We start from the raw sequence: 1,074,152 nt of genomic DNA, 5'->3' as shown, positions 1-1,074,152 counted from the left end.
CTCATCCTTTTAGAAGAAATTATGCAAGACAAGCCTAGATGGCAGGGTCGGGCAACTCAGATAAAGGCTGACACATGGGAGGCAAAGGAGGAGACTCCAGAGCCTGTGCCCATGTGAAGGATGGTACAATTCAAAACACAGGGGATTGCAGCTGGCCTGGTCCTAACCCAATGGCCTCTGCAGGAGGGAGATAGATCAAAGGGGATTGGGACCTAAGGGTTATAAGGGAGGCATTGGAGGAAGTGGGGAAGAAGTTGTAAACAGAAGGGGAAGGAAAGGAGTCACCCAACCTGGTAATAGAGGAGGAGGAAGAGACTTGGGGAGAAGGCCAAGAAGAATGGGAATGAGGAAACTTGTTGGAGGTCTAATCTGTCATATCCACATGCTAACTTCATTCATTTTCTCAAATTGTGGCTATGTGGGCTTCATATCACACTGGAGTGGCAATACATGAAGGGCACAAAATCAAACTAAGAATATTTGTCATCTAGGGCTTTCTTTTTGTTCATTTTAGTAACTTAAGGAGTAATTGCTCAACCACTAGGAGTAACATCTGAGCTGTTTTAGGCTGATCGTTGTAATACTGTACATATTGCATGGGTGAAATCCAATCTTTGTTCTAATTGGAGTAAACCACTTAAATTAGTGGGACGTAATCTTAGCATTGACTAACAAATCCCATTCATTTCAGTGGGTCTAATCCAGATGCCATTCCATGTACTCATGGTTTATGAAAGTGTATCCTGTTCTGTTCTCTTCATGGATTGGCTTGATCCAGACACCTTACCCCACTGCTCTTTCTTCTTCATCCAAACATTCAGTTAACTACATTGCCCAACAGGATGAAGAAAACTGAGGCTGATGAGGGAGCTCATGCCAGAATTAGCACACACCTTTCCTTTGTCACCACAGACAACTGATTGAAACTGAGTCAGAGCAGAAGCGAAACTGTGTGGTCTTCTGAAGTTGTAGGTCTCCTGGTATCAGCCCAGTAGAGTAGAGGCCTGCATATGGGATGGAGTGAGGTGAGGTGAGGAAGGCATTGCAGTCTGAGTCTCCTTAGTCCTTTAAAGCAGTGGTCCCCAACGCCCAGTCCACGGCCTGGTGCTGGCCCGTGGCTTCGCAGAACTGGGGTGCAGAGACAGCTCTCCTGCGCCCCCCCCACATGCACACATGGTGGGAGTGGCGCAATAGTGTGCATGCACAGATGGGCATGGCGTGTGCACCCCACTCACCTGCGAGCACACCATGCTCATCCGTGCATGTGTGTGAGCACGCCATGCCTCGCCTCAAACATGCCACACCTGCCTGCAAGGGTGGGGGTGCCCCTGCCCCCCTCCCCGCACATGGTCCCCACCTCCCCAACCAATCCAGGGTTCCAAAAAGTATGGGGACCACTGCTTTAAAGGAGCCCAAAAGGAGCAAACGTCAACGTAGCAGGGCACAAAGCCCCGGGTTATGGCACCACCTTCCTTGCCTCCCCTTTAAATCTCTTTTCCTCACTGAAAACAAAGCCCGCAGAGGCAATCAGATTCTCTTTGTTCTACACAGGATCTCAGAGGATTGCCAATCTCTTGATAAGATGATGCCACCAGAAGGATTGCTGCCTCCTGTCACTTCAGTCATTGCCGCTTTGCTGCCTCACTATTCAGAAGTGTGTTTCTCTGTTTCAACCTCCCCATGGTTCTTTCACTGAAAATTTCAACCGCCCTGTTTTTATTGTCATTTTTCCTGGTTGCTTGTTCTGGTGTCTTAAACCTAGTAAAGAGGGTTGGCTGCAGTAGGATGATAGAAAGTATAAGGATGATACAGATGGATGTATCATTCTTTAAACTTGATAAAACTAAATGCTGAGCTATCACAAAAGCTAAAACAGAATGCATTCGATGGAAATGCAAAAGTGTTTTCAGGGGAAAAATTTTTTACATCTAAGATCAGCTCAGTCAAGTTCCTAAAAGCTACAACATAATTGTTATCCATCACAAAAGCATTCATTTCTGCTTTGGGTGTGTATGCTAATAACAAGATTTGTTCTGTCAGCTCCTCAGCCTTCTTAAGATAACTTTCTTACTGGTGGTACATGATCTTGTTTCATAATGCAATGTTTCGTGCTTCTGAATAACAGTAATCATTGTGTACTGTATATTAAAGGGAGGCAAGAGATTGGGTTTGAAGCTTCTCTTAGCTGGCAGAAGGCTAATAAGTACATATTTTCTTACTCTTCTGGCTCTGTTGTAATGCATGTAGAGGACTGGCAGATATTGCATTCAGACTGAGAATCTCACACATACATACATACAAAAACAACAAAATCTACATTTCTATTTCACATGTCTCATTGATAATTACAGTGAATAAGGATAACTGTTTAGATATCTGGCTGCAAAGCCAGCAGTTGGAAGTTCAGTTCCCCATTGTGCCTCCCTGGCAGGGCATGAAATCCACAGGATCCCTTCAAACTCTGCAGTTCTAAGATTTTGCTCATTGATTAGCTCAGTGGTTTAGGTATCTGGCTCCGGAGCAAGAGGCTGGGTGTTCGATTCTCCACTGTATCACCCTGACAAAGGCTGAAATAGATGAGCCATAGAATCTCTTCCAGCTCTGCAGTTCTAAGATTATTATACATAAGAAAAACATGTTGGATCAGATCAAAGTCCTATCATGTAGCCACGTATTCTGTTCTTATAGCAGATATTCTGTTCTTATACCAATTGCCAATGGGAAGCCTAGAAAGAGAGTAAATGTAACCCTGCTTTACTTGTGATCCTTAACAATTGATGTCCAGAGGCACATTGCCTTGCTTTTGGATAGAATATATAAATCCAGAATGACAAGTAGCCATTGATAGCTCCATCTTCCATGAATCTGTCTAGTGCCTTTGAAAGCTGCCTAAAGTGATTGCCATCACCACTACTTATTCCACTGTTTGCAGATGCAGTCCTTTCGTCTGTCATTGTGAAGATGTACGTTCTTTGATCTATTAGAAACGCAATAAATGATCACATTAGATTAGTAGTTCCCAACCTTGGGTAACTCAGGTGTTCTTGGGCTGGAATTCCCGGAAGCCTTCACCACCAGCTATGCTGGCTGAGGTTTCTGGGAGCTGTGGTTCAGGAACACCTGGGTTACCCAATGTTGGAAACCACTGCAGCAGATGACAACTTTGTTTCTCATTGGCCAGAATGATTGGTTGATGATTTCTGTGTGTCTTAGCTAAGTGGTGAATTGCCCATTTTAAGTTACGCATCAGCAGGGTTCTAGAAACGGTTTGGTTTCTAATTTAAGATGCTTGGTTATTGAGTAGGTTCTTCCCCCACAGTAGTGAAGTAAGATAATCAAGATTTGCACCTGCCTATGAGACTGCCAGAACTGTAAGCTGACTCACAGTTTCTAGATCATAAGTTGCTCATCTTTGTTTCAAGTCACAAATTAATTGTGACAAGCTGGGCCCTTAAGTAATGCTTGTAATACACTGCTTATTTCTACATATGTCCAATGAAATATTTCCACCATCACAAAATTTTTAAAGGCTTATGGAAAGGGTTAAATCTGTATGTGGAATTGGTACAAAACCTTTTATACTTCAAAGGAACTGGTTCATTACAGTATCTTTGTCTACTTAAAATAAAATATTTTTGGAGATATGAGCATTCTACAGAGTTCAACAACATTTGGAATTAAGTCTTGCAGACAGAGCACTGTGCAAATACTAAAGTTTTTGCATTGTTGCATTTAGTTTTGAAATTGAGGTCTAGTCAACACTTATCTCTTTGTGGCATAATAGTTAAATTGCAGTATTGCAGAGAAGACTCTGTTCATGACCTGAGTTTGATCCCAGACTCAGGTGTCTGGCTCGAGTTTGACTCAGCCTTCCATCCCTCTGAGGTCAGCAAACTGAGTACCCAGCTCACTGGGGGCAGGGCAATGTATAACCTGCAAAATTAAATTATAAACCACCCGAGATAGCCTTAAGCACTGTGAGGTGGTATACAAGCAGCACACTTTGCTTTGTCATTTTGAGTGTGTCTGATGAGTTCAGCAACATCTAACACTTGAACATTTGCATACTTGCTAATAAAGGTGGAATCAATAAAAAGAATACATTTCCTTAGCAGAAAATGTTGGACAATTAGATAAATAAGGGAAGGAAAGTTGTAGTGTTGGATCTGACATACTAGCAGCCTGTTCTTCCTCAGAAAGTCCCCCCGCCATGGTAACATAGCACTGAGGGGCCAAAAATACTTTGTTCCAGACAGGGTTTAGCCTGCACAATGGCCATATCAGTGGAAATGGAAATTGCAGGAGTCTAGAGGTGACAAAATATCAGAGGTCTGCCATATCTATAGAAAGTAGGTCTGACATATCTAAAGAAAACTTAGATGTAAGCAAGAACCCTGGACATACCTGTGACAAAGACTGTATACTGAGCTTTGCTGTAATAACTGGACATCCTCTGTGAGAAAGACAAACCTGGACTCTGCCACAATTTCTGCAGATGTAAGCAATGGTTCCATTTCTTTTCTATACCTTTTGAGTTTAGCACTGAAATGTCAGACAGGCATAGAGTTGGAAGGTTCTAAGGCCCTTGAATTCAAACCCTGCCCATGCAGGAAGCCCACAGCTAAAGCATCCCAGTCAGATGGCCATCCAACCTCTAACAGCCTCCCAAAAATGACAGTCCATCACCTTCTGAGGGAAGAGATTCTGCTGTGGAACAGCTGTGAAATCAGGGTGTGCTTGCTACTTGGTTCCATGCTCTGGCTCTGCTTTTATTTCTAGGTAGCAACATACCAGATTGGGATGTTAGGCTGCAATCTTAAAGACATTTTTTTTAAAGTTTAACATTTAAGTTTTGTTGAACACAGTGGGATTTTCCGGCACATAGCTATGTATACGTTTGCACTTTTAGGACGCACAAAGGAGGAAGAAGACTGAGACTTGAAATAACACTACCTTTGATAAAACAGTAATTCTAGATAAGCTGATAAAAACAGCTAACAGCCAAAACTCATGTTAAGCACGTTAAATACAATGGCCTTAATGAGCAGCAGAGACAGGAAATTTTCTGCAGTTCCCGATAACCCACAAGGAGTTTTGTTTCATAAAACAGACATAATTGCTTAATCTGCTGGTGTGTTCATACTTGAGAGTACACTCACCGCATTTATTGAGTCTTCTGTGCACGGAATCAAGCTTTCCGTGTGAGAAACTCACTCCTTTTGTTCGATGGACTGAATATCACGTTGAGAGCTCACATCTGACTTGTTTCAAGTGCCAAGAGGGGGAGGGCTTAACATGCACCCATCTGTTCACCTTTCTTAGTCTCACTTGCACAAGTTGTTGTTCCTACAGAGTTTGAGAGCCAATTTCATTTCATGTTTTAATGTTTAAAATCTCAAATTTGGAGCTCTGAAAAGCGTTTGGCCTGAAACAGGTGTTTTCACCCAAGCTGCATCATCTCTTTTATGTGCCCTTGACTACGTAGAGGCAATGTTTGCTCTTATGAATGTTTGGTTTTACTTTTATGTGCCAAGCATCTCGCTCAACTCGTTTTTAAAGTTTTCAAAAACCAGTTGCTCAACCATGCTCTAGGCAATAGGGGACACAGCTTAAAACATAGGAGCTGTGTATTACTTTGTTGTTGTTATGTAATATCAAGTCGCTTCTGACTTACGACAAGCCTAACTGGGTTTTCTGAAGTATACAAGATATTCAAGGAGTGGTTTACATTTGCCACCTATCCTGTCATTTTTTTATGGTTGCGCAAGCCAGTTTGAATCCAGGTCTCCTGAGTCTGGCATGCTATGTGCTACACCCGCTCTCACTCCTTATAGCTAATTGTCTGCAAACTGTTTACTAGGTCAGCATGGAGGGCCATTGCTTCTATTACCTTCAATGGTACATGTGTGTTCACATACGGAAGCTATGCTAGAAGAATCAAAGTTTGAACCTATCCCTAGTCAATAGCCATACTGGCTGGGAGATTTAAGGAGTCCTAGTCCAAAAATTACCTTTCCAAGTTTTTATTGGGGGGCGGGAGTGATTTGCAATGAACAGTCAATTGATCCTCCATATGTATAGAAAGCCTGATTATGACAATATGCAAAGGCTAGGATCCCACTGTAGATTTATTTTGGTCTAAGCATAATTTTGGAAAATTACTGCAGTGAACTGCCTTTGATCAAAGAGTTGCTGCTTCCATTCCTAGTCGTGGGCCAAGTTGCATGACTGACATGTCATTAGAAATGCAAGCAGTAACTTGGTAGTTAACAGCAATCTGTTACCACAGTTTATGCTATTTCACTTAACACCAATATACGGTACAACTACAATAGGATTCTGGCCAAAGTTTTAAATGGGATGTAATCCTGTTCAATTTGCATGAATTATCACAAATATTTGAGCTATAACATATTTTTATACGATATCTATATGTATCTTAAAACTATGTTTAAGCTTGACTATTCTTAACTGACCATGTTTATAGACAAACTTATATGTACATAGAACTGAGGCTTAGAGTAAACACATGGTGATTGAGGATGATGGAAGTGCATGGAATCATTGGCTACAATTCTGTTTTATTCACTGTGCTGTGTAAGGCTAACAATATCATCAACTGCAGCAATTTTGGGAGTGAGAAATTTCCAATATCTTCCCAGAAGGTCTCAAGGCTCCTATGGACTTCCTTTTTTAATTGGGGAGCCATTAGATGCTGCAGCACAGGGCAGGGTGTGGAGTCTTTACGGTAAAGTCCTTCTATTTCAGGATGATGAAAGGGATTCCAGTGGAACCTCAGGACTTTCGAGGAGAAACCAGATATCTTTTCTTCCTGAAGAATCACTGCAGCTGATGACATGTCAGCTTTATGTGATGTAAGTTATGACACAGCCAGTGAATTGCAGAGTCAAGAGTCACTGTGTTCAACTCTCTGTTGATTCTAGAAATCCACACCTATAGCACTCCAGACAGATGTCCATCCAACCTCTGGAAATCTCCAGCACAAATGGGCCCACAACCTCCTGAAGCAATCCATCCCGTCATCATTATGTGCCGTCCAGTCAATTCCTAATTGTGGTGGCCCTCTCAGGTTTTCTAGGTATAAAGTTCTTAGAAGTGGTTTTCCAATCACTCTTTCTGGTGATGCTCTTGGACCTGCACAACTTGCCTAAGGCCACATAGGTTGCAGGGCACGTAACTCCATCATCTTGGCTAGCCCCAATGGGGAGTCACAGTGGGGATGTGAACTCCTAGTTTCTGGCTTCACAACTGGGCATGACAACTCACAGAGCTCTGTTGCCAGAAGTTGTTCCTAATGTTCAGACAAAATCAAATCACAAGAAATTTTGATTCATCAGTCCATTTAATCCATTAGTTTGTCTCCTACCCTCTGGAACTGCATAAGACAAGCTGACTCCATCTTCCACATACAGCCCTTCAAGTATAGGAAGATGGCCGTCATATCGTCTCTCAGTCATCTTTTCTCCATGATAAACACTTGGTTGCTAGACCCATTCTGGTCGTCCATTTCTGAATGGATGACATTTCCAATTTAGTAACGTTCTTAAACTGTGATGACCAAATTTGGAAATATTCCCCTCTTCACCCCACTGTGTCCCTTGTAGGTTCAAATTATAAGACCTTTAACAGATTAACAACGGTCACTTCTGTCCTTCCCTTGCTACCTCCCTGTATATAGAAAACAAGCAGCGAATTCATATTATCAGGTAATGTGCCAACCGTAGGACATAAAAGAGATTTGGTGAGCTTTGCAGGAATTATGCTAGTGCTTCTGAAACGTTTTAATAGTGCAGTTCCATTTATTGCAGAATAAGCATGACTGGTTTCAGCATTGTTTTTCACAGCACTTGGAATTCAAATGTATTAATGCCCAGTCACTCCTCTCCCTAAGACACACAAGGCACTGTAGATTAAAATTGCATTCATTTTGCAATAGGGCTGTCAAGTTGTGAGAATGTGATTCCACTGAGCCTGCGGCTGGGTAGTGATTAAAATCCAGTTCTTTCTGGTCTGGAAATAATATTTCCTCCACCTCAACTGCACCTGCTCTCCACTTAAGGAATTGTTTATCACATTCACAGCCCACCTTTCTTCCAATGAACTAGCACTGTTGATCTTTCATGCAAATAATAAAAATGGCGAGCTATTAGAGAAAGCTGAGTGGAATTCAGGTCTGACTCAAGAGGTTTTGTTTTTTGAGGTGGAAAACCAAATAGTGCCACTCCATCCTTTCCAGTCAAGCTACATAATAAACCAATTTTGGGGAAATTATTTTGGCTCCCAAAGCAGAACATTCAACAACAACATTGCTCCCCCTGTCTTTTCATAACACTCAGATAAGTTCTGCCTGACTAATAACACTCGGCCTAATAGCAGGGTCTTTCCAGCATACAAAAACAGCCATATAGCACAGGTGAAAGGACCCCAAAATCCAGGTAAGTGGACCCAAAAGCTGAGCAAGATCTAGCTAACTAGGTGATATGGAATTCCGAACTGGGGGATTGGGGAGGGTTTCTTTTCTTTTTTCCCTTTGGCACTGCCCTAATTCCACCACTGACAGGGCTTATTGCAACAATAAGGTTCATGAGTCCTAATGCTGGCCCTTCATTCCAAACCTTGTTCCAAATGGCATGATGGGATCAAGTATATGGACTCACTAAGTCTCTCCATAGTCCCTTACCCTTTCTCCTAGTATTTCTGTGCACCAATATTGTCCAATAAGAACACTCATAAAAATACCTTTGTACTGAGTGAGCAAGCACTGGGGTCAGATGGAAATGGGTGGACATGGGCACCCAGGTTTTAAAGCCACCTCACACAAAAAATTAAAAAGCTTCCTTTTCCAGCTCTGTTCACCTTCAGGTTGGTCTCCTTGAGAGACTCAGAGAAGCACAATTTCCTGAGATTTCAGCCAGTTCACTGAGAGCAAACAATCTATCTTGCTGGTGGCTGACATTTTTTTCAAAAAACGCTGGACTAGGTAGACCTTTGTTTAATTTAGTAAATATGCCCAGCTTTTGAGCAAGAGGCTATACTTGTAATCATGTGACATGAATTAATTATGCCTGAAGAGTCCCAAGTATGCCTCATCATTTCCTTAAAGCACAATAAGGAAGACCACACAGATTCTACAAAGCCATCTTGGGAGCGTCTTTGTCCTTAAAGATAACAATATTTTATACCAAAAAAGATAATAAAAATTTATGAGGGAGGCAGGGATATGCATTACAGAAATCCATCTCCCAGTCTGTTCTTGAGTGACCTTGCTTGCTCAGTGTAGAGAATTCAGAGCTAGAGCATCCTCAACAGATGCCACACCTGTCTTTTAGGTCCACTTATCCTAAGGGGAGGTCCTGCTGGTAGTGTCACATGCTCCTCAAATCCACCCAGCAGTCATTTGGAGCCAGGCCTTCACCACTGTGGCACCCATTGGACAAAGTCTCATTGAATTTGTGGACGGTATGCAGGTAACTGTCTAAATGAACCTACCTGTGCTGTTGGCCAGCCGTTTTGCTTCTCTCCTTTCTTGATTCAGGGACGCAGTCATGTGCTTGGTTACATGATGGATGGCAAGCCAGAAGGGCAAAACCATTGCACAGCTGTTCTTACACACAGAGTTTTCCCCAATAAGATTCTGGTCACTGTGTGGAATTTCCTCCCTCACAATCTCAATACCTTCCAACAAATGGATATTGTAAATACGCCTATTTATGGATTGCCTCCCTGTATAGTCCAACATAACATCTGTCTCACATACTAAATGTTAATATATGTTATGTACTTGTGAATTGTGTACATGGTTTATTACACTTGCACACTGCTCTGAACTCTTTGAATCTAAATGGTTTACAAATATTTGTAAATGAATGAATTGATAAATATGTCTGTTTAGCCTCCAATTCGTCTGTCACTCTTTGTGGGTTATTGCATGGTAGCAACATCTGGAAGGTCATCCCTGAATTGGAAGTTGGGCATTTTGGATTCGACTGATTGCCCACAAGGCTGCATCAATGTCTGTGGCAGATGCTGTAACCAGAACACATCTGGTCTGGGAGCCTCGAGAAGTAGCTGGAATCCCCACAGGCTGTGGTGATGCCTCTTTCCCAGCTATTATGTCTCTGCTGCATTTCGTTTGCCTTCTGCTTCAAGCAAGCAAGCAAAATGTTGAGTGATTTATTGAGCGATCATGAAGGGCTGATGTGTTGACAAGTGTGTGCTTCCTCCTTTCTACAAATGAAATGTTTATACAATATGTTTCGACTGGAACACTCTCAATTTAGAAAGTACCATCTGGACAGGATGTCATGAACATTCTGGGATTTTTAGAAGAAGAAAAAAAAAAGAAATGAAAAGCAACTGTGAATTTGAATATTTGTTTTTCCACAAAGGCTGTTGAGTTTCTGTTTCCCCTGCGTGCTGCTGGCTCCTCTCTTTGACTCCCTTGCTAGGGATGATGAAACACCAGCTCCTCAAGAGTGACTAATTGAACTCCCTGAGATTGAAACTCGTTAACTTTTTAATAAGGCTCTCAGTCTATTTATAGGGTTGAGGAGCTGAACAAAGCAAAAGAGAGAGAGAGAGGGAGGGAGGGAGGGAGAGTCATGCTGCATCAAAGCCTTTTGTCTCAATTGCAATAGCTTTAGATACGCAAAGAGTTGACATGCCTATATTTCAAAATCTAGCACTCAGTAGAAAAATATGTAAATGATGCCTAATGGACGAGTCAGCTAATTTCTGTACAGATTTAGCAATCTTAATTTATTTCCATAGCCCAGGTGGGCAATCTGAATAGACATAGTTCTCAGCAAAGTGTGCAGAGTGGGCCACATAGCAGCTTCTGAATCCAGAATCAAACTTCACATTAACAGGCAAGGCATTCATCGGCTACTAGCAAGCACGAGCAATAACACAGAATTCTAAGAGAAGAAGCCACTTTCACCTAGGCTGGGCAACCTGTGGGTTGAGGGTCGTATACAATCCCACCCCAAGGCCATTTTTGCAGTCTCTATTGTCCCCCTTTTGTGCTGCAATACCTAGAAAATAGGCAGTCTTTTTTCCCACCTGCCAGGCCAACACCCAAGTTGTGCTCAACTGGAGAAAGATCAGACTGGAAGGCTACCTGGCCTGGAATAGGTTGAGCTATGACGTAACTTCCTGTTAGAAAAAAGAAGTCCCAGCGAGCACTGAGGCAACTTCTTCCCTGTTCCCAGGAAGCTTTTACCCCATGGTGAACAGTAGTTGGATTAGAGCAGATCATGTGGTAAATCCTGATCTCTATAAAAGCCTGCTTCAGTAAAAGGAGATTCTGCTTAAATGAGAATTGGGTTTCTCTTTGCCGAGTCTTTACTTCATTGCATATAATACTGACTTGTCTAGAGGTGTGTCTAAGAATAGGCCTGCTATTGTTGTGGAGGCAAGTTTGCCATTCAGCTTCTCTTTCTTCCTTTGCCCTTTGTGGGCATTAAGAAGAATTCCAGAAAGATCAGTTAGTGTGAGCTGAGGGAAAAGATTTGAGACACTGAGACAAAAGTTTAATAATTCTCTTAGGAAAAGGTAAACAGGACATCCTTAGAAAACAATAAAACTACTAAAGCTGCACAACAAAACATAGGTTAAGATAAAGGTTCTCCTTGACAATTTTTTTCCAGTCGTGTTTGACTCTAGGGGTCGGTGCTCATCCCCGTTTCCAAGCCATAGAGCCAGCGTTTGTCCGAAGACAATCTTCCATGGTCACATGGCCAGTGTGACTTAGACACGGAACGCTGTTACCTTCCCACCGAGGTGGCCCCTATTTATCTACTCGCATTTAGCATGCTTTGAAACTGCTAGGTTGGTGGGAGCTGGGACAAGTGAAGGGCGCTCACTCCGTCATGTGGATTCGATCTTACAGCTGAAGATCTACAGACCTTACAGCACAGAGGCTTCTGCGGTTTAACCCGCAGCACCACCACATCCCCTAACAAAACATGCCAAACAGTAAAAGCTAGTAGGGCGGTGGCAGCTCAGGCAGCGCCCAGAAACTCAGGCAGGCACACACAGTATCTGCCTCGCTCAGTCAGCACCAGTGAAGTGTGGGTTTGAGAGACAGTGAGAGGCAAAGCTTTATAGAACCTTACTGAATAAAAGGAACAGGCGAGGTCATTAAGCACATTAACACACAATGGCTAGAATGTTGGATCTTGCCATATTCCAAGATGAGCGAGGCTAGAATCTTGATGGAATCTCTCAGTGGTTCCCAACCTTGGGTTCCTTGATATTCCGGACTACAACTCCCAGAAATCCTCCCCAGCAAAGCTAGTGGTGAAGGCTTCTGGGAGTTTAGCCCAAGAACATCTTGGGACCCAAGATTGGGAACCATTGCACCATATTGTGGTTGATTGCTGGTTTGGAACTATACAGGGGTTGGAGTTAAAATAGTGTGTGTATACTGCATGAACATTGGAAAGTGGCTTGTCTAGGATTAAATGACGGGCCTGTCGACTTGACTATTCAAGTTGGCATTACTAACAGTGCACCCACATTAGCTGCCATTTGCTGGAAACCTCTTGGCACACAATCACAGGAACTCAGAGAAGCAGAAAACACAGTTTGTGGTGGCATGTAAAAAACTAATGTGGGTTGACTTCATTTTTTTTTTACAGTCATATGAACACAGTGACTTCACCACAGAGTGATGTGGCTGGATGTCAGCATGGCTTGGATGTCAGCATGACTGAAAATCACACCTTCCAGTGGAAGAAACAGGCAATATAAATAGCCCTTAGTTTTAATTTATGGATTCCGAGAGAAGGGAATGGCTATATGAAATATAATTCGATGTGAAGAAAATAAATGGTTCTCAGCAACTTATTGTTAAAACTATGTTTTCCTTTCATTTAACAGTGTATGTTGTGTGTGCATCTGTGGAATTTCACCCCTTCCACACTCATGTCCAATCTGTGTCCATTTTCAACCATTGTTTAATAGACTAAATGTGTTCCTTTTTAGCACATATTTTTTTAAACATGGATGCATTCTACATACTGTTTTAAAGAGTTTCAACATGCCTTACATATGTTCCTCCTGCTGACAAATTTGTGCTGTGGGGTTGTGTATGCAAATTTGAAACTTATGCATTTTTATATGTATTTTACAATGTACATGTATTTTCTCAGATGTTCTCACAGCCATTTGCTAATGTGTAGATCCCAGAATGCAGAGTGTATCCAAAATACACCAACTGTAGGCAAGGAGGAAGACATTAAAAATCTATGCTAAAAATTTACCTGGAGCAGCTTATTTATACATCACCTACTTTGCGATCAGGTACAGGCAACTGCTTACCTCTAAGTGACCTTTTCATTTGAGCAACTGTCACCAAGGCTGTTTGTTGTATTCTGGAAACATTTATTCCTGATTCTTTTAATCATTGCCATTCATTATGTGCTATGCACTGTGTACTTAGAACGTAGCATGCTAATATGCATCCATTTCCCTACTTAAGAGGGCCGAACAATAAGAAAGTGGTGCCATCTGCTGGATGTCTCCTTGTGATGTGCTTAAATTGTCACACTTCTCTGGAGAGCTGTACCTACGGTTTGTGAAAGGAGCATTGATTTACTTGAGAAGAGAGCAGAGACACCCTTTGATGGTTCTGCCTGAATGTAAACCTATCGCAGATGAAATGAAACAGGTGCCAAAGCACTAATATGCAATGCAAAAACTATTTCTTTATGCAGGTACCTAAATCTCAAATTTCATTGGATTTCTTCCTTCAGGATGTAAACCATAGGGATTTAATATTGCACAACAGTATTTTAGTGCAATGGTATAAATTATCACTTGCCAAAGAACCAGTGCATGTGGAACGAACAAAATTGAATTAATGAACACTGGCCAGACTCGTATTCACTACTTAAGTGAGTATAATTGCAGTGGCAGTAGAATCATAGCAATGATTGGCACATGACAAGAATATAAGTGCTGTCTCATTAACTATTGGCCATTTGCTGCTGTGAATTATGCCAACGTGCCTATAGTAGTGGATCACCAGATTCTGGCCATTGTTGATGAATACAATAGACAAGACAGGCAAAATGGGCAAGGCTATCATCAATCCAGCTTAAAGGATTGTACCAGGTGTCCCAGAAGTAACAGAGCAATTCTGCTTGAATGCGAAATCTTTGACTGTCCTTTTCCTTCTGGAGCACCCAGTATTCCATCTTCTTCTGAAAGATTGATCCCCTCCTCCTCACTGAAAGCTGAGTAGTTCTCATCAATCTCAATCTTTGTTGTTAGCACTGAAGAAGCTTGATTTGAATACTCTCCTGGGTCACCCTGGCTCGGCCCGATGCTGTTCTTTGCCTAGGAAGGGTCTCATCTGAAGGCATCTTGCATATGGAGAACAAACGAAGGGCAAAGCATGTGACAGTGGGAAGTATCCCCCTTTCCCCCCAGGTATTGGTTGGACCGCAGTTCACAACACCAATGGCCATGGCTATGCTGGCTAGAACTGGTGGAAGTAACAATCAAAAAAAAAAAAAATCTACAGCATTCCCCATCCATGATATGGTGACATATTCCTCAGTGTATGTTACAGACACTGGAAACTCTGAAGTGCCATTTACAGTTGCACCAGCCTCTGTGTGTCCATCTCTGAAAGGACTCCTCCAGCTGTATAAATCATATCTTCTTCTGTCTACCTTCACCCTAATGGTAAGGAGCATGATCAGATGAGGTGTGCTATGTTTTAGAGTTTGTTATACGTATATCTTGACAACAAAGAGTCTTGTGAACACCTCAAAGGCTAATGAGTTTTTGGGGGAGGTAGCACAACATTTTATGAACCACAGCCTGCTTTCTCAGATCCATGCTTATGCAACACAATTTTTTCAGCATATATGTCTTGATTAGAGGTGGGGGTATTCCGAATATCCCTGTGCAGCTGGACTTAACAAGAGGCCAGCCCCTGCAGCAGTCAACTCATGCGTCCTCTGGTGGCAGCTGTCTCGCTCATCCTTCCAATCACTCGGGAGCTCTGCTCTCTTCCTGCTTGGCTAACGACTGGGCAGCCATGCAGGGAGACTCATCCTCCCTCCCATTGCCTAGAGTAGCCAGGTGAGTGAGAAGAGAAGGGAGATCCAGGAGCAATTGGAAGGATGAGAGAGGCTGCCGCTGCTGGATGCAAGAGTGGATGGGCTGGTCACAGGGGCTGGCCCCTCGTTAAGTCCAGCTGTGTGGGGATATTTATTTATTTATTTATTTAATACCCTGCCCATCTAGATTGAAGTCTATTTCTATATGAATACCCCCATCTCTAATCTTGATCTATCTGGGTCTGATGTCTTGCATGTTTGAGTTATGATTGCTCACTGGAACCATAGCAGGATTCAGCAGAGCTGTGCTGGAAACTTTTTGGCATCAAGTCTCACTCTGTGTTTTGTCTCATTTGTCATGTTTGAGAAGCCTATTGGGAGAGTCATGCTATGCATTGCATAGCTAAAGGACAGGTCCAGACACCAGTGGGGGAAAAACAGATTTATATTTTCTTAAAAACATGGCCCAATGGCAAAAAAGCCAAAAATATGTACACAGTGGTGCCTCGACTTACAAACTTAATTGGTTCTGGCCGAAGGAAAAAATCACCAAAAAACCCCGCCAAAAACAAACAAAAACACTGCAAGACCCATCGGAAATGCAATTAATCCATTCCAGCTGAAGGGGGGGGGGAGCAAACAAACCATTGGAAATGCAAAAAAAAGCAGAAGGCAAACAAACCATACAAGACCCATCAGAAATGCAAAAAAAGCAAAGCAGAGGGCAAACAAACCGTGCAAGACTCATTGGAAATCCAACCCCCCCGCAAAAAAACAAAGCAGAAAGCAAACAAACTATGCAAGTCCCATCGGAAATGCAAAACAAGCAAAGCAGAAAGCAAACAAACCCCGCAAGACCCATCAGAAATGGGGGAAAACCCTAAAAAGCAAACAAACCCCACAAGACCCATTGGAAATGGGAAAAAAACCCAAAAAGCAAACAAACCCCGCAAGACCCATCAGAAATGGGGGGGGGGGAAACACCCCAAAACAAACAAAACCTGCAAGACCCATCACAGCATAGAAACATAATCCCACCACCCAACCCAAAACCACGCTGCAAAACCCACCCAGAACAGTTTTTAACAGCAGCACCTTACCTTACCAGGCAGTCCAAAGCCTCCTCCGATAGCACTCACTCTAACTGCTGGGGCGAAAGAGCTACAAAGAAGTAGCCTCTTTGCCTACCAATTTGAATTCCCTGCCTTTTTCCCCTGCCCTTTTCTGTTCATAACTGGAAGCTCCGGCCGCAAGTCGAAGCAACATTTAGCAGCTGGAGCTGGCTGTAACTAGAAATGGTCGTATGTCGGGACATTCATAAGTCGAGGCATCACTGTATATTATTACCCACCAGTATCCAAAACAACCTGCTTTAACATTTAAAGTATATATGTAGCTTTAATTATGATACTGATGAGACAGAAGGAAGTTTATTATTTCTGGACTAGAAAATTGCAGCATTTAAGCCTATGATGGAAACTGTAACCCTCACCATTCCAAACAGTAAGATCCAACATACCACTAGATAGGTATCTCTCAGGTGGCATGATGAAGGGATGGTGTGAGGAAGAGTATAAAGAAACAGCCAGGAGTGAGCCGTCCCCTCACGTAATTGTTGTAGAATCAGAGATATCAGTAAAACCCGAGGCAAAGGAACGAGCAGAAGAGATAGAGGAAGGTCGCGCAGACAGAATAGAAAGAGCTTGAGAGGATGGAATGCGCGGGAGAGAAAGGCAGTTGAAGCCGTTAGAAGGAGCTGAGGCAAGAGCGAGAAGGAAGGTGTACCGAGAGAGGGAGCAGTTAGATATATTTCTGACCACCGAAGAGGGAGCAATTTCTAGAGAAACTGAGAAAGTGATCGTATTTAAAGAAAGCGAGTCAGGAGGATCAGTTAGAGATGCCCAAGCCTTTTCAGTTCCCATGAAGAGGTTTGCTCACGATCCGATAGAGGGAGAAGCCGAAGACCGCAGAGCCAACAAAGTGAGACCCATCGTCCCCGGTCTAAGCCCTGAAGAATGGACCGTGTTGGTTTATCCGAAGAAACAGGGTCCCGCTCGGATGGTACACCATGTACCCCCAGAAGTAGAGAAAAAAGCCTTGAGAGAGGGGGAGTGGGCCCGCCATCCCTGTTGCGGGACTCTCTGCGCAGTTCGCAACAACTTTCTGAGATTGCCGACGGATTAAGAGGAGAAAACAACAACTTACTATTAAAGGGTTTAAATGAAGAAAGATCCCTGTTGTGGTTTTGGGAGAATTCTCCTCCCTAGTTATTTGTTCATGGTTCCAAAGTTAATAACAAAGACATTGCAAATAGTTTTGTTAATAAAAATCCTTTATTGAACACTTCTGAACCTTCTCTTGTGTCTCCGGATAAGGAAATGCCCACAGGTGACAGAGAACCCACTCACAGATGGCAACTTATCCTTTATTTAATTTGTTAGTGTTAAAAATGTATAATGAGAGGGTGAGAAGGAGCTCTGTACAAATTCAGGAGTTTAATAATATTAACACAGTGAGTTGGAGCACCTAGACGCAGAGCCAGAGGCTGTGAGCTGAAATCCTGCTACGCTCCCAGAAGAGGGTCCAGCTGAATTCACCTGGTGTACCTGTGGGTGTTGTGTTTAAGTGCCATACCAGCTGTGTGACTTTGGGCAAGGTGTGTAGAGCACAACCAGCGGGAGGAGGGACTGGTAGACTACTTCTGAGTATTTATACCTAGGATGTCAGGGGAAAAAAACACAACCAAAAACAATAACACATGAGACAAAAATGTTGTGGCACCTTAAACACTGATAGCCATATTTTAATGTGGGCTTTTGTGGATCAAGTCCACATCCTCAGACACAAGAATGAGACTATATAACTGCTATATTCATACATAGCCCCATGAACAGGTTGGGATATAGATAATGGACAAAATAACAATGGTTTGTTAAGGAATAGGTTATAAGACTGTGAATAGTATCCATTATTTGCCTGTTGTTGTGGTTTAGTCGTTTAGTCGTGTCCGACTCTTCATGACCCCATGGACCAGAGCACGCCAGGCCCTCCTGTCTTCCACTGCCTCCCAGAGTTGGGTCAAATTCATGTTGGTCGCTTCAATGACACTCTCCATCCATCTTGTAATCTGTCGTCCCCTTCTCCTCTTGCCGTCGCACTTTCCTAACATCAAGGTTTTTTCCAAGGAGTCTTCTCTTCTCATGAGATGGCCAAAGTATTGGAGCCTCAGCTTCAGGATCTGTCTTTCCAGTGAGCACTCAGGGCTGATTTCCTTTAGAATGGATAGGTTTGTTCTCCTTGCAGTCCAGGGGACTCTCAAGAGTCTCCTCCAGCATCACAGTTCAAAAGCATCAATTCTTCAGCGGCAAGCTCTCACTTCCATACATCGCTACAGGAAAAACTATAGCTTTGACGATGTGGACCTTTATTGGCAAGGTGATGTCTCTGCTTTTTAAGATGCTGTCGAGGTTTGTCATCACTTTCCTCCCAAGAAGCAGGAGCCTTTTAATTTCGTGGCTGCTGTCACCATCTGCAATGATCTTGGAGCCCAAGAAAGTAAAATCTGTCCCTGCCTCCATATCTTCCCCTTCTATTTGCCAGGAGGTGATGGGACCAGTGACCATGATCTTAGTTTTTTTTTATTTTGAGCTTCAGATCATTGTTTGTGCTCTCCTCTTTTATCCGCATTAAGAGGTTCTTTAATTCCTGCTCACTTTCTGCCATCAGAGTGGTATCATCTGCATATCAGAGATTGTTGATATTTCTTCTGGCAATTTTAATTTCGGCTTGGGATTCATCCAGTCCAGCCTTTCACATGATGTATTCTACATATAAGTTAAATAAGCAGGGGGACAATATATAATATATGTTATTAATCTATAAGGTAACAATAGCATAGTTAACACAAGTGACAAACTGTGAATTAGTGTAGCACTTCACACTTGGTAATGACTTAAAAAACCTTTGATTCATATTCAGTCCTTTTAAATGGGTCTCCAAAATCCATATACAGTATACCTATTCTCAGCTTTTCCCCTTTCAAGCCTTGATTTTTTAGCCCATCTCACCCCAAATGGTGACTTTCAAGTCATCCAAAAAAGTTGTCCAGGTAGATGGCAATGTTCTGAAACAGATTTTTGTGTCTTGCCATTCCTGATGGGAGATTTATGCCCATTAATTCTTTTACATAGAGATTGTCTTGTTTGTCCTACACAGCGTGCAGAAGCGCATTGTTGGCAGAGGATGGCATAGATCATATTAGTGAGGAACAATTCAGCAGCCCCTGATGTTCTGTGTGACATTGTTGAGGCCTGTAATTGTGTTACCAGAGTGCATGTGGGGACAGAGCTGGCGTCTGGATCTGTAGCAGTCTGTCATATGTCAATAGTTGCAAGAGACTGAGGGGTTGTCTGTAAGCAAGTATGGGCCTGCCACCAAGCGCTTGATGGCCTGAAGGATTCTTGTCCAGAATGGGTTGAAGATCAGTTCAGATGTGTTTGAGTGGTGTCTGTTGTGGGCTGAATGTGACAACTAGCGGGGTTCGGTCATTTTCTGCCTTTGAATTGGCTGTTTCTGTATTTGCCTTACTAGTTAATATGTTCTTTAACCATTCTGGATGGGTATTGCAGTCTGAGAAATGCCTCCTGTAGATCCTTGAGTTTGGATCTCTGTCCTTAATGTTTAAGAGAGAAAAACTGAGGAAGTGGACTTGATCCACAAAAGCTCGCATTAAAACATGTCTCAGCGTGTATGTTTTTGTTCTGATTTGTTTTGTTGTCTGATATACTTTCACCAACTATCACAGCTACTCCTTCGAAAACTTTCTACCTAGAAAATCCCATGAGGGTCTCTGTAAGGTGGAATCAATCTGATAGCACATAACTGTTATTATTGACTGAAAACAGTAATGTCTGTATCTGAAATGGGAAAATTACTTTTATAGACCTAAATACAGAAAATGATTCCATTTTCTAGACTTGTTAGTCCCAGCTAAAATAGATCTATAGAATTAATGGTACCTTTCTAAATCAACGCTTAAATAAATTCTTTTGATTCAAGCAGTTAGTAATTGAGACCAAGAACTGGACTTTTCCTCTTTCTTTTTATTTGGTTTTGTCATTCAAGTACAATGATACAATTATTCATGTTTTTCTATGGATCCTTTATAGAGACATTTTCTTTTCAAAAGCAGTTGCATTTTTTTTTGAAAGAATTGTCTCCATGGTTTCTTTGTACTGTGCTCCTCTCTTCAAAACAGTTGTTATAACAATCAATACATAAGCCTATGAACAATTCAAACAAATTAAAAACTTTATAAACCATAAATCATTTGCTATAATCTCATGAACAATTGGATTTAAACTGTGTTCCGCAGCTCCTAGAATCTTCCTAGCCATCATGGTCAGAGGCCATCCTGATGGGAGTATTTTAGGAATAAGTCTTAAAAAATAACTTTTCCTATCTCTAGTTTCAATGTCTCCATTTTCTAGGCCTCAAAAGATGCCAGGAAGACAGAAATAACTCTTTGTACTGCCAGTCCTGATTTGCTTAAGAAAATCTCGTGAGTGCTAGTTTCAGCCAGGAAAGTTGGTTAAGACAATGTGCAGTGCTATCCTTCATTCAAAGTAGATTTTAACTCTGACAAGTTTGATCAGGAACTACTGTAGTCCAATTGTGGAGTGTACTTTCAGTTACAGCCTTTGGGAGGCTCACTAAGACAAGAGACTGATGCTGTATAGGAAAGAACAAAGAGGTTTTTGTCAGACTTTGGAAATCCCATGAAATGATGGAGGGGAGATGTTATCAACTGCAGGGAATACACATTTCCCTTAATGTCTAGCTTGACCATCACATCATGCTGCATTTTTAACACAGTGCATTGTTCTGCTCTGATAAAACCTACCACTACTTAGGAGCACTTGCGCAGTGCAGAACCTTAGATACAGCTGTGTCTCTGGATATGAAATCTGAAGGAGGAATGACACATTATTAAATTGTCAGAAAATTATTAGCAAAGGTTACAAACAAATCATTAAAATTAAATTACTCGTAACTTGCTGAAATATTTCAACAACAAATTCAAAGCACATTATTTTAATCACAAAATACCAGCCATTTAAGTTTATCTTTTAAAAATAATTATTGCAATTCATGTTATTTTAAATATAAATATATTTTATAAACATAGTTGTTTGGGGTAATTTTAATAATCTTTTAATAAGCTCAAATGATTTCTAAAAGCTCAACAATTTCCCAGTTAACTACCTGATTAACAATTAATGGGACAAACTCATTTATAATTTTCTGCAGAACACTAGTCCGGGTAACCTCTAGTCTCTAAAATCTCTTCTTATTCTCCTTGAACTATCTGATACCAGTTTTGATGGGCACCTTCTGATGGTGGCATTAGGCCAGGAAATCCATCAAACACCAAACAATTTGTTTTTTTAAATTTCTATGCTTGTTTCTCCTTTGTCCTGTATTTCAGTTGGGGATTGACTGAAAGAGTGATCTATTGTGCTTGGTAGGGGCTGAGAAGCATTTTGCATGTTGATTGTAACAACAGTTTTTGGGATCTGCGTTTCATTGTCATGATTAATTCAAGGGGGGGGGAAATCACCAAAACGTCCTTGAAAAATTTCCAGCTGTTATTCCACTGCCTTTATAATGTCTATAAGGAATATTGTAATTTTAAAAAAAGCATGGAGTTCACGTGCTGATTATTTCTGTTGTGGTGGTTTGGGAGGATAAGGCAGATTCCAAGACTGAAGTTAGGATTGGTTCAGTTCATTTGGCAAAAGTACAAGATACATTTAGACTTTTGCTGCTTCCTTCTTGCAATGTTTGTTCCACATGATGTTCATGATTAACCTAGAGATTATATTCATAACTTTGGCTCTGGGGAAAAAAGAAAAGAAAACAGCACAGAGTCCTCTGGCTGTAGGTTACCCATAACGTGATATCTGGACTGACTGAAGCCTAGTTCTTGATTTAAACTGCTCGTTCATAGTGAATTTAGTATGTTGATTATCTGTGCATTGCCTCCATTTCTTCTCCCCCCTAATGACAAATGTTTTATTTCAATATTTCTCAGCTGTGTGACTTAACAGGCAAAGTCACTGGATTTGATAAAGCAGGTGAGGACCGGATACTCACAGAGAAGCGGGCTGGATAGCTCGGTAAGTTTCAGACCCAGAGTCTGGGAGTTCACTTCCCCACTGTCCCTCACATGAGTAGAGCCAGCCTTGGGCAAGCTGCAGAGTCCCAAGATGCCCCCAGAAGAAGGGAAGGCTGAACCACCTCTGAGTACTGTCCACCAGGAAAACCCTTGAAAAGGTCACCATAAGTCAGAATTGACCTGACAACATGAAATTATTATTATTATCCATGGAGAGGACCCATAAATCACCACATGCAGAGACTATGTGTTTTGTATAGCGATTTGTTTGATTATTGCATTATTATCTAGCTGTTCTTCTAGCGAGCTCTACTCAGGATGTGTAGCTGTCCTCCTCTCTGCATTATCCTTGCAGCAACAATCCTGTGAGGGAAACCAGACTGATGAAGAGAGAAAGGGCATGGCTCAAAGTCACCCAGTGTGTTTCATGCCTCCCTAGAAGCTTTAAACCTGGATCTCCCAAGTTCTAGTCCACCATATGACACTTGCTCTGAAGTGCACTGATTATTGCTATGTGCTGTCAAGTTGCATTTGACTTATGGTGATCCTTGCAAGATTTTCAAGGTTTATGAGATACAGTATATAAAGAATGGTTTTACCAATGCCAGCCCCACCTCCTACCCCCATGAGCTTCCATGGTCAAACAGGGAATTGAACCCAGTTTTCCTGAGTCCTAGCCCAACACTCCATCTGCTATTCTATCTTGGCATGCATACCATGTTTCCCTGAAAATAAGACAGGGTCTTATATTAATTTTTGCTCCAAAAAAATGCATTACAGCTGATTTTCAGGGGATGTTTTTTTTTTCTTGTACAACAATCTACATTTATTCAAATACTGTACAGTCATGTCATCTTCTTTTGGTTGCTGCACAATAGTGGAGGGCAGGGTTTCACTTAACTGGGACTTATTTTTGGGGTAGGGCTCAAATTATGAGCGGCCTGAAAAATCATGCTATGGCTTATTTTCAGGTTAGGTCTTATTTTGGGGGAAAACAGGGTAGCGGGGTGGGTGGACTAAACCTAGAGTGTCCCACCTGCATATGGGGGGAGGGGCTGAAAAGGAGAAAAAGTTGGACTGATGCCAACACTTGCTCGGAGCAGGATGTCTCCTCCTCAGCCACTCAAATCTTGAACCAGTCTTTGATGCAAACTCAAAGTGGCACTGTCGAGAAAAAATATTTTGGAGATCCTAATCATGTTCTCGAAGGCTTTCACAGCCGGGATCCGATGGTTGTTGTGGTTTTTTCGGGCTGTTTGGCCATGCTCTGGATGTTTTTCTTCCTGATGTTTCGCCAGTCCTATGAAGATGCCGGCCACAGAGACTGGCGAAACGTTAGGAAGAAAAACCTCCAGAACACAGCCAAACAGCCCGAAAAACCCACAATAACCATGAGATCCTAATCCTTAAACAGCCATGAAGCAAAGTTGTGCAAATATATACTTTTGATATACATTGCAGGGGTATTATGGAGATAAACCCAAATTAGTCCCTGTACACTACTCCAAGCTCCTCAAATTCATCAAAGAAAAATTAGTTAGCAGTGTTTCCAACATATCTGACTGAGCTCATTGTTTTGGGAGCGTACAGCTCCTGGGACATGTGTCCTGTGCTTTTCCATTTTCCTTGCACAAATGCTTTTCATAAACTGAAAGCCCTTTCTTAATACTAAATAAGCCAACCCATTATAAGAAGAGAGATTTCTTTTATAGGACAGGATGTCCAGAAATAATTTAATCTTCCAGATGACATATTCTTCCACCATGGGGTGACAGAGAGATCAACATTTAACAAAGGACAATTATCATGATGGCTGGTGTTGCAGAGTTCTGAATTTTTGGGTATATTTTCTTTTTGCTACACAATAGAAGTACAGAGATCTAAAGAGGATAATACCTTCAAGTTCGCCAGAGTCTACCTCTTCCCCATTAATTGACACTTAAAGTCTCAATAATTTACACTGAGCCATTTGTAGGAGAAATATGTTCTTTACTTATAATTGCTTGAAATTGCAGACTTGTATATGTTGCTTTCTTTACTGCACACATACTTAGCAATCAACCAAACAGATCAGCAGCAAACAAACAACATTGCCACCAACTGGAGAAAAGGGGGGGGAGTCACTCAGTAGAGAGGTGTGGCTCTCTTTGAAATCAAAGGCTAGAAAGAATGATTGGTTTGTGCTGGATCGATAATCACCCCATCCCAGAAAAATCTGTCTCAGTCATAGCAGCTACAGACAGCATGTGAGGTTGCAAACAGAACTCCAACAGCTGGCATCATGACTTTGGCTTTTCTTTTAATCAGTGGAAGGAAGTATCCTTTATATTCCTCTCTCAGCATATTTTCACAGCGCCTTCTTTTTTCAGCATTTTTCAGAATAAGAATAGTAACTCAGAAATGAGACCAAAACAGCACTGCCATTGTCATCAGTCACATAACTGCTGATGCCAGAACTTGGAAATGTTTGCTTTTTGGACTACAACTGTCAGAACCCCCCAGCAAAAGGAACTTTTTCAGGCATTGCCTAACTGGAAATCTTTAAGAAGGTTAATTGGGGGGTTGGGAGTAGATCTCACTGGTTTTATTTCAGAGAGCGATTAATGGTAGTGTAATCATGGCTGCCTTCCCTGGCAATGGTACAGAGCCCGTGTATCATGTTTAATTGTGAGGTGCAACAAATTGCATTTGAGCTGCCAAATGCAGGCGCCTGGACCATTTATTAATTGATTAATTGTCCAATTAAAGAAATGTAAAACTTCATTGTAAGTCTTATATTTGCTTGGCGCAACAAACATTTCCCATGGCCATAATTTTGGTTGGATAGGATTTTTGTCTGTAAAGAAAGCATGGGAATGTGTGACTCTCCAGATGTTGTCTCATTAGCCCTGGCTGAAAACCAACAACATCTGGAGGGCCGCCCATTGCCCACCCCTGAAATAAAATATTTCAGAAACAGGAACTTGCGAAGTCCCTCATGAGGAGTCAACCTTTTTTGTCCGTCTAGCCCAGCATGGTCTAATCTAGTGGAAGAAAAAGTGTGGGCCTCCAGTTGTTAGCCAGCAACTCATATCCGGCCTAGCTGGAACATCTGGTGTTATGAGAGATAATGGGAATTGTACTGCCAACAGCATCTAGGAAGGCAAGATATTGATCAGCTTTCTGTAGAAGTAGCTTTCCAGAATCTTAGGCAGGAGTCTTTCCCACTATCTGATACCTAACCTTCTTAACTAGAGATGCCAGGATTTGAACCTCAAATCTCTCACTGGCAAAGCACATATTGTGCCACTGAGCTGTAGCCTGTCTCCAAAGCAAATAAATATATAATAATGTGAGCCACAGAGTTAATGTTGAATGTACAAGCAACCACTTTTGATCAACCACTCAGAAGACATGTGGATCCTGAAGGTTTCCAATGGCTTCTGAGCCATTTCCCCCCACACTTGGCTGGCAGTCCTGCTGAAGTACTACTGGACCTCTCCTATATATAGAATTGCTCTCAAAGATTCTTGACCCAGTCTTAGAGTCAGCTTAGTTCTGTTGTACTCTGAGGAGCTTAGGACAATGGAAAGGGAAGGCCATTAGGGAGACCTCTGAGGGCAAAAAACTAAAGATGAGTAGGACTAGAAGGCCTCTTCTGTGAAGATGGCAAAGAAAGCTTGTTTCACATACCCACCCAGTCACCATTGCATCAGCACGGTGTTGGCCAGTTAGGGTCCTTGGAGTAGTAAGGTCAGTTTGTTGAACTACCAGTGGCCTATTCTCACTTAGGAAAAGCTACCAGAACGCTATTTAAAGGAAGGGCGCTGCCAAGGGCATGTATGTTGTTGCTATTTTAGCTATTATTTATTCAAATTTTAGGTCATCTTTTAATTGGGGGGAAAAAAGATTGCTGGTGTATTACAGCTACAAACAAACAAACAAAAACGATTTATAATATAAAGCAGCATGACCCCCAAGGGGAAATTGTAATGGTACTCAGTTGGCCTAAGGTTTATATTCAAAAGATGGCAGTTCACATCAAGTCAAATACATGAGAACAGAAAAATATCTTAATATGGGGATAGAAAGATGATGGGGGAAGCATCCCCCAATGGGAAGAGCCACAGCTGAAGAGGCTGACTCTCCCTTGTCTCCACTTTCCAGGGTTTTCTTGGAGAATGTCTTGAGAGAAGGCCTCTAATTCTGATCTCAGGGCATGGACAAGTTCGTGAAAGGAGAGGCGCTGCCTCAAATATTACTGGCCCAGTGTTGTAGGTTGAATCCAGCACTTTCAGCTGCATACTTTGTACAAGAGCTTCACAACGAGCCCCTTCAGTTCTATATAATTTTTCATTGGATACATGCATGTTTCTGAGAGAGGCTGGACACAAAACTGTGTAGTTACAGCACCACATGTGGTGGAGTGGTTGCTGCTGTTAGTAGTGGCTCTTCAGGGGGTTGCTAATGACTGAATTATGTATATGACACTGGATGATAGATCCGTATTTTATTGATCTGTCCATCATTATTACTGAAAACTTCATGCTCCCTCAGAATCTATTACATTATTAAAAAGAGCTTTGTCTTGAATTTGATTCCTTTATTTTTAAGAACGGGCTCACTGCATCTTTCTTGGGAGATGTACATATTCATGTAAATTTACTATCTAAGGGAATTCAGATTTTACATTTTCCTAACATGTTGTTAGAAGGTAGCTTGGCTTGTTTACCAGCATCCTTGGTGTGTTCCAATGCTTTCAAAGGCACCTTCTGGGTTGTTTACAGAGTCTCCTTCATATGCTTTATCTTCCAGTAAATTGCATCTCCGCATAATGTACAGTGTAGATTGGAGTAGGTGAACATCTCAGGTCACAGCTTTCATGCCCAATACCAGATCAAAGCCAATGAATCATGGAGAAATTTTGCTTCTGTTGTTGATTTGCTTTCCTCGTTCTCCAAGGTATATTTCCACGGTGGGAGACTATTCTATTGTTAAGGAACAGCCAGCCTTTTATATTTCACTCTGGAACCGCAGCATCTAGAAGACATCTGTTAGTCCAGGCCTTCACGATTAGGCATCCCTCCAAATATCTAAATACTGAGCAGTTGGCTGAGAATTTATTTCAGGTTGTCAAGAATCATGAGCTAATTCTTGGTCAGAAATCAAACGTCAATCAGTCTGTCGGGGTTGTGTCATGCATATGAAAATAAATAAAACTGGCTCATCTTCACTCATTTTTGTGTGTGAAGTCTACTCATCACTGTCAAGGTAATGTTTCTATTGTTGAGACTTTGCATTTTCCCAATACTCAGCCCAATGTGAGCAAAAATCCTCTGTGTTGTTGTATCCCATTCCCTAGAATTATACTCTCTGCATAGGTCCCAGTTAGAGGAGTGGAAATTTGTGGGGTTTTTTTGTGTGGAATTTCATCCATGAAACCCCAAAATGAAATAAATCAATTATGCTTTAGAGCGCCACAAAATTTTGTGCTTCTTCTCCCATCCCCACTTTTTCTCCTTTAATTTTACCAACACTTTTGGGATGATGGCTCCCAGAAAACCACAGGCTCCAAAAACATGCCTCAGTGGCCATGCTGGTTGGAATCTTCTACGGCTCATAGTCCCGGAAAAGTAACACGTCTCTGGTTAGAATTGACCAGGAAGTCAGATGCACCCTGAATCTTACGGTTTACACCTGAATACTTTGTATTCTGCCATTTGGCACTTTTGTTTCCAAGTACCTTCTGCTACTGCTTTGGAGGTGGATGGGGGTGGGAGGCTTTGTGACTATCTGGCCTGTCCAATCCAATTAGTCTCCATTTCTGTCAGCCACCATAGAGAAACTGTTGTAAGCTTGGCTATCGTAACGGAGCCACCATCCATTTGGAAGGATGCACCTGTCATAGGTGCCAGCCTTATTTATAAAAACCCTGCGACCACTTAGTGACAGCAACTTTCGTTCCAAACTCCCATTTATCATTTTCTAGTTAATGGCTGCATTTTCCAGCAAAAGAATAGCTGACCGGCCTCCTTCCTTCAGATTTAGAGATCAGAGAATTCTTCTCTTTCTATTCCACTGGGTTTGATGACATCCACAGATATGCCTCTTCTTGGGAAGGTGTGGCTCCAATTACCACTCTCCTTTCGGTCTTACGCAGATACAGTGATCAGTTTCAGACACAGTTTGCTTCCAGGCTCAGTTCGGCTCCAGGTATTACCTTTTATGCCTGGAACCTGGATGTCTTCTACCATAAATTAGACTGACATTTGAGATCTCCTTCAGAGTCCCTTCTTTGCCTTGTGGCTGACTATTGGACAAGGAACCTCTTCATCCAAAGTGTGTATCTCTAGATATATCATAGAATCATAGGATAATGGAGTTGGAAGGGGACTATAAGGCCATTGAGTCCAACCGCCTGCTCAATGCAGGAATACAAATCAAAGGATTTCTGTCAGGTCCAGTTTTCTCTTGAATGCTTCCAGCATCGGAACACTCACCACCTACTGAGGTAATTGGTTCCATTGTAATACTGCTCTAACAGTGACATTTTCCTGTTATTCAGCCTAAATCTGGCTTCCTGTAACTTGAGCCCATTATATATATATCACGTATATTCTGTCCCTTCTTAACCTGATTCCTTTTCTAATACCTTTCAGATGCCTGGCAAAGTCTGTTGTAGGAATATCTGCAATCCCTCCAGAAAACCTGTGGCCCTCCAGATTTTATTGGACTCCATTTTCCATCAGCACCCCCAATTATCTTGGCCAACAGTGGGTGGAATAGTAACTGGTTCCCCTAAAATAAGACCTAACCTGAAAATAAACCCTAGTATGATTTTTCAGGATGCTCGTAAGATAAACTGTACCCCAAAATAAGCCCGAGTTAAGTGAAACCACACCCTCCACCACTGTGCAGCAACCAGAATAAGATGACATGACTATTTGAATAACATAGACTGCTGTACATGAAAAAAAAACCCATCCCTGAAAATAAGCACTAATGCATTTTTGGAGCAAAAATTCATATAAGACCCTGTCTTATTTTCGGGAAAACAGGGGTAGTTTGTTGACATCTGGAGAGCCATCTCCCCATCCCTGTTCGAAACATATTTCCTCATGCCCAGAATGGATTTTCGAAAAAGGATCTCTTAATCAGCTTCCTGTTATTTTACACGTCTTCCATCTGAGTTTTCATGCATTGATCCTTGTTATTGTTGTTCTTGTTTAGTCATTAAGTCATGTCTGACTCTTCGTGATCCCATGCACCAGAGCATACCAGGCCCTCCTCTTTTCCACAGCCTCCCAGAGTTGGGTCAAATTCATATTGGTTGCTTCTATGACACTGTCGAACCATCTCGTCCTCTGTCGTCCCCTTCTCCTCTTGCCTTCACACTTTCCCAACATCAAAGTCTTTTCCAAGGAGTCTTCTCTTCTCATGAGATGACCAAAGTATTGGAGCCTCAGCTTCAGGATCTGTCCTTCCAGTGAGCACTCAGGGTTGATTTCCTTCAGAATTGATAGATTTGCTCTCCTTGCAGTCCAGGGGACTCTTATGAGTCTCCTCCAGCACCACGATTCAAAAGCATCAATTCTTTGGCAGTCAGCCTTCTTTATGGTCCAGCTGTGACTTCCATACATCACTACTGGAAAAACCACAGCTTTGACTAAACAGACATTTGTTGACAAGGTGGTGTCTCTGCTTTGGAAGATACTGTCTAGGTTTGTCATCACTTTCCTCCCAAGAAGCAGGCGTCTTTTAATTTCATGGCTGCTGTCACCATCTGCAGTGATCCTGGAGCCCAAGAAAGTAAAATCTGTCCGTGCCTCCATATCTTCCCCTTCTATTTGCCAGGAGGTGATGGGACCAGTGGCCATGATCTTAGTTTTTTTTATGTTGAGCTTCAGACCATTTTTAGGTGCTCTCCTCTTTCATCCTCATTAAGAGGTTCTTTAATTCCTCCTCACTTTCTGCCATCAGAGTGGTATCATCTGCATATCGGAGGTTGTTGATATTTCTTCCGGCAACCTTAATTCCATTTTGGGATTTGTCCAGTCCTGCCTTTCGCATGATGTATTCTGCATATAAGTTAAATAAGGGGACAATAGCCTTGTCGTACTCCTTTCCCAATTTTGAACCAATCAGTTGTTCCATATCCAGTACTAACTGTTGCTTCCTGTCCCACATATAGGTTTCTCAGGAGACAGATAAGGTGGTCAGGCACTCCCATTTCTTTAAGAACTTGCCATAGTTTGCCATGGTCCACACAGTCAAAGGCTTTTGCGTAGTCAATGAAGCAGAAATAAATGTTTTTCTGGAAATCTCTGGCTTTCTCCATAATCCAGCGCATGTTGGCAATTTGGTCCCGAGTTCCTCTGCCCCTTTGAAATCCAGCTTGTACTTCTGGGAGTTTTCGGTCCACATACTGTTGAAGCCTACCTTGTAGGAGTTTGAGCATAACCTTGCTAGCGTGGGAAATGAGTGCAATTGTATGGTAGTTGGAGCATTCTTTGGCACTGCCCTTCTTTGGGATTGGGATGTAGACTGATCTTTTCCAATCCTCTGGCCACTGCTGAGATTTCTAAATGTGCTGGCATATTGAATGTAGCACCTTAACAGCATCATCTTTTAAGATTCTAAATAGTTCAACCAGGATGTCATCACCTCCACTGGCCTTGTTGTTAGCCAGGCTTACTAAGGCCCACTTGACTTCACTCTCCAGGATGTCTGGCTCAAGGTCAGCAACCACATTATCTGGGTTGTCCGGGATATCCAAATCTTTCTGGTATAATTCCTCTGTGTATTCTTGATGTCTTCTGCCTCTGTGAGGCCCCTCCCATTTTTGTCCTTTATCATGTCCATCTTTGCACAAAATGTTCCTCTAATATCTCCAATTTTCCTGAACAGATCTCTGGTCTTTCCTTTTCTATTATTTTCCTCTATTTCTTTACATTGTTCATTTAAGAAGGCCCTCTTGTCTCACCTTGCTATTCTTTGGAAGTCTGCATTCAATTTTCTGTAACTTTCCCTATCTCCCTTGCATTTTGTTTCCCTTCTCCTCTCTGCTATTTCTAAGGTCTCGTTGGACAGCCACTTTGCTTTCTTGCATTTCCTTTTCTTTGGGAAGGTTTTATGTTGCTGCCTCCTGTACAATGTTATGAGCCTCTATCCAAAGTTTTTCAGACACTCTGTCCACCAAATCTAGTTCCTTAAATCTGTTTGTCACTTCCACTGTGTATTCATGAGGAATTTGGTTTAGATTATACCTGACTAGCCCAGTGGTATTCCCTACTTTCTTCAGTTTAGGCTTGAGTTTTGCTATAAGAAGTTGATGATCAGATCCACAATCAGGTCTTGTTTTAGCTGACTGTATAGAGCTTCTCCATCTTTGACTATAGAGAATATAATTAGATTGTGGTATTGCCCATATGGTGATGTCCATATGTAGAGTTGCCTCTTGTGTTGTTGGAAAAGAGTGTTTGTGATGACCAGCTTATTCTCTTGACAAAACTCTATTAGCCTTTGCCCTGTTTCACTCTGAACTCCAAGGCCTAACTTCCCTGTTGTTCCTTTTATCTTTTGACTCCCTACTTTAGCATTCCAGTCCCCTATAATGACAAGAACATCTTTCTTTGGTCTCAGTTCTAGAATTGTAATTCTTTGTAGAACTGTTGGTGGTCGGTGCATAAACTTGGATTACTGTGATATTGAAAGGTCTGCCTTGGATTCGTATTGAAATCATTCTATCATTTTTGAGATTGTATCCCAGTACAGCTTTCCCCACTCTTTTGTTGATTATGAGGGCTACTCCATTTCTTCTACGGGATCCTTGCCCACAATAGTAGATATGATAATCGTCTGAATTGAATTCACCCATTCCTGTCCATTTTAGTTCACTGACGCCCAGGATGTCCATGTTTATTCTTGCCATCTCCTGTTTGACCACATCCAGCTTACCAAGGTTCATAGACGTTACATTCCAGGTTCCTATGCAGTATTTTTCTTTCCAGCATCAGACTTTCCTTTCACTTCCAGGCACGTCCACAGCTGAGCGTCCTTTCGGCTTTGGCCCATCCACTTCATCAGCTCTGGAGCTACTTGTACTTGTCCTCTGCTCTTCCTCAGTAGCATGTTGGACGCCTTCTGACCTGAGGGACTCATCTTCCAGCATCATATCTTTTAGTCTTTTGTTTCTGATCATGGGGCGTTCTTGGCAAAGATACTGGAGTGGCATTGCCATTTCCTACTCCAGGTGGATCGCGTTTAGTCAGAACCCTCCACTATGACCTGTCCATCTTGGGTGTCCCTGCACGGCATAGCCCATAGCTTCTCTGAGTTATTCAAGCCCCTTCGCCACAACAAGGCAGCAATCTGTGAATGGGGCATTGATCCTTAGGGTTATGTTCCCAGAGTATGGCTTGGTGCTTAAAAGACACATGGGCATGGTACAAATTTGCTAGAAATGTACATTTGTACTTTGAGGGAGTGAAAGCCTCTTAGCTTCATTTACCTCATAGGTTTGGTTTATTGTGGAGATAAAATGAGGAGGGAACGATCCATGTGCACCACCTTGAGCTCATTGGAAGAAAGATGGGATATCCATGTAGAAATAAACAGATAAACAAATGTACATTTAAATGCAAATGTACAACCACTACAATTTATTTTAATTACACAAATCCAATTGTGCGTCCCATGGGGAGGAGAACAAGTAAGACTTGACTCAAAATTTAGTGGCTGAAATCCGGTTCCCATTCATCTGCATGTGGAAGTGGTGCACACCTGCTATAAGTAACACAACAGCCAAATTGGATACATTCTGTTCCCTGTTACACAACAATACTGACACAATTTCAATTTATGTATAAAACAGCAGCTTCTCATAAGAACTAGCTTTTGCTGCTGCTGCTTTTTCACTTTCCCCCTACAACCTCTTTTCATGGTTCAGCTGTCTTTGTCTTCCCCTTATCATGATTTGCACCAAAATTTTACTAAAATGCAGCCAAGGATTTTCTTTCTAATGAGCCCCTGGAAAGTGAGAAAAGTACCTCTGAGCATGTGAGAAGCATCCATGACCAGAGGCAGCATGTCTTTGAACAGCTTGTTCAAACTAAGCAATAAGATTTTAGAACATCATTAGGTAAGGAGCTTCCTTAAGAGCTTCACCCTAGCACAAATTTTCCTCAGTTGTTGAAAAGCAGCTTGCTTTTGCTTTCTAAGTTGTCTTCAGAAAGTAAACGTAAACTTCATTTGAAGCCTGATTGCTCAGACATGGAGCTGTGAGGGGATTGTGTGTCTGGAGGAAACACCACAATAGCACAGGGTTCCCAAACTTTTGTGTCCAGATGTTCTTGGACTAAAACTCCCAGAGGTCTTCACCCTTAGCTGTGCTGGCCAGGAGTTCTAGGATCTGCAGTTCAACAACAGTTGGGTTATCCAAGGCTGGGGAACCATTAGAGTAGGAGATACACATTTTTCTTAATGTGCAATTTGATCCCCAGAACTTTGGGGGCATGAAATGGATGGTGTAGTTGCACTTATGTTCTTTGGGCAGGCATTTCAGAAGGATCTGATTGACCATTCTGGGAAAGGAATGCTGATTTCATTCAGCGCAGGTCTTCTCAGATTCTTAAATAACCCTGTGAAGTAAGTTCGTATGAGAGAGCATGACGATGCAAAGGCTATCTGATCCATTTTACAGCCAATGAAAGTCTTCTTGGTTGAAGTTTCCATAATAGACGAATTCTTTCTGCCTAAAATATGGGGATAAAGGTGGGTGTCTATAAAGCATAACTGTGGTTGAAACAGGGGAGTTATCGGGCAAAATAAGATGGGAAAAGAAGCAGAATGATAATTTTATGAAGAAGAAACAACGACTTAATTTGTGCAGAGTTTATTGGGACATAACCACAAGATCAGAGGACACTGTTCAAATTGTTTTCAACATCTGGAAGAGGTCCTATTTGGACAGCAACTCATAAAATCTCCCAGAAAACATGGCTGCCTACTAGAGGATTCTGGGGGCTATAGTAAACAAACAAACAAAAACTACTACTAACTTTCATATAGCCTTTGAAACATCCAGACTCTAAGGAGGCACAGGTTAATCACTTAGCTCAGGAGTGGATATTTTGTGGTCTGTAGATATTGCTGGACTACAACTCCTATGGTCCTTCACTATTGGTTATGCTGCATAAAGCTGATGGAACATTTACTCCAATCACACCAGGGATTGCACGTCTCTGACCTAACTCTTCAATACTTTCTTGTATTTTTACCCACCACCACTCATAACTAGATGCAGAGTTTAAAATATATAATTTGTTGATACTCAGTGGAGACAAATTAATTGCTGTCTTAATTGATGAAGAACATTTGTTTTCAACAAGGGACATGATGTATTTCCAGTTCAGGAAACCTAACATCTTCATGCAAATTACACTTAGGATGATAATGAGGAAAATCAATCTTAAAATGTACACACACACACAATTTACCAAGTTTGGATATAAAGGATGGATGCAAATAAACAGATTTTAAAGCAGATTACAAACACAAATCAAATACATTTGATTCATTAGAATAGGTTATGATTCCGACATAATCGTGTTAATAATGTCAGCAATAAAACACACTGAGACACTCCTTTGAAACTAGTTTTGATGATTACAGGGTAACTAAAGAGCAAATGGAACCACCTAAGGTTGTTCTTCTGTAGGGAACTATATGATCTAACAGAAATGTCCCCCTGCTAGCAGAATGGATCCTGTCATGTGGCAGACAGAAGCCACCACTGGAAGCAGCAGATTTTGGATATCATGAAAACGTAGCCAATTGTTTCTTATTTAATTTATTCTTGTTATATTTTTATTGCAATAAGGGGAATGCATTTATGATACTTTGTGCCTCAAATAAATGCCAAAAACCATATCTCTGCTGTTACACCTGAGGTAGCAAAATGCCCTGAGCCAGCTGTGCTGCTCCTCCGCTATGGTAGCCCCTTCTGTGGCTAGTAGAAAGCAACCAGAGGCCGTGTTCTACCGGTGGTAGGCACAGGCCCCTGAAACAGCATACTTTGGGGTGGCCTCTCAAAGCCGGTTTTGGATTCCTTGGGTCTACAACTGCTCCACTCCCCAGGGTGTGGAGTGGCTCACTCTAGGCCCCGCAGCTGTATATCAGTTCAATCCACCCCTCAGAGCTGCAACAGCTGATTTTTCTTCCCTCACTGAAAGAAGTGAGGGAAGAAAAATCAGCTGTTGCAGCTCTGAGGGGTGGATTGAACTGATATACAGCTGCGGGGCCTAGAATGCAGATGGGTGGGGTTGAAAATAAAAAGACTCATCCTGCTGAAAAGCCCGGAAAGATCAGATCCAGGGAAAATGATTTCTTTGAACTACAGCTGCCAGATTTCCCAGCCACTGTGGCCAGTAGTAAAAAAAAAAAGTAGCTTTTCCAGGATCTGAAGCTATCTGCTAGAGCAGTGGTTCTTAACCTTGGGTTACTCAAGTGTTTTTGAACTGCTGGTGGTGAAGGCTTCTGAGGGTTGCAGTCCAAAAACACCTGAGTAATCCAACCTTGGGCCTCCAGATGTTCTTGGACTACAACTTCCAGAAGCTTTCACCAGCACCTCTGCTAGCCAGGATTTCTGGGAGTTGAAGTGCAAGAACATATGGAGGCCCAAGGTTGGGGACCACTGTGCTAGAGCATGCCAACAGAGTTCCGGGTGTAGTGGTAGATCTTTCATGATGGCACCTGGGCTTCCCTTACTTAGAGTCACTCTGAAAAAGAGTAATATAAGGAAAGAGAGGGGAAAATAAGTACCAGGAGGGTGTGGGTGGGACTCCAAATGTTTTGAAATACTTTTAAAAATTGACCAAATGTTGTGTTTCTATGTCAAATTAATTCTTAGTATTTTTGCCCTTTAGTTTCTTATCTGTGTTCCAGCATTACAGATAACACTACGGATGATCGGATAAAGATGCAGTAAGATTCCGAGGCAAATCTTCTTTAGTCTCTTACAGCAAACCAAACAAAGAAACTTTTGGCATCTTAAACACTAAGACATTTTATTTGGCATAAGCTTTTGTACAAGGCAGCCCATTTCCCTCAGGCCATGAAAGCTTATGCCAAACAAACATTCTTCCATCTTCAGGGTGCCACAAGATTCTTTCTTGAGTTTGCTGCAATCTGCTAAAACTTATTCCCATAATGCGAAGGAAGCCTAGCCTCCCTCTTGCTGGCATTCATGCTGTTCTCTCTTTATTGCAGGAAGAAAGAGTGTTTTCTCTTCCATGTTTCACTACCTACATCTTTTTGCACCACTCAGACCAACAAAATGTGATTGCTCTTAACTACAATTAATCTGAAACAACAAACCAACTTAAAACTGTGGTTTATGGAGTTGACTTCATAAAGCACCCATAATTAACAGTGGAAAGTCTAAAATGTAGTCTAAATTGTAGTCAGCTGAAACCAGAAGAGTGTATGTGTGTGCACACATGTGCACATACAGGTACACCCACAGGCCTGCATGCACACACACATGCATACTTACAGCCATACACCCAGAGCATCTTTTATAAACAGACCAGGTGAGAGGACATGCAAACTGTGATAAAAATGCAAGTGCAAATGCAAGCTAGTTTTTCCCCCTATGATTTTTCATTTTTAATAGCATTTTAGGATATCAGAGAAGAAGAGTGGAGCTGCTGGATAGCTCAGTGGTTTAGGTCCCTGACTGCAGAACCAGAGGTTGGGAGTTCAGTTCCCCACTGCACCTCCTTGATAGGGGCTGGACTTGATGATCCATGGGGTCCCTTCCAGCTCTGCAGTTCTAAGATGATGATGATGATGAAGAAGAAGAGAGAAATACATAGGATATGACCATAGACTAGTGGTATACCTAAATATGAATTGTTGTATTCCTATCATGATAAACCACACTGATATCATGATGTCTGAATGCAACCTCTTTCAGTGCCTGTATCTTGGTCCTGCTTCTTCAGCTGTAGACTCCAAAGTATCTTGGTTTGATTATGGAATCCAGGTGTAAATTATCTTCAGTGAGAGCTGGTGCTAAATAACAGGCTATATTACTAATTAGTGTAAATGTCATAGCAAGAGCATGCTGACATTGTTACGATTAATAGCCCAGCACATTACTATTTAAAACACCTTTCGAAGTTAATGGAATTGTATTAATTGTGCTGCTGAAAGGACTGAGGGGAGAGGAGTCCATCATTCCTGAGCTTTCTGGAGCAGCACCTTTTGTCATTATGCTGGAACTGAACACCATGCAAGTTCTTTATGCCTTAAAGATTTTCTCCTGTACAACCATTTTTCAAATTAATATGGCAACTGTGCTCTAATCCTTAGTGGAAAAGGAAAGAATCCAGCTGGATTCTTACAGCAGCTCAGTGATTTAGTAAAGGAAGATCAAGTAGCAGTAGCCATTTGGTTCCTCTACTAAACCACAAAGCTGAGTTCCTATGTTCTTTCCCCCCGCTTCTTGGCCCTTTTGTCTTTACATGCTGGCAGCACAAACATTTTCAGAAAATTCTAAATGTCTTGTAAACACAGCCTATAACTAGCAGCAGGCATATTATTTATGCAAAGGTTTGCAACATCAGTTTATATATTATAGTTCTCAAGTTTTCTTGCAAGCACTGTAGGGTAACATATACAGAGGTACTACATTTTTCATACACAATTATCTTCTCAACTTGGTTAGACCAAGAACAAAGGAGATAGTAAACTTTATCACATTTTTTGCAGCAGTGCTTCCCCAAGTGGTCAATGATCTTTGTTATAGCATGTTACCAATATTTGGCAGATCGTCTTCTCCCACCCAGATCTACCCGGATCACCCATCATAGCCAGCAGGGGCGGCTGAGGGGTCTGACGCCAAGAGAGGCTCGGAAGGAAAAAACTAGAAACCGGGCCTTCTCGGCGGTGGCCCCTCGGCTGTGGAACACCCTCCCAACAGAAATTCGGCTGGCACCTCGCTGGGTGCTTTTAAAAGGCAGTTAAAAACTTGGCTATTTAGGCAGGCTTTCCCTCCAGTCAGCTAAGTCTTTTTTTAATTTCTTCTTTCCTTATCCTACCCCATCTTGGTAATCCTTTCTTAAATTAATTGTTTTTAACTAATATAGTAATTGTATTTTTTATGAATGTGTATATTTTATATTGATATATTTTATGTTGTAAGCCGCCCCGAGTAGACATGGTCTAGAGGGGCGGGGTATAAATTTAATAAGTAAGTAAGTAAGTAAGTAAGTAAGTAAGTAAGTAAGTAAGTAAGTAAGTAAGTAAGTAAGTAAACAAACAAACAAACAAACAAACAAACAAACAAACAAATAAATAAATAAATAAATAAATAAATAAATAAATTACCTGAACCTTGCATTTAGTATGCTCTGTCTTCTGATTGGTCAGTGGAAGGTAAAATGGGCCTAATGAATAAGTCTGATTGATGAAGCAAGTACCATATAAGAAAATCCAACTGTGAGGAGAAAAACTGGTTGATTTAGAGATATCTTGTTTGGACCGAGATATGTTGGCCCAAGGGATTTGAACTGATACTTCCCTAGTCCTAGTCTAATATTTCATATTTTTATTACACTAACTCTGATGCATTAGTAAGTGTAGATGTAGGTCATTTGTTGGAAGCTTGAGATTTTTCTTCTATGTCATTTGCAATATTTGATTTTGTCACAAATATTTTAGGTTTGCCAATTGCTATAAAGTAATAATCTCTGCTTTTGCTAATGGAGCGTCTGTCAGGGTTGGACAAAAGATGGATCAAAGTCTGCTGGTCAATCTTTGAGTAATTTTGATCAGCCAGTGTCTCTGACTCCCAGTCCTTGATCACAACAATTTTAGAGTCCAAATTAGTTCATTTGCAAACCTGATCTGTAATAATTAAGATGTAGATATGTGTACCGAAGCCATCCCAGTCTATGGTTCATGGGATGAAGCTGATAAATGGTTCCATCCCTGGAACTACCAGTTTACACCTGTCTCCACTGAGTGGATTCTGGAGTTCCTTCACAAATAATAGGAAAAACAGATCCCGTGAACTTAGAACTTGTCCTCCTTTCTCATAAGCTGTTCAGGCACCAAGTTGCCAAGACTGTAAAGCTTATTTTAGCCACTTAATATTCTTAGCTAACAAAAAAAAAATGTTTATTAGGGTGGCTTGAGATTTGATTTTTGTTAATGCAGAGATTTGGTGCTTGTGTGACTAATTCATGTGCAGATGGAAAGATTGCAAAGTCAGCTTTTGCAGGGACCCAGCCTGCAATTAAAGAAAAGAAATGCTATCTTTCACAATGTCTCTTCAGAACTTCACTATGCAGACTCTGTGACAGTCTATAAAGGCTGCACTTCTGTGGAGCTCTGCTGTCAATGGTGGTTACTTCTTAATTTCCATATAGATAAACTTAAAACTTAAGTCTGTGGCTGATGTCAGTTCATCTCTTTTCCTCTCATCAGTCTCAACTTGCCATTGCTCAGTCGCCTAACCCATTTTCAGGGGCTGAGTAAACGGTTACACATGTTGTTGTTGTTGTTGTTGTTGTTGTTGTTGTTGTTGTTGTTGTTGTTGTTGTTGTTGTTGTTGTTGTTGTTGTTGTTGTTGTTGTTGTTGTCATGTCCATCTCTTCGTGACCCCATGGACCACAGCATGCCAGGCCCTCCTATCTTCCACTGCCTCCCAGAGTTTGGTCAAATTCATGTTGGCAGCTTCGGTGACACTGTGTATTCTTTACACATAATACCCATCAAAGAACAGAGAGCCAAGGAATAAAATGCACGTACAAGTGAATTCTAGGCTGTTAACCAATAAGAGACTTTTAGAACTCCAAAGACTCTTCCTTAGGTCATACAGTCCTTGGTAAACAGAGAGTGAAAGTGAGCCCATATGTTCTAAGCTGTTACAAATACTTGTGCTGACTCTGAGGACCAAGCTAGATGTTAAGGAAAATAAGTATTTCCTGCAATTAACATATTTTCCCTTCACTGATTTTTTTTTCTTTAGAGATGCACTAGCTTATGTTTAAGCATCTAGTGACCCATCAAAAAACAAAGCATGGCAAAATGCAAGAGACAAGAGGTGGGAAGAAACAGATGCTATGATGATGTTCCTGGTGTTTTATTTTTATTTTATTTTTTTACTACAGTCAATGACCAGGGGAATAAAAATAAATTATTTAGATAAAATTACACAATATCAGCTCCTATTGGAAAACATTGGACAAGACAGGCCACCATCAATGCGCCGTCTGGCTCTTTTAAGACACAGATGTTAAGACAGAGGTTCTAGGCTAACTGATGGCACTGAAGGATATAAAAGCTTTTAAAACATCCCACCAATCATATATAAGATGAAATTAAGAGACACATACAACCATTAGCGCCACCCCAACTCTCCTAGAACTGAGTCAAAAGGGGGCTTTTTGAAAACATTTCCACTATCCCCATTCAAAGTCTGCCTTTTCAGCACTGCTTGGACCTCTTGGTAAAAAGGGTTGTTAAGTTGTTATTGATCTGAGAGGGAACAGCAGTTTTCCTTACTGATGGATTCATTATTTGCACAAGAGCATTATGAGTTGGTTGTCATCAGATCATTCCGACACATCCCCATCCGCTTAGCTGCTCGGAAATGTCTGATCCCTGTGGCCAAGGTCTCCTTTCTTTAGCTCAGCTTAAGGAATCAATGGAACAGTTAACCATGAGGCTTATCAAAATCATAAAAATCCACGGGGTCCCACATGTAGGTAGGATTTAGGTAAAGGTTCCCCTTGACATTTAGTCCAGTCATGTCTGACTCTAGGGCACAGTGCTCATCCCCGTTTCCAAGCTATAGAGCCAGCATTTGTCCGAAGACAGTTTTTGTGGTCATGTGGCCAGCACAACTAGACATAGAATGCCGTTACCTTCCCACCGAGGTGGTACCTATTTGTCTACTCACATTTTTACATGCTTTTGAACTGCCAGGTTGGCAGGAGTTGGGACAAGCAACAGGAGCTCACTCCATTGCGTGGATTCGATCTTATGCCTGCTGGTCTTCTGACCTTGCAGCACAGAGGCTTCTGCAGTTTAACCTGCAGCGCCACCACGTCCCTCTAGGCAGGATTTAGTGAGACCTTAATCAGAAATGACTAACTGACACACACACACCCATCCTTACAACCCTAAACTTACACCTCAAAAGATCTGGAAAAGATCTGATCAGCTGAAATCAGAAGAAATCTTCTTAGAAGGAACTATAAAACACCGGGTTTATGCTTACGAAGCTAGGCTACACAGTGCCAAATGTACCAGACACTCGAACTGTGGAGATATATGAGGTGTAAATAAGAGCGTTGAATTAAATGATATAGATAACTTCTCATTAGAAAATAGAATTCCTTTCATGTTGAAAGAATGTGTTTGTTATGGCAATAGCTGTTCTCACCCCCTGTAGATTTCAAATTCGCTTGCTTTATTTTGTTATTGGTGGTCAAGAGAAAAATATGGCTTGCAAGTCTGATTTCTTACACATGGAAGTCTGCCAAAGCTACATCTCTGGAACTTTAATATGATTTCAGCTCTGATGACAGGTTATCAAAGGGTACAGCTAAATTAGCAACAAGAAGTTAGCTAGTGTGGACTGTTTTGGAATGGCCGGGCTTGATCAGAGTGAGCTAATCAAGCCTGATGGTTCATATGGAAATTGCTCCTGGCAATATCATGAAGTGGCTTAATAAGGAAGCCACTTCAGGAGGTTGGCAAATTAATCACTTCCTCTGCTCGGTAGAGGGGCAGGGGAAGTGATTTTTAATTGTATATGGATTATCACTGGTGAACTGCCTCAGTTATTTTAAAAAGAATCTGTAGCTGAATATACATTTTAAAGTATTTCAATCAGCTTGTCCTAACTTGACATGAATCCCTGCTCCCTCACTCCAGCCATTGTAGAATGGGGGAATAGCTGCAATATTACATGAAATAAAGGTAAGAGGAATATCTTTCTGCAGTCATTTTCACATGCTTTGGCATGGCTCCCTGATAAATATCAACTTGCATGAAAATTTGATGTAGTCTAAATGGTGACTGATGTTTTTGAAATTATCTCAGCAAAGATCCTGAATGCTTCTCTACACGTTTTTAAGACAATGGCAGGAAAAAAATGCAACATATGAAGTACATTTAGCAAAATTAGAGGAGTAAGTCGTCTGTATAGTTATTGCTCATCCATGGCTGGATAGTCTTTCTTCCGCTGCACTGTCTGACTAGTAGGAAGGAATACCATAGACTTCTTCTCCCTAGACTGTGGTACCTTACAGCCCCAACTTCTTCCTTGGCTTTGGAAAACATACCAAAAAATGTCCTGGACTTTATTAGATTTTAGGGTTGCCACTACATTCCTGAGGAAGGCTTATTATTATCTTTATCAGCAGGTATAGAATCAGCAGGCTGAGGGGTTCTGGAGGTTCACCTCTAAATAGTAATATTTCCCAGCTCTGGAAGTGACAAATGCCATTATTTGTTTAAAAGCCACTCCAGGTTTTATTTTCTTCCCCTTTATCTCTCTATTCTAAATAGCACATGTAAGCGACCTTCCTTTCTTCTGCCTCCTAACCAGCCTTTTCTCTTTCTCTTCATCCATTACTTCACAAATACTGACTTTTTATCAAAGGCTGTTGCTGCTACTTCCCTTTCGTTTAAGTACCATATTTCAAAATTTTATTTTGTCTATTGAGAAGGCTGTGTTTTTGCAGAAGGCTGTGCTCCTGGGGATGGGGAGAAAATCTCCTAAGATGTGATGCTCAATATCTCTTTCTGCCCTTGTAATAATCTTTCTAATTCACTTTGCTCTGCTTTTATGGGTCTGTAAAGTTTCTCTCTAGAACGTTTTATATTTTTTAAAGGCAATTCCTTTTTATTGCTCATATTCCTCCTTGCTTTCTTGGTTTCAGCATGTCAGCTTGGAATGCTCCGGAATCCCAGGCCAGTGAATCTCATCTAATGGAAGAATATGCTCCAGGGCACAGACACAATCGATGAGTAAGTGATCTTTCAGAGATGTACACCAGAGAATCTGACTTCCCAGAGCTTTGAGCCCGTCTGCTGCTACCTCTCAATCTTGCACCAGATTGAGATAGATGGTTGTGTCTCTCTACTTATAGCCTTCATGATGTTAACCATAACATGTGTTCTACCACGTATGGTAGGCAGAAAGTTTCCCTCTTCTCTTATAATGCCAGAATACAGGGTCATCCATTGAAGTGGGACATGTGAGAGACCCAGGATAGATAAAAGGATGGGCTTCTTCATACAGGGCATAGTTTAAAATAATGGGACTCAATGCAGTGATGCCAGTCAATCATCTTTAAAGAATTCATTGGAGGACAGGACTCCCAGGGGCTCTTGGTCCTGATGGCTATATATTCCCTCTAGCAATAGGGGAAGGCAGTGTGCATGTGACAGTTTTCTGAAGAATACAAATGTTAGTAGAATCATAGAACAGTGAAGTTGGAATGGAGGCCATCAAGTCCAACCCCCTGCTCAGTGCAGGAATACAGATCAAAGGATATCTGCCAGGTGGTTGTCTAAATTTCTATTTCATGCCTCCAGTGTTGGAGCACTCACCACCTCTTGAGATAATTGGTTCCATTGCCATACTGCTCTAACAGTTAGGAAATTTTTCCTCAGATTCAACTGAAATCTGGCCTCTTGTAACTTGAGCCCAGGGGTGCTGTTCAGCCTGTAGGTCTCCCTGTGTGCCACCATAAGAATAGAGGGCTAGCTAGACTCAATACATCTTTGAGCTGACCCAACATGGTTCTCCTTTATGTTCTTATTTCTTAAAAAAATATTTGTGAATAAGCAAAATAGCCTACTTCCTGTATTTTTATTTGGCCCGGCAATTGTTGGTGAAAGGGAAGGTTCATAACTGGTGTTCTTTAGTGGCTCATCAGATTACTGAAGCCCAAGTCCTCCTACCTGGGGACTGGGAAGCAGACTAAGCAGGAGGTCTGTGGATGTCATGTGCTGTTTCCCACTGGGTTTATGTTAATATGCTGCGGTAGAAATAAATTTTGCAGCCCCTTCAAGTACGATTTAGCCTAAACCTTTGTGGACATCGGGATATACTTCTTGTATGTGAATACAGCTTGTTACCACTAGATTCTGCGCTCTTTTTTATCTGCCAATGTTTATTTTTGGAAAGCAACTCAAAGGCTGTGGAGATTAATCAAAGTAGCCTTCACTGTTCAGCCAGTTTGTCTGAGCCGTTTTGCCACATTAGCTGTAAAAGGTATGTGTTTCAGTTCTAAGTACCTCAAACTTAGAACTGTAGATCCAGTTCTTAGGAAATATTTTTCTTATTATTGAACACCAAGCAAGATACTTTTAGTTATTTTAAAAACATACATATCACCATGTTACAAACTGCAGTTGTGATACTACACACACCTAAGTCATGTGGCCAAATCCTCGTGTAAGTACTGTATAAAAGTAACTAAAGCTAGTTACACAGTAAAAAAAGGGATAAAGGATCCTCCATCAGATTATAACTATACCGTACCTTATAAATTGCCTTGGCTACTGCACGCAAAAAAAGGAGAAACTGTGACAAGTCACCTATGATCGTTAACTCATTACTGTACTTCTAAGCTCTGATTTGGAGAAGACCAATAAGAGAATTCTACTTGTAGGAAGCAACTTCTTGGCTCCTAGGGAACTGCTCTGGTGTCACCTGTGGACTAGGAACGTATGTGTGTAAGTGCTTGCTTTCCATCTTCTCAGGATACAATTTCCATTTTTAAAAATGTATGAAAGAGAGCACCATAAGCCTCTAAAAAGGGCTATGCAGTTTTGTCCTACTCGGAGAAATGGTGAATACTAAGTAATAGTATTTTGGTGTGGTAACAAGACGGGACAAACTCATCTGGAATGAGTTGCTGTTCAACTGCTTTTGTAACTTATCTAGACAGATTGAAAATTTTAAAAATAACACTCATCGCACAGAGGCCTCCTGTACTGGTTGTGGGCGCTGACTTCAGGACAACAGAACCTTGGTCCAAGAGAAATGGAAGACAGATCTTCATTCAAGTAAATAAAGACATGAACAGGTAGTCCATCTGTCTTTGGACAGCCTGCATCTGCCTTCCCAAACCGGATGTTCTCCAAATGCTTTGGACTACAATACGCATAATCACCAAACATTGGCCATGCTGGTGGAAGGTGATGGGAGCTATAGTCCAAAACATCTGGAAAGTCACCATCTGGGGAAAGATGCTATAAACTGACTGATAGCTTCATTCTCAGGTTTCAGGCAGGAGTCTCTTCCCATCCCTACCTGGACCTCTGTGTGTGTGTTTGTGGGAGGGGGGATATGGGTTCTTTGGCATGTAAAATCAGATGCTCTGTCATTGGGTTACAGCTTTTCCTCCTCCTTTACATAGTAACAGGCTTGGGAAACAGGTGGATCCATACTTTGTCCAGGATATATGCAGTTTTTACAGCAGCCAAGTAATCTATCTAGTCATCTCTACCACCAGCCCAGTCAGCTGGGTCCTTGCCATGCCACTCAATGCAATTAAATTGAGCACTAGCTGAGGGGAATTCTCCACATAACCGGATCATTTAACAACCTGAAAGATGAAAACCCAGCACTCCTCCCTTGCTCCTATTCACACAAAAGTAAAAGCAAACTTAGATCAGGATGTTTGAACTGTAACCCAATTTCATTTCACGTTGCTTCATTAGCTCTGGTGATAAAAAGTTACAAGCCAGTCAGATTAGATTTCCTCTGAAGGCTGCGGAAGGGCTTGATGGCAAAGAGGGGTATCCAACAGATCTGAAAAACTTCGAAATGACCCGCCCTGCCTCTGTGAACAGCAGATGGAGAGGTGTCCGTAACCCGCCACCTTAACAGTGCCAAAAAGCTACAGATAGTCTTTAAAGGCTTGCTTCAACTGGCGTTGGAAGATTCTCTGTACTTTGTTGTTCTTGAAACCCAGAGGACCTAACAAAGCAACCCCACTGGTTGGAACAGGGAGATCCAAAATAATAAAATTTTAAAAAGCAGAAAGGGAGCAGCTGCCTTATCTGAAGTCCTGCTGAGCTTGTACCAGCAGGATAGCAGGGAGGGAGGAGGGAGGAGCATTTGCCCTCCTTTACTTTCCTGCTCCAGATTTTTGTCTTTAACGAAACCCCTCAAACCACAAACCCTTCCCATTGGAACCCAGGGGAGGGAAATGACATTTCCCATCTCTGGAGCTCTTATTTATTGATCCGAAGCTTTCCTCTCCCAATCCCAGGCTCCCTGTGTCCCTATGGCATGCCCTGTGTTCCATTCCCTGTTCCTCTTGTGCGGACATCAAGCCCTGTGGAGCTTCTTCAGGGTCTTTAAGGGGACATTTGAGGTTGGTTCTCTATCACCAAGGACCGACTCTTTTGGAGAAGGAGATTAACATTGCTGCCCATCTCTGCGCTGCCCAGGAATCCTAGAATTATAGCCCATGATTACCTTGATGTCTCATCACCTCAGGTAAAAAAAGAGGAACTCTCTGCTCTCTGAGTGGTACTTCCCATTTGTTAACAACAGGAATTGGAGATACATTGTTTAATTAAAGTATTATGTAACGTGCTCCCATTACCCATCCTGCCCACATTTGAATACCTAGAATACCTAGATTCTTGAGTCCCCAGATGTTCTTGATCTAAAACTCCCAGGAACCTTCACCACCATCCGTGCTCGTCAGGATTTCTGGGAATTGTAGTCCAAGAACATCTGCGGACCAAAGGTTGGGAACCTTTTATCTCAATGATATCCCACAGTCTTTTGCTGAACGAGAGGAAAATGAGTACTGATGTATTTTGGGAAACTGCATGGTTGAGTGTTAGTAAGGTAGAAAATACCATTCATACCATTCATGCTAGCAACAAATAGAAACAATAGTGACTGAATGCATATGTTTTCTGGGTGGACAAAGTGGTAATAATGGTAGTTCTGGATATATATTATGTCTACCTCAGGGTACGTAATCTTACAACTGGGAGAGAAGAGAAAGAAGAGTTCTGTTAACATTTATATTTCTGAATATACATCAAGATTATTGAACATCTGGATGAAAATGATCTGTGGAATATAGTGAGAAAAATCGAAGTTCTGTCTGGAAAATTAAAGGACATTGATTTAGGTATAAACATTACTACATGGATTGATAATTGGCCATCTCTGAAAGAATTCTGAACTCTCAACCCTTCATCCGAAAATGTTAGGTAAATTTTGCCTTGGGTGGAGATTTTATTGCACTATTTATATGGTGCTGGAGGAGAGTTTCGCAGATGGCCTCATCTACCAGAAAGACGAACAGATGGGTCATAGATAAAATCAAGCCAGAACTATCTCTAGAGGCAAAAATGTTGAAACTGACACAGTCCTACTTTGGGCATATCATGATATAACATGATTCTCTGGAAAAGACAATAATGCGGGGAGATCAAGGTAGCAGGAAAAGAGGAAGAGGTGGATTTACTCTCTAAAGAAGCCACAAGCTTGAGTTTACAAGAGCTGAGCAGGACAGTTGATGACAGGCCATTTTGGAGATCACTCATACATGACATTGCTATTAGTCGGGGGCAATTTGATGGTACATAACAACAACACACTTGTAACCCGCAGAGATCTGTATAACTAACACCATAGATATAGTTCTTCTACACCGAATCTAGAACATTGCTGCAAAATAGGAAGCAATAGCTAATATCCTATTGCTAATTCCAGCTAGATCAGGTCCACTGAGTGGGTTTTATGTAAGTGTTGATTTGACACTCAACAATTGGTTGAATTAGGTCTGCTCTTAGTTGGGACAAACAATAGGCTGAAATTCTTTTGTAAAGTTCTGTAGTATAAGCTTGATGATGTCATCAGCTGGGGAATTTTTTTGGAATTTACTCTGGCTGATCTTATTACACCATGATTTCCATCATAGGATACTGGCCAAAGTTCCCAAATTCCACCCCCTTGCCATTGATAAGTCTTCTTTCCATGTACAGAAAGCTCATGGGTAGAAGGGGGAGAACCACTGTTCTACCCCCAAATTTTAATTCTTGGTTTGAGAATTGTTTTAGGATTTTTTACAATCTCCAAAACATTTTTGAGTTTTAAAAAGGTTAAAAAAATTAGGGAAGCAGATAGAAATGCCTACATAATTTTTTTCCTGAATATCAAATAGAGCCTGGGACAAAAGATAACCCAAGAAGTTTATTGGATTTTGGCAGCAGGGTACTTTTTATTATACAAGTCATCAGCGGCTGAGACCATTGGTGTGACTGACCAAGAAGCCATTGCCCTCACTCTCTTCCTAAGTGGTGTCATCATACAGTAAAATCTGATTGGCTACTTCCGTCATGATGTGACCCTTTTAGTATCTCAGTCACCTCCAATAAGATAATTCTACTTGTAGGAAGCAACTTCTTGGCTCCTAGGGAACTGCTCTGGTGTCAACTGTGGACTAGGAACGTATGTGTGTAAATGCTTGCTTTCCATCTTCTCAGAATACATTTTCCATTTTTAAAAATGTATGAAAGAAAGCACCATAAGCCTCCAAAAAGGCTATGCAGGAGAGACAAGAACAATTAGGGTGGTGGTGACAATGGTACTGAAGCAACAGCAGCCAAGGGCAAATACAGGGAATAGTCCCACGAACTTTTTTTTTCTGTGGGGCTGGAGGGGATGATTCCTATCTCATCTGAACAGTCACCATGCAAAAGCTGAAATGAGACTATTTAGCACAGCTCTAAAAGACAACATCTATATTCCATAGAAAAGTTAACTTATTTCTCCTACTTCTCCTTCATCAAATCTATTTTGTCTTTCCAGATTATAAATTCTGCATATAATTTGAGCAGATAGGGAGGTAAAATGTTGTAAAGCATTCTATTTCTTCAGGTTAGCTCAGCTAATGCCTGTACCATCCCTTAAGAGTCCTATAAATGTTAATATATCTCCAGGGGGGAAAAAGTCAGAAGCCTGTGTTGTTCACCACAGCTGGTACAGTGGTGCCTCGCTAGACGATGATAATCCATTCACTGAAATCAGTGTTTAGCAAAATCATCGTCTAGCGAAAAGCATTTCCCCACTGGAATGCATTGAAACCTTTAATGAGTTCCTATGGGGAATAGTCGTCATTGTCTAGCGAAGATCGGCCATAGGAAAGCCGCTTTGTGAACCGCCAATCAGCTGTTTAAATAGCTGTCTTGCGAAGCTTCAGTCCCAAAAGCACCCATTTTGCGAGCACGAAGGGAGCTGTCAAAATTGTAGTCTAGTGAAAATTGGTTTGCGAAGCAGGGACCAAACATTGTCCAGCGAAATTCCCCCATAGGAATCACTGTTTTGCAAATCACTATAGCGATCGCAAAAAGTCAACGTCTAGCGAAAAAACTGTCATGCAGGGTAACTGTCTAGCAAGGCACCACTGTATTTGTCACAGTTTATGGTTAACTCCAGAATGAAACCAAACAATTACAGACAGTCATATCAAAATTCAGCTGAGTATCAAAGTCTTTTAACTGTTGCAGTAATTCCAGGCAACATCATCTTGTCTAATTTACAAGCTTTATTTATCTGTATGGACTCCATGTTCCATATGTACAAAATACTTCAAAGTTGTTGTAACATCCAAAAGGCTTACAACTATGAGGAAAGCTGTAGGCACCAATTCTTAAAAATATATAAAAATTGAATTTAAGATCTAGGCAAATGCTAAAGTCAGAATTAAATCCAAAAGACAGGAGCAAGCATACTGTAAAATATATACCAATAACTATATACAATTTCCAAAAGATGGTGCTATAAGGTTGCAAAATACCCCTTTTCATTCATTCATAGCTTAATTTACTTACACATGCTAAACTGGCAGGTTTGGATTAAATTTCTTTGCAATTTTTATGTACAGTGTGATCTTGTTCCTAGACTCTGCTGGAAAACAGGCTGATTGCCTCACAGCATCTTTTTGCAAAAATCTAGTCAAGCTGCAATTTTAAAAGAACTTTCATTTTCAGGGAACACTTCTGCACCACGTTTAATCATTTTTAACACCTTATAAACACAACATTTTAAACATTGACATGGGTACACCCATTTATTTTAGAGCAACCCATAACTTTTCATGATCTGCATAGTAAACAATTTCACTGTAATCTATAAAGCACAAGCTGATTTTGTTCTAAAAGTTCTTTGGTATACTTCAGTAGGCAATGTATATTTGCAATATGATCTCTAGTACCTCTTCCTTTTCTGACAGGGTATTTCTCAATCATACATGGTAAAAGTCTTCGGCCAAAATCCTGTTCCATAATCATGTTGGTGGAAGGGAAATGGCCTAATTTGCAGCAGAAAATTGCCACTAATGAATGAGTCCCTGCTTGGATTCCTCATTTCATTCAGTTAGGTGGCTTGGCGTGCAAAGAGAAATCTAAGTGACAACTCATTAATTACTGGCAATTTGCCACTGCAAGTTATGCTAATTTTTTTCTTGCTGGCATAACTGCAACAGGGTTGGTCTTTGTTGTAAGACCAGTTTTGCTTCACTGTGAAATTCATGGTGTTATATTTACTGCAATCTTTGAGGTACCTTTTCTTTGGAACTGGGATGTATTCTGAACATCAGCAATCTGTGGGCTATTGTTTTGTTTTCTATATTTGCTGTTATATACTTGTAAAACTATGGTACATTCAGACTCTGTAGCTTGAAGCAGCTCTGTTGATATCCAGTCTTTTCCTGATAATTTATTTCTTCCAAGTGCTTTGAAAGCAGCTTTTGCTTCACTTTCCAAAATTCAAGGTTCTTTATCAAATGACCCTTCTTTGAAGGAATCTATCATTCTTTCATCTCTTCTGTATAGTTTTTAGTATGATATTGGTTTACATCTCCCCTTTTTTATCTTAGGAAAAAGGTCTTGTTCTTTATTGCTGCTCTCTTTTATTTCTTTACTATGGCTATTATGATAGTTTAATTTTTTCCAATGTAGTCACTGGAAAGTTGCATTTAGGATTCTGGCCATTTTTCTGTCACCTTGATTGATTGATTGATTGGTTTGGATTGATTTGATTTGATTTGTATCCTGCCCATCTGGTCTATACGACCACTCTAGGTGGCGTTTTTCTTTTGCTTAGTGGTTACCCATTTTAAGAGTTTTGTCAGTCATCCCTTAGGGCTTTTCTTCTGTTTTGGCTACAGGAGAAGCCTTTCAGCATTCTCCCTTGATTATATTTCTAGTTTTAGTCCACAGATATGTAAGTTCATGGTCTCTTGAGCTCAGTAATGCAAATCTGCTATTTACAAGGATGTATTCATACTACAGTATCACTGTTTTACTGTTGTTCTTCAGATGTAATTTTTGATATTAACAATCTATGGCCTCTGCCACAGTCTGCACATCTTGTTTTTCCAAAGAGAATAGAGTTTTTCCATTCTCTGCTTCCAGTTATATAGTCTTTAAAATTGAGTGTTGATAATCCCATATGTTCAGTTGCAGATTGTTACCTCCACTAAATTTTAAGTCACTCTTCTTCATCTCTAACTCTTACGACAAATCCTCAGGTAATATTTGGTTCTGATTTATTTCCTACTTTTACATTAAGATGGCCTATGAAAATCTATTAGGACATTCTATTTGGGTTTATGGTGGATTTTCCCTTGGAGTTTTGCATGGAAAGTTTTAATTTCTTCTTCAAAACCTTTAGCTAGAGCATGGGCTTGAGTGATATATCTGTTGATAGGCTTCCCATAAATTCTAAATGATTGGCCAAAGTATGCATTATACTCAGCTTTTGCTACATTACAGCCCTCTCTATTAGAACTGCACTCATTCCTTCTGAGCTGATCATTTCTGGTAATTATCTGATTTAAAATGGGCATTTCTGGTTCACTTTAGTTTACTCACATCAGCTATTGCAATGGTTATATGTTCCATTTCTGTACTAGAGGCTGTACTGTTTTGTTTCATTGCCGGAACTGGAATTTCCCTTGTGCTTTTTGTGCCTACATATGAAAACTATTTAACGTAGGACAGAAGCAGAAAACACAATTGAATGTCCATTGCTTTCCATGTAAGCTTTACTGCCGTGTCAGGAGCTAATTTGACATAAACCCGATCTAAGCTTCAAAACTCCTTCAGGCTGACAATGACAAAAACCCTTATAGCCCTCTGTGCTCTGCAGTATAATGGGCACACAGGAATAACCCTTTTAGACAAAAATTGTGGCCAAAATCTATGCAGCATTTCACTTTGCAAGCTCATTATCCACACAACAACCCTATGAGGATGGTCATTATGTCTTTTCTGCTTCACTGGGGGTGCGGGATTCTATCACCCACCTTGCATCTCAATCCTTTGCTAAATGCAGGTCTCCACCTATCAAATCTCACTATGCCAGGTGTGGGGATGGAAAGAGAAAAGCTCCTGACATTGCAGCTTTGAAAATAAGTGCATAAAGCTGAAAATGAGATAGGCCACATCCTCTGTAAAGATATAATGCTATTAAAGTTCCTAGCACCAAGCGCAAGAGCTGAAGCAGCAAAGTAGCATTAATAAATAATAACTTATAAATGCTGCAGTATAATGTTCTCTCTATTTAATAAGGTACTCCATTGATCTACAGTGGCAAATTATATTTTTCTGATTGTTTAAGTAATATTCAGCTTTCAAATGGCTTCCAGTTTATGAGGTAATTTAAAACTTCTATGGGCTTTGGTGATGCTACTTGAACAGAACCAGTTCAGAGTTATAGCTGTTTTACATATCAAATGGGAACATGTTGTTCTTTCCTCGTTCCTGTCTCCTTGGCTTGCCTCCTCTCAGTGTTTCATTGAACATTGTCAGAGTATGTACAAATACAGATCTTGGTTTACAAAACCAAAAGGAACACACTGATTTTCATTAGAACATGACTAACATATTGTAGTGGAGGCCATCTGCCGGGACCTCTCTCCTTTTTTGAACACAGTGAGTCGAGCAGAAATGTCCAGCGCTCCGTCTTGCCCGGTGATTCTTGATACCTTTCAGCCTGTTACGCCTGACACTGTGGCCAGGGTGCTTGATCGCTGTCGTGCCACCACCTCCTCCTTGGACCCTTGCCCGGCCTGGCTAATCAAATCAGCCAGGCCTTTAACAACAGAATGGGTCATGGCTATAATTAATGGGTCTTTCCTTGAGGGCAGATTTCCATCTGCCCTGAAGGATACACTCATTAGGCCCATCAGGAAGAAACCTAGTTTGGCGGCGGACGAAATTGGCAATTACAGGCCCGTCGCCAACGTTTCTTTCCTAAGCAAAGTGGTGGAGAGGGTGGTGGCAGATCAGCTGCAAGCACTCCTGGATGAAACAGATGCCCTGGATCCATTTCAGTCGGGCTTCAGGCCGCGCCATGGTACAGAGACGGCATTGGTCGCCCTGTGTGATGACCTATTGAGGGAGGCCGACAGGGGCAAAGTGTCTCTGTTGGTCCTCCTTGATATCTCAGCGGCCTTCGATACCATTGACCACGGTATCCTCCTGGGGAGGCTCTCCGAGCTGGGAATAGGTGGCCTGGCATTGTCCTGGCTCCATTCCTTCTTGGAGGACCAACCTCAGAGAGTTCAGCTTGGGGAGAGTGTCTCGGCCCCGTGGATCCTCAATTGTGGGGTTCCGCAGGGGTCGATTATCTCCCCAATGCTGTTTAACATCTACATGAGGCTGCTGGGAGGGGTCATCAGGGGGTGTGGGGCCATGCTGATGACACCCAGCTCTATATCTCCTTTTTGCCAACCGCAGGAGATGCCGTTCTGTCCCTTCGGCGCTGCCTGGAGACTGTACTGCAATGGATGCAGGAGAACGGGCTCAGGCTGAACCCCGACAAGACGGAGGTGCTGAGGGTGGGCACCCCCGCAGCTCGGGATTTGGGAAACTCCCTCTCTTTTGGGGGGTGACCCTGCCCACCAGGGATGTGGTCCGCAGCTTGGGGATCCACCTGGACCCGGCGCTCACTATGGAATCCCAGGTGGCGTCGGTGGTCCGTACCGCCTTTTTTCATCTCAGGCGGATAGCCCAGCTGCGACCCTACCTTGATGTGGGGGCGCTCACTACCTTGGTACATGCGCTCGTAATCTCGAGATTAGACCACTGTAATGCACTCTACGTGGGGCTACCTTTGGGGCTGCTGCGGAAACTACAGGTGGTGCAGAATGCGGCGGCCAGATTAATCACTGGTGTGAAAAAAATACCAACATATTTCACCCACTCTGGCCGCCTTGCATTGGCTGCCCATCCGTTTCCGCATCGACTTCAAAGTGTTGATGCTCACGTATAAAGCCCTAAACGGTTTAGGGCCTCGATACTTGGCGGAACGCCTACTCCCACCAAGATCTACCCGTGTCACCTGCGCGAGCCAGGAGGTGAGGCTGAGAAGCCTAACGCCGAGGGAGGCCCGGAAGGAGAAGACAAGAAATCGGGCCTTCTCGGCGGTGGCTCCTCGCCTCTGGAACAACTTACATCCTGTGATTCGCAGGTCTCCTTCGCTGGGTGTCTTCAAGAAGCAATTGAAGACATGGTTGTTCCGGCAGGCCTTTCCATCATACACCTCTTGACCCCCCTCTTTTTTGTTTTTGTTTTTTGCTTTGTGTATTATATGATTTAACGTAGTGCTTTCTTTTTTTTAGAAATGTCTATTTTCGTTGTCTTATATTATTTTTATGGTTGTTAGCCGCCTAGAGTGGTCCTTTCGGACCAGATAGGCGGGGTATAAATCAAATAAATAAATAAATAAATAAATAAATAAATAAATAAATAAATAAATAAATAAATAAATAAATAAATAAATTATATGTTTGCTCAAGCTGATGAGGACAAAGAAAACAGAGCCAAGGGGGGAGGGGAAAGAACATATTTTCTTGAAGTCAGAGCCTGTCCAGAAGGGTATAAAGATGGAAGTGGGCAGAACCTTTGAAAGACAATTTAGTCCAAGAAGCATCTGAAAAATGGGACCCTATGTATAACTGGATCCGTTCTACAACTTGAAAGCCAAATGTGATAATTTTAATACAAAATAGTCCAATAACTCTAGTTGGAATTATACAGGAAACTAACAGACACAAAAGTCTTTAATGTAATGATATGTTTAAGTACAGATAATATGTGATAATTTACAGCATGATATATTCCCTGTTATCCTGAGTTATTTCACTTTACCCTTGAAATAAAAAATAAATAAAAAAAGACTGAGGTGGGTGGTTGTGGCATTACAAAGGAGGATGGAGAAACCCCCTCCTCTATTTTTTGTCTTCTTTTTAATTTTTTTAAAAATTTCCCTAACTGACACAGCACAACTCTAATATCACGCTAGATTGATGTGTCAATACACCACTTACTTTATTTAGCAAAAAAAAAAAGGGGGGGGGAGTCTGTGGGAAACTTCTGCCTAAAGGTTGTAGCTGCATTCTCTTCCAGTGACGTGCATACACTCCTGGGAGGAAGTGGCAGCTGCCAGGAGGCAGGGTAACCCCTCATTCTGCCCATTCACTTAGAGGTAGAGCATAAGATCAAAGAGTTTCTTCAGCCAATCCTAGTTACGATTAGGTAACTAGTATCCTATCTGAATTCTCACAACATACTATGTAAATCATGCTAAGTCAATAAAGGGAGCTCTCAGGGCATTGGACATCTGCTTGTTGATTCCTTTGTTCCTTCTCTAACACAATTAGCCTTCCTTTGTTCCATGATCACCCACAGAAGTCATTATGTTCCACTGAATGATGACCACAAGAAAAAGTGGGGAATAGGGCTAGTTGACTCCATGAGCTTCACCCCCATAAGTCAATACAAACCCAGCAGGGCCCTGGCTGAGGAGAAAAGTGGGGGAAGGGAGGGTTACTTCCTTCTATCTCCCCAACCTTCACCACAACATTTTCCCCTCATCCTGTCGCTATCATCTGCTGCTGTTGCTGCTACCTGTTTACTTGCAAGTAACTGTGTAAACCTTGTTTATGAGTAAACCAGGTAAACCTGTTTGTGAGTGAACCGGTGATCCAAAGAGCTGCATGGACCCTTCTAACCGGAGAATAAACATCTCCAGTGTGAATGGAAGAATTGCACTGAAAATAAGAACCTTTAGTAAGTGTTTCTGGACAGGCCCTCAGATTGTTGAAATGTGCATCTTTTTTATCAGTTGTCTGGAACTACCTTCTAAAAACTTTCATAAGTTGAATGTGAATGTGTGGTTCATTTTCTTTTTCATGTGCACAGATAATGAATTCCAGTCAGTGATATTGTTCTGCTTTATGGGCATCAGTGGTTGATAAGGGAAGTTAAGAGAATAATTAAAGACAGTTAAATTTCAGAAACAAGGGAAAGCATTTCATTCTGGCATTTTATTCTTTCAATTTTCACTGCTTTTTAAAAACCAGCTTTTAAAACTTTCTGAATGGAGTTTGCTTCACAGGTTGGATCTCAGGTGCCCTTTAAAGATGACTCTTGATCGACTACAGCCGTGGTTCTAATCTTGGGTCCCCAGATATTCTTGGACTACAACTTCAGGAAATCCTGACCAGCACAGCTAGTGGTAAAGACATCTGGGAAGTCAAGGTTGGGAACCATTGCACGAGAGGTGAGGATTTTGGTGAGCTCACAGTGTCCCCTTGGTTGTTCAAGGAGGTCCTCCAGTATTCCGAAGCATATTGGGGACTGCTGGGGGAAGAGAGAGAGTGAACAATCACCTTTTATTTGTGTTTCATGGCTTGTTCTTTTTAAGAGTGGAGTTCTGTTCTGGAGCACTTGATCCAATCTGCTAGATCAGCCTGGGATTTAGATTAGGCATCCTTCCGTCTTAAGAGACTATGGTAACGTGCTCTGAATAGAGGTCTTGGAACAGCGTCTAGTGTGGCTGAGGAGGCCAATTCGAGAGTGACAATCCCTTCCACACTGAAGACCAATACAATATGTCCCCTACCAGGGATACAGATCTATAAAATTGTCTTATTTTAGCACACTAAAATATAGGATACAAATGTGTACTCTGTTTTGTTATTTATATACAACCATTACATCTCCAGAGGTATTGAGGGTATGGCAGGGGAGGGGGGGAAGAGGAAGACTGTTACAGAGTTATGAGTGTTTGGGGAAAAGAATACTATTACAGCCAGAGTCTATAATTACCTCTGTTCACACTAGCTTTAAACTCTATTGGGATAATGGGCTTTTTAAAATTTATGTTGCCATTAGCATTTGTGATTATTATCATTCTTTTATACATATGTTAGCTTTCTACTGTTTGTTCTGTCTCATCAGATTGAGAAGAATTTTGAGTCTTGATCCGGCGAGGCATAAATTAACAGCAGCAACAACAAAAACAACAGCAGTGGCAATGTAAAATATATGATGAAATCTGACTTCACAGAACATTTCCTTAAATGGGAAATATCTAAAATCCTAAACTCTAAATTTCCTTGATGATCAGTAGTCAGGTAATATAGTAACTGTTGTATTTAATACAAAACGTCCTCTGGGTGGCAGCAGCTTTATGTTGTTAGTGCTAAGGTTTTGGAAAAGAAGACAAAGCATGAAGAAGGTCCATTGTGGAGGCTTGTCCATTTTCTGCTCTAAATGGAGGAACATGTGTTCTTGCTGTAAGGGAATGCCTAGTGTAGCACCAGAGTCACCATTTCAATTTCAGACTGGAGGTTGAACAGATGATATCGTAAAGGATTTACATTTTTGGATATGCTTCTGCCTGCAAAATAATAACAGCAGTAAAATCTTCATGATGCACACACCTTTAAATATTGCTTTTTGCAATTAACACAGCTACTCCAAGTGCAGGGAAAGACAGAGGTCCACAGCTAGGTGTGGAGGTAGACATTAAGGCTGGAGGTGGAAAACAGCTTGCAGTTTTTGGGCTGTTTTTTTTTTTAAATGGCCTCCGAACCCATGGGAAAGATGAATGATGACAGGGCCTGTTTCAGGAGCTGTTGAGGGCATGCCATGGGAATGAACCTTGTGGAATGCCACAGTTTACTCACTCTATTAGTGGGACACCATAGACAAACTGGTGATGACATGAAGCACTTATTCACCGTACCAGGGAGACATCCCCCTCCATTGAACCCTGTCTGTTGAATCTTAAATGGTTCCTTTAAAGCACTGGTTCTTAACCTTGGGTTACTCAGGAGTTTTGGACTCCAACTCCCAGAAGCCTTCACCACCAACTGTCCTGACTGGGGTTTCTGGGAGTTGCAGTTCAAAAGCATCCGAGTAACAAAGGTTAAGAACCACTGCTTTAAAGCAGTGGTTCTCAAACTGGGGTCCCCAGATGCTCTTGGACTGCAATTCCCAGAAGCCTTCACCACTTGCTGTGCTGGCCAGGATTTCGGGGAGTTGCAGTCCAAGAACCTCTGGGGACCCAAGTCTGAGAACCACTGCTCTAAAGGATTTGCAAAGTCAAAACCCTGGGATTTTCTGATTGCAAGAACTACAGTACTATATTGCCTGACAGTGCCTTCAGGCATCCCTGTTCTGTTTGCGCTGAACTGCAATCCACAGAGCAACTCAGAGAGAAATGCAGTTTTCCAGGAACAGTATATTACTGCAAGCTATCTCTATTGCAAATCCAAGTATTAGAAGGTGATTTGATCTTGAATGGGCAACTATGAGCCTTTAGCTTTACAAAAAGTTCCTGGTTGGAGGGAAAAAACATTACAAGAATATACTGTATTTATTGACACAGATTGATTCAGCTGGCTGCTTTTTTAATTCTCTGGACAGGGACTAAGGAATGTCATAATGAGCACCCCCACTTCTAAATTTTCCTCTATAGCACTGCTTCTCTTTTAACAATGAACAAAGCTCTGGGTATACTATAGATACCAGTCACCATAATTTTTTTATGGCCTTAACACATCCAATTCTCATGTATTTAATTTACCAGTCTCTGATTGTCCTATGGTCTAATCAAATGTGCATTTCGTGTGACTACAATATTTTCCCTCCACATTGCAAATAAAATCTGTGTTAACCTCGCAGTGAGCAATCATGAAGTAAAAGCAAGCTAATTTGCAAAACAGAGAGAGGTTATTCTAGAATAACTTATTCTAGAATGATCGTAGACATTTTGTATTATCATGGGGATTCTGCTTATATTGACATTCTTCTACTGTCAAGTTTGGGCCACAGAATCTTCAGCCTGATGCACAGGTTCATTTTAATGAGTGAAGTGACTTCCTGTGACTCCTTTCTGCTCCTGTGCCAGGAAAAGGCTGGTTCATTTGGGTAAACTTAACCTAACATTTGACTGTTCTGTCATCTTGATGTTTAAAAATGGGAAGAACTGAATCTGCAAGTGGCAATAGAAGGGAGGTGATATGCCACCAGCCTTGCAGCTTCCCACATGCTCTGAAACCTGCTCTAGAGGTCTGGGAAGGATTCTGGTGTCACTGAGGACAGCAGGGGAGGGGCTAGAAAGCTCTGGACTAACATGAGCATTGCAGTGGATTTAGGCTGAAGGTGACTGGGCAAGAACATGAGTTGTATACAGGCATTTAGATCCCACATATATTTCCTCCCAATCAAGATCTGTAATCTAGCTAGAAAATTGGGTAGGGGAGCAGTCTCTCTACACCCCACCATAAATAGCACTTTTCATCTTTCTTCATGCTAAAATATCCAGACATGTTTATGTTCTCCTCTTCAGCACCACTGCTGTCCTTCTGAGGTGGAAATGTTTGTGTTGTATATTGTAGAACTGAAATAAATAAGCATGTTAATGTTGTAATTTGAATTCTACACGTTCTTACTAACCTTTTGTGCAGAACAATTTAATTGTGTTTTATCAGCAGTCTGCTCTTTTGCCACTTCGGTGGGTGCTTAAATTCTGTAGGGCCCTGATAATGTAAGCCTCCAGACTGCACAGAATGGATCTCACATTTTTAGGATTTGTTTATCCTGTTTGTATCCCAGCTTTTCTCCGAGGATGTCCGGGGTTCACCTATGCTGGCTTCAGATCAGTCTTTTGGGATGCATTGATCTGGAAGAGAGTGGCTTACTTAATGAACTTTACAAGTGAGTAAAGATTTGAACTCCTTGAGCCAAGGTGAACATTTTGCCTTCCACCTGACACCTGGCCACTAAAAGTCGTGGCAGTGCCTCTGTGAAAAGCCTCTTGCTTTGTAATCGTACTTGATTCTTCTCACATACCCCCTAAATCTCCTCAGGAGGAGGGAAAGTTACAAACTGCTGTTTATCATATTGACTACTTATTCATTTCTTTAAAAGCAATTAGGAGTTTAATCACAGTTTCTATGGATTCCTGCTCAAAATCTGTAATTAAAATCGGCACAGCATCCTCATATACTCTATACTTAATTTTCCTACAGCCCTGCTGGAATATCGTTAATATTCTCATAACCTTGCATTATACTTGGTCAGGATCTCCCAGAGCTACAGCCCCATGCTGCTCTCCTGCATAGTTGTAAAGGGCTGGGGGAAAAAATCAGTTATAAAGAACCAGGTTGGAGGTTAACCGCCTTGATGTAATCAAAGTTGTTCATTTAATGAATAGAGATGTTTCTTTTCATCATTACTACAGCACAGAGAGGGAAGGAAGAAATCTCTCTCTCTTTCTCTCACTCTCTCCCTCCTTTTGTGGAAAATGAGTCTGGCTTCCCTCCCAATAAAGCCTGTTTAAATCTGCAGTTAATTGAAAGCTTATCTTCTCTCTGAAAATGGGAATGATGTTCCTATAAAAAATGCAGTGTAATAACTTAATAGCTTTGCTGGAGGTGACTCATACATGTGGGCTAGAGAAAGAAGGTTAAGAAGCATGCCTGCTTGATTTCCTCCTAGTTCGGAAGTACCCCCAGGAACGAGAAAGAAGAGAGAGAGAGAGAGAGAGTGAGTATAGTTTTCCTGTTTTATGCTTGCCTGCATCGATGAGAAGACTGTCAGAACAGATCCAGTGTCCTGAACCCTTTTCTCAGCTGTTCCCCTATCAACAGTCAAATGAGGCATAGGGCTGTCATTCTCTGCTGAACAACTGAAAAAGGCTGGATATAAACTCCACATGTTGCAACAGTGGTTGAAAGTTTTTGTAAGGCATCCATAATTGGTGAAATTTCAGATATTCTTTCCCTCAGATAAAAAAAAGACTTATTTTCTCCCAAAACAACTTGAAAATGATACTGTTTCTACACAGTGACCCATACAGCAACAGCATTGGAGCCGATACTTCCATTTGGAAGACTGAGGCACCTGCCTCAGGAATCAGATTCCTAACGGGTACAGAGTGAACAGAACTGTATGTTTCTGGCCTGCCTTTTATTCAGTTTCTCCCTTCAGGTACATTTATATAATTCTGTCTCATTATTCATGTTGAAATATGTTGTCTTTTACCTCAAGCAACAAAACGACTTGGTACGTACTGTGTTTTCTGTTGGTAGTTTTTCCTTGTTGACTGCAAACATTAATGGAACAACAAAAAAGTCATACATCTTAATTTCTTACATTTTAAGACATTAAGACATAGCTTATGTTTTAACTAGAACTTTCACAGAAGCAGCTTCTTAAAAGGCCAGGGAAAAGCTGGGCCTCCTTCAAAATTTGGTTCTCAGTTCAGAAGGAAAGACCTGATGGGCAAGGCACAACAAGGTGTGTGAGATCTCTTGTGTTGTTTCCTCCTAACGAACTGGACTGAGGATTGATATTGTTTTCTCATGTCATTGGAAAGTAAATTGTAAACTCTGGGAGCTAATTAGACTTTTTTTAGAATTAAGATTTGTGTACAGTAATATAAATTCTGTTGGATGCAGAGGAATACGCTACCACATGTAGACTAGGAAATTATTGCCTAGAGGGGACAACAGAGACAGAAACAGCTGGTTAGGTTCCCTACCATATTCTTGTGTTGTCTGATTTGTTAGTTTCGGATACTAGGACCCAGATAGTAAACCAATATTCTCAATTCTGAACTCACTTCCTCTTCACTCTTCTTCTCTCAACTATATTTTGTCTTAGTTATGCAGCTGACATGCTGCAGTCCATTGTCTCTCTCTCTATCCTTCAGGCATATCATTTTCTTAATCAACAAGGTGGCCCAAATTCAATCTTCTTAATAAATACAATGGCCTAGTCTCAGCCAGAGTAGACCCACCAAAGCAATTGCTGAATGGTAAATTAACTCTTCTGTACATTGTGTAGGTTTTTCTCTTCAGTTAACATAATCTTTGGTGTGGCTTCCAGGCACACAATTTCCAAACAAAGTCTAACAAGTGAAACAATTCTGCTGAATTTTTCCTCAGAATTGGTGCATGCCCCTTGAGGACAGTTACCTGTTTGTACTATCTCTAACCTCATTTGTCTGTGTTCTGTGCCATCAGGTTGGAACCGACTTATAGCAACTCTAATAGGGCTTTCAAAGTAAGTGAGATATTTAAGGAGTGGTTTTACCAATTCCATTCCCAAAGTGACTTTCCATGGCCAAGTGGGGATTCAAACCTTGTTCTCCAGAGTCCTAGTCCGCCACTCTATTCACTACCCCATACTGGGAATCTTTCTAACCTCATTTAGATCATACAAATCTAATTAATTATTCATGCATAATAGAACGGCTCTCATAATGATACGTGCCATAGATTCCAACTTACAGCAGCCCTCCTAAATAGATATAAAGTACTCAAAAGGGGTTCTCTAGTCCCTCTTCCTGGTGATATTTGTGGGACTGTGCAGCTTGCCCAAGGCTGCAGAGAAGGCATGGCACATAATTCCATTAGCCACAGTCACACTGAGTGTTTTTGGGTGGCACAGTGGGCATTCAACCTCCTGGCTCCTGACTCCATAGCCTGGCACTCCTATTCACTGAGTGATACCAGCTTATTAACTAAGGCTATATAGAAGAGGGGTAGGATAGTTGGGCTGCAATTTCCATTAAGGCTACACAGCACAGTGAATAGTGAGGGTTGATGATAGTTGAAGTACAAAAAATACCTGGAGGGTTAAGTGTCCTCCATCTCTGATTTAGGACACAGGCTAGTTAATTTTTTGTTCTGAGAATGTTTATATTTGGCACATGAATTCAGGTGCTCGCTGATGCAACCATCTTAACAGCTAGCACACGTAAACCAGACACAGAGCATGTTCAGGCATAAGACTGAAAACCAGAGAAGACAGGAAGGACATCCAGTAAGCATTTGTAATCAAAGATCCCTAAGGTACAGCTAACTTGAATTGTGTTCAGATATAAAATTTGAGTCAGGATTCACAGTAGTTTTTTTTTTGTACTAAGCTTTTGAGCTCACTCTTCCCCTAACTTCATAACAAATTTGATAGAGATATTTATTGGCAAATTCAATTCCCATTCAGTAGTCTAACTCATTTTCTATTCTATGCCTCATGCAAGGGAAACAGCTTTGTATATTTTTAAAGCACCACTTGTCTATTTATTAAAATGGATGTGCTTTTGAAAACATAGAGAGCATCAAGCTTGAATGCAACATCTCCTTTGGGGAGCAGGAGGAGATGGGCTAGATTAGTGTGCTTTCCCAGTATTGAACGCAGCTGGGCTGAAGTGCAATTTTGGGGAGTGACTCGTTTGAGAATGCTGATCATAAGGGAGAGAGAGTTCAGGGACAAGCAGCACCTTGGACACACAAGCAAGGTCCCTGTGTTGCTTCAGCAGAAATCTGGGATTCTTTTAGTGTTGTGGTTTCAAGCAGGCTGCAGCGTAGTCCAGCAGGAGCTCCACCCATCCTCGAAGAGCCATTCCCTGATACGGTAAATGTTTTTTTTTTTTCCAAGTGGCATGGTGAGGGAACTGTAGTCCAACTGCAGTTTCTGGGATAGAATCCTTGGAGGCAAATGGCATACTCTGTGAGTAAGTATGGCCGTCCACTCTGGCCGTCCTTCATTGACTCCCAGTTCGTTTCTGCATCGACTTCAAGGTTATGATGACAACTTCAAAACCCCGAACGGTTTAGGACCTTGGTACCTAGCAGAATGCCTGCTCCCAGCTGGATCTGTCTTCAATACCCGTTCTTCACAGGCAAGGAGGTTGAGGGCCTTGACCCCGAAGGAGGCCTGGAGGGAAAGAACAAGAAATCAGGCCTTCTCGGTGGTCACTCCTGCCTATGGAACAACCTGCCAATTGAGAACCGCCTGGCACCCTCACTGGATGGTTTCAAACGAGCATTGAAAACTTGGCTCTTCCGCAAGGCTTTCCTGGAGCATTAAGATCTCTGCCTCCCTTTTACCATCCTTTTTGTCATCCTCTCCATCACCCTTTTTACCACCTTCATTGCAATCTGTTTTAATTTACCCTATTTGATTATATATTCATTTATTTTATTTTTTCGTGTTTTAATATTGTTGCTCATATTGTTGTCAGCTGCCCAGAGTGGCCTGGCTGCCAAATGGTGCTGGGTACAAATTCAATAAATAAATAAACAAATAAAAAGGAAACCTTCTGTTTTTGTTGTGTGTCACAAATCAGTTCTTTTATATGGCAACCATATGAATTAGCAGCCTCCAAACAGTCCTACTGTCAATAGTCCTGCTTAGTTCTTGTAAGGTCAGGGCTGTGGTTTCCTTTCTTGAATGAATCCATCTCTTATTTGGTCTTCTTCTGTTGCTGTCAACTTTTCCCAGCATTATCAGCTTTTCCAAATATTCTTGACTGCTCATGGTGTATCTAATAACCAACAACTTCAAATTATTGTGTTTTTTATTATTTTTATTTATATCCCGCCTATCTGGTCGGTTAAGACCACTCTAGGTGACTTACAACATAAAAATACACAATAGGGATATATATAAAACAATTTTTGCACAGTGAAAGACATTCCAGCAAGATGGGGGCAAACAATGGTGGGAAGAGAAAAAGGGGACATCAGGAGTTGACTGAAGGGAAGGCCTGCCGAGACATCCATGTTTTTAGTTGATTTTTAAAGATACCCAACGAGGGTATCTCAGGAGGTAGATTATTCCAGAGGCGAGGAGCCACCACCGGGAAGGCCCGATTTCTTGTCTTTTCCTTCCGGGCCTCTCTCGGCGTTAGGCTCCTCAGCCTCACCTCCTGGCTCGCACGAGTGACACGAGTAGACCTTGGTGGGAGTAGGCGTTCCGCTAAGTATCGAGGCCCTAAACTGTTTAGGGCTTTATACGTAAGCATCAACACTTTGAAGTCGATGCGGAACCGGATGGGCAGCCAATGCAATGCGGCCAGGGTGGGTGAAATGTGTTGGTATCTTTTCACTCCACTAAGTAGTCTGGCCGCTGCATTCTGCATCACCTGGAGCTTCCGCAACAGCCTCAAAGGCAACCCCACGTAGAGCGCGTTACAGTGGTCTAATCTTGAGATTACGAGCGCATGCACCAAAGTAGTGAGCGCCCCCACATCGAGATAGGACCACAGCTGGGCTATCCGCCTAAGATGAAAAAAGGCGGTACGGACCACCGACGCCACCTGAGTTTCCATAGTGAGCGCTTGGTCCAGATGGATCCCAAAGCTGCGGACCCCTTCCTTGGCAGGAAGAGTCACCCCCCAAAAGAGAGGGAGTTTCCCAAGCCCCCAACTGTGGGGGCGCCCACCCTCAGTACCTCCGTCTTGTCTGGGTTCAGCCTCAGCCCGTTCTCCTGCACCCATTGCAGTACAGTCCCCAGGCAGTGCTGAAGGGACAGAACGGCATCTCCTGAGGTAGGTGAAAAGGAGATGTAGAGCTGAGTGTCATCGGCGTACTGATGACACAGAGCTCCACACCCCCTGATGACCCCACCTAGCGGCCTCATATAGATGTTGAACAGCATTGGGGAGATAATCAACCCCTGTGGAACCCCACAATTGAGACTCCACGAGGCCGAAATGCTCTCCCCAAGCTGTACTCTCTGGGGGCAGTCCTCCAAGAAGGAACAGAGCCAGGCCAGTGCCAGGCCACCAATTCCCAACTCAGAGAGCTTCCCCAGGAGGATACCATGGTCAATGGTATCGAAGGCCGCTGAGATGTCGAGGAGGACCAGCAGAGACATTTTGCCCCGTCAGCCTCCCTCATTAGGCCATCACACAGGGCGACCAATGCCGTTTCTGTTCCATGGCGCGGCCTGAAGCCCGACTGAAATGGATCCAGGGCATCTGTTTCATCCAAGTGCGCTTGGAGGTGGTCGGCCACCACCCTCTCAACCACCTTGCTTAAGAAAGAAGCATTGGCGACAGGCCTATAATTGCCAATTTTGTCCGCCGCCAAACTGGGTTTCTTCCTAATGGGCCGAATGAGTATCTCCTTGAGGGCAGATGGAAATCTGCCCTCAAGGAAAGACCCATTAATTATTACGGTGGCCCATTCCGTTGTTGTAGACCTGGCTGCTTTGATTAGCCAGGCCGGGCAAGGATCAAGGAAGAAGGTGGTGGCACGACAGCGATCAAGCGCCCTGGCCATAGAATCAGGCGTGACAGGCTGAATGGAGTCAAAGGTTACCGGGCAAGACGGAGTGCTGGACATCTCTGCTCGACTCACTGTATTCAAAAAAGGAGAGAGGTCCCGGCGGATGGCCTCCACTTTAGATTTTAAAAATACTGCAAATTGGTCTGGTGAAAAAGTAGGGGGAGGCCCATCACTCAGACCAATTCTGGATAGGTCACACACTATACAGAATAATTCTGCCTGCTGGTTGGACACTTTGCTTATTCGGTTAGTGAAGTATGCTCGACTGGCAGCCTTTACCTTAACCAGGTAAATGTTAGTGGCGACCTTGACAGCTATCCAATTATAATCAATTGGGTCATTTCTCCATTTGCGCTCTAGCCGTCTCCTAAACCGCTTCAACACCCTGAGGTCCTGTTTAAACCAGAGCACCGGGCAGGCTCTGCGCTGGAGAAGGCGTTTAGGTGCGATCGTGTCTACAGCCCTAGCCGCAGCGGCAAACCAGCCGTCAACCAGAGCCGTGACAGGAGTGCCAGCCAGGTCAGCCGTAACACCTCTCATAGCATCCTGAAATCCAGCCAGATCCAGTAGCCTTCGATGGCGGACCATGACAATAGGTCCCTGCTCCCTGCGAGGGGGAAAGCCATTTTGAGGTTGCATTTTATTAGGTGGTGATCCAACCATGACAAGGGGACTGACTCAAGGTCAGGAAGTCTCTGCTCCCGCGTGCACGCTGAAATCCCCCAAAACCAATAGCTTCGGGTAACCCAGCAGTGCCGTGGAGACAAAGTCCACCAGCTCCGGTAGGGAAATGGCTGGGTCGTGGGGAGCACGGTAACCCAGCAAGATCCCAATACCGTCCCTGGCCCCAATCCTTGCTTCTAAGGAGAGTTCACTTTAGTCCTCCATAAGTTTTTGGACTTCAATTTCCAAACTTTGAAGTCCTAGCCAGGATGACCAAAGGTAGAGGACTGTGGAAGTTGTCTTCAAATCATCTGCAAGGCCACAGGTTCCTCAGCTGTGCAATATGTGATTCAAATCAGATTCATGTTAGGCCAGGGACTTGGTGGGTGGATAAGACACAAAGCTGCCTCGTGCTTCCAGCATCATGGGGAAGATGGAGGCATTTGGAATGAACTGAATTCTTTCCTAATCTACATTGTCCTCAGAATTTATGAACTCAAGCCCTGAACACACAGAGGTCCTACCCTGGCACCACAACAGTGAAGCCACAGGATTCTGACCAATCAGTGTAGCTCATAATGAGCTGCTGCTTGGAACACACACAGTCCCCCTGACTTCTGAAGTCAGACCATAATGTAAAAAACCATATATCCACACAGATTCAGTATCATCATCATCATCATCATCATCATCATCATCATCATCATCATCATCATCATCATCATCATCATCATCATCATCATCATCATAGTTTATTATGGTCAGTGACCAGGAAGAGAAGAATACATGGTCTGGCTATTAGAGCTCCAATATTCAAGAAAGGAAACAGACTGGACCCTGCCAACTATTGCCGGATAAATTTGCTAAATACTGTATTTTTCCGTGTATAAGACGCCCCAATGTATAAGATCCCCCCCCCACTTTTCTAACCCCAAATTAGAAAATTTGATTGCTGCTTTCCCCTCCACTTGCTAAGCCCCATGGGATCAAAGTGCAGCAGGATCGTTTTGATCCCTTTCCCCCTCCACTTGTTTTTGTTATCTCCTCAGCTTACTTCCGTGTATAAGACAACCCTCAATTTTTTGTCTAAAGACTTTAGACAAAAGTAGCATCTTATACACAGAAAAATATGATATTATCAGCAAACTTTATTTGTTAGGGAAATTGGAGAACTGGTTACAAGCAGAAAATATCCTTGCAGATGAGCAGGCTGGAGTCATACCGGAAGGTCAGCTCTAGACCAGGGCTTTATTTTCCACAGATTGAGTCATTATGGGCACATTGTGCAGAATGTGTGCCTCTATGCATGCTTTTATAGTGCAGAAGCTGCGCTGAGACTAAAATTTTCTGAGATAGACTCATGGAGAAGATTAAAATGATTGAGAATTAATGCCTCACAGAGCAGTAGTAATTTCAAACCAGGACCACAAACTGTCCTTCTTTCATCCTATCCTTTGTGCTTTATGTTCTTCCATTTTGCAAGATAATTCTGCCCCTCCTCAGAATTTATTTTCTGATATGTGTGGGCTGCTATCTTCTCCTAATCTAATAATCTCTCCAATGAGCTCTATAGCCATGTTTATCTGTTTCGATCTCACCACTGTAAATCAGATGCTCTCGAGTCTGGTAATTTTTAAAATCAGTGTACTTTGCTCAATTTGTCTTACCTCTACCAGGCTTTGATTGTGGGACTGTATCTCTTAAATTGCAAATCCTCACAACAAACACCAACTCTTTGCTCTACTATTGTGTGGCTGTGGGAAATCCCACAGACAGAACAAGCATGGGAGCAAAACACATCAGGTAGGGATGGGAAGAAATGCTGCCATTGCTAAGATTTTCTTTCTTCTAGCTTTGTGAGACAGCTCCCTGGGGGGTTTCTTCAAAGTCAGAGATCTAATCTTCAGCACAGAACTGAGACCGCAAATGGTTCTTATATCTTTGAAGACTGCTTTTCCACAGAAATACTATGAAAATTTTCTGCAGAGTATATGTTGTTGAAATATATATATATACACATATATATATATTTCATATATATGTTTCAACAACATATACTCTGCAGAAAATTTTCATAGTATTTCTGTGGAAAAGCAGTCTTTTCCTTTTGTGAAGCTAAGTGGACTAACGTAGCAGGACAGGCTGATCCATCACTGAGACACAAGCAGCTCATCCAGTGCTAGTGCTGTTACAAGTTGGATAGTGTTGCTGCATTTTTCAGTGCTGCTGCACATTTTACAGAAAGACACAAAACCACTTGTGGTTCTAATTCAAGAATCTAATTTTAAAAGACCCATCTCACACCAAAGGGAAAACATCTGAAGGCTTTTTTAAAAATCACCGTGCATGGATGAATTGGATCAGGATTCACACCCTTGTCTTGCTGCCACTTGTTCCAGGCACACAGCAAAGTGGATTACCCCATTGCGTCAATACATTAAGATTAATACTTCCTGTCTGACTAGAAAATCATAGAAAACATTCTCAGTGGCAGCTACTACTTGCCTCACTGCCAGAAGAACTGCAGGTTGCCTTTATGTAGTGACCCAAAAGCCTGGACAGACTGGGTGATGGCATGTCTGTATCAGGTGGCGCCAACTGTTCCTTCTGCAAACCTTCCGACAAGGGATGGGGAATGTGCTCTGGTTATTCTTGGACTACAATTCCCACCATTCTGTCTTGAAGACCAAAGGGTAAAGAATGATGAGAAATGCAGTTTTAAACATCTGGAGAGTGACTTATCCTGCACCCCAGAGTTGACCAGTGAGGTTGGGTAAATCCAGTAAGCTTAGTGCTGCTGCATCTCTGCTACCTAGATAATTCACAAAGGTTATTTTACGACTCAGGAAAACCAATTATAGAACTTGGTCTCTGAATTCCCTTCTTCTTGTTGTGTTATTGTGCCACATGACTTTAGAACTGGCAAGGGAAGGAAGATGAAGGAACTTGAGGAGACATTGTTTCTTCTTTCCAATTTTACCACAGTGCAAACTCTGGTGTGATGAAGTCTCTCATTACAATATTATAGTCAAAATTTAGAAAAGTCACTTTTTTGAATTAGAACTACCAGAGTCTCATAATCAGCATGACCAATACTGGTGATGGGATTGAAGATTCTGGGAAATACAATATAATATCTAAATTATATTTACTTATTTATTTATTATTCGATTTATACCCCACCCTTCTAGACAGAGTCTACTCGGGGTGGGGTATAAATCAAGCTCTGATTACTATCAAACTAAGTACCTTCAGTTCCTTGCTAGAATGTGAAAATGTACATCTGCATGTTTGTTGATGTAGTTACATCAAAACATTTTTTATACTTGATCCGTTTCCATCTAAATTCCTGCTCAAAGCCCTCCCATGCTAATTGAATTAACCTTATTGCAAATATTTTGTTGGAAGGGAAGCTTGGCTGTTATAAAGGCGCAATTGGCCATTCCCATGAGAATCTCTCCCTTCATGTCATAGCCACTGAGTGAAAACAAGCATCTATATGACTTGGTCCACATTTTGCTCTTAACTTTCAGAGCTAATAGGCAACTCTAGGCATCTCACAAGATACAGACCTGGAATTTGTGCCCATCTGAAAGCAATGGGCTGGGGGATAGTACTTTTTGAAGAGGAGAACCACCAGGCCCTTGAGACTCCCCCCCTCCCACACTCAATGCATTTCTCCTACAGTTTCTTTCTCAGTCACTCTCTCAGCGGAGCATCTTTTATTGTGTTTACTGCTTTGCACAAAAGCAAGCAACAGTTAAGGGACGTGGTGGCGCTGCGGGCTAAACCGCAGAAGCCTGTGCTGCAGGGTCAGAAGACCAAGCAGTCGTAAGATCGAATCCACGCAACGGAGTGAGCTCCCGTCACTTTGTCCCAGCTCCCGCCAACCTAGCGGTTCGGAAGCATGCAAATGCAAGTAGATAAATAGGGACCACCTCAGTGGGAAAGTAACAGCGTTCCGTGTCTAAGTCGCACTGGCCATGTGACCACGGAAGATTGTCTTCGGACAAACGCTGGCTCTATGGCTTGGAAATGGGGATGAGCACCGCCCCCTAGAGTTGAACACGACTGGACAAAAATTGTCAAGGGGAACCTTTACCTTTACCTAAGCAACAGTTGTAGGGGGAAAGTGGTTGCCTGACACCCCCATTGTAAATTACTACATTCTGCCCTTCTCTGCTACATGTTGCTTAGCATCGGCTCAAGTGCCTGGCTTTCCAGTCCTGGGCCTTTCCCAGAACCTTACCAAAAAGAGCTCACAAGGATCACAAGGCTACAGCTTGCAGCTCCTTAAGCAACATCCAGCAATTCCTTCAGGAAAGAGCCGATGGAAGAACCTCAGTTCCACTCCGTGTGTGTGTGTGACATCATTGTCCTTGTTCTTCCCATGGAACTCTGATTCAATTCCACGGAAGGTTCTGTTCCAAGGACTGTTGGGAAATAAGAAAGCCTGCTGCCGCTGACTTAGGTTTCCTCTTCTCACTTCTCTCACTGGCTGATTGATCTTTTTCCTAAACCCTTTCTTGTTTTTGTAGTATTTCTGCCTCCATTTCTCTGCAGAATCATTTGGCTTAATAATTACTAGATTGATCCATTTTGGCAAGAAAGGTAAAGTCCGTAGTTGTACTATATATAACTGTACCAAGGTAATAACATGCATTCCCTTTTAATAGCAGTCGTCTGAAGAAGAAACTGTAATAGCCATTGTAAACAGCCCCGTATCTCCAAAGAGATTTATGGGGGTGCAGGAAATCGGGACGAGTAAGAAAACCAGACAAACTTCTAACTGCTGAGCAGAGCCAATTGAACTCAGCCAAGTTCTGTCTAAATTTTCTTCCTCAGAGGCCAATCTCCTTATTAAGAAAGCAACACAGACATAACCATGAGATATACTCAGAATGGTTTGGCTCTGAAAGTTTGGTAACAAACCCACGTGGCCAATTAGACATTCAGCTAGTCTGATCAAGAAACAAAGCTTCCAGATAGAAATCAATCATTACTGTTTTATTAAAAAGAATTACTTTAGAAAAGGTTTCAGTTGATAGTAAATTAAGTCAGTAGGTACATTTTCAATCAAGACTAACGGAACACTCCACTCCCCACTCCAGCTAAAAAAATAAAGAAATGAAACTATGCTAACTAACAAAAAGCATAAATCATCCATCTCACGTGTCTTGGGTCTTCAAAGGCTGATGCTAGATGAAAACCAGTCCATTATGGGAAAAGCACGTGTCTGCCCCTTTCTCAGGCAAACACCATCTTTCTTCTCTCTTTCTCCTCACTCTTCTTCTTCCCAGAATGCCTCCTGGGCCTTGTTGTTCCGCCTAACTTTCTCAGGGAGCTTCAGTTGTTATCATTCTTTGTGGCAGAATTATTTTGACTACGAAACTCTCTGCTCTCTACTCAGCTTAGCAACGAGATAACCAGAGAGCGAAGCTTCTCTGGAACAGCATGTAAAACTTTCCTACTACAGAACAGACTTTAACTCAAAATGGATGCTATTGGGACAATCTTAGGACTACATATCCCATTCTAATACACATAAAAACACAAATCATCACATGCCCCCCCTGATTATCGTTAAAATTCAGAGCGGTTAATCTGATCTAATTTTAAGAAATCAAGTAAAAGTAACTAAAAAGTAATTCAAAGTAATTAACTGGTTACAACTGAAAATTCAACTACAGATTAACTATTACAATACTGAAACATAGCACGCTGTTGAATACATTGTTTCAACGTTCAGGTTCATAGGAATCTTCACAGTACATTCTAGAAAGACCATCTGCCACTACATTCAATTTTCCAGGAATGTGTTGAACTTCAAAATCAAAATCTTGCAATGCTAGACTCCATCTCAACAATTTTTGGTTGTGAGATTTCATCTTCTGCAACCAAACTAAAGCTCTGTGATCTGTTTGGAGTGTAAACTTACGACCCCATAGGTAAGGTCGAAGTAAATTGAGAGACCAAAATATAGAAAGAGCTTCTTTTTCAGGTACTGCGTAACTTCTCTCTCTATCCAAGAGTTTTCTAGAGAAGTATGAGATAGGGTAAAGGTTCCCATCTTCTCCTTGCTGTAACAAAACAGCTCCCAGTCCTAATTCAGAAGCATCAGTTTGTAAAATGAATGGTTTGTCAAAATCAGGGGATTTCAGTATAGGTGCATCCATAATCTTAGCTTTTAAAGCTTCAAAGGCACCTTGACACTCTGGTGTCCACTTTACCTTGACAGGCTGTCTCTTCCTAGTGAGCTCTGTCAGAGGTGAAGCCAAATGACTGAAATCAGGAATGAATTTTCTGTAGTAGCCAACTAGGCCCAAAAACGAGCGTACCTGTTTCTTAGTTTTTGGAATAGGCCAATCATTAATAGATTGTACTTTAGCTTGCAAAGTCTGAATTTCTCCTTGCCCAATCAAATGACCTAAGTACATGACTTTTCCTTGCATCCACTGACACTTGCTGGCTTTGACTGTCAGTCCTGCTTGCTGAAGTCTGGACAGAACAGTTTCAATGTGAGACATGTGAGAATCAAAATCAGAACTGAAAATGGCAACATCATCAAGATAAGCACTTGCAAAAGGTAAACCTTGTAAAAGTTTATCTATCATCCTTTGAAATGACGCACCTGCATTCTTCAAACCAAATGGCAATCTGCGGAAACGGAAAGTTCCCACGTGCGTGATGAAAGCGGTCTTATCTCGTGAATCTTCAGCCAAATCTAGCTGCCAATAAGCATTCTTTAGATCGAGAATGCTGATAAACTTAGCCTTTGAAAGATGTTCAATTAAATCATCCATTCTAGGCAATGGGTATGGATCTGGAACAGTAACACTGTTTAACTTTCTGTAATCAACACAAAATCTTACTTCCTCGAGAATTTCACCCAATGCGTTACGTTTTGGCACCAGAACCACCGGAGAAGCCCAAGGGGAGAATGACGGTTCAATCACCCCCAAAGATAACATCTTTTGTATCTCTTGTTCAATTTGGATAGCATGATTACCAATTGCTCTATATGGGCTAGACCGTATGGGCTGGGCATTGTTCTCAGTAGTTATCACATGACTGATCAATTTGGTGTAACCTGGTTTATCTGAAAACACATCTTGGTATTGTTCTAAAATTTGAAACAACTTTTCTTTCTGATCAACGGTACCTGTTAAAACAAGATTATCAGACCATGTACCTGCATCTTGCAATTCAGATAACATATCAATAGGTTCATTTGCAGCATGAAAATATTCAGCATGACATTGAAAAACCATTGCAGATCTATCTTTGTACAGTTTCAAACTATTGACATGGTAAAGAATAGGTTTCTTATTAGAATCCAACATTTTAACAAGATAATTGACATTTCCCAGTTTTTGAACAATTTCACCTGGACCTTCCCAGACAACTTCTAGCTTAGAAGGTCTGAGTGGGTTCAGAACAAGTACCAAATCACCCACAGAAAATTCCCTGTGTCTGGATCTCTTGTCATGGAAGAACTTCTGACTTGCTTGAGCGTCCAACAAATTGTCTCTGGCTAACTCCTGGACAGCCAAGAGTTTCTCTTGAAGTTTTCTAACAAAATCAGCAACTGGCACAGTACTACTTTTAACCACACCTTCCCAATTGGATTTCAGGAAGTCCAATGGTCCTTGTAGATTTCTTCCAAACACCACCTCACTTGGAGAAAAGCCACCTAGTGAAGAATGAGCTGAGCTACGGTAAGCAAACAAAGCAAAAGGCAAAAGCTCATCCCAAATGTTTCCATATTCTTGGGTCAAAGTTTTAATCATCCTAAGCAAAGTTTGTTGACCTCTTTCCACCATACCGTGAGATTGAGGATGATGGGCCGTGGAAAAACTGATGGTTATTCCACTTATCTCGCAGATCTTACGCATAAGTTCACTTGTAAAGGCTCCTGCCTGATCACAAATTATTTTGGATGGTACTCCAATACGCGAGCACAAGTCCACGATGATTCTAGCTATGGTAGTAGCTGTCAGGTTGCTAATAGCGTAAGCCTCGATCCACCTACTGGCAGAACAGATGAAAGAAATGATGTATTTCTTCTTAGATTTAGTAGGAACAAAAGGTCCTAGCACATCCATTTGCAAACACTGGAACACTTGGTCAGGAATTTCCATAATCTGCATTTCGGCCTTTACCTTGTCAGTTTGATGGCCTGTGCGTTGGCAATAGTCACAAGAACTGACATAGTCCTTTACAGTTTTTGAAATACCAGGCCAGTAAAAATGTTGAGAAATCCTCTTTAGGGTTTTTTGTATTCCCTGGTGCCCACTACTCGGATGGTCATGAGCCATTTCTAGTATTCTCAGTCTATATTCAGTAGGCACGACTAACTGTTGAACAGGTTGGGCATCCAAGTTGGATTTGGGGAAATATTCTCTGTACAAAAGTCCATTTTCTCCCCACAGGAAACTAACTTGCTGATGCGCAGGGCGTTCAGCATAGTTCTCTGCTTGTGACCTCAAAGAAGCTAGAGAGGGATCGTTAAGTTGCTTCAGTCTAAAGTCCTCTGATCCTTTAGGTATCACCTCCTCCATTTTAGTTTCTGTTGTAGCTGCATTATCAGGTTTGGTCACAAGAGGCTGCTGTTGGGTAAGGTCTCCATCTGAGCTATCCTCAGTGGATTCCTGCTCCCGTTCAGGATCATGCATCTCCCTACTTTGAGAACGCGTAACTACCGACATTGAAGTTGCATGTTGACTCTGCATGTGATCCAAAAAAGCAAGATCATTTCCAAGAAGAAAATCAGGTTTTCCCTCATGGGTTAAAATATGTTTTGCCCCTGACCAAGACTTATACGAAATTTTGACATAAGCTAAAGGAATGAAACGCTGATCAGTCTCTACAGATCCATAAGTTTTTACTGGACACCTCAGGTTGTTCAAGATTAAGGTGGGGTCTAGAAAACGTTTGCTTATCGAAGAAATGTCGGCACCTGAGTCACGAAAAGCACTTAAAGCCATATCACCTCCAGGTGTGTGAAGAAAAACCACCTCAGAAAATGTGCGGGTTGCCCAGTCCCTTTGCGCAGTTGGTACTATGCAATCAGGATCCATAACAGAAAACCTCTCTCCTGATGCAGTCTCTTTTACAATTTCTGAGGAAATTGAAGCAATTTGTAAGTCCAAAACTCTAGGCACATATTGGTTTACTGCTGCCTGCACTCCACTGGCTTGCGAAGGGGTTACAGTTAGGTTAACTCCTTCCTGACTCTGTGAAGGCACAATGCTTGACTGGTGAGGCACAGAAACTGCATTACTGGCAGCTGGCACTTGCTGAGTTCCTGCTGGTACAGAACTTACATACGCCATCTTGGGTGTGCCTGCTTTAGATCTGCGTGGAGCTGGCACAGGTGTTTTCCTAGCTGGCTCCTTAACTTGGCTAGCTGGCACATTCAACCTTGGGCAATCTCGTCGCAGATGAGAGCCACCACATTCAAAACATTTAAGAGGCGTTTTACTCTGGCTAGGAGCTAGACTCCTGCGTTGCTCAAATGAACTTTGCCTGGGCTCTTGAGGAAAAGACTTTCTAAATTCAGGCTGACTCTGTCTCTTAGGCGCTACTGGTGCAGTCTTTGGCCTAACAGCAGGTTCATGCGTTTTAAAGGAGAGAATTTCATCAGTCTTTAAAGCAAGGGTTTGCAAGTCTTTGTATCCTCTCTCCAACAAAGTACTCCTTATTTCTGAAGGCACTAAATTAAGAAAATGCTCCATGTACAACACAGTTCTTAAATCCGCAAAAGTACTGGCGCCCAAGGAGCTCAACCACTGATCACCTAGATGTTCTATTTTGTCAGCTAGTGCAGAATAACACTCATTAGGCTGCTTTTTCAGTTTTCTAAAGTTCTGCCTCAGTATTTCCGAAGTGAAACCAAATTTTCTCTTTACCACCTCTTTAAAAGTAGGCCAGTCAGGGTCCTCATCAGATAATTTGGCTACCAAGTTGGCAAGTTGCCCAGAACACTGAGTACGCAATAGCTTAAGGTGCCAGGCCTCCGGTATCTTAAGGTCTCGACACGCCTGTTCATATATCGATAAAAATGATAAGATATCATCGCCATCATGGTAGTAAGGTAGATTGCTTCTATCAACACTGGCTATTGAGTTCTTAAACTCTTCTTTTTCCTTCAGCTCATTAACCAAACGCTCCACCTTTGCCTCTCTGTACTGCTTCAATAATTCATCAGCCATGCTCTGATTACGAATAGTTTGAGTGTGACAAGCAACAAAATCAGCAAACACCATGGCTAACTTATCCACTGGTGATAGACTCTTGTTAGGATCAGGACCCACAGCACCGGCTGCTGCTGCTGCTGCTGCTCCTGCTGTCCCATCAGAAATGCCTCTGCCTGGCACTCCCCTCCCTACTGGAGTGCTGGCATCCGCCATTTCCTCTGCCTGATCCATCTGTTGCAACTTAGTCCAAGTCTGATCTGAATCAGATCTAAGTAGATCCTGGACGTCCTGTGCTGGGAGTTTAGCCATTATATCTCCCTTTTGTAATTCCCTTCTCAGTTGTGAAGAATCATAAGTAATCCTTTGCTTAGCTCCACTTGGAGTCAAGACGTCGTGCTCAACAGCCTCCAAAAGCTCTTGATGCAAGGGCTTCACATCTTTACTAACCAAAGGCAGCCTAGCAGATGCACCACCAATCTTAACTTTCCTCTGAGTCACAAACAGCTCTCCAGGCAATTCCAAAAATTCTTCTCCTGCTAAGTGTTGATCCATATAAGCTTCAACCAACGCAAACACCGAGCTGACCCAAAAAGTAAAATCTCTCTCTGCCCATGTAGCCGAAACTGTAGGGCGAGAGCAAAGCCATAAAACACTCTGGCAGGAACAGCCCTAAACTGGAGCTTCAGAAGGGCGACCGTTTACTTGCATGAAAATGCCCACTCATTAAACAGCCCAATTAAACAGATTTTAATGTCTGTTAAAACCTAAGCGTTGTTTCTTATCAGACCTCACTGCAGCTAAGTCTTTCTGTAAGATCCTTAGCTGGAAAGAGAAAAGCAATTTGGCTAATTTACAGCCTGTCAGCATGCACGCACTCCCTCAGCCAAGGCTTCCGGAAGAATGCCTGCAGCTTCACTTACAAAGCAAGCACCATAAATCCATAAATCACACTAAAGCACGTGTTTCATCCCACCGCTGCCACCATGTAAACAGCCCCGTATCTCCAAAGAGATTTATGGGGGTGCAGGAAATCGGGACGAGTAAGAAAACCAGACAAACTTCTAACTGCTGAGCAGAGCCAATTGAACTCAGCCAAGTTCTGTCTAAATTTTCTTCCTCAGAGGCCAATCTCCTTATTAAGAAAGCAACACAGACATAACCATGAGATATACTCAGAATGGTTTGGCTCTGAAAGTTTGGTAACAAACCCACGTGGCCAATTAGACATTCAGCTAGTCTGATCAAGAAACAAAGCTTCCAGATAGAAATCAATCATTACTGTTTTATTAAAAAGAATTACTTTAGAAAAGGTTTCAGTTGATAGTAAATTAAGTCAGTAGGTACATTTTCAATCAAGACTAACGGAACACTCCACTCCCCACTCCAGCTAAAAAAATAAAGAAATGAAACTATGCTAACTAACAAAAAGCATAAATCATCCATCTCACGTGTCTTGGGTCTTCAAAGGCTGATGCTAGATGAAAACCAGTCCATTATGGGAAAAGCACGTGTCTGCCCCTTTCTCAGGCAAACACCATCTTTCTTCTCTCTTTCTCCTCACTCTTCTTCTTCCCAGAATGCCTCCTGGGCCTTGTTGTTCCGCCTAACTTTCTCAGGGAGCTTCAGTTGTTATCATTCTTTGTGGCAGAATTATTTTGACTACGAAACTCTCTGCTCTCTACTCAGCTTAGCAACGAGATAACCAGAGAGCGAAGCTTCTCTGGAACAGCATGTAAAACTTTCCTACTACAGAACAGACTTTAACTCAAAATGGATGCTATTGGGACAATCTTAGGACTACATATCCCATTCTAATACACATAAAAACACAAATCATCACAGCCATTCTTATGAAGATAAGACACATCTTCTTTTAAATAGTAATCCAGTGCAATTGAGCTAGTTAATGTTATAGGGCATGATTGTCTTTACTTTCTGCAATCAGTGTTTTATTCACAGTTTTACAATAGGTGTAAATTTTTATCACTCGTTAGGCAAGCAGAAGAATGAATTGAACTTCAAGAGGATTACTTAAGAATTGGTTGCAGTGATATAACAGAGTAATAACTGCTCCAAGAGCCGACCATCCAACAGGAGAAGGAAAAGTAAGTGTCCTATGAAGCAGGAAAAGTTCAGATGGTTAAGAAAGGCAGAAAGAAAGAAACAGATAAATAGGAACATCCTCTGCCATGTCAATTGTGCTTTCTACAGTAAAAACCAAAGCTTATGGTAAAAGTTTTAGAAATGAAAAGTAAAGCACTGTTTTCTGGATCTCCTTTCCACTAGGCAGAGAAAAGTGGGGACAGAAGTTGCTTATTCAGGTAACAGGAAATTTAGAAGGCTAGTTAAGCACAGCTCTTGCTACAAAAAGTAATATAACTATAGGAATTAGGTCTACAAATGTGCAAGCAGGAGAACTGAATTCAGAATAATCTGAGAAACTAGGTAAATGCATTGAGTGGGGGAATAAATCCAGGGTCACTTATTTGAGAGCTAGTCCTGTGAAACTAATCCAGTGGGAACTCCTTTTGAACAAACATGCATAGGACCTGGTTGCACATTAGTGAACATACCCATTTTGTGTAATGGCCATAGGTGACCTGTGGTCCAAAGAGGGATGGCACCTCAGCATGACCTAAGATTATATATTATTATAAAATGTTAGGGTGAGACGTCCTCCCTCCTTCAAACCATAAGCAGGCACCTGATATATAATCAAGGTTCATTAGCTGCAGAATTCAGTTCTGTCTTGCTAGGGATCTGAAGCAACAAGGGGGGGGGGTACTAATGCAGAGGGAGAATCCTCCTTGTTACCTATTTGGTTCAGACCCCATGAGGTTGTTTCTGTGGAGTAACTATATTTCCAGCATACACTGGTTCCAGCATGGGATGATTATAACTGGAGTGACATACATTATGTACCAGTGCAAACTGGTGCCTCTGATTTTGTGGGGTAATGGTGGTAGTGTATCTGTTCCAGGTTTTAATCAGAATTTTAAAGGAGCTAGCCAAAATTCAGAACCTCTTTTGAGGGCAGGGTTCAGCATCTTAGATAAGAGACTGTAAAATTCAGACCAAAACCTGAAGCGAATTCACTGCCCCTGTAAAACTGGAGTCACCAGCCTCCACTGGCATATGCATTCAAAAGGCAAAAATCCATTTGCTTTAACTAAATTAAAAGAGCATTTGATCCATACTGCAAACAGAGCTACCATTGTATGGTGGTGGTGGTGGTGGTGGTGGGAGTAACCGCAATCAAAGTTTGAAAATGTTACTTTCTGGAATGATATCTCCCAGAAGTCCACACACACTGGCCGGGGGGGGGGGGAGGAAAAAAGGAAAAGAAAAAAATTCCTTAAGAATGCATGTTGTTTAAATATATTTCCAATTTAATCTGGAGGAAATGAACAAGAGCTAATCTTTCAATGTTGCCAATGATTAGACAGAATCTGGAATGATTTTGCTGTACAACTGAAGGAGCAGAGAGATGAAACATAATAGAAAGGGAGGTCTATGAAAAGAAGCTAGTGTCATGTGGGATTTTGAGGTGGCAGAGAAATTGTGCAGAAAAAGATTGTGACTCCATCCACTTTCCTCAGCCCATGGCTTCTAAAGTAGAGGTAAATGTTTTGCATATATTTTAAAAATATTTCCTCTACAGTTACATGACCTGAATTTCATTTTAGAACCGTAATACTGTTCCCCAACTTGGTGACTTTTGAATGTGTCTGCTTTGGAAGGATGGCTCCTCAGGTCAGTGGTTTAGAAGAGACATTTTCTCATCAGCCTTCTGGCCTGAAGTCTTTGCATAATCAGATAGTCTTAACAGAAGACAAAGGAACTAGATTAGTTGACCTAGCCGGGACTAAAGACGGGGACTGATATAGGTGGGGCCAGGAGGACCCATGAAAACATGCAGAGACTGATGCTCTGAAGAGAAGTCATTCTGTGACATGAAGTGCTTCTCCACACATTTTAGAAGTCTGAAAATTAAGAACTCTGATTTTATGGGGAAGGTGCACGTGTGGAAGACAAGGTCCTCTTTAAATTTAATAGTCTCCATAGGAAGAGAGAGAGAGAGAGAGAGAAGTTAGAAGAGGCAGGATTACCCTGCAGCTTTTTCCTCACAGGTTCAGCCTAACCTGAACTCCAGAATAGGCTACATTTTCTTCCTCTGTTTCACCGATGTTTTTGTGAAAGCACACACACATACAAAGATATTTGACACTGACTAGGAAAAATGTCCCTATTTGGAAGGATTACCTATTCATGCAAAGAGCAGTTTGAGTGAGCTCTCTTCCTGAAGTGATTGGCTCATTTGTCTTTCAAACTGTAGTTACCATTTATCCATTTCCAGAGGCTCCAAGCTGTCATTCACTCCCAAGCCAAGGAACAATGTGGTTGAAAGGGTCATCAGAGTCTTCTTTGCATAATTTGGAGCAGATTTCACCTGTCTTCCGGAAGAGGCCAAACATGTCATGCTTGCTTGGTCCTCAGGGGGGGGAAATGTCTTCTTAGTTCTCTTAATTTGTTAATGACTTCAGATGCAATTAAACATTATGCCATTGCCCATGGCAACACATTGATTGTGTTCAGACATAATGCTAAACCACAGTTAACACTATAGGAATCAATGTCGGCACTGCCTCAGGTCTATGTACTCCTCCTCCCTTCTTGTGCAAACACGAAGGAAACACTAGAATACCTTTTTTAAAATAGACTGTTGTAATATTGCTTATTGTTATATCCAAACAAAAAAACTATGGTTGGTTTTTAACTGATTTATCCAAATAAGTCAGGATTGGAAATCACAGTTTGAAGTCGGCGTGTCCTCATAAACCATCTTTCAGACTAGCTACAGTTTGTCTCAATTCACATATAACAAGTTGCATTTACCGTAGCTGAAATACAGGAATCAAATATTTCATGTCTTTGTCATGTGGCTATGCAAATGAGGGCATTCGAAGGGGCAGCTTTTCTAGAAGAAAAGACAGTGCTGCCCACTGGGTCAACACCTGATCAACTCATGGTCCAAGTGGGTGAATGCTTATCTCTCAATTGCAGGTTATGTTCCCCCACCCCCATCTCTAATTGTACTACACAGGCTACTACAGATTCAATCTGGTGCTGCTACTTCAGATTCAAATGCTGAACTGAATAATAGTGGTATATTCTGGTGACACAAGACTTAGCATGTATCTATACTATACAGTTACAGCAGTTTGAGACTATATTAGCTCCCATGGGTCCATCCTATAGAATCTTCGGTTTTGTAGTGTTAGGAGACATTTAGGGTTCTCTGTTATAATTCCGGGGAGTGCCCTAGAGTTGTCTGTCAGATATGCCTGCTTACCTCCCTGAACTACCTATGCCAGGAATCTGCATGATAGAACCATGGCACTTGTGGTGGTATCAAAGTGCTGTCAGTTTATAATATAGATACATTCTTATTGTGGTCATAATTGAGGAGCTGAAACCCTCAGGAGTAGCTGTGTTTACCAAAACTGCTTTCTTTGTGAGGCTGCACATCTCAAGGTTGCTCCCATACTAGATGCATGGTACTGAATCCACAAGTCATAGGCACTCCCAGTCTGGTGCAGGTGAGCATTTCCTGGAAGATTATAAATGGGTGACAATAGTGCTTTGCCATCTCCTTGGAAGGGCTAAATTCAGTTAGTCCCCAATTAGAGTAAATCCATTGAATCAATAGGATTTACATAAGTGTTGACCTAAGTCCCATTAATTCAGTGGGTCTACCATAGCTGGGGCTAACAACTGGGTCTAATTGTCAGTGTTGTCCCAGTGCTGCTTCTGTTGTTTTAATTTCTTTAGAAAGTCCAGGGTGGTTTTTTTAAAATAAGGATGGAAGTGGGAGCCCCATAGTTAATATATGCCTTTTATTTTATTTTATTTTATTGGATTTCTACCCCGCCCATCTAGACCAAAGGCACGTGTTGTGATGTGGCAGGTTAATGTACAACATCTCATCCAACATTGACTATAATAATGGGCACCATTTTATAAACTTAATTAATTCGTTACATGCCTCTTTTAATTATTGCTAAAATGTTTCCCTGGATATACATTTTTGAAATTTATTGATAATAAATACTGGTGCAAAAAGAATGTTGTGGTGTTACAACATTAGAATGATGATTTAAAAGCAAAAAAGAAAACTCTGAGCACCACGGTTTTCATGATTTTTGTTCCGACACCCCTCCAGTTAATAAATTCCAATATTCATTTCTGGGCCAAAACAAATATTGAACACTAATATAAATTTCAACAAATGTTGGAAAGTAGTAATGTGCAATCATGGTTAAGTGAATAAGAGCACTTAGCATTAAATAAGTATGCAATTTTTATTTCTTTTAATGGTTTGTGTAGAGTTTATTCAGTTATTTGTTTTCAGAGGGCCACTCAATTGAATTACCCTTTTGCTTCTTTACTCATACTGGCTATTACACATTCGCTGATGTGAACAGAACACAGCAGGAGGAACATATAGAAAAGTGCAAAATTAAGTCAATGCAATTCTGCTTGCCTCTTGCTCCATATAGACAATGATTTATTCATGCCACAAGCTGTAGTACTGTTATTTCAGTACAGTTGGGCTAGACCACGGTGGTCATAGGCAAAGCTATGGGTAGCTTTTGTACTTCTGTCACTGGAAATCCCAAATTATGGTGTAAATTTGGATCAAGGAATATGCCGCCCTTCAAATGATGGGAAACAAAACTCTGATAATCCTTTGCTATGGTTATGCTGGCTAGGGCTCATGGGTGTTGCAATCCAAAAATATCTGGAATGCTACATGTTCCTCAACAGTGAGGTAGGTGACACTTGGCTGAGATTGTTAGGTCATCATTATTTTTGTTACTACAGCCTCTTCCTCTACCTTCTCCTTTTACCTCTGTGTTGCTCCCACAAAGGTTTGTGTTGGAAAAGTGCCAAAAATGTCAGTTATAATTTTAATAAGATTATATGGCAGGGAAAAAAATAAGAAACTTGAATGAGGAATATGTGATAACATATGAAACGTAAGAGACATGTAATTGGTATTCAAAATGTACTATTGTAGAGGTGGGGGCGGAGCTAGGAACAGCAAGCAGCAGGGATCTGGTTCTCCAGAATACCTGCTGTATGTCGGAGGGTCCAGGCACCCCTAAGAATTTTAGGGTTGGGAGAGACCTAGGAGAAGGTCCCCCTGAGTCGCAGGAGAGCTGAGAGATCTGGGGGAGCAGAGGGCAACTTCTCCCCTAGAGAATTCTCTTCCCAAGACAGAGGACTCCTCAGACGCTATCTTTGGATGTTGTTGCAGCTGTACGGTCCGCTGGGAGGGCATTGGGATCAGACCTTTGAAGAACTCTGAAAAAAGTGAGTTATTGAAATTGGAAGCAAAACTGCTCAAGATTTATAGCTGATGAGAGAGAGACATTATGACTGGGAGGTTAGTTAAGCACAGAACCACGTTCTGTTTACTGAGAGAAGAACAATTTTTGAATAAAATTAGAAAGGAATAAGAATGCTTCTTCAAAACAAATAAACCCCAGGACACAGAGATGACGGTGATATGGGATGCTGCGAAAGCTTTTTTTTTTGTGGTTGGGCAATAGAATATAATATACAAAGGAAAAAGGAGAGGAACAAACAATATCATACCTTGATCATGTCCTTAAAAAGGGAGGAAACGAAACTAAAGAAATCCCCAACTAACAAGAGTCTATTGAATAAAATAATTATTTTACAGCATAAAATTAATCTGTTAGAACAAGAAGAGATGGAGAGAAAAAAATAAAATTTGCGAGACAGAACTTCTTTGAGAATGCAAATAAGCCAGGAAGATGGTTAGCATACAGAATAAGAAAAGAGAGAGAAAAAACAAGAATTACAGAAATATTGGATAAGCAAGAGAAGGAAATCTACACACAAAAGGAGATCAAAAAAGAAATAGGAAAATTTTATGCTGGCCTCTATGAGAAAAGAGAAGTAGAGCAGGAGAAGCAAATGGAGTATCTCAACAAATCTCCAAAATGGAAGCTTGACTCCCAACAACTTGAGAAATTAAACAAATCAATTACAATGGAGGAGATTCAAGAGGCTGGGGAAAAACAGAAAAGTGGGAAATCCCCTGGACCAGACGGATTACCAGCTGAATACTATAAGGCGTTTGAAGAAATCTTAACTCCTCAATTTAAGAAGTTAACCGAAGAGATCGAGTCTAAGGAGGTAATACTAAATACATGGAAAGAGGCACATATCTCATTAATACATAAAGAGGGGACCGAAAAGAACAAAATCAAGAATTATAGACGAATCTCTCTACTAAATGTTGATTATAAGATCTTCACAACCATCTGGGCCACAAGACTAAAGGAAATATTGGGAGAAATAATACATAAAGACCAAACAGGTTTCCTCCCCAAAAGGAAATTGTCATCAAACATAAGGACAATAATAGACATTTTAGAATATTATGAATTACATCCAGAAAAGCAGATGATGCTAATCTTTTTAGACACAGAGAAAGCCTTCGATAATGTCAACTGGGAATTTATGATGCTACAACTAAGGAAAATGGGAATGGAAGGAAAATTTCTACAAATAATTAAAGCAATATACTCTAAGCAGGAAGCCAAGATTAAGGTCAATGGGAATTTAACAGAGAGTATATCGATTGAACAAGGCACAAGACAGCGTTGTCCGCTAGCCCCACTTTTATTTATATTAACTCTGAAAATCCTAAATAAGCAGATAAGAGCCAATGAAAGAGTTAAAGGACTAAAAATTAGAGGCGAAGAATTCAAGGTACAAGCTTATGCAGATGATCTGGCAATAATACTTGAAAATCCTTAGGGAGACCTAGAGGAAGTATTGAAAATCATAGAAGATTATGGACAAGTGGCAGGTCTCCAAATTAATTATCAAAAAACAAAAGTTATGATTAAAAACATAAAGAAAGAAGAAGTCAGAAAACTGATGAGGGAAATTAATTTTGAAGTAGTACAAAAAATCTAATATTTAGGAGTCATCATCCCAAAAAAAAAAAACCCAGCAACTTAATGAAAGAGAACTATCTCAGAATACAGAAGGAAATTCAGAAAAACCTGGAAGAATGGAGTAAGCTACAACTATCACTGATGGGAAGAATTGCAACGATAAAAATGATGACCTCATCTAAACTTTTATTTCTCTTTCAAAATTTACCAATATTATTAATTTTTTATATATTTTATTTTATTTATTTGTTTTGTACCCCGCCTATCTGGACCAATGGACCACTCTAGGCGGTATTTAAATTTTAAATACTTCAAAGAACTGGATTGCCTGACAACAAAATTTGTATGGAAGACTAAAAAACCAAGAATAAAACTTAAGCTATTACAGGATTTGAAAGAAAGGGGAGGTGTAGGACTACCAAACTGGTTATTATATTATAAGGCGTGTGCTATGACATGGATAAAAGAATGGATAACTCTGGTAAACCAAAAATTACTGAAACTAGAAGGGCATGACTTAAGCATGGGCTGGCATGCATATGTGTGGTATGGGAAATATAAGGAACAATTACACTTTACGGAACATATTGTAAGGAAAGCATTGGGTCTAGTATGGCATAAATTTCAAGAACAAACCTACAAGAAAATTCCATTATGGGTAGCCCCTATAGAAGCCTTTACGTTGAAAGTATTGAATCAGAAAGGGATGTTGTTAAGCTACAAAGAATTACTTAACAGAGAACAAAATATAAAAAGTAAGCAAGAATTAGAGGAACTAGGGGTGGAACAGATTGGTGGTCATTGAATAAATTAGAATCAAGATATAGGAAAGATAGAAATTTGGGCTTTTTTGAGGGTGAAGTCCAGGTAGAAAAACTGTGGATCCACACTGATGAGAAAATAATACAGAAAATGTATACATACTTATGGGAATATGAACTGGAGGATGAGAGGGTAAAGGAGACAATGATAAAATGGGCAAGTAATTTCGGTTATAATATTGACATTGATCACTGGACAATGATGTGGAAAGATTGTTATAAAATGATTAAGCCAGTAAATCTAAGAGAAAATATTCTCAAAATGTTTTACAGATGGCATTATACTCCTGCAAAACTGGCAAAAAATGTCAGAAGGTAGCAGCAATATCTGTTGGAAATGTAAAAAAAAAAAAGTAGGAACTTATTACCATATGTGGTGGACATGTGAAAAAGCCAGGGGTTATTGGTTACAGTTGTGGGAAATAATAAAAGGAATCACTCAAAAGAAATTAAACTTTAAACCCAAAATAGCACTCTTAAATATTATGCCAGAAATTACTGATAAGAAAATTAAATATTGTTTGATGTATATATTTATAGCAGCTAGGTTACTCTGGGCCCAAAAATGGAAAAGTGAAGACATACCTACAATGGAGGAGTTCCTGAAGAAGCTGTTGGACATCACAGAATTAGATACACTTTCAGAAGCACTACGAGAACAACCAAGAGACTATGCAAAACAAAGTTGGAACTCAATACATGTTTGGGCCCAGGGACAGATCTGAAGATAGGGCAAAATGATTGATGGGCTTTGTTTTTCTTTTTTCGCTTTCAATGCTCTCGGGAAATTTGGGAAATTTGGGATGCAATGAGGTCTGAATCTCTGTCCTCAAAGGGGGGAAGGGTTTGGAGTGGTTTTTTTTTCTTTCCTCCCTTCATTTTGTCTTCATTTCTTTTTTTCTTTCTTATATTATTTTATATTGTATTTTATATTGCATATGTGTTTGTAGTTGATAATTAAAAAATGATCATTAAAAAGAAAAAAAATGTACTATTGTACTGTCCAAATATAATATTAGGAAACTACATCACCTAGCGCATTGTACTCCAAGAAGGGGTCTACTATAGAGCCCTGCTAACCTAGCATATTGCTACCCTAGCTCACCACTTAGAATCGCTGATTGCTACATTAAGGCATTGCTTACCCACAGGAAAGTGAGTGTCCCATGTCATAATGTTTTGGCTAAGTGTAAAATCAAAAGGTATATAAACAAGAGATTTCTGCCACGTTTACGGAACATCTCAAGGGATACAATTAAAGCCTTGTTTTTGAAAACAAGGGGGAGAAATCTCAGCTTGGACAGGGGTGAGAATTATGTAATTTGATGTGATTTATTTACTATTGCTTATGCCATGCTCAATTCTGTTTTATAAACAATATGTACTGCAATAGAAATTTTTAAGTGGCTTGTATAAGAGTTTATCTAATTGACAGCTTTTTCATAAGATAGCTTTTTTAACTAAAGAAAACAGTATTTTCAGCCTTTGAATCACTAAGTTTATACTTTGTTATCTGAAGATAAGTCATATTTAGTAAAACCTACATTTTATAGAGAAGAAATACAATCTACATATATGAACTACAGAATTTTGTATTAGGAGATTGTGAATTTTGAAATATATACTCTTAATTTTTTAATATACTTTTATATATTCCAAACATATTCTACATTTCTGGCCTTACCTGATGCTTGCTTGCTTGCTTGCTAAAATTTTTTTAAAGAAAGAAAGCAAATGTATTTTTGAACTTTTTAGAAAATTTTTTGAAGGGTATCCAGGAAGACCTGTAAGCATCCTTCAGTCTTGAGAGACTATGGTAATGTGCTCTGAATATAGGTCTTGGAACAGCGTCTAGTGTGGCTGAGAAGGCCAATTCAAGAGTGACAATCTCTTCCACACTGAAACCAAATACAATCTGTCCCCTGTCCAGCTCCCTGATTTTGCTGCTTTCTGGACTGCCTCTTTGCCTCCGCCTGCTGAACAGGGAGTCACTTCAAAATGTTTTCCCTTTAGATGCTATGAAGAGATGCCATGTTGTACAGTAGTGCAAATTCGGGATCATGGGGGGCAGGGGAAAATATCTGAGCCCCAGTCAAGATGTCACAGTTAGCACATCATTACAAAAATGAAGTGCATTGAAATGATAAACGACGTTTCATTGTCCTAGCAGAAACTTGCCACATTCTGCCTTTGGGAATGGTCATTGGAAGCTAAACTGGAACTTCATTTGCAAAAGTGAAAGCACTTTAAAAGAATTGCCTTGCTGGAGGGAAAGCTTCATAAAAGCAAGAAATGCATGTTTCTATTAATGTGTGACATGAATGTGGAAGAGCTTATGGAGCTGGGGACATGGTTGTCAACTCCTAACAGGAGTGAAAAATCTTCCATATATGAACAAAGTCTGTTTCTGATTATCTGAAGGCAACTCAAGATTTGTGCACTCCTGTTTTGTTTTCAGAGAAAGAAATCACTCTCACATCTCATTGCATCTCTTTCTCACCTTCTCTGCTGACCTTTGCCCTGGATGGATGGACATCATGGTGGATTACTACAAAATCTTGGATGTTCCACAAAGTGCTTCCATGAACGATATTAAAAAAGCGTAAGATTAAACCCTTCTTCAGCTTGTCTGCCTTTCCTCACACAATTCCAGCCACCCAATCCCTGCCAGTTTTTGCTTCTCTGTTGAAATTCACCAGCAGGGCCTGATATTTAAGCAAGTGGCTTCAGAGCAGCTTTGCTCTCCCTCAGGCTGCTCATTTTGGACTGGAACAATGGGGGGGGGGGGAAGGTTGCCAAAGTAGGATTCTTCCCTTGATAGCATCTCTACCCATAGAAGTCTTCTTTCTCTTTTTAATGGGGAGAGCTTTTAAAATGGCTAACGGGAGGGGGGGAGTTTTAAAGGTGCCCCGCCTGTGCACAGTGGTTCTGATGATCTGCTCTGAAACCACTTATGCTGATTTGAGGCTGAAGAAAATAGTGGCCTTTAATGGTACACAATGCATTTCATGTTCTGTGTAAAGCGGTCTCAAGTGCTGGAAGAGAGGGGCATTGCCTCGTTGTGGAAGATTCATAGCTGCCATGTAGAAAATATGCAACAGCTGCAATAACTGTATTGCATATGGTCACTTAGGTCTAATAAGCACGTGTGGCTGATGGCTGCTAAGGTTTCTTGCATCTTGTGGAACTTTATAGGTACAGGAGTAAAGTGCTCAGATGGCACCCAGATAAAAATCCAGAAAACAGGAAGGAAGCAGAACAGAAGTTCAAGGAGATTGTGGAAGCCTATAAAGTCCTTTCAGACGGTAAGGAACCCATTTTCTCTTGTCTCCAAGAGGATATTCCACAGGATTCCACTCGTTGGCCAGAATCCTATTAGTGAGTTATGCTAGCATACGTGCAGTAGCATAAATGGCAGCAATGAATTACTCGCAGTGAATGAACTGTCATTTATAATCCCTCCACATGCACTAACTCACACAGTTGAGAAATATAAATGGTGAGCTCTTAAACAACAGCAATCTGTCCATGGAACTTATATCATTGCACTTAACACCGGTGTATCAGGCCAATAGGATTCTGGTCATTTAGTTTTGATTGATTAATCCACTTTCCAAAACATCCTTAATGGTGATTAAACTTTGTAAACTCCAATGGTCTCAGTTTCCCTGAATAGCAGTGCAATTTTTCCCCGTATCAGTTAATGTGAGTAAGTGAATGAATACATAAAAACAATAGACAGTCTTGTGGCACTTTAAAGATCAAGACATTTTATTTGGCTTAATAAAATGGACTTAACATGGATTGCTGCCCAGTTCATTAGATGCATCTAATGAAGTGGGCAACATCCTGCAAAAGAGCATGCCAGGTGCAACTTCTTAGCCCTTAAGGGTTAACAAAACTCTTGTTGCTTTTGCTCTGACCAACTAACACATCTCTCCCCCCTCTTGGTTAAAACCAGCAACACTTCACTCCTTAAGCTAGCCTTGGCCACTTAATGCTATCCAGTTTTTTTTAATTGTAACCTCTGTTACTCTTTACCATTGGCCATGCTGGCTAGGAGCAATGGCGGTTGTAGTAAAAAATAGCCAAAGGACACCAGGCTGGGAAAGGCTGCCTGAGGCCTTGACACAGGGCCATACAAAAAAGACCAGTTTGCTCCAAATGTGCTTCAGACACCTTCCTCTTTACAAAATCAGTAAAAGGGTTACTTCAGCCCAGTTGTTTCCATGCATTCTCTTTGTTGTTTCCCCCTCATGACACAAAAGCTTAAACTGCTCTCAGAATCACTGACATATGTTTAATTCATCATGTTGAATTATGTTTAACAGAGCAAAGAAAACGTACTCTTTTACTATGTTGACAGTACTAATTTTGAAAAGATAACCACGACATTTTGGGGCAACTATTTGTAACTGGAACTACATTTGACAAGAAATGTTGAGCTGCCGTAGCTCTGTATTTGTACATCTCCCCATCTCACTAGTATGCAGCAGAATCGTATAATAATGCTTTGCATTTCCCTGGTGCCTGACAGAGTCTGCATAATTCTCACACATCTCACATATCTTCGTTCTCACAACTGCCCTGTAGCAGATGTCACACCTCCATGTTATAGCTATGGAGTAGGCTTGGAAAGGGTCAGAGTTTTTGGGCTACAGGCTCGTGAATCTTCCAGCCTCCCAGTGGCTCATGCTGGTTGAGGGATTCTGGATGGCTGAAGCCCAAAACATAGCTTTCCCACATTGTTGGGTTCAATCCCAGTCAGCCGGCTCAAGGTTGACTCAGCCTTCTATCCTTCTGAGGTCAGTAAAACGAGTACCCAGCTTGCTGGGGGTGGGGAGAATGTGTAGCCTGCATAATTAACTTGTAAACCACCCAGAGAGTGCTTGAAGCGCTATGGGGCAGTATATAAGCAGCACACTTTGCTCTTTTTTGTTTTTGCTAGGTTTATGTATGGTGTGTGTGTACAGCAGCTAAAATTCAGAGAATAAGTCATTTGTCCAGGGGTTGCCCGTTGTATTTATGGCTGTAATATGGCTTGAACTTGGGACTTTCAGGTTAATAGATCTGATTTATGGTGGTTACTCAGAATAGCATCAATAAAATTGGAAAAGTCTAAAACTACAAGTAGAGATAAGGAAGCAACCTTACATCTCCACTGGCTTTGGCTTCTTTTCCAGAAACTACACGCGGCCATTATGATGGAAGCAACAGGGACACTTTCAAAGGGACAAGTGAGTGCTTTGGAGGAGTGAGGAGGGCAGTGCTCCAACCTGTCAGCTAAGTCAAGTGATTGCACTAAAATATTTGTGGGTTGGTTAACAACGAATGCATTGACTGGTCTTCTACTTGTGTCACAAGACCTTGAGGAAGGACCAGTTCATGGACATGTATTTACAATAACCTGCTTACACAGTGCTTTCAGCACACACAAGTCATAATTGTCTCTCTTTATCACTCTATAGAGAGATCTGAAGCTGAGAAGCATCTGTCAGTGTTTGATCAGGATGGCATCAAAATATTCTTCACAGGGAAACGTTCCTCTTCAGGTAATCCTAATCATATCTGCAACTCTTCTGTAAATCCTATTGCTGACCACTAGCTTTGATGTCTTAAAATAATCTGCAATGTTAACATGAGGGAGATACTTGTTTTCACTTACCTGTAAATTGACTTCTGTCAGCAAGACAGTGTTTCTGTTTGGTTTTTTGTTTTGTTTTACATACTCTGGTTTGAAGGATTTGAATAAGTTAGAGAATGCCCTATAGAAGGCTGGATGCTGGGGTTTTTGGTTTCTGATGTTTGCTTTTAAAGTTGTAATTTATTTCAACCACTTACTGAATTGTTAGTTATTATTGTAGTTTAATTGGTTTTTAATCTGTAATTTCCTCTGTTTTTAAGGATTTTAACATTGTGAGCTGCCTTGAATCCCTTAACTGACAGAAATCTTCCTATATTCTAGTAATATTGGTTGGGGGTGATTTGACTGCTCCCCCCCTTTATCTATTTCTTTTCTTGTCTTTTTGGGAGAGGTTTTGCTTTGTTTTGCTATCTCCTCCCCTCTATGTAGGTTAAGATCATCAGGAGAGGCTTTTCTCTTAGTCCCACCACTTTCAGAGGTATGTTTAGTGAAGACACAGGATAGGGCCTTGTCTGTTGCTGCTCCCAGACTTTGGAAGTCCTTCCTACAGGAAGCTAGGCTGGCTCCACCTTTACTGTCCCTCCCCAAGCAGGTGAAGACCTTTTTCTTCAAGCAGGCTTTCCCTGAGGGACTGGCTGCCTGAATTTTTTTTTTTTAATTGATTGTTGTACCTTACTGCTATGTTGCTTGTGGTTTTTAATATGGTATTTGTTTGATCCTTTTTGTATTTATATAATTACCATTGTTAGCTTTAAATACTGTATTTTAATGGTGTAAACAGTGTTGGGTCATTTTTGAAGGAAAAAGGCAAAATAAAAATATTTTAAATAAATAATAAATAAATATGTGTCAAGGGTATGCTTTCCCTGTTTGTTTGATTTTTTTCAAATTGTTATTTAGTTAGTATGCTATATATATAGTAAATTTTGGTGGAGTTTTAAAAATGCTTTTTCTTATATACTGTTGCCTGCTTTTGGAGTAGATTGATTCTCTCTTGCCTTGCCTCTTTGCTTTTTTGGAGTATCATATGGTATCATTCTTCGGTGGTCAGCTTTCTTCCTGCTCCAGCTCTCACTTCCATACATCACTGCAGGAAAAACCATAGCTTTAACTATGCAGACTTTTGTTGGCAAGGTGATGTCTCTGCTTTTTAAGATGCTGTCGAGGTACCTCCTCTCAAAAAAAATCAAAATGAAAGAAACATGAATATTTTCACCATAGGGCTCGTATAATTTTTCAGGAGACAGGTTCTGTTGTAACAATTGCAAACAATTGTATGTCTGTGAGGGAGTGAGGCAGATGATGTGGGTTTCCTGTACTACTTTTCCAATAAATATTATGTACACAAAACACACATAACAACAGCTCCACATAGACTCAGTAAGCCCTGGAGTAGGGAGGATGTTGGGAGGATGTTGGATGCTAAGGTTTTAAAGTCAGTGTCAAACTTTCTCCTCCTTCAATATCCTTCATCCTGACATTTGTCACCTCACCTGGAGAACCAAGAAACCTTAGAATTCTGTAAGACTTCAGGTGAGAACAGATAATCCTAGTCTAAGTTGTAATTTTTTTTATTGCTAGAGAAATTGGCTGTACCAGCTAGAAAGAGAGGGCTGGGGTGAATATAACATATGGCTTTTAAGCACCTCATCAGTGAGGCCTGTGATTCCCATTTCCTTGTTTCAGATTTTTCGGTGTCCTTCTTCAGTGCTCCTAAAAGATTCCATCACTTTTCCATCATGAGTGCCTTCATCAATGGTAAAAAAATCACAACCAAAAGGTAAGGGGCAAAGGTCAGCCTCTTCCTATGGGCCCTTCCCATAGGACATCTCTACAGATGTTTTGGACTCCCGCTTCTGCGTTCCCTTATCATCGGCCATGCTGCCAGGGACTCCTGGGAGATGAAGTCCAAAGCATCTGGACAGTCCAGGGTTTAACACTCCTCCCTAAAGCTGTGAATCTCTCGGCCATCAAATTGTTTATTATGAACCAGCATGGAACATAAGGGAGCCTCCCTATCTGGCATGCTCTGCAGACATGAAATTCTGATAAAAAATACTTCCTTCTAGTAAGAGCAGAGCATAGCAGTTTCATACCACACAAGAGGAACACATTTTCCCCCTTTTAATTGAGCAATGAGGAAGAGGATTTTGTATGTACGTAATCTTGTTTTAGTCACAGTGTGATGCACTCATTATGGATCTGGTGTTGGCCCATTGGTTATCTACTGCTAGTATATTCTTAAAATGTTCTAGAACAGAGTGCCAACACTTTACTGAGGATTGCAGTCATTGTTAAATGTGCCTGTGTGAATCCAGCACAGCTTTAAGTTGTGGGTGATGGGGTGGATTTTTTTCCAGGATTGCTACCTTATGCCCACAGTCCAGATGCTGTGAGATGTTTCAGGCCTCAATGGCTGCTACCTCTGTCCTCTTGGCTGTGTGACAGAAGCCAGCAACACATCAGTGGAGGAGACACACTCATAGGTGTCAGTGAGTGTCCATGAGGCTGCCCTACACTCTTTCTCTTTGTGTTCCCCAGGGAAAAAACACCTCACTTTCTTAGGGACATGCTGCTCCTTTTTGGTTGCACGCTAAATCATCAGGCAGAAAGAGAAAAGTTGTTCAGGCAGGACATTAGACGGCAGTCTGTTAATGGTGCGTGTTATTATAGGAGAGTGTTAGGGAGAGCTGAACTATGAAAGCATGAGAGATAAATGCAAACACAACAGATTAATTAAGCAACACAGAGCTGTGCCTCTGAGTACCTAAGGTGCATTTCTATAAAGATGTACCTTGACAGTTGTTGAAGGGGAATGAGGAAGCTCTGCCCTTGAAAGGAATTATGGAATAAACAGAAGGCGCAAGTGTGTGTATGATTCTGTATGTTGTGTGTGAGAGGTATCTTTCCCGAGAGCTTGGATAAAGTACATGTTGGGACTGTAGCTCCCACAATGCCCCATTCACCACGGCCAGTTTGACTAGAGCCTGAAAGCTTTGTATGAAAACTGCTTTTGTAGATGTGAGCTATGTCTTTGCTTTCAAAATCCAAGTGGGAGTAGTCAGCACTACATTTTGAAGCCTGACATATCTGAATTGATCTTTCTCTCCCCCCCTCAACCTAAATTTTATTTTACGAGTATACTGTGGTAGGTGTTGTGGTCGTTGGGTCAGATCCATTTCCAGGTTAACCAGAGGCTCAAGCACCCTGTCCCCATGAAGGACCTTGGAGTGGACCTGAAAACTCCAGCTTAGCACAGTGGTGAGAGAGCCTTTCAGCTCTCTTGGTTCCAGTCTGAAGAAGGTTAGCTATATGGTCTTCCCTCAACGTGGTTAGACTTCCAGCTCCTGCAGATCAGGAAACGCCACTGCCTAATCATAAACATTCATAATACCTTTAGCTGGCGAAGACATTTTGACAAGGCAGAGGATTCCGCCAGCATATCTCCCTGGGAGTAAATACCACAGCTATAAAAAATTAGACTAACTGATACTTTGCTCTTCTTTTATGGCATTTTCTCCCTTCAGACATCTTGAGAATGAAAGTAAATATCTGGAAGTTGAAGAGGACGGGAAGACGGTATCTATCCATGTTAATGGTAAATTGGAGTGGGTTGAGCTATGACCTCGTGACTTCCCTCTGTGTGCATGGTGGTGCAATCTCAGAGGAGTCTGGTTTTCAGAAAGCAGCCATGACCTTGCTGGAAACAGAGACACCCAGAAAGCTCCGGCTCAGGTTTTTGTATTGTTTCAGAACTAGACTATTCAGCCCCTGCACAGTTCAACAGGCAAAGACAATTAGGAAAGCTGTTCTTTATCCTTTTCTCAATTATAAGCAGGTCATCTCATCAAGCAAATAAATAACCATAATATATTCCAAATACATGCAAATCTAAAATAAACAGTGCCAAAGAGAAAACATAATTTCCATATCTTATCCCTTTGGCCTGAGAGTTGTGTGATGCATTTCCAGCAGCAAGCATGGATAGTATAAGCTAGGTATTAATGTATTTTGTCTCCCATTCATGGGCAAAGAAATAATAAAATGCTTTGCTTTTTGATCAGCGAGTCTCCAACAGGGGTAAGCTACTTGTGTCCCTCTAAATGTTGGTTAACTGCAGCTTCTACAATTTCCCCACCACTAAATATGCTGTCTAAAATTGAAGGGATTTGCAATCCAGCTACATCTCGAGGGCCACAAGGCGTCAACCTCAGTCTACAAGAATTCTGGGGATCTATGTCTGTTTGCCAGATCTCCTTCTAGAACACAAACATAAACCATGTTCTGATATTGTGGAACAACAACTCAGTTCTGTGTTGATTGCTAAGTGAAAGTCCACTGTGTTGATTGCTGAGTGAAAGACTTAGGGCTGCTTTTACCAATCTGAACATGAAGTGAGTGTGAACGCTGATCTTAGGACTATTGCTTCGATCCTGTTGCTGGAAAAGAGCTCAGGTTGATTAAGATACTCTGGTTCTTCTAGGCATACCTGTTTATGACAGAGAAAGCAATGGACCAGCAGGAAGTGAATGGGACTACAGACTGGATAAGGGGCACTGCTGTCCAGATAAATTGCATTTTTGGACATGTGAAAGACGTCGGTGGGCAGATGGATGGCGACAATGGGCAAACAAATGGCGAGACTGGGCAGAAGAGTGTCGTGACTGGGCTGAAGGAAGGCATCACCAAGAAGGCAAGGTTTTTTCTAAAGCTTATGCCAGGCATGGCAAGACAGATGCATCCAAGGTGAGTGAGGAGCACCTTAAGTCAGAGACAGCTTGCCCCAAGTCTGGAGGAAGGTTTCCTGGATTTTCCATGTCAGGAGAAGGGAAATGTGATCTCAAGGAGGGCCATTCAAGGACAAACAAGGGACAATCACAGCCAGGAGAGGAATTTTCCAAAACAGATAAAGGATATTTTGTGTTTGCCAAGCCAGGTGAGAAGAACAGTGGGATGGATGAAGGGCATCTCAAGAAAAACAAGAAAGCATACAAAGCAGAAGAGGGGCATCCCTTGCCAGAAAAGAGTAACCATGGATTTGTCAGGACAGGTGAATGGAATAGTGATCAAGGTGAAGGACATACCAAAATAAAAAAAGGACCACCAAAGACAGAGGAGGGGCATTGCAGGCTGGATGGGTTACAAAAGCCAGAGCACAAAAAGACAGACCCGAGGTGTAAAGCATTTCCTACAAAACACAAGATTCTTTCTGAACACAGCTCTCCAGGTGGGAACAGAGAACCTCATGTCGAGAAACAAGATCGACAGGCTAATGAAACCAACACACACGTTGCAAAAAATGAAAAAACCCTTGGAAAGAAAGAGTTGAAGGATGAGAAACTGGAGGATAACAGTCAAAAATGTGGATCTGCTTTGGAGTCTCAACCAGAGAAGGGAATGAAATTGAATGGTATGAGGAATAAGTTTTCTGAGGATGTTGTGCTAGATTCTGAAGCAGATTTGATTTGCTGTAGTCCCAAAGGGAGGAAGGAGAACCAAATTCGGACAAGAAAGCTATATTCCAAAAGGAGCAAGTCCCAGGCTGGGAGAAACTGGTCGTACAGCAGCAGAACCAAATCCAGGGGAAGGAAAGGGAGGCTGCGTGAAGTTCACAGTAAAGGAGAGACCGAAGTTAATGACTTATCAGACAGAGGCAAAGAGCTTATTCTCGGTGGGCAGAGAACACCTGCAGATCTCAAGGGTGTTTTGCAAAACAGGGACAAAGAATCTCTTCTATCCTTCCAAGAAGATGACATTCCTCTCCAGACAAAAAAGAGGCTGCTTAAGAGAAGGGCACAACGCATCCTGGCTGATGCTCAGAGTGAGAAACATCCCTCTGTCTCTGAAAATAGTCAGCGCCTAGGCTTAAATGGTCAACGGCAAAAGAGACTAATAAAACTGCCCCAGCCCAACGCACAGCTTCCGAGCATTCAAGGCCAGAAACTTGGGATGAATCAGCTCCCAAATGTAACTCGTTGATGTGGGTATGACAAGAAAGGTAGCTGTCACATAAACAAGTGGAATGTCTTGTGCACAGGTTGCAATCACTCCTGTTTCTGCATTCACACCCTGAGGTGAAGAAGGACCCCATGTTTTCTGGGTTCAGATAGAAAGGAGAGTTCCAAGAGGCCATGGTCAGTGGGGGAGTTATTTTCTCAATAAAAACAGTTGTGCAACACTTTACCATCTCATCCAATACTGTATATGTTTATTATTAGATGACAGATAGGAAATACCTAAGGGTTGGCACCCAGTTAGCTCTAAATTTCTGCATTCAGCCCCCTCTGCCTGCGATATACCATAACCAGAACACATTTTGGCTCAGCATTGATCTTCACTGTTAGCCTTATGATGTATTCCTATTGCAAAATCGGTAGTTATAGATTTGGAGGTAGGTAAGTCACGCAAACGTCTTTGCATTACAGAGTGCTATCTAATATTGTCTGCACTTTGTTAAACATAGAATAAATAAATAATGGGACATTCTGCAGTATCCCATAAGAGATGATCACTCTTAGGTCAGTATTCTGTACCCTAAGTGCTCTTGGATATTATAGAGTTGTGTTCACATCCCCGGCTAAGACATAATTTATGTTAGCCATGGATTGTTGGTTTAGCCATGAATTTTTCCGCAGATGCCAGAAGGAACCAGTTAGTTCTCTGCACTTCTGGCCTGTATTTCTCCTACAGCTTTTGTCAGCTCCTACTTCAGTTGGGCAGCTGGGACAATGATTTGTTGCAGTCCCAAAGAGCTGGGTTCAATAGCAATGAGCCATGCTTTAAACTATGGCTTCTTATTTCAGTTTGAGGCTTGCTAGGAAACAATGACGTATTTGTCTGGCTGGGCACACCACCAACAACAAGCAACAAGAACCAAGAATTCAACAAACAACAGCCTGGCTTACCAACATGTATGGACCTGGCCAGTAAATTGTGCAGTCCTCTTGATGAGAGAGACTCTCAAAAGAGGTGACCACCATATCTAGATAAATAATCAAAACCACACCTGCCCTACAAAAATACTGGCTCATTGAAATGAATTGTTCACCTTCATGTTACTGCTCCAAATCCTTTAAAAAAATTGGAAGCATAGTTAGTATGAAAAACGTTGGGTGTAGTGTTCTTTGTATTACAGAAACAGATTGGCTCAAATCATCTTGGCTAGTCACACTGGAATAATGCAAACAATGTAACTTTCAGAGGCCTCCAGAAATCATTGCAAACATTATCTGTTCCATTCTGAGTTGGATGACTCTGTGTGCAACTAAAAAATTCTTAACCTGGGCAATTGTCTTCCAAAAGTTACGCCATTTGAATAGCTATGCAAGAGGATTTCAGCCATTAATATGTGTTGCCAGCAATAGTGAGCCACAGCCCTTGTTTTAGGGATCTTCCTGTCTAGTTAGATGGTTCCCTGGCACTACCAATCAAAAGATATTGTACACAATTTTTTCTGTTACCTTACTTAATTGGTTTTCTGGGTAGTTCAGTGATAAAGCTCATGTTATGCAATTTTCCTGGCTTTATTCACATTTTACTGGTGGAAGGATTTTACTGACAGTAAAATCCTGATTTTACTGGAGCCTGTGTCCATTTTCCTTAAGGGTTTTGGCTGGGAAGGAGGCGAAAGGTAGGCTTTTTGTGGAGAAGTCTGTTTTTTCCTGTCTCTTTGTTCTGGCTCATCACATGGTCTAGTGGGAGGGCCTAGTAGTTTGAATCCTGATTTTACTGGAGCCTGTGTCCATTTTCCTTAAGGGTTTTGGCTGGGAAGGAGGCGAAAGGTAGGCTTTTTGTGGAGAAGTCTGTTTTTTCCTGTCTCTTTGTTCTGGCTCATCACATGGTCTAGCGGGAGGGCCTAGTAGTTTGAATCCTGATTTTACTGGAGCCTGTGTCCATTTTCCTTAAGGGTTTTGGCTGGGAAGGAGGCGAAAGGTAGGCTTTTTGTGGAGAAGTCTGTTTTTTCCTGTCTCTTTGTTCTGGCTCATCACATGGTCTAGCGGGAGGGCCTAGTAGTTTGAATCCTGATTTTACTGGAGCCTGTGTCCATTTTCCTTAAGGGTTTTGGCTGGGAAGGAGGCGAAAGGTAGGCTTTTTGTGGAGAAGTCTGTTTTTTCCTGTCTCTTTGTTCTGGCTCATCACATGGTCTAGCGGGAGGGCCTAGTAGTTTGAATCCTGATTTTACTGGAGCCTGTGTCCATTTTCCTTAAGGGTTTTGGCTGGGAAGGAGGCGAAAGGTAGGCTTTTTGTGGAGAAGTCTGTTTTTTCCTGTCTCTTTGTTCTGGCTCATCACATGGTCTAGCGGGAGGGCCTAGTAGTTTGAATCCTGATTTTACTGGAGCCTGTGTCCATTTTCCTTAAGGGTTTTGGCTGGGAAGGAGGCGAAAGGTAGGCTTTTTGTGGAGAAGTCTGTTTTTTCCTGTCTCTTTGTTCTGGCTCATCACATGGTCTAGTGGGAGGGCCTAGTAGTTTGAATCCTGATTTTACTGGAGCCTGTGTCCATTTTCCTTAAGGGTTTTGGCTGGGAAGGAGGCGAAAGGTAGGCTTTTTGTGGAGAAGTCTGTTTTTTCCTGTCTCTTTGTTCTGGCTCATCACATGGTCTAGTGGGAGGGCCTAGTAGTTTGAATCCTGATTTTACTGGAGCCTGTGTCCATTTTCCTTAAGGGTTTTGGCTGGGAAGGAGGCGAAAGGTAGGCTTTTTGTGGAGAAGTCTGTTTTTTCCTGTCTCTTTGTTCTGGCTCATCACATGGTCTAGTGGGAGGGCCTAGTAGTTTGAATCCTGATTTTACTGGAGCCTGTGTCCATTTTCCTTAAGGGTTTTGGCTGGGAAGGAGGCGAAAGGTAGGCTTTTTGTGGAGAAGTCTGTTTTTTCCTGTCTCTTTGTTCTGGCTCATCACATGGTCTAGTGGGAGGGCCTAGTAGTTTGAATCCTGATTTTACTGGAGCCTGTGTCCATTTTCCTTAAGGGTTTTGGCTGGGAAGGAGGCGAAAGGTAGGCTTTTTGTGGAGAAGTCTGTTTTTTCCTGTCTCTTTGTTCTGGCTCATCACATGGTCTAGTGGGAGGGCCTAGTAGTTTGAATCCTGATTTTACTGGAGCCTGTGTCCATTTTCCTTAAGGGTTTTGGCTGGGAAGGAGGCGAAAGGTAGGCTTTTTGTGGAGAAGTCTGTTTTTTCCTGTCTCTTTGTTCTGGCTCATCACATGGTCTAGCGGGAGGGCCTAGTAGTTTGAATCCTGATTTTACTGGAGCCTGTGTCCATTTTCCTTAAGGGTTTTGGCTGGGAAGGAGGCGAAAGGTAGGCTTTTTGTGGAGAAGTCTGTTTTTTCCTGTCTCTTTGTTCTGGCTCATCACATGGTCTAGCGGGAGGGCCTAGTAGCTTGAATCCTGATTTTACTGGAGCCTGTGTCCATTTTCCTTAAGGGTTTTGGCTGGGAAGGAGGCGAAAGGTAGGCTTTTTGTGGAGAAGTCTGTTTTTTCCTGTCTCTTTGTTCTGGCTCATCACATGGTCTAGCGGGAGGGCCTAGTAGTTTGAATCCTGATTTTACTGGAGCCTGTGTCCATTTTCCTTAAGGGTTTTGGCTGGGAAGGAGGCGAAAGGTAGGCTTTTTGTGGAGAAGTCTGTTTTTTCCTGTCTCTTTGTTCTGGCTCATCACATGGTCTAGCGGGAGGGCCTAGTAGTTTGAATCCTGATTTTACTGGAGCCTGTGTCCATTTTCCTTAAGGGTTTTGGCTGGGAAGGAGGCGAAAGGTAGGCTTTTTGTGGAGAAGTCTGTTTTTTCCTGTCTCTTTGTTCTGGCTCATCACATGGTCTAGCGGGAGGGCCTAGTAGTTTGAATCCTGATTTTACTGGAGCCTGTGTCCATTTTCCTTAAGGGTTTTGGCTGGGAAGGAGGCGAAAGGTAGGCTTTTTGTGGAGAAGTCTGTTTTTTCCTGTCTCTTTGTTCTGGCTCATCACATGGTCTAGTGGGAGGGCCTAGTAGTTTGAATCCTGATTTTACTGGAGCCTGTGTCCATTTTCCTTAAGGGTTTTGGCTGGGAAGGAGGCGAAAGGTAGGCTTTTTGTGGAGAAGTCTGTTTTTTCCTGTCTCTTTGTTCTGGCTCATCACATGGTCTAGTGGGAGGGCCTAGTAGTTTGAATCCTGATTTTACTGGAGCCTGTGTCCATTTTCCTTAAGGGTTTTGGCTGGGAAGGAGGCGAAAGGTAGGCTTTTTGTGGAGAAGTCTGTTTTTTCCTGTCTCTTTGTTCTGGCTCATCACATGGTCTAGTGGGAGGGCCTAGTAGTTTGAATCCTGATTTTACTGGAGCCTGTGTCCATTTTCCTTAAGGGTTTTGGCTGGGAAGGAGGCGAAAGGTAGGCTTTTTGTGGAGAAGTCTGTTTTTTCCTGTCTCTTTGTTCTGGCTCATCACATGGTCTAGTGGGAGGGCCTAGTAGTTTGAATCCTGATTTTACTGGAGCCTGTGTCCATTTTCCTTAAGGGTTTTGGCTGGGAAGGAGGCGAAAGGTAGGCTTTTTGTGGAGAAGTCTGTTTTTTCCTGTCTCTTTGTTCTGGCTCATCACATGGTCTAGTGGGAGGGCCTAGTAGTTTGAATCCTGATTTTACTGGAGCCTGTGTCCATTTTCCTTAAGGGTTTTGGCTGGGAAGGAGGCGAAAGGTAGGCTTTTTGTGGAGAAGTCTGTTTTTTCCTGTCTCTTTGTTCTGGCTCATCACATGGTCTAGTGGGAGGGCCTAGTAGTTTGAATCCTGATTTTACTGGAGCCTGTGTCCATTTTCCTTAAGGGTTTTGGCTGGGAAGGAGGCGAAAGGTAGGCTTTTTGTGGAGAAGTCTGTTTTTTCCTGTCTCTTTGTTCTGGCTCATCACATGGTCTAGTGGGAGGGCCTAGTAGTTTGAATCCTGATTTTACTGGAGCCTGTGTCCATTTTCCTTAAGGGTTTTGGCTGGGAAGGAGGCGAAAGGTAGGCTTTTTGTGGAGAAGTCTGTTTTTTCCTGTCTCTTTGTTCTGGCTCATCACATGGTCTAGTGGGAGGGCCTAGTAGTTTGAATCCTGATTTTACTGGAGCCTGTGTCCATTTTCCTTAAGGGTTTTGGCTGGGAAGGAGGCGAAAGGTAGGCTTTTTGTGGAGAAGTCTGTTTTTTCCTGTCTCTTTGTTCTGGCTCATCACATGGTCTAGTGGGAGGGCCTAGTAGTTTGAATCCTGATTTTACTGGAGCCTGTGTCCATTTTCCTTAAGGGTTTTGGCTGGGAAGGAGGCGAAAGGTAGGCTTTTTGTGGAGAAGTCTGTTTTTTCCTGTCTCTTTGTTCTGGCTCATCACATGGTCTAGTGGGAGGGCCTAGTAGTTTGAATCCTGATTTTACTGGAGCCTGTGTCCATTTTCCTTAAGGGTTTTGGCTGGGAAGGAGGCGAAAGGTAGGCTTTTTGTGGAGAAGTCTGTTTTTTCCTGTCTCTTTGTTCTGGCTCATCACATGGTCTAGTGGGAGGGCCTAGTAGTTTGAATCCTGATTTTACTGGAGCCTGTGTCCATTTTCCTTAAGGGTTTTGGCTGGGAAGGAGGCGAAAGGTAGGCTTTTTGTGGAGAAGTCTGTTTTTTCCTGTCTCTTTGTTCTGGCTCATCACATGGTCTAGTGGGAGGGCCTAGTAGTTTGAATCCTGATTTTACTGGAGCCTGTGTCCATTTTCCTTAAGGGTTTTGGCTGGGAAGGAGGCGAAAGGTAGGCTTTTTGTGGAGAAGTCTGTTTTTTCCTGTCTCTTTGTTCTGGCTCATCACATGGTCTAGTGGGAGGGCCTAGTAGTTTGAATCCTGATTTTACTGGAGCCTGTGTCCATTTTCCTTAAGGGTTTTGGCTGGGAAGGAGGCGAAAGGTAGGCTTTTTGTGGAGAAGTCTGTTTTTTCCTGTCTCTTTGTTCTGGCTCATCACATGGTCTAGTGGGAGGGCCTAGTAGTTTGAATCCTGATTTTACTGGAGCCTGTGTCCATTTTCCTTAAGGGTTTTGGCTGGGAAGGAGGCGAAAGGTAGGCTTTTTGTGGAGAAGTCTGTTTTTTCCTGTCTCTTTGTTCTGGCTCATCACATGGTCTAGTGGGAGGGCCTAGTAGTTTGAATCCTGATTTTACTGGAGCCTGTGTCCATTTTCCTTAAGGGTTTTGGCTGGGAAGGAGGCGAAAGGTAGGCTTTTTGTGGAGAAGTCTGTTTTTTCCTGTCTCTTTGTTCTGGCTCATCACATGGTCTAGTGGGAGGGCCTAGTAGTTTGAATCCTGATTTTACTGGAGCCTGTGTCCATTTTCCTTAAGGGTTTTGGCTGGGAAGGAGGCGAAAGGTAGGCTTTTTGTGGAGAAGTCTGTTTTTTCCTGTCTCTTTGTTCTGGCTCATCACATGGTCTAGTGGGAGGGCCTAGTAGTTTGAATCCTGATTTTACTGGAGCCTGTGTCCATTTTCCTTAAGGGTTTTGGCTGGGAAGGAGGCGAAAGGTAGGCTTTTTGTGGAGAAGTCTGTTTTTTCCTGTCTCTTTGTTCTGGCTCATCACATGGTCTAGTGGGAGGGCCTAGTAGTTTGAATCCTGATTTTACTGGAGCCTGTGTCCACTTTCCTTAAGGGTTTTGGCTGGGAAGGAGGCGAAAGGTAGGCTTTTTGTGGAGAAGTCTGTTTTTTCCTGTCTCTTTGTTCTGGCTCATCACATGGTCTAGTGGGAGGGCCTAGTAGTTTGAATCCTGATTTTACTGGAGCCTGTGTCCATTTTCCTTAAGGGTTTTGGCTGGGAAGGAGGCGAAAGGTAGGCTTTTTGTGGAGAAGTCTGTTTTTTCCTGTCTCTTTGTTCTGGCTCATCACATGGTCTAGTGGGAGGGCCTAGTAGTTTGAATCCTGATTTTACTGGAGCCTGTGTCCATTTTCCTTAAGGGTTTTGGCTGGGAAGGAGGCGAAAGGTAGGCTTTTTGTGGAGAAGTCTGTTTTTTCCTGTCTCTTTGTTCTGGCTCATCACATGGTCTAGTGGGAGGGCCTAGTAGTTTGAATCCTGATTTTACTGGAGCCTGTGTCCATTTTCCTTAAGGGTTTTGGCTGGGAAGGAGGCGAAAGGTAGGCTTTTTGTGGAGAAGTCTGTTTTTTCCTGTCTCTTTGTTCTGGCTCATCACATGGTCTAGTGGGAGGGCCTAGTAGTTTGAATCCTGATTTTACTGGAGCCTGTGTCCATTTTCCTTAAGGGTTTTGGCTGGGAAGGAGGCGAAAGGTAGGCTTTTTGTGGAGAAGTCTGTTTTTTCCTGTCTCTTTGTTCTGGCTCATCACATGGTCTAGTGGGAGGGCCTAGTAGCTTGAATCCTGATTTTACTGGAGCCTGTGTCCATTTTCCTTAAGGGTTTTGGCTGGGAAGGAGGCGAAAGGTAGGCTTTTTGTGGAGAAGTCTGTTTTTTCCTGTCTCTTTGTTCTGGCTCATCACATGGTCTAGTGGGAGGGCCTAGTAGTTTGAATCCTGATTTTACTGGAGCCTGTGTCCATTTTCCTTAAGGGTTTTGGCTGGGAAGGAGGCGAAAGGTAGGCTTTTTGTGGAGAAGTCTGTTTTTTCCTGTCTCTTTGTTCTGGCTCATCACATGGTCTAGTGGGAGGGCCTAGTAGTTTGAATCCTGATTTTACTGGAGCCTGTGTCCATTTTCCTTAAGGGTTTTGGCTGGGAAGGAGGCGAAAGGTAGGCTTTTTGTGGAGAAGTCTGTTTTTTCCTGTCTCTTTGTTCTGGCTCATCACATGGTCTAGTGGGAGGGCCTAGTAGTTTGAATCCTGATTTTACTGGAGCCTGTGTCCATTTTCCTTAAGGGTTTTGGCTGGGAAGGAGGCGAAAGGTAGGCTTTTTGTGGAGAAGTCTGTTTTTTCCTGTCTCTTTGTTCTGGCTCATCACATGGTCTAGTGGGAGGGCCTAGTAGTTTGAATCCTGATTTTACTGGAGCCTGTGTCCATTTTCCTTAAGGGTTTTGGCTGGGAAGGAGGCGAAAGGTAGGCTTTTTGTGGAGAAGTCTGTTTTTTCCTGTCTCTTTGTTCTGGCTCATCACATGGTCTAGTGGGAGGGCCTAGTAGTTTGAATCCTGATTTTACTGGAGCCTGTGTCCATTTTCCTTAAGGGTTTTGGCTGGGAACCCCAATATGCTGAATATGGATGTCCTGAAGGAGGGCAGAATTTCAGCTTTAAAAAGAGAATGAGGAGGAGAGTGTGTCACATGAAATTCCCTAATCCTATCTCTTACTTAATTTGGTAAAAGAGAGCAGGCCGGGTAGGTGGGACTCGTCAGCCCTGGAAGGCAGCCCATCTAGGAGAAGGAAAACTCCAAATTTTAACCTCCACTGCCTTGTGGCTATATCCACTTATGGAAAGGGCTTCAGGAGATAACCTCGAGGCAAAATCCGGAGCCGGAGTCCCGGAGGCATTTTCTTTCACTCTGCCAACTCCTGCGACGTTGCTGGAACCAGTTGTATTGGCTCTTGCCTTTCCACTGGACCATTTCAGCGATGTGGAGAGGGGGGATTTGCTGCTTGGGTAACAGCCTATCCTCCATACTATTTTACCCAGGCTTCGTGCTCTGGAGAGGACACTCCAGCTTCGCATACAGCGTCGAAACAACACGGGAAGTAGCAGTTACCGGTTATAAGTCTCTGCTGAATTGGCGTAGAGCAGGACGCCAGGGGCTACTTCTGACGGTGGGAGAGGTCATTGCACCTCACTAGGTAGATACCGCCCGCCTTAAGCTGGGCAGCCCCCAGCCAGTAAGGTGCTACCTCGCCACGGTCTGTTAACCTCACGGGGTGCGTGGGGTTTAGGGTGAAACCCGAGAAGCAGATCGACAACCGTGCACCATGCAACAATCATAAGAAAACTTCTGCCCTAAAGCTGGGCACCTGGAATGTACGGACAATGACCCCTGGCTTTCCTGACTACGGCTTTCCTAACGACCTGCAAGAAATAGACGATGTGCGCAAGACAGCTGTCATTGACATAGAACTGAGTAGACTGCAGATGGACATTGTTGCCCTGCAAGAGACAAGACTGCCAGACTCGGGATCTGTCAACGAAAAAAACTTCTCATTCTTCTGGCAGGGAAAACCATCGAATGAGACCAGGGAATATGGTGTTGGCTTTGCAGTCAGAAACACTCTCCTGAGATGCATTGTTCCACCCACTGTGGGGAGTGAAAGAATCCTGTCTCTGCAGCTCCACTCATCAGCAGGACCAGTAACCCTCATTAGTGCATATGCACCAACACTGTCATCCACTCCAGAAGTGAAAGACAAATTCTACGACGATCTGGCAGCTACTATCAAAAAGTCCCTGAAAGAGAGTCACTGTTCATTCTTGGAGACTTTAATGCTAGAGTTGGTGCTGATCACAATTCTTGGCCCACTTGTCTAGGCCGTTTTGGCATTGGAAAGATGAACGAAAATGGCCAACGCTTACTGGAGTTTTGCTGTTACTATGGTCTCTGTGTCAGCAACACATTCTTTAATACGAAGCTGCAACACAGAGTTTCCTGGAGACATCCAAGATCCAAGCATTGGCATCAGCTCGATTTGATCCTCACTAGACGTTCTAGCCTTCCTAGTGTTACGATCACACGCAGCTACCAGAGTGCTGATTGCGATACTGATCACTCCCTGGTGTGTAGTAGAGTAAAACTGCGAACAAAGAAATTGTATCACATGAAAAAGGAAGGAAGACCACGTATTGACATCAACAAGACTCGCGATCAAAGAAAAGTGAAGGAATTTGCCCAAGCACTCGAGGAAACCCTTCCAGGTCCAGCTAATGTAAATGCACCTGAACGATGGGAACACTTCAAGAACACTGTCTACAATACCGCCTTGTCCACCTTCGGCAAGAAGACCAGAAAGATGGCTGACTGGTTCGAAGCCCATTCGGAGGAGTTAATGCCAGCCATTGAGGATAAGAGAAGAGCTCTAGCAGCATACAAAGCCTGTCCTAGCGAGTACAACCTGCAAGCTCTTCGAGCCGCTCGTAGCCAAGTCCAACAGGCTGCCAGGAGATGCTCCAATGACTATTGGCTTCAGCTTTGCTCTCAGATACAGATAGCAGCGGACACAGGTAACATCAAAGGAATGTATGATGGTATCAAGCAGGCCTTAGGTCCATTACAGAAGAAATCTGCTCCCTTAAAGTCTACTACAGGTGTGATCATCCAGGACCGAGCACAGCAGATGGAACGCTGGGTGCAGCACTACTCTGAGCTATATTCCAGAAAGAATGTAGTAACCGAAGAAGCATTAAATAACATTGAGTGCCTGCCTGTCTTGGAAGAGCTGGACAGCGAACCAACCCTAGCAGAAATAAATGCGGCCTTGGATTCCCTCACCTCTGGCAAGGCACCTGGAAGGGACAACATCCCTGTTGAAGTGCTGAAATGCGGTAAGGAGATCATCATCACCGAACTGTATGAAATCTTTTGTCTCTGCTGGAGGGAAGGTGGAGTACCACAGGACATGAAGGACGCAAACATTGTCACGTTGTACAAGAACAAAGGTGACAGGGGTGACTGCAATAACTACCGTGGTATCTCTCTTCTTAGCGTTGTAGGGAAGCTGCTTGCCCGTGTTGTGCTGAAGAGGCTCCAGGTGCTTGCAGACAGAGTCTATCCGGAATCACAGTGTGGATTTCGAGCAAATAGATCCACCACTGACATGGTATTCTCCCTCCGACAGTTGCAGGAGAAATGCAGGGAACAACAACAGCCACTCTTAGTGGCCTTCATAGACCTTACAAAAGCATTTGACTTGGTTAGCAGGGATGGCCTTTTCAAAATACTTCCCAAGATTGGATGTCCTCCTCGTCTCCTTAACATCATCAGGTCCTTCCACGATGGAATGAAAGGCACTGTAGTTTTTGACGGCTCAACATCAGATCCCTTTGACATCCGAAGCGGAGTGAAACAGGGCTGTGTCCTCGCACCAACACTTTTTGGGATCTTTTTTGCTGTCATGCTGAAGCATGCCTTTGGAACTGCAACAGAAGGTGTCTATCTCCGGACTAGATCAGATGGAGGGCTCTTTAATCTCTCTAGATTGAGAGCGAAGACCAAAGTCCAACTGAAATGCATGAGGGACTTCCTCTTTGCAGACGATGCAGCCATTGTTGCCCACTCTGCTGAAGACCTCCAACAACTCATGAACCGTTTCAGCAAGGCCTGCCAAGACTTTGGACTAACAATCAGCCTGAAGAAAACACAAGTCATGGGCCAGGGTGTGGACTCACCTCCCTCTATTACCATCTCCACACAAGAATTGGAGGTTGTTCATGACTTTGTGTACCTTGGCTCAACCATCTCTGACACCCTCTCTCTAGATGTCGAGCTGGATAAACGCATTGGGAAAGCAGCCACCATGTTCTCTAGACTCACAAAGAGAGTATGGCTCAATAAGAAACTGACAACACATACCAAGATCCAGGTCTATAGAGCCTGTGTCCTGAGCACACTCCTGTACTGCAGCGAGTCCTGGACACTTTGTGCCCGGCAGGAGAGGAAGCTGAACACCTTCCATATGCGTTGCCTACGACGGATTTTTGGTATCACCTGGCAGGACAGAGTTCCAAATAGAGTAGTCCTAGAACGAGCTGGAATTTTCAGCATGCATACATTACTGAAACAGCGACGTCTACGCTGGCTTGGGCACGTTGTGAGAATGGCTGATGGTCGGATTCCAAAGGATCTCCTATATGGAGAATTAGTGCAGGGAAATCGCCCCAGAGGGAGACCACAGCTGCGATACAAGGACATCTGCAAGCGGGATCTGAAGGCCTTAGGAATAGACCTCAACAGATGGGAAACTCTGACATCTGATCGTTCAGCCTGGAGGCAGGCAGTACATCACGGCCTCTCCCAATTTGAAGAGACCCTTGTCCAGCAGGCTGAGGCAAAGAGGAAGTCACAAAGGAAGCAAAACCAGGGAGCTGGACAGGGGACAGATTGGATTTGTCTCCAGTGTGGAAGGGATTGTCACTCTCGAATTGGCCTCCTCAGCCACACTAGACGCTGTTCCAAGTCCTCCATACAGAGCACGATACCATAGTCTTTCGAGACTGAAGGATGCCTACTCTGTAGTTGTTTGCCACATATATTCATTATAACTATTATGGATGTGGGTGTAAATGAAAACTTTGAAAAACTGGAAAGGAAGATGTCATCAATCAGCATATTGCTATGGCTTCATTAATGTTTCTAGAGCATGCTTAACCCATCCAATAGCTATGGAAGCGGATGAGTTCCTACCAGTCTCCATAAAGCTCTGGGAAACACAGTCTCCTAAAATCATCAAAGATTTCACATCTCCTTCTCTCCTTGACCTTTCAATCTTATTTAAGGGACAAATAGTCAGGTGGTTCTGAGATATCATTTGGCTGTCAGGACATTTTGCCACTTTGAAAGTTTGTTGCTATTATGTGTCATCAATTCACTTGTGAGCCACAATGACCCTATAAATAAATGATTTCCAAAAGGTGCTATCATTAATAGCCCTGCTCATGTCTTGCAAGCTAAAGGCCTGGCTTCCTATATTAAATCCATTTACCTCAAGTTACACCATCTTCTTTTCCTTCTGCCTTCAGCTTTTCCTAATACTATTGACTTTTCCAATGGGTTTTGTATTTCAGGCTTGATTTATCTAGAATCCAGCTATTATTAATTTTTTTACCAATTGATGGTATCCATAAAGATCTCCTGCAACAGTTTTTCCAATGAATAGATTTTTTCCCCTCTCACATTTCTTTAATGGCTGGAATCCTATTGCTTGTAAGTTTTATACAACTTACCATAGGTAATTATGGCTAATTGATGAGGTGCTGGGGCACACTTTGGTTACACAGTTGCATCTGTGACCAGACACATGATCAAGACATGTCCTGGCACTTCATCAATAAACTGAAATTAGCTGTGGCCAGTATTGTGCAACTGGGCATGCAACAGATAACGTCTATAGAGATTTCTCAACTTACAGTAATTAACCTCTAAATTACATGATTTGCATAACTGTGCAACAAGATTTCAACCAATTACATTTAGAGTCCATTCCAGTTCTACAAATTCATGATTCATCTACAGTGTGAGCATCTTCATTTAGACTCAAGTCAAGTCTGTGTTGTTGCAGTAACTGCTTTACACTGCATTTTCACAAAGTCCGACAGGTTTACTAATATAGTTTTCTAGCAGTAAGGAGTTACTATGCAGACACAGAATAATAATCATGTGCTACCAAGTTGTTTTCAACTTTTGCTAAACCTTGCCAGGATATCCCAAGCATAACACTCTAAAACTGTGAAACTCACCCAAGGCTACACACATGCGGTGCAGAAAAATGGAGAAAGGAGGAGGAAAGGAGTGTGGGTCCTTGATGAACCTGGAAGCTTGCAACATAATTTGATTTTGTTGAGGGAAACCAAAATCCCAGAAATCAGCAGAGGGAGAGTTTCAGGCTGTCCTCATGCACACTGACTTAGAGAGAGTTGCAACTGCTGCAGCAACTCACCTAGTTACTAAAAATACAGCCATTTTAATATACGTATTAGAAATATGGAGTATGCTGCAGAAGGACCATGGTGGGCAGTAAATTATATTGTGGGACCAAACTGGGGGGGGGGGGGGGCTCATCTGAACATTTTACAGTGGCATCCACCATTAAATCACAAGCAGCCTATGAATTATATATACATGCATTATATATCCATGGCAATCTAATAGAATTGGAGAAGCTGTGCCCTCCCTCCTGATGCTGATGGACGACTAGTACTCCCATTAACTAGACAGGCTGGGGATGGATGGGAACTGGAAAGCCATGTTCCTGCTCACTCCCTGAGTTCTCTGGGTATCTCATAACCCACAAGGAGTCACAGAGGAAGGATAAGAAATGCAGTATTACAAATGTGTGGCCTTCTCAGCCACACTAGATGCTGTTCCAAGACCTCTATTCAGAGCACGTTACCATAGTCTCTCGAGACTGAAGGATGCCTACGTTAACTGGTGGAAGGGGAGGGAAGTCCAAATTTCTAACCATCCTATATTTTCCTGCTGCTTGTTCCATCTTCTTATTGCTAATGACAGCAAAAGATGGAAGAAGGAAAGGCTGTAGTTTCTTTCTACTACTACCACTACCAGCCATCCCAGCAAAAGTCCCTTCTGTGAAGAGAAGAAAGAATGAATGAATGTGAAAACTCATCAGGTCCTGTATATAATTGTATTCAATTATTAAAAAAAACCTTCCAGTTTATGAATGTGGGATATTGTGCTTCTGAACCCACAATTTTAAAAGCCAGGAAATGGCCCAATATTGCTGCAAAATATTAACACCCACATTGCTAGCAGGGAAAAGGATGCTAAGCTTTAAATGGCAAAGGGCAGTTTGAATGCTGACAACTTCAGTGGCAGCTGTCAAGATGGTCTACAGCAGTGGTCCCCAACCTTGGGCCTCCAGATGTTCTTGGACTACAACTCCCAGAAGCCTTCACCATCACCTCTGCTGGCCAGGGTTTCTGGGAGTTGAAGGCCAAGAACATCTGGAGGCCCAAGGTTGGGGACCACTGCTCTACAGGATACCCTCTTCTGCTCACCACCATTCCCACTTGTTGAAAAATAGCCCTAACAGTTGCTTTGTCTTTGAGTGAGAAGTGATTAACTGATGAAAAAAGGAGTCAGCTTCTGGGATTTTCCCTTGCATGGTGCCACTTTGCGAATGTTAGTGGTGCTGAGGGACTCCTGTTCAGGACCTTGACTATTAGCCTGTGCAGTGTCTAAGGGTTCCATGATCCCCCATACTATTTCACATATACATGAAAGGCCTGAAAGAAGCTGTCCAGAATTTTGTGTTCTGGTACCACTCCATCTGCTTTTTAAGATCTTCCAGGAGGCCCTTCTCTCAGTCTCTCAGGTCCCAGTGCTGATGATCTTGCATGAAAGTTCTTTTGGAATGTTTGTGTAGTGCATGTATACTTAAACTTCATTTTAAGACCCAGGAAATTCAATTCTTAAAACCAACCAACCAACCAAAAAACAACCACTGCCCTCCAGTTTATGAATGTGGGATAATATGCTTCCTGCATCCATGATTCAAAATGCCAGGAAATGGCCTGATATTACTGCACAATAGTGTTCCTGCGTTGCCAGCAGGAAAAAGGGTGCTAGGTTTTGCATAGTAAAGGGCAGCCTGAATGTTGACAACTTCAAAGGCGGCAATCAGTCAAGACGGTCTACAGGATATCCTCTTGTGCTCACTGTCGTTTACACATGTCAAAAACCAGCCCTGACAATTGATTCGTCTTTGGGTGAGAAGTGATTAACTGATGAAAAAAGGAATCAGCTTCTAGGATTTTCCCTTGTGTGGTGTCATTTTGTGAATGGTAGTGAACAAAAGAGTTTGGACTTTGGGTAAAGGTTCTATCATGCCATTATCACCCTGTCTCCTTTACTAATTTTGTGGGGCCACAGGCTGCAATGCCCTCCCTTGTTTGTCCCCTATTTCATTTGTCTTCGTTCGTACTACATACTACGGGAAATCCATAAAGGAGAAAGGAATACTACAAGTGTGAAGAGGTCTCCTCCTGGAAATGCTCTTTAAGGCAGACATGGGCAGAGAGTTGGGAGATTTTAGCTAAAAGCTAAAAATTGGAGTTTGTCATCCAAACTGTGTGTGTGTTTAGTCGTTTAGTCGTGTCCGACTCTTCGTGACCCCATGGACCAGAGCACGCCAGGCCCTCCTGTCTTCTACTGCCTCCCGGAGTTGGGTCAAATTCATGTTGGTTGCTTCGCAGACACTGTCCAGCCATCTCATCCTCGGTCGTCCCCTTCTCCTCTTGCCATCACACCTTCCTAACATCAAGGTTTTTTCCAAGGACTCTTTTCTTCTCATGAGATGGCCAAAGTACTGGAGCCTCAGCTTCAGGATCTGTCCTTCCAGTGAGCACTCAGGGTTGATTTCCTTTAGAACTGATAGGTTTGTTCTCCTTGCAGTCCAGGGGATTCTCAAGAGCCTCCTCCAGCACCACAATTCAAAGGCATCAATTCTTCGGCGGTCTGCTTTCTTTATGGTCCAGCTCTCACTTCCATACATCACGACAGGAAAAACCATAGCTTTGACTATTCGGACTTTTGTTGGCAAGGTGATGTCTCTGCTTTTCAAGATGCTGTCAAGATTTGTCATCGCTTTCCTCCCAAGAAGAAGGCGTCTTTTAATTTCAGGGCTGCTGTCTCCATCTGCAGTGATCATGGAGCCCAGGAAGATAAAATTTGACACTGCCTCCATATCTTCCCCTTCTATTTCCCAGGAGGTGATGGGACCAGTGGCCATGATCTTAGTTTTTTTGATGTTGAGTTTCAGACCGTTTTTTGCACTCTCCTCTTTCACCCTCATTACAAGGTTCTTTAATTCCTCCTCACTTTCTGCCATCAGAGTGGTATCATCTGCATATCGGAGGTTGTTGATATTTCTTCCGGCAATCTTAATTCCGGCTTGGGTTTCTTCCAGTCCAGCCTTCCGCATGATGTATTCTGCATATAAGTTAAATAAGCTGGGGGACAATATACAGCCTTGCCGTACTCCTTTCCCAATTTTGAACCACTCAGTTGTTCCATGACCAGTTCTAACTGTTGCTTCCTGTCCCACATATAGGTTTCTCAGGAGACAGATAAAGTGGTCAGGCACTCCCATTTCTTTAAGAACTTGCCATAGTTTGCTGTGGTCCACACAGTCAAAGGCTTTCGCATAGTCAATGAAGCAGAAGTAGATATTTTTCTGGAACTCTCTGGCTTTTTCCATAATCCAGCGCAAGTTAGCAATTTGGTCTCGAGTTCCTCTGCCTCTTCGGAATCCAGCTTGTACTTCTGGGAGTTCTCGGTCCACATACTGCTGAAGCCTACCTTGTAGGATTTTGAGCATAACCTTGCTAGCGTGCGAAATGAGTGCAATTGTCCGGTAGTTGGAGCATTCTTTGGCACTGCCTTTCTTTGGGATTGGGATGTAGACTGATCTTTTCCAATCCTCTGGCCACTGTTGAGTTTTCCAAACTTGCTGGCATATTGAATGTAGCACCTTAACAGCATCATCTTTCAAGATTTTAAATAGTTCAACTGGAATGCCATCACCTCCACTGGCCTTGTTGTTAGCCAGGCTTTCTAAGGCCCACTTGACTTCGCTCTCCAGGATGTCTGGCTCAAGGTCAGCAACTACATTGTCTGGGTTGTCCGGGATATCCAAATCTTTCTGATATAATTCCTCTGTGTATTCTTGCCACCTCTTCTTGACGTCTTCTGCTTCTGTTAGGTCCCTCCCATTTTTGTCTTTTATCATGTTCATCTTTGCGCAAAATGTTCCTCTAATATGTCCAATTTTCCTGAACAGATCTCTGGTCTTTCCTTTTCTGTTATCTTCCTCTATTTCTTTGCATTGTTCATTTAAGAAGGCCCTCTTGTCTCTCCTTGCTATTCTTTGGAAGTCTGCATTCAAGTTTCTGTAACTTTCCCTATCTCCCTTGCATTTTGCTTCCCTTCTCCTCTCTGCTATTTCTAAGGCCTCATTGGACAGCCACTTTGCTTTCTTGCATTTCCTTTTCTTTGGGATGGTTTTCGTTGCTGCCTCCTGGACAATGTTACGAGCCTCTATCCAAAGTTCTTCAGGCACTCTGTCCACCAAATCTAGTTCCTTAAATCTGTTCTTTACTTCCACTGTGTATTCATAAGGGATTTGGTTTAGATTATACCTGAGTGGCCCAGTGGTTTTTCCTAATCTCTTCAGTCTAAGCTTGAATTTTGCTATGAGAAGCTGATGATCAGAACCGCAGTCAGCTCCAGGTCTTGTTTTTGCTGACTGTATAGAGCTCCTCCATCTTTGGCTGCAGAGAATATAATCAATCTGATTTCGATATTGCCCATCTGGTGATTTCCATGTATAGAGTCGCCTCTTGTGTTGTTGGAAAAGAGTGTTTGTGATGACCAGCTTATTCTCTTGACAAAACTCTATTAGCCTTTGTCCTGCTTCGTTCTGAACTCCAAGGCCAAACTTCCCTGTTGTTCCTTTTATCTCTTGGCTCCCTACTTTAGCATTCCAGTCCCCTAGAATGAGAAGAACATCTTTCTTTGGTGTCAGTTCTAGAAGGTGTTGTAAATCTTCATAGAATTGTTCAATTTCAGTCTCCTCAGCAATGCTGGTTGGTGCATAAACTTGGATTATTGTGATGTTGAATGGTCTGCCTTGGATTCGTATTGACATCATTCTATCATTTTTGAGATTGTATCCCATTACAGCTTTTCCCACTCTTTTGTTGACTATGAGGGCTACTCCATTCCTTCTACGGGATTCTTGCCCACAATAGTAGATATGATAATCATCTGAGCTGAATTCGCCCATTCCTGTCCATTTTAGTTCACTGATGCCCAGGATGTCGATGTTTATTCTTGCCATCTCCTGTTTGACCACCTCCAGCTTCCCAACGTTCATAGATCTTACATTCCATGTTCCTATGCAGTATTTTTCTTTGCAGCATTGGACTTTCCTTTCACTTCCAGGCACGTCCACAGCTGAGCGTCCTTTCGGCTTTGGCCCAACCACTTCATTAGCTCTGGAGCTACTTGTACTTGTCCTCCACTCTTCCTCAGTAGCATGTTGGACGCCTTCCGACCTGAGGGGCCCATCTTCCGGCGTCATATCTTTTAGCCTTTTGTTTCTGATCATGGGGCGTTCTTGACAAAGATACTGGAGTGGCTTGCCATTTCCTACTCCAGGTGGATTGCGTTTAGTCGGAACTCTCCACTATGTCCTGTCCATCTTGGGTGTCCCTGCACGGCATAGCCCATAGCTTCTCTGAGTTACTCAAGCCCCTTCGCCACGACAAGGCAGCAATCCATCCAAACTGGCAGGCCGCAATCCCAGGCAGTTATGAAATACAGTAAACACTAAAACACACAAGCATTAGAAGTGAAACACGCCACTTTATTGTAGCCTGCACAATTAACTTGTAAACCTCCCAGAGAGTGCTTTAAGTGCTATGGGACAGTATATAAGCAGAACGCTTTGCTAATACTAATAAAGTTATATACAACTTTATTAGTATTACTTGGTAGTAACTTCATTGGTACCAACTGTTATTAGTACTGGCGCTAGGATGGAGGACAGGTCAATATCATCCAACTGGTCTGCTGACTGATGTTACAACCGGAAAATGGGGTAAATCATGTACTGTAGACATCTGCCACTGTGTGCCCCCACCCAGCACCCCTAGAGCAGAGAGTCCCATGGTACCCCAAGCCGAGCCCCTTAAGGTCTTCACTCCACTCCCTTAAAGGGAATCTGCCAGGGAAGGTCAAGCACCTGTCAGACCCTAATGGTGACTCCAAGTTGGCCTTTTTCTTTTCTTTTCAAACTTCAGAGATGGTCCGGATTCAAATAATCCAATCTATAAGAGAATATGCTGCTCCCTGACCCACCTGACTGGTTGCCCTAGGATTCTCTGTGCTGCCGCACTGCCTAACAGCTGACAGCCTTCAAAATGGCAGCTGCCACAACACCCACACTCCCGCCCCCACCTGGTTGAAAAATATAGCCCCTTTGGTGAGTTGGGGGGGGCTGTTACTTTGCTGGAACAATCAGTGTGGTACAGGTTTTATACTTGTGTTGGCTGCTTCAGGAATCTGCACTCTCTGGATATATGCTGTCCTTGTATATGAAGATGAGTGTGACAAATATTACAAAGATAACATTGCCACAGAAGACTTTATTTAAAAGGTACTCTACTAACTAATCACTCATCAGGGGAGAGGGCGTTACATTTTTTATAATGCTGTAGATCCATATTTTACCTCTTGGTAATATCAGCATCCCAGGATAAATATATTGCCCCCAAACACCAGCAGTGGGAAGAATTTTGGTGACAATTTCTCCCCCAGATTTGCATTAAACAAACATGAATGTTACCACTCCAAGCTTGTTCTTCATGTGTCTTATTATGTTAAATCTGACGAGGCTCAGATCCTTGAAATGTTAATTCCAATCTTCCAGTAACTAGATAACATGGCCGTGACATGGGCTGTAATTTACTTTCAGGTGGTTCACAAGCATCCTTAATGGCTTGTTTATCACTGCTAAAACGATTAAGACATCACTCTCCAAAAGTTCTTATTAGAAAACTCACATGACCTTCCCAGCTTAATAACTGATCCACTGACCATGAAATTATTAAATGAGCAAAATTCAGCTTCCAGGTGAAGGTGCCAGTGTCTTATCATAATGCCATTTATGACTTCATTTTTAAGCGTTAGGGCTTGCAAAATCACCTAAGATGGACAGGAAAGGGGCAGTTGTTGAGCACTAGTTGCATTATATCTGGATGTCTTTCCTCAAGAAATGTTTATATTGTGAAAAAATACAGCACTAAAAATGGAATATTTTATCACAGATTCCCTTCCCCACCTTTTACAACAGCTTATGCAATCTGGATTTGATTTGTGAATGCAAAGAACTATTGGTTTGTACAATGACTATCATAGCACTGGTGGCAGACTGTTGAACTCTGCCCATCCCCTTTCCTCTTCACAGTGGGAGTGCCATTTTGTGAAATAGGTGTTTGCCCGGATGTGGGTAAAGCTGAGAAGTGAAGAAGACTTACCAATGTTCCCTGCAGATCTTTTAATGCATAAAGGCTGCACCTACTTGCAGACACAATGCTGTTTGGGGGCATGCCCTATCCATGTTCAGGTGAACAATTGAATAGGATTTCTGCCTGCCTCTTTATTTACCTATCCATCCTTGTTCTGATGTTCTCTTTTTGGAATATGTAAACATGTGAGGAGGGGAGCATGCTAGCCCTGTCCCTCTGTTATCACTTACTCAAAAGCAATGAGTGTGCAGGGGAAAGCTGTTTCTACCCATCGAAGGTTTCCAAGTGAGTGAACCAAAAATCTGAAAAACTGGGGTTCACAGCTGTGTGGCCAACCTCCATGCCTATAAGAGACTCTTTACCTCAAGTCTCATTCTCATAAGAAGAAAGCAGGATCGAGGGAGCTTGGTTAGCACACTGCCATCTTTGCATGTTTATTTGATGAAAGGCAGATTGGCTGAACAGAGCTTCTGTTTGTCTATCAGTGGTTCCCAACTTTGGGTAACCCGGGTGTTCTTGGACTGCAATTCCCATAAGCCTTCACCACAAGCTCTGCTTGCCAAGGTTTCTGGGAGCTGTAGTCCAAGAACCCCTGGGTTACCTAAGGTTGAGAATCACTGGTCTAGATCTAGATCACATGATTACTGGCTCCCCTGATCATGTGAAAATATACATACAAGGTACTGCTCATACACAGGCTTCTTTTCATCTTGAGCTTTCCCTTACATAAACATTTTCTACATAGGACACTGTGTCACTGCCTAGCCTCCCCCCTCCCCCGCCACTATTACTTGAAAAAGCCAGGAAACTCAGCCTGCCATTCTTTTGAAGCCATTAAATTTTACTATGTGTAGTAAATAAATTTTAATGTGGACGTTGTGGATGACACCATAAACCCCAAGGTTCTGTCAGCTCTGTGCAGATGGCATTCTGCCCAAAGACATTCTCTCTCTCTCTCTGTCTCTCATTTTGGACAATAATTCTCTTCACTAACTTGCCTGGCTAGTGCTTTCTTATTTCGCAGGTGATTATATTTTACTGACCAATGAAGTAATTCTTATTGGTTTGGAATGAGCATATATGCTGCATAACAAAACTGAATATTATATCGACTATAATGTTCTCCTTGACTGTATGATCAGAAACTGTATCCTAGCAAGCAATTGTAGCCTGCTAGCTTTTTCTTTTTCTTTCTTTTTTAAAAAAAACTTGCAAAGCTGATTGAGAAGATGGTATCTGGGAGCTGGGAAGAGGCAGAGAAAGAAGTGTTTGATCCTTTCCTGGCCTGCTGGTTCCCTGCTATAAATGTCTTATTCTGTTGCCCAAGGAGAGGGGAGGCTATGACGGTAAACAGCAGTAGTTTCCAAAGCACAAAACAGAGCTTAACTGGAAAATATCATTGAACAGCAATGTATTGAGTACTAGCAAAATGTCTCATTCTTGACAATTTCCAGAATCTCAACATGCTGAGATTCCCCTCTGACAATTCCCTTGCATCAGTGGTATCTCCCAGCTTCTGGTAAAGTCAAATCCCAGTCTCATTTCTCCTGTCTCTCCCCCCACCATTGTTCCTGGGGAAGATGCATGATTCTGCAGTTTAATGCCTCTTCCAGTGAATCCTGCATGGGGAAAAAAACACAAATAAATATTAAAATTAATAACTAAAGATGCTATTCTGTACAAAAATTTTAACAATTGTATGGGTTGATTACTCTGTGAGTTAGGTAACTTGCTGCAAAGCCAGAAGTTGGGAGTTCAATTCACCACTGTGCATCCCTGAAGAGCCAGCCTGTGTGGCCTTGGGCAAGCTGCACAGTCCCAGGATGCCCGCAGAATGAATGAATGAATGAATGAATGAATGAATGAATGAATGAATGAATGAATGAATGAATATTCTCTAGCTACAGTCATGGCCAAAAATATTGGCACCATTGCAATTCTGTCAGAAAATGCTACCCTTTCAAATGTTTTGGTACTCATGCATTCATTTCTTTGGTTTGTGTTGAAAACACACACACACACACACACACAAACACACACACACAGAGAGAGAGAAGAAAAGTCAAATCTGATACAATTCCACATAGAAACCTAAAAATGCACTGGCCAAAATTATCGGCACCCTTAAATTAATATTTGGTAGCACACCCTTTGGGAAAAAAAATAACTGAAATCAATTGCTTTCTGTAACCATGTATGAGTATCTTACACCTCTCTACGGGAATTTTGGACCACTCTTCTTTTTGTAAACTGCTCCAGGGCCTTCAGATTTGAAGGATGCCTTCTCCCAACTGCTCTTTTGAGATCCCTCACAGGTGTTCTATTCCTGATTCAGATCTGGACTCATGGCTGGCCATTTCAGAACCTTCCAGCGCTTTGTTTGTGACCATTTTGGAGTGCTTTTGGGTCATTGTCCTGCTGGAAGACCCACGACCTCTGGTGGAGACACAGCTTTCTGACATTGGCCACTACGTTGAGCCCCAAAATTCTTTGGGAGTCATCAGATTTCATCATACCGTTCACACAGTCAAGGCATCCAGTGCCAGAAACAGCAAAGCAACCCCAAAACATCTTTGAACCTCCAACATGTGTGACTGTAGGGACTGTGTTCTTTTCTTTGAATGCCTCATTTCTTTTGCTGTAAACAGTGCCATGGTGTCCTTTGCCAAAAAGCTCTTCTTTTGTCACATCTATCCACAGTACATTCTCCCAGAAGGATTGTGGTTTTGTCACATAGGTTTTGGCATACTCCAGTCTTACTTTTTTATGCCTTTGTGTCAGCAATGCTGTCCTCCTGGGTCTCCTTCCATAGCGTCCCTTTTCACTCAGATGCCGACTGATAGTGCAAGCTGACACTGTTGAACCCTGTGTCTGCAGATCAGCTTGAACAACCCTTCATTGTAATTTTTCAGTAATTTTGCTCTTCCGTCCATGTCCAGGGAGGTTAGCTACAGTGCCATGGGCTGTAAACCTCTTGATGATATTGTGCACAGTGGGCACAGGAACATTAAGATCACTGGAGATGGACTTGTAGCCTCGAGATTGTCAATGTTTTTCCACCATTTTTGCTTTCAATTCCACAGACAACGCTTTACACTTTATTCTTTTCTCCATGCTCAGAGTCACACACAACACAAAGGTTGACTCAGCTTTTCTCCATCTTAACTGGTTGCAAGTGTGATTACTATATTGCCCACACGTCTTACTTGCGACAGGTGTGTCTAAATACAAATTAATGGAGCATCACATGCTTGAAAAGCAATTATTTCTTACAATTTAGAGAGGCTGCTAATAATTTTGGCCAGTGCATTTTTGGGTTTCTGTGTGGAAATTGTATTGTATTTGACTTTTCTCTGTTTTTTGTGTTGTTTCAACACAAATCAAAGAAATGAACATGTCCGTACCAAAACATTTGCAAATGCAACAATTTTGTGAGAGAGGGGTTGCATTTTCTGACAGAATTGCAAGGGTGCCAATATTTTTGGCCATGACTGTAGAAAACCTGGAAAGGGTTGCTATAAATCAGAATGTGACTTGAAAATACATAGTTATTATTATTATGCACTTTGTTGTTTCTTTTTCAAATAAGCCCTGCACAGAAAAGCTGCCAGGAGTTGTAATAATCTTGTGTAGCTTAATATCTCTTCCAGAAAAACATGACTTGGAATTTCCTGAGAAATCCTGCAAGATTTTTGGTGCAATTTCTGAAACAAAGAAAGAAAGAAAGAAAGAAAGAAAGAAAGAAAGAAAGAAAGAAAGAAAGAAAGAAAGAAAGAAAGAAAGAAAGCTGGTAGGACGAAGTTCCAAATAGAGTAGTCCTAGAATGAGCTGGAATTTTTAGCATGTATACATTAATGAAACAGCGACGTCTATGTTGGCTTGGGCTTGTCGTGAGAATGGCTGATGGTCAGATTCCAAAAGATCTCCTTAGGTAAAGGTAAAGGTTCCCCTTGACAATTTTTGTCCAGTCGTGTTCAACGGGGGGCGGTGCTCATCCCCCTTTCCAAGCCATAGAGCCAGCGTTTTGTCTGAAGACAATCTTCTGTGGTCACGTGGCCAGCACAACTAGATACGGAACCCTGTTACCTTCCCACCGAGGTGGTCCCTATTTATCTACTCGCATTTGCATGCTTTCAAACCGCTAGGCTGGCGAGAGCTGGGAGAGGAATGCTGGAAGCTGTAGTTCAAAAGCATCTGGAAGGTTACTCTTTACCCACCACTGCCTTAATAAGAAGGTTCTGCACTGAAGTATCAGCTCTTTTCTTTTCTTTTCTTTTCTCAAGTTTGTAGCTCTCTTTCTTTCTTTCTTTTTCTGACAAGCTTTATGAATGATGGTGTTGTTGCTGACCTTCATAGTACATTTTCATTGTGGGATCATTTATTGATTGTGCCCTGTTGCAGTTTTATTTAGAAATGTTTTGTGCTCGAAACATGTTTACAATGGGTATCATGTTATGAAATCAAAGAGCAGATAAAAAGAAAACAATCTGAGAAAATGTAAACATTTGCTGTTGATATAAGTGAACTTTGGAGCTATATTATAAGGGTAGTGATCTGCTGTACATTTCAAACTGATCTAACATTTTAAGGTCAGGAGAGAGACTAATTGCTTTTTTAAAATAAAAAACCACTGGCATTCATGCCTTGTTGGGCATATAATTTTACTGTTTTGGGGGTAGATATATGTCATCAACAGAAAAGAAACAGTCATGATGATGATGGTGACAACAATGATGATGACGACAATGATAACGATGGTTGGATGTCTATTCCAGTCCTCCCCTGGAGGTTAACAAATGGAACATAATTTAATATAATCATATTCCAAAGTGTTTGACCAGAATAAACATTTTCATTTTTTTTGTTACACATACTGTACATGGTTTTATACTTCTCAGACTGCAGCCATTTTGCTTGCCGGCATCTGGATCACTCGGAAAGGGAGCCCAGCATTCAAGAACATTATTTTTCTCTTTAGAAAAACATTTATGCAAATAGTAAAATAAATAAATAAGTAAAAATCCAGCATTTAAATAACAGTTGAATAACTGCTTAAACCTGAGTATTGCCCTAGTAGGCTAAGTGTAACATTGTTACAATTGAATTATTCAATCAATTCTTTTAATTATTTCAGCATCGTAGTTTCAGCTAGTATGTGCTAATGTTAACATTGTGAAGGTGAATGTACCCTCTTTTTTCTTGGACAGACGAAAAGCCATAGAGAAAAAAACCTACAAATACTCAAATGTCATGCTCAACTTGTAGTGTTGGCACCCAATTATAGATGTTGACTGGACATCAGTAGAGCATTATCATTAATTCCCTGCAGATTTTCCTTCTACATATTTACATGTAATTCTTATCACCTTTTCTTCTGTACAATAAGATAGCCACTCTTCTGATGCCCTATACAATTAAATGTTTTCAAAGACCCATTTTATAAAAGCACAACTGGCAGTCCTTCTTTCAGTCTTGCTGCATTTTACACTACTTGTCATAATAAGTGCACGTCTTCAAATGCTGTAAACAAAGGATGGGGGATGGGTGGCTGTCCATATGCTACTCATCTGTAACTCATATTATCCGTCGCCACTGGCTATGCTGGCTAACAGAAGCTGTTTCCAACCAATCTGGAAAGCCACATATTCCTTACCTCTGTTATAAGCAATAGGTCTTACCTTTGTTATAAGCAACCTCTGAAATAGGTCCGTATACTCACTGTGCATGCCAGTGGTTTTAAAATGTGGTAAAACAGAATGCAGTATAGTTTACTCAGGATCCTACAGCCTAGATATGCTTCCAGAAGTGGCAAAGGGCATCCTTACCATTGCACAGGTTTTTCCTAAATTACATATTTTGCTTTTAATATGCCTTTTAAAAAATTGGCTATTGGAAAGTAAACATGGGCTTAATTTACAAATCCAATTGCTGATGCATATCTCTTTGCAGAAAATCCATTGAAAACAGGTTAATTGTAGGAAATATGCATTTCCCTTAGTGTTTGGTTTCTCTCCCAGTTATGTCCACCCCTAAAGAAGAAGGGTAGACATTTATTACATCCCACCCAACCCTATTTCAGTTAGTATTCCTCTGTTAATCATATACTGTATACTGCTGTAGTTATTCCAAGAGCCATATTAGACCATTCTTTTATTAGGCCAAAGAAAATGTTACAGGGTATAAATTTTCAGATTCTCAAAACTCTTCATCAAATTATGCTAAAAATAAAAACTGCCATCAAGTTTATTCTGACTGATGTCTAGGTAGGTACAGAGTATTCAGTAGCAAATTAGGGGTGACAATTTTCTGGGGCTGCATGTAACCCCAAAGTCATGTTTGGAGGCCTTAGCCCCACCTGTATCTCCAACTCCACCAATTTTTTTTTCCACAGCAAAGTTTTACAAAGAGGTGGATTGTTGTCTCCAGAAGGAAGCAACTTTCTAGAACCCAATTTTTAAAAATAGGATGAAGATCCCTTTTGCAATATTTAACACTTTAAAATATCCCACCCCACCTCCCAAAAAAAGTAGAACAAGACTGTTACCAACCCCAACCTAGGCTTGTCACTTTTTAAAATAGCTTTCCCTTAATACGTTTGACATCAGCCCTTAACCACACCAGACCCAGTGGTTAAAGAATGAAAAATGATATTCTCTTTATTAAAAAGCAACATCAACTTGGGAACAGACGCTTCAGTTCTTCAGTTGCAACACAACAATTCAGCAAAACACTCCCCTTTTTTTCCCTTACACTTTCCTCTCTCCTTTTCTTCCATCCCTCCAACCTCCTCAGGCTCAGGTTGGCCACATTCAGCACCCGGCCAATCGCCTTGCTTACCTGTTAATAAGCTGATGGCCAGGTCTCCTGTCACAAGGTCTTTTGAACAATTTCTGGCTTCAGTCCCTTCCATGCATCCTTGATATTTTAGCAGGTCTGTGATGTCCTTGGACAGGAAGAAAACTGCCAACATTGTCCAATCCTGAGAGAAATAGTCATCAGAGTAGAAGATGGGTGGTATGGAGGCAATGGAGTCTGCCTCTAGTTACAGCCCTAGAAGGAATGCAAGAGGAACTAGCCCAGTGATGCTCCATTAGTGCTATGAGGATGTCAGGTTTGCACCTAGTGATAACCCTGGGACTAGCAGGTTAGGTTACAAACAGAAAGGGTTGCCAAATGACTTTTGAAAATATAAAATCCAGATGTATTGTTGTGTATGCCACGAAGAATAAAATACAGACACTCTAAAAGCTCTAACTGTTTTAAAATATCATCTTTAATATATCCAACAACAAGCCTTTATGTTCTGCTACGAATCTCTTTCCCAGTGTTGTTGCTAGCAGTTTCACCTTCCGTCTATACTATATATTTCTGATCCTCTAGGGGGAAACAACTTGGTTATCGACCGAAAGAATGTCATATTAAAACTGTTCCTTTCACACTAAGGATCTTTAAAAATGTAGAAATACATGCATTTCCATAAGCAGCCAAAAGTAAAATTTTAAAAGGAAATTGGACCCCAGATTGCGTACCACAGACATTCCCCAGGTACTGTACAACTGTCCCTAGAGACAATCCTATTTCAGGTTTATTGCACTTTATGATAGTCCCAAATGCTGGATGAGATGCTGATCCCCACTTTGACCCCTTGCCACCAACTATGTTCCAGCTGGTGGCTCCTAGTCGCTGTTACAACCCTTCAAATTACACAGCTGCCCTCTGTAAAAACAGGGCACAGGGCCACCATGTGCCATAATACTTTGAAGAGCAATAATACTGCCCAAAATGCAGTTAGTCTCGGCTAAAACACTGAATCGAGATTTAACTTGACAATCAGCATTTGATCTGATGGTTCTACTCTAACTGGGAATAGTAACTGCATCTGAATGGATGTTTCAAGTATTATAGTATGGACAATTTTCCTCATATATAAATAGCCGGTGACCCTTAGAAAACAAATGTCTGTTGTGCAGAAGCAGGAATAAAAGCTGGCTTGTTTTGACTGAAAGAACCATGTCTCTTCTTCTAGAATTAAGAACTGTCACATGGACCCACTTAAGATCTGCTGCCCAGTTGGTGTAAAATGGCCTAATTCCATCCAAGCCAAAGAGATTGTAAACGTTTATGCCAGGCAGTGAGTTGGGCCTAATTAATCTGGAGCGAACATCCTGTTTCCTCAGTAATAAACACACACACACAATCCCTCTTTACAAATGGCCATTGCTGTAACTAATGGTGATTCCTAAAGCACTACACTCAAAAGTATGTCCTTTAAAACAATCAATAGCCTACATTTATACGTAAATGTGGCCAGTCTAGGCAGGTTTTTCTGTGGATGTGTCTGTGTGTTGCTGCTGTTTTTTAAAATTCAGACAAACTGATAATAAGTAAACTCAGTTAATCTTGTAGATAGAAACCTTTCCCTGAGGAGAAGGTGTGGGTATGTGTGCTGGACTTTGCATATGTGTTATACATCCTTAAGAGGGCCAATACAGAAAAGTAAAATATTAGCAAGGCTTGGAACACAGGCAGCCAAGACTGTCTCCGGAAAAGTCTTCCTCTGCCAACTCACAGCTGGATTTGCAGGGTGGAAACGAAATTGAAGAAATGGCCGAGAAAGAAAGCAATGCAAGAGGAAAAAAAGAGTTGCTAAAAGGTCAGTGATTATTTTAAGGCTCAGCCCTGAATAAACTTTGCTCCAAATTGTAGAGTCTATGCCTGGGTATGAGTACTCCTCATACCCAGGCATAGACTCTGCACTGTGTCAGGCAGGGCTGGTCATCCCGGTAGACAAAGTAAGTCACTTCTTTTTAAGGCACAAAGTTGACGTTGCCAACCGTTGAAGTCTTTGCCGCTCCAAAGAGCTGCCATTGCTTTGCATGGGATTCAAGTCTAGACATGCCTAAATGCCCATCTCGGAAGGCCTCTCAGAGGCAACCACCGTCTTTGAGCCGTCTGAAGAAAGGGGCTGTGCTACGGGGATGGGGATTTGAGTCATGGGACTTGCTGTCACATTGTAGTTAAATCACACCAGTGACATAACTCGGATTTGACTAAAGTTATTTTTCAATGACTCGAACTTGACTCATTACTTGGAACCCACCCACCCCTCCTTTTTTTCTAGGGGGAAAAAGCTTTTTTTAAATAGGGACTCAGACTTGGGGCTTGAGATCCGGGGCTTGGTATCAACAACTCAGACTTGGACTTGGGATTTGGACCCAAAGACTTGCCTATGTCCCTGCTGTGCTATGACATAGGTGGTTCCCCCCCCCCATGGCCAAAAATGGCCAGCGTTGCAGAGAGCAGGATCTTCAGGCTGTTCTTTGCAAAAGTAGGGAGGGGGTGGTGAGCCACAGCACCAAAAAGGGGATTGATTGATTGATTGATTGATTGATTGATTGATTGATTGATTTGATTTGATTTGATTTGATTTGATTTGATTTGATTTGATTTGATTTGATTTGATTTGTATCCTGCCCATCTGGTGTATCTGTAATAATGAATGGCTAATTTTTGTCGTGCCAAGGGCTTCGTCGTTCTCGGTATTATAATCTTATTTATTTACAGTATTTTATTTATTTATTTTTAAACTTCTGTACTACCTATCTGACCTATGGTCACTCTTGACATGAAAATTTGACATGGCAGTTTTTAGGTCTCTGGGAAACTTTCTTTTTGGCAGAAGGACTCCTCAGAATCTCCCAGCCAAACTCTGTTAGGAATCCCATTTGCTAAGGCTTGTAGTCTGTACCAATGAAAGGGAACAGCAGCTAGAAGGGGTGGGTATAAGAAGGAAGCATTTGATTGAGAAGTGGAAGCTGCCATTGGCAGGAGAACAGGGCCGCCACATCAAATAGGCCACTTGCTTTGAAATATACGAATTCTCTTGCACCAAGAAGCACCTTGTAAAGTTTCCAGGAGGCGGCTGCCTTTGTCTGTTGATTTTTGGGAAGAGGGGATCTTTCATTATCTGCCATGTGCTTTGGTGGACTACTATAACCCATATCATCATATGCAAGGATTGTCATCTCACTTATTACACATAATCAGTGGTGGGACAGAGTGGGAATACTAAAAGCAGAGACATTGGCCATCGTTATCTTGCATGTGGCAATTAATAATATCTAGGTGTTTGCGCAGCCATGTTAGCATAGATAAAGTAGGTTAGCAAAGGGGGTTTGCTGAAATATGAAATAGGATGAAGGAAGCAAAACTCTTAATACTCTCTAACTATAACAAAATATTTAATCTGCAGCTCTGAAGGAATTTGTTTGTTTGTTTGTTTGTTTGTTTGTTTGTTTGTTTGATTGATTGATTGATTGATTGATTGATTGATTGATTGATTGATTGATTGATTGATTGATTGATTGATTGATTGATTTTATTCCACTCTTTTAGTGGACACACTACTCTTGGGCGGCTAACAAATAAAACTCAGAACCCCACATGCCCCCTAAAACAATATAATCAATATGGGTTTTTTTTCACTGTTTCAGATCTAAAATCAATACAAGAAGGAAAAGAAAGCCCAAGAAAGAAAGAAAATTAATATTAACAGTGTGTGTATCACTGAATTCTATTAATAAAGTAACTTAGGGCTAACACTCCAACGGTTCGTGCTAGCTGTGGGATTCTTGCATCTGTGGTCCCCAGAAGTAACCCTTTCAAGCTCTAGTATGGAGTTCTGAGTAGAAGGTCTGCCTCAGGAAAGGATAATATGTACAATAACGCCCACTACAATATATCACACTGCATTCAGAGCACTTATTCCCAGCTAAGCAGGCATGGAACTGCTGTCTTAATTTGTTAAACCTTTTACAATAGAGTACTGTAGCAATAAATTATGTAATTAATAGTCAAATTAAGTAGTTTTTTATTATGCTCAAGACTTCTCCTGCAGTAAAAATAAACAGATTTTAATCCTCCATTTCGCTTCATGCTGAGTAATAGATATTAGAGTGCAATCCTCATGCACATTTTGTTGTTGTTTAGTCGTTAAGTTGTGTCCAACTCTTCGTGACCCCATGGACCAGAGCATGCCAGGCCCTCCTATCTTCCAATGCCCCCCGGAGTTTGGTCAAATTCCTGTTGACACTGTCCAACCATCTCATCCTCTGTTGTCCTCTTCTCCTCTTGCCTTCACACTTTCCCAACATCAGAGTCTTTTCCATGGAGTCTTCTCTTCTCATGAGGTGGCCAAAGTATTGAAGCCTCGGCTTCAGGATCTGTCTTTCCAGTGAGCACTCAAGGTTGATTTCTTTCAGAATGGATTCGTTTGTTCTCCTTGCAGTCCAGGGGACTCTCAGGAGTCTCCTCAAGCACCACAATTCAAAGGCATAAATTCTTTGGCAGTCAGCCTTCTTTATGGTCCAGCTCTCACTTCCATACAACACGACTGGAAAAACCATATCTTTGATTATGCAGTCCTCTGTCGGCAAGCTGATGTCTCTGCTTTTTCAAATGCTGTTGAGGTTTGTCGTTGCTTTCCTCCCAAGAAGCAGGCGTCTTTTAATTTCGTGGCTGCTGTCACCATCTGCAGTGATCATGGAGCCTAAGAACATAAAACCTGTCACTGCCTCCATATCTTCCCCTTCCATTTGCCAGGATGTGATGGGACCAGTGGCCATGATCTTAGTTTTTTTGATGTTGAGCTTCAGACCATTTTTGATGCTCTCCTGTTTCACCCTCATTAAGAGGTTCTTTAATTCCTCCTCACTTTCTGCCATCAGAGTGGTATCATCTGGAGTGGTTGATATTTCTTCTGGCAACCTTGATTCTGGCTTGGGATTCATCCAGCCCAGCCTTTCGCATGATGAATTCTGCATATAAGTTAAATAAGCAGGGAGACAATATATAGCCTTGTCATACTCCTTTCCCAATTTTGATTCAATCAGTTGTTCCATATCCAGTTCTAACTGTTGCTTCTTCTCCCACATATAGATTTCTCAGGAGATAGATAAGGTGGTCAGGCAGTCCTATTGCTTTAAGGACTTGCCATAGTTTGCTGTGGTCCATGCAGTCAAAGGCTTTTGCATAGTCAATGAAGCAGAAGTAGATGTTTTTCTGGAACTCTCTGGCTTTCTCCATAATCCAGTGCATGTTAGCAATTTGGTCTCTAGTTCCTCTACCCCTTCGAAATCCAGCTTGTACTTCTGGCAGTTCTCAGTCCACATACTGTTGAAGCCTACCTTGGAGCATTTTGAGCATAACCTTGCTAGCGTGTGAAATGAGTGCAATTGTACGGTAGTTGGAGCATTCTTTGGCACTGCCCTTCTTTAGGATTGGTATGTAGACTGATCTTTTCCAGCCCTCTGGCCACTGTTGAGTTTTCCAAACTTGCTGGCATATTGAATGTAGCACCTTAACAGCATCATCTTTTAAGATTTTAAATAGTTCAACTGGAATGTCATCACCTCCACTGGCCTTGTTGTTAGCCAAGCTTTCTAAGGCCCACTTGACTTCACTCTCCAGGATGTCTGGCTCAAGGTCAGCAACCACACTATCTGGGTTGTCCAGGACATCCAGATCATTCTGAATTCCTCTGTGTATTCTTGCCAAAACGTCTTGATGTCTTCTGCATCTGTGAGGTCCCTCCCATTTTTGTCCTTTATCATGTCCATCTTTGCAAAAAAGGTTCCTTTATTATCTCCAGTTTTCCTCAACAGATCTCTGGTTTTTCCCTTTCTATTATTTTCCTCTATTTCTTTGCACTGTTCATTTAAGAAGGCCCTCTTGTCTCTCCTTGCTATTCTTTGGAAGTCTGCAACCAATTTTCTGTAACTTTCCCTATCTCCCTTGCATTTTGTTTCCCTTTTCTTTTCTGCTATTTGTAAGGCTTCGTTGGACAGCCACTTTGCTTTCTTGCATTTTATTTTCTTTGGGAAGGTTTTTTGTTGCTGCCTCCTGTACAATGTTCCGAGCCTCCATCCAAAGTTTTTCAGGCACTCTGTCCACCAAATCAAGTTCCTTAAATCTTTGTGTCACTTCCACTGTGTATTCATAAGGGATTTGGTTTAGATTATACCTGAATAGCCCAGTGGTTTTTCCTACTTTCTTCAGTTTAGGCTTGAGTTTTGCTATAAGAAGCTGATGATCAGAGCCACAATCAGCTCCAGGTCTTGTTTTTGCTGACTGTGTAGAGCTTCTCCATCTTTGGCTGCAGAGAATATAATCAATCTGATTTCGATATTGCCCATCTGGTGATGTCCATGTGAAGAGCCGCCTCTTGTGTTGTTGGAAAAGAGTGTTTGTGATGACCAGCTTGTTCTCTTGACAAAACTCGATTAGCCTTTGCCCTGCTTCATTTTGAACTCCAAGGCCAAACTTACCTGTTGTTCTTTTTATCTCTTGACTCCCTACTTTAATATTCCAGTCCCTTATAATGAGAAAAACATCTTTCAGTTCTAGAAGGTGTTGTAATTCTTCATAGAATTGGTCAATTGCAGCCTCTTCAGTATTCGTTGTTGGTGCATAAACGTGGATTACTGTGGTGTTGAAAGGTTTGCTTTGGATGTCAATGGTTATTCTTGCCATTTTGACCACATCCAGCTTATGAAGGTTCATAGATCTTACCTTCCAGGCACGCCCGCAGCTGAGCATCCTTTCAGCTTTGGCTCAATCACTTCATTAGCTCAGTAGCATATTGGATGCCTTCCGACCTGAGGGGTCCATCTTCCAGCATCATATCTTTTAGCCTTTTGTTTCTGTCCATTGAGTTTTCTTGGCAAAGATACTGGAGTGGCTTGCCAGTTCCTGCTCCAGGTGGATCGCGTTTAGTCAGAACTCTCCACTATGACTTGTCCATCTTGGGTGTCCCTGCACAGCATAGCCCATAGCTTCTCTGAATTACTGAAGCCCCTTCGCCATGACAAGGCAGCAATTTGTGAAGGGGGATTTTCCCCTAGAGGTCTATAAAGATCTGTAGGACTCTTAGGAAGATGTTCAAGTATCAGAATCCCGACCTGACACAAGGCTGAACCCAAAAGCAAACTTAGCTGCTGTTTGCTGGTGCTCACTGTACCAATAGGATATGTCCTTAATAAATCCATAAGGTTTTATGGTGCAGAAAGATAGTAACCTGAAGGTGACAGTGCGCAGGGCAGAAGTTTGCTTTGCTGCATTGTTAATTATTTCTCTGTTAAATTATTTATTTTTTAATTCATTGTTTGGCTGTTACTTAACAGAGGTAAACACTCCTGCATGTGACCAAGTGATTTACCATGTTTCCCAGAAAATAAGACAGGGTCTTATATTAATTTTTGCTCCAAAAATTAATTAGGGCTTATTTTCAAGGGATGTTTTGTTTTTTTCATGTACACAATCTATATGGTGGAGGGCAGGGTTTCACTTAATTGGGGCTTATTTTTGGGGTAGGGCTTATATTACAAGCATCCTGAAAAATCATACTAGGGCTTATTTTCAGGTTAGGTCTTATTTTCGGGGAAACAGGGTAGTAAACCAAATCTTATTCCATAAGATCCCAGTCATGTAATCCATATTCATACTGCCTCTAAGCGACTGTGAAATTATATGTTACACTCAACATGGGGTTGTCTGCAAAAATGTAAACTTTGTGTAGTTTTTTTTCTCCTCCTAAAATATCACCACATCATTTAAGCACGTCTGTTTCTGTTCTGCTATCATCACAATGTGTCTTCTCCATTCCTAGGACAGCGAAGGATGGGAAGTGATGGCATAAAACTCACAAATCTGCCTAAAAATTATATCACAGAGAAGGGAGAATTAGGAATCTCGCTAATTCAGCAATAGCCCTGTGTTGCATATATGATTTTAACTTAAGATAGGATCAGGAGAGATCAATCTATCAGGCAATGGGGTTCCACCCCACCTCCGACTGTGTCATCCAGCTACCCCATTCCTGCCTATTTCCTCACCAAAGACTGTTCCCTTCTTGAGTATGTGTACATATATGTATGAATACACATTTTTGTGTTTGATGTTTACGGTGACCCTGACTCTGACCTCCTGTGTTCTGCCTTCTGCTCCGCCAACTGAAGTGGGCACTAGCTTCTGATGGATAGGAGCAATGGATCTTTTTCACCCTCAGTATAACAGAACTGTGCTTTTGTTTGCATATTATTTCTTTTGTTATAAAGGCAATGGTGCTATATGTAAATTTTACACACACAAACACACACAGACATTCCTGCCAACAGAATCATACCGCTTGCCACCCCTGTAATCAATAGACAAATGGCAAAACAATGGAAATAATGTTTGCCATTTCTTTGTTGATGACCGAGGTGACAAGCAGTTTGGTCTTAGGCATGATAACAAGGGAAAAGCTATGAATGTTAGGCTGTAATTTAATTTTGGTTGGCTGATATCTCCAATCTGTCTAGACTGCAAGCAACAGGACAAGAGATAAAAACAATGGGAAAGAGAAGATAAAGCCTCCCATCATTTATACACATGGCTGACTACCTTAACCATCTCTTCCACAAAGGCAGAACCTAACCTGTAAGAGTAGAGCAGAAATGGAGAAGGCAACCAAGATGATGGGTTCCTATAGAAAGGGCCTGAGAAATGGATCACTCAAGAACACATATCCTTGTCTTCTCTCCGATTGCTGAGTTAAGGATTTATTTATATGGCTGCCCATCCCACTTGTAAGACATCAATGCAGTGGTCTATCTACCACTTTTCAGAGTGACATGCTTCAAGCTGCTGTTTGACAGGGCCCTGATGCTAGGTGGCACTGTCACAAAGTAGCTAGATGGCAAGAACATTCATGTCACCTCCTTGGGTGAAGGATGATGCTATCCATAAAGGAAATGATATTACAGGAAAGAGCTGGAAGGCTACCAACATTCCTCTGTTTTATCACTGTTGTTGCTTCCATGACTGTATATTAAATAAAAAATCCCCCTAACATTTACCTGTATATCACATTTTGTGTTCAGTACCCTGTGCATCTGTTATTTCCACTGGCACTGATCGTAGCTTTAAAGCAATGTAATATGTGAGCTGAGCTGAAAGATATTGGCCAATTAGGTTCCAATTGAGAGCTTATGGCTGAGGTAGGATTTGACTGAAAGATTTCTTGACCGACAGCTTGCACACACAACCACTGTGTTACCAGAACTCTCCACTGCTATAGAAAAATTCAGTAGCTGCACCTTTGACAATATTACACCCAAACCAGCTAGCACAGACCATATCAGAACATTCTACAAGAGATGGTAGTGATGCCCTCTACCTAGTGGCCTGACAGGCAGGTATAATTAAATCCTACTTTAGCCATACATAAGCCTTCAACCCAATAAAAGAACAAGGAAAAAGCATTCTTTGCTAAGTCAAATTTTTTGGAAAAACTATTAGGTGAAGCCGGACACAAATATATACTTCCTTAGTGCTGCCTTGTTTTATTCTTCTTTTTGACCTATGTATTCTGATGGTACAGATGAACAGCGTCAACAAAAGTGAAGCTGGTGAATGCTGAGATAATTCAGTAATGCTATGTGGAAGGAAATGTGTGTATAGTGTTTTCAAGGAAATGTGAATTTTGAGGGGAATGAGGAACTAATAATCTTATTTACTATTAATCTTCCTGTGTAACACCCACCCGCCTGCCTCCCTCCATGACATGCCCCTAGAAACAGACAAACATTTTGGTTAATACAGCTGCCACACACTCCCTCCCCATGAAACAGAACAGGCTGTAAATGGCCTCATCCTAAAGCATCCCACAAAACACATACATGGCTACAAAGAAGCCCTCTGAAAGAGCCTCATGGAGCAGTGGTTAAACTGCTGTACTGCAGCCAAAACTGTACTCACGACCTGGGGTTCAATCCCAGGTAGCCGGCTCAAGGTTGACTCAGCCTTCTATCTTTCTGAGGTCGGTAAAATGAGTACCCAGCTCGCTGGGGGGGCAATGTGTAGCCTGCATAACTCACTTGTAAACTGCCCAAGAGTGTTTGAAGCGCTATGGGGCGGTGTATAAGCAGCAAGCTTTGCTTTGCTTTTTTGCTTTGCTTTGCTCTGCTTATCTCTGTTGAGAAATATATGAAACTCTCTTTTTTTAAACCTAAAACACTATATGGCTGTACGGAAAAGAGTCTATTAATTGAAAAAGGTCTTGAAGAAGAGTGCAGCCAGGTTTTAATAGTTATTTATTATATGTGCATATACTGTATTTATTGCCCTTGTTCTATGTCAGGTTTTACTGGGAAATATTTTATTAGTGAGACAGAAGAGCAAGCACCTAAGCGATAAATGAGTAGCAGTAATCTTAAGTGTACACCATGTGGAGCTCATTTGCTTTGTACCTTCCATGTATCATTTTGCTTCAGCTAGCTAGTTTTCATGCTGGCAGGGTCAGGATACCTGTGGTTGTCTCCAGATAAGCCTGCTATTATAGGAGAGAGGGCCCAAACCCACCAACCTTGCACCCAATTATGAGTTTCAGCATTTTGAATAAGGATTCTTATTCAGGATGCATTTGCCTTGACTCAGCTTTTGGGTACTTAGTATCTCTCCAGTGTGTGCCATAGCAGCAGCAGCAGCTGCCCAACCTTGCCCCCAGTTGCTGAAGGCAGCCTTTCCTCATCCACAGACTGCTGTGTCCAAGTTAACTTTGCTCCAATTTTTCCTAGTAACGGTGTCCTCCTGCCTCAGCCGTGGCAGGAACGTGCACAATGAGGGTTAACTTAAATCTGAACTAAACTCCAAGCCACACCATTGGAAATCTTCCCAGCTAACTCACCACGACAGCAAAGAGTTATGTGAGGCAAATGGTAAAAACAGGATGGACCTCTTACAGAAAAGAGAATCTGAGGAGACTCTATTCACTTCTGTTTCTACAGGAGACAATCCTGCACCAGGAGTTTGCACTTCAAAGAAAAAATCTTCGGTGAGTAGATTTGGCATTTTTTTTGCTTCTTTTGACTTCCCTGGAAAATGCTTGAGCTTTCACTGTTTCCCTCCCTCCCTGTTGTGTTTTGGCCTCAGACAAACATCGTTTCTTGCCTGCGGTTGGTATTAGCATGAAAAGTTCAGAATGAATGGCTGTCTTGCTAACCTGCTTAATCTAGCAAAAAAAGCGGCTCAGACAAGGGGAGGGTGCGTTGAACCAATGGTTTCTCTGGGAACTCCGACCACTGCACTTTTTTTGGTTTTTGTCTGGAAAATGCTTTCCAAGAATTCTCTGTTTCTGAAGTAAAGAAGAATAGTATATATGGGTGGGTGGGTAGTGATTCTATAACATGGCTTAGTGCATTATAGGTATAGAGGCTGTTCCCAAGTTTTGCTATGCAGCAAACTATTTTTTTAATTTGGGTTCCTACTCTTGTCACTTTTCCCACATTCTTTCAAAAGAGAGAGAGATTGCAAATTATAGTTTCTGAACCTTTGAGCTTTTCCAAATCAGACCTCCAGCGTGTGAGATCTGCTACAGGTTTATTGGAACTCAAAGCCCTAGCAGCTGTAGTCAAGTTCAAAATAGTGTATTGACGAAAAGGAGTCGATATACATTATGCTGACTATCACAAAATAGGCAATGCTTGGAAAACTTCACTTTTTTCAACCACTCCTACAATCCCACAGCTGACATAGGAAGTTCTAGGAGCTGTCCTTCAAAATCAGCCACTTTCCCAGGCTCTGGGAATGGTGAACACCTTGGTGCATTTTGACCCATGAATTTCCTTGTAAGTGCTGCAATTGAATTCACAGCGCTTTCACAGAAAAGTCTACTCCTGGTTTCCTCTATGCTGCCATTGTTTCAGCGGCTTGATTTGTCGGGGTGCCAGATGCTGGACTTGCTATGATTCTTAAATTATTAGGACTCAGAAATCCCACTGATCCACTCCAGATTACATAGAAATGTACCTCTAGATCCTGATCCACCTTCTGCCCACCCCTGTTTGAGATCACTAAAAAGAACAGGCGGGTTTCTCCTATCCCTGATTCAGCACCAGAACTATGATGGACTATGTCACCATATCTTGCATGCAGAACAGTAGATTTTAGTGCCAGGCAAAGACAGTTTGGTGCTTGAGGTGGAGAAACCAATAAATGCCTCCCAGCCACCTAAGTCAAAATACATCCTGCCAAGTCATTTTAAGCACATGAAGAATGTCCCATGAGCACCTGTCCTCTTCTGTAAGAATACAGTAGTAAATTAAATAATTAATAATTCCCTGTGTTTTCATGCCGCCTGAAATCTGCTGCCTGAGGTGGCTGCCTCACATAGCTTAAGGATAGGGCTGGCCTTGAAATTGGTGCAAGATGTATTCCTTAATGTTATTGTGATGTGTTTTCAAGTCACCTCTGACTTCTGGAAAGCCTATGGATGAATGATGTTCAAGATGTCCCAGCAATAACAGACATGCTTGCAAACTCAAGGTTGTGGCTTCCTCTGTTCCTCACTTTAAAGAGAAAAACAATTAAGGTAGATAAGTACCTGAGGATGGGACTGCAAATGGGGAAAATGTACTCTCCTGATCTCGAACAGTAAAAATTACAAATATTATACCAATGTACTAACACTGAATTCAGTGGGAGTGTGACTTCCTGTTCCTAATGTGCAGGATAGGAGTCCTGTAGTGATAAAGAACAAGCAGCTCCTTTCACCCTAGATGTCTAGGAGTTAATGACTGAAGACTGTCTTTCTGTGATTTGCTTTGGACTTCAATGCAAGAGAAGGAAAAGAGGGAGATGGCGAGAGAGAGAAGGAAGAAATGTGAAAACCTGAAGTTCCTTCTCTATCTCCCTGGGAAACTTGCCAGGTGAACTTGCAGATGGAAACTGTTCAGCTCACAGAAGCAGACAAATGTTCCTTTTTATTTGGGCAGGATTCCCCTCCCCAGACGTGCATACACTCTCTCTCTTCCAGGATCAATTCACTTCCCCCTCCGCGTCCTCTAGGGCAGTCTTCGCGATTTACCCAGCTGCACACACTTGTTCTCTCTTGTCTTGTTGTCTCATCTGATCCTTGCTCATTGAACAACAACAACACCTCTTCAAAAAGAGACAGGTGAAGCAGCAGCACAAAATGAACCCTGCTCGTGAATCCTGCCCCCTCCCACTGCTCAGAGAGACACACCCCACCTAAAAATAATGAATTACATCCATGACCATTGCAGGCAAAAATAGTAACTTTGTTCCAGCTGGTTACTGCAAAATATTACTTATGACAAATATAACCTTGATAGAAAATATAAACCATTAGAAATTTTGTTTTCTAACTAGTTTTTAATAGTAACAAACATTGGCTAGAATCCTGTTGCTTATTTTAGCCAGAATTGCACCAGCAGCTTAACTTTTGGTGATGAATCCCTACACATTGAGAAGGCAAAGTAGGCATTTTCTATTGCACACAGAATCAGTGACTGGCTATGATGACTTCTTCACTTGTGGCCATTGGCCACTGAAAGCTACACCTCTGTTGTGATGCTTGGTGAGTGTAACTAATAGGATTCCAAGTAGTAATTTTAATAAAGCTTTTTTTAAAAAAATCACATGATTTTGCACTAGAAACTATGTTCATATTGCTAGTAATAATACAAATTGTTACATATGATTGCCTTGCCTCTTAGACAGCACTTGTAATACAGTCATGCCTGTCATATTTGGAGATAGAACCCCATTTTCCTCAGAGCAACATTCCACGGCTTCAATGGTGGGGAAATACCACAATCCAACAACAGAGGCACTTTTGTGGGGTGCAGAGAGATGGCCTGTGCAGTGAATGGGCAGTGCTTGCATGATCATTGTTTGTAAAAATGCTCTTCTGGAAAATCTCTCTGGTTTAAAACTTGACCAGAATTCACCTCGATTTACGAATGACCCTACTTGCGAGCAATTCAACTTATGAACCCGCCCTATAGGGGAAATAAGGACTTGACATACGAACTTCCCTCGAGTTACCTACAGGGAAAAAAGTGCCCCCTCCCCCTCCCCTTAGAGGCTTCTGGAGGGGGAAAAAGGGTCAGAAACTTAAAAATAAATAAAAGAAAGTCACTTACAAGGCCTTGGTAGCTCCCAAACAGCAGGAAAAAGAGCAGGAAACAGTTAAAAGCCCACACCAGAAGGGAGCCTGGCAGCAATTTTGTGCTTCCCCCCCCCCGCTCCTGCACCCTCCTCTCCCCGCCTATCAGCTGATGGGCTGGCTCTGAGGAGGTTTGGGGAGGCTTGCTCAGCACCTAAAAAGCCTGCCTGTGTGTCTTTGTGCTGAAAAAATCAACACAACATGCTTTAAAACATGATTTAAAATTGGCTTCGTTGAAAAAAAAAAGATTTCTAAAGTGCTTTGCAAACTGTTCCCTGCCTTCCTCCTGGTTTCCTGAACCTAAGGGAAAAAAAGAAAAATATCCCCCTCTAGTGGCAGAAGGCGGAATAGCAGCTTCCCATTAGTTTCTATGGACGGAAAAGAGATACAGATTAAATGGTTTTCAATGCATTCCTATGGGAAATGCAGATTCGACCTAAGAACTTTTCGACCTAAGAACCACCTTCCAATACGGATTAAGTTCGGATTAAGTTCGTAAATCGAGACCCCACTGTACAGCTGTTTCATCTGTGCACCTTCACGGACTGATGCAGGAATACATTTGCTTTGCCATCTGTTAGGAAAGGTGCTTCTCCATATTCTCATTCTCTAGCCAGGCCAGGATCCTATATGGATATTAAGCAGGTTCAACCTGTTTATGTAAGCAAATTTCCCTTTTTTAACATTTGGACAGGGACACATCCAATGCTTCCTTGAGCAAATGGTTCCCGATTCTGTTGGCTACCACTCTGTCTACAGCCAGAAGTTCAAAATGAGCTTTGCAGATACTGGAACAGTGCTGCCTTTTTCAGGCTGCTGGCAGGTGCATCCAAGATCCAGCAGAAGTTTTCTGCCCATTCAGAATTTTATAGGATCTCAGATAAAAATACATACAAAAATGTGATATGCTAAGAAAGGCACTTGCTGAACTTGTGTACATGTAGCAAATCTTTCCTACAAAATGTGCCTGGAAATACATTCACATTTTTGTGTAGGCATAAAACAAAATCATAGTGGTATAGAAACTAGATGAAACAAAATTAAGATTAAAAAACTAAATGAAAAAAATGGAGGAAATGAATGCTAGATTTTATAATAGGGTTCAGAGAGTTGAAACACACAGCTGTGGAACTTCAGTGTTGAGAGTTCAGTTCCCCACTCTGCTTCTTGGGGAAGAGCCTGCGCTGGCATTGGGCAAGCTGCAGAGCTCCTGGAAAGAGGGAATGGCAAGCCACTTCTAAGTACTTTAGACTTGGAAACCCCTGAGAAGGGTCACTATGAATCAGAATCAACTTGATAGCACACAGATATTCTTATAGCAGGGAACAGCTGCATGTAAACCTTAACATCTGGAAGTCTTTCTGTTTTAAAAAGTTCTGTTTGGGTTTTTTTAGACATGACACAGAAAGCCCTCTATAGTAAGAATATTAGAAATCAGAACCCCAAAACATGATGCTAACCTCTCTCTGTATAATTCCAATACATGCAACTTGGGAGAGAGCCTCTTGCCCTGATCCCATTTCTCCCATCAATACCCCAAGTACATTTGCTTAAATTAGTCTAATGGGTCAATCAGGCTTCTCCAGAAGCCTGCTGAAGACCATTAGACCATAAACGTAGGAGATGCAAATCTAACAATGCTCTTCACATTGGCAGATTTGGGCCTTTAATTCACCTAAACAATTAGTTCCTGTCATACCCATGTCAGCAACACCAGATATATTGCTTTTCCACTGTCAGGTGGCTTTTTATTTTTCTGTAGGTTATGTTGTCTCTTCCTGTCCCAGGATAACACCACAAAATGATGCAACAACATTCTGGGGAAAAAGCCAGCAGGCATTGTTCCCTTGTTGTACAGTGAAGCCTCACAAAGTTGAGGACAAAAGTAAGAGCTTGGCTCCAAAAGCAGTACTACTGTCACTTCATTTTGGGGCACTTAGTTATCCTTTTGCATTTGAAATCTGGAGAGCTGACTGACATGAAAACGATTGTGTTTCTTCTCCCCCAATTTTTTTGCCCTGTGGCATAGCACCCTCTGCAAGATACTGGATAAGTGGGGTCCACATACAGTATGTTGAGATTTGTTCCTTAGTGAAACTGATAAATAAATGGCACTTTCTAGAAAACTATTGCCATTCACCATTATCCAGCAATGTTTTCCGACACACACAAAGCTGTTTTGGTTTGTTTTTCTGTGCTTAGCAGCCATATTTCCCTCCCCCCCCCCATCTTGAGCCACATTATTATTGTTTTTTATTCTATTCTATGTTTTTATTCTATGTATTATTGTTAGCCGCCCAGAGTAGACTTCCGTCTAGATGGGTGGGGTATAAATTTAATAAATAAATAAATTCACATAAGTTGTACTTCTATCAAGGGATGGTAAGAGAAATCCTCAGCTCCCCCTTCATACAGAGCCCTATTTGCATTTGCATTTTCTACTTCTGTTCTTCTGCATCATATCCAAAGCCACCCAAAGTTATGTCTGATGTATCTGGAAAATACATATAGAAGGGAATATATACTCATTCTCTGACTGGCATTTGCTGTTTGTGTTCCTCACCAATCTTTGAGCCAAGACTGTATTTATTGTAAGCCTTCTGTTTTCATTCAAATCCTTCACCAGGGACACCTGCCTCTTCAATTTTGAAATACAGGTACATATATTTGGTTCCGGGATTCGCAGCTCTGAGCACGTTGTTATGTCAATTGTACATATGATCCGAGGACAGGTTTTTACCTGACACTACCTCTTTCTGGTTTGCTTCTTTAGAAAATATGTGGTACCAATTACCCTCTCAGCATCGCCTTCATTGTGGTGAATGAGTTTTGCGAGCGCTTCTCCTACTATGGCATGAAAGGTGTGTGTTGTATCTTTCATAATTTCTCATCAGCTTTCCTGCAGATTATTTGCTCTTTTTCTTATTTGTTCTGCATTTAGTCAGACTGAGGGCAGCAGGTGGCGGGAAGATGGTGGCAAAGATATAATAGCAGGCATTATTTGAACAATTCCACATCAAAATCTTTGCCTTCACCTTTTTAGGAACCTCAAATACCTCAGCTGTCTCTGATATATACATGTGATACACTAACCTTACAGACTGAAAGGTTACAAACATGGCACCTGAGTGCCCACCATCTTCTGGGGACAGTTAACAGAAACAACACTGGAATACTGGCAGCAGGGGGCGAAGGCAACCATTTGTAGAGAATGGTTGGATAGATAGGGAGAGAAAAGAAGGAACGAGAAAGGCTTGTTGGTTGGGTATCAAGGGTTGCCATCTTTCCCTCTTTTGTAGGCTGTATGTTTTTATCAGGGGCATTACAACCAATTTGGTCACTGCTTCAGTTTCATAGCAGTGGCCTCTTTAATTCCTGGCGAAACCCCAAAACTTCTCTTAAGAGGGAAAAAAGGGGCCCTGCAATCATTGTGAACTCCCAACCATCATTCCTGGAAGACTGTAGTGTGCACACAATGGATGAAATACATTATTTTGTTTTTCTTGTGTTTTCTCCCTCAGCTGTTCTGACTTTATACTTCCTCTACTTCCTCCACTGGGATGAGAACACATCCACGTCCGTCTACCATGCCTTCTCAAGCTTGTGTTATTTTACACCCATCCTTGGTGCATTCATGGCTGACTCTTGGCTGGGAAAATACAAGTAAGGATAAAATGCATTGCTTCAAGCACATGGATTTCACATGGTTCTCTTCACCCCCTGCAATAAGAAAGACGGTTAATTAAAAAGTTAATATAGAGGACCATATTTTTTTTTAAAATGTCTTCTGCTATACTTCCTCATAAACGATTGCTTTAGTTTGCCATTGAATTTTTGTGTAGCACCTCAAGAAAGCTTGTAAGTGACTAAAGTATGCCATGTGTTTTTTGGTTAAATTATAATAATATGTCAGGTGCTTTTTGGTTACACTAGCATGAAAATACAAATATGTGAATAAGTAAGATGAGTTTTGTACATTGAAGTAATTTATATGTAAATGCATCAATATACAACATGTCATACTTCCCTGTCATTTTTGGTAGGGTCTACCTGAACCTGAGGCTCTTTTGATTAAATCCTAAACTTCAGGGTTGGGGGAAGGAAGAGAAAAAGAAAGAGTTGGAGAACTATGCAGAATATCAGCACCTTGTCAGATCTGAAACCCACAGAGCATATTATCTTTATAGAGGACAGACCTCAGGCTTTCACATCTAACTCTCTACTACAACGTTTTTGTACCATCTAACAAGGCAGAGTTCTGGAGAACTCAAAAACTTGCATCCTCTGCAAGGTGGCATGGAGATTCTCTGAGTGGTGGTCCAAAAATGTCGCTTTCCCAAGTTCCAGTTACACCTGTTTATAGATTAAGACATATTCCTCTGCCTCCAAATAGATATACTTGTATGTATCCAGAACATTATCTTTATGGACTACATTCTGTATACATTCAGAAGGAGAGATAAGCTGCTTTTCTTTGCACATACTGTACCTACACTATTCCTTGAGAAAATGGAGGTGAGAGAGGAGTCTTCTATTTAAAAGGACTATTTAAGCAGTGAGAAAACCAGAGTCATCCTTCAGTTTACTTTATTGCATTCTTTGCATCTGGCTTGCTTCTAGTAGCAGAGCTCAGCTGGGAGAAAAGGCCTCAAAGCAATGAATTGCAAGTAAATAAGATTCACAGGCCCAAAACATATAGCCTGTCATAACACAAATGGCGTAACTTTGGGAGGTGACATTTAAAGTAAGAAATTAGTCTGTCATTATCCCTTGCATTCTGAGTTATGTAACCCAGTATGTGAGAGACTGATAATGCCTACTAATAATTTCTATGTTGATTTCTTAACCTGGGGAAATTGGCCTCCAAAAGTTACACCAATTGTGTAGCAACATAAGAGAATTTTGGTAATAGGAAGTGCCATCTCTCACATGGCCCATCTAATGTAAAACAAACATAGGGAAACCTCCTAGCATTCTGGATATGCACCTTCCAGCCAGTGTGATAAATGGAAGGGTTATATGAGATGTAGTCAGAAACATCAGAAATTCCAACATTCACAACCTTTCATATAAAGAGTAACAGGCATCCCCAACATGTTCTTAATGACTCGGGCTAACATGCATATGAAATCAAGCCCTGTCATGTTCAGGCCTCATTGATATCAAGTGAAGCCCATCTTCACTGGGGCTTTTTATTCATGTGCATCAGAATCATTTGGCTTCAGTGGGATTTCAGTTCCATTAAATTTCTTTGGATTGTGGCTGTAGGCAATGATAGTATTGGATACAAATCATCAAATGCTGTTCTAAAGCATTGTTCAATATCTGTGCTGCTCAGTCTGGCTTGCTTCTAGTATCCAACCTTAGCTGGGAGACCCTTGGGGGGGGGGTCCTTTTTTTTTTTTTTTTTTTTTTTTTTTTTTTTTGGCTAGGTGATCTGGATGACTTACAGGACTACCGCACAAGGACGGAAATGCAACCAACCACAACTGGAACAGTAGTCTGTATCAGTGCTGCCTCAGCCATAGCTTTTCTCCAGTGCTTTGAAGAATGAGGGAGAAAGGAGAATTACAGTTCTGGAAGAAATCCAGATAATTGGGGGGGGGGGGGTGTTTGAAATGTTTGTGCCTTCCCTATCAGGAAACACAGGCACACATTCTGTTCTCAGATTATAAATCATGACACTGCCACTAGCTGATAGCGTTTCCCTACTTTTTTCCCCTCTCTATTTCCACACAGAACTATCATTTATCTCTCCATTGTTTATGTTATTGGGCACGTGGTCAAGTCTGTTGGGGCAATCCCAAGCTTTGGAAACCATATAGTTCATGTGTAAGTAATGAAGAAATTGGTCTGCCGTGTTTTGATAAGGTTATTATTAATTAACTTGTGTTAATGTAAGCAGTGTTCATATGCACGTTGCAGGAAACATTGTTGTGGGCTCTGTCAGGCCTTTTGTTATATCAGCACAATGTGTTTTATCCCCACCTTGTCCACACATTGCAGCCATGAAAGCTGCCATAGCTTTGTCTTAGAAAACCCACCCATCTTGAGTCTCAGGGTGCGATGCATCAAGGTTTGTTTCTAGCTAACCTCCTCTATTCATTTCAATGGCAAGTACACTAGCTTGACAAGACTTGAGTCAGGAGAAGGCAGTTCTCTACTGAGCTCCCGAGGAAACCTTCCTCCAGAGTCATAAGCAGGAATGGCTAAGATACCCATTGACAGCAGCCATTATTTATTTTCAGAGCTGCGAAAAGGTTTTATGTTGCTTAATGCTAAAAAGGACAGGCCTGAAAAAAACAAACAAAAACGAAAAGGAAACCACAGGTTTTATGTGTGGTGTGCTAGATGGACTTGTTAGTCTCAGCTACAGCAGACTCATTGAAGCCAAGAGATTTGCATAGGTGTTGATCCACCAGTCATTTACTGAGTGAGTAAATATTCTTTAGCTGGGCCTAGCAATTGGATTTAGGCCTATGCTGGGTAATCTCAAAAGTGGAAGGCATATGCAGGTAAAAAAGTGCAAAAGCCTTATCATCTGAGCATCCAAGCTAATCATATAGAGTTTCCTACTTGCCTGCCACACATCATATGATACAGTGCTGGATGATGAGTAGTTCTCTACATCAGCCATTCTCCACCTTTTTGGGGGGGGCTGCAACCAAACAATATGAAAGAAATATAGGACCAATCAGGAGTGTATAAGATGCATAATGAACCTTATAAGGTGGTTGTGAAGAATTGTTTCCAAACTGTGGCTCCCTTCAAATGTGCCAGAGCCCCCCCCCAGGGGGCCATATGCCCCCTGTGGAGAGTGACTGCTCTAGTTCTTTGGAGATTCCAATTCCCAGTCAGCACCACTGGTGTTTAGAGATTATAGGAATTTTAGTTGAGCAACATCTGTTTCTGGCATATTTGTCTAAGCTTTGGAAGGGGAGCATCTCCTTGAGTTATTTGCCATAAAAAGCTATTCCTCACCATCAGCTTTAATTCTTTACTCCTCATTTGCCATTAAGTACAAGAATGCTGCACCTTTATTTAAAAAGGGAGGAAAGCATGCTACTTGTACATAATGTGATGTATATGGACATAGGCCCACTCACGATATCACTGTGGATGGACAGGAAGACCAATTCACAAGACATTGCAAGGTTGAGGTCCATGATGCTTATCTCAACATTAGCTAAATTAAGAAATAAAAGAACTGGCCAAAATGCAACTGGTTTTTTTCTCCAGAAAGCATTGGGGGGTGGTGGTGGAATACTTTCCAACTCAATGGAGAGCTGGAGTGGGACAAGAATATTCATTCATTCATTCATTCATTCATTCATTCATTCATTCATTCATTCATTCATTCATTCATTTCTATGCCGCCCACTCTATCCAAAGTTCTCTGGGCGGCTGGTACTGGTAGGATTCTGAGAATACTGGTAGGATTCTGAGACACACAAAGAACACAAGACTGACAGATTTATACACCCACAGTTTAACTGCATATCACACATTACTCTGTAGAATACCATGATTGTCAGTGTTAACTTGGTACGTGTGCATTAGGAACTGCAACAGAAAAGGGATCTGGAAAATCCTCTTTTAGTGCATAGAACACGCTGAGCAACAAGCAGAATCCTGGACTTAATTAATTCATTTTTAAAACCACATTCTCCTCTTCATACTATTGAATGGGATTTATAAAACCAGGATGATTTACCAACATTGTATTTTAGACAATGATTCTGTATCTTATGTTGTTTAATTCCTCTGCCCACTGTTCTGAGAAATGTTGGTATTGGATGGTTTAAAGGTGCCATAAATAAAAACCTGAGACAAAAATAAAAGAGCAAGAGCAGAAATCCAAGTTCCATCTCACAGATAACCTCAGTTAATCACTTTGAACGGCTCAGTTCTCAAAGCCTGCCTAAATAAATAAGATTTGCAAAGCTTCCTAAATCTCATTAAAGAAGCACATTAACAGCCTTCCTTTGGCAACTTACTCCAAAGCTTCATTCCAGAATGTAAGATGTGATTCTTTTTTCCCCCCTGAATGACCATATCAGGCATGAGGGCTCATTTGTATTTCATCCTAGTGGTATGAGATCAACTTCCAAATGGCAGAATCCCAAGATAACTACAATAAGAATGTGAATATAGCAAGGTTTCCCCAATTATTTGATACATTTCTCCTTAGATTAAAATTAAAATTACATTATTATTTTTCCCTGAATTAAAATTGACGAGGCATTACGACTAACGTCTATCCCAAGAATTTGTACGCTTTGAATGGGCTTCCAAGTAACTTCCAGAACTTCATGAAAGCTTGCAGCCCCGTTCTAGCCCCGTTCTTAATGCTTCTGAATATCTTGCATAGCAGGTTACCGGGGGGGGGGGCAGTGGTTCTCAATCTTGGGACCCAGAGGATCTTGGACTAAAACTCCCAGAAGCCTTTACCACTAGTTGGGCTGGCCAGGATTTCTGAGAGTTGTAATCCAAGAACATCTGGCCACCCATGTTTGGGATCCACTGGCATAGAGTATGCCAGAGCTTTTGCTACATTTTCCACATGTTCCACCAACAACCAGCAGGGCTGGCTCCTTGCTTTCCCCCTCCCTCTCACCATCTGCATCTACTTGGCCCTCTTTCTTGTGTGAGTCTGAGAAATCAATCTCACACAGGACTTTCCAGTCCCAAACAGCACAGACATAGACCCATCTAAAATGGCAACTTGATTCTCCTCCCCACAGGACACACTGAAGTCTCTGACAGGAGATTTTGAGGTAGAGGGAATCACTGAAGTGTAGACTTCCACAGAGTGGGGATATCTTACTTAGTTGCTGCTTTCTTTTCCCAGTAAGTAACTTTTGGGTGAAAGGTAGGAAGGGCTCATGCAACAGATTTCACATAAGAGATTCTTCTGTTATACACTTGCTTAGCCACTGGGTGCAGACTTGCCTCAGGAAAGCTACTGTTAAAAAGCTAGTGTTGAGTGCAGGTAAGCCCCTTCAGGAACACACTACAGTAGTTGTATCTAATGAATGCTAGGTAAGGGGACTTTGCAATTTCCTCTCCCTCTTCTGTGGTGCTGAAGTTTTTATCCCTGTTTGAAGGGTACTGTCAATGACTGGACTGACTCTGATTGCTCTCGGAACGGGAGGGATCAAACCCTGTGTAGCAGCGTTCGGTGGAGACCAGTTTGAAGAGGAGCATGTAAGATTCTATTATTTCTATTCACCATGTTGTTTCTTAATACTTATATTTTCAAGACTTTCTATATATTTTCATCCCTGGTCACGTGCAATGAAATGGAGGTGCATTGGTCACTCATCTATGGCACAGAAATGCCAGCAACAGAATCCAGATAGCATCTGAGAGCCAGACTTTTCCTCCATCTGTTCATACACGGTGGTTCTGGACATTAATCAAAACCTCCAACAAAATGTCTTTCCATATTTTGGGAACTTGGGAAGCTCCCTTATACTAGATCAGAACATCTAGATGTACTGTTTACTCTGAATGGCAGCTCTCTTTGTGTTCCTAGGCAGAGCAAGGTCTTTCCCATCACCTTCTGCATGCCTAGTATGTGGTTTTCCACAAAATGATGGTCCCCACCACCAGCACATTTTTAAATAGCTATTAAACTCTCCAAAGGACAACTTAAAGCATTGGCTCAGTAGGACTGCCTATTCCTTGGAGTGTCATAACAACAGAGTTTTTATGTTTGTAAGGGAACCTTTTAGATTACAACTCCAGCCCTCTCCCAGATAGCACATGGCCACTTGGGCTGAAGGATTTGGGAATTATAGACCAAAACAAAAAAGAATAATGCTTTCAAGTTCTGCCTTACAGTTAACAGAAGTGATAGGAATCTTCAATGTGGATGATCCTCCAAATAAAAATCACACATAAAGCTGATCAGCAGAAGCCTGTTTTGTATTGAAATGTCATGCTTCTTTGCCTAATTGCACTTCCCTACTCAAGAAAGCTTTTCTAACCACCTTGTCCACTTCTTTTACTCTTGTTCCTGATGCATTACTAGCTGCATACTGAGTATGGGAATGTATTCCTACTGTACACGGGGGTATATGAGTTATTAGAATAAAAACTTATGAGTGTGTTTTAGAAAGTATCACCCAAAGAATCAAAATGACCAAAAATTGTGATCTAGTGTTACCAAATCCTTAAAGAAACACCTTCTGTCCTTTTGCAAGGTCCCCTATCTAAGTACAAACCACACTCATTATCTCACTTGACTTGTTACAACAGCTAAATAGATGGGAATGTTCAACAATGCACCTTCAGGATAATAATAATAATAATAATAATAATAATAATAATAATAATAATAATAATAATAATAATAATAATAATAATAATAATAATAATAATAATAATAATTTATTGTCATTGTAAGTATATATTGCACATCTTCATCACTGTCCAAGGTTGAACTAGCCTTCGATCCACTTTTAATAGTATTAAATATTTTTATTTATTTTTAAGCAAATCATACAGAAAACTATACATCAAACAATACTGAATAACAAAAACATAAACGACAAATGCAAGAATAACTCAAATGTACAGTGTAACCCACCACTTCAGGATTCTATACTGTATTTATATATCTATCTCTCTTCATCAATACATTTTGTCTCAATTTATATCATGTGTCCTGCCTCTTTCCAAAAATATAAGGATGTATTGGGGTAAAACACAAACATAAATACATGTTCTAAAAAAGCATTCCAAATCCCATTAAAACAATTTTCTTTCAATATTCCTTTTCTAACTTTCAATCTGCAAGTTAATTTACTGATAATAGATTCCACATCTCATTATACCATTCTTCCAAACTCAACTAATTGCTATTTTTCCAGTTCCTTGCAAATATCAATCTTGCTGCTGTTAACATAATAATACTGTAGTTAGTTCCTTTTTCTCTACCTGATTGATTGCAAATATATTTAACAGAGCCGTCACTGGCCATCTCTGTATACCTGTCCCTATAATTTCTTTAATCTCATTTTAAAAAATTATCCATTCCTTCTGTCTCTCTTCCGATATTCACCACTTCTGATAATAAGTTCCCCTTTCTTTCTTACATCTCTAACATATAGATGATCTCTCTTTATTCATTATATTCAGTTTCGTTGGTGTTAAATACCATCTCGCTGGGATGCAAAGTGTTCCTTGCATAATTATGTTGTAAACTGCCCAGAGAGTGCTCTAACACTATGGGGTGGTGTACAAGTTGAAAATAATAACAATCACTGCCAAAATACCACTTTAATAACAATCACAACAGCAATGTTTTCACTGTTGATTTTATATGAGGCTGTATATATTGGTGCCCTGAAGTTTGCATCTTGACCCTTGTCTGGAAAAAAGCATCAAAACATGTAAAAAGACAGGTTTAAAGTGCAAAAAGGAATGTTTTTAAAGCAGAAAACTGGCAACACTGCAATCACATGAACTGTGTGATTCAGGGGGACCCTCCACCCATAAATAAGTATGTTTACAAAGAAATAGCAAGGAGAAATTAGGACTTGTTTATCACATATCTTATGAAGGCAGTTTCTGAGAGTTCTGTCATTCCTGTAAGTGTATGTATAGTAGTAATTAGTAGTATTTAATAATCCCCTTTTAATTAACAGCTAATTAGGAGGTAATGGTATTAAGGAGAACATGCAGCACATGTTTTCAGAATACTTTATGAATTTCCTTCAAATTAATCATTGCTCTTTCGTCTGAGAGGTTAAGTATTACCTTTCTGGGTTAAGCAGAGGTTGTTAATGGCTGATAGTTAACCACAGGAGAGACCTTTGGATGTTTCAGTCCAAAATTCCAAACTCTGAATGGAAGTGGGTGGGCAGCTATATTCTTCTTTAAAGACCATCATCATTGTGTGTCTTCTGTCTGAGCCATGCCTTGTCTTCTGTCACTTGTATGAAGCTGGATAATAAGCCTCTACCCTAGGTTTGTGTACACACAAATGAATGTGTGAGGGTTGTCACTCCCAGCGCTTCCTGAGAGGGTAGAGGCAGAGTCACTATAGATAATACGTTTAATATGCTTCCTTCACAAAAGTGAAAGACATCTGTTTGTAACTTGTGCCTGAATTTTAATATTTTACATCAGTTGTGCTTTCTTTTGTGTTTGGTCACTGGAAAATAAAAATAGGTTTAATTGGGAGCTCTGGTTCCTGGGCTCATATCTCTGAGGAGATCCTGTTCTAGGAGGGGAAATGGGTTAATCATTGGGAATGTGAATTCTCCTTAATGCCTAGTTTAAACTGTAGCATAAGCTGCAAAGTTTTCCCTAACCTCATGTCCTCCAAATAGGTTGTTAAACACCCTGCTGACCTCCTATTCTCTGGGAATGGTGGAGGTTGAAGTCTAACACATCTGGAGGGCACGGGATTGGGAAAGTAAGAGATCACAAAGGTCAGAACAGGAACCATTTCTCAGACTGTGAGTGACCTGGAAGCTTACATAAACAGTCTTACACAACCTACTATGGCTTATTGCTATGAAAAGGTTTGTTGGCTACTATAAGGCTGTTGGTTCCTGGAAATCTCCTCCTTATGCCAGAGTTTAGTAGGGCTCATAAGATGGCTACCTAACTAAGGTTGCAGCCAGTTTCAAGAGCTCTTGTCATCTTCCCTTATACCTATGAATTTTAAACAAGACAAGCAGGCAGGTGGGTAGGTTTGCCTTGTGCATCTACATTGGCTGTTCTTGTAATAAGTGAATCACTTTGGTGTTTATTTAACATTTCTTGTCTGTGCATCTGCAGCGTTTATGATCCCTTCTCACAGTTTAAACTCAAGAGCATATTGCCGAAACTCGGAATATGTGTTCTGTTGCAAGATGGAAGTGATTTGTATGAACATGTAAATGAGCTGTGTCATATGCATACCAAGAGCAGATCTACTGATTATGATTCCTGCAGGAAAAGATATTATTACACTGGGTGTTTTTTTTTTAATCAAACATATAAAGTACAGTATGAATACAATATGTCCATTTAAAAAAAAAATCTTTAAACTCACATTTAACATTCAGTATCAGAATCCCAAGAGAAGGAGGTACGTATGTATGAGTAATTCAAGAAATTTGAAACTGGGTCAGGAAGGACCAAATTGCAAGGGGGGGAAGAGAATAAAGTGTCCTGTAGTACTCAGTACCCAATGGAAATAAATGCGGCACATTCTGGATATTGCCACTGAGAAATAATCAAGTGGGACAGATCTTTGTCATTCTTATCTTACACTACCGAAGGATGTTGACTGATGTAGTTGCTCAGTATACTATGTGCAACTTTAAAAATAGCTTGTGCAGATGTGAAGAAATTATGTCATCAGAAATGATTTGTTGCTGCATAGCTGACATTCTGTTCCACATAACAGGAACCCAGTGGGCTCCCAGTTGCTCTTTCTTGAGTACTGGCAATGGGATAAGCCTCCTTCTCTGTGCCTGAGAACTGGGAGGGCAGCAGGCTAGCTTAGGAAGCACAGGCCAGGCTACAGTATGTGATACCCAGAGCTCTTTGCTCCAAAGAAGACAGTGGAGTCTCAGCAGGGGGTTCTAGGAAGAATGGCCTGTGTAGCTTCCCAGTCACTGCCCATTCTGGTTAAGAAGGCAACAAAGGATCTTTTCTTAGCTTTTTGCCTTCCACATAAACTCTAGGATTACTGCCTGGAGTGGCTGCCTCACTCTGCCACATGTGTTGCTGTAGCATATGGGTAGGTAACACCCAGATTCCAGAGCCTTTGTTTCTTTGTTTGTTGCATTTGTATACCAACCAATTTAGTGCAAAACAGGCATCTGGGCAATTAGTAATCATATACATAATCCTTCCAAACTATCAAACCCAGATCCACCACACGACCTCCTCAGTCAAACTTTCAACAACTCAAATTCAAACTGATCCCAAGAACAATCATAAATACACAAATGTATACAGTGTTGCCTCGCTAGACAGTTACCCCGCATGACAGTTTTTTCACTAGACATTGGCTTTTTGCAATTGCTATAGCGATTCGCAAAACAGTGATTCCTATGGGGGAATTTCGCTGGACAATGTTTGGTGCCTGCTTCGCAAAACGATTTTCACTAGACGACATTTTGACAGCTCCCTTCGCACTCGCAAACAGGTGTTTTCGGGACCTAAGCTTCGCAAGACAGTGATTTAAACAGCTGATCGGCAGTTCGCAAAGCGGCTTTCCTATGGCTGACTCGCTAGACGACGATGATTCTTCCCCATTGGAACGCATTAAACAGGTTTCAATGCATTCCAATGGGGAAATGCTTTTCGCTAGACAATGATTTCACTAAACAGCTATTTCAGTGGAACGGATTATCATCGTCTAGCGAGGCACCACTGTAGATGGTTGATGGGTGAGCCATGCTGCAAGTTAAAGCTTCCTCTCCCCTCAACCTTGGAGGGATACAGATCCTCAAAATATAATTGTCCTCCAGCCCTTTTTAAGTTTCAAAATATCTTCCCCCCCCCCGAAACTGGAAATGAAAGGCCAGTCACTTCTGATTTTTAAATCCTTTTACAGTGTAGTTTACAATTTTGGAACAAGATGTTTGGGGGGGGGTGTTTGTAGATGTTGGAGGCCATATGAGCCACAGTAGGAGCCCTGAAGATGGCATGTGGTCCATGAAGCATAGTTTGCTCATTCCTGCTTTAGTAGATTTAAACCTGAGGAGATATTTTGCCTTATATGAAGCCTAATGAAATTTTTAGCAACTCACCACCTACAGTGTGCCCAGTACAGCACAGTTTTGGATGGTATGGTCATGAGAATGCCACAATGATCATATTCTTTAAAAAGCTGAAGAACTGCTGCTGACAGAGCTTGAAGCCAAAAAACCTCTTTCATGCAATGTAGACCTAAGCAAAATATGTATATTGGCTTCTTGATAACCCCCCACAGCTGTCTTGGAAACCAGTAAGCACAGGATGACTAGCAGTATATAATTGAAATATGATAGAGAGATAACACAAAAACAGTTATTAGCCCCCACATCACGTCCGTCAATCAGCTAAATTATGTCCAACAAAGGACTGCTGTCAAAAAAGAATCAAATAGCAACCTAGACATTTGCTTGGGTTCACACATTAAGATTAAGCATCAACAGCCACTGGTTGTTTGAAAATCCAACAGACTGTTGAAGTAATCTTGAGAAGAAGTGCTAATGATGGATACTGCTGGGAGTGATATAGCACCAGTTGTATCACCCCTTACCAGAATCTGTCAAATTGGGATAAGATGGTGAAACTGGGAGAGAGAAGGCAAGTTCTGAGGAATACAGCAAGGCCATTGTCCACTTCACCAACAAGTTAGAGAATCACAGCCAGAGAAACATATTTCAACATGTTTCTGTTTATTTATGTTTCCTATATTTGTGCATTTAGGTAGATATATAATTAGGAGACCAGAAGGCAGATATGTCAGAACAAAATTATACATGGTGTATTGAGGTGAGCACCACAGTTTCTGAACATAGTAATTACCGTGCATATCTCTGACTTCTCCTAATCCTTATAACTGGACTACAGGGTAAATGTAGAAACAAGTGGCAAAGCCACCTTTCCCTTACAAGTTGATTATAGTTCCTGAAAATGAAATTAGATTGCCTCATTTAGAAGGCCCCTCCCAAATGGCACTACCATTTTCCTGTTCACCCATATTTCTGTATAATTAGTAACCACACAGAAAGAACAGGTCTGCTGATATTTTTAACAAGATACAAACACCTTCATGCTGAGGCAGTGAGACCCTCATACTTTTGAAACCACCTCACAAACAGAAATCAAATGTTCCCCATTTTCTATATGGTTCACCCTGGGATTTGTCTGGCCACCTAGAGACCTGGAGAACCATATGGTGCCCTGGCAGTTGCCTTATCATTAACTGTGAAAATCAATTTCAGAACTTTGGGATTTACTTTTAATACATAATTGGTTACAGCTAGAATATGAAGCTCTCTAAAGATATTAGTTATCCTTATGGGTATATTTTTAAAAGAAGTAATTTATATTTTCCCTTTCTGCCAAAAAAAGTATTGAAATAGATCCTCTTTACTTACTTTAAAAAACATCTGAAAGCTACAAGTCAATGGTCTGTGGTAGACATCACAATTCTCCTATCATCTGATTCATGGTCATATCAATACTCATAACAAAACATGGTACAGAGTAGGAACCAGCACCTAGAATCATGGGGCATACCTCCTGAAAAATTTGGTAAGTCCAGATCCTTTTCTCCGTAAAATGTTGACTACAGGACAGATTGCAAAAAGGGGTTCAGCTATTCTTTGTCAAAATACAGAGACAATCTTACACAGGTTTCCCTTGGTTCTTGATCAAATGAAGTAAAGCAATGTGTTGTGTGTAAATAGCTACTTTAAATCTGTTATTATTTTTTACATGGAAAATGATGGAAGAGATTATCTGCTCTTGATTAAAGAGCCCCACGTGGCTCAAGAACAGGCAAGTCTTTGAGATGGCCTGCAATATTAACCCCTGTTTGCAGCTTGTGGAAGATCAGAGTTTTTAATTGAAACCACCGGAATAATATAAGCCAACCTGTACTTACAGAAGACAATTGATTTCTGAATAGATTCACTGCTGCGTGTGCAACTCTATGCTGCAGTATTGATTTACTTTAAGTGATTTGCTTAAAAGTGATCCTTTTATAGGATTTTTCACTGTTAGTTTATAGATGTGATAGTTTCATTTAATCCTGTGTGGTTATGGTATCCACAAGGTTAATTGTCCACATGTTTTGTCAAAGAGTTATATATTTATCTTTTAGTATAACTCAGCAATCGCTACTCTTAAGGCATGCCTGTGTCCAGGGTGGCTTTCAACACACGGAGAATCTGAGCTCTTCTGTTTCCCTGGCAGCTCTTTGCTCTGCTCCATCATCCACCATTGGATAAATGATGGTGGAATCAGGGTTACCTGAACACATATCGCTGTTCCTACTCTTCGGTTTGCCCAAGCTGGTCGGCTGGAGCACAAGCACACTTGCTTTTCCTTCCATGACTTTAGAGGTCACAAGAGAGGCTTGCATGCAGTCATTATAGATAGAAATTGGGGACAGGGTAGGGAAAAGAGTAGCTTCTATGGCTTACACTCAAAAAATCTCAGCAGATCAGTCTGTCACTTGGCAGGGTCAGGAGAGAGCTTGAGTGAACATGGAAAAGCTTTAACGTAGCATCTGAAAAAAGAAAGGGTTTTGTTGCCATCGTTGCTACTGCTGGTAGTTGACTTTCTTTTTCAATCTGTGTTTTTGGAGAATAATGTCTAGCCATGATGAGCTGTCAAGGACTGCCAAGTTGGACTGAACAAGGCTATACTGGGACTCAATTAAAATGCCTTTTCTGAATTAGTAAATACGTACCTCTCTCTTTGCCAATCTCTTTACCATGCTAAGAGAGGAGCAGCTTTCCTCTTGGTCACATATGATCAGAGAAGCAAAGAGAAAGGGAAAGACAAAGAAGCTACATCTTCTCCCAATGTTAACATTACATATCATTCTTATGTCAATAAAAATGTAAAATTCATATTGGAATAATATTTGTGTAGTCATTTTTACAAATCCTTGCTGGCTGGATAGCTTAGTGAGTTAGTTATCTGGTTGTGGAGCCAGAGGTTGGGAGTTCAGTTTCCTCCACTGTGCTTCCTGCGAGTAGAGCCAGCCTGTGTGGCCTTGGGCAAGCTGCACAGTCTCAGGGCAATTCCCAGAAGAAGGGAATGGGAAACCACTTCTGAGTATACTGTACTCTCTGCTTAGAAAATCCTGGGAAGGGTCACCATAAGTCAGCATTGACTTGACAGCGTGCAATTATTATATTATTACTACCAATCCAGTATCATGTTTCTAAGTTGTTTTTTAAACTTCATAATGCTGATGTGATCTTGTTTCTTTTTAGGCCCAGGAAAGAAGCCAGTTCTTCTCTGTCTTCTATCTGTCCATTAATGCAGGAAGTTTGATCTCTACTTTCATTACTCCTGTGTTGAGAGGTCAGTGTTGATTCAAAGTTACCCTGAGAATTAGACACACAATTGATTTTGCTCCTGCCTTAGCCAAGATGATTTTGCACAGTTCAAATAATGAATGAAGAATATCATCTGCGCCTTTGAAATTACTTCATAAGACTACAGCCACTATGCTTTGTTGATGCTGCTTCAAGAATGAAGAGCATTACGGTTTTTCAGGATTACATAGTGTTCAGTGTGTCCAAGAAAAGAACAAGAAGCACATCAGAAAACCACTTTCTTTTCTACATCATGGCAGTTCTCAGGATTATTGCAGTAAATGTGTTTAGGTTTTTTTTTTTTTTGTAAAGGTAACTGAGGCCAGAAATAGACATTAGAGGCAGCCCCTAATCGGGACTGGTGCCAGGCTTTTTTGCGCCCTAGGCAAGACTAACTACTTGCCCCCCCCCAAATTTCAAACACAGGCAAATTGTAGGAAAACCAGAAAGTACAAAAGTTGAACTTGTGAAAAATTTATTTTAAAAAACTGAGAAAAGAATAGAACAGTCTTCAATTTTCTTTCTCAAATACAAACCAGTTTTAGCACACAAATCATTTTGAATAATCCTATGAATTGTAATGTCTCTTAAATGATTCTATTTTTGCCACATCAAAATCTCATTTTGTCAGAGGTGGGATTCAGCAGGTTCTCACCTATTCTATAGAACCGGTTCCTAAATGTACTGTTGGTTCTTAGAACCGTTTGCTGGCTTGAGATGAATGAAGGAGGAGGGGCCAGGTGAACAGCAACGAGCGGGGGGGGAAGGGGGCACAATTAGCTGCCTCCCTTCCCGTGCCACACTGAGCCGTCTGAGGTGGGGTGGGGGTGAGAGAGATAAAGCCCTGGAAAGAGCAGAGGCATCACTGGGGGGAAAGGGGGGAGGATGACTCCTTGAGGGGTGGTGATTGACAAGGCATGTGGGCAGGACACAGAGGGAAAAAGTTTTGGAGTGAGACCGCTTCAGTCAAACACCCAACCATCCTCATTTTACTATGATTTTTTTCAAGTTAAAGGTACCACATAAGACTGTTGCTCTGCCTAGAAACAGTTTTTTTAAAAATATCTGAGAGAATATCCAATGCATGAACCAGTGACGGTCTCACTGATCCACGCAAGCAAGTATGCAATAGAAAAGTCACTCACACCACAAAGAGATCAAACCTCCAAGCCTCATTTAGAATAGCAAAGAACTTTTCCTCCTGCCTCAAAACTGACAATTTTGGGAGACAAATGGCACACATATGGCCCACTCTGTTAGAAGGAGGAAGACAGCTATCAGTATTTTAACACTAGTAAGATTTACTATTCTTGAAGGCCATATATCCAGGTCCAAAAAAGGAAAACACATAAACATATAAATAGATAAGGGGAATTGAAACTCTTCTCTTGGAAGCGGCCTCTCGGAAGTGGGGGAGGTGGAGCCTGCCAGGTCTCTGAGGGAAGCCATCATCACCACCAGCGCCTCCACCAACACCAACACCCCTCAAAGCGACTGGTGAGGAGAAGCGGTGGGTGCGGGGTGGAGGGGAAAGATGGAGGAGGAGGAGACCTCAGAGAAGTCAGTAACTGAAGGACTGATTGAGGTGGTGGGGATGAGGTGGAGTGGTGACAGATTGAAAAGAGACCATACTTTCCAAGCCAGAAGGAAGTGTGTGTGTGTGGGGGGAATAACTCCACAACAGGTGCATAAAGGCGGCCTCCAGGTAACAACAAGCAGGGCTATCAGTCATTTCAGGAGCAGGAAAGGGGAGGGAAGCAATTTGTACTGGTGAGCTATAGGGCAAAATAGGAGGTAAAGGGAAGGAGGGATGTGTCAGTTCTCTGTCAAACTTGGTCATAAGCACCCACTGTGAGGTGTGTGTTTGTGTGTGTGTGTGTTTGGCACATGCCCATAGTGAGGGTAACAGCAGCAGTATGCCCAAACAGATACACTGTTTGCGCATGCCGCTGGGAGACCACTGTGAAAGAAACCCTCATCGGATCCCACCGTCCTGGGCATTTATTTATTTATTTATTTATTTATTTATTTATTTATTTATTTATTTATTTATTTATTTGTCATTAGGACATAGAACCTGTTGTTAATGTATTTGAATCCCACCACTGCATTTTGTGTGCCTTTTCTTTTGCAAATTTTGTCACTGATTCATTCAGGTCAATGGCTGATGCTTCGGCATATTCAATTGATATAGTTGCCAAACCAACTAGTCTACTTTGCAGCATGGTTGAGCGTAAATATGTTTTTATAAGCTTGAGCTTTGAGAAACTGTGTTCACCACTAGCCACTGACACTGGAAGTGTGGGAAGGATCCTTAGAGCCACAGAAACATTAGGCACACTATCCAGGAGTTTTTGTTGCACTATGAAGAGAAGTATTCCTTGTGGTGGCATAGACTTTGGAAGTCTTCAAGCTATTGCTACTATATGTTCACAGCACAGATCTTCAGCATCAATATCTTTGTTTCCATTGTGCATCAATTATTTTTCCAAATTCTTGCAGGCCTTAAGTACATCTCCAGTACATTTTTTGTTGATCTTGTAGATGTCATACAGGAAGCCAAACAAGGAATTATGTTGTTGTAGCTGTTGGAATCTCCCTTCAACAGATTGTATGGCCATGTCCAAGACAGCATAATAGAAACTTATTTAGAAATTCTGCTTTGGATCTTGTGGTGCCTCCTCTTGTGCTTCAAACTCAAACTGCTTTGGCATGAGCAAGAGATTAGTAGATCTTCCAGGACAGAGGTCACAAGGTAGAATTTCTGCTCACAAACTGACTTGGCTTAGAAGGAACATTGGTGGAGCCCCACCCAAACTAGAAGTCTGTCTCCAGTTATAACTGGGGGAATGTAGCTTAAAAGAGACCAAAAGCTAAGTGAGAGAGGGAAGCTGCGGGATCTTCACCAACATTTTCTCCCCTACTGCCGCCTGTCCATTAGCCCTGTTTGATGACTTATAACTCCAGGAAGTAGATCACAGTGGCTGTTGTCAAGGGGACATTTGTAAGAAATAGGGGTTGCAGCAGGGGTCACCTCAGGGAGGGACTCAAAGGTGTGCAGTACTGGCAACTCTGAAAGTGCTTATTTATTTATTTTTTTACCCAGGTTTTTTTTTGCTCACTTCCATTGATGCCAGGGCTGATATACACAAATGAGTTATGCTAATGAGTACTAGCAGCCCTTTTTCTATGAAATGACCCCTGGCTTGCAGTATATAGAAAATATGTTTAAGACTTTATAAATAATTATATTCCATAGCACTGTTGTGGTATTTATCTTAAAATTTCAAAATATAAATTTTCTGTTGCATTTTTTTCAAGAAACTAGTCTGCACCCCTCAGGTCAGTTCTGTGACCCTCTGAGGTCAGTTTTGCGCCCCTCTCAGGTCTGCACTCTAGGCAATCACTTAGTTTGCCTAGTGGTAGCTCTGGCCCTCCCATAATTAGAACTGATAGCATGTGAATGTCCCAGAGAGGTGACTGAGGGATTTTTTTTTCTGTTTTTGTGAAATCAGACTTAAAAGGAATCCCATGCTTAAATCTTGAAGAGCAATCACCACACAAAGTAAGCTAATTTGTATAATCCCAGAGGTGAGATTAACTTGTGCTGTGAAACTCAGATGCTTAAATTAGTAAAAAAAAATCTCTTCTAATCATGGAATATCCCTAGCTTTTTTCCTAACCTGTATCTGAGATTCTACACCTTCATTCCTTCTTTCCTTCCTTCCCGGTTCAAAAGGCCTGTTTCAGGCACCAACATGCTAGTGTGCCACATTTCCTCTTCTTGTACACATTGTGTGTGTGTGTGTGTGTCTGTGTCTGTGTCTGTGTCTGTGTCTCTGTGTGTATGTGTGTGTGTGTGTGTGTGTGCTCTTTTTCCACTGTTGGGAGTGGATTTATTTATTTATTTTTAGAAATGATGCACACATTTTAAAAAATGTTTAATTAGCAGGTTTGGATATCTACTTGTTCCTATATTTTCTTGAAAGCAGGAGATGGAAAGCAAAGCTGTTTACCTGTGTCAGCTGTGGTTAAGTGGCTGTTGCTCAGCACATTTTGTAAAACAGCACTTCTTTTAAACACAGCATAAGACGGCTCCAGACCAAACAGTGCAGTTGGATGCAGTAGGGCGGAATCAGGATGTTTTGGTTCTCAAAAAGCTTCCTGAGGGGAAAAAAGAAGACCATTTCTTTTGAAACTTGTCAGTTTTTGCCTGACCTGTGTGGTTGCTATACTGTACAGAGCAGCTTTGAATGTTCCCTGCTACAGATCAGAAGTAACATTGCAGAGCATTTTTGGGACTGTCAAATTCCAGCTACTCCCTCTGGAAGGAAAATAAAGAAACTCCTAGAATTAGGCACACAAACAAGGACAGTATTGTGAATTTCAGATAAAGAAACAATTATTAATATTCCGTTATAATGCTTTACTATCTTGGATGCTCGGCATTGTGAGGATTTTGTTTTCATTTGTTCCTGCTTCTGTAGAACAGATAGACAATGGAAGTTGTTTTTTCTAAGCAAATAGTTGTTATGGGAGCATTTGAAGCTTGTTCAGTATATATAAGCTTTAAATTAGAAACAAGGACTGGGTCCAAGTGGTTGGGGGTTTATTTCTCTCTTTTACTTGGTTCTGGCTTGAGTTGCCACCCAAGTAAGTCTGGACCCCCAATTCGGGTGTCCAGTTATCTGTACTGACCTTATCTGATAGTCATACGCATATGCACACATCTTATTCTTAAGCACTCAGAGTACGTATTGGGTACAAACACAGTTTTTTGGGTTCCGTAGGCCATATCACTGAAGGCACTATTTTCAGTAGTGTGAACACTATGTATTCCCGACCCCTCTCTCTGTTTATTGCTTTAATAGTTGTAGAACTCAACTGTTTTTTAAAAAATTTGCTGGCTTCAGCAGATTTGTGGGCTGCAGTTCCCAAAATTTCCCTGCTAGCACGGCCACTGGAAGTTTAGACACCTGATAATTATAGTCCAATATCACCACCACCACTCCAAGAATAAACCTTCTCTATCTCTGGGCTTCAGGCTCGCTTGGTTCAAGCTTCCATTGGTGCAAGGAAATTTCATGCCAAGGAATAAGAAAGGTGAACCCAGACATTTTACTTTGTAATTGCCCAGTGCTTTGGCCTGCTCTCTGCTGTACTTTGGTTCCCAATGTAAAACTACAGCTACCAATTCTGCAGGGATCAGGAGACACAAAGAATTAATGGGGCCCTACTTCTTCCAACTGTAGCCTAGGTCATTTGACCTAGCAAACTTTTGTGGTTCTCAGACTCTGCTTGATTATTTACATTATCAATGCCTGCACAACCTCCAAACCAAAAGCCACAACACAAGCAATCAGTTCACACAATCAGTTAGCATATTAGGAATGTGGATTAGATAGATCTGTGCATAGTTCATAATATTAACAAAGACAGAGAGATGCAACTCTAGCATTCCCTCACCAGATAGCCAAAAATCACCCCCTCAAACTCTTAGTGTTACCAATGAAATCCACAGATGTGGAAGACACCACCACTTACAAATGTACACCACAGGTCCAAAGCTGCAAATCCACCTAAACAGGATTTCAGGGTAGAAATTTGAACTGTAGGCTAAAATCATTATGTGAGTGGTTCAATACATGCTTAGAATGATGTATCTTGAAGAATCCCTGAAAGTTAATTGGCCCTGTTTTCTGATCTGAATATATATTGAGCCATTCCCAAGAATCGCCACATGCAGATGTAGTGAGATAAAATGGTTATCTGCTGATTGAAGTGAAGAAAAAGGAACTGTGCAAATCCTTTCTATTTCCATTATGGCAGTGAATGGAAGGGATGGAAAGTAAAACTAAAACTTGATAAAATGGAGTCCTGTTTCTCATTATTATCATAGGGGATGTGGAGTGCTTTGGAGGAGATTGCTATGCTCTGGCTTTTGGTGTTCCTGCTGCTCTGATGGTCATAGCTCTTGGTAAGTAATAGATATGACAATGGATCATTGACAATCTGTACCATCTGTCTTTCTACAGTACTGTATTACTTGAACGATAGGAGCCACAAAAAAGGATCAACATGGAATTCTAAAATCCCCTTCTTATTTCATTCCACTGAAGGAAACATCCAAAATGTCTGGGTTTGACCAGAGAGATGGCTCAGACAGACCCAGAACACATTTGAATGCTGGGCTTTTGGACTGGAGCTTTTGAATGGTGGTGCAGCACTTAAGGCACTGGACTAGAGCTCAGGAGACCTGAATTCAAATCTCCACTTGGCCTTGAAATTCCTTGAGTGACTTTGGGTAGGTGGTGGCCTCCCAGCTTGACAGGCTTGCTGTGACGATAAAGTGAGGACAAGGAAAACGGTGTATCTCACCTCCAGCTCACCAAAAGAATATATCCTGATATGTGCAAATTCATTTTCCTCTTCACTGAGGAATTAGTTTTACTAGATTATCAATCCAGGTTTCTATTCAAGGGCTGGTTTTCCCACACAGATTTAAGCCCTGCTGTCTCCCTTTTCTGACTTTGAGCACAACAATATGCCCCATTAGCGTGGTTCTCTAAGTTTACCTGAGAGGCCATAGCTTAGTGAGAACTAAGCCCTCCATGGATTCTGCCCCCACAAGGCAGCTCAGCCACAGCAGAGCCCAGCTGAGGAGAAAGGCAAGAAAAGGGGAGATTATTTTCCTCCCATTGCCCCCAAAATTCACCCCAGCGGTTTCCCACCAGTATCATCACTACAAAATTGTTTCTCTGCCGCTGTCAATGTCTTACTCATGGGTAAACCTTGCTTGTGAGTAAGCCAACAATCCAAAGACCTATCTGGACCCTTCTCACAGGATAATAAGCACCTCTAGTGGAAATGGAAGGATCACTTGACATAAACAGCACTAAAAATAAGCATAAAACAGGCTGCTCCAAATTCCTCCATCTGGACAGGACCTTCAGTTAGACAGTGTGTCCCTGTCCACCTATATTGACGGGAAGCACCTCTCCAGGGCGTGACTGTGCTTGTGACACAGTCCATTATCTATTTCCCGCCAATCACATGACATATGAGGAAACACACTCCAGTCCAAACTGAGTCTGGGCCTACGCTGAACCTTTGGGACCACTATTTTTGGTGACTGGGCTGGGGCTGTTCCCCAATAGACAGAAGGATTGTTTCAAAGGAGGTCATTCTCTGCAACGCAGCCCTTTCTGGTGTGATCGGACATGTGCTTTTCTCACATTTTCTCTGCATTAAAAAAACTACTTACCCTATCTCTGTGTGGTCACATTTCTCCTCCGCAGAAAGAAGGTCTCCATGCACCTCCCAATGAGAAGTTGTTCTCTACAAATGGTTGTTAGTTTTGGCACTTTCTTTCTTTCTGAACTACAAATCTCAGAAGCCTTAGCCCACACAGCCAGTTGGCAAAATTTTCAGACTTTTGTGGCTTTCTGGACAACGAGACGAGGGGTGGGTGGGAGTTAATTGCCAGTTTGTTGAAACTATATTTTTCACATGAAGCTTCTACAGCTTTCTGCTAAACAAGTGCTTTTGAGTGGCTCTGGGGAAGAATTAGCCTTGATGGATATGTATGGATTTCTGTTGTGAGTCAAGAGATAAGATTTTATATTAAGCACATATTCATCCCTCAACATATGCTGCAACTAAGCATCTCTAGGTAATAATTGTATCACAGGATTTGTGGTTCATGTAGGAGGAAAAATGCTACCTTGGCGAAGGCAATTCAGCTACAGCACTTCTGAAAGAGCCAATGGCAGATGTGCTACTGAGCATCAGTGGTGACACTCAGATCGCGTTCTCAGTAAACCGCACTGTTAATTTAAAAATTGACAATTTAATTAACAAATTAATAATGCTAATTCACTGCATTAAATGTTTCGAGGTTTAAGCAGCAAGAAATTAATCTCCTTACATCAAACGTTTAACATGAAGTAATTAATTTTTGGACCTAACACCCGAAGCCTTGCATAGGACTACAATGGAAATTGGGACCTTCTGCCTCTAAGCATTTGCTCTCTGCATGGAGTTACAGTTGTTCATTCTCTGATGGTGTTTAAAAGAACTGCATTTCTCCCATCTCCTGGCATGCTCACTCTCAGGGAGCAAGACTGAACTCTGCTCTCGAAATCCTGGTAGAAAGACCTAATCTGCATTCCTGTCTTGCTTTGATTTGGCATGTCATTGATTATTTTTGAATAATTGAAGAGTAATTCAAAAAAGGACCTCTGGGCAGCTTAGAGCAAATGTGAGGACAAAGCATTGAAACCACATAAATCAAATGCTAAAAAGCAGTAGACCTAAAATGCAGCACGGAGATAAAAGAATAGGTTATTAAATTTTTAAAAACCACTTCCTGGCTGCTTATCCCCAGAAGTCCATGAAATAAAAAAGTGTTAACCAGCTTTAAAAGCTTAAAAAGAGAAATGCCCTTGTCTTGTCACTCTATCTAAGGATTACGTTTCCTAGTGCAGATACTACTGTAGTAGCTCTCATATTTGTGGCTACTGAAGTAAGTTTGGAGCAGGGCTCCATTCATAGGCAGATGAATAAATTCATATGAGAACAGGTATTCTGCACAGTTACCCTGAACCAAACATTAGAGCTGCCAGGTCTTAGGGCACTGGCTGATTATAAAACAGCCCTGACAGACATACAATCTGGATAGGGCTGAGGAGCACTCATGTCTGAAACGCTGGAGAGTCACTAGCAATCAGTGTCAATAATACAACACTAGAGGGACATGTGCTCTAACATGGGGATTTTTCTATGTTCCGAAGGCCCTAGTTGCCTTAAAGTGCCATACCATTTCCTCTGGACTAAGAGTCTTAAAGGACACAACAGCTGATGTTATAGGAATGGGGCCTCCTCTGGTGCTGTTTTGTCATGTTCACGGCTGATCTGAAACAGGGTCAATACAGCAGCCAGAAAGTGCAGCACCAAGGACAGCTCTCAATTAATGCCATGAACAGCAATGGCTGAAGTTGGATTGAGGCCCCTTAGACTGTTGACTCAGAACTACTTCATCAAAATCCACCTCCCATCCAAGAAGCTCAGTCTAAGGGGATACTTCCCTGTCCTGTAGCCTAGCACTTCCTCACGGACTTCACCCTACTGGCATTGGCATACCAGCCATTGGAACTGAGGATGGACCCTGGAGGTGCAATGGTAGTTGTGGTCATGGAGGCTTCAAGTTCAGATGTGTCAGTGTAGGCCATCTTTAGGATCACAGACCTGGCTGGCTGAGGGGTCTTCTCCAGTGGCTCAGGCTCTGAGTTCACATCCAGAGAGCTGCTAGATGCCTGGGAAGTGACACGTGGTCACAGCATCCCAAAGCTGCCTGTTTAATATATGGTTTCTTCCTCTGTATTTATTATATGTGTTGAAAGTCATCTGGCGCTGCTGTTTGAAAACACATCCCAGGAGCAGTCCAGGGAAAGAACACTTGCAGATGATGCAGCTCATTTTTTTAAAGTCCACTAAAAATGATTTTGTTGTTCTTCCTGCTGGACATTCTCTGGTAAAAAAATATTCTGCCCAGCATCCATAACCATGGCTTCCAGGCTCTGGGGTTCTGGTGTGTATAGGGCATCTGAAAACAACAAATCAGTGCCCTGCCTTCTATAAACAGAAATCCTTCCCACAAGTGCAAGGCTGTTGGATATGACCCCCTCCCCTTACTCACATCTACGCTGCAATTCTTTCCTAGTTGTGTTTATTGCTGGGAATGGAATGTACAAAAAGACTCCACCACAAGGAAATATCTTGCTTGAAGTTTGGAAGTGCATTTGGGTAAGTCCTTTCCTCAACTTTCTCTTTTACAGTGTGTTCCCACATGTCTCTGCTCAGAAATTAGCCCCAGAGTTGATGTTTTTCTGGGTTATTTCTGAAACCTTAAATATGCTTTCTCGGTCTTCAAATTATGCATGTTTCGTAACAGGAATGACTGTGTGAGATAAAATGGATGGGGTGCATCTTTTAACACAGTGATACCCAAGCATGTGACACCTGGTGTGGTATAGCGGATAAAGTAATGGACTAGGACTTGGGAGGCCTGGGTTCAAATCCCCACTCAGTCATGGAAACTCACTGAGACATGTGTGGAACTGGTAAAATCACTCCTTAAATATCTCACTTCTCTTGAAAGCCTTATTAGGGTCCCTATAAGTTGATTCTGAGTATATGGCACATCAGAGCAACCCAAGCATGGACTACATTTCCCAGGAGCCCTGAGCATTGGCTTTACTGGCTAAGGCTTGTACTGATGGAAACAGAAGAACATCTGCAGTCTCAAGTGTGAAAACCGTTGTTTTAAGATAGTGCTTGCTGTTTGTAGTATTTATAAGTACTCCTATTAACACCTAGGCCAATATCCTGTTCAATATTTGTTCCTGCTCTATGCATGGAAGTTGCCATGACAATCTGACAAGATTGGCACATAGCCAGGCATGCAACAAATTAAAAGCTCTTTGCACATAAATGCTGAACAGGATTTTGGCCTCAGTGTTTATTCTTAAGAGTGATGGGTGACTCTAGAGGGGATCCTTAAGGTCGGTTGTAATGTGGTGCCTGTTATTGCAAACACTTTGGAAAATCCAATAAAACTTTACTACTCCAAATATTTCGGCTGATTTTTTTTTCCTTAAGCGGCCATCTGTTTAATTGGGAGTAGTCGATTAAAAGCTTTTGAATGGATGAATCTTTGTGACCAATCTATTAAACATTTCATTCCAGTTTAGTAGGGAGGTATATAAGGACTTTCCTGCTCTCGATCTAATTGGGAGCCTGGCGCAGCAAGGCTGGTGTCCAAAGTAGCTGTCTTTAGGCAGCTGCTGGAATGCCTTGGAATGTCCTGAGTTTTTCTTTAAAAATAAAAATAACATCTAAGCAGTCCCAGTACCAGACAGTAAGCTGCTATTTTAATTTCCCACAATGCTCTCACCATAACGTCCGTTTGGGGAACTGAAGGAATTTAATAAATCAGTTTACAGACATCTGCCTCTGACTGGGATAGTCCTGCTGCCCATCACCACCAATTCTGCTAAGCCCACCAAGACCTCATAATAGAGATGGGCAGAAGCATTACTCTTTAGAACGTAAATAAAAGCAAGTTGTTATTCATTATTTATTGCTCATTCCCCTCCTCCCCTTTTAAAAATCCGGCCACAATTCATTATATAATATGCTATTTCTCATTACTTTTTTTAACCCTTACATTTTTCTAATGATAAAATTGCCTTCAATCCCCTGAAAATGCTCCTAAGCAATGTTTTAAAGCAACAAGTAAACATTTATGATTACAGAAAATAAAAAGTAACAATATTACAAGGTGTTATACTGTTTTTTAAAAATAACACCATTGACCCATTGTTATGTGTCCACATGTGTGTGCGTATATATGTATTAATTTGTTCATTTATTCATTCATCCATCCATCCATCCATTCATTCCCTATATATCTTGGCTTTCCTCCACTGAGCCTAAAGTGGCATATAGAGCTCTCCTTCTCCCTATTTCCACCTCATAGTAACCCCATGGCAGTTCAATGTGACCCTGTGAATTTTGTGACCAAGTAGGTCTTCTTAGGTGAACACTTTCACTGTTATACCACGCTATGGTTTTCATCCAACACCATTAAATGCATTAAATGTTCCTTGGAGTTAAATTGGAGGACTTTGGGCCAAAATATTTCCTTGGCTTCCTTCACAAAATCGGCTCCATGCCATCCATCATCCTGATTAATCTTCCTTTCTTCTAACATTGTGGCCACCTTGACAATTTACATACCAAGGTGTTTAATTTTTTTTAACTGAAAAAAAGTGAACTCAAAAATGTATGATAATCAGTAATACTATTATGAAAGGAAGGATGACATCTTCCCCACCACATAGTCAAATGCATTGAGGGTCACCCAGTGAAACTGGTATTATATTAATTACAGACAAAAGGAAGTCTTTTTTTACAGTCATTAATGCCTAATTATTGAGTAGAACTCATTAATACAAGATGTGGTGACAGCCCCTAGCATAAGATGACTTTTAAAAAATGAATTGAGACAGCTGAAGAGTGGATAGGTCCCCCAGGCTGCAATCCTATCCCTACTTATGTGAGATTCAGCCTCATTGAATGGTTTTTGAGATGTAATTTTGTGTAGACACTCACAGGATAGTGCAGTTAGGAGCTATTGGCCATCACAGCTGAATGGAAGAAAGATGTCCACAAGGAATGTGATGGATGGCTCAGTGCTGAAGTAGGTACCACTATTCTGCTGCTCTCACCAGTATTGATTGGACACTGAGAGATTGTTGGATTAAATCCGATTGCACAACCTGCTCAGTTTTTGAGGCCAGCTTGTTGGCTCAAGGTTGGGGGGGGTGTACGTTTGCATGCACATGCACACACATGCCTCTCTTTCTTCACTGGGAGAGAGAGCCTTCTCTCCACTCCTTCCCACAGTATTTTTGATCTAGAAACAATTGGAGTTGGATTCTGAGAGACACCAGGCTGAGAAATAGCTGTTTGTCTTTCCAAAACATGCACAGAGATTTGCTTGGTTATTTATTTATTTATTTATTTATTAATTAAATAAATATTAATTAATTAATACCCCGCCTGTCTGGTCGGTGAGGACCACTCTAGGCGGCTAACAACAGTAAAATAATACAGTAACAATATACAAGTAGACAATTCTAATTAATAAAAACACTACAATACATTACATGTAGTTAGAATTTATGTGGGTTGAACCCAGGGAGTTGTGCATGCAATCCAAGTCCCTTTCTCAGATAACAGTATCCTTTAGCTGCTTGGGTAATTCAGTGAGTTTGGTTCTCGGCTGCAAAGTCAGGGATTGGGAGTTTGACTCCACAATGCACCTTGTAGAAGAGGTTTGCCAGATTGTGTGCAGTTGGCCAAGCTACATGGCCCTAGAGTGGCCCCAGAAGATGAGAATGGTAAACCACTTTTGAGCCGTCTATACCGAGAAAAACCTGGAAAGGCTCATCATAAGTCAGAAACAGTTTGATGGAAGGTAATTATCAATTATCTATATTTTTGTCACATAAAAGTCATTCAACAGAAGGCATGGATGCTGAGTGTAAAGTCAAGGAAGCAAAATATTTATTTGCTTGCTTGTTTGTTTATTGTCATTTGTAAGCCACCTTTCTCCCAGTGGGTGGATTATATTAGTCAAAAATCAGATTGTTTAAGAAATGACAGGAATAAAAGCAACAGGTTTATAACAGGCGGCTAATGAAAGCTGGATAGGGGAAGAGTACTAGATTCACATGGCTCATGTATCTGCTTTTGTTCCCCTCTAGTTTGCTTTGACAAACCGAATCAAAAATCGTGCCCAACATATACCTAAAAGGGAGCACTGGTTGGACTGGGCATCAGAAAAATATTCCGTAAGTCAAAAATGTGTATCTGTTTTTTTAAAAAAAAGGGTTTTAGTTCCCTATCAGATATTCTGAACAGAGCTATCAGCAGAAATTGTGTTTTGGATTGTTTTGGATTTGACATACATTTATTGGATTTTAAGACCTAGTGGAACACATCACCTGGATGTGTTTCATATGTATATGATATCCAGGTGATGAGTTTCATTAGGTATTAAGATGTTTTGGTGCTAGTCAGAGGAGATAAATCATTCACATTCAACATCACACCACTGGGGAGGGAGAAATAATCTTTTTGTGAAAAGAACTGTAAGTATAATCCCTCTTCAGTCATGTGGACACTACACAATTACTCTTGCAAGGAAGGCAGAGTATGGACATGATCACAAACCTCTCTCTCTTTCACGTTCCACCCACCAGGACCTACTCTTCTCCATGCATTGGAGAACATTGGCCTCCCTGGCAAGTCAAAACTCTGCAGACCAGGGTTTAAATCATGTGGCAACCAATGATACACTAGTACAGAAGGTTCACCATTGTCAGACCTTCCTTCTCTAATACATATGGAAAGTAGGACCACATAACTGGAATGCATTGAAGAAGTACAGACAGGGAGTGTGTCCCCGTCCACCCTTTCCCATGATGCTAATCCCATGAGGGATTATCCCATGAGGGATTATCATTTGAACACTGCAACAGGGAACAAGAATGGGTTGTTACTGTTTCTTAAAGGAGCGTCTTTTTCAGAACTCAAAACTAGCTTGTAATTTTATGTATGTGTGTGCACTCCATTTGTGTGGGGTGCATTCATTCTGGAATGCTCCTTGAAAACGGTTGTGCGGGTAGAAGGAAACTGTAGTTCCCAGAACCAGCCATGGCACATAACTGTTTGTAAATGCATGTCCACCTCTCCTAAAATGAAAATTATCCAAGGACAATGGCATGCTGTATATTTGGATGCATGGATCAGCAACTAACACTATGCAGTAATCAGGAAGGGCAATCTAATTTCATCCCCGTCTTGGTTTGTGCGATATATATGTTTGCAAACCTATGTGTGTTGCTTTTACAAGTAACATTTCTGGTGGACACTGGAAGCTATAGTTTGTTGGTGATCCTGAAATAATGTTAATTCGGTGCATCATGCCACTTGGGTTATTTTGCTGCTGCTTCCAGGTATGTGCAGTAGTAGTTCACATTGCTTATAATACAGTGGTTCCCAAAGTAGAAACATGACCTGCCTTCTGGAGTGATGGGACAACCATAACATGCATCTAGGTAGGTCTTTCTTTGTCAGTCTCCTGTTTTTTTGCACTTAGAATGCTCCATCAAGAAGAGAAAATGGATTGGGAAAGCTGTGAACATGAAGAACACAAAACTGTATGCAGAATAGCATGCTAGTTAGCTATGGAAAACATCATGCTTTCTACGAGCAGCTCAAAGAGCTTGCAAGTTGTACTCACTAGGACAGGCTTTGTATGCTGCTAGAGCTCTCCTCTTATCCTCGATGGCTGGCATTAACTCCTCAGAATGGGCTTCGAACCAGTCGGCCATCTTTTTGGTCTTTTTGCCAAAGGTGGACAAGACAGCATTCTTGAAATGTTCCCAACGTTCAGGTGCACTAGCCTCAGCCAGGCCTGGAAAGATTTCCTCAAGTGCTTGGGCAAATTTCTCCACTTTTCTTTGATTGCGAGTCTTGCTGATGTCAATACATGGTCTTCCTTCCTATTTCATGTGATACAGTCTCTTTGTTCGCAAGTCATTATGCTCCACCATATTATGGTCTGTTAGCTATGCTCTGTGCTTATTCCTGCTCCTAACTTTTGCTTTTACATTTCTCCTCAGCACCAGTTGATCACTGATGTTAAGATGGTGACCCGTGTTCTATTCCTCTTCATTCCACTGCCAATGTTCTGGGCTCTCTTTGATCAACAGGTAATAGCACTTTGTGCTTTCATTGCACATGGACACCCTTGGTCTTGGAAGTGAGATTCAAAGGCTCATTTTACTGGTAATTTCCACTAAAACCATGCAGTATATTTATCAAAAATGCCAAGATTTTTTAATTTGAAACCTTTCAATTTCAGGGATTGAATTAGTACATCACAGGAAATTTCTGTTTTAATTTTGGACAATAGTCTCAGCACATGTGGCTACTAAAGTCAAATGATATTGCGGGCATGTAATTTTGGATTCCTCTTGAGGAAGGGGAGGGGAAGGTATGGTGTTGTTGGACTATATTTCCCATTAGCTCAAGTGGGCATAGCCAGTGGTGAGAGATGATGGAAGATGTGGTCCAGCATCATCTAAACAGCCACTTGTTCCCCATCCTTGCCTTAAGAGATCTTCTTAGACAAATCTGCACTACTGTATAAGCCTATATCAGAATCAGGAGAATTGAAGGCGCTGATATTCTCTACAATTAGCTGGTGGTAATTTGCTCTGAACTAACCAGGATTTATTTCTGAGAAGATGTTCACATAAATGTTTAAATTAATTAAGGTTATTCTGGATCACTGATTCCTAATCTCCCAACCCTAGAAAAATATTCCTTCTAAGCTTTCCTCTTAGGTATATGAATTTTTTTAACCATGTCGTTTCTATGGAAAAAAATTTGAACATGTGCACATAACGTTAACTAGCATCATACTACTGTAGAAATGGGAGATGAAAGAAACAGTTGTAGTGTGGAAAGCCCAGCTCACATTGGGGGGGACAGGAAAGTATTTGTCTGGCCAAATAAGTGTGAATAGGATTCTTCTTTTGGTAGAGATATATCTATCAAAAATCAGATATTGCACAAAAAATCATGCATTTGACTCTGTTTCTAAAAGTGACCTTTCTTCCGTTCTGCCTTGGGTGTGTGAAAAACTGTATGCAATTTAAGCCTTTGCTTATTTTGGTGAATGTAAATGAGTTGATTTCATCTCCATGTTGAAGGATTTTAGCTTTTAGGGAAACAGTGACAAGATTCTGGATCTGATACACTTGGGTTTTCAGTTGATTTCCATGATTCTGTATGTTAAAGATTCAAGCGTAATCTACATGTTCATGTTCTGAATTCTGACACCCACTATATAGATATTTTCTGGCTATTTTCTTTGTAATTTTCATTCATTTTACTGGTGTTGGCCAGTTCTTGATGAAGAGGTTGGGTATATATTTAACATACATAATAAATGAACAAAAATCAGAGAAATTTTCTGGGTATCAATAAAGCATTCAGACAAAACAACTTTCTCTACTAGAGACGGGATATTCATACTGGTTTCCTGGGAAAGACAAAGATGAATAGGTGGCCAGGCTGATTGGACCCACACCACAGAACCAATCCCTCCACTTACCACTTGTGGTGCAGCACACAAGGCTGTCGTTGTGCCAATTGCCAAACTAGCCTGCCCAGGCTTCCCCACCTCCCTGTAATAATGACCAATCTAGCGAGGAGAAGGGATGAAAAGTCTTTTCTCCTCAGCAGTGCAGGGATGTGGGGAAGCCCTAGCTAGGCAACTTCCATGATTGGTGCAGAGTCAACCATGATAGCAGTGCACGCCATGCCACAAGTGGCAAAGTGGAGGGCCTGGTTCTGGGGGGTGGGTCCAACTGGTCAGGCCAGCTGGCAGTATTTGTATCTTAAATTTTGTATCTTAAATATTTGTATCTTTATTTTTGTCATTTTTGCCATCTTGGATTTATGGTACAGTATATGTTTATTGGGTTTACTGTTTTCAAAAACTGTAATGCCGCCCAGAGTAGACCTTTGGTCTAGATGGGCGGAGTAGAAGTCTAATAAAATAAATAAATAAATATTCTTCTCCCCTAGGAGACAAATGCAAATATCCCATCTCTACGTCTCTACCTTATATTTTTCAATTACTTAGACAAAACCCACCAATATATATACTCATATTTGATGTTTTTTATAATGCACACAAAAAAGGAAGAAGAGAAAAGGTATGGAACAAATACTTTCTCATATTACTAATTAATTAAGTAAAGAGAGAAAGGATGAACATTGCCTTGATTATTGTTACTCTTCTAATGAAATTAACTAAATGTCTGTTTATCTATGCATTCATCTGTTAGTGATCATTCTTTATGTTCTTCTTCTTTTGGTCATAAGAACAATTGCCCAGACCATCAATATGACTCATTATTACTCATGCATGGAGTGGACTGTAGCATTTATTATTACCCTCTGTTCTCTTTTCCTTAGGGTTCTAGGTGGACAGTACAAGCCACTAAAATGAACGCTGATTTTGTAAGTGGATAAGACTTATTCAGTCTAGTGGTCCTGCTTGCTTTGAAAACCAAAGTCAGTGATTTAAGTGATGGGGTTGGAGTGTTATAAAGGGTCACACACCTCTATAGATTTAAAAATAAATGCACCTCTAAAGAGACAATAATACTAGTCATAATTACTGTGAAGCATAATTGCATGAAATGAAAGCAATATAATATGGAATGGTACAGCAATGGAGAGTATCCCCAAATATATAATACCTTTTGACTCAGTGAGATTCCAAGAGTTCTGAAAGAATTTCCATTTGGCCGTCAGCCCTGCCTTAGAACAGAAGCAGAAGCAGCAATAAGAGCACAGCTTGGGAAAGTTAAGGGGTTCTGGTCCGGTCATGCTTGCAACATTCCCCCACTGTGGGTTAGGTGGAGAGATAATTACTTGCCCAAGACTACCCAGTGAGCTTCATAGCTGAGTGGAGATTTGAAATCAAAGCCAAGTCCAATAATCTATGCCTCATGGTCTTCCTCAACTCTTGGAAGACCTCTATCAAAATTTCAGTTTTTGATATTATTATCTTAGGGGTTGCCTGAGTGAATGGTTTCTTTAACTCATGGGTGTCTGGGACAACCCGAAGTCCTGGAATGAGAACCCAGGAATAGCGTCTATATAAAGAAGAGATGGGGGAATGTGAAACATCACATTATATTGATTAGAACCTCAGTTGGTTCCTAAAGCAGCATAAGGATCTCATTAAAATGTCATTATCAAGGGCACTGGCATACTAGTATACACAATAAGCCCACTTCGCATTAACTCTCTGAGATGATTGGGACCCTGGGTAAGGTGGGACGGAGGGCAGAGTTCCAGCAGGACCTTGTTGCAGCATTGAATACATGTTCATTACGCATTGTGCCATTCATAAATGGGTACAGCCCCATTTTAAAACAAACACTGATTGTTTTAAAATGAGGCTGTATCCGTGTATGAACAACTTAATGTATAATGTGTGTCACTAGGAGAAGCTGACCAAATACATCTGGGTCAGGTGCTATAGGAATATTTGCTGCTGTGGAATCTCTGTGATGTTCTGCAGATGCCTCATTTCTAAAACATTGTTCCTTTCATGTCAAGGAGAATGTGGAGTCAACCATAAAAATAAACACTGAGCCACTGAGAAGTCACTTCAGCGGCTAAGAATCACACACACACACACACACACCCCTGCGCCCCATTTCCTGCCAATGTGTTAGCTGTCTGCTTCACTGATGTCAGTTCTGCCACAGTTGTTTTATCTTGTTTGCTTACCAGTCTCAATGTCACTGTGTTTCAGGCAGGATTCGTCCTTCAGCCTGACCAAATGCAGGTAGGCCAACGACTATTAACGGGTTGATCTTTCCATTCTGTGACTGCTTACAGTGACTGCACTGGTATCGCACCAGTTAGTCAGGCTGCAGTTGTCTTTATGATGACCTTGAAGCAAGGTCCCCTGAAAGCATTAATAAAACAAATAAAAATACTTCATTTGTTTTGCTTTTTACTCCTTCAGATTACATTTCTTTTGTTATTCATGTATTCATTCATTGTCATTACTCAGGCTTGCTTTCCTTGTCTCTCTTTTGCCTTTTGGTCATTTATTTGTCTGGTTGCTTTATTTATTTGCTGCTGCTTAGGATGCCAGCAGCAATGGTGCCAAGTTTGGTGGCTGCCTTCTGGCAGGGACCATCTATTTTCCCAGAATGCCCCAAACACGACATCCTTCATATGTCCTGTCTTAAAGAGTGCTGTATACTATGGGGCAGTATACAAGTTAAATATATAAATAAATATTTCTGGAAAATTCAGGATAGATGAGGGAACAGTAACCACTACACAAAATGTCTTACAGAGAGAGAGAGAGAGAGAGAGAGAGAGAGAGAGAGAGAGAGAGAGAGAGAGAGAGAGAGATGCATTCCAGAATGTCTTCAGCCAAAGGAACATCCACTGTATTCTGTGAAAATAATATCGTAGCTGCTACGTGACAGCCACCAAATTCACTGAAAAGAAAGAAAGCCATCCCAAAGTTGAATGTTGCATGATGAATGGATATAAATGGGGTAACAAATGCGAGCCCGTGCATACTATTCATTACTCATGGCATTAGTTCCATAACAACTGAAGGCTGAAGTAAATGGGCCCCATGGTTCAATTAGTCATTTGCTATGAAATGAATATATACCCCCTACATATATCTAGAAGGACAAAAGGCCTGAAGTGAGAAATAAGATGGGTGTTTTGATTGAAGAGTCAGAGTATTTCTTTTTGCTCTCCTTCAGTAAGTCTGTCAAATGGTTCTTAATGACTCTGCAGTGCAATCCCCTGCATGTTTCCTCAGGAGTCAGGAGCTCCTGTTCTCAGACGGGTTTTTCACCTATTGTGCTTAGTCTTACAGCCTTCATCATCATTAACTGCTAATCTTATGCATTCTGTTTCAGTTTTTAAATCCCCTCTTGATCCTAGTCTTCATCCCAGTTTTTGACTTCGGACTGTACCCCTTTGTCAACCTGTGCAAACTTAACTTCACGTGAGTACCCAAACTGCACAAAAGTGTGACTGCCATATACACAAGTCAGTGCAAATTCAGACAACCAGGCTCACTCCACTCCATTCTTGCAGGCTGTGAAAATATCTTTCCTACTAGGCATCAAACTATATTGTTTTAAGGAAGAGAAGGTAACAAGGGAGAGAATCTACTTTAATTTCTGTAACTCAATATGTCTTAGTTTTCAGGCAGTAAAGCACATCAGGTAAACTTTACAGCACCTCTTACACATTGCTGTGTGGGCTTCAGCCCCCACTAGTTTCAGTAGTTTGCTGAGGAGGCCCCAATATTTCTATTCCCACTGGCCAAAATCCAAGACTATACCCATTTTCCTCTTATGAAACACTGCCCTTCACTCATCTGGTCACTTGGTTGGTCACAGTGGTTGAGTTTGCAACCACTGTGCAAGCAGGGACATGAAGGAGAGCCGAGGGAGGTGGGGGATGCTCATGCGACCGCTCTTCTGCAATCTCATATGCCAGGATAGGTGACCTCAAATGGCTTGGGGGCCACTCCATTCTTTGTTTTTTCATGGGCGGGGGGGGCGTTGGGCAGAGATCTCTCCTTGAGCATCCAATGTGGCCACCTCCCCTCCTTGGGGCTTCCATGAGCAGAAGTAGGCTATTTTTAAGGAGAGAGAAAAAAATATTATTTGCCTTTTTTAAAAGGGGGAGACAATGATTGGGGCTCAAAAGACGCCCTTGGGAGACCACACACTGTCCACCCCTGGCACAAGTAAACGGGATTCTTACTCCCATATATTTCTGTGTTCAGCCTTCCGAACTTGCCCTTTGTCTGATTGAGGATATTCATGCACAGAAATCCTGCCTGGAAAATATCAGTCATGAAAGAGGCATTGGGAGATGTGCAATTTATTGCTTACATCCCTTCAGCTCTTGTAGTTCAATAACCTGAGGCAATTTTTCTGTCTCCCCAGAAGGGAGTTGCAGATAGATCACTGGGGCACTTTCTTCCACCTCGCACATTAACTAAATGCCAAACAACGTTCCTCCTGGAAGATAATATAAAACCTGGAAGCACCGAGCCTTTTTTGAACAACAGCATAAGAATTTGAATGGGCTTTGGTTATATCCTCATAATAATATAATGTAGAGGCTGTAAGTTAAAGAGCAGGTGGATTCAGCAGCACATAATTGACATGCCGCCCTTTCCTATGGCTTACTATGCAATGCGTTTGGACTCCTTAGAACGGCATGGTTCATCTTAATGTACTCATTGTTGTAAATGTTTCCAGTGGGACAGCTGTGTTTCAGCAAACACAATGAAGCATCTTGTGGCACTTTAAAGACTCAACAGGTTTATTTGCTGGAATTTGCCATGGATTGTGGCCCACTTCACAAAGGGATGCTGAAGTTGGCACATAATTATACACTCTACTGTATGTATAAACATCTGCCCATTATGACAGCATCCTCTGCCCGTCTTTATGCTCAAATCCCTGGTTTGAACATAATAACGCTTTTTAGTCTTCAGGGTTCCACGTGTATAATTAGGTGTGCAATTTATTTACTCTCAGACCCATTAAAAAGATGGCAACCGGGATGATCCTCGCAGCCATAGCGTTTGCAGCTGCAGCTATTGTGGAACTCAAGATAGAGGTAAGCATGGAGCAGCTGCATGCATGGATGACGAAGTACATGCTTTCAACATCAATGTACCCACTGCTCTTTTTCAGACTCTAATTTTGTTACAAAAGTGAACGTGAAAATGGGTGAAAACTGATCTGGAGCAATTTGAATCGAAAATAGCTGCAATTAATTGAATCACTATGATTATGTCATTGGCTTCATTTTTCTTCTAATTAGGAAAATGCTATGCCAACACCAGTTCCCAAAGAAAGTTACATTCAGGTCCTGAATTTGGCAGACAGCAGCATCGAAGTGGCAATCCAAGATTATGGCCTATATCGGGAGCCAATTAAAGCTTTCCAGGTGAGTTTATGGGTTATTTCCCGTATTTGATTTTGTACTTAATTGCAGGAATCCTTTGTCTATTATTGCTACGGCTTCCTTATGACAAAGGAAAGATGCATTCCTTTCTATATTCAGAGGAACAACAGAATTTGACCTTCCCTCCCCTGCGTCTACGCTGCCATATGGAGAGATGGCACATACCTACAGGGCACTGTGCCTTTGACAGCAACCCTCTTCCCCCACAGTGTGTTTCAACAGAAAAGGCACAGATGGCAGACTATATTTACTTATAATTAGGAAAAAAGGTTAATTCTTCTGGGATGAATATATGCCAAAAGGGGAGGGGAGGCTTTATATGATCTATATTTTTCTATGCTCGCTCTCAAATAACATTTCAGTTTTGATCTGAAGGGAGTATAGTTGAACAAAAAAAATACAAAAGACTACACAAGAATAACACAAAGAATGGAGCGATGAACTTGAAGTTTCATGTGAAAGTGTAGATCTCTTTGTTCCACATTTCTGTGCTTCTTGTAAGTATGTTCCGGCATACGGAGGATACAGCTGGAATATTCTGAATTGATTTGCTGCTGAAGGTAATTGAAGGAAAGGTTCCTATTGATATACTGGCTAAAATCCTGTTGTGCAATTTTATGCCACATAAGGTTGATGAGATCATCAGCCATGGTTGTTTTCTGGGAGTTAAAAGTTTCTGACCCCCACCTGCCCAAATTCCCAGGCTCTCTTGGGATCCCTTTTGCCCTCTGGAAAATCTTTGGGCACAAGATGGAGAGCAGGGGAAAGTCTTTAATGACCAAAAATAGCTGCTGGTAGGATGGTTTTACCAGTGGTGGCAATTTTTGGACATTAATGACCTCTCCTCCATCCCATGCCCTCCAAAGGTTTTTCCAGGACTAAAAGGATTCCAGATTCTGTTGTGCAATAAAATTTCAGCCTATGTGTCCCATTATCTGCTGGTGTTTATGTTCAAATCCCTCGTTGATTGGTTGGAGTCATATAAAAACTTGGACTTTGTTAAACGAAGTCTGGTCTGAAGTTCTTCTTGGCTTCCATTTCCCTCGTCCCTTCTCTTCTGCATTTGACCCTCAATACCTGTGCACCCAATTCATTTAAATATGAGAACAGATGGAAGGGAGAGAATGAGCTTGTTTCCACATGGGTAGTTCTGCCTGGAACAAGAATGGAGAGAGAATTTTGTGGCAGCTTGTCTAAATCCCACCAGCATTCTTGTCCCCCTCTGTGATTTTGTGAATCTTCCTACATGGAAATTCATATGCATTTTCTAGACACGTTTTCCTAAAGTATATCCTCCATAGACATTTCTCATCTTTATTATTCATTTATTAGCTGTGTTTATATCCTACCTTTCTTCCAATGACTTCAAGGCACTGTTACGTAGCTCCCCTTCTCTGTGTTTTATCCTTACAACAACCTTGTGGGGAAGGACACAAGATCACTGAGTGAGTTTCATCTGGCAGTAGGAACTATAATGTAGCTCTCCCAGGTCGCAGTCCAGCATTCTAATCAGAATATCCCACTGCCTCTGAGTTTTCCCACTGATTAACACACATTTGGGCACATTTTTTTCCATTTTATGCATTTTCAGATTTTTTTAAAATTTATGAATAGCTTCTTATGTACAGTATTTTATTTCCCTGGAATGTACGGTCTGCCTCAGAAATTTACAAATATCCAAAGTTGCATGTGCAGTGAGTTTCAGGATGTGCAAGATGTGTACTTTAATTGAGAATATTGACTTCAATGAAATTATTTTCCATCCAGCATCTGAAATATATATATTAAATTCTTTGTTCTTGTTAATTTTGACTCTTTCTATATAACAAGACACCACAGTGAGGAATTTTAAAGTCATACAAGATTCCTCATGTCCAGCTCAGAGCAGGACAAAGACCTCTTCTTATTCCGTTCAAGGTATCTACAACTCATGCAAAATGTGTTCAGTGTTCTTTCCCTTTAAGAAACAAAGTGCATAGACACAGAGAGAGACACAGACCAACCCCAAAGTGTATTATTCAGAAAAATACAAACAACCCATCCCATGCTTCACATTTTTAAACAAAACGAAGCTTTGGGTGACTGCATGAATCATCTTCATCATCCTAGTTTTGGCAAATTCTGCAATGCATAAAGGGCATAATTTTGCACAAATATTTGGCAGTTTTGCATAAAAGATGGGTAGTTTTGTTCAAAACATCATTCTTGCCAAGGAAAGAACTCTATAGAGAATGTCAAGATCTTCCTCATCACCCTTCTTGCAACAAGAGGAACATTGCAGTTTCTTGTCTTAATGTGTGAGGGTAAGATGAGATGTGCCTATTCCTGCCACCTGGGCATGCAGCAGACCACACCACAAGCAGGAATAATATCTCAAAGTTGTCCCCCAGGCTCTATTAAGCCAGGGATCATATGTGTGTCCCCAGCACCTTGACTGCCAATATAATTTTTTTTTATGGCTCAAAAAACCTCTCACCCCTCTATGGATGGGGGGGGCATTATCGGCACATTTTGGAACCACCCCAGGCATGTTAGGTAGGAGGGTTTACCTACTTCCAGGTTCCAAAACTGGAATTAAATTTTGCTTTTGAACACAATCCTCTCCTCAGCCTCGAATAGCTCAGGGGCATCCAAAAAGATGGCCAAATTTCTCTTTGGAACAATGGTATGAGGAGGCCATTTCAGGTTTTTGTTTTTTAAAGACGGATACCAGGCTGGGGTTAAAGCAGGTGTGGTTCTGCAAGGTTCACATCCTAGGGTGTGGGCTTGTGTAGCCCCTGGACATCTGGAACTTGCCCCCTTCTGTTCTATGGTGACACAATTTTGGAGGAGTGGGGTTTTCAAGTCCCCCAATGGCAATGTGTCCAGTGTGATATCTCTTCCATCAGGAGACATGAAAAATAAGAGAAAGAGGTACAAATACAGCTATGTTACATTGCTCTGAAAATGGCAAAACTCACCAGTTGCACAAACTGATAACATTCTCTCCCATGTCTGTCAACCCGTGGCTAACGCCTGTCCACAGAATGGAAGGACTGTCCAGGAATTCTAGACATCAACATAGCCAGAGCAGTGTGCAAAACCAACATTGCGGTCCATAAACAGGCCAGTGAGGAGACTGGACTTCCCAGATCTGTCCCTGGCCTCCCACACCGACATCAGCATCTCTGATTGGTACTTGGGATAGTATAAGATGGCTTTATCAAGTATAATCATAAATAAAATTTTCGGCTCTTCCATAATGTGCACAGGTATAGTGGAGCAAATTCACAATTTAATAAGTGATAGTGGATGAAACCCAATGAGCAATGTGCTTTATATTTGTTTCTTCATCACAGAATCCTCTTTATAAAAATATAAGTTAAACTTTTTTTTCCTTCTCCCCCCACTTTTTTTTAAAGGACCCTGAGGAATACTCCAAATTAATTCTGAGCAGTGACCAGCAACAACTTCATTTTAACATTCAGTCCCAAGGATCACTTTCCATGTTTAATCATACTGTCCAGGAAATGACAGTGAACAGTTTAATTGTCTACAAGACAGAAGGAAGCCTAGCAAGCCAATTAGTAAGTATGGAAATCAAATGAAGCAAAGTCAGATTTCTGGGAAATCAAACAGTCCTCAACAGGCATCTCCAACAACTTCACCACACATAGTTTTTGACCCAACTAGTGGGGGATAGTGAGGCTTATAGCCCAACACATTTGGAGGACATCTGGTTGGGGAAGGGTGACTAAGGCTCTTGCACATCTCTTTTTACTTGATGTTATCAGTATCAGTCATCACTAATAATTGACTGGCTCCACCAGTGAGATGCTAATTGGTCTGAATGCATTACCAAGGGAATGGTGGTGTTGATTCATTGCAAGCAATTTGTCAATTACTGATTGCATTTGTCTATTATTTGTTTTACAAATAATACTGTACTATGTTTTACCGCTATACAGCTCCACAAAGTGTTTGAAATGGAAAGAAAAATGGAAAGAAAAGGTGGAAGCAGGAGTAGAACAATTCTCTTTCCACTCAAAAAAAAAAAAACCAGAGACTTAAAAGCATACTAGTTGTGGGAAGGAAACCAACCATGGTTTAGAAGCTAATCATCTGATGGTTGTTGTGGGGTTTTCAAGCTCTTTGGCCGTGTTTTTTCTAATGTTTCGCCAGTCTCTGTGGCCGGTATCTTCAGAGGACAGGAGTCAGAGCACAGACAGAGTTCTGACTCCAGTCTTCTGAAGATGCCGGCCACAGAGACTGGCAAAACGTTAGGAAGAACAACCTTCAGAACACGGCCAAAGAGCTTGAAAAACCCACAACAATTATCAGATCCTTGTTGTGAAAGCCTTCGAGAATACATATAATCACCTGCCTTACTACAGTCTTATCAATATCATTATTATTATCCCATTTCTTGTGCTGCTTGTGTGACCTTGCAGTTCCCATGCTGAACATGTGCTTTTCTAATGCAGAGAGTGTTCTTATATGGGCATTGTGATCATCAACATGTAGAAATAAACATCTTCAAAATATCATTCATATTATTTCCTACTAATATGTGGTGTTCAGATTTCCCAGCGCTTCTCAACAAGATGTGGCAGTAGCTTCTATCCCCAAGCTCTGTATGAGGTGTCCCACCATTTCTTTCTCATGGTGCTTCTACCAAACCAATATTTTTCTGGATTTTTCATACTGCTTGAAAGGTCCCTTAAACTAGAGTTGATCAGAAGAAGATCAGGGCTCTGTCTCTCAGCAATTTACTATATATTGGCAAGGGCTTCACATTCCATGTAGTTTAACAATAGCTTGCTCAGTTGTAGAATCTGAATATTAATTGGCTGCCTTTGGTCAGCTGTTTTGTTTTGTTTTTGTTTGGTTTGTTTTAGTTTGGTTTTGAATTACAAATATATATCTATACAGTCGTGCCCTGCTGGACGATTACCCTGTTTAACGACAAATCCGCTTAATGTTGAAGTTTTTGCGATAGCAAAAGTGATCGCAAAATGATGTTTAGATTGGGGTTTTTCGCTTCACATTGATAAGTTTCGGGAACTGATGTTTTGCTTTACAACGATCAGCAAACAGCTGATCGTCGGGTTTCAAAATGGCCACCGGCTTTCAAAATGGGCCCCCGCTGTTTTCTAGGACAGATTCCTCGATATACAGGCACCAAAAATGGCCACCGTATGGAGGATCTTCACTGGACGAGCAGGTATTCAGCCCATTGGAACGCATTGAACCGGTTTTCAATGCGTTTCAATTTGTTTTTTTTTATTGCGCTTGACGATGTTTTTGCTCTACAGCAATTTCGCTGGAACAAATTAACATCGTCAAGCGAGGCACCACTGTATCTGAGCAGAGACGGGAAAAGTTACTCTGAGTCATGCTGAGAGACCTGATCAACAGTGACTCAAATACTGAGGTAGAAAATTTACCTTCTTTGGAATACAGTAAGAATTATAGGGAATTGGGAAGTGTAGTACAAGTAAGTAGCTTTTCCAATCTCTGCTCAGATATAGATATATATTTGTAATTCAGTATCTGAGGTAACTGATTCCAGCAGCATTGCACCTCCAACTCAACTCCTACTGTTTTCCACCATTTTAGAGAACTTTGAGATTCTAGTTAAAAATAAACAAACAAAGCAGATGCCACAAACTATATCCTTGAAGTCTGCCCATTGCAGTCTAGCAATCTGCTATCACATGGCCTTAAACTGATGCTTCTTTATTTGCCTCACCATAACACCTTTCTCAAGCTAATGCTGACTTGGCTCCTGGCTCTGGCAGCCTGTTCTATCTGTTGATTCTTCTTTTCCTTTCTCCTCCTTCCCCATGATTCTGGATCACGCAAAGTGAAACCGGCTAAGCAGCATGGGTTTTGGTCTCAAAGTGAGTGTGGTTCAGAGGAGAGCAATATGTACAGTATCAGGGCACAACAAATCCCCACTGCAGCCAAGATAACTAGTACCTCTAGGGAAATGGGAAGGTTATCTCTCCCACTCTTTTTACCAGTGAGAGTCTCACAGGATAGGAATTGGATTGGATCCATCACACAATTTAAGTTATACATTAGAGCCTGACAAGAAGCACAACACCCACATCTCTGTTCAATAGGTTCCTATTCAATGCATTGTTTACAGATCCTGTGCTTTTTGGAAGGCCTTCGTGTAAGTCGAAATTACGTATTGATTTTGTTTTTTCCTTTGGTTTTAGGTTAAAGACATGGAACAAAAACCCACAGAAGGAATGTCAGCTGTGAGGTGTGAAGGGGCTTTGGGTGATCTGTTTCTTTGCAGCTATAATTACAAGGTTTGACAGAAACTGTTAACCCAAGCTTAGCCAAGGCATGGGCCTTACCAGTACATTATGAGTGAAGGGCGCCTTATGTGGCAATGAATGAAGTTTGCCATGTGTACACTTCTAAATAACTAATGGAGAGAAGCAAAGCCTGGCAGGAAATGCAAGGCTGTAGTGCACTCAGGAACTGATCAGATGTTGCCATGCATAGTTGTGCCATTGGGAACTGCTTAGGAAGGAGATATGGCAAGTGTGTCCCTTCTCCTATTGTGGTGGATTATGTCTCCTGGAATTCCTCACTTCTGGCGATGCCACACTTCATTCACCCACAGCTAGACTTTGAAAAGTTCCTACGAATCCCAGAATCCCCCAGCCAGCATGGTCAGAGGAGCCTCTGAGAGGCTCCTTATTTTGAACTCAGGCAGGTAGAGGGCATTGCCACTGGGAGAGCAGCTATATCTACTGAGTGTGGTCAACAGAAATGGCTGAGAACTTTGATTTAGTTTTGTTAAGGACTTGCCAACATTTACAGTACTGCCTTCCTTCATTCAGATGGGAAGAATGGGAGGTTTTCAAAGTTCAAAGAAAGGCGAAAGCAACACTAATAAATTCACTCATCCTTACTCATCCTACACTAGCTGTACCAATAGGCCCTGTGGCTATAGTCACATAGTGAAAAGAAGCATATTTTACATGTCTGATTCTTTGTGTAGAATGCCAATTGTTATCTTTCCTAAGTACATCCCTGACTGTATATAAATGGACATCCAGCAGTGAAATCTCTCATGTTTCCTGTAAGAGATGCTAATCTCATATAGCTGCAGGAAATATTGTTGTCATCTAAAGACTGAAGTAGCTCAGAGACAGTGAGAATTGTCAAGTCTTTTGGTTCAGTTTTGTGTGAATAGTAATACATACTAGGCATCTGCCATCTAGATCTGTTCAATATTTGAAATGCCTGCTTTAGAAGAGTTCAAGACCTACAGGGGAAAATCATAAGACTTGAGTCAGAAAAATCTCAAGAAACACTTTCCCAACAATTTTTTTCTTGAGATCTTGAACTGCAGTAGAATCTTCAGTCTTCCTCACAGAATATTTGAGGAAATGGCCTTCCCCAATTCCACTGTCCCAAATTTGCCATCCATGAATTTTTGATGCCCTGTCAGGTTGGTTTTATTATTTGATACGGTTTGAATAGCACTGACCCAAGCAATGGGCCACACCTCTAGCAGTCATCCTTGTCATGACCGCTTGCTTCCTTCAACCCATTTGTATGGCTAACAATGCAGATTTGTTCCATTTTAAATGAACCAACATTTCTGAGAAGGCCATGTTCAGAGGAAGGCAGGCAGAGGATTTAACTTCCCTCTTGCTAGAATATGTGTCAAAATGCCATATCCTCAATTTTATTGCCCGCACATAGAGTGAAGACTATGAGGCCATTTTCCTCTGGCCACAAGAAACAACAATGCTATCCCATCAAACGAATTCTCCTTATCTGTCACTCCTAGATGCACATTTGATATAGTGCTGATGAACAGTCCCTCATTATTCTTATGCCTGTGCCATCTGTCTTGCTTTTAAATTGATTAACTGAAACAATGTTAACTGCAGGCAATCATTTTGTGAGTATTAAAGAAGGAAACCCCACCTTCCTCATTCTTTGAATAACAATTCAAATAATTTATTTAGAAAGCCGTCTTAACCACCTCGCTTGAATGGAGACATGTATGCAATACACTTGTTACAAATGTTGTTTCCATTAAACGGTCTTTGGAAGGAAAAATCTTACTGAAATTACAGCCCATGTAAAATCCTGCAATTAATGAGTTGATCAATTGCAATAATGAATCCATTGTGTTTTTCTGCCCTAATTGTTGTGGTATAATCTGCCTAACACCTGTGGGGGATCAAATCTTCCATCCTGCTGCAATGTAAAGCAATGCCTGATAGTCAGAAATAATGAGTTCAATTCTGCAGCTAATGGAACCTAATATTTCTAGTACCATTGAGTCAAGTGGGTCAACTCTAACTGTAACTTACTTTAGCACGGGAAGTTGCATTTAGAGTAAGCCTGTTTGAATCAACAGAATTTATGGAGGCGTTTATTCACCAAGTCTCCATGCATTCAATGAGCCTACACTAGTGCAATTTATTATGCTAAGCAATAGGATTTGGGTCATTGTATTAGAGATCAATATACCCTATTATAATATCTGAAGATCATCATCAGGTTTAAGGTGTTCTCTGGCAGAGGTTCTTCTCAGCTTCAGTATACGTGAGTGTTTAGTTGGCAAAATATGACCAAAACTCGGAGTAGGAACTACTGTTAAGCAGAATTTGCCAGCAGTTGCTCTGGTGTTCATGATCATATCAATGGGCATGGGCCTATGCTGAAGCACTGAGATATCCAGCCATTACCAATTCAGGTGCTCCTAGAATGTGTTCACAATACCTATAACTATACAGTGGTGCCCCGCATAGCGAGGTTAATCCGTTCCGGATTAACCTTCGCTATGGGGAAACATCGCTAAACGGAACAGGGAACCCCATTGGTTTTGTGTCCAAATGGGCACAAAACTCACCATTCAGCGATGTTCCTCCATAGCGGCAGCCATTTTTGCGCCTCGGTAAGTGAGGGCAGGGCGCGAAAACGCTGCGCGTGGCCATTTTGGGTCGTCCGGCGGCCATTTTGGAACCGCCGAACAGCTGATCCCCCGACATCGCAATGCGAAGATCGGTAAGCGAAACGCTTACCGATCTTCGCAATGTGAGTTTTGCCGATTGCGACCGTCGGTATGCCTTCGCATTAGCGATCCCAAAAAATGGATCGCTATGCGAATTCATCATTATACGGTGCACTCATTAAGCGAGGCACCACTGTACAGTCAAGTTTGCTTTTGAAAGGATCCAACACTGTGGGACTGTTTTGCCAAGATGTTTGTGAAATCATCCTACTAATGGAGGTGTCCCAGCATAATCAGTCTTGTAAAAAGAGCTGTCTATGACACAACGTCTCCTTGCATTAGAAGATAGCTGTAGGGTACATTACGCCATTCTCATGCTAAGGCCAAGCAGATGGACCCCACACACTACCTAGAGGGGCCGCTGTTTGGGAACTATGCATAAATCACTCTGTGTAGTTCAGTCCATAGTGCAGGAGTTTAGCATGAGGCTAAATATTCCAGAATGCTCCAGCTATATTGCAGGCGAAAGATGAACTAGTATGGAAATACTGTGAACTTGTATGGAAATACAAGGCTTAAGAAACCTTGTATGATGACCAAGAGTACATCCCTCAGGCCTTCCCAGCTTCATTATCTAGGATCCTTTATTGACAAAATCAGATCACATCTGGGAACTTTAGCATGGAAACATGAAATTAACCCTAGCACGGAAACTATGCTCCATTGGGGATTTAACCAAAACACTGCTCTGTCACCCCAATGGAATATTTAAGAGGCAACAAGATCCATTTCACTGGCCTATTGTGAAATATTTTGACCAGCCTTCTTTCTTTCTTTAAATTGTTAGTAAAATAACGGAACAGCTCTCGAGTAGTATTTCCAGTGTCCCCACCACCACCTCTGAATAATAAGTACAGGTTCAGGGTGAGCAAAAACGTTAGATTTCTATTTTAAAATGACTTTGGGTTGGGTGGGAGTCTTGTAGAAAATGTCTCTTCCAGAAAGCCAAAGGCAGCCTCCAGGAACTTACTAGTTAAGCAAGTCTGCTGTACACGAAGTTACATGGGAATTGCTGTGTGGAGTGGTTCAGTATTCTCTCTACTGACATCATCCGGAGAGATTCTTCTGTGGAAGAAGCAGAGCTTGAGGGGACTTGGTTGGCATCCCTTATCATTTGTCCCCAGATGGTGCTTCCGAACCCTACACATTTGTTCTTTTCCTTTCCAAAATTCCCGGAGGCACCATTCCCACATAAACATATCTATATTATATTATTGATAATATTTAAATTATATATGGTATGGTAACTGTATTATAAATAATTATAATATATGTATAAAATCAATATAATGTATGTGACAGGAACACATCCTAAACACATTGGCCAGTATTCTGTGGTTGTTCTTTACTGCATAAAGAAAGGAAATTGCAGAAGTGGCTGCAGCGTGATGAGATAGATGGTGGTTGCATGTCAGTTGTGTGCTTGGTCATGTAATTGGCATGTGACCAGCACCTTGTCAATGAGCCATAGTTGCTTCTGAAATTTCTTTTCCAGGCATACTAACACAAGCAACAGAAATACTGGCCATTGTCTCTGTTTCACTCTTGAGGCTTCTGGAGAAGCTGGTAATATATCCTAAAGTCTAACTGACACAGGTATAATCTGGCCACAACCTAGAGTTAGTCAAAATAGGCAAGCTTAGCCAAGCAGGCAACTCAGGGAAATTTAAGTCAAAAGCTTTTTTATGCATAAGACAGCTGAAAAAATGGCTGACTTTGAGCCCTACTGCTAAAGCTTTCCTTCCTACTTCAATACCTCTTAGAAAAATGTTGCCTCCACAAGAAGCCAAAGCCAAGAGTACTGCATCTGACTGCTGTAATGCTCTCTGTGTCACTTCCTCTTGCACCTGGTTTGGAAACCAGAGCTAATATAGCCAGGGTGCTCAGCAGAGGACCAACTATACACTTATGACAGCTGTTTTGCAAGAACTGAACAAGCTGCTTAACCTCTACTGAGCCACATTTAGGATTTTGTTGCTGACACATAAAGCCCTAAATGTCTTGGGATCATTATTTCTAGCAGACCATCTCCCTCCTTCCATATGTGCCCAATCAGTCACTGAGATCTCACCTTAGTAAAATACCTGATGCTTTATTTTGTTTATTCATTTTCTGTTGTGATGAAGTCAAGTTTCCATCAGAGGGTCATTCATACTTTGGCCTGGAATGTCAACATTACTGCACATGCCCAGAAATGCTACCGGTACCTCATTAAGGTGTGGCAATTTGCCACCAAGACTTAGATAGTTTCCCTGACACAAGCATAAATTGGTAATATTGTAGGTATAGATATCCTAAGTCTTGTGTGAACTAACAGGATCTGCAATATGATTGGCTTCATCATTACAAGGGTGAGGGGATTACAAATGAGGAAAGGACAGTTCTTCCCTGAGGGAGGCAACTTGAAATATTGTGCTTATCAGAGTCCTTTATTACTCACTCTTAGTATCATGCAGTGAATAAGCAAGGACTTGGGAGATCAAGGCTTAGGTTTCCACTAATCCATGAAACTCACAGCTAATGTTGGGTCAGTCTCTTTCTGTCAGCCCAATCTACTTCACATGGCTCTTCTGAAGATACAATAGAGAGAGGAGTTACATCTACTCCATTAAATTCATTCAGTTAAAGACAAGATAAACAAATAACATCCTAGAGTCAAAGATCTTAACAGTATCATCGTTGTCTAAAATAGTTTGTGCTTACCTAAGATGGTGATCAGGAAAGAGTTATACATGAAGTGGTATCATGAGGTGGAGTAATTGTTTACTTTCTCCCATCTCACTCCAAGAGATTGTAATTCCCCATTCCCCAACTACCTGTTCCACTAAATTAGGATGGGATTATCTGCAACAAACATTTTCTCTTAAGAAGGCAGGAGACATCATTGCCTTGCCTTGAGGGATTTAAATACAGAAGAATACAGGGAACTGTGATTAATTGATAGTGTTTTGGTCTGGCAATCTTACCTTAAAAATTAAGAGATAGATGGAGCCTCCTATAAAATAAATGGCATGCCTCCAGTAAAATACCTGATGCTTTATTTTGTTTGTTCAATTTCTGTCATGATGAAATCAAGTTTCCTTACAGATTCATTAATACTTTAGGCCAGAATGTCAACATTACTCTTGGCAACGGAGAGTTTGTTAATGTTAACAGAAGTTATGGTGTTTCAAGCTATACGATCTTAACAAGGGGAAGGTAAGATTCGATTAACATTATCATTATCTGAGCCAACTCCTATGTCCCTTGTTAAGGTCAAATTACAAGAGACACCAGTTCTGCAGTTAGAAGCAAAGCTTCCTTAAGAGATGAGGGGGTGTTTTATTATCTTACCATGAGGCTTCTGTAGCTCCATGTGTTGCAAATTAGCATCTTCCACTTCTTTTTGTATGGTGATTGGTCATCAGAACATGAAAAAGGGGCTTCATTTGCAAGTTGATGGTGAGGACCCTATAGCTTTGAAGGAATGTATCTCTTAAAGAGGGCAACATTTTATAACCTTCTAATTGTGAAGCTGGTGTCTCATATCATTTGGTCCTTATCCTGAGCTGATCTCTGGTCTCTAGCCCAGTATTGTCTACTATGGTAGTACAGGTAGTAGACTAGATGTCCAAGCTTGCATGCTGGGAAGTTTTGCCACCTTTTCTCTATCTCTTACCTGGAATGTCTAGAACTGAGCTTGTGACTTTCTACTTCAAAAGTAGGTGCTCTTATACTAAGCAGTGATCTCTTCCCAAGAAAGCTGTATGCATGATGCATATCTTGATAGCATGTATGAAATGGATAAATACAAAGGCAGAGTGCTTATAGCTCTACAGACTACAACCACTATAGGCCCCAAACAGCATCACCAATTATCAGAAATTCTGGGAGTTTTAGTCCAGTAATACCTGCAAGCCCAGAGTTTTCTCAATTAGAACAAAGGGTCCCTGTGTGGGCCAGTCCTTGTGATTGACACCTCTAGCTGAAAATTAGTGCAAGCAATCAACTTTTATGGAAAATCTATGCTCCTTCTCAGGCAGAACTGGCACAACCAGATCTTAATACTAATGAATTAAAAGAAATATGACATAAAATGTTTTAAAAATAGATTTGAATGCCTGCTAGGTTCTGTAAGAAAAGCAAGCTAGTATATGATTAAATATGAATCTTAGAATCAAAGAATAATGGAGTTGAAGGGGACCTATTAGGCCATTGAGTCCAACCCCATGCTCAATGCAGGAATCCAAATCAAAATATATCTGACAAATGGGTGCTTATTTTTTCTCTTGAAAGCCTCCAGTATTGGAGCGCTCACCACCTCCTAAGGTAATTGGTTTCATTGTTATACTATTCTAACAGTTAGGAGGTTTTTTCTGATATTCAATCAAAATCTAGCTTCCTGTAATGTACAGCCATTATTATATGTCCTGCATTCTGGGATGACTGAGAACAGACCCTGCCCCTCCTCTTTATGACAATCTTTCACATATTTGAAGAGTGATATGACAATCCCCTCTTTTCCTAATCTACTTTTCTCAAGGCTAAACATGGCCAGTTCTTTCATTTTTTTCCTCACAGGACTTGGTTTCCATTCCCCTGATCATCCTTGTTGCCCTCCTCTGAACTTGCTCGAGTTTGTCAGCACCCTTCTTAAAGTTTGGTGTCCAGAACTGGACACAATACTCAGGATAATGCTTAATCAATGCCAAATAGTGGGGATCTAGTATTCACAGGATTTAAAGACTATACTTCCACTAGTGCAACCTAGAATAGCATTTGCCTTTTTTTCAGCCACATTACATATTTGGCTCATATTCAGTTGTTAATCTACAACAATTCAAAGATCCTCCTTGCTCTTAATATTACTGAAGCAAGTATCACCGATCTTGTAGCTGTATGTTTATTTCACCCTCCCCTCAACTGTAGGACTTTGCACCTATCCCTCTTCAATTTCATTCTGTTGTTTTCAGCACAGTGCAGAACTTTTCATTCTGTCTTCCAGGGCATTAGTTACTCCACCCAGTTTTGTGTCATCTGCAAATTTGACAAGAATTCCCTGCAACACCCCATCCAAGTCATTAATAAAAACTTTGAAGTGCACCAAGCTTAGGACTGAGCCTTGTGGTACCCCACTTGTTCCTTCTCCCAGTTTGAGAAGGAGCCACAGATAAGCACTCTCTGAGTACAATACTGTAACCAACAGTGTAACTGACTGACAATTATTCTATCTATCCCACACCCAGTTAGTTAGTTTGCTAATCAAAATATCATGGGACACTTTGTCAAAAACTTTGCTGAAGTCAAGATATAATATGTCTACAGCATTCCCACCATCTATCAGGGAGGTAACCCGATTTAAAAAAATGAGATAAGATTAGTCTAACAAGAAAATAATAGACAGTGGTTCTGAGAGTTTCTTAGCCAGTTCCTTCAATACTCTTGGATGCTCTTCATCTAGCCCTGGAGATTTCAGCTTCTTCAAGGTAATAAAGTATTCCTTGACTGCATTCTCGAAGGCTTTCACAGCCGGGATCTGATGGCTGCTGTGGGTTTTTTGGGTTCTTTGGCCGTGTTCTGAAGGTTGTTCTTCCTAATGTTTCACCAGTCTCTGTGGTCGGCATCTTCAGAGGACAGGAGTCAGAATGCTGTCTGTGCTCTGTTGCAGTTTGTTGGATGGTTGAGTATTTATAGCTGTGGGAACAGGTTTTGTCCTTTTCGGGAGATTGGGTGATTATGGTGATCAGCGTGTTTTTGTTGTGGATGTATTGTTGTGATAAAGGGGAAGAGATGATCTGTCACTGTGATTGATGGGTGTCATTAGCTGGTCTTTTGTGTGCTGTAATCACTGGTCCTTGTGGCTGGTTCAGCAGTTGTGGGATGTTGTCCTTTGAACGAACAGGTCTCAGCAGTTCCCAACCTTGCTTCCCTTGCTGGGCAGCCACTCAGAGGCAACATCCTGGCTTCTCTGCCCCCCCCCCCCACTCTGGGTACTGCCGTTGCGCGGGTGCTTGCTGGAGGAGGCGGGGCTAGGAAGCACTAAACACTTGTTCTTCCAAAAGATGAACCAACATAAACTGCCAAACCAGTAGTTTGTGACTGTCTCTAATTTCTTCCTTCACTTTTTGGATGAGAAAATTATCAGCTACACAAGCCAGGGAGGCTGTATTTTTGTATTTTCTTGGAAGGGCTGCGTTTGCCAGAATTTGCTACTACATTGTATTTCTTTCAAATTCTTGCAATTTGCTTTTCAAATGTTTCTTCTGCATCTTCTCCTTGATTGAGCAGTCCATAGTCAATGCCAGCTACCATGTTCCTTTCATTTTTTGCTCCAATTATATTAACCAACATGCTCTTAGTAGAACAACCAGGTTCATCATCTTCAGGATACAACGAAGTTCATTCTTCTGTACTTCTGTGCAGGAAGATGTATTTTTCTACATATACTGTGACTCCACCTCCATTTCTATTCTTTCTATTCTTTTTGGACCATTTAAATACTTCAACTGCTGTATTCCAGTCATGGGAGTCATCCCACCAAGTTTATTTCTAGCAAGTCACATTTACATTCCTCAGCTAAGATTTCCACTTCTTGTTTGTTTCCCGTACTCCCAGCATTTTTATAAAGATATTGGAGATTGATTTGTGGCCTGCTTTCTTTCATACATTTTCATTTGTTGTTGTTTAGTCATTAAGTCGTGTTCAACTCTTTGTGACCCATGGACCAGAGCATGCCAGGCCCTCCTGTCTTCCACTGCCTCCCGGAGTTGGGTCAAATTCATGTTGGTAGCTTCGGTGACACTGTCCAACCATCTCATCCTCTGTCGTTCCCTTCTCCTCTTGTCTTCACTCTTTCCCAGCATCAGGGTCTTTTCCACGGAGTCTTCTCTTCTCATGAGATGGCCAAAGCACTGGAGCCTGAGCTTCAGGATCTATCCTTTCAGTGAGCACTCAGGGTTGATTTCCTTCAAAATTCATAGGTTTTTTTCTCCTTGCAGTCCAGGAGACTCTCAAGAGTCTCCTCCAGCACCACAATTCAAAGGCATAAATTCTTTGGCGAACCAGTTCTCACTTCCATAGATCACTACTGGAAAAACCATAGCTTTGACTATGCGGACATTTGTCGGCAAGGTGATGTCTCTGCTTTTGAAGATGCTGTCTAGGTTTGTCATCGCTTTCCTCCCAAGAAGCAGGGGTCTTTTAATTTCGTGGCTGGTGTCCCCATCTGCAGTGATCCTGGAGCCCAAGAAAGTAAAATCTGTCACTGCCTCCATATCTTCCCCTTCTGTTTGCCAGGAGGTGATGGGACCAGTGGCTATGATCTTAATTTTTTTTTATGTTGAGCTTCAGACCATTTTTAGGAGCTCTCCTCTTTCACCCTCATTAAGAGGGTAATTCCTCCTCACTTTCTGCCATCAGAGTGGTATCATCTGCATATCGGAGGTTGTTGATATTTCTTCTGGCAATCTTAATTCCAGTTTGGGATTCCTCCAGTCCAGCCTTTCACATGATGTATTCTGCAAGTAAGTTAAATAAGCAAGGGGACAATATACAGCCTTTTGGTACTCCTTTCCTAATTTTGAACCAATCAGTTGTTCCATATCCAGTTCTAACTCTTTCTTTCTGTCCCACATATAGATTTCTCAGGAGACAGATAAAGTGGTGAGGCACTCCCATTTCTTTAAGGACTTGCCATAGTTTGCTGTGGTCCACACAGTCAAAGGATTTTGAGTAGTCAATGAAGCAGAAGTAGATGTTTTTCTGGAACTCTCTGGCTTTCTCCATAATCCAGCGCATGTTAGCAATTTGGTCCCTAGTTCCTCTCCCCCATCGAAATCCAGCTTGCACTTCTGGGAGTTCTCAATCCATGTACTGCTGAAGCCTACCTTGTAGGATTTTGAGCATAACCTTGCTGGAGTGTGAAATGAGTGCAATTGTATGGTAGTTGGAGCATTCTTTGGACTGCCATTCTTTGCAATTGGGACATAGACTGATCTTTTCCAATCCTCTGGCCACTGCTAACTTTTCCAAACTTGCTGGCATATTGAGTGTAGCACCTTAACAGTGTCATCTTTTAAGATTTTAAATAGTTCAACTGGAATGCCATCACCTCCACTGGCCTTGTTGTTAGCCAGGCTTTCTAAGGCCCACTTGACTTCACTCTCCAGGATATCTAGCTCAAGGTCAGCAACCACACTATCTGTGTTGTGCGGGACATCTAGATCTTTCTGGTATAATTCCTCTGTGTATTATACCAGAGTGTCCTTTCGGCTTAGGCCCAACCACTTCATCAGCTACTTGTACTTGTCCTCCACTCTTCCTCAGTAGCATGTTGGATGCTTCTGACCTGAGAGGTTCATGTTCCAGTGTCATATCTTTTAGCCTTTTGTTTCTGGTCATGGAGTATTCTTGGCAAATATACTGGAGTGGCTTGCCAGTTCCTGCTCCAGGGTTTAGTCAGAACTCTCCACTATAACCTGTCCATCTTGGGTGTCCCTGCACGGCATAGCCCATATCTTCTCAGAATTACTCAAGCCCCTTCTCCACAACAAGGCAGCAATCCGTGAAGGGATTTTCATTATTGGGCCCCATTAGAGTTGCTTGATATAATGGGGCCCAATGTGTCTCCCTCCCACTTTCAATTCAATTTAAAGCCCTCCTGATGACATTCTTCATGCCATGGCCAAACACATCCTTTCTAGTCCTTGTGAGGTACAATCCATCACTTGTCAAGGAAATTCAGCAGTGCTGTTGCCTGTCAGTTTAGCAAACAGTGCAAAAGAAAAAAGAATTATCATAGTCTTCTGTATTTGTTGCTCAGAAGATAATTCTGAAGGTTAAAATGCTGGCAATGCATTGCATTTCACACTGCTGGAAGCATGCCTTATCCATTATTCTCAGTGAGCGAGATAAAGGGTGTAAATTGTGTCCAGCATTTTTTTTTTGGCAATAAGAAGCTAACCAGGAATTATTATATTTCCTTCTCATATCAAGATACAACGATTTAAAGTGCACATTGGGAGCAGAAGAACTCTTCTTGTCCCTGGGCCTCCTTGATTTTGGAGCTTCGTACACGGTTGTTATAACCAACGTAAGTCACCAGTCCTGCTGCTTCCTTTCTATTTTTGCTGACTTGGTTGTAAAAAATACCGTTTTTGGACTTCTCTTCAACAGCTGGCCATTGAAATGCAACCCATTTGCTTACTGCAGATCAAAAGCCATGATAACAAAAAAATTGGTGTCAAGCTGAATTAGATATGCAAATTACATGCATTATGCTAATGTTTTTATGCAACCACAGGCCATAACCTAGCTAGAGTTCCCCACTTAAGGTCAGTGGGGTGGAGCTAGTCCTGACTAAGCTAAACTTTCCCATTGTCATCAGGGAGAGTGTGGATGTCTGCCTAAACATGCTTATTTGAGAAAATGGCATTTACTTCTCAGTAGACATGACACAGCTGGCTGGATACATCCCAGAGTTCCCTAGGCTGGAGACATGGAAGTTCAAATACTGTTAAAGTGCTATATCGGTTGAGTGCAGGGACACTCTCAGATTCTCTGAAATAAAGAGAAAATGAACAATAATATTCAGTAATTGGGTAACTCAGTGGTTGAGGTATCTGGCTGCGGAGCCAGGGGTTGAGAGTTCGATTCCCTACTGAGCCCCCTGTGAGCCAGCCTGTGTAGCCTTGGGCGAGATGCACAGTCCCAAGATGCCTCCTGAAGGAGGGAATGGTAAGCCACTCCTGAGTATTCTCTACTTGGGAAACCCTGAATGGGGTTAAGGTTAGAGTTGGAATTTACTTGATGGTACATTATGATTGTTGTTGTTTTTCTTAAACATAACTAGAGTGCAGACCTGGCATCAGTATCAGGCATAGTGGGTCAGATGTGAGGGCTTACGGCTAGCAGCACTGACCTCAGTTTTTGAGGAGCCCTTTTACACTCTAGTACTTTAAACTGAAGTGCCATGTGAAGCAGTTGCCGCCACCATCTTAATGTATGCAGGATGCTTCTTGGTATATTCTGAGAAAGACCCGGAAGCATCTGGAGGAAATTGCCGTATTTTTCCGTTTACAAGATGATCCAAAGTATAAGATGACCCCCCCTTTTCTGACCCCCAAGTTATAAAATTTGCATGCTCACGCCCCTTTGATCCTCCCACCCTTTCCCGGCTGTGTTTCCTACTTTCTAAGCCCTGCGGAGCTTAGGAAATGGGTAACGCAGCCATGAAAGGGCAGCGCGCTCGCGCCCCTTTGGTCCTGAAGCCCTTTCATGGCTGCTTCAGGATCAAAGGGGTGCGAGTGTGTTTCCCTTTCATGGCTGCTTTACTCTGTGGCTTCGCAAAAGGCAGGGAAAGTGGCTGCCTTCCATGTATAAAACGACCCTCAATTTTTGTCTAATTATTTAAGTAAAAAATCTCATTTTATACACAGAAAAATAAGGTAATCTGGCTGCTACGGCTACTGCAGTTGCTTTGACTGATGTTTCTGCTTGCATTACGGAGCTACCTACAGCTGCCTCTCCCTGCTGTTGTACACTATGGTGGTGCCACTCTGGTAAACTCATAGGTGGGTCACCAGTGCAACACTGGGGATGTGAATGGGCAATTTGCCCAAGGTCCTCTCAAACCTGGCACTAATTCTGAAAGACTGAATGTTTTAAAAGGCTTAGCTTCAGCTGCATCATGCCCAGATTTTGTTCTGCAATTAACTGGAAAATTAATTTTTTTTAAAATTCTCCATCCTTGCCCTTTCAGTTGTTCTGATTCCTTTGGAGAATTGAAATTTGTAAGGAATGGTTATAATAGTATGTTTATCCAGGAGTAAGCCCCACTGAACACAGCAGGATGGCTTCTTGAATAAATATGCATCAGGTTGAGTCGCAAAGCTGCCAGCTTGAGGGAAGATAAACCGACTGATGAACAGATGAATAGATAGATGCATGGATAGATAGATAGATGTAATAACAGTCTTTTTCCTTTTTATGGGAAAACACAATTCTGACTTTAACAGATAATTAAAGAAGAAGAAGGGGAACAGAGGCCACCTGACAAAAATTAAATTTTCAGCCATAAAGCTTAAGGGTCTGACAAAGATATTCACCACAGCCACCCCCATCTCCCTGCTTTTCCTGAATATATAATACTTTGCTATTTGCTATCTGCTGTTTTATAAGCTGCTTCTAGCTTCTCAGAATTTGAGGCTCGCCAATCTGGGCATTTTGTTCTATCTATTGAGAAACCAGTCCCGGTGCTTTATTATATTTTATTCAAATATGAATTCATTATTGATAAAAACCCATTAAATAAGGTTGGCAAAGAGATCCCCTTGTAATAAAATGAAGCCCACGTATTTCAATAAATGTTTGCTAAGGGCACAGGAGCAATTGCTATGCAGAACTTTACTACTGGGAGTCTGACTCTTCTCTTCCATGAAGACAACAGCTCCATTCAGGCTAAAGGAGCTACATATTTTCTAAGAATATATATGAGGCATTTTCTTGCAACTGCAAGCAGGGCTGGGCCTACCTTTAGGCAAAGTGAGGTGGCTGCCTCAAGCAGAAGATGTCAGAATGGAGCAAGACGTTTGGAGACAGAGCTCTGGGGGTGCCCTATGGTGTGATGGGCAATCCTGTCTAATTGGTAGCCAATGGTGAAGAGAAATTCAGCTGTCAACCCAGTCTGCTTCAGTAGGCAGGAAGGGGATGGCGGGGCATCTTTGCCTCACAGAGCAAAATGCAGAGCATGGGAAAGATTTTTTGGACTACATTTCCCATAATCCCCCAGCTAATGTTACCAACATAGGGAACAACAGCTTCTCCAGATGTTATTGAACTCAGTCTCTTGACAATTGGAATCAGAATAGCTAATTGACCAGGTTAATGTACTTGGACTCCAGATGTACCAGAAGAGCCATAGATTCTCCATCCCATATATGCACACATATGTATAGATGCACACATACAAATGCATTATTTCATGGCTTATGATGCAGCCCTTACGTACTTACTCTGCATTCTCTTGCTGGATGAGCCTAAAGCAAATGTAGCTACATTATCATGAACAAATCCTCTTACCTAGTTTTGTTGGCATAACACAAATGGCATCAGTTTTGGAAGTGAATTGCCATAAGTGAAGAAATTACTGCAGACAGTAGTTGCTACATACTGAGTTCTATGACTCAACATGCAACTGATAATGTCTGCAATTTCTTCACTTATGGCAATTTGCCCCCAGAAGGTATGCCATTTATGTAGCTCTACAAGAGAATTGTGGCCAGTGACAAAAGGGTTGTACTAAAATGAGAGATGGGGCTCAATGACTGTAGTATGAACTATCAAGAATGTGTATATATCAGGGTGGCGAAGAGCTGCCACTAGCAGACCTATGGAAGTAGTAATACTAAAGTCAAGTTAAGAACTGCCATGAAAAACACTCAATTGGGCTCAGTTGGCACTTGTTTCTTGTTGGTACTATACTTCTACCTATGAACCAAGTAGCTGGTCTACTCTCATCTAGGTCTTGTAAGTAACTGTACAGATTTTTCAGCTTCTTGATCTATTGTGCTTTGTGGCATATGCTTGAAGAAACTAAATGATGCACATTGAGCAGCGATATGGATGAACAGCAATGTGTAAATCACTAGGACCATTACCTTCAATGCCCATTCTTTTGTCAACTTTAACCTTCTTTTGAATGTGTTTGTGATATTTTTTCATACTGCGCTGAGTAATGCAAACAATTACCACTCACCCCTTTTAACCTTCTGAAACTTGCCTTGTCTTCTCTCCCTGTATGGTGATTAAGCACATCTCATAAAACAATTCCAGCACCTTCCTGGTAAAAGCAGAATTTGTTGATGCCTCTAATGTGATTTCATTACAGTTTACCATCAAAGTTCATAGCTGTTTAATGGGTCCGACTGGAAAATATCATTTCAGGCTCTGAAAGGAAACCTCCCTTGTGGCTTTTGCAGATACTTTTTTAAAAAAATACTGTAATTTTTTTATTTTTTAAACTACTGTGAATAGGGTAGGGAATACAAAAGGTAAAAGGAAGTGTAAAGGATGGGGAAAGGGTTTTGAAGATAGGAGAACAAAGAGTATACAATTATCCAATCTATTCATATTAAGTATACATGCTGGCTTTTGCAGATCCTGTGTGAGTGAATGTAAATGAAATACCAGTACAGATCTTGCACTCCATCATCTTATCAATATGACTGTTTTTCTCCCTAACACAGACGTCTGCACAGGCCCTCCAGACATGGAAGACAGAAGACATTCCGGCCAATAATGTCCATATTTCATGGCAGATTCCACAGTACCTTTTAATATCAGCTGGAGAAGTGATGTTCTCTGTTACAGGACTTGCCTTCTCCTACTCCCAGGTAGTGTATTTAGGACTCTGTGCATGAAGACAAGCACAATAAATTGGATGTCCTTGACTGATATGACCAAAGAGATAGTCACACTTTGCCAAGTCCTCCAAAGCAGAGAGCAGGTGGAAGAAATGGCAAAGTTGATTGCAAATCTGCATCACAACCTTAATCACATTTATTACTGGTGCCCAGAATTTGTGACCTTGCATCTTCCATCTCTTGGTGCAAACATGACTGACTGCACTGTCTAGAGGTTCTGGCACAGTGTCTCTCTCTCACACACACCCCTCACAGAAGGGTGGTGCAGGGGATCTCTTGCCAACCATCAAATGATTCCGCTAACATCTGTGGGGAGTGGTGGAAGCAACATGTGCCTTACAGCTTACATTCTTCTTTTATATATACGTTCACTAAAGCAACTGGAAATGCCCGTATAGATGGGCAGGATACAAATCTAATGAATGAATGAATGAATGAATGAATGAATGAATGAATGAATGAATGAATGAATGAATGAATGAATGAATGAATGAATAAATAAATAAATAAATAAATAAATAAATAAATAAATAAATAAATAAATAAATAAATAAATAAATAAATAAATAAATAAATAAATAAATAAATAAATAAATAAATAAATCTATGTCTGCCTATCTCTCCTAGGTTAAATTGTAACCTCCTTTTATGTTCAAAGTTTTAATGCTGAGATGTGCTGTGTTGCAGGCTCTGAAATGGAGAACTCTCCAGAAACAAATATAGTTGTGACCTCAAAACTGCTGAGTACACCCCAATGTGCATTGCTTATAATCTCTTTCTAGAAGGGCATGGGAGGGATATTCACAAAGAAGGCAGGCAGGAATGAAGGATATATAATCAGAGAAAGACAATGGGCCTTGCATCTCCCCCTCCCATGGTATCCGTATTGCCATACAAACGAGCCAGTAACTGACCATCCTTGACTGATGGACTTCTGAGCACCACTGTCATCCCTGGGGATAATGTGGAAATATCTCAAATGTTTGGAAATAAATTATACTTATCAGATATTTTCCTCTTCCCCCTCTACCACTTTTTTTTTCTTTTTTCTCTCTCAGTCTCCTGTCAGCATGAAGTCAGTGTTGCAAGCAGGTTGGCTTTTAACTGTAGCCATTGGAAATGCAATTGTGCTCGTTGTTGCCCAGGCTGCACCTCTGCAACAGGTATGGAGTAAGGTGTTTGTTTTTTTTCAACAGTGCTACTGCTTCTGCTGCTGCTACACTTGTTGGGAACAGCTTTGCAGGAGGTTCTGCTCTTGGTTGAGTAGCTCACTGGTTCTTAACCTTGGGGTTACTCAGGAGTTTTGGACTGCAACTCCCAGAAGCCTTCACTACCAGCTGTGCTGACTGGGGTTCTGGGAGTTGCTGTTCAAAAGCATCCGAGTAACAAAGGTTAAGAACCACTGCAGTAGCTGATGTGTTCATTCTTGTTAAGGGAGAGCTGGGAACCGTTTCTTTTTGCAAAGGCAATTGCCAAACACATGAAAAACCCTAACTAATCCTTGCACAATGGCAGGATATGACCTGGCAATACAGAGATTTTAGTGTCCTGCCAGAGTAAGAAGCCATAAGAACCTTAGACCACTCTTTCTGTTTGGCCTGATGAGAGCTTTTGTTTTTAACCGCATCTCACACCTCCAGGTCAAGTTAGACTCTGATCTCTGATGAAGGACTTTTTATAACATCATTCAGTATGCATGCTGTTTTTGTTTTTTAACTGAACTGGAGAGATAGGCGAGCTGACAGATCTATCTATCCAGGCCAGGAGCTTTAAGCACTGGGTTTGAATCTTTTTATATTCAGGTTGGTGCTGCTGAATGATGGCTTCTCACTCCTAAGAATCTCTTCCCCTCTCATACAACATATTAGGCAAGGAGGGACAAGCATGGTCCTCTCAATGCAGAGAAAAGCTATACCTATTGAATTTGTCCACTGCAAATGGGTTGACAGCAGAATTTCATTGTAGTTCATTTTTAAGGATTCACCTACATTTACCAGTCTAGGAAGGCAAGATATTTATATTTTAAGGATTCAAATACAGGAGAAAGTGACCGCTCGGCTCATGATACCTGCAAGGAACATTTTGGCTAGCCAGACAGCTATATTCTTCTGTTTGTTCTACCCTAGCGCCCCTTTCAGTGCATACCTCCAAATGCTCTTCATCTTTGTTGGGAGGTCAAAAGCAATCAATGCACACAGACTCACAAGTAGCAAGGAACTGTCTGACGATCCTTTGGAACTGAGCTAAGCAGAGTTTCCAAGCAATTGCTCAGTGATCATGCAAATAGGCACGAAGCATGTAGTAGCTAAATGCCAAAAACATTTAGTGACTAATCAGTGCCAAAGAACTGTTCACTTGTGTCTTCGCCACTTTGGCTACTGTTGCAACATATTCATCAGAGCTAGATCCAAAATTTGGAGAAGTAGATTTGTTTTCCTAAAATATTGTAGAAGGACTCAACCCTGTGGGATCATCCTGCCAAGCAATCTTGTGCAATTAAGGCCCTATTATGTAAGCATTGACACCTACCATTTAGCAACTAATCCAACGAATCTGTTCCCTAGTTGACACTAGCAACAGGATACTGGTATAAAGGTTATGCACGAGGACATTCCAGCACAGGGACGAGCAAAGTACATCCTTGGGGGCCCCTAGGTTGTTTTTCTGAGGCCCATCAGAAACCCAGCCACATAAATTATTTTTCCAGGTTAAAAAGTGTGTGTGTGTGTGTGTGTGTGTGTGTGTGTGTGTGTGTGTGTGTGTGTGTGTGTGTGTGTGTGTGTGTGTGTGTGTGTGTGTGTGTGTGTGTGTGTGTATGTATGTATGTATGTATGTATGTATGTATGTATGTATGTATGTATGTATGTATGTGTATTTGTTTTTTTCCATTTTGGTGATCTTTGTGGCCCCCAGAGGATCTCAGAAGCAGAAAACTGGCCCTTGGATCCACTGAAGTTAGCCCATCCTTCTTCTAGCACAAGTCCTAGAAAGGAGAAGCAGCGTAACATCTTCACCTGTAACATAACATCCATCCCAACACAGAGGGCACACAATGCATATGCCAGGCTGAAGCCAAACATGGAAGGTGCACTGACTGGGAGCTGTAGGTACCTCATAGAGCACGGGTTTAGCGCTAGGCAGGGCCAATTGACATGTTAAATGACGTTGCCAGTTGCACATTGCAAGTGAAAGCTGTGTATCATCAAAATCAACTCAAAGTATATTTTTAAAGACCTGTGGATGCCACAAATGCTGTTCTGTAGGATGAAGTGTACTGCAGATCTCCCATGGTCATCCAATATAGATGTTTAAATTTTAGCTTACTGTATTCAGTTCTTAATGTACTTTGCATATGCTCCGAAAAGATGCATTCTGACTCTATGGTCTCCTGAGGAAGACTTTCACACTCACGTTTCAGGGCCATTTTACTGCCACATACAAGCTTTCAACAATTTATGAAAGAGTCTTCCAGCTGATTTCCAAACCGCTGCACCTATAGAGTATCCACCTGGAATATGCAGCCAGGAGCTAAAATTTGCCTATTTTCCCACTAGGCTTCTACAGTACAGGAAGGAAAATCAAGCATGTGTGTATTAATAGTAAGCAAACATTACAAATCATTACAAATAGTAATGATGATTTTAAAACATTTTCTTCTTCTTCAGTGGGTAGAGTTTGTCCTATTTGCTGTGCTCCTTTTTGTCGTGTTCGTTATTTTCTCCATCATGGGATATTTCTACACAAGCGTGGATCCGGAAGACCTCATTGCCAATGAGAAGAAACGAAAGATGTCAAGCAATAAAGATATGATTGACCTTGTCACTAAGAAAACAGAGCTATAAGATGATTGTGGACACTGGACTGGGCTTCATTGCTTTTTTGTTTTAACATGGTGGTAAGAAAATGGATTCGTTTTTCATGCTGACTTCCCACAAAAATTATTATATTCGGGAGAAAAGAAAAGAAAAGAAAAAAAACCTGATATGAACTACTGGGAACTATAGCTAATTACAGTAAAGGCAGTGTAGTTGTAAATATGCCATTTTCTTTTGGCCCCATCAAGTGTTTAGTATAGTTCTTTTTAAAAATACATTTATATTTCAGTCCTATGCATCTGTATCAAGCCTGACGGAACTCAATGATACTTATTCCCAGGTTGATGTTTATATTATTAAGGATATTTACTCGGGGGATAACCATAATGTACATCATACCAAACAATAGGCCAGGTTTATTAAGAAAGCTGAATGGAAGATAATAAGGAAAACATCGTAAAGAACAAATGAACAAAAGCACAATGTAGCATCTAATTCTCTTGAGCAATGAACAAATGGATAAAACTTAAATGCTTTTCCTACTGCTGTCTTTTAGTATTTGTTTCTAGATGCAACTTTGAGCTCTTCTACACTGTGTTTCAATGTCTCCACACTATTACCTTGGGGGGGAAATGGTCCCAATCCAGAGGTGCAAATGATGCATGGCTACCCCAGTTTTTTTTGGGGGGGAGGAGTTACTTCAAGACTTTACTGGAATTTGGAAATTTGTCCCAAATTATCATACCCTATTCCCCCGAAAACAAGACCTAACCTGAAAATAAGCCCTAGTATGGTTTTTCAGGATGTTCATAATATAAGTCCTACCCCCAAAATAAGCCCCAGTTAAGTGAAACTCCACCCTCCACCATTGTGCAGCAACCAGAAGAAGATACATGAAAAAAATCCCCTGAAAATAAGCCCTAATGTGTTCTTTGGAGCAAATATTAATATAAGGCGTACTAATCAGAAGTTTTGGCATATCTGCTCACATTGTTTTCCCCAAACCTTTTCTTTAAGCAGTTCTCGTTTCATGCTCAAGGGGTCATCACACTGACTGGGGGCATCCACCACAGTGATACAGACCTAAATGTTTCCAAAAGATTGAGATGATGTAGAAAAAAAGCCTTCTTTATCCCAGAAACAATTAAATAGGTTCCAAGAACATCTCCAAGTGACATTTAAACCAAAGCATCCCTTGTACGGCAGCGATTTTGTGCGCATCTGCTCTAAATGTTTAGATTGGAGTGGAAGAACTATGGTAGGTCTGAGGGCCAATCCTGTTCACCAGAACCCACCAGACTGACCCTCTCACCACCCTTCACAGAAATTTGGTGGCAATACAGGAAAAGGCGCTTAAAGCAAGCCTTGTCTAATTTGGCTTTTAGCCATTTACCACCAAATTTCAGGAGTAGTTTTGGGGATGCCTCAAGGGCCTGCAAAAACAGCTTTGGACCACACATGTCCTGTAGACGGTGCATGCCTCACAGTGGATTGATTACATCACTGCCTTCTCTATCCTTGCTGTGTTGGCCACTCTTTTTTTTTTTTTTGTGCCAGCGTTGTTCTGCCTCTGGATCGTATGAACCGATATCTACAGTCTATGAAACGCATCATCTCAACATTAACATCTTCAACTTTATAAAACATCTCAACATTTTATAAAGATTTTTCGAAGCACATTTTACACACTCAGACAGCATGAAGAAATAAAAAGGTGGTGCATATGAATATATTAAATGTACGGGCAAATACTTCATCCAGTCAAGCAAAGCTATTCTGTGGACTGCAAATGCTAGAACAGAAAGAAAACAAACTCACTTATCTTAGCTTCTCCTCTGTTATATTTCTCAAAGCCAGGCATGATGGGATTTAAAGCAAACCCACAGTTGAGAGGAAGAAGCCTGGATAAACTATAGAGATGATTGCCTACAAAAAAGGCTTCCCCTGCCCTCCAACACAGGCTCATACACTGAAAACTTAAAGAACTGCTGAAGCATGCCCAGCCATAATTCAGAGATGATCATATAATTGTATTGGCTGAAATACTGTATGTTCTGGAATGACATAAAGTTGTGCCAAAAGAAGCATGCTGGGCATTGTACCCGGATAATCAACACTGCACCATTAGATTGCACCATGGATCACCCAGCTACCATTTTGCCCGTTGCGTGGCAGGCGTGGGGAAGTGCTTTGTGAATAGCACTTCTGCCCTCCCGCACTTTCCCTCTAACCTCGCTGCAGCTCCATGTTGCATGCATGGACTTGCGCAACAGGATTTCAGCCATTGTGTACAAATTACGTAATTAAAAAATTATTTTGCGTGAGAGCAATTCAGGGGACTATTGTGTGAAATAAAATGACATTGGTTCTGGTCAGGTAAAATGGCACATTTAGTTCTTTCAGATCCTTCTTATGAGATCCCCCCCCACTTTAAATCAGTCCAACTAGAATGAGTCATCAGTTGTTTTTCACCTTCTCTGCTTGTGCCCATAATATTCAGGCACATTCTTCAAGGCATGTGTTTGTTTATCCTAAATTCTGTTTTGTGATACAATGCAAATTACCTCTGCAACAGCTGAATTGCTTGAGCGTGATTATTCCTGAGCTGCTTCCAAATTGCATCACAAATGGAAAATAGGCCTCTTACTCTTCCAAATCCCGTGCCTGAAGGAACAGATGAGTTCCAGCACTAGTAAGCACTAGCAGACATGATTTTAAATTATAGGGATATTAACATTTTTATAAGCCTTCAATTCGGACACTTGGCTTTCAGAATGTGTATGGCATCAAGTGAATGAAAATTCCTAGGAATGTTTATTTTGTATAGAAATTATCAATATACCAAGCATTTAAAATCTCTCTGTGTGGACGGTAGAGCTACTGATCTGATGTGATGTTCCTTAAAAACCACAGACTTCCAGAAGTGCTTTCTTTACAAACAAAAGAAAAACCCACACCAGCAGAAGAACATGGGAAGGAAAGAAAGAGAGACATTAGCACAGATTGTCACACAAAGATGAGATTTAATTAAGGGAAACCTGTTCCAAAATCGTAAAGAATCGTTTAATAGGCACCATGAATCTTTGTTTCCGTTCATGTTGCTAAATATCCCAAGTCAGATTTTGCTAAACGCCCGGCTATAAATTGTTGTAGTAGAAGAATAAATTGTAAAATTTCTTTCAAACAAAAGAGAGATGAAAATCTTTATCCTAACAGATTGGCTAAATGTAGATAGTAGATCCCACACGGTGGCACAGTCACAGCCATGAAACCCTTCATTGTATAGTTTATATTTTGAAATATTCACAGTTAGGTATGGAGTGTCTGAGCTATCAAAGGAACCACAGAGGTCCCTCCCCCCAAAAAAAGCCCCCAACTCTGCAAGTGTCAAGGTTAAAAATCAATCTCCCCAGGAGCCTTTTCAAATGTCAAGAAGAATGGTTGTGGCTTCTACTTCTTATTTATCTCTCCAGCAAAGATAAGCAGAGACTGCCTTCCAATAGACAATCACAGCTTGCCAATCTTTCTCCCCACCTCCCTTTGCAGTCTATGACTCTCTTGTCTTAGTGCAATCCCATCCATGTCCAGGATGGTCCAGGATGGAGTACAAAACATATAGTTCACTGGTTCCCAACCCTGGGTCCTCAGATGTTCTTGGAAAACAACTCGCAGAAATCCTGGCCAGAACAGCAAATAGTGAAGGCTTCTGGGAGTTTTAGTCCAAAAACATCTGGGAACACAAGGTTAAGAACCACGGATAGAGAGGCACAGGTCAAACACAGCATAAACATATGCATGTTTAAATCCCATTCTTTTCAAAACAATTTACTTTACTGGAACTTTAGCTCATCATAATTAAACTGCCTTATTATTTCAGTGGAGCTAAAGTGTCCTTCCAATATGTTTGGATTTGCAGCTTAACCCTTCTTTAATTCGCTAGCAAAGTAACCCACTGTCATTTCACGGTGTCTTTCTAAGCATACTTTCCTTTAAGCCCCACTGAACTATGTGAGGCATATTTTCTGAACAAACATACTAAAGGTCAGGGTGCAATGAATTTATGAGTGGGGTGTGTGAATCCAACAATAGATTGGATTTTTTTAAAAAAAATTTTTAATTTTTTTTTAAAGCAAGCATTTATATCTCCTTTAATATACTAGTCATTATATTATTTGTCATGCCTCATTTCCAGTCTGCGTTTCAAACACAATTTTGATTATAAATGTGAGTTTGCATGAACAACTCACATTCCAAGTTTAGCCACTGAAACCTGACAAGCTCAAAACTAAGCAAAAAAGACACAAACTCTCCTTCCTTCCTTCCTTCCTTCCTTCCTTCCTTCCTTCCTTCCTTCCTTCCTTCCTTCCTTCCTTCCTTCCTTCCTTCCTTCCTTCCTTCCTTCCTTCCTTCCTTCCTTCCTTCCTTGATTTGTCCTTAGTTTCCAGATTCCTACCTACCTGCACTATCACTCTCTTTGTTTATCTTATTTCAATGACAGAAGGCATGCTTCACATACAGAAGGCTCCCAATGCAGCCCATGACATCAGGAGTTGAAGTAGGATCTTGGGTGGCAAGTGATGGGAGAAGTCCCTGCAGAAACCCTGGAGAACCACCTGAACTCAAAGAGAAGGCAATACTTAGAGAGACAAAACATTTGGCATAAAGTTGTTTCTGATAGCCAAAGTCCTGCCACATGTTTGTCAGGTGGCCAGGGTAAACATTTGTAGAGATTAGATTAGGCATCCTGTAGAGATTAGATTTAGGCATCATTGAGAGACTATGGCAGTGTGCTTTGAATAGAGGACTTGGAACAGCGTCTAGTGTGGCTGAGAAGGCCAATTTGAGAGTGACAATCCCTTCCACACTGAAGACAAATACAATCTGTCCCCTGTCCAGCTCCCTGATTTTGCTGCTTCCAGGACTGCCTCTTTGCCTCACCCTGCTGGACAAGAATCTCTTCAAAATGGGAGAGGCCACTATGCACCACCTGCCTCCAGGCTGAACGCTCAGATGTCAACGTTTCCCATCTGTTCAGGTCCATTCCTAAGGCCTTCAGATCCCACTTACTGATATCCTTGTATCGCAGCTGTGGTCTCCCTCTGGGGCAATTTCACTGCACTAATTCTCTATTCAGGAGATCTTTTGGAACATTTGTAGAAGGGAAAGCAGAAATCTGAGTGGAAGACTGTAGGGATATCATAGAAACTGTGTATCATATGGTCAAAAACAGACATGCTGTTAATTCCCATACTTGCTGCTTTCATATTCTCCAAACCCTCTTTTAAACATTTTTGACATTTGTGATGAATTTTATTCATAGAATACATGTCCTTGCATGCATTTTACACCTAAATTGTATTTTTTTTTCCTACAGTGAATCCTAAAATACTGGTTATAATGTGCACCTTGATGCTCTTTGCAGCAGGGAACTATGTTGCAAAAAACAAGAGAATTGCAAAAGGCAAATGCTCTGTTTTTCCATCAGGTGATTAAACCACAAGGTGCAAATCAGGTCAGCTTACCTTAAAATGCAGACCAAATGAAGCCCTGGGTCTCTCTAGGTGACGGTAACATTTCCTGCCTTTATGGAACCATGCTCTATTTCTTCTCCATTTTTTCCATCTCCAGATGGCGACGTCATTCTTTGTTCCTTCTTAGCAACATGAGTATTATAGCCTGCATTCTATTCTCTCAGTCCCTCCAGTGCCAGGATGTTAGATATACTGAACTGTACATTCCCAGAAACATTTGGTGGGCCTGGATTACCACATAAGAAAATTTATGATCACACTCTTGCTGTTGGATTATTTATGCTGCTGCCTAAATTGTATTCAAGACCTCTCTCATTTGACTGTTACCAATGATGACATTTGCCCCAAAGTTTATTTCATCACTTTCATCTTCTCTCTCATTCTTGACTACTCCTGTGGTTTCTCCTAGATAAAGCTGTCAAATGGGCTGACACTTCCGTCTTCTCTGTCATGGTTTTCCATTATGGCTCCCCTGAGTTCTGTTGAACTACATTCACGGTGTTTTAAGCAGGATAAGCTGAGTAAATCATTATAGCCAAGCTTCTCTACATAGAAACCCTTTCCATCAAATGGCAAGATTAAATTAGGTTCTCTTGATAAATTGATTTGATGAGCTAGTTTGGATGGTGTATGAGGCATTTATGAAATTCCAGAGGGACCAGAGGGCGTTTTGTGTGTGTGTTTTAAACACCATTGAGACACTAGTCAGAGATATTTCAGGAAACTTCAGTTATTAATACAATGTCCTTTATGATATTATCTTCCTTTCTCCTCACAATAGAAATAGCTTTTTACTTCCAGTATGTTAGGGCAAAATTAAATATAGCATGAAATACATAACTCCTTTAATAAGCCTAGCTTTATTCGTTTTCTGCTGGGGAGTGGAAATTGGGACTATAGTTAACGAGGGGGCGGCAATCTGTTAATTTCCACTGTAGTCCAGTTACAATCCTGTTCCAATTAGCTTCATAAGGACTTGACTGTTGACACACAAGTTGAGGGCATTGTCTTGGTCTGGCCACAAGTGGCATCTCTTGGACCAGTGGTTCTTAACGTGGGCGGTAATGCCCCCCAGGGGTCGATTTCATTTTTCAGGGGGGCGGTAGAACGAAAAGGGGCGGCGTGGGGGCGCTGGAGCAGAAGGGGGGCGGTAGGGGGCGCTGGAGCAAGCCAAACCTGTGAAGATGGCTGCAGCCTTTTTACAATGTGCATGAATATATATTTTCCTCCAATCTTAATTTAGTTTCAGAGATTTCATCTTGAAATTTTTAGTTCCTGCATTGCGGTTTGTTTTTATGCCCTTTTTATATTTCTTTTTGCGTCTTAAAATTCGCTTACAACTAAATCATTAAATGTTACTTCTTGGGGGCATTTCATTTTCTTGGAATTGAATTTTGTTTTCAGGGGATCATTGGATTTAAGTGTAATAAATAAATAAATAAATAAATAAATAAATAAATAAATAAATAAATAAATAAATAAATAAATAAATAAATAAATAAATAAATAAATATCATCACCACGGGGAGGGGGGCGATGATAACTTCCTCAATGGCTCAAGGGGGCGTTTCTTTCAAAAAGGTTAAGAACCACTGTCTTGGACCACAACTGGTGTACTGCTCAAACTGAAGCCTTTCAGATTTCTTGAACCCACTGACTGACAGTCACAGGCCCTTCCCCATTCCCGGAGATTCTTAAAAGTTGAATCTAGGTGTTGGGAATCCATGGTCATCCAAATGTTGATGAACCACCAACCTCAGCACCCTTCCCCATTAGTCAGACTGGTTGGAATGGATGGGAACTGGAATCCAGCAATAATTGAAGGACCATAGGTTCCTTAGTCCTGGTCTAATCCTCCAGCCTAGCACTCTTATCAACTCTCAATCAACAGTGTGTCTCCTGCATTGACAAGGTCACTGGGCTTACAGCTTGCTTAACTACTATCGGTGTCTTTTTGATCAGTCAGCTAGCCCTTCTGTGTGCTTGTGCTTGGATTCAGAAAATAAAAAGACACAAATTGTTTGCAAATGTATTTTGCATGGAATTCTGAAACAGAGAAGCTTTTTTCTTGTTCTCATACTACAGGTGACAAATTCTCTGGGAGTTAATGAACACTGGACAGCTTTTCTCAGTGAAAATGAGACAAGTAACAAGATTTCTTCACAAGGCCTATCTCTTTCCCTAACTCTTCCTACCGCAAACAAACACATATGTCCTAATTTCCTTCCCTACTGAAGTTGTCAGCCTAGATCTTTCAAACATCCTTTGGTTCCACTTGAAATCACATCCAGCTCAGACCTTCGTTTTATAATTTTTTCCATAGGTGAGGGGAATTTCCACATTTTTCACATTTCCCCGATGAGTTATTAGCTATTAGTACATTTTTCAACAGAAGGACATAAAACATTTTAAACTCATCAGTTGTTAATAAAAAGCAATTACATATAAATATGCAGTCATTACTCATCTGGATATTTCACAAACTTGCAGCTCCAGAAAAAAATAAACCATCGACAAGACACCAGCGCATGGCCTTTGATCCACAAAAGCTAGCAGATTGTTTGATGTTCTAGTGGTCTATCTAATAAAGGAATCAGGCTCCATCTTTGCTGTCCTTCTGCAAGCAGGCAAAGACCTTTCTCTTCAGGCAAGCTTTCCCCTAATGATTGGATGCCTGAGTGGGTTTTTAAATACTGTAAATGATTGTGCCTTACAGCTTTGAATGTGTTTTTTGGTGATATTTTTGTTTACTGTCTTTTAGTGTGGTATTTGTTTGATTCTTTTAAGTATTTGTATACTTACTGTTTTTATCTTTAAATATTATCTTTTAATGATATAAGCGGTCTTGGATCCTTCTTAAGGAGAAAGGTGGGGTAAAAATTAATTAACCTGATCCTGCATGGTAATTTCAGCTGCCTTAGAAATCTACAAAGCTACCTGCAGTTCTCTCAAATTTAGACATCTACAAACTGGTCCTGCAACAAAATCTTCCCATGCCAGAAGGGTTCCTGTTAGATTATCTACTCAGTCAGTTGTGATCTTCCAATCCATTTCCACCCAATTTTCTATTTTTAACTCCTGCAGCCAGTTAACATTCCACAGGTATTGAGCATATTCAATCCTCACTGAACTCTTTGGACGGTCCCCAAAGAGGCAGAAACCACAGGTTTTGCTTCTAAAATTTTCTTTTTGCACTTCTGTGAAAAGGGAGTGCTTAGGGTGGGGACCCTATCAGTTACAGTTTGTGTTAGGAAGGTGGTCTCAACATTAAACTGTAGAAAATGTATTTAATATACAAGTGACAATTATCCATGTACCCTTTGACCAGGAAAACAGCAATATTTGGCTTCTTGGGTGACCTCGGTCCAAGGTTCCAAATTAGGGCTGCAGGGATCCTCATAACATCCTGCAAAGCTCCTCCTCCCAAGCCCCACTTTCCCAACCACCACTTCTTCTAAAAAAAAACAACCTCTTAGTACCTTTTCGGCCACTGCTCAGATATTTCCCCTTCTGTCTCTGTGATTCACTGATCAGAAGTAAAAAAAACTCTGACCCCTTCACCACTATAGTCTTCAAAATCCCTTGACTGGGTGAGATTTTCAGCATGGGGGCAGATAGTGCTGTGGACTCCCCTCCACAGTCATGAAAATCTCCCCCCAATCTCTGTAATGAGCTTCTGAAAAAGGGGGTGGGTGGGATTTGTCAGACAGAGGAGAAGCCTGTGTATGTATGTGAGAGAGGGAGAGGGCGGGAGAGACAATACCTGATAAACTGTGTGCATGCATGTGGGTCCGCATGTCCATGCATATGAAGGTATGAATTGGGTTTAGGCAATCATTTGGGGAATGTTTTTCAATTTGAGGCCTGAATTGGCTACGCACAAGCCCAGAGAGGACGCTACATGTGCTGGCTCCACCGACTCTTGGCATGCAACTCTTGATGTGCTTGCCCATGACCAATTTAGATTTCAGGCTGAAGGACATTTCCCTGTCTACCTCAGGGCTCTCCAGATATTCAGCTTCAAGACAACCGTAACTGACAGATGCAATGCTTTTCCTCTTCAGACATCTACTGCCTTGAAGAGCCTGGAAAGTTACAATGAAAAAGAAGTCGTTTAAATACCAGCTGAAGCCATCTATCACTGAGCAGTGGTATGATGACACACTGGGACCATTGAATTATGGGTGGCTTGAATGTTTTCATTACAGTCTTTCTCAAAAGTAACTTTCCCAGGTTTGTTCCCGGGTGCTTTGTTTCCTTTTGCCTCTTTTTGGAAAGAACCGCATGGAAGTAAGGGGTAGCGGCCGTGGCATCAAGCTCCACAGTCAGCCTCAGAAGTGCATCCTCATTATGGCAAAGGCTGAACTTCTGCAGTTGCTTTTGAGAAATGTCTACCCTACATTTTAATTACAACATTTGGATTGCAATGCAACGGCTTGAGCATAAATTGATCTTGTTTTTCAGCCCGGAAAGTTCCCCCCCCCACGGGTTTATGATAATAAATGTGCCACCAATAATGGCTATGGAGCAATATAGTGGCTCGTTGCATTGTATGCTGAGCCCTTTATTTCAGGCTTTTCTTATTATGTGTTATTGATGTGACAGTTTGAAAACATTTAAGAAAACAAATTAACAAGCATGCCTTTTCTTCTTCCTGAATCTGCAGTTTCAACTGCAATTAGTAATTATCTCACTTAAAACATCATTTTGTCACGGCTGTCATGTCTTGTGTGCAAGGTGAATGAGCTGTGGATCCAGGTGGAATTAAATCCATGTTTACCGAAATGCTTCCCTTTTCCTTGCCGAGTTACACAGAGAAGGCTGCCTTCCAGAGAATATGATCTGGTCCCTTCCTACCAAGCAGCTGTGAAGCAACATGGCTTTGTGACGAGCTGGTCTTGATCCAGCAGGGCTCTTCTTATGTTCCTTATGTTCCTTATGAAGACTTCAAACATCCATTTACAAAATTTCAGAGTTCTGACACAACATGCATTTAACTCCCATTACCTAGAAAGGCTCTCAGTTTTAATTAATCACTCTTCTTTCACACATACAGTACAAACCTTGGTGTGTGAGGATTTCTAATCATGGAAATAGATGATGGAATAAAAGGGTAAGGGCGTTTGAGAGCAGGTGTGGGAAATGTTCGACCTTCATGATATTGTTGGATTGCGACTTCCCATCCTTCCTAGCCAACATAGCCAATGGGGGTGGATGATAGGAATCATGGTTCAACAACTTCCGGAGGCTTACATGTTTTCCATCCCTGCCTTAGGAGTTCAAGACTGCAATTGCCAGCTAGATACCGTATGTGAAGACAAAGACGACCAAATAACCTGTTCTGTGCTCACAAGCAGCAAGCACTGTCGATTAGGAATCAAGCCAAACGCAAGGAAGAAAACTATTAAAGCTGCTGTCTTTTAATCATTAATTATAAAGATATCATCATTCATGTTTATAATCTATGCAATGTCCCAGAGTAATAGATTTCTGTAGTTCAATGAATTTTAATGGCATGGTTGCAAACAACGCTTGCAAAATTTGAGGGGAGAACCATACTGGCTTTGACCCGCTCAGGCTGCTTTCTGCTTCAGAGAGAGGAAGTAATTTCTCTCTCCTTCCAGGTCTGCAGAGGTCAGTCTTCAGTCATACACGTGACAATGTCTTCCATTTGCAATGAAAAGTTCGCAAAAGGGCAGCTAAGCCACGGCTACTGGGCAAAGGATTGCCCAAATACTGCAAGAACACCCATTAAGCCTTGCAGGAGAACTGGTTTCACTGGAAATAATTTGGAAACCATGAAAATGGAGATTTACATCTACAAGAAATTATTGCTAGTTCAGCTTGCCTGGGTAGTTATGCCATGACAAAAACATGTGTCAGCTTATTTATTTATTTTTATTTTTTTTATTTTATTTTTTTATTCGATTTATACCCCGCCCCTCCAGACAGAGTCTACTTGGGGCAGCTTACAAAGAAGAATAAAACATTATAAAATACAATCAAATAAAAACCATCAATATATTTAAATCAATGACATAATTATATCAACAAATCAGAAGATCAAGATGGAGAAAAAAGAAAAAAGAAAAAACTAAAGAAAAAAGAAAATCAGGTGTTGACTGGAGGGAAGGCCTGCCTGAAGAGTCAGGTCTTTAAATGACAAATTTCATTCCTTTTTATTCATTTGCAGTTTCAGAGCAGTTGCAGATTATGGAGCCAAAGAAATTCTGGAATGTTTCTGGAGTAAGATATGAAAATCTTCCCTGTATCAGTCTAATTCCACTTCCATGAAACTGCATTTGAAGTTCAACACACCTGTTATCTTTACCGCACAAAATTAGCTATAATCTAAAAAGACATATTATTTGGCTGTTTGAGAGGCTGCAACCAATGGGGTTCTTTAGTGCTTATGTGGGGTTGATTACCTTAAAGCCTCACAGCCCAAAATTAACATTGGGTTTAGAAGGAAGCAATGTGAGTTCATTGGTGGGGACAATCACCGAATAATTGGCAAACCTTTGGTCTTAAGAGTGGGGTGAAAAGATTCCAATCATGCTGCAAAGAATGGTACTTGAGACCGCACCATCCAGAGGACTTTTGAAACCTGAGACTTGAAGAACTTCTCCAGGCAAATCTGGCAGAGACATTTGCCATCGTTTTTTCAACTCTAGTCTACAATTCGTCTGCACTGTCCACAAAGCAGTGGTGCTTAGCCAAATGAAGTGGAAGCCCTCCATGAAAGCTTGCAATTTGTTTAATTTTTTTAGTGGTCCAATAAAAGGTATCACTCACTCTTACATTTGAGTGATCTTAAGAACCACATGGCCTTTTCCTTGTTCATTCTTCAAGGAAGTTATAGATCAGTGTTTTCTGGAGGGTCACATATGTGTTGAAGCCCTTGTTAAATAGTTTCTTCCATGACCTTTTGGAATGGGGTATAAAGTTAGTGTATATGTATGTCTATGAGAAATAGGCCCTTTGAGGGGAGAAAGAAAACTCTACTTTCTGAGAAGCATTGACTTTATCTCATTAAAAATGCCTTTTTATGCAAATGTAGCGGGGAGTCACAGGCTACTTGGCTATTATAAAAGAGAGTTATGATGAAAAAGGTTGGGAACCTCTGTTATAGATACAGTATCTGTAAAGATAGGATGGAAAATATTTTCTAAAGCTCTTTTGTAGCTTTTGTTTGTTTGTTTGTTTGTTTGTTTGCTTGCTTGCTTGCTTGCTTGCTTGCTTGCTTGCTTGCTTGCTTGCTTGCTTGCTTGCTTGCTTGCTTGCTTGGTGGAGGAAATAGTGGTTCATTTTTTTGAAACTCTCACACTGTGGGTTTCAGCAGCACATTAGAACATGAAACTGGAAGTCTCTCAAGAACGTTGGTATAATGGACTGGTTTGGATAGCATATTGTCAATTACCATCTATAAAAAACTTCATAAGGCAAGAATAAGGAACAGGGTTGAGAAACAGGACCACTATTTAGATATTTAGTTCTCCTTCACTGCATATGCTAACCTCACAGCACTTTTTCTGAAGACTGCCAATGCCACAGGTGAATTTTAGAAAGGCACCTTGGTAATCTATGATGATCCATGTTCAATGTTTCTAAGCTTTGAGAATGCTATGATATGGCTAGTAAAAGAATTACATTCTGCAACCAAGCACACTTGTTAAGCCAACATGAGCTTGGTGTTCCCCGTGTAGCTGAATCCCTTCACGGATTGCTGCCTTGTCGTGGCGAAGGGGCTTGAGTAACTCAGGGAAGCTATGGGCTATGTCGTGCAGGGCCACCCAAGATGGACAGGTCATAGTGGAGAGTTCCGACTAAATGCAATCCACCTGGAGTAGGAACTGGCAATGCCACTCCAGTATCTTTGCCAAGAACGCCCCATGATCAGAAACAAAAGGCTAAAAGATATGACGCTGGAAGATGGGACCCTCAGGTCGGAAGGCATCCAACATTCTACTGAGGAAGGGTGGAGGACAAGTACAGGTAGCTCCAGAGCTAATGAAGTGGTTGGGCCAAAGCTGAAAGAACGCTCAGCTGTGGACGTGCCTGGAAGTGAAAGGAAAGTCCAATGCTGCAAAGAAAAATACTGCATAGGAACCTGGAATGTAAGATCTATGAACCTTGGGAAGCTGGATGTGGTCAAACAGGAGATGACAAGAATAAACATTGACATCCTGGGCGTCAGTGAACTAAAATGGACAGGGATGGGCGAATTCAATTCAGATGATTATCATATCTACTATTGTGGGCAAGAATCCCGCAGAAGGAATGGAGTAGCCCTCATAGTCAACAAAAGGGTAGAAAAAGCTGTAATGGGATATAATCACAAAACTGATAGAATGATTTCAATAGGAATCCAAGGCAGACCTTTCAACATCACAGTCATCCAACCACCAATGCTGAGGAGACTGAAATTGACCAATTTTATGAAGACTTACAACACCTTCTAGAACTGACACCAAAGAAAGATGTTCTTCTCATTCTATGGGACTGGAATGCTAAGGTAGGAGTCAAGAGATAAAAGGAACAACAGGGAAGTTTGGCCTTGGAGTTCAAAATGAAGCAGGGCAAAGGCTAATAGAGTTTTGTCAAGAGAATAAGCTGGTCATCACAAACACTCTCTTCCAGCAACACAAGAGGTGACTCTACACATGGAAATCACTTGATGGGCAATACCAAAATCAGATTGATTATATTCTCTGCAGCAAAAGATGGAGAAGCTCAATACAGTCAGCAAAAACAAGACCTGGAGCTGATTGTGGCTCTGATCATCAGCTTCTCATAGCAAAAATCAAGCTTAAACTGAAGAAAGTAGGAAAAACCACTGGGCTAGTCAGGTATAATCTAAACCACATCCCTTATGAATACACAGTGGAAGTGAAGAACAGATTTAAGGAACTCGATTTGGTGGACAGAGTGCCTGAAGAACTTTGGATAGATGCTCATAACATTGTACAGGAGGCAGCAACAAAAACCATCCCAAAGAAAAGGAAATGCAAGAAAGCAAAGTGGCTGTCCAACGAGGCCTTAGAAATAGCAGAGAGGAGAAAGGAAACAAAATGCAAGGGAGATAGGGAACATTACAGAAAATTGGTTGCAGACTTCCAAAGAATAGCAAGTAGAGATAAGATGGCCTTCTTAAATGAACAACGTAAAGAAATAGAGGAAAATAACAGAAAAGAAAAAACCAGAGATCTGTTCAGGAAAATTGGAGATATTAGAGGAACGTTTTGTGCAGAGATGGACATGATAAAAGACAAAAATGGGAGGGACCTAACAGAAGCAGAAGACATCAAGAAGAGGTGGCAAGAATACACAGAGGAATTATACCAGACTGATTTGGATATCCCGGACAACCCAGATAATGTGGTTGGTGACCTAGAGCCAGACATCCTGAAGAGTGAAGTCAAGTGGGCCTTAGAAAGCTTGTCTAACAACAAGGCCAGTGGAGGTGATGACATTCCAGTTGAACTATTTAAAATCTTTAAAGATGATGCTGTTAAGGTGCTACATTCAATATGCCAGCAAGTTTGGAAAACTCAACAGTGGCCAGAGGCCTGGAAAAGATCAGTCTACATCCCAATTCAAAAGAATGGCAGTGCCAAAGAATGCTCCAACTACCATACAATTGCACTCATTTCACACACTAGTAAGGTTATGCTCAAAATCCTACAAGATAGGCTTCAGCAGGCAAATGTGGACCGTGAACTCCCAGAAATACAAGCTAAACTCCAAAGGGGCAGAGGAACCAGAGACCAAATTGCAAACATGCGCTGGATTATAGAGAAAGCCAGAGAGTTCCAGAAAAACATCTACAGTGGTGCCTCGCATAAGGATGTTAATTGGTTCCGGAAAAAAAACGTTATGTGAAAACATTGTTATGTGAAGCACCATTTCCTATAGGAACGCATTGAAAACCGGTTAATCCGTTCCAATTGGAACGGATTATCCGGTTTTCTCCCCCCGCGGCTTGGATCTGACCCACGGCGGCTACCTCAGCCATGGCTGGACTCCCTAGAGTCCGGCCATGGCTGGGGTAGCCGCCGCGGCTTGGATCCAAGCCGTGGGGGGAGGCTGGTGGGATTGGAATGCCTTTCAGGCATCCCGGGCTTGGATCCCACCCACCGCCGGTTACCCAAGGGTAAGTCCGAGAACGGCCTGGGTAAGCGGCGCGGGTAGGCTTCAAGCCTTCCCGATTCCCCCCTGTCCCCGCCGCTTAAAGCCTCCTTGCGCCGCCTACCCCGGCCGTTCTCGGACACCTAGGTGTCCGAGAACGGCCTGGGTAGGCGGCGCGGGGAGGCTACCGGCATCAAAGACAGGGGGGGGGATCGGGAAGGGTTGAAGCCTACCCGTGCCGCTTACCCAGGCCATTTTCGGACTTCTGGAAGTCCGAGAATGGCCTGGGTAAGCGGCGCGGGTAGGCTTCAAGCCTTCCCGATTCCCCCCCGTCCCCGCCGCTTAAAGCCTCCTTGCGCTACCTACCCCGGCCGTTCTCGGACACCTAGGTGTCCGAGAACGGCCTGGGTAGGCGGCGCGGGGAGGCTACCGGCATCAAAGACAGGGTGGGGGGGATCGGGAAGGGTTGAAGCCTACCCGCGCCGCTTACCCAGGCCGTTTTCGGACTTCTGGAAGTCCGAGAACAGCCTGGGTAAGAGGCGCGGGTAGGCTTCAAGCCTTCCCGACCCCCCCACCCTGTCCCCGATGCTTGAAGCCTCCCCGCGCTGCTTTCCCCAGCCGTTCTCGGACTACCAGAAGTCCGAGAACGGCCGGGGGAGGCGGCGCGGGGAGGCTGCCAGCGGCGGGGACAGGGTTGGGGGGGATCGGGAAGGGTTGAAGCCTCCCCACACTGCTTTCCCGAGCCGTTTTCGGACTTCCAGAAGTCCGAGAACGGCCGGGGGAGGCGGCGCGGGGAGGCTGCCGGCGGCAGGGACAGGGTGGGGGGGGTGTCCGGAAGGCTTCCAGGCAAAGGCCTGGAAGCCTTCGACAACCCCGTACCCTTCCCCCGCCGCCGCTGAGAGCCTTCCGAGCTCTCAAAGGGCTTTCTCCAATATCGGAGGGGGCCCTTTGAGAGCTCGGAAGGGAATTGTCGGCAGGGGACAGTGGCTTCGGGGTCCTTCCGAGGCCGCAGCCCACTGCCGACATTTTCCCCCAGCTGAGCGGCGGGGCTTCAAAGCTCCCGCCGCTCAGCTGGGGGAAAATGGTGCCTATGGGGGAAAATCGCAAAGATCGTAGTGCGATCGCAAAAGCGATGGCAAAAAAGCCATCGCTATGCGATTTCTTCGTTAAACGGGGCGCTCGTTATACGAGGCACCACTGTACTTCTGCTTCATTAACTACTCAAAATCCTTTGACTGCGTGGACCACAGCAAACTATGGCAAGTCTTTAAAGAAATGGGAGTGCCTCACCACCTTATCTATCTCCTGAGAAACCTATACATGGGACAAAAAGCAACAGTTAGAACTGGATATGGAACAACTGATTGATTCAAAATTGGGAAAGGGGTACGATAAGGCTGTATATTGTCCCCCTGCTTATTCAACTTATATGCAGAATACATCATGTGAAAGGCTGGACTGGAGGAATCCCAAACCGGAACCAAGATTGCCGGAAGAAATATCAACAACCTCCAATATGTAGATGATACCACTCTGATGGCAGAAAGTGGGGAGGAATTAAGGAACCTTGTAATGAGGGTGAAAGAGGAGAGCACAAAAACGGTCTGAAACTCAACATCAAAAAAAAAAAAAAAACTAAGATCATGGCCACTGGTCCCATCACCTCCTGGGAAATAGAAGGGGAAGATATGAAGGCTGTGACAGATTTTACTTTCTTGGGCTCCATGATCACTGCAGATGGAGACAGCAGCCACGAAATTAAAGGATGCCTGCTTCTTGGGAGGAAAGCGACGACAAACCTCAACAGCATCCTAAAAAGCAGACACCTCACCTTGCCAACAAAAGCCAGAATAGTCAAAGCTATGGTTTTCCCTGTAGTGATATATGGAAGTGAGAGCTGGATCATAAAGAAAGCTGACCGCCGAAGAATTGATGCTTTTGAATTGTGGTGCTGGAGGAGGCTCTTGAGAGTCCCCTGGACTGCAAGGAGAACAAACCTATCCATTCTAAAGAAAATCAAGCCTGAGTGCTCACTGGAAGGACAGATCCTGAATCTGAGGCTCCAATACTTTGGCCATCCCAGGAGAAGAGAAGACTCCCTGGAAAAGACGCTGATGGGAAAGTGTGAAGGCATCGAAGCTATCAGAATGAATCTGACACAACTCCGGGAGGCAGTGGAAGATAGGAGGGCCTGGCGTGCTCTGGTCCATGGGGTCACGAAGAGTCGAAAATGACTAAACGACTAAACAATGATGTATAGCTGAAAATGCCTCTTCTGTTGTATCTCTATTTTAACCTTGAATTTTTGCTCATTATATTGTGCAAAGTATGCATTGTCATTAAGTACATATACATATATAGGCTACTGGAGCAAAGTTCTAATATCTGCAAGGAACAGCTGTTGAGATGTCGTGGCTACAATTACCAGCTGGAGAAGAGACTTGATCTGACCAGAAAGTTTGTTAATTTTTGAGCCGATAGTATAAAAGTGTCCCTTCTTCTAGTACAGTGCTGTGGAATCTTTCTCCCACCGTATCTCATCATCGAGTAGACTGACCAGTTTGTCCAGTCATTTAGTTCTATTCATTCACTATGAGAACTGACTGGCTACAACTCAATGAGGCATATATACTGGCATATAGATTGGTATATGGATCACTGATGGCATGGTTTAGATTGGAGGGAAAAGACCACATAGCATGTGTTTCTACTTAGATCGATCCATCTTTCCCCTTTACGAGCTGTCATGCACCTTTCTGGCACAGCATTAGGACGTGCATTCTTTTTTGCACAAGTCATTTGTTATCCAGCCTGTTTAGCTGGGCAACTGAGCTGTGTATTGCCAATCACATCGACCTGGAAGTTGGGCTCAGCTGCTTAACTCTGGCTTTTGCCTCTCAGGGAGGAAGAAGAGGAGAAGGAAGTGGTTGAAAAGAAGCAGCTTGGTTCAGAAGGAATGTGCCACAAGGGAATGGGAGATAAAAGGGGCTCAGTTCCTGAGGAACTGCCCTGTGCTGTGATGTCCAGGACTTCCCCCTCTATCAGTCCAACACAGCTGCACACTCTCTTGTTGCCTCGCTGCTAGCACAGTTGCATGCACACACAACAGAACAGATCCCCAGTTCCAGCTGCCTCAGCTTCTAGCTGCCATCATGGTTGCAGATTCTGAGGAAGAGTGGGAGGGAATGTTGAGGGAGAATAAGGAAGCAGGGATGGGGGAGAAAATGGAATGGCACCAACAGAAGAAGAGAGGAGTAACATAAACATTTTTTTCACTTACCCTGACCCTCCATAGACAACCAGGGGAAGTACTTAATTGAGACCTGATTGGGCTACAAAAGGTGGTTTGCCATTTGGATAGGAGGAGCATGCCAAATGGCACATCGCTCCTCCCCCACCTCAACAGACCATTTGTAGCCCGATCCAGCCTGTACCAAAACAGTCAGTCTGGACAGGGCCCATTGTCTTTGTTTTTATGCCACTTTCTAAATCAGACCTGTAGTAATTGTAGCAAAACAAATTAAGATAGTGACCAGGTATCACCAAGGAAGAGGATGAAATCAGGCAGAGCTTTATGTAAAATTTGCATATCCTAATTTATATATATTGATGCAAATTACTATAACTGAAGTATAAATGTGAGACATCTCACTGTGCTGAGGAAAACAGTGATCTGGTGACCTGCATGTTTGCCTGCTGAATCTGCTGTCCCTTCATATGATTCTTTGTCCTTAAAGCACATTTGAACTGGAGTATGTTTCCTCCAGAGGCTGCTATTGAATAGAAAACTGCACTTTAGGACACATAATCAACCTAAATCCACCATTTCCCTGACTGAAGGGCGACTATATTGTCTACCCTACAATTTATGTCAGACTAGTCCAGATGAATTTGAATTAAAACCTGGTGACATGACATAAAGCTCAACGCAGGGAAAGTTTTTTGTGGAATCGTCTTTTTTTTGAGCAGGGGGAAGATCTTTTTTTCTCTTCAGTCACCAGGGGTGGTTTAAATTTGTTACAATCGGTTTGACATTGCCTTTGTTCATTTTCTGCTAGTGTGATCACCTGATCTGAAACAAAGGGGCATTTATAGGGATGTAAGTTCTTCTAAGCAGAGTGCTCTTAATCTCCAATCCCCCCTTTTAAAAAAAGGTTTCACTCAGTGCTGGAACAAGCTAGAGACCAGATTGTGTGTGAGAGAGGTAGAAATGGCCAATCTGCACTTGTTAGCACCTTGTCAAGGCAGCGTCTGCTCTGCTCTCTGACTCTGTTCCTATTGACTCCTGCAAATGTGTACATATACTGTGAATTCACTTGGGGGAAACCCGATGGCCACAGGTGCAAATCACAGCAAATCATCTTAGATTTTTCACACTGTGTAGTCGCACCCTAACACAGAGCCATGTCTGATTTGCAAGAAACATAAAATAGGCCTTGGATTGTCCTGCCTTTTGAGATAGTGATGCAGGTACCAGCTGTTCTTCCTGACTTCTGTCTCACACTGAAAACATTCCCTCATTTCGTCTCCAAGACCTGCTAACATTGAGGCATTTGCCTCTCGAAGAGGCAAAACAGAACAGGCTTGCACCTTTAAAAAGTAGTACACAGCAGATGGCAAACCAATTTGTGAGAGATTTCATTTCAGCTTTACTTGCCTGATTTGATGGCTGTTTCTGTTTTCCTCATGGATGGATGGAAGTGATGCTAGCAGGTTGTTCTTTGTATCAAACTACAGGGGAAAAAATAATCGGGAAACTGCAAGCAGCAATGCCTATGTGAGAGAAATATTGATGACCAGGGCCTTGTGGGGTGGGGGGGCTAATTAAATAGAAGTTATATCTGCTTCCTGTCATGATCTAATTGAATTAGAATTGAGGAGGTTAAATTAATTGGCAGATAATATAAAGGCAGCATGATCTGAAAAAAGAGCATTTCCTAATTCCCATTCTACCTTTTGGCTTTGGGACATGCAAATTGATTTCCCTTTTCACTTAATAGATTCAGCCTAAAACACCATGAACTGCACATCAGTGGAGAGGGAAGGTTTGTCAAACCAAACCTGGTCCAATCACTGTTGTGTTCACTGATTAGATTTGGGGGCTCAAACATTTGAACATTAACAATTGAAATATAATTTGTGGGAACATGAGACGGCAGAGCCATAATTAGCAATATTGGTGCCTGGGGTAATCCCTACCCACTCCATCCTAAGGCATGGTGTAAATTCCCCCTCCCCAGAAAAAGGAGGAGGAGGATGTGGTGCCCCTCCAAAACAAAAACAGGGAAAGTATATATTCTAAAAGAGGAAAGTGAATAAGGCTAGAAGGCATTGTCATTTGTTTTCCTAACATTCACTAGTAGATTCCCCTCTGGAATTCAGTGTCCTCTAGTTGCAGATTTAGGAATGACTAAAAACTGGCTGGATATAGCTGGAGGAGCCTCGTGGTGCAGTGGTTAAACTGCTGTACTACAGCCAAAACTGTGCTCAGGATCCAGGGTTCAATCCCAGGTAGCCGGCTCAAGGTTGACTCAGCCTTCTATCCTTCTGAGGTTGGTAAAATGAGTACCCAGCTTGCTGGGGGTGGGGGAGTGAGATATGTACCCTGCATAATTAACTGGTAAACTGCCCAGAGAGTGTATTAAGCACTATGGGGCGGTATATAAGCAGCATGCTTTGGACTCATCTTTTGCTAGGCAAGCTACAACACTGTCTCTTTTCATTGGAAATGAGATGGGCAAAGAAGGCTAAGTTATGACTGGAGGAGATGACATATCTGGATCTCCTGACATTTGAGTGGCAGGGGGAGAGAAAGGGCTGAATGTCTGTGTGTGACAAGTACAACAAACTGCAGCGAGCCTTGTGGCATAGTGGTTAACTGCAGTACCACAGTCAAGCCTCTCCTCATGACCTGAGTTCAATTCCAATAGATTCAAATAGCCAGTTCAAGGTTAAGTCAACCTTCCATCCTTCTGAGGTCAGTAAAATGAGTTCCAAGCTCACCGGGGCGGGGCGGGGGCAAAGTGTTCCTTGCATTTATGTTGTAATTTGCCAGACGATGTTCTAGCACTGTGAGATGGTATATGAGACAAAACAACAACGGTTCTATATCAGAGACCCAAAGCAACGAAGAGAGAGCTGAGTTTGGGATTTTGTTGCTATCTGAAAAGAGGCCATTTTTCGTCTGCTCGTTTCATTGGGATTAGAAAGCAAACCTTACAGGTAAATTGTGCCATTTGTAGTGGAGGTAGATGACTACAATGCACGCATGCACACACACACATACTCTATAGTATCATCCCTCATTTTTGCTGTTCCCTTATCCCAGAATATCTATGACACAAAGATAACTTTTTTAGTGGTACTATGTTTCCTCTGTTTGGACATACTCTGAGGTTGTACTAATGGCTGTCTTTTGGAACACCGTCATAAAGGTCTGCTTTGTTTTATAATTAACTTATGAGCTGATGAATAGGTTTTAATATGCAACACATTTATTTCCAGTTGGACCTGATTTATAGTGTGATACAAACCATAGGTGAGTATTTTAATTAAGTTGGTGGTGACTCTGATTCAGCATATTGAGTGAAACTGAAGCAGTGATAAATTTGATTCAAAAGGTGATGCATCATTCTGAGTACAAAATGTATTAAATTTATTGCACAACACATTTGTTATACTACATGATATATAGCTTGTACCAATTCACTTGGTATTTGGGAGATTTTTGCTGCTTCAGAAGAATTTTTAAATGTTTACTAAGTCACACTCCCATGGTGAAAGTGTTGTTCCTAATGTCTTTTAAACTTCTCAACATTAAAAGGAAACCCGGAAACAAAAATAGTTTTGCTCACCTCTGTATCTAGCATAAAGCTCTTGTTTGAAGTGTTGTGCATATATTGTCTTACTAGCCCTTGCAGAAACACTGTAAGTTAATAAAAAGATAGGTGGCTATTATCATCCCATACAATGAATTCCCCAGGCTTGAAGATTAGTGGACAAGGAAGCCACAAAAATATTGTAAGTTTGTGGCTATCCACATCTTATATTGGATATGATCTACACTGGGCTGACAGATATATCTTACCAGTTGATGATAACAACAGTCTGCAATAAATCTCTTGAAGAAACTGAGTTATTTTTTTCACTATGACTAATGAAGTTACCAAACAGCCATGGTACTATAGTGGACTGGGTGCCAGACTAGGACTCAGGAGACTAGGACTCAGGTTCAAATCCCTGTTCAGCCATATAATGTCACTAGAGGTGGCAGACTTGAATCACTTCTTGAACATCTCGCTTTGCATAACCTTGAAAGCCCTGTTAGGGTTGCTGTAAATTGGAAGAAACTTAACAGCACATAACAATTAAGTTATATATCTGGTACAATTATGGCTGAATTCAATTGTTAGACCCAATACAGAAGACCAAATGGAACTACTGTAGTGGGATTTACATAACCGTTGACTCATTACTGAGCAATTGGTTCAATGACCCAAACCCTATTGTAATTTTATGCTATTGTAATGCAAACATCATAACTTTTGGAGGCAGATTGCCTCAAGTTAAGGAGTCAGTATAGACATTGCCTGTTGCATGCTGAGTTGTGTGGCTCAGTGTTCAACAGATAATGCCTACTCTGATTTCCTTGCTTGAGACAATTCATTTTATTTTTGTTATTTTTTTCCAGCTTTTATCCTGCCCATCTAGATTCAATGAATCTACTCTGGGTGGCTTACATTCCAAATATAAAACAAGCAAGATCAGACAACATAAGAGATAAAGTCCAAGATGATAAGAAATAGGAAATTAAGAAATGGAAGGGGGGGAGGCCTGCCTGAAGAACCAAGTCTTCAGCTTGTTCTTAAAAACTCCCAGTGAGGGAGCCAAGCAAATCTCAAGGTGCAAGATGTTCCAGAGGTGAGGAGCCACCGTTGAGAAGGCCCGGTTTCTAGCTTTCGCCTTCCGGGCCTCTCTCGGGGCCGAGCCCCTCAGCCACCAATCCTGGCTAGATCGAGTGACACGAGTAGAGCTAGGTGGGAGCAGGTGCTCTGCCAGGTATCAAGGTCCTAAACCATTTAGGGATTTATATGTAAGCATTAACACCTTGAAGTCAATGTGGAAACGAGTGGGGGAAATGTGGTGATAGTTATAAAACCACAACTGGTTTTTTTTTATAGGAAGAAGTTAGAGCACAGAGTCTTTTAAAAAACAAACAATATGCTCGCTTCCATTCCTCTGCTTGCGATATTCTTCACAGAGAATCTACAGCTGTCCCACATTATATCAGGACAATCCTATCCAACACAGAGTCGTGAAAGCAGAAAACTGCAATGTTTGGCCCCTTTATCCCATCAAATACTTTTCAGAAAAAGTGAGGAACATTCTCCTGCCTACAAGCTGTGTAAACTCTAGTCAGAGACCACATGCTCCCGTGTAACCCAACTCTCCCCGTTGTGACTGTGGGAAGCCAGCACCCTGTTCCAAGGGAGCTGCGGCACCATTATCCTCCACAGGGCTGTCCGGTAACAAAATCACGAGCAGCGGCCTGCCGCTTTACTTCAAAAATTCACTTTCAAAAGTTACACAACTTGTGCTATGCTTGTGGGAGTAATTAATAGGAATTGGCCAATGGGTCTTTTGTAACTGGGAGCAATTACCAGTGGCTATAAGCTCTTTTCTTAAACACTGTTTCTCTCTTTACAAAGATACAATGTTTCACAAAGCAATGATTCTTTAGAGCAAAAGGCTTTTAGAGTACTGGATAACTTTGTCTTAGTGGAATAAACTCTGACAGTCAGCTTTAGAAAATAGCTCAAAAGAACCAAGCTTTTTAATAATGCATCTCAGGAGGAATAATGTTTTATCACCTTCAAACTTTGAAGCGAACATCTCCTCTGTTTCTGCCTATACTGTAACAAGTAAATCCACTCCTAGAATCTCAAATCTAGTACATAGGAATGTCTGAAAGGGATCCACACTTGGTGGTGACAGTAGTAGTACTGAATGTGGTGGCAGATTAATACTATTGTCTCCAGATCCCTGTGCTGGCATAGCATAAAAAGCTGCCAGATGTTTAATATACTTGCCCAATTGCTGCAAAAGCAACTGTACCATCAGGACTGCAAAACATGCAAAAAATTTAGCAGAAGCCCAAGATTGCAGAAGCAATGGAAAAAGATTTTGGGACTATTTTGGGACTTGACATTCAAATCATCTGGTGGGACTAAGACTGAGAACCTCTACAATACATGGACTGTCTGATAAGCATTCTAGACCTTATAGGCAGTGCACTGAATTACAAGGTTGTTCCTCAAGGGATTTACCCTTGTGTCAGAAGCCTGGAGATGCATGGGAAAATGTTATTTTCTAAGGAACTTTTGCTCGGTTACTTTCTTTAAAGGAAGCCTGCTTTTTTTTTTACTCTTAAACCCCTGTCTTTTTACTCTGTCTTTGTGACCTTTCATTGTCCTACAGCCTTCCCTGCAGAAAACTGCAATAATGTATATACTTTGGAAAACTCTTGCTGGTAAGCAGGTGTAGCAAAATCACTGTTTTTCCCTTTGGGAAGGCATTTTTTTGGGATAAGTATTTCAGCCCTTGCAACCTGGATTCTTTCCAAATTAAAAAAGGGGGGGCAACCTGGCTAGATAAGCATAATTCGTCTTTTCAATTTAATTGAACTGTTTTAAATCTGGAAATGTTTAGGGTCACTTGTTTCTTCATGGGTGGTGAAACAATTTTACATTAAAAAACCTCTAAAACCTTTTGCCCAGACTTCCCTGATTTTGGCAAAAGGGCAAACTTGGTGCTGTTTATTTACTGCCCATCTGGCTGTCAAGGCTACTCTGGGCAGTTTACAACAAAATAAAACATTATTACAAAGATCAAATAGTAAGCCCATAAACATCACAATAACATGAAAATGAAAAAAGACATATATTAATTAATTAAACTAAGAAAAGAAAAAAATCATCTTATCAGTGGATTGATATATTAGTATAGGTCTAGATCACCTCTTCATGGACAAAAAAAAAAACAGAATAAAAATTGATACGAAATAGAAACAACTCCAACAAACTACAGCAAACAACTATGTTTCTGCAATATGTGTACATGTTGTTTTTTAATAATGCATATCAGGAGGAATATGATGGAGAGTTTGGGGAAACTGTTCCTTTTGCCTAACATTGTGCAATATTTTAACACCAGCTTTCCAATAAACCATAAAAAGAGAGCTGGGGGATCAACAGGGGGCAGTTTCAAAGGAAACTGGCTGTGGTGCAGACCAAATAGGTTGAGGGCCCAAGGTGGATGCTAGCACTGAAGCAAACTGCAGTTTCCATGCGATTGCCTAATCCTAATCGAAGGGTAAAATAAGCTGCAAATCAATCCCCAATGTCATTCAGACGGGTGGTTTTGAGATTGCCTCAGAATCTCTTTAATCCAATCTCTCGCTATATTTCTCTCTCTGTAATCTTCACTGATGTCTCCATTAGAATATTCCTTCAGAACACCTATATCCTGTTACAGTTCCACAATAACAAAATATAAAGCATTGACAGATGGTGTCTAAAAATAAAAAAAGAACCCTAAAATAATTTTTATCTGCAAGGTTCAAACCTTAAACAAACCAAAAAACTGTTTTTAAAAAGTGTAGACTGAATGAAAAGAACCCATTGGAAGTTCCTGACAAACAGCTTTCTGTCACCTTTTTACTTGCTTTTCTGTTTCTGAAGAAACTCTGACTCACCTTTGTGAATTAGTTTGGTATTTACAAATGGCAATCAATCAATAAAACACAGGAGCAGCTTGCTTTCCTTTTGCTATATGATTGGACAGTGTCATCGAAGCTACCAACATGAATTTGACCCAACTCTGGGAGGCAGTGGAAGACAGGAGGGCCTGGCGTGCTCTGGTCCACGGGGTCACGAAGAGTCGGATACTGTACAACTTAACAACTAAACAACAAAAGTGCTGTTTCAAACAAGAAGCTGTTTTCTCCAGAGTGCATTGCCTAATAACATGAATAAAACCAAGCTGTGCTTTGCATGTCTGCAAGTTGTTGAAATGCTGCAAAGAGAATGCAGCTGAACCCTATGTCTTCTCTGTGCAGGAGCAAGCTGTTGAAAGGGTTGAGCTCTTTCTGTGAAGATTCTCGATCATCCAGTTGAGGTTATCCGGAAGTTGAGTCCAGTTGCCATGGATCAACTTTCAGATAGGATTGAGCTCCATTCTCTTTTCTTGAGCGGAAAATTTCTGGATTGGTAAGAAATATATCTAGTGTCACCTAGATTTCTTTAGTCCAGCCCTACGAACTTAGTACCTCCCATGGTTGAAATAAGCCTCCCAAACCATTTCTAGATACAGTAGATGTTCGACTCTCATACAAAAGAAAAAAGAAAAAAAGAAACATTGCCACCATTCTAGTCACAAAACAATCTGTTTTCTAACCACAACATGGTCTTCAGTTCCTAGGCCGTATCAACATGTTTCTTAGCACATTGGACGAGGGACATGAAAGAAGTCTCCCCAAAGAATGTGAGGACTGTGAACACCTTTGGGCACGCCCTGAGCCTGTTGGCTGATCCTTCCACTCTCAAAGCACCACTGGATTGCTTCTGACATGAATGAATGAAGAAGGGTGGGTGCTGGGGAAAGGAGGAAAGACATTTCTGGCTTGAAATACCAATAATAGTTGCAATCCAGCATGTAATCAGATGTGCTTCTGTTCCATTGCTGCCAGACTGGAGTACATGGTAAATAGCAAGCTGGGTTGTGATTTTATGAAATCAGAGCATTTTATAGAGATCTGGATCTTTCTCCCATCAGTGGGAATTCTGAAAGGTAATGGGTGAAATCTGCCAGTTCCCAATGTGCCAGCCAGCCACTTCAGCCCTACTAACACCCGAACCAGAGGATTAGGAGGAGCTGTAGAGTATGTTTTTTGGGGGTGGGGCAGTACAAAAACTACAGGAGAGGTAAAGTCCACGCTTTTCTTTTAATGGCAGGACCCCTCAAATGATTCCCATGAACAGAAGGAGCCTTTCTGCCAGCAGATGATCCATCTGGGTCTTTGGGGACTTTTGGGGTTCAAAATGTTGCATTTCACATATGTTCCAATTCTCTTTCCCCTTGGCTGGGACAGAATAAAATGCTAAGGCAAAAGATGGCTAGCTGTAATAGATGGGTGCATTTACATTCTACCTTTCTTTGTTTTGCCTTCATCTTACTGGAATGGGAATCCTTTAAGTTTATTCACAACCATGCAAATCCCACCAATCTGTCCTCCTATTTGCAATCAGTACAAAGACCTTGTGGAAAGGAAAAGCACTAATGAATGCACATCTGTTTTCCCATAGTGAATGGAACAAATTATAGGCTTTATGCAGCATGGGAGGTCAGCTTTTATGGACTGTTTACTTTCTGCCTTCTTGGCTTGCTTTCAATCCATTCGCTCCTAATCAGAACGCAAACACTGGCTCAGAGGAGTCTCCTTGTTAACACAGTAAAGATTTCTGCACTCGATCAACAAGCAAACACACCTTGTTTCTGTTTTCCTCTCCATTTGGAAATTAATTGCTTTTCCTAAAAAATATTTTTCATCTTTTCCATTCATGTTTTCAAATGCACATTTGCTGGCAATGTTATTTCTGTCATTCTCTTTCCTTACTTTTCACTTTTTAAAATATGTGGTGAGGTGGGGATCATTTGATCGTCCAGATCATTGGTTCCCAACCTTGGGTCTCCAGATGTTCTTAGGCTACAACTCCCAGAAGCCTTCACCACTAGCTGTACTGGCCAGGATTTTTGAGAGTTTCAGTCCAAAAACATCTGGGGAGCCAAGGTTGGGAACCACTGCTCCAGATGTTTGGTCTACCACAGCTATAAACCCTTACCATGTGTCATGCTTGTTGAGGCTTTCAGGAATTGACACTTTGGAACATCTGGTGGTCCAGTTATTGGTCTACATTTCTTTGGTGCTGCTTAGGAAGGACAACCAGTTCTATCAGATGCATTCAATGGTCATTCAGTGGATATGTACTGTATATCAGTGAATATTAGTAAAATGGCTAAGATCAATATTAAATATCTGATCTTTTGTGACATTGTTAAACTTCAAGGTAAATAAAGGGTTTCTAAACAACCACTTATAACGATTCAGGTGCATCTAAGATAGTCCTCACTAATTACTGGAAGATTTTAGTTATCTCTATTAAGGAACAACTGACTATGCCCTTGGAAACTATCAAAATGGGTATGCTAACTGACAACATGCAATTTCAGGTACAGAAATTATTTCATTTTATAATGTTCTTGAACCTGCACTATAACTATTTCATTGGATAGAATCATTTGCGTAAATGTGTAACATGATTTCTAGAAAATGTCAGTGTCTACATTGATCCTGCTTAAGATATAATTCCTGTAGTCATGGGAACAGACTATGTTTGACAATTCAGTCAGAGCTGCATGAGAAGAGGTTATCCTCACCCCTTTGTCCATACCCCCCTAGCCCAATATGAGTAAACTTTGACAGTCAGTGATCCCTATAGATTGCACAGTGATGGGAAATGGGACATGTCCATCAGGAGAACAGCTTGTGATCTCAGAAGGTGTAACAGTCACCACAAGTCAATTAGATTATGATGCCCATGTAGAAACATCTTGTGTGCTAGAAATATTTCCCAGGTGTTTCTGGTAAGAAGGTTAAACATAAAATCCTGGAGCAGTCTTGCTCTGCATTAGAGATCTTAAGCAAAATTAATGGGTGAATGCTACTGCAAATACAACAGGCCATGAAAGAAGATAAATCCCATGTTCAATTGCCCACGGGTGTTTATGAAGTCAGTGAATCCAGATGCACTACATCAGAACATAATAACCTTTCTCTGCCCAAATGCTCATGACTGTCAGAGGGAGCAGTGCTAGATTAGATGAGCAAAGAGTTTTAACTGGTATAAGGCAGCACTTGGTTGGATAGTCCAATAAAACAGGCAAAGCATGAAAAAATTAACCATTTTGGACTACCAGAATCATGGCTAAGGTGCCAAGAGGAATCATAAGAGCTGCTATCCAAAGAAGTAAACTTTCCAAGTTTTGGGTCCTGGTGGAGACGGGCAATTCCATCTATATTTGGTCTGTGTCATTTGTACATGTATTCAGCCATAATACGATTCCTCTTTTCTGTCCAGATTCTACGCAGTCTGTTTTTTCTCAGCCTCATCTACATGTACAACTTTTCTTAACATGCACATCTGTATGTGCAACATTTGCTGGTATGTGCATTTTTATATGTCTTTTTTTGCCCCTCAAAAATGGCATCATAGTTTAGAAAAGCATACAATCAGAAGGATCGCCGTGTTCAGATCTGCATATTAATCTCCAGAGTGCAAATGAAGTCAGTTTCCTTTAAAACATGGTCTGAACAATGTTCAATCCCATCTTCAGAGCCAACTCTGAGCTGCATATATCAATTCCATGTCTATTATTCAATACAAAGATATGCATGTTATTGAAATTAGTGCATTTTCAAGTAATGATACTGGCTGTATCAACTACTTTTAAAACAAGTAAATACTGTATAACTCATACTAGCAGAGCTATTTGGATATAAAAGGAACATAGTTTATTTAGTTCTGCATCAAAGCTTTAACATATTCCAGAATTTGGAGTCCCTTTGCTTCATAATATCTTCTCACGGTTCTTTCTCATTGCCCATTTTTTCAATATGCCTTATCAAGATTTAGATTTATTAAGCTCATTGGCCTCTCTTCATGCAATGCAGGATCAGTCCTGCAAGCAAATGCACAATGAAATAATAAGGATCAAACAACAATGAATGGAAAGGACATCTGACAGAGATTGTCTGGCTGGTCAGAGTAGACAATATTAGGCCAAGTGTCAGTTTGTCCTGGAGGCATGAGAGACCCACTGTGGAAAACAATAAAAGTGCTGGGCGGATGCCTTTTCAATGACCTGCTACTAAATTCCAATATGTTATCATATCCAGTCCATAGCTGTTATTTTATCCTTGCTTGCCTCTAACTAGCTAATGAGGCCCCAGATAGCTGAGGGGGACATATTTAGCATCAAGGTTTCCATCTGCTAACTCTTATTTTAAAGGCATGTGCTCATTCATAAGAGTTAAGATTTCCTTTTCAAAGCTGTGATTCATCATAACTGCCAGGTATTGTATTTTTTAGTGTTTTTTAAAAGCTGAAAATAATCAGGAGATTACCAAGTGGAGGAAGAAGAAGGGGCATAATATCTAACATCACTGTATCCCTACAATCTTTGTTCTGGACAGAGCAGCCTTCTTTTACAGCTTCAGTGGCTCTCCAAAAAGGAGTAAGACAGAAAGCCCTTCCATTTTCATCAGGAACAAAGTCCTAATGATTTTCTCTTATCATAAAAAAGAGAGGAAAACAAACAGGGTCCAGCCAATGTTTTATTGAATAGCGCTGGGGATTGCAATTCAATGCCCTTCCCTTCTCGGTCACATCTTTGCATTTGAATATTTCTGTTTGAAAAATGCCGCTTTGACTCTCATATCTCAGTTACCTTTCTCTCTGACCCGTTCACTGCTTTTGTAGTTCCATCCAGCCCTTTCTGATGTTCTCAGTACAGTAATGCAGGCTAGTGTAATCTCCACTGGGATTCACAAATGCCTATACCAACACATTATTTTGGCCTCTGTTACACCAACAGCTTTGAGTGTTTTGAAGGCTGAAATTCTTTTCATATTTAAATCACATTGGAGCAATGCCATCTTGTGCCAGGGTCATCTCTGTTACCATGAGGCAACTTTCTAGCAACCGGTCCACACTGAGATTTGTTGGGATGCCAAATAAGATAATTTCACTGATGAGGGAAGAGATTTTCATGTCAAAAGTGGTGCTTAGATACTTTCACTGGGTTTTGGCTGGATACCTTAACACGTGAGATTGGGTTGAACAATGGAGATACTGTACTTAGAGTGCAGCTTTCTCCAACCTGTTGCCCTTCAGACATTTTCCACCACAACTCCCAGCCAGCTGGGGACAACACATCTGGAGGGTAGCGAGGTGGGGGAAGCTGATTTGGACACTACTGGCAGCCTTGAGACATCTTTGTTATAACTAATCTGCATAAGTCATCGAATTTTGAAGGTGAGAAGTTAAACATGCACTCATCCTACCTCATTCACAGGATATTACAGTGGGAGCCAGCATGATGTCATTATCCATGATGTCATTATCCATGCGTGATTTTCCCTGTTTGTATATCTTTTTTTTAATCACAGGAAAGCTATTAGGAGAAAAGACTAAGGATCAGACTAGATGAGAATATTTAGAAGAAATGCTCCTTCAAGGGGTAAAATATATCTCTTTGACATAGCAGGTGATTTTCCTCAACTGTGGATCTTGCACTTTGCATTGTTTCTTTTGTCATTTGTCATTGGAAAGTAAACATGTGCTCACTGGAAGAAATACTCATTTGCTGTTAACATCTAGTTAGACCTGACACAGATTACCATATTTTTCTGTGTATAAGACTATACTTTTGTCTAAAATCTTTAGACTAAAAATTGAGGGTCCTCTTATACATGGAAGTAACCTGAGGAGAGAACAAAAACAAGTGGAGGGGAAAGCAGGGATCAAAGCGATCCTGCAGCTCTTTTATCCCTTTTCCTATACACTTGCTAAGCCCCACTTAGATTTCTTAATTTTGGATTAGAAAAGTGGGGGGCGTCTTATACATGGGGGCATCTTATACACGGAAAAATATGGTAGCTACATGTTTTTGGGATTCTTAGTGTTCCTAGCTGTTCACCTGGAAGCAGCCTTACCCATTTTCCAAGCATGGCAATGGCACTGCAAAACCCCAGCCTGCACCACACCCCTCTCCTCCTATACAGCAGTGTCTGGTAATGTGCATTAAAGTATTCATTAAAATCTTAGTTTCTGTGAGAGATGTTAACCTGGAAAGGAGGTGAGAACAAGAAAATGCATCATTGCCTTATTAATAGGCTCATAAGGGTATCCCTATATACAACAATGAAGTATGTGTCCCATTCATTTGTTCCTGGGTGCCCTAATTTTCAGAAGAATCCATATTGTGAAGGGAAAGGCACACATAGATGGTGAGCTTGGGAACAATTTCATTGTGTTTCTGCGAAACAAGTCGTCTTCAGAATGCCATTTTAAAGAGGCACTCTGGGGGGGAATGAGTGCTCATTTGATATCAAAGACAGCAATGGTTTGCGTTATCATTTAATTACTGAGACTGTAACTGTAAATGAACTCCAATTTTTAGTTCTAGTCAATTTAAATTGCCTACTTACAATGCTTAATCTTCTGCTTTGAGAAGATATTGTATCAGTCTCAAGCATATTTAGAGAGGTATAATAATAGTCAGCATTTTGATTGTATTTTAAATGGCATAATAATCTGATAACATAATAACCATGTTGCATTGCATATTAGTGGAGAATCACTTAGGTGGCAGAATGGGATGTGTTACTGACACTTATTCTCCACTTCAGGTACACCTACACAATGTTGCTGAAATGTGTGAGCTGACACTATTGAATGTATCATACCCTTTTTCAAGAAGAACAACTAAAAACCACCACCGTAAAGAACTCTGAACTAATCATAATAGATCAGGTAAACAGTCCATCTAGTTCAGTATTATTCTCAGCTTACAGTAAGGCGAGATTTAGGATACAGAGCAACAGAAGAAGAAAAAAGAGTTCTAGTACATTAAAGCCTATTTTTAAAAAACTGCTATCAACTTGGAACCTCTGTAATAGGGCAGGTTCTCCATGCGGCCAAGTGGGGGAGCCAGTAAAGGTGGCAAAGGCCTTAGGTCAACAGGATCAAACCCTCAGCTATTCCTTCTGAGTTTCGGAGCCATTCCTCACTGCCGGAGGGGAAGAACTGGGCCTGCCACAGGGTCTGCTCAAGGCCTGTGCATCAGCCTTGGACAAATTCAGAATCCAAATTGAACTGGGCTGATCTGGGCCAATTTTCATGAGGTCTGAATAGATACAAAATGGGCAGATTCCGTTATAGGATGAAATGAAGGCTGTTTGGACTGATTCAGTGATTTGAACCTCTGAAATCAAAAGGGGGGGGCAGATACTAGGGAGGGATTATGCAAAAAATTGATCAGGAGAGAAGGAAGGGAGCTGGGTTTTGCCGAGTGTCAACCATTAAAGTGCAACCTGAGGCTGGAATTTCAGTTCAGTCACAGCGCATGTAGGAAGCAACCACTAAAATGTGCTGAATATGAAAACTATCTGAAATCTGCCCCATTTGCTCCCTTTTTGGGTGTTTATCATGTCTCCAAATTTTATTTATTTATTTATTTAATTTATACCCCGCCTATCTGGCCCACCGGACCACTCTAGGCGGCTTCCAAATATAAAATCAAATAATAAAACATAGACAAATACATAATAATCAAACAAGAACAGCAGTAAAAATAAAAAGGAAAAGTAAGAAAAAATCAAGAGTTGGCTGGAGGGAAGGCCTGAATAAACAGCCATGTTTTTAATTGGGTTTTAAAGGTGCACAGCATAGGGGGCCGCGCGAATCGCCGGAGGGAAATTGTTCCAGAGGCGAGGAGCCACCGCCGAGAAGGCCCGGTTTTGTGTCTTCTCCTTCCGGGCCTCTCTCAGCGTCAGGCTCCTCAGCCTCACCTCCTGACTTGCGCGGGTGATCCGGGTAGACCTTGGTGGGTCTTTATGCACATCAGTGCCAAATAAATAAATAAGTAAATAAATAACTGTGTTTTCTGGGGCAAGTGAGTAGGAGGGGTGGCAATCGGAAATTAGAGATCATTTCTGGATCTGAGGACAAACCAAATTGCATGGGACCAAATTGGGATCCATCCTCAAATGCCTAATTGGTCTCTGACCTGAATGATGGGACATATGCACAGCCCCACTTTGTCGCCCTGCTCCCTCTGAACCAGCTTGTTCTTTCCAGGGATGATGGGGAATGGCCCAGCTTACTTCTGTACATGGAAAGGGGAGGGGGTCGGGTCCATTGCTGTGGATGGCTGTATTGCATTGGAAATGTTCCGTTTAAAACAAATGTATACACTGTTCAATAAATGTCATGTCACCAGCTTAGTGGGGGCCATGAGCATAAGATGCCTACCACAACCTCTACATACAAATATACTATTCCAAGTGTAATTTATCTTACCAATCTGACATGCTGTCCTGGTCAGAGGAGTTCATGCTGCTCAGTGTGTAAGAGTTTCTCCACTGGTTGGGAGGGAACTATTGGTTTCCATTCCTCTTAGGAAGGCTAGAGTACAGAAAATCGTTGGCTTGCCTTGGTAGTGACAGCCTCTCCTCCATGGGAAGAAGAATTATGGGATTTGTAGTCCAAAGCATCCCATTCCTTATGGCAACTGCTAGATACAAGAACCATGAAGGTGCATAATGGATACCATCTGTAGGGTCTAAAACAGATGGCATGTATTCTGCAATTATACTCCCCCATGAGAGGCTGCTCCGCAAAGGAATCTCAGTAGAGATTATTTGCTCACCCATTGAAACATACACTGTCCCTAAAGGCAGCAATCATGTGCAATTTGAGGAGTCTTGCCATCCAGTAGAGTGTCTCGCTGTGGGCCATAAACACATGCACAACTGCCAAAAATGAACTTGATCAATGACTGCAGTGTCCCCTCCGGTTGCTCAGCTCTTCCAACAAATCACAGAGGATCTTCATGTATAATTATTCTTTTCCAGCAAATGGCAGGTTCCTGAAGTGGTTTTCCCATCGATATCTTTTCACTCAGCTGCCTGTCTCCCCTAAAGCAAATAGCCATGGAGTGCCAACATCTAGAAACTTGCCCAAGTAATAAGTCAGGAGGACATGAATTATGGGCTTTCCGAGCAAAGAGATCAGCAGATAAATGGATCCGGTGACATACCTGTCTGCCCTCTTGATTAATTTGTTCTTAATGTTACTAATTTTCTTCAGGCTTAAGCAGGCTTCCTGACTGTTAATATTACCAAGGATATCAATAGACATAATTTTCTATGCCACTGGAAATTGTCATCATCATCATCATAAAGGGAAGGGAAACACAGTACAATAGAATGGAAAGTGAGAACTTAGATGGAATGAGGTAGGTTTGACAACTTCCTTAGTGCCTTCTACAATGTATGGGAAAAATTTGTTTTTACCATGAATTATGGGGAAGGGATGTGGTGGCACTGTGGGCTAAACCGCAGAAGCCTGTGCTGCAGAATCAGAAGACCAGCAGTCGTAAGATCGAATCCATCCTCCCAGCTCCTCGCCAACCTAGCAATTCGAAAGCATGCAAATGCGAGTAGATAAATAGGTACCACCTCGGTGGGAAGGTAAAACAATGTTCCCTAGTCACGGTGGCCATGTGGCAACAGAAATTGTCTTTGGATAAGCGCTGGCTCTATGGCTTGAAAACGGGATCAGCACCACCCCCTAGAGTCAGACACGACTGGACTAAAAATGTCAAGGGGAACCTTTGCCTTTTTATGGGGAAGGAAGGAGATAATATAACTCTTTTTCTGAACCTTTAAATAGAGCTAACACTAGAAACTAGAGACTGGAACTAGTCTTCACCTGGAAACTAGGCGAAAGAGAGTTGAACGTTCAAGACCCATATCCAGATGAGGCCTGTTATTAAGGGTGGGCAGGGCAGTGGCTGGCTTCAGCCAGACCTCACTTCCACACCCTTCAGCTGCCAATTGACCATGTATAAGCAGCCAGCTGCAACTACAAAAGTCTTTGTTGTGTTCTGCCATTCCACTCTTCCTTTCCCTCTTCCTTCCAGTTCCTCCCTCCCTTCTTCACAGATCTGACATCCTCTCAACCTCCAGCAGCAATAGTGAAGTTACGGTAGAGTGTAGGACTGGGAGGAGTAGGTTTGCTCAAAAGGAGGCCTTGCTGACTTGCTGAGGCCTTTGTGCTAACTTGGATTGTAAGGCTACGGGGGAGGAAGGACAGTGGAAGGTGTTCTGTTGCAACAGAGACGTAAGAATTCAAAGAAGTGTTTATAAATTGTGTAAATGAGGCTCCACTTCTGCCTTGACATGCAAGACTGTGGCCAGGCCATGTGAATTATTGGCTCAGTTTGGGTTTCTGTTCAAGCAGAAAATTGTAAATTCAAAGACATGGTTCTGAATTCTGAGAGTCAGGCTTCCTCTAGATCCAGCTCTTCCTGCTCCATCTATTGTTGTTGTTGCGTGCCATCAAATCACTTCCAACCCATGGCAGCCCTACGAATGAGTGAGCTCCAGAATGTCCACCCACTATTACTTCTGCCAGTTATTACTCATAACTCCACCTACTTCAGGTGCCATCCTCTCCCAGTTCCAATGGGGGGCAGCCACCACTGCCCATGCCTGGATACCTTCTCAAAACAGTATAAAACTGGAAGTATACAATACTGATAACGGAATGCTATTATCAGAAATACTCTACTCTTCCCTTGTGTATCTTTTTCTTCTCCCTTCTGCTTTGCAAATGGCAATAGAACAAAGCACATAATGGAATGTTGCCATTGAGGTTTGTTCCCATTTTCTTTATTGCTTACTGCTTTCTGGGGTGGAGAGATTCCGAGTGCCAATGACATTACATCCAACGACATTATGCCAGGAGGGGTCGAAGCGTGGTTCTTCCTGTGTTGTTGGAATGTAACTTCTATCAGCCTTATTCACCACAGCCAGTAGTGAAAAATATGAGGAGCTGCAGTCCACCAGCATTTGGAGGCCAGCAATCCCCCCCCCCAAAAAAATAACAATAGTTATTATATTGGTACTTGGGAAACAGGAGGAGGAAACAAGGGGTTGTTGCTTTCAGAATAAATTTATTTATTTATTTATTTATTTATTGGACTTATATACCGCCCCATAGCGCTACAAGCACTCTCCGGGTGGTTTACAATTTTAATTATACAGGCTACACATTGCCCCCCCAGCAAGCTGGGTACTCATTTTACCGACCTCGGAAGGATGGAAGGCTGAGTCAACCTTGAGCCGGCTACCTGGGATTTGAACCCCAGGTCGTGAGCACAGTTTTAGCTGCAGTACAGCGTTTTAACCACTGCGCCACGAAGTCAAGCATCCCTACTAATGTCTGTCTCTAGCCTTCAAGTGGGCATTTAGGAGACAAAAAGTAGATGAAGACATAGTAATATACTTATAATCTTACCACATTTTTGTCTGACTGCTTTGAAGGAGTCTGGGGCTTGGAAAAATGTAGCCTAAGGGGGCAGGAGGCCAGCTTAATGTAATGATCAGCACAGTCAAGTGAACTAGCCAAGGAAATGTACAGCTGAAAGGCTAAGAAATTGCCCTAGGATTTAAAATATAGTTTAGAGAAAGTAGCTTGTTTCATTCCCCCAGAAGCTATGAGTAGGCCTTGAGATCTGTGTGCAAATAAAACAAACAAACAAATTGTTGGAAGTCGGTGGATTTTTTGTTTTGTTTTGTTTGTTTGTTTATAATCTTACATTCTGCCTGCACTTTATTTGGCTCAGAGGTACCTTTCTTGGCTGGGATGACTATCAATCTATCCAGCACTTAACCAACCATTCTCTTCTGCCTCCGAAATGAAGGAGAGCCCCACCTCTTTGCTGAGTGTTCTTTTCCCCCTCTCTTTAGTTTGTTGGAAGTAGTGTTGTCTGTTTGCTGTTCACAACTGTGAGTAATGAAACATTTTTCATCTTTCTCCTACAAATGTCTCAAAGTGCGTTATTAATACCTTAAGTGCCAGCTAATGAAAAAAGAGTGAACTCCGGGGAACTTTTAACTATTTTCCTCTGTGGATCTCTGTACTACATAGTAAAAAAGGAATTTTAATAGGCATTCAAAATTCTGCAGCACAAACAGGAACATTTTGCTTTATTTTTTAAAAGAGAAACAGCCAAGCAGTAGTTAGATACAGAGAGAGAGAAGGTAGGGGGAAACCCTTTTGATTTTGGAGGGTTGGCTCCCTCTTTGGGGATTTGAGAAGGGCAGGTGGATTTGCCGTTTGTAGGAGTATGAAGCTGTTTGCCTCCACCTGTGTTCAGTGTGTACATCTGTAAATAAATCCAGATATAGCAGAAGTACTATTAAGTCTCCAGTGATCTATTCTCCAAAAGTAAACAACATCTATTCCACAGCTGAGTATTGTCCCTTGATAGCCAAGGAGCACAGTAAAATATTTTTGCTGGGAAGGCATAATTCACAGCCTTTCTGTGAAAAAGCACAGCCACAAGAAAATATCAGGGGATCTCTAGCTAAGGTGAAGTGGAGGGAAATAAAAATCTTTCTGGGCCCAGGCTCCTGGTCTGCTCTTCAGAGGAGAGCTGTGGGTGTCCATTGGAACCATTTTTTCCAAAGTTTAATCGCTCTGCAGCGGATGGCAATTCAAGGATTGTAGCAGAGGAGGAAAGGATTAACCCACCGCTTCACATATGCGGAAACACCCACACCCACACCAATTCTTCTCTTGCATAGGATTTATTTTTAAAAACCTCTCCCTGCAAATTGTGTTCCCAAATCCAACTTCCACCCCAAGCATGGTCATTAAAGGGGTAAGAAAAACAGGGTGAGACTAGAAGGCCATATTATCCCTGCCTCGACTGTCTAGATCCTGCTAATCAGGGTCACTTTAAGGTGTGGTATGTTGTTAGAGGTTATTGGTTTCAAGGCAAGTGGTTTCAAGGCAGAAAACCACACCACACCTCAAGTGACCCTATTTGACCCTTCCCCACTTTGAAGAGAAAGAAAAAAAGACCCCCTCTCTGTCTCCTGTCCTGTCTGCAACTCCATGGCAGAGCAAGGGGGAGCTTTCAATTAAAAAAAACTAAAGTGGCAATGCTCCATCAGCACTGCTTTATAGGCTTTATATGGGAAAAAGCTTTACTTCATCTTTACTTCATCTACTTCATCTCCCCCTCCATGGGGGAGCAAGAGGAAGCGTTCAGTTTCCCAAGCTTGTGAAGCAGCTTAAGCCATCCAGTTTGGTTTGATCCTGGCAATTACACATGCTCTGGAACAGAGCCAAATCAGAGTGATCCTGTCTCCACACAGAAAAAAAAAGTAGTCCCTGACAGGGATCCCAAAAGATGTCTATATAGGCATGGATCAAGGACGAGCTGGTTTGTAATGTGGTTGCCAGAAAAAGGAGCAAATCAGTGCATCCTGGACAAAACCCCATCTGACCGCACCTTTAATGTCACGGAGGCAATATTTTGGCAGAAGACGGACAAGAGATAGTGAAATAGAGGTTGGAGATAAAGAGAAGAAAATAAGACCATGGGAGATGGCAAATTATTTCTAACTGAAGAGGGACAATTGAAATGGGGTTGGGTTCAAAATAATTGAAGAAACTTTGTTTCATTCTGGGCGATTTGGAGAAGAAATGAATTGGCTGGCCTTGCCTTCTTTGAGATGGAAACAAATCTAACAACAATTTCTAAACTTGAACATAGAATTTGTCATATATAAACGTTATGCAGATTTGTGCCCTATGGGGAAAGGATACACCTATTTTGGGTATCTAGCAATGCCGCATAGCATTAATGTGTGTGGGGGGGGCACAGCATGAAGGCAGCCACTGCCCAGCAAATCTTCTCTTCCTTCCGGCACAAAACAAACTTCTGCAGCCAGTTAGCACATCAAGACATTCCAGTTCAACTTGTGACCACCAGATTAAAAAGTATGTTTAAGCAAAATGAGTTAGTAACATGCCTGGAAAACAGCCCGGGGTGGATGGATTTACAATTGCTCTAAAACGAGAGAAACCTGATGTTCAGATGCCACCCAGCCAAAGGAAGCGAGAAATCCAAACCGCAGCCCACCTCCGTGCATTATCTCTGATATCCACCTGATTTGTCCTAACATTTCCCCTTGAGCAAATGATAGGCAATAAGCAAAGACACTCCTCCTTAATCATGAGTGCTACCATCCTGCAGGTATCTTTATGGCCACTGTCTTAATCTAAAATAGGTTTTAGGCGGTGAGTTGGCAAAATATTCCACACAGAGAACAAAAACTGGGCAATAAAGGGAGGATTTTATCTTTGGAAGTACCTTTGCTGTGACGCTCCATAAAATAAATTTTATTTTCTATGGGTCCCTGAGGGCTTGGAGAATAAATATCCAGGGATTCACATAGTGCTGAAAGTCGATAAAATGTTTGAGGGCAATGAGCTATGGAGAAGTTATGTATGGCAATGCACAGATGGAGACTTCCACAAATCTCGTTACCCAAGAATGCTGTCAAAATGAAGATGCAGCATATGCACTAGGCAGGATATTTTTTCTGCATTGACTGCTGGGCCTGGGGTGTGTGTATATATATGTAAGTAATAGTTTAGCAGAGTGGGGTATGGGTGCAGAATCTTCCCAATGATGTTCTTAAGGGAAAAGACAATTTTCCTAGTAATGTTTTAATAAACAAATATCCTTTATTTTTTTTTTGTTCAGAAGCTTACATGTTCATAGCAGCATGATTCAGAAACAAGAGTAACCTGAAGGGAGTCAAGAACACTCTCTGTAGCAACAAAAGTTGTGTTAACTATAGCAAGACAATCACTGTGATATGTTACACTCACTACATAACAGAATATGAATGTCACCAGCACAGATGCCGTGGAAATCTATGGCCCATGTGGCCATCATCCTAGTCACTGCACCAATTCTGGAAGCAGCTCGGCCAGCTCTTCCCTGCTTCCCCACACAGTCAACCACTCTGGCAAGGAGGCGAAATGGGGAGTCTCCTAAACTCAGCTGTTGAGTGGTTGGTTGCACAAGGAGGCGGGGAAGAGCCAGATGGGCTGCTTCTGCAATTGGTGCAATGATGTGGACGATGACTGTACAGGCGATGTGGCAACCCATGAGTGGACTGGCCAGTTCAGGGGGGGAGGGACTGGATTTGTATTTTGCATTCATATCCCCAGGGATACAAATATCCCATTTCTAACTGTGACATATAGAGTTGAGGTGGAGCACAGGGTTCCTTAGAGGTACTCTATAGGGCTGCACACTGAATTTGGGGAAAACTCACATTCTAAAAATAATTGACCAATTCAAAACTATTTGCATTATCAAAGTGGAACATCCAGATCCAGAGCAAGGCTAAGCAAATTAACAATCCAATGAAATTGTTTATGACACAAATTGCTTTAAACTTTAAAGCCACCTGACTGACTATATAGCTTTGTGGGTTAGATATCTGACTGTGGAACCAGAGGTTGGATGTTTCATTCTCCATTGTTTCTCCTGGAAGGAGAGCCAGCCTGCACAGTCCCAAGACACTCCCAGAAGAAGAGAATGGTAAACCACTTCGGAGTACTCTACATATCTAGGAAATCTTGGAATGGGTCGCTATAAGTAGGAATCATCGTGATGGCACACAATTAGCATTATTAAAAGTGCTATTATCCAAACCTCTGAAGCTATTTATCTGAGAGTACTCCCCTCTTTATGTTCTATCATATCTTCAGATTCTGCGGACATCAGAGGAAAAAACACACACATAAAAATACATGTAAATTATAAATCCGTTTAGATCTGGGGCACAAATCAAATAATGTTGGGAACAAATTGATTTATATTCAACCAGGATATATTCTAAAGCCTCAAACTAACCTCCCGATGGAATCAGGAGTCTTCATGGGCTGTGGTAAACTGCAAATGAAGTCACATAGGTAGCCAGAAATCAAAGCCAAAGAGGTTTTTGCACACAGAATTTTTGAATGTGAAAATAATTCCATCGTTCAGTAACACCAATCTTCAGAGAAAATTAAGCATGAAATTAATTCTTAATTGAGATAATTAAGTACATGGTGCTAAAGGCACATTAAATGTTTTAGGTAACATCTTAAATTCCTTTTACTAGTTCACGGAAGTGTTCACCACCCATTATGTTAAAGTTTGATCTTATGCATTCTTATTCAGAAGTAGATCTTACTGTGCCCAGTGAAGCATATTCCAAATAAGCGTTCATAGGCTTACTTACTTAATTTCTGAAATAAAGTACCTTTATAACTAGTCATTGGAAAGCAATCTATATTCACCACAAGTGACTAGGACATTGCTTATCTACAGTCTCCATTTAAACCCATTATAAATTACCAACATGGCTGACTGGATAGCTATCAAGCTGGAACACTTGGTTTCAGAGGCAGGAGATGAGAATTTGATTCCCCACTGTGCCTCCTGAGAGAAGAGCCAGGCTGTGTGACTTTGGGCAAGCTACATAATATCAGATTTCTAGAGAACCCCTAGATTTCTAGAAGATCTCTAGAGCAGTGGTCCCCAACCTTGGGCCTCCAGATGTTCTTGGACTACAACTCCCAGAAGCCTTCAGCACCCCCTCTGCTGGCCAGGATTTCTGGGAGTTGAAGTCCAAGAACATCTGGAGGCCCAAGGTTGGGGACCACTGCTCTAGAGAACCCCTAGAAAGAGGGGCTGATAACTTTTGAGTAGAGATGGGGATGAAGTATTTCATGCATCTTCGTCATAAGTCATCTGCGCTGCAGTACGGCTGCCTCACATTCCCTGCCCCCACCCACACTTGCCAGCACCTCCACTCACCAGCCAGCATACGCTGCTCTGTCCCTCCCCACCATGCAATCTTCCAGTTCAGGCACCTTCTCCACCTCCTCTAGAAGCTGGCCACTCAGACAAGGAGGTGAGGCAGGGATTTCTTGCAGTGCTGCCTTTGAGTGGACAGCTGCTGGAGGAGGTGGGGAAGGGAAGCCCAGGGTCCTGCCTGGACTGGAAGATTGTACTATGGGAGGGAGAGAGGAAGCAGCGCATGCCCATTGGTGAGTGGAGGTGCCGGTGAGAGGGTGGGGGAAAGCAACTTTATGATGAAAGAGCATCAAGTACTTCATGTCCATCTCTACTTTTGAGTGCTTTATGTCTACAAAACCCTAAGTGACCCTAAGGTCACCATAAGTCAGAATCAAATGACAACACCCAAGTATTATTAAATTAGCATTGTCTGTATTTGTGCACCTTAACTATGAAAAACTAGATACAGTATGGCCTTTGTCTTGCATTCAGACGTTGTGCCCCTTCCCATTTATGTTAATAGACGGTTTATGTTAATCATGGACAATGTTCAGAACCAAAGAAGCAACTTCATAAAAAGAGCACTAAAGGCTTAGATCAGTACCACAATTCCAACCATCGGCCAACAGATGCCTCCAGGATGCTCCCCCCCAGCAGGGAGGGCATGAAAGCATCTGGATTCTCTCACTGTTTACATCCAACCAGATATGAGTATTCTGCGGCATCGTGCCTCTGAACATGGAGGCTGCATTCTGTTTATTTCATAGCCTTCCTGCTTTCAAGAGTCTTAAGATATACAACAGGTCTGCAAGTGTATTATCCTTTATATTGTCTGCTGGAGACAGAGCATGAACAAGACAGTTGGCTTTAGTAGAAGAGGGAAGGTGGAGCTTTTCTTGATATATTTATGCTATATTATGCTCTGGACCAGCCTAAGACATTTTGTTGCTTGAAGAAGAAGAGCAAGTGGCAGCTCCAGGGTCCCAAAATACCCAAATACAACCAAGTTATTCTGGTTATTCTGGAACACGAGGCAAGAAATCCCCTTGTGAAAGAGAAAACACAGTAAAAACACAATGACAACAAATCAAATAATTTGTCTGTCCTTTTACAGCAACCAAAATCAGTTTCCTCAGACAGTTGCCTTAGAGTGTAACTGTGCAGTGAATTTTTTCCTGGGCTGGATCGGGATAAACATGTCACTTGAAAGCGCAATCAGAGATTTACAATGATCCATGCATGCACATGAATTTAACATTCACTCACACATTTCTCGTGCACAGGTAACTCTTGCTTCAAGGTATGGGAGCACCAGTTTCACAGACGCAGCCACTGCAGTGGGAGAAGCAAATGTATTGCACTGAAATCCTAGCACAGTCAAGAACAAGAAGATCGGAACTGGCTTTCATAGAAACAATTGACTATGTCAAGCCATTGAGATACAACACAGGGGTAGACAAAGTGTGATCATCTAAATGTGGTAGAACTTGCAAGCTTCCGTCACTGCTAGCTTACATAGTTGATATTGAAAGATACTGGGAGCTGTGATCCAATAATATCACCTAGAGCACTCCTGCTGTTCTGCTTGAAATATTTGAAAGGTTGTCATGTGGAAGGTTAAGGCTGTTTTCTGCAGCTCCTGGGGTAGAAACCAAAGCAATGGATTCTAGTCACAAGAAAGGAGACTGCAGCTAAATGTTAGGAAGAACTTCCTCATAGAGAGAGCTATTCAGCCCTGGAATGGACTACCATGGAAGGTAGTGGGTTCTCCTTCATTGGAGGTTTGTAAACATATGCTGGGTGGCTTTCTGTTCGGAATACATTTGTGGTGGATTTCCTGCCTAGGCAGGAAAGTCTAGGGGCTGGATTCGATGACCTTTGGAGTCCCTTCCAAGTCTACCATTCTATGATTCTGGGCTCTCCATAAAGCTGCTAGTTTGCTGAACAAACATACGCTGCATTAGCATTCCCCTGCACCACTGCACAAGGTCAGCAGCGATGATCTGCCAGCAATCCAATTTTCAATAAAGGCATGGTATAATTAAAATCTATTACTATATATTATATCTTATAACTTCATGCATATAGATCCAAAAGCCAATGGTTGTGGATAAACTAATGCAGACAGAACTAATTCAGGACCCATCCATGTGGATTTTAAAGCAAAGTAGATTTGTCATCCCTAGACATCCTGTCCAAAATGTCACTAAAATGTCGATTTTGAGTGTTACTGCTGTAAATCGAATGCTTTTAATGTGTTCATCTCCACTTACAGTGCTCTGGAAGACAGGGAAGTCTAGACGACATAGACTCCTGGGAGACATAGGTTTGTATGAAATTTGTCATTTGGGATGCCCTACTTCCATGGGTGGGGGCAGAAAGATGGAAGGGAGAATTTCATTGAGTGAAGAATAGAACTCATTTCACATTTTTCTCAGTCTCATCTATAGGGACAGTTTGTCCATCCAAACCACAGAATATGGATTGGTTGGATTTGTGTATATTATGGTATGGGCCAAAACTGGGTTATGACTGTATCATTGGGTGCTACTATGTAATAAACCTTGTGATGGGCTAGCCCAGCCTGACTGAGAATGGCTACATTTCTGTAGCCCAGTGGATGATGTTTTCCATGCTCTACATGAAGCATGAAGCCCAAAGCTTCTCTCTTGCCTTCCTATCAATAACAGGGTATGTTTCACAGAAGAGAAAGAACTAGTGGTTCTGGAGGGCTAGCTGCAAAGATTTAAGCTTTATATGAACCAAGACCAAGTTTCATATTGATCTAAATTGAATTGTAAAGGGCACAAACTCCTGAAATTAAATTTCAGAGCTTCTCCTTATTTCAAGACTTGGCAAAATCAAAAGATGTCACAATTCAGCCAATATCTTTATTTCCTCACCCTAACCCCAACCCTTCCACATTTAGAAGCTGACTGGACAATTCTTTTACTCTTCATTACTAGTGATGGTATAATATTTACCCCCATACCTGAGGGATCAAGCCAGCTTAGTAGACACAGGGCAGGCCATGTGGCATACATACAACTCTGCTCTCCACTGCCTTGCCACCAGTCGGGCCTGCTGCAGGTACTGCCTGAGGCAGTTGCCTCCACTGTGCTTAAGGCAGGGATGGCACTACAGTCCAGAACAAGAAATATGAGTACTGTATTTTTCCATTTATAAGACAACCCACCCTTTTCTAACCCCAAATTATAAAATCTGATTGCTGCTTTCCCCACCACTTCCTAAACCAGGGGCTTAGCAAAAGGAAGGGAAAAGTAGCTGTCAAATGGCTCCCCGATCCCTTTCACCACTGCTTCTCCCTTTCTTTTGCTAAGCCACGGGGCCACGGAGCTTAGCAAAAGGAAGGGGGAGTGGGGATCAAAGGGCTGCACAATCACTGAGCCTGCAACCAGCGGTGGAGGCAGCAGCAGCAGGAGGCGGAGACTGAGGCAAAGAAGCAGCCGGGCTCAGCCGTCTCTCGCTGCTGCTCATTGACTGCTGCCACTGCCACCCAATCACAAGGAGATGATCGCCTCCTGCTGCTGCCTTCCGTGTATAAAACAACCCTCAGTTTTTCCTCTAATTATTTTAGGGAAAAATTTCATTTTATACATGGAAAAATATGGTAGATGCGGAAAATCTGCACCTGACATACTTCACTCAACACATGAAGCTAGCCAAGTGGTGGCTGGTCTGATGGGCCACTGCTCCACCTCTTAGGTTCAGGCTACCCCTGGCCAGCCTCCTTCCGGCTGCCCCCTTAACCGACCAGATAGGCGGGATAGAAATTAAATAAATAAATAAATAAATAAATAAATAAATAAATAAATGAATGAATGAATGAATGAATGAATGAATGAATGAATGAATGAATGAATGAATGAATGAATGAATAGAAGTGGAGAGTCAAGGCTCTGCCTGTGTTCCCCTCCTGTTTACCTCTTGGCTTCATATTCGACATGAGTGTGTGTGAGAGAGTGGTAAGGAGGGTGGTAAAAAGAAAGAAAAAGAGGTAACAAGCTAGCTGCCCAACCTTAAAACCAAGCAGCTGCAACTAGGAGCACTTGTTACAAGTGGAGAAGATATATATATATATTTTGTGCTCAGCTGAATTGTGAAGTGCGTTAATGGAGTGGGGGGGTGAAAGGAAGTGTTTGGATGAATGCCAATTTCCTGCCCATCATTGAGGGTGAAAGAGAGAGAGAGTCTGCCTTCCTCTTGCCTATGCATCAGTATCCACTTGTGCCCCTATCTCTCCTTGCTACTCGTGGCTCTGCCCACGTCAGCTGCTGTGCCATCCTCCCTACCAACCAGAACGGAAACTAGCCACCGCAAGTTAAACATCACTATTGCACTGAACAGGCAATTCGATAACTCTTTCTTTTCACACACAAACATCAGTGTTTGCCTTTGAGAGACAAACGCCTGATCTGCCTCAAACATTGGCTGCGACCGAATCCCTGGCTCTGTAATTGTTTGTTCTGGGGAGGAAAAAGATACAGTCCAAGAAAATGGTTGCCAAGCTTCATTGTAGTGGTAAAAATTATTTTTACGAGTAGGTAATAAACCTTTGGAAGGTGAGATTTGCAAGTAGATTGCTGACATCAGAGGAGCAACCAGCAAAACCATGATATATACATCTATTGTAAATATAATGCAGCGGTTCAGAAACCACTATAAATCAAAAGCTCGCCTGGCTCTATCAGGGGTGGTTAGGAGTGATTTGATAGTTGTATTTAATAGCTATATTCTTTTGCTGGCTTGGTTATGGGCAAACTTGTCTCAGTGACCTTTTAGCAGCATTTACATGGGAGTCATTTACATTTACATGACAATGTGCTTAATGGAGGAGACATCTATAGAAAACACAGAGGGAAGAGAAGGAAGCAGGGGATGCGGGGGGGGGGGGGGAGCCAGGAATGGGTGCTATGTTGAGAGTTGCCAGAGCTAAATTCAAAACAAAGAGGCATTTAGGAGTCAGGAAAAAGCAGTATGCATTTTAAAGTCCCATGACACCACAGTAGCTAAACCATTTATTGCTATGTGAGCATTAATAGAGGGCAGTCTATCTAATGAGGAGTAGCAGATAAGCAATGCTGTTTCCTTTGACCACCCTCATCACAATGCGGACATTCATATGAAAGCCCCTCAGGTGTTGAGAGGCAGAGAGAATGTGTACCCTCTGGCCACATCCTGCTGTTTCGGTGGCACATGTTGGTCCTTCCTCTGTAGGTCACTTGTCCCACTGTTACATTAAAGGGCCCTATGTAGGGGGAAATTCTGCCTGAGGGAACCCTACCATTAGGCAGGGAAAGGCAGCTGCCTCAGACAGGAGATTCTGAGTGTCATTAAAAGGCAAGACATTTTTAGTTTCTCCCCTGTATGCAGAGGTTCCCCAATCTGATTTGGAGGCCAGTTTTCAGCTTTGGAATGTATCCTGATTTGGTCCAGAGCAATTTGTACCATATCCAATTCGATTTGTGCCCTGAATCTGAGTCAATTTGTAAGCTTTTAAATTGTTAAAAAACCAACATGGCTATGACCTTTTTGTCTGAGTGCAGGATGAACATTAAAGAGAGAACAAGCCTGCCAAATTTCACAGGTAGATTCTGGAGGTTGAGTGTGCTAGACACCTTTGAATGTTGCTTTAAAACAAAGAGGCAGAAGTTATTTGTGCCCCGTCTGGCTTAGTTTGTTCTCTAAACACAAATCAGTTTTTACATTCACTTTGTTTGCCTTGGAACCAAATCTGGCCATTCCATTTAAGTTTGATTTGGTTTGCGGTTTGTGACTCATCCTACTCTCTTATAGAGTCCAATTTTATTTTTACTTCCAGAAGGGGGGCAGAGAGGGCTGTGCCTCCTGTGATCTTCTACCCCAGGTACTAAAATGGCCTGAGTGACTTTGTTTATTTTGCACCTAGGCTTGAGTGAGCAAGTCATTATTTGCTTCAGGCAGGAAAATCTCTAATGAAAACCCTGATTCTGGCCCAAACACAGTCCCTCTTCACATGAGGAACGCTCTTGCATTTGTACATCCCTATTTGTACAGAGACCTTTCTCACAGATGCTGAAGGCATCCAGGGCAAGAGACCTGGCTCTCAAGTCATGCAGCTGGCCACAGGGTCTTGCACTGGGAGAGAAGGAGGAGGCTCCTCAAGGAGCAAGAAGGCAACCAGTGCTTACTGCCAGGTGCCTCTACCAGCCCTCATTAAAAGGCTCCAAACTGGACTAGGACTTCACTGGCCTCACAGATGGGAACTGAGGCCAATACCAACAGGGGGGCAGTGACAGAAACTCAGTGCCTTCAGTTGCATGATTGGCAGTGATCGGGAACGGCTGTTAAAGACACCAGACTCAATAAAAAACACTATAACCAACAACTTGGAGCCGATGGAATGACTGGCCAGGGAGCCCCAGGCCACCAATTCTGCCAGAGGCAGAGGCAGCAGGCCTCAGATTCTCAAACACACTTTAGATCAGTATCCCCAGTTCTGTACATTCCATACTAGGCCAAAGTTGTCTGTTTCCAGATAAGACCAGAGCTGTGCACTTTCCCACTTCCAGTAAATTCTAGGTAAATGCCATTAAAAGGGTGATTCTCAAGCAAGATTGCCCTCTCAATCAGTTTAACTGGTTGCCGTTTACTGACCAGTGACAGGCAAACTATATATTTTTTAAAAAGCTTTGTCAGAGTATTGAAAATTTACAGACCTGAACAGAACAAAGCAGAAGAGAAGTAATAATGAGCTGCCATAATATACAGGTGTGTAATTTGCTGAGTCACAGTGACTCTGGAGAGGTGGTGCCTGGATGATGCAATGCCTGCTGTGATTGGATGAGGGCAGAGGCTCAACTGTATATATATGAACTGTACAGAGAACATGAACCACCACCTTCATTTGATGATGCCATGCTGTCATGTTGCCATTTTCTACATTTGTATATATGCTGTAAATACATGGGTTGTGCTGGAGGAAGCTGAACGTGTCTGCGTGATTTATTTTGCCTTCTGGACCTGAAAATATTGACTCTGCTGGTTCTACGTGGGTTCGTGATAACAAGCTTCAACACCTTCTAATTATTTTGGACATAGGTTTCTTTTTTTTTTTTGTTAACAGAGCACATTAACTTATGCGAGAGTATGATTGCACTAATCTTTGTGATTTTAGGATATCTGCCACTCATTGAAGTGTTAACCAGCAGAGATGTCCAAGCTATGAGTTGGAAGAAGTTGCAACTCTGTGGCTCAGCCAATGTTTTCTTCCAAATCTAAATGGCGCAATCTGGAAAGGTGCAAATAAGCTGCCCAAAGAGTTATATTCTGAGAATTTCTGGACATTTTTGTACTCCACATATTTACAGATTGGTCTGAATTCCCACAGGCTCTTTTGGTATTTATTTATGCATTATGTAAACAGTTTGTCATCTTTCATGTCTATTTAGAGGCCTACGGAATAATTTATTTATAGCGTAAACCTGGAAAGATGGGACTTAGATGAGGTTTGATACTTTTATGTTTCCTCTGCTCCATCAATATGTCAAATTTACATCCGCAAGCATAGAGCTGGCATAAAGAGAGACAACATAAAAGAAGCAGCATTGCTAAGACATAATATTTAAATGAGTTGCTACTTAGTTTACACTAAACTATTTATGGTCCCCATGTTACATCTTCCCCATCAAAACCTTCACAAACTTTTTTTATTTTCATTCTCGTATCACAATAATTATTAGTTCTTTTAAAATGCCACTTTTTATGTTTTGGCCTATATTAAAATATCCTGTAAGGGGGTTGGTTCTAATGGTTCTTATAAACCGCTGTGACCGCGCTTAATGCTTGTAAGCACATATAGGATCTGTTTTTGTCAACATTGTGACAAGTGTACTTTAGCACTGCAGTAATACGATTTCCAGGAGTTCATTTATGTCAGATAATCAGTTTTGGCATGTTGAAATTAAACCAAGTTCACTCTGGGTTGCAATCCTATACTGAACATGAGGACTTCTGGGAGTAAACCACATTGAAAACAAAAGTAATTCTAAAACCTAGGTGCGGATCCTTTCTTTGCCACAGAAACTTACTGGGAGTGGAAATACTAAACTGTTCCTTGAACATCTCACATATTTTGTAGACCCTATTCAGTCTGTCATAAGTCAACCTGACAGCATGTAATAACACAAAACACTTAACAACAAATAATTGACATGAACATCGGAAACAGTCCATCAGGCCCAACTCTGCTCCTCATTTCTTTGACTTTTCTTGTCTGTCGAATTTTCATGATGGGACTGGCTGAAGAAGGGGTGACACTTGGATTGCCCATGTGCTTCCCATGGTGGGGATACGGCATCCTCTCCCACCAAGGCACTGACATCCAGTGACATGGGGAAAGGAAAAGAAACAGGATTGACTTGAGTTGGCAACCAGAACAACCTTCCAGTGGTGCTACCTAGTCTACCTGCAATGGTTGCTCTGAAAGGCAGGCTACCCACTGTTGGGAGTGAGGACCACCTCAGGGAGGTGCAAGGAGGGAGAAAAATCCAGCAACTAGGGTGGTCTACCAGGAATGAGCAGTGCCCAAGAGGGAGTGCAAGGGGCAAAGCAAAGAGTTTAAAAAGAAAAAAGCTTATAGGACTGCGGTCAGCCAAGGTAATGGATAGTGAGTTTGACAGAGAAGATGATTGGGTGCATATCCTGGGCTTGTCTGGGAGGCCTTCCATGGGATAACAGGTTGGCCCTTGACTATATGCCCAATGCTGACACCAGCTACTGCCCAGCCCGAGGTTTTGCCATTGCACCCTGCACCTATACAGAAGTTACACTGGAGGAGAAAGAGACATTTTTGACAGCAAAAGTGCAGAGTCCCTGATCCCTGCCTAGAAAACCTCAAAGTGACAGCTCCAGATAGGTGGAATGCATTCAGGGCACAGTGGTGAAAGGGTGACACAGACTAGACTTAGACTAGGGTGCAAAAGTGCAAAGAGGATGGGACATTTCCTGTATGCAATTGGACTTTGCATCAATCCTCCTGGGTTCCTTTGGCACACCCTTATCCATGGAGGGTCTGGGAACACAGACGGGGTGGGTGGGAATTGTATATGCTTAGGACTCAGAAACAAAAGTGTACTGGGATGCAAACTAGAAGGGATGGCTTACTTATGTCTGTCAGTGTCTGCTTTGACTTTCTGTTCCTTTTTGCAACCCTGAAGTCTTATTCCCCTTTTCCAGATCTCTTAATTCTCCAAGTGCCAAAGTGATATAACCCTGCAGAGGCATCCGATTTTGTCATAAAAAAAAACCCAACTACGAGTGTACTTGTAGATTTTTGCAGCTTGGACTGCAGGCCTTGTGTAAGCACTGTATACTTGAAAACCTAGGGCCTGGAAACTATCTAATCTGCAGTAGTTTCATTAAAATGAATAGACCTATTTAAATTGTTGGCTAGCAACAGGGCTTAAAAGAATGCAATGGACTTCTGAATAAATGTATGTGCCATTAGTACCTAGTCCTAGACATTAAGGGAAAACAAATGAAGACTTGGCACTAGTGAAAGAAATTAAAACTCCACATAGTAAAGTGGAGTGCACTGATAAATAGGCTTCTGCCAAAGGGTTGCCTGGCCCAAGGGCACCTTTAATGATGATGAATCTCAACAGCTGCTGGAACAAATGTTTAGTATATTGAAATCGTTTATGTTCATTTGTAGCAAATAACTACCTTAACAACATTCCTATTTGTTTGAATTACTTAATTTCTCTAATAATGGTAGATGTGATTATTGAAAATATATTCAGTAATTCAGTGGACAACAATGCATCTTTAATTGTGAGAGGAAAACCAAGCAGGTGGCAAGGGAACCAAGACAGAGAAGATTTCGGTCCATTGGAACAGCAGATGGTTAGTCATAAACATCACACAAGAATGTAAGAAGAGACCAGCTGGATCAGATTTAAGCCTTATCAAAGTTAGACTCATGGTTTATTCTCAATTTCCCACACACACACACACACACACTGTACAAAAAGCCAAATGTACTGAGGAGATATTTCTCCCAAGTTTGGCGCCATGTACAGTGGTGCCCCGTATAGCGACGTTAATCCGTTCCAGGATTAACATCGCTATACGGAAACATCGTAAAGCGAAATTAAAAAGCCCATTGAAACGCATTAAAACCTGGTTAATGCGTTCCAATGGACTAAAAACTGGCAGGGACAGGGTGGGTGGGGGATCCCAAAGGCTTCCAGGCAAAATCCTGGAAACCTTCGGGACCCCTCCACCCTGTCCCTGCCGCCCCGCGCTGCCCAGCCCAGGATGCCTGACAGGCATCGGGTCTCCCCACCTTCCCCCCGCGGCTTGGATCCGGCTTGGATCCGACCCGCGGGGGCTACCCCGGGCATGGCTGGACTCTTGGGAGTCCAGCCATGGTAGGGCTAGCCCGCGCGGGTCCGATCCAAGCCGCGGGGGGAAGGTGGGAGAGCGGGGGGATCCGGATGCCTTTCAGGCATCCCGGGCTCGGATCCCACCCGCCGCCGGTTACCCAAGGCTGGGTAACTGGCGGCGGGTGGGATCCGAGCCCAGGATGCCTGACAGGCATCGGATCCCCCCACCCTCCCCCCGCGGTGGCCTCAAAAGGACCCTTCGGAAGGGTCCTTCGAAGGCCACCGCAGGCATTTTCCCCCAGCTGAGTGGCGGGAGCGCTCCTTTGGAGGCTCACGCCGCTCAGCTGGGGGAAAATGGTGCCTACGGGGAAAACATCGCAAAGCGATTTTTCCCCATAGGCACCTTCGTTATACGATCGCAAAAGCGATGGCATTTTTGCCATCGCTATGCGAATTCGTCGTTAAACGGGGCACTCGTTATACGAGGCACCACTGTATTACGTGTGCTATGCTGTAGTGCTGGCAGACAGAATTCCCAGACTGGGGAAACAGCATTCTATAATCTGGTCCCAGTACAAGCACAAGTTCCTCAGTCCCTGTGAGTCCTTCCTCATTTATTTTTCTAACTGCAAAAATGTAGGTGAAAAGAAAGGAAACCTAGAATGAATCAAGAATTTAGAAGACTGACAGGAAGAGGGGAGGACTAGAAAGATAGGAGAAAGAAAAAGGGGGAAAAGAGGTCATCTTCCATTCATAAATAATAATTGAGGGCAGAAAATTCTTGTGCTACTGAGGAGCTGAGAGCCTGTTCCTCTGATTATAAGTGTATGGTATACTAAGAATAGAAAGCTGTAAAGCTGTCACAGAGGAGAGGCTCTTCACAAGACGGCTGCCCAGGGTGGCTCTTTATTTGGATATCTGCTATAATAGTTAAGCAAAGGAAGGGTGGATTGAACTAGGAGATTTTGGAGAACCCTACCTACCTCTTAATTCTTTGTGCAACAGGGCAATCAAATCTCGCTTTACAACAAAAAACTTCATTAAATTAATGAAAAGATATATTTTTAAAATTCTTTGCCTTCTCTGAAATGTCAATCGAGAAAGTGCCGGAAGTGGTTGGCACTTCAGACAAGGCAAAGAAAATATTTTTTAAAACTGTAATCTAAATCAGTGGTCTCCAACCTTGGGCCTCCAGATGTTCTTGGACTACAACTCCCAGAAGCCTTCACCACCAAAGTTCAAGAACATCTGGAGGCACCAGTTTGGGGACCACTGATCTAAGTGATGCAGCGCAGCAATGGTCTAGCAGAGGAAAAGAAAAAAGAAGAAAAAGTTTCATATCCCCTGTCCTCCACCAAGGAGAAGAGGAATGGTTCAATTTGCTGATATTCTGCAGTGGCTCACTTATTAAGCCACTTCACGGTACTGGAAATTGACAGTGGAAGGAGCCTTGGCAACAATGCTCCTTGTTGCATTCTAATCAACTGCAAGCACTGGAAATGGACAAAACTAGAGTGAGCCTCCCCACACCAAAAAAGTAGAAGCAGAAAGGTGCAGATAAGGGCACTCTAGGGAAGGGTTGGTTCACTCTAGCGATTATGTTGTCTGATCGCTAGGAAAAAAGATCAAGCCAACCTATCCCCACAGTGGGACAAATGCTCATCTGATTGAGCCCTATGTTGGATTCAGAGCATGTTTCAAGTTCCCCAGCACAGTGAAATTGTTTTCAAAGGTTATTCAAATGCTCCCTGTTACAAGACAAAGAGGAACTAGTTAAACAAAGAGGAACTAGTTACAGAAATGAGACCATTCAAAAGCTTTTGGTACAATCCTGCCACAGTGAAAACAATATAGCACACCATTTGTCAACCTTGAAATTTATTTAAATATCATCATTTTCTTTTATGGGAAAAGGAATATGAACGGCCAGTGAAAGCTGGCAGACCAAGTTGGTGGCCTCCTGCCATAAACTTAGGGAGTTGCAAAGACATTGACTCTGGGTGCATAATCATTTCCCGCAAGAGTAGTTTTTGAATACAGAACCCAGTTTGTTTGTTTTTTTCCTTCAACACTGGCACTGGTACATAAGAATGAGATGGACTTTCAACACTTGACTCCAAAGGCCCACAAAGAATTTCTGCCATGCGCCATAGAAAGCATTGGAAACAGCCTAACGTTTTCTTAAGATAGATTGGCCCTCTTCTTGAGATGTGCTGGCACTGTTGACTGAATCAGAATTGGTGAAATGTATTCATTCATTTGTTTGTTTGTTAGTTAGTTTAAGTTATATGCTGCCCACACTACCCGAATGTCTCTGGGCGGCTTACAACATTTAAAATACAATATAAAGGCAAAATAAAAGGGCAAAATAATTAAAATGCAATTAAAAATATATACTCTAAAAATTGCCATCAGACTCACAGCTGATATTATTTCAATTAAAAGCCTTCTGGAAGATTTTGACCTGGCGCTGAAATGTCATCAGCATCGGCACCAGATGAATCTCAGTCGGGAGGGTGTTCCATAGTCTGGGGGAAGCTGCCGAAAAGGCCCTTTCTCTACAAGCCCTCCCTCTTAACCTCCTTAAGGGACGGCTCTTTCAAAAGGGCCCCCTAATTAGATCTTAACTGCCGGGTCAGTTCATATGGAAGGAGGCAGTCCTTCAGGTATCCAGGGCCCAAGCCATTTAGGGCTTTATAGGTCAAAACAAGCACTTTGAATTGGGCCTGGGCAGAAACTGGTAGCCAATGTAACTTAAACAGAATCGGCTTGATGTGTTCCCTGGCGGCCCCACCACTCACCAGCCATGCAGCTCGATTCTGGACCAGCTGCAGTCGCCGGACCGTCTTCAAAGGCAGCCCCACGTAGAGTGCATTGCAGTAATCTATGCGAGATGTTACCACTTATGTAATTTATGAAATTTATGTAATGTTAAGAATCATTACAGAATACAGAGCTGAAAAGCAGTACTTCCTAAGTGCTAGTGAACCTTGGAGCCATGATGCAAAAGGAGTGCTGGATGCAGCTGGCAATGGCTGTTGAATCCAAAGCAGCTAGATGTATCTTCATGCATATGTTCTCCCTGGTCTCAGATGAAGCATCTGTTGACACAGAAGTTAGATTTGTGTGACTCTTTTCCAAGTCAAAACAAGAAGCAGTGGTTAAGGATCTTCAGTCCCTTTTTTAAAGGACTGGTGTGGGCCATGCATGGAACATGTATAGCGATTTACAAATAACTCAGTCTGAGAAAAGGCAGGCAAAACAATCAGCCAGGTGTGGTTGAAAGGGATTGCCTCAGAGACCCTCAAGCAGTGCTGCTCATTTCACCCATTCCCCGTTGGTGATGATCCTACCATCCTGAAACAAAGGAAAGGTTGACATGATAAATATAGAGTATGACACCCAGCACAGTCATGTAGTCCTTTCTGTCCTGGTATTGTTGTGTTTCTGCTGTATACCTAAAATACTTCTATCTGAAGAGTTCATTGTGAGTTAGTGCATGTTTTTGACTGATCAGGTAGTTGATACTTGCAACTAACTGCAGCTGTTGTTGATCACCTGCAGTAATAGAATAATGGTAAAAGATTATGAAAACTGAAAGGTAAACAGTAGTCATTTCAATGTTCTATTTCATTATCTTTTCCTCATCTATTATAAGGAATAATCTCAAATCCAAGACTGAAATCCATACTGACAACTACACATGCACGTTTTATTTACTTACCGAACAACATGCGTCCAGCTGTAGATTTGAATAATGCCTGTTCAGACTTCTGTATCCTACCACAGCCAGCCAGATGCTTCAGGGAAGCCCAAAGCAGGATGTGAAGGCAAAAGCCATCTCCTGTTTTGGCTGCCCAGCAGCTGGTGTTCAGCGGCATGCATCCTCTTAAACATGGAGAGGCATATGGCCATCATGACTAGCAGCCAAATATAAGATGAAAACAAATTTTTAATTTGAACTAGAGTAGACGAGCTGAATCAGTTGCTGAAGGGGAAGCCCAAACTTACACAACTGTGTAAATCTGATGCATCTGACTCTAGTTGGAATTTCAGTTTAGGTCATAGATGAATTACACCAGAATAGTTTCTCTAAAGTAGGACAGAGCAATACCTTGTGATGGGGGGAAATGTATTGAACCATCAAACTCCTCAAGAGCAACAATGTCCAACCAATGCTGCAATTATTGCCAAAATGCAGCTGCAATTACAGCAATCATACAACCTTCCCATACCATAGAAATCTGCCAGTCTACAGGACAGAGCACCTGCTTTCTTTCCAGAAAGAGAGGGGGGAGCCTGGAAGACACGGCCACCAATAATTTCAAGTAGTGTATTTTGTTGTCAACCATAAGGGTGGCACCACCAATTTTGGAATCAAGCATGTGAGACAGCAAGAGTTACAGAAATGGCCTTCAGGCCCAGTCCTACTCCAAAGAAAATGAGACAAATCTAGAACATGTGTCATTTGATTTGTTGTCCAGGTTGGACTAGCTTATTATTATTACTCACTGTGATGTTTACCCCGTGGCCCCTGCTTGTTTCACCAAACACAGGGCTCACACGAGTATCCCAACACAACCTTTAACACGCTGCCACCAGTTGATCTCTTAATCAACCTATGAAAGACTGAGGTCCATTCAGTACTGAACTTTTAAACAGAAACAGGTTTATTGATTACAAGTTGTTTTAGGACTAGTTCTTAAGCACATTCTTAAAGTTATACAAAGCTTCAGTATTTTACTTTAACCTATCTAAATTAATACAGATCACACTCTGACTAATCACTCCTTAAACACACACACTCTCTGCCTCAAACCCCAAACTCTTCCGCTCTTCTCCTTCTCTGACTGAACTTCCTAGACTCTGACTCACCCCTCCCTTCTAGTTTCTCTGGCTCCACCTCCTGACAGCTCTCATTGGTGCATGCAAATAATCTTCTGCCTGAGCCAAAGCAGGGTGATTGCTACACTCACTACCAGTAACCACTATTTAACCTAATGGTTTAGAACAGTGGTTCCCCACCTTGGGTACTCCAGGTGTTCTTGGACTGCAATTCCCAGAAACCCCAACCAGCAAAGCTTGTGGCAAAGACTTATGGGAATTGCAGTTGAGGAACACCTGGGTTACCCAAGGTGGGGAATTACTGCTCTACCTAACAATGATTTGGATATGCAAATATTTCATAAACACATGGTTCAGTGGCACCGCTCTTGCAAAGTCTGTGTGTGATAACGTAGATAGAGCTGAATGGATAACTCACTGGAGAGTCAGGATTTCCGTTCCCCATTGTGCCTGCCAGAAAAGCCAGCCTGTGTAGCCTTGGACAAGCTGTATGGCCCCAGACTGCCTCCAGGAGAAGAGAATGGTAAACCATTTCTGAGTACTCTCTACCTAGAAAATGATGTGGAGGGTCACCACAAGTCTGAATTGACTTGATAGTAAATTACTGTAATTAGTTAAAGGTAATATACGTTTAACTTCGAGAGAAATGTTTTACACTTTTGGTGAAGCTTAGAGGGTTATAGAAAGTCTTCATTCAGTCCCCTGCTTCACTGTGAAGTTCAGTGAGAAATCTTTGGCCAGTCAGTATCACTTTTGCTGTCTCACGAGGGGAAATTGGATTGACCCTGCTACGAAGGATCTTTGCTCTTTCACAGAAGGAGGCATGGAGGGAATGTAATAAAAATAAACAAAATGAGTTTGCAAGGACATGCACACATATCAGCAAGGCTCATCCAACCCATACAATACATTCCTTAATTTACAGCAAGGCTGGGCAAAGCACAGCCTGCCATATGTTGCTGGGCAGGGTTTCTGGGAGTTGCAATCCAAGAACACCTGGGTTACCTAAGATGGTTTAGAATAACAGCACCATTTTACTTGGTCTGCAGTTCTCCAATAGTCCAGACCATGCCCTGTATTTTGTTTTATTTATTTCTTTATCTTCCCAGCCTGCAGCGCTGACAATGACATTTTTGCCACACTGTCTTTCTAATCTAGAGGGAGGAAATGGGACACAGAATATTAGGAATTATTATGACAGGTATTCAGAACTATCCAATTTGGATATATTTGGAACGATGGCATTATTTGGTGAATTCCAAACCTTTCTGAATCCGAATGCACACCTCTAATTTTTAGTTGTGATTAACGAAGTACCACAACATCACTGCGCATGAACAGTGAAGCAAGCAGTACAAATGGTATTCCCTCCTTTGAATTAAGAGAGGTAATTAGTTTCCAGTAAAGAGCTACAGGTGTCTTTTATTCGCTGTGTTTGCCAGGATGTTTTTTGATTTTGTGTTTTTTAATATAGGAAGACTAATCTTTATAATGATAGCATTTATAACATAAACAAAACATACCAGATGAAAGAGCTGTAGGTCTCATAGCTTTTTCATTATTTGCCCATCAGTCTCCCTTGACAGATGGAGGGATTAGCTAGATTTTTTCCCCCTTGGATCCATGCTAAAAGAGAAATTATTTTAGCTCCTTAATGATGGGAGACAAAATTGCTGCTGGGTTTCCCCAGTCCCAGAATAGTGTTCTCTGTTCCTTCCTGAGCAGAACAAAAACCAACAGGTAGTATAGCAAGGAAATGTAAAGAGTGAACAACACAGATCTAGTCCCAATTCATTTGATAAACTCATTACCTGGGGGCCTTTTATTTGATGGAGGAACAGCAAACTTCTTTCCCTCTGTTGTGCACGTGAGGTGATGAGTCTGGCATATGGACCGAGAGCCAAAATATTGTTTACTGTTTGTTACTCTGGTTTTAACTGCTTGTAAACCTCCTAGAATAGTGATCTAGCATTAATGGGGCAATATATAAATGTAAGTAAGTAAGTAAGTAAGTAAGTAAGTAAGTAAGTAAGCAAGTAAGTAAGCAAGCAAGTAAGCAAGCAAGTAAGTAAGCAAGCAAGTAAGCAAGGAAGTAAGTAAAATATGCATCGCAGATAGGTTATCATTAGAAGGTTAAATCCATTCAATGTTCCAGAGATGTGACTCAAGCAGAACATTGTGACTGAGCAATCACACATACAAACAAAAGCTGAATTTAACTCTAGGGATGGGGTTTTTTAAATTTCCTGGACTACAGATCCCATTATTGTCCATTGTGGGAGTTCTGCCTGTTTTACTCACATCTTACAGATACCTAAATGTGGTTGACCTGGGAGAAAAGGTCTAAAGCGGAAGGCTGCTACTAGTGATTTGCTGATATTTAAAAAAAATTTTTTAAAAGAGGGCACAAGCACAGTGGCCATTAAGTGGCCGCAGTGCCCCAAAATCCAAACCCTTCACACAGGAAATAAATCAACAGCAATGTTCACACATTCTGAAACGATAAGAAATAAAATAATACATCATTGGTACAATTTAAAACTACCCTCCCAGCAAGGAGAAAGTAGATTGCTAGGGCAAATTAATCAATCAGTGTTAGCCATGTATCATATGAACAGAAAATTTTGAAATGACCCAAATATTGGCCAAAATGGTATAACTGGAGTTCCTTTGGCCAGTGTGATAGAGCCCTAAGACTCAACTCATGACTTGGAACCCACCCCTCCCTTTTATGGGAGAGAGGAAAACTTGTTTTTAATAGGTACTTGAACTTGGGGTTTGGGACTTAGTACCAAAGACTCAGACTTGCACTTCGGACACAGACCCAAAGACTTGCCAACATCCCTGGTAGGGGGACATAAAAGGCTGCTGACAGCTGGGCAGTGCAGCACCTGCTCAGCCACAGCGACCTGGCCTTGAGGTTTCCGCACCTACCATCCTTCGGTTTCTATTATTTTATTATTATTCTTGTTGTTGTTCTTTATTTATTTTTTAAAATCTTCTACCCATGTAGCCCCCTCAACCAACAATACCTCAACCAACAATTCACAACTGAACAGACAGTTTTCCCAAGAGGATAAACACACCAGTTTGAATACCATGTGATAATCACATGACTTTAATCCAATATCCTACAGGCATATGCTCTCTTACATACACATCATTGCCATCTTTTTTTTTTTACTTCCAAATGACTGCCTAAAATACAGTAAATGCCTTAAGAGTACTAAAGGAACCAAATGTGGTAGTAGTGTTTGAACAGACCGAGATGAGTGCTATAACAGAAAATCTTCAGGGACTTCTCAGTCTACATTTGAAGATTTCATCTATGACTTCGGTGTAAATCTTGGCTTCCCTATTGCAGGGAATAAAACATGGAATTTGCCAAGAGTCTTTGAGAGCAGGACACCTTTTCTCCCTGATCTTGAGGTGCCTGTTGTAGAATCTAGAAGTAAAACGGCAGTATCTTTTAATGCTTATGTGAGTAAATAAATCTTATTTATTACCCATATTTTTCAGGGAAATGTCAATGTAACTTGATTTACTAATGGTCTTTGACAGCAGGACAACCCTTCCCTCACATACTGGCCAACCTCATTGTAGGATCATCATGTAATATTGCATGGTCTTTTAAAGACTGTAAGGGGATGTGGGCTTTATTTACTGCCTTCATTTTTCAGAGGAATGTGCTGTTTCAGGAGGAGTACGGCATGCCACCTGCAGCTTACACTGGTAAAGTATTTTTTATTTTCCGTTTAAACACCAGGAGGTGATTTAAGAGACTATGAGGGCCGGGCCAGGACTTTTAAACTGAAAATACATCAATTGGCTGCCGGGTATGGAGTAAAAGAATTATAGTTTAGAAAAAGGTTGTTGTTGTTGTTATCATCATCATCATCATCATCATCATCTTCTTCATCATCATCACCACCACCACCACCACCACTACTACTACTACTACTACTACTACTACTACTACTACTACTACTTTTTTAGATGCTGGCAGGGGGATTCTGGGAGTTGTAGTGAACAAAAGGAATTTCTCCAAGCTCTGAAAAAAATGCCACCTGATTTATGGGAGGAAGCAAGGGGATGGACACCATTGATCAAAAAATCACTTCACTGTTCCCAGTGTATTTATAAATATTTGGAATAGATCAAAAAGGAAAGCTATATAAACTAAATAAATGATTCATGTGCAGTTTCTGTTGTGCTTTCTTTGTCAATTTACTGACTTTACTTGTCTAAAAGGGCATGGAGCTTCACATAAAGCACTTCAAAATCTTTGCACAAAGAAACTCATGAAAAATCAAACTACCCAGAAGGAAGAAAACATTCAATTTAGTTCTTGCGCTCTCATAATTACTTCATAATTAGTCCTTGTGCTCTCAAATCATTTAAAGCAGTCTCTCAAGGTTTATGCTATTGATTATAAAAACACACAGATGTAGATAATTCATGCTAGCAGTCTAATGCCTCCAAGTAAGCCCATTTTGCTCAAGTCTCTCTCAGACGTCAGAAGCACAATGATTTATTGAAGGAACTCCTTCTGAAGCCACTATCTTGCTATTAAAATATTGGCTGTTGTTAGCAACAGCTTGGGAAATGAGCTTGGAAAATGAACCTTTTAAAACCATGCTGGCTGGGAAATTCTGGGATTTGTAGTCCAAACAAGTAATTTTTCCAGGATCTGAAAAAAATACCACTTCCACCTGTAACCAGTCCCCAGGTACGGGACAGAACTATAATAAATACAACAATGAATCATAACATCATAGAATAATGGAGCTGAAAGGGGCTTATAAGGCCGTCAAGTCCAGCTCTCTGCTCAATACAGAAATCCAAATAAAGGTATCTCAGACAGATAGATGGTTGTCTAATTTTCTCTTCAGTGCCTCCAACACTGGAGCACTGAGCACCTCCTGAGGTAATTGGTTCCATTTGTCATATTGCTCTAACAGGAAGTTTTTTCCTGATATTCAACTGAAATCTGGCTTCCTATAACTTGAGCCTAGTGTCGCATGTCCTGCACTCTGGGATGACTGAGAACAGATCCTGCCCCTTCTCTGTGTAACAATCTTTCCAGTATTTGAAGCTGTCACATCTCCCTTCAGTCTTCTTTTCTCAAGGCTGAACATGCCCGGTTCTTTCAGTCTTTCCTCATACGGCTGGGTTTCCAGTCCACAGATCATCCTTGATGACCTCTTCTAAGCTTCTTCCAGTTTGTTGGCATCTTTCTTAAAGTGCAGTGTCCAGAATGGGATACAGTACCCAAGGTGAGGCCTAATCATTGCCAAATAGGGGAAAACAAGTACTTCATAGGATTTGTATCAGCATGTGCCTTTTTTGCAGCCACATCACACTGTTGGCTCATATTCAGCTCATATCCTAGTCCTGATATCTTTGCATATTCTGGCCTCACCATCACTGGCAAGGTTTAGGGGAGGCTTAGGCTCTTGTTGGCCCAAACAGAGGTCAAACTCTCCACCTAACCAGGAACTTCAAATAGGAAATCACTTAGGAGGCTCCTTTAGATCTTTCTGTTCCATACAGCAAGGCCAAGAATAAAAGTTGAGCCTGGAAAGGGGTCAGTGACTAGGATTAGAGCAGAGGTCTTTGGCCCTGAGCCTCCTTTCTGCATTTAGGTTTCCTATTCATGCATAATGCCACCCACTGTTATGTGGTTTTTCAGTGGTCCATAGTGGTAGTCCATACAAAATCATATTTGTGGAAACAGGCTAGCAATGTATATCATTTCAGCTCCTCAAGAACAGAACATATTATGTATAACAACATTTAAATGCATGTACAGTAGGATCCCCATACCCGTGGTATTAGTATCCACAGTTTCGTTGTTCCATGGTCTGAAAATATTAAAAGACAAAATGGCAGATATATGTATTTCTAATGATGGAGTTACCAGAACTGGTCACTAGAGGAGCCAGAGACCATGCCATGGATAGCATTCTTTATGTTCACTATTATTCATGGTTTTTGACATCTGACAGGGCAGGGGCAGCTTGGAACTGATCCCCTGTGGATATGGGGGTTCCTTTTACAACATACCCATGTTGGATGCCTGACTGTTCCTCCTATGATTCCAAGACAAAGGAGGAACCACTGTTTTCTTGATTAGAAATAGAAATTGCAAAGGAAATACACCAAATCTTCAGCAGCAAGGCTACCATACCTCATGGAACAATTGTGAACCTGAAGAAGAAGATTACCAGGGCCTCTTTGGAGAAAGAATGGCACAATACTATAATACATAGTTAATTCTCAGTGGTTTGAGTATCTGGCTGCAGAGGCAATGGTTGGGAGTTTGATTTCCTACGGTGCCTCCTGCGAGTAGAGCCAGCCTGTGTGGCCTTGGAGCAAGCTGCAGAGTCCCAAGATGCCCCCAGAAGAAGGGAATAGGGGTAGCCCACTTCTGAGTATTCTCTACCTAGAAAACCCTGGAAAGGGTCAACATAAGTCGGAACTGACTTGACAGCACATGATTATTATTATAATTAAGTAAAGGTTGCTGCTACAAAGCTTCTAGGCAAGTAATGAATTTTCTAAAATCTACTGGTTCACTCCGTTCTTAAAACCAGTTAAAATATTCTCTCAGGCACTGGAGTGCAAAACAGAAGATCTGCTGATGCCTCTGTAAATACATAAATATTGATCATGTGCCTTTTCCTTCTAACTAGAGTTCTCTGACAGCTGCATATCCTCTAAGCCTGGCAATTGGTAAGCACCACTATGACTACAAGGGATGTCCTGTGAGTCACATTCATCGCTACATATGCAGCATGCTTATTACAGAAATTTCAGCAACCAGACTTGGTCAAATAAATGGAGCCTCTTTTTCTTTGTTATTTCCATGTTGTGTCTTGTACTTGCTTTAGTGGGTGCATGATCAATCTGGCTGTGAAAATCGGGTTATTTTCTGCTTTGCTGAACTGATGCTAGTATGCAGATCGCCTGCCATATGCTTCCACTCCTTAATAGTTGCATGCTAACCCGGTCATTAAAAAATGGGTGGGGACCGAAAGATTTCTGAGCATATAGTAGCAACAAATAGGTTATTTTCCTATATTGTTGTGGTAGCAAGTAAGGTTCTAAAGTTTCTTGGTTGATGGGTCGTTAGATTTAAGCTATTCTGATCTTAGCATTGTCAGTTTTACACCGAGCAACCTTTCAGGCTTCAATAGGAAACCACTCAGGACAGCTGTAGCAATATTCTTGTATGTATGTCTGTATGTCTGTGTCTATGCAAATGCTCTGATGTTCCTCCAATATCTGTGCACAAATAAAAGAGCATTTCATTGAACTGCTAGCACATGGGACTGAGTCATCAATATGTATGGGAATTTAACATCCCAAAATAGTCTAGGCCAAGGAAGATGTTTTGCTCTTTGAGACAAAAGATCAGATTGTTCTCATCCTGCACCTGCTCCATGTACAATAAAGAAAAACAGCTGAATCTGGCTTCAGCGTTGGGGGAGATCATGGCATCATTCATTCCAATGGAAGGCAGCAAGGTAGCTTGGGGGTAAAGGGCGTGAAAGGGTGGCAAGCGAGTCAAAAAGGAGGGAATGCAGACGTATAAGCAATTTTGATCTCATATAGTTTCCCTTCATTTGCTTTGTACTACAGAGTGAGTATTTGTGGAGAAAATGACCTGCCTTATGAGGAGCTAGTTGGAACCACCCCTTTGTCTAATTCATGTTGTAAAGGTGTTGGAAGATGCATCTCTTTTTCTCTCCATTAATGTGGCTCCCCAATATTATGTGACTGTTTCACTGATTGTTGTGCAGAATGCGGGGTAGCTACACAATAATGAGGTATGAGCTACAATGACTTTTTGATGTTGTGATGCTATATCATATAGTATTCACGCTTTGTTGCTGAATTAATTGACATTTAAAATTTCTGAAAAAGGAAAGTTTGGCAAGCACATGGTTCCTATTGCCACTCCAGTATTTACTGCCTAAAGTGATTTGTTCACAACCTAGGGCAAGTCAAATGTTCTTGGACTGCAGCTCCCAGAAACCCCAGCCAGCACAGTTGATGGTGAAGGCTTCTTGGAACAGTCCAAGAACAACTGGTTACCCAAGTTTGGCAACTACTGCCCTACCTAACAGTAACTTGGATATGCAAATATCTCATAAGCACATAGTTCAGTGGTACCACTCTTGCAAAATTTGCGTTTGACAATGTAGCTCGAGCTGGCTGGATAGCTCAGTGAAGAGTCAGGATTTCCGTTCCCCATTATGCCTGCCAGAAGAGCCAGCCTATGTACCCTTGGGCAACCTGCATGGTTCCAGAGTGCCTCCAGGAGAAGAGAATGGCAAACCATTTCTGAATACTGTACTCTAAAGAATGTGGAGGTCATCATAACTCTGAATTGACTTTACAGACCAGCATGAATGTGACCCAACTCCGGGAGGCAGTGGAAGACAGGAGGGCCTGGTGTGCTCTGGTCCATGGGGTCACGAAGAGTCGGACACGACTTAACGACTAAACAACAAGTATAAAGAGAGAAATCTTTGACACTTTTTCTGAAGTCTAGAAAGTTAGGCCAGTCCCTGCTCCACTGTGAAGTTCAATGGGAAATCGTTGGCCAGTCATTATCACTTCACTGTCTTATGAGGGAAAATTTCATTGTCCTTGATATGCACTCCTGTTCTCTTTCACAGAAGGAGGCATGGAGAAAATGGGAAAAAAACAAAAACAAAATGGCTTTGCAAAATATATGCACATATCAGCAGAACACTTTCAATTCATACAATGCATTTCTTAATTTGCAACAGGGCTGGGCAAAGCGCAGCCTGCCAGATGTGGCTGGACTGCATCTACTGTCAGTCCTAACTAAGATACTCCAAAGAAATAGGAACATAGGAAACAATCTCATGGAAAATCCAACTACATCTAGATTAGTTGCATCTAAGTGACAGGTACCTTCAAAGGCATGTCTCTTCCCCAGGCCTACCTTGGCCATGGGTGCTGAACATGTGACTTGCTGTATTCAAAGCACAAGCTCTCCCACTGAGCTGCGGTCTTTCCCTATTTGCTGAAGCAGCATTTTAATTCACCCCAGGAGAAATAATAAAGCCTTCCAAGAGTAACAACTTCTAAGATGGCAGCTGCCATCTTCCTTTTTCAGAAAGGTTTATCCTTATGGGCATTCTGTCCATTATCACCGTTCAGCTTTCGTTAGGAAGAAATCACATCTACAGTCATAAGAAGAAGTGAAAAATGGAACATCATACAGTGTTACCCACTTCTTCTCAGTCATGAGAGAAAGCTAACAAAGAGAGGGCCTCTTTATTGTCTTTGTGTACTTTATAAACAATGAATCATCATAATAATTAACAGTGCAGTCTGAATACTGAACTCTCTTGACTTGTGAGAGCAGGCCTATCCTATGGATGAAAAATAAAAGTTAAGCAGGTTAATCATATTCATGGAGTTCGGAACTTCTAATTATTTTAACAGCTGCAACTCCAGAGACTAAATTACATCTTCATTAATTGGTCTTGATTGCCTTGTACTAGTTGGGTTATATTCCTGACTTAAGCCACAGTGGATAGCAATGGAGTGCCGCTGATCTGCAAACACTCAGTGGTTCTGGCTAATTAATCCTCTCAGGAACTACTTAGGCAGGGTTACTGTGCTGGCTTTGCCTTTTCTGTCTTTGTTCTGCCCACTGTGATTTCCTGCAGGAAACTTTCTATCGCATGACAAGAATGGTTATCACCCAATATTTCATTACAAGAATGATATAATAGTGCACATAACATGAAATGGGGCAATGAGAGTAAATATATCAGCCCCAGTTTGCAGTAAATACAAAAGTCACATTGCCACCACCCTTTAACATTCGCATGTTCCTGGATTTCTCATTCCATTGGTCACTGGAAGGTAAACACTAACTTAATCTAAGAGTCTGATTGCTGAGGTAAATTTCTATGAGAAAATCTCCTTGAGATAGGGAAAATTGGGTTAATTCTAGGAAATAAATTTTTTCTTTAACATGTACTTCGATCCTCAACCATTCTGTTTTCTTGCTGTTTGAAAGGTTTTTGCTAATGCTGCTGCTGCTGATGGAAAAAACACTCTTCTTTCTGTTCTTGTGCAGGAGTCAAAAATCTCATAATGATTGGCAATTTTTTTGGTGGAGCATCTGCTCATATTTTGTCTTTACTGAGGATAAGATAATTTGGAAATATCCTGTACATTCTTAGCCATATTATCTGATCAGTGAGGATTTACCCAGATTCTAAGTGAGTTTATCTGGATTTCCTTTCTGGCTATTTCCACATCTAGTTGGCCCGAAATGTCCTGTTCTCAGGCACATGTTCCTGGATTTCCTACTTACAAGGCCAATTAGCAAAGAGCTGTCTCGGAAAGATACATGTAGAGATGGGCACAAATTGAAAAAACAAACTGCAAAATTTGTCAAACATTGCTAATTCATCCATTCATATTCATCAGAAGCAATACTCCTGATAAATACCAATCAATGAATTTAGTGATTTTTTTTATTTGTCAGACTATAAAATGGCCTCCCAGGCACTTAGAGACTCCAAAATTGCAAAGAAGCTTGCTCTGACTCTCCTCTAAATGACCTGCAAGTTTGGTGAAGTTGAAGTTTTGGACATCTGCATTTTACACTCACAGTGTTCTCTCCCCACAAAAAAATGCCCTTTAGCAGCTGGCTTGAGTTCCCCCAAGCCAACTGCTAAAGGGTACTTACCTGGTGGGATCCAATTGTTGGTGTATAACTCAGATGTCCAAAACCCAGTCTTCACCAAACCTGTAGGGATGGTAGAGGAGAGCCAGTAGAAGCTTCTCGGTGATTTGGTGCCTGGGTGGATCTTCCCTGGTGCCAGGAGGCTCTTTGTGGCTACATGACTCAGACATCCAAGACCAAACTTCACCAAACTTGCTGGTCCTGTAGAGGAGAGTCTGTGAAAGATTCTAGATGCCTGGGGCGGGGGGCATTTATAGGGTTTTGAATTCAGATGAGTTGACAAATCAGTTCATTGATTCATTGGAAAAAATAGTAAATTTGTGATGCGTGATTCAGCAATCTTGACAAATTACAAATTGCGATGAATTGCCATTTTAAAAATTTGTCCCCATTTCTAGATGGAAGCAAGACAAGGGGACAAAGATGAGGTCAAGCTACAAAATTCCACATAGTTACACTAGGTAATTGAGAAAGATCAAAGCCAGAGTAGGCACTGACACTCAGAAGAAAAACGGTTTTCACCTGCCTTATAGTGTCAAGATACTGGGGCCTTACCCAGAGTTCAACTGCAGGCATTTGGATGACTTCTTTGGGAGGAAGAGTTTTTCTAAGAATTCTATATTTGAGGAATCTGTACCCAAGAAGCAGTCTTCCTTTGTCCCCATGGCTGAAGGAGTTTAGTGTGTCATTCATACAGGTTATCTCACTTCCTGCTCACAGAATTCCTTAGTAGGTTAGACTAAGGGGGAGTGGTTGGTCTAAGGTCAACCAGGAAGCTAAATGCCTGTGTGGGGGATTCAAATCCAGGCCTCTGTTTCAAGTCTACACTCCTGACTTTCAGCTGATGTCTGCAGATTAAGGGATCATTGAAAACAGAGGAGGAGCAAGATCTGGCGAGAGCATGTTGGCAGTCTAGAGCAAGAGCACGAAAAGGAACTAAATATGTGAACTGCTCTCATTAATACAAGCAAAGTCATGGGAGGGTGAAGGACAGACATACATCAACAGGAGCATTAGCAGATGGAGAATGAAAGCTATTTGTACATGCCTAGCTAAGCAAACAAGGCAGAGAATGTTTCAGTGGGAAAGGCAAGCACCCATAAAGGGCCTTCTGTGTCGGGCCCTCCCTGAAACTTGGCGTCTCTTTCATTCAGTGCCAACATGGCAAAGCACGGCCTCAAAGACAACTATGGGTAGGTGGCAGCAAGTGCCAATTTTAAATAGGGCAAAGAGCCTTATTTCTTTTGACAAACAGACAAAGACCCGGGAGAGAATACAAATACAGGGCCATGAGACGGCATGTAACATCTCCACAGGAAATAAGATAAAACTGCCTCAATACGCACCGGTTCTCAGAAAATGATATTAGTTGTTTGATTGTTGTGAGGCTGCCTCTCAGCCCCCACTGCTGCGCTCTCCCCTCAGACAGCACTATTTTTCATTTCCGTCCACAGTGTGGGTTTTTTTGTTATGTTGTTTGTGTATTTTTAGGCAGTTCAGCAAAAGGCTTTTTACTAATTGGATTGGATCCTTTTGCCAGCAACAAAACAAGTTGAGTTGTTAGTTTATGACAAGAGGGAGGGGGACGGAGGCATACCCAAGTTGCCTCAATTTCCAGAGTATATTTGTATAGAAAACACAAGAATAAAGCTGGTGGGTTTCTTGCAGTGCGGGGGGGGGAGAGGTGTCATTGCAGTGGGAGGCTATGGGGGAACTGAGAGGATAAACATAGCTCTTTTGTTACCAAGGAAATGTAGCTGTTCTTTTTCCTTAAGGTAGCTGGATTCAAGGACGCTCCAGCGTTTGCCAAGTGTAGGGTCACAAAGGAGAGTTCTTATTAAGGCATTCTTAATGGCATTTTTGCTGATTATTTGAAAGGCTGTCCTCAATAATGTACCACTTTTTTTGAGAGGCTTGCCAAGCACCCGTCAGGCCACAATGCATCTAAGGTGGCCATGTGGCCTCCTTTAGAGAAGGCAGTCCTTCCTTTAAAGTAATCCTGAATTTGAAGGGCTATCCAGTCCAAACCTGGCTTAGAGATAAATCTCCATAGTAGAAAGAGTAAGGGACCAGGATGCTTCCCATTAAGTTAGGACCTGGACAGCAAGTTCAGCAGAGGCATGGATTGTCTTGTCACAACCTTCCACTGGGGAGGTGTATTTCTAGATAAATAAGAGTAATTGTGTATAAATCTTGCATCTGTATCCGTAACATTAGCATATCCAAATCTGTATCTTCTTTTGTCTTTTCATTTGGGTGATCTTAATTGACATTTTCTGAGGCAACTCTAAATACAGAATGCATGTGGCAGAGGAGGTGTTCCCATCCTGAATAGGTAATGTATGTGTAGGTCTGATTCCGGTATAGGCTGCATCTCGCCTGGCATGAGCACAAGGCAGATGCAAGTCAGGGACTTCTCCCTGCAGGCCCAAGGACTCCCCAAGACAGCTGTGTGAAGGGTCAAGGGGTCCCTGATGTAATAGTAGGACATTGCCTCAAGTCTGGCGTGAGATGCATTCTGTGAGTAGAACCACTGAATAATGTTGAGCAAATCTTCTTGTCCCCAAGCTCCCTGCAGTTCACTTGAGCCTCGGGGAAGCATGGCAGAAGGCAAAATAGTGGCTGAATGGAGGAAAACATGGGAAATTGTGCAGGACTTTCTTGTGGTCATATTGGACTGTGTAAGGGAGATGGATGCACAAATGAGCCTATGGCAACTTTACATACTATTTAGCATATTTAATACTCTACTCTGTACTGTACCCTGAATGAAATTTCCATAGCAGCTTGTGACATTTTTAATACCAAAGTAACAATAAAATATAGCTAAACTTGACATATAACAACAAAACAAAACCATAATATCATCTAGATAAATTAAAACTACACCACTAAAGCGTAAGGGGGGCATGGATGATAAAATGCCAAGAGAACGTTTCTGGTGAAAATTTCCACAGATCAGGTCACAAAGCTGCAAAGTCATGTTCTTCTGCTCATCTTTGAAAGAGGGCTAGAAAGGCCTCAGAAAGTTGACTTCACTTTGGACAGGTTTAAGAGGAAGTAAAGGTAAAGGTTCCCCTTGACATTTAGTCCAGTCGTGTCCGACTCTAGGGCGCGGTGCTCATCCCCATCTCCAAGCCGTAGAGCCAACGTTTGTCCGTAGACAGTTTCTGTGGTCATGTGGCCAGCGCGACTAGACACGGAACGGCGTTACCTTCTCACCGTGGTGGTACCTATTCATCTACTTGCATTTACATGCTTTCAAACTGCTAAGTTGGCAAGGAGCTGAGACAAGCGATGGGAGCTCACTCCGTTGCTTGGATTTGATCTTACAACTGCTGGTCTTCTGACCTTGCAGCACAGAGGCTTCTGTGGTTTAACCCGCAGCACCACCATGTCCCTTTTAAGAGGAAGTTGACACACCTTAATAATCACACAGATCCCCAAAGCCATATACTGTTTTTCAAAGCAAGCATTAGTAGTTTTAGTTTTGTCGAGAAACAGAACGGCAGACAGGGTAGTTCTGAAGTGGTGGAATACATTCCCTGGAGAGCCTCATGGCGCAGTGGTTAAACTGCTGTACTGCAGCCAAAACTGTGCTCTCGACCTGGAGGTTCAATCCCAGGTAGCTGGCTCAAGGTTGACTCAGCCTTCTATCCTTCCAAGGTCAGTAAAATGAGTCCACAGCTCTCTGGGGTTTGTGTGTGCAATTTGCAGCCTGCATAATTAACTTGTAAACCGCCCCGAGAGTGCTTGAAGCACTATGGGAAGGCATTTAAGCAGCACGCTTTGCTTTGCTTTTGCTTTGGTCCAGCTCAACAACATAGCTAAGAAAATGTTCACCGAATGTAATTTATGAGCAGTCTTCAAAGACAGGCCTGAGCACATGTGATTCAGTAGTTTGATCTGCATTATCCCTGTTGGTATCTTTGGCTGAACTTTTCCATTCAGAAGTACTTCAGATAGTTTATTAGCCCATATGAGAGAACATGACATACATCTCCCATCCACCCCTTTTTTCAATGAAGGGGAGGATCTGGTTGTTTTTTGCAAAGAGGTTGACATTAATTTACAATTTTCTCACCTCCACCTTATTCTGGCAGAAATCCTGTTGTTTAGCATACTGAGCTGCAACTAGAGTAGGCCTATTAAATCAGAGGGGAATTGGTGAGTCAACCCCTCTATAATTTCCATTGATTTAAATGGGCCTACTCTTGTAGGCTAAGCAACAGGGTTTCAGCCATGATCTTCTACCATAAGGGCCCTAATGAGGGTATGTTCCACAAGCACCTTAGTATAGTTCAATGCTGCATGCTTTTGATGTTTAATGTGCACCATTACGTATGATACATGACCCCATCCAATCTAATCAGAACCCCTGTGAGCAGCACTGTTTTTAAGTATCCCTGTACATTGCTGGAAAACTATACATTTCCAAACAAATACACAAAGATAGTTAACACCTCCTCTTTGATCACATATGCTCTTTCCATTTGCCACTTTTAATAACCATTCTGACATCCACACTTCAAATACTTTCAGCACCCCTCGTCGCTGAAAATATAAAGCCGTTTACAGTTTTGCAAATCACAGACAGGTATGATGCCACATTATCAACATCAAAAGTAAACACAGTGAAACTGTTCAAACACACAGTAACATTTTAGAATCCAATTTCAATTTAAAACGTACAACAAAACAAGTGAAACCCATTATAACTGCTTGGGACTGCCAATATCTATTAGAGATTTCTAGGTCAACCCGATGTATTTGCTGAATCTCAGAGGCTTTTTTAAACAGGAAAGAAAAGTTGTTTCCTGAAAGTTGAGGGGACATGAATCAAGCACTGTGAGGAAAAGTTGAAGGAGCTGGATTATGTTTTATATGAAGAATAAATGTCTGAACAGCAACATAAAAGACATTTTCAAATGTGTGAGGGTTGCCACATAGATGATAAAACAGTTGTTTTTGCTTGCTTAAGGAGGTTGGACAAGGACTATTGAGTACAAATTAAAACAAATTGGATTTAAACATGAAGAACTTCCTGATGGTGCGAGTTATTTGACAATGGCAACAGATTGCCTTGGAAAGTTGTAAACTCTTTTAATTGGAGATTTTTGAACAATAGATCTTCATCTATCCTGACACACTACTTGATTTCCTGCATGGCAGGAATTAGACTAGCTAAATTTTCAGATTATTTCCAATTTGGAAATTTAGGAAGTAGTTCCAAAGGAGAATATGCTTAACGACAAAGAGCATCCTTGCCATTCTTGTATCCAGGTACAGCGAATCTTTGGCATTCCAGGTGTTTTTTTACAGTACTGCAATCCCCAGAATCCCCAGCCTGTATTGCCAATGATGAAGTGGGTGGGGACCAGGTGGAGCACTGAATGAATGAATGATATATGAAACCATAAAGTATTGAAGAAACAAACTGTGTGCGCCACATGTTCTGTCCTGCCCTCCTCATAAGGTAACCTGGTACTGTCAGCTCCAGTAAAGGGCACTGTCCTATTACTATGCTGAAATAAGATTCAGCTATCAGAGAGGCACTGTTTCACCATTGTCTCACGCAGCAAAATACAGTGGTGCCTCGCTTAATGATTGATTCGTTAAACAACAAAGCTGCTTGATGAAGTTTTTGCGATCGCTTTTGCAATCTCAAAACAATGTTCCTATGGGGAAAATTCACTTAACAATGATCTGTTCCCTGCTCCAGGAACCAATTTTTCGCTAAACGATTCTGAAACAGCTGATTGGCGGTTCTAAAATGGCCGCCCGCTGTGCAAAATGGCTCCCCGCCGTGTTTTCAGGACGGATTCCCCGCTTGTAAGGCACTGAAAATGGCCGCCCCTATGGAGGATCTTTGCTGGACGGTGAGTTTTCAGCCCATTGGAATGCATTGAACTGTTTTCAATGCATTTCAATAGGCTTTTTCGTTTCGCTTGATGAGGATTTCACTTAACAGCGATTTCAACGGAACGAATTATCCTCGTCAAGCGAGGCACCACTGTATCTTGGGGCAGGCCCATGACTGCTGGATGCTCTGCCTACCCTGTTTTTCAGGTCCACATAGTCCTTATCGGCATTATCACATGGTTCCCATCAACATGCTTAGAAGGGAGGATACAGCTGCTCCCTTCTTTGGCATCACTTTTTCCACATGAAAGGTGCCTTCTATTGAAGAGAGGTTCCTGCTGATACATAGGCTCTGCACGTGAGCCAGAACCCCAATTTCTAGCATGTTTGCTTGTATAAAAAGTAAGTATACCAATGAGCAGAAACCAGCTCTTTTTAGATGCACCACTTTCCATGTGAAAAAGGAATAATGGAGAGTATGTTGAGTGAACTAGACATGTAATGACTGAATAAGTCTGTAATGATGCATGTATGTTTAACAGAAGGTAGAGATGATCGACTGAATCTTGGTAAGGAATGTGCAGTCCTCCAGATGTGGGAAAATCACTGCTTCCATTATCGCTCTTCACTGACTAGGGCCTATGGGAACTGGAGAGCCACAATTTTTCCAGACTAGACTAAGTAGCCATTTAGATTAAACTGAGGCCTTGGCAAATACATGAGGTACATTAAAACAACGACATAACTAAAGAGAGAATCAAAGCTTTCATCCAAAATGAAACAAAGCTGAATGGTAGAAAATGGAGCACTTATTAGAATGCTAGAAGTACTGGAAAGAAGCATTTATCTGATGGATAGCCCAGTGGCTTAGGTATCTGGCTGTGGAACCAGAGATTGGAAGTTCATTTCTCCAGTGTCTCTTTGATAGCGGCTGGATTCAGTGATCCAGAGGATCCCTTCCAGATCCCTTCCAGATATTATTATTAATACTTATGCAAGACATGTCGAGGCTTGGGAAGGTTTATTGCTTTCATAACACATTTGTTAAAGTTATTTCTGTAGGGTAGAAATGGGCAATTGTGACATTCCAGATGTTTTTGGACGGTAGCTTCCCCTCAAACCCACATAAATGGCTACACTGTCAATGGCTAATGGGAGTTGTAGGCCAAACACATCATCCAGAGGGCAAGGGTTGCTCACCCTTGCTCTAGGACAGAGGAGTTCAGAAGGAAAGGATAAAGTCATGCCAGTGACTTTACAGCAACCACTTGGGGATAATCAGACAAATAAAAATGAACTTAAAACCACAGGAAAATACAGTTTGGTCAAAAATGAATATAGAGACAATTTATAGTATCAGAAATATGTTAACAGTTAAAATATAATGGCAAGAGAACAAATAGTGTACAGCAAGTAAAAAACATCAACAAAGGAATTTCTGGGGGGGGGATCATTACATGAGGGGGCAGAGGATGAATTTGGGCCTCAAGATGCCACATGTAATTGCAGGCTAGCAAGGTTATGTGCTGTCAAGTCAGAACTGACTTATGGGGACCCTCACTTCAAGGTAAATGAGATGTTTAAGGAGTGGTTTTACCAATTCCACATCCCCAGTGAATTTTCATGGCTGATCAAGGATGTGAACCCAGCCCCCTGAGTCCTATAGTCTGTCACTCCATCCACTACACACCATAATGGGTATCAATTTGCTTATCCCTGATGTATTCAATGAATGGGTGCAAGCAGATCCAAAGGAGCTCTCTTTGCACTTTCGGCTGAACAATTTTTGAATTTTTTCTGTGATGGGATTCCCTGAAAATGCTGGGTTTCTGCTTGTGGACAAGAGTATACAATATACAGTATCACAGAAGTGAGTACACCCCCTCACATTTCATAAATATTTTAGTTTATCTTTTCATGTGTCAACACTGAAGAAATGACACTTGGCTACAATGTGAAGAAGTGAGTATACAGTTTGTATAACAGTGTAAATGTGCTGTCCACTCAAAATAATGCAACACACAGCCATTCATGTCTAAATCACTGGCAACAAAAGTGAGTACAACCCTAAGTGACAATGGCCAAATTGGGCTCAAGTAGCCCTTTTCCCTCCCTGGTGCCATGAGATCTGTTAGTGTCACAATTCTCAGGTGTGAAGGGGGAGCAGGTGTTATTACTCTCACTCTCTCAGACTGGTTACTGGAAGTTCCACATGGCACCTCATGGTAATGAACTATCTGACGATCTGAAAAAACAAATTGTTGCTCTACATAAAGAATGCCTAGGATATAAGAAGATTGGCAAAACCCTGAAACTGAGCTGCACCACGGTGGCCAAGACCATATAGCAGTTTAACAGGGCAGGTTCCACTCAGAACAGGCCTCGCCATGGTCGACCAAAGAAGTTGAGTGCCCATGCTTAGCATCGTATCCAGAGGTTGGCTTTGGGAAATAGACATATGAGTGCTGCCAATATTTCTGCAGAGGTTGAAGAGGTGGGGGGGGTCAGCCTGTCAGTGCTCAGACCATACGCCATTAAATTGATCTCCAGGGCTGTCGTCCCAGAAGGAAGCCTCTTGTAAAGATGATGCACAAGAAAGCCCGCATACGGTTTGCTGGAGACAAGCATATTAAGGACATGGATTTCTGGAACCATGTCCTGTGGTCTGATGAGACCAAGATAAACTGATTTGGTTCAGATGGTGTCAAGTGTGTGTGTCGGCAAGCAGGTGAGGAGTACAAAGACAAGTGTGTAGTGCCTATAGTCAAGCATGGTGGTGGGAATGTGGGGCTTCTTGAGTGCAAACCATGATTGCCAACATATACTGTGGTATACCAAAGCAGAGCATGATCCCCCCCTTCAGAGACTAGTCCACAAGGCAGTATTCCAACATAACGACCCCAAACACACCTCCAAAATGACCACTGCCTTGCTAAAGAAGCTGAGGGTAAAGGTGATAGGCTGACCAAGCATATCTCCAGACCTAAACCCTATTGAGCATTTTCCTTCAGGGCCCAAGCTGTTTAGGGCTTTATATGTCAAAACAAGCACTTTGAATTGGGCCCAGGCAACAATTGGTAGCCAGTGTAACCTGGCCAGAATGGGCTGAATATGTTCTCTTGCAGCTCCTCCACTTATCAGTTGTGCAGCTCAATTCTGAACCAGTTATAGTCACCAGATCATATTGCAGTAAAACATATTGCAGTAATCTAAACGGGTTGTTAACAGTGCATGTGTGACTGTCATGAGGCTTTGTTGGTCCAGGTAAGGCCACAGCTGGAACAGTTTCTGCAGCTGCAGGAAGGCACCCCTGGCCATCGAGTCCACCTGGGCCTCCAAGTCCAGACCAGGGTCCAGGAGCACCCCCAGACTGCAGACCCTGTCCCTCAGGAGGAGTGTAACCCCATTCAGGGCAGGGAAATGGCTCTTTAACCTGTCCGATGAGCCACCAACTAACAGCACTTCCGTCTTGTCTGGATTAAGCCCAGAGACCTTTAAGTAGTGTGGGCGGCATATAAATAAAATAAAATAAAAAATAAATAATAATAATTTATTAACCCTCATCCAGTCCATTATCAGGTCCAGATATGAGTTCAGTTTAGAGACTGCCTCACTTGGATTAGTGGAAAGAGAGGTAGAGCTGAATGTCGTCAGCATATTGCTGACTACTCAGCCCAAACCTCCTGATGATCTCTCCCAATGGTTTCATGTAGATGTTGAACAGCATGGGGGACAATATTGAGCCCTGAGGAACTGTATGGCATAACCACCATGTTTGCCTATATTGTGTGGAAATACACATTTGAAAGGTGAGATGACACATATACAGTATCTAGAATTTTGAATATGTATTATAAATTAATTAATTTGCTGGTCCTAGCCCTTGAAGAGAACAACTGGTAGTGCATAGAACATAAATTCCTCTAAAATACTAATTTTGCAGTTCTGACTTATGGTGACCCTTTTCAGGGTTTTTTTTTAAAGGTAGAAAGCTGCTTAAGACAGCAGTCCCAAGGCATCAGCACCTTCCTCTTGGGGGGGGGGTGCCTTGGGACTGTGGAGCTTGCCCCCACACAGGCTAGTTCTTCCTGGATGCACAGTGGAGAATCAAGCTCCCAACCTCTGGCTCTGCAGCCAGACACCTAACTCACTGAGCTAATCCAGACAGCTATTAATTCCCTACTCCAACCATTTTAGGATAGTCAATTCCAGGATAACTCTGCTAATCACATTTTTTTTGTAATTTGTAATTCTTTTTCCATTCTGGCAACAGATCATTTGATTCAGCAATTACAGTGGATATCTCTTGGCAGCCACCTCAGAGTGCCTATAGGTCTCCAGTTGGCAAGTTCACATAAAACATGGGGGGGGGGAGGAAGTGGTATTTAATGAATGAAATTATCATTTGCCAAATGGGTTGGAGATTTTTTTAAAAAAGCCAAAATAACCCTTGCAACCCAACATTAACTCCTTGGTGACGCCCAGGCAACAAACATGCGCTCCTCCTTTCTGCTTACTGATTTCCTCTTCCTTTTACTGACACCATGCTGGAACCACAATTCAAATGAACCTAGAAACAAAGAAACACCCAGAGGAAGAAAGAACTAGCAGTAAAGTGAAAGGGGACAAGCCAAAGGAAGAATGCCTAGAGGCAAAGAATAATACCCCATTTTAGAAGAGTACTATGTACTTTTGATACTTACTCAAACCAAACTGGTAGGAAGAAGCAGAAAGTGGCATGAAGGGAGAGATCGAGGTAGAGGGGGAATGAGGGTGAGGTGGGGTCAGATAGTCTGGGTGTTGGTTTGTCTGAGGCCACTGACAGAGTTCATGCTGAGCCAAGCTCTTACTTTCTTCTCACAGCTTAACCATCAAACACACCAGCACTGTCACATAGGGTATAGTGACAGCTCTTTATAATTACCTATGTATCTGATACAGTTAAGTTCCAGAAGGACAAGGATATTTTTCAGGGATCAGATGTTCTATCTCAAGGCATCTGATCCTTCCCCAGAAACCTCACATATCTTGCACAAGGTGCAATGAAGTGGATATCTGCAACATGACAAGAATAATACTAATCAACCTAACAGGTTTGTTGTACAGCTTTACGAGGTAACATAGGCAAAGCCTTCTATCCTTTTAATTTGTCCAGATAAGCTCTGATACACAGGACTGCTACATTGATTGAAAGTTCATAACTGAACTTCTAACAATATTGTGGAAACGTTATTATTGGTTGTTGTAGGTTTTCGGGCTGTTTGGCTGTGTTCTTGAGGTTTTTCTTACTAACGTTTCGCCAGTCTCTGTGGCCGGCCTCTTCAGAGGACAGGAGTCAGAACTCTGTCTGTGCTCTGGATAGTTATTATTATTCCATAAAGGAGCTGAGGAAACTCCAGAATCTGTTTGCCAGAAACTCTTTATTTTCAAGAAGACAAACACAGGCCATGCTAGACACTCGCTCTCTCCAGCAAAAGACGAGCCATCAAGTGGACAACTTGAGGATTTAGAACACAATCTAGCAAATCATTTGTAGAAATGACTGTTTGCGGGGAGCCAGCACTACAGCTTGGCTCATTCTCCTCTAGAAGTGCTCTGGAATCACTATACGTTCCAGACTCCCTCCCTGCATCATGTGATTTTCCAAGATGTGTATTATTTTCACTCAGAAGGTTATCATTGTCACATTCAGTTGTTCCTGTTAGGTTTGTTTCCTGGGACTGTGGCAAAACCTGCAAGAGACTCTGTCCAAAAGGAATTTTTTCCAAGCGTTTTGCTCTGATCCCTATTAGATTAAATTCACAGGGTTTAGATATCACATCCTCCAGTTCTGTGTCTACTTGGATTTTTCTCCTCTTGCACTGGCCTTCCAGAGTCTCTCTAGCATCGTGGGTTCCACAGGCTCTGGGTTCAATTTTTCTTATCTTCTGATGTTCTAAATATGCAGACACAGCTCCACTTAAGTATTGGAGATTGGTTTCATGGGATGTTACTTCAACCTGGAAAAAAAAATCACATTTGGAATGAAATTCTGCAAGTATAAGGATTTGTTTCTACATTTCCTCCCTACCTATCCCCTTCACCTTCAGCTGATGTTGCTATCTGATTATTTATGTCCTCAGACATAGTTTGCTTTCCAAACTATATCTTAATGTTAGTGCCAAGGTGCCGCAATCATTGCTCTTGACACCTATCCTGGAATCAAATAAATGTACAATAACAGGAACCAGCCAGCATGCCATGTAAGAGTTATAACCTTTTGTTGCAATTGTTTTAAGTTATTTCTATAATATTGGCCATTATTTCTTGACATTTGTTGAAAAATACATACTTTGTTCTCAAGGTATTTCCTCCTCTGTCTTTTAAATATAGAAATAAATTACTTTTCAGAAAGGTAGCCATGTCTATGCAGGAAAGAAATGCAGAAAATACTATAAGCCTGGGGCAGCCTGATTCACATTTTTCCTGTTGAAATGGGAAATTTGAATTGTTCCCTAGTCTCACAGCTTCAATCCATAGCTTTCCCTCCCCACCAAAAGCTCTCCTAATTTTAAAAAGTCAAATTCTTTCACTTTGGTTTTAATCATGTGATTACTTTGAACTGATGCAAAAAAAGAGATCAACTGAGCACCGAGACTCACACACTAGCAGTGGCAGCACTCTGCAAAGCCCCTCTCCCAAGACACCTATTATTTTATTTATTTTAACAGCTTTCCTTCAGGCAAAGCCCCACGCTTGCTTGTTTATTTCTCTCAACTTAACGAGCCGCACTGGCTGGCAAGATAAGACAAGGAAATGAGTGACTGAGAAAGGAAAGCTTTCTTAAGACAGATCCTCTGAACTGTGCCACTTACAGGTGCTTCAAGTAGAACTACAATTAGAAGTGGAGGATTTCTTCTCTGCCTGTGTGGTCATTTATACTGAAGGGAACCAAATGCCCTGGTATGACTTCACAGTGAGAGAATGTGAGTTAATTCACATTTCCCTTCTCCTGCAGTTGTACCCTTTGTCAGTTTCAACAAAATCAAAAAGTACAGAGGCATCTTTAGAGATACACATATTTATTTCTATGGAAATTTTTGTAGAGTACAATCTATTTCTTCAGACACATGGCCCTTAATTCTACTGCTTTTTACCATGTGTGGAAAAAAAGTGTTCAAACTCCTGTAGCTAATTGATGAAGTGCCAGTTGTGTGACTGAGCACATAACTGACATGGGACTGGCACCTTACTGGTTTATCACAGTGACTTCTGTGTTTTTCTTCTTCTGCATGTTGAAAAAAGCAAGAATATTCTAGCTGTTGAATACAATGGCTGAAATCCCGTTGTCACAAATTATGCCACATAAAGTTGACACTGTCATCAGTAGTGGTGATTTTTCAGAAAGTAAACATTTCTGACCTTCTCTTCTGAGATGCCTGTGTAATCTCTTTTATCATCAGCATGCCACAGAAAGAATGAGACGGGAGAGGGAAGTCTTTAATTATAAAAAAATTCCACTGTCTGTAAAAATCAACTTGGCAGCAGCAATTTTTGGGACTTAAAGACTTCCCCCTCCTTTTTTGTGGCTCCTACAGGTTCTTGAAAGGCAATGCATTGGCACCTCAGTAGCTTTGGGAGAGAAATTGGAAATGTTTAATTACCAAAAAAATTGCTGCTGCTTCTGCCAGTATCAGCCTTAAGCAATATAATATATGGCAACAGTTAATGATTATTGTCTTTTCTTGTTATTAAGTATTCCTGCAAGAAACTCTTAAGGAACTATGTGTGCATTATCAGTTTTTTAAACTCTGTCTGTTGAAGAACATATCATTTTAAAGAATTAACCAGAGGTCAACTACAAACCACTAAAAAAGACCAGCTAAGGCCACCCATCAATCACAGTAACAGATAATCTCCCCCTCCTTATCACAACAAAAAACACGCTGATCACCCTATCTCCTGAAAAACGACAAAAGCTGTTCCCACAACTATAAATATTCAAATATCCAACAAACAGCAACAGAGCATGGACAGAGTTTCTATTCCAGTCCTCCGAAGATGCCGGCCACAGAGACTGGCAAAATATCAGGAAGAACAACCTTCAGAACATGGCCAAAGAGCCCGAAAAACCCAGAACAACCATCTTTTCTATATCGCTCTCTGCCTGTGAAAAACTATCATGCCTGATAGGCTAGGTTTCCACAAGCATGGAAGCAAAAAATACCTGACCCTAGGTAGTATAAACCCAGAAGCCACACCATAGGTAACGGTAAAGGTTCCCCTTGACAAATTTTTTTTTGTCTAGTCGTGTTCGACTCTAGGCTGCGGTGCTCATCCCCGTTTCCAAGCCATAGAGCCAGCGTTTGTCCAAAGACAATCTTTCCGTGGTCACGTGGCCAGTGCGACTTAGTTACAGAACGCTGTTACCTTCCCACCAAGGTGGTCCCTATTTGCATACTTTCGAACTGCTAGGTTGGCGGGAGCTGGGACAAGCAACGGGAGCTCACTCCGTCACGTAGATTCGGTCTTACAACTGCTGGTCTTCTGACCTTGCAGCACAGAGGCTTCTGCAGTTTAACCCGCAGTGCCACCATGTCCCTAGTAAATCACATAGTGACCTTTAAGAGGATGATGTGTGCACTGAATGAAATCCAAAAGTTAATAGTATATACAGATGCTGAACTTCTCTTCCTGCATGGGATCTCCTTGCCCAGATTGAGATCCATGCTACTTGTGCATCTATATCACTCTGAGATATTACCACTTGGCTCTCTTGAAACAGGGCTGGGCAATGTGTGGCCCCTTCACATGCTGTTGGATTCTACTTCCTTTCAGTCTTAGATAGCATAGCCAATGATGCAGGATGTTGGGCACTATAACACTTAAACCACTCTCTGGGTGGTTTACAATTTAATCATGTAGGCTACACACTGCCCCTCCCCCCCCATGAGCTAGGGTCTCAATTCACTGATGTTGGAAGAATGGAAGACTAAGTGAACCTTGAGCTAGCTACCTGGGATTGAACCCAGGTCATGAGCACAGTTTTAGTTGCAGCACTGCAGTTTAACCACTGTGCCAAGAGACTCATGGGGATTGATATAGACTCCTGCTCTGTCACTCTACAGTGGCTAACAATTCTTCTCTTATAGACTGGGGTGACAGCACTATAGATTACCCAGATGTCACGGGGGCAAATGCATGTACAAGGCATACAAGACAAATGAAAAAGAGAACTCTACCTCTGTGGGGTTAAGCCAAGAATGTGGAGCACCAGGATGTTCTGCAGATTTGATTGCACAAATCAGTGTTCGTGTTATTGCCTCTTCCACTCGGGCTTCATGATCTGCATCCTATAACAGATGAATGCTAAAAAAGTTATATTTGGAACGTACGGAAAAGTGGACAGATGCTGATGCCGAAACAATGAGAACAAAGAGTTCAGAAGATGCACTGAAATATAGTTCCTGTCAGTGTTTCAGTGACTCTTTGTTAGTCGCAACAACCAAGGCACAGAAGCTTACTAGACTCTTTCAGGCTGGAATCCAAGTCTCCAGAAACTTTAAGGAGTCCAGGAGAATCCCAGTCCATAGACATCATTGAAGGAAAGGCTATTTGGCATGAGTGCAACAAAGAACAGATATGAGGTATTTGGGGGCTGTGTGTATGTGTATGGAAGATATAGTGGTGAGCAACAACCAAGATGTACTTACACCACTTTGCTGACTTTTATAATACAGGTTTGTGGGTGTTTTTTTGCAAGTTTGTAAGGAAGCAACGACATTTGTGGCACTCCAGAGGTAGTTGAGCTGAAACTCCAAGGAGCCCTAGTTGGCTGCACCATAGCCAACAACGATATAGGAAGGGAGTTGTGATTTAACAACGCCAAGTTGCCTATTCTAGAGATTTCACAATGATTTCCTGTATTAGAAGAAAACTGGGTATCCATGAAAGAGGAGTCTGATGTTGAAAGGATCTGTAATTTCCAACACACACACACAGACACACACATGCACACACACACACAAAACGTGGATTAACATCTCTTATAATTGCATAATACACCCATAAAAGTCACAAGATAAAACACATTTTTAAACTGTCAAACAATACACTGCTTTGGCATCTTGTTAATTGAGGCTTGTGATCCTTAATTTATACTACAGGGATACCATCTAACATATAGGTTCGTTAATTTAGGAAGATCAAAAAGCCATGTCCCAAATTGTGTCTCTAAATGATTTAAGCTCTTAAAACATAAAGGATATAGCTGCAAGACAGCAAATGCCTTGGGAGTTATTACAAATGCAAGACTAAATTATTTTAAATTCCAGGGAGCATATCATCCTCTGACAGCACCACCAGCCCACTGATGCATTATTGCAGCCTTAAACAGCACCAGGAGGGTGGGGGAGCAAATGTTGTCTTTAACGAAAGAGACCAGCAAACAGCTTTTAAAAGATGAAACAAGAATCCAGTAATTGATTCTTACACATTACAAGCTGTCGTGCCTTTTCTCGGGTGCCTTTAGGCAGTGAAATACAACGACTAATTTAGGGTTTCACCAGGAAGATATGCTGAGGAAGGCTGAATCTTCTTATTTAACTGAGCATTGCATCGGAGGCCTCTTCTGGGGGACAAGGAGGAATAAATTCACTAGGGAACAGGACTTTGCATGCCACAGAATCAGAGATAGATTGAAAAAGTGGTGTTTGCTTGCTTGACTTTGAAGAATAAGTTTGAGTACAGCATAGGTGGGCAAAGAATGGCCAAAGGACTGAATCGGGCTTCTAAGCCATTTTTTTTACTCTCCAAGATGATAAGTTTGTTTTAAAGAAAGGCAAAAGGAATTGCTACTGCAAGCCATTTCTTTTCTATTGCTTATACATAAAGCTCCACAGCAGCTTGTCATCATTTCCATAGCCTTTTGGGTGGTAGGCGGGAGAGGGTTCTGGTTCGGTTTGGTTAGTGTGAATTAGGCTGGATGGATAGCTCAGTGGTTTAGGTATCTGGCTGTGGAGCCAAAGGTTGATTTCCATTGTACCTCCTGGGAGAAGAGCCAGCCTGTGTGGCCTTGGGCAAGCTGCAAAGACCCAGGAGCCCCCAAAAGAAGGGAAAGGTAAATCATGTCTGTGTATTCTCTTTGTAGAAAACCCTGGAAAGGGTCACTATAAGTCAGAATTGACCTGACAGTACATGATTATATATTATTATGAGTTAAATTTATTTACTTCTGGAAGAACATACTATTTTAGTTGATGCATAAAAAGCTCATTCACTAATAATCCTAATTAAAGGAGGAAGTGTCCAATCTCCGAGTGTACTTCTTGGAATGGGACTTCTGAAAACATCAGGCAGTCCCAATAAATGTGGGAGTATTATTTCAGGAAGTAATCCCAGAGACTGAAAACTTCATTCTTTAATTAAGATTTTTAAGGCAATGGACAGGCATTTTACACAAACAAACAGAAGAAATAAATTATCTTTAATAGATAAGTAACTTTAACTAACAAAATCAGGAGGGGGCTGTAAAACTGAATAGTTGCTGCCATGGAGCTGTATAAGCAGCAAATAAGCTGCCGTGGTGATTCTCTGCCGCCTTTTTAAAAAATTCATAAAACTCTTAATTCAATCCCATATTTAATTTTTAAAAGATTAATAAAATCTTATAACTTTACAAAGAATTAATAGAAACATTAAGAAAAATACAGTAAATTGACTGCAGTGGTTAAATCGCTGTACTGCAGCCAAAACTGTGCTCACGACCTGGGGTTCAATCCCAGGTAGCAGCTCAAGGTTGACTCAGCCTTCTATCCTTCCGAGGTCGGTAAAATGAGTACCCAGCTCGCTGGGGGGGGCAATGTGTAGCCTGCATAATTAAATTGTAAACTGCCCAGAGAGTGCTTGAAGCACTATGGGGTGGTATACAAGCAGCACGCTTTGCTTTTTGCTTTGCTTTTACATTTTTAAAAAAACATAGTTATCCCTCCCACTTCGGCCACGGCCCCAGGTAATACAGCTCTTGGGCTGATGGGACATCAGAAAAATTGCTATCAGGTCCTCTGGGCCTGCTTGTTTCTGGGGAAGAAAAAAGAAAATGCAGACCTTATGATTTTTGGGAGATTTCTTTACAACCTTCCATGCTATCTGTCATTTGAATGACTAGAATGGACTTTTCTGGGCTGGGGTGACTGCCTATCTATCCAGCACTGTCCAATTATTCCTTCCAAATTCTGAATTCAAAAAGAGCTCCACCTCTCTGGTCCCTCTCTTATGATGGCAAATGTTTGTTGCTATTGATCTGTTCAGTTGGTTGCTAGTATGTGTGCAGTAAAGAAAGCAGTATGAACAAGTCTATAATTTCAAGCAACTGTAATTATTATTATTATTATTATTATTATTATTATTATTATTATTATTATTATTATTATTATTATTATTATTATTATTATTATTATTATTATTATTATTATTATTATTATTATTATTATTATTATTTGTATGTTATATTTCTCCCAGCAAGGGACCCAAGGCGGTTCCCAGCATTAAAATTCACACAATTAAAAACACAGTAAGTTAAAGTTAAAGAAATATTTTATATTCTTTCTTCTACAAATGTCTCAGAGTGAGTTACTGAGACTTTCAGACCTGGGCAAAATGCAGCCCTCCAGATGTTGCTGAACTGCAACTCCCAGCAATCCTCACTATTGGCTGTGTGGGCTAGGATTGCTGGGAGCAACATCTGGAGGGCCACTGCCCAGGTCTGCTTTAAGTGCTAGCTAATGACAAAAGGAGTGGACTCTGGGAAACTTGTAGCTATTCTCTGTCGATCTCTGTGCAGCAAAAAGAGAACTTTACCAGAAATTTAAATTCTGCAACAATGTAATCATTGCATAGTTGTGGCTAGCTCTGACTGTAGGCAGGGAGTGAAACACTGCTTTAGGCAGCATATCGGGGATATGATGAAATGGTAATTGTCAAACGCTTAATTTGTTGTTGCATTTTTACTTCCACGGAGGGGGGCATTTTCTGTCTCAGGGGTCAAAATAGCTCAACAATTTTTGGATACTATGCACTTTTGATCTGGGTGGGCATTTGCTGCTCTGTCTCAGGTCTGCCCTGCACACAATGTCTCATACCTCCCCCCTTGTGGAAAATTTATAATTCCTTCTCTCATATAAATGCACTATGCCAATTAAACTGTAAGTACTTCTCATGATGCCATGTCACATTTATAGCAAATAAACTGCATCCTGTTAATTTAATTCAAATGCTATTAAGAAACTGTTGGGAGAATTTATTCTGCTCAAAGTGAAGCTGCAGAAACTGTCACGGAGAGCCCACAGCTGCCCACCTTCCAGAGACAACATGATGGGCACATAACTGCAAGGCCTGGGAAGCGCTCCAGGGAAACCCAGGCGTCTCTTGTTCCAGCACAGCTTCGTAGTGAGGGCAGAAAATAAACCATTCAGCAAAGATGATGTTTCGGCCTACAGGTCTCCCAACCCCTCACTGCTGGATGTGTGAGGTAGGGTTGATGGGGAGTCAAAATCCAATGACACGCACGAAGATTCCCCAGACCTGGCACACAAAATGGAGAAGCCTAGGCTGGCCCTGTATCAGACTTTGTCACGTTTGAGTATCAGCTCTGGCTGAACCAGTGCAACAAAATTCCATACGCCTTACACATTTTCGCTCGTTCAGACAAGACATAATTAACTGCACTTTGTTTTTGGAAAATTCCTTTGAAAGAAAACCAACTTCAGTATGCCCAGAAATCCTAGTGCTTTCAAGCAAAATTCTAAATGTAAATTGAAACAGAGAAGCATGGCAAAAGGATACTTCCTGGCTCAGATCAAGGCAGTCTGTGAACAGGTTGCTGCTGAAACTTGCCTACAACGGAACATCAAATTTAACAACAGATTCTCATTTTTTGGAAATTAGATTGGCAAACACAGTGAAATAATCCACATAGTTCTTTCAAATCCCCTGCTGCTGCATGAATAGCCCAGGTAGCTCTCATAATCATTTATTTCCTTTACAGTCAATGTATCATATGCATGGGTCATGCAACTTTATGGCTGCATGCAATTAATGTGGATAACCTGATGTCTAAGAAGCCCATGCTTCTAGATGGTGATTTTTTTTAAATGGAGGGAGGAGAAATCTGGATCTCCATCTAGAATAGTTGGACATTCCATAAAAAACTAGTTAAAAAATAAGCCTTGAGACGCAGTGGTTAAACTGCAATACTGCAGTGAAGACTCTCTTCATGACCCGTGTTTGATCCTGAGGAGTTCAGGTAGTTAGAGGGTGACTCAACTTTCCACTCTTCTGAAGTTGGTAAAGTGAGGGTGGGGAGAGGGCAATATGTAGCCTAAATAAATAAATTGTAAATTGCCCAAAGAGAGCTTTAAGCACTTTGGGGCAGTATATAAGCATCACACTTTGGTTTAGTATTCTCCTAGGTGAACAGGTTCATTTATTACATTATAATAAATTATGAATAAATTACATTACTTGCATTTATATCCTGCTTTTCCTTTTGTGAGCTCTCTGTTTCCCACCTGGTCTTCACAATAGGGCTGTAAGAAAGGTCAGGCTAAGAGACAGTGCCTGGCCCAAGGTCACCCAGTGAGCTTTACGGCTGAGTGGGGATTTGAACCTACATCTCCTGAGTCAATGTCCAATGTTCTAGCCACTGTAGCATACTGGCTTCAAGTTCAAGTCAGAATTCCTCCTGGGATTCCTACTTTCCAATATCCTTCCCCCAGACCTTTTACTGTTATCACAATGCACTTTCCTAAGACTGAAACGTCTGTTCTCATAACATTTCAAAATGGGCACATTTGGCCGGCTTACCTTGAGTAAATGAGAACTGTGAAGTGTTTCAAGGTGTTGCACCACTGGAGAGCTCATTCTGCCTGACAAAATCTATGAACAACACCGATCACCTAATTTTGGAATTGTCTCCATGTGTTGAAAACAAATTAAAAGAATTTCCTTATACTGTAAGGTCTCAAAAAAAAAATAATTGATGGCATCAGCAGGGCTACTGGAAGCTAGCATGACACACACCTATCATAACAACCTGTTCACAGCTGGTGCCTGCTGGAAGCCAGAGAACTGCCTAAATGAATAATGGGAATGTTCTTGATACTGTGTTTTAACACTCACGCCACACATTATTTTCCCAAGACAGACAACCCTACATCTGAAAAGTAATGTTGTCAGCTCTGGGGATAATAGGGTATAATCAGCTGTTGCCAAAAAGATTATAAGCAGACATTCCTCAGGTTAAATAATGGCCACATTCAATTTAATAGCTCAAGCCTTCTCAATTGTTAAGTTTTTGATTTTAGGAAAGAATTTATCAACCACATCCAACATGCTACACCCCTGTAGGGGCACACTGGGCTTCAACATGCTGAAAAGAGATGATCAAGGCTTCTTGGGTAGAATGAATAGGCGATCTGTTGCTCTGTTGCTCTTCAGTAGTTCCTCGACAGCAAATCCCATCAGCCATGGCCAGCATAGCTAAGGGTGAGGAGTGAAAGGACTGGAAGTCTGACAACATCTCAAAGGACACGTTTCCCAACCTGCTATACAAAATTGTAGTATGCTTTTCAGCACATTAGAATTAATGCTAGCCTATAACTAGGTAAAGGTAAAGGTTCCCCTTGAAAATTTTTGTCCAGTCGTGTTCGACTCTAGGGGGTGGTGCTCATCCCGGTTTCCAAGCAACAGAGCCAGCGTTTGTACGAAGACAGTTTCCATGGTCACGTGGCCAGCGCGACTAGACATGGAACACCATTAGCTTCTCACCGAGGTGGTACCTATTTATCTACTCGCATTTACATGCTTTTGAACTGCTAGGTTGACAGGAGCTGGGACAAGTGGCGGGTGCTCACTCCGTCATGTGGATTCAATCTTACGACTGCTGGTCTTCTGACCCTGCAGCACAGAGGCTTCTGCGGTTTAACCCACAGCGCCACTACGTCCCTGCAGCCTATAACTAGAATATCATAAAATCCTTCTCTCAAACAAAATGGGGGTCGGGGGGTCGAGTAGGAACCAGTGATAGTATCTTTACTTTGCTCCCCATCAGCACCACTCCTGCCAAAGGATCTTTCTACAAAAATGTCATCTTCCCAGTCATGTCACATTTATAGCAAATAACCTGCATCCAATTAATTTAATTCAATGTTGCTGAGTGACTGTTGCAGGATTTATTCTCCTCAATGTGATGCTGCAGAAACTCTCATGGAGAGCAGGTCTCACCCAGCCCACAGTTACCCACACTCTGGATGGACTGAAAAAAACTATTGTGAGATACGTATATCAAGAGATGGCCGAAAATACAGGATGGCTGAAAATACATCTAGAATTCGGGAAAAGGGTGGTGCCCTCAAAATGTTTTGGCTACAACTCCCATAAGCCACTATCACCATGGCCAATATTGAAGGGGTAATGACAGCTGTAGGCAGAGGTGGGATTCAGCAGGTTCTCACCTATTCTATAGAACCGGTTCCTAAATGTACTGTTGGTTCTTAGAACCGTTTGCTGGCTTGAGATGAATGAAGGAGGAGGGGCCAGGTGACCAGCGACGAGCGGGGGGGAAGGGGGCACAATTAGCTGCCTCCCTTCCTGTGCCACACTGAGCCGTCTGAGGTGGGGTGGGGGTGAGAGAGACAGAGCCCTGGAAAGAGCAGAGGCATCACTGGGGGGAAAGGGGGGAGGATGACTCCTTGAGGGGTGGTGATTGACAAGGCATGTGGGCAGGACACAGGGAAAAAGTTTTGGAGTGAGACCGCTTCAGTCAAACACCCAACCGTCCTCGTTTTACTATGATTTTTTTCAAGTTAAAGGTACCACATAAGACTGTTGCTCTGCCTAGAAACAGTTTTTTTAAAAATATCTGAGAGAATATCCAATGCATGAACCAGTGACGGTCTCACTGATCCACGCAAGCAAGTATGCAATAGAAAAGTCACTCACACCACAAAGAGATCAAACCTCCAAGCCTCATTTAGAATAGCAAAGAACTTTTCCTCCTGCCTCAAAACTGACAATTTTGGGAGACAAATGGCACACATATGGCCCACTCTGTTAGAAGGAGGAAGACAGCTATCAGTATTTTAACACTAGTAAGATTTACTATTCTTGAAGGCCATATATCCAGGTCCAAGAAAAGAAAACACATAAACATATAAATAGATAAGGGGAATTGAAACTCTTCTCTCAGAAGCGGCCGCTGAGGGTGAGTGGGGGAGGTGGAGCCTGCCAGGGCTCTGAGGGAAGCCATCATCACCACCAGCGCCTACACCAACACCCCTCAAAGCGACTGGTGAGGAGAAGCGGTGGGTGCGGGGTGGAGGGCAAAGATGGAGGAGGAGGAGACCTCAGAGGAGTCAGTAACTGAAGGACTGATTTAGGTGGTGGGGTTGAGGTGGAGTGGTGACAGATTGAAAAGAGACCATACCTTCCAAGCCAGAAGGAAGTGTGTGTGTGGGGGGGAAATAACTCCACAACAGGTGCATAAAGGCGGCCTCCAGGTAACAACAAGCAGGGCTATCAGTCATTTCAGGAGCAGGAAAGGGGAGGGAAGCAAATTTTGCTGGTGAGTTATAGGGTGAAATAGGAGGTAAAGGGAAGGAGAGATGTGTCAGTTCTCTGTCAAACTTGGTCATAAGCACCCACTGTGAGGTGTGTGTTTGTGTGTGTGTGTTTGGCACATGCCCATAGTGAGGGTAACAGCAGCGGTATGCCCAAACAGATACACTGTTTGCGCATACCGCTGGGAGACCACTGTGGAAGAAACCCTCATCGGATCCACTGTCCTGGGCATTTATTTATTTGTTTGTTTGTTTGTTTGTTTGTTTGTCATTAGGACATAGAACCTGTTGTTAATGTATTTGAATCCCACCACTGGCTGTAGGCCAAAATAGCTGCAGGACACCAGGTTGACAACACCTGATCTAGAGGAATTTCTAGTCCTCTTAATTTTGAAGATATTCCACCTCATATGTTCTCTCTACATTATCACAGAATTACAGAGTTGGAAGAGGCCTATAAAGCCATTGAGTCCAACCCCTGGCTCAATGCATGAATCCAAATCAAAGCAGCTGACCAATGGTTGTCCAAATTTTTCTTGAATGCTTCCAACATGCATGTGTCAAGTTCCTTCTGTAATTTAAAATAATGCCAATCAGAGTGATGGTGATTTATGTCACATCTTCCATGTTCATAGTATATCGCAAACTACAAGAGAGGTCTCTGCTTTGTGTGGGTTCTGTCTATAATTAAGCACAGGGGAGATATCAAAGGTAGATACAGCAAAGAGAAGCAGGGGAGAGAATATGCTCTTACTATAATTATATATACCGTACTTGGTTAATGAAAAGGTATGGAAAGAGGTAGTTAGATTACAATTATCAATGAAGTTCATGGTATCGTATAGATATTCTGAGGCACACTATTCTGTGACGTGTAGGGACTAACAGTTTTGACAAACAAACAACAGTAATTTTAGAAAAGCAGAGGGAAATTACCAATTCAATCCAAGAATTGATGCTAACAGTGATGGGGTCAATGCATTCTACAAAATGCCACCAATGTCTGGGAACAAACAGGACCTGCATGGAAAAAAAAGGGACATTAGAATAAAAATGTTGCAGTACAATTCCCATGCAGAAGACTTGTTGTGCAAATGTAACAGAACATTTCCTTTACACTTCAAGCAAACCAGATTGAAAAATTTTGTAAAAGCAATTTGTAAATTAGGGATGTGCATTCAGATTTGGAAATATTCAGAATTCGCTGAATAATGCCATATTCCAATTGTTCTGAATATCTGTAATAATGATTCCTAATATTCAGAGTTTCTGTTTGCTAGAGCAGTGGTTCCCAACCTGGGGTCCCCAGATGTTCTTGGACTAAAACTCCCAGAGGTCTTCACCACTAGCTGTGTTGACCAAGGTTGGAAAATACTGTGCAGGGGAAAATGTAAAAGCAAAATGCGTTTCTCAGGCAACTTGGAGTGATTTCTGGAAAGAAATTAAAGACACTGACACCGAGTTTTGAGTGCAGAAAACTCGGTGTCTCCTGGTTGGGGTTGCCATTGGTTTTCCAAGGGAGAGGGGGCTGAGGTGAAAGCAAAACCTGTAAATGATATCTGTCTACACCAGGAGTCTCCAAACCTTTTACAGTGAGGGCCACATTGGATGTTTTCAAAGTTCTTGAGGGCCAAAGGAACAGGAATGTGTGAGTGTGCACATGCATACAAATGTATGTGCGCCCCCACCCCCCACCTGTCCACCCACACACCTGCCCTGATGCATGCACCACCTGCCTGCCCCCACGCACACACCCAATTGGTCCTTTTCAGTTGAAAGGTGGTCACAGTTGCCCTGAACATTTGCTATGAGGATATGCTTTGGGGAAAGCCTGAACTGTAGCAGTTTTCTCTGTGTCCTTTTCTGAACTCTCAACTTCTATATACATCTCATTATGTATGGTTTACTTAATATAGTTAGTGATAAGATTTAGGATTAGTAGATTCATACATTAATATGAGCTAAATCAACAGGGGAATATTGTATTACTTTTAGGTGCCACATATAGACAGATATATTCACAGATTTTGTATCTGTGGTTTTCATTTGGAAGGGCTTGTGTTCTACTGTAGCAGAATCAGAAACCGTTCTTCTTTGGGTAGAATCTGCAGACAGTATGAAACGCGAGTGTAGTAAAAGGAGGCACTTGGGGAAGGGTGCAGGAAGGCTGTTTGTACCCTCTGCAAAAGCTTCTATTGAAAGAAGTGGGAGAAGGAGAGGAAAAAGCCTACAACTGCTATCATGAGCCCCTGAAAGAAAACAAGTGCCTTGTTCAGCACTTACACTATGAAAGCAGCAGGACTCTGTGTGTGTGCATGCGCATGCACACACACACAGCAAGGTGGCAGAGAAGCCTCTCTGGTTCAAGATGCGACAGACAGGAGTGAACCTCAGACATGTTCCAGTGATGTCTTTGCGCAATCCAGCCGGGGCAAGGGGCCAAAAAAGATGGTGACGAAGGCACTTTTCTCCCCAAGAGATGATGTACCATAGAAGGACAAGGATGGTATCAGCACTCAGACTGAGACTGTTCTGCTGCTTTTGTTGTCGGGAGATTTATGAAGAGCACCAGACACTGCCTTCCATATTCATACCATGCAACTCCATCATATTCAAGGAAGGGTTTATTCCCAGTCTCCATTCCCTGCAAATTTCTCTTGTGCAAAGCAGTATTGCGTTGGTGGAAACTCCCTTTCAAGTATATACATATGTGACATGAGGGAGGAGGAGACTGAGGGAATTCAGGTGGGCACTAATTTGGGAGCATGTGACACTAGTTACTGGAACCAGTAGTGATGACAAGTTAGCAATCCCCAATTATGAGTATACAGTCAAAAACTGAAGCTCCTAAGAAGTCAATAATCTCGAAACATTTTCAACTGTGTGCAATAGATACTCGCATGGCTGAGTACATGGACTGCAAGAAGGTGCTCAAGTGGAGGCAGGACTTGGGGAACCTCTCCAATAGCAACATGCCCAGTCAATGGAAGACTCAGCACAGGGCACTGCTGCTGGCAAATGAAATGGATACTATGGGGGCAAGTGACTTTCTTATTGTGAAAAGTTAAGACTCATCAGAGAGCAGAGGTTGAGCCACCAACCCAGGGAAGCCGGGAAATAAATGTGCAAACAGCAAGAGGTAGTAGGCAGCAAATGCAAGACCCTCATCTCAAGAATAAGTTCCAACTACAGTGGTACCCCGCATAGTGACGATAATCTGTTCCGGAAAAATCGTCGCTATCCGGATTTGTCGCTATGCGTAAAGAAAAAGGCCATAAACCCCCTTTAATGTGTTCCTATGGGCTTAAAACTCACCTTTAAGCGAAAATCCTCCATACGGCCGGGATTTTCGCTGCCTGGTATGCGAGGAATCAGCACGAAAACACAGCGGGTGGCCATTTTTTCCCCGGCGGCCATTTTGGAACCGCCGATCAGCTGTTTTTAAAACATTGCTATGCGGAAATCAGTAAGCGAAACTGCTTACCAATCATCGCAAAGCAATGTTTTACCATTAAAAACATCGCAATGTGATTGCTTTTGCGATCGCAAAAAAATCTGTCGCTATGCAGATTCGTCATTAACCGAGGCGCTCATTAATCGAAGCACCACTGTACCGTGGAGGAGTCTGGTGGGGTGCAGGAAAACATAAAAATGCTAAGATTTCTCATTGCCTAGGGAGATGATAACTTTGGATGACCAGCCATTCTCTTTGGTGGAGAACACTGGTTTCCAACGTTTATGGCATAGATTTATTTCCATAGTTGTTGTTGTTTAGTCGTTAATGTGTCTGACTCTTCGTGACCCCATGGACCAGAACACGCCAGACCCTTCTGTCTTTCACTGCCTCCCGGAGTTTGGTCAAATTCATGTTAGCTGCTTCGATGACACTGTCCAACCATCTTGTCCTCTGTCGTGCCCCTCTCCGCTTGCCTTCACACTTTCCCAACATCAGGGGCTCTTCTCATGAGATGGCCAAAGTATTGGAGCCTCAGCTTCAGGATCTGTCCTTCCAGTGAGCACTCAGGATTGATTTCCTTTAGAATGGATATATCCCATTACCAATTGCCATTTGAAATGAATCTTAACCACAGGGTGGTGCCAGATATATACCGACATGTCAGGCAACTGGTACAGCAGCAGTTGGCCAGGGCACAAGTAGTACCTTTGACAAGTGACATCTGGATCAGCCAGGGTGCAAAATCTGCCTATCTCTCCCTGGCATGACACTGGTAGGAGGTGGAGCCATGAGGCATAGGGCAATACACAAGGGAAGGATACAGGTGGGCCTGTTGAATGCGGCTGTTATGGATGGCACCCAAACAACTCACGAGGTTCAAGAAGCTCTGAAGGACTTGGTGCAACAGTAGAGTCCAGATACAGAAAAACAAGGCCTGTTTGTAACAGTCAGTGGGCAAACATGGTGGCAACACTACAAACTGGGAAGAGGAAAGGGGTGCAGTGCATGGTCCACACTCTCAAAATAGTGGTTTGGGGTACTTTGCAGGTATGGAAAGTATGCATACCTAATATAACTCAGTGAGCCAGAAAGGTAGCACAACATTTTCACCACAGTGTCCGAGGCAGTGAGCTGTTAAAGGCAAGAAAAACTGGGACTGTCACTGTGCCACCTAGTCCAGGATATGGCAAATTCATTTTCTACTGTAATATAATGACTATACAGTATTCATATTGACTGTAACAGAGTCCCAAATATATGGAAATTATGAATTTTTAAAATTCCGAATTCTCAATCCAAAAGGTTGTAATTCCAAATACCGAATCTGAATGCTAGTGCTAGCGAACATATCTAATTTGTATTCTTTTATTGATCTCTTTATGTGGAAGCAACATCTGAGGAAATACCAACACCAGAGCCCAAATACAAAGTTACTCCTACCTAGAGTAGATGCATTGAAGTCACAATTAATTTAAGTTTTACTAACATCAGTGAAGACTAACATTGGATGTAACCTATTATATTTATGCTCCTTACTTTCATTCAAATGAATATTCAGAGATGCTAACGAAAGAATAAGAAATACAAATGTGATATTAAAACAAATTAATTCAAAAGTGATTAAAAACAGCAGTCTTTAAATCAAATAATTTACTAAATCAAACAGATGTAACAAGAAATGATGCTCAAGAGCTAACGAACAAAGTACAAATTAAGAAGCCAGCAGGACAGGGTGGTATACACTGAGAGCTATGAATTTAATTGTTCACTAAATGCAGTTTATCACTAAATGAAGCCTACTCAATGAAAGACGGGAAGACAGCTAATGCAACACTACTGAGGGGAACACAAATCTGGAGAGAATCAGCAAATAAATGCTTATGTATTATTAGGTTTGGGGTTGGGTGGATGCAACTACTCTTGTTGCATCCACCAAGATCTCAAAAAGGAATTTTTAGAACTGGATCAATGCCTAAGAAAATGAAAGAGCCCAGCCAAATGTCAATGGAAAGCTCATATGTGAGATGTAAGGGAAGCAATTCTCTCTAACTGTTTTTCAGCAACTGATGTTCAGAGACAGAGGATGCAATCAGATGGGTATTTGTCCTATTGTTTGGTCCAAATCAGGGAAGGTCTGGTTTGCTCCTTTTTCTGGTAATTAGATGACATAATTGCTGGAGCGAACCAGCTGGTCCCCAGAGCATTCCTACCTATATCTTTCTGAGTCCCTGTCAGGAGCTTCTGTTTTTTTCAGGCTCACTCCATTTGGTTTGTTTCCAGTACATGAAATCACTGGGATCAAACCAAAGTGATCTTGCTGCTTTAATTTCCCGGTTGGTTAAAATTCCCATGTCATTAGTCGATTAAGCAGACATCCTAATCACTTGATGATATGGAGAAATTGGGAAAATAAACACTTCCTTTCTCTGCTCCCCCACTAAGCAGAGGAAGGAAGCAAAAAAGTGTTTTAACCAATGAGGGCAGTGATAATGTACTGCACCAGTTAGAAATTTTTTAAAATTTAAATCTTCCTCTTGGAAGGAAGAGAGGGCGGGAGGGGGCAAAGGTTATGCCGCTCTTCCTTTCAAGAAATGTTTGCCCCTCCTTGTCTCTGTTTTCTTAAAGAAGCTAAACCATATTGGGTTACTTGAGGTACGTATGCTATTTGAATCAAGGATCACATCAAATGGCACACCAGGCCTCCACCTGACATTAAGCAACCCTATTTAGCCTCTCCAGCCACTACAATTTAATCAGTGTAATAGTGTCTCTGATCCTGGAGATAACACATAGCCATTGTGATTAGTGGCCATTGATAACCTTGACCTCTAGGAATGAGAGTGGATAGTATACAATGTTAAATGATGAATATGGAGGAAGCCAATGCCACAGCAGCAAATTTATATTTATGCCACTATCGACCAAGTAAATGTCATTTATTGTGGTGGGGCACAGCACAACACAAATGTCAATTTAGCATGCAACAGTGATGACAAAAAAGGAAGTTCTGCACTAGAGATTACTATGAAAGAAAAAAGAAAACTGATGATATTATAATTCTGCTAAACAAATCAATAGTGTAGGGACACTTGGAAAACTGTCTACGGCTTTAATCAGTCCATTTCTAAAAGGGTGCTGTAAAGCTGGAAAATGACAATGAAAATAAGCAAATGGTTACAGCCAAGGATGGAGGAACCTATGGGAGTTGTAGCTCAAACAAGTACATTTTACAAGCTTCTTAGCTGTCCTCTGCTACCTGGGTGGTGGCTGCTTTTTTAAAAAAACTATAGATGGCCAGGAACACGCCTGGGGATTCAACATGAAAAGTACATTCTCTACCACTCAGCAGTGCCCATATCCCTGGCCTAAGATTTTTCTTATGAGACAAGCTGGTGTGCACAGTTGGCTTCTGCCTTTAGTTCTTCAAGGCTCTGAGCCTTGAAACACCCTGGCTCAAACCCATCACTTGATGAAGCCAGGACTGAGATGTCATGGGAAGTGCTGGTGGCTGCAATGCATCATCATTGCATCGCCAACTGTCAGACTAACCCCCCTTGTGGTGCAATGGAGCTTTGCATCATTTTAGAAAGCTCAAAACACATTATTGGAGTATTGCTCTGTCTTCCACTGTTCATCCTCCAAGGGATATAAAGCTATCTTCAAATATTTAAATAGCTTCGGCGTCTCCATTAAGCACACACCAGCACACAGGAGCAAAATTAAGGTGTGATTTGATTTGATTGATCAGCACGTAGGCTGCTTTAACCGAGTGCTCAAAGCAGCATTAAGAGATTACAGGAGGAAGGCGGAATCGTCAATGGGGCATCAGGCCTGTGGCATTATTTTGGTCATTGGGAACTTTTCTTGTAAGAATAGATTTTTTCCCAAGGTCATACAGAGAAAGTTAGCTCAGTATAATGCTTAGGATGCTCCACTTCCCCTTAGTTTTTTCTTTGCAGAATTATCTCTAGCCTTTAAAATCCTCCACAGTCTTGTTCTTCCAATATTTACTACAGAGAGTGAACAACCACTGATAACCTCTCATCCAAAATCCTCTTATCTCAGACAGGATTATTACCCTTGAACTCCTGCACATATAAGTAAGGGTTAGATTTTTTAAAAAGAAACATCCAATAGGTTCAGAAAGGAAGAGAAAACATTTAGCAAACATCCTCAGCCAAAAATCCCAGCCTGTCTTGTTCAGTGAATACTTGTACCTATAAAGAGAGAACACAAAATATTCCTCTGTAGGAGCTGTCCCAGAATTATTCCCATGGAGAAATGAGACACATGGAAGACATTACAGTGAGCAGAAAATGCACAGGGATGTTTCAGGAAATGTTCACAAACAATGCATGAGGATTCTTGCTAAATTCATTTAAAATATGTATTTTCAAAGGCTTTCACAGCCGGGATCCAATGGTTGTTGTAGGTTTTCCGGGCTGTCTGGCTGTGTTCTTAAGCCTGTTTTTTTACACCCACAACAAAAACATGCTGATCACCATAATCACCCAATCTCCTGCAAAGGACAAAAGCTGATCCCACAGCTATAAATACTCAACTATCCCACAAAATGCACCAGAGCACAGACAGAGTTCTGACTCCTGTCCTTTGAAGATGCTGACCACAGAGACTGGTGAAATGTTAGGAAGAAAAACCTTAAGAACATGGCCAAACAGCCTGGAAAACCTACAACAACCACTAGTTAAAATAATCTCATTTGGAAAATTCACTTAAAATTGTGAGGTACTATTTCCTGACTAACTGTCGGGAAGCAGTAGAGAGGAGGCAGCCATTTCGAGATGTGACCACATGGCTGCCGCCTCTCCAAAATGGCTGCCGCCTCTCTGCTGGTTCCCGACAGTCAGCTGTTTGGTGCTAGAGTCCAGCTGTTGCCAGGCTACCAAGGAGGAGCAGGGCTCGGTCCACTCGGTCTTACTACCACGTAAGTGACTTTTTCTGACTTTTCCCCCATCGTTTAGTCGTGTCCGACTCTTCGTGACCCCGTGGACCAGAGCACGCCAGGCCCTCCTATCTTCCACTACTTCCCGTAGTTGTGTCAAATTCATCTTGGTTGCTTTGATGACACTCTCCAGCCATCTCATCTTCTGTCATCCCCTTCTCCTCCTGCCTTCACACTTTCCCAGCATCAGGGTGTTTTCCAGAGAGTCTTCTCTTCTCATGAGATGGCCAAAGTACTGGAGCCTCAGCTTCAGGATCTGTCCTTCCAGTGAGCACTCAGGGTTGATTTCCTTTAGGAATGCATTAATTATTTTCCCCATAGGAATGCATTAATTAAATTTAAATGTATTCCTATGGGAAAACTTGCTTTGCAAAACAAAATTTGCGCAAGATGGCATTAACCGTGGAATGGATTAATTTTGTCTTGCAAGGCACCACTGTATTTAGATACTGACAAAAGTAGGAAACACATCTGAGCAGGCTGAGTACCAGGATGCATGTGTGAGCAACAACATATGGTTGTTGGGTGAGGAGAGTCCAATTGCTCTGTTCCATATCCTCCTTCAGCCCAGTTTTTCACTCTCCTTCTAACAGTCACTCAATAATCTTTGGCCACTGAGCACAGTTCAGTTCAAGTGGACTGCTGGAAGGGGGAATTCCATTACCCATGGTTTTGCTTCCTAAAGGTATATTGTGATTCAGCAAACCAAGGAGATTCCTCAAACCTGTTGGTATATCCTGTGTGGTGCTGGAGCAGGGGTGGTGGTGTTTCGGCTACAAAAGCTATGGTACTCTAGCTCTGAGCATTGGTAATGGAAGGAATAATAGTGCAGAGAAGGAAGAAAATCATGAGAGAAAAGGAGGCAAAATGTAAATTCTTAAACAATACTGCCTGCCAAAACAGGACCCTGGTTGTGTGTTATATTTGGGGTGTGATAAGCTGACATCTACAGTTTGTGTCCAAATATAATACCAAAGCAAGCCGGAAGATGATCTAATATAGAAATCAAATAGGCTACATAATTGGAAGCATAAGATGGAAAATTTGTATTCTCTCTGCTAAAACAAGATCAGGGGTACTGGCTACCAAGTGTTGATATCAAAAATTAGAGTAAAGATGAAAAGGAACACTAAAATAATCACAATGATAAAATGCAATTTAAATCACATTTCTGAGTAATTTTAAATGCACATAAAGAACAGATTTGCATTACTTAACTTGACTGATCTTGATCTAGAAGGACTGTGGATTGAAATCAGATCATCCACATGACTGCATTCCCCATTACTGTGTATGGATGAGAAAGCTGAACAATGAAGAAAGTTGACAGGGGAAAAAATTATTTGTTTGACATATGGTAATGGAGGAGAGTTTTGTGTATACTCTGGACTGTCAGAAAGATAAACATGTGGATCCTAGATTAAATCAAGCCTGATCTCTCTGTCGAAGCAAAGCTGATGAAATTGAGTCTGTCATATCCATCATGACAAGAAACAGAAAAAATGGTTTTAGTCACTAAAAGAGTCTTTAAACCGCAATTTTAAAAACCCATCCATTATTTCACATCTTGAGATTTTGCTTCTTGTTAAGATCAGGGTTTCTTCAGCTATTTCCACTTTCTTTTCAGTTTTACTCCACTGTTCATGCCTCATTAAGGCAGAGCTAGGGTGGCTTTGGGGAGTAACTCTTTCTGTCCTTTTCAATACATGGACTTCCTTCACAAATGTAACATCTGGAGAGGGTTTTCTTTTTCTATTGCTCAGTCATGTAAAAGGAGCTGTTTGCAGGCCCCATGTAGACATTCAAATGTATGGGGGCAGGTAGGGCTTGCATTTGCTTCCTTATGCCTCTTCCTCTCATCATTGTGTTCCCATATGAAAGTTATGTTGTGTGAATATGGATACAGTTTGAAAGGCCTTTAAAAAGTTCAGACACCTTATGGGTTCCTTCCTACTTTATAAAATATCTCATGAACACACTCCCTGTGTTCTAAAAATAATTGTATTTATATAAAAAAAGCATAATACAAATGTTCTGGAAAATAAGTCTAAACAATAAAAACCATTGGAATCGACCAAAATGATAAAAAAATTAACTCCCAAATTAGATACAGGTCTTCATTCATTTTGCACTAACTTTCCAATTTTCTTATTTATCATATTACATCTGTAACTTCTTTTCATATCATGTCACAATTTGACTTTGCCAAAGCTTCCTGTAAGTTTATATCAAATCTTATGTTCCCATTATTTTAAGGATTCCATCTCTTGCTTTTATAAATATTCTATTAATATTCAAGCTTACATTAATGTGTTTGCATCCATGCTTTGATCCTTAAAGGCTACTAATCCTGTACAGTTGCACAATAATATAGTCATGAGATTAAGTGTTATATACTGTATATATGTCCCTTTTAAATAAAATGTTCTGTATCATTCTGGACCAGTAAGATCTTACACAACCACACATACATTTAAAATGTGCTCCATCTTGACCATACCTCTAACAAATTGCGTTGGACAAGTTACACATCTTACATAGGCTGTGACACAACCTACGCTAAATACTGGAATCATATGATTATGCAAATTGTTTATATTTTTCCTATTACTTTCTTCCATTCTTTATCTGATATATTTATAGGAAAACATCTATTCCCACCCTTATTTTTACCTGCATTATTTGTTCCTGAATTTCTAGTTTGTACTTTAAACTGCAGCTCTTTCTCTACTAGTTAAAATGTTTTCAAATATAAAGATCTACTTAAATTAAAATCCTACACAAACTATCTAAACAGCCCTTGATTTAAAAAAAAATCAATTGGTAGAATCTGCAGATAAGCACAATCAATTACTCTCCCTCTGCTAAACAGGAAAAAAAAAATCCAAATAAAAAACAGCCCCCTGCCCACCCATCACATACATTTTCCAATCGACTTTACTTCATGCATTTCAGTCACAATTTGCTATTGGGCTAGAAACTATGACAGTGGAAAGTCTCCAAAAGATGAAAAAACTAACATTTGTCTCAAACATCTGTTATTTCACAATGGCTGCAACAAGTCACAGGTAGAGTACTGTAGTTCTGTTGAACCCTAACCCAATCCCTACTGATTCAGTGGGCCTGCTCTGGTTGTGTCTTACTACTGGATTGAAGACAATGGGCTAAAACAATTGAATGTGAATTGTTAAATCATCAAATGTTAAATCTCACTGATCCCATGGGCTATTCCAGTCAGGAGTAATGATTACACTAAGATTAGACTAACACTTTTTGCGTTTTTTGTAATGAGTCCAAAATTAGCTAATTACTAACGTCAAATGATATTATCAACATTTTAAAAAAAAACAATAGCTGTTTAGATACTCTCTCAAAGGCCATGCTTGGTGGGGTTGATGGAATGTGCAATATAACATCTGGAGGGCACTAGGTTAAGGAAGGCTATTAGAGACACATTTCTCAGAGAGCATCTGGCAGTCTTCTCAAGCTTATTGTAGAACAAATAGGTTCCCATCAGATGAATTGCACCCACAGTATTATTGCATTAGTTCAGAGAGTAGGGTTGTTATTTCTGATGCTCAAAAAGCCCTTCTTAGAGTAAGGAATCTAAATCTCTGTAAAGTATGAAAGTGATGAGGTTCTCAAGCTTCAATATAATTTAAAATAAATCATCTATGATGACTTGTTTCTGTTGGGGGCAGGGAGAGCTATGCTTTGTCTAAGCTGACTTCCACAAAATTAAAGAGTTATGGATGCATGAAAATGAGGACAGTCTGATGAAAAATCCGTTGCTTGCTCTTGACAGCTTCTGCCTGAGTAGTTTTGTTTGGGAGAGGGTGTCTGTCCTCCTGACTGTCTGTCTGTGTGGTCTTGTGCAGTATTCCTTTAAAATCAGATAGGAAGGTAGCAGAGATGATTTTGCTTTTTAAAAAAGTCACCCCAAAACAAGCTATTCACAGACAAATCTTTCTACTCATTCTTATCATTTTGAACATGCAATTACGTATATTAAAAAAAATCTTAGGCTGAAATTATCATTTGCAGAGGCAAGAGTGTGGTATAAATGATCTTACAGTAGCATGACCATCACTGAAAATGACCCCAGTGTTTTAAATGCAATGTATCATTACATACATTTGATTGCAGATGCAAAATTTAGATGGTCACACTAAACCTTGTCCAAAATTTAGTCTATCAGATCTTTTAAAATAAACGAAATCATACTGAATTTATTCCCCTTCATCCAGACCTCAAGACAAAGATACTATCAAAAGTAGAGATAGGATATTTGTATTGGTTAACCAATACAAATATACCATCTCTAATCAAAAGTAATTAGACTAAATACTGAAACAAAGATCCCCAGCGTTTTCATTATAACAGAAAATAGTGAAATGAAACATACTGACCAGAAGGTGGCATTAGGCACATTAAGTTCTGTTAATATTCAAAGCCAGTATCCAGCTAGCACACAGCTGCTGCCTTGAATACCAAAACACAACTTTATCTTGATTTTATTTTTCTCAATTCTACATTGTTGTAACATCTTAATCCAAGGCGTGCTGTTCCTGGCCAAGCAAGAAACAGAGATTACTGTAAAGTGTCTTAAAGTGAAGCCATTACAAAGCCTCCAGTAATTGTATTTGCAATACATGCCCAATCTTTGTATTAAGGTTAGAACAATGGCCATTACATAAATGCCTTCGCTACTGCCTACAGGAGCCTCATCAAATGGGTTCATCATATTTCTTCCAGCACCACATAGGCTGAGCAAAAACAGCAGGCACTATTCTTGTAGTACAATGGGCCTCTTCTAATGGGGGTTGGATATTTTTTTTTTTAACAGGTCCTTCCCTCACACAGTTCCTTCATTTTTAAAGGATCACTTAATGCAGCCCTCCTGGGATTGAAGCATTTCAAGAAGCAGACTTAAAAGTGAAGGTTGTGTGAATTTTTGACTTCGTATCTGTTACTTTTTTGGGGGGTGGGGAATACTAACTCCCAGAATTCTCCAAGAATTCTCCAGACAGAATTCTGAGAACTCCAGCCTATAGACACCTACAGACACATCTAAACCTGGGGAAGGTCTTAGCTTGAAGGCTCCATGACATTGTTCTAGCCCAGCCTACTGTTAAACAGGAAGCCTTAGGGCTTCCTGGACGTTGTACTCTCATTGCCCATTAGGCATGATATTGCTCTCCCTCTGTCACCACCATCACTCTCAAGACTTCGTTGTTGCTCCTAAACTAAGCTGGGATATTAACAGATGATGTGAAGTGGGTAAGACAGCTTTTTCTCTGGTGCTCATAAAATAAATGCCTGGAAAATCTTCAGCTTAGAGTCTTATGCTGTTGGCGCCTTCTCTTTTTTGAGGGTGGGTGGGTATACAACTATCAGAATTATTCCAGCCAGTACAGGAGGAAGAGTCTAGGTACTGCAGTGCTAAAATGCATTTTTTTCTCCTGACATGGTGACTCTTTTTAGGTAGAAAATACTCAGAGGTGGTTTGCCATTCCATTCTTCTGGGGGTATCCTGGGACTGTGTGCTGGCTGCTCAAGGCCACACAAGCTGGCTCTACTCATAGGATGCACAGTGAGGAATCAGACTCCCACCGTCTGGCTCCATGGCCAGTTATCTAATTCTCTGAGGTGCTTCACAGCACAGTGTGGCCATGGGGACTATTATACTGGATACCTGCATCCAAATGTGACCCCTAAATCAGTGGTACTCACTCATGGACTTCCCTATTTACACTGTAAACAGAATATTTACTTTATAATGCTCCTTCTGAATACATCTTTTGCTTTACATATGTCAACCCGGTGGGTGTAAGAGATAAAAATCTACATCAGTGTCTCCTTTGTTCAACAGCACTTCAAAGCACTGTTACAAGTGGCCTTCTATTCTTAACAAGATTTGACTTCTAATTAGTTTAAGCTTAATTAAAAATAGTGATACTACCGCTTCATTACCATTCCTAATCACTGAAACAGACTGCCTACATTAAATTCTCAAAGCTAATACAAAGCAATGCCCTACTATCATTTTTGCTTAACAACTCTTCCTCCCCCTCAAAAGAAAAACTCCATTAAAAAGAGCAACAAAACGAAGAGCAAAGAACACTCTGCTACAGAAAAAAAACACACACACAAAGTCAATATATTTAATTTTTAGCTTTGGGAAGGCATTTGCCATCCAGTATAGAATATTAATAAGTTATCCTATGCTACACCATCACCACAGCTTTCAACATGCCTTCCTGATAGTGTAACGTTGACATTCTCCACTAAGAAATCAGTCCAGTGAATTAAATGGGAGACACTCCCCGTAAATGGGTATCCGAATCTGAGGAAACAAACTCACTTTGTGATACAGGCTATATTCAGGGAAGAAAGAAGTTTAACCTCAGTGGTTAAACTACTGTACTACAGCCAAAACTGTACTCATGTCCGGGGGTTCAATTTCAGGTAGCTCGCTCAAGGTTGACTCAGCCTTCTATCCTTCCATTAAATTGAGACCCAGCTCGGGGGGGGGGGGGGAGAGATATGTTGGCTGCATAATAAAAAAAATGTAAACCACCTAGAAAATGCTTCTAAGGGCTATGGGGCAATATATAAGCAGCACACTTTTTTGCTTACTTTTAATAAGGAAAAAATTATTGACGTACCGTAATCAGAAGCAAGGGCATTGGAGGAGTTGAGGGCCTTGATGCTGACATACTAGTAAACTAAGAAATCATTCCTAAGACTGCCATCAAATTACTGTAGCCTTGTCCCCAGTAAAATATGATTAACCAACTGTCACATGGCCATGTTAAAAGTACTTTGAGAGCCTCCACTGAAAGACTAATGCATATTGTAAATACAAGTGATGTAGCTGCTGGGCAAGTGTTTCCATTATGGAAGTTATCCATCACAGTAAACGTGCACGTAAGAATTCTTTGCTTGCTCTGCACACTTACTCATTAAATACACATTCTGTAAGCTGCTGCCTCAGAGCAAATGGGGACTTTGCTCTCTAGATGCCTGCTATGTGCTCACATGTAAATATCTGTGAAGCACATAGCAGACATATCTGTGAAGCCTGAATGCATTGTTCTCAGCTACAAATAAGCAAGTTATACACCATGAGCGAGGAGTGTTTCATTAGGCAGAGAACTGCAGTAAACAAAAAAATGTTTGAAAGATCAGAAGAAATCAAAATGGCATCCCATTGCTCCTCCAAGGCAGTCTTTTGTTTCAGCTTTTTGCCATACCACCTCCTCCTTCCAGAATTTCATATTCAGCAAAAGCTTCAAGATGGAAGAAAATAAGTTTTAAAATTACCTGGCCAGGAGCAAGTGTAACAATATGGGCCTCTGCTTTCTTGAACTGCGGGAAGTTTTTCAGATCAGGATTAACCACATTGACTCTGCTGAACACACTAGATTCTTCATAGGGTATTCTGGTAGGATAAAGAAAGCTGGAATCTTCAGGTGGAAATAAATGCCACCTTTTCCTGGAAAGAGACGATGGAAATCCAAAGCTTGGCATTTTGTGGTGTAAATGTAAACAAATAAGGGGCTAAATCTGATTGTTAGTTCCAGCTACAATCGGTCTACTGAAGTGCATGGGCCTTGTTAAGTCAATGCCAATATAATTCCCACTGGTTTCAATAAGCCTACTCTAGCTGGGACTAAAACTGGATTTAGTCCAAGACTAGCAATATAGTCAGTCTGTTTCATGTTAAGACTTGTGTGGAGCTGGAAAACAGGCAGTAAGTACCAGGAAGCAGTAAATGGTACAGCAACATTTTAAAAGGGGGCTTTAGCCCAAAACAAGAACATCAAACTCTTTATAAGTCTTGATTAGATTTGCCTAAATACCACTGTAAAGGGGGACACTATGTAGCATAAATTTAAACTCTGGTGACTCATTATTGCTTTTACTGTATTTTTGAAAAACCAACTATTACAGTCGTGCCCCGCTTAACGATTACCCCGTATAATGACGAATCCGCTTCACAACGATGTTTTTGCGATCGCAATTGTGATCGCAAAATGATATTTTAATGGGTTTTTTTCACTTTGCGACAATCGGTTCCCTGCTTCGGGAACCGATTCTTCACATTACGACAATCAACACAGCTGATTGTCGGGTTTTCAAAATGGCTGCCGGCTGCTCAAAATGGCTCCCTGCTGTTTTTAGGATGCATTTTTCGCAAGACAGGCACCCGAAAATGGCTGCCGTATGGAGGATCTTCGCTGGACAAGCAGGTATTCAGCTCATTGGAACGCATTGAACGGTTTTCAATGCATTTCAATTGCCTTTTTAATTTCGCTTTATGACGTTTTCGCTCTACAGCGATTTCGCTGGAACGAATTAATGTTGTCAAGCAAGGCACCACTGTACTCATTGGTGCTGGGAGTTGCTCTGTATTGCCATTCAAAAAAAAAAATCAAATCTAAAGAAAATAAGCTAGAATTTTTTGTTTAATAATGGTAGTCTTCTAGTTACTACCACACTCCTCACATATTTGTCCTACTTTACCATAATCTAATATATTTAAGACACACAGTATATCCAGTCTTTATTTCATTGCATCTGTCCTCATTATTCCTCCTTTGCGTCTTTTGCAACTCTAGGGAAGGGAACACCTTTTCTCCTTTTTATGCTGCAGAATTGGAGTTCTCAGACTTCAATTCTTTCTATTGTTTATGATACAAAGATAGATGCCTAGTCCTATTCTCCAAGGTCTGCAATTTAGCATGATATGAAAATCCCAGTGACTATTTTGTTCATTAATTGGACACTTCGTTTCTTTGTGGGAACCAAATTAACAGGAAGGAAAATTGATATGCAAGGTGCCTACCATCTAACTGGCTTTCGGCTACAGCCTCTTTCTACAGTATGGGGAGTAGCAATAACTCAGTGTTACAGCACATGTTGTGGAGCTGGTGGCATCTTTGGTGTCCCCTTTTAACATCTTTAGACAGCAGGTATTCTGAAAGACCTCTGCCAGAGATCCTGGAGAGCTACAGCCAAGCACAAGAGAGAACACTAGATTAGTCATACAGGCCATGTTCAGACATCATAACAACCGGAATTTCAGAGACTGCCACTTTGCTGGAGATGAGCCAGTATGATAATGCATACTAGCTAATCAGTCCCACTTGTCATGGAATGGCTAAACAAACAACAGAGCTTTAGTATACACTTTGATTACAGGGGTATGTAAACCTGGCAAGGAGGCTGTCCTCTGGCTTATCTCTTAATCCCAGAGTTTGTTAATCATTAGAAAAGAATCATGGCCAGAGAGCTGGCTCTTTGCTAAGTTCATGTGTCACAACACACAAATCACAGACAACAAGAGGACGCTACAAGTGGGAACAACCAGAGGGTGTGCACTACCACACTGCTTATCCTACATAAATGGCAGTTCTGCCGAATCTCCACTTATCATAAAGTCCAAACATGACCCTAATTTGACTTAGCATAATTTCTATGTCTGACATCCAGTAGCAAGTCACAACTAGAGTAGTTCCATTGAATCAGCAGAGATTTGGTGAGTCAACTCCTCTCTAAGTTCCACTGATTCAACTGAGCTACTCTAGTTGCAACTTACTAAGAGATTTCAGCCTATGTAGTCTCTCTGTAATCACTGATGGGTTAAGCACATGAACTATGCCCTGGATTACAATCTGAGGGCAGCATCCAAAGAGGCTTCATAAATTTTAGGACACTATCCTATAATCCCTTTCTCAAGCTTTCCAAACACTGTGCGTAGATTCTAATGTAGCTGGAGGGAGCCAGAGTGGAGAAGGGTCATTTAATGTGTAACTTAGGTCTTTCATACATGAACAGTACTTTTTGTGTATGTACTATCCATAGTGCTGAACTGTCAAATGCAAACAAGCACATAAAAAGACCTTTATAAGGAGGAGAGTCTAAGTGCTGGAAACTGTAAAAGCAAAACTAATTAAAATAATAGCTTCACAGCATGTTTATGGAATTTAAGAATAGCCACACAATCAACAGAAGAGCAGTAGTGCTGTATCTCACATTTATTAACTCCATAGTCAGGAAAATGAAAAGGGCAACCTTATAAAGCAGATTAAAAGATTGCCGTCAGGTATAGACTTATTATCTTAAATATGCCTCTGTGGAAGAGATTTCTATTACTGGGCAGTTTTTACACTGTGTGAGTGAGTCTGTGTGCAATGGACTAAGTTCCACTGAAGAAAATGAGGCTTAGTTCTGAACAGATAAATCAAGGACCACATTGTAAAATTCCAGATTCTGGCTGTGTGCCTTCTCTTCCTCCTCAACGTCCACCATTTTCTTTTTGTAGTAACTGCTTTCTGTAACTTGGATTCTTTTCTGGCACATCTAAATTATAGTTCTGAACTAAAGAGAGGGCAAATGGAATAGATACCTTATACGTAAGATGTTGAAATTCATGTGAAAACCAAAGCTGAGGAGCTTCATAAGGTTTTATACAACTGGACTGACAGGCAAAAAAGGGCAAATGGTGTTCACCCTACATAACAGTAAACCAATGCACATTGAGGTGCTGAAAAATGGAATAGTGAGTTCACACGTTACCTGGGGTGATCAATAGCTTCCAAACTGACTAGCACTGACCATAAAAAAAACTCTGAGATAATGATGGGTAGCTCAATGAGAATATCCACTCAATGTACAGAAATAAAGAGGAGGATGAAGACCACGCTAAGGATTATTACAAAGGAGATTTCTATTACTGGGCAGTTTTTACACTGTGTGAGTGATCCCACCCCATGATGACATGGTAAGGTGCTGCACAACTGCAACTTTTATTCAAAACAAACTCAACTTAAAAGGCCAATTAAGTGTTAATAGGGCACCAGAGAGTTAAGCTCATTCTGTTTCTTTCTTATAAGCCTTTGGAGAACAATCTCATGGGGTGGACCAGAAACTTTTCTCCACTAGATCAAGGACTCCCTGCAGGTAGGCCAAACAATAGGTACTCCAACATATTTGTTGAATACAAGCGGTCACCTGCCCCAGCAGGTGGTTAGTGTAGGTTGCCTCTCCACCAGGCCATAGGGTCCACTGGCAGCCCTTCCTGGTTCATCAGTCTGGTAGCTTTCTGCTGAAGCTTGGCTGAACTTGATGTGTACTCAAGTTGGCTCCTTCAGTGGCAGTGTGAGGTGACTCAGTTAGTAGCAGACGTTTCTGGTTCTTATGGTGGCAGTGGTGGGCCTGATGCTTGTTCTCCACTTGGCATTCCTCACAATGATGTGCCTTGTCCCACTGCATGTGGGCAGCCTCCTCAGGGAGCACAAAGAAATCCACCCAATTGCCCATGTCTTGGTCATGACGGTGGATCACTTCCCAGCCTTTGGTGGAGAGTGCTTTCCCTACCTTCACCTCCTATATTTGCATGTCTCCTTAAGAAGGAGCCTCACCATGGCTACACCTGCCTCTTCAAAAATGTATCTCGCTGAAAATTAAATGTACAATATTAAATAGACTAATTAACAAAACAGATTTGAAAGATGTTTGGAGAGAATTAAAGGGTGAAGAAAGAAAGTTCACCTTCTACTCACAGGTGCATAATACATATTCAAGAATACATTATATATTTGTCTCTAAAAATTTACTGCCAGGGGTAAATGGCACAGCTATTTAAGTCATTCAAATATCAGGTCAAGCCAGAGTGAATATGGAACTGATGGTTAAATGTGATCATAAGGAGGCGGCAAGGTGGAAAACTGATACGAACATCTTTTGGTATCCAAACCTGATTGAAATTCTTCAAAAAAATTTAGAAGAGGGAAATAAATGAGAAGGGAGGAGGGCAACCTAAGATAATCTGGGACACTATGAAATCTGTGGAAAGATGGTATGCATATAAAGCATCTTATATACTTAAAAACAGTGTGGGGGGGGAGAATACAGGATTTAGAAGATAATATAAGGGAATTAAAAATAGTTATAAGAACTAGAGATAAGAAAGCTATAATAGAATTACAACCAAGGAGGAAGGAACTGGAAGGAATTCATCTGGAAAAGGTGCAAAGAAATGTAATTTATTTAAAAAGAGAATTTTGAATTTAGTAATAGGAACTCTAAGTTATTAGCTAAAGTGTCTTCTATAAAAAAGGAAAAAAGATAATATAGGACTAATTCAAGATCTGAATGGAAAAAAATGTAATAAAATGAAGGAGAAATTGGAAGCAGTTCAAATATTTTAGAAAACTATATACTAGTAAAAATACTTTTATAATGAAAATTAAAAATTATATAAAAATAATTTTAATAAAAAACTGTCAGATGATGATAAAAATAAAATGCAACAGTTAATTACTGATAAAGAAATAGAGGATATTATAAATACCTTAAAGACAGGAAAGACCCCTGGAACAGATAGAATAGGCCCAGAATATTATAAACTATTTAAAAAGACTATCATACCAAAGTTAAAAGTATTATTTAATAAAATATTAATGGGAGAAGAAATCCCACAATCATGGAAAGAGTCATTGATTGTTTTAATATTGAAACCAGATAAAAATCCAATAAATATGGAAGCATATAGACCCATATCACTGATAAATCAAGATGTTAGGATATTCACGGCAATAATGGCAAAGAGATTAAATAATTTTATGGGGAGTTATATTGAAAAAGATCAAAATGGATTTATACAAGGTAGACAAATATCAGATTTAATAAGAAGGGGGCTTAATTTAATGAATTTTTATAAAGAACTAACTCTAAAACTGGAGTACTATCGTTAGATATATTTAAAGCATTTGATTCAGTGGAATGGGATACGTTAAAACTTTTAATTAAATATTTAGGGTTTGGACCTAATTTTAGGCAGATAATTCACAAATTATATTCACAGAATACAGCTGGAGTAATAGTTAATGATGGAATAATTGAGAAAATATACCTAGGCTGTAGTACAAGACAAGGTTGCCACTTATCTCCAGTATTATTTGCATTGATAATAAAATTATTGCCACAGATAATTAGAGATGATAAAAAGTTTATAGGGATAGAACATAAAGAAAATGGTAAGATAAGTTTGTTTCCTGATGACACATTATTAATAGTTAAAATCCAATAGAAACAACATAGAGGCTTAAATCACATTTGGAGGAATTCGAGGATATAACGGGATTAATAGTAAATTGGGGAAAGTCCAAATGTTTATTGTTAAACCACTTGGATGAGGAGAAAAGAAGAATGAAAACAATATTTGAAATGTTATTAAATATTTAGGGATTAATATCACCAGGATATAATTAAAATAAATTTGGATAGATTGAAAAAAGAGATAACTGGACAGATAAAAGATTATCAGATATTAAAGATTTTCTGGTTTGGTAGAGTAGCATTATGTAAAATGAAAATTATTTCTAAATTAAAGTGTATATTTTGGATGCTTCCTATAAAGATTACAGAACAACTGAAAGAATGGCAGATGATGATAAATTGTTACTGTAATGGAAATAAATGAATGAAGATTAGTAAGAAATTATGGTATGTGACACAAAAAATGGAGATCTTGGATTAATCAGTTTAAAATTATATTATACAGCAAATCAACTCAGACACATCCCAGATATTATTAAAGGTAATAAAAATTTGGACAGAAATAGAAATGCATTGAAAGTATATTGTTTAAAGAAAGAGATTAAAAAGACTACTAACCCTTTCCTTAAAAATATGTTAGAAAATTGGAAAAAGTTTAGGGTGTATTGAGCCCACCGATTTCTCCCTTATCCCAGGTTGTGGATTTAAATAATTTCACAGAAAATCTTTAAAAACTCTTACGAATATATTAAAAGATAAAGGGATAAATAGGATAAAAGATTGGATGGAGAAGACTGAAGATACTGTAAAGGAAATATAAAAGATCTTGGGAGGAGAGGGGATTTATTGATTTACTATTATTCAAATAGAAAGGTGGACAAGGGAATGGAAAAGGAAGGGAAAAGTAGAAAAATGACAAAATTTGAAGAGATTATTGAAAAAAGTCTGAAATTAGAGGAAAAGAAAGAAAGGGAACTGTAAGTCAAATATATACAGCACTGCCCTGCTTGACGATGACCCTGTTTCGCGACAAAATCACTTAATGATGAGTTTTTTTGCGATCACTATAGCGACCGCAAGACGATGTTTCTATGGGTTTTTTCGCTTAACGATGACTAGTTCCCTGCTTTGGGAACCGTTTTTTCACTGCATGATGATTAGAAACAGCTGATTGTCGGGTTTTCAAAATGGCTCCCCACTGTTTTCCGGACCTATTTCCAGAAGACAGTGATCAAAAATGGCTTCCCCTATGGAGGATCTTTGCAAAATGAGCAGATATTTCTCCCATTGGAACGCATTAACCGGTTTTTAATGCATTCCAATGGGTTTTTTACTTTCGCATGACGACAATTTCGCTTTACAGCGATTTTGCTGAAACAGATTATTGTCGTCATGCGGGGCACCACTGTAAATTATTAATTCAGGCTGAACAGGATACACAAGGATGAAAAGCACAGTGGCAACATGATTTGGATAAAGAAGCACTAGAAGAAGAATGGGATAAAATGTGGAATCAAAGAATTATGAAGAACATGTCTGTAAGGATAATGGAAAACTGTTATAACGTAATATGGAGGTGGTAGTTAATTCTGGTAAAACTGAATATAATAAATAAAAACCTATCATCACTATGTTGGAGATGTAAAAAAGAGAAGGAGACGTATTTACATATGTGATGGTTAAGTGAAGTAAGAAAAAATGGAAACAAATCTTTAAAGAAATAAGGAAAATAACTGGATTAAATATTAAAATGTCCCCATCAATGGCTTTATTGGACATGGTTAAGAAAGATCAATTGTTGAAAGAAAATAAGGATTTATTTGTAATAATGGTTACGGCAGCAAGGTTAATTTTGCAAGAAATTGGAAAAATGATAACCAAATCAATTTAGAGGAATGGTAGAGAAAATTATGGGATATGACAATTAATGATAAATTGGCATGTGATATGAAAATAAGAAAAGGCCTATCAAAAAATAATGATTTTAAGAAAATATGGAATGTATTTTTGGAATATGTATTTCGGAGAGGGAAGGGGTATACGCCAAGAGGAAGAAACAATGAAGTTTTCGAGAGAAAATGGATTGAATGAATTTTAGAAATATTATTAATGCTAGCTGTGAGGGTAAAAGTGGCACTGGCATATTATGTAATTGTATTTTATTGTGGTATTAGGTTTATGTTGTTTAGGTTGGTTGTTTGTTTAATATTTTTTTTAAAAAAGTATCTCGCCTCCTTATTATTGCTGCCCCAGTCTACTGAGGAGCTAGGCATCGGGAAGGTCAATGCTTGACATGCCAAGGTGAGGAGCCCACCAGCCTGACTAGAGGGACCCTCATTGGCTACACACAGTATTACTACACATCACTGTCTGCAGTTCTACTTGCTTCATAGAGATGTGATCAAACAAACAAACAAAAAACAAAAAATGCGAAGCTTGGAAAGTTATTTTTAAAAAGTAATCAGTTACAGATATAATTCCAAGGCTCCTCTGAAACTAGATACAATACTTACCATTACAGAATTTAAAAAACCCTTTACTATTTCTTAGAAGTAAAATTTTGGCCTACTTTCTAAAAATCTGAAGATTACAAACTACGCACTGGTCTATGAAACCCACTTTCATGTCATATTCCTCTTCATTGTTTCAACATGCGCAGAGTGTGAGGCAGTCCCATGAGCCTACAGTAGAAACAGGTATTATTTCTATTCTACTATTTACTGAGGCCACACTGCCATTAGGATAAAAATAACTAACATATTACTGTTACAGTACAAAAGAAGTGAAGTTATACCTTGCTATGTTACAATCCTTACAAAATGTAGTTCCCCCTTTATTACTAGAAAGAGAAATAAATAACCTACAAATACGTATTTACTTCTAACTGTTACTTCCAAGCACAAATAAAATGTACAGGAAAAGGAAAGCAAACCAATAAAGGATTTTGATTCATTTCTTCCAACATTTCATGCACCTGCTGACTATCCATCTTGTATTAACCAAGTTATGTGCTATCATTGTGTGGGAGGGTAGGAGATGAATGAATTTCAAGCACTGGAAAGGTTTCAGGTTTAAGTGAAGAAAAAAAGAAGAGTTAAACAAGATATATACTCAAAATATTATTGGAGGGCTTTGTTTTTGGAAATAAAAGGAAAAGTTAGTGTAAAGGGAAGACTGGCTGAGTTTGACTCAGATTTTCTTTAGGTGGCCATCAAGCAGGGCCTGTCTCCATGGCTGCATACACTATCCCCACTTTAAAGAGGAGTTAAACCAGAAAGTACACCGTCAACAGGGTAAGACTGTGAAGGAACCTCTGGAAATAAAGCACACTAGGGGCCTTCTATTCTTGTGGTGGACTATAGGAGAGTCAACTATCATGGAAGATCTGAAAAATGTGTCAGCATAATTTCATAAATCAGATATTCATACATTTAACACACAATCTCCTCTGCATAAAAATGTTATATTTGTATTGACATGAAAACAAGGTATGTACAACTGGCACGTCTATTTATTCCAGATTTAGCAAGAACGATCAATTCAGAAATACCAGAATTAACATGAACTACAACCACAGGGGAAGAATAATAATAGTCTTTCTCATTTGAGAAGAATACGATTTTTTAATATTAGATCTAAAATCCATCAGAACACTAAAAAGCCATCAAAAAAAAAATTAAAGCACCAATTGGATAATTAACAAACAACAGTGAGGCATCAGTCACGGTGCTTTGTAGTAATTGTTAGTATTTTTGTCTTACCTTCCCTGCACTTGCAACACTAAGTTGCAGCCATAGGAGTCCAAATGGCATGGAGTGTTTGCTCCAGATGAGCCAATCCACAAAGTACTCTCCTTTCCATTTCTTCCCGGAAATCCAAAGTCAGACCACATTATGTCCTGTTGCAGAAAGATTTCATATTCAACAATAATATATATATCCTGTTAACTAGCCACTCTCCATCGCTATCTCCCTTGTGTTCCTTGCACTCTTTGTGGTTGTAGCAATTTCACAAAGCTACATTTTTCTTTAATTTATACCACGGTGGGCAACGTGTTGCTCTCCAGATGTTGTTAGACTGCAACTTTCATCAGCCCCCAACAGTATAGCTGTTGATGGGGGGTCATGAGGCTGGCAGGGGAACAATATCTGGAGGACAACACTTCTCACTCTCATTTTACATTGTCTTGGGTCATTTGTGACAGAGATATCAACCGAAGCAACTGACACTTCAAAATTAATATTTATAGTTGATATCATGTAGCTCCACCTGTGCAACAGATCTGACATCACCATTGGTGAGAAAGTGCTGCTAATTAAATATTTCCTCTTCTGTTTCGGAGTGCATACAACTCACATGCACTGATAAGAAGTTGCATGGACCCCAAAACTGAAAACAGAACTCTGCTTAACACCAGTTTTCTGCTACTGGTGACATCACTCCCATTGCATAGGCAGAGGATGCTGGCCAATACAATGAATGGAGGCAGTTATCCATTGCTGTCATCTTTATTTAAAGGAAAATAACCTTTAAATATTGGTATTCTAACTTCTCAACTGGCAATTACTCTTTGTGGTCCATGACTCAGGTGATCATTTGCCATATGGCAGTTTGCCTCCTCATGCATGTAAACACGGCAAACAAGTTCGCCATAGAGTTTTGGATAGTCATTTTAAGTTGTGTACAACTTGCACACATTAAGACAAAGTCAAGTGTGCAATCAGAAATCAAAGCGGGAATCCTTTAATTAGCAGCAATATGCTGCTGCCAGTGATGTTGTCCCTGTCACACCAGCAGAGCTATGCAACAGAATACTAGCCACCATTACAGGAATAATGGAATAAAGCATTGTGATATTTAGACGTCACACACTGAATAGCAGATGGATACAATCAACCAGTTTATCACTCCCATACCATAAGAATGTGATAAAATTCACCTTATACCATGTCAAGATGACATAAAGCAGGGGTCCCCAATCCCCAGGCTGTGGACCAGTCCTGGTCCGTGGCCTTGAAAGAACCAGGCTGCGAGGACAGATGAGCGGCAAGCAGGAGGTGAGTGGCGAGTGAAGCTCCGCCTCCTGTCAGCGTGTTCCTACTAGTTTCTAAGCCCCTGCTCGCCATTTCCTTTATAAGCTCAATTCAAAGCTATTCTCCAACAACCTACTGCAGAACAAGTAACCCCTCCCCCCCGTCCTTGGGAGAATGGTCTTCAACTAAACCAGTCCCTGGTGTCAAAAAGGCTGGGGACCACTGATATAAAGAACCACACAAGATAGTGAACAATTTGTTTCCAAGGTAATTTAGGCTTCAGAATTGTCCTTCTAAGTCAGGGATCTCAAACTCAATTTACCTGGGGGCCGCTGGAGGCAGAGTCTGGCTGAGGCTGGGCCGCATCAAATTTTCTGCCAAGCAGAGCAAGAGAGGAAGCCGCCCAGGAGTTTCCTTAGCCTGGCTGGAGCTCCGAGGAGGAAGAGGGGCACGCGAGCCCTTGTCGCTGGCCACGACCTCCTCAGGCTCCTTCTTTACACTCACCACCAGCAGCAGCAGGACAAAAAGCAGAGAAGGGAGGGAGCGTAGGTGACCGCCTAGCCTGGGGGCCGCAGAGGGAGGAGGGCATGACATAAAATTAAAAAAAACCTCACAGAATCGCCTTGCCAAAGGAGAAACCCCCCCATCGGTACCCGCAAAATTAAACAGAATGGGGTGGGGCCCCCACAGATGTGTGAGCACACACAAACAGAGGTCTGGCAACCTTCCTCTGAGGGCCCCCCTCAAAAAAAGGCGCACTCAGCAGCAGCTATCCCCACCATGACAGAGGAGCAAACTTTGTGAAGTGAGCCTAGGCAGCCTCCAGAGCTGAGGTGGCTGAAGCAGTAAGATGAGGAGGATGAAGCACCGCTGGGTGCTGAGGCGGCCACTGGCTGGGCTGGTGCTGGGGGTGCCGAGAGAGAAAGAGAGCCAGAGAGCTGCTTCCCTGGAAGAGGCGGTGGCTGCTGCTGTTGTTGATGGCTTGGAGGCGCTCTTCGAGGACGGGCCAGGAGCAAGCTTCGCTCTCAGGCATCGCTTGGCGGCAGATCGGGCACTTGGGGGAAAGGGCCAGCAGCGCGCCTCCCTCGCCGGCTCTCCCACAGAACAGTGCCTCTTGCACCCTCCGTCTGGAACTGTAGCCTGGCAGCCAACAGACAGGCTGTCTTGGGGGAGACCCGGTGAGCGAGGTGAGTTTTTTTTTTACTCTTGACAGCAGAGGACGCGTGGGCGCTTCGGGGGGGCAGGTCAGGCCGGGGCCACAAACTATCATCCGGCGGGCCACAAATGGCTCCCGGGCCGCATGTTTGAGACCCCTGTTCTAAGTACTATGGAGAATTTTTAGCCATTCCAGGAGCCGATGCGTGGTAAAATGGTTGTCCAAAACTTTAGACTAGATTTTGGGTAGCATACAAATTAATCAGAATGAGACAAAGTACTATGCAACTAGAAATCAAAGCAGAAACCTTTTAATTAGCAGCAATCTGCTGCTGGTGGTGATGCCACTCCTGCTGCACCAACAGATCTACACAAGAGCATTTTGGTTTTCTTTTTTGTCGAGAAAACCAATAGTGGACTATACCTAGAATTTCTCAGAACTTACTTAGGTAAGCAAAACATCACCCCACTTTAATAAACATATAAACTTAATTACTTGTCCTTGTTATGATACCAAATGTGGAGATGTACATAAGGTGACAGATGAGGACTCAAGCGATCTGGGCTTGAACCCCTAATCAGCCATGGATACTCTAGGTGTACATTATTTTTAGGAAAGTCACTGCCACCTTCATCACCCATTCCATTATTGTCTTCCTGAAACAAGGTGCATCAGTACTGGCAAAATTCCAGAGTTTTGTCTCAAATGGGTGGAATATCCTCTGAAAGAGCTTGTGTCAGAGACACAGCATCTGTGGAAGGGAGGGGACAATTTTCATTTATTGCTGTCCTCCATGCATCCTCCTGTGTCTTCCAAAATCTGCTTTAAAAGGTTTAAGGAATGTGTAGGGATTACAAGGGCACCATAGGAATCTTTGCAAGATCTCAGTCTTGTCCTGGAATGGAAGGACTTCTTCATGGACATCAAGCTAGAACCCAATCAAACCTAATCTCAGAAAAGCATTCATTAAACAACTATATCTACTTTAATAAATTGAACAGGATTAATTTGTGAGTGTAGTCAAATAACCTTCAAAATCATGAAGTAAATAATAACAAATTACCGTATTTTTTGCACCATAAGATGCACTTTTCCCCCACAAAACAGGGGGGTGGAAAGTCTGTGCGTCTTATGGAGGGAAGAAAACAGATTATATTTTCCTGTTTTCTTCTCCTAAAAAATTGGTGCGTCTTATGGAGCGAAAAATACAGTAATTTGGATTCCAAATACAATAGGATAGTAGAAACTTGGCTGCAAACCAATTTTACTAAGGACAAAGTCATCCAGTTATTTTCAAAGACAAGGTTCTTCTAATGAAACAGTTCCATTGGTCTTAGGTAGGTATCTAATGCTCACAGTGCAATTTTTTTTGCCAAGAACACTGGCAGTATTATATTTAAAACAAACAAACAAAAACAACTAAAGAATACCATAGAAGATTAATGCCAAATAAATACCCAGATCAGAGGACAGCAGAAGAGGGGCATTAACACAGATCTCTTTTCTAAAGGGAAGGGGAAAGGCCTTGAATTTATGCTCAAAAGCAGAAATTTGCCATGACATAATCACAGAATCATAGAATTGTAAAGCTAGAAAGAACCGCAAGGATTGGGTCTAGCCCTCTGTCAATGCAGGAAGCTTAAATACTCTATGTATTATGATTTCATTAAGTTCCAGTTTTCTTAAAAAAATACTTAAAGCTTTTTTAAATAAACATTTAAGTCTTTCTTCAGAGGAGAAAGTCAACTTTGGGAGGTTCTCCATCTCACATCCATCCATCCATCCATCCATCCATCCATCCATCCATCCATCCATCCATCCATCCATCCATCCATCCATCCATCCATCCATCCATCCATCCATCCATCCATCCATCCATCCATCCATCTTTATGTAAATTAAGTGTATGTGCCTGATTCACCCATCTATTTTTTTCCGTACCCTGACATATTAAAAAAAAACTCCTGTCTGTGATACTGTGACTAGTATAATCAATCTAATAGACATTTGGTGCAGTGCCACATCATTGTGAAAACAATGACTTCTATTTGTGTGTGTGTGTGCTTTTCTCTCTCTACTAATGAGTTATGAAGCCTGTTCCACATATGGAACAGTGGTATGTATGAACCAGAATGCAGAATGTGCACCTGATATTTCCTACAGACAGGGGTGTTGCCTCCCTGGGAGAAAGGATGCTGAATGCTTCCTACATTTTCTGTGTTAATGTCTATATGACCCTTAGGACATATAAAATACATATTGATCTTAAAAGTACATACTATTGGTAGCAATATACCAATAGGCTAAAGGTGGGCAAAATACAGTCCTAATGTTTGTTGTTTCTTTCTGTTTGTTTTTTTATCCCCACAAACCCAAGAAAAATCCAGATCTAAAATAACTGCCTCTGAAATCCGTCACCGCAATCTGCTCTTAAAAACTGGTGGCATGGTCTGCTGCCAAAATATGATAGTAAATCACTAAGTACTCTGTAAAATGAAAGCAAAATTAATGGGAAAAAGCGGGGGAGGGGAGACAAGAAAGACTTAACAAATTTGTTTTAGTGTGAGGTTTCATGGATCAAACTTCAGTACTTCAGATATATCTATTGACCCATGAAAGCTCACACTGAAAAAAGTTTATAAGCTGTTAGGGTGCCATGATGTTTTTCCTTCTTCTCCCCCCTCATTTTTTTCACTTTAATTTTCTGACATGCTGAGACAGAGTAACAGGGTTGCTTCTCTGGAACATGTGAAATACAAGACTTTCTTTTAGTTTTTTCATATGTTTCTTTTAAAACTTGTACTTATTCTAACACCCCTAAGCATATTCTAAGGTGTTTATTCTTCTGTCTTCCTGTAGTCTTCCTGCCACTCCCTTAGTGACACTCTGCCCAGAATACTCCATGTTTCAATGGTGCTGGAGTTATTGGTCCTAAACTATCAGTTCTGTTCCTCAGTACTGTAATTCTCTCTGTTAACTACAGCAATAGAGTTTAAAGTTCAGGAACGGTAGGAGTGTATTCTACAACAAATTTATTTTAGTGATTTAAAAACAAGCCCATCTTTTAAATCAGCAATGAGTGGCTTGTGGTGGAAGGTTTTGTCTGAATACTCAGAATTTTATTACAAATCTCATAAAATAAAATTAGCATATGAAATATAAAATGAAACCTAATGAAATATGAAATGAAATTAAAAAAACACTGTTCTCCTTTTTCTAAACTGAGTCCTGCCTCTTAAGCCACATTGTATAGCCCCTGGGCAGCTAGCAAATCTGAAAACAGGCCTCCAGCCCTACGGTAATTATCAATTTACACATCAGATGCATAATAATAATTCCTACTAATGTAGTACCACCAGTAAATGCGACAATATTTAAAAATATTAATAGTCTGCTGCAAGACAACAACGAATTTGGTGACACCTTCATGAGTGACAAATTGATTATAGTGCGAACATTTGTAGATACACAGTCCACGTACTCAGATGCAATAAGATGCATTGGAAGAAGTGGGTTGCCTGTCTATGAAAGCATGCACTGTTATAAATCTGTCAGTCTTAAAGGCGCCAATGATTCTCTTGCACCTTTATAAATGTTATTTTGCAAGCTGCAAAGTTTAGAGCAAAATGATCTTCCCACAGTTCCACTTGTAAAGAGACAGAAGTTGAAGTAGACTTATTCCCCACACTGTGTCGTTCCTAGGGCTTCGTTATGCAACCCATACATTTCCTGATATAACTCCTTCCCTTGTAACTAAGAAACACTGATGTCTTTATGATAGAGCCTGACCCCTTACAAAAAGGTCAGGCTTTGCAGCAGCAAATACTTTTGGCTGCTATTTGATGAATAAAGTGATCTCCAAAGACCAAATCTGCCCATCCCCTCTGTCCAGAGTAGATTTCTCCAGCTTGCTCAGTTTAGATTTCTCTAGCTTGTTTAGGGATGAACTTTTCCACACTAGAAAATTTCTAATATGGTCTGACTCTCTATAAGGCAATTCTGTTTTTCTGAGATTCAATACTAGGGATTCAAAGTGAATAAGAAGCTTCTAAGTGAATAAGGCAATGGTGGAAACTCACATGATTTACAGAAAGGAATACAAAAGTCTGATACAAATGTTTGTCAGAAACTTCAAGAAACCACAAAGGAAAAGTTGTTCATCTAGCTTTCCACAACTATAAAATTTAAAATCCAATATAACTACTTCAGTGATAAAGTTAAGGGCAATAACTATTCCTATACTTTAATCTCACACCTAAGTAGTTTCTCTATTCTATTGCAATTTAAGAAGAAAGAGAATAGGCATAATCAATATTAGATTTTAAAAGTGTTTCTGTTTAAAAAAAAAAGCTGCAGGCTCAATAAATACCTGATGAGATTATGAGCAAAATAGTTTTTACCCAATGAATTGAAAAGGAATTCGTAAGTACTAAAATCCTGTCACAATGAGGTGCTTTTTAAAAACCAATACAAAAGATCTACGACGGAAAGAAATGCAGTATATAAGTATCCCAACCATAACAGATGGCACATTACTTCTGAATTACATTTATTTTGCTTGCTGCTTACAATGGAGCTAATAGAACCATATGTCACTTTAAAAGGTCTCATTTCTATTTAAACTTCATGCATATATCTTGCCTCTGATTTATATCTCAAAATCCTGTAATGTAATATCAAGTGAACAAAAATCCAGGAAGATGTGGCATTATTCTCATACATTAAAATAATGGAATCATTACCTTAAGCCATACAACTGTAAATGATAAACAGTGCAATCTAAATTTTGAACAACTTCTAAATGGCCCTATTAATCACTATGTATAAAAAAAAGGGTAAGTGTCCTTCTTCTACCCTTCAAGTCACCTTAGAAAAGTATCTGAATAAAATCTAAATGGAAACAGCTGATAAGCATGGGAATTTATAAGAAAAATGGAGTCAAGCTTCTCAGGTGGAGGACTTGCTCTGGGAAATCTCCCTCAGTATCTTGACTTGATTGAGCTGGCTGGATAGCACAGTGAGGTGTAGACCCAGAGGTTGGGAGTTCAATTCCTCACTGTGCCTCTTGGGAGAAGAGCCAGTCTGTGTAGCCATGGGCAAACAATACAGTCCCAGGATGCCCCCAGAAGAAGGAAATGGTAAGCCACTTCTGTGTACTCTCTATCTCAAAAATCCTGGAAATGGTTGGCATAAGTCAGAACTGCTTGAACAGCACATGGTTATCATCATCATACTGAGTGGACTTACAAATGTTGCTCCATGCTATGTCTGAGTCAGATTTCATCTTCACAACCTCTTATGTTAAATGGTACTCCAGTAGCAGTATGTTTGGTGTACTTTGATGCTAGAAGCAATACTATGGTGACATGTCACTAGAAACAATTTGTAGCCTCATCCAGCAGGACTCTGCTTATGTACCCTACTTTGTGCTTAAGAGAGCATCAATTAGATGGTGTGTTTCTTAAACCTTTCAATACTGCATCTAACCTGCTTCATTAGGCTGTTTCTCTCAGACAGCAGCATTAATTCAGTGCTGGCCTTGCTTCTAGAAATATTTTTCACAGGCTCTTGTTGTATTTGCATAGTGCCATTTTTCCAAAGGTCTTCCTTCCTGATATTAACCCAGTTAGGACCTTTTTGACTTGAATGACTGAACATCATCAGGTTAACTAAGTTATCTAACTATATAGTTTTAGTTTCTGCATGTGTTCTTCTCAGTTTAATATCTAATCTTTTCTTTTAAAATGTCGCAAGTACTCAACAAGTAGTCACTGGCACCCCAAAACTGTAAATGTATTTATTTAAACCATTTATGCATAATGCCTTCCAAACTTGCAATGATCTTCAAGATTTATACCTCACTTTTGAGCATTCAAACCATTTAACATACAGTGCCTCTATAATTTTTATTTGTAATGTATCTTATTATACATGTACCGGTATATCTATCATATATGTAGGGAACAAGATATGATACAATAGGTGGTAGCCTAAGATCAATTAATGCATGCATGATTGCAAGATCTGAACTACAGACTTCCAGCTGACAGGGTGGCATGAAGGTTAAATAATCTGATAAGCACTAAGGAGGCTCAGGTTCAAATCACACTAAATCAGGGAATTCACTGAGTGACTGGGTACTGTCCCTGTGTCTCAGCTTGGTCTGCCATTTTTGACAGATGTGTATGATTCAGGTCATTGTATTTTAAGAAAGTGGTAGCCAAATTGGAATAGAGTCAAAGGAGGGCAACGAAAATGGTAAATAGTGTGGGAAACTAGTCTTAACAGGAAAGAGTGAGAGAATGCTATGTGTTTAGCCTGAAGACGGAGAAGGTACATGATACTACCCTGTTTTCCAAAAAGTAAGCTGAAAATAAGCCCTAGTATGACTTTTCAGGATGCTCGTAACATAAGCCATATCCCAAAAATAAGCCCTAGTTAAGTGAAACCCTACCCTCCACCATTGTGCAGCATTGTGCAGCAACCAGAAGATGACATGACTGTAAAATAAAATATCCCCTGAAAATAAGCTCTAGTGTGTTTTTGAAGCAAAAATTAATATAAGACCCTGTCTTTTTTTCGGGGAAACATGGTATGCTGCCAGTACTTGAAGGCTCAGTTAGCAGGATGATATCTGTGTTATATCAGTTGCTATAAATACAATGAGCAATCTTCTTGTACTTTAAAAACTAATAATCATATTAGTAACCATATGGAATTTGGTGGTAATGATGTATTGATTTAACTCCCTGAGTTTGAGGATGGAGTGGAGGCCTGTGTCTTTTTTGGATTCAGTGAAATAACGAGAGAAAAAACCTCTGCCTGTCTGGTGTATTGGTTCTATGGCGTCCTTGAGTAACAGTGCTTGTATTTCATCTTGCAGGGTTTGTGAAGGAGGTGTGACAGTATGTGACGGTGCAGGGAGTTGGTGGAACTGTATGTTGTACCTGCTTTGTATGATGAAGAGGACCCAAGCATCTGTGGTGATCCCTTCCCATGCAGGTAAGTGTTTCCGAAGGACAGAAGTGGAATTGTGAGATTGTGTTGGGATCTCAGCCGAGTGGGCATCAAACATGATGTTTAGTCTTGCAGTCATTGCACCTGGTTGTGGTTTGTTGGCGAGGTTTGGCTTGGTAAGGTTGTTGTTTATAGTAAGGCGTGTAGGATATTTGCCTCTGAGGTTCATGCTGGGATTTTTGGTAGGAGTTGTAAGGGCGCCACCACTGAGTGCACTCAGGGCATTGCTGGTATGTGGGGCAGACTCCCCAACACCTGGCAGCTGTCCTCTTCTTTTGGACATTCTCAAGAATGTCATCTGTTTCAGCATTAAAGAGACCTGCCCCATCGAATGCGAGGTCTTCAATAAGCGCATGCACATCCTCAGTGAGGCCAGCAGTTCTAAGCCAAGAAAAGCGGTGAAGCGCTACAGAGGTCACCATTGATTTAGCTGTGGCATCGACAGTATGTCTGGTGGACAACATCTGTTGCTTGGCAACAGAGAGCCCTTCTTGTTGAAAGGTTTGTGCCAGCACTTTTTTATCTTCAGAGAGTGCATCAATAAAGGTGGACACGTCCCAGAGGATACATTGATAGGCACTTGTTACCGGCCAAACCTGGGTTCTAAGATTCTCTGGCAAAGAATCTGGCACAGATGCAACAGCTGAACCAAAGGTTCGATTTTATTTGAATAGCATTGAATAGCAGCAAAGGAAAGGTCAGCTGGGACTTCTCTTAAAAGCAGAGAAGACCCCGAAAATACAGTGTACATATGTTTTATATGATACAGACAAAAAGTCATAAAATGCTACAATTCTATTGGTCATTTGTACCACAAGTTTGGATCCAATCAAACTACTTGATCCAGTCAAGTATGGATCCAATCAAACTACTTGATCCAGTCAAGTTTGGATCCATGCCAACTATGCTGATATATTGGTTCCCTATAGATATGCTTAGGGACGTGGTGGCGCTGCGGGCTAAACCGCAGAAGCCTGTATGCTGCAGGGTCAGAAGATCAAGCAATCGTAAGATCAAATCCACGCGACAGAGTGAGCTCCCATCGCTTTGTCCCAGCTCCTCGCCAACCTAGCAGTTCGAAAGCATGCAAATGCGAGTAGATAAATAGGTACCACCTCGGTGGGAAGGTAAAACGGCGTTCCCTAGTCACGCTGGCCATGTGACAACAGAAACTGTCTTTGGCCAAGTGCCAGCTCTACAGCTTGAAAATGAGCCCCGCCCCCTAGAGTGGGACACGACTGGACTAAAAATGTCAAGGGGAACCTTTACCTTTACCTATATATATGCTTATTGTGTGCTCATGTGTCCTTGGCCTATGCCCAAGATGCACCTGAATGTCTGGAGGAAAAAAGTATCTATTTCCCTTATCTATTGGTATGTTTATCTGTAGCCTTCCTGGGCCCTGATATATGGCCTTCACTCTCCAGCTCCCTGGTGTGAATGTTTTGGCCTGCCAGTGGTTTCCTCCTGCCTGCATTCCAGGACCAGGCCATCTGCCAGATCAAGAGGAGGATGGGCAAAACAAAAGTGTTACAATGACATTCTATACTATGTGTGAATGTTCCTGGGCCTAGATTCTCTGAGACCTATGTTTTCTCTGCTAAGAGTTATACTAAAATCTAGTTTGATTCTGCTCTGGTATCACTCTCCCCTTTTTAAATTCTGATGATAATAAAATGGCTGAATTTAAGTCAGCACCTCACCTTATCGCTGAAGCAACATTCGGGGTGGCACACCCATGGCTCCCTGGTAGTTGGCAACCCTCATTTATTAGGTGGTATGAGAATTTGTCGGTGTCGAGAACAGGACTGCGAAGCCTCGACAAAGCTGAATTGGGGGCTGGTTGTTCTTGTAAGTCTGTGGGTCACCATTTTGTTTTCCATACCTTTTGGCACACTTTTCTTATGATTTTTATAGATTCAGTCTCTGTAGCTTGAAATGGGTGTGATGTAGTAGAGAGAATGACAGACTAGAATGTAGGAGCTGCCTTAGGTCCCTTTGTTGGGAGAAATGCAGCATACAAATAAAACTAATAATAATAAATAATAAGAGACCTGAGCTTGAATCCCCGCTGGGCCATAGAATCTCACTGGAGGGTGTGGAACTGGTAAAACCACTCTTTTAAGTATCTCACTTACCTTGAACGCCCTATTATGGTCACTGTCATTCAGTTCCAATCGGACAGTACATAACATACACACAAAGTTTGAAACAGTTCCCATTTACTCCTAGAGTTTACTTCCTCCAAATTGTTTTGAACGCAACTTTGTGTTCTAAAATAGCAGGTCCTCCTTCTATGAAAGAATCAAGCTTCTTTGGCTCCCTTCCGTAGAGTTCTTCTGTATGTTTCTTTAATCATCTCAATCCTAATATATTCCCACTGATTTTTCAGGATCCCTAATCTTGGTTTGAGTTTTTCTTTGGTTTTTGGTTCTTACGGAAGAGATATCTTGTTTTAACTCTTCCACTGCTTCCTTTTATTTCTTTGCATTGATTATAACACTTCTCTTTATTCCTGTTTCAGTAGTTCCCAATGTTGGGTCCCCAGATGTTCTTGGACTAAAACTCCCAGAAGCTTTCACCACTAGCTGTGCTGACCAGGATTTCTGGGAGCTGTAGTCCAAGAACATCTGGAGATCCAGCATTGGAACCACTGCTATGTACAAGTCACTGACAAATTGTGTTTAGGATTCTTAAGAAAAGAAGGACCCTATTTCTGTCCCTCTTTACTTTTGCTTGTCTTTTGTGATTAACAAGTTCATCAGTCATCCACTGAGGGGTTTCTTTCTTTCTTCTTCTTCTGACTACAAGCATTCTCTTCCTTGTATGTGTTAATTTGTGGTTTAATGTGATGTGTTATGTGCCATGAAGTCTGGACTGACTTATAGCAACCCTAAGAAGGTAAGTGAGGTACTTTAGTAGTTTTACCAGTTCCATGCCGTCCAATGAATGTCTACTGCTGAGTTGGAATTCAAGCCCAGGTCTCCCATGTCCTTGTACATCACTTAGTTTATTGCTCTGACAGAAGGATGGAGATAAGCTCAAGCCTCCTCTCACTTTTTTCAGGTAGAAGACATCCGAGTCAGGTTTTAAAAGGTAGTGCAAATCTTGGATTTAAAATCATAGGAGTTCCATTCAAATTTGTGGATCCTGACCTCCCTGAAGGTTCAGGGTAAACATTCAGGAAAACTGCCACTACCCTGAGCTGTGATTAGGGATGGGAATTTTGGATTTCTCAGACTACAGATCCCATCATTCTACATTCTGGGAGTTTTCTCTGAAAGACATAAATGTGGCTCACCTGGGAGAAAGGCCTAAACAGGAAAGCTTTAAGGCCTAGTTCCACTCAAGCTTTCTGCTCCTGCCCTGGTGGTAACTGGGAGTTTCCTTTCTGGACACGAAGCTAGACAGAGTTAGGCCTAGCTAAGTCTCAGAGCTTTCCAGTTTTGGCCTTTCTCCTACATGAGCCACATTCAGGTGTTTATATGTCAGGCAGAAATCCCAGAATGGAGAATTATGAGGTTTGTGGTCCAAGAAATCGTAAAAACTCATCCCTATTTATTTGTGGTCACAGTTAGAGAGGAATGGGAGAACCAGGCTGCAGCTAGATCCAGTCGTCTCAGATGAAAATTTTTTACAATTTACCCAAGACACTGTTGTACAGATTGCAATCTTTTGTAGACATAGAACTCTCAGCCTATCTTTTTCTATTTATGCAGAGTCTCTGATAAATTAGGAAGATAAAAGAGCAGAGTCTGCACTTTGGCATGGCTACTTATCCCTGGGCCAAATATATCTTGAAATATTTTTTTCAGGGCAATCTCGAGTTGAAACATAATGTTAAGAAAATAGTCAAGGCAGCAACCTTTCGTGTATATGCTTACGTCTGCAGCATGCAGTTTAGTAGTTAAGCTCAGAAAATGGCTGTGTCAGGCTGTAGATAGATTTGCTGAAACCATGACAAGCTAACTCTAGATCCCAAACCAATTGTACTTACAGAGTCTTCAGAGCCACAGGTGTAAAACAAACAATGTAACTTTTGGAACTGACTTGCCCCTGGTTGAGAAATCAATCACCATAGATACTGTCAGTAGCATATGACTCCAAAAAAACTTTTACCTCCAAAGGTTACACACTTGTTTAGCTAGACAAGGAGATATGACTACAAAGTTATTTGGAGAGTCTCTAGAAGTAGTTCAAGCAGATACTAAAGATAAAAAGAAAGAGCTTCCCATGAGACAACGGAAGAAAGCGATCTAATAAAACATTTTATTATTCTCAATCCTCATATAAATCAGGAGACAACAAAGGCCCTAGATCTCAGTAGCTGGACAGAGAATACCAATCTAGATAAATTCCAGATCAATAATTCTTCACCTCATCCTGCAGGCTGGGTGAGACCTACAAAACCAAGCCCATTCTCCTGAGGAATGGGGTAGTGGTGAAGGGGCCATTTCAAAGTCAGAGGAAGTGGGTTACGGATGTCTGTTTTTGTTGTTGATGTTGTTGTTGTTTGTTTGGTTTTGACTATCATGAACCTGGGAATGTTATAGCTTCATATCCTGATGGAGGAAGTAGGATTAGAATGCAGGTTTGCCGCATGTTTTAAAACGGTGCCTGCTTCTTTGTCACTTGTTTTGTGTGACAAGATGGCATCTGAAATGCAGAAGATGAATCCGGAGGTATCCTCATGAAGTTGAGTAGATTTCTATCCACTCTAGTGATGAAGGAAGAGGAAAGTTCTCTATCACACCTTCTGTTTCATCCCTGAATCCCTGACTTCATGCTAGTACAGTGCTTTGGAGATGGAGGGAAGGCTTCATCTTCATCCTCCCTTTCTGCATTCCCCAAGTCACTGGCACACTGGTGAGGTGTCCCCTAGCTGGAGGTTTGACCTCCTTCCTGGCTCATTCCAAAAACAGGATTGAGGGAATGCCTACAACAACAATGGTTAGGAGAATGGATAACCTTCATTATTAGTCACTCCCCTTTGAAAGGTCCTCCCTCTTGGTACCTTCAATGTCCTGCAAGTATTTGAAGGCTGGCATCCTGAAGTTTCACTTTGTGGATCCCACTCTAATACTGGGAGCTGGTACTAGAGTACTCATGGCAGATATGAGATATACTGAAGTCTGTGGTGGTATGCCTCATAGTCACTAGGGCATCACTGAAGAAGCCTGGACTGCTCCCCCACCCTCCGCTGAGACAGCACCTCTTCAGATATCTGGTGAAGGGAGGGTAGAGAATGCAAAGATTGATGAGAGACAGATGGAATGTTTTTATAACTGTATAATAAAGAAAGTGGTTAGTGAATTGAGAAAACTGAATCTCGTCACCTAAGTAGAGCACAGGAGGAAGTAGACTTCACTTCCTGGACTGTCCTCACCCAGCAGAATTGGATCACAGGATTGATTTAAAAACTCTTGCCTTTCAAAGCAAGTGGAAGGGGCAACCCATAGTAAGGGTGCCCTCCTTTCACTGTAGGAGAATTGGAGAGCAATCTGCTACATATGCTATAGCTTTGAGTTCCATGAATGGGTGAAGAATTTGGACTAAATCAGGGGTCTCCAAAATATCGTCCACAGGCCACATCTGGCCCACCTCACCTTTATATCTGGCCCAACGAATGGGCACACATGCATGAGTGCTTGTGCATGCGTGCATACGTGTGCGTCTTCCTTCAGCCCTCAAAAATGTGGAGCATAAATGATGTGGCCCTCCCGCTGAAGTTTGGAGACCCCTGGACTAAACTTACGGCTTCCTCTTGATGTTCAATTCTGTGAAGTGGAATGGGAGAACAGGAGGTAAAAATCATGTACACTTTCCTGAGTTTCTAGGAAATAGGACAGAAATGTAACAAATGACAATTTAACAAAATTACGATGCACCACTCTCTGCGACACCCAGACTGGCTGCACAACATTAAGAAGATTGCCTGGATGTTCCCATCATGTTTTGATGAGATAAATGAAAGACACGAAAAGGTTGGTAATGTACCTGGAAGTGCTCTGGCTTGTCTTCAAACAGCCTCGCAATATACTTATAGTCAGCGTAAGTCCAGTATTGACACACATCGTAATCACAGAATGGGCCAGAAGAGCGAGACGGTTGTCTTCCACTCCAGGCAAGAAACTCTTCAAGGGTAGCCTCCGTATAACTGCATTCCGTTTCAAAGAGAGGAGCTAAAACAATAGAAGAGACCACATTACATGCATACTAAACACAGCACCAATAATAAAGAATAGATAAGCGGAGAAGCCAGCTAGAAGATAAAACAGTATCTTCCTGTCTCATTTCTAATTACCAATTAAAGGCAATACAGACCCACAAATAAAATTACAGCAGGTTGGATGTCTCAGCTGAAAATGCAGCATGTACAACAACAATGACTATACAGTATCAACCCTGAGTGCTCACTGGAAGGACAGATCCTGAAGCTGAGGCTCCAATACCTTGGCCATCTCACGAGAAGAGAAGACTCTCTGGAAAAGACCCTGATGTTGGGAAAATGTGAAGGCAAGAGGAGAAGGGGACGACAGAGGATGAGATGGTTGGACAGTGTTATCGAAGCCACCAACATGAATTTGACCCAACTCCGGGAGGCAGTGGAAGATAGGAGGGCCTGGCATGCTCTGGTCCATGGGTCACGAAGAGTTGGACATGACTTAACGACTAAACAACAACGACAATGACTATAGCTAATTCCTTATAACAGGCAGTTTGCGTTTTTTAAATCCACTTTTGTGCAACAGAAGGATTTTTGTGAGAAAAGTTTGCCTCAGTTGCTTAAGACTTTCTTCTTAAAAAAGTAATTGCAGGAAAAAGAATCTCTTTACATATTTCTCTTCCCAACAACAGTTGCCTCAACATACAAGTGCACTCATGAGGCTCCCAGAACACTCTTGTTTAGTTCTACTGGCCAGCAGGAGTGGATGAACAAACTAAGAACTTATGCAGGGTGGAAAAGTTTATTGTCATATCTCATCTATGAGCACTGAATTCTTGTTCCTTCAATAAGCCAGAGACTGAAGCCATGCTTTAGATTTTGAGTTGAGGGTTGTTGGAAAGTTGATAAGCTAAGGACCAAAAGCTGGTAAAATATTTCTGTAGCCATCATTTCCATATCCAACAACAGTGGAATTGGGACTTGTTTCTCTTCCTTCCGCTTCTGTAGCCCTTTGTGGTGTCAGAAACCTGCCCTGCCAGGGTTCCAGAACACATTTAGTGAGGAATGGAGGGTTATAGGATGTGGGGGGGGGGTAATCACTGATTTTAATGAAAGCAATGGGATCCTGTAGAACTGGATCCTGGTCAAGGTCTGGGTTTGGACAGGCTTTCTGCTTTGATGCAATTTCACTCAAATGCATCCTTGATGTTTATGATCTGGCCTGTTCTGTAATGTATTTATTTCGAACTGAAGTTGTCACTTGCATTAATGTAGTATTGGGGAACTCTTTCATATTTCTAGATATTCATGTTCTATAATTATATTCCTGTCCTACAGAACTTAACAAAAGGACAATGATACTGGACTTTACGAGCCCTTATGGTGGCTAAGAGACCAATACTCCAAGCCTCAAAGAATAAACAATCAGTTTTTAAAAATCATTATTTTATGGTATTGTAGTTCCAAGAAATCAACTTCTGTCTAGGATCCAGAGAGCTGCTTGAGGATGCCAAAAAGTATTTGGCTTTCCCCCCCTTTTGAATATCTGACACTTTGCTTGTCATAAGCTGCTTTTGAAATTCTCTTTGTCTGCCATATGGGGCTGCTGTTGAGAAACAAGATGAAGTTTTCCCGAATTTGTGTGGTTATTTGGATTGGTACCTCTGTTGAATTTTACTTCCCTGCCAAGTGATGTTAGACCAGGTCTGTAACTCCAAACAAAAGATGAGAGGAAGAGAAAATGAATGCAAGGAGCTTCTGCAAGATTGGGTATTAGCAGAGAAGTCCAGTTCACACCATATGGATGTGGCAATGAGTGTGTTTTCTGTGATGGATTTCTAAATAAATAATCTGAAGCTCAGTTTGGACTACTAGCAGCAGACTCATCTTTCGAAAAATGCTTCTCTTTTCGTTGATCTCAGCGATCAGCATTATTAACCTTGCAAATGGAGATACTGAGCATGTCAGAGTTTTAACAGTGTGGGACTTGTAAACTATCATACGTGTCAGAATTTCAGCATATGGGAATTTAAGTGCATGCAGTATATAGAGAGTCTTTTGTCCTGTTGCCCTAAGGGGATGTATAAAATACAAGAAAACATTGGAGGACCATCCATATATAATATCCTATCTAGAAAACAGATTGTGTTGTTAATTCCTCTAACATAAATGTCTAAATGTATCCACTGCTGGTTACATAAAATTTCAGTTACCTCTTCCTGAATCACAACTGAAGCATGCAGTAATTCCCTTGATGAGCATATAAAAAGTACCATTATATAGTATCTTTTCCCTTTTATGCCATAAAAAAAGGTCTTTAAGTAGCCATTTGGGAAAGCAGTTTATTCTCAAAGCTGCGGTTTCTTTTAAATATGGCCAAACGTATGCAAGTGTTGTCACTGTATTTTGTGAATTAACTCTGCAGTCAATTCTGTGAGAGGCGTGGGCATTCACCCTTCCTGTATATTTCATTAATACATGCAGCTTGACCATACTTGCCTATTCAGTAGGGTGACTAGATGAAAAAGGGGAGAGGCTTCCTGTACCTTCAATAGACAGATGTTTGGAAGAGGAAATTCCAGCAGATATGGCATGCATTAAAAGTTACAACAGCTGAAATAGCTCCTTCTAAGTACTGCATTTTTCTGTGTATAAGACATGCCCTCCCTTTTCTAATCCAAAATTAAGAAATCTAAGTGGGGCTTAGCAAGGGTGGGGGGAAAGGGATCAAAGTGCTGCAGGATAGCGTTGAGCCCTGCTTTCCCCTCCACTTGTTTTTGTTCTCTCCTCAGCTTACTTCCATGTATAAGACGACCCTCAATTTTTAGTTTAAAGATTTTAGACAAAAGTATAGTCTTATACATGGAAAAATATGGTAACTATTAAGGATACAGAAACATGGTGCTTTATTTAATCTAGCCATCCTGCTATGCTATAAAGATGCATGAACCTTCAGAGACAAGTAGCCAAAACCATCATTTACACCATAAAATCCATATTCAAAAAACAGGAACCCACTTCCCTTTGAGGTTCAAGAGGCCCAGCAAATTTCAGAAGCCAGGAAAACATTTTCAACAAAACCTCTGTGAAATACTTGGGAACTTTGTAGCTTCTCAGAATGCATTGGTTTTGTCTCCACCCCTCTCCCCAAAGGGTTAACTCTTATTTGTGAGCATTTAAGTGCAGTTAAGAGAACAAAAATAAGAACAGGCCTTTCCTTTAAAATATTCTCAGTGACAAGGGCAGTTTTAATGATGGGCAAAATAGCTCTCTGAAGAAGGCTTTTTAGAAATTACATTTAGAGGGCAGATGGTTTAAATCCAGAATATTCCTCCTACAGCAGCAATAGGTAATTTTCCTTTTAAAATCTCCCAGTGGAGAGTGAAGGGGACAGATATACTAGGGGAAAAAATAACAACAGCTGCCTGTCCTCTCCCCAAGGAGTGTCCAATCCAAATTAGGTCCTGACATGTTCAATTAGTTTAAAAAAAAACAAAACACTCCATAGCCTGTGAGGGCTTCCAGAGAAATGTACAGCAACAGAAAGATAAAAACGTTATTCTAAAAACAGATAAGATAAAAACCAATTTTTTACAAAAAAACAACCTCTTTTTAAAAAAACCATACCAACTTTTTTCCCAACCAAAAAGAAATCTTTAGTTACAGGTGACCTATTCAATGTAGCACATACAGTGGTGCCCCGCATAGCGAGGTTAATCCGTTCCGGATTAACCTTCGTTATGGGGAAACATCACTATACGGAACGGGAAAAACCATTGTTCCTAATGGGCACAAAACTCACCATTCTGCGATGTTTCCCCATAGCGGCAGCCATTTTCGCGCCCTCGGTAAGCGAGGGCAGGGCGCGAAAATGCTGCGCGGGGCCATTTCAGGTGTCCGGCAGCCATTTTGGAACCGCCAGACAGCTGATTCCCCACTCCAGGAGTCCGAGCATGGCTGGGAAACCGGGCGCAGGGCAGCTCCAAGCAGCAGCGGGGGCAGGGAGGGTGGGGGGGTCCGGATGGATTCCAGTGCTTTGCCTGGAAGCCATCCAGATCCCCCTGCCCCCGCCGCCACCGGGAGCCGCACCGCCCGCCTATCCCAGCCATGCTGGGACTCCCTGGAACAGCTGAGGGGCGGTGGTTTGAAGCCCAGACGCCCGCCCCTCAGCTGTTCCAAAAGGCAGGGGTTTGGGCTGCACCGGCAGAAGCCCTTCTCCCGGAGCAGCCCAAACCCACACCTTTTGGAACAGCTGAGGGGCGGGCGTCTGGGCTTCAAACCACCGCCCCTCAGCTGTTCCAAAAGGCAGGGGATTGGGCTGCACCGGCAGAAGCCCTTCTCCTGGAGCAGCCCAAACCGCCGTCTTTTGGAACAGATGAGGGGCGTGCGTTTGAGCTTCAAACCACCGCCCCTCAGCTGTTCCAAAAGGCAGGGGATTGGGCTGCACCGGCAGAAGCCCTTCTCCTGGAGCAGCCCAAACCACCGTCTTTTGGAACAGCTGAGGGGCGGTGGTTTGAAGCTCAAACGCACGCCCCTCAGCTGTTCCAAAAGGCAGGGGATTGGGCTGCACCGGCAGAAGCCCTTCTCCTGGAGCAGCCCAAATCGCCGTCTTTTGGAACAGCTGAGGGGCGGGAGTTTGGGCTGCTCCCGGAGAAGCGCTTCTCTGCTAGTAGCCCAAACGCCCGACGGTCAGCTGTTCTAAAAAGCGAGCCTTTGCGCTGCTCCCGAGGAAGTGCTTCCCCGCGAGCAGCGCAAAGCCCATTTTTTTGGAACAGCTGACCAGCGGGGCCTTTGCCATGATCGTGGGGGAGCGCTCCCCCGCGATCATCGCAAAGGGAGTTGTCCCCATAGGGGCCATCGCAAAGCGATCGCTCTTGCGATGGACTTTAGTCCATCGTAATGCGATTTCATCGTTAAATGGAGCGATCACTATGCGAGGCACCACTGTATTGTAATTCTGAGACTTAGTGGCACTTTTTACCAGAAGAAAGAGAAGGAGACTACCTTTGCTTAACTCTTGTATTGCCTGGCACCACTTCTTTCACAATTCCAACCAGTCCCCAAATATTCAGAACAGCTTTTTCGACATTACAGAGCATGCAGGAGGCGAGAATGATCAGAAAATGCCTGCCACACCCTTCCTCCACAGGAGTATTCCAGAAGTGAAATCCTCTTCACAAGAACTCTGGATCCAACCCAAAATGTTTTGCTGGAGAAGTGAAGGAACAGTTCATGTAAAGAAAGATGGACTGACTATCACTCACAACTATCAAGGAAGCCCAATATAATATTACCCAGTAAGAAAAATTATTATGAACTCGGACAGGGCAGTATTATTATTATTATTATTTATTTAATTTATATCCCGCCTATCTAGTCGCGGTGGACTACTCTAGCCCCCCCCCCAAAAAAAGCCAATAATAAAATCAAAGCTTATACAGTAGTAGCATAGATTGTGGAGTTTCATAAAAGGGAGAAGTGCCAGAAAAAGTAGCGGGATGTTTGCTCCTGCTGTCAGAAGGAATAAGAAGGCCACATTTTGTTACATTTCAATAGTCTAAACTCCTAGTTTCTCTACAACTGTTCTCTTCTTCCTTCTCCATATCCCCTTTCTCCTTCTGAAGCCACCTGTTTTACAGTTTTAATTTCTGAATTGTGAAGTTTCATAAAGGAAATGTTACACTTGGTATGAAAGCTGTAGACAGTTTTAAGGACTCCACTGCAGCAAGAGTGTAAAAATAGACCTAAAATAGATAACAAGCCTCATGGCACAGGTGGTTAAATTGCTGTACTGTAGCCAAAATTCTTCTCACGACCAGGGCTCAATCCCAGGTAGCTGGCTCAAAGTTCACTCAGCGTTCACTCCTTACGAGGTTAGTAAATTGAGTACCCAGCTTGCTGCGGTGGGAGGGGCAATGCGTAGCCTGCACAATTACATTGTAAACTGCCAAGTGCTTTAAGTGCTTGGAAAATTGTGAAGAGATGGAATTAATTGCTATTTCTGTTGGCATAGTGCAGTAATGCAATACTATACAGTGGTACCTCACTAGACAATGATAATCTGCTCCACTGAAATTACTGTTTAGCGAAATCATTGTCTAGCGAAAAGCATTTCCCCATTGGAATGCACTGAAACATGTTTAATGCGTTCCAATGGGGAAAAATCATCGTTGTCTAGCGAAGATCGACCATAGGAGAGCCGCTTTGCGAACTGCCGATCAGCTGTTTAAACTGCTGTCTTGTGAAGCTTAGGTCCTGAAAACACCTGTTTTGCGAGCGCGGAGGGAGCTGTCAAAATCATCGTCCAGCGAAAATCGGTTTGAGAAGCAGCGACTAAACATTGTCCAGAGAAATTCCCCCACAGGAATCACTGTTTTGCAAATCACTATAGCGATCGCAAAAATATCTAGCGAAAAAAAACGTCATGCGGGGTAACTATCTAGTGAGGCACCACTTGTATATACATTGATTGTATGTGAGATCTGAAATGTGGAACTAGGAAGGAGGAGCTAAGAAGTATATAAAAAGCCTACATTTGTATGAATTGAACTCCTCCACCCTCTCTTTCACTAACTCCCCCCCCACAACTCCTCCCTTTACTGTGTACAGAAGGAGGATGGGGTGGAGTGTTTTCCCCAGCATCATGGCACATTTTTCCTGGGGTTAATTGGAGATCTTCATTTCTCATCAGAGCTAACTTTTCCACCAGAAAAAAAATGTATGGGATCATATCTTGGACCGAAACCATTGTTACCGGGAAAAGCAAATTGGAAGGAGCTGCATGAATGGCAATGACAGAACAATCATTTATCCTTCATTCAAACAACTCATGTACAGCTGCTTAAATATGGACGCCTTTCATTCTTACAAGCCAGTCAGTGTTCTGAGGGCATCCATTCCTCATTGCTCCGACTGCATGGGAATTGCTGCCATCAGAATCTCATTTATTTATTCTAATTTCCTTCAGGCAAAAGAACAAACTCCTATCACTGTCATTTCCTATTAACCAGCTTGGATGGCAGTTCTTTCCATCCAGCTCACTATCATATTTATTGGAGAAGAACATGAGATGAATGCGGGAGGTCAGCCACACACAGCACTCCGAACTGAGTTTCAAGTTATATTAAAATCTCCTCCAGAAGCTACAGTGCATCCCAAAGAGGACCAAAAGCTTCCCTATCCTTGATCTAAACTTTTGACTGTTTGCATCTGTCCCAAGTGTACATTTTGTACATCTGGTAAGGTACAAGAGTAAGACCTAGAGCACACACAGTTTGACCTAGACTTTGAATTGTTGCATCCATTTCTTCAATAGCACTATACAATTGCCCTTGATGTACAACCAAGAATACATAGCACATCATACAGCTAAAACATGAAATGAGAAGTTACACAAAAGGCGCTGAATTGTTACTGAAGAAAACTAATGTATCTGAAATATTTTGAGAAGAACAATACTCCCACAACACTGCTTGTTCTCAGGAAAATAAAGGCAAACACATGAAAAGTTAAGAAAGATTAAACCTCTCAGTTTGGATGTCTTACGTGAGAAATTCTAATATTAATGGCATAGGCAAAGGCTGTATTGCTTGGTTTCATGATCTTCAAAGCAGAGACTGAATTAATTCATCTCTGATTCAGCAAGAAATGCAAAATTATTCATTAGGTGCAGAGTGAATAATTAAAAGCTATTACTAGTACAGTCAGCCGATGATAATGGAATACGTAAATCAGAAAAAATGCAGTTATCTTGGAAACATCAGTTTTCTTAAGAATAGAAGAAAGAACCAAGAGGACAGATGTGTCCTTCACAAAAAGAGCATATTAATACTCTGTGCAGTTTCTGTAAACTATACATTTTTCAAGGGTAACATTTTCTTGCTGGGAAAAAAAACATACAATTACTTTATAATCAGGGTGAGTTGAAGAAGATTGTAAGATACAGTCAACTTGTTTTAGCACACAATAGTATTGTACCTCAAGAAATGCAGATTGCCCTTTAGACTGGATTTTTGCAATAAGGGAGGGGAAGACTTTGACCTTAAGCCTGAAACTTTTTCCAGACCTGAACTCATCCTTGTGATCTGAAAGCTGTTATCAGATAGGGGTTATCAAATACACTGAATGCAGTTGAAGCTCTCTATGATAATCATGTCAAACTCTTTTTGCAGTTTTTAAGAAAGACACCTAAAGGATTCTGGAGCTACCACTTGCAGTATTATTTCGTCTCCTTTCATACATCAAACATATCTGTTTTATGCACTAAAAGGTTCCTGAGCTACAGATTTATTAACTGATATACAGTGGTGCCTCGCAGAACGGGTGCCTCGTAGAGCGATCAATTCGCTCTACGAGGCCGTTTTTGCGATCACAAATGCAATCGCAAAACGGTGCCCGTATAGGCGGGAAATCGCAGCGCGAAGGTCGGTAAGCTGCTCGCTTACCGACCTTCGCTTTGCGACCCGACAATCAGCTGTCCGGCGGGTCCAAAATGGCCGCCGGAACAGCCGAAAGGGGCCGGGGCGCAGTGTTTTCACGCCCTTGGTAAGCAAGGGGAGGGCTTGAAAACGCTGCGTGCAGCCATTTCGGGGCTTCCGGCAGCGTTTTCACGCCCTCCCCTTGCTTACCAAGGGCGCAAAAACGCTGCGCCCGGCCCCTTTTGGCTGTTCCGGCGGCCATTTTGGACCCGCCAGACAGTTGATCGCAGCCATTTTCGCGCCCTCGTTCTGCGAGGGGAGGGCGCGAAAATGGCTGCCGGCATCGCTGTACGGTAAGTAAACGTGCCGATTGGAACACATTAAACATAGTTTAATGCATTTCAATGGCCTTTTTACTTCCGTACAGCGATGTTTTACACAGCGAGGATTAATCCGGAACGGGTTAACCTCGCTGTGCGAGGCACCACTGTAGATAGAATTCAGTAACATATTGGAATGGACAGCAATGTCAGAACACATTCCCCTTCCCCCCTGCAGCCCCCTCTTATGTGCCACAGAGCTTCAGAGGAGAAGAAAGGGAAGAGGTTGGAAGGACCACAGTCTCCCACATGAGTCTTCCCAGGCACTGAGATTGTCGAGGAAAGCCTTTCTCTTGATTCTGAATCCTCATACCTTCTAAGCCACCACTAGTACAGTTTTGAGTACCATTCATGTGAGGTGTGAGATATGGACTGAATAAATTAAAAAGCCTGCTTACAAACTCTGTGAGAATATGCCAGGCATTAACAAAACAATAAAAATAATAATAAAAAAAGAAGACAAAAATGTTATGGCACACCTAAAAAACTAACTGCTATATCTTAATGTGAGCCTTCGTGGACAAGTCCACTTCTTCAGACACACTGTGTGAAAGCAAAGTGGAAGCAAAGTTTATCGTCCAGTCTCTTACCTGCTACAAAACAAACAAAATACAAAACAAAACACTGGATCTGTATCAAAACCTCTCAAAGAGAATGGGCAAGGGATGCTTCAGCTCGATATTGCCCTTTTTTTATGTAGCCACAATACTGCAGCATTCCCCAAAGCTGTGGTGAGAGTATAGAAGCTGGGGGAGGGGAAAACAATATGTGTTATGGCACAGTAGCGATGGCATTTACATTGCTGATGCAAATGGTCCCTGAACACAAATTCCACTGCATCTTTTGTGAAATAATTTCAAATAATTTTACAGAAGTAAAGCAAAATGTTTATATCTCAATAGGTTTTATGTACTCTGGAACATAACACTCCCCAGTTATTCAATTTATCTTCATTGCGCTGTAGTCTGCTTAAATATGCTTGGCCCCACAACAAAACCCTGAGGCACCTGGCGTCCAGAGGCTTCCTGGCTCAGCTGCCACACAATCAAGGCTAGGAAAGTTACTGCTGTGGGATTCTCCAGTGCTACAGGGCAAATCTGGGCTGTCTTGCACACCAAGCTCTGCACATAACCAACAAATAGATGTGTGACTATTAAGAGCAGTTGCAGCAAACTCTGGTAAACAGGATATGGTATCCTGCTCCCCGTAGGAGAAACCATGTGACGGCTCTGAAAATGAAATTGCGTTAATGTTAGTGAGTCATGTGAGCTCCCAATATCTACTATGTCTGCCATTTACCAATGTTCATGAGATACTACAGAGAGCTTCCAAAATGACTGACAACTGTTCTGAACAATACCAGGGTTAGCACAGACGTCTTCAGCATGAAGCCGCAGCATTTGTTCCCAGAGACACTTACTTGTGCTTCTAGATCTACTGTATAATTACATACACAGTCATATTACTGTACGTTTTACAGAATATGTACAAGCCATCACTTTTTGCAGTGTCCATGCAAAGAAAATGCCTTTTGGGTCTACAATGAACTGCATAATACAATAATGATATATCCACATACAGTATACCACACACCAACATCCAGCAATGTCATATGATTCAGAAAGCCAGTTGGTTGGTAAGTCTATGCTAAAGAAAATACATCATGACTTGGTTGAAAGAACCAATAACTATCTGCTGGTTTCTAGACATAATGTATATGTTTTCAACCTTCAAAGTTTACATCATCATTAAAAGATCTTGTCCTATGTTCCACTACCAATCTGAACTTAAAACTGGGGTTTCAAGAGAAGGGCTTTCTTTTTGGTGGTGGCACCCATTTTGGGGGATTCTGCCTAGGAATATTTCAAGTCTGCCTTCTTCTACCATTACAGAACTAGACATAGCCATTTTCCAGCAGAATTCCTTTGGGATGAACTGAGTGCTTAGACTTTTTCCTTAAACAGTAGCAAAAGCCACTTTTGGGAACTATGCTGGTACTATGCCTGATGAATTATTTCATTTCATTTTAAAACCAAATTTTATTTTTTCATGTTTAGGAAGACTGATATGACTGTAAGTTATCTCACAGATGTTCTCATGGACTGAAGGATGGGGCAAATGTTTTAAAAAATAAGAAAATATCTATGCAAGGATAAATTACAAACAAAATTATATGTTTTATTTAATCTTTCTCTACCTTTGTTCACGTCCTCCTTTCCTATTCTAAAAAGTATTTTCTTTCCACCCAATAGCTTAGCAAGGTAGGATGCGTTCCACTGAAGTCCTGGCCAGTCAGAAGCCATGTTGCAGAAGATTGCAGGCGTCTTCAGGGACATCAAGATTTCGTTTGCTTCTTCTGGTGTAAAAGGTTTGATTTTGCTACCTACAACATGAAAGAGATTTTGATGAAAGGATCAATTGCATATGAATAGTTATCTGCCATCTCCTGTGGGACTGAAAACAAAAATGACTAAACTCTCTTGATTGATTCCCCACTACCAATGCACTTCAAACATTTTGTGTCATCAAATTTTTGTTGCAATTCTCCCAGGGTCATTTTTATACTAAATAGGAATTTAAAGTGGTGCTTTAACATCTAGAATATAAATATCTTGGTAAATATTTATGATTTCCTAATGTGCAGCATAGCCCGAGTGCTTTATAATTAGCCTGACATTAATCACACGTCTCCTAATTGACAAGTGTTAAAAGGACACATTTTGTGACAAATGTAATTTTACTCCAGAGCGGGAATCCCCCCCCCCATTCAGACAAACACTTCCTTTAAACAAACAAACAAAAAAGGTAAAGGGTGTCAGAAAGTCGCCATGTGACTAATTTTATCTAATTACACTAATTTTAGCTAATAAGATAAGATAGCTTTTTAAAAAGAAAAATACTCTTTTTTAGCATGACGTTTAAAAGAAGAAGAAAAAGAGAAGAGGGCCATGCCAAGGACTATGCTAATTCCAGATTTCAGTTTAGCCCTGAGATTTATAGGCCCACTGAAACTGTCAACCTGAAATGTTGGCAGCCTTGGATAAACTGCAGGTTTACAACAACTGCCCTTAAGGGACATGTTAATAGGAAGGAACTGGTTTTTTTTAATATAACAAATGTAACAGTTGCACAGAATAAAAGATAGCAGACCACATGCAGAGGATTGTAAAACAAAAACAGAAACAAAAAACACATCTCCCCAACATTGATTCATCACCTCAGCTCAAAATGTTTTACAAATAGGAATTTTTAGAATGATATGGAAACTTGTCCTGTTTTCTTCACCTTTCCTGGGTCCTTTTTAAGGAGAAAGGTGGGATAGGAATGTTTTAATTAAATAAACAATAAATAAATTCCTCCCTACATCACTAAAAAAAAAAGCAATGGCACCTTCAAGACTAATGATCTGTCAATCTTTAAGGTCCCTCAACTCTTTTGTCCTTATTTATTTTCCACACATAGTGAAACAGACATCTACGGCTACTACGTAAAAAAAGTGGGGGCGGGAGAGAGAGTTATTCTAGATGAAAAACCTACAGAACAATCCCCCTCCCCTTCCTATTTTAAAGGTGTTACATGGATGTAGCTTTATTCGTATGTTTATTTATTTTGTCAAAATACTGCAAATTCATCAGATATTTCAAGGAAAGGTAGCTCCTGCATGTGTAGTCAACAAACAACTATCAGATTGAAGGAAAGGAACGTAAGTATATATCAAAGCAAAAGAAGGAAACAGTAGGGCTGGAATCATCAGAAGACTAAGAATAGTTTAAAAACATCAAGACAGATCATTGATGGATAATCCATTGCAGACAGAATCACATGTGAGTAGGCAATCTTTCAAACAATCTTTAGTTTCTTAAACATTGACCAGAATCATGTAAAGTTTGTGCAAGACAACACTGTTAACAGTGGCTAACTGGTAACGTGCTTGAGGGCACTTCAGCAATGTAGTCAGGCATCTAAGCAGGCATGCAACCAAGATATGCATTTCTATTAATTGCAATCAGCCACAGCAAGCTATGCAAACCTTAGGTGAACACCAAAAGGATTCTGGCCAATAAAACCAGCCCTTCAAGTTATGCTCAAACACAATCAGCTAGAAAATAAAGTTTTTTCAACTGTGAAACCCAATGTGGTGTAGCAGATAGTGACAGACAAGAGACTGGGGTTGAATTCCCACTTGGTCATGGAATTCTATGGAACTGGTAAAACAAGTCCTTAAATATCTCACTTTAGCTTCAAAGCCTTATTAGGGTTGATATAAGTCAATTCCGATTCAATAACACACAATTTCTAGAAATGTCTACACAGAAGTGAATGATAGTAGCCCAATGGAGTTTATACCCTGACAGGTCTTGTACAAGGCTGCAGCCTACGTATATTATTAGTAAAGACTCTGTCTTCTAGATATAAAGATAGTTTGTAAGCATATACATATTTAAGATCATATAAAAGTTTCTAAATAATTCATTAAAACCTATTACAGTGGGATCTTGACTTGAGAACTTAATCCGTATTGGAAGGCGGTTCTCAAGTCAAAAAGTTCTCAGGTCAAATCTGCATTTCCCATAGGAATGCATTGAAAACCATTTGATCCGTATCTGCTCTTTTCCGTCCATAGAAACTAATGGGAAGCTGCTATTCTGCCTTCGACCACTAGAGGGGGATATTTTGTTTCTTTTTTTCTTAGGTCAAGAAAGGTTCAGGGAAGGCAGGGAAAATACAGTCCAGGCAGTACAGTACCAGGCAGTCTGAAGACTGTCTCCCAATCCACTCTCTAAACGCTGGGAGGAGTGAGGAAGCAGACAGGCGCCCTTTTCACTGGCCAACAGTTAACTGAAAGTTCAAATTTTGCACTTTCCCTGCCTCCCACGTGTTTTTTTTTCAGTTCTTAACTCAAATCTAAGTATGTAAGTCAAGTCAATATTTTCCTGAGAGTGGTTCTTAAGTCAAAATGTTCTTAACTCGAGCCGTTCTTAAGTCAAGACCCCACTGTATCATTAACATCTGTATCTTTTCAACTAGTTTAAAATGCATTATTTTGCTAATTTAATTCCAATGGCATCGTTTTTAATGACCAATATTATTAAAAATTGGCCATTTTATAAATTTGTCATTGTCCGATTTCTTAAAAAATGATTGCATTAATGAATTAACTGATTTTGTGACATTTTCTTCCTGTTTTTTTACCATTGATAATTTCTTTTCTTTGTTGATTGAAGTGAACATCTTAAGAGTTCAACCATAACAATGTCAAGCCCTGGATCAAAGATCTGGTACCAGCAGAGGTTCTTCTTTATTCAGCTTTGGTGAATAGGGATATGCATGTACAGGTATGTGTGTGAAACAGTGGCCTTTTTACTCAATGGTTCTACAGGTTGTTTTTTGTGATTTTCTTTCATGGGTATCACTTGACAGTGTGACATTTACAAGACTGAGAAGACACAAACAAGACTCGGAGCTTAGCCTTGTCTCCTGGTATATTCCTTCAAGGCATGAGGGAAAAAGAGAAAAGGTTTCACAGGAACTCTGTACCTTGATATATGCTATTTCATATCCTAACAAAAGGAAATCTGTGCGTTATGAAGGGACAAGCAAAAAACACACACAAAGCAACACCACGGGATGCATTCCCAGCTGTGAGGAACAACTGTAGACACCGATGAAACTAGAGGCAACTTTTTTTATATTTTTAGGATAGATCAGTTGCTACTAAGCATGTATTTGTGATGATGAGACTTGGCCAGAAATTCACAGCTAGTGCTTTTTTTAAAATGTGATGACGTGGGTGGAAACAGTAGAGAACAAATTGTGAGGACTTATTAAAAAGTCCCATATCCTTGCTCAGACACATTAGTTCCCAGTACTGTTTTATTTATTACAGTCCTAATATACTTTTTGACACACATTTGTTTTAGAGTAATAAAACATGGCAGCTGTGCTGGCCTTATTTGTCTTTCAGATTTTCAGAACATTTAGTAAATGATAATTATTCCCAGTGAATTAGTGCTTAGCTATCCTTTCGCCCACTTTTGTTCAGAGAAAAGTCAGTAAGGTTGCAAAGTTCCATATATATTATAAACATATGCATTGATACATTTTATTTATCTATATGAATACAGAGAGAGCATGTTATTTTAAACCCACTGATTTGCAACATCTTTATTGGAGGAAACCATCAAGGAACAAGGGAGTAAAAGAGTTTGACCTGTATCATATTAAGTGGTACAAAAAAGGCAGAGAATGGAAGAAGAAAAAATAAAGTGCAAACATTAGGTCAGGAGATAGGAAAAGGGCAATTAAACTGGATAACTTCATGTGATCGGGTTCCTTTTGTAAAGCTGGCAGTTCCTCTTTTTCTTTTAGAATAATGACAAGAGACAGACTTTCTTTAACTAAACCATTTAGATTGTGAGGAGGGGAAGGGTGAACTATAACTTCAGTGGTCTAACTGGATTGTTGAACAACAGTAAATCGTTCCACATAACTTCTGAATCATTATTAATTACAGTCTCTTAATGCTGAGACATCCCAAACTTCTCCTGATCGGTTGGTCTGTGCAAAGGGGTACTCCGCACCGCGCACATGGTCCCACAACAGGGATGTCTGGCCCAATCTCCTTCTTGTGGGTTCATTCCAGTGGGGATAGGTTCTGGGCACACCGCCTTCCTCCAAGGACCCTTCCCCTGAGGATACATGTATACTGTCGATTCTAGTGGATTCAGTTCCCCTAGTTGAACCTCTATTCCTGAAGGAACTGGCTCTAAAAGAGATTTATCTCCTTTTTCAAACTCCTCGCATTGCTTCTCGGTAACTCAAAGATATCACTCCCACTCTTCCATTACCAGCAGACCTTCTGCCATTGGTTGAGCTACTTCCCTCTCTCTCCTCTCTCCCCTCTCAACAGTTTGTACAGATCCCAGAGTCATGTTATCAATTCCTGTGCATAATGCACTTTCTTCTCTGTCAATCTCTTCAGCCTGAGTGGAAAGAGGGGACGGTTCACTTTCTCGTTTAATGCCTTTAAAAAGTCCTTCTTCACACTTTCATTATTTAAAACTTCCAAAATCAGAGAAGATCATACTTGTAGTTGTTATTAAGTCGTTTAGTCGTGTCCGACTCTTTGTGACTCCATGGATCAGAGTACGCCAGGCCCTCCTGTCTACCACTGCCTCCCGGATTGGGGTCAAATTCATGTTGGTAGCTTCAATGACACTGTCCAACCATCTCGTCCTCTGTCATCCCCTTCTCCTCCTGCCTTCACACTTTCATAACATCAGGGTCTTTTCCAGAGAGTCTTTTCTTCTCATGAGATGGCCAAAGTACTGGAGCCTCAGCTTCAGGATCTGTTCTTCCAGTGAGCACTCTGGGTTGATTTCCTTTAGAATGGATAGGTTTGTTCTCCTTGCAGTCCAGGGGACTCTCAAGAGTCTCCTCCAGGACCACAATTCAAAAGCATCAATTATTTGGTGGTCATCTTTCTTTATGGTCCAGCTCTCACTTCCATACATCACTACAGGAAAAAGGACTTTTTTTTGGCAAGGTGATGTCGAGGTTTGTCACCACTTTCCTCCCAAGAAGCAGGCGTCTTTTAATTTCGGGGTTGCTGTTGTCATCTGCAGTGATCATGGAACCCAAGAAAGTAAAATCTGTCACTACCTCCATATCTTCCCCTTCTATTTGCCAGGAGGTGATGGGATCAGTGGTCATGATCTTAGTTTTTTTGATGTTGATCAAAAAGTGCGTTTTTTGCACTCTCCTCTTTCACCCTCATTACAAGGTTCCTTAATTCCTCCTCACTTTCTGCCATCAGAGTGGTATCATCTGCATATCAGAGGTTGTTGATATTTCTTTCAGCAATCTTAATTCTGGCTTGGGATTCCTCCAGTCCAGCCATTCGCATGATGTATTCTGCATATGAGTTGAATAAGCAGGGGGACAATATACAGCCTTGTCGTACTCCTTTCCCAATTTTGAACCAATCAGTGCTTCCATATCTAGTTCTCACTGTTGCTTCCTGTCCCACATATAGGTTTCTCAGGAGATAGATAAGGTGGTGAGGCACTCCCATTTCTTTAAGGACTTGCCATAGTTTCCTGTGGTCCACACAGTCAAAGGCTTTTGCAAAGTCAATGAAGCAGAAGTAGATGTTTCTCTGGAACTTATTTTCCTATATTTCTTTGCATTGTTCATTTAAGAAGGCCCTCTTGTCTCTCCTTGCTATTCTTTGGAAGTCTGCATTCAATTTTCTGTAACTTTCCCTATCTCCCTTGCATTTTATTTCCCTTCTCTTCTCTGCTATTTTTAAGGCCTCGTTGGACAGCCACTTTGCTTTCTTGCATTTCTTTTGCTTTGGGATGGTTTTTGTTGCTACCTCCTGTACAATGTTACGAGCCTCTGTTCAAAGTTCTTCAGGCACGCTGTCCACCAAATCAAGTTCCTTAAATCTGTTCTTTACTTCCACTGTGTATTCATAAGGGATTTGGTTTAGATTATACCTGTCTAGCCCACTGGTTTTTCCTAGTTTCTTCAGTTTAAGCTTGAATTTTGCTATGAGAAGCTGATGATCAGAGCCGCAGTCAGCCCCAGGTCTTGTTTTTGCTGACTGTATTGAGCTTCTCCATCTTTGGCTGCAGAGAATATAATCAATCTGATTTCGCTATTGCCCACTTGGTGATTTCCATGTGTAGAGTCGCCTCTTGTGTTGTTGAAAAAGAGTGCTTGTGATGACCAGCTTGTTCTCTTGACAAAACTCTATTAGCCTTTGCCCTGCTTCATTTTGAACTCCAAGGCCAAACTTCCCTGTTGTTCCTTTTATCTCTTGACTCCCTACTTTAGCATTCCAGTCCCCTAGAATGAAAAGAACATCTTTCTTTGGTGTCAGTTCTAGAAGGTGTTGTAAGTCTTCATAGAATTGGTCAATTTCAGTCTCATCATTGGTGGTTGGTGCATAACTTGGATTATTGTGATGTTGAAAGGTCTGCCTTGGATTCCTATTGAAATCATTCTATCATTTTTGTGATTATATCCCATTACAGTTTTTCCCACTCTTTTGTTGACTATGGGGGCTACTCCATTCCTTCTAAGGGCTTCTTGCCCACAGTAGTAGATATGATAATTGTCTGAATTGAATTCGCCCATTTCTGTCCATTTTAGTTCACTGACGCCCAGGATGTCGATGTTTATTCTTGCCATCTCCTGTTTGACCACCTCCAGCTTCCCAAGGTTCATAGATCTTACATTCCAGGTTCCTATGCAGTATTTTTCTTTGCATCATCGGACTTTCCTTTCACTTCATACTTAATGGGATCATACTTAAAGGGATCCAAAACAAACTACAGAAGTAAATCTCTCTCTCTCCACCCCCCCAGGTTTAAGCCCTGATTGGAAAGCAGAGAGCTTTCCAGTCTTCTCAACTGATTGCCGAGAACTGACAAGAACTGGGAAAAATAAAGCATTCAGAGCAGCAAGCTTTCTACAGAAAAGGATTATGAGTTTTAAAGAAGTTATGTACTGTCAATTATTTTGAATAATTTAGCAAAATAGAAGAATTCATTAGATGTCATCAGTTGTCTTCTGTCAATGTACCCTGCTGATTAAATATGAAGTTTAGCTGAGAGGTTTTAGAATTATTTTCCAAATTACGAACCCATTTTGCTAAATTAACACCTTATTTTTAGAGTAAGTCATATCCAGCTGTTTTTCTAACAAGTATATAATTAGGAACATCTGGGATGAAATAACTGTAAGCTTAGAGAATTTTTTTGCATGACTCTATACAGCACCAAAAAAGGGGGTGGGGGAGGAAAAGAAGGTCACAAAGCCATAGTTGTATTCCAGGGACCATAGGGTAGAGTGGGTCTTTCTATTCCCTGGACAATCCTTGGGGACCTGTCAACTTCAGAGTTAAGAGTAAGAGCTTGCTCCTGGACCTGCTCACTCACCAAAGACACTTATGCTGAATCTCCTCCACCTCAGCCTGGAACTTGGGGAGGCACAATACAAGATTTGTAGCGGGGGGGGGGCAGGAAAAGAGATAAGGCACGCAAACGCTGAACCATGAGCCACCAGTGGTTGCCAGGTCATTTTTGTGACTCTTGGTTCTCTCCCGGGAGGGGGGGGGACAGGACACCAGAATAGGGAAAAAACACTCAGCTGGCTGAGGGGCAAGTTGTTGTTTGCATAATTATACGTATTATAAACCACTCAAAGAGTGGTCTGGCACTATGGGGCAGTACATAAATCGAAACAACAACAACAAAATGCAACATAATTTGTTGCTGAATATCACTGCTTTTAGCTTTTAAATATTGTCTTTTAATTGTTATAAGCCACCTCAGATCCCTTTAATGAGAAAGGAGGGGTAAAAATATTTTAAATATATACATTAAATAAAAAATAGATTGTAAAATTTACACCGGAAATTTGGCTGTAAACCACTAAATCTAACATTTATTTTGATTGTTAAGTAGAGAAGTTGTAACATTTCAAACAAAAGCCAGAGCTTTTAATAAAGCATATTCCCCACAGTGTTATCTTTCCTTCCTTCCTTCTCTCATTTATAAGCCATCTTTCTTGTGATGGAGGGACTCAAGGCGGCTCACAGTATTAAAAATATTAAACACATGATAAATTATACATGATAAATTATACATAAAAACAATTAAACTATAATAGTAATTAAAATATGATGCATGATTAAAACATTTAAAATGAAAAACAAACCTGCTCAGCTAAAAACCAGCATTGAGGGATTAAAAGGTCTTTAAAACAGATCTTTTTAAAATATTATCTTCTAGCTTCAGCAAATACCACTTTGTAAAAGTCTACCATGTTTTACAGTCCAGGAACAAAGATTACTGATCTGAACTTTCTATGCTTCCAACTCAGTAAATAAGTTTAAAATGTAAGCAGGTTTAATTTTAATGACTCTATTACACTAAGTCTGAATAGATTGGGGTGGGGAGAAAAAATCTGTTACCGAAAATAGCTTTTGATGCGTTAAGTTTATTCTTTAATTTTAATTACTCTTTAATTAAGTCTCATTGGATTATAGAAAATAATGAAATAAAATAATGCTAAAGTAATCTTTAATGAACTACAATTATTCTTTAATTAATTTAAAACAATGTCTAAGTCTAAAAGATTTGAGTGATATAATACAATAAAAAGTGTTGGAGATAATTAATAATGCTTATAATATTAGTGTTACTACTAATAATATTTATTTAACACATTGCCTCTATTTTATTTCATCTGATCCTTTTTTTAAAGTACATCCCATACCTCCCATTTAGGCCAAAGATGGAACATGTGAATTACAGACAACATGTGTGCAGAGGCCAAGAACTGCCTCCATCATCCCTTCCTCCCCCCTCAACAGTCACTCAAAATTAAATTCTTTTCCATAGGAAAAGTCTCACGAAGTCCCTTCATGTTTCCTTCTACACAGGATATGAGGAAATCTCTCCATGTTTTGAGAGCTCTCACCATCACTGGAGCCTCCAATATACCTCATACAGTCGTGCCCCGCTTAACGATTACCCCGCATTACGACGAATCCGCTTCATGATGAAGTTTTTGCGATCGCAATTGCGATTGCAAAACAATGTTTTAAATGTTTTTTTTTCACTTTGTGAAGATTGGTTCCCTGCTTCGGGAACCAATTCTTCGCATTACGATGATCAAAATAGCTGATAGTCAAGTTTTCACAATGGCCACTGGGTGCTCAAATGGCTCCCCGCTGTGCTTAAGGACGGATTCCTCGCTATATAGGCAACAAAAATGGCTGCCATATGGAGGATCTTCGCTGGACTGAGAGTTTTTAGCCCACTGGAATGCACTGAAAGGTTTTCAATGCACTTCAATGGGCTTTTTAATTTCGCTTTACGACGTTTTCGCTCTACAGCGATTTCGCTGGAACGAATTAACTTCATTAAGCGAGGCACCACTGTATTATTTGTAAACATAGTTTTCAGTTTAAAAACAAAACAAAACCCTTTCCCTTTTTGGCAGGGTGGGGATCATAGAAGCAGCCTTCGAAAGTACAGAGACTGTTGTGTGAATCCCCTGGAGTCTAGAAGTCCCTCTCCACCCAATTTTCACCACACTTCTGTTTGTGTAGATCTCAACAGCTACCCAAGTTGGATACAGTAATTAATGCATCAACGAACCATCTGGAGAAAAAGGACTTTAGTCTGTTACCTACAACACCTTCCCAACCATGGTCCATATCTCTGACATGAGAAGAAACTGACAACTGCTCCAGGGAGTATCTCACTGGATTCCCTCCCACATTTTGCAATGAACAGGGATCTTCTGGCAAGTTAAAATCAGGCCCTGTAGAAAGGGAAGGGAGCCCGCCGTTAATAGTTCTGCCCTACTGGAAGGAGCTTGACGTGGCTTTGGGCAATCCTCCAAGGACAGAGGGCTCCTTCCTCTCCCTCTACCAGGGTGATTATATACTGAGAAGCAAATCCCACTGAAATCAATCAAATTCATTCCTAGCTAAGCCTGTACAGGACTATGTTTAAGAGAGCATTATTTGCAGTTTTTTTCTTTTCGCTCAGCATCCTGAATCAATAAAACACACAGGTATGCTAACACCTACTTCCTATGGATGAAAAGCCTGAAAAAAGCACATGAAAAGCCTGAATCTCATAAAAGCACAACTAACCTGGGTTCAGACTTAAACTTTGCTTAGAAATATAAGTATGCTTTTGCTGGTTAAAACAGAAGTAACAATGACAGTGGCCTTCAGCCAAAAAAAAAAAAAAAAAAAAAAAAAAAAAAGAAATGCAGCAGGAAGCTAATTAATGTATTTCAGAGTGAGTTTTTGGGAATTACAATCTAATGCTTCAGAAACATGGAATACAATCTCTAAACCATAGGGCTACATACAGGAGGCTTGGAAATGGGAACAAATGAGTTTCCAGTATGACAATGGCACCATTAATACAGGTAGCAAACACTGGAAATGTTGACTAACACCCTGGCAACCACACCCAAAACAAAACTGTGACTTTGACACAGCCAATTGCTTTCTTAAACACTCAGGTTTTTTTAATGGGGTTGTAATCTACAAAAGCTCATACGGAAACAAAGGTGTTCTCTACCTGAAGAGGTGTCATAATACTTTTGATTTTGTTCTTCTGTTTGTTTTTGTTGGTTTAAGATGGCCTTGAAATATCCAAGCTTGTTTGACATTGTACTGGTATCTAAATTAATTACAATTGACAGCTGCTTACCCTCAAATTGATCTCAAGGTCTGATGACACCCCCTTGGAACAAAGTGCTCACAAAAGGCTTACCAGTCCCTCCTCCAGCTGGCTCTCCTCAGAAATGATTTAACACTCCCTTCATTTTGGTGGTCCTCTGGGATCATGCAGCTTGCCCCAAGTCACACAGATGGCTGGGCACCCAGGCCCATCAGCCACAACAGACGTCAGATAAGCGCAGCTGTCCCTTTCCCAGAAGGCAGAGGCAGGATGTGTGCTCCCAGCTCCAGGGTCTGCCACTTCAACTTCCTGAGCTCTACTAAAAGTAGGTCATCCAAGTTAAGCACCTAGAATTTTTTTAAATGGAAGCATTTCCATCCCACATCATTTCCAGTCAATAATACAAATTTTGTATTTTTTTAAAAAAATAACAAAAACATAAATGACAAATAGAATCATAACTCAAATATACAGTGTAATCCACCACCATCAGGATCATAAATGCTCATGCAGAGAGAGAGAGAGAGAGAGAGAGAGAGACCACAGATAGATAGATAGATAGATAGATAGATAGATAGATAGATAGATAGATAGATAGATAGATAGATAGATAGATAGATAGATAGATAGATAGATAGATAGATAGATAGATAGATAGATAGATAAAAAATGGGAATATGTGTGTGGTGGGTTACACTGTATATTTATATATTTTCTCTGTATTACACTGTATATATGTTTCATCTTAATTTATATCATGTGCCCTGTCTCTTTCCAAAAATATGATTTGTGCGTTGGGCTATAACCTTTACATGTTGTAAATACGTGTTCTATATAAGGGTTCCAGATCCCATTAAAACTATTTTCTTTCAACAATCCTTTTTTAACTTTCAATTCACAATAAGATTTTTTTGAACAAATAAACTCAGCTGTGCTCCATTGCAAACCCACTCAGCAATAAGCACCATAGAACTCAATGGAATTTACTTCTGAATAGAAGGTTTGTACAATCTGTACTGCCATAATTCCCAGCACATACCAGGCTAAATAATGTGTGCTTTTAGTAGCAGATATGCAGAAGATGGTCTTCTCATTCATTTCTTCTCTTGATTGACTTTTGATTCTCACATAGGCTTTGTTTTCTTTTTCTTTTTTGTTCTGCTTTGTCTGTAAGCACTATGAAAAGGCACAGACTGCTGGGGCAGAGATGGAAACAAAGCAATATACAATTGAAATGCTCCAAGGATGCACAATCAGATTTACAACAATCCAAAGAGATGTAACTATTTAGAGCTTCCTGTTCCTTATACAATGTATTATGTATATTAAGCAGACTTCCTTTGCATTTTTTCCATTGTTAAGTTATGCTAATTGCAAATCCAATTAAGATTTTATTTTAAAAAATATTTCATTGACTGGATCTGTATAGCTCTGAAACAGTCAAGTGGCAATCAAGTAGGAATAAGCCTAGGAGGAAGTAACCATGAAGTTTGATTAATGTGGAAACGCTGTGTTTTAAATTTATACAAGTGGTTATTTGTACAAGGTAAACATGTGTAGCCTAATTTAATACAAAGTTTATTGAGTTTAATAAGTTTAAGCATACCTAATTCTACATATATTTACATATATTTCTGTAGAGTTTGTTGTTGTTGTTGTTTAGTTGTTTCGGAAAGATGAATGAAAATGGCCAGCGCTTGCTGGAGTTTTGCTGCTATTATGGTCTTTGTGTCAGCAACACATTCTTTTACACGAAGCTGCAACACAGAGTTTCCTGGAGACATCCAAGATCAAAGCATTGGCATCAGCTCGATCTAATCCTCACTAGACGTTCCAGCCTTCCTAGTATTACGATCACACACAGTTACCAGAGTGCTGATTGTGATACTGATCACTCCCTGGTAGGTAGTAGAGTAAAACTGCGAACAAAGAGAGTATATCACACGAAAAAGGAAGGAAGACCACGTATTGACATCAGCGAGACTTGCGATCAAAGAAAAGTGAAGGATTTTGCCCAAGCACTTGAGGAAGCCCTTCCAGGTCCGGCTAATGCAAATGCACCTGAACGATGGGAACACTTCAAGAACACTGTCTATAACACCGCCTTATCCACCTTTGGCAAGAAGACCAAAAAGATGGCTGACTGGTTCGAAGCCCATTCAGAGGAGTTAATGCCAGCCATCGAGGATAAGAGAAGAGCTCTAGCAGCATACAAAGCCTGTCCTAGCAAGTACAACCTGCAAGCTCTTCGAGCTGCTCGCGGCCAAGTGCAACAGGCAGCCAGGAGATGCTCCAACGATTATTGGCTCCAGCTCTGCTCTCAGATACAGTTAGCAGCGGACACAGGTAACATCAAAGGAATGTATGACGGTATCAAGCAAGCCTTAGGTCCAATACAGAAGAAATCTGCTCCCTTGAAGTCTGCTACAGGTGTGCTCATCCAGGACCGAGTACAGCAGATGGAACGCTGGGTACAGCACTACTCCGAGCTATATTCCAGAGAGAATGTAGTAACCGAAGAAGCATTAAATAACATTGAGTGCCTGCCTGTCTTGGAAGAGCTAGACAGCGAACCAACCCTAGCAGAAATAAATGCGGCCTTGGATTCCCTCGCCTCCGGCAAGGCACCTGGAAGGGACAACATCCCTGTTGAAGTGCTGAAATGCTGTAAGGAGATCATCACCACCGAACTGTATGAAGTCTTTCGTCTCTGCTGGAGGGAAGGTGGAGTACCACAGGACATGAAGGATGCAAACATCATCACATTGTACAAGAACAAAGGAGACAGGGGCGACTGCAATAACTACCGTGGCATCTCTCTTCTTAGCGTGGTAGGGAAGCTGCTTGCCCGCGCTGTGCTGAAGAGGCTCCAGGTGCTTGCAGACAGAGTCCATCCAGAATCACAGTGTGGATTTCGAGCCAATAGATCCACCACTGACATGGTATTCTCCCTCCGACAGCTGCAGGAGAAATGCAGGGAACAACAACAGCCACTCCTTGTGGCCTTCATAGACCTTACAAAAGCATTTGATCTGGTTAGCAGGGATGGCCTTTTTAAAATACTTCCCAAGATTGGTTGTCCACCTCGTCTCCTCAACATCATCAGATCTTTCCATGAGGGAATGAAAGGCACTGTAGTTTTTGACGGCTCAACATCAGACCCCTTTGACATTCGAAGCGGAGTGAAACAGGGCTGTGTCCTAGCACCAACACTTTTTGGGATCTTTTTTGCTGTCATGCTAAAGCATGCCTTTGGAACTGCAACCGAGGGCGTCTATCTCCGGACTAGATCAGACGGAAAGCTCTTTAATCTTTCTAGATTGAGAGCAAAGACCAAAGTACAACTGAAATGCATGCGGGACTTCCTCTTCGCAGATGATGCAGCCATTGTTGCCCACTCTGCCGAAGACCTCCAACAACTCATGAATCGTTTCAGCAAGGCCTGCCAAGATTTTGGACTAACAATCAGCCTGAAGAAAACACAAGTCATGGGCCAGGGGGTGGACTCACCTCCTTCTATTACCATCTCCACAAAAGAATTGGAAGTTGTTCATGACTTTGTGTACCTCGGCTCAACCATCTCTGACACCCTCTCTCTAGATGTCGAGTTGGATAAACGCATTGGCAAAGCAGCCACCATGTTCTCTAGACTCACAAAGAGAGTATGGCTCAATAAGAAGCTGACGACACATACGAAGATCCAGGTCTATAGAGCATGTGTCCTAAGCACACTCCTGTACCGCAGTGAGTCCTGGACCCTTCATGCACGGCAGGAGAGGAAGCTGAACACCTTCCATATGCGTTGCCTCCGACGGATTCTTGGTATCACCTGGCAGGACAAAGTTCCAAACAGTGTAGTCCTAGAATGAGCTGGAATTTTCAGCATGAATACATTACTGAAGCAGCGACGTCTACGTTGGCTGGGGCACGTCGTGAGAATGACTGATGGTCGGATTCCAAAGGATCTCCTGTATGGAGAATTAGTGCAGGGAAAGCGCCCCAGAAGGAGACCACAACTGCGATACAAGGACATCTGCAAGCGAGATCTGAAGGCCTTAGGAATAGACCTCAACAGATGGGAAAACCTGACATCTGAGCGTTCAGCCTGGAGGCAGGAACTGCATCACGGCCTCTCCCAATTCGAAGAGACCCTTGCCCAGCAGGCCGAGGCAAAGAGGAAGTCACAAAAGCAGCAAAAGCAGGGAGCCAGACAGGGGACAGATTGGATTTGTCTTCAGTGTGGAAGGGATTGTCACTCTCGAATTGGCCTTCTCAGCCACACTAGGCGCTGTTCCAAATTCTCCATACAGAGCACATTACCATAGTCTCTCGAGACTGAAGGATGCCTATGATGATGATGATGTTTAGTTGTTTAGTCGTGTCCGACTCTTTGTGACCCCATGGACCAGAGCACGCCAGGCCCCATGCCTAAACCTTTATATTTGCAGCCTTGATTTCCCCCCCCACCCTATGTACAACAAGCCCACTTCAAAGGTAAACATAATTAGAGTAATTTAGTGTCCCCTGTGGGTCATTAATTATGACCAGCCTACTTTTTATATTAAGATGCATGTTTCCAAAGTAATCATTGAGATTACCAGCATGAATCCATTTGTTTTTCCCACTACAGCAAACTCCTTGAGTCAGTGGGATTTAAGATCTCTTCACTATGGTAGGAGAACTACAGCTATATATGCAATACTGCATTATTTTCAAGCACAGCCTTAAAAATAAGTATTAAATCAGGCTATGGATGGGCTTGAATATCACAATAAGACACACTTTTACAGGAAACATGGCCTTTTAAAAGCACATCAACATGTTATCTCCCACTTGAAGCAAGACTGGTAACCAAACTGCAATAGCTGGCCCTTAGTTTCTTTAGCATGACCCTGTGAAACTGGCAGGAGCATCTGCTCTGGCTTGTTTTTCTTGGAAATGTTATTGGATTTGATTCTCCAATGCTGTGCTCGCCAGAAGAGGGAGAACCAGAGTGCTGTCTGGTGCCAGGTTTGCCCATAGATGCCCAGTGTTTGTTTACAGAAAATAACGCAAGGAACTAGTACAGTGCATCCACTGAAATATTAGGTTTAAAAAGGGGGAACTGTAGTCCAAGGATGTAGAAAATGCAATGTTCTTTATTCCAGTATAAAATTCCTGACACATTTCAGCATATTAGCATTCTTCAAGGGCTATATAATAGTGTTTGTTTAAATTATTTATTTATTTGTTTGTTTGTTATATTTATATCCCGCCCATCTAGTCATTCGACTATTCAGGGCGGCGTATATCAGAGAAAATAAACAATTAAAATAATGTCAGTATCCGAAAATAAATTATCATTCAAGATGGAAAAAACAAAGAAGATAGATCAAATAGTGCCCAGTGGGAAGGCCTGCCAGGTTTTTAATTGGCTTTTAAAAATACCCAGCAAAGGGGCCATACGGACCTCTGAAGGTAGATTATTCCATAACCGGGGAGCCACTGCGAGAAGGCCCAGTTACCGTCAGATAGTGAGGTCCTAAACCGTTTAGGGCTTTGTATGTAATCATTAAAACTTTGAAATCGATGCAGAAGCGCAAGGGCAGCCAGTGCAATGCGGCCAGAGTGGGAGAGATATGATGGTGTTTTCTCACCCCACTAAGAAAGTCTAACCGCCACATTCTGCACCATTTGAAGCTTCCTTATCAGTCTCAAAGGCAGCCCCATGTAGAGCACATTACAGTGGTCTAATCTCGAGATTAAAAGCTCATGGACAAGAGTGGTGAGCACCCCAGCATCAAGACAGAGACGCAGCTGGGCAATCCACCACAGATGGAAATAGGCGGAATGGACCACTGACGCCAACTGGGTTTCCATGGTGAGCGCCAGATTCAGATGAACCCCCAAGCTGCAAACCTCACTCTTTGCAGTGAGAGTCACCCCCCAAAAGAGAGGGAGTTTCCCAAACCACCGATGGAGGGATCACTCACCCTCAGGACCTCCATCTTTTCCGGGTTCAGCCTCAACCCATTCTCCTGCATCCATTGCAGTATAGCCTCCAGATAGCACTGAAGGGACAGAATGGCATCCACTGTAGTTGGAGAGAAGGAGATGTAGAGCTATGTGTCATCAGCATACTGATGGCACGAAGCTCCACATCCCGTGATGACCCCTCCCAGCGGCCTCATATAGATATTAAACATCATTGGGGAGATAATCGAGCCCTGCGGGACTCCACAATTGAGGCTCCATGGGGCCAAAACCCTCTCCCCAAGCTGTACTCTCTGAGGACGGTCCTCCAAGAAAGATTGGAGCCAAGCAAATGCCAGTCAACCAATTCCCAACTCGGAGAGCCTCCTCAGGAGGATACCATGGTCGACGGTATCAAAGGCAGCTGAGATATTGAGAAGGACCAACAAGGACATTTTCCCCCTGCCGGCCTCCCTCAATAGGTCATCATACTGGGCGATCAATGCCGTTTCTGCACCATTGCACGGCCTGAAACCCGACTGGAATGGATCCAGGGCATTTGTTTCATCCAAGTGCACCTGAAGCTGGTCGGCCACCACCCTCTCCACCACTTTGCGAATGAAAGAAACATTGGCGATAGGCTTGTAATTGCCAATATCATCCGCCACCAAATTGAGTTTCTTTCTTATGGGCCTAATGAGTGTCTCCTTGAGGGCAAGGGGAGCCCTGCCCTCAAGGAAAGATTCATTAATTATTGCTGTTGCCCATTCTGTTGTTATAGGCCTGGATGTTTAGATTAGCCAGGCCGGGCAAGAGTCAAGGGATGAGGTGGTGGCATGACAGCGATCAAGTGCCTTGTTCTCAATCTCTGGTGTCACTGGCTGAAAATGATCAATTCTCACCGGTCAAGGTGAAGTGCTGGACATCTCTGCTCGACTCACTGTGTCCAAAAAAGGAGAAAGTTCCCGGCGTACGGCCTCTACTTTAGATTTAAAGAATGCTGCAAATTGGTCTGGTGAGATACTAGGGGGAGGCCCATTACCTAGACCAATTCTGGATAGGCCACGAACTATGTGGAAAAGCTCCGCCTGCTGATTTGAAACTTCACTTATCCGGTCAGCGAAATGTGCTCGCCTAGCAGCCGTTACCTTAGCAAGGTAAAGGTTAGTCACGACCCTGACAGTTGCTTGATTCTGAACCATCGGGTCTCTTCTCCACTTGCACTCTAGCCTTCTCCTAGTTTTCTTCATCCCTCTCAGGTCCTGGTTAAACCAGGACGCAGGCCGAGCTCTGCACGGGAGAGGACGTTTAGGAGCGATTGTGCCTACAGCCCTGGTGGCGGCGGTAAACCATCCATCGACCAGAGCCTCGACAGGAACGTCAACCAGGTCAGCCGTAACACCTCTCATGGTGTTCTGGAATCTCATGGGATCCAGTAGCCTTCAAGGGTGGATCATAGAAATAGGTCCATGCTCCCTGCGAGGAGGGAGAGCCACTGGGAGGTTACATTTTATTAGGTGGTGATCTGACCATCACAAGGGTACCATACCAGATCAGTCACCAACAGGGGGAAAAAACAGGTCTAGCATATGGCCACCCACATGTGTGGGGCCGCTGACATGTTGGGACATGTTCAAGGAAGCCATGGTCTCCAAGGACTCAAGAGCTGGACCGGAAGTCTCTGCCTCCACATGGATATTGAAGTCACCTAAAACCAAAAGCCTCGGGGACTCCAACAGTGCCACAGAGACAAACTCTGCCAGCTCTGGTAAGGAAATGGCTGGGTTGTGGGGAGCGCGGTTACCCAGCAAGATCCCAATACCATCCCTTGCCCCAACTGACACATGGAGGGCCTCCTCACCCGCCTAGTAACCTCTAGAGTGTTTTTATATACAATGGCTACTCCCCCCGTCCCTCCAATCTGCCCTAGTGCTGGACAGCATAACCGGGTGGACAGGCCAGTGTCAGGGGTGGACCCCCCCGCCTATCCATGTTTCTGTTATGCACGCCAGGTCTGCATCCTCCTCCAGAATAAGATCATAAATAGTCTGGAGATTATCTACTCCACACCTGATGGAGGACCTCACTTTTCATGACACATAAGCTTGGCCCGTTGAATATACTGATGTGAAAGCAACGCAGCCGAGCTATTCCAATATGGAGTTATACACATGTTCCCACTGGTTTGGCTGTACCTTCAGAATGTACAATACATTCAACACAATGGACCTATTTTTTTCGGAGAAGTTCAGCAAGATTTTTCCTGTAATGGCATGCAACTCAAGCTTGGAAGATGCCCCCGTTAGCAGTCAAAACCATTCCTTTTTCAGTACTTCCAAAAGCTATATTTGGACTGCAGCTCCCAGAATCCCCAGCAGCCTAGCCATTGGCAATTCTGAGAGGGATAACATGGAAGTAACATTTCTAAGCACTCTGTCAATCTGTTTATATACTTTCCTTCCCTTGCAGTACTCATCCCGGAAGCTGCACTGCAAAGCAGCTCCTTTCATTACTATTACACCGTCAACAATGAGAATGTTAAAATGCCAACCAGCAAGAATAGAAGAGAAATTAGCATATTTAGAGATGTATTATTCCTATGAGTGAAATAATGCTATCAGCCAGCTGCAAGATAAAGCTCATTTGGCTTCCAACAGTTTATCAACAATGCACTATCCCTCCACATTAACTAATTATGATGGCTCTATAGCTTGCATATTCACATGGAATACAATTAACTGGGGAGGAAAGGTCATGTTACTACAGATGTATCTGTATGCAGGCCATTGCTGTATGATAACTAAGTAATTTAACTGATACAAAGTAATTTAAAATACTGTAATTGCAATTAGATATTTCAGAGATGATTTTAATTAATGGGAATAGAGATGAATAATATTAAAATTAAAATCTTTATCCTAAAATATTCATTCTGCTTGATGGAATTTAAAGTCAGATTTTATTAAAAATAATGGCTTTATCTAAATGATTATATATTGATTTAATTCATGTACATATTTACATCCTTTGTTTATCTATTTTCTTACTGTCTAGAATTAAGAGAAGCACTGGATGATTTGAGCAGCTGAATATATCTAGAATTGAGTTTGTGGGACACAACGATACCAGTCCCATCATTATACAATTAAACCCTATGCACATTTACTCTGGTGTACATTTCACTGTGTTCAAAGAGGCTTATTTCCTTGTCAAGTGTCTTCAGTATTGTAGCCTCAGAAAGATGACAATATTGCTCAGCATGTGCAAACAATTGTTTGTCTGTGATAAGAACTATTTACAAAAGAGCTTGTGACACAAAACAATAAAACACAGCTTCACATTTACCTAAAACACCTCTCACTTTGAACGAAAGGGGGGGAAATCATAGAAGAACAGCAAAGGGATATGAAGCATAAAATTGAAGAACAGTGTCTAGAGCTAATAAAAGAAGAGAGACTTGTTTGATGACTTATCTAATGCTGGAAACCTACTGTATACCCTACTTACTGTATTACTGATTCTTATGCAGGGCTAGAACATATGGTTAGATCCAGAATTCTCATGGGTGCAACTCTGCTCAAAGGATACTCCCACTGGGGAAAATCGGAAAGGAAGACACAATTTTTTTACAATGGGCAAAATCCTGTTGTGCAACTTTGTGCCCTGCAATGAGGATTGGGCTCTGGAAGCTTTTAATTTAAAGTTCTTAAACACTTCCTATGCTCCTCTTTTTTGGGTTCTGAGGCTCCCCAGGGCTCTCTTTTGTGCTGGGAAAGCCTTTGGAAGCCTTGGGATGGGGGTGAGAGCCTTTAAACGTAAAAAAATCACCACCGGATTGAAGACAGTTGGGATCAGGACTATCACCAGTGATCCACAGGCAATTTTTACTATTAAAGGTTCCCTTCCATGTTCTGAGGCTCCCAAATCCTTTCCTTGGGCAAAAGGCAGCTCAAGAAAGCCTTGGGACTTAAAAGGAGGGACTTGGGAAGCTTTTAATAACTTTAAATTAAATGCTTCCAAAGCCCAATTTAGGTAACGTTGTGCAAAGTTTGCCCGGTCTATCCCCTCATTTGGTACTCCTCATGTCTAGTGGCTATTTGACCTGATAAATTTGGGGCACTCAAGAACAGCACCAGTATAGGTGTAGAAAATGGAGGCAGTAGGGAAAAACTGCCTCACTCTTTCCTCTGGCAGAAGATTCTGTGGGATTTCAAGGCCTTCTGAAAACTGAAAGAGACCTTTTATTTGCAGGAGGGACACTATGGACCAAAGCTGGGAGAGTACACATTATAAGTGGACATAGTTAACTGAAGTTGTGGATATTAAGAATACAGTACATTTCTAATCCTATGTAGGAAGTAGTTACAGTGTAACAAGAAAGACTTCTTAGTTGCTTTGAAAAGTTACTTTTAAGACCACTTAGAAGGATTCTGACACAATTTTTCACATTCTACAACATTAATTTATTAATCTGCAGCGGCAATAGAGGCAGTGTTTTGTTTCATCTTCCATATTTTAAGTACTTTGAGGTACAGTTCAAATTGGGTTCAAGAGAGGACTGGATACCATTTCCCTGTAGTTCTCTGGTGGCTGGTAATGCAAAGCAACCTACAGTAGTACCTCAGTTTACGAATGCCTCAGTTAACATAATTTTCGGTTTACGAATGGAAATCCATTGAAAATAATGCCTCGGTTTATAATTTTTTTTTTCAGTACGAAGAAAGTTTCCCAAAGATGCATTGTGCCTGGAGGTTTATAGGACCATCCCATTCCTATGGCAAACTGCATTTTGATTTACGAACTTTTCGCATTATGTAACATCCTAGAGAACGCATTAAATGCATAAACCAAGGTACTACTGTATTAATAATGTACAATGCAGCAAGCAACTTTTGTGGATGAAGCAACAATAACTATAACTATAATCTCACAGTCTCAAACCAAAGAGTCACAGAAGACCTTCCCTTAAAATATATACACACTTCAAGCTATGGTCTGGATCTAAATCAGAAATGTTAGGCATACCTAACTTGTTTGTTTGGTGTGTCCCAGGACCCTGGAATAAAGGCAGATGTTAAAGATCAAGAAGGTTGGGTCTGGATGGAAACCACTGAAGAGTGGTATAGATTTACCAGATGAGCGGGATATAAATCAAATAAATAAATAAATAAATAAATAAATAAATAAGAACCATGTGTACTTTCTTTTGCACTCGTGTCTTTTTCCCTACCCTGTAATCCTGGTACATGTTAACCTTCTGTGAGCAGTAAAACTCCCACAATTCTACAGCCAGCTTAACTTTCAATTAATGAACATTTGGAGTCTTCCACCCATCTATAACATTACAGCATAATTGAAAAAAATGTTCAGTTCTGAACTTAAGTTGTTGAAATCTGTCAAATAACTTGCCATATAACTTCCTAGGCAACAAGGGCCCCAAAAGTGATTTGTGCACTTGACATTAGTCTATATTTTAAGCCACAGCACCCTGAAAATAATCTTCAAATTTGGTGAAAGTCCATCCAGACATTAAGACAAAATAACTGGGGTACCCCAAGTGCTCCCCATAGTGATTTTTATGTAGGGCATGAAGGTTAACTTTCAAGCCAGGCTATTGCAACGGTACCTTCTAATTTAAGTGCAAAACTGTCCCATCTGTTTATGAGAACCTAATGCAAGGGCGAGGGCTGAAGGACCTGCAGAGTGATCTTTATGTATGCTGTATGATGTGTATTTCAAGTCATAGCATCCCACGTACACCCTCCAAAGTTGGTGAAAATCCATCCCACCATTTTCATGGGATGCAGCCATACATTTGTTGTAAGCCGCCTAGAGTGGTCAACATGACTAGATAAGCGGGGTATAAATACAATAAATAAATAAATAAAAATAAAAAATACATGAATGACAGAAATTTACTTTGAACTGTACAGACACTCAGCTAAACCGCCAGTGATCAATATCTGATGAGTTAATGGGATAATGTAACAATTCTGCCTTTGAATATCAGATGGTAGGAATGCACACATAAAAAAGTCACAACTTCTCCAATCTTTTTCCTTGTATACACCTATGGGCCTCTGAGTGGCTCCTCTGGAAAACGTGATGCTGAATGTCAAATCAAAGTCCTATATGGACTTGATCTGATCTTGAAATACAATTCTTACAGTGGGCGGGGGGCAGAGTGCAGCCAGTGGGATTACATGCAGCTCTTAGGCCTTGCCTAAAGAGCCCTCAGGCTCCTCCATGCCCTCCCTGGCCATCCATAAATAAATAAATAAATAAATAAATAAAAATAAAATAAAATAAAATAAATAAATAAATAAATAAATAAATAAATCTTAAAACTGCAAAGCTGGAAGGGACCCAATGGATCACTGAGCACAACCCCTCTCTAGGAGGCACAGTGGGAAATCGAACTGCCAACCTGTGGCTTTGCAGCCAGATATTTAAACCATTGATCAAGGAAGGACAGATGAAAAGGCATACAGTACTTTCTGCTGCCGCAGCAGCATTTCCTCCAGAAAACAGTATGCCAAGCCCACCCCCCACAACAATAACAGAAAGTACAATTCTATAAAATTAAACTATACTGTTTTCCAAATTTTATGGAGAGGAGCAACCTATGATGATATGAAGGGCAGGAACCCCGGTTTTTGGACCCTCTGAGATAGCCCACCAATCTGAGAGACTTTTGTAAATTTCAGAGCTATGGTTCAAACTAAACCAGAAAACAAAAACCTACTACCCCAAGCTCTGCTGGTAGCAAGAAGGACAAGTGAGTAGAAGGATTTTAGGAAAGAGAAGAAGTGATGGGAGTTTTGGGGAAGTGGCAATGATTTCAGTAGTTATTTGATCAGTTTGAACTGGCTAGGATCACTTTCCTTCAACCAGCACAATTCCCCAGTCTTGTACACGTATGGGCTACAACACAGAGGTTCCAATAACATGATTCTGATTCTAGAAATCTGTTTTGGCAGGATTAAAAGAACTGTGAGTTCACAATTTACATCAAGGGCTGTTTTGTGGGACAGAAAGTGGTAATTTTCTACATTACAGTTACCCCCATTTACAGAGAGACACATTCTGGCCTAGCAAAAATGAGTGCATCTGAAAAAAGAGTTGAAGTAAATTGATAAGTTAATATAAGCACTCCTAATGCGAGATATATGCCTCAAGTGATTATTATGACTTTGACACACCTTTCATTTATTTTTATTTTTAAATTAAAGCCCATCCTTATATGCATTTTTATTCAGTGGCTGAAAGCCTGTTCCAAAGCTCCCTGAGTGCAGTGATAATGATGTAATCCTTAATGTCAAATGTCAAATTCAATTGGTGAGTCTGGGGGCATGCTGCTTCATCACACTGCGTACAAGTTGTGCACACCCGCCTATCACCTTTTATGAGGCTATCTGCCACTAATGATATCATTCCTGTTGCAAAGATGGAACTGTGCCATGTGATTTCAGACTGCTTTTCAGTTTTAAAATTGTCAGAGAGGAAGAAAAGATTGTTTCCAAAAATACCGGGCTTGAATACATTTTTGGCATTTCTGAGAGCTGGTCCTCCCCTATTCATTTGTTATGTCTAATATCTTTCACTTCTAGTTCTCTTTAACTTGCTGTCTTTTCTGCTTGTCTACTAGCTACACAACAAACATCACTTAACACTGAAATATCATTTTAAAATTGGATATGCACATTCAGGAAAAAGTTCTATATTTCAGGCTTGGGTAACTGCTTTTTCTTTTCAAAGGAAAAAGCATTTAGATTAAGCATCCTTCAGTCTCGAGAGACAATGGTAACGTGCTCTGAAGCATAATGTAATATATAATGCAAACAGATGTCAGTTCTACAAGGACTTATCAGAATGAAGTTTAGTCAACCTCCTTATAACAACATTCTATATCCTTTACGTGTGAACCTCTGCTCTCTCACTCATACCTCTTTCCAAGGAAGGAAAAACAAAAACAGAAAAAGTGAGAAAAGACACTTGTTTGCTTTTTTGGCAGTCCAGGGTATCCCCAAAGTTCTCCTCCAGCACCACATTTCAAATGAAACAATTTTTTTCCTGTCAACTTTCTTTACTGTCGAGCTTTCACACTCATACATTGTAACTGGAAATAACGATAGTGTGGATGATCTTGGTCTCCAATGAAATACGCTTACACTTTATTATTTTTTTCTAGTCCCTTCACTGCTGCCCTTCCCAGCCTCAAGTTTCTTCTGATTGCTTGGTTAGAATCTCCATGTGGGTTGATGACTGAACGGTGGTATAAGAAGACCATAATTCTGCAAAAGGGGGGGGGGAGGCAACAGGAAAAGAGGAAGACCAAACACGATTTGGTCTGGCTCCCTAAAAAAGAAGCCACAGGCTTGAGTCTGCAGGAGCTGAGCAGAGCTTGTTAAAGACAGGACATTTTAGAGATCACCCATTCATTCATAGGGTTCGCTATAAGTCGGGGGACGACTTGGCGGCACGTAACAGCAACAACAAAAATACAGGCTTGTATGAATGAGAGGAGGCGCACCTACCAGGCAGCGAAGGCTCCGGAGCAGCTGCTCCCGCTGCCATTCTTCCCCCGCCCGCGTTTCAGTTCCGAAAGAGAAACCACCTCCGGCCCCTCCCCTCCCTGGGCGGCGCAACATTTTGTCGTCACTCCCACCCCATCCCCTTCGACGTCGAGATCACGAGAGAGACCACGTGGCGTTGTTTTCTTGTTTCGAAGGCGGGGAGGCGAAGCGGAGGTTCTTCGCCTTTGCCTCCCGGGAGGGGGGGGGCGTGTGACTCGAGGACTCGCTTTTCCAAGAGAACTCCAAGCTGCGTCTAATGGGCCGAAGGGCTGCAGCTTGTGCAGGGTGAAGAACAACCAGCAGTTGTGTTGCTCTGGATGAAACACACACAAACAGCCTTCCACGGCCTCTAATGGAGCAGGAAGAGGGTAATATTTATTATCGAGTGGATGGTGAATAGGAACAGCATCTGGGAAGCTAAAGCCGAAGAAAACGAAGACCCTATTTATTGTTAAGAGAGTCGGGGAGCATTAAACTGAAAGACTGAATTTGCCAGAGAGAGATTCGGATTAACAACCTAAGATTTTCCGTTTTTAATTCTAAGGAACACTTGCATGTGTAAAAAAACAAAACACAACCCATCATAAGATAGAAACAAATGGCAAAGTGTACACCTTCTGGCCTCTGAATCAAATCGCCAAAAGTTTAATCGGGTTTTATTAATTCTACTATTCTAATTTTGTAAGCCGTCTTGAGTGCTTTGGATGAAAGGTGGTTGTATATTCGACACATATTTTAGGCAGCACTCCATGGCTATAGTAAACCACTCGTTATGTCCGAGTGACGACCTGTCTCTCTTCTACCCCACGAGCACTTCTTTAAACCGAAGGTGGGCACCTGTAGCTCTCTAAATATTGTTGGACTCCCGGTCCCATGGTCCTTCACCACTGGATATGCTTACTAGGACATCGAGGCTGCAGTCCAAGAAATAATTTGCCTGCCCTTAATTTGATCACATCCGGCTATTAGGGGAAACACTGAATTAGGACGAAAACAGGAAGACTGGGTTGCTTAACGTATTGTTTTAGAAAGGACGAGGTTCCCCCTTAAACGCAGCTCGGCTTAACCCTGTTATTGTTGCTGGTTTTCTTTACGACGATCAAAGGGCAGCCTCCCCACTCCTGTCTGACAAACAACCGCTTTAAATAAGTCAGGAGCTTCCGTCTCCCGACAAACACGTCTTGGCTACGCCGGCTTTTATTTTCCCGTTTCCACACGTCCGTTTCCTAAACCCGGGAGTTGCTTTTTTTTTCTTTGCAGGAGAGAGGCCCGCCTGGGCTGAACCGCGCATGCGGCTGGGCAGGTCCTCTCGCCGGCATCGTCTTTTCCTACCGCAAGCCACAGCTGGGTTTACTTCAGGACACCCGGCCGGCCGGCCAGCCAAACACACAAACAAACCGGCCGGTGTGTGTCCGCCTCCCCGGCGATGGGCTCAGACTGGAGCAGCCCCGAAGAGCGAGAGCCCCTCTTGCAGCACCAGCCGCCGCCGCCGCCACCAACACCGCCCAGGCGCCCCGTTTTGCCCGAGCGGTACCCTCAGCATGGGGGGCTCGCCAGGGCGGCGGCGGCGGCGGCGATCGCTGCCCCCGGGGCCCAAGGCCGGAGCCAAAGGCCGGCTCGCGCGGGGCCGCCGCCGCCGCTGCTACCGCCGCGCCTGACGCCAGTGCCGCGCCGCGTCTACGCCCGGCGCTGGCTGGTCCTGCTGCTCTTCTCGCTGCTGGCCTTCGTGCAAGGCCTGGTGTGGAACACCTGGGGCCCCATCCAGAACTCGGCCCGCCAGGCCTTTCCCTTCTCCAGCTTGGACATCGCCCTGCTCGTTTTCTGGGGGCCCATCGGCTTCGTGCCCTGCTTCGCCTTCATGTGGCTCATGGACAAGAAGGGTAAGGACGTGGGGACAGGCGGGGGCTAGCCAGGAGCCTGCCGTCCCTTCTGGTTGCGCCCCCCCCCGTTTGGGTGGAAACAGAAATAGTTGTTGGCATCAAAGAAGGGGGAAACGGGCGTGGCAGTTCTTTTTTTGTTAAGGCTTGCACACAACAACCCTGCTAGTAGGTGTTGTTCTTAGCCTTCACCTCGGAACCGACTTATGGCGACCCTGATAGGGATTTCAAGGTAAGTGAGATATATAAGAAGTGGCTTTGACAATGCCACACTCCCAGTGAGTTTCTATGGTTGAGCAGGGATTCGAACTCAGGCGTTCCTTCTAGTCCCTTACTCAGTACACTACATCAGGGGGTCCCAACCTTGGGTCCTCAGATGTTCTTGCACTCCAACTCCCAGAAATCCTGGCCAGCACAACTAGTATTGAAGGCTTGTGGGCGTTGTAGTCCAAGAACATCTGGGGACCCAAGGTTGGGAACCACTGCACTACATGACACTGGGTATCTGCCAAATACATAGGTGGGGGCTAAAACATGTTGCTCCCTTCTGTCCCCAGGTCCAAATAGTACTCTCTAGCAGAAGGAAAGTATTTGTAAAGTGAAGCTCTCTTGTGTGTGCATATAATTGCTATGTTGGTTGAATATACAGTCCTGTACTGTAGCTATTTAAAACAAAACTAGTTCCTCTAGCTTTGATAAATTTATCTGAGACAAACCTAATCCATAATCTATTGTGTACTTTTTATATAGTGTCTGAAATCCTGTTGCTGTTTGCACAAAGTTTTATATCTTCCCCTGACTAGGTGGTAACATACTGGAGTGCATCTCTGTTGCACAATTCGGGCATGTGACCAGGCATGTGCCCAAAATGAACCTTGGCACATGATCATTGTGCGAACACCAGGAAAACATCTGAGGAGCAGCAGTCTTTGTGTGCCTGTCCACTTTCTCAGAGAGCTGGTGCTGGCCCAAATCGGGGAGAAGGGCAGCCAAATGAGCAGAGATGGCTGCTCTTTTGAGTTATCATTTGCCGAAGGGGGTGTGGAAGTTTTAATTGGCCTTACTAAGCAGATCAGAAATTGTACTCTCCGGCTCCTTTCTTTCCAGACAAGCCTCATCTGCTTTTTTCAAAGGAGGCAATTGTTCACTAGACATTGCTCTGGGTGAGATACTCTTCAAGAATTGGAACCAATGCTTTCCTGGCCTTTTGCTTTTAAGGGAAAAGCCAATGTATGCCGCTGCTGACCATATACCACTGTTGGAAGGTGCCTTCCAGGAAAGAGATGGTGGAGGGTATGCCTTTTTTAAGGTAGACACTGCATGGCTCTTGCATTCTCAGTGCCTTGGCTGTGCAATGTGAATTCTCCTCTTTACTTTGAGGCTAGGTAGGACATCGTGGGAATTGCTGCACAACTAGGATTATCTCCTCTCCTCTTTGCAGCTTCAGAATTGGGGTGAAAACTATTTGCTCATTATCTTCTCCAGAGGGTGAGCATGGCAAGGGGCATTTCCAAAGCCTCCATATTCAACCTACGCACAACTGCTTTGGGCAGAGTAGTTTGGAGGGAGAAAATGTTGCACAGAGAAGGATTCCATCCCCTCAAAAAGGTGCTCGTCCTCCTAGCAGTCCCCAGTGGCAACTAGTTGGGGATTGGTGTTAGTTGATCTGAGGTCGCTGCAGCTGTCCAACAGTGTCAACTTGCAATGCTTGACTTACTTAATCACTGATTGTCTAAAAGCAGTGGTTCCCAACCTCGGGTAACGCAGGTGTTCTTTGATTGCAATGCCCAGAAGCCTTCACCACCAGCTTTGCTGGCTGGTGTTTCTGGGAGTTGCAGGCCAAGAACATGTGGGTTATTCAAGGTTGAGGACCATTACACTAAAGTATTAATAGTACTGATGTACAGAAATAAAAACAGACCCTTGATACGGAATCATTTAAATTTGTTTTACATCTTTCCCAACTGCAATAATTTTAGGGTGTCCTGAAATTGTTCTTGTGGAATAAGAAAAATGGCTGATCTGTTATGAAGATTATTAGAGAAAATAATATGAGAAAGAAACCCCAAAGTTATAATGTACCATTTAGAAATTTTGGCTGTCGGTTATATATTTAAGAATACACTCTCACTGGGTTCTGAAAAGAAATTAAACAAAACAAAAACCCAACCTATAAAGTTTCAGGTCTTTGTATTTATAGTAGCTTTTTCAGTTGTGTCCATTGTCTGTAACAGTCATAGTTCACTGCTGTATCAAACGAAATCACTTTTGGTAAAGACTGTTTCAGTTATTGCCTCAGAGGTATCAGGCCTAAGTTGACCATGGTGAAGTAAGGTTTCTAGTTGCCTGGATCTAGTCACATAGTTCCCTTGATATGTTTTACAGTTTATTTGCAAGAGCACTTTTGCTCAGGTGGAACAAAAACCAGAATCCATCATGCTTTATTAATGATCAAGTGTAAACACACACAAACTGAAATCTAGTAATAGATAGCAACTAGAGTGGGCCCAGTAATGATTTGGTGAGTCAATACTATGCAAGTTCCCTTGACTCAGTGGATCTACTCTTTGTTGTTGTTTAGTCGTTAAGTCATGTCCGACTCTTCGTGACCCCATGGACCAGAGCATGCCAGGCCCTCCTGTCTTTCACTGTCTCCTGGAGTTAGGTCAATTCATGTTGGTAGCTTCGGTGACACTGTCCAACCATCTCATCCTCTGTCGTCCCCTTCTCCTCCTTCCTTCACACTTTCCCAACATCAGGGTCTTTTCCAGGGAGTCTTCTCTTCTCATGAGATGGCCAAAGTATTGGAGCCTCAGCTTCAGGATCTGTCTTTCCAGTGAGCACTCAGGGTTGATTTCTCTACTCTAATTGTGATTTAAATACTGGATTTTAGTTATGGCGTGCAACCTAACAAGTTCCCTAGATAAGGTTAGAGAAGTCACAAGGCATAAAAATCCAAATATTTGGCTAGTTGTTCCAAACCATAATGAGTAACAGTCATTCTAGTTCCAAATGGTAAAATGGGCCTTGATGTGGAGTGGCAATAGTCTGCATTTTTAGCAGAGTGGATAAGATCAGTAATTTTTTAATTTTAAAATGTAATATTTTAAAATAATAATTGAAATAAAATTAATTTTTAAAAATTTAAATAGTAAAAAATTTGATTTTTAAAATTTAAATTGTGATTTAAATCAAGTTAATTTAAATCAAATCTGCCCTGATTTTTGGTCCTGATGTACAATACTCTGTGTGTTGTAGAGAATGTAGTTTAGAACTAGGTTGATACTCCTGCTTGTTTAGGATTTTATGCTGAAGCCTGTTTTTTAAAGTTCATATTAGGTTACTGTAACAGTGGCAGAATGTTATCTTTAGAATTGGGGAGAATTGATAAGCTAGTGTTTCAGAAAAAGGTTGTTATGACGCACAGGTGGGAGATAATTTTGAAATGAGGGACCTTTTTGAATCTGCAACCAACTTGTTGAAGATTTAAAAGTCCTGTCATTCTTCCCTTTGCCTCTCATTCTGAACTTTCTTTGTTACTACTGCCACAGTTTGTATTTCTCATTGTCAGTGTTCTCTCTATGCATCCTTAGTTCAGAAAAAAATGTGGGATGTTCTAGGAAGAAGTACAGCTGCATGTTTGGGAGGTGTTTAAACAGAGAAGGATTAGTGGGCCAAAAGAACTGAAAGTTGATCAGACTTGCTGGCCAGTTTCATTTTGTTGGGAAGACAAGACTAACATGTCTCTGTAATTGTTCTTGATGGTGTGGGATATTCTGAATGGGAGAGGACAGAGGGGGAGTTTCTTCTTAGCTAAGAATAAACTAATCAAGATATCTGGGTGTTGAAACACCAATAAATAGGTTTTGAGTGACATTCAGATTGAAGGAAAGAGAAAGCTAGCTGATTTTAAACACTGGAAGCTTATTGTATTTTGGGGTGCTGATGAAAGATCTCACATGGGAGCATGCCTGTTTGTTTGAATGTTTCAACGGTGTGTTCCACTTGCACTGAGGCAGTTCTATAAATAAAGAAAATATTCAAATATTACAGAGAATTAAAAGTCACCATCCAAAGGAAGCCATATTTGATTAGAAGCCTCTTGAACTTTCTGGTACTTGGAAAAATTGTGTAGATATTAATAAGCCCAGGTGCCCTTTGAGTTTCATTCACACCAGAAATGTTCCTGGTTCAGAGTATGTTTTCTGGAATGTGTTAGAAATGAGTATGGAAAATGTTGTAGCTGGGTTTTAGAAGATAGTACTCACTGAAATGCATCACCAAGGCGAATGCCTGGTACCGTGACTTAATTCTGTCTTGGCTGGCTTAATTATATGTTCTCCACAGAAGTATTTAAAAAAGCATGGTAAAAGTTGTAAAGCATTACAACTGTTTTTGCACAGAAAATGTATGTAAAACGGAACCATAGAAAATTATGCATAACTGCCAGGGACTCATTTTGCAGCAACCGGGATTGACTCCATCTTGTCCATGCAGGCCAACGGGATCCATACTTCCCCCTTCCCCCCACTTCAACAAGCGTGTTCCCAAAATGAGACAGAAATCGTCCAGTCCTGTGGCAGAAGGGGTTTGAGGCCAGTTCATGTTGGGGCCCTTAATACCAACATCTCTGCCGCCGCCACCACTCCCCCTTCCCTGGAGGGAGTCACAAGAAATTCAGGCCAGAATTCGGGTTTCGAGAGTTAGGACGATGTTCCAGAAGAAGATGACATGACTATATTTGAATAAATGTAGATTGTTGTACATGGACAAATAAAACATCCCTTGAAAATAAGCATTTTTGGAGCAAAAATTAATATAAGACCTGGTCTTATTTTCAGGGAAACAGGGTATTTACCAACCTCAGAAGGATGGAAGGCTGAGTCAACCTCGAGCCCGCTGCCTGAATCTAATAAGATCAAACTCAGGTCATGAGCAGAGTCTTTGACTGTAGTACCGTACTTTAACCACTGTGTCGCGGGCTGTTGAGCAGTCTTAACATATTAGCTTCTCTGCCTTCCATTTTGCAGTCTTTTCTAAATTGGCCTGTCTTTTCCACTAAGCATGAAACATGAACTTGTAAACTAGCACTGCAATAAAACAGCGTGCTTTCAGCAAATGTTTGCGCTCTTGGTACCATGGCTAGATTTGGAGGATGTCATTCTGCATCAGTGAATGATTCACCCATACAGTGAGAAACATTTGTGAGCTGTAGATTTTGACCCTTAAGAGCTGCAAAAATTGGAAGGTTGTCTGAGGCTTGACAGTAAAATGAAACTTAAGAGTTCTTTCAGTGTGATTCAGATATATTTAGAAACGTCCTAATGTTGCCCTTTAGGAAGGCAGTGCCAAAAAGTCTAAAGAGAAGTGACTGAAAACAGAGTATAAAAGTTGTCATTAAAATAAATTACAGTATGTTTTTTTTTTCGGTCTTGCATGCAAAAAACAGGTTTAACAAAAATGATGAGTAAAATGCTATTAATCCAGCTAAAAGTACAAGGGCGGCAAATCTGATTTTAGCACAATACTTTTAACAATACGTATATGTTTTTTATTCCATACAAAATAGCCAGCTGGTTTTTGTTAGTTTAATAACAAATAGTCCATGGCCCAAATGTTTTGGAAGAATTGCACTATGTAAACATGAAGTGGTCAGAATTTATTATGTTATTTATGTTCCTGCAAGAGCTGTGGCCTGAATCACAGTGCAGCATTGCTGCTAGTATAAGCAGTCACAGTTTGCACGGTGGCTTGGCACTTTATGAGGAATATACTGTAAGTGGTACGTTCTCAATTAGTGGTGAACTGTTAACTCGTGGCAGTTTGCTGCTGTGATTTGTAGCCACTGTAAATAACCAATAGAATTGCAATGAAAGCAGTAGTGGGCCTTACTGTCAGGGAAATAAAAAAGGGTAGCAATGCTAATATATAAACAGTGGCATGCATCAGATAAAGATGATAAAAGTTGTGAAAGACATTAATTTGGTTTATGTAGCAAATGTTGAAGGAAATCACATTAAGTTTTTTTTTCTGAAGCAATTAGAGGAGTGGTTTAAAGCAAAAGTGTGCAAAGCGTGCTGCCTATATACCGCTCCATAGCGCTTCAAGCACACTCTGGGCGGTTTACAAGTTAATTACGCAGGCTACACATTGCCCTCCCCCACCCCCAAGCAAGCTGGATACTCATTTTACTGACCTCGGAAGGATAGAAGGCTGAGTCAACCTTGAGCCGGCTACCTGGGATTTGAACCCCAGGTCGTGAGCACAGTTTTAGCTGCAGTACAGCGGTTTAACCACTGCGCCACGAGGCTCCGTTTAATGCTAAATATTTATCTATTCCCATCTTAACATCACTTGCCATCTTGGTTTTGCCATTTTATATTGCATTAGGAGGTTTTAGCATTAAAAATATACATACACACCCACTGGCTGAAATCCTGTTGCTTACCACAGTGATTAGGCCTGTTAAATCAATGGGGGTTTGGTGAGTCAATGTGTCTGCAAATTCCATTGCTTCATATGGACCTACATACAGTGGTGCCTCGCATAATGAGCGCACCGTTTAACGACGAAGCTGCATAGCGATATATTTTTGCGATCGCATTGCGATGTTTTGAATGGGAAAACATCGCATTGTGATGATCGGTAAGCGTTTCGCTTACCGATCTTCGCATTGTGATGTTTTTAGAACAGCTGATCGGCAGTTCCAAAATGGCCGCCGGGTGCCCAAAATGGCCGCTGCAAGCATTTTCGCGCAGTTTCCTTGCTTACCGAGGCGGCAAAAATGGCGGCGCTATGGAGGATCTTCGCTGAACAATGAGTTGTCGCCCCTATGGGGTTTTTAGTTCTGTTTAACGATGTTTCCGGATAGCGACGATTAATCTGGAACAAATACTTGAACTGCTGTTTATTTTAGCATAATAAGTCGCAGCTAGTATAGGCCTATTTGAATCAATGACAATGAAGAAATAGAATTTGTGGACTCACCAAATCCCTATTGATTCAGTGGGCCTACTCTAGTGCAATTTACTGTGCTAAGCAATAGGATTTTGGCTGCCGTGCATGAATACTCAAATGACTTTGTGCTGATTCAGATGACTGATTTTTACAGGCACAGTCTATCTTTAATTAAAATCCATGGTAGAATACAACAACAACCTTTAATATCTCATCATTCATGCACTTAAATCTAATTTCAGCTATGAAGTAAATGGTTACTCATGCTGGCTGCTCTCTCTGTTAGTGTTTAATTGCATTGTTATAATAATATAGACCTAACTGACAGAGTGGCAATAAGAAATACAGATAGAGCATATGTGAAGTCAACTGAATGTTCGGTATTCATATTCATCATATTCAGGGCTTGAAAATTTTTAGAATGTCTCACCAATCAGTCAGCAATTTCACCAGTAAGCATGACTGGACTGTAGCCTTGCAATTTATGTTTAAACTTACATTTAAATTTAAACTAGGCACTTTCTGCATAACAACATGTACAAAAGCCGCCTAGAGTGGTCCTGATCCGACCAGATAGGCGAGATATAAATAAAATAAATAAATAAAAAAACCAAAATAAATATACCCTCAGATTTGTGTTGCTTTATTACCTGCGTGCCTGTGGGGGTCATGAAGCTTGTATTTTGAATGCCTTTCTTTTGAATGTCTCCAGCAAAAATAAAACTGAAAGCAAAAGTGCCCGGCCTCTTAAGGAGCCAGGTCGTTGAGTTGAAACTGGGAGCAGGGAATCTTCATATTCTCCAGCATGGGACTACTCTACATTCTCCTTCAGAGCTATATATCTATGTGCCGCTTCCAGTCTCTTCTTGCGAGAAGGGGGCTGTTTTTCCTTTTGCAATGGGAAAGGGAAGGGGAGGACTGCATGATCAGAGAGAGAGACGGACTGAGGGTAAGGAGGCAAGGAGGTAAGGAAGGAGCTGTGGCTCGTCAAGCAGTGTTTTTTCAATCATCATAGACGAGTGGGTTTTTCAAGCCCTGTTCATATTCAAGTACAGTACCACCTGCCTGTCTGTGGAGGAAATGGTGCATTAGGCATGGAGATAGTTCATTAGGGATTTCCAGACTTGTAACATCATAAACTCTGGGGATAGCTAAGTAAGAAAAATGTATAAGTTCTATTATTGATGGACATGTTCTACATATGGCAGACACTGCACTGCTTGCTATGCATGTCCGTTCCACTGCAGGCAAGGAAGCTAACTTCCAGATAAGTGGGAAATTGTGGCCTGAGTTGTTCACTTTAAATTCCAGTGTTGAGAAAGTTGACTGTAACCATAGTTGATCCTCTCAAGGAAAGCCTTGATGTCAGGTGTTTGGTCACTCAAAGTTCAATTATTTGGAATACAGCTGTGTTCAAAATTATTCAACCCCCAATGCTGTAAAGGGGTTTAGGGACTATAGTGTACATTTGGAATTGTATTCAGAATGAAATCCTACAAGGACGTTTTAAAGAACCAAATGCAACTAAAATAACATCAGTTGTTTATGTAATACAGTAGTAAATGTTTCTTTTGTGGTTTCTTCATTGCCACAATTATTCAACCCCTTAAAGACTACCACTCTGAAGAAGAGAGGTTCATTCAGGTGTTTTCGATCAGGTATTGAAAACACCTGTGGATGTCACCGAGCACCAATCAAGCATAATAAGCACCAATTAGGCAGCTTTAAAAGAACTGTGATACTCAGCTCCTTCTAGACATTTACTGGTGTAGTTACAAACATGGTGAAGTCAAGAGAATGGTCCAGGAAGACAAGAGAAGAGGTGATTTGTCTTCACAGGAAGGGCAATGACTATAAGAAGATTGCAAAGAAGTTAAACATACCAAGAGACACCATAGGAAGCATCATTCGCAAATTCAAGGCAAAGGGCACTGTTGAAATGCTACCTGGTCGTGGAAGAAAGAAGATGCTGACTTTGACTGCTGTGCGCTACCTAAAGCGTAGAGTGGTGAAAAGTCCCTGTGTGACTGCTGAGGAACTGAAAAAAGATTTGTCAGATGTGGGTATAGAAGTTTCAGCTCAGACAATAAGGCGCACACTGCGTAATGAAGGTCTCCATGCCAGAACCCCCAGGCGCACCCCCTTGCTGTCTCCCAAGAATAAGAAGAGTCGACTGCAGTATGCCAAAAGTCATGTGGGCAAACCACAAAAGTTGTGGGATAGTGTTCTGTGGACTGATGAAACAAAATTAGAACTGTTTGGGCCCATGGATCAACGCTATGTTTGGAGGAGGAAGAACAAGGCATATGACGAAAAGAACACCTTGCCTACTGTGAAGCATGGCGGAGGGTCAATAATGCTTTGGGGCTGTTTTGCTTCTGCAGGTACAGGGAAGCTTCAGCGTGTACAAGGTACCATGAATTCTCTTCAGTACCAGGAGATACTGGATGAAAATGTGATGCAGTCCGTCACACACCTGAGGCTTGGGAGACGTTGGACCTTTCAACAGGACAATGATCCCAAGCATACCTCCAAGTCCACTAGAGCATGGTTGCAGAGGAAAGGCTGGAACATTTTGGAGTGGCCATCGCAGTCACCAGACTTAAATCCGATTGAGAACCTCTGGTGGGACTTAAAGAAAGCAGTTGCAGTGCGCAAGCCTAAGAATTTGACTGAATTGGAGGCTTTTGCCCATGAAGAATGGGCGAAGATACCCATAGATCGCTGCAAGACACTTGTGTCAAGCTATGCTTCACATTTAAAAGCTGTTATAACTGTAAAAGGATGTTGTACTAAGTACTAAGATTGAATGTCACTTGGGGGTTGAATAAAAACTAATAATGATGTGAGCACAGAAAAGACATTTGTGGTTATTTCATTATAAACTTAAGGTTATATTTCTCTGACCTACAAGTGCCTCTTTCATGTAAATGTAAGCAAGATGACTGAATGATCAAAATCAATGTCAAAATGGCCAAAACATTCAATTTCAGTGGAGACTGAATAATTTTGAACACAACTGTATTAGTGAATTATGAGTAGATATACCTTTGTGAGTCGATAACTATGATTTTACGTGTGTGTGATGTATTTGAGTTCTTTTTTTTTCTCTAAAGTTGGAAGCTCCATATCTAAACCAAAAAGTTAAGTTATTTTCAGCCATCGCTTTTCATCTTCTCTTAGAGATGGTACTGAAATGTACAAGACAGGCTTCATGAAATTAAACCCTAAATTGCAACTAAGCAAAGAAAAAAGAATAAAGACTCTCAGGCTTGTTCAACATCATGATCATGAAGATCATGATTCAGCATGCTTCTTCTCATGTTCATGTGCCACAGGTATAACTGCTTACTCTCTTTCAAGTTCCCAGTCTTCTTCACGATCATGAAGAAGATTAGGAACTTGAAAGAGAGTAAGCGGTTATACCTGTGGCACATGAACACAAGAATTTAAGCTGCAAGCATATGCAGATGACCTGGCGATAATACTAGAAAATCCTCTAGATATTCTGAGGAAGGCATTATGTTTAGTGTGGCAAAAATTCCAAATGCAAACTTACAAGAAAATTCCAATATGGGTTGCTCCTACAGAGGCATTCACATTGAAAAGAACCAGAAGGGAGCATTACTCACGTATAAAGATCTATTAACTAAAGATCAGAATATTAAAAAAAGAGAAGCAAGATCTAGAGAAGACCTGGGCAAAGTGCGGCCCGCGGGCCACATAGGCCCGAGAGCCGCTCCTGTCTGGCCCGCCGGTCGTCGCTCCAGTCCGACCTACCTGTCACCGCTCCTGTCCGGCCTGCCCGTTGCCACTGAGTGAGCCGGAGCTCCAGCTCCAGTCACCTAGCACGGCAGTAAGCAAAACTCACAAGATCCGACGCTGGGATCTCGCGAGTTTTGACTGTTACTCTTGAGCCACAGGATGTGGAGCCTGCGGCTCAAGAGGCTGGAAGCGATCTTTGCGCAGGCAATGTGATGACGCATCACCTCGCCTGTGTGGGATAGAAGACAGTCGGAGAGGAAGGCCACGGGGGAATGGAGGACAGGTGATTTAGCTCAGTGTTGGTTTTTTTCTCCCCCCCCCCCCCGCGGTGAACGAATTACAACATTCACATAGTTAACTCCCTAATAAGTTTAGGGAGTTAACTATGTCAGCCTTGTAGTTCGTTCACCGCAGGGGGCCTATTACTACCCACCCCCGAACACAGTTCAGATTTTTCATGTGCCCCCCTATAGAAATTAATTGTCCACCCCTGATCTAGGGGAACTGGGCCTGGCTACAGACTGGTAGTCAATGTTGAAATTAGAATCAAGATACAAAAAAGATAAAATTGTGGGCTTTTTTGAGGGGAAAGATCAGGTGGATGAATTAAGGATTTATACTAATGAAAAAGTAATTTAAAAATTTATACATACTTATTGGAGTGTGATTTGGAGGATGAGAGGGTGAAGGAGATGATGGTAAAATCGGCACATGATTTTGGGTATACAGTAATATTGATATTGATGACTGGATAAAGAGGTGGAAAGAGAATAATAAAATGATTAAGCCAGTGAATCTTAGAGAAAATATCCTTAAAATGTTTTATAGATGGCATTTTACCCCTGTAAGATTGGCCAAAATATCAGACGGTAACAGCAATGTTTGTTGGAAGTGTAAAAAAAATCCAGGGACTTATTATCATATATGGTGGACATGTGAAAAAGCCAAAAGATTTTGGATACAGGTGTGGGAACTGGCAAAATAAATTGTTCAACAAAAACTAAATTTTAAACCTGAAATGTTATTATTGAATATTATGCCAGGAGTTATTGATAAGAAAATAAAATATACTTTACTGTATATACTTACAGCAGCTAGGTTACTCTGGGCCCAAAAATAGAAGAACGAAGAGACCCCAACGATGGAGGAGCTTCTAAAGAAGCTACTGGACATTGCAGAACTTGATATGCTCTCAGAGACACTACGGGATCAACCAAGAGACTTTGTAAAGCAAAGTTGGAAGCTGATATATAATTGGGCCCAGAAAAAAAAATAGGAGCTTAGGGCAAAACTCAGTATTTTGTGAACTCAGTGCTCACCGGAATCCTCTTGAAGATATTCGAGGTCCAGACGACGATGGAATCTCTGTTCCAAAGGGGGAGGGGAGATATTTAGTTTGGTAGTTCTTCTTCTTCTTCTTCTTCTTCTTCTTCTTCTTCTTCTTCTTCTTCTTCTTCTTCTTCTTCTTCTTCTTCGTGTTAATGTTTTTCAAATTAAAACTAAATAATAAAAAACTTTAAAAAACACCCATAATCATTTAAGGAATCTTGAATGGGTATGGACAGTCCCTCCCCTTCTTTCTTCCATTTTGCTGTTATTAGCATACCCATGATTTGTTGGTTTATTCAAAATATCTGTGTATTATTTTTCAACATTTGCTTCAAACTGGCTTACAAAACTGAAACAAACTATAAATATGTAGTCTCCAAAGAATTATGCATACTAGTCTGTTTTACTATGTTGGTAAAATTAAGGGAGGGGGGAGGAAACAACTCAAGGATAAAATATGGCACATTGAAGATTGCAAGATTTGGGAATTTTCTTGGACAAAAATCAAATTCTTCAAACACAAAGTCTTGAAGCTATGGGTTTTGATCCATGAAACAAATCAGAGTGCCACAATATTTTGTCACTTGTATTTCCTTCCTCTAATTTTGCCAAGATATAAATATGTACTAGACAAAACAATAAAAGTGCAACTAAAAATCAAGAGGTTATAGTATAGAAGTTAGTAAAAACAATTTATAGCTTTAAAACCACCCATTTAAATGGTTTAACTGTTTTTCATGCACCTCTGATGCACGAAAAACAATATAGCTAACACCAGGCATGCCTCCCTATAAATGTACATTCTAATTGCATAGTACCCTATTTTTTCTCTTTATTTGATTTATTTTTATTTTTCCTGTCTTATAGAATCATTTAATTAATTAATTGTTATAAATTTTTTAGAACTTGTTATCCTTATGTTGTAAGCCGCCTAGAGTGATCGAAATGACTAGATAGGCGGGGTATAAATACAATCAATCAATCAATCAATCAATCAATCAATCAATCAATCAATCAATCAATAAAAATACCCATGGTTAATGTTAACCAAGCTCACTCTTAATTATGGTTTACCCTTCCTTTGGGATCAGTCCTAGGTTCACCAAATTTCCTCCCAGTCTGAAAAGATTCACAAATAAAAGTACGAGAGCCCAACATAGGATGGGTGTTTCATCAATAAGCACTTACAAGCCTGCAGAAGTGACATCCACTCTGTTCCAGATATGTTATTACTGCTGATCATCTAATTAATCCTTTTGTTAATTTGTTGGAATGTGTTAAAGGAGAAAAATGGAACCTGAGAGAAGGAATTGTAGGTTTGAGTCATGTAAGTGAGGAGAAAGTAACTTCTGTTGTTCCATTAAATAAACCTGCTGAAATAACGAAGGAGTCTGCTTTCAGAAGGGAAGGTCCTGATGTGTGAAAACAAGCTTCCTGAAACGGACACCACATTATATTGTGTTGCAACTTATACTAGTATGGAATTCATGGTTGATGTATGTGGTGACTGTGTTGTGTAGTGCTGCTGAGAAAACTAGGCTTCAGGAAATAACTGATGCATCTTGACTTTGTTGACAAATGAGAAAGACATGTTGGACTTTGTATTGAACAAGGAAGTTTTACCAGTTATTGCCAGGTGAGTGGTAAGGGATATGTTGGAGAGGAGGTCATTTGACAAGTTGAAAAAAATGATTAATCAACCTGTGTTATGTATAACAGCAAAATATTGAAGCATGAAGGCAAGCAATAAAAACAGAGATGTGGTGTAAATTGGCCAGACTAGCAATAAATTTTTTGCTTCACTTCTTTCTGGAAATTTATGCATTATTCAGTGTATACCATCTTAGCTTTGTTCACAACATTGTTTGCTTCTTGAGAGAGTGATCATATTTTCATTAGTAAACAAATATATTTCCAGATTAAATAAACAACTGAAAATTTATTGGTGCTCTCTACAACAGAGAAACCAGATGTAAAATGTAAAGAGTTAGGAAGATATAGGCTTTACTGAAAATAGTAAAAGTTGTTCGGAATTTAGTATTTGTTCTGTAGATTTATACTATTTAATTCTATCTGCATTATCCATGCAAAGAAACCTGGTTTGTGAGATAATGAAAAATATTTACAACATTTACAATAATTGGCCGTGTGGGGATGAATTTTTAAGAGGTTTATTGCATATTTTAAAAGCTGCAGGTTCCCACTAAGATTGGTATACCCAAATGTGATGGTGTTTGGTAGAGACAGAGATATAAATAAAGCAACTTCACATGTAAATGTGTTTGGGCATCAGAATAAACCACATTTAATTGCAAAGCTTTCTTGTTGATGCCATCTTTTATTCTGACAGAAAGCAGCTTTATTGAGGCTTGGGCACTTGCATTTTTCACTTCTCTTCAGCACAGCCATACAATATTGAAAGCTTTTCTTTTACTGTTTGATTTAATATTTTTTAATCATTGGTTTAGTTTTAAACAGTGCTTACCCAACTGCAGTAATTTGTTGAAATAAACTGGCTAGAGAAACAGTAGTTTTAGAATTGACTTGTTTTGAACAAAACGTTGAGATTAACCACTTGTCACATGCAGACAAAACCAAGAGTTCTGTAATTTTGTTTTAAAATCTTCTGTTTCCCCTATGGGATGTATAATTGTTCATGAAGGTATGTGACTCAGAGCTCAAAGTAGGTATATTCTGGCATCTGAACCAACTGATTGTGTTGAAATTGTGTTTTGTACACACCCTAAAGCCATAACTGGAAATCCAAGTCCGTCTGTTTTTCACTTGAATTTGGGTTTGAAGTTTGAAATGACTGGTCAAATAAGGACATTGCAGTTACATCTTAATCATCCCTTAAAACTACTGTTTTCCATTTCTGACAAATGCGTCATCTAAATATAGCAAGGAGGAGTATATAGCCTTATTTTTTGAAAATGCTGAGTTTATACAGATAAAAATTTTCAATCAAGTTCTAATTAATTTGCCATCAGTTATTATTTTGAAACAGTAACTTCTTTCCAAAATTACTTGAGATTTGATAAGTGAGCAATTTTATGTCAGGTATTGTGTACTGTATGCCTTTAAAAGATTATAATGCACAAGGGTTTGGTTATGTTACATGGTTTACTATTTAGTCACCCTTAAAAGTTGCCATATTTTTCCATGTATAAGATGATAATTTTGTCTAAAATCTTTAGACTACAAAATTGAGGGTCGTCTTATACACAGAAGTAAGCCGAAGAGAGAACCGCGCGATTGCAAAATTGCTCATACCTTCCCTCTGCAAACAGGTTTCCTCCAATCAGGAGGCTTAGCTTCCTACAGTCAGGAGCCTTATGTAGCTGACATCAGGTGATGCTGAACAAACCAATCGAAACACATTTCATTGAAGGTGGAGCATGTAGGCAGGGCTCAGATGCAACAGGGTAATGTTGGAGCGTTCTGAGCTCAGAGGTTGAATAAAGTGATACACTCAAAGCTAAGTGTGATGCATAATATGACAGTACTGGTATGTAAATATTACCTAATTACTCAATAAAAATGTACAGTGGTGCCCCGTATAGCGAGGTTAATCCGTTCCGGATTAACCTTCGCTATACGAAATCTTCGCTAAGCGGGAAGTAAAAAGCCATTGGAACGCATTAAACTTCATTTAATGCGTTCCAAATCGGCCCTAAACTTCCCACTTAGAGAAGTTTCCTGGCCCCGGGCAGCCATTTTCGCGCCCTCCCCTCGCTTGCCGAGGGCGCGAAAACGCCGCGGGGGTCATTTCGGGTCGTTTTGAAGCCGCAAAACAGCTGTTTTGCGGCTTCAAAACGGACCCGAAATGGCCCCCCGCGGCGTTTTCGCGCCCTCGGCAAGCGAGGGGAGAGCGCGAAAACGCGGCGCGGGGCCATTTCGGGTCGTCCGCGGCTGTTTTGAAGCCGCAAAACTTCATTTAATGCGTTCCAAATCGGCCCTAAACTTCCCACTTAGAGAAGTTTCCTGGCCCCGGGCAGCCATTTTCGCGCCCTCCCCTCGCTTGCCGAGGGCGCGAAAACGCCGCGGGGGGCCATTTCGGGTCGTTTTGAAGCCGCAAAACAGCTGTTTTGCGGCTTCAAAACGGACCCGAAATGGCCCCCCGCGGCGTTTTCGCGCCCTCGGCAAGCGAGGGGAGAGCGCGAAAACGCGGCGCGGGGCCATTTCGGGTCGTCCGCGGCTGTTTTGAAGCCGCAAAACAGCTGTTTTGCGGCTTCAAAACGGACCCGAAATGGCCCCGCGCCGCGTTTTCGCGCCCTCCCCTTGCTTGCCGAGGGCGCGGAAACAGCGCGGGGCCATTTCGGGTCCTCCAGCGCCCATTTTGGAGCCGCCGATCAGCTGATCGGCGGCTCCAAAATGGCCGCCGGACACCCAATCGTCGCAAAGCGAGGTGCGGCGATTGGGTGCTCCGTATAGCGATCCCGAAAAAGGGGATCGCTATACGGATTCGTTGTTGTACGGTGCGCTCGCTAAGCGAGGCACCATTGTATTCTGTTTTATGTTTAAAATATTGATTTCTTAATTTGGGATTAGAAAAGTGGGGCTCATCTTATACATGGGGGCGTCCTATATATGGAAAAATATGTGTATGTTGGAAAGCTTGGGGCCTCTAAATATGAGGACCAGGAGAAAAACATTGCTTTCCTCTGATTTTCTTCTGTAAGGTCATCGTAATAGCCAGGTCACTCTTTGAAGATAGAGAAGTCAGACAGGGAAGGCTTAAACTTATAAACTGATTGTTTCAGTATTATTTCGTCACATGCCTATGTCTAATTCAGTTTGGATGTTTTATTTGTTTTTAAGGCTTCAGCACAAGGCACAGCATGGGCTGAATACTGATCAGGTGGAAGTGAAAGATTGCTTTCTGTTTTCGCTTCTCAATACTGTATAAGTTCTACTGATTAATACAGGGTGTAACTTAGATTTATATAGCTTAGCAGTGTTTTTCATTATTAAAAGGGTATGCATTAGTTTCTTATTAATTATTTATCATTTATCTTATTTATAGGCCACCTTCCTCCCAATAAGGGGACTCAAGAAAGTTCACAATATTAAAAGGAATAGAATCAAAAACACAATAAGTTATGCTTTAAAAATCAAGCAAACTATAAAGCTGATTAAAATACATTGAATAATTTAAAACTTGTAAAATGTTAAGAGCTCTCTTAATTAAACTATTTCTAATTATGAAAAATAGCAAAGAAGATGGGTAAAATACTGAAGGTGTTCTAAGATTATATTTCTCAACTGGTATGATGTATTAAATCCTATTATACAATATGCTCACACAGTGCTTTGAGAGTCAGGATTAATTTAGTTGCAAAAATACTGAATTGACTTTGCTCTGTGTGGTCATTTCTCTCCAACCGAAATGCTAAATTATTTTGATATACCTTTCAGCAGAATTAAAAGACATTTAACACTGTTGAGTCTCTCAGTAATGTCTGAAATTCAGGAGCAGTTCAAGGATTTCTCAGTCCTCCTCTCTCTTCATCCATGCATGAATCCTCCCAGCCAGTAAGTACAGTACTTTGAACAGTGGCTTAAACATCTGATTTGGAATTAAACATGGCTGGCAAAATGAAAGCATAATAGTAGAGAGTGTCATTGTGCAAAGTCATCCATTTTTGCCTTTTTGTGTGTATGGTGACAGCTCCTTAGTACGGTGGTGCCTCACAAGACGAATGTAATTCGTTCCGCAAGTAGCACTGTCTTGCGAAAAAATCATCTTGTGAAAAGCGTTTTCCCATAGGAATGCATTGCAATACATTCCTATGGGAACCGTGCAAGATGAATGAAATTTTTTCATCTTGCGAGGCATTCATAGCGATCGAAAAAACCATTCGTCTTGCGTTTTTTTCATCATGCGAGGTGTTCGTCTTGCGAAGCACCACTGTATGTCATACAGCAAAAGCTCTGCCCATAGGAACTTAACTTTTTTCAATAGAGCTACCAAGGACTGAGCTGTGAACATTCTGCATGCAAAGCTGGTACTTTTTCGTTAGCTGTGATATCAGAGGTTAGCTCTGAAAAAGAATTTGAATTCATTTGTGCTGAATTCAAAGATGAAGGAGGAAATGAGGAAGAGAGTGTGCAAACTCAGTGAACACTCCTCAGTTTCTATGACAATTATGATTTTGTAAGACGTTAGTAGGCAGCTTATGCAGCCTACCCTGTAAGTTTGTTTTCCACGGTCTGTGTAATGTGTGGAAATGTCTGAGAATTCCCACCTGGATTAATTCACAATTTGTTTTGTATTGTTTACCTGTTTTTCATTTTTTTGTTTTTGACACATATAAAATCCTTGTGCTAATAATTGAAGAAATTAGCTTGATGGAGTACATATTGACAGAATGCATGTTTCTAAATATTAAGCAAAATGTCCATTGCTCATTTGTCCTGAATATAGAACAGATGAACATCTTAAGATTGCTGGAATAATATGAACAGTGGATTCATAAACATAAGGATCTGAAAATACCCTGTTTATATTCACAGACAGGAGATCCTGTAGTTCTCTATGCCTGCTACATGTACAATTATTGTTTGAATTGTTATAGCCTAAAAGGGTGGCATAGGTAGGAATATGGCTGGTTGGAGTATAGCTCCCATGATTCTGCATCACTGGCTGTGCTGGCAAGGGTTGCTGGGAGTTGTAGTCCATCAACATCTGGAGAACCACAGTTGTCAGTCCCTGGTTTAAGTGAAAGTAAATGTGTTTAGAACAGACTATATTAATTATTTTGTGGCTTTTTCAGGTATCTGAAAAATGTAGTCTGTGTATACTGTATGTGCATGTATGCATGCATGTATCTATAGCTTAAATATAGGTTTGCAGCACTGAGCCCCAGCACTTTTCAGTGCACTTATTGCATGTGTTGTTGTGCCATCAAGTTGCCTTCAACTCATGGCGACCCTATGAAACTCTAAAATGTCCCTGTGAGGCTCCCAAAATGGAGGCTATGGTAGGAGTGCTGCTGCTCCCGAAGAGTAACAACCAGACCCAGACATCCCCCCCGCCATCCCCACCGCAACGGGAAGAGAAAGGAGTGGAGACCCCTGATTGGGGGAAGGAGTGCGTCGGATCCCTTACCCTAAACAAGGGGGTGGATACCCATGACCTAGAGGAGGTCATGAAGGAGTTAAAAATCACCCGGAAACCGGAGCGAGTTCAGGCGGGAAAGAGAGGGGAGGAGATTGAAGCAGGGGTGGGGATATAAGAGAGAGGGCGAGGGATATTCCGGGCGGTTGGGAATGGGTGTGGATGGAGGACCCCTGGACCCACAAGTGGGAACAGGTCCGGGTTCCCCATGAAGAAGCAGAGAAGCGCCGGCAGCTGGGTTTGAAGCCCCGACCATCATACTGGGGGGAAACCGAGGCTAAGGAGTGGAGGAGGAAGTTTCGAGAGGAAAGAGAGGCGGTCGCCAGAGAACTTGAGAGAAAGAAACAATGGCACATCGCCGAGCTGAGGAAGCTGGGGGGTTACCCGGCCCTTGGGGTGCAGATGGAGGAGAGGGGTCCTCCTGGGACGGCTGGAGTGGGGATGAGGAGACCTTACCCTTGATCTCCTTGGACGAAGATTTGAACCCTGGACTGGGGCCTGTGCCGCCTACAACAGGTCCTTGGAATCCAGAGACGACGAACCCTTTTGTACATAGTTTATGGACACCTTTGAAACCGAGCCATGTTTTACAGAACTCCCTGAACCCCTTTGTAGGGGGTAACCCGGTTGATGTTAATATTGAAATAAATACAACACCTTTTGATATACCTTCAATGCCTCGTCCGTTTATTGAGGAGAGAACAGCCCACCCCAACGAACCCTCACAGTCCCATCCTCAACTGCCCTGCTAAGCGTTTGTAAACTCAAGCCTGTGGCTTCTGTTATGGAGTCAGACCCTCTCATGTTTAGTCTTCATCTTTTCTTGCTGCCTTCACCTTTCCCGGCATTACTGTCTTTTCCAGAGAATCCTGCCTACTCATTTGTACAGAAGAAGAAAAATCCATAAGTATTAGGCATACAGTATTGGCAGAATGTATGAAATGAATGTGGCCTTTTGTTGCTATAACCATTGCGTCTGTGAATTTAATGTTGTTAGTTTATTCAGCAGAAAACTGTGTTGCATCTATACTAGGTATTAGAATGACTTTTCAGTAAAGGCTTCCGTAAATCTGCTAGTTATTGGCAATGTAGTATTCCTGGTATGTCTCATCAATATATCCTCTGGTTACAGCCATTAATGGCTGCTTTTAAGGTGAGGGAGTTACTATGTGTATTAACATCAGGGTGGATTTGATTTAACTCACTAGTCAGTGAGATTTGGTTTTAATGATTTTTCACATAAAGGCTCATTCTGGCTAGTTGTTACAACCTTACTATTTACAACCCAAATTAAGGTTTCATTTTTAGGATAATAACTTTTCAGGTTAATTTTTCAGTTCTATCAGAAAATTGATGATTGTTTGGTTATTTTAGCTCTTTTCATCTCCTCCTTAACTAGATCTATTCCATCCAAATAATCTTATATTCATTGAACTTCTTGAAACTCAGTAAGAAATGTGGATTAATTCTGGTTGGAGATTTCTAGAAATTTTGAAGCCATATAAAATGGCTTTGGAAAAAAAAAACCAAAAATGTCCGTCCCCCCCAATTTTTCCAGTTTTTCCCCAAGCCTTCTTATCTCTGATTTTGATTATGATAATGTAGAGAGATAATTGGATTAAGGCCACGTTCTCAACTTTATATGTTTATTTAAAATATTTTTTGCTGTTTAGAAAGGGCATGTTTTCTCTGCAGACACAAATTCATAGTTTTGAGAATTGCACAATCGTGCATTTATTATGGTATTTTCTAGATTAAAAAATTACCCAAATTAATATTACAGAATCCATGACATTGGGGCCCAAGTAAATGAATTAATGGAATTCATTTTCAAAATGTTTTAATTTTTTAAAAATAAACACACAATCTTATACTAAATAATTAAAACAAACCTGTATTTCATGATGAAAAAACTTTGTACTATGATGTATCTTAAATAGAAAACTATCTTTAGATAGATGTCTTTTCTCAAAAAGCATTTATGAGTCAAAATTTATTTAAATTTTAAAAATCTAATTTCTAACTTTTTTTCTGAATTAATGATTTTTATCCACCCAGGTTAAATTTGTACTTGAGCAGTCTCTGAGTTTCATAGATGTATACAGTGTTGTTAAATTATCTACCTGCTTTCATGAACATTAACAAATGGCCAATAGAAATGAATTCTCCATGCCCCTGTAGTAGCTAAATGGCCATGGCAGGGTCTTATTATGAAGAATAAATTCCATCTTTTATCAGTTAGTGGATTGAGGATCTTCTAAATCTTTCAGTATCTGAACATGGCATATACTTTCTCTCATAAGAAAAAATGTTGTCTGGTAAGACAAAAGACAGGAAAGAATGGAATAACATGAGGGGAATATCAATTGAAGTCATTATTATCTGGACCTCCTGTAAACTTCTATGAATGAGGCCTTAAAACCCATGTGTGGAAGCCCTCTGTGACCTTTATTTCTTCCAAGATAAACTTGCCTTTTTAGAGTTCTTTTTAAAGCTTGCAAATCAAACTGTTAGACATACATTATTTAGAAATTAGAAGTATTCAAAAGTTATTTCTGAAGAGTCCTTTGTGTGTGGATCACCTCAGTAATTTTAAATTTCAGTATTGCATTTGCAGTTTAAAGTCTAACTTTAAAATGTACCCAACTTTGAATTTCTTTTTAGTCTGCTATATACATGCAGGATCCTCAACAATGTGGCAGCAACCTTATAAAGTATGGTGCTGGTATGTACAGGATTTCTAGACAGCCCTCTGTGACCTTTCTGTGTTTTAGCCCTAATCAAGCTACCTGTTTGACATTTTTAAAAGAAGCATTTCTTTTAAAGAAAACATTTCTCTCCTTGACAGTTCCTGGGGTGTGTGGCTTTATTCTTTAAGCATAGATAATTCCCCGGTAGAAGTTCATAGTAAGAAGACATAAAAGGTTGGTGAAATTGTCAGCCACTCAAGGCACTTCAAAGTATCATATTATTAGTTGTAGCTCAGAAACTGAATGGCTTGGCCTTACACAAAAAGTGCAGCAGCTGAGACTACAGTTAGAAACGTCCTTCAATAAGAACAACAACATTTTTATGTGAGAGGCAAAATTTGTCTAGTTTGAATCTGCGAAAAATATGTGCTCCACACTGCTTAAAGAGAGGAATGGGGTATTGAGAATAGTGTGCTGAGTGCTTTCAAGATGCATTGCAACTGCAGTTCCAAGTACTGTACCTGTCTTTCTCCTTGCCTTCAAGCTACAACTAGTGTGGGATTGAGGTTCATCCCTGTTGATCTCTGCCTTTGAAAGGCTGGAGAAGGAACTCAGATCTCACCAATACTTGAGGCTCAGTGTGGGGTCTGGGAGATCTGTCTTTCTTCTGAGACGTGAGAAATCTGAGGCACCCTGCAGACTTTGAAAAGCAGTAGGGAGGATCTCTGCTTTTTGCTCCTTGACTCATTGTAAAGTCCTGTAGTAGAAACTCAGAGGACTGTTGCTGTGTTTTCCCTTTCATCTTGCTGTCTGCTGTTCTTAAAAAAAATCACTCAACAAATATTTATCTTTCAAGTATTTCCTTTTTTTTCTGCCAGAAATAATTGTGCTTTATTTGCTAAATTAGTGTGGCTAATGCTTATTAATTGGGTGGAGGAATATCCCATAAATTTTGTGTGTGTGTGTGTGTGTGTGTGTGTGTGTGTGTGTGAGAGAGAGAGAGAGAGAGAGAGAGAGAGAGAGAGAGAGAGAGAATGAAATTTGCTCTTGAAAGTAAATAATTTACATTCATTAAAAGATTTATTTGAACAGGGCTTGGGCTGGGCAGTGGAAAAAAATTCTGCAGTTTCTGCAGTTATGTTTCTTATTAAGCATTTTTTTATTTTAGAAATGTGTTGCTGGATATTATTAATTAGCAGCTTAATTAATTAATGGAGTACATACCAAATTTGGTAACTGGAACAGTTATGATACTAGTTAAATCTAAAACAAATCAATGTTCTTTGTAAAATTAATTAACAGGTGTTTTCTTGAAGCAGAAATAGCCCTCCAAATCCCTTAAATGAATGAAAGACAAGAGGAAAAAATAATGTCTCAATTGTTCATAACTTTACTTTACTTTTTACTTCTATTAGACTTTTACCCCACCCCCCTAGACAAGGTCTACTCGGGGCGGCTTACATGAGTGATAAAAACACAGGCAATAAAGCACAACAATAAACATACATAATAAAACCCTACCAAACTATTTATATATACATTGCCAAGATGGGGAGATTAAAAGAAACAGAAAATGAGTTAATTGACTAGAGGGAAGGCCTGCCTAAAGAGCCAGTTTTTAAAATGGCTTTTAAAAACACCCAGCGAGGGAGACAGACGGATTTCCATAGGGAGGCTATTCCATAGCCGAGGGGCCACTGCTGAGAAGGCCCGGTTTCTTGTTCTTTCCTTCCGGGCCTTTCTTGGCGTTAGGCCCCTCAGCCATCCCTGCTGGCTTTGTCGAGTGATTCGGGCATACCTGGGTGGGAGAAGACGATCTGCCAAGTATCGAGGTCCCAAACCGTTTAGGGCTTTATATGTCATCATTAGCACTTTGAAATCAACGTGGAAACGAATGGGCAGCCAGTGCAGAGCAGCCAGGGTGGGGGGAGATATGCTGATATTTTCTTACCCCACTAAGAAGCCTGGCTGCTGCATTTTGCACCATTTGAAGTTTCCGCGTCAATCTCCCCAACCTTGGGCTTCCAGATGTTCTTGGACTACAACTCCCAGAAACCTTTATCACCACCTCTGCTGGCCAGGATTTCTGGGAGTTGAAGTCTAGGAACATCTGGAGGCCCAAGGTTGGGGGCCATTGGTTTAGAGGGAACGCTGGGCCAGGCTAAACAAGCTTTGGGAGAAAGTTAGGATAAAATATTTTAAATAAATAAATAGAACATCCTATGGAAGGGATTCCACAGTGGAGGTTCTGTTACAGAAAACATCTGTCACTGCATTCCTTTCAGCCCAGCTATTCTTGGCCATTGATGGTTAAGAAGTACATCTGAAACAAATGTTAGAGTACGGCTAAGTCCATACAAAAGAAGAATATATTTCAGATATTCCTGCCTATGGTTTTTTATAGGTAAGAACCAGGATCGTAAATTCAGTCCAGAAGCAAATTGGGATCCATTGCTGTTGGTACAGAAGTGGTGTATTGCTGTTAGCAGAAAGCATGCTAGGAGTCATTGAGGGTGCCACATTTTGCACTAGCTGCAGTTTCTGAAAATGTGCCCTGGGGCAGCTTCACACAGAGTGTTTGAGATAATTAAAAACAACTGTTGTAATTAATTTTAATTTAAAGTGATTGTTTCTAGGAAGTGCATACGGTTGCAATAATTAGAACTTCAAGAATTTTGCGGTTCATATACTGTCAGTTTTTTAGGGCACTCATTTTTCCTCTAAAATTTAAATAATATAGAGAAACTGTTCTTTTAACTAGTTATAAATTACAATGTTTACATCTGTTGCAATTATTTTCCAACTAAAGCTTTGAATGTGTTTTCAGGTTATGATTAACTATATTAAATTTCTTTTCTGAATTAACATAGTTTCAGTTCAAATTCCTTTAGCTGTTAGAAAAACTTCTCAGAGTTTTATATAAAATCAATATGATTTATATTTAAATTTTTATGTGGTAAATGTAAGTCAGATAGGCATGCTGAATCAGATCTTTGAGTTAGGGTGGTGAAAAATTACAGAAAACACACCTCAGTGCCTGAACCATTTGAATATTTTTGAAGGGTCTAATATGAGTTTGTTTCCCCACTATTTTGTCCATTTTAATCTCTCTCTCTCTCTCTCTCTCTCTCTCTGTGTGTGTGTGTGTAAACGTATCAGCATATCTAAATATCAACTATATATATATGAAGAGAATCCCTACGATTCCTTTTCATATAGCCACATGCTGAACAAGCACTAACCATGTTAAAAGTAGTCAGCTGATGTTTCTTTTGAGACAGTGGCGGCGGGGGGCAGTGGACCAAGAGTGCACTAGTGTCAGGGTTGTGACATGATGCTGCCTGTCCTACCTTGTCTGGTAGTTACTTTGATTGCGTGTTGTGCTTCAACGTTCCTACAAGCCATTGGGACCAGCCAAAACATGTATATTATATATATGAAGGTTTAGGAAAGCATGATTCAATATTGACCAATTGAGACAGGCATGGACATGACAGCGACACGTGTTAAGATAGTCTACAGCAGGGGTCTCCAACCTTTTTCACCCCACAGCCCGGCTGGGGAAGGTGGGGGCACCCTCGTGCGTGCAGGTGCAAATGGCGGTGCGGCACTTGGGCACGCCCTTGCGCACATGCACAAATGGCGGCGTGGCGCTCGCATGGGTGTGCTGGAGCATGCATGCACATGACTCTGCAGCCCGGTCCAGCTTAGGCCACGGACCAGCACTGGGCCGCGGACTGGGGGTTGGAGACCTCTGGTCTACAGAACCAAAGATAGTACATAGCTATATAGAAACCACACAAAGGGCCAGAAAAAGAATACAGTACTGTAATTTAATTGCTAGGTTCCCTGTTTCAATTGGTATTTCTTTGACATTTCTTTTGTAGGAAGTTCTTTTGATAATCCTTTCTCAGGGTTTCCCATTTGACATTCCTTCAGGAAGAAGCCTGAGTATTTTATTGTTTTATCATGCGTTTGCTAAAGGCAGGGAAGGTGTGTGTCTCTATGCTTCTCACACAAAGGCTGTCTTACCATGATTCATTGAGGGACAACTATATACTGAACTTTGCTATACATATGAAATGCATTGGCTATCTTTATATAATTGCTAAATCTAAATATGTAATTGCTACATCCAATTAATATAAATGCTAAATCCTTTATGCAATTGCTAAATCTTAATAATAAATCCTAAAATGTTTATTTACAGTTTTGAATGTCACAGTTTTGAACAATTATACCCCCAGTCTGTGCTTTCCTGAAGGGTTCTGCTTGCACAATAAAAATATTTTAAAATTGTGAATATAATTCTTCAGGAGACCGTCAAAATGGATATAGGGCTATGTATTGTGGTCTAGAACCTACCATACCAAGATCAGGCTGTCTGCTGTAGTGGAGTGAAAGATTGATGTGCCAGAGGGAGCCTGGGACGCCTGAAAGCCTAGGGGCCTGGCTATGGGTTAATACGGCCCTGGCAGCAATCCTGGCTGGCACAGCTAGTGGTGAAGGCTTCTGGGAGTTTTAGTCTAAGAACATCTGGAGAACCAAGACTGAGAAACACTGTGTTAAAGTAATGCCATTTCTATGACCAAGACAAAAATTTTAAGCTGGACAAAAGATCAAGGAATTCTGAGTTACCCTGCTGGAGAAATTCAGCTACTACACATGAAGACTGTTCCTTTCAAAAGAGAAGGCGAGAGCTAGAATGGTGGATGATGATGATGATGATGATGATGATGATGAGTTGGGTTTCTTGTGCAAGAAGTCTTAACATCGCTTCTTTTTAAGTACACACTTTCCTAATGTATATGTATGATTACTCACTGGACACCAAATGGGAGGTACATGTCTGTGTGAGTTGGTTAAAAGCTGGGGGAGGAACGTAACGGCTTCCAGAATCAACAACTGTTTCTGTTGCGAGAAGCATGTTGCTATATTTATTAAACTGAAATTACAGCAGTCTTACTTGGGTTGTTTCTCTGACAGCATCTTATTCTTCAAGAGCAGATACTCAGAAAAGACATGAAAATCATTACATTTTGTATTTTAATACACTAGACTCAGCACCTGGTGATTAGACCTGAACACAGCAGTTCTCTCCCCCCCCCCCCCCACCATTATTGACAAGTAAGCAAACTCTAGTAATGGAAAACAAAAATCAATTTTTTTTGCGGAATTAAATGGAGAGTGTCAGTTTAAAAAGAAATATATAGGAAAAGATTTTTTAAAAACTGTTTCAGAAGAGAATGCAAGGTGCATCCATTTACTGCCTCTGCGAAATTTCAGAAATTGGATTGACGCTGGAATTTAGTTGCCAGTTGATCTGGCGAGTTGTTTCTTGCAGATCTGGGACTAGTGATGGGTTTCCTTCTCTTATCATTGCTTCCCATTTCCCCTTCAATAGCAACTCTCTATGTACAAGGGGAACTTATGTGAATAGTCTCTTTTGTACAAAGAGAGCCAAGGAAGTCTGCCTAGATTAGATTACTAGCTAGAAATTGAGGTAAATTAAAGCATCTCTCAGTCTAGTGGCTACTTCTCTGTCCAGTAATGTATTTCCACACCAGAAGAGTCAGGGCTTTCACCCTGTCTTGGTGTCAGTCTTTGTAGTGCCAAAACCCTACTCCAGGGAATTTTCCAACACACTGGAGCTGGTTTTTTGGAATCTACAGCGGAAGGGCTGGAAAGAAAGGAGTTAGATTCTTTATTTTGACAAAAGCAGACATGTATAGTATTAGGACATGGCCAGAGTAGATTTTTTTCTTTCCTCAGACTGTTTATCAGGGGGAGGGGGTTGAACTGCAAATGATTAGTGTACACATATTAACATTATTTTAAATATATAACGTTTTTATTATATCCTACTCAATGTATTTCATTAAACGGAATAAATTGTTCAATTCTGTGTCTTTTTGCTATCCTGTTTCCCTGAAAATAAGACCTAACCTGAGAATAAGCCCTAGTATGATTTTTCAGGATGCTCGTAATATAAGCCCTACCTCAAAAATAAGCCCCAGTTAAGTGAAACCTCGCCCTTCACCATTGTGCAGCAACCAGAAGATGACATGACTGTATTTGAATAAATGTAGATTGTTGTACATGAAAAAAGAAACATCCCCTGAAAATAAGCCCTAATGCTTTTTTTGAAGCAAAAATTAATATAAGACCAGGTCTTATTTTCGGGGAAACACGGTACTACTGTGTCTTCTCTTGTAATAAAATTGCCCTTCTTTCTGTTTAGGCCTCAGGGTAACTGTGCTGTTAACATCATCCCTCATGGTGGTTGGAGCTGGCCTGAGATGTGTGCCTGTATCGGACCGGGAAACAAGGAAATGGTAAGATCTCATGCTCATTTATTCTTACTTTTAAAGAGGGAAAGGCATTACAGATATCTTATCAGTAGAATATGGAAGTAGAGTCTTAATGATTTAAAGCTAAAAAGTGTAAAATGCAGAGTACTGAAGTTTTAATCAGAGGAATATGTGAACAAGTTAATTCAAAGCATTTGCCAAGGTGTACAATAATAGTAATAATTTTCTGACCATTGCTTTAAAATTTTTAGAAATCAGATAAAAGGTGCTAAATTCAGTCTAGTTCTGCAGTCATTTTTCTCTTTTTATTAGTCACCCATTGAAAAAAGCATTTTGTTAATCAATTGTTTTACTGCAGCATACAGGTGGCTTAATTTTCTTAATTTTTTCTGTGTACCCTTTTAACTTTATAATATGGGAAATTGCTGCTGCAGGCTTTACCCATATATAGTTGTATGAGATCACTGTATGCAGTCTATACTGTCCTTGTATGCAAAAGCCATTTCTAGTAGATTTGATGTGTCAAGTATATACTGGAAGTGTTGGTAGCCACATGGGCCATATTTCCCATGGACTGCAAATGCTATGAGCATATTTGCAAAAAGCAAAAAGCAAAGTGTGCTGCTTATATACTGTCCCATAGTGTTTCAACCACTCTCTGGGCGGTTTACAAGTTAATTATGCAGGCTACACATTGCCCTCCCCCACCCCCAAGCAAGCTGGATACTCATTTTACTGACCTCGGAAGGATAGAAGGCTGAGTCAACCTTGAGCCGGGCTACCTGGGATTGAACCTCCAGCTCGAGAGCACAGTTTTGGCTGCAGTACAGCAGTTAACCATTGCACCACGAGGCTCTGTTAAAATTTTGCTTGGTTGCTACTAGGGAGGGCAAGCCTTCAAATACCTAGGTTGTGAGCTACTTAAGGCTATGGATACTTGTTTTAAGAGAGTTGAATTTTGCTTAGTAGCAACCAGTGAATATACTTCACAATCATAGTAATATCATTTCATCTTACTGCCCTTGTCTGCTTATTCTGAACTTTACACCACCAGCAGCCCCAGGTAAGAAGAGCCTCCTCCTCCACAGACAGTATTACAGCACTCTGACTATGAATTTATGAGACCATGGGCTATTGTGGCCATGTTATCATGGTCCTGGATTGGCTGGGGGTAGTGAACTAGCCATAGCTGGCCCACAAGCTCTCCACTGCTTCATCTGGGCCTCTATCTAATTTTCACAGTTAAGAACTGCCTACTCTTACAGTGTCTGCAATATCAGAGTATAAGACCAATTTATTCCCCCCCCCCTTTAGCCCACCAATTCCTCCAAGCACTGGTACATCCTCTCCTGATTCAAGCAGAATGGAGAGAGAAGGCCGAGTTTTATCGAGATAATAGTGTTGCGCTCCAGATCTAAAGACCAAACAGGCATTTGTGATTATATGTTAAGAAGTGAAATGGAACTTTACAGAGATAAGATGGAACCTTGTAGAACCCTACAGCATTATGATCCATGGAGCTTAGCAGGAATCTCTCAGTACTTGACTCTGGTAGCAGAGTAGAACCACTATACAGTGGTGCCTCGCACAACGAGTGCACCGTACAGCAATGAATTCGCTCTACGAGGCCGGTTTTGCGATCGCAAATGCGATTGCATACCGATGCCTGCATAGGGCGAAAATTGCAGAGCGAAGGTCGGTAAGCGGTTCGCTTACCGACCTTCGCTTTGCGACCCGCCGATCAGCTGTTCGGCGGGTCCAAAATGGCTGCCGGAAGCCCCAAAATGGCCACGCGCAGCGTTTTCGCGCCCTCGTTAAGCGAGGGGAGGGCGCGAAAATGGCTGCCGGCCATTGGAAAAGCATCGCTGTAAGGTGAGTAAAGCTGCTATTGGAACGCATTAAACTAAGTTTAATGCATTCCAATGGCTTTTTCCTTCCTGTACAGCGATGTTTTCACACAGCGAGGGTTAATCCGAAACAGATTAACCTCGCTGTGCGAGGCACCACTGTAGTTCCAACCAATTGAGTTGTTCCAGGTAGATAGCTTCCCTCCCAGCAGTTCTAAGATTATACAGTATAATATTATAAGATGCCAGGATCAAATATATCAGAAACTACCGAGAAGACAAGGAGAATCCATAAAGTAGTAGTTTCTGTCACTCAGAGAATCATTAAGCATTGTGATTGGGGTTGACTTTTAATTGTGTTTAGTCTCTGATAGTCTCCTCTCTGCAGACTAAGATGCATTCTGTTATATCAGGATGCTGAAATGCCTATTGTTGATACTCAGAATTAAGTTGACAAAATAGTAAATACTTGAGATTCTAGAGTTGTCAAACTTGTAGAATTCTCCAGCAATGGAAATTAAACAGTGGGAAATTTGTCACAGTTTAAATGCATTGGAAGAATACAGCCCTGTGCCTGTGAGAACGGTGAAAATAAACTTTTCTGATTCTGTGCAACGCAAAACTGCTAAAATCTGTAATAGTGGTGGTATAGCAGAACAGAGTACAACTTTAGCTGTTCCTTGATTTCTAGGTTACTTTCTTTAAAGGAAATGATAATTTCTTCCCTTTTAAAAAACCAGCTTCTTAGAATTTCGGGCAATGGAGAACAATCCCAGTGGCATAGATGTATTTGTAAGGCTCATAAACTGTAAAGGAACTTGGGTATGTTTTCAGTAAGCAGAGATATTGCAATGTGTGCAGTTAGTTGCCCTCATGAATCACTCCCCCTTCCATTTTCTTTGCACAATTTTTGTAGAATACAGTTTCCCTGTCTTTTCCAGAAGCCCTCCCCATAGTTTTTCGAATTTGTTCTGGAACAGATCTTCTAGAACAGATTTGGGGAATATAAGGAGGAGGAGTAATACAGTCTGCCAGTGAAATTCATACTAGTCTTGGATTAACTGCAGTTTCGTGTGTTGTTCTGTGAGAGTTATACACTCTCATTGTACAAAAATCTTGTAAACTAAGTTACCTCACTAACTCATGAAAATTTCCCATATTGTCAAGCAAAAATGTTCAAAAAATTTGCTGGTCCTTCTGTTATGCTACTGTATAATACGGATTTTAAGAGTTGTACATCTACCATTGGTAATATTTTAGATTGGAAAAGTAATAATTTATACTTGATCAATGCATTGCATATATAAATTGTAAGAGGAATTGTACACTTAGAATAAAAAATAGGCTGAATATGACATGAATTTTCCATTGTAGGTACAGACAGTAATTGGGTTGCATATGACTCTTCTGTGAGGCCAAATCTTTCAGTGGTGTTAACTGTAAATAAGTTGAGAATACATTAGATTTGTGTTCTGGGACTGCATTGTTGCCAGTTTCAATTGCAGTATGATGCTTTTGAGATCAACTATAGTTTGATTTCTGTGATTAAAACACCAGAAAATACATTTGCAGGGCTCTGAGACAAATATGTGAGTGGAAGGAAATCCATGGTTTTCATGTGATATTGTTCAATGTTTCTTTCATTTTGACTTTTAAAGAGATTAGAGTGTTAAGGGCTGAATAGTTACAGTTTAAGAGACCTGTAGGATAAGAGGCTGGAACAACTCTTGTTATGAAGAAATGTTAAAATAGTTTTACTTATTTAGCTTAGAAAAAAAGATGAGTAAGTGGACACATAGTTGTTTGTTGTTATGTGCTGTCAAGTTGCCCCCAATTTATGGTGACGCCATAAATCTCCAGAATGTTCTGCCCTCAGTAGCCCTGCTCAGCTCAAGCCTGTGGCTTCCTTTAGGGAGTCAATCCGTTTCATAGTTGGTCTTCCTCTTTTTCTGCTACCTTCAATTTTCCCCAGCATTATTTCCTTCTCCAGACAATCCCACCTTCTTAGGATGGGCGGTATATAAGTCCAATAAATAAATAAATAAAGAGAGATTAGAGAAATCCATAATGGATGACGCTATTGGTGGCTGCTAGATGCTATATGTGTGTGTTTCTATATATATATGTACAGTATATGTAAACATGTTTATAGAAGAAGAGTCTATGAGAGTCTGCTTTTAGACTTCCATAGGCAACTGGTTGACTGCTGTTTGAGTAGAGTGCTGAAATAATAGAATTAGTCTGACCCAGCATGTGTTTTTTTTCTGTGCAGCATGCGTGCTCTCTGTGCTTTGGCTTTGCCATTTTGTAGTAGGTAAAGTGTAATCATTTTGTGAAATTAAAAATATGAATATCTGCTTTTGTTTTGCTGCTTATGATGCACTTTCAGTGAATTTCAGATTTCAGGCTCGTAATACAGTGGGGTCTCGACTTACAAACTTAATCCGTATTGGAAGGCAGTTTGTAAGTCGAAAAGTTTGTAGGTCAAATCTGCATTTCCCATTGGAATGCATTGAAAACCATTTAATCCATATCTGCTCTTTTCTGTCCATAGAAACTAATGGGAAGCTGCTATTCCACCTTCTGCCACTAGAGGGGAACATTTTTTTCTTTTTTTCTTAGGTCAAGAAAAGTTCAGGAAAGGGGTGGGGAGGCAGGGAATAGCTTTAAAAGCACTTTTGAAATCTTTTTTTTTCAACGACGCCAATTTTAAAGCATGTTTTAAAGCATGTTGTGCTGATTGACCCAGGCTTTGCAAGCCAGAATGCCTCTCCCGCTTTCCCCCCCCCTTTTTGGTTCATCCATGTTTTCAGTTGGTTTTTTAAGATACCCAACGAAGGGGCCGCATGAATCATCGGAGGGAGATTGTTCCAGAGACGAGGAGCCACTGCCAAGAAGGCCCGGTTTCTAGTTTTTTTCTTCCGGGCCTCTCTTGGTGTCAGGTTCCTCAGCCTCACCTTCTGATTCACGCAGGTGATACGGGTAGACCTTGGTTAACTGAAAGTTCAAATTTAACGCTTTCCCTACCTCCCGCATGGTTTTTTTCGGTTTGTAACTCGAATCTAAGTTTGCAAGTCAAGTCAATATTTTTCTATCAGAGCGGTTTGTAAGTCGACATGTTTGTAACTAGAGCCGTTTGTAAGTCGAGGGTTCACTGTAATCTGAATCAATTTTCAGCTCTATTAAGGAACAGTGCACTTAGTCTGATTGTCCAAGTTTATTTATGTCTTGGGGAAATGTAAAGCATTGTCTGAGGCCAAGATTAGCCTTGTATGGATATATCCCACACATTTATCTTCTTTCTGAGTGAAATAAATAGCTTAGCATAAAATAGCAATATCTTAATGACCGAGTGATTGGTGTTGTCTTTGGACTGCAGTGTGAGAATTAATTTGTTTTTGTTTTTTGTTTCCTAAGCACTTTAATTTGGGGGCAGAAATCCCCAGAAGTTCAGAGTTTTAATAATTTTATTATTCGTCAGTCTTATTTATTGTATTGGGTTGCTCTCCTTCATACAAAAATCAATAAAGCCTTTGGCAGGAAAAAAGTGTTCACTTGCCAGGTTCTTGAGAGGAAAGGAAACCATTACTGTCATTACCACCAGCACTTTTTCTCTCACACACAAGAACTTACTTAGCAATTAAAATAAACCTTCAAAGGCAGCTATTTTGTAATGCAATGTGTAGTTGGGGCCATTAAACAAAAGTGTTTGGTAGATGAGCCCATACTTAAGCAGGGCTGCTCAGCTAGTCTTATGAAGTCTTCATGAATTTTGATTGTTATAGAACTATTTTTCATCTCGATAAAGGAAGCTATGGCCCTTAGTTTGTGGGAGCCAAGCCGAGCTGTTAATGGTAAAACCTTTTGGAGGTCTTTAATTCATACGGTTAGCATATGGTGGAATTGATTTGCAGGGAGAGAACAGCCTAGCATTATTCATTAAATTGTAATGCAGGATTAAGACTTGGAGCATCTAATGCCTGAGTCCTTCACTAGAAGAGGCAATGCCTTGAGTGCTGATCATTTGTGATGGTCGCAGCAGATTCTGTTGTTACCTCCCATAGTTTGCAAAATAGCCTGCCTTGTTTTATTAGTGTTCAGGTCACAGACACTTTTTTCCTTGGTAAATTTAATTTCTCAGACCAAAAAGGCTGCTTCAGTCAAGGCTCTTGAACTTTTAGCAGTGGTTTCCACTTGAATGATAGATTATCTGTCAATTATAATTTTGCCTCAGAGTATGTTCTTAGCTAGTGGCTCCTGGTTCAGTAGCCACTGTGGTCTATAGCAGATGAACTTAAAGTACTTTTTACATGGAGGTATTCAACCATGTTTCATATTTCCAGTCCTTCTAACTAGCTGCAATGTGCCAAGAACACAGACAAGGGACAAATAATCACATCTAGTGTGAGTGCTTGTGGCAACATGCATTGCAGCTGTTGACATCTATGTAGAGAATCAATAAAACTATGAGGTGTTGTATGTGTGGACTCCAGTTGGTAGCCTGCCAGGAAATAACAGCATGGATACCTTTACTGTGTAAAAATACAGTATTAGTTACCTTAAGGGCACTTGCAGTAGTACTATTTTGATAGTAATAGACCACTACTTTTCTCCTAGGTAGTGAAAGTGGCAAGGAGCCAAAGGCCTGCCTACAGTGGGGGCTCGACTTACGAACTTAATCCGTATTGGAAGGTGGTTCTTAGGTCGAAAAGTTCTTAGGTCGAATCTGCATTTCCCATAGGAATGCATTGAAAACCATTTAATTTGTATCTGCTCTTTTCCGTCCATAGAAACTAATGGGAAGCTGCTATTCCGCCTTCTGCCACTAGGGGGATATTTTCCCCCTTAGGTTCAGGAAACGAGGAGGAAGGCAAGGAACAGTTTACAAAGCACATTAGAAATCTTTTTTTTCAACGAAGCCAATTTTAAATCATGTTTTAAAGCATGTTGTGCTGATTTTTTTCAGCACAAAGACACACAGGCAGGCTTTTTAGGTGCTGAGGAAGCCTCCCCAAGCCTCTTCAGAGCCAGCCCATCAGCTGATAGGTGGGGAGAGCAGGGGGCAGGAGCGGGGGGGGGAGCACAAAATGGCTGCCAGGCTCCGTTCTGGTGTGGGCTTTTAGCTGTTTCCTGTTCTTTTCCCTGCTGTTTGGGGGCTACCAAGGCGTGGTAAGTGACTTTCTTTTATTTATTTTTAAGTTTCTGACCCTTTTTTCCCCTTCAGAAGCCTCTAAGGCAGTGCTCCCCAACCTTGGGCCTCCAGATGTTCTTGGACTTCAACTCCCAGAAATCCTGGCCAGCAGAGGTGGTGGTGAAGGCTTCTGGGAGCTGTAGTCCAAGAACATCTGGAGGCCCAAGGTTGAGGATCACTGCTCTAAGAGGAGGGAGGGGGCACTTCTTTTCCTATTCATAACTCGAGGGAAGTTCGTATGTCGAGTCCTTATTTCCCCTGTAGGGCGGGTTCTTAAGTTGAATTGTTCGTAAGTAGGGTCGTTCGTAAGTCGAGACCCCACTGTATATGTATTTGCTTTTAAATATAGCCCAGAGGGTTGCCATAGGACCATGAAATTGGAAGGAGGGTTCTGGATGGAGGCAATTAAAGGCCAGGCCCAGACCTATCAGAATTATTTGATGTTCAGAGTTGGTCTTGGAGTCAGACAGCGAAGAACCTGAAGAAGAATCAGCCACTACTGCCACCAGTGGAGCCTGGTATACAAGGCAGCTAGGGGAAGCTGAAGTGAAAGCAGTGGGGAAAGTTGTGACTGTTGAGGTGGAGTGGGGCACAAGAGAAAAAGCAAGACAAAATTGGAAGCAGGAGAGTAGGTCTGAAATCACACAATTTGGGATTGGCATGAACCAGTGTTTCAGCGATTCAGTGTGGCTTGTTTCCTGGCCGAACAGCTGATCTACAGGTGAGTGCCCCACCCTCCTCCAGCGGGCACCCACTTGGAGGCAGCTCCTGGAGGAGGCGGAGCGGGGCACTGAATTGCAGATCAGTTGTTTGGCAAAGAAACAAACCATGCTGAACTAGTGCTCATCTCTACACAGATTTTTTTGGTTGTTGTTTAGTTGTTTAGTCGTGTCCGACTCTTCGTGACCCCATGGACCAGAGTATGCCAGGCCCTCCTGTCTTCCACTGACTCCCGGAGTTGGGTCAAATTCAGGCTGGTAGCTTTGATGACACTGTCCAACCATCTCGTCCTCTGTCATCCCCTTCTCTCACCTTCACACTTTCCTAACATCAGGGTCTTTTCCAGGGAGTCTTCTCTTCGCATGGCCAAAGTATTGGAGCCTCAGCTTCAGGATCTGTCCTTCCAGGTCTGTTTAGCACTATATAAAGGAGTTGAAGGCAGATTTATCAGCTTCATACACTTGAACTCAGGAAGCCGTAAGTCTTCCAGGAGCAGCAATAGAAACACTTCTTTTGCCCTGTACCTTTACCATGCGTTTTTAACCAGGAAGAAGACTTCAGACATAGATGTTAACTGGGAAGAAGTTAGGATAAAAGCACTTGGATAATAGAATGAGTCAAGGACATAAATAAATATAGGGGAGATAAAGGAGCAGTTTTAAGCCAGCACTAAATAGTGTGTGATTTTATAACCAACATATGCCTCACATGGCAAAGCCAAGAACCTCCACCCCAGTTTTTCCTATTCCATGGCAGGAAATGGTGGTTGGGCTTTCAACACCTTTTTGATTGCATCAATGGCAATTTTTAATCACTGGATTTTCTTATTCTCTGCCTGTCACTCAAGGAAGAGAAAGAGAAGTGGGTAAACATCTTCCATCATTTCTGGACAGAAGGGGCTCTATGCCCCTTTGGGCAGGGGCTGGAGTCAGTTCTCCAAGTGTGAAGGAGCCTTCTTTAGCTGTTGCTCCGCGTTGGCATACAGACCCTTTCTGGTGCACCAGCTGTTGAAGATGGAAGATCCCATGTTTCCTTTTGGGGAAGCTTCTTTAACCATTACTGTGCAGAAGGGCTTGTGCGATCTTTCTAAGATACCCACTGAAACCAATCCCTCTAGCTTTCTCATTCTTGGCTCCATCAGGCTGTATGGAGGGGGGAACTGGTTGACCAGTTTTTTACTTGACAGTTGAAGCCTGCTAAAAATTGTAGACAGGAGACACCTGTGCTTCAGGTGTCCTAATAAACTGAAAAGGTGGTGAGAAGGAAATTGCTTGCTTGTTTCTATTTTCCGGAGACTTTTTACCTGATTGCCTTGTACTAATTCTTTCTGAGAGCAGCCATGCAAGTAGCAAATTTTATAATTCCTATTTGGTGAGTCCATTTTAACTAGCAGATCAGCTCATGTTAACCAAAAGTTATTTACTTCTGTGTAAACTTACATCTCTCTGATATTACACTAAAGTATTTATGCCTTCATCGGTATGTGTTATTTTGCAGTATATTTTATTTAGCAGTTAGTGTTTTATTTCAAAGTGGTATTGTGGAAGAAAAAAAATGTTAAGATGAGCTTGGTTTTGTTTTATTTCTTCAGTGGTCTTTTAACAAGGTATGCATGCTTGCTGGCTAGCTTTGATTCTATATGTCCCCATCTTTCAAGTTTAGATGAAGCTTTGACCGAAGAAACATTATCAAGTGTCTGACAGCCGAGATGACTGTGCAGTAACACAATATTTTGATGCGAGAATCTGAGAGAATTTGCCACTGTACTGTCAAGGGTCTCACTGCATCATTATGTTGTTGCCTTCTAGCTGTCAAGATGTCTGACAGAGATGGCATCATCTTGGTGTTGTATGAGAACATTCATTTCATTGCAAATCCTTGACTCCTGTTTGGCAGGTTTGCAGTTAAAAGCAGCTTCTAAATAACAAGAGTCCACCCCCACCCCCCCAAACACATGTCCCATGTACATAGTGCAAAATGAACACACACAGCATACGTACCCAATCTTGTGAAGGGAAGCTTGCTTACTTGGTACTTATTTAGCTCAGAAAAGTGGATGCTAGATGCAGGACTTTGATAGGCTTGTTAAAAGAAGATCAGATGTTTTCATTTGGGTTTCATATGCCTTACTCTTGAGGCAAAGGTTAAGCAGTTTATTATTTTGTACCTTCTTCTATTGAAATGATCCCCTTCTTTTGATTCTTTTTTTTGTTATCGACATTATTATGAAAAACTTCACATTCTTTGACTGAACTCTCAAAACTCAATACATTGCCTGGTACCTGAAAATAATTAACTGAAATATTGGAAAAATAATGTACAAAACTGAGAGCAGAGTGCAGGAGACAGAAATCAATCAAAATGCAACAGTTGCCTTAGCCAGTTCTTAAGATGCCATTCTATCAGGCCAGGTGCCAAATGAAAATTCTCTTGGTATCCTCATATTTCATACAAAAGACAACTTGCATTACAGAATCAGACTTAAATTACAGTATGAGCCAGTGAAGGAAAATGCAGTTGCTCTTTGCTGTTTCTGGATACGCAAAACAAGAAGAAAATGGGGAAATAACAGTAACAAATGTAATCTCAGAACAATTTTTGGAACAGATAATGGTCTGTACAAGAGTTCTGATAATCTTCTCAGGCTAAAATCTTCTGCAGTGATAATAAGACACTGTAACAAACAGAAACATTTAGTGATACTGTTGTGTTCATACTTCTCTGTCAGTTATATTAGCTGCTGCAGATTTGTCTCTTGGAGAACTAATAGATTACCACACAACATAGTTCAACATTATGAGTCTTTCCTGTTTTTCTCTCTCTCTAGGATGATAAGGTATAGATGCAGACTTAAAAATTCAATGAAAAGTGACTTAATTCAGACAGAGATCATGAATCAGTAAATTAATATGAATGTGCGGTAAAGATCTTTCAAGAAGCTAGTACTTTAAAAGTGTTTGTCCCAATCCATGGAGCTTCTGGATTTGGTCTTTGAAATGCATTAAAAGCAGTAAATACTGGTATCTGAAGAAATTGAGTTGTCTGTTTAGTATTGTTAGCATGTGACCTCTTTTGGAGTAAATTTGACCATTGGCTTCTCATTTACTTTTCTGCAACACTCCGTAATTACTGCTTTTACAAAACGTGAAAGCCATTGCCATTGTTCCAGACTTACAGATGTTAGTTGTTACATGCTGTCAAATCACTTCTGACTTATGGTGACTCTGTGAATGAGGAACCTCCAGAAAGCCTGGTGGTCAGCAGCCCTGCTCAGCTCTTGCAACCACTAGGCGGTCACTTCCTTTGAGTCAATCCGTCGTCTCTTATTTGGTTTTCTTATTTTCTTGCTGTCTATTAAACAAACACCACTAGACGGCTTCTGCTGTCAATGACTAATAAACGTGCGGTGTCCTTTGGCCGTTTCATTGGGAATTAGATGTGTCATGTAAAACATTGGTTCTTAACCTTGGTTTACTCAGGAGTTTTGGACTGCAACTCCCAGAAGCCTTCCCCACCAACTGTGCTGGCTGGGGTTTCTGGGAGTTGCAGTTCAAAAGCATCCGAGTAACAAAGGTTAAGAACCACTGATGTAAAAGAAATCCCTGCGCGTGTGCTCTTTTCAAGTTGCTGGCGCGCCTTGGAATAGTTTGGAGCCCCTCCCCTAGCCATCTCTTTTCCTAGACTTGCCTTCTTCAGGGGGTTAATTCTGGGCTGAAAACAAGGTTCCTTCTGTCCCCCATTGCAATTTGAAGAGACAGTGGAAGTTTTATACAACAATAACTAAAGTAATATAGGCATATTACTGTCCTAAACATGCAAGTTTGTTCCTCATTTGTGATAACTGTTTGGGGCCTAACAGTTAGGTTTTTGCTGCTAGCAGAGTGAGATAGGTTATTTTCCTGCCAGAGGTAGAAGCCTCTGTTTTTGAAAAGAAACCCCCAGGAATATGTCTAGCAAAATGGCAAACTATTTCAAAGTAATTACTTGAGATTATCTTTGTTATTGAGTTTGAAGTGCCCTTTTAAATTCCTCTGTGTTTTTCTGACCAAAACTGCTACAGTACCTTACTTTCTTACTCCCATCAATATACAGTAGTAGACTAGAATACCCATTTTTATTCATATGGGTGCTTGTGTAGTGAGTTGGTAGATCCACATATTTCAATATTGTAATAGTTTAATTTGTGCATTCAATGAGGTTGTTACATTTTGAAGCCAATCTAGCGAGCATTCAGTCACAAAGTCATTAAAGAATGTGAAGAAGGCCACTGGTTTGGTTCAGTGAACTGATATATATGTGTGGCAAGGGAATTAAATGTGGAGGTCCTAAGTTTTAGACACCGTATCTGGTTTATGGAACTGCCACCGGAACATACGGAGAGAAGAAAAGATGCAGAAGAACTTGATGTTCTACTTTGGCAACAAAGCACCTTTGACCGTGGAGGAAAAAGGAACATGAAGTGAGTGTTTTTGTAGGAGAGGTACTGTCTGCAGTACTGTCAAGAAAATGCTTGTTGGGGACCACCTGGTCTTGTTAATTAGGAGCATTGAGCCATAGCCCAGTTGGTAGTGGGATCAACTTTATCTCTTTTTTCTCTATTTTTATTCTGCTTCCAATTTGCAGAGAGGAGGAGTGGCTTGTTACAGAGGTGTCCTTATTCCTTTTCAAGATGTCTGTCTTTTCTCTTTGCTCAGATATTAAGTAGTTCCATACCTTATTATTTTTCACTGCATAATAAACAGTGACTATTAGAGTTCTTCCATTTGCAGTTCTCGTTGTCTTTACTGATTGCAGTGTTCAATGGAAGGCTTTGAAACTTTGCAATTCACTGTTTGGCCTTGATATCACCTTTTCTTTCCTTTTATTTATTACACAGTGTCAGTAAAAATTAAATTTACAGCATGAATAAAACAATAACACTGCTTTGTAGTGTTATTTTCTCTGGGAAGGACAATAGTGCTGGGAAATATGCAGGGTGGATTTGATTTAAATAAAATCAGTTTAAATCACAATTTAAATCACTAATCATTAAGCCTTTTATTTTAAAAATCCAATTTAAATTAGAAAAATAATTTTTTTTTAAATATTCACTTTTTTGTTTTTAAAAAATGCTTACTGACTAGTGATTTAAATTGTGATTTAAAAGAAATCTGCCTCAGGATGGAAGGCATCGAGAAAAGAAGAAACAAATATGAGATGGACAAACTCCTTAAAGGAAGCCACAGACATGAGTCTGTAAGGGCTGAGCAGGCAGCTGAGGACAGATCACTTTGGAAATAACTCATTCATAGGGTCACCATAAGTCAGAAATGACTTGATGGCACATAGCAATAACAACAGCAACAACTTCATATATACAGTGGTGCCTCGCATAGCGAGGTTAATCCGTTCCGGATTAACCTTCGCTATAGCGAAACATCGCTGAATGGGACAGGGAAAGCCATTGGAACGCATTAAACATCGTTTAATGCGTTCCAAAAGGCTCCTTTACTCACCGTTCAGCGAGGTTTCCTATGGCCGGCAGCCATTTTCGCGCCCTCGTTAAGCGAGGGGAGGGCGCGAAAACGCCTCGCGCGGCCATTACGGAGCTTCCGGCGGCCATTTTGTCTGCCGAACAGCTGATCGTCGGGGCTTCGTTTTGCGAAGATCGGTAAGCGAAACGCTTACCGATCTTCACAAAGTGATTTTCGGCCATAGGGCCCATCGGTAAGCGATCGCATTAGTGATCCAAAAAAACGGATCGCTATGCGATTTCGTCGTTATACGGTGCGCTCGTTAAGCGAGGCACCACTGTATAAACAAAGAAATTGTGTGTGACACTATCAGAGACTTGTCCCGTCCACCCAACTTGTAACTATTTTCCCTAGCATACAATTACAGGTCAGTTGCAGGCTTCAGACCAAAGTGCTTTTGCTAATTCAAGTTTTGCTTCTCTAAATCAGTGGTTCTCAAACTAAGGTCCCCAAGTGTTCATGGACTGCAGTTCCCAGAAGCCTTCACCACTTGCTGTGCTGGCCAGGATTTCTGGGAGTTGCAGTTCAAGAACATCTGGAGACCCAAGTTTGAGAACCACTGCTCTAAATCATCACTGAAATGCAGTCAGTTGTACAGTGGAATGCCACTATATCCACCTGGAGATACGCCATTCATTTATAGAGCAGGTAATGTACTGTACATTGTTAAGCATCCTGGGCAATTGCATTAGATAATTGAGTATGTTGGAAGCAAACCAAAATATCAACCTCTGCAACAGCACTGTAAATACTTAATAACTTGTAAGCTGTTTAGGAGTTGATTTGCATTCTGCTCCAGGAAGTCCATGTGGCTGCTTAACATTGATTACACTGGAATGTTGTTTCAGCAATACCAGTGGTGGAGAAATTGTCTGGCCTCCTTCTGCTTCCACAGAGGATCTAACAGGTAGCAGTCATTCCTTGTGTCTGGAGGTGGTTTTACTGGACCCTTCCTCCCTCTTGTTACTAGCTGCCATTGCTCAGGCCACTCCAGAGAAGGGGAGAGAGGCAGCCCACCCGTTTTGCTTAGATCCAGCTCCACAACTGATGAATTATGGAGGATTTGGAGAACAGAAAGTCAAGACAATTTGAACAATTTCTGAAAAGGAGTATTGTTCACATAAGTGAAATGGGGCAGGGGGAAGTCTTTGAGGGCAGCTTTGTGTGGCAGAATGGAGCTGATGTGTAAAAGAAGGATCATGGTGAAGTGGAGTTGAACTGGAAGGATGATAATACATTTATGTATAAGTTGTTTGGGAGAATAACACTTGTGCTGTGTATATAGGACACTGCATATTTACTTTAAATAGAGTAGACTAGAACACATTAAATGTATTCACATTGTGGATTTTCTATTGACAGGTCCTGCCTTTCAATCAAAAATCCTTGCTGGTATCATTTATACAAAATACATAATATTTAATTAATCATTAAGTGCTACCAAGGCAATCCCAAATTTACAGCAACTGTTTTCAGGGTTTTCTAGATATATTCAAAAGTGTTTTATAGTTCTTTCCAAGAGTGCTCTGGGACAGTGCAAACTTGCCCAAAACTGCTCATCTTGAGGCACAGTGGGAAATGGAACTCCTGATCCCTGCCTTCACTACATCTCACTGTGATATTTAGCTGACTAAAATGCATATTAATAATAATCACGTGGCTTCAAGTCAATTCTGACTTATGGCAACTCTTTTCAGGGATTTCCAAATGGAGGGTTCTCAGAACAGGGCTTACCATTCCCTTCTTCTGGGGGCATCCTGGGACTGTGCGGCTTGCCCAAGGCTACACAGGCTGGCTCTACTCAGAGGAAGCGCAGTGGGGAATCTAATTAACCTTGTTAGCTTGTAAGAGAACAAAACATATAGTGGTGCCTCAACTTACGATCTTAATCCGTTCCGGAATGGTTGTTGTAACTCGAAATGGTCATAAGTTGAAGAACCATTTCTCATAGGAATGCATTGGAACACGATTAAACCATTCTGGCTGGAAAAAAAAAATACAACACACAACAAGCCCCAATGGAACGCATCAGGGCCTGGAAAAAAAATCACCCACCCCCCAAAAAAAACACTGCAAGCCCCAACGCGCTGGGGCTGGAAAAAAAATCACAAACAACAACAACACAGCAAGCCCCATCAGAAGGTGCTGGGGCAAAAAAAAACAAAAACAAAAAAATCCAACCCCACAACAAAACACCAAACACACACACAAAAAATCACAGCACAGAAACATAACCCCCCCCAGCCCAAACCCACCCTGCAAAACCCTGTAAATGTACTTACTCACGAGCAGAAAGCAGCACCAGGCAGTCCCCAGGCCTCCTCCGACGCACACACACTAACCGTTGGGGCGAAAGAGCTACAAAGAAGCAGCCACTTCCCCAACCAATGGTTAGTACATTTGAATTCCCTGCCTTTTTCCCTGTCGTAATTTGAAGCTCCAGACACAAGTAAAAGCAAAATTTTGCAGCCGGAGCTGGTCGTAACTCGAAATGGTTGTAAGTGGGGACATTCGTAAGTTGAGACACCACTGTATTATATAAAACCCCCCTCAGCACATGTCATTATATGACACCAGTTCTCCTTTTCTCTGTGCTTTTTAAAAACATTGTTTTGAAACTCTTTGTTACATTAAGTTTATTTACAACATTTGTCAACAGAAGGTTGGCTTTTGTCATTTTTCTCCATTCCAAATATTGAAATAGCAATGGTGCAGCCATAAATCATTATAAACAGTTAAATATAGAATTCATAGCTAGTGGAAACTTCAATCTTGCTAAAGAGTATTTTGTCTTTATACCAAAGCTGCTCAATTTGTTTGGAAGTACTATTGTGATACAATACCTACAGATAGAACAGGATTCATTAAGTTTACCAAATAAAATGGGTTTTCAAGTTGCATTTTAGAAAGAAAAAAGCAAAACATTCACTGGTTTATTATTTTTCTTTTAACTGCTTGAGAAAGTTCATTTTGTTTCGAAGGGATTATTCAGAATGAAATTACCTGAGGCAATTAATTTAAGGTATTTTAAATACCATCCAGCCAACAGGCTTAGACCCTTTCAAATAAATTTTTTTTTTGTATTCAAACATGTTTTTATGTGTTAGATAATCAAAGTGGAAAAAAAATCTGAAGTTAGTTTTTACCTAGGTCCACAAAAGTGGACTGATCTTAGTAGCCATCGGTTCATGTTTGTTACCATTGATTCCTCCATTTCTGAGTCCTTTGAACAGCAAAAAGGGTTTAGGAGAGGGGGGGAAAGTTAGCTCCTGCATTCATGCCACATTTTGGAGATACTCAAAAGAAGCAATGATCTCTTGGTGCAGATCTACCAGCATGAAAGGAGAAACGGATCACTCTCTGTCTTCCCCAAGATTCTTGGCATACTAATAGCAGTTTCTTACCTGTCAAGTAATTGCCTGTTTTCTGCTTTTTCTCCAGGTTGATTCATGGAGGGCAGCTGCTGAATGGACTGGCAGGCCCAACTGTAACTAGCGCTGCTCCATTCCTTTCCACAACATGGTTTTCTCCAGATGAGCGTGCCACTGCCACAGCTATTGCGTCGCTGATTGGTTACCTTGGTGGAGCGTGTGCATTTTTAGTAGGACCGTTGGTGGTGCCAGGGCCAAATGGCACATCGACAGCCCCACTTCCACCTGGAAGCAGCCCTGAGGTTATAAAAGACTGCATTGAGGCTGTGCTGTATGCAGGTATTACAGAAATAATTGTGCTCTTAAATGCATGATGTGCATGTTACGAGTTTGCTACTGCCCTCTAGTGAGCCATCTAGAAATAAATCTGTTAGTATGAGGTTTAGGATTGTTGTGGTTATGTGCTATCAAGTTCCTTCCAGCTAATGGCAACCCTATGGATTAATGACTTCCAAATGTCCTATCACTGATAGCCCTCCTCAGGTTTTGCAAACTAAAGACCGTGGCTTCCTTCGCAAAGTCATTCCACTTTTTCTTCTGCCTTCTGTTTTAGAATTACTTATCCTTTATTTCACCGATTGATTGTGGTCCCCCTGTCCATTTTGTCCCTTAAATTAAACAGAGCTCATTCCAAAAGTGGTGTGTGTTCTGTATTTTCTTGTGTGCACAGTTTCTTTTCAAAGATTTTTTTTTAGTAGACTGCTGGTTTATTAAAATACAAGTCAGTCTACAGCTCTCTTTTAGTATTTCTATACCAGCTCAGTTTTTATGCATCATTTACTTTCCATTGTAAATTGGTTATGAGTAACTGGAAGAATAAGGTTTTAACGTAGATTTTTGTTTCATCTCAGTCTGTATGTACACAGTAGATAATGACATTGAAACAAAATAAAATAATTTTTTTTAGTTAGCGATATTAAATTCACATATTCTGTGAACATTGCTCTGTCTTGTTTTTTAAATAAACTTATTTTTCTTCTAAATATTTTTTGCACTTAACACAACATCTGTGTTCCAAATTGAATATTTTCAACACATTATTTATTTTATTTATCCCGTCTTTTGCCTTTAAAAGGATCTAAGGCGGCTTACATCATTTACAGATCATATTTAAAAGCGAAGAACAGTAGGTCTACAAATGTTTTAAAAGAATTAACGAAATATTTTATTAAAATGGTTTTAAAAAATGAATACTAAAAATACATTTAAACACAACAAGGCACAGCAATCCATTTTAAAAAACCACTCAGCCATGCAGCCACTAAAGAAAAGATTTCCTGAAGAGGAAGGTCTTTGTCTGCTTGTGGAAGGATGGCAAAGATGAGGCCAGCTTGTTCCAGAGTCTGGGAGCAGCAAAGAGAAGGCCCTTTCCTATATCCCCACCAAACACACCTGTGAGGTGATGGGACCAAGAGAAAGGCCTCCCGTGATGATCTCAACACACGGACAGTCTCAGAAAACGAGATGTGGTTTTTGAGATACTTGGGCCCCAGGCATTTAGAGCTTTATAGGTTAAAATTAGCACTTTGAATTGTGTGCATGTGTGCGCACACTTATCAGTGAGCAGGTCTACATGAATGAGATGTCCATTACGTGGATATACTTTACTTCTCTAGTGCCACCAGAACTAATCTCAAACAGCCACTCACAGAAGCATGTGACATACACTCCTCCCACCGAACCAGTACTATTACAAATACTGTACCTTTCTGTATTTGTAATAGTACTGGGAGCATCACATTCTTTTGAAAGTAGCTTCCTTATTAATGTTTGTTGACAGACTACACTGTGTGAATTGAGAGGAAGGTACACCTCCAAAAATGATAGGAGGTCAGTGCCATTAATATAGCACAAAGTACAGGAATGTGTTAAACAGCAAATAGAAATACAGAGAAGGGCAGTAATGCAAGCATGTGGATCTCATCAACAAACTAGATGACATAATTTTTAATCAAAACATTTTTATAAACTAATTTTGGCAGGGAGAAAAGTTTCCTCCCTTTCTCACAGAATCCATCCATAGGACAGTTGTTTGTCGGATGGTCCTTTGGCAGGGAGAAAAGAAAGTCCAGCTGGAGAGGGCTGCCAGAGTGTCTTTGCTTGACTCTTTCTATTTAACAAGCAATATTGAACGTGTTTGCTTGTTCTACAAACTTAGCAAGCTATTTAGATACTTCTCAGTTGTTTTCTGCACTATTCATAATGCGTCCAAATAAACTTTTCAGATAGTTGAAGAACAGTTTTCTTGTGATGCAAACATGATACCTAATGAATGTACACATTATTTACCATGTTATATTTCTTCTTTACTTCCTTTTTTAATTTTTTTCCCTTAGAATTTGGCATTGTGGCTCTGATATTCTCTGCAGCCCTTGCTTACTTCCCATCACGTCCTCCATTTCCACCCAGTGTGGCTGCAGCTAGTCAGAGACTCAGCTACAGAAGAAGTTTTTGTAGATTGTTAAGGTATGTATTTTGGGATCTACCTTGCTACAGAAAAAGCATAGCAGATTCTGCTCTTAATGCCCCCCCTCCTTTTAATCATTTACATGCACCTTTCATGTACAACCTTCCAAAGTGGTTTACAGATGTTTGGAACAATTCCATTTCAGTAGTGATTGGTATGGTACAACAAGAGAAGATAATTACAGGGAGAGCATTTAACTAATCAAACAAACTAATTTGTCACTATACAATAATAAACTGAATCAGTTATGTGCTTTAACTAAGGTTCTGTGTATCTTAAAGTATGATGAGGAGAGACTGTCTTGTTCAAGGACAAGAAATGTTTCAGTAAATTTATTACATTTATAAAATTGTAAGCAAGCAGACCTTTCCACCGTTGGTGGAGCACTCATGAGTGGATTGATTCACTATGAAGTCCAGTAGATCCTTGTTTCTTTGTTTCATTCCCCTTCTTTTCCCAGTTGTTTTCTTTGTGTGTGAGCAGGCAGAGTATCAGAGCATTATTAGGAGAGGCCATGGAGCAAATGCTTTGTGAGAAGGAAATCTTAACTCATCCAATTTGAGTAGACATAGTTCGGCTACATGACTGACAGTCTGATTCACTAGATAGAAATCCATGGGTAATCTCAATTTGAGTAGATCCATTAAATTAATAAAAATTACACCCATTGTTCAGCAGATGATTCTACAGTCTACTCTGCCTGGGACTAGCAGTTGAACTTGGGTCATTATATAAAGCAGTTTAATATGTTCCTATGTTTGTTCCCCCTTAGTTTGCATCCAACCCCTTCTGTTACCTAAAAAAAGATTGAGGGGAAGAGGGAGGCGCAGACAGATCTTCAGCTCCCTGCAGTTCTTTCAGGACTTATATAGAGGAAAGGGCCATAGAATTAGGCTTTTGGAAGCTCTCTTCTCGGGAAGAACCATTCTTCATCATTCCTTTTATTATGACAAAGAATGTGGTCCTGATATTTTCCAGATACTCTGATAAACACTGCAGCTGTGCTTGCTCAATGAACATAGGGGAGTGTGAAATTCATATAGTCTTGCCTATTAACCTTTTCATAAATCAACAAAAATGTTAGTTGGCAGTATTTCTGTAGAATAATAATAGATTGCTTCTGTCAAATTTTATTTCACTCCTTGTTTACCAAAATAGCTCAAGAGTTGACATTCTACACTTAGAAGAATGCACTCCTGTGATTTGTTTAAATTACGTAAGCTAAACCTGTTTGGTCAGTATCTTATTGCTGGTTCCAAATAGAGTAGATCTGTTGACTCAGTGGGATTTGCATAAGTGTTTAGTTTGGTGTTGTTGTTTAGTCGTTTAGTCATGTCCAACTCTTCGTGGCTCCATGGACCAGAGGATGCCAGGCCCTCCTGTCTTCCACTGCCTCCTGGAGTTGGTAGCTTCGATGACACTGTCCAACCATCTCATCCTTTGTCATCCCCTTCTCCTCTGTCCTTCCAGTGAGCACTCAGAGTTGATTTCCTTTAGAATTGATAGGTTTGTTCTCCTTGCAGTCCAGGGGACTCTCAAGAGCCTCCTCCAGCACCACAATTCAAAAGCATCAATTCTTCAGAGGTCAGTCTTGGGCTTCCTCCAGTCTGGACTTTCACGTGATGTAATCTGCATATGAGTTAAATAAGCAGGGGGACAATATACAGCCTTGTCGTACTCCTTTCCCAATTTTGAACCAATCAGTTGTTCCATATCCAGTTCTAAGTGTTGCTTCCTGTCCCACGTATAGGTTTCTCAGGAGATAGATAAAGTGACCAGGCATTCCCATTTCTTTGGGGACTTGCCATAGTTTGCCGTGGTCCACACAGTCAAAGGCTTTCGCATAGTCAATGAAGCAGAAGTAGGCATTTTTCTGGAATTCTCTGGCTTTATCTATAATCCAGCGCATGTTAGCAATTTGGACTCTAGTTCCTCTGCCCCTTCGAAATCCAGCTTGTACTTCTGGGAGTTCTTGGTCCACATACTGCTGAAGCCTACCTTGGAGGATTTTGAGCATAACCTTGCTAGTATGTGAAATAAGTGCAATTGTACGGTAGTTTGAGCATTCTTTGGCACTGCCCTTCTTTGGGATTGGGATGTAGACTGATCTTCTCCAGTCCTCTGGCCACTGTTGAGTTTTCCAAACTTGCTGGCATATTGAATGTAGCACCTTAACAGTGTCATCTTTTAAGATTTTAAATAGTTCCACTGGCATGTCATCACCTCCACTGGCCTTGTTAGACAAGCTTTCTAAGGCCCACTTGACTTCGCTCTCCAGGATTTCTGGCTCAAGGTTGGCAACCACACTATCTGGGTTTTCAGGGACATTCAGATCTTTCTGGTATAATTCCTCTGTGTATTCTTGCCACCTCTTCTTGATGACTTCTGCTTCTGTGAGGTCCCTCCCATTTTTGTCCTTTATCATGTTCATCTTTGCCCAAAAGGTTCCTTTAATATCTCCAATTTTCCTGAAGACATCTCTGGTTTTTCCTTTTCTATTATTTTCCTCTATTTCTTTGCATTGTTCATTTAAGAAGGCCCTCTTGTCTCTCCTTGCTATTCTTTGGAAGCCTACATTCAATTTTTTGTAACTTTCCCTATCTCCCTTGCATTTTGTTTCCCTTCTCTTCTCTGCTATTTGTAAGGCCTCGTTGGACAGCCACTTTGCTTTCTTGCATTTCCTTTGCTTTGGGATAGTTTTTGTTGCTGCCTCCTGTACAATGTTACGAGCCTCTATCCAAAGTTCTTCATGCACTCTCTCCACCAAATCTAGTTCCTTAAATCTGTTCTTCACTTCCACTGTGTATTCATAAGGGATTTGGTATAGATTATACCTGATTAGCCCAGTGGTTTTTCCTAGTCTCTTCAGTTTAAGCTTGAATTTTGCTATGAGAAGCTTGTAATCTCAAGATTAGACCACTGCAATGCGCTCTACGTGGGGCTACCTTTGAGGCTGCTGCGGAAACTACAGGTGGTGCAGAATGCTGCGGCCAGATTACTTAGTGGAGTGAGAAGATACCAACATATCTCCCCCACCCTAGCCGCATTGCATTGGCTGCCCATCCGATTCCTCATCGACTTCAAAGTATTGATGCTTACTTATAAAGCCCTAAACGGTTTAGGACCTCAATACCTGGTCAAACGCCTTCTCCCACCAAGATCTACCCGGGTCACTCATGCGAGCCAGGAGGTGAGGCTGAGGAGCCTGACGCCGAGAGAGGCCCGGAATGAGAAGACCAGAAATCGGGCCTTCTCGGCGGTGGCTCCTTGGCTATGGAACAACTTACCTCCTGAGATTCGCGCCGCTCCCTCGCTGGGCATTTTCAAGAAACAATTAAAAACACTTATGTATAGGCAGGGCTTCCCAACAGCTAACCCCTGACGATCTTTTTCTTTCTATATTATTTTGACCTTTATCTTTATTTATAATGCTTTTAGAATTTACTGCTGTCGATTTGTAAGCCGCCTAGAGTGGTCGAATAAGACCAGATAGGCGGGACAGAAATGAAATGAAATGAAATGAAATGAAATGAAATGAAATGAAATGAAATGAATGAATGAATGAATGAATAAATAAATAAATAAATAAATAAATAAATAAATAAATAAATAAATAAATAAATAAATAAATAAATAAATAAATAAATAAATAAATAAATAAATAAATAAATAAATAAATAAGATGATCAGAACCACAATCAGCTCCAGGTCTTGTTTTTGCTGACTGTATAGAGCTTCTCCATCTTTGTCTCCAGAGAATATAATCAATCTGATTTCGGTATTGCCCATCTGGTGATTTCCATGTGTAGAGTCGCCTCTTGTGTTGTTGAAAAAGAGTGCTTGTGATGACCAGCTTGTTCTCTTGACAAAACTCTATTAGCCTTTGCCCTGCTTTGTTTTGAACTCCAAGGCCAAACTTACCTGTTTTTCCTTTTAACCCTACTTTAGCATTTCAATCCCCTATAATGAGAAGAACATCTTTCTTTGGTGTCAGTTCTAGAAGGTGTTGTAAGTCTTCATAAAATTGTTCAATTTCAGTCTCCTCAGCATTGGTGGTTGGTGCATAAACTTGGATTACTGTGATGTTGAATGGTCTGCCTTGTATTCGTATTGAAATCATTCTATCATCATTTTGAGAGAATATTCCATTACAGCTTTTTCCAATCTTTTGTTGACTATGAGGGCTACTCCATTCCTTCTACGGGCTTCTTGCCCACAATAGTAGATATGATAGTCATCTGAATTGAATTTGTCCATTCCTGTCCATTTTAGTTCACTGACATGCAGGATGTTAATGTTTATTCTTGCCATCTCCTGTTTGACCACACCCAGCTTACCAAGGTTCATAGCTCTTACATTCCAGGTTCCTATGCAGTATTTTTCTTTGTAGCATTGGACTTTCCTTTCACTTCCAAGCACGTCCGCAGCTGAGCGTCCTTTTGGCTTTTGACCAAGCACTTTATTAGCTCTCGAGCTACTTGTAGTTGTCCTCCACTCTTCCTCAGTAGCATGCTGGACGCCTTCCGACCTGAGGGCCCCATCTTCCAGCGTCGTATCTTTTAGCCTTTTGTTTCTGTTCATGGGGTATTCTTGGCAAAGATACTGGAGTGGCTTGCCAGTTCCTGCTCCAGGTGGATTGCGTTTACTCAGAACTTTCCACTGTGACCTGTCCATCTTGGGTGTCCCTGCACGGCATAGCCCATAGTTTCTCTGAATTACTCAAGCCCCTTCGCCACAACAAGGCAGCAATCAATGGAGAAGTGTTGAATTACCATGGAGTAATTGATGCAATGGATTTGTTCTTAGGTGAGAATAGCAATAGGATAATTCCTTTTCTCAAAGTTGCTTTGTATTGTCTTGGTGCATTCTCACAGAATTGTACCATATACAGTGGTGCCTCGCACAGCGAGGTTAATCCGTTCCGGATTAACCCTCGCTGTGTGAAACATCGCACTACGGAAAGTAAAAAGCCATTGGAACGCATTAAACAGGGTTTAATGCGTTCCAATTTGGCCGAATACTCACCGTTGTGCGATGTTCCAGTATAGCCGGCAGCCATTTTCACGCCCTCCCCTCGCTGAACGAGGGCGCGAAAACGCTGCGATCAGCTGTCCGGCGGGTCCAAAATGGCCGCCGGAACAGCCGAAATGGCGGGGCGCAGCGTTTTCGCGCCCTTGGTAAGCAAGGGGAGCGTGCGAAAACGCTGCCGGAAGCCCCGAAATGGTTGCGCGCAGCCATTTCGGGGCTTCCGCAGCGTTTTCGCGCGCTCCCCTTGCTTACCAAGGGCGCGAAAACGCTGCGCCCCGGCCCCTTTCGGCTGTTCCGGCGGCCATTTTGAAGCCGCGGAACAGCTGATCAGCGGGTCGCAAAGCGAAGGTCGGTAAGCGAACCGCTTACCGACCTTCGCTCTGTGAATTTTCCCCTATGTAGGTGCCGTTTTGCAATCGCATTTGCGATCGCAAAAACGGCATCGTTGTGCGGATTCGTCGCTCTACGGAGCGACCGTTGTGCGAGGCACCACTGTACACAACTCTCACTATGCGCTTTTAATAACTCCTTGTTTAGCTCTTCTTCTCATGACCTTGTTGCAAATGTTGGAAGCTCACAGCAGAATTTTCTATAAGCTAATTTCCTGGTATTTTGGCCTTCTGGGGCACACAGCCTCAGCACCAGACTTATGCTTATTTTACAGGACACCTAGTATCTGATCAAAAGCAGTACTAGCCAGTCAAGACAGGTGGATGGATGGATCGATGGAGCAAGCTTTCATTAGGACACTTTGCAGCATTACTTTGGTTGTCATCTGAGTGCCAGCCACCTGTCTGCCTCTGAGCTGTGTTGTAAAAATGTTGCTGTCAAGTAAAAACCTGAGTACCATTTATATTTGCAGATGGAATATAAAATGTCTATTGATGGGGCTCCATCTGGGAACTATGTTAATACAATGGATTCTGGTTCGCAATATTCTAAATGCTGAATCAGAGATCCCTGTAAAGTTGAATCTTGAAGTGCAAATGTTTACATTTGCGGACATTTTAAAGAAGTTATTGCTCGTACCTGAATACTGAATATTGTTTATGTCTGTGAAGCTCTACTTTCAAACACTAGAGCTGATAATATAAAGCAGTCTGATTCTTTATTAGCTACTTCTCTTTTATGATGCCACTGAAATTTTCTCTTCTTTTGTTACTACTTTTACTTCATCTTTCAAATGCTTTTCCTTAACTTATTTCTCATCATTACGTTTCTAGAAATAATCAATCACAGAAGAAATTATTTTAAATGTTGTTGGTAAAAATCCAGGCAGTATATCAGTTGCATAAAGCAAGTATATATGTAGAACAGATTTCATAATCTTGCAGCTTCCCTGGGATGGTTTTTGTTGCTGCCTCCTGTACAACGTTACGAGCCTCCATCCATAGTTTTTCAATAAGCAATAAATCCAGTTTCTTAATGTTAAGCGGGATCCGGCAGCCGTTTTGGGCTTTGTGTTATTGCAGCACAATGCTGTGGAGATTGTGTTGAGAATGTAGGGGACTGCAGCGGGGAAAAGGATTTTCTCCCCAGCACCATAGTTTCACGTTTTGACATGCTAAAATTTATTGTGGAGGATAACAAGTGATATTGGAGAAAGCAATGTGTGTTGGATAGGAATCTCGTGGGTATGCCCAGTAGTTGGTGGGGAATGCAGAAGGGGGCTAGAATTTGATAATGGTTAAGGAACTAAGCAAAGAGGAAACTGAGGTGGCTACTCTTCTACAGTACTGTACTGGCAAATAAAAATCAATTTATTTGCGAAGGCTTTCACGGCCGGGATCTAATTGTTGTTGGGGGTTTTTCGGGCTCTTTGGCCATGTTCTGAAGTTTGTTCTTCCTAACGTTTCGCCAGTCTCTGTGGCCGGCATCTTCAGAGGACAACACATTGACCAGAGCACAGAGTGCTGTCCTCTGAAGATGCCGGCCACAGAGACTGGTGAAACGTTAGGAAGAACAAACGTCAGAACATGGCCAAAGAGCCCGAAAAACCCACAACAACCAAAAATCAATTAAGTTTTTTTTAAGTGATGGAAGTGGATACAAAAATAACATGAAGTACCTTTTGGGCCTTGTCTGTGTGTGTTTTAAGCAAACCTTGACATTTCTAATATCTTGAGCTGCATTGAGACTTCCAAACAGAACATGATTGCAATGAAAGGTCTTGTGTAACAGTCTAAGATCCTTGCTTCCAGTTAGATTTTTTTTTTTAAAGTGATTTCTCTCTTTGGTTTTATTTTCAAAGACTTGGGAAATGCAACAGAGTACAATTGCAATGCTGAATGTTACTGTAAATCACAGTACTGTAGATGCAGTGTAGCTTGTTTGTTTACACTAGACAGGAAAATTAATGCTAGTAACTTGGAAATTCTGCCACCTCAGTAGACAGGCTGATAGTTTTGAAAAGGTTAAGCCAAGAGTAGGGAAATAGAAAAATAGCTTAAATCTTACATTTCCTTCTTAATAAGAAGGCTAACATAGGGTGAAAACTATATTTATAACACCTTTTGTTTCAGATTAGATTACATATAGGATGACATAAAATCACGAGATATTTCAAATTCATTTTTATGTGTGTGGGGGGAAAGAAAGGAGGATTGTTAATAGACTACCTTCACATTCTTTTCTATAGCTGCATTGATTTTTGAATTTGAAAATGGTCAAGCAGTCAGGCCCCCTTGAGTGTGATTTGGCTTGGATAGCTCCTTTTGGTTATACTTCCTTAAATGAAAAATTAAAAATCCTTGCAAAAAGAATACTGTGCAGAATGGCTGAAAAGAAACTTCATGCAGAGAAAGAGCTACGTAGTCAAATTAGCGTGCACGTGCGTGCACACTCATGAGAAGGAGGGCTGACAGACCAGTTTTGTATGTACAGTATTGTCTCACTTCTTCCAGGAAATGTGAAAAACTGCCTTAAAACTGTTTTCCAATTCAGAATCCCTGGATTTGCTATGCCAGATATCCCATGTTTCTGCTGCCTAGGGTGCTAGCTCTTTTTCAACACAAAAAGTACATATGTCTTTCAATGAGAACAATTTGCTTTTAATACCCAACAAGTTAGAATCCACAGGACTACAAGTGGAAAATATGAATCCTATGACCAGATAGGCGGGGTATAAAATATATATTCATTGACATCAGTCAATGAATATTAGTACTGTCTCTCTCTCTCTCATACACACACACACATACATATATATACATGTATATGTATATGTATATGTACATATATATATATATATACACAGAGAGAGAGTACCTACTAATATTCATTGACTGATATTATTATAGCTGTGAAGAACAAACAAAGTTCATAATGTTAGATGTAACATTAATTTATCAGAAGTGAATTCGGTTATCTTTATGTAGGAACAATAATATGTATTTTAGCCTGCAGCTTTGGGTAGTGAGTGGTCTGTGTGGGGCTCTGTAAGCCAGAATGGAGACTCAATTCAGCCATATAATCTTGCTATACATATATATGCAGATCTCTCTCTCTCTCTCTCTCTCTCTCTCTCTCTCTCTCTCTCTCTCACACACACACACACACACACACACACACACACACACACACACACCCTCTTCCTCTGCATTTTTGAAGGGAGGCAGTTAAAATGTGTCTGTGCTTTTCTATGTACAGTAGATAACAGCTTATTTCCTTCGTTTATACTGAAGTTGTTTCTTTGGAGCTTTTCTGTCAACTCCTGTTTGACAGAATGGGGATTATTTTAGAGCTTTCACATCATCACTTTAAAAGATCAATGAAGGTAGACTGTTTTTAAGAGGCAGAAAATTCTGAAAGGATCCTTGGGTTTGTATCTGCTTCTTAATAGAGATGGTCATCACTGTTCAAATACTTCCTCCTCCCAAAGTCTTTCAAAATGAGTTGTGTGTATAATTTCTATGGTTTCTTGGAACTCAGGCACATTTTGCTGAACTGAACTAGAGCAGGAATTTGAAACAGAACATTTAGACGTAATGTTTGATGTTTCAGTATTTTGCTTCGGTTACCATCTGCTGTAAATATTTAAATACCATTACTTGAAGGTGTACAGAGCATAGAGAGCTATTTTTAAAAAAATCCTTCTTGTTACTCATTACAGTGCTTGAAAAATAATTCATTGTCATTTCTGTTTACAGTACTGAAAAAGTAACTTGTGTTACTTATTGCACTGCCTGTTACTTTTGAGGGGAAATTCAGGACTGATAAGAACATGGCATTATACTCTTTCCCAAAATGTATCTAAACTGCCTTAAAATGCTCTTCAGAAGTAACTGGTAAATATTACTCATTGTACCAGTAAAGTAACTTTGTTCCTACTTATTACACAGTGATTGAAATGTAGCTTCCTTATATCTCCCCCCCCCAAAAAAAACACTGTTTATAACCAACAATGTTATCTGTGACTTACTACTTTCAAGTGGCAAAGATACTGCAATGGAGGTTGTGCCAGAAATATTTAAGGCTATCTATTTAAATAGCTTTGCACCAGAGTAGCTAATCCAGGAAATACATAGGCCACTAGATCAGCGGTCCCCAACCCCTGGTCTTTGGTCCGTAGCCATGGCAGGACTGGGCTATGGAGACAGATCTCCCACCCCCCACACGCACTTCCCCACCCACATGCACGGCCCACCACCCACATGCACGAGTGCCCCTCCCACCTGCAAGCGCACCCCTCCCCTCGGCAAGCGTGCTCTGCCCCTTTGGGCATGTCTGCAAGTGCGCTCCACCCCTCCACAAGTGCGCATGCGCGCTCCCCTCTGCGAGTGTACTCCGCCCACCTACGAACATGGGGGTGCCCCACCCCCTCTCGCATGGACCCCAGACCCCCAACCGGGCCGCAACTCAGAAAAGTTTGGGGACCACTGCATTAGACCATTCCTCCTTCTACCTATTGCACCATTTTAGTATTTGAACATGTGGCATAGAATCCTCAACGTCACGTGGATTCATATTTAGACATTAGGACACCTTTCTTGAAGTTTATGCATAGATATTCCTATTTTTAAGACTAGGTTATGTCCAGTTTTTTTTATATATTTATAGGTCCATTTGAACCAGTTCTCTTCCTTCCTTTTTAATATGATTGGCTTGCTCAGTTAAAAGATGCATTTTAAACGTAGATAGGTAGCCCTGTTGCTGTAACCCCAGAATGGAATGGTGGTGGAGGGGGAAACTCTTCGCTGTTCCACTGGCTACCTCGGTGACCATGGCTCTTCGGTTAAGAACGCCACAGAGAAGGACTGCAAGTAGAGCTGGAGGCAGAAACCAACTCCTCACTGCCTTTGTTCCCGGAAGACACTGAAAGGATGTCTAATACTAGCAGTGAATGTAATTGAAAATAACATTGTTTGAACTCATGGTTAAAATGCATTGCCTTTATCACAAACTGAATGGTTTCTCATTTCTAACACATTAGCACTCAACAGTTTAATAGAAGGGCATTATAAACTCTGTCAACTGTTAAACAACTATTAATGGTGAAAGCAAGGAAAGTCTGGAGAAAAAAACATGTTTTCCGGATCACCGTAATTCTGAAACACGGTTACTGCTTATAAAATGCAGCATCAGAAAACGAAATAGAAAAAAAAAATCTTATTAGTACTTAAATAGAATGGCAAACTATCTTATTTGTTGTTTCTGCCTCTGTGAATCAGCTTTGATTGTTCATAGACTTATGGTTGGAAGTGGCTAAAATATAATTTAGTCTGAATTCCTGTCACAACATTGTATATTCACTTATTAACTCCTAGTAGAATGGCTAATACAGACATCAGTGTACTACAAAGACAGAGCACACTGAGGTGACTTCAGGGATTAAATACCTCTTACTGAATAAGCAAACCAACCTATACACTTAGTCCTGCTTCTTGATTTTAGTCAGTGGCCATGCTGGTTTTGGGGTGCTGCATGCGTGTGCAAACCGGGCCATCTTTATGGATGCCAGCTCAGTCAGAGGCCTAGTTTACATGCTGCTGTTACTTCCCCATCTTGAAGAGGCAAAATGATGCAAATTGTGCTTCCACATGTTCGGATACTGAAGTAGAAGCCGGGGTTACACTGAAGAGTATTTTGCATTGCTGAAATCTGACTTGAGTAGATGGCGGCATGGATCTGATCCATGGATATACCTTCCCCCTGGCCAGGTTTCCAGTAAACCACCTGCCAGTCCTGAGTGCCTATATTTGTTTCTGGGATCCCAAGGCAGGGTAAGGATTTATAGCTTACCGTGACTTGCTTATTCTCATTTTAAAATTGACCTTTCAGCTATGAGTTTGTCATATTGGAAAGTGGGCATTTCATATGTAAACCACTTTGGAAGAACTGTACTGTAGTTTCGTTGGGGCAAGGAAGAGCATGTCCGTGCTGCTTCAGTATCACCTCAGTCTGAATTCTCAGTCATAATAAAGAGGTTGTCAAAAGTGGTAGGAGAGAGAGAGAGCAGTCTCCACTGTTAATTTCTGTGGGAAAGATAACATGGAAACCTTCAGTCAACTGTAACTATATGGCAACGAGAACCACGGTGTAATGAACCAGGTATATAGGACCTGACAGGGTAACCAGCCTTTTTGCCTTAGTGTTACTGGATATCTGTTTTGTAGAAATCCCAGAGAACAGTCATTTAGAACTTAAACAACATAGAATGCTGTCAACCAACTTCAATTTCATGCCACCCACTAATGTGTTTACAGTAGTGCCTGTGTTTGAGGATGTACATATAGGAAGGGAAATATTTATAGTCGCTAGAATCTAGACTTGTAAATTTCCTTACATTAGAGAATCTGTTCCTAATTTTTCTTTTACTTCACAGCAATCCCCGGTTTCTGATGATTGCTCTAGCCTATGCGATACCATTGGGTGTTTTCTCTGGATGGTCTGGTGTTCTAGACTTGATATTAACCCCAGCTCACATAAGCCAAGTGAGTATGTTTGTATGCTGGAGTTTTACTTGCACCTCACTTGTAAAATACTGGTTTTTGTTACTGTATGGCTATACAAGAAACATTGAGGACTGTGTCTTAATATTGTAGTAAAAGTATATTCAAAACCACTTGGAGTTGGGAAGGATTTAAAAAAATGTTTGTAGACAGATAAGGTAGGAATGGAAACATGACAGAATTGTCTCTTGAAATGCAGTGTGTAAAGGTAAAAAGCGCTCTCTTATAATAGTGTCATCAAGTAAATTCTGGCACCATGTTCAGCTAAGAGAAAAGAAAACATTTCTTCATACACCACATAATTAATTTCCTGGTGTTTATGGTCACAAGAAGTGGCAGTGTTCACCTCCTTAAATGTCTTTTAAAAGGGATTGGACAGACTTACAGAGAATAGCTCCATAAAACAGAATAGTGTACTTCTGAGTGCTACTGATTTTTTTTGCAGATAGCGAATATCATCCCGGTTACTTTCTACCTAAGCTGAAATAACCCCCTCCCCCCCTCTCTCAAATATTTCCAGGTGGATGCAGGTTGGATTGGATTCTGGTCCATTGTAGGAGGCTGTGTGTTTGGCATAGCTCTGGCAAGGTATGCATCAGAGTCTTTCCTTTTATTTTTCTTTAGTAAAATTGTATTTTAGTGGTACTAAAAATATATTCCTGAGATTGTTTCCTGTCATCTGTGACAATTGTGAAAGAACAAATGCTTTTTTGTGAGGTGGCAATGTGTTCATCCACTAGGATGATAATTTGTGTATTCTGCTTGGTGTTCTTTTTTTAAGTCTGTGAACAATGAAAAATCTATTGCTCTGTCATCAAACTGTGCTGTTCCTATTATTATCTTTGACAAGTGCTTCCTATCTGCTTCATTCAAAGATGGGAAGAGCCACTTAAATAAAATAATCAAGGAACTACCAATATTTTTCCAGTTCACATTCATCTCTTCCATTACATGCATGATAGACTCCTCAACAGAATATTTTGAGAAATTTGATATATTGGATTCTCAGATATAAATTAAGGACATAGTTCAAAAATGGCAATGAGCAGCTTTGAGAACATGTAGGAGTTTCACCGGCATTCCCCTTCATTTGATGTGTGAGCTGGGAGATGATGGATCTCAGCCACAATAAACTCTATGACAGCAAAGATATAGTGCAGACACAGAAGGTGCTTGAATCATATCATTTGTTCTCCAGTTCATATACTTTATTGTTTGCATGTATAGGTAAGGTAAAACATTTTGTATACTTAAAAATCTGTCTAAATTAATTGTTAGAATCTTGTTAACGGTTCAGCCATGTGTAAGTTAAATTGCATAATTTAGTACATGGAATTGCCACTGACTAAAGGAGTACTGGCTGTATTTTTAATAGCATGGCTGTTGGATAATCAGGTACATGCCTTGCAATGTGATGGTTGGCTTAGTAATTAGTGGCAGTTCCCTGTCATGACTTAACACATGTGTAAATTATCAACAGGACTCTGGGGATTCTGTATATGTAAAGGCCACTTACACTTCAGACAATCAAATCCTAGTATAATAACAGGTATAAGTAGTGATTTCATGCATACTGTTCCTTCCCTTACTTTCTGAAAACAATTAAGGCAAGAAGATGCACTTAACTAGAACTTTTGTTAACATCCAGAGTAGAAATATTTTCCATAGAAGTCAAGACTGTAAGCTAGTTTTAAAATTGGAAAGAGTCTGTGAATACATGTCCTCATGTGTACCTTACCCTATTCAGCCAGCCTTTAATGTTATGTCCAAATTACATAAGTGTGTGAGATGTGGATGCACCACACACTATGTTGTAAAGTTAAAGCCTGCCGAGAGGCTCTTACTGGAGCGAAAAGTATTAGTTTTAAACTCTAAAACTATGTATTTCAATCAGAATAATGAAAGGGCTAGTTTATTCCATATGAAGCAGACCGTTACATTTGTTTTGGGCACACTTATGGAATACTCAAAGCAGGTGTCTGTTTTAATAACATTAGGCACCAAGGTTTGATAACCAGCAGCTGGAATGATACATTATTTTTCTTTTCTGGTTTAGGTTCTTTAGTCTTTTGGCTGCTGTTTTAACTGCTGTAAGAGTTGTATAGAGTAGTTTTATAAAGATGCTTTGTTGTCTATTCTGCCACAACTCGTAAACTAAAACAAATAGTGAGCTCATTGCCAGTTCCTTGAATTACAGAGTAGATAGAGGTGTGTGAAGGTATGTTTCGTGCTATCAAGTTTGAACTGACTACAGTGGGGTCTTGACTTGAGAACTTAATCCATATTGGAAGGCGGTTCTCAAGTCAAAAAGTCTGTAAGTCAAGTCTCCATTGACCTACAGTGCATTGAAAACCGATTAATCCCGTAACAGGCCGTTTTTGTTCCATTTTGGTTTTTTTCTGGTCTGTAAGTCAATTCTCAGGCTGCAAGTCAAACCTAAATTTTGCGGCCAGAGAAGTCTGTAACTCAAAAAGTCTGTAAGTCAAGCTGTCTGTAAGTCAAGGGTCCACTGTAATAGCAACCCTGTTAGGGCTTTCACGATAAGTGGGATATTTAAGGAATGATTTTACCAGTTCCACTCCCCCAGTCAGTTTCCATGGCTGAGCGGGTATTTGAACACTGTTGCCCTGAGCCCTGAGCCATCACTCTGTCCACTACACCACACTGGGAATTGCAGATAGAGGGATTCTAAATAAAATACAGTGGTGCCCCGCTTGACGATTACCCCACTTCACGATGAATCTGCTTTATGATGAGTTTCTTGCAATCGCTATAGCGATCGCAAAACAATGTTTAAATGGGGAAAATCCGCTTGACGACGATCAGTTCCCTGTTTTGGGAACCGATTTTTCGCTTCACGATGATCAAAAACAGCTGATCGTTGGGTTTTCAAAATGGCTCCCCCTGTGCGAAATGGCTCCCCGCTGTGTTCAGGACAGATTCTTCGCTTTACAGGCATCGGAAAATGGCTGCCCTATGGAGGATCTTCGCTGCACAATGAGGTATTTTGCCCATTGGAACACATTGACCGGTTTTCAATGCATTTCAATGGGTTTTTTACTTTCGCTTGACAACGATTTCACTTAATAGCGATTTGAATGTAACGGATTATCACCGTGAAGTGAGGCACCGCTGTAATGAGTAATTAGCACACACATCAAAATAGATTTCTCTGTGGTGACTACTGTGATGATTTTTATATGGGAATAATCTTAAGGTGCCCCCTGTTGTAAAACTGAATAATGCACCACTTCTCCAGCCATGGGCCCTGACATATTCCTGGGCAGGGTACACAGTGCATGGTATTTTTTCATCTTCAGGTGTGGGTGGGTGTGTACACACACACTTGTGAAGATGAAAAACACCTAAGGGTCACTATCATACATACTGTATCTGAAAAAGACATGGATTATTTCACAAATATTTCATGTTATTTTTCAAAGTATTATGTTTCTAGCTGATATACAGATGTACTGTAATCTATTGGCAGTGGCTGATGAAACACTCGGTGAGGGAAGTTGCTCAAGAAGATGGCTTGTAGTCAAAAGAGCAGAACCTTAAGTAACATAAACCCACGTCCTGCAGTGGGATTAAAAAACAGAATTGGAAAACTAAATATGCGGAGCCTCCGTATCATTTTATAACAGCAGTATATTGTACTGTTTTGTTGCACCCGTCCCATTCTAGAATCTTCCGTGCATTGGAGAACTTCCTCTCAGGCTCATAAATTATATTGTGCTGTGAAATTGCAGGGCCATTTTTATTACCTTTAAGATCACTGAAATACAGATCTGCTGAGTAAGGCCTATCATGTAAATCTTGACCTTTTGTGGGAGATTAATGTGTTAACTATGTAGCCTAGTTTCATCCTCAAAATAGCCTTTTAATGTCTTTTATGGCTGCTTTAAAATTGGTTTCAGATTCCACAGTGATGCAAATATTTTGTGAATTCCCATCCAGCCTTCAGTCTATTTCTTTCTGCTTAAGAGAGAGATTTAACAGTTTGTTGCCAAATATTTTGCTCCATCTGAAGAAATTATAAAGCCTCCAACATAGGATTTTGTGTACAAAAGGAATAGCGATTTGTCAGGCTTGATAGATGGTGCCCTCCTTTAGGCCTATTCAGCAGTTATCTCTGTAGAGTTGAATCGATGTCTGTGCTGACTATAATCTGCTGAAAGTTGTAATTAGGAAAATTAGGTAATGATTCTTGTCAAGTGCCACAAGCTCATGTATTTCAAGTCAGCCCTGTGACTTGCCAAGCAGTCAGCCTGGCATGAGGGAGACTTTTGTTTCCATTTTAGCACTTAAGCTTTACTTCCTCCTAGTTTGTAATTCAAAAAATCAAACAACCCCCCCCCCCCAAACTCACTTTCTGCTACTGTAGTTAAATTGCAATATAATTTTACTCTGCTTGCAAGCATTATTTACTGGCTAATGAAAATATATAAAGGACATCCTATTCAAATCTTTTTCTAGCTTTTGATGGTGCAGAAGCTATCATTTGGATGTCAAACTATCTCTGCATGCAGTAGAAATGTTTGTGCCTGTGGTACAAAATTATGCTTGTCAAAGGAAAGCTCAGTTGGAAAATGAGCCTTGAAAATTCATTATTTTGTTACCTGTAGTATGTGGTGACTTCCTGCACAGGAGATTTATGTTCTCAGTCTTGCCAGTTTCCTACCTCTAGACCATGGGTTGTGGTAATTTATATGATAAGTTTATGATGGAAGAGCTTTGAATATTTTGGGCAGCTGGCAGATACAGTATTGTCCCTTTTTTGTTAGCAGTGGTAGAATGAAACTTGGGGAGGTGAAAGAAAACATCAGTGACATTCACGTACTGGTTTTTGTTTCTATTTTTTAAGACTGCACAGCAATATCAGCCCACCTTCCTTTTTTTTTTTTCAAGGAGTGTTTTTTTCTTGTTGCATTTACTAATGATCACATTTTTTTTCAGATGTCTTTTGGAGCTCAGCTTTTCATTCATTTTTAAACTGTAGCAAAGTCAGAATCCAGAAACTTTGTAATTTAATGTTGTTGTTTTATTTCCTGCTTTTTCTTTTCCACAGGAAATATTTGTTACAATTGGATATCCAAGAGAGAGAGAGAGAGAGAGAGAGACTGAGAGAGAGCACGAAAGAGGGCAGCAGCAGAAGTGAAGATGTACATGTAAAAGGCAGATTTAGAGTAGACAGTGAGGAACGTCTGTGTATAGAGGAATTCTACAGCAAGTCTGATTGCCAGAAGCTGAGGAGAAAAAGAAAATAGGGAAATGATGTTGCCTTTATGTCCTGAAGAAAATTCTCCCCAAATCTTTGGCTGGCCACTGTTTTAATGCAGAGGTCAATAAATTGATTGGACCATCAAAGAAATTTGTACGGCCTATTTGACACTATATAAAAAATCTGGGGCATATTTTCTAAAAGAGAGTGTCAGGGAGCTTTTGTTAAAGGGAGAGAAACAGCCACTATTTATTTTTGTTTTCAGGCTTTTGTTCAGAAGTGCCAGGAACTGCCACTTCTATGCTTTGGTCACTATAGAGAGCTTGTTGTTCCCCAAATAAGGCATGACTTGCTGTTGGTTCTGATTCTGTCTTGTTGGGGAGAGACACACTAGAATACCCAGTTCAGATGTCACAGTAAATAAACCATGGAAGGCATGTAGGTCATTTACAGGAGGAACCAAACAAGACTGGTTGAATGTGTTTGTTCAATCCCAAAAGGTTAGGGTTACTTCCAAACTCTTTTTTTTTTTTATTTATTTATTTATTTATTTATTTATTTATTTATTTATTTATTTATTTATTTATTTATTTATTGTCATTGTAAGTATATACACAGTATACCCATACAATGAAATTCACAGACACCCAGGGACCAGACACATGCACACACATAAAATTCCCCAAACACTCCCCACCCACTAAAAGTCCCCACTAAAAATACAAACATCTACACCGCAGGCCAAGTAACACAGTCCAACTAACTATTCACTACTGGTGGTTTTTAAGCTCATTATTAATTGCAATTATAGCTCTGGGATAAAAACTATTCAGAAAACGTGTGGTCCGAGTCTTAATTGTTCTATATCTTCTGCCAGACGGCAACAGTTCAAAAAAGTTATAAGCAGGATGGGAAGAGTCTCTCAGGATGCTGTGTGACTTCCTCAGGCAGCGGGATGTGAAGATGTCATCCAGGGTTGGTAGCTGGAGCCCGATGATATTCTGGGCAATTTTAATAGTTCTCTGTAGAGCTTTTTTTTCCGCTACAGAGCTATTCCCAAACCATGCCAGAATGCCATAGGTTAGGACACTCTCAATGGTGCTACGATAGTATGACAGAAGTAAATGCTGAGATAAATTTAACTTGCCGAGCATTCTCAGGAAATACAACCTCTTCTGTGCCTTCTTATGCATGTCATCTCACTATGTTTAGTAGAAATAATTTCCCCACTACTGTAATTTCATTACTTTTCTGGATTCTAAAAATGTCTAGAAAAGTAAGAAAAATAATTTTCAAATCAAGGAAGATCCTCACTTCCTGTACTAAAACAGTGTGAACTAGGTAAAAATAATATCTTACTGAGCTACAGACAGTTTTGATTTCACCTTGATAATATTTTAAACTCCTAATTGATTCACATAATTAAGACTATTTTTCATAGACACGGGGATGAAAAATATAAAACAAAAATAGCCTCTTTTCAAGAAATCAGTGCAATCAGCCCAGAAAGTTGGTGATACACTTCTGTCATGAGAGGCCTTTATTTGTGCTAGCATCTGTCCTTTCCCCCTTCCTTTAAATGTCAAATACACATTAAAAATCAAGTGTTTTGAATTATTCCGTTTTAGGAATTTGGCTGAACATAACATCTCTTTATTTGTACTATTGTTTATAAAATGTGATTTTATTTTATTTTTTTGGTAAATGTGATGTATGTGTCTTCCAGATTTGCTGATTTTATCAGAGCGATGCTGAAACCTATACTTATCCTGTTATTATCAGGAGCAACTGTGTCATCCATCTGGTTCACGTTGACATGCTTAACAACTGTCATTCATCTTCCTTTAACTACAGGTATGTTGATGTCCAGTCCTGGCAATAGCTGCTTTGGTGGTGTTTATTCATTATATAGGGCCCTGAGAAAATGTTTTATTTATTTATTTATTTATTTATTTACAATATTTTTAGCCACACCATTGCCAGTGGCTTCTGTGGTTTTGAGGTACAGATGAATTACAGTAAAACTATTTAAAATTACACAGTAAAGTTTTTGCTCTTTTGTTTTCTTCTTCTTCTTTTCTGTTGGCTCTGATGCTGCAATTTATCTCAAGCCACTTTATCAATCCTTCATTCTGGTTTATGAAAACCATTTGCAGTGTAGCACACAAGGTTGTTGTCAGAATGGGCAGCATCCTAACCTGCTACATATGTGCAGGTTCATGCATACAGCTGAAAAAGCTCACTCGGGGCTAAATAAACTTTTATATGCTGCTACAAGCAAGAGGGAATGTGTATATTCATAAAGTTGAATTGCCTTTGACAAGGATTATTCAAGTCTGTTGTTAGTTGACTGTAATCTTCATTTAAAGAAAGGAATTAATGATAACCCTGATACCCGCTTATTTAGAATTTCAGTGGCTAGTTCCATGTTGTCATTTTCTGATCATGTAATAGATGCTGCATATCTAGAAACACACTTATATTTGAAAATAGCAAGCTGTTGTAAGTTACTTATAATGTACTAAAATAATGCACTTTCTTTTTGTTTGATTACATCAGCCTTTTGTAAGAAACAGATACAGAGTACAATTCATCCAGAGGAATATTAAGTTACATATGTGCAACAATAGTTTAAACTTGAAATGATGAGCATTTCTGGACTTTTTTCACTTTATGGCTTGATATCCCAGGTTTCTCTCCTTTCTCTGCAATCCCCAAACGCCTCAATTTGTATTAATTCTGGAGTTCATTTATCAGGTTTTATGCCTTCCATCTGTAGCAGATGTCTTGCTGATCTGGGTGTAGTATGTGAAGTGAGATCCAGAGTATAATTTTGATTTGTGTATTTAGTAACTAAACCTGACACTTGTTTGGTGAGAAAATTAGTGCCATGTTCTGTGGTTCTTTCTGTTTGTTTGTTTTTTCCTTTAGCTTTTGGGCCTCCTTTTTATCTCTTCTCGTTTTTTTAATGAGAAGTATTCCATTGTAGTGATTTGCCAACTGGTCTCTTCTGTTTCCTTATTTTACTTCAGCAATTTTCATTCCCCACCCCTGCCTCCAGACCTCACATTTTCATTTGTTCTTGTTCAGTTTACTAAAGCAGCCAGTATTTAAAGTAGTCAAAGTGAACACACAGAGCCATTTGATTGGACTTGGAAGTCATTGCTCTTGGTGATGGACCGCAGGGGAGTTTATGTCTTAGCGGCTTTGGTCTGAAGCACTGTGCAAATTCAGCAAAGCCATTTTGAACACCAGTTTTAGTCGTCCTACCAATTGGAGTGCTGCCTTCTTAGAGCTAGGAGGTACAGAAGATTTTTATTTAAGTTGAAAGCTGTCACTGCCTAACTGCATGTTATAAATTCCACACATACGTAAATTAAGGCTGGAGAGGGTTGAAATTCATTCTTGCTGTCTTAACAAACCTGGTAGGCAGATCCCCAGCTTGACACTGTACTTTGTATTCTAGAAAGGAGCACTGCTCGAGTTGTTACCACTGTATCACCCTGAACACACCCAGTCTCGTTGAATTTTGGAAGCAAACAGGGTTAGGTCTGCTTCCTTCTTGGAATGGAGGCCATTTGTCATACCAGGGATCTCCAAGTGGGGCAAGAAAGAATCCTGCCTCTGAAACCCTGGAGATTCATTGCCAGCCGGGTTTAACAGTACTGGACTAGATGGTCTGAGTCCTAATAGGACAGCTTACAATGCTCCCTTCCTGTGGCGTTTTGAGGTATTGTGCTTGTGACGTCCACCCTTGCTTGACCTTCAAGCCCCAGAGCACACGAAGGCAAACACTCTCTCCTTTTACACTTGTTGCCACCAGGTGATTTCTAAATCATTTACTTCAGAAAGATTCAGGTCCACACTTCAGTTGCTTTAAAGTAAAACTTTGGTTTATTGATTAGAGAGATTCATGAATATCTTCAGTAGTTAATCACATCTAAATTTCCCAAACTACACATTCTATTACACACCCTGACTCTACTCTCACTGACTCAATCTCCCTTAATCTACTCACAGACTTGAACTTTCTTAATCTCCACACACTCTCTTGAACTCACTTAATCTCACACTCTGACTTGAACTCTCTTTGTTGACTCCAGCTCCGCCTCTCATAGCACCTCTCCCAGCTCCGCCTTTCAGCAACATGAATATTCATAAGCCATTACATAACAAACATGAACCATAGATCAAATAAATAGAGAATGCTACAGTGCTGTACCCTGTTTTCACACTGCTTTGAGCAGTAACCCTCCTCCTTTATACGTAACACTTCTAGGCAGTGACTGAAATGCTTATGCTTAATGTAATAAGCTGCACTAGAGTAGGCCCAATCAGTTCCGTTTGAATCAGTGGAACTTACAGAGGAGCTGACTCATCAAATCCTCATTCGTTACTTTAGCATAGTAAGATGCAACTAGAATAGGCCCATTGCCTCAGCGATACTCACAGACTCGACTCCCCAAATTCCCACTGATTCTGTGGGCCTATTTTAATGGGTCTTGCTACATTAAGCAACAAGATTTCAACCAATCTGTGTATTGAACTTTGAAACTAAACCTATATACAGTGGTGCCCCGCATAGCGAGGTTAATCCATTCCGGATTAACCTTCGCTATGGGGAAACATCGTTAAGTGTCCCAACGGCCATTTTTTTTTTTTTAATTTTTTTTTTTAACTATAACAAAAAAAAAAATCATATACATAAAACATATACGCTTACAACACAATAACAGTGTTCCCCACCACCATATACGGGACCTCTTGCCATATTCTTCTTTTTCTTCTTCTTCTTCTTCTTCTCATTCTTCTTCTTCTATTGTCCTCCTCTCCAGAACTGCATAGATTCTTGATTTGGAGCTCTCCCTTTTCCCCTTATTAACACATATTCCAAAAATTTACCCCATATTACATAAAAATTATTCTTTTTCAACTCTCCTTTCTTCATCTTTAAATTACAAGTTAATTTATCATTTAATGCTATATTCCATATTTCTTTATACCATTCTTCAATTTGTAATTCAGTCTTTAATTTCCACTGTCTAGCAATAATCAATCTAGCTGCTGTTATTAGATTAGTTATCAATTCTTTAATCATTTTGTCATATTCCACATTCTCATATATTGATAACAAAGCAATCTCAGCCTTACATTCTATATCTTTTCCACAGATACAACTTAATTCTTTAAAAATTTGTCTCCAAAAACTTTGTACCTTTTCACATTCCCACCACATATGAAAGTATGTACCAACTTCTTTCTCACATTTCCAACAGACATTCGGATGACTGGTGTTGATTTTGTTTAATTTTACCGGTGTTAAATACCATCTTAAACTAAGTTTAAAAAAATTTTCCTTTATTCTTACTGACATCAGTCTTAAAATCCTCATTTTCCATATCCTCCTCCATTCTTCTTCATTTATTCTTTTCCCAATATCTTGTTCCCACACCATTTTCAATCCTTCTTTCTCACTTTCTTCTTCCTCTAAATTAAAAAGTGAATAAATTTTACTTACTGTACCTTTTACTGAGTCAGTCATCTGAATGTCCTCATATGAAAGTAAAAATTGTTCAAATTTTGTGTGCTCTCTACCTTTATTATATTTATTTGCCCATTCCTTAGTCCATCTTTCCAGTTGTGCATAGTTCAACCATGAAATAGTCTTGTTTTGAAATACTTGTTTCATTTGATCTATCGATCTCATTTTATACAGCCAATCTTTCAGTCTAATCACTTTTTCTTCTTTAAATAGATCCATATACACCTTCATATTGGTAGGAAAATCTTCTATTTCTGTCACTAATCTAAATGGAGAGTATGATGAACATAAATTCTTTTTATACTTATACCATATATTTAACAGTGTCTTTAAAAAGGGATTATTAACTTGACTTATTTTATCTTTCTTACCTTTAGCAAATAAATATTTTTCTATATTTCCTTGTAGTTCTGATGATTCTATTTCCCACCAAATTAACCTTTCCGGATTATATATAATTTCACCAATAAACCTCAGTTGGTTAGCTAAATAATAGTTTCTTATATTTGGCAAACCTATACCACCTTTTTTTGTTGTTTTATACCAATACTTTTTATTTATTCTAGATTTCTTCCCTTCATTACAATATTTGTTAACTATTCCTTGCCAATATTTCAACTCATCCTCTGTTAACTGCATTGGTAACATTCTGAATAGAAAATTAATTTTTGGTAAAATTTTCATTTTTACCAATGCAATCTTTCCAAACCAAGATAATTTGAACTTATCATATTCTTGTAGTTTCTTATTAATTACTTCCTTTAGTTTGTTATAATTATAATCCTTTATCTTTTGAATATTTTTCGCTAAATCTATTCCTAAGTATTTAATTGTTTTACATATTTTAAAATCATGTTTTTCAGTAAACTTTTCTTGTTCTATTCTACTATAATTAAACAACATTAAGTCAGATTTTTGCCAGTTTATGTTTAATCCGGTTATTTTTCCAAATTTTTCTAAGTGTGTTTTAATTTTATCTATACATTCTAACGGGTTTTTCACTGTCAATAAAGAATCATCCGCAAATAAATTAATCTTTGTCTTCTTTTCTCCTATACCTTCAATTAAATCGTCGTTCCTAATTACATTTGCTAACATTTCAATAACCAGGCAAAACAGAACTGGAGAGAGAGGACAACCTTGCCTAGTACCTCGGCCAAGAGCTATTTGATCTGTCATCCCATCATTAACTATTGCTACAGAGGTATTCTCTAAATATAATTGATCTATTATCCCCCTAAACTTTTTTCCAAAACCCCAACCCTTTAACAAAGTCTTTAATGTTGGCCATTCCACACAGTCAAATGCTTTAAATATATCTAATGATAAAATGCCTGCCTTCAGTTTATTTTTTTCTATATTGTGTATAATATTCAAAACCCTCCTTGTTAAGTTTTCCATTTGCCTACCTTTCAAGAAACCATTCTGATCCTCTTTGATATATTTTATAATAAATTTATTAATTCTATTTGCAAGTATTGCTGTAAATATCTTTGCATCCTGATTTAGTAAAGAAATAGGCCTATATGAACTTGGGTCTGTTAGATCTTTATTAGGTTTTGGGATAAGAGTTATCAATGAATGTTTCCATGAATCTGGTATCCTCTCTCCTTCCAAGATTTCATTATAAAGCACTTTTAATTTAGGGATCAATATTGATTTAAAGGTTTTATAGTATTCCGGACCTAGTCCATCAAAACCTGGGGTTTTACCATATTTTAGTTTATTAATTATCTCTATAATCTCTTCCTCTTTTATTTCTTTATCTAAGTCTTTTTTATCGTTCTCTGATATTTCACTCTTAACATTTTCTTTAATATAAGTTTCTATATCTTCTTTTGATGCGCTATTACTTTTATATAAATTTTGATAAAAATCTTGTATAATCTTTAATTTTTCTTTCATTAAACTGCAATTTTTTCCTGTTTTATCTTTAATCACACCAATGTTGTTTTTTGTTCTTTTGGTATGAACCATTCTAGCTAAAAGTTTTGAATTTTTATTACTATGTTCAAAAAAATTCCTTTTAGTGTATATCAGATCCCTCTGTACTTTTTCTAATTCTAAGCTTTCCAATTCCTTTCTTTTAGCTTGTATCTCTAATAATTTTTTATTGTCTCTATCTATAAAATATTTAGTTTCTAAATCCTTTAACGATTCTTCAATCCTTTTTACATTTCCTTCTCTCAGTCTTTTTAATCTACAAGATTCTCTTATAGCAATTCCTCTCATAACAGCTTTCATGGTGTCCCATAACACACCTATTTTATTCCCACCCGCTTCATTAAATGACCATATTTCCAACCATTCTTTCTTGACTTTGTCTATCACCTCTGTATGTTGAAGAATATTGGAGTCTATCCTCCATCTCCTAGCTTCTCTATAATCTTTCTTCACTTTTATTTCCATCACCATCAATGCATGGTCTGTTATCTTTATCACATTAATATTTGTGTCTACTACTTTTGAAATTAAATTTTGTGATATAAACATAAAATCTATTCTAGAGTAGCTTTTATGTACCGCAGAATAATATGTAAACCTCCTTTCATCTCCCTTCAATTCTCTCCATATATCTTTCAAATCGGTAGTATTTATTATCTTACTTAGGGGGGTATCCCTTTTATGCAATTCATCTTTTTTATGTGTAGATTTATCTTTCAACTTATCTAAGACCATGTTGAAATCTCCTGCCATAATCACATATCCTTTCCTAACTTTTTCCATTTCTTTAATAACATGTTTGTAAAATTCTCCTTGGTTCATATTTGGTGCATACACATTTACTAATGTGTATTCTTCTTCCCCCATTTGTCCTTGGATTATCAAATATCTACCATTACTATCTTTTATTACTTCTTTTACTATAAATTCACAATGTTTAGATATTAATATTGCTACCCCTCTAGATTTGGATGTCCCAAAGGTTTTTTCATATATATGTATATTTTGCAATTTCAGTTCATTGACTCCATCCTTTAATTGATGTGTCTCTTGTAGATAGATAATGTCAACTCTACTTTTTTTTAATAATAATTCTATTTTCCTTCTCTTTAATACAGCTCCTAGGCCTTTCACATTTAAAGTGGCTACTCTTATGTTTTTCCCCATGTCTGTTCAATCTTTTGCTTCTTAGTTGGTCCCTTTGTGCAATTCCCAAAACATAAACAAAAACAACTAAAAAAATTAAATTCACCTCTTTCTAATTCTCTATCCCTACCCTTCCTCCCTACATATAAACATTTTTCCTCCCTCCAGCTTCCCCGCGTCTCACTAATGTTGAACACGCGATCTGGGAGGGGGGGAGACGCCACTCCCACCAGTCTGGACCCCAGCCGAACCTCCACCTCCCCTTCACCCCACATCATATATTTATTCACATATATATATCCAAATGCCTTCCTTTTTTTATTTGTTCAATCCCATCTTAATCGGACAATCCAGAGTAATAACAAAACAAAACAAACCAATAACAATAACCAAAACTTCCCCCCCTTTCTCTTTTTTCTTTCCTCCTTCCCCCCCCTTGACCCATATATGTGTGCACATACTTGTAAAACACATGCTTATAATTAGAAAAAGGGAAGAAAGAAAGAAAAAAAAAAACCCAAAACAAACACACAAGTTCTTTGTTTATTAAAAAAAAGAAAATAAAAAGGAAGAGAAATTAAACAAACAAGCAAACAAACAAACAAACAAAAAAAACAGAGTTTTCCCCAAAATTTCCCCCCTTACCAAAAAGAAAAAAGAAAGGAAAAAGAAAGAAAGAAAAAAAGAAAAAAAAAGAAAAAAGAAAAAAAAAGAAAAAAAAAGAAAAAAGAAAAAAAAAAGAAGAAAAAAGAGAGGAGAAGAGAAAAAAGAAGAAAAAAGGAGGGGAATTGGGAGGGGAAAGGAAAAAAAGGGCAATGGGCAGGAGGGAAAAAAAAAAGTAGGGTGATTAGGGAGAGAAAAAAAAAACCAGATTATTCCAGCATCCTATAATGTCTCTTAGTCTCTTCCAATCAAAAAAAAAAAAAATTCAAAAATCCAAAAAAAAAAAATTCTAATAGTATCTTCTTTTTCAAATTAACTGTCTTAAAAAAAAAGGGAAAAGGGGACAATAGGCAGGGGAAAAAAGAAAGAAAATAGGAGGGAAAAAAAAAACCAGATTATATCAATATCCAATGGTTCTCTTAATCTCTTCCAATCAAAAAAATTGTTTCAAAAAAAAATCTTCTGAGGGTATCTTCCAAATCAGCTGTCCTTACAGAGCCACTTGCTTGCTTGTCTCTTGCACACTCTGGTCCCAAATTCCCCAAGCCAATAACAAATGTTTTCCTTCGTCAAAAGAGTGTATTTTGTGTAGGGTTCCATCCTTCCATATTTTCAAAAAAACAGGATAACCCCAGTTGTATCTCTTGCCATTCTTAATTAGGATTGAAGTAATAGGTTTCATTGTTTTCCTCCATTGAATAGTTTCAGAGCTTAAATCCTGATAGATCTGAACTGGGTCTGATCTGTAAACTAACACTTCAGGTTTTTCTTTAATGACCTTGAAGAACTGATTTTTCTTGTTATAATTGAAAAATTTCACTATTATAGGTCTTCTGTCTCTTTGAGGTTTTCCAACAAAATGAACCCTCTCAATATCTTCCTCAGCCACATGTTGAGAGTTCATCACTGTGTTAATCCAGTCTATTACCTCTTGTTTTAAATTCACTTCTTTCTTGTGACTAAAGTTCATTATTTTAATGTTGTTACGTCTCGCATTGTCTTCAAAATAGATGAGCTTTCTCTTTAGGTCATTAATAGATTCCTCTTGTTTTTCAACTTTGCTCTGAAAACCTTGGCCAAGGCTGCCCTGAAAATCTTCCAGTTGTTGTAACCTGCCCTCTGTCTTATTTAGACTAGTCTTGATATCTGTCATTTCTCCCTGAAATTTCTTTAAATCTTGACTCATCTGTTGGTGCCCTTCTAACATCAAATCCATTTTAGAGAGAAGCTGTGCAAACTGGCTTTGCATTCCTTTCATGGAGGAGACCAAATCTGAAACTGTTTTCTCCATAGTGGTTGCAAAGTTCGACTCCCCCCCCTCCTCTGTTCTTTGTAACCGGGCAACTCTATCGAGGCTGCGATCTGAAGGTTTTTGTGATGGCACACGCACCCAGCTTTTACTCTTATCTCTACCTCTCCTCATGTATAAACAAGGCAGAGATTTATAACTTAGGAAGCCAAGCCGTGTTCAAGAGCCCACATTGTTTCTCTTTCAGCCTCCGGCTCTCCGGTCAAAAGTGAAAGTGTTTTCTTTTAGATTAAAGACAATGCAGCTACGCTTCAAAAGTCCTTCTATATTTGCCAGAAGTTTTCATAAGGAGTTTAAAAGTTATTTACTCACAGGACCCGCAGGAAGAAAGGCATTTATCTTCATTTTTTAGATATCGGGTGAAGAGACAGATATTCAGCCTTGCTTCGCCATCCTGGCGGAAGTGACGTCTCCCCCAACGGCCATTTTTAGTGTTCCGGCGGCCATTTTGGGTGTCCCGGTGGCCATTTTGGGTGTCCGGCGGCCATTTTGGAACCGCCGAACAGCTGTTCCCCCGTCACAATGCGAGGATGCCCTCGCATTAGCGATGGGGAAATCCGCATCGGTATGCGGATTCTTCGTTAAACGGTGCACTCGTTATGCGAGGCACCACTGTACCTGTTCTGTGCTATCCTGTAACTGCAAAGTTTTTGAAACTAAGTTTTGAAATAACGAATAGAACTTCCACTACATACTCTCTCTATAAGCCTGTTTTTAGTCAAATCAACCTTGAGAGGCTCCAAACTATTCTTGGTGCATAGTTGTAAACCAGAGATGAGTACAGCATATTGAAATAGATCTCTGCCTGGGAGGAAATACCACCTATATTACTGATACGATAAATTCCAGTTAATCTACTGTGTGGTTTATTTTTCATATCTTAAAAACAGTTCTGGAATCATTTTTAATGCCTGAAAACTGTTTTTTTTAACAGAGGCACAAATAAACCTTTGCTGAAGTTGTTTTTGGGAACAGCAAATCGTTGCACCATTTTAGCTGACCATAGATGATGAAATACATTGAGAATAATGTAGACAAGCACAAAGGGAAAATTTCTGCTGGGAATAAACTCTAGCAAAAACTGATCCTATCTAAACTGATACAGCAAAATAAACCTACCAATTCACTTCGGCTCTTATTTACTAGGGCAGAAAGTATATGGGTTGAAAATTATCTGTCCATTTGTGTCTGACACAAAGCACACTGATTCAAAACAGATATGTGTTTTGCCAGTCTCAAATCATCATCCTTTGAAAGATTTTGACACACACTAAACATTATTGCATTAAAACGTCACCTTTTAGGTTTCTTTCTTTCTTCAGTTGCCTTTCTTTTTTGCAGAAGAATGTTTTAATGATAGTGAATAATCTCTCAAATAGATTTGGCTCAGGTTACATGTTAATTTTTAAAAGCATTTTTGAAACCCTTCCTTGAGACTGGAGGCATCATTTTATGCAGCTGTGTAAGAACTCAAACTTACATGTGAACACTACACAGATTAGTGGGAGAGATAAAATTGGCCTGCTGTTTCATCAACCAGCTGTCACTTCAGTGGTCACTGGTGATACCTAGGTAACTGTTTTAGTGATGTCTGGTCTACTAAAGCCTAGGTTCTTAACCTTTGTTACTCGGATGTTTTTGAACTGCAACTCCCAGAAACCCCAGCCAGCACAGTTGGTGGTGAAGGCTTCTGGGAGTTGCAGTCCAAAACTCCTGAGTAACCCAAGGTTAAGAACCAGTGTACTAAAGGAATGGCTACCACTCCTTTGCCATTGTCCACTCAGTACCATAATATGTGCATATAAAAAAGAAATAGTACAGAAACAACATTTTAGTTTTCAAATGTTTTTGTGAGAAGATTTCTGCCAGCACCAACATTCCTTCATCATTTTTCCAAGAAAAAATTTGGATGAATGGATGGATGGAAGAAGCAATGTTTTGAGGAATGGAATATCTTTAGAATTTGTTCACAAAGCTATCTGTTACTACCTATCCAGAACACACAGTTGATGGTTATGATGAAGGCTGCTACCTGTAATGAAGTATCCAGATAATTATGGTGAAGGTAGTGTGCACAAGTGTATTCTGCAGGACATTTTCTAAGATTCTTACTTTCCTATTGTTCTTGCATTAGACAGCTTAGCATGGTTGATCATCTACCTGTGTGGCGAAGAGTATTCCATCATTATTAATGGTCCTAAAGGTAAAGGTTCCCCTTGACAATTTGTGCAGTCGTATCTGACTCTAGGTGGCGGTCCTCATCTCTGTTTCCAAGCCATGGAGCCAGCGTTTGCTCAAAGACAGTTTCCGTGGTTATGTGGCCAGCGTTACTAGACATGGAACACTGTTACCTTTCCACCATGGTGGTACCTATTTATTTATTTGCATTTTTACATTCTTTTGAATTGCTAGGTTGGCAGGAGCTGGGACAAGTGATGGGAGCTCACTCCGTTGCGTAGATTCGATCTTACGACTGCTGGTGTTCCGACCTTGCAGCACAGAGGCTTCTGCGGTTTAATCCTCAGTGCCACCACGTCCCTGCAAGGTATAGGACCTGTATGAAAGTCCCCCTATGTGACTTTCATAGAGGTCCTATACCTTGTATGAAAGTCACATAGCCAACAGTCTACCACCTCTAAAGCAAAACAAAGCATGCTTCTTATATACTGCCCCATAGTGCTTAAAGCACTATCTAGGTAGTTTACAAGTTAATTATGCAGGCTACACATTGCCCCCACCCCACCCCCCATCTCAGTGAGCTGGGTACTTCTTGGAAGGATAGAAGGCTGAATCAGCCTTAAGCCAGCTACCTGGGATTGATCTCCAGGTCGTGAGCAAAGTTGTGGCTGCAATACAGCCGTTTAACCACTGCACCACGAGGCTCCTCTACAAATGTTTGCAGCTTTCTCATTTGAATAACTCATATTTTGGCCAGTGCTCTCCAGTTCAAAGCAAGATCTGTGTTGATCAAAAACTTGAAAATATTCAGGCACTACAATGAAGAACTCTTGTATGATGAGACAGATTGTTTTATCCCTGTAGGCAAGCATCTTGCCTGTTACTTAATCAGTACAAAAGCTTATATATGTGTAGATGACTTTGGACTTGTTAATTATAAGTTGATCTTAGCGAAATTTAAGATCTTGCTAGATTCCCTTATTCCTAGTGAAGTGTGAGACTAGTCTTGTTTCTTACATTTTTTTATCAGTAAGTTTAATAGCTGTCTTTTCCCATGAGCTGTCAGGAAATCAGATGAGGGAGACCTCCAATATGAAAGAGCAATCTCTTTTGACATAGCTAGTAGTGTTTACTTCTCTTGCAACCTTCAGTGGCTGTAATGTAATTTATGGCTAATATTTTTGTGATGTGCCACCACAGGACATCTGTGCATTGTCCATTCACCAAATGATAGTGCCATTTGCTAATTGTCAAGCAACATATTCTCCACCATGTTTTGTTTACATGCACCAGTCAGAAACCTGTGGGAACTCTGAGCTGGCAGCTGAGAGATCATCAGCATTATCATAAAATCATCTTCTGCCATAATGGAAAACTTAGTGCAGTTCACAGAAAACGTCATCAGCAGTATGTCTCATGAGACATTGGCCCAAGTCCTGTTGAGCAGGGTCTCCTTACTCAAGGGGAGTGATATTACCAGCAGCGACAGATTATTGCTGATTGAAGGCTTCCTTCTATAATTTCTGGGTCCATATGTCTTTGTCACTTTGTGTGAGAGCTATGTGTATCCTAGAATCACAAAAGGAGGCCTTTAATCAGTAGCAGTCTGCCGCTGCCAGTGATGTCATTTCCATTATGGAGTAAGAACTGGGCAACAGGATTTCAGCCAGGTATTTGTAAAACTGCGTTCATTAGTCTCTTTTTTGACTTTGTTATTTTATTTTAAATTTGGCTGTGATTAGCCTGTCCTTTGTGGAATGAAATTGCTTTTTTTGTCTGTATTGTTATTCAGCATGCCTCAGATCTTACGGAGAAACACACTACTTTTGTCTTTCCAGGTAGCTCAGGATTTCAGATGTTTTCTGTTCATTGGTATCCACTGGAATAGATTTCTTCATAATTTTGTAACTTCCATGTACTTTTCCAAGCAGAGACTTGGATGTTGAATCATCTTTTTCAGGTTGTTTACTTATTCAAATTACACCATAGCCATAATTCATTTTCTTGATTTATTCCTTTTTAAGATGAAAATCAGTCCTTAATCCATTATGAAATTATTCCTTAAAGATGGAAAGGCATCAACTATTTAAAATGCTATTTATAGGCCTTTGTTTCATTTTTATTCCTGAATGTAATCATGCAATATAACGGCGACCCTTGTGCTCTAGAATAATTGGGAGAAATGGCACATTTAAATTGATTTGGTTGAACTTATTCTCTTTTGTGTTAATTAAAAGTTTCAGAGTGTAGTATGTATCTCAGTTAAAGTACAGGAGTTCAGATGCAGGGCATTGCTCAGTGACATTCTAGCTTCAGGGCAGGAGTGTGAGATTGCTACTTAAGAAGCCGGCAATGGTTAAGCATGAATGCCAACAGGGCTCTGCATTGACATCACAGGTCACAGGGAGCATTGGCAGTTCCTTCAAATTGCAGAGAGGGAGCACACTGTGTGAAACAAAAAACAGTTTATCAGTGTGTCCAAGTATATAGCTTAGCAATTATGGAAGAATATTTTACATATTCAAGGCGCTTTTGTGTTCATTAAATGATCATAAATGAGTGTATGGGTGCCTGTTAATGAGGAAGCTACTTGCTTTATGGGGGGTTGGGGTTGGGATCCAAGTCTGAACCAGCGAAGTCTTAACTAGTTCTTAGATGATATTTCAGCAGGCTTGTTGACCAGGGTGCTTAGATAAATAAAAAAACTGGCTGTTATAAAGCTTGTAAGCTGCTACATCTTCACATCACTCACCCCTTGGTCTTTTTTTTTTTTGTCATGTCCCTTGTTTTTACGGTGCATCAGCCACTTCTGTTGCTCAGAATATGCAAATAAGAACAGAAATGTTACAATAGTGAAACTTTTGCTAGCTGTACTGCTGTGCTGGTGGTACACTGTTTTGTGTCTCGGCAAGGCAAACACCTCCAGGCTTTCTGCCTTGAAGAAGTTGTTTCAGCAGCTTTCATTTGATTACCCAGGAGAAGATTTCTAGTAGAGAAGGTTAGTGACTTGGCAGGTTGGTCCTTTCCAGATTACTTCATCTACTTCTGGGAGGAACGAGCAGGCAAGCTCCAAGGTCCACTCCCTTCTATATTTTTACTCTTTTATCTTTTTAAGTTTTTAGAAATAAGTTTTTACTGCTTGTAGCTTTTATCATAGAAGGGTCAGCCGCTACCAGGAGTAGCCTCCCCCACTTGTTTATTACTGCCTAGCATTGTTTTATTATGATTTTAAACTGCCTACTCTGAAAAATTAATCACTCAGCATTTCTTTGAATGAGATTTGCTTGCCGTCAAAAATAGCCTTTTACTGAATGCCGAACGCTGAAGCTTTTATATTTTTTATATTTTTTAAACGTATCTTCATATTTTACCTTATATTTTACCTCATATTTTACCTTATATTTTAACTGGAATCTGGATGGTTTGAAGGAAAAGAGTGCCATATAAGACAACAAAGGGTTTTTACTGCCTAACCTTTTAATGAAGATTTTGTCTCTTGGTTTCTGGCTGAAGCACTTTTTTTTAAATTTGCTTCACACCTGTGACTTGGGAGGTTTATGATGAGAACCCATGTCACACTTCCAGTCAAGCATATTATTTAGTCAAATTACATCAAAATAGACATCAGTTCTAGGACTGTGCTGAATATTACGTCACCTCAACTTTTGGGCTCTTTGGACTTGTTCTGAAGGTTGTTCTCTCTAACGTTTCACCAGTCTCTGTGGCCAGCATCTTCAGAGGACAGGAGTAGCACTCTGTTCTCTGGTGCAGTTTGTTTGGGCGTTGAGTATTTATAGCTGTGGGATCAGTTTTTGTCCTTTTCAGGAGATGGGTGATTATGGTGATCAGTGTGTTTTTGTTGTGGGTGTATTGTTGTGATAAGGGGGAGAGATCAGCTGTCACCCACAACAAAAACACACTGATCACCATAATCACCCATCTCCTGAAAAGGACAAAAGCTGATCCAACAGCTATAAATACTCAACGCCCATGAGAAGGAGTAGCCTCCTCATTAAAAAAAAATCTTTTAAAAGAACATTTACCTTATTTTTCACTGCTTTTGTTTCCTTTGACTATTGCTATTTCTGCCCTCTTTGTTAAGATTTCTTTCTCTTTTGAGGGATGATTCCAGTAAACTGAGGATCATCATACAAAGAAGGAGAAGATATAATATAATGTAATTTAGAGGGGAGCAATCCGGGCTAGAGCAAGGGCCACAGCTGGGGGTGCAGTGCAGTCTGTTACTGAAAAGAAAATTAGTGATGTGCTGTTGGAAACAACATGGGAAGGAGTGTTGAGAGATTGATACCCCACCTTTCTCCTTGAAAGGACCTCAAGGTGGCTTGTGGACTTTGAAGAGGCTTGTGGAGCATTAATCTCTCATAAGCCACAGTGAAAACAAATTGCATTTAACCTATCATGTAGAATTTTTCTTTTAATGTTTATTTATTTTCTTAAAAATGAACATGGCCATATTTCCTCAGCCCATCCATACAACATGTTAAAATTTGGTAAATGAGCCAACATTTTTGGTTACTCATATTGAAGTAAAGCTTTGAAACAATTTTTGCACTTTGCTTTTTTGTGATTCATCATGGGCACCAGTGTATAACTCTACTCGCTACACTTTGCTGAGAATGCTTAAATAGCATTTTTGCCTGGTCCCTCACTTACTGTAAGAAAGTCAGAAAGAGAAGATCTTAAGCAGTGTATGTAACTCTCTTGCAATGGGCCTTGCTTTTGAAAGAGCCCATGTCCCAGAAAGCGAACATCTCTCTAAAAATCCAAATAACAAGGAAGCTAGTGGAGAGGAGAATTTATACATTATTGCTTTCATCGTAAAAAAAATTATAGCAACTTGCCACACCCCAATAATTAGAGAGAGTACTTGCAGCTCTCTCAAGGTATTGACAGCTAAGAGAGATCAAAGAGTGGAACCTTAATTCCAGCTATATTGATTAATTAGGGATGAGAATTTTAAATTATGCTCAGGTGAAAGAAAATTTCAAGGACATAGTGCTACTTTTCTATTTGGAAAAAATCATATTCAGAGTCAAAAATATATATGTACGTTTTTAAAAAGAAGCTTGATGAATTCCTCATCTGTCAGTTATATATATTTAGAATAAGGCCCTTGGATTATAAACATCTCCTTCTGGTTCTTTACGGGCTTGGAAAATGCTGTAATTCCCATTTTAGAATTTTCATTAAGTTTCTGCCCCCTTGACTTACTAGCTAAGGTTGACTGATATCCAAGCTTTCAAAACATTCATCAGTGCTTATAATTGGAGCTTTAGAAGTTTTTTTTTTAAGTCCCCTGCAACTCCATCTAGTGTTCTCCTGTTGAATAATTTGACCTATGGCACACCGAACCTCATCTACTGCTGAATGGCATCCCATGTTGAAAGAATTTCCTTGTACCAGGGGAACAACAGTCACTACACCATTTTTCTTGTGGGCCTACTTTGAGGGGGGAGGTTGGACAAGAAATGAGGAGCAAATGTTAGAATACCCACCTCAGTCAGGGAGAGCGGATCCAGAGACGGCTGCCTTAAGGCCTGAGATTAACCACGTTTGGTGAAAAATGTTTCAGTGACAAGGCCCTGGTTTCCTTTCACAGGGAGTTGGCTGAGCATCTGGCAGTTCGCTGAGGTTTGCTCGGGGCTAGGTTCATGGTGGACAAAAGCGAATTTAGTGAGAGTGAATGTATTTGAGCTACCCAAATGCTCAACAAAAGTGCACCACAATTTGTATTTTCTGCCTCAGAAATCTGAACCAGTTTGAAGTGCTGCACTTTCTTGCCCTGTGCCTTCCAAATCCCGAAACCAGACGAAGTCTGGGTTAAACTGTTCACTAATGACTACTGGAGGAAAAAAAAAGTCACTTATTGATCCTCACTGAAGAATGCTTCAGTTTGTCTTTTCAAATGAGGGATTACTTCCTAGACATAACCATTTATCCAAATTGGCCTAAGAGGCCGACTCCCTCTGCTTTCTGCGTGCTCCAACGGCACCAGCAAGTACACACTGAGCTATGAATTTGATGTGATGCCACTCTTGCAGTGGCTGACTCTGCAAGGCTTCTTCTGGAAACTCCTCTCTCCAGAACAGCTCACACTCTACTGTAGAGTGATGGCTGCAGCCCAGTAGGTGATTTAATTCAGGGAAGTGAGGCAAACAAGGCATTTGCGAAGGGGCTCTTGCTTTGGCCTACCACCATGTGGATTCATATGCTATTTAAGAATAGAACATGCCTTACCCTTGTCATGGCTATATCATTGTTGCCTTGAAAGGAAATACCTATCCAGCAGCTTAAGATATTTTTTGTCAAAAGCTTTATATATGTTTACTTGGTAAATTGTTTACCACTGTTCTACCCTCTTCGAAGCCTTGCACAATACCACCACCACCACCATTTCAGACTGAAATCTGTTGGATCTAACAGCTTCCTCTCCATCTAACTTGCTCACTCACCAAAGCCATCTTTAGACACTCTCCCCTGAATGCTGAGTTTCATCCAGTTCCTACTGCACAGTAAGGGCCATCTAACAAGTCTGTGCAGAGAAGTGGACCTTTCTCGGGGCAAGTACACCAGTAGGAAACCTTGCCAGCTCTGCCAAAGAGTGCCCCTGTAGAACTCAATACCATTTCAGATTGGCTATTACTGATATACTGAAGAGATGATTTGTGGCTATGAGCCAGTTCAAATGGCCTCTGGGAGCATGGCTGGGGCTGCTGCTTGAAATTGCTGTGCATGTCAGCTCACTGCCGATGAGCAGTCGGCTGAAGCCACTGGCAGGTGCAGAATTTATTACTCCCAAGAACCAAAGGAAGGAAGAACAAGACGGTACTGAAGGAAAAGGTCTGTCTCCATCACAGTTGACGCGATGTGTTTCACAGCAGCAGATGTAAAGGGCAGTGGAAGGTCTTTCAAAATTGCAAACTGCACTAAGAAAGCTGGAGGATGGCCCTGCTAGTGGTGCAGATTTAAAGGGCAGAGGTTATTCATCTACCACACTTTACCTCCGTAGGATGCAGTCCATCCAGATCCACACGCTTTCCCCCTAGTACAGAGACCACCAAGGTACACTCAAATAAAAGAACTTGAAGTACTTTTACAGTAGAAATGAGGGAAGGCTTAAAACAAATCCCATTACAATCAGTGATACTCAAATGAGCTTAAAAGGTTGAATCATACCCACAGCATCTTCACTCAGTACTCTTGTTCAGAAACTCCTCCTGCTTTGAAATATCTAATCCTCTGTACATAATAAATTGTTCTGTGCTGAAAAGCCTACTCCTTCAGGCACTTTTTCAGTGACTGCTTCACAAGGAAAGGAGTGGTTCAGCTATTCAGCAAGTATTATCCCTTGAAGGTTGTTTGTTTGCTCTCCATGACACATAGCAAGCAAAGCACTGGAATGTGATCCCCAGCTGGCTACAATCACCAGGTAAATAATCCAAGCAGCATTACTCTGAACCGGCTTCGCTTTCAGCAAAGTAGTGTCTGTTCACATCTAAAACTGATTAGCTGCATCAGGGTGACATTATTCACCTCAAGCCAATTTTCCAAAAGCTATGAAAAAAAGGGGAGCAAGCTGTTGTTGAAAAATTGAGGTGCAGCTCCCAACCACTTCCCATCTTATTCTGTAGTGATTTTAAATTTACATCACTTTGTTTAAATTTGCTTAGTAGTTCACTATTTACAACATTCATTTTCATCTAAAACAGTAAAAGATTGACTTTTACTTTAATTGACTTTTGGAAATTGCCACTCAGAGTATTTCCTCATTTCCTGTTGGCTTAATAGGAAACCAGGAAGTCCTTAGTTGAAGTGAAGATTTCCTGAGTTAATCAGGCTAGCTAAGGTTAGAAAAATACAATTATGGATAAAAAAAAATAAATGCTGTAAAAAGCAACAGTGAACTACCAAGCAAGTTTAAACGAGATGGTACAGATTTAAAATCACTTTCAATAAGACAGAAAGATAGCTAGAAAACATTTTGCTTAGTTTTGATGTATTGTTCTGAACAGTTTGTAGGGGAAGTTTTCTTCTTATTTTACTTTTTTTATAGAGCACATCAAGTCAATCAAATTTGTTCTCCAACTGCAAGCCACCTTCATGACTTTTTCATGTGGATAAGAAGCTGATCAATGAGCCCTGGAATAACAATCATTCTAGTCAACTGCACTAAACTGATTAACATACCCTGTGGGAAACTGCTTTTGTTTTTATGTGATTCTGTAAGTTAATTATGGGAGAGCCTGCTACATTGCTATTACAGAACTGAAATTTTGTAAGAAACCATTAAAACTTTGCTGCTTCCCTGCTAGCTGTTAAAGTAACTTTCCCTCACAAAAAGGAAAACAGTGTGACTGATGCCCTAAATACTGTTAAGGACTAGTGGGATTTGACACTACATTTTGTAGGGTCAGTTAACAAGGAAGACAGATTGGTAGCAGGAGATATTTTGGCTTTTAGAAATCACTGTGATAAGTACACTATAAATCCTCCATTCCTTATATTGTGCTGGGCTTCCCAGTGATAACTAGCCATCCTATATCCACTCTTGTGCTGTAAACTGAGGCAATATAATCTGTCTTCTCTGTTGTCTAGGAAGAGTTTAAAGCACTATTACTCAGGAGCTCACTCAGTCCCCAGCTATGCCTTGTACAGGCATCGTTAATAGAGAATGTGTACTAGATACATGGCAAAATGGAATTCATAACCAGTGTAGAAAGGTGTGTATTTGGTGACCTTGAGCAGAGACCAAAATGTTGTTTAGGCAGCATTGTTCAGCTAAATGACTGAAATTGCCTTAGCCTACCCTATTACCTCTGTCTGAACAAGATGATAAATCATAGTTTATCATGGTGAAAGTAAGCCTGGGAAGGCCTTCTATCTTCTGATACCTTCTGTTTCATTGGCTACTCTGTGCCAAACCTAAACTATATGGCAAATAGAAGTTTACCTAAACTAGATTTGTTTGAAACAAGGACTCTGTTTAGGAAGGGCCTCAGTTTCGGTCTGGACAAAATGTCAAATTGTGTTGCAGGAGGAGAGAGGAAAATGAAAGTATATGACCCCAAAGCTTGGTAATGCTTGCTCCTAATAATGTATGACATTTTTATGATGTCTGAATACAATAATGATTTCTGGATAACAGCTAGATATGTGTGTATGTAAGTATTATGTTGTCTGCTATAACTGTACTCAAGGAACTACAGTAATGATTCTGTGGCTCTCCCCCTTCACAGGGAGCATGGACCTATTTCTATGGTCCGCCCTCGAAGGCTACTGGATCCGGTTGGATTCCAGGATGCCATGAGAGGGGTTACAGCTGGCCTGGCTAGCGCTCCTGTTGACGTTCTGGTTGACAGCTGGACCATGGCTGCCACCAGGGCCGTAGACATGATCGTGCCTAAACGCCCTCTCCGTCGCAGAATGCGCCCGGCGCCTTGGTTTAACCAGGAGCTCCGAGCCCTGAAGCGACATAGGAGAAGGCTAGAGCGTAAGTGGAGGAAGGACCTGACGAATTATAATTTGATAGCTGTCAGGGTCGCAACTAACCTTTACCTGTCTAAGGTAAAGGCTGCCAGTCGAGCATACTTCGCTAGCCAGATAAGTGAAGCATCCAACCAGCAGGCGGAGTTATTCCGTATAGTGCGCGACCTATCTGGAACTGGTCCTGGTGATAGGCCTCCCCCTAATTTCTCACCTGACCAGTTTGCAGCCTTTTTAAAATCAAAAGTGGAGGCCATCCGCCGGGACCTCTCTCCTTTTTTGAACACAGTGAGTTGAGCAGAGATGTCCAGCGCTCCGTCTTGCCCGGTAATTTTTGACTCCTTTCAGCCTGTCACGCCTGACTCTGTAGCCAGGGTGCTTGACCACTGTCGAGCCACCACCTCCTCCTTGGACCCTTGCCCGGCGTGGCTAATCAAAGCAGCCAGGCCGATAACAACAGAATGGGCCACTGTAATAATAAATGGGTCTTTCCTTGAGGGCAGAAGGAAACCTGCCTCAAGGAAACACTCATTAGGCCCATAAGAAAGAAACCTAGTTTGGCGGCAGATGAAATTGGCAATTATAGGCCCGTCGCCAATGTTTCTTTCATGAGCAAAGTGGTCAAGAGGGTGGTGGCTGATCAGCTCCAAGCTCACCTGGATGAAACAGATGCCCTGGATCCATTTCAGTCGGGCTTCAGGCCGCGCCATGGTACAGAGACGGCATTGGTCGCCCTGTACGATGACCTGTTGAGGGAGGCCGACAGGGGCAAAGTGTCTCTGCCGGTCCTCCTTGACATCTCAGCGGCCTTTGATACCGTCGACCACGGTATCCTCCTGGGGAGGCTCTCCGAGCTGGGAATCGGTGGCCTGGCACTGGCCTGGCTCCGTTCCTTCTTGGGGGACCGTCCCCAGAGAGTGCAGCTTGGGGAGAATGTGTTGGCCCCATGGAGCCTCAATTGCGGGGTCCCACAGGGGTCGATCATCTCCCCAATGCTGTTTAACATCTATATGAGACCGCTGGGTGGGGTCATCAGGGGGTGTGGGGCTTCGTGTCATCAATATACCGATGACACCCAACTCTACATCTCCTTTTCACCAACTGCAGGTGATGCTGTTCTGTCCCTTCAGCGCTGCCTGGAGGCCGTACTGAAATGGATGCAGGAGAACGGGCTGAGGCTGAACCCGGATAAGACGGAAGTTCTGAGGGTGGGTGCCCCAGCGGTAGGTGGCTTGGGTGACTCTCTCACGTTTGGGGGGATCACCTTGGCCGCGAAGAGTGGGGTTCGTAGCTTGGGCATACACTTGGACCCGACGCTCACCATGGAATCCCAGGTGGCGTCGGTAGTCCGCACTGCCTTCTTCCATCTCTGGCAGATTGCCCGGCTGCGACCCTACCTTGACTCGGGGGCGCTCACCACATTGGTACATGTGCTCGTAATCTCAAGATTAGACCACTGTTCTATGTGGGGCTGCCTTTGAGGCTGATGCGGAAACTTCAGGTGGTGCAGAATGCTGCAGCCAGACTCCTTACTGGAGTGAGAAAACACCATCATATTTCTCCTACGCTGGCTGCATTGCATTGGCTGCCCATCTGTTTCCGCATCAACTTCAAAGTTTTAATGCTTACTTATAAGGCCCTGAACGGTTTAGGACCTCGATACTTGGCGGAACGCCTACTTCCACCAAGGTCTACCTGGATCTCCTGTGCGAGTCAGGAGGTGAGGCTGAGGAGCCTGACGCCGAGAGAGGCCCGGAAGAAGAAGACACGAAACTGGGCCTTCTCGGCGGTGGCTCCTAGCCTTTGGAACAATCTCCCTCCGGGAATTCGCGCGGCCCCTACACTGGGCATCTTCAAAACCCAATTAAAAACATGGTTATTTATTCAGGCCTTCCCTCCAGCCAATTCTTGATTTTCTTCATCTTATTTTCCTATTTTTTAGTTTATTCTAGTTGTTTTGTATTAGCTATGTATCTGTTGTATTTTATTGTTTAATTTTATATCGGAAGCCGCCTAGAGTGGTCCATCGGTCCAGATAGGCGGGGTATTAATCAAATAAATAAATAAATAAATAAATAAATAAATTGATGATGATGATGATGATGATACTGCTACTGCAAAGTTCTTTCTTTAAGAAGGGAGAATTATAATGTGGAATTGTTTCAAGTCTTTGAAACGGCTTGTTGGGAAACAAGGCAAGAATAAATTGTTGTTCTAATTAGGCAGTCTTTAAATTCCTTTACACAGTCACCCTGGAGCAGAGGAAAGGAACTCACAGCTCATATGCCTAATCTTACTCTCCCCCACAGGGAGAGGAGCCCCTGCCATCATCCTATCAGAGGTAATAGAGAATCCCTCGCACTTAAAGGACAATTCCATTTTTCTCTACAGTCTCTGATCGGAGATAGGAGGACTATTTGCCCCACTTGGCCTTTGCAGGAGCTGCCTAAGTTCCAGTTTGTGACTCACTTGGTTCCTGGAAGTGCTGGCAGATTGTTTCCCCATCTCTTACCTTCCATAGGAAAAGCTGCATAACAACTCAGAGAGCTTGAGGAGGGGGAAACTGCCACCTCATTCCATTTCAGACCCCTACTCTTCTTCTGGAGAGAGCAGAACGTGGTTTTGCGGGCATGCTCTGGTACAGCCATTATAACAGGATGCTTTCAAACCATGTATGCATGTTTTTGAGTCTGGGAAACATGGACTGTGTGTTTCAAAGGACTCTACCCACTTTTTACTCTCTATGGCCTCTTTTTTTCTTTGTGTACTCATACCCCAAGCTTTATTTTGTGTTACTTCTGCAACAGTGCTAGGGTGCTGATATACAATCAGGGGAACAGGGGAAGGCATTCAGCTGGGGAGAAGTGAATGTAGAAAGAAGGTTGCCTGACTTCCCAAGCCAGCTTAATGAATTGCAAACAATGGTTGTCTGGGGGCCAGAGTTACATTTACACGAGCCCCAAATAATCCAGTACTAGAGATTGGTGGTCTGTCTGTAGCATTAATACAATTCTAATCAATCACAAATTACTGCTATTTTATGAAACCACAAAATGAAATTCAAATTAGAAAGATAATAACATTTACTGTCCAAAGTGATGTTACTGAATGAACATTCACACTTCTGAGTTTCACCAAACTTCTAGTCTAAAAATGAAGTCCTGTTGATTTTACTTGAGATGTTGCACTTTTAATTTGTTGGCAACTAAGATCAGTGCTGTGCTAGGCTGGAAAATGTTAGATGTTGTTTCTTTTTAAAATTTGTCTCCCATCTTCTCCCCAGAAAATGACATTCAAGGCATCTCATGACAGTAATGTGGGAAATAAATAAATTGGGGAGGGGGAGAACAGATTAAAAGAGCTTTAAAAATGGTCAATAAAATGACCGCTCCAGTTAAAATTCTGCTACATGCTAAAGTCTTCATCAATCCAGATGTAAATATTCCCATGTACCTATAGTACGTTCTTAGAAATATTTTGTCTTTTCCTTTCTCTATGCTGTTTTTCTTCTTCTGGAAATGAGTTGATGTGTCTCCCTCTCTCCCCCTCGTCTTTTTATTCGCTTCTGGCTCCAAAATCCTGTCAGATGCCAAACTACCAAATAGAAAATTGAAACCATGATTGCTTTTTATTTAAGAGGGATTAGAGGATGCTTCCTCAAAACTGTGTTGCTGGCAGCAGAAACAAGCTTGTGCACAATAATTACTAAGTTACAAACCTCAATAAGGACTTCTTGTGAAATCTGTGGGAGCTGTGGCAAGGGATTGGCTCACTCCACTTCAGCAAACAAGAGTGTGTTGGCTTCGTGACATTAAATTTCCTTCCAGCTCTCCTTGAACTCTATGTTGAACTGAACTTGGAATGGTTCCTCTGCTTTCTATCCTGAAGCAATAATCAAAGCACATACTGGCAATACAGAAAAAAAGCTTATGAGTACCTCAGTTTTAAAAACCTAGCCGTAACAACCTTCTCACCCCCATCCCCTGCCAGGCATCCATGGAAAATCACTAACTGTACAAAGGTTAACCTGGTCTGTCCAGTCGAAGCTCATGCCATTTATATTGGCTGAAATCTTGTTGCTGTAAGTCATGCCATGTAAAGCTGATGATGTCATTGGCAGTGGCGATTTTTCAGAAAATAAACGTTTCCAATGTCTGTTCTGAAGTTGCCAGGGCTCCCCTGTAATCCTTTTCATGAAACAGGAAGAGGATGTATTTAATTACTTGAAATTGCTACTGCCTTTAAAGCCAATCCCAGCAGTGTTGAGTTTCAGTAATTAAAGACTTCCCCTTGTCATGTCACTCTCATGGCTTCCTGGTGATGAAACAGATTATCTTGGAGCTTCAGAATAGAAGCCAAGCCAGAAATGTGTAATTTTTAAAAAAAATATATATTTTTGCTGCTTATGTCATCTTCCTTTTGTGGCATGGCAACAGAATGTCAGCCATTGTGATTCTAGCCATTTTTTCTGGGTTTGATTAGGTGTCCTGTTTTCCACGAAGAAGTCTATCTTTCTGGCTGGAAGAAGAGTTCTGTCACATAACGATTTGATGAATAGCTATTTCTGCCTTATCTTCTGTTTTTGCTATCTGTTTTTTTAAAAAAAACAGATTAGTAAATGGGGACATTTTTCAGTGTTCCTCTTCAAAGGATAGATATATCTGGTTTATCCTTTCAGGTCTCTAAAGGTTTCCTACAAAATCTCCTCTTTTTATATAGGATAAACCAGTACAGTGGTGCCTCGCATAATGATGTTAATTGGTTCCATTAAAAACATCATTATGTGAAAACATCGTTAAGCGAAACACCATTTCCCATAGGAATGCATTGAAAACCGGTTAATCCGTTCCAATAGGAGCCTATTCAATACATTTCAATGGTGAAAAAAAATCACCAAAAATTCAAAAAGACTCAGAACGAAGCCAAATTACTTTAACGAAGGTTTTATTAGGTGCACTAACGATTCCAAGCATTTTAAACATTTTTTAAACATTTTAGAATATTTTTAAAATAGCAAAAACAGGGCTGTCAAAAAAAAGTTAAGCGAAACAGGGGACCTAAAACTGTCATCGTTAAGTGAAGCAAGGTCCCAAATATCGTTATGCGAAAATCCCCCATAGGAAACATTGTTAGGTGAGGCGGCAAAATTTCCAGCAAAAGCCATCATGCAAATTCATCGTTGAGCGAGGCACTCGTTAAGAGAGGCACCACTGTAATTATTCTCCAGGCCAATGTGGATGTCCCATTCCTATGGCAGTAGAGCTAGCACGTGGCCTGCAGCACTTAGCAGTCTGTCGTGCTGTGGTTAGAGTCCCACTAAAAGCATCCAGAGCAGTCCATGTATTTGTTTCATTTCTCCCTTAGCCTCTTTTTCTAAGACTAAAACTGCTCAGCTGACTTTAACCATTTAAAACCAAGAAGTGGTGATGTTTTTGGGAGGTAGCACTCAACTATGTATCTTTTTCCTACAACCATAATTAAAGGATTTAGAATAGTTATATCTGCCCTAACTAGTGGTGTATTTGCTGTCTCATCCTTACTTTGAATTGCAGCATTGAAAAGAATGTCAAAAGCTGTCACATTGGAGATAAAGTATTTTTGAAGATTTTGATTCCCCTCCACCACTTGTCACTTTGCGACAATTTCAGAGGAAACAATTGCCAAATGAATATAAGGCACAGTATTAAAGCAACTATGTGCTGGTTTATTCTTTCTACCATAGAAACTATGAATCAGTATTCAAAGGGAGCCCTCGAAAGGATTCTTGGTTTTATTTCCTCTTTCAATTCTCTGAGCCTCTTGAGAGTCTGCTAGAGCAGCTGTACAATATTCTCTATACTATACCTCTGTGACTAGGATATTTCTCAGAAGTCAAACGATCATGGTTTTAATGTCCCTTTCTACCCTAGTCTACAGCGACCCAAGGAGTCAAGAGTCAATCTGGGCTTAGAGGAGACAATGGGTGAATTCTTTCTGGCTTTCAAGTACAGTGGATGGGCCCACTTTATTTCTCAGAGTCTTGTCACACAACTACACTCTTTACGTTTTACACTGTGGCAACAGTTCCCCACAAAATTAAGCTTGCTTAAGCTTTGTAATTTTCAGGAATTAAATACATTCTGCTTTGTCAAGGATTGTGTGTCTTACTTGCTGAGCCCTCTCCACAGGATTCTATGCTTATGCCAAACCGATGGCCACCTTCCAGCTGGAAGTGGTTACAGAGTGTTAGCTACCACAGGTCTCATTTTTCTGCAAGTTGACCAAGTGCTTCCTAAATAGTAATCTACAGTCATGAATTTCCTCTTTTGTGCTGTGGGTGACCAGCTTAGAGCAGATGAGGTTTTCCTCCTGTTCTAGTGAAGGCAGAGGTGATGTTGCATTTTGCAGCATCAGTTGTGCTGGATGCCAGGGCTGTGAATCTGCCAAATCATTTCCAGTATCACAGAAGCAAAAAAACAAAACAAAACAAAAAAATGACACTCACCCTCAGTGTTCAGAATAAGAAACATTAATTTAAATTTTATTCTTAATTTAGCTCAGTAATTGACTGGTTGTTGAACAGTTGGTTGTGTTTATTGGGGAGCTAAATGGATGTTTGCCATTGAAAAAGAAATCACAGTTTAAAAAATGCTATATCTAGGAGCTAAAATGTAAACATTCTGACTTAGTTTGCTTAAAATGTTGTCCATATAAGTTTGAAGCAGAGGGATGCTTGGCGTGAGCAGAAATTTTTACTATATATTCGTTTAACAAAACCAGCCTCTTGTTCATATGTGTGTCCGTGCTTAGCAGCAGTTTAGTAACTGGGGCAAACTTTGTGACTGTGGGGAGGATAAATAACTTTTGTTTATTAACATTGTAATAAAGCCCAAAGGTATGCCTGAGAAATGTCAGACTAACAGGGAGACTGCACGCAGCTCTTTGTATTCATCCTTGTGGTGTCCACCCTCGTGTCCCTTTTGCTTGATCTTCAAGCCTCAGAGCACATGAAGGCAAACAAACCCCATCTGCTTCTTACTCTTACTCACTCAATCTCACTTAATCTCCCCTCTCTGACTCTCTGACCACGCCTCTTATAGCATCTCTCTTGACTCCGCCTCTCAGCAACATGAATATTCATAAACCATTACATAATACAACAAGCACCATAGATCCAATAAAAGGAGGACACTACAATCCTTGTGTACAGAAACACATGTACATTTGGGAGAATGTTGACAAGTGCATTTATTTATTTATTTATTTGGGAGAATGTTGACAAGTGCATTTATTTATTTATTTATTTATTTATTTATTTATTTATTTATTTATTTATTTATTTATTTATTTATTTATTTATTTATTTATTGGATTTATATGCCGCCTATCTAGACATGGTCTACTCTGGGCGGCTCACAACATACAAATAGAAAACAATTTAAAATATACACAATTTACATAGATAAAAACAGAAAAATATATAATCAAAGAACTTACAATTTTAACAATCAGTTTAAAGCAAAGCAAAGAGTCCCAAGATGGCATGAGTTAAAAAGGAAAGAAATAAGAAATAAGCATCACTTAATTGACTGGAGGGAAAGGCTGCTTGAATAGCCAAGTCTTCAGTTGGCTTTTGAAGACGCCTAACGAGGGTGCCAGCCGAATTTCAGTAGGGAGGGTGTTGCACAGCCGAGGGGCCACCGCCGAGAAGGCCCGGCTTCTCGTTTTTTTCCTTCCGGGCCTCCCTCAGCGTCAGACCCCTCAGCCGTCCCTGCTGGCTATGTCAGGTGATTCGGGTAGATCTGGGTGGGAGAAGACGATCTGCCAGATATTGAGGTCCCAAACCGTTTAGGGCTTTATATGTAATCATTAACACTTTAAAGTCAACGCAGAAACGGACAGGCAACCAGTGCAGAGCAGCCAGAGTGGGGGAGATATGTTGGTGTTTTCTCACCCCACTAAGAAGCCTGGCTGCCACATTCTGGACCATCTGAAGTTTCCGCGTCAGCCTCAAAGGTAGCCCCACGTAGAGTGCGTTACAATGGTCTAATCTCCAGATTACGAGCGCGTGGACAAGAGTAGCGAGAGCCCCCCCATCAAGATAGGGTCACAGCTGGGCAATCCGCCATAGATGAAAATAGACAGAGCAGACCACAGACGCCACCTGGGTTTCCATGGTAAGCGCTGGGTCCAGATGTACCCCCAAGCTGCGGACCTCACTCTTTGCCGCAACGGTTGTCCCCCCAAAAGAAAGGGAGTTACCTATAGCGCTGATGGAAGGACCGCCCACCCTCAAGACCTCTGTCTTGTCTGGGTTCAGCTTCAACCCATTCGACTGCATCCATTCCAAAACAGTCTCCAGGCAGCACTGATGGGACAGGACAGCATCCACTGAGGTAGATGAAAAGGAGATGTAGAGCTGTGTGTCATTAGCATACTGGTGACACAATGCCCCACACCCCCTGATGACCCTGCCCAGTGGCCTCATGTAGATGTTGAACAGCATTGGACAGATGATTGACCCCTGTGGAACCCCACAATTGAGACTCCACGGGGCCGAGACATTCTCCCCAAGCTGTACTCTCTGGGGGCGGTCCTCCAGGAAGGAGCGGAGCCAGGCAAGCGCCAGGCCACCGACTCCCAACTCAGAGAGCCTCCCCAGAATGATACTGTGGTTGACTGTATCAAAGGCCGCCGAAATGTCGAGGAGGACCAACAAGGACATATTGCCCCCATCGGCCTCCCTCAACAGGTCACCCTTCAGTGCGACCAGTGCTGTCTCTGTACCATAGCGCGGCCTGAAGCCCGACTGGAATGGGTCCAGGGCATTGGTTTTGTCCAAGAGCGCCTGGAGCTGATCTGCCACCACCCTCTCAACCACTTTGCTAAGGAAAGAAACATTGGCGACGGGCCTATAATTGCCAATATCGTCCGTCGCCAAATTTGGTTTCTTCCTAATGGGCCTAATGAGTGTCTCCTTGAGGGCAAGGGGTACCTTGCCCTCCTGAAGAGACCCATTAATTATTGCAGTGGCCCATTCAATTGTTACAGGCCTGGCTGCTTTGATTAGCCAGGCCAGGCAAGGGTCGAAAGAAGAGGTGGTGGCCCAACAGCGATCAAGCGCCTTGCCAACCAAATCTGGTGTTACAGGCTGAAAGGAGTCAAGAATTGCCGGGCAAGGCAGAGCGCTGGACATCTCTGCTCGATCCATTGTATTTAAAAATGGAGAAAGATTTGGGTTAGGGTTAGGGTTGTCAATGAAGCAGAAGTAGATGTTTTTCTGGAATTCCCTGGCTTTCTCCATAATCCAGCACATGTTAGCAATTTCGTCTCTAGTTCCTCTGCCACTTCGAAATCCAGCTCATACTTCTGGGAGTTCTCGGTCCACATACTGCTAAAGCCTACCTTGTAGGATTTTCAGCATAACCTTGCTAGCATGTGATTTAAAAAATGCTGCAAATTGGTGAGGTGAGATGCTAGCGGGAGGCCCTTCGCCCAGACCAATTCCGGATAGATCGTGAACTATACGGAAAAGTTCCGCCTGGTAGCTTCGCTTATCCGGTCAGCGAAGTAAGATCTTCTAGCAGCCTTTACCTTGGCTAGGTAACGGTTAGTTGCGATCCTGACAGCTATCTTATTATAACCCGTCGGTTTCTTTCTCCAAACGCACTCTAGCCGTCTCCTTATTCGCTTCATTGCTCGTAGATCCTCATTATACCAGGGTCCTGGCCGAGCTCTGCTTCTGAGAGGGCGTTTGGGAACGATCGTGTCTATGGCCCTAGTAGCGGCAGAGAACCAGCCATCAACCAGAGCTTTGACAGGAGCGCCAGACAGTTCTGCTGGAATCCCTCTCATGGTATCCTGGAAACCCATTGGATCCAGTAACCTTCGAGGGCGGACCATCAAAATAGATCCATGCTCCCTAAGAGGAGAGAGTGCCATTGCGAGGTTACATTTTATTAGGTGATGGTCTGACCATGACAAGGGGACTGACACGAAGTCAGTCACCATCAGACCATGTTCACTACACTCAGTAGAAAAGACCAGATAAAGCATATGGCCACCCATGAGCATGGGGCCGTTGACATGTTGGGATAAGTTCAAGGAAGCCATGGTTTCCAAGAACTCAAGAGCTGGACCGGATACCTCCGCCTCCGCATGGATGTTGAAGTTACCCAGGACCAGAAGTCTCGGGGACTCCAACAGTGCCGCGGAGACTAATTCCGCCAGCTCCGGTAGGTAGGTGGCTGAGTCACGGGGAGCGCGGTAACCCAGCAAGATCCCAATACAATCCCTGGCCCCAATCCACACATGCAGGGCCTCCAAACCTGGCTTCACGACCAAGGAGCGCTTAGTAACCTCTAGAGATTTTCTATAGACAATGGCAACTTCCCCCCCCCGCGCCCCTCCAATCTGCCCTGGTGCTGGACTGCATAAGCTGGAGGGCAAGAAAGGGTCAGAGGAACCCCTCCTTCCCCACTCATCCAGGTGTCAGTTATGCACGCCAGGTCTGCATCCTCCTCCAGAATAAGATCTTGAATAAGCTGGGATTTGTTGGATACAGACCTGGCGTTCAACAGGAACAGGTTCAGAGTAGAGGGTCAGCTAGGCTGCCTACCTCGATATTGGCAGTTGGTCACAGTGCCAGAACAGTGAACAGCCTTCAAACATCTGTTCACTGTTCTTCTAACATGAGTAGGCACCGTACCAGCGCCATATCTCCCCTTACCCATAATCACTGTGATGTTAGAACCCTCGCTGGGCCTGCAGGCCTTCCTCTCCATATCAGTCAAAAAAGTAAGAAGAAGAGAGAAAGAAAAAACTAAATAGGCAAAATACTCTTAGGTGATACAGCAAAACAATAATAAAAATTAACAAATAATAACTGGGAAAAAACATTAATAGCAATGAAACATTTACAATAGGCATTAATTATAATTATAGCTAAATTAGAAAATTCAATAACATTCAAATTATATAGTTTAAATAAATATAATATTGAAATTTAAAATATGCATTTGTTTCAAATGGATTAAACAAAAAATAGAATCGGGCAAGCTAATGACAACGAACGAAGTAAAACAAAATAAAACAAAAAAGCAACAAAAAATTAAGATAGTGAAAAAGCAGAGAAAAATAAACCCAAGCTTCTCCCCCCATATAATTAGTCCTGTCCCGCAGCACCCTAGCAGCAGGTCTTATTTTCCTCAGTGTAGTTGTTGGGTATGAGTTCAAGTTCATGGGGGCAAGAACCCCTACCGAGACAGTCAGAGGCAGAACTCGATATAGCATTGCAAGGAGGGAGAACAGGAGGAGAGCCACTGAAGACATGATACCTGTGCTGGCTCTCTCGGCGTTATAGGGTCGAAAGGGGAATTCCCCATTCATCCTTTTAGGGTCCACTGCTGTAAACTGGGCTTCTCTGGCCATAAATAATAGCAAAGAGTCACAGTTCCGTCTGGCCCTCCAAGAAGCCCCGAGAGAGAACACAGCCAGCTGGTATCAGATTTCACAGGCTTCAGCCGGTCTCTCAGTCTCTCAGTTTCCTAAGCACAGGCTCACCCAACTCCTTTGAACAGCGTCCACAGCCTCCAGGGGCTCTAGCTCTCGAACCGGCAAGCTCTTCTGGGCCCTTCCATGCTGGGCCACGTCTCCCGAGGCCCCCAGCGCCAGGCCCACCAAGCACGATAGTTTTCCAAGGGCTTAAGCTCTTCCAGCCCCCATGGAATGAAAGGCAAGCTCTCCCAACCCCTGCAGCAACAGCACAAACTCCCAGGACGCCAAACTCTGCTTCGCTGACAAACCAGGGCAAGGTCAGGTCTCTCCCTCCGCCTCCTCCAGCTCTCTCGGCAGCCTCTGAAGCAGTCCCAGCAAGGCAGGAACCAGGAAGAGAAACTCAGGAACAAGGAGAAGAAACTCAGAAAACAGAAAGAAATTATAAACTAAAAAATAAACTAAGTAGCTAAATGAAGTAAACATAAAATAAGTGAAGCGGAAATAAAATGAGTGAAGCAAAAGCAACCAGAAAAGAAAGGAAAAAGGAAAGACTAGACTGAAGTGGTGGAGAGAAAACACTCCGACCAGCTACCGGTCCGCCATCTTGGACCCTCTGAAGGCAAATATATTTTTTACTTTCATCTGCTTGCTAGGTACAAATTCTAGAAAATCCTCCACTCTGGCAAGGAAGGAAGTACAAAGCATGTGATTACATATTCATTGGCTAATGTAAAGAATTCCCTCTCAAGTGAAGTCAGGCTGGCATCATCTTCAATGAGCTTCTGTCAGGCAGTTAAAACTAAATTGCTCCATTGGGCCCTTGGCTATTAAAAAGATTTTAATCAATTTCAAAAAAATTATTTTTCCAGTATTTCTATTCTATTATGTATCACCTCAGGGCTTGCGGTTGGCAGTAATGCAAACATTTATTTATTTCCATATCTAAATAAGTAATAAAGGGAGTAAAAAGGCACGATCAGTTAATGAAGACAAGACAAGTCCAGATCTTCTCCACATTTGGAGCTGCTTAACTGGATGTATCTGTGTGAACACCCTGGCTCATTCATTACTGCATACAGCCATAGTCTTGTGGCCCAGATTTCTACATTTTACCCCAGCTCCTTCCACAAGAATTGCTTTTCAGTTATCAGGCGGAGCATGGGAGCACAAATTTAGACCTGAAATGAGTTGCAGATTTTAAAATTTAACCTTGTGAAGCCCCAAATGAGACATTCCTCTCATGAACGCATGCCTGGGTAGAAACTGCAATTTTCATGTCTAAATTGACAATATCAGATGCAACTGGTGTTATTATTAATGGGCTTATGATATGAAATCATGGTCTTTTTTGTTTGATTGCAGCCACATTGTATGCCTCCTCCATTTTGCTGGGTGTCTTCTTGAACAGCAGCGTACCTATATTCTTTGAACTTTTTGTGGAAACAGTATATCCTGCTCCAGAAGGAATTACCTGCGGTGTGGTCACCTTCCTGAGCAACATGTTCATGGGAGTCCTACTATTTTTTCTTTTTTTCTATCATGAAGGTAAGTAGGATTCAGATGCTTGCTGCATATGTATTTGCTAGAATGATGTATTTCATCTGGAATATTATTTTTTGGCTTCACCAGGAAAAGGAACCGCATGCAGATCTTCCATTAATGCTAACGATGCGTATAAATCTCCACAGCACCCGTAGACGAATAGGCCTCCTAAGGGTTTGCATTGATATGTGTGCCAATCAAAGAATGAAATCCTTATGTGGAGACTTTCCTTCAAAGTCAGTGCAGCAGGATGCCTTTTAGACAAACACACTTGCAAGGTTTTTACAAAGAGCAACCTTATATTGTGACCATTAATAACATTTGTAGCTAAGCAGATGAAAGCAGTGACAAAACTGATCCAGTCTCATGCTTGTGGGTCTACTCTGTAGGCATAAGAAAAAGTATGTCATCCTTGTTGTGAAACTGAAGGGAAGATTTTTCTCTCTGCCCCTCTTCAGACAAGTTTAGGAGGATCTTAATCTATGATGGGATAAAGTGTGGGTTCTGGATCATTTAGTAATTCAGAGTTGGCAAAAACTATTCCATAGGGTTTCAGCCGTAAGTAGGATCCACTATAAAATGTAATAAATACTTCAGTTCAGGATTCCAGGTGGTCAGTGACGGGAATTGGGTAGTGATGTTCAGCATTCATGAGGAGTAAAAATGATAGAAAGGGAAAGGACACTCCCCCCCCTTTTTTTCCTTCCTTCCAGAACTTTCCCCTGTTGTAAGGCAAAGGACCCTGGATTCTGCCTGGCAGTTCACACCTGAGCTTTATTGCTAGATATGAGCCTATCGGAAAAGTGGGAAAACAAAAAGATTTCTCCTCCAGAGCAGAGCAATGTATCCCTTCCCAAACAAAGGTCGTCCACTAAAGCAGGCATTCCTGTTTTTAGTACTTGATACGGAAGTGGAACATCCCTCTGGAGACAGTGAGATGAGTGATTGTAATGCCTTCATATTTAAATATCCTCAAAGTTAGTTGTAATTATTTTATTCATTTAAATTTTTGTGTACAAATTTCCTACTCTCTATTTCATTTGAAAGATTTCTTTATCACTGGTCAATGGAGCTTTTCTGGTGGCTTACCAAAAACAGCCTAAAATATACAGAATATATTGATACCATGTAAAAAGCAACCCACCAGCCTTACAGTAGAGATGAGTGCCAAAGGCATAACAGTATTCCTGGCCAAGTGGCCCTCTCTAAAGGGACGTTCTACTGTCAGAATGCAATTGTTGATGAGTTTGTCCTCTCTCGGATCATCATGACCTGCCTTATCTCAGGTAGGGCACCTGGGTGAGAAACCTGAATGCTTAGGCAGGTTGAAATGAGACATGGTGTCTGTTATACTTAGGTCCTAAGCCGTATGTAATTTTGATTGTAAGTACCATTAAATAGAGTGGAAGCCTGTGAAATACGTTCACTACTGTACAGAGATTTTTCCACCTACCAGTTATATTTAAAAGCTATATTTTCAACTAATGAAAATTCAAATCTAGCCCCATGTATATATAGTGCCAGAGTAAGGGCTTTAGGGCGAATGGCTCTTCATGCAGAGCAGGATGAACACCATCCATCTGAACAAAGGAATTAGCTGATCACAAAATGTCCGTCATGTCAGGATTGAATTTGTTTATTTGCCTTCATTCAGCTGCTTGCTGATTTCAGGAAGTAATTCAGGACTTTAGCCGTCCACTTCGGAGCAAATAATTCAGGTGCTTTATATTGTTAGTACTATTGTCAACATACTGATTATACCTTTCTTGAAATCTACAAAAGTGGTAGATTTCAGCAATAAAACTTAGCAGTTACAATTGGCACAGGTCAGAGCATTAACTTTCTCAATCTGAGCTTCTGCAGATTCTGTACATTGGTCAGAGGAGAACCATCACAAATGGATGCTTGTTAAATGCTGTTCAGATGGAATGTTGTCCCAGCATAGTTCCAGTGTGGCTTGTCATTGTACAAGGACAGACCATCCACTTGAGAAAATGCGGCAGCGACCACTTGCTCAAGAAGGCACTGGGTGCATCTTTGTGCAAGCAGCAAGAATCTTAAATTGCTTTTGCCGCAGGCGACTGCAAAAGTAGTTTGGCCCCTTCAGCCAAACAAAATATCTGCAATTATTATTGTTATTATGATTGTTATGATTGTTGTTGTTGTTGTTGTTATTGTTGTTGTTGTTGTTGTTGTTATTATTATTATTATTATTATTAGTAGTAGTAGTAGTAGTAGTATTTGGTATTGAAATGCATCTGGAAACGAGATTAAAATGAGGTTATTTTGTCTCATCCAAATGCACTTGGACTTGTGGAAGTACCACCTGATTTAACCTTTAGGGGAGAAGATGTTTTTCCCTTGTTGTTGTTGTTTAGTCATGTCTGACTCTTCGTGGCCCCATGGACCAGAACACGCCAGGTCCTCCTGTCTTCCACTGGCTCCCGGAGTTGGGTCAAATTCATGTTGGTAGCTTCGATGAAACTGTCCAACCATCTCATCCTCTGTCGTCCCCTTCTCCTCTTGCTTTCACACTTTCCCAACATCAGGGTCTTTTCCAGGGAGTCTTCTCTTCTCATGAGATGGCCAAAGTACTGGAGCCTCAGCTTCAGGATCTGTCCTTCCAGTGAGCATTCAGGGTTAATTTCCTTTAGAATGGATAGGTTTGTTCTCCTTGCAGTCCAGGGGACTCTCAAGATCCTCCTCCAGCACCACAGTTCAAAAGCATCAATTCTTCAGCTGTCAGCTTTCTTTATGGTCCAGCTCTTGCTTCCATACATCGCTACAGGAAAAACCATAGCTTTGACTATGCGGACTTTTGTTGACAAGGTGATGTCTCTGCTTTTTAAGATGCTGTCTAGGTTTGTCATTGCTTTCCTCCCAAGAAGTAGATGTCTTTTAATTTCGTGACTGCTGTCATCATCTGCAGTGATCATGGAGCCCAAGAAAGTAAAATCTGTCACTGCCTCCATATCTTCCCCTTCTATTTGCCAGGGGGTGATGGGACCAATGGCTATGATCTTAGTTTTTTTGATGTTGAGCTTCAGACCATTTTAGGAGCTCTCCTCTTTCACCCTCATTATGAGGTTCTTTAAGTCCTCCTCATTTTCTGCCATCAGAGTGGTATCATCTGCATACCGGAAGTTGTTGCTATTTCTTCTGGCAATCTTAATTCCAGCTTGGGATTCCTCCAGTCCAGCCTTTCGCATGATGTATTCTGCATATAAGTTAAATAAGCAGGAGGACAATATGCAGCCTTCTCGTACTCCTTTCCCAATTTTGAACCAATCACTTGTTCCATATCCAGTTCTGACTGTTGTTTCCTGTCCCACATATAGATTTCTCAGGAAATAGATAATTTGGTTAGGCACTCCCATTTCTTTAAGAACTTGCCAGTTTGCTGTGGTTGACACAGTTGTCAATGAAGCAGAAGTAGATGTTTTTCTGGAATTCCCTGGCTTTCTCCATAATCCAGCACATGTTAGCAATTTCGTCTCTAGTTCCTCTGCCACTTCGAAATCCAGCTCATACTTCTGGAAGTTCTCGGTCCACATACTGCTAAAGCCTACCTTGTAGGATTTTGAGCATAACCTTGCTAGCATGTGAAAAGAGTGCAATTGTACAGTAGTTGGAGCATTCTTTGGCACTACCCTTCTTTGGGATTGGGATGTAGACTGATCTTTTCTAATCCTCTGGCCACTGTTGAGTTTTTCAAACTTGCTGGCATATTGAATGTAGCACCTTAACAGCATCATCTTTTAAGATTCTAAATAGTTCAACCAGGATGTCATCACCTCCACTGGCCTTGTTGTTAGCCAGGCTTTCTAAGGCCCACTTGACTTCACTCTCCAGGATGTCTAACTCAGGGTCAGCAATGACATTATCTGGGTTGTCTGGGACATCCAGATCTTTCTGGTATAATTCCTCTATGTATTCTTGCCAACTCTTATTGATGCCTTGTGCTTCTGTGAGGTCCCTACCATTTTTGTCCTTTATCATGTCCATCTTTGCACAAGATGTTCCTTTGATATCTCCAATTTTCTTGAACAGATCTCTGGTTTTTCCCTTTCTATTATTTTCCTCTATTTCTTTGCACTGTTCATTTAAGAAGGCCTTCTTTTCTCTCCTTTCTGTTCTTTGGAAGTTGCATTCAATTTTCTGTCATTTTCCCTATCCCTTGCATTTTGTTTCCCTTCTCTTCTCTGCTATTGGTAAGGCCTCCTTGGACAGCCACTTTGCTTTCTTGCATTTCCTTTGCTTTGGGATGGTTTTTGTTGCTGCCTCCTGTACAGTGTTACAAGCCTCCATCCATAGTTCTTCAGGCACTCTGTCCACCAAATCGAGTTCCTTAAATTTGTTCTTCACTTCCACTGTGTATTCATAAGGGATTTGGTTTAGATTATACCTGACTAGCCCAGTGGTTTTTCCTCCTTTCTTCAGTTTAAGCTTGAATTTTGCTATAAGAAGCTGATGATCAGAGCCACAATCAGCTCAAGGTCTTGTTATTGCTGACTATATAGAGCTTCTCCATCTTTGGTTATAGAGAACATAATCAATCTGATTTCAGTATTGCCCATTTGGTGATGTCCATCTGTAGAGTCTCCTCTTGTGTTGTTGAAAAAGAGTGTTTGTGATGAGCAGCTTGTTCTCTTGACAAAACTCAGCCTTTGCCCTGCTTCGTTTTGAACTCCAAGGCCAAACTTCCCTGTTGTTCCTTTTATCTCTTGATTCCCTACTTCAGCATTCCAGTCCCCCAGAATGAGAAGAACATCTTTCTTTGGTGTCTGTTCTAGAAGGTCTTCATAGAATTGGTCAATTCCAGATTTTTCTTTGCAGCATCAGACTTTCCTTTCACTTCCAGGCACGTGCACAGCTGAGCATCCTTTCGGCTTTGGCCCAACTACTTCATTAGCTCTGAGCTACTTGTACTTGTCCTCCGCTCTTCCCCAGTAGCATGTTGGACACCTTCTGACCTGAGGGGCTCATCTTCTACCTTCATATCTTTCAGCCTTTTGTTTCTGTCCATGGGGTTTTCTTGGCAAAGATACTGGAGTGGCTTGCCAGTTCCTACTCCAGGTAGATAGCGTTTAGTCAGAACTCTCCACTATGACCTGTCCGTCTTGGGTGTCCCTGCACGGCATAGCCCATAGCTTCTCTGAATTACTCAAGCCCCTTCGCCACGACAAGGCAGCAATCTGTGAAGGGGATTTTTCCCTTAGCAAACAGTTAAGAATAGCTATAATTTCCAATGTAGAAGGAGGGTTATTTAGGACCTGCCTCACAGCTTCCAGGTCAGCTGGGACTCTGCAGACCAGCCACTCTCTCAAGCAGGTGTTCATCACCTCCTGAACCTAGACAGTCCATTCCTTGGGTTTGTGAAGTAGCTGTGGAAAAAAGGAGAAGCCCCAACTTCCTTCAGGCGCTCTGTCCCAGGGTGTGGAAACTGTTACTGATTTTTGAGTGGCTGTGTTTCTTTTCTGTACCAAAAGAGAGCAGGAACTTATGGGAGCACAACTGACAAGTTGGAGAAAGAATAACATTGTTATATATTGGAATTCGTCATCAGTACTTTCTTGTAATTTATTCATACTGATGATGCCTTTTTAAGAAACATATAATGAAAACAGAGAATGTTAAGTAAGTAAATTTCAGCGATAAATTATTTGAAATTTCCAAGTATCATTCACTTTACAGTCTGGTCATAGTAAGAAACAACACCACTCACATTAAGAAAACCCTCCTTTTCAAACTGTGCTAGTTTCAGATTTACCTGAATTCAATTTGATGCTAACTCTCAATAATTGAGTTCTATGTATGGTGAGCCTGAATGGCCTCTTTTTATGGTAATGCAAGAAGTAGATCTCAGAGCAGATTTGATAACTATAACTGTATGAATAACAATCACAAATGTATTTTGGCATCACCCAAACCTTTGTATGCGGGACACTTCATGAAATGATATCAGATGAAAAAAAAATTATTCTGATTTTCTATACACTGCTTAGAAAGACTGCTGGCCAGAGTCTTTCACTGCCATATTGCCTTGAATAAGATCATGAATTCTTTGTGTCTACAAAAGTTGATAACAGCTCAGGCAAGCGGCATTGTGCTCCCAAAAAAGAAATCCCTTTTTCTAAATTACTATGTTGCTGAGATATTTTCTGCTGAAAGAACAGACGTGCCTCCTATGGGGTCCACATTTTAAAGGACTAGCTGATAAGTAACAATCTTTGTACAATTTGTCCATACATTAGCATCATGCATTAAGCAGTTTGATGTAGAAAGACCTAAGTGCGCAAGTAATTTCTGTCTCTTCTTAAATAACTGCTTATATCATGTTAGACCACAAATAGCAGATGTTTGCATTGTGAGTCTTCCTATGTGTTTATAGTAGATATAAGCATTGAAGTATGGAGTTAACGCTCATTCCTAGCTTTGTTCTTATAACAGAAGTGATGGAAACCTCCTTCATTCTCAGAATATTTTATTGGCTGAATCAAATGTATAAGTTCAGGAAAATAAATATCTCTATTTTGAGCCCAAAATTGGTTTTGAAAATCATTGTTTTCCTCTTCCAAGAAGTCACATCTAATGTGTACCTCCCTGGCAATGATTGTTCAGTATGTTTTAGAGATTTTAGAATCCGAATTGTATGTAAAACCTAATGTTTACAAAGGAGACAACAAAATCTTTGCCAAAGTGAATAGAAACCGTATGACTGTTTGAGAGAGGTAGCATAAAGGGTAGCTACTGATGTAAGATTGCTTCCAGTCGTGAATATTGCTTTGTATTTCATGGCTGTGGAAATTCGTTTGAAATCAGAGCCAGTAATATTTTCTGCGCATATTTAGGAACAAGCCCCCATTGAGCTCAGTTGATCTTGCTTCTAAAGAAAAATATATTGGATCAAGCTGAACATCTGCAGGCTATAAATGTTTTTCTCATTCAGTATGGGGGTAAATATTGCTATTAACTCCTTCATGGTAATCTTAAACTGAACCATTGCTTTCTTAGCCACAAATTGTTGCTTCTCCCTATTCTGTAAAGGCAATGGACTAGAATGATGGACTTCAAGCAGTGTTCTTAGGAAAGTTTGAAGTTCCTTGGAATCTTTTCAGGGCTTCTTTGATTAGAAGACCCACAAGAAGAGATTTACTCTTCTGGAAAAGAGCTTGCCTGTTACTGCCACTCTTTCCTTCCAGTGCGCAGCCACATGAGAGGGCTGTGTGTGTTCCATGCTATGTTTTCCATTCACATGAGATATGGCAATGCTAATAAACCTAGTTCCACCAGTGCTTCTTGGGAAACTCATCCTAGGCCATGCTCTGGTGGCCTCCGCACTGCAGGGCATCCAGTTGTAGGCCCATTGAAAGGGAAAGTGTTTTCTGAAGGGGTGTGAAAAACAGCACACTCATACATCTGAAAGCCCAGTATCGCCTGGCTAATTTTGTGACTCAGTGTAGACGTAAACCTGGATCTCCCAGATGCTAGTTCCACCTTCCAGTGATAGCACCATATACAGTACCTGTTCTTAGATACATTGCTTAGATGTTCATCAGCAACAGGAATGTTTGCAATCTGATGTATGTATGTTACAAAGTGTGGATCTGTATCACCACTGTTTTCAAATGTTTGCTGCATCTGTACATTACTTTTAGACAAGGCCTTGTAAAAGATCTTCGCACATCTGATTTTCATTTTTACATGTTCACAGACAGCGTACACTCGGTTTATGTTGAAAAGAGTGCAGAATGGTTCTTAATGGTTTGTAGAAGTGACAGGTTTTGTGTGATATTCATAGATCAGTTCCCTCTTTTCTTTTATTATTATTATTATTATTATTATTATTATTATTATTATTATTATTATTATTATTATTATTATTATTATTATTATTATTATTATTATTATTATTATTATTATTATTATTATTACTGGAAGTTGAGAAAGAAACACGGAAGGATCATTCCTGGAGTGAGAACATTCTGGCTCTCTCCTTTCCTTGCACCTTCCAATTACAGGTAGAGGAGGCTCACCTCTTCACACAGTCAAAGAGAGCAATGAAGACACACAAGGATAGACACCCCACAGGTTTACTGTACTGGCTCCATAACATTTCAGTGGAGCTGGCAACTCCTATAGAACAGGGAGTGAGATCTGATACAGATTGCAAACTTCTGCAAGATAGGTATGGACTGGGCAAAAATTACGGAGGGACAAATCTAGTATTTTCTGCACATGTCAATTTCACTCTCTACCAGAAAAGAAAATACATGGAAGATCTTTCTCTTGAATGTCTGCATTTCTCCCTAAAACGTGCATTTTATAAGCATCTTTTAAAAACTGAGAACTGCGTCAGGAATTGCTAGGATCTGCATAGTCTGGAAAGTGCAAATAAATATACAGACAGAACTAAATGTTCTGAGATTCCTCATTCAAAGCCCTGCACAGTTAAGATTACTCCTGAGTAGCCACAGGAGCCAACACCGATTTTCAATCTAATATATCTCCCAGGGTGGCTGTGGGGAGAGAGAAAAAATGACTTCTGTGTACAGTGCTAATGGCTCTGAACAGAAATACCCATTTTCAAGTTAATAGTGCCTGATACTTGCCTATAATAGAAATGTTAATAAACCAGCTTTGTCACAAATCTTTCATTATTTTCTGTCCTGTTTAACTTGAAGCATTCCAAAAAGTCTAACTTCTTCCTTTGATCTTTTAAAACAAACAAAACCACCGATTTTGGCAGAAGCCTTGTTAAGTCAGCAGTAACACTTTAGTTACATAATAGCCTTGACATTTAGACGCCCTGCAAAGGTGCTTGCTATCTTTCAGTTTTAAAATGGCAGGTGAGACCATTTGCAGTTGGATGGGTCCCATGCTCTGATATTATGCCATTCTGAGCTGCACAAAGATATGATAGGATAACAGAAGCTTCAGCAATTTTCCTTATGTAGTTTAGGCTGGGCACCACCAGGTTTAGCACAATAAAAAGCTTTTGATGGGAAATTAATGCCGAGAACATTATTAGTGAAGAAATGTCTAATAGTACCTATAGAAAGGTAGATTTCTTTAGAAGCAGTGGTTTGTTGTGAGTCCACCTCAAGTTGATATGGAACGTTTACACATTATAGATTGCTCTTTATCTGAAGCCTTTAAATTATGGGATTAAACTAAATCAGGATTGCTAGATTGTTTATAGACACAAGGATATTATAATTTTAAAAAAATGCTGGACAGGTAATTCTCCAGAGGCATGTACTATTGGTCTTTCTAATTCAAATGTTTAAAATGAACATCATTTCACTTTTTTGTGGCTAAAGATTCACGTAACAATGTTTTAAAAATGGACTGATTGTCATATTGGGACGCTACCCTTGCCTGCCCAAACAAAGTAAATCAACATTTGTAACATAAATGACCAGAGCCACGAAATTAAAAAAAAAATATTGCGCTTTCTGATAACATATGACTAAATTGAATTAAATGATTGATTTTTAGGAGTTCTACAGCAATTTCTGATCTGTTGCATTTTATCTCACTACATCTTCTTAAATCAAGAATGTTTATAGCACTTTTTGTAAATGTTTGTATTAGTTCCAGGAAAGGATAACTGTTTCCTTTCTGTTGTGCTCCCAGACATCAAGCAGGGTCCTCCCCGCCCCCATCTGATTGCCCTATGTGCCCCTATGTCCAGTGGGGGGCAGTGTTTATTGATGAAGTATTATATGTTTTTAAGAGTGTTTGAGCTTTGCCTCAATAAAATCTTGAAGATTAGAAGTTTATGCTGTCTTTCTCCTAAGTGATTCCTTTCACCTAAAATATGACACCATTGTAGCTTTGTTATGTTGAATTAGGTCACCTTACGTAAGCATCTAATACATTATTTCTTTTCTCTCTTTCCAACCATGCTGCTATCCAGAGTTCTCCTGGTTCAACTGGTGTGTCCCAGGATCCTGCTTACTAAGTCTTCTACTCATCCTATGCTTCAGGGAATCCTATGATAGACTCTACCTCGATGTTATTGTTTCTGTTTGACAGCACAGAACAGAATGGAGTTCAAGAGGAGAATGGAAGTTGGTAACATGGATGGCCTGTACCCTCGGAACTTGCATAGGCGGAAGAAAATGCAGAGTTTTAACATGAACAATTTAACTGAATTTACAAAGAGATTTTTAAAGAATACTTCCTAATTTGGTATTTTATTCTTTAGATAATTATGAGCCTTGTATTTGAATGGGAATTAGATTGTTTTTAAGGGAGAGAGTCTAGATTATGAATTGTGATATTTTATTTTATAAGCTATTTAACTGGTTGTACAGATTTTGTGCCAACTCAAACCATTTACAAGAGAAATATAATAGCAATATAATTTAACTTGGGGTATAAGGGAAGAACCTCTGTCCATTTTTTTTTAATTTTTTGCACTCTGAACAGTCAAATGTGAGTTCTGATAATTTAACTTTTTCTGGTTCTTAAAAATAACATTTTGTACTCCTTGTGGTTGCACAAAAAGAACAGTGCTCCTATTAATGGCAAAGACTTTCAACATAGGTTGTTGGGGAATACACAACTTGGTCCCTTATTGTGACGTATCTGCCTTTTTTTTTTTTTTGCAAACAAGAATAATGGATAGATATAAATTATCCTATCAAGACATCGGTTTTTTATATAATTATGGTTAAATGATTAATTTCTATTGAAATGTTTTCACAAATGTCCTGAGTTTATTTTTTAGCTATTTCTGTTTCTGATGTGAGGCTACCCATTATGGTTAAAAGTTCACCTCCTTGTCTCCCCGTAAAACACTTTGATACACTAAAACTGGTCACCAGCTGCAGGCTTGGTATAGGAAATTATATCTGTTATCAAAGAATGGTGACAGAATCTGTAGATCAGGATAGAACTCTTCTTTTGTACCCCTTCTTCTTTTATATATAGTTCTGTTTTCCCACCTCAACAAATCAAGCCCTCCTTCTGTCTCAAAAAACTCACAAATCTGCTTACACCAAGGTGATAGTTTTCTGTCTAAGGTTTTTTAGGTTTATTCCTCAGATCGTGTGGTTTTCTTTTTAAGGTTGCCTATTGTGCATGACCTTGGGTTCCTTCTTTTTTCCAGATACGCTTTCAGGTGCTCTTAGAGGCAAAAATTAAATGCCAAATCAAATGGAAAGTACCGAGTGTCCAGCAATGCCTCTGCAATGCCAGCTATATCGCTCCCTGAATCTGAATTCTAAAGTTTGTTCTTCACTTCACTTCGTTCTCCATTCTCTTTGTTTTACACAGTCTCATAGGCTTTGCAACAAATCCGAAGCGACCGGTCCTTTGCCAAAGACAGGCTGTCCAGAGCAAGGCAACACCCTTGCGGGGAGATGGCTGGTCCGTGTTTTCTAAACGATGGCCAGCTTGATTCCCTTTGAACACAAAATCTTCAAGTCACTTTAGTAACTCTTCTTACCTTTCCCCTTAATATGGATTGCACTTTAATTCTGACTTTGTTCTTTGCAGTCAGTCCCCTCCTCCACTCTCCCACTGTGTATGTGTGCATGTATAATTTGTTTCTACATACAAATGTTTTTATTAAGAGATTACTCTTCTTCTTTAGCATATTCCTGCCACGTTACATACGTAGTGAGAAATTTGTAATGATATGTTAGTCTATTAGCTATTAGAAAAGCCGCTAGGTCAGGAAAGAAATAGTTTACACAACATAGTTAAGCCATAGAACTAATAAAGTTTTTTTCTCTCTCCTCTGTCTGCAAGAGAGGAGTAATGTAACCATCATGCCTGGAGGCTTTTGATGATGCTGGGATGTAATATTCTGCTTGAGTGAGAACTCTGAATTGGATGTGTCTGGCTTCTGCCAGGAATTCCATTCTGTCATCCTTGATTCATTTGGCCACTCTAATTCTGAAATTAAGGGAGACTCTTCAGACTTGCTACCTTTTCCTCTGTGTTCAGTCATTCACTTTGTTCTGTAGAGAGATTGAATATTTCTTCGTAGGGGCATTTGAGATTGTAAGTGGAATTATTTGTGTCATTTTTATAGCGTCAGCATTGCTGCCATTTTGTATACATACAGGATAGTAGAATGTGGTGATTTGATAAACTGAAGCTTGACAGCTCATGGAAGTCTGATTTACCTTTTCAGTAAGAAGCATAGCCATCTTTTGTATCTCTATTTAATTCTGATTACCCCTCACTTACAGGGAAGTTCTTTTCTACTTAAGCAGGATGCCTGGTCGCTTTTCTTTCATGATCGTCCTTTCGGGCAGCAACAGCTGCAAAAGAAGGAATACAGTCGGGCTGCCCAGAAAGAAGCTTCCTCATTTAACACCCTTTCGGACTTCTGGGCCTTCTTCATTGTGGAAAATTATATGAAGCAAAGCTAAACTTTTCTTGGCGTGGGGAGTTAACTATAGGGTCGTCCTGTTCAGATTAAAGATTTGCACATACAAAATATGTTCACTGGAAGCAGAGAAACATTTGTCACATAAATGACTAGAGCCATGTCATTTTTTTTTCAGCATTAGCTAAAATTGGTCCATAGACTCAGATTAAAATTAATGTTTTCCTAGGAGCATTTTCAGTTATCTTTCTGCCACTTCTTACTGTGGGAGTTAGAGGAAAATTAATTCTCTAACAACAGTTAGAATGAAACAAAAACAAAATTGTTGTGTTGTCTCTAAGACTGACAAATTGATTTCAGTGTGAGCTGTCATAGATTATTAGACACATCTTTAGAAACCTGTTTATGAGCAACTGGGCTGTCATCCATGAGATCTCGTGCTGAAATACATTTGTTTGCCTTAAAGCTGCCACAGTATTTCAATACTGCTGAAACAGACTAACACAACTACCTCTCTGATAACTGCAGTTAGGAATCCCTGTGTGGTTTTTCTGCTAATAAATAAGTCTAGGGCTCTTAAGAAATTAAATACAAACATTTCAGATTATTCAGTCAGCAGCTTGACAGTTTGTGGCAGTTTTATGCATGTGTTCCTAATTTTTGACTGGCTCCTCTGTAATTTGTATTGAATAACCATGGTCATCCATGCTTTCAAATTTAGCTGCAGTATGTCATCAGTTATGGTCAATAAGCCAGTGAAATTGGATCAGTTCAATGGCAATTATAAATGGTTGTGAAAAAGGAAGCACTCTGTCAATGAAGCTTCTCCTCTCTGGGCTTTAAGGTTCATTTTATAAAAAGGCTTCACAATTGAGACCTGGATGCCTTAGCTCTTATCTCAGATTTACAGCATAAATATTTGGGGGAACGGGGCATTATGGGGGAAAAAGGGAGAAATTCTTTTAGTTTTGGTGGTTAACAGATTCAGATGTCAGTCTTGCAGGACAACTGCTTCATCTGTTCCTATTTCTACGCCTGTTTACTGGGAGAAGGTCTCACTAAACTAAGTAGATCTCTTCAGCAACTGTGGCTTGAACTGATAGATGCTTGATACTAAACCTCTGTAGTCTTGTGCCATACTAGCTGTGTTGGGCCGTTCTAGGACCAGTTTTGTCCTTGTATACATAATGATAAATGAGGGTTCATAAATCTGAGAAAAGAAACCCAGGGTCTTCAAGATATCGTTGGACTCCTTTGCCCCATCCAGCGTGGCCAGTGTTCAGATGTCTGCAGGGTCACAGGTTTCTCTCCTTTGATGGATATTGTGCTATGTGAGGCTGTTATTACTAATTAATGAAGGAGATATTGGCTGACAAATATTAACTGTAGGCCATTTTTAGATAGCTAAGGGATAGATTCTTGTCATTTTCAGATTAATGGATGATTGTTCTTAAGCTTCCCTTTGTTTGCCGTTGGAAGTTCATTAAACCATTCCTTTTGGTTGAACTTCACTTGAAAATAAGCTCAAGTGTGAGTCAATTTATGCGGTTTATATGTACTATCCAATATTTTTTTTATCTCAGATCTACTTTTACTTGAAAGCCTGATACTGTACTATTGAAATAACAGTGTCTTAATGCAAGTACATTTGTTCAGGATTCAGGTGTCACAATTGTTATTTTCTTTTCTTTTCTTATATATGCTTTCAGGAACAAAATTTTTATCCCATTTCTAGCTTTGAGGAAACACTATTTGATCAGTTCCTTAGTCCTAGTGATGTTATTAATTCTCATTTGCTGGCTATACTTTTGCCCACTGAGTTGCATTCTGCATGCTAAGTCATGCAGTATTATAGTTCTTCGTGCCAGATGGAAGCTACTGGCTAAACTTGCTGTATTGCACATTTCAAAAAGAGTGTTGTGGTATTTTAGACACTAACTACTGTACCAAGATGAATTGCTTAAAATAATTGGAGAGCGTATTTTTCATCCGATATTTATAAATTCTCAAGACAGAAATGGCAACTTAGAAGAAGTATTCCTTCCTATCTGAGAAGGCCTCTTCCAGGTAATGAGAAATACCTCTTCTCAGGTGGCCTGGCAGCCTCACATCAGTTATTTGGCTATATATCCTAGTCATGGAGAAGTAAAAGGAGTTGCCAGTGCTGTTGTCTGTGGCACTGGGAACTTTACTTGCTACGCTTTGAGTTTTGGAGATTTTGCCTAATATTGCTTATACATTTTCTTTACTACAATAAAGACTGGTGTGCTGTTTAAAAACATTATTTACTGAAACTGTTAAAAACATACTACTTTTGGCAATACTACATTCAGTGACTTTTCAGAATCCCTTGTATATACTGTATTTAGGACTTCCCATTCCATAATGAATGATCTTATTTACCTTTTTAATACTTTTGAGAGCAATTTGCATTCCTCCCTTGTACAGTATCTGCAAATCTGATTTGCTGTCTGAAAATCTCAAGCTTCCAGTTTTCATTGTTTAGGAGAACAAACAATAAAAACTGAAAGCTTGAGATTTTCAGACAGCAAATCACATTGCAGATAACAAGGGAGGAATGCAAATTGCTCTCAAAAGTATTAAAAAGGTGAGAAAGGTGATTGAAAGAATGGTGCAGTTGTCAAGATTTTCAATTATAAGTTTTGAACCTTCATCTCAAACTTGATGCTGTTGTTTTTACTCATTGGTAAGACATCCTCATGCTCTGAATGCCATTGATTAAATAATGGGAAATCTTTTAGGTAAGTTGTGTCATAGGTGATTATTGCCTTGAGCAATGCTGAAATGTATTTATTTTTTTAGTAAGGTCACACCAATCTTCTACAGAATACCAGCAAATTGCTGTGATTTGCTCAGAGGTTGTTTCTGCTTGGCTTAATGTAAATGACAAAACTCATTCAGTGACTTTGTATTTAATGCAGCTAATGCTTTCAAAAACTGTTCTCACTTTTTCCAGTTTTCTTTAAATGTAACTCTTTTTATATGCAGTTATTCACATGTCAAAATCCTGCATGTTCTGTAATGTGTGGTACCCCTACCTGTGTTTCAGAGAAAGAGGTTTTCTATGTTAAAATACTTACATTTGTAAGCACATTGCAGGATTTATTGTAACTAAATCCGGTAGTATGAACATGAAGAAAACCCCACCCATCTTGTCTGTGGATATGACATTTTGTAAATCAAAACTGAAATTGTAAAAATTGGGGGGGGGGAGTAGCATTCATTAGGGTTTGTATAAATTTTAATTTTTTGTAGTTTTGTAAAAAAAAATATTTTTATTTTATGGCAAGTTCTACTTTTGTATGTACTATACTGACATGGGACACAGTTCATCAGAAGCATATCCTGCTTTTGTCTTACTGGATTAAAATAAACTTGTTTCAACATTATTCTATTTACCTCCTTCCCTCTCTCTTAAGCAGGACAGGTTTCTCATGTATTGTGCCTGGGATGTCTTTTATTTTTTAATTAAAATTATTTAAACCCAATGTCTATACCTGGAAATGTAAATGTCACCTATCAATTTGGAGTTCTGTTGAAACCAGAATCTTGGTGTTAAACATTGTGTGTTGACTTGTATAATACTTGATAACATTAAAAAGGAGGGGTGTGGATTGTTAATTGTCTTTTATTACTAGTTACAAAGTAATAATCTAGGTAGTGGTAATATTTTAGCTTTTGGCTTTACGTGATTTCTCATGATGGCAGTTGATGCTGTGATTGTGACATGAACATTTCAAGATTCCAATCACTTTCCAATTTGCATTAATAATACTGGCAATTGGTTTTACCTGAGAGTGTCTTTCTTCAAATGCAAAGATCCTCTCCATTTATGGAAGAACCACTAACTTATCAGAGGTGATATTTGCCATGCCCATGCGTCATTGTCCATTCTGTTTTGGAGGTTTTTCCAGTTACAGTGGTACCTCGACTTATGACCATAAGCGGTTCCAGAAGATGAACGTAACTCGAAATGGTCATAAGTCAAAGCACCATTTCCCATAGAATGCATTGGAACGGGATTAATCCGTTCCAGCAGGGGGGAAAAAATCACAAAAAAACACAGAATGCAATGGGGCTGAAAAACAAACCAAAAAAACACACACCCCACACACGTTGCAATGGGAATGAAAAACAAAGCAAAGAAACACCCCCCACACACAGTGAGCTGAAAAAAGAAATCAAAAAGCACCCCCCACACACACAGCATTGCAATGGGGCTGAAAAACAAAGCAAAAAACCAACCACCCACACACACAGCCAGCTCCATCAGAACATGATAGGGCTGAAAAGCAAAGCAAAAAAAAAAAAAAAAACACCCCACACAGGCAGCCTCACTGGAATGCAGTGGGGCTAAAAACATACACACACACATACAGCACAGAAACCCACGCTGCAAAACAAAGTAAATGCAGTATGTATGCTGTTCCTAATATTGCCATTTTTTGTAGCTCTGATGGTGGTGTGATTTTGGAGATCTGCAACTGCTTATAGTACTGTGTAAAATTTCTTGATATTGTTCCCAAAGCCCCAATGACTACGGGGACCTCTGAAGTATGTTTCTTCCAGAGGCGAGATGTTTCGATTGCCAAGTCTCTGTACTTCGTTAGTTTTTCCAGTTCTTCATTTTCAACTCTGGCATCCCCTGGAATTGCAGTGTAAATAATCCAGACATTTCTTCGTTCTATTACTACTATGTCTGGTGTGTTATGTTCAAGGTGTCTGTCCATTGTATTATTATTACTATTATTGTTGTTGTCGTTGTCATCATCGTTGTTGTTAGAGTGTTGCAGGTCTCTTGATTCCATCAGAAACTTTTTCTCACACTGTGTTCTTTGTACATTAGAGAGAGAACTAGAAGCATCATTCTGTTAAGATTTGGAATTTAGCCATGATGTGTGTAACTGGTTATGTCTATTGGTAAGTCTTTTTTTTTTTTGAAGGTATAACTAAATGTATGCCTTAGGAGAAATGTGCTGGGGTACCAAGGATGGGCACATTGATCCAAAGTTACAGCCATGATAAATGAATGATCATCATACAACATGTTGTTGAGCTCTATCACATATAGCTACTAGTATGTCCATGTCAGTCATGCTGTACTAAAGTTATGAGAGTTTCTGGTGCCCCCCCCCAAAAAAAAAACAAGATTTAGAACAGTTGGCCCATACTATTGTTGTTGAAGGCAGCAGGGGGAAAACTAATGTACATTAGTGTTATGCTGCAGACCAGTTAGACCTGGGTCCTTTTAAAGGGAAAAGCGGGGATACAATATTTTAAATAAATAAATAAATAAATAAATAAATAAATACTGGGTGTGTTAATAAAGCACAGATAAGCGTTAGTTAGAAAAAACATTTTCTGTGACTAAAGTGTTAAAAGAATCCAGTGGGGAGGGGGAGTCTGTTGCGTTCACACTAAGTTTGTTTTTACTGATCTGGTGCCTCTCAATTACATTCTAATGGGCTGCATTTAAAAAATAAATTCTCCAAGGCTCACTTACAAATATGAAAACTCTCAAAATTATAGCTTATGATGGACTAGGAATGAGACATTATGCATGCAGGTGTAACTGGATTTGGGTTATTAGAAATCCAATCTATTTTTATGATATTATGGTGTAATTTTCAGCACAAGACCATGACATAAATTTCCAGTTGCATTGGAACATAAACTAGTGTCCCTGACTCTTGTCACTTTCCATGGTCTTTTTGTTTGATTAATAAATGGGACGAGAGCTATAACATTTTCTCAATAAAAATCTATGATCATCCCTCAGTCAAAATGGACCCATTTTATAGCGATATGTAACAATGAAAAAAGATGGGTTTTTTTCAGAACCACTGAGACTAGTCTCTTCAGCCTATGTTTTTGATCATATGGCTGTGGTTCTTAGAGCTCATAAATAATCTTTTTTGTGTGTGCATTAAGACTCAGCATCCTTGGAAATTTGGATCTCTCCACTTCCTAAGTACAGTAAAACACTATAAAGCTGAAATCAATAACCCAACTACTCAGCCCTCTTTGCAGATAATCTATACCAAGATACAAGTTATCCGTCTTAATCAAAAGGTTCAAGGGCACAACTTTTTTTGTCTAACTGCCACATTAAGAAACATTTTATCTGCATGGGACAATACAGCATACAAACAGATTAAAATATTCTGTGCAGTTCAGTGGAGGCTTACTCCCACTTGTACGCATGGGATCGTACATTAAATCTGCTATTGTGCTGAAGTGACAAACTCTGTTGGTTGAATACTTCAATTTAAAAAAATGAATGTAGTCAACAAATATTGGCTACAACATCAAAATATCTCCTTATGTATCCAAAAGTTTGGAACATAATGAATGAAATAAACATTTTCAAATGGATTACTATTACATGCATCCTAATGTATTTTCAAAATACAAGGCCATTCACTTTGGTTTTTCCCCCTTTTGTTTTATGAGGGTGAGGAATTCAAGTACTGTAGAGGTTGGAGGTTAGAGATGAAATATGGTTTAACAATAGAAAAAGTTCTATACTTGAGTTAATTTTATTTGAGAGGAGTGGTGATATGGCTGCATCTAAGATCACAACGAGTGAGTCTTGCACTTGTGGGAGCATACTTTGTTATACTTGCCACACTTGAGTCACTGATCTCATGAGAGCAAACAAGTTTTTGTTTACAGCAGAATGCAAATGCACGTATGTTGCTTTCAGTTCAATTCCCAAAGATGGAAGGACTGTGTGTGTCTATTGACACAACTTTGCCAAACATCACTGGAGTTGGGCAAATGTATTTGAGATTGGGGCGTATAGTTGCTCATGAATGGCCCAGTCCTCTGTCTCATCTGTGGGCTAAGCTTTGTGGCCCTGTGGAATATCTTGCTCTTCTTTCCTTCTCCTATTGCTGTTGATTTTCACTTGAACAAAGCAGGAAGCATTCCCAAGGTTCGAGGCTGCCCCAGGTGAACCACAGAAGGAACAACATCCACCCAGATTGTCCAGTAGCACCTCCTGAGGGCATCACACACACACATATTTGTTGAGATTGCTGAGGAAAAACAAAGCTGAAACCATAAACGTCTGCTCCACAAAGCTGCTTGTCTCTGTAAGTACTGTTTCTTACATCTTGAAGTAATCCTGTACATACTCAAAAGAATAAATGTTAAGATATGTCATTATCAATACTAAGCATTAATATTTTTTAAATCAACAGGTAATTCATTGAGTAATCTGTGGGTTAAACATGATGGTAAGAACACTGAATGACAACATAAGAAATGGGTGTTTTTGAGTAATAATTAAAGAGCACTACTAGCTGAATGTTCTCTTTTGACTGTATCATAAAACATTAATCAGTACAATTAGATCCTCAGGCCTTTGACAAATGTATTAGTCTTGGGAAAAGCAATTAGAATAAATAGTAGACTAGTTAATACATTAATTTGATAATAATAAGTTTTGCTTAACTGAGTACAGATTCTTAGTTATGATTATTTAAAAACTGATAGTATAACTAATGATTTGAGATATGCCACCAGTTCCTTTTAATCAATTATAGATTATTTAAAATGACTAGGTGTTGGTGGACTAATAAATTATGCCAGTTGATTGTGGATTAAAACATATTAGTTTATCTGAAAGTATTAAGAAAATTTTCTTTAGAAAGATATAATCATCTGTCTAGGCAACAAAACTTTGAGTATAATTTGCAGATAAAGCCACCCAGTGGGTCTTACCTATGAGGAGACATTTATAAAAATGCTCTAAGGATCTCTTTTTTAATAGTCATAGCATGGAACAATGCAAGAACAGAAGAAACCAAAAGGGCAGTAAAAATGAATCTGTCAGTTTATGTTGTGAAAGAATTCAAGAAGAATTTAAGCAATAAATAGAGATTATGAAAGAAAGGAGATAAAAATAAATTTGATAATCTAGACCCTGACTAGTAAGGAAAAGCCTTTTTTAAGCTGAGCAAAGTCAATGGCATGTTAGATTTTGAATAGATTTGATTGAAACCTGTCATATTTAAATAACAAATCAACATTAATTGGCACATGCAGTTCTTCAGCCTGCTGGCCTTTATTGGAATGTACATTTAGTTATTTAGCAAATGTTTATGACAAAAAGGGTGCCATTTACATTGTAAACATTTACACTGCAGCTCAATTTGTTTTTTAGCTTCCTGTATCATATATAGTAAAATCTATACTTAGTTTTCTTTTGTGACTTTGTTTTTCCAGCGTTCAGGTGTCCTGTCTGCTATAATGATCAGTGATTTTAAGCACTCTCTTTTCCCTTTGCAGGAAAAAAAATTGTAATGAATGGCAAGCTCCATTTGCAAAGCATGGAAGAATTGTGAATGGAACTGCAAAGCCTCCCCCTCAATACCAGGCACTTTCTTTAATAAGAATGTTTATGCAGGTGGGTTCTTAGCTCTTCACAGTTTAGCTTGTATTTTGGATGCTTAAGAAAGGTACCCTAAGATTCCCCTGTTGGGAAAAATGTACAAGAGAAGTGAACCTTCAGTGCATGGAGATAATGCGTACCACAGGAGTGCAATATTCAAAACATCTGAAAAAAAATCAGAACAATTAAAAACTAAGATAACCCATACAAGAGGTATGCCTGGTCATTTTTTAAACTAGTTTAAAGCACCATAATAAAAGAGAAGCCCACCTAAGGACATTTGGCTTCACCTAGTGGCAGGCACTAAAGAAAGAGTGGTGCTGTTCAGCATCCCATCGGAGATGCTCTTGGTACCAGACAAGGTGATTACAGAAAAGGGACTGTCTGGAATGGAGGCAGAGAAGGGCCTCTCCATCAGATCCTGGGATACAAATAGTATGGAAGAAGAGGCAGGCTTTGGGCGTGTGTGTGTGTGTGTGTGTGTGATGGTTTTAAAAGATACCTTTACTACAGCCTAAAAAAACACAGTATATTCTACTAGACAGACTGACAACTCACAAACCTAGCAGGTTCTTCAGGTTTTATTTCTGAATTATTCTTTACATAGTACAATATATAAAAATACAGAGAATCCCAGCCCAGCCCCTAAATTCACAGTGTCTAAAGGCAGTGGTTACAGTCTATATTTCCTTTATTCTAACAGTACCATTGCGTTCAGTTGCATAGAAAGAGTGAGATACCTTCACAACAGATAACATACTCCCTGTTTTGCTTCACAAGACATAGACTCTTGTGTCGCAGTGATAATAATTTTCTCTCTCTTTTCTAAGACTCAGCAAGTCAGCCGTCTCTTTGCTGAAATTACAGAACAGAGGTGTACCATTGCCTGTTTTTCTCTTCCATTTCGTTTGCCTTCTGCTTCTCTTTTAAAAAGGAGTGGACATATATATATATCAGATATACACACAAACATGGATACAGGCCAGCTGGCTGGCTTTAATAATGTTCTAACATTTTATATGCAAATTACTTTTTCCTTGTATTATTTATGGCATATTCTTTCTGACCTTTATGTATCCTTGAGATAATACCCTTAATGTTAGCAACTGAACCCATGGAGCCATCATGGGCTGCCCTCCATGAGGTCCGTAAGAACTTTCCTAGTTAAATAATGGATGGAGAAACTGAGTATCCTTTCTGTTTTCTTCCAGGCAGTTTTTTCCTGTTTGGGAAGAGGGAGACTGAAGGGAGTTTCCCCCCCCACACACACACACACCTTGTCTGCAATGAAAGGGACAGGGACTCCTTGATATCTTCTCTGCCCTGCAAGGTCCTGCCATCAAACTAGAGGAGATGCATTGTTGAGGTTAAGTGGTGCCAAGATTATCTGCATGTGTTTAAAAGCACTTGCTTCAGATGTTTCAGGGCCGAACCTTCGGAGTCAAAACATTAACCCCTATGAATGTTGATGCAGATTTAATTTGGGGGCCCTTTTCTGCTTACACAGGATGGCAGATATAGTCTGGCTATGACAATAAATACAGTCTGTGTAATAGAAAAGCTAGTGCTTTAAAGGAGCCAGTGTACAGGTGAAAGTTTTCCTATGAAGAGAGCAGTTCTCTAGGGAGAGAGAAATCTATTAACACCACATCCATATGGATGTACAGATACTGTGCAACTTTTTCCGTGAAATTGCAAGGCTTTGGGATGTAGTATCATTGGTGGGTTACATTACTTTTGTGGAAAGGAGAAAAGTTCAGTTGCAACAGTAGGAGAAGGACGACTTTCATCATACTATAATGCATAGTTCCTGATTACATGGTAAAGGTGGGCTAAAATGTAAGTATCTTAATATGAAAAAATAGCTGATTTTGAAACATGCCAAAATGATTGCAGCAGCACCTGTCACTGCTTATTTAGCATATATTTAAGTTAATTGCATTTCTGGAGACTGTATCTTTTTTCGTACCTTTGCCAGCTAACAACACCATCTTTTACCATTTTCCCTTTATACCCCCGTGCATACTTTACAAATGAGACTATACAATTTAATGCTGTTTTACATGTATTAGGTCTTTAAAATACCTTAAGACTGTTAGTCTGAAGGCATCAGATGCAGCTACCATCTGGAAATGATTACAATTCGAAACATATTAAGTCTTTTAAAATTCATGGAATTTACCTTCCTGATCCAGAGCCCTAGAACTCTTAGAAGTATAATGTACCTCATGAATTTTAGTGGAGGCAGTAGAATTCCAGCCAGCAATGGAAGAGACACAAAAATGGCTGGCTGAACTGGAGAGTCCTTGCAGAGCTCCCTTTATGCACCGGCACTTCCAGGCCAAGCAGAGGTGTCTAAGGTTGAGTGTACATCTCTTCTTACTAACAACAGATTGGTTTCTAGAGAAGATCAGAAGCATTCAAATGGGAAGACTGCCAGACCTGTGTAAACCGAAAACAAAGGCCAGGCAACAGAATAACTGGAATAGACAACCTTCCCCCCACACACACACACACTCATTTAAGGTGGAACAGTTATGCTCCATGATTGGCAATGTACTGTCCCAGAGTGTGGGCCAGGTATTTGTGGATGTGATCCAGTGCAATATAATCTCATCATCTAGAAAACAGTGCCATAATCCTGTTGGCACAGTTCAGCTAGCATAAACTGCATTGGGGCACTGCAATTAATTAATTAAAATTAATTTAAAGCTTCCTATCCCTCCGTTTCAGTTTCACACTCCCTCTAAAGCTCTCTTTTGTCTTGGGGAAGCTTTTGAAAGCCTTGGGATTGTGGGGAAGACTTTTGATTGTTGAAAATTGCCACCAGATTGTCATCTGGTGGGCCTGATCTTGGCAGCAGCAATCCAGCAGTATTTTTGTTTTTTTGTTTTACTATTAAAAAGTAGTAAAAATCTCTTCAAAAGTCTCCCAAGACTTCCCTGAAGCAAAAGAGAGGTCTACGGAGCCTCTGAAGTTGAAATGGAAAGATTGGAAGCTTTAAGTGAATGTAGCTTACACAATTGTTTCTGGTGCCCTGATCTGGTTTAAGCAAACGGGACAAGATTTTGCACAGTGTGTTTGGCAAAGTGGGCTCCAGCTCATCACAGCTTCTTCCAAATCAGTGTTCTTACACTGCTATCAGCTCCCCACCCTATAGCATTAACTTTATTTGTACTCATAGGGGCTGTTTTTACTCTAGGACCCGGGCACCCTGTGGCTTTTCAGATGTAACTGGACTCCCATCAGCTTATACAGTTTATCCTGTGTGGTTATGTCTAGTGGGACTCTAGCAACAGGAGAGGATCACAGACCCATACACCCTACTTAGCTCACCCAGTTCATTTTCAGAAATTACAAAATGATGTCCTATTTAAACCAAAGACAATTAAAGGCTACAGAAGTGGCTCCCCACTGAACTGATGCATTCAGGGAGTTCTGATATAAAAAAATAAGCTGAGTGTCTTCAGGCAATCTAGAGTTACTAGATACTCAATTCTTCTTAAGCACTGTTATTACTCAGAACCACTTTGTCCCCTTTGAAAAAGTTCAATCTGAGGTTGATCGCTGTGACCTCTATTATGGAAGAGGTGAACATTTTGAGACTTCAAGTCATGCCAGCAAACCCAAGACGGTAATTTAAGAAGGACTTAAAATATAAAAGCCAGATTCACATAGCTACGTGTCCCTGATTAAAGTAACTTCTTTTATTCCTATTTACTCTTCTGTTGTTTGATTACACACTTCTCTGTTGATAATTAAAAATAATGGAACCAACAAACTAAGTCAATTTGGGCTGTTTATTCATAAAATATGAGCAAATACAAACATTGTTTACTTTGCCATTCTTAACAGGAATGGATTTTTGTAGATTGGGGAAGGTGAACAGTCCTAGCTACAAAAGTCAACTTCTTAATTTTCATTAAACAATGAAAAAATCATTTATCTGGGAAAAAGCAAGTCTGTGTTAAATTTTCTGCTTTCTCTTTTCAATTCTCCCTTGACGTCTATCCTCAAATCCCACTGCTGCCTTTATTGTTCTAAATTTATCTTTAGACATTCAGCAGTGCACGTATATCATTTGTATGTGTTATAAGTGTATATCATTATATACACATACACAGTGTTTGAGTATGAGAACTTTATGAACTTTACATTTATATTCTGCATGTATAAGAAAATCCCACATTTGGTAAGACTAAAAATTATTTAATTTCATCTCTGGATGAACATTTTAACAACATTAGGTTTTATAACCCTAGAAAAGGTTACAGTCCTAAATTTTACCTTCAAAGGGGCTTGAATCATTCCTAGTTCCTATTCCATCTTTTGTCTAACCATTCCATTCTCTAAAAAATAAGGCAGCAGGTATACATGTACAACTTACATGGTGCAGTATAGATGAGCCACTACAATTCATGTTTAAACAATTAAAAGTCCGTCTTGACAATGGCATCACCTCTCCTCCTCTGAGGATTTGTTCTGCAAAATAAGAGACTGCTGTCTTCCCTGTTAGAATGCACACGTTACTAAAAAGCTGTAGGCTTTCAAGAATCTCTCAGCAATAAATTAGTGTGTATTTCTGATATACAGCTTCTATGCCACTTAGGCAGCTAAAGTTAGTTTGCTGCCGTGGCAATATAAGTGGGAAATATTTTGCCTCCTTTGCTAAACAAACCATATAGCATAGTGACGCAGCCTTGCTTTTTGTTTTCTGGCAAAAACAGGAAGCAAAGCCTTCTATGGCTGGCATAGCTTTGCTGCTTAACCATGCGATGTGATCACAACATCTAAGAAAACTGCAAGGCCATAGAGAAAACATTACTGATCTCTATGGAGAATGACAGAAGTGGGAAGCAGCTCATTAGCCTTGGACTCAGTGGAGCCTCTTTCCCTAATCCAGAGTGTGGTGCGTATTCCAAAATATATATACAGTGCTCTCTTGTAAATACGGCTGTCTGTTTCAATAGTGTTAGCAGAAGAACATCTACCTATGTTAAAAAACGCATACTGATGTCTACACCGGGAATGGAGGAAGTGTAGCTGTTGGACTATAAATCCCATCCTCCATTACTACTGTCTCTCCTTGGCTACAGCTGACAAGAGAAACAGTCCAACAATATATAGAGAACCCTTGACCCCCATTTTCCATTTGAATGAGTGGTTTATGTGAATAGCTATTCTGAGGGGGACTGCTCTATATCTGCCTGTAAGGAATTGCTGGATTAAAGTGATAGCACCCACAGTGTGCTTATCAAATCTCTAAAGTCTGCAGTGAAAAGCTAATGAAACAAGATAATGATTCATAATTAAAAAACACACACACACCATTGTTCTGATAGTGAAATCAAAAGCTATTAATGGGCAACATTACCCAAATGTGAAAATTCACACTCTAGAGACCTTTGCAGTTTCTTGGGGAGAGGGAAGGCTCCAAAGCTGGCTAAGTAAAGATAAGACCTCTAGCAGAGCTGCGCTTATTCAGTCCTCTGTTGCAAAAGCACTTGCTGTATTCTTTCCTTCAGCCCATTACTGAGTTCAGTGTAACACTGTCAAATAATAAACAAATAACAGCCCTAGTTTTCAAGAATTCTCACTTGAATCTTTGAGATGTTGCCATAGGTCATTCAAATAAAGAAGGCTCTAATACGTTGGTGAAGATAAACAAAGGAGCCTCTGTCTACAGTCTTGTACCTCTTTTTTTTAAGGAAGACATTATTTGTAATGTCTCATTTGCAATGGCTCCAACCACAAAGAATTGAGTCACCATCTCCACTGTTCCAGCAGTTGTCCTTTTAACCTGTAAACTGGTTTATGCATTTCCTTGAGTTTCAGAAGCAGGTTGCTATGCCGTGTAGGAGACCACTCTCCTTCTCTTTCTTATGAAAAATAACCCCTCACTCAACTATATCCCAAGACACTGGCATATGGCTGTCTCAAGCAAGAGTATTATGGTTTCCTCATCAAACTGTAGAAATAGGGCTTTGTAAAAAAGCTCTGCTGGCATAATAAACATTGGAAAACCAAGAAAGCAATGGCTCTCAGTGTATAATGGGTAGAAACCCCAGTAGATAAGAAGTTGTAGCTAGAAAATATCCCTAAAGGGGACTAAAGGACAGTCCAGTCTGCTATGGACAGCAGTAGCCTGTTGCTGGGAGCAAAAAACCCTGACTATTTAAAGACACAAAAGCATCATTGTGTCATGCATCAATAATGTGCCATCAAGAAGAATATAAGGAATTGACACCTCTATTTTGTATTAATATAATCCTTACAGGATTCAACTCTCACAAAAGCACTAACTGAGTGATAATAGTCCAGGGGTTTGCTTCTTTCACCTTTCCATAAATCAGGGGTACAAATGGCATCTGCCCGATCATGTAAGAATGGTCAGTTACATTTCTGAAAGTGATGTCTTTCTTTGCTTTTAGATGCCTGGGAAGAATGAATTGAAAAAGCCTAACTAAAAATAACCCTATTCAGAATCCTATCATAGTTTTTGATATCTAAAAAAAGAAACTCATGTTGTATAACATCTATGAGTAGAATAAATGAAACTATTTTTCATCCAGTTGAAAAATCTACCTGGCTTATTTCATGATACTCCCTAAAAGCACAGAATGGGAGAAAAGAAAAGTGAATGAAAGGTTTAATTCCTTTGAACACATACTATTGCAAAATTAATTACAGTTCTGGAACACACTGTTTTATACTGGCTTCAATCCAACAATTTCTTACAGATCTGGGAACTCAGCTGTTGCGTTATCCCAGTGCTTTTGACAGAAAACCCAAGCTCCATGTGCAGCAGCTTCTTAGCAAAGGGTGGTTGGCGTCTGCACTCCTAAGACTGTCATACTTGTTCCATCAAGTAGTATGAGATGGTGACAACAGCGCTGGCTCGTCACGCCATTCAAAAGATTGCCAGTCATGGACAGAACCACTTGCCAGTTTCTTGCTTGCATCAATGGCTTCACTGTGCCAAGTGCTAGCCTACACTTCAGTGTGGTGTTTTAAAGGTGGCAGAGGTGGGCAGCAATGGGCATGATTGTGACTCCTAGACAATATAATCAACAGTTGCAATCACAGATAAAAACCCAAGCTCATGCAAGGTCTGGCTCACTCTCTTACTACATGGACCTCATTGTGGCAGTCTTCAACTCTTAGCACCAGATTTTTAAAAAAAAAAAACCAAAAAAACCAGATACACCAAGGAATGTTGAACAACAGTGGCAACTTTGCTTAGGTTGCCAGACACACTGGATGTGGGTGTCCATTAAAGCAAGGCTCACAGGTGTGCTTCCTGCTAGACATTAATATTAGACAATCATCTGGCCAAAGACACCATAGCTTTTGCACTGGTCTAATACAGTCACACACATACACAAAATAACATTTCAAAGCAGGAGTGCATTGTTCCAAATGCTACAGACCCCAATTTTACCTTGGTTGTAGCAGAATTACTTTTCTTTTTTGCTCAGATACTGAAGAACACTGGCAATTAATGATGCACACTGACTTTTCAATGAGTAGTACTGGCTGGAAGACACTAAGGGAATCTGCAGCAGGCTCTCTGGGTTACACTATGCTATGGCAACATTCTTTAGAGACACTGAACTTTTTGTTCAAGTGAATAAAAAATTATAAAAAATAAAATCAGCGATTAGCATAAAGCTTGGTGGTATCGACAATGACAAGGGTCATCAATCTAGCAGTTCTTTAAGAGACTAAGGAACCAAAGTCGGAAAAGAACAGTTTCTTCCTCTCGGGATATTCCATGGCTCTTGTTCCACTCTCTTCATATTTGCTCCAGTGGGATCAATCATCTTTCATATATCCAGAAGCTGAGTTCCATATTTCCTCAGAATCCCAACTGGAAATGTTTCATAGTGCTTCTTACATGTGAAGCACTTCATCTCTATTTTGTAACTCTCACAGAACTTTTTCCACTGAATGTTGCATATATTTCTCCATGATATGATCAACCCCAAAGCTTTGAAACCAAAATGGTGAGCATGGTGTTCCATAAGGCTTGTTTTGTGAATGACATTCACAGTACTGTTAACCTGTAGCCATGTGAAGGGTGTGTCTCAGCTGGCATTCTGCTCCGTGCTCACTGAGCTTCTGAAGAAGTGCTGGATAATCACATACCATTCCACACGAATACAGTATAGCACATTCCACTTGCTTCCTGGACTGGCTTGGCATCAGTCTCAAAGGAGCATCTCCAGTGGTAAATTTCCATAGCAGTAAGTGCTCTTTCCAGTTGAGAACCGTGTAGAAATCTTAGCCATTATCCATCAGCAGTGGGTCCACTTAAGGAGATGTGCTATTTAAAAGTAAGACAACTGATGAAATAAAAAAAAATTAAAAGCCCAACGTATATTATTTACACCTAGAGATTGGGCCAATATTTGGTCCATAAACTCAATTTAAAAAATACAAATCATATAGGAAGTAATTGAGTTCTTGGAGGATCTGTCCATCATCAGCTGTTAGTAAAGGTCCTTCCAGGGGAGGCTTCAGGCCTGTAGTCATATTTATTCAGTGTACTAGGGTAATAGGTTGTTGTGTACACATTTGTTTGCTGTAAAGGATAGAAGTTGGTCCTGTCATCTGGTATTAAATTATTCTTGTTAAGTGTCTGTGAAAGAAAAAACAAACATGTAAAGAAATTCCTTTTGTCCTTTCTTATCAGAATTCTCACCTGTTCAATTCTCTTGAGCCACTTTCTTATTGTTACTTTCCCTCTCTCTTAAGATAACATCTGTATAGCCATTCTGTGGCTCTCTATGGAAATCTCTTGTGGGTTGGGGCCACAAGTATTGCCAGTGCTGCCAGTATTTGGAGGGATCTAAGACAAGCCACTGCTGCAAACCAACATCCACAGACTTGTCCAGATGCGGGGAACTGCCTTCTCCAAATAAGTGGCATGATACCTGATGGCCCACACAGTCTTCCATGCCCATGGTGGGCCTACGAAGGAGTACCTGTACAGACTGGGACTGGCTTCCTTCTAGCTCCCTCCCCTTAGCAGTGAACCAAAAAGACATTTGTCTTTGCTTTGGAAGAGCAGGTGTGTATTTACCTGATCTCCATCTCCACTGGTAGATATCCAGGTTTGGACCCCCCGATATTAAGTGTGTCACTTCTGTAAGCTACAGCATAAGTAACAAGGCATGGTCACATTTGAGGGGAAAATGGGTTTGGAAGAAAATTAGTAACTAAGTTATTAGTAGCTGTCAACAGACTGTTTCTTAACCTTCCTTCTACAACACTCAGAACAACATTTTAGTTTGTAAATATAGATATAATGTTTAAAAAGTAAAGAATTCAACACAACATGATGAGTTGAATACAACTACAACAAAAGCAAATTTATCTGAATTTGCAAACCAGTGGAATGGCACTATGTCCCATTTATTTCAGAGAGATGACATGCTGGTGAATTGTGGCCAAGGTCTATGAGAATTACATTCAGAGTGAATGTAATCCCAGCAATGGGACATAAACGGGACTTGACTTTATCTTTAATGGTAACTTAGGGCCAATTTAAGGAGATCGAAGCCTCATGATTTGCCCAAAACACCTGTGGTGGAACTCCACTTAGTATATCATTTATTGTGTAGGCTGTTACTCTACATACTGAACCTTATATAAGCAGTTTACATAACCATGATTAGCCAGAAAAGTGGTGCAAATGCCTAAAATATAAGTCACTGCAAATAAATGTTTTTAAGTATTTCTTGTTTTAGCAACTGGCCTCCACACTGCCACCCTGATATAGAGAGGTTACTTACCTGTAACCATGGTTCTTCAAGTGGTCATTCTGTGAATTCACACAATGAAGGGTTAAGTCAGCGCCTGCGCGGGTCCCTCGGAACGTTCTCGAGCTCTGTAAAAGAAACATAATTAGGAGTGCCTATACTGCGCATGCTCCGCCCGCTCCAACCTCAGTTCCATTTATCCGCCACTCAAGCAATAATGATAATAACAGTGCAGTGACGGATAGTGGGGAGGCCGGGCGGGCTTGTGTGAATTCACAGAATGACCACTTGAAGAACCATGGTTACAGGTAAGTAACCTCTCTTTCTTCAGCGTGGTCTTCTGTGAATGCACACAATGAAGGGTGACTAGCAAGCTTGCTTACCGGAAGGTGGGCCGTCACTGTAAGGCAGATGCCAAGACAGCTCTTCCAAATCTTGTTTCCCTTTGAGCCCTCGTGTCCAATCTGTAATGGGAAATGAACGTGGACACTCTGGACCAGGTGGCCGTCCTGCATATGTCAGGTAGGTCAATCCCTCTTAAGAGTGCCGTCGACGAAGCTACCGCCCTGGTGGAATGGGCACGGAGGCCAGGAGGAGGAGATTGATGCTGAAGCTGATAGGCCAAAGCTATGGTAGTAATCAGCCAACGGGATATTGAGGAGGGAGAGGCTGGGAGGCCCTTTTTACAACCAAAATAGCAGAGGAAGAGTCTTGGAGATAAGCGAAAGTCCTTGGTGCGGGCAACATAAAAGGAAAGTGCCCTCCTGACGTCGAGGGTATGGAGCATGCGCTCGGTATCGCTAGTGGGCTGAGAAAATAATGTGGGAAGTATCAACGGTTGATTGAGGTGGAACTCGGAAACGACCTTGGGGAGAAAGGAGATATCGGTATGTAGAACAACTTTATCCTTGAAAAATTGGAGGAATGGTTGGTCAGCTCTGAGGGCAGCCAGCTCACTGGCTCTGCGGGCAGATGTGATGGCTACGAGAAACAAAACTTTAAGAGACAACAACTTGAGAGAACAGGTAGCCAGAGGTTCAAATGGAGGATGCATAAGTGCATTAAGGACCAGGTGTAAGGACCACTGGGGTACCAACGGTTTCAGCGGTGGACGCAGGTGAGTGACTCCCTTAAGAAAGGTTTTAACCGTGGGATGAGAAAAAAGCCGAGAGGAAGGGGAATCTCTTGGTTGAAAAGAAACAATAGCTGCTAAATACACCTTCAGCGTAGAGGGGGATAACTGGAGGTCAAACAAATAGCGCAGGAACTGCAGCGTGGTGGAGAGGGATGCTGGTGATGCTTGAAGTCCCCTAGAACTGGTAAATTTGAGGAAACTTTTCCATTTATGAGAATATAACGTGGAGGTGGATGGTTTTATGGAATTCTCTAATATCTCCCTGATCTCGGGGAGATCCTCCACGCAGTGAGGTGTAGCGTGTTCAGGTCCGGATGGCAAACCTTGCCCGCATCCTGAGTGAGTAGGGTTGGAAAGCTGGGAAGTCTCAAAGAGTCTATTGCCAAGTCCATGAGAGTTGGAAACCAGGGCTGTCGAGGCCAGAAAGGTGTCACCAGAATTGCTTCTGCTAACTGAAATCGTAGCTGAACCAAAGCTCTCTGAATAAGAGGGAATGGCGGAAACAGGTAGAGTAGACGGTGCCTCCATGAGATCATGAAAGCGTCGCCCATTGAGTTCGTCCCCCGTCCTGCCCTGGACGCATATAGAGGACATTTGGCATTTCGATGGGTGGCAAATAAGTCTAATTCTGGAGTGCCCCATCGATGGCATAGCTGATGAAAGACTGAGTCGTGGAGCTCCCATTCGTGCATCTGGTTCATGGACCGGCTCAACCTGTCTGCAATTACGTTCTCGGTAGTCGATATGTGGACCGCCCTGAGAAAGATGTGGTTTTTGTAGCACCATTCCCATAGAATTACTGTTATGAACAACAGGGACTGAGAACGCGTGCCCCCTTGTTTGTTTATGTAGTGGAGTGCTGTAGTGTTGTCGGTGACAATCTGGACTCCATGGCCGCGCACCAGAGGGAGAAAGGCGTTGAGCGCCTTGAATACAGCCAGAATCTCTAAATGGTTGATGTGCAGCGTGCGTTGCTGTGGTGACCAAAGCGCATGGACCCGATGTGGACCACAATGCGCCCCCCATCCGGTGGGACTGGCGTCGGTGGTGACCTGAACAGTTAGGCGGAGTGGACGAAAGGGTCGTCCTATCTGTAGATGCGGTAGATATGTCCACCATTGAAGTTGTGAAGCTAGTTCCTGCGTGACAAGAAGGGGTTTCTTGGGATGGTCCCGAAGAGGGTCGAATAGAGATAGGAACCATACTTGCAGGGATCGTAACTTGAGACGTGCATGCGCCAATGCTGGGGTGGTGGATGACATAAGGCCCAGTAGATGTTGAGCAAGTTTGGCTGGCACTGTTCGTCCGGGTCGAAACTTTGCTATTGCTCTGCGGATTTTCAGGATTCTGTCCCTTGGTAGGAAGATCCTTCCCCTGCGGGCATCGATTGTGGCACCAATATAACTTACTACTCTGGAAGGTCTGAGATGTGATTTTTTGTAGTTCACCGTGAGGCCCAGACTGTTTAGGACATAGAGGGTGAACCTTGTGTCCTTTATGGCCTTTTTGCTGGAGGACGAGACCACTAACCAATCGTCTATGTATGGGAAGACATGGACCCCGTTGAGCCTGAGGTATGCCGCCACCGGGGCCATGCACTTCGTAAAAGTCCGAGGTGCCGTCGCCAATCCGAATGGTAGGGCGAGATATTGATAAATCGTGTCCTGGAAGATGAAGCGAAGGAATTTGCGATGATCGCGGTGAATGGTGATATGAAAATAAGCGTCCTTTAAGTCAATGACTACAAACCAATCGTTTTCTTTTAATAGGTGAATAATGGATTCCAACGTTACCATCCGGAATCGTCGGGGATGCAGGTAAGTATTTAACTCTCTGAGATCGAGGATGGGTCTCATGCCTCCATCCTTTTTGGTTACAGCAAAGTACCTTGAATAGAAGCCATTTGCAATGTCCCTTTTTGGTACCTTCTGGATGGCACCTTTTTGTAGCAAAGAGCGAACCTCCTCCTCTAGGACGGGATCGAATGTAGTATACTCTGCCCGACCTAAAGGAGGATATTCTGTGAACTCTAGGCGGTACCCTGAAGAGACGATGCTTAAAACCCAGGAATCGGTCGTAATTGTGGACCAGTTTGGGAAAAAAGGTAGCAGTCTTGTATCTGGGACGGTAGTTATCTGTGATGGCTCTGAGTCAAAGATATTGCTTGTGTTTTCTCGTAGGCTGCTTGAAAGACTGTCGACGCTGGGATGGCACATGCGAACGGTAAGTAGACGTTGTGGAAGCGGCGGGGGGAGGTCTCGACTGCGGTTGGGTTTTGAACTGCCTATATTGCTGAACCGGCTGATTATATTGAGGGGAGGATTTCTTCCAGTGGTATCTGCTAAATCTAGGCTGAGGTTGGATGTAATACGATTTGGCAGTTCTTTTAGCCTTATGGAGTTCTTCGAGATGATTATCAGTCTTTTCACTGAAAAGACCAGAACTGTCAAAGGGCAAACCCTCTACTTTAGCCTTCACATCCTCAAAAATATTTGCAGCGCGCAGCCAAGCATGCCTGCGGAGAGTGACAGCTGTGACCAATATCCTCGCTGCCGCCTCAACTGAGTGTCTAGTAGCAATCCTCTGATGCTTCGAAACAGTCTGCGCTTCCTCGTAGATGTTGAGGAAGGCCTGGCGGGTGTCCTCAGGTATCATCTTCAAACCTGATAGGGTCTTAAGCCATAACTGCTTTTGATAAGCCTCTAGTGCGGTCTGGTGGTTAGTCACACGGAGAATGAAAGAGATGAGAGAGTAGAGACGTCTGCCAATCATTTCCAACTTCTTCCCTTCCTTATTGGTGGGGACAACGTGGGCCCTGCCTGATGGTCTAATACAACTTGTCTCCACGATAAGAGAATTGGGGATTGGATGCTTAAGTAAAAATTTTGCATCAGTCCCATTGATCTTGTACATATTCTCTGTACGCTTCGCCAAAGGTATGGAGGCTGAAGGATGCTCCCATTGTTCTTTAACTATGTCCAATAAAGCTGGCAAAAAGAGGATGCTAGGGGGCGGGGAGCGGTCCTTATGGATATCACCGAAAATGAGGTCCTCCTGAATGGGGACCGGGTCATCTACCCGCAGCTTCAAAGTTTTAGCGAGGCGTGACATCATCTGTGAGTACGAAGTAAAGTCCTCCGAGGGAGATGGGTCGTGTGGGTCACCTGTGTCCGACCCCACAGTCTCCCCTTCTGGCAAGTCCTGAGGTTCAGGTTGGGGAGCAGGCTCTGCTTCCGAGTCCGAAGACCGAGAGGAAAATGAAATGTCCTCGTCTGAGGAGGAAACACGCCTTCTCTTTCGACGTGGAGATTGCCCCTGCGGCAACGTAGGAGTGGGGCGCTGCGGGGTGGGTGCGCTCGACGTCGAAGGCGGGAGAGAAGGATCGAGCGGAGGCTGCGGCAGCGACGGAGGCTGAGGAGGGTTAGCCTCGGTGCCTCTGTGTCGTCGGCGTCGACGTCTCCTGGGCGGCGTCGACGCGGAAGATGACGAGGAGACGTAGATATAGCGAATCTTGCGCCGACGCCGATGGTATTCGGGCGACGTCGACGCCGAAGATGTGGAGGAACGGTGTCGACGGCGATGTCTACGTCTCCTGCGCCGGTCCACTGAAGAAGAGTCATCCGACGTCGATGCATATCGATGTCGGGAACGTCCGTGTCTCCCCGCGCCATCCCTGTGAGGGGATCGATGGCGATCTCGGGAGCAGTGTCTCGTCTTTCTCAACCGTTTCCTAGGTGGTGAATGGTGGTGAGAAGACACTGGAGACATAGAATGAGCCGGAGAGCCCTGCCCGCTGGATGCGGGACTGACAGGGGTCAAACCCAAGCTTGCAGTGGTCTGTACAAGCTGGCTTGGCGTCGGTGATGTAATGCCAAGGGGTAAGAGCGGCTCAACTTGTCGTGGGGGAAGCGGCGCAAACGCTTCAGAGACAGAGTCTTTGTCCCTGGAAGAGTCCTCCAAGATAGGGGACGGGAGGTTGGCGGCTACAGCGGACATTTGCGAAGTGGGGTCCTTAGGTTTAGTCGACCCCTTTGATTTTTCTTTCTTCGCAGGTTTTGCAGCTGGGGCTGTCTTGGAGGCGGACTTCTTCTTTGGAGCGGACGACTTCTTTATCATTTTTTCAGCAGGTACGTCTGCCGCTTTGGTGGTCGAAGATTGGGGTGCCGAACCTTCCGTATGGGAAGTAGAGGAAGAAGCAGGGAGCTCCATAGAGGAAGGCGTAGAGGCAGAAAGAGCGGTGTTCCACAGGTGTAATTTTAAGCGCTGCTGCCTCGCCTTCAAGGCGGCCTTAGTAAAAGCCTGGGAATGCTCGCAGTTTTGGGGAGAATGGGATTCCCCTAAACAAAAAAGGCAAGTATCGTGTCCGTCCTGGAACGGGATCTTAGCGGAGCAACGGACACACCGACCAAAAGGACCAGAGGGTGGAGGCGGCATAGACACCCTAGGGAAAAAACGGCCGGTAAAAAGGGCGGGAAAAGGGTAGCGACTCACAAGAGAGTCGAGGAAAAACCGTAGGCACCAGAACCAAATCGTAAGGCTTAAAGAATGTCCGTAACAGTCCAAGGTAAAAATCCGAGCAGACAATCCGCGAAAATACAATAGAAAAAGCGAAAACAGTAAGAGCTCAAGCCGAAAGAACCACTTCACACGGCGGAGAAATGGAACTGAGGTTGGAGCGGGCGGAGCATGCGCAGTATAGGCACTCCTAATTATGTTTCTTTTACAGAGCTCGAGAACGTTCCGAGGGACCCGCGCAGGCGCTGACTTAACCCTTCATTGTGTGCATTCACAGAAGACCACGCTGAAGAATAAATAGAGTACACCCCCTTTTCATATCAGAAATGGGGATGGAAATATTTAACCATCTTTCTAGACGGATACTGTAAAAACTAATATTCAGGTTGAAATGTATGCATATCTGCTACCACTGCTAAAGCAAATGTATTTATTGTTAAAGTTTCAATTTATCAATGTTAAACAAACTGAAAAATGCAACTAACTGAGGTATGTAAAGTCAGAAACTGAACACAAAAGTAGCCCTTGCCAATGCAGTGTGCCACAAAAGAAAGACATAAAATCTACATATTTTTTTCCGCAAATGCAGCCAAAAATGTTAAAATCAGACCCCCGGTACAATGAGAAGGCAGTCTGGAAAGCAAATCATGTTCATCGACCCTTGGTGTGATCTTGGCTCGCAGCATGCAGCTGACTTCACTCATGACTTGTGGGGAAGACTAACGCCACCACGTTGAGAAGGCCAAGAAGAAAGCTGGGAGGCAGGCCAAAGCAGCTGGAGGTGTGAGGTATTAAATTGTGACAGAGAAGAAACTGAATGAGTGACTCAAATTCTTTAGAGAATGACGATCCAGAGAGATTGGCAAGGAATCAGAATTTCATCTGGCCAGAATAGACACTTTTCTTGTCATAGGAAATAGATGCTGTTGCCAAAATAAATAGTGGATAAATATAACTATAAATAAATATAAAGTCTGTTAACCATATCAACAGTGTTAGAAGTACAGTTCAGAAAACCGTAGCCCTCTTTGACTTCAACCAGTATGCAATACCCATGGTGAAGAAACAGTTTCTGAAAACCAGAGAGCTATGCTTGCTGACAAACTAGTGCAACCAAATTGATGGATTAAAGAGATTATCAAATAACATTCATTCTTTAAAAACTATTCTCCTTTATGCTGTACATTAATGCAAGGTCCACAGACTACCATCCACTGAGTGCATATTCCTACTTTCAGAATTAATATCTAGTAAGAGCAGCTGGAGATTTTGGTCATAAGATAGAAAGAAAAGTATAAAATGAGCATATTTCCATTTTCAAATGCCTACAGAACCTTCAATGAAGAATGTAAAACAGACCATAGGCATGTTGCTTATAGCTGCTATTTGTTTTGCCTTATTACTTTTGTATTTATAAAAGTATTATAAATGTAGGATAAACCAACAAATCAGAGTGTGTCTGTCACACAATTAAGTGCAGTAACTATTTTAGGCACTAATAGAGCCAACCCGAAACATGATTGTGACAGGCCAGTCATGTGAAGGCACAAGTATATCAGCATCACAGGTAGCTTTGTCACACCACTGAAGGAAATAAAACCAATTCCAATAAAGTTGTAATACTGGTTGCATGCAAAAACTTGAAATGTACTGAAAAATGAAACAAAACCTTTCCCTCTCTGGAGATTATTAGTAAACCAAGTCAACCTTATTTCTCAAATCTGTCAAATCTATTTTGAGTACGCGGATTCCTTCAGCAAATGGGCTGCCAGCAAGTCAAGGCTGTTGGACTAAATGTAATTACTCGACAGGATACCCACACTCAAAGAAATGGCTTTCATCCTTCAGGAGACTTTTCTTTTTAACTTTGTGACATTCAGCGTACTTAGAGGAATGGTTCATTTGTCCTAGGAAAAAGAAGACTGTCACATTTGGGCATGTTCAATAAAGGGAAAAGATTTTACTTTAATATCATTACAACAGCCCTCATTTATCTGTCACAAATGAACTTTTGAATTTAAATGAACCCCTTTGGACAACATATATTTGTTCATTACTAGCATATATGGCCTGGCCTGCTCTGATCCAGGGGGGGTCACGAATAGTTGGACACGACTTTAACGACTAAACAACAAGCATATGTGCCCAGCTTCACCCATGTCAGAAAGCTACAAGTCCCACCCCTTTGTGCCAGGGCCTTTCCCCCTTTTCCTCAGCCTCCACCTTTCTTTCGTGCTGCTCTCTCTCCCCCCATCCTCTTTCTCCACCCTAGTGTTCACTCAGCTTGTAACAAAACACATGCTTTATCTCCCTTCTTGTCCCACCGTGACCCTTTCCCTCCATGCTTGCTTTTTGTTCTCTTCTTCCATCCCAGTACTTGCATGAGAGGTATAAAGCTTTTTTGAATTGCAACTCTCACAATCCCCCAGCCAACATGGGAGATAGTGTTGAGTTGACATACAGCCTCTCCAGTTATTTAAGTTGGGAAACAAGTAGTACCTGTGGGAAATTTCCTGTTATTGGCTAAGGGGGGAAAAATCACCCAGCCAGCATGACCAGTGGAGATATTGTATTTTATTTACATGTTAAGTGAACACAACAACTTTGAAAGCCCATCTGTTTGTTTTAAGCTGGAAGCACATGATTAGAATTTCATGTTTCTAGCTCTGATCATTCTGAAGAATCTTCAGGCCACCAGACCTACAACTCCCAGAAACCCTGCAGATAATTTCTTTGGATTGCAGTTTCCATCCCCTCCCCACAGCCAACCATATAACTATCGGTTTTTGTTGTTGTTTCTTTGTTGAGAATTTGGCTCGTATCCAATGGAGAATGCCATTGTCTAGCTCTAATAGTTTTGGTTATAGGTCTACAAAGAGATGGGTGTGACTTAAGTCATTCTGCATCGTACAAAGCTGTCAGTGTAGCACCACAGGTACTGCACGGACTGTCCCTCCAGCCCCTAGGCCGGCTGGCCCACTCACCATTCCTCACACACTGGTGGGTTCCTCATTCTCCAGTGGCACTCCACCTGGGACAAGAGGCTCAGGCTGCCCTACCCAGCATCCTCCAGCAGTGAACTGCACATCAGCTGCCCAGAGAGAATCCCCACCTCACCTCGTTGGAGTGACAGGCTGCCAGAGGGGGCAGGGAAGGGCCGCCTGAGCCTCCTGCCTGGACTGGAGCGCCACCGGAAGAGGAGGACCCCAGCAGCAGGTGACAGATGGGGGCAGGGCCAGCCAGCTCAGAGGCAGTGGGACTGTCTGTGCGGCAGCTGTGGTGCTGCGCAGACAGCTTCATAACAATGCGGCATGACTTAAGTTGTGTCCATCTCTGACAACGCCCAGAATCGCCTGACCAGCACAGCCAGCTGAACTCTTGCCCACCAAGTATTTAAATTGGGACCTCAGTAATATATATATAAAACACTGCATTCCCATGTCTTGCTGTTTCTGAGACCTTTTTGAATAAATGAACACACTAATTTTCTGCTATATTTATAAGTTGCTACTAGACTTTTACCAATCTCCCATTCAGGGTCGGGGTTAACAACCTCTTAAATTCCAGCAACTGTAGTATGTGCTCCTGGATTGTGCCACAATGTAGATGTCTAATGTCTTCATTTTCTTCAGCTCACTAAGTATCAATTATTACAGTGCCTGGTAAAGTGACAGATGAGAGTTCAGGAAACCTAGCTTAGAATTCCTACGTGGTGATGAAAATTGACTGGTGGGTGGCACAGGTAAAATCCCTAATTATCTCACTTACTTTGAAAGCCCTAATAAGGTTTTTACTTGATAATACATTAATCTCCAGGAATCTAGAGGCTGCATGTTCTCATCCCTGGACCCTGGAGGGCCACAACGTCTTCTGCTACCCCCCCAGCCCAAGTTTTTGTTCATTCCTAATAAAAAATGACCCGCTCCAGAAATGAACATAAAGCTAGGTGTTTTTGTTTTTTCCTAATTGAACACCAAAAATCCCCCTTGCACCCTTTAGTCAGCTTCCCTAATCTTTAAAATGTTTTAAAGACATCAATGGGACATGGGGGGGGGGGGTCCAGAGAGATACCTCCCCTTCTAAACATAGAAACACTGTCCCTCCCTTACACCCTCTAGATTGAGCCACATGTCCCCCTCCCCCATTTTTCTATAATTTTGGATGCCCAGGGTCAACATATTGCTGACACCTCCTGTACAGTGTTATGTGAGAAGGGTCCCTCCTCCACAAGCAGTTGTGTGAGCAGTACCACAGAACCTCCTCCCAGTTAGAACACCACGTGCAAATGTTCACCCATCCAAACCAATAATTTTTAAAAAGTGGTATGACAGCTCCATTTCTTTCATTCCAGTGCAAAACCTGTTTGACCAGATCCAAAAGTGGAATCAGGTGGCATGGTGACTACACCACAAAGTGCTTCTCCCACAGTTCTTAATGTGGGCGTGGGTGTGTGACTACAGCCGGTCTGAAAGTAAAATGACAAAAATGCTTTAGCTTAGAAGTGCCTAAAAAGCCCAAGGTGGCTTTGGCTTTAGCAGGACAACTAGCAAAGATGCTGAGCATGTAAAGTAGCAGCTGATATTCCACATCAATGTGATAAGAGACAGGCATCCAAGCCCGTAAGTTGTCATTTCTGCTGATCTTAAATAAGGTGCATGCGACAAGCCCGCCTTGGTCAGTTACTGCTGCCGCCGCTGCCATAAAGTAATGACACCTCTGTAAGATGCATCATTGCTTTGCCAATGTAATTTCCACTGCATGAGCCACCCACCCTCAAGCACAGCTGACTGCTCAATTTGCCTTGGCCCAATGAATTAAAGTGCGTCAGGGGAAGACACTAATCGCCCTCAAGGAAGTTAGGCTGCTAAACCCTTTCTGTTCCTCTTTGACATATCTTCCTAGCAGATACTGTGTAAATCAAGTGTCATTTAAAGTGATCTTTAAAGCCACAGGAGAGTCCGATAGAGAGAATGCTGCTTCGTTCCCCAGAACATTCCTTGATACCTGCCAATCTCAAACCATGCCCTATCCTCTCAGGCTACACACCCAAAGGTAGAGGCTTTGCCATTCCAGCTACAAACGTCCTTCAGCGCCATTTTGTTGAAGGTGAAAGGGCAGCTGCTATTATACAATTTGTCATTCACAACATCTGGTATGAGTGCTGTCTGAGCAGGGAGAGGTGGGTGGGATGCCTGACTATGAGAGCCGACTCCTTTAATTGAAAGCCACACTATCCAAAAATGGTGCCCCGGAGAAATGGCTGTTTGCTCTTCCAGCCTGCTGCAATTTATCAGCTTTTGAGCGATGGCTGATCTGTGCCCAGGCTCTCTGTTGCAGAGGCTCAAATGACGCACGGCAGAAGGGTCGCTCAGACAGGAGGGAAGCTCCTACGGCAGAGATATTGCTGCCTCGGCTGCGCCACACATGGGGATAAAGGTTGAGGAATGAAAGAACTGAGTTAAAATGGAAAGAGCAACCTATCAAATTAAAAGATAGGAGATTGCCATCTTGTGTTTTTCAAGGGACAGAAGGGTGAAAAACCTGCAAGCACGTCTCTAGCCCAGGAGCGCACATGCTCTGGGAATAGAAAGGTGGCTAAAAGGTTGGTTTCCCATCTCAACTTTGTAAAGGGGGGGGGAGTGAGTGTGGGGATCTTACTTTTCAGCTGTAGTAAAAATGACCATCTCCAAAGAAACAGGGCTTTAAGAAGACAGGCAACGCTAGCTTTGTTTCTCATTTCATAGATGGAAGCTGCACCGTTTGTTTTGCTACGTTTGCTGCTGCTGCTTCAACTTATTATGGCTTTTTGAGGGTTGGGGAATAAAAAAATTTAGCATTCATGTTTGGCTCCAGCTAAGTATTTTTGGATGGCTAATGACCAGCTTGTCACATTACCCAATAACCTTTTAACCCAGGCTGCTGTGCTGGACAGATGCAACTGGTTCGCATACAATTGATAGAAGGGTTATATTGCAGAGAAGTCAGTGTCTGCCCTAAGCCTAAGAAGTATATGCCAATAAACAAACAAACCATGACAGCAAGGCACAAATGTTGTGTTTTGCCAATTCTTATGGACATATGTACATAAACACATCACACCTACTTCTGCCCTTACCTTGCCTGATTCACAAGTCTCTTAATCTTTTCCTTTGCTCAAGATTTCACAGACTAGATGCCTATGACTCTAGCCATCTTCATTATCTTCCAAAGCATCACTTCTTTTCTCCTGCCAAGCTTTTTACAGGGCTGTGTTTGGCACCGTCATCCTCATCAAGCTCTTGAAAGGAGCATATTTGCTGGCTGAGACCTGTTACTGAGCTTGCAGTCTGTTTGGCAGGGCTGGCCCTGTCATCCAGCCCAGGGAGGCAGATGCCGGAAGCTACCGGGGGCCAAAGGTAGTGGACTGCATCTCTCCTTTTCCTGTCACTGATGCCTTGTCTTCCTTCCAAACCTTTGCCTTCTGCCCACCTTACCTTTCCATCTCCCTGCTTTGTACAGGGTAGCAAGGAGTGCTGTCTAATCTTCTTCCCAACCCTACCCTTGCTCCCTCCTTTGCTCCCTCACCACAACAGCCGCTCCACACCCCACACATGCTCCTGGCTCTGTCTCTGGATCTGCCAGATGCTCAAAGCCAGCCAGCTGGCCCTGGCACAGAGTGTTACTCTTCAGAATAATTCATTCCCCTTTTGTTTATTCTGTGTGCATGCTTTTAACTCGCTGCAACAGCAATATCAGGAAACAGACACTTTGGATCGATGAATACTGACTCACTGATTAGTTAGTTGCCTGCATCAATGCTTGTAGTGAAATCCTCTATCCCACCCCCATCCCCTTCCTCCCTGGGGCATCTGGGCACTTTTACTCCATGTTGGAGGACAACAACTCTGCCAAGAGTGAAGGAGCCCACTTCTACAACTAGGTAGTAGACAGATTCCACCCTAGTCCAGCAGCGGCACCATGGCCACCTCTTGCATCAGGCATGGGCCAAACAACACACGCTGGGCCAAGGACTCTACCAAGGCCACACACTTGATTTGTTGAGAGGAAGCGTTAGAAGGGGAGAGCCAAGCCCTCTCCGAAGAGCAGGTGGTCTAGCCACAGACTGAGGTGGGCATTTTTGAGTGGGGCAGATCTTTTCTGTCCTGTTACTGCTGCTGCAGCACCTCCTCCCAGCGCTGGAGCCTAGTCAGGCATCTGTGTTTCCCAAGGGCACCCTCCCTCCTTGTGGAACTACAGCGCAGACCAAACATGGGTGGGGCTGGGTGGTGGTGGGAGTGTGGCAGGAACCTGACTGTGTTCCTGTTGGCCCTATAGTGACAGGGATTTAAGCCCTGTCAGACTGGGCACGATTTTAGTCTGGGACCCAGATCAAATGTGTGATTCTATGACAGAAGCCTTTCGCTTTGCTGATCTTCCTTCATCTCTTGTGGCCCCAACCAGTGAATGGAAAAGATCCTTTGTGGAGATGAGAGTTTCTGCTTCTAGTCCAAAAAAAGAGAGGGGGGGGGGAGAGGGAGAACTGTTCCAAGCTTTGATGGCCACCCCCTGAAAACAAATTGCTGCAACTCTTTGATTCCTTTTATGCACATTCTCTGCCAATACCTTTTCCCAGGACTGATCTGTTCACATTGAGCCTTCACGCTGACCCTGGAACTCTAGATTTCATATTCTCAAAAACTGGGAGGAAAAACCCGCTTCTAACATTAATTCTCTCCCCATCCCCAGTGTTCGGCAATCTCTCTGCTGCTGGGAGGAGGTGTCCAATTCAGTCTGAAAAATCCTTCTTGCATCCCACTTCAAGAACAGCTTTAAACTGAAAGTTGTGAAGAACAAATGCCTTCTCTCTGCCTCCTGCCTGACAAAGCTTTATGAGGAACCTGCATGCTTGATTGTCCTTTTTAGCCCTCTGAGTTCATGCTAGTAACAAAAAGAAATGGAGGTAGACATGTCTGTTCATAAAAACAGAGCAAAGTCCAAAATCAATGGAAGGTTGATACATACACAGATTAGGACCAACTACAGTCCACAATTACTATTTGTATTTTATTTTGCTACCTCAGCTGATGAAAAGTTTTAGACAATTCAGAAGCTTAAATAGCACTTTGAAAACACAGTTGGTCCTAACAAAAGTATTGCCATCTTTGAAGATGCTTGATGCCACTCACCCATGGACCAACACAGCTAGCTGTCTACATAATTGTTGCTTAGCTTGGATAACTTCCTTTTTTGGAGGTCACAGTGGACACACTGGATGGGGATTATGGGAGTTGTAGTCTGGAAGAATTAATTTTCCATGCTCTGCTTTTTGTTGTTGTTGCGGCTGTCATTTTCCAGAGTTATAAAATTCTTTTATCAACAGCTGCCTTACATAGGCCAGCCCAACACCAGCCTGTCCACAGACCTTATCTAATCTGATGCCCTCTGAAGGCTGTCCCTACCAATGGTCAGAATGAGGAAGCTACATCAGACAGCAGATTTTCAGTACCATGAAAAGGGCAACAAATGCCCTTGCTTTGCTATTAATGTATGTTAAATGCTGGGTTTGGGTGAGAGGAGCTGTGCTTTCAACCTGGCGCACCACAATCACTTTGCTGACTGTAGACATTGTGCATGTTGACTTGGGTGGGCCATTAAGAGCAGCTTTTACTACCTTAAGCCAGGCAGCAAAATATCTTAGTCAAGCCCTGAAGTTTGGTCAATATTGTTACAGCATTTTAGAATGACAAACTTTTTGTTTATCAATCGTACATGATTCCAAGAATGTTCTGTTTAATTCAAGCACTGCAGTTTTATTCAGAGACATTAAATACTTTTATGTTTAGGTACGTCATTGGAAAAAAAAACCAACCAGAGATTTTTCTATTGTACAATATCTTTTTAAAGCCATCTATAAACTACCAGTTATCACTATTAAGTTCCCAAATTTCTTACAGGTTACCTCAAAAAGTCCTTTTATTGAATATTTCAAATGCTGTTAATATACATTCAAATGGCAAAATGGTACCTATTATGTTCCACCACATTCATACAAATCCCTAACTGTGATTCTTGCCATTTCTGCTGCCACTGCACACAAGAGTTTTCAAACACTTGTCCTCCATGGCCCAAAGACAATTGCCTTTGATAGTCACTGACTGATACATAAGAGGAATTAAGCTGTCTTTTTCAAATTCAGCATGCAATATTTCATGAACACAAAACCTCATCTGCCATTTCTCCCCTTTCATATGAAAAAATGACAGGCAAATCTTTAAAAACTAGGGCACAGAAGACAGGAAGAAATGGGCAGTTTTCATAATAGGAGAAAGAAGCAACAGGAGGATCCATCTTGCAGCACTTATTTTCTAAAGGATCTGGCATCAGGGGTGAGCAGTGGAATTGACCAACTTGGCGGCTGACAGAGATCAGCAAAGAGTGAAAAAAAATCAAGCCTACTACTCAGAGCTCCAAATGGGCCTCTCCAAATCTGAATATAAAAAACAAAGAATCAAGCTTGAAATGGCAAAACAGGAAATTTTAAACATCAAAATATTTAGTGTTGACAAACTGGACTGGAATAATACATTTTAAATCAAATAATTCCAAAGCGCTTCATTCTGGAAAAAATGTCAAGACTCAGAAGTAATGGTGTGCCTAGTAAGGCGAGCCATCACTCAAGCAGTCATGCAAAATTTGCTGGATTAATATCAGTCAGATTTCATGGAAAGTCTCTCAACATATGCATTGTTAAAATCTGCACTTCAGCTATAGGAGGCAACTAAATCAGGATGTGCTGATAAGAGGTGACTGGGACACAAAAGTTGGAACTACAGTGAAACCAAACACTGATGTAGAATTTAGTCTAGAAGTGAGAAAAGAATGAGAATAACCCCCTTAGAATTCTGTGAAGTCAATTTCAGACACCGTTGGATGGCAAACACAGAAATAGATTATATAATTGAAAGCAGGTGGAGAAATTCTTTCCATTCTGCAAAAACAAGATCAGGACAGACTGTGATATAAGCTATGACTTGTTAATATAAAAACTTAAGTAAAGCTGAAGAAGAACACTTTAAAACAATCAAAGTGCCAAAATATGATTTAAATAATAATCTGAATAAGACTATGTAAACAATATATTTGCATTATTGAAGTCAACTGTCTGTGAACTAGAAGAGCTTTGGGTTTATGACAGTGATATTACTGTATCTAGAATTAATGAAAATCCCACAGTCCAAAAGGGGAGGGAGCCTCAATGGGTGACTGGTGAAATATATAGCCAGAAAGCCTGTTCATACAAATTATGCCATTTACGTAAGGCTGATGATGTCTTCTGTCATTAACACATTTAAGGCTTAACCCCTTTTCACATAAGTTATATGAAGATGTCATCATCAAGGACAACCTTTCAGATAAGAAGTGACACAAATAGTGTTGGAATCCTAAATGCAACATATCAGGTAGTTGCATGTTGGGAAAAAGAAACCTATTATAATAATCATTGCAAAGAAACAGAACAGAACAACAAAAAGGGAAAACAAAAGATCTCTTCTGCAAGATACAAGACATCAAAGAGAAATTTAAGCCATGATTAGAGATGCTGAAATATCAATAGGGAAATATATTATCTAAGCAGGATGATACAAAAAAAGATGGAAACGAAATACAGAAAAGATGCAAGATGACAGACTGCTACAAGGAAGAATCCTGTTATGAACAGCCTTTAGTTTTAGAAAGGGAAATGGAAACTGATATCAAAACAACTGGAATAAATAAATCACTAGGAGTAAATCAAATACTAGGAGACCTACTCCTATATAGGGAAACAAAGTGGTTTTCCCATGAGCAAAGGTGTAAAACAAGTGCATTTCTTCTCTCTGTTTGATTTATATGCAAAATACACAAAAGCTTAATTAGACTGATATGAAAGATGAGTGAAAAGTTGTAAAAGAAAGACCAGTAATATACAGCAGTAATCATCATCACCGTGTGCCATCAAATCAATTCTGACTCATTGCGACCTTTTTCAGGGTTTTTCAGGTAGAGAATACTCAGAAGTGGTTTACCATTCCCTCCTTCTGCGGGGGGGGGGGGGGCATCCAGGGCTGTGCTTGCCCATGGCCATACAGGCTGGCTCTTCTCTCAGGAGGCACAGTGCGGAATCAAGCTCCCAACCTCTAAATTCACAGCCAGATACCTAAACCACTGAGCTACATTAGGAAGACAAAAATAACGACTGCAGAAGAATTTTGCAAATATAGAATGAAGAATTAAGAAATTCAAATTTTTAAAGAGCTGAGATACCTTGGTTCAATCATCAGTCCAAAAAGAAGCTGTAGCAAAGATATCAGAAGAAAACTAAGAGTTGGAAAGGCAGCTATTAAGTAACTGAAGAGTAAGAATGCACTGCTTGAAAGCAAAGCCCAGATTGTTCTATACCAGGCTTGTCCAACCTGCGGCTTGAGGGCCGCATGCGGCCCAGGTTGGCTCACAATGCGGCCCAGCGCAACTTTTTATTTTTAAAGAAATTCCAAAGTTTCAAGTTACACTGCCAGTGCATGACTGCATTGCGCTGTCCCCATCAATAGGTGGACCCCCTCCCAGCCCCATAAAGCCACCGGAGTCAAAGCTGGCAGCCTCTGCTGTCTAAGATCGCAGCTGCCGGTAAGCACACTTGGAGCGGGGCTGCGGAGGATGGCTAGGGCTGCCCTCCCCCTGCGGCCCAAACCAAATGTATGTGCAGCCCAAACCAAATTTTCATCTTCTAATGTGGCCCAGGGAAGGTGAAAGGTTGGACACCCCTACTGATTATTACAAAGTATACATGTAAAAAATGGGGAATGAAAAAAGCTTTCAGTAAAAGAATCAATTTGTCTGAAACATGGTATTGGGGGAGAGCTTTAGAGATACCATGGGCCATCTGAAAAACAAAAAAAAAGTGGATTCTAAATCAAATCAAGCCTAAGCACCCACAAGGAATTTTAATGACTTGACTGAGGCACTTGCACTGTGGGCATACCATGAGATATATAATTAGAGATGGGGGCATTCATATACAAGCTTCCCCGCACAGGTGGAAATAACGAGGGTCCAGCCCCATGGAGCCAGACTGTCCACTCTCCATTTCACCGCTGCCGCCAGCTCCATGGAGGCTTCCTATTGCGCTGTTCTCTGCAATGGATTAGCCACTCTGTGACCTAGCAGAGAGGCTTGTCATCCCACTTCCTGCCAAGACTGAGGACAGTGGACCCTCTACTTATGGAATTAATCCGTATTGGTACGCTGGCTGCAGGTCGAAAAGCCTGTAGGTCGAGTCTCCATTGACCTACAATGCATTGAAAACGGATTAATCCCGTAACCGGCCATTTTTGTTCCATTTTGTTTTTTTTCTGTTCAGTAGGTCAATTCTCCAGTTGCAAGTCGAACCTAAATTTTGCGACCAGAGAAGTCTGTAACTCGAAAAGTCTGTATGTCGAGGGTCCACTGTAATGATTGCGGACAATGGTGCGATAGGAAGGTCCGGCGAGCTTGCATCAGCGGCGAAATCGTGAGTGGACAGTCCGGCCCCATGGGGCTGGACCCTCGTTATTTCCACCTGTGCAGGGATATTCATATACGAATATCCCCATCTCTAATTATAAGACTTGCTGGCATTAGATTAATGCTAGGAAAAATAGAAGGCAGTAAGAAAGGGATGGATTGCCTCAATATAGGAACCACAGCTTTTAACCTTCAAAGCGCCAGCAGACTATTAGTGATAGGACCTTTTGAAGGAAATTAATTCATAGGATTGCTTTAAATCAGAGGTAGCTTGACAGCACAAGAACAATAACAACCAGAAAATGGATCTGGCGGTTACGGTGGAGAGCTCAAGAAAAAGTCAATTCTATATGCACTCTCTATCTTTTAAAAAGGCAAAATCTGTGTTAGATATTATTACAAAAAGGACTGAAAACTTTTAAAAAACAAACCACTGTAAACCTGGAAAAAGGTGCAGGGAAGGGGTCTGTTTACATTATTATAGTCAAAATAATCTGGTTGATTTGGTGATGGTGTAAGGATCTCTACAATAATTGCATGATGTAAACAACTTGTATTACAATATGCATCCATGCTGAACATTACATTACATTGGCACTGTACAAACGAGCTAATTATGGAGCATAAATGGCTGATTTGATTACTTTTAAAAAATTCTCTCCCTGTATTTGCTAAAAAAAAACTGACAATATCGCTTCTAGAAGAGTTGAAGGCAGTGAAGAGAAAGGACAATATCTAGAATGGTACTTTTTTTGTTTTCCTACTCATCAGTGTCCTAGCGTGCCATAGCATCAATGAAAAGATTGATGGGTTGCTGCCATCAAGAACATTTACATCTCATCTGCATTGATATTCCTATGAACTTGAATGTCCGTATGTAGGTACCACCTCTTGGGTATTAAATTTTGCTTCTCCTGAAACTTAAAAGGGTTAAAGCACAGTCAGTACTATCAAATTTGCTGCTTGCTTGAACAGAGAAGATTAAGTGGGGGAAGTATTTACAGAACTTTAAAAATATGTCTGTTTTAACACATTATGATCCACATGTATCAAAAGTTAACATTTTAAAAGTAATTCACTGTCATTATGTTTTACACTGCTTGAAAAGTAACTTGATCCATTATCCGTTGTATTTTTCATTACTTTTTCATCATTTTCTTTTTAAAAACCTCATAAGAGAATTTTATAAAATCTTGAAAATCCCTCTGCTGAAAACAGTTACAGTACTTTAAAAATAACTAATAAACTAGAAAATGCTACTCCTTGCACCAATAAAAACTCATGACCGCTTATTAAATATTAGTTTTGAGATATAACTCCATCATAGCCTCATTATTCCCCCAAAATAATACAGATAACTATGTTAGTTGTAAATCTTTCAGTCCAGAAATAGAGAAGTGAATGTTGATCAGCAGCACTGCCTCAGGCAGATTTACTTATCTGAAATATATCCTTCTTCATAAAGACCCAGGACATGCTACTGATGGCTTGCTGAGTAATACAGTGGATTTGGAAAGGATATTAAAGCCCTTTTGTATTAATACAGAGCTGAAGCTGGATTAAGGCATCAATAACTTCAACCAGTATTCAGACTGCTTACTGTCTTCCCATACATCCTCAAAAAGACTGACATTTTTAAAAGAATTGTTGAAACACAATGTAGAAAGGGCAATTTCAGAATTAAAGTACAGTATGTGTTTAAAAGTGCAAGAGGCAACATGGTAGAGAGAAGAATTCACATTCTCAAAAGCACTGAAGAATCAATGTGTAAATTATCTAGTTTCAAAACAGGTGAAATTTAACTTCACTCCATATCACTACCTCTGCTGTTCCTCTTAGTAATGATACCTAAGCAGGTGACTGAATATCAGCTTTATGAACAGAATGGCATAATAGCACAGTATTCTTGGGTCCAGATTTCTTGCTGTGCTCTTATTTGTTGTGCGTATATTCTAAAATATTCAGTTTGGCCCCTCCCACTGTCTTCTTATTCTCTCTTACTTTTTTTTAATGGACATTTGGGTCACAGAAAATCTGCATTTAATCTAGCTGCCATTTATAGGGTTGTGTGTGTGTGTGTGTGTGTGTGTGTGTGTGTGTGTGCATGTGTGCGTGCGTGCATGCTGAGGACAAGTGTATGTGTTTTTTTAAAGGACATAAATAATTCAGTTACATCATTTTACAATGTCCTTTAAATAATGACCAAAATGACCGTGTCTTTTAATAAGGTGAACGTCCTCTACTTCCCTAATTGCCACAGATGTCCTAGTCTGCAAAATCTCAAATTCGTCTGTACCTTTTTAAAGCTCAAGTGACCCAAACTGGACACACTAAATGTGGTGGAACTAATGCTTTAGCTGTACATATAACAAAGATCATTATTCAAAGAAACAGTTCCCTAATAAAGGTATTTTTGATACTGTTCACAACATTGAACCTAGTGTTACTTCCTCACGAAAAACCCTATCTACTCCAAGAGCACCTGTTTTACCTACCGCCCAACGATTGGAGGGTAAGCCAACAAAGGCAGTATAATTACATCTTTTTGATGGTTTTCTCTTTTTTCCTCTATTTATTGCCCCCTTTACTGAGATTTCCCCACATGTAGATTCTGTTCTATATTAAAAATCCCTCTGCCCCCTTCTCCTAAGCATACCCACACTATGGATGTGAACAGTCCTTCTTCCCATGACATCTTAGTGGTACAGGGAGGGAAATAAAGATATTTAATAAATAATTCACAGCACACAGATTGAACCTTTATTCCCAAGATCTTCTGTAGGAAATGATTACATACACTGTTTAAAACTAGCCTGTATTGTGGCGGTCAAGGCTCATATACTCTTTTAGCATACCGTTTGCTTAGTCTTATTCCTGTGGGCCTAAACACCTTCCTATCTATTAATGGCCTTATGCGTCTCCAACTTCAGTGTAGTTTTTGCCATGCTGATCTGTGTAACAGGAACCGTATTCTATCCAGCCACTGCCATCTCCTCCCTTCAAAGACCCACTGCTTTGGCAACTCTGCTCCTGAGCTGGCTTAGCCTACTGCCCACCTGTCAGTTCTCAATCTCCACTCCATCTTCTTTGCCTCATGGGACCAAATGAATGTTAAATGGAGGTTGCCTTCCTTCCAACTTGGAAGCAATTGTATTATTGGATAGGTACAGAAGGGGTTGAATGATTTAAGAAACATCTCCAATTAATGAAACCATGTCAGAAAATTCCAAGATCGTCTAGATCGTGTTTTCTTTTCTACAGAGATCAATATTTATTTAATTAGCCAAAAGAATGGAGGAGGTTAAAGAAGAGAAAAGAATTTAATTTGCGTGACATGACTTGCCTTGCACGAATTCATGCTGACTTGCACTTAACTAAAGTGCTTTTTATTTCACCTGACTCCCTCTTTCAGCCCCTGTAATCTTAAAGTGTATACGTGCATGTGCGTGCAATAGGAACTAGAGCCCTCCTTTCTCTTTTATACTACACAGAAGGATTTTGCAAAAATTTCAACATTTCTGAGGCTAATTTGGGTCATCCTAAATTCAGTGACTTTCATATGCAGTCATTTATACTGTAGCTACATCCACAAACAAAATGTATTGGATAGGGTGCAAATGCAATGGATAAACACAGAGGTACATGTTCAGGAAGCAAATCCCCTAAGGCTTACTTCATCAGGTGGTAGATCTTGAGTAGGCTATTGAATAACACCAGTTCAGGATTTAACATGGATGAATTTCCTTAGCCTCTCCCTTCCTTCTGCCCCATAACCACTGAAAATTCCTGCTTACCAAATGAAAGGCACTCAGTTTAAAAGTTCAACAGGATTGTGCCACTTTAAATTACAGATGGGAGAATTACAGTTCTGAAGTTCAAGTACCTTCATTAAATTTAAAGGGGGGAAAGCCCCGCACATAGAAATCAGTTTTCTAGCTGACATCATGTTCGACCTGACATGCTCTTTTTCCTCCATCAATAGAGAGAGAGCTTAAATGGGAAACATCTGTATAAATACATTGCATTTAGTTACTCAAATACAGTACTCAAAAACTGAGTTTTTAATACAATCAAAATCAGCCCAGTAAAATGGTTTTTAAAAACAAACTCAATGTAAGTGATAACAGCAAAATCATTAAAAATCCAATAAAACTGAGTATGATATTGAAAAAGCAACAGTGTCACAGACACATCAACTAAAAGTCTCAGAGAATGAAAAGGCATTGCTAGCATCTTTAGCACAACTTCCAGTGAAGGGAGGAGGGAGCAATTACTTTAGAAAAGAGGTAATTACTGACATGCAAGTGCAGAATGACCAATATGTCCCAGTGGGCAAGGGAATGGGGTTTGAATGAGGCCCCTAGATCCTACTGTTGTCCTTTGTGGACAATGCATGCAGCTGGTAAAGGTTCCCCAGTTTAGTCCAGTTGTGTCCGATTCTAGGGCGCGGTGCTCATCCCATTTCCAAGTCATAGAGCCAGCGTTTGTCCAAAGAGAGTTTCTGTGGCCAGCGTGACTAGACACAGAACACCATTACCTTCCCACCGAGGTGGTACCTATTTATCTACTTGCATTTTGCATGCTTTTGAACTGCTAGATTGGCAGGAGCTAGATTGGCAGGAGCTGGGACAAACGATGGGAGCTTACTCTGTCTTCTGACCTTGCAGCACAGATGCTTCTGCGGCTTAACCTGCAGTGCTACCACATCCCTATATGCAGCTGGTACATGTGATCAAAAAGTGTGTAATGTCTGGATAGATGTATCTCATTTGCACCCATCTACTTACTGGCATTTGGCAGAATTTTCATTTGGAATTTACAGCTATAGGTCAGATAAGTTGCAAATGAAGAATTTAGCAAAGAGACATCAAAACCAAGAAACAAGCAAGCACATTTGATATGTTGAAGGGTTGCTGCTGAATACCAAACCCTATTTTTCAGCTGTGAAAGATATTTTTAAATTGCTTCTGTACAGGGGAATTCATTTGGAAATACATTGGCAAATGCATATATCCTCCTCTTACACCACTATTCCTCCACACGCACAAATCTTCCACTGCTATGCATCTGAGACACAAAGATGTGCAAACGAATCCATGGTATCTCCCAACAATCAGTCTTTTCTGCTTAAGGGACCTGTTCTTCTAACAAAATACTTATCCGTTTAGTTTGGCCTTGTACAATGCTATGTTGAAGAGTTACTTTCAAAAGTGGATCAAAACTGGGAGTGGCCCCCACTGCATCACACTCTAATTTCTGCACCTGTTCCAATTGTTAAAGTTGTGATCAGTAATCTTTACTCTCTGCAAGTTAATTAATTGGTTTTAAGGGGTATTTTCCCTTGTGTATAGGTTACTTTGTTGATTATAGTTGCTGGGTGCTTTGTTATGTGTTAATTACTACTGGGATACCCGTTAACTTGTCAGGTTCACTTCTTGATAACAGAAATACCAGGCTTCTATTGAAAAAGGTTGCCAAGACAACTAATACTCAGTGAAGATGGCAGCTTTTGGGGGGCGGGGGGCGGAATAGACCGACTGAACAAGCAAGGCATGTGGTTACATAAAGCTGATGTTCCATGTGGCCTTTAAATAGTTAGAAATAACTATCTCTATCTCTATCTCTCTTTGTCTTTTTTTCACATACATATATTTGATGCATGTAGGAAGCTCTAATTTGATGCTTTCCAAAAAGCAATGTTGCAAAAGATTTGAATGGTGGATGAGAAAGGATGGAAAACAATCAGAGACCATGTACAGAATGAATTGCAGAAGAAAACAACAGTGTGTGTGTAAAAATGCATGCAAATGTTAAGAGGGAGCACGGCCCAATGGTTCCAAACCTAAATACTGAAACTGCACTACAATACTGGGCTTATTTCCCCAAAGTCAGACATTTATAGATATGCCCCCATCCGTTTCAATTACCTTATGCTTGCAGCAAGAATGATGAGCAAAAGAGGCTCATCTACTATGGGGAAACCAGGTTTACCCAATCCCTGTACACTGAAACAGGCAGGCAGCTGAAAGATAGAAAATGGCCCAACTACATAGTCAGAAGAATCATGATGCCATTATTGCTGGATAGTACCACTACCACTTCAGACAGTAATCAGTGAAAAGCTGCATGGATTCTTAAAAACCAACCAACCCAAAAACCTTCACATTGGGAAGAAGACTAGGTTGGGTAGTCCATGTGCGTCCGCTGATCACACAGCTCAACATATGTATATTCTGAAAACCCACCAAAGCAAATTGCAAGCAACAGAACCACTGGCATGCACTGCAAGTTTGTGAGTGCATGTCTGTGTGTAGACACATATATAACATAGACTGACTGACGGATGAAGCCTCTTACCTTGAATTCCATAGGTGTGTATTTCTCATTCTTGGGAGTTGTGTTGCCTTTGTAATGTAGGTGGTTGGGAGTAGTGGGGTGGATTACAGTTGACTCCTGAGACTGCCGTTGGCAGCGCTGGCAGTAAACGTAGATCACAAAGGTTAAGAGACTGGAACCGAAGAAACAGGAGACGCCTGTGGCAATGAGGTGAATAAGACTAAAACCTAGGGGAAAATAAAAAGAGCAAATCAAACCCCCTACTTCCAGCACCAACACATTATTCAAAAGGAAACATGCCATCAGCAGCTTCCACTATTGTCCTGTGATGTGCACAAAACACACAAGGCTTCACACAGTATCAGCATCATTCTGCCTACTGCTGAGAATGCATACTCTAGCATGGCCCTTTCTCTCCCATCTGCCCCACAATATCCATTTGGTGCATCCGCTCACTTTCATTTTGTCGATTTCCCAGTGATCAGTACTATGCAGGTGAGAGGACATATAAACGGTGCCTGTCTCTTCACTGGGTTCCAGAGGACAACTTGGTATCATCTCTTGTATTTCATGTGAGAATCCTTGCATAATAAACACGTCCTTGATGCTGAAGCCACACATAAATTATCACTACAAGAAAAGGATATTTGGACAGCTAAGGGATGAGTGACAGCACTGGAAAACCAAAGGGCAATTTTCTGCTTCCTTGTCACAAGGAAAATGCAATTTTGAAAGCAGACAGCGTCTTGCTTTGTAATGCCAACTGACATAAGCTTTCCTCCCCGACTATCAGTCTCCTCATCGTAGTTCTGCTTTAATGGGATCATATCTTGCTCTTTTAATCGCCTTTCTTTCTCCTTCTATTGATACTGAAACTAAAGTTGACAGCCAAAAAAATGAGACATACAAACAATACACGTGAATGGGTTTCAAAGAATGTGTATGTCATGGAAATAATGTAGGCAGAAAAAAAATCATATTTCTCTGAACCAAAGTGGGCAGGGGAGGACAGGGACACCTTCATAAAATATTCAAGAAAGTAGTTGACAAAGTAAAGCAGAAATACAGTTAGCTCTGGCTTGGAGGCAGGCCATTGCAAAGTATGCTTTGGTGAGCTTCTTCCTCTCTTGGTGGGTTTCTCTGGCAGCCACAGAGGCTGGTGAATACAACACACTGAAGTCTAGCTGTCATTTAATTCCCCATAAATCAGTTACACTACATCAGAGAATTTGTGGGAAATTGAAATGGTGGCTAGATGCCCAGCACTCAAGAGTATCCAGATGACAAAAATTGAAGAGAAACCTGAAGAGGTGAGCCTTCCTTGAGAACTGGGACCGTGGAAGTTACCAATGAATGCCAGGTGTTGTTATTAACTCTGGCAAACCCCCCCCCCCCCCAAATTTAAATGGCTTCTACTTCTGAGTTGCTCTTAAAGAGGGAAGAGCTCCTGTCCTTGCCATTTGACAAGACAAAGAGCACACATGGTACCAAGTAAGCTGCCTTCCTTATCTATGATGTTTCCAACACATGCTTGCTGGTAAAGACCTTGGACCCCTCTCTTTTCTGGTTAATGTTCAACTTCCACTTCCTATCACAGCACATCTCTGAAAAAGAATTCATGACTTCTCCTTTCTATGTGCACTTGCTTCTTACAAATCACAATTTAGTGAGTGGGAGTTGATAAGGATAAGAGAGAATGATGAGTTGATCTGTTGGTGAGCAGAAAAAGCAGAACCTCTGCTGGACGCTGACACCAATGAGGCAATTACCATGTGAACACTTCAGCTACATGGTCACTGGAGTGAAAGTTCTAGGAGTCTAAAAGATGTTTCAACATAACTCAATAAAGGTACAGATTTCAAACAGTCCCTCCCACTCCAGTGGATTACCTAAGAAATACACATACACAATGCAAAAATACAACAGACAGTCAGAATTGCTTAAAAATTTAGAGGAATTTTCGAATCATAGAGCTAAAAGGTCACCAGGATTTATTTAGTTTAAGATATAGTTTCCAACATCCGTTTATTCATAGAAACTGAAACCACTCTTACCCCCTATAACACATGCGTCAACCTCAAGGCCTGTGAGTCAAATCCGGCCTGCTGGGCCATTTCATGTGGCCCTCACAGTATTGCCTCCTATTGTATAGCATACAATACACAAGCGCTTACTCGGTCACCCATAATGCTCCACAAGGATGCTGGAAATCCGCCCAGCGGGACTTCTAATCCCAGCACTCCAAGCAGCGAGGAGTCAGAAAGTGAAAATTGAATGAGGAGGATTGTATTTAATATGAGAAAGACCTTTTTACAGATACAACCGGCCCTTTGAGGGCAATCATAATGCCGATGCGGCCCAAGAAGATATTGAGTTTTATACCTCTGCCCTATAAGATCTCTCTGCTTTTCAGGTGTGCTTCCATGTTACTTTGTTAAGCATCTGGATAACACAGGTATTCTTTGCATGTACAAGCTATTGGTTTCCATGAGAAGACCCTTTGGTTGTTGCTTTTTAAAAAGCATTTTGCTATAGATGGTGTGTTGCCCTCAATCCCATTTATGATAGGTTGCAGGATAAATTTCTAATGATTACTTTTTTGCTCGCAACTGTGGGATGCTAAGAGACTAATAATATTAGTCATAGTGAATGTAGATTATAGCAATAAGAGTACAATGGCAGAAGAGATCAGTGAAAATATCAATACCCATGCATAATGATGAATATAAGGTTAATAAGGGAACCTTGGACTGAAGCAGGTGTTTGACAGGATGAATGAGGGGTGCAAAAAGCCAATCTTGCTGTTAATAGAACTTAAAAGAAAGTCACTCACCAAGAGCAAGTTAGATTGGAAGTTTTTGTTGATGTACTGTTTGTCTTTTCTGTCATGGCCATAACTCATTTTGTGTGTGTTGAGAGTGACTGATGAAGAGGTCAAGAGCTATCTGAAAGCCTTACCACAAAACTAGTTTATGTGGTGCTTTGGAGGAAAACAACAGGAACCCCTAGGCATTCCTTGATGACCCCAAAATCTGTTTGTACCAATTGTACTCACTGTAAACTGGCACTCATCACGTAAAGAAAAGCTAATACAGGTTTTTATGAGGGAAAAAACCATATTCTTTCTTAAATATGTCTGGTCTATAGTATTAATGTGTACAGTTCCCTACCAGTTTAACATTTCCTGGAACCATATTAATTGTTGACAACATGTTTAGTGCACAATATTCTACTTTCTAGAGAAAGTAGTTGGGTGAGAAGCTAAACATGTTCTGCTAGAGAGCCTCAGAGCCCTTTTCATAGACACTATTCAGTAGTAAGATTATATGTTTGTTAAATCAACTTTCAAATCTGTTGTGCAAATACACTCTCCAAGGAAGAAGCAGAACTTTTTCACATGGAAATCATTGCAATATCGGAATATTTTTTGTATTGTTGTCAGATTCTGCCATACATTAAAGCTTCTACAGAAAAACACAATATGGGGAATATGTCTAAGGGCATCTTTACACTACAAACATATATTGGTTTTATACTCATGTATATGTCATGAGTATTGCAATTCAATGCTCCTGCTGAGAAACGTTTGTTAGCAATTCCAAGTCCACAGTTCCCAGAATTCCTCTGGGAAGAAAAATCAACTAGCAAACCAGGTTGCACATATTACACAAATATATTCGAACAATACATCAATATGTAAGAACTTTCAGACCTCCCAAATAAATGCCATTTGAAGTCAAACTGGCCAACGTTTTCTGCTATCTATCCAGAGTTATTTCATATATCAAAAACTGTAAACAACCATCACACAAAAAGCACTTTCCACACAGGTTAAATATTTTAGGGGAAAGATGCTAAATGAAAATAATCCAGGGCAGTGCAAATGTTATTGTGGCATTTTGTGGTCTATGGTTTACCTTAGAGAACTGATGAAGAGTCTGTGGTCCTCCAAAGCTTATGCCATTTTACTTTTTAAAAAATTCTAATGTGCTATAAGACTCTCCTGTTTTTGATGCAACAGACTACCTGGTTGTTCAACTGCAAATATTTATAGGTAGCTCCATTATAAAATACATGAAAAACCAATCTTCCCTCTGCCGCTTTCAAAAGTGTCCTGCTGCGACTTGTAAGGTAATATAACAACCGTTCTGCTTAAGGAAACTGCCTTCAAAGAAGCAAAATAAAACAAGTGGCAATTGTGATATAACCAAGTTCTTGCAGGAACTGCCTCATAAAGCTTTCCACAGACAATTTGTATCAATATAGCTTTGGTGGAATAGGGTCCTTTAATGGAACTCGCTTAATACTGTATGTCCATTACATTCCTATTCTACCAGTCGCTCTCTGCGAAATCAGACTGCTAAATCTTGAACTATGTACATGTAAGCTTTTTAATCTGGACACCAATAGTTTTGCTATCTCTCCCTCCTTGATGGAAGCAACTGCTAAATAAAAGAAATACATAGCCAAGTCAAATAAGACCATCAAAATATTAGCAACATTCAAAAGTACTATATACGTGACAATGTTTACACAGGCAGCCTGACGCTGCCTATACAGCTTATATAGTACATTGCAGCACTTCAAGCCTACCTCCTCATTCTCTCCATTTTTTCCCCACCACCTGTCTTTAAATGTGGGTGAGAGTTTTTATTATTATGATTATTGTATATAGATATGGTCATTTTCTTTCTTTCAGTGTTAAAAAGTCTCAGACAACTACTTACAGCAGTACAAGACTCTCCCATGCAGCCTCCCGACTGGCATTCCGGGAGGTGCGACTCGTTAAAAGGCCGAAATGGAGAGAATTTGCTTCTGTGCTTCCCCCCCCCCCCCAAGTCCTCCTAGAGGAGTTTTCCCAACTTCAAGTCACATCTCTGTCAGCTCTGTTTCAATTGCCTTCTCTTATATCAAGGTGGAGTGGGTGAAAGGCACAACAAGGGCTCCTTTAGACGGGAAATGCTTCTTAAGAGGGTAATCTTTTGGACATTTATTTAAAAGGGCGAAACCACAGTAGAAGGAGAAGAAGGAAGAAACTCTGGGGGAAGGGAAATGCAAGTTGGATGTCTTCTGGGTACAGTCTTCATTTGAAGAGAAGAATAAAATTGCAGGATTTATTTATTTGTTTATTATTATTATTATTATTATTATTATTATTATTATTATTATTATTATTATTATTATTATTATTATTATTATTATTATTATTATTATTATTATTATTGGCCTGCCTTTCGCCTTGAAAAGGACGCAAGGGAACTTGCAACAATTAGAAGACAGTATTTAAAGCTAATAAAGTAAGTATACAATACTAAAAGGATCAATGAATACGACACCAAAAACATAAGCAACACTAAAACACAGTCAATCAGTAAGGCAGAATAATCCATTTTAAAAACCCACTCAGGGAAAGCTTGCCTGAAAAGAAAAGTCTTGGCACACTTGCGTAAGGACAGCAAAGGCCTAGTCACCAGTGGGAGGGAGTTCCAGAGTCTGGGAGCAACAACAGAGAGGGCCCTCTCCTGTGTCCCCATCAAACAGGTGGAACCAAGAGAAAGGATTCTTCTAACGATCTTGAGAAGGCTCCTAAGGAAGACGCGGTCCTTGAGATAGCTTGGGCCCAAAGCCGTTTAGGGCTTTATAGTTAGAACCATCACTTTGAATTCTGCCTCAAAATAGATCAGCAACCAGTGGAACGGCTGTAGCAGGGGCCTATGTGATCCCTGTGTCCAGCCCTAGTTAGCGAGCTGGCTGCTGCATTTTGGACCTGCTGAAGTTTCCTGACACTTTCCATAGGCAGCTCCATGTAGAGTGTCTTACAGCTATTGAAGCAGGGTAACAAAATGGTGAATTACTAGATTGATGAAATATATGTGACTCAATGAGTGAACAATGGATGAGTGTTTTGGATATAACTGACCATGCCTACTTTTGGCTTCAACTACAAACATTTTTGAATACCCTGACATGTGGTACCCAGCCATTAGCTCAAGGACATGTGTCCCGCAAGGAGAAAATAATTCCCCACAGTTGACCTTAGGTATGTGGAACGAACTGGAGACATTTTGGTAATCTTATCACAACTCTTTTCTGCTTATCCTCCTCAAAGCTTTGAAAGTCTTACCTGAATAGGAAGCCGAAAATTCACATTCACATTTTACTTGAAATTAAATTTAGTGACAATTGTACAATTGCCAGAGCACTTAGGAAAATGAATCTTTCTCCATCTTCCCCCCCCCCAAGTTCATTTAAGAGAGGAGTTACAGTGGAAAGGTCTAAGATCTCCCCAGTAATTAATTATTCTGAGAACCTCCCTCCCTTAAATTGAAGACTTACACCAGAAAACTGATTTGAGAACACTTTTTCTTCCTTCTTTGACTCAGACAATGAGACTCCATTGGAATTACAGCTATCAATGGGATTTGAATGACAGAGATTAACGTCTGGGTTGATGCTTCCCAGAAAAGTATAGTCATGTTAAGATAAAAATAAGATCTATAGTTAGTGGTACTTTACCTCCACAGTTTGTGCTCTCATCAATGCTTGATGCTGGCAGGATTACTAAACAAAGAGAAAAAATAGTGGGGGGGGGGAAGAGAATGTCATTTTTGTCATTAGTGACACAGTTAAGGCAATTAAGACCCCTTTGCTTAATGGTGGGAAATTAATCTCAGCAAAACAATGAAATGCAGCCAAAAACACACACACTTCCTACTGCACCAAAACACTGACAGGATTACAAATTATCTGAACAGAACACACAGTAAGCCTGCTTAGAAATATGTTTAATTCTGGCAAGAACTGTTCAATTTATAGATAAGGTTACATAAAAAGGAAGAACCTGTGCAATCCGGCTTGTGTTCATAAAATCTGTGGATATTTTTGAATGCCACATGGTCTGCTTCAGAAACTTGTTGACCAACATATGTCAGGGTATCAAGCCACTGCTTCCATGCTAAGGGAGGCACGCAGCTTGTAGCAGGGCTTACTTCAAACATATCTTCCAAAGTTAGAATTGCAGCTCCTTTGGAATGGATTTACTGTATTACCGCCACCAAGTTATAGCAATGGCTCCTAGTTAGATGACTTTTCTTTTTAAGGGCAAAGACAAAGTTTGAAGGAGAAGTTGCATCATCAGTTATTATCAATGATAGGTCAACAGAAAATTAGCAATAGGATGTTGGATCTGATGTGGTGCTGCGAGGTTCATCATATGTTTTAATGCTGAATTTCTGTTAGTGCTGCAGAATGCCAAGTCCCTGGTTATATTAAATGTATGAGCCACAGATTTCTTCTCATCCCCATTGTTTAGAGAGGTTAGTCATACTAATTCTACAGAAGAAACACACACACACACACACACACACACACAGAGAGAGAGAGAGAGAGGCTAATTCGCAGATAACTAAGCAAAGCTTTTTTTACAAATGACCAACATTAACCCAATTTCTTCCCACATCTACCATCCTAACGAACAACTGCTTAACTTTGGCATCTTCCAGCCTGCAGAACACTCACCTCCTGAATGAAAAGAAAAATAGGCACCATTCCGTCTGCCCACCATTGTGGATGGCATTGCCCTTTTAGTGTCAAAACTTATAATTGTCCTTTTACTGTTAAAACTTACAATCAATTTTTTTCCCAAACAAGTGGTAGAAAGCTCATCTTTCCATCTCATCTGTTAAAGGCCACTTGACCCAAGCCCTTTGATTTCTCATTTATAATGAGAAATGGTACCTACCAGGGATCTCATTGTACAAGCAATCTTGGTACTGTGTGCTGTTCCCGGCACATTGCAAAGACCCAGGACTGTGGATTTCACAGTAACGACTGCGAAACTGGATTCCATCTTCATTACACAAGCTCCATTCAGACCATTCGGACCAACCACCTAATAAACAAGGATACCAATACAGTATTATATTGTGCAGAATTACTATGCTATGAGGAATAAACATAGCCAAGTAACCTCTGAACATGAAAGTCCAACTAAACATTTATGATTCACACCCAGCCCCCTTAGCAGAGGAAGTCCCCATTAGGAAGCACAGTGGGCTGAAAAACAACGCAACCAATTCTGCACTTTACAAAGATCAAGTGCTGTGGTTCAAAAATCTTGAGTTATTTTTAGAGAGTGGGCAGCACTTTTTAAATCATATTATTTAGAAGTCACCTTCTTTTGACATCTCCTTTGAGGTACATTAGTGGAATTACATCAGTCCTGGAATCCTGAATACGTTCTTGAAACATGAATTGTAACATAAACCCAAATGACAGCATCATAAAATATTGTCAGCTGCATTTGGTATGAGTAAAATTAGTTTATGACATTCAATTGAACCACGAACAAAAAACAACTGAGAGGACAGGAATTTGGGCTCTCAGTTGCTCTTGGAGGGAGTCACAAAGCTGTTAACAAGATTGCTCCTGGAAGAGACACCCTAATGCCAGACTAAGGCACTGAATGTGGAGGCTATGCCTTTTTTTTTTCTTTGCTGGTTCAAAGCAAATTCAATATACTTGTGCAAAATCCGTCTAAATACTTGCCATCATGCCAAGATGTTACTTATTTCAACCTTTATTTTTAAATACGTCACTTGCATTTTCCTCAATCTTCCTTCCTGAAACCAGAAAAAAAATGAAATGAAACTACCTTCACATAAGTGTGTATTGCACAGTGCTTCCTCTGTGTGCAGTCCAATGCAGATATCCTCCCCATTTGTTGGTGCTGGATTGGTGCAGGTTCGAGTGCGCTGGTAGTGCCCACCTCCGCAAGTTGCCGAGCACTGAGACCAGGGAGTCCAGCAGGACCATGAGCCTTTCACTGTGGATTATTAAAAACAAAGGTGAATTGGGGTCTTTGCCCAATTCAAACAAAACTGGGTTGAAAGAACAAAAAGGAGAAAGTTATGGTAGAATCCTTTGCTTAGATGAGTAGTATCCTAACCTTTTTTTAATTCTTACATTTATTTCTATATTTACAGTCACAACAAGTTTCCTGGATGTCACACAAAAACAAATACAAGATAAGATTACAAGAGCAAATACATAATGTTACAAAAAAAACCCAAACCTAAATCAACTAATTCATACCCAAATATTTATTGCATGGACCTGGGCCATCCTAATCTGAACTCTTTTGAAAATAGCCTGAAGTGATTTGTTCTCTAGTTTGTGCAGGTATTTGTATGTTTCTAGATTAGAGTTTATTTTATTTTAAATTGCCAACAGGAAGCAAAAAAGCTATGACCTGGAATGGGACGCAGCAACATCAATTTTGGGGAATGTAGGGACCTTCAGTAGAAGCCTCAGAGACCTTACATTTCTGTCAACCATCCATATTTTTAGGTGTGCAGGAAAGTCCCTCTAAAATAGCATTTTGCACCAGTGAAGAAAGAACCAGCCAAACCGCTCCAATACAATGCAAAGATTCCCGATATAGGGGTGCTGTGTGAATCTCCTGTGTACATGACTGGTAACCTAATGTCCAGATAGATGCTAAAGCAACCCAACCCAATAGATTTTGTTCCCAGTGACAAGAAAATGAACCAAGGTTCTAACATGAAGTTGTTCTTCTTACTGCTACCAACAGATGACAAGAGCAGCAAGTGCTAGCATTTCTTTGTGGTGCACCAATAATAAGAAAAGAAAGAAAAAGCAGGTAAGGGAAAGCAGGCAGGGTTTGGCCCTAATGCTCTTATGAGCTAACCAATCAAAACACACATAAAATATAATACTTCCACCCACCCACCCAATTCTCGCAATCCAGATACTGTAATGCAAACGTGTACGCTGATTAATATATTTTGACAAAGAGAAAAAGTCCAGAATGCAATCGCTAGCCTAAAAGCAACACAGCACCCCCCCTCCACCGTGCCTAAATACAAAATGACTGCCCAAGCAGCTGTATGCTGATATATAGACTCGAGTGACCTCACTCTTAAGTTCCCCCTGGGATCTCAGTGGTTAGACTGCCCAGGAAAGGTCTAGGACAGTGGTTCTTAACCTTGGGTTACTCAGGTGTTTTTGGACTGCCACTCCCAGAAGCCTTCACCACCAGCTGTGCTGGCTGGGGTTTCTGGGAGTTGCACTTCAAAAACATCTGAGTAACCCAAGGTTAAAAACCACTGGTCTAGGACATCCATTCTCAACCTTTTTTTTGGCCACAGCCATAAATACAGTATGAAACAAATTCCATAACAAACCTTATAAGGTAGTGTGTGAAGAACTGTTCCCAGACCATGATCCCTTCAAATGTGCCGGAGGGGTGGGCAGAAGGCCATATGGCTACCATTGAAAATGGCTGCTCTAGGGCTTCATTGTCAATCTCTTCCTAAGCTGTTTCGTTCCTGTGCTGCTGTTCAACTCCAATATGCCTGAATACATTGGAGATTGCATGATCTTTTAGGGTGGTCAGCCCACCTTAGGATTGATTGGGGAGGTGTCCTGCTCTGCCCTGCCAATGGCCCAAAAGGATACAAATACCCCCAATTCAGTTTATTTTGCAGATTTCCTCTAAAGACAGTGCATGTCCCTAATTATTGTTGTTATGTACTGCCAGGCTGCCTCTGACTTATGCCGACCCTATGAATGAGCAATCTCCGAAATGTCCTCTTCTCAACAGCCCTGGTCAGCTCTTGCAAACTCAACCCTGTGGTTCCTTTAGGGAGGCAATCATCTGCACCTTCTCTTTGATTCGGCAGTCTGTAGTAGACTCCAACTGCCATGTTCCTTTTGTTTTCCACCCAGTTATATTAATTCAGATGATCTTGATGAGAAAATCAAGTTCATCTTCTTGTATTTCTGTGCAGGAATATGTACTTTTGACATATTCTGTGGCACCACTTCCCTTTCTATTATTTCTGTCCTTTTTGAACAATTTATATCCTTCAATTGTTGTATTCCAGTCATGGGAGTTATCCCATCAAGTTTTACTTATACCTATCAAGTCATATTTGCCTCCCTGAATTAAGACTTCCACTTCTTCTTATTTGTTTCCCATATTCCTGGCATTCGTGTACAGATACTGGAGACTGTGTGATTTGTGATCTGCTTTCCTTTGTACATTTTTATGAAGATTAGCATTGAGTCCCATTAGAGCTGCTCGGTCTGTTCCTCTTATCGTGCATAAGCCTTCACCTATCTTTATCTCTGAGCTTGCATCTTCCTCCACCTTCCAATTCAGTTTAAAGCCTTCCTAATGATGTTCTTCATGCTGTAGTTAAACACATTTTTTTCTGGTCCTTGTGAGATGCAACCCATCACTTGCCAGCAGTCCATCGTCCAGGAAGTGTAGCCCATGGTCCCAAAATCCAAATCCCCCATGTTGGCATCTCCTTCACAGCCAGTTTTGCACCTGGCGTATTTCCCTTCCCCTTCCCCTTCTGAGTATTGGTAGGATGGATGAGAAGACCATCTGGGCCCACAATGTCCTTGCGTTTCCTTCCCAGAGCTTCGTCATCTGACGTGATTTCTTTGTAGCTCCTCTTGGCTGTGCTATTCGTTGCCACATGGATGAGAAGAAAGGGAAAGGTATTTGTGGGTTTTATGAGCGATGGCAATCCTTCTGTCACATACCTAATCCACCCTCAAGGAAACAGCATACCTGGAAGATCCAGGGATCTTCCCAGCCTATTTCAGTTTCAGCCCCACCCAGTAGGGAGCTTTCTCGTCTTTTTGTAGGGAGTGTGTTCAGTGAGTCTGCCTGGATGAGCTTCAGCCTCTTTCACGTCCTCCTGCAGGGTCTCCTGCATGTCTTCCCCTGCATGCTGTCTGTCAGATACCTCTTCAAAAATCTGAACGTGGTTTTGCAATTCCTCTGGTGAAGAGAGTCTTCTCTCTCTTTTTTCCCTCTAAGTGTGACGCCTTCACTGTGCTTCCTCCACTATGTTCTCTCCTCAGCATTCTCCTCTGCTTTACTTTGCTGTTCTTCCACCTCCAGTGCCTCCACTGACTGCTGCTGCAGGGTTCTCTCTATGTACTCTTCATCATCTCTTGTTCCCTTAAGCCTGGCCACTCACTGTTCCCATCTGTCACTTTCTCTTCCAACGGTGTTACCAGTTTGCATTCAGTGCATGAGTACACTGTGCTGTTCTCAGGCATGAAGACAAACATGGCACACATTTTGCAAGTCACCATCAGTTGTTTCTTCCCTCCAAAATCCCTGTCAACTTTTTTTCTCTTCTGTTTGTCTATGAGTGATGTTTCCTTTGTTTTATCTGCGTTGAAAGATGCTGGGAAACTCCACTAATATAGAACCCTCTGCTTTCATCTCCTTCGTCTCCCCTTTTCTTTTGTCTCTTCTATCAGCAGACCCTTTACTTACTACCTCTCCCCTGTCAAACTCTTGCTGGCTATCGCTGACCACTCATTCTGGTCATTTGCTTCCTGGGCTCTGTCTCAATGTTATTCCTCTGCTGTGCTCTCCAAGTACTCTCAGCTGCCACTTAGTGCTCTCAGCAATTATAAGGATATGCCTTTCCTTACCACCCCCTCCCCCATATTCTTCCTGTGGTCTCTTAGGAATCAGCAAACAGAAAGAATTCTTGCAATAAGCAGAGGGTTGGACTCAGTGACCTTATAAGCCCCTTCCAGCTCCATTACTGATTCTCCGATTCTGTGACCAACTATTTGCAATGCAAGCCACAGTAACAGAGTGGCTTACAGAGTGTTAAATATAATTAGTGTGCAATTTAGGATACAGTTTATCAGCAAATATGGTTCTTAGGGTTTGGGAAGAAGAGAAAGGAGAAAGAAGGGTTTTTTAAATTGTTTTAGTCCATTCACAAATAGATTATAAATGCAAGATCAACATTAAGCAGGAAAGTATATTTCCTCTTTGACACGCAAGAAGGCTAACTAAAACCACTTCTTGAAAACAAACACAAAGCAGGAACAAAGGCCAAATGTCATCTTTTAGTAAGCAAGCTTCTTTTGAAATACAAACTATATTTCTTCATAGCCTCAGTTGACAAAGAGGGGATATAGATTTGGACATGCCCTTTCGACATCTATTTTTTTTTCTTTTCTGAGGATAAACAAAGAGCCACAATGTGACATAGCTTCCATCTGCACATGCTAATGTCTTGTGTAAAACCTGCTGTGCACACTCAGAATCTGCTCTGCTATGAAGCACAATGAAACAACCTCCTTCAAGTGGCAGTGAGTTAGTTAGTAGGGGCAGTGGTAGCATGGAATATGTGAAGGCTAGAAATGAATGGCACAAAAAGACTTTTTGAAGTGTTGATCTTAATGGAAGAGAGCATCACATGGCCTTTGTCTCAAGTAACAAAATATTTTGGGCCAGCAGTAACAAATAGGTCCGAAATTCACAGCATACTTTTGCAGCACATTAGTGGTGATGACTCCATGTTCACGAGAGAAGAGAAGAGAACAGTAATTACCTGGACAGGGATGTGGATTACAATCCTGATACTCCATTGCAGAGCCTATACAAGGGAGGCCACCATTTTTAGGTTCTGGGTTGGTGCACGTCCGCTTCCTGGTTCTGAAACCCAGCTCACAGTCTCTCGAACAGGATGACCAGCCTCCCCAAAAAGACCAGCCACCATTGATAATCCGAATAGAGGTTTTACCACTTTTCAGCAGATCATCAACTAGAGCTGGAGGTGAGGAAAAAAGAATTAAGAGAAATCAGATTTCTCTAATTAGAGGCACCGACACACAAGGAAAGCTTAGACATACTAATTCCAGGTATCCATATACAGTATGCTTGTCATGGCACATATGGCATCCAGTGGTGAGGATGGTAAGTCTCAAACTTCCACCCATCAATGGGCTTGCAGAAGTGAACAGGGATCCTTCAGGCAACTGAATAATGATTCCACAGCCTCCAAGTATGCACCTGGGGACATGGAGGATAGTCAGTAGGGTCAGAGAGCCCAGGAAAGCTCTAGCTCTCTACCCTTTTCTTCCACACCACACACAATTCCGTAGACCTCCATCATGATCCAGACTTTCTTGCCTCTCTAGACTTAAAAAAAATGCCAAATTTTGTGATCTCTTCTTAGAGAGGATCAATTTTAGCCCCTTGGTCATTCATTTTAATGACCATTTCCTGCACATTTTCATTTCAAAATATCCTTTCTATAGTGCAGATCTGCATTTTCAGTCTACAACTCCAGTATAGCTGCCCAGAAAATGTGCCGAGTGTACTCCAAAAACACAAATCTGCATGTTTCTAGCAGTAGCCAAGCTTGCATACAGTATTATCGAGTATAACTGCACCACACATTATTTAATAGTATCTAAAGAATCAAAATATTAACAGTTTCATTTTTGGTAAATGCCTATTATCCTTAGCATAGATTCTACCTTCTTCACCTCATCAGTTGATGTCTCCATTGATCTTTCTGTCACTACCCCATCATCACCTTTCTTTGTGAGCCCCTGCCAACCTAATCCACCAAACAGTCAACAGACTAAGTCATACCTGATTTGAAGATTCTAGGCCAAGAAAGGACAGAATTTCTATCTAACACATATTGGGGAAAATAGGGGAGATGAACAAAGATTTACTTAGAAGACTGAATGGAAGGATTAGCATGAAGCCAGAAAACACAAAGGGAGGAGTGGACATCTACTACTGAAGTGGCTAAGACATTTTGTACTCCATGTGTCTGTGTCTGTATACTGTACCCATGAAAGATCACATGGAAATAAATCTGCTAGGCTTAACGTTATTTTTGAATGTTTCTGTTTTGTCTTGCTTCTGTTACTGTTAGAACAGATTTCTCAGAGCTACCTCTCTGAAAAGGGGGAAAAGAAACTACAATCTCATTAACTCTGTATTGCAGAAGTAATTTGTCTAGAAGAGCTATGTAAGTGAAACTATGTACTGATCTCTACTCTTCAGTTTTTACTGTTAACATACTATGAACATAGTATGTTAACAGTTTCCTGTAAATGTTGTCTGCGGCTTAGCCCAATTGATGAACTTCAGTTTTCCTTCTGAAAAGCTTCGTTTTATTTGCGGAGATTTGCAGTGGTAGTCTGCTTTGTGTCATTGGGCACAAATTATGGCCCCTTCATCCCCTTACAAATGGACCCAATCCCAGTATCATCTCATGAACCTTTGCCATGTAAAACTGCACCAGGCTGAAGTGGCTTCCGTGCTGCTGGGCAAATGTGTAGAGGGCACCCTAACAAGCCCAGATAAATTAAGGTAAATCCCATAAATAACAGACAGATTTTCTTCAAAATTCCCAATAGATTTCATGCTGTTCATCCATTCTATTCCTGTTGAATATAGTCTCCATCTGTTGCTGGTTTTGATTTGCTCTGTTGCTATCAACGCTGCTTGGTGTTTATTCAATCCTACACTTCATCTGCTCACACCTCTGGTATGAATAATAATGAGCTTAGCTCGGCACTTCCGTTATCTGCAGCTAGGCAGGACGTACAATCTGTGTCGCAAACTGCTGAGCCATCATTGGGGCAGAATCGACTTTCTGTCTTCTTTCTACCAAACTGGAGGTCATGGGGGTCGGAGAGCTGTGCACGGCAGGTATAGCGGAAGCGCTGCTCCTGCCGAGCGCCACTCTGGGTGATGTTGGTGGGCATCCACGGTGTCCATGGTGTGTTTCTCCGCACCTCTGGGCAGGCCTCTGGGTTGCAGGTTTTATACTCCTACGAAAAGGAAAAGAATGTGAAGGCAAGATAGGAAGAGGAAAACCCACAGTCCTCAATATTTGCTTGCAGAACTGCAGTTTTATCACTCCATATGCGTACGGAGCAATAAAATTAAACCTCTGAATATTTGATTAAAAAACAAGAGTAACAACTGACAAAAATGATTCTTGTGAGGTACAGAAAGAAGTTCTCTTACCGAAACATTTTAAACATCTTGAATGTTGTACTAAAACACCGGGACAACAAACTCAGCAATGCCATATCCCCCATCCCCAATCATCTGTGTAGAGACACCCCAAGTATCATATCTTGGTGCAATGCTAGAGTGTGACCGAACATTAAGAGCTTACTTTCAGATGTTTCCCATAATGCTGAGAGCTCCAAGGACTGGTCTCATAAAACCAGAATTTTAGAGTTAACATAATGTTCTACATCAGGTTAAAAATCAAACTCCTTCATTTCTTGACACTGTTCATCACATGCATTCATGACTACAATCCTTAACAGAATTGACCCTCAAGCACATGCCCCAGGGGACTCAGACATTTACTGGAGCAAAGCTGCTGTTGCATTTGGCATAATCAGAAGCACTCTGGGGGAAGCAGGTTATGAAGTGCGATTGAAAGTTTCCTCTGTAATGGATCCAAACTGCAATGTAAGTTGTTTCTTATTTTATTTTTTGAGAAAGACTATGCCACTGGCTATGCCACTACCAGGTTACTGCCAGGGATTGTCAGAAACAGCAAGTGAGTGCAGAATGAGCATCAGATCTCTGACCCAAAGAATTGGGGGGAAATGTAACAAAAGAAACAAGCAAGCCAGAAAAAATTTAAAAAGAGGGGGGAAGGGAGGGAGGGAGAAAGAAAGAGAATTAAAAATACCAGTAGCCATCTAAATGCAAACATACCACAGCACAGCCTGGGCAGGTGTTTCCATTTTCACAGGACCTCTGTCTTGAATGCACCCCGCCACCACAGTTTGCACTACATTTATTCCAAGGTCCCCATGAAGACCAAAAGATTGGTAATGGGCATGGGCTGTTCTCATTGCAAAACCTGAAAGAAAACAAAATTGGGGAGTGGAACAGGGAAACAACTTAGTGCTCTGACAGTTGCAAAGTGGAGGGAAATGAGTAGACGAAGTGTTAATACCACAAAGAAGAACTCTTAACAGGAGGCTGGCAAGAAATCTGAAGCTAATTATACGTTAAAACCTGATCTTTATGACTGCTTAGCAAGTAATAGGTTAGACTGAAAGAAAAGGCTGGTATCTTTTATTTGGTTTTGAAAGCTACTCAAAAAACTGGCTCCTAGTTGGCTATCTCCTGAGCACAGTATGAGAGGAAGCAAATAACATAGCCTGAGAAGATCCATCTTTATTCAAAAGTAAGTTGTAATTTTAATCACTGGGATTAATTACCTAGGAAATTTCTATCAAACCCTACGGTTCAGTTCCAGGACCCCTATGGATCCTTGCCACTGACAGTAGAAGCCTGTCAACAAATACTGGAGACAGCAATTTGAAATGTCATCTCTTCCCAGTCAGAAACTGGAGTGGGACCATAGCCTCCCCTTCCCTTATAGCTCTTCATGGCATTCAAAGCTCCCAGCCTTCAGAGCAGATCTGAAATTACAGTACACAGAGGGAAGGGAGATCTGCCACCTCTAAGATTTTCTGATGAACTTCTTTTGTCAGTGTAAGAACCCAGCAAGATCCTGGTCAATTAAATCTCTTCTGAATGGAGATAGGCTATGCAGTTATACAGCTTGCATAGGTTTGCAGCTTAGTCCGACGATTGTCTTCTTTTTCAAGGTATTGTGTCCGTTTGTCTCCAGGCTCCTTCGATTTCCTATTCTTCTATGTATTTTGTTTTACTAATAGCATTTTTGTACAGCCTATTAATGGGTTCTTGGGGTGGTTATATTTTCAGTAGGAATCCCAATATAAATGAACGTGGTATTCAGCTGGTTCAGACCACCATTTCTGCAAATGTCTTGGATTAAATTTATTTCTCTCTGCCTGTTTCAAATAATAAAAAAATTCTAGCTACGCTGTCACCACTCAGTCCTTAGTGGAAACACCATTACAAACACCAGAGAAAATGTTGAAACAAACGGAAGTTCCATTTCCAAAGAACACAGAGGAAATGAAAGGTCTTTTGCCACTCCAAATTCTTTAAGAGATTTCTGTCTTGAAATCTCAAGGCTAAGACACAGTTTATGGTTTTTTTCCATGCACCTTTAAGCTTTTAGAAAATTGCCACAAATTGCTGGCAAATCTTGGGTCTAGTGCTGGATCGTAGGAAAGTAGTTTTCTGGTGATCTACCAAACTGTGGATATGTCCAGGATATTGATGGGTTTTAAAACCTATGTTTAACTAGAAGACTCTGATGGAGAAAGACACTGTCCAATGCTAGAGGTCTTCTCCCTGGACAAATATATTAAGGCCATTCCCTATTGCCCCAAGGACATTGCCTTTAAAAAAAATCTGGACTGGGAACTCAAGGAGATGACATTTTTCAATGGACACAAAGGGTTATGTTATTTCCCCATGCTTACAGCATTTCACATAAATCACTCACAGACTCAGTTGACACAAATAAATAAGCTGTATAGGAAGCAACTGCTTTGAAGGTTAGATGTAATTTTATCTAAGTATATTTACATTGCAATAAATTTATTTAATTTTTAAACAAATAACTACAAAATAAAATTAAGTTAGTCCCCAAGGAGTCCCCTTTGCATGTACACAACAAATTGCTTCCATCTCTACCCAACTGATCTGCTAGTGAAAACTGATAGATGGGTAGGTCATGGCCTGCAGTGTGGCCTTCACACAGTTGTTTTTAAAAGCAGTCACTACTCAGCAAGTACAAAAAGTCTGACTTAAATGCTGAATAAGTGTGGAAATGTTTTTTAGGTTTATGTTGTGCTACAGTTCATTTTTGCTGCCAGACTACAGAAGCGGGACATATTAAAAAAGCTAGAGTATCTTCATTTTTCTGGAAGGAAGGATCCTGACTCAGTTAAAAGTCAACAGAGTATCCTCATTTGCTAGAATGAAACTCCTGCTAAGTTTTTTCCATCTTGAACTATTACTGTTGTTTTTATTTTGGGCTGGTCACCTGACCGTAATAAATACATTCTTTCTTTCTTTCTTTCTTTCTTTCTTTCTTTCTTTCTTTCTTTCTTTCTTTCTTTCTTTCTTTCTTTCTGTTGTTATTATTTTATTATATGTTTTTTATTTTTATCTATTATTGTCAGCCGCCCAGAGTAGACTTCGGTCTAGATGGGTAGGGTATAAATTCAATAAATAAATAAATTGGCCACAGAAGGTCTCCTCCTCCAGCAGGCTATCCGATTCCTACCCCCATTAATTAACACTCAGATAACACTGTTAAGCAAGTTTATTTGTGGGAGACGCGTCATCGTAGACATTCTTAAAAACTTTCTTTTTATATTTCTGTACACCTCTAGCTTCTTGAAGGTATTATGATGTTTTCCTTTTGTTTATCAGTGGCCTCATTTCAGCTCTGTTTCTGCTGACATTCGCTATTAGAGAGAAGGCTATTTTCTCTTGCCCTTTAGCACAAAGTGCTACCAAGGTGGATAAGGCCTGAGAGGCAGCACCAAACGCTACTGCATACTGTCCTGCAGTATCCAGTCACATCAACTTTGACAACTTCACACTGGTTCTTTACATGATGTCCTCTTGAACTTGCCAGATAAGTGCTATAATCTTCATTTATTTTGAAAAATTTTATCCTGCCTTTCCACCTTAAGGTCTGCAAAGCTGCATACAGTTTATAATAAAATAATTTAGAAGCAAAGACACAGTCTAACACCACCACAAAGAAGGCCCTGTCCTATTGCCAGCTGTCCAACTTCCATAACTGGAACCACCAGGAATGAGCCCTCAGACAGAGATCATCGATGAACTGGCTCATATGGCAGAAGGCAGCTGTGTAGGGTTGCACATCTATGTGGCAAATGTATCCTTCAAAAGAAACACAAAGCTCTCAGCCAAGAAAGTCTGGTAGATGTTTAGGGATGGGGAACGACTCTCACCGCTCCTCTCTGCTTTGTCCGACACAGACCCTGCCTCCGTATCGCGGAGCAGGGTTGCTGCATGACCTCTGACGGACCTGAAAGCCAATCCCACAGGACGTGCTGCAGGGGGCCCAGGACGACCATGGTGTCCAAGCTCCATTCCTGACAGAGGAGAGGGGGAAGGAAGAAAGATAAAACATGGCATCTGGGTTAATTTATTTGCTTTTCAACTTTATGGTAAGTTCAACGCCACTGGCTATGGAATACCAGCAGGTTGCACAGGCTGACTCTCTCCACAAAGTACCTGTTTGTAAAGATAAACCCCAAAAGCAGAAGAAGATTCAGTGTTAGGATCCGACATGGGTTTGAGTTTTCATCAGCATCTTCTTCAGACAAACATAACTCACAATGATTATAGACTCACAAGGTCTTTTAAAAACTCTAGTACTTCATACAGTCTTCAATGATTGTGTGAGTGAAATTTATAAAATAATTTTATAGGGGCAAAGACAATGGATACTGGAAGGACAACAATTGCATGGGGACAGGCATGGAAAAAGAAAGTTTCTCGGGCTTCTTCAAGGGTCATTAAGATGTGTTTAATTTGGGTCATTATATGCTGCATATAAACATAATTTATAAACAGTAAATAATTTATCTATTACATCTTCCAAACCACCAATTCTAAAGGCTCAGAGCAGGTTATGATTTTTTTTTAAAAAAAGCCAACCCCGAAAATGAGATAAAATTTTATTGCACTAAATCAAAAAAGCCAGCAATTCAAAATCTTAGCTAACGTTCTCTAAGCATGGGAACTAAATATTTATTAATTTTTTAAAAAAAGGTTACTTGGAATGTTTAAGAGTTAGGCACTGCCTGCGTAACAAGGTGAAGTCAGATACTGGCGGTATAAAATGAAACAGATTGCCAAGTCCTTCTCTCAGTGTGTTCTTTTCGGTAATATTCCTCAACAACCTTTCCCTCAAGTTCATTCATCCTTGTCCAACCACCATGTTTCACTTTTGCCTTTCCTATTTACCTCAAAAGAGCAATAGACATTAAAACTCTGGATTACTATCAAGATCCATTAGTTGGAGAGAGTAATTCGGATATGCTGATCAAGTCTCTTGAAAGAGATTGTGAACATGCCACTTATTTCTTGAACTGCTTGTGTCATTTTCTTAGAAAAAAGAATCACAACAGAGAATGAATTTCAGGGACAAAATTACTTCTCCCTTCTGAGGATCTCATCTTACAAAAAGCCACCAGATACATTTCCTAATTCTCCTGCTTTCTCTATCTTGCTGGTTGTCACCAAGAGAAGTTAGTCATTTTCTAAAGTTCATCCCAAGTCCCTATTGCAAGCTATCCTGTTACTTGTCTTCCTGGAGGTGGTGCTTATGAACAGATATGACAATTTTCGGTGACTGAATTAACAGAAGTGCCTGGCAACTGGTAGATATCTGGCAGAACACCAATTACATCAAGGAGATTAAAATGGAAATCTGAGTCGCCTTCACACATTTAAGTAAGTTTATCCATTCCCTCAGTCTCTTGGCAGACTGACTTAAAACCGGGAGTATTCTGCTTTTCTTACATTAAAATATGAGGAATTTTTAAAAAGGACTTTACACAAACTACTATTTAATTGTCTCCTCCCCTCTCCCCAGGATGTCTAGACGTAGTAGCAAATGATGGCTAGAATACTATTAGTTACCTCACTGTATGTGCAAAGCTTTTGGGATCCTTGGGATGGTTAAGATCCAAAAGTCACTGCCAGTTCTCCAGTGGTGATCCTGATCCTGGTGGTGGTGATTAAAGGCTTCCACCATACCATCATGAGACTCCCCAAGGTTTCCCCAGAGGAAAAGGCATGGCTAAGATGCCTTGGAACATGGGTGGTGAGAGACATTGCAGTCTTCAATTAAATTAATTTAAATTAAAGAGTAATATTGCAGACTGACATCATAATTTACACTATCATCATTAATTATTGTCATTCAAGAGGATTTCAGCCATTTTCGTGTGTGTGTGTGTGTGTGTGTGTGTGTGTGTGTGTGTGTGTGTGTGTGTGTGTGTGTGTGTGTGTGTGTGTGTGTGTAGGGTTACATTAATGCAACTATGCAAATAACTCACTCAGTTAGCAAAACATCTGACTTGCTAAATGTTTTGGACAGCAGCCAGGATATCTGAATAAATAAAGTTCTACTACATATGTGCACATTTTGTTTAGATAATTAAGATTTTAAGAGCAGGAAACTAGATTTATATGCAAACTGTAGACAATTCTCAATAAGCTTTTCATCAGCAAAGTTTCTTTTCCAATCTGAAATCTTGCTTGTTATTAAAGCTCTTATTCAAGTATCCTAACTTATGTATCACAATGCCATATGAAGCCAGTTAAAATGGAATTTCTAGGCTTGTCATGAGCACAACATGATCAATCATGGTTGATCATGGCTGCATTCCTTAACAGCCACTAAATTTTAACAATGAACACACATTTCCTCTACTTCCTACAAGCTGATTTTGTGGCATTCAACTCGTTGGAGATCACATTGTTGGCAATGACTGAATGATTACATCAGCTGCCTTATGTTTCTTGGAGGCAAAACAAGGCTCCACATGGCGGAAGTGTACCAGTTGTGGAAATAGCTTTCCTGGCAAACCTAATGGAAGCTTTAATTAAACTTTAAATATATATGTATATATATACATACACACACACATATACACAGAAGAAATAGAAAGATACAGTATTTAGATCCCTAGCCAGTCACAAGTTCATTTGGAGGTTTTGAAAAAGCCCCTTTCTCATCATCTCTCAAGTCTAGAACATGGTAATACAAGTCTACCACACAATTTCATATGAGCAAACATGATTCTAATGAACTCAGCACATCGGTTTCTAAATAAGAAACCAATCATCCTGATTTCCCTTAGCTAATACTGTTGCAAATCTAACTTTCTGTAAGAAAGAGGCGAAAGCCACTTTCTTCCAATATTATGATGACATGAGAGTTATGCAGAGACTAGATCAAACAGCTTCGGCAGAGCAGCTGCTCTAGATTCAGGCTAAAACGTGCAAATATATTCTTTCACAAGAATCAGTCATTTTATGGAGAATGTTTCCACAATGCCCCGAGCCAGACATTTATGGTAGATCTGGAGAGCAGTTTGACTACACATAGGCTATGTCAACCAAATCCCCCAAAATGAACTACATTATTTCTAGGATGATACCTAAGAGGATCAAATGCATCGTGCCATGCTTGCAGCCTGTGGCAAGTAAGTGTGTTTAAGTCTGACTAATTCTTATGGCAAATAATTTCTCTCTCCAAATCTAAAATAACAAGAAAAACAGCTGATAAAGGACACATGATGGGGATGATAATTGTGGGAGAATAGCTTTCATGCAGAGTGGTCATGATGACACAAATTCAGGGTAAATCAGATGTGAAAACTGGCCCTCAGTGACTCGGGCAACCAAAAGCTGCCTGTTTAGCTGCCTGTTGAGCTCAGCTGGCTGCACAGCACCAGACATATTATTAAGGAGAAAAGTTGGATTCGTCTTCCTTTTCTATTAACTCACAGTGACATTCATTTATATAACAATCATGCCTCAAACGTCTCTATGGGTAGCCCTAGATTTTTTAAAAGTTTGTGACCAAAGCCACAAACAGCATTCAGTTCCACCTCCCACCCACTCTGGTAGGTTTTTTTTTATTTCACTTGTTTTAGTATTTGGGCAATACTAGGATTTCCATAGCTGGCTGGATAGGTCACTGAGTTGGAGCACCTAGCTGCAGAGCCAGGAGTTGGGACTTAGGTTTCCCACTACACCTCCCAGGAGAGCAGCTAACCTATGTGGTCTCTGGCAAGCTTCATGGTCCCAGAGCACCTACAGAAGAAGGGACTCATATACCACTTCTCAGGACTTGAGCTACAGAAACATTTTAAAGGAGTTGCCATAAGTCAGAATTGACCTGGCAGCATACAGAAATAATAATCTGAGTTCTAGTATTCCATTAAACTGGAGCAAACATACATTTGCAAGTTTTTCAGATCTGCAGGAGGCAATCAGCATGTGATGCAGGGGATAGCATGTGTACGGCATGCAAAACAGTGCATTATATTAATGGAGTTAATGTAATGTTCTTGGTCAAACATTATGCAATTAATTCTAGTTTTAAAACTGTGAGCAGAGACAGAGACAGGAAGAGATAAACAAACTCTTTTATAATACTTTGAACACAAACCAATGGATAGAATTCTATGGATGCTTGAATAAGGTTTGCAAAACTTGCTGTTGCTATTTGTGGCTAACTGATCAGGTAATGAGGCAGGACTCAGTTGTGCAACCAGGTACATGACCAACACACACCCTGGCATCTTGTCAATGTAGCAGGTTTTGCAAATCTTATGTGAGCCACAGCAATGATTTTGGCCTACACTTTTCAAAATATGTTTAAGAACTAAAGCAATTCATGAATTACCCTCTAAGTTTTAAGTGGCTTAGCTCAGTGGTCCCCAACCTTGGGCCTCCAGATGTTCTTGGACTACAAATCCCAGAAGCCTTCACCACCACCTCTGCTGGCCAGGATTTCTGGGAGTTGAAGTCCAAGAACATCTGGAGGCCCAAGGTTGGGGACCACTGGCTTAGCTAACTGAATGCCACTGAGGACCAAAGCAGATAAGATCCATGAGATCCCTAAGCAGAATCCCCTTTAGTATTTCTTTTACACCAAAGTACCAGGGTGCGGGGGGGGGTAGTGGTGGGGATATGATTTAGCTTGGAGCAGACATTTAACCCCCTCTCCTCCTCCCTTTTCCTGGTATCATACTTTATGGGTCACCTGATTTGGCCCTGCTTTAGACTTTAGCATGCCCACAGAATGTATTAGATTTCATTCTTGGAATTTCCAGTTACATAAACCTCAGCAGAGATCTTCCTGTGGCCCCAGGGAGCTGCTGCCAGTCAAGGCTAAGGAGCACTAAGCTAGATACACCAATGACATAAGGTTGCTTCGTACGTTTATAATTTAGTTGTTCTGAGCTGCCCAGGGCACAATGAAAAAGCTGGACAAATGTCCACATGTCAGATGCTTACTGCACTACCCCCCATTCTGGTCACTAACATCCTAGTGAATTGCAAGAATTTTTGAAGTGCAGTGACAATTCCAAGGCTGGTTAATACTTAGAAGATATAAACCCAAGGATGCTATTTATTCCAGATTAAGTACTATATGACGAGTATGTGACATTGGAAATTATTTCTTTGCTGACTTCAGAATTTTTTTTGGTGACAGGGTGTTACTTATTTTTGTTTTTTAAAATAATCATGTTTTCATTCAGGGATACCAAGGCAATATACATGATTCCTTTGTTTTACATCATTCATAAGCAACCTGTGAGATAGATAAAGTTGAGAAGCAGTGGCCCCTTATAACCTTGAGCAGGGCTGTCACTCCTAGCACTCACCAGTTGCACCACAGGAGTTTTGCAGTGGCATTGCTACTTTTTCTGGTAGCCCCTCCCAGTTTCAGAACTCGGTGGCAGAGAAAGGAAACCTCGGATTGTCTAGTTGTTTTGGACTTCAGCTACCAGCAGCTCTAGCCAGCATGGTCAACAGTAAGAGATCATAGGAGCTGTAGTGCCAAAATAATCTGAAGTGCGAAAAGTTTCCCACCCATGGGTATGTTTGACCAAGAAGTAACACAATGGCAGACAACAGATGAATGTCCCTCTTTTACATAAAAACACACAAATATGCTTAAATATAACATACACAAGTAACTACCTTGAGCAATTTGCAATCTCTATCCTGGCTCCGTCACAGTCACGTCCTCCACAGCGAGGCTGAGGGCTGTTACAGGATCGCGACCTGCACATGCAGGAGCCTGTGTTGTCTCCGTCTGAGTGCTCACAGGGTTGCCATGGGGACCAGGGCCCTAATCGCCCATCAACCATCAGATTTTTCACCTAATTTGAATAAAGAGAAAGGCTCATGGTGAGTTTACACATCATTTGCCTCCACTGTTTACAGAAGCAAAGATGCAGTGCAGACATGGAGATGCCTGAGAATCTTCTCACTCCCTTCAGATGATAATACCATGCCAATATTTGCCTTCGGATTTCAAGTGATGCATCTAACCCATGAAGACAAGCAGACCTAATTAGGAAAGCATAAATCAAGACACCCGGTAGTCCTCAATACACAGGCAACATGTCCTGTTCATCCGGAGGATGGTGCCAGGATCAAACTCTGACAGGAATGACTGATTATACAAAATGAATCAATTGTACAGCTTGCTTCTGAACTCTCATTTCAGCCGCAGCTTACAAAAACTAGTGGCAACATTCCAATTTATGGCTCCAACATTTCACTTGAATGTAGTCAACATCACTGCACTGTTTGATGCATCTCTTAAGTGCACGCTCCATGGGATGCTGTTTTTATCATGCTACAGCACAAAGGAAGATGACAAGAAGAAAAAGGAAATCCTTTCCTCCAGACATGGGACACATGTTGCACTCCATGTCTGTGGAATGCAACTCTCACCTACTTTCCCTATGTAAAGCAAGGTCCAAGAACATGTGGTCATCTAGATGTTGCTGGACCACAATTCCCTCCTCAGGCTTGGGTGAGAGTTGTGGTTCAGCAACATCTGGATGACCACATGTTCTTGAACCTTGCTTTACATAACCTTGATTTTGCCTATTCAAAAAGCCTTTTCCCTCATCTCTTCCATGCATGTCCACTATTTTTCTACCCATAAAATAGTGGACATGCAGGGAAACAAGGTAATAAGGTAATGTGCTGCCAATCAAGAGGCTCTGTATAATTACTCTGTCTTGCCTCCATTTATTTATTTATTTAGTAGTAAGAAGGAATGGAAAAAGCAATGGGGAAACACAGGGGGGTTCTGCAGAAAAAACTAACATCAACTGGACCACACACACTCCTATAATTCCTAAGGAAGGCAGGGTGATTGCATGACAAAAGCATTGCCTTATAGCACCCAGCTTTTTTCAATATTTCTTAGCAGAAGCCTTTACCCCTCAGTTGAAATAACAATATCCATGTTGGTAAATAAAGTGAAACAAGATAAACACTACCCCAAGAGCAGTCCTTCAGCAGGTAATGATGAGGAAAGTACTTTCTCTACCCCGTTAGAGTATGAAAAAATTATATCTCTTACCAGAAGGCAAATCTGAAGCACACAACCAATTAGTATCATAAATAGGATTACAAATCTTTCTTTCCTAAATACTGCTTTCATCTCCCCCCCCCCCCCCGGCACAGTTAAGCATTCCCTTGACACGTCCTATGAGCAGTCACCCCTCATTTCAAGATTATGAGAAATGACATGGAAGTAATTTAGGTCTGTCATTATGCTCATCATTCTGTAGTCAGAGGACTTTAAACATCTGTTCCAAAGCTTTGTTTTCACCACACTGTAATTCAGTAGTGTACAAACAATAAGCATATAAAGGAGTGCTGCACTGAGATCGCTCCATTTTGCTTCAAATTGCAGTCAGCTGGAGTACTTCTTTTAAGAAAAAAAGGCAAACTAGTTAAGATGAGTAATAGCAAAATGACAAAGAACTAAGCTGTAATTTTGAAGAAAACTGGGTGCATCCACCCAATACATATTTCTTGTTCTCCAGATGTTAAGCACAACACTTGGAAAAGTTACTTTAGAGTGAGATTTTGGGAGTTGTGGTTCATAAGCATAATTTTCTCCTGGTTAAGAGAGAAATCCTTTATACTGTCATAACTCTCTCTTCTCAGACAAACCTCCTGCCTCTGCAGTTAACTTACAGATCTTGCTGCAAGCTGAGGTTCCTTTAAGAAAGGACTAGACCAGGGGTGTCCAACCTTTCACCTTCCCTGGGCCACATTAGAAGATGAAAATTTGGTTTGGGCCACACCTGCATTTGGTTTGGGCCACATGAGGGGTGCAGCCCTAGCCATCCTCCGCAGCCCCGCTCCAAGCGTGCTTACCAGCAGCTGCGATCTCAGACAGCAGAGGCTGCCAGCTTTGACTCCGGTGGCTTTATGGGGCTGGGAGGGGGTCCACCTATGAATGGGGACAGCGCAATGCAGTCACGCAGCCCCCCTCTCCCCTCCCCTCCCACTCCTTCCTTCCTTCCCTCTCTCCCCCTCTACTGTTGTGACATGCCCCGGACACATTCCAGCCCCAAGCACCTGCAGTGTAACTTGAAACTTTGGAATTTCTTTAAAAATAAAAAGTTGCGCTGGGCTGCATGCGGGCCTCGAGCCGCAGGTTGGACAAGCCTGAACTAGACAAAATTCACAGGAGAAAGGTTTATGTATAATTGCTTGCCATGTTGGCTAGATGCAGCTTCCAGGTTTAAGGCAATTTGATGCTGAGCTCTCTTCAGTTACCAGCTCCTAGAGAGCTTGTGGAATTTGCAGAGGCCTCTGTTTGGCTGCTAGACAAAAACAGGAAAGATGTTGGAGTACCCTTAGTACACACCCTTAGTCTCATTTACTAGCAGGTTATTTCTTATGTTCTCAAACCATAACAGCTTAATGAAATAGGAAGAGATACAATAAGATCATTTGGTTAGGGAAACACGTTCTCTGTAAAGTAGCCCTTCCCCAATACATATGAGTTTTCCAGGGGGAGGAACATTTCTGTGTTTCCCATCCCTTCAATTTCACACAAGAATAACAGAATTTAAAAGTTTAGATTTACTTCACTCTGATTCCGAAGTAAACTCTGCTGCTGTTCTTCAAGACTGCAATTCCACCATTTGTAGAGATCGATGATGAACATGTATTTTTACAACTTATTTGTCCTTGAAGTCTCTTGAATCTTACAAGAATCTATATAAGCAAAGCCCCTTTCTTGCCCTTTAATTTTCCTGCTCTCAAGAGAAACAGAGACAGAAGTCTTGCCAATGTTACTAATGTAATTTACCTTTTAAAATGATAATAAAATAGTCATGCCTCGCTTTACGACTGCCCCGCATTATGACGATCTTTTTGTGATCGCAATTGTGATCACAAAATGATGGTCTAAATGGGGTTTTTTTGCTTTGCGATGATCGGTTCCCGATTGTTTGCAAAACGACGTATTTAAAACAGCTGATTGGTGGTTTCAAAATGGCTGCCGGGTAAACAAAATGGCTCCCCGCTGTTTTCTGGGACGGATTCCTCGCAAGACAGCCAGCGAAAACGGCTGCCCTATGGAGGATCTTTGCTGGACGGTGAGTTTTGACCCCACTGGAACGCATTGAAGGGGTTTCAATGCGTTTCAATGGGGTTTTTTTCGCTTTACAATGTTTTTGCTTAACGGCGATTTTCCTGGAACGGATTATCACCGTTAAGTGAGGCACCACTGTAGTACTGTCGAAGGCACGAGGACAGGGTTACAAACATGTCTTTTTGAAAAGACAAATGTATTTTTGCCTGTCTGGAAAAAGGAAGCAAGCACCTGCTGGCTCGCTGATTTGGGATTACTTCATGGAGATATAGGACAACCATTAATGTACGCTCACCGATATTAGAAAACAAAGCAAGGGCTTTGCAAAACCTGATTCAATAGGACTGTTACAAAGACTTTAAAATAATCCTGCTATGGGGCTGAGTAGATGTAGCATCTAGCACAGTCAAACATTTTATAATGAAAACTATGGTGCAGAAATGAAATGATAGGATCTTAAAGTTGTACGGGGGACATACAACCTAATGTCTAATTTCCTGTTAAGTGAAGGAAATCCAGAAGCAAAACATTCCCAACAGATTAATGCCATGTCTCTACGCCAATCTCTACGCCAGTACATCCCAGTCTTCCATCATCGGCGATAATTAGTTATATGATCAATTGTTATGTTTCTCATTCTGATAAATAAAAAACTCCCATCCTGCCACTCAAGCCCGACAGAAGCAGTCTGTTTTTATTGTGTGTTTTTTAAAAAAAGCATGTTGCTATGTTTTCCCATGCAACTTCTCCTCAGCAAATGTATTAGGTTTCCTCAACTTCTTCTCACAGGATTTTTAAACACCAGGAATTTTCACTGCTCTCCTTTGAATCCAAAAATACAAGGTGATATGCTCTGGTTCCATTTAGTGGCCTGTTCTAATATCAAACCTTGGAAATATTAATAAAATGCAAACAACAAAGCTAATTCCCTTGCCACGTAGGAGTGTATGAACACAACTAAAGTGTCACTTATTATAGCTACAAGCCAATTGTAACAACTAGCAGCACTCCTCATCATAAGCAACTGTTTAGAGCCAATCTTTTACTTTTAATCAGTTACCTCCAAACTCTCAAATGGAATACAGCATAGATTTTTAACCTGTGGTTAAGAATATAACAGATATAAAAAAAACACCCATGGATTAAAGACATTTGTAAAGAAACTCAAGGAAAACAAATGGATGATATTGTAAAAGCTGTGAAAAATTGGACTGTACCTAGTCCAGATGAGCTGCACAGATTTTGGTTAAGGTATCTACCAAGTGTCCATCAATGTATAGCAGTGCAATTTAACAGTACTTCAAAATTCTACAACTGAAAATTGGATGACAACAGGCCGCACATTTCCAATAATAAAATATCATCAAAAGGACAACGATCCCCAGTAATTACTGACCAATTACATGACTTCCAACAATGTTCAAGCTCCTTAAAGGAGCACTTGCAAGACCAATATATAATTACTTAACTGAAAACTTCCTACATTCAACCAAACAGAGAGTGAACTTTAAAAATTCAAGCGGCACGCAGAAGAATGCAAAAAGACGAAAAGCAAAACTTAACATGGCCTGGATAGACTATAAAAAGGCATTTGACTCATTGCCACACAGTTGGATTAACATTTGCCTAAAAATGTTAGGGATTAGTAAAAATATTCAGAAGCTCTTAAAGAAAAACATGGAAAAATGGAAAACTATTTTAAAGCCCATAGTGAAGAAATCATGCCATGCCACAGAGGAATATTTCAGGATCATTCTTTGTCACCACTGCTGTTTAATATCTCACTAATCCCCATGGCAATAATTTTAAATAAAACTCTATTGGGCTACCATACTTCAAAACAAACAGGAAAAAAAATCAATCATCTGTTATACATGGATGACTTAAAACTATATGCAAAAAGTCCCATGGAGATAGAAACACGACTAAACACAGTGCAAATATTTAGTGAAGATATCTAAATGAAATTTGGAATTGGCAAATGAGCAGCTCTGTCCATACACTGTGGCATGATCCAAAAACTAAATGGAATAGAGTTAAAATAGCAATATTATATGATCACTATCAAGTGATGAAAGTTTGATGGTGGTGGTGGTGGTGGTTGTGGTTGTTTATTATTATTATTATTATTATTATTATTATTATTATTATTATTATTATTATTATTATTATTATTATTATTATTATTATTATTACCAGCACTTTGAGTGCCCTATATAGGATGGAAAGGCCGGGCAGAAAGTTTTTAAATTAATCTCTTGCTGCAAAGTTCACTTTCTTCTGTTTTGTTTCAGTTTGATTTATGATTTCATAATGGTTGTATAAATTGTATTTGACTGTTTCACCATAAGTTTGTTTATTTTGCTCTCTGTAAGCAACTGAGAACATTTGGTATATGCTAGTCCATAAACCAGAGAGTCATAGAGATAAATAAATATTATAACAATATAAATTTCAGCTGGTGGAAGTTATAAGGAGTGAGAAACAACCAACCATAATATTAATGTTGTTAGTGATAAAATGACTAAGCATATCTGCAGATACCAGCTGGCCTCAACCAGCTGCTTACTTCCCATGTAGTACAAATGTAAACATGGAGGTCAAGCAGCAGAAAAATGATCTAAACTCTGCAAAATCAGTATATTTGCAAAATGCTCTGAAAACCCCACAACCTCAGTTGTGGAAGAAACATAAAGAGGGGCAAAAAACCCACAATTTACTTATATATAATATATTTCAGGCTGTCCAAAAGCCAGTGCTCTTGATGATGGACTGTACAGTAAAACATAAATTATGAACAAGGAATAACAATTAAAAATAGCGCAGAAAAAATTCAAGATAAAGGCAACATGCAACAAGTAAAAAGCACATAAAAATAAAATAAAAGCAGTAGTACAACAGCAACATGCAAAAAGCATTAAAATGTTTCTCAAAACACATTGGAGAATAAACAGATTTTCATTCTAACACTGAAAAGACCATAATGTACAGTTGCAATCAAAATTAATCAACCTCCATTGCAAATCAGGTTTATTGTCAAAATATACAGACTTTCAGCTGTTTGCAATGAACAAATCCAACAAAAGGGACTGAAATAGCTCAATACAACGAATGCTTCAAATGATTTCCTCAAATTCAACTGGAAATGCAACTTTTAATGAATTATGCAGTCTCAAAATTATTCAACCCCCTGAATGGAATCCCTCACAACAGTACAAATAAGCAAAACAGGTGTTCCCTTAAGCACACCTGATGCAACAAATCAAGGGCTTTGTTGGGTACACCAGGGGTGCTTGAGCTGGAACACATGAAATCCCTGAACCGGCTAAGGGTTTGGTGAGGATCACACTTGACTGCATGTTAGAAATATGGCTAAGTCAAAAGAATGTTCCCAAAAGTTAACAGAAGAGATCATCACCCTTCACAAGCAAGGAACAGGATACAAAAAGATCGCAAAGGCACTGAATGTTCCTACAGACACTGCTGGTAGTTTGCAAGTTCAAAGTTAAAGGAACAGTGGTTACACTACCTGAAAGGGACAGAAAAAAGAAGCTTTCAATGGCTGCAACCAGATTTCTGAGAAAATAGATTGAGCAAAAGCCCTGCAGCAAGACTTGGTGGCAACAGGCATTGAGGTTTCAGTTTGCACAGCAAGGTGCATACTAAACACAAAAGGTCTCCATGCCTGAGATGTACACCACTACTGACCCAAAAAAACACAAGAAAAGTTGGTTCCAATATGCTCACAATCAGATAAATCGGCCACAGAAGTTTTGGGATTCTGTTCTGTGGAGCGGTAAAACAAAACTGGAACTTTTCAGCCCAATGGATCAGTGGTATGTTTGGAGGAAAACTGAAGCATACACTTAAAAGAACACTCTGCCTACAGTTAAGCACAGTGATGGCTTGGTGATGCTCTGGGGCTGCTTTGCATCCTCTTGCACTGGAAACCTGCAGCATGTGGAAGGCAGGATGGATTCATTGAAGTATCAGGAAATCCTAGGAGAAAAAATCATGCTGTCTGTGAGGAACCTGAAGCTTGGGCATCATTGGACCTTCCAACAGGACAATGATCCCAAGCATACCTCAAATTCCACCAAGGCTTGGTTGCAGAAGAAGTCCTGGAAGATTCTACAGTCACGTGACTTGAATCTCATAGAAAATCTCTGGTGGGATTTCAAGAAGGCGGTTGCAGCATGCAAACCCAAGAATATTACTGAACTGGAGGTCATGAGAAAAGGGCTAAGATTCCTCAGGAACGCTGCCTGAAGCTGGTGTCTGGCTATGCTTCTTATTTGCAGCAGGGCATAGCAGCAAAAGGGTGCTCTACTAAGTAATAAAGAGCTTGCCATGAAGGGGGTTGAATAATTTTGAGACCGCAGAATTCATTAAGAGTTGCATTTTCAACTGAATTTGGGGAAACCATTTGAAGCATTCATTGTGTTGGGCCATTTCAATTTCTTGTTTGATTTGTTAATTCTAAACAGCTGAAAGTCTGTAAATTTTGGCAATAAACCTGATTCCAAAGGGGACTGAATAATTTTGATTGCAACTGTGGGTGCCAAGCAAGCCTCCATGGGGATGGCAATTCACTGAGAGGATACTACCATTTTAAATAGCCAGCTGTCTTGTAGTCACCTGCCTCATTAACCTGGAGCTATACCTTCAATTAAGCGCTTATTGTCCAGGTAGATACATAGATAATGGAGGAAGCACTATTTCAGTTAACCTGGTCCCGAGCCAATTGGAAACTATTACTCTGAACAGCATTGAAGTGAGAAATACTAGCTGCTAAGAATACCAAATGCATCAGAAATTCTCTCTCCCTCTTTGGCTTTCGACACAGCATGCTTCACTGAAGGGGATGTTGCTTTGCATTTCCATGTTATGTTGAAGGGGCTGGTAAGAGTCACAGTGATCTTGCCTGAGTGTGGGAGGAAAAACAAAAACACAAGCAAAAAACAAAACAAAAAAACAAAACCAGACTCATAACCTGTAACACTTGTTCTTTGAGAGGCCTGCAGTGTACAGTATTCACAGAATCCAGAATTTTCCAAGTGGAGGGAGAGTTCTGGCAGTAGCCCTGCATGGCATTCAGTTCAAAACTTCATACGACACAACAGCTGAACTTTAGTTGCCAGCAGATGTCAAAGAATGGAGGAAGGTTGGGTCATATGAAATACAGAGAAGACTATCTGAAGAACAAATGTTACCAGTGAGCAATGAGTTTTTGTTCTTCATGGTCTCTGTGCATTCATACTAAGGAATGAAGGCTAGGAAATTCACTTTCAGGAAACATTGCAGAGGCAGGAAAGTAGGCACCTGTATGCACTAGAGCACTGCAGACAGAGCTGTTCTTCCAAATGAATCATCCATATGAGACTTGGTATCCCAACGGTAGTGTTGGCTGTAAATGAACAGCTGAGACCAGGCTCCTGATGGATACAAGTCAAGTAAAGAGACCCTTCTTTAAGTAAAGTGTCCACTGCCACGATGGAATGTCTTTTAGTGGCGTCAGACAGAGAGGTCTTTTGGCCAGTTGGCAAGCCAGCATGATTGCCTTTATGAGCCATTTGGAAACCTTTCAGTCAAAATTGCCTGTCCTTTCTTAGGCATAAAATATGTCCCCAAAAAAGTGAAGGTGACTACCTGAAGGGAGCTGTTCTCTGGATAGAGAAAGCCAACATTCTTCTCACATCCAAGATGTGGGTAGATTCTTCTGTTAGTGTTGAGGAAAAGGACAGGAAATAGAATATCCTGACAAGGTGGAAAATCAGACACAATCTTGGGCAAGAATCTTATATCTGGCCATAGTACCAACTTGGCTGCATACCAGCAAAAATGATTTGCTTTAAGAGCATTAAGCTCTTCTGCCAATATGACAATGCAATGCCCCCCATAAAGGCCACTGTGACTAAGGATTCCAAGGAGGGGTTTCATGAACTGAACCCATACCAGGGAAAAGGATCCAGGCTGGAAGAGGTGAAGGTCTGCATAGAAAACTATGCTGTACTTCACACAAGAACTTTTTAACATCTGGATTTGTAAACTTTTTAACAGTACAATTTGAAGTTTGGCACAGAGGCCAGCTGGGATATCCATGTAACTTGCTTTGAACTGTCCTGAGAAGGAGTAAGAGATTAGTTTAATAAGTTAGCATCAATTCCCAGATTGAAAATTACTGAAATGTATATAAGCACTTTTCTGAGCTTCCAGCCTGCTTAGAATGCACACATGCCAAAGAGTGCATGCTGCAGCAGCAGCCCTGTGCCTCTTTTTACACAGCAGTCATGCCTGTCAGGTATTCTGCATACTTCCAGTCACAGTGCAGCAAAAAAGCAACCATACAGCAAGCCAAAACAATTAAATCACTCAACCATCCAGCCTTCCCCTTGCTTTGACCACAGTCTTCCTTTCAGCAGAGTTAAATAATTCACCGCCTGCTGATGGTTAAAGAGATAGCTACATAGGGTGCACATCAGTGCTATTCAATTAAGACTTAATGCACTTTGAAGTAATCCATGAAGACTGCCAGTTGATGAGTTGACGGGTTCTAAAGGGACCTTTACTGGCTGCTGTGCAAGATATATAATGCAGAGGGGAACCAAAGAGGCCTTATCAATGTATGTCACTGTCCTTCAATGAATTACATTCCCTCTTTCGAAGATTTTGTCCTGAGATTTATTGCTGATTTAGTTCAATTTTAATTTTAATGAATAAAAATATAAAAACAAACAAAAGAGTGAACTTTCAGTACAAGATACTGCTGTTGATAGAAATAGTAATCATATGGTCATGCTGGTTTTCACATCAATCCTGTCCCCATATGCTTTGTTGTTGTTGTTTAGTTGTTAAGTTGTGTCCAACTCTTTGTGACTCTATGGACCAGAGCACGCCAGGCCCTTCTGTCTTCTACTGCCTCCCGGAGTTGGGTCAAATTCATGATAGTCACTTCGATGACACTGTCCATCCATCTCGTCCTCTGATATCCCCTTCTCCTCTTGCGCTCACACTTTCCCAACATCAGGGTCTTTTCCAGGGAGTCAATACTCATGAGATGGCCAAAGAATTGGAGTCTCAACTTCAGGATGTGTCCTTCCAGTGAACACTCAGGGCTGATTTCATTCAGAAGGGATAGGTTTGTTCTCCTTGCAGTCCAGGGGACTCTCAAGAGTCTCCTCCAGCACCACAGTTCAAAAGCATCAATTCTTTGGCGGTCAGCCTTCTTTATGGTCCAGCTCTCACTTCCATGCCTCGCTACTGGAAAAACCATAGCTTTGACTATGCAGACCTTTGTTGGCAAGGCGATGTCTCTGCTTTCTAAGATGCTGTCTAAGTTTATCATCACTTTCCTCCCAAGAAGCAGGCGTCTTTTAATTTCTTGTTTGGTGTCACCATCTGCTACCCACACGGAATATGGGAAGAAACTAGAAGGGACCACAAAGAAATGTATGAACTATACCACAATCAGTCACGCTCTAACAGGGCTCTGGTTAATTTTCTGAGTACTGTATACATCTCAGGGATTCCTAGTCAATGAGGTTCTCATTGACTTTCTGAGTATACATTTCTGAGATTCGTATCTTTGAGAATACAGTAAACAAGAAAAAAGTGAAATGCCCCAGCCTGCCTATTAAAGTCCAAAGCAAACACAAACCTTTCTATATTCCTTCTATCTTTTTTGGACCAAAGGATTCATAGTTGACTATTTTTGGCTATTTTCAAAGACCTTGAAACACTGAGAAGGAGGAGGAAGCTTCCCACAAGGCCAGAGCAGACATGTTTCAAGCAGAGGATTAACACCTCACACACCTATCAACAGACAGGCATTAGGCTGAACGAGATAACAGCATGTGCAGTCAAGAAGCGCTATATTTCAAGAAGAGCACAGGAAGGTTATAAACAGACTCTCCTTTAAAATCAGCTTGAGGGGAAAAAATTGAAAACATAAGCTTGCCAAGTAGAAGATAGGCTGAAAGAATGACTAATGCTCCAAGGAGATTTTTTTTTAAAAAGCTTGGATACCAGTTTCTAAGAGTCATCACCTGAGCATTGCGCCTTCAAAACCAAACTGGCAGATGTAACCCTAAGCAACCTCAGGGATCAGCATTCTAAGTTGCATGATCACAGAGGATCATATTATCAAAAGGGGGGGAGTGCATGTGGGTAAACCTGCTTGAACCTCCTCCTACCCTGGAAGTCTTGTTCAAAATGAAGAGTTGTTTCTGGAGCTTGTAGCTACCCACCTAGTTCAGACATGTTCCATTTTAGAAAACAGCAAGCAGCTAGAACTACTTAAATGTAATTATCATATTCTGTTAAAAATATTTCTTTGTAATACCTGCTTTAAAAAAGGAGGAATGCCACTGCACACTTTTGTATTGATGTCAGCCTCCTTTTACTCCGTGGCAAAAACAAATACACACTTCTTCATTGCATAGGTATAGGTTAGTAGAAGAAATCTTGCTTGCCACTTTGCCAAATGTTTCCATTATCCATATGAACCATGCAAACACATCATCTTGCTGTGGCTTTGCTATGCCAACACTCTGTGTCTGAAACCATTTAACCTTTCTCATATAAGTAAACTATTAAGCTAAAATTACTACAACCCAATAAGCAACATGCTTGAATCTATCCTCATCCTCACCCTCTATTTTATCTAACACCAACTGCAGTTCCACAGAGAGTGGGGAGCCATATGATGTGCTACCAGGATGACTGGCAATTAAGGAGAAAATTATGCAAAGCACACTGGTACAATTGCTGCTATCATGTGGCTGGGTCCCCACACCACAAGCAGGAATATTTTTAAATGGGAACTGTGCAAATAGTATGGATTCTCTCTGTGCAAATATTATGGATTCTCATCCATTCTCTCTGGATGACAGAGATGTTGTGTTGGAAGACATATGACCACAACAGCTACCTGACTGACGTTTCTGCTGCAATGTGAGGATTTGATGTCTCGCATATAGCAACTACTGTGTAAAGAGTTCATATAGTCAGTCCTGAGAAATAGTGATCATACATTTCTCCACTACAGATTGACATTTCCACTTACAGGACACTCAGTAATATTCTGGGTCCACAGACTCATATTGGAGCTGTCCTCAATGGTTGTACATCGCTTCTGCTTCTTATCCCAGCCGCAATATGGATCCCTTGCTCCCAGGCACTCACTGTGGGCAGAAGGAGAAAAAGATTGGTATTCTTGCACAGTTGGAAAGCTCTAAAACAAATTATTCAAGTGCATATCTTCAGCTGTCAATTAAGCTGAGCTACGGCAGCCGAAACAAATCTCTTTTAAAAGGGAGTTCCACCTGCAAGGAAGGTTCAAGATGACCAAAATAAGGTAATAACAACTCCTCTTCAAAGTAAAAACATATTAATCCACTCTCTTCCAAAGTCCAGGGATGACAAAGAACTGCTTCATAAATGCAGTCAAAGAGCATGTGATGTTGTGAATAATGGTATGTAAGCCTTCTCCCCTATAATATGCCCCCTGTGAAAATGAAACAACACCTAGAGATTACACAAGCTAGAGAATGAGTGTACAGTTGTGCCTCACTTTACGATTGCCCCGCATTACGACGAAACCGCATTAGGACAATCTTTTTGCAATTGCAATTGCAATTGCAAAACAATGGTCTGAATAGGGGTTTTTCGCTTCGCGATGATCGGTTCCCTGCTTCGGGAACCGATTCTTCACAAAACGATGATTTTCGGACAGCTGATCGGCGGTTTCAAAATGGCCACCGGGTAAATAAAATGGCTCCCCGCTGTTTTCTGGGACAGAGTCCTCACTGCATAGGCACCGAAAGTGGCCACCCTATGGAGGATCTTTGCTGGACGGTGAGTTTCCAACCCATTGGAACGCATTGAAGAGGTTTCAATGCGTTTCAATGGGCTTTTTATTTTCGCATTACGATGTTTTTGTTCTACAGCGATTTCACTGGAATGAATTTACGTCGTAATGCGAGGCACCACTGTTAAGACATTATTAGCACTGGCTTTTGTTTTTAAACAATTGCAACATTCACAATATAATCTCCTGCAATTAATTTGAAAGTAACACAGAACCAGGGACGTGGTGGCACTGTGGGCTAAACCGCAGAAGCCTGTGCTGCAGAGTCAGAAGACCAGCAGTCATAAGATCAAATCCACGCGACGGAGTGAGCTCCTGTCGCTTGTCCCAGCTCCCGCCAACCTAGCGGTTCGAAAGCATGCAAATGCAAGTAGATAAATAGGGACCACCTCGGTGGGAAGGTAACAGCGTTCCGTGTCTAAGTCGCACTGGCCATGTGACCATGGAAGATTGTCTTTGGACAAAACGCTGGCTCTATGGCTTGGAAACGGGGCTGAGCACCGCCCCCTAGAGTCGAACACGACTGGACAAAAATTGTCAAGGGGAACCTTTACCTTTACCTTTAACACAGAACCAGTCCTTTTTCAGCAGTGCTCAACAATGGATGTTATCGCCTGTCTATGAATGGCCATTCTGTTCTTGCATGTTATCGCCTGTCTATAAATGGTCATTCTGTTCTTGCGTGTCATTGCCTATCTATGAATGGACATTCTATGATTTGTTAAACAAAAATATGCTTAATACGTTCAAAACAGTGGCCAAAATCCTGTTGCTCACAGTAGTAAATTGAACAGTTGGCCCATTGAATCAATGGGGATTTGGTGAGTCCACTCCTCCATACATCCCATAGATTCAAATGGATCAACTCTAAACTGCAACGTACTACAGTATACTAAATTAAGTCACAGTTAGAGAAGGTCCATTTGAATCAATGGCACTACTGGTATTGATTAACTAAATCCCCATTGATTCAGTGGGCTACTTTAGTGCAATTTACTATAGTAAGCAACAGGATTTGGGCCAGTAAAGTCAAAGATCAAACTGGATCATATTTAGTCAAGCAATGTTAACAACATTTCTTAATTAGAATTATCACTTTTGACTTTAGCTAACGCAGTGTCGAATGTTTTAAAACTGAACAGAAGTGCTGCTCAATGTAGTTCCCATGGGATTTCTGTAGAAAACACAGTTATTATTTGCACTAGTTTGCCCTTCCTTTTTTACATTTTCATATACAGAAGTGAACAGTATGACTACAGAATACAAACAAGGCTGTAAAGTAAAATTACCATGTGAAAAATAAACTTGCTTTTTCCATTTAGATCTACACTAGCTTGCCTAACAACAGGCAAGGATAGCTAGAAGAGATTTAGGCCATATCCGTACAGGACAAAGAGGGAAACCTGTAGTTTCTCTTCTTTTTATTGCTCGTTTATGTCTCATTCAAGACTCAGCCCTAATTCTCTCCATGATAAGTAATCCCGCTTCCTCCTGCACCTCCCCAAATGGTGGGAATAAACAGTTCTATGGGAGATGGAGAGGGTGTTCCAAGGAGAAATAAAAGACTGAGACTCTTTCCCGTGGAGACATCAGAATCAAATCTTATCCAGTTAGTTTTGCCTACTGGAAGGGAATATTGAAAGTTCTGGACAGGAACAGGTAGCCTGTTTTTCACAGGTATGACAGGCCAGGCCAGGAGACCAGCACACAGATGCAGATAATTGAAAAGACCCAGAGCTATTTTTCCATGGCTAATCCATTACAATTGTACTATCAATTGTACATCTTCACATCCTGCTGTCTGAGGAAGTCACACAACATCCTGAGAGACTCTTCCCATCCTGCTTACAACTTTTTTGAACTGTTGCCGTCTGGGAGAAGATACAGAACAATTAAGACTCGGACCATATGTTTCTGAATAGTTTTTATCCCAGAGCTATAATTCCATTTAATAATGAGCTTAAAGACCACCAGTAGTGAATAGTTGGACAGTGTTACTTGGCCTGTGGTGTAGATGTTTGTATTCTTAAGTGGGGGATTTTTAGTGGGTGGGGAGTATTTGGGGATTTCTTTGTGTGTGTGCATGTGGATCTGGTCTCTGGGTGTCTGTGTGAATTTTATTGTATGGGTATACTATGTACATATTTACAATGGCAATAAATTTATTGATTTTGAATCATGCAATTAACTGCTGCATAATTCCTTTCTAAAAAACTTGGAAAGATTTCAGAAATATCAATTAGACCTCGATTTTCAACTAAATTTTGGAAGCAAAGGAAGACAACAACCCTGAATGAATACAAGCTAAAGAAGGGAAATGAGATTCTTTTCAATTCAAGCCAAGAGTGTGATAATGGAAACATCTCCGCCTCAATATCTGCAAAATCAAATGCAATGAGATATAACGTATTTATATACAATCTTTGAAATCCATTAGTTGGCAATGGACTACAAATCGTTAGGTTTATTCTGCAATCATTGCATTAGGACACAGTACTGCCTTGTACTGGATTCCAAAGCAAACCTTGATTTCCTTTCTGCCATTTGACAGAAATACAGTGGTGCCTCGCTTAACGAGTGCCTCGTTTAGCGATGAATTCGCATAACAATGTGTTTTTTTAGAAAATAATATGCACCGTATAACGATGTTTCCTATGGGCGATTTTCGCTTAGCAAAGTTTGGGACCATGCTTCTCATAACGAATGCGATTTTAGGTCCCTTGCTTCACTTAACGATGTTTCTTTTTTCAATTTAAAAAGTGTCTTAGAAGGGTCAAAAAGGGTTCTAAATGCTTGGATTCGTTAGAGGACCCCCTAAGTCGTGTGCAAACCTGATTCGGCTTTGATCTGACTTTTCGTTAATTTATGGTTAATTTTTTTTTCAGCCCATAGGAACCAATGGACCTGTCAAAATCTGACAGCTCCATTGGTTCCTATGGGCTGAAAAAAATTCACCATAAATTAACAAAAAGTCCGATCAAAGCCAAATCAGGTTTGCTCACGACTTAGGGGGTTCTCTAACGAATCCATGCATTTAGAACAGTTGCTGAGTCTTCGTTAATTTTTTGTGAATTTTTTCTTCCCCCATAGGAACCAATGGAGCTGTCAGATTTTGACAGCTGTCAAAAGTTGGGGAAAAAATTCACCATAAATTAACGAAAAGTCAGATCAAAGCCAAATTAACTTTTGCATCCGTTTTAGAGGGTGCAGAAGCTAATCCAAGCATTTAAAACCATTTTGACCCTTTTATGACACACTTAAATTTGCAAAAATTGACTTCGCAAAGCCATTGAAATGCACTGAGTCAGCTTCAATACATTCCAATGGAGGAAACATTGTATCGTTTAACGATGTTTCCTATGGGTTTTTTCGCTTAAGGACGGCAATCCGTGCCTATTGGAATGGATTAACCGGTTTCCAATGCATTCCTATGGGAAATGGTGTTTCACATAACGATGTTTCACATAACGTTTTTTTTTTAACCAATTAAAATCATTATGCGAGGCACCACTGTATGTCCTATTGGACATATTTATTGCTGTTTACTAGCTCCCAACATGCTCTTCCTCAGCTGAGAAATCTATACCATTTGATTTATGCTTAGGCATGCCATGCTACCATATCTTGGTTAATAAAAGAGTAAGGCAATGATGCTGTATTATGATACCCCTAGAAAAATATTAAACAAAACAGAAACATACAGTTGCAGCTCAAACCAGTCAAATCTGCCAGAAATAGGCAATAGTATAGAAATAACCCTGGGATTACTAGCACAAGGACACTGAAGGGGATTTGTATAGTGTAGTTTTGGCTGGAGAGCAATACTACATGTAGTGCCAGCTCATATTGCTCTAAGTGGAATGACTGTCCATTTCTAGACGATGTGAAATGACAGCAGCTCTTAAACACAGGGAGAGGGGTAGACAGATGGAAGAACAGGGAAAAAGGATTGCCATATGGTCTTGAAGCTTGAGGTAATCTAACGTTCTATGGCAGAATTACATGGTTTCTGGAGATAAGAAGACAACATCAAGTGAAGGAGAAATTTTAAAAAAACCCAATTTCCTACTTGACCTTCTGAATTTTGAAATCAAGTTCATTTAGAATGATTCCAGTTCAATTATCTTTTTCATGAGAGAAGAACCATATGCGAAGGGAATGCAGGCCATGCACTTGGGAAGTATCATACTGCCCATTAAAAAATGTGTTTAGTTTTTTTATGAATCCAAAGGATGGCACATTAAATTTATAAACTGGTTTCCAGATTTTTCATGCCAATTAAAATGTATGGTAAAAGCAGTGGCTATAAATTCCAAAATAAAACAAGAGGTTATTTCAATAGCATGAAACATGCTATTTCATGTTCCCCATTTCCCAAAAGGAACTGTAGGATTAAGGAAGAATGAACTGGCGTTTTATAGATTAAGTGTATGTGGACTGACAAAGACAAAGCCTGAGTGACTAGAGTTTCTAGGAGAACGTTAAGTTGCAAATGTGCAGTAAGTACAACATGATAACTGCCCATTTCATGGGCAATTTATTTGTGAGTTAGCTGCCACCATAATGAACAAATCCAGACTAGAAAAAAAGAATTAGGAGGAGGAAGACAAGGGGGAAATGACAATGAAGTGATAATCAGGATATTTAGATGGACAGGTTACTTACTTGTAAGTGTAGAACTTCAGGTGGTCATCTGTGAACTCACAAAATGGGGGTTTGATGCCTGTGCAGGGTCTCTTACAGAATCTTCTAGACCTGAGCAGCTTTTAGTGGAAACTTTCCCCCCACTGAATGTGTCCAGTAATGGCCAAGAGCTTTCCCTCAGCCCTAGCCTACTGCCAACAAAAGAAAAAGCAGCATAAAGGACTGTGGGGAAGACTGGGGGTTATATGAATTCACAGATGACCACTTCAAGAACTACAGTTACAAGCAAGCCACCTGTCATTCTTTGTGGTCTCCATGACTCACTCAAATGGGGTACTCGCCAGCTCACTTACTAAATGAGAGAATGGCATGCCAGTATTAAAGCTGAAGGAGGTACCAATTCTAGCCTGAACAACCAGTCAATAATGACTCAGAAAGATAAAAGACATTGCCATGTCACAAGTTTACTGATCTATGGAAGAGGAATGCACCTAAAAAGAGCACTGCAGAAAGACAGAGCCTGAGTGGAGTGGCTACAGGCATCCTCGACAATGGCTCAGAGAGTCACATGGTCTATCAGACGTTTTCACTGCTTCCTTTGCAAAATGTTGACTGAACCTTTCTGAACCACCTTTCTGAACCTATGACAACAAAGGAACAGTCTAGCATATGAAACACCTCCTGAAGGAGAATTAATGAGGATAAATGCACAATGGTATGAGTCGCAATCTGTCCATTTGCAGACAGCAAAACTATGTCACATTCTGTATCACATGATCTGGCTGTCACAGTAATCTCATGAAATGGCAGTGGGACCTCAGGCACAGCTTAGGGAACCATGGCAGATATGGTCATAATGTGGTAAGTAGGATGGCATTGGCCCTGTCCTCTCTGAGCTTCACTATCACCCAAAGGATGAGGGGAAAGCATACAGGAACCCTTTTGACTATTGATACAGAACAACATCTACTAAAAGTTGAGGATGTTCAAAGGGCATGCCCCTGCAGACATTGACATCTAATGCCCACAACAGAGTAACTCAGTGCACTGGATAAGGTAAGAAAAGTCCTTTAAGCTGGGCCATGTGTCCCTGTCTTCCTCCGTGCAGCTTTCTTCCTCCTCCATACAGTGATTGTGTTCAACCCCTTAGGTTCCAGTCACAACGGAACCGTGCATGGGGGGGGGGTTTCCACATGTGCACACAGGGGTTAAGTTGTGTGTGAGAGAAATGGAGCCCCACTGAGCAGGGCTGAAAATTAGAGGATTCAAGGAATGAAAGGTTCCCCTGTGACAATTAGCAAGTGGAGCAATGGAGGTTGTAGAAGCCATGAAACTGAGATGAGGCTGAAGGGAAGGACAGTGGAACAAGGTTAATGTGCTACTCAATAGGCTAGGGAGGCAAGAGCATGTGCCCTGTGGAAGGAAAGCTTGCACTGCTTCTGAGTTGAGAAAAGCTCCTTTATATTGAACGATATCACCGAGGCAAAATTGTGGTTTGATTTCATTGGCACAAAGACATGAACTGCAAAGGAGATAAAGTATGAAGTAAAGATTTTGATAAGAGTATGTTGTTGCACATCTGCTACTAACTGCCAGTCACTGATATATGAGAAAATCATTACATGTACAAGAAAGTATGCTGCTACTGGTACTATACACTTAGTCAACACTTGTGGCTAGATGAATAGGAAACACACTAAACTGCAAAAAATGAACAAAATGAATAAACTGGTGGTGAGCTTTGAGGCAAAATCCACAACATGTTTATCAAAGTGAATTTGCTAGGCTGCCAGAATATGTACTTCATGCTGGAACAAAAGAGCCAAAGTTTTATGATCTTCTAGAAGTGGCGTGGATAGTCTCCAACATTTCCCAGAAGTGTTGATATGATGTGATGGCAGGTTGGTAACCGAAGGAGATGTTCCGTTTCCTTTAGTCTGGATCACTTTAAGGATATTGGAGTTAGGAAATGGACAGTGAAATAGAAACCCAGCATCAGCTTCTTGTACCCTGTACAATTTCTCTGTCTCGGGCTAAGTTTTTGGCATGATAGATGGTTTCAGTCATGACTGCTTTATGAGATGTGAGAGCACTGGCAATAACAGCAGGCGAACTGTTAAAAACTCAAAAAGCTGTTCTGAACCCTTCTGGAAATGAGATCTGGAACCAGTGGACAGTGGTGTTTTTTTTAAACCTCAAGGTGAAGGAATTTAACCATTCAGAATATCTATTTGGTGTAGGATCTGCTATCTTGTCACAGAGACAAAAGCCAAGCTAGGAGCTAGAGAAAATATAAGAGAAAGAGAACCTGGGGCTGAAGAAGAGCCTTCAGTATCTGAGGAAGAGTCTTTGGAAAAGAGGTCCAACTCTTGAGCTGTGATCCAAGAACTCAGTGTCAATCTCAGGAACAGTGAGTGGACACCCAGACTGAAAGCAAGGAATGAAGACCAATGGGATTGATGTCAAATTTGTAGGCATAATTTGAATCAATGTAGCAATTTGCACTGAAAAGGATGTTTGAAAGAGAAGTTACTCTAACTAGTAAAGAAGAAGTCACATGCTGAGGATCAAGAGAAGTCTAAGGAGTAGATACAGCAGATGCTGAAACTCCCATCAATTCTGAGGTTGATAGTTGGGAAGTAGTGGCAGATGACTATGTTCAACACATTTCTCTCAATGGTGAAGAATATTCATAACAGATTGATATTGAGGATGGACTCCAGTATGGATAGAGTTTCTTGAAGTTGAGTGACAGTATTCCCCCAAATTTTCCAGGATTGGTATCTCAAAGAGTGTCAATCATAACAACTCAGAGGACAGTGATTACACAGTGAGACATGAAGTCTAGGGGAAACATGGTGAGCATTAGCATATTTGCGATGGCACGAAAAATCATACTAGGGACATTTTGTGGATTCCAATTGTTGCTAAAATTTTGATGTTGGTGCTCATAAGAATACTATGAGTTTGAACTCAAGGGCATCAAGTCCAAACTTTAAAATGTTTGGATGAAGGAAAGTATCCTTCACAGGACATCTGCCAGTGCAAAGGAGGGGAAAATGTTGCACCATGGAATGAAGAACTATGATGTTCACCTTCAGAACAACAACCTACACTTGTGCCATAGTTGTCCATATCTGCATTTAGAACAGGTCTGGAAACAGAAGTGCCTGTTGACAAGAAGTCAATGTAACAGATGTTTTTGTGTTGAAAACAAAAAAGCTACAACGTAAGAACCTTAACCCAATGCAGAAGTGGGAGACTGGGCTATAGTGGAAGTTAGGGTAAGACTCTCCTCCTCCTAACTTTATTTTTCTTTGAGAATAAAGACAAAAAACAAACAAAAGAAACCAAAAAGCTACTCAAGTATTAGAAAAATATTCCAGAACACTCCTTCAAATGCTGCTAATACAATGGAGGATGAAGAAGAAAAGTCACTGCCAAAAGCTACTCAGCTCTAGAGATTCCAAAGGAGGCTTTGTCCAGAGACAAGATCCCATGTGTGTGAATCACAGAGCCTACATAGAAGAATAAAATATTTTATCTGGAACACAGCTCTAAAAATCACAGAAGTCCTAGTTAAAGAGGCAGTTGAGCTATTCTTGGATAAATTAATAATATTAATAATATTTTATGAATTAAATCTGTGCATGAGTCATTTTTCATATGTTCTTAGACATGTACAACTGTTAGGAGAGCATCATCTTAGATGAGTCCTTCCTTGTTCTTTTTCACACTTCTTCCATGATGGTGCTTAACATCTTCAGCATTTATCAATACTTATTTTAAAAGTAATTTTAAATGTTTTTAAAGCATATTGAAAAAATAGTTATGCCTATATTTTCAGTGAATTAAAATCCTCCCCCATTAATCCAACTAACTAAGGCCAGGATCTTGTTCAGCACTGGTGGAGTATAAAGCTCTGCTGATGTTGTCAGTGCAGGATCTCTCCCTGCTTGCAGCAGCAGAAGTAAAGATCTCTGCTTGAGTACAAAGGCTTCATTAGCAAAAGGAAGCAATGGATACTTCCTTGAACGATGTCAAACTGCTTAATTCATTGTGTAAATGGTTCGACTACAGAAGGCCCTGGCCTATGCAACAAAACTGCAGAACAATAGATAGATCAAAGTAATTCTTCTAAATTACTACTCTATGTAGGATTTGATCATTCCACTTCAACACCCAGGAGTAAGCTATTGTATCAGTCCATGACTCTTGGGGCATCTCCATAACCTGATGGCAGCTAAATTATTGCAAACTGTATGATGATTATTTTAATTGTGGAATCATTATGTTTATGCTCCATCACATTTCCTATCCAAACCAGTCCTTCAGGCTGATGAGATTCCATATTCCTTATGCAAACTCTCCCAGAGTTAAGGCATGATAGGGTGATTAGAAGTATCCTTCTAGCATGCTAACACCACATTAGAGATTCATTTTACAATGAAACACAAATATCATGCATTCAACAAAACATTGTCTTGTTGCATGCTGTATCCTCACCAGCATTTCACAGACTGAAATATATCATGCTCAGGTACAGGGACCACTCTGCTGATGAGTAATAGGTATTACATGCTGCTCTTGGAAGCAAAAAATGAATGAAAGAATCTCAACAACGAACTTACAAAAAGTAAAGGTAAAGGTTCCCCTTGACATTTTAGTCAGTCATGTTCGACTCTAGGGGGAGGTGCTCATCCCCATTTCCAAGCCGTAGAGCCAGCATTTGTCCGAAGACAGTTTCCATTGTCATGTGGCCAAAAATAAGACCTAACCTGAAAACAAGCTCTGATCTGATTTTTCAGGATGCTCGTAATATAAGCCCTACCCCCAAAATAAACCCCAGTTAAGTGAAACTCCGCCCACCACCAAGTCATTTCATCTTCTGTGCAGCAACCAGAAGTTGACATGACTATACAATCGTGCCCCACTGTACGATTACCCCGTTTAACAATGAATCCGCTTCATGATTTTGTGATCGCAAAGCAATGGTTTAAATGGGGGAATTTCACTTAGCGATGATCGGTTCCCTGCTTCGGGAACTGATTTTCGCTTTATGACAATCAGCAAACAGCTGATCGTCGGGTTTCAAAATGGCCGCCGGCTGAAGAAAATGGCCCCCCGTTGTTTTTAAGACTTATTTTTCGCTATACAGGCACCAGAAAATGGCCGCCATATGGAGGATCTTCGCTATAGGAGCAGGTATTCAGCCCATTGCAACGCATTGAACGGTTTTCAATGCGTTTCAATGGGTTTTTTTATTTCGTTTGACGTTTTCGCTCTACAGCGATTTCGCTGGAACGAATTAACGTCGTCAAGCGAGGCATCACTGTATTCAAATAAATGTAGATTGTTGTACATGAAAAAAAAAAACCCTGAAAATAAGCCCTGAAAATAAGCCCCCAAAATGCATTTTTGGAGCAAAAATTAATATAAGACCCTATCTTATTTTCAGGGAAACACAGTATCTGGAATTTAGCACTGAGAATGATGGACTAGATAGGGAACTATTCTCCCTCATCTGTTCCAGAAAGGAGAATTCTAATAAAAGTCTTTTTTCTGTTAGGACAAAAGTAAACTTGGTGTCAATGAAATTATGTGCAGAATTTTAGAAAGCTAAGCAGGAGATATGAGAAAACAAAATAGTAGGACTATAAGTGGAGAGTGAAAGTCTGATTCACCACTATCCTGAATTAACACTCACTCAAAACACCTGTTTACATCATGGTACCACTTTAGGCTGGCTGCCTGATGCAGACAACAGCTTCACAATAGCAATTGTCATCAATATCCTGGCAGGGGGAAATGCTTGCATCTTTGCCTCCCATGGCCCTACTGCTGCAGGAACATCCTGCTGCTAATTACATCTCTAAAAACAAACAAAAAACCTACTTAATTCATTCATGAAATGTCCCCCAGTGACATCCTCTTAATTACACCCAGCCTGGAGCACAGTATTATACTTTATGCCAGGTTGTTTCTGAAAAGTGTTCAGAAAAGTCAGCTGCTTCCAAACTGCTACATCCAATGCTAGTCCTATCACTAAAGAAGATCCACTGAAGTTTTTAAGATCCTTGGAAAACACCCTTCCTTCTATCCTACCACCATCTGAAACACTGTGAGATACTGGAGACAGAACATTCTCAAAAGCCACTCTAGGCTCTAGAATTCCTTGCCAAATGAAGCACAGCTAGCCTTGTTTCGGATGTTGGTCTATAAACTGGCTTACATATGTGCTGCAACAGATTTATAACTGGTTGTTCTTTTTTGATATATTACCTACCCTTTTTTATTGCTCTTTTATTGTACTGTATTATATTAAGCTTTACTGGTATGGTTGCAGTTAGCCACCATTACTTAGAAAATCAGGCAAAATACTCGAACATTTTGTGCCCTTGTCAATTCTTAAATAAATGTAAACATGGAGAATAGTTGTTCTTGCTGCTGTCACTGACATTAATGGAAATATCTAGTACAATATGTAAAGCATGGGGAAGTATTTAAACATGTAGCCCTCTAGCTATAGTCAGAAAGTGGTACAATCTACTCAGTTGAACTACATAATTGTGCTGTTTATGTAGCCAAGCATTAAAGAATGCAGTGGTGCCTCGCATTACGACATTAATTCGTTCCAGCGAAATCACTGTAGAACAAAAACGTCGTAAAGCGATTTTAAAAAGCCCATAGAAACGCATTAAAACCAGATTAATGCATTCCTAGGAGCTTCAAACTCACCGTCCAGCGAAGATCCTCCATAGCGCGGCCATTTTTGCTGCCTGTGCAGCGAGGAATCCGTGTGAAAACACAGTGGGTGTTTTCCCGGTGGCCATTCTGAAACCACCAACCAGCTGTTAAAAAAATCATTGCTTTGCGATGATCGGTTCCCGAAGCAGGGAACCAATCATCACAAAGTGAAATTCCCCTATAGGGAACATTGTTTTGCGATCGCTTTTGCGATCGCAAAAAGTTTGTTGTGATGCGATTTCATCGTCAAACGGAGCGCCCGTCTTGCGGGGTACCACTGTACTTTGGATCCATCTCCCCTGTTGGTTTTGTTTCAGTTCATCTTTCCGTAATTTTCACTTCTGACATGCCTAGCCATATGTACACCTTGCCCCCACAAGTGAATGTGACCAGAGACCATCTAGAGTACTGGTTCCCAGTCTTCAGCACAGCTAGTGGTGAAGGCCTCTGGGAGTTGCACTCCAACAACACATGAGTTACCCAAGGTTGGGAATCATTCATCTAAGAATGCAGCATCAACTAGAACCCATTCTACACAAAGGTAGTGCAAATGTTACAACTGTTTCAGCACAGCGCAAGCCTAATACATGTTCAATAATCAAGAAGTACATTCTAGATATAGTTACAATAGATAAACACAACAAAGACCAAGATTCAAGGCTATTTTGGAATCTCTTTCTATGAAGGACGTTTACCAAAATCACTGGATGTGCATTAGAAATAGGATACTTTCTTAACTGCAAGAGAAGTTCACAAAAGGAATGCTGCCCTTTTATAATGAAGTTATAAAAACAAACTGGAATCTGTCAGAGATGTATATATTTTAATCTAGTCTACGGCATATATTTTCAACCAGATGACCCACTGGAAACATTTTAAATATTCATTGTTCATTTCATGAAATTCTCCTTCTATAGGCATAGAAGATGGTCCCTGTGGTACCTTTCAGATCTGTGTGAATTCAGGAAATTAAGTAGATATTCAACATGCAATCAAGAAGACAACCAAATGTTTTGCTTTCAGGGTCCTTCTTGCTTTTGTTAATGCTTTGGACTATAACCTCATAATGTCCTAGTCGCAATTTTAATCATCTTCTAGAGGTCCAATAACGGTAGAACGAAGCTACAGTAATCACAAATTGCTGCCAGGGTAATGTCTGAGGTTTTGTTGATACAGGAGGTCTTGTACTTCAGGCTATTAGCCTGGTTACACTCACTGGGGATTCAAGAAAATGCCTGCCTGAACAAATTTAACAGATGGGATTTGTTCTGACAGAGCATTAACATCACTAGATGCTCATTTCTAACTTCACTGCTTTGCAATAAATGTCATATCTGATATGTAATAGAATATACCTGAAATGGTCCGATTATAAACAATTCAATTCATCTGTCTAATACAAGAGTTATTTTGCCCCTCACTCTTTATTCTTAGCTACCAAAAATATTTGCATAAGAACAGCACCCTGGCTCCTTAGGAGTTTCCTTGCCATCTGCTACTGTGACTCTGTTCTCACTGATTACATTAATTTCTGAAGTCATGAGTGGGAAGGGAATCAGAAGGCAAACTCTGAGATTAGTTCGGTGTGTGTGAAAGCACACAAGGCATGAGTGACAATTCAGTGAAATTACTGTAGCAGAAAAATGCTATGACTTGGACCTATGTACCATTTCAAAAAAAAACGTATCCAGGCAGCTTTTCATTTTAGAAACTGAAAAGTGTTCTCAGCCCCACTTAAAAAAAAAATTAAGCCACATACTCAAGCCATGTGTGGGTTTGGCCACACAGACTAGCCCTCTCTTATGGTGTCTGCACTTACGGGGTGCATATTTGTAAGATGGAAGCCTTGACACATACAAATGAACATGTGAAATCTCCAGGCAATCAAAAAACATGTGTGAACAAGATACTGGGTTATGAGAAAGACTCTGTATGTAGAGCTGTACCCATTAAGGCTTCTCTCTTACAGATGTCCCTGTTGGAGCTACGTATGTGGGTGCTACCAGGTTAGGCTAGTTGGTGCTAACCCACTCCCTGCTTATATATTGATCTAAAATGGGAATACAATTTTAGAAAGAGGGCTAAGACTTCCTATAACCAGCATACAGTACATTGAACCACAATCCCTGTCCACACAATTTTATAAAGCAGTGACCAGTAAGGAACTATTGTGAGCTATGTAGCCTACAGGGCCAAATTTCCATATCCACCCAAAGATGTCTTGCTGGTGGATGCAAAATCCACTTTTCCCTGGCAAGGTCTTAAGCCACGCCCTGGAGAGGTGAATTCAGGCCATAGGGAGTTTCTTTCCAGTTGAACCACAAATGGAATCTTCTCTTTGACCAAGTGTTTCAGCTCCCAAGAAACCTGGCTATCAGAAACAGAACAGAGTAGACCTTTGGTCTAGATGGGCAGGGTACAAATCTAATAAAATAAAGAAATAAAGAAATAAAAAGCACATCTTGCTGCTCAGCATGGTTGCAGAGGAAAGCCTGGAAAAGGTAGTTAATGTTGTTGAAGCAGTGGAATTCAGCAAGGTTTTAAGCATAAACTACATGTTACCACAACCATGCCTTTCTTTAAAGGTCAAGCTGAATGCTGCCATAATGATTTTGAAGAGAAAGTATACTGATCGGAAGCCAAACTGAACTCCATGTGATGTGAATGATAAATTCTGGAATAAACTAGAGTGGGGGGGGGCAGAGGATTTATGGCTGGTAACTGATACAGGGCACTCATTCAGAATAGGAGCCTACACTTACTTTTCCTACACTATATAGTAGTGATTAGAGAGATGCATTTGGATTTGGAGATATCTGAAATTCACCAGATAATGGCACAATCATATACTGTAGTTGCAAATATATCTCAGTCTGAATCTTGTAGGGCCATGTATCTTTAACAATAATTCCTAATATCCAGAGTCTCATGTACTCCTAAAGATTAGAAAGCAAAAGGTTAGGTTTCTGCTTGTTAGAGGAAGAAGTGAAAGTGAAATCTGTTTCTGAGGCATCCTGGAGTTATTTCTTTAAAAATTAAACTTAAAGGTACTCTGGCACCAAAGGTAGGGGGGCTGAGAATTCAGTGTCTCCTGACTGCGATTGTCATGTGTTTCCCAAGGGAGAGCAAAGCCTATAAATGATGTCTGTCTGCACCAATGAAAACTAGAAGCAGGTACAGAGACCAGGGGTATTTTTTCACATTGATTCTTTCCAATTGAAAGGAAAGAAATTTCCGATTGAAAGGTGGTCATAGCTGCTTATAACTCTTCTGAGCATTTCCTGTCAGGATAAGCTCTGGGACAAGGTTGCACTGCAACAGTTTTCTCTGTCTCCTTTACTGAACACTCAACTTACATTTATATTCTAGCTCATTATACCATATTTTTCCTTGTATAAAACAACAATTTTTCCTAAAATAATTAGAGGAAAATTGAGTGTCGTTTTATACATGGAAGGAAGCAGTCATGCGCATGCTTGGGTGCCTCTTCCTGCTGTCACCGCTGCCCAACTGCCTCTTCCAGAGTTCATGGCTTGTCCCTTCTGGTGGCCCCGAGGCAGCAGCAGCAGGAGGTGGAGGCGAAGGAGCATTCACATGCGCTCAGACACCTCTTGCTGCTGCCTTCCCCATCCGCCCGATCACCACCTCCACTGAGACTGACAGGCTCAACTCACATCACCGCTTTGTCCCCTCTGGTGGTGGAGGCAGGAGGAGGCAGAGGCGGAAGCAAACAAGCATTCGCACGTGCTCGGGCGCCTCTTCCTGACACCGCCACTCACAATCTTCTTAAGGCAGGGGACAAGGCAGTGATGTGAGCTGGAAGTGAGCCCCGGCAGTCAGCAGTCACACTGGAAGAGATAACTGGGAGGCCAGCGAAGACAGCAGCAGCAGGAGATGGAGGTGGAGGAGCAGTTGCCCATTAACTGCTCCTCCACCTCCATCAAGGGTCAAAATTAGGGGATCATTTTATACATTGGGGGGTCATATACACGGTAAAATACGGTATATTGTTGGCTTAATACAATTAGGAGTAAGATTTAGGATTAGTAAATTCATAGATCAATACACGATAAACCAACAGGGACATATACAGTGGTGCCTCGCTTAACGATGTTAATTGGTTCCCCAAAAAACATCGCTATGGGAAAACATCGCTAAGCGAAACACCATTTCCCATAGGAATGCACTGAAAACTGGATAATCCGTTCCAATGGGAACGGATTACCGTCCTTAAGCGAAAATCGCCATAGGAAACATCGCTAAGCAAAACAATGTTTCCCCCATTGGAATGCATTGAAGCCTATTCAATGCATTTCAATGATTTTTACAGTTCAATGCATTCCAATGGGGGAGAAAAAAATTCACCAAAAATTAACGAAGACTCAGAACAAAGCCAACTTAAGTTTGCAAAGGTTTTATAAGGTGCACTAATGATTCCAAGCATTTAAAACAGTTTTTGAACATTTTAAGACACACTTAAATTAGCGAAAACGGACATCGCTAAGCGAAACAGGGGGACCTAAGCTGTCATAGCTAAGTGAGGCATAGTCTCGAACATCGCTATGCGAAATTTCCCCATAGGAAACATTGCTAAACGGAGCGCAAAATCACTCTTAAAAACCTCATTGCTAAGCGAATACATCGTTAAACGAGGCAATTGCTAAGCGAGGCACTACTGTACTAGGTTTAGGTCTCATTGGGGTATATCAGGCAGAGGGGATAAGATTTTCTATATAGACAGATATGTTAAGTTCATAGATTTTTGTGTTTCTCTGTGTGATTTTCACTGGAAAGGTTTGTGTTTTGCTGTAGCTGAATCAGATTCTGTTCTTCTTTAGGTAGAATCTGCAGGTAATATTAAACATGGTTATGGTACACGAAGTAGACACTTGGGAGAAGCTGCAAGCATGCTGCCTGTACCCACTGCAACAGCTTCTACTGAGAGTGATGGGAATATGCAATATATTTAAATGCATGCAAATATGAATAATTTGTATTCTTTTTGTAGGTACAGCATTTATATTTTCTTGATGCAAACTTGAATTCAGATTGTTACGATTCCTTCACAAAGCAGTCTGGCAATTACCCCAAAAATAGATATTATATGTAACAGAGAGGCGTTAGATCCCTGTCTAGTAGCTGTGAGTGTAATACTGCACTTACTAGATTGGTACTGCTGGACAAGATTAGCTTATTGTCCCCTTAACATGAACCTGTGTAAGAGGATGAGCTGAATAAATAATCTTATTATCTTCTAGCCAAACAAATCCTAATTATACACAGCCTGAGTAACCTATATACAAGACAGACAGCTTCTGTCCTATCCCAATCCAGATAGTGCAAAAGGAGCAAAAGATGGTTCTAAGGATGTTTGACTGGTATTAAAATAAAAATATTAAATAGTGAAATTCTACAATTTAAAATTTCTGAACAAAACAACTCCCCACCAGCAGCAAAAACCCACACAGTAACAAAACATAACTTGTAGAAACAAACTGCTGATCTGCAAAAATCCATTATCACCCTCCCTGAAAAGACAAGTGAAGCAGAACTTGAGCTACTTTATCCAGACGCCGGCCAAGTGGAAACAAATTCATTTTTATTCTAAAGAACACAACACATTCAAGGCAATCTAGCACTGTCACTTCTGCTTAACAGCATCTGATTCTGTTTAAACAATGGGACTAGTAAGGTAGTCAGCAGCCTTCCTCCATGTAAAATTATAAGAGGAGAACATTAAGGGGTAATCCTGTATAAACCTAACTGGGGTAAATTCCATTGAATGGGCCTTATATGAACAGAGAAACAGAGGAATGCACTTGTTAACTTGCAGCCTTATTTACAGTTCCCACCACCGTCACATAATTAAATTACCGTAACACTTCCAAAATTGTATTCTCGAAGGCTTTCACGGCCGGGGTTTGATGGTTGTTGTAGGTTTTTTGGGCTGTTTGGCCGTGTTCTCAAGGGTTTTCTTCCTAACATTTCGCCATTCTCTATGGCCAGCATCTTCAGAGGATAGGAGGATTAGTACTCTTACGGTACTAATCATAAGAGTACTAATCATAAGATACCTGCCTTGAGGAGGCATCATTTACATTTTTGTAGGCACAGAAACTATTGGATAGCCAATGGAAAAATTGTGCATAAGCCAGATCTCTGATAGCAACTACCTTGGTCAACCTGAAGAGCTTGCATTCATTATTACAGCATAATGTTTCTTTAGAATGTCAGTTCTGAAAGTTTTGGGTTCTATGTATTTGTCTGCTCATGTACAACCCTTAGAAATGGCTGATTATTTTCTCTTTTACTTCCCAGAAACAACCAACCAAATAAAATAAACAGAAATACAGAACTCTAAGGGGTTTCTTTATAAATTTTGAAAAGATTCACTGTTCCGTGTAAATCTATGAATTCACAGATCATTGGCTAAAGGAAATAAGCAACAGCTGCTTGCTATTTCACATAATACAAAAAGCAGAGATTCATTTGATTAAATACTTTAGTATGAATGAAAACAAATAAACAAATAGTGCTGTGAAGGCAATTTCCTGAGTGAAAAGCAAGTTAAAACATAGGACAATCTGTAACAAAATCAAAATAATTTCCAGTTGATGGTATATTATTAGTTTGGGGAAGAAGGAAAGAATCCCAAGTACAGTGGTGCCTCGCATAGGGATCGCTCCGTTTAACGAAGAAATCGCTTTGCGACGATGTTTTTGCGATTGCAAAAACGATCGCTTTGCAATAATAATAATAATAATAATAATAATAATAATAATAATAATAATAATAATAATAATAATAATAATAATAATAATTTATTGTCATTGTAAGTATATACACATACAACGAAATTCACAGACACCCAGAGACCAGACACATGCACACACATAAAATTCCCCAAACACTCCCCACCCACTAAAAGTCCCCCACTAAAAATACAAACATCTACACCACAGGCCAAGTAACACAGTCCAACTAATTATTCACTACTGGTGGTCTTTAAGCTCATTATTAATTATAATTATAGCTCTGGGATAAAAACTATTGAGAAAACGTGTGGTCCGAGTCTTTGTTCTATATCTATATCTTCTGTTCTATATCTTCTGCCAGATGGTAACAGTTCAAAAAAGTTATAAGCAGGATGGGAAGAGTCTCTCAGGATGCTATGTGATTTCCTTAGACAGCGGGATATGAAGATGTCATCCAGGGTTGGTAGCTGGAGCCCGATGATATTCTGGGCAATTTTAATGGTTCTCTGTAGAGCTTTTTTGTCCGCTACAGAGCTACTCCCAAACCATGCCAGAATGCCATAGGTTAGGACACTCTCAATGGTGCTACGATAGTATGACAGAAGTAAATGCTGAGATAAATTTAACTTGCCAAGCAATCTCAGGAAATACAGCCTCTTCTGTGCCTTCTTCATTAGCATGTTGGCATTTATAGTCCATGAGAGGTCCTCTAAGTACCCAGAAATTTAAAACTACCAACTCTCTCCACTTCCTCACCATTTATGTACAGTGGTAAATGTACATTTCTCTTCCTCCTAAAATCAATTATGAGTTCTTTAGTTTTTTTGATGTTAAGTGTGAGATGATTTTCTTTACACCAAAGTATCAACCTTTGTACTTCCTTTCTATAAGCAGACTCATTGTTCTTATTTATGAGCCCCACCACTGTCGTATCATCCGCAAATTTAATAATTGCATTGGTGTTATACAGATGGTCCCTATGGGGAAATTCACTTTGCGATGATCGCAGGGAAGCGATTATCGCAAAGCCCCCATTTTCGCCTAGCTGATCGGCGGTTCCAAAACGGCCGCCGGGTAAACAAAATGGCCACCCGCTGTTTTTAGGGACGGATTCCTCGCTTAAGAGGCAGTGAAAATGGCCGCCGTATGGAGGATCTTCGCTTAAAGGTTAGTTTTTAGCCCATAGGAATGCATATATATACAGGCACCACTGTACATATATTGTGACCTATATCTTTAAAACTATAGGAAATTCTAGACTACATTTGTTGTATAAACAGTTTTTCTCTATTTGTAAATTCACAGCAAACATTCAATATATATTTTTAGATAACTTACTATAGCCATGTAGAGATGAATGAGGTCTTGAATTAAAGCACAAAATATAGATATGGCAAAAAAATGGAAAAAAAGAAAAGGATGGTGGTCCTTTCCCTTATCAGAAAAAAAGAAAAGTGGAAAAAAAATTCAGATTTAACAAAAGAAAACAAGCAACCGCAGTCGCTAAAACCTTGTAAGTACTGGTGATAAGTATTGCAGATTATGTTTATATAAATAAGCTTTCCATAAGTACCAGATGAGCTGATATAAATTTACAGAGTTTTTCCAATAACTCCAAGTCGTTAAAACTGTTGAAAGTTATTGGCTATGTGCTATTGGCTGGAATACCATGTATATATCCTGTTTGTGCGCTTATGTACATATAGTGTACCAATGAATGTATTAAGTTGTCAGTGTCCTACTGTGCACACAATACATTACCCTGACATTTCAACACAACCTATGAAATTAAACAGATCTCCAGGCCAGTGGACAATTGACAGGTACAGCAAGCAGACACATGAATTTTGTAGGACATTGTATTTAGCTTTCCTTTCTACACCAGGGACTCTAGTTTGCCTTTAAATGATTAGTCCCTTCTTAACTACAGCCTTAGTATATTCTGTATCTTTGTAATTGATGGCAGCTTCTTAGACTGCAGCTTCAAACAATATACACAACAAATCATTCTACTTCTTATCCCTTGATACATATTTCCATCATTTCATACTGACAACAAATTCTTTAAGAAGTAATTTATTTTTGTAAAGGAACATAATAAAATAAATACTATATTCCTTGAATATGAAAATTAATACTATCCTCAGGAAAATTCTGATTAAATCTGGATTTATGTCTACATCAATAAGGACAGGGTTATTAAAAATACATGAATAACCAACACTTCATAAACACTAGAAAAAGCTCCTGCTGCCTTGCCAAACAAAACTGGCTCCTAATAAAAACAGAAATACAGTGGGCCTTTGATAAATAACTGTAAAGGCAGTCAATCAAATGGAAACTTAAGATGCCACAGAACCACTAATGAAAGAGATGGAACACTTTAGTGAAATAGAGTATGTATCAATAGAGATGCTTGAAGCACAACCCCATTCCACATGATGAGTACACATCTTAAACCAGTGGTTCTCAGCCTTGGGTCCTAGATGTCCTTGGACTAAAACTCCCAGAAGCCTCCACCACTAACTGTGCTGGCCAGGATTTCTGAGAGTTGTAATCCAGGAATATCTAGGGATCCAAGGTTGAAAAGTACTATCCTAGACAATGCAGGGGTGTTGACCAAGAGGGGAAAAAGAAGAATGGTCTCACTGAGTCTAGACTGTCTGGAACAGGGCAGGGGGGAAGTGCATGTCCTCAGGATTTTTAGACTGTTATTTCCAGAATGCCACCCCATTTATCATGCTAGAGATGGCTGATAGGAATTGCAGTCCAACAACTTCCTGAGGCCACACTTTGCCCATCCCTGGTCTATGAGAAGCTGAACTCCTTGTTCAAATATGGAGCCATCATTGTATCTATTCAATAATAATTCAGTCTGGAAGTGAAAGAAGAAATGGAACTTTAAAAAATAGACATTATTCCAAGACACCTCAGACTCTTGGTGTTCAGTGGGTTCAGTAACTTTATTCATATCCTAAAGACTACAACAGACAAAATCTTCTTGTTAAGAAACTTTGCTAAAAAGTACTGTATGAGAACAACATTCCAGTTTCTTCACATAAGGCTGTAGCTTAATGTGACTGCCTTGGGCAACTACTTCTTTACAGAGAAGTAGTGACCATTTGGAAGTGTACCAGAAGGGAGTGCTCATAATAAGCAGCTAGTTTTGGCAGCTAGTTTAATGTTTGTTATAAAACAGAGAAAAAGTTGGTAATTTAAAATGACTTGCAAAAACAAAAATAAATTACATACACCACTTCTTTAAAAAATAAGCCCACAGCGATTTTTTAAAAGATGATATTTGAGGAAGCAACAAACAGTGATACTATTCCTGGGTATAGTCAGAGACCACCCGGCAGAAACAAGCTTCAGCTTTAACCTTTAAAGTTTTCCAACAGAAGAAGAATGGGGGCGGTCCAGAGGCCAATTTTGCTTCCTGCGGATCTGCTACGACCACAGACTGTCTATAAAAAGACAGCTCTCCTATCTTCAAATTTGAGTTGTTCTCTTGCATGTTTTTGCACTGCCAAGAATTCTCCAAAAATTCATCAGGAAGAATTCTGAGAACCGCAATGGCCAACACAAATCTACAGACCTCTAGATTTCACCCCTCTCCTCCTCCAGACTTTCACCTTGAAAGTTCATTTCCAGCTTTTATGTGCAATCACACCCCACTGGATCCCTTTCCAATCTGCATACAATGTATACTACAGTACCTATAATCAATGTGCCAGATGAAGCTCATATTGAAATAAATCTGTTAGTCACAGATTATGTGATTAACAGTCACAGAATGGCTAGTCACAAAAGATGTCATAACTTTTTTTGTTTTATTTGTTATTGCTGAAACAGAGCTCTCTGACAATTCCAGAGGTTGCATGTCAACAGTGAATAATGAATCCAAAAGTGGAGAAGGTTAAAACCAAGTGCCCTCTTCCTCTTACAGTCCATAATTTTGCCATGCCTCACCTCAGTTAGCAGAAGACAGACTTAAACAGTGAGTGCCGTGTAGTGTCTTGGCCAAAAGGTATAGGAGGTAGAGCTGCCAACAGAGCTAAGACTGAGCAAATTTGCCTGAGAGAGCAGAACTGCTTCTGTCTGCATGGAGAGGCTATTGTACTCTATGGAATGTATCCTACTGCTTCAAAAAGATGAGTGGGGTATCAGATGAAGTATGTGAAACAGGGAAAACCACAAGGAACATCAACAGTGTTGACCAATATGGAGTTACACTAAATAGTGGCCACCTGTACAATAGAAATGAGGTAGTGGAGAAAAATATTTGAATCTGTGGAAGAGACGCTGCAGGGTAAATTGAAACCAATTCCCACTTGGGGGGCCACTGTCTCCTACACAGTGGTGTAGCAATAACTTTTGAAGTTCAGGCTGCATAATTACGGTCCCCATAGTTACATCCAAGGATGGTGGAAAATGTAGGCAGGAGTCTCAGTTTGTATCAACAAAACAGCTCTGGAATTGTATATACTGTATTAGAAGTGTCATATAGCTGCAAGTACTGTATTTCCGAAAGCTAATGGGTCTTGACTGATTATTCAAGATCAAGCCACCACCAAGTACTTGGCATTACAATTGTGACAGGACAAAACACTACATCTTGATAGTTTGTAAAATCCGTTTTCTTCCAATGGCCGTGAAGATTTCAGCAAAGGGCAGAAGGAAAACAAATGTTAGGGGCAGGATGACACAGGGCTCTAACAAAAAAAGTACTGCCACTTCTGTCTTGTAAGCTCTGACCCTATTATACTACTATAAAGTTAGATAGTCACAATAATAAAGCATCATTAGCTCAAAGTCAAAGCTAAGGTTGTGGAAGACCAAAATTTTCTGCACTTAATCTCACTTAAATGTTATACTGTACTTCATTTCTTGGTACAATTCAAAATTGGGTGGAATAACTAATATCCTTAAAAATAGATACAAAATGCAAAAAAAAAAAAACCTTGATAGGTTTGAGCAATGGGTTGAAATCAACACGGTAAAATTTAACAGGGGTAAATGCAAAGTTCTATACATATGGGGGACAGATACAGTTACAATAATGATACAAACAAGAAGGATCTTGGAACTGGTATAGATCACAAGCTGAATATAAGCCAACAGTGTGATGTGGCTGCAAAAAAACAAACAAAACAAAACAAAACACGGCAAATGCTATTTTAGGCTGCATTAACGGGAGTACTAGTTCCCCTCTATTCAACACTGGTCAGGCTTCATCTTGAGTACTGTGTTCAGTTCTGTACTCCACACTTTAAGAAGGATGCTGACAACAGGAACAAGTTTAGAGAAGGGCAACAAGGATAGATCAGGAGACTGGAAATCAAGCCGTATGAAGAAAGACTGAAAGAAATTGACATGTTTCAGCTTGAGAAGAGAAAACTGAGGAGACATACGATAGCACTTTTCAAATACTTGAAAGACTGTTATACAGAGGAGGGCCAGGATCTGTTCTCAGTCACCCCAGAGTGCAAGGAATGTAATACAAGTTACAGAATGCCAGATTTCACTGAATATCAGAAAAAATTTAGTCAAGCAGTATGACAATGGAACCAATTACCTCGGGAGGTAGTGAACTCTCCAACGCTGGACACATTCAAGAGAAAATTAAACAACCCTCTGTCAGATATACTTTGATTTGGATTCCCGCACTGAGCAAAGGATTGGACTCAATGGCCTCAGAGGTCCCTTCCAACTCCATTTTTCTATGATTCTATAATTACTAATGGAGGGATCACATATTTTTGAGGAACTTAATGGAACTTCTTTTAGGGATTTAGCTTCTATGGAAATAAATTAGCAAATGGAAATGGCAAGTCATTATAGTAAGGATGTGAAAGTCTCTCAGTCTTTATTTCACTGCTCTTTTCCAAATTGTGCCTTACATTCTTATCCTGGCCTTGGTTCATATCAGACTGCAAGACCTGCCCTTTTCTTTATTCCAAGGAAATTTAAGCTTTTCCCCCTTCATTTAAAAAAAAATGTACAGTATATGTTTCTGCATTTGAAATACACACCACTTTAATGCATTTCATATTGACTAAAGCACTGTTGTGTATTTCAATTGTACACATTCTTAGCTGTTTGCATTTTTTAATGTACAGTGGCGCCTTGCTTTACGACGTTAATTCGTTCCAGCGAAATTGCTGTAGAGCAAAAACGTCATAAAGCAAAATAAAAAAGCTCATTGAAATGCACTGAAATCCGTTCAATGCATTCCAATGAGCTGAAAACTCACCGTCCAGCGAAGTGTCACGTTCCCGGGGGTTACGACAGCCGAAGTCCGATAAACCAGTCCAGGGTCAGAGATACCAAGAATGCAAACCAGAGTTCCAAAACAAACTTACAGAGTGCAGTCCAAAGTCAAAGTCCAGGGTCAGATACACAGTCAGAGTCCAGAGTCCAGAGTCCAGAGTCCAGGGCCAAGGTCCAAAGTTCAATACCAGCGCAAGTCCAGGGTCAAGGTCCAGAGTTCAGGAACAAGAGACGTGGATGCCAGCCAAGATGTTGACTCCTTGCTTCCACGAAGTTTCTGGCTTCGCTGAAGCTCGTTTTATCCTAAAGCAGCTCCCTGAGCTGTTGGAACGCTCTCTATTCTGCTAGTACTCAGGGCTAGGTGAGCGCAGGTCCCTGTGGAAAGCTTTAGAGCAATCCTCTGCTCTTCTTTCCCTGAGTCTTTTTCGAAGCCTGCCCCGAAGCCTGTCTGTTGTGGAGGGAGAACCTGAAGGCTGCTCAGCTGTTTCCAATCTCTCCACATTCTCCTCAGCCACAGTTAACCCTTCTGGGTTCAGATCTTCGGACGCACTCATGACACGAAGATCCTCCGTAGGGACGGCTATTTTCGGTGCCTGTGCAGCAATGAATCCATCCCTAAGCACAGCGGGGGGCCATTTTCTTCAGCCGGCAGCCATTTTGAAACCTGACGATCAGCTGTTTTTGATCGTTGTAAAGCGAAAATCGGTTCCCGAAGCAGGGAACCGATCATCGCAAAGCGGAAAAACCCCATTCAAACCATTGTTTTGCGATCACAAAAAACTCACCCTCAAGCGGATTTGTCGTTAAACAGGATAATCATAAAGCAGGGCATGACTGTACACATGATTTTCCTTATGCATGTCTTCCCTCTGAAATGTTCTACAAGGCACACATATTGTGAAGATTTCCTAACGTCTGGAAGAGTCAGCAGAGGCAATAGTGGTTGTGGCGGCTGTCATCTGCCTATCATGGTTATGCTGGAACCCATCTGCCTATAGCAGAGCAGGAGGTGGGACTCCAGGAGGTGGAGCTGTGTATATAAGGGGGGGGGAGTGAATGATGTGGGACAGTTGGGAGTTAAGAGTTATGGAGTTATGGAGAGTGAGAGTTGAGTTAGGGCACTGTGTTAGTTAAGGTCTGAGAGATAGTGTGTATAAGGGGATACTTTATTATTACTGATTGCCTTTTTATTTTAGTTGATAAAGTGATTTACCATTCCTTCTGTTGTTATCAATAAAATACAAGTTTTTATTTTTAAAATCATACATTTGTCTGAAGAGTCTTATGAAGGAGTGGTTGGTGGCAGCGTATATAAAGTGTGAACGAGAGAGTGTCCTGACCATTGTGACGTGAAAGAGGAACGTCACAGTGGTAAACAATCTGAGGATTAAATCCCAGAGGTGCTAGCTGTTCACCTTGTGCATGTTCCTCTTATGCCTCTGAAAGCATCCAATGTATTCTGCAGCCTGACACCTGCTGAAAATACCAGAACATCTATGCTTATGTTCAGACCAACCTACGTCTCCCTCATGTCTGGGATTCCCACACTCTTCAGTGCTGGACCGAAGGGATTTCAGACATTTTGAATGACTGTTGTTTCCAGTCGGGCTTTGGCTTGTAAGGGTCTCATTACTAACCTGAAAGTGGGACAGAGCCAAAGCAAACAAACAAACAGGCATGTGTATATTTTGCCCTGAGGGCATAATGTTTCTGCTGTAGAAACGCTTCTCCCAAGTTCCATGCTTTAACAAAACAAACCTCAACTTGCTGAAGATTGAATTTCCAATAAAAGCCAATGGAAAAGGCACAGAGAAAATGAACGCACCCATACATAAAGAGAGAGAGAGAGAGGTGGCAAAAAGAAAGTAGCGGAGCAAAGATGAAAGAATATCCTGTTTTCCTCTTGCAGCCAGTCTATTGGCATGTATTAAACGCAGACTCAACAACAATAGGCCATAAATCACTGCCCAGGAAAAGTTCCACATGGAAGGAAATGGATGAAATTAAAACATCTTTCTTGATACAACCCAATGCTGATACCAATACAAAGTTAGTTGGGAAACTTGTACCTTGGGAGAGGTGGGGGAGAAGAATGTTTAAAACCCCAGGATTTAAATTAAAAATCTTCCTTAAAGGACAATTTTTTCCCCATTAAGCCAGCTAAAAATAGAGCAGTCCCTTATTTTCTTTCTCAAACCATCAACAGAGCTGCCAATTTTTGTCTGGGTTTTACCAAGCTTGCTGATGTTGTAACAATTAACATCATTACTTGTCACACAAAGATTTTTTGGGCTAATGTGTCATTTCCAAGTTCTGATTTTAATAAAGTGCATGTCAGTTTATATAACACCAAATGATGACCATAGGGATTTTGAGACCTATCATTTTGCTGATCACAAGGAATGACTAAACAGAGTTTAGAGAAGTGATATCTTAATCCTGAGAAGTTACCTTAACACTCTGCACCTAAAACTGCATGAAAAGCATGACAACTGGGGAACATGTTCTGCTTCACCAGTTACTGGAAAGCTACTGCATTCCTAAAACACTGAAATCCCAGATGTGGGCTTATGCAAGCACTGCAAATCTAGAACTGACCCACATCTGTGAGCATCCCATGCACACATGACCATATACTGTATAATTCTTTTCTATCAGAAGTGATGGGTGAGATCTGTCTTGCAGCACACATATTGAAATAAAATGTAGCAACAATGGAAAAACGGACAGGTTTTGCACCATGCAAATATTGTATTTCGGGCAGACTCAATAAAATAGATTTTTCACCCATTCAAAGTGTGAAATCCTTGATTTTTGCTAGGTCTTATTTTGCAAAACATTATTAGACAGCAAAATCTAGTTTCACTTCCAAGAACCAGTTGTGGAGTGCAGGTATCTAGGTTTTTACAGACCTCAACTAAATGAGGAATAGTGGTCAATCTCTAGATACCTGATGCAAAAAGAATTTCAAAATGTTCAATTGTTCGGCTATGTGTACTCCTCTGATAGTCAGTTGAGATTTAAACATCAAATCAAGGGGTGGGAAACACGTGGTCCTCCAGATGTCACTGGACTCCCACTGCTTTAACCCTCATAGCAAATGGTCAAGCATGAGGGGAGATACTGTCCAATGGTATCTGGACAACCACAAATTTCCCATAATAACACTATGAAAAAGAAGACTGTACTCAAATACTCCTAAAATCATCTTTCTCTTCCTTTTCTCCCATTCCCTCCTGATTTAACAAGGAACTGCAGAATGCCATTGTCTCTGAATGAGGTATGACCTGCACATTGTTTGCAATCCAAGATAGCAAACCATCATCTGAACATACAGCACTTAAGAGATAAACCACAGATAAATATCTGAAACAATCCAAAGCAAATAGAACTTCTAACAAGTCATGTCCTGAATACTTTTCGGCTTATGTAACACCCTTTTGTGCTACAGCAATCTCTAGCTGGTTTACAACACAATTATGTATAAAACACTTGGCTCCCCTGCAAGCTGGGTACTCAATTTACTGACCTGGGAAGGCTGGGTCAACCTTGAACCAGCTACCTGAACCTGATGGGATCAAACTCAGGTCATGAGCAGAAGCTTGACTGCAGCACTGCAGTTTAACCACTGCACCCTGGGGCTTGCTAACATATTTAGTCAGAACAAAATAATGACAGGAAAGATCTAGCCCTTAAGATTCTAGGATGAAAAAAAAAAAAATCAAAGCCTTAAAATACAAGCGCCTCCTCCACATATTCTTTGGTAAACAGAATTCACTGGCAGAAAGAAGAGAATGCAAATCCATGTGTTGGTGCATCTCACTCCTGTCACACTAGATTATGGTGACGTCTGAACCAGACCTGAGTGCAACAAAATTGGAAAAGAGGAAATAACAGTCCTGAGGATATAAGTGCCAGACTTTCTAGTCAGATTTGCTACTAAGATGTAAAAGGGGCATTAAGATTCGATATTTGCAAGAAACAAGGGGGGCAGATGGGTGGAAACATAAACAGAATTCATTTTCAGCTAATGAGTACACACTCAAAACAGTTGCCTTCAAATCACTCCCTTTGCATATATAGCCAGTTTCTTCTTCCTCTCCTTGAATGATGAAGACAGGTATTTTTAAAATGAAACAGACCACAATCTGTTTCAGCAGCATTTTTCTTTTAAGCTGGCATGGGATATATCAGAGCTATAAATTTTCTTACCCTTCTGTTCTGTACATGGAACATCTCTCCAGAGGAATTTTTAGCACTCCATTATTCAAGCCAACAAACAGCGATCTGTCACTGTGCAATATTTGGAGGCTCTGGATTGGCTCCTTTAGGCTGGCGGGAAGAATTTGCATTTCTTCTAAATAACAACTCCTCAGGCTCTTATTAGTAGTAGAAAGTGCCTTCAAAATGGTGCCGTGCTCTAGCAGAACAAGAAACAAGAGGCAAGTAAATCCCTAAGATGTTGACTCAGTTTATCATCTAGCACACAATGTGAAGATTAACTACATCCCATTTACACTGCTGTTTTTTTCTCTGTCCTCTACAGTTTCCCTTGTTCTTACGCACTTCAAAAAACATGCAAGAAAATGCATCCAGTCTTTTGGTGAAAGTCTCTTTTCTCATGCGTTTAGATGCCCAGGTTATACAGAGGCTGCTGAATGCATGAGAATCCACTCTGCATAAAACAAAACTATGATTTATTTACAAACAGCACACCTTTATTCAGAGCAATATAGAATAAATTAACATAAATATACATTTAAAGCAGTTTTAACCAATCAACGTGCTTCCTTATTTTTAATCAGCCCGTGATTAACCCATTTTAATCATCCTTGCAAAGGATAAGGATCTCTACCCAGGACATCCATAATTTCCAGGTTTATTTTCAAACTGGCTTAAACATGTAGCACAGATGTGTATGATACACAGAAAGATGTATTCGTGTGGTTTTAGTTATGCTAAACATTTGAAATAGGAAATCTACCATCTGCAGTTACTGAACCAAAAAGAACATCATGCATGACCTCCATTTGAAAATCAGAACAGATACAAAGGGAGCAACAGTAGATACAAATGGCCAGGAAACTTCTGTGGTCTTTAATGAGGAATTATGACTCATCAGACTTCATTACCTAACACCGTATTTCAAATAAGCCTTCTAACCACATTCTGGAATCATATTACTATTGCAAGCCAACGAATACATACTTGGGAATAAGTCTTATTGAACTCAGTGGAACTTATTCTTAAGTAACCATGTACAGTGTCTGACTTATATAGATCCCAAAATCTTGGAGCCTACTTTTGATAGTGTAGCTCTTTCCCCCGTGCTCTGTGCATCGCTACTGGTGGGGTCAAGACTGTTTGTTTCATTTTTCTACTGCCTATCTGGCTGAGGGCCACTCTGGGTGGTTTATAATAAAGACGTACAACAGCATAATTAAAATACCAATTCAAAAGGGCAGAAAAATAAAAATGATAAAATACAAATGAACAGTATGATCAAAAAGCATTAAAATACATTTACATAAGACAAGCCTGTGGCATCCACCCTCGTGCCCCTTGACTTGACCTTCAAGCCTCAGGGCACACAAAGGCAAACACTCTCTTCTTTTACACTTGCTGCCACCAGGTGATCTATAAAGATTCAGGTCCACACTTCAATTTCTTTAAAATAAAACTTTGGTTTATTGATTACAGAGATTGATTCATTGTTATCCTCATTAGCTAATAACATCTAAATTTCCCAAACTACACACTCTATTACTCTGTCTGGCTTTTCTCTCCTGCCTGACTCTTACATTTCCCTAACTGACTTGAACTCACTTAATCTGCTCTTGACTCTCTGACTCTGACTCTGATAGCATCTCTCTTGACTCCGCCTCACAGCAATATGAATATTCATAAACCATTACATAATACAACAAGAACCATACATCTAATAAATGGAGAACACTACAAAGCCCTTCTCTAGATAACTGAAACTGTGCTTGTGCAGTTAAACCGAAATGTATAGTTTGATGGTAGAAAGATTTTCCTTTCCTTATGTGAACAACATATCCCAGAATTCATTGCGTATAAACAAAAAGAAAAGCAAGATGAAGCATTTAGGCACAGGGGATATCAATAAGGAGAATGGAAGTCAGTGTCTTAACATATTTATAGACCCCCAAATGCATGTGAATGAGCAACTAGTTCATGTCCTAATTCTTACCTAGGTGCTGTTTTCAGGAAATCAGTAAAAACAAAATTATACGATGTTACCTTGAATAACTCATCCCTCAGATATTGTTAATATTGATATTATATTTCTCTTTTCCTGTATTTTCTTTTTCTTTTTGTATGAACTTTGATCTAGATCAGTGGACCACCATATTAGTTGTATTGTCATGTAGGGTGGTCTGGGATACTGAATTTTAATTTGTTAACCCCTCAGGGTAGTGTTTCCACTAAAAGAGCAACATATAAATCAAATAAATAAATGAATAAATATTCCTCTTCCCTACATTGCCAGTAATTGTGGCACAAATATTTTTTCACCAACAGATATACTATAGGGCGAGTTTAGGCTGCATAGTTATTTAATCTATTGAGTGTGAAATTGACTGGATGGAGGCAAGAGGGTTGAGTATAATTCATGCTTTTGCAAAGAAAAAGACTTGAAAAATGAAGATTTTGAGTAAAAGCATCTACTTATAAAATGTCTGCAGCCAAACTGTTTTGACAGAATTAATTTAAAAAAATTAGGACAAACCAAAATGCTACTACCATAATTTTCCATGCGTAAGACACTACTTTTTCCTAAAATCATTACACTAAAATTGAGGGGTGTTTTTTACACAGAGGTAAGCTTAAAGGGCTGAGGAGAGAACAAAACGACACATACTTGCTTCTGTAAACAGACTTCCTTCAGTCACGAGGCTTAGCTTCCCATAGTCAGGAGACTTAGCTTCCTCCAATCACAAGCCTTATGGAACTGATGTCAGCTGATGCTGAACAAACCAACTAGAACACACCTCCTTGGAGGTGGAGCCCGTAGGGTCAGACTTGTATGTCAGAGCATTCTGAGCACAGAGGTTGAATACTCAAAGCTACAGTAAGTTTTCTTAACTTTGGGGTTAGAAAAGTGTGTGTGTGTGGTTCTTATAAATGAGGGGTGTTATAAATGGAAAAATACAGTAAATAGAAAACTTTGTATTACTCTTCTTCAGACTGGATGCTAGGCTAAAAATTACCAGGAAAAGCAATGGGGGTATGTGCAACTGAGACAGGTATCATAGACGAGCCTCCCTGTACACGATAGCGTAATTTCAGAAATACTATAGAAAAGAGCCGTTCAGAATGCAATTTGGAACTTTTATTTCATGACCATGTTATCACATGGTTGGAATGAATTAGTGGCATACCTGTGGCCTTTGACACTTTGGCTTGTGTCAAAGCCCGTATGTAGCCTAAAAATACGGATATTTTGCTCCAGATTGTGGTCTTTAAGAATGGCCAGGAACATTTGCATTCATTCTACTTATTTACCATATCTACATCATAATGAATGCAACCTGTGGAGTCATCAATGGCTGCCCAAAATCTGGACAATTTCTGGAATTGCTGTAAGTTTTTTTTCTATTTGGTCTGACTTAAAATGGATGGGGTAAGGGTGTACAGGTGATCAATTGAATATGATAATTTAAGTAACTATTTTATATATCAACTTTATTGAATATTAGGTTACAGTGCCGTTGCATGATTCGGGCTTTTGACAGGGGGTATGCATTGGACAATAAAACAGGAGCTGGGTGGGAGGAAGGAAGAATAACTAACGATCCTGATGCAAGATCAATGCTTCGGCTGTTTAATGACAGGGCATTTTCATTTTAAGAGCTGTACAAAACTTCTACCATTATTTCCGCAGTGGGAGAGCTGTGTCTTGTTCAAAGAACTAACTCTTTTTTTCAGAGTGGCTTTTGTTACTGGAAATACATCATAGCTAATCATATTTGAAGTAAGTAGCGGTAAAAAGTAGGTAAATTACTGTTCAATCTGGTTGATGTTAACTTCTAAGTCAATAGAGGACTCTGCAGTCGGGGATAAATTATAGCAACATTCAGGGAAGCCGTATATCTTAATATAAAATCAGCTTGTTCTTAATATATAATATACTGAGGTTTTAAAAAACAGAACTTGGGCATAAATGCTGATTAATTAAAACATTTAACTTCTACCAGAGAAGTAAGCTACTATTCATAATACTTGGGGGGCTCCTATAATTTTGCTATTTAAAAATTCCACTACGGAAGGCAAGCCCATTATTTCAACTCTCAGAACCTGGAAAAAGCTCTGCAGGTTTCATGTGTGTGTCGGAGCCATTATGTATATGAAAGCTTGCCAACAGGATGCAGTTAGTTAAAGGAATGATTCAGAAGATGTGTCTTCTGATTTTTTAGAACTGGAGTTTATAGGTAAAGTACATGCCTTGCATGAAGAACCAGGTTGAATCCTTGGTATGAATAGCTTTAAAAATATACTCCAGTAGCTCAGGAATGGAAAGCCCTTAATCCCACAGGCATTTTGGATTACAACTCTGACAATTCTTTATACCAGTGGCTCCCAACTTTTTTAATGCCAGGGACCGGTTTTGTTGAAGACCATTCTTCCAAGGACCAGGGGGGCTGCCACCACTGACGTCTGTAAATGGGGCTCATGGGGGTGTCCATGCGTGGGGGTAGTTGTTATGCAGTAGGTTGCTGCAGGATAGCTATGAATCAAACACGTTACATGTATTGTGCTCTTTGCCCCCCCACCCCAGAATAAAGAGGCAAGACACAGGTGTTGGATTAATCAGGGCCACACTTTATTAAACAGGTAACTTTAATTCATGTTGTTCCCAAGCAGGGGTGCCTATGGTACTGTGGTATCAGGTTTGAGGTTGTAGGTCTCACGAGAATTCCTCCCCAACCACATTCAGGCAAGTCCCGCACCCCATTGTTGTGTGGTTCCCTGGACCACACAACGCTGGCCGGCGCCTTAAGTAACCCACCCCCACAGCCTGTAAGTCCCCTCTCATTGGCAATGAGGCTGCAGCATCTCCTCCCCCCCCCCCAGCACTGTAACCTCATGATCCACAGCACCATGAGGTTAGTTGGGCTATCACCTTCATTGTACTCCCTGGGCACTCACCGATAGTTGTTATTTCCGCACTACCTGCCAGCGTGACCAATAAACAAACCTTAACATTCAAAAACAACAAACATACCAGTGTGGGATAGGCAAAAAAACCCTGCTAACCATAAGCCAATCTTGATAGCAGGGAAAAAAATCCTATTTGGCCCCCCAAAAGGCGACCAGTCAGACTGGATAAAGGGTGGTGGGTGGGAAGAAAGCCTTGAAAGAGGCTGAGAGGGTGGGGAGACGCAGTTATAAACTGCGATCCCAAGACCTGTCCTCGGGATGCAGAGCGAGATTCTTGTCTTGCCTCATCCCAGTGGGGGGTGGCAAAGAAGCTCCGTTTCGGCGACGTGCGCCAATGGAGCAGCCATTACTGCTGTTATCATTGCAATGTAATATATAATGAAATAATAATAAAACTCACCATAATGCAGAATCAGTGGAAGCCCTGTGCTTGTTTTCCTGCAACTAGATGGTCCCATCTGGGGGGGAGATGGGAGACAATGCCACCCGAAGTGTGTCTTTTATGTCTAGTCTACACTGCGTAATTTAGTTTTCGTTGCAGTCATAGCAGAAAACCCTGCTTCGCAAAGATAGGATGTTGAAAATGGAAGCAGGCTTTTCAGTGGCAATTCCAGGATATTGTGCCTTTGCTTTGTTCCAGAAAGTGTGAAGATTTGAAGTTGTCTCAAATATACTTTTAAGGCTACTGTCATTTGCGATCTCAAGCAGTTGATCCTCTTCTAGCATGGATAAAGTTGATTCACTTGGCTTGTTTACAAATGGGTCGTGGAAAGAAGGTGCTGGCTCAGTCCCTTTTAAAATATCTGCTACTGTTTGAAACATACAAAAAAAATCCCAATGTTTACTCGTTGCCCCCATAATTCTAGTTTGGCTTTGAATGCAGCCGCTTTATCTGCTGACTTTAACACAGTTGTCATTCTCCCCTGAAGTGACAGATTGAGTTGGTTGAGCAGGCTGAATATGTCATACAAGTAAGCAAGTTTTGTAACTCATTCTGTGTCACTAAAATGTGCTGCCATTGGTGATTGTTTTCTGTAAAAAAAAAAAAAATCTCTGGAGCACTTCTCGTAACACAAAAACTCTGGCCAGAGATCTACCATTAGAAAACCATCTCACTTCTGTGTATAAAAGAAGATATGTGTGCTCTGCATCCATCTCCTCAAGGAACTGTGCAAACAGGCCTGAGTTAAGGGCATGCACTTTAATGTGGTTGATCATTTTAATCACATCCTGCAAAACATTGTTAAGTTCAGGTGGAATTTTTTGGCTAGCCAGCATTTCTCTATGAATGACACAGTGTGTAGACTCATTTGATGAAGTGGTGGCCATCAATAATTGCTTCTGTTCTTCTTGTTCACATTTTTTTCTTTTTAAAAACTCAAAAGGCTTGTCTTTTAATGCAGGGTGCTTGGTCTCCATGTGACGAAGCAATTTTGATGGTTTAATGGCTTTGTTAGATAACTGCTCACCACATATTATACAAAGCAGGCTTGGAGAATGTGAATCACCCATTGCAATAAAGCCATAATTTAAGTAGGACTCTTGGTATTTTCTTTTAAATGCAGATTTCTTTTTGTTGGCAGTCTTTTCCACTCAGTGCACACGCCCAGGAAAAGCCAAGAAGCACAGGAGCCCCCTTGAGAATGAAATAGGAAAAAACTTTCCTGGAGTCTTGGGCTACTTCTTACCACTTTTGCAACTACTGTACTCATATGCTGTAGCTCTGTTCTGGTAAAAGGCAGAAAGGTCACCACCAGCAGAGGATTTTGAAGCCCAGGCAAGCACACTCCTCTCTCATCTTTTTTGTAATGCTTGCGGCTCGGGGCCATTTGAGCTGGCCTCCCTCCTCCCTCTGTCCAAACCCCTCCCACCCCACTTACATAAGCCTCCACAAGCCTCCACAGAGGCTGCCTAACGTCCAAGACACCACCACCACCTGCAGAGGATTACTTCCTTTCCCTCTTTTTTGTAATGGCTGCCGCTGTGTCCCCATGGCCCAGCTGATGTCTCCTTGTGGACTGGCACAGGGCCGCGGACCGTTTATACCACAGCAGCTGGGGCCTAGGAGGGTTCTACGCTGAAGTATCTGGAGGTGCCAATGGTTCTCATCTTCTCATGTAAGTGGTGATAGATAAGATGCTTGCCAGAGACCCTGGGAAACTGTTGCCAGTCAGAGTGTGTAGTGCTACACTAAAACAAATAATCTAACCTGGCATTAACAGGCAATGTTCTATATTTCTCATAATGAAGTCTTCTGTGCATTTGTTTTGCATTTGTGTATTTAGCTGAAGTGCTACCCAAATGTGAGACCCTTTTCAGATCTGCAGCTGGAAGTTAGTATCTATATATAAGTGCTACTGCAACAAGGATTTTTTTTAACCTCTGGGAAAATATTTCCATCCTGCCAAAAGAGGACAGTGAGGATAAATGACCTAGCAAAATGTTAGAGCACAATCCAGTTACATCATTAACAGCTGGTCTTCCCCCCCCCCCCCAAAAAAAAGACCCTGGTCTATGAATATGTCCGAAATCAAATCCATTCCTATAACGGAAGAATAAGATGACCCAAGCTTGAGGAATACAGACAGAGAGTACCTCCACAATGAGGCTGTGATTACATATGTGAAAAACTACACTTGCAGTTTCTACCATCCAGTCACCCTAGGCATGCCCTGAAATAGGCTGTGTGCAATGTCAGATTTAAACTCTTCTGTTCATGAGATAAAAAACATCAGCCAGGAAGACAGTTGGAAGAAAAGATTAATACCTCAGAGAAAATTTCTTTATGGTACAAGGTTTTCATTTTGTTTAGAGGTATGTGTAGAACGAACGTTTCCTCTTCTTAAAACAATCTCAGCTTTGACCTATCCTTTCAAAATGTTCACTCAAGTTTCCACTTACAGATAATGGGAGGTAAAATTTCACAGCATTCTATTTCTGAAAAGATTTAGTGCAGAATTCAAACCACTACTGAATAAAACTGTACATGAGAAGACCGTTTTCCAGATATAAAAAACACTCACCAGTACCAATGTACATCACATGATAAAGTGTGTCCTTGCCCTGAACAATGTCAACGACCAGTTTGGAGAAACGGATGTTGTCCTGAGTGACATATGGATCCACAGAGACTGGCTGGACCACATCATTCATCAAGAATAAGCGCTGGGCATCCTGTAGGATCCTCTCCGTCAAGTTTTCATTGGGGCTGTCATCATTCAATATTCCACACTGGAGAGAGTGAGAGAACAGAACATCTGTTTGTTTTTCCAGCTAGTTATTCTTGCTTGGTTTAAACTCCAGATTATTATTATTTATTATATTGCAGGGAAGTTTTGCTCCTTTGTCACCTTCATTTTAATGCAGTGATATATGTTTTGGTACATGTATCCTAGGGCGGAATGAATTTCTAGTATTAAATGCATATTAGATTTAGCAAGTTTGTTCCTTCTTCTGCGTTAGAGATACAACCAAACGACAGTTATCTGCTAGTGAGAAGCTAATTTACTCAACTGTGAAATAAATGCTATTCCACAGTGCAATGCTATGTATGTAAACATGGAAACAAGTTCCACTGATTTCAATGGGCCTTCTTTTCATGTGAGTGTTCATGGGATTGTCATTCAAGTACAAGAACTAAAAAGTGCTTGGTGTAAAGGAATATCAAAGACACATCATAAACTTAAGATTGTCAGAAAGATTTGGGGCATAGGATCTGGAGGACATGTTATGTCATATATCTCCTTAGATATATGAAAACCTCTCTCACGCACACACTAGTTCCTCCTTAATGTTAAACCTATCCTCCCATTCCTACATCTTTGTAGGCACAGATGATACCCATATTTCTCATGATCATCCTTGACAATGCTATAGAAAAGGGAGGCAAAGGTGAAGGTGGAAAGGTCTCTTTGCCCTGGTTCACTATTATGAATAGAACTTAGAATGTTCCAGTTGCTTTACTCTAAATCAGGGGTCTCAAACATGCGGCCCGGGGGCCATTTGCGGCCCCCCGATGATAGTTTGTGGCCCTCGCCTTGCCTGCCCCCCCAAAGTGCCCACACATCCTCTGCTGTCAAGAGTAAAAAAAGCCTTGTCTTGCTCGCTGGCTCTCTCCCAAGACAGCACCTTTTGCACCCTCCATCCAGAACTGCAGACTGCCAGCCGGCCCACCTGTCTGTCGGCTAAGGAAACTCCTGGGTGGCTTCCTCGGGCTCTTGCTCCGCTTGGCAGAAAATCTGATGCGGCCCAGCCTCACCCAGACTCTGTCTCTAGCGGCCCCCAGGTAAATTGAGTTTAAAACCCCTGCTCTAAATAGTGTACATGTATGCATGTGACAACTGGATTGTTTTGGCCCCTATGCTATTTAACATCTACATAAAACCACTGTGAGGGGTTGTCTGGAGTTCTGAGGTTCAGTATCACCAGTATGTGGATAATACTGAACTCTATCTCTCCTTTCCACCCAAATCCGAGGAAGCTGTTTCGGCTCTAGATCAGCGTCTGGTGTCCGTAATGGATCGATTGGATGAGGATAAATATTTAATACAGACAAGACAGAGGTGCTTGTGGTCTTTTGAAAAGCAGATCAAGTAATAGGGATACAACCTGTGCTGGATGGAGTTACACTTCCTCTGAAAACAGCTGCCAAGCTTGGGATGTGCTCCTGAATTCATCCCACACCCAGGTTTTGGCAGTGGCCATGACTGCATTTGCATAGTTAAAACTCATGCACTAGCTGTGCCCATTCCTAGAGAGGTCTTGATATAGCCATGGTGACACATGCCTTAGTTATATCTCATCTGGATTACTATAACACACTGCATGTGGGGCTACCTTTGGAAATGTTTGGAAGCTTCAGCAGGTTTAAAACACTACAGCCAGATTGCTGCCTGGTGCTGGTTACAGCAATCATATAGCCCTCCTGATACAGCAGCTCCACTGGCTGCCAATCCAGTTCAAAGTGCTGATTTTAACTCGCAAAGACCTGAACGGCTTGGGTCCAAACTATCTGAAGGACCTTTATAAGTCTGATCAGGTGTTAAGAACATCAGGGGAGACTTTTCTCTTGGTCCCACCACCTTTACAGTTGCATTTGGTGGGGACACAGGAGAGGGCCTTCTCTGCCAACTAGTCCCAGACTCTGGAACACATTCCTACAGGAGGCCAAGCTGGTACCATCTTTGCTTTCCTTCCACAAGTGGATGAAGACCTTTCCCTTCATACAGGCTTTCCCTTGGTGACTGGCTGTCTGAGAGGGGTTTTTTAATGGAATGTTGTGCCTTGTTGCTCTGAACCTGTTTTTGGTGTTGATTCTGTTTACCATTTTTAGTATAATATTACTGTTTTTAGCTTTTAAATACTGTCTTTTAATGATGTAAGCCACGTTGAGCCTTCTTTAAGGAGAAAGATGGGGTAAAATATTTTAAATAAATAAATTCAGACAAAGCGTCTTATCTGCTTTTTACTCATGACAAAACAGAAACAGAGCTTGGCCAACTGGATTTGAGCTGTATACATCATTTCATAAAAATGCTTCTTATATTAGAAAATCAGGATGCTTCTTATACCAGAAAATATGTGTTTATTAGCATCTGAACATTTTTCTTTGAGAACTTTTTATTCTTAATATTACCTCAGAAGTTGGGAGAATCTCATCACTGGGGTTTCTTAAACAGAGGTGACCACAAGATTGACCTTCTGTTAAGGACTGCCTGCTTCACCAGAGGGTTGAAATCAATTACTTTTGGGGTAATTCCAGCTCTACAAGTTATGATTTACACAATTCTATGATCCTTCCCATTTCCAGATGCTTCCTAGTAAATACCTAAAATTCTCTGACATTCATATGTAATGTGGGTTTTTCCTTTAACTTTTGGACATTGCCCCTCAAATTTGCCCTTAAGTTTCCTTTTAGTGCATCACTTGTCCTTCATCACTGAAGAAGATATGCTGATATCTAGAAGTACCACTAATCACAGATATTTATTTTAAATAATGAATTGTTCTAATAATGTAACTACGTGGGCAGGGCAAATATCCTCATATTTTTCAATTGTTTTGTTCTAATTTCCACATTATATATCCTGATTCTTTATTTTCCTTCCCCTCTTAGAAAGATTTCCGGCATTGTTCCTTCATCCTTCAAACAAGAAAGTGAGAAATTAATTTTCCCCCCAATGGTTTCTTTTCAGCTACTGAATTACCTTTGTCATTTCCTGAAGGGCCTTCATTGACCTCTTGTTCTTTTTGTACTTGAAAAATGTTCTAATCTCCTTTAGCAATCTTTCTGTCGCTCACAACATTCCCTTTTCTTTTATAAAAGTCTCATCTTGGTTTTGTAATCTTTTCACACGTCCTCTGCAGCAAAGGTTTCACTCTACTAAAACTCAAAGCTACTCCAAAATACAGTATTCTTCCCTGCTGCATGAATTCAGAACATACAACATATAAGTTCTATATATTTCCTTCCTGAAGCTCACTGTAGGAAAGGGAACGTACGAAGATGGCAATGAATTACAATTCCCATTATCCCTCAACATTAGCAAATCAGGACCTGACAGGAACTGGAGTTTTTGGATGCAAGTCCTTGCTTCACTGTTACTCACAGGTGAGGTGAATGGATAGGAAAACCTCCTTGCCCTTCAAATAGATGTGGCATTCTGTCGTCGTTGTCGTTTAGTCGTTTAGTCGTGTCCGACTCTTCGTGACCCCATGGATCAGAGCACGCCAGGCCCTCCTGTCTTCTACTGCCTCCCGGAGTTGTGTCAAATTCATGTTGGTTGCTTCGCAGACACTGTCCAGCCATCTCATCCTCGGTCGTCCCCTTCTCCTCTTGCCATCACACTTTCCCAACATCAGGGTCTTTTCCAGGGAGTCTTTTCTTCTCATTAGATGGCCAAAGTACTGGAGCCTCAGCTTCAGGATCTGTCCTTCCAGTGAGCACTCAGGTTTGATTTCCTTTAGAATTGCTAGGTTTGTTCTCCTTGCAGTCCAGGGGACTCTCAATAGCCTCCTCCAGCACCACAATTCAAAGGCATCAATTCTTCGGCGGTCTGCTTTCTTTATGGTCCAGCTCTCACTTCCATACATCACGACAGGAAAAACCATAGCTTTGACTATTCGGACTTTTGTTGGCAAGGTGATGTCTCTGCTTTTTAAGATGCTGTCTAAGTTTGTCATCGCTTTCCTCCCAAGAAGCAGGCGTCTTTTAATTTCGTGGCTGCTGTCTCCATCTGCAGTGATCATGGAGCCCAGGAAAATAAAATCTGTCACTGCGTCCATATCTTCCCCTTCTATTTCCCAGGAGGTGATGGGACCAGTGGCCATGATCTTAGTTTCTTTGATGTTGAGTTTCAGACCGTTTTTTGCACTCTCCTCTTTCACCCTCATTACAAGGTTCTTTAATTCCTCCTCACTTTCTGCCATCAGAGTGGTGTCATCCGCATATCGGAGGTTGTTGATATTTCTTCCGGCAATCTTAATTCCGGCTTGGGATTCCTCCAGTCCAGCCTTCCGCATGATGTATTCTGCATATAAGTTGAATAAGCTGGGGGACAATATACAGCCTTGTCGTACTCCTTTCCCAATTTTGAACCAATCAGTTGTTCCATATCCAGTTCTAACTGTTGCTTCCTGTCCCACATATAGGTTTCTCAGTAGATAGATAAGGTGGTCAGGCATTCCCATTTCTTTAAGAACTTGCCATAGTTTGTTGTGGTCCACACAGTCAAAGGCTATTCTGAGGTGTAAGCAATTCAAAAAAAAATTTATGAAAATTCCTTAACTTGTGCAAGCTGCACAAATTACTCAGATCTACGATCACTGCTGCTTCTCATCTGTACTTTCAAAAATCAGATGCATTAGACATATTGTTCTTGTCTTTTTTTAAAAAAAACACAATGAACCACACCTTCTGTTTGCTATGTACATCCTTTGCTTTTTAAAGAATGTACATAAACAATCCTTTGCTTCAGAGACATTGTCTGCAAATTGAAGAAAACCTGAGGGAGAAAAGAAGGCCTCCTTGTCTTGCTCTTGCTTTGGAGGAGAGAAGTCTCACAGGGCTTGGAAATTTTTCACCAAGGTATCTCATGGTGTTGAGGCAAAGTACATCGATGAGAACAACTAACTAAAATAGTTCAGTGAGTGAGTATAGTCTATTCCTCCAACAGCCCAACAACATCTGAAGGTCCAAAGTTCCTCAGTCCTGTTTTAAAACTTGGATGTTAAAGGCTACCAAAAACGGCAGCAGTACCAATAATAACAAGTCAGGTCCGCTTGAAAATCCATGTTGTGTGCCAGACAGACCTTGATCCTAAATATATGTCGAGAAGGAGGAGGAACGGTAGAGCTGAATGACTAGAAATTTATCACCCTACTAACTTCTAAAAGTTCCATTTTTTAAAATTTTTTAGGCTGCATACGCTTTTTGCATTTTTGATAGGCCTTGTACATATGATACAATGCTTTTTCCTCAATGTGCTGAGAGAGCAATTCTTACACCAGATTTTAGAATGATAAGCAGGAAGACTGATCCATGATACTGTTGTGGGCAAGACAGATATCGAACAGGGAAGGACTGCATGTTACTAACGACAGTAATTCAGTCAAGGAAAAAATGTGAGAATTCTGTGCCTTTTCTAGCAGCTCTAAGAGTTTTAGTTCACCTCTGGTTTGGAAAATTTTATAAAGGTTAATGTAAATATTATAAATCTTAACTAAAGAGCTAGAGTTTTAAATTTATTTACATACTTTTTACATAATTTTATGTCATTTTATATATTTAATGTATTCTGTTAAATACTTATTTGGTACATTAAATGAACACATTTATTACATATGTAATTTTCATATATGTAATATCCTTTGTTAAACACTTATTTTGGTACAATTAGGTACACATGTGTTAAGTATGTCATTTTATATAGTAATAGACATGCAGTACCCCTTGTTGAATACTTATTTGGACATTTCCTCCAACTCAAAAGCACTTTATATGGCTTTCCTCTATCCCACTTCTACCTCAGATCACCCTATGAAATAGATCACAGTCATTTAAGGAATAGCTCAGTGGGTTCTAGCCTCTAGATATTCCTAACTGCAGTCTACCTCTATAACCACCACCGCTCCTTGCTCTCGACTCTACTTCTGATGGTCAGATGATTATATGGAATTACATAAATTTGCATCAATACATCTGCAGTGTGGCAATCACTTCCACATGACTGATAAACGTCTCTCTGTACCACAGGTAACGGGAGCAACATATGTGACTAACACATCAGTATTGGTTTCAAATATGGGGGATCCATCAAGACAGCCCTCTCTTTCTTCCTGCAACCACATGGCTTCTCACTCATTCACACTCCTGAGCCTAATGTTCTCTGCCAGCTAAGCGAGGCACAAGGCTTTCAGCAGGTAGTAGCAGCTGTTGCTTTTCTTGTTCCCATTTTTTATACATGGGGATGAAAAATTTTTTACTTATTTTGTTCCTGCAGGTGAGAACCAAAAAAAAAAAAGAGAGAGAATCTGTGTTTTATGTAAAAAAACACTCCTTATATTTTGTGAAAAATGCCGGGCTTTTTTCATAAACATTTCTTGTGTGTGCATAAAGTACAAAGTGTTGTTCAAAAACAGTTGTATTTTGTTTTGCAATGCTAGTGCCAACAAACAGAAGTGTTGGCATTTTTGCTGTCATGCAGGAATGAATATTTCTCAGAAGTTGACCATTTTTTCAACAGGTCTCTTGATGGGCTGAGACAACTTTTTTCAACGAGGATGAGAAAAATTGCAAGTATTCATTCCATCCTTTGTCACTTGCAGTCTTTCTCCAGACTAGAAGGAGAAAGTGGACAACAGGGGTAACAGAAAAAGCACAGGGCTTACTGCTAAGGTATTGGCTATTAGGGTGACAACCACTAACACCACTCCACAGATTCTGCAATTTAGCAACTTTGCTACTTGCAAAACCACAAATCCTAAGGGAGGGACAGGGATAATACAAGAAGTATTTGTTACTGTAATATCTCCTATAACAAAAGCTTTTATCATCCTCCCTCATGGCCATACTACCTCCTAGAATGACAGCATTACTGTGACCTCATTGTACCTTTATGTATGTCCAGCCTCTGTCTCCTCACCCACCCCCGTCCCCCGTGGCTTTGGTAGCCATCCACTCAGCAAACATGACGAGGGACCTTAAGTATAAAGAGGTAGATTAAAGTACACGTGGTTTAAAACATGTATTTAATGAAGTTCAGACTACAGAAATTCATTAAAGGAAAAAAAGAAAGAAAAGCCAAAAATGAATTCTATAGCAATACACTTCAGCTACAAGAAGGCAGAAAACACCTACAGAACTTCTGTTACATCTGTTCCATATCAGCTAGAGACTCATCTCTCAGTAGGCTATTCCCTACCTCAAGTCAGGAAGATGAACCTTTGGACTAATGAGAGGGCAGAGATTTCTCACTTAGGAAAGGTGAGCACGAGACCAACATTCCAGGAAGGCTGATGGTCCTGACGTTGTTGGTAGCACCTCCCTTTCACCTACTTCACCCATTCAACTGATGCATGTGGTCTCTTCATCAAATATGCTGCATAACCGAAAGATTGGTAGCAGCTACAAAGGTAAAGTATGAAAGGGATCTTGGAAATGTCAGCACATCATTTGTGCCTAGGGCAAAAAGGAAGAGGTGGCAGCAATAGGGAGGGGGTTGCCCTAGACAAAGAGAGGATAAATTGCTGAGATGACCAGGGTAGCTTCCAAATTTCACGGAAAGTTAGAACTGGGGCTCCCCATGTCTAGACCTCATGTATTAGTAATTGCACCATGTTGGTGATTTTCACACTGGTGAAAATCTAGTTTTAACTATCAAAACAGAACAGAATATGAATCAACAAAGCTTGTAATAAAATGGTTGTGGTGGGTTTTTCGGGCGCTTTGGTTGTGTTCTGAAGATTGTTCTTCCTAACATTTTGCCAGTCTCTGTGGCCGGCATCTTCAGAGGACAGCACTAAGATGCCGGCCACAGAGACTGGTGAAACATCAGGAAGACCAACCTTCAGAACATGACCAAAGAGCCTGAAAAACCCACAACAACAATTAGATCCCGGCCGTGAAAGCCTTCGCGAATACTTGTAATAAAATACCTGAAAGTTAGCAATAGGGTTGATAGTTGGCAACCATGCAGATCTTGGGTTTTCTTGGTAGCGGAAAGGTCCATTAAAGGCTTGTGTAATAGCACTGAGATTGAAGGCACACACTGCTGAAGCAGCAATACTGTTTCTGGAAACAAGGGTAGAAGGAAAGAGAAAAGAAAAAAATCAATTTAATCTTTAGAACATTGACACTTCCATCATAACAGACATCAAATCTCACTAAAATAAATTGCATGTAAATTGCCAAGAACTGCAGAGGGCTGCAGGCCTCAGAAGGGAGGGGGGGAAATCCACATGGATTAGATGACAATTAGGAGACACTGAAAAGCCCCTCTTGAACACTATACATGATTTAAAACCAAGGAAAGCAATTTTGACATTAAAAGTCACAGACAGTTTAATTCACAAGGAACATTAACACTGATATACCATCAATCCTGATTGGCTATAAGTGGGCCAGTTTTAAAACCTCTGGTTTATTTTTCAAGGTGAGATTTAATTTTAAGTTTCAAAGGTTTCATTGAAAAGTATTAGCACTACCTCTGAAAAGGACAATTGTTTTGTATTAAAATGCTATAGACACCTTCAACATCTTTGGATATTCAAGATTTTATATCGTTTCCATTTTTGCACAAGGCTGCAACTGCAGGATACAAACACAAAACAAAAAGGAAAACAGGAGGGATCGATCTGATGCAAAAGTACCTTCTGCACAATATCTCTACAACACGTACATCTTTAAAAATATATAAACCTTTGGAAAAAAAGTAGGAACAACTCAAAGATATATAACGCAGGAGGTTTTTTTAAAGTAAAGCAAATCTAGATAATACTTAAGACAGCAGACTACCTCCGAGTCCTATGGATATTGCTTTCAGTTCCACAGAAAAAGGTCAGGAAACAGTAAGTATTATTTGTAACTATACTGCCATCTTTTCCTTCTGCTTGCTCATCCTGCAACTCACTCTTGAAAACTTTCCCACCACAGTCCCCGACAACCCAATTGTTCATTCTCGCATTTTCCTGCACTGCACTTGAATATATAAGTGACAGAAAGGATAATCTCTTCAGGGCTCTGCTCTCTCCGAAGACTTCAGTAGTCTGGCAGAAGCAGTGGCCCTTTAGAACAGACACGGGAATTTAAATACAGCATGATTTAATCTCTAGGAGCACATATTCAAGATCACTTACAGTGGATGGGTGACCAGTAAAAACTGGAGCTGCAGTCACTTAATCACAGTGTGATGATTACTCAACACACACTCCAATCACTCTCAACTTGAGGCCAACTACTCCGCTGAACTGAAGGCACTTAGACATTTAAATATATTGTGGAAAATGTGTATTTCGTACCAGAAATAGAACAGTGGTGCCGGTAGGCAACCCCCATCTCAACGGCAAATGCAAAGAAAGACAACGAAACACAGCAAAGCCTGTGAATAAAGTTCTCTTCGTTTGGATTCTGTCCCTCAAAGGCTTTGCCTTTTTATGTCCTTTCACAATCATGTTAGCTCTCTGGAAGCAATTCTTTGAGGTAAGCTTTGATTATTCATGCTTAATAGACAAGGAAATAAAACTGAGGTTTTGTAATTTTTCAAGAGTCACTTCCCACAGCTCCAGATTAAGAGGCCTCCCTTTGTAAAGCCCAGCTGAGGATTCAAAATATGTGTTATTTTAAAATCTGGAGAGAAAGAGAACAAGTAAAGAAGAGGTAATCTTCAAAATTGCATACAAAATATAATCTGGATGTATTTACTTTTCAGACCTTCATCATCATGCTGTGTAAATGTCTGAAAGACTGCTTTACATATCATGGTTTCTAATGGTAGGAGCCTGAAGTGCTATGAAATGAACACATTTTTACTAAACCACTAATTATTTAAGGATATGTAAGCTATGTGATCTTAGGCAAGTAATAAGTGAACGATGTCCCCCACCAGAAGTTCTACTACATAGAGAAAGAGTATGTGTACTTCCACATTGTTCTTCCTTCTGTTCCTTCTATGATAAGAGGAGCCACCAGCAAGACAGAATCTCAAGCATACCACTATGTTGTAGCATCCACCTCAGAAACCAGACTGCAGGTTCACTGAAATTTCGTTGTGCTGAAAGGCTTTACCACACTTTTCTCTGTTACTACAAACTAGCAAAGTTATCTTCTGATAAGTCCTCTACCTTAAAAACATTCATCTTAAGAATTATATCAGCCTCAAGTAGACAAAAAAAAATCTGCCTTCTGCCAAAGGAAGAGCAAGACATCACTTCTGAAATGTTATTTCAAGATTGCGTGTTCCCTCTCCCTCTTTCACCTCACAGCCATCCTTCCATTTCACTGAGCAATGCAAAAGTTGCCTTTGAGCTTGTCAAAGCACCACATGCTAAACCTTTCTTCACTGGTCTTCGACTGCTATTGACATGTTCCATGTTCGTAGAAGGCAAGCCTTTAAACAAAGCTAATGACAAATGACAAGTTAATGCCTTCAGGAACAAGAAGAAAAAAGAAGATAAATAATTGTCTTAAATAAAATGGAGTATTATTAGAGATTGCAGTGGTGTTGCCAGAACAAGCGGGAAAACATTTCACAACCTAAGCTTTTAATCAGAGCTGCAGAGGGTAATTTTGATTACCCTACCGCTTTCTGTCATTAGATGTGGCACATTGGCTGAAATAATAAGCCTTTCAGGATATACAGCTCTTGTCTACTGAAAGATACACCAGCAGAGCATGAAAGATGGACGAAGATGCCCATAAAATCAGTGATCTGGAAATAGCCATAAGGTTGATTCAAGCACTGCAAAATTTCAAAGAGAAAAAAAATACAACAGTACTACAGAATATTGTAGTGCTACAGTATACTGTATAACAGCCTTCCTATTGCATTTTTCTATTTTGTTTATGAATATAACATGGTTTTCCCACGATACCTAATCTATATCACTGCGATCAACTAACTTCGGAGACCAAACAAATGCTGCTGAGCCATATCTGATTTACTAAAATAAAGAAGCTTGTCCCAAGAAATTGTAAGAATTTGGGGATACAGCTTTGATTTTTCCATGTCTGCATCATACGATAGTGCTTAGGTCCTCCAGGTGCAGCACCTTATATATATAGCAGATTTCAACTGCGAAGTTAATGTATCTCCTCTTGATCCCACTACAAACTTCCACTCTTTTTCTCAGTTACACTAATAGGAACATGTATAATGAAGGTCATGGCTTTTGCATATGTGCCAGCTATCAAACTGAATAGTGCCTGCTGCACAAACCTTTAATTTGCTGTAATCTTACCTTCTTAATAATGGCTTAATAATAGCTCATTATCCTATCAACGGTATGAATTCTCTTATATATCAAAATGTAACTACAATCTACTGCTAATGTAATGTGGGTTCCAGGGCGCAAATACCATTGCCCAAGTCTAGCATTCTGGAAGAAAGTTACAAGATGAAATGTACACATAACCTCTCAGAGCTGAGTCAAAAATTGTGAGGGAAGTCTGCATGTGAACTTCATTCTCACTATGGATCCTAAGCCCACAACTACATATCTAGGAAGAGACACTTGGAGCAACGATACTCTTCTGACACGATTTTGTTGAACTTTCTTCCATGCTCCTCTTGCACTGCAATCCATGTGTGCGCCATATGAGCGTCACAAGGACCAGGACAAATATCACAAGAGTCATATGGTCTGGAAGAGGGTAGATAAGAGAGAGGAAAAATGCATAGACACATCTATACTTCACACAATTACTCTGCTGCTACTCTCATTTTCTACTGCTTCATTTCAAGGGGCAAGCCTACCTTCCATATGCAGGCTCACTTATGATTAAATCTGAGTGTCGAGAAAATGGGTCAAGTCCAGAGGCTTTAAATGGAGACTCAGTGACCCTCCTGGAAATTTTAATAATGACTGTTTAAATATTTGATAATTCGCTTCCATAAATAGCCATGTTTCCTGCTGGCAGAGCTCCACAGCACACAACAATGAACAATAAACCAGAGTAGGTTTTCCCTCAACAAAGTGCATCATGCTGGCTGATGCCCACTTTTTGTAAAAAATGCTCGTAACACCATTAAATGGGAAGCTTTAAGCTGTGGGGACATTCATATATTTTTCTACATCTTTCAAAGTAAATGTGCTTCAAGATTTTAAAAGAACGTATCCTTTATACAGTGGTCATAGTACTCACTTTGCAGGCAGAGGTCATGACAGATAATCGCCGTTACAGTACTTGTCCAAGTACCCAACTAACTGGAACATTTCCCCTCCTTTGAATACCTGAAATAACACTATGTCATCAAACAAAGTCTCTGTGTGATTTAGGTTTCTGTATTATTAATTATAATTTGTCTATTTATTTCTAGAGGAGTTGCATAATGCTTTTTTTCTTGCAGAGAAGAAAGGGAAAGTGCCTTTGCTCCTTTTTCACCCATTAGCAAGGCAGTCGTCTAAACCAGTCACTTTCAAACTTGTTTTTGGACATGGTTATAAACACAATATGAAAGAAATACAGGCCAAATCAGGATTATATAAGTCACATAACGTACCTTATAATGTGGTGTGCGAAAAATTGTTTCCAGTCTAGGGCCTTCTTCAAATGTGCCAAGGCCACCCAGGGGGCCATATGGCCCCCACTGTGAATAGCTGGTCTGAACAATTAAAATAATAATGTGCTGTCAAGTCAATTCTGACATATGGTGATCCTCTTCAGGATTTTCCAGGTAGAATACTCAGAAGTGGTTCACTATTCCTTTCTTCTGGGGGCATCCCAGGACTATGTAGCTTGCCCAAGGCCACACAGGCTAGCTCTACTCACAGGAGGCACCGTGGGAAATCAATCTCCTAACCTCTGGCTTCACAGCCAGATAGCGAAACAATTATGAGATGTGAAAGAGAAATCCATATTATATTCTGTGTAAATGTCAACTAATGGAAGAAGTCACATTAAAGATCAGCTCAGAAAGTATGGTAAAAGTTACTGCTTTTGAATCCCGTGTTCAGACTATCATCTTCGTTTAATAAGCCGAAGCATGAATAAGCTTTGAACCCTGACACATAGTGTCTTCATCTCTCTCCCTGTGCAGGCAAACAAATCAGAAGTCTTCAGTCAACTTCCAGGCAGGAATGGAAAACTACAGTTAACAGCACTGACACAATTTAAGATGTAATGCCAACTTTGAACTATCGGTTCACACATTGGTTTGTTCCAAAGCTGTTAATCCCTGGCTTTTTCACTCATTTTATGAGGAGCAGCTTTCATGTGTAGGCACATAAGACTCATCTATATCTAAAGGTATTAAGCCACTGTGTGCTATTTAGGAATATTACCATCCTTGTAAAGGTCCCACCAGCCATATGTTCCTGCTCAACTCTTCCCGCCCCTACAATGACTGAATTCCAGTAGAGTAACTCTTAAATCCAATAGTGTAAATCATACTGCTGGCAGCAATTTTTGTAAATTAAAGGCTTCCCCACCCCATCCCATGGCCCCCCCAATGAGCCTCAGAGGTTTTGGTGGGGAATCCAAAATTGGCTGATGATGCCATAAGCCTTATGTGGTATAAGTGAAGCTACTAGATGTCAGCCAGTGTATTTTCATCAACAGCTAAACTTCAAAGCAGCTGAAGGGGAAAGATTCATTCATTCATTCATTCATTCATTCATTCATTCATTCATTCATTCATTCATTCATTCATTCATTCATTCCATACACATCTGCAGCACCCCATTAGTATAAAACACTATTCTTGGCGGTTAACAAAACAGATAAAATCAAACAAAAGTAACAGTAAATCATATAAGAGTAATAAAAAAAAATCATATCAGTTAAAACGTCACAGCAGCAGAAGCCAAAATACCCTTTGGCTATTCAGCATCACTGCACTTTAAACTTCATTTCTACTCCCAACCTGACAAGACAGATCCATATTTAAAGTTCACAGGTCTGCTACCAGTGTGTAGTTTGACTGTGCCCATCCTTCAGCTATTATGCTGAGGCCAATGTGCAATTCAAAAAAGAAAAGGCCATGCAAACAACTGTTTTTGGAGCACTACAATGCATCATGAGCCCAAAACAACAACAAAAACCCCTAGAAGTTATGCTTTTATAGAGGTTTGTGAGTCTTTAATGGCTCTTAACAAGTCACCTGCACAATTTAGTATTTTTGGGGAAACTGACCTTGAAATATTTTGAGACCAACTCTCTCTGATGGCAACTTCTCACTTCTGCCAAGGGTAGGTCATATGCTACAAAACTGAGTACAGCTTTTTCAGGTAACTATTAGTTCAAGAAATCCTCTTCTCCACAAGTGGCTAATTCAGTTGATTACAGTAGGAAGGCTCCATAATCTGATGTCTAGATAGCCTGGTCCTGTCTACACAGAAAATAATCAAATTTCACCTTCTTAATTAATAATTAAATATAAAACCACTCAAAGAGAATTCAGATATTCGAGTAATTAAGAATATATGAAACCTTGCTACCACCAAGAATAATCACAATTTATAACCAAAACCCCTTTTTTAAGGCGTTGGTAGGTTGGCTGGATAGCTCAGCAGCCAAAGTCATGTAGCTTAATGTAGTAAATCATACAAATTCACTAAATTAATGGAGATTTTACAGGACCCACTAAATCCCTATTAGAGATGGGCACAAATTACTGTTTAGTGATTTAGCCCGGTGTGACATGGCACCCGCCCAGTGTTCCATCGGCATTGCACACTTCCCTCCCCCACATCCTCTAGCCAATCACCCACTCAGAGGCAGCACTGTAGGCTTTCTTGCTCTGCCTCTTCATCTGAGTGGGTGGCCACCAGAGAAGGAAGAGGAAGGATGCACACTGCTGCCAGCGAGTGGACAATCAATCACCCAGAGGAGGTGAGGGAGGGAAACATACAGTGCCCACAGAACTCCTGTGTGGATAGGAGTTAGAAATCCTGTCCTCTGAAGATTTCAGCCACAGAGACTGGTGAAACGTTAGGAAGAAAAACCTTCATAACATGGCCAAACACCCTGAAAAACCTACAACAGCCACTGGATCCTGGCCATGAAAGCCTTTGAGAATACAAATAACCAATTGTTTTATCTTAGAATTATTAGAGTTTAAAGATCTGTTCAAGTTCACAAAATATTACTCTAAAACAGGACTGGGCAAACTCTAGAGCTCTGAGATGACGTATGCCCACCTCTAAACCTAAGAGAGCTACACCCATTCCAACACACTCTTTTCTCTCATAACATTTTTCTTTTAAAAACATTTTTTACAAATTTACAATGCCCTCTCATGCCATCTAGTGGCAGTTTTTAAAAAATAAAATTCGAGGGGAAGAACCTAAATGGCCTCTCACACACTATAGAGCAAACTTTCTCAATCTTTTATTGGCCAGGGCCATAAACACAATATGAAAGAAATATAAGCTGAATCAGGATTGTATAAACTGCATAACGAACTTTATAAGGTGGTGTGTGAAGAACTGTTTCCAGTCTGTGCCCTGCTTCAAATGTAACAAAGGTCATATGGTCCCCATTGAGAATGGCTGCTATAGAGGAGAGAAGGAGACTGTTACATGAAAAATCTATTGTTTTTCAAAGGAAGGGCCAAGGCCAACTTTTGAATTCCTAGAGGAAAAAAATGCAGCCTGCAGGTCACAATTCCCAATTCAGTGCAAAGCTCTGTACATTTCCCAATGGTCTTTTGATAGCATTGTTTCCAATGAACTGCTAAGACTTCCTCAACCTACTGTCTCCGTTGTTTGCATTCTGAGGTCATAGACACAAAAAAAGTTATTCATCAAGGTATGAGATGTAGCAGACCATGTTATTATTTAGGGAGGAGTGTATGGCAGCTTCAAATGGCAGATTCCCAGACTAGTAAATTCACCTGGAAGGGACCCTTGCAGCCTACTACTCTTTTGGAGAACTGCTCCTGCAATCCATCCTTCACTCCTTTCCTACATCCCGCCAAGTACTATCAATGTAGTGCACCTCCTTTGACCCCACTTGTGCTACTTGGATGTCCTTTCATCTTCCATATAGGAGTCCCTGTCACCAGCAGCTGCCTCCTCCTTGCCTCATTTCTTGGTTGTCATGGCAACTGCCATGGGCCATATAAATCCTCCAACACCAAAAGGGGCCTTGAATGCTTGTAAAAGAAAAAAAAAGATGCCTAGTGAATCAAGCTGAGTCCAACCAGGTTTCTCTGCAAGCATCACAATGCAACAAAGCTATTGTAACTACCAGCATCACCACCACTGTCAAGTCAGAGATTCTGACACCTGAACATCTCCCCAACAGCACTTTATAGACCTTTAGGGGGAAAAAACAGAAAGCTGTGTTAAGCACAGTTGGCATTTATCCTAAATAAGGGCTAATTCCAGAATGAAACCAAACAACCATTTTCAATCATACAAATTCAACTATCAACAGCTTGTCTAATTCTACAAGCTTTACTTCTACACTGCTTCTGTGTTCCATAAGCAGAAAAATGCTTCCAAGTTCAGAAACATCCAAAAGACTTACAGCTATGGAAAAACTGTAGTTTGTATGATTGCCATCCAAAATTCTTACAACTATGAGAAGTTGCAAACAAAAGTACATTCAAAAACAAAATGTAAGTGGTAGGCACAACTTAAATCAAGTTATAAATATGTTTCAAAATTGCAATAGCATGCATTCTAAAAAACCAGGACTTTATAGCCAAAAGTACATTTAAAAATCATAAAATACATATCTTAAAAATATCAAAAATAAAATGTTTTTAAAATGCATATTAATAACACACACACATAATCGTTTTAGATGCTCACCCAGTCAAACCAGTTTGAATCAATGGAGGAAAATCCATGATGACTGTGTTGCTAGAATCTGGAAATGAAGTTTGTTGCTGCACAGCTATAAGACTATTCCTCTTTGATGTCTGACACCCAAAGTGGTATGGAGTTGCAATGATGTGATGAATTCTTTTATGTGTGTATGCCTTATCTCCTCATATTTATAATTATTTCAGTTGTTCAACTTCCCTTCTAACTATAAACAGTCTTTTCTCCAGGGGCCTGGAATTCCAAGAACAATTTTTCAATAGGAAATTATATTGTTGTTGCACCCACTGTAACTCCAAGGGTTTGTAACTTAGAATATGGCAAGCTGCCACTATGGTGATCACATCATTGTTTTGAGTAAAATTCTGCAAAGCTTGGAGCACCAAGGCTCTATAACATAAAACATCTGATTCACTAGGATTTTGTAATACTGAGATTTTGTAACACCAACATCCTGGCAAGCCAGAATATTGTAAATATAGGACCTGCACAGGCTGCCACCATATTTATACCCTGCAACGTAAACAAATTCAGCTCTTAGGAGTGTTATATAGAGTGACCTTGCTTAGGTGGGGAACTAGCTAATTGTTTTGCAATGACTACAGCAAACTACTGTTCAATTCTCAATTCTAAAAGCACTTTTATTTTCAGGTCTACTTTTTCTACACCCCCCTTAATTATTTTAACACTCTATACAGACAAAATTTCACATTTTGACCCCACTACCAAAACACTGATCCTGGGAGTAACAATAGATAAATTCTGCTCCCATATCCTTGCATGTTAGAGATCTGGTGACCTTGTCTTCAGATCAGACACAAGCATTCCACGTGCTTATACTTGAGAGGGGCAAGTGACTTTTGTTCATTTTTTTTTAATCACAATGATTATCGTTCAGCCAGTTTAAATGTAAGCTGTACAGCTGCCAGCTGCCAGTTATTTTGCAAACTGTAAGTTAGCTAGCAGACTTCATAAAAGAATATGCTAGCATCAGAAAGTGTGAAAGAGATCTGACCTTTTCTCCAACTGCAGTTTAATCAAGGTCCTTCACCTACCCCTGATGCAATCTTGCTCAAGAAAGACATTTCCAACCTTACAATGTCCAAGCAGGTAATGCCACTGAGAAAGCGGAGTTCTGAAAGTGTGAGGCCAAAGGGAAGCATAACAGGTCTCCTTTTATTTGCCCTTTCCTTCCACTCACCATGAATGATCAAAGGCCCACATTACCCATCACTCTGAAGGGTGCGCCTGCTACTAATGCAAAATGAGATGATTAAAGCATATACTGCCAGCCAGTCTTCTGTCCCAGAATTCATACTCTCTTTTTTTCAATTAAAAAGCTCTTTACATTTGCAGGGTCTTGCATGTTGTATTTGCACCCCTCCCACTTGCTGCACAAAAGGAAACATTGATCCCATTCCCATGAAAGGGAAGGCAAGCACCGGAAGGAAACAAGCAGCAAGTAAGAGAAAGAACAAACTCACACATTAGTAGTGAAAACTCCGTAGATCAGATCTTGTTCAGGAAGATAAAAAGTGCTTTGCAGTTCATTGTAGTAAAATGGGATTTCTCCAGAGCGAGAGCAGTTCAGTCGAGCCTTCATGAACGTTGTCCACGTGTCTTCCAGCAAAAATCTACCCCCAATGTCATTTTTGCAAACCCTTGCCACACGAGAATAAACAGTCTTCCCACAGTCATGTTCCACAGCATTCTCACGGAAAAAGAAGTAAGTGAACAAACCAATGTCATAGGCAGCGATGAAGTTGGGCTCTGGGGAAAAATTAAGCCATAAAACACGGTGAGAGTTTACACAGAAAAGAGCTGAATTAATACAGAATATGGGAGTCGAAGCTGACAAGGGAGCTGAAAAGGTGGAAAGCAAACCCCTTTCAAAACACTTCCCTACCTCTGGGAGATTTCATGCTCTGGTTCTAACTGGTATATTCCTCACTTGAAGACTGTAGCATCCAGGGGATGAGTTTTATATACAATTAAGCCAGTTTTATGTACAACATACGCTTTCCAACCTATTGTTTTGAACACCATGCTTTTCAGTGGAATTAACTGAGACATTCTATTCTAAACAATCTTGTTATGTGAAGAAATCTAGTTATATACATGTATGTACGTACTCATACATGATTAACTGGCACTACTAAGACAATGCCTGCTATGACATACACCCATTGTCTTAAAATGAAGAAAGGATGTTGAAAGCTGTGGCAGCGGTGGCTTCTTGCTCCAGATATACTGTTTTTATATATGCCAGTTTAATCAATACAGTGGTACCCACTTGACGATTACCCCGCTCCATGACAAATCCACTTTACGATGAGATTTTTGCGAACGCTATTGAGATCGCAAAACAATGTTTAACTGGGGAAAATTCGCTTTACGATGATTGGTTCCCTGCTTCGGGAACCGATTCGTCACTAAACGATGATTTTAAAACAGCTGGTCGCTGGCTCTCAAAGTGGCTCCCTGCTGTGCAAAATGGCTCCCCACTGTATTTAGGACGGATTCCTTGCTTAACAGGCACTGGAAAATGTCCGCCCTATGGAGGATCTTCACTGCACGATGAGGTATTTCGCCCATTGGAACCGGTTTTCAATGCATTTCAATGGGTTTTTTACTTTCGCTTGACAACGATTTCGTTTTACAGCGATTTTGCTGGAACGGATTATTGTCGTCAAGCGAGGCACCACTGTATATGAAATACATTTTTAAAACTGATTAAGAGAGTAAGTACTCATTTCTTTGAGAACAGCAGTCTAAAATGGTGGATAATCGTGAAATAGTACTGCCATCTCATTTGCTATTTATATAACTGAATTTATTATTGCTGATGGTCAATAATATAAATGCGTTCAAACATAAAAATGAAAGGAGTAGGAACTGAAATGGTTAAGATATTTTGAGGACTAAGGCTAATTGATATTGAACTTCAATTATAGAAAACAGTACGCACTGCCCTTTTCCTGGAGTTCTGTCAATTTTCTCCCTTGCATCCAATATAGGTAACTGTTAAAGGTAAGAGCTCAGACCACTGTTTTGTCTAAATACACTCACTTTTATGCTGTCGCAAGCTGGTTCGATAGCTCAGTGGTTTAGGTATCTGGCTGTGGAGCCAGAGGTTGGAGGTTCAATTTCCCACTGTGTCTCTTGCAAGTAGAGCAGGAGGCACAATGTGGCCTTGGGCAAGCTGCACAGTCCCAGGGTGGCCCCAGAGGAAGGCAATGGTAAATCACTTCTGATTATTCTCTGCCTGGAAAACCCTGAAGAGGATCGTCAAAAATCAGAACTGACTGGACGGCATGAGCCATTACTTACAACATTCCAGCTGAAGTGAACAGATATTAGCTTTTTCTTCCTGGTCTAGCACTGGGACAGGCAAATTGTGGGTCCAGCTCATTCCTCCTCATGAAGGAACTAAATTTCAGGTATACATATTTAACTGGCACGCAACAGTGATGAGTGTACCAACTGATAATTTCAGAGAAAGCTTTTCATAATTAATTCAAAGCTGAGCAAGGACCAGGTCTTCCATGTCCTGCTTCTTCATCGCCCCACTGCTCTGTGCTGCTTGGGTGCATGCTGTGCATGAGCGTATTGACACATCTGCTGGATATTTGGTTTACTTGCCATATAGGCGGTTGCATTTGGGCAGGCACACAGACCAAGGGATACAAAGAAAGAGAATTAAAGCAGTTCTTTCCTTGCCTGTTGGGCCTGTACCAAATTATGACACATGGAAATACCCTGGAGGCCTGGAGAGATACATTACTATGTAGGCGGCAGCATCCACCAGGTTTTAAGAATTTCTAACAGAGAATTCGCCCTGCAACATGAGCCTCAGGGAAATTAATGTCATACTGAGCGTTTCAATATTGTTTTTCCATCAACTAATTGATTAATTGACCAGCTACTGAGCTAAAACAGCTCCGTTAATCAAAACAGGCACAAAACAAACCTTTTAAGTCATTCTGTAAGATTACTTGACCTAACACAAGTGTGAAGTATACCCCTCCTGCACGGCGAAATAGTTTGATGGCACTGCAGCAGATTATACCTTTAGGCATTGCTACACCAGTGCTGGTTAACTATCCAATTGTATTCTGCTGTCTCCAAAAATTCACAGACATCTGGCTTTCCCATTAAACCTACTACTTAGATTTGTGAATGAACCACCTGCCAATGTACTTTATAACTCTCTCTATATGCTCTATATGGATTTATACTGAGAGCCAGAATTTAACCAAACTACAGAACTGGCTCCAGGTAAGAGTTGCTCATACAGTGGTGCCCCACTTGACTATTACCTCTTTAGACGATGAAATCGCTTGACGATGAGTATTTTGTGATCGCTATAGGGATCGCAAAATGATGTTTGTATGGGGAAAATCCGCTTAACGACGATTGGTTCCCTGCTTTGGGAACCGATTTTTCACTAAACGACGATCTAAAAACAGCTGATCGGAGGCTCTCAAAATGGCCCCTGTTGTTTTGCTGACCTCATTTCACAAGACAGGGAGCGTATGCACAAACTGCACAAACTTTCATTACTATGTTCTCTTTCTCCATCTTATCAAATTTTTAATTATCTACAAACTTCCTTTTATTTAGATATTGTTTTTATATATTTATTTCCTTTGTGTGTTGTAAGCCGCCTAGAGTGGTCAATATGACCAGTTAGGCGGGGTATAAATGTAATAAATAAATAAAATAAATAAATAAATAAATTTCCCTTATTGGAACATATTGACCGGTTTTCAATGCATTCCAATGGATTTTTTTTTTGCTTGACGACAATTTCACTGTACAGCAATTTTTCTGGAATGGATTATCATCGTCAAGCGAGGCACCACTGTACGTGCTTTCATCATTGACTATCCCTTACAGAGGACAATACTTTGATGCTAGTATTGTGCCTTTGGGAATTTTGCTGACAGAGTGAAAAAGTAAGGCAAAAAGGTAGACCTTGACTGAGCTCTCTTTCTACATTCTCTCATTAGAACTGTCTTTAATCATTTTGTAAACATACTCTTTTTCAAATCAACAACAGCTATAACCCTTAATTTAGCTGGCACTGCATGCATCAGGAAGGTTTCAGTGCTCAAGTCATAAATTCCAGGCAACTGCTAATTTATTTATATATTTAACATCTAGCCAGAATATTTTATTTATTTATTGGATTCATACCCCGCACCATCTAGCAACTAGACCACTCTGGGCGGCTAGCAACAAGATAAACAACACAATATCAAAGACAGGATAAAAAAATTAAAATAATAAATACATTCAACAAATATAATAACCAGCAGGGTAAATTAAAACAGATGGGAATGAAGGTGGTAAAAGGATGATGACAAGGATGGCAAAAAGGATGGTAAAAAAGGGAGGCCAAGATCTCAAAAATGTAATACTCAGGGAAAGCCTGGCGGAACAGCCAAGTCTTCAATGCTCGTTTGAACCCATCCAGCAAGGGTGCCAGGATGGGCAGGTTGTTCCACAGATGGTGGGCAACTGCCGAGAAGACCCAGGTTCCCATTCTTTCCCTCTGAGTCTCCTTCCAGGTCAAGGCCCTCAACCGCCCTGCCTGTGAAGAACGGGTATTACAGACAGATCTGGCTGGGAGAAGGCGTTCTGATAGATATCGAGGTCCTAAACCATTTAGGGCTTTGAATGTTATCATCATAACCTTGAAGTAGCCAATGAAGGGTGGCCAGAGTGGGGGAGATGTGCAGGAATTTCTTCACCCAGATTAATTTGGCTGCTGAATTCTGGACCAGTTGAAGTCTCTGCATCAGCCTCAAGGGTAGCCCCACGTAGAGAGCACTGCAGTAGTCTATTCTTGAGATTACAAGGGCATGAATCAGCGTTGTGAGTGCCCCCCACGTCTAGATAGGGATGCAGCTGGGAAATCCTCCGAAGATGGAAATGGGCTGCCTGGACCACGGATGTCACCTGGGTTTCCATGGTGAGATCCAGGTCCACGCAGATTCAAGCTGTGAACCTCATTCTTTGTGGGAAGAGTCACTCCCCCGAAGGAGAGGGAGTTTCCCAACCCACTGAATATTCACAAGTAATATCTTTTATGAGATTTGCAATGTTTTCTTAGAATTAAATTAAAAGATTACTGCAGGACATGGGAATCTGAAGATTGTATATAAGTGATTCCCACTTAACTTCAAGTAGAGATGTCACTCAGGTCTACCATGCTTGTTAGTTTCTCATTATTCCTTTTTTGACGTAGGTTTACTTTCCTCACTGTTCACACAATATAGTGCGATGGTACAAAGCTAGATCCACACAAACTGATGAAGGCAATTCTAAACAAGATCAAGTTATAATAGTGGCAATTTACTGTATGTATTCAAAGAGACAACAGCAGGAATGATGAAAAAGTTTTATTCTGAATCTATTGTTGCAGCTGGAAGCCCAAGTTTCAGCTGTAGGCAGGGCCATGTTTCATTCTCTCTGGTGAAAATGCTATGATCTTATCTATTTTATCTATCTTATCTTAGAAACTGTCCTTCTTGCTCATTACCAGGTACTCATTATCTTAAGGGTAAAGGTAAAGGTTGGTTGTTGTGGGTTTTCCGGGCTGTTTGGCGGTGTTCTTAAGGTTTTTCTTCCTAAAGTTTTGCCAGTTTCTGCGGCCGGCATCTTCTGTGCTCTGTTGCAGTTTGTTGGATAGTTGAGTATTTATAGCTGTGGGATCAGCTTTTGTCCTTTTCAGGAGATTGGGTGATTATGGTGATCAGCATGTTTTTGTTGTGGGTGTATTGTTGTGATAAGGGGGAGAGATTATCTGTCACTGTGATTGATAGGTGTCATCTAAAACTCAACAAAGCCTTGCTCCTGGCTCTAAAAAATGCCGCCTGCAAAAGGTCAACAAACTCTACCCAGCCACAAGGACCAGTGATCACTGCACACAAAAGACCAGCTAGTGACACCCATCAATCACAGTTCTCTCTCTGGAGAGAACCAATTAATAATACAGTCAGTGGTTAAGTTTTCATTCTCAGTTTTAAGAATTCATAAAATGCTATATTAAGACAATCACATGACTCAGGTTTTATACTGTTCATATGTTCTAACAACTTACTTATTCTGTATATCTTATATAATGTTTTTATCTTTGAATTTTCGGGTCTATGACAGTATAATAAATAAAACTCAAACAAATAGCAAAGAAGAGAAGGAAAACAAAATTAAAAGGAGATAGGACAAGTTACAGAAAACTGAATGCTGACTTCCAAAGAATAGCAAGGAGAGACAAGAGGGCCTTCTTAAATGAACAGTGCAAAGAAATAGAGGAAAATAATAGAAAGGGAAAAACCAGAGATCTGTTCAAGAAAATTGGAGATATCAAAGGAACATTTTGTGCAAAGATGGACATGATAAAGGACAAAAATGTTAGGGACCTCACAGAAGCATAAGACATCAAGAAGAGGTGGCAAGAATACATAGAGGAATTATACCAGAAAGATCTAGATGTCCCAGACAACACAGATAGTGTAGATGCTGACCTTGAGCCAGACATCCTGGAGAGTAAAGTCAAGTGGGCCTTAGAAAGCACGGCCAACAACAAAGCCAGTGGAGGTGATGGCATACCAGTAAAACTATTTAAAACATTAAAATATGATGCTGTTAAGGTGATACACTCAATATGTCAGCAAGTTTGGAAAACTCAGCAGTAGCCAGAGGATTGGAAACGATCAGTCTACATCCTAATCCCAAAGAAGAGCAGTGCCAAAGAATGCTCCAACTACCATACAATTGCACACATTAGCAAGGTTATGCTCAAAATCCTACAAGGCAAGCTTCAGCAGTATGTGGACTGCGAACTTCCAGAAGTACAAGCTGGATTTAGAAGGGGCAGAGGAACTAGAGACCAAACTGCTAACTTGCACTGGATTATGGAGAAAGCCAGAGAATTCCAGAAAAAGTCTACTTCTGCTTCATTTACTACACAAAAGCCTTTGACTGTGTGGATCACAGCAAACTATGGCAAGTTCTTAAACAAATGGGACTGCTTGACCACCTTATCTATCTCCTGAGAAACCTATATGTGGGACAGGAAGCAACAGTTAGAACTGGATATGGAACAACTGATTGGTTCAAAATTGGGAAAGGAGTATGACAAGGCTGTATATTGTCTTTGCTTATTTAACTTATATGCAGAATACATCACGAGAAAGGCAGGACTGGAGGAATCCCAAACCGGGTGAAGGTGAAAGAGGACAGTGCAAAAAATGATCTGAGGTTCAACATTAAAAAAAAACTAAGATCATGGCCACTGGTCCCATCACCTCCTGGCAAAAAGAAGGGGAATTATGGAGGCAGTGACAAATTTTACTTTCTTGGGCTCCAAAATCACTGCAGATGGGGACAGCAGCCACAAAATTAAAAGACACCTGCTTCTTGGGAGGAAAGCAATGACAAACCTAGAAAACATCTTAAAAAGCAGAGACATCACCTTGCCAACAAAGGTCCACATAGTCAAAGCTATGGTTTTTCCAGTAGTGATGTATGGAAATGAGAGCTTGACCATAAGGAAAGCTGACCGCCGAAGAATTCATGCTTTTGAGTTGTGGTGCTGGAGGAGACTCTTGAGAGTCCCCTGGACTGCAAGGAAAACAAACCTATCCATTCTAAAGGAAACCAAGCCTGAGTGCTCACTGGAAAGACAGATCCTGAAGCTGAGGCTCCAATACTTTGGCCATCTCATGAGAAGAGAAGAATCCCTGGAAAAGACCCTGATGCTAGGAAAGTGTGAAGGAAAGAGGAGAAGGGGACAACAGAGGATGAGATGGCTGGACAGCATCATCGAAGCGACCAACATGAATTTGACCAAACTCCGGGAGGCAGTGGAAGACAGGAGGGCCTGGTGTGCTCTGGTCCATGGGGTCACAAAGAGTGGGACACGACAAAACGACTAAACAACAAAATTGCCTCGCATTTCACAGATTTTCTCAAAGGAGCAGAAACAGAAGAAAGAGAACCATTTCTATCAGTTCTCATTTGAATATACTTTATTGGCCTTTGCGCTATTTCACTTTATCTGTGGAATAGTTCTCACATTTTCTCACTCAGGAGCGAGCTTCTTTGTCCAATACTCTCTTTGGACTTTTGTGAGGTTTTTTTGATGTGGTTTCTCAAAACTATTTGAACGGTCTTCTTAATTTTAAATTCACAGAGTAAGTGTTCTTACCATTAAGCCATTTGGAGTTGTACTGTGCTGTTCTAAGGGGTGGGACGTTTCCGAGGCTGCGGTAAATGACTGGATCCCGTCCAGAGAAGTCAATGACAGTTGCAGCGTAGAGTTCTCCTTGTGATGTGATCACGGCGGTTGAGTTGTGCCGAGGATCATAGGGGCAGCGAGCGACCCCATTTATTTTCTCAATTATTTTGCTAATATTTCCTACCTATATTTAAAAATTGGTGGAAAAGATAACAACATGTGATAACAACTTGTGGAGCAATAGATTTGTGTCATTGTAACACTCTACACACACCTGCAGATTAAACAAACAACCTTGGATAATGCTATATTCCATGACAAAGCCTACATTAAAAGAGCCTATACTGATCTAACAAGTCTAAATATCCCATATCTTTGCACAAAAGTAAATGCCATCCCTAAAGACCAGTGTCTTTTTTCCCCACAAAAAACTTATAACCACTTGATTGCAGGCAGAACAGCAAATGGATTATTTCAAACTAGGGCCCCTGAATAATAATAATGCTGGCACATATCTATTCCCCCACCATCTAATTTCGGTTTGCAACTAGACACCTGACACTGGTTTACTATTCCTTCTCAGTCACTTGAAGTGTCTCACTTCCATGTTGACATTCTTTCCCCTACTCCACATTCAAACTTCGGTCCTCTCACTCAGAAAAGTTAAGATATTCTGATTAGGGTCCTGCTTTGTATTATTCGACATACTCATACTCTGCTTTACTGAAGAGCCATGAAAAGGTAGCAAAATGAGTCTCCTTTGGAAAGTTATTCTGCATTGTCGATGCAGCCCAGATACAGCAAAAGTTATTATTTTGATTACACGACACAGAATATCCAAGCCACCATGGCCAGAATGAGCTTTGTTTGGTTGATCTGGGAACACACAGGATAGAGAGTCTTTGTTGAAGATTTTAATAGCTGGACACATTTGTACAGAAAAAAATTGTACATCAAATCTCCAAGTCCAAAATCTGAAAAGACTTTGTGAACAGCTCAGGTTTAGGTATTTGGCTGCTGAGCCAGAGGTTGCAAGGTCAATTCCCCGCTGTGCCTCCTCAACAGGGGCTTGACTCAATGATCCATAGGGTCCCATCCAGCTCTGCAGTTCTAAGATATTATTATTATTATTATTATTATTATTATTATTATTATTGTTGTTGTTGTTGTTGTTGTTGTTGTTGTTGTTGTTGTTGTTGTTGTTGTTGTTGTTGTTGTTGTTGTTGTTTCCCAACTATTTGATCTGAACATATCTGAAAGCCAAAAATGAACTGGTGCAATGGTTTGAAAATGGCCTCTATATATAGCTCCTGTGGAAAATCTGACTAGCATATTCTGGACCAAATTTATATCTGGACATTTTCTGTACATAACTCTATGTCTAGCACCTTACACTAAGCCAGGTATGATATAATTAAACTTTTTATCGTCATGGCTAGATGTACTGGCATACCTACCAGTTCTCCACACCTTCTTAATCTCATGCACTGTTGCATTGGGCCAGCTTAGTCCTGTAACTTTTAATGTCCCTTCTTGTTATTTCTCTCCTCTCATATACAACAGTGCAATGGTAAATCTGGGGGTGCAAGTACTCACCATGACAGTTCTCATTGTCATCGACCATCCCTACTCCATAAGTGTCAAAAATGCAGGTGGCTGAATCAATCCATACTAACAAATGAGGAATAGGTCTTGTAAATCTAATGGTTCTTAATTACTCATTCAAGACCTAGACACCTGCAAATAGTTTGCATTACAACATGGTAGCTTGCAACAGTCCATTAACCCCAGGGAAACAATTTCTGTCCCAACAACTCTGAGGAGTGTAGCTAAGTTCAACAGAACAGGGAAGCCAAAGGATAATGGCAGTTGATGTCATTGTCCCTGCTAATCAGAAATTCCTGGGGCTTCAGTCCTGCATGTTCTGGTTCCCTTACACCACTGTTGGTATAGTTATGATATCTGTTTGAATTTCACCAGCATGATGAGACTAACTTACTTTTGCTTCTTCATCTATAGTTTAGTGAATATAAAAACTGGCAATTTAATTCCCTATAATTCATTTTCATCCTAATTACTCACTCACTCCAAAAAAGAAGCACAATTTACCTGTCTGCTGGAACATACTGGTGAAAAAGCATTGGTGCCACAAGTGAAAACCTTTTTGCCATAGACAATCAGAACACGAACATAGTTCTGGCATTCCTCCTGAAACAAAGGACAAAAATAACATTTTAAAGTAAAGACAATCACTTTAGGCTTAACTCAACACTTGCTGGAATTCAATAATAGAATTTGCTTTCAATGTGTACCTATGAGTACATGGTAAGTGTCCCTCACTAGCAAAAATAATCAGGTGCCAAGTATATAATTTCCAGAGAACTGGAAGCCATGAAAACTTTACTCAGTGTGGGTAAGATATAAACCTCCCTATATAGTTGTTAGATTGCCACTGCCATAATTTTTCACTTTTGGTTATGACTGAGTTCAATATCTCAAGGACCACACATTCCCCACTGCTGCTTGAATTTTTAAAATAGTCAGCACTGCCAGATTTTAAAATTGCAAGAGCTAAGTGATACCTTTATTGAACCACTAAAAATCGTACAAATTGCAAGCTTTTGTGGGTAATTTGAAATTTGTGTGATTTTTTTTAGTGGTTCAGTAAAGGTATCACCTTGATCTTGCATTTGTGTAATTCTGAACCACAAAGACTTTTCCTAATTCTCCTTAGATTATAAATTTGCCTTTAGACACACTGGATGAAATCTTGTTGTTAAGAACAGTAAATTGCAGCTAGGGAAGACCTATTAAACCAATGGAACTTGCAGAGGAGTTGACTCACCAAATCCCCATTGATTCAATGAGTCTACACTAGTTACAATTCAGTTCTCTGAGGAACAGGATTCAATCCACTAAATACTAATATGATCAAGATACACTAATATACTTTAATAAACCAAGAATGATAATACAGCCAGTATCATAATCTGGATTTCTCCAAATGAAGTTTCACTGCCATAATGACAACTGACTAACACTATGAAAAAAAGACATAAAAATACCTGGAATTTTGAGCATTTGTCTTCATGGAAAGTATAGACTGACTAAAAGTCCTGTAATACCAGAATTATATGGTGTACAAAGCAGGAGTGAAATAACTAACAGAAATGTAACAGTCCCTGCCTACTGAACAGGCCTTGGGACCTACCAAGTTGACCACAGCCCACCAGACATTTATCATAGCCAGCAGATACAGCCAGGTTATCAGGGAAATAGTAAAAATTGAGTTTATTAATCCTGTGGTAAATCACTATAAATGGTAGCTGAAGTGAATTCAGCTTGCCAGGCCACAGGATCCCCTGTCCATAACCCACCAACAGAGGAACAAGGACACAAGATGATTCTACTACAGTATGGTGATACTGCAATGATTTAACTGGAAAGAGAGGTGATGCAGTGTATATGACAGTATGGTTAAGATTATGGTAGATTTTGTTGCTTAATTCAACACTATACAATCCTGGGAAATGTACTTTCATGCAAACTAACAATCCTAGCATGGTATATTCTATAAAATGTAACTGAATTATGGGTTAACTGTGGTATGATAACATAAGATCCAAACAGATGGGGGAAAAAGTATTCTGCGTTTCCTTCATGAAAAACATGCTGAATATCCGTCGCCACCACCACCCCATTTCACTCGATCTTACATTGTCACAGCACAGTTAGCCCATAATTTAGTTAAATTTTATAGACTATGCCATACTAGGATAGTTAGTTTGCATGAAATGAGCTTTGTTTTGTTGATCATTTTGCTGCCCAGAAACTTGACAAATCAGAAATTCAAGCAATATGAACATTGGATCAAAACTTGAGCTGCCACATTAAGGAATATTTATGGAATATTTGCTATATGGAAAGTAACACTTCCCTAGCCCACATAGGAGGTCCATCCATCCCATAAATAGTATCAGTGGCATACAGCAACTCTGATGTGGATATTGCTCCCCATAATCTGTAAAACTCTGCCTTCACTCTCTGTCCCCAGGGCTCTCTCCTATAGAAATATGATTATAGCCACAGTTTACAGCTCTGGATAAGAAAAATCCTATCCAGATATTGATCGTGCATTTCAATTTATGTGGCTACTTTGGGAAGAAATTAGCTTCAAACATCATTGGAAAAAATTACCTGCTCACAACCCACAAACACCTTGGTGCTTTCTATTCCTTTATCTTCTCATTCTTCAAAGTCTGTAACTGGTCACCAAACAAGGGCCTGTAGGAGATGACTTAGTTTCTTCTTTCGAGTGGAATTTTATTTCCAAGTCCCATCTCATTAAAGAAAGATTTCATTTACACAATTTAACGACACAAAACCAACCCAGACTGACTCAGACAAATTTGGAAGGAGGGGAAGACACTTCCTCCACTATTTCCTTCCTTTCATTTGTGATATGAAAAGCAACTCATTGAAAGTCTGTCCACAACAAATGCTCCCAGTGCTGCCTACAAACAAGTTACCATAAGCCCTTGCTGTTTGGTAATATATTTTATCCAGAACGTTAAGAGACTGTATTGAGCAGATAGCAGGATGCAAACTGCCATAGCCAGGCTGGGGAGAACTCAGAATGAGCATGTCAAAACCACAATGTTCCTTGGAGAGACTTCACCAGCCTTATTTTTCAGTTCCATTATGTCTCGATCAGATACACAAGGATCAGATTTGAAATTTCTCCCTGCCTGAAGTAAGGCTTCAGCTCTTGCAATTCAGAACATAATCTTTCAGAAGCAGATAAAGCACCAGTCATTGTACATGGACCTATCAGATGTTGCCTTGAAAAACAAAAGCCCATATGCTCAGAGCCGAGTTCTATGACCTCACCCTTCTGACTCTCCTCCAACTACACTGTAAGACAGTAAACTCAACAGAGCCAAGAGAAGTCTGAGATAGTCTTCTCCCTGATGTGACCAAATAGCCCCTACGAAGAATTTTTCAATAAAGGGAAACAAAAATGCAGTGCTTCAACCTGAGGTCTGAAATGTAAAGCGCTCATATGTTTACTGCCTCTGTATTTGTAAACATGCTTTCACAGTGTGAGTTGCAGACCTTAAGCACAGCCAGGGTAACACCTATCATACTGCAGCTGGGAACACGGTATTAGTTTGTGCCAGTGGACTGTGGTTGGGCCCCTGCTGGATGCCAGCCCTCTTTTCCAGAAGAGCTGCTCGGCCCCCCCTGTGTCTGCAGGACCAGGTCCTGCTGCTCCGGCTGCCTCATTCCCTGTGAACACCATCCACCTGGCCTAGGGAGAGAGAGAGCTCTTAGCCAGAGCTGCTTTTGGGACCTGACCAGACCAGCGTGCCTGCGTGAGGAGGAAGCCAGGGACCATCGGCCGGCCACAGCCACTGGGTGAGAGGCAGTGGACTGTGGTTGAAGAGCTGCTCGGCCCCCTCTGTGTCTGCAGGACCAGGTCCTGCTGCTCCGGCTGCCTCATTCCTCTCAGCATGAGCCACATGACTTGGTGGGGGGGGGGGAGAGAAGGGGCTTTAGAAATGTTTTATTTTATATATGTTTTAAATGTTTTTTAAATTGTTTTTAATTGCCATCAATTAAGAAGAGACCCAGAGCAGATCTAATGGAACAGGAAGGGGGGAGGGCGTTGGAGGGGGCAGCCATTGAGGTGGTGCTGGGTAGGGGAAGGAATGGCGGTGGGGGTAGAACATGCCTGCGTAGGAGAAGAGAGGTTAGATATCTTACATCTATCCCCTCTTCTAGTCCTACTCCCAACCAGATGGTATCAGGTGACCATATCAGCAAACCCTCAAGCCACACGGTGCTGTTGATGAACGCCAGGTCAGTACAAAATAAAACTGCCCTCATCCATGATGTAATTCTGGATGAGGGGGCTGACCTGGCGTGCATTACTGAGACCTGGGTGGGAGAGGAGGGTGGTGTTCCCCTCTCCCAGCTGTGTCCGCCTGGGTACTCGGTCCAGCACCAAGGTCGCTCGGAGGGTCGGGGAGGGGGAGTTGCTATAGTCTATAGGAGTTCTATCTCCTTGACCAGGCTTCCTATCCCTTTGAGAGGAGGTCTCGAGGGCCTGTATTGTGTGTTGGGCTCGCGAGACAGGTTAGGGATTCTGTTGGTGTACCGCCCACCCTGCTGCGTACCAACAGTCTCCCTGCCTGAGCTGACGGAGGTAGTCTCGGACCTGGTGTTGAGGACTCCCAGGCTGTTGGTGCTGGGGGACCTCAACATTCACGCCGAGGCTGCCTTGACTGGGGCGGCTCAGGACTTCATGGCCACCATGACAACCATGGGGCTGTCTCAATGTGTCATCAGCCCAACGCATGAGAAGGGCCATACCTTGGACCTGGTTTTCTCAACGGGACTGGAAGATGGTGGTTTGGATGTGGAGGGGTTGGTTGTGACCCCATTGTCATGGTCAGACCACTTCCTGGTCAAGTTTAGTCTATTAGCTTCTTCTTCCCTCTGCAAGGGTGGGGGATCTATTAAGATGATCCGCCCTCGGAGACTAATGGATCCAGATGGATTCCTGAATGCTCTGGGGGATTATCCGTCTGATATGGTCGGCGCTCCTGTCGAAGCTCAGGTCACCCTATGGAATAAGGAGATGACCCGGGCTGTTGACACGATTGCGCCTAAGCGCCCTCTCCCTGCTCGCCGAGCCCAGACAGCCCCTTGGTATACTTCTGAACTGCGGGCGATGAAGCGAGAGGGGAGACGGCTGGAGCGCAGGTGGAGGAAATCCCGCTGGGAGTCCGACCGAACACGACTTAGAGCCCATTATCGGGCCTATTTCGTGGCAATACGGCTGGCGAAACGGCAATATTTCTCCAGCCGTATTGCTTCCTCAGAATGTCGTCCAGCCGAGCTGTTTCGGGTGGTCCAGGATCTTCTTCAACCGGGAAATCCGGTGGAGGTCCTGGACTGCTCATCAGCTCGCTGTGATGAGTTTGCAATCCATTTTGAGGAAAAAATTGCTCAGATTCGCAGTGGGTTGGACTCCACAGTTACTGCAGAATCAGAGGATGTGTCCAGCGCACCGTGCTTTGGTCAGGTATTAATGGATGAGTTTCAATTGTTGAGACCTGAGGATGTGGACAGGGTGCTTGGATCTGTCCGTTCTACCACAACTCCGCTCGACCCTTGCCCATCCTGGCTAATTAAAAGATCAGCCAGGGGGGTTCGCACCTGGGTCCAGGAGGCCGTGAACGCCTCTTTGAGAGAGGGAGTGGTCCCTACCACCTTGAAAGAGGCGGTAATTCGACCACTCCTTAAAAAGCCAAACCTGGACCCAAGGCTGGTGGCTAACTACCGACCAGTAGCGAACCTCCCTTATTTGGGCAAAGTGTTGGAGCGGGTTGTGGCTGGGCAACTCCAGGCGCTGCTGGATGAAACGGATTTTCTGGATCCATTTCAATCGGGTTTCAGGCCGGGTTTTGGTACAGAGACTGCCTTGGTCGCCCTGTACGATGACCTTTGCCGGGAGAGAGACAGGGGGAGTGTGACCCTGTTGATACTCCTGGACCTCTCAGCGGCTTTCGACACCATCGACCATGGTGTCCTTCTGGATAGGCTGGCTGGGTTGGGAGTTGGGGGCACTGTTTTACGGTGGTTCCGCTCCTTCCTGGCTGACCGTGTCCAGAGGGTGGTGCTGGGGGACAGTTGCTCTGCCCCATGGCATTCATGTCATGGGGTTCCTCAGGGCTCGATACTGTCCCCCATGCTGTTTAACATCTACATGAAACCGCTGGGAGAGGTCATCAGGAGGTTTGGGCTGAGGAGTCAGCAATATGCTGATGACACTCAGCTCTACCTCTCGTTTTCCACCAATCCAGGTGAGGCGGTTTCTGTCCTGAACTCGTGTCTGGACCTGATAATGGACTGGATGAGGGTCAATAAATTGAAACTCAATCCAGACAAGACGGAAGTGCTGTTAGTGGGTGCTTCGCCAGACAGGCTGGAGGGCCATCTCCCTGCCCTGAATGGGGTTACACTCCCCCTAAGGGACAGGGTCCGCAGCTTGGGGGTGCTCCTGGACCCCAGTCTAACACTGGAAGCCCAGGTGGACTCGGTGGCCAGGGGCGCCTTCCTCCAGCTGCGGAAACTATACCAGCTACGGCCCTACCTGGACGAGCGGAGTCTCATGACAGTTACACATGCACTGGTAACATCCCGTATAGATTACTGCAATGCGCTTTACGTGGGGCTGCCTTTGAAGACGGTCCGGCGACTGCAACTGGTTCAGAATCGAGCGGCGCGGCTGGTGAGTGGTGTGGCCGCCAGGGACCATATCAAGCCGATTCTGTACAAGTTACATTGGCTACCAGTTGCTGCCCGGGCCCAATTCAAAGTGCTTGTTTTGACATATAAAGCCCTAAACGGCTTGGGCCCTGGATACCTGAAGGACCGCCTCCTTCCATATGAGCCTACCCGGCAATTAAGATCTAGCCAGGGGGCCCTTTTGAAAGAGCCATCCCTCAAGGAGGTAAGAGGGATGGCTTGCAGACAAAGGGCCTTTTCGGCAGCTGCCCCCAGACTATGGAATGCCCTCCCAACTGAGATTCGTCTGGCGCCGACACTGATGACATTTCGGCGCCAGGTCAAAACCTTCCTGTTCCAGAAGGCTTTTAACTGAAATAATATTAACTGTGGGTCTGATGGCAATTTTATATATATTTTAATTGTACATATCTTTATTGTATTTTAAATGCTGTAAGCCGCCCAGAGACCTTTGGGTAGTGTGGGCGGCATATAAATTAAATAAATAATAATAATAATAATAATAATAATAAGTGCAAACATCTAAACTAATGCATGGCTTAAGTTCATGGCATGAGTTCTCACTGACTAACAGGTAAGACTTGTGTACATAGAAGCTGGCACCTGCCTTTAATGCAACTCAATCAACAACACAGGTGAATTTGGATTTATACGCCTAGCATCAATTACTACGCAGGTCTTGTTGAACTGCTCTCAGTCCTCAGGTTAAAAACAAACAAGCAAGCAAAAAATGCAGAAGCGGCATTGGTGATTGTACCAATATGGAGATACAGCAATTAAGCTTATTTTTCTCAAGTCAGCTGATAAAAGTAATTCATCCCAAATGATAAGGAATAAGAACATTAAGGGATATGAGCAAAGATTTGACATACAAGTCTAGTCGAAGCTTCAAGATTTTCAGAGCTTGAAATCCGATTTCTGTAGTGGAGGATGCGCACATTCAAATACATATAACAAAAATGGAAAGAGGAGGGTTGTGACATCTTTAAGTGTGAGCTTTTGATATGAGCAACTATGGTGTGGTTTATAATCCATTTCTTCAAGCACAACAAGTGTGAAGGCGTCAGTAATCCACGAAAGCTCACAGAAGAATAAATCTCTCCATGTTAAAAGTGCCACAAGCCTTTTGTTTTGGTTTTTTGTTGTTGCACATTTCCAAGCAAATTAACACCGCCAACCCTTTGAAAATGCTACATTCAAAGAGGCCTCCCCAGGACACCATGGAGTGCCACAGGGCATCCCCAACTTTTTCTTCCTGTTTTTTCTTCTATTAGAGTTTGGATATTATCATTATTATTTTTACTTTCGCTGCAACAGATCCGAACAATGATTTTGCACTCTGTCCAAACCAATCTCTATGGGTACTCCCATAATTCTTTTCTTTTTTGCCTTGAATGATCAGTGCCAATATTTTTTTACTTCTTGTTTATGTGGCCAAGTATTCTAGCTTCCTTCATTGTATCTGTTCTAGTGATTCCTTGGTCTTGACTCATTTGTCTTAGGACTTCTTTGTTCATCACCCCTCAATCCAAAAAAGTGGTAAAATTCTAGAATGTTAATTTCCAATGCTGTCATTTTTTATGGTTGTCTGTGTTATTTAAACTCACATAGTTACAAGTAGACTAACTCACACTAGAAGCTTCATGCAGTGCTGATATTGTCAAAGTGACAATTTCTTGCATTCCTTCATTCTTCATGTGTTCCAAGGAGAGGTGTGCGATGGGGCGATAGAAACACTGTAAACTGGAAAATCTATATGTTCCCTGCTCTAAAGTCCCCTTCCATTTGGTAGAAACTTTGTTCATTATTATTACAGTAAGTTGCTGGGATTTTTTAAAACATCTGGAACAATTTGATAGTAAATACATAGTAACAAAAACAAAAAGGACTGGTACATCCACTGAAGGAGAGATGATAGTCCCAAAATATAAAAATGGGTATCAGTATTCATTCAAAGATAAGAGCCCAACGCGTTTCGGCTAATATGTTTTTAGCCTTCTTCAGGGGCACTAATACTGCACTTGGATTGAATCTGTCTCTGAGGATTTTTTTAGGGACAGTTTCCCACTCAGAGACAGATTCAATCCAAGTGTAATATTAGTGCCCCTGAAGAAGGCTGAAAATATATTAGTAGAAAGGCATTGGGCTCTTATCTTTGAATAAAATACTGATACCCATTTTTACATCCTGGGACCATCGTCTCTCCTTGCTAAGCAGTAAACACATAGTGACATATAGCAAAATGCATCATAGAACCCCTAACAAATCATGCTCCATAATATGAGAGAATCTGACTGGCAACATAGCACTTGTTATATATGTGTTTAGCATTTATACTGGATCAGTAATATCAAAAACCCGAAGAAAGCACAGGATAGGAGAGAGGAAGCCTGCACGCACACCTTCCCTTGCCACCACATAAAAGTCATATCACAAAAGAAACGTTTAAAATGGAGGTGTAGGGATCCATGGGCCATCAGATGTTGTCAGACTACAACTCCCATCAGTCCTCGACAGAACTGCCAATGTTAGGAGTTTCAGTGCAACAGCTTCTGGACTTCTGTGGGTTCTTCATACTTATAAAAACAATCCTCTCCCTAACAGGTCAGGTAATTACTTCCCATGGCCCATCTTTTGTTACAGGTCAGCTACAGTTGATGGTTTTCCGATAGACTTTTAGAAAAGCAACACAGGATATAGACCTAGTTGAAAATCTCTGACTGCTGGCGGCGGGGGGGGGGGGGAAGGGGGGAGACCTTCATTCTGCCTTTTGAAAGAAATTTCATTCAGAGGCATGAGAAATAAATTTCTTTTGGACAAACAATTTAATTAATCAGTTTTGCCCAATGTCCCAGCCAAGCTGTCTTCGCCTGGCGTGCTGAAGACACCAAATAAGATTTACTAATGATTTTCTGTCGCTTGTTTGTTTTTAATGTCTGAAAAATTCTTTAACGCTAAAAGCTTACAAGCCATTTTTAAGGGAAGACAGAGAGGACTTGTGCTGCATGCCACAATGAATGAGCAAAGAAAGGGAGCTGACCCATTTGGAAACCCTAATGCTAAAGGCCTGAAAAGCTGTCCCACTAACTGTTTTGTCTCAGGCAAATTGTTGCGAGCTCCTTCCTTTGGAATTTTCCCAACTCAAAAACAGAAGCTTACCACACCTCACTTTTCTGAACAAGTCAGGGCTCTGTGTCAGCTGGAAAGGCCAACCAACCATATGGAGAGGGAATGCTGGACTTCAGACAGATAAGAGTTGATGCACCAGAACTTCAAGAGAGCCGGAGGAAGTCAGGACAGAAGGAGGTTCAATTGCAGACCAGGGCTTAAGCTAAAGTAGTCTACAATAAAATAGCAGTAGCTAGTGGCCAATTAGTTAAAGATTATCAGCAGCTGAAAAGTGGTACAAGTGTAACTTTGGACAATGCAAAAACGTGTCTTTGGGTTTGATTTCACAAGAACTTTGTGGGAGCTTGAACTTGGAAAGTGCAAGGAGCAGTTCACTTGCTGTTCTTTCAAAAAACCTTCAACAAGACAAGTTATTTCAATTTTACGCCCAGTGGTTGTAAACTAGGTAACGTAGTGCTAGGAATGCCTTCAGCTGAAACAATCCTGGTTGATCAATTTTTGGGGGGGGGGTGTCATCTGCTAACCTTCTTACTGACTTTATTAAGAAGAGTGTAGGGTCGATATTGTTATGCTAAACAACATAGGGTGTTATGTTGGTTGGATACAATATATTGTACAGCAAGACACACCTGGGATCTGGTTTTCCATAATAAAGCATGCTGCTTATAATAGAAAATCTTTAAGGGAGAACAATCTATGCACAGAAAAGCCAGGAATAATTCCACTGGCATAGACAGCTCTGGTCAGATTTGATTTCCAGGCTACATGTGACATAAAGGTGGTAAACCCAATCTGATGCTCCACTTGGAAGCTTGATCAATCCAGAAAGTTCTTAATCTTTCTTCAAACAAAGCTTGTGGCTTTATTTATTTTTATTTTTTTCTGGACTATAGAAGCTGGAGAAATTCCTAGTGATTTAGCCATTGCAGAACAAGGGGATTATGCCAGGACATAGACAGAAACAGAGTTACGTTAACTCTCTAGCAAAAATAAGAAGCTGAAAGGGAGGGAACTTCAGGGTTATCCATTACATGAAAGACGTTTCAAAATACTGTATAATAACAACATAACTGAACATGGCTAAGAATGCTTCTTCAGCTGTACTGTATGACAGTCACAGGAAGAGATCTGTTTTTTTCCCCATCACTACATCAGTTCAACATGATCTATAGGAGCTTTTTTGAGTGGTAAAGAGACTCCTCGATGTAGGCTATGTAATCTTTCAAATGTCAGCTCTGGGAGGCAGCAGCTTGTACCCTCAAAGGCCCACTGAGATCAATTTGCTGAACATTTTGCAGATACAGTTATTCACATCCATGCTGACTTCATCAGTGGCAATCTGCTGCTGATGCTTACAACATTCCTGTTGCACAGATGGAACGCATCCAACAGGATTTCATCATTATTTTAAAAGAAATGGGTGAGATTCAGGCACTATCTTGACATTTTCTTATGGATACCTTTTAACTTAGGCAAACTGAAGACTTGGGCAAAATACTATGGAAGAATGGGACCTATCAATTTTCTTGGGACTTCTGGCTGTCTACCCTTGTGATACTGGGTAGAGCTGGCCCAAGTATCTAGTCCTCAGAGATGCTTAATGTCTCCTTGAAGAATGGGATGTCCCCAGTGTCTTCAAGGAGGCAGAGAGGATGACACTCTTTTAAGAAGTCTAGTTTAGATTCAGTGGGTTGAGGTCATTACTGCCCTATGTCAAATATGCTAGTCTTGGGCAAGGTGTCAGAGCATGCAACTGCTTCTCAAATATGAGCAATGTTGGGTAAAACTCATTACTTGGAGTGAGTTTGGTTTAATTCTCATGCAAACCGAGCCAAATAATTGTACAGTGAGCCTTGGGAAAATGTCAGTGTTATCATAAAATGTAACATCATTTCAAGCCACTGATGGCAGACACTGTACTGAAAACATTTCAAATACCTATCTCCTCCTATAGCTAGGAGGGGATAGGTAGGAAACATACCTCAGATTTTCCTTTACTCTGACAAGATCTCCTTGTATCTTCATCTGAGCTCCATTCTGTTGCCTAGGGAACCAAAATAGACAAGTCATATAATAAATAATGTGAATGATTGCTCTTTGGCCAACCTTAATTTGGAGATATGGCAGACTCTTTCATTGTCTGCATCATTCTTGCTGTTTACAAAGAAAAGGCAATCAATAAAGAAATCAGCCTCTAGGGGTTGAAGCAACAAACATGAATACAGAAAAAACAGTTTTGAAAAGTTCATATGTGTGGAAATCCATATAATTCACCTTTAACTAGCTGTGATGACAAACACTTTTCCAATGGACCTCATGTCTTCAAAAATTCCGCATCAGCACAATCCAAATTATACTAAGGTTTTGGTTCATTCATGCCATTCAGAATGTGCATGGCATAGTGCTATTTCAGCTATGCCTTTAATACACCAGTTATTTTGGGGACCCAGGCCAAAGTAAATTTGACAGATCTGTGATTATATAATTTTGTGGGATTTTGCAGTTGCAAAAGGCAAAAGAGATCACTTATGTTTATTGTTACAAGCCTCTAAGTCAGTGATGGTGAACCTTTTTGAGCCCGAGTGCCCAAACTGCAACACAAAATCAGCTTATTTATTTCAAAGTACCAATACTGCAATTAAAACCTGAACACTGAGGTTTTAGTTAAGAAAAAGAACTACTCCTGCACTGCAAGGGTTAAATGCCTGGTTCCCCCCCCCCCCAATGGGCGGTATTAACAAATAAATACTTACTGGGCCTCCAATCTCCCATTGGGCTAGACAGGTAATGGTCGCCATTGCACCCCCCCCCCCCACTGGACCACTGCACCAGCAGAGGGGAGTACTGAAATTCGGGACTGAAGGACGGGTAAGTATTTCTCTATGGCAACTTCTGGCTCGTGTGCCCACAGAGAGGGTTCTGTGTGCCAGCTGTGGCACGCGTGCCACAGGTTTGCCATCACTGCTCTAAGTCTACTAGTATTATAGATGAAAGTTTTAAAAAGCAATTATTTACTTCTTTCTCAAAAGTAACCAGAACAGTTACTTTTCACCACTTAGAAAAATCATCTGAATATTGCAGGCCTCTGACATACTGTCCTTCTGTCCACCTTTTGCTTCAACACCCACAATATGAGCCCAATGAGCCACAATATGATTCAGCATTTAAACCATGTGACACCCCTTTCCAACTATTTAGCAAGGCCAAGCTCGATAACTAAAAAGTAACTATTATATATACATTATCACATTGATTCATAATTTGTGTGTCTGTGTGTTTAATATTTTGACACACATATACACACACACACATATATATAACAATGAACTTATGGCAACTATCTCTCTCTGGATTCTTGTCCTGTAATTTTTCTTCTTCAGAATAGCAACTTTCAGATCCTGTGCAGAGTGTTCAGGTAAATTAAAATTATTTTTATAAGGTTTATAACAGGGACAAATCTATGTAACAGATACATTTTCTAGACACCACTGTAAAACTACAACATGGGCATCTAACACCGCTCCATACTGGAAACCCACCAATCGGTACACCTATTTGCATGCTTCCAGCTTCCACACAACAAAATCCATTGTCTACAGCCAAGCCCTCAGATACAATTGCATCTGCTGGGACCCACAAGATCAAGATTCCAGACTCAAGTACATTCCTCAGACTGCAATACACATCCAATATGATTAAGGAATAAATTAACAGGGGAAGGACAAATACCCAGAAGTAACCTACTGCAGGACAAACCCAGAAGAGAAAATGACTGAACTCCACTAGTTATCACCTACAGCCCACAACTGAGATCACTCACACATATCATAAGTGATCTCCAACCCATCCTTGACAAGAATACCTCACTATCCCAAGTCCTTGGTGGCAGACCTTTATTTGCTTAAAGACAACCCCCACATCTCAAGCAACTACTGACACACAGTGGGCTACACAACACTTGACCCAGAGAAGGGGACTAACCCTGGTATAATCCAGAGGCCAGTTCTGCCCCCACATTTATTCTGGCAGCACAATTATAGGACCTACAGTAACAAGGTCACACACAGCAAGGATACTTAAAACTAACAGGTCACCATTACCAAGCCACCTCAACCTACTTAGCATTACAATAATAATAGCTGACGACAATAAATTGTTGCTGGAAAATCCAACCTGCTGCTTGCCCCTTTTTTCCTATGGGGACTATAAACAAAGCTGAGAGGTAACAAGGAGCTTTCAGAGGAGTGGAAGAAGGAACCACTATTCCTACTAAATACAAAGTTTCAGCTCTTCAACTTGCAAATCGTGGCTCTACTAGCAGGAATAATTTTTTAAAAAAAGGAAAAAAAAGAGGACCATTAGCATCAATACCAAATGGAAACATCAACCCCTTACTCCCTCTAAACATGACAGCAGAAACAAGGTAAAATGATAAGCTTTTCATAAAGCCATCTCTGTGGCCAGCAAGCTGTGATATTTTCTAACCGCAAATCAATTCTTGACAAACTAAAAGGAAAAACAAAACCCATACTAACAACCTCCAGACATGAGATGGCTTCTCTTCCTATTCCAGAAACGCCCAAGAGCTGCACTCCCCATTACTATCCCACTTTAGCCTGACAACACTTGACAGGACAAAATGAAACAAGAAATATAGATATGTATAGCTAGCTACTTTAGCAGTCAATACAACTCAGAAGGTAAATAGGTTGGTCTCTCTGGGAATTGTACCAAAGAAAGGGAGCAGAGACAAAAATCTATTTTCTGCATACCGAAGTTCAGGTCAGAGAGCAATATTCCCACAGCTCTATGTCAGCCGCACTGCCCTTAAGTTGTTCTAACCTAACCCATACAGCCTGGTGATAATAGAAACCCTTGACAACAGAGAAAATGATGGGAACAGGCTGCTGGAGACTGCTCCATTAGTCAATTCAGCTTTAATTACAGTCAAGGGGACAATTAAATGGGAAGGAAGGGCAAGCTATGTTTTACTAGGCCCCTGAACATGCCTGGGTTATGCTGTGAGGGAAACAGCCACAGGCTTAGAAACCGTTACTCAGGAGGCATATTAATACTCTTGGCAAAACAAGACCCGGTAGATCAACCTTGCCCCTAATCACAATCTAAAAACGCCTGATGCAATTTCCTAAGTGACCCAGTACTTGAATGCTGGGCTTCTCTCTTTTCTTCGAATTCAGACACACCTTTTATCTAGGAGTTCCCTCATGAAAACATTAATCTCCCTTCATTTAACTTTTGAACTTCTTCAGCTACCCTCTTTTTCTCCCCCTTTCCTAATTTTAGTATCTTTATGTTTCCCCAGTAAGACATCTTGACACAGGAGTGCATCTTTATGGGCTCCTGCAGATCTACTGAACCTTTACATCTCATTATGCAATAAAACTCTTGTCAGCCTCATTTCATCACCCTCTGAATGGACTGAAAGATCCTGTTGGGCCCCTGAAAATCCTAGCTTCAAAGACACATATATCCAAACCATCTTGTCAACAGAAATAATTTTTAAGATGTGTTGATGATCCTATTACCAACACTTAATGTGTGCTTATTTAACACCATCAGTATGACAGATTGTAAACTCTATGAACAAGAGCTATGACATTCCTCATAGTTATACACAAAGCTTAATACAACAGATAGGACCCAAGGGGAAGAAAAAGATTTTATGAAGGAGTAATGATGTTATGGGAAAAAATGCACAAATATTAATGGCAAGTCAAGTTCAGAGTTAAAGACATATGGTTAGCACAATTTCATGGCCAGAAGGCAACAAAATGCAGAACAGTGATCCCTGCCCTTTGTAGGTCAAAATGCAAGCTTTACCTCTACTGTGACATGAGGCAGCGAAAATAAATTAAGGCCTCTACAAAAATAGAAAAAAAATTCTGGAAACAATCAGAAGAGGCACTGAGCAATAACAATTAATAGTTCTTATAAGAAATATTTTATAAGGACAGTTCCATAATTCAAAAATGGCATTTATAGCTTTTTGTCTAAAGTTGATCAGTTGCTTATCTTTAACATACCAGAAAAAACCTCTTAAGTATTTGTGAAGATTAACAAGTTTAAAATAAGAACAATCATAACATCACTGTTTCATTTTATTTTTAAGTAAAGTTGGTTTGGCCCCTGAACACAGTTCAAATTCTTCATGTGCCTCCCCTATAGAAATTAATTGCCCACCACTGCTTTAATTAAAATGATAATAGCACATTTTACCTTTACTAGTTCTTTCAACTAGCTGTCATTCAAAATAGTTTCTACGGGGCTAGAACAGAAGAGAACAAAGCTTTCATTCAGATACCATGGACACCCAACAGGATACCCAAAATGCCTCAAAACTTCTGTGAGGTGTCTCTTGCTTAAAATTAAGAATTTAAAAAGATGTAAACAGAGAAGCAATTTTTGGAGAGTTCTGGGGGGTCGGGTTGTAATATATAACAACAACAACAACAACAACAACAACAACAACAACAACAACAACAACAACAACAACAACAACAACAACAACAACAACAACAACAACAACAACAAGATTTGTAACACTCTTAAGACTAATAGATACACTTCAATGTAAAGGGGTTATAATCCACCTAGTGAGGTCACAGGCTAATATGTGGGGTAGGAATCCCATGAAATGGGATGCAGAAAATGACAACTGCATTCTTAACATGGGCAATGCTCTTTCAAGAGTGTTGAATACAAAGATAACCTGGCAATGGAAAGTCATCAGCTAATGCAAAAACTCTGGCAGCTAATCAGCAAAGATAAAACTTTAAAATTTAAAGTGCTGAAGCAGTGAGTTTTAATGTCAGAAAAAATAGTTGTGCTGAGGTCAGAAGTTTGATAAAAGAGAAGGAAAAGAGAAGTGCACATATGTTCATACATTGGTTTTCTCCAGCCTATAAAGACTGGAGAAGACCAGTGTATGAATATATATAGTGATCTATAAGCCCCACTCTTTGTTTAAGTCTGTAAATGCAGACTAGAATTTATTAATACAGCCCACTTTAACTGTCTCCAATTATACATCAGTATATCCACAAATGCTGGCATCTATGGAATAGTCCAGACTGTAAATAGTAAGAAACAGGCCTTTTCCACTGGTTACGCCAGTCTTGTGCTTAATGACAGCTCTGTCTGTGTTCCTTACTTCTATCATTTCTTGTGAAAGTTTTCTGGCTAGATATACAATGGACTGTTTTAAAGTCTGAGTTAATTAACTTTATTTTTATTATACATTTGTTCCTAAGTAACAGTGTGTGTAAGAGTTGAAGTAAATTCAATAGGCTGAACTTTGAGTCAAGAGCTTCACTCAGGCTAGCCACTCTGGTTAATTTCAGACATAACAAAAATGATTCTACTATTACAACTTATACATTATTGGGATCAGCTAACCAGAGCCCTAAAATAAGGTGAGACTTGGGCCCATGTGTCCTGCACAAACAGGTACACACAGAGACTGAAAATTAGTTTTTAATCACTGCATCTGAACCTGGAAAACTGGTTTGCTCCACTTATGGTTAGTTAATAAACCAGGATATTACCTTATCTTCTCACATGGAAATGATTGCTGGTGTTGTCCAGTACTTCAGTACTTTGAAAAAGAATTTCATGTCCCGCTTGTTTTAGGGCATGTTCAGCTACTGCTGATTTTTCCGGTTGTTTTAGTCTGCAGTGTCTCTCATGTTTTTTGGTGTGAATGCTACTGAAGTACTGGACAACACCAGCAATCTGTATAACTGCACAGGGAACCCATTGAGATCCATAAACATTAACAGAACTTTAACAAAAAGGAAGAAGGACTAAAACTAAACACGGCCTGGCTCCCAATACTGAAAAATACAACCTGCAAAAGGTCAACGAACTCTACCCAACCACAAGGACCAGGGATCATTGCACAAAAAAAACCAGCTAACAACACCCATCAATCACAGTGACAGATAATCTCTTCCCCCTTATCACAACAAAAACACGCTGATCACCCTACCTCCTGAAAAAGCTGTTTCCAGAGCTATATATACTCAACTATCCAACAAACAGCAACAGAGCATGGACAGAGTTCCTACTCCAGTCCTCTGAAGATGCCAGCCACAGAGACTGGCGAAACATCAGAACAACCTTCAGAACACGGCCAAAGAACCTGAAAAATCAACAACCAATCCACAATTAAATTAACTCCGTGTTTGTGCCAACTAGAACAAGCACCTACACTACTCTTGTTGCTTCCATTTTGACCACTTTTATAGAACCCTTTTTTAAAAGAAAGAAGAGGCTGTAAGAGAACTTGGTGTTAATTTGGAAAATAAAGAATCCATTTCAGTTCCTGAATTGTTTTATTTCTAACTTACACATCTGCTGTAATTGCTGCTTTTGTTAAATATCTGTTTCACACTAGCTAATTCTGGTTTGCCACCACACTAGGAACCTATTGTTCTCTTCAGTTATTCATTAAGAAACTGAAGGGATAGATGTTTCTGCATAATCCTGTATGCTTCCTATGAGATGCTGAGCCAGCTGCAGTGCTGGAAGGAACAAACTATGAAAGCAAGATTCTATGAATGTAAAACTCTATGAACATATGGGGGATTCCTCAAGTACTGCATTCTACATTTTAGTGAATCCACAATCACTAGTTTAAAAAACCCATCCCATATGGTTAGCAAAGCATGTTAATTCTATGCTTGTTCAGTTTGCAGACTTCTGAATACTGGTTGCCAACCTAAACTGAGTTCTGCATGTGTGAGGGAGGGCGGGAGGTGGAGTAATATGACAGCTATTGTACACTGGAGACTAGGGCTGGCAGATTACCTGCTCTTCCTTACATCTCTTTTCCAACAAATTGTACAGACCTCTCATAAAGCATAATCAGGCCAGAAGGTGTTCACTTCTGTCACCAAGCCAGAACAAAACACATATTTTCTTATTCCAAGACACAAGCATGTATCTTCCACCGAATTAGCATTTTTACAGTTGTTTCCCCATTGCTCCCATTTCTCAGTTCTTACAAGACCTATACTAGGCCTTTCACTATTGTGGGGAAAAGGGAGGTGAGATATGCAAAACAGCAGGAAAGCTTTTTAAGACTAGTACAATGTGTTTTGTTAATCTTCACTCAGTCCTGACATGTTAATTATGACGTATTTATACAAAAAGCTACCAGTTTCTTTCTCACCATGACAGAAACTGTGATTCTAAGCATGCTTACTAAGGAGTAAGTTCAGCTGAACTCAATAGGACATACATTCAACAAACGTGCTCAAATTTTCTCTGCAAATCTAAAATAGAATATCAGATTATTTTTTCTGATTTATGCTTGTACCTTAGGCATAATACTACAGTCTAAAAATAATAATCATTATTTATGAAAAAACCCAAGATGTCTGATAACCAAAGGGCAATGCCTAAGAAAAGAGGCAGTGCAAAACACCCACCCACACTTGAAGAACTGAATGTGCATTACACTGCACCAGTTTGCAGCTGCATTCAGTGATACTCATGAGGACTGGTAATGGAATTTGTTTAACAAAGTAGTTCCTTGTGGTATCTGAACATAGAATTTGGCTGACAATTTCCTTTTAAATAGTCCAAAAATCCTTGAAATGAATCAGAATACAAGTTATTAATTTACAGTAATTTTTATTTATGCTACAAATTGTTACTCCTCTCCATTCCACTGAAACTTGGCCAATATATCCCCAAAGGAAGGAAATAAATATTTCAGGACAAGAAAACTCCTTCCAGCTTTCAAAAGTACAGAGAAATAGGAATGAAAATTGAAGAACCTGGTCACTGAGAAAAACTTTAGCATTAGAATTAGGGAAAAAATTGTCATTATAGACAGTTGGTCTGATCCAGCTTCCCCTGTCATAGATTAATGGAAGCATATTCTTCATATGCTGGCAAAAATCATCAGGGAGCTTTTCTATCTGAAGCTGCCGCCATCTGGGTCAGTCCTTGCAGATGGAAATTTTCCATGGCATAATGCATGTGGTACTTCTCAGTGGGGAAGTGATGCTCATTTATGATTGCCATTTTGTGCTTTTATGATCAATTCAACCTTATTTTCCCTTCTCCAAATAATACATATACAACACAGGTATTTTACTTAATAGCTTACCTATTGTACAATTCAGCTTTGAAAGGTTGCATTGTTGACTCCCAAAATATAACAGAGTTTACAAAGTCTAGCATGTTCCTCTACAAAGTAGACAAAAATTCAGTATGTCTTAGTTATAGGTTTAAACAATACATCCTTAATGGGTTACTATTCTTTTTCCTAAAACTATCCTTGGTGTGTCAGAGACTAAACATTTCTCAGCCCCTGGAAAATTAGCAATTCTATACCCTCTCCCCAGAACCCAACACAAGAGGCAAAGAAGAGCAAAAACAGGAGTTACACTTTGATTGTTGACTATGGACAGTAATTTGTAGAAGCTGGACTAATTAAGTATGGTTATAGAATTTCCTGGTCACTGCTGCTGATATTCCACCAAACAGACTGCTCTACATTATTCTGCAGTGAATCTAGAAAGTATTCTACAAAATAAATCACGGGAACTGATGGCCATCCAAACAACTTTAAGCCACAACCCAAAGTCACCTGTTTTCATTTTCAAATTCTACTTATGAGGAGTATTTAACAGCTTGATTATTCTGTCAAGCTGCAGGCAAAGAGCCAATGTGAATGTGCAATAGTGCCACTATGCCTAACGTACTGCTTCAATCAAGCCTTTGAGGCTATAGTCTTACTTTCCATGTAGGCACAGAGTGTGGAGCAGAAGTGGGATGGGGAGCTACACTGGCTCCTGCAAAACCTTTTGGAGCCCCATAAATGTAAGGTACCATGGTCCTTTGAACTAACTCACTCAATTTCTATCCACACGCACATACAATCAATGCTGTTTCCTTGTATTCAATTGCCCTACAAGATGAATATATGATTCTGTACCTGTTCCGACAGGTTATGTATGGTGTGTTTGCAGCACAACTTCTCCTTAGCAAATGTACTCCTTGGGATTTTCCAACCCCTCCTTTCTAAATGAAACACAATCATCTTTGTACCCATCAAGAGGTGAAAACAGATAAAAGGAACATAAACTGTAGATGCCATCAACCATTTATTGGAGAATGAGGTATGCTGGATATTTCATGCTGAGGCATCTGGTAGAGGATGAAATATGTAATAGTAAACAGAGAAACCGTCTGAGACAAGTCAGGCTCTAAGGTCAAGGTTTTCATGGTGATTGAGATTATCTTTCCCAAGTGAATACTTCCTTTTAAAGTTTAGGAGAAAGGACCCTTGTGAGATGGGAAGCGAGTCGGAGGCCTCGCTCGCTGGAGCACCGTCCATCCTCAACACTGAGGATAGGACTGAGGAGAAGGGCAAACCATCAATTGTTCAAACAGGAAATCCGTATAAACACCCTTAAGGGGAGGAACAGGAAACACTGATTCAATGTATGAGGGGGATGGGAATCAATGAAAGAGGAACAGAAAAGCTGGGAAGCAAGAAGGGAGATAGCAGAGAGAGAAAGAGAGGCATGGCAAAGGGAAGTTATAAGGAGAGAGAAGACCTTTGCCTCTGGGTTGGGAATCGATTTGGACCAAGGATCCTTGGACTGATAGATGGGAAAGGATCAAGGTATCAAGGGAAGAGGTTGACTATTGGAGGAGGTCCACTATTCCTGTGAATCTCTCTTACTGGGGAGAAACTGAGGCAAGAGAGTGGAGGAGGAGGATTAGAGAGGGAAGAGAGAAGGTTGAGGAGGAGAAGCATAAGAGGAGTGAATGGAGAGTTCTGGTGATGAAGATGGAGGAGTTGAAAAGGTCTGGGGAACATTAGATCGGCCGGGGAATACCCTCTGGGACGACCTTCTCAGAGATGAGGCTGTGCCCCTGTTATCTGTCCCGCCGACCACCCCATTGAGAGACTGGACCTCAGATCCATCGGGGCCATGGAACTCTAGTTATGGCAACCCTTTTGTTATTGAAGATTGGAAACACCAGACAGCCCCGTTGACGGAAGGAGACAAAGAGACAGAAATGTTTAAGGGCACTAGTTTATTTTTTCAAGACACAATAAAGGTTCCCTTGTTAAAAGAGCAATCCTTGACTGACGTCCTTCTTGAAAGGGAGCCAGATTTGGCTCAGGTACAAATCGAACCCTCACAACCCTGACAATCTGTACTTTCTTCATCTCCAATGTCACTCATAACAATTTTATAACACATCTATTGTTCTGTTTTGTACTGTTTTCCATTTTGTTCCCTTGTTATGTTTTTGGGAATCAGTTTTTCTCCAAAAAATTGGAGATACAGATGACACACACAGCAATATGTTTTCATTAAAATCACAACTGAAGCTTCACATGGGCTTCATTTATATCTTGTCAAATATAGGTGGAGGAGAAGACAATAAGCAAGTAATGTATACAAAGGAAGTCAGCTTGATCAGTCTGCTGGCCCACTCAGGTTGTTTCTGGAGATGCATTTGTCTTCTCCCCACAGCAGTCAGTTACAGCTGGGTATTTAACCTCCTACCCCAAAGCAAGAAGCAACCATGGCAGTTACAGTCTGGTATAATTAAGAGTCTTCACCCTGGGACCTGGTTCTGTTCTACAATCAAAATTTTGGTGTCAACTGGTACCTTTTACTTCTGGAGAATGTTCTGCAGACCCAATTCAGTCTCTAGGGCAGGTAACAACCCCCTTCCAGTGGAATTTCTGCTGGAAGATGTATACCTCTGTCTCATTCCTGTTCCACACTAGACAGTACATATGATGGTTATGACTTTTGCTGGACACTATAAAAGGGACGTAGTGGCACTGTGGATTAAACCACAGAAGCCTCTGTGCTGCAAGGTCAGAAGACCGGCAGTCATAAGATCGAATCCACGCGACGGAGTGAACTCCCATCACTTGTCCCAGCTCCTGCCAACCTAGCAGTTCGAAAGCATGTAAATGCGAGTATATAAATAGGTACCACCACGGTGGGAAGGTAACGGTGTTCCGTGTTTAGTCACGGTGGCCATGTGACCACGGAAACTATCTATGGACAAACGCCGGCTCTACAGCTTGGAGACGGGGCTGAGCACCGCGCCCTAGAGTCGGACACGACTGGACTAAATGTCAAGGGGGACCTTTACCTTTACCTTACAAAAGGATGGCAACCGCAATTTTAACAGAAATGCATAAAATACAAGGATTTCCATATATTCTCATGGAATCATATATCAGCGTTGAGCAACTCACGGAAAGCCACTTTTAATTTCTCAGCCAAAAAAGAAATCCACACACCAGATCCAGGTTCTCTGCGAACAGGTATCAATCTACCGCATTTTAAGATGATAGAAGACTACTGAAAATTATTAGCAAAATTATTACTTCATGCTCCAACCACCTGTTCCAGCACTCATGCCAATAAATATGGTTCTTGCTGCTTCCCCTGCAAGGAAAGCTTTAGTGCCAGGTTTTGTGTGGTTGTTGTTGTGGCGGTGGTTGTTTTAAGGCTTTCTTTACCAAACCTTTTTCTCTCTCTTTCTGCTCTTCCACCATGCTACTATTTTTCTTCCCACTTACCTTCACCCTACGCTCTGGTCTTCATTTCCCACTATCTCTCTCCTTCAAAATCATCTCATTAAAACACTGCTGAAGGTCAGACACTAGAGAAATAAATGTAAGGTCTGAGGCTGAGGTGGGGAACAGAGAATAATTCTCCATTGATTTTAGTAGCATAGCTTTCATATTTGTAGTATATATGTACAAATGTAGTAACAGATTTTTCTTCTTTCTTAGAAACATCCATAGTCAGCTATGGATGCAATCTATTCATTTGGAACAAAATCAATGCAATGGGGTAGAATCATATTCTCCCAATAAAAGAGGGGTGGGTGGGACAGAAAATCTTTTAAAAGGGCAGAAAAGAACATAGCCAGAAACTATATGGTAGAAGATATATTCACCAGCAAAATGCCTCAATACAGGTCTGGTACATTTTAATTAATTTAATTTCAATTAGGATGAACAGTGCCAAGCATACAGCAGAGCCCAATCTGATTCAGATTAAAACTCCATCTAGTGCAACATTCTGCTTTTCACACCAGTCAATAAGAAATGTAGGCTATGAGGCATAACACTATTTTCCAGTTCAGAATGAAACACCATCCCATTGATGGCAGGAGTTATGTTTAATTTACCTACTTGATAAAGTCTGTTGACAGCTATTAGCTCTGATGGGTACCCAGGACCTTCACATTCAGGAAATATATACCTTGAAGTACTAAATTACTAAAGTACCGTATTTTTCGCTCCATAAGACGCACCGGACGTTAAGACGCACTTAATTTTTAAATACTGAAAATTAAAATAAAATAAAAATATATAAACAGAGCAAGTCCCACACTGGGACTGCCAAAAAAAAAAATCACCAAAAAACAAAGCAACATAGAAACATACCCCCCAGCCCAAACCTACCCTCCAAAACCCACCCAGAACATTTTTAAAAAGTAAAAAGCAGCAACTAATTTTTAAATACCAAAAAATAAAGTAAAAATAAATAAACAGAGCAAGTCCCATGCTGGGACTTCAAAAAAAGTACCAAACCACAAATCAACATAGAAACATACCCCCCAGCTCAAACCTACCCTCCAAAACCCACCCAGAACATTTTTAAAAAGTAAAAAGCAGCAACTAATTTTTAAATACCAAAAAATAAAGTAAAAATAAATAAACAGAGCAAGTCCCATGCTGGGACTGCAAAAAAAGTACCAAAACACAAAGCAACATAGAAACATACCCCCCAGCCCAAATCTACCCTCCAAAACCCACCCAGAACATTTTTAAAAAGTAAAAAGCAGCAACTAATTTTTAAATACCAAAAAATAAAGTAAAAATAAATAAACAGAGCAAGTCCCATGCTGGGACTGCAAAAAAAGTACCAAAACACAAAGCAACATAGAAACATACCCCCCAGCCCAAATCTACCCTCCAAAACCCACCCAGAACATTTTTAAAAAGTTAAAAGCAGCAACTAATTTTTAAATACCAAAAAATAAAGTAAAAATAAATAAACAGAGCAAGTCCCATGCTGGGACTGCAAAAAAAGTACCAAAACACAAAGCAACATAGAAACATACCCCCCAGCTCAAATCTACCCTCCAAAACCCACCCAGAACATTTTTAAAAAGTAAAAAGCAGCAACTAATTTTTAAATACCAAAAAATAAAGTAAAAATAAATAAACAGAGCAAGTCCCATGCTGGGACTGCAAAAAAAGTACCAAAACACAAAGCAACATAGAAACATACCCCCCAGCCCAAATCTACCCTCCAAAACCCACCCAGAACATTTTTTAAAAGTAAAAAGCAGCAACTAATATTTAAATACCAAAAAATAAAGTAAAAATAAATAAACAGAGCAAGTCCCATGCCGAGACTGCAAAAAAAATTACCAAAACACAAAGCAACATAGAAACATACCCCCAGCCCAAATCTACCCTACAAAACCCACCCAGAACATTTTTTAAAAAAGTAAAAAGCAGCACCTTACCAGTGGAAAGCCTCCTGGAGGTCCTCAGAAGCCAGCGATGGTGGTGGTGGGGGACCCCCACGGGGCCTGCTGAGGCCTCCGGAGGCCACGGAAGCCAGTGATGGTGCCTGGGGGAGGCCCCCACGGGGCCTGCTGAGGCCTCCGGAGGCCTCGGAAGCCAGCGATTGTGCCTGGGCGAGGCCCCCACGGGGCCTGCTGAGGCCTCCGGAGGCCTCGGAAGCCAGCGATGGTGCCTGCGGGAGGCCCCCACGGGGCCTGCTGAGGCCTCCAGAGGCCTCGGAAGCCAGCGATGGGGCCTGCTGAGGCCTCCGGAGGCCTCGGAAGCCAGCGATGGTGCCTGGGGGAGGCCCCCATGGGGCCTGCTGAGGCCTCTGGAGGCCTCGGAAGCCAGCGATGGTGCCGGGGGGAAGCCCCCACGGGGCCTGCTGAGGCCTCCGGAGGCCTCGGAAGCCAGCGATGGGGCCTGCTGAGGCCTCCGGAGGCCTCGGAAGCCAGCGATGGTGCCGGGGGGAGGCCCCCACGGGGCCTGCTGAGGCCTCCGGAGGCCTCGGAAGCCAGCGATGGGGCCTGCTGAGGCCTCCGGAGGCCTCGGAAGCCAGCGATGGGGCCTGCTGAGGCCTCCGGAGGCCTCGGAAGCCAGCGATGGGGCCTGGGGGAGGCCCCCATGGGGCCTGCTGAGGCCTCCGGAGGCCTCGGAAGCCAGCGATGGTGCCGGGGGGAAGCCCCCACGGGGCCTGCTGAGGCCTCCGGAGGCCTCGGAAGCCAGCGATGGGGCCTGCTGAGGCCTCCGGAGGCCTCGGAAGCCAGCGATGGTGCCGGGGGGGAGGCCCCCACGGGGCCTGCTGAGGCCTCCGGAGGCCTCGGAAGCCAGCGATGGGGCCTGCTGAGGCCTCCGGAGGCCTCGGAAGCCAGCGATGGTGCCGGGGGGAGGCCCCCACGGGGCCTGCTGAGGCCTCCGGAGGCCTCGGAAGCCAGCGATGGTGGCGTGGAGGGGACAGTATTTGCTCCATAAGACGCATACACTTCTCCCCCCACTTGTTTTGAGAGGAAAAGTGCGTCTTATGGTGCAAAAAATACGGTACTAGAGATATGCTAACCTAATATGCTAAATTTATTAGCTTCCTAAACACAGCACTGAACAAAATACTTGCCAGCAAGGCGAATTTTTAGGTTCTTAGTCAAGATGGCACTTGCACCTCCCTTATCAACAAGAGCTTCCTTCTTTGAGAGACTCGATTCTTCACTTCAGAATCATGGGTTTAAGAAAATAAATAGTGTAATAACAGAAAGCATGATATATCAGTTCAGATTTGGTTTTGTTTTACAGAAAAAGAAGGCAGGGAGACAGTCATAAGTGGCAGCCCATCTCCCCAAATACATGTCTCCTTTCGTTTACTTACATGGGTATTCCATGTGCTCCCCTAGGAGCTTTCCCAATTATTTTTACAGAGGAAATTTCTATTAAGCTAACACAATTTCAGCACCTTTTCAAAAAGCTTCTAGCTGTTCCAAATGGCTTCTGTACAAGTGTCCAAAGATATTATCATCTCTTTACTGTTCTGCCAGCTCCTAGTTCAAAGCAATCTGGCACCTCATAAATCAGTTCCCTCTCACCCATCAAGTATACATGTACTGAGCTGAGGCATTTGACTGGGGTTTGCTCTCTAGTCCACTGCAAACACCACCAGATATCTCTTCACTTCAGCTTCCCCTTACAGCTTTTAACACTGTAAACACTTCCTCCACTGCACGGTTCCTTGGGTTCACAACGTTCCTCTGAAGCCAGTGATACAGCACATGCATCATTCTTTGACTCTGAATTATGGAGAACCTGTTGTATTTGCACTGACCTTTTTCAAAAGAGCAAAAATTTGCTCCCAGCACTTGAACATTTCACATACAGACTCAGTGCAGGATAAATAGAAAACTGACAGTACATGCTGTTAATTTAAGACTGAGAAAATACAATATAAATACATACTCAGCCACAAAGCTTGAACCAATCTAAGCTACTTTGAAGGATGTTTGTGAGCATATAACTGAGCATTGAGAATCAAGTGCACTAGCTTTGAGTTCTTCAAGGAAAGACCCTGTTTAAAATATGCAGAAGTCATAACTCATCAATAGTTCCACAGTATTCTACATGCAAGCCAAATGATTCCGCAAGGGATGGGAAATCTGCACCAAATGACTGTATTACAAGCATCTTTTTTCTCACAACTTACATTGTAACAGCTTCCTTTTTATTTTTTTGCATTTTTAAAATTTATGTGGCTTTTAACTGCCTGACAAAAATAGCAGGTCACATGGGAAAGCAGTTGTATGTATTCCACCCAGCTCCTCAGAACAAGAGGATGTCAGTGATGTATCCAGGTAACTAGAGACCTTGTCTCACTCCATAACACAGAAGCATCAGACAAAGCAACACATTTTCTGTGTGATCTTTTTAGCTATGCTAACAAATATACATGTAATAACACACCTATTTGTTCCTTGCCTGTGGATATTTTTAAGAAAAGCTGAACTTTCTTTTTTACTATCTTTAGTAGTGTGTTTTTTCTACTACTCTCTGAAGAGCATCTCCAGCATTATTCCCAACTGTGTCCAAAGAAATAAGCTTCCTTTTAGAGAAAAGAAATCATGTTTTGTGAACAATCTCACAGTCCAACACTAGGCAATATATTCCATAGAAATATGTGCAATTCCAAGACAAAAACTCACTGTTATTATACTAAGTCTTGGCCCTTAATTATATTTGGTCACAGAGCTCCTTTTGGGAGTGGGGGTGAAATATCAGAAATGCTTTTTTAAAAAAACTGGCTTCAGGATAACATAACATATTAAAGCTATGGCTGAAAGAAAGAGCAAGGAGAGCAACTCGTATTTTTTAAAAAGATAGCTTTAAGTAACTTTAGGGTTACAAAACTGATCTTGCACAATACAGTACTCCCTCTTGACATACTGTATTAATGAAACATGAGGCTGTGACTTTGGATAGAGACTTCCCTGAGGAGCAATCCACTTTAAGACTGACAGGCATGATTTTGTAAGTTTTAAAAATAGTAATAATAATCTTAGAACTGCAGAGCTGGGAAGAGACCCTATGGATCATCATCAAGAGCTAGACTCAATGGCACAGTGAGGAATTGAACTCCCACCCACTGAGCTATCCAGCAATTCATGGAGGCATAATTCCCCACACTCCCTTGCCTTCTAGGTGGGTGACGAAATGTAGATGTTTTGTAGTCTCTATAGGATAAGAAGGACTACAATATATGTGCATAATCCAAGCATTAACACCAATAATCAATAAAATAAATAAAAATAACTGCAGCCTTTGTGTATTAAAATAACATTTCTGCAAAAAAAATCACAAATCTTTCACAACTATTGAATTCATAAAATGTAAAAACTACCATTACTTATAATGCAGCTGAAATCTGAAGGCATGTAAACGAAACACAGTGGCCATCCACAACAGCATTTGATATTTGATAACACTGTTACAACCAAATGACTTTAAAACAAAAGGCAAGAAGCAAATGTTGTTAGTAAGATGTTTCCCAAGCTCAATGTGAAAGAGAAAGCTCTGAATCACTGCCACTCTGTTGGTGGAGAAGAGGAAATGGAGAGGATCAGGCTGAGGCATAAATGGACTTATGTGGCAGAGGATGGAGATGAGTTTTCTTCCTAAGCTGCTTGGCTCTAGAAAGTTCTGAACAGTGCTTGTGTGTAGGTGTAGAACCTCCATCCTCATTAGTGTCAGTTATAGACACTATGATGAAGACCATTTCAGTTTCTCTGTACATTTCACTACTGACCTAAAACTTCCAAATCTCACACAAATGAATTTCAAAGCTAGAATTAGGACCCATCAGCCTCTTTCTCCTAGGATCATGGGGCTATGTATTAATATGAGAGTCTTATAGCCTCACTCTTTTGCCTGAGGAAGTAGACTTGATCCCTGAAAACTCACATTAAAATAGAGCCGCTAGTCTTTAAGGTGCCACAATGTTGGTTTTTTTCTGATATTTTCCTGGAATGACACTCATACACTGATTCGATTAATTGTTATTTCCAGAAGTCTCATTTGAGGAACTAAACACAGAGATCAAAGACTCTCTTGCTTAGCTAAGATCATTAAAGAAAAGATTAGGCATTTTACACAATATCAGAAGGACTAAGCTCTCTTTTAGAACTAAATTACTTTAACGAACACTAACTGAAAAGAGATGCAAAATTGGCTAGATGCTGCTGCAGAGCTGTAAAAAACAAAAGAGAATCTGCAGTTTGTAGCAGTAATTCTTTCACTTTTATTTTATCGTAACCATGTTAGGAATTTAATAAACCCCTCAATTAAACCAATCCAAAACCTTAATAAAACCTGATTATGACCTTATAAATGATACATTAATGTAAAATCATCAACACTACAGTAAATTATGCCCAATAACCTATGGTTCTTTTTCCTTTTTTTTCTTCAAATGAAAAAAAGGCAATTTGGCCATGCCCCTCCCGCTCTAGCCACATCACTGGAAAGTGTGGCCATCAAGATGCCAGCAAATCATAAAAACGGGCCTCAAGCCAGCCAGGCTTGCTCATCCTTGCTCCAAGCAGGCTCCACCCTCAAGTGTCCATTTTATCCTTGCAAACAAGGCAGTTATTTAAAACTAAGTATTAAGACGATAGGAACTTTATTTATAATATTCACAACTATACAAGCTGTGGCCTGAATGGTTTTTTTTTTTAATGGGGAGAGATCTTAACACCCAGACTTTTGATTTTCTTCCCTGTTTTGGGAACTAGAAAACTCTGAACCTAAACATTTGCCAGGGTATGAAAGGATTTAAGGCTGTCTGCGTCCTCCCAGCTTGTGGGGTTGAAATCAGTTCTCACAAAGGAGTGATTAATAGACTAGGTTTCCTCTTCCTCCACCATCTCTTAACTTTGCTACAACAGCTATGGATCCAAGCAGCCTGTGTCAGTGACTCTGCCATGTAGCTCCGGGCTGTGCTGCTGCCATAATCCCTCCAGTATTAGCTGTTCATCTGAAAGAAGCTGTAAAACACATGTCAGCTTAAACGGTTACTAGCAGACAAAGCATGATTACATTGTCCAGGGAAAACGGCAAAGGCTGAACTGAAACTAAAATGAAATGCTTTGAAACCTGGGTGGGGAGAATCAGATAGGCAGAAGATAGGAATAAGAACTAGCTTATTATATGATACCAACGCTGCAGCCCTATAACCAATTTCCTGGGAGTAAGCCACACTGAACTCCATACAATGTACTTTTATTAAGAAGATACACAAAGGATTTTGCTGTAAGAACTTTATCCTAAAATATGCAGTAGCAACTATTATACTCTTAGGTTTGGGGATCCTAACAGCTGCACCTGGAAAATGTCACAAAAATACATTACACAGCATCGCAGAAGTGTTACACAAAATATATAGCTGGTAAAACTACACAAGGTTCATTGTGTAATATAGTGCAGATTTAGATTCCAAATAAACAAGTATATTGTTATGCTTCCATTGCAAACCACTGTATTATTTGGAGGTTAATTTAAATCCTCTACAAGATTAATGCCTCATTTGTCAAACAGCAATTATGCACTACTTATGACGCATGAGTAGAACTTTAATGCACCCTTGTTTCCTTTTAAACAGTTTTCTGTTTTGTTATATTTAAAAGTTAGAACTTTTTGTACATGTACTGGGGAAACATATCAGTACATGTTGTTTAAAAAGACAGGTTTTGTAGATCCAATAATGAGTTGTTTTGCAGTGACAACTGAAGAATAGTGATTACTATTCCAAATTTTATGCCCAAAGTTTATTTTCAAAATAGCTTCTCTCTCCCCCCCCGTATGTAATTTCATTTTTTCACTGAAATATTTAGTAAGAATTTTCTTCTGATAAATTCTGACAAAGCTATGTAATAATACGTTTTCCTTTCTTCCTTTTAATAAATGAGAATAATGCAGCGGCTGATGTTATATATCATATACAGATGCACACATCACATAGTCTGCTCCCCCAGGTATCAAAGATCATGTATTAACTCACAGTTATGTTGAAGTAATATAGCAAATCTGCAAGAATGGTCTTACAGAATTGTACCAAGGGATTTTAGCTCATTTTTCGGCTTACACTTCTGGTTCACAGAAATAAACATTTCATCTAATAGCACAGAACATGCCATCAGTGAGCACGCACAAAAGGCTCTTATATAAACCGTAAGGTCAGTTCTACCTGCAGTATAAACAACTGAACTGATAAAGGTCAATGTTCTGTGTATGCTTTTTGATATACAGATATTTGAGTAGTTTTGCTGTTTTCAGTAACTGGTGAAACTGAGTGTAGCCTTTGGTCAGCCCGGTTTAATACTTCAAGCTTTATATATCCAATTGCCTCCCATCTAAACTGCCTACAGTCATGTTAACTTTAATTGCTAGCACTTGATGCTGACCATGCATCTCTTAGTACCCATGGAAACATTCTGTGTGGAAACTACAACCATAAACATAAATATGACTGTGGCCAATGTTTAACTAAAGCCCTCAAGTGGCAACAATACTAGAATACTGGATGTCCATCCATGGCGAAAGCAAGTGCAATTCCCATGGAATAAAACTGAGTGGGATTCACAGATGCATCAAATTTTCCAGATTGTAGGAGACAGTTCTGCTGAACTTACTTGGGAGCAATAGGAATTGCTCATTTTGATTTTAATAGACACCTTGGATAAGCTACCCAAGTTGTAAGGCAAATTCAATCCATAGAATCAGAATCATAGTATAGTGAAGTTGGAAGGGGCATATAAATCCATCAGGTCCTACCCCCTCCTTGATGCAGGAATACAAATCAAAGGATATCTGCCAGGTGGTTGTCTAACTTTCTCTTGAATGCCTCCACTGTTGGAGCACTCACCAACTTCCAAGGTAATTGGTTCCACTGTCTTACTGCTCTAAGAGTTAGGATGTTTTTTCTGATATTCATTCGAAATCTAGCTTCCTGTAACTTGAGCCCATTGTTGCTTGTCCTGCAGTCTGGGATGATTCAGAACAGATCCTGTCCCTCCTCTGTATGACAGCCTTTCCAGTATTTGAAAAATGTTATCATATCACCCCCTCTCTTCTTTTCTCAAGGCTAAACATACCCAATTCTTCCAGTCTTTCCACATAGGGCTTGGTTTCCAGCCCCCTGATCATCCTTGTCAACCTCCTCTGAACTTGTTCCAATTTGTTAGCATCCTTCTTGAAGTGTGGTGTCCAGAAGTGGACACAATACTCAAGGTAAGGCCTAAGCAGTGCTGAATAGAGAGGAACTAGCACCTTGCAGGATTTGGAAACTATACTTCTGTTAATGCAGCCCAAAATGGCATTTGCCTTTTTTGTAGCCACATCACACTGTTGGCTCATATTTAGCCTGTGATCTATGACAATTTCAAGATCCTTCTTGATTGTAGTATTGCTGAGCGAGGTATTCCCCCATCTTGTAACTGCATTTGGTTTCTTTGCACTGATTGGTTACCTTGCACTTATCCGTTGAATTTCATTCTGTTGTTTTCAGCCCAGTGCTCCAACCTATAAAGATTGTTTTGAATTTTGTTTCTGTCTTCCACAGTATTAGCTATTCCACTCAATTTTCTGTCATCTGCAAATTTGACAAGCATTCCCTGCACTCCCTCATTCAAGTCATTAACAAAAATGTTGAAGAGCACCAGACCCAGGACTGAGCCTTGGGGTACCCCACTTGTTACCTCTTCCCAGTTGGAAAAGGAGCCATTAACTATCACCCTCTGAATACATTTCTGTAGTCAATTGTGTATCCACCTGATACTTGATCTGTCCAGCCCACAGCTAGTTAGCTTGCCAAAGTAACAATTTTAATAATAATCCTAGAACTGTAGAGTTGGAAGGGGCTTTATGGATCATCGAGTCCAAGCAACTGTCAAGGAGGCACAGTGGGGAATCAAACTCCCAACCTCTGGCTCTATAGCCAGATGTCTAAATCACTAAGCTTCAGTTAAAGTATCTTACAGCATTCTGCCAAAGGTATGCAGGTGGAAATGATCACTTGGTTTTTACAGAGACAGTTCCTGAAATTCAACCCCTTGATAGCTATGGGCTATATAACTCTCAAAAGCCCTGGGAAGTAATTTATGATATTGTACTCCAAATTGGCCTATCTAGTATAAACACAGTTTTGAAAGGAAAATGTAGGTAGTTTTTATTTTTAGAAAAGGGGGAAGAATGTTAATTGACATGTACTGCTATTTTTTAAACACTACATTTCGAAAAAACTTTTCTGGTGCTGGCCTGAAAAACTAACAAATTTAATGTTGACATTATAATTCTACTACATTATTTCCAGGCTCTGCTTGCCTCAACATGCACCAAACATTTCCAGAAAACATATTCAGTCTTCCATGCCATACCATTGTAAAACAAATTTTTAGAATATATTCTGCTTCTAACAATAATCTGTTTATTACAGTGGGCCTTAAAGCTGCCTGAAAGAGTCTGGGTAAGCTCAAGTGTATCTGAAACCATGTGATTTACTAACAGGTTTATGTACTAATCAGAATTAAGGCTGGATTAATGGGAAACAATGGGCTTTCATTATGATGATCCATTGCGGCAAAATTCAGGTTCACACACTCTGCTCTCTTCTTTTGCACTTTAAAAATGCTGGTTCGTTTTAAGAATAGTTACTGAAAAGAAGACAGTCCTCAAAATGCACATGTCATAGTAAACTAAGGTTACTTTAAAATCAGAAGAGGCAATTTTAAATCTCTTAATGGGTAGAAGATGGAATTGCTCATTCCCATGAGCCCATTGTAATTGCACTGCAGTCTCAACATTAAGATTAGCTTATTTCCTGCAGAATGCAAGATATGTACTATATACTGTAGACACACAAGTGGATGACAAAATATAAGAACTGCCTGGGTTAAAAAAAAAAAAGAAATACATGCTCTAGATATCATACTTTTGTTTCATAATTCAACATGATCTATAAAGCAGGGAGGCCATATCTAAGGTAACTGACATTAATTATGTCTTGAATATCACTTACTTCTGGATACGTGTCAAAAGGTAGTACATTTTTCATAAGATAGGTCTCCACATGTCTCCACACAAGTAAGGAAGCCAAATTATCTTTACCATTAATAACTCTGTCATTTTAGAATATCTTGAATATGCAGGTAAAACATTATTGTTAGCTGCCTTTATGCTCTCACACACCTTCAGTGGAGTTCCTATTCTCTTCTTAAGTGAATAACCCCTTGTGCCCTTTCCCCATCTTATAAAGGAATTCTCTGCTTTGCTTGCACACATTCAGAAGATAAGAGTAAATGCTGGAGGAACATTCTAAATGAGATCAAGATTTAACAATAAGAAGAATTATGTAGTACTGTACATCTGTTTGTGTGATATCAGCCCAACCAAAGCTAAACTTCTCTCAGTTGAATTCCTGTTTATTAAAAGAAAGGGAAAAAAACACAGCCCATACATATCCCTGAACTGTCTGTCACCTGTACCTTACTGAATGCCCTCCGTGGTATCTTTGATTACAAAGCTATCTTAGGCAAGATGTAGAGAAACTTCACATTGGTTCGCAAATATTTTCAGTATGCTCCACAAGGAGCAATTTGTAATTCAAAACACATCTACTAACAAGTGAAACTCCTTTATTTCAGTGAGGCTTACTTCTGAATTATAATATATTGCATCTGGCTGAATTATAGGGAAATCTATTATGAGATTGTTGTATTACAAGAAGTCATACATGCAGAGTATGGATGCATCATTCATGATTGTCAGGTAAATGAACTGAAGCCTCCATCAGCCCAGCAAGCCATTTTCCAATTATCATTATTTAAATATACAAATCCATTTGTATGCAGGAACTCCAACTAGATTTCAGCCACATTTATTAACAGATAATTTTAATGAAGGATTTCATTTTTCAAAAATGTAACTATAACTGTTACTACTTTTACAGCTATAGATGATGCATAGGTTCAGAACTAAATGAGTTTCGTGCCAGAAGTCAGCAACTTGTACAGTATCAAACTCATCCCACCCTCCACCCCCGCTAAAAGCCATTTCAGGACCTTTTAAATAACAACAAACAGTGCAGCCCTAACTTAACAAACCACTGGCTATGGGGGATTTGAAACAGGCAGAACCCTCTTCTTCCAGCTGAATTCAGAAATTTCTGTTGGCAGAAAAGGTCTGTGTGTGAAAAGGAATTGAGCAAGGGACAAGCCACCTTATATCAGCCACCTTGGGACCTTTCCAGGAGAAAGGCAAGGTAAAATATTGTAAATAAATAAAATATCAGATCCAAATCTTCTCCATCCAACGGGCACAGTGACAACGGCAGAACAAGAGCAATTTCCAACATCAGAGGCTTGGTGGGTTTTCAATTCAGCATAGCTTCAACTGACCTAGTCTCAGATGAGCCTTTCCTCAAATTGATTAGGCAAGATTCCCTTGTCATGGCAAAGGGTCCTGAGTAATTCAGAGAAGCTATGGGCTATGCCATGCAGGGACACCCAAGACGGACAGGCCATAGTGGAGAGTTCTGACTAAACACAATCCACCTGGACCGGGTGGGTGGGGCTCGTCAGCCTTGGAAGGCAGCCCATCTAGGAGAAGGAAAACTCCAATTTCAAACCTCCACTGCCTTGTGGCTATATCCACTCGTGGAAAAGGCTTCAGGAGTTAATCTCGAGGCAAAATCCTGAGCCAGAGTCCTGGGGGCAGTTCGTGTCATTCTAGCAACTCCTGCGATGTCGCTGGAACCAGTTGTATTGGCTCTTGCCTTTCCATTGGAAACATGGAGAGGGGGGATTTGTTGCTTGGGTAACAGCCTCCATATTACAGTGGTGCCTCACATTACGACTGTAGCGAACAGCCCTGCCCTCACCTGTCTGTCACAGCTGAACAGTGGAGTAGGAGCCAATGAGAGGACAGAAGGTGGAGCCAAGGGGGGAGGGGGCTGGATATAAAGGCTGCTGTATGGAGCATGAGGAGAGAGATTCTGTGAGTGACAGACAGTGTGAAACTTAAAAGTGAACTTAAAGTGAATTAGAGTTCTGTAAGAATACTGAATGGTACAGAGAGTTATTAGAGATTTAAAGTCAAATACAAGTGATTATCAAACTGTGATTTACTTATCTAATATTAATCAGATGTTAACTTCCCTGATCTAATAAATGAATTAAGTTTTAAAAGATACGTGTCTCTTTGATTGAATGGTATTGAAGCAGCAATACCTGGTGGCAGCGAAGAAAGAAGAGCGAGAACCTCGTGAAGACCTGAGGGAATAGGGGCTTCAGAGGGGGTCGCCACAATGACGTTAATTCGTTCCAGCAAAATCACTGTGGAACAAAAACGTCGTAATGCGAAAATAAAAAGCCCATTGAAACACATTGAAACCCCTTCAATGCGTTCCAATGGGCTGGAAACTCACCGTCCAGCAAAGATCCTCCATAGGGTGGCCATTTTTGGTGGTTGTCTTGAGAGGAATCCGTCCCAGAAAACAGCAGGGAGCCATTTTATTTACCCGGTGGCCATTTTGAAACCGCTGATCAGCTGTTGGAAAATCGTCTTTTTGCGAAGAATCAGTTCCCGAAGCAGGGAACTGATCATCGCAAAGCGAAAAAGCCCCATTTAGACCATCGTTTTGCGATCGCAACTGCAATCGCAACAAGATCGTTGTAATGCGGTTTCGTCGTAATGCGGGGCAAACATAAAGCGAGGCACCACTGTACAGTATTCTACCCAGGCTTCATTGTCTGGAGAGGATACTCATACAGAGTGTGTTACCATGGTCTTTCGAGACTGAAGGATGCTTAAGATGGCACTCAAAGTTAAAAACACTAACCATCATGATAATCAGCTACTGGTATCAGAATGTATTGGAGCTATAACTAATTACTTTTTTAAAAATAACATTCCATGCTCTGAAATATGGTCAGATTTATGTTTTGTAAAAGAAATAATTTTATCTTGTTTGCAAGAATCCAGTGCCAACTTATTGACTTACAAGCCTGGACTTTAAGTCTAAGGTGAGATGGAGAGGAGGGGACTATCTGTAGTGAACACAGGAGTTGCATGGCCTTCCCAAACTACTTCAGTCCCTCCCTGATGAACTGGAAGTGCCTGCTTATATAGATGGTGACAAAATAGAAAGTACAGGGATGGGACAAAACTTAGCTGTCTGCATAGAATGAAAGGCCATCCAAAATAGCAGATGCTAATCTTCTTGTTTACTAGCACCTCCAAACAGATACACTCACTCTAGTTTATACAGAATAATGTGATGATAAAGAGTGCAAGAACTAAAAGATCCAAAGGCACCTCAATCCTGAATGCTGGGGTGGGGGGGGATGGGAACCTTATGTGTCAAACAACATGTGTTTCTAAGTACTACTCTGTACCACTCCACATGACTCTGCGCCACCAACTGAGCTCCAGACAGCCCCATTTTATGCACACTTGTAATGTGCTTTGCTCAGTCAGTTCAGCCATAATTTACTATTTAAAACATGCCATGGGGATTTTGTTTTTTAAAAGCAACATTTTCCCATTTAATCTCTTAATTATGCAGTCAACTGTAAAAAGCCCCTTTCTAGGCCTCTATGTGAATGCTGAGGATTAGAGTTTAACCCTTTAAAATACCAGTTACAACACAGCCAGCAGGATGTGCTGGAAATGTGCATTACAGCTTAGTTTTCATGTTAGGTACACTACTGATATACACATCCCACCAGCCTTAAATAAAAGAAAAAGGGTAATTTAAAGGTAAAAGCTCTGCTATGCTGAACAAACTTCCTTTGATTTCATCAGGCAATGGATCAAGGCTTCAGAGGAAGAAAGGGAAATATACCACTCAACAGCCTTATAGAAAGAGAAATATAACAATGTTTTTCAGTAGCACCTCACATAAAAAGTTAATATCCATACCATAAAATTTTAACTAGATCACTGAGAAAGTCCACAGCACCTTCCATGCTGACTAGTGATCAAAGGAAAATAACATTCTATGTCAAACACCACAATTCCTTTTTTTCTACAGAATGAGAATTTTTCCCTGGGGGAGGGGAATGGTGACTAATACAGTGAGTATGATAAATGACTATCATATGCTAAATAGCAAGCAATGTTCTTTTTCTGATTAAAGGCGAGGGAGTACAACTGAAATCAAAATGGAATTACTTACGCCTAGCTTCAGCTCTATTTCTGGTAACTCATGGCTGTAGTTCAAAATATTCCTTTGGCAGGTGAATATTTAAGAACATTTTATTCCCCTTTAAATCTCTTTATTTCAGAACAGCAAGAAAATACATCAAATCTTGGCAGGCAGCAGCAGAACACTTAAAATACTGTTGTCGCAGCTTTGTGCCATTAAGTTGCTTCCGATTTAACATCAACCCCAACTGGATTTTCATGGTATGTGAGATCTTCAATCAGTAGTTTAACAATCCCACTCGCCTGTCAGTTTTGGCAGCTGAGAGTGGATCTGAATCCACATCTTCTGTTCTAGTCTAACCACTCTAACCACTTAGCGCACATTGGACTGCCAGTGAAAATGAGGGTCTTTGAAGTGCAAAAAAAAAAAAGTCAAAATCTTGTAGAGAGTGCCATGACATTCTTGTTGATCAAGCTATAATTTTAAGTCTTTTTAAATATAAAATGTAATTCATTTAAATTGAAAGCTTTAACAAATGGCTGTTAGCAAAAGCTGAATGGCCTTTTCAGTGTTATGTGCGGAATTCACTGATACAGAAATGTCTCTTGTCGTGTGAGGAAAAGACCACACCTACACCTTCCAAATCCCTAGAAAACAGGTCTACAATACCAATGGTATAGGGGTCTAATAGCTCTATCTAATCGCTAATCAAACAATGCTATAAATCCTTTTCTTATCCTCGCTATTCATTTCTAAATGTCTTGATGAAAGAGTTTACATAAATTAAAAACTGAACATCAAAGGTGGCCCTAAAGGTTCTTTCAAAGTAAATTAATTCCTGAGCTGTTATTCTGTTCACTATGCCCTAGCCGGGGATTTGCTACTTTCACGACAAATTCCGCCACATATATACAGTATTAGCTTTAACAAAGCAAGCCATTGTGCTTTCTACAGAAACACGTACCAGCTGTCCACTGACATTACTGGAATTCAGTGTGCTTTCTCAGAGAGAACTACAGTTCAAACAAGAAACAAACAAGATGCAAGAAAAATAGTTTCAGTTTCTGCAATAGCAATCCACAAGGAACAGAAGCAGAGCAGTAACTTGGATTTCAGAAGAAAGCACTAGCAAGGATTAAACGACATCTATTGAAGCAGTGTGAATTATTAAGACTCAATAAGACCCTATTCATCCTCTGTGGGTTATTAGGGATATAACTGTCAATTACTCTGGAGTGTACACCCCACAACTAACTCTTTGAAATCAACAAGAAGCACAGTTTAGGCAAAGGAAGGTACAGCATTTAACTCAATTCCCCCCAAGCCCAAACCCTCTGCCTCTGACTGACTCTTTAGGTTGTACACTGAATGGACAAATACTGATTTTCCATTTCCTCTAAAGCCCTGTCCAACTAATGAACGTATTACACATTTACCTGGCTACCTTTCATTGGCCCCATCACGAACTGGCTTCGGACGACTCGCCTATTGCTGGCAGAGCAACATTCAGCAACTTTCAACCATTCACACTTTAAAAATTAGCCCAGACAATTGATTAAAAAAGGAGTCAACTTCTGGGAATTTCCCCTTGTTTTTTGTCAAATTTTGAATGGTAATAGACACAAGGGACGTGGTGGCGCTGTGGGCTAAACCGCAGAAGCCTGTGCTGCAGGGTCAGAAGACCAAGCAGTCGTAAGATCGAATCCACGCGACGGAGTGAGCTCCCGTCGCTTGTCCCAGCTCCCGCCAACCTAGCGGTTTGAAAGCATGCAAATGCAAGTAGATAAATAGGGACCACTTCGGTGGGAAGGTAACAGCGTTCCGTGTCTAAGTCGCACTGGCCATGTGACCACGGAAGATTGTCTTCGGACAAACGCTGGCTCTATGGCTTGGAAACGGGGATGAGCACCGCCCCCTAGAGTCGAACACGACTGGACAAAAATTGTCAAGGGGAACCTTTACCTTTTAATAGACACAAGACGATATCCTACAGTTCAAAAAGGCAGAAAGGGAGAAGGAGAGGAGGGGCAGATTGTTTGTGACTGTCCTCTGTTTTAAGTGGTGAGCCATAAATTCAAAATTGCTAGCTAAATAAGAGCTTGAGACCAACATGGACACTGCAGACGCTTCCATCTAAGAAGTTTACCTGTCCTCTACATCAGTGGTCCACAACCTTTTCCTAACTGCGGACCGGTTTTGGGGGGGGCGTGGCATGCTTGTGCACACGCACAGGGGCGTGTAGCATCGCGGGGGGGGGGAAGTTGCACTTCCACACATACACAGGGCGTGCTCATGGGGTGGCAGGAGATCTGTGTCCGTGGACCAGTCCTGCCTAGGTTGCGGATCGCTGCCATGAAAAAGATGAACACTGTATATATTATCTTAACAGTCAAATAAATTACAAATGCTACTGCATTTACAGGCAACATTTTTTTGAAAAATCCAATTTAATCCTGCTGCCATATTTTGCAGACCACAAGATACAACTACACTCTATGAGAAGAAGAGGAGGATGGGAATAGGGACTCTATCCTGTTTTTAACATTTAAATCCCAGTTGTGATACTGATTTTGTGGATTCTTGTGAAAACTATTCCACCATTTTGGTTGCAGGAATAACGTGTTTGACCAGCTATGCTAAAGTTCATCTTTTCAACTGTTTATTCATTAGTACTATGCCATGTACACATACTGCAGTATCATACCAATGTAAAGCACACTAAACATGAGCCTGAATCAAATGTTATTTTTATTTGTCTACAGTCTTGTGAAAGAGAAAGCACACTCTCTTTGAATTCTATAGTATCAGGACATAATAAAATTAATCTGAAAATTAGCAGGTCTGAAAATTAGGTAACTATAACCTCAGAGGAACCACAACAAAGAACATATTACACTGTGTTGTGATTTATGTAACAAAATTAATGGTGTAATATGTCATGTTCATCTGATGCCATGCTCACACTAACAAAAGGTTTTCCAGTTCTTCCCCTTTGATTTTGCTATTAAAATTTGAAGTCACACGATACACAACCATTAGCAAATCATTTACTCAGCAAGCGCACTAACTGCAAATCATTTCTTGCTCATCCAGAGGCTTCTACATTTTTGCTGTGGTTCTTTAAAAAAAGTTGTGTTGCTGCCCATATCTCTGCTTTTTTTGACTACTGTCACTGTGCATGTCCTTTTAAAATGGCTTTTTAAATTATTTTTTCCTGTGGCATTTCTGTTGATGTGTTGGTTAACTTCTATTAAATGGTCTCAACAAGAAGTTCTTGGCACTTATTGAACTGGAAGGAAATTAGTCAGTAACCCAAAAACACACTGGGACGCACATCCTGGAATAAATGCCACGTGAACTCAAAGCACGACAGGAACCCAATTAAAAGTCGTGTGACAACAGGGGGTCATTTTGCTGGTGTGACCACGGCCTCAGGTTGTATTTACCTAATTTTCAGACCTCTTAAGGACCAGATGATTTCTATTATGTCCTGATACGTAAAACCATACAATTCAAAGAGGCTGTACTTTCTTTTTCACATGACTGTATAACACTTTGTTAAACCCAGCACCAAGACAACCTTAAAATCTAATTCAATGCTGTACCCGGAAATACTTTACTAACAAGACTGCATTTCTTGTTACACTTTTAATTCTTAAGCAAGCTCATCAGGATGAAAATGTCACATATCTTCAAACTGATTCCTTTCTGATGGGGCTTCAGATCTTATCATGCTGTCACTAAAGAATTAAACAAAATTCAGTTCCTCAGCATTTTCTGCTTACACAAGGCCAACAAAAACTCAGGAACACTGAGAGAAGAGAATGGCAAAAGGCTTCTCTGGAAGCTGCTGACGTCTGCATTAGTGAAAGCATAGGATTTCTTTGCATTGTTTCAGTTAAGCTTGCACAGGCTATCTGTCACAGGATTCTCTCTGCTTCTAATGCAATGCCCTTTTCTGGCACTTGTCCCTCCCGCCTCCATTCAATACACAAAGGATAAAGAGTCACACTAGAGAAATACAAGAACATTCCCCGTAAAGCACTTCCCAGCTTTATCTTCTTAGCAAATGCTCAGTCTTATGCTGAGGAATGTGCTGAAAAAGCACCATGAAGTGAAGCAGAAAGGCTAATTTTTTGAGAAGAGTTTGTGGAATATATGACCTTGAAAGCCACATTTCAAGCTACAGCCTCCTAAACAATCTATTTCTTTCTACTACCACAACATAGCTATTTACTGGTAGGGTTAAAAAATACTGTACAACTAAAAACTATTTACATAAACTGCAGTCAGAATATATTTTGCATGAAGATGTGAACATACCTGAATTAGAGAAATGTTGTGTAGACTAAGTCTGAAGAGGTAGTTCCTGTGTGAACAAGCACAAAAATATGGAAGTTATATTAGGATATACAGAACTTCAGAATGAGTAATGGAATACAATAACTACACCGTCATAGCATGGGAGCAACATTTAACATTTCCTGGAGAATCATGCAACAAAATACTAACGAATCGTCTTGCTTGCTTTTAATCAACTCTCCAAGCCCCCAGATTCTTCCTATAGAAAGAGACCTACATTCTTGACTAAATGTAGCAATAGCTAAGACCTGTGGTAAACACGGAATGTCACTTAGGCCCTCAGGAAAACAAGATTAGACGTTCTGAGCCACTAAAGAACTCCAATGATATAACCTTATTTACTTAAATAAGGTGCTGTGAAACTAGGGGTCTGTCTATGGTGTTGTACAGTACAGACACGTGGCTACTACGTGGAGGTTGGCAGAAATTACAGTTTCTGGCTATTGTATCCATTTTCACACTAGGAGTTGTGTGGATCATGCTGTTACTGGAAGCAATTTCAAATAACCACATAACTAGCTGTATTCTGTGCCTTTCTCTCAGGAACTGAAGCCAAATTATGTGTGACGTAAGGTGTATGATCATATACCACACCAAGTTTTCCTTTGGATGAAACATTATTTGTTTGTGGTATATATACCTTGCCTTTCCTACAATGAGCTCAAGGCAGCACCCACAGCTCCTCCTCCCCCACCACTCCCCCGCCACAACTTCATTTTTACAACCACGGGTTTCCTGGACATGTGGAAACATGAGCCCAGACCTCCTAAAAAGCCTCCAGTCCAACTCTTAACCTCTAGCTCTCACTGGCTTTAAAAAAATCCACTGGGAGCAAAAGGAGAGACAATTTGAACAAGGGCTGCCGTGCCGAGAGATGAATTAATTCCTTCTGCACTGTGAATCACCACCTGCTGACACTGATATTAATCACAGCTTAATATGAGGTATGCAGGGAGAGAAGTACTGGACTGAGATCACAGCATGGGGAAAGAGTTAAAAACCTTTCTGCCCCTAGCAACAAAGTCCTGATCCTAATTGATCCCATGCCTATTTTTAAGCCAAAGAAGAAAAGGATACCAGGAAATGCAGTCATGGAACGCTTATGTTGCATGTTGTTTGGCCCTGAGGTTCTGAAAATACAGCCTTCTCAGCTTCCCTCATTCTTCTCCCTGCTCTTTTTAATGTTTCTGTTTGTGAGCCAAAAAAAAAAAAAATTATTTACTCAAGCAAGTGCCTGTTACCGGTTTACAAGAGAGCTTGGTTTTGATTTATGAGTCCAATCTTCCCCTCTTTGGATTTCAAGTTCTGAACGTATCACCAGCATTTAAATTTTATCGGGGCACACTGCTTGATCTACGGAAAGTGTGCTAACAACTGCAGTATCGCACAATCAGCAAACCAGTTCCCCACATCTAAAAGACACATCTCTATCTTTGTCTGATCTGATCGGGTGAAGGCCAGATGACCTTCCCCTGCAAGGCGCCTCTGATTTTGCCCTCTTCCTCTGGTCAGGATAATCGAACAGGTACCACTGAGGTATGACTCTTCCAGGCACCAGTTCTTCCCAGTTTTTTAAAGAAAGCTTGGGCCGCATTGGAGATGTTATCATTAAAACAGAATCTCTAAATCCTCACCACTTGTGGGGAATCAAGGCCTCAAACCACACAAGCAAAGCAAAGTGTGCTGCTTATATATCATCCCATATTATTGAAAGCACTTTCTTGACAGTTTACAATTTAATTATGCAGGGTACACCGTGCCCCTCCCCTGGGTCCAGATACTCAATTTACTGACCTCGGAATGAAAGAAGGCTGAGTCAGCTCTGGGCCAGCTACCAGAGCCAATTGGGATCGTACCCAGGTCATGAGCACTGTCTTATAGCAGTTTAACCACTGCATCATAAGACTCCTTCAAGGATGTATAGGAAGAAGAACAAACTTTCAGTTTACCAGAACATCCGATGACAGTATCTGCAATCTTTCAACATCTCTAAGGCATTTTCAACATCTCTAAGGCATTTAGTTAAATGTGCCCATGGGATGTTGCCCCTACTGAACCATATACTTAATATTTTCATGAATACTCTGTATGTATTCTCAAAGGCTTTCTCGGCCAGGATCCAATGGTTCCCAGCCGTGAAAGCCTTCAAGAATACATTGAACGCCTCTACGGGGAGGAAATGGTCAGATAGACCCGGAGACTGGAAACACTCCGAAGCGAAAGAGCACACCTACTATGTTCCTCCAGAACACGGCCAAACAGCGCGAAAAACCTACAACAACCAATACTCTGTATATTTTCCCCTTTTTCCTTTTTCCCCCTTGTGAGGTACACAGAAACAGGTGTCACTTGATCCCTGTTGGCTTGGAGCTGTAACTACAATTCATCTGTATGTTTCTCTTGTAACCTTTAGGAAAAACCACATCTTGCCACTGCAAAATTAATACAGGGCATGATATATCAAGACTATGCACATGTTCCTCAAGAGACTCTGACCATCTATAAGTTTCATGTCCCAGTTCACCCTATGGAGGGCAACCTGAGGTTTAATGGGTCTATATTACTTGACTGTTGTTAAGAATGCTATTTAAATGCATTGCTTTTGGATGGATCGTAAGAAGGATCCTGAGTTTATGCCAGGTTTCTTGAAGCACTGTATATTTTGACCAAATAAACAGTTTTAATATTCAAGAAATTTCTTCCATAGCTATTGAATGGGCTTTGGAAGCAAACGGATCAAGCCAATTACCCCTGCCCTAAGCATATGAAATACAGGGAACAGGAAAGTCAGTTTTCTGGGGAGAAATACACATAAATCCAGATCAAGAAATTCTATATATCCTTCTGTTCATTCACAGGGAAATGTGCTCAGGTCACTAAGACAGAACATTTTTGGAACATTTCACTGAAGCAGATCTAAGCATTTAACAGACCAAAACAATGTCATACATACAATGCATAAAGAACTAACTTGACCACTGCATATTAATTTTAAGGATGGATCTTTTGTACCTAACAAAAGACCCAAAACACCAAAGCAGCAGTTGCCAAAAGAGAATCTATAACCATGAATTATTTGTGTTTATGAAAGAGAAGTCACAAAAGTTTCATGTTTCTTTTTTGTTCCCTGTTTTGTGTAACCTTTGGTGCCATTTCACTCTGTGTCTGTCAAATTCCTGAGAATATTTTCCTCCCACAGCACCATGAAGGCTGTCAGAACCTGATTAGAATTTTGGGGGAGGAGAAGGGAGTACTGAATCTGAAAAAGGGCCTGGAACCAAATTATGAGAGCTTTTCCTTCAGTTGTTCCTTGTAGGATTACTATGTGCTGGGCTCCTGGTGCCCTCCTGTCAAGGTTTGAGATTTTGAATGTATAAATTGTTAAAACAATTAAGCGACTGTAGCAAATACAGCCATGAACATGTACATTGTGCTTTTGAAATGCAGTTTGAATAACGGTTTACTAAAAGTCACTACAGGGCAATCAGCCAGTTTTCCAGCCCACTCTGAAAGCAAGATCCATCTGAAATAACTTTGCCTTGCAAAAGAGCCTCTTTCATACCTAACAGGAATGTGGAGGTAAATAATTTGCAAGAAAACAAAAACAAAGGGGAAAGAGAAAAAAAAACCTTCTGGAGTCCTAAGGGGTGGACAGAGTAAATTGGTACCTCACCAAATTAGTTCACCAGCAGTTTATGCTCATGGCATGTTGTCTACGCATTAAATATTACCCAGGTAACTTACTATTCCCGCAGGTGCCCAGACCCAGTTAATCAAAATAAACACTATTATATAGTGGCAACTTGCTAGTCTCGTATTTTATAAGCCATATTTCGTCACCCTGGTAAAAGCAATAGTTATTTATATTAAAAATATTGTGGTCATTTACAGAGATCAGTCACTTACTAAACTGGCAAAATTCAGTTGTTTGGCAGTTGAAGAGAAATGTAAGTAACTGAAAGAAATATAAATATAGGGAAGCAAGAGACATGCCAAACCATACACTGGATACCAGCAACACAGATACTGGGCACCAGCCATCAATAAGCATGTGGCAGTGGAGCAGCAGGCTTCTGGAAATGAACTTCATGGGATTGGCATATGGCTGGCTTGGCTGGAAGAGAATATTATTTAATAATGTTCTCTGTCTGTCATTATAATATGCTGAAAGGCTAAGAAATGTGTTTTCTTTCATATATTCTTACTTTTAAGAACACTGGCATTTTAGACATACATTCTCTCCTGCTTGATTGTGCCTTTTTAGGCTATAGGTCCCCGTAGTATTTGAATGTAATTTAAACAATTTGATATTTTTATTATACCTTTTCTACTTTAGCATTTTGGACTGAAATATATTTTCTGACTTAAATATGAAGGGAGGGATGTTTCCACATTCAAAAAAGTAAATTAAACTCAAAAGTCTATTGACAATTTTTTTCCATCTCAAATTTTATCAGGTAGAGGCAGATTTACAGCTCGCTCCCATAATTATGCATTATTACATTAATATTAACATATTAAATTAGAATTATATTCTAAAATATCTATTTTAAATATGTTTTTACACCATTAAAATCCCTTTTTATGCAAATGTGGGGGAGATTGCAGATTGCTTAGCTTTTGTAAAAAGAGGAGCCTGTGATTCAAAAAACGTTGGGAACCACTGCTTTACAAGATGTTTGTTTCTGTGTGCCAGGTAGTCGCTGCATGGCTAGCTTGCTGCTTCCTTGCCTTTTTTTTTCCACAGTACCTCTCGTGGTCTGTTGTGCTGGGTGCATGGTGCTGACCTCACAGTGCTGTTCTCTCTCTTATAATTTTGCATGCTTAACTGTTTTTTAAATCAGCTAGTAAGTGAGAGAGGGGTTTTCTTGTATATTTGTAGCCCCCCCCCCCCATGTTTAAGATTGGTATGAGGGTATCTTGGCTGGACTATCTTAAGGGGGCCTCTGGTGGTGGTGTGCACGGGAGGGAGGCGTGGTGATCTATGTGATAATATAAACTAATGTCTGAATAGGTGTGATGATGACTTTTATTTCTCATATACTGTGGTCTGTTTTTGGAATAAACTGATTTTCTCTTGCCTGGAATCTTTGCTTTTCTGGAGTAGTTTTAAAGAATTTATTAGGGCTCATGAGTGCCAGGGGAAAAAAAAAACAAATTAGGTAATCTGAATGAGAAGCACAAAACAGACTTTCCAATTTGTGTGAAACGAAAGGACAGGTACATAAAAATAAGTAAACAAAAGAAGCACCTAAAAAACCTTGAAACAACAGGAATATGAAAACTTTCACCATGCAGATCCACAGTTAATATCTGTATAAAGTATGTAAATCTTTAGGGCTGCTGCTGAAATCTTCTCTGGAGTCCACATTAGATACGGTCACAAGAAAAAAAATCACCAAATTTCACCTGTGGAACTATGGTGGAATACGCTGCCATCTATACCTGAATCTGCAATAAAGCAAAAAAGCAAAGTGCTCTGCTTATATATCATTCTGTAACATTTAAAGTACTCTCTGGGTGGTTTAGAATTTAATTATGCACGCATTGTCCCCACCCCAGCAAGCTGGGTACTCAATTTACTGACCTCAAAGGATGAAATTTTGAGTGAACCATGAGCCAGCTACCTGGAATTGAACCCAGGTCGTTAAGCAGAGTTTTGGCTGAAGTAATGCAGTTTAATCACTGTGCCATGAGGGGCACACTGAAAAACCTTTGGTAGTTATTCATAAAAGAGGTGGTATCAAGTTCTATATTTGGCAAAGCAGTGATTTGGAGTAGCCTACCAACATTACCAGAATGTACAGTCATTGTGCTGACAAGGGAGGACAGGTCCACAGCTGAGGTGTCGCTGCACAGCATATGTTACTTTCCTGAGATGCTCGGGGACTCTAGTATAGAGTTGATGCTAAGTAAAGACATTGGTAGGGCCCAAGGTCTACCATCCTAGCTTACTAACTACAATGATTACATACTTAGTTACTAATATTAGCTAAGTGGCTAAGAGCAAATCTGCACACACAAAATGTACATAGACTGAGGACTGAAAAATGTATTTTACAATGTGGCTTTACTGAAACAGTTATGTTCATCAGAGAGGCTTTCAAATGTGACCTCACCTGATTTTTTCTCTGCCTCATGCCCTACTGCCTTAATATGGAAACATTGTGCTGTTATGGTCTAATGCCTATTTAATGATTTTATGACTGTATTATTTAAAAATACATATTCATTTTCCATTGGGTCAGGGAAGATCATAGGAAAAGGGATTTGGAACAAGGTAAGGGTTAAATAAATATACAGAATGTAGCAGATAACAATTTATATCATTATTGCTTTTACCTATGAGATTTATTACTAAGCTTGCTCCACACTAATCTTGCCAATTTTTATAAGCCTTTAAGATTTACATTTATATCTTAAGTCTTCTTTCTTATAATCTTAACCCATTCGTGTTCTCATCTCTCATCCTATACAAAGGTTCCCATTTTTTCTCACCTCAATAATTTCTTTGTCCTTTAATACTTCAGTTAAAATATTGATATCTGCCATTTCTAAAACTTTTGCTATGAACTCCTGGATTGTTGGTGTTGCCTCATTTTTCCAGTATTTTGCAAATAAAATTCTTGCTGCGGTAGTTACATGTATGATCAAGTATCTTTTTCCTTTTTCTATCGACTCTGGTACTATATTCAACAAAAACAGTTTAGGTTTATATGGAATTGTACAAGATAACATTTTTTGATAAAATCTCATGAACTAGTTTCCAAAAGCTTTTAACTTCCTTGCAAGTCCACCACATATGATAAAAACTACCTTCTTTTGATTTACATTTCCGACATTTGTTAGAGGTATTCTGATATATTTTCCATAATTGTTCACATGTCATATGCCATCTGTAGAACATCTTATATATATTTTCTTTATGATTAATTCATTTTGTTAACTTAATATTTTCTTCCCATACTTGTGACCATGACTCCAGATGATTTTATGACTGTATTACTGTTAACCACCCAGAATAGTGCATAGCACTAATCAATCAATCAAATTTGTACTTTCCAGAACCCAGAAGGAAGCATAGTGAAATGAGAGGAGGAATAGGAAGAAGATTCATATTGTCCAAACACTTTTCACATGGAAGGGATTTCCAAGCAAGTGCAACTGTGTTGATGCTTTAAGATGAACATTGCCTACCCTCCAATAGACTTAATTTATTTAGGGGGCTTCTTAAAGTAAAACACTACAGATCTCCCAGACAGTTTTAGGTATAAAACCAGCTTATAAAAGACTGAGTGCTAGCAGTGCCCAGCATCACAGAAAAAATGTGACCCAGACAGCAATATAACAAGAACACAGCGTGCTACTCCTGTCCTCTGAAGATCCCAGCCACAGAGACTGGTGAAACGTTAGGAAGAACAACCTTCAGAACACGGCCAAAGAACCCGAAAAACCCACAACAACCATTAGATCCCAGCCGTGAAAGCCTTCGCAAATACATAACAAGGTTTGCTTAATATAATGCATTAATAATGTGAAGCGCATCACAAAAGTGAGTACACCCCCTCACATTTCATAAATATTTCAGTATAGCTTTTCATGTGACAACAATGAAAAAATGTCATTTGGCTACAATGTGAAGCAGTGAGTATACAGTTTGTATAACAGTTTAAATGTGCTGTCCCCTCAAAATAACGCAACACACAGCCATTAATGTCTAAGCTGCTGGCAACAAAAGTGAGTATACCCCTACAGTAAGTAACAATGTCCAAACTGGATGAAAAGTGCCAATATTTTGTGTGGTCACCATCATTTTCCAGCATTGCCTTAACCCTCTTGGACATAGAGTTCACCAGAGCTTCACAAGTTGCCAGTGGAGTCCTCTTCCACTCCTCCATGATGACATCACAGAGATGGTGGATGTTAGAGACCTTGCGCACCTCCACCTTCTGTTTCAGGATGCCCCACAGATGCTCAATAGGTTTTAGGTCTGGAGACATGCTTGGCCAGTCCATCACCTTTACCCTCAGGTTCTTTAGTAAGGCAGTGGTCATTTTGGAGGTGTGTTTGGGGTCGTTATCATGTTGGAATACTGCCCTGTGGATCAGTCTCCAAAGGGAGGGGATCATGCTCTGCTTCAGTATGTCCCAGTACATGTTGGCATTTATGGTTCCCTCAGTGAACTCTAGCTCCCCAGTGCTGGCAGCACTCATGCAGTCCCAGACCATGACACTCCCACCACCATGCTTGACTGTAAGCACGACACACTTGTCTTTGTACTCCTCACTTGGTTGCCGCCACACACTCTTGACAGAATCTGAACCAAATAAGTTTATTTTGGTCTCATTGGACCACAGGACATGGTTCTAGAAATCCATGTCCTTAGTCTGCTTGTCTGCAGCAAATCATATGTGGGCTTTCTTGTGCATCATCCTTAGAAGAGGCTTCCTTCTGGGACAATAGCCCTGGAGACCAATTTGATGCAGTGTGTGGCATATGGTCTGAGCACTAACAGGCTCCCCACCCCTTCAACCTCTGCAGCAAAGTTGGCAGCACTCATACGTCTATTTCCCAAAGCCAGTCTCTGGAGATGACGCTAAGCATGGACACTCAACTTCTTTGGTTGACCATGGCGAGGCCTGTTCTGAGTGGAATCTGGGTTGTTAAACTGCTGTATGGTCATGGCCACTATGCTGCAGCTCACTTTCAGGGTTTTGGCAATCTTCTTATAGCCTAGGACATCTTTATGTATAGTGACAATTTGTTTTCTCAGATCCTCACATAGTTCATGACCATGAGGTGCCATGTGGAACTTCCAGTGACCAGCCTGAGAGAGTGGGAGCAATAATACCTGCTCTCCCTTCACACCTGAGACTTGTGATACTAACGGGTCTCATGACACCAGGGAGGGAAAACGGCTACTTGGGCCCAATTTGGACATTGTCAATTAGGGGTGTACTCACTTTTGTTGCCAGCAGTTTAGACATTAATGGCTGTGTGTTGAGTTATTTTGAGGGGACAGCACATTTAAACTGTTATACAAGCTGTATACTCACTGCTTTACATTATAGTCAAGTGTCATTTCTTCAGTGTTGTCACATGAAAAGATATACTAAAATATTTATGAAATGTGAGGGCGTGTACTCACTTCTGTGATATACTGTATGTATATGTATATATGCATATTTGTGTGTGTGTGTGTGTGTGTGTGTGTGTGTGTGTGTGTGTGTGTGTGTGTGTGTGTGTGTGTGTGTGTGTGTGTGTGTGTGTGTGTGTCAGGCACTTATTTTGTTAGTTTTGATTGCTAAATGTGTTCCTGTGCAAAAGCTGATACTGAAATAACTATGCCAAAATCAGGCATACAGCCCTACATGTCTGGTTCTTTTAAAAATACATACACTCTCACATATGATAGAGAAGAGAGACAATTGGACAGCCTATCCTCATTTATGAAGAAAGCAAGGGTCTGTTAGAGATCAAGAAAGTTTCTTTCAGGCTCCTGATATATTGACAGAAAAATGAAGAAATGCCAAAACAGGGTTATGAAGATTGTGTTCAAATAGCTCTGCTGCCCCTCCCTTCGTGATAGGTCCTGGCGAAAGCACAGAATTCTTTCCAAATGTTTATAAACATTTTTCACCATCCAATCAAAGCCAACTTGCATGTTTTCAGTTCGGCAAAGCTATGCTTTTCTGGCACTATGTTCATCAGTGGACTGTTAAGTAGTTGAACAGACATCTCCTTCATAATTAAAAAGAAATCATGAGCTCAACTGTCCAGCTGCTATGTAGAAAAAGCCTTTTGACCCAAGCTAGTTGCAATGCAAGGGACGTGGTGGTGCTGTGGGCTAAACTGCAGAAGCCTCTGTGCTGCAGGGTCAGAAGACCAGCAGTCTTAAGATTGAATCCACGCAACAGAGTGAGCTCCCGTCACTTTGTCCCAGCTTCTCACCAACCTAGCAATTTGAAAGCATGTAAATGCGAGTAGATAAATAGGTACAATCGGTGGGAAGGTAAAACGGCTTTCCCTAGTCATGCTGGCCACGTGACAACGGAAACTGTCTTCAGACATGTGCTGGCTCTACGGCTTGAAAAGCGGGATGAGCACCGCCCCCTAGAGTTGGACACGACTGGACTAAAAATGTCAAAGGGAACCTTTACCTTTTTAGATGCAATGCAGCACTTGAATTGGTGGGAGATATGTTCTAACCTTGTTAGTGAGAGAAACAGTAAGTTCACCTGCTATCCTTTCCCACTGGACCATGTTTGTTTCCTTCTCCAGGCATTGTAGAGCCATCCCCCACACATCTACCTCACATCCACCATCTGATCATCATAGTTCCACAAAGACACTGAATAATAGGCACAACACAAAACTGCATCTAAGTTGCATCAGTCTGGGAACAATTCCAAAAATTTAAGGATGAGGATTTTTATTTATTTATCTTTAACTTCTTGGGAGTGCAAATCCCATAATTCTCCACTCAGGGAAGAGGCACTTCACAGATACCTAAATGTGGCTCACCTGGGAGAAAGACCTCAACAGGAAACCTTTGAGGCTTAGCTAGGCCCCGCTCCATCCAAGCTTCCTGTTCTTACCCTGTGCTAGTTGGGAGCTTTCTTTCTGTACAATAATTGGCTGCAATATCAGTAATACATATTATTTAAGGTGTTCCAGGCCATTTTTATGATATTTTAGATCACTTGGACTTCGATAAATACAGAAATACAATAAAGCATGTACTAGATACTTTTGTCTCTCCTGAATTTCTCATAATTCAGCTTTATTAGATCATCCCATGTTCTCTTACTATAAGAAAAGAAAAAATCTCCATAACCAGCTCCGCTGCATAATTGTTTAAACCTATAATGTCCCTCCTTACACACAAATTACTTAAGCAAGAAATTCTCAACATTATAAAGGATGGAAAAGGTCAAAAAAACATAAAGATCGTAGTAATCCAATATACAGTATATACAGTACTTGGAACTTCAAAAAAGCTTTATCCTTCACCAAAGGCTCCTAAAAAAAAGTAGCTGCTATGGTATAAAATGTAGGCCCTCTGGAAAAATTCATTTCTGGTCCAGACATTACAAATAAACCAACAGTTTTCATAATGAAAACTTTGCCCATTGGCTGCATTCTCCAAAGATTTTAACCAGGGAGATGAACTTTGAATACTGAATAATTAATTCAAGTGCTGCAGTATTTGCAGATGACACCAAAAGATTCCAATCGGTAGACACTTAATTCTGTGCCAGTTCACAGCAATTTTGCAGTAGAAAAAATGTCAGGAGAAATATAGTGCAAAGGAAGAGGTAAGCTACCTGTTTTTAGATATGCTACACTTTTAAAAACCAAATGGTAGAATCTGTAGATGTAAGCTGCCTAGAGTGGTCTTAAGTGACTAGATAGGTGAGATATAAATAAAATAAAATAAAATAAAATAAAACAAATAAATAAATACAGTATTCCATTTCTTAACTTCCAAATGAAACTCATAGAAGTACAAATTCTAGCCAACCACTAGAATTCCTTCACCTTCACTTTTTATTCAACTCCTGAGCCATAGATGTCATAATGCCCACCAATTTCCTTACTCTGTACAGGGTCATGATTTGTCCAGGCTTTGAAATAATGAAGCCAGCAGAAAGTTGCTTGCAACAATTTAGCGGTCATTCTCTCCAAATCAGCTTTTGGTACCCTTTCTCTCAATCGGTCTAGGCCTCAAATTTCTAGCCCATGAAAGGCTCAGGTGCATATTGTGTCAAAGGGCTTAGAAAAACCACATACCCTAACCTAAAATTCCCGTTTCAATTCACCTTCTCTCTCTCCCTCTCTTTAGAGAAGCCCTGAAATGTTTTAATTAAAGATTTAAATGGAGGCAGTATGTATAACAGCAATTTACCTGCACCTGTTTCTTTTCCTCTGTTTCTCATACAAGCAGCTTCTTAACTGATTTCAAGGGACCTTTGATTGTTTTAAAGTACATTTCAAAGGAAGGGCTTTCCTTTCCCACAAGGTCACATTACCAGACATGAGTAGGCCCGTGATCTGACTTTTAAATCAGAGCATTTATTCTGTCTCCCAGGAAACATAGACAAATCATGTTCATTGAAAAGACAGTTGTTTATTCTTCACTCTTTTCCATACCAATCAGATTTCAGGTGCCCATCCCTCAATAATGTAGATAAAATCTAACCACCCCCTTTTTTTTGCATCCCCATTAATGCATCAAAGAGGCAGAACAATTTATCTGAACAGTGTGCTTTGTTAGGGGACAACCAATTACATGGCAGTGTTAAGGCCGCCCTTGTTAACAACAGCTCACCCACATGGGCATCATGTCAAAGTCTGCTACATACTTTAGTTCTTTCTGAAGAGCTGGGACTTATTAACCACAATTAAATCTTAAATTCTGCACTGGAAGATATCAGATCCTGAACTCAGTGCAAATGAGGAGAAAGAGCTGAGCCTACAGAATCCAGAAACATACCCAAGATGTTTATGAGTTGAGTCTTCGGCAGACATCGGCTATCATTCCCATCCCCTTTTTTTGCCCTAGATAATGATGGAACACATTTATTCCAGATGAAAGTCAAGAATAACATCTGAAGACAAATCCTCAGCCTACCGTTACACTACTTCCGCCCAAGTATTGTGTTCCTCCATATGAACCTCCCCAGGTATTAAAGACTTTCAGAGGAGGCAGTTCTCTGAGTTCCACCACCCTCAGAGGGACATTTGGTAAGGACACAAAAGGTGGCCTTCTAAGTGGCTGCTCCCCAGCTGTGGAATTCCTTCCCAAACGAAACTAGGTTAGGTTCTTTTTTAATTTTTTTCTCTCATGTATACTTAATCTTTTTAAAAAAATTCAATGCAATGGTTGTTTTAACAGGATAATACACTGAAATGAATTTTTAGTATTGCAACTTACCATGTTTTAACACTATCTTTTTTTTTAACATATTTTTAAAATCTGTTTGTAAGTTAAATTGGGTTCCTATATTTTTAGGAAGGTGTTACCTGCATTAAAGTGTTATTTGTGTAACTCGATTTAATTTAGCCAAACAGTCCTCATTCTGATCTTTAAATGTCAAGAGCTTCACAAAACAAACAAGAAAGGAGTAGAATCTGTAACTCTGGCTTCCTACGCTCAGGGTTGTTGGAGGACACTACCCCGTGGTCAGTGTGGAAACAAGATTTAGCTGCGAGTCCAATCAGCTTCGGTATGTGAGCAGGGGAGGTGGTGCCACCTTGATCTATTTTCCAGGCACCAAAATGACTTCTCAACATGTGCTATGCAAGATTTGATGCCAGCTGACTCAAATGCTCTTGATGTTGCCCAATACTGGGCACAAAATTACCTGGCATATTTATCGGGAGGGAGGGAGGAAAAGAAATGCTAAAGTGTTTTTAAACATTACTGAAGACAGCTTAATCCCTTGTTTCTACTTACTAAATGACATAAGGGATTAGATGGTGATGTTGTTCAGCTGGTTCCTCCTCCACTTTTTTCTTCTTCCTTTTTTATTTCCTTAGTTACATAATCTGAACTACCTGGTCCCAATTCACATCAGAATTATTCTAAGATTTAATAGGTAATTCCTCTTCACAAGGGCAAGATTCATCTTTCTGTTTGTAATTCTTCATGTCTTCCACAACCAGCAAACAAAGTCAGTTATGTACCCATCAGAGATCAGTGTCTTTCAGAGCTGTAATTGGCCTATGTTTCCATTTCCATTTTATTTTATATTTACATTTTGCTCTTCCTTGGAAATCTCAGAATGCTTACAAGGAGGCCCCAGTGTTCTCCCATCCAGGCACTGATATTCATGTAAATTTACATATTCATGTATATTTAAGAGTAACACAGCATGTGGTGTTCTCAGAGCTTTCCTTGGTTCGTCTATGTTTACCCTCAAACCTAAACATTTTCCTTCTTGGAACAATGGAAAATGCACAGACAAAGAGAATGTTGAAACATACCTGGCATCATAAGTGTGCTAATATTCCACACTGGACTATTTTTCTATCCCTCAAAATACCTAAACGTGGCAGGCAATTATCCCTCTTACTAGGAGGAGTCTCTAAAACCAGCTTCCGGGTATCAACAGCTAAACAAAAAGCATCAAGGACAAAATGTTTTACAACTCTGTTGGAACCTGTCAGTGATCCTGGCAGATGGAACAGGCTTTTTCCTGTGATGCATTCTGGCTTCTCTTGCTTCCGTTGCTGCAACATAAAAATTGTCTTAAAACACGCTTTTCTCAGTGCTCCAGCAACCTAAAGCACCCCAAGCCCACACCTCCAACTGCTACTTCCAGGGAGATGATAAATGTGTTTTCCTGCGTCTTCAAACCACCTTTCTGTTTCAGCCACTTGTCACTGTCCTATACTGTGCTATCTAAGCGTATAGATATGCCTGCGCACCCACACTGTGTCTTGCAATTGTCCCTCTTTTTAAGCATTCGAAGTTCCTGTGCAGCATTCATTCTGAACAGGTTCACTGAAGCCACCATCTTCTTATCTCCTCCTGACACAGAGGTTCCCATGAATCACGAGCAGCTCAGACAAATTTGCAGGAAACTGGCACTATAAAGCTCTGTACCTCTGCCATAAATTCTTTTAGGTTTTTTTGAGGATACTGTTGTCTGAACAAAATCTAGCCACTTCAGCATGATTCATCAGCATTAGAAGCAAAAGCAAAAACAGGCAAAGTGTATGTACAGTAATCCAAAACTTTTTGTTTTTAATGTTCTTCGTGGAGAGGCACATTAAGTAATTTAGAAATGCATTTGTGTTGCATAAGGACCACATGGATCTCTCTCTTTTATTTCAATGCAATTATGTGATTTACATTTACCACTAAACTGGATGCTGAGTATATTAGGCACCTCTTTTAAAGGACATATTTTTTTAAAAAAATATTAACAGTATTAACAATTATAATATTAATAATATTAATCAATACATACATTTATATATTTCTGGCGGACCCTTATGATGTCACAGACATTGGACAGGAAAGGTTGGGAAAGAGAACTACTTCTGACACAGAAAAGTATGGAAATAGGGAAGACAACAAACTGGGTAAATGGTTCCCCAAACAATGACAATATTCAGCTAACCAGGTAATACGGCAAACTGAGTCAGAAAAAGGAGTACACCATCTTTCAGTACTTGGGCAGGTGCTAAAACACGTTTCAACAGTTGCATCATATACTGCCATGCCTAACCAGGCTCACATCCTGCATGGCTACATTTACAGCGTACATGATATATGAGACCTTTTCCTGGGGACTATGCTGCTGCTAGGGTTTGTGAAAGGCTCACATAGGGGTTCCCCAACAATAGAGGTCCTGAACTGCGGCTACCACGGCTTATGCAATCAAAAGCCTAATACATCATGATGTTTGCATTCCCCTCCTCACCTTGCTTCAAATGCTACACTGATCCAAGTGTGTTCACAGGCTCTTTCCCCAGTCTCCTTTCTCTTTTGGTTTTTAGCACACATATCAGCATTTTTTTGCTATGAATCCATCAGCTCTGCCACCAGCTGGAAATGGATGGAGATGAGTGCCCTTTTGAAGACCTCTCATACAAAAACCAAACTTTCTACTCTTTCAGCACCACTCATCCTCCCATTTGTCCCCTCGCCCGAAGACCCAGAGGAGCACAGTAATTCTGTGAAGCTTCAAATGGCACCCTGAGAGCTGGCAACTCCATGCGCATAACATGATGGATGAGAATGTGATGAGTTAGAAAGTATACTGTTCAAAGCTCACCTCCGTTATGAATTCAGAGTGCAGTCTCAAGCAAAGGACACATTCTCAGTCCTGTAACATGATGGCAATTACACCACTGGCTTAACTCACAGAGCCCTTGTGAGAATTACTAAGGCAAATACATTGGGCACTTTAAACTCTTAAAGTTGGCGTGGAGGATGCTCCATAAATACTTAGCATTGTCATGCGTTTAAAAATAAAAGTACTAATCTTATGATGGCACTAGATTTTAACTTATATTATAATGGTATTATATGCTGGGTGTTTCCCCAGGTATCTTATTATAATGTAACCGACTGAATAATTGTTCAGAATTACTCCCTTACATACATTTAACTCAATTTTAATTAGAAACCATGTAAAAGTTGCAGGAGATCACGTTATCAAGAATCTTATCCAGAGTACAAACTGTCTGTGGTGCTGCCATATGACTGAGGTGGCCCTGGGCAAAATGCCTTCCGAGGGTCTCTCACACACATAATCACTCTGCCTTCATACAAGATTTATCCACTCCTTCTCTCCCCACTGGTATTCTTGCCTCATGCCCCCCCTGCTTCTTTTTCTTTCTGCTCTTTGCCTCTTCCCTGAATTCTCTCTCTCTCAGTGTGTTCTCTCTGCCCCCCCCCCACGGTTCCCGCCCCCCCCCATTATCAACATGGCAACACATTTTCCATCAAAAGGCTGGAAAATGTCACAGCAAACCATGTGACCAGCATCTCAACTTCCCCAGACTGCCTCTCATGTTGGTGGAGCCACTTAGAGGCCTCTTGAAAAAAAAACACAGATGCTAAGTGTGGTTCCAGTTTCTTCAGGAATACACCAAGCTTTTTTCTAACAGTTAAAACAAAGGATGACAAGGGGGAAAATACAGTGCTACTAACCGAAAATAATAGGGAAAGGGAAGAGAAATGCAAAAGATGAAAAGAGGGAACAAGTGTGTCTGAGAGAAGGCATGTGTGGTTAAGTGCAAATCTATCTTGCGGTAGTGCAGGCTGCAGGATGCCAAACCTACAACCAGAAGCCCAACACGAGTGGTGCCCCTGGACCTTACCTCCAGCATTGAAGCCAAGCTCCCCCAGGGTGCCATGTTAAAGATGCCTTATCCTGACTGTCTGGACTTTTTCTCCATCAATGTGTCGAGTCATTTTTCCTAATTTAGACAGCACTATGCTAGCCTTATTTTTATATATGTGGACAAATCTTAACTGAGAAAAATGTTTATCGCATCTGCGATCCTTAGGAGATGACAGCTTTCTGCTTCATTAACTACTCATTTTGTCACATTATTCCCCCCACCAAAAAAAAATTCAAATTTTCTCTTCTTTAGCATTATTGCTGTGTTTCTCAATTTCTTCTCCATAAATTATAGCTTCCTTTAGGACAAACACTGAGAGTGTTTATAAGCTGGAGAGGCAGTCTTTTTTTGCATTTTGTAACCTGCAAGGAAGGAGCTGAAGAAGCAATCTGGATCCCATTAGGCAACTGCAATTTACCTGGCTCCAACAATGAGTTGATTCCTATTGGCATCAAGAGCAAGCTGAGAGAAGTCCTGTACACCTGGATAAGTGAAATTTGAGACCCAAGGCTTCAGATCTGCAAAGAATATGGGGAAAACAGAGAAACAATGACATTATTTGACAAGGAAGAATTTTTTCCAGGATATTCAAAAGGATACATTTTATACTGAGCACCTGTCAACAGATGAATAGTTAGCAGTCTATTAAAGTACCTTTATATTTATATTGGGCCTGCCAATGTGTAGATTCAACGTCAAATCTCATTTTATAGGCAATGCATATTTCCTACTATTGCAATTTCCCCTCCAGATATGTAACCACTTCAAAGCACAACCAGATGTGCCAACAAAGCCCCTGTTTACGTTCCAATGATCAATCACAAAACAAAAGTAATCTAATTTGCAAAATGCAAAGTGAGACAAGCTTGTGCTAGGGCAATCAAAATATATTTCATCAGGGCAGAGATCTCTGCTTCTAATGATATCCTAACCCTATTGTCCAGTTTGAGCCCGACATCAATTTGGGAGAAGGCTATGGTGTATTCTCATGCACTGTAAACAGTGTATACCAGTTTTATTAAGATTATTATATACAGAGATTTGTGTTGAATTATTGCATGGATTACCACCAGGGTAGGATCCAAATTGTTAACTACAAACTGTGTAACATATTCAGCTGTTTGTATTTCTTTGCATTCAAAAATTAATTTGTGAGGTGGGGGAGCAGACTCTGGAACTGAGATAGATTTTGCAAGAAAAATATGCAGAAATTTACTTCTGCCTCCTCATGCAGACAGACCTTTTTATACAATTTTTTGTAAAAAAAATTATTTCCATAATAATTTTTTAAAGTAGGTATTCTTCCCTGAAAACATAACCTAACAAAACTAGCCTCACTGCATCACAACAGAAGGTGGAAATATTCCATGCTTATTGGCTCACATTTATTGCACTGGCTCCTTCACCGAGAGCTCAGGGCCATTTTTCTTTACTATAACTGCCAGAATCCTTTATAGTCGGCTAAGAAATCCTGGGGGTTGCAGTCCAAAGAGTAACCTTTTAGCCTCTGTGCAGTCGTGACAAGGGAACACAACTTAGTAACCTTTCTCAATAATTCCAACCCCTGTGTTTCTTATGAATCTCTGCTCTGATGAGTAAGACCCATAGTGCATTTCTGGTATGTACTGAATGATTCAAATTAAAAATATACCATGAAGAGATGTAAAAGAGGTCCTGGTTTTTTTTGTTTGTTTGTTTTTGCTATGGCATTTGTTTGACCATTTTTAGTATATATATACTCACTGTTGTCCTGCTGGCCCACATGACCCTCCTGTGCTAGTTCCACAGCAAATGGTATTCAGAGACATTGTGGCTCTGTTGCAGGAAGTAATATACTGAGTCACTTCTACCAACTAGCATGATAGTCCCACAATCATGTCTCAGTTAGCTCTTTCTCCCATATATGAGCCACTGTCATTACTCAGTATTTTCCATAAGCCTCTACCCTCTAAGAGCTGACCCCCAAAATCCAGATGTCGTTTTGCAGCAAATGTCTCAGTTTCAGTTCCTGGTGGTGTCTTGCTCTCTTTTAAAGGATCTATCTTTAAAAAAAAGCAGGGAAAAATTCAGGATAACTCAGGAGGCTGTGCTGAACACATCCTATTGCAGCAAAAATTGCCAGGAGGGTCAATGATGCGCACGCATAGCGGGAGGTATAAAAATGTCATCTGCAGTATTCTCCTTGTTAATGAACCCCTGTCTTCTGTAACACAGCTCTTTGGCTGCAAAGAAATACATCTGAACCTAATCTACAAAATAACATGCTTCTAGCAGGTGAGCTGGATAATACGCACACTCCTCAGATGCCTGGGCATTTATGTTCTCTGATAGGAGGGTCATTTTACAACAATGAACCCTTTTACAGATGCTGGTTTGATGCTCTAATTTTCTCTTGTCATTTCTCACCCACTTGAGTTTTTCCTTCCCTTGACTAAGCCATTATGGTATGGTGGCAAAAAAATATATAAGAGTTCTCCCCCTGCCCCTCCATCAACCACCCTACTTTACAGAGGTCCGGCTATCAGCTCTCTTTTTAAATAGCAAACACAGAAAGAATTACAGGCTAAGAATTATGGGGTGAGAAAGAAACAGGCTTCCCACAATTGTTTTACATGTCTGTCAAGCCCGTGGAATAACAACCAAGTGTCCTGATTTCTGTTTATGGCTGCAGGTGGCAGAGCATATAAAGGAAGCCTTTCTGATTATCAAATTAAAGGCTACAAGACACGTATCTTCACAACAAACTGCAATCCTTTACAGGCATACAGGTATAATGGAGAGACAATTAAACACAACACGGCTCTGCCAGCTAAGATGATGTTACTACTAGTTATCAGAATTAATGCTCAACACCACCCTTGACCTTTCTGGGCCCATACCTTTCTGGGAAAGGAATGAAAATAAAGTGGGAAAAGAAGCAGCAGAGGAAAGACTCCAGGCTTTTTAAATTCTTCATATTAGATCTCATTACCTAGGGTCACAACAATCCCTGAGGGCCTTGCACAGCTTTTATCTGAAAGAATGAGCCTCAGAAACAATATGAAGGCAAGTGCCCTGCTCTGCATTAGGCAGCGTTTGTCCATATGGAGCCAATGTAGGTGAGGGTTTGCCTACATTTGACCTTTCTGGGAGAGCTGACTTAGTTCCCCTCCCCTTCAGAGCCCTCTCTTTAATTCTGGCTAAAAGCCCTCAGAAACCAGACAGTGTTTACATTTGCAAATGTATCTCTATATAAACATCATGAAAAATGAATGCCAGCACCACCACCCCCAAAAGGGTGGAAAAAGACCCCAGCTTTGCCTTGCTGGAAGCAAGGCAGGAAACCCAGAAATGAATAAAGTCAGCAACGATCAAGGGTCCCTTTGTGTTTTGACTTTCCAGCCCATCTGGAGGGGAAAGAAACACATGTCCTATCCTTTCATTTCCCGCTGCTGAATGTTTCACAAGGTGCAAAACTTTTAAGCAACCACACCACAGTGCAATGATCCAGGTTTACAAAAGCCTTCTACAGCCCAGACACACTTCTCTGTAAGAAAATCCAAAGGTTTTCAAATACTTAAAGCTTTGCATAGGACAGGAAAGAGCAATGCAGGGAAAGTAGCATGACCCCGTTCTTCAAGGCTGAGCCATTGTGATGAAGTGTTTCAAGTACTATACTGGTCTAGGACTGGGCAAGCCAAGGTTCCAGTCTCCATCCTCAATGTGAAGCTCACATTGAGGACAGTAACTTATAATTAATAAAGTTTAATTCAAATATTTAAAACCTGCTGCGTTTCTGGAAGCGTTAGGGGAGGGTACAATCAATGAAACAACTTTAAATCAATCTAAAAATAATTCAAGGAATACAAAACAATGCAAAGCAACACAAGGATTAAAATAAAACCTATAGTGTGAAACTTAAAATCAAAATATGATCTTACAAGGTATCACGTGCTTGGGGAGCAATGTTTCAACCTGACACCGAAATGAGAGGGAGGGCATTGCACAATCAGGGTGTTACAGCTGACAAGCCCTCCCCCTATCTCCATACAGTGTGTTGTAAAACATCCTTGCAAAAGCAACAGATGAAGATCTCCCATAGCAGATCTGAATGACTGGACAGGAACCTATATGGAAGTAATCTCCCTCCAAAATTAAGATCCAAAGGTCTTTAAAAGTGAGCAACAACAGCAACATCTTAAACCAAGTCTGGAAATGTACTGTCAGCCAATGTAATTCCTTCAGAATTGATGTAATATCGTTTCTGTTATGATCTTCCAGACATTTAGCTGCCACATTGCACAAGAGCTGCAGTTTCTGAACATCTTCAAGGACATCTCCATGTAGGGGTGCATGGCAATACAGTGGTGCCTCGCAAGACAAATGCCTTGCAGGACAAAAAACTCGCAAGACAAATGGTTTTGGCAATGGGGGGGGGTTGATGACTCGCAAGACAAAAGTTCCTATGGCCATGCTTCGCAAGACAAATGTTTTCCGTTTTTTGTTCCTGCCTCATGTTTCCGGTTTTTTAAATGTTTTTCTATGATCTCAGAAAAGTTAGTTTTTTTACTGAAGTTTTTAAAATCATCTGCACAGTATGTATGGCTTTAAAGAGCACTTAATAAACCCTTTGTAAACCAAATTTGACTTTGTTCTGACTTTTTTTGCCCATAGGAACGCATTAATTAGATTTCAATGCATTCTTATGGAAAAATGCATTTCGCAAAACAAATTTTTCACAAGACATTAACCGTTGAATGAATGAAATTCGTCTTGCAAGGCACCACTGTAATCTAAATAGGAAACTTCTGTGGCAAAATTATCTTTGTTGTAGAATAGTCATAGCTGGTGGAGCCAACGGAAGCCAGTCATAAGTATTTTAAGTTGCTCAGGCCACTTTAAACATCAGTGAGAGAGACCAATCCAGAAGAACTCTGAAATGAGGCACCTGCTCATTCAGGGGGAACTGCAATTCCATTCAGAATAGGTCACTTACTTAATTTTCACATGTGGAAACCACTGATCCACAGTAATAGTAATACTACCTAGCAATCATCAAAATAAATTTGACAGGTGTGCCACCCCTGCGAGGTGGGACAAAGGGTCAAGAATTGACCCAGGGCCCTCCTCCTGGGTGGGAGGGGCTTTAGGTAACATGGGGGTTTGTGAGGCTACCGTGGGTCGATAGGAGGGGTTCATAGACACCGGGGTCCCCTGTGACCAGAGTGCAGTCTCAGGATTGGCTCCCCTGAACTGACCCAGGGGCCCACTAAGGTGGAAAGCCAAAAGGACCTGGACACCAAAACCCCAGTCAACCCCAGAAGCAGTACATGAGTACAGATCATTACAATGCCTGAAAGAACCTGAAAGATGGCATATTATGGAAGCTCCCTTTTATAGAGAGAAATCTTCTGAAACACCGGTATGTAATCATTTGTGGAAGGGTGGCGCCAAAGGGTTGCTATATATGATTACTCTGTGTATGTGTTTGTTAAAACCCCTCTTTGATTTTTCAGGAACCATCCCATTTACAAGTAAGTAGAACTCCCCTGAAAAAAGGCAAGGCCATGAGATCTATTGTAAGGGCAAGCCTTTATGGAATTCTGAAACACTATCTGACTGGCTATATAAAAGAAGCGTGTGAGAGTTGCCGCCTACAAATATCTGGTCAACAGGGCCACGTCTGTCTGTCCTGGAATGCACACAGCCTTTCAAGAATGTTGCGAATGTTATATGGAAAAAATCTGTTTTAAGACTGCTTTTTATGTTCTTACATAGGTTGCTTACCAGCATCATGCTGTCTACATCACTAGGAGAACTGTGGATCATACAGTGGTGCCCCACTAGACGATGACCCCGCAAAACGACGAATCCCCATGACGATGACTTTTTTGCGATCGCCACTGCGCTTTGCTAAATAGTCTTTCCTATGGACGATTTTCGCTGGACGATGTTTCAGTCTATGCTTCGCAAGACGGTGTTTTTTTTTTCCGGGACCTATGCTTTGCAAGAAGACAATTTTTACAACTGATCGGTGGCTTTGCAAAATGGCTTCCCTATGGGCGATCTTCACAAAATGTGTGTTTTCAGGACCTATGCTTAGCAAGACAGCCATTTTTACAGCTGATCGGCGCATCGCAAAATGGCTTCCGTATGGGCGATTTTTGCAAAACGACGACTATTTTCCCCATTGGAACGCATTAAACGGATTTCAATGCATTCCAATGGGGAAACGCTTTTCGCAAGACGATATTTTCCATAAACAGCGATTTCAATGGAACGGATTAACATCATCTTGCAGGGCACCACTGTATGTCTGAGCTTTATAAAAATGTAACAAATTCTAATAATATTTTTTAAGTTAATTAAGAAAATCAGATCAGAGATTTCTAGAGACTGTGTTAACCAGGCTTAAAGGTTATCATTATAAAACTTTTCTCTGTCAAGCCTATAAAACTTGAATAAAAACAAAATTGTATTTGCAAAGGCTTTCACGCCCAGGATCTAATGGTTGTTGTGGGTTTTTCGGGCTCTTTGGCCATGTTCTGAAGAGTGCTGTCCTCTGAAGATGCAGGACACAGAGACTGGTGAAACATTAGGAAGAACAACCTTCAGAACACGGCCAAAGAGCCCAAAAAACCCACAACAACCAAAAATAATACTTTTGAAAGGCGGCAATTTATGATATTTCATTGTATCTGGTTCCACACTGCTGCTACATAGAGCCTGGGCCTATATTTATAAAAGGCCTCTGTATCCACCTTAAGCAGGCTTCAACAGTTCCCAAAAGCTTTTCCTGCTTAAAAATATAGCAGCCTCAGAAAAAGCCCATTAAAGATTATTAACACACACCCCAAGCAGTTGTTATTCAGAAATATTCTTAGAGGTCCTGCATTTGGGTAAATTTATTGGTTTTCAAAGGCAGATTCATTACTATGATTTTACCAGCCTTTACCCCTATGTCAGCAAAACTAAAGAGTATCCTCTGGGTCACCTCGAAATCATTTCTGAGAACTTTGAACCTGTGTCTGCATACTTTAGTTTTGTAAAAGCTAAAGTCTATCCACCAAGAGGCCTCTTTTCCCCAGTGCTACCCTCCAGGGTCGGCGGAAAACTCGTGTTTGCTCTGTGTGCCGCTTGTGCAGAAGGGCCATCAGCTAGACCTGTGTCAGCATTCTGATGAGGACAGAGCCTTGCTGGGGACATGGTGTACTATTGAGCTGAATGTAGCCATAGAGAAGGGCTACAGAGTTCTAAAATTTTATGAAGTGAGTCATTTTGAAAACAGACAAGTAGGCCTGTTTTCAGAATACAGTGGTGCCTTGCAAGACGATTTTAATTCGTTCCGTTAATCGCTGTCTTGCAAAAACATCGTCTTGTGAAACCCAGTTCCCCATTGGAATGCATTAAAATCTATTTAATGCGTTCCAATTGGGGAAAAAAATCACTGTCTTGCAAAAATTGTCCATAGAAGACATCGTCTTGCAAAAAACAGTTCCCCATACCATATTGGGAAAAAACAATCCCCTCACCTGCACTGCCTTTGGAAATTCAATGGGTCTCAGATGGCCTTCCCTCTCTTTCTCTCTCCAGCAACAAAGAAAGAGGATGAAAGGAGTCAAAGCAGCCCCCTTGCCCCATTCCTTTACCACTGGGGAGAAAAAGAGGAAGAATGCAATATAAGACATCACCAGGACTTGCTGCCATTGCAATAGGTCCTGATGAGGAGAAAGAGAGATGAAAAGGAATCTAGAAAAACCAGGGAAATCACAAGTGCAATCTCCCATTAACACAAGTTATGCAGTAGAGTTCCCCATACTTGGGGAAATCACAGGGATCAGCAGCACACCCAATGTGCAATGGATGAGTCTCCCCTGGGAAAACACTTTTATGACATGGTATTTCCCCAGCAAGGTATGAGTTGGAATGGTCCTTGCACCTCATACCCCCTTCTGTCCCCTGACCCCCCAAGGCATGGTGACCCCCTGGCTGCACCTCCCACTCAGTACAGGGCTGCACAGCCCCAGTCCTGCCAGAGGCCAGGAGAGCTCCTCAGTGTTTTGGGGTGCCCTGTGGGACCCCCATCAGGGGCTAGGTGTTCCTCCCACAATACTCTAGTGTAGAGGTATTAGCATAATGTATTAGCATATGCTAATACCTGTGCACTAGAGGATTGTGGGAGGAACACCTAGCCCCATCTTGCAAAATCCTCATCTTGCGAAAATCGCCCATAGAAAAACCGTTTTGCAAAGCATGGACCCAGCTGTCAAAATCGCTATCTCGCGAAAAACTGTCCCTAAAAAAAAGTTTCGCGAAGCCCGGGTCCAGCTGTCAAAATCGTTGTCTTGTGAAAAACCATCCAGAAAAAATAACCGTCTTGCGGAGCACGGACCGAAACATCGTCTAGCAAAAATCACCCATAGGGAAAACCATTTTGCGAAGCGCTATAGTGATCACAAAAACCCAACGTTTTGCGAATTAACCATTTTGCAAGGTAGTCTAGCGAGGCACCACTGTAGCACGTTGTGCAATGGGCCCATCAGATCCCATTTCTGACTGGCTTCGGTGTGTTGTGCTCTGGTTCTAAAGCCCCAATTTCCAGCACCGGCTCCTGTGGTGGTTTGCTCCATGGGTAGATGGCCATCTCTATAAAAACCACCCACCACAAACTGGGTGCTCAAGCTGTCAGCGCCATGAAATCCGGGGAGGCCGCGTGCCTGTGCATTATAGTAAGCTCTATATTGACATCTCCAAAGTCTTTTAACACAACCATTTGAACATTCTTCTTTTCTTTTCCTACGCACAACCTCTTCTGGGGCGAATATGCAACCTCACAACAAAGTGAATGCCACGTCTTGGTTCTGAACTGTCTTTATTTCAATGGTGATCATGTTAATGTGGTTCTTACTCACCAATATGTAATGTGGCTTGTCATAGGTAATTATAACACATTTTCAGGTTTATCCCCTGACGAGGATATAGCGTAACAGAGATACATAGTGGTTGCCCATGATTTGGTGCTCTATGATATCTGTATAGACGTACAAAGAGCTGAAACCTCCGGCAAGGTCTGCAGCATGAGGTATTTTTCTGAAGGGTTCATCCAGAGGGGCCCCCAAAATGTGGGCTAACTCAGCACCACCTGAAAAGAAGTAACTTTCAGGGCTTGTGAATCTAACTTTTCCCATGACTGGGTCATAGGTCAGCCACGCCTGTTTCAGATCTATAGCTTGTTTTATAGCATCATTCATGTTGTTCAGAAGATCAGGAATGTCCTTGCAATAGCCCCTGTGTAACTGAAAGGCCCATTTATTTGTACCCTTAGAAATGGAAAATGGGGCATTTTTAAGGACTGTTGTCATGAGTGCATCTGAAGACCTGGAACCAGAAGGGTTAACTGAGGCTGAGGAGAATGCTGAGCAATCAGAAACACCTGAACCGCCTCCATATTCTCCTTCCCCAGCAGACAAGCTTCGGGCCAAGCTTTGGGGAAGACTTATGGTAAAAAGGTCAGAGGATCACTCAAAGGCTGTCCACAGAAACATCCGTTCAACTAGCCCTGAGTATTGACAGGATGAAAAGGTTTCCAGCAGCTCAAGGGGCTGTTTTACTATAAAAACAGCTCCTAGTCAGCTAGAATTTCTTGGAAGCAACAAGTCAAAACCTCTGACTTGCATCCACGCTCCTATAACCTTGAACCGTGTTTCCTGAACTCTGGACTCGGACTTTGGACTATTTTGTGTGTTTGACCTTGGACTCTGACTTTGGACTACGTTGTGTGTTTGACTCTAGACTCTGACCTTGGACTACGTTCTGTGAGTTGGTTTGGTAATTGGATATCGGCTTTGCATTCATGGTATTCCTGACTTTGGACTGGCTTATTGGACCTCGGCTGTTGTAATCCCCGGGAACGTGACAACTGTGTACCAGCTCCAAGGATACTGTGTCTCGGCTAGGCTGACTTCCCAAATCCCGTTCAAATCTAAGGGCCAGGGTAGCATTGTTGTAAAGCTGGCATTTGTATTTTGAGGAAAGACTTTCTTACAGGTGTTACTGGGGAGTGTGATGTAAAAAACATGATTGCCCATTTTGCTTCTCTGTCCTGTATGACCTCAGAAACTTCAGAGGCAGACACCCAGCTGTTCAACTTGCTAGGCCAACCTAACTATTTCACTAAGTGAAGTTTTCTTGTGCCCCTGCCTTTTGTGTCCAAAATCTTTTCAATTCTGTACAATCTGTCTTCCTGGTCATTGATGTTCTGTAGTTCTTCAGAATAGAAAGTCCCAACTATGCCTCCCCATCATAATCCATTAACTGGTATACAGGACTCTCTGCGCCTTTGATAACCCGATCCACTATAAACATTTCAGTAGTGAAATTCTGTTCATAGCCCTTATCAAATACCCCTTTCATTTTAGAAACCCTTATAGAGTCACCTTTTCTGAGTTTTGGAACCTTTTTTTTGTTTCAGCAGAGGCCCCATGGACCCTTTTCCAGATGGCCAGAGCAGTGTAATGATTCACATCTACAGGTCCACATTTAATAGTTCTATGAATACTGTGGTTATAACTTTTAAGGACCTGTGGTAATACATCCACATACCTGTAGGTATTATTAGCTGTCAAATACTGTACTTCTACGATTTTGTTTTTAATGTTCTGTTAAACCTCTTCACCCCCCCTGTGCTTTGACCTCATTATTGGTGACAAAATGTTGTATTCCACATTTCTTGAATAAGCTGCTTACAGGCCTGTTTAGAAATTCACCGCCATGGTACATCTGTATTTTGTCAGGTTTTCTTCCATCTTGTTTGAAAATAGCATCAAAAGCTTTGGTCACTTCTTTACCTGTTTTGCCTTTGAGAACTTTTGCCCAGCTGTGCATAGAAAGGATGTTGATGCATACCAGGATATACTTGTAACCCTTTTTGTACCGAGCAAATTGTTACATATCAATCAAATCTGCCTGCCATTGAGTATCTACTTTGGAAAGAGTGGTCTTATTTCTTTTAAAATGAGCTCTAGCCGGTCTATGCAGTGTATAGGCATCCTGATCAGAAAGCCATTGAGAAACATCTCCTACCTTCAATATTTTGATCTGATTTTTGGCTTCCCTAAATAGACACTTCAGACTACCAAAACACCCCACTGATGAGGGTGTGTAATAGATATTGTGTAGTATTTTTCCCTGTGCAGCTATCTCACCCATTAACACAAATATGAGCAAGGTATGGTACAATAAACGCTCATTGTTAAAAGATAGTATACTACAAGGGTATTGTAAAGCAAACATCTAAGCCTCAGGGGTACTAGAAACACATGCAATACAGGATAGATTTACAGGCTATATATTCATGCAGGGCAGTTTCTCATCCTCAGCAGCCCGAGCCTTCTCCGTTGGGTGAAAATGAAACATTGTCTGCTGATTTCAGGTCACTTCTGTTTGGCCCATGTCCACAATCGCACTCAAGCTCATATTCTTCACCATTTCGAGCCTTCACCTGTGGGTGAGAATGAAACAACCCTTTAGCAAGATTTTTTTAAAAAAAGACCTTAAAACCCCTAACATACCCCATAACTATAGCTTTTAGAAAATGCTCTTACCTGGCTGACTTGATGCTCTGCATCAATCTCAAAGCCTTCATCTGAAACCTCTTCCACCATCAGATCCTCAGGGCCGTCGGCATCTGCAGCAAATCCTGGTTTTGACAGCACACAGCCATCCACGTCCTCTGCTGGTTTCAGGGCATCACCGGTTGGCTTCTGTAAAGCTCTTTTTGACCATTGCCCACAATCGCACTCAAGCCCATCCTCCTCCTCATCACCCTACATCAGGGTGCAGGCCAGCTTTCTTGTGTTTTTCGGCTTCTACTTTGGCTTTGCGGTAAATATGAATATGTCTTCTGCAGACCTGCATTTTTTTCTTATTCTGGGTCTTCAGGCAGCATCCCCCTGAGACTTGCAGGGGATCCTAAGGGGCACAGGGGCTGGGAAAACTCAGAGGACCCTGGTAGTAACCTTGGGGGGTGTAAGTACCTTTTGACTTTCACCGGGGCCTTTTGGTTTGTCCCGGGAAGCTGGCTTTCCTTGTCCTCCATATTCTCCAAGCCGCACCGGTCTCTGCAAAGAGCGGTAAGCATGCACAGAAGGCCCCAAAATCACCACTGTGGTGTTTCAGCCCCAGGCAGCCTAAGGGCATGCCAAAGCATGCTCTATGCCCACCCCTTTTCTAGCCAAACCCCTTCAGCCTCTCCCCATTGGCCTATAGGGCCACAGGGGTGACATGTCACTTCAGGGAGCCAATCCTGAGACCGCACTCTGGTCACAGGGGACCCCAGTGTCTATGAACCCCTCCTATCGGCCCACGGTGGCCTCACCAACCCCCATGTCACCTAAAGCCCCACCCACCCAGAAGGAAGGCCCTGGGTCAATTCTTGACCCTTTGTCTCACTTCGCAGGGGTAGCACACCTGTCCAAACTTATTTTGATTAATGCTCACAGTCTCTCTCTTAAAAGAATTCAACTTCATTTTTTTTTCTGAGCATGACCTACAACACAGGGTTGTTGTGAAGAAAATCAGAGGAAAGGGAGGAATCATGTGCCCTGAGGTCCTTCAGAGAAAGCTGAGATAGAAACATGACAAATAAATAAATACATACATACATAAATACATAAATAAATACATAAATAAATAAATGCAAATCTTTGCATTTAGGAAGGTCTAAAGCAGGGGTGTCCAACCTTTCACCTTCCCTGGGCCACATTAGAAGATGAAAATTTGGTTTGGGCTGCATGGGGGGGCAGCCCTACCCGTCCTCCTCAGCCCCACTCCAAGCACGCTTACCGGCAGCTGCGATCTCAGACAGCAGAGGCTGCCAGCTTCAACTCCGGTGGCTTTATGGGGCCAGGAGGGGGTCCACCTATTGACGGGGACGGCACAATGCAGTCACGCAGCCCCCTGTCCCCTCCCCTCCCACTCCTTCCTTCCTTCCCTCCCGCCCCCTCTACTGTTGTGACATGTCCCGGCCACATTCCAGCCGCAAGCGGCGGCAGTGTAACTTGAAACTTTGGAATTTCTTTAAAAATAAAAAATTGCACTGGGCCGCATTATGAGCTGACCTGGGCCACATGCGGCCCTCGGGCCGCAGGTTGTGCAAGCCTGGTCTAAAGTTTTTGTCTAGAATGTTTACATTTCCAAATATGTTTTATAGCAATGAGAAACCATGAGGTTTTTCCTGACAGTGAACCATGAAGTGGCTGCTCAATAAATCTAATAAATGACAGAGCTCCTGCACTGACTGAAGAACCAGCTTCAGGTTAAATGCAAAGGGAGGAAAAGTTAAGTGGGGCATGCAAGTTATTCTTAGCATTCAGCCTCTTCCTTTTACATCCTGCACTTTGGTGGATTGACGAATTGATAGAAAATAAGAGTTGCTTTTAAAAAAATGAAACTGTGCATTGCTTAGGCCTCAGGGAAAGTGCTCAGTCACCCCTCTTCATAGTGCTGTTACTCTCCTTCGAAATGTTACTGTTTTTCTGTTTTAAAAAACATGGAAAAAATTAGGCTCTCTTTTTTTCCCCACTGGGCCAGAAAATATAATCAGAAATTGCCCATGGCTATTTACAGGTACAATGAACTGGGGAAAAATGTATTTACTTAGATAACACATAGTCAAAATCAGTCTAAGAGAGGATATAGGAAATCTCACCATGTGAAATATGTATAGTAAGTATATGCCAAGCTATTTTGCCTTGGCTTAAAATGTTCTTCCGGCTAACTAGAATATGTTATTGTTAATTCACACAACCATGTTGTATTCATCACCAAGTGCTATGGAGATGTACTGTTAGCCTTACCATCGAACAAAGACTACGTGGCTAAGTACTCAATAAGAGCAGTTATCTTCTGAACCATTATGCTAGGTGTAATGCACCTTTGTGATCTCTGAAGGATTTCTGTGCAAACTAGCCTTTATTCCAGTTTCTCCAAACTGTCTCATGGAGTGGGGGTAAGAATGGGATAGCCATTATTTTCCTGCTCTTGCTTTTAATGGAGCAAGATTAATGAAGCAACTGGTTTGGACTCTTGACAGCCAGCTGGCCTGACGAAATTTGAAGAGTGGTCCTCTTATCCACAAATAATGATGTGCATCAACCTGCATATCAAAATCCTCAGAACTCCTGAATCTGAGATGGAGCCCTTTAGGAATGTTTCATGTCAGCTTCAGGAAAGGCACTAAGAACATCCTGTTCAGCCTTGGAAGGGATAAGCTTTCTTAGAAGAGGGATTCAGTTTAAGCACTGGTTCTAGAGTTCATAAACTATTTTTGATTATGAAATCTGAGAGATGATGCAACAACGAGAAGCACTAACCAAATGCAGAGTACTTTTCTTGACACCCTGAACAGCAGGGCAGGGTGGGTTTACACAAATATTTGCATACATATAAGGATTCCCAGATGTCTACAGATGTTAAGAAAAATTCTTATGGACATGTCACTATTTCAGTCTCAGCCTGCAATTAAATGCAGGGAGTTAATATGAGAGCACAAGAATTCACTCAGACGTTCCAACAAGCTACCCTCATTGCCTTCATTTAAAATTAAATAAAGAGAGGTGGGAAAAGGATTATAAACACAAGTGTCCATAGAAGACAAACATTCAGAACCCCATAGTTTTACATTTATAGGCTCTGAAGCATACGTTAAACTTGGAGTAGGTTCTAAATGTGAAAGAAGGAGGACATGAGGTATAAGAAGCGGAGTCCAAAGGATGCTTTACAGAGATGAGGCCTTTATCATAAAATTCCCATGCTTTATTTGTGGACTATTACACGTGGATCATATGCCCCTTTCAATTTGTAAATCTCCTCTGTTTCCACATCACCCCTTCCCTCTGTTTTCCTACTATAAATAAAACTACTGTTAAAAGAGAGAGAGGTGGAATTACTATAACACCTTTCGATTTATGACTGTCTGGGAATACCCTAGATTTTCAGGAGTCTAAGAGAACACTTCTACACAATTAAGGCTGGAGTACAAAATGCACCTGCTCCTTGAGATGGTAGATCTCTCAGTAATGCATACCTCAATTATGCTTCCTTTGGATTACTATAGGGCACTTTAATAATCCAAAGACGAAGTTAAATTATATGAGTGAATGTAAATGATTTCACAACTTCTTTCAGATCCCTCAAAAATTCTTAAAAAAAAACATAAGGAGATGCTTTATATGAGGTCAGAGTATTTTCTCCTATATGATTAAGTCAACAGAAAGTGTGCTTAGGACTGCAGTCCAAAATGCTTCTCTGTTTTTAGTAAAAAGCAAAGCGAGCCTTCAGTTAATTGTTCACATGACATGTCAACAGCACTGAAAACATATACAGTGGTGCCCCGCATAGCGCCGTTAATCCATTCCGGATTAATCATCGCTATGCAGAAACATCGCTAAACGGATCAAAAAACCCCATAGGAACGCATTAAACTTAGTTTAATGCGTTCCTATGGGGCCCTAAACTCACCGTTCAGCGATGTTCCTCCATAGCGCCGCCATTTTTGCGCCCTCAGTAAGCGAGGGCAGGGTGCGAAAACACTTGCGGCAGCCATTCTGGGCGGCCGGCGGTCATTTTGGAACCGCCGATCAGCTGTTCTGTAAACATTGCAATGTGAAGATCGGTAACTGAAACGCTTACCGATCATCGCAATGCGAGTTCTTCCCTATCTAAACATCGCAATGCAGATTCATCGTTAAACTGTGCGCTCGTTAAGCGAGGCACCACTGTAATCTATGAGCTGTCAGTAGATACTATAATTCCTCCCATCTGAGATGGGGGCATAATGCTGAAAAGGGTAATAAAAACAATAAGAACAACTTGAAAGACATGCCAGGAAAAGTCAAAAGGAAAGTATCTCTGAGGGTACAAATCCAGAGAACTGCCAGCACCTCCTGCAACCCCTTTAATTAGCCTTCAGGCTGGAGATTTATATCCAAGAACATTGTCATAAAATAAAGCTGATTCAACAATAAACACTTCAGTAATAAAAGAAAACATATTATCCTGCTGGGTGCCTGCCAGACCCAGTGGGCATAAATAAATCTTCATCTTGCAAATACCCCAACCGTTACTTGACTCTTGGAAGAGTCACAACACCTTTCCCATCTCAGGGTGTGTATACATGTGTGTGCATGTGTGCATGTAAAAAACAATTTAGGTGTCATAAAAAGGTGCCTACATTTCTGGATCTTGATTGTTCCCAGAACAATAAAAATATTGTTCCTCTCCTATGTTCCAAACAGCCACCTTCAGATCTCAGCCAAATTATCAATTTGTCTATTTGCTTTGATGCTGAAGGAAGGGTTTTAGAAAAAGCTACTACTGGGGTTTTTATTTGTTTGTGTAAATTGCAAAACAAGTCAAAACAATATTATCATAATAATTGGAGCAGCAGGAGAAGACAGAATACACAGATAACTGATATTTAAAGCCATGGAGAATAGGAATTGTTTTTAAAAATTGCTTGTGGACTAATAAACAGCAAGATGCTTTCCCTGGGGATGAAATTCCATAGATGGGAATGGAACTCCAGCCCCCAAATCTTTCTCTCTGATCTTCACTCAACTTACCTCAGGCAGTGGGACACCCTGCATAGCATACCAGGGGGATGTAGATATCGACACATAAATAAAATATTTGGATCCCAAGTCATGTAGAATTTTATCAGAGGGCACCAGTAGGCTCAAAAATGGACAAGCAAGCCACAAGAGATATTTCTGCACTGGCAGGATATATTCTCATTGAATGCCCCAGGTTCTAATGTACTTTCTGTTTTCTCCTGTCTCCTGCCAAAGATAGCCCATCCCACTCAATTTCTAGTCCACATCCAGTTGGGTAGCCATTCCTCGGCTATCACCAATTGTTTGCTTCAATTTGAAGGACTTGAATAATTTCCTGAAAGTTTATATTGCTCTCAAAGGCTTTCATGGCCGGGATCCGATGGTTGTTGTAGGTTTTTTGGGCTGTTTGGCCTTGTTCTGAAGGTTTTTCTTCCTAGCATTTCGCCAGTTTCGCTGGACATGAAATTTTATTTCAAAACACAGAAGTACTGAACAACACCAGCAATCATTATGTTAGACTGCACAGGGAAGCCACTGAAATCCACAAACACCAGCAGAACTTCAATAAAAAGAAGAAAGTCTAAAACGCAACAAAGCCTGGCTCCCAGCACTGAAAAATTCAGCCTGCAAAAGGTCAATGAACTTTACCCAGCCACAAGGACCAGTGATCACTGCACACAAAAGACCAGCTAACAGCACCCATCAATCACATTGACAGATCATCTCTGCCCCTTATCACAACAATACACCCACAACAAAAAACATGCTGATCACCATAATCACCCAATCTCCTGAATAGGACAAAAAGCTGATCCCACAGCTATAAATACTCAACTATCCCACAAAACTGCACCAGAGCACAGAGTTCTGACTCCTGTCCTCTGAAGAAGCCGGCCACAGAGACTGGCGAAACGTTAGGAAGAAAAAACTTCAGAACACGGCCAAACAGCCCAAAAAACTTACAAAAACCATTTGTCTTGCTCACTGTCACACCACTTTAAGGATTTTAAAGTCTTGAGACTTGTGTAGAGAAAATTGTGATGCCTTTCAGTGTAGCTGACAAACCACACATACTTTCAATGAACGCCTGAGTATCTTCTTAATTTTATTAATTCAGTGCATGACCCTGATAAACAGATGCTACATCATACTACACATTTTTGGGTAGCTGTTAAATAACTCAGTAGTGTGATACCGATGGGTCACAATCAAGGCCTTCTGAAAAGCATTGCCAGCAGCTCAGTTCAGAACATATTTTTAGAAGACACATCATATTCCTTATTATATTGAGACTTCAATAAAGATTCACACTTGGATTTGGTTGTGAGGTGGACTTTGAAAAGTAAACACACATTATCCAGCCATGATGAAAATGGCACACAGGGGAGTAAAATAACCCTGCAGAGAGATTTAATCAGAAACTACAGCACTTTAGAAACACTCTGTTTATTTACAGAACTTTCCAAGAAAGAAGTCTGTGAAGATTTCAAAGTTTAAGATCAACACACCAAGACATCTATATGGCCAAGTGCCACAGAACACACAGAGATGACATTACTACCATTCCCCCCTCCAGTGTCTGAAGGCTCCTCCCCCCAAGCGTTCTGCTGCCATCACTTCTCGCCAGTCCAATTGTACTATACCATCCAATAAGCCTCAGGTTACTGCCCCATTAGCTCTAGAAACTCACACCCAGAGTTTCTTTCAACCTTAGATGCTAGAAGTAACTCTGGAATGTTATATGCAGAAAGTCATACACACGGTTTTGATTTATGTACTTTCAAAATTAACAATACCATGGTGACACATGGTCTCCAAAATTAGTATTTATTTGTATATATTTAAAATACTTTACCCCACCTTTCCCCTTAGAAAAGGACCTAAGGTGGCTTACGGTACATAATTGAAAGGCAATATTTAAGAACAAAACAATGAGTATACAAAGGTGGTGTGCATCATTAAAAGGCAAATTTAAAGCTGAAAACACTAAGTACAGAAATATTTAAAAGGGGAAAAAAAACAAATATCACTCTGAGAAATAGGAAACACAAGCAGTCAAAACAGAGTCAAAGCAGTAATGAATAATAGCCCATTTAAAAAGATCATGCAGCCAGTCACTGAGGAAAGCTCGCCTGAGGAGAAAGGTCTTCACCTGCTAGCAGAAGGACAACAAAGATGGAGCCATCCTAGCTTCCTGTGGTTAGAGTCTGGCTGTGCATTTCACATTACCTATAGTATGGATAGCTCGGTGGTTCTGGCACCTGGCTGCAAAGCTAGAGGTTGGGAGTTGGATTCCCCACTGTGCCTCAGTAGAAAAGCTAGGCGGTGTAGCCTTGGGTGAGCTGGACAGTCTCAGGGCACCTCCGGAAGAAGGGAATGGTAAACCACTTCTGAGTACACTCTACCTGGAAAACCCTGAAAATTGTTGCCATAAGTCAGAATTGACTTGACAGCACATGAGCATTATTACTGTAGTATCCAAACACTTTCAGAGGGCAACCATATACTGCATATAGCGCATTGAAAGCATCTTTCAAGTTTTACAAAATGGTTTTGCATAACACAGATCCTTAATTATTAGTCTTTCAAAATATGTATGCCCACCTGGCTGTGCTTAAATATTAATGGATTTTGCCCTAACACTAACAAACGAAAGTCCATATCAGAATATATATACAACCTATGTTCTATATTTAAAACATAATGATGTTATCAGGAAACAAATCATTCAATGTTTTGTCCTAATATACGTAAACATGGTCTTCAACTGCACAGTAAACCTAAATTTTATTGACAATTTGCAGTGCTGTCCACCCTGCCTCAATTACTCACAGCCTGCTCTCCCACAAGCACATTCCTCCTCAACATTAACAGCCTTATTCTCCCGTTCTAGATGCTTTTCTGTTTGGACCCCTGTGATTTTTCCACAGTTGGAGATTGCCCTTATATAGCCTCAGTTCTTTGAAATGATCTCTTTCACTCTCTATGAGACACATTGAATCACTTCCTTTCTTTAATTTACACCATAAAATCTTCCTTTTCTTTCCCACTTGTGAGTGATTCTCTGTATGCGAAGAATTTTGTGAATGAAGGGCAGTTTTCCCAGATCACTCCTTTATCTCAGAAGCCTTTCTGGCTCAGCACACAGAATTATTTTTATCAGTTCTCATCATAGTTTATGCTAAGTGTCTTAAAAACATGAAGACTGGTAGGCAGCAAAGAAACACAGTTATTACCACTACTAATACATCTATTATTTGAATTTTAATTCTGAAATAGGGTTTTTTCTCCTTTCTTTTTCAAAGTATTGCCAGGAGGGGAGAAAACCTCAGTTATCATCTTCAAATGACACAGTTAGCATGTTATTTATGGTAATTTCCCAACAAATATTAAATCAGCTCTACAGAAAAAGAAATAATCAACATCCTTTTCTTGTATTTCATTTTCACATTAAAAACCTTCCATGTTGTTTTGTTAATGTATAGTTAGTTAGGCATAAGAAATCCACAATAAAACGCCTCTGAATTTCTTTCAGACACTGTCAAGAGCCGGCCAACTATGGCTGCTGACTGTCACTAAGCACTCTTGGCAGTATTTTAGTGAAAATTCCCACTTTCCTTATGGAGTTTCCAGACTGGTTAAAGGACAATCTAACCTGGCAAGGGCTCTCCTCCAACACATGCCCACAGAAAGAGCAATATTCAATCTTGCAGCCCATGGGTATTTCCATTTTACTTCTGCAAGGTAACTCTGTAAGGAAAGGATCTACCAAGGGTCTCGTCTACTACACTACAACAGTCAAACTGCTGACTGGGGCAGGTCACAGGGACCACATAACTGTTACAGCAGCTCTGCTGGCTTCTGATTCATTTCCAGGCTGAATTCAAGGAGTCTAATCTATAAAGTCTTACATCGCTTGGCCCCAAATTATCTCAAAAGCTGTCTCTCCCTTTATGGGTCTGCTTGAGAGTTAAGATCACCAGGAGAGGCCTTTATCTCAGTTCCACCGCCTTCACATGTACATTTGGTGGGGATACAGGAGAGGGCCTTCTCTGTTGCTGCTCCCAGATTTTGGAATTCCCTCCCACAGGAGGCCAGGCTGGCCCCATCTTTGCAGTCCTCCTGTAATAAGACAATAAGACCTTTCTCTTCAGGTAAGCTATCCCTGAGTGACTGTCTGCCTGAGTGGTTTTTTTAAAAATAGATTGTTTTACCTTATTCCCTGCATGGGTTTTGATGTTGCTTATGTTTTATTTTTGTATGACATTTGTTTGATTCTATTTAGTATTTGTATACTCACTGCTGTTAGCTTTTATATCACTTTTTAATGATGTAAGCTGTCTTGGGTCCTTTTAAGGAGAAAGGCAGAGCAAAATATTCTTAAAAATGTATGTAGGAAATCTACCACTGTACTCTGCCAAACTAATTGCCCCCATCTCTTTTGGTCTTGAGCAACAGATGGCAAAAATCACATATTCCCTCTTATGTCAAATAGGATCTGCTTATAACATTCACTGTAGAATAGATGCATTATAGATTCATCCATCATTCTGAAAATTTTCTCAATATTACAAATGGTATAATCCTTACTGGCAAGTTTAGAACTGAAGAACAGCCAATATACAAGAATATGAGGTTGAGGGTATGAGTAGGGGCAGAGGAAATATCTGTAAGATAATCTCTTCTTCTTCCCATAATATGCTCTGAAGGAACAAAAGAGCCACTTTAGCCAATTAATTATCTAGCCTTCAGCCAATTATTAAATTCAAGAATTAACTTAAAAATGAGATATTAAATTTGAAAGCGGAAGTGATGTTCATTCACTTCCTTCAATTTTATGCTTCCATATGATACTCCCTCATCTATAGAGTGAACACACTCCCTCACTAGCATCAAGATAAGCTCCTTTTACTTTTCCCAGTAAGCCATTCCAGAACAAAAATATCCCTCGTGTCCCCATTTTCAATCCCTTACTCCTTTCCCATGCCTGTGCATCTACATATATTGCTATTTCTCAAATCAGATGATATTTTCAATCTAAAGAATGCAGGTAGCTGTTATTCAAAACTACACTGAGCATGGGCCCATTATTATAAAAATCCCAAAATTCTCAGGATGCACATAGATGGTCTGCAACAATGCCAGCAATGCTGCACATCTTGTAACTGGGAAGACCTTCTGTCTATTCAACTTGTATTTTAATCACCAATAAATCAATCATGTTGAAAAAAAGCACAATGTTTTCAGCCTGTTTAACTCCATTGGCTTTAGTCGGACAATAAATACAGTGGTGCCTCGACTTAAGAACTTAATTGGTTTTGGAACTCCAGTAGTAACTCGAAATGGTTGTAAGTCGAAGCACCATTTCCCATAGGAATGCACTGAAATGCAATTAATCCGTTTCGGCCGAAGAAAAAAATCACCAAAAAACCCCACAAAACACTGCAAGACACATGATTCATCCATTCCGGCCAAAAGAAAATAGAAAAGAAAAGCGAACAAACCATGCAAGACCCTTCGGAAATGCAAAAAAGCAAAGCAAAAAGCAAACAAACCTTCCGGAAATGGGGGGGAAAAAACCCCCAAAAAACAAACAAACATTGCAAGACCCATCACAGCATAGAAACATAATCCCACCACCCAGCCCAAAACCCACCCAGAATAGTTTTTAAAAAGTAGAAAGCAGCTCCTTACCAGGCAGTCCGAAGCCTCCTCTGAACGCACACTCTCTAACTGCTAGGGTAAGAGCTACAAAGAAGCAGTGTCTTCACCTACAAACGGTTAGGAATTTGAATTCCCCTCCTTTTTTCCCTGCCTTTTTCTGGTTGTGACTCGAAGCTCTAGTCGCAAGTACAGAGGTGCCTCGCATAACGAGCGCACCGTTTAACGATGAATCCGCATAGCGATGCGGATTTTGCGATCGCTAATGCGATCGCATACCGATGTTTTATCGCACTGTGATGGGGGAACAGCTGTTCGGTGGTTCCAAAATGGCCGCCGGAACACCCAAAATGGCCGCCGGAACATCCAAAATGGCTGCCGGAACATGGGAAAACATCGCAGAATGGTGAGTTTTGAGCCCATTTGGATCACACATTTCATTTTGGGACTGGATGGTTTGGTCCATTTTGTTAGAAATTAAATACATCAGCCAGAATCCTATCAGTTATGCCCGCCAGTGTAATACTAGAAACATAAATAAACACACAACATCAAACGCTTGCAGTGATTTCTTAGCTTGCACCAATTTGGTGCCATGATTTCCGCTGATTATGTGACACTGGCATGAAAATGTAACAGAATTCTAACCAATCAAGTTAAATGTGAAAGATGCAAATTCTTCTAAACGCCAGAATTAAGGTATATGCAGTTACATTAAAACATGCCAGAGGAATTACATATCAGTAGATAAAATATAAAACACATCAGCAGCTATATATTAGAAACACTGTCTTAATTCATGCCTGTACACAGACTCTGGGAGCTGGCTCCCCTATTATTATTAACTTCTTGGGCAATTCACATTTTTAAAATGAGATCCAAATGAAGTTCCTACTGTAAACATTTAATATAGTGAGGAGAGAGTTTATACCTCATTTTCCAGTAGGAAACAGCAATGGAGCTTGTGCTGGATGGGGTTACACTCCCCTAGAAAACCCAGGTGAGCAGCTTGAGGGTACTCCAGAATTAGTCTCTAAGGCTGGATGCCCAGGTTTCATTTGCGGACAGGAGTGTCTTTGCAAAATTACAATGAGTGCACCAGCTGCACCTGTTCCTGGAGTGTTGTCAGATCAGGCCACAGTGACACATGCCTCAGTTACATCTCAGCTGGATTATTGTAATGCACTCTACATGGGGCTGCCTCTGGAAAGTGTCAGGAAACTTCAGTGAGTTCAAAATGCAGCCGGACTGTTAACTGGGGCTGGTTACAGGGAACATAAAACTCCCCTGTTACAACAGCTCCACTGGCTGCTAATCCATTTCCTGGCAGAATTCAAAGTGATGGTTCTAATCTATAAAGTCCTAAACTGCCCAGCATCTATGGTACCTTGCACTGTGAAAAATTTTCTGGTGCATTCTGTTTCACAAATATAGCACTACATGTGGCTGAGTGACTTCTCTGCCTGAACACCTACCACTTTATAAAAGACCACAGATGGCAACTTTCCAAAGCAGAAAACCGACTTGGAATTTTAAGGGGAAACTTTAGGGCAGTTTTTGTACTCTTCACAAGGAAGTAGAAAATGAGCAACAGACACCACAGAACAATTCCCTCCTGCACCATACTGGAGAAGTGCGTGATGGAAAAAGTACCAGCACAGTCTCTGCTGAAAGGGCAAGTCCAGATCACCTAAATGGCTTCTTTTGAAACCAGGGCATATGGAATAAATGACAAGTTCTCTCTCACCTTTAAAAGAAATCACTGGGTGCTCTTTTCTTGAACACTGGTGGTCATCTTCAGGGTAGTCAAGAATGTTCTGAGATGCAGAGAGGTGAAAAGTGAAAAAGAAAAGGCTTGGCAATGACAGTCTAACAGCCTTTAATCCTGGAACAACCATGATTGAAGACGGAATTCAATTATCATCCAAGGTAAGCCCTCAGAGGATACCTGAAGAACAAAGAAATAAATTAGGAAACATTAGGACCTCTAGGAAGAAATAACCAGGCGAGGGTCTTTTTTTTAATTAGACACTTCCATGACCAATTCACATCATCAGGAACAATAAAATAATCTTCAAACAAATATTGAACCAACTGGCACTGAAATCATTCAGCATCCCATTAAAGGGCTTCCAGCACAATTGGTTTTTGAGGGGGGGGGGTTGGAGAATGGTGTGTGATGTAGGCAAGATGTTTATTTCACATTAACTGGATTCAGTTTACATTCAGCAATTATTTCTATCAATAATTGCACTACTGGTGGTAAGTGATTCGTCACTCCTCATCACTGCTGCATTCACTGCAATTCAATATTCGTGAAACAGAATGCATCAGGAAAATGTTCATAAGTGATACTGAATGTGGATCACCATAAAGCTGTAACAAATGCAAACCTTTTCTGTCCTCTATTTAAAAGGGTATTGCAACACTTTAACACATTCCACAGAAACGTCTCCACATTACTACTGCTGACACAGGCAGAGGTCTTCGATGTCTGCCAGCTTTAAACCCACCCACCCCCATTTGCAGCTCCTTGGGTCACACAGCTCATGTTTCCTGTGTCCATCCAAGCTACTTTTTCAGAGGACAGGAAGGGACGGTAGTGGGAAGATGCTGGGAAAGCCCAGCCCATGAACTGAATTTTGCTTGAGATTCTTAGAACCTAGCCTTATTAGGAGAGGAAGGTATATTACTGGTGGTATCATTTGCAAAACCAAGTTACGATATGTGCCCTTTAGCTGGTTCTACACAGGAGGGCAGTGCACAGTCAGCAAGGAGACTTAAATAATTTTATAGAGTTTCAAGTGAAGGTTCTTGAAATAGCAACACTGTATGGGTGGCGAAGCTATGCTTGCAGACTTTGGAAAGGTTTTTAATGTGTGTGTATGCTTGCAGAGTTCGGAAAGGTTATATATATACTTCACTGTATTTTAGGAATACATACACACATGCCCCTCCTGAAATACAATCACACACACACACATGCATCATTAAAACATGTTTAAAGGGCACATTTGGAAGTGTACCACCACTTTGCACCCTATACTTTATACAGGGTGCAAAGGAGGTAATCCGACTACTGGGAAAAAATAATCCTAACAAATGCGTATTTACTATGAAGAAAATACTCTGGATCCAGCAGCAAGTTTACATTTCCTGTGTTACAAATTAGATACATGGTCCAACATAACCTTCACTTAAAAATAATTGAGTAGCAGTCAAGTCAATTCTGACTTACAATTACCCTTTCCCAGAACCCTTTCTAGGCAGTGAGTACTCAGAAGTGGTTTCACAGGCTGGCTCTTCTCTTCTCTATTGACCCATCGACTCAAGAGGGCCTCCAAAAATGTTGACTAGCCATTCAACGACTGCTCCCACCTGGTCTACTCTAGTTGGCCCTACCAACTGGATTTAGTCCATTTTTCATACTTCAGAGATTGGAAATGTTACTTTCTAATAACTTGCAGAATCTTCCAATTAACATTCCCACTGGACAAACTGGTTGAAGGCTTCTGGGAGCCGTAGTCGCTTTAACTTTTCCAACATCTACTAAATCTGGAGAAAGTCTCCTAATTGTTTGGGGTCCACAGTATTAATCACTGACTTATCATATGTCTCTTTAAGCCCTAGCCAACAGTAATCACCCTTACTGAAGCAGTGTTAGTACTAGAGATGGGGGTATTTGCATTCATATACGAATTTGAATATCCCTCCACAGGTCCACTCACAATTCCGCTACTGATAAGAGCTCAATGGAGCCTTCCTTTCGCTCTGTTGCTCGTGATAGATTAGCCAGTCCTGGCAGAAGGTAGGATAATGAGCCTCTCTGCCAGGTCGCAGAGTGGCTAATCCATATACAAATACGAATATCCCCATCTCTAGTTAGTACCAATAACAGCAAACGCATTTAGATATGGGGTTCTGCTAGATATCGGTTTAGGACCTCGATATCTAGTGGAACACCTCCTCCCACCGAGATTTACCCGAACCACTCATTCTAGCCAGGAAGGGCAGCTGCGGTGCCTAATGCCGAGGGAGGACCAGAGAGAAAGAACAAGAAACCGGGCCTTCACGGAAGTGGCCCCTCGACTTTGGAACAGTCTGCCCCCACAGATCTGTCTGGCTCCCTCACTGGGTGTTTTTAAGAGCAAACATAAGACCTGGCTCTTTAGGCAGACTTTCTCTCCTGTCATCACTTTAATTTTCTTTACTTTTCCCCATCTTGTGCCACATTACTATTGTTGTTTTTTACTTTATTATATTGTTTTCATTCCATTTTTAATTTTTAGCCGCCCAGAGTAGACTTCAGTCTAGATGGGCGGGGTATAAATCAAACAAACAAACAAACAAACAAACAAACAAACAATTTAGATACAGTAGTTTAACAAAAGGTGCTTGAGAGTCATAATATTTTTGACAGCATATGCTGCATAATTAACTGGATATTTAGCCAGGGTGGTGACAACGTTGTCATAAAACTTAGTTGCAATTCTTTACACTGCCATTACAGTCAATCATTAACATCCTATTTCAGAAGGAAGCAAACTTTATTATTCCAAGTTCTCACTCAGTGACACCAGGAATGGAGGTTGTGTTGGGGGAACTCTGTGCACCCCTTAATAAATGAGAAGGAATACTCGGTGTGAATGTCTTGTGACTCTGTGAGAACTGTCTGTGAGAAATCACCTATACAATTAGGCACCACAAGAAGTCAGTCCAGTAAAGGATCTTTTCTTCCCTTAAAGAATACATTTTATGAACAGCCCCATGCTGGAGGTAGAAGTCACTTCCACTGGAACACTGGAAAATCCTCTTCTCTCCTTCCACTGAAGTCTTATTATTATAGGTAGGCAGGGAGGATGATGACAGGGAGGAACGGCAGCCTCCTGGCTGCTTCTCATGTTGGAGCGCAAAGCTAGGTGTTCCATCAGCTCTGTGTCAGCCTTCTAACTTCAGGTGAAGCAAAATTCAACTGCCAGTCTGGCTAGCTTTTTGGAGATAAAATGAGGGAAAGGAAGGCTTGTCATTTTATCCTTTCCCACATGAAACCAAATACCTTAGACTGAAGATGGCTGGGCCTCACATGGGCTTAAAATAGATAATACTGTAAAATCACAGGCATCAGCTCTACATCAAATCTAACTGGGTTATGTAAGACATTTGACCTTAAGAGAGAGAGAGGGACCTCTTTAAACCCTACCTTGTCACCTACGAAAACTGTTCATCATTTTCTGATATATTTGTATCAAGAATTCGCAGTGATAGTGAGTCTATAAAGATATAACCCAAATCACTTTGCTATTAATGCAACATCCAGTCCTATTTGCCAGGGCTACATTAACACAACCCACTTGCTCGCTGTTTCTCTGCCAATATTACTGTTAATTGTACCAAACAAGTACTGTACTTTTCTCTTTCATTTGGAAGAAATGCTCAGCCCAGGAATACCTTCCAGTGCAGTGGGTGGCTATGAATGTCATGTGGATTCAAGGGCAATAAATAACATAACCCTCAAGCATCCACTTCAGAAGAATCAGAGATGATTCTATAAAAAGTAAGACACTGCTGCTCTTCAGTGCCCCCTGCCTGGCTTCCATTGCCCATGTGCTCATTAATAATACAAAAAAGCTAAATAAGTAATATGTTACTGCCAACTAGAATGTTCTCTTCTGGAAACACTCTCCTAATGAGAAAGGATTCTGTATGCAGAATTAGTTTGTGCTTCCATGATCAAAAAAGTGGAGATGAGAACATCCAAATGACTGGCGAGGCATAACAGTAGTTTCTGAATAAGGCAGTAATTATTTTGGAGAAGCAATCCGGCTCACAAACAAATTCTGTTGTGTTTTACAAAAGCAGGTTATGGGCTACAACAGGACACACACTAGGGATGTCACTTCACTCTTAGCCAGGCTAGCCTGACCACTAAACGGAGAGAACTCACCTCATGAAGATCTGAGTAGTCGTGAAGGGGCAGCAGTTTGTTAGCTACTGAACTTCTTTCTGATTTTACTGCCTGGAATGGGGAGACGTGTTGATGGGATTTTCTACCTCAACTTTGATGTCGTGGGATGTTATTTTCCTTGATGTCACATGCTACCTGGCAGATTCTTCCTTGGAGGAAGAAGGCCAGGGTGGCCTGCCTCAGAAGGAGGGAGCCTGGACAGAAGAAGGGCTCAAGAATCCTAGCTGACACCCCCTCCCCAACGGACAGGAAACTAAGGCAGCACTGGCTATTCCGCTGAGGACTCTATCATGCCAGGTGAACAAAGGAGAGGGCCAAATGTTATAAGCCACAAACCAAAAAGAAGGGCAACAGTTCAAAGAGAGCTGAAGATGAGAGAGCATCTTCCTTCATATGCCAGGGTGTTGTACAGTTCAAGGGAGCAGCGTTTAAAAGAAATGAATGTGCCCACCTTGGCAGATGTAGGCATTCCAACAGAGGAAGCAAATCTGCATTTGCTTTTTACATACCCAACTCTGTTCCATCCATTAAAATAAACAGAGCTGTGTGTACAAAGCACAGTTTGATGTGTACGTAATATGTACACAGCTCTGGACTGTATCAAATCACTTTAGTAGAGTTACAGAGAAATACAGGGGTCTATAAAGAACTAATTGCATTAACAGAAAATTACAAACACTGAAACACTTCAGGCATTACAAAGAAAATACTTTATACACTGAATTAGTAATATGTCTCTATTTTGTTGTGTTTTTTTTGCCATAGCTATCAATAATACTTTAATGAACACGGCTGAACAATCATCAAGGAAGTAAAACAGTGTGAAAAACTCTTTGCTATGATCTGGGAGCAGAGGAAGATTTTCATTTTGGAAAGGAGAGAAAGAAGAAAAGGGGGAAATATGCATTATGGTTGGCTAAATTCATAGTTTTATTAAAATGTTATATTAAATCTAAAAGAAAATAGGCACACTGGGCAGAATCAAATGACCAGGATAGTATTTTTTTTAACACTGACTGAATAAACAGATAGAAATACAAATGTTTTAAGACCTGACAGCTATGCCATGCTGTAATGACTGGTCCAGTGAACTGAACATGGTAGAATCTTTTTTCTGTCTTTTAAAATTCAGATTCCATTGAACAAATACAAAAACCCCTTCACATTGCTCATACCGATCCATCAGTAATCAAGATGCCTTTGAGTTCCTCCTGTCAGACCTTTTCAAAACGTTGTGTTGCAAAACAGAAACAAAAGCAAAGGGAACATTCTCCTTCAAGCCCTGGCAAAGTCTAGGCATTTAGTGCCAGCTCTATTTAGTACTTGAATAGCAGGTACATCTTATAACACAGAACAATACAATACACTTACATTGCAAAGTGTAGCAGACCCATCAGTCATGTTCATAATATTGCATTCTCTACTAGAGCATGAAAGCTTCTCCCCCACCCACTCCTTTAAGCCATTTACTAGGATTGCAAGATTTTTTCTGATGAGATTAAAATCCAGCAGCCTTAAAAGCTCTATTGTGTGAATAAGGTAAGAGTTATTGCACAAGATCTTTAACATATGACTGGTCACTTCCTCAAGCTGCCTGCAAGATTAAGTGAACTCATGACAAAGACTTTATATTAGTGGCACATAGTAAGCATAAAGCATGGCGGTCACAATAAACTCTGATTTTGGACTCTTTCCTGAAAGAAGGAGCAGCAGCAGCACTAAGCCCCTGTTTTCAGCTCTACAATACTCTCTGCAGCAGGAAGCTTATGAAACCGCTATGCAGGACTGGTCCTACCATTCAGCTGTGTGGGCAAGCCACCTTACACAGGTGAATTACATGTCAAAAAAAGACAACAACTGTTAATTGCCAATGTATGACTTTATTCTACTGCTGTGGATAGGAAAGTTTTTAATGGAAGTTTTTGTCTCAGATGATTGACATTTTACATGCTACCTTGAGATCCTCTATTTTTATTTATTCCCATGCAGATCATCATTATTTTCTGGTTTATTTGTTTGTTTTGTTCTTTTTTTAATATCCCACCTCTCCAAAACAGTTGGAATAATTAGTTATAGTAAAGCAAAATTATCAGATAAACAGCTTTTAAAAGATCTGAAACAAAGAATTCTTTTAAAACATAACACAATGTGTTTAAAACATAAGAGCAAATTAATTAGAAATAAAAAGATATAAGCCTAGGTCCAACTATGGAAGATTGATTCTGTCAATGGAACCTATATCTGTGTTGACTCAACATTTTCTTTTTGATTCAATTGAGCCTACCCACTTAGGAGTAACAATGGGATCTAAGACATAGCCATCCCTCTACAAATTAAACATTCTTCAACAACAAACCATCCTACATTCCAAAGCTCTTCCTGAATAAAAATAAGTATTTGCTTATCAGAAAAAGAACATGAAAAAGGGAGTTGCCTCTCCCATTAGTGAGCTTCACTGTGGGAGCAGCCATCAAGAAGATAATTGGTTACAGCAATTAGATACTTGTGGTTGTTGTGGGTTTTTCGGGCTCTTTGGCCATGTTCTGAAGGTTGTTCTTCCTAACGTTTCGCCAGTCTCTGTGGCCGGCATCTTCAGAGGACAGCACTTTGTGCTCTGGTGTAATTGGCCCAAGCCATTAGATCCCGGCCGTGAAAGCTTTCGCGAATATAAATTAGATGCTTCTTAGAAGCTACAGGCCACCATTGCTTTTCACCTTCTATCTTTCCCTCACCTTATTGACAGCAAGATGCTTTTCATCCTGGGTTCAGTCATCAATTGCAATCTCAGTTGCTACCTGCTAGATGTCAATCCTGCTAGATGGAACAACTGATTGGTTCAAAATTGGGAAAGGAGTACGACAAGGCTGTATATTGTCCCCTGGCTTATTTAACTTATATACAAAATACATCATGCGGAAGGCTGGACTGGAGGAATCCCAAGCCGGAATTAAGATTGCCGGAAGAAATATCAACAACCTCCGATATGCAGATGATACCACACTGATGGCAGAAAGTGAGGAGGAATTAAAGAACCTTGTAATGAGGGTGAAAGAGGAGAGTGCAAAAAATGGCCTGAAACTCAACATCAAAAAAACTAAGATCATGGCCACTGGTCCCATCACCTCCTGGGAAATAGAAGGGGAAGATATGGAGGCAGTGACAGATTTTACTTTCTTGGGCTCCATGATCACTGCAGATGGAGACAGCAGCCACGAAATTAAAAGACGCCTGCTTCTTGGGAGGAAAGCGATGAGAAACCTCGACAGCATCTTAAAAAGCAGAGACATCACCTTGGCAACAAAAGTCCGAATAGTCAAAGCTATGGTTTTTCCTGTCGTATGGAAGTGAGAGCTGGACCACAAAGAAAGCAGACCACCGAAAAATTGATGCCTTTGAATTGTGGTGCTGGAGGAGGCTCTTGAGAGTCCCCTGGACTGCAAGGAGAACAAACCTATCCATTTTGAAGGAAATCAACCCTGAGTGCTCACTGGAAGGACAGATCCTGAAGCTGAGGCTCCAGTACTTTGGCCATCTCATGAGAAGAGAAGACTCCTTGGAAAAGACCTTGATGTTAGGAAAGTGTGACGGCAAGAGGAGAAGGGGACGACAGAGGATGAGATGGCTGGACAGTGTCTGCGAAGCAACCAACATGAAATTGACATAACTACGGGAAGCAGTGGAAGATAGGAGGGCCTGGCGTGCTCTGGTCCATGGGGTCATGAAGAGTCGGACACGACTAAACGACTAAACCAACAAACGAAGATGTTAATCCCAACCAACAAACACTAATAAAAAGTCTTATACTACAGATTAAATGCAAGTACTAAAAATCCAGATGTTCTTGGCAAGATGGATTTCACCAGGCACGTTTTTCTTAGATGTAAGTCAGGAAAGAGATTGTTGTTTTAAAGTTACAGCTGAGGCATCTGTGTGAGAACCAATCTACAACAGCCTCAGAACATTTAATGCAGAGGCACTCCAAAGAAGCAATAATTGAATTATTAATTCCATTAGTAATACTACACCCACTTTTATATTAGCCTTAAGTTATATAAGGGTAATGCTATGACGAACAAACATTCATCAGGTTACCTCACTAAAATGTCACATTTATTATGCACAAGGCCAGATTTATTTCCCATTCCAGAGTTCTATAAAAATCCACGTAGTTCCACTAAGCTATTTTTCTAAACTACTACATTATAATTAATCAGGACAGAGCAATGTTGACCATTTTTATTAAACAGAGCTGCCCTGTCAAGGGGGAGGCCACCTTCTGAGTCTTCCGGTAAGCCAGCTGATTGGAACCAAGAAAATCTTCTCAGAGACACTGTCCACATTCTTTGACACAAAGTCTGTATGTAGCATAGCGGGAAATGATCATCTGTTGTTTAGTGAAAGACATGGCCTCCTGAGCCAGGATTCTTCTTGTCTTCAAGGAGAATATTGATAAGCAGCTGTAAAGTGGAGTCTCAACTTACGGTCGGCTCCACTTAGGAACTTTTCGAGATCCGTACTTCTCCGGCCGCAAAGTTTTACTTCGACTTGCGGCCGGAGAATCGACCTACGGACCAGAAGAGGGGGGCGGGAAAAGCGCCAAATTCAAATTTGGCACTTTTACCCGCCTCCCCTTTCCAGTCCGTAGGCTGTGGATCTGCCTCCGGATGCCTCCAAAGCACTATTGGAGGTGGGGGGGACCTCCGAGATGCCTTCCATGGCAGCGGAGAAGCCCTGGAAGGCATCTGGAGATCCCCCACCGCCGCCGCCATTGCTGGGAGCCGCGCCCGGTGATCCCAGTCATGCTCGTACTCCTAGGAGTCCGAGCATGGCTGGGATTGGCCGGTACGGCTCAGCTCCCAGCAGCAGTGCCGGCGGGGGACCTCTGGATGCCTTCCAGGGCTTCTCCACTGCCCTGGAAGGCATCCAGAGGTCCCCCACCGCCGCCGCTGCTGCTGCTACTGGGAGACCCTTTGGAGCTCTCAGAGGGCTTCCTCCAATGTTGGGGGGAAAGCCCTTTGAGACCTGCAAAGGCAAAAAGGCAGGGAGAAAGGGTGGGAAGTTCGAACTTCCAGCCCTTTCTCCCTGCCTTTCTACACATCTTCTGTGCTGAGGGTTTCCTTTGTTCTGGATCTTTTAGTAGACTGTTTTTTTGTGTTTCTTTGGCATCGAGGAGGCTGACTTTGGTGCCAGTGAGACTCCATATGGTGTCAGTGGCACAGAATACATTTTCTAGATAGATAGTATATCCTCAGTTTTGACAGACTGTGCTTCAGCTTCATGTATCTGATGGTCATCTTGGGTGCCTGATTTGGGTGAATGAGTCAATTCCATGATTGTTTATCTAAGTACTGACTTACAAATGGACATAGATGGAATGGTGGAAAGTTGCTGAGACAGGGAATTCACGGCCTGTAGAGATCTTTCTCAAAGATGGAACTTGAGTCTGGCCTTTGGGGGGGGGGGAATAGGAGCTTCTGTAAATTTTCGGCAGGTCTGCATTTGGTGTCCCTCACCCAGGCAATACAGACACTTAAAATGGCACCAATGAGAGGAATATTATTTGCACATAGGACACACTTCTTGAAGGGGCCCACTGGGGCAATAAAAAGTGGGAAGGTGTCAGAGGGGATAAACAGTGAGGGGACAACAGGCAATAATTTTTTTAGGAGAAACTTGCAGGAAAAAAATATATGGATGGGTGAAATGATGAGAAATTGAAGAAAGAAAAGCAAATAGTAAGTATTCAGCTCGAAGGACGTCTGACAAGGCTCTAGAGAGATATCTGACAAAGTTCTCTTTGCAGTGGCTGTAAAGAACTGAGGAGTAATTATTAGGTTCAGGGAGATGGAGGAAGGCCTGGCCAAATGGTATTTTTTTCTCTGAGGTCTAGAATGTTCCAACAAGGTTTTGCGCAGACACCAAAAAACCCAGATGTGTGATTCACAGACAGCACAATGAAGAACAACACAAACCTAAATACAAGTTATGTATCATGGTTATGTAACATTCTTGTCTTCTTCAAACTGGAAGAAAGCACTAAGGCTCTAGCAAGTATCCACTAGCACAGACCAGGTAATTTGAACATTTTTTTTCTTTTTTTCTTTTAATGAACTGCCAACATCTTTTCCTCCTGATGGCCTTGAACTCATTGGACAGATCACAGAAAGACAGGAGCAGCTGCCTTCTGTCTTACTGAGTACTGTATATTGTTCCTTATAGTCTGTTCTATGTAAGCAAAAGCATTGGAGGCTTGAAGAAAACAAGTACAACCATGTCTGGAAAATTCCTGAGGAGGACATAACCCTCAGACTTCTCACCACCTGTCAGATATGTTTAAGTTGTTGCCTCCTAGTGGCCCAAAAGTAAAGTGTTTTTGTTTTTAAAGAAAAGATGGGAACTGAGCATCCTCTAGCACTGTATTTTCCCAAGATGAATTCCAGATTGAGAATGTTATGGTGGAAGACCAAGAAATTAAAACAGAGAGAGACTAAGAAGTAAAACCAGCTGCTGTTTTATCTGTACTTTGGGAAATGTACTCTCTCTTTTTAACTACAGCTTCCTAGTTGCTTTGTAGTTATAAAACATAATTTAAAAAAACTTCCTAAGCTCTGGTTTTACCTTACTGATGCAGCCTACACATGTTCTATCATCCTCAACTGGCCACGGTCCTGCATCAAGCACAGAAAAAGTCTGCAGTCTTTGCTCACTGGCAAAGCAGGAGATGTAATGAATCTGCCAGGTACGAACTGCTTCCCCTTTATAGATGCTATGGGAATGCCTTTCAACTGACACAGAATTCAAGAACAGTTGAATTCACATTTCTCTCTGTTGTAGCTGCTTCCTATATAGAGACAACCCATACTTAAAACACATTCATTCAATATACACTAGACTTTGGGGCAGGGTGCTGTTGTAGTTAATTAGTTGCAGAAATGGAAGATGGTAAGTGACTGTAGTTTAATTATTTGAACCACAGATGTACACTGCTAAATTTGCTATAAAACTATGCACTGATTTTCAGTTAAACAGCATGATTTCCTTTTCTGCTGCCTTAAAACTCCCAATGGGCTTTTTTTTTTTTTTTTTTTTTTTTGGCCATTCTGAGGATTTGAAAATATTTCCCAATATAACCTTCTGAGACAAGCTTGCTGATTTAGTTTTACAGAACAGGGAGAACCACAGACTGGTGGAGGCAGAAGGGAGCAGGGAGGGAATTGGGGAAGAATTAGCAACCAGATAAAGAAGTCTGAATTTTGAAAATCCGCCTCCCAAAAAATCCTTCTCTGGTTTAATTTTCAAACTCTCCTTGGCTCTTGAGTAATTAAAACTCTTACTATAAAACCTCAGTGATGTTCTTTCAACCCTGCACTGTAAATCAACGGGGCTAAAGATGCACTGGGCGGTTGCTATTGTAAAACATTTTATGAAGTATTGAACACAATGAAGTTAGAAGCACTAGCAAACAGATCCCAACTCACCTAGCCCCCCCCCCCAACAGCTCAGAACTGGATCATGCAGCAACAGGCTCTCTTATCTATTTATACTTCAAAAAAGACAGAAGGGAGTACTGGATGCAGGGTGTGTGGGGAAAAGAGTGTAAGAGTATTGACCATAATTCCGCACACAATGGCTGAAATCTAAAAGTGTGTCACAACCAAAGTAGGCTCATTGACTCAGTGGGGATTTGGTGAGTCAGCACCTATATGAGCTTCATTGATTCAATGAGCCTCCTCTAGTTGTAACTTGTTACTAGATTTCAGCCAGTATTTCCAAACATGTATATTTCTGATGGCTACAGCTGTAACTTTGGTGAGCAAATCTGACCAAAAACTGTGGATCTCTGATTCCTTGCAGTTGAGAATCTAAATGCATGATATTAAACCTATACTGTATTTTAATACAGTCTAAGAATGTTTGTCACATATGTGAAGCAACTCTTTAAAAATTTAAGAACTTAAGGCAAAAACTTCGGACTACAATCCACAACAGTCTTGATGAAGCTTCATGAGCCCCACTTCTGGATAGTGGTAATGTTTCCATCAGTTTCTTAGACCAACAGAATTGCTCAACATTTCAAATCCCTATAATACAGTACAATGTTTCTTGGTCTGCTTCAGCTTGTGGCATGTTAACTACCATGTCTTGCCACCTCTCTGGCTAGACTGAAAAACACAGAGAAGGAGGAGGAGGATCCTGTTCCTGGCTGTAGTTGCAATCGTTCTCCCAAAATGGCCATCGAGAATAATGCCCCATTCATGGAGACTGTAGCATTGTTTAGAAGAACATAAGTTTCTACAAAAGTCCCAACTCTCTCTCTTCTAGATCTTTCAAGATTATCTAGGAGAAAGGTGGCAAGAGGCCCAGACATGGAAGCACAGTGTTGTTATAAGTAGCACAACAGAAACGTTTGGGGAGGAAGCATGTCCTGGACCTATTAACATACCAAGAAGTGGCGGGAGGACATGATGTCCAACAGAGTTGCTCCCCTAGAGCCTAGACTTTGCTGAAGTAATTTTTCCTACTGTGCCCTCTGTTGGTCAACTCCACTGTCAACCTAACGTTCCTTTTTCTTAACCCACAGGACTGCTCCTGGACAGGCAGACGTTGACTTTCACAGCAGGTGTAGTGATCAGGGTGTTGACTCAGGAGGCCTGCGTTTGAATCTCCATTTGGCCTTGGGGATTACTGGTTTTCTTGGGCCAGCCACCCACTCTCAGCCTCCCCCACTTCACAGGGTTGTTGCAAGGAGGAAGTAGGGAGAAAGACAGGCATGTATGCTCCCTTGTGTTCACTGGATGAAATGCTATAAATAAAGAAATAAATCCAATAAATACCAGGAATGGGGGGGGGGGGGGGGCTGACAGAAATCTGCACACTAAAACTTGCCAAGAAAAGCTTCAAAATCGCTACCACAATGAAGACCCATCCATGTATGTGCAAACAAAAAATTGCAGGCTTAATGTTTTAAATTCTTCATGTCATTTACAAGGGCTAAAGCATGAATGGCATTGAAGCAAACACTCCACAAGCAGGCTTTCAAAGCAGGAGTTTGGATAATGTTACAGGAGCCTCTTGATTTCTCAGCACCACTTTTTGCAAACAAGCTCCTAGCCACAAGGCGTCCAAAAAGCCCATAAATGTATCAGTTTTGGAACAAAACAAACAGATTTTCTTCCCCTCCCACTGTGGTGCCCAGCGCTCCAACTTTATTGTACGCATCCTTCAGCAGCAGGCAGCTGCTGCGCTACATTAACTCTCCCCATTGACAAGCCAATGGGGCTGCTTTCCATTGCACCAGCTACCACGATGGAGGTAATTTTAGAGGGAAGCAGGTCTCTTGGAAAAGTACCTTCCAGCACAATGTCAGCACAGACAAATAAACGGCCAGTAAATATGCAAATGAAAATCGCTTGTATCTTCCAAAAGCACAAAGAATTTTCGGGAGCTGAAACAGAAACAAAATCTCACACTGCTGCAAAGATTGTGTATAAGTAAATAATACACAACTCGTATCATTGACAGAGATTCAGGTACACAACACCTTATAATCCAACCCATGAGTCACAACACTGTCAAGAAACTAATCACAATAACTGACAATTTGCATAAGACAGGGTGGGGCACATGCTTTCCCACCGCCTTAAGCAGGAAGCAAAACGACCCTCCCGTGCATAGCAGTGGCCCAGACACAGGACAATGATGACAAAAATGGTGGTAGACCCCCCCTCCCCATCTGCCCACTTGGATGAGGAAGAAGGAAGATGTTGTTGCAGCTCTGTTGAGCCAGCAGTTTCCTCAGGGCATCTCTGAGGACGCTCAGAGACAAGCTCTGAGGCGAAAGCAGGTAGAACAACTGTCTGTAGTGGAATTAGTTACTCCTCCCGGCAGTGGCTCTCCAAAGGGGCAACACATGTGTCCGGGAGGACAGCAGCAGATTTGCCACTGCCATCCACGGCCACCTGCTGTGACCCTCTCATGGCAGTTAATGGGAAGGCGGGCCCTGACAAAAAGAGGTTGACAGTGTTTTTATTTTCTGATTTTATATTGGAAGCTGCCTAGAGTGGACCGTTGGTCCAGATAAGCGGGATAAAAAAATCAAATAAATAAATAAATGATGCACAAATATAAAACAAAAATTCCCTGTGAAATCCTCACACACCTGAAAGAGACAAGATCACTCAGTTAGGACCATTTTTTTTAAAAAAAAATCTCAGACTGAGGGATCCATCCCAAAACCTGTCTCAGATCTTAGTGACAAAGGGGTCAAGGGCAGTGATTCTGATTTTAAGCTCTCCATGGATAAACCTGAATTTTATTTTCAATTGTACATTGGCACAGCTGAGCTACATGTACAGTACCCTGAAATGTATCTATGAGGCTCAGTGTAAAGATTTAAAACCTAGGCTATTTGATTTGAAGATAAGAGCTTACAGCCCTCATGGCCAAACATCTGTTTTAAAAATATAATATGTGCTCATGTCTTAGAAACCAGAAGGCAAATTTTAGAAGCTGTGGGTGGGGAGATCATGGATATTAAATATTTCATTATCTTTTGAGGGCGTTAGTTAATTGGGGGTTGTTATACATCAAAGATACAGTTACAATATTGAAAGAATTATAGAAGTTGTACAACATGCCCATCAGATGTGTTCACTTTATACCACATTACCAGAATTTGGGATTAACAGGATCATTTTATTTTCGATATTTTTCCCTGAAGTCAAACAAAACATACCACCTGGCCATATCCTTCAGGAACAAGAGGCTTTCTGTGTAACATTCTATTCCTTAAGAAGTTACCTATCAAAACTTGTCTGAGGTACTGATTTCCCAACAATTCCACGTGGCTCTTTGAAGTTACAGGTTCATATGGCACTTTCAAAAGGGCAGCAAATAGGATATGGCTCCCACATCCCTTATACATAGCTACATTTCTTTCTGTCAGGAGCCATGTGTTGTGGCTTCTACATCCCCACTTGTGTCAAAAAAACAAGTGAACAATCTGGGTGTAACTACTCCCTAAGATAAGCACAATGTGCTTGTGCATGCTGCCCAGTGACTCCCACCTGAATACTCATATTAACAGGTGCAAGTTTAGAGCTAACTCCCATATCGCATGTGTGGCCTTTACACAATAGGGTTTCCCTCCCCTCCCCAAGTAACCCATTAATATCCTTGAATTAGGCCTCAAGACTTGCTTAGCACTATTTTTCAGCAGAAATAATCTTTTAGTTCTAGAACTCAGAAGGTTAGCCACCTAATCTCATCAGCCTATTTAAGTCCCACTTTTGGCTCTCTGGATCTTCATACGTGTGTCCTCTTGCTTTGAGATCTTGCTTAGATCTCCCCTAGCCTTCTGCATAGCAGTACCTGGACTGACAATACTTCAACCTCAAGAAGGCTAGGAGAAGGCAACGTCTGCACCTCAGAACTGATTTCAGGAGGGTCTTTCCCCCCCCCATAGGCCAGTTTCACACTTTCTTCTCCTTTACACACTGCAGACAGGAAAACAAATTTGTATCTTCCTTGATCCAAGGATCCTCTTTTGAGTGTTTTGCCTTCTCGCAGTAGCTGCTAAACCCAAACTCCAGATGTGCCTAGCTCCAGCTGTTGTCAGTTCCTGGAAGTAAAACCCAGTCTACTAGAGCAGTGGTCCCCAACCTTGGGCCTCCAGATGTTCTTGGACTCCAACTCCCAGAAGCTTTCACCATCACCTCTGCTGGTCAGGATTTCTGGGAGTTGGAAGTCCAAGAACATCTGGAGGTCCAAGGTTGGTGATCACTGTACAGTACTAGAGTATTTATAACCTTTGTGAGGACCTTCTCATCCTTTGCTTCCCCAGCAAGGTTCCTTCTCCGAGTTAACCTTTTCCCATATTCAAGCTACTTCATTTTATTCACCTACCTTTTGTATTCATGTACTGTTTGAGGCCAATAAATCTCTGTCGTAATAGTTGGCACTCCCTAGTGCAGTCACCGTGTATATTTTGATTCTTGTGTATTTGAAAATTAAACAAATAGAATAGATCCCTGACAAGTGGATCCTTACATATTTGGAAGATGTATGAGTTCAGACCAACCATTTGAGAGCATGTCTGGTAAAAAAACCAGCAGCGCCTATTCTTTTGGTGGGAGAACATGATTGGATGTAATGCTAAGCAAACAAGAACTCATTAGTTCTTTACCTGCTGCTCCCCAAAAAGTGATGGATTATGCAAGCCAGTTTCGAACTCTGGCTTCAGAGTCTGGCTTCTTAGGAAAGGAAAAAACCAGGAAGCCTAGTGTGGATCTTAATGCTATGATTTTTTTTCATGTCTCCAGTTCCTGGCTACTGAAGCCACTCTTATTGGTGACAGAAGCCAAATGGAAGCAATGGGACACCATGACCTAACACACTTGCTCATCATAATAAGCCAAGATTCTCCAGAATTCTGGTTTATTCTTCCACCCTGTCCTGGTGGTTATTACACACCTTTGGTGGAACATAACTCAGTGATTCCTTCTGGTGTACAGAGCTATTATGTGGCAATGCTATTATGTGTGTAATTACGGTATGTACTAGAAATGTGCCATTCAAATTTTTTGACCTCCATTTCCTGGAATTCTCCAAAAATTCCTGGGGGCTGGGATTTCCAGCCCACAGACCCACACCCCACACTCTTACAATTCACTCAACTGATGCAGGGCGTAGGCCTCCGAGGCTATACAGCACTCTAAAACTTCATTTCTTGCTGCAATTCTTCCTGGGAGGAAGCTGCCACAATGCTTCCTGGAATCATAATTCTTTAGGAGACACCTCTATATTGCTTAAAGCAACCATTCTCAATGAGAGCCGTGCGGTCTCCTGGGGGGCCCTGGCACATTTGAAAGGGTGCACAAAAACAATTCTTCACACACCACCTTCCAAGATTCATTATGCTACTTATGCAATCCTATTCGGCCTATATTTCTTTCCTATTGTGTTTGTTTTGTTTTGTTTTGTTTTTATACTTCACCACCTAGTGACCTTGCCAATATTCTGAGTAGCTCCCAGCAATAAAATAAACATACGAAGAAAAGCCAAATCCCACCCAAACCAAAGATATAAAATAAGATATATCTTTACAACAAAGCAACAGCTCTAAAAATCAAGATGGCACCAAGAAACAAGGCTGCAGGTTATAATCATCAAAATCAAACTAAATGACCAATAATTATAAAGGGAGGATTATGGCAAAAAAAGTTAAGAATGATTGGCTTAAAAAGCAATATGTTTATCAATCCCAGAAAGTATCGCAGCAACTTCATCCCAAAGGACTCACTAGATAACTTCTTCAATGAAGGTTGGGCAGCATTCTCCATTACATCCAATGCTAATGTTGACAAACCACTCATCTTAAAAATGGATGCGGACACCAGAAATGCAATATGTGCAGCATGGGCGATAACAGAAAGAAAGAGCAAGTCAAGCTAACAGACACAAGTGCAGTTTGCTGCTACAGTGAACACTGAAGTTTCAATTCAGAAAGTGTCATAACTCCAGTTCTTTCTGAAAATTCTTATTACCACATTCAAGTAAGCACCCACAGGGAATTATTCCTTTTAAGTAGCAATATGCAATCAGGAATCCAGCAATTTGCATTCATTGGACTTTTTATGCCACTCAGTACATCATGGCTAAATTATATACGGTAGCTTTTCTGAAGGATGCGTTCTCTAGCTCTTTAAATGACTCCAAAGTGGCAAGTGGGTAAATGCCAGCTCTCTTACGACCTTTTCACACATATGTGTACAGCTCTTTCTTCTTTCATACATTGATTACTCAACATGCTGTCATACATTGATTACTCAACATGCTGGACTAATACTCAAAAATACCCACTGGTCCCATGCATAAGCAAATGGGCTAAATATCAGACTCTACAATCATCTTGGACAAGGAATGATGAGTGTGCTTGCATATTCTCCAGCCACACAAACTGCACAAAGTAGTACTTCACAGCATCACAATGATTCACATGTTACTTTATCCACCTGCACAGTCACTGTACATAAACAAACTTTAGAACACACCCTTGTGCCTATGATCTGTGCATGAATCAGCTCTACTAAAAACACTGGGTTAAATCCAATTGTCAGTCCAACCAGAGATCACCTGAATCAACTGGATTTACATAGGTATTCATTCATTAATCTATTTATTTGTATCCTGCTCCCCCCACTAATTGTTGGGAAGTTGTTGTTGTTATTGTTGTTTGTTGTTTGTTTGTTTGTTTGTTGTTGTTGTTGTTGTTGTTGTTGTTATAACTTGGCAAATCCTGTTTGTTCATTAGGTCAACCCTAGTTGGGACCCAAGTATTAGACTGGGTTTTATCCCATTAAATTTAAAGTGGTGTAAGCTGGGACAGGAAGCAACAGTTAGAACTGGATATGGAACAACTGATTGGTTCAAAATTGGGAAAGGAGTACGACAAGTCTGTATATTGTCCCCCGGCTTATTTAACTTATATGCAGAATACATCATGCTAAAGGCCGGACTGGAGGAATCCCAAATCGGAATTAAGATTGCCGGAAGAAATATCAACAACCTCAGATGTGCAGGTGATACCACTCTGATGGCAGAAAGTGAGGAGGAATTAAAGAACCTCTTAATGACGGTGAAAGAGGAGAGCGCAAAAAATGGTCTGAAGCTCAACATCAAAAAAACTGAGATCATGGCCACTGGTCCCATCACCTCCTGGGAAATTGAAGGGGAAGATATGGAGGCAGTGACAGATTTTACCTTCTTGGGCTCCATGATCACTGCAGATGGTGACAGCAGCCACGAAAATAAAAGTCGCCTGCTTCTTGGGAGGAAAGCGATGACAAATCTAGACAGCATCTTAAGAATCAGAGACATCACCTTGCCAACAAAGGTCTGCATAGTCAAAGTTATGCTTTTTCCAGTAGCAATGTATGGAAGTGAAAGCTGGACCATCAAGAAGACTGATCACCAAAGAATTGATGCTTTTGAATTGTGGAGCTGGAAGAGGCTCTTGAGAGTCCCCTGGACTGCAAGGAGAACAAACCTATTCATTCGGAAGTAAATCAACCCTGAGTGCTCACTGGAAGGACAGATCCTCAAGTTGAGGCTCCAATACTTTGGCCATCTCATAAGAAGAGAAGACTCCCTGGAAAAGACCCTGATATTGGGAAAATGTGAAGGCAAGAGGAGAAGGGGACGAGAGAGGACCAGATGGTTAGACAGTGTCATGGAAGCTCTACCAACATATATTTGACCCAACTCCAGGAGGAAGTGGAAGACAGGAGGGCCTGGTGTGCTCTGGTCCTTGGGGTCACGAAGAGTCGGACACGACTTAATGACTAAACAACAACAAAGCTCATATTCAAACGATATCTTGTCTGCTCAGCAATAAAGGTAAAGATTCCCCTTGACAATTTTTGTCCAGTCGTGTTCGACTCTAGGGGACGGTGCTCATCCCCGTTTCCAAGCCATAGAGCCAGCGTTTGTCCAAAGACAATCTTCCGTGGCCACATGGTCAGTGCGACTTAGACACAGAACGCTGTTACCTTCCCACCGAGGTGGTCCCTATTGATCTACTTGCATTTGCATGCTTTCGAACCGCTAGGTTGGCGGGAGCTGGGACAAGCAACGGAAGCTCACTCCGTCATGTGGATTCGATCTTACGACTGCTGGTCTTCTGACCCTGCAGCACAGGCTTCTGCGGTTTAGCCCACAGCGCCATCACGTCCCTTGCTCAGCAATAACTTGTTCACAAATGCAAATCACCTCTTGTGCATACAAAAATCAAGCAGTAAAGGCACATCAGTGAACATTCCTGCAGAAACCCTGCTAGAAAGTCAAGTGTACACATAACTACATCAGATTGCCTTCTTGTGTCACAGTGCCCATTATACATTGCTGGTTGCATCTCACTGGCCAAAACCCTATTGCTCAGCCTAGTAAATCACACTAGACTACAACCATTTAATCAATAAGGATTTCGTGAGTCAACTCCTTTGTAAGTGCCATTCATTCAAAACGGCCTAATCTAACCTTGACTTACTATGCTACAGTAAGCAGCAACTAGAGTAGGACAATTTGAATCAATGGAATTGAATCACCAAATCCTCACTGAGTCAACTTTAGTGTGATTTCCTAAGCAACAGGAATTTGGCCACCATTAGCATGAATATATTTTCCATCCTCAGGCATGGGGACATCATCTACCCATCTCAAATCTCTTCCAATTGCACATGGAACCAATTTGGTTTAGAAGATATAAGCTATTCAATGACTTAGCATACAGAGGAGCCTCAGAGGATTTGCTCTTATTACAGCTTTTATGCAAATTCTGTCCTCCAAATCTCTTTTGAATCAATTATTACTAGATTAATTTATACAAGTCCACCTGGGGTGCCTGTATATCATGAGCCTCATGTTAAAAAGTACAAAAAGGATGATCACATATTCAGGAAATGACTGGAACAGGTTTCTGCTTTTTGGAAATCTGACCTTTTTGCTTAATGTCTCTAGGAAAATAAGCTCCCCCAAGAAACCCAGCAGAGAGGGGTCAGAACTTAGAGCATGTGGGCTTTCAATCACTCTCTGAAAATTAAATGAATTATTAATGTTTTTTTAAATGTTCCAGTGCTTCAAACCAGACACATATTCTGTAATTTCTGCAGTCTTACGGGCCACTGCCCAGTGTCATACAACTGTTTAGCAGGTCAAAGGAAATCATCCCGCAGTGATAAGGGCTTTACAATTATCAGCCAAAGCAGTATTATACACACACATATACAGTATATTAGAAATGTGAAGAACTATCACTCAAGTTCTTATTCTCAGTGAGACAGGGCCAACTCAGTATGTCAAAACAGACTGTGAAGTACTTGTTAACTCTTGCAAGAGAAAAAGACAATAGCTAAAGTCCAGTAGTTAGATGTCACTAGAGCAGGATGTTAACTCAATGGAACTTATGGAGGAGTTGACTCTCCAAATCCCCACTGTTTCAACGGGCCTACTCTAGTTGTGGTTTTGTTGCTAGATTTCAGTCACTGAATGCTTTTTTTCCCATTGAGGTTTCCACATTTTGTACAAAATGTCTTTGTACAAAACTGATGTCTTTTCCTTTTGTGAAAACTAAGCATAAAGACACAGCAAACACAGGAGGACCGACCCATTGAGCTCAGAGCCCATCTAATGCTTCTACTGTACTTTTATGCAACAAGACAACAGTTATCTTCATTTGTCCCAAAAATACTCTCATGATTTCCACAGGAATTATTCTTACACATGTAAAATGCTCATTAAAACCTTCTTGCAGCTGAGAGGACAAGCTGACATTTCTTGACAGGCAACAATTTGCATCCTTTATACGTACAGGCATATACAAACACCTAGAATGTATACATTAATGTGTGACATTTCATTTCATTAGTCACAATTTGGAAACATTTTGGTAGAGCTATTGGGAGTCCAAATTGCTTCAAGGGAAGCATCCAGGCTTCCACAGTTGCAAGTTAGCCATTCCTGCTTTAGAATATTAAAGCCATTGGTAGGCTGTTAATATTATTAACCAACCTTATTATTTCAAATACTCTGAAAGCATAGCGAAGTAATTTTATTATTCATCGCATTTCAGAACTCACGCAGTGCTTTCAAGAGTCATTTCATACACTATGGCAAGGATGGCATTGCACTACCTGGACAGATCAATCTACGTCTAATGCCTAAAGGTATTGTTCTGTTTAATGTGAAATCAAGATTCCACCATTGCAATTCCCCCTCACCCAATTTCTTCTATTAAAACTTAATTTTTCTACAAATTATTTTCTACATTTAGCAAGAGACAAAGGCAGGTTCCAAACAAAGTAACTGAATTCTTCTCTTTGTTCTTCCTTTATATGATCTGTCAAGTCAACTAGATAACCCCCCGGTCAGGATTAACAAAGACGAAACTATTGGTCTGAGAGTTTAAGGAAGGGGCCAGAGTTTGAGAGTTTGATTCCCCACTGTGCCTCCTGGGAGAAGAGCTGGCCTGTGTGGCCTTGAACAAGTTGCACAAGGATATCCCCAGAAGAAGGGAATAGTAAATCATTTCAGAGTACACTCCATCTAGAAAATCTTGAAAAGGGTCGCCATAAGTCAGAATTAACTTGAAGGTTTGTATTAACAACAACAACAACAACAACAACAACAACAACAACAACAACAACAACAACGAAATGTAGTAGTAGTATCCTTAAAGTTTAGATTTTAAAATTAAATTTTAAATATCGAATTTCTTTGACGATTTAAATAAAAATACTGATTTTTTAAAACTTAAATCAGGATTTAAGTCAATCTGTTTTTGTTTTTTAATCATTGATGTTTTTGTCCACCCTGGTGGCAAATAACATTGGCTAGACTAAGGTCATAGTTTTTATTTCTAAATAATGTAATGCCTTATCAGAATAATTATTTCAGTGATGTAAAGGTAAAGGTTCCCCTTGACATTTTCAGTCCAGTCGTGTCCGACTCTAGGGGGCGGCGCTCATCCTGTTTTCAAGCCATAGAGCCAGCGCCTGTCCGAAGACAGTTTTCCATTGTCACCGTTGCCAGCATGACTAGTGTGTGTTTAGTCGTTTAGTCGTGTCCGACTCTTCGTGACCCCATGGACCAGAGCACGCCAGGCCCTCCTGTCTTCTACTGCCTCCCGGAGTTGTGTCAGGTTCATGTTGGTTGCTTCGCATGACTAGAGAATGCTGTTTTACCTTCCCACCGAGGTGGTACCTATTTATCTACTCGCATTTGCATGCTTTCGAACTGCTAGGTTGGCGAGAAGCTGGGACAAAGTGATGGGAGCTCACTCCGTTGCATGGATTCGATCTTGTGACTGCTGGTATTCTGACCCTAAAGCACAAGCTTCTGCGGTTTAGCCCACAGCACCACCATGTCCCACTGCGCCACCACGTCCCACATGGTAGGTAGAGTTAAAACAAGGTTTTCTATTAAATCTAACAAAGTGCTCTACAAAGACAGTAATTTATGTTTGCAGGAAAAACATTTAAAATATTTCCAAAAAATTTTCTTCAGATTGAAATGCTACATGCCACTGAGACACACCACTTTACTCAGAAAGACACCCAGTTAAACACTGGCCAAGTATGAAATTTTAGTGGACAACAATTAATCAGGGCAAATAAAGTCAATATATGCACATCACATTATGAGAGCTACTGCCATCCATGCGACATTGTATTCAAGTTTTCTAACAGTGCTGACGGTTCTGTCTTATTACATGAACCCCAGTACGGTTCATAAAACCTATAGATTGAACAGAAAGTTAGACAGCCACCTGTCCGATATACTTTGATTTGGATTCTTGCATTTAGCAAGGGACTGGACCTGATGGCCTTACAGGCCTCTTCCAACTCTATTCTATGATTCTCTGAATTTGCTTCAATCCAATTCAACCATTTTTGGGATCTTTGGTTATAGCAAGGTCACACAAGAGGAACTTCACAACAAATTCAAAATATCATTTAAAAACACAGTAGTGGTCAGTTATTACAGAGGCAGGAGGTTTTATGAACTGCAGCACAATAGATCACAGCAGCAGCTGGTATGGAGCAGACAGAAAGTGAGGAGGGGAGAAAAGCATGTGCCCTATATTGGAAATTACTGATTAAAGTGCTTGAATAGGCAAAAGTCTCAGACAGCGCTTGTGTTCATAAAGCCAAGGCTCCTTCCACTATTAATAGATGTGTCATTGTCACCAGATGCAATGTTTTTGTTGTTACATGATTAATTGAAAGTCATACGCAATGACATATTACTGGCAGGGTAAAGCTGTCATGGGAAAGTCATTATTCACCACAATTCCTGCCAGTCTGTACTATCTGAAACTGTGTAAGCACCATTACAGACAAGCTCTCAGTACAAAATATATTACGTATCATTACATAAATAACAGTGACTAGTGGCATCTGTCGAGAGTAAGCTCCGTGGGACAGGAAAGGAGACTGCAGGGAGTGAAAGCATCTCCCAAAATTAGCAGATTGGCCTGTGTTAATCTCAATCAAATATGCCATTTTTCTTTTTTCCACATTTGATCCGAGAGGCATAAAGTTTAAATAAGCGGGCCCTGGGGACCATAAACAACAGCAAAAGACAGTTCTTTTTAAAAGAGCTTTTGTTCTCAATCTCAGAACTGAATGCAGATCAATACTAATTATGCTTCTACACAGCAGCCCCATCAGCAACTGGTCAACCTTACTTTCAAAGGCTCCCAGATCAAAGACCCCCCCTTTTTTCATGTTGCTCTCACCAGCAGCAGTCACCAATCCCCCCTCCACCCAACTGACTGCATTACAAGTTGGACAGCCCTGTGACTGAAGTTCACACTGACTAGTCCTTAAAAGAAAGAGTGCATTGTTCCAAAGGGTTGCAGACATAAAGATACAAGGTACCACAGGGGCAATGCCCACCAAGTAGACATTGTGTGCAACAAACACACATTCACATTGCTGTTCCTGGATGAGGTTGTCTACACTTTTGCTTTGTAATAGGGAAAATGGGGGCGGGGGGGAATAGATACTCTCCCGTATGTTAAAAGTACTGCTTATTATTCTTCGTCTTACATCACTTCTGCTATTTTGAAGAATAATAATATAAATTGTGGTATGTTTGTTAAAGCCTTCTATATGAACTTTCCCAGTGACTTGTTTGCTGATAATTTTACTAAGCAAGTTCCTAAAATATAACATCTTGAGTGGGGGTGGGGATAGAATATCATGCTGTCGATTAATTAAGCAAGTTTGATCTATTTGGCAGAAAAACTCAGTGGCATTATTTGGTATTTTCCAGGCTACATTCCAGGTATGGGCCCCTTTTGTATATACATTGGAGTATATACAAATATACTTCAATGTACATACAGTTATTTATATAGAGTATAAATACAGTTATGCCCATGGAAGTTAAAGTCTCGACCAGTTGATCAGCAAAACAAACATACATTTCTAATAATCTTCGAGAAGTGCCACCCTCTTGAAAAGATTCCACTTTTAGAGTTCACACCTTCTTTTTCATCTGGCAACCATACAGAGGCAGGAGGGAAGAGAGAGGAAAATGTTTACCTGGTTTGAAGATGATCTTTATGTGTCTCGGGCTGTTGTAAATCTGCCAGTAACAAAAAGGAGGCAACAGAAGTTGGCTAACACAGAAATACTATAGCTAGATCCTCTTTATGGCCTATCGGCAAACAGCCTCCTTCTCCACCTAATCCAACCAGAACCCTGGAAGGGAGAGAATCTTGTGTCCATCAGCCCTTTTTAATAGTCACTTAATGACCGTTAACTTTTTTCAGCCAACCATTGATTCTAATGGCATGTGCATTCACAGACAAATAATACCTCAGACAGCCTTCATTAATTTACCATGCATAATTTCTCTGAAAGCTTTGGCCAATGGGATCTTCCCCCTCCAACTCATCCGACCCACTAACTAGTGAAGATAAAGCACTTTCTGTGTGAGCTTATTTATGCAGATGGGAGGCTTTCCCTTAAAGTTAGTTAAAAAGTGGGCATTGTCCAGAGCCTGACACATCCACAGAAACAGCAAAAGCTGCAAAGCCTGCAAGTTTTTGAACTGCCACATGAATATCCAGTGACGCAATGAATATTTAAGATAGACTCCTCCAGAGTTGAGAGGGAGAAAAACTTTAACACAAACACAATAAAACCAACAGACAGAAATGAACCATCCCTTATGTGTCTTCCACTGTTTCAGCATTTGATAATCTTGTAAGGGAAAGAACAATACACTTTCACACACAAACACACTACGATTGTTTTCCGTGCATGTGGAAAAAGCTGGAAATTTGGAAAAAGGGGTGCGGAGGCTGCAAAGCTCAACAGGTAAAATGGAAGCACCAATGCAGATTGTATGTATTTTGCTAGAACGTTAACAGCACCAGAGCACATTAAGACTAAAATACTGTACAGTAAATACTGTATGTGTAAAAACATTTCCCATACAGCTAAGAGCTCTCGTGGGTTGTGATCCTGGTAGCTTAGTTTTAAAAATCAGCAGAATTGCAAAACGTGGCTCTCGGTACTTCTTTGAGACCTTGCCCATACTGGAAAAATGGTGGAGTGCACATATCTTCTTGCATACCTTCCAGATGTACTAATTTTATTTTTGTTCCTGATATGTGCATATTTTAAGGTGCAATTCCCTACCTGAGTTTGAAATGTCATAATGTAGCAGAATTTTTACCACACTACTTCAACTCAGAAATATTTTTTTCAAAAGATATCAATTCCAGCAGTATCTCCAACAGTCACACATACCTAAAACAAATGCATGTTTTGCCTCTTCCAAGCTGCATCGTTTTCTGCACATGTTTGAACAAGCCTCCATATACACACACTCCATTGAAAAGCAAAGGGGACAGATGTACGGTAGATTAGAAACGGCACAAGTACACAAACTATGAAACTTTTCCAGATTTGTTTCAAACCAGATATTCTCATGAACATTTCGCTGGACAAAATATTATGCACATTCAGAAGAGATCAGGACTCGGCCACCATTCCCTGTATTTACATCTCCTTCATGCACACACTTGTACAATATACAGTATAAGAGTGTCAGTTTCAGTACTCAACCATCTTCACAAAACTTTGTTGTTGTTGTTTAGTCATTAAGTCATGTCCGACTCTTCGTGACCCCATGGACCAGAGCACACCAGGCCCTCCTGTCTTCCACCGCCTCCCAGAGTTTGGTCAAAGTCATGTTGGTAGCTTTGATGCCCAAAACTTTGTAGGGGTGTGTATACTTTTGATTTATTTAGGGAGGAACAAAAGAATCCCCTCTCCCTAAGTAAAATATCCTAAGAGGAAGGTTAAAATAATAATGCAGAACCTATGACCCTCCAGAAGTTCTTGAGCTACAATTTCCAGCATCCTTGACCACAGACCATACCAGTCGGGGCTCATTAGGTTGGATTCCAAGTACATTTAAAGAATCACAGTTCCCCTACTCTTGCATTAAAGCACATTTATTTATTTGTTTGTTTTATAGGCCACCTTTCTCCCAATAAGGGAACTCAAGGTGGCTCACAATTTTAAAAAGAATGTAATTAAAAACATAATAATTTAAACATTAAAATGCAATTAAATGTGTAATTGAAGAATAAAATGCATGCGGTTATCTTCAGCATTTTGAAATAACTGGGCATATATTACAAGCAAAGTAACTACTGTATAACAGAAAGCACACAGCTTATTGTGGAGACACCAGTTCCTGCATCTCTCAGAATTAACCATGTTTAAAGCAGGGTTGTGTGGCTCCATCCAGCTCTACCTTATTCAGATTAGTATTTTTTCCCCACTACTAAGATCATTTTATCCCAGTTCAACATCATACTGAAAGCCAATTTCCTCTGCAGTGAAATTTGCATTTTCCAAACACTGTGCACATTTGTCTGTATTTTTCCTACTGACTAAAGTATGTGAGCATACTTTAGTCAGTAGGAATGCATGAATTCTTTGCAGAACATTTTCTCATTGTGCACATGTTTTTCTAGACTGTTTTGTGGGGAGGAGTTGGTATATTTCCCTCTTTGTTTCATTTCCTTCCCTTCCCTTTTTCCTTCATTCCTTCCTATCCTTTTTTTGGAAAATGCACAGCAAACTCAGAAATATATGAATTTCCATCCACAAACAGAATTCAGGTTCACACATGCAGTTCCAGGAAGAGCAAATTAAGTAAACTTGCATTAAAATTCAAACTCAATGAATTTTTCGCCCACCCTTGGTTTAAAGGGCAAGAAGGGGCTCGTAGACAGTCATTTTCAGGTTTATCCACTAATTGGTCATTACTTGAATAAAAATGCCATTCCGGATGGAATAATAATGAAAGAAAAAACAATCCCCAGGCTCCACTTTAACAGCAGCTTCAAACAACAAAGTCCTATCAGCATTTCCAATACTCAAGCAATTCCCAATCAGAGATGCAGCAAAGGGTGTGATTAATGCTAACTGCAACTCAGCTAAGACAAAACTGCAAATAATAAACTGCAGTTCTCACTAACTAACCACTTGGGGAAGCTTCCTAACCACTCAGGGAAACCAATTTTAGGAATCTGTCTACAATAAATCAAGTTTGGGACAGCACTTGACTGATTAAATTTCAAGCATCGACTCTTTATACTCTCATTTTCCCTACTTAATTGCACATCAACTGGGGAAAAGAATTTAGACTGAGAAAAGGGGAAATAATCCAATGTTTCCATAGCTTTTTTGCTTGCTTCTTCATTGCTATGGCAATTTAATATTTTATTCCCTTTATTCAGATCATCTTCTACCTGAATTGACATGATTTTCCCAAAAGGAATTATCTGGAATAACACTCTTCCAAAATCCCCCAGAAAAACATATCCCACAGAACTTTTGAGACAGATTTCCTGGACTGTACTCAAACTAGAGTTACACCACTGATGGAAGGCTTCTTGAACTAAGGAGATAATTGGAACAGAGAGATCCCCTTTCCCTCTTGAACCCCACAGTGTGTGCTCCCAAATCTATTGTACAGGATTGGCAGACCCCACAGAATAGCAAGTGGGGATGGGGGCAGATATCAGAGGGATGTTTATGCCGGATTGAAGAGCATGGCCTCACCAGATGGACAAGAATTAGACGAGAAACCTTGTTTATGCTGCCTTGACTGGAACCTTTTGTTTTGTCGGATCTATCTAGGTCACAAAAGACAAATGTCATGAAGACTCTCAGAAAAAAAGTCTATGGAAAACACAGGCAAAAACATATTCCCCAAACACCATCTGCCCCTTTTCCTGCCACGGTATTACCTGTTCACTGACCCTGCCTGCTCAGTTCATTATTTCTTTCAGTTGTTAATTGCACAATCCCAGACTGTCTGCTCTGAAGCCATTAATCCTGACCTTGCTCCTCAAAGTTAATAATATGTGTGGCTCAGTGGGTATCCTCAAAGGCCACCAACAAGGTACACCATCTGCTTTCCTTTCTCTTAATTTGAACTGTTAAATAAAAACACACATCATCCTCTACCAAGAGGTGGGGGAGTGGAAAGAAAGAAGAGAAGAAGCTTTGTTAGGGCTCTGCAAATGAATTAAGTATTATACCTAATTAACTGCAGACCTGCTTGTTGCTTTCCAATAAGGTCACTCTTGCACTAATCAGAAGTGGTCCCAAGAGCCTGTGCATCGATATCCTGCACTGAAGGCCAAGTTACTCTAATGTAGGTTCTTCCTACATCAACTAATGAACATTCACAGGCTCACTTCACAGGCTCCATTTTCCAAAATCAAAACTCAGAAGATTCCTTTGGTAAGCTTGATATGGAGGAAAATAAAGACAGGCACCCAGCCATAAATATCACACAAACACACACAGAGAGTGCAGGTTAATGGCCACACTCTATACTGCTGCTCTCAAATCCTGTTCAATTTAGCAGTATGTAGGGAAATATATATATTTCCCTACATACATACGGCTAAATTGAACAGGATATACATACACAACTTCCCCTTCCCAAACAGGGAGAATTGTATGTAGGACAACTCAATGCCAATGCACACATTTTTCTACATTGAGAGGTCAGCTTACATCAGCTTTTCTTTGGTTCATTTCTGTTCTGCATGTAAGTAGCAGCTGAGCTCATGCTTGGATCAAGGGCTTTCACACCTTGTTTGGTTTCATTGACCATGGTTTTGGGTTTAAGCAATAAATTACTTTAAGCTCACTACACTGAGCCATTCTACAGATGCCTTTACCACTTCAGCCCTTTAAGAGGGCACCTCATGTGCATCTGGATGTGCAGTGAGACCAAAGTTTTGTGTCTTGTCATGAGCCTTCTCAGTGGTCCTTCCTCCAACCTGACACCTTCCATATACATTGGGCCTCAATGCCTATTATTCCAAACAGCATTATTCCAATGACGCAAATGCAGTGGCTCATCAGGCACCTGGCTGTGGAGGCCATCCTGTTGTTGTTTAGTCATTTAGTCGTGTCCGATTCTTCGTGACCCCATAGACCAGAGCACGCCATGCCCTCCTGTCTTCCACTGCCTCCCAGAGTTTAGTCAAATTCATGTTGGTAGCTTTGATGACACTGTCACACCATCTCTGTTGTCCCCTTCTCCTCCTGCCTTCACACTTTCCCAACATCATGGTCTTTTCCAGGGAGTCTTCTCTTTTCATGAGATGGCCAAAATATTTGAGCCTCAGCTTCAGGATCTGTCATTCCAGTGAGCACTGAGGGTTGATTTCCTTTAGAATGGATAGGTTTGTTCTCCTTGCAGTCCAGGGGACTTTCAAGAGCTTCCTCCAACACCACAATTCAAAAGCATCAATTATTCGGCGGTCTGCTTTCTTTATGGTCCAGCTCTCACTTCCGTACATCACTACAGGGAAAACCATAGCTTTGACTATTCGGACTTTTGTTGGCAAGGTGATGTCTCTGCTTTTTAAGATGCTGTCAAGGTTTCTCATCGCTTTCCTCCCAAGAACCAGACATCTTTTAATTTCAGGGCTGTTGTCACCATCTGCAGTGATCGTGGAGCCCAAGAAAGTAAAATCTGTCACTGCCTCCATATCTTCCCCTTCAATTTCCCAGGAGGTGATGGGACCAGTGGCCATGATCTCAGTTTTTTTTATGTTGAGTTTCAGGCCATTTTTTGCATTCTCACCCTCATTAAGAGGTTTTTTAATTCCTCCTCACTTTCTGCCATCAGAGTGGTATCATCTGCATATTGGAGGTTGTTGATATTTCTTCCGGCAATCTTAATTCCGGTTTGGGATTCCTCCAGTCCAGCATGATGTATTCTGCATATAAGTTAAACAAGCAGGGGGACAATATACAGCCTTGTCGTACTCCTTTCCCAATTTTGAACCAATCAGTGTTTCCATATCCAGTTCTAACTGCTGCTTCCTGTCCCACATATAGGTTTCTCAGGAGGCAGATAAGGTGATCAGGCAGTCCCATTTCTTTAAGGACTTGTCACAGTCCTTAAAGGCCACCCTATCGAATATTAAACAAAGAAGGAGTGCTGACTCCTTAATGCATCCTTTGATCTTTCACTCTTTTAGGCAGACTTCTCTACTACCTGGATCTCTGGTGTGGCACAAATTCTGAATTAAAAACAAAATATATCTGTAGGCTTTAATATTCTGGAAAAAATTGTTCACTGTGAAGAGGTCCAAGATGGGCTGATCACCTTATCTTCTACACCTGTCAAAACAAGGGTGTTCTCCCAGTGGCCACCACACTCTGGAAGGTCGCCACCTCACAGATACCGAGCCCTACATTCACTTATTCATGAATGAAGAAAGTTACTTATCCAGACAACTATCTAGACCCACATCCATCAACACCATAAAAATACACACATATGTAAAATGTTTGCTGTACTGCAACATAGAGGAGACACAGGCCAATTCAGTCTATACACAGCACAGAACTGTCACTATGATTCACAAAGTGATACCAAGCCAAAGAAAACCTCAGAAGCTGACTCTTTTTCATCAGTTACTCACCCAAATGCAAGCAATTGTCAGGGCTGTCTTTGAACAGCTGTGAATGGTAGTGAGCAGAAGAGGGTATCCTGCAGACAATCCTGACTACAGTTGATATCATCAATATTCAGTTCACCCTTTGCTACGTTTAAGCATACTGCATACATTGCACACAAATTCCAACAAAAACTTCCCTCATGTAGAATTATCTAATGCTAAAGAATCCCAGAAGAAGAGTACGTGATCTGTACTATGGTTGCTGGGATGTGGCTGCACTCTCTGTGTGCCAAAATATTCTGAAGGGCTGTTTTGACTTAACAAAATGGCGAAACAAAAATGTGGGTGAGTGGAATACATACAATACACCCTTTAACTTCTCAGGTAAACTAATGTTGTTATGCTCACTCCACAGAACACAAATTAGAAAGCTACCTTCCAATTTCCAAACCCCTTCCTCGGGGCTGGCAACCTGAGGAAGAAAAGCTCCATGAACATGTTGTGTCTGTGTTTTCTGAAAGACGTCCACTTGGGAGAGCTGGTTGTTAGCAAAGACTGTCAATGTGAATTGTGTAGGAGGAGAGACTTATAGATATCAGAGAGGAAGTAAGGCAGAAAAGTGGGTGCTCAGTCAAGTCAAGGGTGAACTCTCGCTAAAACAAAAATGAGGAAACTGTGGCTACCCTAAGATGCACATAGAATGAAACACAGAACTCACCAAAAAAGACAATATTGCTGGGGAAAGGGAGGCAGCAGGAAGAGAGAACAACCTAACATGAAATGCTGCTGGTTTCCAAGGTCTGAGTAGAGCTGTTAATCATAGGACACTTTTGAGGTCTTTAACTCACACTCCATAGACACCACACATCAGAAGTAACTTGATAGCACATTCATCTCTGGAATTTTTTCTTAATTACCTGCATAATATTCTCCCTGTTTGGGAAGGAGAAGTTATATATATATTTCCCTACGTACTGCTAAATTGAACAGGATTTGAGAGCAGCAGTGTAGAGTGTGGTCATTAACCTGCACTGTGTGTGTGTGTTTGTGTGATATTTATGGCTGGGTGCCTGTCTTATTTTCCTCCAATTCTATAGTGACAAGATGGGTTGAATGATTGAAACTATGACAAGATAAAGGTACCAAAGCTCTGTTAACATCTATTAAGACCATTCCCAGCTACAAAGCAAAACAAAAAACAATAAAACAGTAATTTCACTGTTCAAACGAGTAAGCTTCTGAATATTTGTTCTGTATTCTTTTTAAAATTCTTTTTAAGTATGTTTACAATCAGACACAGAATCCCTTTGCCAACACAAATGTCTATTTGGCCAGGAAGGAATTAAAGAGTTATTGCCTTACAAAAGTGTATGTTAATGCCCTGGAGATACATGGCAAAATGTCCTTTTCTGGAGGACTATAACTCTATTAATTTCTTTAAAGCAAGTCTGTTTTTTGACTCTTCGAAGAAAACTTGTATTTTGACCATTTCTGTGACTTTTCATTGCTCTCCAAATATCTCCCTTCCTAGTCCATGAAACTGCAACATTCTATCTAATTTGGAATGTTCTTGCTAGTAAGCTTCTTCCATGCATGCTCAGTTTATAACAAAGTGGTTAGTTTTTTAGTTTTGAAATGCCTCTTTTGAGGATCAATATTCCAACATTTGCAGCTTGGATTCTTTAACAAAAAATTTAAAAGCGGGTGGGGCCAACTATTCTCTTCCAATATAAGCAAGATTAGTATTTTCAATTAATCACACCTGTTTTGAATCAGGGGACATTTAGGGTCACTTTTGTGCATGGGGAGAGGAGTTTAAACAGTTTAAAATTTTAAACAATTATAACTCAGAATTTCTTCGCCAAAACCTCCCCATATTTTGCACAAGTAACAACAGACTATCTATTACACCTGTGCCAAATTTGATGCTGATCTGAAGTCCAGTTCCAAAGTTATAATTTTTAATTCTCGGGCCACCTGTTTTTAGAATTTCCTTGCAGAACACTGATTTGCTCTACTGCACAACAATTTAACAAACTAATAAACAAATGCCATAAAAATGTGAACAGACAATAAGAATCAGTACTATGTCCAAATTACAACAAAAAAACCTTTCTTTTTCTCAAACAAACATTTTTCTTTTCTAATGTAACACATGACTCCAGAATAACTTGTCAAATATTGATGGCCTGATGGTCCTATTCCTTTTATTCACAAGCGCTAAAAATAGAACCCAAGTTTCTATAAAACTGTCTGACCCATTTACTAGAATGGGTCATTTTTTCTGACAATTCTCTCTGCCAGATCTATCCAGGTCAGGCCCACATTGTATCTTGTATTCAGTTTCCAGTATTTTTCCATTTCCACTCACGATGCTGCCAACAGTAAACAGACAAGTTCTTTATGACAAATTCGACTTGAGGAAATCTTCAAAATATGCAGACAAGGGTGACAACAAGGATCCAGAGTCAATACTTGTGGCGTTATTTGTGATACTTATGGAGATTTTTTTTACTGAAAAGTCCTAAATAAATTTATATTTTGCTCACAGATGTATAAGTGTGTCTCATGTCTTAATCTTACATTTCTTCCAATATAAAGTAGTAGTTCATCATCTGCATTTAACTGGAGCAAGGGTGCCATTGATGAAAGTAGTTTACCATGTTTTATCAAGACTAATCTAGTTCTTGAGATGTGCCACCTGTGAATAACTTCCAGCATTTATTGGTTTATCACAGCTCACATGGTCCTTAAGAATAGCTTTGAAATCCGACATTTTTATTGCAGATCAATCTCCATGCTTCTTTCAGATTCCTTGCCATTTATGTCAAGGACCTAAATGTTGTAAATAACAGAGACAATTCCTTTCAATCTAACTTATTTTGTGTAAAAATTACAGAAGACTGATGTATTCAGTTTATGTATATGTGTAATGTGCGTCCTATCTCTGTCCATTCACACTTTCTTCAATTATGCAGGCTACACATTGCCCTCCCCCCATGAGTTAGGTACTCAATTTACCAACCTCAGAAGGGTGGATAACTGTAAACTGTCCAGAGAAGGTTTTAAGCACTACGGAGTTCTACATAAGCACCACACTCCTGCTTTGATTCTGTTCCTTTCAGCGCAGTGCTTGAGGCTATCGAGATCTTTTTGAATTCTGTTTCTGTCTTCCAAGGTATCAGTTATTCCACCCAATTTTGTGTCATCCACATATTTATTCCCTGCACCTCTTGTCCAAATTTTATATATATATGCAGAATCGTGCCCAGGACTGAGCCTAGTAGTGCCCTCCTTTGAGAAGGAGCTATTGATGAGCACACTTCAAGTATGATTCTGTAACCAACTGTGTATCCACCTGACAGTTGTTCTATCCAGCTGACACCTAGTTAGCTTGCTAATCTGAACATCTTTGGGCACTTTGTCAAAAGCTTTGCTCAAGTCAAGATATATTACATCTACAGCATTTCCACCATCTACCTAATCAAAAAATGAGATAAGATTAGTCTAGCATGATTTGTTCATGACAAATTCACATTATAGTTGTTTTTAAAGTGTTTGCAGAGTGACTGCTTTATATGTTCCACAATTTTATCTGGGATTGATGTCAGACTGATTGCTTTGTAGTACTCCAGTTCCTCCTTTTCGCCTTTTTTGAAGATAGGGACAATGTTAGGCCTCCACCAATCATCTGACATTTCACTCCATCCTTCATGACTTCAAGAAAATAACACAGTTCTGAGATCTCTTCAGCCAGTTCCTTCAGTGTCCTTGGATGCAGTTCATCCATTTCTAGAGATCTGAACTCATTCAAAGTACAGTGGGGTCTCGACTTACGAACGGCTCGACATACAAACGTTTTGACTTACAAACCCCTCTCATAGGAATATATGGACTCGACTTACGAACTTAGATTCAAGTTACGAACTATTTTTCCCCCTTTTTTAAAGCTAAGTCACCTTAGGTTAAAAGGAAAAAAGAAAAAAATATCCCCCTCTAGTGGCAGAAGGTGGAATAGCAGCTTCCCATTAGTTTCTATGGACGAAAAGAGCAGATACGGATTAAATGGTTTTCAATGCATTCCTATGGGAAATGTAGATTCGACTTAAGAACTTTTCGACTTGAGAACTGCCTTCCAATACGGATTAAGTTCGTAAGTCGAGACTCCACTGTATAAGCTTTTCCTTGACTATTTGTTTATAAATTTCTAACTGCAATCCTATCCCCTCCTCCGTTTGTACTTCACATTTGCCTGGAGGGCCACAGACTGAGCTAAAGCAGGAATTGAGCACTTTCTTTTCTCTGTCGTTTGCTATGTGTGTACTTCAAAAATGCTTTTTAAATATCTCTTGACAACTTCATCTCACTCTCAATTTTTGCCTTTCTAATGCCATCCCTACAATACTTTGCTGCTTATCTTTATTCTTCCTTTGTGGCATGATCTTCCTTCCACTTTCTTTCCTCCTGTTTTATTTTTCATGTCCTCTCTGAGCTTTTTGAGAAGCCACATTCTTCCCCCCCCCCTTTCTTTCTTTTTCTTTTATTTATTTTTATTTTTTGGCTGTATTCCACCTTTTTTTTCTTGTTGGAATTTTTTATAGTTCTGCCTTTAGAATTTCCTTTTCAAGAAACTCCCATCCACACTACTGTCCATTGTTCTGAGTTTATTAAAATTGGATTTCCTAAAAGCTACACTTTGCTTTGATTTCATTTGAAGTAAAAAAAAAAAACTCAAGAAGAACATGGTCTCTTTCCTCCAGAGCTCCCCTTACTATCAGTTCTTCCACCAAGTCATCTCTATTAGTTAGAATCAAGTCAAAGATAGCTAATCCTCTAGTTTTTTCCTCTACTATTTCAAGGAGAACATTATCAGCCACATAAGCCAGGAATTTTTGGAAAGGCCATATTTGGCAGAATTTGCCTCCCAAAAGATATAAAGACAACTGAAGTCTCCAATTACTATTAAATCACATCTCTTTGAAATTCCTGCAATTTGTTTTTCAAAGGGTTCATCCTCATCTTCTCCTTGATTGGCCAGTCAGCAGCAACTTCATCTACCATATCCCTTTTGTGTTTTCTGTCCCTACTGTATTAATCCAGATGCTCTTAATGGGACATCCAGGCTCATCCTCCTATATTTTTGTGCAGGAATATGTATTTTTGGCCAACACTGAGACTCAACCGCCCTTTTTATTCTTTCTGATCAATTTATATCCTTAATTTGCCAGTCATGGGAGTCGTCATCACCACTGAACTGCGAAGCTAGAAGGGAACCTATGGATCATCGAGTCCAGTCCCTGTTATGGAAGCAAACTGGAGAACTGAACTCCAAATCTCTGGCTCTGCAGCCAGATGGATAACCACTGATGAGTCATCCCAAAGACCATCAGTTACCCCTATCAAGTCATAGTTACAATCCTGAGCTAAGATTTCTATTTCTTCTTGTTTGTTTCCCATACTCCTTTTATATACAGACACTGGAGACTGTGTGATATGTGGGCTCCCTTTGTACATTTCAGTAACGATTATTATTGGGCACCATTACAGCTGCTCCATCTGTTCTTCTTCTTCTTGTGCATAAACCTTTACCTATCTTGCATCTCCTTCCCTCTTCCAATTCAGTTCAAAGCCCTCCTGATGACGTTCTTCATGCTGTGGCCAAACATATTCTTCCTAGTCCTTGTGAGGTGGAACCCATCACTTGCCAGCAGTCCATTTTCCAGAAATCATAGCCAGTGGCCCCAAAATCCAAATCTCTCACCTTGGCACTACCTTCATATCCAGATGTTCACCTGGAGCATTTCCTCTTCCCATTCTATTCCCCTTCTGGATACTGGTAGGATGGCCAAGAAGACTATCTGGGCTGCAAAGTCCTTGCGTTTCCTTCACATAGCTTCAAAGTCTGATGTGATTTCTTTGTAGCTCCTCTCAGCTGTGCCATTTGTTCCCACAAGTTCTTAGTTCATATTTCACCTTGATCACTAGGTGACTGCTACCTAGCAATTACAGGCAAAATGTTTGTGATAAGCTTTGAACATCCTGTTTACAATATTTTTTTTTTAATGGAGGAAAATCCTATTGGTTATTTATGTTGGTGTAGGTGGTAGCTAATGAGTCACTGCTTATATTCCTCATAACACATCTATAGATTATTTTGATGTATCTTTCAATATACCCAAATACCCAGTGTAGTAGGTGGAGGAAGAAAAGAGAATGTAGGTGTAGCAAGCACGCTGAAGCATCTATTATCTCAGGCCTCCAGGAGCTGCTCACTCTTCTTCATTAGTTGCTGCCACCAGGTATTGCGGTTTCAATACCAATTATTCAATGAGACATGTGTTACTTTGAAACTTAAACTTGTTTATTTGATCAGAAATATGTAATAGGTAAATCACAAGTTGCTAATCAATCTCTCTCACTCACTGAACTCACTGACACACAGAACCCTACTCTCACTGACTTACTGGCTCACTCACTCACAGATTCACATCCTCCATACACCCCCCTTTATATCCAAGCCCCTCCCCCTTTAGCACCACCTTCCGTTCACTCATTGGCTCCTTTTCCACTGCTCAGCTCTGACGGACAGGTGAGGGCAGGGCTGAACGCTACAGTAGGCAGCAACAAAAAAGCAGCTTCAGGCGGCAAAATGGCACAGCAGAAGGAAAGAGGAAAGTGGAAATTCAGGAGGTGTCAAGCAACCTGGCAGGCAAATTTGCACATGCATGTGTGCATGCACACAGCGGCGAGGAAGAAGACATGGTGACTCACAGCCACCTGTTGCCTCGCAGGCACCTCCAATGCCAGCCTCTTGCCCAAATTTCTTTATCCACACAACTTTCCCACCCCGAGCTGTAGAAGGCACCAAGATGAGGTTTTCCTTCAGGCAGCCAAGCAAAAAAGGCAGCAGCTTGACCAGACCTTCTTGCTGCTTGAACAAAAATACAGCCCTTGATGCTGCCGCCACCTCCACCGCTGACCATAAGGACATGCACACTGGAACAAAAATCATGTGAGGTTAACGTGATTTATAAAACCCTGAACCAGCTCCCGATTTATTTAATCAATGTAGCTGGGCCCTTTCTTTGAAGTGGCTCTGAGGTGGCCTTGGAATGTTGCTTGCTCCTACAACAGAATAATGCTGATTCCTTTTAGGGTGGCATAGTCAAAAAATAATTTGATTTTGAAACAGACGGGGGAAAAACCTCGAAAATGTTCAGCTAGATATTTAAAAAATTTAATCCATATGCATGTTAACTGTTACCCGTTTGCTGTTACAGAAACAAAAATCCACAATAACCCGTGTTGGTTTAGTTAAACAAAGCAACATAAATGAACATTTCATGATCAATGATGTGTACAGGAGAGTTTTTGCCTCCTAGCACCTTCAGAAATATGTGTTTCAATTTTCTGGTATAACTGCAAAACAAATCTGAATGTTTCTCAAAACATATTGTATGGTCTTCTGAAATAAAGTACAGGACAATACAATATAAGCTTTCTAGAAAGAAAACCTATTCTTGCAATTGTGAAAAATATGCATTAAGGCAGTGGTGTCGAACTGTGGCCCTCCAGATGTTCTTGGACTTCAACTCCCAGAAGCCTTCACCACCACCTCTGCTGGCCAGGATTTCTGGGAGTTGAAGGCCAAGAACATCTGGAGGGCCACAGTTCGACACCACTGCATTAAGGTTACAGCAAGCAAGAGTGCACTCTGAGGAAGGGGATATCACATTATTAAATTTCATTTTTTTTAAAAAGACTATTATTTAAATAAAATCTACCCTAGCTGCAACAGATTAACAAGGCAACTCTGGAAATTCATATAAGAGTAAAATTAATTAGAAATCTAAACATAATGACTGAGCAAAGAATTTTTAAATGCATTTGCTTGCCCAATTTTTATCTTGAAAACTAAGGAAACCTCAATTCTACCTCATTTTTAATCAGCCTATTTAAATTAACAAGGGGGACAATTTGTTAAAGAAAATGTATAGTTCATGAGCTCAGTTCCCTTGCAGAAATCTGTCTTAATACTGGCCCTTGCAGCAGGATACCTCCACCCTGGAGAAAGGCAGGGAGGGGATTAAACAGGCTTCATACAACACATTTATGTCCTCAGATTCAATCCTTGCTGAACATTAAAGACATTTCTCAAGCCACCTGCAAATGCTGGGCAAATCCAACTCTTCCTGTGGAGGAGAAGATCAAGATAAGCAAGAATGCAAAGTGGGAAGGGATTCGGACGAGGGACTGCTTGTATTGCTCTCCATCTCAACCTGGAACCATTCCACTGAAATATAAGTGAAAGAACTCCCAATTAGCATGAATTAAATGAAGATAATACTCCACTCTGTAGCCTCCACTTAAACCACAGCCAAACAACTAGCGTTCTTCTTTCACAAGCACTAATGACAGATATCAATAAAAGTATGCGTTGGGGATGAGCACCTTCACATGGATTTAGCAAAGCCTGTCATTTCTATGTGATGTTGTTTTTATTTGATGACATGTGGATAAGGCTCTCATTTTCTCTTCCTATAGCTGGCATCCCAGGACAGCGGGGGTGGGGGGAGAGGAAATGAGCAGAAACCCAAAACGAACTGATAAATAAATAAGCGAAATAGATGCAGCATGTGACCTAAATCATCTCCTGTTTTCCAAGCAGTCAGAGAAGTCATTGGGGAATCTCTGGATTGGAGACGCTTTTCCTCCCCAGTGGATGCTGTACAGCTTTGTACACAGAGCAGAGCAAAACAGCACAGCTTTTTGTATTCTCTCCATCTCAAGGGAGGCATTTCTGCCCATAATCCCACCATCATCCATTATTCACAACTTCTGCAGCTGATTCACAAAGTTTTGTACAACTCCTTCAAATAAAAATATAAAATTGAGATGCAGATCTTTGGTTGGTTTTTGTATTAAGCAATCTGGATGTGGATTTTCCACCTCCTCTGCATGAATTCCTTTCTCTTCCCATCTTGACAAACGCTTTATCATAGTATCATACAATAACTGAGTTGGAAGGGGCCTATAAGGCCACTGAGTGCAACCCCCTGCAGGAATCTAAATCATACCAGATCTGACAGATAGCTGTCCAATTTTCTCTTGAATGCCTCCACCTCCCAACATTCACCACCTCCCAAGGTCACTGCTTCCATTGTTGTACTGGTCTGTTAGGAAGCTTTTCATGACATTCAGCCTAAATCTGGCTTCCTATAACTTGAATCCATTATTACACACCAGAATAGTGGCGGGGATCACACAAAACTGAATGATGCAGGCTGCCCTCTCTCTTTTCCTTCGACTAAATGTCCAAAGAGTACAGCATGTCAGTCCTCTCACACTAATGTAACATATATGCAGCATTTTCAACAGCATGGCAGGTTTTACATTTGAAGATGGCTCTTGGATGTTATTTTCTCTAACTTTCCAAACTATTGTTTAAAGGGTTGAGAAGACTTTCTCAGTACCCACACTTCCCATTTTTATGCAGAGGGTCCAACAGAACACTCTCTGATTTATCAATCCATGGTCTGCAACAATGTCCACACAAATCAGTTTTGGTTTGAGCAATCTTAAAAAATCGGGATTAAGTCACAGTTTGTGATTCTGGTTCGGACGGATTGCTCAAGCCAGTTTGCCAGCATACACGACACAGCAAATAAAGGTTTTATAGTGTCCTATCAAGCCAATACATGAACAGAAAGAAAGAACGTCTTGCTTTGCTACTAGTCATGCCCATATTCACAATTTATTTTCTCATTAATTGAGATACAGTGCGTTAGACACAGGTGATCAGAAAACCAATATGGTACCAAGGTTCACCAATGACTGTAACTTTGCATGAAGCATGCTGTTATTGTTACAGCAGCATCTTTCCAACATCAAAACTTGGGAGACATTAAGTTTCCATTGTAAAAAAAACACAGTATACATGTGTGTTTTTCTTTTACTGGATTTGTATGTCATTCTTGCATCACAAAAAGGTTGTAATTAACATCCAATCAACCCATCATCCAATCAACCCAGATTACCAAAGTAATGGTGCAGCATATCACTTCTAAGATTTTCTATAAAAAGCTGCATGCAACCCTCAACACCATGACAAGAGTCAACATGAAGAAGAAGAGCACCATATTAATGAAATTGTGATTGTGGAAATGAAAACCAGGATTTGAGGAGCTGTCAAATGACCAACATATGATTGACAGCCATCAGGTAGATGAAGCAGTAAAAAAAACCCTGAAAACTAAAGTTGAAGGTTTACTATCTGAAGGCAGCTGGTAGGGCAGATTTCTAGTCATATCCCCTAGTTTGATATGGAAGACCATTAGTGAAGGCTGGCTACAAATGTTGACATAATTTTGAATGTGTAGGGCCACTATCGGCAATTATAATAGGGCATAGAAGAGGACAAAGACCCACAAACAGTATGTTTAATCATGTCTGAGTAAAAACTCTATGTGTTACAAAGGGAATCTAAAACTAATTGCAGTACAACCAAGCAATCCATCCTGATTTCAGTTACACTCAGCATATATTTTGGGAAGAAAGTAGGCCCACCCAGTTTTCACCACAAAGGTGTGTCTCATTTTCAAAACGTATGCTTTAGGCAATTTATAGCTCTTCGTAAAACAACAAATTTAGCATCCTATATTATACTGGCCAAAGCCAAAGTATCTAACTGTTTTTATTCAGTAACATGTTTGTCTGGAAGTCCTTTTCTAGACTTTCCAAGTGGGAGTTATCTATGGTTTCCCAATGGGACCCCAGATATGGTAAACTTGTGATGCAGAATACATCCCAGTGGTGTCAACAAATCTGCTGATCCACAGAGACAAGAGTTCATCTGGCTGTAAATTTAGACAGACACGCTCTGGAATGAGAGATGACAGTTCAATTCTTGTTTTGTTTTTTTCCTACTCCTTTTTGCATCCAGCATCATTTATGGCTGGCTAAGCACACAAAAGACCAATTTTCCTCTGCGGTGGACACTTAAAATTGTCCCCTTGATGAGACTCAAGGTGCCTAGCATATGTTCCATGGGCAATACTCATTCCCATGAAGCTACCAAGCGGCTATTTGTGCTGGTTGCTTGCAAAATTGCTGCTTAACACTCTCGCACTTCCTCATTTATGTGATCTTTTGATTTGCACAGCAAGCAAGATAGGGGAGCTCTCTGGTCCCAGTGGGGCTTGCAGATACCCCATTGAATTACCATACACATCCTCTCTGAATGTAACTGTTTGGATGTTTTGATAAGCATGGCCTTCCTTCCTTCCTTTTGTGGTCATGAATGTTTGCCTGTCAAAAGGGTTATTATCTTCAAGCTAACTTTTGAAGCAACCTGACTTGAAATACTCTTTTCAATAACTCTGGCATGCATCAACCACAGAGCTAAAACACGCAACACCGCTGTTGTGGGTTCTAAAGAGGACATTTGTAAAACCAAAAAAAATTATAATTATCTGAGACTGCTGATACCAAAATCTGTGGGTCAGAATGCTATTGGCATTTGTCTCTTGTTTTAACAATTATCCAGTTATAAACTGGGAGAGCACAAAGTCCATACCAAAGACAGGAAATGTTGCCTTTTGTGGGATTACAGTATCCAAATCCTGGGGCGTGAAGTTCAACAAAAGCAAAGTTCCCATCTGTTATCCTGGCTATACTATGCGAGTGTTAGTTAGACAAAGTACAACTTTATTTTGCCCTTTATTTTGTGAACCAAATGTGTACAATGTTCATTATTTCACCTTCTAACTTCTCATGTGAAGCAACTTCTTACAGCTATTTACTGCTAATATAAACTGCCTCCAAACGTTCTTAAAAACAAACTGACACAATTACATTCATTTCATCTGACGCAATAGCATACTTTGAGGCTAATCTACCTTCTTCCTCCAACTCTAAAGAAATAATTTTTTGCTTTCCTCAATACAAACATGATTAAAACATTATACCTTGTTTCAGCTTTGGACGAAGGACACGCATCAGAAAATTATTTGACTCAGTTGATCTTCATGTACGTACAATAATTTCTCAGAAAGAACAGAAAAACAGACAATGACTGTTTTTAAAAAGGTAAGCAATGCAACTGATGTGGTTATGCATCTCACTCTAGGGGCAGAAATAAATTTTCATCTTGGATACCGTGGTCCCGAACATGAGTATCAAAACCTTGAACCTGATCTGGGACACAATAGGTAACCAGTGAAGTGAGCCAAAACTGGGAAGATATGAGAAAAGATGCTCACACCATCCATCAGTTTGGCCACAGTGTCCTGGGCCCAATGTAGTCTCCAGGTCAGCCTCAAAGGAGGCCCCATGTAGAGAGGATTGCAGTAGTCAAGTTGGAAGATGGCCAATGCATCACTGGCAATGCATCGTTCCTGTGGGAATCCTTATCTAGGTAGGGGTGGAGTTGGGTGATAAGCCTAAACTGGTTAAAAGCAGATCCGGAACCAGATGCAATCTGGGAGTCCCAAGAAAAATCCAGGTCCACACTCAGAATAGAAACTTGATCCCTAAACAGAAGGGTAACACCATCCAGTTCATGGATAATCCAATCAAACTCGGAGGGGCCCTCCAGCAGCAGAATTTCAGTCTCATCTGAGTTTTTGATTGATTGATTCAACTTCTATACTGCCCCTCTGCCTACAAGGCAGACAGTATCTGCCTTACATCAGATACTTCCTCTGATGTAACTGGGTCAAACTGAACCAAACAGGCAGAGGGCACAGTAGCAGTCTCCACCTGGTTAACCAAACTGCTGGTGGAGAGCGGTACACCAGCACTATCCCAAATCTATCCCTGGCCCCCACTGTCAGGTGCAAGCACTCTAGGCCCAAACTCAAAAATGAAGCTGTCCTGCTGACACAGATGTAATCCCTATGGATAATGTTCCCTCTAATTTTACAGAGTGGTGCACAAGGGCTCTGCCTCTTGCGTGCTTCTGGCTGCAAATGAATGCAGATGGGTGGCTGCATATGCTCGATGCAGCACTGCATGGCCGTGCATCCACGTGGCTTAGAGGGAACGCTGCCTATGGACAGTAGTGCACCCCCACCCCACCCCTCCAATCTGTCCCAACTCTGTATGGAGTATTCTGGGGGCACATCTGGGAGAGAGCAACCCTACCCACATGGCCCACCCAGGTCTCCATTATACAAGGCAGTTCTGCTCTCTCATCATTTATAAGATCATGAATGTATAGGCATCCTTCAGTCTCGAGAGACTATAGTAACATGTTCTGAATAGAGGTCTTGGAACAGTGTCTAGTGTGGCTGAGAAGGCCAATTCGAGAGTGACAATCCGTTCCAAGATCATGAATAAGACGGAATTTATTTTTCATAAACCTGGCATTAATCAGCAGGAGGGTTATTATTATGGTTTGATTTGATAAGCAACAAATGGATTGAGCTTGGCTGAACTGAAGACTCAAGACTCAAGTTTCGCCGTTGAAAGACAGATAAAAAGACTTGTCAGTTCTGGTTCATACGCAGCCACCCTTTTGTCCTACGGTTTAGAATAAACACAGGGGGAAGGCACTGATGATCCACTGGCACTTGCCAGTAGGTACTAGCCCATAATACTCTCAACACCTACATACTAAATGACACTGCAAATGGCAAATGGTCCTGTAATCTAGAAAAACTGTTGAGTTTCCCAGCAACAGCATAAAAGTTGAGCCTTGGGCAAACACAGTATACTGTTCCAGAAACAAAAGCAACTAAATTTTCTGTAACACACATATATACAAACTATGGATATGTTACATTATAGCATGTCTGCCTAAAAAGGCCCTAAATTGCTCCCCAGGCTGGCAGCTAGCACACATCAAGCTGTCTGTGTTTATTGGCACTATATATATTTGGAGCAATTTTGGAGTGAGACAGCCAAGGTTAGTACCTATCATTCACACAGCCATGTAAAAATTGGGTGCTCTCCCTAAAGGAAGATTTCCATGATGTCAACTGCAAGGGGCATCTTTTCTTCTGTCTCCTTTTTCTTCCTCCTCCTCCTCTTCATGATTCTCAACAAACTGCGAAGAGAGCAATTTTGCAGATTTCTCAACCTAAAAGCAGTGAGCAGCTGTCAGGCACCTATGATCATCAAATTCCAACCTAAACAATCTGTTTCTCACTTCTGTAGGAGAAATGAGAAGCCACTAACACCAACTTGGTGAATTATCTGTCTGTTAAGCCTCTGGCAGTTAATTACTAAGGACCATTATAATTAGTAACAGTGGACCTGGCCAAGTCTCTTTGCAACAACTTCACAGAATTTTCTCCCTTAGTCCTATAAACCCAAAACCATCTGTCTAGCTGGAGAGCTGCACTGAAACACTTATTTGCCAAATATATCAGTTAAAGGCATTACTTGCCATCAACCCAGTTGTAAAATTTGTCACAAAGGTTTCAAAATAGGAATGGAAACGTACTTGAACTAACCATATACATGGAGTGTGTTTAATAAAAGATTACTACTTCCAATGACCTGTTCACATAATGCTTGTACATTCTTACATAACATTATTACACAAACTCCTTGTTCTAAACAATATGAATTAATTCAACTCCTTTAACAGCAAGGAAGGTAACTTATCCCTTTGAACAGGATAAGATGTCAAATAACCAGGTGCTACAGGCCTGGAACCTCCGGATCAAAGGTTCCCAATCTTGGGTACCCAGCTGCTCTTGGGACCACAACAGTTGCTGAAAAGAGGCACATTTTTCACAGAAGCCAGCACTTGGAGAGCTGTATGCATGGGGATGACACTGACTTGGCTAGACATCCAAGATGTCATTTATCACTGGAAATCCTTGAACTAAAGCCTATTCAGAATGACTGAGAAGGTTTTAAAGCATTAATTGTAGCATCCTCTCTTTCCTATAATCTATCTTTTCAAAATGTGATTTTGTTGGGGAGAAGGTAGGATTCTCCTCCACCACCACCACCACCACCAATATTCAGATTAGCAATTCCCTTACAGGTAACTGCCACGGAATATGGTTCTAATGGTTGTTGTGGGTTTTTCGGGCTCTTTGGCCGTGTTCTGAAGGTTGTTCTTCCTAACGTTTCGCCAGTCTCTGTGGCCGGCATCTTCAGAGGACAGCAGTCTGTGCTCTGGTCTGGTTCTACTTTGGGAAGTAGGGGCAAGGCTTAATCTTAAAGTTATTTGCTTCCCAATCCCTGTTACAGCACTGGAACAACTGTTTGGCAAGACAAGCATTGGGAGATACCAGCCGAGAATTCCATATGTGCCCTATTACACAAGTTGTGGAATAATCCCCAGTGTGCTCACCTAAATACAACAAACTCTAAAAGCAGCATGAAACTGACAATTTTCTGATGAAGGCTGAAACCTGAAACCTGCCAGCATCCCCAGGCACCCATTTAGTTTTCCTTCACGCGAATCTTAAATCATTCTTGGAGAATGTTTGGAGAAAATAAGTTTTCACACTATAGCGAATAACCAACCTCTAGAGTAATGTGCTTCTTACCTTGTTGATTACTAGAACAGCTTTGCTATAGTCAGTATTCATTTTATTTTATTTTTAATGCAGATTTCTGGGAAAGAAAGGGGGGAGCCCTTGCCTATTTGAACATGGATCTTTTGGTGATTACTTGAAAGCACTTGAGAGAAGACACGCAGAAAGAAAACAGAGTGCACTAAAAAAGCTGTCATCTTTTCCTGTAAGTAAGCAAGCATGTCTCACACCAACCATTATTAATCCCACCTTTCCTGTCAAATAACCTCATTATGAATGCATCAGTACAATGTCACCGCTGTGTCCCTCTGGAATACACATGTAATTGAAACTTCAAAGTCATTTAAGAATGATAGTTTTATCCTGAGATAAAGACACTAAGTTTAGATTCAAATTTTTTTAACAGCTATGACTGTATTGTAGAATATCACTAATGCAGTAAAATTATGAGAAAGAATTTGAAAAAAAAAATGTACTGATGTGGGTGGAAATTTTTCTAGTTCCATTTTTCCCAGAAACCTCACATCACTGCTTTCCTGGGCAAGAAGCAATTTTGCTTTCATGGTTTCTGAGCAAATACTTAAAATACGTATAGCAGTACAGTGAAAACATTTGTTAAGCGTGACTTTAAAATTGCTCAGCTAATTTTAAATCATATTGGCCTGCTATTCTGAGGTCAGCTACTTTGAAGAAGACTTCTTAGATGCTAAAACAGTCATGGGTTTATGCCCGATAACTACTGTTCCAATCCCTGAAGTCCAGCGCACCTTAATATTTCAGTTCTACTAACGCTCCTCTGGAAGCAAGCCATTTCAACACAGAAGGACTTTCCACCTGTGCAATCTATCAAAGCTCATGCCAAATAAATATTGTACATCTTCAACATATGAAGGACCCTTTGCCGTTTTTGCTACAACAGACAAACATACTATCCCAGCACCATTACCTAAAATACCACCACCTCTAAACTGAATCTATGATCGAAATGCCTGGTGAAATATATTTATTTTACTTGATTTATTTCAAATATTTTTGTCCCGCTTTTCTTCTTAAAAAGAGCCCAAGGCAGCTTACATAATTAAAAAGACAATATGTAGAAGCTAAAAACAGTACGTATATAAATATTAAACAATAATTAAACAAGCATTACATTAAAAACCGTAATAAAATCAATACTAAAACACATTTAGAACAGAGCACAACCACTCATTTAAAAACCCTTCTCAACCCACCAGTTATTAAGGGAAAGCTTGCCTAAACAGAAAGGCCTGCTTTGTCTGCTTGTGGAAGGACAGCAATGATGGGGCCTGCCTAGCTTCCTGTGGGAGGGAGTTCCAGAGCCTGGGAGCAGCCACAGAGGAGGCCCTCTTTCCTGTGTCCCCACCAAAGGCACCTGTGAAGGTGGTGGCACTGAAAGAAAGGCCTGTCCTGATTATCTTAAAGCCCAGGCAGGCTCACACAGAGAGATGTGGTCTTTTAGATATCTTGGACCCAAGCTGCTTATAGGTTAAGACCAACACTTTGAATTGTGCCCAGAAACAATAGTTCAAAGTGAAGAGTTTATTTATTAACTCCTTTACGGCAGACAGATCTTAGATGGCTGTAAAATCAGAATGTTGTTACTTATTTTTAAGCCAAGTCTCCGAACTTCCAATAAAACAAAAATAAAAACAAGGAGGGAAGCTGTCTTGAAGCCAAGTCATTCTATAATTTGAAGTTCAATTTAGATATGAAGCAAGGTTTTCAGACTGAACTGGTGTTTGCGGATCTCATGTTAAGCAGCTCTTAATATTTGGTAGGCATGTTCTTGTCTTCTTTCCAAATTCTTGCTGAAGAGCCTTGAAGGAATTTGTTATATACTCTCTTCAAACAAACTGGTTTTTGCAGAGAAATATGTTTTAATCCAGAATCCTGTACAGTGTCTGTCCCTTGCATCCAGTTGATTTTCTACAGTCCTAGAATTTATGCATGTTGGAGAAGCAAATGCAGGCAAACTGAACAAACTCTGTTTATTTATGTTAAGACTGGAGAAGAGCCAGAGCCTAAATATCCAGCATATATGTTGAATACAAAATATCTCAACGCCTTCAAAAGCTTGACAGCATATTAGGAGGTAAGGGAAAACTTTTGCATGACACTGTGGATAGCATCCACTAGTTGAAGCAAACAGTCTCTGATCAGAAAAACCAATATTATCCAACATAAAGGCCAGAAACCTATTTTATTTTTGTTTTGTTTGTGCAAACTTACTGAAGTCAATAGTGGCCAACTTTATTAATAACTTTATTATTATTTATTAATAAGAGCCTCATGGCGCAGTGGTTAAACTGCTGTACTGCAGCCAAAACTATGCTCACGACCCGGGGTACAATCTCAGGTAGCCGGTTCAAGGTTGGCTCAGCCTTCTATCCTTCCGAGGTTGGTAAACTAAGTACCCAGCTTGCTGGGGGGGGGGCAATGTGTAGCCTGCATAATTAACTTGTAAATCGCCCAGAGAGTGCTTGAAGCACTATGGGGTGGTATATAAGCAGCACGCTTTGCTTTTTGCTTTTTTTGCTTTCCTTTGCTAACTGCCAAGGTACCGAGACCTACCTCAGTGACGTGATAGGTTGCATTGCTGTGATGCACTCTGGTACCTCATCAAATAGCTGCAATTAACAGCAGTCAAATTATGGATGCCATACATGAACACCAAGAGGATTCTGACCAAATGTAATTCCATGTACTAAAAACTGGAGTAACATGAGTCCATATTTAGTCAAAGTGACAAATGAAATTTAACCTATAAAAATGTGAGGTGATCTATGAAGTCCCCCTGTACCCCTCTACTCCCCCCTATTCCATATATGCCATCCTTCAGTTACTGGTTTTTTTTTTAAGTCAGCACTGAACAAACTAGAATGGTACAAGTTCAGTAAATCAATTCCAAGTTGCCTCATCTAAGTACAGGTAATCTATTCTGATTTCAGGTTTGGCTGGTTGGCTGTGGTCTCTTATGACTGCCATAGGCAACTGGAATACTGTACTCAGAGAAGTACAGTAGTTTTTACTGGGGGAGGGGGTTATTAAAGGATTTTGCATTACCTCCAGGTCTACATATCAACTTCACTTGAACAGCTTACAACAGTCATGAAATATTATTAATCTTCCATTAGAAAATGATAAAAAAATCAGATTAGTGTGTTTAGCAGCTGGTGCTTAACTATTTTATGGCTTCATTCACCCTATCCCCCAACTACTGTGGTTTTAATTTTTAATGTTCTCTCTTCTCCTCATATTTTACACCCAAGTAAGAAGGTTGAAAATGTTCATGGTATAAACTATAGAAGGGAAAAAAATTAACAGAAACATTAACAATCTGGCCAGAGATGCAAGCAGAAAAGACTATCAGGATTTTGTAATTCAAAAGAAAATCTAGTCCCAGAGATCAAATGAGAAGAGATAATCACTCAAAACAATAGGGAAAAGCTGCACTTACCTACTATCTCTTTTCATGTCACTGTCCTTGTAAATGTTTTTTTCCTCTTCTTTCCCCTTTTTTCTTGGAATTAAGAAATTTTTCTAATTTTACACTTAAATTGTAAGATCCTTCCAAAAGCACCTTCCAGGGACATACATACACCCCACCCATTGGTCTGGTCTGAAGTTTAGCTAATTTGGTGACAACAGAGCAACCAAGATCTTGGGCTTACAACTATGATTCCAATCTAAAAATGACCATTCCTTTGTACTATGTATTACAGCATCCTATTCCCATAGGATCACAGAATCTAGTCAGTTCTACCATATGTGATCGGATAACTATGATAGACAATGAGGCTCTGATATATTCATGATGTAGGTAAGTAGAAAAGCTGAAAAGCATCAGTTACTACATACAATATAAAAGAGTCAAACCAGATGCAATTATTTTAGGTGGCACACCCTGCTATTCTGATCACTGCTGATAGAGAATTTAAGTTGGAGGGATGCAGGTATCCTCATATCCTGCTTGTTGGCATCTTATTAGCATCTAATAGGCTTATCTGTGGGCACTGTGTGAGCAGCATGATGGCCTGATATAGCTTGGCTGCTCCGCTGTACTTACAAGTTCAACAAATATGCACTTTTTAATGCATGTAAACAGCAGTTACCAGAAAATCTCAACACCTTATGGGACTGCATGGGTGTATGAATTTAATTCCCTCTTTTTCTCTATCTGTTCTGCCACAGCTCTACAAAATTGCTTCTCTGAAGCTGGTTTCCACACTGAGGAGAAGCTTCTGTTACTGCCAATGTGAGCCTCTCCTGAAATAAAAACAGCAGCTTTGGAGAGCTGGTTTTTGCTGGGACTATGGCAGGAAAGGAAAGACTTGAACCATATCTTCCAGCCACCCTGAGTGATAATGTGAATTTCTGATAAAACATACTGGATAGGAATAATGTTTACTGTGTGCAGAAAAACTTGGCAAAAGATAAATATGTATCCCAAAGCCTAAAAAAAATTATTAGGATCATTGTCAGAAAAAAAGAGGGGGGGGGAAACAGATTTATTATTCAGTGATTCAGAGAAACACTGTTATTCAGCTATCCCTGAACAACCAAATCACCTTCAATAGCAGGATTACTTAAACTTAAAATGATGGGCATTTCCTGATTTAATCATCTTTTAGAAACAACTAAGAATGAAATCACAGTATCTTGGGGGAGCTCGTTCTTCCCTGGACAACTCGTTCTATTTCCCAATCATTCTTAGCAGCAAATTATTATTATTATTAATAGCCACACTTAAAATCAACAGTACATTTTGATCTCACTCCTGCTTGGCCTTGACTGAACTTAGTAATTCTCCCAACTTTTCAGGAGTGGCTTGTCATGTCCCCAAAACCAAAACTCAATAGTCTGAGGTAATCATACCCAGCTCATTTAACGATATGTATCCCTAGGCTCTGGAACATGATATTTGGGTACACCACAGCCTATAGTCAACTACTTTTAGATACTCTCTGCCATGTAGTTAGATAGAACTCAAAGAGCTTACATTTGGTTGGCTCATTCTGAGTGAGCCACTTCATATGCCACCAAAGGATGGTATGTTTCACGTACTGTATTTCTTTCACACAACTGCAGTAACAGATAAAAGTCTAGAACAAAGTTGCTACTACTCCTTCCCTCCCAACTGCCTCATGACCAAGAAAAGCACAACAATCAAATTGGAAGGAATTGGTTCCATATGTACAGGTAGTTCTACCTGTTGGATTGTAGTGGCTAGAACAGGCCATAGAGAAGCATTTCTAAACTGCTACAGACCTATAGGAAAAGATACTTCTGGAGTTACATGCACTGTCCCACTTGTATAGGTAGTCTCATCCGTTGGGTCCTGGTGGCATGAAACAGGCCACAGAGAAGCATTTCTCATACTACTGGATGTTTCACATAATGTTTACCTGATTATACAGCATTCCAATAACACCCATCACTGGACCTCTAATTAAGCCTGCAACCTCTATAACCACCATCCTTTTCGCCAACATGTCTTGGTGAAAGTCCCTGGAACTGCAAAAGCAAGGGATAGGAAGTTGCCCCTGGCCAGAAAGGAACAAAGGCCAGCAGGAGGTCTTTTCAGTTTGAAAGTCTAAGGGCACAGGTTGAATAATACCGGACACTTTCAAAGATAACATCTGTCAGAAAGCAAAAAAATAAAAATAAAACATAATAGAACATTCACTCTGAGCCACTATCAGCAATGGAGTTATTATGGCTTCAGTGATTATAACTTAGTAGTTCTGAAAAACTTCATTCTTACAATAACACTAAAAGTGGTAATGGATTTCTCCAGCTGAGCGCAGCCTTAATCCCCCAAATTCTCCACATTTCTTTGGATTTTATGTAAGAAATACCCAGTATAAGTTAAAATAACAAGTTACCGTCAGCCCACTGAATAGCTGTTCATCAAGCTTCTATGGAATCAGCTATGAGTTCCAATGTCTTCCCATTAGCCAGCCAAATGCATGTGCCAGCCTGAGAATTCCCCTATAATAAATATTTTTCTGTGCTGTACTTAGTTTTGTTCTAAAGGTATACCAGAAGTGTGAGTAACTGACAGACTGACAGTTCCACTGGCTAAACTGATTTCAGACAGTTGCCAATGCTCAGATATGAAACTGCTTCAATAACATATTTTATAACAAATGTAAACATTCCACGTATTTGAAACACTCTGGATAAATCACTGATAGATGCATTCTCTCTCTCTCTCTTCTGCAGTAGAACTGGTAGGCAATAAACTGTGCATTGAAGAAGGCAGATCAACATGATTATTTTTTAGATTGCTTTCTGATCAAAACTTGGCAGAAAGGGAGAGACATATGCTCTGCATTTTTATCAAATCCAATCAAGTTTATTCCAAAAGATTCAGTTTTCAAGATTAACACACACTCATTTCGGTGGACTGACTTACACAATAAAGTGAGATGCCAATGGTTGTGACTCAGCTCAGGCAAAACAATTAAGGAATGAGCCATATATCTGTGTGCATCCCCTTCTTCCCTCTCCTTCCCTTCCTGAACCCAATTTATGTGAACAAATCTTGGCTTGTTAATTTTAGTAACCACAACATTGAAATTGAGACAGTATTTCACAAAGATTCCCAGGAATTTTCGTAAAATCAGGAGGCAATCTTAGTTTCACAATATGATATTAAAAACCATCGTGCGTTGGTTCAAACATAATGAGCAACTGGGGTTTCAGGAATATTATTTCTGCTCATGCTGGTCATGTGACTAGAGGTAGGGCGTGGAGACATATCTTACTCATACAGTGGTGCCTCGCAAGACAAGCGCCCCGTTTAACGACAAAATCGCATCCCGACGAACTTTTTGCGATCGAAAAGCTATCGCTTTACAATGTTTTAAATGGGTTTTCTTTTGCTTCGCAATGATCAGTTCCCTGCTTTGGGAACCGATTCTCGCAAAATGACAATTTTCGGCCAGCTGATTGGCAGTTTCAAAATGGCCACCGGGTTAAAAAAATGGCTCCCCGCTCTTTTCTGAGATGGATTCCTCACTGCATGGGCAGCGAAAAAGGCCGCGCTATGGAGGATCTTCGCTGGACGGTGAGTTTCAAGCCCATAGGAACGCTTTAATCGGATTTTAATGCGTTTCTATGGGCTTTTTTATTTCGCATTACGTTTTCATTCTACAGCGATTTCGCTCGAACGAATTAACGTTGTAATGCGAGGCACCACTGTAATCTGATGAGCTATGGTTAATCAGATGGTCTTGTTACATCTAAATGAGGCCTGAGTTTTGACTAAATAATTACTTGGATTCAATTCTAATTTGCCATGAAATTCACTGTGCAACCTTCCGCCAGTCACAAGCTCTCTGCCACACTATTGTCATAAAGAAAAAAATGAAGAACCATGTACACTATCTTGAGCTTGCTGAAGGAAATATGGGATATCAGTGTGACTAATAAATAAATAACAATAATAATTAGGCTAAATTATGTTGCTGAATGTAATAATTCTCAGTAGAGTATGCGTCATTAAATCAGTAGGGATCTGGTGAGTCAACTCCTCTATACGTTCCACTGCTTCAAATGAGGCTACTCTAGTTGCGACTTACAGTGGACCCTTGACTTACAGACGGCTTGACTTACAGACTTTTTGAGTTACAGACTTCTCTGGCCGCAAAATTTAGGTTTGACTTGCAGACTGAGATTTGACTTACAGACCAGAAAAAAACCAAAATGGAACAAAAACGGCCTGTTACGGGATTAATCGGTTTTCAATGCACTGTAGGTCAATGGAGACTTGACTTACAGACTTTTTGACTTGAGAACCGCCTTCCAATACGGATTAAGTTCTCAAGTCAAGACCCCACTGTACTATGCTAATCGACAGGATTTCAACCTCAACAACAGATTCATATACACGGTCTTCAGAAATGTACTTCAAATGCACTTTTCCCAGAAACATAGTTCTGCAAACGTTTTGCCCACGGCCACAGAACTATTACACTGCAGATCCAGATTGGCTAGTCATAAGCCACATTTTGAATAAGATAGATACAGCTGATAAAACTCTACTGTGTGATATGAAATCCATTAACAGATGAGAATAGATTGAGCAGATATTACCCTCAATTCCACTGTGGTCACTTCGGAAAACCAATCCAGTACTTCCCTTGGCAACAACGGGGTACAACAAGCCTAATAAGTCAGGGCTAGAAAATGTGTGCCCCTCAAGATGTTGCTGAATTCCAGTTTCCATCCACTCTAGCCAGCTTGGCCGATAGTGAAGAATGATGGGAGCAGGAGTTCAATACCTGGAGGGAGGATCATCTTGCTCTAAGATGCACTATAGCATCTTAGTTGTTATTATGCTCACTCGATGCAACCATATTTGTCAAAGAAGTGTTAACTCAAATCTCATTCTTCAGGTGTCCAAGGATATTTGAAAAAGAGATAAATTAACAGAAAACATTATTTTTAACTTGCCATATAACAAAGTAGAAAGTCTCTAAAGGATTTTGTTGAAAAAAATTGACTGGGACCCATAGGAACTATAAACTAAGGTTTAATAGACTGTACATGGGGATAAACTGGCATGAATAAGAAGCACTATATTAATTCATTGCTCAGCACAACCAAGTGAAACATCCACTCCAAAGCAAATATTATGTCAGCCCCATAAGACAGATGAATTGATAGGATGATTGTCTTGGATTTTAATTGACTGATCAGAACTTATCACATAATTTGATTTGTCTTGGCCAGCTTCAAGCAATGTGATCTCTTCCAAAGGAAACAGCTGGCTTAACTAAGTCCACATAAGGGAGAGAAACCTAAGCCTGCTAAATTGGAAGATATATAGCCCGTGTGCTTCAGAACATGGGGCAGCCAGAAAAGCTTATGAAGATGAGAAAACTCCAGCAACTTCACTCCTAATAGAATTTATTTCTCCTTCCTGTGAAGTTGCTGGTACGGACATACAGTTCACTATGTTTGTATTTTTCAGGCCACACTGTTCTTCTTAAAAGTGTCTATTTATAATAGGGAAAGACGTATTTCCCCCTTCATTTGCTAGCAAGAAAAGGACAGTTCATAGGGGTGCCATAATATAAACAATACTTTCATTGTTAGCCAGATTGTAACCTATGGCACTTCTAAGCAGCTACAGATTATAACCCTGAAAATATCCAATTTGCTATGATGGAGAATCATGCTTGCTAAGAAAGCTCTAAGTAAAAGGCTTTATGTTGCTAAGGCTACCAGTCTGTTTTCAGATTGAATTCAATGTGTTGGTTATCACCTTTAAAGCCTTAAATAACCTTAGATCAGGATTAGAGATGGGGGCATTCATATATGAATATCCCCGCACAGGTGGAAATAACGAGGGTCAAGACTGTCCACTCACGATTTTGCCACTGCCGCCAGCTCCACAGTACCTTCCTATCGCGCTGTTCTCCACAGTCGATTACCCAGTCCTGGCAGGAGGCAGGATGACAAGCCTCTCTGCTAGGTCGGAGAGTGGCTAATCCATTGCGGAGAACAGCGCCACAGAAAGCTGCCACGGAGCCAGCGCCAAAATTGTGAGTTATTTCCACTCGTGCGGGGATATTTGTATACGAACACCCCCATCTCTAATCAGGATTTCTCATTAGACTTTAGATATGGTTCTGCCCATTGGGGCCACAGTTAGTATGAGGCAAGTGGGGCTTTGTCGCAGGGTGCCAAATTTAAAAGAGACACTCTTTCCCGGACTGCTTACAGACTTGGAAGTCCTCGTGCAAACTTCTGCTATTGGCTTGGCAGTCCACAGGAAAAGTCAACAGAAGACCAGGCATCTACTCTTCTTCCAGAGAAGAAGGGAAGCAAAGTAACTGATAGATCAAATCTTGCTGAGGCAGCAGAGGACAAGGATAACCAGATCTCAGTAGACCTGTTCATTGGCCTGCATCTGGATTATGAGATAGTGTTCATAAGGAATGATGGTCTACTTGGAACCTGGGTCTCCACAGGGTTATCTGGGACCCAGCAGACCAGCAGTTGAGCTGGCCATGACATAAAGCCAGCTTATTAATATACTGTATATAGTAGATTTGATTTATTTTTGTAGCTTTGACAGTGCTGCTGATCCCAAGGAGAAGGGAAATGGTGACAAATTGCTATAATGACTTTTTGTATCATTTTCACATCGAGAATTACAAAGTAGATCAGGATGTTCATCATGTGCTGTTTGCCCCTGATGTCAAGATTTGCTAGTTACAAGTCTGCTGCCCACCCATTTAAGCTAGAAGGTAGGGGTGGCTGAAAATTTCAGACCAATTAACTTTTTTTAAAAAAAGAAAACTGGCAAATTTCTTCCTTTTTATAAGGCAAAAAGAGCTTGATTTTTTTAAAATGTAAGGCAAACCAAAAGTCATATATTTGTCCATTTATGCCTAAGGCTTAATGTGCTTTAATTACTGAATGTCTGGCATTGAATTCCTGCATAATCAACTATGTTATCTGCCAAATTACAGAAAGTATGTCTCAAAAAACAAGAGCTCACTCAACTATAAACACCTATTGGGGCGGGATACAAATCAAATTAAATAAATAAATAAATAAATAAATAAATAAATTTTGAATTTGGGTAGTGCATAGGAGTGAGATTTTTTTTTCCTGGTTGTATCTGAAGAATTTACCAAAATGTACAGATTGCACATTCAGAGTGGAAAAAATTTGAGGCTTTTTTTAAAAATGCATGTGGGAGAAACTGAACCTGATCACTGACCTAGAGTACAGTACTGTGTTTTCAAATTCTGCTCTTGCATAATAACAATCAGGATATAACGTTTTAAAAGACATAAAGTAGGTAAGTTAACAGGAGCAGAAATCTTTGGTAAACCAGCTGGAAGAATACTGGCTCGACGTGCAAATACCAAAGGGCCAGCTCTCATGAGACCTGCATAGGGACTAGAGTTATTGGAGAGAGTGATCCTGGCAGAAAGGGTGTTGTTTTTAAAGAGATGAACATGTCTGGACAGCTGAAGAAACCTAGAGTCTCATATTTGTTGCTGATTAGGAGGAAATAGCCTCATGCACCAATAACTTGTGACGTTTTGACTTTTGTATTTTTAGAAAATGTATACCCTACTTTCCTTTTCCAATTCAAAAGGAACGTACTTAGTTATACACAGAAGATAAGAACATGCATTCATTATTCACCTTTCAACAACTTTTAACTGTTCTTTGTCTTTGGTATCCAAATGCAAACTGACTTTGAATGTGCATATTCCATCTAGCTATACTTGAAAGCATCCAGAGATGAGAGAAATATCATGCACAGAGAAATTGTATTGCCTTCCAGATATTGCTGATCTGCTAAAGCTAATGGGACAATATTAGGAGGTCTACAAGTTGTCCACCATGGAGCATACAGGATTTTTCCAACTAGCTTCTATGATATCTGGTGGTTCTAGTTACAAGAAATATTTAAAAAATTGATGTCTGATGCCATTCTTTTGTATACCTAATCATATGTGTATTTAGTACCAACACATTTGCAATACTGATGTCTTGTCAAGCTAATGTAACTCTGACAGAACAGATTGTGTTTGACTGAGCATCAGAGTCTTCCACTACACACAGACTTGCCAGCTCATTTCTGCTTTCAGAATCTTTGAACAGACCAGGTGGAGTCCGCACTGCCGGAAGGCTGAAGGCAAAGAGAGAGGAAGATAAATTCCTGTTCTGACTTGAAAACCAACATTGCTCTAATGATAGAAAGTCTGTGTCCAGAAATGCAGCGGAAATTGTTATTAATCAGTGGATTTACCCAGAGTTGACCTTGGTGTTCACTGCCATAAAAATTGATTAGCTGGATTTAACAATGCTCTAAACTGAAGAATCCATGGCCACTTACAGATTAACCAAGGAATATGTCTTTAAAATGCAAAAACATGAAACAAATTAGAACATATATGAGCAAAATCTCCCACAAGGTGAGGACCAGAATAAAAGTAGAATTCAAAGCCTATAAAGTACTTGAATTCTGTTAGCTACAATACTGGAGGACAACAAACATATGTGCAGTCACTGCACACAGAACGGGCGAATACCATTTTCAAGGAGGTAAGATGCGAAGAGCAACCTGTTAAATAGAAAATCAGAACATCAAACAAAAGAGGCAACTGCTGTGATCTTAAAAATCATTCTGTCACTTTATTGGAAATCAATTTGTTTCCCCTTGGACAAGGATAGTATAATAGCTGCAGAACTCGGTAGAACAGGCAAATATTAAAGGGCAGCTACTGGCAAATACATAAAAATGAAAAGTGTAAAACAAAACAAAAGCCTGAACATTGTAAATGGAATTTTTGAAATAAGCTTCGAAAAACCTCTTAGGAAACGAATGGTCAGAGTATGTGTAGTTCATGCACTTCTCAACTGCCTATTCGTTACAGCTAAAGCCTCAGATCAGCCTCAGGCGTCTTGAGTTATATATACAAGACCTGTAACTATGTAAACAGGTAAGGGATTGCAGCATCTCTCACACAACACACAATTTAGTGCTTTCACTAAAGTGAGTCCCACGGAGGTCAAGAAGATTTATTCCCAAGTAAATGTCTTTGCTTCTATAAAGACTTGGGCAAAGTGATTTAAAGTTTTGTGAACACCATACCACATAACAGATGTTGATGGGGGAAACTGTAATACAAATTTATGCAAACAATGAAACTGTAAGCTAAGTTTTTTTCAAAAGATATTACAAGCCCAAAACAATTGCAGCAATAACAGAAAGGGAGGACACGCAAGATTAAACAGACTCATCTTATTGGTGAGAAGAACCATTCACACATCCTAACTATAAAATTAGTTTCATGTTCTCATTTTGTATACCATTTTGAGAGGTTTTTTTCTGTTTAAAAAACCATCCTTATAGGAGGCAGTAAGTTTTAGACAAATTAGTTACATGCAAACGTCATGCTCCATGAATCCCAAGTTTTGGATATAGCTATCAATGATAAGTTAAAATGCAATATTAAGGTTAGTAAGAAGTTAATAAGTAAGAATATATTGATAAATATATGGAGAGAATTCGCTGATTTTACATTAATAAAGGGAAAGAGACATACATACACCTTTGCAAGAGTTAATGCAAGTTTGGGAGGGATTCCCTCCCCAAGGGTGGTGGTGGTTATAACTTCCAAATGGTCCAGAGGCGAGCACAATTTGTAAAGGGTTTTTGGTGGTGGTTCTGTGTTATTACATGAGTTTGTATGATTTTGTTTATATTAAAAATAATAAAATCTATTTACAAGATTCATGCTCCATACTTGAAACACACTGAAGCTCCTTCTCAGAATGCATCTGTGAAAGACAAACTAGTTATAACTTCTAAGATAATTTCATACATTTGAGAGCATGTGGTGCTCCTCGAGAGTTATGTGTTCCAAACATGAAGGGCCAGCCCTCGCCAGATGAAGACTATTTTAAGCAACAGAAACAGACAGGCTCAGAACGGAGACAAGACAGCATCTTCCATTATCATTACCAACAGCATGGCAGCATAGGGGCATCAGAAGTAAACCATGTGGCACAATGTGCTACTGGAGAGCACTGTCTTGTCTGCAGTCTTGACAAAACAGGGGTGTGGGGGAGGTGCTACCTCATGTGCCGCAGGTAGCCAAACGCTCCAGTCTAGGCAGCCTATATTTGAGTGAAATTACCTATCATGAAGAAAGGCAACAGATACGTTAAGTGCATATTCCAAGCCATTATGCATATAACATTCACACTCCAGAACAATTTAGGAATTAGTGCATCCAATAGTGGTATCCAATATACTGTAGTGAGATTAGTGGTATCCAATATAGTGAGAGGCTAGGCCATTAGAGATTTGACTTTTGGAAAATCAAAAGTCAAATCTCACTTTAACCAAACACTCCCTATAGGTGGCCTTCTGACCATCATTCTCTCAGCCCCACTCATCTTCACCACTAATAGGGGGATAATGAAACTGCTCTTCCCCCTCAACTCATATGTAAAGACCTGGGGGGGGAACCTGTAAGAAAACTGATGAGGGGGGTTAATACCTTATATGCAAAGCTTATGTTCTTAGCATTATGATTAAACTTCTTTTTAAAACAGTATTTTAAAACAAATGAAATTGTGTCATTGCTACTGTGTTTGACCTAGATATGCAATATTTTAAACTCTTGATGGTGGCAGTCTAGCGATTCGTTACTAAGGTTACTCTAGTAACATGACAACAAAGCCTTAATTCAGCACTAATATCTAGTGCTGCTGGTTCCTCCATCTTCTGCATGATGAAATACACAAGTGCTGTGAGGGACACACACAGGCATCCTTCCATTCCTGACAATCTGAAATTAGGTAGTCCCAGTTATCTTACACCAGTTGAGCTGTGCAGCTGTCCATCTGTCCAGCCAGACAAGAGTGGAAACATTTAGTCCAAGGCAGAGACTTTGACTCAGGAGGGAAGCAGCACAGTCAGGGAGTAAGACATGGCTAGAAAGAGCTTGTCCAAAGGTGCTGCACCAGTAACCATCAGGCAGCACACAAACAGTTTTATAGGTGGCCTTGCTATCTCATCCAACCTGGAAAGTGAACATGCCCTTGAAACAAAGCATGTGCTGGTCCTCTAGTCTTCTTAAGAATGTGTCAAGTTTCATCCTCACAGCTCCATGTTCCATTTTCTATTCTGGGTTAGAACCTGAACTCATTACTTGCCTCTGCTGTTAGAGATCTAAAAGAGAGTCTAGGGCTCTCTAGCCCTTCTGAATCCTGTACAAATTGTGCATATCCAAAGGTCAAACTCATCCCTTACACTTGGCATTAAAAAAAGGCTAATTTTCATCAAACATATATTAATTTTCCTATTTGGATGTACCTGTCACCCAACAGCAACATTTGAACAACTCTTAACGGCATCATTAAGACTGTTAATGGCCACTGTTAAACTTATGACAAATAAAATGTTTTCAATGTTAAAGTCCATCTTTAAGGCAAGATTTCATAGCCCTGTCTTTAGGGAATATCCACTGGTTTCAGCTGATATTGTCCCAATAACAACATGCACTTTCTCATCCAAGAAAACTTCTACTGGTTCTGGGTCATGATATGGCTTGGTACTGATGCACAAAGAACAAACTGACACTCAAGTATAATGAGGGAAGGATGATATGCTGACCTTTGTCGGCAAGGTGATGTCTTTGCTTTTTAAGATGCTGTCTAGGTTTGCCATCACTTTCCTCCCAAGAAGGTGGCTGCTGTCCCAATCTGCAGTGATCATGGAGCCCAAGAAAGTAAAATCTGTCACTATCTCCGTATCCTCCCTTTCTATTTGCCAGGAGATGGGACCAGTGGCTATGATCATAGTTTGTTTTGTTTTTTATGTTGAGCTTCAGACCATTTTTGGCACTCCTTTCACCCTCATTAAGAGGTTCTTTACTTCCTCCTCAGTTTCTACCAACAGAGTGGTACTGTATCATCTGCATATCTGAGGTTGTGGATATTTCTTCCGGCAATCTTAATTTCAGTTTGGGATTCCTCCAGTCCAGCCTTTCACATGATGTATTCTGCATATATAAATAAGCAGGGAGACAATATACAGCCTTGTTGTACTCCTTTCCCAATTTTGAACCAATCAGCTGTTCCATGTGCAGTTCTAACTGTTCCTCTGCCCCTTTGAAATCCAGCTTGTACTTCTCAGTCCATATATTGCTGAAACCTATCTTGTAGAATTTTGAGCATAACCTTGCTAGTGTGTGAAATAAGTGCAATTTTACGTTAGTTTGAGCATTCTTTGGCACTGCCCTTCTTTGGGATTAGAATCTTCTCCAATCCTCTGGCCACTGCTGAGTTTTCCAAACTTGCTAGCATATTGAATGTAACACCTTAACAGCGTCATCTTTCAAGATTTTAAATAATTCAACTAGAATGTCATCACCTCCACTGGCCTTGTTGTTAGCCAGGCTTTCTAAGATCCACTTGACTTCACTCTCCAGGATGTCTGGCTCAAGGTCAGCAACCATACTATCTGGGTTCTCTGGGACATCTAGATCTTTCTGGTATAATTCCCCTGTATATTCTTGCCACTTCTTCTTGATGACTTCTGCTTCTGTGAGGTCCCTATCATTTTTGTCCTTTATCATGTTCATCTTTGCACAAAAGGTTCCTTTAATAGCTCCAATTTTCTTGAACAGATCTCTGGTTTTCCCCTTTTTATTATTTTCCTCTATTTCTTTGCCCCGTTCATTTAAGAAGGCCTTCTTGTCTCTCCTTGCTATTCTTTGGAAGTCTGCATTCCATTTTTTGTAATTTTCCCTATCTCCCTTGCAATTTGTTTTCCTTCTCTTCTCTGCTATTTGTAAGGTCTCATTGGACAGCCACTTTGCTTTCTTGCATTTCCTTTGCTTTGGGATGGTTTTTGTTGCTGCCTCCTGTACAATGTTACGGGCCTCCATCCATAGTACTTCAAGTACTCTGTCTACCAAATCGAGTTCCTTAAATCTGTTATTCACTTCCACTGTGTATTCATAAGGGATTTGATTTAGATTATACCTGACTAGCTCAGTGTTTTTTTCTACTTTCTTCAGTTTAAGTTTGAGTTTTGCTATAAGAAGCTGATGATCAGAGGCACAATCAGCTCCACTGTGGGAGTACACCATTATGCTTAAGCGGTCTTGTTTTTGCTGACTGTATAGAGTTTCTCCATCTTTGACTGCAGAGAACATAATCAATCTGATTTCAGTATTGCCCATCTGGTGATGTCCATTTATAGAGTTGCCTCTTGGGTTGTTGAAATTGTGTTTGTGATAACCAGCTTGTTCTCTTGACAAAACTCTATTAGTCTTTGCCCTGCTTTGTTTTGAACACCAAGGCCAAACTTCCCTGTTGTTCCTTTCATCTCTTGACTCCATACTTCAGCATTCCAGTCCCCTATAATGACAAGAACACCTTTCTTTGTTGTCAGTTCTAGAAGGTGTTGTAAGTCTTAATAGAATTGGTCAATTTCAGCCTTTTGTTTCTGTCCATGGAGTTTTCTTGGCAAAGATACTAGACTGGCTTGCCAGTTCTTGCTCCAGGTGGATCGCGTTTAGTCGAACTCTCCACTGTGACCTGTCTGTCTTGGGAGTCCCTACACAGCATAGCCCATAGCTTCTCTGAACTACTCAAGCCCCTTCACCACGACAAGGCAGCAATCCATGAAATAGGGAGTATTGCAATAGCAGTATGGATATCAAAGGCAAAACAGTGCTAAATTTCTGCCCACAGCAAACCACTAGTGAAATAAGTTTTATGTTGTTATGAAGCAAGAGTAGGGGACATGCAATCCTCCAAATGTCAAAATTGCATAATGTAACTTTACCTCCAAATGCATTAGTATTCTTACCTTATGTATATCTGTTTTTCTAATATGCCATGTGTTTTGTTTCTGCATGAAAAGCACAGATAATAGAATCTTTGCTTCCCATACTGTTGATGGTTTTTATTTTCAACATTCATGTTTTCCTATTTTCCAGACAAGTAAAAGCTGAAATATATTTATATACCATAGAGTGAAGTTACTTTGCAGATCCACATAAACAAACTAATATTAGTTGTATTTATAATGAATTTTCTTTTTTAAAGAACAGAATGTAAATAATATTTTTGAATTTCAAAATATAGCAAATAGTATCATTTATGTATTAGCTGCTGTATTAACAATAACACTTCTTGACCTAAATTCAATATCAGCAGAATGAAAAACCCGTCTTGCTGGAATGGGCAACACCAGTGTTCAACAGGTCATAAAAGCAGTTGCATAATCTCTTGCACAACCATGCTAACAAACCTGGACTGGTTGCTACCCCTGAGATAACTCTGAAAAACATGCAACAACCAGCAAAATGGATTCTCCACAAGCACCATTACAAGACTGGATAAAGGTCACTATATTCTTTTATTTGGACCACACGGCTGCCCTTTACTTCTATGTTTTTCAAGATTAGACTGGTTCAAGAAGGTCTTGAAAATATGTCAAAGTCTTTTTGTCAGGAAAAATAAATTATATTTTGCATTTCTAGCTGAATCTTTCAAGACAAGTTTAAGAATCATCAAGAAAATGTCTGTGAATCATGAATCTCTGAAATTCACTATGCAAAAGTGTGGCCCCAGGGAGATGGCGGGGCATTAAAAGTGTAACAAACAAACACAAACAAACAAATGCTAACTCTCATAATTAAGCTAGGGGAAAATCTTTAGTATACTTTAACATAAGAATTTAATACGCATATAATATTAGGGCAACCTTTCTCATTTTAGTCCCCTTTTGATATGCTGGAATACAACCTCCACAGTTCTGTAATGTAAGGGAAGTGGAATTATGGGAGTATTAATCCAATTTGTCTCCAGGGAACAAGGCTAGAGAAGGCTGCCATAAATGGTGGATCTTCCTCATTTTTTCACTGCATTCTCAAGTATGACATGGCGATTCTAGATCCTGTTAGTATCAACAAGGCAAGGTAGCACTGTTCCAAATTGGAGTGTGTGATCTTCCCCAGCAGCTTTCAAAATTATTTGCAGCCAGGGAGACTCTTGCTCCACAGGTCCAGTCCTGCTAAGAAGAGACAGATAGGATTTCAATTAAATGATCCTGCTGGAATAATTTTTATTTGGCAAGATGTGCCCTCTTGGGCAGCAAGAGGTTCACTGGTTAGCATTTTTCTTTAGTAACAGAAATCTCTAGACACATACTTGCAGGGAATGCACCAAAGTGTCTTAATAATACTATAGTGTTGTTTTGAAATCCCCACTAAAGTGACACAACATTTATCTACTGACTCTTAGAACTCAGTATCAACAAAGCTGGCTACCTTTTATCATCCATTGTCCTGTTTCAGACGAAGCCCAGCCTGGAAGGTCCCAAGCCTAAGATCTAAGTAGTAATGAGATCTTCAGTGACAGTTGCAGGGCTGTTAAGTTCCCCTCACGTCTGGTATCCACACACTGTTTTCATCAGCCTTTCTTGCCCAGAACTGAACAAATCCCACATGCAGTCCTCATCTAATGACATGTAGGCAGCGGTCCTCATTATGAAGAAGGCCTTGTTCACATGGAGAACTATACTTACAAGACTCTTCATTCAGAGGCAGGAATTCTTTCAAGAGGCTTGCCTGTGATTCCATGTGGGGTAGATGCACCTTGTTTTCTGACTCGGGCAGGAAGTGACCACCTCTAGAGGTCAGGATCCTTCCCTCTTTCTTCCCTAAGAACCCAGGGTCAACAGGGTTTTTCTGTTCTGTGCCATCTGGCCCAGATGGTCTCACTTACCTCCAAAGAAGAGGCGATCGAATAACATCTGTTGCGTTTTGCCCATAATCTCACACCTGTACACGTCTCTGGAGTATTGTCCACCATTCAGGTGTTCTTAATGAAATGCCTCTTACAGCTATGACAGCTTATGCTATGTCTTTTGACTTCTTAAATTGTGTTATTTTACTTTCTTTCTAACTGAATAAATGTTTTCACTACACCTGTTCCAAATCAGTGCTTAGCTTGTAAAGGGAGAGATGCAAGAATTCAATGTGTGGATGTGATTATGCAGTAGCAGTTATGCTGCCAAGACCTCAAACTATGAGATACGGGGAAAAAGAAAACATAACTTTAAAAAACCCTTAGTAACACAAAACTGCACAAACAGTACAATGATACATAATGTGCTCCCCTCAACTGGGACCACCTGAGATCTAACTATTTCATCTCCATTTACAGCACCCCATCCCCCTTCCAAACTGTACTGATTCTTGTGAAGACACAATCCTTCCTCCTTATTAACACACAGCCTCCCCAAATATCAATAAAATATTATTATTTACCTCACCCTTCTTTAGTTTGGGTCCTTTCAAGGAGAAAAGTGGGGTAAAAATATTTTAAATAAATGTAAATAAATAAATAGCTTAGTGTTACACATTAATATATCATTAATAGCTATACTCCAAATTTCTTTATACCATTAATTTACAGTGGTACCTCGCTAGACAAAGACCCTCCTGTACGACGAAACCGCGTAACGATGACTTTTTGCGATCGCTATAGCAATTTGCAAAACAGTCATTCCTATGGGGGAATTCCGCTTGACGATGATTTGGTCCGTGTTTCGCAGACCGTTTATTCGCAAGACAACGATTTTTTCCGACGATCGTCAGCTTCCTAAAATGGCTGCCCTATGTTTTCCGGACCCATGCTTCGCAGGGCAGCCATTTTAACAGCTGGTCGGCGCTCACAAAATGGCTTCCCTATGGGCGATCTTCACTGGACAATGAGATATTTTCTCCACTGGAACACATTAAATGGGTTTTAATGCATTCCAATGGGGAAAGGCTTTTCGCGTGACGACGATTTCGCTTAACAGCAATTTTCCTGGAAAGGATTATCGTCGTCATGTGGGGCACCAGTGTAATTGAAAATCATGCTTTACTTTCCAGTTCCTTCCTATCATTAATCTTGTTGCTGTTAATAAATTTGAAATGAATTCTTTCATTGTCCAACTCCATTGCTCCTTATCAAATATTACTAAAAGAACAATTTTAAAGCAAGCTTCTACATTTGTGTTATATCATTTATTACCTAAAAAAAACAACCACCAGCATTTCAAGATATTCTCTTATTCCCACCACATACAAAAGTGTCTATTTTTTGACATCCCCTCCAAAATAACCTAGAATAATTAGCATCTATTTGATTTAACTTCGTGGAGTTAAATACCATCTCCAAAGAAAAAATTATATAATTATTAAAAATGTCCTTTATCCTTATGGACATAAACTTTCATATCCTTTTATCCCATATATTCTTCCACATCTCAGTATCTATTTCCTCTCCCAAATTCTGTTACCATGATGTCTTAATAAATTCTTCTCTGCATCCATTAATATCTTATAAATTCCACTATTTCACAGAGGCCACGAAGAAGAAACTAAGATATTTCAATTCCTAAAACTTTTATTTGTTCTTCATTCTCCATCTTTCCCAACAAATCTTTTATCCTTATAATCTGTTTCTTGTTTTTAATAGATTCTCCAAATTTCATTTCAAATTCCCAGGAAATCTCTCCATTTCTGCCACTGACCGTAATGGAGAAATTGATGGAATAACTATTTTTCTATATTTGTTCCAAATTAATAACATATTGTTATGGTCTTGTAACAGTCATCCCAGATATGAGTAGGTATTGCAAAGGCTGATTGTAATCTGAGACGGTGAATACTGTTCCTGAACTCTTTCAGAATTTAGGGGAGAAAATCATCTATTTGAAAAGACACCCCACACAGAATTCATCTTTGGCAAGAGTCTTGCCCATAGGTGTTTCAGCCTCCCTCTATGAAGAAGACAGGGCCCTCAGTTGTTGGAATGCAACTCCTACCAGTCCTAGACAGGACAGCTGATAGTGTGATATACTGGGATTTGCAAGCCCAGAACATCTGGAGGAGCACAAGCATCCATTTTGAACAACTGAAACATAAGAGTCCATGAAACAAGTTTTGCTTTAAGCCTTCCAATACAGAGATGCAAAGGGAAGTAAAATCTTAGGAGCAAACCATCAATACGATACTTTAAGTAAATAACTCATACAATTCATGTAGCCCATGAACTTTCACTCCAACTGAGGCAACATTTCAGCTTCTCTCGTGCCATCTTATGGAGAGAGTGTGCAGGTCAAGGACAGTCTTTCGGGAGGTAGCCTAAAATAATTACTGGGGCAGAACAGGAGGTTTTGCAGGACACTGAAATGCCAGATGAGATTAGGCAGAGAAAAGTCAAGGAGTGTGCACAATGAATGTACAGAAGAGCCAGATGAATAAGCAGGCTGGAACTCTTAGGAACCAGAAGTAAGCAGACTAATGTAAAAACCCAGCCATAAAGTACTGTAAGCTGAAATGACACCTCAGTCTGCATTTAAAAAAAAACAGCAACAATGCTACAAAAACATAAGAGCTGAGAAAGGCAGAGGTATTCCAAGTAGGGTGCTCTCTTTAATCATAAAATCAAGGAATAAGATTTTTACCCAAATCCACATAAATCCATCTTCTCTTGCCCGGGGAGTTTCATGCCAGAGAAAAATAATTTAGCTAAAAGTAGCCAAAAATAGAGGTCTAAGAAGGAAGAGTCATTTCAGTTTTCATTACAGTTTTGCTACTGCTACAGGATAGTAATTACAGATAAGATTAAAGAAAAGCAGTTATATGAAGGTGTAATGAGTCCCATCAATTACTAGAGACCTAGGGGGGGAGAAACCTATTCTTTATTAACATTTTAAGGAGGTCGAGTGGTTCAGATGATTGCACAGAGTTCTTCTAGGTCATTTGTCCCAATATTGTGAAAAGTCACTTCCATCAAGACCGAGTTTCAGCCGTAGGATTTAAACCACTGAAGTCTTGAAAGTAAGAAACTCAATGCTCTGAGAGATAGGTCTGGGAAAGCGGATTAAAGCACTTATAAGAAGCATGTTTCCTGATGGAGGGAGACGGGGGGGGGGGAATGCATCAAGTGTTCAAAGATTGCAGAACACTGTAACAAAAGAAAAAGATGCGAGTACAGCAAGATCACACTCTCCTTTTCTTATTCTTGGCAAAATACAGCAACCAAAGTAAAAAAAAAAGGGGGGGGGATAACATAGGTATATATAGCACCTTCGGGATATCACTCTATTCATTGCATATGCTGAATACCTCCCTTTGTTTTCAACAGCATCTTTTGTCTGAACCTATTTTTTTCCTACAATGGGGAAATGAAAGTCAAATCTTCTGAAAAACAAAATGTGCTGCTTATATACTGCCCCACAGCACTTAAAGCACTCTCTGGGTGGTTTACAATTTAATCATGGAGACTATACAATACACCTCCACCCCACTCCCCGTGAGTTGGTTACTCAATTTACCAACCTTGGAAGGGTAGAGTGTTGAGTTAACCTCGAGTCAGCTCATACTTGAGCCCAGGGTTTAATGCAGGTTGTGAACAGAGTCTTCACTGCAGCACTGCAGTTTAACCACTGCACCCTGAGGCTCCTGACAGAGTTATCTTGACTACCGCATGAAACAAAATCTTAAGAGAAACCACTTGACACATGAAGATAATGGTTTCAAGCCTAACATGACAATTATTGCCAAAAATTCAAATGCTGCTTTTAAATGCATATAAAGTTTAAACATCCCAGGCCTTGCAAATCAATACCAGCGTTTTGTATAGGAAATCAAATGCTGCATATGAGCATCGGATATCAGAATTCTGCTGAAGTGGATGCCAGTAAAAATTCTGAAAGCTGAAATCAGTGCGAGGCACTTGTATATTTGGCTTTTACAGATGTATAGCTCAGGAATTCTCATTAACATATGGATGAGTAAAGCAACTAGACAGAAAGCCCATGATGCCAGTAGATCAGAGAAAAGAGACAAGGCTAGAACTCTCTCTGAAGGGCTGAACCAGACATACATAAAACAGTGAAGTGCATTATATTTTCCTCCGTCTGCTCTCTAATGAGTGCCCACAGTCATCAATCAGGTATAATAAAGAGCAGTAGAATAAATTACTTTCCCTATGTCTACCTTTTAAATCAAAGCTATTGCAGGGCAATTCCTCCCCTCTTTTTCTTCCCAGTAATGTCAACATTGTGTCACCCCAAAACCTCCAAAACTAAATATAGTCAATAACCCAAAGAGGAATGAGAAAGGATTAGAATGGCGTTCAATTCCACCACCACCACTTTGACTCCAACTCAGTAAAAATAGACCGACAAACTATTAGCAAAGCTAACAGAAATTTAGAACGGGTTTGATTTTTGTACTGCTAGATTTTACATTTCCCCTCACAATGTTAATAATACAGTCTTCTATAAAGCAGTTGTCCCAGTGAGAATATTAACCGGGTGATCAGCTTTTTTGTATGACTTTCCTTGAGATCTTCCCTCTGACTCCTTTCATGCATTCCCACACATTGTATCCCTCCTTACAACGGCAGTGCAATTTAGACTGATTTGAAGCAGCTCCAGATGATGAGCCTCTTCATATGTACTGCACAAGAGTACATACAATTGGAGATTGAATAATAACAGTTTAGTTCATGAACAGACAACAGCTTTTGAGAGGCGCAAGGGTGAAATTACTAAGCCATTGTGGCCAGCACTTGTAAATCCTATGCCAGTTTTTAATTGCAACATCAGTGGACAAAATCAGGATCAGAACATGGGAAAACAAGCAAGCAAGCCCTGATCTTAGTGCCCCTTTGCCCTGGACTGCCTTAGAAATCTTCATCCACTTAGCCTCCCCCCCCCCAAAGGGGGGTTGGGTTTAAAAGCAAATGCTTTCACAGGACTACTGTATCTGCATTCAGGTATCCTTACCATGGGTAGTGTTGTACGTTTGTCCCTTTAAACATGCAGTATCAGTTGTGAGTACTCCTGTATGTATGCCCAGTTAAAGGTGCACACAAACTCCAGAACATTTCCAGGCACAATTCAAGGTGCTGGTTTTAATGTATAAAGTACTAAATGGGTCCAGTCTAGCTGAGGAACGGTATCTCTTCTTATCTTCCTGTGATTTTGAGATCTTCAGGGGAGGCAAACATGCCGAATGTGGACAAGGGAGAGGCCCTTTTTGGTAGCCTTTTCCAGCCTGCTGTACTTCCCCCAACTGGACCAGGCTGATCCCCTCCCAGAGATGTCTTTCCACAAACAGTCAAATCTCTCCTTTACAGACTGGCTTTTAATATGTAAATGGCTGCCCAGGAAGGCATCTTAAGGGACACTTGTCCTTTTACCTTTTTAAACACCTTTTAAAGTTGTTTTAATGCAATCTTACTTAGTATTCTTTAATACTAAATAGATTTAAACTTTCCCAATAGTGAATTTTTTGTATTTGTAATTATTTTAATAAGCTGGCTAGATAGCTCAGTGGTTTCGGTACCTGGCTGCAGAGCCAGAAGCTGGGAGTTTGATTCTCCACTGTGCCTCCTGGGAGATGAGCCAGCTTATGAGGCCTTGGACAAACTGCACAGTCCCAGGATGTCCCCTAGAAGAAGGGAATGGTAAACCACTTCTGTGTACTGTACTCACTAGCTCAAAAACTCCGGAATGGGTCACTCTAAGTCAGAATTCACTTGACTGTGTGCAATCATTATTGCTGTTTTTGTGTTTTTAAAAGCATGTGTAAGCTACTTGCAGCCTTTCTACATGGTGAAAGCTTGAGCAGAAAACAAACAAGCAAACAAACTGCTCTGATTTTTGCACTAAATGCAGAAAGAACTCTTAAGTCAGTCACAGGATGCTAGAAGCAGGGCCCATCTGCATACTCACTTCCCATTCCCCTGCATTGTTCTCTTGCAAACAAATATCTATATAGGACTACATTTATCTGCGGAATTCATCTTCATCAACCATAGAATATTCTACCATGAAACAGGCCCATTGTGATGAGGAGCCCACCAAAAATTTTGTTCAATCAGCACATTATCCTGCCTTTCATCCCCCATTTCAACTACTGAAGAAGCACACAAAGTTGCTTGGGATTCGGAGGATGCAGGCTATGTCAAATTTAATAAAGATTCTCTCTATTCTCCATCATATTTTAATCTTCATTCATCATTTATTAAAAACCTCTCATTTATTAACAGCCTCTAAAGTCTAGTTTAATAACCTGAAATCTTCATTTGAATCACAAACTCTTCTTTTATTACTGTACTTCCTTTTCTCTTTTAAGTAAAGCATCATAGGACTTTATTATTTAGATCGTCTTCTTCTTACTCTGAATCAGAAGCTAGTGGGACTATCTACCAATTCAAAGAAGCAGAGAACATGCAAGACACACTGTTGGGCGCCTGCTAACAATTAAATCACAGCTAATACAGCAATGTTATGATTAAGACCTTAAAACTCATATGACAAAAAAGTAAAACAAATAAATGAGGTAAGAAACTGCAGAGCATATGTACAATTACAGATAAGGTTTCTTTATTTCTTCCCTCCCCCAACTACACCTCCATCATTTTGAAGTTAAGGACTTCTGCCCTGAATCTTAGGGCACAGGCAGCTGCATACAGGATGAGGCAGTTCCTAAGGTATCACGGACCTATGCTATTTAGGGTTTTTAGGTCATCACTAACACTATGCATTGTCACCAGAAGAAATCTAACTAGTGCAGAAATTACAGGATAGGCATGAAGTGATCGTCTCTAACAGAATATCCACCAGTATCTATGCTGCTGCATTCTGAACCAACTGCACACTTCAAAGACTCTTTAGAGCAGGGGTTCCCAAACTGTGCACTGTGGCTCCATGGGGTGGGGTGCCATGGGAAAAGGAACGGAACACAGAGCTACGAAAGCTGAAGAGGTGTTCCTAGATCTGTGTCAAACAGGAACTGGAAGTGGAGACTGCGTGCCTGCCTCTTCTTGGCACATCTCTATGGTCCCCGGTGGAGGTGCTTGCCAGGTGAACTTGTGATTTGCCTGCATCAGGACCTGAAAGGAGGTGGGCCCTTGGGGATATTTGGGGGTGAAGGAGATGGGATGGCTGGGGAGGAGTGTCAGGATCCTGCCTCTGGTGGAAGCGAGATCCCTGATGGCCTCTCCAAGCAAGGAGAGCGGTGGCCAGCGGTCAGCAAATCATAAATCCAAAATGTTTGGGATCCACTGCTTTAGTGGTAGCTCCACACAGAGCACACTGATGTAATCTAGATATAACTAAGGCATGTGTCAGCAGGGCCAGGTCTGGCTTTGGACTTCTTCAGTAAGAGAAGCAGTTGATGCACTGGCCTAGGCTGGCCAAAGACATTCCTTCAGCATCAACACGTAAAGCGAAATCCAGAAGTGTCCTCAAGATGGTGAGGGATGCCATCTCAAACATGCTGAATTTCTCTCCAGGAATCAATCTATCTGCCAGCCAGAAGCACCTAAGCCTTGGGTCAATTTATTAGCCGTTAAACAGCCTGTAATTGCTTCTTGACAGCCATTTAGGGCATCATCTGCTTCCCTCATAACAGATAAAATATTAGAAAGCGGGTCAGGTGTCATTTGTGTGCTGGTGACAATGCACATGAAATCCCCAGATGATTTCTTCAAGTGATTTCATGAAGATGTTAAACAGCTTGGGGCACAAAATTCAATAAATAAGGAAAACACACCAAGGGGTCTGTGCACAGATGCCAGAGATTGGCTGCTTCGTTGTGACAGCATTAGTAGTGCACAGGCCCAGAAAATACAAAGAAACTTGTAATGAAACTTTGTCTGAATTGCAATGATCTTAAAATCCATTGGACTGTAGTCAGGACTTGCACATTTGATAATTATTAATACATCAGATTCAACTTCTAAGGCTACTAATTGTGGGTTTAGGGGGGACTATTTAAAAACACAGGAGTCTATCCTTGCAAGGTTAAGTAGGTTTCCTGCCTTCTTTGTGTTCAATATAATGCATTTAGCAGCCTCCGCAGTGAACCAAGAATCATTTCAGTAGAATGCGCTCTCACATTCCGTAGGGTAACATTAAGCTGTCACTGGTCTGTATGGTTATACATGAACATTTCTGTAAACAGAAAAAAAGATGGCACTTGATCATTTTAAAGTTTGATTTGAAGTTGAAATGTCTCAAGTAAAATGCACTAGAGAAGACCTATTGAATCAAAGATAATTTGTTGAGTCAAATTCTCTGTGAATTATTTTATCATAGTAACCTGGGGACATGGTGGCGCTGTGGGCTAAACCGCAGAAGCCTGTGCTGCAGGGTCAGAAGACCAAGCAGCCGCAAGATTGAATCCAAGCGACGGAGTGAGCTCCCGTTGCTTTGTCCCAGCTCCCGCCAACCTAGCGGTTCGAAAGCATGCAAATGCAAGTAGATAAATAGGGACCACCTCGGTGGGAAGGTAACAGTGTTCCGTGTCTAAGTCGCACCGGCCATGTGCCCATGGAAGATTGTCTTTGGACAAAACGCTGGCTCTATGGCTTGGAAACAGGGATGAGCACCGCCCCCTAGAGTCGAACACGACTGGACAAAAATTGTCAAGGGAAACCTTTACCTTTACCTTTAACCTGCAGTTAGAGCAGATTTACTGGAATCAATGGAACTTATGCAAGAGTTGAGTCACCAAATCCCCACTGATTCAGACGACCTATTCTAGTGCATTATATTAAACTATGCAACAAGATTTGGGCCAGTGAATGTGTATACAAAAGCAGGGAATCTTCTAGTCTTCTGTACTCCCCTTAAAATGAGAGGGAGGGAGGGAGCATCAACAATCAGCACTGATAGGAGAGCCTTCACTTCTTCTCAGAATAGCCACCTTTTCCCATTCCCTGTCTCCCCTAAAGAGAAAGAAGACCAAAGAGTCTGTATCCACCAACTACCAGCTTCTTCTGTGCCTTTTTAATAAAGTGCACTAAAAGTGCTTTTTGCTTTCCAATGACTATAATTTTGGGGAAAATGTTTGCTAGCTAAAAAGGAACATTTCCATTTCTAGAATAAGTTTATTTTAAAAGAGGACAACAGTGGAAATTAAAAGTATATACAGCAGACCAAAGCATAAATTTGTATATGAAGCCAAGACTTGTTTGTGTCCAAGAACTTAGTGTGGACCAACCTACAATATAAACTCGTAGCACACATCTTCAGAACTCTTTTGACTTTTGTTACTAGAAAAAAGCTAGAAGAAAACAACAACAAAGGTAGCTAATGTATGTTAGCCATTTCAGAGGCTAGGGAGAAAATCCCAAACCCATATTACTGCCGTACTTCTACCAGGTGAAACAAGACAACATAAATGTATGCCAGCTTGTGAGATCCCAATATCTCTTGCCCAAGCAAGATGCTACAGACTACAGATTTCAGGGAAGGGTGTGGAAATGGATTTTAGGATGTTGTCATAGTGTCTGCACAGTCTTAGTCTTGCACTGAAGTGTGGAAAGAGAGGTATGTAGTAAATCAACTGAGGCTCTAGCAAGCAGGTGAGCAAACTTTGGTTTGTGAGACAGAAAAGATCCCCAGTGTGTTCTCTCTTTTTCAGCTCCAAACCGGCCAGTTACATCCTCAAGAGTCTCTGGGGGAAACATGATTTATGATTTTTATATTATTTCCCCCCTGAAAAAAAAAACTATTTTAGGCCAGAAAATGTTTTTCTTTAAAACAGGAAGCAAGCAACTACGATGGCAGAGGAGGCAGGCCCCTTCAGTGGGGAGAACAAAAAATGGCCCTCAAATAATCACAAATTGTTGGCTCTTTCTCTAAAAGATCATGCAACATATTTAAGTTTCATCTAGTGTAACTCCAATGGAGACTGGAAGTAAAAAAGGCAAAAAAACCCCACACCTTTGTTTCTTCTTTTTTGGAAAATAGAAGCTGACCTTCTAAAAGATTTGAAACTCATCCCCATTCCTGTTATCATGCAAAAGACGGGAAATGAACAAGCTAATCCTGTGTGGTGCTCAGAAGTGAGCAATGTTGTGTCAGTCTCAAGGGTTCTTGTTGCTGTTATGTGCTGTCAAGTAGGAACCAACTTTAAGGTGAGATATTTAAGAAGTACAGTAGTTTTACCAGTTTCACCTCCACAGTCAGTTTCCATGGCCAAGTGGGAATTCAAACTGTTCTCCAGAGTCCTAGTCTATCACTCTATCCACTACACCACACTTGGAACCACAGTCTCATGGGCACAAGAGCTTTATTGACAGAAAACACTTGTGAACAAGATGGCTTCTTTACACCTTGCAACCTCAAGGCAGCAAAACAAATTATCGACACTGATGTACTCAAGCAGGTTGTCACTAAGCAAGCAACAAGAAATATACCAAAATTTCATTTTTATTGTTTATCAAAACAAAAATTCTCCATTATTCACACTCATACACTCCTCTACCCCCTACACTGTCATTAGTGCATCCAAGCACGCAACTGCTTCTTCTGCCAATTTCTTCCAGAGCTTTTCACTTGAAGAATGAAACAAATGTGACAGCTTCCCTAAAGGTAAGCTAGTAAATGTGCCCGCGCCTAATGTGTAATGTTTGCTAAATTTAAGCTCGACAAACATGTATGTTTGGCATTTGACTGACATAATCCCACTTCCTCACCATAAGTATAGATGAATTCCGACAAAGAAGAATATCCTTTGGCTGAGAGAGAAATGTATCTGAAGCAGCTATCAAAAACCTAGGAAGATGTCAACATTGAAAGCCCACAAGCTGATGCAGTGATGTGTCAATTATCAATATATAGGTTGGGGGTGGGGGTGGGGAATCCAGTTTTACCTCACTCCCTCCAGAGGGGGAGATGAGAGAAGACTGGGGGTATGGAAGCATGGAAGGGGGAAGGGGCTAAACAGGGTTGCTTTGATGAGTGGTAGGGATTCCTGTACACGTGGATGCCAGGACTGTTCTAAATCTCAGACCACACTTTCAGGGAACCCTGTTGAGCCCAATCCTGCCTGATATAACTTCACTGTCTAGTCTTACGCTCAGTTAATATTGGGACGCTACAGTTCTGTCTTCTATGACTCAATGATTCTATGGCCTTCCAGATCCATCCGTTCTGTTTTATCTTCCATACATTTCTAAGAGCTTAGCTAGTCTTTGGATAAGTCTTTTCTTTAGAAAACAGTTGGCAAAAACAAAGAAAAAACACCCAACAATAAACAAACAAAAGAGGAGAAAATACAAATTATTAGAAACCATTATTAGAAGTTTCTGCTTGTCATTGTAGAATGTGAACATATGGTTGTTGTGAATATTAAATACCCGGAAAGAGATTTCAATGAAAAAAAATGATAATGTTCTTTATAAAGAACTCATCTTACATAGGGGACATGGTGGCACTGTGGGTAAAACCGCAGAAGCCTCTGTGCTGCAAGGTCAGAAGCCCAGCAGTCGTAAGATAAAATCCACATGACGGAGTGTACTCCTGTCGCTTGTCCCAGCTACTGCCAACCTAGCAGTTCGAAAGCATGCAAATGCAAGTAGATAAATAGGTACCACCACAATGGGAAGGTAACGGTGGTCCGTGTCTAGTCGCAGTGACCACGGAAACTTTCTTTGGACAAACGCTGGCTCTACGGCTTGGAAACGGGGATGAGCACCGCCCCCTAGAGTCAGACACGACTGAACTAAATGTCAAGGGGAACCTTTACCTAACCTTTACCTAATCTTACATATACTTGTCCTGAAAATGTAAAACTATTTACATAGATACATGTCCAGTTAAATTAAATGGGCCTTATTGTTGTTTAGTTGTTTAGTCGTGTCCGACTCTTCGTGACTCCATGGATCAGAGCACGCCAGGCCCTCCTGTCTTCCACTGCCTCCCGGAGTTGAGTCAAATTCATACTGGTAGTTTGAGGGCTCCTGTACTTCAGTGGTTCTAATCCTTTCTTGATGGCTAATCTCAGATGGTAGAGCTTGGGGTTGTTGTGCCCACCCCTTGGGAGCTTTGTTAGGAAGTCTCACAGGGTTGACCATTTCCCCAATGCTCTTTAACATCTATACAGTATGAAGCTGCTGGGAGAAATCATATGGAGACCTAGTGTTCACTGTCACCATTGTGCTGAGGACATGCGGCTCGATCCCTCCTTTTCTTCAATTGCAGGCAATGCTGTGCAAGTCCTTGAGTGACGTTTATCTTTGATAATGGACTGAATGAGGGCCAATAAACTAAAACCAAATCCAGATAAGTCAGAGATCCTAAAATAAGGAGGATTACTGGATGGGTTAGAGGGCAATTTATCTGACCTCAGTGGGGTTACACACCTTTTATAGGATCGGGCCCGCAGGTCAGGGTATTCTTGTACCCAGCACTCTCTTTGTTATTTAGTCGTTAAGTCGTGTCCGACTCTTCGTGACCCCATAGACCAGAGCACGCCAGGCCCTCCTCTCTTCCACTGCCTCCCGGAGTTGAGTCAAATTCATGTTGGTAGCTTCCATGACACTGTCCAACCATCTCATCCTCTGTCGCCCCCTTCTCCTCTTGCCTTTACACTTTCCTAACATCAGCGTCTTTTTATTTATTTATTTATTTATTTATTTATTTATTTATTTATTTATTTATTTATTTATTTATTTATTTATTTATTTATTTATTTATTTATTTATTTATTTATTTATACATACCCCGCCTATCTGGCCCACTGGACCAGGGAGTCTTCTCTTCTCATGAGATGGCCTAAGTATTGGAGCCTGAGCTTCAGGATGTGTCCTTCCAGTGAGCACTCAGGGGTGATTTCCTTCAAAATGGATAGGTTTGTTCTCTTTGCTGTCCAGGGGACTCTCAAGAGCCTCCTCCCGCAGCAAAATTCAAAAGCATCTATTCTTCGGTGGTCAGCCGCCTTTATGGTCTAGCTCTCACTACCATACATGACTACTGGAAAAACCATAGCTTTGACTATGCAGACTTTTGTTAGCAAGGTGATGTCTCTGCTTTTTAAGATGCTGTCTAGGTTTGTCATCGCTTTCCTCCCAAGAAGCAGGCGTGTTTTATTTTCATGGTTGCTGTCTCCATCTGCAGTGATCATGGAGCCCAAGAAGGTAAAATCTGTCACTGCCTCCATATCTTCCCCTTCTATTTCCCAGGAGGTGATGGGACTTCGTTTGTTTGATGTTGAGCTTCAGACTGTTTTTTGCACTCTCCTCTTTCACCATCATTATAAGGTTCCTTAATTCCTCCTCACTTTCTCCTATCAGAGTGGTATCATCTGCACATCTGAGGTTGTTGATATTTCTTCCGGCAATCTTAATTCCGTTTTGGGATTCCTACAGTCCAGCCTTTCGCATGATGTATTCTCCATATAAGTTAAATAACCAGGGACACAATATACAGCCTTGTCATACTCCTTTCCCAATTTTGAACCAATCAGTTGTTCCATATCCAGTTCTAACTGTGGCTTCCTGTCCCACATATAGATTTCTCAGGAGATAGACAAGGTGGTCTGGCACTCCCATTTCTTTAAGGACTTGCCATAGTTTGCTGTGGTCCACACAGTCAAAGCCTTTTGCATAATCAATGAAGTAGAAGTACGGTAGTTGTTTTTCTGGAACTCTCTGGTTTTCTCCATAATCCAGCAAATGTTTGCAATTTGGGTTCTATGTTAGCACTCTCTATGGAGACTCATATATCTAATGTACTCAAGAGTGTCTTCTATCAACTTCTGCTGATTTCCCAGTTGCACCCCTACCTGGCTAGGAAATGTCTAATAACAGTGGTTCATACATTGGTAATCTCAAAACTATAATACTGTAATGCTCTCTACATAGGGCTATATCCTTGAAAACAATGCAGCAGATTCAAAATGAGGCAACCAAAATCATTACCAGGACTAGTAATGATTACTAGTAATCATTACTAAACTAGTTATGAACGACCTGGGGTTCAAATCCCAGGTAGCCGGCTCAAGGTTGACTCAGCCTTCCATCCTTCCGAGGTCGGTAAAATGAGTACCCAGCTTGCTGGGGGGGCAATGTGTAGCCTGTATAATGAAATTGTAAACCGCCCGGAGAGTGCTTGTAGCACTATGGGGCGGTATATAAGTCCAATATAAATAAATAAATAAATAAATAAATAAATAAATAAATAAATAAATAAATAAATAAATAAATAAATAAATAAATAAATAAATAAATAAATAAATAAATAAATACATACATACATACATACATACATACATACATACATACATACATACATACATACATACATACATAAATAAATAAATAAATAAATAAATAAATAAATAAATTTGATCATATATCCCTAGTCTTGCCATACCTTCATTGGCTCCCTGTGAGTTTCACCTCAAGGTGATGGTTATGACCTATAAGCCCTTAATGGTTTAGGACTGTGATACTTTTTGAACATCCTTCCCAGAAATCAGCTCTTCATTGCACCAGTTCCTCTCAATCTATGTTGTAAAAAAAATTGCTACACCAAAGGAGGCCAAAATCTCTGTGGTACCTAACTCTCTAGAACAAAATGCTTACAAAGATATACCAAGATTCTTCCCTTATATTAAGAAAGATGCTAAAGATCAAATTATTTAAAGCTTCCTTTAATAACAACTTTTAAAATTAATTCTACATTAGCTGATCCCTGTTTAATCACCGTATTGTTTTTAAATGCATTTTTTTTGTTCCTGTGGGTGTACTGAAGGTTGTAAATTTTAATTTCATGTAAACCACTGAGAGTAGTTAATGAGGCAATATATAAATCATAAAAATAAATAAATATATATCTTCATAGATCTGTAGGGTTGTGTCCATGTGTTCTGTTTGGTTTGTGTTTTTGTTTCACCATCAATAACCTTAGATCCAGTGGCTATAGATGGACCAAGAGATTGTCAGTAGACGTCAGCTTCCTATGTAAGGCACTAGGTAGATTATTTAGCTGACTGGCTATAGTTTTATATCTCTGAAACTTAAGATTTTGATCTTTTCTAAAATGTTGAGCTGGAATTTGTTTTGTTGCATAGTTTTGGCTCGTATTTATTAAAAAGTATCATGGAGTACAATCATAATATTTATAGGACTTTTCCCACTGAGACTGTGGGGTATCTTATGGTCTCTTGGGCCCAGCAGTAACAATGAAAGGTGAAAATTAATGTTTCTTCCTTTATGCAACCAATTTAGCATTTATATGTAGCGGGCCTGAAGTGAAAACCTCATGCCCCTGCCATCCAAGAGAGGGCCATATGGTCTTCTCACTCTGGAGGCAGGAAAAGAACCATTACACTAGCCATCTGGTGAACTCACCTCACACTTCAGGTGGGCTTAGCCTTCAATCAGAAGCAGATCGCTTTCCGGTTCCCAGATAGCTAGACCAGATGGTTTCACAGCATCGGAGCAGGTCCTCTAACCAACCCAGACTCAAGTATTGATTGAGATTATAAATAGTTGGAATGGGACACACATCTACTGCACCATCACAAGGATTACAAAACCATAACATTTGTCTACAGCTTTAAAAACATTGCTATGGTACCTCACGGCAGAAATGCAAGACAAGGACTTGCATAATATTACTACTTTGGGTGAAGACTCCCAGATTCACCCAGAAAAACCTCTGAATGAGGTAAACATTTAAGGTTTCTGGTTTCTCAAAATAGAAGCAAAACTGCCAGCGGCCCAGCCTTAAAAAGCACTTTCAGTCATAATTCTACTGAAAGCTGATCACCACTACTAAGAATATAGACTGTGTGGCATTCATATCATAACTTTCAGATTCAGGACAAGTAGTAGGGATGGATATTTAATGCTAAAAAGTTGGCAACTGACCAGGATAGAGACAACAAATACCACTGACTCTTTAGGACATGACCTGAAGCTTTCTTTGCAGCCAGGCTGGAGTTTTCTGGAAATGCCTCGCGCTTCAGCCAATCTCAGCTATGCTTACAACTCTGCAACAACACTTCCCCCTCAAATGTCATAGTATATTCCTGCTGGGACAATAAATGCATGTATTTCTCGGACTCTTGGGAGAGTTACAGCTATAAACCGTGTTGTAATGAACAACTGCACTTCAGAATGTACCACTGAGCACCACTGAAGCCTGGGACACCTTGTATAAAACTACTCAGTGCAATTCTTCATACAAACAATTCTACTCATGGCTTATCTAGTATTCTGTTACCCTTTGTAACTACCTAGATGGCTCCACAATATCACAAAACATAAATACAATAGCTTGAAAGCCAACTAATGGTAAGGAGATAGTATAGCAGAATAAATTAACTCTTTCCCTATATAAAGCTGGTACCTTCCTATGCAAATCCATCGGTGGGGTGTTTTTGTTTTGTTTTGTTTTGAAAATGCACGTGCATTCACTGCAAATACCAGCTCCGAGCATACACTACACTGATTCTCTATGGCTATGGAAAAGACTGTGAAAAAAGTGTTGCATGTAGGACAGGAAAGGGGGGAAAAATTAACACTCTCAGAATTAAAGAATAGTTGCATTTGACAACAAATTAGGATATTTCTGCAAAATTTAGTGACATCCTCAGATTCTCATGAATATTCTTATTTTTTTAAAAATAAATGCATATTCAGATTAAGACTAGGCATATTAAATGCTTGCTAATACTGACACTCTATATAAAAAAGTAGGATGCAGGCATGATTTCAAGAAAAGATTAAGGAAACAACTCATTATCCCTAGTGTATATTACCAAGTGGAAAGGAGAGAAGAGTTTGCCATACTGGATTTCTCTTTAACATCATGATGATTCTTTCCATCTCCACCTTACAATGCCTCTTCTCTTTTACTCGAGACACAGAAAAGAACCAAAGGAAGTGGAGGGGAACTGAAATTTGAGTTTATTAAGACACTGCCTCATATCAGCTCCAAAGAAAGCAGAAGAGAAAAACTTGCCAGTTAGATAGCTCATCAGTTTGTTCTACACTTGACAGCAGAAGCCTAGTCATGAGGTTGGGGCTCAGGAAGACACGCGCTGTCAAATGGTTCTGAGAAGAGCACGAGTCAACTAGCAAGACACTATCTCTCTGCTGAAGTTTCACATACCACATCACATCATTTTTTTCTTGTTAGGTGCCCAGACAGAATAGAAACATTGCAAATACAGCATCTGCTACTATAGATAGATACTGAAACCGCAACAAAACAAACCACAACCTCAGCTTTGAAATCCACAACGTTTTACAGATAAATGGAGAAACAGAAAAGGAAACCAGTTGTAAAATAAATCAAGGACTTACTGAAAGCTACCTAAAAATAGGGACCTATACATTTTAAGCATAATTTTACAATCATACGACCACATGGCATAGGACACACATCAAAAGGGAAAATTCAGAAGTTTAAAATGTATCCTGGATTATAAGAGAAAATGGTGAAAGTCCTGTATACTTTTAACACTGAGACCATATTGTCTGTGGCCTGCAGTGATTCAACAAGAGTATTTGTATTCTAAGTTGGTGCATAGTTTTCTTGGAAAAAACTATCTGTGGTTAGCCTCTTGCCACAGAAATAACACAGGACAGCCTGTGTTATTATATCTTCTTGAAGAAATGTCAAAATATCTCAATGACATATACAAACCAGTAGACACACTCAAGAGATGTAAACCTGAAGGCAATCCAAGCTGATGAATAATTCTTTCTGAATCTTATGTACAAATGTAAGAACTGAGTGCTAGATCCAAGCAAAGTCCTTCTAGCCCTGCAACCTCTTTCTATTAGCAATCAATGTCTCTGGAAACTCACAGGTAGGAGAGTAGAAATGACAGTTATTCTGCCTTCATCCTAGATACCTGATGCTGATATATATGGCCTCCGTACATGGAAGATGTGCTTTAGCTGGCATAGGTAACTGGTAAGCCCATCTGTGGGAATCTTCCCTTTGTTGCCCCTGTTTATTTGGCCCTCACAAAGGATTGCACCCTTCTTCCTTCACGCTGCCACCAGGTATTCTCCTAATACCAAAACTAAGGATTATAGAACTTAAGAATCAGAGATTTAAATAAGTATTCTTTTATTGTCAAGTAAATCATAAAGGTAAATCACATATGAACTGTTTCAGGTATTAACACGTATTGGATCATGTAGGCAATCACTTTTATTCCAAACTGTGGCATACTTTAAATCAGTATTTCTCTTGTAGTGCTTATACTTTCATACCTGCTTGTACAATATTGTTTAAACTTCCCAATTCCCTCTCCTAACACTCTCAGCTCAATTCACTAACCCTCTCCTTCTTTCTCCTAAACCCAAACTGCCATTCCTCCTCTCCAACTGTCTCTCCGACTGTCCAACCGTCTAACGTCCACCCCTCCTGCCCCATCCTTGGCTCCTCCCCCTTGAGCTTCTGTGACGGACAGGCAGGAGTGACATCACCTTCTGGCATTTCGCTACACCATCCTTCACAAAATAACTGATTTTTAAAGAAATGATACTCAGAAGTACACAAAGATGGTTCACAAAAGTGTCTGCCTCTACCCCGTCCTATCTCTTAAGAAAGCTTTTTACTATCCATAAGACCATCTATTCTGCATCCCACCAAAACAGAAAGAATGCCTGGTTTTCACGGACTTACAAAATTTTCCTATGCTTCTGGAATGGGAATGGATCAGGAATAGGGAAAATTAATCGGAAATCTGCACAAAGGCATACATGAATGTTGAGTACCATGTTTTTTCTTCAAAGCCTCCTTCCCTTTCTTCATCTCTCTCTCCCATCCCTAGACAAACATTATTTTTAGATTCAGGACTCTTGGAGAAATCAATCTACTTGGCATGCCTAACTGTCAACTCAACTTCAGGAATGGAACATACCAATCAGTTATTTTCACTTGAGTTACCGCTCCTCTTACTATACACTATTCTAGATACACAGAGTATCTGATGACATGTCTGGAAGTGTTTCATTCAGTTGTTTTTGTTTGTTTGTTTGTTTACTATGCTGACTTTTCCCCAGACCTGAGACCCAAGGCAGCTTACAAAACAGTTAAAAAAGCAATAGAAAAATAAAGTTCAATTAAATTGCTAATATTAAAATTGAATTAAATTCATGTGATGACATTATTTCTATGTGTACTTGAAAATGAAAAAGTATTCATTTCCCTTCTAACAGCTCACTGGCCAGTTTACTATGTTTTTTATTATTATTATAATGTCTTAGTTTTTTTTATTATGTGACTTTTCATAGCTGTCTCAAGGCTCAGGGAAAAAAGCAAGATCAAAATCTCCAAAATATATAAAATAAATATGTAAACAACTCAAACATTTCTAAGGTGTTCCTATCCGTGTTTAATATAAAGTGTTTGAAAACAGACAGCTAAACTAAGCTAAAAGGACACAAGACTAATTTGCTGCTTGTTCTTCTACAAATGTTTGCCTGGTTCTCATTAGAAAGCAGACAGCCATGCTCACTGAATTTTAACATGTATACTTTCTCAAATCTAAACCCAACAACAGCCTATAACATAAATTACGTTCACCAGGTGCAAACACTGTACCTGAAAGAGAACTGCTGTTTCACACTCCCTGAAGGCATCATAGCAGTACAGCCACTATTATTTACCAAAAATAAATAAATAAATAAAAATAAATCCAAAATGTCTTTAAAAAATGATACATTTTGGTTTTTAAAAAGTGTTTTCTCCTCCTGCCAAATAAACAGCAGCTTTCTACACAGGGAGGAAAAATCTTTACTTGTTTTTCTGATATGAGCTAAAACACAAATAAAACTGTTCTGCTCTAATACCTTGTGGTATTAGGCCTGTGGATCTTTTTTATGTTCTTTCAGGCGCAAACACCTAAAATTTTACAGCAAATAGGTAGGAGAAATTCATGCAATACTCAATATTATGCTAGCAGTATTGCAGCAATGTGCACAGACTGCCAAATGGATGGGATGATGATGATGATTGATTGATTGATTGATTGATTGATTGATTGATTGATTGATTTAGCATATGCTGCCCACATTACCCAAAGGCCTCTGGGCAGCTTACAACAATTAAAATACAATAAAAAAGATAAAACAATTAAAATACAATTAATATATACTCTAAAAATTGCCATCAGGACCCACAGTTGATATTATTTCAATTAAAAGCCTTCTGGAACAGGAAGGTTTTGATCTGGCGCCGAAATGTCATCAGCATTGGCACCAGACGACTCTCAGTCCGGAGGGCGTTCCATATTCTGGGGGCAGCTGCCGAAAAGGAGCTTTGTTTACAAGTCGTCCCTCTTACCTCAAGGGACAGCTCTTTCAAAAGGGCCCCTTGGCTAGATCTTAACTGCCGGGTGGGTTCATATGGAAGGAGGCGGTCCTTCAGGTATCCAGGGCCCAAGCCGTTTAGGGCTTTATAGGTCAAAACAAGCACTTTGATTTAGGCCTGGGCAGCAACTAGTAGCCAATGTAACTTGAACAGAATCGGCTTGATGTGTTCTCTAGCGGCCCCACCACTCACGCAGCTCGATTCTGGACCAGTTGCAGTCGCTGGACCGTCTTCAAAGGCAGCCCCACACAGAGCGCATTGCAGTAATCTATGCGAGATGTTACCAGTGCGTGTGTCATGAGACTCTGCTCGTCCAGGTAGGGCCATAGCTGGTACAATTTCCGCAGCTGAAGGAAGGCTCCTCTGGCCACCGAGTCCACCTGGGCTTCCAGAGTTAGACTGGAGTCCAAGAGCACCCCCAAGCTGCGGACCCTGTCCCTTAGGGGGAGTGTAACCCCATTAATGGCAGGGAATGGCCCTTGAGCCCATCCGGGGAAGCACCCACTAACAGCACTTCCGTCTTGTCTGCATTGAGTTTCAATTTATTAGCCCTCATCCAGTCCATTATCAGGTCCAGACATGAGTTCAGCACAGATTGCTAGCTTCCAGTACTTGATGAAAGCAGCGAAGTTCCCCAGTCCTGGATACCCCTTTCTTCTCCACTAAGGGTGAGTACTGCTGGATAGTTCAGTAGTTTGAGCATCTGGCTGTGGAGCCAGAGGTTGGGAGTTCAGTTCCTTACTATGCCTCTCTGAGAAGGACTGGGCTCGTTGATCCATAGGGTCCCGTGCAATTTTAAGATAATATTGCATTACTGTCATTTAATTTTAATGTGCCAACTGTCCATTCAGTTAGATCCTTGCAAAGACCAGCCTCCACACAGTTCACTCTTGCATGTGAGAATCACTGCATCAAGAGCACAGGTCAGCAATTTTTAAAAGTATGGAACCTGTCTTTCATCAAGAGAAAAAAAGTCTAACTTCATCAACAGCTGTAATACAAATTAAGATCATGAGCTGTAAATACAAGGAAAATCTGGACGCTGAATCATGGCAACTGGACTTCTTTCTTATTAGGTTGAAACATTTCGTTACTCATCCAAGTAGCTTCTTCAGTCTGAGGAGAGTAGGTAGGAGATCCCTGATATATCCTCCATGGTGGTTTCACTTCCCCCTGGTCTGAATAGGCTCATTAGATGCATAAAGGAGGGGGGGGGAGGAGTTAAAATCCCACTTCAGTCCTTTTCCACACATTGTCATGGGTTGTTAACAGTGGTCTTTCTGGTGTGTGTGGTCCTGAGGTTTCTGGGGATGGATGAAAAGGCAGCATGATAAATAGGAGACAGATTGTATCTAAGGCCTCCACCCCTGTTAAGGATTTTCTATACGCACATGTATGCCCTCCCTGACCCCTCTCCCAAGCCACCTATCTTCTTGGTCCAAAATGAGTACATCTTGGTCATCAAATGAGTGTTCTTTGTCCTTCAAATGAAGGAACACTGCCGTTCAATCAGTACTGAATGGTGCACAGCAGGGAAAATATGCTTGGATATACTGTGATCTACATTTTTTCAAATCAAGTTTGTGGAAAGTTTATGAGGGTGACATTATTGTAGCTGTCCAGACATCAAACCCCTTGCAGGAATCAGCATGGGCAGAGGCAGCGAGCTGTGTTTACACAGCAGAAGCTGCCTTTGACAAGGTGATAATTAGCAATTTCCATATTTTTTTTAAAAAAAATACTTTTTCTGAAGTGACCTAGCAATAGGACAGTCTAAAGACGACTTGAAAGTCATTAAAAATACTTGCTTGCAGACAACAGGTGCTTGGATCTGAGCTTTCAGATCAGGTGATCATACCAGGTAGAAAGTGGACGAAACTGATGTCACTTCAACTGGAGTACATTTAAACCACCCCCTGATGGCTGAACAGAAAAAAAGCAATTTCTCATTAAAAAGAGACAATTCCCCGCAGATTCCCTGCATTGAGTTTTTTGTTGTTGTTGTTGTTGCTGGGTTTTAATTCAAATTCATCTGTACCTAATTCATTGCAAATTGTGGGGTGTCCAATGCAGTCTCCCTGCTCCAGGAGATGTACAGGAAAAGGACAATCACAGATGCATTTCCTCTACTCCAGTAGGCTCCCCTTTGGATGCTCAGTCTCACATAGCTTGCAAGACTGGTTTCTCAACTGGTCCTGTGGCAGAAGATCCATCAGAGAGAGACATGATCGCCCTTTTGCTCTGAACAGGCTACTAGCCATTTTAATTAATCCATTAGACTACTGCTGAGGTTCCCCACATATCTGATTCAAAACAGCTAAAGATTGTGTTCTCCTACACGTAGAGTCTTTGTTAATGCTCTGAGCAAGTAATAAAATATGTTGCCTCCCAATTTTTTTTAGTAAAGTACATTCTGTCCCAAAGGTAACTAGTCTGTTGTCACCTTCTTTTGTCTGTTTCTCATCAGTACAGTACCATGTCTACCTAGTAAAACTGTCACTAACAGAGTTTCACTGTGTGATTGAAATTTTCTTTTATACTCTTTTTCACTTGCATGTGCTATTTAATGCCATCTTTACCAGCAGAACCCCCTATCAGAACACACTGTTACACCCTATGCAAACAGGCAAAACAGATTCCTCTTTTATTTCTGAAACTACCTCCTATATTATACTACTCCTATATTTTGCTCTCCTGTTTTTCTAACAGTCACCCCTTGCCTCAGTACTTTTCTTCCTAGCCTACATCACAAAGGAAATCACAGGGCATTAGAGAAGCAGTTTGATCCGGTCAAAGGCTCCTAGGTTTTGGTCAACTCTGCCTATGAAACAAGCCTTCTCCCTTTCACAGACTGTGTGAAAGAGGAATCTCAAATCCCATGCATGCTATGGACTTACGAATGTGTGTCAGACTATCCTATATAAATTTTGCACATACTCATAATGTGCCTCTGAGAAACATCAAGAAATTACTTGATAGGTTAAGGTATCAATGAGCATTTTTATCTGTAACCAGCTAGTATTTCTCATTGTCAGTTTTAATGGATTCTTCATTAGACTGATCTCAAAATAATTGATGATATTATTCTCCTTGCATTAGCATTCTACAGGAAGGATGGTGATATTAAGTGATAGTGTATATTCTTAACTAAAGATACATGACATACACAGGACTTGCCTCCATAATTTTCCACTTCTCCTGTCAACATACACAACCATATGAGTTATGATTTATAAATACATGCCATCAGGTCAGTTCCAACATGTGGCAACCCTTCCATGGTATTTTAAGTACTCAGCATTCTTCTAGGACCACTCTGGAACACTGCACATTGTCCAAGGCAACACCTCGTGGATTTTCTCAGTGAGATTTTCTCAGTGACTTCGTAGCCAAGTCTCAGACTTACTGAGCAATCCAGCCAATCTAAGAACATTAAGGTTTAAGGGCACAAACCTGTAGAACTTGTAATCATTTGACTAAGTAACGATACAATGATAGTTGGGGGTGGGGGAAATGAAAGAAACCGTAACTTTATAATTATGCTTTTTTTTCCTTTCAGTCTTGTTTAAGTAAGTAAGTAAGTAAGTAAGTAAGTAAGTAAGTAAGTAAGTAAGTAAGTAAGTAAGTAAGTAAGTAAGTAAGTAAGTAAGTAAGTAAGTAAGTAAGTAAGTAGGAAGGAAGGAAGGAAGGAAGGAAGGAAGGAAGGAAGGAAGGAAGGAAGGAAGGAAGGAAGGAAGGAAGGAAGGAAGGAAGGAAGGAAGGAAGGAAGGAAAAGAAAGAATTGACTTGAGCAGGGATGGGAGCCTCACTCATCAGAATTCTGCAGTATGAGAAGTCAACACATTAGGAAACACAGTAATTGGAGCTAACCAACCTCTTATAATAAAGAATTACTAGGCGACTTTTATCAGAAACCAACTTTGCTAAATATATCAAATAGAGGCCATACAAACTGCCCCCAAGTCAGAAATGCAAAGCAAGTTTGAATCAAGAGAATCTCTATGTCAGTCTTATGTCTCTCACAGGTACTATGGAGGAAGTAAGTCTCTAATTGCTGTTTCATACGGTAGGACTGCGGTATCCACGGGGAATCTGTTCCAAGCCCCTACCCATGGATGCTGGAACCAGCAGATAAGCTATTTCCTTCCAGTTTGTGCATGGTTGAAGGAGGGAGCTCTGGTCCAGTCTTCCCAAAGGACTGAGTTTCCTCCCCTGTTTGCAAGGGAGGCTTCCCCAAAACCAGCAATTGCTGCCTTCCTAAAGTACCCCCCCCCCCCTGCAAATATGGCTTCTCCATTTCACTGGAAGCTGCTTCCCTCAAATGCACCTGAACGATGGGAACATTTCAAGGATGCCTTGTCCACATTTGGAAAGAAGACCAAAAAGATGGCTGACTGGTATGAAGCCCATTCGGAGGGGTCGATGCCAGTCATCGAGGAAAAGAGGACAGCTCTAGCGCATACAAAGCCCGTCCTAGGGAGTACAACTTGCAGGCTCTTTGAGTTGCTCATAACAAAGTTCAAAAGGCTGCCAGGAAATGTTCCAACGATCATTGGCTTCAGCTCTGCTCTCAGATAGCAGCGGACACAGGTAACATCAAGGGAATGTATGACGGTATCAAACAGGCTTTAGGTCCAATACAGAAAAAAAAATCTGCTCCTTTGAAGTCTGCTACAGGCGTGATCATCCAGGACTGAGCACAGCAGATGGAACTCTGGAACTACTCTGAGCTATATTCCAGAGATAATGCAGTAACCAAAGAAGCATTAAATAACATTGAGTGCCTGCCTGTCTTGGAAGAGCTGGACAGCGAACCAACTTTAACAGAAATAAAAGTGGCCTTGGATTCCCTCGCCTCCGGCAAGGCACCTGGGAAGGATAACACCCCTGTTGAAGTGTTGTAGTGCTGTAAGGAGATCATCACCACTGAGCTGTATAAAATCTTTTGTCTTTGCTGGGGGGAAGGTGGAGTACCACAGGACATGAAGGATGCAAACATTTTCACACTGTATAAGAACAAAGGGGTGACTGCAATAACTACTGTGGCATCTCTCTTCTCAGAGTTGTAGGGAAGCTGCTTGCCCATGTTGTGCTGAAGAGGCTCCAGGTGCTTGCAGACAGAGTCTATCCAGAATCACATGGTGGATTTCGAGCTAATAGATCCACCACTGACATGGTATTTTCCCTTAGACAGTTGCTAGAGAAATGTAGGGAACAACGACAGCCACTCTTCGTTGCTTTCATAGATCTTACAAAGGCCTTTGATTTGATGGTTCGGGCTCTTTCGCACTCAACTATCCAACAAACAGCAACAGAGCATGGACAGAGTTCCTGCTTCAGTCCTCTGAATATGCCGGCCACAGAGACTGGCAAAACGTCAGGAAGAACAACCTTCAGAACACAGCCAAAGAGCCCGAAAAACCCACAACAACCGTTAGATCCTGGCCATGAAAGCCTTCGAGAATACATTGCCTTTGACTTGGTTAGCAGGGACAGACTTTTTAAAATACTTCCCAAGATTGGATGTCCACCTTGACTCCTTAACATTATCAGGCCCTTTCATGAGGAAATGAAGGGCACAGTTGTTTTTGATGGCTCAACATCCGAAGCAGAATGAAACAGGGCTGTGCCCTCACACCCACTCTGTTTGGGATCTTTTTTGCTATCATGCTGAAGTACACCTTTGGAACTGCAACAGGAGGTGTCTATCTCCGGACTAGATCAGATGAAAAGCTTTTTCATCTCTCTAGATTAAGAGCGAAGACCAGTCCAGCTGAAATGCATGTGTGACTTCCTCTTCGCCAGTGATGCAGCTGTTGTTGCCCCTTCTGCTGAAGAGCTCCAACAACTTATGAATCATTTTAGAAAGGCCTGCTACGATTTTGGGTTAACAATCAGCCTGAAGAAAACACAAGTTATGGGCCAGTGTGTAGACTCTCTGACACTCTCTTTCTAATGTTGAGCTGGATAAACACATTGGCAAAGCAGCTACCATGTTCTCTAGACTCACAGAGAGTATGGCTTAATAAGAAGCTGACAGCATATACCAAAATCCAGGTCTACAGAGCCTGTGTCCTGAGTACACTCCTGTACTGCAGTGAGTTCTGGATCCTTGGTGCACAGCAGGAGAGGAAGTTGAACACGTTTCACATGCATTGTCTCCGACACATTTTTGCTATCACCTAGCAAGACAAAGTTCCAAATACAGTAGTCCTAGAACAAGCTGGAATTTTTAGCATGTACTGTATACATTACTGAAACAGCAACGTCTATGTTGGCTTGGGCATGTAGTCAGAATGGCTGTTGATCGGGTTCCAAAAGATCTCCTGTACGGAGAATTAGTGCAGGGAAATCACCTCAGAGGGAGACTGCAGCTGCGATACAGGGATATCAGCAAGTGGGATCTGAAGGCCTTAGGAATGGACCTCACAGATGGGAAACTTTGACATCTGAGCAGTCAGCCTAGAGGCAGGCGTTGCAGCATGGCTTCTCCCAGTTTGAAGAGACACTTGTTCAGCAGGCTGAGGCAAACAGGCAGTCCCAGAAGCAGCAAAATCAGGTAGCTGGACAGGGGACAGATTATATTTATCTTCAGTGTGGAAAGGATTGTCACTCTCGAATTGGCCTTCTCAGCCACACTAGACGCTGTTCCAAGACCTTCTTATTCTTCAGCTTCTAAGACCTTCAGCTTCTATTCAGAGCACATTACCATAGTCTCTCAAGACTGAATGATGCCTACAGCTTCCCTCAAAGATGTCAGGCCACAAGTGCATTGCCATGGAGCCACCTGTATATAGCATAGTCCCTGGTTCCATCTAGTGATTAGTCCTGGTAATACACCTTGGGAATTTATTTTTGGGTTTATTTTTTTATTTTCAGACAGTGGATAAGTGAAACTGTGTGTACTGATCCCATTGATATGGAAGTCCTACAGAGATTTTAAACTTCTGGTTTTGAATAATTTTGGTCAGAGAATGAGTACCCTGTTCTTATCAGTTAGTATCAAAGCTGAAACAAATTTCCGAGAAATTCAGATTACATTATTGAAATTCTGACAAGGGGTTGTCTAGGTACCTCTGGCCATCAGTAAGTGTAAGAGACAAAGAAGGAAGATGATAGGAAGAAATCAGAGCCTATAGGATACTTAGACTTTATAACATTAAAAGAGCATACTTCTTAGCCTACTAAGGAGCACAGAAAGTAGGAAAATGCATGAACATTTAAACAAATAACTTTGCTCCCTGTCTAGGAAAGGTGGACATAAAAGAATCTCCAAAGATGTCAAGCACTTGCTTGCTCCCTGGCTATTTTAAGAGATTTACAAAATGGAAACAACATCATCTAACCGGTCCTGTAACTGTTTCAGTGAAGTCACTTAGACTTCAGAAGTGATTGTGAAGGAGTCAAGAGAATCAAACCTGCAGAAAAACCTGAATTCTCTCTTCTCACAAGTCTGTGGAAAAACTCCACTAAAGATAAAGAGCACTCAGTCCTCTTGGATCAGAATGGGGACCTACAGAGAACTGTAGTAAGGGAAATGAAGCCAAGTAACAATAAAAGGGGTGACATTCCACAACAAAGTCAGAATCCACAACTTGCTCCTTGTATAGGATTCATATGCTCCGTGTAGGCATCCTTCAGTCTCAAGAGACTATGGTATCGTGCTCTGTATGGAGGTCTTGGAACAGTGTCTTGTGTGGCTGAGAAGGCCAATTCGAGAGTGACAATCCCTTTCACACTGGAGACAAATCCAATCTGTCCCCTGTCCAGCTCCCTGGTTTTGCTTGTTTCGGGACTGCCTCTTTGCCTCGGTCTGCTGTACAAGTGTCTCTTCAAATTGGGAGAGGCCATGATGCGCCGCCTGCCTCCAGACTGAACGCTCAGACGTCAAGGTTTCCCATCTGTTGAGGTCCATTCCTAAGGCCTTCAGATCCCGCTTGCAGATGTCCTTGTAACGCAGCTGTGATCTCCCTCGGGGGCGGCTTCCCTGCACTAATTCTCCATACAGGAGATCTTTTGGAATCCGACCATCAGCCATTCTCACGACGTGCCCAAGCCAACGTAGACGGCGCTGTTTCAATATTGTATACATGCTGAAAATTCCAGCTCGTTCTAGGACTACTCTATTTGGAACTTTGTCCTGCCAGGTGATACCAAAAATGCGTCGGAGACAACGCATATGGAAGGCGTTCAGCTTCCTCTCCTGCCGTGCACAAAGGGTCTAGGACTCGCTGCAGTATAGGAGTGTGCTCAGGACACAGGCTCTATAGACCTGGATTTTGGTGTATGCCGTCAACTTCTTATTAAGCCATACTCTCTTTGTGAGTCTAGAGAACATGGTAGCTGCTTTCCCAATGCGTTTATCCAGTTCGACATCTAGGGAGAGAGATTGTTGAGCCAAGGTACACAAATTCATGAACAACCTCCAGTTCTTGCATGGAGATAGTAATAGAAGGAGGTGAGTCCACGCCCTGGCACATGACTTGTGTTTTCTTCAGGCTGATAGTTAGTCCAAAGTCTTGGCAGGCCTTGCTAAAATGATTTATGAGTTGTTGGAGGTCTTCAGCAGAGTGGGCAACAATGGCTGCATCATCAGCAAAGAGGAAGTCCCGCATGCATTTCATTTGGACTTTGGTCTTCCCTCTCAATCTAGTGAGATTAAAGAGCTTTCCATCTGATCTAGTCCGGAGATAGACACCTTCTGTTGCAGTTCCAAAGGCCTGCTTCAGCATGACAGCAAAGAAGATCCCAAACAGGGTTGGCGCAAGGACACAGCCTTGTTTTACTCCGCTTCGGATGTCAAAGGGATCTGAGGTTGAGCCATCAAAAACTACAGTGCCCTTCATTTCCTCATGAAAGGACCTGATGATATTAAGGAGTTGAGGTGGACATCCAATCTTGGGAAGTATTTTAAAAAGTCCGTCCCTGCTAACCAAGTCAAAGGCCTTTGTGAGATCTATGAAGGCCACAAAGAGTGGCTGTTGTTGTTCCCTGCATTTCTCCTGCAGCTGTCGGAGGGAGAATACCATGTCAGTGGTGGATCTATTAGCTCGAAAACCACACTGTGATTCTGGATATACTCTGTCTGCAAGCACCTGAAGTCTCTTCAGCACAACACGGGCCAGCAGCTTCCCTACAACGCTGAGAAGAGAGATACCACGGTAGTTATTGCAGTCGCCCCTGTCGCCTTTGTTCTTATACAATGTGACGATGTTTGCGTCCTTCATGTCCTGTGGTACTCCACCTTCTCTCCAGCAAAGAGAAAAGAGTTCATACAGCTCAGTGATGATGATCTCTTTACAACACTTCAAAACTTCCACGGGGATGTTGTCCTTTCCAGGTGCCTTGCCAGAGGCAAGGGAATCCAAGGCTGCTTTTATTTCTGATAAAGTTGGTTCACTGTCCAGCTCTTCCAAGAGAGGCAGGCACTCAATGTTATTTAGTGCCTCTTCCGTTACTACATTCTCAACTTGCTCCTTGTATAGGATTCAGATGCTGTAGGCTGAATATATATACAGAACCAGCAAGATGCTCAGTATGAGATTCAGCCTTAGAAACACAGAGCTGATCAAAGATCAATGGCCACATCCTACCCTGTTTCCCCCAAAACAAGACAGGTTCTTATATTATTTCCAATTTCAGGTACTTAATGTTATGCCTTCTCACTAAAATCCTTCTTCCTTGGCTAAGGCCAAATACCTTCCACCAGCAATATAACAAGAGTCCTCCAGAGTATTTCAGTTAATAATTGCTTCAATAATATAATAAGAACATCTCATCAGCCTGCTGAGAATTGCCTTGCATTTTAACAAAACACTAGCCAGTAGGGAGGTAATAAGATAATTGCACGTACAAAAAGCAGCAGAAGCATGCAGTGCCATAAGATCATTGCAACTAAGTCTTTCCACATTTTTAATTGATGTCAGTCAGGAAATGAAGGACAGTTCTTGGGACTGGGATGGATTAGGCAACCAGGTCAGAATGTAAATAGGAAATGCATATACTGCACCTTGTTGATACAATGTTACTGAAACAAAATGCTTCTGTTTTGTTTGGGGGTATGTACTGTTTTACTGTATCTTGCAACAGGAAAATAATAAGGAATTCAAAGATCGTAACTAAATAGTACTGTTTATGTTAACAAAGCTGGAGAAGGGGCTTGCAATGAGTTACAAAACATTAAAAAAATATTTTCAAGCTCTGTGCAGGAGAAACAAGATGTTGTTGTCACCACCAGAGCTGTAATTTGTCACTACATGTTGAATCCAAAACTGGCACGATCCGAAGGGCTGGGCCAGGAGCCTAAATAGTGTGGGCTTTGTTGCAGAGGCTACAAGAAGTACATTCTGAACAACCAGGTGAGAAACTCTTCATGATTTCTCTTCCTCGGTAGGCCACAGAGAGGGTTGCAAGGTGTCGGGGAGGGGTATACAAGGAAATCCAATTGTAACGATTCCAAGAAAAGTAGATCTAGAAGACAGCTTTACACAACCAAATAAAACTAGTATTCCATTAAACTGCAAGTACACAACATTATTTGGTTAAGTGTATGCAGACACGCTGTTCTGTTGTATTAAAAAAAAGTTTGCAAGGAGAATAAACTTTGGGGATAAAAATTGGAGATCTGTGGCTTTTATCATTGCAAAGTGGTATCAAAAAGCTACACACAGTATAATGGAGACAATTACACGCAAAGTTCAAGGGGGAACATCACACTTGTAAAATGATTGCACTTTCAAATATTTCATCAAGTTTCTTAATAACATCTCCTTTTGGCAAAAATGACGACCTGTTGGCATTTCAATTTATTATTACCGTTCTACTAATGAGAACACAAAGGAAATGTAAATGGAAACTCATAAATATGCCAAAACTAACATTTGGCTACCAGAGTACGATATACAGCTGAAAATATGAGAAGCCGTTAAAAAGCTTAGAAGGTGCCTTTGTAATTTCACTGTCAAACTGGCGTTATGTTTTTCATAACCCACTTTTACTTTTAAAAGACAGTGGGGAATTAAACTCCCAACCACTAAGCTATCCAGCAGTTCCTATGGACATCATGTTTTGTTTGCAAGTCTCCCGGAGGCCTCTATACCTAATATGAGAACAGAATATGGGATGAGAGTGTCCTTCAATCTGATGCAGCAGGAAGTTGGAGCCAAGACAACTGATTGGAAGAAATACACCAATGACATGATCCAGTGTTCCCTAAACACAACTTTCTGAAGAAAGCACAACTTACAACTTTATATACAAAAAAACTCTAATAACCAACAGAACATATTTATTCTAAAACTTTTAAATATTAATTGCACTAATATTTTATATCCAATGATACAGTAAATTTTGAGGTGCATCATTGTCCCTAAGGCCATGTTGCCAAAGAGAATCCAAAAAAATCAAGCATTTCGTTTTTGAAAATGAATGGATCTTAATACCCATCAACCCGCCTCCCACAGTTTGGATAATTAGCTTTACAGTTGCAAACTAATGACCAATGTAATATCAGATCACACAAAACTTGGCAAGTAACAAGAATAACTGAACAATACATTGCTGTTTGGAAAATGCAGGTCCCCACCCCTCACCCAGCATCTATGAGGATAGCAATGTAGCTCATGAAGGAATAGGGAAATCTGAGGAGGATGGCGGATTATGTCATTCTCTCTCCTTTTTAAGAAGACAATTGTCTGTATAATTGCCAAATCATATGAATGGTTGTCAGAATGGACAATTAATCAAAAATGACCCCCCAAAAAAGGCAAATGACAGCATCACCCTTGCACTATACAGTGTTGACAGAGTGTCTTAGGGATGACCATATGAAAAGCCCTTGAACTGAGTCAGGCAATTTAGTCTAGTTGGTAGAAAATTTTTATATTTCTGTAATCTACAGTCATGGCCAAAATATTGTCAATCTTTGCAATTCTGTCAGAAAATGCAACCCTTCTCTCAGAAAACTGTTGCAGTTGCAAATGTTTTGGAACTCACATGTTCATTTCTTTGGTTTGCATTGGAACAACACAAAAAAAGAGAGAAGAAAAGTCAAATCTGATAAAATCCCACACAGAAACCCAAAAATGCACTGAGAGAAGGGTTGCATTTCCTGACAGGATTGCAAGGGTGCCAATATTTTTGGCCATGACTATATGCAGCAATGCATACTGGGGGAAAGGTGTGCTGTCTTGAAAGTAACCCAGAGGTCAAATAAGGTATATGATCGAAGAATGTAGGAATATCAAAAGGGGTCAAGCTGTGTTTGATCTCCAGCTTTGTGAACACTGGAAGGTGAGAAATTAGCAGTAACATACACTTTCCTGGGTCTTAGCTTTGTAAACACTACAGTTTCCAAGTCTTATCATATTTATGTAAATAAAGAACTGGCAGACCTCACTGTTTATAAGATGTGTACTGAGGAGAGGACTGAAACTGAGAGATCTGTCTGCCAGGAATTTCACACCAAAACAGGGGAGAACTATAAAATGTAGTCCTCCTTGTCTATTTTAAGGATACTGTTTTTGTGAGCATGACCCCCTTGTGTCTCCCATTCTGGAGAATATCATAGGCATCCTTCAGTCTCGAGAGACTATGGTAACATGCTCTGAATCGAGGAGTGTCCTCTCCAGAGCATGAAGCCCGGGTAAGGTAATATGGAGGATAGGCTGTTACCCAAGCAGCAGATCCCCCCTCTCCACATTGCTGAAATGGTCCAATGGAAAGGCAAGAGCCAATACAACTGGTTCCAGCAATGTCGCAGGAGTTGGCAGAATGACACATGCCGCCTTCCGGATTTTGCCTCTAGGTTAACTCCTGAAGCCTTTTCCACGAATGGACATAGCCACAAGGCAGTGGAGGTTTGAAATCGGAGTTTTCCTTCTCCTAGATGGCCTGCCTTCCATGGCTGATGAGCCCCACCTACCCGGCCTGCTCTTTAATAGTGCAAAAGTAATAGTGCAAAAGAGCCTCGTGGCGCAGTGGTTAAAACGCTGTACTGCAGCTAAAACTGTGCTCACGACCTGGGGTTCAAATCCCAGGTAGCCGGCTCAAGGTTGACTCAGCCTTCCATCCTTCCGAGGTCGGTAAAATGAGTACCCAGCTTGCTGGGGGGGCAATGTGTAGCCTGTATAATTAAAAATTGTAAACCGCCCGGAGAGTGCTTGTAGCGCTATGGGGCGGTATATAAGTCAAAAAAAAAAAAAAAGTATGATCTGAGTCTTAAAGCTTTCCTGCCTCCCAAGCTTATGCAAATCTAATTGGCTTTTCTATTTACCATATTAAGGCCAGAGATAGAATTTGAGAATTTCACGCACCATTAGGCGTGCGGTCCTGGGACACACCCTTTTAAAGCAGGAAGTCCCACCCCTAAGCCCCACCCCCAGGCCATGTGGTGAGGAGACAAAAAGAAAGCCCAGGAAAAAAAAACTCAGCAAAGCATCCATGCAAACATACCTGGCCTATTTGATGTCAAATAGGGATTTATGTTATTATGTTGTTGTTATCAATTGTTGTAAACTGCCCAGAGTGGCCCTGGCGGCCAGATGGGCGAAAGAAAGAAAAAGAAAGAAAAAGTTTTTTTCCTCTCTAGAGAATCCCTCACCACATTCCACATATTTGAACATTAGCATTTACCATCCAACTGAGTTAAACAGTCACCCCTTTCAATCAAGTTTCCACAATAACGTGAGCTCTTTATTCTGCAGAATAAATGTTTCAAAAATACCTTGTAGGTGTCAGTTTGAATTCTCTTCGTCTTAGCTGGGAAGTTGGTTAACCCACCTAGGAAAATCTGGACCCAATTTTGGTAACAGTTAGCCCACCACAAACCAGCATCAAGGCAAAGTCTGAGACAGAGGACTTTTCTAGGCCTATGATACCTCACATACTTATCTAGAGATGCCAGTGAATAGAACTGGACCCTAGAGATCAGGCTTGTCCAACGTGCGTGCAGCCCAGGTCAGCTCGTTATGCGGCCCAGTGCAATTTTTTTATTTTTAAAGAAATTTCAAAGTTTCAAGTTACACTGCCAGCACTTGCGGCCGGGGCACATCACAACGGTAGGGGGGAAGAGAGGGAAGGAAGGAAGGAGCAGGAGGGGAGGGGGGCTGCGTGACTTCATTGCACCATCCCCTTCAATAGGTGGACCCCCTCCTGGCCCCATAAAGCCGCTGGAGTCGAAGCTGGCAGCCTCTGCTGTCTCAGATCGCAGCTGCCAGTAAGCGCACTTGGAGCGGGGCTGCGGAGGACGGCTAGGGCTGCACCTCCCATGTGGCCCAAACCAAATGTATGTACGGCCCAAACCAAATTTTCATCTTCTAATGTGGCCCAGGGAAGGTGAAAGGTTGGACACCCCTGCTATAGATAGAAAATCTGCCCTGCTGCTAAACTATGGATGCCCTCCTTCCTATTCTGCATATCTATAAGCTGAAGAACCAAAAGCAGCAGCAACTCTAACCTAGTGGCTTCAGGCAATAAAGATATGACATACAGGTGTTGCAAAAAGGAATTTTGGAACATTTTAATGCCTTGAGGCCGCAAGAGAGTTTTATTGCTCTGTTCCTCAGAAACCCTTCTTCAACTCAACAAGCACCTAAGAGGAAAGCAAAGGTTCAGCCTTTTCTTCCCATAGCAGTCAACAAATATTCACAGAAAGCCACACAGAAGGAATGAGAGCAGCCACTTGTGTTCCTGAACTGTTATATTTAGAGGCACAATAATTGTCATGATTCAGTTCACTAACACACAGTCATCATGATAGCCTGGTCTTCCATGTACTGTATTCATCAAATATCCACCTGAAGCCACCCAAGCTGGCAGTCACCACCACATGTTGTGCAACAAATTCCACAACTTGTTGTGCTATGTAAAAAAAATGCATCTATCACAGGTTTCTGAAAATGGACAAAGGAAGAACAGACTGTTTCCAGTTTGGAGATAAACGTTTCTGTAATTAAAAAAAAAACAGAATTGACACAATCACTCTCTGAAATGTGCTGCACGTCTTATGTGCCAAATGCATTTTATGAGATGCTTGCAGGTTTCTCCCCCAGAGGAGGTACCAAATCACTTCACAATTCAGAAAGGACTAATTCAGGAAGTAGACTCATTTGTCACAGGGGTGTCATATAATTCAAAATGTTTTTACCTCTAGAGATCTGTTATAATAAATCCCGCTAGGAGTAAAATTCAAAATTTACGCTAGGCAAGACCTGCAGTCACATATCCACATGGGTTTCTGACTTGAAAGCTGGAGACTTGTTATGATATTGGATTGCAATTTTTTTTCTTAGAAAGCCATTTCCATGAACCACAGTGTTCTGCTTACATGAGATGCCACTTCACCAGTAATGGAGAAATGCAGGACCCACCCTCCTTTCATACATTTAAACAGTAAAAATACTCTAAATTAATGGTTCATCTGGCAGCATAACTAAGGAGTTTAGGAAGAGCAAAGTGAAGGCTGTCCCCTCTTCCTATCTGTTTCTGCTTCCAGCTGTTTGTTTGCTATTCTCTCTCCACATTTCCTCTGGGCTGTAGCTGTGTTTGTACTTCTTACGCTCTGCTAATGATAAAAGAGGGAGAATTACCAGATTTCCGCAACAGAAGGCACATGTTTCTACAATAAACTTATTAATTTAATAGGAAGCTGGACGGCAATCACCCCCTTATGCTAGGAGGGCAGGGGCAGGATGAGTTGTTTCTGCCTGCTCGATTCCACGTCTTCACATTTTTCTAATCAATTAGCTTTCTAATTCATGTTCTCTGATCATAATAGAAACCAGTTTCCATTTGAACTCGAGTGAGTGCAGCGACCATGTTCATATATAGAATATGATGGATGAGGAATTCAGACTTGCTAGAAACTGATAAGTCTGTCAACAGGCAGACTGCATGGAAACCAGACAGACAGACAGCATACCCATCTCTCCTCTTCTAAATCAGTTCTCCATATAACTATCTCTCTTTTGCCATAGGACTGTCACTACAGTGACATCCAGAAGAGTATCTACTTATCAATCTAGCTGTGCATTGGGAGCCATTCTCTCTGTCCATTTTCTTATGCCAAATTAGTTCACCAGAAAAGTATCAGCAGGAAGCTCAAGAGGAAAACAATTAAGTAGTGTGTAGACTATTTAACTATTAGGGTTTTTAATGATGTAAGCCACCTTGGGTCCTTTTAATGATACAGGTAGGTTAAAAATGCTGCAAGCAAGCAAGCAAGCAAGCAAGCAAGCAAGCAAGCAAGCAAGCAAGCAAGCAAGCAAGCAAATAAATAAATAAATAAATAAATAAATAAATAGGTTAGTCTCCCTATGACCTTCCTCCTTGTATGAGACATTTTCTCAAATGTTTAAGAGAACCAAATGAATATTGTTTAAATTCAAAACAGTTCCGAGTTGCCTTTAGGGGTAAAATCCCTCCTAGGGTGGCTCATAATAAAACTCAATACATCTAAAAATTAGTAAGTGTTCCCCAACGTACCTTTCTAGTCCAGGAAATTATAAAATGAAGTATCTATACACAAACAAACAGAAAGCAATCAACAATCTGATAAGGCGCACATTTGAGACAAGACTACAGCAAAGACATGGGTCTTTAGGTTCCTCCTCAAAGCCTGAAATATATTCCAAATATATCAGCCCTGAAATCAACTGCAAACATGTTTGACACCTTGAGGACAATAGCAGCCTCCATCATACCAATATCAGCTTTCTCCTCCTGTGCCTGTGGCAAACCTTATGCTTCCTTAGAAAATACTGTATGTAAGCCCTATTCAGTCATTAGGACACTGTGTTTACTCTATATGTAAGGGGTGTGTGTGCATTAATCCTTTCCATTGTTGCATTGCTCACATAAAAGCTACAATTTGAAAGGTAGACAATCCTGGTTTGGCCACACAAATATTTGTCCAAGGTTAATGCAAATCTCTCTATATGGCACCCTGGCATTTAAATGTCCAATTATCCCAAGGAGGTGCATCACACAGTCCCACTTCTCTGTCACTCTTCTCTGCCATTATCACCGCCCTCTCAACCAGCCTTTTTGTCTGCATTCAAATCCATTTTTCTTTCTTTCTAACATTTATCAAGTGAAATAGCACTGACCTGACATGACATGGTATGTGAATTAGTGGTGTGTGAGTTTAGTGCCATGGCCATAATACTAAACTAGGAGAGAAAAATATGTTTAAAAAATACAATTTACAAATTGCATTTTTAGTACAAGAAGGAATGAAAAAGGACTAAAGTTCACTCCCACACTATAACCCATGTTGTATGTCATCAAGTGATGACATCTGGACACACTCAACCACAGCCCTAAAGGCGATCACACAAGCCAAAATCAAGATAAAATAACACAACTGGAAATATTGCCAAAAACCACAAGCCCTGCCACCTAAACAACATATATGTCATGCTTAAAGTTCAGTATTGCTTTTGATTAATGTTAATGTTGTGCTGTTGATGGAATAAATATCAAAAGTAACAATGAGAAACAGAACACAACCAGTGAAACACATACCTGCTTAGCTGTTCCCTCTGTCTACTGATGAAAGCTTTCCACAGGGAATTTAAGCCACAGCTTACACAAAGAACTTTCAAGAACAGAAAAAAATCTGCCCTCTTCAGACTCACAACTTTCATATGAACAAAATGACAAGGCACAGACTTGGGCTCATGTGTTGAGTAAACAATATTTTGAAGTTGCATTATTTAAAACATCAAACAAAACAGGTCAGTCATAGTGCTTGTTGGTGATCAGCATGTTGCACATAAGCCAATTAAAGCTATCCTAGGAGAGATGAGGGAATCCCCCATTCTTCCCAAACTCAAGCAGTTTATGGAGGCTTTGTGGAGCACCCGGACAGTAAGGTTGTCGCCTACAGGTAGGTATCCTAGGGGAAAAGTTTATGTTTCACTTGGCACAGAACTGGTGCATCGTTATGTGCCACTTCTTGTAAGACAGTCCACGCACACTTCAAGACTGGTAAATGCATCCGAACCTCTCTCTCTCTCTCTCTCTCTCTCTCTCTCTCTCTCACTAAAGCTGGTCCAATTTCTGTTTAAGAGAGGCCACTCTTCCCAAGGATTCCTGGGGCAATAGCTCATAATATCAGACTAAATATTTGACCCTAGTGAATCTTACTGTAATGCATTCTAAGGACATTTATTAGCCTTATACTATGGAAAAATGCCATTAAGGACCGCTGTTCAGATGGCCTCTACTGCTCTTTTAAAACAGGGCTTTTCTGCTAAATACGTGATAATCTTACAAGTGTGCAGCAAAGGATGCATATCTTCCCCTACATGTTGTGGAAGTTACTTAAACCTTGGTTACTGCATGCTGCCACCTTTGCAACTGCTGAAAGCAACTATATAAGACACAATGAGCTCTTCTTGTGCTAAATACCTGTTCCTATCAGTTAAATTATCAGGTAAAGGTAAAGGTTCCCCTTGACAATTTTTGTCCAGTCAGGATCCAGGCTATTTTTCACCTCCGACTTTGCTTTAACGAACAGTTACCGGTATTAAAATTGCCCAGAATATCATCGGGCTCCAGCTACCAACCCTGGATGACATCTTCACATCCCGCTGTCTGAGGAAGTCACACAGCATCCTGAGAGACTCTTCCCATCCTGCTTATAACTTTTTTGAACTGTTACCGTCTGGCAGAAGATATAGAACAATTAAGACTCGGACCACACGTTTTCTAAATAGTTTTTATCCTAGAGCTATAATTGCAATTAATTATGAGCTTAAAGACCACCAGTAGTGAATAATTAGTTGGACTGTGTTACTTGGCCTGAGGTGTAGATGTTTGTATTTTTAGTGGGGGACTTCTAGTGGGTGGGGAGTGTTTGGGGAATGTTATGTGTGTGCATGTGTCTGGTCTCTGGGTGTCTGTGAATTTCGTTGTATGGTATACTGTGTATATACTTACAATGACAATAAATTTTATTATTATTATTATTATTATTATTATTATTATTATTATTATTATTATTATTATTATTATTATTATTATTATTATTATTATTATTATTATTATCTCAAAATAGAAGACCCCAATCTAACATAAACTTGTAGTTTTTTCTAACTCAGTTTTTCCTCCCTTACCAGGTCTGCTGTGTAAACAAACTAGGCTCCAAAATATGCTTGATAAAAGTGCTGAACTGGTGCCTGCTTGTGCTAAACCAGTTAGCATCCTAATAAAAGGTCCAAATACAATTCTGAAATTCAGCTCAGAAGACATCTCTGCACTCATCCTCAATCAACTGGGAAGGATTAATCCTTGACTAAAGGGTTTCAGCAGGCAATTCTGCCAGACATCATTAAAGCCCTTTGTAGAAACTACAGAAAATCACTCCAGGACTGCAAGAACCTTAAATAAACCCCCCACACTTACAAGGCTCTCACAATTTCTGGAAAAATATGTGTATGCTCTTGTTTTGATTATGCCTCTTTTTTGTTGTGGGTGGTGGGAGTTTTTGTGTAGGTACCAGTCTGTGTGGTGGGTTTTCTATATGTTTTACTCTTATTTTTTTTAACTACAACATAAAATACATAAATCAAAATACAAATCAACTGTGCTCCCCTCCACCCTGGTCCGGACTTCTTGCAATAATCATCTTCTTCCATTGTCTTTATCCTTCTTCTTCCTTTATTGTCCTCTTCTCCAGAACTGGGTGAGTTTTCTGTAGACCTTGTGTCCCAATAAGAGGTCAGGTTGTGTATGACCATGACATCTAAGAAAGGGAATTGGCCATCTATTTATTTTTCCATGGTGAATTGTATATTTGGGTGGATGCTATTGAGATGGTTTAGACATTCTTCCAGTTTTTCTTCACCGTGGTTCCAAATCCTCCTTTGGCTAAGACCGAGGTTTCTTCCAGGAAGAGTTGGTGTTCCGATAGGTTGATGATGATGCGCCAGGTGTCTAGTGTAGGTTTCGGTTGACTTGTTTGGCACTTGTTGAATGGTGGCTGTGTGGTCCACCATTTCTTTTTCCATTTTCTGTAGGAGAGGGTATCACTCTTGTCCCAATCATGACTTCTCAAAACTGCACACAAAAGACTAGCTAATGACACTCAGCAATCACAGTGACATACCATTTCCCCCCTTGTCATAACAATACACCCATAACAAAAACACCCTGGTCACCATAGTCACCCAATCTCCTGAACAGGACAAAAAGCTGATCCCACAGCTACAAATATTCAGCTATCCCACACACCACACCAGAACACACAGTTTTAAATCCTGTCCTCTACAGATGCCAGCCATAGAGACTGGCGAAATGTTACGATGAAAAACCTTTGGAACACAACCAAACAGCCCAAAAAACATAGAACAACCATTGGATCCTGGCCATGAAAGCCTTTAAGAATTATTTTCAAAACTGATTTTAATAAGGAATTTGCCGAAATACTCTATTTTAGGCACCCAGAACTCTTCCAATATCCCAAATCATAAATTTTAAGTTTCTTTTTGCAGTTCTTCATACTACAGGAATGGTTTGTGAAAATGTTGCCCATGTTATTTCAGTGAACCCGGGGGCATGACAATAAATATGATAAACTACATAACTGAGAGGATGCTCTGATGCACCATAGTTCAAGTGGGGTCTTCTGAAAATCTCACTTGCCTCATTGTGTGAATATTTGGAGGATTTCCTCATATGGATTTTTAACCTTTGCATCTCATGATTTTACAAACAGTGCAAGTCAACAATCTTTTAACACCCTCATTTCTCTCTGAGAGGACAACATTAAATTTCTTTGGACTCCTCAAACTTTAAATTGTTATACTGTAGTTCTTGATTAGAGTAAGAACATGTACATGCATACTGAATTGTGAACTGCCAAGAAGCCACTATATTTACAATATGGCTCTTGCAAGTTTCTCAATCTTGCCTATAAACTCCTACATAGCTCTCTACAATATAACAGCTCTCTGCCAAATGGACCCTTGATGACACATTAAAGAAGTACAGTAGATGGTATTGGGCAGACAGTTGGGGTATAATAGGGATGTAATAATTTTCTCTTTTTCTGGAGGAGTGTATGTCTGATCTTCTATTCTGCAATGGCCTGGCTTATTTCTGTGAAGAAAAGCTTGTGCTGTGTTTCATTCTTCCTTCAGAGACACAGGTACTGCTACAAAGCACCAACCCTTGCCTTTGTTTGCTCTCCTTCAAATTCACACCACAAAAAATTCCTTTCATGCTTTCAAAAAATGGCTTCCATCAAGAGACACATGCTACCCCCTGCTGCCACCATAGTTTCATTCTAGCTTTGGAGGTGACTCTTGCTTCTAACCCCTCTCTCCTATGCTACCTGGAGAATTAGCTGGAAAAGAATAAAGAATTTCAAGGAAGAGGAATAACTTGTGTGGTCCAGAATAAAATACTGCATCTCTCTCTCTCCTTCTTTATCATTCATTCATTCATTCATGCATCTCTCATACACATACATAAGGATCCAGCAGCTAAACATACACCAGGGCTGAGAAACAGAAGAAGCTATTTTGTAGGGGAAAAAAAACAAAATTAAAAAAATTCTCAAGCTTTCAAGTTGGGAGAAGGCATCTAAGAAGAAATAAACCTCAGCAGGGAGTTTATTTTGTGTACATGAGAAGTGTGCCTCCTACGGAATAGCAGTAGGGGGGAGCGTTCTTGCTGTTACCATGCTTCCTTCCTTTCCTGTATATTCATTCCCCACAGGATTCCCTTTTTGCCACTCCTATCTGCACCTAACAATGCAAAGCAATCGTCAGGTAATTCTCCGCAGTGTCACACAAAATTACACACCACCTCTTTCTCTATAAACGATCAGTGTGTGGCCTGGCTTTCATTTGCAACTGTAAATGAAACAGGCCTACAACTGTGTTTATAATCCTTCTTAATTGAATTTCTCTGACAAAACCCAGATAGGGTATTATTACCTTGAAGTTAGTGCTGGCCTGAAGCTCCTGGGTTGTCTAAAACAAAAATAAAAACAAAAACAAAAATAAGTATGGGGCAAGCTTGATTCTGATAAAGGGTTACCTTAGTACCAGTAATAAGAAATCCATCCTATATATACAGAGAGAAAAAGGTAGGAATGGTAAGAAAAGGAAAAGCAAGATAGTTCTATGTTCTTAAAAATAACACTTTACTCCTTTCCCTTCCCACTCTCTTGGTCTTGAACTAATTCGTACTAAAATCTTTTGCATAACAAGCGTAAAGAGAAATAAATTACTACATTTTGACCTCTCCCTTTTTGTGCTATGGATGGCCTTTGTGAGGTCTCTCCAATGTTTCCTTTATCGCTGGAAGGAAGAGCTAGCAACCATGATCTTGACATGTGTGCTGCAACATTCATAAGGCCAAACACTGAAATCTCAAATTTAACCTATAGCAGTTTGACCATGTTCTCGCCACACATTAAAAGGTTTTTAAAAAAATATTTTTTATTAGTTTTTCAATCTATCTACATTCGGTTCATGCTTATCAAACATCATGTTACATGGGTTGCTTACAATTATTTGGTTTTATCATAATATTACTCTCATAGTATACAATGTTTTCAAAATCCTCTAATAACATACTTCATAAAATATCAGTTCCAAATGTATATAGTTTGAGGTGATTTAACCAACAAACTTTGTAATTTATACCAATTATCACTAAATAAGCTCTTAATACATAATAGATACTATCTAGAGCATTTTGCATAACAAGCGGGACGTGGTGGCGCTGCAGGCTAAACCGCAGAAGCCTGTGCTGCAGGGTCAGAAGACCAAGCAGTCATAAGATCGAATCCACGCAATGGAGTGAGCGCCCGTTGCTTGTCCCAGCTCCCGCCAACCTAGTGGGGTTCGAAAGTATGCAAATGCAAGTAAATAGGGACCACCTCGGTGGGAAGGTAACAGCGTTCCGTGTCTAAGTCGCACTGGCCATGTGACCACGGAAGATTGTCTTCGGACAAACGCTGGCTCTATGGCTTGGAAACGGGGATGAGCACCGCCCCCTAGAGTCGAACACGACTGGACAAAAATTGTCAAGGGGAACCTTTACCTTTTACCTAGAGCATTTTATACAGATTTTCTTTGTATAGTTTAGCCATTTTTATCTCCACATTTTTTATCCTGTTGGTAACAATATCATATCTAATGTATGTTCATTATGTACTATTTGCTTACCCCAACCTTATATCTGGCTTCAATTTTTATTCCAAAAAAACCCCACCATATTATGCTTTTACCCTGATTAGTGCTCCCTTATTTCAGTTTAATTCTCTTTTTTAATATATAAGATATGCCCTTTTGCAATTCCAGACGTTAAGTATATACATGCTTTTCAACTTTGAGGGCCACCTTCATGTTTTTCCCTTTTTCATCTTTCTAAGTAATTCCTTCTCTTAATCTTTTTTCAATTTTCTGTCTTTCTAAACATTCTGCCATTTTTGTGTCCTCAGAGGCCATTTTATGCATTTGGTTTATCTCCAATAGATCCTTATGCATTTGGTCTCTATCTCCAATAGATCTTCCATGCTACTTTTAATTAATTCTGCTGATTTTCTCCCCTTATCTTCCCTTAAAACTCTCCTCGACTCCACTAGGTTTTCCCCATTAATTTCCTCCAGTCCTTCTTTAGGTTGGCATACACCGTCCACCACCCTCTCATTTCCTTGTTCACTATTTCCTGTCTCCTGTTGACTATAATTCTTCTTCAACAGCGCCATAAATAATTTTGCTTCTTCGTTGTGTGATCTCACTATTTCTAAAATTGCTGGAAGGGTAGATTTTGCTTCCTCCCAAAATTATCCTTGTTTTGTCATTATGTTCCATTTGTCCAAAAAAATGTATTCCAAGTTAAAGTTGTCCATACACTTAAAGTAATCAATCTAGTTCCATTAAGCTTGAATCCAGTCTCAAACATAGAGTTTTCCCCACCTAAAGGCTCAAGATCACATCCATTTCAACATGCAGGGTACAGTTTATAAGTTCCACTTTGGCTAATTAGGTTTTCTAGGGTTAATTTATCTGTAGTTCAGTTCCTTCCTCAAAGAGAAAGGGAATTCTAAAGTCATAGAACATTCAAGGTCATTGATTCTATGCGTTTTGCCAGTGCCTTAGTTAGCTGTTAGACATAACATAAAACAGGTTCTAATTTTGCAAAGTTGTTGTAAGTAGTGTTTTCAGGAAAAAATTCTTAAGTTTTAATACCGAACTTCCTTCCTTTAAGTATAATTGTCTAATTAATCTCCAATTTATTTTCTTTGTCTCTCCCTCCGTCTCCTCCTCTCTCCAGCTTCTCTGCAGCTCAGTCAATGATAATGGAGAGCTATGAGATGCTATTTCTGCCGTAGGAATGGTCTTATCCAGGGATAGTAAATGGATACAGTTTTTAAAGATGTTTCTCACCCATTTGTGGCACGATGTTAATTAGGCTGATTTATCGCTTCTTTTAACCAGCTGCCGACGACTTGCAAGCAAACTAATTCAGCTGCTTGTTTCCACCCACTAGTCAATTGGGGAGTTTCCTGGATCAAATGTGTGTGACTGCCGTTCCTATGTGATCAACAGGCTCCTCCCCATTTCACCACCTCTTTGAGGTGGTTTTAACCCTCTGGGGGTCCCAAACAGGTTGGAATTCAGGACAGGGGACGGAGCTCTGTTCTCCTCCTGCTGTCTCATTGCAGCATCAAGCCGGAAGTCACATTAAGGGGTTTTGTGAAGCACAATATGGCTTCATAAGAGGCTACATTTGCACAAGTGTTTCAGTTGTAAATGGGCACATGGCTCAATAGGAGAGCAGTGAGGAAAGGGTAGTCAAGATACAATATATGGAAACTTCACTGAATCCTTATGGGCATGTGGTCAAGCTGATGCCAGTAGGTATCTGGGATTGCAGCAATTCTTGGTTCTTCTAAAAGTGCTGCGCTATTGTCCACATCACCCACAAGAACAAGACGATTCAACCAATTTCAGTTCCTCATCATCATCATCTAACCTTTGAATCTCAAGCAGGTTTGGGTTCAGCCAATTCAGCTCTCGATAACTGAACTCAAACCTGTCTGCTTTAAACCTGTCAGCGTTTGAGAGATAGAATGAGATAAATCATGCTTCCAAGCTTTTCCTTCTCTTTCCTTTTTCTGCTGCTTAAGACATTCAAGCTGCCACTGAAGCTTCTCGCAAAAGGGAAGAGCAATTTATTAAATCTTCACCACTTTCTTAACAATTGCTGGAAAGCTTTGTTTTTCCCTTTTTCAAAGTATATGAAATACCTACCATTTCCGAGCAATGATAGGGCAATATTCGTTAATTTTTTTATAGAGGATTGGGAGCTCCTTGGCTCAGCTGCTGACCATGTTCAGAAACAGAACTGCCGGAGGAACTATAATACATACATAAACTACTCCAAGCTGAATCATGATGCAGCAGATGTTTAATGTTAGCTTAGTGTCACAGCAAGAAACAATCTACTCTTCATCATTGTGGGTTTTTTGGGCTCTTTGGCCGTGTTCTTCCTAATGTTTCGCCAGTCTCTGTGGCCGGCATCGGAGTCAGGAGTCAGAACTCTGTCTGGACAGAGTCCAGTCTCCTGTCCTCTGAAGACTCCTGTCCTCTGAAGATGCCGGCTACAGAGACTGGCGAAACATTAGGAAGAACAACCTTAAGAACATGGCCAAAGAGCCCAAAAAACACACAACAACCATCAGATCCCGGCTGTGAAAACCTTCGAGAATACAAAATCTACTCTTCCTTTTTCAAGGGAGAATTCTTATTACTAAGACATAATACTGACAGAATATCCTGTTATTTGAAATAGATTCTGAAAATTAGTGCATTAAAATAAAGCACCTTGTGCTAAGGAAATGCATCAAACATTTCTGCAAGCTGATAAAAGTCTTTTTACAAAATTCCCAGTAAGTGATATTTTAAATGCTGGGGTGCTTTTGAGTCATAAGCAGTAACCTAGTCAGAAAGGGCCTTTTAGTTGTAGGTTTTGAAGTCAAAGTAGCCTTCACCATCAAAAACTGCACCTGTTACAGAAAACCCCAAAATTATTTAACCATTTCGATGTTCGTTTTTGCTCCTTACAAAACCAATCCTGCTTTGGGTCTTGCAGAATCTGTATGTGGACTGTTTTCAATGCACACCACATACCCCAATGGGGGTGATCTTCTGTCTTAGTCCCTGGTTTGCTTTACCATCCATATGAGGTTGTTCACTACAAGACATGTAAGCTAATTAAGTCATGAATCAGTTCTTAAAATTATAAAGCTTTCACTCTTAGTAGATGCATCGGATCAAATTGCTTATGGAAGTCACTGCCAGCTCTAGAGAGAGACCTTCAAGGTGGCAGCAACTGCCCCGTCAGCTCAGTGTGAAGTGGCATGTTTGCAACATAAGTTCAGTGACAGTAAAAGAGTAAAAATCTCTCTGTGAAGCTGTAAATAGAGAGTGCCGAATGACTGCAAATCTGTAAAAGAATGGGAATTGTAGTGACAAAAGGGTGAAGAGGAGGAGAGAGAAAACAATGTGTTTAGCAAAGATTCCCTTTCCTATCTATGAAAAAATTCAGTCTCTTGGACAAATTGATTTATCAATTTCCCGTTTGTATCTACAATTCTAATTCAACAAAGTACATGTTGACCAGTTGGGACTTTTGCAAGGGTACAGAGGGCCAGAACATTTCGTTGCTTTTCATGAACATTTGGGCAGCAATGCGTGATGTCCCAATTTCAGCATTTCTTGGGTGACTGCTTTGACATTTTTTTTTTGTTTACTTAGGGCACATTGCCTTCACTCTTATTTGCCTCATTTGGCCTCCAAGAAATAGCACAGAGGCAAAAACTAGCATAACACATGATCCCTGACTACCTGGGATTACCCCACAACTTGCCTAGGTAGAAAACACCAAATAAATTTCAGGATTTAAAGGCAGAAACTTGTTCTTCACATACATAGGATCTCAACTGGATCACAGAGGGCCTCAATTCCAGCTACCAATCTTTTAATTAAAGCACCCGATTGTCTCTTAACTGTTCAATCTCTCTCGTGCTTTGATCTTTTTTCAGTGATTACTTGTTCACACCAATCTATTTCAGTTTTTTCATTGTCAATGTTAAAATTGTGTAGTTCTACAGTTAAGATTTTTGTCTTCTTAATGTTCAACTGCAGCCATGCTTTGGTACATTCTTTCACTTTTACTAAACATAATTTCAAGTCACTGCTGCTTCCTGCCAGGAAAATTTTCATCTGCTTTATGTTAAATTATTGGTGTTTCTTCCAACAATGTTCACTCCTCCCTCATTTGAATCTAGTCAGGCTTTCTGTAATTATATGATCTGTGTAGAAATTGAATAGATAACAGGATGCATGCTTGTCTGACACCTTTACCTATAGGAAACCATTCTGTCTCTCCATATTCTGTCCTAATAGTACCTTCTTCTCTATAATACAAATTATGCATAAGGACAACCAAGTGCTGAGGCACACCCATTTCTTTCAGAACAAACAACAATTTCTCATGATCTACACCAGGGGCCCCCAAACTTTTTACAGTGAGGGCCACACCAGATAGTTTCAAAATTTTTGAGGGCTGAGGGAACAGGAATGTATGTGTGTGCATGCCTGTATGTGTACACATGGCCATACAAATGAACACATGCACATGCATACATGCCCCCCACATGCACACTTGTACATCCCCTGCACATACGCAATGATGCATGAATACCCCCTGGCGCATGCACAAACTCCCACCCAGGCCAGACAAAACGGCAACAAGGGCCAGATGTGGTCCATGGGCTGTAGTTTGGAGACCCCTGATCTACACAGCCAAAGACTTTGCTGTAGTCTATAAAGCATAGACTGATCTGAAATTCTTTGGTGCTCTCCAGTAGACAGTGCAATCTGATCTCAAGTGCCTCTTCCTTTTCAAAATCCAACCTAATCATCAGGTGTTTCTGACTTCATATATGGTAAAAGCCTTTGTTGAAACACCTTGAGCATCACTCTCTTTGCATGAGAAATTAAAGCAATTGTCTTATAGTTACTGCACTCCTTGATATCTCCTTTCTTAGGGTCTGGAATATATACTGAGCATTTCAAGTCTGAGGCCATAGTTTTGTTTTTCATATTTCTAGGTATATTCTTGCTATGATTTTTACAGATTCAGTTTCTGTGGCTTGAAACAGATCTATCAGTATTTCATTGATCCCTGGTGCTTTAGAAGAAAATGACAAATCCATAAAATAAATAATATCTGCTTTTTATAATGCCTTCTATCATAACATTTTGTGAGTGTTAATTGTTCGCCACAAAAGTCAATTCTATGAGCAAAATACATATAAACATACATAAGCATCTATGCCTAGATGCATACAAACATGCATCTCTTCCTCTCTTTCACACACACATACACAAAGACACATTCAATTTCAGTAGAAATTACTGGAGAGTTTAGTCACTGATCCTCTGAAATGTTCGTTTGCACTTGTATTTAATTTCTTTTTCCACATTAAGACATTCTCCCTTCCATTAAACAGACAGTTGGCATAAGTTGCCAAAAAACTGCCCATGGGTCCCCCATTTTACAGAGGAAAAGGCCAATTTTTACAAATGGGAAAAGGGTTTTACTGTACCACAAGGAGTGTACAATGAAGTGTGGGAATTTGCTTGTGTTAATAATGCTACAAGGCACAGATCAGGGGAAAAACTAAATCTTGAGTGACTTAATGGTACACAAGCCCTCCACAGCCTGCATTTGAAATCAGTGTCATGGTTTGAAGAAACCATATAACTGGCCAGAGAAGTAATAGTGTAGTTACCATGGATTTTAACAAGGCTAATAAAAGCTGATCTATATGTACATACATATCACTGAACATATAGTCGTAGCGCAAATGTCCTCTGTGGAAAAGCATTATGCCTTCTATGGCAGTGGCACTGGAAATGAAAATGATCCTTGACCCGCAATGCTTGATGCATACACAAGTCATTATTTTCTCTATCAGTCATCAAAAAGATCAAACACATGCATAGGATCTTTACTCTAACAAATAAAATATCAAGTCTCAGCTGACCACAACATCATTAAACTTTAGGATTCTTTTCCCAAAAGATACCAATTGACATTTTTCAAGGGCAAACATCCTACAAAGGATGGAAAATGTCATCTGAAGACTGCTGAAATGGGGGAAATTGACCCTTCTTTACAGGGAAATGTTCGATAGAAAACACTGCACAGCTGTATAGCTATGAAATGAGGATGGAAATGATCTGGCATCTAATTCCAAGTGTAGTTAACAATCCAATTATTGACCTTTGTTCATAACCACCAACAAAGAACTTCAGTCACATCAGCACTTCAGTTACATCACTTCACCTTGTGCAATTATGACTGCAGAAAATTTCTACATGACTGTTAGTTTCAGCACTAGTATATTTCTAAAAGTCATGTTTGCACAATTCTAAAGTAACAGGACCTTGCCTAAGAAAGTGACAATACAGTTTTGCTTCCTAAATTGTTTTCTTTAAAGAAGCATGCTTTAAAAACAACAAAGCACCCTTGAAAGGATACATAGGCTGTAGTACACTGCAACTAGAGTAGGCCCACTGAATCAATGGAACTAACAGAGCAGATTATTTTTTTATTTATTAAAAATATTTCTGCCCCATTTTTCTCAAAAAAAAAAAAAAAAAGGATCCAAGGCAGCTTAAATAATTTTTAAAAGGAAATATTTAATAGCTAAGAACATTACTAAAACAGATTTTTTTCAAGTTCAGTGATTCAATGGGTGAACTCTAGTTGCAACTTACTACTGAATTCCAGCCTTATTGTATATTGCATTGTGTAAATTATATAAATGTGCATTGCAGCTGTCCTTCATTCCCAGCAAACAGGGTTTCCACTGTCTCCAAAATGAGACTGATGAACATATTGTGCACTCCACCCACCCCAAAACTACATTTAATGTAAATGCATTAGCATTACATCTGTACCAACTTCCTGCTACTCCCAGTGCTCATAATATCAATCAAATTCGTATATTGAAGATCTCAGATCCACATTGAAATGAAATAAGATAAAAAGGGCATGCTTACTTTTAAGTGTATGAATAAATCTCAATTCTTGTTTCGAAGGACACCTTGAAAATTCTACCTAATCCTCAGAGTCTAGTAAACCAACAATCTTGTATACCACTCTGCTAGTTTAATAGCATATTGCTTACATTTCAACTTAACGAATCCTAAAAACTCTTCCTGATGGAATAAATGTCCATTTTATACACTGTTTATAGGAGGGCAGAGGCAATAGTTTCCCCTTGCCCCCCAAATTTACCGTATTTTTCGCTCCATAAGACACACCTTTCCATAAGATGCACCAATTTTTTAGAAGAAAACAGGAAAATATAATCTGTTTTCTTCGCTCCATAAAACGCACAGACTTTTCACCCCCCTGTTTTGTGGGGAAAAAGTGTGTCTTATGGTGCGAAAAATACGGTATATCACACAATGTTGGGCATATGTAGACAACTGATGTGGCAGTTCCAAAGTTCCACATATGAAACAAAAGGTTATTTGTACAGCATCTTTTTCCATAGTTACATCTGTTTTATCCATGTCAATGCAGCTGTGCTCCTTAAAGTAATCTCATAATGACTATCCTGCAATTCACAATACAGTACAAACATCCTTAATAGGGAAAATATTTTTCCTAGAGAAAAAATGGATGCTAAAAAAGAGAAAGATGTTAGTTTCTCTTTTGCAGTTACTGTATAAATACTGAAGTGCTGTGCTCTATACCTAGCTTCCCAACCAAAGAGTACAAATACGCAGGCAGCTAAATTGCTCCAAATCAACAGATGGTTTTTTCCTTTTGTAAAATTAACGACTCTTCAATGTTCATTCATAAGCTACCCTCAAATACTTTGCATCAAAACAGAGAGAGCTTGCAACACTGGTTGAAATCTTGTTACTTAGTGTAACAAGTCACAACTACAGTAGACCCACTGAATTAGTGGGGATATATTGGGCCTATACAATTAGCCAATATATTGTTTCTAGGAAAATCTATTTGTCTCCTAAGTATTTGAGAAAATATGGTAAATTCCCTAACATTTCAAACAGCTGAGCTACCAACTGTAGAAAAACTCAGAGTGAAGGGGAGCTTTAAAGAGAATGATGCATAACAGAAAGTCCTGGGACATCAATTCAGTGAGCCCTAACTGTACTACATCACTGTTCATCTGTCTTTGCAAGCAGAAACAAGGTTGGTCATAAATGTTTTTTGTTATTGCACACTTTGACACAGGAGACCAGAAATAAATTCCTGCATGGAAAAAAAATCTTTACAAAGGTTTATATTGCACAGAGCTAAAATAGAACAACGATCATGGAAATGAGCAGCGTAATGTACTTCATTAATAGTCATTAAGAAGCTGATATTTTATTTAAGAAACCCCATGTAGCACTTTAAGGACAACTATTACAGGCACTCTATCCACCAAATCTCGTTCCTTAAATCTGTTCTTCACTTCCACTGTGTATTCATAAGGGATTTGGTCTAGATTATACCTGACTAGCCCAATGGTTTTTCCTACTAGTTTAAGTTTGAGTTTTGCTATAAGAAGCTGATGATCAGAGCCACAGTCAGCTCCAGGTCTTGTTTTTGCTGACTGTATAGAGCTTCTCCATCTTTGGCTGCAGAGAACAAATCAATCTGATTTTGGTATTGTCCATCTGGTGATGTCCATGTATAGAGTCACCTCTTGTGTTGTTGGAAAAGAGTACATTCCAATCCCCTATAATGAGAAGAACACCTTTCTTTGGTGTCAGTTCTAGAAGGTGTTGTAAGTCTTCATAGAATTGGTCAATTTCTTCAGCATAGGTGGTTGCTGCATAAACGTGGATTACTGTGATGCTGAAAGGTCTGCCTTGGATTCATATCTTATGTCTTAGTGTGTGAAATAGTTAGAGCTTCCCAGTTATTTTTGTTCATAAAAATGCTTAAGATTTTACATGCGTTTTTTTGAACATGTGGGTACATCGAGAGAATATGGTAAATCAGTTAACTAAGAGTTGGAAACCAGGATTTCTTCTGTATTTTAAAAGAATGCTAAAACAATTGTGGATCATTACAGAAATAAGGATGTGGGAGTAACATAATCATGCTTTTTTAAAACATCAGTTTCAGTTCTCTCTCTCTCTTCTCTTTCCATTAGATGATTCAGATGTTCTGAATCAGTGCTTAGATGCCGCAATCAAGTTGAAAAGGACAAGTAAACTGTCTAGACAAGGTACTGTTAGAGGATCATCTGTCTACTCTGCCAAGTGATGTTCAACCTATAATGCTAAAGCAAGGGAAGAATGGACGGCCAGGTAAGTGTTGAAATGCAGCTTCCATTAGCCTCAGTGAACGCAGCGAGTGGTAAAGGATAATGGAAACAGCAGCCCCCAGACACCTGGACAACTACAAATTCCACATCTCTGTGCCAAAGGTTTAGGCTCCATAATGTTACTCTTTGATTCAGTGCTGTTGGTAGATGGAACCATGGGTCAGGCTGGTGGGATAGAGTGCCTTATACCAGCTTAAAGCTTAAAGCTAATATAATATATATGGTATAGCCCCATTCACAGAAAGACAGTGCAATTTTTTAAGGGTTTTGTAGTTTTAATAACATGCTTTGAGACCTCAGAAAAAAACTAGCATTGCTTGTATTCTGGTGCTGTTTTCAAGTGGTTTTTAATTTTCACACTTTTAAAAACGGTTCAACATTTTCTCTGTAATTCCCAAAGAACATGTAAAAGTGGAGTTGATAAACAGAATAAATCAACAAACCTAATCATGAATTGGGCATATCTTTGGTATGCAAAAGACTGTTTAGATGGACTCACGTCTGTGTCCTCAGGAGGTTACTTTTAGCTGCACAATTTTCTGGCTTATATTCCTTGCTTAAACCTTCTGAATTGTACAAAATTAGTTGCAGCTCACTTCTCCCCCCCCCCTTTCAACAGTATTTAAATCCTCATTAATGGAAGAAAAGACTAGGGTTGAGATGAATAATAATGTGGATTCCTTCAATGTGTCCCACACTGTCACAAATAGGAAAGGTTGGGATATGGAGGTGAAATATGTTTTTTTTTTTGGGGGGGGGGAACTAAATTGTAGTGTATCAAGGAGATCTCTTCATATGTTTGTGCCTACTGAACCTGACAGGATCTGACAAATCATTCTTATACTACAAGCAACAGATGCCCCACAGATGGAACACCTGCAGGATGATGACTTCAGTTTCTATTTAACTATGGTAGTAATAACTGGCTAAACAACTGTTACTGCTTTGGAGGAATATTGAAAACTGACAGCAGTTCTCAAACGATGGACAAAAAATAAGATCAAACTACACTGTTGTTGGTATACCAATTTCATTTCCTATTGTAATACTTCCTTGCAATTTTTCCCCAAAGAAATTCTCTCCTTGAGCAGAATGGTCTTGCCTATTGATTAAAGCATAATTCTCAATGGCCGGTGATTTGAGTTATCTGATAGCATCTGATGAAAGGCATCTTGTGGGTCTGGAATAAAAGGTGGAATCAATTGGGTTTTCCATTACAAGATATTGACTATTAAGTTCCTGACTGAACTAAATAGAGATCCAGTGAGTACATTAAGCAAGTGGTACAATAAAACATACTTGGGGAATAAGCTGACTAAAATACATAATCAGTTACTTAATTCATGCATGCAAATTACAGAGGTTCTTATTCATTCATTAGATAAACACACTTCCATTCCACAAGCTTAGATGAGCACATAATAAGCATATAGAATTCAACTGCAATCCATCAGAGAAGTGGAAAAAAAAACAGAACCTTGTCTTTCAAAACTCAGCACAAAGATCAAGATCTTATAGTACTTGGTAAAACTTTGGATTTAGTGAGGGATTCCAAGGATGGCTCAAAATTCTGAACAACTATTGGGATATATCTTGGAAAAATTAACTAAATTTTCACCTCAATTCCCTCATGGGGGACTCTGGGTTTTTGTGTTGCTCTGTTCCCCAGCTTCATAATTTAAAAAGAAGGCCATGTGGGAGGGTATATGCATATTACCTGGCCAGGGAGGGGGTTGTTTGAGGAGCTGGGGTGTGATACCCAATGAACACCCACCTGAGCTGTATTTTGAAAACCACATCTCCAATGCAGCCTGCAATTTTTCTAACTCACCTCTAAGAAACAAGCCTGAGACAACCATCTGCCATGAGCATCCAGGACTCTAATTTTTCTGCACTATTGATGTGATACTGGCCCATGCCTGAGGAAGTGGACTTTGATCCACAAAGGTTAGCAGATTGCAGACAAAGAAAAAAAAGTTGTGAGTGAAGTGGAAAATGGGAAAGGGAACAAATAATAAGATGTGTAAGTTACAAAGAGATAGGCATGGTTGAAGTTCAGCCACTATTCCACTGTGACACTAATTAGAGTCTCAGGTGTCTAGTATAGACAGACAGACAGACAGACAGACAGACCAGCCCATGTCACATCTATAGCCTATGCGAAAACTGTATAGATCTCTCTGCTCGTATCTTCTTTGCAAAAGGCAGACCAAGGTCAAGGTGGATGTGTGTGAGCGGTGCAGTATGGAATACCAACTAGCTCTACACACACACATACACATTAGTTCAAAACTATTATCGGATGTGTTTTGGTACTTCTTCAGTTTTGTGCTACAGTTCTAAGCTGCCTGTGGGAGAAACTGCCACCTAGACATAGCCAAAAGATTTGGAAACAAAAAAAAAAAAAAAGCATGTTATCACTGTGTTAGAAATAGAACCTCAAAAAATTAGTTTTCTGATACTCACTGCCTTTGCATCACCAGTGTCTCATTCTGAGGGCCATCCTGTCATAATCCTATTATAGCCTGCAAGAAAACAAAAGCACAATGTAATGAAAAGGATGATTTATTGCATAATCAAATACCAAGAGAATACGATAAAACCTTTAAAATTTTTAATGAATCACAATACCCCTCAGTATGATTTGGTATATAAAAATAGAGACTTCCTTATATCCTGACAATGTCATATTTATTCTTACATCAAGGGTCACTTTCTGGTAGTAGATTGTGCAACTACACGGTGCCTGTGTCTCCATGTGGGCCACTTATATATGCATGTACAACAGTTTACAGCTCAAGATGTATCTATCTCAGACTGACTCAATAAATAAGCCATAACCCTTAGTCCACAAGATATGAACAGGGCTAATAATGATAGAGCTTCCTGGAAACCATTAATTTATAGGGTCACCATAAGTCAGAAATGATTTGACGTAGCATGTAGGACACACAAACACCTCAATTCGCTCCACAGCTTTAGGCTTGATGTGTGGAGGCAATTACCTACAATGGGCTAATAAAATGATGACACCTCAGAATTTCTAGAAAGCAACACTTTTTTCAGTAGAACTGTACTTGAGTTTTAACCCAGATTTTTAATGCTTCCTCCATGTCATATACCAGGAAATGCCCCAGGTCAGGAAACCTCTACAGAGCTTCCGCTATCACTGATTCTACATCCTTCTGTCTGCAGTCTAACAGCTTCTTATTTCCACAAACATGATTCACAGATATTTATTGTGGGACAAGAATCCTTGCCTATATGAGACCTGGCTGACTAGATTACGTTTCTGGAACAATGAATTCCAAAAAAACTGCTTGACACTGTTCTGAGGAGACAAGAGACTGCTAAATTGCTGTTTCACATATAAACAAACAAATAAACAAAAGGCTGACATGACTGTAGGGGTAATTATCTAGGGAGATAAAATGGATTGTATGGAATTCATTATGTGCTCACTAGTTGTTTTTGACCTACTGCAACCCTAACAGATTCAAGGTATGTTATCGTATTTATTTTGGCCCTGCTTCGACGTTGTTCAAGAAGTGGTTTGCCATTGTTGGCCCCCCACCTCACTTCAATGAGTATCCATGGCTGAGAATTTGAACTCAGGTCTCCTGGGTTTGACACTGTTCACAATGCCATACTGGTTCTCACTTTGTAAACAAGATACCCTATGAAATATGCTCTAGCTCTTTGAGAACTTGCTGTTCTAGCTTTCAGAAAGCAGTCAACATGATGAAAAGTTTGTAACTTAACACGTCACAGGTTGTTATGAAAAGAAACACAGATGAGTTAACATTCACATCTATTCTCAACGTCTAACTCTCACAGAACACTCTTTTCCCACTCAGGAAGCAGAAACATATGTGACCTTTGCATTCAATCCAACTCAACCAAACACAGCTCATTTAGAATTTATTTTTATTTATTTTATTTTATTTATTTTATTTCTATCCCGCCTATCTGATCATATTAGACCACTCTAAAACAGTAAAAACAACAATGTAATTTTAAGACTTTACAGCAGAAACGTAAATAAAAAAAAATAAAGAACAGAATAAGAAAAAGATCGTCAAGGGTTTTCTGTTGGGAAGGCCCGCCTATACATCAATGTTTTTAGTTGTTTCTTAAAAATGCCCAGCGAGGGAGCCGCGCGAATCTCAGGGGGCAAGTTGTTCCAAAGGCGAGGAGCCACCGCCGAGAAGGCCCGGTTTCTGGTCTTTTCCTTTCGGGCCTCTCTCGGCGTTAGGCTCCTCAGCCTTATCTCCTGGCTCGCGCGAGTGACACGGGTAGATCTAGGTGGGAGAAGGCGTTCCGCCAAGTATCGAGGTCCTAAACCGTTTAGGGCTTTGTAAGTAAGCGTTAACACTTTGAAATCAATGCGGAATCGGATGGGCAGCCAATGCAATGCGGCCAGAGTGGGGGAGATATGTTGGTATCTTCTCAGCCCACTGAGTAGTCTGGCCGCCGCATTCTGCACCACCTGTAGTTTCCGCAGCAATCTCAAAGGTAGCCCCACGTAGAGCGCATTACAGTGGTCTAATCTCGAGACTACAAGCGCATGCACCAGAGTGGTGAGAGACCCCACATCAAGGTAGGGCCGCAGCTGGGCTATCCGCCTGAGATGGAAAAAAGCGGAACGGACCACGGACGCCACCTGGGTCTCCATGGTGAGCACCGGGTCAAGATGGACACCCAAGCTGCGGACCCCATCCCTGGCGGGCAGGGTCACCCCCCCAAAAATGAGGGAGTTTCCCATGTCCCCAGGTGTGGGGGCGCCCACCCTCAGTACCTCCGTCTTGTCCGGGTTCAGCCTCAGCCCGTTCTCCTGCATCCATTCCTGTACAGCCTCCAGGCAACGCCGAAGGGACAGAACGGCATCTCCTGCAGTTGGAAAAAAGGAGATGTAGAGCTGTGTGTCATCCGCATATTGATGGCACTGCGCTCCACACCTCCTGATGACCCCTCCCAGCGGCCTCATGTAGATGTTAAACAGCATTGGGGAGATGATTGACCCCTGTGGGACCCCACAATTAAGGCACCACGGGGCCGAAACATTCTCCCCAAGCTGTACTCTCTGGGGACGGTCCTCCAAGAAGGAACGGAGCCAAGCAAAAGCCCGGCCACCTATCCCCAACTCGGCGAGCCTCCCCAGGAGGATACCGTGGTCAATGGTATCAAAGGCCGCTGAGATATCGAGGAGGACCAACAGAGACACTTTGCCCCTGTCGGCCTCCCTCAATAAGTCATCACACAGGGCGACCATTGCCGTTTCTGTGCCATGGCGCGGCCTGAAGCCCGACTGGAATGGATCCAGGGCATCTGTTTCATCCAGGAACGCCTGGAGCTGATCGGCCACCACCCTCTCGACTACCTTGCTTAAGAAAGAAACATTGGCGACGGGCCTATAGTTGCCAATTTCGTCCGCCGCCAAACTGGGTTTCTTTCTTATGGGCCTAATGAGTGTTTCCTTGAGGGCAGAGGGAAATCTACCCTCAAGGAAAGACCCATTAATTATTACAGTAGCCCATTCCGTTGTTGAGGGCCTGGCTGCCTTGATTAGCCAGGCCGGGCAGGGGTCCAAAGAGGAGGTGGTGGCACGACAGCGATCAAGCGTCCTGGCCACAGTGTCGGGCGATACGGGCTGAAAAGAGTCAAAAGACACCGGGCAAGACGGAGCGCTGGACATCTCAACTCGACTCACTGTATTCAAAAAAGGAGCGAGATCCCGGCGGATGGCCTCCACTTTGGATTTTAAAAATGCTGCAAATTGGTCCGGGGTAAGACTAGGGGGAGGCCTATCTCCCAGGCCAACTCCGGATAGGTCACGTACTATACGGAATAGTTCCGCCTGCTGGTTAGATGCCTCACTTATCCGGTTAGCGAGGTAAGTTCTACTGGCAGCCTTTACCTTAGACTGGTAAAGGTTAGTTGCGACCTTAACAGCTATACGATTGAAAACCGTCGGGCCCTTTCTCCATTTGCGCTCCAGCCGTCTCCTGACCCGCTTCGACACCCGAAGATCCTGGTTAAACCAGGGCGCCGGGCGATCTCTGCGGCGGAGAGGGCGTTTAGGTGCGATCGTGTCAACGGCACTAGCCGCGGCGGTGAGCCAGCCGTCAACCAGGGCCTCGACAGGAGCGCCAGCCAGGTCAGCCGTAACCCCTCTCATGGCATCCTGGAATCCAATCGGATCCAGTAGCCTTCGAGGGCGGACCATGACAATAGATCCCTGCTCCCTGCGAGGGGGGAGGGCCATCTTGAGGAAGCATTTTATTAGGTGGTGATCCGACCATGACAAGGGGACCGACTCAAGGTCAGTCACCATCGGTCCACTCTCACTCCCATTGGTGGAAAAAACCAAATCTAATGTATGGCCGCCCACGTGCGTAGGGCCGTTGACATGTTGGGACATGTTCAAGAAGGCCATGGTCTCCAAGAACTCAAGAGCTGGTCCAGCGGGCTCTGCCCCCGCATGCACGTTGAAGTCCCCCAAGACCAATAATCTCGGGGAGCCCAGCAGTGCCGCGGAGACAAAGTCCACCAGCTCCGGTAGGGAAGTGGCTGGGTCGCGGGGAGCACGGTAACCCAGCAAGATCCCAATACCGTCCCTGGCCCCGATCCACACGTGGAGAGCCTCAAGACCTGGTTTTACCACCGAGGAGCGCCTAATTACTTCCAGGTTGGATTTATAAACGATGGCAACTCCCCCCCCTCGACCCTCTAGTCTGCCCTGGTGTTGGACAGCATAACCGGGCGGGCAGATGAGAGCTAGAGGGGGACCCCCCTCTCCGCCAATCCATGTTTCGGTTATGCAGGCCAGGTCTGCATCTTCCTCCAGAATAAGATCATAAATTAGCTGGGTTTTGTTAGATACAGACCTGGCATTCAACAACACCAGGCGTAGAGTAGAGGGTTGGCTGGTCTGACTACCTCGGCACTGGAGGTTGGTCTCCATCTCAGAACAAGGAACAGCCTTTAAACATCTGTCCCTTGTTCTTCTAACACGAGTAGGGAAGGAGCCAACGCCATATCGCCCTCTACCCGTGATGACAGAGATGTTTTGTGGCCCCCCGCTGGGAAGGCGGGCCCTCCAATCCATGACGAGAAGGAAAAATAGAAAGAAGAATAAAAAAAGAACTAATAACTTAATATAATTAAAGAGAAAAAAAAGAATTATACAATACAGCAATAAACTCAATACATCAATAAAACATGTAAACAACAGTATCAAACTTAATAATAATTAAGATAAGTAGTCAAAAATAATAAACAATAAAGACAAAAATAATAATAACAAAATAAAATAAAATAATAAAAATATTAATCACAAAAACTAAATAATTAACCCCCACAAGTGTTCAAGAATTTCAGTCTACCACCCTGTTGCCCTGTCGCTGGTCTCAATAATGGGGCTGATTTATAGTTCTTAATTATGGGGTAGGTCGTACAGTTCTTAATTATTAGTTTTTTGCCCGCGGTGGAATTGCTTTTAAGGCTGAACAGGAGCACCGGAGGCCGAAGTGTTAAAAGCTTAGTCCTTGTTGTTCCCGGCTTTTGAGAGGCAGTTTGGAATAATCCTTTTTTCGAAGAAGGACAACAGGCAGGGAGGTCGAAAATACAGGGGAGAACCGCCAACATGGCGCCGGCTTGCCGGGACTCCAGCGTCCTGGTGGTCCCAAAGTCCCCCTTGGCGCCCAGCAAACCGCTGCGATCTCCTGGCTCTGACCGGCTCCGATCCCCCTTCACCTTCCCTCCGTCTGGGATCCCGCCGGCCTCCAGTCGCCAGTCAACCAATCCTCCGCCAAGAGACTCCAGCGAATCACATTCTCAACTGTGATTCAAAGCACTTGGCAAATAATCTTAAGGAACACACAAATCTGAGAATAATCTGAAAGTCTCCAATGACTGTTCAAGATGAAGCATAGCTTGCATTACAGCTCAGTTTACCCAGAACCTCCAATTCTCCAAGCAAGACTGTGCTCAAAAAGTCAGAGCACTAGATCAGAAAAAGAGAAGGGCACTATAATTCAATGGGTCCTTCTTGCCCACAATTCCCTACCTCAAAGGTCTGTATGGAAGGGGAAACTTAATGCTCCAAGATGCTTTCCCCCCCTCATGCAGTGAATGGTATTTTATATATATCAGGAAATATCCTTACATAAAATTTTACACAATCCATGAAGAGGGTGTGCTTAGAGCCTGAAGAAACAGATTTCATACGTGAATACTTGATATTTGTTCAATGTTTTAGTGTTTCAATAAAATGTTTCACCTGCTCTTGGCATCTGTGTAATCTTTGAGACCATGCTGGCCCTTCCGTTGTTCTTTAAACGAGTAGTGCCCAAGAGGTCTACATCATTAGATTCTGCTAGAAGAACAACTTGGTTGTGAAGTGACCAATTATCTAGAGCACTGAAAACCTACTGTGTACATTGATATAGTGAGGGAGGGCTGATAAGGGTACATCCGATTACTCTAACAATTGATGTGTCTTCAAGAATGTACACAAAGCACATTTTAAAAAGTGTAGAAAAGGCGAAATCCTGCTGCACAACAGAAAATACGTCGTCATCACTAAAGACTTTCTTTTTTAGTTTTCAAGGCACACATGGCTTGTATACAATGAGACTAAGTCCAGTGCACTCTGAAACTAGAAAAAAAAGAGGAAGTCTTGAATTATGTTATTTTGAATGCACAAGCAGAAATCGCCCAACAGGATTTCATTCAGTAGGAAAGAAAATAATATTTAAAATCAACCTGATTTAAGCCCCACAGAGCTTAGCAAGTAGAGGGGGAAAGCAGCAATCAAAGTGATCCTGCAGGCCTTTGATCAGTGTTTTCCCCCTCCTTTTGGTGAGCCCCATGGGGCAGCGACCAAATTTTCTAATTTGGAGTTAGAAAAGTGGGAGTTGTCTTATACATGAAAAAATACGGTATCACTTAATCCTCACATAGACATATAAATAGGAGGGGGCTTCCAATGACTATAAAAAGACAGCTGTATCAGAGCAAGCATTTAGCAAGACTACTGAGTTTTCCAAGAAGATACTGAAAAGTTATTGATCCTACTTTGCTTTAGTTTATTGTTTTCTTAGTACAAATACATTTTGGGTTAACTGTGCAGTATGCTTTATTAGATCTTTTCCAGTTCCTTTATATGGCTCATAACTGCACTTTTGAAGCTATGTGGTGAGACGGAAATTACAATGATAAGTAAGTAAAGTATTAATTCTCATTTTACACTTGGCATCAAGACACCTTCCTCATGAACTCTACAGTACTTTTCATGAATTGGATGGACATCTTTGCATAAAACATAAGTTGACACAAGGCCGTGCTTTCTAGCCTGCTTATCCGACCCGGTTCCTTAGATACCAATGAAAGAACCGAAAGACAGGTCTTGGCTTCCCAAATGCTTCTCTCTTTGTAATGCTTTTCCACATATTAAGAAAGACGCTTTTGCAACAAAAGTGATGAGAAACTAAAAGGTATTGTTGTCAAGCTGGGTAACATGCCAAACCATCTGGGCAAAGGAGCATCAGCACTCTTGCCTGCTACTTATTAAGCATCCAGATTAAAACTGATGATATATGATTGAGAGCCAAGGCTGCTTTCCTCACATAAATCACACTGATGTTATACTTGGCTATAATAGAGGCAGTTAAGATTCGGGAGAATCCTTTTCTCCAGCAAACTCCATTACTTGAAAAACTAAGAGACCACTCAAACAAACATTTTTAGAGTGAAAAGAAAATCTGTCAAACGAATGAAGTCTACAAAAATAAGAATTTGAGTAGGCCTCAAATATGACATCTTCCCTCTCCTTTCCTAAACATTTCCTTAGTCAAGCACTAATTTGTTTTTCCTTATGGCTATTTCATGTGGAAAGAATTAAACCTCCAAATACGATTATACACAAATTAACTAGTCAAACAAGTCAAAGGTGATTACTAGACGTGATGGTGGAAGTTTAATACTTGGTGTCAGAGAGAATATGTGTGAGTTTAGGTATGGAATGAGTAATAACAATAATAATAGAAAAATTGCCTTGTCAAATCAAGCATAGCGTTAATAATAAGCCAATGTATATGACAGTAAAAACTGTCATTTCCACAGCTATTAATGTAAATTGAACACCAGTAGCAGACACTGGCAAAGGAATATAAATCACACTTCATTATATTTCAAAATATAAGTGTCAGATAACTCCCTTACTCCCCACCTTCATCTCTCATTAGGAACATGCCCCCTTTCAAACAGTTTCACTTGGATTCTGTCACTTAAAGTACTCCCCAATGAACCGATAAATGACAATTTTATACTATTAAATATGGCTAATCTGCTTATGACAGTGAGGAGGAAGAGAAATCCCACCACCAAAACAGGCCTCCCGTTTATTTGAAGCACAACCTGGATTATTTTTTGAAGGAGAGGTCAGCTTCAGGAAACTGTATTTTTGTAGGGCATGTAGTCAATTTCTACAACCCATCTGCAGGATGTTGCTGCATAATTTCCACCACATTTGAAGTAGGGGGGGAACCAAGCAAGAACTGGGGGGAAATAAAATATTTGTGTAGAAAACAGTAACTCTTGAGATTAAGCAGAAGGCTTGTAACAGTCACTAATAAAGCTTCTGGTTTGTTTATTTTACCTCATGCACAGAGCCAGCTTGTCTACTCGTGACAAGCACTGAGCTGAAATGAGAAGTATCTTGGTAGTTTTTTAAAAAATCCATCCCATCAGCCACCAACCCAGTCCAAACTAATAACATCCATAACATCAGAGCTCTTTCTTCTGAATTCAATTATTTTATCATTGCCTTCAATGAACACACACTACAAATTTTTAAATTTGGTTGTGTGTCGCCGTCCCCCTGCGTTACTTAGGAGATTAGTAACCAGGCGGCTAGCTGGCTAATTCGTTAAAACAGCATAATTAATTGCAAACACACATTTTAAAATGCCAAATTATTAATGGCTGCATTAACATGCCAGATGCCAGGTTACTCAATTCTATGCATGGAAACTCTTTCCTCTAGTTCCTGTTTCTCAAGGTAATTTCACAGGTGATATTCTGGCTCATCAAAAACAAAAACAAAAACAAAAACAAAAACAAAAACAAAAACAAAAACAAAAACAAAAACAACAACAACAACAACAAACAACAACAACAAACAACAACAACAACAACAACAACAACAACAACAACAACAACAACAACAACAACAACAAAAAACAGCAGTCTGTAGATTTCCTTAAATAAGACAGTGCTTCCTTTTACTCACTTTGGGGCTTCACTGCAGGAATACAGAACAGAACTACAAAGCTACAGAGTTGGAAGCTACCCTGAGGGTCCTCCTAAGGTCCAGGCCAGTACAGAAATTCCACAAGGGTCCCTCTCAGATGAGCATCCAACCAGTTTCAAAACTCCCAATGACGGAGAGCCTACCATCTTCTGAGGCACACCTGGGCAAAGTGCGGCCCGAGGACCACATACGGCCCGCGAGCCGCTCCTGTCCGGCCCGCCGGTCGTCGCTCCAGTCTGGTGTTCAAGCACTTGCTCAAGCCCAAGACAGACTGGATTTCTCTCACTGAACAAGTTTAGCATCAAAACCATTTATAGCTTTTTGTCTAAAGTCGATCAGTTGCTTATCTTTAACATACTGCAAAAACCCTCTTTAGTATTTGTGAAGATTAAAAAGTTTAAAATAAAAACAATCATAACATCACTGTTTCATTTTATTTTTAAGTGACGTTGGTTCAGCCTCCGAACACAGTTCAGATTTTTCATGTGCCCCCCCCCATAGAAATTAATTGTTCACCCTGTTCTGAGGTAATATGTTCCCCTGTCTAGAAGCTCTTGATAGCAAGAATTTCATCCTAAGACAGACCTGGGCAAAATGTGGCCCTCCAGATGTTGCTGAACTGCAACTCCCAGCAATCCTAGCCCACACAGCCAATAGTGAGGATTGCTGGGATTTGCAGTTCAGCAACATCTGGAGGGCCGCATTTTGCTCAGGTCTGTAAGGTCTAGTGGAACTCTTCTTGTTTGCAATTTGGATCCACTGGTTCAGGTCCCAGCCTCTGGAGCTACAGAAAACAACCTTGCCCCCTCTTCCATGTACAGTAGCTGTCCTTCAAATACCTGAAGGTGACGATCATGCCACCTCTCAGTCTTCTCTTCTCCAGGTTAAAAATTGTCCAACTAACTTAATCACACAGTTTTTTTTTCCTGAGTGCTTCCCATCCTGGTTGCCCTCCAGTGGACATGTTGTGTAGCTGCACAACTTAAAAATTTTCATACTTTGTGCACAATCAAGGCTGCTGTAACTAGAGAAGCTCTTCTTTTTCACAGGCAGTCATCTGAAGCATCAAGAGACTAAAGCGTATTCATGCACAGGAACATATGAGAAGGTGTGCTGTAGCAAAGGCTGGATCAAGACAGGCTGAACCTCTGTTATCTCATAACATTATATAAAATGAAATTTAGTCATGGAGAGAGGGGTGTTTTGTATTTAGAGTGTATCTGGTGATGTAACCCCTTGCTTCACTCTTCCCCACAGGCAAGGATAAGAAATTGGAAAAATCTTTTCACCTTAGCAAATATTTTTGATGCTATCAACTTAGGAATGTTTATGTAAATCAGCTATTCTCAACTGGGGCCATATGACCCCCCCTGGGGGCGGGGTAGCACATTTCAAGGGCACCATAGACAGGAAACAATTCTTCACACACCATCTTAAAAGGTTTGTTTTATCACTTATACAGTCCTGATCCAGCCTATATTTCTTTCATATTGCGTTTATGGCTCATCAAAGCAGCCAAGCCAGTAACAACAGAATGGGCCACTGCAATAATTAATGGGTCTCTCCAGGAGGGCATGGTTCCTCCTGCCCTCAAGGAGACACTCATTAGGCCCATTGGAAAGAAACCTAATTTGGTGGCAGACAAAATTGGGAATTATAGGCCCATTGCCAATGTTTCTTTCTTAAGCAAATTGGTCGAGAGGGTGGTGGCTTCAGGTTGCACCATGGTACAGAAACAGCATTAGTCGCCCTGCAGGATGACCTCTTGAGGGAGGCCAACAGGGGCAAGATGTCCTTGTCAGTGCTCCTCAATATCTCAATGTCCTTTGATACCATCGACCACGGCATCCTCCTGGGGTGGCTCCCCAAGTTGGGAATCGGTGGCCTTGCTTTGCCGTGCCTCCACTCCTTCTTGGAGGACTGTCCCCAGAGAGTGCAGGTTGGTAAGATGACTTCTACCTCGCGGATCCTCAATTGTGGGATTCCACAGGGGTCAATCATCTTGCCAATGCTATTTAATATCTATATGAGGCCGCTGGGTGAGGTCATCCGGACTTGCAGGGCCCAATGTCATCAGTACGCTGATGACAACCAGATCTATCTCTACTCTTTTCCAACTGCAGTGGATTCTGTTCCAACCCTTGTTCACTTGGGGACTGTTCTGGAGTGGATGAGGGCAAATGGACTGAGGCTGAATCCGGACAAGACAGAAATCTTGCGCGTGGATGGCCCTGGCGTCAGTGGGTTTGGAAACTCCCTCTTCTTTGGGGGAGTGACTCTTCCCATGAAGAAGGTTCGCAGCTTGGGCATCTGCCTGGACCAGGATATCACCATGGAAACTCAGGTGGCATCTGTCATCCGGGCAGCCCATTTCCATCTTCGGAGGATTCCCCAGCTGTATCCCTATCTAGACGTGGGGGGCACTCACAACGCTGATTCATGCCCTCATAATCTCAAGAATAGACTACTGCAGTGCTCTTTACGTGGGGCTACCCTTGAGGTTGATGTGGAGACTTCAAGTGGTGCAAAATCCGGCGGCCAGATTAATAACCGGGGTGAAGAAATTCTAGTACATCTCCCCTACTCTGGCCGCCCTTCACTGGCTACCGGTTTGTTTCCGCATCAACTTCAAGGTTATGATGATAACATTCAAAGCCCTTAACGGTTTAGGACCTCAGTACCTATCAGAACGCCTGCTCCCAGCCAGATCTGTCCATAATACCTGTTCTTCATAGGCAGGGTGGTTGAGGGCCTTGATCCCAAAGGGAAAGACCAAGAAACCGGGCCTTCTCAGCAGTCCCCCCCCCCCACCTATGGAACAACCTGCCCATTGAGTTCCACCTGGCACCCTTGCTGGATGGGTTTAAGACCTGAAGACTTGGCACTTCCGCCAGGCTTTCCCGGAGCTTGAAGATCTCGTACTCCCTTTTACCACCCTTTTTGTCATCCTCTCCATCACCTTTTTTACCACCTTTATTTGCCGCCTGTTTTAATTTACTCTATTTGGCTTGTATTGCTTTTTCCCTAGGAAGTTGGGTGAGCCTGAAAGCCAGGTATGTTTGCATGGACATTTTGCTGAGGAGTTTTTTTCTGGGCTTTCTTTTTGTCTCCCACCACCACAGCATGGCCTGGGGGTGGGGCCTAGGGGTGGGGCTTTCTACTTTAAATGAGCGTGTCCCAGGACCGCACGCCTAATAGGGCGTGAAATTTACCTAATTTACCTAATATGGTAAATAGAAAAGCCAATTAGATTTGCATACACCTGGGAGGCAGGAAAGTTTTAAGGGTCAGATCATACTTCTGCACTATTAAAGAGCAGGCCGGGTAGGTGGGGCTCGTCAGCCATGGAAGGCAGCCCATCTAGGAGAAGGAAAACTCCAATTTCAAACCTCCACTACCTTGTGGCTATATCCACTGACGGAAAAGGCTTCAGGAGTTAAGCTACAGGCAAAATCCGGAGCTGGACTCCCAAAGGCAGTTCGTGTCATTCTGCCAACTCCTGCAACGTTGCTGGAACAAGTTGTATTGGCTCTTGCCTTTCCACTGGACCATTTCAGCAATGTGGAGAGGGGGGATCTGGTGCTTGGGTAACAGCCTATCCTCCATACTACTTTACCCAGGCTTCATGCTCTGGAGAGGACACTCCTCGATTCACAGCATGTTACCATAGTCTCTTGAGACTGAAGGATGCCTATGGAAGGATGGCTTGTATTAATTTATTTATTTTTATCATATTTTAATATTGTTGTGTATACTGTTAGCCACCCAGAGTGGCCTGGTTGCCAGATGATGAGGGGTACAAATTCAATCAATCAATGTAACTTGCACAATTTGTGTTAACTGCCCAAAACAGGAATTGCTACTGACCTAACATGTTCATGTTTAAGCAACAAAAGTGTGGGATGGGTTGCTTGCGTCTTTTTAAAATTAATAAGCCAGTTCTTCTGTGATTTCTGCACATGAATGCTTTGTTTCTTGTAGAAAGCCTAAACTCCTGTAAACACAATGTGCACAAATTGCAGAAATATTGAGGGGAAAAGAATCTCACAAAGTTCAAAAAATTGTTTTAGAGGTACCTCAAAGTGTTAAGACAGAGTAAATCACTGAGAAAGGGAATTTAGTAAAAAGTCTTCACAACTCAAGTCCCTCGTAGTCTGAGGCCCTAAATTGCAATCTACTTCCCTTCTATGGAAAACCAGCACTGATGGCAACTCTCTAACATATGCCCACTACAGCTATGCTCTATATCTTACAGATCTCTTGCAGAGAACACAGGCAAATATGAGCTCCATGTGAGACAATTTTTCAATATATTTGATTCCAACAACAGACATGAGCAAAGCTGTGAAGCTCCAATATAAGTACATCCAATATAGCTACTCTGAGATCTATTTAGTGTGCAGTCTCTTTAGACATTTCTCTAGACAACTTCAGTTTACTGGACCATTGATAAAAACCTAGACACCAAAGAGCAAAAATATCACTCTACTGAGAAAAAGCAGACTTCTATATTAATCAGCACAGCCACTCTTTCAAACAATACAAAGCAGCATAACTTTCCAAAGCCGAAGCAGCTCACCTGGTTTTTTAAACCAAGCTGTCTATCAGGAATCAAGTGGTAAGTAAACATTTGGAAAGTGTTCCTCAGAGATCAGAGGTTTTTAGATTTGAGTCACAGGTTCCATTGAAAAGAAAAATTGCTTCTGTGCATTGGGACAAAGCCTTCCCTTCTGAGAACTTTATAAAAAGAATGAATGGAGATAATCTCTTTCCAAGATGTATCCATATGGAAATTCATTATCGAAGGATGTTTGTTTGTTTCTTAATACTTCAAGGTAGTTTTGAAAGTGAGAATAGAGGTTAGTACAAAATGACCTGCACAGAATTTTTTTTTGCTGTACTTACATTATAAATGTGTTGTTGTTTTTAAGATCCAAAAATACAGAGTCATACCATACATTGCATTTCTGTAGAAGTGCAGATTCAAAGCAACAATGTACAAACGTGTCATTACGAAATCAGAACTGGCTGCAAGCTGGCTGTTCAGTTCAAGGTTTTTTGCCATGTAACATGCAAAACACCCCTAAGAAATTTCAGATTACCTAGCAGCATAGGAAGTTATATGATATTAAACCAAACCACTGGTCCACCTACCTCAGTACTGACTGCACTGACTGGCAGCCGCTCTCCAGCATTTCAAACCACAATCTCTCCCAACCCTATTGAGAGACATCAGGGAATCAAGCTAGCACATTCTGCATGCAAAGCATCTGCTCTAACACTGGACTGCAGTTCTTTGCCTTTCACAGAAAGCTGACCTATAGTCATACCACATCTCATGCATGTTTAAGTACAGCAGGTACCTGGCTTTCCAGGGATTCAGCAAATGGCTCTTCACATCTCCTCATACACAGTTCTTTTCCTATCTGGAGATGATAGGAATTGAACCCTGGATCATCTGCATGCAAAGAATATACAGTATCCTACCACTGAATGAGTTATGATCACACTAACAGTAAAACCTACAGATTCTGTAGCAGGGTTCAGTTTTCAACATTCCAGAGAAATCGCACAGCTATGGAACAACCTCTCCCTAATCCTTCACTCCTGTGGATGGTAATCTTAATCAGTCATTTACACATTTATGGAATATTTTGAATATAAAATCTTTATTGCACTTGTCTTCCCAACAACTCTCTAAGATAAAGCACTCTTACTTTCATAAGATATTAAGAGCTAGGGTTCAGAATCAAACTCCCAGGATTCAGGTTCACAATGGAAGATTCTTGTACAGTAACAGGTGTACACACTTTCCGTTCACCACCCACAACAGGTAACATATGTACTCCACACCGACACCAAACTTTTCTCCAAGAGGAGAAAAAAAAGGTGGCTTAGCTGTTGGGAGATTTCAGGGAATTGACCATATTTTCTTAAGATATAAACTGAAGAATAACAAAACAGATTTTAAAAAGAATATATTTAAATGAAAAAGCAGGATTGTTACTAGAAAAACTCTGAGAAAGTCATTATGTTGAACAAAGCTGAAGCTTAATCTTCAAAGGAAGCGGAAAGGGAACAAAAGTTGTGGAAGGGAAAATAAAATATTCAGGACAGTTCAAAAGTACAGGGGAATTCTCTGACCATTTCAGTGGGACTACTTAGAGAAGAATAAGAATTTGCAGCAGAATAAAATTTTGCCCTTGGCAGGTTTACCTTCCAGGATTCCATGCTAAAATCCTGTTAGTTTAGCTACAGGTCATCTTGTTGAATCTGTGACAGTGCTTAAACTTGCTGCTCTGCTAAATCAATAGTTATGAGAAACTCCCTTTATAGAGCCCAAGTTTCTTTCCATTCTTTTCCTTTCCCATAAAATTCCAAGTATTATATAAAAAAAGTTTGTTCAATTATAGTAAAGAGCACTGGGAAGATAAACCATTTATTGGCCGAGACCCTATTCAATATTTGTGCACTTATGGAATTTTCACTGCAGAAGCTGCATAGCAGCCTGATGAAGTGCCGGTGGCACATGACCAGGTATGTGATCAGCACCTTGTCAGTCCACTGAAGCATCTGCTGTCGTTGGGACTTCTCCATGGGAAAATATTCCACAGGATACAGGCCATTATCTCTCAAAGAGAATTTCTTTTGCACCCTATTTTAATAATGTATGTCCTTTGACACAATGCCTTACTGGATTTCCCAGGCTTCATTCTGATTGCACTACATGGACTTCTGAATATTGACAAAGACTAGCAGAAGAAAAGGAATGTTACTGGGATGGGGCAAGACTAGAAACCTCACAAAGCAGCAAGCTATTGTGCAACATGGTGGTTTGTCCCCGTAAGTACTGGTTCCAAGCTCAAAAAGAGGAAAATGAAAACAGACTCTTTCTCGAAAGAATATTTTCAACCACGAAGAACACCTGAAGTTTTTCTACTGTTGTAACAAAATATCAGCACTGGGTCAGTTACTATGAGAGGGACATTTACAAACATTAACTAAACAATCCATAAATAGCAGCCTTTGTCCTAGCAAATTTCACTTCCCTTGAGCTCAGTTATTTGGAATTCCACTCTTTTGTAAAAAGCACTGAATCATACAGAGAGCTCCATTGTGGAGTAAAGTGTGTTTTCTGTGGCTGAGAGGCATTTTCGTTTTGGCTCATGGAAGACTAACATTTTTAATGCTAATGAGGGACATAGATGTGCCCTTGGAGATGAACATACTGTACGTATTTCACAAAGAGTTCTTCTGCTTCCATGCAGCCTGAAAATAAAATCATTCCTACACATTCTGGGTGTCTTTAGCCACATTAATGTCTTGAGTCAGTGTCCAGCCAATGTGCTAAATGGAAGATAAGTAATTTATGGTTTTGACAAAAGTGTCCATTGTGAGCAACCATCATACTGCCAAATGTGTACAAGTTCACATTCTCCCTTCCTTCCTTTTTTTCTTTTCTGGGTACCATAAGAAAGCTTCGGCAGGATTCTCAGGTGCCTGAACAGAATGCAATCAAGATGAGTACAGGACTGAGTGACAGCTAGAATGGAAAACAATTTCCAAACAGCTGCTGGAGTAATTTAAAAGTTTAGGATAAAAGTTCTGATCCCTAGGGTAAATATGAAGAAGACAGCGTTACTTTGCTTTGACATCAGCGGAGCTGAGAGTGAGAACTAGTCTTTCATGTTATTCCAGGTCAAATCCTTTCATTTCATTCTTTTATTGACATCTCTACATCAGGATTACAGACCCACAATCACAGCCTTAAAACAAATCTGTGATCAGACCCAGGACCCTGCCTCCAGAAAAGAGGAAGCTATAACTTCCAGGTTTGCTCCTGGTTTCAGCACGAACATTCTCAATGTTCCTAATTTGCTCGCAAGAATCACAGAATTGTAGAGGGGGCAGGGACCCGGGGTTATCAAGCCCCACACCTGTGCTGGTGCAGGAAATCCATACCTAAAACACTCCTGTCAAGCCACTGAGCCTCTGTCTAAAAAAAAGAAAATAAAGGAAACTGCCCTACCATCTAAGATAGTCCATTCCATTGTCAAACAGCCCTTGCCACCAGAAAACCCTTTCCTAATGTCTAGGAGAAATCTCCTTTCTTGTAACTTGAGTTCATTTGTTCAAGTCCTCCACTGAGGAGTCACAGAAAACAGGCTTCTTCAAATAGTTAGGGATGGTTTTCATATCACCTCCCTTTCTTCTCCGGGCTTTATATACAGGACTCATATTTTTGAACCTTCATCAAAGGTTTCTTTCCAGACCCTTCACCATCTTGATTAGCTTTCACTGAATGTGTTCCAGCTTCTCAATATGCTTCTTAAACCATGGTGCCTAGAACTGGGCAGAGTATTCCGGACAAGGTTTGACTAAAGCAGAATATCATGACACCATCGCTTGTCTTCATCAGGAAACAGTATTTCTATTCATGCTGCATCAGCTTTTTATCACTGGATCACAATGTTGACTCACTTTAGCTTATACTCTACTAAGATCCACAGATTCTTTTCATAGTACTACCACCGTCCCAGTAATCATCAATCCTTTATTTGTCAAGTTGGGTTTTCCTGCTGGAACATTGCTTTCTTTGTTTTGGCCCAGTTCTCCAATCTATTAAAGTCATCTTCATTTCTGATTTTGCCTTCTGAATTATTAGCTACAGTATAGTCCCAATATGGTGTCATCCACTGATACGATGACCAAGGCATTTATAAAGATGCTGAACAACACCAGGCACAAGACAAAACCACTTGGTATTTGCCACTTCTCTCCAGATAAGAACCACTGGTGAGTATTGTTTGGGTACAGCCCATCAATTAGTTATATATACAGAAGCATTGCTTAGCCCACAGATTAAGCCCAATAATATCCTGAAGGATCTTAAGACTTGCTGAAATCAAGATGCACTGCATCAGCAGCATTCCCCTGATCTACCAAGCTTGTAACTGTTACAATTAGTCTGGTTTATCTGGCTTTCCACATCTATAAAATGGAACTAATGGTATATACATACGTAGTCAGGACTCAGCTTTAGGTAGCTATCAAAGTTGAGCTAAGGAACTCACCAAAAATTAGAATCATTGTGCAGTTGAGGTCTCAGCCCAAACTGAAAATCTCTCAATGGCCAGCTTGGATAAATGAGGTCAGTCCAAAACCTATTTCTAAGCTGCCTGTAGCTCTCCATGTTGTAAGTCAGAAGTCAGTCACATGATGAATTATAAATCAACGTGACCTATAAATATACCTCCCCTATTTTCTTTAATTTGCATTTATGTGCCTATCAACTCTATGCAATTATGTTTCAATGACATTACGTCATTATGTCGCGATATTTCAATGCTTAAATCCAACACAATTGTTAAAATTGTGTTTTATTTCTTATATTTTTCCATCTGACAGACAAAAATTCATAAAACCCTTCAATAACAAAGCATTCTACCTGGCAGCCAATCTAGTTTAATTTGTATCCCTAGGAAACCTACCTAATTAGGTTTTTTGAGAGAATGCTTATGTTTAATAAGAAGGACTCAAAATAAACAGGATAATTATACCACAAAGGGCTAGATCTATTTTCTTTCGCCTAGAACTTCTGAATAGCTCAGAGGTTTAGGTATCTGACTGCTGACGCAGAGGTTGGACATTCGATTCCCCATCGTGCCTTGTTGACGGGTGCTCAACTTGATTATTCATAGAGTCTCTTCCAGCTCTGCAGTTCTATGATGATGTTGTTGATTATTATAGTTTTTGTTATCTTGGTAAAACTGTTGGCCTCGCGGCACAGTGGTTAAACTGTGCTCACAACCCGAGGTTCAGTCCCAGGTAACCGGCTCAAGGTTGACTCAGCCTTCTATCCTTCCAAGGTCAGTAAAATGAGCACCCAGCTTGCTTGGGGAGGGAGCAGTGTGTAGCCTGCATAATTAACTTGTAAACCGCCCAGAGAGTGCTTGAAGCGCTATGGGACAGTATATAAGCATCAGGCTTTGCTTTTTTATTCTTCCCTTGCTTACCAGTGGCATTAATATTTATACGCTGAAATAACTAAATTTATATTTTGGATCAGATTCTAAATTCATCCCAAATGTCAAATACACATCCAATCAGTTAAAATGGAAATGACTGACTATAAAGAAACAGATTTGGATGGAAAATAAGGGTTGCTTTTTAAAAAAAAAAAAAAAGTAGCTAGGCAATATAGAGTAATCTGTGTGGATCTCTGCAGGCTGCCCGCATTTTATCAAATCTTGCAAATCAAGTGGCTTGCACTGACGCAAAACTATCACAGAACAAGAACTATACCTCACAGCAATGTTGCCAATGTTGCAGTTGCTTGATTTGGTATATGAATTTCAAAACGTTGAACCTGACACAAAATGAACCTCATCTATCTCAACAATGTTCTACAGCAGCGGTCCCCAACCTTTTTGGGACCACGGACTGGTTGTGGAGTGAGACACGCCCCTGTGAGCGAGACTCGCCCCCTGTAAGCAAGGCACGCCCCCATGACAGTGCGATATGCCCCCCGTGAGCACAACACACCCACCGTGTGGGGGGGGTTGGAGATCCGTCTCCACAGCCCAGTTCCAGCAACCCCACGGACTGGGGGTTGGGGATCCCTGTTCTACAGCACATAAGGTAATGCAACAGCCAAAATCCTGTTTTTTAGTATAGTAAATCACATTACAGTAGGCCTACTGCACCAACAGAGACTTGGTGTGTCAACTTTTTCATGTTCCATTAATTCAAACAGGTCTATATTTAACTATGACTGACTTTTAGTACGTCATAGTTAGAGCAGGGCCATTAGAATCAATGGAAATTAAGGAGAAGTTGTTTCACTAAATCTTCACTTATTCAATGGGTCGCCTTGGGTCCTTTTGAGAAGAAAGGCAGGGTAAAATGTTTTAAATAAATAAAAGAAATATGCTAGTGCAATTTAGTACACTAAAAACATTCAAAAAGAAGTTATTTTATTTATACATCTAAATTATGGACAATAACCCCTGTTCGTGTAGCCCTAAGGAAATATTCCTGTCCAAGAGTTCTCAGAACATTTATTTCTTTGTTTACAGGCTTTCAGCTGTTATGACCGACTTTTGAAAAAAATGTTTTGCCTCCGTTTAGTCTAAGTGTGTTTACTCAAAAGTAAGGCTTACCTTCCTAATAAAGCATGGTGTATTTCTTAAGACAAAAAAAATCAAAGAAAGAAAATGTGCAAGCATGTGCAGAGATATAAGAAAATTGAAAGACAATAAACAAATCCTTCAAAAATGATTCAACCTACCATCTGGCATTTTGTCCACTTTGCATTGCAACCAGGCCCTCCATAATGACGCTCCATGAAGAATGTCAAGGCTTTAAAAACTCAGACTGAAAGAACTATTAAATGCTTTTACTCTTTTATTGTAAACATTACTCCTTCTAATTGAAGGAGACTGTTTATAATCCTTTTCAGCTTTCAACTGTTAAATACACAAGATGCTTGATCTTTCAGTGTCCTTAGCAAAATACTGAAGGATGTCTCACTAACTAGCAGAAGACCTAAGAATGTCACTTTTCATCTATTTCATCCAAGTATTTCTTTCGTCAATGATTTTACTTTTGCTTACTTATTTTTATAACCCTCCTTTTACAGTAACATTTCACATGACCTACCAAAAAAAGAACATAAAAAGTAATATTGTATTTTTTAAAAAAAACAAACAGAACGGTTAAAACTAAGACCCTCTGTTACATGCTGTAATATATTTTAATAATTGTGTGTGTCAAATTGTTTTTAACAAAGCTTTCAAGGCTTTGTGAAAAAGCAGCCTGTATGTTCTAAAAAATTAATGAATAAATACTCTGCGTATCCGAACCGAGGACCTATGCATGCAGAATGGGCTCATTAAGCACATTTCTTCTTTATTTTGGCTTAATTAACGGGAACACTTGCCAACTGCCAGTTCCTCTTCTTTTATTTTACTTTTCTGCATGGTTTTATATGGACACATACTTTGCTTTCACTTATATAACTATTATTAACCATCAGATTATGCTTAATAGCCATTATGAGCAGGGTTCATCAACAAAATATTTTACTTTGTCCCCAAGCTCAAGACATATTTCTAGATGAGGCAGACCAGGAGAAGGCACTACTTGACCAGTCAAGATATCCATCATATTCAAAATCAGTTCATTTATTGCTACTGCTGCCTAACCTCCCACATAGCAGTTATAGTTCTTTATGATATTTAGCTGTAGTTGACCAATATTATAATACAATTTGTCTGGTGTATTATTCTAAACCACACAGAGTACCTGGTTTGCTAGATGGGTGATATACACATCTAATAAGTAAGTAATGTTGGCAAGAAATCTCACAAACAATTATTTGTAGGATTAAAAGCAGAAAGACAATGAATCAGTTGCCTTTTCAGGTCACCCCACATAACTACAGTATCTCACTCTGCCTATTGGGGAGTCTTAGACTCCCAGGGTGATTTTCTTCAGATCTCCCATTAGCCTAGAACAAAGATCCTTGCAATGCTCTCTGGAAGATGTATATTTTTCCCTTCCTTCCCCTCCATTCCCCACCCTTCTGAAGCCTTTCCTACAGTGCCTGAAGGACTCGGATTTAGGACAGACCGTCAGCCTTAAAGCTGTGCTTTATTAATCAGAGCCAGTCAGTAATCTTCTAATGTTCTTCCTTCTTCTGCATATTCTTGTATGCAAAAGGACAAGACAATCTGGAACACATCCTCTGAAAATTACTTACTTACTTGTAGTCAACTAGGCAAGAACTTACTTACTTACTTACTTACTTACTTACTTACTCACTCACTCACTCACTCACTCACTCACTCACTCACTCACTTACAATATTTTTAGCCGCACCATTACCAGTGGCTTCTGGGCAGCGTACAACAATATTAAAACTTAAAAACATTTAAAAAGACAATATAAAATATTATATATTAAAACAATTTCTTAAAACATTAATATTAATAGGTCATGTGGCCAGCTAGGGAATACTGTTTAATTAAAATGCTGGCTAAACAGAAAGGTCTTTGTCTGGCGCCGAAAAGCCAAGAGTGTTGGAGCCAGGCGGATCTCTATAGGGAGGGCATTCCAAAGTTTGTTTGTTTGTTTGTTTATTTATTTATTTATTTATTTATTTATTTATTTATTTATTTATTTATTGGACTTATATACCGCCCCATAGCGCTACAAGCACTCTCCGGGCGGTTTACAATTTTAATTATAAAGGCTACACATTGCCCCCCCAGCAAGCTGGGTACTCATTTTACCGACCTCGGAAGGATGGAAGGCTGAGTCAACCTTGAGCCGGCTACCTGGGATTTGAACCCCAGGTCGTGAGCACAGTTTTAGCTGCAGTACAGCGTTTTAACCACTGCGCCACGAGGGGGGGCAACAGCCGAGAAGGCCCTATTTCGACATGCCATCCCCCTCATCTCTTTCAGGGATGGCACCTTCAGAAGAGCCTCCTGGCCTGATCTTAGAGGATGGGCAGGCTCATATGGAAGAAGGCGGTCCTTTAGGTAACCAGGTCCTAAGCTGTTTAGGGCTTTATATGTCAAAGTAAGCACTTTGAATTGGGCCCAAACAGCAACTGGCAGCCAGTGTAAATTTTTCAGAACCGGCATGAAATGAGTCCGTGCGGCAGTACCACTTACCAGCCGCGTAGCCCGGTTCTGTGCCAGTTGCAGTCGTTGGACCATCTTCAAAGGCTGCCCCACGTATAGTGCATTGCAGTAGTCTGGTCTGGTGGTTACCAGTGCATGTTTGACTGTTGCCAGGCTCCGCTCATGCAGGTAAGGGCGAAGTTGATATATTCTCCGCAGCTGTAAAAAGGCACCCCTGGACACCAAGTCCACCTGGGCTTCCAAGGTCAGACCAGGGTCAAGGAGCACCCCCAAGCTGCAGACCCTGTCCCATCTAAGGGACGTGGTGGCGCTGCGGGCTAAACCACGGAAGCCTATGCTGCAGGGTCAGAAGACCAAGCACTTGTAAGATTGGATCCACGCAACGGAGTGAACGCCCATTGCTTGTCCCAGCTCCTGCCAACCTAGCGGTTCGAAAGCATGCAAATCCGAGTAGATAAATAGGGACCACTTTGGTGGGAAGGTAACAGCGTTCCGTGTCTAAGTTGCACTGGCCACGTGACCACAGAAGATTGTCGTCGGACAAACGCTGGCTCTACAGCTTGGAAACGGGGATGAGCATCACCCCCTAGAGTCGAACATGACTGGACAAAAATTGTCAAGGGGAACCTTTACCTTTACCTAATCCCATCTAAGGCAGGGAAATGGCCCTTTAACCTATCTGGCGGGGCACCTACTAGCAGCACTTCTGACTTGTCTGGATTGAGCCTCAGTTTATTGACCCTCATCCAGACCATTATCGAGTCCAGGCACGAGTTCAGAACGGTGACTGCCACACCTGGATTGGTAGAGAATGAGAGGCAGAGCTGGGTGTCGTCAGCATATTGCTGACTCCTCAGCCCAAACCTCCTAACGACCTCCCCCAGCGGTTTCATGTAGATACTGAACAGCATGGGGGACAGTATAGAGCCCTGAGGAACCCCATGACACAACCGCCATGGATCAGAGCTACTGTCCCCCAGCACCACCTTCTGGACTTGATCAGCCAGGTAGGAGTGGAACCACTGTAAAACAGTGCCTCCAATTCCCATCCCAGCCAATCTGTCCAGAAGGACACCATGGTTGATGGTGCTGAGAGCCGCTGGGAGGTCCAGGAGAATCAACAGGGATGCATTGCCCCTGTCTTTCTCCCGGCAAAGGTCGTCGAACAGGGCGACCAAGGCAGTTTCTGTCCCATAACCCGGCCTGAAACCCAACTGAAATGCATCTAGATAATCAGTTTCATCCAAATCATCATACAGTAATAGCTTCTGAACTTGAACTAGATCATTAGGAAAGAAGTGGGGAGGGGATGATCTTAGTACGTGTGAGCTCCACCAACCTGGCTTGGGTCAATGGGTGGCCTCTCCACCATTCCCTAATCCATGGACTTCACACATAGTGGGTTAAATAAAGGAGGTTTATTAAAACTTAGAGAGAGGTTTCAACAAAGTCTTTAACTGGGAACAGTGAGACTGATCCACTATATGGCTAGTTGATGTTACTATTGTCATTTCAGTCCTACTCTTCTCAAGACACTGAGTTGGCTGCACTGAGGTGTGAAAGTTTCTATCTCTGGCCATTAATGTGAGCCATGAGATGCTGAAGCTGGGGGCCCAGAGAAGTGGGGGCCTATACGCTCACAGTGAGTGTAGGGGAAGGTACTCACTTGGGCCCCTGTCTGGAACCTGGGTCTGGAGCTGCTGCTGTTGTTGTTAGATCACATCTCTGGCATTCTTTAGGTCACCCATACCCAGCCCAAGCGGGAGACACTGGCCCTGCCTCTGTCTGTGTTGCCCCCAGTAACCTGTGCACTGATGAGGTGTCTAGCATTTTTCCTTTTCACCTTCCGGTACCCTCTGCCAGATCAAGACTCTGGTCCAAGGGTCCTCTTTAATGATATAGTTCCATTCACTCTGCAGCTTGGTGTCCTCCTCTGTGTTGTAAGCCTCCCCGAGTTCCTCCTGGGTATAACCCAGGTCCCTTCATCTTCCCAGTCTGAGTGATCCTTTCTCAGACTACCCATTTCCTGTCCTGACTCTCCCTCTATCTCCTATAAGGCCCCTTTATATCATCGACCTCTAATCCAGCTCCTCTTTCTTCCTTCTACTCTAGGGGTCCCTCTTTCTCCCCCTCTCACCTGTAGTAAAGGGTCGGAGGTCCCCCTCACCTTCTCCTGGCACCTTCCATTTTACTCTCCATGTCCCAAGCCCTGCTTTCCTCAGCCTCCATATCAAGTGGGCTCTCAACTGCACTAGTCTTCCCAGGGCTGGGCTGGGGCTAGACAACACACTAGGGGTACCCGTGTTGGTGACCCCTCACAATAAATATTTCCTTATCTGAGATTTTAAAGGAAACAATTCAAAGAAATCTGCATTCCCTCCAGAGCTTCTTGAGAGCCCAATTTGGTAGCTTATTGTAGAGGGCATTAGTCTGGCTCTCAGAGAAGTCTTTAGGAAGTACACTTAGAAGTCACTGATTCTTCATTCATTCTGTGACTGTCTGGAACAACCTACTTCATGCTCTGTTAAAATCCACATTTTAAAACACTGCCTTCAACATATGAGGGATTTACATTATAGGTGCAATACTTTTACCACAATAAACACAAAATGCTGGTGCATCCACAAGCAGCATCTGAGCCCAATTTTAGGTTGGGGCCCTGAGGTCTTACTCTGTGGTTTCAAACTGCCATTCCAAGAAACCATACGGAGAAGCACTTTTACCCTACATAAATGTTTTGACACTGTCCATCTGCTATCCTGCATTGTGTTATAAGATATATTCCTTGTTAAATTCAGTTTCATTGCAAAAGCAACACAGATTTAAGGCTTTCTGAATAAAATAAAATCTCACCTGTTTAGAGAACAGGGACTTCCTTTCTTGCCCACATGTACTGTACATGCAGGATACAAAGCACTTGAAAGAGTATTTTTTTAAAAAAGCAGGCTTGTAACTTGTATGAGCATATTTACAATATAACAAGCTTAAATCGTTTTGCATCCCTCTGCTTTCATATCATTGTGCATCAAACAGAAAGCTGAGATAAACCAGTAATGTGACAGAGTTCTGACCAGTACATTTCAGACATTTTCATTAGAGACTGTGTTGAAGCTATAACCACTTTGAACCTTGCCAGAATGCTGTTTTCCAACTATTTTTTTTAATATTCTGAAGGTAATACAAGACTTTTTTTTCCCCTTGCAGATTTTAAGAGGCTTTATGACAGTATGGGTAAGCATGTGTTTGGGAGGATATTAAAATGCAGATCATTGGTCTGATAAATCCTAGTATCATCTTCAGAGTTATTAAGATACTTGGCTGAATGGATTTTCAGTCCCTACAGCACCAGATGTACTAAATATTTGGATGAAACAGTTCTGGATACCAAGGAAGCATATCTAATTGAGATGCATGATCCAGTTAGTCTAAACTCTCCTTGAACTAAGAGGTGACCAGGAGGTGGATGACTGTCTGAAGCCAGTTCTGCTGTGGACTAACATAGATTTTGAGATAGGGATGTATGCTTAGAAAATAAGAACAGAGTTTGGAATATTTGCTTTTTCAGATTACAACTCATTACAGTCCAAAACTGGCTTGGCTACTAGTCATGGTAGCCGTGAGATTCTGGGAATTGTAGCCCAAGAAATTAATTTTTTTTCCCAATCTTTAAATGAAACTGGATCTCTCTACCAGACAGAGAGCCAAGACTCACTAGGAGACTACTCTCTACTTCCCAGGAAGAACCTAATGGGAAATAGAAGACAAACTTTACTCTGTTCATTAGCCATCAATCAAGCTGCTTAAGCTGCTTCCCCAATGTCTGATCTAGAGATGGGCATGAATTAAGTCATGCCCCTTTGTACAAAGTTCTCCACGCAGCGCCACAATTCCCTCACCCCACCCCACCCCCACCCCCAGGGAGCTGGCCCACTCAAAATATGTTGCACGCTGCCAGGTCCTCCTTCTCTGGCAGTACTCCAGGCCAGGCAGAAGCTCAGGCTGCCCTTCCCCACCTCCTCTGGCAGCTGACCATATAACGTCCCATCTCCCAGTGGTTGGCTGCAGGCGGAGGAGAGGAAGAGCAGCCTGAGTTTCTGCCTGGTCTGGAGCACTGCCAGAGAAGGACAACCCTGGTGGCATGCAACGGGTTGTGAGAAGGCCATCTGATCAGGGGGTGGGAAGAAGGAACACACGGCAACTGTGGTGCCGCACAGACGGTTTTGTACAAATTCATGCCTATCTCTAGTTTGATCTGTTTCTTCCTGTTCCTTTTTTTTCTTTCATGTCATGTTTTTAAGATTGTGAGCCTATATGGCAAGAGTTCTATGATCTTTCAGCATCTGTACAGCTGTTAGAAAATGTACATGCTTTGCAAGTGTTTAAAATTTTAAAAAGTTCAAGAAACTTTATCTGGGCTGTACCACTTCAGAATTGAATGCTCTTTCATTCAAATAATTTTCTTCATGTAGAAAAGTACATGTCAAGGGAAAGGGCTCTAGCCTAGCTTTTCCCATGACACACCAATTCCTCACATGTATTGCACTTTTTTGGATTACACAGAATCATTTAGTCATGTTGTCCAATGCCTGAAATATCAAGTGGTACAAGCATAAGCATTGTGGCAGTCTACCAGAGGAAGAGAGCCCATTCCTTCTTTGCCAAGTGATCTCATCTGCATGGAAATCCTCATCAGTTATGACTACTGTTAAATGCAACACTGATTTAGTCCTTGTGTGGTACTGAAAACACACTGAAGAGAAATGTTATTGGCAGCTCACTAGTCTGAATTAGAAGCAAGATTAATTCCAAAACAAAATTAAATATTTTGTGTTAGGCAGACAGTAAAGAATAGAACCTCAGATCAAGGTCAACCACACATCTCACTGAAGCAATTTTCAAAGCTGTCACTTCCCAAGAGACAATACTGACAGTGTTGTGTTAACACCAGGTTTCATTGATTAAATGCATGCATTTCTCTAAATCAGAATGATTCTGCAATATCAGAAGTACACACAAACAAACCACCTTCATTCACAACAAAATCAAAGTGATCTGACATTCTATTGTCTCACAACAAAACTAATCAAGACTGAAGGGTCAAGAGATGAGATTTAATAGCAGTTTATCTGCTCTCCTCCTTTGTTAAAAGCAGCTTGAAGGTTGGTCAGATACAAAAAAAAAAGGACAGGGCTCCTGCATCTTTCCTAATTGTGTAGAAAAGGGAATCTCACCAGGTGTGGTCTTACTGGTTGAAGATGATGCCAGTTGTATTATGACACATCCAGGAGAGGGGGGGATCATACAGCTGTGAAAAGGCTGCAGCTATACCTGCTGAAATTCTCTCTACTATAAAATTTGTAAAGGTTTGCTAACAAAGACAGGTTATGAAGACATCAGCTGTGGTTGTGGGTTCTTCTCTCAGGATCACATTACCTTAGGTCACACATAGTTTTGCCTACTTTGAATCACTAATTGCTTTAACATGTAAACAGCTTCTGATAGTGAGCCAAGGCTGTACCTTCCAACCATCTCTCTGACTGGATCTTTCCTTAGAGAGAAAGAGTTCAATTTCACTCATCTCATCTAGCAGAGGTTAGGCATAAACAACAGGGATCACGGCAAACTTCCGTTTGATTTAACCTACAGGAACTCTCATCCTAAATTAAACCAAGAAGATAAAATGTGGCTCAGACTGTTACCCTTTACCAAACTGCTGATATATCTCTCCAGACTGAAAATAGTCTTCATTCTTTTAGAATGAATTGCTAGAAAAATCATTATTTGAAAGCAGTCTCAGAACAACATGGCCTTGGCTATGAGGAAAAGAATGTTATGCATTATATCACGCCACACCAATCTATTCTTCTTCATGTTCAGTTTTGCCCTACCGTGTTTCCCCAAAAATAAGACAGGGTTTTATATTAATTTTTGCTCCAAAAATGCATTAGGGCTTATTTTCAGGGGTGTTTTTTTTTTTTCATGTACAAAAATCTACATTTATTCAGATACAGTCCCGTCATCTTCTTCTGGTTGGTGCTCAATGAGTCCCTGGTGGAGGGCAGGGTTTCACTTAACTGGGTCTCATTGTTGGGGTAGGGCTTATACAGTGGGGTCTTGACTTAAGAACGACTTGAGTTAAGAACATTTTGACTTAAGAACCGCTCTCATAGGAAAATATTGACTTGACTTAAGTACTTAGATTTGAGTTAAAAACTGAAAAAAACCCACGTGGGAGGCAGGGAAAATGCAAAATTTGAACTTTCGGTTAACTGTTGGCCAGTGAAAAGGGTGCCTGTCTGCTTCCTCACTCCTCCCAGCGTTTAGAGAGTGGATTGGGAGTCTTCAGACTGCCTGGCACTGCCTGGACTGTATTTTCCCTGCCTTCCCTGAACCTTTCTTGACTTAAGAAAAAAAGAAACAAAATATCCCCCTCTAGTGGTCGAAGGCAGAATAGCAGCTTCCCATTAGTTTCTATGGACGGAAAAGAGCAGATACGGATCAAATGGTTTTCAATGCATTCCTATGGGAAATGCAGATTTGACTTGAGAACTTTTTGACTTGAGAACCGCCTTCCAATACGGATTAAGTTCTCAAGTCAAGACCCCACTGTATTACGAGCATCCTGAAAAATCATACTAGGGCTTATTTTCAGGTTAGGTCTTATTTTCAGGGGTAAGGGCATATTAGAGCTGGCCATATGCCCTCTTGTACAGAACACAGTCCTCTATTTGAAGAGCTGCTAGAGGGCAATCCTTCTTCTGAAGACATCCTCAATATGAACATCTACCCAATTTAATGAAACATATGAAGGAAGATCAGGAACGTTGAGACTGCCCATCCACAGTGAACACCTGAACAATAGACACAACAGGCACATACGTTACATGGTTCATTCTCCCCACTCAGCAGAAATTGTGCAAGTCAACAAAATCTAGAGTACCATTAAGTTCCCCATTCCCAAATTATGGAAAGCAGGAAACAAAGTCAGGGCACAGGGCAAGATGCTAGAGGACAGAGCTTTCAGTGGAGGCCACTGTCCTGTCACCAGTGCTAAAGTTGGTTCCAAATTCAAGTCCAATCGGTTTCTGCCTGGAATGCGGCCAGGATCTTGGTCTTCCATGGGATGGCTCTACAAGGCTGAGAAGCTGCCTCTAGATCTCATTCATGTTTGCAATCATATCACTCTGTTAACCACTCCAGGTAGTATGTGTGATTGCTTGCCATCCATCCTGCAGTAAAGTGCAGTTACCAGAGAAGCCACAGACAGGGTCTTGCTCTGAGAGGCATGGGATCCTAGTTTCACCACTAAAATAAGCACACACTCACCCCAGGCACACTGCATAGGTAATATAAAGAGTAGGAATAATTGTCACTCATGCAAATAGACTAACATTATTTGCTCTCATGAAATTAGCCTGTAGGCAAGATACTATTGGCCTTGCTACTGGGAAATCCAATGATTTCTGTGTATGAGTATAATATTTAATGGCTTATTTCCAAACGTTGATCTCTAACTGTGCAATCTTCTATGCATCTTTTCTCAGAACCAAATCATATTACACTGAATGGAATGCATTCCCTGGTTAGAGTGCATAGCATTGTAGTCTAGCTCAGTGGTTCTTAACCTTTGTTACTCAGGGGTTTTTGAACTGCAACTCCCAGAAACCTCAGCCAGCAGAGCTGATGGGGAAGGCTTCTGGGAGTTGCAGTCCAAAAACATCTGAGTAACAAAGGTTAAGAACCAGTGGTCTAGCTGATCTGGGTTGTTCTGGCCAGGCCCAGTCCTATCTTGCATACTCTATTCCAAACAAGTTTTGGCTGATGCAAAACAGCACTTGGCAAACTGAGGTGAGAACCAATAAACAGCAGGCAGATTTTACAAGGACTGCTCAGTGTAACCAATTTCTACACTATTCTCTGTCAAATTAAGGTCCCAAATCCTAGCTAATAAACATAATGTGGGACATGTCTTCAAGGTTAATAGGAATAAATGTTGTTGGTAGAGAACTTGACATATTATTTGGCTCGCTTTCTAAAGCCAAATGGATAAAAATGAGGTTAATAGGTATAAGGTGGCTAGAGCTGTGCAGGAATTTCATGGACTGAATAAATCCTATATAATTTGGGGACTAATCTTTCAAAATACATTTCCTCTAAAGCACAGATCTCCCTACACACACACACAGGTCCATTTACACACTAGTAGTTAGGAAGACAATAGTCTTAGCAGGTTGAAAGAGTTTTGAGACAGATTTCACTTTCCTTAAATCCTCGATTCTGTTTGGCCCAGCTGTTAACTCTTGTTAAACAAGCTTTGCAGTTTAACCAAGTGACAAAAAATCCTATAAAATGTCTTTACCATTCGTTAAAAGGAATAATATACTTTTTCCCCCAAGTCACTTGCAGTTTTCTGAAAAACATGTCTCCATACACTAGCTCTAATTTGACTCAATTGAAATCCACAAGATTTGCAACTGTGCCTCAGTCCTCCAACACACTGAGCCAAAAAAAATAGCATCAATGTTCAAATAAACCCAGCTCTGGCACATTAGAGCAACACATTGAAAAAGGAGTGCAAAGTAATTCAGAATGCCAATCTACTATCTCATAATGGCTTTCTGCCACAGAAATATATATATCAACACAGTCTCTGTTGTACTAAAGATTCAATTCTCAGAACATTTAATCAGCACATATTCCATCTGCTTCTAAGGCTATGGGTGAAAAAAATACAAATGTTCTATAAAATTGGAGGAAATATTGCAGTACACAACATGTGATCCAAACCTGAATGCGTGCTTCCACAAGAGAACATACAGTTAGCAGCATAATACGTGCCTTGCTTGGGCACAGACCCTCCCAAGTGCAAGGCCTGCATGAAACATACTCAAGGCCTGTCTTTCCCAACACAACTCTGACAGGTGCCCTATAAATAACAGCAAAGTTGAACAGAACTGGCGCAAGCTGCAAGTAAGAAGCCTAAATGACCAAGACATCTTCGCTGGGCATGCCAGCTTAATGAAAGCTGTCACCCGAACTCTTTTGCTTCAACATTAACACGATGGAACAGGAAACGTTGTGCAGCTGCTTATGATGGAGTAGGCAGATGTAGGTGTCTTTTCGGTCAAATGAAATGCAACACTATAAGCACAAGGCTGTTGAAGAATTTTTCAGCACGACAGCTTCTTATTGTCTGTTAGTATATTTTATTCACATTCTTTTAATTATTACATATTAATTCTAGGTTTTCTCCAAGAAGCTGAGGGGTTTCTCCCCATCATTTATCTTCAGAATAAGGGTAGGTCAGGATAAATAAATAAATAAATAAATAAATAAATAAATAAATAAATAAATAAATAAATAAATAAATAAATAAATAAATAAATAAATAAATAAGACGACTGGACCAAAAGATACCCAGTATGCTTTGTAGGTAAACAAGGATTTAAATCCTGTTCCCCCTCATTTAAACTGAACGGATTAGGATACAGGAGACCTGGGTTCAAATCTCCATACAGCTATGAAACTTACTGGGTGTTGCTGAACTAATTATGCAGTCTCAGTCCGACCTACCCCACAGAGTTCGTGTGAACATTATATAGAGAGGAAGAAAGCTATGTATGCTGCCTTGAGCAAACCAAAGGAAAGACAGAATATAGCTGTAAAAATAAATGCTGTTTTGCCACTCGGACGTTCCTAGGATGCCCATAACATCAGGACTAGGAATTAAGGGGAGGTGGAGTTCTCATCAAAATTCATAAATCAAACATCCCTAGGAAACTGCCTTGTGATGACAGCTCAGTGAGTTAGGTATCTGGTTGTGGAGCCAGAGGTTGGGAGTTCAATTCCCCACTCTGCATGGCAGATGAGCCAGCCTGTGGCCTTGGGCAAGCTGCACAGTCCCACGGTGCCACACGAAGAAGGGAAGCGTGAACTACTTCTGAGTATTCTCTACCTAGAAAACAACGAAAGGGGTCACCGTAAGTCAGAACTGACTTCACAGCACACGATTATTTGAACACAGAGAAAGAGCAAGATGACCGATGCATCTTCAGACTCGTAGATCTTATACAATGAATCAATTGATCAAATTCTCTAATGAATAGAAGGTGGAGGGATATATAAATACACATGAATATTTTTCATGATCTCATATGTGTTTACAGGAAAGCAAATACTGCCAAAGGAAATGAAAAGCAGCACAATTTTTACACTCATTAAAGGAAATATGCTTGTCCTGTGATCTATCCTATGACCCTAAATGTGATACCTAACAAACAGGGCAATTGCAGCTTTACTGAATATTTTTCTATAAAGGATTTGAACCTAGCTAGGCTCCAAGAGCAGAATATTCTCGAGATATCAGACAATTCCCAGCACTCATAGTGGGGAAATGGAAATCGTGTTCTAAGACATCTGGAGGAGAGTTGACTCATGAAAACCAGCCTAGGCCATGAATACCAAGCTATAAACCTGCAAGGGATGAAAATGTATTAGACCAGTGGTTCTTAACCTATGTTACTCAGGTGTTTTTGAACTGCAGCTCCCAGAAACCCCAGCCAGCAGAGCTGATGGTGAAGGCTTCTGGGAGTTGCAGTCCAAAAACATCTGAGTAACAAAGGTTAAGAACCAGTGTATTAGACAACATTCCATAAGGTCAGAAAGAAGCCTACACTATGCTCAAAATTATAACAACAAAATATTTCAGTATTGGCCCTTCATCTAAGTAGTGAATGAATAGGTTCTTTTCCACTAAGCCACAGCTCAGCAGAATGCTCACATCTATTAACATAAAAACCACAGAAATCATACCCTGTGACAGCTCCATATTTATAGTACTATGGTGTACAGCGTGCTTGAGAATCGCCAAAATAGTTGCCTGTTCTGACTGGTAGTAGCTCACCATGATTCCAGGTAATATGTTTTGCTTTTTCCTCAGTACTCTGTGTTGTTGTTGTTTTCCCCATACAAATATGTCTGGGACTCTCTATACACAAAGAATGTGCTCTACTCTTCAGCTTGGATTTAGCTACACACACACACACATACAGAGAGAGAGAGAGTTATGAGCCAATAATTCCTCCAGAGAGAGAGAGAGAGAGAGAGAGAGAGAGAGAGAGAGAGAGAGAGATGAGCAATAATTCCTCCTTAATTACCATCTCAGAAGGTAGCTTTGATGAGATAAGGCAACAAGCAGTCTACAGCTTCCTCCTACCCCTAATGGCACCTTTTGTTTTATGGGAAAGAGGCATGATGCTCAATTGCTATTTGATGAGCTATCTAACAGCTGTCAGGGACCAAACCCTGCTGTAGCACATGTGGGAGTGTGCGCCCCTGCCTCATTAAAAGGCCAATAATCCCAAAGCTGCCTCATGCTGAAAACTGCCAACTTTGCTCAGATGAGTAATTTGTAGGCATACATCTGCTGTGAAGGCTTTTTAGAAAAGATACACTTCACAGAGAGGGATTCGTCGGAAAGGGGATTGTGCCATTATTAACATGTACTTATTGCCTACAAGTCTGCTGCACAGAGAAGCAAGTTTAGGTCAAACCAATTCATTATTTAGAAGTAAAAGTATGCAAAACACAGTCTTCCAAATGTTGCAGAACCGCAACTCAAACCACCGCTAGCTAACATATACCAGTTCCACAAGATCTGGGGGACCATGTTTTTGTGCACTCTTGACTGTAAGCAAAAACACATTTTTAAAAAGCTTACCACCTCTGATTCTCAACTGGGATTGAAAGGTGTCAAGTTATAAATCAGTTAGCTGTGACAGTCAATATTGCCTGGACAACATCAGTCTAATACCGGGCACCTCTAATATCCTCCCCAACATGATTATTGATGGAATAACATCTTATTATAAGCATGGCTCTATTTGGGCAAGGACACAAGCAAAACAATATCTGCAGTGGTAAGACAGCCATTACTGTGCACACACGGACCCAGTTAATGTGTTGCCCTAAAAGAAATTAAATTAATGCCCCAAGGAACTAGAAGAAGGAAGACAGAACATCACAATGCCAAATGGCGAAAATTTCCCATTAAGGCCTTACAAAAGCAACATTTTACAGAGACCATGAAGGGTCACTCATTTCATGCTACATTCCATGCCATACTCAGACAATTTATCAAAAGCACTCTGGCTATTCTCATTTGCATGCAGAGAATAAGACAACAAAAAAAATAATAAAAGCTGTGCAAGGAAAATTGGTTAATCAGCATTCATGGCAATTTAATAAACACAAATTTTAAATAAATAAATCTGGGCAGACCATGGTAATTCCAGCCCGGGCTTGATGAATGGTTATTTTTATGCACAAAAGGAACTGAACGTTTTAGAAACACATACATGGAAAGCATGGGAGCAACAAGGAAGCAAGAGGAAACTCTCAAAGTTGATTGTGAGATGTTACTCCTATAAACCATTCAAACACACACACGCCCAAGCATTCCCCAAGAGGTAAGAAGCTGCTGCAGATCTTTTTGTTTTGGACGTGAGACTGCACTGCTTGCTCCAGACACTTCATTTCAGTTCTGCTCCTGATTGGCTTTGATGTGAGCTCTGAATACCCATAGGAGTTTCACTAAAAACCATTCTTGAAATAACTTCATAGCATTATCCAAGGGGTGAGAAGTTTCAGGAGACTTTGGCTGTTTATGATTTGGGCCTTTTGAGTGATCCTTAAGCATAATAAAAGTTCTATTTACTATAGTTTTTTTTTTCACTTAAAAAAAACAGATTCATGGTAGAACTGTGGCATTTTGTAATTTTGGAGTTTTATTTATACAGTAAATATATTAATTAAGCATAGGTAGGTCACAGCTTTAACCCCCTATCCACTCCCTCGTTAGGCTTCTAGGGGCATAGGCTTCACAAGCAGAGTTCCATAAATCCCAGCTCTTGCTGATCATCTATCTCAAATGAACCTCAGCTTTACAGGCAGAGTAGATGATGGAGTTGTGGTACGGAGAGAATGGGATGAATGCATGTTCCCTTTTTTGAAAAATTTCTGGCCACTGATAGAGCTAGCTAATCCCAAAAAGGAAGGAACGTCGTCACTCTTGGTTTGACAACCTGTCAAGCTGGTTTCACTAATTCTTCTACCTAAATTGTTTGCTTGAATTGGCGGTTGGTGTTGTTTTGTTTTTTTGTTTTGTACTTGGATGCCCAGCCACCAAATACATGGAAATAGCATCATTTATTAAAAGGTGAGTATGTGCACCCATACTTAGAAAAGTAACACAGAACCTACAGCTGAAATTCTATGTTCTACACACCCGGAAGTAACCCCTACTGAACACACATTCTACTTTTTGTGGACTCTCAGCTATGGATTTTTCTGTATCTCCTTCCACCCTCCATTTTGACAGAGCAAATGAAAAAGAAATGAAATGAAAGCAGTGGGAGTTGGGATAAAAACAACAAGAGAAACCATTCCTGGAATCTGGTCTGATGTATGTAAATAACACTGATCTTCTTCCACCCCTAACCCATCACTCAGGCAGTTATGTTGTTCTTTTCTGTCTTGTGTACATGCAGTCCTCTTCCAGGAGATTTAAAAGGACTGTGGTGGTGGTGTGATGCTAAGAATAGCTGTTGTCAGAGGTGCCAAGTTAATCCACTGGAGGTGTGTATGACACATTCCCCTCAACAACAGCAGATCTGCAGCGGATGTGAAGCTCAGCAAAAGCCTGGCCGTGACATTTTTTCAACTAAAGTTTGTCCTGTTCTCTAACTTTATTTCTGAGAGTTCGCTGTTGCTGGGCTTCTCTCAGCTAGGTGCAATTATTAGGTAATGGTGTTTCTATGTGTTGGAGAGAAAGAACTGGCCAACCTCCACATTATTCACAGCATACCCATGTGTTTATGTGTATGTGCTTTCTTTCTACTTACTGAGTGATTAGTTATAAGCAAAGAAACCTCCCAAAAGGCTATATCCCTGGAGCTGGAACTTGTGGTTTTCAAAATATCGGACAGCATGTTTATCACCTATTTGTTATTCACTTACATTTACATCCCGTCTTTCTTCCAATTAATTCAAGGCAGTATATCCAGCTCTCCTTCTCCCCATTTTCTCTTCACAGTAACTCGGCAAGATGAGCTAGCCTAAGAGACACTTACCAGCCAAAGGTCACCCAGTGAGTTCCACAACACACTGGGAGCATGACGCTATATCTCCCAAATCCTATATCAACACTGCACCAGTGAACCAGACTAGCCTCGTGGTGCAGCGGTTAAACTGCTGTATTGCAGCTAAAACTCTGCTCACAATCTGGGGATCAATCCCAAGTAGCTGGCTCAAGGTTCGATTAGCCTTCCATCCTTCTAAGGTATCCAGTTTGCGGAGGGGGGGGAACACACCAATGTGTAGGCTGCATAACTAACTTGTAAACCATCCAGAGAGTGCTTTAAGTGCTGTGGGATGGCATATAAGCAGCACACTTTGCTTTTTATACCTCTCAAAATGCTATAAAAAGCCATTTTTTTCTCAGGACAGCCATGGTTAACTTTCAATTATCCCCATCCCCAACCCCCCCGTTTGCTGACTTTGCTCCAAGGGGAAAATGCAAATTTGTTATATAAACTGCTGATATCAATTTTCTGCTTAGCTGCCTGCCTGGTTATTGCAGCCCATTGGAAGGGCATGATCGATATTACCATTTCCCACTGGTATGTCAAAATCTGGTATTCAGGACTTACGGAAATGCTAATTACTCAAGTCCAGACTCCAGTCCAGTGCTAACAGCGCACAATTTTCACAAAACCTAGAACCCACTTTGAGACTTTATAAACTCAAAACAAGGTCTGGAGCTGATTGTGGCTCTGATCATCAGTTTCTCATAGCAAAATTCAAGCTTAAACTGAAGAGAGTAGGAAAAACCACTGGGCTAGTCAGGTATAATCTAAACCACATCCCTTATGAATACACAGTGGAAGTGAAGAACAGATTTAAGGAACTAGATTTGGTGGACAGAGTGCCTGAAGAACTTTGGATAGAGGCTTGTGACATTGTCCGGGAGGCAGCAACAGAAACCATCCCAAAGAAAAGGAAATGCAAGAAATCAAAGTGGCTGTCCAAGAAATAGCAGAGAGGAGAAGGGAAACAAAATGCAAGGGAGATAGGGAAAGTTACAGAAAATTGAATGCAGACTTCCAAAGAATAGCAAGGAGAGACAAGAGGGCCTTCTTAAATGAACAATGTAAAGAAATAGAGGAAAATAATAGAAAAGGAAAAACCAGAGATCTGTTCAGAAAAATTGGAGATATTAGAGGAACATTTTGTGCAAAGATGAACATGATAAAGGACCAAAATGGGAGAGACCTCACAGAAGCAGAAGACATCAAGAAGAGGTGGCAAGAATACACAGAGGAATTATACGAGAAAGATTTGGATATCCCAGACAACCCAGATAATGTGTTTGCAGACCATGAGGCAGACATCCTGGAGAGTGAAGTCAAGTGGGCCTTAGAAAGCTTGTCTAACAACAAGGCCAGTGGAGGTAATGGCATTCCAGTTGAACTATTTAAAAACTTAAAAGATGACACTGTTAAGGTGTTACATTCAATATGACAGCAAGTTTGGAAAACTCAACAGTGGCCAGACTGGAAAAGATCAGTCTACATCCCAATCACAAAGAAGGGCAGTGCCAAAGAATGCTCCAGCTACCATACAATTGCACTCATTTCACACGCTAGCAAGGTTATGCTCAAAATCCTACAAGGTAGGCTACAACAGTATGTGGACCGAGAACGTCCGGAGGTACAAGCTAGATTCCGAAGGGGCAGAGGAACTAGAGACCAAATTGCTAACATGTGCTGGATTATAGAGAAAGCCAGAGAGTTCCAGAAAAATATCTACTTCTGCTTAATTGACTATGCAAAAGCCTTTGACTGTGTGGACCACAACAAACTATGGCAAGTCCTTAAAGAAATTGGAGTGCCTCACCACCTTATCTATCTCCTGAGAAACCTGTATGTGGGACAGGAAGCAACAGTTAGAACTGGATATGGAACGACTAACTGGTTCAAAATTGGGAAAGGAGTACGACACGGCTGTAAATTGTCCCCCTGCTTATTCAACCTATATGCAGAATACATCATGCGAAAGGCTGGACTGGAGGAATCCCAAACCGGAATCAAGATTGCCAGAAGAAATATCAACAATCTCCGATATGCAGATGATACCACTCTGATGGCAGAAAGTGAGGAGGAATTAAGGAATCTCGTAATGAGGGTGAAAGAGGAGAGTGCAAAAAACTGTCTGAAGCTCAACATCAAAAAAACTAAGATCATGGCCACTGGTCCCATCACCTCCTGGGAAATAGAAGGGGAAGAGATGGAGACAGTGACAGATTTTACTTTCTTGGGCTCCATGATCACTGCAGATGGAGACAGCAGCCACGAAATTAAAAGACGCCTGCTTCTTGGGAGGAAAGCGATGACAAACCTTGACAGCATCCTAAAAAGCAGAGACATCACCTTGCCAATGAAAGTCCGCATAGTCAAAGCTCTGGTTTTCCCTGTCGTGATGTATGGAAGTGAGAGCTGGACCATAAAGAAAGCTGACGGCCGAAGAATTGATGCTTTTGAATTGTGGTGCTGAAGGAGACTCTTGAGAGTCCCCTGGACTGCAAAGAGAACAAACCTATCCATTTTGAAGGAAATCAACCCTGAGTGCTCACTGTAAGGACAGATCTTGATGCTGAGGCTCCAATACTTTGGCCATCTCATGAGAAGAGAAGACTCCTTGGAAAAGACCTTAATGTTAGGAAAGTGTGAAGGCAAGAGGAGAAGGGGACGACAGAGGATGAGATGGTTGGACAATGTCATCGAAGCTACCAGAATGAATTTGATACAACTCCGGGAGGCAGTGGAAGATAGGAGGGCCTGGCGTGCTCTGGTCCATGGGGTCACGAAGAGTCGGACACAACTAAACGACGACGAAACTCAAATGAAGGGGTAACTTCTCCTGTATCACATGCTGATACATGAAGACTTGCTCAACTGATCACAATGGATTAACATTCTTTGACCTCATCCTGCGAGTCTTATATTGTATGAGTTGAATGTTACATATGTACCTTGACTATAACAATTTTTAAAAACCCTCTAACCTAAACTGAATTAATCTTTAAGTCCAAACATTAAAGTAACTTACAGTGTCCCCGTCCCAAAATAATGATACAAGGTTTTTTTGGGGGGGGGACATTAATGGAACCCTATAAAAGGCTCCATTTTCAGTAGCAGCAACAACAACTTGTCAAGGTTTTACACTACCTGATGAAAGCTGTGATCCAAATGGCATCTTTAGGTGAAGGGAAAACATACGTGCGCACAAACAAGCCAGGCTTTTGACACTTCCCCACCCACTCCATAGCAACTCCCCAGAGCTGCTTGGCAAAATGAGTACCGAAATGATTTTGTATTGAAAACAGTCTGTCAATCAGTGTGGGTGTTTAAGGGAAGAGCCCAGAGTCCCACCACACTGTTCTTTGCATCACTGCCAGAAGGCTTAAAAATAAACGATCCTGAAATGATATGAAATGGGAATAAATGACAGCGCAAGAGTTATCATGCAGCAGGGCCGGGGCTTCTGGAATGCTAAAGAAGAATGGCAGGAGGCCATCTGTCGTCTAGTCCTCTGTCCCCAGGAATATAAACATTGTCAAAGGTCCATTTAGTCCAAAGTTGTTTCTAAGTGTTGCCTCCGCCACCCTTTGAAAACTCGTTTAACAGCTGGGATTATTCTCAATAACCTCCAATATGTCCAGCTACCAGGAGACCAGGGGGGTAGCTCAATCCTTGATCTTGGGGAACAAAAATGCTCAGGAAGGTTACATGAGAGCAGCTAAGTTTTTTTAAAAAAAAAAAATCTGGAAAAACCTACATCAGAAAAATCACACCATCTGTGCAAGATTTTTATAAAACGGACAAGGGTGGCTATAGAATGCGTCTGGTTTAGGCTTTGCTGAATCGCTGTAACGACATGGTAGAACATCACTGTAGAAACCGTGAAGATCTGTGCCCCTTTGTAGGTATGTAAAAAGTTTAGGAATCAACAGAAACGTCCTCTTTCCCCACCTTACCCTACAGAATGAAAATTCTGGTCCAATTTAACAATACAGGGAAGCAGGTTCGCCTCGTGCCTTTAAATAAAGAAATTACCAACTCTAGAAATTAAAACTATCATTCCGTCTTTATCACACCGAAAACTAAGAAACAGAAGAGAGGGCAATTGTTGCAACTAAAATCAATAATGAAGAGATAAACAGCATGCAGCTTGTATGATTAAATCATGGGGTTCCTGTGTACAAAAATCATAGATGTATTTTATTACAAAAATTGATGTTCATGCTTGTTTTATAAATAAACTGCAAACATACAATGCAAGAAAGTTATTAGACTAATTCTCTCTCTCTCTCTCTCTCTCTCTCTCTCTCACACACACACACACACACACACACACACAAGCTGCAGAAATTTTAAAAAAAACAGAAATATGAACTTCATCCAAAATTTAGGGGAAGACATTTGGTTACTTAATAGTGTCATCTGATGATGAGGAACAAAACTGGATATTACTGGATGCCTTTAGCTTTTTCATGTTTTGCTTTCTCCAGTAGCTTTTTGTTCTTCTTCAAAAATTTGTATTTGCTTATTTAAGAATTTAATACAATTTGTTCCAACAAACAATTATCAAACATGCTTGGCTTTTGTTCTGGCTTTCATGAACTGCGTTTTCATCTTCCCATCAATGTGCTACAGCTTTAAAACTTCATGCTTATATATTTGACAGTTTAAATGTTGTACTTTTTATGGCCCAAGAGATAAGAGGGACCAAATATAAAGAGGAAAGGTGACAGTGGCTGTAGTGGCTTCTGATGGCCCAAATGCTACGTCAATACAAGAGTTTATTGACCACATGAGCTGTCTTGCCTCACGGATAAAACAATAAGACCTTTTTTCATTGAAGCTTTCACAATTCATGCAAAATATCTCTGTACAAAACTAGTGCCTTTCTCCTTTCTGAAGAAATTGGCACATGCATGTGTGTGTCAAATTCCCTTCTTTTTTCATACATCTTACCCCAAATTGCTAGCTGTAACCATTTCTGTGAAAATTCTCAGTCATCCAGGTGAGGTTATCTGGAAGTCATGGCAAATGGACTTCGTTCTTTATTAGGTTGAAACATTTCACTACTCACCCAAGTAGACTAAAGAAGCTACTTGGATGAGTAGCGAAATGTTTCAGCCTAATAAGAAAGAAGTCCAGTTGCCATGACTCAAATTCCAGATAATCTGTACTGTACAGATTGTTTCCCATAACATGATCAAATGATTCCAGCTTACTGCCATTTATATGATTTTGATTTCTTTTATATATATTAATTTGCTTTAGTGCTTCTTTGTTGGTCAGACTTTTGATGAGAACTGGGTTACTCAGAAGTCACTTAATAGGCTACAGACTGGAATAAACAGAACTAAGGTAAACCTTGTTAGGAAAGTGTGAAGGAAAGAGGAGAAAGGGACGGCAGAGGATGATATGGTTGGACAGTGCCACCGAAGCTACCAACATGAATTTGACCCAATTCCGGAGGCAGTGGAAGACAGGAGGGCCTGGCATGCTCTGGTCCATGGGGTCACAAAGAGTCGGACATGACTAAACAACAACAAGGTAAACCTAAAAATATAAGGCTTTTGCACCAACACAGTTCTTTGTGAGTGCGGAGAAAAACAGGAATTCTCACACTTATGTCAGTGTACTCCATGACCCTCAACATGTACCACAGAACATTTGACACTAATGATCACAAATGCTGTTGACGTTACCCACTACTACGATAGGTGAAAATTATCTGATATATTTATTAATTGTACTGTGTTGCTTCTGACATGATCAAATAAAGAAACTTGAACTAACCTATGCCTTCTGCCACTTTACCTCCAAGTTGTGAGAAAATAAAATGAAAAATGTAGACCTAACTGAATTGAAAAATGAAAACAGAATGGAAAAATTAAAATCCTCATCAGCCAGGAATGTTCTAAATACAGAACAAAGCACAATATGGAAGAGTGGGTGGAAAAGGTTTCCAGCAGCCAAGGGCAGGGTATCAGAGCTACTTTGATCTTCCTCAGACTAGAGGTCCTTTTAGGTCCATCTAGCACTCCTGGCTAACAATCACATGAATGGACAGTCCAGGGATACAGTTGCAACTGACAGTGCTAATTGCTTTGGTTGCATGAGAGTTGTACTGTACCATGCCACACCATGGCACCATGGGATCCTACTCTCCTTTGCATCACTCTAAACAGAGATCCCAAATAACCAGGGGGTTTTGCTTATCCCAATAGTGCTCATATTCATTTACCTCTTGGATTTGGGTGAGGTTAATTGTCCAATAGCCTCCAGGCATTCTAGAACTGCAGCCTGTTTATGTAAGATATGGATTTACATTTTTGTAACGAAATATGTACATTTTTCCTATACAGAATGGTGTAATTATATTAGTTGTAAACTCTCTTGTTGCTTTTAGGGTTTCTTTTATTTATTTTTATTTTATTTATTAGATTTTTACCCACCCCTCTAAACAATGTCTACTCGGGGCGGCTTACATAGATAAAAACACATCAATATAACAGGTATAAAATCATTTAAAAAATACAATTAAAACTTTAATATAATTATAACGATTAATTCCAAAACAATACATTATCAAGATGGCAAAAAAGGGTTATCTTTGCAGTTATGAAATACATGACCAAAAACATCATTAACATTTTAGTTTTTTTATTTTAATATATATCTGCAAGTTATATATTGCCAGGAAACCAGAAATTAGTTGTGGCACCTAAAAATTCTGAACCTAAGTTTTAAATATATATTTTTAAAAGTAAGCATAAAGCCTGAATGCATCCTAATAATTTGAAGCTCACTTCAACATTTGTGGTATTCTACCTCTTATATGTGGAGTATTTGATGAAAGAAATGCTTTATTTAAGACCTAGAATTGTAATTTACATGGAAATTATGACAGGATAAAAAAATTACAAAGGACAAAATGCTAGCTGTTGCATAACCCTCTTGCTTTGGAAAGTTGCAGTTTTCCAAAACATCAAGGACACATTTGATTCAACACACCTCAATATCTCCACACACACCCTGACAATGTTCCTGGCAAAACTTTAATATAATCTGGCTAATTTTTACCCCAGAGCTTATGAGCAGTATGAGGAGAGTTTTAATTATGTTTACAGAGTTAGAAACACTCCAAGACTGTGCCTAGTGTACAACTGCTAAACACAATTCTCCTGAACAATTGTGCACCCAAATCCATCTTGCCTATTTGAGAACCATCAACTGACAGCACCAAAAAATATATTTATATCTCACCTTCTTATGGGTTGGGATTTTTGCAGTTCCTGGTCCTCACAAGCCTGCCCTGATCTGAGTAAGATGTCATCTTGAAATCTTCTCTGATGTAAAAATCTACAGTTGATGAAAATGGTAAAGAGGCATGTGGTCCTGTGGGGAAAATAAGCTACGCAAGCCAAGATGCTTCAACCATTAACTAACTACCCTGGCTTGACTGTGAACCTAAATATAGCTGGATAGGGAGAGAAAGGTCTTAAGGGTCACTATGTTTATTGCTGCTTTTCCCTGCTCATTTTTCCCATGAACTTTCTGGGTCCTAAATGCCTTGTAATTTGCAGACTTCTTCCCAAAAGATCAAGGAGTGACTGGTATAAATCATGTTTTCTTTTAAAAATGTTCATTTAAAAAAGAGAGATCTTTCTTCCATGACACTTAAGCTCTTACTTCGATTTAGAGGTTAATTATTCACTGTAGGAAAAGAAAAACGGGGGAAAGCAATGGGATAGCTACCCTTCACAATATTCTGGGACAGACCTTATTCAAGCTGTCACAGGCTGTAGAGTTGCTGTTTGTTATGGTTTCTTGTATATTTTAAAACTTTGTCTGCCTATTCTATGTATGGACTGATTATACCATACACAAAATATAAAAATATTCGAAACAGTATGTTGTTTTATCATATAACCAGCATATAGAATATATATTGGTTCCTAGAAGAATTTTGTATTTGGACTTCAAGAGCCCAAATGATCAATATATTCTCTGTGACGGCTGCGATGATGTCACCTGCCTGTCATTGCTATGGCTGGAGTTCATCTGCCTATAGCGGGACAGGAGGTGGGACTTCAGAGGGAGGAGCTAAGGTATATAAGGGGGAGTGCATGATGAGTGAGTTAGACAGGGACTTAGTTAGGGTCTGGTTAGGGACTTAGGGCATGTGCATGTTATGAGGTACTGTGTTAGTGAAGGTCTGAGAGAGAGATAGTGTGTGAGGGGATACTTTATTATACTGATTGCCTTATTTAGTTAATACAGTGATTTACTATTACTTATGTTGAATCAATAAACAATCATTTTTATTTTTAAAATCCATACCATTGTCTGAGGAGTCAGATATGTGTGTGGTTGGTGGCAGCGTATAAAGTGTGTATGTAAGAGTGACGTGACACCTCCTTTGTGACGTGAGAGGAGGCTGTCACATTCTCTAACATATAAAAGTGGAAAATAAAGAGTATTTACTTTACATTATCAGACAATATCATCGTCGTTTAGTTGTTCAGTTATGTTCGACTCTTCATGACCCCATGGACCAGAGCACGCCAGGCCCTCCTATCTTCCACTGCCTCCCGGAGTTGAGTCAAATTCATGTTGGTTGCTTCGCAGACACTGTCCAGCCATCTCATCCTCTGTCGTCCTCTTCTCCTCTTGCCTTCACACTTTCCTAACATCAAGGTCTTTTCCAAGGAGTCTTCTCTTCTCATGAGATGGCCAAAGTATTGGAGCCTCAGATTCAGGATCTGTCCTTCCAGGGAGCACTCAGGCTTGATTTCCTTTAGAATTGATAGGTTTGTTCTCCTTGGAGTCCAGGGGACTCTCAAGAGCCTCCTCCAGCACCACAGTTCAAAAGCATCAATTCTTCGGCAGTCAGCTTTCTTTATGGTCCAGCTCTCACTTCCATATGTCACTACAAGAAAAACCATAGCTTTGACTATGCAGACTTTTGTTAGCAAGGTGATGTCTCTGCTTTTTAAGATGCTGTCAAGGTTTGTCATCGCTTTCCTCCCAAGAAGCAGGCGTCTTTTAATTTCGTGGCTGCTGTCCCCATCTGCAGTGATCATGGAAAGTATCTGTCACTGCCTCCATCACTTCCCCTTCTATTTCCCAGGAGGTGATGGGACCAGTGGCCATGATCTTAGTTTTTTTGATGTTCAGCTTCAGACTGTTTTTTGCACTCTCCTCTTTCACCCTCATTATGAGGTTCCTTAATTCCTCCTCACTTTCTGCCATCAGAGTGGTATCATCTGCATATCGGAAGTTGTTGATATTTCTTCTGGCAATCTTGATTCCGGCTTGGGATTCCTCCAGTCCAGCCTTTCGCATGATGTATTCTGCATATAAGTTAAATAAGCAGGGAAACAATATACAGCCTTGTCGTACTCCTGTCAGACAATATATCGTGGTATAAAAGCCCATATATCTAATATAATTTCGTTGGGGTCTGATGGAAAATCCTTTTCAAACTATATATTCCAAAAAGGACATTTTCAACTTTGGATGCCCCACTTTCTCTGACGGGCAACATCCAAACGTTGAGTTTTCTAATTTCACAGTTCAGTACAATGGGTTAAAACAGTGTGCCATTTCAAATAGGCATAGCTGGGACAAAATTTCCAGGATCAGATACAAATTCAATACAAACTAGGAAATATGAACACACAATGATAAAAGTGTATAGTAAAAAGGCACAGTTGGACCAGTCTGCAGATGATGTGCTTTTATTGTTTATAATGATGCTACCTACAGCAAAAGCTTCTTCACACATGACGGCTTTGAGTAAAATCCAATTAAAAATCCACCTGGGGGAATAAGATGTAGTTACTTAACAGGGTCTGAATAATTTTTCTCTTTTAATTTCCACACTGTTTGTGTGCTATGCATTATGGAACATTTCTTATTTTCTGTATGTTGCAACAATTATCTGAGATTAATTGTTTCTATAAAATCAAAATGAAATTGATCAGCATATGAAACTGAATAATAATGCAGTCAATTCAGTCAGGTCGTTTAGCCAATAAAGCCTTCAAAGTACAGCTCCTTCTGCCACCATACTATTGATACTGTCTTCGGTATTTCAGAATGTTCTCAGGCCGGCTTAATGAAACAAAGAACGGATTGATGGGGAAAAACTGGATGTGTTTGATTTAAGGTTTTCTTCCATATCCTGACCACTGTATTCAGACCAAACAGTGACACCAGTCTCAAATGCAAGGGAAAATATTATTAATGGCTAGTGGCCAAGATGGGAAAGACAAGAATCCTCAAACGTTATGTGTTGCTTAAGATTGTTAGAAGGCCAAAATGAGCAAATATTCTAATTCTTGCAACTCCTCCATGCTCACAGTACCCACCATTGATGGGAACAGTATACTAGATGTTCTGATTCTGAAAGACGCTCTCTCTCTCTCTTTCTGAAATAAGCCCAGTTCAGAGAAATCAACCCAAAATGTAAGCAGAGGCAATGGTAAAATGTCAAACTCCAGCCAATCTATGCCTCTTTCACTGTTCAGCTGAGACAGCTGTGAGCTCTGAAAATAAATGGGTACATTTCCAGTGGGAAAGCACACTGTCCCAGCTTCCTGGGGGCTGGCAGGAAAAGTCAGCTTAGCGAAAGATGGGAGAAATGCTGGGCTAGCCAAATGATGTTATTCAGCAACTAAGCTTTCCACAGAAACGATGGGAAGTCCATGATAATGTCAACAACCTCAATGGAACTACAAACAAAAATATTACAGTGCACCCACACTATACATAAGGTTTCGCTTAATACATTGCAGAGACATTAACTCACTGAACATGCATAGCAAGACAGTGTATTTGACTGCTCATTTAGCAACAACAGAAAAAATGAACTCCAAAAGTACAGTGGAAAAACCTGCAAAGGTCTGCAAGGGTCACTCTTTGTAAGGGTCAACCCTTGAAAAGCTTATTCAGCAAAGAGACTTCGAAGAGCATTTCTTTTTATGAGGTAATATGGGAGGAACCACATGCCACTTCTGGGCATTTTATGTTTATAATCTACTCAGTGGGCACTGTACTAAATTCTGCAAGGAAATTTTAGTGATGCCAAAATTAATGAAGCACTTTCAGGTCTCATTGATTTCAACAAGAAACCATTAAGTATGTGCATCCATCTCCCCTTGATATTAGTGTTTTATTTTGGCTAGGTGGCTCTCTCTTTTTTTAAAAAAAATTTGCATACATCTATATGTTGGCATTTTTTTTTTTGATTGAAATGCGTGCAAACAACATGCAAGAAGAAAGAAAGAAGATAAAGGAGAACCTTGTTTAGTTTGCTTACAACAAAGAAGAAAACACATTGGCATCTGTATAGCAAGGAACTGTTTAGCGTTGACTGTAGAATCATCTGGAAAACAAGCATACATATATAAATGCAGATGCCATTTTGCAATGATGTATGGTGTCTGCCATAGAAATTCCTTTTTCTCATTAAAGCAGTCTGTTTTATGGGGGTGGGGAACATAATTCCTCATCCCGACAAATCATCCTACATCTGGCTTGGATCATTCTGTGCTGAAGTTTTCAACGACCGATGGGCTCCATGGCATCTGCCCTTGCTTCTTTGTTCGGTGCATTTCCACCTGGCTTGGGAAAGTGGGGTCCTGATTGACCTTAGTGGCAAAGGCCACAGCTCTTCATTTTTATTTCTATTTGGATCGTGCACTTTGAAATATTGGTTTCACTTGTATTATTTTGCACCATCATCATAATTATTACTATTCTTATTACTATGACGATGATGTGGTTTTCCTCACATTGGTTTTAGATTTTAGGTCTCTTGGGGTGGAGAGCTTTTACTTCAACTTTTCTGTACAGAGCTATGTACAGTCATGGCCCTACATAAAATGATGGTGGTAATGGTGGTGACCATTACCTCAGGACCATTTTCTTCAGGAAGTTTTGTCTAGGAAGGAAGCACAGGTACTGGCTGTTATGGGCTTTTCTGGCTTATTCTCTCTGTCTCCCCCCCCCCCCCCACCGCATGGTTATATTGGGACCTCCGAGGAGAGCTTTCCTCCATTTCCTCAGGAAGTTTTGTCTAGGAAGGAAGCACAGGTACTGGCTGTTATGGGCTTTTCTGGCTTATTCTCTCTGTCTCCCCCCCCCCACCGCATGGTTAAATTGGGACCTCCCAGGAGAGCTTTCCTCCATTTCCTCAGGAAGTTTTGTCTAGGAAGGAAGCACAGGTACTGGCTGTTATGGGCTTTTCTGGCTTATTCTCTCTGTCTCCCCCCCCCACCGCATGGTTAAATTGGGACCTCCCAGGAGAGCTTTCCTCCATTTCCTCAGGAAGTTTTGTCTAGGAAGGAAGCACAGGTACTGGCTGTTATGGGCTTTTCTGGCTTATTCTCTCTGTCTCCCCCCCACCGCATGGTTAAATTGGGACCTCCCAGGAGAGCTTTCCTCCATTTCCTCAGGAAGTTTTGTCTAGGAAGGAAGCACAGGTACTGGCTGTTATGGGCTTTTCTGGCTTATTCTCTGTCAAATACTCCTATTCTATCTACGATCCTATCTCCGTCCTTAACATGGTAGATATGCACGGCCTGTGGGAAGGTAGAGTTTTAGCTTTGAAGGAGGCTGAGCAGGAGAGCGTGTCAAATGGCGTACTAAATTTTCGAATCCTATCTTTACCGAAATTTGATACATTGGAATGACAACTAACACAGAACACTTCCACACTATTAGAGAGGAGGCCGGGTAGGTGGGGCTCGTCAGCCCTGGAAGGCAGCCCATCTAGGAGAAGGAAAACTCCGACTTCAAACCTCCACTGCCTTGTGGCTATATCCACTTATGGAAAGGGCTTCAGGAGATAACCTCGAGGCAAAATCCAGAGCCGGAGTCCCGGAGGCAGTTTATATCATTCCGCCAACTCCTGTGACATCACTGGAACCAATTGTACTGGCTCTTGCCTTTCCACTGGACTATTTCAGTGACATGGAGAGGGGGGATTTGCTGCTTGGGTAACAGCCTATCCTCCATATTATTTTACCCAGGCTTCGTGCTCTGGAGAGGACACTCCAGCTTCGCATACAGCGTCGAATCAACACGGGAAGTAGCAGTTACCTGTTATAAGTCCTTGCTCAATTGGCGTAGAGCATGATGCCAGGGGCTACTTCTGACGGTGGAAGAGGTCATTACACCTCACCAGGTAGATACCGCCCGCCTTAAGCTGGGCAGCCCCCAGCCAGTAAGGTGCTACCTCGCCACGGTCTGTTAACTTCATGGGGTGCGTGGGGTTTATGGTCAAACCCGACAAGCAGATCGATAACTGTGCACCATGCAACAATCGTAAGAAAACGCCTGCCCTAAAGCTGGGCACCTGGAATGTAAGGACAATGACCCCTGGCTTTCCTGACTACGGCTTTCCTAACGACCTGCAAGAAATAGACGATGTGCGCAAGACAGCTGTCATTGACATGGAACTGAGTAGACTGCAGATGGACATTGTTGCCCTGCAAGAGATAAGATTGCCAGACTCGGGATCTGTCAAAGAAAAAAACTTCTCATTCTTCTGGCAGGGAAAACCATCGAATGAGACCAGGGAATATGGTGTTGGCTTTGCAGTCAGAAATACTCTTTTGAGATGCATTGTTCCACCTACTGTGGGGAGTGAAAGAATCCTGTCTCTGCAGCTCCACTCATCAGCAGGACCAGTAACCCTCATTAGTGCATATGCACCAACACTGTCATCCACTCCAGAAGTGAAAGACAAATTCTATGACGATCTGGCAGCTACTATCAAAAAAGTCCCTGAAAGAGAGGCACTGTTCATTCTTGGAGACTTTAACGCTAGAGTTGGTGCTGACCATAATTCTTGGCCCACTTGTCTAGGTCGTTTTGGCATTGGAAAGATAAATGAAAATGGCCAACGCTTGCTGGAGCTTTGCTGCCATTATGGTCTTTGCGTCAGCAACACATTCTTTAACACGAAGCTGCAACACAGAGTTTCCTGGAGACATCCAAGATCCAAGCATTGGCATCAGCTCGATCTAATCCTCACTAGACGTTCCAGCCTTCCTAGTATTACGATCACATGCAGTTACCAGAGTGCTGATTGTGATACTGATCACTCCCTGGTGTGTAGTAGAGTAAAACTGCGAACAAAGAGAGTATATCACACGAAAAAGGAAGGAAGACCACGTATTGACATCAGCAAGACTCGCGATCAAAGAAAAGTGAAAGAATTTGCCCAAGCACTTGAGGAAGCCCTCCCAGGTCCGGCTAATGCAAATGCACCTGAACGATGGGAACACTTCAAGAACACTGTCTATAACACCGCCTTGTCCACCTTTGGCAAGAAGACCCAAAAGATGGCTGACTGGTTCGAAGCCCACTCAGAGGAGTTAATGCCAGCCATCGAGATTAAGAGAAGAGCACTAGCAGCATACAAAGCCTGTCCTAGCGAGTACAACTTGCAAGCTCTTCGAGCTGCTCGCAGCCAAGTCCAACAGGCTGCCAGGAGATGCTCCAATGATTATTGGCTCCAGCTCTGCTCTCATATACAGTTAGCAGCGGACACAGGTAGCATCAAAGGAATGTATGACGGTATCAAGCAGGCCTTAGGTCCAATACAGAAGAAATCTGCTCCCTTGAAGTCTGCTACAGGTGTGCTCATCCAGGACTGAGCACAGCAGATGGAACGCTGGGTACAGCACTACTCTGAGCTATATTCCAGAGAGAATGTAGTAACCGAAGAAGCATTAAATAACATTGAGTGCCTACCTGTCTTGGAAGAGCTGGTCAGCGAACCAACCCTAGCAGAAATAAAAGCGGCCTTGGACTCCCTCGCCTCCGGCAAGGCACCTGGAAAGGATAACATCCCTGCTGAAGTGCTGAAATGCTGTAAGGAGATCATCACCACCGAACTGTATGAAATCTTTTGTCTCTGCTGGAGGGAAGGTGGAGTACCACAGGACATGAAGGATGCAAACATTGTCACATTGTACAAGAACAAAGGAGACAGGGGTGACTGCAATAACTACCGTGGCATCTCTCTTCTTAGCGTTGTAGGGAAGCTGCTTGCCCGTGTTGTTCTGAAGAGGCTCCAGGTGCTTGCAGACAGAGACTATCCAGAATCACAGTGCGGATTTCGAGCTAATAGATCCACCACTGACATGGTATTCTCCCTCCGACAGCTGCAGGAGAAATGCAGGGAACAACAACAGCCACTCTTTGTGGCCTTCATAGATCTCACAAAGGCCTTTGACTTGGTTAGCAGGGACGGACTTTTTAAAATACTTCCCAAGATTGGATGTCCACCTCAACTCCTTAATATCATCAGGTCCTTTCATGAGGAAATGAAGGGCACTGTAGTTTTTGATGGCTCAACATCAGATCCCTTTGACATCCGAAGCGGAGTAAAACAAGGCTGTGTCCTTGCGCCAACCCTGTTTGGGATCTTCTTTGCTGTCATGCTGAAGCATGCCTTTGGAACTGCAACCGAGGGTGTCTATCTCCGGACTAGATCAGACGGAAAGCTCTTTAATCTCTCTAGATTGAGAGCAAAGACCAAAGTCCAACTGAAATGCATGCGGGACTTCCTCTTCGCAGATGATGCAGCCATCGTTGCCCACTCTGCTGAAGACCTCCAACAACTCATGAATCGTTTCAGCAAGGCCTGCCAAGACTTTGGACTAACAATCAGCCTGAAGAAAACACAAGTCATGGGCCAGGGCGTGGACTCACCTCCCTCCATTACCATCTCCACACAAGAATTGGAGGTTGTTCATGACTTTGTGTACCTTGGCTCAACAATCTCTGACACCCTCTCTCTGGATGTCGAGCTGGATAAACGCATTGGCAAAGCAGCCACCATGTTCTCTAGACTCACAGAGAGAGTATGGCTCAATAAGAAACTGACGACACATACAAAGATCCAAGTCTATAGAGCCTGTGTCCTAAGCACACTCCTGTACTGCAGCGAGTCCTGGACCCTTTGTGCACGGCAGGAGAGGAAGCTGAACACGTTCCATATGCGTTGCCTCTGACGGATTTTTGGCATCACCTGGCAGGACAAAGTCCCAAACCGAGTAGTCCTAGAACGAGCTGGAATTTTCAGCATGAATACATTACTGAAACAGCGACGTCTACGTTGGCTTGGGCACGTCGTGAGAATGGCTGATGGTCGGATTCCAAAGGACCTCCTGTAAGGAGAATTAGTGCAGGGAAATCGCCCCAGAGGGAGACCACAGCTGCGATACAAGGACGTCTGCAAGCGAGATCTGAAGGCCTTAGGAATAGACCTCAACAGATGGGAAACCCTGACATCTGAGCGTTCAGCCTGGAGGCAGGCACTGCATCGCGGCCTCTCCCAATTTGAAGCGACCCTTGCCCAGCAGGCCGAGGCAAAGAGGAAATCACAAAAGCAGCAAAACCAGGGAGCTGGACAGGGGACAGATAGGATTTGTCTTCAGTGTGGAAGAGATTGTCACTCTCGAATTGGCCTCTTCAGCCACACTAGACGCTGTTCCAAGTCCTCCATACAGAGCACGCTACCATAGTCTTTCGAGACTGAAGGATGCCTAACTAATGGTGGTGACAACTAGAAATATAAGCTTATCATTTCACGTAAACTCAGGTCACTTACAGAAGAACTAATAGCTAAGATCTGTTCTTAAGCAGACAAGAACCATATAGTCCAGCATTGTTTTCAACAAGCCTCCCATTCCGACACAACATCCCTGAAGCTGTGCGCTGAAGAACGTATTTGCTTGTCCATGTTTCTCTTCCTTCTACCCTTGCCTATGGGAAGCCTCTTTCCAAACTTGCTATGAACAGTCATCTTATATCATAGTACAGCGTGATTTACACCAAGAGACAAAACAAAGTGTGACTGTGCAGTAAATACATCTGAAGATATGGTGATATACTGTATGTTGAATTCGCATAAATTCTCCACCTGTTTTTTTTTTATGGTAAAGATCATGGCAACAGATATAAAACATCACATCACAGTAGATATCTGGACACCCACTCCATTGTGCAGTGCATGAATCAATCTACAGAAACGTCTGGGAAATTCTCAATGCCCGCAATTTGTTTACAGAAACTGAAATTCAGTTCATTCAAAACTTGTGAGCATCTGTTAAAATCAAGATTGTATTCCAGTCATGCATCCCCCCCCTTTCAGAAGACAACGCCTCACAGGCCAAAGCACCAGAATAAACGAACTCTAGCAACGAGATGCTGCAAAATCTGACATTTTTTCATGTAACAGCAAGTCAAAATGACACTTGCAAGTGACAGTGTAACTAAGTAAAACCTTTGATGCCACTGGTAATAGGCAATGGATGGCAATTACAGGCTGAATTTTAAAAGGAAGGAAATGTGACAGACACATTTAGCAGTAGAGCCTTCACTCTGGTTCCTGAATTCCTCCCAAATCGACTCTGAATAAACACCAAGAGAACTTATCATGACTGGCCACAGAAATCTAGCAAAGTCCCACCACCCTGCCAACCCAGTGGCAGGCAGTGGAGTGGGGGTTATAAGATGTCAATTTACTTATTTTTAAAATATATGTTAACACTTATCTCATTCCTTACACATAGACTTCAAGATAAATGAATTCAAATAGTTTACCCTTCCAGCATTCCTTATGAAGAAATCAGCATTCATAGTATAGCTGTCTCCTGAGTACAATTACTGCCCTTTTTATAGCATCACCTTACCCAACCTTCCGTTAAAGCTGGTAAATCTCATGGCAACCCCTGCATTTTTAAACATTTGTTTTTATATCAATCACATAGAACCCGTTGGGGAACTGACAGAGGCTCAGAATCAAAATTCTAAGTCTTCCAAATGAGACTGAATGTTCCCAAAGATGGACTCCATGATATTTTAGGCACCAACAAACCCATTTGGCCAGAATCCGTTGCATGCACAGTAGGACTGCTTCACAGCTTATGCAACGAAGTACCTACCACTACCTTGCAAACGCCCTGCATATTCCTATGGAGACGGTCACCAGTTTGTGCAACAGTAAACTAGAAATTGTGGGTGCTCCACAGGCAGAATGAACAGGATTCTGTTCTGTGCTCTGAAGACACCACATGATTCTGTTGATTTTCCAGCCTCAGATTAAAACTGCTACCTATCTAGACACAGATCCTTTCTGCATCAACGAGCCATGATACTACACAGGCCCCATGCTGAAAACGAAAAAACAGTTTCTTTCTTTGTGATCAATCCTCTTATGGCAGACAGGCTCATTGTTTTTAACTATGCACAAACAACGTAACAGAAGACCTCAAAAACACCTTCCTGACCGAAGGACGCAAGCAAGGAAGACCATTTCATCATTCTGAACACAATATAACACCTCATCATGGCCACTGTGATGACATTCCAATACAATATTGATACTAAATTTCCCATTCCTGTTTTCAAGGTTCAGGAGATGATGAGCAGCCCGCTTGTGACCAGATTTCTCTTTCTTTTATTTTTGGGTCTCAAGGCCAGCCTTACTGTTAGGCCAAACGAGGTGGCTACCTCAAGATGCTGACTCTGAATGTCAGAGGTTTTTGAAAGAGCAGCAGATTGCTCAATATTCAATTTATTATTACTGTACATTTAGCACCAGGATGAATCCCAATAGAATTTTCTGCCTCAGATGCCATTGTAAGTTCCCTGATCCCGGTTCTAGGGGTGCATGGGGGTATTTAGTGAGAATAGCAATTCCTAGGATGCAACAAGGAAATTGCTCCTGCACCTTTGAACGGATAGCAGAACTGAGTGGTGAGCGCTAACTTCTTCTTTTCCATTTGTCTGCTATCAGCTCCACTTTCGCCACTGGCTACAGTTAACACAGGGTTAAGTTGCACACTTCTCTAAATGACCTTTATGGGCAAGCCATGCTTGCTTTCTTTACTTTCCAGTTCTAGAAAAAAAAAGTTTTTCTCGTTTTCCTACACACACATACACACACAAAGGGAGGGAGGGAAGGAAATTTCATTCCTAAGGTGAAAGAGAATCTCCATGGTCATCTAGGTTTTTCCCTCCATTTATCCTCCATGCTGAGGGAGGTGAAGGAAAGGACAATCGGACAATTGGGGCCACGTTCCCACTGCCCATATGCTATGGCCAGGCCTCCACATACTTACCAGGAGGTTTTGAAAAGCGTGAGAGACACTCCTGCACACAGTATAGGGGAAATAGGGTGTACTTTAGTTTGACAGCATACAACAAAACAGGTGGAGAGCAAGAGATGAAATGAACAGCAGAAAAAGAGCAGGAGAAACCTCTGTCTCTTCAATGTCCAATGGTGTTTCTCTATCATCCAGCTGCAAACCCTCATTGGCACTGAGCCAAGCATTAATGAAGAGCCTTTTTAATTTATTTCTTTTCTGAGTGAAAATTCTACAGCAATTCTGCGAGGGTCACTACAGCGATATGCCTAGTACTCTGAGAGGAGGTGTTAATACACTATCGTACTAAATAGCAAAATAAGAGTTCTTGAACAGTAATTAAAAGGACATATTAGATAATGACTGGAGAACAATCTTTTTGTGCAAAAATAGCTCCAATGTCTTCCTTTACATGGTTTTGAAGCCAATTTCAGTTTGAGAATAAGTCCGTTTCAAACATTAAGAACTCCTATTAAAATGAAAAGTCTAAATGCTTCCATCAACAGACACAGGCCCAAGTAATAATATTTTATTTTCTACTTTATTTTCTACTTTGTATTCAATGCTGTAGGGTCCCTGTATCTATGGGGGATTGGTTCCAAGTCCCTCACAGATGCTGAAAACCACGGATAATAGTGAACACTACACGTAGTATGGTCTCTGGCTCCCTCTGGTGGCCAGTTCTGGTAATGACACAAATGTATATTTCTACAGTAGTGCCTCGCATACCTCAAAGAGGTAAGAGGGATGGCTTGTAGACAAAGGGCCTTCTCAGCTGCTGCCCCCAGATTATGGAACGCCCTCCCAACTGAAATTCGTCTGGCGCCGACGTTGATGACATTTCGGCGCCAGGTCAAAACCTTCCTGTTCCAGAAGGCTTTTAATTGAAATAACAACTGTGGGTCCTGATGATGGCAATTTTAATTGTATTTTAATTGTATTTTAATCATTTTATTGTACTGAATTTTAATTATTGTAAGCCGCCCAGAGACCTCTGGGTAGAGTGGGCAGCATATAAATTAAATAAATAAAATAAATAATAAATAGCGACGTTAATCCGTGCAGCAAAAATCACTGCTAAGTGATTTCGTCACTATGCAATTTTAAAAAGCCCATAGAAATGCATTAAAACCTGTTTAATGTGTTCCTATGGGCAAAAAAAATTACCTTAAAGCGAAAATCCTCCATACGGCAGCCATTTTCGCTGCCTCTTAAGTGAGGAGTCCATGCAAAAACACAGCAGGCGACCATTTTTTTTACCCAACGGCCATTTTGGAACTGCTGATCAGCTGTTAAAAAATCTTTGTTTTACGATGATCAGTAAGTGAAACAGGTCGAAAAAACGCATAGGAAACATCGAAAGGCGATCACTTTTGCGATCGCAAAATCTTCGTCGCTATGTGGTTTCATCGCTAAATGGAGCGCCCGTTAAGCGAGGCACCACTGTATAGTGAATCCTATACATAGCATTGAGTCTCTCTAAAAAGGCCAGCTCTGGTAACTACATTGTGGAAATACATATTTATGGAATTTTTCTTTTAATATTTTTAATATTTTCTGACTGTGGATAAGTGAAACGGTAGACACTGATCCTGCAGATGTAGGAGGTGAGGGTAGTTTCCCTACTGTATTTGCTAGTTTTTTCTGTTTGCTATACCATTTTACCCTGCAGTAAAGGAATTTTGAGAGATTCAGTGTCCAGCCACATTGAGTCAGATCCTTCTTCACTGACGTCTGCTCTAGTCCACCCCCGCCAACCTGTTCCAGAGGATTGACAGAGGCTTTTATTAGATTCACATCAGTGACCAGGCAAGAGGGAAGAGATGAAAGGGAAATCCATTTGACCAGTGCTGGACAGAACCAACAGGTGACTAAATTTCTTGTTGGCTTCATTAATTGTTACAGTTTCCTTTTAGCAAGTTTCCAGCTATAGAGACAGCCATGGCAAATGGTTTTGCAAGAATAAATATAATTTCATTTTTGTAAACCAATGCTCAACAGTCGTATCTAAAATGACGCACAGTTATTTCACTTAATTATATGCATCCATAAATCTCACTGTTCATTTCGCTTTTGATCCTTTTTGCTTCCTGACCTAAATATAGTTTGTGTCACTCTATATGGCACAAGAAATACACCAGGGAAAAGGAACACCCACCATGAATATAGGATAAAAATGAGACTTCTATTAACATAACTACCGCCACACTAGCAGAAGAATTTTGCTAGTGCCTCTGGGTAAATGCCTAAGATTATCTGCTCTTCTGGATGTTTAATTCCATCCAGTAGAAGACAGCAAATGAAATGTGGAAAATAAGGGTTAACATAGTATTTTCCACTATTCTACAGGATTAGCAGTAAACAACTACTGTATATTATTATTTGTTTCAACCATTTAGACATAATAAAAGATAATATATTAAATTAACAAATTGAAACCCATAAATCCAAACCAGCATGGAACACGAATATACTTGGCATGCTAAATATAAAGTGCAGTGATATAAAATAGTCGCAGTTTTGGAAAGCACTTACAATTTAGGTAATGATCAGAGGCAAGACTTCAATTCAAATAACACTCTAGGAATATCAAAACCATTTTGCCACTGCAAAAGCAAAGATCACAGTACAACATGATATGTGTGTGTGTGTGTATATGTGTGTGTGTGTGTGTGTGTGTGTCCCTGTTTTCAGTTGCCTAGTCTCAAGATTGCAAAACTGGACTACAGAGCAATAGAGAAAACCTATAAACAAGACTTCCCCACATTCATCAGAGAGGCACGGGAAGAAGAGATAGTCAAAGTTTATTATTACCTATACATAAAGTATTGAATAATTAAGGGTGTAAGACATGTAATCCTGGAAATGTGAAATGTAATTTTAACGTGGAGGTTTGAGCAGTAATTAACTGCTTGATAAAGGTTACTTCAGGATAGAGATGTAACTCTAAAAATTAAAAAAAAAGTAACCATTTAGGTAGTAACATATTGAATGCCCATTAGAGATCGCTGAAGAGGAATTAATGAAGTCCTATCTTATTTCATGTATTTCTCTAACTAAGAGACAACTAACCAGAGATCTATTGTTTCTTTATGTGGTTTGCATATTATGTAAAGAGCAATGTTAAATGAATGGGTGGCACTACAAAAGGAGATTCTAGGAGAAAATACAGAGTCTGCTAGGATAGGAGAAAATACACTGCTAGGATAGGAGAATATCTATTGACAATATTCCTTATCAGCAAGTTGTCTGCTACTCTAGTAGAGTCTACGAGATTATGCATTAGCCTGCTATTATTGGAATTTGCAACTTAGGAGGAAAATGTGTAAACAAAGAAATGGATATACAAATATTCTTTACCCATAAAAGGGCTGATGTGGTATATGAAAATGCCAGCCAGCAGAGTCACCTAAGCCAGCTGAGCCACAATGGAGGGAGGAAAAAGATACTGGCAGCTACAGAAATACAGCAGCATAAAGGCAACACACAGAAATAGTGGATTTTCCTCTACAGATTTTAACTGGCAGATAGTTGGGTGAGCACTTAGAAAATGTACTCTTTTTTAAATATGTGTTCAAATATGCTGAAAGGCTAAGAAATGCATTTTAATTATATAGATTTTTCCTTTTTTAAAAAAGTTACATTTACAACAACTTTCAATGTCTTTATGCTTATGGAACATACGTAGAAGACGTAGATAAATAAAGGTTGTAGAATTAAACAAACGAATGCTGCATCATTTTTCTCTGTTTACTTCACCATGAGTGAAAACAATAGTTTATTATCCTCTGAAGAGAGATGAAACAAGTTTCGAAGTTATTTTCTGGTAAACTAGGCAAGAGCAATTGAATTACTTACTCCTTTATATCCCACTACCCAGTGGTGCCTCGCAAGACTATTGTTTTTTGCGATCGCTATGGTGCCTCGCAAGAAAGTTTCTTCTATGACCATGCTTCACAAGACGGGTTTCTTTCCCCTGAGACCGATACCTCGCAAAACGAATACATTTCATTCATTTATTTATTTATTTTATTTATTTATTGGACTTATATACCGCCCCATAGCGCTACAAGCACTCTCCGGGCGGTTTACAATTTTAATTATACAGGCTACACATTGCCCCCCCCCCCCAGCAAGCTGGGTACTCATTTTACCAACCTCGGAAGGATGGAAGGCTGAGTCAACCTTGAGCCGGCTACCTGGGATTTGAACTCCAGGTCGTGAGCACAGTTTTAGCTGCAGTACAGCGTTTTAACCACTGCGCCACGAGGCTCTTCCCATAGGGAACCTCACAAGACGATTTTTTTTGCAAGACAGCGATTTTTGCTGAACGAATTACATTCGTTTTCCGGGGCACCACTGTTCACTCTGGAATTCAACTCTTCCAGGGATAAATGTCAGCTGTAAGAGAAAACTACAGACTCAAACTATCAAAGGGTGTTATAGAGGTCTACGGTGCTCTGAGGATTTTGAAAGGCATATTTTTTACTGTGACACTAATGTTCAGGGAAAACCTCTTCTGTGCATTACTGGAGGGTATGCTGTTGTAACATACAGAAACTGGGATGTGTTCAAGTGTCTTCTCCCCACAGAAAAACTCAAAGCCATTAAAAAGTTTAATCTCACATGTGTCATAAAGTCACATCCAATTTACAGTAACTACTATAGTTTTCAAGGTATGTGAGATCAGACATGGTTTTATCATTGGCATCTCCTCTCCATGAGATTCCATGGCCCAAGGAGACTTGAAGCCTGGTCTCCCGACTCTTAGGCAATCACTCTATCCACTACAACACACTGGCTAAAATTCTTCTGCAGCTACACGAATGATGTAACTTTTGGAAGCAAATTGCCTCAGGATAAGAAATCACAGTAGACATTATGAATTGCACATTGAGTAATACAACTGTGTATGCAACTGATAATTTCTATGATGACTTCATAACTTGAGGCAATTTGTTTCTAGAAGTTACTGTATTTTTCTGTGTATAAGACGCCCCCCCCCCACTTTACTAATAGAAAATTAAGAAATCTAAGTGGGACTTAGCAAGTGTAGGGGGAAAGAGATAAAAGTACTGTAGAATCACTTTGATCCCTGCTTTCCCCTCCACTTGTTTTTGTTCCCTCCTCAGCTTAACTCCATATATAAGACGACCCTCAATTTTTAGTCTAAAGATTTGAAACAAGAGTATAGTCTTATACACGGAAAAACATGGTATGCTGTTTGTGCTCCCCTAGCATAATTAGCATAATTCTGCTCCCCTAGGAAAATTATATGTGCTACTGGCTCTCAGTTTTAATGTAGTCCATGTAAAACAGCACTATCTATTTTTAAATGGTGTTGTACTACAAGACAGAACTCTTAAATACTCGTAAGTGCTGGCTTGCACATACAATGAATTCTGTGAGTTGTATTTCTGAACATACACATGGTCTAAGGCAGGGTGGATAAAAAACAATAATTTTTTAAAAATCAAATTGATTTAAATCATGATTTGTATCAAAATTGATTTTTCAAAATTTAAATAAATCAAAAATCCTGATTTTTTTAAAATTTAAATCATGATTAAGATTAAGTGAAATCTACCCTGGAATCAAATAAAGAACTTCCCAGAGCATAACATGTTGTCATCATATAGCAAAAACTACATGTCCAAAGCATAAAAAATTACCAGAACCTGTGAGGTTCTTGCCTATCAATTCAAAACAGAGCTGGAAGAGACTTCATGGATCATTACCTCCAGCCCCTTATAGGAAGCACAGAGGGGAATCAAACTCCCAACCTCTGGCTCCGCAACCAGAAACCTAAATCACTGAGCAATCCAGCCGTTCTATGCAGTCAAATTTTTCAAGTGAGCATATGACGAAGTTCAGCATCTATTTTTTTATGACATAATGTACACGGAAAGGAATACAGGCAAAGAAGACTAGCAAACCCTTTCAGAAACTTCTTCAAACTATTATCATTTATAAAAAGTCCTAGCAAAGTCAGGCAGATATTTACAAACTAGATGAATCCTAAGAATACGGGGACGTATGTTTATTCAAGCCTTCCACTAGAGAAAATATTGAAGTCAAGTACGCTTTGCAACAGACTCACTTGTAATGACTTTGCCAAAGTCACTTCTGGGCTTAGAGTTCCCACTCGGGAAGCTAGAGCGAAGAGGCCTACTCATTCCCCATAGTGCTGCAAGGATTTTAATACTTGCAGAAGCCTTTGAAGGTGAAAATAAATGTCAGTTTTTCTTTAGGCACAGTCAGTACAGGGGTGGGGGGATGGGAAAAAAAGACTGCTGCAGCCCTTAAGAGGTAAAAGAGAAAGGAGTCTATTTGTACTATTGGCCCTTAGTTATCCCTTACAGAATAAAGTCGGGGGGGGGGAAATCAAATGATATCATTACCTGGAGGGAAAAAGTATAAGAATCTGTCAATATAGGGTGGGGAAAATATATGGAGAACTATCTTTTCCCCAAGGCTTTAATTTATTTGGGCTGGAAACACAGTTGGGAAAGGAATAAACAAGTAGAAAGGCAACAGAACAAAGGTGGTAGAAGGCAAGGCTTTAAAGGCACAGCATATAAATGAAATGCCAAGTGTATATCGTTAGAGGGGAGAACAGAAGCATGTGTTGGGGGGGGAGTGACCCGTTCCTCCAACAAAAACTCAGAGAAGGCACAAAAATGATACATTTTTCACATGTGTGCAGCGACCTCCCAGGGGAGAGGGTTTGGCAAAACTGAAGTCAAACTGGGTAGACATCACAAGGAGGTGGGGAAAGAAGCGCTGTAGCAAAGGAGCTAATGAAATGTGTCTTATGAGATGTTAACAGAAATATTTGTTGGGAAATATTTCCATCAGATAGCAAGCAGCCTTCTGTCAAAACCGGAGGGTTTGGGGTTGCTTTTAGAAAACAGAGTAAGAACAAAGAACAAAGAACAAATTATTTTGAAGGCACAACTATTGCGTGTTCTTTTCTGTATTTCTCATAGACTCATACATTAACGGAGTTGGAAGGGGCCTAAAAGGCCATCGAGTCCAACTCCCTGCTCAAGACAGGAATCCAAATCAAAGCAAATCTGACAGACGGTTGTCTAATTTTCTCTTGAATGCCTCCAGCATTTCTGAAACAGTTTGTTTTCGATCAACTTTACCACCAACCTTTAATCTTTACAGAAAACAAGGCAAACAGCTTCAATAAGTTAAATGAGTGTACTGTGCTATTATTTTACATCTCAGGTGAGTAATTTTTTTTATGAATTCATTTTATGAATTCATTTCTTAACTATTATATAGTAAATAACAATAAAGTTATGAACACTAGATGGTAGGGTGATACTGTTTCAACAAATGAAAAATTCAACAGAAATCAAACCTAGAGAAATTAAATCCGTAAAATGAATGTGTGTGTTTTCAACTCCACATACCCCAGAAATCTGCCCTCAACTAGGGCTTCTCAAAGGGCACACAGACAGTGAAACTGGTTTGTTTGGGGTATTTGTGTATCTATTTCTTAATCTGCATATACCTATTTACGGAAATATCATGTAAGCAGTCAATGAACTGAGACTGAGCACAGAAACTGATCCTGGTTCATGGTTGTGGAACTCCATCCACACAAGAAAACCCAGATTCCATTTGGACTGAGATGAAAGGACCTAAAACAATTTAAGACACTGCTCCATTTTCTAGCTTTCATGTGTGTGTGTTTTTATTTTACACTAGGAATTTTAATTATCTCTTTTGTACTTATATTTTGCTGTACCTATAAGCTGCTCCAAGTACCTGTGTCCAAAAAGCAATTATGAGACCAATGGTCCGTGTCATTATTGATAACAGTGGGGTTTTTTTTTTTCAAATACACTGAACACATCTGAAGGAAGTCCACAGGATGATGGTAGAAGAGAGACAAACATATTTTTAAAGGTCATGTCCTTGCCCAGGTGATTGAAATGGAAGTGACAACAGATAAGCGTCTGTGGGCTGTGGCCCTCAGTATTCTGAATGGATAATTCTTATTGTGGGCTTTGACGTAAAAAGCAACAAATGGCATGCTGTTAGTGATCAGGGACAGCATGCCTCAGAATAACCGCTGAGAGGGTGGATTAGACTAGAGGGTACTGGAGAATGGCTATGATTTTCTTGTCCTGCTTGTGGGATTCATAGAAGCATTTGGAAGGCTCCTGTTGAGTGGCTGGCTCACGAGAAGCAGACCTTGCTAGACTCCATTTTCCATCAACTCATGCAGCTTGGCCAATGAACAAGAATGGCTGGAGGAAGGCCTAGACGAGATAGTCTTATTTCTTATCATGGGAAGGAGGAGGTTCTTGTGCCATCTTTCTGACTCGATTTTTACTGGCTGGCTTGAAGGGACTATAGCTGTTGTGTCACTGACTGAAGATCTGATGCCTGCCAATGTGATGCATGGGAGAAAGCTCAAGGAAATGGTAGGATAAAAGGTAAGCAACAGATGGATAGGAACATACACCAGGCTTATACCGTGGCTGTGGAAGACCAGATGAACATGGAATACAAAAATAAAGCAACAGCATGAGTTAAAACTGGTATCATTAAGAACATACTGTAAGCCTTCTGAGACCTTGTAAATACCTGAGAATGCTGAAATGCCATGTGCAATAAACGTAATACTAATTCAGCTGAACTGTTGGCTATAAGAGGGATGTACTTTCACATTGATACACTAACATAATCTTTCTATGAATTTACACAAATAAACATTAGTGGAACTACTGGAACTATAAGCATTTAGGCTTCTTTCTTGCAAGCATGACCCCACACCAGTTATAAAAGACTGGAAAGTCAGAGGGAGAAGCCTTAGGCATAAATGTCACTAAGTCAATACACACAGTGTTCAGCTGCATTTACCTATTTAAGGCCACTGTGTGCTGCCCTTCAGGTCTAGAGTGATTAAAAGAAGTAGCAGAAGATATGCACAATCGGGTATTTAAAGCAGCAACAGCAGCAGCATGACAAATAAGCTACTCTCAATGCAAGATGAACAGCAGAGCCAACAGATCAGAATCAGAACAGAACAGCAGAGCTGATAAAAATGATAAACCATGTTGGTTTTTTTAAAAAACAACTTAAAGAACATACTGAAAATCTTTGACAAATAGAAAGATATTTGGCTAGAGCTCAAAAGCAGTTCAGGTTTTGTGCCAGACAAGCTTGCCTAAGGAAAGCTTCCTACACACAGGACACCCAGTACTGGAAATACCTTCTTTCTGGTCAGTCGCCACCCCACCTCATAGAGAAAAGGAAAGGCAGTAAAGGATGATTGGAGTATTTGATCTAGAAATAAGCAATCCTTTGGGCATCCAGGTCTCATGCAATTTGGGCTTTAAAGGATAAGGTAGCAGGGTATCTTTTTCAGGAACACAGAGCTATGTTCGCATCAACCAAGACTCAATATCTTAACAGTGACTCCAGTGTGGTAATCAAATATGGAAGCCACCAGAGTACAGAGAACTATCATCAAGCTCCAGAAGAATCAGTCTCAGCTGATGAAAGACACTCAATGCTATGGATGCTGCCCAGTTTTCAACAACAAAACCAGATCGACACTATCCCCAGACAATAAACCTGATCCTCTATGGAAAGCCCCATCTGAAAACAGGTTGAACAACTTTCATCATGTTAGAATTGAGTTCTAGATAACTGATTTTTATCCAGTCTATTACTGTTCTTCCCAGTACAGTGGGGCCCCGCTAGACGATTACCCCACAAAACAGGTAATCCCCAGGACAATGACTTTTTGCGATCGCAAAACAGTTTTTCCTTTGGCTGATTTTTGCTGGACGATGATTTGGTCCATGCTTCGCAGGCTGTTTTTTCGCAAGATGATGATTTTTACAGCTGACCAGCGCTTCCATTTTTCTCAAGACCGCGATTTTACAGCTGATCAGCGCTTCCCAAAATGGCTTCCCTATGGGTGATTTTTCCCCACTGGATCGCATTAAATGGATTTCAATGCATTCCAATGGGGAAACGTTTTTCGCAAGACAATGTTTTTGCAAAACAGCTATTTCAATTAATTAATTAATTGATACCCCGCCTATATGGTCAATTTGACCACTCTAGGCGGCTTAACATCGTCTTGCTTCACTCTGAAACAGCACTAGTACCTAAGGAACACAGAATTAACATCGTCTTGCAGGGCACCACTGTACTAATTCACTGGCTGAAATCCAGCAGTAAGTCACAACTAGAGTAAGCCCACTGATTCAACAGAACGTATAGAGGAGCTGACTTATCAAATCCCCATTCATTCAGTGGGCGAACTCTAGTTGTGACTTACTACTGGATTTCAGCTACTGTGACCTAAGTCCAGTGAAAAGGATAAATACAGAGCCTGTAACCTCAGCAGATGGTATTTTGTTCCATGCTTCCAACTGATACCACTCAGTGGTTTCATGGAAATGCTTATGTCATCATAGAAATGAGTGCAATCAAAATAGAGATTTCTGCATTAGTTGCGGAGGAAAAAAAATGGCACCCTAATCCTAACCAGATGAGAATTCAAAATTGATTATTTACTCACAGAAAATTCTGGAGAAAGAATGGGCTGCTGTAATACTTTTCACTATTCCCATAGTGTTAAAAAGCAAAAATAAAGACATTTCCCTTGATGAAACTGAAAGGTTCCTCCATATCCAACCACAGCTTGATTTTGCTGCAAACAACTACGTCCATGAACAGCTTCAGGCCAAAAAAGTATTTGCCACAACATAACAAAGTGCACTGCTGATAAATATGGAAGTTGTAAAGAAAACTGCTTCACTCTGAAACACCACTAGTAGCTAAGGAACACAGAAACAAGTTCAGTGCCAAAGAATGCCAGTAAATTTAGGTTGCCTCAATGATCTTCCTACAGGCCTCTCCATCCAAGAAGCCCTCTTTGCTGGCCTATATCTCTCTTAGACCAGCCTTCTCTGATCTGGCACTCTCATGGCTATGTTGAATTACAAAAGCCATCATCCCCAGCAGCACAACATTGGTAACTGAAGACACAGGTAGTATTCCAACACTAGACAGATGGCAACAGATTGGGGAAGGCTATGTCAGGGCTTAATTGATATAAACAGAGATACACACAAGAAAATGCCTATAGTCCTTACTAGCAAGCTACTCATATGCAGAGGAGCAATCTGACGGATGCAGGTTTGATCTTTTTCATCAACTCTGTCCACAGAGCATGAAAAAGTTACTTTTTGGAACTACCATGCCCAGCTTCTTTCTGTCAGCATGGCTACTGGCTGAGGGTTCTGCAAGCTATAGTCCCCAAACATAATTTTGCACACTTTCATGAAAGTAATTTTTCCACACACTTTCCACATGAAAAAAAGATGGGTCTGTACCCATGCAAACAGTATTGGCACACTAGAAAGCCTCTCTGTGTTTTGCTTTTGAAATAGCTCTGGCTGTTTGCTGATGTGAACAGAATCAAAAAGTCTAAGCCCTCATGCTTATGTTGAAGGAACAGACTATACAAACTTGGGTTTGCGAAGTCCCTTATCCTGCTTGACATGCCATGGCAAGTACCTTCCTTCCTCTGGAACCTTTACGAAACAGCTAAAGTTTCCTTGAAGGCCAGCAGTGCCATTTCAAGGGTACAGTAAATCAGGCTGAAGAGCACCACAGCTGCCCTCCTATACACAGCCACTGTTCCCTGTCTCCCAAAATTCATTGCCTGAAACATCTGCCTTGCTCCACCTAATAGGAGGGACAGCATGTTTAACATAAAGGTAACAGCATTCCCTTTTCAGTGGGCCAAATGTAAGCAAAGGTTTATTACAATACCTCTTAACATATATTTAGATATATTTTATCATTGTCACCTATTTGCTAAATAACTAGCATTCAGCACAGACAGAGATACATTTTCCTAAATGCTCACTGGAAGGGCCCCCTCACCAACATGGAGGTATTTAGAATAAAGAATTGATAAAATATTTCTTCCGGGGCGGGTGGAGTTGTTCAACTATTTCAATGTACAGTAAATACTTTCCTAATGAGAAACAGTCCCAGCTTTGTTGGGGGCATGGAGATGAAATCCGCTTCCATGTGGTTCTCTCGGGCCTTACAGCTCTGTTGACAATGCACTCTGACCCTCTTTCTAATTTCTTCAGAAAAGAACATGAAAAGTGATGTGCCTTTCAGTTTCTTCAGCACCACGGGTTCCTGATACACACATTTTGAGGGGTCATGATATGTGGGGGAAGGCTGCTTTCCACTCCAAATCACCCACAGACAACTCATTCCCTTATTCTACATGGCAGCCTCCCACAGACCTGTTGCCAGAAGGTTCTCTGGAACCTTGTTAGGAGCATTTCTGTGCACATTTAGATAAACAGACTCACCCACCCTCCCCCTCTCTCTCTGCCCTAAAACCTTGCAATTTAACAAGCAGAAGCTTTGCTATCCAGATAAGCGTGGACCAGGCCCCCTTCAGAGAGTCCATCAGAAGGTTACTGAAGTATTCGGACAGTCATAAAAAGGGGCTCTGGTGAGGAAACTCATCAGGGAGCTGCAAAACATATAACAGCTGGGAAATAAATGCACCATGGTCCTCCGTCAGGCAACAAATACCTTTCAGTTCATATTAATGGACCTTGCATAGCAAGCATTTCGCTTACAAGGCCTAAAAAGGAACCTACCACACCAAATACAGTATATTAACCGAATTACATGCTGCAGTACTCGCACACTTTAACTAATTATGTATGATCCAAATTTGGCCCAAAGTTTATTTCTTGGGATAAGATCGAAGGCGGACTTTCCCATTCAAACTATGTGGGAATAAAGGAAACTAATGTTATTTATTTTGCAGGTAGCACAGGCAAATCTCATTATCTGTATATCTATTCCTCTCTCCCTCTTTCTCTCTCATTCACACACATGTGCACAATGTTTCAAAGGGTTTACAAGGATCTGTTTCCTGTGAGATCATAAAGGCCACTGCCCTGAAATTTCAGGGAATGGAAAACCGCTGACCTGGCAGCAGGAGACACTCTGTGTTTAGAATTACGGATAGCAAAATAACACAGCATTGTTGAGAGGCAAACAGGTTCACAAGTCCAGTTCTAGCACAGAGAGATAAAATAGGGGAGCACCGAACAGATAAACAGTTTGTCAAAATGTTCCTGATGGTGGGGTAACAACTGTAGGTTACAGTTCTGTATTTCTTAAGCTCTATGAAAGTATGTGACCCAGCATCTTTTTTGAAAATATGGAATTTTACCCCCCACAGTCAAAGTTACTGCATGGAGAAGTGAGCCATAGTGAGCCTTTGCTTTCAGAGGAACACTTATTGTGAAGAAAATATATAAGCTTTGGCTCTTACTAAATCCTGTCTTATGCCTAGTCTAGAGGGAACACGAACCCAAGGATTGAAGCCTTCATCTTAAATCCACTCAAACTCTGCCAAAAAGTTGGCTTGGTCAAGGCTAGTCCATGACATGCTCCAGGGAAAGCAATAATTAAATTTCAGCCTTATGCTTAAGTTAACACAGATTTAAATTCCACAGGGCTTCCTAAAATATATGGACTTCAAATATTCTCACATAAAAAATAATAAAGGCCTATAATAAGTAAGGCAATTCTACAGAGTCTGTGTATCAGAGACATAATTTTATCCATTGTGGAGTCATTAACAAGACTATACAGATTTGGGACGGGGGGTTGTTTTGTTTTTTTAAGAATTTATGACTTCACTATATTAAATTCAAGAGATTATACAGTATAGCATTGTTATTATACGCAATCTGGGGTATACTTTTATTTATGCCCTTTAATCTAGTCAGAATAAATTCTCTCCCAGTCTTTGGTTTGGGGATATTAAAGAAGTGATGCTAACTTGAGGCCAGGCAAGTAAACCCTTCTGAAAGTCCCTTTGAGAACTCTAAGCTGTCACTGAAAAATATTTACATTTCTCCATTTGGCTGTACTTCAGACTTATTCCACCTGTAGTTGGGCCCTACAGTAAAAGTTTCACAAGGAAGTTGCATAAGAGGACCAAAAATAAAAATTTAAAATAAATCAACAATGTGATGCTGTGGGGCAAAAAACCAAATGCAATATTTGTTTGCATCAAAAGAAGGGCTGTGTCCAGATCAAGAAAAACAACAGTATCACTCTTACCTGCTTTGGTTAAACTGCACCTGGAATACTATGTCTAGCTTCTGGGCAACCCAGTTTAGGAACAATATTGACAAGCTGGAATGTGTGCAAGGTTGGATGGGGCTGCCTACAGATGTGGAAGCTAAGCCCTATCAAGAATGGTTGAGAGAGCAGGTAATGTTTAGCTGGCAGAACAGAAGACTGAGAAATGATATGACAACCATCCTCGGATATCTGAAAGGCTATCATATGAAAATGGTGCCATTTGTTCTCTGTAGCTCTAGACCAGGGGTCTCCAAACTTTTCGCATGGTGGGCCACATAATAGATCTGCAATATTTTCGAGAGCAAAAGGAACAGGCATGCACTCCTGCCCACCCACATGCACTCCTGCATGCATGCACTCCTGCCCGCCCACACAGATGGGCCAGATAAATAGGCCAGGTAGGCCAGATGTGGCCCGCAGACCGTACTTTGGAGACCCCTGCTCATCAGAGATGCTTTAGCTATGGACTCCTGCTTCAGCAGAGAGCTAGACTCAATGATCCTTCCTTTCCAGCTCTACAGTGCTATAATCCCATGAAAAAATATTCATTAATTCATTAATTCACTCACTCACTCACTCATTCATTGGACTTATATACTGCCCATCTAGCAAGATCACTACAGGGTGGCTACAACTAAAAATATAAAGAAACATAAAATATAAAATTATTATAAAATATTAAACTGTTTTACACATGAACAAGGCATAAAAGATGACAAAATAATAATTTTGCATCATACAATTCTCTTTCTTCCTTCTTCTGCTCCAATTATCATGGGAGAGCCTCCTCAAAAAATTCCCTTAAAAGTTCTGATTTTTTGCAGGCTAAAAAGCTCTGTTTTCAAGAGCTTTTTAATGGCAGAAAGGCAGGGCGCCTGCTGTAACTCCTGCAGGAAAGCATTGTATAAGGAGCACACTACTGCTAAGAAAGCCTAGCTTCTAGTAGATTTTTCCCAAGCTTTTCATGGTGTCAGCACCCACAGGCATAAAGTCTGTGAGGACCGAGTTAGACGGGCAGCCAAACATGGCAGAAGTTGACAAGAAACAAGATCCCAAACAATCTTGTTGTTGTTGTTGTTTAGTCGTTAAGTCATGCCCGACTCTTCGTGACCCCATGGACCAGAGCACGCCAGGGCCCCCTGTCTTCCACTGCCTCCCAGAGTTGGGTCAAAACCATCTAAAGCAGTGGTCCCCAACATATTTTGGACTCCGGACCGGTTGGGGGGGGGCTCCGTGTGCGGACCGGTTGGGGGGGTGGGGACACCCCCGTGCTCACGGGTGGGTGTGTCACGCCCGCAGGTGGGCGTGTCGCGCTTGTGGAGGGGCGTGTTGGAGGGACTGATGAGCCGTTTCACCCCAGGTGGAAAGAAAGGGGTCATTCTTAAGTGCTGGAGGAGACCTCCAGTAAACACACCTCTCTGGGACCAGCCAGCCAACTGACATGCCTGCATACACACCCAGGCACACATGCCTCTCTCCTGTGTCTGCTCCAATCCAGAGGTGATTCTGTCGCTGCCACTCCCCCCCAACGCTCACAAGTGGCCGGTTTAAGAAGACCTGAGCAACCGAAACACAAAAAAGCCGCCCCAAACACCACCCGTGCCTTGACGGAGGTGAAAAAAAGATCAATTCAAAGGCAGCGTGCACCACTGCCTCGACAGCAGGAGCGGAGGGACAGCGGGACGGAGGGAGGGGAAGGGAAAATGAATGAGGGAGCTCAAGGAAAACTTGGTGCATACGGGGATGGGGAGAACAGGAGGATCCGTGGAAAGGAAAATCCAGTGGGATTTCTGTCCCCTCCCCCCACAATTGTCAATGTAACCAAACGTCCGCCTGCCTCATCCCACAAGATCCCCGGGTTTCGCTCCTCCAGAGTTGGGGCAGGAGCGCCGAAGCTGTACAGAAAGCGCGAGAGAAACGTATTGGGTGGAGGGGCGCGCACAATGGAGCAAATAAGCAGGGAATTCACCCCAAATGCCATCTCTGGCCAAATCGCCCCAGATAGGATGTGGGACCGAGAAGACCTCGTTGCTCCAGGACAATGACAAGGTGGGGTGGGTAGGAAAATTCACTGTCCTTTCTCCCTCCCCCTCTTTTACACATGTATACACCCTATGTTTACTTTGTACCAGCCACACAGATCTCAGGCACCTTGGCTGTGGGGAATTCTAACTCCTGGATTCACCTGTATAAACAAGCCCATGGCGAGTTCTCCTCCGCTTCGCTGCTTTCCCTTCAGGTTGCGTGGAGGGGGGGGAGGGGGAGGAAGGCAAAATTCTTGGCCAGCTACCCAGGAGCGTGTGCCCTTATTGATCAATTGGGTTTCCTAGGAGCAAGCGACACCCAGAGAGAGCGATGGGATGGGGCAGTGGCGGGGGGGGAGTAGCAGTTGGGCTTCTCTGGGCAATGACCACGCTTCCCCCTGAGAACTGCAGGAGGATGCCGCTGCCCTGCCGGTGGGGAATGAAGCCCGACTGACTAATCCGGTGCCTCCGGTCCTCCACGTGGGGGCGAGTGGCGCAGCTCTTCCTGGTGTGCGCCCTTCAAAGAGATCCGGCGGACTCAGCGGCGGTCACAAGCCTGGACTCCTTACCTTCCCTGCAACCAGTGGCAGCTCAGCCTCTGCGCCTACTGGCTGGTGGGCCAGCCCGAGTGCACCCGGCGGTAGCTGCTGGTCCCTGACACACTGCCTGGCCCCCGGCCACGAGGAGCTGAGCCGCCGCCAGTTGCAGGAAAGGCAAGGAATCCAGGCTTGTGATTGCCACATAGGGTCCATTCAGGCCTTGGGGAAGAGAGGCAGGGGGGCTGGGCCCAAGAGGAGCCTGCTAGGTGGAAGACATCGGTTCTTGCTCAGAGGTTGAGGTAGCAGCGGCTCAGGCGCGCCCTCCCCCCTTAGCACAAGTGGGAAATTACCCCCAACGCTGGCTGGGAGTGAACCGTTGCTGCCTCCATGCCTGCGTCTGATGCTCCGCCTTTCTCCCCTGAGCTGGCTGGGTTGCTCCGGCTTTGCCAAGACTCCTCACCCTCATCAATGGTCCAGACAAAGCTACAGCTTTGCCTGCCTCCCCCCTCCCCTCCAACCCGCTCCCTCTTTCTTCCTGGGCTGCCTCATCGGAGCCTCAAGCAACCGCAGCGCAGCCCCAAGCAGGCGGAGGGACCGGGATCGACCCCGCCTCTGCATGCGAGGAAGGGAGGAGACGGGGAGGCCCACCGGGTAAGGGACTTCAGCCGGAGGCGGTGGTGGCGGGTGGTGGAGCTCTCCTCAGGTCAGGGGAGGATAAGCAACCGGGCTGGAACGCTGGCCAAGCCCTTGCAGCCACTCCTGCGATGGGCTGGCCACCCGCCCAGCCAGGAGCCAGAAGCGGGCCTCGATGCCCCACTGGCGCTCCAGGGCCGCCACCTCGGCGGCATACTCAGTGAAGATGGCGCAGAAGCCCTTGTACCGGAAGACCTGGCTCAGGCACTCCGCCCGTCAGCTCAAGGTCCTCCAGGCTCGAGCAGGCCACCATGGCTAAGCCACCTCCTCTCCATTCAAGGCCGGGCTCGCCCAAGAGGCTTGCGCGACACTCCCATCTGTGACACGCCCCCCCCCCCGAGCATGTGCGGGGGGGTGGAGAGCTGTGTCCGTGGCCTAGTTCCAGCAAGCCCACGGACTGGCACCGGGCCACGGACCGGGGGTTGATGACCCGATCTAAAGCTTTATAAGAGATAATGTATCACTCCTTTTTTTTTTCTCCCATTCCAACACTCCCACCCACTATCAATGCATTCCAGATCAAATGAGCTGATTTTGAACACAGTGGTATGCTCAGCATGCAGATACACCAAATGGTGCCAGGAAGTTCCTGCTATAAGCAGAATGGCTTCCATGACACTCGTAGGCTTTGGTAGTAGAGGACAGCATGGATGTGGAAGTGTGAATTTGCTTGCTTTCTTCCTTTTGGGTATTGTGACCTTCTGGCAATCACAGTGCATGCCTGCATGTGGGTCTATTGCCAAGAAGGTTTCCTCACTTTTTCTGGCTGCTTCTAATCACAACTGAAATGTTTAACGAGCCATCCATAGTTTCATCAGAGGAACAAACTGCATGTGCTCTGAGCTCCTCAGTCCGGGATGTTAGATTTTAATACAAAAAGCAGTGGCAAGCTTACATTCAACACATTTATATTACAATATGCTACAATACAAGTGAGTCAACAGGCTCCTACATCCTACAGTAAAATGTTGTGGGACTGTCTTGCCTAGGACCAGCAGCATATTCTGCTGTAGTTTGTTTTCTGATCCCATTAAATCACTTGGAAAAGACAAAGCAGAGGCTTCTGCCTGCTGTGCTGACAACTGTGTGGCAGCAGCTACACAATTTGAGAACTACTGATTGATTGTCAAAACGATCAGGGCCAGAAAAAGAAATTTCTTGGATTTGCATGATGCTGTTCTTTTTGGTAAAGCAGTTCTTCTCCAGTCTATGATTTTTTTCAAGCTCTAAAGCAGTGGTTCCCAACCTTTTTTCCGGTCGCAACTCCCTTTTATAATAGCCAAATAACCTGAGACCCACAACCACCAAATTTGCATAAAAAAGGCCATCATCACTGTTCCCTGACATGGCAATAGCATCAATGCTGCTGCTGCTCACCCTCCTACTGCTCCTGCCACCTATTCCACGGCCACCCCTTCAAAACTGGGGAAGGAACAGGCTGGGAGGTTAAAGGCAAGGAGAGGGTGAAGGACGTCAAAGATGGAGCAGAGTAGAAGGACACTGCAGTATCTAGGGAGAAGGCAAAACCTTCGCATAGAGAGGATCCCCCTCAGAAATTGGCACAAAGCTTTTTTTTGCACCCACTGCAGAAGAGCGGGGCTGCTTGTTTCTTTCTCCCCAAAGGGTCTGTTTCTCGTACATATGGACACATGCTAATTTTATTATCCGTCTCCAAAAGGTCAAGGAAGAAATTATTTAACAAGGGCTGTAACAGAAGATGATTGACGACACATACACAACTGAAAATGCTCTGCAGCCCCCTTGGGGATCCTGAGCCCCAGGTTGGGAAACACTGTTCTAGAGGAACTCCATTCACTCAGGCAAGTCACTGATTAAGATGGTCAAGCTTAGAATTTAGGACAAAAGAGCAGTCATTGTAGGATGTATCTGTTTGATTGTTAGATATCTCTTGTACATGGACTGAACATCCCTAAGGAAAAGATAGATCTCTAGGTAATTAACTGTAGACCCGGAAGAAATTCTGATTCCCAGTGTTTAATCAGGATAGCAACAATAGGCCTCTTTCCCATGTCAAACAGTACTGCTGAAATGAAGAAAATTGGAGGTACCTAAGAATGCAGTGTTTTTGTGAAAGACTGTACATTCTGATCCACTGTGGTGCTCAGGAATTATATCCTTGTCTTGTGAATCTTCAATTCTAAATGTCAAACCAGATGATGAGATGAATGCACATTTCTCCTTTTTAGTCCAGTCCCCCTCCTGTGGTGTGCGACTTCTTTACAGATCCACCATCAGACATGCAAATTAAGCTAGTGTTTATCTTCCAATGAGTAATTACAAAACAAAGACATGATGAATACAAGGTATGCGGTGGAGGGAAATCAAATATTATGACAAACCAACTTCTTTTGCAACCTGAGGGAATAGTACCTCTTATAAAGGATGTGCTAAGCATATCAAGTTTGACCCCGAGTATCTCCTTTGTACCATGGCTCAGGATTTTAGTAAAAATCAGGGCAGACTTCATGAGGTCAAATTGTGCTCACCTCTGTCTCTGATGCCTGGGCCTCAGGCCTTGTGCTTTTCAACCTGCAAGTTCTCTAGGCTCCCTGAGGCTAAAAAAACAATTGTGCTTTATTACATTTTAAAACTCAGGCTAACAAACACAAGCAAAATAACCGTTTTCCTCTTCTATTTACCTTTGACTTCATCAGTGAATATGAATTAATAACTGATCCTCAGCTTTTGCCACGAGTATCTGTGCTGAGCTTGCTTCATAAATGCAGCATTATCTAATTAGAGCTCTCCTCCATATATGCACATTTAACTGTCATATGCCCCTGCCCTATTTTTCCCTCCATGTGTGTGGTGTGGGGAACAACATCCTTCACTTGAAGAGCCCTCATTTAAATTCAACAGCTTAGCTGCACAGACTTAACTATTAAACTGATTTATGTTGCGTAAAAGATCAAAATGGATCACACCTTGTGGCCAAATAACCATTAAAGGGTTTCTGTAAAGATCATTAATTTCCTTCCCTGGACAGTTAGTTTAGCAGTAAATATGATGGAGATGACTTTATCCAGTTAACCTTAATCAATTTGTTATTATGATTGGTCACTTCATCCTAAATAACATCAATGAGAAAAGAGGAAACACTACATTTTAAAATGCATTTAATAGGCAAGTGTGCTACCTTATGACCTTGTCTGACCCCTGTATCTCCCAAGGTCACTGGACAGATTATAGACACTTGGCTCACACACATGGTTCATTACCTGAAAATGACACACTGTCACACCACAGCGATCATCCAAGTCTGGTGTAGAACGGATTACAGCAGAAACCAGATTAAATCAACTAAGACAGAGCAGAGAGCCTGCTTCTGTGAAGGACAGGACACAATTTCCAATAAAAAGCATCTCAGGTTATAATCCAGTACCATTTACCTGGGACTCCCTTCTACATGGACATATATAGGTACACACCAGAATTCTCCACTCTCCTCCAGATTTATAAGAGAACTTAGATTTTGTTCAAGCTACGATAAGGAAACTGAGCATTCATTCTTCAATAATGGGCCTGTAATTAAGTTGGATTAGTGACTAGTTCACTGCACCAAATCCATCTTATTTCTTTAACATGAAAACGCTTATGTCCTGTAACAAAACATACCCTGCAATCAAGCTCCTCTTACAATGAAACTGATGAGGACTGTAAGGTGCTCTGTAGCCTAAAAATTGTATCTGTATTACATCCACTACCATCAGCTACCACTGTCATTGTGCATTATCATGATGTAAGGCAGGCAAAGAGCTTTTTATCTAGTCAGACCTTTGACATTTAAACTGAGTGAAGTGGAACAGATATCTGATCAGGTGGGTGGTATTCTTTTTACTAACGTGATTTAAAGAGTAGTTTTAGTCTGTTCGTTTAACAAAATCAGTGTTCTTAGGAATGCAAATGGGACCTAAATGCAATAAATACATGTGCATCAATACTTACTGTATGTTGCCCAGCTATTGTGTATTCCTCCATTTCTTAGAAACAAAAGAAGCTGTCTTACACCGAATCAATTCATTGGTCCATCTAGTGTAGTACTGTCAGTTCTTACTGGGTTCTTTCTTATTTCTTCCTGGAGATATTGAGAGTGAACCCAGAATTGTCTGAAAGCAAGCTATGTGCCTTACAACCAAGTCAGAACCCCTCCCTAACCATGAAGGATAGCAATCTTAGAGAAAAAAATGACAAATGCTGCCAGTGCTGATAATTCTCTTCCATAACATACACAGAGGATGCATATGGGAATGTGTGCCAGGATATACAGGTCTCTCTCTCTCTCTCTCTCTCTCTCTTTTCTTTTTGGCAGCAAAATGACAATTTGTCTTATTAATTCCAGCAGGTAATTTCAACTCCTTCTACATTTTTTTAAAAAATCTGCCAACTGTGCAAACAAACTTTTGAGTATACTCTGTAAATGCCTGATAAAGCCCTTCTTTCGCATGCATTTCCCTCACATTGCTGAAGCAGTCCCCACACACTGGCTGCAAGATAAAAATCAAAATAAGTGGCTATATGCTTTCAGTTTTTATTACATTCCCTCTTTACATCCTTCCCCCTTATTTGAAACCGCTGGAGTCAGTACAGAATGCCAATGGAGTTTCGCTCCCCAAGCATAAATAAAATGAGACTTGGTCCCAAAAGGTCTAAATCACTGCTTCCTTCCCAGTTCAGTTGCACTATCATACCCAATGGAACAAAGCCTCCCTGCTATCAGTCTCTTGTATTTGGTATTCAGGCAGTGAATCAATAAATCACAACTTCCTGCATGAAAGGGTTCATTCTGTCGGGGCAATTCACTGTCTTGTGTGCTTATTTTGTCCTGCAATAGAGAGGGGGACCAGCCCTTTATCCTTCATTGTTATGCTCAGCCACAGGTTCTTCCGGCATTCCCATAACTATCAGGGTGGAGAACAGAGCATCTCTCCTCCTACAGAAAGGCATTCTCCTCTGCTGGAAAACAAACTTCACAGGCACTTCTTGTACTCTGAAACATACACAAAGCTTTATCAGGAGGCACAAAAGATCAGGATTGTGTATGTTTAGTTGTGTCAGAGAGACCATAATAATGACAATGTCTGAATCCTACAGACTTGTGGAATTCTTAAAGATGGAAGACCAGTATGTAATAAAAAAGGAAGGAACAAGCTCTTAACTGAGGATATGTCATCTACTTTCTGTAGACAGATCAGGAAGACCTGATGTTGTTTCAAACTCTTTGATTTTCCCTTTTCTCTTCTTTGCGTGTGCACACACACACACACACACTTTTTTCAACTTCCCAACGGTGAGACAAATGACAAATATAGGATTTGATGCATGAAACTAGAGTGCATTTAGAAGCTTCAAAGTATTAAAATCTGACATTATCCCATTCACTGTCTAATTTTGAAGCTTTTGCACATTGGCTAACAAAAGCACCATATATGCCTGTTTTAATAAAGGCCTTGTGAAATGAAAGTAAAAGAGCAGACAGCTTAGCACATATGTAAGAACTGCATTGTTCAGGAATTCTTTACTAAGACAGGCCTGAAATGCAACACTAGAAAGCAAGTTCCTTAAAGGTGATTAATTTTAATAGCTGATTCTGTTGTTACTCATCAAAAAATAATTAGAATTCATAAAGTTTACAGGAAAGTTCAAGCTCCACTGGACATAGGACTGCATCAAAGAAGAATGCTGATTGTTTTATTTCAATCCCTTGGGACATGCAACATGCCTTCTGCTTTATAGCAAGTCAGATCCCTCAAGGACATGACAATTAAGGGACAAAAAATATATAAAATCAATCACTACAAAGTCAAATCAACAGCATATTTCTTTTTACTTTCTGTCCTCTCTCTCTGATACCTAACACTTTGGTATCTCTGTGTGCAGACAAACATCCTCGGATAGAGGTGACTAGCTACTGTGACATTATTATCAAACATATCAAATCAGGTATAATAAAAATGTCTCTCTAGTTTTAAAAAATGATCTACAAAAGTAATAGTTTAACAGAATACTTAAATTTCACGTAAGAGGAGAATATTGTTATTAGTGTTTCATAGGGAGAAAAGCCAGGTTCTGGCTTTATTTTGTGTGTGTGTGTGTGTGTGTGTGTGTGTGTGTGTGTGTGTGTGTGTGTGTGTGTGTGTGTGTGTGTGTGTGTGTGTGTGTGTGTGTGTGTGTGTGTGTGTGTGTGTGTGTGTGTGTGTGTAAAATGCTACAAACACACTTATATTTTTGTGATCACAATGTCATTTCACTGCTCACCAAACCCATTAAGATTACTTATATCCAATCCATAGACAAAGTTCATCACATAGTACACCAGAATTATGACTACAGTTAGGGTCCACATATTTTAAATCAGGGACATAGAACCACTGGGCCAAAGGGCAGATGTGGCCACCAGAGGTATCCTATCGGACATGCAAACATCTGCTCTTTTTACATGGGGAAATAAATTCAGGGTTTTCATGTAGGCTTTGCCCATAGCCTGAAAACAGAAGTTCAAAACCTCTATGAAACCACTGGTGCAGAGGACCAAATAACACTTAAGCAGGATACAGGGCTTACACTACAGGTAGTATGTGATGGCTTGCCAACAAAAAAAATGTTACTAAGAAGCAGCATCCTATGTGGCCATCAACAGCAATAACTGATATTCAATTTCCTGGTTTTTCTTTATCACTTTCTCAATAAAAGGTAATAGGCTAATCACTTTTTTAAAATTAGCCGAATAAATACCAAGGACATTTGAAGTTTAACCTTCTATGTTTGTTAGATGCAAGGAAAAATTATCTCCATGGGGTCCTTTTGTGTGTACTACAGATAAAATTTCTGCACAGGTTTGCCATTTTTTCCAAGGGTATCTTGAACTACCATGTTCAGACAACAATTTAGGCAATCACTATGTGGTGTTTCATCTGTTCAGAATTAAATGTCTTATTTGCATTCGTCATGGCAGAAAACCGCAGCAATTTATTTATTTAGTCATATTCATTTCTTGTCCAAATCCACCTCCTATGGCGTATATATCAGAGATGCTTCATTTAATACCGTACAATTTTGGAATATTTGCTTTCTTGTCCAGAATAATAGAGGACATTGTACATACAATGTAGATTGTAAATGTACCTTTGGCTATCCATAGCGGGAAACCATACTTTTAAAAAGGAATGGACAAAACAGGACCATCTAGATATTCTTAGACTGCAGCTACCATTAGCCTTACCCAACGCAGCCAATAGCAGGGTTATGATTCAAAAGGGCCTTACGCTAACTGTGAGTCACTTCAGCATATTAAGTTGCAAAATCAATATAACTTACTGAGGAGCTGACTCACTAAATCCCCACTGATTCAATGTTCATACTCTAGTGTGATCTACCACTCTAAGCAACAGGATTTTGGCTAACGAATGTAATGGTTTTAACGGTTTTGGTACAATGTATCTTTAGTTATTTTTGAAGGAATTTTTCAAATTCTATGCTGATCAGTAATGGAAAGTGCCTCAAACAGGATACATGTTGCTAGGAATAACTGGGGATGAAGAGAATCATAGAAAAATAAAGTTGGAAGGGGCCTACAAGGCCTTCAAGTCCAATACCCTGCTCTATGCAGGAATACAATCAAAGCATATCTGCCAGGTGATTATCTAAGTTTTTCTTGAATGCCTCCAGTGTTGGAAAAGATGCCTCACAATGTTAAAACCTAATTGTACACACCATGCTTAACAACAGCATTCCCCAACAGTACAATGGAATTAAATAGCTTTTAAACATTGTCCTTTCAATTATGTAAGCTGCCTTGGGTCCTTTTAAGGAGAAAGCTGGGATAAAAATAGTAATTAATAGCATAATTAATACATAATTAATACATAATAAATAGCATAATAGCATGCTATTAATACATAATTAATAGCATAATAAGGGACGTGGTGGCGCTGCGGGCTAAACCGCAGAAGCCTGTGCTGCAGGGTCAGAAGACCAGCAGTCATAAGATCGAATCCACGCAACGGAGTGAGCGCCCGTCGCTTGTCCCAGCTCCCGCCAACCTAGCGGTTCGAAAGCATGCAAATGCAAGTAGATAAATAGGGAGCACTTTGGTGGGAAGGTAACAGCGTTCCTTGTCTAAGTCACACTGGCCATGTGACCACGGAAGATTGTCTTCAGACAAAATGCTGGCTCTATGGCTTGGAAACGGGGATGAGCACCGCCCCCTAGAGTCGGACACGACTGGACAAAAATTGTCAAGGGGAACCTTTACCTTTACCTTAATAGCATAATGGAGTACAAAATGGAAATGTATGATCACACAATTAGAGACAAAAGAGTAAAACAGCTTGACAACCATGGGGACCACAGAGTCCAATGGCATCAGCTACAATCCAAAATGTAAAGAAATTATTTAGTTCTGTTGGACAAGAAATGGAGAGATACTCATTTAAATTGTCATGAAGTTAAATCTGATTGATTAACCTCTCTCACACACACACTGGGATGCTGTGAGATAGGGCTGGGGAGCCTCCACTCTAACACAACTCAGAAGAAGGGTATGATATTGTATAATCAACATCAATAAAATATTAAATATTAAAAATGTGGGCACATGGTAGATGAGTTTTCCACAAAATCCTCTGTACCTACTCTATTAATTTCACCCTTGTTGAAGATGACAATTTTTTAAAAGAATAAGCAAAAAGTAAAGTTCACTAGTGTGTTTGTTAGGCACCTTTTCCCCGATGCCAAATGAGTCTCATAACCAAGAAAAATAATCCTGATGTTTAAACAAAACCCATCATTACATCTTGAATCAACCAGTTTTTGTCATTTCTTCAAAGATTCTGGTGGATTTGCTCTTCTTTTCTTTCCTTCTAGGCAGCTGAACTGTCTTCATGTCCCTACTCAACTGTTTTTGCATTTACATCACCTCATTCAACTGTATTACCCTTGTTGGTTGACTTTATGATGTCAAGTCAATTCTGACTTATGTTGACCCTTTTTAGGGCTTTCCAGGTAGAGAATACTCAGAAGTGATTTTCCAATTACCAATTCCCTTGTTCTGGGGGTACGCTGGGACTGCAGTTTGTCCAAGGGCACACAGGAATGCACAGTGGGGAAATAGCAAAATACCTAACATTTTATCAAATTAGTCTTTGCATCTAACTCCAAACAAACATTTTCGTTATTCCAAAATCCTTTTGACAGCAATGTTACTTTTACCATGTGAATACGAACAGAAACAGGGGGCAACAGCCATGAACTATGAAGCCCCACTGTGATATGGGCCCTTTTGTTGTAACAGCTGAAATTCTTGCTCCTGAACACTGCTTCAAGCTATTGTATACGGATTAAAGACACACAGAGAGTAGAGAAAGAAAGAAAGAAAACCCTCTCATTTATGTTTGAATATTGCAAAATCAGCCAAGAACAGAAAAGCTCTGGGCTAAATATTAAGGTAGATCTAATCTTGTTACTCTCGAGTTAACACCCACACTCAGCCAAAGTTGCTCTTCTCTCAAGGTACTGTGAACAGTACTCTAGCCTCCTAATTATCTGGCAAGGAAATCTAGGCAGAGAGAGATCGACAGGACCAATATCACCCACTGTGTATGACTGCTAAGCAGGAACGCAGGAAACTGTCTCATATTAAGTCAGGCCATTGTTTGTTCTAGCCTGTTATTGTCAACTTTGCCTGGGAGTCGCTCTTCAAACTAAGGCACAATTCTTTCCAAGCCCTACCTGGACATCACAGTATTTTCGGGACATCTTCTATTACAACTACAGTGGACCCTCTACTTACGGAATTAATCCGTATTGGAACGGTGACTGAAGGTTGAAAAGTCTGTAGGTCGAGTCTCCATTGACCTACAATGCATTGAAAACCTATTAATCCATAAACTGGCTGTTTTTGTTCTGTTTTTGTTCCATTTTGGTTTTCTTCTGGTCTGTAGGTCGATTCTCCGGCTGCAAGTCGAACCTAAATTTTGCGGCCAGAGAAGTCTGTAAGTCAAGCCGTCTGTAAGTTGAGGGTCCACTGTATTAACCAGGCCCAACCCTGGTAAACTTATACAATCAAACAAGGCCACTGTGTTCAAGGTGGTATCAGGGTTCAAACCTGGAGTTCCCAAATTCAAGATTCTAGGCGCTGCAGTGCATCATTTATGTATTATTTACAAGGGAACTGGGGAGGAGGATAGGAAAGATGGATTATAGTAATGCATGGACCCAAACAGTGCGAACCCCTGGCATATCCAGATAACATCAAGAAAGCCTCCTGCGTGAAACTCTATAAGTCCCTCCCAATCAGTGTAGATATGGTTGAGCTCCAAAAAAGCAAGGGTCTGACTTGGTACAAGACAGCTTTCTATGATAATTTGATATAACCAGTGCTTTCCATTGTAGCAGTTTTCAGAGAGGTGACCTTTTTAAGTCTGCTTCAACAAAAACAAAATACGAAAAGCAAAACATTGTCACTCTTTTAAGACATCTTCAGTCTGAACAAGGAGGTTATGTTTATTAATACTACAGTGGTGCCTCTACTTACAAACTTAATCCATCCCAGAAGATGTTCTTAAGTCGAAATGTTCGTAAATCGAATCAGCATTTCCCATAGGGATGCATTGAAAATTGCTTAATCCGTTCCAGCTGTTTTTTGTTTGTATGTAGAGGTGCCATTTGTAAGTTGAAGCATTAGTTCCCATAGGAACTAGTGCAAAACCAGTTAATCTGTCCTCTACCACTAGGGGGAGAATTTTTTTTAACCTAAAATGACTTAGGTTAAAAAAAGAGCAGGAAAGGAGGGAAGGAGGGAACAATGGGGAACAATTTTACACCAACACATTTTAAACCAAACACCTTTTAAACCAAACCAAGCACCTGGGGAGCAGAGAGAGAGAGAGAGAGAGAGAGAGAGAGAGAGAAGGAAGAGGGAGGGGGGAAGGACTTGAGTCTAAACTCCATTTTAGAGTAAACCAGCCAGCACAGATCCTTGCAGAAAGGGTCTGCAAGACCCATCAGATCACAGAAACATAACCCCCCCAACTAGCCCAAACCCAAGCTGCAAGGGAATCATGCAGGAACCATTGCAAATGCACAGAAAACAAACGGAGCAGATCAGAAATACACAGAGAACAAAGGGACAAGGTCGGATATGCACAGAAATCAAAGGAAAAAGCAAGTGAAGCATGCGGGAACCATTGCAAAAACAAATGGAGCAGATCAGAAATGCAGAGAACAAAGGGAGAGGGTCAGAAATGTACACAAATCAAAGGAAAAAGCAAGAGAAGCATGCAAGAACCACTGCAAAAACAAACGGAGTAGATCAGAAAATCCAAAGAGAACAAAGCAAAAAGCATGCAAGACACACTGAAAATGGGGAAAAAACCACCAAAAAGGAACCAACCCCTCAAGACCCATTAGAAATGGGGGGTAATAAAAAAACAAACAAACCAAGACCCATCAGAAATGGGGAAAAAAACAATCCAACAAGCAACCAACCCCCCCTATCGAAAAAAGGGGGAAACAAAAAACAAACCCCCAAGACCCATCACAGCACAGAAACATAACCTCCCCAGCCGAAAACTACAATGCAAAAAATACCCAGAATAGTTTTTTAAAAGTATAAAGCAGCACCTTACCTTAGTAGGCAGCCTCCTCAGATCCCACACTCTCTAACTGCTGGGGCAAAAGAGCTCAAAGAAGCAACCTTGTTGCCACCTACAGTTAGCAATTTGAATTTCCCGCCCTTTTCCCCTGCCTTTTTGTGTTTATAAGTTTGCAAGTAGAAGCAAAATTTTGCAACCGGAGCTGTTCGTAAGTCGAAATGTTTGTATGTAGGGGCATCCGTAAGTAGAGGCACCACTGTATGGTGATTTCTGTTGGTGTTTGTAACAGTCACCACCCCAGCCTGGGGTGGGGTGGGCCAGGTAGGTCTCCTCAATCGTTAGCTCCATGAACTCTAGATGCTTGTTGCTGCCAGAACTTGTCTTTAATAGGATAGAGGAATGGGGTACAATGTTCAATTGGGCACCTTGCACTTTCTACCCTGAAAGTCCACAGGGGGCTTACTTACCCTCACTAGACCTCCACTGCTCCCAGTCTTAATTTGAACCCCTGTTCCACACACACCCTGGCCCACCAATGTCTCCAGTCTGGGGCTTCGGGTCTAGTTTGTAACAATGATCCTAGTCAGCTGACACCTTTTAGAGAAAACCAGTAATGCCAGACCAGCAAAGTTCCCCAAGCCCTAGCAGTTCATCCCACTCCCCAAGGATCCGTTGCACCTGCTCACTGTGCCACCTCCTCTGCAAGGAGGAGGAGAGAAAAAGCAGAGAGAAAAAGAAAAAGATTGTGGGGTTTTTAATTGCCTCCCCGCTCGCCCAACACTGCTGGACTGCAATAATAAAAGGCAATGCATACCCACGTGTCATGAAAACATTACATCACTCATCTTGGCCCTTTTGTTCGTTATTAATAAAGGTGGGTATGTGAGTCCATGTATATGTCTGTTTCTGTCACAACCTGAAGATTATGAAGAACTGTGAAAAACAGCCAGCTGAAATACGACATGGATATTATGAGGTCTTTAGCAGTGTTCACCTTGTTGTTGTTGTTGTTGTTGTTGTTGTTGTTGTTGTTGTTGTTGTTGTTGTTGCTGTTGCTGTTGCTGTTGCTGTTGCTGTTGCTGTTGCTGTTGCTGCTGCTGCTGCTGCTGTTGTTGTTGTTGTTGTTGTTGTTGTTGTTTTACTGGATGTCTTCATTTTAGTCAATTAAAATCTATCCGTAGCCTCTTGTTGCTGACTTTGTCACTAGATGGCAGACTTCTTTCTATAACCCTTCTAAACTACCAGAGACAAAACTGCACACCTGAGATGTTTATTTCTCCAAAGGGCCTCTAGGCAGTTGCATAAATTACCTCCTTCTGTGCCCCCCCAAGCAGATTAAAGAAAGAGAAAGAAAGGCAGAAAGACAGTCTTGCTGTGGTAAATGCAGAGGAGGAGAATGAGAAAAGGAAAGAGTAAAAGGAAAAGAGAGAAGAGGAAAAAAAGGGGGGGGAAGCATTTGAGATGAAGTTGGAGAGTAAAGGATTCCTAACACTTGTAAAGCTGAATAGTTGTACTGGTCAAGTAATAAAACAGAGGGAACCCATGTGTGTTATTTATTATAATGATGTGCTACTCCATGAAAACAAAGGATTCTAGTCCTGTTCCTATTATACTAAGTAAATATTTATGCCATGCATAGTAAAATGTGTTTCTCAGTAGCCCAATACTTTTAAAGCCAAGATCAACTTTTGTAGTCTGTAACTCCTGATTCTATCCACAGCTATCTCTTTCCTCTCTTTGTACATGCAATGAGCAATTTCCAATATACATGCTCATTACGCTCCAGTGGAGCGCACCACGATAAAGCAAAAGGTAAGCAACACACATTTGGCCTGATTACATAGGAGATGCCAATGGCAGAGAAACGTATTCTCAGCTTACAAAATCTACTCAGACAACTTCCACAAAAATTCACATCAGATACCTGATCTTGCATAATGGATAATGTAAATATGTCGCACGCAATAACCCAGGTGTTATCTGGATGCAAGCTACCAAATCAAGCAATATATACCCCTGGTGTGATTTTAATAACCTGGGTCGACAAAGAGCAAACAAAGCACAATAACTACAGCATACAAGGGAACATTGATATTCTCTCATACACACACATACCTTAGATTGCACCTTCCTATCAGGCAGCTTATCTAAAATGTAAGCAGCCCTGAGTGCAGGGTGAAAAGCTCACAGCAAATCTTTCCAAGGGAGGCAAGCTGAACCCTGCTGTAGTCTTTTTCTTGCCTGCTTAAATAAAATATGCTTCTATGAGCCCCAAACCCTTACTCAACTAAATATCAGTTTCTGAAAATCAAGACTTTCTTTGAGCAAAGCTTTACTAATGGCAAGCACCCGGGGTGGGGGTGGGGGCGGGGGGGCTAATAGATAATTGAGATGGCTTTGTGATATGTAGTTACTATCACCCGAGAAGTCCATTCTGGGGGCAAAGTCTTGGAATGTATGACATGGTCATCTTGGTGGATGATCTCTATCAGGAATTAGACAGTGGACATTTGTCCCTTTCAGTTCTGCTATACTTTCCAGCAGCTTTCAGTACTATCAAGCATAGTCTCCTTCTGGGTTGCTTCTCTGGGACGGAAGGACTAGTTTGCAGAGGCTCTGGTCCCTCTTGAACAGACAAACTCAGACAGTGATGCCAAAGGTCTGCTGCTCAACACCCTGATCCTCCAGCCACTCATGACCCTCACAGTTCCATTATTTCCCCCTTGTTATATAGCATAGACATGGCAGCTGGGAATGTTGAAGTTTGGTGCCACTATATGAATGGCACCAGACTCTTTCTTTTCTATCTAACTTGAACAAAGCTGCCTCCGTTCTAAAGGAGTGCCTGATGCCAGTAATGGACTGGATGAGGGTAAACAAACTGAAGCTTAGTCCAGGCAAGACTCAAGTGCTCCTGATCAATCAAAAATCAAATAGAGAACAGAGTGCAACACTTTCCTTCAAAGCTCAGGTTCACTGCTTTCACAAGTTTTCTGGAGTAACCTAGAATCCACTTGTAGAGTTAAAAGACAGTGTGCCAGCTGTGCCCTCATGAAACTAGGACTTGGATTACAGTCATGGAGTCTATATGGGGCTGCCTTTAAAGACTGTTTGGGATCTTCAACTAGTACCAAATGCTGCAGCCAGACTGTTGATTGGGGCTGGTTGTGGAGATCATGTAACTCCTTTGTTACATATCTTCACTGGCTACTGGTCTGTTTCCAGGCCCAACTCAAAGTGCTGGCTGTTACTTAATTACTTAAAAGTAAAACAAAACATTAGAGGGACGTGGTGGCACTGCAGGTTAAACCGCAGAAGCCTCTATGCTGCAGGGTCAAAAGACCAGCAGACATAAGAGCGAATCCACCCAACGAAGTGAGCTCCCGTGGCTTGTCCCAGCTCCTCGCCAACCTAGCAGTTCCAAAGCATGTAAAAATGTGAGTAGATGAATAGGTACCACCACGGTGGGAAGGTAACAGCGTTCCGTGTCTAAGTCGTGCTAGCCACGTGACCACAGAAACTGTATGGACAAACGCTGGCTTTATGGCTTGGAAACAGGGATGAGCACCGCCCCTAGAGTCGGACACAACTGGACTAAATGTCAAGGGGAACCTTTATCTTTTTTAAAAAAACAAAACATACAGTAGCTACAATAGAGCTCAACACGAAATTATAATACTGCAAAAACAAAGAAAAAATAGAAAGAAAAAAGGGAGAAGGAAAGAAAAAGAAAAAAATTCAAGAATGTCCACACAAAGGCCTCTATGAAAGGTTCTCACACACACACACACACACACACACACACACAGAGAGAGAGTGAGAGTGAGAGAGAGAGAGAGAGAGAGAGAGAGTTGCTGACTACAGTATATACAATACTGCACAGTGTCAACAATATTGTAAGGTCTGCCATCCATGGATTACTGGTGGTGGGCACCTATCTTTCTAACCTAGCAAAATCAGTCTTTTTGCAGTTGTAAAGGCACAAAAAATCTATACAATGACCAATGGTTAATCTCAAAGAAGCAGGTCTACAGTTTAAAAGTGCACAAGCATCAGCAAAGATCAAAAATTGGTCCAGTACAAAATGAATAGAAGTAGTATCTCCTCCCCAAAATGAGTTTATAACGGTATGACCATAACATGTCGTAAGCCGCCTAGAGTGGTCACAATTGACTAGATAGGCGGGGTATAAATGAAATAAATAAATAAATAAATAAATAAATAAATAAATAAATAAATAAATAAATAAATAAATAAATAAATAAATAAATAAATAAATAAATAAATAAATATGGCTACGAGATACACCAAGAGAATCACAGCACCAACATTTAGATTATTTGCTCTGACCGTTCCTAAAAAAATGTTGGGATGTCCAGAACAGTAGGGTTTTCGTATCTGTGGGGGATAGGTTCCAAGTCCTCTCCCCACAGATGTGGAGCAGTAGCAAACCCATTAAAGACATCAACAGGTTGGGGGGGGAGAGAAGAGTGAGACAAGGAGGTAAGTATGTGTGCATACACACTATAGGCTGAGTTGCAGCAGTGGGGACCACCGACAGCTGGAACTGTGGAATCTGCAGATACAGGAGTCCTAGTGTATATTCTAAACATTGTCTCTTTTTGGATGAGTCACAGCTTAAGATCTATAGAGATCTCGAATATACTGTACTGGCAAATACTGTTTTCCACTGAGTAGGTAGAATAGCACAATCTATTTGCCTATTCCATTCATCTCTGAGACACTGTTTATATATTTATTAACTGACAGTAAATAGTTATAGAGAAATAACATAAGTTTCTTTTCTTGGACTCATGCAATAAGTACTGTATTACCAAAAGTGCAGGAGACTCTGAAGCACTTAATGCTGTTGAGCTGTACTGTATTTAGCTATCAGCAGATGCTATAATACGAGATAGTATCCTTTGGCTGAAGCTGGCAGATCATACCTACTTCTCAAGTAGGCAAATGGCAAAACTTCATCATATTGACCAATGAACTGGTCAAAGATAAGAATTCCTCCATCTGTCCACCCCCTCCATAAAAAGGGGCTTCTTTCCAACTTTTTAATTTAGTTGATTTAACATGGTGAAAATGGGTCTAATGGGAATTGTTCTGATCATGCATGCCACAGTTCTTTTACTGCAAATATTGTTGAGGAAATGGTATCTCTTTTGACATACAGTACAGTATTTAAACCCTCAAACCATCCATCTGGAGAGACATTCCAGATAGATGGTTTCCAAAAGAGCTCAAGATTGATAATTTGATTATTGGACATAGTTCCAATAATTAGTACAGTTTAGCAAATATGCCTGATGATATAAACTATGATCAGGAAAACCAAATCTGCTTTCAGTAAATGTAAGCTGCATTCTCTTCACAGAAATCTGAGATGGAACAGAACCCCAAATAAATTTCCGAAACAGAATTTGAATTTTATGGAAGTATCTGCTGAGTATATGAAAGGAAATTGCTTGAAGAATACAGTATATAGAATTCAAGGTATAATATTCATATAATATAGTATCCATTTAAACTTTTTAAATGTTTTAAATCATTTTAAATGTCTTATTTGGATGCATTTTCATGTTTTTGGGTTACTGCTTATTTGTATTTTATTATTTCTAATCTTTGTTATGTTAGACTGTATTACATTCATTGTATTTATATGTTGTAAACCACCCAGAGTGGTCTCGACCAGATGTATGTATGTATAAACAAACAAACAAATAAATTTTGTGTGTTTTTATCTTGCCCCAAAAAGAAATATTTTAAAGATGTCCATCTATTTAAACCCAAGGATATCTCCAAAGTCAATTTAGTCAGATTTAATGTAATTATCTGTGAAATATCTCTGGGAACCCATATTCTAAGATAGGTAATAACATCTGGGCACCACCAGAATTGCCAATCAGAAAAAAACACACACACTGTGTGATAGATTTTTTTGGCAACTTAGATTTTGCCAGTTAAATAAATTAGTGAACACATCTCTAAAATATATTAATTGCTTTCATTAATTCTGAAATGGTAGGCTTAGGTTCACAGATAAACAATAGAACGTCATCTGCATAAAGAGTAATTTTAACTGTATGAGACTTATGAACAAAGCTATGAATATTAGGACTTTGTCTAACAGCACAGGCAAGTGATTCCAACCATAAATCAATATAAGAGCTGATAGAGGGCAGCTTTGTCTTTTACGCTTTTCCAGAGGAAACGGTGCAGAAAAAAAATCATTAATTAATACTCTAGATCTTGGAAATGAATAAAAGGCCCAAATCCATTTCAGAAATTCAGGAGGAAGACCCACCTTAGTAAACAAAAGAAATATAAAACTGCTAATATAATTTGTCAAAGTCTTTTTCTGCATCAAGTGTAATAATAGCAACCTGTTCAGGTCTCTCATCATTCAAAGCAATCAAAACCATTACCAATCTTACAGTACCAGTACTCTGCCAGCCTTGTATGAACTAACCTAGTCTAAATACACCAGGATTATAATTACCTTTTGAAATATATTGGCTAATGCAACAGCTAGTATTTTTAGCATCAACATTCATGAAGCCGGTCTAAAGTTTGCACACTGAGTGATGTCTTTGCAAGGACTGGGAATCATTATGATGCAGACACCATACAATGAGGATTGTAAGGCCCCGTTTTCATACATCCCATTGTAAACTTGATGCCATTTTGAAATTAAAAGGTCTAAAAACTTTAGTACCATTCGAAAGGTATTCCATCTAGTCCTGATGATTTACTAGTACTCATATGCACGATCACTTTCTTTATTTCATCTATAAACAAAGGTGAAGCCAAGAAACTGTAGCTGTAACAAAGCTAGGCAGGATAGATCCAAGAAAAAAGTTTCCATACTCTATTTAAAAAGTTCTCTAACTTTACAATATAACCCTGAATAAAATTCATAGAATTGCTGATTTATTTCCATAGGGGTGGTATATACCTTTGCTTTTGTTTTTTTCATCTTTGATCAGTGGGATATGATGCTTGCTTTTTGTCTAAGGCGATGTGCCAGGATCTTGCCTGGTCTCTCACCACTTTCCCAGTAAAATTGATGCACACATGGTAAAGCATATCCTGTCCTCTCTGGGGGGAATATTACTTAATTCATATTTAACATTTTGCAAGTCCCAATAAAGAACGCATGTACGAGATGGCTGCAAACTGACTTGACAGGTCTTTCATCTTATTTTTCAAAGTTACTTCTTTATTACTGTGAGCTTCTTGTGAGAAGTATAGGCAATGATTCTCCCTCTTACAAAGACATTACAAGCTTCCCACTCCATGATGTAAGTAGTAGTTGATCTTCCTTCTAGTTGTGACTTAAGAAATCCTATGCAGGTTGGGTGCAGTTTATTTCAAATACCGCATCTTCCCATACGATTCTTCCAAGATTTGAGGGAAGGTTTTTCTTTCAGTCCTGTCATCCTTCCAGACATGTTTGGTGAGGACATAAGAGAGAGCATTTTTCATGGCTGATCCCAGATTATGTGATTCCCTCACAAGCAAAGCTAGATTGGTTGCCCATCTACTGTCCTTTAATTGGCAGGCAAAAACCTTCCTTTTTATGCCGGCCTTTGGAAATCAAAAGCCCCGTTGAGAAACGAGTTGGGGTCGGGTGCAGTGCACTTTTCTTTTTTTATTATGTATTTTAACTGTTTTAAAAACTATTTCCAATAAATGACCCTATTACTATTGGTATATGCTTAATCATATTTTACTACCATACTTTATTGTGATGTGAGCTGTACAAGTCTTTCACGTCACTTGTAATTTGCCTTGTGTCCCATCCTGGGAGAAAGGCAGGGTCGAAACAGAGTAAATAAATGAAATAAGAGCATATATTTTAATGCAAAAGACACACAGATGTCAAGTGGGTCAAAATACTCTATCTTGCTTCTAGAACAATTCAGCTCACATTTTGGAAGGCAGAAACAGCAAAACACATGGTGTAAGGTCAAGCCTTTTTTTTAACTCATAATTTTCACCATGTTTTCAAAGGCCAATGGAGTCATACAAGTTAAAGTTAACCTAAACATATGAGAGCTCCAGTTTAACCAGAAATGACAGTGCTCCCAATGTCTTTTCCTGTCTGAAACAGGAGCTGGTTTCACTGGGGCAAAGATACAGGGTCAAAGGTTTAAACCACATACTTCATTTTTTCAGTTCACAGTTTTCTCTCTCCCCCCCCCTCCCCAGCTATGTTTGGTCTTTGGAGAAACTCTCCAGTAATGTACAGTTTTACCCGTATGATTTATTTCATAAATTAAAAGTAGATGGTCACTCTATATGTATTTATGGCATACAAGGTGGGTACATTATTACAGTGGTGCCTCGCTTAACGATGTTAATTGGTTCCCAAAAAACATTGCTATGGGAAAACATCGCTAAGCGAAACACCATTTCCCATAGGAATGCATTGAAAACCGGATAATCCGTTCCAATGGGAACGGATTACCGTCCTTAAGCACAAATTGCCATAGGAAACATCGCTAAGCGAAACAATGTTTCCCCCATTGGAATGCATTGAAGCCTATTCAGTGCATTTCAATGGTTTTGACAGGTCCGTTTTCGCTATTTTTAAACTGTCTTAAAATGTTCAAAAACCGTTTTAAATGCTTGGGATCGTTAGTGCACCTTGTAAAACCTTTGCAAACTTAATTTGGCTTTGTTCTGACTCTTCGTTAATTTTTGGTGAATTCCCTCCCCCCACTGGAATGTACTGAACTGTAGGTTTGACAGCTATGGCATGTGACAAATATATTTTGGCACTAAGTTTCATAATTTAAAGCCACACAAAAAGGAACTTTTTTCACTTAGTAGTCCACCCATGAAACAATACATTGCAACACTTAGAGAAGGGCCTTTGAAGAAGACACGTAGGCAAGTTCATGCAGGAAAACTCTGTCAGTGTAAGTGACCAGAACTTTGCTATTTGGAATTACTGAGAGAGAAATGAAAACATTCTAAGAAACACCAATAGAATGTAAAAGTACTGAGGTTCCAAAACAGGCCACAGAATATGTTCTCCATTGCTCTACTTGCTTATTTTCCTTGCCTCATAATTTAGAAATCCAAGCTAGACACCTTACAGTTACACTGAAGATGCAGCCAAAGACAAGCTTAGGTTCTGTCCTCTAAGCAAGGGGGGAAAAAACTCTTTTTAAATGCCTGCATGAGGTGGCAGTCTTACATAACTAATTTAACTACACATGAAAAAACACATGTACACACAAAGTTCCTGCTCTTCTAAACAACTCAAGGAATATACATACAGCCTTGAAGACCTGTACTTCATATTCATTAAAATGTATTTATACATAGTTTCTTTATAAGAAGAATGGCCAGAGATACACCAATGCATATTTACCTTCACTTAAAATGACCCAAATGACTGTATTCCAAGGTTCATTTAAAATCCATTCTTCTATAAGTCTCACAGGGACAAGGAGGAAAAAATGAGCAGCTGTTTGAGCCAACAGCACTAATATTTCACCCTGCAGCCAAACTGTAGCATCACCTGAAGAGACGAAAAATAGTACTTGCAAACAAACTTTAAGGATCTCAACTTAGTTTAACAAAAGAATGATTAAGATAGTCCATTTACTGTAATTTTCATTGTATAAAAAGACACTTTTTCCTAAAATAATTAGAGGAAACATTGAGGGTCCTTTTATACATGGTAATAAGGAGGGGGGAGGGATCAAAGTGCTTTCCCCCTCCACTTTTTGTAAATAAAGTGGATGGGGAAAGCACCCCCTCCACTTTCTTTGCAAAAAGTGGAGGGGGAAAGCAGCTCTTTGTAAAGGAAGTGCAAGGGGAAAGCACTTTCCTCTCAAGAAAATGGAGGGGGAAAGAATCACTTTCCCCCTCCACTTTCTTTGCAAAAAGCTGCTTTCCCCCCCTCCACTTTCTTGCGAGTAAAGTACTTTTCCCCCTCCGCTTTCTTTGCAAAAAGCTGCTTTCCCCCTCCACTTTTTGAGAAGTAGAAAGCAGCTTTTTGCAAAGAAGAAATCACTTTTCCCCTCCACTTTCTTGCGAGGAAAGCGCTTTCCCCCTCCACTTTCTTTGCAAAAAGTGGAGGGGGAAAGCAGCTTTTTGCAAATAAAGTGGAGGGGGAAAGCACTTTCTTCCCAAGAAAGTGGAGGGGAAAAGCAGGAATCACGGTGCTTTGATCCCTGCCTTCCCCCTCCATTTTCTAGAAAAGAAAGAAATTTTAGGTTAGAAAAGTGGGGGGGGGATCTTATACATGGAAAAGTACGGACAATCTTAAAAACCAGTTGGCTTCATCACTACAGCTTATCAAACACAGGGTTAATAACTAGCAGTCTAATAAAAGCACATGAGGAAAAGAGCTCACATGTCTAAATCCAACAAAGGCATACTGAAATGCAACAGAACTAAAAGAATTCAGGCTAGGCCAAAGGCAGCTAGGAATAAAGGACATACTTTTAGACAAGGAAAGCCACCACACCATCTTATGGGCTTTTAAAAACATACTACTTGCTTATTGGGATTTTTAAAAATATACATTTAATTACTAAAATCGGTTGCACCAGTCTGGATGCAAGATAGCATTTGAATACGGCAGATTTCAATTTAACTTTACTATGCAACGGGCCTCAATTTGTTCCGAAAGATATGACAGGTTAGCTGAGCAGACATCTGCCAGTACCTAAATAACCCTTTTACTTTTACCATCTACAGTTGAGAGGGAGGGGAGGTGTGCTAGAGGGCAAAATTAAGGGCATTCAACTAAAATCTGTGATCTGTGCTGTAAGACTGCACCATAACTCAGAAGGAAGCAAACTATGAGCTACATCACCCATAGTTTTCTTTTGCAGCCACCCAGCTTCCTAAGAAAATGATCCATTTATAATTGCTGCTGCCAAAAGCAGTGGTATAGCTTGCTGGTCAAATTCAGTGGCAAACTCCTATCCCACTGCAATCTGCTTTCACAAGCCACTGATTTCACCATTTAAACTTTTGCAAACACAGTCTGTTAAAGAGTGTTCAGGTAGTGTTTTTCTCTAAGAGAACACTGGCTTGCTAAACATGCCATTTCCTTCAGAGGCCTTTTTTTTCCCTGTTCTGCATCGCTGCTGTCCTGGGAAATGTCAATCTTCCAGAAACCATAGAGTTGGTGCTGTTTCTTGCTTCTGCTCCTTCTGGTGCCACAAACTGAGCTATTCTGTGAACAACATTGGCCTAAGAAAGTAGGGATAATTGGCAGCAATGCATATGTCTGCTATATTTCTTCTGCAATGGAATTGGTAATGATTAATTAAATAAATTAGTTACATTTGAATGAATCTTCACTAATTGAGATGAATTAACTTTATTTAGGAGATTTTGTTTCAGTGAAAAAACATATATAAAATAAGAAATACAATAAAATAAAATCCGAAACACAGAAGGCCTTAAGCTTTCCCACTTTGAGCACTGTGGCTTAGGGGTAAGTGGCTGTTGAACAGTTGCCAAACCTGATAAACGGCCCCTGTCCCCATAAGAGTTGGCAATCTATGCCATAAGTAAAAGACGTTGTGTCTTGTGGGTGTTTTCGCTATTAGGTCTATTAAAATTGTCGGTGTGACCCATATGAGCGTACTTTCAGATAATTTGATCTCTGGATTATAATTAGATAAATAATAATTTAATATCTGAGCCTGTACCAATGATTTCCATAGCAAGGTTTTCAGAAAAGGCCTTATCCTTCAGTAACTAGACAATGGAATTCATCACGTTAACCTCAGAGCTTGCTACCATTATCACTTGTGCGGCAATGATAAGATCTTAATTAATTTTAACTTTGCATTTATTGACATAATAGAGGACTAAATGTGAGTCAAAGTAGAACATGCAAAAAACTAGGTCTCTGTACTTCATGTACAAACCTGTAGCAAATTTTCAGTACAGAAACAGTTCTGTACAGACACTTTGTGGAATATCAAATACAGTATATGATATCATTCACATCCATTTTGTTCAGTGTTTGATACCAATTTTTAGGCATAAAACAGAAGAGGCATCAAGGATATCAGAATACAGCGGTGCCTCGCTTAACGAGCACTTCGTTTAACGACGAATTCGCTTAGTGATGGCTTTTTCTGAGCGATCTTGCACTCCGTTTAACGATGTTCCCTATGGGCAATTTTCGCATAGCGATGTTTGGGACCATGCTTCGCACAGCAATGACAGTTTGGGTTCCCCTGTTTCGCTTAACGATGGTTTTGACAGCCTCATGTTGGCTGTTTTTTATATGTTTAAAAATGTTTGCAAATGTTTAGAATGCATGAAATCATAAGTGCACTTAATAAACCCTTTGTTAAACTAATCTGACTTTGTTCCGACTCTTTTTAAATTTGTTGAAATTTTCCCCCTACTGAGATGCATTGAATAGGTTTCAATGCATTTCAATTGGGGAACCGTGTTTTGCTTAGCGATGTTTCCTATGGTGATTTTCACTTAAAGATGGCAATCCATTCCCATTGGAACGGATTATCCGGTTTTCAATGCATTTCTATGGGAAACTGCATTTCGCTTAGTGATGTTTTCCCATAGCGATGATTTTTTTTAACCAATTAAAATCGTTAAGCGAGGCACCACTGTATTTGAATAAAGAATCCACATAATCATGCCTGAATATCTTCCTCTTTCAATGCCTTAAAAATTCAGTACTTGTTTTCTTTGTTCAGACTAAGTGATCCTATTGAATCTAAAGACTGGAATGTAAATTAAATGCTGGTGACCCTGGGTGATTCTTTCATAAAGCACAAAAGAAAACATGACATAGTTCTATGTTCCCAGACTATTAACAATGAGCTTGACATTGTTCATTCTCAGCCTTTTTAAACACGCATGCACACATTTATTCTACAGAATACATCACATCCTTAACTTTCATATGCCTTTTTAGTTCCATTCTCCTAGCCATCAATAAGGATATTGTTTAATCTCACAAAAAGACCCACCCCAACAAATCACTTGCAGGCATATGAATTTTCATGTTGCAATATTCTTCAGGATTAAAAAAAATATGATGCACACCCAAAAGATCAGAAATAGGGTGGGAGGGGAACAAAAAGTGGGGATAGACAAAGAGTTCTTTAAAAATACAACAATTGCTTTCTACTGCCACGGTGAATTCCTGAGAGTCCTGCAAGAAAGCATCAAACTTACTCCAAACAAGGGACAAGACATGGCAGAACAGCTACAGCATGTTTCTTCTCTGATTCCTTTTCAATATATAAAAAGTTAAACCTCTCCAAGACCAGCTGGGATACGGATGAGTATAGTCTCTTTTTTTGTGTCAAAGGTTCCACTGATTTTTGAGTGCCTCTGCATAAACCCATCTCCTTCCCGCCCCCGCCCAAGATAATGGCTTGCTCTTGCCAGAACGGAAAACACTTTGTCTTGAGTCAGGATCTGGCAAGAAAGCAACATTGCATTTCTTGTCACTCAATCAGAGAACAATTCCCCAACAAAGGAAACCATTTGGAAAGATAAAACAGCAACCTCTCTCTCTCTCTCTCTCTCTCACACACACACACACACACACACACACACACACACACACACACACACACTTACACTTGAAAACTGTACAGAAAGACCGGCACAATTATAATAAAACAGCATTACAGAATATTCCAATTTACTTCTCTGGCACTGCCTCCAATTATGGGCTTGAGGAAAATTTGGCACAAAAATCATTAAAATGCCTAAACACACAATTTGAAAAACACTCCACTTATTTGAACTGCAATAGATATATAACATGTATTTGCACATAACAATACCCACACATAAGAATTAGTGAGAATGTTGGAGAATTCGACCTTACAGTGCAAGAGCTGTGTGTTCACACATGCAGTCAGTTCATTTAACTATACCACTTAGCAATCCCCAATGTAAACATGTCCATTGCCAACACCACCAGCAGAAGTAAAGCTGATCCTCATCTTCACTGCCAAGCTGATACTCTCTCATCCTCACTGCCATCCATATGTCAAAAAACAACCTTAACCTTCAGTAACCAGTCGCTCACTTTCTCTTGCTCACTCTATGTGTGTGTGTGTGTAAACGCGTGCAGATGTGGATATACCCCATTTCCCTGAAAATAAGCCGTAGTATGATTTTTCAGGATGCTCCTAATTTGAGCCCAACCCCAAAAATAAGCCCCAGTTAAGTGAAACCCCGCCCTCCACCACTGTGCTGCATTGTGCAGCAACCAAAAGAAGATGACATGACTGTATTTGAATAAATGTAGTGTGGCGATCTCCTCTGAAGCCCCTATTCCCCAGGCCTTCACAAGGTTCTCGCTCTTCTTCCTTCTTTGCTGCCACCAGTTATTACTGCTTTAATACCACTCAATCAAGGAGACGTGTGTACTTTTCAAACTTAAGTTATTTATTTGATCAGGGAGGTTAACATCTGATTAATATACAGTAGGTAAATCACAGGTTGCTAATCACATGAATCTGAATCAATTCTACTTTAACTTTCAAGTTCTATCAACTCTCTGTTCCATTCAGCGTCCTTACAGATCTCTATCTCACTCTTAGTTCACTCTTAAGTTTCACACAGTCTCTCACTCACAGAATCTCTCACTTACTCCATACACCAGCCTTTATATCCAGCCCCCTCCCCCCTTGGCACCGCCTTCCATCCTCTCATTGGCTCCTACTCCACTGTTCAGCTGTGACGGACAGGCGAGGGCAGGGCTGTTCACTACATGGAGTTGTACATGAAAAAAAAATATCCCCTGAAAATAAGGCCTAATGCTTTTTTTTTTTGGAGCAAAAATTAATATAAGACCCTGGTACATATCCTTCCAATAGAAAATAACACTACATATATCTGATGAAATTGGCTCTCCTCCCCAAATTCCTATGCCATTATAAAACTGCTGATTTCTAAGATTACACAACAAAACACTGTTGATCCTGTTTGGTACAGCAGACTAACATCACTGCCCCCTTCTAAGTTGTCAAGTATTAACCTCCATTTCAATAGTCCCTATCCAGTAATGGGATATCACTATGTGCTGGAAATATCTCTTTTGATTTTTACAAAGCTTACTCTAGGTTGTTTTTCCATTAAGCATACATAACTATATCGAAGGTAAGATACACAAAAGGTAGGGTAAGCTTTAAAAGCAACTCATATATTGTAAAACAGAACATTTGTAGTTTTCCAGATATAAGACACAGGAAGAAAATCAAAGCAAATGCAAAGTGGTCAAACTTTCTATTACTCTTCCTAAAGACAACAGCAAGACACTCTAAAAGAAAATGCCACTGCACTAAACAGCAACAGAAATTATGGAACCAGCTTTCTTTTTGTTTCTATGCCCACCTGCAGCTTCCATTTAAGTTTACAACAGAAAGAAAAGCATGAATATTTTATTTTGTAAGCTGCCCCGAGTAGACATGGTCTAGAGGGGCAGGGTAAAAATCAAATCAAATCAAATCAAATCAAATCAAATCAAATCAAATCAAATCAAATCAAATCAAATCAATCAATCAATCAATCAATCAATCAATCAATCAATCAATCAATCAATCAATCAATCAATCAATCAATCAATAAACAAACAAACAAACAAACTTTGGTGGAAAATCGCCTGTTCGATTCCTCCCCACATCCAGAAGAAAATCACCACAATGTACCATATTTTTCGCACCATAAGATGCACTTTTCCCCCACAAAACAGGGGGGTGGAAAGTCTGCGTCTTATGGAGCGAAGAAAACAGATTATATTTTCCTGTTTTCTTCTCGTAAAAAATTGGTGCGTCTTATGGAAAGGAGCGAAAAATACGGTCATTTGCCTAGCTCTTCTTTCTATCATATTTTTTCTTTATGGAAACAGTTCATCTACAGTTATGCGGGGGGGCTGCTCTCTTTATGTGACACAGAATCAAATGACATTCTGACAACAAGCTGTTGAGCATAAAACATCATTTTTTCCCCTACAACAGAGAGGAAAACACTTTAAACACAAACATATAAGTGAAATGAACCACAACTTTGATCTGACCCTAGACTACAGAGATGCAGAAATTGCAAGCTTCCTTTAAAATACTCAAAAAGTAACTCCAAAACCAGGAAGTATTCTCCTCCAGCCTATCCCAATTCCACCCTAACCCAAGCCAACAAAACTCAGTTTATGGTTTGACATTTGTTGATCCACTTAACAAACCAAGCCATTCCATACTGAAGATTATACCACAACCAAACCCTTCATCTCTCCTTAAATTCAAGAGGGCTACTTACCCTATGACAAACATAATCAGGATAAATGGAATAGATATGATCATAACCTCATGAGTCATAACTAGCAAATGATGCTTTGTTGCAAAGATTGTCCAGACGCTCAACTAACTCATAAATATGCATTAAACTAATTATTGAGAGGACCCATCTTCTCTGCCATTTTTCATCCCTATGACCCCTTGAATGAAAGACAAGGTTAGCTTTCCTCAGCCTGGCACTCTCCAGATGCTATCATTCCCAGCAACAGACAGGGAAACCACTGCAAACTCATCCAGATGCAAGTGGTACCAACTTGAATATTTTTTTCCAAATAAAATTTCCCATCTTTAAAAAAATAATCACTGTTTCATTAGATTCATTAGTAACATTAGATACCAATACAAGATTGGGCATGCAACTTTCGAAACTGTCTGAGCCAAAGTTATTCTTATGTTCCTAAGTAAAGTCACGCCACAAATTAGCTTTATTATAGTTCTGCATTAAAAGTATATATAGGCTTCACTGGTTTGTAAGCAGGGTCAAATATAGAAACTCTAATTATCCAAACCAATAGCAAATAATGAACTGATTTGGGGCTGTACAAATTAAGGCAAAACCTGGACTAAAACTGTGATTTATGTATGTTCCATTTTCAGGAAAGAAATAGAGCTGTGTATAATTTCTTTTCTTGAGCCTCAAAGTTTTTATGTCAGAGCCCTCTTAAAAGAGCCCCCAGGGGGCTATTGCCTCTGTCCTAACACATACAATGGGCTGTATCAATACCGGCAGAGAGCTTTCCCTTGCTGCATTGTGGCCAACTCATTTTCTTTTAGAATCACAAAAAGTTGACCTCCATAAACGTAATGGAAGAAAGTGCTGCATGAACCAGTCAACAGAACAAAACACCACGAAACAAACTCGGCTGGTGGCAATAATATCCTTTTACCATGACAGTGTGAGCAAAATGGCTGCAGCTGCAGGTGATGCGAATAACAGCAACCTAGACGCAGCTCAAACTTCTAGATTAAAACTTTTTAAATCATTATAGTCCTAGCCCATTTTGTTTTTCCTTCCAGAAAGCCAGATCTGGAACTATTCCAAAAATCATAGTACACTGGAAAGGGATCCATAAGCTTTAGCAAAAGCTTACCCAAATCTGATCTACAGATTTCTCTTGTATTCCAAATGAAAACATAGTATTCTTTATTTAGACACTGCACAGCAATAGTCCCCAAACCGGGGCTGCACTGGCCGAGGGGGCATGAATTAATTTCAAAGGGGATGAAGTCTGGACAGGATGAATTAGAAAATGGCAGTTGAGAAGGTCCAATGAGAAATCAAGAGTAGCGGGAAGAGTTTGTCAGGGACTTCATGGAAGTTGTGACGGCTAAGGTGAAGAATGAGTGCAGCACTCTCTCCAAAGAGTGGTGGGGCTGTTTGTAAGCAGAGGCAGAATTCCTCCCCCCCCCCCCCGTTTCTGATGCTTTTTTCATTGGACCGGGAGGAAGAGAAGGGCAACTCCGAGGTCCCCAGTGCCTCAGAACAAGGATGTGAAGGTGAAGAGAAGCAGCATCTGTTCTAGCCGACCACGGCTCATACACATGTACACACACTTGGTGGTGCAGCGGTCTTTGTGGCCACCCCTTCCACAGTGGTTCGACAGCAAGAACCTCCCTTGCAGGTCAGGAGGTGAAGGAACAACTGGCCCTGCAGAGAGTTGAGCTGTGACAGGAGGCATAAGGATTCTTCTCATAGGAGGCAGGATGCATGTGGACATGTGCATAGAAGAGAGTAACGGGTGGCCAGGGCAACTGCATGCTCTTGTTCCTCATCTGCCACCATTGCTTGTACAGTGGTGCCTCGCACAACGAGTGCCTCACACAACGATGAATTCACACAACGATGCCTTTTTCTGTCAAATTTGCTGCCTCACACAGCGATGTTTCCTATGGGGGATTTTCACACAACGATCTCCCTTTTCGCTCCTGTAAAAGTGTCTTACAATGTTGGGAAGCTGTTTTAAATGGTTGCAATGGTTAGTCCACCTCCTGAAACCTATGCAAACTGATTTTGGTGTTGTTCTGACACTTCGTTAATTTATGATGATTTTTTGAATTTTCTCCATTGGAAACTATTGGATGGTCTGTCTAATGGTTTCCAATGGAAAAAACAAAAAATCATCATAAATTAATGAAGTGTCAGAACAACACCAAAATCAGTTTGCATAGGTTTCAGGAGGTGGACTAACCATTGCAATCATTTAAAACAGCGTCCAAACACTGTAAGACACTTTTACAGGAGCGAAAAAGGACTTCGCAAAGGCATTGAAATGTATTGAGTCGGCTTCAATACATTCCAATGGAGGAAACATTGTTTCACACAGCGATGATTCCTATGGGGATTTTCACTCAGCGATGGCAATCCATTCCAATTGGAACGGATTAACCGGTTTTCAATGCATTCCTATGAGAAATGGTGTTTCACAGAACGATGTTTCACACAACGTTGATTTTTTTGGAACCAATTAACATCGTTGTGTGAGGCACCACTGTAGTTACCTCCACCTCCCCTGCCTCTGCCTTGGGGCGAAGAGGGACTGAGATTTTTCTCCCATCCCCTCTTCCCGTTCCTTATGCCACTGTTATGCAAGGCAGGCTGACAATCTAGGCAGTCGGTTGTGTCTCAAAGAGACTGTCTCCCTTCCATAGAAGTAAACTGCAGCCCAAACCACAAACAAGAACAGGGGAAAACTGACAAGAGTTAAGGTTGCTGTCCTATGCACACTTACTCAAGGGTAACTCTCTCTAACACGTTCTCCTCCAACTACTGTGCCACCAGTTTGGAAAAGTTCTTCTCTTTTTTTTAAACTTTGTCCAATAATCCCCATCCAGTACATCTTGAATATTATTGCATGTGATGGGTCGGTCACACAGTGGGTGAAGAAAGATGGGATTGTGATGCAAGAGGTAATGGAAAACAAAAAGGGGAGATAAACTAGGTCCAAACCTCCCATATGGTTAGTTGCTACTGTTTCACTGTTTTTTGTGTGCTTTCATTTTTTTTAATCTGTTGACACCTTCCCAGCAACATTCAGATGAGGCCTTCAGATAGACCCATTAACCACTGGCTTTCAAAGGAGAACAACCTTTTTAATTGTAATTCTCTCAGCCAAAATCTCCTGCACGTTGAAAGCTTGGTCCAATTCTGTCTGAAAAAACCTTTCTGCATTTCATTTTAGGAGCTGTTCTAAACTCCACACAAGAAAAGCTATTTGAGCTTATTTCTGTTTTAAAACTTTTTTTACTAAATTTTGCATATATTTTTAAATTATGAATTAAAAGTTCTGGGGGCTGAAATGGGTGGTCAAAAAAAAAAAAAAAAGGGAGAAGCATGCAAGTTTCTCAAAACTCCAGAGGGTATCCAAAGAGAACATTCCCAGCCTTCAAGATAGCTTGAACAAAGCTGAAACGCTTCCAAGTATTACCACAACTCTCCACCTGTATCTAATTCTGCCAATTCTGGATTGTTGAAACAAAAAAAGAACAGGCTCCAAATTGGCTTTTAAAATTTCATTCCACAATAGTACAGTGGCAACTGTGGTCCTGATCTATTCCTTCCATAAAATGTGACCTTCCGAGACATGTATCTTTTGATTATCTCATCTGTCAATTTGTTGACAGAAAAGGTTCAAAAAAGATGAAATGGCTTTTAAAATACTCTGAATGTAGTTTGTCACAGTGTGAAAATATTTTCTTTAACTGGCTATAAAGTCAAAACGTTCTGATGTCAATGTGCCACTGTTGTTTTTTTAAAAAAAGCATTATATGCATATTTTGGGGGTTTTCATAGCTGAAAGAAAATAAACGATATTGACACATGATGCTACGAGATGGCATGAAGGGGCCTCAAAAGAATATTAAGTCTAGGCCCTATTACAAGAGCCCTGTTTTATGCTCACCAACAATTCTAACTTTGCTGTGGTGGCTCCTAATCAGAAACTTATTTATACAGTGAAACTTTTGTGGTAGAGTTTGCTTCTGAAATGTGCATACAAGACAGATAAAAAGAATAGGTTTCATTTACAAAGAATTATTTATGGAGCATGGATTTCATTTTCAATAAATTTGCACCGTGTAAGAGTGTCATTCCCCACCCCCACCCCAGTTTCATTACTTTTCTCTTTCTAACACTTTCATTTCTGAGTCTAGATAGGAGAAAAATCAATCAGTAAAAAAACTAACATGAAGAACCTCTTCTAAAATGTCACTTAATGGATGTCGGGCAAGATTTATCCTACTGGAGTGTTTTCAGCACAATGCTGTACTTGAATCCTAGAAACCACCATTTGTCTTTTCATTTTCACTATCTAAGAAATCATTAAAAGGCCGCAACCTTGCAACATATATAGATGCAACCATATAGAAATTTCTATTGGAACTAGGTAGGTGCTGGTCACTAGCTGGTGCCCTTCAGATGTGTTGGAAAGTAACTCATATCAGCCTGGATGCCATGAAGTATATTGCCGGACGAAATACATGAAGGTTACAACATGAGAAAGGCAAGTCTAAGGCATCTCATTCAGCACTGTGCATCTCTGGATCAAAGTCACTGCTCTCTGGCCCAGAATTGTCTAACTGATGCCTATTATCCTACCACCCATCCCCAGGATTGGCACAAAAAAGTTCTTATTTTCTAGGAGAGAACTTTACAGACGTTGGCTTAGATCCAAAAAAAAGTGAAGGATGCTCAGAGAAGAAACATTTTGTATTTCTTCAACCACGGTATCCTTCAGGACAAGCTCTTGGAGATCAGTAATCTAGCATTAAGCTGGCTCCAGTCTTTCCTTGAGGACCATATCCAGAGAGTTAAGTTGTGGATGAAGTGTCAGCCCCCTGGACCCTCAATTGTGGGTTGCTCTAGGAGAAATTACTATACCTAATGCTGTTTAACATATATGTTAAGCCACTGGGGGAGGTCATCAGGGGATTCGGAGTAAAGCATCATCAGTATATTGATGACATACAATTCAATCTCTCCGTTACCACCTCTGCAGTGGATGCCCTCCAGACTCTGGAGCAATGCCTAGCTTTGGTACTGGTATGGACCGGGGCTAACAGGCTCAAACTGAATCTGGACAAGACTGATATTTTGTTCGGGGGCACTGAAAGGTTGAGGGGGGAATCATCCGTAGAATGGATGGTGCTGCCCTCTCATTTAGGAGTCAAGTTCACAATTTGGACATTCTTCTGGACCTGGCTCTTTCTTAGGATTCCCAGCTCGCAGCTTTCTAGATCAGCTTTTAATCAGCTTACATTTATTTTGCCCAACTCCATTGCTGCCTAGATTAGGGCTGCCTCAGGACACTGGTGTGGGCACTGGTCACCTACCAGATCGACTACTGCAATTCTCTCTACATGGGACTTCCCTTGAGACTGACACAGAGACTACAGTGGGTCCAGAATACAGTGGCCAGACTGGTAGCTGGTGTGAGCAAATTTGATCATTTCACCCCAGTGCTAGCCAGCCTCCACTGGTTACCTGTTGTGTCCTGGATCAGGTTCAAGGTTCTGACACTCACTTATAAAGCCCTTCACAGTTTCGGACCACATTACCGACAGAGCGTCTTTCCTCAACGTCATCTACCCAACGCACCAGATCTTCTTAGGCCAGGCTCCTCCATTCAGAGATGGATATTTTAACTTAAGTATTAAAACATAAAGAAATTGCTGAGGCTACAAAAAAGTGGGAACCTTTGTATAATTGGATGAGAGATGAGAACATGAATGGGTTAAAATTATGAGAAAGAAAATATAAGATATAATTTTAGATTTTAAAGACTTAGAAAAAATGGTAAGTGTGAAGTAAGCTTAGTAAGAAACTTATCAACAAATGTAATAATGATATATACTGTTCTCTATAACATTCTGTATTTTTATTTACCCCAATCGTCGTCGTTTAGTCGTGTCCGACTCTTCATGACCCCATGGACCAGAGCACACCAGGCCCTCCTATCTTCCACTGCCTCCCGGAGTTCTGTCAATTTCATGTTGGTTGCTTCGCAGACACTGTCCAGCCATCTCATCCTCTGTCGTCCCCTTCTCCTCTTGCCGTCACACTTTCCCAACATCAAGGTCTTTTCCAAGGAGTCTTCTCTTCTCATGAGATGGCCAAAGAATTGGAGTCTCAACTTCAGGATGTGTCCTTCCAGTGAGCACTCAGGGTTGATGTCCTTCAGAATGGATAGGTTTGTTCTCCTTGCAGTCCAGGGGACTCTCAAGAGCCCGATATCCTGACCCAAATCCCCTTCTCTATGATCTTCCCTTACCTAATGGAAAATGAATAATTTAAAAAATTCCCTTACATAGGCAGAGACAGCCTCAGAACCTCAGCAAGCATGGCCATCCCCTGCTAGGAATTCTTTTGTTCATTTCCATTATTGTTCTGTTTAGCAAGTTAGCACTAACAGATCCAGCTCCACTGTTAGTATTAATCATAGGCTGATAGCAATGCAGCAGGACTCCAAGTTCTTGCATGCTGAACCTGCATTCACTGTAGGCAAATCCTTTCTTATTCGGTACAACTAGTGCATCCAACTGATGTGGAGCACATATAAGAAGTGATTGATACCAGACCAGCAGGAAGGTGGGATATGAAAATAATTGAAACAAACTTTCCTTTTCAAAATCCTGGATATTTTTAAATGCATTGTCCTAAATGGGCATTGGTCTTTAAAAAAATAATAATAATACTGAAATACATAAAACAGGAGAGAAACTTTTTCTACCCTGTGAGACGTTTAATGAGTTGCTTTGAGACAAGCATCAGCATGAAAATAACTTTTACAGGTAGCTGCAAAATAATAATAATAATAATAATAATAATAATAATAATAATAATAATAATAATAATAATAATAATAATAATAATAATAATAATAATAATAATAATAATAATAATAAAGAGCATTAGTTGAAATACTCTCACAGGCAAATTTACAACATAGCAAAATGAGGGAAGCCCACGCTTTTTGGGTTTAACCCGGAGTTCAGACTGGACCACAGCCTCAGACTGTCATGGCCAAAATATGCAAGCCAAATGCAGAAATGGAAGAAATGGCTGGTTTCTCTTTGGACTATGGTTGTCTGCCCTGGCATTTGTTTAGAGTCCTGTTTGAAGAGAACAGACGGCAGGCACTGTGCAACTCAATTAGTAGCTGCCATCTTGCCTGTGAATCAGCTCCCGAGGAATCTCATGACAGTTTGGTACGGTATCATAGTTCTGCATTACACTTCCACTAATAAGTTACAACAAGCCTCAAAGAAGCCAAAAATAAGTAAAAAAATGTTGGCAAATGTTTCTAACCAGCAGGCTTCAATGTGATGAAGCATTGTTGGTTTCTTGACAGAATTTTAAAAAAGAAGAAGAAGAAGAAGACCACCACACAGGATTTTCATGGTCTTCTTTTTTTAAAATCAATCATTTTATCTGATTGCTAATAAAGCAGGCCCCATGAGGCAACTTTCTTCTGCTAAGACAATGAATAAATGAATATAATACACGAAGTTAAAAGTCCAAGGCCATAAACCAAACCAAGGGAAGTTTTGAAATGGACATTAACTGGATGGAAATTTTCCCTTGAATTTTCAAATCAGTATCACAAAAATGGGCACACTACGTTGTTCCTGTTCTTCCTCTACCGTTCCAGGTGAAAAAACTGAATTTGAAATATCTGTATGAGTCAATAATGTTTTGGAAAAGCAAACAAGTCGCACAGCGTGAAAAAAACCACATTTGTTTCTGTTCAAGTTTCAGATTTTTTAAATCAGCGAAAATCTAAAGAACTTTTTCAGAAGCCCAAGAGGGCATTGACGATATCAATTTTAGAATATTTACATTTCTCCTGTATATCATATTCATTATTATACAGAGTAACACAAAAGAAGTTCCACTGAACAGTGTTGCTATGGTACCAATTCTGATTCAGCCCTAGTAATTTAAATTGTTCAAAAGTAGTGGAGAAGAAAAGTATTTTGCTACAAAGGGAAATCCCTTTGGCATCATTCTGCTAATTATTTGCACCATTTTCCTAAGTGGCTACTCATATTTCCCACATGAATCAATGAAGTGGGAGAAACTAAGCAGACAAGACAGCTTCCATTGCTATCCTTTTTCTGTCCTAAGAGATACTCTTTTAAAGAGCTACCCATGTGCTCTTAATGAGATACCTAAACATGTTCACAGTACATCCTTTAAAACAAAACAACACTCAGTAAGGACTGCAACAATACTGTTTCTGTAAATCGTTCGGCAATTGCTTTTTTGCCTATTGGAGCTCCCGAAGTAATTGACAATAAAACTGAAATAACAAAGAAGTTGAAATCTTTCAAAACTAATTAAAAACATTTGAAAAAGATCTTGAAAAATTCAAACACTAATTTAAATTATCCAAAAGATTATTTAAAAAACTCAATCCTAGAGACTTGCTCCATGGGGTAGAAAGAGTTATGGTTACTTTTCATAAAATGAACAGAGAGATAAAACAATCATTGTAGCAAAATTGCCTTCTCCTATGATGGTGTATTGTGAGAGGATGCATGAACAAAATTATCATCAAAAAGCTAAGCCATGGCTACCAACATGAAGGTTGGCAAAGTGTGCAGGGATCCCACAATCAGAAGAACTATTTTATCAGCAAAGCCCTCTTCCAGCATGCCCATGGTTGTTTATCCCGCCCCAGAACTACCTAAACAGAACAGAATTTTTGAACTCTAATTTATACCAAAGCACGACAAGCACAAAGCATACGAAGCCTGGTCGCTGCCTTGTATAAACTGAGTTTGTATCTTACAAGAGGGATGGGCGATAAGGTATCCTCCCAACCATCATCTTCAGGTCATCACCCCTAGTCCCATCCTCCTTCATCACTGGCTATGCTAGCTAGAAGTGAAAGGAACTACAACCCAATATCATCTAGCAGGCCATATATTCCCCACCTTGATTTTAGAGCATACCTGAGAATCAACTGCAATTCAGATTTTTTAAAAAAGAAGGGGCAACCTACATTGTCCACAATAGAGGCATATAACTATATGGAAGTAAACAACAGTAAGAGCAGATGAGCAAGAATAGAAAGGAAGGCACAAATGATTTGGCAGAGGCCACCTACAAGAAAAAATAGGAAATTTTCAAATCTGGCCCATTTGGAGAGAAGCTGTCAACTTAGCTAAAGAAGAAACTTTCAATTTTTTTCTTGTATTTACTGTAGCACAGAAAGAGACCCACTGCAAGTAAAGGAAGTTCATCAAAAATACAGCCAATGAGCATCTCAGTACACTGAGTGGTATATCAGCTTGAAGCAGCCAAGGCTGTGGCTCAGTTTCCTGATCCTGAAAGATACCCCTGAAAACTGTAACAAAACAGGGTTTAACCAAACATTAGGAGCCAGCAAATACCAATTCTCCTAACACTGTGGTTTCCTGCCCATAAAAATACAACGTTTTGCTTAATCCAGCTTGCAGTCTGACTCAGTGAGGGAATCAGTCACTGAGACACAAAGGGAGTGGGTAGGGAAGGCATCTGCTTGAGGGAGTAGAATTAAAGAAGTGGCTGCTTTTATACAAAAGCTAAGAGGATTGAGAGAACACCATTGCTAAAGTGGGTTTGCAGCTACTAAAAGAAATAGATCCCTTTCTAAAATTGACTAAAAATCCAGATAAACTCCTTTTCAGCTTTAAGTCTGACATTGTGAGTTCACACATCTGAAGACTAGCCTATGCATTAGGTTTATATTTCTGTTTTAAACCATTTCTAACTGAAACATAACACCATGTTTTACTATATATACAGTGGTGCCTCGCAAGACGAATTTAATTCGTTCCGCAGTTAATGTTGTCTTGTGAAAAATTCATCTTGCAAAACGTGTTTTTCCCATAGGAATGCACTGAAATCTAATTAATGTGTTCCTATGGACAAAAAAAGTCAGAACAAAGTCAAATTTGGTTTGCAAAGGGTTTATTAAGTGCTCTGTATTATGCTTTATTTTATGTGTACCATTTTGAAAAAATTTTCCTCTAATAGATAGACTAGAAATACCTAAATGAATAACGTCTTTCAAAAGGAGAAGTTGGAGCTAATTACTCCGATGGAACAAGTCCATTTTTGCAACCTAAACAAATAGGTGTATATACCAGTGAAAGCAAGTACTGTATGATGTAGCAAGCAGGGTGTTGAACTCTCAGGAGACCCCACTCGTTGCAGAGGTGGTAATGATGAGCCACTCCTTGAACATTTAATATACAGTGGACCCTCTACTTCGGGAATTAATCTGTATTGGAACGGTGGCTGCAGGTCGAAAAGTCTATAGGTCGAGTCTCCATTGACCTACAATGCATTGAAAACCAATTAATCCGTAACCGACCATTTTTGTTCCGTTTTTGTTCCATTTTGGGTTTTTTCTGTCTGTAGGTCGATTCTCCGGCTGCAAGTCGAACCTAAATTTTGCAGCCAGAGAAGTCTGTAACTCGAAAAGTCTGTAAGTCGAGTCGTCTGTAAGTCGAGGGTCCACTGTACTTTGAAATCTTGATTAGGTCAGAAGCAATATGACAGCATGCAACAACAAATACACCAATGAACTAAACACTGGTGCCACCATTAGTTACGGACCCATTTCTGTATTTTAGGCAGACTGCTGTATTTTTTTCTTTTCATCCCTTTCATTTCTTTTTGAAGTGAACTTAAAAGTTTTGCAAAAGCTCTTCCATGAAATGGGAGGGTAAGAGATGGGTTTGTGATATCATTAGCCATCACCGAATGCACATGTGCATTCCCTTGGCAAAGAAACAGGAAAAATGCTGGAGCAGGACATGGGCACTTCTAGGGAGACCTCACTGTAGAAACAACCTTACATTTGTAACTAACCATACTCTAGTAGTAAGTCTTAGCTATGCTGAGCATCCCTGCGCTTTGTACAGGCTGTCAAACTACTCCACACAATTCAAGGCCCCTAATTAGTTTAATGATACATACTTTCAGACGCCCAGCTGGCATGCAGAGTTCTAGGAAAAACTACAACAACAACTACCTTTGTATGTTTTTTAAAAACAGGCTTAGGAATTATTGCTTTGTGTCTGTGCAAATAGCCATTCAGTTCAACCATATCCTAACACAGAGAAGGAGGAAAAACAGTTCAAATCCATGTTATTTCAGGAAGCTGTGTCAAAATCTGACAGAGAAAACAGAAAGGTACTGTTTTGAGAAGACAACACAGCAGCTGTTTTCCAGAAAGAGCATAACTGTATTATTATGACCATACCACCGATAGGTTTTGTATGCTACTTCCACCAAGGTTCATCACATGTACATCCATGCCTGCAGTGGAACACAACAACAGTTCACAGTACAATGCTATCCTCACGTTATGTGTTTTTTTCCAAACATGCTGGGTTTTTAACATCGATAATTTACAATGTTATCCTTACATTATGTGCACTGGCTACTGGGTATGACCATCTTCAAACTGCATAACTACAAAATTCTTCATGTCATTGAAATAAAACATTACCAATGGACATTGCAACAGTGTCATTCAATGCCTGCACAACCACTTTGTCAATGGGATGTAACCAGCACACTAAGAAAATTGGGCTCAGCATACAGCTTACATGGAATCATATTATGCCACTCTGATGAAGTCCACAACAACTGACTCTCTGCCATATCAGAGATGAATATTTCGATAATTCAGAGCAAAAGTCAGTTTCAATCCCAGCTAGCTCCTATTGATTTCAACTCATTTATTCTAGCTGGAGCAAGAATTAAATACAGCCCCAGGCAGGCAATGAAAGGAAACCCCCAAGCTCAACAAAGCCTGCAGCAAGAGGAGCAGCATAGGATTACATGCCTGGAGAACTGGGAGCACTTAACTGGGAATTTTGCACTTTATACAAATGAGCATTCAGAGAAAACAGCAAAGAATATACTGCATTGCTTACACTTTTTCTTTATACTTTATACAGTGGACCCTTGACTTACAGACGGCTTGACTTACAGACTTTTTGAGTTACAGACTTCTCTGGCCGCAAAATTTAGGTTTGACTTGCAGACTGAGATTTGACTTACAGACCAGAAAAAAACCAAAATGGAACAAAAACGGCCTGTTACGGGATTAATCGGTTTTCAATGCACTGTAGGTCAATAGAGACTTGACTTACAGACTTTTTGACTTGAGAACCACCTTCCAATACGGATTAAGTTCTCAAGTCAAGACCCCATTGTACTCTGTATACGTATTCCACCTCAATTCCAATCATGCAATTGCAACTTCATTGATGTGACTAGCAATTTAAGGGACAGGATACTCCATAAAATTAAATGAAGAGAGAGAGACAGTTGATATCACCTTCTACACATGGAGGCTCTTTATATGATCCTGAGTTCAAAAGCCATATGGAGGATCTCTGCTGCAGACAATAACCCATACACGTAAACAGTGACACAACTTGAGGTGGGTAGAAACTACATGATTTTTAGCATGCCTGAAGAGGATTTTCAATTTTTCACAATGTTTTTTTCCAAATATGCTGGGTTCTTAACATTGATAATTTAAACTGACAATTGCATCATGGGATGTGAACAGGAATACATATGAACCACAGAGTTGAGGTTCCAATTACTGTTAATGTTCCCAGCACTAAAACAAAGTAGTCTGCAGTTGATGTCACATGTTTGCAAAATCACAAATTTCTGAATTTCAGGAAGCAAATTAACAACTATCGCTCCCAGTTGGTAAGCAAAGGTTTTGGAATGATTTCAGCTACTATAATCAGTGTGGGAGGGGAGATGACCTCACCTTGTTTCCATATTCTAATTTCCAATATTAATGTTTGATACTTTGACTTTTTTATTTTCTCTGCTTTGGAGGTTGTTTGTTGATGGAACTCCAACATATATAAGGTACATTTTTCTTTTGTTGTTTATTCAAAAGTGTAATCTCCATCTTATTAAAATCAACAGTTTTAATCAGTACTGCAGCTTTGTTTTCTGAAATGGGAGGTGGTTGGAATTTGTAATATGGAAGAAAAGATCTGAGTAATCCATCAGATTTAACCAAATGCTAGAAAACATGATCACAACTTGGTTATGCCTACACATATAATGTGTTGATGCTAACTTATGACATCCAGGTATGATATAATCAATTGTTTATTTAGGTTTGTGACCGGCCTTCTATATATCACTTACATCTTGCTTCACAATTATTTTCTGATAGTATATAGTGAAAATAACTTGGCCTTCAGTTCTGCATATGAATCCCTCCCTCAGTGTCAGCATCAAGATGGCCGAATTTAAGCCATAGGTTCAATTGTTGCTTGCTGAAATTATCATCCAGAAGCTAATACGGGTGTTATCCATGTAACCGTTTCTCAAGCCATGTATCCTTGCACTGTGGAACTTTAACATAGGTTTGCCCGCCTGCTAATAGCAATTTTCCTTTTGCATCAAGTTCTGTTTTGAGTACTGCCTTCACTTTATCAATGTACTAATTCCTGAAGAATGGCTTAAATTTCTTTTTGTTTATATTAAAAATTTCACAGGTGCCTATATATTTCTAGTTTTCTGTTCTTCTAAGCATTGAGGAAGCTGTTTATTAGTGAACTTATAGTTACTGCCCCCTGAAAACATGCATCTTTTCATACAGGTAACAGAACATGTATCAATATCTCAGTTCACTGTGATAAATATGCTGTTACCTGTATGAAAAGATGCATATTTACTGTTCACAGTTCACTGTGAAATCTGTACTGTAAGACTGAACAATATTTAAGAGACTATTAAATTCATCAGGAGAGATTGCAAAATACTTAATACAGTGGTGCCTCGACTTACGCACTTAATCCATTCCGGAATGATGAACGTAAGTCAAAGCACCATTGCCCATCCGCAATTGCATCCATTAATGCAACATGAAGCAGGAATTGAAACTTTTCGTAAAACGTGAACAGACAAACATTTCTTGCTCACACTGCACTGACCAAAGGCAATCTTTTCCACAGCAGCTAGTTGAAGCTTCCCAATACAAGTTTCAGCATATGGTGTGATCAATGATTTCTAGACCTGAATGATTGCATGTCTATGTACTGCAACTATTTTTGTGATTCAGTGTGCGAGTGGTATCAATTTTCGATTTAGAGTATACAACCTGCAGTCAAGTGGAAGAGAACTGCAGAGTATATGACAATACACCACAATGATTCTGCCATAGCATGTGGATTAAAATTCTACTGACTCCAGGACATCTCCGCCTATTATGATGAGCAATTATGTGGCTACAAAGCCTATTCAAGGCCCAAGGGACTCACAGTATAACGCTCTGTTGAACGAGTCCAAAGCCTAGGAAAGAATCCCTAATTGCTGTAAGATCAGTAGTTCCACCGCAAGTTGAAAATATGGTTATGATTGTACGTCATTCATTAAAACATTACGTTTATCCAGAAAAAGACCGGGGGGGGGAGAAAGAAAGTGACAAAAAGCAATGGTCCCAATGAAACCAGCAATGACAGTGCTTTTGGAATCTCTTAAGCTGCAAGGGTATTACATGCCCAATGTAGGACAGATATTGCACACACTGGCAAAAAAGAAAAATCATTTTAGGACACCTCAAACACTCATACAAGATGAGAAGTCACCCTACTCTTGTTAAACTGACAGCATGTCATAAATCCTATGATTATCCACGAAGAACACGTTTTACTGCCTGGGATGGCAATGTCTCTCAGTGTGAATGTCTACGGTTAGAATTTGGATCCAATGACATGTAGCAGTATCAGCCCAGCAGAGAACAACTCAGTGCCACAGCACAGAGCAGAAAGTGGGATCAAGGTGACTTCCCTCTGGAAGCTTTCTGGAATGGTGGAAATCCAGTGGCAATTTTTTTTTTTTAAACTATCAAAGGTTTCCCCGTTTCAAGGTTCCCTAGGGCAAAAGGGATCCCAAGAGAGCCTCAGAATCTAAAAAGGTGGGATATGAAACTTTTAATTCATTTAAATTGTTTCCAGGACTAGATCCAGTTTTTATACCAGCATAAGTCTATGCAACAGGATTTTGAACTTTCTAAAGAAAAGAGAGGTTACTTACCTGTAATCATGGTTCTTCAAGCGGTCCTCTGTGAATCCACACAAATGGGTTTAGACTGCGCCTGTGCAGGACTCTTTGGAATATTCTAGAGTTTAAAATAGGTGATTAATAGTTGCTGCCCCATGGCGCACATGCTCCACCCACCCGTATTATCTCAGTTCCAAATGTCCGCCGCTGTCACAGCTCTGACCCCCACAAAGCTTAAGACAACAAGTGACGGACAGCGGGGAGGCTGGGCGGGATGTGTGGATTCACAGAGGACCACTCGAAGGAGGACAGGTTACTTACCTGTAAACATGGTTCTTCAAGTGGATCTCTATGAATACACACTAGTGGGTTAAGACAGCGCCTGCGCTGGCCTCTCAGAATCTTCTAGAGCTATAGGGAAAAGTAACAAAGTTTGAGTTGCCCTGCATTGCGCATGCTCCGCCCGCCAAACCCCAGTTCCATCTGCCCGCCACATAGTCGGAGTCGGACTTGACCATACAGTGACGGACAGTGAGGAGGTTGGGCGGGATGTGTTTATTCATAGAGATCCACTTGAAGAACCATGTTTATAGGTAAGTAACCTGTCCTTCTTCAACGTGGTCTCTATGAATCCACACTAGTGGGTGACTAGCAAGCTCACCGGAAGGAGGGCCGTCACTGCAGAAGCGATGTAAGCACAGCTCTCCCAAATTTGGTCTCATTCTTGGCCCGGAGGTCCAATCTGTAATGTGTAACAAAGGTAGACACATTGGACCAGGCTGCTGCTCTGCAAATGTCCTGGATGTCAACTCCTCGCAGCAGGGCCGTGGATGCTGCAACAGCTCTGGTGGAATGAGCTCTAAGACCTTCAGGGAGAGGCTTGTTCTGCAATTCATAAGCCAGGGAAATGGTGGAAACCAACCATCTGGACAGAGTTGAAGAAGATGCAGTGGAACCTTTACGCTGACCACAGAAACAGAGGAACGGTCTGGGAACTTTCCTAAAGTCTTTAGTTCTAGTGACATAATAAGCCAATGCTCTTCGAACATCTAAAGAATGGAACATGCGCTCAACATCGGTAACTGGATCAGGAAACAAAGTTGGTAATATTAAAGGCTGGTTAACGTAGAACTCAGAAACCACTTTAGGGAGAAAAGAAACACCAGGATGTAGGACCACTTTGTCCTTGAAGAACTGAAGGTATGGGGAGTCCACACGAAGCGCTGCCAATTCACTAGCTCTACCAGCAGAAGTGATGGCCACCAAGAATAAAGTCTTGAATGAGAGTAACCGAAGGTCACAGGAAGCCATGGGCTCAAAGGGATGGCGAGTAAGGCAATGAAGTACCAATTGCAGAGACCATTGCGGTGCATGCTTCTTTAGAGGAGGCCTCATGTTGGACAGACCCTTGAAGAAAGCTTTTAGTGTGGGATGCGAGAACCACCTGGATGATTCAGAGCCATGGGGCTGAAAGGCAACAATGGCTGAGGTGTAAACTTTTAAGGTAGACTTGGAAAGTCCCAGGTCAAAAAGACGCCTAAGATAGAGGAGGAGCGTGGACAAGGACACAAGTGAAGACTGCAACCTGCGCTCCTCAGTAAATTTGAGAAGGTTCTGTCACTTGTATTTATAAAGTAGCTTGGTAGCTGGCTTCCTTGCTTTCTCAATAACCTCTGTTATTGATGGGAAATCCTCTACGCTGTCAAGTGGAGGGATTCCAGGTCCGGATGAAGGATGTTCCCGGCATCCTGAGTGATCAGGTGTGGAAGAAGAGGTAACCTTACGTTGTCCACTGCTGATTGTAGGAGCATGGAGAACCATGGTTGTCGTGGCCACCAAGGAGCAATGAAGATTGCCTCCTCTTCCATCTGAAGTGTCCTGATCAGGGCTCTTTGAATGATGGGTATCGGTGGAAAGAGATAGAGGAGCCCTCTGTTCCATGGAATCATAAAGGAATCCCCTAGTGACCCTTCGCCCTTTCCCATATTTGTCGCACGTCTTGTTGGTCGGTGTCGCGAACATGTCTATGGATGGATGTCCCTACTTGTGGCACAGGCTGAGGAACACCTCCTGATCGAGTTCCCACTCGTGAGATTGAAACGAGCGGCGGCTCAACTCGTCTGCCAGTTGGTTCTCCGTCATGGATACATGGATGGCCACAGGGAACATGTGTTGATGGTAGCACCATTCCCATAGGTGAACTGCCAGAAATAGAAGGGACTTCGACCGTGTTCCTCCCTGCTTGTTTATATAGAACATGGTCGTAGTGTTGTCTGTGACGACCTGTACCACTCTGCCCTTCACCAGAGAGAGAAATGCTCTGAGCGCCTTCATCACTGCTATCAGCTCCAGGTGATTGATGTGGAGCGTGGCTTCTTGAGGGGACCAAAGAGTGTGAATTTGGTGTCCTTCGCAGTGGGTTCCCCAACCCAGGGGACTGGCGTCTGTTGTGACTTGATGTGTCAACTGCAGGCATTGAAAAGGTTGTCCTATGAGAAGATGTGGTGGGAATGTCCACCGCTGAAGTTGTTCTGCTAGGTCTGGTGTGACTGTTAGACGCTTGCGGTGACTGTCCTGCAGAGGACTGAATAGAGTGAGCAGCCAAGACTGAAGGGAGCGCATCTTGAGGCGAGCGTGGGATAAGGCACAAGTTGTTGATGCCATGAGACCCAGAAGATGTTGTGTGTGTTTTGCTGACACTCTGCCTTGGGGCTTGAATTTCTGAACTGCCTTTCTTATTTTTCGTATGCGCTCTGGTGGTAGGAACATGTGAGCATGGACCGAGTCCAGTCTTTCTCCAATGTAGTCTATCACCTGAGATGGTTCCAGGTGGGACTTTTCATAGTTTATTGACAGGCCTAGCACTTGTAGAGTGTGCAGAACATGTTGTGTGTCCTTGATTGCTCTTGCTTTGGATCTGGACACGATCATCCAATTGTCGGTATAAGGGTAAATCTGTATCCCTTGTAGGTGGAGAAAAGCTGCTACCTGGGCCATGCACTTGGTGAAGGTCCTGGGAGCTGTTGAAGCGCCGAATGGAAGAGCCACATATTGGTAAATGATGTCCATGAAAATTAGACGTAGGTATTTCCTGTACTTTTGATGGATGGTGATGTGGAAATAGGCATCTTTTAGATCCACAACAACAAACCAGTCTCCTCTTTTCAACAGTTGAATGATTGCTTCTAAGATGACCATCCTGAAACGGTGTGGTTTGAGGTAGGTATTTAGGTCCCTCAGATCCAGAATTGGTCTTAGACCACCGTCTTTCTTGGGTACCGGGAAGTACCGGGAGTAAAACCCGTTTTGTATGTCTCTGCTTGGTACCTTCTGGATGGCTTGTTTTGCAAGAAGGGTGAGAATCTCTTCTTCTAGGATGGGATCGAACGATGTAGGCTTGACCCATCCTAGAGGAGGCAATTCTATAAATTCCAGCCGGTAACCTGAGCTTATAATGTTTAAGACCCAGGAATCTTGTGTTATCTTGAGCCAGTTGTGAAGATGAGGAGATAGGCGGGTTGTGTGGTCTATACTCGAGATGGTTCTGGTGAAGTCAAAGATATTGTTTAGACTTCCTCCCGGATGGTTTGTAAGATTGTCGCTTGTTTGATTGGGGCTTAAAGGTAGAGGTAGATGAAGAGGCCTGGGAAGACCTTAGCTGACCCTGGTTCCGGAAAGAGCGGTAGGTGGAAGGTGTAGACTGCTGATATGATTGTTGTGAATATTTTGGACGCCATTGGAACTTGGAGGTTCAAGGTTGTTGCTGAATAGAGTAGGATTTTGCCATCTTTTTACTCTTATGCAGGTTTCTCCAGATTTTCATCAGTCTTCTCACTGAATAAGCCAGAAGCATCAAAAGGTAAGTTCTCAACCCTGGTTCTAATATCCTCCATGATATTTGCTGATCTGAGCCAAGCATGGCATTGCAAGGTGATGATAGATGCAAGATTTCTAGCAGTGGCATCCGCAATGTGTCGGGATGCCAAGCGTTGGTGCTTGGAGACAGTTAAGGCCTCAGTATGAGCGTTAAGGCATATCTGCTTCATATCCTCTGGTGCGACCTGCAAAACCGGTAGAACTCTTGCCCAGAGTTGCTTCTGTTAGGCACCCATGGCTACCAAGTAATTGATTACCCTTAAGACAAAAGTGGTCATGGAGTACAGTGGATGTCCCAACACCTCCAATTTCCTACCTTCTTTGTTGGAGGGTGTGGCATGACCCTTTGTAGGAATTTTTGAAGAACTGGATTCCACTACCAGTGAGTTTGGGGCAGGGTGCTTCAGCAAGAAGGAAGTTTTAGGACCATGAATGTGATAAAGGTTTTCAGTCCTCCTGGATATGGAGGTGGAATTGTCAAGATGTTCCCAGTACTGCATAATAAGATCTAGTAACTCAGGTACATAGGAAAGGCTGACAGGGTGAGACCTTTCTTTGTTAATATCTCCGAAGATTAAGTCATCCTCACGTGTAGGAGATTTCTCAATCTCCATTCTTAACTATTACCATCAGGAAGGAGATTCAGGGTATTGAAAGCAAGGACAAGCAGATTCAAGAACAGTTTTTACCCAAGTGCAGTATTGAGTTTAAATGCGGGGCCATAGGTTTTTGGTGGAATTTTAATTGCTGAGAGAAAACGGGGTATCTATATTTGGATGGTGAAAGTTGTGTATATTTTAACTTTTTTTGTAGTGTTGTCCAGTTTTACCTTGGGGAAGAGCACCTCATTTCGTTGCACCCACTTGTGAGCGCAATGACAAATAAATTTCTTATGTCTTATGTCTTATGTCTTAAGGTGGTTGCCATTCTCGAAACCATCTGGGAGTAAGAAGAGAAGTCCTCAGATGGGGAGGATGGGTGGATGTCAGCAGCATCCGATCCTAAAGGCTCCCCTGGGAGAGGTGTGTCCAAGGAAGCTTCAGATGTCACCTCCTCCTCCTGTTCAGAAGAGTCCTCTGAAACTTGATGTTCCTCATCAGAGACAGGAAAGATGTTAGGGTGTTGACCCCTATCTGCCATAGTCGTGGTTTTCTGAGGAACAGTAGGCTGAGCAGGTCGGGACCATGTGGGATGACTATCAGGTTTATGCCCCGTTGACGTGGAAGCTCCCTTTCCCGACGTCGATGGTTCTTGTTTGTCGACACCGAGGGATTTTCGGTGTCGATGCTTTCTCGGTGGTGAGATAGATGGTGAAAATGAAGAAGTGTATCGTGCCTTCTTTCTTCTCCTTCTACGGTCCCTCGATGTTGAGGACGATTTGGAAGAGTAATCCCATCTTCGACATCGACAGTGGGACCTTCTCCTGTCGACACTGTCGTCTGAGTCAGAAAAAGAAATTTAGTCTCGATGTTGACGCTTTTTTCGCCTGTCAATACCGGAGCCATGTCTGTGCTTATGGCGTCGAGGCCATTTAGATGGAGGCTCGAGCGGAGGGGACATCCAAAGGCTTCTCTGGTATCCCTCAAGGTGGAGATGGAGACTTTGAGCCGAGAGATCCCGGTGCCGAAGACTGGGATCGAGACGCTCGCCCGGTTAATACAGGGCTATGAGGGGCATTAGCTATACCAGCAATAGCTTGTACAAGCTGGCTTGCTGTTGGTGACCTCTCGACGTCGACCGTAGCCTTCTGTCGAGGCGGTAAAGAGGCACCCATTTCCAACATCGAATCCCGGTCCCGGGAACAGTCTTCAAGTATAGGTGAAGGAAGAGACATTGATATAGGAGGTACAACCAAGATGAGCTCCTTAGACTTCGATTTGGGTTTAACCGGCAGTTTTTTCTGTTTCAGTTGTTGAGAAGCCAGTGGAGCAGAAGATGTTGAAGGAGCCGACGAAGTGGTAAGTATTTTCTTAGCTGTAGATTTCTTTTTTGCTTTTTCCTTAGTTTTTTCTTTAGCAGACTCAGGAGGGGGTGAGGAAACTACCGTGACTTCCGAACGGACTGAAGATGTAGATTGGACAGACTCCATATCCGACGGTTGTGAAGCAGATAGTGTTTGCTTCCACAAAGAATATTTAAGCCGCTGCTGACGAGCTTTCAGGGTAGCTTTGGTAAATTCTTTGCAATGTTTGCAATGGGAAGTCAAATGTGTTTCTCTTAAACAGAAGACACAGAGGGAATGGCCGTCTTGAAAGGGAAGTTTCCTGGAACAGGATGAGCAAAGTCTAAAAGGGCCTCTTTTAGGAGACGGTTTTCTTTTAGGTAGCATAAGCTAATAGAAGCAGGAAACCGCGATAATAGAAAGAGTCCGGTAGGCACGTGGCGCCTCAGCGGGTGGTAAATAGGCGTCAATTTAGAGTACTTGCGCTATCACCAGAGGCAGAAGGGAAGTCAAAACTATCTGTAGTCAGGGCAACAGAGATAAGGAGGTCGAAAAGCCAAGTCCAGGTCAAATACAAGAGGAAGAAATAAGTTTTTTAAAAGAGCTCTAACCAAGAGGTTCCAATTCCACCGGCGGAAAAAAATGGAACTGGGGTTTGGCAGGAGGAGCATGCGCAATGCAGGGCAACTCAAACTTTGTTACTTTTCCCTATAGCTCTAGAAGATTCCGAGAGGCTAGCACAGGCGCTGTCTTAACCCACTAGTGTGGATTCATAGAGACCACGTTGAAGAAACATGGTTACAGGTAAGTAACCTCTCTTCTTCATGGCCTCTGTGAATCCACACAAATGGGTGACTAGCAAGCTCACTTACCAGAAGGCAGGCAGTCACGGCAACAACAAAGTCAGCACCGCCCTTCTAAAACTCACTTCTTTCTTGGCCCTGAGGTCCAGTCGGTAGTGCATCGCAAAGGTGGACGGTGTGGACCACGTGGCTGCTCGGCAAATGTCCGAAATGTCAACGCCATGCAATAAGGCAGTTTAAGTCGCCATGGCTCTTGTAGAGTGTGCCTTTAATGCCTCTGGTGGAGCTTTACCAGCCAGTTCATAGGCTAAGGATAGTATACACTATCCATCTAGAAGTGGTCTGTGAAGATGCAGAAGAGCCTTTACGTGGGCCATGGAAGCATAAGAATAACCTGGAAGAAGTGCGGAAGTCCTTAGTCCTGGACGTGTAAAATGCTAAAGCACGACGAACATCCAAGGAATGGAACACGCGCTCAACATCTGAAGAATTAGGGAATAATGTCAGTAGAATCAAAGGATTAACATGAAAACTTGATACAACTTTGGGAAGGAAAGAAACATCAGAATACAAGATTACTTTGTCCAGATGGAATTGTATATAAGGAGCATCAGCCTGAAGAGCAGCTAATTCACTCGCTCTCCGTGACAAAGTTATTGTCACCAGAAACAGTGTCTTGAAGGAGAGGAGTCGAAGGTCTGAAGAGGCCATTGGCTCAAACGCAGGATGAGAAAGGGCTCGTAGAACGACCTGTAGGGACCACTGAGGCAGTGGAGGTTGGACAGTTGGGCGAATATTAACTAAGCCCTTTAAGAACATCTTGAGGGTTGCGTTAGAGAACAAGCGAGATGCTTCGGAACCTGGGGGCTGGTAAGAAACAATAGCAGATACATAAACTTTAAGAGTGGAAAGAGCCAATCCTTGATCAAATAAGTAATGCAGAAAGATGAGAAGAGTATTCAAGGAAACTGGAACAGGTAACAGACCTCTAGAGGTAACAAATTTAGAGAAAATATTCCACTTGTATGAATATAACAGCTTGGTGGAGGGTTTTCTGGCTATGTCCAGAACTTCTGCTATGTTTGAGAAATCATTTGAGAGCATGCCACATCTGAGTCGGGAGTAGGCAGGTTAGATGGAGATTCCTATGAAGCCTCCGAAGGTACATCTTGCTCCGACACTGATGAAACAGAAGGACCCCTCGCAAGAGAAAGAGAAGGGGAAGGTGATAGACGCTGTCTTCTCGATACCTGGGCTGAGGCTCGAACCGATGGTGCCGAGGCAGCCTTTTTAGTTGGATGGTGAACTTACAATGTTGCTGCTTGATGATAAACAGAAGGGGCCAGTGCTGAAGTAGTGTGAGGTCTCTTCGATGTTTGGCTTACTTGCAGTGGAACATCGCGACACAAAATGTGGTGCTTGCCTTGCTTCGGTGCCGGAGAGGAAAAATAGGCATCGCTGTATCGCACTTTTCTATGTCTAAAATACCCCTCAGTCTTGTAATAGGGATCAATGTCGAAGTCGTCATCCTGATATCAATGTCGATCACCCTGCGATCAACCTCCACATATACAGGGTCATCATACTCAGATAGAACTCGAGGCTGAGAGAGGCAAGGAAGAACAACCACTTCCCGGTGTGAAGGGTATTGTCGGACCAGAGAAATATGCCGATGCTTGGTTGTCTGGTTCCTTGGAGGAGATTGCTGTGGAGAACAGATGGATCACTGTCGCCCGCCCAATGGGCATAGGGCTCGAATGGGCAGAGGCCAGGCTGGAGATAACATCAGCCTCAAGATGGCCTTGGCTTGGAGATTCGCTTGGTATTGAGCCCGAAGCCTGAGCCTGTGGAGAGGATACAGTACAGAGAATCCCTTTGGAGAGGAATTCAGGATCTGGTAAGTCTCAAGACGATTCCTCTAGTATAGGTGACTGCAGCGAAGCTGACACTGGAGGAATTTCTCGGGTTCAAGCAGATTTGGGGAAATGCTGCTTCTTCTTCTGCTTGCTAACAGTTTTCTTTTTCTTTTGACTTTCTATAGATGGAGGTTTCGGTATCAAACTCAAAGTCGATGTCAAAGTCTTTTTTTGGCACCGATGTCGAAGACTTTTACCTGAATGGCTAAGACGAGGACCTTGGAAATGGAGTAGCCAGTACCAGTGACACAACAGGCTCAGGACGAGGGGTAGGAGGTGGAACCGATGCCAACTCCATGGTTGCAGGGTTTGACAGGGAAAGTGATTTTTCCCAAAGGTAAGATCTAAGTCTCCACAATCTGAGCTTTAGGGCCAGTTTGGTCAGCTTCTTGTACTCCTGACAGGAGTGAGGTTGGTGTCTCTACCCTAAGCAAAATAAACAGTGGCCGTGGCTGTCTGTGAAGGGGATTTTACTGGCACACAAAGTACACCACTTAAAAGGGCCTGAGGAGGCCTTAAAATTGGTCAAACCCAGGGAGAGGAGGAAGGGAAAAGGGAAGGAAGACTTATGAGAAACAGTTAAGAACTGTCCAATCTTCAATGCAGGAGTCAGTATCCAATAATTATAGTCAATAATCACAATCAAGTCCTTAATACAAAGAGAAGAAACGATAACCAGTCCGAAGGTCAAAAGCCCAATAATCAGATTCAAGTCCATAATCCAAAGGGGAGAATCAGTAAACAGTCCGTAAGTCAAAAGCCAAGAGACAACGTATAATCAGAATCCAAAATCATAATCTGTAGACAATCCAAATCAATATTTTCAGAAAGACAGGTGATAATCGAAAAATCAAATCAGAATCAATACCAGATAATTGGTGAAAGAAATAGCTCTAGCACAAAGAAGTCCGATCACAGCGGCAGCAAAAAGGAATTGAGGTAATATGGGTGGGCAAAGCATGCGCTCCACGGGGTAACATATTAATAATCATTTATTTTAAGCTCTAGAATATTTGGAAGAATCCTGCGCAGGCACAGTCTAAACCAGGCCTGTCCAACCTGCGGCCCAAGGGCCGCATGTGGCCCAGGTCGGCTCATAATGCGGCCCAGTGCAATTTTTTATTTTAAAAGAAATTCCAAAGTTTCAAGTTACACTGCCGGTGCTTGTGGCCGGAATGCGGCTGGGGCACGTCACAACGGTAGGGGGCGAGAGAGGGAAGGAAGGAAGGAGCAGGAGTGGAAGGGAGAAGGGGGCTGTGTGACTGCATTGCACCGTCCCCATCAATAGGTGGACCCCCTCCCGGCCCCATAAAGCCGCCGGAGTCGAAGCTGGCAGCCTCTGCTGTCTGAGATCGCAGCTGCTGGTAAGCGCGCTTGAAGCGGGGCTGTGGAGGGGCATGCGGCCCAAACCAAATTTTCATCTTCTAATGTGGCCCAGGGAAGGTGAAAGGTTGGACAACCCTGGTCTAAACCCACTTGTGTGGATTCACAGAGGCCACAAAGAAGAACTATAGAATCTTTCTAAAATCATGAACAAAGTAGCATTTTTGTCTCGAAAAGCTGGTCACACCTGATGAAAGTTCTAGATATTACTAGCTAATTGCATAGAGAAAAAGCAATACCTTCAGGATATTGATTAGAACAGTACTGCTACCAGATATTGAGCAACATTCTAGTTACCGGTATGTGATCTGGTCTGCACACTTGATTTGCAAAAACTCAGGGAACCACCTGATTTAATTTCATTGATAGCTGACAGAAGTAGATGAAGTAGACTGTTTTAAACTCTGTAAGAAGAATACGAAAGGGAAAGGGAAAGGAGAATGAGTGAAGCTATCCTGACAACCACTGGAGCCAAATGTCTTTGTAACATTGTGTTAATGCACGTAGTGTAGTCATTTTTTTCAGCAGACACTTGATCAGAAATGACTGTGTTAGTGATCTTACTTTATAAAGAGAAAGATGGGCTCCATTTTCACCTGGACTGCAACTTTGTGGCCTCAAGAAAATTAAAGCCAGATAAATGATTTTCCATCTTCTTTGCAGATTTTATAAAAGAAGCTTTTGTCTTCAGATACAATGTAAGTTTTATTCCGTATGCTTAAGGTCAGCAAAAGAAAGAACCATTGTTCTACTACTACACAGAGCCTCCCTTTCATACTGAACACGACCAGTGCAAATTATGTTTAGACTTTTCTAAGAGTTCTGCTGTCTTAACTGAATAAACAGTAGCCTTAGGGTTGCCTCTAAAACTAACATTTTTACTGATACTGCTTTTGCAATAAAATGGTAATTTAAGAAAGATTTATGCATATATCTATTCATGAGTTAGCACCTGTTCCAATCTTACATATTTAAAAATTGTTTTAATCTATGGAAAAAAAATCAGGAAGAGTGCAATACATCATCTGTTCCATAGCTAAGGTGGATGTCCAAGAAAAAAACTGGAAATTTTCCAAATGTAAAATGTCACAGTTCAATGGATAACCATAATGTGATACCTGCATATTTTCCCAAAACACGGATGTAAATATATATATGTGGTGAAAATAAACAAACAACTAAATATATATAACTATAACTATACAGTGGTGCCTCGCTTAACGAGCGCACCGTATAACGAAGAATCCGTATAGCGATCCCTTTTTGGGGATCGCTATACAGAGCTGCCCCAATCGCTTTGCGACGATTGGGGCGTCCGGCGGCCATTTTGGAGCCGTCAAACAGCTGATCGGCGGCTCCAAAATGGCCGCCGGATGACCCGAAATGGCCCCGTCAGTGTTTTCGCGCCCTCCCCTTGCTTACCGAGGTCGCGAAAACGCTGCGGGGGGCCATTTCGGGTCATCCGGCGGCCATTTTGGAGCCGCCGAACAGCTGATCGACGGCTCCAAAATGGCCGCCGGACCGCGAAAACATCGCTGGAGGGGTAAGTTTTGGCGCCTATTGGAACGCATTAAACTAAGTTTAATGTGTTCCAATAGGCTTTTCCTGCCCCGTACAGCGATGTTTTCGCATAGCGGTTAATCCGTAACGGATTAACCTCGCTATGCGGGGCACCACTGTAGATAGATAGATAGATAGATAGATAGATAGAGAGAGAGAGAGAGAGAGAGAGAGAGAGAGAGAGAGAGAGATAACTATATGTAACTATATATATATATATATATATATATATATATATATATATATATATATATATATATATATATATATATATATATATATATATATATATATATATATATATATATATATATATATATATATATATATATATATATATATATAGTTATTTAGTTATCTGGTAGAGTCCAACTACACCACATCAGGAATCTAATAACAGATTCATAGGGTAGGTTATCTGTCCGCCCTATTCCCCTACAACCTATTTAATGCCTGCTGGAGAAAACAGTTTAAAGTTTATTTTCTACCTTCACTACCTGGCTTCACTGCAAGATTGGTAACATAATGCTGTACCAATGCAACAGACAGACTGCAATTGAGGGGGGGCGGCGCAGCAGGGGACAAAATTGAACAGGACAAAGCCGCAGATATTTAGATTTCAGAAATTAAGAACAGAGCAAAGAACTAAGATGTTACTGCCAAACAGTGAGTGAAATTAATGATTATTTCAAATGCCCAACCGGCAGTTGTCATTGTCAGAATGCTGGAGGAATGCAAAAGAAACCATCTGCCTGCCAATGTGGAGAATTGTGGAGCTGATACTAGCCCACCTCTAGGCTTATAAATGCAGGAATCTGACTTCTAAGCACAGCTTCAGGCCTTGTATAAAATGTGTGCTAATTATCTCCAAACAGTTTCTAATGGTTATTTGTTCGTGGCACCTAAATTTCACAATCCTTTACCAGCTAGAAAAGGGTATGTTTCGCATAAAAGGAAGAAAACATACATTTCTTGCCTGAAGTTAACCACATGCTCATGATGAATAGATGCATACATTATTAAATAAACATGCATTCACAGACACATACAGACAAAAGAAAGAGAAGTTTTACCCAGGCTGCAATTCTGAGCCAGAGCCCTTCCCCACTGTCAAGCCCAAACCAGAGACTAGTGGGTGGTCCCCTGAGATTTCTCCTGAGCGGTCTGAACCCACACCTTGGCCAGCTGATTGTGGAAACTGACAATCTGGGTAAAACCCAGGTGACCAGTAATATGGCAGCCCACAAAAAATCATTACCGCTGGGTGGGCAAACGAGCCTAGCAGCTGCAGTGGTTGCCATCTTTCCTTCTACGGCTGCATCATACACTGCCTTGCATTCAGCACACAAACACATGGGAGATTTTTCCAAGTTCTACACTGTTGCTGGGGCTTGCCACCAGACCACAGAGCGGTTTGTACCAAACCCTGCTCTAAAGGTACATGTGGAATGCTTTGCAGCTGGGGAGGATATCTCCAACCTACACCAGCTTCCTGAAAATTCTTCATCAGCAGGCCATGCTGGTGACCCATTCAATCAGGTTTATAGAAGGTTGTAGGCCCACCATTAGCCAATGTACGGCAAGTCAAGAGGGTTGTGTGCTTTTTGTCTTTCCCAGTGACATTGGAAGGAAAGTGGCAGTCAAGATAGGAGCTAGACTACCAAGGTCTGTGGCTCATACCGGAGAAATGAATACAGTTGGGTGCCATCACCTCAACAAGTACAGTTTGCAATCCAGGATAAGAGTGAAGTATGTTTGCTTGATGGGGGGGGCCCCACCAGCACTTCGGAGGCATGTAACTGAAAGAGCACCTTGGAAAATTAGAGTCTTGCAGCAGAAAATGAGACTAAGTGATCTCTCAGATTAAGAAGATGATGACCTTTTCCTCTCTGGAGGTGGCGAGCTGGGAATGGAACTTGAAGGCACAGAACACGGCGTGGAAACTCAGTTGCAGAGATGGAAGCTCTGGTGCCTCCACCTCTTCCAAAAGATAAAACACATTGCCATGTGTTATGTGCTGGCTGCTAACCATTTAGCGGCCATGCACCCACCCCTGAGGTGCTCACCACAACAGGCTTGTGGTCAAAATATTCCTTTTCTTCTGATGAATGGATAACTTCCCATTGCCTAGCCCAGTGCCTTACCTAAAGGGAAAGGAGGAGCGATTGGGAGAGCTGACCCTGGAATCTTTCTTCCTACTTATAACCTGTAATGGGATAAGGAAAAGGAAAGCTGCCAGCAATCAGCACCAAACAGTCAGATCAAAGGGTGGCTGAGCATATCACGGTGAAGAGAGTGGTAGGGATTTGAGGAGTCATTACAAGGCTCTCCACTGCTCAAAGGTCACAAATACCGTATTTTTCGCTCTATAAGACGCACCTTTCCATAAGACGCACCGATTTTTTAGGAGAAGAAAACAGGAAAATATAATCTGTTTTCTTTGCTCCATAAGATGCACAGACTTTCCACCCCCCTGTTTTGTGGGGAAAAAGTGAGTCTTATGGTGCAAAAAATACAGTATATTGGCTGACATCTCATGGAAATGATCAAAAGGGTGAATGGCTGGAGCATCCAGGTCAAGCTGCTTAGGAAGGATAAAGGAAGGCCAAGCAGGGAGATCAAGAGACGGCTCCACACAAGAGACAAGGGGACAAAGACCTTCCAACCACCCAAGGAAAAAAGAGAGGCAAAGTTCTTACCTGAGGCCAAGCCATGTGGACCACTGTGTATTCAGGGAATGAGCAGTCCCTTCCTCAAATTGCAACAGTGAGCTCTCTGTCAGATCTGTGATGTCGGGGTCACTACCCTCGTCTAGAGGCTAAGCAGGCCTACCTGAACACAGGGTTCTCAGTGGAAGAAATCTGTCAGCTGTTCATGACAAAGGATTGTTCCCAATCCAGGACCACCTGGGAGACGTTGGCCAACGGACTCCAGTGGCCCGATAGGTGTGGGAGACCATTTTATGAGGACAGCCGCCAAAGACTGGCTTCTCAGTTCCTGAGACAGAAGTGGGTACCCGTAAGTGTCATGGTCTGCAGTGTACCTGGACAATCTACACATGCTGCTCATTCTATGTTTGCCGAGTCCACTTAGTGCTCCTGTCTCTCCACAAAAGAGTGAGGTACGTGAAACTCACTATATTAGTGCAAAATGGGGGAAAGGAATTAGAAGGGTTCATGCCTGACGGCTAGAAAAGTTTTTTGCTTATTCTTTTCTTTAGTGTTTCCCACTATTTTGTTCTGGTACCAAAATTGACACCTCTCTCTGAAACATTGTAATTTGTTTGTTTATTGTTTGCTTTGGTTAGTTCGGTGATGCAATGTAACATACAGACATATCTCCTGGCATGCCAGTCATGTCATTAAGGAGAGTTATTGAGAGATACTTCTCAATAGATTTGTTCATCAGCAAATCTCTTCTGCCTATCAACTGTCAAAAACCACTTTTTATGGTTCCCAGAATAGCCAAAGAATGGTAGGCGGGGGGGGCAGTTTTACTTTTTTACCCTGTCTAGCTAATGCACTACTTTAGGAAGAACAGAAATGGAAATTAAGATTATAAAAACATTCAAATTAAAATCCAGATTCTTGCCTAATTAATCACTGACTGAATAGGGTTTCTGTTGTTTTTATTAATCGGACTGTAAATCAAAGTTGTCTACTCTGTAAATTTTCAGAGTTTACTGGATTGCTATAAACAATTCCCTGCCTTAAAGGGCATTCGAGACTCTTTCCAGAATCATTTGTTTTTACCAAATACAGAAGAGGGATTGGTGAGAATCATCATCATCATTCCTTGCCTAGTGTTTAAATTTTAAAGCCACAAGTCACTTGTGATCATTTATAGTCAAATCCAGTTATTAGTCCCAACTGCAGCAGACCCATTAAGTCCCTTACTAATTCAAGGCTTATGTAAATTCCATTGATTCAAATGGTTCATCCTAGTTAGGACTAACAACTGGATGTAGCCCTCAAGTGGCACATATAAATATAAATATGATTTCTTTTCAAACTTTTCATTTGCTGATAACTGTATTTCACAATACAAAAAGGCCAGCTGAATGAATTTTTTAAGCACTGCAAATATTTTCAGAAGTCCACGTGCAGGTTTATAATAGTGGCTTTGATAACATATCATCATTTGGCACTAGGAACATGGCACCCAGTTGAACAAACCAATAATATGGGATATTTGTATTTTACCCAGATTGGTTCCACTGAAGTCAACTAGGCTGTACTGGCTCAAAATCAACTTCCAAAAACTCTGATTTAATGTCACTGTGGATGAACCACTTAATAACTTTCCAAAGGCCAAACCCTGAGTAGACGGCAGGCCACCCTCAGGCCAATAAATCTTTGGCAAACAGAAGGTCTCCTCACAAAAGCTAAACTCTGATGGGTAATACAGTAGTATCAGTTGCATTCCTTTGAGGCAATCTGATGGGGCCACACGGTGGTGGATGGTGCTAAAGCCAAAAGAAAGTACCCTTACTCTGCCACTGGGGAAAGGAGAGGGGCCTCAGGGGCTGCTGGAGGAGAGAAAATCACTCTTGAAAAGGCCTCAATCAATTATTCAAATAAATGAATTACACCGAGTGCTGCAGGAGCCTGCATCAACATTGTCCCATCACATGTAATCACCTTGCCCACATATGGCCTAAGACCTTAATTTCAATCATGTTTGTGGCATGTGCTCAATATCCCTCATCACTTTCCTCCCTCCTTCCCCCATATAGACATAAAAATTAGGTACAAGAGCACACCTTATGGCCATAACATCTGGCTTAAAGTCTGAACTGTCCAGTTTCTTCTCCCTCTTCCTCATCTTTTTCATTTGCAGTACCTACCGCATTTTTTGCTCCATAAGACGCACCTCCAAATAAGACGCACTTCATTTTTAGGAGAGGAAAACAGGAAAAAAATATTCTGGCAAATTCATAAGGCAGTAGCAATAGACAGATGTTGTCACATCAATTACCTCAAACTTCTTGCAGTGTACAACACAGTGAGAGCTTTCGAACAATTTGTAGTATCAAAGTTATTCCAACAGCCACAGACAACAACACTACAATGCTTTATATCAACCACCAAGGAGGAACAAAATCCATGTCTTTCTTGCTACTAACAGTACAGTTTGGGGACTGGTGTATTCTCAAGCATATCATTTCACAAGTCATACATGTACCAGAAGTGGAGAATCATGAAGCAGACTTCTACAGCAGGATGACACACAATGAGTGGGAATTACCATCTCAAGTTTTAACACTTTTAATGAATTGCTATTGCACTGAAAGAGATGAATAAACAGATTGTTGCTGGGTAGTCAATAAGAGCTATGATGAAGAAATCACCACCAGCACAGGTGTAAGCAGACAGCAAAGCATGCCTCACTTCCACTCCCTCCCTTCCTCCCTTCCTTCCTTACAGCAATAAAGTTTTTTCTCTCTCCATCATTCAGTTCTTTACTTTGCAGCATGCAGCATGTCCACCAAAAGTGTGCTTACTTTTATCAGCTTCTTGCAGCTGATCCTCCTGTTTCCTCCATTCTCTAATCATTTTTTCAGATGAGGAGGCCCAAAATGTCTCTGCACTGTTCACTGTTTCCATACTCCTTAGCATATTTTACTACTTCTAGTTTAAAAGGAATGTTATATGCTAGCCTTTTCTGCTTTGCACTGGTAGAATGAGTTCCCATACTCTGCAAGAAAAATGTGCCCCTTATTCATCACCACATCTACTGCCTGCTTCCTTTTACAAATATAATCTCAAAGCAGCACAGAATCATAGAATAATGGAGTTGGAAGGGGCCTATAAGGCCATCAATTCCAACCCCTGGTTCAATGCAGGAATCCAAATCAGAGCAGATCTGACAGATGGTTGTCCAGTTTTAGAGACTACAATAGGATAAAATACAGTAGCTGGGAATCACAATGAAAAGATAAAATCTACCAGCAATATTGTAGAACAACAATGATTAAGAAAAACCAATAAAAACAGGGGGAGCGACACCATGCAGCTTTTGTTAACACAAAAATACTACTAAAATTTCTGTTTCCAGTTGTGTGTGTGTACGTGTGAAATGCTATTTATGAAATGTTGGGTTCTTAAACCAATTTTCAAGATTTCAGAGCTTTACTTGGACATATTCAGATCTGTGATTCAAATCTGCCCTCTGCAATTCAAACTGCCTTGCTCCTGATGAGTCCATAAAAACTGTGGCAAGCTAATCACCAAATAAAACCTGTAGCCCTAGTGGTAATATATTAAGGAAAGGAGTGTTAGGTCCCTTTTGAACTTTATTCTGCATGTGCTCAGTGCCTTTTTAATCATTCTGTGCTTCAGAATGAAATTTGGCTAACAATACACACTAGCCTCCCCCCGCCCAGGTCCCTTAATGTTTTAAATATCTGCAAAATTACTTCTATTTATGCTTAATTTATGGGGAAGTGATGCAGCTTACTACCAAGCTCTGAACTACAGACAGCTACATCTAGCTACCTTTTCCCCATCCAGCAGGCTCTCAGTAGTAATTTTATCTTCCCCTCACTATTATCAGGCCTATTAAACTTACTGGCAATTTTAGAAGCTTTTGTTTCTGTCCTCTCTCTCTCTCTCTCTCTCTCTCTCTCTCTCTCTGGTTCTCCACATGTCTGGTTGGTCACATGGTCTAACTTCTCTGCAGGTGAAGAGAAAGAGACTCCTCCTTCCTGCTTTGCTTCTCCAATAGAGAAGCCAATTGGGTGATGCAAGCAGGCACATATGCTAATATCTGTGCACTGAAGGATTGTGGGGGTCCAGCAGGGCACCCCAAAACACTGAAGAGCTCTCCTGGCCTCTTTTGGGATTGGGGCTCTGCAGCCCTGTTCTGATCAGGAGGTGTAGCCGGGGGTCACCATGCCTTTGGAGGGTAGCGCACACAAAGGGCCAGGAGGCTTAGGGGCCATTCAAACTCAGACCTGGCAGGGGAGATGCTATTGTTGTAAAAGTGGTTTTCCCAGGGTAAGGCTCATCTATTGCACTTTGGATGAGCTGATCCCTGTGATTTCCCCAAACATGGGAAAATCAACTGCTTAAGTAGGGGACTGAGTTTCTAGTTTTTCTAGAACCATTCTTTCCCCTTTGGCTATTTGCATTGCTTGCTGCCATAGGCCTGTTTGCCTTCCTGGTTTTTCAGATAGGCTGCAGGAAGCAGATCCTGGAAAGCTCGTCGTCGTTTAGTTGTGTCCGACTCTTTGTGACCCCATGGACCAGAGCACTTATCAACAAATGTAATAATGATATATACTGTTCTCTATAACATTCTGTATTTTTATTTACCCCAATTGTCGTCGTTTAGTCATGTCCGACTCTTCATGACCCCATGGACCAGAGCACGCCAGGCCCTCCTATCTTCTACTGCCTCCTGGAGTTGTGTCAAATTCATGTTGGTTGCTTTGCAGACACTGTCCAGCCATCTCATCCTCGGTCGTCCCCTTCTCCTCTTGCCATCACACTTTCCCAACAGCAGGGTCTTTTCCAGGGAGTCTTTTCTTCTCATTAGATGGCCAAAGTACTGGAGCCTCAGCTTCAGGATCTGTCCTTCCAGTGAGCACTCGGGATTGGTGTATTAGCTTGCCTGGAAAGCTAGCAGTGCAGAATGGTGAGGTCCAAACAGCAAGCAGTCTCTGCTGCCAGTTCAGAGGCCTCCTAGCATGGCAGTGGGAGGCTTTTGGGCAGTGGTGGCTGAACCCTGGGTTACTGCATTTACTCCATAAGATGCATGTACTTTCCCTCCCACCTTTTTGGAGAGAAAAGGTGCGTCTTATGGAGCAAAAAATACAGTAATTTGACAGAGACAGAGACTTTTGAAGATTTCAAGTGCTTGCACACTTCTATGGTGGTCTGGTTAATCCAGAAATTGTTTTGACTAACAATTCCAACATCTTTTACCATTGGCTATACAGAGGAAAGGTAACGGGAGCTGGAATGCCAACAACTGGAAGGTCATAGGTTCCCCACTCTGGCTTAAAGTGTAGGCCCTGACTGACACAGAACAAGATCCAAATCTCTTCTTCTCATGAAATTCATGAAGTGATGTTGGGTCAACCACACATGGTGCAAGGATACAATGGAGCAATCTCGAAGTGACCTGCCTTCTACAGACTCCACAGAGTAAGGCTAGGTTGACAATATAAAGTATTTCTTTCAAAAAGAAGTCAGAAGTTGGCAAGATATGTACAAATGCACATATGCTTCTGGATATCTCAACATTTAGCAAAACACAGCCAAATCTATGAATGGACCCTCTCATATTGTTTCCTTCTCAAACTATTTGGTTAATTTTCTGTTACAGAGAATAGAGCAATTTAAGATTCCAACAAATGCAATGAGGTAACTCAATTTAAATACATTACATATACCGTATTTTTCGCACCATAAGACACACTTTTTTCCCACAAAACAGGGGGGTGGAAAGTCTGTGCATCTTATGGGGCGAAGAAAACAGATTATATTTTCCTGTTTTCTTCTCCTAAAAATTGGTGCGTCTTATGGAAAGGTGCGTCTTATGGAGCGAAAAATACGGTAAGTAGCGTTCCTGTTTTTCAGGGCTTATACCTGAACAACATAAAGAGAAGCAGATCCAAGTAAGAGGGACGGGTGTGAGGTGGAACACTACTGCCATAGCCATGCCTTGAAGAAAAGCATTATCCTAGGGTGTATACATTATTTCTCCTATAGAGAGATTATGTCTATATAAGAAGCTGCCATTTGTGAAGTTCTTTTCAAGAGGAAATCAGACTGCAACTATAAATTAAGTGTGAAAGCAATTCAAGGAGAAAAGGAAATTGATTCAAGACTCAAATGTATCTATTTCTTTACATTTCCACATTTGCTCTCTTTCCTATAGTTTTTTTTTAAAGAAATCCAACAGTAATTTCAACTGAATGAAGGCATTATGAACCGTTGCATTCTGCAGATGCTATTAAAATTTTATGCAGCTTTTGTGCACAACAGACATAATTTGCGGCATTTTCAATACTTGGCCCAAAAATCTGGGGCTGGAAACAGTTCCTCGATACTTGTATATGACGGAGGAATCACTGTTGCATAATTTAAAATAAACCTATGAAAACTCATCTCTTGTCTAGTGTAAACCCTGTGAGAGGTACAGCTTCAACACTAATGGAGATACTATTTTCCATCCACAATATCATGTGGCTATGTAGATAAACCACAACTATTATCTCTCCACCCATCCCAGCAACTCCCTTATTACAACCATTAGCATAATCCTTACTGCTAGAATCCAGTACAAATGAAAAATGGACCTCAAGACACACTGTGTATCAATGAGGCCCTGCTAAATATATTTCAGTAACTTTTGGGTATATTCTAGACCAGTGGTTCTTAACCTTTGTTACTCGGTTGTTTTTGAACTGCAACTCCCAGAAACCCCAGCCAGCACAGTTGGTGGTGAAGGCTTCTGGGAGTTGCAGTCCAAAACTCCTGAGTAACCCAAGGTTAAGAACCAGTGTTCTAGACCAGGGTACAGCCTGTGTGCAGCCTTCCAACAGGTTTTGTGGCTCTGCTGCATCCCCTGAGATCTTGTGAATATGAGAATTTAAATTTATGGTAGGTACCTAGCTACACCTTGTCCACAAATATGGATGTGTTGTTTTTCATTTTGGAGCCTGGACGAAATTCTCCAGGTTTCAGCAAGAATATATTTCTTCCCTCACCTTTTTATCCTCAGTTGTGCAGTGATCATTTGGTTTCCCACATAGAACATCACTGTTTTCCTCTGAGCTGACACAACTATTCTAGTCAGTCTCCTAGTTTGCAAGTGAAATCCTATCATTTAAGCCAGTAGTTTTAAAGAATAATATGTGGGAACTATACAGATAAAAAGGTCAACGGCAATAGATAAGAAAGAGAATAAACATGTATATGACAAATATTCTTACAGGAGAGTGAATCTCACAATTCAGTGCAAACTATAAAAGTGGCCTAAATCCTGTTGCTGAGTATAGCATATTACACTAGAGTAAACCCACTGAATCAATGGTGATTTAGTGAGTCAACGTCGTAGGTTCCGTTGATTCAAATAGCCCTATTCTAATTGCTAGTTACTTTAGCATAGTAAATCGCAGTTAGTTGACTTACTAAATTCTCATTGATTCAGTGGGTCTCCTCTAGTGTGATTTATTATGCAAAGCAACAGGATTTTGGCCAGGCTTTGCATTTATCTTCCAATTCATGCTTCTAATTCTCATATTCTAGATATGCAAGAATCCAGGATTATATACTTACTGGGAAGGACCAGACCTTCAAAGCATTTTTCCTAGCCAACTAAACAACAAAAAAATGACTCTCGAAGTGGCCAGACGTCTATGACCAGTTTTACAAACTCCCTTTTAGGTGGGGGTAGTTGAAAGTGGTGGGTTTTTTAAATTTGTTTGTTTTTTTAAGCAGAGTGGCTCTCCTGTAGGCTTCTAGAAATCCGATTCTAATTTCTGTACCAAAAATGGGAGAATGAACTCCTGCAAAACCTTGGGGAGAAGAGCCACAAAATACCAGAGGACTGCATGTAAACTGCACCCCAACCCAGAATATACTCCCAGAAGGCTATGAAACACACAAGGTTTCCATAACTGATACTCTGAGACTAATTAAGAAATAAAAACTGAAATATCTTAACTTAAAGAGATGTATGAGCCTCGTGGCGCAGTGGTTAAACTGCTGTACTGCAGCCAAAACTGTGCTCTTGACCTGGAGGTTCAATCCCAGGTAGCCGGCTCAAGGTTGACTCAGCCTTCTATCCTTCCGAGGTCGGTAAAACGAGTACCCAGCTTGCTGGGGGGGGGCAATGTGTAGCCTGTATAATTAACTTGTAAACCACCCAGAGAGTGCTTGAAGCACTATGGGGCAGTATATAAGCAACACACTTTGCTTTCAAATGTTTGCAAATTATTGATTTCAAATATGTCCCAATGAAAATGCAAAAGTGTACTTATCTCACAAAGGATGTTTTCCAAAAAGGGAACATTTACAGTGCACATTTAACAGCCGCAGGTTTGACATTCAGTGGAAGAATGTTATCACAACTTCCCAACTGGTGGGAAAGGTTTGTTGTTGTTTTTAATCAATTCTAGACCGGCATGACAGAGCAGATGGTCTATCACAGATTGTATGATACTAACAAATTCTATAATTCTCGCAAGGTGAGAAAAAACAGTCTGCAAATATTAGCTGCCCTTGGTAACCAGCCATTCTGCATGGTCATCACTACTTCTGCCCACACCACCACCGTCATGCCAGTTGCCCGGAATTACACGTCCAAGATCTGTACAACCATTCAGGCTCAAGTCTAGCAAACAAGGCCTTTGTCTTGTGCTCTGGAGATTAAATCTAAGACCTTCTGCAGCACAGTATGAAACCAGAGATAAGGAAGAGGACAATTAATAGGGAGGTAAGTCACTATGGTGACCAAATCTGCGGTCCCTTCGTGACAACCCTATACACATCCTTCCAGCTGTACATGATGTACAAGGCAACCAGCCAAAGCACTCATTTGCAGATGGGGAACACCAACAGCAACACACCCCACTCACAGGAGAATGACAGAGAAAAGAAAAAAATCTCTGCCCTTAATACAGAGTGGTCCAGCTGCATCACAGCAGATGTATGGGTCCCAGTCAGCTTAAGACAGAACCGCATTGTTAAAATTGCACGTTTAGCACTTCACTATGCGATCAGCTCCAGACCTAAATTCTGTAATCTCTATAATACAGACCACCTGCTGTTGCAAAAAAAAAAAAAAAAAAAAGCCAAACAAACAAAAATCTCAACAGCTAAAGATTCCAAATATCATGATGAATACTAACAGGCTATTTTCATGCTGCAAACTAGCCACAAACTATCCTAAAAAAATAAACCGAAACGCAAGTCTGTCATGCTGGAAGCCAAAAGTAACTAATAATGCAAAAGAAGGCAGCAAACCAAGAACACAACGGAAGGCACCATACCAAGGGACCGGTTTATCTGTTTTAAATCAGTTGAAGAAAAACTGCCAAATTCATGGAACCAGCTCAAATATTTATGCAGAATGGAATGAGGTCCCTGTTGCAAATACACACTGTCTAAGAAACAGGGCTCATTTTACCTTGCTTCCTTCCTTTATTATTTCTTGTACTAGTAAAGATATCTGTGCACATCTGTCTCCAAGTATTCATCTGTGCCATAACACTCCAACAGTGTGATACATGGACATCAAGATGAATATATTTCTAGGTTATTTGGGGAGGTGGGCTAGCGCCTTTGGAGGGGGTCACAGACTGGAAACGATTCTTCACAAATTACCTTATAAGGTTCATTCTGTGACTTACACAATCCTGATTCAGCCTGTTTTTCTTTCATTTTGTGTTTATGGCAGGGGCCAAAAAAAGGTTGAGAATGGTTGCTGTAGCCTACAACTCCATTTTCAGACTTCTCTGCGCAACAGAAAGGAAGCTGCAGTCAGGTTTGGCATACACTGGTGCCTCGAGTTATGAACTTAATTGGTTCTGGAATTCCAGTCGTAACTCAAAACGGTCGTAAGCTGAAGCACCATTTCCCATTGGAATGCACTGAAATGCAATTAATCCATTCTGGCAAAAGAAAAAAAATCACCCAAAAAAAGCCCTGCAAGACCCATCGGAAACACAATTAATCCGTTCCGGTCAAGGGGGAAAAAAGAAAAGAAAAGCAAACAAACCGTGCAATTCCCTTCAGAAATGCAAAAAAGGCAAAGCAGAAAGCAAACAAATCGTGCAAGACCCATCAGAAATGGGGGGAAAAACCCAAAAACCAAACAAATCCTGCAAGACCTATCGAAAATTGGGGGGGGGACCAAAAAAACAAACCCTGCAAGACCCATCACAGCATAGAAACACAATCCCACCACCAAACCCGCCCAGAACAGTTTTTAAAAAGTAGAAAGCAGCACCTTATCAGGCAATCCGAAGCCTCCTCCAATCGCACACTCGCTGTACTGTAGCCAAAACTGTGCTCACGACCTGGAGGTTCAGTCCCAGGTAGCCGGCTCAAGGTTGACTCAGCATTCTATCCTTCCAAGGTCAGTAAAATGAGTACCCAGCTTGCTTGGGGGAGGGGGCAGTGTGTAGCCTGCATAACTAACTTATAAACTGCCCAGAGAGTGCTTGAAGCACTATGGGGCGGTATATAAGCAGCACGCTTTGCTTTTTGCCACCAGAGGTTCACAATTTGAATTCCCTGCCTTTTTTGGTTGTAACTCAAAGCTCCGGTCACAAGTAGAAGCAAAATTTTGCTGCCAGAGCTGGTTGTAACTCAAAATGGTCGTATGTCGGTATGTTCGTAAGTCGAGGCACCACTGTATTGATTTCTCCATGGGACCCCTAGGCAGCTCCACGAGGGCCACAGTCACAACACAGAAAACAACACGTAGATCACCACTGTTGCTTCCTTCCCCAAACTCCTTAAGAAATTAGTAATGTTAAAGGGACTGGGGGAAGGGACGGTCCTGTTACCTGTTAAGGGGGGAGAAAACAGTGAACCAAGAGAAAGGCTGAATAAATATCAGGGTGGAGAAATGAGTAAGAGAGAGTGAAAGAGCAAAGGAGACAGACTAGAGGTAAGGGAAGAGAAAGAAAACCTGACTGAATAAGGAGGGAGAACACCTGGGTGAGCAACGAACGTATTTCTAACATGTCAAGCTGTGAACACCTGCTAATTATTACGATTGCACTATCAATGTGCTTTGCAGACTGTAAAAAGAAGGCACATCTCTATCCTGATTGTAGGTTCCTACACTTTAAAATTTAAAGCAAGAAAATAAGTGTTGAAGCAAGGGACACACATACTTCAACTTACTTATAGGTAAGAATGATATTCATAATTTTGCTCAAATGTCATTCTTACCAATGGCTTACAAATTTGGGCAGGGACCCCGATTTAGTGGAAGGTTGGAGTCTGCTATGTCCTTTAACTGTTGCAACGTTCCATTCTTAGTATCACAAATATCCATGACACTGTTCTACCTCAAATCCAGAACAGCCACAATCAGTCAGGACAGAGAATAGCGTAAGACAGCTTCTTCTATAAGAAATAAGTAGTACCAAATAAGTAGTACCAAAGTAGTACTTGTCATACCAGAAACAAGTAAAAAATCAATTTAAGAAAAGCATAAGTCCTCTTTAGAAACAATCCTTCCATATTTGTATGTTACAGAAATGAAACCTCTTTGAACAAATTTCCATTTTTGGGGCAACAAAATAGGAGTGGAGTAATACAAAATATTGGATCAAATAAAGGATCTGATGTGAATGGTTGCTGTGGGTTTTTCGGGCTCTTTAGCTATGATCTGAAGATTGTTCTTCCTAACGTTTCGCCAGTCTCTGTGGCCAGCATTTTCAGAGGACAGGAATAGCACTACAGTCATGCCCCACTTAATGATTACCCTGCATTATGACAAATCCGCTTCACGGCGATGTTTTTGCGATCGCAAAACAATGGTCTCAAATGGGTTTTTTTCGCTTTGCGAAGATCAGTTCCCTGATTCAGGAACCGATTCTGCGCATTACGACAATCAAAACAGCTGATTGTCGGGTTTTCAAAATGGCCGGCAGGTGCTCAAAATGGCTCCCCGCTGTGCTTAGGGACGGATTCCTTGCTATACAGGCACCGAAAATGGCCGCCATATGGAGGATCTTCACTGGATGATGAGTTTTTAGCACATTGGAACGCATTAACCAGTTTTTAATGTGTTTCAATGGGTGTTTTATTTTCGCTTTACGTTTTCACTGTACAGCGATTTCGCTGGAACGAATTAATGTCGTTAAGCGAGGCACCACTGTACTTCTGTCCTCTGAAGATGCCGGCCACAAAGACTGGTGAAACGTTAGGAAGAACAACCTTCAGAATACGGCCAAAGAGCCAGAAAAACCCACAGCAACCATTAGATCCCAGTCGTGAAAGCCTTCACAGATACAGATCTGATGCTACTTTTAGGAAAATGTGGATGTATTCTGCAGGGAGAGGTTCGGGGGCATCTTGTTTGGTACTGTCTCCAAATCATACATGCCTCATAACAGTGGAAATCTGCTGGCAGGATAATGTGAGCAGTCTCTCCCAGGAACAGAGATCCAACTTGCATGTGTATCTTTATGAATGAGAAATAAGCTACTGATGTCTGTAACTGCTGTTGGCCACAGTCCTCAAGCTGTTGCCTATTGAAATAGAAGTGTGTGAGCTCTCTAAAGCATTAAATCCCTTCTTCATTGCAACACCGTTTTCCAGACACAAGAGTTTATAAAAGTCTTGCCAAATCTTCTCTTTTCACCAGCTCAATGTTACCATGATACCCTGATCTCACTTGGCTTTGAAGTTACTTCCCATAGTGATGTATTCCATTCACTCCTTTACAATTGCTCACTGCAAAATGCTTAGCTGGAATTATTCTCTGAACTTTGCTAGCTTTGTCTTTTGCTCTGATGACACTGGAACACTGTCATCATAAAACAGGAAACAAGCTGTGCCCTGAAGGTGTAAAATTCCATGTTATATCTCCACCATCCCAGGTGTGTGATCAGAATAATTTATGTACATTTGCCTAAATTTACTTGCTGAAGTGGTAGTAATAATGGGTATTTTATGAATACATGGTTGTTGGTGGCAATATCCAGAAAAAAATGCATGCTGTGATGATAGTAAGAGCTGTACTTGATGGAGGGACCAGATGAATAAGTAGGGATAAGATGCTGTGAACTTCAGTGCATTGGCTTACTGACCTGCTACTGTTTCTTTGTAAACATGAAAATGAGAATAAAAGGTGACTTTTCTGTACAACCTTCTCTTCATTCTTTTTTGCTATGAGTTTCAGCTGTTGAAACACATAAAATAGGTGTGAGATCTGGGGCAAAAACGAAACACAGTACACTTTATATCCTGCAAATAAGAAACCAAACTGCAGTCTCGTGCCCACTGATCTAGTTTTACATTTAATTTAGTGGCTGAAATTCTGTTGTGTAAGTTATACCACTTAAGGCTAATGACATAATCAGCTGTAGTGATTTTTATTTTATATTATTTTATTTTATTTGAAATTAAACATTTCTGATCTCTCCCTTGGAAGTCCTGAGGCTCATGTAGAATCTCTTTCATTATCAGAAGGCCATGGGGGTCATGGGACGAGAAGGGGGCAGTTTTTAATTACTGAAAATTGCTGCAGCTGGTAAAGTCATGTACAATATTCTTTATCCCCAATAAATGGTGAGTCCACAACCCTGTAACTATAAAGTAAATAAAAATGTTACGGTTACACTACAAAATAGACAACTGTCCCGAGTTAAGATACAACTGTCTTGCAAATTAGTTATGCTATAACTAATTAAAAATAAGTTAGCTGCATTTACTTCTAGGCTTTGCCTGCACTGATGAACCTAGACCCCCACTTTACTGGTGCTGAAAAGCTAGAACTCTGCTTACTACTGACGATAAAGGACAGAGCAGAGAGCAAGACTGGTAAGGCTAAATATTGGTCAAGATCACCAATAAAAACCATTGTAGTTTTTTTTAAACTAGCAAAGTTCTTTGTTCCTGAAAAATGGAAATACTACAGGCAGGTTTTTATCGTTACTGTTATCTACTCCCATTTGTCGGTCATGTCCAGTTTTAACAAGCAAAGCATTTAACCTTTTTAACATTGCTAGTTATAGGTGTCAATGAGCTCAATAAAGCCACACTGGAATCAGTCTTATCTAACTGCAAAATCAATGCCACCTGTCACAAAGTGGTAATGGCTGGTTTTGCAAATGTACAATAGAAAACTCTTCTACTCTCTGCCCTGACCTTACTTACTTTTACACACACACACACACACAAACACACACACACACACACACACACACACACACACACACACACACAGAGAGAGAGAGAGAGAGAGAGAGAGAGAGAGAGAGAGAGAGAGAGATTGATTCTGCTGTAAGATATTGCTGTTGTAAGGGAATGCTCCGTATCACTTTTTTTTCTAATTATCTGTATTTATTTCTGCCTAAGGAAGGCAAGCGATGCTGCTGTACTTTCTGGAAGACCCTCTGTGGAAAATACAGTGGATGGATCGGATGTCAAATGTAAAGCATGAAACGAAAACAGACTACAGTACAAAGAAATAAGTGAGTAATGAATGTCAATTCTGGAATTACCTCAGTGGTCCAAGGTGGCCAGTGGAAAAATCTTTAAGGGGGCAGGAACTTGTAGTAAGAAGACATCTCCCCAATATCAGAATTCATCTGCAATGGGAAAACCATCAACCCTTAGAAGGAGACCCTCTCCCCAGCTCAGGAAGATATAGCTAATGTAATCCATGGGGGGCGGGCGATAAGAAAGAGTGTATTCATAAAATCAGAGATGAGGTGGGGGGAGAATAAGCAAAGCCAAAAAAATGAGCTAAAATGTTCTCAGGGGGCAGAAGTTACAATTAAGCTACTTGAAGTCTCCAACGGAGAAAGCAGCAAAGGTACAATTATCTGCAGCAAAAACTAACCAACCACTTGCAGGATCTCTGTTGGATAGAACACAGCCAAGCAAAGAACAGGTATTATTAAACAAGCAAGGTAGAGGGTGCCGGGACTCCAGCTGTGTTGAAGTATGCAAAATAAGAATTAAATAACTTTAAAAAAACTTTTCCGTTTTAACACCTATTGCTGCAGCTTCCTTTTCTACAAAATTAAGGATCACACATTTTCCAGATTGATAAGCAATATGATGAAAACTATAGCTTGCAAAAGGGACAAACTCTAACCATGTGTAAGATCTCATCACTGTTAGAAACCTGAGAGAAGAATACTCATTAATCCATTATCCAGGCACCTTATTACTATCCTTTACATGCATATATTTCTACTGTATGCTGTATTCTTCATCTAAAAGACAAACAAACATGGAGGTAACAAAGCAATTATCAGAACAAACAGTTGTTCTAAAATGTAGATTCGCTCCACCAGGATTTTCTCCCAGCCAGGGAGGACCTGATTGCTTTCCACAGTTGATTGAAAACAGGTCTTCACTAATCCTCTGCCACTGATCCATGGGCGGCCCTGAGCAAATCACTTAAGCTGTTATTACTTCCACTATTTTCACTGTCTGGAAACATTAGTCCTGAGGGATTTAGCTAATGTCAGCAAACAGCTTGAGCAAAACAACCAAAAGCATATTTCATTTAAGCAAGAGAGTTTAGACATGGCACTGCTGGAAATTGGCATATGAGGTTTCTGTCATCCTTCTCACTTTGAACATGGCAACACTATATGGACTTTAGAGTTGAGGAAGCAGGGGGAGACCTACCATCTTTGAAGATGCTCATATATCTCCTTTTCATTTGCCTCCATTTCCTGACAAAGATTGCAGCAGCCAACTCAAACATTCCTCACCGGCTATTTATCAGCACACGCCAGCACATTTCACAAGCTCCGACTGGCTGGCTTCGTGTCAACCATAAAGTCACATTTCCTTTTCAAGCTGAGATGCAATTATATAAGTTTACAAATATGTGGAGCACAGATTGAATTTCACCTTTTGGCTGACATGCCCTTTTTCAAATTGTGCAACAGCAACAATATCAGTGAAACAGAAGAGTTGTAGTCTAGGCTTCTCACCTGCTCCTTTCTAATGGGCAGAGTATTCTCTCCCATAGTCGAGCACTCGCATAGGTGGGGGTTCCACCTTTAGTCTAAAACAGCTTGTCCTAAATACAAGATGAACGCCTCTCTTTCAACTTGGAGTGTGCAGCTCTGTCTCTCAGTCTGCATCTCTCCAGATGTTGGTGGGTTTCAAACCCCAGAAGCCCCAGCCAATATAACCAAAAGCCAAGGATCCTAGCAGTTGGAAGTCCAAAGAAGCAACAGCTGAGAACTAGTCATGATCTGGAACCGGGACTTGGAGGACATAACAGGATTTTTTATTTTTATTATTATTATTAATAGGGATCATGACTTCATCTGTTCTCCCATTCAGATTCCCCTGTCACCTCTGAGCTTAGCTGCAGTCCTTGTAGTAGCTGTGAGATGGATTTTCACAGCAGCAACAAAATGGTTGTAAGCCATCTCTATTGAAACACAAAGCAACTAGGGATGGTTTGGTCTTATCCAATGAACAGTCCAGACCTGCTAGTTTTAACAAAGACTTGCTCCTGGTAGAGACCATTCAGTTTTATTGATATGGATCAACACAACTGCCTACATTTTGTTTACTCTTCTTATACGTGTGGCTAAAGAGATAGTCATTATAGACTCCTCCCTTTCACAAGGTACCATTCCACTACTGGCAACAATTAAGATTTCAGAGGAAGCAAGGATGCACGTTAGCAGATTTCACTGTTCCCTCGAGCTCAGCACAGTCATGAAGGACAGACACCGGTGGGACTGTAATCGTTCAGTAGAAAACTACTTAATGTATGTACAGGACATGCCAAATGATCAAACAGCACTTGATGTTAAGGAACTCTGAGTGAGGCTCAAGAGAGCTGCTGCTGGAATGGATGTACAGTACTTGCAGTCTGATGCCATGAGGCAGGTTGCTCAGTCCTCAAATAGCAAGCCTAAGATTGCATCACATAACCATAGAAATCAGCAAAGCACCCCCTCCTTTTAACAATGCTGCTGCTGAACCCATATGGATTGCAAAGACATCTGCAGTTTCCGTTTCACAGAACAAGCCAAAGTTTTTGAGAAAATATCTTATGACATCAATCTGCTTTGAAGTGCTTCCTACAATCACAATAATCTGTTCCAGAAACTGGTCAGAAGAAAAGCACCATTTCAAAGAAACATATGAAGCGTCCTTCCAAATGTGCTTTCTGCTACACCTTAATGGCAAATATACCACAGCTCCACTTATTTTTCATCTGACTAGGCTGGCTCTGATAAGCATGCAATTTTTCATGATCTACTGGCTTTTAATTATGTCTATCACTACAGCATAACCAAGAGGTGTGTTAGCTTCGCTTTAGGAAATACACAGAACAGGTCTAAATTATCTCATTGCATGTTAAAAGGAATGCTGTCAAAGCAAGGAATCTTCCTCTAAATCTCTCCAGTAAATGGCAACACTTCAAGATTTCAATTTATCTTATTTTTAAAGATATTCAGCACATCCTTAACAGTGTATTAGTCCACTAGAGTACCAAATATGGATCCAAAATGTAGCTCAAATTACACCGGAGGCAGAATCTAATTCAGAAAATTAATGATTTGCCTTGGAAGAGGGTGCACCACTTTTGGCACATATTCCCATCCCATTTGTGGGTTTTTTTTGGTAAACAGGCTTTACAGGTTCTTTTCCTGTTTTAAAACCAGATTATGCAAAGCCAGATTATTTATTTAAAATATTTTTTATTCTGCTTTTCTCCTTTAAAAAGAAGCCAAAGTGGCTTATATCATTAAAAGATAATATTTAAAGCTAAAAAGCAGTACATATAAAAATATTAGAAAGGATCAAATACCACACTACAACGTGGTAAACAAAACCACCACTGAAAACACGTACAAAGCAGTAAGGCTCAGCAATCCGTTTAACAACCCCGCTCAGGCAGCCAAACCACTGGGGGAAAAGGTTGCCTGAAGAGAAAGGTCTTCGCCTGCTTGCAGAAGGACAGCAAAGACGGGACCTGCCTGGGACTTCCAAAGTCTGGGAGCAGCAACAGAGGACTCCCTTCTGTGTCCCTATCAAATGCACCTGTGACAGTGATGGGACTGAAAGAAAACTCTCCAGATGTTCTGAACACTAGGGAGATGCAGTCTTTGAGATAGCTCGGACCCAAGGCATTTAGGGCTTCGGAGGTTAGAACCAGCACTTTGAATTGTGCCCGGAAACAGATCAGCAGTCAAAGGAGCTGCTATAACAGGGGACTTACATGATCAGATGCAACAGCTCAACCAAAGAATGTGTGTATCCAGCTAAGGAAAATGTGGCCCTTCAAAGACTGCTCAACAGTAAACAACCCCCATCATTCCAGACTGTTAGCTATACTGGCTAAGGCTAATGGGACCCACAGGCTAAGAAGTTCTGGAGGACCACCCTGCAGAATATACAGTATCCACACCACAGAGAAGTAATACCTTGTTCAAACCACTTTTTGTCTCTCTGAAAACTTACTTCCTGCCTCTAGGTTTCCATCACCAACTTCAAAGGTAAGCACAGTGAGCTTAAAAATTGCACAGAACACTTTTCAGATGATGACCCTCCACATTTAGGTGGAAAATTGCAGCTCTTGCTATAAAACCTTTGTACCTGACAATTTTTATCCACCCATCTGTTCACATAAAAAGGTGTCTTTTCAACAACAATCTTGAACATGAATGGGTGAATAAAGCTTTCATACCTCACAAAACTAGGTCCTGAAATATGCACTTCTTAATCTGGACCTCAGAGCTTCCATTAACAACCGTATTAAATGAAATGACGGGGAATTATGACTGGGTGGCTGGATGCAGTTCTTTCCTTTTCTATTCACTGCTTAACCATTCCCCAGAGCAGTAAACACCCCTGCTCTAAAGCACAGGTCAGTTAGTGGCAAACATTCTGTCCTGCAGAACTCTTAATTCTGGGGAAGGTAATGCACCAATGGCAACGGTACAAGAGATGGGCCTTTTGTGCACTGAGATGCCCAATAACACATTGCAGACTTGCGAAGGCTAAGTGTACTAAGCTCGGTTTCTTTCTTTTATCGGCTACAAGAACAAAGCCAGTATACATAATGTAAAGAATTTAAACTAAGAATTAAGGAATTTAGGGAGAGACGTGTAGTCTGTAGAAGACATGGGGATAACTCCAACAGCTCTCTGGCACTCAGAGTAGAAGTGACTTCAGGAGTGATTGTGAAGGAGTCAAGAGAATCAAACCTGCAGAAAAACCTGAATTCTCTCTTCTCACAAATCTGTGAAAGACTCCACTAAAGATAAAGAGTACTCGGTCCTCTTGGATCGGAATGGGGACCTACAGGGAACTGTAGTAAGGGACATGAAGCCAAATAACAATAAAAAGGGTGACATTCCACAACAAAGTCAGAATCCACAATTTGCTCCTTGTATAGGATTCAGATGTTGTAAGCTGAATATATATACAGAACCAGCAAGATGCTCAGTATGAGATTCAGCGTTAGAAACACAGAGCTGATCAAAGAACATTGGCCACATCCTACCCTGTTTCCCCAAAAATAAGACAGGGTCTTATATTAATTTTTGCTCCAAAAACACATTAGGACCTATTCTCAGGGCATTGGTTTTTTCATGTACAGTACAACAATCTACATTTATTCAAATACAGTCATGTCATCTTCTTCTGGTTGCTACACGATGGGGGAGGGCACGGTTTCACTTAATTGGGGCTTATTTTGGGGATAGGGCTCAAATTACAAACATTCTGAAAAATCATACTAGGGCTTAGGTCTTATTTTCAGGGAAACAGGCTATTAGGTTCTAAGCGGCTGCTGATCTAACAGGAGGCGGAGCTTCAATTGTAGCTCCCCTCCTGCTCCCGCTCGCCATTTCCTTTATGAGCTCAATTCAAAGCTATCCTCCAACAACCTACTGCAGAACAAGTACTGTACATACACACACACACACACACACACACACACACAGAGAGAGAGAGAGAGAGAGAGAGAGAGTCCTTGGGATAATGGTCTTCAACTAAAACAATCCCTGGTGTCACACCACATCCAGAAGACAAATATGAATATTCCATCTCTATTCTAGATTGAACTACCATTTAAGGTATGCTAGATTGTGCATTATTGTGTTTAGAATATACTTGTTTAAGTGTAAACAACAATATACACTGTTCTGAACTGTTGTTTTCAGTGATTTAGTGCTGCTTTACTGTCTGTATACTGTCCTGAGGTTCTTGATACAAGGCAAGATATACATATTTTAAGCAAATAAATAAACAAGTCTTCCACTGCTTCAGAAGCTTATCTAAAACTCTTCTAATGAACTGAACCTCACAAGTAATGTGCAAATGGTGTAGATGCAGATAAAATTTGGACAGTGACTAGAAAACTCAAGAAAGGTCCAGGTCATGCAGATGATTAATAATTTTATCAGTCAGAACATTAGGCCACCAGAGTCCAGGTATTTCAGGAGCACTGCATTTTGCACTCCTTCACAGACAGGTTTAGAGAGACAGGAATTAGTCATGCCTAAGGCTTCCCTCTCAAACTGATAGTGTTTCATACTCTTTTCCTCAGTAACAGCCTCAGTGGCAACGATCTGTGGAACTTTCAACATATAAGCTCCAAAACCAGCTGAGAACTCAGATGATGACAGCAAGATAGATTCAACCAGACTCTCCAGTATGCTGTTGGCTCTGACTGGACTTCAGGATCCACCTCAAAGGGGGGGACTTAAATGGGAAACATTTCCAGATGATAGCAAAGGACATAATATCAGCTTCACAGGTAATAGCATAGGACTAAATATCAGCATTCTTCAGCCACCTTGTGAATATCAAGGGAGGTACAGTTGCTGGAGAAGCCAAAGGAACGGTCTCCCACAGGGTAGTGTCCTGGCACCATTACTTTTTAATATTTAAACAAATAATCACTGTTTCCATACTCCAGGAGTTTCATCTACACTGATGATCTTGCCTTAACAGTCCAGAGATAAAATTCTGAGTCCATCAAGCACCAGCTAAAGTCTGTATTGGATCTTTTTAATACATGCTATAAAAACAACCAGATGAAATCAATCCCTTTAAAAACACAGGTCTGCACCTTCCACTTAAGAGATACAGAAAGAAAGCTCTGAGTTATCTGGGAAAGCAAGATTTTGCGAAACTCTCCTACCCCAAAGTATTTGGGTGTTACTGTACTGGGACTGAACCTACAAGAAACAATGTCTAACAGGAAGTTGCCACCAGAAATAAATTACTTAGGAAATTGGCTGCATCAGACTGGGGTGCACACCCTCAAACAATAAGAACAACAGCTTTGTCCCTTTGCTACTCCACAGCAGAATATGCCAGCACTGCATGGTATAAATCAGCACATGCCAAACAACTAGATGTCGCTATAGATGGATCATGCAGGATTAGAACTGGCTGCCTGAAACCCACACTCAAAGAAAAAGTCAGTTATCTAACTGGCATTATCCCTCAGGATATACTGTACAGTGGGGTCTCGACTTACGAACAACCCTACTTGTGAACAATTCAACTTACGAACCTGCCCTGTAGGGGAAATAAGAACTCAACATACAAATTTCCCTCGAGTTATGGACAGGAAAAAAAGTGCCCCCTCCCTCCCCTTAGAGGCTTCTGGAGGGGAAAAAGGGTCAGAAACTTAAAAATAAATAAAAGAAAGTCACTTACCAGGCCTTGGTAGCTCCCAAACAGCAGGAAAAAGAGCAGGAAACAGCTAAAAGCCCACACCAGAAAGGAGCCTGGCAGCCATTTTGTGCTTTCCCCCCTCCCGTTCCTGCACCCTCCTCTCCCCGCCTATCAGCTGATCGGCTGGCTCTGAAGAGGCTTGGGGAGGCTTGCTCAGCACCTAAAAAGCCTGCCTGTGTGTCTTTGTGCTGAAAAAATCAGCACAACATGCTTTAAAACATGATTTAAAATTGGCTTTGTTGGAAAAAAAAGATGTCTAAAGTGCTTTGCAAACTGTTCCCTGCCTTCCTCCTCGTTTCCTGAACCTAAGGGGAAAAAAGAAAAAATATCCCCCTCTAGTGGCAGAAAGCGGAATAGCAGCTTCCCATTAGTTTCTATGGACGGAAAAGAGCAGATACAGATTAAATGGTTTTCAATGCATTCCTATTGGAAATGCAGATTCAACCTACGAACTTTTCGACCTAAGAACCACCTTCCAATACGGATTACATTCGTAAATCAAGACCCCACTGTATACCAACAGGTGCTAGCAAATAACAAATGAAACAAAGTAATAGAGCACCAAACCTATCCACTACATGGACGCCAACCACACAGGTAACAGCTAAAATCGAGGAAAAGTTTTCTGCCCATCTCTCAGGCTCTAAATATTAAAACGGAAGATGCTAGGCTAAACTAATGGAGAGCAAAAACAATACACCTTGCTGAGTGGATAAATGCCAAAGAGTATCTCCCACCAGGATGAGATTCTGACTGGACCATCTGGAAGTCACTTAATAAACTTCAAAGCGGAGTAGAAAGATCAAAGAATAATCAAATAAAAAGGGGCAACTTAAACATAGGGCAATCTTTTGTGAAAGGTGGAGACGTTAAATCAATGCAGCATTTATGTGCATACAATTCGCGCCCTACCACGTGTACAAAAGAAGATGGCGTAAACAGCTGAAACAAGGCTATTGAAGCAGCCTGTTTCTGGTGAAAAAATATTACAATTTGTTTAAACTGCATTTATTTTATAGATATCCATAATTTTAAATTTTGCAAATTTCTGATAGAAAGAAAGAAAGAAAACCCTTCTGCACCTACAGAAAACAAAGACCAAGATGAAAACAAAAATTGCTATCTGCACGTACCACACAACTCTGGCAATGCAAACAGTTTGAGATTTCCAAACTCCACCTTGTGAACACAGAAAGCAAGGGAGACTGAGGAGGAACAGTATGGTAACATCATGTGCAGACAGGGATAGCTGCCCTTTGAATCCCTGAAGACTACTGAGGGGCAGTAAATCCAACATGGGATCCTGTACTAAGTCCTTTCTTCTCAACAATGAGCAGAGTGATTTTGCTTATGCCAGATGTTTCAAATGTGTCTCAGATTTCACTGTAATGACCAGAAAAAGATCCTTGTAAATTCTTGTTTATTTCATCCTCAAGGATAAAAGCAAAACTTTTTTTCCTTGCCAAATAATGATACAAGGGCTTTTATTCATTTTTCCCTTCTCATGATTGTTCTGTTCACACAAACGCACTGCAAAATCCAAGGTTTAAAAACATATTTTTGTGCAAAACAAATGTTTTTGCACAGAATAAATATTCTTTTCTACAAATGTTGTTTTTTCTTAAAAATTGCTTTTTTTCTTCATGTAGGGCTTCAAACCTTGCACTGGGTGACAATTATTTCATTTGGGTGTCTTGATGGCCCAAAAGACATTGTTTTTCATCAAGGATGAGATGATGTCTGAATACTGTGTTTCCCCGAAAATAAGACAGGGTCTTATATTAATTTTTGTTTTAAGAAACACATTAGAGCTTATTTTCAGGGGATGTTTCTTTTTTCATGTACAACAATCTACATTTATTCAAGTACAGTCATGTCATCTTCCTCTTCTGGTTGCTGCACAATGGTGGGATTTCACTTAACTGGGGCTTATTTTTGGGGTAGGGCTTATATTGCGAGCATCCTGCAAAATCACACTAGGGCTTATTTTCAGGTTAGGTCTTATATTTGGGGAAACGGTTTTTGTTAGAACAGAGAATAGTTTTCTTCCTGTAAAGGTACAAATACAAACAAGAGAAGAGGAGTCTTAATGCAAGAACAATTTCTAGCTGAACTTGAAGTCGCACTGCTTAATGCAAACAGTTTGAGATCACTTATGAAAATGTCCCCAAGAGGAACCATCAAAATAACACTAGCAAGTCAACAATTTACAGTGGGAATTGCAATTGTGATCCCACAGATTTTGCCAGACTGCAGTTCTCACCATCCTTCACTACTGCTTATGTTAGCTAGAATGAGAATTCCAGTTCAACAGCATCTGAATATTGCGCATTCATGGTTTACAATATTTTTTTTTCTATGCTTCCTGTGAACAACAATTCTAATGTATGCCTGTGAGGGTTCAGTTTTCGGGGCTGTTTGTTCTCCAAATAAAGGACGAGTCGGTTGAGGTAAATCAAAAGGTTCCGTATTTATTGCAACATCAACTCCAACAGGGTTTACTCCTAAGAAGGGGTTCAGAGACTCTTGCAACACGTTACTTGGTTTTAATGGGGTCCATAAACTATTTACAAAAGGGTTGGTTATCTCTGGGTTCCAAGGTCCTGTTAATATCAGCACAGTCCCCTGCCCAGGGTCCAATTCTTCCTCCAAAGAGATCAACGGAATAGTCTCTTCGTCTCCACTCCACTCGCCCCAGGACGACCCGTCTCCACCATCAACTCCCCAGGGGCCGGGTAACCCCCCAACTTCCTCAACTCGGCTATATACCATTGCTTCTTACGTTCTAGTTCCCGTGCCACGGCTTCTCTTTCCTCTCGGAGCTTCCTCCTCCACTCCTTTGCCTCCGTCTCACCCCAGTATGACGGGCGAGGCTTTAGCCCAAGTTGACGGCGTTTCTCGGCCTCCTCATGGGGGACTCGGACCTGCTCCCATTTGTGGGTCCAGGGATCCTCCATCCAGATCCACTCCCATCCCCCCGGTATCTCTGCCGGCTTCCCTCTTATATCTCCCGCCGCCGCCTCAATCTCCTCCCTCCTTCTTCCTGCCAAAGACTTCCCGGGTCCCGGGGAAAAGGTTAACCCTTTCAGCGTCGCCTCCAGGTCTTGGGTATCTACCCCTTTATCCAAGGTAAGGGGTTCGGCGACCACTTGTTCCCAATCAGGGGTCTCCACGCCTTTCTCTTCCCGACACGTTGGGGACGGAGGTGGGGATGTCTGGGTGTGTAGGGTTCTCTTTGAGAGCGACGGCACTCCCACTAAGGCCTCCACTTTGGGGGCCTCACAATGCCCTCTTTGGGAGGTCTATGATTGCCAACTCTATTCAAACAACTATCTATTGTGCTTTAGAGTGATAATGGGGCAGATTTTTTTCATCCATTAAAGTCAACAGAGGCAGCTTTGTAACTGGCAGCAGAACTTAATATTGGGAAACCAATGCTGGGAAACCAATACTGACTCTCACCAGCTTAACAGAAAACCAATGGAATCAGACATTTACTACCTAAGCCTAATATAAAGAAGATATATCAAGATACTCCATTAGTAGCACTAATTTTGAAACCTTAAAAACTGATGACCACACAAAGGAGAGGGTACAAAAGACATGATTTTCTGATGTACATGTGGCTCATCACTGTTCTTGGAACAGGTTATTTCCAATTATATCTCAAGCAACTTGAAGGGAGTATTTTTTTTCCCTGTGGCCCCTCTTGCAATAGGGAATGCTGACTCAAAACCTAAGATCTAAACATAAATGCTAAGAGATATAAAGTCAGTATCCATCAACGGGTGCACCTAGACCAGTGATGGCGAACCTATGGCATGCGTGCCACAGCTGGCATACAGAGCCCTCTCTGTGGGCACATGAGCCGTAAGTCACCACAGAGAAATACTTACCCCTCCTCCGATCTCTGATTTCGGCACTCCCCTCTGCTGGTGCAGTGGTCCAGCAGAGGGGTGCAATGGCGACCATTACTGGTCTCGCCCAATGGAGGATTGGAGGACCAGTAAGTATTTATTTGTTAATATCATCGGGGGGGGGGGGGGAGAAATCAAGCATTTAACCCTTGCAGTGCAGGAGCAGTCATTTTTTCTACACTAAAACCTCACCATTCAGGTTTTAATTGCAGTATTGGCAGTTTGAAATAATTAACTTTGTGTTGCAGTTTGGGCACTTGGGTTCAAAAAGGTTCATCATCACTGACCTAGAACTTCGGCAGGGCAACAGATAGGTATACAATATGTTGGTTTGTAAAGATGATACTCTCTCAACTAAACCCCACAACTTGAGAATTTTATAGGGAACATGGTAGCAGTGCATATTGACGGACATGTCCTTACTGTTCATAACCCCACAAGACTCTCTGAATGAACGGAATACAGTAAATCTGTGGGAGCAGGGAAGGGAAGAGATGAATTTTAATATATCCCACAGGCTTGCCCACAGCATTTTGGAAAATGTCAGCAAAATGTCCTGTCTCATTCACCTCCACAGGCTTTACCTTCCATTATGTAATCCTAACACATATGGAGGGCACCAGGTTGGGAAAGGCTGTTCCATGAAACAAACAGAGCTGCTATCAAGGAACTACAATCCCCATGCCATACATCTTTCCAAGTCTTAATATGTTGCCAAGAACCAATGTCCCAATACAAGAATGTATTTGCTCTTTCAAATGACTGAATTGAGGGTTGTTGTTTTTTAACCTTTTTCTCTCCCCCCCCCCCCGCCCCTTTCTTCTTCATCTTTTTTTGTACTTATTTATTTAAACTCAACCACTAACATTGCTCTTAGGCAGCACATTATTTTAGGGCTTCTGTGAAACAGCTTGATCCACCCGTTCTCGGTAGTGTCACTGCAATCTAGGAACTTATGTCCCAAAGAAGAATTAATAAATAAGCAATTAGAAACACAAAAACAAAAACAACATTAAAATTGGGGTAGGGTAATTACCTCATAATTCTTAAAGCCCCTGCAGCCAAATCCAGCCTCACAGGACAACTCCAACACATATTGATATGAAGAGCTTATTCCAAAAGAAAGATGTTTCACTTATTTCAAAGACACATAAGGGGGAACAAACGCCATTTACAATGCCACACTTTATTATTTTCCGGTGCTGAGTCACAGGCAAACTACAGCACAAAGCCAGTCAGTTATTCTCCAAGGAAAAATGTTGTATTTGTTACAAGTCAAAATGCTTAAACATAATAACATATCACTCACTTTTACAGACATCAAAAACCACCCCAACTATTTGTAAAAGCTATTTGCCAACTTTTGCAAGGTGTTTTGCTACTTAGAAGAAAAATAATTCCAGGACAAAAAAAAATCCTCTCTCTCACACAATAAAACTCCACCAGAAAGCTTTATTAAAACCTAACCTTGTACTCAGGAATGCAATGCAAGCAGAAGTCACACCATTGTGCTATGTCCATTGACTCCAGCATATACCTAAAGCATCTTGAAGGTAAGAGCTTGGCAGCAGATGTGTGAGTTCTGCCATGTCTGGAAAGACATAACAACAAAAAAGCAAGGAGTACAGCAGAAGCAGAGCACACTCTCACAGATTAGAAAAATCAATTTTCTGCAACACAATTCCCAGAACCACCCAGTCTGCACAGGAAAATGGTCATGTCAACACAGACCTTTAAGTCACCAGCCACACAGAGTGGCCAAGCAGTGAACACGAGTGCCTGAAACAAGACTATGGTAAGCATCCAGCTACTAAACCTGGCATAACTACAGACCTGCAGATATATGCAATCGCCTTTCTCTAAATGAACTACAGCAACCTTCACCATTGCAATACCTTCCAGATGTTTTGGATTACCACTCCCATGGTCATTTGAATCCAGCGCATACAGAGAGAATCACACTGGGGAAAACAGAGGTAGAGGCACAAAGGAAAAAACAGCAATCTGAAGAGGACTTCCAAGCCAGGGGTGGGGAACCCTACAGATGTTGTTGAAGTTCAACTTGCCCTACACCCTTGTCTAACCGGGGCCAATCAAAGGTGAAGTCCCACAAGTTGGGTAAGTTGGGTCACAGGTTCCCCCTCAGCAAGGCAACAAAGGACAGTAAAGAAATGCAGAAGTCTGCAATGCAGATAACAACTTACAAGCGCTTCCCAAAAGTTAGGCGAAACAAAGAGTGCACCTGAGCCAGAAAAAGCATAAATACAATGTCAAACTTTTGCTCCAACTATCTTTGCAGCATAATAACTGACTTAGAGAAAACCAAGAAGAGAGAGAGAGAGAAAAGGTGGAGGGAGGAGAGGCAGCAGGGAACCAAGCTGGAATACATTTCCAGGATATTACTGTCTACCTTGGAGAGAGAGGTAATGTTGATGCTTGTCACATTCCAGTAATAAAGCTTGCATCAACTCAAATAGTACAGGATCAGGATTTCGGTTTTCCGGAGTTGGGTTCTCCCCTCCCCTCCCTCCCCCCCACACACTTATGAGAGACTGGAAACAAATTAACAACAGGTTCAGTGTTTGAAATTCCAGTTAGATGTCGTGGACCAGCATGCAATCCTTGCAGGCATGATAAAATTATAACTGCAAGGGCAGCCATACCACACTGCAATACCTTTGAGAGGCACTCAGGTAGTAAATCAAAATAATGAAAATTAGAATGCTGCAGCTTATGACCCATATATGGGGCTGTCAGGGTCTTGTGTGCTGCTAAAATTACTTCTCCTCCCCCCCTCCCATGCCAAAACAAGCAAGCTGACACTTGGCACAGACTCCATTTATTCATTCAAAATGCACGCTTGAACTGCCTGGTAACAACTTTTTTCATCATCATTCTTTGGCAGAGAGACTATCAACAGATAGCACAATCTGAGTTATCTTGGTGTCCTCAGACAGGTGATGGTTCACCAGAATTCAGAGAACTGGCTGGTTGGGACTCATGAAAATTGTTGTCCAAAATGTCAGGAGCAAGATGCCCACTAAGCTGGACAGGCGCACGCGCAAGAGTCTTTACCTCCCTGCAAGCAGCTGTCTTCCACCTCCACACAGCGATAGCGATAGGTTCTGGTCATGACGTAACCCAGCGCACGGGGGAGGCAGAGTTGCACACACATGCAGGGGCAAAGTCACACACGAGAGAGAGAGAGAGAGAGAGAGAGAGAGAGAGAGAGAGGAGGGGGGCTGAAAATTAGGGGGTATGTTGTTCAGGAGGGCACCAGGTTGGCTACTCCACCACAGTCCATTTGATATGAAGAATGGGCATGGGAAGCTAGGGTTAGTCTTTAGTCATACTAAAGAGCAAATTGACTGAAATAAAGTCTTAATTACCCACTAAAATCCAACGATTTCAGGTGTTCGACACTAGATTCAAATTCTGATCCCAAACCTAGCATGATTCATGTTGTGGCTATGGGAAGCATTCCTTACTAGACAACTTAAGCCAAAAGCATAGGTGATTTGCCATGCAAGATTATTTATTACCTATCCTACAACTGGGGGGGGGGGGTGTTAAAGCAAGCAAAGTAGTCGTAAGTAATTTTGTCCAGCAAGGGTGTTTTCGCAAAATGATAAACAAGAGGTAACTGGCTTTTCACATCACAAGAAAGCAATGCTGACAGTTATGTAAATGCTGTGGGAATTGTCACATGCAAAGAAGAGAAATACGTACATCCCCATAGAAGTAGTACAAGCTATATTTGCACCAAAGGAAGACCAAATGGAAACATATTGTGAGTATATCAATGTGACGCAATGCATGGGATTTGGTGAGAAAACAATCTTCTGCCAGCAGTCATAGGAACATTGACTAGTGTGAGAACTGTTGTTTTATTTCCTGTATATCACCTCGGGTTTACAAGGTCATAAATGTAAACAAAATGAACACTTGAATTAATAATTACATACAAGCTCAGAGTGACTTCAGATGTTCCATTTTGGAACAGAAATGGAAATCACAAGCCCCAAGCCTCTGCCTATTTCCACACCCTGCTCACAGGCTTCCCAACAGCATCTGGCCAGGAAACATGGTGCAGGACTATAATAGTATTATTATTGTTTGCACTAATACTGTATCCCACTTTTTCCTAAATGACCTCAAGCCAGTCCACTTCATGGTTCCATGGAGACTTCAATTTGGATTCCAAGTACACTACGCTTGGTCTCAGACCGACAAGGGAGATAGTTGAGATCAGTGGTTCTTAACATTTGCTCCTCCAAATGTTTTGGAACTCTCACTCCCTTGTTATTGGCCATGCTAGCTGGAGCTTTTATGAGCTGAAGCTCAAAGCTGAAGACCAAAGGCTGAGACTGACTGGTTTAGGCAGACAGGCATCTGGTCTTATCTAGGAAGATGCCACCTAAGAGTAGGATCCAGAATTCAATATACTTGATAAGTTATAAGGTGACAGGTACAGTATGTCATTTTATAAGTCTGAAAGAGTAGGGCTCAAGAGACCTGGGTTCAAATTCCTGCTTGGCCATTAAAATTTACTAGAGAATCACAACAGGTGTCACTCTTTACATACCTCCGAAACTGTATTAAGACTGCCAGAAGCAATTTACGAGCATACAACAATTACAACAGGGTATATTCACTGAAATCAATGGGACTTAATAAATTCTGGGTCGAACAGTCTCTTTTTAACAATAAAAAAACAGCATTTTTATTTCCCTTGCCCAGCTAATACACATACAGTCTGTCTTGGGCATCCATACATCTTCTGTAAATGAATAAAGGGTGTGTGCTAAGACGTTATTTCTCACATGGTGAGACTGAAGTACAAAGGGGGAAAAAGCATGGCGTTCCTGTACTCTTAATCACTCAATGCTGTAAGCTGCCTTGAATCCTTTTCAAGGAGAAAGGAGGGGTAAAACTATTTTCAATCAATCAATCCATCAATCACTCCACTTGCAGCAAGATAAAGTCTGAAGATATTTTCCCTGCCAAGGAAGGACAACATATTTGATGGAAAACCTGCTTGGTAATGTCAGCACGATGTTTACCACTTTAAACAAATGTCTTAAGTTCAAAATGAAAATTCAAAAATGAAGAAGTTCAACACAAGCCTAGTTAACATCAGAATATGTTAGTAGCACTGAGTATGCAGCAACTGGTGGCGAACACAGTGACTATCTTTCTGTTACTGGTTACAGGCGAACACATTTTGCAGTGTGTGTTTAAAGGTATTTCAGTAGTTATAATTACAGTAAACCATTATTGTCACCATTGGTTGAGTATCCACTCTCCCAATGAGTAAAACTTCCAAGGAGTAAAACTACCTTAGAGATTTAATAGAGATTAACATCACAGGACAGGACACGGTCGCTGCAATAGATTCTCAGATTCCAGCAGGCGGAATCAGCCATAGGATCTGGAATGGCAGAAGAATTCATTGGACTGCATCGGGTTTTGTCCAAATGCCATTCTGGTCTCTGTAGCTTTGGGCTTGGGAGTACCTCTCAATGCATCATTGATACAATAGCATGGCCAACTGCAAAGAGGGCAGCTTCCAGTGGCCAGATAGAAAAACAACCTGGTACAACCAAACTAGAACTAGATGAGAACCAACACAGCTTACCACCCACAACAGTATCCAAAACAAGACCATATAAATTAAGCCCACTGCTCTGTTCCAGTATAACAACTAACAAAGAGAGAAAACATAACAAAGAGAGAGAAGGTAACAAAAGTCTTTTAAACTCAACCCTTATTAGAAATGTACAAAACCCCAAAATAGTTTCATTATATTTCTGTCCTCATGATCTGATGATAAAGAAGTAGATGGGAAAAAAATGAGGACACCTTTCAAGCTGAATTCAAGGCAACTGGAACTGGAATAGTGCAAAGCTTTTTTTTTTTAAGGTTGAGAAAGGTTGAAGTCACTCTTTCAATAAATGCATCAACAAGGTAAGCAGACCCTCTATTTTACCAGGGCCTTTTTAATACTGTGCAGTCTAAAACAAATCCTGTTCATTTAGGAACATATATTCCTAAATGTTTTTAAATCTCTGACAAAAAACATAAAAGGAGTTTGTGAACATTCAGTAACTAAAATACAAGAGTAACAGACAGATACACTTTCTGCCCTTTCCCACAAAAAAATACATTCTTACACAATCAGAGCCTAAGCTTTTTGTATTCTAGATTTAAGAAGAACATCAGTTATACAGTATTCTAAGAATTAATTTTAAAAATTTATTTCAACTTTATAGGTAAAGTTAAATATTTTAATACACTTCATGGGAGGAATCTGTGTGCCCAATCAATCAATAACATCCAGCAAGGGTGAAATTCAGTGAGTTCTAAAAAGTAGCTAAGGGGGGGGGGGGGGAGACCCAAAATGTCAATTTCTGCAAAATGTAGAAAACAGCTATGAAAACTATGTCAAAGACATTTTTAGGAACAAGCCAAATTGAGGGTTTAATTTTGTGAACCTTCATACTAATTTAAGGAATACTTTAACCAGGGTTTTTTGGACAAAGTAATATATGCATGCATACTCAGATGTAATTCCAGCTGGTTTTTTTCCTAGGTAAGCAAGTATAGGATTGCAGCCACAGACCACAGAAAACTACTGTGGCTAGAGATGGGATATTTATATACAAATATCAATACAGTACTGTATCCCATGTCTAACTGTGGCTTATCTAGTTCATAGCTCAGGCCATTACAAATCAAGGCGAATTAAGTTAATACTGTGCTAAACCTTTCCCAGTTTAATAATCAAACTGGTCTGACTCATTTCCAATCTGAATGTGGCTTGAAATCATACAGTAATTATATTTAATTCAAAATGCAATATAATTCAAAATGCATCTGTGATAAATCTAAACGAGTCACAAAATCATTTAGCACAAGGAAGCTGAAGCAATATTTCTCTTGTAAAACCAACCGAAGTCGACATCACACTCAGATGAGAAGAACTACTCTTAAGAACAAAATTACCCAAGGTGGATTATCTCAAAATCACATACTAGTGGTTGGAACAGCATATGTCAGTCAACGTGTAAAACGAAACACATGTACAGACATACAAAGTCCTTCAAGACGCTGTTTGATGCTGCCCCCTTTTGCCAAGCAAAGTCAACAGCCGAAATACTTACTAAAACTTTTCATATCTTGTATAGCTTTCAGTGAAACTTATTTATACAAAACCATTGTGAACTCCTGACAGACATATATGTCAAAAATATTATAAATCATGATTATGAGGTTTAAAGAAGGAGCTAATTGCAAAAAGATGCACTTCTTTTAAAAACAAATAATTTGCTAATCTTTCTTGACAATAACATTTCCCTTTTCACCTCATTTCACAGATCTCAAATTTGTTTCACTACCAAGTTTGGAAAACTATACCTGAGTAAGAACAGAAAGCTCAACACCTATGATACAAAGCACTTACTTCTGAGTAAGCATGTATACTATGGCATTACGAATCTTAAGACCTCTGAACAAGGTCACGATCCACTAGATCTAAACAAACTCTCCAATGCTTGTGTCTAATGACTGACTGCATGTGTTAAGTTCAATTACATCCTCCAGAGAAGGTATGCTATGGAAACCACACAATGTTCCCTACTGCCCAAACAGCTGCTGTAACTACAATGCAGGACAGCAATCAAAGCCAATTTAGAATACATTGTTGGCCAGGAGCAAAGTGTATAATACCTAGAGCCAGTCAAGTTATCAATGTCCCACCTTCATGGAAGAGTTTATCATTTCAAGTTCTACTGTTTCTACTCCCATAGAACTCCCCCTGCTGTGTACTTAGCCTCCTAAGAGTTATGATGCAGAGCCTCCCGTAACAGCTTCCCTATTCGCACCTATAAAACTTAACCCATCTCCCTGCAGAACAGGTGTCTGAGCATCCCACTGTGTGGGTAACTTAGAATCCTCTAGGATAGGCTATGTTCCTCTGTCCACGCCTCTGTCTTCCAAAACAAGCAATTACCTAAAATAAACTCCCACATGCACAAACTGAAGGTTTCCCTAAAATGAGAAGCTAACTACATTACAATCAAAAAAGCAAAACTTCCCCTTCCTCCCACCCCAACCAAATCGAGAACAATATCCACAAAAGAGAATCCAGGGATACTGTCCAGAAATAGAAGTCCCTACAAGAACGTACAGTTATGTACACACTGCGATGCAGTGATACCTGCTATGTGGATACACAGAGTGATGCCGGATGGCAGCGTCACTTCCAGCTCTTATTTAAAGCAAGTTCCAGAATACTGTAAACATATCCAAAAAAGAAGACTCCTTTTAGTGATAGACAGAACGAAAAGGCAAATAAGTGAAATGAAGAGATTACAAAAAAAACCCACACACATACAAAAACCCCATTAACCTCACAAAAATCATAATTTAAAAATGACAGTATTATTCTTTGTTTGAAGCAACTCATATTTGCCACACATCTATCAGGGTATTGTATGTGTAAACTGATTATGAGTTCATCATATACACACGTACAATACCTACATACAAACAGATGACTAATAGCAAACATCCAAAGCTACAGGATCATGATGAGCTGCAGTGTCTTTTCTCTCGGAGTGCCACACACAGCAGGATGGCTCTGAAATGAGGGATACACCTTGTGTTCTGACATCACCTCTGTAAGGTCATGGAACACAGGACAAAACCAAAATATATATTCTTCAAAATATGAATGGTCCAGCAACTTTTAAAGCATAAAGCAAAAGCAGAAGTAACAACTGTTCCAACCAGTTCCACAGTCTTCATGACTCTTACTCAAAAGCCTTGAAGAAGTTCCAACCCAAAGGTTAGGACAAGGAACAGCAAACACACCTGAACTGCTCTTAACTTTCTCTCTGCTTTCCTGCACCTTCACACACTTCAAGGTGAAACAGCACCTTCCAGACTCCAGCTACATAATTTTACTCTGGAGAATTTATGAATCATCCAAACCCATCTGAAGGAGGACACACAACTTTGAGTGAAAGGGAAAGAAGCACACCATTGGAGTCTATGTTGTTTTAAAAAGCAGCTATTTTAAAACCCTGAGTAATCCGCTTAAATATCAGCTGAGTTACCCAACTCCCACCTCATTCCCATTTTTTTTTTTTGCAACTAGATGTCTTTTCTACTGTTGCTGCCTTACAGAACAGACACACAAAAGGCAGTGAAGTCTTCCATGAACAATGCTGATGGCTACATCTCATCAACTGCAAACATTCCCCACCTCTTTCACCAGAGGAATTCCACCCCTTTTCTCCCGCCACTCACCTCCCCCAGTCTATACTCTAATGTTTAGAAAGACAGAGAAGCAAAACAGCTCTTGTTCAAACTTCAGTCTCATTCAAGCAGCTTTGCCCCCTTTCCCCCTCCCTCACCACGGCAGTTCGATCAATTTTGTACCATGAAAATCAAGTGTGGGCTTTTCCTTTTCAATCTGAACTAGAACTTGGGGGGGTTGTGATTTTAAAATCCATAAATAAATCAATATGCATAACGATCTGAAGCAGACTTTTCATTTTACCCTGGAAGAAAGTAAGGAGAAAACAAATGCTGGAATCCCTCATGAAGGAGATGAAGGAAAAATGAGTATTGGTTTAAAGAGCAGGAATGAACTTTAAAAGTCAGGAGTCGTGTGCCTATTGTTTGCGTAGGCATCTAACTTCCCATTCCAGCACCACCTCTCCCACAAGCCTCAAAGTAAGCAAGTTTCCAGACGACTACGGCTTATTTTTCTGTAGCACTGAACCCCCCCCCGGGCTGTCAGTCTCTGAAATGGTCTCTTACCACCACAATCTCCAGCCCGCCCACCCCTCCTCCCATCTTCTAAGTAGCAACATTCTGAATAAACTCACACAACAAGGCAGCAAGTGGAATAGTTTAAAAATTCGATATCCATCAACTTTTGTTTTGATAACAGTGTGGTAGGGCAGAGGAGGTTGCTGCGTGCATCTATCCACGATTTCTTGGAGGCAGGATCCCACCGCCGCCCCCCCCCCATCTTCCCCGCTCCCTTCCCCGAATCCCCTTCCTCTTATTTCCAACAATGCATGAAACCAGAGCGCCGTGCAAGCTTCTCCCCGCTTCCCTCTCCCTCTCCCCTCCGCTTTTGATCTTCATCAGGACGTGAGCAGAAAGTTAATGGGGCCACCCCTACCACAAAGGCAAATTACCATCTGAACAAAAAAAGAGAGAGAAAGAGAGAGAGAAAGGAGGACGAGAAGAAATATTAATATGTATCCTCGCTGCTTCCAACCGGCCCTTCTCTCCAAGCTCTCTCACCCTCTTCTGTTACCCCCCCCCCCAACAAGCTACCTCGGTGCTTCCAACCCCACGAACACACAAGGGGCAGAGGAGGGAAGGAGAGGGATGTAAATAGAAGGAGCCATCACGAACCAAGGAATCTCTATGTTTATCGCATCTTCGGAGTTGCAACTACTGAGAGACCATCCTTGGGTTCCGGGAACCGAAGGCGGGGGGGGGGGGTTGATGCGCAAGGCAACCAAATAGGGGGATGAGGTAAGGGGGCCCCTTCGCCCAGCCGCTTAAACAACAAGGCTCCCGGAACCCATTCGCCCCAGGACCATCATCAACACCACGCCGTTTGGCTACGAGCGACGAAAACCAGAAGGCGGCCCCACGGACGGCAGCCGGAGCGCGGGTGGCAGCGATGCCCCGTTTCTCCCCAACTCTGTCTCTTCAGGCGCAAACTCAATCGCCCGCCCGCCTTTCTGCACTGGCCAAAGTGCCTCCCTCCCCCCCCACTTCTCTATCCCCCTCCCACGCACACACGAGTACAAGTTCCTCAACTTTGTAACTCCTTCCTCCGTGGCCGAGACCGGAGAGTGTGTATGTGAGAGAGAAAAAACACGGGTACCGATGTCTCCCCCTCCCCTCGAGGCGCACACGCTACCACGGCAAAACCGACGTGCTTGGGACTTACCCTTCCGCGAAGCCTCCCGGGCGAGGTTGGCGTTTGCAACGAACCCTTCACACGTCCATCTTCACGCCGAAGGGAGGGGGAAACAAGACGAGGGGCGAAAGAAGGGTCCAGCCAAAAAGAAACCCCCCTCCACCGCCACTAGCCCTCGGGAAAGCCCAGCGATCCTGGAAGCCCCGCTCCACCGCCTCCGGGGCGACGAGGCAGCCCTCCGCGCGCAGGATCCCCGGCAAACTGCAGTCGCCTTGGAGTTTCGGCTGAAGTCCTCGCCTTCGCCTCCTCCTCCTCCTCCTCCTCGCTTCCCGTCTCTCTCCTTCGCCGTCCAGCCTCCTATCAGAAACGCTTCAGCCCCCTGATTCCGGCAGGAGGGGAGGGGGAGCGAGGCGGGAGAAAAGAGGCGGGAGCGAAGGCAGAAAGGCGCGGGGCGGGGGGGGGGGTCGCCTCGGCGCTGATGTCAAGGAACCTCTCCAGAAGTAAGGGGCGCCTGTGCCGCCGCTCGCCGCCAACAAAGCAGCCGACCCCCCGGGGGGGGGGGCCTTGAGGCACACGTTGGAAAGACTGGGCTGCACGGAAAACGAGCCACCTTTCTCAACGAAGCCAGCTCCAGCTTTGGAAAATAAACCTTTGGAGAGTCTTCAAACTCTTTTTTGAGTACTGTAGTTCTTGATCTCCGCAAAGGTTCCTTCGTCTTCCCATCCGCTCCTCTGCCTGCCTTCAATCCCCCCCCCAAACACACACACACACAATCCTCTCTGCTCCTCACCTAGAACGGTCGCCGATGGGTCGCTGTTTCATCCACCGCGTGGGTTGCCCGCCTCTCCTTGAGGGTTTTTTTTTCCCCCCAGTTCCTCCTCTCGCCGTCCGCGCCGATTACCTTTCCACCTAACGCACGCACTCATGCAACGTGGATCGGGGCTGGTGGACTTCCAAAGAGAGCAAATGATCCAGGGTAGCAAAGCACAGTGGGAGGGGGAGAAAAAAGCCGGGGCATTTTATTTACCTCCTTGCGTGTGCACCGATCGCCAGAGCTGGGAGCGGCGAGGAGGAGGTCTCTGCAGAGAAAGCAGAGAAGTTGCAGCGAGTGAAAACTTGAACCCTTCCCTCCCTCCCCCGAATGTCTTAATGCCTCGCGTGGATTTCTTGAGAGAGACGAGCGTTACCCAGAGGCTGTCCGCGCTCCCTTTTCTTTTCTTTTCTTCCCCCCCCCTCCGTGGTGCATGCGCAGGTGCCCGCCCAGCCCTCGCACTCTCCCAAAGTCGAAGACTTCAGCTTGCAAGCGCAACCTGAACCGTAGAGGGCAGTAAGGGATTAATTAAAGAGCCGCCTTCTCTCGGGTCAGGTTAGCGCCGGAGATGCCGCACGGAAAGAGATCGAGCCCTTTAATGAAGCGTGTCGAAAATCTAAACGGAAATCCCTAGGAAGAGAGATAATAAAAGCGTTACGATGTGCATCGAAAACTCTGAACCAGTGGTGAGGGAAATAAATTTGCAGCACAAAAAAAACGCGGTTCCGATCGCGGCTTGCGAGCGGCGTCCAGCCAGGGGGCGCCTGGCGAGCGGCGACGAGAGGCTTCTGCAGGCATTTGCAAATATCCGAGGAGCGGGTTTACTCGGAAGCAATCCCATTGGGATTGGTGGGTCACCCTCGCAGGTAAACAGATACAGGGTGGCAACATAAATAGTTGTCACTGGTTTGAATTAAAATGCTTCCTTTAAAAAAAAAGAAAGAAAAGGCATCGAGGCTGCGAATTACGTACATACATTGAGATGGGAGCAAGCCCCGTGGAGCTCAGCGGGGATTCCTTCTGAGGAGACGGGCTTAGGTTTTCAATGTTACGGTAGATCTCGCCGCCTAAGACGGGATCAATTTGTTGCGTAGAAAGAAGGTAGGCCCTCGCAGAGCGCCTGAAGTCACTGCTATCGATAACAGCCTAATCCAAACTAAGGGGAAGTGCAATGAGAATAAGCAATAAATAGAGGTGCGTTCAAAGCTAGTACTGTAACCGAAAGCATATTTCATCTACAAGCTGCACAATACAAATCTTTCAGTTAAAGCAACATTAAAACAACTTTAATGTTCAATTTTGAGATATTGATACTCCCCTGTTAAAAACAAGAAAAATATATTGTGCCCCCTTTGGAAGAGAAACATTTGGCCTAAGTTTTTGTAGACTCCCAATTACTGTATTTTCTTCACGTATATGGAGTGCACAGTTCATGTGTGAGATGAAATTGGCTTGCAGTCCCTGAAAGCTTATAAACCAAAAAAAAATTTTTTTAATGCACCAGAGTAACTGTGCTACATCACCTCTGTTCTGAAATTGTTCTATTACTGCTTTCTTTTAACCTAATGCAGAGGTGAGCGTCCTTGCTCTCATGCAATTTAACTTGACTGGCCCTACCGTGTTTCCCAGAAAATAAGGCAGGGTCTTATATTAATTTTTGCTCCGAAAACACAGTAGGGCTTATTTTCAGCAGATGTTTTATTTTTGCCATGTACAACAATCTACATTTATTCAAATACAGTCATGTCATCTTCTGGTTGCTGCACAATGTTGCACAATGGTGGAGGGCAGGGTTTTACTTAACTAGGGCTTATTTTTGGGGTAGGGCTTATATTACAAGCATCCTGAAACATCATACTAGGGCTTATTTTCGGGGAAACAGGGTACAGTAGTTGCAAAACCCTGCACCTATCATCCCAGCACCCCTTTTCCAGGAGCCCACTAGTTGGAGGGGGAGGAAGAAGGGGGAAATGGGGCAAGCAGGCCTATTTTTGTTTCTGGCCCTGTTGGTTGCCAGAGTGTTGGAATGTAGCCCCCTGAAACGTTTGCCCGCACTGAAATAGCTCAATTTAAGGGCCAGATACTGAGACACGCAACCCCTGCTGATTTTACTGAATATTTCACAGTAATGTAATGGAGATGTTAATAAAGGCACGTACAGTATCTCCATAGCCAAGCAGACATCTCTAGGAATTGTGAAGCTCTTACTTGTGTAAAGGTGCTCTCGGCTGCTTGTGTAAAGCAAAAATCCAGCATAGGCATGACCAATGTTCCCTCTAATTTTCCACCAGCACTGAGCAGAAACCCCCCCCCATTTCGCACGTGCAAAGTTCCAACAAGAACCAAATGAGTCGCAACACTAAGTGTGGGTGCGCTGCACCAATACAGTGCTGGGCACCCATGCAGCTTAGAGGGAACATTGGGCATGGTGGCTTTCACCTCTCCAAGGACCCTGTCTGCCTCTTCAGGCTGTGCAAACTGAAATGTACTATATCCACAATCACTGGATTTGCAGAAGCCATGATTACATGCATTGAATCTATATCAATTCTAATGCCCAGGTTGGAACAGATTTCAATTAATTTATCTGCAAAATGTCATGGAAAGGGTTCTCAATGGGTCATTTGAGTGGTGGACACTGTTCTGGCTGGGGACAAGGGCTTCAACAGAATTGCCTGTCATGGGAGCAGGAGGTAATCAATCCATGACAACAGAACTATGGAGAGCTCCTCCACACCCAGGTAACCATCATCCTGCCCAGCACAGATATCCAGGTCCAAAATGTATCCTGCAGCATGAGTGGGGACAGATATTACTTGGGACAGACACAGGAATGCAGTGGAGGACATGAATGCCTGAACTAGTGCTCACAAAGTAGCCCCATGGTTGGCGCTCCCCAGCAACATAAACAGAGGAGGATTCTAACATCATCCACACGACTGGGTTGGCTAGCTGAAGGAGGGGTATTCTTGAGGAATAGGATGTGTAGTACACCAGTGAAATCCCTTCTCTGTCCTGGACCTTCTCCTTCATGTATGCGCACCTAAACCCATCAGATTGTGGCACCGGCCACCTGATGAGAAGGATAGAACTGTGACGGACGAGACAACTGCAGCTGCCCCACCTGCTCCCAACAGTTCTTGGGTGGTTCTGCACAGAGATCTCTGGGCGGCAAAGCTGAGAGAGATGTTTGTAATAATAGCCAGATCAGCATTCTCATCCGATATCAAATCTTGGAGTACAAACGGCTGCAATTTCAGGCCAGGAAGGCATCCACCAAATCTGCCAGGCTATGTGAAATGGCAGACAGTTTGGGGGCAACCAACACAAGGTTGGAATATGTTCTGCTAAAGTATTGACACTGCAGCCCCGATCCATACCAGTATAGTTTCAATGGCAACTCCTTGTTTTTTGGCAGCCTTTGCTGTCTTTTAGTAACGCAGTCTCAGACTATAGTAGTTTTTACACATGCACAGTGAGGCAGGTGTACAAACAGCAAAATAGTTTTCCTGTTTCTCCCCTTTGTCAGACTGGGGTCCCAGTCCCAGTCCTAGCCCTCCCTGTGGCTCCCTCCAAACCAGGTACCACTACCCCCTTGACAAAAGACCTGTTGGCACTTGCCTTGTTTCCCTGGCTCCAAAGAGGAGCCAGGGGTTAGGGATAGGTATGGACTGGCACTTCCTGGGCAAGACATGCCAAGTTACGCAGCCCAGGGCCTGGTGCAGCAAAGGAATACTGTACAGCCTCTTACAGTTCTGAAACTATAGCCTGCAACAAGCACCAGAAGCTGGGTAACAGTCATGCATTGCAGAGGTTCATCTGGAGCCTCTTTTCCTTGCAGGGTGTCTCAAATTCATTCATTCATTCATTCATTCATTCATTCATTCATTCATTTGATTTATACCCCGCCTATCTGGACCACCGGACCACTCTAGGTGGCTTCCAATATAAAATCAGACAATAAAAACACAAACAAATACAGAATAATACAAAACAACTACAATAAAAAAATTGGGAAATTAAGAAAAAGAAAATCAAGAATTGGCTGGAGGGAAGGCCTGAATGAACAACCATGTTTTTAATTGGATTTTAAGGGCAGAAGGGGAAAGCAAGCAAAGCAACCCCTGAATCTGCGGCCTGTACAGAGCGACCAAGTCCTGTTGGTTGCCTGTATTGACTTTCAAAAGCAAGGTAGTCACGGATGTCCAGCTCTGAGACTCGGAATGATCCACAAAGACCCAGAATTAAATTAAATTAGGGACATTCAAGGAATATAATCCTGTACATCAGGAATGGCAAACATGTGGCCCTCCAGATACTGTTGGACTGCAACTCCCATCATTTCATACTACTAAATATCTGAGTAGGGCTGGTGGAACTGAAGTTCATCAACATTTAGAGAATCATGTGACTTGCTTCTGCTGCACACCCTTACTTTTACTAGCAAATTCTTTGGGTCTTAGGGGCAAAGCCGTCCTCCTTCCTACCAACACTTTCCAGATGCACATCCTGTTAATCCCATTCAAGAGAGGTGGAATACAGTATGTACAGTAGTTTGGCATAATCATGTTTCCTTGGTTCTTATATTATTCCTTTCCAGGCCATCTGCCTATTCTGATGTATAAACTGAGTCCGCACTGAGGACAAGGAAACAGAATGCCAATTTTGTTTATTTTATCTCAAAAGTAGTCTGTTATTTAAACAAAACAAAACAAAGTTTATAATAGCTACCCTTTGCTTTGAATTTTCTTCAAGGCTGGAGTGAAGATATTGACCCAGCCTCTTATAACTGAGATTTGTAGTCTTTGGGCCCCAATCCATTAGAAAGTGACAGCCAAAACTGTGTTGGGTGGGTCCTACCTGTGTGACAGGAATCATGTCCTCTGCAGCTTGAGATTGCCACTGAGTAAAAATGTTCCTTTTTCAATGTTGGCATGTATATGGCTCCGTCTCATAGAATGTGGGCTGTGTGCTTCCTGAAATCTAAAAAGGGCATCTTTAATAAGTAATGATCTGATGGTGATGGCAATGATGACATCATTCCTGTAGAAGAGGGAAAACCTACCCAACAGGATCTTGGCCAGTGTCATACAAACCAATTAAGCTACAACTCTCAACATACTTATTAAGGAATAAACTGGATTGGACACAGCCTAATGTCCTGCTAAACAAGAATGCATAAGAACTAAAATCCTAATTCCAGCATGTTTTGTCTTACTGTGTGCTAGGCTGCACCCCAAAGCACCTAATAACTAATTACTATAGCATGTTTTTAATGTTCCTACATATCTTAATTTGTTTTATTCACATGTACTGTATTTATGTTCCTGGCAATTAAAAAAACATAAAAATAATTCTTATCTTTAGCAACCATGAATTTTTATTATGGTGTGTTAAGCCTTCCTTCCCCTCCCTAGTTATGCTTATTGATCATTTTTCTCCAGTTAATTCTGAACAACGAAATAGTCAACCATTGGGTACAAGAACAAATTACATTTTTACTGTGCTCATAAGCTGTTATCTGTAGCTTTCTAGCAGTGCTTTCAACAGCCAGTAAAAAAAAAAAAAACAACCCTGAATAACAAATACAAATAATAAAAAGAAATGAGTATGTTTTGCTGTAATCAATTTGCTGCGTGCCGATATTTTTAACAGCTTCCACAAACTTTGCCATTTAAAGGGCACCAAGACGGACGCAGGATTCTTCTGTATTTGTTTCCTGATTACTTGAGGGCACGAAGTTCACCTGTATTTGGCAGAGCTTTTTCTTACAGTGATTAAGATTAAAGTTTACTTCACAATTGTAGGTGAAAGCACTAAAACAGCATGACTTTTGATTAAATTCTGAAAATCATTGACTCAGTGTTGTATTACTTTTCAGCAATAAGCAAAATGTTTCACATCTAGATGTTTTACCCATGTTGTTTTCTCAATTCCCTGAGTTTAATAACTCACTGTGCATCATTTCACTTTTTGTGTTGTTTTTTTCTCCATGCTTCCAAGAGTGTTCGTCATTGCATAGATTTTGGAGAGGGAAGATTTAAAAAAGGGGTGGCCCAAACTAATGCATTTGATAAGCTATTCTAAACAATACAGGTGAAGTGGGGAACCTGTCATGCCTATACCTATCCACCAGCAAGTATGACCTCTAGACTGGCTTCTAGGCTTCAAGCATAGAGAAACATCTATCATCATTACTGATATATTTTAGGAAAAAAGAACAAAGCAGTGGCTGGAGGTGTAGCCAAGGGTATCTGTTATACGAGGCACAGGCACGCTTGGAATTTGCTACTTCAGATCCCCCACGGGCAAAAGATTTTACCTTCTTTCCACCCCAGTGGAAGAAAGACAGGTAGCAACAACAGGCGAAAGAACCCAGGTACTGTCTAGCACTAGCAAGTGAAAATAATATAATAATAATAATTAGGAAGAGGGTTTCTATGGCATGTCATATTTTTTCTGCAACCTATGTTTGAGCATATGTGTGGGTTTGAACATGTTTATGTGTAATCCGGTGAGAAAAGCCAGATTACTCATAAACATATTTGAACTTGCTTATCGGTTCAAATGTAGGTTGCAGAGAAAAAATTGAAACGTCATAGAAATCCTCCCCATATTAATAATAATTACATACTGTAAAGTCCTTTCTTAGCTATGATCAACCTTTGCAGGGTTTTCTAGATATGGAGTACTCAAAAGTGGTTTTTCAGTCTTTTCCCCCGGGGTCATTCTGGAATTGTGTAGCTTCCCAAGGCAACACAAGCTGGCTCTTCTAGGATGCACACTGCAGAACTGAACTCCTAACATCTGCCTCCATAGCTAGATACCTCTACTCACAAGTTATTCTACCAGCTATAAAAATAATAGGTCTAGTGAAAATTGGACCCCACAGACAATGGCTACTCAGCAATTACTGGATTATTGTGGGCACACCAAGTTATCCCTAGAGTGATGACCTAATGTTGTCATTGCCGTAGGTGACCCTATCCAGAGTTTAGAAATGTAAGATTTTTCTGGACTACAGAATCCCCAGCTACAGTGACCAATGGCCGTGCTGGCTTGCCAATTCTAGGAATTCTAGTCTACAAAAGTAACTTTTCTAATTTCTGCCCAGAACATGTATGGCAATATTAGGAGCAGGAGTCCCTTGCTTGTTGTGGGGCTGAGAGGCTAAGGGGAAAATATGCGGCACTCGTCTGCAAAACCCAGAAGGAGCCCATGCCAGAGTACCATAGAGGGGTAGCTGGCATTCCCAGAGACCATCCTTTCAATGGCAGAGTGAATATGGCACTTGCAGTGGTGTCCCCACCTACGATGTGCCTGCTTCCTTAAGCTCCTGCTTCAGGTCTGGGAGCATGTGGTGTGGCCCACCTTCCTGGACCATCTGTCAGCAGTGGGACTGAGAGAAAAGGCATGCCATGACATGGGTGTGGTGGGCTTTACAGCTCTGCCACAGCTGAGCACCTCCTGGTAGCTATTCTTACTTTTCCCCTCACAAGTGCTAGGATATCTCCAGCCCACCACAGTGGGAAGCTGCCAGAGTAGAATTGTGATATCTTGCATGAGGGGAGTGAACAGTCTATCTCGTGTCTTTTGGTTACTTCACACTCAGCTTCATGAACTGGGAGAAGTAAAAGACAAGTCATCCTAAAAATCAGATCCAGTACCTCCCCTAATAGCTTTTTGTATCTGAGGTGCGAGAGAAGAAATGACAGCTCTTACAAACTGAGATGTTGAACAGTGTTTCTAGAAGAATATGAATTTCTTCAGGATGTTAAAGCGCCAATGTTTGTATTCATTTGTTTTTAATATATATATATATGTATATATATGTATATATATGTATATATTGCATCCTCTGCCATGAATGTGGCCCAGAGTAGTTCATAAAAGAAAACAAACTTTACAGTGTGTGCATGCACACCCCCAGAGAAGTGGGAGCTATTTTCTTTCTGAGCATCTCTTTTGCAGAAAGTTATTTTCTACACTTGACAGAATATATCATCTTACAGGAGCTAATCGCACACATGAAACCATCAGCTTAGAGATCACTGTGCCTGTTCAAAGCCAGATCAAGACATTATGCTATCTGAAAGGAAAGGTCGGGTGGCACCCTTCCCATTCCATGTAGAAAACTGATCAGATTGACGGCTGAATCTTCCTTTGGTATAGCAATAAAATTGCTATCATTCATCACACTGAAAACTACCAGATTAGTTTAAGGGGCATATGTCAGGTTGCTTGGCATGCCCTTCTCTGTTCTCCTAATATGTTGTTGCTACAACTGGCTGTCTCTCAGTTGAAGCAGCTGCCTCACAGTGTCTAAGGGCAGATCAAGCCCTCTCTAGGTTGTTCACTTCTAGGCATGGGTACCACTTACCGACATGGATATATGAATGCCCATAATGAAAACAAACATTTTGCACATTACTGCGACAAAGGTGATTTTTAAATTTCATTTGGGAACATCAGATTGTGACTCTGTTCTTCATTTTATTATCTTTTTTTAAACTTCATGGCTTATTGATTATGCATTGTGTAATTTTGGCAAACCCATTGCACGGCATTCATGTTTCTAGCTGCTCAGACAAGAAGTACAACACATGGCAAGCACACTCGGTGACAGAGCCAAAATTTCCGTGCTGTTTATGCAATAAATAAATACACAAAAAAATGCTTTTTAACCACTAGGTGGAGTTAATGTGCCCCTCATGCTGTGTTTTAATGCAAGCAAGAAAGCAAGGTTTTCCTGATGAGTAAGGTTGTTCCCACTCTGCCATTTACAAGGTTACAGAAGTGCAGTGAGCTTATGGAGTACCATATGCAATGAGCATATAAATAAGGTGTATCTGAAAGTTTTATTTGACTAATGTGCTTATATTCTGCAGAGCAAGGCTTGCTACAAGTAACAGAGCAGCAAACTGCCATTACAGGTGAGGGTTTCCTCACCTGCCATACGCAGGACAAGCTGCTGCCCTGTATTTCAGAATAAAAACTAATTGCACAGAGAGTGGATTTTATTAGAAGATGCTCCTTCATAGCCTCATATTTTAAATTTCACAGGCAGACATTAAATGCAGGAGCTTGCTATTCTTATGTGTTGTTTCAGGGTTTGCATTATTAAGTCAGATTATTGGATCAGAATCCTGCTATCAATTCTGGTGCTGTAAATCAAATGTTAGATCAACATTAAATTTATATTGGTTGAAATCCAAACTTCAGACTGAATCAGAGGGACTTCTCATCTGTAAAGATTTCCTACTGACATGCAAGAACGAGATTTTCTAACAGCTGGACCAGCAATTCAAGCGAAGCACTAGGACTTGTGAGATGTGATCTGATTGTGTTTCAAAACTGTGAATTCATTTTAGTATTGGGAAGGGAAGAACAGAGCATCGCAGAGAGGATGTATTTGGGATGCTAATGTATTTTTGTTCATAAATCTCCATAGAAAATGTATGTAAGCTTGCTTATAAGTATGTTGAGGCTTTGTTATGAAGAACCTCCACAACTTTGCGTTGTCTCCTGCTAGCTTGCATGGTAGGTAATGGATAGATGGAGAGGGATGTTTCCTTCTAACTCATACAGCAATATAGGGAAATCAAAGATTCAGAATAGTGGCTTAGCCCATTCAAGGCACAGAGCGTTCTTGTCAAGCTGGTACTGAAGCACTATTAACACTGGCATCCCAAGACCTTGAGATCTTCCAGTGTCTATGCAAATCATATTGATTAAGGAATAAATCCAATTTAAATCAATGGCTGAAATCCTGTTGCTTTGTGTATTAAGTTGCATCTGGAGTAGGCCCATATGAATCAATGGAACTGAGAGGAGGTGATTCACCAAATCCCATTGATTCAGTGGGCCTATGCTAGTGTAACTTACTGTTGTAAGCAATGGGATTTCAGCCATTGCATATTACTTCCAAACATTCTATGGTAAGACATTTTGCTGCCTGGGGTGTGGGGGAAAATGGCATCCTCCCTCTTTTCTACATGTAGAAGGACTATCTCATATCCATTTTACTTTAGCAATGGATATGAGATACCATTCTCTAAAATAGTCAAGGGCAGCAGGGTAGTGAAATATACCAGAAGCAGGCCACTTTGCGCACACACCCTTTGTCTCCTCCAGCATCTTCCAACAGTTTTTCTCAGCAGAGAGACAAGGTGACTGGGAAAGCTCATCCCCCCCCCCAGTACAAGCAGGACCTTTGTCTGACAAGATGGAAGTCTTGGATCAGCCCATAAAGTTTGGAACCAGGATCACAAGAAGCAGGGTGATAGCGGTCATGTCAGCTGTTTCAAGTTTTCTACACACTTGATTGCCAAATATGGGTCATGGTGCTATAAACCATGGATTTTGGAAACATGGTGAAATAAATATGTACCATCAGTAAGTCAGGAGATGGTAACAAACATTAAGATACACTTTATCTAAAGTCAATTTTTTTTCATAGGAGAAAAAAAGAGGTCTTCCTGAGTCCCATCAGTAGCAAAGGTCTTTGTATGGATTTAGAAAAACCACAATTATCTTGAATCCATCTATGCATGGAACACAGGTCAGGTTGGCCTAGGAATAGGTCATCACAATAAACTTTGCTATAACAGGCGTAAGTGCTTACAAGCTCCTTCAACATTTCAGAAGGGTTTGTAGACAAGCGAGGTAAGCGCAACTCAACTGTAGAAAGGAAAACTTCAGTAAATTGTAGGTTTTCCCCCTTTTTATGAAAGCTTGCCTGTGTCAAAAATCTGTTGGCTACATAGCTATGTAAAACGGAAGGTGTGTCAACCCATCTTCAGGCAGCAGCAGAAGGAGGGAAGCAAATTGTTTGCGAAACATTGCTCTGGGTTAATGGAAACCATTCAGGTTTCATGAGACCCAGGAGATCACCAGCAGTTGTTAAAAACAGTTCTCCCCTGCCCTGAAACTTTAATTCAACGCCCAGCAGCGCTAAACATTCATGTCATTTCAGAGTACTGAATCTACACAGCAGCTATAAAAAGAGAACCGCTTTGTGCTGTAACCAGCTGTAGCACTACACACAGGTTTGATGAATGAAGAAGACAGGAGAGCATTGTTCTCTAATGGGTGCCTCTATATTTAGATTCTCACAAATCTACAGGGACTGATAATCAGTGCCATGTTTAAACTACGCCACCCACCTCTCCACTTGCAGTGTTCTTGCTCAGAAATAGCATTTCATTTGTTCTCATGGTTCTGCAATGGTAAAAAAAAAGAATTTGCAGCCATTAAACTTAATCCAGCAAGGACGCACTACAGAAACCCCCTTAAAAAAATTACTGAATCTCAAGTTGGCAAAGCTAAAAAAATAAATAAAAACAAATAAAATTTAAAGAAATAAATAAAAAGTGAATCCAACAGTAGATAATTGACTGTCACACTAGGGTAACCACAAATTAACCTCAACATTGAAATTAAGAAGGAGTGGGGTTTTCAAAAGCCTTGTTTAAGAGCCAGGGTTTTATTTGCTTCTTGAAGCTCAAGAGGGTAGAGGCCAGTCAAGCCTCCACCAGTAGGGAGTTCCAAAGAGAGGTGGCCACTATTGAGAAAGCCCAATTTTGGCTGACTTCTGACCTCCCTTGGAGTGGCCACCCACAACATCAAAAATTTAGTGGAACGGGTGGTCAGCATGAGTAAGATCCTAACTCATGAAGGACTTTTATAAGTTAACATTAGCACCTTGAAGTCTTGGCTGCCAATGCAAGCTGTGCTACAGCATATGTGATAAATACAATAGGAACCCATATCCACAGAATCAGAATCCACAGTTTCACTTATCCATGGTCAGTATTAAAAATATTAAAAGAAAAAGACTAGAAATACATATTTTCATGGTGTATAACAGGCCACAAGAGGGAGCCAGAGACCATACCATGTATTCTTGTTGTCTAATACTACATAGCAGGGATGTGGTGGCGCTGCGGGCTAAACCGCAGAAGCCTGTGCTGCAGGGTCAGAAGACCAAGCAGTCGTAAGATCTAATCCACGCGACGGAGTGAGCTCCCGTTGCTTCTCCCAGCTCCCGCCAACCTAGCGGTTCGAAAGCATGCAAAAGCAAGTAGATCAATAGGGACCACCTCAGTGGGAAGGTAACAGCATTCCGTGTCTAAGTCGCACTGGCCATGTGACCACAGAAGATTGTCTTTGGACAAAACACTGGCTCTATGGCTTGGAAACGGGGATGAGCACTGCCCCCTAGAGTCGAACACGACTGGACAAAAATTGTCAAGGGGAACCTTTACCTTTACCTAATACTACATAGCATGGTCTCTGGCACTCTCCAGTGGCCAATTCTTGTAATACATGGTGAAAATACTTTTTTCTATACAGTATTTTTTTCTTTTACCATGCTATGTATCGTTTAGTCATTCAGTCGTGTCCGACTCTTCGTGACCCCATGGACCAGAGCATGCCAGGCCCTCCTATCTTCCACTGCCTCCCAGAGTTGTGTCAAATTCATATTGGTTGCTTCAATGACACTGTCCAACCATCTCATCCTCTGTCGTCCCCTTCTCCTCTTGCCTTCACACATTCCTAACACCAAGGTCTTTTCCAAGGAGTCTTCTCTTCTCATGAGATGGCCAAAGTACTGGAGCCTCAGCTTCAGGATCTGTCCTTCCAGTGAGCACTCAGGGTTGAATTCCTTTAGAATTGATAGGTTTGTTCTCCTTGCAGTCCAGGGGACTCTCAAGAGCCTCCTCCAGCACCACAAATCAAAAGCACCAATTCTTCGGCAGTTAGCTTTCTTTATGGTCCAGCTCTCACTTCCATACGTCACTACAGGAAAAACCATAGCTTTGACTATGCGAACTTTTCTTGGCAAGGTGATGTCTCTACTTTTTAAGATGCTGTCAAGGTTTGTTATCGCTTTCCTCCCAAGAAACAGGTGTGTTTTAATTTTGTGGCTGCTGTCTCTATCTGCAGTGATCATGGAGCCCAAGAAAGTAAAATCTGTCACTGCCTCTATATCTTCCCCTTCTATTTCCCAGGATGTGATGGGACCAGTAGCCATGATCTTAGTTTTTTTGATGCTGAGCTTCAGACCGTTTTTTGCACTCTCCTCTTTCACCCTCATTACAAGGTTCCTTAATTCCTCCTCACTTTCTGCCATCAGAGTGGTATCATCTGCATATCGGAGGTTGTTGATATTTCTTCCGGCAATCTTAATTCCATTTTGGGATTCCTCCAGTCCAGCCTTTCGCATATAAGTTAAATAAGCAAGGAGACAATATACAGCCTTGTCGTACTTCTTTCCCAATTTTAACCAATCTGTTGTTCCATATCCAGTTCTAACTATTGCTTCCTGTCCCACGTATAGGTTTCTCAGGAGATAGATAAGGTGGTGAGGCACTCCCATTTCTTTAAGGACTTGCCATAGTTTGTTGTGGTCCACACAGTCAAAGGCTTTTGTGTAGTCAATGAAGCAAAAATAGATGTTTTTCTGGAACTCCCTGGCGTTCTCTATAATCCAGTGCATGTTAGCAATTTGGTGTCTGGTTCCTCTGCCCCTTCGGAATCCAGCTTGTACTTCTGGGAGTTCTCGGTCCACATACTGCTGAAGCCTGCCTTGGAGGATTTTGAGCATAACCTTGCTAGCGTGTGAAATGAGTGCAATTGTACGGTAGTTGGAGCATTCTTTGGCACTGCCCTTCTTAGCGATTGGGATGTAGACTGATCTTTTCCAGTCCTCTGGCCACTATGTATAGCATTCACTATTATCTGCGGTTTTTAGCATTGGAGGGGGCTTGGAAACAATACTCCATGGATACATGTGTCCCACTGTGAAGAATCATAATACTGTACTGTATTACGTCCCCAGAAGTACAGTTGACCAATCACTGGATGAGACAAGACTCTTTCTCTAGATTCCATATAAAGAGAAGAGAATAATAATTAATTATGTATAGCTTCAATCTGACAACAGCCAAAAACATATATGTGTTCTGTAACTGGAATTCCTCAGCATCACCCTTAAATACATGTAGCAGGCTAAATTCTGTAAAAGCTCTGTGGGGCTATGGAAAGGTCAGCTGCTCAAAATAATATGGCCTTGCATATTAACTTGAAGTTAAAGATATTACATAGAGAATTGTGACTCAATAATGACAGCCCTGTCTTGGCTAGCATCAGAATCAAAGATCCAGTTCCTCAGAACATGAAAAACGAGACAGAGAAACTTTTCTATAGACTGTTATCACAACACCACTGTGCTCATCCTCCAGTTCACAATTGCTCTAGCCAGAAGCACTTAGAAAATGGTCCTCCAAACCATTTCGCCTATACCAGTATTGAAAGTAGGCCAAATCAATTCTGGGAACAATTGAGGGGAGACCCAGCTCAGCCATAATATAAGCTGAAGGATGCCCTGGAGGGAGCACTAATATCTGCCTCATTAATTTGTTCTGCACAGCCTCCAGATTGGATTTGACTCCATATTTCTGCCCCATAAAGCTTTTGACCCAAAATTTTAGGAATAAAATCCTTAAGGGTGGGGTTTCTTAGCTAGCCTCCTCTGACATACTAAAATCTTTTTTAGCTGCCCAGTAGATCTGGCACTCAATAAGGTAATGTCATTTATGTATTGTTGGCAGGAAAGTGGCTAATTAAAAACAGTAACATGGCAATCAGAATCAGTTCATGATTGCAATGACACACTCATAGTAGTGCATGCCTTCCCCAAAAAATGTAGCTGGGAGACTATTCACCTGTATGTTCTTTCTGCACTTCTTCACCACAGGTGAAGGCTGGATGTTGGTTTCTTTCAGAGTTAGAGCCTATCATTCATCTATAAATATTGCATTAGGGTTTGAAAATGTTTAAATTGAAGTCCTCAGTAGCATTTCTTAGGTAAAAAAAAATCTGGCCAGTCTCAATTAGTGACCCAGTAATGCATTATTTCCTCCAGATGGCATGTAGAACTCCGACACACCAAAGCTAGGTAAACATCTTTTTCTTATGTTCCTGATATATCCATCACATTTCTTGCCTGGTCATCCCCAAGGTCTGTGTCAGGAGAGTTTGGTGAAACCGCTGATTTTATTATCTCTGGCTCTATCACAGCAACGATAGATTGTAGTGTCGTTATATATAGCAACTCTGTGATCATTTTTTATCTCAGCACAAGCATGCAATATATATATATATATTGCATGCTTGCTATCCAGTACATGGGATCTTTCTGCCTGTTCCCCCACAAGATTATCCTTGGGTCTAGGTACTTAAAAAAATTATGTTTGTGAGGTGGACCTATTGATACAATTGAAGCCCTTTCTAGGAATTCTGGGTCTAATGACCAGTTGCCAATCATATTTCTAAATTTGAGATCTATTGCAGTACCTAAACCTTTCCCTCCATTGCTCATGCCTTGGTTATCCAAAATATCTGGAGGTTTTGAGACAATTGCCTGTGAGCCAGGAGACAAGATGGAGGCACCTCTCATCGGAGAGCTGAGAGAGCAGTTAGAAAACCCAGGAAAGGAGGAGGAGGAGGAGGAGGAAAGAGAGAGGAACGGAATAAGAAGGGGGGGAAGGAAAAACAGCAGTAGTGGTAGAAGCAGGAGAAGGAGAGGTAATAGATGAGGAAGAGATACTACCACCAGAGTGGGAATGGATCTGATTGGACTCACAGGCTGGAGAGATTAAAAGTACCTGGGGAATAAGCAGACCATAGGAGAGGAGTGGTAATTCCCCCAAAATTTTTCCACTGGAGAGAACCCGAGGCAAGGGAGTGAAGAAGGAGGGTAAAAGAAGAGAGAGATAAGGTATTGGTGGAGATGACAATAAAGGACTTGATACCGGCTGAGCAACCAGGCCCCTAAGATTTTAGTTTTGGGAACCCTTTTGTTCAGTAACAGTGGAAAACATTTGCAGCCCAGTTGGAAGGAAAGGAGAAAGGCTATGTTCCAGTTGAAGTACAGTAAATTGTTTACTTGATAGTTCTAGAATAAATGTTCTGCCTTTGCAACCACAATCAGTGTCCGTGTTTGGAGATGAGGGAATACAAGAGGAGGGGAAACAGCTTGAGATTCAACCTGAACCCTCACATATTGGCGTCCAATGGGATGAGCCATTGCCACAACTGAATCCAGCAGAGGAATGGCCTAGCCGAGTGATAGAAGGACAAGAAGCATTGATTAAACAATTATCCAAGCAACATAAAATGATGGTAATGCAGATAGCAGACACAAGACAATCAGTACATGAGGTTATAATGACATGAGGAATGGAGTAAAGATGGAGATATAGGGACTAGCACCCATAAAACTACAGAAGATGGGGCCCAACAATGATGCAACAGCATTCCTTAACACCTTTGAAAGACTGGCAATAGCGGCCAAATGGCCGAAGGAACTGTGGACATTGATACTTACTCCCTATTTGACGGGACTACCACAGGAGATAGTGGACATGCTGGACCTGACACATGCGGGAAAGTATGAGGTCAAGACAGCAATATTGAATACGATGAACCTAAACAAAGAAGCATACAGGAGGAGGTTCAGAGATCTGCACCTACGACCAGGAATAGACCCACAGATATTGGCACAAGAAATGAAAGTTAATCCCACCAGATGGGTACAACCTGCATGGAAGACAGCAGAACAAGTGGTAAAAATTATCACCATGGAGGAATTGATCTCCACCTTAGGAGTGGGTCCAAGGAAATGGGTGATTAAAAACAAATGTGCCACGCTAGAGGCTGTTATAGTGTTGCTGGAGGATTACCTAGGAGCAGAAGAGCCCTGGCCTAACAGGGGGATGATGCACATGGAAAAACAATGGAGCAGAGAAATGATGGGCGAAGCAATAGTGAGCCTGTTTGTGAGAGAATCGTGCATTCCAAAATACCGGAAAGCATGCCCAGACAGGATCAAATTTGTCTGCCCGACAGATAGAATCCCTCAACCAGCGGTCACAGCCGTACCAGTTCAGAAGCAACAACCTATCACCTGGACAACACCCAAAGAAAGAATGGTGGCCTGCTATGAGTGTAGTCAGTTCAACTGCATTGGAAAGTATTGTCCGATGGAAGAATGTGCGTGGGCGAATATATATGCATTTACAGCCAAGGTTGGTAAAGATGATCATCCAGGATGGGTGGTAGAGGCTAGAGTTAATGGAATGCCGAGAAAAGCTTTAACTGATATGGGATGTAACAAAACACTGATACGAGACTTGCCAGGAGAAAGATTATTAGATAAGGTTTTGGTATGGGACATTCATGGAGACATTAAACCCAATGCCATGGTACATGCCATGATCGAAATTGAAGGACAACAGAGAGACTTGGAAATTGGGGTTGTTCCAGGATTAGGATAAGAGATGTTGTAGGGGAGAGACTGGCCAGGAATACAAGAGCTGGCTCAAATCATAGCGGACAGACAAACTGGGGACATGGAAAAGCAGATACCTGAAGAAGAGGTGCTGCATACCTGGGCAGTGCTCCCGGATAAAGCAAATCAAGCAGAGAGTAGGAGCTTCTCAGGGCTGGCACTCAGGCTCTGCAAGCACGTCTGGGCTTGCCTTTAATAGGCACGCTGTAAAAGCCTGATTGGCTGAGATTCTCACCCAAGGCTCTTTCCTTCTTCCTCGACAGAAAGCAAACCAAACAGATAGTAGCAGCCGCTCATGACTCTCACTCAGGCAGTTGTAAAATACTTCACAAGAACTTAAAGAGCAATAGAAAGACAGGTGCTAAACGTCAGACTAATAGATAAAATGAGAAATCAGCTGATTAGATGAAAGACAAAAACAACATCTATTTTTTTAAAAAACAGCATCATTAAAATTGAGATGGGGAGACAAGTGGATGAGTGATGGATTAAAGAAATACATCAGTAGTGACCTTGGGTCAGAAAGAAGTGTGTAGGAAGACTACAAACTAGGTGGATGGATTTGTGGAAAAAGGGCTTAGCGGGACTGGCATCGATTAGAATAGTGCAAAACATAAATTTGTGGAAGCAAAAAAGGGAGGCCTGTCTGTAATACTGGATGTTAAAGGGCAGAGAAAGCAAGCAGGAAAGAATGTCTGGAGGAACTGAAGGTGGGCATTCTGCAATATGGACTACGGTCGCTTCTGACTCTGCTGTTGTTGTAAACGACATTCCATGATAAGTGTACTATGTGAGATTGTAACAACGGTGTAAAAGACAGCAAGATCAGGCAGTATGGAGTCTTTGGATTGGCCAGGCCTTAGCATAAATGCTCAACGCGCAGCTTTCTGTCCTCCCACAGACCACAAAAAGCAGCATCTTTTTCTTGCTACACTACAAGCTTAATCTTTCAAATTCTAGCAAGTTACCTCTGGGACCTTGTGGTGGAATAGATTACCTGTCCTGGCCAGGATATGAACAGGGCTGCCTGCAACCCTCGTCTGACTCCAACGATAGCACAGGTAAGGAATGTTAAGAGACCACAAGATTAATTGCTATGTTATATGTACAGTCAACCCTCGACTTAATCCGTTCCGGAAGTAAGTTTGTAAGTCAAAAAGTTTGTAAGTCGAATCAGCATTTCCCATAGGAATGCACTGAAACCCAATTAATCAATTCCGGCAGTTTTTGGTTCTTAGATCGAGTAGCAGTTTGTAACTCGAATCATTAGTTCCCATAGGAACTAATGCAAAGCTGGTTAATCCGTTCCCACCACTAGGGGCAGAATTTTTTCTGTTATTCATTTTAACCTAAGATGACTTAGGCTTAAAAAAAAGGAAAGAAAAGAGGGAGGGAAGGAGGGAACAGACACCTTTTCAACAGAACACCATGAAAAGCACCTTTTCAGCGAAGAAAAGCACCTTCTGGGAAAAACCAAGTAGCTTTCAGACAACAGATCACCTTGAAAAGCACCTTTTCAATCAAGCCAATACACGCACCTTTTGGGGAAAAAGGGGGCAGCAAAGGAGGGAGGGAACACCTTTTAAAAAGCCAAAAAATTAAAATACAATCCATACAGCACTGTACCAGGCAATACCAGGCAATACCAGGCAGTACCAGGCAGTCTGAAGACTGTCTCCAAATCCACTCTCAAAACGTTGGGAAGAGCGAGGAAGCAGACAAGCACCCTCTTCACTGGCCAACGGTTAACTGAAAGTTCAGATTTCGCGCTTTCCCCGTCTCCCACGTGTTTTTTCAGTTCGTAACTCAAATCAAAGTTCATAAGTCAAGTCAATATTTTTCTATCAGAGCGGTTTGTAAGTCGAAGTGTTTGTAACTAGGGCCGTTTGTAAGTCGAAGGTTGACTGTACCTGGTTCCACTCAGTTCTTGAGTGCTGCACATGGCATGTGTGAGATAGGCCATAATTCTGAATTTGGTAAGACTCTTAATTGGAGATTGTGCTTGTAGGTTTGTTTTAAGGAATCAAGCTTTTGATTTTATTTGTTTAGATTCATGGCCATCCTTCTCATAATGCTGGGACCCAACTGGAAGGGTGACAGTATACAGTAGTTTTAAAATGTGAGCCCTTAGGGCACAGTTGTATAAAACGACCATTAGTATGCAGGAAATTGATTTGAAACAACCATAACACTAGAGCAATCATGTTTAATTCTAATTTTGCTATAAAGGAAGGGAACTGGTGCTTGAAAATGAGAAATATCTAAGTTTCTTCAGAGAGAAAGAAAAAAAGTCAAAGTATTTAATGAAGATGTCGAAGAACAAATGATGTGCCCTTTTTGTTTGTTTGCTTGGTTGCTTATTTATTTATTTGCTTATCAACTGGTTGGCTGTTTTTTGTTTTGGGCTTTTCATCTTGAATCTAGTAACTATTCAATGTTTATCTAGCAAGGGGGTAGAATAAGTCATTTTAGCCAAGCACAACGTATGCCACTGCACTGGTTTCTAACACAAGTGAGTCACTGCCCTTGTTTACTTCATTTTCTTCACACTGAATGCTGCAGATTCACAGGCATGAGACTCTAACTTTACTGGAAAATACTACAAGACAAGTGTAACTTCCAAGCATATGTTTTTAAAGAATAACTATACTTCCAACAAAAACATGAAAAAACAGGGACAGTACAACCCCTGTATCCACAGGCATTCAGTTCAAAACCTCTCTGCACAGGCTAAAGTACACAGATTATAGTGAATGCTATTAAAATATCAAAATCCTACAAGGTAGGCTTCAGCAGTATGTGGACTGATAACTCCCAGAAGTACAAGCTGGATTTCGAAGGGGCAGAGGATTACGAAGGGGCAGAGGAACTAGAGACCAAATTGCTAACATGCGCTGGATTATGGAAAAAGCCAGAAAAACATCTGCTTCATTGACTACACAAAAGCCTTTCACTGTGTGGATCACAACAAACTATGGCAAGTCGTTAAAGAAACTGGAGTACCTGACCACCTTATCTACCTCCTGAGAAATCTATATGTGGGACAGGAAGCAAGAGTTAGAACTGGATATGGAACAACTGATTGGTTTAAAATTGGGAAAGGAGTATAACAAGGCTGTATATTGCCGCCCTGCTTATTTAACTTATACTGTATGCAGAATACATCATGCGAAAGGCAGGACTAGAAGAATCCCAAGCCAGAATTAAGATTGCCAGAAGAAATATCAACAACCTCAGATATGCAGATGATACCATTCTGATGGCAGAAAGTGAGGAGGAATTGAAGAACCTCTTAAAGAGGGTGAAAGAGGAGAGCACAAAAAATGGTCTGAAGCTCAACATAAAAAAAAAAAATTAAGATCATGGCCACTGGTCCCATCACCTCTTGACAAATAGAAGGGGAAGATATGGAGGCAGTGACAGATTTTACTTTCTTGGGCTCCATGATCACTGCAGATTGGGATACCAGCCACGAAATTAAAAGGCGCTTGCTTCTTGGGAGGAAAGCAATGACATACCTAGACAGCATCTTAAAAAGCAGAGACATCACCTTGCTGACAAAGGTCCGCATAGTCAAGGCTGTGGTTTTTCCAGTAGCGATGTATGGAAGTGAGAGATGGACCCTAAAGAAGGCTGACCACCGAAGAATTGATGCTTTTGAATTGTGGTGCTGAAGGAGACTCTTGAGAGTCCCCTGGACTGCAAAGAGAACAAACCTATCCATCTTGAAAGAAATCAACCCTGAGTGCTTATTGTAAGAACAGATGCTGAATCTGAGGCTCCAATACTTTGGTGATCTCATGAGAAGAGAAGACTCCCTGGAAAAGACGCTGATGTTGGGAAAGTGTGAAGGCAAGAGGAGAAGGGGACGACAGAGGACAAGATGGATGGACAGTGTCACCAAAGCTACCAACATGAATTTGACTTAGCATAGTGCTAAGAGGTCCATGTTGAAGCTTCACAGTGGTGTCAAGAAAATTCACCTATTGTGTATATTGGTGTAGGCTGTGGTTGATGTTCAGATGAAAGTTACTGAAATCCCAGTGAAGTTTCTCTAGGGCTTCATTTCTGTGGGTCCAAATTAAAAATATGTCATCAGTGTACCTAAAATAGAGCAGTAGTTTGAGGGTACAATAGTTAAGTAAGTGTTGTTCAAGGTCAGCCATAAATATATTCACATATTGTGAAGCTATGCAGGTACCCATGGTGGTTCTGTTGATCTGGAGGTAAGTTTTGTTCTCAAAGGTGAAATAGTAGTGTGTGAGCACGAAGTCACAGAAAGTGGTGACTATGTGAGTGTTGTCATTATTCGAATTGTATTCCTGGCAGTCTGTAGTCCATCTCAGTGTGGGATGTTAGTGTAGAGAACTTCTATGTCCATCATGGCTAAGATGGTGGTGTCAGGGAAGTCGTGAGTGGATAGAAGTTTCCTTAGAATATCTGTGGTATCTCTTACATAACTAAGTTATTGGTCCCATATGGTTTAAGGATGGGGTCCACATATCCAGATACCCCAACAGAGACTGTATTAATGCTTGATACAGTGGGTCTACCAGGGGTCCCTGTTTTGTGTGTTTGTTTGGTAGCAGGTAGAAGGTGGCTGATTGAGATTCTTACCGTATGGTAGTCAGGATTTGTTCAGGTATATTTTTAAGGAGATTTTACATAAGATTTTGGCTGCCTTTATCTGTCTCTTCAATTATGATGTTGGGATTGTTTTTGAGGCTGTGTATAGCATTCCACTCTGTCTAGCCTAGATTTTATGGCACATCATGTCTTTTGCTGATGATTCTTAGTCCAGGCACAGTTGCGAAAGCACTTAATATAGAAGTTCAGTTCCTTGTTCCAACACTCTGGAGGAGTCTACATAGAATTCTTTTTCTGTGGTGCTGGGAGGAAGGTGGCTGTGGCTCAGTATATACAGTAGTTCCTCCTCATGTTGTTGGCACACTTGCTCCTCATATTTTGGAGAGTAAGGCACTGCTTGTCAAAACTGTGGAAACATTATTTAAGTCGTAGTCTGCAGAAAAAACCCTCTAGATCAGCATAGAGCTCTATCATCTGTATAAGTTTGGACATAATGTAAATCAGACATCAGAAATGGCAATACACAGAAATCTGTTTCAAATAATTTCAGTCTACCAGAACATTTGAAAGTTGCTATTATGGAGAAGAAAAATTACAGAATATGAATCCAGAGGGAAACAGCTGAGAGAAAATATATACATTTGTTTAATACTCATCTTAACAGCATTAGTCAAGGATCCTTAAACCATTACCAAATGTGAAACAGTACAATAATTATGTTGTCATCTGCTGTCATTTTCCATAGCCAAATTCCTTCCTAACCACAGCCACCCTTACTGAACAAGCTTCAAAAGTCAAGTTAGTGATTCTTAACTGATTATCATAAGTTGTTTCTGCTCTTGTTTTTTTTTATAGCCTGGGGTTCCTTTAGCTATTAATCATTGTTGATGTTTACATAACAAAGCTTCAAAAGAAAATAACTGAATACCAAACACATCTTAAGTCATTATTAGGTGTGAAATGCCACAATCACACCAGTTGCAACTTGAGTCTACCAACCACCACTGTCTCTTTATCTCAGAGCCATGTATGAATGTTCTGCCATGTAGCCTCTGCAGTCTCACACTGACATATGAAGAAGTGGACTTGTTTCATGAAAGCTTACATTAAAATATAGCAGTCTTTAACATACTACAACTTCTTTCTGTTCTTAATTTGTGTGTCTGTGTTTCATGTTGATATGCTTGTACTGTACAGATGAACAATGGCTACCACTTCAAAAACTGTAACAATAACAAAGATTTCACTGGCAGTGCACAACATATGTGATGTATTCTGTTGTTGAAAATCAACATTTTGAAATAGACCTCAAATGAATTTATGTAGTAAATTTTCACTCTACCATTCAGCACTAACAACTACAACAACAATAACAACAACAATTGAGGGCAACTTGTTATTACATATGCCATCAAGTGATTTCTGATTTATGGCAAAACTCTTAATTAATTAGTTCCAAAATCTCCAGTTATTAACAGCCGTGCTCAGGTTTTGCATAGTCAAACCCATGGCTTCCTTTAGTGAGCCAATTGAGCTCAAGTTCAGTCTTCCTGTTTTACTAAACTGATTTCAAATTTTCCTAATATTATTGTCTTTTACATTGAGTTGAACTTTCCCATGACAGATCCAAGGTATACCGTACATAGCTTCAGTTTAGTCATTTTAGCTTCCAGGGAGAATTGAGGTGATCTAGAATTCATTTATTTGTTTTTCTGACGATCAGTAGTATCCATAAAGTTCTCCTCCAAAACCACATTTCAAATTGCTTACTACTTTCCAGTCAGCTTTCTTCATTGTCCAGGTTTCACTGCCATGCATAGTAGTACTATGGAATACAATATACAGATTACTGTATTTTTCTCTTTATAAGACCCCTCTATTGTATAAGATGACCCCCAATTTTGATCCTTGCTGGAGGCGGAGACGAAGGAGCAGTCGCACTGGGCCGCCCCCACAGCTGCCCATTGACTGCCACCGCCACTGCACGATCACCTCCTCCAGCACCACTCGTGGGCTCCCTTTGGGCAGGGACAAGGCGGCGGTGTGAGCTGGAGGTGAGCCCTGGCAGTGGTGCTGGAGGAGGTGATTGGGCAGCAGTGGCAGCAGTCAATGGGCAGCTGCGAGGGGCGGCCCAGCGCAGCTGCTCCTTTGCCTCCATCTCCTACTGCTGTTGCCGCCACATTTCTGGTTGTAATATGGTATCATCTGCATTTCTTGAATTAATGCTGCTACTTCCACCAATTTTCACCCCTATTTCATCTGAAGCTAATCTACCATATGATTTGTTCTTGCAGCTTATAATTAAACAGAAGCGACAAAAATAAAACAAGTTTGAATTACAATATTTAAAAGGTAAAAAACAAAATAAGAATCAAACTCAATTAGATAAAGGCATGGAAGAAAAAAAAACTTTAAAGGTTCTTTGCCTGGTGCCAATACAATAAGAGAAGACTCCTTGGAAAAGACCCTGATGTTAGGAAAGTGTGAAGGCAAGAGGAGAAGAGGACAACAGAGGACAGTGTCATCAACATGAATTTGACATGAATTTGACACAACTCTGGGAAGCAGTGGAAGATAGAAGGGCCTGGCGTGCTCTGGTCCATGGGGTCACGAAGAGTCAGACACGACTAAATGACTAAACAACAACAACAACAATACAACATCAAAATGGTTGTGAAGCAAAATTGCACTGCAGAAGTGTTTCAGACAGCTGCTCTACATCTGATCAGAGCCTCCCACAGGATTGGCTCAAGACATGTTGGTTCCTAAAGCAGAGAAGCAAATACTTTCCCCACCAACATAAGTCAAGATACATGGCATTTAGAGCCAGCTAATATATTCTGGTACATGAGGCAGACAATCCTGAAATCAGTTCTTCCCCACAATGACAGTACACATATGTGATCCCCACCACCCCTCCTGGGTGCATGGTGGCTGAAATATATCCTCCACCATGGGCTTTATTGACTCAGCAGGCAAGTTATCTGGTGCAACAAACTTTATTTCACTAACAAGTGGGCCAGAATGCTCCTCTGTCCCAGTCTGGTTTCCATCAGTCCATCTGCCTAGGTCCTGGTTATAGTCTTCAGACCCGAGTCACTTGTAGTCCAATTCTGAGGCTGAGTTTGTGTCATTAGTCTTAGCAGCCAGCCTTTTCTCAGCAAGGACCTGTATGTCCCTATGGCAGCTGGCCTCCTGACACAATTGCTCCTCACGGGCTAGCTGCATTTGCTTCTGGTGTTGGCTGTGATTCCTCCAGTGCCACTTCTGCATTGGGGTTGGGTGCCCTGGTTGAGGGATAGTGGGGCATCCTCTCTGCCATCTGGGCAGTCCAGAAACAGTGAGCTTGGATGCCTGGCTCACAAGGTGAAGATGGTCAACACCCTAGTCCACGGGTTCCGTGGGGGGGGGGATGAAGGACTCCTCTTCTTCCCCCAGGATACAGAAGATGGGCAATTGTTCCTCCAGAGCCTCCGATCAGTCCTCTCCTCCATCTTCTTTCTCCTCCTTTATTCCCCTCTCCTGACCAGCTGTACCTACACCGTCCTTCCTGCTGGCCATGCCTGTGGCTGTTGCTCCTCCTGGGTCCTTTGATAGTCCACTGGAAGACTCACAGACAATCCAGTCCGTCAGGGACGGTGGAGGTGTCCCTCTTACAAAATACAAAAATGAAACATCAAATAACTGAGAAATTGCTGTTCTCACATGAGCTACCTTACTATGCCTGATGGTAGAACCAGAAGTGCATTGGTAACACTGTACAGGTGTGCATGTTGAGGATTGGGCCAGTTTGTCCCAGAAACCCACCAAGTGGGGGACCTCCTCCCAGGTTTCTGTGTGTCTCATTGCACCCTGCCCTCGTCCTTGCACATTACTCATCAGAATTCTTGGTACATTGTTTGAAGCCTTCATAAAAATACTAGGGTACGAGAGAACACTGGCTCTCACAATATCATTGTGACATTAGGGGACCTCTCCCCAACCACAGTGAAGTAAATGTTTCATACAATTGTGTGTGTGAAACTGAATAGATGCTGACTTGACGCTTAGGTGATTGTTTAAAGCATTAGTGTGGGCTCAGTCTGATAAATAACCAGCTCAATTCATTATTTTTGCTCCTTTGGTCAAACTTAATCTGACCATGAAATATATTATTGAAATGTTGGGTGGCAGCTTATTAGCTAAGCCTGAAGCCCAACTGTAATGGCATTTAAATGTATCATGGGCAGGCCTGATGCACATATGTCTGGGCACCAAAGAAGATAAGTTTAGTTAAGCCAATTTAGTACAGTTCCAAGCGAAATGACCTTAGTTATAAAGTTCATTGTAAAGTAAGAAGAAGCAGAGAATATTTTGCAGGGCTATATTCTGGCAAGGCAGATGGCTTATTCTCTTCTGTTCCCTTACCTGGATATAAGAAAAGGGAAACATATGCATCCTTCTTGATCCTAGGGCAAGGAGGAGCAACAGGTAATAATTCTTGCTTGAGGCCCTCAGCTTGATGGGACTTGGTGAGCTTCAGACATACGGTTGTCATGTCACACATTTACCTGGGTTCCCTTTCCACCCCTGCATTGTAGAGGTGCCACTCGGTGCCTGTTTGGGCTAGTTGTTCCTTTTGCATACAGCTGAAATCTGTTCATAGAAATCTGTTTGCAGAGTTACCTGCATTGTTTCTATGTAAAGAATGTCCCGCATGGAAAGCAATTAATCCATGGCAGTGAGTGCTGGCTGGGGGATTATGGGAGCTATAGTTCAAAAATCAACTTTCCAAATTTCTTACATTTTGCATTTTACTGGACAGCTCTATCAGTATGAATCTATGATGGGAGATTAGCTAAGTCTTTGACAAACATTAGTTTCTGGTTTATTTCCCACAGGCTGCTTGGAGATTAGCTTGGTAGAGCCCTGAGGAAAGGTATACAGTTGGCAAAAAAAGTATAAATTATTAGAGATTCTGCTTTTTGTCACTTTTGTAGTTATTATTGAGTTTATGGTTGCTGTAAATCTTACATTTCTGGAAAGAATTGTCCAACATTGAGAATGGACTAATTCTATAGTTATTTCGTTGTTGTGGGTTTTTCAGGCTCTTTGGCCGTGTTCTGAAGGTTGTTCTTCCTAACGTTTCGCCAGTCTCTGTGGCCGGTATCTTCAGAGGACAGCATCTTCAGAGGACCAGAGCACAGAGTGCTGTCCTCTGAAAATGCCGGCCACAGAGACTGGCGAAACGTTAGGAAGAACAACCTTCAGAACATGGCCAAAGAGCCCGAAAAACCCACAACAACCATTAGATCCCGGCTGTGAAAGCCTTCGTGAATTTATAGTTATTTGTTTTGGTATGGTTCTTTGAACTGTTTGCTCAAATATAATAGTAATAATTGCACGCTGCCAAGTTACCATAATTCTGACTTATGTCCACCCTTTCTAGCATTTTCTAGGTAGAGAATACTCAGAAGTGGTTAACCCTTACCTTCCTCTAGGAGCATCGTGGGACAGTGCATCTTGCCTAAGGCTACACAGGCTGTTTCTACTCCTGGAGTTGAACTCCTAACCTCCCGCTCCACAGCCAGGAATCTAACTGGCTGAGCTATCTAGTCAGCCCATTACTCAATTACATGTCCTACTAAACTAAATTAGCTTTGCACTTAACTAAATGTGCATGGGAAATTGATACATGAAGTAGAGACTGGTAGAGCTATTTTCTTGGCCCACAATTCTGTGAGGGAGAACATGGCAGAGATGCTTTTGGTAGGCAGTCTAGCCCTGACCCAGGACCTAGGAAAGCAATGTACTTGCCCTGCTGTGGGAAATAACAACCAGTGAGTTAGAACGAAGGGACTGCAGGCTGAGGCCTGGTTAGAAGCATCATCGGAGGAGGCCCCACGATCCATAGACTCCATGAAGCAAATGGAGCTTGTTCCCATTAATTAAGCAAGGAAGACGCAGGAACTCACTGGATTGCTCTCCCCCCCCCCCAGCATATAGGGTGAAAAACCTGAGGCAGAGGGAAACTGGGGAATGGGAGCTGTAAAAGCAGTACAGGAAGAGGTAGGGAAATAAACCTACAGGGAGATTGTTAGAGAAAATATACCTAATGTGGTGACAGAGCACACATGAGATGCAAAAGAGGAGGAGGAGGAGGAGGAAGAGGAGGAAGGGACTTGGTGGAATGCAAAAGAGGAGCTGGGAGAAGTCTACCATGCAGAAAGGCAGATAATAGAGCCCCTGGAACTTCTTTGCCATCCAAGAATGGGCAAAATATTCATATCCTCATCCCACCTACCAGAGACTTCTGAGGGGAGCCCAAAGGGAAAGTCAGCCCCAACACAACAGTGGTGCTGGAGGTGACAACACCAGAAGGGTTCTCTCAATCACCAGCAAGAGGAGCAGTAACAAGTGTTGGAGAAGACAAGCAAACTGAGACCAGGGCCACTGATACACCATGTTGTGTACATCCACCCTCATTGTGGATGTATCGGCCCTCACTTCTCTAGGTTCCAGTTTTCAGAGGCCTCTGGCACTCAACACTGAACCCACCAATGGACTCACGTCCTCCAGCGAGGTTAACTGGGGGCATTGTGGAGAGAAAGACTGAGCTAGGATTAGTGGAGGCAACTAAGCCTAAGGCTGGGTTATCTGTTAAATTTGCTGTTGTCAATTCCCTCTCCCAAGTTTCAACAAACTCACTTGTTTTTGCACAAGCAGTTCTGGTCTCTATGGATTTGGAAAGAGAGGAGGGGCACCTGCTGACCTGGGGAGGGCTGTAGGGGGCTCACAAACTCCCACAGTGTCCTAACTCCTAGAACCTCTTTGTCAATTTGGCGTGTGTGTGTGTGTGTGTGTGTGTGTGTGTGTGTGTGTGTGTGTGTGTGTGTGTGTGTGTGTGTGTGTGTGTGTGTGTGTGTGTGTGTGTGTGTGTAAAGAGAGGAGGGGCACCTGCTGACCTGGGGAGGGCTGTAGGGGGCTCACAAACTCCCACAGTGTCCTAACTCGTAGAACCTCTTTGTCAATTTGGTGTGTGTGTGTGTGTGTGTGTGTGTGTGTGTGTGTGTGTGTGTGTGTGTGTGTGTGTGTGTGTGTGTGTGTGTGTGTGTGTGTGTGTGTGTGTGTGTGTGTGTGTGTGTGTGTGTGTGTGTGTGTGGGGAGCAAAGAAAGTTAGGATATTTTCTACTTACAATAAAATATTCAGTTTGTATCCCTGGAGGAAGTGACAGCTTGAGTCACCACTCTAGAATGATTTTTTTCAGCCTGCCTCACTTTTCCCTGTATTTTTCCTGAAAAGAAAGTGAATGTGTGTCACTTGTGGAGGATTCCTGCGATATTCACATGGAGTTGTTGGAAGGTTGTGTGTTTTTTTGCCATTGGTAAAAACTGAAGCAACAACTATCTCAGGAAGTATTACCAGAAGCCAAACATGTGTGGCAAAATAGAATTATTTATTTATTAATTTATATTAGCCATATATGTAGTTGCGTTCTTTCTTTCTTTCTTTCTTTCTTTCTTTCTTTCTTTCTTTCTTTCTTTCTTTCTTTCTTTCTTTCTTTCTTTCATTCATTCATTCATTCATTCATTCTTTCATTTATTTATTTATATATATGCCGCCCATACTACCCAAAGGTCTTTGGGTGGCTTACAACATTTAAAATACAATAAAAATTTAGAACAATTAAAATACAATTAAAATATATATAACAATTGCCATCGGACCCACAGCTAATATTATTTCAATTAAAAGCCTTCTAGAACAGGAAGGTTTTGACCTGGCGCCGAAATGTCATCAGCGTCGGTGCCAGACGAATCTCAGTCGGGAGGGCATTCCATAGTCTGGGGGCAGCTGCCGAAAAGGCCCTTTGTCTACAAGCCGTCCCTCTTACCTCCTTAAGGGACGGCTCTTTCAAAAGGGCCCCTTGGCTAGATCTTAACTTCCTGGTAGGTTCATATGGAAGGAGGCGGTCCTTCAGGTATCCAGGGCCCAAGCCGTTTAGGGCTTTATATGTCAAAACAAGCACTTTGAATTGGGCCCGGGCAGCAACTGGTAGCCATTGTAACTTATACAGAATGGGCTTGATATGTTCCCTGGCGGCCGCACCACTCACCAGCCGCGCAGCTCGATTCTGGACCAGTTGCAGTTGACAGACCATCTTCAAAGGCAGCCCCAGGTAAAGCGCATTGCAGTAATCTATGCAGGATGTTACCAGTGCATGTGTAACTGTCATGAGACTCTGCTCGTCCAGGTAGGGCTGTAGCTGGTATAATTTCCGCAGCTGAAGGAAGGCGCCCCTGGCCACTGAGTCCACCTGGGCTTCCAGTAGTTAGACTGGGGTCCAGGAGCACCCCCAAGCTGCGGACCCTATCCCTTAGGGGGAGTGTAACCCCATTCAGGGCAGGGAAATGGCCCTCCAGCCTGTCCGGTGAAGCACCCACTAACAGCACTTCCGTCTTGTCTGGATTGAGTTTCAATTTATTAACCCTCATCCAGTCCATTATCAGGTCCAGACACGAGTTTATATTGTTCCCCTCTCTCCATTTTATTCTGAAAACAACTCTGTAAGGTAGGTTTGGCTGAGATACCCAGGAAGCTTTTTGACTGAGCATTACAATCTATATCGGTCCGCTAAGATCAGTGATTATTGTATAAATGATTTAAAAGCCAAATTATATTTGCCAGTGTCCTGTTGCATAGCTATGCTGGCATAGCAGGAATGATGCCCATGACAGCAGCGGTTCGTTGCTATTTGAAGAGTCTCTGATTTGATTTCAGGGGGTGCACAATTTAATCTCATAGCACTTGGGTTGCATTCACCCCAAAATCAAAGTAGAATCTCTTTAATTAGGACAATATGCTGCTGCCACTGACATCATTCTTGCTGTGCTGAAGGACTGGATTATTTCCTTTATTCATCCCTTCATTCATTTATAAAGAAATACCGGTCAATGGTAGAAAAATAATGCAAAATGCAATGTGCATAATTTCCATAATTTGGGAAACCTGCATTAATTAGCACATTATGCAAATTTTTAGAGTATGCAAATTGACTACCTAAATTGCTAAGGTGTACAGATATGAAGAAGTAGAATATGGCAACCTTATTCCAATATCATGTCTACTGCAGCTTGAAAAAAACATTGGGGTGGCCCTCAAAAGTTTATCATGAGTGTGTGTTCCCAAGAGACTCTTTGGCCATGATACTATATATTCTTTTGACCAAACTCCGGGAGGCAGTAGAAGACAGGAGGGCCTGGCGTGCTCTGGTCCATGGGGTCACAAAGAGACACGACTTAATGACTAAACAACAACAAGGACCTCCAATGTGTTACTTCAGAAGTTGAGGAAACTTGAGGCTGGGCAATTATCATAATGCACAAGCAGGTACATGTAGGAAAATATGGTCCTATTAAATCTGTCTGTAGTCTTTGATTTGTCATCTGTGATGGCTGTTTCACAGAGGCAGGTCATCACTTGATGCTTCAGTCACACATTTATCAAATAAGATTGAAATATCATCCGAACCATATCCCAGCCAAACACCAGGTACTTTGAAGAACTATTGTACTCCATCCCCTGGCATTCATCTTCAGCTTTTGTCAGCAAAGACGTGTATGAAGGCAATTACAGGAAAGGCCATATGGAAAACTGACCTTTAAAACTGTAGGAGACAGTAAGCATGGTTCAGCCGCTCACAATTTTTCCTCATTTCTTCATTGTTCTAATCCCTTTTCTTTCTCACACACTCTCAGACAGAGTGAGAGAGTATTATGAGCAAGGCGCAACAGCAACTGTGAGAAGAGGATGACAGAGTCATTTAGTGAAGAAAACTCAGTCACACTCTCTGTGGTTCATATTTTTAGAAATGATAGGCATTATTATTCTGTCGGAATAGCTCAACAAACACCTGCATGGCACCAGAACCTGTTACAATACTTGAAAATGGGGGGGGATAATGCCATATTCTACACGTAATCTTTATGAAGTGCCCCAGCTTCCTCTTCACAGGCAGAATCCTGTGATCAGAGGAACGGAAAAAGAAAAACGTTTGCAACAAAGAGTGGAATTCATGCAGGAACAGAGAGGTTTCCTGTGGTAACATCCAGTGATTAATAACATGCCAGCCCTGCCTGCGCAGCATCAGGCCCTCTTTTCAGCATAGACATTGCAGCACACGTTTTGAAGACACACCCACCCACCTAGAAATCTAATCTTTTGGCTATCTATTAAAAGGGAGAAGGAAGAAGATTTCTAATGCACACACACACACACACACCGAAAAATGTCTAAATCAGAAACACTGTCTTCTAAAAGCAAGCCATTGTTCTTTAATATATCACCTCACAATGTCAAATTAAACAAAATCAAAACATCTGAGTGAATTACAGAAATTTTGAGGAGGGCCTTGAACACAGTGCAATGACGGTTGCTGTGTTACCAAACTCAGTGACGCTGCGAGATATTAAATTGCAGCGTGAGACAGTCAGAAGGTGGTCTTTAGTAGTCTTGGCACCAATAAAGGTTACTTTGCTGCTTTTTCCAGGCATCCCACAGAAATAGACACTGACACTACCTTCATCTATACTGCTAATATTGTACTGTATTGACTCTGGAAGTCTAGGGAATTATGCAGTGCTCTGTGGTCTGGGCAAAGTTCAGTGGTGCATGAAAATGCTCCAACATCCTCCTGTTTTATAGAAAGCTGCTGCACAGTGACATCATTGTGTACCTTATAGATTTCAGAAGGTTCAAGGCACATAACCTCAACTCCAGGAAATTCCACACACCTGCTCTAAACTGTTTTATTCCATAATTTCATTTTGCAGTCAAATCAGATGTTACAGTTAGCATGTGCATATCATTAGAAAAAGAAACCGTGTTAGTGTTTCAGTTACATCTTCTGCCATTATCATGCCGTCTGAACAATCAGAGTGCAGATTAGGCCGGTGTGTTTATTTCCCCATGACCAGGTAAAAAGAAACCAACATTGGCCAGTTCTGATCTAAAAAGCATGTGGAATTACAATTACAGTAGATGGCTTCCAACACTTAATGAAATTGGGAAAATTGCTACAGCTTATAATTATTTTTTATAACATATACTTCATCCCTCAGCCACCACTCCCAAAGTAGTCTGTGACCATTATGACATGGCAAAAGCACAACCAGAATATCCTCAAGGGAGATAGCATCACTATTTTGATGTCAAAGAAGCATACCAGGGCCAGTTCACGATACAGTCATAATAACCATTCCCATAATGTAGGTTGGACTGAGTGTTGTGTTGTCACCAAGAGAACTTCACAGCTTAACATGTCTCCCTGCTTCATGTCCAATATACCATACTGGCTCTTGTAAGTCATTCACTGGGTGACTTGACATTGGTGAGTATGTCAATCACAACACATACTATATGAAAGCTGTTTTATTTTTATGCAGTGGTGATAGTCATTATTACCGTATTTTTTGCACCATAAGACACACTTTTTTTCCCACAAAACAGGGGGGTGGAAAGTCTGTGCGTCTTATGGAGCAAAGAAAACAGATTATATTTTCCTGTTTTCTTCTCCTAAAAATTGTTGCGTCTTATGGAAAGGTGCGTCTTATGGAGCGAAAAATACGGGTAGTTTCAAGGTGGATAATTGCCAGCCTCATCTTCCTCTCATTATTATCATGCATGACCAAAAGTTGCAATCTAACTATTGAAACAAGTCCAAAATATCTGGAGGGCACCAGATCAGGTCTGTGATGGCCAATTTAACACAACACTGTGTAATTGCTATTTAGCTAGGTATCAGACCTCTGTATCAAGCATATTGACCTCTGTATCAATGTATTGTTCACATAATATATTCTGGGAAAATTTACAGAAATTACAGGCCACAGAAGATAAAGCATGCTGTGGATAGAAACTAAAGCTTATTGTGTGGGGAGAGTGTTTGACAAAGTCTGTTAGAACTGTGCAGATTGGTGGTTTTAGACTGCAAACAGTACTATAACACTTCCCACCTTCTTCTTGCATGGCTTGCTAAAACTGTTGTGGCTTTCCTGCACCCTCCTACTGTTCTACCCTGCCCTCTCCTAGGCTCAGCAATACAACACTGCACACATATGGGATGGTAAGGTGGGAGAAAAGGAAAGAAGCAAGTTTTTTTCGAACAGCCCAGTTAGTGAGTTGCAAGATGGCTCCTCTTGCAACACCTTGGATGCATGCACTGACAAAGACTGTACAGAAAAGCAAACGGCACCTAAACCATTTAAATGAGATAAGCATACCGGTAAGTGAGAGGGTGAGCCAGCTTCCTCTTCCTTGGATGGGGTGTGAAGCAAGACAAAATTCTTCCCTCACCCAAACGAAAAGCTGCATAAAGTGGGTGAGCAGGGGAAGGAATAACATAAAGGAAGAGTGGCTTTGAAGGAGTGGCTCATGAAGAGTAATGTGCCAGTGGATATAGAAGGAAATGGGATGGGGAGAGTGATCTCACAGGGAGTGGCCCAGGAGGGTCCTAACTGCAGGAAAAGTGTTGGTGCTTTGACCCCCTGTGGGGTGGCATGAGCACACCACTGTGTCATGGACAAGCTGGAAGTTGTAGTCCAAAAAAACAAAAATCTGACAAACTCTGAAGCGTATCTACAGAAATTACTGCCCTCCCCTGGAAGCTACATGATCTTTGATTTCTCAAGATCTTGACAAAATCACTTTTTTGGACTATAGCTTCCAGAATTCCATGCTGACTGGAACATTCTGGAAGCTGTAGTCTAAAAAGTAGTACTGTATCTCCAAACTGTGTGTGAAACTTGGAGAGAGTCCATGCCTCCTTATTTTTATATCTACTTACATGGAATTTAAAATGTATTGTATTTTGTGAATGAATAATGAAATTCTTTTGATAACTTGGAGCTGGAAAATATTATTTTTTTCAAGGTAACTACAAATATTCCACAAACAACATAGATATGCTACAGCTGTGTAGTTTTAGTTTAGTCCAGTTTTGTTTTGCAGTTCTGATATTAGTAGACTGTGAAAACAAATGACATGCTGCATAATATTGATACTAGGGTTTTCACTATCCTTTTGACTCACAGCACTTCCTCCTGGTAGTAGCTGCAAGAGGTAATTCTGCATGGTGGCCTGATGTTACACCTGAACTGCAACTGGGAATGTTTTCCTGGTTCCATGACTCTGAACTGATCCTAAGCAACCTGCCCCAGTCATTGAGCTCACCAGGACCAGAAGGGCTATCAAAGACTTTTGAGCTGGGCTGGGATTTAGACAGAGCTCCCTCTTCCTGGATCAGAACTGTTTCTGCGAGTTCCTTGGTTCTGATTCCCTGATTCACTTCTGTCAGTTCCCCATGGCTCAGTTTTGACATCCCTTCTAAACCCTAAGTCCTACTAGATAATTACTGTATATCTGTTCTCATTGCCCATTATGTTACCTTTCTTGATTGCTGACAATTGGGTAAACCTATGCCTGGCTGTTTGTTCATCCTTACTTCTATTCCTCTAAAACTCTAAATCTTTTTTGTCAGTCCAAGGTCAGAGAAAGAACAAGCAAGTTTGGTAGCTCTGCTTCAGGTAAACTTTTTAAAATAACTATTATATGCTGCCGAAAAGATTTCTGGCATTCTGAAAGTAGGAAAGGACAACCAGTAGCTTAGGTTAATTTAAAGAGGGAGGGAGTTGACCGAGGTGTGCAACTTAACAGCCTTATAGATGTTCTTGGGCTCCACCTCCCTTTATTCTACACCAGTGGCTAGGCTGGCTAAGTTAAATAGGTGATGCAGTCCAAAAACCTGTGAAGCTGCCTAGCTCTGTATATTGATAGTGGTCAACAGAAGGAGAAGGCCCTTGCCTTTCAGCATTAGGGGTGAGCTTTCTGGAAATACCTCCTTGGCCATTGTGAAAAGCATGATACATATAAACTGGGAAGCAGGTCATGTGATCTGACGCATAAAATTCTATTTTATCCATTATTCTTTGGATCTTGTCTAGCAAGGACCAAAAAAGGAAAATTAAGAGAAGAGGACAAAAGGGCAAGGAACAGAGGTTGAAACAGGAAACCCACATTAATTTGTGGAAGCAAGCACTAACATTTTTGCCAGTCATCCATATTCCCTGAGGAGTGTGGCTGCACTGATTCAAAGTCATTAACGTTAGATTTGCTTTCATTTGTCATATGTTAAGCTTGCTCAGTTCTTAGAAAAAATTCAAAGTCACCTGACCTTTACATCCATCCACCACTCCTTGACACAATATTGCTTAGACTAGGGAATTCTCCACTCTGAATCCAAACACAGAGTTCTGTTTTATTTCCTTTACTGAATTAATGTCTGAATATTTTCTGTAAAAGTAACTCCTCATAATTGCTTATTTGGAGTTAAACAGCTCATTATTTTCATTCCATGTTACTAATACAGAAATAAGGAAGTTTAGCCAAGGTACATAGGTAATTGGCAACAGAATAAAATTTTACTCAGCTTTTTCCTCACCTCAGGTCTCTGCTTATCAGTTTCCAAGAGTCTTTGTTTCTTTTTCTTACTCTAATTGTCATACTCCGCAAAGTTGTCCTACCTCATATCTGAACCTTCTACCCTAAAGTTCTTGCCAACTAGCAATGGTCTCAATTTCCTGTACACTTCAGCCTCCTCAAGTCCCCTAGAAATTATTAACAGACTTCCCAAAATTCATCCTTTCTTCACCATCTAATTTCCATCATACCTTTCTGTTTCTCTCTTTCTTGACCTTATTCTATAAATGAATTAGTGAGGTTTTTTTTTTAAAAATTGGCTTTTGTTGAAACATGGAATCAGACCTCACTCTATAATAATCTCCCCCTCCCCCCACGCTCAAGTACTTATTGTACCGAGATAGTTTTCAGATGTTGTTTCTCTGGGTAAATACCCGAGGGCTTTGCTAGGCCCTTGACCCCTAAAAGAAAAAGAATGCAAATATAAGTACAATGCCTGTCACTCCGATTGTAAACATCTGAAAGTACCTGGAGTATTCTTATACTCTCCAGTGTTTGACAGATGGAATAGCAATGCCTGAAATACATTAAATACACACGAGCCCTTGCAATGGTGGCAAGCAAGCCAAATTAGTGTCAGAGCCAAGCCATCTCAGTATTCCAGGTCCCATGTGTTATTTAGAGGTAAGTCCCTTCGACCTCAGCAAGACTTACATGAGAATGAGCAAGCACAGAAGTTTACTGTCAGTTACAGTGTGCATTGGCTCAACATCTCTCACCATTTGGTCCAAATTGTAGATTTAAAAAAAAAATAGGCTTAAAGAGAACAGAACAAAACAGAGAAACAGCAAAGGGTGCTACTCACCATTTTCATGCTAACTGCCCACACTTTTCTCTCTGGTATTCCTCCACATTCAGCTTGTCCCTCTCTGTTCCTCACAATGTTGGTAGCTACTGTTGTCTTCTTCTATACTATTCCTTGTGTCTTTCTACTTATCTTCACCAAACTATTCTTCGTTCTTCCTTTGTACTCTTAACTTAAGCACTGCCTTTTCTCAGGGCTGCCTCAAAACATGTTGCCCCGCACCAAAAAGTATGGTAGGAAGGGGGAGCAAACAGTAAATCCTACAACATCTCCTCCGTTAAGAAACCGTACCACTCAAAATCAGTCACCAGAGGTGGCTGCCTCATTTTGCTTGATAGCAGGGCAGACTTTAGTGCAGTCTCACTGCATATATTACCAGTGATTCCTCACCTTTACCATGGTGGTTCTGTCCATCTGCCTTTGCCCTATCAGGCTGATTTTAAGACACAAAGTATAGTAGCCTGTTGCTTCTCTACTTAAAAACAAAACAAAACAGTAGTGCTGTCACACCAGGGCTTTCCATGTCAAAATGCAGAGCAGAAAAGACTATGGCACAATCTGCTAACCCCCCCCCCCCCCCCGCCAGAAGCTTCCCTATTCCATCTGAGCTTACCTGCAGTCTTCACAATTGCCGGGAGAGAAGTAGATTTTTTTTTTAAAAAAAAGAAGACTACTGTATATTATTACCAATTGTTCCTGTTGTCAAGTATTTGAGGTGGTCTGGCCTGGGATGAACAATTAAGAGACACTGACTGTATGAAATACCTGCTCCTGATTTGTCGATAAGGACCGATCTAACTGCATAGGTTTTAAGACTCCCCTTATGGCAAAGGGGCTGGCTGTGAGTACTGTCCTGATGAGCACCTGCACATCCAAATTTATTACTGCATATAACCCCTAATCTGTTGTATTTTAGTGTTTAATTTTATATTGGAAGCCGCCTAGAGTGGTCCATCGGTCCAGATAGGCGGGGTATAAATCAAATGAATGAATGAATGAATGAATGAATGAATGAATGAATGAATGAATGAATGAATGAATAATGAACAATGTGGTCTTGATTCAGCTTCTCAAAAAAAAAAAACCACAACCCCCCCCCCACACACCACCGCACATTCAGCCCTTCTATAATCTATCACACCTGCCTGCCTGTGCATTGATGGAGAGGATCGCATGTGCACTATGCAGTTGAAATTTGTCCAGAAAAATAAAAAGCAGTTCTCACTTCTTCTTCTTCTTCTTCTTCTTTTTTTTTGTCTTTTTTTGTCATGGCTCTTTGGGGGGGGGGGGGGGTTGGCAGATGTACTGAATCTCCCGAGAACTCTCTGCTGCTCAGGGAAGCTGAAACAATGCGAAGTCAGAAAAACAAGAGAAGTGATCATTCTTTCAGGCTGTTTGTGGCCTTGAGACATCCCCACTAAAGTCATGATGCCGCTGGTGCGTGAGGGGCTCCCTCAGTCATCTGGGAATCCCTTCCTTACTGCAGTCAGCACGAATGTAGCTTGCTTTCAGATGTGTTCTGCATAGACCTTCTATTAATTATTGCTGTGTGGTAACTACATGTTTAATTCAGATACATCAACCCAGGTTTAGTGGTTCTCATCGCTGTGGCACTGCGCAGTCTCTTCCTCAAAAAAGATCAATTTCTCTCACATTAAACTGATCCCAGTGCACACACATAGAAGGGGATGCGATTAGCCATCCCAGCATTTTTCACTTTCATCCTCTGTTTCAGAAGTTGCATTTGCTGCACATTGATGTATTTTTAAGCACTGCCAATTACCCTTCATCCATAGAACACATTCAGTATGTTCTCAGGTGTTTTTCTCTTTGTATTTTTCTTAAGCACAACTTTCCACCTGGGGTAAAAAAATAAACCTTTTTTTAAAAATCTGTGTCACACATGAAGCAGTTGAACTCATTCCAATGATCTGCTTGGCTACATCTGCACTCCGTTCTATTGTTCTGCAACATTCTGCAGGCCTGTATTTCATTAGTGTTTCAGGCTTATTCCCTGTTTATATTTCATAGACTGTGAGACTTGTACATAGCTAGCTGGCTTCATCACTTTCCTTTAGCATTTAGCTGCCCTTCTTCCTCTTTTTAAATTGTCTGGGAGGAGCTGTGCACTTGATGGGAGACATGGCGTGTGTAGTAAGCTTCCAGTGTGGTCTCAGCAGAAACACAGTGACACGCACAAGACAGCAAAGGTGTTGTACCGTTAAATAAGTATAACAAGAAGTGTGTGGGAGAATACTTACCTTCCTCACAGTTAGCTATATTTCAAGAAAAAGAACAAGAAACGTTCGGATTACATTATTGTAGGTTGGAAAATAGTATTTACCATTATTGAGCTCTGTGGATTTTGTAGCTCCAGGGCACAGACGGGGGACACAACACTCTACCCCTCTTCTCAATACATAGCCTTGGATTTTCGAGACAGCAAACCTATGCCTTTCCCTAGGAGCAAGCCAGGCAGCACGAAATTCATTTCACTTCTCACACTGACTTTGGAAAATTAATTTTCACAATCAGTTCTTCATGTAACTCATTGCAGCCCCCCCCCCACCAAGTGACCTGTTTCTATGACCATTTGCCCATATATTGATAGTTCTTCTGCTGTCTTTTAGTTTGCTGGGTGGTTGAGTGCACTAAGAAAACAAGAAAAACACCTAAAATGGCCTAAAAAACACTTCCCAAACCCCCAGCATTTTTACTGCATTTTACACACATCCTCTCACAGTCCCCTTTTAGGCATTGTTTGGTGGGGACCCTTTTTTTGCTTACCTAACAGCAGTGGTCTGGGAACAGGCGTTAATTACCCCAAATGGGATAAAAATTAAAATCCTGGGGGTAATGGGCAGAGCCTACCTTGTAGGACTTTGAGCATAACCTTGCTAGCGTGTGAAATGAGTGCAATTGTACAGCAGTTGGAACATTCTTCGGCACTTCTCTTCTTTGGGATTGGGATGCAGACCAATCTTTTCCAATCCTCTGGCCACTGCTGAGTTTTCCATTGATGATGATTAAAAAAATAGTGCATTGGTCTTTGATATTGGGCTGTGGCACCAGGGTGTGTGACCTTTAGCCTGGTTTGTTCCTTTTTGCACAACACACACAGAATGATTAAAGTGGTAGGAAACACGCCCCCCCAAACTCTGTGTTGGCTGTTTCTAGCAAGCATGTCATTGCTAGCACCACTCTGGAAGCCACTGATGATGATTAAATCCTCTGCGAGCTAGCAAAAAATTAATGCAACTTGCTAGGCACGTTGGACACCTTACTACTCCCTATACCACCCCATGACTGGAGTGCAATGTGTTCCAGCAAAAATAGTGCACATCTTTATTAAATTTGGAGCATCCTGCTAGTTCGGTACGTAGCCTGGCAGCCATTTATACTTATGACATATGCTGCTAGTTCGGTACATAGCCTGTGTAGATTCAATAATATTTTGAATTCAAATAATGTATGATTTCCTTCCTTTCAAATCAAGGGGGTAATGTCGGTGTATATAAATTTTTTTTGGGGGGGGGTAAAAGGTAAAAAAGTTCCCTGACCCCTGCCTAACAGGAATGCTACATTTCCCTTTTTAATAATGGTAACTGTGTACTGTAAAGTCAATTCTGGCGTATGCAGTCCTTTCCAGGGTTTTCTAGGTAGAGAATATTCAGAAGTGGTTTACCATTTCTTTCTTCTGGAGCACACCCTGAGACTGTGCAGCTTGCCTAAGGCCACACAGGCTGGCTTTTCTGGGATGCACAGTGGGGAACTGAATTCCCAGCCTCTGGCTCCACAGTCAGATACCTAACTCGCTGTGCTACCCAGTCAGCATTTTTTCCTATTTGCTAGCTATTAATTCAGATAATCTGGGATATATATACTGTAGTTGTGACTGCTTTATGCAGTATATCAATGTAACCTAGAAACCAAGGTCTGATGTCTTCATTCCTATATATAATTTGATGAACTAAAACCCTCTCCCAGAGTGTTCTGAAATATTTTTATTTATTTATTTTCCCACTGGAAACCATATGTGTCTCTTATGGTTGAATATGTATAGAGTTCGGTACTTCAGAAAACGTACTTATGCAGCAGATAATTGAAAAGACATATATTACTTTAGAACTACTACTTGCAAGTTTGGATGTCTTAAGAAAGATGATGCCAAGTAGTGCAGTAGCTATGCAACCAAAGTGATGCTCAAGGTGTTGTGACAAAGGCTTTTAACATACTGTAAATGGAGCGAGAAATGTTCAAGCTGGAATCTGAAAAGGAAGAGGCACTCGAGATTATATTGCAAATATCCACTGGCTGCTGGAGAGCACCAAAGAATTTAAGAAGAAGATCAATATGTGTTTTATAGACTGAAGCAAAACCTTTGATGTTAGCTTCTTGCTGTTTAATGTGCAGAGTTCTCTGATTGAAGAAAAACACACACACTCTTCTTCTACAAAAAGACACGTGTATTAACAAAATATATACAAATGTACAAAGCAGCAGACCTTTGGCACGACAGCAAAAATATAGGCAAAGTAGCATAGAGGATAGCATAGAGCAGTGGTCCCCAACCTTGGGCCTCCAGATGTTCTTGGACTGCAACTCCCAGAAGCCTTCACCACCACCTTGGCTGGCCAGGATTTCTGGGAGTTGAAGTCCAAGAACATCTGGAGGCCCAAGGTTGGAGACCACTGGCATAGAGGAAAGGAGGAGATACATTCATGTTCACAATGTTTCCTTATATACAGTTAAACTGATGCTTCTGTCCAAACACTTCAAGGGTTGCATCATCTTCCTTTACATGGGTTTTGCATCATCCCCAGATGTTGCATCATCTTCTTCTTAGTCATTGTGACTCAGCAGTTATACAGGTGTTCATTATGGCAGTTCATCAATACTACAGTCTGGACCTGTTCAGGCCTATAAAATTTACAATACTTTGACATTTGGTTGTATAGATAATGAGAAAATATGGGTTCTGAAATAAATGGCTATGCCTCAGCACTTGATTGTCTTGATCCATAATTTGTATTGTATACAAGAAACTATTATTAGGACAGAATATGGAAAGATAAATTGGTTTCATATAGGCAAAGAGAAGGGTGCATTTTATCTTCTTACTTGTTAATTCTGTATGGAGAACATACCATACAGAAAACCAGACTAGATTCAGATGGAGGAGTGAGAATTGGTGGAAGAAACATCAATAATTTAAGAGATGCAGATGATGCCATCCTAATGGCAGAAAGTAGCAATGACTTGCAATGACTTTTAGTAAAAGTGAACGATGAAAGTACCAAAACAGCACTGCAGTTGAACATTAAGACGACAAAAATCACAATTACAGAACTACACAACTTCAGTGGTGACAATGAAGAAATTTAAATAGAGATTTTGTATGCCTTGGTTCAATCATCAGTCCAAATGGAGACTGAAGCCAAGAAATCAAAAGAAGACTGAAACTTGGCACATATTATTATATGTGGTGGGAGTGTAAATTGATGCAGAAATTTTAGAAATTGGTTTTTAAGGAAATATGTGATATATTTAGAATATATATTGAATTTAACTCTAAAATTGTCTTGTTATCAATTTTTGATAAGATAGAACTTGATTATTCCTCAAAGGAACTGATTTCTACTTTGATGACAAGTGCTAGATAATTAATAGCTAGATACTGGAAAGACAAACATGATATTAAATTAGAAGATTGGTATAACGAAGTATGAGACACTGCGCTAAAAGACAGACAACCGAATCTAAGATGAAAAGAGGGGAAATAAGTTTAAATATTTTCTATGCTATTTGGGGTAGATTTATTTAATTTGTACTACTGAAAGGAAAAGGGAAAGCCTCTAAGCAACAATCAATACAATTTTGGAAAGGAGGTTCATAATAAAATAATTGCTCCAAAGGGTCCCGTGGGTATAGGGGTGCACTGTGTTTTAGATTGTTAGTAAGTATTTTGTATTGTTATATTTGTTTTGGAAAAATAATAATTAAAAAAAAAGAAGACTGAGACTCGGAAGGGCAGCAATGAAGGAATTAAAAAAGATCATCAAGTGTAAGGATGTGTCAGTGAAGTCCAAGATCATCCACAGTCTTGTAGTTCTGGTTGCCATGTATGGCTGTGAAAGCTGGAGAGTTAAGAAAGCTGAAAGGAAAAAATTGATTTGTTTGAAATATGGTGCTGGAGGCGAATTTTGTGGATACTCTGATCTTCCAGAAAGACAAAGAAGTGGGTCCTAGATCAGCTCAAGCTTGAACTATCCCCAGAGACAAAATGTTGAAACTGATGTATCCTACTTTGGACACATAATGAGAAGGCAGAATCCTCTGAAAAAGACAATAATGCTGGGAAAGGTTGAAGGCAGCAGGAAAAGAGGAAAAGCAAATACTGTATGAGATGGACTGAATCCCTAAAGGAATCACAGGCTTTAGTTGCTTTTCCTCTTTTCCTCTAGTCTACATCCCAATCCCAAAGAAGGACAGTGCCAAAGAATGCTCCAACTACCGAACAATTGCACTAATTTCCCACGCTAGCAAGGTTATGCTCAAAATCCTCCAAGGCAGGCTTCAGCCTCAGTATGTAGACTGAGAACTCCCAGAAATACATGCTGGATTTCGAAGGGGCAAAGGAACTAGGGACCAAATTGCTAATATCCGCTGGATTATGGAGAAAGCCAGAGAGTTCCAGAAAAACATCTACTGTGCTTCTGCTTCATTGACTATGCAAAAGCCTTTGACTGTGTGGACCACAGCAAACTATGGCAAATCCTTAAAGAAATGGGACTGCCTGATCACCTTATCTACCTCCTGAGAAACCTATACGTGGGACAGGAAGCAGCAGTTAGAACTGGATATGTAAACACTGATTGGTTCAAAATTGGGAAAGGAGTATGACAAGGTTGTATATTGTCCCCCTGCTTATGCTTTTCTAAACATGTTTAAGAACCTTATGCACTATCACAAACAGATTTTCTTAAGATGGTGGTGAACACTCCAATGCTGGAGGCATTCAAGAGAAAATTGGACAATCATCTGTCAAATCTATTTGATTTGCATTCCTGCATTGAGCGGGGGTTGGACTTGATGACCTTATAGGATCCTTCCAACTCAGTTATTCTATGATTCTAAGATATATACTACAAGTCTCCCTTTTGCCTTATTATCAGTCTTCACTGTGATTTTTTTTCTTTTAAATTACCATAAGCTCTGCACTAAACTTTTACACTCTGCCAGTTCATGATAAATAAGCTGAACAAGAGGCATTCCAAAGTGATTCCTTAGGTATTCACATGATACCACAATCTTATTAAAAGTTTTATAAGAAGTCCACATTTACCTCCTGATGACAGCCTTAAGATCAATTTTCAGATGGATTATTCCATATGGGTTTAAAGATTTCCTGCATTGTTCTCAAGGAAATGTGTCAAGAATGCAGTAGCATCTAATTTAGTTAAAACAAAAAACATTAGAGCTCTGCAGGAATCTATTTGATATGCATGTGGCTATTTTGAGGTAATTTTTTATAAACAGATTGGCAAATTGCAACTAATTCCCACACAAACATTGACTTGTGTTTTTGGGGAAACGGCTGTGTGTCTCCCATGTCCCCCAATCTGGTGAAGTAGTAAAAGCAAAATATATTGCAGCTTGTCTCCAAGCAAAGAACTAACAGTAAAGCCAAGGGAATACACAGTGCTTGTAATAACCATTGGTGACAAACCAAGATATCAGAATAATTAGCACATTTGAGATACAAGGACAGAGAATGACTATATGGCAGTAACTTCTGTACAACTCCATTCTGAAGATATATGATGTGGCATTATTATATGAAACAAATCTCCAGCAACACTATATGAAAATAAAGGCAATACTGTAATAAAAATAGCTGGACACCATGAATGGAAACCAGTATGAATCTACTGTCCTGTCATATGCATAGATATAGATCACAGAATCTTATATCATAGAATAATAGAGTAGGAGGAGACATCAAAGGCAACTGAAATTATTTCTTAGCTCAAAAGACTGCCATCATAAGCTCAAAAACCTGCACTGTAATTTCTTAAGTCTCTGTAGCTATAACAAATTAAACAATTTAAGGGCAAATGTCACCATCACAGAATTAACAACAGCAACAGCAGCAGCAGCAGCAACAACAACAACCACCACCACTCTTTCTTAAGAACATGGACAATGAACATTCAGTGTACATCTCTGCCCCTCTCCAATTGAAAACTAGTTGGTTAAGTATTTGAGGGCCAATATAGGGCAGTGGTTGGGGTGTTGGACGAGGATTCAGGAAGTTCACATTCTGGCTGAGCCATGACAACCAAGGCATAGTCCTTTGTCAATCACACTCTCCAGCTTGACCCACTACAAAAGATTGTTAGAAAGACAGAAGAGGAGGTGTTCAAATCTCCAGGGCCGGATGAACTGCATCCGAAAGAAACTGGCTGAAGAACTCTCAGAACTGCTATCCATTATTTTCTTGAAATCACGGGGAACAGGGGAGGTGCCAGAGGATTGGAGGAGGGCTAATGTTGTTCCTATCTTCAAAAAGGGCAAAAAAGAGGAACCTGAGAACTACAGGCTAGTCAGCCTGACATCAATCTCAGCCAAAATTCTGGAACAGATCATAAAGCAGTCATTCTGCAAGCACCTAGAAAACAATGCAGTAATAACTAGAAGCCAACACGGATTTGTCAAGAACAAATAATGCCAAACTAATTCAATCTCATTTTTTTATCAGGTCACCTCCCTGATAGACAGAAGGAATGCTGTAAATATAGTATATTCTGACTTCAGCAAAGCTTTTGACAAAGTGCCCCATGATATCCTGATTAGCAAGCTAATTAGGTGTGGGCTGGATAGATCAAGTGTCAGGTGGATACACAATTGGCTACAGAATCGTATTCAGAGGGTGATGATTAATAGGTCCTTCTCTAACTGGGAGGAGGTAACAAGTGGGGTACCCCAAGGCTCAGTCCTGGGCCTGGTGCTCTTCATTATTTTTTATTAATGACTTGGATGAGGGAGTGCAGGGAATGCTTGTCAAATCTGCAGATGATACCAAATTGAACAGAATAGCTAATACCCTAGAACAGTGGTCACCAACCTTGGGCTCCTAGGAATCCTGGCCAGCAGAGATGCTAGTGAAGGCTTCTGGCAGTTGTAGTCCAAGAAAATCTGGAGGCCCAAGGTTGGGGACCACTGCCCTAGAACACTGGTTCTTAACCTTGGGTTACTCAGGAGTTTTGGACTGCAACTCCCAGAAGCCTTCACCACCAACTGTGCTGGCTGCGGTTTCTGGGAGTTGCAGTTCAAAAACATCCGAGTAACAAAGGTTAAGAACCACTGCCCTAGAAGACAGAAACAGAATTCAAAATGATCTTGATAGGATGGAACAGTGGGCTGAAAACCACAGAATGAAATTCAGCAGGGATGAATGTAAAGCACTGAACCTTGGAAAAAGAAACCAGTTACCCAGTTACAAGATGGGAGATACCTGGCTCAGCAAAACTACAAGCGAGAAGGATCTTGGAATTGTTGTAGATCAGAAGCTAAATATGAGCCAACAGTGTGATGTGGCTACAAAAAAGGTGAATGCTATTTTAAGTTGCATTAATAGAAGTATAGTTTCAAAATCTTACGAGGTGCTAGTCCCCCTCTATTTAGCATTGGTTAGGCCTCACCTTGAGTATTTTATCCAATTCAGGACACCACACTTCAAGAAGGATGCTAACAGATTGGAACAAGTTCAGAGGAGGGCGACAAGGATGATCAGGGAACTAAAAACCAAGCCTTATGAGAAAAGACTGAAAGAATTTGGCATGCTTAGCCTTGAGAAAAGAAGACTGAGGGGTGAAATGATAGCACTTTTCAAATATTTGAAAGGCTGTCATACAGAGGAGGGGCAAGATTTGTTCTTGATCATCCCAGAGTGCAACAATGGGCTCAAGTTAAAAGAAGCTAGATTTTGGTTGAATATCAGGAAAAACTTCTTAACTGTTAGAGGAGTACAACAGTGGAACCAGTTTCCTCAGGAGCTGGTGAGTGCTCCAACACTGGAAGCATTCAAGAAAAACTTAGATAATCACCTGGCAGATATGCTTTGATTGTATTCCTGCATCGAGCAGCGGGTTGGACTTGAGTGCCTTGTAGGCCCCTTCCAACTTCACTTTGCTATGATTCTATGAGAACCTTGTATTCCCTCTTTATGTCAGCGAGGAAAGGCAGAATATAATGTAACTAATAAGTAATGATGTACCACTATTATATGCCCGACCTATTTGGAGACCTGAGACACAGTTACCTATATAATCCTTACCTGTAAAAGATGTAGGAGCAACTAGTGTCCTCCAGTCATTTTTGGCCTACATGTACCATTAGCTCTAGATCTTGCAACCAATGGTGAAGTTCTATGGGGACAAAAATATATGGAGAGGGCCATTGTTGCTCATCCTTGCCTCAGAACCCTAAATAGTTGGTCCCCAACATTGTAATGGGGAAGAACCCATTCCTTTGTGACACCAGTCACTGGCTGAAATCTTGTTGGTATAACTATGCCTGCAGAAGGCTGATGACTTGAGATGGGGGTATTCATATATGAATACCAATATCCAGCACAGCTGGATGGGGCTGGACCGTCCACTCATGTGTCCACTGCTGCTGCTGTTGGCTCCACTCTCCCTTCCAATCACTCTGGTGCTCACAGTCAACTATCCACTCCTGGCAGAAGGAGGGAAAATAAGTCTCCCTGCCAGGCTGACGAGTGGATAGCCAACGGGGAGCTCCAGAATGATTGGAAGGGAGAGTGGAGCCAGCAACGGCAGCGGACAGCTGCGCGGGGGTATTCGTATACGAATATGAATACCCCCATCTCCACTGATGACATCATCACCAGGGAGCTATTTCTAGAAATTAAACAATTCCTACTCCTGTCCTGTGGTTCCTGTATATTTCCTTTCATTTTGTGGAAGCCATGGGAGCCACAGGATAGGAAGACGAAGCATTTTAATTACCAAAAATTGCTGACACCAGCAATGTCATCCTGGAGGTACGTAGTGATTTTTGGTAATTAAATATTTTCTCTTTCCATTCTGCAGTTCTCACAGCTTCCTCACAATGAAAAGGATTACATGGGAGATATGGGAGCCATAGGAGATAGCTCGTGGCAGCCACATAATCAAAGAGGTTACTTGAGAGCCATGGAACACAAGCAGGAAGTGTTTCATTTCCCAAAATCACTCCCTGCTGATGACAGCTTTAGCCTTCCTCAGCCCCTGATTACCAGGCATACTGAAACGTTCTCGCGGGTGCTTTACTTTTGAAATTCAATAGGTTGTCTAACCAGATGTGCTGAAAAGTGTGGCCCTGATATCCACAGCCACCATCTTGCTCTGGAAGTCCCCTGTGATCTTGCATGTTCTGCTGGATGTTCTGTGTAGGTGCATAGAAAACAAACAACTGCTTTTTGATTATGAATGCATAGCATGAATTCTAATCCTGAGCATAGATATCTAGGTCTTGCACATACACGCTAGACAGCCAGCTATGGGCCATATTGGTCAGACAGGACATTCTTGGTGGGCTTCACTGCCTGTTTCAATCTAATCCTGTGATGGACAATTTGTTAATTCACCATCTCCCATCAGTGTTAGTGATTATATCCAGTGCTGAGGGGTGATGAAAGTCCAACAATATGGGGAGAGCACAAATTGCTTAATTCTCACCTAAGCTAACATGTTTCTGAAAAATGTCCTATTCCATGGATGGGGAGAAGGACTGCCAGGTGTCCTGTGCTTTTCTGATTTATGCATTCCTGGGGCACTGGTTTTATTTGGTTAGGTGATGACTGCATTTCTGCAGCAGTGGCTTTTTTTGCTAGTTAACTGCATGTTATTCCAAAAGGTCTATTTTGGTTTTGGACATATTAGAAGCCTGCTTGCAAGAGGGCTCCACTCCTTCCCTGTCCATAGACTTGCATGGTGGTTGAATTAGTTTAAGTTATATTATGCTCCCCAAAGGATCTAAAGAAGAACTTTGGCATTTCTTTCAGACCATGTTATTGGGCTGACAGGTCTTTGGATACTTGACAAGGTGTTCCTGCCCTCAGTGCAACTAATTTTTTGCCTCTCTGCATTCAGAACTTAAGAGCAGAATATTATTACAGCATCTCCAAGGTTGGAGGGGAGCAGGGATTCTAAGCATGTGTGTTTATCTAGGGCACACAGAGATCCCTCTTTGTCAGAGGGACCTTTCTCAGTGTTCCAGTGCAGTCCTTTCTGCACTAAAGGTTGTTAAGAAAAGGAACAAATGAGAGAAAAACATGGAGGTAGGGGGAGAGAGAAAGGTGATGTATCTATGTGAATTTAGTTTGCGCTAAACCTATTGGACTCAACAAAGTGGCCTTTTTTCATTGATCTACTGAATTGTTTGGGATGAATTGTTGTCATAGTGCCACTTCTCAGTCTGCAGGAAGATTATAATAATTATATGCTATTTGAATCCTTCTTGAAATCTCTGGGTGGAAATTGCTCTGTAAAAGCTAGGTACTGTTACAGTATGAAATTTGTCAAAACATGATGTGATTTTGTTCCTGTTACATAATGCAGTCTTCTAGAATTTCAGTACAAAGTAAGGTACTTTTGTGTTGAAAAGTGTCGTCCCCTCATGCTATCATTTCACTGTTTCTGGGAGCATTTCTCTTTCTGGTGAGACAAAAACCGTCTGCAACCTAGCTGGGCAAAATTTTCATAACACAGATGCTTTTGCATGCTTTAAGAATAGCAGCTGTACTAAAGACTATCTGAAGATGTAAGCAACTTGATACAAAAGAATAAAATATGAATTCTCATAGTCATTCAAGGTGAAGAAATCCAACTGAAATGAGAAGAGCGCGCACAACTGGGATAATTCTATCTGTACAATCTGAATGGGAACCCATTTAAAAATGACATAGTTGCCAGACAATACTATTGACTTTGTGTAAAAGAGCCCATTTTTGCACACGATGGGGAATTTCTCTATTTATGTTGCCAACACTCTGTATCAGGCCATGGTCAGGGGACAGTGCATTATTTTACAGGGTGTGTGTATGAATGAATGAGCAGCAATTATTATAGCCTGCTAGCTAGCTCCGCTATCCGAACAAATATGTTATTGAACTGCCTTCTATCAGCACAGCTGAAGATAGATATAGGGTTTTTTTAATGCTCAGGCAGCTGATATTTATTAGTATTACACTGTGAATTTTATAAAAAAGCAAAAGTAACCACGTTCACTGTAAGAAATCTCCAATCCACATTGAAGCAATAGGTCTTTACTGGGTGAGCTCAAGGTCATAACATAATGTGCTCCTTTTTAGGTTCTCTAGTTATTCCAATTATACAATGAACAAAGCAAAAATGAACTAAGCAAAAGCATAGAGTGGGAGCGATTGGTATGCAAGCCATGAAATTAGCATTTAGTTACAGGCTAAAGATGAAACGTGTGATGTTGTTTCAGATATTTAAATTAAGTTCTATCAGGTTGTTTCAGGTTGTACCCAGGCTCTCCCAAGGACCACTAGAGTGAGCGAGAAACAAGCAATAGTTGAGCCACCATTTTGGGTGTGTGTGTAAACATTCCAGTTCTTGCTTGAAATGTTCTCCATCTTTAAATGAAGCACACAATTTCCTTTGTAGGTAGAAAACAGAAGAAAAGAAAAATTCTAAATTTTGGGGGGGTTGTGATTTGGATATTTTTGTTGTTGTTTAGTCGTTAAGTCATGTCCGACTCTTCGTGACCCTATGGACCAGAGCACACCAGGCCCTCCTGTCCTCCACTGCCTCCTGGAGTTGGGTCAAATTCACGTTGGTAGTTTCGATGACACTGTCCAACCATCTCATCCTCTGTCATCCCCTTCTCCTCTTGCTTTCACACTTTCCCAACATCAGCATCTTTTCCAGGGAGTCTTCTCTTCTCATGAGACGACCAAAGAATTGGAGCCTCAGCTTTAGGATCTGTCCTTCCAGTGAGCACTCAGGGTTGATTTCCCTCAAAATGGATAGGTTTGTTTTCTTTGCAGTCCAGGAGACTCTCAAGAGTCTCCTTCAGCACCACAATTCAAAAGCATCAATTCTTTGGCAGTCAGCCTTCTTTACGGTCCAGCTCTCACTTCCATACATGGCTACTGGAAAAACCATAGCTTTGACTATGCGGACCTTTTTTGGCAAGGTGATGTCTCTGTTTTTTAAGATGCTGTCTAAGTTTCTCGTCACTTTCCTCTCAAGAAGCAGGCATCTTTTAATTTCGTGGCTGCTGTCACCATCTGCAGTGATCCTGGAGTCAAAGAAAGTAAAATCTGTCACTGCCTCCATATCTTCCCCTTCTACTTGCCAGGAGGTGATGGGACCAGTCACCATGATCTTAGTTTTTTTGATGTTGAGCTTCAGACTATTTTTGGCACTCTCCTATTTCACCCTCATTAAGATGTTCTTTAATTCCTCCTCACTTTCTGCCATCAGAGTGTTATCATCTGCATATCTGAGTTTGTTGATATTTCTTCTGGCAATCTTAATTCCAGTTTGAGATTCCTGCACTCCTACCTTTCGCATGATGTATTCTGCATATAAGTTAAATAAACAGGGAGACAATATACAGCCTTGTCGTACTCCTTTCCCAGTTTTGAACCAATCACTTGCTCCATATCCAGTTCTAACTGTTGCCTCCTGTCCCACATATAGATTTCTCAGGAGATAGATAATGTGGTTAGGCACTTCCATTTCTTTAAGAACTTGCCATAGTTTGTTGTGGCCCACATCGTCAAAGGCCTTTTCATAGTCAATGAAGCAGAAATAGATGTTTTTCTGGAACTCTCTGGCTTTCTCTATAATCTAGCGCATGTTAGCAATTTGGTCTCTAGTTCCTCTGCCCCTTTGAAATCCAGCTTGTACTTCTGGGGGTTCTCAGTCCACACACTGCTGAAGCCTACTTTGGCGTCCACCCTCATGCCCCTTGCTTGACCTTCAAGCCCCGGAGCACACGAAGGCAAACACTCTCTTTTTTTACACTTGCTGCCACCAGGTGATCTCTAAATCACATTTTACTTCAGAAAGATTCAGGTCCACACTTCAATTTCTGTAAAATAAAACTTTGGTTTATGGATTACAGAGATTCATAAATATCTTCAGTAGCTAATCACCTAAAGAGTGTTTGTGATGACCAGCTTGTTTGCTTGACAAAACTATTAGCCTTTGCCCTGCTTTGTTTTGAACTCCAAGGCCAAACTTACCTGTTGTTTCTTTTGACTCCCTAGTTTAACATTCCAATCCCCTATAATGACAAGAAGATATTTCTTTGGTGGTTGGTGCATAAACTTGGATTACTGTGATGTTGAAAGGTTTGCCTTGGATTCGTATTGAAATCATTCTGTCATTTTTGAGATTGTATCCAAGTACAGCTTTTTCCTCTCTTTTGTTGCTTATGAGGACTACTCCATTTCTTCTACGGGATTCTTGCCCACAATAGTAGATATGATAATCGTCTGAATTGAATTCACCCATTCCCGTCCATTTTAGTTCACTGACGCCCAGGATGTCAATGTTTATTCTTGCCATCTTCTGTTTGACCACATCCAGCCTACCAAGGTTCATAGATCTTACATTCCAGGTTCCTGTGCAGTATTTTTCTTTGCAGCATCGGACTTTCCTTTCACTTCCAGGCGCATCCGCAGCTGAGCGTCCTTTCAGCTTTGGCCCAACCACTTCATTAGCTCTGGAGCTACTTGTACTTGTCCTCTACTCTTCCTCAGTAGCATGTTGAATGCCTTCTGACCTGAGGGGCTCATCTTCCAGCGTCATATCTTTTAGCCTTTTATTTATTTATTTATTTATTTATTTATTTATTTATTTATTTTATTTTATTTTATTTTATTTATACCCCACCTATCTGGCCCACCGGACCACTCTAGGCGGCTTCCAAATATAAAATCAAATAATAAAACATAGACAAATACATAATAATCAGACAAGAACAGCAGTAAAAATAAAAAGGAAAAGTAAGAAAAAATCAAGAGTTGGCTGGAGGGAAGGCCTGAATAAACAGCCATGTTTTTAATTGGGTTTTAAATGTGCCCAGCGTGGGGGCCGCGCGAATCTCCGGAGGGAGATTGTTCCAGAGGCGAGGAGCCACCGCTGAGAAGCCCCGGTTTCGTGTCTTCTCCTTCCGGGCCTCTCTCGGCGTCAGGCTCCTCAGCCTCACCTCCTGACTCGCGCAGGTGATCCGGGTAGACCTTGTTGGGAGGAGGCGTTCCGCCAAATATCGAGGTCCTAAACCGTTTAGGGCCTTATAAGTAAGCATTAAAACTTTGAAGTTGACACGGAAACAGATGGGCAGCCAATGCAATGCGGCCAGCGTTGGAGAGATGTATTGATATTTTCTCACTCCTGTAAGGAGCCTGGCCGCCGCATTCTGCACCACCTGAAGTTTCCGTGTCAGCCTCAAAGGCAGCCCCACATAGAGCGCGTTACAGTGATCTAATCTTGAGATTACGAGCGCATGCACCAAGGTAGTGAGCGCCCCCATGTCGAGATAGGGTCGCAGCCGGGCAATCTGCCAAAGATGGAAAAATGTGGTGCGGACTACCGACGCCACCCGAGTTTCCATGGTGAGCGTCGGGTCCAAATATATGCCGAGGCTGCGGACCCCACTCTTCGCGGCCAAGGTGGTCCCCCCAAATGTGAGAGAGCCACCCAAGCCACCTACCACGGGGGCACCCACCCTCAGAACTTCTGTCTTATCCGGATTCAGTCTCAGTCCGTTCTCCTGCATCCATTGCAGTACGGCCCCCAGGCAACGCTGAAGGGAAAGGACAGCATCACCTGCAGTGGGTGAAAAGGAGATGTAGAGCTGGGTGTCATCGGCATATTGATGACACGAAGCCCCACATCCCCTAATGACCCCACCCAGCGGCCTCATATAGATGTTAAACAGCATTGGGGAGATAATCGACCCCTGTGGAACCCCACAGTTGAGACTCCATGGGGCCGAGACGCTCTCCCCAAGCTGAACTCTCTGGGGACGGTCCCCCAAGAAGGAACGGAGCCAGGCAAGTGCCGAGCCACCAATTCCCAACTCAGAGAGCCTCCCCAGGAGGATACCGTGGTCGACGGTATCAAAGGCCGCCGAGATGTCGAGGAGGACCAGCAGGGAGATTTTGCCCATTGGCCTCCCTCAACAGGTCATCGTACAGGGCGACCAATGCCATCTCAGTACCGTGGCGCGGCCTGAAGCCCGACTGAAATGGATCCAGGGCATCTGTTTCGTCCAGGTGAGCCTGGAGCTGATCGGCCACCACCCTCTCGACCACTTTGCTCATGAAAGAAACATTGGCGACGGCCCTATAATTGCCAATTTCATCCGCCGCCAGACTAAGTTTCTTTCTTATGGGCCTAATGAGTGTCTCCTTGAGGGCGGATGGAAATCTACCCTCAAGGAAAGACTCATTTATTATTACTGTGGCCCATTCTGTTGTTATCGGCCTGGCTGCTTTGATTAGCCACGCCGGGCAAGGGTCCAAGGAGGAGGTGGTGGCTCGGCAGCGGTCAAGCACCCTGGAGATGAAATCAGGCATTACAGGCTGAAAAGAATCGAAAGTCACCGGGTAAGACGGAGCGCTGGACATCTCTGCTCGACTCACTGTTTTCAAAAACGGAGAGAGCTCCCGGCGGATGGCCTCCACTTTAGATTTTAAAAAGGCTGCAAACTGGTCAGGGGAAAAACTAGGGGGAGGCCTATCACCTGAACCAGTTCCAGATAGGTCGCACACTATACGGAATAACTCCGCCTGCTGGTTGGACGCTTTGCTTATCCGGTTAGCGAAGAATGATCTACATGCAGCCTTTAACTTAATCAGGTAAAGGTTAGTTGCGACCCTGACAGCTATCCAATTGTAATCCGTCGGGTTCTTCCTCCACCTACGCTGTAGCCTTCTCCTATGTCGCTTCATCGCTCAGAGCTCCTGGTTAAACCAGGGTGCAGGCCGAGCTCTGAGCCGGAGAGGGCGTTTAGGTGCGATCGTGTCTATAGCCCTAGTGGCAGTGATGGACCAGCTGTCAACCAGAGCTTCAACAGGAGCGCCAGCCAGGTCAGCCGGAACACCTCTCATGGCCTCCTGGAATCCAACAGGGTCCAGTAGCCTTCGAGGTCGGACCATAGAAATAGGTCCTTGCTCCCTGCGAGGGGGGAGTGCCACTGAGAGGTTGCATTTTATTAGGTGGTAATCTGACCATGACAAGGGGACCGACACGAGGTCAGTCACCACCAGACCACACTCGCTCCAATTGGTGGAAAAAAACAGGTCTAACGTATGGCCACCCACGTGGGTGGGGCTGATGACATGTTGGGACATGTTCAAGGAAGCCATGGTTTCCAAGAACTCAAGAGCTGGTCCTGTGGTCTCTGCCCCCGCGTGCACGTTGAAATCACCCAAGACCAAAAGCCTCGGGGATCCCAACAATGCCGCAGAGACAAAGTCGGCCAGCTCCGGTAGGGAAGTGGCTGGGTCGCAGGGAGCGCGGTAACCCAGCAAAATCCCAATACCATCCCTAGCCCCTATCGACACGTGGAGTGCCTCTAGACCTGGCTTTACCGCCGAGGAGCGCCTAGTAACCTCTAAGTTGGATTTGTAGACAATGGCTACTCCCCCGCCCTGCCCCTCCAGTCTACCCTGGTGCTGGACAGCATAACTGGGCGGGCAGATGAGAGCCAGAGGAGGACCCCCCTCCCCATTAATCCACGTCTCGGTTATGCATGCCAGGTCTGCATCCTCCTCCAGGATAAGGTCGTAAATCACCTGGGTTTGTTAGCTACAGACCTGGCATTCAACAAAACCAGATTTAGAGTGGAGGGCTGGCTGATCCGGCTACCTCGATATTGGGGTTTGGTCACAGTCTCAGAACAATGAACAGCTTTCAAACATCTGTCCATCGTTCTACTGACACGAGTAGGGACTGTGCCAACGCTATATCTCCCTCTACCTGTGATCACAGGGATGTTAAAAGACCCCCTGCTGGGCGAACAGGCCTTCCACTCCATATCCAAGAGAAAGAAAAAGAAAAATAGAGACCAATTAACCTAAATTAATAAACCAAACAAACTTAGATACAAAGCAGGTACATGAATCAAATATATGCAATAAAATGGGAAAATTACAAAAAATAAAAATAAAAATCCCAAAATTATGAACCCCCTGTGTAACATTAAAATAAATTATTGAGAAATCACATACTAAAGCCCCATATATAATCCTGATCCTCCCTCCTCCTCCACACAACCTTGTCCATTCAACAATGTCTGTTTCGATGTTATTTTGAATATTGGTGTTAAAGATGATGTTGAAGGAAGAGTAAGAGTAATACTCGTGGAGGTGAGCCAAGTTGTTTCAGTCGCTGGTCCTTGTGTGGGGGCAGAGCGTCTTTGCAGATGGTCCAAGAAAGGGAGAGTGAGTGAAGCAGTCTTAGAAAAAGTCCCGTCCCCTGGAGATCCAACATGGCGACCAGCCAGCCAGGGAGCGGGACAAACAACTCAGTCTCACTAACCGACACCCAATATCCCCCCCCCACAGCCTTCCACACGTAAAAGCCTTCACTCCCCCTAAGCCAGGTGGCTGATGTTGGGGGGGGGGTAAGACCATCAGGAGTAGCAGGGCCTAGTCCTGGAAAACGGAGGGAGATAGAGCCAAACTCCGGATGGCAGTTGGCAACAGCCCCGCCACAGTTCTTACTGTCTCTCACCCAGTGAGATTATTTCTGTTCATGGAGTTTTCTTGGCCGAGATACTGGAGTGATGGTTGTTGTGGGTTTTTCGGGTTCTTTGGCCGTGTCCCTGCATGGCATAGCCCATAGCTTCTCTGAATTACTCAAGCCCCTTCGCTATGACAAGGCAGCAATCCAGGAAGGGGGATTTGGATATTACCTGGGCTCATTTTTTTTGTACCTACTAAAATAGAGATAAACCAGTATCTATCTGTTCTAAAGTTCTATGGATAATATGTGAGCTAGAAGTGTACGACTTTCTCTAAAGCTATGCAAAATTGTGATTTTTAAGATCATTAAGATCTGTGATCTTTCTCAGCTCACGTTATCATATTACATAAACAGAGTTATTATTATTGAATGAATAAACTATGAGCTGGGTTCGTTTGAGTAAATAAAAAGCTGCCCAACTAACATAACAACCTTGACTTCCAGGCACCTTTTCAACATCTTACAGACTGTTTGGATGCAGGTTAAGCTATCTTAATTAATTGATTGTGTGGTGACCAGTTAGGATACCTTATAAACTCAATTATTTCCCTAAGCATTAGCATTCCTAGCAGGCCTTATTGGCCAGGCCAGACAAGAAGACTTGCTTGCTCTCTGCATGCATATGACTGGAAAATGTACCAATTAATTATCTGCAGGGTGATAATCATTCAAATATAGGGATCAAAAGGAAGGTTACAAAAATTGATTTTGGGCAGTCTGTGCTTCATTTGTTTATTTGAAGGTCTGAATGGCTCCCAAAACACAATCAAAGTAGAAGTGAAGCTTTGCTCAGTAGAAAGTACTTTTTCTCTGGTCATCTGCCTCATAGCTTGGAAAAGTTACTTTTCCAGACTATTGCTCCTAGAATCTCTCAGCCAGCAGGGACGTCATTTTCTGATTATGCTGATTTTACCAAGCTGTGAGCTTTCCTCTCCAGGGTGTCCCAGTAGTGCCACAAATGGGAAGGTAAGCAAAACGTATTAGGAAAGGAAAGGAAACTTAATCACCAAGCTACAATTGTATCAGATAATGTATTTGAAACTGGGAGCTACAGCAAAGATCTATGCTAGACAGGCAATACATTTTAATGCATGTGGCAGAAATGCAGTCTTACTACAGTGCATTGCTGTTCCTACAGTTGTTTATTGCCAGGTCCAATTATTTCAAGCTACAATTTAAAAAATTCTTTAAAATCTTCACAAGTTAGTATAAAAATAATAGCAACCCTATAATCAGGAACATCATCACCATCGTATAAGGTAAATACAGAAAATTACAATCATATACATATACCACTTGACCCAGTGTGGTGTAGTGCAGTGGTCCCCCAATCTTGGGCCTCCAGATGTTCTTGAACTACAACTCCCAAAAGCCTTCACCACCACCTCTGCTGGCCAGGATTTCTGGGAGTTGAAGTCCAAGAACATCTGGAGGCCTGAGGTTAGGGACCACTGGTGTAGTGGATAGGGTAACAAACTAGGACTCAGGAGACCTGGGTTCGAATACAGTATCTACTTGGCTACACAAACTCAGAGGGAGTATGGTATGAGGAGGCCACTCCATAAATTTCTCATATACCTTGGAAACTATATTGTAGTGGCTATAAGTCAGATGTGACTTGACAGCACATGGCGTAACTGTTTGAACTACTGTAGTCAGGTTCTTCAAAAACCCTCATTTTGGCAGGATGACAGATGGAGACAATTTAAAAATCTGAACAGGTTCAGCTTTATTCACATTACAGTAACTTCGGCATCAACTAGATTAAACGGGTCAAAACAACTCAATTCGGGTAAAGTCTTATAACTACGGATCTTAACATCCGGCATGAACAAGTCGCTCCTTACATCGGGGCTGGGCCAAAACGCTCCCGATTGGTTATCACCCTCAAGGGGGTACTCCTTACCGCACATACTGTCTCGCAACAGGGGTGTCTCGCCCAGTCCCCTTCGAGAGGTGGATTGTTGAAAGAGGTACTGGGACGAATCACTTTCCTCCCTGGGACGAATCACTTTCCAGCTCTGTAGTTTTAGGATTATTATTATTAATGCTCGCACCCCACCACTTATTTGACTACCTGGAGGATCTATTGAAGAGAGAAAGATCTGATCAATTGAAGAGAGAATCCAATAGGGAACAGGGAGAAGAACTGACAGTGTGAATATAAGCCTCCTTCAGGATTTTCTGGTTCTTTGCAGGGGGGGTATTTGTTCCTATCCCAGAACTGGTCTTGATTAAGGACAGGGGATAAAGTCATTTAGAACTTACTTGCACATTTAAGTAAGATGGAGGAGCACGTACTTCTGAATAAACATGGTTAAGATCTTGTAATCATACTCCAGTGGGCTTACTCATAGCAAAGTTAAGCTGAAGTGGATGAAACCTAATTCCAAATAGAAGTACTTAGCATCTGAACAATACGAAGGCCCATAGTTGATACCGCAGGTGACTCAGCCATCTTAGTCATACTCCATTACATCCTTGATGACTGTTGAGTTTCTGTAGAAATCAGTCCCCCTGGAGACTCACCAAGCATGAATATTATTTAAACAAAATATTCTGCATACTTCCAGGATCTTAATTTTAATTAGCAAGTTATATATTTTTCTTCGAAGCATTTTGGGTTGGATCAGCAACAAAAATGCATAAACAGCAAGTCACGGGTCACATATTAAATGTGACAATGGCTAAAATGTCTCATTGGCCTCTGTGCTTATAAATAGTGAGCAAAAGCAACTTTCTTACAGAAATTATATCCACACTATTCAGGAGAGGTTTAGGCTGCATTTATATCTTCTTTATGTAATACTTAGCGCCAGTGAGATCAAAGGGACTTACTTCTGAGTAGTCACATACCAGACTGCACTACAGATTTATTGAAATCTGCCTTCAGTGTATTCCACTCTGTGGCATTTTGCTCCATTGCAGTTAAGAAAAGTATATTTCTTAAAGAGTTGGAAGCTGAAGTGTTGGAGGTTTCTGCAACTGTGTCTCCTACAGTTTAGATATTCTACTATATTTCTCTATGGTATTTTATAAGTACTTTAGATGTCCAAGTTTCTGGTTGACTCTGTGGCTGCAAACTGGCAAGCTGGGTCATCATATGATTCAGTTCCTCAGACTGCTCTTGGGCCGAAAAAAATCTTAAACTGTTCATCTAAGTATCAATGGGATTCCACAAGGTGGATAAGGGCGGAACTTTATCCCCCTCAAGAATTCAACATTTTATTGCTTCGATATGTTCAGACAGCTACATTGGCCAAAAACCTGTCGCTTAATGTAGTAAATCACCCCAGAGAGTTTATGTAAAATATTTTTAACCCATCTTTCACCTTAAAAGGGATACAAAGCAGCTTACATAATTAAAATCACAATATTAAAAGCTAAAAACTGTATATTATTCAAATATTTAAAAACAATAGTATTACATTTAAAATGTCAGGCAAAAGCATTACTAAAACAGATTTAGAAACAGCAAAATACAAACCATCCCATTATATAACCTGTCCTGGACGCTCAGTCATTTAGGAAAAGCTTGCTGAAGAGAAAGATCTTTGTTTGCTTGCAGAAAGAACAGCAAAGATGAGGCCAGCCTGACATTGATTCAATGGTCCTATTCCTGCTATGCATAGACCCGTTTGAATCAATGGAACATGGGAGCTGACCCAGTAAATTCACACTGATTCAATGGGCCTAACTCTAGGGCAATTTACTACACTAAGCAAGAAGATTCTAGTTTTTGAATTGTAGAGACCCCTGCTGTGTGTTGATTATGTGAAAATATCACTATGCATTTTTTTCAATCCAGAAAAATTATTCTGGGCAGCCATCCAAATGTTTATGGGCATGTCCAGATGGCAGTTGGAGTGGTCTGGTTTATGCTTAAAGGGTTCTTATCTTCAGTCTGATCTATTTTGTTTCTCAATTGAGAAATCCTTCCCTTCATACTGATTGACATTTTTTTTCTCCCATGAGTAGGAGACAGGTATTTGGATCACCTCAATTTGTCTCCTTTTTTAGTAATTAACCTCAATTTCTGCCCTCTTCCCACGGCTGTCAGTTGGCCATGGTGACCTTGTGGGTTTTTTTGGGGGGTCTTTTTTGTTAAATAAAGTAAGTGACATAGTGAGACAGCAATGCATCTACTTGGTATGGCATACATTATACTGCTAATGTATCTCATTTATCTAGAACAGTGCTAGAGGGGGAGGGTCTCCATTATCCCTTTCAATGGCACAAGCCCACCAAATATATCACAGGGTTGTCACCTCAGATAACACCGCCCACAGCTCTATTTTGGTGTAGACAAAACATTCACAGTGCTACATGCCACACACACACACACACACAAAAAAAAACCCTTTAGCCTTACTGCTGTGCCAGAAAGGAGTGAGATAGTTCTAAAAAGGGTGGGATGGATGGCTCTAAGTCCAAACATGTGTTGACACTGTAAACCAAAACAGCACCAAAAGTGATCCAAATAGTGAGCTACTTTGCCAGAGTGTGGATGTGCCCTACCTTAAGTATATACAAGCCAGAAATTCTCATACTGTATGGTGTTTAAAGAGTGAATCATTATTTGATTCATGAACCAGGGGATGTAACATGATTAAGAGGGCAGATACAATCCTACAGTGCTCATTTCCAGGTGTGATATCACTCATTAGTTGTTAAGAATCCCCAGTAACCAGATTAGAATATGCTTCAAAGTTTCCTCAGTCAGAATAGACAGAACTTTGCTAAATGGTTTGGTATCTGACACGCTATAAATCAGCTGCTTAAACTCCTTTTGACAGTTCAAGGCACAGCTTGGACCGTTACCTTTAAAAAAATAATTCCAGGCTCTCATAGTCTGTTAGCTACAATTTAAAAATACTGTAAGTTTCTTGAACTGGTATCTAAAATAGTTAGCTTCTATTACTTTTGGAGGAGAGGGACATTGGAATGCCATGAGCTCCATTCCACCTCTTCAGCATTCACAGTAGAATGCAAGGCACAGGTTAATATTCCTCCCTGCTGTGTAATGAAGGCATAGCTCCATATCTTGACATATACAAAAGGAATAAAGTAATCTGTATCATGTTGCCACCATTATATAATTTAGTTATACCTTTGTTGTTTGAAAAGGTGAATAGCTACAAATAAGTACGGTAGTATTATTTAATGAGTTACTTCCAGCCTTTGGTTTTATTGGTATCTGAGCAAACCGATCTATGAAAGCTGACTAAAAATTGCCAAAAACAAACAAACTAAGGTACTATAGGGATAGTGGGATGTCTGTGGTGTTGTTTTAAGACTTTGTGATGCTTGTTGTGAGTTTTTGGGCTCTTTGGCCGTGTTCTGAAAGTTATTCTTCCTGACATGACCAGAATCAAAGAATATGACAGACACTGCAGACTAAAACAAATGGAAAAATCAGCTGTAGCTGAACATGCCCTAAAACAAGCTGGACATGAAATTCTATTTCAAAATACTGATGTACTGGACAACATCAGCAATCATTATGTTACACAGCATAGGGAAGCCATTGAAATCCATAAACATCAACAGAACTTCAACAAAAAAGAAGGCCTAAAACTAAACAAGGCCTGGCTTCCAATACATACTGAATAATACAGCCTGCAAAAGGTCAACAAACTCTACCCAGCCACAAGGACCAGGGATCATTGCACAAAAAAGACCAGCTAACGACACCCATAAATCACAGTGACAGATAATCTCTCCCCCCTTATCACAACAAAAACACGCTGATCACCCTATCTCCTGAAAAGGACAAAAGCTGTTCCCACAGCTATAAATACTCAACTATCCAACAAACAGCAACAGAGCATGGACAGAGGTCTTACTCCAGTCCTCTGAAGATGCCGGCCACAGAGAGTGGCGAAACATCAGGAAGAATAACCTTCAGAACATGGCCAAAGAGCCCGAAAAACCCACAACCATCTGATCCCCACTGTGAAAGCCTTCGAGAATACTTTGTGATGCTGTTTTAAGACATGGGGGTTTGCCCTTTTTTGGTTTTAATGGAGCAGTGGGGTGTGTGTTTTGAATGAGTACTGTAAGTGAGAGGCAGTTTGTTCAAGAGGCTCTAAAATGGGTAGAACAGCTGGTGATGGATCGGCAAGAAGCACAATTTGTGCCTGAAAAGAGAATTTTTAAAAACAAATCTGTAGAGTGTTTCATTGATGGGGGAATCTGGAAAGCATAGGCTGCTAGTCAAGCAAGTAGGTAAGTCAGTACATGTAGGTCTGTAACACAAACAAACTTGTTGTGGGGATATTTTTTGAAAAGAAAAACCAGAAAGCAAGTCCCCAAAGTAGGTGAGAAACCAAGATAAAGGATCATAGACGAAGTTAAACCACCACCAAGTAGCAGTCCAGTGCTTGTCCTTTACAGAACATGAAAAAGAAAATTAGCTCAATAAAGTGAACCAAACCATGGCTA

General features: G+C 41.2%; 5 protein-coding genes, 3 long non-coding RNA genes, 1 other non-coding gene and 1 pseudogene across 25 annotated transcripts; 5 read left to right on the top strand and 5 right to left on the bottom strand.

Moving 5' to 3' along the window:
- Positions 1–79,558: 79,558 nt before the first annotated feature.
- LOC110085710 (uncharacterized) lies at positions 79,559–99,205 on the top strand. Its single transcript, XM_072979564.2, has 7 exons — positions 79,559–89,982; positions 90,576–90,685; positions 92,564–92,617; positions 92,849–92,932; positions 94,711–94,804; positions 96,552–96,622; positions 97,508–99,205. Exons 1-7 carry the CDS (start codon positions 89,909–89,911, stop codon positions 99,001–99,003), a joined length of 1,983 nt encoding a protein of 660 aa, XP_072835665.2. The 5' UTR covers positions 79,559–89,908; the 3' UTR covers positions 99,004–99,205.
- Positions 99,206–121,030: 21,825 nt separating this feature from the next.
- Positions 121,031–126,606, bottom strand: LOC144583387 (uncharacterized). The gene is made up of 2 exons (XR_013537142.1): positions 126,474–126,606; positions 121,031–121,255 (listed from the first exon to the last, which is right to left on the bottom strand). It is a non-coding gene; the product is annotated as an uncharacterized LOC144583387 (long non-coding RNA).
- Positions 126,607–127,941: 1,335 nt separating this feature from the next.
- SLC15A2 (solute carrier family 15 member 2) lies at positions 127,942–207,687 on the top strand. Of its 4 annotated transcripts, XM_072985229.2 has the most exons (23): positions 127,942–128,289; positions 137,462–137,508; positions 143,417–143,504; positions 144,165–144,306; positions 146,383–146,475; positions 149,751–149,850; positions 158,595–158,685; positions 164,599–164,676; positions 168,421–168,503; positions 172,031–172,117; positions 173,954–174,043; positions 176,322–176,366; positions 177,676–177,708; positions 178,817–178,905; positions 180,461–180,542; positions 180,750–180,875; positions 184,295–184,459; positions 187,100–187,146; positions 193,018–193,128; positions 198,904–199,000; positions 203,154–203,300; positions 204,389–204,493; positions 206,996–207,687. In XM_072985229.2, exons 1-23 carry the CDS (start codon positions 128,241–128,243, stop codon positions 207,170–207,172), a joined length of 2,172 nt encoding a protein of 723 aa, XP_072841330.2. In that variant the 5' UTR covers positions 127,942–128,240; the 3' UTR covers positions 207,173–207,687. The 4 variants fall into 4 exon arrangements, with proteins under 4 accessions (XP_072841330.2, XP_072841332.2, XP_078233083.1 ...); XM_072985231.2 differs by lacking the exon at positions 143,417–143,504 and having other exon boundaries at positions 128,039–128,289; XM_078376957.1 differs by lacking the exon at positions 127,942–128,289 and having other exon boundaries at positions 137,252–137,508.
- Positions 207,688–287,605: 79,918 nt separating this feature from the next.
- HSPBAP1 (HSPB1 associated protein 1) lies at positions 287,606–377,271 on the bottom strand. 4 transcript variants are annotated; one of them, XM_020805941.3, is made up of 8 exons: positions 377,165–377,271; positions 351,653–351,838; positions 340,490–340,674; positions 325,048–325,184; positions 315,545–315,716; positions 300,735–300,818; positions 291,426–291,536; positions 287,606–288,203 (listed from the first exon to the last, which is right to left on the bottom strand). In XM_020805941.3, exons 1-8 carry the CDS (start codon positions 377,202–377,204, stop codon positions 287,655–287,657), a joined length of 1,464 nt encoding a protein of 487 aa, XP_020661600.3. In that variant the 5' UTR covers positions 377,205–377,271; the 3' UTR covers positions 287,606–287,654. The 4 variants fall into 4 exon arrangements, with proteins under 4 accessions (XP_020661600.3, XP_072841329.2, XP_020661608.3 ...); XM_072985228.2 differs by lacking the exon at positions 291,426–291,536; XM_020805949.3 differs by lacking the exon at positions 300,735–300,818.
- A 1,221-nt stretch (positions 377,272–378,492) lies between these two features.
- SLC49A4 (solute carrier family 49 member 4) lies at positions 378,493–493,654 on the top strand. 3 transcript variants are annotated; one of them, XM_020805972.3, is made up of 9 exons: positions 378,493–379,083; positions 407,183–407,276; positions 423,965–424,233; positions 426,291–426,420; positions 438,273–438,381; positions 438,920–438,987; positions 445,350–445,477; positions 478,747–478,929; positions 488,849–493,654. In XM_020805972.3, the coding sequence occupies exons 1-9, from the start codon at positions 378,630–378,632 to the stop codon at positions 488,962–488,964; spliced, it is 1,551 nt and encodes a 516-aa protein (XP_020661631.3). In that variant the 5' UTR covers positions 378,493–378,629; the 3' UTR covers positions 488,965–493,654. The 3 variants fall into 3 exon arrangements, with proteins under 3 accessions (XP_020661631.3, XP_078232822.1, XP_078232848.1); XM_078376722.1 differs by lacking the exon at positions 378,493–379,083 and adding an exon at positions 386,708–387,002; XM_078376696.1 differs by lacking the exons at positions 445,350–445,477; positions 478,747–478,929; positions 488,849–493,654 and adding an exon at positions 443,471–444,329 and having other exon boundaries at positions 378,496–379,083.
- Positions 493,655–503,480: 9,826 nt separating this feature from the next.
- Positions 503,481–1,010,129, bottom strand: SEMA5B (semaphorin 5B). Of its 9 annotated transcripts, none has more exons than XM_072985221.2 (24): positions 1,009,866–1,010,004; positions 842,875–842,933; positions 829,961–829,996; positions 721,052–721,252; positions 697,470–697,569; positions 680,150–680,195; positions 649,030–649,092; positions 637,713–637,811; positions 635,574–635,787; positions 627,841–628,126; positions 617,525–617,660; positions 609,394–609,601; positions 601,397–601,604; positions 571,965–572,082; positions 559,465–559,646; positions 553,683–553,826; positions 550,522–550,669; positions 549,386–549,611; positions 547,367–547,585; positions 542,617–542,787; positions 541,705–541,854; positions 540,480–540,524; positions 533,985–534,190; positions 503,481–508,335 (listed from the first exon to the last, which is right to left on the bottom strand). In XM_072985221.2, the coding sequence occupies exons 4-24, from the start codon at positions 721,200–721,202 to the stop codon at positions 508,180–508,182; spliced, it is 3,276 nt and encodes a 1,091-aa protein (XP_072841322.2). In that variant the 5' UTR covers positions 721,203–721,252; positions 829,961–829,996; positions 842,875–842,933; positions 1,009,866–1,010,004; the 3' UTR covers positions 503,481–508,179. The 9 variants fall into 9 exon arrangements, with proteins under 9 accessions (XP_072841322.2, XP_072841321.2, XP_072841324.2 ...); XM_072985226.2 differs by lacking the exon at positions 829,961–829,996 and adding an exon at positions 508,780–508,849 and having other exon boundaries at positions 507,266–508,335; positions 1,009,866–1,010,129; XM_072985220.2 differs by lacking the exon at positions 829,961–829,996 and having other exon boundaries at positions 1,009,866–1,010,129.
- LOC144583274 (uncharacterized) lies at positions 512,312–515,488 on the top strand. Its single transcript, XR_013536994.1, has 4 exons — positions 512,312–512,410; positions 512,774–512,816; positions 514,646–514,720; positions 515,320–515,488. It is a non-coding gene; the product is annotated as an uncharacterized LOC144583274 (long non-coding RNA).
- On the bottom strand, positions 704,791–704,952 carry LOC140703517 (U1 spliceosomal RNA). Its single transcript, XR_012082867.2, has one exon. It is a non-coding gene; the product is annotated as a U1 spliceosomal RNA (small nuclear RNA).
- Positions 705,817–709,652, bottom strand: LOC140703000 (uncharacterized). The gene is made up of 2 exons (XR_012082288.2): positions 708,634–709,652; positions 705,817–708,530 (listed from the first exon to the last, which is right to left on the bottom strand). It is a non-coding gene; the product is annotated as an uncharacterized LOC140703000 (long non-coding RNA).
- Positions 977,532–977,685, top strand: LOC144586191 (U1 spliceosomal RNA; annotated as a pseudogene).
- Positions 1,010,130–1,074,152: the final 64,023 nt, after the last annotated feature.

The sequence above is a fragment of the Pogona vitticeps genome, chromosome 1 (assembly GCF_051106095.1).
Source record: "Pogona vitticeps strain Pit_001003342236 chromosome 1, PviZW2.1, whole genome shotgun sequence".
Taxonomy (NCBI): domain Eukaryota; kingdom Metazoa; phylum Chordata; class Lepidosauria; order Squamata; family Agamidae; genus Pogona; species Pogona vitticeps.
The sequence above is the reverse complement of the archived record's forward strand: the minus strand, read 5'-3'. Positions and strand labels throughout refer to the sequence as shown.

Coding starts and splice junctions, on each gene's coding strand:
- LOC110085710 (XM_072979564.2), top strand. CDS start 89,909: ATGGACATCATGGTGGATTACTACAAAATCTTGGATGTTCCACAAAGT. Junction 89,983..90,575: donor ATGAACGATATTAAAAAAGC/GTAAGATTAAAC, acceptor GGAACTTTATAG/GTACAGGAGTAAAGTGCTCA. Junction 94,805..96,551: donor AAAAAAATCACAACCAAAAG/GTAAGGGGCAAA, acceptor TTCTCCCTTCAG/ACATCTTGAGAATGAAAGTA.
- SLC15A2 (XM_078376957.1), top strand. CDS start 137,404: ATGGACCTCTTACAGAAAAGAGAATCTGAGGAGACTCTATTCACTTCT. Junction 149,851..158,594: donor ACCAGTTTGAAGAGGAGCAT/GTAAGATTCTAT, acceptor GTTTCTTTTTAG/GCCCAGGAAAGAAGCCAGTT. Junction 184,460..187,099: donor GAAGCCTAGCAAGCCAATTA/GTAAGTATGGAA, acceptor CTTTGGTTTTAG/GTTAAAGACATGGAACAAAA.
- HSPBAP1 (XM_020805941.3), bottom strand. CDS start 377,204: ATGGCAGCGGGAGCAGCTGCTCCGGAGCCTTCGCTGCCTG. Junction 325,185..340,489: donor ACAAGCCAGAGCACTTCCAG/GTACATTACCAA, acceptor TTTCTGCAACAG/GACATAATGTGGTCTGACTT. Junction 315,717..325,047: donor GTGTTGCAAGTGCAGGGAAG/GTAAGACAAAAA, acceptor GTCTCTTTCCAG/GAAAAGGTGGCATTTATTTC.
- SLC49A4 (XM_020805972.3), top strand. CDS start 378,630: ATGGGCTCAGACTGGAGCAGCCCCGAAGAGCGAGAGCCCCTCTTGCAG. Junction 438,382..438,919: donor CCCCAGCTCACATAAGCCAA/GTGAGTATGTTT, acceptor AAATATTTCCAG/GTGGATGCAGGTTGGATTGG. Junction 438,988..445,349: donor TTTGGCATAGCTCTGGCAAG/GTATGCATCAGA, acceptor TGTGTCTTCCAG/ATTTGCTGATTTTATCAGAG.
- SEMA5B (XM_072985220.2), bottom strand. CDS start 721,202: ATGGTTGTTCCAGGATTAAAGGCTGTTAGACTGTCATTGCCAAGCCTT. Junction 697,570..721,051: donor CCCAGTGATTTCTTTTAAAG/GTGAGAGAGAAC, acceptor TATTCTTTGCAG/ATCTGAAGCCTTGGGTCTCA. Junction 508,336..533,984: donor ACACACCTATGGAATTCAAG/GTAAGAGGCTTC, acceptor TTTCTTTCACAG/ACACTTAACAAGAATAATTT.